The sequence below is a fragment of the Arctopsyche grandis genome, chromosome 12 (assembly GCF_051622035.1).
Source record: "Arctopsyche grandis isolate Sample6627 chromosome 12, ASM5162203v2, whole genome shotgun sequence".
NCBI classification, from domain to species: Eukaryota; Metazoa; Arthropoda; class Insecta; order Trichoptera; family Hydropsychidae; genus Arctopsyche; species Arctopsyche grandis.
In genome coordinates, this window is record NC_135366.1 from 25,639,105 (window position 1) to 26,715,039 (window position 1,075,935).

The 1,075,935-nt window shown below is 33.9% G+C and overlaps 20 protein-coding genes, 1 long non-coding RNA gene, 1 other non-coding gene and 1 pseudogene across 29 annotated transcripts; 9 read left to right on the top strand and 14 right to left on the bottom strand.

Annotated features, from left to right (window-relative positions):
* Window positions 1–52,813: 52,813 nt before the first annotated feature.
* rk (G-protein coupled receptor rickets) lies at window positions 52,814–79,687 on the top strand. The gene is made up of 16 exons (XM_077443361.1): window positions 52,814–52,830; window positions 55,766–55,909; window positions 63,388–63,531; window positions 66,057–66,128; window positions 66,208–66,279; window positions 71,429–71,497; window positions 72,378–72,521; window positions 72,593–72,733; window positions 74,184–74,249; window positions 74,357–74,500; window positions 74,805–74,876; window positions 76,405–76,531; window positions 76,611–76,773; window positions 77,422–77,607; window positions 77,723–77,917; window positions 77,991–79,687. Exons 1-16 carry the CDS (start codon window positions 52,814–52,816, stop codon window positions 79,634–79,636), a joined length of 3,402 nt encoding a protein of 1,133 aa, XP_077299487.1. The 3' UTR covers window positions 79,637–79,687.
* A 2,199-nt stretch (window positions 79,688–81,886) lies between these two features.
* Window positions 81,887–132,566, bottom strand: LOC143919885 (uncharacterized). Its single transcript, XM_077442450.1, has 3 exons — window positions 132,102–132,566; window positions 83,593–83,709; window positions 81,887–83,464 (listed from the first exon to the last, which is right to left on the bottom strand). Exons 2-3 carry the CDS (start codon window positions 83,707–83,709, stop codon window positions 83,168–83,170), a joined length of 414 nt encoding a protein of 137 aa, XP_077298576.1. The 5' UTR covers window positions 132,102–132,566; the 3' UTR covers window positions 81,887–83,167.
* A 567-nt stretch (window positions 132,567–133,133) lies between these two features.
* LOC143919887 (uncharacterized) lies at window positions 133,134–136,218 on the top strand. Its single transcript, XM_077442452.1, has 6 exons — window positions 133,134–134,109; window positions 134,182–134,392; window positions 135,292–135,460; window positions 135,536–135,685; window positions 135,751–135,831; window positions 135,908–136,218. The coding sequence occupies exons 1-6, from the start codon at window positions 133,936–133,938 to the stop codon at window positions 136,194–136,196; spliced, it is 1,074 nt and encodes a 357-aa protein (XP_077298578.1). The 5' UTR covers window positions 133,134–133,935; the 3' UTR covers window positions 136,197–136,218.
* An 868-nt stretch (window positions 136,219–137,086) lies between these two features.
* On the bottom strand, window positions 137,087–146,558 carry LOC143919886 (dnaJ homolog subfamily C member 10-like). Its single transcript, XM_077442451.1, has 16 exons — window positions 146,419–146,558; window positions 144,797–144,971; window positions 144,518–144,731; window positions 144,338–144,450; window positions 144,170–144,265; window positions 142,853–143,071; window positions 142,573–142,782; window positions 140,606–140,732; window positions 140,324–140,536; window positions 140,145–140,251; window positions 138,555–138,720; window positions 138,336–138,475; window positions 138,133–138,269; window positions 137,937–138,056; window positions 137,774–137,861; window positions 137,087–137,702 (listed from the first exon to the last, which is right to left on the bottom strand). Coding segments are annotated over exons 1-16 (2,364 nt in total). The 5' UTR covers window positions 146,421–146,558; the 3' UTR covers window positions 137,087–137,465.
* A 1,473-nt stretch (window positions 146,559–148,031) lies between these two features.
* On the top strand, window positions 148,032–148,846 carry Dim1 (thioredoxin-like protein Dim1). Its single transcript, XM_077443288.1, has 3 exons — window positions 148,032–148,199; window positions 148,277–148,413; window positions 148,487–148,846. The coding sequence occupies exons 1-3, from the start codon at window positions 148,122–148,124 to the stop codon at window positions 148,698–148,700; spliced, it is 429 nt and encodes a 142-aa protein (XP_077299414.1). The 5' UTR covers window positions 148,032–148,121; the 3' UTR covers window positions 148,701–148,846.
* An 81-nt stretch (window positions 148,847–148,927) lies between these two features.
* Window positions 148,928–158,276, bottom strand: Septin2 (septin 2). The gene is made up of 9 exons (XM_077443289.1): window positions 158,158–158,276; window positions 154,033–154,150; window positions 151,565–151,707; window positions 151,298–151,484; window positions 151,097–151,215; window positions 150,828–151,020; window positions 150,589–150,752; window positions 150,375–150,512; window positions 148,928–150,289 (listed from the first exon to the last, which is right to left on the bottom strand). Exons 1-9 carry the CDS (start codon window positions 158,185–158,187, stop codon window positions 150,122–150,124), a joined length of 1,260 nt encoding a protein of 419 aa, XP_077299415.1. The 5' UTR covers window positions 158,188–158,276; the 3' UTR covers window positions 148,928–150,121.
* Window positions 158,277–162,049: 3,773 nt separating this feature from the next.
* On the top strand, window positions 162,050–910,807 carry rg (A kinase anchor protein rugose). Its single transcript, XM_077443290.1, has 49 exons — window positions 162,050–162,550; window positions 583,167–583,271; window positions 655,219–655,345; window positions 665,019–665,119; window positions 668,842–668,937; window positions 680,755–680,876; window positions 685,249–685,495; window positions 693,860–694,006; window positions 696,145–696,336; window positions 709,603–709,743; window positions 709,820–709,965; window positions 710,689–710,902; window positions 711,764–711,986; window positions 712,569–712,711; window positions 712,937–713,023; window positions 713,158–713,261; window positions 713,338–713,528; window positions 713,608–713,924; window positions 714,001–716,002; window positions 716,081–716,223; window positions 716,307–716,471; window positions 716,988–717,167; window positions 717,249–717,344; window positions 717,425–717,532; window positions 717,619–717,796; window positions 723,717–723,808; window positions 724,934–725,038; window positions 727,255–727,483; window positions 727,897–728,211; window positions 728,287–728,522; window positions 728,591–728,766; window positions 728,842–728,986; window positions 729,066–729,189; window positions 731,314–731,450; window positions 867,884–868,001; window positions 868,573–868,675; window positions 899,601–899,716; window positions 907,779–907,891; window positions 907,973–908,113; window positions 908,262–908,381; window positions 908,460–908,673; window positions 908,748–908,932; window positions 909,009–909,270; window positions 909,347–909,508; window positions 909,585–909,714; window positions 909,819–909,952; window positions 910,024–910,220; window positions 910,297–910,448; window positions 910,531–910,807. The coding sequence occupies exons 1-49, from the start codon at window positions 162,338–162,340 to the stop codon at window positions 910,619–910,621; spliced, it is 9,585 nt and encodes a 3,194-aa protein (XP_077299416.1). The 5' UTR covers window positions 162,050–162,337; the 3' UTR covers window positions 910,622–910,807.
* Window positions 460,926–462,209, bottom strand: LOC143920135 (kelch-like protein 20). The gene is made up of 6 exons (XM_077442852.1): window positions 462,168–462,209; window positions 461,943–462,085; window positions 461,726–461,865; window positions 461,453–461,628; window positions 461,189–461,386; window positions 460,926–461,115 (listed from the first exon to the last, which is right to left on the bottom strand). The coding sequence occupies exons 1-6, from the start codon at window positions 462,207–462,209 to the stop codon at window positions 460,984–460,986; spliced, it is 831 nt and encodes a 276-aa protein (XP_077298978.1). The 3' UTR covers window positions 460,926–460,983.
* On the bottom strand, window positions 823,588–825,073 carry LOC143919870 (protein mab-21). Its single transcript, XM_077442424.1, has one exon. It carries the CDS (start codon window positions 824,924–824,926, stop codon window positions 823,829–823,831), a length of 1,098 nt encoding a protein of 365 aa, XP_077298550.1. The 5' UTR covers window positions 824,927–825,073; the 3' UTR covers window positions 823,588–823,828.
* LOC143920409 (protein mab-21 pseudogene) lies at window positions 829,141–830,882 on the bottom strand (annotated as a pseudogene). Its single transcript, XR_013261339.1, has one exon. The product of XR_013261339.1 is annotated as a protein mab-21 pseudogene (transcript).
* Window positions 870,213–878,155, bottom strand: LOC143920407 (facilitated trehalose transporter Tret1-like). The gene is made up of 5 exons (XM_077443291.1): window positions 878,026–878,155; window positions 872,999–873,103; window positions 872,504–872,633; window positions 871,760–871,945; window positions 870,213–871,679 (listed from the first exon to the last, which is right to left on the bottom strand). Exons 2-5 carry the CDS (start codon window positions 873,053–873,055, stop codon window positions 870,607–870,609), a joined length of 1,446 nt encoding a protein of 481 aa, XP_077299417.1. The 5' UTR covers window positions 873,056–873,103; window positions 878,026–878,155; the 3' UTR covers window positions 870,213–870,606.
* A 6,931-nt stretch (window positions 910,808–917,738) lies between the features above and the next one.
* On the bottom strand, window positions 917,739–952,399 carry MCTS1 (malignant T-cell-amplified sequence 1 homolog). 2 transcript variants are annotated; one of them, XM_077443254.1, is made up of 6 exons: window positions 952,298–952,399; window positions 919,819–919,971; window positions 919,080–919,180; window positions 918,800–919,001; window positions 918,645–918,722; window positions 917,739–918,550 (listed from the first exon to the last, which is right to left on the bottom strand). In XM_077443254.1, exons 1-6 carry the CDS (start codon window positions 952,306–952,308, stop codon window positions 918,538–918,540), a joined length of 558 nt encoding a protein of 185 aa, XP_077299380.1. In that variant the 5' UTR covers window positions 952,309–952,399; the 3' UTR covers window positions 917,739–918,537. The 2 variants fall into 2 exon arrangements, with proteins under 2 accessions (XP_077299380.1, XP_077299381.1); XM_077443255.1 differs by having other exon boundaries at window positions 918,547–918,722.
* AdipoR (adiponectin receptor) lies at window positions 943,079–945,388 on the bottom strand. Its single transcript, XM_077443253.1, has one exon. It carries the CDS (start codon window positions 945,279–945,281, stop codon window positions 944,121–944,123), a length of 1,161 nt encoding a protein of 386 aa, XP_077299379.1. The 5' UTR covers window positions 945,282–945,388; the 3' UTR covers window positions 943,079–944,120.
* On the top strand, window positions 945,338–955,883 carry LOC143920377 (WD repeat-containing protein 18-like). Of its 2 annotated transcripts, XM_077443251.1 has the most exons (3): window positions 954,053–954,160; window positions 954,265–954,402; window positions 954,519–955,883. In XM_077443251.1, the coding sequence occupies exon 3, from the start codon at window positions 954,525–954,527 to the stop codon at window positions 955,803–955,805; it is 1,281 nt and encodes a 426-aa protein (XP_077299377.1). In that variant the 5' UTR covers window positions 954,053–954,160; window positions 954,265–954,402; window positions 954,519–954,524; the 3' UTR covers window positions 955,806–955,883. The 2 variants fall into 2 exon arrangements, with proteins under 2 accessions (XP_077299378.1, XP_077299377.1); XM_077443252.1 differs by lacking the exons at window positions 954,053–954,160; window positions 954,265–954,402 and adding an exon at window positions 945,338–945,394 and having other exon boundaries at window positions 954,519–955,877.
* A 2,455-nt stretch (window positions 955,884–958,338) lies between these two features.
* Window positions 958,339–970,921, top strand: Ankle2 (ankyrin repeat and LEM domain-containing protein 2). Its single transcript, XM_077443451.1, has 12 exons — window positions 958,339–958,532; window positions 960,179–960,430; window positions 960,506–960,691; window positions 961,701–961,885; window positions 961,966–962,103; window positions 963,853–964,026; window positions 964,106–964,255; window positions 964,348–964,538; window positions 965,841–966,952; window positions 968,014–968,338; window positions 969,565–969,696; window positions 969,778–970,921. The coding sequence occupies exons 2-12, from the start codon at window positions 960,217–960,219 to the stop codon at window positions 970,142–970,144; spliced, it is 3,174 nt and encodes a 1,057-aa protein (XP_077299577.1). The 5' UTR covers window positions 958,339–958,532; window positions 960,179–960,216; the 3' UTR covers window positions 970,145–970,921.
* Window positions 970,922–971,333: 412 nt separating this feature from the next.
* Window positions 971,334–971,406, top strand: TRNAR-UCU (transfer RNA arginine (anticodon UCU)). The gene has a single exon. It is a non-coding gene; the product is annotated as a tRNA-Arg (tRNA).
* A 1,349-nt stretch (window positions 971,407–972,755) lies between these two features.
* RpS16 (ribosomal protein S16) lies at window positions 972,756–974,798 on the bottom strand. Its single transcript, XM_077443271.1, has 5 exons — window positions 974,708–974,798; window positions 974,550–974,624; window positions 974,073–974,204; window positions 973,883–973,997; window positions 972,756–973,704 (listed from the first exon to the last, which is right to left on the bottom strand). The coding sequence occupies exons 1-5, from the start codon at window positions 974,723–974,725 to the stop codon at window positions 973,559–973,561; spliced, it is 486 nt and encodes a 161-aa protein (XP_077299397.1). The 5' UTR covers window positions 974,726–974,798; the 3' UTR covers window positions 972,756–973,558.
* Window positions 974,799–980,467: 5,669 nt separating this feature from the next.
* On the top strand, window positions 980,468–1,003,560 carry insc (spindle orientation adaptor protein inscuteable). Of its 2 annotated transcripts, none has more exons than XM_077442226.1 (9): window positions 980,468–980,601; window positions 999,028–1,000,475; window positions 1,000,553–1,000,843; window positions 1,000,917–1,001,235; window positions 1,001,320–1,001,604; window positions 1,001,683–1,001,854; window positions 1,001,942–1,002,165; window positions 1,002,975–1,003,162; window positions 1,003,245–1,003,560. In XM_077442226.1, exons 2-9 carry the CDS (start codon window positions 999,031–999,033, stop codon window positions 1,003,513–1,003,515), a joined length of 3,195 nt encoding a protein of 1,064 aa, XP_077298352.1. In that variant the 5' UTR covers window positions 980,468–980,601; window positions 999,028–999,030; the 3' UTR covers window positions 1,003,516–1,003,560. The 2 variants fall into 2 exon arrangements, with proteins under 2 accessions (XP_077298352.1, XP_077298353.1); XM_077442227.1 differs by lacking the exon at window positions 980,468–980,601 and adding an exon at window positions 984,139–984,225.
* Window positions 1,003,561–1,004,987: 1,427 nt separating this feature from the next.
* LOC143919880 (cartilage oligomeric matrix protein-like) lies at window positions 1,004,988–1,020,509 on the bottom strand. Its single transcript, XM_077442440.1, has 19 exons — window positions 1,020,432–1,020,509; window positions 1,019,916–1,020,089; window positions 1,015,282–1,015,452; window positions 1,013,746–1,013,951; window positions 1,013,463–1,013,664; window positions 1,013,206–1,013,379; window positions 1,011,385–1,011,504; window positions 1,011,089–1,011,309; window positions 1,010,800–1,011,012; window positions 1,009,249–1,009,503; window positions 1,009,066–1,009,173; window positions 1,008,780–1,008,948; window positions 1,008,522–1,008,699; window positions 1,007,113–1,007,288; window positions 1,006,753–1,006,858; window positions 1,006,450–1,006,659; window positions 1,006,193–1,006,376; window positions 1,005,326–1,005,563; window positions 1,004,988–1,005,252 (listed from the first exon to the last, which is right to left on the bottom strand). Exons 2-19 carry the CDS (start codon window positions 1,019,992–1,019,994, stop codon window positions 1,005,164–1,005,166), a joined length of 3,099 nt encoding a protein of 1,032 aa, XP_077298566.1. The 5' UTR covers window positions 1,019,995–1,020,089; window positions 1,020,432–1,020,509; the 3' UTR covers window positions 1,004,988–1,005,163.
* A 4,046-nt stretch (window positions 1,020,510–1,024,555) lies between these two features.
* On the bottom strand, window positions 1,024,556–1,029,642 carry LOC143919881 (2-aminoadipate transaminase-like). Of its 2 annotated transcripts, XM_077442441.1 has the most exons (8): window positions 1,029,556–1,029,642; window positions 1,028,947–1,029,164; window positions 1,028,758–1,028,876; window positions 1,028,529–1,028,683; window positions 1,026,954–1,027,115; window positions 1,026,630–1,026,885; window positions 1,025,065–1,025,179; window positions 1,024,556–1,024,990 (listed from the first exon to the last, which is right to left on the bottom strand). In XM_077442441.1, exons 2-8 carry the CDS (start codon window positions 1,029,133–1,029,135, stop codon window positions 1,024,628–1,024,630), a joined length of 1,359 nt encoding a protein of 452 aa, XP_077298567.1. In that variant the 5' UTR covers window positions 1,029,136–1,029,164; window positions 1,029,556–1,029,642; the 3' UTR covers window positions 1,024,556–1,024,627. The 2 variants fall into 2 exon arrangements, with proteins under 2 accessions (XP_077298567.1, XP_077298568.1); XM_077442442.1 differs by having other exon boundaries at window positions 1,028,947–1,029,630.
* On the top strand, window positions 1,026,878–1,030,818 carry LOC143919882 (uncharacterized). Its single transcript, XR_013261284.1, has 3 exons — window positions 1,026,878–1,027,019; window positions 1,028,964–1,029,075; window positions 1,030,217–1,030,818. It is a non-coding gene; the product is annotated as an uncharacterized LOC143919882 (long non-coding RNA).
* A 664-nt stretch (window positions 1,030,819–1,031,482) lies between these two features.
* LOC143920481 (cartilage oligomeric matrix protein-like) lies at window positions 1,031,483–1,036,693 on the bottom strand. Its single transcript, XM_077443362.1, has 17 exons — window positions 1,036,549–1,036,693; window positions 1,036,203–1,036,373; window positions 1,035,818–1,036,023; window positions 1,035,542–1,035,743; window positions 1,035,287–1,035,460; window positions 1,034,881–1,035,000; window positions 1,034,585–1,034,805; window positions 1,034,278–1,034,505; window positions 1,034,105–1,034,212; window positions 1,033,852–1,034,020; window positions 1,033,255–1,033,432; window positions 1,032,950–1,033,125; window positions 1,032,507–1,032,612; window positions 1,032,218–1,032,427; window positions 1,031,953–1,032,136; window positions 1,031,644–1,031,881; window positions 1,031,483–1,031,571 (listed from the first exon to the last, which is right to left on the bottom strand). Exons 1-17 carry the CDS (start codon window positions 1,036,691–1,036,693, stop codon window positions 1,031,483–1,031,485), a joined length of 2,925 nt encoding a protein of 974 aa, XP_077299488.1.
* A 3,083-nt stretch (window positions 1,036,694–1,039,776) lies between these two features.
* AkhR (Adipokinetic hormone receptor) lies at window positions 1,039,777–1,068,678 on the bottom strand. 3 transcript variants are annotated; one of them, XM_077443269.1, is made up of 8 exons: window positions 1,068,145–1,068,678; window positions 1,053,890–1,054,038; window positions 1,053,712–1,053,817; window positions 1,050,959–1,051,166; window positions 1,050,697–1,050,820; window positions 1,044,519–1,044,651; window positions 1,040,992–1,041,390; window positions 1,039,777–1,040,421 (listed from the first exon to the last, which is right to left on the bottom strand). In XM_077443269.1, exons 1-7 carry the CDS (start codon window positions 1,068,409–1,068,411, stop codon window positions 1,041,295–1,041,297), a joined length of 1,083 nt encoding a protein of 360 aa, XP_077299395.1. In that variant the 5' UTR covers window positions 1,068,412–1,068,678; the 3' UTR covers window positions 1,039,777–1,040,421; window positions 1,040,992–1,041,294. The 3 variants fall into 3 exon arrangements, with proteins under 3 accessions (XP_077299395.1, XP_077299396.1, XP_077299394.1); XM_077443270.1 differs by lacking the exons at window positions 1,039,777–1,040,421; window positions 1,040,992–1,041,390 and adding an exon at window positions 1,041,585–1,041,865; XM_077443268.1 differs by lacking the exons at window positions 1,039,777–1,040,421; window positions 1,040,992–1,041,390 and having other exon boundaries at window positions 1,042,977–1,044,651.
* Window positions 1,068,679–1,075,935: the final 7,257 nt, after the last annotated feature.

A 1,075,935-nucleotide genomic window follows, 5' to 3' on the forward strand; every position in this document is an offset into this window, starting at 1 on the left:
TATAAAAAACCGGATTTAATCCGGATATTCCCGGACTATACCATCCCTGCCTGTACGTATTGTGTTCCGCGCCGCGTATCGGTATAAAGGATATGAAATGTTTATATTTACATACATACATATATACAACGTATTATATGGATTGAGAGTTGGGACTATGGTACCGATTATATTGTGATTGATTGTCTGTTTGCTTATGTGAAGTATGCGGTCTACAATTTGGTTCAAATCGAAAACAGTTGGGACTAAGCTAATATTTTTTTATGATGATGATTCCTTTAGTTAGATTCAATTAGTTCTTAATCTTTTATTGTATTTATTACTCAATTTTTAATCAAATGAATACTGATAAAAAATGTTATTCTTCATTATATGTAGTATATATGTACATATGTATGTATGTATATAAGAGTCACAGTATATTTGTATATATATGTAGTATATTTGTATATAAGTGTATATACATATGTTTATATTTATTTATCTTTCTCTTTTTTATTTAGTTATTATTTTGTTTCTTTTCTGCTATATTTTTGACCATTGTGGCACATTAGGAATTCCAAACTTTAAATAAATAAATAAGAGTAGACTAAATTATACACAACAATGGTAAATTAAATACATTCATATACATATGTATTATTCAATATAAATTTTTACTAAAAACGAATATAAGAAAAATACGCATATTTTAAAAATTTTCAGTAATATGTAAACAAACAATATTTGTGTGCATATTTAAATTTTTTTAACGGAATCATTTTTGTAAAAAGAAAGTTATCTTTCATTTAACCACGTTTATGTTCAATGGAAAAAATTGACAGTAAAAGTTATTATTAATTGAAAATACATTATAATGATTAGTAGTGATATTAAATATAATATTTTTAATTAATTTTATTGTATATTTATTTAAAACGAAACATACATACATGAGACCCAATTTATTTATTTATTTATTTATTTATTTATTTTAATATACAAGTATACCACAGAGTCTTTACAGGTCACCCCAATATGACACTGTGGCCAGACAATACATAAAAGATCAAATACATAAGAAAAAATAAAACAACAATAATAGAAAAACAAATAAAATAAAACATTTAAAAAATTGTACATAAAAATTAAAAATTGAAAAATTGAGAATTAATAAATTGAAAAATCAAAAATGAAAATAATACACAAAAAAAAAACACATATAAATAGTTTAAATTGAATTAAAAGTAAAAAACAGTAAAAATACGGATAGATTATCCGGTGAAATATTGAAAATATCAATGTGATTGCTGACCAAATTCAAGCAGCGTAAGACTCGAGCGATTGGTGAAAAAGCAAGAACATTAGTTCTTGCTTTAATAGTTTGGAACAATGGACGCAATCGATAATCAATGAGGCGAGATGGAACCCAAAATTTCATTTCTTCCAATATAGTTGGGTTGTAAATATCACCTCTTAATAATTTGAAGAAATGACACACAAGATGCATATCCCGCCGATGAGATAGGGAAGTATAGCCAACAGAACCTTGCACAAAAGCACTAGGAAACAGTTGAGGGTAGTATCCAAACTCCCTCATATATAGATAGCGGAGGAACTTCCTTTGAACTCTTTCAATTTTTAGAGAGTGAGTTAATTCACTGGGACTCCATATAATGGCATCAGATTCCAAAATGCTTCGGACCAATGCGTTATAAAGAAGACGCAAAACTCTTAAATTATTGAAATAGTGAGCATTACGTAAAACGAAACCCAGCATCTTTGAAGCTTTATTGCACATATTGGAAATATGGATACCAAACTTCCATCTGCTCTCAAACGTAACATAACTCAAATTTGATCAAAACACATGAAACATAAATATTTTAATAGTATCATATTAGTAAATAGTTTAACAATAAAATTAATTTTCTTCTACAAACTCAACTACTTAAAATTGTCTTAAATTTGAAGCACTTTCGAAAAAGAAAGATTTCCCTTCATTTATATTCCAAATAACGCTATCTAAGAAAATACACTAGAATATACGAAATTTAATTAAATATGTACTTATTTATAATTAGTAGGAAGTACAGCATGAATTTAAATTAACTTTGAACCTATACCTACGCAATATTTTGAATTATTATGGCAGATACGTATGTTTTGCGAAACTTCTTAAACTAAATTATGAAATTAACGGAATATTTTCACGATTGAATTCGGAGTGGACATTCATTTTACATAAATTATATATCTATATATTTAAATATGTGAAAGATAATTTCGTACCCGTCATATTTTTCCTAGTACGAAGTGGAGAAATGAGCGAAAACGAAGACGCTTACTTTCGCAAAATAAAAGTTTCCCTCGGAAAAAGGGATAAATCCCCGTTTCGTTTTACAAGAAACAACTTTCGCCGAATGTAGACAATATCTTGTTTGCGTCTGCGAAACGAACATGTCAGCCCTGGCCAGACAATATTAACTTCTTTTCGTTATAAACGGAAATCTTAAATCTAATTTAAAACGTACGCCAGTTTTTCATACAACATTGCATGCTTCGGAATGATAAACAAACGCCAAGTCAAACAGCAGAGTTGAAATGTGATTTATCAATATATGAGGTAGTTGAAACAACTTTATACTATGTGTACAAGTCAACGATTTCTATAAGTAACGGTGTTTTATGGTGTAAACCCCCAGGCAATTGTCATCACAATTGACGTTTATGGCGCTCGTATATCCTAATCGAGACTATTCAAACTTACCGTATCGTAAATCTTATAGGCATATAAATATAGTTTCAGTGTTTAGTTGGTATTTTTTTTTATTTACATACATATATACATACATATATATATACGTTTGTATTTTTCTTCGTGCATAAACAAAGATATGGTCTGATTACGCAACTGTTCAACGGTATGGTTGGGGTGACTTAAAATATAAATAAATAAATAAATGAAAAAAGAACAAGTCCAATATATTAAGCAGGGGTCATAAATCACCAAAAGGCTTTCCACGGTCGAAGAGGCTGCCGTAAACAAATCTTAGTGGTCCGGATAATCGCAAATTTCATTTCGTCCCCTTTCATCGTACGCCCCCACTCTCAGTCTCGTGCCGAATATACGTTTGTACAACTTAAAATATGGGGAAAAACCTCTGCAATTAATTCTTATCGAATGTTTTCCACGAAGATTGAGAAAAATCGGACGTATCGTCTTGTTTTGCATGTGAAATGTTCAGGAGAAGCACTGATTCATCGTTAATCATTGCGTAATATAAGCATATGAACATAGTTTCTCAGAACTGCATACATACAATGTATATGAGATATTTCTGGAAGTAGTTCAAAAACATGCTATATCTTTTCCACAGTTGAATCAATTGCTATATGATTTGTTATACAATTTATTTTTGATTCTTAAATGCTGAATAATAATTCATAAATTTTGTACACAATACATGTTACATATCGATGGCTTGGTGCACAGATATTGTATGTATGTCCATTTTTGAATTCTATGTTTGTATTTCATTTTAAGTTTGTGGATGCTGGAATAATTCAGATTTTACCTTTCAAGGTTATTTATGTAATAATACAAAAATTAACTTCAAAGAAAAACCCTGATTTTTCCAGCATCTAGAAACTTGAATTTCAATAAAAATTCAAAAATGGACATACAATACCTGTGCACCAAGCCAACGAGATATCTATTTTAATAGCTACTGATAATTTTCTATTTTACAATAAAAAAAATATAGTATTATATTATTTTAATGTTAATGTACAGCATAATATGATAGGATTTTATTAAGAATACAATGTATTAAATAATTATTTATACACAAAAGTCTGATACCTAAATTATATTAAAATATTGACAGAGAAGAAAAACCTGTTGATTTTCATACAAGTTTAAATGTAAATAAATTTAAAAGATTTAACACAATTAACTTAAAAGTAGGCTTATTTTTTAACTTATTCTTAATGATTAAATTTTACTAAGATTTATTTTAAAATACATACATGTGTACTAATATATGTAATATGTAACATCAAAATTGTGCACCTCATTTTAAGCTCAATACATACATATATGCTATATAAGCTGATTATATACTTTATATTTATAAATTTGTAAATTATTTGTCTTTCATTATGAAGAAATAATCGCAAAATTTAAAATTATTCAATATTGAACAGTATTTGGCATTAGTTTTATGCTTTTATATACTTTGGAAAACGCCAGGTATATCTGTTAATCTGTTTTAAGATTAAACAAGAATGGAAGTTGAAAGCATTTAAAATTTTCAATATGTTGAATTGTGCAAGAAATAATTGGATTACTCATAGGAAGCTTTAAAAGCTTTAGAACAAACAACCCGAGAGATGAAAATAATTTCTAAATATTGCTCATATACGAAGTAAAACCATCGTAAATATTATGGTTAGTATACATTCCAGTTTCGTAACGGTTAGCTTTCGTTTTCTTTAGCTGAAATTTATTATGAGAAAATATGGTTGTGTGAGAAAGGAAAGAAAAAGGAATTGAAAAAATGCACTCCACGTACAATTCACTGCTAGGGTTATTTTAGGATACGACTTTCCCTCAACAGTAAAACCAACAGAGGCAGTAGCGAAGCTCTCAATCAGAAACGGAGAAAGTTCTCAGGAGAAAAGTCGAGATTACTATAAATTTATGTGCTCAATCGGATTGCAGGGAATTCGCACAGACAATATTTTCACAGAAATTTGTACGAACATTCGAACCGCACAAACACCCTCAGCTACATATATTGAAATACATTAATTGAATAACGTATAATTAAAATTAACTTTGACTGGGATTTTTTCTCGGATTTCGAGATCTGATACTGGAGTTAAATCTTCAAAGTCGCAAAGGTCTCAAAGCTCGTTATAAGCTTGCGGTGTAATTTAAAATAGAGGTCTCTCTCTCTCTCTCCCTCTGTATCTCTGATAAAATTCGGATTAGTTTCGTGTTTAAAATGGTAATTATAACTTTTTTCCTTGACCTCTTTGTTTCTGAGATGGAAAGTGGTGGGGAGGGGGGGTTTCCCGCTAAGGATAATAAAGTACGTGATACGCACGAAAAGCCCTCAGTTTTCTCAGATATGTAAATGAGGCTTTTTTGCGAATGTTTTTCGCACTGGCCGAAAAGTGTAATTTATCCAAACCGACCCCCTTTGCCCCCTGCCGTATTTTTTCCTATCCCTAGCTTTGTTTTGTAGACGAAGAGCTTTTCGACGACAATTATCTTGATTAACGGACTTGTCTCTGACATAAAGTCACTGATATTCACTTCACGTAGTGAACGAAACCTATTTTTTACCATTTGACGTTTAAATTGTCTAGTTTAGTGATAAAAAACAATCAAGCTTTGATAAAAGAAAACTTTATAATATATGTAAATAGTACAAATCATTTTAAAAACTATGCAATTTTTATATACCTTGTTTCTAATCAAATTGCTTGGCATTGCTGGGTCTCGTTTAATTTGAAAAAATAGATAAATGAACTTTTTCCAAAAATATTGGAGCTAATTAGACTACCATAAGTCATTATACTAAATTTTTTTTTTTACAATTATAAATTTTATCTACAAAGTAGATAAGGAAACAAATAAACATTAGCCTTTGTATCTATGTACGTATGTATATGTTCATATGTATATACCTATATAATATGTAGTAGAAGAATTGCAAAATTAGCCGGCGTTTTTCGAGATGGATAAAAGTACTCTTCCGAGTCTAAATTAGAGTATATTGACATGATAAATAAATAATAAAGTAAATTAAAAATGTAGATTTACTTATTGGATATACATAGGTAAACTGCCCGGCATCGCTCAAGACTAAAGAAACCTTTCAATTTTTTATTACTTAAGATTGAATGATAAGGTATTTGGTAGTCCTAAATTATTATAAAGCATAGGTATTCATAGCGAAAAAAAACATTATACTTTATAAAGTAGAAGAAAAAGATTTTATTTGATATTCTTATGTACATATTTACATACATATATAGGCATTATACTATTGCAATATTTCAATTCTAATACATTCCAATCCATTTTAATACAAGTACGGACATGTACATTGATAATAATAAATCTAATTGGATTTTCATAGTTGTATTAAATCAGCCTGTTCGGAATCGGAAACCCCGATTAGCAGCCTCTGTAAGGGTTAATTACGATAATAAATTTTTAAAGCGAGGGTAAAAATTTATTAAAAAGCCTCCCCGAAGGCGAAAAATACTGCCCGTTTAATTGGAGCTTTTGCGCGACTTTTGATATTAAATTCGTACTACGCATTCATATAACTTCGCAATACATATATTAAACAATAATTTACACGAGAGTTGTAAAATTTGACCGAGTGAAAAATTGCACGACTAAACGGAAAATCGGACGCGGATCCGGAAAATTAAAACGCGAAAAGGAAAACTTCTTCGTTGCGAATTAAATGGCGCGCGATGCTTTATTGCAAAATGACGCGTGCTTTACGACTATTCATTATACATATATTACATGTATAAAAATTTGACTATTTTATACTTTATTGTATTCAATTTGTTTTTTATTTATTTCTGTTTATTTTTTTTCCCTCCCCTCAGGAGAGATAAGTCTATTTTTTCGTTTGGGGTCGCATAACGATGTTCGCATGGCAATAAAATTGTCGATAAAACGCTTCTCCTTCCATTGTCGCACAAAATGTATTTTACGATTTGTACATTTGAAAGTCACTTCTTTTAGAGTTACCTCGTAAACATTTATCGGTCAAGTTTAAGATTTATTTATTTTACTACCCTTTTTCATATCCCCCAAAGACCCAATGCAACGTTGAAGTGTGTAAAGAGTAAAAGTTAATCAATCAATCATACAAAATTGTTAACTACATAGACTTACTTTATATCGTTCATATTGTTTACTATATTTTGAACTATTTTATAATTAAAATATATACATATATTTTATTTTACATAGATATAAACAAGGAAGGCCTAACAGGTAAACCCCAATGCGCCTTCCTAGACAATTAATTACAAATATTGCAGCTTTTTTATTACACAAATCGCTGTATTTCTAGAAACATACAAAAAGCACACGTAATTAACAATTAATTAAATAATGAATTAATCCATAGAGACATCCAAAGATTTAGGCTTATATATATATCAATTTTTATATATTGTACATCAATCAAATTCATATATTTGTGACATAGCAGATGGAATGGTTTTTGCCAATTTGATGGAGGAACCGTTTCAACAATGAAATCAGATGAATTTGGCAAAATCTGATATGAAAAGATCGATTTGGAGTCACACATATCTGACCACTAGAATTAAATATTAACCCGGTAACCTCTTGGTGCTATTATAAGCCATACCGCTGGCTGATAATATATTATAAATCTATACTTAACGATAAACAACACTGAGCAACAAAAAATCACGATTTTAAGTTACCAGAGCGGAGACTAATCAACCTTTATTAAGTTTGACTCACTAAATTCGAATATGATAATGATTTTTGTTGGTTCGCGATCGTTTACGAGATATGAGCGTTTTAAAAAATGTACACCTCACAGAGTACAGCGGTCAGACTACATGCCATCTCGCTTGCACCAACGCTATCAGAGTCACAAATGTGTACACAACGACCAATTCTTTCTAACGCAATTACCGCTCGAGTTAGTACGTTTAGATAATAAAAAAATATTGAGATAGATAACCAATCCTTATAAACGTACGTAATCTCACTGAAGAGACTTTTAGGAATGAAATGTCAGATCTGACATATTTGGCCAAAAATCCAAAAATGGCCAAAAATGACATGAAGCTAGACGCCAAATTTGAAATTTATATATACATTTGAGAGTTAAAACTATAAATATTTAAATATTAGAGATAACGAGAACCTATTGAGCAAATTTTATAAAATAAAGAGTGAATTATAGGCGTTTAAACAATTAAAATCTGATATGGCCTGAAAAGGTTGAAGATAGACTATGGTAGCTTGCCGTCACCGTCATAGACGTCACCGTACCCAAGATTATGGATATTTGGTACGCATTGTATACGATATTTTATCTCCAACGTAATGGCAGACGATACATTAACGTATATTGATGACCAAAATGAGCAATATGGCAAAGTATGAAAACGATCGGATAAGAGATAAGAGATATAAAAATTACCACTAACACGAAAACCATGTGAAATGCAAAGGAGGTATGTAAAAATTGAGCATTTTTTTAAACGCTCATATCTCGTAAAGGATCGCAAACCAACAAAAATCATTATCAATTAGAATTCAGTGGTTTAAACTTAGTACAGATTGATAAGTCTCCGCTCTGGTAATTTTTTTTATTGCTCAGTGTAATTAAGACATTGGACCAACTATTTTTATATAGCCTATTTTTAAGAGCTCTTGTCCGTATGCATTTACTCTTAATTATGGTACTAATTAAGAGTAAATATAAATTCACGTATCAAACATCCAGCCAATAGCAATCACCTCAGTTGATTCATTTAATGATAATTGACGACTCTGGCACAATATGGTATCACTAATTTAATACCCTGACCACACACACCGTACAGACAGACACACACACACATATCTAACCGTGGATTAATTTGAGTAATAATCCATTGTTGAACGAAATTAACTCGAGTGTGAAACACACTACATTAATATCAAACACGACAATACGTTCCCTTTACCCTTGAGGTGAAACCGCATATAATTTAATCCACACAATAATTATGTATATACACCTTCATGTTACATATGCTATGCCAATTAAGTCACATAATATACGTAAGTATCATACGTAACACATATCTGATTTCAAATAACGCGTAATAGTTTGATCATTTGAGGAATCTCGGAATGGGTATGGCCATAAATATGTATGTACTATATGTAGTGGGTGTACAGCACCTGCTAAATGGGATAATCATTCATTTAGAGGTTGATTTTAATATTTGCCGGTACTAATTTCCAACTGAAAATACATACATATATAATGCAATTGTGTGGAATCCGCATGAAGCAAACTACTCTCTTATGATAGAAAAAGTGCAAAAAGCATTTCTTCGTTTTCTTTATAAGAAAGAGTATGGGTACTACCCATCTCTATCCTACTCCTTTCCTTTTGGGCATGCTTGGGTATAATTTCCTTGAACTTCGGAGAAACTTCTCGTTAATTCGTTTCGTTCTCCAGCTATTGCGTGGTAATACGTCATGCCCGTTGTTGCTGGAACAGTTGGGACTTTATGTCCCTAATAATTATGTACGTGGTAGACATCATCATTTGATGGTTGTACCTGCTGCTCGCACAGTTCTTTTTCGAATGGCTCCTATTCCAAGAGCTATTCGACTTCTCAATGAAATCGTTGCTGCTGTCCCTGAATGTGATATTTTCTACCTTGGGGAGCGTTGATTATCGGATATTATCTTAACATATTTATCTGGTAACCTGCGCTCATCATTACTTTCTTAATTTGAATGTAATGAATGAGTGGAATCTTAATCTACTCTCTTCCATTTGGGCCTCGCTGTGATTTTATTTTTTATTCATATTTTGTTTTATTTTATTTGACTTTTTCTTTCTCCTTTGTACATTTTTATATACTATTTTAATTTTGTTCAGTGTAAACAAAGAATGGGATTTATGGATTTTATTTTTAATTTTTACAGTTTCGTTATTTTTTTTCTCTCTGAATGATGTGTTATTTTCCTTTTGTTACTTTTTTTTATTATTTTATTTTACCATGTTTTCTGCTTTTGCTTTTTTCCTTTATTTACAGTTTACTTGTTTTTATATCATGTTTTTATATATTTTTCAAATGTAGGCCATTGTGGCGCATTAGGTTCTTCCTGTAATGCCACAATGGTCCAAAACTATTAAATAAATAAATATCGAGTGAAATTTTGACAATTTTAAATGGTATATTACGTATATAGATTTCGGGTCTACGTGACGAGCCAGAATGTTAAATTACAGAAAACACAAATATCGGAAGATCTTAAGTCGAAAAATCAAAAAAAAGGGTGCATGGTAAACGGTACATACTCACGTACACACTCACTTAATTTGCGCGAGCAGGGTAAAACAGGAACAAGAGGAACAGGCTTTTCCTCCAGTATTCTACGCGCGCACATTAATACGGGAGGAAAAGCCTGTTCCTCTTGTTCCTGTTGTACCCTGCTCGCGCAAATTAAGTGAGTATGTACCGTTAACCATGCACCCTTTTTTTTATATTTCGACTTAAGATCTTTCGATTTTCGATCTTTGCCTTCCGATATTTGCGTTTTCTGTAATTTAACATTCCGGCTCGTCACGGAGACCGATAGATTTCATACAGAGGATTTGAGGTATTGAATGTTCAGAACTGCGTGATATCTTAACCTTTGAAGTACGGAGCGTCGAGATCATGTTGATGCATGTCGTTATTAAAAAATAACGACATGCATCAACATGCAACCGCACATTCATAGGTAAGGCCAACAGGCGACTGCATGACAACAGCCACGCGCCAAAAGCGACGAATACAATAGCTTACGAAAATATAGCTGTATATTTCTCTCTAATATGCAAGCGAACAGTCAAAAACATGATTTATTGCTACCGCCTTTAAATCATACTTTGGAACGTGGAAATGCATAAATGTATTTTTTTTACGATGTACCCCTTTTCTAAATCATACAAAATCTATTCAAATAAATTTCTTGTAGCTTTTAAATCCACATAGTTATTACGAAAAACGTAAAAATTGGGGCACTTGCATATCCCAATTTGGTGAGGGAGGGTTAAACACTGTATAGCAGGGGTTCCCAACCTTATTGTGGTGTGAAAATAGTGGTTGGTGTTATATAGACAGCAGAATGGCTCGGTGGTTGCGGTTATGTTAAGCACCGAGAGGTTACCGGGTTCGATCCCGTGCTAATATTTAATACTGCATCTTCATTCACGGTGACGTCTATTGTCCACACTGTTCTGATCATTTTTTTCCTTTTCAACCCCCTCTCGCTATGCAGATTGAGCACTTTGCCACACTCATGATCAAAGTTAACGGAGAGAATTGGTGATTTCTTAATACGGTTTTTTTTTTGACGATAAAAGTAATTTTCAACATCATGTTATGGATAGCAAAACTTACAGTAATATTATAATGTAATAATATTATATAGTTATATTAGATACAATTTTTAAAAATATATTAATTATTTTACATCCTTTCAATGTTACAACACATTGCACGAATGCGTTGTAACATTGAATAATTTTTTTTATCTCTATACTAGAGTGGAAAAGCAATATCTAAATTTTATATTAATTTAAACAATATCTAAATTGACATTCAGCAGTGGCTGAGTTTATGATAAGCACAGAAAGGTTGCCAGGTTCGATCCCGTGAGCTGACCTTCATTGAAAATAATTTATTACGAGTATAATCTTTAATGATATTTGTGACTCCAGGTCAATCGTTTTCTATCAAAGTTTGCAAAATTATCCGATTTCATTGCTGAAACGGTTCCTCCATCAAATTGGCAAAAACCATCTTATCTGCTATGTCACAAATATCTGAATTTGATTCATGTACAATATTTAAAAATTTATATACATGCCTAAATCTGTAGATGTTTCTATGGATTAATTATTTATTTAATTAATTGTTAATCTCGTGTCCTTCAGCCTTAGAGTTTGCCAATTAATCTGATTTCATTGCTGAAACGGTTCCTTCATCAAATTAGCTAAAAACCATCCTACCCAATATACGTCTTATTTAATTTATTATTTATAATAATAATAACATTAAAATTAACAGTGTGACCTGACAGGTTGCCCTAAAGCGTCACACCAGTTTTACAAAACAAAAGAAAGAATTCCAATCATTCATCTCATTCAAATAGTCCAGTGTCTCAAGAAACTAACCAGCTCATCAACATGACAATTGAACAGGTTCAAATGCTCATCAATCACATTAAGGAACCGATATTTATATTTGAATATGATTAATGTACAGTAAAATTTATGTACAAGTTTAAATCCACAAATGTCTCGTTAATATCGAGTTTTCCTGGTATATACATATGTACATATGTTATATAAATAAAATAAAAATAAGAACAAATAAATAAATATCTACCTAGCTCAAGAAATAAATCAGGAATTTTACACAGCATCAACTAACAAGCTTATAAATAAACATCACCAATCCCATCTGCTGCCACCAGTTTATCACTCGTCCATACTTCTTATCGTATGCTCCACGTCGAATCTCTTTTCATATTCCACAGAATATACCTACACTTTATTATATTTTGCGGTCGGTCAAAAAAAAAAATAGCTTCATCCAAGCGTTATTTATTTAAAATTATGTAAATGAAACATGTTTGGCGATCCGTGTCGTAAATGTTATTCGGCGTCGGGTTATGTCACTTTATCGTGTACCCGTCGTGATTAATGACTGATGGGGCCCATCAGCGGTTTTCCTGTTTCGCCCCCCGTTTAATGGGGCCTCGCGTCCAACTTTTCCGCCGAATTGGCGTTCTCCGTTGGAAAATCCATTAGTGGGTGGAAAACCTCATATCTAAAGGTCCTCCTTCCTACAGAGAAATGCGAAACCGATCCAAACGATCGATGGCATGGAAAGCGTCAATTTTTATATCGCGAATATAACGAGCGATACGACGGTTATGTTGGAAGTTTTTATTTAAATAAAACACGCATTTTATGAGGGAACATCGAAAATCTTTAATGGTTCAAGATAAATTTGATTTATGACAATTATATTATACTTTATCGACTATCGAACTACCACAGTTTTGATTATCTAAATTCACTCCGGCAATGTTTATTTTATTTTATTTTTATTTTTCAATTAATCATGCACACTCGCCTAACAGATTGCTCCAAAGCGGCGAGTGTGCTAAACAGATTAAGACTCGAGAAATTATATTTTGCATATATTAAATACATATTTATTACATACATACACATGTAAATCGAAACAATACCGGATATGTATGGTCAGACATTACAAACATCGTATAAAATACGATCAATAGCATTTTTAATATAGCAATACGATTTTACACTAAATAAATATCCACAGAGACATCTATGGAGAGAAATCTGGCGAAACCTGAGATACTCAAGGAAAACTCAAGGATTGCAATAGAAAATTGGAAAGGAAAAGCCAATTTTACAGAAACCGTTTCAATGGAAATCAGAAAAATTGGCAAATTCTGATAAGAAACGACCGACCTCGACAAAACAACGAGACTGACACCTTGCACTAAAGAATACAGCACTGGACCACGCTACTGGTTTTTCTTGATCAGATGTCGATCAGTAGTTAGAATGTTATACTTTCGATTGTGTGGCCACGGGTTCTATCCCTGGCTTTATTGCTGGCCTGACCTTGGATATATCAATATGTGACTCCAAGGTCGATCGTTTCCTTTTAGAGTTTGTCAATTTATCTGATTTTATTGGAAACGGTTCCAAAAAATTGCCAATCCTGACCTATTGCTCGCAAAATTTGAGTTTGCATCAAATTGAGTTTGCAAAATCTCACAGTACCACCAATTAATTGTGAAATTTTGGTGTTTTTACTAAATATATTTAAAAAGACTTTGTACTGAGGTATGTTTGACTCAAAATGTTTTATATTATATGAGCTATCAACCTTTCAAGGCTTTGCACTTAGTTTCATAACACCATGTATTTTAATTTATACTACATACATATGTATAATATCATCATCATCATCATTTACAGCCATTCGCCATCCACTGCTGGATGAAGGCCTCTCCAACACGCTTCCACTCGTCTCTGTTTTGCGCAACACTCATCCATCTCATTCCGCACATTTTCCTAATTTCGTTCACCCATCTTCCTTGCGGTCTTCCTTTTACTCTTTTGCCTTCTCTCGGGTACCATTCAAGCACTTCTTTTGTCCACCTGTCGTCCATCCTCCTAGCTACGTGACCCGCCCATTGCCATTTCAATCTCTTCACTCTATTCACTATGTCCACTACCCTTGTCATATTTCTCACCCACGTGTTCCGCTTCCTGTCTTTCCTCGTTATGCCAAGCATACAGCGTTCCATACTTCTTTGAGTGCATTGGATTTTATTTTGCATCTTGGCGTTCAGTGTCCAAGTTTCACATCCATACGTCATCACTGGCAAAACGCATTGATCAAAGATCCTTTTCTTCAGGCAGAGTGGCATTTTTGATTTAAAAACAGCATTCATCCGTCCAAATGCACTCCACCCTAATTTCATACGTCTCTTTATCTCTTCATTTTTACTACCAGACATGTCAATTATTTGACCTAAGTATAAATAACTATTTACTACTTCTACTGGTTTATCATCTAAGGGGATGCTATCAGGCATGCAATAACTATTGAACATTAGTTTAGTCTTATCTACGTTAATTTTTAATCCTACTTTTCTACTTTCCCTGTCCAGCTGTGTTAGTCTGATAAGTAGGTCAGCTGAATCACGAGCTACTAAAACTATATCGTCTGCGAACCGAAGGTGACTCAAAAAGCGACCATTGATGCTTACTCCGGCTGTATCCCAATCCAATTTCCTGAAAACTCCCTCAAGCACCGCATTGAATAACTTGGGCGAGATTGTATCTCCTTGTCTTACTCCTTTTCCTATGCTAAATCTATCTGTACCTGAAAAAATTTTAACCGAAGCTGTGGCATTCTTATATATTGCAGCTAACAGTCCCACATAGGGTTCCGGCACTCCCTGTGTTTTTAGAGCGTTAAGTACTGCATTATGACTAACTGTATCGAAGGCTTTCTCATAATCGACGAAACCTAGGCACAATGGCCGTTGATATTCGTTGGCGCGCTCGATTAGTTCGCCAACTACTTGGAGGTGGTCCATTGTGCTGAAATTTGCCCTAAACCCTGCCTGCTCTATAGGTTGGTTCTCGTCGAGGATATTCTTCAGCCTTTCTGTAATAACCTTCGTGAAGAGCTTGTAGACCGCTGAAAGTAGACTAATGGGTCGGTAGTTCTTGATATCGCTTTTGTCGCCTTTTTTGTGTATTAAAATGATAGTTGCGTTATTCCATCCTTCTGGTATAGCTTGGTTCTGGATGCATTTGCTGAAAAGCCTAGCTAAGATATTAATTAGGGGGGGGCCGCCACATTTTAGTAAGTCAATGGGAATATTATCTTCCCCTGGGGTTTTACCATTCTTTGCAGTTTTTAGCGCGGCCTCTACTTCGCTAGGCAATACTGCAGGAACCCTTTGGCCGTGTGTCGATTCCAGAGTGGGGAATTGGCCGTTGTCGTTCTCTTATAGTTTTGCATAGAACGTGTAAACTCTGTCTATGATTTCTTCTCTATTCCTAATTATTACTCCGCTCTCTGATCTGATTGCGATCATTTGGTTTTTGCCTAAGAAAAGATCCTGTTTGCACTTTTTCAGGCTGCGGTTATTCTTAATGGTATTTTCTATTAGCTTGCTATTAAAATCCCTGACATCCCTGACTATTCTCTTCTTAATTTCCTTATTTACTAGATTGTATTCTTGCTTATTATTATCCCTATCTAAATTCCTTTTATGCTTAATTAGGTTTTTTGTTTCCGCTGAAATTTTGCTTAATTTAATCTGTTTCCTGAATCCACCTAATTTCTTACCTGTTGAGGTTAGAACCGAACTAATTACAGTGTTCAATTCCTCGTTGGAAATGTATAATATATGTTTCCTTAAATAAATTAAATTAAGCATTATATAACAACTAAACCTTATATAATAAATTTATTTTGCTGTGTAAGTTATTTATTTTCTTATAGAGTTCTTAACTTTTTCATTCATATAAACATTTTAACCAAATAAAAAAAATGTTGAAGCCTGTCCAGGTTTTCGATTCGCATTCGCCTGAAAAAACTTCAGCTCGTATGATATTTTATATAATACCACACGAACGTGTCCAGAGTTTCTTTTAAACTTCACAATACCGTTTATAGTTCTTTTTGAAACTTTGCAAAAGCTTAAATGTTTACATCGACGCCGAGATAAAATACGAATACGTAAAGTGAAACACTAAACTTCGCACTGAAAACGGGCACAGAAACGATTGAAGAAAATCTCTGAAATACAACTCTCACAATATAAAAGTCCCAAAAAAATGAAGGGTGGCATAGCTTCCCCTAACACATTTGAAAACATTGAATTTTCATTCCATCAAAGGATAAGGGATCATAATACCTACATACATATGTATATGTAAGATTGGATGTTATTTTGGCTAAATTGTAGATTTATCATCTTTGCGCTTAAACTTGGAATATTTTGCTTAAAATTTATTCTAGGAAATATTCTTGAATATCAGAATACCCATTACTCAATTTTTTTACGCAAAATTACATATCTATTTTATGTCAGGCTGAAACTCACCCCAGGAGTGTATTTTAATAGCTAATGATCTACTGATAATTTTCTATTTTACAATTTTAATTTAATTTTGTTAGTAATCAAAATAATAAATGTACAGCATAATAGGAAAAAAAGCTTAAAAACCTATTTACAATTCTTATAAATGCTCATAATACATCTAATACATAATAATAATTAAAGAAGTCGACGATCTAAAGCAGATTGTATTTAGGTAATCTGTGTTTATACCTGAAGAGTATAGATATTTTGTTGTAATCACCGAGACTCTTCACAAGTGTATGGTTATTAGAGATTCTGTCATATAATCTTACTGGTTAGTTTGTTAGTAATGTCTGTAACTAACGGAATATTATTTATGGCATGCAGTTTTTTCACGTTTGTATATATGGGTGTGTTATAAATTATTCTTATGGATTTATTTTGTATTGGATTTATATGGTAATATGAGCGCGCGATATAATTTTATTTTATTTTAAGTTGATAAAGAACCATGGTGATTAAATTTTGGGTATATTGAGGATATATCCCGCATCGCCTTGCATTTCGCTGCCTAAATTTAAAAGTTGGATAGCTCTTGGAATAGGAGCCATTCGAATTTATTTATTTCATTTTTATAAGACAATCAAATGATTTGCGCCACCCAACATACATAAACATAAATATGTATAACAAAGTGTTAACATTGATCGAATCACTAAACGAACACCACATTACCATACAAGTCAAAGGCACGTGACTTGATCGTGACACGTGGATTGCTCAACCGATTTAACCGCTTTGTTTTTCGAGGACACCACAGTTTTCCAAACCTTAATTTGAAACTACACGATTTCAACACCGACTTCGAAGGGCCACTTTGACCGGCAGAAGTTTGAGAGCCTCGTTTAGTCGTCGGCGTTAAACGGATGATGATGGCCCCGAGCGGCTAATCGCCAGCCATAACCGAACGATATCTCCTATCTCTCTATGTTCCTATGTATATGCAGGGGCCGATCCCAAATTGAGCCGACAGTCCCACTAAACACTGACCGGTCATCCACTTTATGGTCTGACGGCCACTTTATATACGAGCACTATAAAAACTTTACCAATCGCCAACAATGGCCATTGCCGTTCGGCATACTTTGATAAATTTTTCTATCCCTCCTCCTCATCAGCCTAAGTTATTATATACATACATACATATATACGCTTAGTGAAATGTTGACATAGAACTACATACATATATTCATAATCATTTTTCATTGATTAATTCAATTTTATTTCATTTCAATCGAACATGTACACTCGCCTTTACAGATCACCTCCAAAGCGATGATGTTTGTATGAATTCGAATTTTATACAATGCGAATTCATACAAACATCATCTATAGTGACATCTATGGTTAAATTTTTGCAGCATTTTATTATAGAAATAGGCGAACCTCAAGACGCTGAATAACTTGAGATTTGCAAGAGAGGTTAGAAAGGAGATGCCAATTTACAGGAACCGTTTCAAAGAAAATCAGAAAAAATTGTGAATTCTGATAGGAAACGATCGACCTGGAGTTACAAACTAAGATCTGGACAACAGCTACTAGTGGGAATCGAACCGTAACCACTCCGCTTGAAAACATAATATGCTTAGCACTAGTCCACGCTGCTAGCTGCTGGTAATTTTTTTTTTTTACTGAGATATATACCAGGAAGGCTTTACAGGAAGACCCCAATGCGCCTTCCTTGACAATTTACTATAGAAATTGGCGAACCTCAAGACGCTGAATAACTTGAAATTTGCAAGATAAATTAGAAAGGAGATGCCAATTTACAAGAACCGTTTAAATGAAAATCAGAAAATTTGGCAAATTCTGATAGGAAACAATGGACCAAAGTCACAAACCAAGCTCTGGCCAGCAGCTACATACTAGTGGGAATCGAACCGTTATCACCCTGTTCGATAGTTTAATTTATTTATTTTATTCTAAACAGACCATTGTGGCATAACAGGAATTCCTAAAGCGCCACAATGGTCAAAAAATATAACACAAAAAAAAAAACAAAATAACAATTAAACATAAACATAAATACATCCATACATAAACATAAAAAATAGCATTTAATAATAACAGATAAAGTAAAAATATCAAATAAAATATAGCATAAGGAATGCCTTGCACCTACAGCCAGTTTCAATAAATATGTAAGAAACAACTACAAATACAAAACATCCCTGTAAGGCCCAAATGGAAGAGAGTTAATCAAAATTTCACTCATAAATCACAATCAATCATGAAAACAATGATGAGCGCAGACTACCAGATAAATGGGTTAGAGTAATTTCCGACAATTTACGCTCACTAAGGTGGAAAATATCACATTCAGTCTCGGCAGCAACTATTTCATTAAGAAGTCGAATAGCTCTTGGAATATAATATGATAACCACTAGTATAAGATAAGCATCATTCTTGCTTTACGATTTTCCGTCTAGTTTACATAGATGCATTTTTATGTTAAAAATTAATATACGTAAATCATTAATATTAATCAAAAGTACTATATTTGACACAATTGTTACATTTTATATCATAAATTTCATATGCAAGGGCACTTACTACACTTTGAGGCCATTCTCGGGATGAGAGCGGCCTCCCTACGTTATCGTGTTAAATCACAAACCAAGGTCTGGCCAACATCTACTAGTGGAAATCGAACCGTGACCACTCCTCTTGAAAACATAATATGAATACCACTAGTCCACGCTGCTGGCTGCTGGTAATATAATATTACGAAAATATTTTCAATTAAACTGGATCTCCGATTCGTCTATTTAATTTTTATCAAGTCTTTCAGCGTCGAGCTTCGGATATGAATAATTAAATTACAAAAAATTCACACGAATAGCAACGCGTGGTGTAATTTGATAAGTGCTATTATAGGCGGTGAAATTAATATGAATAAATTGATTCGTATGTCACGCACATATGCGTGACACGTTTCTTAATACGACATTATGTAGTTCAATAGCCGAAATCCCAATTTGCCGGCGATATAATGTACGGTTTTAATTTCAGTGATTGCGAGCTGAATTAAAATGATACAAGTTATTTGATTGAAAAAATATACCCTTTATTATAGATTAATAAAAAAAATTTGTTTAATATAAATCCAATAATTTTTTTTTTTAGATTTTACTCACGTGTAGTTTTGTCAATTGATCATCTCAAATCTGAAAATTTCGTCAGTTGATTTTAATTGTGCTTTAACTTTTTTATACATATGTATGTATGTATACTAGCTGAACCCGGCATGCATTTCAATGCCAAAATAAGGCATACAATTCCCGTTCCCGTTTCCGTTCCCGTTTTCGATCCGATGCATACATACATACATATGTATGTATATAGATTTTACAAAATTGACTACGGAAGGCTTCTATGATTTTGGCTACATATATTTTGGCTGACGGAATATTGACCGAACGGATACTAGGCCGATGGACATTTAGCCGAATGAAGTTTTTAATTGTTTAAATTTATCAAAAATATTAAATTTTAATGAGGTCGATGTGATTTCTGAATAATGTATCTGTTTTCAGTGAGTTTCAAGTAATTTGGATAAACAATCGGCCAAATATCCGTTCGGTCCGAAAAAAAATTTTTTCCCTGACTTAGACCACTTTTACTTTCCCTGACTGACTTGTATGACCACATGTACATGTAAATTAAATCAAATCAAAATTTTCATTCCGAATAAAAGTATACCCGTCACATTCGGATAAAAAACTTTTTCCAAAAATTCTCTTCCTCAATCCCTTTTTAACTTCAATCAAACTTTCTTCACGTATCTTTACTTTTTTTTTATATTCTCCTAGTTTCACATCGAAAAAACATAGATAAAGTAAAAATATATCATATATATTTCGTCCTAGATACATACATACATACATACATATGTACATAAATTGCGTAATACTTAAATACTTAGCGATCGCAAAACGTGCTCCTGAATATCATTAAAACCCATAAGATTATAAAACATCATAATGTATTCTGTACACGAAAATACACATACATACATACACACATACATATGTACGTCGAAATTGGGCGTAAAATTCCGTTAGCATAAATCCAGTCTATCGTTCATTTCGAACCTTTTAACTCCCATTTCCTCGGCTCGTACGTCCGGAAAATGGACGTGCACATTTTCCTCGTTCCCCTTTTCACTTAATTTATCGGCTAAGGCCGTGTTCTTGTACACGTCCGACTCGATCTTCATCCAGATTACCGCAAGCCTCTTCGAAGACAGATGTCGAGCTCGAACCGAGCACTCTATCAACGGACTTGATCCTTTCTCTCTCTCAGATACCGACTATCAGTTTTAAAATATCAAATCGATCCACTGGTGACATCCAATTCCACTAACAACGGGTTCCCAAACAAAAAAATCGTCTTATCCCTGGCGACATGGTTCTTCCGGATGGTGCTTGATGGGATTAGAATCGGGTCTAATTAATTTAAAAAATATATTATAATCAATCAATCATGCACACTCATCTACCAGATTGCTCCAACGCGACGATTACGCTATGCAGATTTATAATTAATTATTTTATATACGGGTATACATCCATTTATTTACATTAAACACGACATATATGGTCAAACATTGCAAGTATTATACAAGATAAATAAAAACATCGATTAACATCCACAGAGACATCTGTTGACAACTTTGCAGCATTTACAGAAATCAGTGAAAATGGAGATGCTGAATAACTCGATTTTTTATCTCGAAGAGATAGTACAGGGTTGACGATTTGTTGGAACCGTTTCAATAAAAATCAGATAAATTGGCAAACTATGATAGAAAATGATCAACATTGAAGTCACTTATGTATATCAGGCCTGGCTAGCAGCACACACCAGGCATAGAGCCTGTCACTAGTGTTGTAAGTCAAGAATTTTCTTTTTTCTTGGTTATAGAACATCTCTAGATGTTTATTGGCTTTTTAGATGATTCTAGGATATTTTCAGAACCTAATAGGAGTATTAGGACTTTCTAGAATGTCTGAGAGCATTTTGAATGACATTTTTTCTTTCTGACGACACTGAATTTTCATTCTGACGACACTGAGACACTATTACCATGAACGTTTTCCGCAAAATTCTCACCGGAATTGCAATGCTTATTTACTCTAGAAGCAATAAATTGTACATATTTTTATTGCTTTGGTGAATGTATTCCAATTAAATTGTTCCAACTTACTGATTTAATCATTCTTTTAAACTTAAACACAGATTTTGTATGAGTTTGGGTATTTTAATTGTTATTTCACATCAGTGCGTACTTTTAAAACACATTACATAATATGAAATCGTAAATTTATTTAGTTTAGAAACGATCAAAATTGGTAAATAAACAATGCGAGTTACCACTAACACTAAAATATTTAAATTTGAGTTGGTTTTTTTTTGCTTCGAGATCTATAAATAAGTTGCTTTGAGTTTTTTGCTCTGTACATATGAAAATTAAAATATTAAAAATTATTATTAATTAGGTTTTTGCATTAGTTAATTCATTTTATTCGTGTCTTCCCTCATCTTACCGTTCACATGAATTTATTGATTTTTTAAATTTGCAACGTAATAGTATAAAAGCCTTCTAGATGTTCTTAAAAAGAATATTCTCGAAAATTCTCGGTTTGGAGAATATTATCCTAAAGATTATTACCGAGAATTTTACAAAACTACCCGTAACCATACAGTTGAAAGCATTAAATGCTGACTATTGATCTATACTACTGGTTATGGCTATGGTAGAAGTAGTTTCCGGGTTAAAAAAGTGCTATAGAACTCTAAAATGAGAGAGAGTGTAAAATTAGCACTTATTACTGTTCAACAATGTTACCTGTGAATCTAAAAAGGGAAGGAGAGAGAGGCAAAAAGGCGCATTTGATAGCCATTGGTCATCTTGTCTATCTGACAAACGATTCCAATGAAATTTTGATGTTTTCGTTAATGATTAAATTCCTCTGCGGCTATTTTTAATACCCAGTGTCCTTTCTGGCCAATTATAAACAACAATAAACAATTTATTGAGCAATTTTATAGAGCATCGTAGATACCGGTCTCCGTGACAAGCCTGTAGTAGAGACATGAGGTAAAACCGTGAGGTAGACCCCGTAGAGACATATTTAGAAAAAATTGATAAAATTTTTTGCAGCACTAAATGTACATATAAATCAGCAAATTCGAGATGCCGAAGGCTTAAATTCTGCGAGAAATAGGACAAGGTTGCCAATTTTTTGGAACTATTTCAATGAAAATATGATAAATTGGCAAACTCTGACAGGAAATGATCGAACTGGAGTCAAATATCCAAAGTCTGGCCAGCAGCACCAGGCCAGGGATTGAACCCATTACCACTTAGCTGCGAGTTATGAGACATTGGCTTATTTTAATGAGAGGTAGCCCCCGTATGTTACTAAAATATTAAAGCGATCGGAAGAGTGGGAATGGTTCAAAATCAGCTCACAAAAATTTCTGGGCTGAAAGCACATTCAATGAAACTAATAAAAACCTTGCAATAAGGAAATTGATTATAAAAATGATAATTTTTTCATAATGCGTCCAATAGCAACTATTAATTATGAACAAAGGGTTTCCAGAAACCTTTGGAAACAGCACTAGACCGATCTTGTATTTGTTAGCCGGATTTAAAGTGGTTAGTCGGATTGTATGTATTGAAAATAAAGAAAGTTTCAATTGCGATCGTATTAGCTTAATTCCGTTCGGAACAGATGCTCGACGATCCACTTTAATCGACTCCAATAAAGTGGAAAATTCGAAGTTAATTCCTTCGGAAAATTTCTGTTTTTCTTCTCTCCTGTGGGAGTTGTTTGGCTTCACTTAACGAGTTTGTTGACTTTCGCTCGATTTTTTTCCCTCTTGCTTTTGCGCTCGGTTACTTAAGACACTTTATCAATTCTCATCATCGTTATAGGTTTTTATTACACTTTGTGTGTATTATGATTTATCAACAAGAAGAAAATTAAAAATTACGATTATATACATTTTTTTTTTACATTTAACAACCGACCGAAAAGTTATTTAATGGTAGCGATACGATTTTACGATTATTGCAATACATTTGGCTCTGACTTGTATAAAAAAAATCGGATCTAAATATTTTTCAATACGTTATTACTAAATCCACTCGAGAAAGTTGAATGACCAAATAAAGAATGAAATCAAATGTCAAATTTATATTTAAACGCACTCCTTTTAAAAACTTGGACCTAAATACGATCCTCGAGAAGGTATAGTACACCTGCAGCTCTTGTACTTACTTAAGTCAGATTGTCTACACCTTCAACTACCTCCGCAGGAAAATCTAATATAAACGGATTTGAAACATTGACCTTCTATTTAGCCATTTTTAGGCTACTAAGTCTTTTTTATAACCGACTCATTCGTATGATATGTGTAACTAAGGATCTGTATGATTAAATTTAATATTTCGATAACGATAGAATTGATTTACATTTAACCAGCAGCATGGCTCAGTGGTTGCGTTGATACTAAGCACCGAGAGGTCACCGGGTTCGATCCCGTGAGCTTGTCACGATTGAAAATAATTTATTCTGAGTATAATCTTTAATGCTGTTGGTCAGACTTGGATATCTGTGACTCCAAGCCGATCTTTTCCTATCAGAGTTTGCCAATTTATCTGATTTCATTGTTGAAGCGGTTCCATCCATCCATCAAATTAGCCAAAACCATACTACCCTCTATGTCACCATGATTTCAAAATTTCACTATCTATAACATAGTCTTGCTAATTTTCTTATACATATACACATAGTATTTTTATTATGCTTATATGTCTGGTTACGTTAGAGTATTCTGTAATATCACTATGGCTAATGTGTAAATAAATAAAATAAAATAAATTGTATGCTCGTCTCTTCTATGTATTTACAACCAAAACTACACTACATACGTTTATTCATCTAGTAGCTTTTGGGTACCATTCAAGCATACCTATAAAATCAACCATCTACTGTTTTTTAATGTCTCAATCTTTAATCTTTTTATTCAATCAACAACTACAATCTAAAAATTTAGTTAAGCTTCTATATGATACACATGTATGTATAATATCAATTCTAATTTTTAAAAGTAATTCATATAGATTTTAAAACCATCCCATCCAGATTTCATCTCTCATTCAATTTTGATTTATACATACTACGAGTCAAATATATGAACAACTCTAGACTTTTTATGTAAGCTGGTACAATTCAATTATCAATATTATGCAAAGAAATATATTCATATATACACCATATTAAATAGATATTTTGAAAACTTCATACGACAGAAAATAAGTATATAAAAAGTATCACTAAAAAACTTTCCGTTTTATACTATCGAGTATATGAATATATGCATACTGGAATTTTCAATAATATGAAAGATTTTACGGCTGTAAATTTGATTACGCTTTTACGAACTAACTTTACGCATATATATATATATATATATATATATATATATATATATATATATATATATATATATATATATATATATATATATATAATATATGTATAGTATTATATAGAAGGGTTCAAACTAAAAAGCGATTTCGTACACAACGCCAGTCGTAAACATTTATACGACTTTCAGAGATTTTCAGCAATCGGCTGAAAAACGTCCCGAAACGGCACCGTCCATTTTTCACGTCGATGATTATTTTCATCCGATCGTTTAAATAAAATTCCCATCTTTTAAACACACGTCCATTACTCCAATATGAAAGAGACGTAAACGACCTAAAATTGGATCGCAGTTTCGCACTCACTGGCAGATGCATTTCTTGCACACAAAACGACAGATCAATCCACTCGAAAGCCCACACGTACATATGCTACGATGATTTCATTTTATTTTATTTATATAATATTTGAAATTATCTCATGCTAACGATTGTTTACCACCAGGAAGTTTTGTATGCATAGTTCTATATTGCACATTTACAAATGCATTCTTAAAATGGACAGGTGATTCAATCCCCGATTACGGACAATAAATTGCTCGAATGGTATCGGAGAGAATGTAAAAGGGTACAATAAATAACCAGCAGAATATATGTACATAGTAGTGGTTAGCATATAATGCTTTGAACGAAGTGGTCACGGGTTCAAATCCCACTGGTTTATGCCGGCCAGACCAACAATACAATAATACAAATAATAAAAGCATTTCAACAATGCGAATTCAAACAAACACATCTATGGAGAAATGTTTTGTAGAATTTTATTATAGAAATTGGCGAACATCAAGACGCTGAATAACTTTGGAAAGTAAAAATGACAATTTACAGCAACCGTTTCAATGAAAACCAGAAAAATTGGTTTTGTGACTCCAGGTCCATCATTTCGTATCAGAATTTGCCAATATATCTGCTTTTTATTTGAATGATTCCAACAAATCGGTAACCTTACTTATTTCCTTGCAAAATCTCTAGTTTTCAGCAATTTCGTCGAATTGTATAAAATGCTGCAATTTTACAAATTTTATCATAAATGTCTCTGTGGATGTTAATTGATATGTATTTAGTTATAACTTATAATACTAATAATACTTTTATCAAATGTAAATTTTTTCTGGCCAGGAAGGTGCATTTTGAATTGTTGTTGTTTATTATTATTACGCATGTAACTTTATTTTAATTCATCTATCAATTCCTTTTCCAAAACTACGCGTTGAAATATCAACGGGCACAATTCACAATTCTAATTAATTACGATGGTTTTTTGTCAAACGAAAATCTCTTTCCACCCAACCCTAGACAAATTTTGAAAATCTGAAGATTTTTAGCAACCGGCTCTCTAGAACTAGCTTCGAGCACACCGCTATCTGTAAACGATGATGATGATACCCCTACCAATTTTGTAGTATTAATACAGAAAACAAAATTATTTTCATCAATCTTTGTTAAGACATTTTGAGTGCACAACCTTGATAAACAACAACCAGTAAAACAATTTTAATAACATTCATTATTAACACTACGAGTGAACTAAAAATATATATGAGAGAATATGAGAACCTATAAAGCAAATTTAATAATATATAGAGTGAAAAAAGAAAAAGTTCTATCGGATTTTTCTTATACATTAGACCTGTTTTTGATATTCATATTACTTGTTTTTGTATTAATTTTCTTGTTTATATTTGTTTATATATGCGTTACACGATCTTGTCGCTGCGCTATTTTTGTTTGCACGATTTTGTCGTTGCGCGGTTTCGTCCAAGCCATTTTGTCCCGCGCGGCTTTGTCGGGACACCGAACATAAGTACTAATAATTATATATAAACCTGTATGAAGTAACCTGATTAGGATCTGTCATTTCGGCAGATCTGCGGCACGCGCATACAAATGACATATCAAAATCATTCGACTTTTGGTCGAAACACCACGCTATTTAACATTCATTTTAACAATCATTATATTATATAACCTACGAGTGAAGTAAAAATATATAAGAGAGATCAAGAGTTCCTATAATGCAAATTTAATAAAATATAGAGTGAAAAAATAAAAATTTATAGGCGTTTAAACAATTAAAATTTGGCATAGCGAGAGGGTGGCGTAATGGCAGATTTGATTTCCACATACATATATTGATGACCAAACCGAGCATAATTGACATACCTATTCCAAAAAACTGTCACATAGCCCTATATGCAGATGATACAGCTTGCTTCACAAGTAGCAAAAAACCAGACACTATTCTTAAAAATCTTGAATTTGCAATTAAAACAATGACTGAACACTTCACTAAGTGGAAAATTCAAATTAATCAAACCAAAACAGACGCCATATTCTTTAGTGTTAGAAAGCATAAGCCAAATTCAGATCTGAAAATCCCCTCTGGAGAAAGTCTGAAATGGCAGCCAGTAATAAAATATTTAGGAGTAACGTTTGATAAAAGAATGAGATGGGCACCTCACATTGAGGCAGCGAAATGCAAGGCGATGCGGGGTATATCCTCAATATATCCAATATTTAATCGCCATAGTTCTTTATCAACGCTAAATAAAATAAAATTATATCGCGCGCTCATATTACCATTATTAACCTATGCTTCACCTGTATGGAATAACGCCTCGAATACTAACCTTTCCAAGCTCCAAGTAATACAAAATAAATCCCTAAAAATAATTTATAATACACCCATATATACTAATCTGAAAAAACTGCATGCCATATATAATATTCCGTTTGTTACAGACATTACTAACAAACTAACCAGTAGATTCTATGACAGAATCACTAATAACCATACTAACACACTTGTGAAGAGTCTCGGTGATTACAACAAAATGTCTATACCCTTCAGGTATAACACACAGATTACCTAAACACAATCTGCTTTAGGTCATCGACTTTGGAGAGTCTTTAATCAATATTATGTATTAGATGTATTATGAACATTTATAAGGATTGTAAATAGGTTTTTGAGCTCTTTTTCCTATTATGCTGTAGATTAACATTAGAATAATATAATACTCTGATTACTAACCAAATTAAATCAAATTGTAAAATAGAAAATGATCAGTAGATCAGTAGCTATTAAAATAGATATAAGATATATTGTGAACATAATTTCGTAATAATAAAAAGCATTTAAAAATACAAAAAAAATAAAAAAAAACCGAGCATAATGGCAAAGTTTGAAAACGATCGCATAACAACCCAAATTTCGTCAGACGAAATCAGAAATCAAAATCGAAAGTGAGCTAAGAAGACGCTAGTGATAAATAGTCATCACTGTCATCCTTAGGAGCAAATATATATGATTTTTAGGGCCGGTCCAGACCTGCCACCAGATCGTCATCCGACGCATCAATAAAACAATTTTACACAAACTTTCCGACAAAAACTGACCGTAAAAACACAAGTTGAACAGCATACGTTGAAGTGGGCGACATCTTTCATTTTTTTACGCCTCATCTAGCGGGCGTGTCGGCTGCGAACAAAAACGCCTGTGATGGATCGGACCGTGGGAAAAAAACCCCATCCCAACCACCCCATGGCCTAGGAGAGGTGTCGCCTCAGCCACCAGATCGATGGGGGTATATGCGACAGGACAAAAAGTGTCTGAACTGGAGAGAGAGAGGAGCACTCCGTGTTAAATGTATCGTGACTAATAGACGTGTCAACCGCCGGCTGACGGATTAAACGAATTACCGACCGGTTTCTTGGTGATGTCTACCACCCACCCACCCACCCACCCATCATCCTGCGGGTGCAAGTGCGGAAATATCGGGACGTTAAGGGCACATCGAGGTCCTGAAAGCTTGAGCGATCGCTTAAGCTGATGGAGTGGGACGTCGCTAAGTGTTTCGGGACATATCGTCTGAAACGTACACGCGTTAATAATAAACGCTACAGCTATATCGCATTAGGTGATGAAAATCGGCCTAATTTTAAAACTTCGAACAGGAATATCAGTGTAGGTATGTGTATTGGAAAAACGCAATCGGTTTGAAACAGAGAATATTTCACATGAAAGCTTAAGGTGTCTTATTATTACATTATCTATTTATTATTAAAGAAACTATTACAGTTCCTATTGAAAAAGGAAAATGTCTTTTACATATTTGCTTTGTGAAAATCGTTCGAATCAAAATGTATTCATTTTTTTACAAACCTCTTCTTACTTCAGAAACGATTTGGTCGTGTGACAAAGTTGGGTTCTTGTCCGTTCGTTTTCAAACTTTTCAAACCGCCATTTTGCTCGGTTTGGTCATCAATATATGTTAGTGGAAATGACATCCGCCATTACGATGGTGAAAAATAATCGTAATAGACACGTTTGAAAATACTGCATCTTGTTTCTCCTCAACCAGATTTCTATTAGTTTGGATTTGTTTAAACTAAAATATACTGATCTGGTTGAGGGATTGTTTAAGTTGGGATCGTAACATATTCTATTATTATATTTATGCTCTGGTTAATTTGAATATAGTAAGTAGTTGAGAGCTACCTTGGGTATGTAACTTAATTTTGAATACAAAAAAAAATCCAAAAAAGAAAACAAATTTTTAGTCATGCCAAAATTACCTGTTTTGACATGACATGACATTTTGCGTTAAAATAAGTCATTTTGGCCTCCTTTATAAAGTTTTTAATTTTTTTGGGTTCAAAAAACAGCTCAGGGTAGCTCTCTGGAAATAACGCTTTTCCCATAGCGAGCGAGTTACGACGACAGTTTTCCACAAGGATGAAAAACTAAAATTCTCGTTTTGTACTCCGGCCTAATGTACATATATATATATGTACATAGTTCTACGAAAAATATTACAGAAAAATGCATAATTTTGGATTGAGTAAGTCATCAGATTAATTAATATTGATACAAAGCGTTATATTTGTTCATTTCTACAGTATAAATATGATTGCTATGACTTTTATATACATACATACATATGTACATAAAATGTGTACCTTCATTAATTAATAAACATATGCACGCCTACATGAAAGTTGGTTTTGCAACTTTATAAATCAGCGTTTCAAACTCGAAAGAATCTTCTCGGCAGCTTACATCTACATACTACCAAAGTTTATTACGATCAATATGCAGTAAAAATATGGATACCATATAACTGCATATAATCATTTGTACGGCTGTTTGAGTTCAAGAGTACTCTTTTTTTGAGAAGCGATTTTCCTGTCTTATTTATGTAAGTGTCTACTCGTAGAAAAGGAAGCTTTCTCTGATGATCTTGAACGTATGACTGATTTTTAATAAACGCTTTATTTGGATTTTTCTTGAAGTGTTCCTTTTTCTTCTTTGATAAGATATTTCTGTTATATGTACGTCAGGATGAAGTGGGTCTGAATGAAATTTCACTGTCTTTTAACGACAAGTATGCTGAAAACGCCAGGAAGGACGAGCACAAAAAGAGTGACTCATATAATATTGTTCTGGGGAGAAAATCCTTTTAAACAATTATTTTTAAATTAAAACTATAATATAATGAAAACATAAAAATTTGAATAAATAAAGCACTAAATGACTGTGATAATTTAGAGTCCATGAATTGCTTATCTTCTTGATATCAGGCAAAATATTGGTAAGTTGCATTCTAATATCTAGTATGGCGTCGAGCCTGTTCCTGCACTTTTACATACAAAGAAAATCCCACCTCGCATAAATTGGTTGTAGAAAATGGAAGTGAAACAGTAATAGCATGTTTTGAAAAATTGTGTGACTCTTCTGACGAACTCACACAGAAATCATTTAAAGGATGATCTTTGTATTTTTGTTTCAAATAAGAGTCACCAATTAAATCAATTAGATTTTCATAGTCACTTGCGCTTAAGTCTACTAGTTTAGCTGTCACGGAAAATCGATTCCAATACCAGGAATCGTCCTTACTAGTGTTCGGAAAATATTGCAAACGAGTTGTCTTCAAGTTATGTAGGTGTTCTAAAAATACTTTGGAAACTTCTTCATCTACTTTACAATGTAATTTAAACATCAGTGGAGATTGATCATCACTCGCCTTTCAATATGAAGTAGAAGATCTTTAAATGTGTTGCAATGTACAAAACCTTTCCAAATTGTCACGGAACACCTATTCAGGTTCAGCGGAACACTGGTGTTCCGCGGAACATACTTTGGGAAACCCTGGTCTAGGGCATTAATCTGTCAACATTTATGTAATATGTACATGCAATATATGTACATATTTAGGTATGATCTACATAAGTACGTTCTAGTATAAGATTTTTTTGTGCAAATTAAAGTACTAGAGTTGCTTATTTATAAAGATTCATTTATTTCAGCGTTGTCACTAGGGATTCCAAATAATCTAAAATTTATCACTACCAGTACTACTGAAAAAAATTATAGTACATTATGTATATTTTACTTGTAAATATCATTGCTTATTGCGGGACTTCATACATTTTTCACACAACTTGAACGGTTGGCTAGTTGCTCTATTAATAATATACATATGTATGTACATACATGTGTATATTATATATACACCCTGGTGAATTGTATGCTTTTATACATTACAAATAATATATTCAAATATTAAAGTAAATCATACGAATAGAATTTACCCAAGAATGCCTTGATGAAATGTCAAGATCTGCAAATAGTCAACTACATGTATATGTATACTATACGTACTGACACATCAGACACGTACATATTTAAGCTTTCAAAACACTTCTTTATTTATGGGGCAGGACGATTCTCGCTAACGTTTGCGAGATGTTTTCATTAGCTTTAAACTTATGGCGAGATGGATGGGTTTTGGCGCCTAATTTGTATCGAAAGTGTTTTTGACGTGAATGGAAGAGACGAGTTCATTTCGGCTGGCTGTATTATTCACGGCGAGCCATTACTCACGCCGAGGCGAAGAAAGCACTCATAATCGCGGATGTTTATTTTGCAGAGTGCTCACAATGGGGGTGTAGTTGGGTGGAAGCGAGAGCGTTGGTTATGGGGGGTGGGTGGGTGGGGGGGTTTCTGGGTGGGTTCAAGCCCTGTCTATACATCGTTTAACGTCTCGTTTGATACGCGAATATAAACTAACTCTCGCTCTCACCCTCGGTAGACAATGATCTGGTGTGATACCCACGCAGAGTTCAATATAACCTAGAGATGCTCGTAGCAGTTTGGAACTTGGGTATGAACTTTGCGCCGAAACTATTTCGGTCACGTGAGTGTGAAATAGTTTCGTGAGTATGTGTGAGTATTTTATTTTTAATTTTATTTTGTGAGTATGTTTTTTTGTGTGTATTGCATGGATAATTATGTAAATAGTGTTGACAATAGTTTTAATATTTTATATTATATCAAAGTTTGTTCAATATGTTTAATGTTCAATAGTCATCGCTTGCCTGATAGCATTTAATTAGATGATAAAATATTAGAAGTAGTAAATAATCTAATATATAATTTCGAAAGAGACATTGTATATATGCATATATGTAATATTGGTTGGTTAGTTTGTAAACAACACATTCTATTATTTTTTTTCGATTCATAGTCGCCGATTCGATTTTTTTTCGATTCAAAGGATTCGAAAGCCCCAGAGGCGAAGTCTCCAGAAGGGAAGTCCTCGAGGGCGAAGACCCGAGGGGCGCCGGAGGGGCCGCTGGATTCTGGTATACATATAATTTCGAAAGAGACTTAGTATATATATGTTTGTTTGTTCATAACAGTCAATTGAATACAAAAACAAATGGGTATTCAAATAAATTTATATAAAATAAAACTATTCAAATAAATTTAATAAAATGTTTACTATTAGATTAGTCATGTTTAAGCGGTTTATATTACAAATACCAAGCGAAGCCGGGTAAAACCACTAGTTATTTATATTTATGTAGGTCAATTAATAGACATATCCGGAAGTAAAGAAGAAGAAACAAAGGGACGTATGAAATTAGGGTGGAGTACATTTGGACGAATGGAGTACATTTTTGATTTAAAATGTTATTTTTAAATCAAAAATGCCACTCTGTCTGAAGAAAACGATCTTCAATCAATTTTGGAGATTATTGATATAGGAGTGTGAGTACTTATTTTATTGAAGTTTTAAAATTATTAAAATATATTCGATATACAAAACCGACGTTTTAAAATTAAACTATAAAAACTCATGTTTACAACTAGAATAATAATATGAATTTTATTTAGTTAATCTAATTTATTAATTTCTTTGAATCTAAAAAATTCACTAAGTTTATTATTGAGTTTAGAATTTATTATATTGATTTTAATATTATTTATAGTTATTTATTTTATAAATATTCAAAGTGATTATTATTTTCTCATAATATTTATAGAAATAATGGTTTGTGAGGGAGTTTTAGGGATTTCAATTTTAGTTTTAATAATTCGAGTTTATGGAAATGTGAAACTTGGACATTAACCGCCAAGATGCTACACAAAGTCCAATGCACTCAAATAAGTATGGAACGCTGTATGCTCGGCATAAAAGATAGGAAGCGGAACACGTCGGTGAGAAGTATGACAAGGGTAGTGGACATAGTGGATAGAGCAAAGAGATTGAAATGACAATGGGCGGGCCACGTGGCTAGAAAAATGGACGAAAGATGGATAAAAGTAGTGCTAGAATGGTACCCTAGAGAATGCAAAAGGGTAAAAGGAAGACCGCAAGGAAAATGGGTAGGCGAAATTAGGAAAATGTGTGGGGATGAGAATTGCGCACAACAGAGACGAATGGAAGCGTGTTGGATAGGCCTCCAACCAGCAGTGGATGGTGAGCGGCTGTAGTTGATGATGATGATATTATATCAGATAGCTTTTATGTACCTTTAAGCGACACGAATACTGGAACGTTAGAGGTCAAGCGGAAGTAATTGAATATTCCAAAACAACCCACAGTTGTCGCCACTCACTACCCGTCTAGATTTACTTCCCACGTCAAATAAGGTTGGACGTGGCGAGTAAATATATTATAGTTTATTTAGTTTATATAGTTTATTTTCAAATAAAACTCCCAAACACTCAACCCGTGGGGTTGAGTGTTTGGGAGTACAATATCGCAAACATATGTCTATTAGAAACACCTATCTTATATACTTAAATAGATATTGTTTCAACCCCCGCAAATGATTGTTAAGAAATGTGTCTATTCGAAACAAACGTCTTTATAATTTATTGTCAACGTTATTCTATTTTTACATACCTATTTTATGTTTCACTTACGATTACTATTATTCAAGTAGTGATAATTATCAATCCCACATGGTTCCTTGTTGCGAACGCATTTTTCTTACCAGATTTAAAATTACTATTTCAAATAGATATTGTTTAGCCCCTCGTACACACCTTTGCCACGGTCTTACGACCATTATTTATTGACCTCTCTCTCCTAGCATATTTATTACTTAAACCCTGTAATTCACACAAACGTATATAAAGACTTATGTTTTATTTCATCTTCCCCCAGATTGCTGTTTAAATATATTTGTTTTAAATATAAACTCTAAATATATTCGGATATAGACATGTGTTCAAACTGTTCTCTAATTGGTTCAGAGAACAGTATACAACCACCAGCCCTTTGTTACGACACTTATGTTATCTTTAATTTATACCAGGAAGGTATAACAGGTAACTGTAATGCACCTTCCTGGCCAGAAACATTGTATATTTGATACAAATATTATTAATATTCTAAAAAGTACATAAATACATAACAATTAATATCCACAGAGACATCTACGGTCGAATGTGCAGCATTTTAAACAATTCAGTAAATTCATATCAATAAAAATCCACAGACACATTTATTGTCAAATTTGTAATTTTGCAGCATTTTATACAATTCAGCGAAATTCGAGTTTGCTGAAAACCCTAGATTTTGTGAGAAAATGGGTAAGGTCGTCAATTTGTTGGAAGCGTTTCAAATCAAAATCAGATAAATTGGTAAACTCTGATAGGAAACGATCGACCTGTAGTCACAAATCCAAAGCCGGGCCAGCAGAAACCAGTGGGGTTTGAACCCGTGACTACTTTGTTCAAAGCATTATATACTAACCACTAGTCTATTCTGCTGTTTGTGATCCTAGTGAGTTATCTAGTGGTTGTTACGTGTGATCAGTTACGTGTATTTGTATTTAGCGATTAATACTTTGTATCCTAAAACTGGATGCGGTGCATCCGCTCTAAAATCGCCAGACAAATTGAACGACAGATTAACGGACGGCTGCTTTAAATGCGATTGAGTTGGATCTTTCTGGAGAGTTTAATAAGGCAAGATTCGATAAGTTCCGAATCTTGCCTTATTAAACTCGCCAAAAAGATCCAACTCAATTTTAATAATTGCATCTGTGCACATCGAAAGATTACTCGTCATCTGATGTGCAATCTATCATTCGAGAAAACGAGAATTACGTTTAAAGCTGCCGTTCTGTTTATCTGGTGATTTTAGAGCGGATGCACCAAACCCCCTAAAACTTCATTACAATAAACTGCTATTTTGAAGATAGAAGCTTTGAGAAAACGTTTATAATTTTTGTCTACTCCAATTCATCCCCGTAACATACTAAAATAATAATCATATCATACGATGAATATATACATACATATGTATGTATGTTTTCATATACAAATTGCTGGAAAGTTTTCCGAATTTTCTTTACACCAAGTTGAAAACTTCTCATGTCTCCGATTCAACTAAAAGCGTAATCGATAAATTTCATCACTCGTTGATTACGATCGAATCTAAAATACATACTTATAATATAGATAAAATCGACCCATCGGGCCAGCGAATACAAAATAATCACATTAAAAAATTTTAACCTTTATAACTCGCCGTCGCACAGCACTCGCGTTAAATTTAACTCCAAACGGCCAAAGTTACCCGAACGCTTAATCGGTTATCTCTCGAGAAAGATCATCATCGACCGATTCGGCCAGACGCTTAAACGGGCCAACCCAACAACGTTTTTATTATTATGTGCAATGTTCGACCGTGGAAGTGCGCCATAATAACACTACAAACACGGCATAGTATAAAAGTGAATGCTTCTCGAATCCAAGTCTCGTTTGCTTTTATCTGGCCGGACTTCTATCCTCCCGTCCGAAAGTACGACTCTATTATTTCAACGCGAGAGATCTTTTATGCTTTTCGTCGCGTCGAAAATGCGAAATGTAACGTTTTCGGAAAATTTTAAAACACCCTGATATATTCTACCGGTAATATATGTATGTATGTACGCATGCAATTCTAGTGCATACATAGTATATAAAACGTCTAGGCGACTTGTGTATATGTACGTTTGTGAATGTTGGAAAGTGCGCTTTGGACGATTGCGTGATTTAAAATTTAGATACACTTAAAATGAACACCTCTGTGTGGAACAAAAAAATAGCATAGTTTGGAAACAAGCCTTGTTAATATATTTCGAAAAGAAACAATACATATGTACATATGTATATAATAGTAAAAAATAAATAAATAAATCGGGGCTGAAGTCTATTCGGGGCTGAAGGCTGAACCTATGATAATAGGGTTGCCAACAGGTCTCTTTTTAAGAGAACATGTTCTCTTTTTACATACCTCCTTTGCATTTCACATGTTTTTCGTGTTAGTGGTAATTTTTATATCTCTTATCTCTTATCCGATTGTTTTCATACTTTGCCATATTGCTCATTTTGGTCATCAATATACGTTAATGTATCGTCTGCCATTACGTTGGAGATAAAATATCGTATACAATACGTATCAAATATCCACAATTTCGAATACGGTGACGGCAAGCTACTATAATCTATCTTCAACCTTTTCGCCGTCATATGGCCATATCATATTTTAATTGTTTAAACACCTATAATTCACTCTATATTTTATAAAATTTGCTCTATAGGTTCTCGTTATCTCTAATATTTAAATATTTATAATTTTAACTCTCATATGTATATATAAATTTCAAATTTGGCGTCTAGCTTCATGTATACACGATATATATTGAGTTTTGGCCAAATATGTCAGATCTGACATTTCACTGTATATCTCTTCAGTGAGTTTTATCTGCGAGATAAGTATTCAATAAGAAGCTATGTTGTATCTAATTGTTAATATGATTTACAATAAGCCTACATACATACATCACATACAATTATTTTTAGTTATCAGCTGATTTAATTTATTTAACACAACTCTTTTGTTCTCCATCTTTTTTTATATTATATCTAAAATGTCCTCTTTTTCAATTTTGACAATAATTTGACGCATTCGCTCACATGATATGACGTGAGTGGAGAGGCTTTTGCAATATCTTGCCAAAATTCCAATGTACATAGAAATAATATTTTCCATTATCAGTGGACAGTGGACTAAAGAAAGAAATAAGTTGAAAATTTCCACTGTCCGGGGTATTTTAAGCGTTGTATATAATTACGCATATTTCATCCTTAGAATTTTATAAATAAATACAGAAAATAAAAAACTTTTGCACCAAATTAGCAATGTAGATAAATATAGCAACAGAGATGATGAAATTGAGAATGAGAATGAAGATTATTAAATACAACAATTAATTTTTAAGCGCATTTTTCATGTTCCTAATATGAAAACATGTACATATGTTCCGGTTATTATGAAATTGGAATAGATCATATAATATTTCGTTTGAGATAATTGAACTTTTGCGTAAATTAGTTAAAAAAAAAATATTTTTATACTACATAAAAATATATGTATACATACATTATGATTCCTAGCCTTATATGTAGATATAATCTTTCTTTTACTTATGGAATTTTACGATTATCTTGTAAAATAATGGTATTTTTGGTACCCTTAAATGACTTATTTCACTTTAATAGTAACCAGCACAATTATAAAGAAATTTGTGAAAAATAAACATTTTTTGTTAAATATTCTCTTTTTTTGTCCATGACACTTACTTACATATGTACATATCACTAGTAAATAAACTTCTACATCAAAATTGGTTTTGTAACTTTGCAATTCAGCCTTTCAAAAACGAGAGAACTTTCTTGGTAACTTACATCTTATACCAAAGTTTATTACGGCCATTCACGGAATTTCATACAAAATTTAATAGATTTTTCGCATAACATTCTGCGGACTGGCTATAAGTAATCAGACTAACTGATTATTATTGATTAAAAGCGACATTCCATTTCTGTTCAATGGTGTAAATATAATTTCTATATTAGAAATACCCAATGATTTATAACGATTTTAAAATATGCTGTTTTTTGTGTCGCGACATCTACTAATACGAATAGACATAGTTTTACGCCAAAATCACGAATAAAATATACATTTTCCAACATATATTTTTACAATAATATATGCAAAATTCATTTATGATTTCAATTTCGAATATAAATACAATATATTATGTGGAAAAAATTAAAATTTTACATCATTCCGACATCAGACTGTATTACAAGATCATTTGGTATGTTTTTCGATGAAAATCGGTTTTATTGTGTCGGTTGCGGTTTTCCTTTCGATATCCCGAGCACATCGGATATTCGAACGAAAGACCGGAAGTGTGCAAGTTTGTCCGCTAACGATTGCCCTGAACCGGAACTCGACCGAGGAGTTTCCTTTGCGGAAACAAAAAGTGCTTTTCCGTAAAGCTATGCGGAGAGGGAAAGCGACGCGAAAACTTCGATTTTTAGACGCATAAACGTCACATAATCTACTTAAAAGTTTCGTCCGCGAAATACGCCAAATTCCATTGATGGGATTTTGGACCGGAAACTCGTTCCGCGAAGCTGATATTTTGAATTTGATTGATCCTGTTGAAGTGCGTTGTTTGCGCATCGACTTTCCATAATAAAATACAAGAAGCTTAAAATACATACATACCTACATATAATGAACGGAAAATACTTCATAAAGTCTTTATGCAATAACAATATCATTAAGATTTTATATTATACACATACAAAGCTTGCGGGAGATGATGGAATTGCGCCACAATAGTAAGTTGGAAACGTTTACACGTGTCTTTGAATAATACATTACAGGTTCGGAGACACGTCGGAGGTCGTATAAAATGGCTTTATGTGGTCTTAAAGTGATATTAAATTTGTACGAGTGTATTGCCTTTGTAAGGAATTGAAGAAACTGCTCAAGTTGGGGGGGTTTCTTAAAGATTTCCAAGGATCTGTGATCAGTTATTGGAAAAAATCAGCTTATCTTCATTTCGAGTAGAATGATATGAACTGTATTGAAAATGTTTTCTGAGAAAATTCTGACTTTTCCCCAGAGAATTCAACCCTCATCTTGTAAACGCAAACTATATATGTATGTAGTTTCGATTTCAATGACATATTTATACGAAAATAAAATCGTAAATCTCAAAATCGATCAAAATCAAAAACTCAAAACATGACATGACTGTTGCCTTATCAAGTACTACAACATAGTTTAATGTTACTGTATTTATGAATTTATTTCAAACAAATTATAACAAGAGCTTTTGAGGAGATTGAAATAATAATGAGTAGATCACGGTGAATGGATGAGAAAGTAGACAAAAGAAGTACTGAAAAAAGTAACGAAAATGTGTGTGGGATTAGTTCAATGAGTTTTACTCAATACAGAAATAGATATAAGCACATTGGATGGTGATGATTATTCAAGATAAACAACTCGAGTCTTATTGACACGTTTATAAATATAAAATATAACTATAAAATATATAATATATAGTGATTTGTTTCTACAACTTGACTTGCATTTAACAAGCAAAAGAGCTTAAAAAAAAAAAAAGCTTAAAAACGCCTTGCTTAAGCCAACCCGTGTTTAATACAAATTAATACACTCTTTGTGCGAATTTACGTGAGGCTTTATACTATTAATTCGGTACGACTTAACCTCGGAATATTTCCCATTAACTTAACATTTATGTACGGGTATAAAAAACGAAGAGATTTATCTTTGATATCATAGTAATAACGTTCCCAATTAAATACGGGCAATTGCCTAAAATCGTTGCAAATGTTGGTGTTGCTTTAATTAAGATTTCCCTTAGGGATTGTGCACAATTTATGTAGATGTATTTTATGAGTTTGCTCTAACTTTAATTATTGTACATTTGAATTGTAGCCACGATTTGGAGGTTTATTCACCTTTGATTATGCTGAATTGTGGTCTCGGAATAAATCCAACCGATTAAATATATCTTATATATACGAACATATTTGGTGAGAAATGGATTTAAAGCCGTACAAGAATATCAAGAATCAAGAATATTTGACGTTTAAATGAAAGAAGAGTATCTGAGCAATTTTTCACGCTTTAGCCCGAAGACAATAAACCGTGAAATTCACATAAGAAGCGTTGCATGAAATCGATTATGGAACGTTGTTCAATTAATATTATCTTTTACTACGTACGTACATATAATATAAATACTTCACAGAATTTATTTTCATCGAAACATTCCTTTCATATCATTGTACTTGAAGTATGTCAGCCATGAGATGAAATTTTGATGTGTTGACATAACGCTTATGTGTGTCATACGTGGATCTAAATACGGCCGTGTTGATATTTGCATTTTATTATTAACGCCTTGCACTATAAAGCATATAAAAGCCGAAAATTTAATACTGCTAATATATACTAGATGCCTGTTTCAATTCCGATTCCCGATTCCTGATTCAATTCCAATTCCCGATCCCTGTTTCAGTTGCGATTGCCGATGCCTGTTTCAATTCCGATTCCCGATCCCTTTTTTATTTCCAATTTACGATTCCGCTTTCATTTCCGATTTCTGTTTCAGTTCCGATTTGTTCCGATTAGTTATTGTATATACATACGTATTGTAACTTTATTTTAAACCATGTATCAATTTATTTCCGAAACCACTAGTTAAATATAATATGTATAGTAGATTCGGATATTCTTTCGTTTGGGTTGGAGTAACATGGCGTTATTTATAGTAAATTCTATAGTAATTTCATAAGGAAAAATAAAGTTTTCGGACAGATAATCGCCAAACGTGCATATAAAAATATATATGAAGGCATTGAACATCGTCTATGTACGATCTGCGCCATTTGCTTGGATTTATTGCGTTTCCGATGAGCATAATGGTTCCGTATCATCCCCTTTCACTAGTGGAAGGGGTTCGACTAACGGTTGGGAGGGGGTTCTATCCCGTTTTGCTCGATAATTATTGTGTCATACACCTTTCTCTCAAAATTATATAAAAAACCATCAAAATCACCACACATGAGTATATCAATAAAGACGATTTAATCAATTTACGTATTTATTTTTTGCAGAAATCTACAAGGAAACAATATAACGGAGTTGAAACCGTCATCGTTTGCACTCGTTCCAAAATTAGAAGAATTGTAAGTACATTTTAATTTTTTTTTCAACTACAATGTACATATGTAATACTATAATCCTGCACTTATTTTAATGTTTTTTTAATAATCGTCCTTTGTAAATAACAATTTAATTTATTTTTGTGTCCGTTTCAGTGTTTCTCTTATTCTATATATACATAAACAAACTGTGTTGGTTTTTCAGTTCAATCGAAATTCCAATATTGTTTACATAAAACAATACAAAAGCTTTGATTAATTTTTAATCGCATACTTTAAAACATCATACACAATTTTAAACTATACTAATCCTCATATAAAGCGGTGATTTTTAATATATTTTCATCATTTACATACTGATTGAACAATCAAAACACATCATAATAATATCAAATTCAAAAGAAAATTCTTAAATTTTCATCATCGCTTTTAAATATGTCAAAATAAAACGCCGAGACCTATTCTATTAAAATATCGTATTAGCAAAAAAATTATTAGACATTTGGTCAGTTAATATTATAAATGGTAAAGTAATCATATTAAAAAATCTAGTAAAATAAATAGTGAATATTTTTGGTTCGGTATAAAAGCGGTCAGTAATTTCAATAAATGATTAGCAAGATCATTAAACAAGATGGTCAGCAAGATACATAGTTATAATCATTGAGATAACCTATTCATACATAGAATTAGTCAGTATTTTAAATTAAAGACTCAATACTTTAATTGTTTATTTTCATATTCGGTTCATAATTTTATACATATATATATATGTATTGTGCTAGTGCTAAATAAAATGCGTTAGTGATTTTCTTATTTTAAAGAATGGACATATTTTTTTAATCTAATCTAATTTTTAAGAATAGACATTTACTGACCAAACTAACAAATTGAGATCCATCTATATTATCCATCACTGCTCGTCTACGTGCGCGTCCGGCACAGCAGTGCACGGAAGACAACTTCTATTCATACTATACAGCAGCACACGTTTTGGCACGATTTGTTTTGGCCGAGTGAAAAACAAAATTGACTTACATATACATTACAGAGCGCAATGATACGGTGCAATATTGCTCGCGTCGATATTGTCACATGGCATCACTTTAGTTAGTACGGGTGCACTCGCCATTATGACGTCACATCATGCGGAAATGTTTCCACAGTGACCAAAGAGAACCGGTTCTCCTTGATACGTTGCAATGGCATGTTCTGCTGTACAATATGAATAGATCTTGTCGGTTAGTGCTGTATCGGACACTTGACTAACCGCGTTACGGAAAATATGAACATGTCCATATAGAATATACTAAAGAATATTTTTCGTACTGCTGTTTACGTGCAGTTGCCAGCTCCAGCTGTACTGCTATAAACGAACCTTTAACCGACCAAATACTGACCCAAGTTACTGACCGTTTAATTTGAAAGTTACTGATATTGATTAAAGGTCAGAAACTAAAAAAGTATTATATAATATAAGTAATTAAATTTCAACGTGAAATTATCGAGGATTTCAATATTTTCATAATAATAATTTATTTAATTAAAACACATTTCAATGACGATATGTATATTATTTCAAAGCATAACAACGTAATACAATACGTCTGAAGCACGTATGAATTTCGGAAAATAATTAATTAATTTTCAAAGCTATGTACTTGAATATACCTAAACATACATACATAATATGTTACAAATTATCATATAATAACTACAAAGGCTTTGGCAAATCTCATTAATATAATATGTATTATCCGTATACATATATTTTTAGTTAAATATATTTTTTATTAAAATTAATTGTAAATCATCGATTAGGACAGTATAATAATATTATGCGTACCTGTAATTCGATCATAACACATAAGCCCTAGGAGACGCTTAATTTATACGTACCTAAAAAGGGATTTTACCCTTGCTCGCGTCCAGATAAAAGCTCGTTTATATTTTACGTATGTAAAGCTGAATTGTGCGATTACAATATATGGGAATTAAGATAACTACACCCCCCCACATACATACATACTTGTTTAACCCAATTAATTCAATCCCTGTATCGTGTCCACGACTTAATAGTTGACTGGTTAAAGTTATCGTTTTAAATATTAATACCTGTATATTTTCGTTTAAAAAAAATGATGTAAAAGTTCTGCAAATCTCTCTCTTTCTCTCTCTCTCTCTCTTTTTCTCTCTGTTCGTCGTGTGTAAGTTATTGGTTTAATTTTGTACTACTGTTCGAGCTGAAATCTCGGCGAAATATTTTATGATGCAAGTTTTATGCGAACAAAGCGGTTTCCTATTAAAATTTTTTTTGCAAAGGCAACATACGATTTTTCCTGCATGTACATACATATTTTCATAATATCTACATATAATATACCCATATGAAAATCTAATTAAGTGTTCTATGTTTTTCCATTTATATCCTGGTTTAAAATTTATGATTTTAAAATCCCACTTTCTTGTCAATGAGTGATGTACCGTCGTATTATTTCTATGGACTTTTTATTTTTATTAATACTTGGGAAAGGTGGCATAGCCGATGGATCCAATTTTCTCAAGATGGTTGCCCCTGGGTGACATCTATGGTACTAACACTTAGCCGCCAGGATGCCAAGCGTCCAGTAAAATGTGCATTTTAAGTCAAAATAAAGCAAAATCTGCGAGATTCAGTATTGTAATTAACAGCAGAAATAATTTTATTGTGTATTAAATGTCGAATAATATAAAATAAGTGCAAGAAATGAAAATAATAACGTTTGAAGCAGAGTCGTCATTCCAAGGCGGATATCGTTGAGCGCGGCGCGTACTGAATTCTCCCTTTCTCTTTCATCTGCGAGGCAGGTGTACAAGGGACTTCCCGCAAAAATAATGATTTCTATTGATATTGATCAATGTTTTTATTTCGTGATGACATAATTCTGACCATTGAGGTTTTGATGAGGAACACGTGAAATATTAAAACCCTGCATTCAGTGTATTTGGAGAAATAAAATAACATATAAGCCCTTGCCACTCGCTATCTATCACAGTGTCGCAAGTGTTAAACTTGTACGTATGAAAATTTATAGATTATAAAGTTTGAAATCATATTTAAATAGTTGTTGGAAATTTGACGAGTCACAAATATCCAAGTCTAACCAGCAGCACTACAGATAATACCCGAAATCAATTATTTTCAATGGAGATCAATCCATGTGACCTAACCCGGCAACCTTTCGGTGGTTAGAATTAACGGAACCACGAAGCTATTTTTTTACAATATACGATATATGTATGTATAAGACTAGCTGAACCCGGCATGTGTTGCAATGCCAGAACCAGAATCCCGTTCCCGTTCCCACTCCCGTTCCCGCTCCCGTTCTCGTTCCCGTTCCCGTTTCAAGTGATGATTGGAGCTCTACTGCTCAACTAAAGTATTTTCAACGCCGTGTCGTCATGAACCAACTGGTAACGTGGTTACCAACGAACACATTTCCTTGACTACACAATGGCGCTTCAAACTTTTGCGTCGGTAAAATCGTAATTACAAACATTATTATTGAGAGGTTTTTTCACAGTAAGCTTCCCGGACATGCATACAACAAATCCTGAAAGTTCCATCGTAATCGGTTGAGTGGTTTTAGGAGCCTATACGAGACAGACAGACAAACCAACAGAAATTAAATTTTACATATGTACATACATATATAGATAAATATCATCAAATAAAAAAAAATGCGAAACCTTAAATTTGATCAGAATAAATGAGATATCGCGTGCACACAGGCATTATAGTCACACAGCGGAGAGGTACTAAAAAATGAATGTTAATATTTAACGAGCAATTTTGCCCAATTTGCGAGACAACAGACAGTCGAAGCCTCCGGAAAAGCGTCGGAAACAAGCAAGAGTAAATATTTTAACGGATAGGGGGGGTGAGAAAGGTGGCTTTTAATTAATTTACGACTACGGCAGGTAAACTCCGAGACCTCGACGCGTGTAAATTTCATTAGAAAACCCCGGCCGTTTTCCTTACGATTCGATGCGGCCGCTTTTCTCGGAACTTTCCCCGCGGAAAACCCCACCCTACGCATCCGTCTGCAGCGACTGTTTGTTTCATCCGTTATGCAAATTTAAGATGATACGTCGCGAGTGTCGCATAACGGATAATGTGTAGTCCGTGTCTGCTGAAAGAGTAGTTTCAGCTCGTAATCGCCAATTTGTGCGTTAGACCCTTTTTGCGTTGACCCATTTGGCGAACTTGCCATTTTTCTTGTCCGCACCCTCCCACCCCTATAATTTCCCATTCTTATCATTCAACCACAGCTGTTTTCACACTCACGTACTCTTACTCATAGAGTCACTAGCTCCGATCGTTGACTGTATAATATAATATTTCCAACAGGTACTAAAAAAACTGCATGTTGATTTATATCATATCGATTTTTCCAGACCATTAATCCTATAATACATATAATACGGATATATTTATTTGTTTCAATCATGCACTATATACGAAGTATCAATATAAAATTTTATAGATCTGGGTGAATATAAGAACATAATTAATTTATGTAAATGCATTTTAAACAATAGTCGACCGGGTCGATGCGAAATTGAAAGACGATTTATTGGATATTTACATAAGTTCGTGCCCGGTTTTTATATGGAGCGAAAGGCTAAACGGGCATGAACTTAATCGATTCTCTAGTAAATTGTTTGTATAAAAATAAATAAAACGTGATTACAAGTACATCTACATAACATCACAAAAAACTCACTAAGCTAAATATATGAATTCAGCACCTCAGAATATCACAACAATTTAGTACAGTGCGAGCAAAAGCTCTTAATAAACAGTTCTAGGTGCTACTTTAGTCTACCTTCACATATGTACTTTAGTATGCGATCTACCTTCACAGTTTTACTTTAATATGCGGTCTCACTGTCTCAGTTCTCGCGTGTGACACTGAGACTGAATAATACCGACCCTAACAATCTAATCTTAAATTAATAAGGGCAACCTTAACTTAACTTAACCTATTCTGACCCTTAAATAAATAGGTGTTGGCTGCTAAGATATATTTATTTTAAAGTTTCATTTCATCAATATTTTCACAAAAAAAACATATCTTAGCAGGCAAAACCTATTTATTTAAGGGTCAGGATAGTTTAGATTAAGTAAGTGTTGGCCCTATTCATTTAAGATTTGGTTAAGAGATATGTATCTGCTGACGATATTTTGATAGAAATGTTTCGACAACATTATGGGGCGGCAGGAAAAAACAAAAATTGTAATAAACATTCCGTTGCTACGATACAAATAAAAAAAAAATAGTCGACTGCGATTCAAAGGTAGATCGCATGCTAAGGTAGACCGCATACTAAAGTAGCACCCAGTTCTACGCGTATCTCAAGTTCATCGTTCCAATATTAAGTTTGTCTTTCAAGATCAAGTTCAAAAGTGCTTTTAAAATATACTGAGAAACTAAAAAGTGTACCTAGTGAATATTCATCTTGAAATATATGTAGATTCAGTCTCAAAAGAATCTCTTTTATTAAAACTTGTATGAGAACCTTAAAATTAGAAATAAAAATAAAGATATATTGATTGTGATGTTGACTGAATCGTCATCATTTTAATCAAGTTTTTAAAAACACAAACAACCCCTGGAACGTGACAATTTGTAGAAAAATAAATAAAATACACTTACAAGTAAATCATCTGAGCGAGTTAATTTAAATCTCCTACCTTCAATTTAACCTAAAAAGTAAAATATAATATTTAAAATTAACATAGAGTATAAAAAATTTATCAGCAATATATGTAAAACAACATGTAAATTCACCAGGTGTATTTAGTCTCCATAGCAATAGTTTAAGCGCCTTTGCCAATCATCTTCTTCGATACACATTTAAAAAGTTTGCACATAATTTAACAAACACTGATATTTATTTTTGATACCGTTTAAAATCAAATTTAATATTTTTAAAATTTTAATTCACTGTATATCAAAACAAATGAATTTATTTTTAACACGCAAAAGAAAATTTAAACACCAAATATGTAAATATTATAAAAAAAAACACGCACTAAAACCACTTTTTAACACAATACGTAGATAATAGTCACGAGTAACCGGTGCGAATGATGATTTATCCAACCGGAATAAACGGATGCTGCATAAGAAGCATGGATTCAAATAAAACTATAACCGGTACTTGAATTGTGATTCAATATCAGCTTTGTTGTATTGATTGAATAATTGGTTGAAACGTTAAATATCTGCGTACAAGTTTTGCCTAGCGTGAGACTCGCCCGTTTTACGTCGACTGAAATTGAATAAAAATTAACAATTGAATTAAATTAATAAATTCAAATGCACTTTCATACATTTGAAATGTAATTGATTTTAATTTATTTTTATGGTTCAAGTATATTTGACAATAACGTAATATAATACAAAGTTCCTCAATTTTTTGTATTCAAAATTAAGTTACATACCCAAGGTAGCTCTCGACTACTTATAAATATAAAAGAAATATAATAATATAATATGATACGATCCCAACTTAAACAATTCCTCAACCAGATCAGTATATTTTAGTTTAAACAAATCCAAACTAATACAAATCCGGTTTCGGAGCTTGATAGATACGCAAAGAAAGTTTGATTGTAGTTAAAAAGGGATTGAGGTAGAGAATTTTTGGGAAAAAGTTTTTTATCCGAATGTGACGGTGATACTTTTATTCCGAATTAAAATTTTGATTTAATTTAATATACATGTATGTATGTACATACATATATATGTAAATATTTGCCCATGATTGTGAGAGTGGTTTAAGTTAGGGAAAAAAAATTTTTTTGAACTCGACGGACCGAACGGACATTTGGCCGATTGTTTATCCAAATTACTTGAAACTCACTGAAAACAGATACATTATTCAGAAATCACCTCGACCTCATTAAAATTTAATATTTTTGATAAATTTAAACAATTAAAAACTTCATTCGGCTAAATGTCCATCAGCCTAATATCCGTTCGGTCAAGTATCTATTGCGTCAAATGTCTGTTACACCAAACGTCCGTCGGCCAAGCGTCCATTCGGTCAATAGTCAGTCAGCCAAAATATAGGTAGCCAAAATCATAGAAGCCATCCGTAGTCAATTTTGTAAAATCTATATACATACATATGTATGTATGTATGCATCGGATCGAAAACGGGAACGGAAACGGGAACGCAAAGGGAACGGGAATTGTATGTACATATGTACACATATATATATATATATATATATATATATATATATATATATATATATATATATATATATATATATATATATATATATATATATATACATATATGTATATATAATTGAATGTCTATTTGTCTGTCTGTCTCGTATAGGCTCCTAAACCACTCAACCGATTTCGATGGAACTTTCAGGATTTGTTGAATGCATTTCTGGGAAGCTTACTGCGAAAAAAAACCCGGGAAAATACTTCTTAATAATAATATTCGCAATTTAGATTTTACCAACGCAAAAATATGAAGGGCCGTTGTGCAGTCAAGGCAATGTGTTTGTTGGTTACTACGATACCAGTTGGTTTATGACGACACGGCGTTGAAGAGACGTTAGTTGAGTTAGTTAGCTCCAACCATCACTTGAAACGGGAACAAACACGGGAAAGGGAACGAGAACGGGAACGGGAATTGCACACGTTATTGTGGCATTGCAAAACATACCGGGTTCAGCGATGTAGTTATAAATATAAAATATGTTTTTTAAAAACTAGCCTCTTCTATATTTTGTTTATAAAATTAAGACAATATATAAAAAAATAAATGTATATAAAAAAAACACAATTGTGAAATCACCAAATTCTCTGCGTAAACTTTGATCATGAGTATGGTGCAAAGTGCTCAATCTGCCATAGCGAGAGAGGGGCGAAAAGATAACAATTAGATACAACATAACTTCTTATTGAATACTTATCTCGCAGATAAAACTCCGTGAAGAGATATACTTTTAGCCGTGAAATGTCAGATCTGACATATTTGGCCAAAAATCAATATACATACATATATCGTGTATTACATTACATGAAGCTAGACGCCAAATTTGAAATTTATATATACATACATATGAGAGTTAAAACTATAAATATTTAAATATTAGAGATAACGAGAACCTATAGAGCAAATTTTATAAAATATAGAGTGAATTATAGGCGTTTAAACAATTAAAATCTGATATTTATTTATTTATTTATTTAATAGTTTTGGACCATTGTGGCATTACAGGAAGAACCTAATGCGCCACAATGGCCTACATTTGAAAAATATATAAAAACATGATATAAAAACAAGTAAACTGTAAATAAAGGAAAAAAGCAAAAGCAGAAAACATGGTAAAATAAAATTACAAAAAAAAGTAACAAAAGGAAAATAATACATCATTCAGAGAGAAAAAAAAAATAACAAAAGTGTAAAAATTAAAAATAAAATCCATAAATCCCATTCTTTGTTTACACTGATCAAAATTAAAATAGTATATAAAAATGTACAAAAGAGAAAGAAAAAATAAAATAAAATAAAACAAAATATGAATAAAAAATAAAATCACAGCGAGGCCCAAATGGAAGAGAGTAGATTAAGATTCCACTCATTCATCACATTCAAATTAAGAAAGTAATGATGAGCGCAGGTTACCAGATAAATATGTTAAGATAATATCCGACAATCTACGCTCCCCAAGGTGGAAAATATCACATTCAGGGACAGCAGCAACGATTTCATTGAGAAGTCGAATAGCTCTTGGAATAGGAGCCATTCGAAAAAGAACTGTGCGAGCAGCAGGTACAACCATTAAATGATGATGTCTACCACGCACATAATTATTAGGGACATAAAGTCCCAACTGTTCCAGCAACAACGGGCATGACGTATTACCACGCAATAGCTGGAGAACGAAACGAATTAACGAGAAGTTTCTCCGAAGTTCAAGGGAATTATACCCAAGCATGCCCAAAAGGAAAGGAGTAGGATAGAGATATGGGTAGTACCCATACTCTTTCTTATAAAGAAAACGAAGAAATGCTTTTTGCACTTTTTCTATAATAAGAGAGTAGTTTGCTTCGTGCGGATTCCACACAATTGCATTATACTCTAGCTTACTTCTAACAAGCGAGTTGAAAAGCAAGCGAGAAGACAAGGGGTTGGAGAATAATCTAGCATATCTCAAGACAAATCCAAGTCGACGAAAGGAAACGTCAGCGATTGTCTTGATGTGGTTGTGAAAGGTGAATTGAGGATCAAAAGTGATACCCAAGTCGACCATTGATTCCACGCGCTTCAACAATACGGATCCAATGGAATATCCGTGACAATAGAGCGAATTCGCACGTCCATAACTCATAATAGCACATTTACTAGTATTCAGTTCAAGCCCTAAACTGGAACTGAACTCTAAAACAGCGTTAATATCAGCTTGAAGGAGAGAGGCTTGCCTCTCATCCTTAACAGCAAAGAATAGTTTAACGTCGTCAGCAAACAAGAGACATGAAGCATTGCGTAGTACTTTTGGGAGGTTATTAATGACTATTGTAAATAGTAAAGGGCCTAAGGTGGACCCCTGAGTTACACCAGATCGCGTAAAAAATGAAGGAGATTCATAAATACCATATCTAACAAATTGCTTCCTATCACTAAGATAAGAAGCAAAGAGTTTAAGAAGACGTGGAGAAAAGCCCACTTCAGCTAATCTGATCATAAGAGCGTCATTGTTGACAAGATCAAATGCTTTTCGAAAGTCAAAGTAGGCTACATCAACTTGTTGTCCACGGTCAACTTTAGACATGGTATAATATGAAAAGCAGGCAAGATTAGTGGTAGTGGAACGACATGGTGAAAAACCATGCTGCTCATCACACAACAATCTTTTGAACTGCAAAAGAATCAAACGGTGAAGGATATTATCGAAAATTTTGGGAATAGCCGAGATGATAGCAATAGGTCTGTAATTTTCAACCTCATTTTTAGAGCCACTTTTATGAATGGGAATGACTCTAGATAATTTCCATTTTTCAGGATAATTACCAGAATCCAGAATAAGGTTAAAAATAAACTGAAGAGGCTCTAAGAGCGAATTACAGCATGCCTTTAATACGTCAGGGGGCACACCGTCAGGCCCAACAGACCCTTTCAGCTTCAAAATTGCTATCCTAACATCTCCAAGCGAGACAATATGATATCGCCATATTAAGGCGAAAAGGTTGAAGATAGATTTTGGTAGCATGCCGTACAGTCATAGACGTCACCGTATCCGAGATTCTGGATATTTGATACGCATTGTATACGATATTTTATCTCCAACGTAATGGCAGACGATACATTAACGTATATTAATGACCAAAATGAGCAATATGGCAAAGTATGAAAACGATCGGATAAGAGATAAGAGATATAAAAAATGACCACTAACACGAAAACCATGTGAACTGTATAAGAGGTAAGTAAAAAACGATCAGAACTGTGAAGACATATGCAGCAGTGTGGACGATAAACGTCACCGTGAACGAAGATGCAGTATTTTCAAACGTGTCTATTACGATTATTTTTCACCATCGTAATGGCGGACGTCATTTCCACTTATATTGATGACAAAACCGAGCAAAATGGCAAAGTTTGAAAACGAACGGATGAGAACCCAAACTTCGTCACACGACAAAATCGTTTCCGAACTTAGAAGAGGTTAGTAATAATAAAAATAAAAATATATAGACAGTATTATATGTAGACTCACGTATGTATGCATGTGTGTAATTAACATCACTGTATAATTTATCTACTCGATGCAAAAACCTTGTAGATTGAATTACAGTTCGGATAGAAGTTTGGCGGTGTTTAAATACCGAAGTCTGCTTTTCGCTCCATCATCGTTCAGTAAATACGACCTAATTTCATAACTGATGGTTCGCCATACGATGCAGCCGGTTCTCCTTATACCCAGACCTATGATTAATATCTCCTCTTTTATAACCTTCGACTGCGGCATGAAATAGTGCTGGCAATTTGTAATCTGCCGATTCTGATAAAAGCCGACGTGCCAAAACGGCACAATGTGAGTATTTGTATGGGCGAGCTCACTTTTCGATCAGTCGATGATGAATTCATTAAGCAAGGGGAGTTGTATCTAGGAAATGTATGCATTCGTTTTATTATATGATTTTTATACCATTTCCGATATATTTTATTTTATTTTTACATATGTATGTATGTAGATATATACCAAGAAGGCTTGTCGCTTTGAAAATAATAATTGAGTTACGATTGCATATTTTGATAAACTCTTCTTCCTCGTTTGCTCATTGCTGAGCGTCGTGGTCATTGATGTCGTATGGAAATTGATGGACCACTTTACTCCTGGCGAGATCATCATGTTGGTACGTGCAACAGAAGGAGAGAACAAACTGCACGATGTACGCGTTGGCTGGGTATAAAAATATATGGAAGGACAGCTCTATTAGGAAAGAAAGAAAATACGTATAGAGCGATATCTAGTGTTCCCCATTGCATTGTATGGAGTCGAGACATGGAGTCTGATTTAGAGAGAAAGGGACATGCTGGATGCATTCGATATTTTATTTTATTTTACATAGGTATATACCAGGAAGGCTTGACAGGAAGACCCCAATGCGCCTTCCTGGACAATTAAATACAAACAATGCAGCATTTTATTATTAAATAAATCACTGTATTTCCAGAAGCTGAAGAACACGAAATAACAATTAATTAATTAATTACATAATTAATCCATTGAGACATCTATGGATTTTGATTTTGTACACAATTTTTACAAATTATACACACAATAAATACAGAAGATTTGTGACATCGCGAAAGATGAGTTTTTGCCAATTTTGAGGAACCGTTTCAACAATGATCAGATAAATATGACAAACTCTGATAAGAAACGATCGATTTGGAGTCACAAATACGCCCAAATCTTGGTGTTAAACATACACGCTATTATTAAGCCATACTGCTGGCTATTTTTAAATAAATACTATGATATTCGATATTTGATACTTTTCTTAAATGTAAGTAATCAAAGTTCATAATGAAAAATTCTTCGATTTGCTTGCTCTAATTTTTATTATTACTAGCCTCTTCTTACTTCACTTTATATGTGGAAATCAAATCTGCAATAACGATTGTGAAAAATAATCGTATTAGACACGTTTGAAAATACTCCATTATCATTCTCGGTGACGTCTATTGTCCACATTGCCGGATTTATCCACACTATCCCGATCGTTTTTTCCCTTTTTGACACCCTCTCACTATGTCCGATTTTAATTGTTTAAACGCCTATCACTTTTTCTTTTTTCACTCTATATTTTATAAATTTTGCATTATAGGCTCTCTTTATCTCTCTTATATATTTTTACTTCACTCGTAGGTTATATAACGATTGTTATTATCGACTGCAATTTCGACTCTGACTTCACAGACTTGGTTTAATGATGTTATATAATTGCACGTGAAAAAATATGCAGAAACATAATGTATGAATGTTAAATAGCGTGATGTTTCGGGCAAAAGTCGAATGACGTTTAAATGTCATTTCTATGCGCGTGCCGCAGATCTGCTGAAATGACAGATCCTAATCATGTTACTTCATACAGTTTTACATATAATTATTAGTACTAATGTATGGCGTCCCGTCAAACCCGCGCGGGAAAATATCGCTTGGACGAAACCGCGCAACGACAAAATCATGCAAACCAAAATAGCGCAGCGACAAAATCGTGTGACGCATATATAAACAAATATAAGCAAGAAAATTAATACAAAAACAAGTAATATGAATATAAAAACTGGTCTAATGTATAAGAAAAATCCGATAGAACACAGTAATGATAAAATAAGAATCGTTTATTTATTTTGAAAGTATACTTTTGAATTTGTGCTGATCCTTCAATATTATTTTCAATTTAGGACATATGATTATACGTATATATTTAATATGTTGATTTTTGCTATTCAAGTTTTAATGAAGTGTGAATAAATTCAAAAGTACACTTTCAAAATTAATAAAATATTCTTATTTTATCATTGCTGTGTTATATCGGATTTTTCTTATATGTACATTAGACCTGTTTTTAATATTTATATTACTTGTTTTTATATATATTTTCTTGTTTATATTTGTTTATACATATGTACGTTGTTTATATTTATATCTTGTTTATATTTGTTTATATGTACATATATACATACATACGTTGCGCGATTTTGTCCATTTTGGACGATCTTGATTGATCAGTAATTTTAAATGATTTTCAATTTAATGAAACTCCTTTCGGACGTGGCTATTATCGCTATCATGGTCAGAAATATGTACATACGAATAGCTTGAACAATATTAGTAGGATTATTCTAAATCACACTGCCTCGGTATATTCAAAATATCGATTTGAAAAATAGTGCTTAGATCTCTAATTTGCTACTTTAAGCATTTTAATTCATTACGAAATGATCTGCATTTATTTCTGAATATTTAAAAAAGGAGGAACTTATGAACTGTTTCCATCATCAATTTTTGGATAAACATTAAGAATGGTTACTTCACTTTGGGGAAAAATTTTTGATTTTGAATTGTCAATGAAAATCTATTGAAGATTGCATTTCAATTTTTTTCACGCCTTTTGAATTTTTGAGTTATAATTTATGAACTTTTTATTATACATTCATTGTATCCATATAAGAATAAGTAAAAAAATTAGACTTTCATGAAGAAAACCGAACATATTAAATATTTTGAGCAAAGTGAGGACCATTCTAATGTCTATATTATAAATAATCTACTTATTTTAAATAAAACCAATTTAAAATATTTCTATTGTGCATAAAAAATTTAATAAATTGGACTGATTTTAAAAGCAAACCGTAGCAATATACAGTGTTTACCAGCTTCGATCTAAGTACCAATAAAAACACTACATCAGCAAGAGGAGAGATGCGAAGAGAGAGATAGTAGGCAATGCGATACGATACAACTAATTGTGTCAGAAGACAATCTGTTTTATTGGCTCGGATAGAACTGGGTCGAGAGAGCTATTTCCAGACAAAAACATAAATTAAACATAAATCATCGGAAATAATATAGACGCAACATTCAGGATACCCCCGTGCCTTATGAAACTCATTAAAACTTCAATGGAAGCTCGCTTTTTGCATCTAAAATGTAATTTAATAACACAGCCATTATAACAGACGTACGCTAAAGCTTCTAGAAGCTGAATTAGAATACGTTGATTTAATATTTCCTCTCGAGCCGTCGAATTCGTTACAGCATTGGCAACATTTCAAATGTGAACTCCGATCGGAGTTTCGTTTTGAAATTTGAAATTTATTCATTTTCAGAGTCCTATCCGGAAATTCGTTGAGTTCTATACATCCGGAAGTGTTCCAACCCACGCCGAAAATCACAATGTTGCTGTTGAACGATTGTGGAATCGATCAAGTGCCGGCCGAAGCTTTAAAACCCCTGACCCAACTCACTTACTTGTAAGTTTATATAAAAAAAAATACACGTGTATGTCCTCTTCTATGTATTTATGTATATAAATACAAGCAATGAAAGGTTACTGTTTATAAACACGGAAACAAACAAGATAAGGATCGCATAATGAATTCTGATACTTTATTACGGTGTATAAATGTACCTATACAGAGTGGCGAATCTTCCAGTATCATATTACGAAACTTTGTCCTATCTAAATGAAAATAATTGCTTAATATATTCATACTGAATGACATACAGCATACTATGCCGTTTTAATTATGGTGATTTTATTTAAATTTTGCATCCGTTTTCAGTATTATAATTGCCTTTTTCCTTGTGTACCTCTCATCTAAGATTCAGTCGAGTTCCTAATACTTTAATGGGGTTCCTTCGAGAGCAATCAGTCCTAAACTTTTTCTGGAACATGCTCTATACTTTCACACACTAAGCTCACATATTTCTTTCATTCTGGGTCAATTTGCAACTTCTCTGGAAAGAATTATTTGCAGCTGCTTTTCCTCTTGTAATTCTGAGAATTTAATAAGAGTGGCTTCTTTAAATTAAACCCAGATATTACTAATAATGTCCTATCTTTATTTTCAATAGCTATATTTATTAAATGCTTCCGTAGTTTTTCTTCTTGATTTTTTGATTTTAAATGCTATTTATTATTACTATATTTTATTCACAATAAATCTTTTATAAAATATATTTTAATAGCTACTGATTTACTGATCATTTTCTATTTTACAATTTTTTATTAATTTTTTTCTTAGTAATTATAGTTTTATATTATTTTTATGTAATTAATAATAGTGTAATTTAATTAAAAAAAATCTTCAAAGCTTCAAATGACTAAGGAAAGCTATGATATTTTTTACTACAAAGCACTTCATAATACATTCTTTTAGATCTTGAATTCTTAAAATAATAATTGAATCACTTAATTGGAGAATTCTGCATATCTTCATCATATTTAAGAAGTGATAAAAGTATGCTATACGTACAATAAATTTATTTAAAATAGAATTGCAAGCTTAAAGTACAAACTTTTATCATTTTGGTTCGAATTTTTTTTTTTTGTTTAATTTTGTTATTATTAAAAATATATATAAATAATTCCGCATATCTTTTCAACAAATCTTTTATTTTTGAAGCAAAAATGTATTTTTAATGTGATAAAGAAGAGCAACGCCTTTCTATATTGCATAAAACGAGCACTTTGTTATAAAAACATTGTATGGAAGCCAATCTTCTGATATTTTATATACATACCTATGTATACATATTTATCTTTTGTTTGGTTTTAGTAGGTTGTAAACAGTTTACGAGCGCAATATGAGTAGACCACACTTTCAAATCATACTCTGAAAGTTTAAACTTTCAATTTAGATACAACAAAAAAATCAATATCCTCGAAAAATTTCGCATTCATATACGCCAGTAAAAGTTTCATAGGGAGTTTTGTCGTAAACTTTCAGTTCAATAATATTATAATAAGCCTCGTATGTATTATATATTATATTGGTTATGTAATACATATAATACAATGTAAGGTAATAAATTAGTACGTATATACCTTCGTTAGATGTGTCTATGTATGTACCTTTGGCGAACTTACTTGCGAAATATAACGCGTCATTTCTTTCGTATGGGAAAGAACAATAATGCGCATTTCCCCCCGGTTTTATCGCTTTTTATTCGCCTTTCGATTCGTTGGAAATACATTATTGTATTTTGCTCGTTCGCAAAATGGATTTTCGCGCTTTGGATGAAGATATCTTGGGCGAGGGAGGATTTCCACCATGAAAATTTCGCCAACTTTGGACTGAAATATTTTTATTTTCTCATACGTTCGTTTCTATATTTGCAATATAAATAGACGCTGTTTTTCCTAATGGAGCCAACTCACGTGAATAAAATTTTATTCATGTAATTTATTATTCATAAAATTCATAAAGCCTAACTGTACGAATTCCTTTGCATAGTATGAAAGCCATCAAAATTAGCAATAGTAATATTACAATCAAGTCATACATATGTATATTCTCATTATTATGATTTAAATTACCAAATTTTATATTATGATTTAAAATTTAAACACATATACATATACATTTAAAAAGTAGATAAAAAACAAAGCAATCTATTCTCCATGGGTGTCATTTATTGTACAAATGTGTTCATGTGCATCAAAAGTTGTCAAAACATAATTAATTCCTGTGGATTAGTTCCACTTGGCTTAACTATTGATCAAGCACATTTAGCATACATTATTTTTATACATCTCATATTATCAAGATATATATTTATATATATTTTCAAAATATATTATTATCATATTAGCTGAAAATACCAGGAAAAATTCTTACAATATGCTTTTACTACTACATACGTAACCAAAAGAATCATAAAAATATTATATTATAAATATAATATCATACAAAACATCTGTTATATTAGTTCGAGGAATTTTCGAATTCTCATAAAGCTTGAACATCCTTTGAAAGCTTGTTGAAAATACGTACAATATATTTGAAGTACTCACAATACATTCATATGCACAGGTATAATATGTACTTTGCTGATATACTATACAAAATGTATCATTTTTACTCTTGGTTGCGTTTGAATAGTTTTCAAATCCTCATATTCAGATTTCCTCATACTTATAATAGTGCCTAGATAGTTTTCTCATTCCTCATATATATACTCATGGTTATTGCATAAGACGATACTTATGTAGGCGGAAAAACTGTAACGCATGACAGCACACGTTGCATTTTCCGATACCCCTGGGGGTCTGAAAGATTTTTATATGCCATTGTTGTTCCGAGGCTTCTGGTAAAATATAACAATGACAACTTAGAGGAAATTCAGTTCCACCGCTAACACGACAACAGCCGATGTCGCTTTTCCCACACTCCTCTCGTGTTTCCGGCTCAAAACAGGAGGAAAATGAACGTAAATATCTGCGGTATTGGTTGTTGGAAACTTGTCTCTACGCCTCCGCGTAGGAAATGTATTTCTTAGTTTAATTTTTATTTTATTTTTACGTGAGGCCGGATGTATACTGTCCGGTCGCTACTACCGGAAAATTGTCGTTTTATTTTTATTGGAAATGAAAAATATAAAATATGATAAAACTGATGGATCTTAGCTACATAAATGTGCCGGAGACGGATTTGGAAACCTTATTGGTTTTGCTTGTGGGCAAATAGAAAATTTCCTTGCGTATTTGCAAAAATAAAAACGGAATCAAAAAATATTATTTTTATAAACATTAAATAATGAGAGGCATTCAATATTTTTATTTTTATTTTATTTCAAAAAACATGAACACTCGTCTTTACAGGTCACTCCAAAGCGATGAGTGCACTTTAAACAGAAACAGATACAATCAATCAATATACATAAGCATTTTATACAATGCGAATTCGTACAAACATCCGCAGTGACATCTATGGAGAAATTTTTGCAGCATTTTATTATCAAATTGGCGAACCTCAATAGCTTGAGATTAGCAAGAGAGTTAGGAAAGGAAAATGAAAGGAAATGTCAATTTTACAGGAACCATTTCAATGAAAATTAGAGAAAAATTGACAATCCCTGATACGAAACGATCGACTTGGAGTCACAAACCAAGGTCTTGTCAGCAGCGGTGCTCTATTGGGACTCGAACCCGTGGTCACAATACTCGAAAGCATAATACGCTAAAAACTAGTCCACGCCGACGGTTATACTAAGCCCGCTTTAAAGGTCAAGGAATTCAACCCTAAAAGCCCTCAACGTGAGGCCACCCCCCCCCCCCCCAACGAATACAGTCTAAGAGACCCTTTCGTTGGAGAACGAGACGGTTGTTCATGAATATCGCACAACAACAACCGCACATCACTGCTATATGAAAAAACCACATTGTACATAACCAAGTACAAAATAAACAACAACGCATGAACACATAAAGCGCACATGCGTTAGGAATTAATACCTGAAATGTGCCGTGTAATGCACGCACATCTCAAGTAAACATACATGTATGTATATGCGTACTTAAGCACACACACACACACACACACACACACACACACACACACACACACACACACACACACACACAAACCACAAATACCTAAACAGCAAACACACATAAACCGCCAGTTATGAACATTTTTAGTTAAATAGTTTTAAAAAATAGAACTATGCTTTTAATGTATTCATTTACCTGTATTGGTGTCTCCGAGATTGTGGCAAAAGAAACAGCGAGTTGTGGTAGAGGAAGACCAGCCCACTCCAAATGAAGCACGGAACAAAAGCCCTGGTCATTGGTCGATGGGTTGCGAGACCTTATTGGCTGTTGTATACAGCTTGTTCATTGGTCGAGGCCTTTTTGGCGTGAAGGCGCGATCGGGTGATTGGTGAAGGTAAACTATTGGTTCACGAGCACCGATTACCTAATCTGTACGTTACAATAACATTGCGAAACGACATGTTTGCAGTAGTCAACTTATTTCTTATTATTTACCAAAATATTTAGATTCCATTGATTACGATAATGATAGTTAATCAAAATTACTTCAGCTTTTCCTTGTTTTAGTAATTTTTACAAAATACATATGGTATTTTGTAAAAAATTATAATCATATGATTAAAATGAGCAGTTAAATCAATAGAAAGAAGTATTTTATTATAGTTTATATATCATACTATCCATTAAAGATATTTAAAAATACATTGAGCTGAAATGTTTCGACTAATTGACTATAAATCATATGAACTGAAGTGTGTAAGCTCTTTATGATTATACAAAGAACTACATACATTCCCTCTTACTAGGGATTTCATACGGAGATGAAATTACCAAAGTTGCTATTTTTCAAAGATTCATATGTTGCCACATTTGATTTGTAAATTTCATTGGAATTAACAATAACTTCACTAACCTAGCATTTTTACAAATAAACTGAGCTGCCATAATTGTCGAAATGCTGATCGGGACATTTTGGAATTGAATGATAAATGGTAAAATTGAAATCCCGAGCCGCTGATGATCTTAAACAATTTTTGATTATTTGAAGTATACTGAAAGATATTTCAACTGATGCGGCGGCTACTGAAAAATTCTAAACACTACCTCCTTTTACAAACTTAATTCAAACTACTATTATTCAAACCTACCACATAATTCAAATTAATTAGCAATTAATTGCTATCAATTAATTAAATAACTTCAAAATGTTACTTTTTTCTTAATTTTTCATTCAAAAGCGGGAGCGATACTTTGCATTCATTATTTCACTCGAAAATTCGAGAATTTTTCGCATTCATTTAAAATTAAAATTTGTGATGACGATTTTGGCGCCCTTAGATTTTGAAGCCCGGGACCGTTGCACCCTTCACACGTCCCTGTTTATACGATTAATTGATTAATTAAGATTATTCCACTCAAAATTCGCACTTTTTCTTGAACCGTTGCAGCCCTTTCACCTTTCACTCTCACATTTACAGCGAAATTAGCAGTAGTTCCATTTATGTATTTCGGTCATTTGTCATATAAAACTTCATACACTTTCGAATAACTTTAATGCATCACTGATAATCAACCGCATATAACAAAACCAGCTAATTATTACTTTAAGAAAGCTTTATTTTTATTCTATTCGACGATAAATTGACTTAAATGAGACATTGACTCAACGAATCAAAAAGCAAACCAAGCATAATCCCAATAGGGCCATACCCGTTAAAGCGGATCCATCATTCAGTAACGGATTACCGCCGGACTATTTCCGGAATTTAACCGTTTATATTGCGACATTATAATGGCATTCGCCCCCCCATTTTTTGTTATATCTATATGTATATAAAGAAAGGGCCATTGTGTTCGGAGTGACGCCAATACCTACCCATCTCGGTACCCTTTTCACGAGTCGTAGGTCGTGGGCATTAGCGAGGCGCCTCTCCGGTTTATTGCGGTCTCCCATAATGGAATATAGCATCTGGAGAGGATGAGGAGGTCCTCCTAGTCCTCAGAGTGTGGGAGGACCAGCAATGGAGACCCCATCCGTGTGTATAAATCCCTTTAGGCAGAGGTCATTTATTACCCCCGGCTACGATGTATGGCTACGGTATCAAGAAAAGGCTAAACCGCTTAACTGCCTGCCGGTTTTTGCATTTAACTCCGCACCAGACACCTAAATCTGCTGGATAAACCACTGGTGCTGTCTTGACAGTATATTCAATGGATACTCTTTCCTGTTCCACTTTTGACTATTATTAATTCAGTCGATTTTCTACCAAAGGAAAATTTCCATGTGAGATCGATAGACAGTCGTCGATTTGATAGCCCATGTTCAGTGCTCGAAAATTACATAAAATAAATCATCGATTCGATTGAAAACTATTCAGAAGCATTGCGTATACTATTGACTGCGAATGTATAAATTTATTTCAATCAAAATTTCTATCATGGTTGAATAATTTTCCATCTATACAAAAGTCTATCAATAAGAGTGAAGTTGATCGCTCTTAATTCGATTATCATAAGGAACATTTACATATTGCATATATGTAATTTAGTTCCGTAAAAGCTCTTTAAAATTATATAGAAACATATAATAGTTTAATTTGATCAAAATTTAATTAGTCCTTGACTGTTGAATTCGGTTGATTATCTCACGAGTGCGAAATTTATCTACGCTTTTCTCTAATTGAGATTGATCACTTGTCGCTTTGAAGCATTATTGTATTGATTTATCAATTAAAATATATAATTATTTGAACTTGAATTATTCATGCTGCTTTAAATGTATTGTATATATATAATTTAATTCTAAAAAGAAATCAAAACACTATGTACATTTTTTGTATATACATAATTTAAAGTGTTCTGAATGATGTAATTTTTATATGTACATATGATTGTAATATTTATAAAAAAATTATTTTATATATAAACGTATACGGTATTTAAATACATACATAGTCAACATTGTAGACTAAAAAATCAATATGCAATTCAAATGAAAATTTATACTTTTATATTAAACTTTTTATAGTATGCGGTCTACACAAGGCCTGCAAACCGATTTGTTATTTGGATGTAAAATTTACATAAAGTATGCACATTTTATATTACGACATAGAATCTTAATATGTATAGAAATATTTCAATTTTTTATGTCTATTGCTGAAATCTTCATAGTTTTATGTTAGGTTTGAGATTTTATTTTTATATACATATTTTAAAAACAATTAAACTATGAGAATAAAAAAGCAACAGACTCATATTTATTGGAAAGCCAATGTAATACTATCAACAGAGTGAGTTGTGAAAATCGATCCAATTCCATCACACATACAGATTGAATGTTTTGAGTGGACAAAATACATCACACGCTATACTATTATATAAACTAAGCGATGTTTCTATTATATTTAATTATATTATCGTTTTTGTATCATTTTGTGCCTGATTGGTTAGACAGTTGGCGAAAAATCGCATAAGCAGTATCCAACCTGAAACTTTCACTAATCAAAAGTCCCTTAGAAGCCTTCGACTGGACAACAACCTAATCGAGCGTATACCAAACGAAGCCCTATCGCCTTTAAAATCTTTAGAAGCTCTGTAAGTAAACAAAATACACGAACGTGTCCTTTGAATGTGTGTGCGCTTTTTTCCCCTATACACTATGCGATCTTCATCAATCTCAATTTGCGCTTAGAGTCGAAAAGAAAATGCGTAAAATGTGCTTTTTTGTCTCGTCATCTATTTCGTTGTTTGCTTTTTGCTGAAACGACTAGCTGAAACTGCATTCTACGACAAATATAAAACGTTTTTCAAAAACGCTGTGCTTTCTTATACACGTACAATGTGTAACATTCGCATGTAAAATGTTTATAGATACGTTTGATTTAGCGTATTTGAAAGTTCAACGTAACTTTGTACTTACATACATATATTGAATATACACTGGTTTATATTATTAATCTAACTTTATAATAATACAATTGGGATCAAACTTTTCAATGTTCATTCTAGCGTTAACCCTTTGGACATTAAACTATTATAATTTTAATTAAATCTAGTATAACTTTAAAACTACAGACGTGTTGTTGAGCGATAGATTTTAGAAAATTATGACGTTTATATGACGCTTAGAAGTTTATTTCTATAGGCATATTGTAACTTATTGTAATTTTTTCAACAAAAAAAATTATCGGAGCAAATACATCAATCTTTACCAAGTTTGCCCCATTGAATTCGAAAATGACAATGTTTTTTGTAGCTTTGCTTTCATTTATGAGTTATGAGGATTTAAAAAAATACGCAATTTAAAATTTTTATGGACTTTACAGTCTTTAACTCAAAATCTAGTATTTGACTTTGTCGAAAGTTTGTATCGGAATAAATATTAAGATGTTTCTATCTACTGATTGTGAAATAAAATTTTTATTGTTATTTATAATTCATTGTCTACTGAATTTTAGTAATCAAAAATATACTTTTTTTAACACAGCTTTTTCGTTGATTTATTTCGCAAATTTTTCACTTTATCACGTTTTTATGGATTGGTTTTCCATCTCAATATTTTTTTTTTATCTAATTGTACTAATTCGAGCGGTAAATTATTTTGATTCAAATTACTACGTTTGGACAAAAAATATAAGATAAAAAACCAATGCTTGTTATTTATTTTATTTTTTTATTTTATTTTATTAATTAAAAAATCAACAGACAGGATGTACATAGATATGTATAAAAAAACAAAAAGTAAATAAATAATAAATGTAACATCCGAGTCCAATAATAGATTTTTACAAAAATGAAAAAGAAAGTTATTGTAGAGATACATATATGTATAATATAAGATAGTCCAATAATATCACGTTAAAAAATGTGTAAATATACATACATATATTAAAACTTATATATTTTGACATTAAAAATTCACTAGATAATGAATTATAATTATTTAAACCAATAAAATCAAAATCAATAGAAAAAAACATCTCCACTTCAGTAATTTTTTTGTTCATCGATGTATTTAGTACTAAGAAACTAACCATTCATAATAACCAATTGTATAAAATGAATGAATAATCAATTAACAATGTTTAGTTTTAATATATAATAATACTATCAGCTTTAATTAAAATTAGCTCACAGGAATGAACATCGAAAAGTTTAAACTAACAATTGTGATTTTTTTTTGTTGCTCAGTGATATCTTCGTAAAAAATTAATTTTAAATAAAATGTACGATCTATATAACATAAAACCCATTTAAATTTATTGTGTGTATAGGAAATTTACATTGAAAATTACTTAACATTAAATATAGACTTATAAATATGAAGTGGCAAATATAAGTAGCCACTAGAGCGCAAATACTTACATACAAACAATATACATACGTAGCTTAATCAAAATCTGACAGTTACATACATGTAATTCCAATTCAAAATATACATACAATTCAGAATAAATTAGAATACGTAGAATATTTGATTCCACTTTGAGTATTACACAAATAGGTCATGTTTACAATTCGACAACAACACGTAAACACATTAATGATCCATTCTATCCGGATAATATCCTCGTCTGAAGATATCCTAGCAACCTTCTTAAATCAATCAACATTTCCCAGAATCAAGATTAAACCCACGCACACATACACACATATATGTGGGGTAGATGGGGTGAGATTTGACCTAATTTTTCGTATGTTTACCTCACGTCACGTTCGCTTGAGTGACTGTAAACGTTGCTGCATCTCGAGAAGTTGCATCGTCGAAATGCATCTGCTGAAAGACTTCTCCCATTTCAGCATTTCAAATAAGGACGTCAATTCAAAGAGATCTTGTTCTTGAAAATGTGCAATTCTCGTTTGCTTTGTACTCTTCAAAAGCTTCATACTTACCGGAATGTGAAAAGCTTCAAACTTACTGTAAAATGTAGCATGCTCGTCGATCTTCATCTCAATGTTTTGTGTGTGTGTGTGTGTGTGTGTATTTCTAATCTATCAATTTTAATACGACTTTCATTGCTTGTACTTATATATCTATCTGTGTCTTCTTTGTGTTTATTCAATTTTTAATATATTACTTAAGTTTTAAAGTTAATACATATACGATGTTATTTTTCTAGAAATATGGCCTACAATCATTTGACTGACATTCCACGCGATGCGTTTCGATTTATGCATCATCTTACTGTATTGTAAGTATTTTTTTATATATTAATATATTAAAATGTGTACATTTTGATTTAAATCGTGCATTTTTATGATATTTTGCAGACTTCTTAAGAGGAATCAAATATCATCCATAGACGAAATGGCTTTCTCGAATTTAACGTCTCTTCATACTTTGTAAGTATTAACACGTGTTCTTATAATTATTAGCAAAAAATCATGCCAATATACAAAGCGGAACTAATCAATTTTTAACTAAGTCTGACCCACTGAATTCGAATATGATAATGATTTTTGTTGGTTCACTCTCGTTTATGAGATGTTTGGCGAGCGAAACTATTTATTTTTTACTACATTTATAAGGATTGGCTTTTTTCTCAATATTTTTTTATCTAAACGTACCAATTAAAGTGGTAAATGATTTTAAAATGGTGTTGTCTATTAATGTGTGCGCGCAGAATACGGGAGGAAAAGCCTGTTCCTCTCGTTCCTGTTGTATCCTGCTCGCGCAAATTAAGTGAGTATGTACCGTTTATCATGCACCCTTTTTTTTGGTCTTTCGACTTAAAATCTTTCGATTTTCGATCTTTGCCTTCCGATATTTGCGTTTTCGGGCGTTTCACATTCGGGCCCGTGAGGTAGACCCGTAAAAAATATATATATTTTTGACTTTTAAATTTCGCTAGATAATTAGTTATAATTATTTTAAAGCAATTCAAAATCAAAATAAATATAAACAATACCTTACTATTGATTTCAATACTCATTCTAGATTTTAAGTTATAGACAACAATTCTAGATTTTAAGTTATAGACTGCAAAAACCAAAAAAAATGAAAAAATTGAAAGACTTAATATTAAATACTTAAAATCTAGCGAATTTTTAAAATTAAAATTATTATATTAGAGTATTTATTTGGTCATTATATTATTTATTGGTCAGTATTTTTAACCACGTTTATGAATATTGGTTTTCTATTTCAATTTTTTTGTCTTAATGTGATAATTCGAGTGATAAACGACTTTATATGTATATTATTTATTATATTATGTATATATACATACATACAATACTGGGCATTTAAATCGCAACACCCCTAAATATTTTTAATTCATGGAATTTCATTATATTTTTATTTATTATTGTCTTATGTCAATTGCTTTTGTATTTTAATTTATAAAAAAATATATACTGTAATATTATTTTAGGAAAACATCAAACAATTGAAAGTAACGCGACTTCAATGCCCGGTACTGTATATGTATACCGGTACTGTATATGCATGTGATGGTTCACTGGAGTATGGCCGTTTTCATTATAATTAACTATATTCTTAATTTAATTCATGATGATTTATATATTTGGGATTATTTTTTATTGTTTATTTAGGCAAAGTGCTTAAGTTATTGGTTAGTATATTTAAATTGTAGCTATAGGCCATTTGAACTAAAACAATACACAAAAACAACTCATTGGCGGAAAGATTTGACAATATACAAGTCTGTTGAAAGAAACTTTTCTTATTGAGAGATGCTACGACAGATCTTTCAAATCAGAAAGACTTTTCTTTATAAATTAAAATTACGTAAATCAAAGACAAAATAATATATTCATAACTTTTAGTGAACAGTCAATCAATGGTATAAAATATTCTCAGCAATGTTACAGGCTCCTTATTTCTTTTACCTTATATTATCCGACAAGGATTATAAGATTTTGACTTCAACACACTACAACTATATTATCTAAAACATGATTTCGGTGAATATAAGTTATCTTTTGATATTAAACTTTAATTTGATCCCGATGAAAAGATTAAACAATTCCATTCTAGCATATTGCAGATCATCGCAAACGAATCGAACATCGGTACTGAATTTTCCGAGATATTTAATAACGCAATCCAAATATTCCAATACCTCCTTATTTTCACAATCTCCCTATCCCACATCTATGTAATTCCATTCGAAAGTTTCCGCCATACATCAACGACATACAGAAACCCGCCGCGTTCAAATTTCAGCCTGTAACTTCAGCCAAAAGTTTACAAGCCTATACTACATATATTTGTGTATTATGTAATACGCAGAATTTACGTGCGTATTATTATTCAAATTCGACGAAACCTCACATGGTCAAAAAGTTAAATTACGAACCGCCGATAAGTCGTATTTGCGCCGTTTATTGTTCGCGAACAAACGTTCGAAACTCGCTTTCCAATCAAAACTTAACCGAATATAATTTATTATGTTGTTAGAAACCCGCATGAATCACGCAACTTTCAAATTCTATACCGCGAGTACGCGTAATGATTTAAAACACCGATTTTCAATCTAGTCATTTAGAACACTGCGTCTTTAATATAAGGTTTTTAAAATACATAATATGTACATATGTCGTTTCCTGCGGTGTCAGAACAATTTCGTAAAGTTTGCATTGTTGTTACGATAGGGTACACGCCATATTTGTAAACTGTGTCAAGTGTTTCCTAAAGCAATAGTTTACAATATTCCATAATTAGAATTGAGTGACGTTTCGTCCATTACGTTATTAATGAAGATTGATTTTTTATGTCAATCAAAAGCTTACAATAGCACATTAAGACCATCCTACTATGGATGTTTACACCTAAAAAGCAGTGTGTTTCGTGTGATTTTTTTCATTGTGAATTGCATTCCATAAAACATATCATCATCATTTACAGCCGCTCATTATCCACTGCTGGATGAATGCCTCTCCAACACGCTTCCACTCGTCTCTGTTTTGGGCAACTCTCATCCAACACACCCACACATTTTCCTAATTACGTCTACCCATCTTCCCTGCGGTCTTCTTTTTACCATTTTCATTTTCTCGAATACCATTCTAGCATTTCTTTAGTCTACTTTTCGTCGATTCTTCTAGCCACGTGGCTTGTCCATTGCTATTTCAATCTCTTTTCTCTATCCAATATGTCCACTACAGTTGTCATACTTCTCACCCACGTATTCCGCTTCCTGTCTTTCCTCGTTATGACGAGCATATAGCGTTCCATACTTATTTGAGTGCATTGAACTTTGTGTACCATCTTGGATTTTAAGAGGGCTGTACACCCGAAACCTTAATTTTGTTGCCGTTCTTTTCTTCGATATATATATTGAGTGAATGCGACAATATATATATCAATATATATATATATATATATATATATATATATATATATATATATATATATATATATATATATATATATATATATATATATATATATATATATATATATATATATATATATATATATATATATATATATATAAATATATATATATTGAGTGAATGCGACAGTTGCGCTTCGACCAGATAATACGTATTTGAAATCGACAAAATCGAGGTTTCGTATTCTCCAATTTTCTCCTCCGAAACTGGACCAATTTTTAAAAATAATTTCATCATCGGTATGAGAAAGATATTTTCTTTGCAACTATGTGCGTATTTTTTTTTAATCAACCGTTAAATAAGCACGCTGGACTCTTTTTGTGGGTGTAAAAAAGAGGTGATTTTATAGATGTTTGGCGGCTTCTAGCTCCTATAAAAAAAAAAACGATAGATGCATCCCAATGGTGGATATCCATAGCATATTAAAGAATTATTTCTCTAGTGCCATAATTGAGGAAGGGAGAAGTGTAATACGTTTGTATAGACAAGGCGCTGGTGTCCAGCCCTCGTCATTTCCAAGTTTCACATACATACGTCATCACTGGCAAAACGCATTGATCGAAGATTTATGTATTCGAAGAAATATATATGTATTATAATCTAAGACATGTGTATTATTTCCAAAGAATACATATGTGTACTATAAAGTAAAGATAAATATCATAAGAATAATTTACGCATTCGTTTATATTAAAAAACTTTCAAATATTTACAAATAAGCGCTCCGCTCCATTCATTCTGATTTAAATTTCACATTAAAATTTAATTTTATTACATATTTATTAACCTTTTATTTGGACAGTTTATTGTATTAATATACTAACTAATATTATAAGCATACAATAGTATTTTTGATATTTGCTTAAAATAAATTAATTCATACGAAATTTAAGGCTGAATTGCAGAATCATTAAAAGCGTACTATGAAAATTTCAAATATATGTATTTTCATTTTGATTATTTTTTACACCTTTATATAACAATATGAAGTGCATTTTTTACGCGAAACTATTTTCAAGGACTGTGTTCCAGCAACGCTACTTTTCATTTTTGTATTTAATTATTAAATTAAATTTTATGCTAATTTTAAATTGCACGTGTACTCGCTTGACTAACTTTGCTCACATCAAACATCAAATCAAAGGAGATACGTACATACTTAAGCATCGATTTAAAATCATAAAAAATGTAATATAAAATAATATAACGTCCTTTTTCAATCTCACCTGTCTCGTTAGCCATATTTATGACTCGGACATATGCCGTCGTAATAAAAATATTTCTAATCGTCGTTAAAGCGTCGCCCGTTTCCCGTAAAAATAACATTTTCCCGCGCAAAAACAAACAACTCTTAATGGACTCGACGAAATGACGCCTTGCTGACAATCTGTATGTATGTATGTATGTATATAAAATAAAGAAAAAATCTTAAAAAAATAAAAGACATAAAAGCACATCCCTGAGTGATGGACTTGGGTACGCCCCCCTCGTACAATAAATCTATTTTATTGCTATTCGAGTATAAAGCGAACCAACGTTTCATAATTTAATTATTACGTATATAAAGTACGATGATTTTCCAAACTGAAACCAGTTCTATTTATATAAAATAGACGAACTGCTTTTCGAGAAATTGAAAATTGGAAATAATAAAAACTATATTTTCAGAAAATTGTGTTATCTACAGATAGTATACCAATTTGAATGGATATATTTATAGATTTGTACAGTAAAAATCTTTATACATATAGACTAGAAAGTATTAACTGAATTACCCGGCAATGCTCAGACGAGAATAAATTATAAAAAAAGAAACTTTCACTATTAGATAATTCTGCATACGAGTTTTAAAATTTGGCTGTTGTAAATTTGAAAATTGTGAATTTGTACAGCCAAAATACACGCATTCATATTATATATGTATCATTCTAATAAATTCTCAAAGCAAATAGTCTACAATTACTCACAAAGTCGAAAAATTTTCTTATAGGGATAATCAACCATCGAATTGATTATACATACAAGAATTTGACTCAAAAACTTTTAGTATTTTTCTGATTAAACTGTCATTTTGGCATAACGGTCTATTGTTCGGTTTTAATTCCAAATTGACGTGTATCATTTGTTTCAGAGAATTGGACGACAACTTGTTGGCCGACATTCCGTCTGCGATCCACAGTTTGCCATCGCTGAAGCAACTGTAAGTAACGACGTCGATTTTTAACACGACATCCGGTTTAAATTGTTCGTAAATAGGCGCCATTTATCACACAGACGACGAAGTCTGCCTTTAATGGCGAACCGTGACTTCACCACGAACCATCATCCCCTAATATGTATATCACGTAGATGTTCATATATCATACGTGTATGTTTATAAATCGATTATGATTAGATGTGTAGCAAATAAAGAGATGAATCGTATAATGATATGCTAGACGAGGCAAAATTTTGGTGAGTAAAATGGTGGAATGTGTCATCCCACTCACTGCCACCAACTGGTGGCAGTAAGTGGGATGTATAGTAATTTTGATTATTAATAATGTATTGATTTTTTCGATGTCCAAATATTTGATTTCATCATGATTATTAGTCTACATATGTGTGTAGAGTAGTGTATATAAAACTTTTGGAAAGAGTTTCCTCCCATATATACTTCAACCAAGAGATAAAGAATTTGGATTTTAACGATGCCAAATTTTATATGAAACCATCTTAGGAATTCTTATTTTATTTTGGTATATTAAGCTATTTTTAATTTATATTTTGCCCCAACAGGCTACTATAGCATACATACATATGTATCATGCATGCAAACATATAAAATTATATAAACTAAGGACTTCATCAATTACAATAATAAGCATTGAGCTACATAAGTGGTGGCATCAAATGGAATATTTGGTAGTATAGTAGACATATAAGTATGGAGAATGAATAAAATATGTGCTCAAATAGTAGCTATGAGAATATAGAAAAGTTAGAATGGATGTTTATTGGATAAAAGTTGTTCACGGTAGACATAAATAATATAAGATTGTGAATCTACCAATTTTGATGAGAAGTTTGCGCTGTTACAGATCAGTGTCCGGAAACAGGATAAAGTATATAGGATCTGGAATATTGCAAAAATCTCCCGGAATAATTTCGTTGGAATTGAAGGGGAATCCTTTGGTAGGGGTGGATCCTCACGCTTTCAGCTTTTTACCAAATTTGAAGAAATTGTAAGCATTTTTTCATATCATTTTAAAAATAAAATGTAATTAATTGCTAAAATGTATTTATTTATTTCTAGGATACTGTCTAATGCTCGAGATTTGACGATATTTCCGAGCCTCAATGGAACTGGGGCTTTGGAGACTTTGCGACTTGACAGGGCCGCAATTGCTGCCGTTCCACATACGCTCTGTCACACTTGCCCTAAATTGGCCTCTTTGTGAGTTTTTAAAATTGCAAACTCGTGTTCAAAAAAACTGCTAAAAAGCATCGACCTAGTCTTACAATTAGTCGAGCACTTGAGGATTAAGTTCGAGTAATTTAATGCCTGTTCACTTCGAGTAGGTCTTTTGAAAGCTTAATGTACATTCAAATGTTGGCATTCTGCTTGTTTGATGTCAAATTAGCAAGTTTACTTCAATGTAATTAAAAATGGGGTGCTTGAGAAGTAACGCAACTCTTTTAGATTAAAGGGGAAAAGGGGGGGGGAATTAAAATGACATTAATTCGAGGGAATTAAAAAAAAAATAATTCGAGGGAATTAAAAAAAAATTAATTCGAGGGAATTAAAAAAAAATTAATTCGAGGGAATTAAAAAAAAATTAATTCGTTTTATTATTTGATTTTTAAATGCTTTTCATTATTCTCACTACATCTTAGGTCAATTCTAATCAGCTACTATATATGTAGTATTGCTACGTAGGGGTGGGTTCAGGGGTTCAAATGATAGACCAAAATCAGTTCACAGCATTTATTCTACGACTCAGGAGGTCAAGAGTCACCAGTTCACCGTTGGTACCCTTCTTTTAAAGGCAGGTAGCCGGGTGTTCCGATACGCAGTAGTCCGAGCAGGCCCGGCATTCTCATAAACGTTATTTCCCAGAAATAGTATTCCCAACAAATTCACAATATCCTACAAGCGTTAATCACTATAAACTCGGAGTTTTCCACTTTACATAGGTCTAGAATCCTTACGTTACAATATAATAGGAAAAACTTATTTAAATACATACATCGAAAAAAGCTCTACGATTATCCCTTACAAAACGATTAGCCACACCACTTTTATTCAAACTGGTACTGCTCATGAATATTCCGCACACTGCACACAAAACCAATATAATGTGGGCAATCCTCTTAGTCCGTTGGTAAATAGTGCGTTCACCACAAAATCTGGAATCCAAGATCTCTTCAAGGATATTTGCCTCGTAGATCACTCTGAACTACATATCCTCATCTTGTGAGAAGAAATATTATGAAGATATACTTACTTAGTAATACTTAAAATATGTACTTAAATACTTAAAATATTTTACCAATTCAGAATATTGAAACATGGTATCGAATTGATCGCCACAATAGCTCCATTTTCCTCTTGACAGATCACCAAATCGTCCCACGAGCTCGAAAACCCTCAGCAATCCCCTCAGACGCGTCTGAAGAATGAAGTACATCTCCCAAACCCCACCCTTTAACACCCCCCTCCCCCATGAGCAATATATAAAGCGGTTAATTCAAAACTCGGTTTAGTGCGTCAACCGCGCTAACCACCCCATCCGTTTTATTCCCCGGCCATTATTCAACGGCCGTATAAAATTATAGCTCAACTACGAATCTATTTTACAATGCAAAATATACATGTGTGTTTTTTTTTTTTGGCATGATTTCAGGGATATGAAGTCGAACCGTCTCACTAGGATACCCGAACTGTCGTATTGCAAGTATTTGAAAGTTTTGTAAGTATTTTATGATCATTCTGATTTGTTTTACTATATATTTATATCATTACCCCTGCCACATGTCCCATCCGACTTAATATTAAATATATATTTTTATTTTTCAGAGATTTGTCTTCCAATTCGATCACGTCTCTGGAAGGCAAACTTTTCAAGAACCTGGGTAACCTGCAAGATCTGCTCCTGCCCCACAACTTGATCGATTCCATCCCCAAGGACTCGTTCCTCGGATTGCCTAAGTTAGAATTGCTGTAAGTCTTTACGGATTTACTAAGATAATGTGTATGTATGAGATTAAATTTCCGATATAGGACAAGCTTTACAAAGTCCATGAGATAGTGTTTCATGTAGGCTCGATCGGTTTATACTGTTTGTTTATTAGATAATCTATCAATGGTGGTCGAATCCGGATGAAAGGCACGATCGGATTTGCCAAATACGAACTACGTGATTTATTACCTCGACACAAAACGTATTCCAACGTTTCAATCGAGTATACACATGTACATACATATATTGTAAATTTATTGTATTTTTTTTTCTTTTTGTTTCAAGGCACATGGATGACAATAAAATCACGTACATTCACCCGGATGCCTTCTTGCCACTTCCGAAGTTGACAGATTTGTAAGTAATATATTTAAATACCAGATATAGTGTACTATAAATTACACTCAATGCAAAGTGGATCAAAAATAATCATCTTACATTATATATTATCGTCGGGTCTAATTTTCTAACCTAGAAGAATGCATGTATCAATGATTACGTTGGCATGCATGAGCTGAAGAATGATCAAGTTGTCATCTTGTATATGTGACGCGGCGAACGACAGTTCGTTGTGGCGCTACTTGAAATAAATCATGCTGTAAACCTCTCAACGAATCTCATTTTACTGTACCGCTTATGTCTCCCGACAACCAGATCCTATATTATTTCATATTTGGGGACTAATTATATACATATTACATAAATACATACATGTTATGTGCCATGATAGGAATTACTCCCAGGGGGACACGTATGGATAGATTATTTTTGTACATAGAATACAATAGAGACATCTATGGACAACCAACAAAAATTTTGATATGCAGCAAATTTGCGAGAAATACAAAATATTAATTTATTTGATTAAAAATTCGAGAATAAATCGAATTAACTGACAGGAAGGATACTAATTTATTGGATGTGTCACAACAATTAATATAGAAAAATCGGAAAAATCTAGCAAGAGACGGTCGATCTGTGTTTTAATAACCGCCAGATCTCGCCAGCAGTGTATTTGACCGGGACTTGAACCCACGACTTCTCTATTGGTATGTAATAGCTCTATCGCTGTGGCTGTGACATACATATTTTTTATTTTATTTTATTTTATTGTCACAAATCAATACACACTCGCCATTACAGATTTGCTCCAATGCGACGGGTGTACGTTAATGAAATACATAAACAATCAGAAATCAGAAATACAGTAATACATACATATACAATCAGAATATATAGAATATAACAGATCAGAAATAATAATCATAGTGACATCTATGGATTTCAGATTACTGTGTATAATTAATACAAATTACACACAGGCAGATTTTTGTGACAACAGGATTAGATTTAATACCAATTTTCAGGAACCGTTTCAGCAATGATCAGATAAAATTGGCAAACTCTGATAGAGAAACGATCGATTTGGAGTCACAAAACCCCCAAATCTAACCAGCAGTGGCGAGGACACGAACCTATGACCTCAGTGATGCTAAATATATACGCTATCACTAAGCCAAAGACCTAAGACCTACATAAAGTATCCTAGTTTGAGAAATCTCTACCTTAAGGACAAACATGCAAGGATTGACGTGTGAGAAAATTCTAACTGTGGAATGTCGTAGGGGGTCGATCGGGTGTGCGATCCCGACTTGGTCAAAGCATGCAAATATAACACCAATCTCTCATCGGTATCCATAACTATTACATCCCTGTCATCAATATCACATAAAGATAGTATGCTCTTCACAAATGAAGCTAATGATTTTTTTTTATATAAATTTTATGTTAACAAAATCAGATGATTAATTTTGGTCCATTTTGTAAAATGAGTAAATACATATATACAGTCGACGTAACAATTGAATGTATGTTAATTAAACAGGAATCTGGCCAACAATATATTTCCGAAACTACCAGCGAGTGGTCTCCAAGGATTGCGCCATTTGAAGACGTTCAACAATCCCTTCCTGAGGGAGTTTCACCAACCGGAAATCTTCCCCAAAATTCAAGTGGGCAAATTTTCGACACTTTTATGCCACAATCCGATCATCCAATCATCATTGCGAATAATATTTGATTATTTTTCAGACGCTGGTACTGTCGTATGCTTATCATTGCTGCGCTTTCGTGCCGGAAGTGGATGCTGAAAGCACACAGTCGACCGTTCGTATAGACGAAACAGTTGTGTTTCCGTCTGATCCCAACTTCGACCCAACCCTCTGGAACCTCACAGATATCTGGACGCAATATGGTAATCCGAATGGCAATAAAAATCCGAGTTTGTGCGGTTCAAAGTTGCCGAATCAGAGTTGAAAAGTTTACGCGCGCGCAAACACTTTAAACTTTGACCCAAATTTAAAGTCAAACTAGGAGTCGTTAATTCGGAAAGTTTTTCCTTCACTTTGGAATTGTTCGATTACCTGTGTTTCTTGGTACAGAGCTTTAAGGTGGCCATTGACGTGGAAATTCGACTACAGATGAGTCGGTGCCACTTTAGTATGCGGTCTACCTTAATTTTTTTACTTTAATATGTGATCTCGCTGTCTCAGTTCTCGCGTGTGACATTGAGACTGAATAATACCAACCCTAACAACCTAATCTTAAATGAATAGAGCCAACCCTAACTTAACCTAACCTAGCCTGACCCTTAAATAAATGGTATTGTGTTGGCTGCTAAGATATGTTTTTTTGTGAAAGTATTTATGAAATAAAACTTAAAAAAAAACATGATTTACAAAATATGATTTATTTTTATACAGTATAATTTGCAACAAGAAAGCTTTTTGTAAAAATCGCATTTACAAATGAAAAAAAACCGCAGGTGTGCAAAAATCTCTGTTGGTCGATGGCCTTTTTGATCTTTTACTTCATGCCTTTGTGTATGCCTTTTGTTTTTCAGATAATCTTACAATGAAGTTCGGCAGTAAGGTGAAAGGTATCTTAGATGAGTACGGATCTGATTTCACATATCCAGGAAATTTGCCTACTTATGCTGATGAGTATTTGGAGGAAGAAGGACGAATTCCCACCAATGAGATGATTCCTATCAATGGAGTGATCCCCATCAAATGTCTACCACTCCCAGGTATGATTTAAACGTTTATGTACTTGTAGCCTATCAAAAATAAATGATTGAAAATAGGTTTTAGAAATGTAAAATACAATTTAGAGCTAATCAAAAGTTGGTTATTAAATTCCAGGTCCATTTTTACCATGTCAAGATTTGTTCGATTGGTGGACATTGAGATGTGGCGTCTGGGTCGTCTTCCTACTGGCAATGTTGGGTAATGGGACTGTGGTATTCGTACTGATATTTAGTAGAAGTAAAATGGATGTACCCAGATTCTTGGTATGCAATTTAGCAGCTGCTGACTTCTTCATGGGGATATATTTGGGTGTGTATAATAATAAACCACCACTATACAGTTTCATCATAGGACTTCTTTAACCAAATGCTTATCTTTTCAGGATTTTTGGCTGTAGTGGATGCTTCAACCCTCGGCGAGTTCAAAATGTACGCAATCCCTTGGCAAATGTCAGCTGGATGTCAATTAGCTGGATTTTTGGGGGTTTTGAGCTCTGAACTATCAGTATTCACATTGGCCGTAATAACTTTAGAAAGGAATTATGCAATTACTCATGCGATGCATCTGAATAAGCGACTGTCATTAAAACATGCTGGATATATTATGCTTATTGGCTGGACTTTTTCTTTATCTATGGCTGCTCTACCCTTGTTTGGAATATCTGACTATAGAAAATTTGCAATTTGTCTACCCTTCGAGACCACAAATGGTCCGGCAAGTCTCACTTATGTAGTGTTCTTGATGTTCATCAATGGTGTTGCATTTTTAACTCTCATGGGATGCTATTTGAAGATGTATTGCGCCATTAGAGGATCTCAAGCTTGGAATTCTAACGATTCTAGAATAGCTAAAAGGATGGCTCTGCTAGTTTTCACTGATTTCTTATGCTGGTCTCCGATTGCTTTCTTCTCTTTGACTGCTGCTTTTGGATTGCAGCTCATATCTTTAGAACAAGCGAAAGTATTCACCGTGTTCATACTTCCGTTGAATTCTTGCTGTAATCCTTTCTTATACGCCATATTGACGAAACAGTTCAAGAAGGACTGTGTGCTTATATGCAAAGCAATAGAAGAATCGAGAGTTACGCGAGGAATAGGCAGATGTAGGCACAGCTCGAACTTTAGTAACAGACAGACCCCAGCCAACACCAATAGTTTAGTTGACAGATCTTCTAGAGATCAGCAACAGCATCATCCCACACCTTGCAGTTGCAGTGCTAAGCTTCTGAGTGAAAGTGGAGGAGCTGTAGCAGCCAACGGAAGAACGGCAAGAGGAAGTTATGTAACCAAAACATCATTCTTAAGTCGTGCAAGGAACTTGCTGTCTTGCTTTCAAGCTAATAATAACCAGAGGCATAGAACACGATCAGACCAGTACGCTTATCAGATTGCTGAAATACAGCAGAAGCAGCACAAAAGGGCCAGCTCCGTTTCCTCGAGCGAGAACTTCAGCTCTTCAAGATCAGACTCTTGGAGACACAACCACCATTGCGGAATACCTCTCCGCTTGCTTGACCCAAAAAGACGGACTTCTTCATGGCTCGTCAGCAGGAAAACTTCTCAAGACTCCAACCTGTCCAGTTCAAGAAATGATTCTTCAGGATCAGCTACCACAGCCAGTACGAGCACTTGGAGAATGTCTAGATCTAGTGGGTCTAGTGAGCCTTCGAGGAATAGGACCAAACCTCGACTCACGAGGCAACACGCCATCAGAGACGAGTATGGTGACCCTCCCGGTTCTCCGGGCCGTCTTACTGTCAGGTTCTTGACAACGATACCTTCTGCTGCTGAGACCTCCATGCAAATGGACGAAGAGCCAACAAGTCCAGCTCGTCCTCCGATCGAATCTGCACTCAGTCTTCAACAGGAGTCACACTACACAATGCATCCCGATAATGCACCCACTGAACCTTTATATGCTGTACTCCATGCTGGTAGCAAAGCTCCTCTGACTACTTTGCATCCAGCTAGGGAATTGCCGTTGGATGCTGAGAAGTCAACGAATCCAGATCCGACACCACCGAAGTAAAATAATATGATGAAATAGATTCAATAAAATGATTCATGGTTAGTTTTCATTAAATGTGTTTGTTCTTTTGACTTGGAGTATAATAAGAATATTTATTATTAGAATATAACGTCAACACTTGCTCAATCTCCTTATTAATTACTCTTTTTATACATGCATTGGATGATAAGTCAAGATTATTTTGTCACTTGTTTGATTCTTCAACGTTGATCAGTTACTGATTTTAATTTACAAAAAGAAGCCTAACTATTTTGATGATATCTGATAGTTTTCTACAAAATTGTTTATTATATTTATATGAATACGTAAATTAAAATAAATATATAAATTCAATACTCTGTAATGGAAAAAACATAACATAAGATCAATCAACTATTATATGTATGTATGTAACTAGTGTTGTGCCCGATGGAATATCATCGCATGGGTTATGACATATTAAGCTATTAAAATAATAAAATAAATGTGTCGGTTCTGTGTTCGATCCGCATGCGGTCGTATTTTATTCAAATACCTTTTAAATACATATATTTAATTGTTTAGTATGAAAAAAATGGTAAAAACTACCTACCTACCTACATATAAACAATATTAAACACCAATAGAAAAATTAATTTAATAAATTTTCAATAGATGGCGCTAAATTCTTCGAGACTTATTTGCCTAAAGGAAACATTGGTAGCAAACAGTATATATATAGAAGTTTTTTGTTGATCTGTTATTATGTTCGTATTATATTCGTACGTTTTGTTGGCAGTGTTTTAACTGTGACGTACATATGTCGAATCGAAACGACTATTATAGTACTGCGAGCGTTATCTTACACAGACACACAGAATAGCGATATTATATATATGTATATACGATACTTGTCTAATATGAATGTTATTTTCTGTTGAATTTATCATAAAATTTTTAATATTAATTTACAATTGCATCGTCTTGATTTTTCATTACGTGACATCCTGATTTCCGTCCAAGAAAAGACAATAAAAATAAAATTCGGCTTAAATTAATTTGCAGCTTCAATTAAATAAAAAAAAAAATGGTTTGCTTTCGATCATATCAAATTTAAAAATTACTTATTTTATTGAATCGTTCATGTGCATTTAAATATTAATATAATATATGTAATATACACCTATTTATAATCACTTTATGTGACATTGTTTAGACTGTGATAATTTGTAAAAAAATATATAATATGAATTTATGTCGTTCAACATATTTTCTTCTTGTGTGATAATTACACAATTGTACCGCAAGAAAAGGATTATAAATTTATTCAATATGCCCTGTAAATAATGTAGTATTTAAATTTCTTTCAACATAATAATTTATTTCCAATATTTAATTCCATTAAATATATTATATAAAAATATTTTTCTTAATATCGAAGCTGTTTTCTGGCTGTTGACTATAATTTTTGCATTAAACAAATAAAGTACAATATGAAAAAAATTTTAAATACATAATTTTTTTGAAATCCATAGCTTATATATTCAATTAAATATTTAATTATATGTATGTCATTAATATAAACCATTTTAAAAACATAATATATGTGAATATTAAATCTCAATTGAACTAAAATTAAGGTATACTAAGAAAATCCGTCTAATTATATTTATATATTTTAGAATAGACAATAAATAAAAATATTATAAATTTTCTACACTGAATAGACTTCTATATACTTTTGGTGATTATTTTACGGACTCATTTCTATTTATAACACTTTTATACTTCAAAAATATGTACTAAAACTAACTAAAACACTATTTCGTAACTAAATTTCAATATCTGGCTAAGTATATGAATAAAATAGCGTACTTTAAAGTGTCACAATGAATATTTTCAACTTGCTCTATCATTTCAACTGTGTTGTCTTTGATCTTTTAGCATTTTTATTAAACCAATACTATTTATTTCAATAATCCAATGTATTATAAACATTATTGTGAATTTCATATTGCTGGCATTGAAGTCATTGAAACCATGACAATTTTAATATTTAGATTGAATTTAGCACTGTCGGATTTGTTAAACAATACCAGTGCTTCGTACATACATACATACTACATATGACATTTGTTCAATGTTATAAATAAAAGTGATTGTTATGTATTTAATGTCTGTATCGTAATAATTGAAACGATGAAATAAATCAAATATTGTTGTGTTTTTGTCATTTTTACATTTCATTTTGATGAGGGGGCTTTTTATTTCATTTAAAACTCGATTCATTTTATGAAATTTTCTTTATTTAATTAAGTTTTTATCGTTAACAATCAATTCACAATGAAATTTATATGAAATACGGTTACAATTTCAAAATATACCATTTTTTACTACCAAAATATACAATTAAGATTCTTTAAATCTTGTTTTTACAACTATGGAGCAATTTATAAGTGTTTTAATCTATGTAACTGATTTTATTATTTGCTCCATAGTCAGATAAACGACAATTGTTGACTTTTCATACTTTAAAACTAATCGGAAACAAATTGAAGGAACGCTTCAAATATTACAGTTTGGTAACGGAATCGTCCACTAAATAAAATAATAATTCTTACATAAAATAACAATTACAACTGAAACATCCATGTGTTTGTATTATATATTGATAATACAAAAATAATAATAATATATATAAGCATGAAGCAGGCACGTAAGGATTATTTCTCATTATAACAAGATTAATCCTTTGAAGCGGAAGCAATTAATTATTCACTTGAAAAATTACTTTTACATTCACGTTTAATACTTAAGTTAATCATTCGAGCATACTTTAACTTTTTTGAAGAAAAGCCTATGTTGATTCTTTCACACTATACAATTTTTGTATCCGACTTGACAAAACATTTCAAAAAGTTATAATATATATAATGATAGTTTAACAACACAAACGATCATCGGCCAAGCCCAGACTAATGATTCAAAAGTTTAAATTTACTCTGCCTCTCATATCTGATTGCAAAATCAGAAAATTCACTTATATACAGTATTTTCAGAATATGCATATTATATGCATATTTTTGTATTAAAATAATACTATGTATTTGTATGAGAATATTTGGTTTCAATTAAATACATTGTATATATTAATGAAAGTAAAAAAACAAAACTTGCAAAATTAATATTATTGACATTCACAGTTTTCAATTGTATTTTATTTAAAAATTATTTAGCGAAATTCTCATATCATATATGTATGTAATAAAAGTATGAAATGAAAAACATTTTAAAATTAATTACTTGGCACTCACTTTCTAATTAAATATAACAAAATAAATAATATTGACAATTCAAATATGAAATTACAATCAATACATTCTATTTTATATTTTGAAATGTGCTCAAAATATACTTATGAATACATATTTTTATTTACGTTCAATACTAGTTTTACATCAATAACATTTACAAAACATAAACATCTTTTTTTTTTCATTTTATATGTACTTAATAATAAACTAATTCACTGAAGTCATTGAAAAACAGTTCAAATCCACGGCACACATTTTGCTAAAGTGACGGCCTTTGGACTATTTTACCAGGAGTTGCGGTACCACCAGCAGTTTTACAATTGCTGGTCACATCCAGGGGATGACAAGTGCCCACCGTCGGATCCTTGGTCGGGCTGATGACGGGACTCAACTCATTGGGACTCGGAGAGTCATTTTCAGACTTGCTGTACTTCTTGTCTCTCAACCGTCTAAATTCATCAAACTTGCGATTGAGATCGATTTCAGACCTGGTAGACTTTTTCGAAGACACTTTAGTCGCCTCCGGAATGTCATCCAAATTGTCTTCGTCGACTTCCTGAAACATCAAAATTCATTCTGTTACTATCTCGTTATCATTAATTGTAATAATAATGTGTTTACTATAATGACAATTTTCATTTTGAATGTAGTTTCATTTGAATTATATAATATAGAACATTTTACTTGAATCTCAGCGAATGTAACCGGTTGAGTGCGGTAGCGAGTAGCATTTCCACGCAGCTTCTTTCGCACAGGACGTCTATAAAGCAAAGATGTTGGTTCTGGATATACAGTGTCCATCTGAAAAATAGAAAAAATACAAAATTAGACTTATTATAGATTACTGGCATCATAAAATGTTGAAAATTTATTGAAAAAGTTCAATTTTTCTCATTCGGACAAATGACGTTCATGTCAAAACTCACATTGGAGAAGACCACGCGTCACTTTCGATTTTTCTGGCACGAAAAGTGTAAAATCAGAGTGTTTTGTTATTGTTTGCCGTATTTATAGGCAGTGTTTCGGTTTTCCGAACAGGCGTGTGTTTAATAATAGCCTATAAAAGCGGGTCGGCGGCTTAATAAAACGTTACCTACCGTTGTCATTACCTTAAGATCTGATTTGAGCACAAAAACAAGTTGAAACGTTTGTATAAAAACAGAGAGTCGTAAACGAATTGTGTATTTTCATCACATTTTGATTGAAGTCGTAAAATTTCCAAGTATAAGCGTAGAAAAAAAATCATTACCATTTTTACAGGTATACATAAATTAATGTCAGATAACTATTTTATAAGATATTGGAACGAAATATCAACTCATTGATCATTTATATACATATCTACACATAAAACAGTATTGTACCATTTGTAAATATTATATTAAATCTCATTAAAGATATTGGTTAAATTTCTTCAAAATAAATACATGCTAAACTAACGATTCATTGCATACTAACTGACAGATATATGAAGTTTATTTCTTGCTTTTGTAACAGAATGTTATTGTAAAAGTATACAAAAAAGATTTCACTACAATTATATGGTGGATTTTACGGTCGACTGGACCATTTGTGGGTCTTTAATTATGTAAATGTTAATGTAGTATAAATACAAATAGTATTTACATTAAAACAATCCTTCAAAAATCATTAAAACATTGCAAAATTTTATGATGATTAATTTTTTTATGCTAATTCAACATCTTGAAAGAATATGATTAAACGATAAAACTTCTACAGTGAGATTGTTTCTTACTGTAAAACCAAAATATCTATGTACATATGTATGAACATAGCTTACTTATTTATGCATAAAAACATGAGCTTTATTGTTTACTTTTCTTTCAATATAATAAACATTAAAATTTGGAAGATAAACTTGAAAAATATACAATTTATATAGTATAAGATACATCTATACATCTTCTTAATATATGTATAATATAAAAATGAACGTCTGTGTGTGTGTTTGTGTGTGTAATTTCAAATATGTTCGCTACCTGCGTTTTTCCGACAAATGGGAACGGGAACGAGAACGGGAACGGGAACGGGAACGGAAACGAGAACGGAAAATGCATGCGTTATTATGGCATTGCAACGCATGCCGGGGTTCAGCATATGTATATAAAAAACAACCTCTCGTTTTTCGACGAAAGGGTCTCTTAGACTGTATTCGATGGGGGGGTGGTGGCCTCATGTTGAGGGCTTTAAGGGTCAATTCCTTGACCTTTAAAGTGGACTTAGTATAAAAATGAATGTCTGTGTGTGTGTCTCGAATAGGCTCCTAAAGCACTGAACCGATTACGATGGAACTTTCAGAATTTGTTGTATGCATGTTCGGGAAGATTACTGTGGAAAAAAAACGGGGAAAACGGGAATGAGTGTCATTGCAACGCAATAATTTCAAATGTGTTCGCTGCCTGCGTTTTTCCGACAAATAGGAACGCGAACGGGAACGACAACGGGAACGGCAACGGGAATTGCATGCGTTATTATGGCATTGCAACGCATGCCGGGGTTCAGCTAGTTTTCAAATACAATATATAAATCGATACAATATATTGCGTTTTAGATTGTACATATAACATACATCCATCTTATAATACATTTTCAAAACAAATATATCCAATTAAGCAGTTTCGTTTTCGTTTTTGTCTGAAACACAATTATGATATATTATACTTTCTAATGTATATTATAATTGATTACATAATACATATGTAATATGCCTATGTCATCATAAACGGAAATAGGCAGTAAACATAATTCAACATACAAATGCTAATTATCATTACGTGAAAATAGGAATTGATTTCAATTATATAATATTTCATTCGTAGTATGTGCAGTTTCACAAAGAGAGTACAACAATTGAAAATTAAAATGAAATTTGATCCAATTACGAAATTGATATGGATCAATCGTATTAGCGAATTGAATTGCGACACACACAATCACTTAAAAACGATGGAAAATACATCTAAATTATTCTCCCGGCACGATCACACTAATTTCAATCAATCTAAGTTAAAAATTAACAGGAAAAAAAACGAAGAAAGTAGTTAATTTATCGTGCGAAATCCACCGAAGGCCGGGGAATACGCACCGGGAATAATAAAACGGAAGAAATACGCTTTCCTTCATTTCGTGACAAATTTTGGAAATTTGAGAAAACGGTGTAAATCGATAACGCCATCCCCAGAGTGTACACAACGACAAAGATAAATATGTATCTCCGGATGAATGGTTTTTGCGTGGTTATTTTCGTTTGACGACCAAATTTGCGAATCGAATCGAATGTGACGTACTTCCGATCGAATGTGACAAATCTCAATCGAACGGGATAATCTATTTGGACGGAGAATTCATTACCGAATCGTCCGCATATAATTGATGTAGATAAATATACCCAACTAGTATTATACCCATAGATATATGTAGAATAACCCATAGATATATCTATGGTTATACCCGATGAAATATCATCGCATGGGTGTTTACATATTAAGTTATTAAATAAAAAAAATCGTATGTGACCAACCCATGACTTTATCTATGAATTTGAGAAATATAAGGTCATAAAACAAAATTTGATATTGAACCGTACTGACATATTCTCACATACCGGCAGCATTATGAAATACTAATAGCTATAACAGCATTTTTGATACAAATTGAGTGCAAATGTATGGAACTTGCACAAGACAAAAGTTCTACTTCCGGTTGTTGGATTTTGTTAAATTTTTTTTTTATTACTTAATATCACTATCAGTATTATACACAATAAATATCAAGAATATTAAAATAATTTAAAAGGTCAAAATAAAATAATGAAATATTGTTTTAAAAATAAATACTACTTCCGGTTTACGAATTTTGACAAAAACCGTATCAGTTCTAAGTTAGTACATAAATAATACAAATGTAAAGTTTCAGATTGATATGTTCAGGGGTGTGGACAGAGTAGTGGCGACAACATTTTTTATCTTTCTAAGAAGAAAAAATCCCACTTCCGGTTTATAAAATTTAATCATTTTTTTTTATTTTCATCATATTATTACAAGAATTACGCATGCATTTTTTTGTGAAGATCACACATGTTTAAGGGGTCGAAAAAAATAGTGGAAGAAAAATCGAACAAGAGTAAACTGCCACTTTCGGTCGACGGATGCTTACCAAAGTTTATACATAACTTGGTATTAAGCTTAAACTTATAGATATGAAATTTCAGTTCAATAAACTATTAGGTTTCTGAGAAAAACATAAAAAACCTCGATTCTCTAGAGTAAAAGTACTACTTCCGGTTCAGATAAAAATATTAAAAAAATATAAGGTTATAAAATTTATATTTTATATTACAAGTAAATAATTTTAGTTCGATTTAGCTAGCGGTTTGGGAGATAATTGAATTCAAAAACTAAAGGGGAGGTACCATTTCTGGTCAACTTAAAAATTTACTTCGTGTCCATAAGAATTTCAGTAACCAATACTAAGTTTCAGTTCGATAGGACTTACGGTGTTCAAAAAATCCCCAAAATACACAGACACACAGTAACACACATATGTATTTTAATATATTCAATTATAATATACATATACTTAGCAAATATATGCATATATATAGAGTGTATTTATCCAGTCAAATTATGTTAAAAGATCTTTATAAGACTGTATAATTCTCTTTTTCATTTCCATTCTATGTGGATATACAATTTTGTTTTCATTTGATGATATATAGTGCTTCAAGGTTCAGTTTCTCCAGTATATTTGACTAAACAACATGCATCTAAATAATTTGTATCTTCTTTGAAGTAGAAGTTGACTATAAAACACATATTATATTACAGATATAGTTGCAGTTATAAATTTTACAGCAATGCAAACACAAAACTGGCATCCATTCAATCGGAAAATAGGAAAGTGTTGCAAATTTTTCTGCATAACCAATCTCAAATTGCACAAACGAGTTACTATTGAACGTGATGACATTGCGAAATTTTCAAATCACTCACTAACATTAACAATATTCTATTTGTACCCACTGTGCATTTTTCATAATGTAATTTACTACAATTACATATAATATATTCAACGAATTTGCAATAATCTCCATTTTCAAACTAACTAGGATACGTGTCCGATTCCAAGTACGTTTGCTTAGCCTAACACCGGAAAATCCGCTCAGATTTTCCATCGCCTACGAGCTTTTCCAAATAAACCGATTCGGACGTGAGCATACAATAATAATAATTTACAGGCCGGAAAGTGAAACAATTTCAAACAAACCGACCGTTAAAACGCAAGCTTTCGACGATAAATAATACTTCTACGAGGTATTTTCGGTACACGTGTTGATTTCCATCGTGCTAAATTGGCAAATTTGGCCAAATTGTTGCTTTAATAACTACCAATTACACCGAAATTGGTCGGATTAGGATCACTTCAAACAGCCGACAACATCTAACAGACGATTTATTTAAATTTTCACATAAAGAATTCAACCGGAAAATTACTATCATTTCATATGAAAAGATACATACATACATATATGTCAAAGCCAAAGGCTTATAAGTGGCTTCAAATATTAATAGGCACAACTTGATCATATCCTCGTTAATAACCAATTTACTATCGATCCTTTCAAAATCGATTAAATACAAATACTACCATCTCGCTTACGCGAAATTCAAACCGAGACACGTCAATGCTAATAATTCACGTCATTTTATCGATTCTATATATGTATATATATATATGTACATATTATATATATTCTTCAAGGGTGATTTGAAGCGCCATATTCTGAGCTAAATTAGATCAAGCCCCATAATTCATCGTTGGCAATTGTATTTTAAGACTACGAGAAGACAATTAGCGATGTAATGGATTTGTGCGCTTCGCGGCGAAATTATGCACCGAAGCGGGGGCCTAAATTTAAATGTATTATTTATCGTGTTTATCGCTTGATTGCATGTGTAAAATTGCGATTTGAATAAAATGTCACTTCTCTGTTTTGCGAAATCGATTTTGCTTGTCGCTTTGAAAATAATAATTGAGTTACGATTGCATTTGATACACTCTTCTTCCTCGTTTGCTTATTGCTGAGTGTCGTAGTCATTGGTGTTGTATGGAAATTGTTGGACCACTTTACTCCTCCTGGTTTTGTACCACATGTGGCTAGATCATTATGTCAGTACGTGCAACAGAAGGATATAATAAACTGCACGCGTTGGCTGGGTACAAAAATATATGGAAGGAAGGAAAAGAACGAAAACACGTCTGGAGCGATCTCTGGGATTCCCCATTGCATTGTATGGAGTCGAGACATGGACTCTGATTTAGAGAGAAAGGGACATAATTCTACCATTTTGTAGCTATAATAATATAGAATACATAATAATAATAAAAAATATAGAAAATTGTTTTCTATTATAGAGGTCACGAGCCTTCGTCCAATAAAATGCAACTAAAATACACACCAAATGTTTAGATTACACGTTAAACAGATCAAAAAATCATAAACTGTCACTTTTCTAGTGAGAGAGAGAGAGTGAGAGAGAGCTACCTAAATTTATTTTATTATACATAAATATATACCAGGAAGACCCCAATGCGCCTTCCTGGACAATTAATTACAAACAATTCCGCATTTTATTATTACATAAATCACTGTATTTCCAGAAGCTGCAGAACACAAAATAACAATTAATTAATTAATTTAATTACATAATTAATCCATTAAGACATCTATTGATTGTAGATTTGTACATAATTTTTACAAATTGTACATACAATAAATACAGAAGATTTGTGACAACAGGAGAGATGATTTTTTGACAATTTTAAGGATTCGTTTCAACAATTATCAGATAAAATTGGCAAGCTCTGATAAGAAACGATCGATTTGGATATCATATATTCATAAATACCCCCAAATTTAACCAGCAGTATAGCGGATCGAAACCACTGATCACTTGGTAGTAAACATACACGCTACCATTGAGCCAAACTGCTGGGTATGTGGTGTTAAAGATGAGTGCTACGCATCAGATGGTGATTGCTACATATGTATATTTATTCTCAAAGAGCTGGCAGTTTCAGAGAGGTCTCCACAACATGTAGGAAAAGGGTTCTTTCCTACTTTAGTCATATGACCAGGAAGAATCCATGTCTCGACTCCATATATTGCAATGGGGAACACCAGAGACTGCACCAGGCGGATTTTCGTTCTTCTCATATTAGAGCGATCATAGCAGTTTAATCAACAGCGTCACTCGTCTCTCGACGCTCCGTGAGAACGGACGTGCCGAAGACGTACTCTCTGTGCGAGCGCTCATAATACAGCGATACGCCATACCGTCAAAAAACCCACACCTTTTAACATACACCACAAACACCCCCCACAAAACGAACACCAAACGAACACATGTTGGCACCATGCGAGGATCCAACCTGAAAAAGCGAATTAAGAAGACACTGATAACTACAACCGAAGCTCCTCAACCAGGCTGCTCTCAGACCGCTCAGATGGAGACCGAGTGGCAGTTTCCAAAACATACGGCAAAGAACGTGAAAGATGTTGCTCCTGAATTTAAAATTCAGGAGAAAAACAAATTTGAAGGGCTCTTGGAAGTTTCCGATGTCCCCAGAAGCGGTGGAAGAATCCCGCCCATCATCATGACAGCTACTGGCACTCATGGCAGCATGATCGAGTCGATCAAGAAGTTTATAAAAGACTTCACAATGACTTACATTGGTCAAAATAATGTCAAGATACAATGTAAAAGTCTTGAAGACTTTAAAAAACTTCGGGATGGATTGACACCAGACCGACAATTCCATACCTTTTCCAGGAAGGAGGAAAAGGAAATAAAAAGTGTCGTACGTGGCTTGCCGAAATTGCCGGAAGCTGATATTAAAGATGACATCATCAGACAGGGATTCCCTGTAACCAAAGTCATACAGATGAAGACGAAGGAGCCTAGGAGCAACGCCACCGAGCTATACTTGGTGTTCTTCGAGCCATCGGTATCGGCAAAGAAGATTAAAGAAATCCGGTACATCTGTTACACAAAGGTCAGTGTCGTTAAATATACTAGTAAATCACAAAATATTACTCAATGTTTCAGATGCCAAGAATATGGACACGCTGCGAAAAACTGCAATCGGCAGGCCAAGTGCGTCAAATGTGCCGGCACTCACCTCACCGCACAATGCAATCAAGGAATAGTTACCCCTGCTGTCTGCTCAGGCTGTTCAGGATCTCACCCCGCTAACTTCAAAGACTGTCCAAAAAGACAGAGCTATCTGAAAATGCTGGAATCGAGGAAGAATCGAGCATCAATTGTCAAAGCCAACCCTTGGAAACTCCCAGTGGCGCAGCCACAAAATATCCCGGTCGTTAACGATCATAACTTCCCAAAGCTACCGACCATTAAAACTCCTTCACCAAATATCCCAAATATCCCTAAAAAACCCCACCAACCAACCAATCCCAACATTCAACCAACAACAGACCTAACTTCCATGGCGTCTATGACGAAGATGTTGAAGATCCTCCAGGAGATTCGTGCCAAGGCCAGCGGTTGCACCGACAAACTAGAGCTGGCACTCATGCTTGTCGAATATCTCGATGTCTTTGATTAACGGGAGGCGCCTGAACATTCTAGCTTGGAATGCTCGTGGACTTAAGAATAAGATTGACGAACTAGAGTCGGCGATCGGTGAGTACTGTGTTGACATAGTTTTAATCTCCGAGACCTTCTTAAAACCTCATATCCGTATTAACCTACCTAACTTTTACTGCTATCGCGAAGACCGAGAACAGCATGGAGGGGGAGTTGCCATTTTTATAAAATCGTCAATTAAACATTGTCGCGTAATAACTCCGCCACTAAAAAATTTAGAACTAACCGCCATCGAACTAACAATTAACAACACCCGTCACATAGTAGCATCCGCTTACAATCCTCCCCAAAAACGATTATTGGCATCCGATCTTAACAAAATATTTAACATTGGTAGTTCGGTAGTGGTAGCTGGTGACTTTAATGCCAAACATCCGTTATGGAGTTGCGTAAACACTGACCAACAAGGCACAACTCTTTTTAAATACATTCAACTAACAGATACAATCTTACTTCATCCGGATACATACACACACTATCCCACAAATAACTCACAACCATCCACACTAGATCTTGTCCTCGTCAAGAACTGCCCAAAAATATCGACACCAAATGCCCTTCAAACCCTGTCGTCTGATCATCTCCCGATAATCTTCTCAATCGACGGGAAACCCGAGGAAATCATCAAGCATAGTTGGGATTACGGGAGAGCTAACTGGCGAGAGTTCAAGTCGTACATAAATGACCAAACCATTCTAACTTCTACCACACTCACAAACAAAACCGAAATCGACAGCTCCATAATACACCTAACGGAATCAATAACTCGATCCAAACACCTTCACATACCTAAGACACAATACATTGAACACAAATTAGAGATAACTGACTTTGTTGCAAATCTAATTAAAAGTAAAAATAAACTCCGTAAAATTTGGCAAACATCAAAAAATCCAGCATTGAAAACATTAATTAATAAGCTCACATATCAAATTAAAATTAGAATCAAAGAAATCAAAAATGAAGCTTGGTCTAAAAAATTAGAAAAATTGAGCTCAGTTGATGGCTCTCTATGGAAATTAGCTAAAGCGATTCGCAGGACAAAAAACTCGATTCCTCCATTAGATGATGCAGGAATCTCAGTGACGCGTGATTGCGACAAAGCAGAACTATTATCAAAATCCTTCCAAAAACATCACACACTCACACAACATTACAATCACATACCAACGCATAATAAAGTCAACCGGTCCATTAAAATCATCACAAAAACTCCCACTAACAGTACTAAAAATATAAAATTGGTGCATCCGTGTGAAATCCAAAATATAATACGTAATTTAAAAAATAAAAAGGCACCTGGGCGAGATTCAATAGATAACATCACAATCAAACAACTTCCATTTAAAGCTTTAGTCTCACTATCTAAAATATTTAACGCATGTTTACTCACCGGGTATTTCCCAGAATACTGGAAAACAGCCAACGTAATTCCCATACTTAAGCCCGATAAAAGCTCAAAAAACCCGGCCAATTATCGACCCATTAGCTTACTTTGCACGCTTTCAAAAATTCTGGAAAAAATAATCTACACACGTTTACTTAAAGTCGTAAATAAGAAATTAATAAATGAACAATTTGGATTTCGCACTGGACATTCCACGACCCAACAACTAACAAGACTAACTGAACACTTGACGAAGAACTTTAATATGAAGAGAAGTACCGGAATGGTATGTCTCGACATAGAAAAGGCCTTCGACACGGTTTGGCACGATGGACTCATTCATAAGCTCCTTATTAACAAAATACCAAACTACCTAATTCTCATCATCAAATCGTACTTAACTCGTAGAAAGCTAGTGGCTAGCGTAAATAATGAATTATCGTCTCCAAAAATAATCGCAGCTGGCGTTCCGCAGGGGAGCTTGCTTGGCCCACTCTTGTTCTCCATATATATAAATGACATACCTATTCCAAAAAACTGTCACATAGCCCTATATGCAGATGATACAGCTTGCTTCACAAGTAGCAAAAAACCAGACACTATTCTTAAAAATCTTGAATTTGCAATTAAAACAATGACTGAACACTTCACTAAGTGGAAAATTCAAATTAATCAAACCAAAACAGACGCCATATTCTTTAGTGTTAGAAAACATAAGCCAAGTTCAGATCTGAAAATCCCCTCTGGAGAAAGTCTGAAATGGCAGTCAGTAATAAAATATTTAGGAGTAACGTTTGATAAAAGAATGAGATGGGCACCTCACATTGAGGCAGCGAAATGCAAGGCGATGCGGGGTATATCCTCAATATATCCAATATTTAATCGCCATAGTTCTTTATCAACGCTAAATAAAATAAAATTATATCGCGCGCTCATATTACCATTATTAACCTATGCTTCACCTGTATGGAATAACGCCTCGAATACTAACCTTTCCAAGCTCCAAGTAATACAAAATAAATCCCTTAAAATAATTTATAATACACCCATATATACTAACCTGAAAAAACTGCATGCTATATATAATATTCCGTTTGTTACAGACATTACTAACAAACTAACCAGTAGATTCTATGAAAGAATCACTAATAACCATACTAACACACTTGTGAAGAGTCTCGGTGATTACAACAAAATGTCTATACCCTTCAGGTATAAACACAGATTACCTAAACACAATCTGCTTTAGGTCATCGACTTTAGATAGTCTTTAATTAATATTATGTATTAGATGTATTATGAACATTTATAAGGATTGTAAATAGGTTTTTGAGCTCTTTTTCCTATTATGCTTTAGATTAACATTAGAATAATATAATACTGTGATTACTAACCAAATTAAATTAAAATTGTAAAATAGAAAATGATCAGTAGATCAGTAGCTATTAAAATAGATATAAGATGTATTGTGAACATAATTTCGTAATAATAAAAAGCATTTAAAAATCAAAATCAATCAACAGCGTGGACAAGTGGTTAAGATATTATGCTTTCGAGCAGAGTGGTCACGGTTCGATTCCCACTAGTAACCGTTACCCAGACCTTAGTTTGTGACTCCAAGTCGGTCGTTTCCTATCAGAGTTTGCCAATCTTTCTGATTTTCATTGAAATAGTTTCTGCAAATTCTCATATCCTTACATTATGTGTTTAACCATTGTCATGTGCATGGGATTGTGAAAAAATTCTTAATATGTTTTTTAAGTAAAATTAATTAAAAATTAATTTTTTAAATCAAAAATAATAATTATAATTAAATAATAATTAAAAATTAATTTTTTCGTTAGCATCTGCCAATATATGTAGGTCTAAAAGTCTGTGAATTTGCATTTTTTTTTAATTAGAACATAGCTAAGTCACCATCATAAGGTCAGCCGATCTTATTGCTTGGGCAAATAGTGAGTTGCCCAGTGGGACAACCTCCATATAACTGCATACATTTCATCTGGTCACGCAACTAAGCCCAGTGTGTACCAGCTCTTACTAAGTTTTAAAATAACTAATTGAGAAAAATTGAAAAAATAAACTTTTCAGAATGAAAGTAAGTATAATAAAAATGAAAACTGTGTATGGAAAGCAGGAAAGACAAACGTGAATTTCAGCATTATGTTTACTATTATAATAAACTTGTGTTGTGCCCGTTGATATGGCAACGAGTGATTTTGGAAATAATTTGATACATGAACTACACTCGAGGCTATTGTCGCTAGCGGTTTCACAATGCACAGCCCTTGCAGTCAATTCGCATCGTCTCCTCCCTTCACCCCTGGGGGTTGTTCCCTCATTCCATCCCCACGCACTTGCCCGGCTGTCCACGTCCACAACGTACATATGTGTGCTCTTGTCAGTACTCATGGCACAGTTTCCAGCATTCTTAAGAACTTCTGATAATTTTATTGTAAATAATATTTATTTTTGAAATTTCCACATATTAATAATTATTATATATGGTGACATTCAATTCGTTAACAGACACTACGAGCAATAGCCATTACGAGGATATTTTGCATATATTTTATGAATGGTATGAGCTCCTTTATGAACTCCTTTGAGAATATAGAATGAGAATAAAAATATTTATTGACCCATAAATTATTTATTAATAAGTATTTTTATTTTTAAATCCAGCAATACTTTTTTTCCTATGAATTTACACAGAGATACAAAAAGATATGTACATTTTAAAATTAATGATTTTTTTTTATATAACGTTCCCTTGATACGACGCAAGTTTTTTATTTGGAGCAAAATTTGCATTTACTCCAGCTTTGTTTACTCATTTAATTTTTTATGTAATGAAGGATACTTTCAGATGAAAATATTAATATTGAAATACATACACATACAACCCGATTGAAAATGAAGAAGTATTAAAGAAAATTTCTGGCCGGTTGCCGAACAAGTCTCATGTGGCTATTTTCCCGAGTAAACACCAACATTCGGCTACAACAAGCGAAAAAAAATACGGCGAAAACAACATCTTGTATATTTTTAAATCGATATACACTCGGAAAAGTGATTCAAATACGGCATGTAAAAGTGAATGATTGAAAATAAAAATATATTTCATATATTTATATGTATGAGTAATTTTTCCGGAAAAACGGCGAGCGCCTCATTTCCCGGTGCGAAAATCCGGTTTGCAGGGTTCAACCTTTTCGATGCCATCCATCACGGCGTAAACAAGGACGCTAAATATATATAGTTATATAAAAAAATAGGATAAAGTGGAACTTTGGCGACACTCTTGGCGCCTTTTTGTCGCTACGAAACAAAAAAAGCGATAAAAATCAATAGGAAAAATTCACCTCAGAACGTTTGCTACGGCTTTGTTCGGGCAATTAACCCTTTAATGGCCTACGTTCGATTAATCGCACCGTGGAGAGATGCGATTTATGCTGTGGAAAGTCACATAAAGGCAATTTTATACAGCTTTCACTGATAACAAGACTTGTGGAGTATTATATTGAAATCAGTATAAGTCACCTTGCGTGAAGTCTAAAAAAAGTATTCAAAATGCAATGCTTTTTATGTACATATGTTAAGGTTTGTAATGATTTTAATAATTAAAATTGAATGGAAATATAATTTTTTCTTTAATATTTTCTCAGTAGGAAGACTTACTTTTCACAAGGTCAAATTTTAATTTATTATATTACACATTATTCGAACTATGTACTTCAAATCAATTTTCGCAATCGAACTTTTCATTTATATTTTTTTTAAAAGCTTCTTATTAGCTTTACTCAATTAGTTCCATGAAATTCCACTTGAACCACTCTTTAGATCGTTTTGATATTTTAACGAAATACGTGGGGGGGGGTGGTTAGCTAACATTGAAGTACATAGTCAATGTTTAAATTAAAATACATAGGGAAGGCGGAAAAACCGATAGACAACTCCAAAAAAAGCAAGAGGAATTTAATCATTAACGAACTTATTAAAAGCTGAATTGGAATACATATGTACATATGTTTTTTTTTATATGAAAAATAAAATAAAACTTGATGATGGTGCCCAATTTACAACTATCTGACCTATAGTCATAAAGGGTACTGAGAAATTTTAACGCATATTTATTTATTTTTTACATATATGCTAAGAAAGCCCTTACACGTAAACCCCAATGTGCCTTCCTGGCCAATTACAAACAATGCAGCATTTTTATTAAAAGTCGTTGAATTACGAGACACTGAAAAACTCGCAAATTAACGAGACATCTATAAATTGTACATAAATTTTATTGTACATTAATCATACTCAAATAGTGGTAACATAGTAGGAAGGATTTTAGCCAATATTTATCGGGAACCATTTGAACAATGAAACAGGGAAAATTGGCAAACTCTGATAGGAAACGATCGACCTGGAGTCACAGATGTCCAAGTCTGACCAGCAGCACTACAGATGTACTCAGAAAAATTATTTTCAATCGAGGTCAGATCATGGGATCGAACCTGGCGCCCCTCGGTGCTAAGCAGAAGCTTAACGACCAAGCTATGCTGCTGGCTAATATCCAATATGCATCCAAGGTCACATCAAACCTCTTAAAAGCGTGAGTTATGTGAGTCAGATCATTTTTTCAAATGTTCAACTAATTTGAAAATTGCTGACGTTCAGTATTATAAAATAATATTTTACGAGTGGCAGCTAACTGGTTAAATGCAGATTTATCTCACGACTATACTATTTACTATCACTACTATCATATATACTATATCATATCATATGTATATCATATACATATGTTTACTATACCGAGCATAATTTCTTTATTTTTTTTAATTATTTCTTATTTAACTCTACAATTGTATTACAATATAATTCAATACAAGGGCTTTAATAATATTACTGTAAGTTTTGATATACATTACATGACGTTGACAATAACTTTTATCGTCTAAAACATATAAATTTTCCATAATATAAAATATATACGTATTCCATAATTAAATTAATAATATCAACAATTTACGTTTTTATATAAAAATTTTATTAATGTAAATATTTCAAAATACGAAACACGAACTCGAAACTATCAAGAAATAAATGTCAAATTCTACCGAGCTCTATACGCACTAACAATATTGTATTACTTGACCAAAATGCAATGCGAAACTGAAACGAAATGTAATTGGCCATCGCGTGTCGAGTGGGGATGAATGCGATAGCATTTATATTTTACATAAGGTTCGTGCTAGGTCGGTTCTACCATAATATTAATTTTCGTATAAGTTCATGCCCGTTTTTCATAACTCTTTTAAACGAAAAAAGGGCATTAATGCAACCATCTAGTGGTTAGCATATAATACTGTGAACAGCGTGGTCACGGGTTCAAATTGCAGAATAGACTTGTGGTTAGCATTAACCAGTGGTTAACATTAACTAGTGGTTAGACCAGCATAATAGACTAGTGGTTAGTATATAATGCTTTGAACAAAGTGGTCACGGGTTCAAATCCCACTGGTTTCTGCTGGCTGGATCTTGGATTTGTGACTCCAAGTCGATCGTTTCCTATCAGAGATTGCCAATTTATCTGATTTTCATTGAAACGGTTCCAACAAATTGGCAAACTTGCCCATTTTCTCGCAAAATCTTGAGTATTCAGCAATCTCGAATTTTTCTGAATTGTATAAAATGCTGCAAATTTACAAATTTGACCATAGATGTCTCTGTGGATGTTAATTGATATGTATTTACTTTGTAAATACATATCAATTAACATTGTACATTTGATACATAGTATCAAATGTACAATGTTTCTGGCCAGGAAAGTGCATTCAGGTTACCTGTTAGGCCTTCTTAGTATAAATTTAAAGAAAAATTAAATACTGGCCATCGTATCGAAAAGATCAAAAACAGTCGAACAATAAATAAGCGCAATATTGGTAAAGTTTAAACTCAGTTTACTTCCTCCCCCTCCCCCTCTCCAGCACCAATCCAATCCATCCCATCCAGTCGCGATAGAGTTTCGCATCTACCGTGCATGACCCCACACACATTTGTTATTTATGTAAGTTTTAACTTCTGGTATGAATTAAAAATAAATAAATAAATACAAATAATACTGATCAATCCATTGAGTCTCGTTAAAGTTGAATTCGACCATACATACTTGCCTAATCACTTTCAATATTATATATATATATATATATATATATATATATATATATATATATATATATATATAGATATATATATATATATATATATATATATATATATATATATATATATATATATATATATATATATATATATATATTTATTTATTTATTTATTTATTGTCACAAATCAATACACACTCGCCATTACAGATTTGCTCCAATGCGACGGGTGTACGTTAATGAAATACATAAACAATCAGAAATCAGAAATACAGTAATACATACATATACAATCAGATTTATAGATACATATACAATCAATATATAGAATATAACAATTAATCAGAAATAATAATCATAGTGACATCTATGGATTTCAGATTACTGTGTATAATTAATACAAATTATACACAGGCAGATTTTTGTGACAACAGGATTAGATTTTTAATACCAATTTTCAGGAACCGTTTCAGCAATGATCAGATAAAATTGGCAAACTCTGATAGAGAAACGATCGATTTGGAGTCACAAAACCCCCAAATCTAACCAGCAGTGGCGAGGACACGAACCTATGACCTCAGTGATGCTAAATATATACGCTATCACTAAGCCAAACTGCTGGCTATATATATATATATATATATATATATATATATATATATATATATATATATATATATATATATATATATATATATATATATATATATTTATATATATATATATTATTGTAACGTATACGAAAAAGGAGCCGTCGCTTTAATTGGTTTTGAAAATTAACTCCAGGCTTAAGTGCAAGTCCCGAATTAACTGAGTGGTCGGCAACGGCACTCAGTCTCTTCCCACTAGAGTTCTCAGAACTGACAGAGCGAAAGCGTGGGACTGAGTGTCTTTAACCGTGGGACTGCATATCCGTGTACGTGCCTAAACAATGGAGAAGTAAACAGACGTTGAAGATGCATTTAGCGACCTGCGCTTTATAAGCAGGTACTTAGGCCATATCAAGACATTCTGTACGGAGCACTGACAGTGCGTGGATCTCCTTAATCACCCAATAAATGCTGTGAAGTGACTTTGGCCTTTTTATTTGGATCCTCCGCCCACCTCTACGTAACATTATTATATAAATAGACCTGTTAATAGCTCAATATACATATTTGAAAACTTTGTGGATTTGATCCATTTTGCAGCAGCGCCAACCTCCAGTTCGATATTGATGAAGAAAAACTAAATCTATACGTTATATTATATACGGATCGACGAACTATGTATATGGTAGAGGGTACATTACATGTGTCTCGTATGAATTGGTAACATACATTATATGTATTTCAAAGTAGCAAAATGGCCCAATTAGCAAAATGAGCTACTCGTGTCGCGCCACAAAATGGTCCAATCATCTAAATCAGGAGCTTTTGAGGGAATTGCCCTCCCATCGTTTCCAGAAGTTCAATTATTTATACGCTTGCTCGTACGTAAACTTTAAATTATACTTGGCTTTCGTTCAGGCCACAATAAAAGTACACTTACATGTGAAATTTAATAACGAACTCGCACAAAAGCGCAATAAACAAAACGGAGTGGTCTCGAAACGTTTCAAACATACAAAGTGTTATTATTTTTGTTTGACGCGAACGTGCAGCTTTCGTATTAACAATCGACAGGCTTTCAATGGATTGAACGTCTAAACAAATAATCAATAGTCTTGGCATTGACATGTTGTTGTTTTTTTTTTGACGGCTTGGAATTTAATAGGGGCTGTAACTAGGTGTTGATATAATACGTTTTTAATATCAAACTGTCAGTCGAACAAAATAACCAAGAAATTCTATAACAATCACTAATAGAGTATCGGTGATTACAACAAGATGTCTGTATATAAACACAATTTGCTTTAGATCTTCAAATTTAAAGAGTCTTAAGTTTATAATATATAAATCTACTATGAATCTTTATAAGAATTTCAAATAGTTTTTTTGAGCATTTTTCCTCTTATGCTACATACAGCAGCGTGGCTTGGTGGTTGCGTTGGTACTAAGCACCGAGAGACCGCCAGATTTGATCCCGTGAGCTGACCTCGATTGAAAACAATATATTCTTAGTATAATCTTAAAATGCTGCTGGTCAGACTTGGATATTTGTGACTCCAAGTCGATCGTTTCCTATCAGAGATTTCCAATTTATCTTATTTCATTGCTGAAACGGCTCTTCTATCAAATTGGCAAAAACCATCCTACCCACAATGTCACCACAATTTCAAAATTTTATTATTTATAACATACATAGATTTCTCGCTAATTCTTACATATAATATTTTTATTATACTAATATGTCTGGTCACAGTGACGCGTTAGAGTATTCTGTTATGTCACTGTGGCAAATATATAAATAAATGAAATACACTAAAATTAAAATTAAATAATATTTTACCGTAAGAATTATGGATCTATGCTAAGTGGAGAATTCTAAGTTTGTGGGAATTACATTTAAGAGGAATGCCGGGGCTCTTCGGATTACTGCGTGTCTGTATACTCGGCTACCTGCCTATTCCTAAAAATAAGGAACACACGGAAGACTGGAGACTCTTAAGCGAGCGGTAGTTTCACAACTGTAAAGTGATTTTGGCTTTTCATTTGGATCCCTGAACCCACCCCTACGCAACAGTATTATAAATACTAAGAAAAAAGGTGTAAAATATATAATGATAATGATTGAATCATCAGCTATTAGAATAGACCTAAGATGTATGTACATATTTTTTACGTATGTGTAATTTATATTTATATATAATTTAAACAGTAAAAAAGCTTTTAAAAGGCATTTAAAAAGCCAATAACAGACTAAAGTGGTCACGGGTTCAATCCCACCTGTTGCTGCTGGACATATCTTGGATATGTTACTCCAGGTCGATTGTTTCTTATCAGATCAAATTTATCTGATTTCATTGAAACGGTTCCAAAATATTAGCATCCCTGTCCCATCTTTCTCGCAAAAATTCGAGCTTTTCAGTATCTGAATTTTCGCTGATTTGTATAAATGCTGTTAATTTGTCCATAGATATCTCTGTAGATGTTAATCGTTTTTGTATTTACCAGGACTAATACTAGGACACGATCGACCTAGAGTCACATATCCAAGGCCCAGCCAGCAGCACACACCAGGGATAGAACCCGTGACCATACAATTGAAAGCATTACATACTATTTTGATATATCATTGATCTATGCTGCTGGTTATGAATTATCGGTTATTTTTTTAGTATCCAAAATTTTTTCGTAAGTGTTTCGATTGTGCAAAGCAAATTTGGGGTCTAAGATTTATGTATAATAAATAAATCAACAATTCATAGCTATTTTTTTGAATCTGCAACGTTTATATTATATACTAGTGGCTTTACCCGGCTTCGCTCGGTATTTGTAATATAAACCGCTTAAACATGACTAATCTTATAGTAAACCTTTTATTACATTTATTTGCATAGCTTTATTTTATATCAATTTATTTGAATAGCTTTATTTTATATAAATTTTTTTTTTATTAAATTGACTGTCACGAACAAACAAACATACTAAGTCTCTTTCGAAATGATATATATACCAGAATCCGGCATCTTCGCCCCCGGAGCCTTCTGTGCCCCCCGGAGCCAGGGGCGAATTTATTTGAATCGAAAAGAAAATATATCGTCATAGAAACTTACCTGTTTATAAAGTTCCCAACGAAAGTTACATATGTACAAATATACAAAATCTCTTTCGAAATTATATTGTAAACTAGAAGACTGTAATGTGATTCGGATTTGAGACGAAAATAGAATACAACTTTGGTCGTTGACTTATCAACGGGCACAATCTTTCGATGCTATGATAGGACCGAGTCTTGATTGAGATTTGATACGAGGCATGTTTTATCGATGGTTTTTCTTCGCTCTTTTCCTCCTTCCTGTCATAAAAAATCCCCGTTACATTTTCAATCGCAAAACTGTCGGAGCGGGCAATGGCTCTTCCCCTCGTTCTATCTATGAGCGAAAGGAAAAGCTCAAGTCGGTCGATAATGGGTTAACGCACTCACCCAGACCAGACTGTGCAAAACAACGAAAACAAGTCGAAAGATCATACTTTCTCAGAAACACCTTTCAGACGAAGATTGCCATGTGCAAAAGGGAATATCTTCAAGGCATACAAATTTTCCACACCAATGTACATACGTATGAAAATCTATAAATATGAATTTCAAAATCGCTACTGAACTGTTCGAATTATTGATGCGATTCATTTTCATATATGTATAAACACTAGTGATAGGCCCGATGAAAATTTATCGGAAGGATTATTTAAAAAAAAACATGTTTGTACATATATACATGTATATTCAAATGAACAAAAAAATTATATATTAGCTCAACGATTACGTGTTCAATCAGTAATTTGAAAGAGTATGGAAAACCTATATCTCAATACTACTCCCTTCCTTTTGAGCATGTTTAGATATTATTATCTTGAATTTCATTAACTCGTTTTGTTCTCCAGCTTCTACGTGATAATACGCCATTGTTGCTGGAATAGTTGGGATTTTATGTCCCTTATAATTATGTGCGTAGTAAACATCATAATTTGCCCGCACAGTACTTTATGGGATGGCTCCTATACCAAGAGCTATCCGACTTCTTAATTAAGTATTTAAATGAGCTATCCGACTTCTTATGTAGGCTATTGTGGCACATTAGAATCTTCCTGTAATGTCACAGTGGTCCAAAACTATAAAGAAATAACGTATCTAATATGTATATGTATATATACCATATTCGTCGAGATGCCGACCATGAAATTTGGGAATTGAATGATAGAAGGTAGAATTAAAAAAAAAATATGATTTCAACTAGAATTATCAAACTTGCAATGTTATCTAAATAGCCTTACCTCGCGAGTTTTTTGGACTAAACTATGGTAACACTTTTTATATTTTCATTTTGGTGTCATAGGAATAGGAGGTGGACAAAGAAAGTTCTGGAATGGCACCTGAAATAATGTAAATGGGTGAAAGGTAGGGCACAAGGCATTTAGAAAAGTGTGTGGGGTGAAACGGATGAGAGTTGTATATGTGTGATGTTGATTTTGCAGCCCGGGGACAGTTAAATAATTATATATGTATTATACGGGGTATACAATGAAATAATTGCAGGTCATACGGTGAAAAGATCAAACGGATAAAAGGTCACACGGTTAAAAGGTCACACGCTAAAGTGACCGTGAACCGAGTGCAGAGACTCGTGAAGGTATATTTATACTAAACCGACAATTGACTCGTTAACTGATACGAAGACACAAAGATAAACCAAGACAGGTCACAGTCTCCCGGAACGTATGGCAGTCCTAATCTAATAGTGTTATTACATAAAAAAAAAAGAACGGACGAAATTGGACTATTATAAATACTAGAGTAACGTAACCAACTCGTGATATTCCCGATGACATACATATCTTCGGCTGCATTATTAGAATACAATTTTTAATTTAATATTCTTATGAGCAAAGAAAAAAATTCACCCTGGGTGGGTTTCGAACCCACGAGCTCCCTATCAACAACTCGCACGCTCTACCACTGGAGTATTTAAAATCGCCTTTAAATTATGTATGAATCGCGTGCGTGCGTTACACTGACATGGGACAGGGAAACTAGCTTTTATAATATACCACTATTTAAACCTATACCTAAATTGGGCTTGAATTAATTGATTTCCTTCATTCAAGATGTCTTTATTTTATTAAAATGTTGTTTTGTATAACGTTGCTTAAAGTTTTTTTTGTAAAATAAATAATGACAAGCAATATTCGGAGACAGAAGAAAAAGGGAACAAAGTGTGACGTAATTTGTTGTTGTTATTCGACCTTGATCTTCAACTATTTTGGTCGTACTTGAATTTATATAATGTAATAATATATTTATGTATGTATTGAGTGGAATTGGAATAATTGAAGGTGCTTTCATATGTATGTATATACAGGCGCGGCTCGTGAATAGGAACTGCGGCGCTGCAGCACCCCCAGAAAAAATACAAAAATATCACATTTGTATACATTTACAACTTGTGAATATAATTTAAATAAGAATGATTAGATATTTGACATAATCATTATTTATGATTATGTCAAATATATCTAAATACAAGTTATAAATGCGATTTTTTTGTAATTTTTCCGGGGGTGCTCCAGCGCCGCAGTTCCTATGCACGAGCCGCGCCTGTGTACATATATACATACATATATTTCGATTCTATTTCCAGCTAAATTGTAAAATTTATTTATTCCAGATTGTATTATATATTTTCTGTATTTGAACATGTATATTTTCTGGTTTTGAAAAAAATTTAATGCTTCAACATTTTCCTTAGTAAAGATTATGTCCCCTTATTTGTGTTGTCCTTAAGCTCTATCTGTTGAAAAGGGTAAATGGACAATTTCGCACACGAAAATCGTGAATACGAAATATCTAGACCTCAAATTCTCGTTACTGTGTAATAGTTCGCGTGCATGACGCTTGGTGGGCGGAATTTTCAAGTGCTAGATTTTTCATGATTGAAATTTTAGTGAGGTATGCGAGATCAACATGTGCGAAATGGTCACGGAACTGTTGAAAAGTGAGGCAACAGTCTTAATTCCACTCAGTGACATGGGCGGATCTATTAACTTTTTTTCTAGATATTTCGGTTAGTGTAGAAGAAATCACAAATACTTATAAATGCCCGTAAACGCTAATACGAGTATTATATGTAGACTAAGGCTAGGGATCGGCCTAATGTTGCTAATTTTTTAGAAAACCATTTTTTGACAACGTTTATAATATAACACCGATGGAACGGTTTTTTGTCATTTGCAATGACCTCGGCGACTATCTGATGTTTAATAATATGACATACTTTCATTTAAACGGCCTCAAACTGAAATATGTTTCATTGGACTCTTGTATAGTGTCAGTGAATAGGCGTATAGCATGCTGTCACACTGCATTCAATATTTTTACTAAAGACGCTCTGTCTCTCTCGTGGGTTCCTACTTTAGTATAAGAACGCGCCAACTCTCAGTAACAGACCTGTACTAGAACCAACTTAACAAAAGTGCGCATGCGCATGTGAATATTTTTGGAAACGTCATATTGTGACAATACTGACTCGACTTTGCAATGTATGTATATGTAAGCCGATTATGCTTTGCACTCGGCCAAAACTTGTCTGAACGTGCCGAAACCGTGAGATGCTGTATGGCATGAATAGAAACTGTCATATACGTGACCTGCTGTGTTGTGCTGTAGCCGTGAACTGCTAGATAGTATAAATAGACCATTATTGGATCCGTCACTACAATTAAGCTTAATGAATCGAAAAAATTCTAGCAGGAGACGGTCGATCTGTTTTTTTAATAAGCACCAAGATCTCAACAGCAGGCTATTTGCAGCAGAAATAGCTCTTTCAGTGAGATAATACGTGATACATATGTATCTCAGTATCTCTTCATATACCAATCTGGACATTTAAATGTCTTCGATTACGCTTTGTATCACCTAATTTTAGTAATCGTTATGAAATACTCTCAGTTTTGATAGTAAAATTTCATCCAACGCTATAAATTACTTGGTTTAATTTAAATAAGTAACTTCTTGCCAATTCAGCTCAGTTAGTATTCTAGTAGCAATTCCTCGGGTTATTATTATACATTACCCAAGGACATATTGAACGTTCGAATCAAATTGGAAAAACTTTACTATCCAGCATTTATCCGAGACCGACTACTTTTTACGACTTGGTATAAAATTTGACAATTGAAACCGGTAATTGAACGAACGGATTACATTCTAGAAACCGAGGTTGATCCAAACTGTGGTATATATGTATGTACATGTGTATATTTTTTTCTGAGCAAACCGCAACCGAAGGATACCTCGGAAAAGTTTTGGCATCGAAATGATCGACGCATCGGCAATTTCATTGGCAACGGCATCGCAGAACAATAATATTTCTTAAATATATATACATGTGTATATCCACACTTAATATAAACCGAATGCAACTTCCAAAATATGCAAAACCGGTGCGTTTCGTCGAAAACAAACCGCTTTCTTTGTCTCGATTAATTTATCCGGCCGTGACGTTTTGTTATTGGAAGTCGACGACTATTCTGGGATGGGTGAAAACACTCGAAAAATATACCAACACTAGTGTTTTGCCCGTTGATTTTTCATTCTTTTTGTAATACAAATATATACTGTATACTTCGAACACTTTGGTGATATATCTAAATGTGTACGATCTGATTATTTTCCTATTTTCATATTAATTCCTAGTTGCATAGACGTTAAAAAACAATTAGTTCAAATATCAACGGGCACAATACTAGTAAAAAAAAAATTAAAAGCAACTTACAGTTGAAATATGTACTGGATTATATGTGATTGTATATGTACATATAACGTATGCGAGTATCTATTCGAGATGGGACACGTGGCACAGGTCATTGAGACTCCTCTGGCACTTAAATACATGTTTATTACTCAATGCGCCAAAATTAACTGTCGTTTGGTGACGTACTAACTAAAAGATGCTTAATTAAACTTATTAATTTATATATGCACTCTTCTGGTATTGAAAACTGAATCCTAGATGTGTGTTTGTAAAATTGGGATACAAATCATGGCACCGAAAAAATTGCTCGGACAAAACCGCACAGCGGTAAAATTTTGCAAACCAAAATAGCGCGGCGGCAAAATCTTAGAAATCTAAAAGCGCCTTATTTATCTTCCAACCCTTTGAATGTAGTAATATATCATTGTTTATGAAAACGGCGAGAACTGCTAACAACGAACGAACGTCTCTCTCTCTCTCTCAGACAGAGAGAGAGAGAGAGCTACCTAAATTTATTTTATTTTCATTTATTTTACATAGATATATACCAGGAAGGATTGACAGGAAGACCCCAATGCGCCTTCCTGGACAATTAATTACAAACAATGCAGCATTTTATTATTACATAAATCACTGTATTTCAAAAAGCCGAAGAACACGAAATAACAAATAATTAATTAAACAATTTATCCATTGAGACATCTATGGATTTAGATTTGTACATAATTTTTACACATCGTACATACAATAAATACAGAAGATTTGTGACAACAGGAAAGATGATTTTTTGCCAATTTTGAGGAACCGTTTCAACAATGATAAGAAACGATCGATTTGGAGTCATAAATACCCCCAAATTTAACCAGCAGTATAGCGGATCGAGCCCACTGATCACTTGGTGCTAAACATACACGCTAACATTGAGCCATTCTGCTGGGTATGTGGTGTTGGAGACGAGTGCTACACATTAAATGGTGATTGCTACATATATCTATTCTCAAAGAGCTGGCAGTTTCAGATAGACTCTCCACAACATGTAGGAAAAAGGTTATTTCCTACTTTAGTTATATGACCAGGAAGAATCCATGTCTCGACTCCATATAATGCAATGGGGAACACTAAAGATGTTCATATGTATATATGTATATACTATTGAGCCATACTGCTGGCTCGATGGTAGCGTGTATAATAATAATATACGAGAAATAAATTTAGTTATTAATTATTATTATTTCCCGTTGAATATCAACGGGAAAAGTGCTTATGTATACATGTACATATAATTTATAGTATTTTTATCGCGGTTTGTATTCGTTCGTTCCGGAAACTTTTCTCAGTTTGTTTTCGCCGTAGACCAGGTAGAGTGATGGTGAACAGGTGTGGCGTGTGACGTTCGGATGCATCTTATTTACTCTTGGTGGCATTGAAGCTGAACTGATATTATACCTATATATACATACATATATTGTATATGTTTATAGCTGCAATTGGTCTAAGGCCGGTGTGTGCATAGCGCGTTGCACTTTTCAAGAGCAGTTTCGGTCACCGATTTCGTGCCACGATCGTGTTATCGCAAAATCGATCTGAAATATGTACGCGTGCATGAGATTGGATTTTCCGCTGGCGCAACTTCGGACGCGCTATAAATAAATTATGAAACTTGGAAAAATCGGATTTGCATTTTAATTCGAGAAAGGGTTGCTTTTGCTATTGAAAAATTTCGGAAAAATGTTTTTCGAAGTATTAATTTAATCGCATTATGTATTCGTTTCAGGGTACGAATCGTATCGTCTGCAGGGGTCGAAATGAACCGGAACGTATGGGAACTCTGCGTTTCCTCTCGTTAAATATACAAATTCAATAATATATATAAAAATGGTCGGAATATAATCTACATATGTATGCATGTGTATGTAACCAGCAGCGTGGACTAGTCGTTAGCATGTCTTGGTATGGTCACACTGGTTGCTGCTGGCCAGATCTTGGTTTGTAACCAGGTCGGTTGTGTCTTATCAGAGTTTTCTTTGTCAGAGTCTGATATTCATTGAAACGATTCCGGTAAAATTGGCTTTCCCTCCCCATTTCTCTCACGAAATCTTGAGTTATTGTGTTATATCTCAGGTTTCTATCCATATATGTTTCTGTGGATGTTTATTGTATATTTTATTTTTTATTTATTTTATTTTTTACATATATACTAGGAAGACCTTACAGGTAACCCCCAGTGCGCTTTCCTGGCCAATTACAAATTTACAAATTACAATTCAGCATATTTTTTTTTTATATAAATCACTGAATTACGAGACACTGTAAAACTCGTAAATCAATGAGACATCTATTAATTTGTACACAAACTTATTTATTTTACATTAATTAATAACAAATTATAGGTGACATATCGTATAGGAAAGATTTTTAGCCAATTTTTTTTTCCGGGAACCGTTTCAACAATGAAATTAGAGAAAATTGGCAAACTCTGATAGGAAACGATGAACCTGAAGTCACAAATCCAGGTCTAACCAACAGCATACTCTGAAAAGTTCATTTTCATTCGAGGCTCGGTCCCAGGGATCGAAACCGCCGCCTCTCAACGCTAAGCAGAAGCTTAACGACCGAGCTATGCTGCTGGTCTATACATTCGTATTGTTACATGCAAATGTTATTGAACGTATTGTATACGATGTTTACAATGTCTGACCATATATGTCATATATAAGTTTCGATTTATGTAATAATTATATATTGAAATATATATATATAATCTTAATCTGTTTAGCACACTCGTCGTTTTGCAGTAATCTGTTAGTCGAGTGTGCATGATTAATTAAAATAAAAAAATAAAAAATGTACGAGTGCATCGACAAGTATGGAAGATTTCAAAAAATACCAGGAGTATACGTTATGCATATGGATGTGGCGTGACGACCGATCGTGTCAAGGAGATGTGGGGAAGTGGGGTAACGGAATAGTGGGGAAGTGGTGGGGGGTTTAATTCGTGTATCCTTTCCCAAGTCACTAGTATGCTAATATTGATTGACTCTGTTAGAAGGTGAGCTGATTGAAAATAATTTATTCAGAGTACAATCTTCAATGCTGCTGGTCAGACTTCGATATTTGTGATTCCAAGTCGATCGTTTCCTATCAGAGTTTGCCAATTCATCTGGTTTCATTATTAAAACGGTTCCTCGTCAAATTGGCAAAAACCATCCTACCTAATATTTTTCACCACTGTTTGGATATGATACCAAATGTATAATATGAGCAAGTTTAATACCATATATAAGTGTCACTCAGGGGTAAAGCCCAAAATGGCATCATGGTAAAAGCAAAAATATATAGTTAAAAAAGTTATTTCTTCACTACATCTTACTTATTAATTTGAATGGCTCGTCTGACGTTTATTTTTCAATTTAATATATGCAAGTAATACACTTGACATAATTTTCCACTGAAGCTGAAAAACTGTAAGCACGTTTAAAAAATTAAAATTCTCACGCGAGCAGTTAAGTAACACTTAAGTGTGCCATTATTATTAATAGACCCATCAAATTAGCACTCGTTCTAATTTTAACATCTTAGTTTATTATTTTCTTCGAGTATTTATTACTATATCTGTGACGTAATTATATAAAAGCCGACGTCAAAACGTCCAAGTCTGAAAAATAGGTCTACAACATTTGGCGAACGCTTGAATTTTACACACTTTACAACAAGATGTTCCATTGATACTTAAATTTATCATATTTTAACCTTCCGCTGTCAGTTAGTCCCGTCAAAATATATTTTGACATTTGAACCTGGAATGCAGACCGATGAGACAAATCGGAAAAACACACGTCTCAACGTTTGAGAATAATATCTGAAAGACTGAACTTGCCTCGACAAAGGGGGCCCAGGGCAGTTTTTAGTCATTATTCAAATTCATATATTTCATAACTAGCAGAATATACTAGTGGTTAGTATATAATGCTTTGAACAGAGTGGTCACGGGTTCAAATCTCACTGGTTTCTACTTTCAGACATTGGATTTGTGACTCCAGGTCAATTGTTTCCTATCATAGTTTACCAATTTATCTGATTTTCATTGAAACGGTTCCAAAAAATTGGCAACCTTACACATTTTCTCGCAAATTTCAATTTTTAAGCAATCTCTAATTTCACTGAATTGAATAAAATGCTGCAATCTTACAAATCTGACCATTAATGTATCTGTGAATGTTAATTGATATGTATTTACAATGTTTCTGGCCATGAAGGCGCATTGGGATTACCTATTAGGCCTTCCTGGTATAGATTAAAAAGTAAATAAATAAATATCAATTGATTTTTGTAAAATAGATTAAAGTTTCGAGAAACATTGATTCATAGCATATTGCTGCTGAACCCCATGAATTGGGTTTTTCAAGGTCAAGACATACTTTGATGGTTTTTTAAGCCTGGAAATAGTAGCAAGAGAAATTTCATACAATTAATTACACCAGTTTTCAATTTAAAATTGACAAACATATACATGTATGTACATACAAGACTACCACAGTGTAATGGTAGAGCTATTGCATATCAAAGGTCATGCGTTCAAATCTCGGCCAAATACGCTGCTGACGAGATCTTGTGGTTATTAAAACACAAATCGACTGTCTTCTGTTTTTTTCTTCCTTCTTCCAATTCGATTTATTCTCGATTTTGTAATCTTATAATATAATATTTTGTATTTCTTGTTAATTTGTCCATAAATGTCTCCATTGCATTATATGTACTGTTATATTTTTAAAATTGTTTATTACATAATACATAATTACTTATGTATAAAAATAATCTAACCATATGTGTCGCCTTGGAGTAATTTATGCATACCATATTTGCAAGCCTTGACCATGTCAGGATTGCACACCCGGTCGACCCCCTACGGCACTTCACGCTTTTATCCAGAATTTCATGATTTTTTTATCTTAATTGTTTTGATTGATCCAATAAATCGGTATTTCCATTCTCAATTTCTCACCAATTCCAGCTATTAGCATCTCAAATTTGTTGAATCTTATATCATAAATATGCTACCTACACATTATGTATCTCACAAATTTGATGTGCACTAAAATTTTGGTTGATTATTGATGGATGTCTCTCATGTATTTTATGAATTATTGTGTTTGAAAAAATGTAATACAGCACACATGATGTATGTATGTATGTAATACAAATAAAATTTGGTAACAGTATAGTAATATGAAAATTAAATAATATACGTACGGATATACATATAGCGTAACGATTTTCATCTGAATTGCCTTATTATAATATTTAACCCTCGAAATTTAGCATAAGCCTTTTAAAAACTTAAAAGCACATATACCATAAACTTCACTTTACATGTTTTGCAATGAAAATTGCGAGGGTCGCGTAAGCTTTTTTTGTATTTATTAGAATCGATCGCAGTAATACAGAATTCTCCACACGAAACTACGCAACAGAGTACATTATGTGAATTAATTTTCAGTCATTTAATTAGTCTGAAATTGCAAACGTTTCAGCGATTGTTGTCGACTATTCTTAGTCGACAATAGTGATGAATGCGCCACTAATTAGCACATAGTCAATTAATTGCACGCTATACTGATACTGTACATAATTTACCTTAAATCCGCTCTGTTGAATGTTCACGTATACATTTGTATATTCAGTATATTTAAAAAGTTCTCGAAAAGTGGTTATTATTCTTAAGCATTTAACCCTTTGAATGCTTTGAAGTCCATGGGCCTGAAAAACGCCGATAGGCGTTGTATTTTGAGCATGTACAAAGTAAACAAGAATACTACCCGCTAAGCCTTTCCAAGTAGCATTGAAAAAAAATGCATTGAACATGGGTCGTGTAATCCGTGCCAATGTTTATAAAGACTGGTTTCCACCGTAATTTCTGAATTTATAACCATAGCAGAATTTATCTATGGATATCCCTAACTGCCGAGTATTTTAAATTGCGGCTTGGCATTTATATTGTGAGCATTACATTTTAACAACAATGAAGAAGATGGAACTAGTTTTGGAAAAATACATCCATTAATAGACTTCTTTTGCTTATTTTATATTGTTGCAAGATATAACAGAGAGTCTAAACACACCTTTAAAAAAACTCGAAAACTGAGTTTTAGTATGTGGGGCTTCATCTTTGAATAAAACTACCCTTTCAACTGGGCGGGTTCCAATCTTGGATTGATTGAATCTTCTTCTTGAAGCTGGAAACCCTTCAGCTCCAGCTGAGAATGCTTCCCACTTCCTGTATTAATTGTCGTGACGCGGAATTCATATTGAAACATAACGGCAAAGGGCTACGGACGACCGCTATGGACGTCATGCGTTAAATGCTAGTAGCGAAAATGGCGTGACTCGTCGTGTAAACAAAATACTTCAGGCAAGATTCAATAAGGGAAGGAGGAAGTGGCTAAGATTAAAAAAAAACTGATATCTACTGGAACGGCTTAGAGAAGGATGAGGAAACCATATATTTTTTACTTTTACGTGAATATTTTAACTAAATAATTATATTTTTACTAAATAATTATATTTTTACTAAATAATTATATTTTTAATAAATAATTATATTTTGTTCTAAAAAAAAAGCTTTCAATTAGCTGTCACTTTATTTGAATTTTCCGAGGATTTTCTGAACACCTGCCGTATACATTGTGTGGTGTGTAAGTGCTGTTGAGTGTCTTCAATTTCAAATCGTTTATAGCCATTTTTAGCACTTGCGTATTCGGCTTGCGATTCTGTCTGGACTGTCCAATTAATCTGTCAGTGGCTTAAATTCACAAACGAAATCACACTTTTAGTGTTCGGGAATTTAATTTTGTAACGTAGATGACTCTAATTGCTAAACTGACGTACTTAATTTCAAAAAATTGTCAGTGAATCGAGAAAGACATTCGGAATCCAATCTGATGGGATACGTAGCAGTAGTGACCAAATTCGTGTTTGTTCATTGACAATATTCCACAAATATTCCCAATACGAACTAAGAATTTATTCGATCTGAGCATGCTACATATTCAAGTCACACGTTTTCATAAGTTTTTCAATTTTTCGAAATAAGCTTCGACCAGATGTGAAATTAACGCTCCAACCTAGTTTTGGAAAGTTCGATAATTTTCGCATGGCCTTTGACATTTCGACACGTATTTTCTATTCGTTCGTATTTTCAGAGACGAGTGGGTGGTGAAAAGAATCACGATTGGGGCGGGGATATATCATATACATATGTATATATATATATATATATATATATATATATATATATATATATATATATATATATATATACATATACATGTATATATATATATATATATATATATATATATATATATATATATATATATATATATATATATATATACTGTCTGTCTGGGATAAGGCTCGCCGTACTATGTTTCGATTCGACATACATATGTACGCCACAGCTAAACCATTGCCAAAACGTACATATATCCGATTACAATAGCAAAATAAAAAAAAAATCCATATACACTGATCGCCACTTATGTTTCTGCTTGGCAGAAAATTTACCGCCATCTATTGAAAATTTATTTAATTAATTAATTAATTTTTCTATCGGTGTTTTATATTGTACATGTAGGTAGGTATGTAGATAGTTTTTATCATATTTTTTCATATTAAACAATTAAATATAAATATTAAATATTAAAGGTATTTGAAAAAAATCGATCGCTTGGGGATCGAACACATGAACGACGACACATTTATTTTATTTATTTTTATTTAATAACTTAATATGCCAACACCCATGCGATGATATGTCATCGGGTACAACACTAGTCATAGACTATATGTATATATATAATAGCGCTATTTTGTGTATATGGGTGTGTGTGTCTGTGTAAGATAACGCTCGCCGTACTATAATAATCGTTTCGATTCGACGTTTGTACGTTACAATTAAAACACTGCCAACAAAACGTACGAATATAATACGAACATAATAACAGATCAACAAAAAACTTCTATATGTACTGTTTTCTACCAATGTTTCCTTTAGGTAAATAAGTCTCTGAGCATTTAGCGCCATTGAATATTTATGTAATTAATTCATTATTCTATTGGTGTTTTATATTGTTTATATGTAGGTAGGTAGGTATTTTTACCATTTTTCTTTTTCATATTAAGCAATTAAATATAAATATTAAATTAAATATATTTAAAAGGTATTTGAATAAAATAAGAGGTCCTGCGTGCGGATAGAACACAAGACCGACACATTTATTTATTTAATAATATGATATGACATGACCCATGCGATGATATTTCATCGGGCGCAACACTAGTTTTCAAATAAAAACAAGGATTAAATTTCAAAATTCAAAACACTAACGTTATAATTGTCATATGACAGGTTGGAGTGTGCTTCAAGTAGCACACGTGTCTAAAAGTGCATCGCATGTGTCATGCTGGATTTTTCAGTGTAGCTTGTTCAGAAATAACGTTCCTGGAATGTTGCTCGATCTTAAAGGTCTCATCTTCCAGAGTATTTCCGCTTCGCAATTATTAGTATCGTCGAATTTAAACGGAATCGATCGAATTCGGCCCCGGCGGGTTGCCAATAATTGTTGTTCGCCAGAATTCATTCATCGGGTCGATTACAACGAGACCAATCAGTCCCAGTTAATAAATCTCTGCGTCGATAGGATGTAATTATCGGTTCTATTTCGTGTAGAAATCGGGTCTAATGCTAAGCTGGATTAATATTGGATGATTACTTTTAATGTTGTGGGTAATGGGAAGGGAACGAAAGAGGAGCACTTTGTGAAAAGTATGATTATTGATCCACGGTAAAAGGTTGTGGTGGAAATGAATATTACATGTGAGGAAATGGAATTCGATGTAAGGGAAACCGGTTGCTATTATTGAATACAATTTATTTTTACTGAGCAGAATTTGTACAATTACTATTGTAAGTGCATTTAAATCAATAGCATTTGATCGCAGTGAAGATATGTACATATGTGTATTTTTTTTTTTGATTTTTAAATGCTTTTTATTATTACTAAATTATATTCACAAAACATTTTATATCCATTTTAATAGCTACTGATATACTGATCATTTTCTATTTTACAATTTTAATTTAATTTTGTTGGTAATCATAGTATTATAGTATTCTAATGTTAATGTACAGCATAATAGGAAAAAGAGCTCAAAAACCTATTTACAATTCTTATAAATGCTCATAATATTAATTAAAGACTATTTAAAGTCTAAGATCTAATGCAGGTTGTGTTTAGGTAATCTGTGTTTATTTAATATTTGTATATATGTATGTATATAATTGAGCCATTATATTTGAAAGTGGGGGGAGTAAAATTTTTGGTTCCAAAAGCATTATTTGACTGAATCAACAAATTCTTATCACTTATTTTAATTCGATATGTCCAGAATCTCGAATAAGCAGAACAAACGTATTACAGGCCACCAGTGTTTTTAAATATTGCTAAACGCAAAACATTATATTTAACTAGTGTTGTGCTCGTTGATTTCAACGAGTAGCTTCGGAAAGGAATTGATACACGAATTTAAATAAAGTGTATGTAAGTGTGAATACTCCCGTGCAGTGCATCTGACGCTGACGTCACCCGTCCCAAGTCAGCCGCTCAATATCAGGAGCACATGTCAGCCACTCAAGTTTCCACTTCCCCGCTACCCGGCTTCCCCACTTCCCGGCGTCACCTCGACACGATCGGTCGTCACGCTACATCCTTATGCTTAACGTAACTCCTGATATTCTGAAATTTGTTTTTTTTTTAATTTCCATACTTGTCCACGCGTCTGCCATATACCCACATACCCACGTATATACTATGTTATATAAATTATGTTTTGCGAGATATTTCTCGAAATAAAGAAAAGTGAATTTATCCCACTGTCAATTCGATGATATTTGTAATTTGATAAATAATTTTAAAAAATATATCAAATTAACATCACCATTAAATGCCTGTTTATTTTCAAATTAGCCTAACCCAACTAAACCTGTATGGCTATTTTTTACAATATCCGCATCTTCACCTTTCTTTTCGTTTAATGTTAAAACACTAATACGATTAAATAATAGAAAAAAGCATTTAAATTTGTTTCATAATATTCCTTATATTGTATAGATACCAGAAAAATTGATGAAGTTGTGGATGTCTAAAAAATGTCTAAAGTAAAAGTGAACATGTCAAAAATACTTATACAAAATAGGATTACACGTTACAAATATGTTATTCAAAATCCATTGACTTGTTTTCATACATCTTCACCTTCATTGGGAACTTTTTAAAAAATCTCTACGATACTACATATGTACATATCAAAAATTGAAGCAATGTTTTAATTCTAGAACAAAAAATAGGTTTAATAAAATGCCTCCTTTCAATATTATTTTATACAACGGAAAGGCAATGAAAGTTTATCTTTTTTCTCAATGATTTACCTTATCCATTAGAACTTTCAATAAAAAATGAAAAAGGATTTGAAAGCAGATGCAACTTCATAAGAAAAACCCCATTTATATCAGCATCATCTACAACTATTCACCATCTTTGAACTACTGGATGAAGAAGACCTATCCAACTCGCTTCCATTCGTCTTTCTTTTGACACACATTCTTCAGATTTCATCCATCCATCTCTCTTGCGTTCTTTCTTGTACCCATTTACATTTTCTCAGGTACCATTCGAGCACTTTTTTCGTCAATTCTTGACCCGCTTACATACTTGACCCGCTCATTTCCATTTGAATCTCTTCACTCTCTATACTTCACCACCGGTAAAACACATTGATCGAAGACTTTTTTATTTAGGCAAAGTGCCATTTTAGTTTTGAAAACAGCATTAATTCACCCAAATTCACTTAATTCTATTATCATTTCATGCGTTTCTTCATTTCTTCTTCTTTGCTATATATAATATATTGTAACGTGGAAACATAAAAGAGATTATCCAGTATATAAGTGAATTCGTGGGTGAAAAATAGAGACCCCGGATTAGGCTAAGTAAGTGCTCGGACAAAGGATACGCTGAAGTTCTCACAGACTTGGGTGAGTAAATAATAGAATCAACAGAGTAGATCTTCACGTGCCTAGACAAAGGACACGCCAACGGATCAGGGATGGTGTGCTGTGCAATTTGTCCTTTATATGGAGGTACACACGGTAAATCAAAGATTCAGGAGGTTCCATGTGGATCTCCTGAATCATTGAATAAATGCTCTGAAGTGTCATTGGCCTTTCATTTGAATCCTGAGCCCACCCCTACGCAGCAATATTATCTCTTTCAGAAGGCAGCGACAAGCTACCAAATTGCCCAGTTTATTATACGAACTTATACATCATTTTCGTGTAAGTGAAGAAGCCCTTGAAATCGAACTACAACTATCAAATTCCACATGTACATCAATTGACACGAGATCATTATGTTACCCTTTTTATTAATGACGAAAAACTATACCTTTCATCATATATTACATACATCGAGCCTTTGAAAAATGATCCACACTTTTTTAAGCTTTCTATGAGAGAACCATTCCTTAGCGCTGAAGTGTCACATTAATTTCAGGGATCTCCACTTCTTCACGTTTCATACAAAAGCATAAGAAAGCACACAGAATCTTTCTTTCGTTCTTTTTCACACACACACACAAATGTGTCATAAGGTCTGGCAATGGCCGATCCGAAATAGTTCGCCAGAAGCGAACGCAAAAAAAAGCCAATGACTTCTTTTCATCGGGGCCATTCCTCTGGCGTCAAATCAAAACGAAAACCACACATATAGATGTGCATATGTATGTATATACACACGTATAAAGTAAACGCGTAAAATCAACAAGAAATCGCAAATAAGAGAGACTTCGACAGATTGGACAACCGAATTTAGACTTAACGACCCACGCTGATTATCGCACTTCAAAGGGAAACTCTCTTAATTAACGGCCTTATTGACACGCCTCACTTTTGATAAATGGTCGGCTTCTGTTTCAGGTCTATATTATTTGTCAATCAAGTGACTTTGGAGGAAAATTCGATCAAAAATTTCCAGGGAAAATTCCGTTGAAAATTTTCCTGCGGTATAAAGAATTCGTTGCCTAAAAGAACAAAATATTTGTACAATTGTATTTGAAAGGTTACATTTACTTAGAATTAACGTTTTTAGTCGAAAACATGTGAATGTATAATAAAACTGGTACATATTTTATATATGTATATATACATATATATACGAGTATATAGTGATTCAGTCATTTATGTATGTATGTACTCGATTTCTTTTGAAGTTTGGGACTTAATTAATCAACGTTGTATTCAACAATAGGTCAATACCCACACATGCATTATAAAATATGAACATAGTATATGTACATGTGTATATACATACATATATATATATATATATATATATATATATATATATATATATATATATATATATATATATATATATATATATGTATTGATACAATTCCAAACTATGTTTTGTTTATTTTTTTGCTTTGTGTGACTTGAAAGTTACGCTGTGTATCAAATAGAAAATTCTTACCAAATTCAAACTACATATAGAAAATATAGTGTAGTAGTGGTTTTACCTACACATAAGCAATATAAAACAGTAATAGAAAAATTAATTCATTTAAATTAAATTAAATTAATTTTCAATAGATGGAGCTAATTGCTCATAAATGTCAGTACAAACAATATACATATATACAGGTTTTTTTCTTGATTCAACCACCCATACCTTACTTACGTACATATGTATATATGTACTTACAAAGTCTCTTTCAAAATTATATATTAGATAATAAAATTAATACATACATATGTAGATATAAATATAGTTCTATACTCAATTTCATTTACAAAATCAGTGAGAAGATTCACACAATTGGTTAATGTTTTGTTAACAAACCTTGTAAATAGCTCAAAAAAATTTAAGTCAATTTATTATTTGCAAAAACCTCACTTGACTCTTATAAAAATGAAAGTTATTGAAAGTAAGCATCATATTTGAAACTGTTTTCATTTCATATTTTTTATACTTGTTTACGTTGTGTGACTTGAAAGTTACACCGTATTTTAAATTAAATATAAAAAAAATCCGTCTTCTAATAAGTATATACATACATACATATGTACATATAACCAGCAACATAGCTGAGTGATGAGTTTGTATAGCTTTCAAGTAAGTAGTCATGGGTTCATTCTCTGGCCCGGTGTTGCTAGCCTTCGATATATGTGACTCCAAGTCGGTCGTTTCAATCAAATCATATCAAATTTTGACAATTTATCTGATTTTATTGAAACGGTTCCACCAAATTGGCAACAACCTTTCCCATCTCTCACAATACAATTTATCGGATCTCGAATTTGCTTATATTATAAATATACCCAATTTGTAAAATGTATGTATTATCGAATTTTTCCATAGATGTCTCTATGATACTCTATAAACATAATTGTTTATCAATGTTTGTAATTGGCTAGGAAAGTGCATTGGGGATTATCTGTTAGGCCTTCGTGGTATATACATATAAAATAAAAATATGAAATAATTTCTTATAATAAAAGTATGTAATACAATCCTATACTCAATTTATTTTGCGAAGACATTGTGAAGATTCACGAAATAGCTCAATGTTTCGGTAACAAACCTTATGAATAGACTGCGGATATTCATTAGGGTAAAATTATTTTGCTATGGTAGGGAGAACCTTTTTATTTGATATTTGTTGCGTGTATTGCTATTTGGCATTGCTCTAATGTGTATCCTATGTATAATTATGAATAACCCGTTCATATGTTCCGTATTGTGTACGTGGCATAGACGTAGCAGCAGTAGCTGACACAATCTATTCATATTATTAGAGGTCGGAATCTGAAGGGGCCGGAAACGCGCCGCCTATTGTTCCATTGTTGTAAATCCTTTGTAAAAAAGGTTCGGCAAACCTTTGACAATGCATTTACAATCTTTGAACAATAAACAGCCCCTTCAGATTCCGGTCTCTACATATTATACAGTATACGTATTGTTACGTACGCCGCGGATTAAGCGAATAGAATCCCAGAGACTATGTGACCGTTCAAGGGTTATCTGTTATCGGATTAACTAAGTGCTTGCACTTAGACCAACGGATATCTGTTATCGGATTAACTAAGTGCTTGCACTTACTTCCAGGATTATATCTGGACTCGCATTTAGGCTAAACAATGACCGTTATTAGGCTTTTCTCATAATCGGTACGGGGAGACCCAATGTCGTGGAAATACATATCCGAATACGTGACTATACAACAGGTAAACAGACTAGACGTCCTGAGAGATCGACTCTTTATAAGGCGGTACGTAGGCGATATCATGTCATTCTGGACTGAGCACTGCCAGTGCGTGTATCTCCTTAATCATCAATAAATGCTGTGCAACGACTGTTGGCCTTTTACTTGGATCCTCCACCCACCCCTACGCAACAGTATCAAGCAAAACCAGTTTTCTTCTGTGCCGTGCTGTTGTCTTGTATAAATAGACTTTTTCGTCAATACGTCCCTATGGCGATCATGCATAGCTACAATGATGGAAAGATGTCAGATACAATCACCAAACATTTTCATTTAAAATTTTCTGACATACAAATCCACAGTAGAAATCTAAGAACCACCAAATGTATTGCTATAGTAATTTGTTGCACTAGATTTGGAAGGCTATCATCTTTAATTCCCCCGAGCAAAGCTGGGTAATTCAGCTAGTCATAGATAAAACATCAATATGCATTTTAATCTATAGCTTCCAAGTTGAAAATAGCGTACTAAACAACCATTAAGATTCCGATTCTGTGACTGCGATTAAGATTCCACACACCATGGGGTATCAAGTTATTCGAAGATGGGACTATTCTAATGCACGCTTTGTGCCGTTCGCCACGTTATAATGGTAGGTCTATATTTAAATTTCACATTTCCTAAAATGAATACGTGCGCTCTATTTTCGAACCACCAAATGAGAGCATTTACACTCCGATACTCAAGATGGTGGCCTTACGCGTTTCAGAAATTCGACAATTCGACGTACCTGTTCTATTGATGGAAGGCCACCGAGCCAGGTCTGGTCAATATTTGTCGAACGCCATATGGTGGCGATGATGATGATGATGATGAAGAAATATTTGACGTGTTTGTGCGAACGCACTCCCTGCCACGCGCTGATTCTGAACGCTCTTCTTCAGGCCAATTTCGATATTGTCGGTTGGATCGGTTGTAATGCGTCGAGACGTTTTGGCTCTGGTTTCTATGAACTGTACAGTGAGTGAATTGGAAAAATTGGACATGATCTGAATTAGTTTGTGGTAATAAACTACTGGTTTCATGTAGTGGTGTCATCTGTTTTCCGCATCAATGGGTTTTCAATTTAAATAAAAATATGTATGTATAATTTCTGATACATATAAAAATACTTTGGGATGCATACCAAATTTTATACATAGCTTGTTATCACGCTTAAACTTCTAGATATGAAATTTTAGTTCAATAAACAAAAAGGTTTCTGAGAAAAACCTCGATTCTCTAGAGTAAAAGTACTACTTCCGGCTCAGACCAAAATATTTAAAATATATAAGGTTATAAATATTATTATTTCTATTACATGTAAAAAAATTTCAGTCCGATTCAGTAAGCGGTTTGGGAGATAATTGAATTCAAAAACTTAAAAAAAAGACGACACCTATAAGGGGAGGTACCATTTCCGGTCAATTTAAAAATTTGAAAAAAATTTAGGTCGTGTCGATAAGAATTTCATTAACCAACACTAAGTTTCAGTTTGATAGGACTAACGGTGTTCAAAAAATCTTCAAAATACACAGACACACACACATTTTTTCTAGATCATGAAAACGTAATCAGTGACCGATTCTGAGTTCGAATCAGTCAAAATCTCGAATTTGAATTTTCGCATGATCACAAAACTTCATCTATTGTTACTACGTACATATGTAGATAAAGTAAAAATACATCAGTAATAGATGACAGCTATCATGTCTATAATAAAGTCTTCCAATAAAGCCAATAGCTCTAAGCGAAATAAAAATAATAGTAATCGTAAGTGAAAGTAAGAAGAGGTAAGTAATGAAAATAAAAGCATTTGTTGGTTGGTTTTCCAGGTTTTAGCCGTAGAATTACAATTTGAGATACCTTCCATATGCAAGGAAAATGAGCTGTTTTTATTATGCAGTTAAATAGAATTGTTCAGAAGACAAGTGGAAGTTCGTTAAGGATTTTTGGGGTTATTAGATCGTAACCTGGAATCTTTTTTGGTAATATTTTATCATTGTATAGCCATAGGTTTGACAATGATCGGTAATGGTGACTCTCATCTGTGAAGAATAGGAAAAACTTGTTCATAAAATAAGATCGTACGGATTAACAATGACTAAAGACACGCCCATTCACAGTTGGAGTCTATCTAGGCATTGCGTGCCGTACGATTTGTCTGCGCCTTGTCATTACTCATCCACTCGACTAAATTGCTCCAAGTATAGTTTAATTTCCAACGAACGTTTCAACTACGAGTCGAGTGAATAGATGATACATATGTATCCATCTAATAATATAGACCTGACTTTCAATTCACGTAACTTTGTCAAATGTACTGTCAAGTTTTATATTCTAGTACTACTCGAATAAACAACTGTCCAAGTATAAATCGAGCTTCAAGATCAGACATATTCAAGCCCTTTGGCAAGTCTAACTAAACAAAGATTCAGATTCGGTGCTTGCGATTGATTCGAGCTGAATCGGCATACATATTTATATAACGTATCGAAATTGCCATAATAGGTATAATTGAACGCCCTTGGTAACGCAAAACATTTATAAAAGTATTGATCTGTAAAGTAAATATTCTTATTCTGGGAAAAGCGACGGATTTTCTTTTGCACAGCGTAATAATACGCGAGGAAAATTAGAGATCGAAGCGTGTTTTTGTTTGCAGGTCGCCGAAAATGTTTCAGAATATTATTTAACTCTGTTCTTGAGTCAAAATCGCTTTTGTTTCAATAAAATCTGAAACTCGCTTCGCCAAAGTGCCATTAAAGTTGGAACAGAAAGCGGAACGTCTTTGTAGATGTGAGAGAAGAGGGGGGGGGGGAGGAAAACGGTTAATTTGATCAAAATTTATGGGTCTCACTGTGTCGAGGCGAGATACAAAAAAACGATGAAAGTTCCAAGACGCAAAAAACGCCCCCAATCTTTCAAATTTAGAACGGAAAACAATATTTTCCCGAAAGACATATGCATATGAAGGTTTTTGATTGAAAAGCTTTCACCGCACAGTATTAAATATCACCGACAACACACACACACACCCACACACCTTACGTAATAACTTTCCCCCTGAAGATAAGCCTGAAATCCGATTCATTTTAGAACCACCCTTGTATTAAATAAATAATTGTTTTTTCCTTCCGTTTTGTTTTTATTTTTTTTTTGTGTCGTGTTGATATTTGAGTCACGACTTACGAGGGCAATAATGTCCAGTTAGCGGGCAATTCCGAGAAAAATCGACCGTATTGTGACGACGGTAATTTTCCGGCTTTTCATTGGAAATTCTATGATACACATCTTGTATATATGGATAATATTTCTTGACATGTTTCAAAAACGAATACCGATTGCTATGAATTTTCTTTGAAAATGCCATTTTATATGATTTCCAGAAAAATCTGGATTTTTTCCTGTAACATGTTTTAGAACGGATTATCTAAAAGGTCGGATTATTACATTTGTTTTACCCATTTGATATAATCTCGTAGGCCTTCGGAATCATTCAAGGATAACATGACATGAAAAGGCATGTGCTGAACTACATACGTACATATATAGACATACATAGCATATGTTTTTAGACATTCATCTTTGAATATAATCATTTTTTTGTTGTTATCCAGTAAATCAAGTACCTTTCCTTTATAATATTTCACTATTTATTTTATTTATGTATGGACATCGGATTATCAGATTCGTTTTAATCAATTTAATACGATTAATCCTTATTCAATGCAAATCAATGGTGTTTCAATTATAATATACTAGCTGAAACCGGCATACGTTGCAATGCCACAATAACGCGTGCAATTCTCGTTCCCGTTCTCGTTCCCATTCCTGTTCCCGTTCTCGTTCCTGTTCCACAGACATTCAATTTTATATATATATATATATATATATATATATATATATATATATATATATATATATATATATATATATATATATATATACATATATATATATATATATATATATATATATATATATATATATATATATATATATATATATATATATATATATATATATATATATATAGGTATAGATATATTTGTTGACGTGTGCCATCCGCTGTGGCTTTGTGGTGCAGCCCTGAATGGTCAGTACATTCGAGTGCGAGGTAGGCGTGGCGCGATTATTATCACACTCGTGACGTGATACGTTGAAGGCGGGATAACTTTACTTTCGCGTCAGTAAAATCGTAATTACGAATATTAAGAGGTTTTTTACCGTTCACAGTATTCTTCCCAGACATGCATAGAACAAATCGTGAAAATTCTATCGTAATACATATATAGAATATAGATATAGTGTTTTTTCCCGGTTGTTTTATTTTTATTTTGTCCATAGTTCTCCAGTATAGAGACTTGTATCCAAGGACATAAATAATTGTTTATTCACCTCTATAGATACTAGAGTGGTAAAACCGTCTTGCTAGCATATTTGATCTTACACGTGGTGTTCTTCGTCGATTTCATTATTGAAACGGTTCCTCATCAAATTGACAAAACTCTTCCTACCTACTATTTGAATATGATTTCTTATTTATGTATTTACAAATTTAATACCATGGATGTCACTCAGGGACGACTCCAAATGATATCATGGTAAAATATAAATTCGCCCTTAGAAAAAATAAGAATTCTATAACATTAATATAACAGGTGCTTCTGTCCACAACTGACTTACATAACATACTTATTAATATACTATCTACTAACAAAACCACCGCGAGTGGGAGACTCCAATCTTAGTACAATTGAATCTTCTTCCCGCAGCTGGAAACCCTTCGGGTTTAAGTGAGAAGGAATCTGCTTCAAATGTTACAATATTCACAATACAATCGAACCAATCTAGCATGAGACTAATGTACCTCAATTTTCACGCTATCGCTTTTAACCCCCCCCCCCCCCCCGCTCAAGCCACGATGGCCAATTATATTTCGTCTCAGTTTTACATTACATTTTGGTCACGAAATAGAACATTGTTCGTGCGTATAGCGGTCGGTAGAATTTGACTTTTACATATTTTTTGTTAGTTTTGCGAAACTATAAAAATAGTTTCTTACTATCTTACGGAGCTGAAAGAATGTTAACAACATAATAATAAGTTTACAGTATATTATCCGATTTAAATTAATTAGTTTTAACAGGTGTAAGGACTGATTGTCAAACAAGTGCAAGGTCGCATTACACAGCACAACAATGTGTGCCTGAAACGAATCGTCACTATTTCAATAGCTCAACGAATTGTACTCTCAGTTTTAATCAATCAACCTTCCGAACGGGTGTTTTGCTATTTTTTAATGGGATAATATTTTTTGCACGGCTGTAAAATACATAAATACACGACATTCATATGTCAAAACGACATTTAATGTCAAATTAACATGTCTAAAATAGCTCGCACGACCCAATCTGGGTCCGCCCGGCAAATCAAACGTCAAATGGGTTGCCAGTAACAAAAATTAAATTTGATAGCAGCCAACACTTATTTATTTAAGGTTAGGTTAGGTTAAGTTAAGGTTGGTTTTATTCATTTAAGATTATGTTTTTTGGGTTGGTGTTATTTTATTTTAATGTAATATAGCAATTTACAACTAATAAATTGTAATCGATGTTTATTTTTTATAATAAACTAGCTGAACCCGGTATGCGTTGCAACGCCAGAATAAGGCATGCAATTCCCGTTCCCGTTTCAAGTGACGTCGTGACGTTGGAGCCGTGTCGTCAAAAACCAACCGGTAACGTGGTTACCAACGATCACATTTCCTTGACTACACAATGGCGCTTCAAACTTTCGCGTCGATAAAATGGTAATTACGAATATTAATATTATGAAGTTTTTTTCAAAGTGAGCTTCCCGGACATGCATACAACAAATCCTGAAAGTTCCGTCGTAATCAGTGGAGTGGCTTAGGAGCCTATACGAGAGAGACAGACAGACATTCAATTTTATATGTACTAGCTGAACCCTGCATGCGTTGCAATGCTACAATAACGCATAGAATTGTAGTTCCAGTTCTCGTTCCCGTTCCCTTTCCCGTTCTCGTTCCCATTTTTCGGAACAACGCAGGCAGCGAACACCCTGGTCGCGACGCGAATATTTGAAATTATAGCGAATGACACTCATTCCCGTTTTTTTTTAATCTTCCCGGACATGCATACAACAAATCCTGAAAGTTCCATCATAATCGCTTCAGTGGCTTAGGAGCCTATTCGAGACACACACACACACACACAGACATTCATTTATATATATATATATATATATATATATATATATATATATATATATATATATATATATATATATATATATATATATATATGGAGTCCGAGTCCGACTGTCACCGTGTCCGCGCGCGTTTCTCTCGCTCTCACTTTGCATTTCGAAATTCTCGGACTCCCCACCCATCTATCACTACAAAACTAACCATCTACTCACTTATTTAACTAATTGCATCCTAGTATAATTTAAGTGTAAAAATAAACAGATGATCGGCCGTTAACAGCGTTTTTTAATATCAGTGATTGCGTAAAATTTTGTGTTAATTTTGTGTCAGTTACAAAAGCGTATACGAACGAGATACATCTCCCTACCTGAATACAAAAAAAAAAATAAGGGTCCCTGCTCGTCAGCCAAAATTCAGTCCCACAGAAGCAATAAATTTTCCACATAATTGCTTTCAGACAAAAATTTTTAACGAACTTTACTTAATAGAATAATAGCAAACAGAAACGGTGTTTCCCAACTGTCTAATAGTTCTTTTTCATATTTAATTTATATTAAAGTAATTCGTGTAATTTTATATTCTTTACTAAATTTACTATTAAAATATTAAATTGCAAACTGCACTCACACATATATAAATCCGTTGTCTCCAAAGAGGCGTCTCACGATAAAGATCTGTAAAGAAAGTAGTATAACAATTGCTAATCTATTATTATCATAACTAACTACTTTCACTTACAAAGTAACCCTGTTAAATGGCATGTAATAACTCATAAGTGTTCCAAGTGATACCTAGAATGACTATCAGACAAAGCTGACCACAGAGAAGAGTCTATGGCGGTAAGAACTCACTCCTTGAATGGAAATCTCTCTCAAGTACCGCCTTTTTCTCAACACATCTTGGATAAATGCGAGAAAAATAATATCCAAACCTCCAACAAGGTAAGAGTGACGATGGATGATAGCTTAGCTAATAGAAACCTGTATTTAGCCACGTACAATGTAAGAACGTTATCGAGTGAAGGAAGTGTGCTTGCATTAGAGAATGAATTAGAAAGTATCAAATGGGATTTAGTAGGACTTAGCGAAGTAAGACGAAAACAGGAAAACCAAATAATCCTAAAAAGTGGTAACTGTCTCTACTGGAGAGGGCTACCAAATGGTAGAATAGGAGGAGTAGGGTTTCTTATCAATAAGAGAATAGAAAGAAATATTATAGAAATAAGCGACATATTGGAACGTATATGCTATGTAGTATTAAGAATCTCGAGCAGGTACACTTGTCAAATCTTCCAAGTGTACGCCCCCACATCTAGCCACCCAGACGAGGAAATAGAAGACTTCTACGAAAAACTACAGGGCGCATACGATAATAGCCGCCACCACTTTAAAATAATCATGGGCGACTTTAACGCAAAAATAGGACAAAAGGCAAACACAGAAAGAGCAGTAGGAAATTTTGGTACCGGCCAAAGAAACGAAAGAGGCGATCGCCTCATAGAATTCGCAGAACACAACAGGCTCTTTATCACTAATTCATTTTTCAGGAAAAACGCAAACAATAAGTGGACTTGGGAGAGTCCTAAAGGAGACAGGAACGAAATAGATTTCATCCTAACAAATACCCTGCACTCCGTTAAAGACGTTAGTGTTTTAGGTAAAGTAGATATAGGTAGCGATCACAGATTAGTCCGGGCCAAGATGGCCATTAATATAAATTGCGAACGTAGGAAACTAATAAAAGGATGCAGTAGCTCTCCAGACTTCGCTCAACTAAGGTCTAGGAAAAAGGAATTCGAACTCGAACTTGGAAATAGATACGAAAAATTAAACCCAGAAGCAGACATCGAGGAATTGAACACTGTAATTAGTTCGGTTCTAACCTCAACAGGTAAGAAATTAGGTGGATTCAGGAAACAGATTAAATTAAGCAAAATTTCAGCGGAAACAAAAAACCTAATTAAGCATAAAAGGAGTTTAGATAGGGATAATAATAAGCAAGAATACAATCTAGTAAATAAGGAAATTAAAAAGAGAATAGTCAGGGATGTCAGGGATTTTAACAGCAAGTTAATAGAAAGTACCATTAAGAATAACCGTAGCCTAAAAAAGTGCAAACAGGATCTTTTCTTAGGCAAAAACCAAATGATCGCAATCAGATCAGAGAGCGGAGTAATAATTAGGAATAGAGAAGAAATCATAGACAGAGTTTACACGTTCTATGCAAAACTATACGAGAACGACAACGGCCAATCCCCCGCTCTGGAATCGACAAACGGCCAAAGGGTTCCTGCAGTATTGCCTAGCGAAGTAGAGGCCGCGCTAAAAACTGCAAAGAACGGTAAAACCCCAGGGGAAGATAATATTCCCATTGACTTACTAAAATGTGGCGGCTCCCCCCTAAATAATATCTTAGCTAGGCTTTTCAGCAAATGCATCCAGAACCAAGCTATACCAGAAGGATGGAATAACGCAACTATCATCTTAATACACAAAAAAGGTGATAAAAGCGATATCAAGAACTACCGACCCATTAGTTTACTTTCAGCGGTCTACAAGCTCTTCACGAAGGTTATTACAGAAAGGCTGAAGAATATCCTCGACGAGAACCAACCTATAGAACAGGCAGGATTTAGGGCAAATTTCAGTACAATGGACCACCTCCAAGTAGTTGGCGAACTAATCGAACGCGCCAACGAATATCAACGGCCATTGTGCCTAGGTTTCGTCGATTATGAGAAAGCCTTCGATACAGTGAGCCACAATGCAGTACTTAACGCTCTACAAACACAGGGAGTACCGGAACCCTATGTGGGGCTGTTAGCTGCAATATATAAGAATGCCACAGCTTCGGTTAAAATTTTTTCAGGTACAGATAGATTTAGCATAAGAAAAGGAGTAAGACAAGGAGATACAATCTCGCCCAAGTTATTCAATGCGGTGCTTGAGGGAGTTTTCAGGAACTTGGAATGGGACAAAGCCGGAGTAAGCATCAACGGTCGCTTCTTGAGTCACCTTCGGTTCGCAGACGATATAGTTTTAATAGCTCGTGATTCAGCTGACCTACTTAACAGACTAACACAGCTGGACAGGGAAAGTAGAAAAGTAGGATTAAAAATTAACGTAGATAAGACCAAACTAATGTTCAATAGGTATTGCATGCCTGATAGCATCCCATTAGATGATAAACCAGTAGAAGTAGTAAATAATTATTTATATTTAGGTCAAATAATTGACATGTCTGGTAATAAAGATGAAGAGATAAAGAGACGTATGAAATTAGGATGGAGTGCATTTGGACGGATGAATGCTGTTTTTAAATCAAAAATGCCACTCTGCCTGAAGAAAAAGATCTTTGATCAATGCGTTTTGCCAGTGATGACGTATGGATGTGAAACTTGGACACTGAACACCAAGATGCTACATAAAATCCAATGCACCCAAAGAAGTATGGAGCGCTGTATGCTTGGCATAACGAGAAAAGACAGAAAGCGGAACACGTGGGTGAGAAGTATGACAAGAGTAGTGGACATAGTGGATAGAGTGAAGAGATTGAAATGGCAATGGGCGGGTCACGTAGCTAGGAGGATGGACGAAAGGTGGACAAAAGAATTGCTTGAATGGTACCCGAGAGAATGCAAAAGGGTAAAAGGAAGACCGCAAGGAAGATGGGTGAACGAAATTAGGAAAATGTGCGGGGTGAGATGGATGAGTGTTGCGCAAAACAGAGACGGGTGGAAGCGTGTTGGAGAGGCCTTCATCCAGCAGTGGATGGCGAGTGGCTGTAAATGATGATGATGATGATGATATATATATATATATATATATATATATATATATATATATATATATATATATATATATATATATATATATATATATATATATGTATATATATACATATATATATATACATGGTACCCTTTTTTAATACAACTTATTCGATAATATATACAACTTCCGTTACTCACTTTAGTGATGCCTTGTAGTGTGCTGTTTGGGGAGAGAACTTTTCGGCTTCAGCTGTCGCACATAATTTTCCCTCGTAGAAGTGAAACACGCAGAGCTTTCCTCGGGAGCTTTTCCAGTCTCACTGCACTCAATTCAGAGAAAGGCGTCGAACGAATATTATAAAATAGAAATAAAAAGCGCACGTTCGAGAAGAGAGCGGCTCATTCAGTTGGTGTTTATTCGAGTCGGCTATTTCGAGCGGAACAACAAAACGCAAAACAAAGTTGGTCGAGAAAAAGCGCACATATTTTTTTATACGTAATGGCGGACAGATGTGAGGCTCGTCGCACTGCGGATAATTTAACGATGTTCGATTTGCCGGTTACGTGACGGACCGTCTTTACAAAAACACTGATGGGTCACGGTCGCGCGTGAACAGCACTTGTCCCGGTCGCGACTTGTCATGGACTGATTTTCTGTCGTCTGTTTTCGGCACCACATGGTGGGAATTTTCCCGGAAGTTGGTCGAACCCCCCTGGCGGCCAGTTTTAAAACGAATTGTATGGTTTGCGACTTGGAATTATCAAATCGACGACTATTTTGTCGAGTAATATTTGAATTGAAGAGACAACGGTTTGCAAACATTGATAATGATAACACTGAGAAACAAAACAAAAAAAAAAATACCGGAGTGGAGACTAATCAAGTTTGACCCACTAAATTCGAATATGATTTGATTTTTGATCAATGATTTTTGTTGCCTTCTCGTTTATGAGTGTTTTAATAATTACACTGTTCGACACGAAAAATGGTTCAAAGACGAGATATCTTATAGATTTCTTATAGATCTATGCCCAGTTAACACGAATCTGGTAATAAAAAATGTTGATTGCCTCGAGATTCGGAGATATGTATGTGTTTTTTAAATCGCACGATTTTTCTATCTGTCAATTTCCTGTTCAAAATGAATATTGAAATCTATAGTTGGGTATTTTATCTTCCATTTGTAGTACTTTTCAGCTTTCAAATCTCTCTAAGTAGTCGTCCCGTTCATATCAAAAGTCGAAAGTACGTATTTTCACTTGGGATTTTTTCCCACTGTTTCAATAATAATCAACATTTCGTTTGAAATATTGATTATTATTGAAAGATTAATTATGTTAGTTTTAAAAAATATGCTGAAATTTTGAGTATGTCATATGTATTTCACTAAGAGGAAATACCGTATATGTACCTCTTAAATACAAAATTTTGTATTTAAGAGGAATTTTGTATTTATATTGGAAAATATGTAATTTTAGAAAAAAAATTATCAAAAGATGAACTTTTTTTCAAAAAATTTCATTCTAAAGTCTTCAAAATTCTAAAATATGTCGACGTCATCGTCGTCTGTACAAAAAAGATCCAGAATTAATGTTTTCAGCGGCCCTAGTCGTAAGTAATAAATTAATACTTACCGACTTTTAATTATTATAAAAGGGCATCATCGAACAAAAAGATACTCCATTATATCAAAAGTTTCTAATATTATAACTAAGACTAAAGTGGTTAACGAATTAGTTAGCATAATCAACAACTACATGTATAGTTTTTCCTCTTCTTCTGGAGCACGTACCAATTTGATGGTTTCTGTTAACTTGGACTTGTTCAAACTAAAATATGCTGATCCGGTAGAGAGATTGTTTAATTTGAGATCATAAATGTGGTCTCACATTTTATTTCTTTATTTATTTTTGTTATCATTTGACATTATTTTTGTTCAAATAACTTCGAACTATAAACTGGCCAACGTCTTTTTATACTATTCTTTTTTTTTATCCAATAATCTTTGTGCAAAAGAAAATTTACATCGTTATGGCCAAAACAACTTGTTTGACAGCTGTCAAACTAGCGTCCTTTAGTACGATGGATACAGGAGACGATGAACGATGTCGAGTCTGCCTCAAAGAATCTTTACCTGATTCCTCCATGCTATTCACCGGAGAAAAACCTATATATCATCGTCTCGAATTAGCTGCAGGCTTCCAGGTGAAATCAACATCTGAACACCATTGTTATGATCTTTAATTTTGATACCTAACCTCAACAGACACATTTCAGATAAAATATTCAAAGAAACTTCCATCTAAAATATGCGTTCACTGTTTGAACGAATTAGACATCGCTTACGAATTTCGAAGAAAATGCGAAGCATCAGAACTAACATTACAACAATGCATAAAAATTGAAAATATCGATGATCCTCCTCCAGTGAATAATAGTAATAATATAACAGACGAAAGTATCGATGATGATCACACTGATTACTTCGGTATGTACCCAAAAATACAAAATAAATATTGAAATATTTTATCATATAAACATCGATACAAAATTTTTAGAATAATTTTAACCAAGCATTATATATAGAGACATCTATGGATAGATTTTGACAAATTCGCAGCATTTTTAAACGAATAAGTGAAATTCGAGATGCTGTAAACTCGAAATTTGAAATAGGTAAAGGTTCAATTTGTTGGAACCGTTTCAATGAAAATCAGATAAATTGACAAACTCTGATACAACTACAATTTTTATACCTACTTTCTATTGGATTTTTAAATAAATCTAGTAAGAAATTTTCAGCATGGTGGGCTTTTAATAAAAAAATACGTCAGCACTCAAAAGGTTAAATGAAAATCAGATAAATTGGCAAACTCTGATAAGAGACGATCGACCTGGAGTCACAAGGCAAGGTCTGGTCAGCAGTAACCAGTGGGACTCGAACCCATGACCACTACATTTGAAAAGCATATATGCTAACCACTAGTCTACACTGCTGGTTCTTCTTCTTTATATAATGTTTGCTACCAATCTTTCCTCTAGGCTAATAAACGGCGCATTCTGAGCATTTAGTGCCATCTATTAAAAATTTATTTAATTAAATAATTTTTCTATTGGTTTTTTATATTGTTTATACATATGTAGGTAGGTAGGTAGTTTTTACCATATTTTTTTTCATATTAAACAATTAAATATAAATATTAAATTAAATATATTTAAAAAGTATTTGAAAAAAATTCGACCGTGTGCGGATCGAACACAGGACCAACAAATTTCTTTTAATTTTTCTTTTATTTAATAACTTAATATGCCAACACCCATGCGATGATATGTCATCGAATACAACACTATTAATGAATAATAACAGATATATGTATATATTTCTAGATGACGGGTTAGAATGTTTTGAAAAAGACCATAAAATCGAACAAGAAAAAGATGTACGAGTGACAAAGAGAAAAAATAATAGAACACCCAAATCAAAATCCCGAGCTTCAAAAACTAGTCAGAAAAAAAAAGAAAACGAAATCAAAGTAGATATAAAACAACAAATTAGGTAGTTAATGTATACTAAAATGAACTATATAATTATAATTCCTAACTCACTTATGTATAATCGTATTCATTACAGCAAAGATGATAAATCCAACAAACGCGAGAAAACTAAAAAGCACATGTGTGCAACGTGCGGCAAAACCTTCCAGTTTCACGGAAACCTCAAAGCTCACGAACGGATACATTCCGGAGACAAACCGTTCAAATGTACGACTTGCAACCAAAGGTACAATCAACCTCAACCCTTTCAAAATATAGTCAAAAGTAATCATCCAATAATATCATACGTAGATTCGCCCAATCGGGACATCTTCTGGTACACGAGAGGACACATTCCGGAGTCAAACCTTACCAATGCGACATATGCGCCAAGTACTGACACAATTCTACCTGTAATCCTACTACAAATGACTGTTATCTTCAAATTTTGTATTTCGATTTGCTCCAGGTGTTTCACCGTTTCGCATTCGCTGAAGAAACACATCAAAACTCACACGGGCGAGAAGCCGTACACGTGCATAATTTGCAGCAAGTGTTTCTCAACTTCGTACCACCTGTCGAATCATTTCAAAACGCACTCGGACGAGCAAGTTTACGAGTGCGATTGGCCCGAGTGTCAAACTAGAGTCTACAGCAAGCGCGAGATGAACCTGCATAAGCTGAAACACGAGCCGGCATCGGAGAGCAGAAAGGAATTCACATACGGAGCCTTGAACTACGTCAAAACAACCGTTTGAAATAAAACACGTCGAAAATTGGATTAAGTCTTTTTTTTTACTAAATTAAATTATTTACAATTTTTTTACTCACCACATACTGACATACATTATCACACTGCTTCGTATATATAATATATTAAAATAATAATATAATAAAATTACTTAATATAGTAATTCTTATGTGAGATTTCAACTTGACGTATAAATATAAATATATATCTATACCTACATATATATTTCAAACATACATACACTTCACAAACATAAATTAGTTGTAAAAAATTCATTTGGCATCAAAATGTATATCAAAGATTCGTTATACACACACATAAACGTAAAATATAGTCAGATCTATTAAAGAGATTACTGAAAAATTCCATATTCATTCAAGTTACATAATCTTAATTGTAAATTTCACTAAAAAATATAGGAATGACACTAATTTACATACACAAATAGCTGGAAAAAATAGTAGACAATAGGTAAAGGCGCTTATATACAATGCAAGTAGATGAGTAAGTCAAATTAAGTATCGTGCTCTCATCAAGGTCAAGATCAAAACCCTTCGATGATCAGAGTCATGTCATTGACTAACAAGTATCGACCCTTGTGGACATTCTATTATGACAGCCCAACTTAAAGGTCAATGAAGTCGACCAATTAAGCCCTCTACATGAGACCACCACTCCCTCAATGAATAGTCTGAGACCCTTTCGTCGGAGAACGGAGACGGTTGTCCAGCAATACAGCGTTAGAACAACCGCACATTGTGACCGATGTTAATACTGATCGTTCGGTTAGTGAAATAACACTGGAAGAGCTTGAACAAGGAGTTTAGGCTCGTTCAGGACACTCGACCACCTCTGTGGGGCTGACGTGGACGACGCAGAACGCTCGATCATTCGTTCGTATTCCAGAAGGACAGCTGGTTGGATGGTCCTTTACCTGAATAGCGCAGCTGACTGGTCGGCGTGGGAAGCATTCGATTCAAAAGCTATGATATCCAAACAAGATGCTGAAAAGAAACCGAGAAATGCTACCCGGCTAAGACAAATCTGCTCCCCTGAAGGTTCCAGACGACCGGAAGAGTCAAGGGGTTGGGGTTTAGCCGGCAAGAAGCCGACACTACCCTCCATTGCAATCTGGAGAGTGGCTTTTGAAGATTAAGAAGAAGAAAACAAAAGGTTCATCAGCTTAACTGAAGGCTTATATGTACATAAGTCCACTTGGGAGTCTTAGCCTGACCCTACTTGCATAGCATATTAACGCCTTAAAACAAATGTAGAATTATAATTCATCGTGATTCACTGGTGTAATGTAAGCTTGGGCCGCGTATACTTTCAACTCCGCATACAGAGTTTCCTGGGTATACGCCACTATCGTAATTCCGGAGGTGACCCTTGTAACACCGTCGATTCTCTGATACAGCTTCACCGTGGGATAGCTGGTTATCTCCTCGCGTTGACAGAGAGCACCGTCTTTCTGACAATTCACTTTACCGCCTACGACTATGTCTTGAAGCCTCTGAAACGTTCGACATAAAAACATAAGCATTTCATACAAACATTGAAAGCAATACAGTTAGAGATATAAACCTGGATCGCAATGAAAAATTCCGGCTCAAACTCGTGACAATATCCACACCACGGCGCGAAAAACATAATAACCCAAGTTCTGTCTTCTCTGAAATTATAACAAAATAAAATGATTACATTTAATTTTAAGCATTTAAAATACATATCATATATTAATCAATACCTTTGAGACAAGAGATTGTGTCTGAAGTTGGTGCCGTCTAAATTAACCATCGGTGTGTGCATAAAACCAATAACCCACGTTCGTAAAGATGCATAGTCACGGTTCGGGTTTGAATATATTCTAAAATGAACCATCGATAAATTACAAAATGCTTATTAAGTACTATTTATATACTAGCAATGTATCGTACACTTACGCCATTGTATTTTTACCCTTGCTGCCCATCGGATACAAGCGAATAGTCGGATAGCTGCGGATTCCTTCATTAGTGCATAGTTCTCTTTGTAAATCGCAATTCACCGAGCCGAGTTTGATTTTTTTCAAGACAGACAGCTGAAATCGTCCGATGGTTATTATATATATGCACTAAATCTTGCAAATTTGAGCTGTGTTTACTACCTTTTGTGCAACTTTCATCCATTCCGGTTGAAGACTTTGACACGGAGCGCACCATGGTGCGTAAAATTCGACCGCATACAAAACAGATTCTGGTTTCTCGTCCAATTCCTCTTTGAAATTCTTCTCAGTCAAGCTGATGACTGAACGGTTGAAAGTATTTGTATTATATATTCATATATCTATGTATTAGACGGTGTAAAAAAATTGAGTCAAACTTACCATAGTTTGACTTCATAGCTTGTATGAATTCAATAATCGACTTTTCGTTTGATTCTCCGGTGAATGTATAAACGGTGCTCGCATTGTATATGGCGGTTGTTGGATAACTGTTGACATTGTAACGAGTGCAGACGTGTGAATGTTGAGCACAATCGACAGTTCCAAACTGAAAATAAATGCATTTTAAAGTGAGTAAAATGTGTGGTTTAATGAATAAAACGAATATTTAATATGGGGATGGAAGTAAAGTGGTAGCCACCAACATGGTCAAATTGGTCGTAATTCACAGGATGGCGACCGAAACTCGACCATGTTGTAGAACCCCTACAGTACTCCTCCCCTAGTGATAACGATACAAAAAAATAATGTTACAATTTACAAATTAGAAGAAAAATGATAGTGTGGTTGTGGGTCTTTCGCTGTGGCGTGTGACGCTGACGAGTTCTGCTCGAGGTGGATAGCAGATTCGAAGGCGATGATGTCGTAAGGGTAGTACGAGCTGGAACAGTGAGTCGTCTCGCAGCTCGTGGACGTACATATGTAGTGGTCGTTGGGGTTTGTGAGGCTTGTGGATACAGGCGTAGGCATGGTTGATGACTGAGGTGGTGATTTGTAACTGAATGGCCGTTCGGTTTGTGGTGATATCGTGCAATGACTTCGTCCTCGTACGACATCTTATTTGCACCCCTACATTTTTTATGCTTTTTGCAGTAGCAGTTGTGATTAGCTTCAACATCAGCATCGGCATTGGTGAGCCGGTTGGTCGGAAACTGTTGTTTGCAATATTATTATTGCCCTCGCGTTGAGGGTCGAAAGTATGCCGCTTGATTGCTTGGTCCCTCAGCGAGGGCTGTGACAAGGGGCATGCCGAAAGTCTCTAGAGCGTTGCTTGGCTCAAACATCAGGGTCACCAGATATGGAAACGACAGAAATGAAATGACGGTGTGGTTTAATGCACGACTATTTAATATGACGGACGGGAAGGAAGCAAAGTGGTAGCCACCAACTTGGTCGAATCGGTCCTAACTTGCAGGATGGTGACCTAACCCCGACCATGTCGTAGACCCCTACAAGCTCATCTACTGTCATTGTACTTGTTGAAAGTTTGTTTCCTCACTATTCACTCAGAAGATTCAAAAAGTGACTCAAAAACAACCAATTCCTCAACTCCAACTCTACAGCCTGGGCTATAACCATATCAAAAAAATATATAAGTAGTGTAGCCTAGGAAAGGAGTAGCCGCCGGTTAATTGCAGTCGGGGATTGTACGCCGCCTAAAGTGTATTCGGAAATGGACAATGGAGACCCCCGGATTAGGCCGAGCGGCATCCCCGATAGTTCCCAGAATCGGGACGAAAGCGTGAGACGTGACTAAACAATAGGTAAACAAACGGGTCTAAGACGCTACAGTGAGCAACCTGTCCTTTAAAAGGAAGTGCACTTGGCATGGGGGATCATTCTGGAACGAGTGCTGGCTACGCGTGGACCTACTTAATCACCCAATAAAAGCTGTGAAGCGACTTTGACCTTTCATTTGGATTCTCCACCCACCCCTACGCATCAGTAGTAATGTATAGTAAAATTACTAACCTGAATGACTTCTGGTTCAAAATGATTGCTAGCTTTTCTTAAAGCGGGTAGCATTCTCTTGCATGGTGGACACCCCGTCAATAACCACCCGATGATCCACGGCGTACCTACCAAAAGTAAAATCTTTAGAAACAAACATACAAGAAGTATTATAAATATATTCCAGTCACAAAAATCACCTTCCATCATTATCCTCTGCAAATCTTGCGGCGAAAGTGCATGAATATTAGTCGCCTCTTGAGCATCCCGAGCGAACCTCTCAATGGAATGTAAAGTGCGTTGACCGGTATGCATTTCAAACGCACCGCCTTTCTTCAAAACGGCCCACGTCGGATACCGAGGAATGTGCAACGAATTACACAGCGCCCGATTCTTGATACAATCCACTTCAGCTGAAAGATACGATTTGTTAATTTTGCCCAAAAACATCAACAGCATACAATCGAAAACATTCCTAATACCTATTTTGAATTTATCGAGCTTTCCGGTAAATTTCTTCATCATAATTGTATTCCGAGGGTCTCCTTCCATGGCAAAGCATAGCAACCAAGGCGTATCGGCACCAATACGCAATTGTGTTCTTATATCCTGAAAAATATAAAACGAATAAGCTGTGTATTATATAACAATATGTATTATTATTTTTTTTATATATAATACAGTCCCTGACCAGAATATTACGCCACCCTTCTCGAGATGCGTTTGGGTAAATTTGTCACGGTCGTAAATAACTCATTATGGGAACTTTTGGCCTCATTTTTTTGTGATCTTATCCTTAAATGCAACTCTATTCACTAGCAAAAAATATCGGTTGATTATCCCTCAAAAGGTCTTCAAAAACAAAAGAAAGATGTTTGAAATCGGTTTGCGTCTGAATTTTGTTCAATATTGACGTGCGTTTCCGTTAAAATCATTCATTATTTTGTGAAAAGCACTGTGTTTTTTTCTCTTTTACTGCAACTTTATCATATTTCTAAGGTAAGTTGGTATTTAATATCTCGAAATTTTACAATTTAAATTGCGTGTAAAACTTTTATTGGATTTTTTTAGATGGGTAGAAAATCAGATATTTCTAAAGAAAAAATTGCAAGCATTACATCATTATTAAATACAGGAAAGTTTTCTCAAAACAAAATCGCGACAATGGAGGGTGTTAGTAGGGCGTCTATTAGAAAAATAAAACAAAATCTGGAGACTGATTGCGACCCCACACTCAAACGACGTCGTACTGTTGACGTACATATTTCACGTTTTCGTCCTTTAATTGTTGTTGAATATTTTTTTTTGTATTAAATCGATTCTTGGAAACAAGCCTGGCGATTTTTCGATCCACACGAGGGCGAAATTTTTTTTAGTACCACTATTAGCTCGCCTATTGAGTGTGGGGTCGCAATCAGTCTCCAGATTTTGTTTTATTTTTCTAATAGACGCCCTACTAACACCCTCCATTGTCGCGATTTTGTTTTGAGAAAACTTTCCTCTATTTAATAATGATGTAATGCTTGCAATTTTTTCTTTAGAAATATCTGATTTTCTACCCATCTAAAAAAATCCAATAAAAGTTTTACACGCAATTTAAATCATAAAACAAAGTAAAATTTCGAGATATTAAATACCAACTTACCTTAGAAATATGATAAAGTTGCAGTAAAAGAGAAAAAAACACAATGCTTTTCACAAAATAATGAATGATTTTAACGGAAACGCACGTCAATATTGAACAAAATTCAGACGCAAACCGATTTCAAACATCTTTCTTTTGTTTTTGAAGACCTTTTGAGGGATAATCCACCGATATTTTTTGCTAGTGAATAGAGTTGCATTTAAGGATAAGATCACAAAAAAAATGAGGCCAAAAGTTCCCATAATGAGTTATTTACGACCGTGACAAATTTACCCAAACGCATCTCGTGAGGGGTGGCGTAATATTCTGGTCAGGGACTGTATATACCAGGAAGGCCAAACAGGTAAACCCCAATGCGTCTATATGTACAATTTTTAGAATAATTTTAGCAAATCATCATAGAGACATCTATGGATAAATTTTTGATAAACTTACATTTTCGAGCATTTTTATATAAATAGTCAAATTGCCAAATTCTGCAAAACTAAAAATTTGCGAGACATTTATGCAAAAATTTGCAGCATTTTTATACAAATCAGCGAAATTCGAGATGCTGAAATCTCAAAAGTTGCAAGAAATGGGTAAAGGTTGCCAATTTATTGGAACCATTTCAATGAAAATCATATAAATTGGCAAACTAGGATAGATTAGATATGAAACGATCGACCTGGAGTCACAAACCAAGATCTGGCCAGCAGCAACCGGTGGGACTCTAGCCCGTGCCCACTATGTATGTATGTTCGAAAGCATATATGCCGACCACTAGTACACACCGCTGGTATTGAAATGTATGTATCTACTTACTTGAAAATCTTCTTGATCCATTCTTTTTATGCTCGGAAAGAGACCCAAAACTTCATCAGCCAAACCGTTATGATCGATCCTGTTTAATGGGAAGGCAAATTCAGAACTGTTCTCGTTATGCTTCCAAAATATAGCGGTGAAAAGCCGAGCGGCGTTGTAAGTTTCGACGAAATCTTTATTTTCGGTGAATCCCACACTCACGATTCCTTTCTAAAACCAAACTTTAAATAACGTTTGCCTCAGATGACTATTGAAATGCAAAATAAATCTATTTTCTCACCAGCACGGCTGCTAGTTTGAGCCGCAAATGTTGACTGGATAAAGTGTCCCGTTCGTTGAATTTAGGCATTGTGAATATCACCCATGGAGATTTTTTGTAATCGGGATAACCTTTTAAAATAGGCACATCGATGACTTTGGCTAAATGAGTCATGATGAACAATTCCATAGGACGTGCTTCTCTGATACCGGTATATACCTTTCCGTCAAACATAGTAGCCTAAATTGACAGAATAAAGAAGAAATTAATGATATTTTCAATTTACTAATAAAATTATACTTGATTTCGTCTACGAAGGCATTATAGAGTTTTAGTTCATCAGTCAATATCATTTTTTTTAAACATATAACGAAGAGAGATAGAAAACAGAAGATGTGGGTGGAATGTATGACGAGGCTAGTTGACATGATAGAGAAAAATATTGAAATGGTAATGGGCAGGTCACATAGCTGAAAGAACGATCGATAGACAGATGAAAGAAGTGCTCAAAAGGTACTTGAGATAATGTAAACAGGTGCAAGGAAGATCAAAAGGGAGATGGGTCGATGAAACTAGAAAAATATGTAGGATAAGATGCTCAAAACAGATACAAATGGAAGATTATTGGAGGCCTTTATCTGGTCTGTTCTGGGTCGCCATCCTGTGAGTTAAAAATGATTTGTTGTTGGCTACCACTTTACTTCCTTCTCAGCCGTCATATTAAACAGCATGCATTAAACCACACTGCATTTTATTCCTCTCTCCCCCATAATATTGTAACATGGGAACATGACTGAGAGTATCCACTGTCTAAGTGAATTCGTGGGTGAACAATAGAGACCTCGGATTAGGCTAACAGGACTCAGTAAGTGCCCAGACAAAGGATACGGTAAGTTCTCACTGAGCTGGGCGAGTGCTTGCATATACAAAAGACTTGCAAGGGTAAACCTTGAAGTGCCTAGACAATAGACACATTAATGGATCGGGGAAGCTGTGATGGGTAACTTGTCCTTTATAAAGAGGTACACACAGTAGATCAGATTATTCTGGAGTGAAAGATGATCTCGTGTGGACTTTCAGAATCGTTGAATAAACGCTGTGAAGCGACTTTGGCCTTTCATTTGGATCCTAAACCCCCCCCCCTAAGCAACAATATGTACATCCCAAATAAGTTATTAAATAGTTTAAAGCTAGACTAAATGATTGACATTGCCCGGGCAGGTGAAAATTAGAGTACCGTAAGATAGTATAATAAATTTGGTGATGATATGTATGTAAACTGAGAATTCAATCTCTATAATGCCTTAGTATTTGAAATGAATCATATAAATATCATACTTTTTCATCATAAAAAAGTAAAGAAGGATATTGTTGAATCTGTAGTTCCCAGCATAAGTCTCTTTCATCTTCACAGTTAACAGCTCCAATTTTAACCTAAAATGCAGATAAAACAATTATAAATTTCAATCAAAGTCAATATTAAACGTAATAAACTTAATATCTTACAACTCCTTCAAGACTCTTGGACAATCTTCTCCACTCCGGAGCCAATTCATGGCAATGGCTGCACAACGGAGAGTAGAAGTTAACAAACCAGATGGTATCACCGAAACTGCTGCCTAAAATATACACGCAATTAAATAAAAGGATAGTAATGTATAGGTTGTATAACAGGTTTGAGCGTACTAAAATCTTCCCGTCCCAAAGTTGCTATGAGAGGATCATCGTCGTAAATACCGAATTGGTCTCTGTAATAAGTATAACTGTGGTATTTAGTAGACGAATGGCCTTCGAACGATTTTTTACCATACATGTCATATTGATTACGCTTGGTAGGATCCTTCAACACGTCGTACGCTTCGGCCAATTTGACGAAATGGTCGTGAGCTTCCGGATCGTTCTGGAAAAAAGATAGAGTTGTTCGGAACGAAAGTAATTTGTAATGCGTTGATAAATTTGAATTACCTTGTTCTTATCGGGGTGTTTGGTTACGGCAAGCTTTTTGAACGCTTTGCGAATGTCTCTGGAGTCGGCGCCTTTTTCCACACCCAAGAGTGTATAGTAGTCATCTTCGCTGCTGCCGAAACTCGTCGGTAATATTAGCAAATAAAATGTGAAGGCGATTAAATTTGATAATAACCTGAAATAATATGTAAAGAGGAATGTTTCTCAGTCGAAATGTTTCGAATAGATAAAGAAGTCAACGTGGGTCATTGACCAGTAACTAGAAAAACTAGTTTTACTAGTGGAGATTCCTTGAACATTATACTTTTTTTTTAAGGAATTCGTTGATTATGAGCGTTAAATTAAAAAAGAAAAATTAAATATTTTATTATATACTTATGTATTGATAGTATTTTAAAAAATTCCAAGGAAAAATCGTATTTTAAAAATGAAATGAAGTTTTGAAGATAGAAATCATATTTTAATGATGAAATTGAATTTTCTGTATAAAAATAGTTGAGGATTAAAATTTAAATAATTTCAGAAATAATCGTATTTTCAAGATAAAATCAATTTTTGAAGATAAAAATCATATTTTAAAGATGAAATTGAATTTTATGTATAAAAATACTATAAGGATTATCAAAAAAAGTCATATTTTCAGGATGAAAAATTTACTGCATAAAAATATTTTTAGGATAAAAATTTTCTGAAAAATCAAGTTTTGAGGATAAAAATTATATTTTCAGGATGAAATCAAGTTTTGAAAATAAAAATCATATTTTCAGGATGAAATTGGAATTTCCTATTATTATTTTTAGAATAAAATCATGTTTTTTAGATATAAGTCGAATTTTTAGGGTAAATCACAATTTGTATAAAAAATATAGTTGTTAGTAATTGAATAAATTATCTGTTTCAAAATTAGCCAAATATTCGAAATAATCAAAAATATTTTCGATTAAGTATAATATCAACTTATTTCCAAAATCTGACTAATATAAATAACTATAAATTATTATTAACTTAATCCAGGTAAAATAATCAAATTAATGGAAATAGAAAGTATCAATATATGTATTTATAATATTATGCGACTTTTCCGATATTAAAATTTTTGAATAAATCATATTTTTAAACAAATTATTTCGATACTACATAAGTTTAATCGAGACATTAAGGGATTATTTAAATTCAAAAATAAATAATAAAAAACAAGCCTTATATTAATAAAATGGTAAAAAATCCGTAATATGTATAGCAATATATAAATATAAAATTTTGTAATAAAAATGATGTACCGACTAATTAATATCTGAAAGTAAATCGTACGAACAAAAGTTCAAGCCTTCAAACATATATGAAATTTATTTAAAATGAGAACAATACTGCAGTTGAAGAAAAAGTTATTGAAATTTCTAACCAGAAGCTCTCGAAGTTTTTCATATTGTCTACGATAAAACGCTGTTTGAATTGTACAAATTGTGGAATTGAAATGGCTGCAAACTATATATATATGGTGTTGTACATTGACGTGGTCAAATTATAGTGGTTGAGGTAGATTAGCTACGTCGACTTTGCGTGGGCTTTGAGGGCCATTGGTGTAAAAGCACACTTAATGAAAGCATACGAAGCGAACTTACATTTCAGTCGTTCGACAGACGTTCACCGGCAAGAAGAAACACTGAATCCGGCGTCCAGTTTATTTCATTGAAAGCAAAAGCATTAAAATGGAATAAGTCACGAGATGTAGCCACAACAGCCGGCTGCCAAACGATTGTGCAGCTTTAAAATGTTATGGCCTAAACAGCTTGAATTGCGATTGGCTATTGACAGATGCGAATTGGACGCGCGTTTTCACTCAATTTAAAAATTGAATATTAATATAAACATTATAATCCTCTCCATTTAAGCAATACATTTATTTATTGTATTTTCCCATGTTATATATCATATTTGGTAAAATAAGAATAAAGTGAAAATTTACTTTTTTTTAGTAACCCATTTGAACTAAAGCAATTTTTTTTTAAATATATATACTAATCAGTTAATTAATTATCAAATTACCATCGAAGTTGCAAAAGATTCTGAGTGGTGTCTGAATTCATTTTTTACTTTTGAATCCAAATGATCAATAGTTATAAATTGTAACATTTCCTATAAAGTTTGAGAAATTGAATAAAAAAAAAACATAAAGATTAGAACAGAGCATCGTAACCTTTGGATATTCGCGGCACACATTGTTTACAACTCGTAGAGTTTGTCACCTACGTACATACATGTGTACTTCATCGGCAGTCGCTAGTTATTCCGTATATGCATAGGGACAAAACACTAACTATCATCGGTTTTCTCCCTCACACGCGATCTCACTCGCACGTATTAGGCCGAAGTGCTGTTCGGGGAACACATATTACCGCGGTGCACAGGTTACGATGCTCTGGATTAGAAGACTGATGCCCGTTGCTTGGTGAGCGACTAGTATTTGTTGTTTAATCAGCGATTGGAACTTGACGGTCCATGATCGAGTTGCACAGCCATTGAAGTCTCGCAACTAATTGACCAAAATATTTTACCACATTAAGTATAAAAGGTATATGGGTTAATTCGCTGATTCGTTCTAAACTGCAAGTCTGGGATTTTAAAAGTAAACTTCTTACACTCACTGAATTTTTCACTTTAATCTGGAAGCCCTTCTTTGCGTTCATACAATAATAACAATTTTGTATTCCTACAAAGTTTAAAATAACTAAAATTTTAAATGTAGAATTAATACAAACCAGACCAAATATAAAAGTAGTTATTCCTTACCCGATCGTCAACGGTCATTTTAATTTTGTAACGAAAATCATTGGGGGAATAATACGGATTGCGATTCTAGTATCGCGGATTTCAAAACAACCCGAATTCGCTACTAACCTATTACACTATCAATACGGATCGCGATAGGCGTGAATCGCGTGATGATATTGATATGTAGTATGACAGGCCCCATTTTTTATAATATTAATCCAATTCTAACCTGTAAATGAGACATAAAAAATCTGCACGACTTATTTTATGGTTGTAGTTATCGAAATCGTAAAAATACTATCAGCACATCGTAAAACATACTTAAAAGCGGTTTAAAACAAAATATTAAAAATGTCTTACGATGTGAGAAGTACATACAAAATACAAAAAAGATATACATTGAACTTTATTCAATAAAATAAAAAATCACTTCACACCGATCATGGCCGCATTATTGAATTTCATCACCATTGTTGTCAAACGTTGCAGAACGTTCGAGGCGTGTAGTCGTCTGTTTTTGTCCTGTAAATCGAAGCCTTCAACCTGACCGAAGATGTCTTATATGCTGGGTCACCTTCACAATGGCTGGCAAGTGGACCAGGCCATACTCTCCGAAGAAGACCGCGTCGTCGTCAGTACAATCATAATATTTATATTGACACACAGTTTATAGGTTAGGTTTTGTAACATTCTTATTTAATTTTGCAGGTTATCAGATTCGGTCACGATTGGGACCCCACCTGTATGAAGATGGACGAAGTCCTGTACAGCATAGCCGAAAAAGTGAAAAACTTCGCCGTCATATATTTAGTAGACATTACCGAAGTACCAGATTTCAATAAGATGTTAGTGATCTCAATTCGATACAAATTTGCTAGTTTGTTATTATACAGATTAAATATGATTATTCTTTTTCAGGTACGAATTATACGATCCTTGTACTGTCATGTTCTTCTTCCGGAACAAGCATATTATGATCGATTTGGGTACTGGTAATAATAACAAAATTAATTGGACATTAGAAGATAAGCAAGAAATGATTGATATAGTTGAGACCGTATATAGAGGAGCCAGAAAAGGAAGAGGTCTCGTAGTGTCGCCGAAAGATTATTCTACTAAATATAGATACTAAAAATTCTTTGTATATTGTAAATATTTATGTATGAAATTTGATTTATGGTATTTAATTGTAATAGGTTAATGACTGGTAATTTTAGTTATCGTGTGATTAAAATATAAGTATTTTCGATATGACGGTTGTAATTTTTAATTATTATTAAAAAAATAGATCAAATCAAGTTCAATATAAAATATTTATTGAATATATAAGTACACAAATATATATATAAAAAAAGAAAACACTTCAATACAAAATTTATCAAATACTAAACATACAATTTGGTGTGAGGATAATTGTCTTACATAAATAATATAAAATTACACATAAATAAAAATATAACATAAATGGAATACACAAATTAAAATACTTAAAATAAATTACTTATAAAATAATAATAATAATAATAATAATGGAAATATCGCGAAACACATAGCCAATATGTGTATATTTATAAATCACAATTATAGAATACTTTTTTAAATTTTTTTTTGATCAACAATAAATATTTATTAATTTCCAAGAGAGACAAACTTGTATGCAACTTCGAAATGTAAAAACCGTTGGAATTTCAAACTTCGACTCGTACTAGTTCTAGAAAATTCCTATATAATAAATGCACGTAGAATTCAAACGAGAACAAAAGAAATAAACTAAATATATATATATATATATTTTCTAAATATATTATATATAATTAAATTTGTGATAAATGTCATCATTTGCACGTCGGAATAGACTAAACGCGCCGACATCCTTATATTTTCATTTCAATTTAAGCTAATGTACGAAAAACGATACATTAAAATGTGCACGACAACGATGAATACTAACAAATTTTCTTATTTTTTGTCTTCATATTTGAAGAATCATTATGAAACACGACACTAAATGATTTTTATGATAGAGAGAGAGAGAGTGACGAAGGATATAATCAGATAGTGTGCAATATTATAATAGCAAAATCGCATTTTAAAAATGTTCGTCGACATTATCTAACAATTACGTGAAACATTACTAGCAAGGAGATAAAAACACCTATGTAAAAACGTCATTATAAACAAATACAAAATATTATATATCAAGCAAACTATGATACTCTTTTTTTTTTAATACTTCATACTTTACAGCTATGTATTTATTTATAGGGGGGGGGGGGGGTGTCACATTTACACATACATAATAAAAAAGCCATTGTTATGTAAAAATCTTCAAATTAAGTTTTCACATCATCCCCAACTAGTAACATTTGCAATTCACTGTGTTTTATAAATTCACTTAATATGCGTGCGCTTCGAACGATTGAACCCGACTTGTTTTATTATTTTTACTAATACATTTTCAATTCAAATTAAGCTTTGCCCCATAATGAGTCGTCAAATATGAAGTTGCAAAAACCGTTAGTTGACGGTATTGCTCCTCCCGATGGCGTACTTTCACTTCTTCTTGTTCTTGCCGAGAGTAAGTGTGTGGTGGCTCTGCGTCATCTGCTGCTTCCTGCGATTGAATTCGATCAGATCGTCTTCGAGTTTCTTACGAGCGTCCTCTAATTTCTTCTTCTCCTCGGTGTGATCCTTCTTCAACTTGTCGAACCTTGCATGAAGCTACAATTCAAAACAAAACCACATGTATAACAAACGACTCACTTTTACATATGAAGACAACTTATTCAACAAAAACAAAACCCACTTCTTTTTCAGCTTCTTTAAGCTCGGCCTCCTTTTCCTTTACCCTCATTACGAACATCTGTCTCATCTCGTCCTCTTTTTGCTGCAACTCTTGAAGATGCGTGCTCCTTTTTTGCTCAAACGTCTGCTGGAAGCTCACCTATAAACAAACACTAAAATCAGCACACAAAAAATCCAAATAAAACAATAACCGAATATATAAAAAAAAAACTAACAGGTTTATTATCGGAATCAACATCGGTGAAGCCCATTTGTTGGAGACGCTTCTTACGATACAATTCGTAGTGTTTAGCGTGAGTTTTCTCCCTCATATCTTCCATATTGGTGCGGATCAGCATTTCTCTCAGTTTCACAAAATCACAATGGCTCTCATTTTCAACTGTAAAAATTAATAAAAAAAAATCAGTACCAAATAAGTACGATAAAAATAAAATAAAGATGATTATAAAAAAACCTTGAACAGTTCCCCACGGATACTGCCTGGATCTGACCATCTTGTTTCCGATGCGGACGAAATCGGTGCTGCCGACGACGGCAAACGGAATGTGAGAGTTCATCGAAGTGTTGTTTTCGGCAACGGTCTCATCGTCGACCGGAAATTGGTATATTTCAACACCATTCGATTGCAATTCCGATATTATCTTAGACTGAAATCGAACACAAAAAATTAAAACAAAAAAAAAAAATCACAAAAAAACAACTCAAATTGACCACGATACATACTTTGAATTTTTGCAATTCTGTTTTGGAAATGGTATCAGCTTTGGCAATAATGGGAATGATATTAACTTTGGTATCGAGCTTCTTCATGCACACGAGATCGATGGATTTGAGACCGTGACCTGAAATTTTTCACCGACGTTAAAATTTTGACCACAGACAGCCGAGCTTCATAAATCAAGCCTATTATTTCATTTCACTAACCGGTCGGACATATGAAATACAAGCAAACGTGAGTGCGACTGTCATGGTACGTTCCGAGAGCACGTTTGATCTTCAACTCTTCCTGTAAATACGCTTCAAACTGAGCGTCGATATAATCGACGACGGCTTTAAAGCTGTCGTCTTTGTTTATCTGGTCTCCGTAGCCGACGGTGTCGCAGATTGTCAACTGAAATGAAAATACACACAATATAGAGCTACAAGCCAAATCGATGCTATATCCAAATACACTAGAGTACAATAGTTTACCTTTAAGCGAACGTTATTCTCTTGGAGTTCATATGTGTGAGCTTTCAGCTTGACGGAAGGAAGTGAGTGAGGACTCGGTGTGGATTCAAAGCTCGTATTGAACAGGGAATCCATGAGCGTCGATTTTCCCAATCCGGTTTCGCCTGTAATTAATATATAATAATGATATTAGTATTAATCAAATTTTTTAACTAAATAGTTACTATATAATATACGACATGTTCAATATTAGAAAATTTTAAGTTGGACCTATATATGTACATAAGTACATTATTAGAAGGGAGCTTGTTGACGGGGAAGGTGGGGTAAAAGCATATCCAATCTTACGATACAACTCTCATAGCCAACTCCGAAGAGGAAATGGCGGATCTACTCTGTCGTCTGCAGCATCAAAGAAGAACACTAGGACTCGAGATGAACAGAGCGAAAATTAAGATTATCATGGTGGATCTGATCTTGGTCTCGAAGTTGTATACAAGTTCTCGGATCAACGGATGGTGTAAGATTGAAATAAAACGACAGATTGACAAGGCCAAAAGCTCAATGTCTACGAAAATGGTTCTAGTCTGAGCTCGAGAAAGGCAGAGAGTAGATGCTTTAGAGATGTGGTGCTGGATATGGATCCTTAGAATTCCTTGGACAGCGAGATGAACCGACGCCTCCATCCTGCAAGAGCTGAAGGTTGGCGATAGGCTATGATCCATTTGTCTTAGGCGTATTTTTCAGAACGAAATTCGGCAATTTAGAAAGGGATAAAATTCATATACAATGAATCTAGATTAGGTTAGGTAAGGCTAAGTCAGTTTTATTGCCCCAACGACCATCCACATTACCTCTGGTTGTCATTTAAGAAAAAAATTGGAATTTAAACGAAAGTCGGCAACTCAGAAAGGGATAGTATTCGTATACAACAAATCTGGATTAAAGTTAGGTTAGGTTTATAGTATATAAATAAATTGGATTAGTAATGAAAGTACACATCTCAGAAAGGGATCAAATTCGTATAAAATAAATCAAGATTGAGCCTCATAGAAATTGCAATGAAAGTACACAGCTCAAAAAGGGATGAAAATTCGTATACAACGAATATAGATTGAGGTTAGGTCAAGCATAAAATTTTCATTTAGATATATTTAATAAATGTATGCATTCAAGTTATTTTTCAATGTATCCAACAAAGAAAGCATATCTCAAATGCAATTTATATAGTCCAATTTTTCGCTACAGTGCCCAAGGTATAGGCGAATGTAGTAATCTGTATGGACATACGTAATTCCGATCACATCATTTAGAGTGGTATATTTTTCGTTTCAAAGCCATAAAACTATTTTTCCCTGAACTGAAGATTCATTGAGTGAATTTTACACCAATAGAAAGAAACATTCTTCATACATAATTATATACCAGCAGAATAGACAGAATTATATACCAGCAGAATAGTGGTTAGCATATAATGCTTTGAAAAAAGTGGTCACGGGTTCAAACCCCACTGGTTTCTGCTGGTCAGACCTTGGATTTGTGACTCCAGGTTGATGGTCTCTTATCAGAGTTTGCCAATTTATCTGATTTTCATTTAACCCTTTGAATGCTGACGTATTTTTTGTTGAATGTCCGCCACGCTTAACATTTCCAACTAGAATTATTTAGAAATCCAATAGAAAGTAGGTATAAAAATTGTAGCTAATCCAAACAAACCCTAGAACACTACCACTGAAGATTTCGAGGTTTGTAAAGGTGTGTTTAGACTCTCTAATATATCTTGTAACAATATAAAATAAAGAAAAGAAGTCTATTAATGAATGTATATTTACAAAACTAGTTATATCTTCTTCATTGTTGTTAAAATGTAATGCTCACAATATATAAATGCCGAGCCACAATCTAAAATACTCAGCAGTTAGGGATTTCCATCGAGAAAATCTGCTATGGTTTTAAATTCACAAATTCCGGTGTAAACCAGTCTTTATAAACATTGATATGAATTACTCATGTTACTCACATTCAATGGATTTTTTTTCAATGCTACCTCTGGAAAGACTAATCAGGTAGTATTCTTGTTTACTTTTTACATACTCAAAATACAACGCCAGCTACAATCAGCGTATTTCAAGCTCCTGGACTTGTTGGCAAAACGCCGATCGGCGTTAGTCAGCATTCAAAGGGTTAAACGGTTCCAACAAATTGACAAACCTTACCAATTTTCTCGCAAATCTTGAGTTTTCAGCAATCTACAAATTTGACCACAGATGTCTATGTTGATATGTATTAACTGAAATTTTCTGAATTGTTTAAAAATGCTGCAAATTTACAATTTTGACCATAAATGTCCCTGTGGGTGTTAATTGATATGTATTTACTTTATATAATATCAATGTTTCTGGCCAGGAAAGCGCATTGGGATTACCAGTTAGGAATTCCTAGTATAAATTAAAAATATAATATGTAAATGAATTTCGCAGCGTACTAACCGATGCATAGAATGTTGAAGACGAATCCATTTTGAACACTTTTGTTGACCAGCTGCTCGGGTAAGCTGTCGAAGCCCACATGTCCGGAAAGCTTAAGATTGCGAATCAGCGATTCAAACTGAAAAAGAAATTTCACAAAAATCAACCCAAAGTTTTTAATTCAAATATATATATATATATATAAATAGATAATAACAATAAAATATTAATAAATGTTTGCATTCGAGTGATTCTTCAATGTATCCAAACAAAGAATACAACAATATCTCAAATACAACATTCGATATAGTCCAATTTTTCGCTACAGTGCCGATAGTGTAGGCAAATGTAGTAATCTGTATGGACATGAATTCGGTCACGTAATAACAATAGAAATAAAATACCAGAGACGTGTCGATGTGACACACAAATAACTGTTACATAGGTAGTTGTGTTGATACAATTGTTACGTTACTCATTATACATTCGGCACACGCTTTATCAAATTTAACTGTACCGTAAGACACGTTAGTTCGCATACTTGAGATATGAATGTTGTTATCGTTTCATATATACAATAACAGTATCCGCTCAAATTTGTCTCCATTACGGTGACTCCCAATCGGAGTTGTGAAAGAATTTGACTCACGCTTTCCAATCAAAGTACGAATCAGTTCGGTTTCTTTGAGATATATTTAAAGGGTTCCTTTGAAAAAGGTTTCAAATTTAGCATTCAATAATGATTAGTTACAAGTGTATCGATAGCTGATACATTTTAATTGATAATTGCTTTATTGATATGCAGCAGAGTTGACACAAACGGTCTGCAGCCCAGAATTCGTTGAATAAAAGCAAGACAAAAATGTTTTCTTTTTATTTTTTACATAGATATATACCAGGAAGGCCCCAATGCGTCTTCCTAGACAATTAATTACAAACAATGCAGCATTTTTATTACATAAATCACTGTATTTCGAGAAGCTGAAGAACACGACATCAACAATTAATTAATTGATCCATTAAGTCATCTAATTTTAGATTTGTACAAATTGTACATAGATAAATACAGAAGATTTGTAACAGCAGGTAGGATGATTTTTTTGCCAATTTTGAGGAACCAATGATCAGATAAAATTAGCAAACTGATAAGAAACACAAATATCCAAGTCTAACCAGCAGTATAGCGGGATCGAACCCAATAATCACTTGGTGCTAAACATACACACTACCACTGAGTCATACTGCTGGCTTATAAAAAGCATTTGATATTGTAAGAAAAAAATTCACAGGGGATGTTATGTGGGTCACTACTATCTAGATACAAGTGTTGTGCTCATTGATATTAAAACGGGTGGTTTCGGAAAAGGAATTGATACATTAATTAAAATCAAGTTATATATTACAATAATAAGAAAAAAATAAAAATTGTCGTCGAAATCAAAATCGATATAACTTTTGCTAATTCTAATTTTTTTTTTATTTTTAAATTTCCATACTTGTCGATGCACTCACCACATACCCACATACATTATTATTTATTTTATTTATTTTTATTTTACATATATACCAGGAAGGCCTTACAGGTAAATCCCAATGCGCCTTCCCGGCCAATTACAAATACAAATGCAGCATTTTTTTATTATAAGTCGTTGAATTGCGAGACACTGAAAAAACTCGCAAATTAACGAGACATCTATGAATTGTACATAAATTTTTATTGTACATCCATCAAATTTCAAATAGTGGTGACATAGTAGGTAGGAAGGATTTTTAGCCAATTTTTATTTCCGGGAACCGTTTCAACAATGAAATCAGAGAAAATTGGCAAACTCTGATAGGAAACGATCAACCTGGAGTCACAAATCCAGGTCTGACCAACAGCATACTCTGAAAAATTCATTTTCATTCAGGGATAGAACCCGGCACCTGCTTGACGGTAAGCAGAAGCTTAACGTCCGAGCTATGCTGCTGGCTACATCCCTTCATTTTTATATAACCTTTTTGAAATAGCATGTCGATTAAATATCAAAGCGATCTAAAGAATGGAAGTGGCTCAAAATCAAATCACAAATTTTTGACAGGCAGGAATTTCATGGAACTAACAGAGTGAAGCTTATAAAAATATTGCATGGAATATATATAATGAAAACTGTCTTACACAATATTACACAAGGAATTTATTATATATGGATTATATAAAGTAATGTACTCATTTCGCGATCTAGCTAAATAGCATTTTAGTACCCGAAAAATGTATTCACAAAATTTCATCATCGCATTTCAAAATGAAATTTACAAATTTGAAAAAATTGCTCATCTAATAGTATTTATATTAGGGGTACCGGAAAGAAATCCATTTTTTTTGCAGATCAACTTAAATATTCAGTTTTTCATTTTTTTTTTGCACATTTTACTCCAAAATATAATCTCCTCTAATTTTCATGACTCTTAACCATCTTTTTGTCGATATTTCAATCCTTTTCTTGAAAAATCTTGCCAGTTTTGAATTAATAAATGTAAATAGTTGGTTTACCACATCACTCACGCTGTTGAATTTTTTTCATCTTAATGTGGCCTCCATGGAACTAAATAGGTAATAGTAAAAAGGAGCTAGTTGTGGTAAATAAAAAACCATATTATGGTTTGAGATATAAAAAAGGATAGCGTTTTCCCCTGAAAAATGGAAAAAAACCACGTGTTCTATCACTCTTCTTTTTCGTGCGTGCAGGACAAAAACCATTGTTTGTTTTTCCGATCCTTTAAAATGTTCCTATATTCTCTGTGATAGTTCTGTGGTAATTTATAAGTTTCTGTGACAGTTCTATAATTCGATAATTTTTGTGGTTATTAAAAACATAGAGTAAAAATGGATTTCTTTCCGGTACCCCTAATATATAACAGGATTCGTTAAAAAATCAAGCGACTTTCTTTGGCTTTGCATTTTTTTTATTACATATATGAATGTTAAATTACTGACCAAGAGTGACTCGCCAATACAGAATGTATGTAGATCTGAGACATGGTGTTTCAATTTCTCTTTAATAGCTTTTATTTTTGTATTTAGGTCGAATTGAGGAGGGCCGATATTTGACATAACCGTTAAGCCAAATGCATACAGTCTATTAGTTTCATATCATCATCATCATTTACCATCCATTGCTGGATGAAGGCCTCGGAACACGCTTCCATTCATCTCCGTTTTGTTTATCTTTCATCCATCTCAACCCACACACTTATCTAATTTCATCCACCCATCTCCTTCCTTTCACCCTTTAACATTCTCTTGGGTACCATTTCAGCACATCTTTCGCCTATTTTGCTAGCTACATGACCCACCCATAGCCAATTCAATCTTTTCACCCTCTCCGATACATCAACTACTCTCATCATACTTCTCACTCACATATTATGGTTTCGACTAAAGTGGTCACAGATTCGAGTCCCGTTGCTGGCCAGACTTTGGTTTGTGACTTCAGGCCGATCGTTTCGTATCAGAGTTAGGCATTTTTCTCTGATTTTCATTGAAACGGTTCCTGTAAAATTGGCATCTCCTTTCCTATCCCTCTTGCCAATCTCAAGCGTCTTGAGGTTCGCCAATTTGATTATAAAATGCTGCAAAAATTTCTCCATATCTGTCACGGTGAATGTTTGTATGAATTCGCATTGTATAAAATCCTTATGTATATTGATTGATTGTATTGTATTTGTTTAAATGCTGTAAAGACGAGTGTTCATGTTCTATGAAATAAATAAATATATGCAGCACCTTGTATAAGTACTCCTGGTATATATGATGGTGTTCTATAGTGAAATAAAATATAAATTTTTAATGTGAAATAAGTCTAGAATAAAAAGCAATGATATGAATAGCCTAGAAATAATGCAGGTAGGAATAGTTGGCAGCCCTGATTCGTGGTATGGGGCAAAAAAGCAATATCAAGCTGTAAAATGAATTGAATCGGTCAGTATTGGATCGTGAGGTGTGTTAGGTGTGTCGCTGGTTTCCAGTAGTCTAGTTTCCGCAGCTGGAAGTCACCTGAGCACCGGATATGCCGGTAGACGGGTGTGGTCCGCGCGTCACACCTGCCCGTTCCTGTCGGTTCCTGGAAAGGTCTGGAGAGTTCTACTTGGTACTTGGTGGCTTACCTTGTTCGAGTCGATGTCGATGGCTGCCATCGTGATGTTGTCCTGATGGTGATGATTGAAGTGAGCAGACGAAGCCGCGGATCGACCAGCCGACGACCGACTACGATGAGACGTTGGCCGGTTATGGTCGGTTGAGGCCGCTCTAGTAGCGTTTCAACTGATTGTGCGACTTTTCGTCAGTGCGCGCTCGTACAATGTGCGTTGTTTTGTGCATCCAAGGGGGATGCCATGGGTCAGAGCCTATCATATGTATAAATGTGTGCAAGGCATACTGGCGGCCGAAATATAAAGGCAGCCGAAATAAATGAGAGTCGAAAAAAATATATTCCTTAAAAAATACGTACTTTATAAAATGCATTTAGTTGTATACTTGAGGATTGCTGTTACAAGTTACAACTTGTAACACACCCCAACTACAATTCGGGAAATAGTGGGATAACAGGTATAGATTCAAGTGTTTTATGTTCTATTATCTTTATGATTGTCAGATGTATTTCTTCGAGGATGCTGAGTATTGGTTGGTCATCGAAAGAAAAAATTCCTAGATATGGGATTGAGGGTTAAAACACTATATTTTCATGAATGAACTTGAAAACTGTTCAATTTCTCTTGTCGCCTGTCTGGTCCTGTTCAGAATTGAACGTTTTGGTTTTCTGTCGATTTTTCTGGTTAATTTTTATTATTACTTGCGTGTAGTTCATTTTTTTTATTAATATTATTTATACAAATGCTGATAAAGGCTTTGTACACAGGCGCTTGAATGTAGCCCTGCCGTCGGTACCATGGTCCCCCGTCTAGAACGAATTAATTTAAATAAATATATATTTAAAACAACATTTATAACAGATTTTGATTTTTATAAATATATTTTAGTTCCTTTTATTTTAATGTTTTATTTTCTATTTTAATTTGATATAATTGTTTTCATTACGAGCCTTCAGGTAAAAGATTTAGCTCATTTCAAAATAAAAGTGACCGCTCGTGTAATTATCCATGCAAAAAAATAACAATTTATTGTCTAGTACTTTAAACGAGATATTTTTATGCATTTTTTGAATGCCCTCTTGACTTTTTTCTGGATAAATTAATGGGTTTGTGTGTGTGTGTGTGTGTGTAATGTTCCGGAATGGAATTGTTTATTTATTTGTTTTGATTGAAGTAATTGTATAATTTTCTTAAATTTTAGTTGGTAAGTTAAATATGTATTTCAATTATAATTCATTTTGGTCGAATAGTATCAAATAACGCCGTGATGAAACTTTGCATCCAACTTTTAAACACACATATTTTTGGGCATAAAGTTTTTTTTTGCGTAGTTGGACCAATGTGAAGAGTGAGCATAAGCGTTAACAAATTGTAGAAATAATTTTCAATTTAGTTGTGGATTGATGGCCAGTCGATGGTTATGAAAATTCGATTTTGAGGTAATTATTTTTTAGATTATTGTAACGGTTGAAATATTGACAGTTTTATTTTAAATTAAGATGACAATTTTACATGTTTTTAGGTTATGTAAGAAAACCAGAATATTTTTTTCAAAAGAATGTTTCTAAATACTTAAACTATTAAAAACCTTAATGAATATTAGATAATCATGAATGCATATTTATGAAAAGAAAAAAATCGTTTTCAATATTTTTGAACAGGCCCATCCCAAGGTTTTGCCTATACTGTACTGGTAAAACCCGTACTATTAGTGACCTTATTCTAAATGAAAAGCTTTTCAATAATTTTTATTAGTATGTTTGTATAATATAATGTAGTGTTATTGCTATTTGATTGCAATTATTACCATGTTTAGTTTGAAAATAAATTATGAAATGAAATATTTTTATATAATTTAAAAATATGTAAGTTGTTGCAATATCAATTTAAAAATTTAAATATATTTTAAACACTAAATAATTTTTGAGAATCGTCAGTTTTTTAAATTATTGGCGAAATACCACATTTTCAATGTTTTTTAAAAACAGTTTTTTTTAAATATGATAATTCTTATATTCCTCAAATAGGAACAATGTTATTTGTATAAAACTTTTTTGATAATAATGAAAGCGCATATTACATAGTTTTTATGCAGTTGTTACTCATTTTTTTTATTTACATAAAATATATTTAAGTGACTCGTAATTTTAAACTAATGTAGTGCTGCAAATTCTGAGTGTGCAAATATTTCAAAACATCTAAAAAATTAAAAAAATCTTTTTTTAAAAACAACAAAATCTTTCTAAATTTAATTAAAATAATTCTTAAATTAAAAAAATAGTATTTACCGCAACGGGCGAAAAATTTTCTCCTTAAATATAATAAAATGTGAAATTTGAATTAAAAAAAAGTAAAAATCTGATCAAAACGACACTATTTTTTATTATATCGATTACTTACTCTTAATTTGCAAGCGTTCATGTTACACAGCTTTTTCAAAAGAAGTGCTTGTAAATGAATTGTTACTAATGAAAAAGCAGTGAGATTTCAATACAATAATCAATATATAAATACAATACAGTTAGTTGCGAACTATGAAATAATGTAAATTTAAAACACAAAGTGCACTTTAAAATTGCGCTATTTGACTATAATTTATTTTGACTGTATGTAACTAAAGAAAAATAACACCACTTTTTTTTATCCAAAAGGGCTTCCCACCGGTGCAGTTACACCATCTTGCATCATAGACAATGCGTATTGGTTTTCCAAAAAAATGGCACATACAAAACTATTATCGGGACCACTTTAGATACACCCCGCACCGGCTGAATACCACCAAAAAATGCGTGTATACGTAAAATGCGTATTTACACAAAAAACCGTTATTTTTTCGCAAACATCTCATGTTCATTACGTTCTGAACTTTAAGAATATTAGATAATTGCGAAGAAATCGTGGCTTATCCAAAAAGCATAAGTCGGTGATATGATATTATATTATTTTGTTATTTTTATTATTTTTGATTTTTGTGTTTTTTCTTACTTAATTTATTACTAATTTGCTTAATTTGAATCTAATTATTGTTATAAGTTTATTGTTGTTATAACTATAATAAATTAGATCATAAGTTATTACCTAAGTACTTTAATGATTATACAATAAGGAATAGAGATATACATAGTTTTTATACTAGAAATAAGGACAAATTAGTAGTAAGTAGAGTAAGGGCGTCTGCACACTTGCCGGATCGGCCGGTGCGGACCGGCCGCAGCGTTTAGCCTCAATACAAATGAGCGGTAGCCGCAAGTCCGTCAGTGTGGCGGCCATCGCTCATTTATATGAAAGCGGACGTACTGACATACGCAACGGGCTAGCCGCAACGAACGGTCCGGCAAGTGTGCAGACGCCCTAAGAAGAAATAAAAAGAAGACAGCTGGGGGTGTTTTTCACAAGAGTGTGCTCATGTATAATACCGTCCCTAAGTGCATCAGGTCTTCTAAGACCATAGATTCAATCTTGCAAGGTGCGAGGAGACGCCTCTGTACATATAAGTTAAATATACAATTTTAGATGTATTTTTTAAATTAGCTAATAGCTAAAATTATATTATATATAAATATATAGTACTGATGCTAAAATTATTTAGGATTGTCTGTGGACAATCGTCACTTGACAACAATATGACGCCTAAACCCACTTCTATCAATATAACAATTCTCTGGGTTGAATCCACATGACAGAACGAAACCGATTTAAAAAAAATTCCGACTCCACAATGCAATATTAATTTTTTTTAGTGCGTAAAAGAAAAATTGAAAACAGGTGGTGAAATAAGAAGCAGAGTGCAATTGAGAACAAACAGATGGGCGAATAAAACCGAAGGCAAAAATGTGATAAGCGGTGCGTTGTCGGCCGTGCATGCACCTGCTAGAGCCAAAAGCGAGGGTGTGCGGCGCGTGGAGGAGGGGAGAAGGGGAGGGTTCGCTTGCTGTCAGAGAGTCAGTGTGGGTTGCGGGCAAGTGCTAGTGCTAGCTGGCTCAGTTGGCAGCGCGGCGGCGCTCGGCTGCGCGATGTTCGCGTTCTCGTTCTCACTCGCATTCTCACTCGCATCACTACTCGCATTCGCGTCACACTCTCGCTCTCACTAGCGTTCAAGTTCCAACAACAGTGATCAGTAGATCAGTGATCACGACCGGTGTGTGTCGATCTGTCAGAGTCGAGTGCAGTGCCGTCTGACCGAGCGCGAGTCGCGATGGCGGGCGCTCCGCCCCCGCACCAGCCCGCGCCGCCGCCCCCCGTCGGCCCCCAACTCAACAACCAAATCCAGAGCCACGCCGAGGTGCGTCGCCCCGAAGACGTGGTCCGCATGCCGGCCAACGACAGCCTCAAATTCGCGGTCCTCATCGGCCTGGTCGAGGTGGGCCAGCTCGCCAACAGGGAGGTCGTCAACACCGTCTTGCATCTGGTCAGTTCTTTTTTACTCTTCACTCTTTACTCCATTCCTCTACCCCTTTCTACTTCACCCTCGCCCTACCCTCTCCTCCTCGCCTCACTTCACCTAACACCACCCTCGCCCACGCTCAGCTCACCCTCTAACCACACACCCTCTCCCCTCCATTCCCTAGCCAATTCAAATTCAAATTCAAATTTTTTAACATTCAAAACAAATGAACTCCATTCTAATTATTGTTGTTCGTTTGTTTTTTTACGCCATTTTGCACGTTTTTTTTTCAGATCGGCGTCTCTCACACGGAATCGATTGATCGAATTGTTGACAGGTACAAACAATGTGTCGAAACGTTACTTGTTGTGAGGCTAAATTCTGACGTGTTGTCGATCGAGCGATTCGTGATTTTGAGAGGCGCCGATTTTTATCCGTGTTGTGTTTCAAATCCCATGTCCTTTCCTCAGTTTTCATGTCATAAGATCACTTACAATTTACCTAGATAAGTTCGAAGCAAAATTGAAAATTTTCCGCACCATGAGTTTTGCCGGAACGGTGACGATTTTATCAAAATTATTTTTTTATACGCCAATTCATGCACAAAAAATTGAAGAAAAATATTTGAACCGAATCTGCTAAGATTCCAATAAGAATTCCCAATATGCTAAGAATTGCTCGAGTTGAAAAAAAAAGCTAAATAAGGAATTTTTATAGTAAATTTTCTAAGGAAGATACTGAAACCCTTCCGAAAGTCGTTTATAAGTACTATGACATATCCAGTATACCAAATTTGATGGTTCTATGTAAATTGAAGACTGTAGATTCAAGCATTCATCTTTAAATCTGGTATAGGTATTTTTTTTATTTATTTGATTGTTTTATTTTGTATGTAAAAACACTTGCAACCGGCAAAATGTAAAAAAAAAAACACCGATATTGTATCAAGTTTTGCGGCCTTTTTTATTGTAATGATCTTGCAATAAATATGATAGGCGCACAGTTTGCAATGCTGATTCGTGAAAAATATGCCATTTATTGAAAAAAAGTGTATATATATATGTATATATGTAGCAAATAAAAACCTTGTTTTCGATTGTGTTATATAATTTGGTACATTTGAAGTGAACCGACCGGCTCTCAGACGAGTTTTTCCTGCAATGGTGTGTTTGTTATATACATACATATGTATGTGAAACACTCATTTGAACGTTTGAGTATGCTTGCATACATATGTATATATATTTGTGTCAGTGAAATCAGCCGGTGATAGCGAGCCTCGTGATGTGATAATCACGAATTCGATAAAGAGAGAAACGGACGACATTATGTAAAGCATGAAAAAACTGCATCCAAGTATGCACCGGTTAAATATGTCTCATTTGTTGAGAAAAAAAAACAACAACATATTATGTAGCTGAAGGCTACGTTGCATGATTTGCATCGGAAATCGATATGTTTCGCTGACACGCCATTACGATGTGACGTTGACGCTAATGTAGGATTTGCCCGTTGCATTTGTGCACGCAACCTGCATTAAGATGTCCGTTTGTCTGTGAGTCGGTGGATTTTCATTCACCTGTGTGTTATCAGTCCATTGTGCATATGATGTATGTACATATGTATACGAGACGAGTTGTTTGAGTGCGCTGGAAGAATTGTGAAAACAAACGTTTGCGTTCAAGATGATGTAGTGTGAGTTTTCAGCGTAGTTATGACGTCATTGCTCGTTTTATCTGTTCAAGTTGTATCAAAATATAAAATTTTCAATTTTTATTGTTTAATTTCTGAAATTTTCTAATACCCTGTTTGGGCCGTGGTCAGAAAAGTTCAAGAAACGTCGGTCTAAAGTGTTAAAATCCACACATTATGTACGTAAATAATCTTACGTGTATTGAACTCTTGTGAAAAAGTGGAAAAACATTAGTTTGACGCAATGTTTGCGTACAATTTGATAAAACAAGTTTAGGTTTTATTGTGTTTTTTGAATTATGTGCGATTCTCCGTCGGTTAAGTGGTTTCTGATGCAAATGAATTCTAATCTTACCTAATTTGAATTATATTTTGCATAAGATCCAGAGTTTCTTAGTATGGGTAAAATTTAAGTTTCGGGATTGTGTGCAAACTTATTAATAAAAAGTGAATTGCTCGAAGTAAGCAACGGGGGTTGCTAATGCTAAAAATGCTGAAACTTTAGTCACTCGGGGCATTTTTGTATTATTGTGACGGCATGTAATATCTTCTCTAATCCTGGATTTTTACTGAAGTAGTTTACAGAACCCAACATAGTAACTAGTACGTTGGGTTCTGACAAAATACCATCTAAGGCAATTAAAAGTTTTTGATTTGTAGGTACAGATCTGACATTATGTCTTGATAATTGCTAGCGCTAGTGTCAGCGTATAAATAATTCATTTCCCTGGATATAATGGTTAAATTTATTGTAACTTTGTATAGAATTTATACTCAATGCTGTCGACTGATTCAGTGCTACCATTTACAACCGGTAATAAAACCCGAAACTGTTATCAGAATATATGTATCAATTATTTTGTATTGTAAAATGAACACAAATTTAATCAATACTATCAGTTACACAGCAATGGTTCATTCGCTTATCGTTTATATCTGAATCACCTTTATCTATTTTAGCACGTTGCTGACACACTATCATTCTAATTTCTGTGAAGATAACGATTAAAAATGTCGACACACACACACAAACACAATACACGGGGAGTTAAATTTTAAATTATCTCCAAAAATTTCAGCAACAAGACCATTTCCAATTTAGTCGCGGTAGACGAGCTCTCATATTACGCCATGTCGTGTTAAATATTCACCCGACTTCCAAACTTTACCCAGTTTCAATTTAAACAATGTTCAACTTTGATGAAACGTCTGTATTATAGTGACGACCGTATTTAGTAGGCACTTGGGTACTTCTTGCACCTTAGGACTTACCCATACTTTGATAACATTGATTGTCCACAATACAAAATATGAAAATAATGTGTCTAATTGATTATTGTTGGGGGTTTTTAGAGCGATAACAAAGTATTACGCGTGTAAGTACTCGGCAGAATTAATGCAGGTTTAATTCTCGGTTGTAAATCGAGTTTGATGATACCCCTCTGTCTAATGGGTAATTTATCGTCTAAAAAAGGGTAGGTAGGTGGAGGAAAAGTCGTTTCGAATATTTGCACCAAATGGTGTTTCGTCCGAGTGAAATTTAATTTGTTAGAATGCTATCTGCCTCTGCAGTGATATCTACTGTAGTGAATGTCTAGGTGGGTGTTTGTCAAACTTTTCTACACGAAGGTGTCTATATAAATATAATAAATTTGAAGGGTTTCTTCTTACTATTTTTGGAAGCAGAAGGTGGTTCTAATATACCTACATACATATGTACATACAATGTAAATACAGAACGTTCTTACAAACGGTGACGCGGACTATAGATATGTATATATGTACATATATAATACGTATGTATATTCTGGTCATACAGAAATAAGTCAACAGGTCTTGGGCTATGACCGACCTTGAATTCATGAAAAGCATTTCTTAAGATTCAATTGTTATGTTATGAGCAGTTCAACATGTAACTATTTGTTACTGAGTACATTTGTTATCCTAACACTTCTGTGGTCTACGCTTAAACGTTTAAGGACATTGATTGTTCTAAATAATATAATCCAAGAATCAAGAATATACTTTTTTTTAAATCAGTAAACACCCAATGGAAAATTATTCAGTCTAAGCTGCGTGTATTCACCCTGCAATAAAATAAAATAATGAATTTTAAAGAAACAAGTTCACCACATTCATGAGTTATGTAAGTAAAATCCTTTTCTTTTCGGTTTTAATATTTAATATTATGAATTACAGTTCTTATTATACACATATTCAGTAATTCTTCATTCCCAAAAAGAAAAATAAAGTTTTGGGTACTTTCCTTTAAAATCAATTGTATTCATCATCTTAAATGCTGAAGATTTAATTCCCCAAATCCAAACGAGAAAAGATGCATATTTAACAAACATAAGCAGTGCAGATCCTAAAAATGCAGGTGCAGAATCAAAAAATGAATTTGTTCAGATAAATTCCGATTAACAAAAATTTTAACACCCTTAATCTGCTCTTGTACATAAAAGTACGAGACTATAACCATAAAAGTAAATAACCATAACCAAACTCCAATTCAACGTATTTCCACAAAGTTTTTAGATTGTTATCTACATATGGTTTAAATTAATGATTATCTTATGTATGTAAGAATAGCAGATGTATGTATGTATGTATATAGGTATATGCAACAAATTCAAATGCAAACTTTAATTTTAAACCGATTTATGGAGTCAATAAAGATGACCTTTAAATTTCTCAAAGCGAGGCTCCTACCCTTCAGAATTATTTATCATCAAAAAAATCAAACGCTGAATTTATAAGGAATTGTTTTACACATATTATATTTTAGCACGCATGCTTTACACAAAATGTCAGTTGTATCACTGACAGGTTTTTGACACACCTGTGACAACCCGTTTGGGATTCGCTGGCCCGCTCGTTGCATTACAGTTCTGGAGACCTATGCCTATGTACTTTCCGTTTAAAACTATTTCAGGCGATCTAAGCGTCGACGTTTCGTTTCTTTGAAGAGGGTTTTCAGTACGGGGCTATTTTTTTTTTCCATTTTAATTCCACCTGCTTCTCCCGGGGGAAGGGAGCAAGTTGGCTTTCGATTTTCTGCGAGTTTTCCTCTGAAATTGTCCTGCTGTCACTTCGGCGCTTGAACCCGAGCGCCTCTAAAGTTGGACAATGAAGGGTGCTTTACCCTTCTCTCCCGGCTGCGGAATTAAAAGGACGTCTGAGAATTTTACTTTAATTCATCCACTCTGCCCTCTACTCCACGTCCCCTCGCTTTGCCATCTTTGTAATCCGATTTTTCGTATGATTTATCTCAATCTTTTCCCGCGAAACAGGTAAATTATTATTTCCCCCTCGTTGCATTCGCATCAAGGGGATGTTATAAATAACTGAGAAAATTTGTTTAAAATTCTGTAAGTATCTTATAACATATATATGTAAAAGGCTTGTGTCGTCACGCTTATTATTCGTACTCGGTTCTCGCAAGTCTCATCTGATCGACTATAGAGCTAGCTATCACGATAATGCTAATTTCTTATCGTAAATGTCGGTCGTTTAATAAGTTCTGTTAACTCGTAATGGACGTTGAATGAGATTGGTTTTCGATTTATCTTAGAATTTTAAAATTAATTTTTAACATCTATTTGTCTAATTTATTTATTTTGACGTTTCCAAAAAATCAACATCCTTTCCTCCCTCGTGAATTCAGCTAGTCAGAATTTGTTGATTGTTTCAAGCATACATACATGTGCTTGCGGATTGTAATTAGTATAGATTTACCTATCAATGAATAATGTGTCTGGATATTTTATTATTTTTAATCAATCAATGCACACTCGTCATTACAGATCGCTCCAATGCGACGAGTGTACTATAGACATTAAGAAATTATAAATATATACATATGGTCAGACAACGTATACAATACGTTCAATAAACATCGAACACAATACTAATAATTAATCAAGTACAGAAATAATAATCATAGAGACATCTATGGATTATTTTTAGATTTTGGGCACAATTATAATTACAACTTTTATACACATAATTAACACAAGATTATATAGTCATATATAGTTATATATATTTCTGTGCATAATTTCTACAAATTATACACAAAGATTTTTTGAGACAACAGGAAAGGATCTATTACCAATTTTCAGAAACCGTTTCAACAATGATCAGATAAAATTGGCAAACTCTGATAGAGAAACGATCGATTTGGAGTCACAAAACCCCCAAATCTAACCAGCAGTTTTTTGGCGGATCGAACCAGTGATCACTATTTAGCCAGCCAAACTGCTGGCTAAATAGTGTAAATAAATAGGGTATATACGGAAAATAAGACAACTTTCATATATGTATGTACATAAGTGATACAAATACATGTACGTATTAACAATTTGTACATGGAAGATCAAACAAGATCATAATTTATAACTTTGAGCAATCTTAGTAGCCATTTCTGGTCAGTCCCCTTTTCCAAATTACAATGTTGGGTTTTCACACATCTCCATTGGTGATACTTTTTTCATTTGAGACTTTCAAGCGAATTCTGAAATGAAGTAGCAAAGCATGCAATCAAGTATGCTTTGAAAGAAATATGGCACGTGAATGTATATAAGTACATGGCAACGTATAAATAGACTTTTATTATGAACTTCACATTCTCACCTTAGGTATAAATATGTACATATACATACATGTGTATATATGTACATACATATGTTCGTATTATGCGAAAAAAAATCAGATGTATGCATTCATCATTCACCTCACATTCACGGTATCACGTGGCTACTAACATGGCGTTATCATCTCGTACATTTTTCGATTTAATTAAGCATCCGACATTCTAAAGGCGTACACTTTCTTTGTCGAACACCCTGCCTTTGTGATACGGACTGGATAATGGCGGATTTCTCATCACACATCGAAACGGTCGCACAAAATTTGTCCCACCCGTTCGTCTGATTCAATGGATGTGAAATAAGATCAAGCACACACACACACACACACACACACACACACACACATACTTCAACTTCGACCCTTTCAGAGGCTAGTGATTTTTCAGTGGCAAAACTCGTGGCTCTGATTTTCTTTGATTTTTATTGTCTTTTATTATCTTTGGGGTTAGTGAACTTCCTTCAAAGACAGTTTTCTATGTTAAAATATTTTGTTGAATGAAAGCACTGTTTTACAACAGCATTATTGAGCTTAATAGGAACACCACCTAAGTACCTAAAGTATTGTCCGATAGTTTGAAGCATTTATTTCATAGTAGTAAATAAAAACTTGACAAACATTATAAAGAATTGGACTTAATCACCATTCTTTTAATACTCAACAACTGATTCTAATATTCACCCGTATTGAATGATTTTGAATGATTATTAATTCCTTAATAAATATATATATATATATATATATATATATATATATATATATATATATATATATATATATATATATATATATATATATATATATATATATATATATATATATATATATATATATATATATATATATATATATCTTCTTTATCCTTAAGTACCATTCGGGCAATATAAAATACCAGATCTTTGGTTTGTAGCCAGCATTATAGCTCGGTGGTTGCCTTAATGCTAACCACCGAGAGGTTCCCGGGCTCAATAACTCAGTTGACCTCAATCGAAAAGAATTTATTCGAGTATTTTTGCAGTGCTGCTGGTCAGACTTGGATATTTGTATGTTTCCAAGTAGATCGTTTTCTATCAGAGTTTGTCAATTTATCTTATTTCATTGTTGAAACGGTTCCTCACAAAAATTAGCAAAACTATTTGAATACTAGTGATAGACCCGATGAAAATTTCGTCGGGTGTATTATAAGTAAAAAATACCTACTTACATATAAACAATATAAAACAATAATAAAAATAATTATGATTTAATTTTCAGTAAATGCTCGTAGCACTATTTTCCAAGTAGAAATATATACATATGTATGTGTACTTTGTGACCGGTTTTTTATTGATTCGTTATTATATTCGTACATTATGTTGGCAGTGTTGTAACTGTGACGTATGTCGAATCAAAATGACTGTTATACTACGGGGAGCGTTACTTACACACGCACACACACATACACACTCACACACACACACACAGATAGATTATGGCGATGATATAAAATAAAAATAAAATATAATAAATGATTTCAAATGTATGTATATACACATGTATAAGTTTAATATCATAAATGTCGCTCGGGGGTAAAACTCGTAATGACATCATGGTAAAATATAAATAAAACTAAATATAGTCTGTCACACAAATATCATGAACTCTTTACGTATGTATGTACATAAATACATATATTCTTGATCGAGCAAGTAATGATATTCGAGGGGTTGAACTAGCTCAATAGTTGGAGATAAATTTTGGTCTTAGTGAAGATTAAAATGAATCATACATACTAAAATCGGGACAATTTTTTGACTATGCACATATTCCGCTTATTTACTATCACTTGTACTACCGCCATTAGCGAAATAAGTAGGACACAAGCGAATCCACTGTTAAGTGTTATCGAACTGTATTGGTTTTTTTTTACCCACTTGGGAATCACCGATTATTATCTCAACAATGAAACTGCTGGGGCTTAAGATTGACAACATGTTCTAAAGTGACATGTCATCAAACTTGTACAAATGTAAAATATATGTACGTACATATTTGTGTTACATACAAAGACGAAGCGCGATAATGTTATCGTCGACAAGCATTTATTCGCCTTATCAAGTGCATGTCTAGGAAATTGTTATATTTTTTTCTCCCTCAACGAATCGTAATAAGTGTCCTTTAAGCGTAATTTTCTTATCATTTCGGTTGTATATACATACGTATGTATATATATATCGCGTATTTTGAGCGCAAAAGTGATAACTCAACAATTTGGTTATCAATCTAGTTTTCTTTCTGTTTTCATATCCTACCAGAGGATATACGTAACTTTTCAAAATGATGGATTTTTTTGCGATACAATGTTCAAAATCGAAATGTCAACGAATCCTAAATGTCTAACCATCCATTGAAATGTCACAGCCGAAATAGCTCAAGTGAAATAGAGATGCAATTAGTTAGGTAGAGTGAATTGTGAAAATATATTGTTTTTATTTTGAATCCCCCTGATTTCTTACAATTTTCAAAACGTTACCCTTAAAAATTGGATTTTGGGAAGTTATTATCTTTGCGCTTCAAGGACGCGTATGTTTGTCGTTTTTTTTTTGCACTTGACTAGATAGAGCCCAGATTGCCTTGGGACAATTGTTGGGGATTTTGGAGTATCGCGGACGCTGCGAACATTGTACGTGGCTAGGAGAATCAATCGATACCGAAAGTGTTTCCACAGTCGGACAAAACGGAACGTTGGTTTTGGAGAAATATATGTATTCTATAGTATAAATATCGGTTTTTGAAATTTTAACTTCTTTTGGCTTATTTTTTCTGTGTAAGTACAAACACGTGGATGTTAGGGTGAAATTTTAAATAATGAGTATTTGTAGTGTGTCCGCAATTGGGTTAATGGTTATTTTTAATATGCCAAAAATCAATACGATACCGTTTACGTCGCCTCATAATCGAAGAATTGAACCAAAAGTAAATAAAAGTGATAAATGACATTGTTTGAATATTATGTTGTAGAACATATTTAAAACAGGCTTTAAAGGTCAAAGTATTTGACTATTAAAGCCCTCAACATGAGGCCACCAACAAATACAGTCTAAGAGACCCTTTCGTTGGAGAACGAGACGGTTGTTCATAAATATCGCACATCACTGCTCTAATAAAAAAACCACACTGTAACCAAGTACAAAATAAACAACAACGCATGAACACATAAAGCGTACACGCGTTAGGAATTAATACCCAAAAATGTGCCGTAGAATGGTAGAATGTGATGTAGAACATATGTATATACATATTTTTATACATATAAAATAATATAACTATTTTAGTGCAGTCAAAAATGTTTTCTCATATTTTGAAACGGGACTGCAAGCCGTTCTAGTTCATATTCAGCCAGCAGTGTGGATCAGTCGTTGAGTTTATGCTTAGCACCAAGATATTATTGGGTTCAATCCCGGGCTAATCTTTAATACTGCTGTTTGACTAGGATATTTGTGACTCCAAGTCTATCGTTTCTTATTGGAGTTTGGCAATTTTATCTGATCATTGTTGAAACGGTTCCTCAAAATTGGCAAAAAAATATCATCCTACCTGTTGTCAAAAATTTTCTGTATTTAATGTATGTACAATTTGTAAAAAAATATGTACAATTCTAAATCCATAGATGTGTCAATGGATCAATTAATTAATTAATTGTTAATTTCGTGTTATTCAGCCTCTCGGAATACGGTGATTTATGTAATAAAAATGCTGGATTGTTTGTAATTAATTGTCTAGGAAGGCGCCTTGGGGTCTTCCTGTTAAGCCTTCCTGATATATACATATATGTAAAATAAAAAAAATAAAAGTTAGTAATAAAAATTATAATGCAAATAAAGACAAAAAAGAAACTACAATATGTTAATAAAATATTTGGATCAATCGCATTTTAGCTTACATCTACTGATATTAAATAAATCAAAAATATAAAACTCATTATCCAGTTTGTGCAATCTTGACTTGGCTCAGTTCGATGAACCTGGGCATGTCAAGCAGATGGTTACATCTAATTGATCTGTCTCGTTCATGGAATCTGATTAAGTTCACCAATTCAGAGCATTCCATGATGTCAAATTAAATGGGAAAAAAATTAAGGAAGAATTAAGTGCAATACATTTAATGATATTTATGTGCAATGTAGTAGGAAATTATTGATATAAGTGAGAGTGAAAAAAGTAAATTTTATCACTGATAAAGTTTTAACCTGTGAGTTGAAAAGGGGCGCTAGAAAGCTGCGTATGGATAGCTAGTTGTCATTGCTTCGATCTGACCAAATATTCTGATTTTGAATGAGTTCGTTAATGATTATACTCCTCGAGCTTCACGTTGGAAACAATAGCTTACTTCAATGTTAGATAACCCCCGTATGTCGGTAAAATATCAAAGTGATCTAAAGAGTGGAGGTGGTTCAAAATCAGATTTTTGACGGGTAAGAATTTAATTGAACTACATAACAGTGAAGCCAATAAAAGGCCTTTCAGCAGGAGAAAAATTCAGCTTGTAATATTTCTGCATAGAATTCTTAGATCCACAGCGTGCCAATTATAATTTAATATCTTGAAAGTTCTCCATTTAGAATTATGTTCAAGTACACATCAATAAATACCAAATTGCAAGATTTTGCGATGTAAGCTGTATGTAATGCTTTCCCACGTCTATTTGTTCCACAAATGTACATACATATGTAGTTACAGATCAGTGCACTGATCCGCCTCAATCCCGTCATCCATGTGTAAATAGCTTCGCTGTTTGTATCGAGGACGTGGGGCAGATTAACTAAGGAAATTGTGCGGATGATGTCCAACAAGAGTATGGAATTTAAACACGTTTTGCGTAATGGAGCTAACGCACACTAGTAGTTTATCTGACATATGTACATTAATGAATCTTTGTTCAATATCAAAGCAAATGTGTATTATAAAGGACTAATGTTGTACCCGTTGATTTCAACGGGTGGATTCGGAAAGGAATTGATACATGATAATTGAATGTCTGTATGTCTGTCTCGTATAGGCTCCCAAACCACTTAACCGATTACGATGGAACTTTCTGGATTTGTTGTATGCATGTCCGGGAAGATTACTGTGAAAAAAAATGGGAAAAAACCTCTTAATAATAATATTCGCAATTAAGATTTTACCGACGCGAAAGTTTGAAACGCCATTGTGTAGTCAAGGACATGTGTTTGTTGGTAATCACGATACCAGTTGGTTTGAAGGAACTTTGAAGAGACGCTAGTAGATCTCTGACCATCATATGAAACAGGAACGGGAAAGGGATTTGTATGCCTTATTCTGGCATTGCAATGCATGCCGGGTAGGGTTTCTGAAAACCCGGGTTTACAAAACCCGACGGATCCGGGTCCAATATTTTGAAAACCCGACGGGTCCGGGTCCAAAGTCAAAATCAAAAACTGCCAGATTTTAAATTATTTATTATGTAAAAGGCGATAAAAACCGAATTAATTGACGTGTCACTCTCTCGTTTTTCATTTGAATATATATTATGTGTTTTAAGATGCTTTATTAGTGCTGATGTACTTGAATTTTGAACAGCTATTTCTGATTTACACACTTCGCAGCATGCTTTATTTCGTGTTTTTGATAGAGATCCCGCTACTGGCAGCAGTGTGAAATGATCCCAAACTTTCAATGTTTTCTTTTGTGACATGCTTCACTATAATGTATCAACTGAAAATCATTTTGAATTTTTACGTTAATACTCGAAATTTTAAATACCCGGACCCGGCGGGTTTTGAAGGCCGGCTCCGGATCCGGGTTTTAAGACATTACCCGGCCGGGTCGAGTCCGAGTCGGGTCAGCTAGTGTATATATAAATATAGAGTAAGTAATATAGGCGCACGCGTTTAATACTAAAAAATCGAGTGCGCTCGTTAAAAGCGTCGAAATGATAAATGAATGTGTGTGTTTCTTCGTGGACATGTGTGTAAGCTCTCGCGCATCTGACGCTGACGCTACCCGTTCCAACTCCAGCTTCCCCGCGTCTCCTCGACACGATCGGTCGTCACGCCACATCTCTATGCATAACGTATACTCCTGGCATTTGTTTTTTTTAAATTTCCATACTTGTCCACGCACTCGCCACATACCCACACACAGTGTCCGTTTTTAAATATATTATTTTAAATTTTACCATTCGTTATCGAAATTGCCTACATATCCTGTTATCATTTCGATATCATGACGCCGCCTGTTCCAATTCCAGCTTACCCGCATCTCTTCGACACGATCGGTCGTCACGCCACATCACTATGCATACTCCTGGCATTCTAAAATTTGTTTTTTTGAAATCTCCATACTTGTCCACGCACTCGCCACATACCCACACATACCGTGTCTGTTTTTATATATATTATTTTAAATTTTACGATTCGTTATCGAAACTGCCTACAAGTCCTGCTATCAGTTCGATAAAATTATTGCAGAATTTCCCAACGAGATGTTCGGAGAGCGCAATTGTTATTCGAATTGCGACTCCCCCTTAATTACCCCATCTAAATTAGTTATAATGGTGGTTTTCGAATTTCCCTTTTGTCCGAATGGTTATTCGTTGTTACATCGCAGGATATACCAGTGTTGTTAATTAACGATGTTTTATCGTATTACGTCGAACGTGTTTTGAAAGCACGCATTCAATGCTCCCTGAACATACATCATAACTTTATATAATATTTATCATTAGACTTTCTGAACGTACATACATATGTAGGGTGTACTTTGAATTCATGCAAAAGTCCTTGTTCCAAAATAATACTGCCCGACATGTATATTAATGAAAAGTAGAGCGTTGCTTTGAGCACTCTGGTCTTCCTCTCTCCTTTGCTGATATTTGCATAGATTAAAACCATGTTGCAGTAGCATTTGCGGCTTCCAGTTAAGGCTCATTAATATTCAAGAGTGTATTTTATTTATTTTTTCGTCTGTGAAGATGTTTGTATGTATAGGTACACATGTGTGAAGATGGCTCGATGGCTTTTAATCGATGACATTTTGATTGATGTATACATATTTAATTCCACTTAAAATTGTCTGGACTTAGCGTTACATTATGTATTTAACAGAAAAGTTTATGTACATGTGAAAAGGAATGATATTCCATCGTATCTTACACATACATTCCTGGCTAATTATAAAAATCGATAAACAATTTATAGAGCAATTTTACAGAAACATCTAGGAATATATTTGATAAACATTTTATAAATCAGCAAATACTGTAACCTCTAATTTTGCAAGAAATAGGACAAGGTTGCCAATTAATTGGAAACGTTTGAATAAAATCAGATAAATTGGCAAACAATGGACCTGGAGTCATATATCCAAGGTCTGGCCAGCAGCACCAGGCTAGGGATTAAACCCGTGACCACTCTGAGCACTCTGCCACTCAGTTGAAATCATTACACGCGAAACACTGATCTGTGCTGCTGGTTATATAAATTTATAATATTATTATAAATTTGAATTTAAATTCAAACAATGCTGACAAATAAGGGTAGGTGGCCAATTTGGATGGAACCGTTTCAACAATGAAATCAGATAAATTAGCAAACTCTGATAGGAAACAATCGACCTGGAGTCACGTACATATATTCGAGGTCTGGCCAGCCACACTGAATCAGGGCGCGAACCCGTGACCCTCTTAGTTGCTACCATAAAACGCTTACCACTGAGATATTTTATTTTATTTTATTTTATTTAAAAAAATCAATACCACAGAGACTTGACAGGTTGCCCCAAAGCGTCAATGTGATTATAATACAAATAATAAAAATCATAAAAATTACAAAAAAAACATCATAAAAAAATAATAAAAATCATAAATAAAAAAAACATAAAAAAATAATAAAAATCATAAATAAAAAAAAACATCATAAAAAAATAATAAAAATCAAGTAAAAAATATGTACACAAAATAAAAACAAAGAAATAAGATTGAAAAATTTATATCGTGCTATTTAGGATGTGTTCCACCAACTCAACATAACTGACATCGAATAGGTCCAAGTAATGTGCCAGTAAGTTAAGGAGTCGAACAGCTCTCGAGAGGGGGGAGTTCATGAGCACGTTTGATTTAGCCCTAATTGGCAAAAATATATCATGTTTTCTTAAAACTCTACGATTTTCCGGGGCTCAGAATTTTAGTTTCTCCAGGATACTGGGATTGTGAATCTCTCCTCTAAGTAATTTTACGAAATGTTTCCCAAGAAATAAATCTCTTCTCTTTGCCAGGGAGTTGAAACCCAAAGATCCCAAGACAAAGGCACTAGGGAACAGATATGGATAAAATCCAAATGTCTTCAGATATAAAAATCTAAGGAATTTCCTTTGGACTCGTTCCAACATTAGAGAGTAACGAAGTTGATAGGGAGACCATATAATGGAGCCAAACTCGAGCACACTGCGAACTAATGTACAATATAAGAGACGAATGGCAGTGAGCCCTAGTTCGGACAAATTACGGATTACGAATCCAAGGATTTTTGTTGCCCTATCACAGATATTCTCAATGTGAATGTTGAAACTCCAACTATTTTCGAAGACTATTCCCAGATCACATATAAATAATTCTCTCTGAAGAAGAGAATCATGAAATTTATACGGATATTTAATAGGAGAACGAGAACGAGAGTAAGAAATGACCCGACACTTTAGGATATTGAAGGGAAGTTTATTAACATTAGCCCATTCATAAATAGAATTCAAATCCTCTTGCAATATGTTGCTGGTTTACAGTTTGACTGAAAAAATACAACGAAAAATGTGATATGGAAACATCTATGATTGGTATAATAAGTAGAGTTTCTTAGACAAATATTATACTTGTATTAACAAGGAAGGGAAAGTGTTAAAGTGGCAATGTTTAGGACAAGCAATTAGAAGAATTGACACCATACTAAACAAATTTAGTGTTATAGTGATACCCAAGAGACTGTGAAACAAAGCGAGACTGAAAAGGCAAATGGATGAATATGAAGATATGTATGAGGAATTCAGTGAAGAATTTGGATGGAAGCTTTCACAAACTTTTCATCCAGTGGTTTGATATGTTACTGAATTTTAAATTTGATGTTGAAAAAGTAGGCGTAGACCGCATACTCTAGTCGTAACCACATTCGACCGATAAATAGTCCGTCCGCGACAAAAAATCCGCCTGAACGTCGAAATTATGCCGTTCCTCTTGAACGTTTCGCGTTCATGGTAAATATTTACATGAAAAACGAACGAAAAACGTCAATTCCCTTAATTGATCAGTAAAGTATTTTTTATCTGCGTCGGATTCGTTAGTTGTGTAATTTTTTTGCTGCCTAGGTACATAGGTACTCCACGATCAGATTCGTTCACGTTCGTTTTTATTTATTTTTTGCAACTTTGCTTCTTCACAGCTCGTTAACATACAATATACCAATTCGTAAATTCAGTAGTGTTGGAATATTTATAGAATTCGATACTGGGTTTTTTCCATTCGGTAGGTTTTTTGAAATTAATTTGTATCGCCGCGGTTACATACATACAAATATACGTACATATTCGGAATAAATACTCGCAAAATGTTAAATTGAAATTTTTTTCGAAACATTACTTTTTGCGGGATTTGTTTCTTTCTCTCTTCACAAAGACCGTGTTCACGCTGCGGATGTTTATTTTAATTTGTTGTGTTCATTCATTTCACGGTTTGCTTCGCGAATTTTCATACTTATCATACGAAAGAATAACGAAAGAAGATGATATAAACATACGCTTATGTATGCATGTATCTATAAATACGATGTATATATTATATTTTTGACGTTAATCCAACATGAAAGTGAAGCTGATTTTACGTTAAATGTTTACTAGTCGGTGATTGAAATGGATATTCCTTGAAACGCTAATTAAAACCGGAGAGCAATCGAGTATTCCGTAACAACGATAATTAATCCTTTTAAAAATCCCTTTTTTCGAATCGAAGGATTTTATTCAAATTCTGCGAAGGATTTATAAAAGATATTATACATTATAAATGGATTTTTCTGTTACGTCAGCGTTTATTGGTGACGTCATTCTGCCTAAAAATAAAACGCTGTTGAGAAAATACCCCGTTTTTTATTTGGAAAATCGTTTAAGAAATTAATTTTTTTCTAAAGCTTATATTATATATGTATGTACATACATATTTAATTTGAAACATATTGAAATACATATGTTGCTTTGTCCGATATATGTGTATGTACGAATGGGGGCTTTTTTCTTTTTAGATTATTTAAGATTCCAAAGCCACTTCAACCCTTGACCGCGGATGACCTCTATAGACGTCATGTATAAAATGCTACTAACAAGAATGGCGTGACTCACTGTGTCAAAAAAATACTTAAGGTGTGATTCACTATTTAAAAAATATACTTCAGGTGTCAATTGTCAAATTTTAAGACTTTCCACTAGTAAGAAAGCATAAGAAAAAAAAGCATTACATCCTGCGTCCAGTTTTCTTACAATTTCGGCGATTTCTTTTTTCATTTTTTTTCTTTTATTTCCACTGAACAAATCTAAACATTATAGAAGATTCAATTGACTCCATTTATTTTATAATATTATAATACACTAGTGTTGGACCCGTTGATTTCAACGGGTGGTTTCGAAAAGGAATTGAAACTCGAATAAAAATAAAGTTAAAGATATTGAATCGACTGGTTTCGGAAAGAAATTTATGCACGAATTACGAATGACAAATTACGAAGTGATTACGTTTTGTGCATCGCCGACGCCTCCGGCACCCCGGGACCCCAGCGACGCCGACGCCACCGACGCCTCCGGCGCCCTCAGCGCCCCCGATGCCTTCGGCACCCCGGGGGCTTTGCCCCCAGCGCCGCCGACGCCTCCGGCGCCCCCAGCACCCCCGATGCCTTCGGCACCCCGGGGGCTTCGCCCCCAGCTCCCCCGATGCCTTCGGCATCCCGGGGGCTTCGCCCCCAGCGCCGCCGACGCCTCCGGCGCCCCCAGCACCCCCGATGCCTTCGGCACCCCGGGGGCTTCGCCCCCAGCGCCCCTGATGCCTTCGGCATCCCGGGGGCTTCGCCCCCAGCGCCGCCGACGCCTCCGGCGCCCCCAGCACCCCCGATGCCTTCGGCACCCCGGGGGCTTCGCCCCCAGCGCCCCCGGCGCCACCGACGCACAAAAATGAAAAATATGAAAAAAATGAAAAATATGAAAAAAATGAAAAAACTAAAAAAATGAAAAAAACGAAAAAAAATGAAAAAACTGAAAAAATGAAAAAAATTAAAAAACTGAAAAAATGAAAAAAATGAAAAAACTGAAAAAATGAAAAAAATTAAAAAACTGAAAAAATGAAAAAAATGAAAAAACTGAAAAAATTAAAAAAATGAAAAAACTGAAAAATGAAAAAACTGAAAAAATGAAAAAAATGAAAAAAATGAAAAAACTGAAAAAAATGAAAAAACTGAAAAAAATGAAAAAACTGAAAAAAATGAAAAAACTGAAAAAATGAAAAAAATGAAAAAACTGAAAAAATGAAAAAAATGAAAAAACTGAAAAAATGAAAAATATGAAAAAAATGAAAAATATGAAAAAAAAAATTATTTGTTCCCCATACTGGTTGACTGGTTGATCGTCCGTCACATACAAATATACAAATATATTTAGCGACAGTCCGTTTTTATATATATTATATTATATCAACTCCCGATATAATTTACCCTCGTCACAATGGTCACGGACTTATTCATGAATACGAAGGGGGAGGGATCTTAGAAAATCAAAAACGGTCATAGAACTTTTGCTTAAACATCATCGTTAAATGAAATCATTCTATGAAAAAAACTTTGTTTCCTCATTGGGCTAGATGACCTTTGTTTTATTTGGTACAAGAGCATGTTTGCAGCAACCTGACCTTTTTCCTGACTTGTACTGACTGATATACGCAGTGTACTATGTACATTTCTATATACATATGTATTATATATATCTAGAATCATCTCCATACTCAAAACGTCCAAAATAAGGAAAGCGTGAATAGACACGGTCCCAGTAAGCCAATCCCCTTTTGACACGTCCTTGAATAAACGTCCACAGAAGTCATACGAAGTTTTCCTCATTTTGGCTTTCATGGTTCTTCTTGATTTTGAATGGTTTCTATGTATATCATAGATACATGTGTATATGCATCATCCCCGAATATTGGCACCTCATACCCCAGACATCCCATCCCGTATAACATCCGGGGCTGTTCATTAAAAAGTTATTCAAGTCGTCTCGTCGTTTCGTAATCTGAACAGGCAAAATTTTGACACTGATGCGGTTTGCTGGTTTCTCGCACCAAGCGGCTGGTCGTAACTATGAATAAGAGTAATTCCATTACTTTGTATACATCCTACCTATCTACTTACCTGTGCTCGGGTTAAATTTAATGGATTACGCAGTCGTGTCGAGACGCAGAACCGAGGTTAATGTGGAATGAAACAAAGCCAATTCCGCTCAGTGTGTATGTACCCCGTTGGTACAATACATTGACTGGGTGGGTGGGTGGGTGGGTGGGTTCTGGGGGATGGTTGGACTCCACGGCTGTGACCCCGACCCACCTACCATCCCTGAGGATATCTCAAGGAATTCCCCTCCCCCAAACTCGGTGGGTTCATTCACGCCACGTATAAATTTCAATATTTGACCGGGGGATTTGCATGCTCAGCTCTTCTGGCACGCCAGCTAGTCCACGTGCCGAACGAGATTCTCCTTGTTGTCGGCACCTCCTGTTGGTTTTGCCGGGATGCGGTTTCTAGATTGTGTCGCTCATCCAGAATTTCTGATGATATGCCCAATTGATTTTTGAGTATTATATCGGAGGTTTGGGCTTGATTTATGCAGGACTGTAATACATTGACTTATACATTAGAGTGGTTCTGGTACTGGACCCTTTTCTCACCTGCTTAGTTTCAAGCGTGGTCCATATCCATTAAGTGACGATAAAAGCAATTTTTCTAGGTGTAATAAATCTAGTTTGTATTGTGACTTAGATACAATTGAGTATAATTACTTGGATACAAATTTCATTGACATATTCTGTCGATATAAATTACATCTAAGCACCCTAAGTTCTCCCCAATAAATTCAACCTACCAACTAAATCATTCTCCCTTCATTTGTTGCAGTATATGCATCACTTTATTTCTGTTCATTCATGTACAGGATGTAAAAAATATTGGAAAGTAACAGTCTTTCTTATTACATATGTAGGTAGATATATGTACATACATATATTGTAACATTTCGCCATAAGTTGACCTTTATATCAATCAATGCCTGAAATCAAATATGCTGCATTTATATGCACCGTTAATTTATGGATTCAAAAAGTTTTCTTTGTATAGGTTGACTGACCATCGTTTGTGTACAAGCCATTCATCCCTACAAATTTTTTTACAGGTTCCTGTAAATGGATTCTAATTATGAATATCCGCATCGCAGTCGTATTTTTTCAAATACCTTTAAAATATAATTAATTTAATATTTATATTTAATTGTTTAACATGAAAAAAAGTTCAATACCGCGCTAAATCAAATTACCTATTACCTATTACCTATACTATTATATTATTGGATGTACACTGTTTCTAAGGCAAAATCCCTTCTCTTATTTAAATTACTTTTTTTACAATTTTCCTTTTTTACAAACCTCTCCTTATTATGTATTACTAACCTCTTCTTAGTTCAGAATCGATTTTGCCGTTTGACGAAGCTTGGGTTATTATTCGATCGTTTTCAAACTTTGCCATTTTGCTCGGTTTGGTCATCAATATAAGTGGAAATGACGTCCGCCATTACGATGGTGAAAAATAATCGTAATACACACGTTTGAAAATACTGCATCTTCGTTCACGGTGACCTCTATTGTCCACACTGTTCTGATCGTTTTTTCCCTTTTCGCCCCCCTCTCGCTATGGCAGATTTAGCACTTTGCAATACTCATGATCAAAGTTTACGGAGAGAATTGGTGATTTCTTGATTAGGTTTTTTTTATATATGGTGTCTTTTTTATATAGTTTTATAAACAAAATATAAAAGAGGTTAGTTTTTAAAAAACATTTTCTTTATTAATGTTAAATTTCATCATCTAGCAGACATTTTACTTTGATAAATCGTTTGAACTTGAAAAAGTTGAAAGATATGTATGTATGTACATACATATGTGTAGGTATGCAGGTGCTTACATTGTTGGTCTTGATCTTTTGGAACTAGCAAGCATTTTGGACCACTACTTCCGATGTATTTAATTTAGCTGTCCATCTCTACGCATGATTTTCATTGTAACCTTCTGCAAGAGATTACATAATATACATAGTTTAAATTTGTATAGCAAAATATGATTCTCTTGTGATAACAAGACCGGAGGGATGAGAATGTGAAATTCTTAATAAAGCCATTCAAAATGTAATCTAAAATTCTCTTTTGATTATATTAAGGGTTTATATAGGCTTACAAGCCGTTTTGAATAGTTTACAAAATTTGATGAGGCGCGATATAAAGTCCTAGGTAAACGGAATATTTGAGTGCTTCTCACTCCACCCAGACCTGACGCTTGACTGAAAATTGAGCCTTGCCTGTTTGTACTCATCATACACGTGTATCGCGACACTCGTGTCGAGCACTAGTGCAAATCTCACCCCAAAAATAAAAAAAAAACAGCAGGAATTCACATGTAGTTTTATTGCGGTGCATGCGTATGTCGTTTTATTCGAGTCCTTGTTCTAGGACTCGACGGACGCATAAAGAAATCCATGCGGTCGCAAGGATTCTTCCCTCCCGAGAAAATTGGGCCAGTATTGTTTATTTATTTACAGGGTCCGTTTGCGAAAAGGTTTCCGGTTCAAATACCCGCGCAAATTATTTAACAGCAAAAGAAACCGAACGTGATTTATTTATATGGCTCGCGAACTTGTATAGATCGACCGATATATCTTGTCTTCTGACTGAGCTGCCGTCGTTATGCGTGGTGTATGTTTGGATGTACTTCACACGGATGCGATTCCGGATGTTTGATTTGTATTCAAAACGCATCTGATTTGTGCTGGCTTCTTAAAAATCGCTACTTTGGTACGATAGAATATGTATGAGACTTATTAGCTGTCGTTGCTTCTTTAAGTACTACTATATAGAGTTGGATCATAAAACTAATGCATTTGACTGGTTCAGTGATCTTTGGAATGGGGGATCTGTTCTGCTACTTTCGAGTTTACTCTTCCGTATTTTATTCTGTTGTTTGTTCAAGTAATAAAATGGTCAAGTAGAAGATGGCAAAGGGGTGGATGCTTATGTGCGTGCATATAATGGCTTGTTTATGTAGCATAGCTCGAGCTCGAGCTTATTCTCTTTATCGTCGCTGCTCATTATGGAGGTTTGAATTGTGCAAAAGTACAATTTTCAATTGTCGAAATGCTGTGTGCATAAGCACTAATGGTGGACTCTGTGTTTGTTTATCGTTAGTGCCTCCAGAAGTTTCGCTAAGATGTCTACAAAGTAGGGAATTTCACTTTTGGTCGACAGGTAGGGTCGATGGTGGTGGCAATGGAGGCAGACAGCTCTGCCCGGAAATGAGGTTCGATTCCTGCCCGAGTCGTTAAGAGAAAAGTTTTTCCTTTTATCGACGCTGGCTGAAACGTCGACGACTAATGCAATTGAAAGTATGGGGTGACTTTTCTCCCCGGCTGAAATGCCCTTTGTCGAATATTTCACGTCTCTGTTTTCCATTCTTAATTTATTATCCCCTATCGCTAGTTCTCTTGATTTATGGAAATTTCTTCGCTTTGTCCTTTTGTTGGAGGCATACGTTTATAAATAGTGGGTACCTACATATGTATAAAGTTAATAGTGAAGTTCTTTTAATCTAACATTCATGTAAAGTCCTTAATGCGCAATGATGATAAATATATAATGTGCAATAAATAAAAATACATTCATGTAAGGACATTTTGAATCCGATTTCCATAGGTCGATTGGTTTTTTTTTATTATATTATACACTAGTTTCATGCCCGTTGAAATTTCAACGGGTGTTTTCGGATTGATACATGATTTAAAATAAAGTTAAAATATGTACATATAGTAATGATTAATCGGAATCGGAACTGAAACAGAAATCGGGAATCTATGAAAAGTACGTATTTTTACATCGCGTGACGTAAGCAAAAATGTATGTTTAATTTACAAAACGCAATACCCACAATTATGTATAAACAAACCCCGGTCATTGACGTTGCAACCTTGAATATTATAAATTACATATATATGTATGTATGTATGTAGATCGCAATTAAATTGAGTTATTTAAAGCATTTTCTCGATGGGACTATAGTCTAACGGTCTCTAACTTACCCCCCGCTCTGATTGTGCGGGGGTTAAGTTCGATCCCGCGATCTGGAATTCATTTTATTTTTCAAATGTCGTTAAAATATAAATTTTAGTGACGTGTACGAGATCGTTCTGTGCGGAATAATCACCGAACCATGCCATAGTGCTATGATTAGGTCACCATACATATATCGATACTATATGTAGTTGACCGTGTACTTACATATCTATGGAAAGGACAGGGAAAACAATGGCTTGGGAAGAGGCTCTCTTGGCTCCGGAACGTCAGATCATGGATGAGACTCGGACTCGAAAAATTGTTTCGAATTGCCTAAGATAAGGCAGAATTTGCAAAGGATATCAATAATATCTGCCCATGGTGGTCGTCTACGTGCGAATGCTGATTTGTCATGAAAATAAAATCTTAACATATAATACAATGTAGTTATACATTGTATATTAATAACAAATCGCAAGCATATATATGCTTGTAACAATCAACGAATTCGGGGTAGCAAAATTTGCGAATGGGAGGAGATGCCGATTTTATTGTCACACCGATTAAGTTAGATAAATTGAAAAACTCAAACAAAAAAATGAGACGGTCAATTTAGATTTAACAAACATACAATTTTCTCAACAGTGATATACATAGGCTTGCTTAATCACCGAGAAAATTAGTTTAGTTTAATGAGGGTTTGTTCTGTTAGGAAAAACTTCGTCAAAACAAATTCGAAAATTCCACTGGTTTTGTTTATCCCACGCTTGAGGAAACTTTCTTTCCATTTCATCTACATATATGTATGTATGTACATATGTATGTATATACGTATTTTCTTGTGGGAATTCAAGGAAAACAAAAGTTTTCCCCGTGACTTTTATTGGAGGCTTTTTGAATATTGTGAAAGTTGTATTGAACGCTTTTCGCAGGATTTTATATTTTGTCACGATTTGCGACTTTTGATTTCGTCAAAGGCATGTATCAGTTTTCATTATTATAAAGGAACATAAGTATAACGATAATAATACACACGTATTTATGCATTTGCATATAATAGTAATACTTGCGTATAAATTACACCGATAAGAGGGTACTTACTATCAATTAATCCTCTGAATTATTACACGGTATTAGTTCGGTCATGCTTTTGATAGAACGCGCCCTTTGATCGAATGAAATGGTCGTGGCAACCTCCCCCCCTCTCCTGCCCAACGCGAAGGGTTTATTGAAGGTCTGAATCACGTACGTATTTTACTGACCTATATTATTATTTGCCCCTAGGCATGTTTAAATCAACTGTGTAGCTTTTATCGTAACGAAAATATTATGACACCCTTGTGTTCAACAAGAGCTGAGGAAAATTACATTATCTTTCTGGTGTGTGCGCCACTTCGAGTTTGCTGTCTCATTTTGTCTGAAAATTTTATGTGAAATGCAGTTTGTTTGATGTACATACGTTATCGAAACCAATATTTCAATCCGTTAAAAACGGATATTTTAAGTTGTGGGGGTAAAAATGTGGGGGGAGGGTGTGCTGAAAACAATGCGCATGCGTTTATTTAAGAGTAATGAATGTACATATATATTTATGTGTGTGAAAGAGACGGATTTTTGCAAATAACCATAATCTTAAAAAGCACACAGTATGAGGCAATTTTTTTTTTAGATAGTTTTGCACATGTAAAAAAAAAACTCTAGCACGCCTGGTCTATGCTATGGCACCCAGGCCAAATATATTGAAAGTGATGGATAATGCTGATTACCATATTTGAAGAAATGTAGGAGAGACTTATTGAAATAAAAAAAAACCTGCGGTGTGAGACATCATTTTTCACCACACGAGGACAAGAACGCGCCCGCGCTTCACGATTCAGTGTATATGAGCCTTAAATCCATTCCAGATAAGTTAAAACTTACATAAATAAGAAATGTGTGTGGGGCCACGCACGGTAGATGCGAAACTCTATCGCGACTGGATGGGGTGGATTGGATTGGGGCCGGAGAGGGGGGGGGGTAAATTGAGTCAAAACCTTACCAATATTACGTTTATTTATTGTTCGACTGATTTTGATCTTTTCGATACGATAACCAGTATTTAATTTTTCTTTAAATGTATACCAAGAAGGTCTAATAGGTAACCCTAATGCGTCTTTCTGGCCAGAAACATTGTACATTTGATACAATTATTATTAGTATTATACAAAGTAAATACATATCAATTAACATCCACAGTGGCATTTATGGCCAAATTTGTAAATTTGCAGCATTTTGTACAATTCATCGAAATTTGAGATTGCTGAAAACTCGATATTTTGCGTGAATGTGGGTAAGGTTGTCAATTTGTTGACAAACTCTGATAGGAAACGATCGACCTAGAGTCACAAATCCAAGGTCTAGCTATCAGAAACCAGTGGGATTTGAACTTGTGACCACTTTGTTCAAAGCATTATATGCTTACCATATAATGCTATTATGTCTATTATATAAGTCTATTCTGCTTTCACTATAAAATACTTAAAATCTCATTTTATGTAAAATGTTAAAAGCTTTCGGTTGGAGAAGGCCGACTTGATGAGTAATAGTATATGTTGGAATGTATCGGTTGGTTTATATTAGCATTATATCATTACTACTTTTATTATTAAATTATAATTATGTATTAAATTACAAATGGCTGGGGCACGTTCTCAGAATGCACGTGCTAGGGTTGCCGAAATGGATTCTCCTCAGTTTCGGTAGGTATATCATATATCTTGTGACCTAGAAGAAGTTGGCATAAATAGATGAGCTCAATCTGTCTGTGAAAGGCTGGTACTTTCAGGGCAGTGGACTCTCTTGAAGGACGCTTGTTAGATCCTCGATCCAATTTTAGACAAGGGGATAAAGAATGAGAATTTTATATTAGATTTAAAATAATACAAAAATAAGTCATCGTATTAGGGACACGTGCCATATGCACGGTTGAGAGAATTGACATATTTTTTGGACATTTTAACCATGGTAGAATTGCGGAATAAAGCCCTTTGGAGCGGAAAGGTAGAAAAACCGTGGAGGGCTTCGGGGGGGTTCGGTTGTGTGTGCGTAATAGACATTCATGCTATCAATGAGAGAATTTGTATGAGCGGACCGAAAGCTTTTGTAGCCGGGCTTTTCCTCGAGGCTTTCCACGGGGTTTTCACGACCCTTTTTCCCTGCGCCGCAAACACGCCTACCCTTTGCCGGATATGAATTTACACTTAAACATTTCCGTTAGTGATATGCGGAATACTTAAACACCCCCCTTAAAAATAGAACGTTCTTAATCTGTCGCTTAATAATAGATACTCGAAACGGTCTATTTATATATGTATGTGTTATATCCGGGTTCCGATCATATTATATTCAACTTGAAACTGTCTACTTATCTTTACTGAGATTGTATTATAAAATCATTAAACCCCGATAATACGAAATTTGAAATTCATTATAATACCGACATACGAGTTTCTATTTAAAGGCATGCTTTGGATAGTTGTGGTCGTGCGGCACGAAATAGAATGTGGACAAGACATTATGTCTTCCTAATGACTGCTTTGCATACGTTTAGAAGAGGACGTTTTGGAAGTACTTACGTAACTACGACCCAAAAGGGTAAATCGGTAAATTTAAGTAGATAGAATTCAGTTTCATCAAGGTCATTGAAAACGCATATCATTTCGTGGCTGCACGGCCGCAGACATTCAAAACGTACCTTAGGTCATTTTATTATCAACCCAAATAGTGCGTCAAGTCTATTTTGGAAACGTATATTCTATATAAATTAGTTTAACATTCATTTGCTTACATGGTTTTGCAAATCTACAGTTTTAAATTTTGAAACCACTATCACAAACTTCGAATTCCTCCAACAGTAGTCTAATGTTTATCAATATTACCAAATTTTAATGAAGTAAATGCGATCTCCTAATAATGTATCTGTATCGATAAGTTTTGAGTAGTTTCGATACGTAATCGGTCAAGTGTTAATTCAGGCAATGAAATATTGAAATCAATTACATTTAATGTAAAATAATATTTCTTATATCTATACGCACATATTTTATGCTGCTTTCAATGAGATTGTTTGAAATGAATACAAACAATGCTTATATAGGGATGCCTGTGTTATTATAGCGGTCCAGAGTTTTGTTGTTGTAATCGATATTTATATCAACGAAATAAACAGCCGCAGTATAAACGTTATTATTTTCTTCGTCGTCCAATTTTATAAGCGAAATTCTCGATTTCACGTCAAATATAACGTGTGTTTTTATTTTATTTATTTCTTTTGTATCATTATATTGGCGGGATTCGCTCGATGCTTGTGTGTCGCAAGGATGCTTCCTGTTCTTGAGTAATTTTGGTTCGTTTTCGTTTTTTATTCAACTTTCGGTCCATTCTTTATTCATTGTGCGAGGGGATGACCTCTTTTCCATTGTCTGTGCGACGTTTGCTCGGAAAATGCAAATTTCTTCGCCATTAAATTGAATAATTATTTAATCCCGTTTAACGATCTGACCTTTTTACGTCCGAAACTTTGCGATTCAATTCCGATAGTCGTGTTTATTGTTCGCATTTATTATCGTAAAAGATTTAATTGTCCATCTATTAGCTTTGTATTGTATCTTGAAATGTCTATACTAGTGTACATTTAATTTTTTTTAATATATTTTTTTAATTTTATTTCAATCAAACATGTACACTTGCCTTTATAGATCGCTTCAAAGCAACTAATACAGATACGATACAATTAATACAAGCATTTTTATACAATGCGAATTCATACAAACATCATCTACAGTGACAGAAATTTTTGCAGCATTCTATTATAGAAATTGACAAACCTCAAGACGCTGAATAACTTTTGAGAGAGAGAGAGAGAGATTGGAAAGGAAATGTCAATTATCAGGAACCGTTTCAATAAAAGTCAGAAAAATTTAAAAACTCGACCTGGAGTCACAAATAAAGGTCTGGGTAACAGCTACTATTGGGAATCGAACCGCGACCACTCTGCTTGAAATCATAATATGCTAAGCACTAGTCCACGCTGCTGGTATATAAGTTGTTATATACATATGCATTTATGGCATTTGTGACTCTAAATCGATCGTTTCTTATCAAAGTTTGCCAATTTTATCTAATCATTGTTGAAACGGTTCCTCAAATTGGCAAAAAATCCTTTTACTGTTGTCACAAATCTTCTGTATTTATTGTGTATAATTTGTAAAAATTATGTACAAAATTTAAATCCATAGATGTCTCAATGAATTAATTATGTAATTAAATAATTAATTAATTGTTATTTCGTGTTCTTCAGCTTCTGGAAATACAGAGATTTATGTAATAATAAATTGCTACATTGTTTGTAATTAATTGTCCAGGAAGGCGCATTGGGGTCTTCCTGTCAAGCCATACTGGTATATATTTATGTAAAATATAAATAAATAAAAATATATAAGCTTTAAGCTAAATTTTACACAATAAGTTAACTTCGGTCGGCTTGGTCAGGATCGCGCGAACCGATTTTCAAAAATAAAAAAAAAATGAAATTGGAAATCATAAATATATTCATTGGCCTGATAATTTGTTTCGAACTCATCAGTTCGAAAACATAATATGCTTACCACTAGTCCACGCTGCTGGTTAAATAAAATAATTTAATAAATAAAACATCTTAATAAAAATAATATATACAAATGTATACACGCATAATAAGTATGCATATATAAAAATATGATGTTATTTTCTTTTTAATATGAAATTAATAATAATCATAATGTTGACGGTATGTGTATTCATTATAATTTGCACGAGGAGAAATGTATCTATGTGCATATATGTAGGTTAAACTTTCAACGTCTTATATTAAGTAGGAATTATGCCAAAAATATACTGTTTTGTAAATTGTGTTGAAAACATGAACACAATATTTCCTTTGTGTTTTTCGAATTAATATGCATATTCTCCGAGACGCCGTTTTCTTTTTTTCCTTACGTGAGGAAAGCTTTTTCGCTAAAATTTCCTGGAAAAGCTACCGAGTCAGACAGTGGCTTGTTTGTCTACTCTCTCATACGCAAATTTACTGGCGACTAGAGGCTTTTATGTACTCCATTGCTCGGCTGCATCTACCACTTTTTTCCTCTCATCCAACGCCATAGAAAGAAGTCGGACCATTCTCTTGTCTCGCCGAGGGGTTGATAATGGGATGGGGTTCGTTATTTGAGCTCCGTACGCGTATGGGAATGTTTCGAACGCGCTAAAATTTATGACGTACATACACATTCTGCTCCACCGTTTAAAGTTTCTGGGATGGGCAACGATGTTGACCCATTTTTCCCCGTTAAAATTTTATTTTCGTTCGCGAAACAATTTTTCAAATGCTGCCTGTCTCTCTCTCCCCCTGCATCTCCACCTAGCTAAACTTCCCTTTTACCGGCACACATTGTCAGGGGTTGATTGATGGCTGTTTGCGTAACGAGTTTGTTTCACCTTATATATCCATCCGCGAATTTAATAATCGCACTGCACAACCACCTCTCGACTCGCTTGTTACACATACATATGTCTATTTAATTTGATTACTTTTTCCTATTAAGCAAGGCTGTGATACTACATATGTATACGATGCTACTGTTGTACTGCGTTTTTACTTTATCTATGTATGTACATATGTATGTATGTACGTAGTAACAATAGATGAAGTTTTGTGATCATGCGAAAATTCGAACTCGAGATTTTGACTGATTTGAACTCAGAATCGATCACTGATCACGTTTTCATAATCTAGAAAATATGTGTGTGTGTGTCTGTGTATTTTGACGATTTTTTCCTCTTAGAAAGGTCAAAAATGTTGTGGCTACAATTCTTTCCACACCCCTGAACGTATCAAGCTGAAAATTTATGTACTAACTTAGAGCTGATAAGGTTTTGGTCAGAATTCGTAAACCGGAAGTAGATTTTTTTTTTAAACTATTTCATTTTGTTTATTTTGAGCTTTTAAATTATTTTCATTTTCTTGATATTTAATGTGCACAATACTGGTAGTGATTTTAAGTAATAAAAAATGATTTTGAACAAAATCCGACAGTCGGAAGTAGAATTTTTGTTTTGTGTAAGTTTCCATACATTTGCGCTGAATTTGTATCGAAAATTCTGTCATAGCTATTAGTATTTCATAATGCTGGCGGTATGTGTGATTGTATCTGTACGGTTTAATATCAGATTTTGTTTTGTGACCTTCTTATATTCCTCAAATACATACATAGATAAAGTCATGGTTTGGTCACATCCGAATTTATTTCTCTTTTCAGTATACATACATGCCTCCTAATGGAAAATAGAAAGAAAATAAATTCAAATGATCTAGTATTTTGTGAATTATTTGGTGAAGCAGGTTCAAAAAAGTTGCTACTTTTACGTAATGTAAACTAATTGCTTTGAAACCGCTTCGAATTGGATAAACATTAAACCCAATCCCAAAATATTTTGTCACATTTAAATAAGCTAAAGACAAGCCCACGCTAATACACTAAAACTAATGAAAATCAATTAGTTATGACCGGTGTTATTCAGTCTTTTTACTAAATTAAACTGTTCTGCTCTGTTGATTTTTCAAGTCTGGAGGTAAGTGGATTCATCTATTAGTTAATCCTCACCCTATATCTTGATTTAGTAGCATTTTTATCGAGTAATTCAAATGCGTTTATGAGCTACATACATACTCGTATGTCAGTAAGAGTGTAAAGCTCGCTGAAGTATATGTATATTGTCTAGGATGCGTATGCATCATCAAAATCATCTAACAGTATACATGGGAGACATCACCTTTAACTACATAACGATTTTAGGTTAGGGTAAAGCCTAGTTTCTTCTTAGTAACTTCGGGATATTTTTCTTTTGATGTACATAGCTCATTGGTTAGCGTATAATGCAAATTTTTTTTTATTTATTTCACTATATACCAGGAAGGCCTTACAGGCAAATCCCAATGCGCCTTCCTGGCCAATTACAAATTACAATTACAAATACAAATACAAACGCAGCATTTTTATTACAAGTCGTTGAATTGCGAGACACTGAAAAACTCGCAAATGAACGAGATATCTATGAATTGTACATACATTTTATTGTACGTCAATCAAACTTTCAAATAGTGGTGACATAGTAGGTAGGAAGGATTTTTTAGCCAATTTTTTTCCGGAAACCGTTTCAACAATTAAATCAGAGAAAATTGGCAAACTCTGATAGGAAACGATCAACCTAGAGTCACAAATCCAGGTCTGACCAACAGCATACCCTGAAAAATTCATTTTCATTCAGGGATTGAACCCGGCACCTTCTTGACACTAAGCAGAAGCTTAACGACTGAGCTATACTATACTTATTAAGGGTCACGGTCCCTGACTGGATGTTGCTTGGATATGTGCGACTTTATATCTCAACCCTAACTTAGCCTAACCTAACCTGACCCTTAAATAAATAGGTGTTGGCTATGTTTTTTTGTGAAAATATTGATGAAATAAAACATATCTGAGCAGCCAACACCTATTTATCTAAGGGTCAGGTTAGGTTAGGTTAAGTTAGGGTTGGCCCTATTAATTTAAGATTAAGATTAGGTTGTTAGTGTCGGTATATCCTTCCCTGCTGACGATATTTTGGTAGAAATTCTTCGGCAACGTTATGGGGCGTAGATCGCATGCTAGGATAGACCGCATACTAAAGTAGAACCAAGTAAGTCATACGTACATACATATACATAAAGTCTAACTGTAGACATTGCAGTTTCGGATCTACTGTGTTTTGAAAATCTTTTATTTAGTTTGTTGTCGAATAAAATAAAGCGAAAAAATAAATAAGATTTCAAATGCACATACTTGAACTAAATTCACTTGTTTATTTTTATTCAATTTCAGTCTACGAATAACGGGCGAGCCTCACGCTAGGCAAAAATTGTACGCGTATGTTTAACGTTTCAATTTCAATCATCAAACGTAGCAATCAATACAGTAATATCGTTTAGTAAAGTCGAAATTCATATTGAACCGATGAACTTGAGATGCGTAGAACTGTTCATTAACCCTTAGAATGCTGACCAACGCTGATCGGCGTTTTGTTGACAGCTCCATGGGCCTGCAAAACTCAGGTAGGAGTTGTATATTGAGCATGTACATAGTAAATAAGAATACTACTGGCTAAGCCTTTAAAGGTAGCATTGAAAAAAAATGCATTGAACATGGGTCGTGTAATCCGTGTCAATGTTTATAAAGACTGGTTTACACCGGAATTTCTGTATTTATAATCATAGCAGAATTACCCGATGGAAATCCCTAACTGCCGAGTATTTAAGATTGTGGCTTGGTATTCAGATTGTGAGCATTACATTTTAACAACAATGAAAAAGATGGAACTAGTTTTGGAAAAATACATTCATTAATATACTTGTTTTGTTTATTTTATATTGTTGCAAGATATATTAGAGAGTCTAAACACACCTCTACAAAACTCGAAATCCTTGGCGGTAGTTATCTAGGGTAGTGATGTATTGTTTGGATTAGCTACAATTTTTATTCTCGCTTTCTATTGGATTTCTAAATAATTCTAGTTGGAAATGTTCAGCGTGGCGGGCTTTCAACAGAAAAGCCCTCAGCACTCAAAGGGTTAAGAGCTTTTGCTCGCACTATACCAGCTTGGCCTGATATTTTGACTTGCTGAGTTCTTATGAATGACTGACCCTCGTACTTCGGGTACGGTTTATAAAGTGAATCTGATGATGTCAATTATTATATTATAGCAATTTATTTTATCTTATCGTTTTTATGGTTTTATTATTTCCATATACATACATACATACAATTCATTCAAATAAGATCGTAACCATATGTATTTACATGTAATTTAAATCGTCTTTCAATTTCGCTGTAGCTTATGTACATTCTATATTCTACAAGAAGCACTATACATACATATATGTACATATTTAAATAGTAATGCATCACATATGTAGATGCTTACTTATACGTGACTTCACTCGTATCACATATTTGATCAAAAAAAGACTTGTTTGGTTACTTGAGTGCACACATTTTCAAATTGTAACAATATTTCATTTAAAACAGGGCTTTCGCATACATTTTCACAAAAGGCAAAGTCGCTGGCTGAGCACACTCGATTATATTTTCGTGGGGCTTGACGCGACTTGTTGATCCTCATAAACCCCCAACGTGAAAATTGCTAGTTTGGAAAACGCATGCGCTCTTTGTTTCCTCACCACCCTATTTGAGCTTTTCGCGGTATCGAATTGAAAACCTTTCAACCCCTCTATCTCACCTCGCGTCTTTTCCCTTTTTATTATTTTCCGCATGAGTGTGGCGCTTGCCTGAAAATATGATAGGTACCCAGATATATACTATATATATATGTACATGTACATATATAATATCTCATCCCCATTTTAAAACTCCCCCGGGCTTTGCCGGGCCGAAGCCTCCTGTTAGTTTTGTTCTAAATCCCCTTTGGCCATTATATTTTCGCCGGTATAAATACACATTTGCCGACGGACAGCGGTGTGTCTTCGTTACCTTTTATCACCCCACCACACATTGGCAGACCACGTCGAAACATTCTCGTAATATTGACACATTTCGCACTTATCAGCTTGTCTTTGTGTTTTATTTTAACATGTGTAGTGTGCCATGCCGGCCCAATACGTCACTATGGCTAGTTACACGTATGAAGGATATGAAAACGCAAACATGGCAAAAGCAAAACAAATAAACACAGTAAATACATATGTTCAATGTTAAGTAAATACTTTTTCTACTAATTAAATTTTATAATTATACTAACCCTAATTAATTACTTGGAAGTTAAATGAAAGCAGACAATGTTTACTTCGTGTCTAATGGATGAGTAATGTCTTTTCACGGTGTATTTTAAAACTCAAACATTCCGGTTAGTTATTCATAGTTTCCAACGTACAGTCACTAAATTTGGTATATAATATGTACCATTGCATGATACTGTAGCGTGGACGTTTATACTGGTTTCCGAGATCGCAGTGAAAACCGCAGCGATTCGTGGTATTGTTAGTTTATTATTCTTGATCCGTCGACCCGCTAGCTCTGAATGAAGCACGGAATAAAAACACCGAACATTTATTCACAGCGTGTACTCTCAGCACAGAGCGGTCATTTGTCGATGGGTCCCGACACCTTATTGGTTGTTGTATACAGCTTGTTTATACGTCAAGGCCTTTTTGGCGCGAATGCGCAATCACATGATTAGTTATGGTAAAATACGGGGTCCGCGAGCATCGATTACCCAATCTCTACGTTACAATACTGTAACTGTAAGTGCATTCGCTTGTGAACAATAGAGATCACTGATTAGGCTAGCGGGACTCAGTAAGTGCCAGAACAAAGGATACGCCGGAGTTCTCACAGAACTGGGTGAGTGCATGCGTAAACAATAGACTGGCCATGGTAGATCTGTATGTGCCTAGAAAATAGACATATTAACGGATCTGGAAAGCTGTGCTGGGCAATTTGTTTTTTCTAAGAAGGTACACACGGTAGATCACATTATCCTGGAGTGAGCGGTGAATCCGTGTCGACCTCTTGAATCGTTGAATGAAAGTTATGAAGTGACTTTGGACTTTCATTTAACTTAGATCACAGATAAGTTTTGTCCCTATACATAAATAACTGAGAAAGTTTGTTTTTATAGTATGCAAATCTACTGTTTGCAACTCAGGACCACTGAAATTGGTATTTTCTCTCCAAAAAATTCTAACTTAGACCGCTTTTTAAAGGGCTATTACAGCCCGGGGTCAATTTCACAACCGCCCGAAATACGCCGGTTGCTTAAGTTTGTGTAAAAATCTATAGTTTCCGTCTTTAAATATACATATGCGCATATATCTCCGTGCGTGGACTTTAGGTTGATTTGACACTTGGCCAACGGATCTTAGACTTACGGACGCTTGGCCGAGCGGAAATTAGGCCGACGGACTTTTGGTTGAACGGACATTTGGCTGATTTTGTATCGAAATTACTACAAGCGTCCGTCGGCCAAACGTCTGTCGTCCTACTGTCCTTTGGCCCAGTGTCCGTCGGCCAATTATCTGTCAACCATATATCTCATGGTACTCTATCTTCTTGGAAGGGTTCGGAGTAGGGATCTGTGTAATCGAATATTTTTTATAGGAACATATTTTTTTCTTTCAAATCTCACAGCACATTTGATGAACCAGATAAATTTTCTCTTAAAATTTTAATAATATCTTGACTTCTACTATTCGATATGCGAATATTGAATGGTAGTATCGAATGTATGGGAGCCAACATTGAAAGCTTCCTACACAGAAACACTCGGTCAATGCTACTATGCGATTCCAGTCTTCATTGCCGAATCGCTAAATTTTGTATATCATCTCTCGGTACTCTAAAATTGATACTAGACGAGAGCTCAGAGCCTGGGATCGAAGGATTCATATTCAAAATTATCCAGATTTTTTGTATCTAATGTAAATATGTACAAATTTGATTCGAAGGGTCCTGGCGATGCCAGAGAATAACGCAGGCTTGTACTTTATAAAATTGACTATAATTGTAGACATTGATGTATTGAATTGTGTGTGAGACACATGTGTATAAATATACCTTAACAAGCTCAAATATGTGCATAGGTTCTTATGTATGTACACATGTGCATATGATATACATATACAAATGTACATGTCCCGTGTGTAATTAGCGGAATTTCGGCACGTTGGTTAAACTTTGCAGTGGATGCTCTGAGAAAACCCCTAGGGTTTTCCTTTTGGACGGTGGTAGCATTACGTTTTCATATCTACTCCTCTCATCTCTCTCTCCGTGGAACGGGATGAGACGGGATGTAATGGGATGGGCGGCTTTTGAAGATTTGTCTCTTGCGTTTCAATGTCATGCTTTAGCAAGCCCGAGCATATCAACGAAAGTTCTCTTTTGATACTAATGTAGGTATACAAGTTGACTATTATGTATATATATTCATACATACATACATATATGTATATGTGTAGTGTCCTGTTGTATGTAACTTAAATGAAATATGTCTACTAGGATGGACGGATATATTCTCGCAAGTTATTGATCTGATATACATAGTTCATTAACCGTAGTTGGTGCTTACTTTGGAGTAAACTTGTCATAATCTATTCGTATTCTTTATGAGCTGTAAGACAAATTAACTGGAACATTAAGCGTGTCGTTAAGTAGACGTGAGCGGAAAATGTAATGGTGGTTTCTAATATTCTGAATATTTGTTTTGTTCAATATTCATTTCGAGTCGTATGTATGTACATATAGTACTTGATCTGCAGCTTTAAGATGGTTGTTTCAGAGGTTTCTTTAATTAAATTAATGGGTAAAAATGTTTTTTAGTGATTTCACGCTACATTTTGCGCAAGGTGGAGATAACGTTAATTTAAGAAATTAATTTTTAATACAGTTTTAATAGTTGTGTTTCTGTAATAATTTTTCATTCTAATACTAAATTTTAGTTGAGAAAAAAACTAGTCTTCATTAGTTTTCGATTAATTTTAATTATACAAAACAAAAAAAAATACGAATGAAAGACATATATAAAAGAGTAAACCTACATACTATTAAGAAGTAGTTTTCTATTGCTTGATAAACATAAAAATTATATCCATATTATCTTTATGTACGTAGAAATTATTATTAAGTTGTTTTGCAATATCTTTCGAAGGTAATAAAAAGTGAACAAAGAAGATAAATTTTATTAAATTATATTGATAAATTAATTGGTGGATACAAAGATTCGAAATACTATTTGTTTTCTAATTTTTTATAATATTTAGGTCAGAAAAAAAAATCTTGTCCATTTTTCTCAGTTCCTTTACACAAGAGAAAGATAAGAGTGAAGCGAAAGAAAATTTTGTAAAAATCCTCTCAATAGCTGTGAGAGGTAAGGATTTAAAAAAAGTCAAATAAATTTTATTACTTAAATGAGGACTTTAATTGGTTTGGGTTAATTCCTAAGAATGGGGTCTTAAGAAAATTCAAAAACACCAAATAAAACTAATCTTGTTGAATATTCATTAAAGATTGGAGCAATATGTATTCAGCTAACGTCTCGTTAATTGAAGTACCCAATACGCATTTAAATTTTCCGTCTTTTTTTTTCTTGTCGAGGGAAAGTTTGTCGGAAAATTCAGGTCGTTTTTCAACAAAGTGCGTCGCCAGTGAAATGTTTTCACCGCGGCACGTATTTCGAACGGAGAGAAAGAAGGAGACGAAAACAAAAGATTTCCAGCAGGCAGGAGAGTGTTAGCCAAATCGTTGTCGAAAGTAAACATGAAATTCTAAAAGGGGAGTTTCTACGGCTTTTATTGTTTCGTATTTATTCTTCCCGATTCGAAACATCGCATGAATATTTATCTCCGTTCGATAATAAATATATATGTAAATATTCGTCGATTTGCCATCGAGTGCGAATAAATAAATTCGCTCGGATATTATAATATCACATCCAATATGGCGGATGCGAAGATCTGAATTTCGAGAAGATGCGGCTTCGGCGATCTCTCGTTGCTTAGGCTGGGTACCTACTCACCTACCCTTGAGTTCTTAGACCCTGTGTGATATTTCTGTCATTGTATAATCCTCTTACACATGTATGTACATATGTATCTGTATATTTAATATCAAAGGGAATGAATTTTCTCAAAATGCTCAAAGAAAATTTTTAATTTTTAACATTATCATTTAGGATAACTGCTCTAGTGATTATCTGGTTCTTCGTGTGCGATTTTTCATTTGCGTAGTAGTTTGAATTGTATATACATATATATTATATTTTTATTTTATTTCATAGAATATGAACACTCGCCTTTACAGATCGATCCAAAGCGACAAGTGCACTTAAATAGATACAATACAATTAATCAATATACATAAGCATTTTTTATACAATGCGAGTTCATACAAACATCCACAGTGACATCTATGGAGAAATTTTTGCAGAATTTTATAATCAAATTGGCGAACCTCAAGACGCTGTATAAGTTCGGATTAGCAAAAGAGATAGGGAAGGAGATGCCAATTTTACAGGAACTGTTTCAATGAAAATGAGAAAAAATTGGCAAACTCTGATAAGAAACAATCGACCTGGAGTAACAAACTAAGGTCTGGCCAGTAGCAAGACTAATGGGACTCGAACCTGTGACCACTCTGCTCGAAAGCATAATATGCTTACCACTAGTCCACGTCCATAGACGGTTATCAGTAAATATTTGTGTATATAAACATGAGATGGTCTGGAAAATGTCTCGAGTGGAAGCCCTCTAGAGCAGGCCTGGGCAAACTGCGGCCCGCCAATTATTTTGGTTCGGCCCGCGAGCAAAATTCAAAAAAGTTTACTATTATTTGATCTAAAATTTTTTTTGTTGATTTGTTAAATGTTGTATCGTTTCTGACATAAGATAGAATTCGAATTTGGGCCAAACTAGACTACAAACTTTAATGAGCAATTATCATCAATATTAGCTCTCGACGAAAGTAATGATCGAAAAAATACCGCACAGTAATTAATTTTCATACGGTGATGTAACTCTAAATGTGAAATTATCCAGTTCCCATAGTGCAACCTATGGTTGCTATTTAAGAACTGGTTATGGAAAAATTCGCAAATATCGGGTGTAGATATCGGTAGTCTGGAAGTAGCCGTTGGAATCACTTAAAAATCAAATTTTATCCAGGATAAAATTTGCGAAAATTGTCCTGATTACAATTTTATTATACATCAACAAGTATTGTACAATAAAATGGTGTTTTAATTCCTTTTACGATAAAGAATAATGTATATCTAAAAATAGTATTTTACTTACGGCCCGCCGCTCATTTTTAATTTCTAATGTGGCCCTTCATCCAAAAAGTTTGCCCAGGCCTGCTCTAGAGTCTAGTTTAGGGCTGATAATAATATGTGATGTCGAATTTTGAAATTTGAGTTGACTTAATAACTTTGTGCGAATTGAATGACATTATATGTTTCAAACGCGGCGTTCGTTTGATGGAAAATTGTGACGTTTAAAAAAGCGTCACTTGTCACGATAAAAACTGCGACTTTTTTCTGTATCCTCCCCTATTCACCCCCACCTCTCGTTCGCTTTTCATTTTCTCGTTTTCGCGGGTTTGTTAGACGTTCGCCGCTTTTTATTCACAATTTTTCCATCCCACCCCACCTCCGTTCAGTTTTTCATATTTTTTTGCCCCTCCCCCCGACCCGTTTTGAGAGCGAGGGAGTTGTGAATTATTGTTTTTATTAATGCGACTTTTCGTCCGCAAAAGTGGGCCGTAGAAGGGGTCGGCGGTGGAGAATTCAGTTGTGTTTTTCCTTCGACCCGAGTTGTCATTGCTGCCTCATTAGTCAGGATTTTCCTCGCGTCCCTCCCTTTCCTATCTGCAAAGCCTCGTTTTCAGCTTTGCACATGCTCCGAAAAGAAACTCAGTTCGGCTCTGTGGATGAGTGCTACAACCGCACTTAAGCCCGCCACTTAAAAGGGGAATTTTCCCGGAAAAATTCTCTATTGTTTTTGTGTTTCGTTTTATCCTCGTGTCGCCAGAAAAATTAATTGTAACACTGCTGTCAAACGTTAGGGGTATTTATTGTACCCGAATGGGGATAGCTTTGATGACAGTTCAATGCCGTGGAATTAAAATGAAAGTTCTAGACGCGTAATTTGGTAGGCTGTACAGTTAAGGCAGTTGTCAGAACAGTCTCTAAAGTTTGATATGTAATACGCTCTCGGGAAAATTCTTCCCTCCTCCTCCCCCTATAACGAGGTGCATTGTATTGTAGTGAGCGGAAAAATACTCCTCTTCGTGTATTATGTTTGAACGATTTATGATGCGTCTCGTTTTAAGATTTGTAAGGAAAGTTTTAATGCGAAACGAAGACAAATTTGAATGCGAAATTTCGTCCGTTTTTTATTATTATTTGCGGATACACACTTTTGATTTGGGATGATTTATGTTGTACGACGCTTTGCGAAATTCAAGAAGGAATGTCTCATTAAATGTCAAAATAAAATATAACATATGTACATATGTACAAAAATATGTACATACATACATGCTCGTATATCGTCGTAGTAAGTTTTGGAGTTCTAATGGAAAGTTAAGTGTTGCGTTACAATTTCTGCACAGCTACTGCTTATGCTCGTTTGCTTTTAAGATACCTATTCTGGTTTAATGACTGAGTTGGTATATGGTTAAACTTATTAAATTTCTTATGAAGTCGAATATTTACGGCATTAATCATTCGGTAGATATGCCAGGCATCGCCCACGCAAAATTTAGTCAGTACTTAATTATTAATGTATTATTTTTAACTATAACTATATAAGCCCACTTTAGAGGTCAATGAAGTCTACCAATAAAGCCCTCTACATGAGGTCACCCTCGCCCCAACGAATACAGTCTGAATACAGACCCCTTCGTCGGAGAACGAGACGGTTGTCCAGCAGTATAGCACTAGAACAACTGCACATCACTGTTCTATTAAAAAACTATAACAAAGTGTAATCGCGTGTCCGTGTTTCTGTTGAGGAAGGTAGAATATAAGCCCAACCGGCCTTGTTTTGTGCAAACTCAAGCCGAGGCCAGTACAATGCGGCCCAACCCAGCGAGATTGGGCGCTCCCGAGTGATATCTATCCCCTTTCCAAATTTAAAAACTATGAAACGCATCCCTAAGTTTTCTACGTATGCTAATTATTTTTTTTTACGGTATCCCGTAAAACGCATCTATCTCACATAAAGAGACTTGAGTGTACGTGCAATGGCAGTCAAAAACTATATTTGTGCATTTACATATATCATATAACTGTATTTTACTGCATCATCCTTTGTCTAGCTATGCTTTAATACTTTTGTCCCTTTCCGGATGTAAATCTCACGAATACCTTCAAAATATTTACCGCCAAATCCATCTCATCATCGCAGAAAATCGCTTTTGATTGAGGAATTTTTCGAGGTCCGGGAATAGATTGATGTCAAATGGGGCTAAATTAGGCCAAAAGCTTTTAATTTTAAAACCAGCAGCATGGGCTAGTGGTTTCAACCAGAAGCATGGGCTAGTAATTCGTATTATATAAATGCTTGTATATTGATAATATTGTATAAGATGCTTTCAATGCACTTTGCAATGTTTGACCATAGATGTCATGTATGTATATTGCAAAATATATAGTAATTGTGTATGTATATATGTACATACATATATAATTTGGTGTGTTTCTTGATCTGTGTAGTACAATGGTTGCATTGAAACGATCTGTAAGATGAGATAAGATGTACATGATTAATTGAATATTTTTTTTTTTAAGAATATAAATATTAAATAAAGAATATAAATTATATTAATCTATAATAGTGATATTCAAAAACTTTCGACCGTATTGTTAATCGAACCGTGAACGTTCGTGTAGTTTGCGAGACTTCGAGGCCTAAATAATGGCGCGTTATAATTGAACTAATTACGCAGCCACCAAGTTAGGTAGGTAAGTACCTAGAGACTAATTAATTGAGTCGTGGCAATAGTTAAACGCTCAATTATTTTCCCTAATTACAGGAAAAATTTCCCCCCTGGTCTAACGTATACGCATTCGCTTGTGCGTGAAGGCTTTTCGTTCAAATTTTCCAACTCCTCCCGTCAACTTCGGGTGAGTTTTTCACGTTTTGTTACACAATTTTCGCGTAGCAGGCGTTCCAGTTTTCATCATTCGTCTGGGAAAACTCGTTACGTATAAATTTGCGTTTCCTTCACTTTTCACCGTTCGTCCTTTTTTACCCCTGCTCCAATTCCCGCCAGATTTGAAGACTTTTATTCGCTTTTATGACCGTTTGTCTTTTTTTTTTTACTTTTAACACGATTTGATATGGTGGGCATTCACGTACACGTGGAAAAATCAGTTGAAAATTCTTTAGAAATTTGTATATCGCGGGTGTTTTCTCAGATATAATGACAATACTCTTTTTATTTAATAATGAATTTTATTATTTTATTAATTTTATTCTAAAATTGCATTTTATAATTAAAAAATTTGAAGAGCAAAGCTCAAGGTGCAGGCACACAGAATCGTACGCCGCAGGTTTTTTTTAATATAATTTTGCGCATACAAAAAAAATCCTGGCATGCTTAGTCTGTACCGTCGCGATCTTTTCAAAACACCCCCTGGAGTATTTTTGATGATATTTTATCTTTGTATTAACATTTGATATGATCGATAACGGCGATTCTCATGTTTGAAGAAGTGTAGGAGAAACTTGTAACAAAAATAACAATGACCGAACAAACGCCTTTCCCAGCTGGAAACGACGAGTCTTCAACAGTGACCACTCCATTAATGTCCATCTTTACAAACATTGATTTGTATGTTTGAAATATTTTATTTATTTTATTTTATTCAATCAATCAATCTATGTATGTATATTCACTCGTCATTACAGATCGTTCTAATGCGACGAGTGTACTATATATTGTGGATCAAGAAACACACCAAATTATATATGTACATAATTCGATATTGTTACGTATACTAAAAAGAGCCGCCGAGTAATTGCGATCGGATTAGGCCGGGTAGCGTCCTGAGAGACCGTGTGACCGGTGTAAGTGGTTTTAAGGATTAGCGACAAGCTAAGTGCATGTAGGCTAAACAATGGCGACCGAGTTGGCTGGTATTGGTCCTTTCGCAGAATTGACCTGTACCGTGTCGTGGGAAGACATATCCGTACGTGACCATAACAATAGGTAAACAAATTAGACGTCGAAGATGTCCTGAGAGATGCTGTGAAACGACTGTTGGCCTTTTACTTGGATCCTCCACCCACCCCTACGTAACAATATTATTCATGACATCTATGGTCAATCATAGCAAAGTGCATTGCAAACATCGTATACAATACGATCAACAAACATTTATACAACAATTAGATTTTTTTACACAACAATCATCCACAGAGACATCTATGGAGAGAAACCCGGTGAACCTTGAAATATGCTAGGCTTTGACTCACTATCTTCGAGAAGAATTATTGCCATTTCCAAATATTTCTTTGTAGTATTTAATGGGAAATATTGACAACCCTTCGATTTTATTGGAATTTAAATTATTCGGCGCCTGCATGTGGTAGAGCTTTGCGTCATCATTTACTTTTCCAACCTATTCCTGCGAAAACGTTTGCTTTCGATAACTCGTCTCTTGTTAAGGCTTTCCGTTTCCTTAATGTGATAGAAGAACATTTAGACCCGTTCAATTGTCATGTTGATGAGCTGGTCAGCTTCATGAGATTCAACACGAGTCTATTTGAATGAGGTGAATGAATGGTAATTTTTATTGTCCTTTTCTCTGATATTTTCTTTTTTTGTAAGACTGGTGATCTTACGAGAGATTCGTGCCTGCTGAAGAGTCTCTCCGTGAATGACCACCTCTATTCGGTCGTTTCTCGTCGACCGTCTCGGTGTAAATTTGCATGACGCGTTTTACGTCACAACCTGTGTATTGTGAGCCTCACTATTGTGACCGCAATACTGAATTGATGAATTGTCATCGCGGTGTACCTTTGTGTCGGGGCGGGCAAGTGTTTCTTTTCATGGCACGATTTATTATTGTGTGCACGGGATGCTCATTTCAAAAGTGAATCAAGTCCAATTTCCGGGAAAAAGCGAGCCATGGAAGCAATAATATTATTTAAATTGTTATATTTCCCTTGGTTCCATTCTTTAAAGAGCTCCCTTAATGTTCATATTGCTTGCTCTTTGTATTCTATCGCGCACAATACAATTTTAGTACGATATAATGTTTGAACTCGTACGTGTATTATGCCGCTTTTGAGCGCTAGGTTTTGCCTAAGAAATATGTACATATATATTTTTAGAATTAATTAAGAACATCAAAGCGCCCCATTCTAAGCTTGATTTCTTTATTATAAAAATGAAATAAATTTATTTATTTATTTAAATTTTAAATATAGTCTTTTATATAAGAGACTTTCATATAAATCGTGACGTCATTATATGTGCACTGTGATGGATAGCGAGTGACTATTACTTATGTTTTATTTTATTTATTCAAATATACTGAATACAGTGTCTTCATATTTTATGTATTCCTCATAAATAGCTCTATGGTTCGAATTATACAATTTTGAAATAAAAACCTTGATCAATATAAACAGAAATAATTATTTTCGCTGGAAGCATCTTGCCTCACGTGCCTCACATATGTGAGAGAGAGGGTGAATTCAACGGTCAGTATTCAATAAATAAATATGTAGTCTTTTGAACTGTTTTTCGTCCTTTTTTTCACTTCAAATTTCTCAATAATATGATCATTCCGAGTTTATTTTTGCGAGTATGTTAAAATTGAATCCTTAGCTTTATGATATGAAAATTTTGAATGGACATTTTATACGATTCTTACTAGAAATTCTCTCCCGATTATTCTAGAAATTCTACCTATATGCATTTTAATTTCCTTAAAGAAAAAAATATTTATACGTCCATTAAGCACTCATAAAAAGTACGTTATAGCGAATTTTCATGTATTTTGATTCCGTAATACTGCATGAACAGTCGTACGTAATATCATTGACATAACGTTTTACATTTACGATCTCGTTGCCATTTTCAGAATTGAGTTTTGATATATACAGACATCGAATGCGGTGATCGCCAATTTATGGCTCGCGGTCTGCATTTGGATCGCCATAAATTTTTCTCGAGACGCGAGAGTGATCTCAAACAATTTCTCACCGTTTCCAATTTTCGAGATTCGATTTCCACCACGAATTTCAAGTCTAGCCAACGCTGAGTGATCACTGCCAAAGAGCTTATAGTGCTACACACACTAGACTTTCCACGTGTATGCGAAAAAAATTGAATCACCCTCTTAAAAAAAATCTTTGAAGACTGCGAAGATATCATAAAGCAATAAAAATCGGGAGGGAAGAAAGATTGAAGAAAATAAAAGAAACGGCAATAAAAACTTCTTCGATTTACTGTACTAGTAGTACTGGAGATACTGTGAGTATATATGTACATACGGCAGTATATGAAAGAAATTGTCACAACAAATAAAATTGTAGACGCGAAATGGCGTTCTGCTCATAATAAAGCGTGCGAAATAAGAGCCTTTCGAGATCAGCCAATGTGCGAAGCCTGAATACAAAAGTAGCGGTCGGACACCGGAATCCAAAATCTCTACGTTTATGTATGTATGTATGTAGGTAACCTCAAACCAGAAGACCCTTGGCATGTTTGAACTAAAAAACCTGACCAAATGTCTCACTATTTTTATTATATATGTATGTATATAAAAACGGATGCCATATGTGTGGATATGTTTGTGGCGGCCGGATGGAAACACAGCCAATCAAAGTCAGGTGGTCGTGGAGATGCGGGTGAGCGTGGTAGCGTAGAGTGGGAAAGGTGTGTGGAGCGTCATGTATGGGTCAGACCGAGCGACGACAGGCATGTGCGACGTCAGGCCGAGTGACGAGTGACACACACACACACACAAACACACATTAATTCATCATTTAAGCCAGCAGCATATGTAGCTCAGTCGTTAAGCTTCTGCTAAACACCGAGAGGCGCCGGGTTCGATCCCATGAGCTGACCTCGATTGAAAATAAATTTTCTGAGTACATCTGTAGTGCTGCTGATCAGACTTGGATATTTGTGACTCCAGATCGATCGTTTCCTATCAGAGTTTGCCGATTTATCTGATTTCATTGTTGAAACGGTTCCTCCATCAAATTCTATTCATAATATACAGCAGTACATGTCACTGTAACGTATCAAACAAAACCGGTTTTCTTTTGCCACTGTGCAAATATGCATGCAAGACGTGACGTCATAGTAGCGAATGCACGCGTACAAACGAAAGTGCGCATGCGCATATGCATATTTTCGGAAACGTCATATTGACTCGACGATACGACGCAAGCAATATTGCGCCGTTTCGTCGCAGTCTGTATTGAATATGTATACCTATTTTGGCTTGCACTCGGCCAGAGCTTGTATGAACGTGCAATGTCATATAGTATTGTAACGTTTTGAGGATTAACTCCCGGCTTAAGTGCAAGTCGGCTAACAATGGAGACCCCCGAATTGATCAAGTGGTCGGTAGCAGCACTCGGTCGCTTCCCACTACAGTTCTCAGAACTGAGTGCGGAAGCGTGGGACTGAGTGCCTTGGACCGTGGGACTGCATATCCGTGTACGTGCCTAAACAATAGGGGAAGTAAACGGACGTCGAAGATGCAGTGAGCGACTTTCCATTTATAAGCAGGTACTTAGGCCATATCAAGACATTCTGGACGGAGCACTGACAGTGCGTGGTTCTCTTTAATCACCCAATAAATGCTGTGAAGTGACTTTTGCCTTTTATTTGTATCCTCCACCGACCCCTACGCAACAGTATGAATATAAGTAGTCTTTTCCGTGAAATGCTGTACCGGGCTGTTGCCTTGCGTTGCTGGATTTTTAAGTATCAATGGAAAATTACAGAAGGATCAGTATTCTAAAGGAATAGGAAACATGAAGGAAAACGTGAAATAAGACAAATGTGTGAAGACAGGCTACAGCCGGATTTCTTCAGAATTATCTCAGATTTGGGAAAATCGCGGCAACAACTCCGACCCTATAAGACGAGGGGAGTAAAGATGATGCATGACATCAATATGGCGGATTTGATAGAGTGAACGATAAAATGGATGAAGGCAAAAGATAGTTCCTGAATGATACCCAAGAGGATATATTAATGTCGGACGTTGGGCAGGCGAATCATGGAACATATTTGGAGTAGCACATGTCCATGTCTAGGTTTCCAATCTCAAAAATTCTAGAACTTGCACGTATTCACTCTCATCACGTGCTACATAAAAGCTCGTTGTACATAAAAGGTGTGCACTTGAAGCTGCAATTTGCGACTCAAATGCGAACACAGATAAATGAGCTTTTACGACGAACTCTTCTGACTGCTGTTGCTACTACTACCTATACTTCTACTACTGGTTAGTAAAAGCTATCGCTTGCAAAGTCTAAAAAGTGTGCAATTAATTGGATACGTGGACGTTTATGACACTTATTTTCCAGTTGGACTTCTCTATGAGATGAAATATAATATTCCTTTTGAAGCATGCATAACTCTTTTTGAACACTAGGTATGCTTCGTCATAATTATCATGTTCATCTTTTGCCATGTAGTATATGTATGTATATGTAAATATTCAATCCTAATCCATTCCTGTCTTCAATAATTTTTTTTGATTGATTTTGGTTCGTTCTTTACGCAATTTATGTTTGTAAGTTTGTGTTTTATATATTAATTTTTGTATTCTTTGTTTCAGGTGAGTGTGTTTCTGTATTACTGTAATATGATATTGGTAAGTTATTTTGTAAAAATATTATATATGTAGGTATTGTACAAAGGCAAGTAACGTACATATTATAAAATTTATTTTTTCAATCTTATCATTTTGAAAAAGTTTTTCGGTCGTCCTTTTCTTTTGAATTTGATAAGTTTTGGAGCTAAATTGAATTTGTGACAACAAAATCGTATCGCAATAATTGGTTGGGTTTCTTCCTCTCCAATTTATTCCCGAGGATAAATTTGATCAAATCAGTTTCGGAATATTAATTTCATAAGACTTGATAGAAACGTTGAAATAATCAATTATATAAATTGAAAATAATTTTATAATAATCAGCACTTTACAAGTATATGTAACTATATATTATCAGAACTAACTAAATATTATATATATTATATATATATAACTATATATTATAGTTACAAGTATATGTAACATATATTGTGCAACTTTTTCCCACTCCACAAATTATTATAGATATGTACATATGTAGTTTTAAAGACTGTATTAGAAATATATAGTTTTAAACCGAAAAATTTAGTGATTGATAAACTTGCCACTTTTACATATGTATAGGTATATGGAGCTCACTTATAACTATCATTCGCGATCTGTAAAAAACTTTGGATTAAATGTAAAAGGATAAAAATCGAATAAGCATCTCTAAGAGTTTTAATACAGAAAAGTGAATAAAACCCTTGAATTTTAACAGAATGTTCACATTTTGGTTTATAAGCTTTATTCGACATGGCATACTTCTTATTCTTAGTTCTTCTTTCTGAGATCCATTTTGTCTCGCTCTTTTAAAATTTACATCCTTTATTTGGTCCACACACTCGTATATTAATTCCGCTTTAACTACAAAACAAAATTGCTTCCTATTATTCCAAAATTACGTCATTCTTGTATGTATGTATGTATGTATCTAGTCATAAAATATCAATTTTCATTCCAAAACTGCCCGATAAAAAGGCCGGTTTTCGTTTGTTTACAAATCAAAAGCCGGTTTACCGGTTTTCATCGACTTCAGAAAATTAAGATTAATTACATTGAAACTAATTTCAATAATATTTTATTCGTTTGTGACCTGGCCCACACCTGTTACTAAATCTCAAAGCATCCGTTAAGTTCTATCCCTTTTTTTGTTGTTCAAATAAATATACGCCTATTCTCTAGGATAGTCTGGATACGCTCATTTGTTTGGTCTTTCATAGTCAGCATATCATATCATATATGTATATAATATCGGTATTCCGTATGTGTATCTGTGTATCTGTCTGTTTGAGATAACGCTCGCCGTACTATAATAGTCGTTTCGATTCGACATACATATGTACGTGAACTAGACCGCTTCCAACAAAACGACGTACGGATGTAATACGAATAATAGCAAAAGAAAAAAAGTTCTATATATACTGTTCGATGCGAATTTTTCCGCTAGGAAAATAGACCGAAATAATTTAGAAATAATATACCGCCATCTATTGAAAATTTAGTTAAATAATTAATTTTTCTATCAGTGTTTTATATTGTTTATATGTAGGTATGTACATAGGTAGATAGTTTTTACCATTTTTTTCATATTAAACAATTAAATATAAATATAAGAGACTTTTTATGTACATATGTATGTATGTAATGTTGGTTGGTAACATTGAAAATAAATCTATATCGATATATACATACATATATTTTTTTCGATTCAAATACATTTAATAAAAAAACAAATGAATATTTACTATTAGATTCGCCATGTTTAAGCTGTTTATATTACAAATACTGAGCGAAGCCGGATAAAACAACTAGTTAAATATATTTAAAAGGTATTTGAAAAAAATTGGACCGCGTGGGGATCGAACTCATGACCGATGACACATTAATAACGTAATATGCCAACACCCATGCGATGATATGTCATCGGGTACAACAAAATCGGGTAATTTATAATTGTGAGAAAAAGCGAAGTAGGAAGAGGCTAGTAAAAAACCTTACAAAGCCAGTTTTCAATTTTTTGAAAATGGTCGAATCGCCGGTTTTTCTGTTTCGGTTTTAGCCGGCTTGGAAGCCCTACATATGTATATCAGCTTCTATTTACATATATATGATTGTATTTTTTTAAGTTGATTAAAAGCACCTATCATTTTTCCAAATAGCCAAACGAGATTAGACCAACCCAAAAGTGCCAACACTTAATCAACTAATTATCACCCCACTTTTAAGTCCCTCCCCTCGGTCCGACCGGATTAACTATACTTTCTACGTACATTCGCCCCGAGAGATCAGACTTAATTGTATCCGAAGCTCCTTATCCGGTACCCATTAAAGGCTCGACATTATTTTTTACACGTCTTATGATTAGGCATCGTTACTCGGCAAAGTTCTCGTCTTTTAGCGGTGTCCCAATAACGAGACGTTGTATGTGTTTAATGCTCGCGTAACTCACCCTAATGTCCGACTCGCCCGGGAAAGTTTCCTCTCCAAAGTTCCCATTTCTTTTCCCACCCTCCCCGTCTCCTACCACTTCCAGCACCCGCTCCGACCCCCCCGAGGCATACCCAGCGTTAATGGGTGTCTTCTTCCTTGCTTTGCTCTCGACTGAAGATTATTGTCGCTTGCGGTTTATAACAACGTGCGCTTCAGCAACAGCTCTCTGATCTCATCCAGGCTCTTTCTCGACGACGGATTAATCGAGGCTAAGATTTTTTAATCCACATGGCTTTATTCAACGTTCCACATGTGAAAGTTGGCTCTGTTCAGTACTCATCGATATGTTGTTTTTCTTTATTTTTATTTTATTACATTTTATACCAGGAAGGCCTTACAGGTAAACCCCAATGCTCCTTCCTGGCTAATTACAAACAATATAGCATTTTGATTATACAAGTCGATGAATTCCGAGACACTGAAAACTCGCAAATCAACGAGACATCTATGAATTGTACATACATTTTATTGTACATTAATCATACTCAAATAGTGGTGATATAGTAGGTAGGAAGGTTTTTAGCCAATTTTTGATATTTAAATGTTGTTAAACGCAAAACATGATATTTAATGGTTTGAAGACGAAAAGTTGACTTATGCCAATTTTAATTGTAACTTCTCATATGTACATACTGTATATAGAACTTTATATGTACATACATATATGTGTATTCGTCCAAATGAGAACCATTCTAATAGGGATATTTCTATAAGTTATCAATTCCTTGAAAAATTATCTTTTCTTACATAATTCATTTAAAATTGAATTTTATTTTATATTGAGTACTTACATACATATGTAAATATGTACATCATTTTAGAGGTCTTTTCTTATCAATCAATCAATTTTTCATATCATTTTTCCTATGATATAAATAGTTTTTTGGTTTAAAAACCATCAATGCTCCATTAATTATTCATTCTTCACTGCAATTCTTCCCATAAGATTACAGAAACGTATTCTTAGTATGTACCTACGATTAATTTTTGCAAATAAAAATAAAAAAAATGAAAAGGCAACGTTAGACGCTAAGTACAACACTTTAAGAACATTCTTTTTATTTCATTTCGAAGAAATAATCGCACCGATCTCTTTTTATACGTGTAGAGACTTAAGAGGATGTCGACCCAACGAGAAAACCTATAAATGTGCCCTTTCTGCAAGGCGTCGACATCGATTTTTCGCATTTGCCAAGTATGTATGTATGTACGTACAAGTTACGTATTATACACATACATATGTATATAAAAAACTTGTTTCCTTCTAGTTTTTACGTGTACGTGTTTCCATGCTTTCAACACGACGTAGTATGAGACTAGAGTGTTTTGCCATTCGGTGCTTTTTATGCGGGTCTCCCATAATTTCTAAATGCCATTCAAAGGTCAGAATAGTCAGTGTAGCATTTCACTTTTTTTATTTTTCGCGTTTAGAATTGTTATACGGAGACGTACATACTTTGTTTCCTGTTTTAAGAGCGTCTGTAAATTTCTTGCAAAGCAGTCGTTTTGGCCCGGTTTTCTCTCGTTTCAGAGGAAAAGCCGTACTTTGGCGTCACCCCACTATTTTACTGCGGCTTTTAAAACTCAAAATAAAAGTCCAACGCGAATATGTACCAGCTAGACTTGAAATACTAACGGGAATATTTTATTTTTATTTTTAGCTGGTGTGCTCGTATAAGAGCGCGCGAAGTAATGACTGTCATCATTTTGAAGGATCCAAATACAGTATATTTGTATATGTATTTATTTATATAATATGATTCTTACATCGTTTATTGACTTAACATCTTCAAATGTGATCTTGAAAATTATTAAAAATGGTGTGAAACTTGATCAGACACCTAGTTCGATCGATCGGGTGACTCGGTAAGGGTATTAATTCAGTGATTTTTGTTGATTTCTGGATGGGGAGGAACGAATGCAAGGAATCGATTTATATTATGTTATGACATTATCTGGCTTTGCTTGAGATGCCCGGCTTTGCTCTGGTGAAAAAACTTTCAAAGGGTTCCCACGTCGAAAACCCTTCTACGGTCAAGTTAGGGTACCATGAGATAAGTACGTACATATGTATGTACTGTAGGTATATTCCGAAAGTTTTTGATTGTTTCGGGATTCCTAGGCTTTACCCGGTATACATAGCTCGGTTGGATTGAAGTTGGGATAAAGCCTTCACAAAGCTCCGACTCTTACCCAAACCCTTCGATGGATTTGACAACCAAGTCAACAGATGCCATTTTTCAACAGTTCAGAGACTTTGCTAAAACTTGCCGCACTGTGATGGATAACGAGTGACCACGACTTATATAGTATATATATATATATATATATATATATATATATATATATATATATATATATTTATATATTATTTTTTTTAATATTTTATTTTATTTCTCCAAATATAATGAATTCAGGGCCTTCATATTTTATGTATTCCTCGTCAAAACCTCTATGATTCGATATATGCCACTAAGAAATAAAAACATAGATCAATATAAAATAATTATTTTCGCGAAAAGTCTCTTGTACACGTGCCTCACATATGTGAGAAAGGGTGAATTCAGTACGCGGCTCACTCAACGGTCAGTTTGAAACTGATATCCGCCTTGGAATGACGGCTCTGCTTCAGCCGTTATTATTCTCATTCTTTGCTCTTGTTTTATATTATTCGACGTTTAATTTACGATATAATGATTTTTATACCTAATTACAATAATTAATCTAGCAGATTTTGTATTACTTCAACTTAAAACATATTTTTTTTACTGGAAGCTTTGGGCATAGTGGGTTTTTTTAGCACAGTAGGGCAAGTGTTAATATATATTCTTTTTATTTTGGGGCGTGTTTCCAACTCAAATTTGATTAAAAATAGTATTGCCATCGGAAATATTTATGTTTGCCAATTTCAAATAAAATAAACTCTGTGTAAGTGGTTGAAAAGTTGATTGTAAAAATCCTCCTACACACACAACATTGTCAAATTAAATTAAATTAGTCTTATGTGTGAGTATATTTAAGCCATAAATTTCTTGGTAATTCATCTGTAAAGTACATATACATACATATAACTGTAGTTCCTTAGTTATTTATAATATTGTATATATGTATGTTACAGTCGAAGTGTATTTTCAGTTGTAAAATATTCCAACTGACGTTTTAGGTCATTCATATTAGAATACAATTCAACTAGAAAATTATATCTCTAAAAGCGCAAATACACTTTCAAAATTGTGCGGCAGTTGTAATATAACAGTTGAGTTTTGACAGATCTACTGTTTTTACGACTGCTTTTGAATTCAATAATGCGTTCATATTTGCTAGATATGACGAATAAAGGTAATTAGTACCGTATTAGGATAACTTTAAGAATGTGTTCAAAATAAAAGAGACTTTTCAACTCAATTTACTAGTCGAGTGACGTTTTGACGAAAACTTAACCTCTCCATCCAACCTGGTACCAACTTATAGTTGAACTGTATTTTCGGTTGTAGCATATTTTGACCATTTGGAATGCAATTCGCCATATGAATCAACTTATGTACGCGTGTTAGACGGATTATTTTTCTTCTAGTCAAGGTATATTACAATTGAAAATACACTCCAACTATAACGGCAATTGGTACCAGGTTAGATGGAATACATTTCAACTATTCAAAATATATTACAACTGAAAAATACACTAAAACTGTAACATATACATACGTACATACATACATACGTACACATGTGTATTACTCCACAATGGAACGATTGCATTTCACAGGCAAGGGTTTCTTTGTTCAAAATAATGTCTTTGTAAGGACTCGATTTATTGTCTCTGGAATACATTTCACAAACACATTACCGGGCGCGTTATTATTGACTAACCCTCGCATTTTAAGGGAACGGGACACTTCTATGTATGTACATACATAATGCTGCGTCTCCACTCACGGCGAACAACCCGAGCCCGGAATGTTGCCGAGCATTCACCCGAACAGTGTTGAAATGTATTCCAGAAAACACACTGAGTGGTATGGGACGTCATGTGTACGCTGTGAACGTACACAGAGGGTGTTTCCCAAACCGAATTCGGGTGTACTTGCACGTGCAGAATGCATATGTTTGGGAGGTCGCACGTGTATGCATGTCTATATGCAACCGACAAGTTTCTCCTACATTTCTACAAATATAGGATTCGCCGTTATTGACCACTGTCAAGCAAGGATATAATATCGCCGAAAACACTCCAGGGGGTGATTTTTGGGACTGTGTATCGTGTACATATATGGACTGGGGGTGCTGCGCTTTTTGGTATGTTTAATCCTTTGGGTGCTGACATATTTTCTGTTGAAAGCCCGCCACGCTGAAAATTTCGCCAATATTTCCAACTAGAATTATTTAGAAAGCAGGTATAAAAATTGTAGCTAATCCAAACAAACCCTATATCGCTGCCCTAGATAACTACAGCCGAGGATTTCGAGTTTTGTAAAGGTGTGTTTAGACTCTCGAATATATTTTGCAACAATATAAAATAAACAAAAGAAGTCTATTAATGAATGTATTTTTCCAAAACTAGTTCCATCTTCTTCATTGTTGTTGGAATGTAATACTCACAATCTTAATGCCAACCCACAATCTAAAATACTCGGCAGTTAGGGATTTCCATCGAGAAATTCTGCTATTGTTATAAATTCAGAAATACCGGTGTAAAACCAGTCTTTATATGTAAACATTGACACGGATTACACGACCCATGTTCAATGCATTTTTTTCATGCTACTTGGAAAGGCTTAGCGGTTAGTATTCTTGTTTATTTTTTACATACTCAAAAAACAACGCCTATCGGCGTATTTCAGGTTCGTGGGCTTGTTGGCAAAACGCCGATCGGCGTTGGGCAGCATTCAAAGGGTTAAGAGTAACTAAAAGAAACACGTACCACGTCCCACTGTGTGTTTTCGCCCTTAGATGCGAGTTAGATAGTCGCATAGAGATAGAGTTAGAGTTAGGGTTGTTCGTCGCGAGTGGAGATGCGGCATTATAAATCAGACTAGAATTAATAAACACCGGGCAACATTTCAAGAGCGATCTCTTTCCGGAAATGCAACCTCCCACGGGGGAGAGAGGGCAGTTTGGGCGTGCGCTGACCAACCCCCGAACCACATAATTGTTCTTCAGCAACCCCCACCCACCACCCACCCTCCTACACCTCTCCCGTCTCGGTGTGTTGTTTTTTCCATTGGCCACGTTTTATTGCCGGACCGCTAAATGGCCCTAATCGCCGAGCCGCGCCCTGATTTACAGGGTCGTCCCCTAACCCCCGGAATTTTTACGTCGGTTTTCACGAGGAAAACGTCGATTTTAACCCCCCCTCTCATACCCACCGCCCCCCTCCTTCCCCTGCCACCGATCCCTCGTTGTCGAATATTGGCGCGTATTGTTTTCGCATGCCCCCGCGTCATTTATCAGGCTCGGTGCGCCGCCGGTGTTGTGTTAACTTTTTCGTTTATTATTATTGTTGATTTTTACACGACACATATTGTGCGCCGTATCTATCCGGTTTGTTGGTTTTGGTCAATTGAGGGAGATAAAAAATAATGCGTGTTTGTATGTCTGTAAAATGTGGGGAAAAGTCTACACAGTGCAGTCTGTTTTTTTTTGACGGGTCGTAGTACGATGTAACGAACGATTTTTTTTATTTTGTTATTGAAATTCAATGCATTTTGATTCATTGCTGTTTTTTTCAATTCAGTATTGGATTGTGTACGGTTCGATGTTTAAAATTATGGTGTTGTCGATTGCTCATAGTGGGATTCAGAACTGTTTTTTTATTTTATTTTTTAAATCACTTCTATATATGTCTGTGATATATTTACATACATACATATCTATACATTGACAATCCAGTTACTGATGTGTTTTATGAATAGTAAAATAAAATGCTCTCTTCTCATATATAAAATTTTTCTTGTTAGTTTCCAGCGTTTTCAATATGGACACGTGTATTTTCTTTAAATATTACATATTTGTGTATATACATACATACATATATACAAAGAATATAAATTTATAAATTTTATCAAATACATTTGTATTTATGTACTCAGCATACCAATTGTTTTTATATATTTACAGATAAACATACCTATATTTTTTTATGTATTCCCGTTGAATTATCAAAATTTTATCAAAATTTTATCAAAAGTAAAATTGCTGAAAAGTGCGACAAAATTTTCGTTTCATCTTAAAACATAATTTATTCAAAATAATGTTTCATGGAGTTTTAATGTAAATCATATGTAGATGTGCCAATCTTAAATGTAACTTTGTCGTACGAAAGTAGTTATGCTAAAGGTCGAAATTGATTTTAAAATTTACTCACAGGAGCAGTTTGCATCTGTTTTACAGAACTTTGTCTATATTGCTCGTGTAATATGGTATCTAATCGTATTTAAATAATACATTTAAATCCAATGGTCTCCTTTTTATTTATATTATTACGTAATTAAAAAGTCTCATCTCAAATGTACGACACCTAGTTTATTTTAGAGCACTCTGTACTTGAATAAACTAATGTACATATACATATGTGATACGAGTATGTTATGGAGGACACTCACTTGCATATTCATCTAATATTACCGAACAGTTTAATGGAAATTGAATTTCGTCCATTTGCAATATTGTTGTTGATCAGTTTTGCGCATCGATAATTCGTCGGCAAAATTTTAATAAACACATTTAAAATATGTGCGATCGGCTATCCGACACGTTTTTGTTTCCGGTTAATCGATCGGATAACGCTATTAGCCCACGCCAATTATGCTAATTTTGAATTGGAAACGCCCATCCCAGCCCGCCTGTATATGTATTTATTTTTGGATTATAAAGGAAGAAAATAAATGTATTTTTTGCACTTTAGATAATGTCTTTTTTTTCGGATGGTTATTTCATCATGTTTTCCTTAAAAGAAAGGGAAGATTTTGCGCTGTTTACTTGAGGCGTATGTTTCAATTATTCGGATACGTTGCTTGTACATTATATAAGCCAGCAGTATTACTCGGTGGTAGCGTTTATGTTAAGCTGCGAGAGGTTATTAGGTTAGATCCCGTGCTAATCTTTAATGCTGCTGGTCAGACTAGGATATTTGTGACTTCAAGTCGATCGTTTCCTATCAGAGTTTGCCAATTTATCTGATTTCATTGTTGAAACCGTTCCTCCATCAAATTGGCAAAAACCATTCTACTCACTATATCACCAATATCTGAATTTGATTTATTTGCAATATGTAAAATTTATGTACAAGTCTATATCCATATATGTCTCTATGGATTAATTAATAGTTTAAATCGTGTTCTTCAGCGATTTATCTAATAAAAAATGCTGCAAAACTGTTCGTGATTCCTAGGAATGCGCATTGGGGTTTACCTGCAAGGCCTTCCTTGATATATATCTATTATACATACATATGCAAAAATAAAAAGTATGTATGGAGGTTTGAAGATGTTGAAAGTGATTTTAAATATAGAGGGACGGAGAGGAAATGAATGAAAGAAATTATGTTGTTTTCTTTAGAAATAGACGCCAAAAATTGTCAAAAATCCTGGTATTAGCTATATCCAGAAGGTTTTTTTTGGTATGGATGATTTGGATCTTTGAATTATAGAAAAACTATGTAATGAGTAGTTATTCATAGTAAAATGAAGACAAGACGAGTATAATAAGTGGTAAATCCGAAAAGAAGATCATCACCGTTATACATACATATGTACATACTATAGAAGCCTGAAAATGTGGAAGGACGAAGAGGGATTTATTTTTGACTTAGATTGGGTAGTATAAAGAGAAAAGTTACGATGAATGCAAATACTGCTCAGATTTAAGAAGATGATAATGATTCAAAACCATGATGGGGAGAGGGATTAGAAGTAACAAACCAGATTAGACAAGCTTATTGCCTCCTGCTCTTCGATTTGCGGAAGATGATTGATAAGTGAGAGATTTGAAAATAGATCACAAATATCTGGATAAGTGTGAATAAAGAGAAATAAAGGAAATGTTTAATATTTGTAAGAGACAGCGAAATGTGAAGAGACGGAGAGGTAAGATTGGAAAAGAAGTCCTTCAGACCTCAGACCATGGCCAATTTATGAAATCTTGTTATAACTAGGGTTTACAAGTACATACGTATTCGAATATCGAAAAGTAAGCTTTAAAATATTTAGATACAATTTTAGAAAGGTCAAAATATCAATAAACCCCAATCTGGTACATACATTTCGTATGAAAATATTCGAATTCACAGATTTAACACTTTTCTACGATTTTTTTTTCATTCACATCACATTTTTCTGTCAACTAGAAGTCCAACGTGCAAGTAAGGCAGAGCGTGCCTTGAACCATAATATGTGTATGTAATCCAGTCATTACTAAAAATTAGCATACGTAGTTTCGGATAACGCTAATAGCTAACGCCAATTATGTCAATTCTGAAAAGCGAACAAACCCCAACCCCTACGCAAGTGCAGGAATAAAATTAAATACAATTTTTTACACTCTTGAATTTTTGTAACGATTTTAGGGGGAGTAGAAAGCGCACAGACCCGAATACGCGAAGAGGTGACTGCAATCATGCCCGAATAGTTTTTATCCTGAAAGGAGCAGCGAGCCTCACATTAAGCTAAATGTTAAAGGGTTTTTTATGGCGTCCTCTCAATGGGAGAAGGGCGAATGTATGCGGGGTGGTATGTGGGGTTGTGTATATATGTATGTATGTTTGTATATATTGGCGATGGTTGGCTGGCAAAAAAAGGGTAAATCTCCCTCTGGTTTCTCCTCGATGTGTTTCTTTTATGAATTCGCTTCTGCTTAGGTATGTGGATGTATGGGGGACTTGAATGGCGTACTTTTGAAGTTATGACATGTAATCTGATTACTTATGTTCCACCCCCTTCAGGATGATGCAGCGCGATTCTGAAGTTCATGAACCTTAAGTTTATGGCATACATTTATGTACTTTCAAGATTATGTACTAAGTCCTATATGCTCGGATAAAGTCGATCTGGGGAGTGGAAGTGTTTCGTTTTTCAACAGTGTGATGGTGATATGGAGACACGTTAAGTTTGTAGACACGTGAATCGATAGACCTGGAGTCACAAACCAAGGTCTAGTCAGTAGCGGGACTTTAGTGGGACTCTAGTGGGATTATGATTATTAATTATGATTATTATTAGCCAGCAGCATAGCTCGGTCATTAAGCTTCTTCTTAACATCGAGAGGCGCCGGGTTTGATCCCATGAGCTGACCTCTATTGAAAATAATTTTTCTGATTACATATGTAGTGCTGGTGGTCAGATTTGGATATTTGTGCTCCAGGTCGATCGTTTCCTATCAGTTTGCCAATTTTCTCTGATTTAATTGTTGAAATGGTTCCCGATTAAAATTGGCTAAAAATCCTTCCTACCTACTATGTCACCACTATTTGAGTATGATTAATGTACAATAAAATGTATGTACAATTCATAGATGTCTCGTTAATTTGCGGGTTTTTCAGTGTCTCGTAATTCTACGACTTGTAATAAAATGCTGCATTGTTTGTAATAGGCCAGGATGGCGCATTGGGGTTTACCTGTAAGGCCATCCTGGTATATTTGTAAAATAAATAATTATTACGACTGGATTTTATGTATTTATATGAAATTATCAACCTGAGATTTATTTTAATTATTTACGGTTCAATCAAGGTTAACGTTTTTAGGAAAAGTGACCACATACAGTTACCTATCTATATTGTTTTATTTTCCATTTACCGGTAAAATAAGTTTGGCTTAATTGCAATCCCTAGTGTAGTTAAACTAATCTGTATATAATATTATAATATTTATTTCATAGAACAACACTCGCCTTTACAGATCCCTCCAAAGCGATGAATGCACTTATACCGATACTTTACAATAAATATACATAAGTATTATATATGTACGTCCATAGTGATATCAATGGAGAAATTTTTGCACCATTTTATAACCAAAGACGCTGAATAAATTGAGATTAGCAAGAGAGATAGGAAAGGAGATGCCAATTTTATAGGAACCATTTCAATGAAAATCAAAAAAATTGGTAAACTCTGACCAAGTCAAAACCCAAGGTCTAGCCAGCAGCGGGACTCTAGTGGGACTCGAACCAATGACCACTCTGTTCGAAAGCATAATATGCTAACCACTAGTCTACGCCGCATGAGTGGGAAAGCATCAAACGTCCTCCTTCGATGCTCCGAATTCTCGATAATTCTAAAATTTGTTTTATCACTTCATTTTTTGTGTTCTGGACATTTTTTCTACGTGTCTAATTATGAAAAAAAGTGAAACCGTTTCAAAATAAGTTATTAAACGATTGGTTGCTCTTAGTCACTGTTTGGCTAGTATATGTACATAAGTAAAAAGGTTTGTCTTCAAAAGTTGAAAGTTGAATGTTTAAGTTGACATGCATATTCAATAGCTTTTGAAACTTGTTGGGGTGATGTGTACATAATTTCATTTCAATGGTGGTCGTGAACGTGATGCAAGTAGATGCCGCGCGGAGCAATTGACTTTATTTGTCTGATATTGATATTAAACAAAGGCGAAGGTGATACTTAAATAAGTGAAAGTGAACATTATGTTATGTAATTAAAGTCAATTTACATCGAGTCTCATTAAATGTCGCTTCATATCCACGAAAGTTTGTCGTGTCGCGTTGTTTCGCGTCGCTCAGCACGCATCCTCACGCAATTAAAAGCATAAGTTATTCATGTTTTTTAATAATATACTGAACGATTAATACCTTCAAATGTGTTTATAGGATTGTAATGTAAAGATTTGGTGATTGGTACTCGTGGACCACTGGCTTACTAGCACTGATCACCTGATATATATTCGGCGGGTCTGTTCCGTGCTTCATTCGGAGCTGGCTGGTCGAATGATCAAGAACAATAAACTACCACTACTACTACTCGCTGCGTCTTTAAATCCGATCTCGGCAACCCCTCTTCACGTCCTCGTTACATTATATTGTATTTTACTGGAAAAAATATTTATTGAATTAAATGCTGCCTAATATTATAAAAGCTTTGACCTATCAATTTAAAAAGGAAAATATATTTTGAATAAAAAAATATATATTGTCGAAAGTAAAATATAATACTTCCAATGAAAGCTTTGTCCTATCTATTTATGTATATTAATATTATATAATAAAAAATATGATATAAAACATTATTGAATATTAAAGCACTGACATGTTCCCTGGAATTGACCTATCATTATTTTTCAGTAATATAACATTTTTTTTGTATAAATATATAAACTTGACCTTACTTGACCTTGACCTAATTGAAAAGTTAAACCCTCACCCTAAAATAGCCCAAAGCCGATTACTTTCAAACAACCAACCTCTCCCTCAATCTTTTTATGTATGTATATGTATACCCATAGATTTCAGTTTATTTTTTGAGACTTAATACCAATTTCTTTATCATTATATTTAGATCTTTAGTTACCGATTCCTTTAGATAGAGACAACGCAGACCCCTATAAAATTTGTAACACGCTTTTCCTCCATCAAGCGCGCACCATACGGCTTACGATTTACTATCCCAATTTTCTCGTAATTCTCATTTTAAGCCAGCGATGCGTGAAAGCCTTTTTCGACCAACGGAAAATTCTGAAAATTTCCCCGCACACACACACACACAATATCGATCCATACACAGATATTATGTTATCGAAACTGCAAGCGCGTTATCCGGAGACCGGTCTACGCGTCCGGCCGTTACCGGATAAAACGTTTAAGCGAGTTTTCCGATAAAAAAAGAATCGGCGACCCTGCGAAAGGAGCCAGAAAAAAGTGCCAGAGTCCGTGAAAATCTATGGTCCCTTATTGCGGCGGCCGGCCCTCCCATAAAGAAGGTTTATAGGCCTTTGGGCGGGGAAAATTGCCGGAGTAATCACACATTAGGAGATGTGACCGGAAACAACATCGCCGAAAACTTTATCAATTTGTACCCGATATTTTTCATTAGATCGTTTGTAATGGCGGTGTTTTTGTTTTATCAGATATGTAGTTTCACACGTGTGTGATTTATCTGGGTAACGGTGTGTGTGTGTACCTGTGTCTCTATTTTTGCTGGCAATTCGAGTCTACATCGGTTTGCTTTCACGCGGTTCACTGATTAATGTCTGTTTTCAGTAACCTACCGGTGATTCGTTTCGACTCGGATTAATTTGCAGTTGTCGGTTTGAGTTAAGAAATTTAATTCAATTATACTTACACATAATATATGTATATACATACATACATATGTGTGGTTTTCTTATTTGGAATGTATTTTTTTTTGCGTTGTCCAATGTTATAATATAATGAAGGCGTATTTTATAATATCTTGAAGAATAATCAGAGGTAGGGGGGTCAAGTCGAGGTATGAGAAAACAATTTGGTAGATTTGAGATCTTTAATAGATGCTCTTCTGGTGGTTATCGGTCTTTGAATGAATACTGGCCGGCTTTTATACATGTTTGTAAGCCGCGCGGGTTTGATCGATTAGTCGAGTTCGCTCATTAGTCGGTGAGCCGAGCTCTCCGATTGGTCGACGAGTCAGGCTCTGTGATTAGACGGTGAGTGCCGCGCGCTAACTGGGCGGCCTGTTATATCTTTACGCAACAATCTTTTGGGTAGATTTATATTGGTTTATTTTATTTTATTTGCATTCTGTGGTTTATATTTAACAGTGTATGTAAAAAATAGCTTTGCTCCTAAGAATGAATCATTTGTGGATTAGAATAAAAATAGTAATTTATTAAATGCCCGCATTTGATATTAAAATGCTGAAATAATCGAAACAATTTATTTTTAATTTTGTGAAATTATCAGGTTTTATTTATTTATTAGAGGTTTTTGTCTTCATTTATTATTTTATTTTTTTAAGTGGACAAATATTATATTAAAGAAACAGACTTTTTGTGTGTAATTTTGTTTTATAATCTTTTTTCTATTGCTGTTTTTTTTAATATTAGAAATTATTTTTAAATTGTATAATTACGATATAATAGTTTCAAATGATATAATATTTCTTTTTCAATTTACACAAATTTTATCAAATGCTTACATTTAAATTGTCCCCTTTGAATATATTATACATGACTGCTCTGAATTATAAACGCACACCAACTATCTGAGTGTTTATTAACGTTTCATATATATTTAATATGCTGGGCAAAGCCTGGTACTTACAGCTACGTAGGGAGTTTATGTGCAGACGTAAAATCGACCGAATGACCTTACATAGAAGGCAATATATACATATGTACTTATTCATTGGGGAATAACGCCGAAATAATATTGGGAAAGCTTTATTGTATAATAATACTCACAGTAAAAGGGCTGGGTATTATTACATATCTATATACATATTTAATTTTCACTCGGGATCTACTTACATACATATATAAAAATTACATTTGAACCAATTTCATTATTGGGTTACGGGGTTTTAAAGAGCTTTCAGTGCGCATATCATAAAATCGGCAACTCCTTTGGGAAACGCCAGGTATTTCATTTTCATATATTTATGTACATATATATGTAGAAATTTCAGGGCATATCTTTTGTGATCATTATTAGGGAGATATTTTCTAAAACATGTATGTACCTATACAATCAGGTGTATTTTCGTGCGATAGATCCACGAAATATAGAATAAAAAAAACTTATAAAAAGTTGTGATGCGTTCTATAGTTTTTAAGAAAAGTAAGAATGCATTCCAATATGCTGGTCATTAAAGTTTGAAAAAAAGGGAGATATCCCTCAATAATGCCCAATTTCGCTTAATTTGGTCCGTATTGTACTGGCCGCGGTCCGAGTTTGCACAAAAAAAGGTCGGTTGGGCTTACCTTCTAGCTTCCTCAACACCGTAATGGACATTTAATAACGTCTTTATGCGAAAAAACCGCGGAAAATACCTGTTTTCGCACTTAGTATATGTAATCAACTGAAACAACGGTGCATCGCTATGGTAATAACTTCTGAATTTATCATTTTTTTTAGAATTTGCATTAAATATAAGCCACATAAAAAAAAGAACCGAGTGTATTCGATTTTATCGAAGATAAATTCGCACGCGAAGAAGTCCTCATAAGGTTTGGTGTATTTTGATCGGGTTTTATGTGTAAACGTGTACTTAAATTTCGCGAGACGGCATCTAAAGGGTTAATTACGTTACATCATCCGTTACATCAAATATGAGCAAATCAGCTCCGCAATGAAATCGATGGCAATAACGTGTGTGACGTCATCGCTGAAAGTTTATTAATACATATATTTTTACCACCTGACTTCGCGTGAATATTTTATACATATGTATACCTGTTTCAGGTTTTCCTTTAGAATATGCTGAAAATTTGATGAAAATTCAGGTACTAGATAAATACTAATAAGAGAAGTTTTTATTAGTTTCACTTGGTTAGATGAAATTTCTAACCGTTTGAAATTTGTGAGATGGTTTGGAACCGCTTCTCTTCCGATCGTTTTGTTATTTTACCGATATAAAAGAGTAAGCTCAAGACATAAGCTACACGAGTAAGTAAAATGTTTCTGACACGAATCTAGAGGAATTTTATCATTAAAAATTACATCGGAATCATCTGTCAGATCATCGCGATGATAGATGACTATCCAATCGCGCCTTTCTACTGCCCCTACTTGACATCACCGGCTACATTGTTACATTTTTCTCGGCATGCATATGTATATACAAATTAATGTATGAACATACATTTTAATAATCACATAGTTAGGAATAGAGATATACATAATTATAAAACTATAAATAGGAATAAATAGGTAGAGTTAAGAAAGCAAAAACTGTAGATGTTTTCCACAGAGGTGTTCAAATATATAATGCTCTTCTTGAGAGCATTAGAGGTGCTAGTAACATTGGTGCTTTGACGGGTGTTAATGGAAACCTCTGTGGAAGATGACGTAATTATATATGTAAGTTTAATAAAATGCTATGTTTGGAATTATATTATATTATTTTAGGGTTACTGATTATAGTTTTGTTAATTTTGCTAGCTATGTTATTTTGTAGCTGTTAGTTTTAGTTTAAAATTGTTAATTGTTAAATAATTTACTAGCAATTTGCTTTTCTATATATGTATGTACGTATGTATATAAAAATGAATGTCTGTCTGTCTATGTGTCTTGATTAGGATCCTAAACCACTGAACCGATTACGGTGGAACTTTCAGTATTTGTTGTATGCATGTCCGGGAAGCTTACTGTAAAAAAATCGCCCGATAACCGGAACGGAAACGGGAAAAACGGGAATGAGTGGCTTTGCAACGCAATAATTTCAAATGTTTTCACGTCGCGACCTGCATTGTTAGGGTAAAATAAACAAACAATTGATTAATTTAAAATGTGTTCGCTGCCTGCATTTTTCCGACAAGTGGGAACGGGAACGAGAACGAAACGGGAACGGGAACGGTAATTACATGCGTTATTGTGGCATTGCAACGCATGCCGGGTTCAGCTAGTAAATAAATAAAATAAGTGATAATAATTTGTGACTGGACTTTCAAATATAACGGCTCATATGTTTAATTTTCCGCCATGCATCTATAAGTAAGGAAATTTTCACTCCGAAATACGAACTCAGAAACGCTAAGCACTTAAAATACAGTAGAATACGAGATATTTGAGGTAATACTACCCAACACTTTTAACAACGAACTCACATAAAAGTGTTTAAATATCATTTAACTTACCTAAATTGCTGAAATTCTCTGGAATGGAGCGGTCCTTTAGGTGGAAACGCGCCACTATCGTATTTTCAACAACACATTAATTTTCCCCTCTCCCGGTGCAATTCAGTAAGTAGTTCTGGCAACGGTTTTAGCGTGCAACATCCAACGAATGGGGGACGACTCGTTCGTGCCGGAAGGTCTTCTTTCGCATATAAAGAGGTCACATATTGATTTTTCAACCCTTTCATATGCCGGCCGTTGCCGTTCGATCCGTCAATCCGTCCGTCCGTTCCTTTTCCACTCGAGTTTGGTTTTGCCCTTTGGTTTTTATTTTTATCCGGGGCGTGTTTCAATATTTGATCGGGTCTCGTTTACCAAAATCAAGTGGGTGAGCAACTTTGATGGGATTACTTCGATAAATAACGGCTTGCAGTCCATGGCGGACATCTGTATCGGGGATTTTTTCCCGAACACACGTGTTCCGCACAGATCAAAGGTACTTATGTAAAGTGGAGTGAAAAGGGATATGTTGATTTGAAAGAAGTATTCGATCAAAATGTTTATCATTTTTAGGTAGTTGTGCTATAATGAAAAATGATACGTAACAACGTCTTGTCAGGATTCCTTTTTTTTGTATCGATAACGGTCGAACTGAGCGGTTCTAGGACACTTACCCCCTGGAAATTTACCCCCCGGACACATACCCCCGATCAAAACCCCCCTGGATATTAACCTCCCGTTCAGAAAACCCCCCTCGTCAAGGATAAAAATATTATATAAAAATTGATAGTATCTTTAATAAATAGTCAGTATCAATGCTAATTTATTTCAGCCAGAAAAATACAGATTTAAAAATACAGATATATACATATGTATATCAGATTCTTTATAAATAATCAATAATCAATAATAATAATTTAAAATATACAAAACTCCAAAATCAATTGTAGTTTAATCTTTTTCTTTTCCTTTTCTCGATTTTTCAAATTCCACCATGGATTCGATTCGATAAGTTCCGAATCTTGCCTTATTAAACTCGCCAGAAAGCTCCAACTCAATTTTAATAATTACCATTTTAATAATTGCATCTGTGCATATCGAAAGGTTACTCGTCATCTGATGTGCAATATATCATTCGAGAAAACGAGAATTACGTTTAAAGCTGCCGTTCTGTTAATCTGTCGTTCGTTTGTCTGGCGATTTTAGAGCGGATGTACCAAACCCAGTCTCAAAATATTTAAAATATAATAATAATCATATAACAATAATATATACTTTTATTAAAATTGACTTTTAATACCACAGAACGCGAACGCGAACGCGAACTGGTGACTAAAAGTCTTTTAAATTGATATTTATTCTATTTACTAAATTTAAATATTGTATATAAATTTAAATTCAATATGCTTTACCACAATCAATTTATTCTTATTTATTACTTTACTTTATTATTAACTACACTGTTCGACAAATGACGACTTTTTTTTTGGTTCAGAGACGAGATATGACTTTTCTTACACACAAACAATTATTAGAAAACACACAAAAAATATTAAATAAGTTGTTTTGTCACAAATAAAAACAAAGGACTGTATGTACAGCAGCAGTCACATAAAACGGAACGCTTAAGCGAAACATGTTTTTGCGTGAAATTTCGGTAATCTTATATAAATCCAAAACCGAAAGTCATTTAAATGATAGGTTGTATCATAGTGCATTCGTGTAACACCAAACGTGAAAATAAAAGGTGATAAAGATGAGTTGGGGAGAAATTTAATGGAGGGCAGATTTTACGACCGTGCGTTGACTTCACGGTTAAATGAAATTTGAAATGAAAATATCACTATACATATACATTTTTAATTTTATTACAGTCACATATTATTATTTACAACTTATAAAAAAGAAATTAATATTTTGTAGCGGCTCCTTTCGATTTTATAACTTCTTTTATTCGGTTTGGCATAGAATCTACTAAAGTTTTTAAATTTTCGATTGGGAGGTCTTCGTACCATATCTTTTCTATTATTTCTTTCAACGATTTAAGAGTAGAAACATTGTTCTTCCTTATCCTGTACTTGATACACATCCATAAATTTTCGATTGGATTTAAATCGGGACTATTGCCAGGTCATGGTAGTGTCTTTACACCCATTTCTTGTAAATAGTCCCGAACTTAAAAAAAAGTAAAAAAAAAATTTCAGTTTTTTGATTGAAATTTTATAATTTATATTCAATGCTATCAAATAAAATGAATACTCACCAATTTAGCTCGATGACAAGGGGCAGAGTCATCTTGAAAAATTATATCATCGGAATATGAAAGGTGGTTTTCCATCGATGGGACAAAGCTTTCTTCTAAAATTTTTTTATATTTTTTTCCATCGATGGCACCTTGTAGAAACTCCAATTGTCCAATGTTATGGTACGAAAAGCATCCCCAGACCATTTGACTTGGAAGATCCTTAACAGTTTTAAGGGTACAATTTTCATTATACCTTTCGCCAACTTTCCTTCGGACATACGGAAAACCATCAGGACTATAGAGGTTAAACTTTGATTCGTCGGAAAGTATCACTCGTTGCCAATCTGATGGACTCCAATTTTCATGTGCTTTCGCCCATTCCAATCGATTGTTTTTCATTCTCTTGGTTAGTAATGGGTTTTTTGCAGCTTTCCGACCGTACAGTCCAGCTTCTCTGAGTCGCCTTCTTACTGTTGAGTCGCTGATTTCCATGGAAAATTGTGAAGATACATCTGTTCTTAATTCTACAGCAGTTTTGAATCGCTGCTGTAAAGATAATCTGGTTATTACACGGTCTTGCCTCTCCGATGTGCATCTTTTCAGTCCGGTCCCCTTCTTACGATCAAAACTTCCAGATTCTCTTTTTTTTTCCAGTAATCTCGAAACAGTCGATATAGAACATCCCATTTTCTTGGAAATTGACCGAAAGGAAAATCCTGAACTCGCCAATGTCGCGATTTTTACACTCTTCTGCAATGATAACTGAGCTCGTTTTTTCATGTTGACGTGTTAAAATTCGAATTTGATGCTTTCTCCTCGAAAACCCACACTAAACTGAACTCAAATCTTAGAAAACAATCATATTTAGAATATTTGGTCGTTAAAAACCCTACACATAAAGGGATAATCCTTTAATGGCCTCGAAGTCGTAAAATTCACAAGCGTTCCGTTTTATGTGACTGCCGGTGTATGTATAAGCAAATATCACAAAACATAATTTTAGTAGAAAAAATAAAAGATGGCTAAAAATATTGACGACTTTGTGTAACTTAGCGATTATAAAGTATAAATAAATTAATTCTTGTGATAATACTTTTTCTCATGTGTAATATACATACATATTTATTGAATAAATTTCACTAAAGTTGAATAATTTGGTTTTGGTGAGATATATTTATTATGAGTGTATGCTATTTTAATGATAGTGAATATGGTCAAACTTTAAATTCAATTAATACGTACCCCTTTTGATCTACATATGTATGTACATACACAAAGTCCATATGATGTTATTGAAAAACATGTTTATTTAATTTAAATTATAAATAAATATATTTTCTAATAATTTACTTTTATCCATCCGAGCAACGCCTGGCAATCCTGCTTATACTATATAAATAGTATTTTTTTTATTCTGCGTTAGTGGTTTCCAACATGTTTCCCCCATTTTCAGTGAAAAGCACTAAATTGCTATTGTTGCCTACAATTACATTTTACCATTTTCTTATTATAGTTTAACGGTTAAAATTTTACAAAGTTCTTAATAAAAACTTACTTTAAAACCTACTCAACTGCTTTATTAAAACATCTTAGACTAAGGATCGTTTTAATATTAATAATTCTCATTTCTTAACGAATTTTGATAAACATTTCTACGTCTATGGTGCTCTACGCTTAGAATGCATTTGAATAATTAAATGCATTATAAACAATGGAAGCTGCCAGAATAAGCATTAATTAAATAGTGAATCCGTGAACAACACCTGCCACTTGGCACTTACGTCGTTTATCAAAACAGCACATACTGAATGACAAATACATAATTCAGAATCAAATATGTACATACATATGTACATATATGATGTGCAGTGATTCTAAATAGTTAACATCAATAGACTGGTAATAAATTATTATCTCAAATGTTGTGCATTTTCTGTTGTATACACATGTATGTATGTTTGTAATATACGGTTGGGAAACTCGAGCTTTTCCGAGCTGTGTGTGTGTGTGTGTGTGTGTGTGTGTGTGTGTGTGTGTGTGTGTGTGTGTGTGTGTGTGTGTGTGTGTGTGTGTGTGTGTGTGTGTGTGTGTGTGTGTGTGTGTGTGTGCGTGTGCGTGCGCGCGTTTGGTTCATTAATTTCATTACGGACATCGATCGCTTTCCCTCACTTGTTATTATTACGATATCCAATATTGGAGAAACTTTAATTAGGAACGCTCAAATATTGCATAAACTTAAACATTGTTTTTATAAGAAATTCAATAGCCCGAACTTTGGCTTCAGCGATTAGATTAGTTTGACAGGCTTAACCCTTAACCGCAACGAGCTTGTAATATTATATTATACCGGTATATAATGCAATACGTACATATTTCGGAAGAGGCTTTTGTAAAATCATTTTGTTGAAATTGATGGGTTTTTTTTTGTCAATGACTCGATAAAATTTGGTCAGATTTGTGTCCTAGTTGATTTTTTGAATGTAGTAGTAGATGAATGAATGTTGTTTGTACATCGAAAATGCCACGCTGCCTGAAGAAAAAGATCTGTCAATACATTTTGCCAGTGATGACGTATGGATGTGAAAATTGGACATTGAACGTCAAGGTGACACACAAAGTCCAATGCACTCAAAGAAGTATGGAACGCTGTATGCTCGGCATGGCAAGGAAAGACAGGAAGTAGAAAACTTGGGTGAGGAGTATGACAAGGGCAGTGGACATAGTGGATAGAGTAAAGAGATTGAAATGGTAATGGGTGTGCCACGTGGCTAGAAGAATTGACGAAAGGTGGACAAAAGAAGTGCTAGAATGGCACCCGAGGGAATGCAAAAGAGTAAAAGGAAGACCGCGGGGAAGATGCGTAGACGAAATTAGGAAAATGTGTGGTATGATATGGATGAGAGTTGCGCAAAACACAGACGTGTGGAGCGTTTTGGAGAGGTACATAAGTGGCTGTAGATCATGATGATGATGAAATATTACCTTTAAACCATGTCGGTACACCCCAAGCTTTAATATGTGGTCATTTTTTTAAGACTAATTAACGTTTTACATTTTTGTATTGTTATCTTATTTAACAAATTATTTGTACTATTGTCGTGCTGGAGAGACCTTCACACAACAGTGGATGGTGAGCGGTTGTAGTTGATGATGGTGATTTGTATCCGTTTGTGGGTTTGAATGAATTTTTTCTCTTTATCACAAGGAATGTTATCACATTCACTTAAAAGTTGTTCTAGCACATGTAAATATGTATGTATGTTGCTGGTTCAGTTTTACAGAGTGAATATATGTATGTATGTGTTGAGATACGTGTGCTATTACATTGAATATAAATGAATAAATTCCGTTAAAGAAATTCAATCTTCTTAGACAGACGTTCATTTTTAATTTAATATTACAAAGTACCAGCGGAGGAAAATAATTTACGTAAACCTCCACCATAAAGATACGATCAACGCGCTCAACAATTGGAGCGAACGCTTTAAATCTAATATACCAAGTATGATTTTCCCGTAAGACGTTTTATCGATCTCTAATATCGAGTTATCTCGGTTTTCCTCGAGGCATCTTCCTCGCTCGTAATATTTTCAGCACCTCTTTTTTATTTCACCGTAAAAGGCACACTTATATTATCTGTATACTTTAGTGCGCTTTCAAAGGTGGGGGTGTGGGTGGGGGAGTGGGAGTGGGTGGATTTCCTCCCACTCTCCCAGAGAGTCTGATGAAATATCTCGTATAATTGTCTCCCTGCAATCGGTTATCATTATTGAGGGGTTGTCTTTGAAGCAATACACCGATTCATCCCCTTTGAGCCTCGCACTATATATAAAGGTCTATTTATAAGTAGATAGAAACATATCTAAAGTTTGTTACAACACTTATTTATCTATTTATTTATTTATATATTCTATTTTTAATGATTGTTTTCGGTTGAAAGGATTAGTGACGAGTAAAAGGATTTATCCGCCTTGGTTTACTAAAGAAATTATTAATCTCTTAAAAAGTAAATATCAAACACATAAACTCTGGAAGAAATCGAGCAATCCTCTTATCTTAAATAATTTCCGTATTTTACGTACGGAAATTAAGAAATTAATTAATAATGCATATAATGTTTATGTAGCTGATTGTGAAAGTTCCATAGTTAAAAACCCTAAGAAATTCTGGAACTTCATCAATTCTAAACGTGTAAATCGTGTAAAGTCGACCATTATGTACAATGATTCTGGATTGTTAGAGGGTGATCAAAACATTGCTAATGGATTTGCCGACTTTTTTAAATCAGTTTTCAATAATCCTACTGATTCCATGGAACCTACCAATGACTCGGAATTTACTTTCCCCACTTTAGCGATTAATCATCTTGACTCTTCCGATCTGAAATATGGCTTTCTAAAGTTAAAAAATATTTATTCTTCCGGTCCTGACTCCATCCCTAATTACATCCTAAAAGGATGTGAGGTTAGTCTCTTAGAACCTTTAAAATTCATTTTTAATTTAATTCTAAGGAACTCTTCATTCCCCAATTTATGGAAATGCTCTAAAGTAACTCCTATTCATAAGAAGGACGATAAATCTTGTGTAAGGAACTACAGATCAATAACTATCTTGTCAGCGCCAGCCAAAATGTTTGAGGTAATATTACACAGATACATTTTTAATCACTTTCAAAGTATGCTCATTGATCAGCAACATGGCTTTCGTCCGGCCAGATCAGCCATTACCAACTTGTTATGTTTCTCTAATGACATAACCAGCACTTTGGATTGTAATAATCAAATGGATGTAATATATACTGATTTTGAGAAGGCGTTTGATAAAGTTGATCATAAAATTTTGGTTAGTAAATTAAGTTTTATTGGATTTACTTATAATCTTGTTGGTCTTTTTATTTCTTATTTACAGGATCGACGTCAATTCGTTAAGTTTGGGAGTTGCTTTTCTTATGAGTATGTTGCCACTTCTGGGATTCCCCAAGGATCAAATCTTGGCCCTTTATTATTCCTAATATTTATCAACGATATTCAATCTTCTATTCACCATTCTAAATTTTTATTATATGCGGATGACTTAAAAATCTATAAGAGAATAATTGATTTACCTGACGCTCTTTATTTGCAAGAGGATTTGAATTCTATTTATGAATGGGCTAATGTTAATAAACTTCCCTTCAATATCCTAAAGTGTCGGGTCATTTCTTACTCTCGTTCTCGTTCTCCTATTAAATATCCGTATAAATTTCATGATTCTCTTCTTCAGAGAGAATTATTTATATCTGATCTGGGAATAGTCTTCGAAAATAGTTGGAGTTTCAACATTCACATTGAGAATATCTGTGATAGGACAACAAAAATCCTTGGATTCGTAATCCGTAATTCGTCCGAACTAGGGCTCACTGCCATTCGTCTCTTATATTGTACATTAGTTCGCAGTGTGCTCGAGTTTGGCTCCATTATATGGTCTCCCTATCAACTTCGTTACTCTCTAATGTTGGAACGAGTCCAAAGGAAATTCCTTAGATTTTTATATCTGAAGACATTTGGATTTTATCCATATCTGTTCCCTAGTGCCTTTGTCTTGGGATCTTTGGGTTTCAACTCCCTGGCAAAGAGAAGAGATTTATTTCTTGGGAAACATTTCGTAAAATTACTTAGAGGAGAGATTCACAATCCCACTATCCTGGAGAAACTAAAATTCTGGGCCCCGGAAAATCGTAGAGTTTTAAGAAAACATGATATATTTTTACCAATTAGGGCTAAATCAAACGTGCTCATGAACTCCCCCCTCTCGAGAGCTGTTCGACTCCTTAACTTACTGGCACATTACTTGGACCTATTCGATGCCAGTTATGTTGAGTTGGTGGAACACATCCTAAATAGCACGATATAAATTTTTCAATCTTATTTCTTTGTTTTTATTTTGTGTACATATTTTTTACTTGATTTTTATTATTTTTTTATGATGTTTTTTTTTTTTATTTATGATTTTTATTATTTTCTTATGTTTTTTTTTATTTATGATTTTTATTATTTTTTTTATGATGTTTTTTTTGTAATTTTTATGATTTTTATTATTTGTATTAAAATCACATTGACGCTTTGGGGCAACCTGTCAAGTCTCTTTGGTATTGATTTTTTTAAATAAATAAATAAATATTAGCCACAGTGACATTACAGAATACGCTAACGCCTCACTGTGACCAGATATACATAAGCATAATACACATACTATATATGATAAAATTATTGAGACATCTATGTTAATAGATAACACATTTTTGTAATCATATTCAAATAGTGGTGACATAGTGGGTACGATGGTTATCGCCAATTTAATGGAACAACCGCTTCAACAATGAAATCAGATAAATTGGCAAACTCTGATGGGAAACGATCGACTTGGAGTCACAAATATCCAAGTCTGACCGGCAACATTTATTATTATATTATATTATTACTATTATAAATTATTTTCGGTGCTTAGTATCAATGCAATCACCGAGTCACGCTGCTGGCTAGTGGTATGTTTATGTTATAGTCAAAGTGTTCACTCCGGTTCGTACTAATGCACGTATTAGTTTGTTCATACACGAATTATATGTTTTATTTGAAGTTCTAATAGTCAAAACTTCCTCCAGGTGTCGTATGAAACTTTTATCGTCAAAATGTTAGAAAAAAAGTATTCTAATGTAATCAAAAGGGAAATCCTATGGAAACCGCATTACAGTGCTGGTATAATTCTTGCTTCCGCTAATTTTTAAATATTGCAACCCAGGGTAAGCATACATACTTACATACATAGAGGATAAGAGCCTAATAGTTTGTGCATGAACAAACTACATAGGTCGTTTGTTGATTTGTTCTTTTCTGTATACTATTACTGGCCAGATCGGTTCATCTATGAACAAACTAGGATGTTCACGAATGAATGAAATGTACAATTGGATTTAACATATGTATATAACTATTAAGACTATTGAGATTATTTTAAAATATTCGTCTGGTAGCTTACGTTCATCATTATTTTCATAATTGAATGTAATTTATGAGTGAAATTTTGAACATCTCTCTTCCATTTGGGCCTCGCTGGGATGTTTTGTATTTAAAGCTGGTTATTATATATTGGTACAAGACATTCCCTACTTTTTATTTTATTATTTGATATTTTTACTTTATATGCTACTATTATAATGCTATTGTTATTGATCATGTATTTATGTATTTTTTTGTCTGTATGTATTTATTTTATTTTTCTCATCTTTCTGTATTTTTTTGGATCATTGTGGGGCATTAGAGACTTGTGTGATGCCACAATGGTCCAAACTTAATAATCACTAACGAATATACATACATATATGTACACAGACGGATAAGGTCACATCTGCTTAAATTGACTTATAGTGCCAAATTCAGCGATGACGTGAGTAGTGATTTTTGATTTTTAAATGCTTTTTATTATTACTAAATTGTGTTCACAATACATCGTATATCTATTTTAATATCAACTGATCTACCGATGATTTTCTATTTTACAATTTTAATTTCATTTTGTTAATAATCATAGTATTATATTATTCTAATGCTAATGTACAGCATAATAAGAAAAATAGCTCAATAACCTATTTACAATTCTTATAAATGCTCATAATACATCTAATACATAATATTAATTAAAGACTCTCTAAAGTCGATGATCTAAAGCAGATTGTGTTTAGGTAATCTGTGTGACGTAAGTAGTGTTTTTTTTAATAGTATTCCTTTTTTATCCTCAATTTTTGACATTACATATTTTGGCATACTTTCATCGTATGTATGTATGTAAAAGGGTTCCATAACACAGCTTAGGGTCGATCGAAATATTGTTTGTAATCTCTATATGTACACAAGTTAGCTTAAATTTATGTAGGGCTGCGCTAAATGGTTTTTAATTTTTGAAATATAAAACGTTTGGAGTTTTTGTCCGCGTGTGTGTATCAAAGTGCGGTTTGCTAATTTAGTATTTGAAACGGTCGTAAGTTACCTTTTACTGCTCGTTTAACATATGCGTCCCCTTTTGTCTTTATGTGAGTTTTACGGCAGTTGGATGCATACGTTATACTTTTTAATTATCTTCTCGTTTTTGCGCTTAATTGTCTGCGTTGACGGATGGTCGAAATTTTCTTGTAATTTTAATGCGATATATACATGTATGAATGTATGTATGTGTCTATATATTTTCCGTTATATATTATTTCCTTTTTCCTGTACTTTTTGGTAAGTATTCTTATACAGTTGGGTGTTGATACAGCCGCCAGATATTGTAATCATGGTTTTTAATTTAAATTATATTAAGCGGTGACTCACTTGCTTTATGGAAGTATTTCATATTGGAATCAATCCACATTCTTATTCTTTTTTGCTATTGATACCATCCTGAATTTATTTTGTACGGCGACGTAACAAAACCACGCGGGACAAAATCGCTTGGACGCAGCCGCGTAGCGACAAAATCTCGCAAACCAAAATAGTGCGGCAACAAAATCGCGCAACGCATATATGTATAAACAAGAAAAAAAATCTAAAAACAAGTTATATGAATATTAAAAACAGGTCTTATGTATAAGAAAAATCCGATAGAACACAGTAATGATAAAATAAGAACCGTTTATTTGAAATTGTACTTTTGAATTTATTCACACTTTATTGAAACTTCAATGGCAAGAGTAAAATTATATTAAATGTAATTATATGTCCTAAATTTTAAATGATATTGAAGGATCAGCACAAATTCAATATAAATAAACGATTCTTATTTTATCATTAATGTATTCTATCGGATTTTTTTTATACATTAGACCTATTGTTAATATTTATATCACTAGTTGTTGTATTTATTTTATGGCTTACATCTATTTGTTTATATATATTTTGTCGCTGCGCTATTATGGTTTGGCAAATTTCGTCGCTGCGCGCTTTCATCCAAGCGATTTTGTCCCGCGCGGTTTTGTTGGGACACAATTTTGTGCAGAAAAAATGTTGATGATCTTAAATAGCATGTACATATATTGTAAAACAAAAAATCTAAGTATTCGTGAAATTTTTAGATAGTTCCATTAAAAAATCTGCTTCTAAAAATTGGTGGATTCGCGCAAATATAGCGAAAAAAAAATATGGTTCTGATATTTCATGTTATTATCAAATAATCAGTCCATTGAGTCGAGGATCTGCTTCTTCGAGAATCTGCTTCTTTTTGAGGCGACATTACGCCATGAATAATGAAGGTTCGGTGATTTTAGCCAAAAGCACTTATTTCCCTCGTTTGTTCTAAACGCAGCACAGTGCGCCCCTACACATTTATCATAATTGTATTAACATGGTGTTATTAGAAACCTATCCTTTACTATGTGACAATTCGATTTACGGTTATAGTCGTAGAAGGATTTAAAATACATAATGAAACATTTGCTAATATTTATGTACATGTGTACAATTGATTTGAATATTATATTGTCTCTACAGTATACTTTGAATAAGTATGCAAATTTATAGCATTTTATATATATGTATGTATACAGTAAATAAGTACGTACTGTGCGTAAATTTGTACACTAGGGTTGAAATATTCAACACATTAACCACCACTCTGCATACCCATGTCGCGGTGTATATATTATATGTATTACGAAATATGTTTTAATTTCGCCGTGGTTTATTTTCGGATTTGGTGAATAATTGAATTCGGGTACGACGTCGCTAATTTTTCTGCCAGAAACGTTAAATATGGGCCGGCGAATAATAATTCGGGGGCCAGCCCGCAAAAGGTTAAACTGCTGTAGGGTGACCATAAATCAATGTCGGTACGCTGTGGTCGAGATGGCCGAGAACAGTTGGCGAAAGCATATTAAGAAACATCCTTTTCTAATGCACATACATATAGTTCGATCGACTCTTAAGTTAATCTATATACATCTATAAATATCAATGTTTGTCTGTCACGTTTGGGTTCCTATACCATTCAACCGATTGCGATGAAACTTACAGGAGCTATTGTGTGCATGTCCGTAATGGTTTCTGTAAAAAAATCCCTCAAAAACGGGAAAAACGGGAATGAGTGGCATAGCATGTCCAATGTCAACCAACACTATCCAGTAACACTACTCTTCGTCGTGTCAACATCACATGCTCTAGTCGTATTTATTCAAATTTTGACTTAAATTCCGCTACAACGTGACAGAAACTGTCATCGGCTATTGATTATTTAAGTATCCTAATCGCACCGCGTCGTTTCACTTTGCACGCGATCTTACGTAGTTGTAAATGCAACAGTTTTTCGTACGTTCTGAACTTTAGTCGTGCTATCTGATTGAGACAACAATCGGAACTTATGTACAACCAGACCGTTCGAAAAATGTTCGTATTCTTATATACTTATTCAATTTATTATTGTATAAAATTGTTCAATTTATTGCGTGTTTAATGTTGTTAGTGAATGAGAGGTCCTGGGTTCAAGCTCTAATTTGACCTTGATTGAAAAGAATCATACGCTGTATGATTAACAGTATTTTTTCTGCGGTGCTGCTGGTCAGATTTGGATATTTGCGACTCCCAAGTCGATCGGCGGGTGGCCTCATGTTGAGGGCTTTAATTGGTTGACTCCATTGACCTTTATTGGTATTATATGTTTATATTAGCCAGCAGTATGGCTTAATGGTAGCGTGTATGTTTAGCATCAAGTGGGTTCGATCCGCCATACTGCTGGTTAGATTTGGGGTATTTGTGACTCCAAATGGATCGTTTCTTATCAGAGTTTGCCAATTTTATCTGATCATTGTTGAAATGGTTCCTCAAAATTGGCAAAAAATCATCTTTCCCATTTCTCACAAATCTTCTGTATTTATTGTGTGAATAATTTGTTAAAATTATGTACAAAATTTAAATCCATAGATGTCTAAATGGATTAATTCTGTAATTAATTAATTGTTCTTTCGTGTTCTTCAGCTTCTGGAAATACAGTGATTTATGTAATAATAAAATGCTGCATTGTTTGTAATTAATTGTCCAGGAAGGCGCATTGGGGTCTTCCTGTCAAGCCTTCCTTGTATACATATATTTATGTAAAAATAAAATATAAAAAAAATCTGTTTCATTTCGCTAGTTTATATATTACATTACAGTACTTAGCGATACGCACGCTTTGGACCCAAATATTTCTGTGCTGAATTTTTTAACATAAATCCTACCGACTTTTTTAATGTTGCTTAGTATAATAATAATACAATATATTTTCGCGAGATGAATTAATGGCGCGGCAGACGTGCTCCGATTTCGCAATGCGCTTTTTGGCTGCCATTATTTCAACGATGAAATTTTCACTGCCGCCGCTGTAAAATCGCATTTATCAAATTTCAGGAATCCGCTGGGATTAATTCCACCCTTTCATCACGCCCTTTTTGAGTCCTTACCGCTCTCCCCTTCCCCATCTGTCTCTTGCGTGGGTGTGTTATATGTTTGTATGTATGTATGTATGTATGTGCGTGAGTTTTCCTAACAAATGTTTGCGCGCTCACGTGCCACACCCCTAACGCGTATCTGTTTCTGAATTTTCCTCAACATTGCTTTTACGACTCGTCCATTTGTAGGCCTCGACTATAGGACTTAACCCATCGCTGCGGTTCGAATGGCTATCTATATATCCACTATCGGTCATTGAGATCGAATGAACATTTTTTTATTCCCTTTATGTACATATATAAACATCTATAATAGTAAGTCACACATCTTCTATATATATATAAAAAACATAGATAAAGTAATGAATGTCTGTGTGTGTGTTCTCGAATAGGCTCTTAAACCACTGAACCAATTACGATGGAACTTTCAGGATTTGTTTTATGCATGTCGGAGAAGATTACTGTGAAAAAAATGGGAACAGAAACGGAAAAAATGGGAATGAGTGTCATTGCAACGCAATAATTTCAAATGTGTTCGCTGCCTGCGTTTTTCCGACAAATGGGAACGGGAACGAGAATACGAATGAAAACGGGAGCGGGAACGGGAATTGCATGCGTTATTATGACTATGAGCTAGTATATAAATAAATAATATGCTATTGTACATTAAGCGGTACTAGAAGTTGATCTGCCAAACCGCTAACCAATCATTGAATTTTTTTTACATGTAATAGAAATCATAAATTTAATAACTCAATATATTTACCTCAACCGGAAGTAGTACTTTTACTCTAGAGCAGCGGTTCTCAACCTTTTTTGACTCACGTACCACTTTGGTAGTACATAGCGCTAAATTGTACCACCATATAAAAATGATTGTATTTCATGAAATTCGTTTTTTGCAAGTGTATGTAATTATTATATATAGTATTTGCATGGTAAGGAATGTGAATACAGGATACACGCAATATGTAGATCAGTTTTGGTAAGAAATTTTGTGGAAAAAAAGTTATTTGCGGAGTCACAATTATAAAATACTCAAAGTTTAATATATTTATCTACTATTTTTTCATACTTCTATTATTGATAAATGGTTTTTGTTAAAACAATTTATAGATAATAAGCTCTATGTCAGAAAGCTGTTCACATTCTTCACTAACACCTAGCCAAAAATTAATAACCTTATTTATTTCGAATTCAGTTTTTAAATGCTATAATTTGAAAGTTCAATCAAGTTCTCCTTTTTCTTGGTAGCTGTCCAAAAATCTACATTATTAAAGGGGTTTGAAATCCAATTTTTGTGCTTCTTTAGGTTTGGGGAAGCACTGCGTAAAAGGCGATTTCATCCCTATTACATGTTCAATTATTTTTTCACGTATATCCCGAGACATACTATTCTTGTTTTCAGATAAGAAATTATGTAAAGTTTCAAATACTTCAGTTTGATCATTTTTGATACATAGATTCCAAAATCTAATTTTGTAATCTTACTTTAAATTTTATCTGCAGCATTAAAGATCATTATCGATTTGTTCTCAGGTGTCAAATTTAAGTTATTTATTTATTGGAGCGCTAACGCAGTAAATTTAAAAATGCACTCCGAAATCCATGCCAGATCAGGTGGGGAACCGCTGATCTACATCATCCGTACTTATTATAGATTGAATTATTTTTTCAAAACTTTTTTATTTTATTGAATTTATTTATACAATAAGTCAAATGAATACATATTTAAATTGAAGAAAAAATTAAAAATCTACATGAGAAATAATTAATTAACAAAAAAAGGTATTACTTTTTTTCGGTCGTAATCACTTCGAGAAAAATTATTATATATATGTTTGTCCATACCTAGTCCCGTATTTTAATGTCACTAGTAAATACATACATACATAGATACTATGTCTGATATGTAAATCCACATTTTGAGACTCGTCAATGTCAAAGTATCTTAATTTTGGATTCTATGGTATGTATGTATATTCATTTCAAGATTATTTTCATTTAAAATCTCTCGGTACTGCCCAACAGTGCCGGGTAACGTCGGTTCATCTTATTATTTTATTTATTTATTTATTTTATTTAAAAAGGCTCACCAACAATGTACATAAATACATTACATTATAGTCGTACTTTTACCATAGTTAAATGTATGTGTATATACATATTTTTCCGTACATTTTTTTGTATACTCGACTTTGAGTGCAGCTACTTTACAATGTCAGACATTTTTACTGTCCATAAATAGTGAAGTGTCATTGAAAATGGCTTTTCTCCAGTAGTTTCCTTTTCTTTTCTGGAGAGGACAGAACGGATAATGAAGTTTTGTATGTATAAAACCGTCGCTACAACTGTCATATAACATAAGAAAACTACGACAGCTGATTTGGGTCCTAAATATCCTATATATTACATATATTTTCAACAGCTATAGCAACTTCAAGTGATACGTTCAAACGACTGCCACTGTATGTACTTAGTATCATCATCAGCTATGCAAAGATGCCGGAATACATGACTATTTTTCCCGCGTTGATGATTTATGATCGAACATTTGCTTTTTTAGATAGACACTGTCCCATATATGTATGTACCTATGTATGAGGAAAAATAATCAATCTAATGAGTTTATTCAGTATGTGGCGTTTACTGTTCGTTTGATCTGTATTGATCGACCGCTCGTCATCCAGTGTTATCACATCTGTCATTCTCCTTCCGCTTTTCCCATCCCCTCCGTCGTGTATATAGGGTGTTTCCTGCTAGCGGCATCGGTGCTTGTATTTTCCGGGTTCGAAGACGCTTTTCCCGAGGCGACACGTCTAATTTTCCAGCTGGGAAATGATCATTCCCTCAAATTTTTATTTAACGTGTGCGTGTTCGTGTGAATTACTACCTCGAAATTGAATTAAACCAGATCCTAAAGCGTTTTATTAATTCGAAGTTGTTTTTGCTGATGGAACCAACCCACACGATAAAGTGTAATTGACCAAATTTCAATTTCATTTTATTGACTGTTTTTTACTTTCGTCATTGATGAGTCAAATTTGAGTGGCTCATATGCTGTTGAAGTGTTTGTTTGTTTGGACATTTTCTCCTTTCATAATATTATAGTTGCCTGGCGTTGCTCGGGTCGACGTGAAATAGTAAAAGGTTTGGAAATTAGTTCTAAATTGGTTCTTAGTTGAGTACTGTTCATAGATAGTAGCCATGATTGGAAGATCAATTTGTTCTTTCGGATTAATTGGTAGTTTTTCATCTGAAATCACGCAGTCGTGCCAAATTGTATTTTATTAATGTGAGACTACATTTCACCAGAAGTATCGATCGTTCTCTCACCTGTTCAAAAGTGGGTGGGCGGGTAGGGTAGCCTCGTTCTAATGAATGAGCACGGGCGTGTGGAAATTAAAAAAAAAAGGAAAAACTTTTCCATCTCGAAAACGGACAGATAGGGACTGACGGTGCTAATTTCAATTTCGGCGTCCATTGTCGTCATGTTCACTTCATTTGTTAAATAAGGTTTTTTTTAAACTTGGGAAAAGCTCTCCGCGCGGAAAAGTTTCCCCGTCGCAATTCCGACCGACGGATTTTCCTTCTGGGTATGCTATAATTATTTTGTGATTTAATTAAACGATTTTTCGTTTGGAATTAAGAATGGAATTCAATTAAAAATATATTATATATCCGTTTCATATCAACATAATAAATATACATATACAAAGGGTGTAGTTTTATCTAATTACACAATTTTTTTTATAAAATGAATCAAAAAATCATGAAGTTGTGGATGTCAAATAAATTCTTTATAAGGATTTATAAAATTACGTCGAAGTATCAACAATCCTGTGTTATTTTGAAATTTCAGGCATATATGTATACATATTTCTGCATTTTTTCTATGAATTATGAAAATAAGGCCGTAGCTTATATTTTTAAGACCGAATAAATTATTATAAATAGTAAATTTTTATTTAAAATATGTACAAAATACATAAACAAACCTTTCTATTTGTATAATGAAATATAAATATCATATTTACCAAACTAAAACTGTTTGTAATTTGACTATAATAATAAAAAATAAACAATTTTCATATAAAGTTCCGTTTATATTATTCAGCATAACATGCTGAACAGCTCTGCTAAGCACTGCACGAAAAATTCTATTAATGTTCATACTATACAGCACCGTCCGTTTTCGGTGGGTTGATGAAGACTCGAAAAACGAACTCGTACCAAAGCATTAAGATTTGGAGTGGGGAGTAAATGGTTTTGCGCACCCTGTTTTTTTTACGTTCATGCTTGTTTTGGACGAGTGCTAGGCAAAATCGGCTTTCATATACATTACAGAGCACGACAATTTGGCAAAATATTGCTTGCGTCGTATCGTAGAGTCAATATTGTCACAATATGACGTTTCTAAAAATATTAATTTGCGCATGCACACTTTTGTCAGTACGGGCACGCTCGCCACTATGACGTCACGTCATGCGTGAATTTCCACAATGTTCAAAGAAAATCGGTTCTGCTTGAAACGTTTCGATGATATGTAGCGCTGTATAATATGAATAGATCGTGTCGATTGTACTGTTTCGGATACGTGACGCACACATTACGGAAAATATGAATGTACGAAAGAATATTTTTTGTTTACGTGCAGTTTTCAATTTGAGCTGAACTGGTATAATATATGTAGGTATGTAATTTCTTTTAATAACAATAACGACACCAAATGACTATATATACATATGAAATATATTTAATAATTGTCTGAATTTTTTTTGTATTTTACGAAAAGTCTTATCTTTAACCTTTAAAATCCATCCTTTGATATTTCGTTGGCCTTTGTGAGACTCTCCTATTCCACGGATAATTTAACAATTTACAAATGCTCCATAAGGAAATACCTGTAGGAACATCAGAGAGAAATCGTGTGCAATTTTATTCAATTCCACCGGGAAAATACCCACATTTATACAAATATAGGAAAAGACAAAAACTTTCTACGTACAAGAAGACGAGTCAAAATATTTCTATTTGAAAATTAATTAACATCACAAAAGGAGACAATCAGACCCCTTGCTTTTGAATTAATAAGCTCAATTTATAATCATTTTACAGCAAAAGTAAAGTGCAAACTTTTTCACTCAATAATTTTATACTAGAATTGGTATGATCCAAATAGACCATAAAATGCGTATAATGTGTTTGTATTTGGTATATAAAGCCGCCTAACATAATAGCATATTTCTTAACTGTATAGGATTATAGCTATAGGTCCCCAAGGTATAATGATCTTGCAGATGTAATTAATCTTATATATATATATATATATATATATATATATATATATATATATATATATATATGTATATATATCTATAATATATTTGATCCTGAATGAATTCTTATTCGTTTGAGAGCACACTTATATATTTTTATTATTTTTTTGAAGGACTGGTGTCGCCAATCGTGTGACAAGAGTGTCATCGTCACCCTTCAAAATGACATTTTTTCCCCTGGGTGACTGACATCCCCTTCATCCACATTTCTAATATCCGTATAAATTCCTGCAAGTTTCTGTTTTTCGCCTAACGCCTTTATTATCTTCGTGTGTGTTTGAAGATTTCGAATTTATTGTTGTTATTCTCGTTGCAAAGTGTCGGCTGGAATCTGGGGAATACAAACTTTCAGTTTGGAAAAATAGGTGTGTTTGTCGTGAGCTTTTCCATGTTCCGGACAAATGTTTCACATTTTCCGTTGAAAGTATACGAGGAATATCACGGTATGTATGAAAGGTAAATCATGCAATGTTTATTTGCGTAGATATGTGTATGTTGATTTTTTTTGTAATTAACAGTTTCGTTGCCTTTTCCGAATTTTGTATTAGCTTTTCCTATTGAGATTATAATTGAATTTTGTTGGGAAAAATGGGTCGTGTAACGATATTAAAAAGTTAATCAAATTGAAAGTATTCGTCATGCTGTGTATAGCTATTTTATAAAATGTAATCTTCGTATTTTGAAATTAAATTACATAGACCTTTTTACGTACATACGTTTAATTTGTGAATATTTTTTCATCATTCAATCTGACATTCACGTTAACATTTATTTCATTTCAAGGCTATGAAAATGTTGAAAGTGTTTCTATTACGGATTATGAGTCTTGAATGGCGTCCGAATAAATTGTTATCATACGGGATTATGAGGTTTTGAAATTCTCGCCGTTGAGGATTTAAAACATTCGAGATTGTGAAAAAATAATCAAAATCAATGGATTGTTATCATTTAAGATTGTGGTAATTTTAGATTGTAATAGTTGAATTTGTGACCGAGTCTATTTCAAATTAATTTTTATTCTAAATTTTGACATGCTACTCTTCAAGATTGTTCTATTTCGGTTTTATGAACATACTAATGGATATTTTATTTCAATCATTCAAGATTGCTTTTGTAATTATTATAATTATATCTCTTTTGGCTGACGGACTATTGACCGAATGAACACTTTGCCGTTGGACATTTGGCCTAACGGATACTTCGCTGAACGGATATTTGGCCGAATTTTATTTTTTATTTTACATATATACCAGGAAGGCCTTACAGGTAAATCCCAATGCGCCTTCCTGGCCAATTACAAATAAAAATGCAGCATTTTTATAATAAGTCGTTGAATTGCGAGACACTGAAAAAACTCGCAAATTAACGAGACATCTATGAATTGTACATAAATTTTTATTGTACATCAATCAAATTTCAAATAGTGGTGACATAGTAGGTAGGAAGGATTTTTAGCCAATTTTTTTTCCGGGAACCGTTTCAACAATGAAATCAGAGAAAATCGGCAAACTCTGATAGGAAACGATCAACCTGGAGTCACAAATCCAGGTCTGACCAACAGCATACTCTGAAAAATTCATTTTCATTCAGGGATAGAACCCGGCACCTTCTTGACGGTAAGCAGAAGCTTAACGTCCGAGCTATGCTGCTGGCTAAAATTTGCTGAATGAAATTTTTTATTGTTTAAATTTATCAGAAATATCAAATTTTTATGAAAGATTCAAGTATTTTCTGAATAAATTTATTTTTAGTAAGTTTTGAATAGTTTCGATACACAATTATTCATTTACATCGTTATATGTATGTATATAAATAATAATTAGCGTCCCAGCCATTGGTCGTCCACTGCTGATTCAATTAAAATTTTCCGTTCCACCAAATAGTATGTACGTTCGGCCAAACGTCCGTTGGCCTAATATCCGTTTGGCCAAAAGTCAGTTCGGACGTGGAAGTCTCTTTTTATGTGATAAATACGTTCCAGGGCATACCGCATAAGAAAAACTTGGCTTATGTAAGTATAAAAAAATTAGGGAAGCGTTACACAATATTTAAGAAAAATTAGGGATGCGTTCCAATCTGCTGGTAATTATTCATTTATTTATAGTGGTTTTGGACCATTGTGGCTTTACAGGAAGAACCTAATGGCCTATATTTGATTATGAAAAACAGAAAAATAAAAAATAAAATACATTAAATAAAAAGCAAAAATGCAAAAGCAGAAAAACATGATAAATTATACTGGCCGCGGCCCGAGTTTGCACAAAACAAGGCCGGTTGGGCTTACCTTCCACCTTCCTCAAAACCTACATGGACACATGACAACGTCGCCTTGCGAAAAAACGCGGGAACACTGAAATTTCCACGTATATAAACAACTTAAACAACGGTGCAACATTATTGTTATGACGTACGAAATTATCTTTTTTTGATAATTTTTGTACATTAAATATGTATAAACCTCATAAAAAGAGAATTGAGTGTATGTTCGTTTAGGATTACGATAATTCGATCGCAACGCGACGTGTTATCATTAAGGTATTGAGCTTTTGATATTTTTATCGTCCAAGATTGTGTGCAATCATCGGAATCATCAATAAATTAATAGCTAATGGATTACTTCCATTCAGGAGGTTTTGCAATTGTGACTATTCTGGATCGAGTTTACGACAATCGAGTTTGTGACTGAATGGATTGCTATCATTCGGGATTGCGAGCTTTCAAAATTGCTACCATTTTAGAATGTATGTATGTATGTAAGCATTCAGTATTGTCACCTTTCACAAATTTACCAAGAACGGATTGATACAATTCGTCATTGTGACCATTCAGGATTGTAAAACTTCAATATTGACGCCATTAAGAATTTGATTTAAATTAATATCGTATAGTATTTATTGAAATTATATATCGAGTTGGTTTAGATTAGTATTTTGTGATATATGTATGTAATACACATTGGAATATTGCTACAAATTAGTGGGGGATGCATTTCCTTTTAGACGCAGTTCGTGCTATTGATGTTGTTTCCGGTTTAGTTGGTCCTTCCCTAGCCGATAATTGACCATTGTTTCCCCGCAAAGTCTCTCGCAAGTGTTGCAGACAGCGAAAGGGTCAAACTACTTACTACATATACATATGTAAATACATACATATGTATATCTACATATCTCTATAACTATGTATATACTCTTCTCATTCGGATTTTCTCAACCGTTTACTGTGCACCGTTTTGCGGCTAGTGTAATGCGGCATGCAAATGGCTAACGACCTGTGCATATTGTCGTTATTGTAATGTCTTCCATGCAATTTGAATAATTTATACCGTCCAAATCCTTATTTGATATATTGCAACGTATCTTCGAAGATGTGACAAAAATACGTGGATTGGCAGATTTTTTTCCAGAAGATTTTTAGTCTGTTTTATAAAGATTCAATTGTTTCTGTACATTTATTTCGTCAAAATCATCGGAATTTAAAGTGCGATGAATTTTGGCCGAACGGACACTTGGTCAACGGACACTAGGCCGACGGACGTTTGACCGAACGGACACTAGGCCGACGGACGTTTATTTATTTATTTATTTTTTACAATTTCGCCATAGTGACATTACAGATTAGCTCCAGGTCGTCACTATGGCCAATTTATTACAAGGGATTGAAAACTCATAATTAAAGAGTCATCTAAATACATACATACACATGTAAATCAAAACAATAGCTGACATTTATGGTCAGATATTACAAACATCGTATAAATACGATTAATAAAAATTTTCATGTAACAATACAAATTTTTATATTCGATAAACAACCACAGACATCTATGGTGATAAATCTGGCGAAACCTGAGATATAACAATAACTCAAGGTTTGCAACAGAAAATTGGGAAGAAAAAACAATTTATCAGGAACCGTTTCAATGAAAATCAGAAAAATTGGCAAATTCTGATAAGAAACGATCGACCTCGACAAACCAAGGTCTGGCCAACAACGAGACACTTAGTGGGAATCGAACTCGTGACATCAAGTACGAAAGTATTCAATACTCACCACTAGACCACTCTGCTAGTTAATTAATTTATACCAGGGGGTTTGAACGATTATTTATCGAAATTACTTAAAACTCACTGAAAACAAATACATAATTCAAAAATCACCTCGACCTAATTAAATTTTGATAAATTTAAATAATTAAAAGTTTCATTCGTCAGAATAGACTAGTGTTTAGCATATAATGCTTTGAACAGAATGGTCACGGGGTCAAATCCCACTGGTTTCAGAGTTTGCCAATTCATCTTTTCATTGAAACGGTTCCAACAAATTTGCAACATTATCCATTTTCTCACAAATCTCGATTTTTCAGCCATATTGAATTTCGCTGAATTGTATTAAATGCTGCAAATTTACAAATTTGACCATAAGTGTTTATGTTGATGTTAATTAATATGTATTTACTGAATTTCTATATATTTATATATTCAATATATTTATAAAAGTTGTTTTGTATCTAATACAGTAAAAATATATTGGATTGGAACCGTCAATAGATATAAGCCATATAAAAATGCTTTGATACAATTCATATTTCTATATATTTTTCCATATATTTTTTGTCATTCGATCTCCTTGTAGGTATTTCTTTATTTGTTTTAAGCGTGTTTGTAAATTTGATTTTTTCTCTATCAGATTTGTATCTCGATTTTCACAAATACGTAGGTATGTACTTTCAAGTTGACAACCCACCTTTCTCCAATTATTTCGCATGTCTACATCTTATGTAGATAAAACGTGTATCCATTTTGCCTTCGGTAATTCGATCATTCGCCTCGGGTAAACATACATAGGTTCGACTTTTCACATCTCACTCGAGTCAAATCGTAGCTGTCTGTTTGCTCCCAAGTTTTATTTTTGCAAAATTCAAATCGACGAAAATTTCCCTTTCGGAGTTAATTCGCAAAGCCTCACACCTACAGGCTTACTAAAAATAACAAAAAAGAAAAAAAATCTTATAAAGTATTCGCACTGCTTTCGAATGTAGCAGCTCGCTCTATTATGTAAAGTGAACTCATAATTCACGCAACATCCAGTGCCGTCACAGATGTTTATCAAGTTAAGTCTTATGCCTATTTTTTTGTACTTTCAAGAGCTGTTTTTTATTTTTGTGCAGGGAGACAGTGATGTCTGGCTGATTTTACGGTAATCCTACGCAGGATTTTTCAAGTGACAGCGAAAGGGTTGAGACACTTGTAAGATTCGTAGTCGTTATTTATAATGATCCTTACTGTAACACAAATATATATGTTACATATCTAAATATATACAACTTAAATACATATAAAGAATAACGTTTGTTTGTTTTCTGATATACAAATATACATTTTTCAATTATTTAGAAACATTGATTTTTTATGTTACTCTAACTGTCCATAGTCTGTAGACTACAAAATTTTCTTCCAACTATTCATAGTCTGAAGGCTACAAAATTTAAATTTTTCTGAAACTTTCATATGTTTGAACAATGAATGCAAGATTATTCAGCAATCTTGATTTAAATTTGAAAACGTCTAATTTCTGTATTCTTTTTTGTTTCAGGTGAGTTTTTTTCTACATACATCACTGTATGTATGATGGTGTATTGGTAAGAGTATTATAATATTTGAGTGTATACATAGTAGGTATCGTTTCGAAATAATTGTATTTATTATTTAAGAAAGTTTCAAAGGTTACCCTTTTCTTTTTCAACTATTAATTTGTTTGAGCCAAATATCGAATTAGGGACATCAAAACGATATCTCGATAATTGGTTTGTCGCCTTGCAAAAACTTTCCAATTTATCCTTGGCATAAATTCGATTGAAAGTATTTTCGAATTATCATTGTATAAAATTTGAGGCATTAAAATTTCAGTATACCGATATCTTTGACTCTCTTATATATACATACATATGTATGTACATATGTACATACATAAACATTAAATTCTTCAGTAATTAATTTCGTTGAATTGAATTTTAGTTCTGCAAATGGTTTTGATTTTTGCATTTGCGTATGTAATTGACTTCAGTCTCATTAAATAAAATACTACACTATTTATTTAAAATTCAATTTTGCTTAGATTTGTTACAAGTAATATGTCTGCTGTAGTGGTTTCCAGAAACTAGTAATTTGTTTGTTTACCTACAGATAAAGATTTTATTCACAATACAATAAAATTATAATCGTTCGGATGGTTATAATTGTGTTGTCCTTCTAGGAGTGTATTTTGGCGTTTGCTGTTTTCAAATCTTAAATGCCACTGTGCCTGAAAAAAATATACTTCAATCAATTCGATGACATGCGGATGCGAAAATATGGCATCGAATGCCAGAATGCTGCATAGAGCCCAGTTCACTAAAATATGTATGGAACGTTGTATGCTTCGCATAATGAGAATGGATAGAAAACAGTGGGTGAGAATATGACAAGGGTAGTAGAAATAGTGGATAGAGTGAAGAAATTGAAATGACAATGGGCGGGTCACGTGGCTAGAAGAATGCTCGATAGTTGAATGAAAGAAGTGCTCGAATGGTACCTGAGAGAATGTAAAAGGCCGCAAAAAAAGCCACAGGGGAGGTGGGTGTATGAAATTAGAAAAATGTGTGGGATTGCCCAAAACAGAGACGAATGGAAACGTATTGGAGAGGGTGCCCCGATTTTTGTGCGATTGGCAAAAGTGCCCCAACATTTCCGCCCGGTGACAAAATCGCGAGAGACATAACCGCGCGGCTACAAAAACCGCCCCAGCAAAATGCGCCCAGCGACCGGTTATATTAATCAAATCGAGGTCGAAATCGTAATTGATATTTTAATATTTTCATATATTCTGGTTACCGAGCGCATTTTACTGGGGTGGTTTTGTCGGCGCACGGTTTTGTCGCCGACCGGTAATGTCGGGGTGGTTTTGTCGGGGCGCTTAAGTACCAAGCGGTAATATCGGGGCGCTTGTGTATCAAGCGGTTTTGATTAGACACTATTGAAAAGGCTTTCATCTAGCAGAGGATGGCGAATGTCTGTACATTTTGATGATGATGACAATATGTAACGGTGAAAAATCGAGAGATTTGTAGCAACCTTGCAATTCATTAGTACTGTTACGTACACCGCGGATTAAGCGAATAGAATCCCAGAGACTGTGTGATCGTTCAAGGATTATATCTAGACTAAAGAAGTGCATATAGGCTAAACAATGACCGTTATTAATCCCTTCGCAGAACTCACCCGTACCGTGGGACAGAATGTCGTGGGAATACATATCCGAATACGTGACTATACAATAGGTAAACAGATTAGACGTCCTGAGAGATCTACCCCTTATAAGGCGATACTTAGGCGATATCTTGTCATTCTGGACTCAGCACTGCCAGTGCGTGTATCTCCTTAATCATCAATAAATGCTGTAAAACGACTGTTGGCCTTTTACTTGGATCCTCCACCCACCCCTACGCAACAGTACAAATATGTATTTATATATTTGACATCAATCTTTTGTGAGAATTTTTGTACAATATTGAAACATAGTACGCGAACGGGAAGTTAATGTTTTTTGTCTTTATTTAAAATGTAAATATTTTGAATAGCATGGTATATGTATACATACATATGTAGAGAGAATAAAAACGTTTCTTCTCTCCCAACACTATTGATTTTGTTTGATCGTGGAAACTTTAACAACTGTAATTTCAGAAGTGTCACCTCAATAATTATTTATAGAAGAGGACATGACATACATACATATTGTAAAGAAAGACGGCCAATGTTGAAAAACTACTCGTGTAGGTTTATTCATTAAGACTGAAGTACATATGTACTTTTTACGACGGTTTCTCTGGAAAAGCACCAATTCTCTTCATTGTCCGCGTTACATATTGTTCCGAGAGTTCAGTTGAAATGTGTCGAAAAAAGAGAAGTATCAGCAGACCGTCTGGAGATTTTTCCTCCACGAGATTAGAAAAGGGAACCATTTAATATGAGGCGACGGGACACTACCGTGTATGTACGGCTTGAACCAAATTACCTTTTATTCCCCACAAAAGGGTTTCGCAGAAAATGTGTCTGTCTTGTCATTCGAATCCAGGGCTTTCTGCTTTTCTTTGATGCGGCATTCTGTTCGCACACGCGAATAAATTACAAACGAGAGAGACCCTTCGCTATCGTGGTTGAGCAACACGCCACGAAACACGAGAATTTTTCCTGTTTATTTGTTTTTGCTTTTTTGAATTGTAAACTTATTTAGGGGCGGTCCGGCGTAAGATCATTACGTACGTAGGTGGTTACGAAAATTGCGTGCTATTTCTATGCTATGTATGTGCTAGTTCTGTCTCTTTCTGAATTGTTGTTATATAAAAGTCAAATTGCGCACTCAACAAACGCCTCCCTCACGCTCCGCACCGCTTCTTCATCAAATCCAGTTTCAATCAACGCTGTCTGGTTAATGAATATCAATAATAAATGTATATGAATATATAGAATAATATATGAATTAATTTTATTTTATTTCATTTTATACCAGGAAGGCCTTACAGGTAAACCCCAATGCGCCTTCCTGGCCAATTACATACAAACAATACAGCATTTTTATTATACAAGTCGCTGAATTACGAGACACTGAAAACTCGCAAATTAACGGGACATCCATGAATTGTACATACACTTTATTGTACATTAATCATACTCAAATAGTGGTGACATAGTAGGTAGGAAGGATTTTAGTAAATTTTTAATCGGGAACCGTTTCAACAATGAAATCAGAGAAAATTGGCAAACTCTGATAGGAAACGATCGACCTGGAGTCACAAATATCCAGGTCTCACCAGCAGCATAACTGATATGTAGTACACTCGGAAAAATTCTTTTCAATCGAGGTCAGCTCATGGAATCGAACCCGGCGCCTCCGGTGCTAGGCAGAACCTTAACGACCGAACTATGCTACTGGTTAATGAATATGGATATATAGTTAATGAATATCAATATGACAATATATACATACATACATACATTTGGTCGAAGAGACGCGGGTAAGCGTGGTAGCGCTTACCCGCGTCATATGACGCCAGGCCGAGCGACGACAGGCATATGCGATGTCAGGCCGAGTGACGGGTGACATACACACACATTCATTCATTATTTCGAACGGGTGAACGGTGCATTAATACGCGCGCGTGCCTATTAATTTAATTCGTGTATCAATTCCTTTCCGAAACCACCCGTTTAAATCAACGGGCACAACGCTAGACTGAAATATTTGGTGATACGTTGTTAAAATGCTTCGATTTTTTTTGCTCTGTTTCAGAACGATCGAAAGGGTCGATTGGCTCAACTGTAGGCCTCGAAATTAATTCGTCCCTATCGGTTTCTTCCCGTTGGGGGACTGAAAGGGCGGGAGGGGGTTAACACGGATGAACTTTTCGTGTAATCCCATTATTTGACATTGGCACGGCGAGTCCGGGCCGTTTGTTTAACTCTTGTGCCCTTTTGTTTTCATCGGGGCTCGCATCCCATCGTCGTACATCAAAGTTCCACTCCAACTAAATAAAATCCCGGCCCTGTAATTCTTTTCCTGTTCTCTCCTTTTTTCCCCGGCTCTTGTCCGACAAGTTGGACGGAGAGGATGTGGGGGGTGGGTGGGGGGGGTGGTCGGGCGGCTGTAGCAGTCTTTTATTCGTCTGTAATCCCCGAAGCTCAGGCGGAATCGTGAAGGTATATCTTTGTGTTTTAGACACAAAAGCTTCAAGGATATACGGTGGATCCTTGCGAAGTATATGCAAGGTTAGATCTTCCATCTTCCATCCGTTCGGTGGACTCGCGGGAAATCGAGAAAATTCTGTTGCGCGTCATTATCACGTAGCTTTTGTGTTGGGTGCTTTATTATTGTTTGTGTGTTCGGAGTCGTGTCAAGTGACTCGACGAAAAGATAAACGATTTTGGTAGAGTGATGTGAATACGGAGCAGTGACCTAACATGCTGTATAAATGAGTTTATAGAGCTTTTTTTTTAATTTGCAGCCTTTCACCATATTTTTCCTGATGAAAGCTTATCTATTACGCTTTTATTGTTATCTGTTATGATGCACAGTAGGGATCCCAAATATTCGATTATCGAATAGTAGCTTTAAATTATTTATTTGTAGTTTTAAGAAGTTCAAGATTTTATTAAAATTTTAAGTGAATCATTATCCGGAACATCAAATAGAACTAAATGTGCTGTAGATTGAAAATAAAGAAATAAGTTCGTATAAAAAGTATTCGAATATTCGGATTTGGGATCTCTAATGCACAGTCGTCAAATCCACATATTTTTCTTGTTCTATTCCACATAGTTTTCATTGCCTCCTCATAAACTCTCTTGAGTAATTTTCAAGCACTTCTCATATACACTTTCCTGTTTATATTTTATTTTATTTTATTTTACATAGATATATAACAGCTAAACCCAATGCGCCTTCCTTAAATTAATTAATTACAAACATTGCACCATATTTTATTACATAAATCGCTGTATTTCCGGAGGCCGAAAAACACAAAATTAACAATTAATTAATTAATGAATTAATCTATAGACATATATGTATTTTTACATATTGTACATAAATCAAATTCAGATATTTGTGACAGCGGGTAGAATTGTTTCGACAATGAAATCAAATAATTGGGCAAAATCTGAAAGGAACGATTGACTTGGAGTCACAAATATCCAAGTGACCCATTTCGACTTTTAGTCACACCTTTCAACTACATATGTATATTGGATGTGTATTTCGCTTTCTTTCTCTCTTCGTGATATCGAGCATACAATGTTCAGTTCTTCTGGGTGCATTGAATTTTATTCAACAATGTGACATTCAATGCTCAAGTTTTGTATATTTACTTCTGTAAAAAATTGTTTTTAATATTTTAATACGTCTTCCCTTCACGAAACATTTTTACATAATACAAAAGAGAACTTGTTAAGTTTAATTACAGTATTTTTATCTTGTATTAGTCGGATATTGCGTTGAATAAAAAATGAAATAAAATCGTAAAGTTGAGGACATCAAAACTTTACCCATGTGGGTCAATTCTACGAAGCAAAACTTTTTTATTTCATCTTATACATATGTATATGTTTGTGTCTTCTTAAATGAAAATTTTGGTTTAACGCGTTATTTAAATATGTATATAATTAAATCGTCGTTTTATTTATGAAATATTTTTATAAAATTCAGACAATAATTGAAAATATCGGACAATCGGAAATATTTATTTATACAAAATAAAAAAATGTTACTCTAACCATATTGTGAACAAATGTTACTCATTTTTGTATGTAATAAAACGTATATTCAATTTTCTAAACTTTTTTATCAAAAATATACAAAACTTTTATCAGACCTAAACTAGAATACGCTTTTAGCATATGGAATCCTCATTTAAAAAAATATATTTCATGTATCGAAAGGGTTCAAAGGAGAATTACAAAGATTCCTTTTGAACTTAATTCACTTTCTTATAACGAAAGATTGAAAATAATGAATCTCACTGCACTGGAAACGAGAAGAATAAGAGGCGACTTAATCGAAGTCTTGAAAATAATAAATAATCATTATATACATATGTCAAATGTCCAATCTTATTACATTCAACGAAAACTCTCACCCCAGAGGTCACTCGCTTAGACTCCAAAAAGAAAAATCTAATAAATTGATCAGAGATTCCTTCTTTTGAAATAGAGTGGTTCCAGTTTGGAATAGTCTTCCCAATGATATTGTAATTTCTGACAACCTTAATATTTTTAAGAATAAGCTTGATGTATTTCTTAAACTTAAAGGATTTCTGTAATTCTTTTTTCCCAATTTCTTATTTCAGTTTCTTGTTTACTTTTTTTCTAATTGATATAATATGTATAAATCAAACTCCTTGGGTCTATCGGCTTTGCCGCCTCTCCCAAGTATGCTAAATAAATAAATATAAAATTCGGACTAGATTTTTCATTACATGTATCTACATAATACAAGCCAAAAAGTAAATTAATAGAAATTAACAGTTGAATTTGTGCCTGCTTAAGAAATTATAAAAGTCACTTCTTCAACGTTTTCTAGCTCACCTTCAACTCGTCACTTGATTTTTATTCAAGTGCACTCCAAAATGTCTCTTTTTTAACTGTGGAGATTCCTTCTGAATATTTTGCAAGCATTTCAGTCTATTTTTGAGGCGATTCGAAGCGTGTAGAAAGCGGGGGTCGTCCACCTCCTTCCGTAGACATAATATATTATGCTCACTTCCTTTCGTTTCTTCTGGTACTACTTTTGGGGCCCAGTATAAGTGCGGGTCGTAAAAAATATGACGAGAAATAATTTGGCTGTTCTCTCAGGCGCCCTTTGCCCTCCCCATCCTCCCACTCTTACATAAATTGATGCATTCGTCCCGAGTTTGAATCGTTTCTATTACGAGCCCCCGCAAGTGCGATCCTCGAATGCTCGTGATAAATCTTTTTACACTTCTTTCTGTTCGCGGCCCGTAAACCCGACCCATATTTCCCTCTCGCACGTTTTCCCGATTTTCCACGCCATGATTAATACCACAATGTATACTGATAGTACGCAATGCAAGCCGGATCTATCTTTCGCGGCGTAGAACTAAATTCCTGATCGTGACGGTATGCAATCAGCATAGCTCGGTGGTTGCGAAGATACTAAGCACCGAGAGGTCACTGGGTTTGATCCCGTGAGCTGACCGTGATTTAAAATAATTTATTCTCAGTATAATCTTTAATGCTGCTGGTCACACTTAAATATTTGTGACTCCAAGTCGATGTTTTCCTTTCAGATTTCATCGTTGAAGCGGTTCCTCCATCAAATTGGCAAAAAACCATCGTACGAACTATGTCACCACTATTTGAAAATGATTTAAAAAATGTATTATCCATAACATAAATATCTCGCTAATTTTCTTATTTACTTACAGTATTTGTATTATGCTTATATGTCTGGTCACAGTGACGCGTTGAGAGTATTCTGTAATGTCACTGTGGCTAATATGTAAATAATAAATGTCACTTTTTTAAAATACAAACAAATCTCTCGCGTCTGGAATTATTTCTCACGAAAAGATGATAGTATGATGATAAATTAAAAAAAATGTTAATCAAAAAGTTATCCTAAATTATATAGGCTGGGTGTAAACTTTTGTCTTGGTATTTTTTTATTATTTTAAACTATCAACTTATTCGAGACATAATGATTGATCGATGTCTTCGTTATTATAGTTGGGCACGCAATATTGATGACCTTTCATGGCAATGATACTCATATTACTTAATAAGGCAAGAGTGACACATTCTGAAAATAATTATTAGTCAACTTTACTTTTGTTAATTTCGATGAAACAAAACAAATATATACAAGAGGACGAATGATTTTTTACAAAATAGCAAATCGGAAATGTTCATTTCCGTAAAGTATCCACAGCGGGTGAATTTACTCCGCTCCATTTTTTTTACATTGTCCACTTGACGTATAAAATGATTTAAATAAAAGAAATAAAATCTACAAATACAAATGGTCTATCACGCAGTTTATTAATATATAATTAAACAATATTTTAAAAATCATAAAAAATAATTTATAGGCATTTTACATTCGCCCGTTATTGTGCCGCGTTCGATTTAGTCGTATCGCAGCGGTCACCGATACGACAGGAATATATTGCGCGTAAATCAAGAGCTCTACCTGTTTATCTGGAAAAGTCGTTTTATTCACTTGAGTTTGTACGTCGCCTGGAAACTCCCCGTTTTTACTATCCGATATTTTCTATTTTATGTTCGTCGCTTAAATCAGACGGTTACAGCGAGACTGTCGGCGTATCCTTTTTTACTACTTTCTACCGAATGCAGAAAAGCTCGTAAAATGTACACGTGTGTGTGTAATACGTGTAAAAATGTGTGTTACGAGCAATGTTTGGAGTCGTGGAATGCGTGTCAAACTTAATTCTGAAATGCTGGATTGATTTACATACATGTATATAGATATGTCAATATATTCCAAAGAATATATTGAATCAATCATTTAAAAGCAAAATTTGTATTTAGATAGGGCTTCATCTTTTAGAAATTCATATTTTTATCATTTTGATTTATATCAATTTACATAATTCAATATTTTTTATTTTATTTAATTTAAATTGAACACAATAATACATTTAATACAAGCATTTTTATACAATGCGAATTCATACAAACATCATCCACAGTGACATCTATGGAGAAAATTTTGCAGAATTTTATTATAAAAATTGGTGAACCTTAAGTTGAGATTTGCAAGAGTGATTGGAAAGGAAATGCCAATTTACAGGAACCGTTTTAATGAAAATCAGAAAAATTGGCAAACTTTGATAGGAAACGATCGACCTGAAGTCACAAACCAAGGTCTGGCCAACAGCTACTAGTGGCAATCGAACCGTGACCACTCCGCTCGTAAGCACAATATGCTAACCATTAGCCCAAACTGCTGGTTACATTCATCGAGGAAAATTATTTGCATTTATTTCTATATATGTACATTCTTTCTGATATCTGATATCTGATTTCAAAGGAAACGGTTCCTACTAATTTGGCAATCCCGTCATTTTTCTTACAAAATTTGAGCTTACAGCATCTCACAATTTGTTGATATTTAAAAATGCTGCAAAAATTTCTCAATGTCTCTATGATGATTGTAATTTTCGATGATATATTGTCCTTGAATAATACTTATGTACAATGTTGATAATAGACGTTGTGTTAATAAAAGTGTATACCTGTATAAAATCAAATAACATAAAAATCATGGAAATAAATAGTAATAATTTTCAATATCAAAGTTTTGACATTTCCTTAAATAATTGAACCAATTTTCTTCACATCGCACAAACATTTAACATCAATACTGTAGCGTGGACGTGTAGAAGAGTTTCTGAGATCTAGTGTGTAGTTATAGAGGTAGCTCACTGTAGTTACGTCGACGATTCAGCTTCGAATGAAGCACGGATCAGATACGCTGAGTATTTATAAACAGCGTGTACTATCAGCACAGGGGGATCATTGGTCGATGGGTCGCGAGATTTTATTGGTTGTTGTATACGGTTTATTCATACGGCCCGAACAGACTTGCATTCATGGCGGTTACGACCTATTTCCCCCTCCATTCAGTGTAATGCTCTATAAGGTGCAATGCTCACGTTAAGTCAGACAGACACGTGGAGGTAGTCATACGATACACTCCTCTGAGACGAACTACTCACATCACTGAGCAGTTCGGAAGTAGAGACATGTGAAATCAGTCACTCGAGACCCACTCACACACAGCAGTCACCGGCACGCACCTTATGGAGCAATAAAAGGAGAGTGTACTATTAAATTACAATTAAATATAAGACAAAGAAAGAAGGACGCATTTCATTTCACATTCTGGATCCCGAACACAATCCTGATACAAGCCGGAATAAGGTCCCAAGTATGGACCCGAACACGGCCTTTTTGGCACGAACGCTAGATCAGGTTATCAGCGTTTGTAAACCAGTGGTCTACGAGTACCACTCCCCTAATTTCTACGTTACAATACTTCTACTTTAATTTCACTAAACGTGTGTAACATTTATCGCGATTGAAAATGCTTTGTTTTTATTCTGTGTTATGAAATTTGTTCTTTTCTATCGTAAATAATACTAGTTCCATTGTATTTCATATTATTCGAGTCGGTATATACATACATATGTATTTATTTATTTTATTTGAATTTTTACAATGGGCGATTGTTGTAACATGTGGCGTGAACTATGTGTCAATGCAATTGATCGTATTGAGAAAAGATTTTCATCCTTAGAGCAGTTAATACGAGGCTTGAATTCTCCTGTACTTATTAGAAGTGTTGTGCCTTCTCCTTCTGTTTCTCTCGTTGCTGATGCAGCCGTGAAGATGGGCAAAAAGAAAAGAAATAGACGTAAATCTGGTCTGCGAATTAATCATGAAAAACCTGGACAACCCGCATTACCTGACCGACCTTCGGCTGAACAACCTCCACTTAGACGTAAATTTGAGGTGGGAACAGCAGCTTCTGGAATTATTGTTTCCGTCAAAAGGAATGTCAATATACATATATGGAAGCTCTCATTGGACACTTCGTGTGACGAGGTTTTGACTCACGTTAGTGCCATCTGTGGATTAAAGGATGGCATTGTGGTTTCCCCTCTTAATGCACGAGGATCTTATACATCCTTTAAGGTATCTGTTCCTGCTTCTGTCGCTGGCCTGTTATTTTCTGCTGGTTCTTGGCCTGCTGGTATTCATTTTGGTAGATTTAAAGATTGGGGAATGAGCATTAAGAATATAAAATCTAATACTAATACTACTTCTATGTCTGCCACTGACGTTGTTTCATCATTAGAGCTGCGCCCAAGTGTTTCATTTGCTGATGTTTGTACGGGAGCTGCTAGATGTTTGAAGCCTGATATTAAAACTACATCTGCAAGTATTAGTGAATCTTCTATGGAAACGGTCGCAGTGACGTCGATGTTTGCCTCTTCTCCTACATCTGCCTGCTCAAATGGTCCTGATAGTCATGATTCTGTTGTGACTGTGTTGGCTTCTTCTTCTGCTTCCTCTTCCGTTTCGTCTCCATTGGCTCAACCTCCGTTGGCTCAATCAAAACTGCCATTTCTTGTCTCAAAAAAGGTCACGCGCCAAACTGGGAGACCGAAAATTGGTAATTTATTACCAAAATGTACGAGGTCTCAGGACAAAGCTGGCTGCGTTTAATTCAGCCGTTTCTACTATTTGTGATGATATGGTAGCACTAACGGAAACATGGTTGACTTCATCATTTTTTGATGCTGAACTTTTTGATTCTTCCTGGAGGCTGCATCGTCGCGATAGAGTAGATCGACGTGGTGGTGGTGTATTATTTGCTTGTCGTGATTGGTTTCGGTCAGTCCGGATGACAAATTTTGAAACTCTATCTGGTGAGGACTTACGGAATTCATAACTTGAAAATCATAATCGAGAAAGAATATTACGAAATACAAAAACCTTGTAAACATAGAATGAATTCAAGACGATAAACGATATATAATAATAATAATTATTATTTTTAGTTGTTTGTGTATATATGTTTTGTTTTTGTTATGTCTAATTTATTATTTTGTTTCTTGTCTTTTCTGTTATATTTTTGACCATTGTGGCGCATTAGGAATTCCTGTAATGCTACAACGGTCCAAACTTAAATAAATAAATAAATAAATGTACATAGCAAACATCGTGACCGCGGGCGTACAATACGTTTTACTTAACGCAGAAAGTTTCCTCTTCAGGGTGGCATATACCATTGTTAAGACGAAAATATTCATTCATACCAAACGACCTTTAGAATACCTGAGAGAGAGGCTGCTCGAATCTGGGCTTCTCGTCTTCGAGTAATACGTATATATTAAACCTCCCTCGGGGTGTTCACTTTTCACGCCGGTGAACTCAATGAAGCCGACATGCGACTGTTGAGGATTTTCTATATGTACATATGTTTGTTGGTTTGGTACAATATACAGGGTGGTATCTTGTACTAGGGGAGAGGATTAGGCTACGTGTCTACGTTTCAATTAAGGTTGGATATGATTCAGCTTTTTTTTTTGGTTTTTTCTCTTGCTTGATTCGATAGAGGGCTGGAAAATTAATTTAGAGTTGAGCTTTTACAATCAATTACATATATTCGTTATTTATTTTTATTAATTTTATGGTTTTTTTTTTATTTTAATATTACTTTTTTTTATTTAATTTCATTTAAAATATTGTGGCGTAGAGATGAGATGATTGACCACTGGTTAAATAGCGCTGATCTTGCGTTTGTGCCCCATACGCGTATAAACAAGCCGTATACATCAACCAATAAGGTCTCACAAGTCATTGACCAATGATCTCCCTGTGCTGAAAGTGCACGATGTGTATAAATATTCGGCGTATCTGTTCCGTGCTTCATTCAGAGCTGGATCGTCGACAGAACAACAACGACTACTCACTGAGACTTTAACTCCAATTTTAGAAACCTTTATACACGTCCACGGTACAGTATTGATGTTAAATGTTTGTGAGATTTGTGATCAATGATGATGGGTATAAATATTAGACGGTTTTGTTCCGTGCTTGATTCGAAGTTGACAGGCCTACGGATAAAAAAATAAACAATTGAACTGCGTCTTGCACTTCGATCTCGGAAACCCCTTTATACGTCCACGCTACCATATAAATATATTTTTGTTCATTGATGTTTATGCTTCTGTAGACGCGAAATGTTTCATAATTAATAGGCTAGCGTTCTGCACCGCTACTTACCCCTACGTCTCCCGCACCCCAGGAAGTTTAAATCTAAAGAAATATATAAGTTTAGTATACATATATATTTTTTATTTATTTATGTGTTTGTATCTATCTAATACTACACTAGTAACAAGGTGCAATTGAAAAATTGAGCAGGGTTTAAAGACTGTATTGGATTTCAATACCGGTATACCGGTTTACCGGTAAATCGACAAAATTCGCCATCGGTAAATACCGGCAAATTTTAAAGTTTACACTATTTTATCGCAAATTTAGTACATAAACACGTATTTAAGACTATAATATTCCATTAAAAGTCATTGCAAGTGGAGTGTTGTAGATTAGGTTGTCTGGAATTTGTTTATTTTCAGTATTGAATGTGGCAATTTTAAATTGATAAATTCACTGGTAACACATGTACGAGCTAAATCGTAATAAATGTGATCAGATGGTTGTTTCAAATTATGTATAATCGAAACTTTCAAATGATTGAAAGATTGATCAAACACTAAATTATACAAATGCCACAGAATGCTTGGTCCTTATTTTATCCTTGGTACTTAAGTATTTTGCTGCATCGGATCGACTATAGCAATAAAATATATCAAATTAAAGCGCATATAATAAATATCGATTGAAATTAGACCTCACACGCAGTTCGAAGCTACCAACCGGCTGTCACTACAATTTTTTTGATCGACCGTAGAAAGTCACTTAAAATCCTAATATTTAAACAGGCAGTTCACGAACACATGATGTTTAAGCAGTGACACGCAATTACGTGTGTTTGCTACGGGTCTAATGTCTACGCCATAATTGCGTTAGCCGAACGTAGTCGTAGTATCTACATATTCATGTATGTATATATATGTAGAATCGAGATGCATTTTCTCCGTTAGTTTAAACGGACGAAACGACCGAACAAAGCAGCCCCTTCGTTGTAGCTTTAACCCTTTCCCGGCGTTAACGTTAATTGAATGCTATCTGCTTATCTCGCGCAAACGTGAAATTTATACGGCGACGAGTAAAAGAGGCTGCGCGAAAGTTAATTACGTTTATTACGCAGGACTTTCTGTCCCACCCCCCACCCCCTTCCTCCTTCATCCTACTAATGCTTTTTAATACTCGTTAAAATCATATCTAGTGAAATTAATAGGATATTGTAAATGCAAACAAACGTTCGATACAATCTAACGGTCGTCATCATCATCAGCAAGTATACTATATGTCTTTCATGGGGTCGTGATCCTCAGAGGTAAGGGTATCGACAAGAATATATTTAGAATATTTGCTACCGGGCAAGCTTTCGGTGACATTATCAGAGTAAAATTACTAATTATGCCGAGCATTGAATAATTAGGGCGAAAACACACTGAGTGGGAAGTGTTTCCCAAAAATCACCCCCTGGAGTGTTAACGGTGATGTTTAAGCCTTGCTTGACAGTGATCGATAACGGTGAATCACATTTTTAAAAAATGTAGCAAAAACTTGTCAGTTGCATATGGATATGCATTCACGTGCGACCTCCCAAACATATTCATTCTGCACGTGCACAGCGGGAAGCCAAGTACACATGACGTGCCATACCACTCAGTGGGGTTTCGCCCTTGGAATTCTCTAAATTAAGTGACAAAAAACAAAATTGTGGAACTCTAAAAAGCAAAATAAAATATTTATGAATAGGAAGCGTTTACAAAAACAAACGTCTAGTTTAATAAGTGTTAAATAAAAAAAAATTGTAATTAAAAATAATACAAAAATGTGTTTTGTTAAATAAGGTAACAGTACAAAAGTATAAAATGTAAAGTAGTATTAAAAAAAATTCTTTATATGATCAAATATAAAAGCTTGGGGTGTACCCATATGGTTTAAAGGTAATATTTCATCATCATCTATAGCTACTCACCACGTGGCCCGCCCATTGAAATTTCAATCTCTTCACTCTATCTACTATGTCCACCAACCTTGTCATACATACTTCTCACCCACGTAATCCACTTCCTGTCTTTCCTCGCTATGCCAAGCATACAGCGTTCCATACTTCTTTGAGTGCATTGGACTTTGTGTAGCATCTTGGCGTTTAATGTCCATTTTTTTCATCCATACGTCATCACTGGCAAAACGCATTGATCTTTTTGTGGCATTTTTTACTAGCCTCTTCTTACTTGGCTTTCGATTTCTTCGTTTGATTTCGTCTGATGAAATTTGAGATCTTATCCAATCGTTTTCAAACTTTGCCATTTTGCTCGGTTTGGTCGTCAATATACATATGTATGTGGAAATCAAGTCCGCCATTACGATGGTAAAAACGAATCGTAATAGACACGTTTGAAAATAGTCCATTATCTTTCTCGGTGACGTCTATTGTCCACATTGCCGGATTTATCCACACTATTCCGATCCTTTTTTTCTCTTTTTACCATCCTCTCGCTATGTCAGATTTTAGTTGTTAAAACGCCTATAACTTTTTCTTTTTTCACTCTACGTTTTATAGTTGACTGGCTGAACCCGGCATGCGTTGCAATGCCAGAATAAGGCATGCAATTCCCGTTTCAAGTGATGGTTGGAGCTCAACGTCGTGGAGTAACGTCAACCTGTTACCAACGAACACATTTCCTTGACTACACAATGGGGCTTCATACTTTCGCGTCGGTAAAATCATTATTACGAATATTATTATTAAGAGGTGTTTTCCCGTTTTTTTTTCACAGTAATCTTCCCGGACATGCATACAACAAATCCTGAAAGTTTCATCGTAATCGGTTGAGTGGTTTAGGAGCCCATTTGAGACAGACAAATAGACATTCAATTTTATATATGTATATATATTTAATAACATCATTCATTCGTCCAAATGCACTTCATCCTAATTTCATACGTCTCTTATATTTCTTTTGTATTTATTCTTAACTTCTTTACTAACGGATATGGCAATATTTAATAGTAGTAAAATGCTTGTCTATAAAAAGCTTTTTTTTTTCAAATTTTATCCACGTCTAGAATCTGGACTTGTGTAAAGAAACCCCAACACACAAGATATATTATAATACGGCAAACTGGGAGTGTTTACACGGTTCCCCAGGAAAATTCAGGATGACTACATTACTGAGGATTAGCAGGAATTCGATAGTCATTTTGCATAAGTATACGCGCGAGACGACGCACTTCACCCACAATCAACGTCAATCCACGTCTCGAGCTACGGCGTAACCCCACGTAGACGTATCTTTAGACGTTAAGTGGCCCATATGCGACACTCTCGCCTTTCACACTTCATTTTAATGGTAACTGCAAGTGTCACCTTGGTGGCAAACTGCTAAATTTCCACAACCTCTCTCCCCAGGTTCAAATTCAGGTGCCGATGTCACGATGATTCGATGCATGATTTATGGATGGGTTGTATATACATATGTATTATCTCGAGGGAGTCTGGTTTGTGATGGTTTTTTTACGTTTTAGTGTATTGGAGATGTGTCGTGGGTTAGCAGTTATGATCGAAGTGATGCTCGCGGCACCAAAAATGTCGCGTCACTCGGGTTGCGATGCTCTGCGATAACATATACATTTTACGTACGTCTCATGCCAGATCAGTTCGACAGTACATACATACATATATCTAAATATGTCATCTAAAAAAGTATCAAAAAGTAACTTTTCTCAAGTCGCAATTAATTCTTACAACTACACGCTTTCAATACAATATATTTATCAAATCTTTCCTAGCATCTGTGATAAATTCGTCGAAACGTTTTTCAGACGTTTCTTAACGCGTCCGATATTGCATTACGAATCTGCTAATCAACTCGTCTCTCGGCGCCTATTAGGGCCTAAGGGTTTTCCGCTTCATTTCCAACCCCACCCCGATTTCCACCCGTCCACCTACCGGCGAGAGTCAATCAAAGCAAAATTAGCCGCTTCTTGCTATCGTATAATTAGATTTCTACTTGCGTCGACTAGAGAAGAGAATGAGAGTTTCCCAAACCCGAACCCGGTTCCAACCCATACCCCCCCTCGACCGGTTCCGACGAACCGCCGATAAACGGAAAACGGGTTATCAAGAACCGTTGTCGCGTTATTAATATTACTTAACAACTAATGAGCTTCCGTTAAGCTGTCGACGAACTTGACGTGAGCTTTAGAAGCCGATGTCCCGAGAGTGGTTCGTGTCACTGGTCTAGTTGTTTTGAATTTATTTACGGAGGCTTTGAAGGATTCAATTTAATTCAATCGATCAGTGTTCGAGTGCTCCGGGTATATGAGGGGAAAGTCTGTAGACATTATTGAAAATTGGCTGACGTAATATCTTATCGTATTGCTGAATGCTCTTTTTTCCTAAACGACCTTGGATCTCGTTCAAGTTCAAATTATATAATAGTAGTATTGTGCCCGTTGAATTGAATGAGTGGCTTGGAAAGGAATTGATACACGAATTGAAATAAAGTTATGTTATATTTTCATTTTATTTTAACATATTAGCCACAGTGACATTACATAGAGCTCCAACGCGTCACTGTGGGCAGTCATTCAATCATAACAACATAATAACAATGTAATATCATAATAATATAACATAACATCATCATAACCAGTAGCGTGGTCTAGTGGTCAATGTTGAATTATCTCGTACTTGACGTTACGAGTTCGATTCCCGCTAAGTCTCGCTATTGGCCAGACCTTGATTTGTCAAGGTCGATCGTTTCTTATCAGAATTTGCCAATTTTTCTGATTTTCATTGAAACGATTCCTGTAAAATTGGCGTTTCCTTCCCAATTTTCTGTTGCGAACCTTCAGTTATTGTTATATCTTAGGTTTCGCCATATTGCTCACCATAGATGTCTCTGTGGTTGTTTATCGAATATAAAAATTCGTATTGTTACATGAAAGTTATTCATCGTTATTTATCGTATTAATACGATATTTGTAATATCTGACGATATATGTCAGATATTGTTTAGATTTACATGTACATATCTATGTAATAATTATGTGGACCAGGAAGGCGCATTTGGGGTTTACCTGTTAAGCCTTCCTGGTATATTTGTATATATGTATGTAAAAATAAATAAAAAAATAACAATAACATAACATCGTAATAATAACATATCATCATAATAATAGCATAACATTATTATAATCATAACATAATAATAATAATAATAATCATTCACATGTATGTATAATTGGTAAAATCAACCGCTGGCATTACTCAACAACTACTCAACCAGGTTAGCACAGTTTACATTTAAGAGGTCAATTTCACAAGCAATCGGATATATCGCCCTATTTATAGGAGACGTTGCCAATATATTTGTGCGAGCCACAGGAGGAAAAAACAAATCACGATTCCTCAGGTCCCTGAACATACTTAAAGAACTGGAGGATTGTGAACTATCCCATTTAATAGCTTAAAAAAGGGCTTTCCTAGAAACATAACATGACGAGACTCCAATGAGTTGAAGCCCCTAATAGGAATGCACTAGGATATAGCCAAGGATAATAACCATGCAATTTCATATAAAGATATCTGAGAAACCGTTTTTGGATTCTCTCAATCTTCAATGAATGAGTCATATTTGGAGGACTCCATATAATGGAAGGAAATTCTAGAATGCTAGAATTTAATTCTAGAACGTACTAGAGATTCATAAAGAATTTTAAGTACCAACGCACTCTGGAAAGGTTTACTAACTCGTAGTGAAATCCCAGCATTTTTAAGGTAATTTATGGGGGCGCGCGCGTATCATAATGCGCCTTTCGCCCGCGTCGAAATAATGATTGAACGTGTGTGTGTGTCTTTGTGGATTTGTGTATGTGTGTACGCTCACGCGCATTTGACGCTGACCCCACCCGTTCTAACTTGTTCAATATCAGGAACACGTGCGAGACGCTAGATATAGACAAAAATAAAAAAAATATAATAAATATACATATTTTTACACAAACACTAGTGTTGTGCCCGTTGAAACGTTATATATCTATAATTATAATGTTAGGTAATTTATAGGCACGTGCACGTATTTATTGTAAAATGTTGAGTGCGCGCATTACACGCTCGCCGATCAAACCCGTTCACCCGTTCGAAATGATGAATGAATGTGTGTGTTTTTTTGTGGATGTGTGTACACCATGCAGTGCATCTGACGCTGACGTCCCCCGTTCCAAGGCAGGTGCTCAATATCAGGAGCACATTTCAGACGCTCCCCGCGTCTCCTCGACACGATTGAAGGTCACCCCACACCCCTATACATAACGTATACTCGTGGCATTCTAAAATTTGTTTTTTTCAAATCTTCATACTGGTCGACGCATCCGCCACATACCCACAAACATACATACATTGCGTCCGTTTTTATGTACATAATATAAATTTAAATTATTATTCACAGTCAATGTCCAATCTACAGTAGTTTATTTTTAAATATGCTGATTATTTTCAAATCAATGCAATGGAAAATATTCAACACGTGTCTCTCTATTTTAAGCGTCGACCTACCTTGAGCATGTTCATATATGTTTGTACATATGTATAGATTTTATAATTTAGTGCAAAATAGTTGTCCCATAAATGTCGACAGCGAAATCGTATAACGATGCCTTTGTAGGGTGACCATGCATGAAATTGATTATGACACATCAATTTACACCGTTTGAACTCGATGTTGCGCTTTCCCGGAGCAAAAAAAAAACCCTATACTTATTATCCTGACGTTTTTTCGATTGGTTCGAATTATTTTCGCCTGTCAGAGCTTCGAAATCGAGTATCACCTTTCTTTTGCCGGGGTATTGAGTGTCTTTTTAATGGAAATTGAACGTTTTGAAGGGTCTTTTCGATAATTATTTCACGTGAAACAGTACGCGGTTTCTCACACAATACTCTTTTCCTTTATTTGAAAAGGTTCTTGAATTCTATTATTCGGTTACGTTCAATGAAACCTTTGACGGCTTTGTGTTATTTGATTTTTCGGTATTCGTTTAAAATTTCAACAGTAAAATATAGGCGCGGTTCATTTGAAAGGCGAAATGTGCGGTTTACGTTGAATTTGCACGTAAAACGGTTTTCAAATGATGAATCTCCATTTTTTTTATTCATCTTACCATTTTAATTCGAAGTCGTAAAATTCGAAAAATCCTGAGCAATAATGTCAGTGCTTGGGTTGTACCACTTTATATGTACATTATTTCGATACGATCTATATTCATGAAGTGTTCGTGTCCGTCGAGAGATGGAGAGAAAAGGTGACTTTTATTTTATTCCCAATCGGTAAGAAGCGACTCGGAAATGAGCGGAAAATGGGGACGTTATTTTATGAAAAGTAAAAAAAAGAAGAAAATTTTCAAATCCGAATTGAAAAGCGTTCAATTCCAGGCGCTCGATATGCATAATATAATGCAATAAGAATATTTCAAATTCCTGAAAGATTGAAGAGCCCTTGTAAAAACCTAGGTGAAGTTTTAAAGTATAAAGTTTTCAAAATTAAATTCAACTCCTTGTTACAGAAGTAATTCAATACATTTTCCAAAATTATTCTCAAAATATACATAAAATATTAAAATTTGGATTGTATATATACATATTAAAATTGAAAGTTACATAACGAGTATTTTCAAAGAGATTGGTTACGAATTGTAACATGGCAGAGATAAGGGCACTTATAAAACATTATAAAACATACATGCTGTCCCTTACCCCGCTTCTCGACCAATAGCATTTTGTGCAGGAAATAGAACATTGCACGTTTGAAATACTATTGCTCTAGATGGGGTGAAAGATGTGTGTTTTACTTTGACTGTAGCACTGATCAATCTCGCGTTCGCGCCAAAAAAGCCTCGCCGTATGAATAAACCGTATACATCAACCAATGAGGTCTCGTGATCAATCAACCAATGATCTCTCTGTGCTGAGAGTACACACTGAGTGTAAATATTCGGCTGATCTGTTCCGTATTCCATTCGGAGCTGGTTGGCCGACGGAACAAGAACAGTAAACTACCTCTACTCGCTACATTTTTTACTCCGATCTCGGAAACCCTCTACCCGTCCACGCTACAATATATGTAAATGGAAAAAATATTGTGAATTGAATTGAATGTGCTTTAGTAGAAATATTTTAGCATAACATGTTAAAATATTTTATTATTAATGTATATTTTAGCATTACAAATTAATCAGCAGCTTGGACTAATGGTTAGAATATCTTGCTATGGTCAGTGTGGTTAGGAGTTCGAGTGTCACTGGTTGCTGCTGGCCAGGCCTTGGTTTGTGACTAGATCGGTCGTCAGATAATTACAACCTGGCCATTTATATACATATATTTTGCACATTCGGATCATATTTTCGCCCGGCATATATCAAACTTGAAAGTATTAAAGAAGACGGATATTGCTACGCGTTTTGACGTCGACCAATAATGTACCGTAAGCAAGATTCATGGCTTTATTTTGAATTTAATAAATTTTGGATTATAGAAATGCATTAGCATAAACAGCAGTATGAAATAGTGGTTAGGATACATATCTTGCTATGGTCAGTGTGGTTACGAGTTCGAGTCACACTGGTTGCTGCTGGCCAGGCCTTGGTTTGTGACTAGATCGGTCCCTTCCTATCAGAGTTTGCCATTTTTTCTGATTTTTATTGAAATGATTCAAACAAAATTGACTCATTTATCTCGCAAAATCTTGAGTCATTATGTTATATCGCAAGGTCCGCCCGGTTTCTCTACATAGATGTCTCTGTGGATGATTATTGTATATAAATTCGTATTGTTGTTTAAATATTTATTGATCGTATTGTATGCGATGTTTGACCATAGATGTCATGTATAATTTAGAATTATGTAATACTTATGTATTCATATATAATTTGGTGTGTTTATTGATCTGTATAGTGCACTCGTCGCATTGGAGCAATCTGTAATGACGAGATTGATTGATTGAATAAAAATAAAATAAAACTTAGAGGGATCACATGGAGTAACTGTATTTCGTTTAATTCGACATTTTTTTAGATCCCCGACTTTCGGCGACATACAAATGCGCCCCGACATAGCCGCCCCCTGACAATACCGCGCGTAGCTTTTGCTGAGGCATATTTGTCCGCGCGCGGTTATGTCTCTCGCTGTTTCGTGACGGTTATGTACCGTTTTGACTGGTTACCATATTTTTTGCTACGTACAAAAATGAAGAAATGTAATTTTTTTAAACTTTGTTGTCTATACATATGTATATATATAATTGAATGTCTGTTTGTCTTTTTTTCTGTCTGTCTGTCTGTCTGTCTCGTATAGGCTCCTAAACCACTTGACCGATTACGATGGAACTTTCAGGATTTGTTGTATGCATGTCCGGGAAGCTTTCTGTAAAAAAACGGGAAAAAACCTCCCAATAATAATATTCGTAATTAAGATTTTATCGACGCGAAAGTTTGAAGCGCCATTGTGTAGTCAAGAAAATGTGTTCGTTGGTATCCACATTACCAATTGGTTTATAACGACACGGCGTTGAAGAGATGTTAGTAGAGTCCAACTCCAACCATCACTTGAAACGGGAACGGAAACGGAAACGCAACGGGAACGGGAACGTGAATTGCATGCCTTATTCTGGCATTGCAACGCATGCCGGGTTCAGCTATTACCCTTACTAAAAATCCATTTTTAAGCCGATTAGTTGATACTTTTCAATGTGTAATAAATACTGAATGCTACCAAATACGAGTTTTGGTAGTTTCAAGCCTCAAATCCAAGTTGTAAGTCGCAAAATCGTGAGGGGGTGAACGTCATTTGGCGAGTCGTTAAGATTGAGGAGACTGGAGATAAGATTTGCATGATAAGGGGATGGGGCGTGGGGGTGGTTTCTCAAGCGCATGCGTTTCATTACCATAAGGAGACGAGTCTTATGAAAGAGACGCTTCCGACACGACTGTCGCCAAGGAAAAGTCTTCGAATTTCATATATTCAAATGTGGCGAAGCAATGTATAATAGCTATCATTGTGTTAAATTAAAATTTTGATTAAATTCGCATTTATTTCACAAAAAGTTCAAAATATATTGTTCCATGATACCGGGATGAAGCAATACGTCCGATATAATATTAACTAACGCATATTTCATTCGAATGTAACCGAGCGCGTGACGTCACGCAAAGTAAACTTATTACATATTATAACTATTACAAGTAGACGTGACGTCACGCACTCAGCTCTCAGGCCTTGTCGGCTAAATGTTGCTCCGAAAACGGAGCAAACACGCATGCATGGTCATAAAAAATTGAATAATTTTTATTCCCGACACGAGAGCACTAACAGAATTGTAATTATTCGCAACGCGTGTGATAATAACGCGTTTCTCCGAATGTCCTATTTGTTACTTGTAATTCTGCTCGGGATTTAAATGTCAATTTTGAAAATAATATTTAGAAATTTCGAATGGCAACCATGACAGGCGAAGCATTTTATAGATTACTAGCTAAACCCGGCATGCGTTGCAATGCCACAATAACGCGTGCAATTCCCGTTCCCGTTCCACAGACATTCAATTTTATGTATACGTATATACATATATATATTTGTTGACGTGGGCCATCCGCTGTGTGTTTGTGATACAGCCCTGAATGGTCAGTGCATTCGAGAGCGACCCATTGACCAATGAACTCTCTGTGCTCAAAGTTGTGTATAAATATTCGACATTTGATCACGTCTATTTAACTACTCGCTGCGTCCTTCACCCCGATCATGGAAACCCCTCTATACGTTCACGCTATAATGTCACTGAAAACACTCCAAGAGTGAGGCCTGCGAAGGGACACGGTGGTACAGATTTGGAGTACTGAAGTACGTCTGTACGCCAAACCTAGGGATGTCGGGTGTCCCGATTAATCGGGATCGTTACCAGTTTTAAGTCTCGTGTTCCGGTGTCCCGAGCGAATCTCTCGGGACGCCCAAATGTCCCGGTTTACTACTTTTTAAATTCCTACAGAAGTTTTTAACTCAGAATTAACTCGATGCCTGGATCAGACAGTCTGGTACACACTGCAGCAATATTCAACAATGAACTATTTGTCTCTGTCTTAAACTTTCTGGAGAACTGTGTGTAGAAGGGAGAAAAAAATGTATATTATGGTGCGTACGGACCAAACCAACGACGGCTTTGGGCCAACTTTTTAAACCAGCAGGACACAAAACATCGAAATAAAAATTAAATTTAAAAATTGAAATTAAAATTTCAAAATTAAGCGTAAGAGCGAGATTGAGCTATAATTAGATCATCGTTGATGTTTTGAATTACGACGACACGCATTTACAACCAGAGAGATATTATAATTTCTCTGCTTACGAGCGAAAAATAATCTTGTTATTATTTCTTATTAAAAGTCGTGCAATGTATCCTGCCGTCGATGATCGACATTGCGTTGACGAAAAAAACCGAAGTCGGTGATTTGTCAAAGGGCTTTTTTTTCTTTCGTCGAAATAAAATTGATAATCACACATTATCCTCAGTATATATTCTCAGTAACTGTGCTTTACGGGAAAGTAAAAATAATAATTCTTTGATTTTTTTTCGATCTTAGTACGTATCTTCGTATGTCAAAACATCTTAAGTCGAGGATTACCTGTATGTGATTGTTGATGATCTAATTTTAGGTCAATCTCGAAAATTTATTTAAATTGTGCATGTTCTGTTTTTACTTTCAATATTTAATTTTAATTTTAATATAATGATTATAATTTTATTTTGATATTTGAATTTAATTTTAATATAATAATAATAGTTTTAATTTTGATATTTAATTTCAATTGTTAAATTTAATTTATATTTCGATATTTTGTACGCTACTGGTTTAAAAAGTTGGCCCAGAGGCCGTTCGTTGGTTTGGTTCGTACGCACCATTAGGCATCAATCAATTTATCTTGAATCGATAATTTTCTCACACTCAGAATGATTCATCAGTGATGAATCATTTATGTTTATGTGTATATTATTTGTATTTTTTTTTAATTAATATGTTTGTGATTGCTTTTGTTCCTATTAATAAAATAGCTGAATATAGATTTTATTCCTATTATGTGTTCATGTGGCCTTTACATTGTATTTTTTGAATTGAGATGTTTATGGCTGCTTCTGTCCCTATTTAAGTAATTAATATAATTTAATTATCTAATATATAATTTAGAAAGAGATTTTGTATGTAAGTATGTAAGTATATGTACATACATACATATATGTATCTTTCGTTGGGAATTTCGATAAAACGTCAAAATTTCTATGACGAATCGATTTTTTTTTCGATTCAAATAAATTTAATAAAAATACAAATCAATATTTACTATTAGATTTCTCATGTTTACGCTGTTTATATTACAAATACTGAGCGAAGCCGGGTAAAACAACTAGTATAATATAAATTTAAAATTGTTTGATCTGATTTTTTTTTTGGGGGGCAGGGTGTCCCGGTTTGACTTGCATGAAATCTGGCAACCCTACTTTACCTTACAAATCCTAAATGCTACATATGTATGTATGTTGCGGTCAACTATCATTTTTGACTTGATATCTCTACTTGCATTTAGTGAAAAACCTTCGTTCGCCATCTCAGCGTCAAATCACACGACAGTAATAAATCTCATCGAATGCAAACGGCCATCTTGTAAATTCAATCAACGACCGAGAGTTTTCAATTGAATGGCATTTTTAAACGACTTTGGATTGAAAAGTCGCGTGTCGATCGCGAGACGAGATTGCTGAATAGCACTGACAAAACATCAACAACTGCTGTCCCAGTTTTTATAAATGTGCATTTTTTATTTTATTTTTTCCATTCTTTTTATATGCACACACGTATTCACCGAACACATTAACACGCTAATTGCACACGGTGCACTTGAAAAACAACGCGCAATATCGCGTTGCAGCGAGTCACGTCATCCGGTATGTTTGTGAAGTGCACTTTTTCTATGCAATGCGTACAAATCGTAAACCTATACATATATACATATACATAGGTACATTATCCATTTCAATCTGTAAGTTGTTTATATGATCTTTTTTTGATTTTTTTTCGATTTCAAAGCTAGCATATACATACATATGTATGTATGTATATGTATGCGCTTGCATATATATGGTTCTATGTGAGATTTATCGGCCGAAAGGGTTCCGAATCGGGTCTAGGATCAGGTGTCGAAGTCAAAATGGTGACTTGGTTGTCAAAACGGTCATCAAGTGAAAGTGAGTACTATTTTATGACAGTTTGCCGCGCAAATTTGCCTCAAGTCGAGTCATCAGTGACAGTATGAGCCAATCAGCAAGGCCAGTTTATGACATGGTTCGAATGGTTAACTCGCACCATACATATATCAAATCGGTAGCCCGAACTTATCGCGAGAGACAGAACTGCGCCGACGTAACAGCCTCGGCATAACCGCGAGGCGTCAAATCCGCGGGAGACAAAACCGCGCCAGTAAAAAGCAATTTCCATTCTGTTAGAATGTTAAAAATAAAATCTTTTTTCGAAGGATTATAGTCAGCAGCATAGCTTGGTGGTAAGGTTGATACTAAGCACGTCTAGGTCACTCGGTTCGATCCCGTAAGCTGACCGCGATTGAAAAGAATTTATTATTTATCTTTAATGATCTGATTATCTATCTGATTATTTATCTAACATTATATTTAATGCTACTGGGCAGATTTGGATATATTTGTGACTCCAATTCGATCGTTTCCTACCAGAGTTTACCAAGTTATTTGATATCATTGTTGAAGCGGTTCCTCCTTCAAATTGGCAAAAACCATTCTAGCCACTATGTCACCACTATTTGAATATGATTTCAAAATATATTATCTTATAACTTATTCAAAACATAATGATTGATCGATGTCTTCGTTATTATATGTAGTTAGGCACGCAATATTGATGACCTTTCATGGCAATGATATTCATATTACTTAATAGGGCAAGAGTGACACATTCTAAAAATTGTTTTCTTATTAAAATTTTTTCTTAAAAATTAATTTTCTTATAAATAGTATAAATATTTATATGTCTGGTCACAGTGACGCGTTAGAGTATTATGTTATGCCACTGTGGTTAAATATGTAAATAAATAAATCTGTAGCGTTGAAAGCTTAAAACCCTACATCACTAGTGAGTTATGCTTCAGTTGCGTTTATTATATCGTGTCCTTTATTTTTGTACCTCAATGCTTAAATATTATAAATGTAGCCGTGATCGAAATTTATATTTTAATTTTTAAATATATTCTGGCGCGGTTTTGTCACCAAGCGCTTTTGACGCCTCGCGGTTGTGTTGGGGAGGTTACGTGGGGGTGGTTTTAGGGGGAACGATTTTGAATGCACACTCATGAAATCAGCCACAATCAGGGGCGTGGACTAGTGGTTAGCATATTATGCTGTCGAGCATAATATCTTAACCACTATTTCGAGCATAATATGCCTGTGGTCACTGGTTTCAGTACCACTAGAGTCCCGCTGCTAACCAGACCTGGGTTTGTGACTCCAGGTCGATCGTTTCTTATCAGATTTTGCCAATTTTACTGATTTTCATTGAAATTGTTCCCGTAAAATTGGCATCTTCTTCCTTATCTTTCTTGCTAATCTCTAGTGATTCAGTGTCTTGAGGTTGGCCAATTTGATTATAAAAAGCTGCGGAAATCTCTCCATAGATGTCTCTGTGGTTGTTTGTACGAATTCGCATCGTATAAAAAATGCTTATCTAATATTTATTTTTATTTTATTTATTTTTTCATTTAATTTACACCAAGAAGGCCTAACAGGTAAACCCAATGCACCTTCCTGGCCAAAGACAATTATATAAACATATATGTATACCATCCATATATACACAAATTCTTACACATAATTCTTAATATATAATTTCGAAAGAGATTTTGTATGTATGTAACATTCGTTGGTTTGTTGAGTGGAAACAACACGGTCGATTTATATATTTTTTTCGATTCATAGGCGCCGATTTTGATTTTTTTCGATTTAAAGGATTCCAAGTCTTCGGGTGCGAAACCTCCTAGGGCGTGAAGCCTTAGGGGTCGAAGCCCTACCCGATTTCTCTTTGGACTCTGCTATACATATAATTTCGAATGAGTATATATATTTGTTTGTTCGTGAGAGTCTATTTAATAAAAAAAAAACAAACGAGTATTCAAATAAATTTCTATAAAATAAAACTAATCAAATAAATTTAATAAAATGTTTACTATTAGATTAGTCATGTTTAAGCGGTTTATATTACAAATAACCAGCGAAACTGGGTAATGCAGCTAGTATAATATATATATATTTTTATTTTTATTTTTTATTGTTACAAATCAATATACACTCGCCATTACAGACTTGCTCCAATGCGACGGGTGTACGTTAACGAAATACAGAATACATAAACAATCAGAAATCAGAAATACAGTAATACATACATATACAATCAGAATATATAGCATATTAATCAGAAAATAATCAGAAATAATAATCATAGAGACATCTATGGATTATTTTTAGATTTTTTTTTTGTACACAATTTTTATACATATAATAAATACGAAATTATAGAGATGTCTATAGAGATATCTATAGATTTCTGATTACTTTGTATAATTATTACAAATTATACACAGGCAGATTTTGTGACAACAGGATTAGATCTAATACCAATTTTCAGGAACCGTTTCAGCAATGATCAGATAAAATTGGCAAACTCTGATAGAGAAACGATCGATTTGGAGTCGCAAAACCCCCAAATCTAACCAGCAGTGGCAAGGACTCGAACCTTTGACCTCAGTGGTGCTAAATATATACGCTACCACTAAGCCAAACTGCTGGCATATATCTGCTTAAGTTCACTCTCCGCTTTGGAGCGATCTGTAAAGGCGAGTGTTCATGTTCTATGAAATAAAATAATATAAAAATAATTACTCCCATGGGTTGGTTCCATTATGCCAAATTACACGCATTTTCACTCTGTAAGATTATTCAAAGCATAATTCTCACGGGGTTTACTTACATTTGACACATCTACCGACAATTTTTATTTCAGAAACACACGTATGTATATACTAGGGTTGACAAAATCCGGCTCTAATTTTAACGACCCTTCTCCCACCCTCTAGGGGTAATGTAATCAAGGGTTGTCACACGACGCGGTAAACTCGCGGGTAGGACGAAGCGATTCGCGCTCACAAGGGGCAAAATCCTAATTGGCGTTTTGTAAAAGTGCTTAACCTTTTTTGGCGTATTATTTTTTTTTGTTTCTCTCACCCAGGCCCGTTTTACGGTCCAGCAAGATTAGCTGAGCGGGGCGGGACTGGACACGACAGGTCCGCCCCTGGGGCTTCTCATATTTTTGCCACTATCTCCCCCTTAAAGCGCAGTTTGCTCTGCTTTATGTTAATTATATTTGCCGCATTCGACCTTTCGACGAAGGGAACGTTTAGTGATTAGCTTTAAGTGTGTGTATGTGGTTTTTTTTTCACCCCTTTCTAAACCTGCCGATTTGCCTGTTATAACATTAACTTTTTAACTTTTTTTTTTACTTGGCAACTCATTTCCATAAATTATCCCCTTCATATTAAAAAAAAAGTTTTCGCTTAGTTGTAAATATCTCAAATTTGTTGAACACGTGTTTGTTATAGACTTACATATAGTTAAGTGTTTTTTACTTTATTTTTTTTTACCGTAATGAATAATTTCTAAGAAGTCAAAACATGTAGACAGATCCGTTCGGAGGTGGGGCTAAAATCAAGGGGCGATAAAATTGTCATCGCAAATCTGAATGCGAATTTCAAATAAATGCGGCAAATTTCCGAATTTCTAAGTAATTTTCAAAAAATTGACCTTTATTTATTTATGAATAATCAAAAGAGAAATTTAAATTCAATAATATAATTAGAAATAACGAAGTCCTTCGATTGTATAATAGATTTAATTTTAAATAAATATAGAAATATGAATAATGCTGTTCGTTACTGTAAAAAAATAGAATTTATATACATATACATATGTGTGTATATGTATAGGACAACTGAAAAATATTTTAGCTTAGTTAAGATAGTCAAATTTTGTTAAACGGTTTAAAGTTAGTTAATCAGCAGCATAGCTCAGTGGTTAGCGTTTAATGCTATCAACTAAGAGGTCATGGGTTCAATCCCTTGCCTGGTGTTGCTAGCCAAACTTTGAATATATATGACTTTAGGTCGAGCCTTTCGTATCAGATTTTGCCTATTTATCTGATTTCTTTGTTGAAAAAGTTATATTTAAACTATTTGGCAACCTATCCTTATTTGTAGCCATTATTTGTATAGTATTTCAAAATTTATGATAATTTTATATATTTATATGAAGTACATACATATGTACAAATTTGGCTATTAGTGTCGCCTTGGGGCAAAACCTGTAGTGTGAAATATAAATTGAAAAAAGAAAGATATTTAATTCTTAGATGGATATTTAATTTTTCCTCCCTGAAAACAAGGAATATATCTTTATAATTGTTATTCTAGTAATTTCGGTTATCAAGTTTCTCAATTTGCGTCGTATCAAAAAACCAATAAATAATTAATATTCGTTTTTTTTAAATTGCTTAGAATCATAGTTTACATTCATATAATATATTTTCTGTGTTAAATAATAAACCTGAATGATTTTTTTTTATATCACATATGCCGTTTTTATTGACAATTTGACAATTGTACATATGTACATTTTTTATATTATGTATAATCTACAAAACTATCGAAAATTGAATTCTTTTTTGTATTATATATTGTATGTTTTTTCAAATGTATACACAAAAAATATATATAACTTTTTACGAGAGGGGAGGGGGGGGGGGGGGTGGAGGGACAATTAAGTATAGGAAACCAATGACACGAAAATACATATATGAAAATGTTGCGAATGATCTTTTAACGTTGATTTTCATTTCATATTCCTGTGCAATATATTTCATGTACTCCCCATTGGGAATATCTGTATATGTACGTACATATGTATGTATATAGGGTTAATTAAAAAAATAGTCAAAGGAAACAAATTGTAATTTGGTTTTTGTGCAAAATTGTGGCAACCGTTTTCACCTCGTGTATGTTTAATGTATATTATGCTTTCGATGGAATGTTTAATTTAGTTTCTATATGCATGTATGTACGTACATATGTACATACATATATACATATGTACATAAATACGTAATTGGGTATGGTAAGGGTTTTTTCCGTAGAATCCTCGAAAAATATTTTTTTTTATTACTGTGCTCTTTTTGCAATGTAATCTTTAGTTATTGGGATTTTTTACGATCAAGTCTGAATCCAATTTCCGAACAATACTAAATTGAGGCGATAAACTGTATAAAATTCCCAATCATTTATTTGGTTTATTTTTGCCGCGTGCATGCTGGAACGAAACGACTTGACGCGACACAAAACAGTTCAACATCGAGATCTTAAACGACGTTTGGCATTTTTATAATAGGGCTTCCAAGCCGGTTTAAACCAAAACCGAAAAACTAGCTTTTTGACCATTTTTCATAAAACTGAAAACCGGTTTATTTAGCTCGATCAACCGGCTTTTTGAGGTTTTCTTTAATTAATGTTTTTTCCTCAAAACTGGCAATTATGAATTTTAAATTTTAGAAATAAAATTTCTATAAAAGATCAAAATAAATGTATTCAAACTTATTCTCGATTCCACGATTACAGTTATTCTACGAGGTAAGACATATTCTTGATAGTAGCTTATTTAAATCATTTAATTATTTGTGCGTATTCAGGATCTACCATTTTACGGCTGTGATATACATATAATACAAATTTTATTATTTGTAATAATAATATATAGGTATAATAATGATCTTATGAAAGTTCATAACGTTTATAACTCAATTTAATTTATAAGCAATTTTTTTGCATAATATAATATGTATATTTACAATTTTTTTTTCGATATAAAAATTTAAAACTTAAAGAAAATCTTAATTTTATGAAACCGGTGAAAGCCGGTCAACCGGCTTTTTATTTGTAAAAAACCGAAAACCGGCTTTTTATTTTGGGCGGTTTTTTGGAACCCCTAATATAATACATATATGTAATTACTAGTCACCGGAGCCTGAGGGGGCCGTGTATTGTTCAAAGGTTGTAAATGCATTGTTAAAGGTTTGCCGAACAATTGATAGCACTGTGACTATCCTACCTCTAGTAATTACTAAACCGTGCGTGGAAATTTTACTGAATGGACATTTGATTGACGGACTTTAGGCTGAACGGACACTTGACCGAACGGACATTTTACCGAACGGAAATATGGCCGAATGTCCGTTCGTCAACCGACTAAGCGATTGCCTTACACTTCAAATCCTTCCCGGAATCGAAAGATTACATCTATCGTTATCAAAAGCATCATTCAAAAGCATCATTCACAGCATAGCTCGGTCGTTAAGCTTCTGCTTAGCGTCAAGAGGTGCCGATTTCGATCCCATGAGCTATCTGTATATATGTATATCTGTAGTGCTGCTGGTCAGACCTGGATATTTGTGACTCCAGGTCGATCGTTTCCTATCAGAGTTTGCCAATTTTCTCTGATTTCACTGTTGAAATGGTTCCCGATAAAATTGGCTAAATATCCTTCCTACCTACTATGTCACCACTATTTGAGATTGATTAATGTACAATAAAATGTATGTACAATTCATAGATGTCTCGTTAATTTGCGAGTTTTTCAGTGTCTTGTAATTCATCGACTGTATAATAAAAAAAAAATGCTGCAATGTTTGTAATTGGCCAGGAAGGCGCATTGGGGTTACTTGTAAGGCCTTCCTGGTATATATGTAAAAAAACAAATAAAATAAATAATATGCTTGTCGTTTGTAATTAACTTCTCTTTATCTACTTTATTTAATTTGTTTGGAAATGTACACAGTTATCCAAACGTCGATTTTGGGAGCCAAAAAGATATATTCATAGTACATAAACAGACTTAATAAGGTACTCAAAACATTCCGCAATATCTCGGTACAAATAAATCTCATTTTTCGCGAAGCAGTTTGCGCGAAATTTGCGACACGTTCAAGAGCCCACTCCACTTCACTTGTTACGCATTTATGAAAGGGTCCTCAAGACGAACGGCCAGATAAAAAGGAAACGCGCCCGTATACATAAATGAATAACTCGACGAATAAATTAATGAATAAATAAATAACGTAGCTTGTACAAACGTAGCGCGCAATTGGGAATAGTGGCAAATATGGCGGGACAAAGGGGTTTCGCGGAGGAAAACGGGAGCGTTTCCCGGGACGACACAGGCCCGTCCCTTAATAAGGTGAATACATTAGCTTGCCGAGAGGGGGCGGCCGCTTGCATAATTGAGGCCATCTGCAAGTCATGCACGACCCTGAAATTGCGACGGCTGAGGCGTAGAGACCCACCTAAAAATTGATTTCGAATTCCGTTCTGAGTGTTGTACAATGTGGTACATAAATTACGGTGTTTGTTTGTTTTTGGGGTTGCTTTTTATGTATAGGTGGTGCTTTTGTTCTTTATTTTATGATTTTGTGTAAATTTATATTGTATTCTTGACGTATTTTTGAATTGTTGATTGCTTTTGTCTGGGTTCTGGGTTGAGCTTAGTTCTAAAATCTAGATGAATATTTCGTTGGATGATTTTGAATAATGTTTGTTGAATTTCGTTAAAATCCAGGTAAAAACTTAGGTCGTTTTTTATTAGATTTTCCTTATTCACCTGACATGTTTTAGCTTTCATATAAACTAGCACTGTTACCCAATCTTCGTTCCACAATTTCTACTTAAGAATGTTCTGTAAGGTATCCTTCTTTATATTATATTCTTCTTCTTCCTCTTCTTCCTCTACCTCTTCTTCCTCATTTGCTCATGCTGATTATTGGTTATTGATATCATCTAGGATTTGGATGAACCTTCACTCCTTCCCGTCTTGTGTTGAAAGCAGCGTTCAGGGACGATTCCGTCAGTTCTTTGATTTTTTCTGACCATCTTATAGGAGAGTGTCTTCTTTCTTGCCTTCCTTCTAGTATTATGGTGACTACCAGCTTCTTTAGTCTTTCCATATTCTTCCTGGCAATATGGCCAAAGTAGGAAAAAATCATTTTCCTACATGATGTGGAGAGTCTCCTTGAAACTGCCAGCTCTTTGAGGATGAAGATGGTCTATGGAATGCGCCATCCAACACTACATTTTTATATTATATCATCATCATCATCATTTACAGCCATTCGCCATCTACTGCTGGATGAAGGCCTCTCCAACACGCTTCCACTCGTCTCTGTTTTGCGCAACACTCATCCATCTCATTCTGCACATTTTCCTAATTTCGTTCACCCATCTTCCTTGCGGTCTTCCTTTTACTCTTTTGCCTTCTCTCGGGTACCATTCAAGCACTTCTTTTGTCCACCTTTCGTCCATCCTCCTAGCTACGTGACCCGCCCATTGCCATTTCAATCTCTTCACTCTATCCACTATGTCCACTACCCTTGTCATACTTCTCACCCACGTGTTCCGATTTCTGTCTTTCCTCGTTATGCCAAGCATACAGCGTTCCATACTTCTTTGAGTGCATTGGATTTTATTTAGCATCTTGGCGTTCAGTGTCCAAGTTTCACATCCATACGTCATCACTGGCAAAACGCATTGATCATGTATAGGTATATTCGTTTTTTTTTGTATTAATTCTAACATGAAAATATACTTTTCAATTTACTGTACTTTTCTTTTTTTATTTAATACTTCTTCTGGAAGTAGTAGTACTGATGATTCTTTTCCAAATTATAACTAATATTTATTTTCAGTGGTTCAACAATATTCTAATATTAAAAATTTGTTGAATGCGGGCATGTCAATGCTACTTGTTACTATACTACAATACTACAAAGACATTGTTGATAGAAAATATAAAACTATGAGATTATGTGGTGCATTAACATTAAAGTTGTTAATGCAATAAAGATGAAAGTTTGAATATTTGGGGTAATAACGTGTATGCAATCCCCATAATCTTCAAGGAAAGGTCAATAGCAGTCTAAAGTTCATTTTATTTAGACCTTATTCTTAAGCTTGTACTCAAATTACTATTTTATTATAACATTTTTAGAACGGTCCAGTATTTTTGTTTAACTATTTTTATATTCTACTTACAAAATGAATTGAATAAGAGTAGAAATATTTCGTCCGTACTCCAAGAGGTGATAAGACATAGTTTGCGAAAATGGTTGATAATAATAAAATAATGAGTTCTCTATGCAGATGAAGATTTTTATATATATGTATGTATATATGTATAGGTAGTGTATGTAGATTTAGTACTTGATCCAGACGTAATGGATAGTGTCTGGTTCAGAGAAGAATTTTAAACCAAAGGCAAAATCTACCGATTGTTATTTATTGGATCGATTTTTATCGAATAGTTAAAAAGTCGGTCTTAAAATAAATCCTTCAGCGACTTACGAACCGTGTTATATCTGTATTTGAACTTTAGAATTTCGCTTACGTTGAGTTATTGAGTGGCGTCTACTTTAAATTTCAGGAGTTAAAAGAAAGCTCTTCCTCTCTTCTTTCTTACTTTTGCTAGTTCTTAGCCTTGGGTTTTTCTTTTGAGCTGCTTCTTATGCCGCTTACACATCCTATCTATATTCTCTCAGCTTCATACTTTATCGATTCGGTGCCCAAAAGTTCACGTTTAATTCGTTCACTTGGAATACTTAGCGTTTTGATCATTTCCGATATGGTTTTAAGCCGGTGCGCCAAATTGGAAGGATTAATTTTATGAGGGTTTTTATCTACCGTTATTACTATACTGAGTCGGGGTGGTATTTTGAATATCTGAGAGCTGTCTCTAGCAAAAAACCATTTTATTTTAATTTCTTCTTTTTTTCTGTCTTTCTTCTCCACTTCCACCCTTTTTAGGCTATTCCGTTTTCACCGAAACGAACAAAACGAACAAAAAGAACGAATGGCTGAAACTCAATGATGTATTGCCGGATTATTAAAATATGACTTCGTTCGCAGGAGAGAGATTTTTAGTAAAATCTTATTAAAAATTCGCGCACTCATGAATACTTTTAATGAGGGAGATAGTATTTGACTTTTTACGACATTAAAATTTGAAAAAAGAGAAAAAAAATACCATCTGCTCAAAATAAATAATTTTTCTTTATTAAAATTAAATATGTATATCTAATTAAAATCTTAAATGAATAGCATTGAACTTATAAACTTTATTTTGGCTTCAAAATTTAATTTGAGAAATGGCCTCAAGTTAAATAAATATTAGGGAAGGTTACAAAGGACGACCTTCGCTTGTTTAAACTTTTTAAATTTAAATATTAACAATAATTAATTGCTATCCTATTTTTTTAATTTATTGGTTTCCAACAGGCAACGCAAAATTTTCTATCGTGTATATATTTTTTTTAATTTAATACTGGAATTACATATGTATGTATTTTTATAGTTCATATCATAGTTGTTTGCAGTAGGAAGAGAAATATGCGATTCTTATTAGTCATTGAATCGAGTTTTAGAGTTAGTCTACTTTTAAGTATACTGAAATGAAATACATACATACATATGTATATTATATATGTAGGATTTGGTTTTGAACATGCAGGGTGTATAGTACAGAGCGTGTATGGGTGTAATATATGTATACATGTGTACTTTCTAGCTTGTAGTTTGCCCGAAGTTAAGAGGTACATATGGTAAACCACCGTCTGATATAATACACGTGCATCATTTGGAACTCCTTGCATCCTGATCCTTCATGTTTGTAGTATTTTTTTTTATATATGTATTAATTTGAGGGAAGAAATTTAATCGAATGCATATGATTTATTTTTATATTTTAATAGTTAAGTGGAGAGTAAACTATTTTTCTAAAAAATTATGAATGTATCAAATCAAAGATGAAAAGTCAACTACATTTATTTTTCTTAATTTAATTTAAGCCTGTCGTTTTCAGTAAGCCATGTTTAACTATTTTGTAATAAGACTTTTTTTTTTTTTAAACGAAAGCTCAAATCCAAGTTCTGTGATTCCAGAATGAAAAATTTATCTCAATTATCAATATAATTCAGGATTGTTCGGACGCTTTTCTTTTATCCAAACGGCATGCATGACTCGGTGGCTTTGTTTATGCTAAGTACTGAGAGGCCAGGTTCGATCCCGTGAGCTGACCTCGATTGAAAATAATTTATTCGGACTATAATCTTTAATGCTGCTGGCCAGACTTGGATATTTGTGGATTCAAGTCGATCGTTTCCTATCACAGCTTTACAATTTATCTGATTTCATTGTTGAAACTGTTTCTCCATCAAATTGGCAAAAACCATTATATCCACTATGTCACCACTATTTGAATTATTTACAAGTTTAATTCCATAAATGTCTCGTTAATTTATAGTTTTTCAGTATCTCAAAATTCAGCGATCGATTCTGCAATGTATGTAATTGGTCAGGAAGGCGCATTGGGGTGTACCTGCTAGGCCTTCCTGGTATATGCATATGTATGTAAAATAAAAAAAATGAAATAAAAAATTATCTCGAAATATTCAATTTAAAAAATAGTTTAAGTATATATTTATAAAGCGCCTGAAATTTATTTACATACATAAACATATGTATGTTTATCGAACATGTACAGTCGCCTTTAGAGATCGATCTATGGAGAAATGTTTGCAGCATTTTTATAATCAAATTGGCGACCCTCAAGACGCTGAAGAACTTTGAGATTAGCAAGAGAGATTTTACAGGAACCGTTTCAACGAAAATCAGAAAAATTGGCAAACTCTGATAAGAAACGATCGACCTAGAGTCACAAACCAATGTCTGGCCAGCAGCAAGACTCTAGTGGGACTCGAACCCGTGAACAATCTGCTCGAAAGCATAATATGTTAACCAATAGTCCACGCCGCTGTTTATATATAATATTATATAATAAAAAATATATAAAGAAAAAATATTTAATATATGACTTTGAGTGTTCTAAGAATTTTTTAAACGAATGATGTTTTTCCTTAAAAAATCTTTACATTTAAAAGAATAATTTTTCATTATTTTAATAATGAAAAATGAGATAAATGTTACAAAATCTTTAGATATGTATATGTAGACTGTCGTTATTTTTCATACTCTCGGTACAAATAATAAAAAACCATGTGAACTGTATAAGAGGTAAGTAAAAACCAAGCCTTTCAACACACCAAACCACACTTATTTACATCACTTATTGTATTGTTTACACTATGACTTAGTCTCTTTATTGATTGTGCGCTTTAATTAACTGACACGACTCAAATTGTACTGGGTACGAAAGCTCGTACAAATATCAGTTTGTTCTTAGGGCGAATTTAACGCATTAAAAACGTTCATTATTCGAGCATTGTCGTCGAACAAGCTTCCCTTTGTGCGCGCAAATTGAAATTTCTTCATCATAAATTTCCGGATGTCTCGTCATGGTAAATATGGGTCAAGGGTGCTCCTCTCTCCCCTAGTCTCTCTGCAAATTCATTATCCCAATTGATGGTCCCAGAGGTCTTCCATGGCTCCGAGCAATTAGAGACCTTACGTTCGAGTAACCCTCCGACTGCGAAAAATCGGTATTCGTTTCATTAAATGCCCATCGGACAGTTCAGTGCAATGGTGTGATGTTTGATCGTCGTCAAATGGTTTGCTGATTGTGGAAAAAGTCTACTAATTAAAGGGCAGGCAGTTCGAATGTAGGCGTTGATCGATTAGCTCTTGATGACGGTGATTTCATTGGAATATTACTTAAATTGTTTTTTCTATTTCATATATGCCATGACAGGTCACATAAACACGAATCGAATCGAAACCACTATTATAGTACGGTGAGCGTTATCTCGGATAGAGACAGAGACAGACAGACAGACATATACAGCAGCATAGATCAATGGCTAGAATGTAATGCTTTCAATTGTGTGGTCACGGGTTCTATTCCGTATGCTGCTGGCCAGATCTTGGATATGTGACTCCAAGGTCGATCGTTTTTTATAAGATTGTCAATTTATCTGGTTTCAACAAATTGCCTACCGTGCCCTATTTCTTTCGCAAAAAATCAAGTTTTTCAGCATCTCGCTTTTCGCTGTTTAGAAAATGCTGCAAAAAATTGTCCATAGATGTCTCTGTGGCTGTTTATCGTTGGACCATAGATGTCGTGTTTAATAAATTGGTGTATACCTGTTGTAATAATCAATCAAAAATATTCCTAATTTGTATAGCACACTCGTCGCGTTGGATTAATCTGTTAGACGAGTGTGCATGATTGATTGAGTAAAATAAATGAAAAATAAATATTATTTTGAACTTTGGGATTCGTTTTTTAACTAATAAATTCAATAAAGCGACACCTGTAGTATAAAATTTTTACATATTATAAATTTGAAGTCATATTCGAATGATGGTGACAAATAGTAAGTAGGATTATTTTACCAATTTGATGAGTTTTATAAATTTATAACATTATCATAAATTTAAAAATAATATCCAAATAATGGTGACAAATGAAGATAGGCTTTCGTGTCAACAATAAAATTAGATACATTGGAAAACTCTAATAGGAAACGATCGATTGGAGTCACAAATATCATAAGTCTGACCAGCAGCACTACAGAAATACTCGATTGAAATGAATAAATTCATTTCAATCAAGGTCAAGCCAGGGCTTGAACCTGGTAACCTCTCGGTGGTTATCCACCGAGCTATACTGCTGGCAATTTTGAGATAAGATTAACTTTCAGAGGATGGTTAACTTTTTGAATCTTCAGCCTGTGAATTTGAGCCTCCGGGCTTACATTTGTGACAATTTCTTGTTTTGTTTTGGGTGATTTTGATTGATATTTCTTATGAATTGTGATTTTTCTAAACTTGTAAATTCATATAAAATAAATTGAGATTCTGGCCTTATGAACATTCTAGAAAAGCATAATTCTATGTATAGGTACATTGTAAACTTTGGCACTAGATTTCAAATATTTATGTATCCAGTATCTTCGTACTACATATGTACAAACATTCAGTTGTTATGACACATTTCTATGTATTTTTTTTATTTTAAAAGAAAGTTGTCATAACCCACGTGAGCATTAACTATTCCTTCATCCTAGTCTCACCCCACTACTTACATACATACATAGAAGACGTAGGACACAAACTAGAAAAGTAAACATCCCCAGAGACCACGTCCTCGTAATAAAGCAACATCCCTTAAAAACGTAGCACTAAAACTTGGCGTATTATTTTTTTGGAGAATTTCATCTCAACCTCACAGCATAGCATTCTGTACTATAGTACCTAGTATGTACATGTATGTATGTATGTACTAGGTAACTTGTGTCGTTTGCTTTCTATTTATTTATCTCGTACATGCTTTTTAACCGGCGGTCGCTCGCATTCGAATCACGTTTTTCATGCCAGGGGTTTTTTTCTTGTTCTTTTTCACGATGAAGTTTTTTTTTTCATATGATCCAGCTGAGCCCCAGCTCGTAATGGCCTGATCGATATTCGTACCCGTCTTTCATATTCGTATGCGAGTGTACTCTCCGACATCCATCTCTTGTAATCGCACGATGACTTGTAGGCTTTTGGATCGGTTACGCGATATTTGATACATGGCAATAATGCGAACGTTTCGCGTGTCACAGCTTTCACGCGAATTACATAGCCCATTTCTATCTCGTTTGCCAAACGTATTACATTAGTTGTCCAGGCATGACTTCGTACACCGCAAGTTTACCTCGGCTCAAATAATACACTATGACTGTTCATGTTTGTTCAATATTGTATGGCTATTTTATTTTATTTTATTATACATTATGCACACTCGTCTAACAGATTGTTCCAAAGCGACGAGTGTGCTAAACAGATTAAGAATAGAAGAAAAGGTACATGAAAAATGCAAGTAAAAGTACATAAGCCAGCAGTGTAGCTTAATGGTAGCGTGTATGTTTAGCACCATGTGATCACTGGTTCAGTCCGCCTAAACTGCTGTTTAAATTTGGGGGTATTTGTGACTCCAAATCGATCGTTTCTTATCAGAGTTATCAGAGCCAATTTTATCTGATCATTGTTGAAACGGTTTCTCAAAATTGGCAAAAAATCATCTTTCCCGTTATCACAAATCTTCTGTATTTATTGTATGTACAATTTGTAAAAATTATGTACAAATATAAAATCCATAGATGTCTCAATGGATTAATTATGTAATTAATTAATTAATTAATTGTTATTTCGTGTTCTTCAGCTTCTGGATATACAGTGATTTATGTAATAATAAAATGCTGCATTGTTTGTTGTCCAATTGTCCAGGAAGGCGCATTGGGGTCTTCCTGTCAAGCCTTCCTGGTATATATCTATGTAAAAATAAACATAAACAGCCAGCAGTATGGCTCAGTGGTAGCGTGTATGTTTACCACCAAGTGATTATTGGGTTCGATCCCGCTATACTGCTGGTCAGACTTGGGTGTTTGTGAGTCCAAGTCCATCGTTTCTTATCAGAGTTTGCCAATTGAAACGGTTCCTTAAAATTGGCAAAAAAATCTTGCTACCTGTTGGCACAAATCTTCTGTATTATGTACATTTGTACAATTTGTAAAAAAATATGTACAAGTCTAAAATCCATAGATGTCTCAATGGATTATTTCTTTAATGAATTTAATTAATTGTTAATTTCGTGTTGTTCAGCTTCTCGAAATATGTAGTGAAAATGCCGCATTGTTCGAAATTAATTGTCCAGGACGGCGCATTGGGGTTTTCCTGTCAAGCCTTCCTGGTATATATCTATGTAAAATAAAATAAAACAAATAGAAGAAAATACACAACACAAAACCGTGCTTCACTAGTACGAGTTTTTAGCTCATAATTTTACCGATTTAAAATTCAGCACACTTCCAATTAACGCTTTTAAACGATAACAAAAAATAGTTTGGCCAGAACACTATCCCTATAAACATGTTTCAATAGAAAATACTCAATATAAAATAGTATTAACAGTGGGAAAATATCCCAAGTAAAAATACGTACTTTTGACTTTTGATTTGAAATGGACGACAACTTGGAGATATTTGAAAGCTAAAAAGTAGTACAAATGAAAGATAAAATACCCGACTATAGGTTCCAATATTCATTTTGAACAGGAAATTGACAGATTTTGAGATATCGACCGAACAACACCAAGATATAGAAAAATCGCGCGATTTAAAAAACATACATATCTCCGAATCTCGAGCCAATCAACATTTTTTTTTTATTGCCAGATTCGTGTTCACTGGGTCTATAAGAAAAGTCATGTCTCGTCTATGAACCATTTTTCGTGTCGAACAGTGTAATCATTAGGGACATAAAGTCCCAATTGTTCCAGCAACGACGGGCATGACGTATTACCATGTATGTAGAAACTGGAGAACAAAACGAATTTTAACTACACACATATATACACTGAATGTGTACAATTAATCAATATTCCTTTATTATAATATGTTTTAACCAGTGTTCAATTTTGAGATTGAATTATGCATGCAGTATTCATTAGCCGGTATTTGAATTCGTTGAATTGACGCATTGTTGAGCGATTGCAATAAAACATGGTTTGGTTATATAGGAAAATGTTTCAAGTAGTATTATACGATATTATTAAAACTACATAACATATTGTACAATGGATACAATCGTACAAAAGTGATGATGTATTGATTTTATTCTACGCACAAACATATGTATGTATATATGCATGTATCTATTTTTAACTTTTGTATTATATTTACAATTTCACAAAAGCGAAATCTCAACAAGTCAGCTTTGTAGAGAGAAAACAATTTTATCAAAAGCTCATTGAAAACCTGCGCAAAGAAAATAAACCCTCTGGATTTTCTTTTCCAGCAATAATGCGTTGTTCTCTCGTTCCCACACAATCTGTCCCTGTGGAGATGGAAACTATCGAATCGTTCGGCTCGTGTGTGTTTCGCCGCAGTAATTGTCATGTTTTTGCAGAATCAATTAACTCGATACATGTATTATGCAATAGGGGGGGGGGGGGGTTATAACGATCTGGCGTTTGGTTCCTTTTGATTTTGAAGCGGAATTCCCCGAGCTTTATCAGCAGACACCTGTCAACGCAGCACTTAACCTTAACGGTGCGCCATTATGACTGTCTAGCGTTAATTACGCTTTGTACTTGTAATTTTATTCGCTCCATGAACTTTATCGCGTAAACAATAAATGTATGGTGGTATATCACTGTCAGTGGTTCGGAAACTTTTTATGTGACGTTTGCCTAATTTTACAACCGTGGTGTTTAATAAAGTATATGTATTTTATTTATTTAATATACTTTGGGGAGGCGGCAAAGTCGATAGGCCCAAGGGGTTTGAACAAACATATTTTTACAAATTATCATGTATTAAATAAAAATGACAAAAATTAAAATACATAAAAAAAAAACAATATTAAAATAAAAAATAAGAGAGAGAAAAAAAAATATAAACAAAAAGAAAAGAAAAACAGAAATGCGATTATGGGAAAGAAGAATTACAAAAATCCTTTAGTTTTAAAAAAAGTTTGTTCTTAAAAATATTAATGATATCAGGGGTTACTACATCATTGGGAAGACTATTCCAAACTGAAACCACTCTTTTTGAAAATAATGAATCTCTGATCAATTTATTAGATTTTTCTTTTTGGAGTCTAAGCGAGTGACCTCTGAGGTGAGTGTTTACGTTGAATGTATATTCATGTGCATTTATGGATTTTCCTATGCACTTACTAACTTTAATACAGCAAAGTGCGACTTCTTCAAGTCAAACTTCTTTACGGATGGTGTTATGAATTATGCGGATTTTATGAGGCTGAGCACCACATTATCCCCCCACCCCCCTCTCAGTTACAACACTGAAAAATTGCCCGAAAAAGATGATTGAGATGCTGGAGGGATATGGTAGTTGTCCTTCTCTCTCACTTCTCCTTAAGATTTACCTCACAAACCCATGGTGTATTGCCACTATCTGTAGTACCGGTATAGATTTATATTAAAAAATTAAAATAATTACAATTAAAATATTAATTAATTAATTGCAGGTTAATCATTTTTATTTTTACTAGCCTCTTCTTACTTCGCTTTCGATTTTTTCGTATGATGAAATTTGGATTCTTATCCGATCGTTTTAAAACTGTGCCATTTTGCTCGCTTTGGTCATCAATATATGTGGAAATCAAGTCCGCCATTACGATGGTGAAAAATAATCGTAATGGTCACGATTGTAAAATAATCGTAATAGTCACGTGATAATACTCCATGATCTTTCTCAGTGACGTAGTTGTCCACATTGCAGGATTTATCCACACTATTCAGATCGTAATTTCCCTTTTAGCCACCCTCTCGCTATCATATATATTTTTAGTTCACTCATAGTGTTATTATTTATACAGGTATACACCCATTTTTATTTTACACGACATCTATGGTCAAAAATTGTAAATTATCATTCAAGGCCAATTATAAACATCGATTCATAATTATAGAGACATATATAGAAAAAAATTTGGAGCATTTAATTATCAAAAAAATAGAGATGCTAGAAATTAAAATTGTGTAAGAAATAGGCTTACGATTGCCAATTTTTTTAAAACCGTTTCCAATGAAATCAGATAAACTGGTACTCTCTGAAAGGAAACGATCGACCTTGGAGTCACATATCCAAGGTCTGGTTAGTAACAAGCAGGGATAGAACCCGTCACCGCACAATTGAAAGCATTACATTTTAGCCATTGAGCTATGCTGCTGGTTTGTTAATTAATTCGTTTTAAGCAATTACTTAAACGAAATTTAATTATTTTCTTAATTACATTAAATGTGTACATCGTTCAAATTATCGATCAATGGAAAAAAAAACGTTAATAAATTGACTGTCTCTTGCTTTTTTTTGTGGAAGGGATGGTTTTAGCTTTTATATTAATTAAAAAAGGGCCTCTCATTGTTAACAGTTAATACATGTATGTATGTATGTATTATATTTGGAAATAGTCTCAGATGTACATCAGATATTTTCGCTATATTTTATTTTTGATTTTAAATTAATGAAGCACTTAGCAGTTCCTTTGAATAGCAGGTCAAAAAGGATGAGTAGTATTAAATCTATCTTCGAATAATCCATACAAAATCCGATACAACTTTATTTCTAAATTCAAAACAATTCAATTGATATAAAATATAAATTATTATTTTTCGGTACTACTCGTTGTCTATTTTGCACCACCGGTAGTACCGATTGCCGAATTTTGGTTTTAAAAGCAAGGTAAAACCGGTTTTTTAGTTCTGATTTCTAATTGGAAGTTTCAATTTGGAAGTGTGTAGTATATTTATTATAACTTTTTTACTAGCACGTTAGCACACTATCAGCTAGTAACTGGAATGACAACTATTTTCCAAAACATTATGGCTAACTTTTTCATGTGTAAACATGTGTCAAATAAAGAGGACTTGTCGTATTTATGACAAAAATTGGAAGTTAGGCCAATTTTATTTGCCAACTTTGATAGAATATGATTTCAGAGATAACAACGCTAAGTTGCTTTCAGTTCATATATGTAAGTTATAGACATATATGTATATAAAAAAATGTTTCGATCTAACTTTCATAGTATCCAATCTTAGCTCCAAATATGGAAATTGCGACAATGGTTCTTGTGATTGCATTTAGTTTGAGTAATCGAAACTTCTTTTGTCGGAAGCTCATTTCAATCGATCTTGCTTTATGAATATTGTATAACTTATTTCAGAGTTTGATTCTTCACTATTTATAGAAAATAATTATTCATTTCGTGACAGGAACTATCATCAATTATTAATATGATGATCTTGACGACAGATCGTCGGTAGGGATTAATGTAGCTCGTCTTTAGTCACCTTGTTCTACATACATTTACTACACTACCGCACAGATATGTCCACTCTATTATCCTATCGCAAATCTATACTACTTTCAGTGTAAATATTATATTTTTTTCGGTATGTTTCTTCGGAACGTAATTGTGTTTCGTGTATCTTCCCCCCCTAGTGTGCTTTCCTTCATTTTTTACGTTTTCATATAACACTGTTTGCCTTTGACGACGCCGTGTGTTCATAAAGTTTCGTAGACGTGACCGTGTGTATTATTTAAGGGTGAATTTCGTTGGTTCGTGTATTATACTTCATACATATAATACACAAAGTCGACCAAAATGACGTTCACGTCTCGTCGTCTGTGACGTGTCACTCATTTCGGACCCTTGTTATATTTATCTGGGACATGTGCTTTAGAAATGTTTGCAATTGTAATTACATATATTGTTAATTTATTTATTTTTGGTTAAGTTAATTTTCATGTACATCTTTTATTGAAAAATAATGTATAAAATAATCAAGAATAAGAATCTGTACCGAAGAATAGGATTGCCTTAAGATTATTGATTAAAAATTCCGAAGTTTTAAAACAATCCGAAGAATTTTAGCAGGGTAAGTAATAAATTTGATGTAACGTAGAGATTAGGCGATTGGTGCTCGTCACACACTGGTTTAATAACTAGAGATCGGACCGGAAGCGTGCCGTTCATTGTTAATTGTTGCTGTGCTTTGTTCAATTTTATGAAGATACTTTTTTTGCACTCTAGCTTTGTAAATAGACCCAAAACGCCCTGATTCCTGGGAAAAGCACGCTTCCTATCCGCCTTTTATTAATAACACTGATCACCTAATCATTCGTTCGCGCCAAAAAGGTCTCGACGTATGAAAAAACCGTATACAACAGCCAATAAGGTCTCGCGAACCATCGACCAATGAAATAACTCTCTTTGCTGAGAGTACACGCCGTGTATAAATATTCGGTGGATAAATAAATTAGTTTGAAAGTAATTGAAACCTTAAGCCGATGAACATTTTTTTATCTCTTAATATTTTCTTAATTAAATTCTTTGTATCTGTGTATGTATGTATATAAATAAATCTACAATTTGTGTAAATAAACATAATGAATCACATTTTATATTAAATTTCATAGTATTTTACGTATGTATGTATGTATGTACATATGTATGTACATATTTGCTCATACATTTAATTTCGCGTTTTGATGAAATACAAATGAGAGTTTTATCAAGAAGACGTTGTTTGTACACAGCGTTTATTTTTTGTTCAGATTATACATATACAACTGTCTGCAAAACACACGACTTTCATAAATAGTTCAAATTTATGTTAATTTTTTAAAATTCTAAAAATTATATTCATATTAAAATTTATATGAGATTAGATTCAGTCATGTATGCCTCTGAGATCGTCTTTTTGTTCTAGTTGTACATATACATATATGTAGATTCAAACGTATGTATATTTAACTGTATTATTTTGATTTGCGCATGGAATCGCACTCGCAAATACACAAGGATGAAGTTTGCTTTTCTGTTTATGAAAATAGTCGCTGCTTTTACGGAGCCAGTCTCGTATCGAAAACGTTATTTACATGTCGCTCGAAACTCGCTGCGAATTTATACCGTCGGGAAGTTTCTCGTCGAAATATATATCATATTTTCCCTCTCGCACGCGTATACAAAACATTTACGTATATTACGTACGTACATTTACCGGTAACATTGTAAAGAAGTGGGGAAATTCGCGCGCGGTTCACCTGGAACGAGCGAGTATCGGCTCTATCTATCTATCGGTTGCTTGGGAAGTTTCGACGCGCGAAACGCACGGGAACGGAAGACTCGGCGAAAATTTAATATATTCCGAGGCTAGGGGGTGGGTGGGGGTGTTATGGTGTGAGTTGGGTTGTAGGGAATCTTTTCAGGAACATATTACGCAATTTGTTTAAGATGCAAAGCCGTACCCGTGTCCCGTTTACCGGAGTTCGGTCTTTCTATTTACTTTATTAGACTTCATATTTATCATACGCCCTCAGACCCGGGTCCCGTTTCTGGAGTGTGATTATCTACTGTACTCCTGTTTAATATTCTCACTTTTTTTGGATTAAATTTCTCATAGCTGAAAGGTTGAAATGAAGTGATCAGTACCGCTTTGGCGGAAGTTCATGTTTGCGAAATTGCTGTTGCTATTAATAAGAATAAGGAATTTCATTTTTATTTTGTTAAAAACATCCAGACAAATGTTATAATAATATAAGTGCCTTTACGAATAAATAAATTGTGTCAATAATACGCGGCACGTCTCCATAACTACGCTAAAAAACACGGCATATAATCAGGGTCATCACATATTCACTACAGAAATTAAAGTTTTATTTTGATATTTGTAGATTTATTTACAATTTGACTATTTATTTATAGTAGTTTTGGACCATTATGGTTTTACAGGAAGAACCTAATGCGCCACAATGGTCTACATTTGGTTATGAAATGTAGACCTTGATTTTGATTATGAAATGTAGAATGGATGAAATGTAGACTACATTTGATTATGAAATGTAGAATGGTCTACATTTGATTATATGGTGGTCGATCCGTTTCTTTTCTCAGTTGGCGGATTATTTTTATCCACTTTTTTGTATTTGTCTATCCTTGGGAACTCTTAAATTAACGTGTAATGTATAGTTTCAACAAAAATATGTATACTATAAAATGAACGATGTGCATACTAATTAAACTTAAATAATTGGTTATTAATATAATTGAGTATTCGGCGCCACCAAGAGAAATGTTTTATTTAAAAATAATTTTCACATTTCTCTGGTGCCACCCCTGAAATTTTTTGTAGAATGCGGGCGACCGCCATGACACTTTTAAAAACTGTCAAACTACGATGTTTATTGAATAATATGTTGCTTAAATTATCAATATACTTATAAAAATGTATCCCATGTTGTTTATTGTGTGTTTTTGAATGCATTGTGCAATTTTTAACGATGCACTTGCTCATCTTGCGAGTAATATAAACAAACAGAGAAGTTTTTATCCGACATACATACGTCGAGTACCAAGCATCAAATACGACTGACCGAGGAACCGTTAAATGAGAAATAATTGGCAAACTTTGGTAGGAAACAATCGACTTGGAGTCTAATATCTATCCGAGTCTGACCAGCAGCATTACAGATAATATACTCAGAATAAATTCTATTCAATCGAGGTCAACTCACGGAATCGAACCCGGTGACCTCTCGGCGCTAGGCAAAAGCCCAAGCACCAAACTTAGCTTCTGGCTATTAATGTAAATTTAACTATAGCACTATCAACTAGGTTTGAAAATACGAAAAATTTACAGTATTTACAGATCGAACGAGTCTCCCGAACCGGGGTCTAGTAAGACCCCAGTATTTTTTAATCAAAATACAGCTTTTCTCAATACAAATGGGTTCAATATATATCTTATTAATCATTTTATACATAAACATAAAAAAGTTTTAACTCTATAGCATCTTCTTGACTATTTTTTTGTTAAAAAATAACGACAAGCATCAACACGCAAACGCACATATGCAGGTAAGGCCAAGAGGCGACTGCATGACTCAATAGCCACGCGCCAAAAACGACGAAAACAATAGCTTACGAAAATAAAGCTGTTTCTTTCTCTCGCATTGATCCATCGATCAACAAGAATATGCAAGCGAACAGTCAAAAACATGACTAATCGCTATCGCCTTTAAATCATACTTTGGAACGTAGAAATGTATAAATGTATTTTTTTACGATGTACCCCGTTTCTTAATTATTAAAATAATTTTTTGTAGTTCATTCAAGGAATACAAGAAATATATGGTGTATAGCTTTGAAAACCACATAGTTATTAGGAAACACGTAAAAATTGGGGCATTTGCATACCCCACTTTGGTGAGGGAGGGTTAAAACGACAATGAATTGAATTTTCGTCATAGAGAATTCTCTCCTTGTGAAAGCACGGTAAATCACTTGATTATACTCAACAGTATCATCCAAGCAAAGTTTAAAACCACACCAAAACGTACACAAAGAGTCCATTATAATCAGCATCCTATGATAACATTAGTCGAACAATATGAAACACACTCCAATTACACGGCGTTTCATTTCCGTGCATAAAATACCGCAAATTACTACAACCTGATAATAAAAATGATAAATAATTCAAAGCAAACCCGCGGGATAATAAATCGGGTTCGCAACGTATGCAAACAAATGCGGTTCGCCCACGTTCATAATAATTCATAATAACGGCAAACACGGCCAGGTTATAAATTCCGTTCAAGCCGGGAAAACCGAGCACGGAAATGATCGGGAAATATGAACGGGCACGGAAAAAAATAATCTATTCGCTGAAAGAAATGCTCTCATTAGATTCGCCGTTTCTACGTCTGAGCAATTAGGAGATCAAATGAACGAAAGGATTACCCCATCTCCCTCACTGACTAGGCAGTGGAAATTAATTTCGACCACATATTTCACTTCTTATGGTTTTGGTTTTGCTCTTAGATTGTTCTGTCTCTGCCTCTTTCTCTGGCTGTCCGTCTGTTTCCTCTCTGCGCTGGTTTATACTTCTTTATACCATTTTCATGGTTACATACTTTTCTCGCTAAATCAAGATCGGCGAAGGGGTTGAGCGCGCTCACAAAGGAAAACATTCCGGGAATAATTACGACGGTTTTGTAAGGCTGAAAGTGACGAGAATGTAAAAAAAGGTTTCATGATAATATATATACATACATACACATGTGTGTTTGTATGTAATCGATTTTTTAAATTTCATAGCATGTACATATATGAGTATACGTTATAGTGAGGCCCGGCTCGAGGGTATATGGCACCTCTAGGCAGATTGCTTTCAGCGCCCCCCCCCCCCTTAAATTTTTAAATAATAAATTTCATGTAAGTACTTACATATATTAAGACAAAAACATAAAATTTAAATTTAAATAATGAATACATTCATTAATTAATATCTACATACATACATATATACATCTATATAAATTAATTAATTGTCTGTCTGTCTCGTATAGGCGCCTAAACCACTCAACCGATTACGATGGAACTTTCAGGATTTGTTGTATGCATGTCCGGGAAGCTTACTGTGAAAAAAACGGGAAAAAATCTCTTAATTATATTCGTAATTACGATTTTATCGACGCGAAACTTTGAAGCGCCATTGTCTAGTCAAGGAAATGTGTTCGTTGGTGACCACGTTACCAGTTGATTTATGACGGCACGGCTTTGAAGAAACGTTATTTGAACTCCAACCATCACTTGAAACGGGAACGGCATCAGGAACGTGAATTGCATGCCTTATTTCGGCATTGCAACGCATTCCGGGTTCAGCTAGTTCAACAATAAATTGAAGAATTTTATAGACTGACATTTCTTCTTTCGAATATGATTGGTAAAGATATTTAATTTTGTGAAGGAAATCCATCTCTGATATATACATATGTATACATACATATATACACATGTTTCACCGGTATTTTATATAAAATACAATTCCAAATTACCATTTGTATCGGCGACCGTTTGCTGTTTTACAAGTTTTATTCGAGTCTTTGAGATTACCACTGAATTTTCGATAAAGCTGCTGACCATTTTTAGAAAAAACTGATCATTTATGTAAATTATTGCCTTACGAATATACTCGTACATATTTAAATTAATATTTGTACATAAATGCAATATAACAAGAAGGCTTAACGGGTAAACTCCAATGCACCTTCCTAGAAAATTAATTACAAATATTGCAGAATTTTTTTTATTACATAAATCATTTTATTTAGAGAGGCTGAATACGAAATTAAAATTTAATTAATTAATTTGATTAGTTAATTAAGATTTAGACTTGTTAATCAAATTCAGATATTTGTGACATAGCGAGTAGGATAGTTTTTGCCAATTTTATGGAGGAACCGTTTCAACAATGAAATCAAATAAATTGACAAACTCTGGTAGTAAACGATCGACTTAGAGTCACAAATATCCAAGTCTAACTAGCACGAGATTGAACCTGGTAACCTCTCGGTGCTAAACATAAACGCAAACACAAAGCCATACTGCTGGCTATATACATACATATATACGATTCATATGTTTTACTGATAATGATAATTCACAACAAATATAGGTTTGAAAAAGTTTTGAAGTATCCTTAAAATGATTTTCAAAATATCAATTTACCTGAGCAACGCCAGTCATCGATTGCAATTTCAATCGATTGAGTTCAAATATATTAACAAAATTTCTTGGTGAACCTTTCGCCGGAAATATACTCTGGGGTAATATAATTTTACCGAGAAAGATTTATTGTTGCCGTTTAGAAGATAATCAAATAATTGATGGGAATGGAAATGCTACATTGTATGTATATATTTTCTTCCCAATTTAACGTACACGTACATACATTACTTCAGTGATTGCCATTTATAATATAGTACTCAGTATTTACATTGCAATTAATAAATGATTATATTTACTATGAAAATGAACAGAATAGAACGATTGGTAAAGTATAAGAAATATTGACCAATTAATGCCATTTGCTTGTACGATCACTTTCTGATATCGCATTTCACGGGTCGTTGCTTTTTATCGTGGAAGCCACAATGATTTTTCTTCTTAAATCGCTTCTAAAAACAACCTTTACATATGTACATACATAAAAATGTATTCGCAATCAAACTGCTCTCAATCTAAAAGATCTGTACATCTTGTTGCTTTTGTTAGCGTATTTCTCATCCGACGGCGAACAAATCCAGAGGGGATATTACTGAAGTTTTACACTTAAATAAAGTTTATCCAAAAGCTTTCGAAGATTATTGTTTCAATTTTGTATAGATTATTCGAATTGGATTTCGTTCTTGTTTCATTATATATAATTCTAAAACGACCATAGCATCGCTTAGTATACAAAGTCCTAACGACCTTTTAAGTTAAAGCGATCAATAGAACCCATAATTAATTCATCGGTGAGATTAAAGTTGGTGCTGTAAACTCAATTTGTTACTTTTTTTTTTAAACTGTGACGTTCTTAACACTCTCTCTGGTCGTGAAGGTTCGAAGACTGCAAATTTAATTATGAAATTTCATAACACTTGCTTGATTTTGTCTATGAAGTTTTAATCTTTAGCGTGTCGAGTAAATTGTTAAACTTGACTTTTTATTTGATTTAGGGTGTTACCTTGCGTTCGTTATAATTTTTTTGAACCGTCTGTTAAAGAGTAATTATGGAAATATATTGGCCCATTGCTGTGCGAACAAAATAAAAGTAATGAACAGGATTAAGGTATGAAAAATGGTCTTCAAAGCCCCGTCTTTTAACCTTTAAATAAATGAATGATTTTAGCCAATTTTGAAAAGTGCAGTTATGAAACATGGAAAAAACTGTTTGAGAAAAATGTTTCTAATTTAAAATAGTATACATATATTGTAATATTTCATTTGCCTTTTTGATTTATTATAAAAAAAGTACATTTAAATGGAATTTCCTTCGTATATGGGTTTGAAAATGGGAATTTACGGCGAAGAAAGTATACTGTGGTATAATGAGAAGCTATAAAAATGTAGAAATGTAGAAAAGATTAAGGTATTATTAGGAATTATGCAAAATATACACGTCCTTTTTAACCTCTTCCGCAACAGTTTCGTTCCCCAATAAAAGCTTTTTTGAAAGGTATTTAAAACTAGAATTAAGATTTAAACTATAAAATTTTATCATAAAGCATCATTTGTATCATTACTGTCAAATAATAACCAGAAACATATCTCAGTGGTTAACGTATAATACTTTCAACTGAGGGGTCATGAGTTCATTCCCTGGTCCGGTGTTGCTGCGAAGCCTTTGGATATATGAAAATCCAGGTTTCCTATCAAAGTTTGCCAATTTTTAAAGATTTAATTGTTGAAACGGTTCCATAACATTGACAACGTATCCCAGTTTGGCGCAAATTCAAGTTTATGATCTTGAATTTGTTGATAAACATGCTTTCCACCTCCATACTCCGTAAAAATGTATGTATTTCTCATAAAAAATGATGTAAATTAAATTTGTCCTTAGATGTCTCTATGATATTGTTTAAATATATTTGTGACTTACAATCTTCCTTCCATTTCTTCGCCGTGCGCCTACCGGTGGGCTCTTAAGCTAGGTCGAAATCGCCACGCGCCCGCCCCAGGGCACAAAGTCGTTTCACCTCGAACTAATCTAAAATTTATTCCGGCTTCTTTACAACGATATCTATCAATTGTTTTTAAACTAATAAAGTTGAAAAAAATTTGAAGTTTTTGAATAATATTATATATACATAAAAACGTGGGGCGATGAAGTTGTTAACCTCGAGTATTTTCTTTTGTGAATAAACCATCTCATTTGCACCACACTTTGCCTTCTTTTACAATATTGAGTACCATTCAAGCACTTCTATTGTCCGAATTTAATCCCTTCTTCGAGTCACTTATCCATTTTATCCTGTCGACTATGTCGCCTGCTACTTATTTATACCAATTCAAATGTATTGTAAAATCCATAAAATGTAATCTTCCAAATTTAAAAATTCAAATTTAAATCGAACGATCACACCTGAACTTTATTCGTCGAATTTAATCATCAGGTGTGTTAGCTCCAGTAATTGACCCATTATTTTACCCGTCGTCTGCGTGGATTAACTCAATATTAGAGGTCCCGATAATCCTTAACATTATAACACAGTTTTACTCCATCTCCATCCCCCTCTTCCGATACACCTGTGTCTCCAGGTGACCCACCCACCCGTTTGAACTATCCACGGATAATTCAGGATACCGTTTGACCCGTTTCTAATTAACCGGGCCGACCTCACGCACACGACAGATCGAATTTGGCCCTCAATAGTTGCATATCCGATCATGCACCTTGTGGAATCTGTGGTTTATTGCGGTCTAATTGAGCTGAAAATGCTCGAGTGTGGTGTTGTGATCATAAATCAGCATCCGGATGTTGGATATTACCGTGCAGTTGCGTTTACCACCCCGTATCGACGTTGCACGTGCACAAAATATGAATTCAATAAATTGTAAGTGCACTTATAATGGATTGTTATTGGTCAAATTGAATTGCTTGTATACGATACAGAAGTATGGACGGCTCAAAACTATTCAATGGTTGGTTGAAGTCTTTAAAATATGTATTTGAAAATGTGATTTTGTAGTGTTATACACACAGTGGATTATCTCAGGTGTAGTAGTTCCAATTTGCAAAACTAAATTTGTAATAGACTAGTGGTTAGCATATAATACTTTGAACGGAGTGGTCACGGATTCAAATCCCATTGGTTTCTTCTGGCCGGATCTTGGATTTGTGACTCCAGGTCGATCGTTTCCTATCAGAGTTTACCAATTTATCTGATTTTCATTGAAACGGTTCCAACAAATCGGCAACTTTACCCAGTTTTTCGCATATCTTGAGTTTTCAACAATCTCGAATTTCGCTGAATTGTATAAAATACTACAAATTTACAAATCTGACCATTAGTGTATCTTTGAATGTTAATTGATATGTACCTATTTACTAAATTTCGCTGAATTGCTAAAAAATGCTGCAAATTTACAAATTTGACCATAGATGTCTCTGTGGGTGTTAATTGATAAGTGTTTACTTTGTATAATAGTTGTATCAAATGTACAATGTTTCTGGCCAGGAAGGCGCATTGGGGTTACCTGTTAGGCCTTCCTAGTATAGATAAAAAAAAACCGGACGCGATGTATGAAGCTTTCAAAAAAACAAATTTTAGAATACCAGGAGTATACGTTATGCATAGGGGTGTGGCGTGACGATCGATCGTGTCGAGGAGACGCGGGGAAGCTGGTTAGCGGGAGAGTGGGGGGAGGGGGTAGAGATGTGCTCCTGATATTGAGCGCTGAGCGACGTCAGGCCTACCGACGGGTGACGTCAGCGTCAGATGCGCCTAAGCATGCACGGGAACGTACACATCTATACACATCCACGAAGACACACACACACACATTCATTCATCATTTCGAAAGGGTTGGATCGGCGAGCGTGTCGTGCGCGCACTCAACATTTAACTATTAATACGTGCGCGTGCCTATAAATTACCTTACTTTATATTTCTTACATTGTATTTATAAAACATATAGCCTTATTTTAATTAGTGTATTAATTATTTTTCGAAACCACCCGAAATCAACGGACACAACACTAGTATTTGATAGAATGTAACAAATGCTACTAACGTAAAGTCATAAAGCAAACGACCCATATATTGATAGTACATTGATGTATAGAAATCGAGTGCTAGACATTATTAAGTTAGCTGAAACGTAAAAGCTCAAATTGGCTTTTAAAGCTAAATTGATTCCAATATTCGCATATTGCAATATTGCACTCGACGTGTTTCCAGCGGCTCTAAACCTTTGAATCGAATCTCATCTTCTTCAGTAATTAAACGCAAACTTTGCTGGTGGTTTAAATTTTTTGCGCACTTCATGGATGCGCAAGAACGTAAATTTGAATTTTCAATGGATTTTTTCTCGCGAAAGTTAAGCGAGCACAAAAAACAACTTCGTGTAACTTTTTTACTTAATCAGCTTTTTTTCGAAAAAGCATACCCCAAACGCCGCAGCTCTTATCACAAAATAGATTTACGGCCCGCTTTCACCGCTTATTTTGAATTCGTGAAAGTCCTGCCGAGAAAAAAGAGTGAAAGTCGGCTCACTATCGAGTTAAAAATTAATCACAGATTGTCGAAAATTTTCGCAATTTATTTCCCCCGCTATTTCTTATGAAAACGTTCCAGTCGACAGTGTTGTTCAATTATGTCAATAGCGTATTTGTGTCAAATCAATCAAGATCAGTCGATTGCGTTCGGATTTTTTTTTACATATGACTTGTTTTTCTGAAAACATTTGCATTATACTGAAAGTCTTATTGAGGTTCGCGTTTATTATTTTGACTTTCAGCTGAAATGAATGATTAATTTGAAATATATTGTACATACATATACACACGTAAAAACCAGCGGCGTGGACTAGTGGTTATCTTTTTATGCCTACGAGCAGAGTGGTTACGGGTTCGAGTCCCACTAGAGTCCTGCTTCTGGCCAGACCTCGGTTTGTGACTTCAGGTCGATCGTTTCCTATCAAAGTTTTCCATTCATTTTTTTATTTTTATTGAAACGGTTACCGTAAAATTGGCATCTCATTTCCTATCTCTCTTGTTAATCTTAAGCTACGTATGTGTGTACATATTTCATATATATAATAGTGCTATTATGTATGTATATGTGTTATGTGTGTCTGTGTGCGATAACGCTAGCCGTACTATAATAGTCGTTTCGATTCGACATATGTACGTCACAGCTTATATTGTTTATAGTGATTTATATTGTTTATTCATTGTTAATTTATTTATATTGTTAATTCGCGGGTTGAGCGAGCTCGGTGCGGACGTGTGTTTGTGTGTTGTTCCCGATAAGTATGTAGAATTTTGTGTTAAATTGGAGCTAAAGAGGAGGTGCTGGGATGAGTATGTAGCTCTTCTGGCGCCTCGCAAGTTAGTACATATTCAGAATCATTACCTATGCTTGATTTCATATTTTTTAAATGGAATTTAAATTTATAATATTTTCATATTTACATAATTACCCACATAATTTCGATCACATTTCTTTTGATAATAATTTACTATTAACGTCGATTGATTTATTAATGATAGTATTGATAATATTTAACGTTGAATTATTTCATATTTAATATTGAGTGAATGGTTTGATATTTAATGTTGAATTATTTCATAATTGATTATTTAATGTTGAGTGTTGAATTATTTCATAATTGATTATTTAATATTGAGTGTTGAATTATTTAATATTTAGTTTTGATAATTTAATATTTGATATTGGATACTTGTACTCAACGTTAACGTTATTGTTTGGTACTAATTTCATAAATATTATGATTGTGAATAAACTGTCTATATATGTAAATATATCATAAATGGAAACACACGTCCGTCCGCACGGAGTAATTAATAAGCTCAGAGCAGAGCTCCATGCAACCGCTCAGGTCCCCAAGTTGCAAATAGGGGAACGACTCTTGCAGTCAACTGCCATGGCGACATGGTGGTCCTGGACAAGGAGCGCTGAGATAAGAGTGGTGATGAGTGAATCCGTGGTAAGTTTCACTCTATAAAATGTCACACAACACTATGACGGTCTCAGGTCAGCGGCGAGTAAGTGCCGCCGCTTAACAAAAGCACAACCCGGTTTTCGAAGGTACCGTATCATCTTTGACAGAGAAGGAAACTCTATAATAAATCCCTGGTAGTGGGCAGCAGCTCTGCCAGTATAAGATGTCAAAACATTTACTGCGCTGTAGAAGGAAGTGGGAATCCACTGCAGTATTCTCCCAAGATAACTATGATGTACAAAAATAAAAGTGTGAAGAAGTCTGACTCTCCGGCTGACACCCGGCGCCTTCGAGGTTCCAGGTCTCACGGTGTGAAATTGGCTACTGGCCACATGCATGTGACTCACCAGGCATCATGTGGAAAATATGCGACTGGAGAAACTTTACGGAACAAATCCAAAATAGGTACTTGGAACGTTAGAGGACTCCTGAATCCTGGGAAAACACTGGTTGTTGAGAAAGAGATGTACAGTCATGGGCTAGATATACTCGGAATCTCGGAAACGCACTGGAAGAACAACGGCCATTATAAAACCTCAAATGGAAATACGATATATTTTTCTGGTAACCAAGATTCGTCACATAGCGGTGTCGCGGTGATCTTAGCATCTAAATTAACCAGTGCACTAATTGGCTACAACCCCATAAGTGACAGACTTATACACTTAAAACTCAACACGCATCCGTATAAACTAAACATCCTTCAAATATATGCTCCTACTGCAGATGCCGAAGATATTAAAATAAATGCGTTCTATGCTTCACTACTCGATACATTGTCAAATATCTCAAACAAAGAAATGACCATCATTCTTGGTGATTTTAATGCCAAAGTCGGTAATAATAGCAACATTGATAACATAGTAGGTAAATATGGATTGGGTATTCAAAATGAGAGAGGAGAGAAACTTATAAGTTTCTGCATTGAAAATAAAATGTCCATTATGAATACTTGGTTTCAACATCATCCTAGGCGATTGTACACTTGGATATCTCCTGGGGATCGTCACCGCAACCAAATCGATTATGTATTAATAAATTCTAGATGGAAATCATCGATACATAACGTCAAAACATATCCAGGTGCAGATTGCGGATCGGACCATAACTTACTTGTTGCTAAATTTCGACTGAAATTGAAAATGATTAAAAGACATCAAAATAAAGCAATTAAACTCACCAATGATGATGTAATTAATTTTGGCAATGTAATCAGAGAAAAAGATGCAGAATTCCAAATAAATCCTAATGTAGATGTAGAAGAGTCTTGGAAAATTTTTAAAGATCTCATAATTCGGTATGCCAGAAAACATCAAACACCGCAAAATGAACATCGTAAGTCTTTTATCTCTGATTCAACTTGGGTTAAGATAAAAGAACGTAAAAGACTTAAACAAACTGGCATAACATCGACAGAATATCTTGAAAGGTATGCAATATTACATAAAGATATTCAAAGGAGTTGTAGGCGGGATAAAGCTAAATATATAAATGACATATGTGAGGAGATAGAAAAACACGCATTAAAGAATCAGGCAAGGGATATTTTTCACAAAGTAAAAATCGTCACTCAAAAATTTTCACCCAAAACTTGGACAATAGATGATCAATTTGGAAACACGCTTACAGATATTGATGTGATACTCAACCGATGGAAAGAATACTGTTCGGAATTGTACAGTGGTAGTTCGTCGACCTCAATTGTTTCCCTAATTGATGATGTCAGGGAGCCTGACATCTTGACATCTGAAGTTGTAAATGCCATAAAGAAACTGAAATGTAAAAAGTCTCCTGGCAGCGATGGTATACAAGCTGAACTTCTGAAAGAGCTTGGTGAAACTGCGATAAAGGCGCTATGTAATATGTGCAACAAGATCTGGGTAAACGGAGTATGGCCGAAAGATTGGGTCAATTCAATATTCATTCCCTTACACAAGAAAGGATCTACAAAAAAATGCGAGAATTACAGGACCTTAGCCTTAATATCGCACTCTAGTAAAGTATTGCTGTATATAATTAAAGATCGTTTGAGCAGTTACCTTGGATGGCAAATACCGAACGAACAAGCAGGGTTTGTAAAAGGCAAAGGGACGAGGGAACAAATACTGAATATACGTCAACTCATTGAAAAATGTCGGGAGTTTCAAACTCCAGCCGTTCTTTGTTTTATAGACTATAAAAAAGCTTTTGACTTTGTGAACTGGGACTATCTGTGGAAAGTTCTACTGGACATGGGAGTCCCCATGCATCTTGTAAAGATAATACATAACTTGTATAATGATAACAATGCAGTAGTTCGAATCAATTCGCTAAACTCGACAAATTTTCGAGTACAACGTGGAGTAAGGCAAGGGTGTATATTATCTCCAGACCTATTTAATATATATGGAGAGTATATAATGCGTAGAGCACTGGATGGTTGGAAGGGTGGAGTGTCCATTGGTGGAAAAAAACTATCCAATCTTCGGTATGCGGATGACACAACGCTCATAGCTAATAATCATGAAGAAATGGCCGAACTGATCCGTCGTGTTGAGACAGAGAGTAATGTGCTTGGCCTCCAGATAAACCGCCCCAAAACAAAAATTATGATAATTGACCGTCACCAACAGCTGCAAAACAACAACTCAGCTTTAAACGGTATAGATGTGGTTGATAATTTTGTCTATCTGGGGTCACTCATATCTAACAACGGCGGCAGCGAATTGGAAATACGGCGCCGGATTACATTAGCAAAATCGGCAATGTCACAACTAACGAAGATTTGGAAGAATAGAGCCATTACAACTGCTGTCAAAATCCGTCTCGTGAAGAGTCTCGTTTTTTCTGTCTGCCTTTATGGTGTCGAGACGTGGACCATGAAGGCGGCGGATAGACGGAGAATCGATGCCTTCGAGATGTGGTCCTGGAGACGGCTACTGCGCGTGCCTTGGACCGACAAACGCACGAATGTGTCTATTCTTGAAGAATTGAAAATCAAGGATAGATTGTCAACAATATGCCTGAAACGTATATTGCAGTTCTTCGGCCACATTGCACGAAGAGGTGAGGAGAGCCTGGAGCGGTTGGTTGTGGTTGGTAGCGTCGAAGGCAGAAGAGCCAGAGGCAGATCCCCCGCACGCTGGACTGACCAAGTATCTGCAGCGACGGGCGCTTCCACGGTAGCAAGTCTTCGCCTGGCCGAATTTAGAACTGAATGGAGGCAGCTGGTTGACCGCACATCATAGTCACGATCCTCAGTGATGAGGGAACCGACAGCAATATATATTGTTTATATGTAGGTAGGTAGGTAGTTTTTACCATTTTTTTCATATTAAACAATTAAATATAAATATTAAATTAAATTTATTTTAATGGTATTTGAAAAAAATTTTACCGTGATACGGATCGAACACAGACACATTTATTTTTTATTTAATAACTTAATATGCCATAACCCATGCGATGATATTTCATCGAGCACAACACTAGTTGTCCAAATAATGATAGACTTTCTTAAAAATATTTAACTCCGAAATAAATTTGAACAAAAGATGATGAATAAGTACAGGAAATGATATACAGGCAGTTTATAAGAATGGACGTGTAAACATGTTATTTTGTGAAAAGGTTAAATTTTTTAATAAGAAAAATAAAATCCTATAAACATATAAACAGTTTTTGTTCAAGTCGTTCACAAGTATTTGTGACTCCAAATCGATCGTTTCTTATCAGAGTTTGCCTATTTTATCTGATCATTGTTGAAACGGTTCCTGAAAATTGGCAAAAATCATCTTTCCTATTGTCACAAATCTTCTGTATTTATTGTGTGTATAATTTGTAAAAGTTATGTACAAAATCTAATTGTATAGATGTCTCAATGGATTGATTTTGTGATTAATTAATTAATTGTTATTTCATGTTCTTCAGCTTCTGGAAATATAGTGATTTATGTAATAATAAAATGCTGCATTATTTATAATTAATTGTCGAGGAAGGCGCATTGGGGTCTTCCTGTCAAGCCTTCCTGGTATATCTATGTAAAAAAAAATAAAAAATAAAAATAAATAAAATTTGTACATATGTACATATGTATATGTATTTGTACATACATACATACATACATATGTTATTCCGGATGATGATATTCAAAAAGTGCATGAATACAAGTACTCAACTATACGTCATATGGATATTGGTCACACGGACGCTAATCGTACGTTGGCACGATACGAGTGCACTCATATGAAGTCCGCTTATTTGGTCACTCGGACGTTACCCATAACATGTTAACGTACGAGTAGCGTCCGAGTTGCCAAATTAGCGTACTCGGTTTGAATACACTCGTTTCTTATAATATTGTTGCATATGCTAAAAGGTGCCGCCGTTATAATTGGTTTTCGAGGATTATCTCTAGGCTTAAATGCTGTCGGCTAACAATGGAGACCCCGAATGGACTTAGTGGTCGGTAACAGCACTCAGCCACTTCACGCTAGAGTTCTCAGAACTGACGGCGTCAAAGCGTGGGACTGCGTGCCGAGACTGTGGGACTGCATATCTAGTACGTGACTATAAGAATAGGTAAACAAACGCGTCGAGGAAGATACAGTGAGCGACCTACCCTTTATAAGCAGGTACTTAGGCCATATGAAGGCATTCTGGACAGAGCACTGACAGTGCATGGATCTCTTTAATCACCCAATAAATGCTGTGAAGCGACTTCAGTCTTTTATTTGGATCCTCCACCCACCCATACGTATTACGTTAACTACATGTATGCTGGTAATGTATGTATACTGTTTTATAATTTACGTATACTCATACTCACACTCAGTGGGTCTAAAGTGGTAATGATTCTTTCCCTGCAAAAAGAAAAGTACTCAACTGGAGTGCCCACTAAGTTTGAATTTAAATTTAATCGCTTGAAGTGATGTTTGCATTTTGTCGGGTGCATCGACTGGACTTCCCCGCTGCACATTCATTATTGTTGCACATGCATACGCGCCTTTTATCTTCCACTGGCAAAAATCCAGTTTCCATATATTATTTTTTTACCATCCGGTCGTTCGTGAAAAAAATAATATCCACGTTCCATTTCGGATTATTTACATAAATGGTGCACTTTTTGATGCATCGTTTTAATATTCATTGCAGCTGGATTTATGTGTTTGATTGGCGTTTGTTACGAGATGAAAATTCAAGCATCGATTCGATTTGCAATTTGAGTGCTTTTATTTTCGAAATTTAGATCCGAGTCAATTGATCGTTAGGCAAATGGTATTAGAAGTCAAGTGGGCAATTAATTCCAGTCAACTTTATATAATAGTTGCTTGATAGATATTATTTGCAAGGCCTTGGAATCTAATATACATAAGCAAGCAATTTTTTGATTGTATTATATTTTACTTGCAGGACGAATCGATCCTTTCGAGTGATTTGTAAAATGTACAATATGTAAGTAGATATGTATGGAAACGGCATCATTCCAATATGTGTCCGCGAGACGTTTCAGAATTGGTTTGAGCAGCTTCGTTTCTGCATATGCACTGTGCACTTTTCCTCTTTGCTTTATTGGATATGGTGCAGCGGTTTCATAACGGATTTATGGCAACCCTTCATCCAATGTTGCAGAAGCGGGACGGGCTTTTAAAATTGCACCATTATTTATAGAAGCCATTTTAAACTGACCACTGCACTGCACAAATGCGCTTTGGAACACCCCTCCCCCTTTTTCCCGCCTTTTACATGTATTCTAGTTTCGATCTCAGCTCTATTATTCAGGGGAAGGCAAACTATGATCCGGGTGGCTTGAAATCGTATAAATAGCACACAGATGACAGGATTTTCAGAAGGTTCCTATTATGGGATTGGTTGTGAGAGGTTCATATTTTTATTTCCGGTAACTAACTATTGGCCTTTATCTTTATTAGTTCTTAGTACTCGTATGATCTTGAATTGATTAAGTTAGATGGTTTGAATCCAATCTAAAAGACCCCGAGAAGAATCTGTTTGAGAAGTTAACTAATTTATGAATTGAGCTAATGTGCTTATCTAGAACTTACATATGTAAATAATCTGGATTAGCTCTTCTACCTAAAAAGAGGTTGTGAGAAATAGATGAGTTCATTTGTTTTTGAGTTGAGCTAATGTATGTATCTCGTTGACTCTTATTAATTGAGCCATATATTTTATTTTCTTTTCAATGTTTATTTTATTTTATGTTAATAAATATATACCACAGTGTCTTCACAACTTACCCCAATATGAAGTTGGCCAGATAATACATACATAAATATAATATCGCTATTATGTGTGTCTATGTATCTTAGATAACGGTTGCCGTACTATGATATTCATTTTGATTCAACATACATATTTACATAGAAATGCATTTCACAGCCAAAACAATGCCAACAAAACGTACTAATATAATATGAATATAATAGCAAAAGAAAAAAACCTCTATATATGTATACTGTTTGCTACCAATGTTTCCTCTATGGAAATAAGTCTCGCATTTAGCGCCATCTATTGAAAATTTATTTAATTAGTTCGTTTTTCTATTGGTGATTTATATTGTTTATATGTACATAGGTAGGTAGTTTTTACCAATTTTTACATATTAAACAATTTAATATAAATTAAATATATTTAAAAGGTATTTGAAAAAAATTCGACCGCGTGTACGCGAATACGGAATATTTGGCACTCGAGTTCTCTTTAGCATGATAGTTAGTATGATGGACTTTTCGGCTGTCAGATGTTCCGTTATAGATTTTAGTGACTTTTAGGCGCTTTGTGACTCATATTCACCGAACCATGTATAACATATCTCCATTCACACAAAGAGTACGAATCAAAGTAGAAAACACAAAATCACCATATATTTCTTCGTAGTCTCGGTACGGTCCGAACCCTGGAAAACTTTGTCCAGCCGTGGTTTAAAGCTGCGAGCCCTTTTCATGGGGATTGATCGAAGCCTCGAATTTCCTCCGGGGGTTGTTATTGTGTGTTTGTTTTTGAGTAATTTTTGCGAGTCAACTTTTGCGGTTCGGTGGCGATTGTCTCATTGATTATTCATGGGTTTTCGTGTGTCTCGTTGTGCTTCCTTTCCGCCCTCAAAGGGTGTTGCGATTTCCAGGGCTGTCGCGTTCCTGCATCCTCGCCCAGATGCTTAATATGATTTTGATGAACATACTTTCGGGAAACTTTTGAGAATTCTCGCCGACGAGCCCGTCGCGAAAGGGCACGCTCATCCCGTTCATTATTACGGTTCAAAGGGAAACTTTACCGCTCGCTTCAAACACAAACATCGCCCTCTCTCCTTTCCAAACCACCACCTTTTCACCCCCTTTGTTTTGTCGTTAAAAGTATTTTACCGAAATAAGCTTACGTGTCAAAAAAAAAAAAATGAATGATAAAAAATACTGGCAGCCGAGGGAAAACTTTGAGAGTTTTCCCGCAAAAAAAGGACACTGAAGAAAATTTAAACAATATTCATGGAATTTGAGTTTGAATGGAAATACCTGCTAGTGTGGGTACAAAACGGTACTTGTTGCTCGGGTGAAAAGGTTGATTAAACTCTCTTTACTGGGTTGAATTGTATTAAGGGAAAGCTTAGAATGGCTTCTGGGGGTAGATATGTATATGTATGTGGGTGAATGTAATTTATTGCCGATTGGCTTTGGTTCACTGCGTTCTGTGCGTTCCATGTATAATTCGTTTTACATAACAACTAGTGGCCCTATTGCACGAAAATTCGTGCACCGAACTTATCGCTAACTGAACGCAAAACACGTCCGAACGCGCGCAGGCTTAGCGCCTCTGTGTCATCTATGGTCACATCCCCACCAGACATTACTTTACATTACATTAAGTATTCATTACTTTTCATCTTGAAAGAAACTGGAAACCACTAGAGAATATCCTATATTTGACACTTCAACATGACGTTTATTAAAAAGTGAAGTGGCGCCGTTTTAAATTAAGTACACTTGAAAATACATTTTTTTTAAACGACACTTTTTTATACACTATTTTATACACTATTTTATACACTATTTTATACACTATTTTATACACCTTTCTTAGAAAACCATTAAAATATATTATATTATTTTTAAATTACAAAATAGTTTAAGATCTTACCCAGTTTCATATAAAAACCCACCACCTCGAAAGTGAACCCAATCTATCCCACAGCATCTCATAGACAAGCATCACGTTTCATTATAATTGGCAAAACTGATCATATCGCACAACGTTATAAAACATCCACACTAATATATTTGGCACTAACGTCGTCCGTATACCCAACATGGTTAAATATCATCATCCATCATCCGGAGATATTTGACATTTTGTAACGCATTCGGGGTTTATCTATTAATATCACATACCACTCTATTAAATGGGTTTCCTAGCGGGTCCACAGACCCTTCATTTTCCTATAAACTACGATCCATATCCATGACTCGGTACCGAGCTTTTAGTACATACATACATACATGCATACATACGAGTCATTATAAATTGGCTAATATGATAGACCTTAACCTTGTACTGGTACCTTGGGGGGAGTGTGCGACCTTCTCCGCGTCGTAATTAGATATAATCTCACCCTTAGGGTCAAGTGGTTCCATTGTGTTTTCTTCAGGGGTGTCTCCTCTTGAAATGCATAAAAGTCAAGTGTAATCGACGAAGCTTCCTCCCCTCTCGGCACTCGATTCTGTACTAATGTTTTTTTCCACGGCTCGTTCCCTTTCCTTCGCAATTAAGGAATAATGAGACGAATCGCTCTAAAGTTATCCGATTTCGTTCGGGAAATTTAATTAAAGGGTAGTTGGGTTGCTTTTGATGGGGCGTAAGACGATCGTACTCCTTGTGTCTGTAGTTATGTATGTGCTGGTCTAGTTTTAGTCTGGAATTTGATATGTTGCCACGTTCGAATTGGAGTGTTTTTCAGTTTCGTTTATGTTGTTGATGATATTTGATGTTTGTCAACCGCGTACGAAATTTGTACAGGAAAAATAAACAGTCTAAATGAATAAAGGTAAATTCACAATAAACTTTTCCGTCTCCTAGGATTTAAGCCTTGAAGTTTTCATATACATTTTTTGCTACCTAACATTCTTAATAATATTGTATGTGATTTTCTTTTGAAAACTTTCGTTCCATCGAACAAAGTTTTGATTTTATAACTCAATTTTGAATTACGCATGTTGAAGAAACGATCGATTCGCTATAACATGGTTTGTTCATGTTCAAACATATGATATGATACATATCTGTATAAACATACTTAATCTGCAATTATCTTAATACATAAATCACCTGTATATGTCTATAAAATTCAATTTTTCAAAAGTTTGACTTTAAATTTTACGTTCTCTACATGAAATTGTAAATAAAAACGAAAATTTTGGTTTTGCTGCAAGTAGCTTAAGACAAAAATGGAAATAAATAACTTTATTTTTTTCAATTTTTGAAGTTTTAACTTTTTAACTTATCAAGTAACTGCTAGGTGAAACAATGCACGAAACTAATCTGAGACCCTACGGCTTTTTATTCTTCTCCTCTCTTATAATTACCTCACAAGGTATAGTATTCCTGACTATATACATACCTATACATAAAATTCAAATTCTACCGACCACTATACACACGAACAATGTTGTATGTATTTCTTGACCAAAATGCAATGCCAAACTGAAACGAAATGTAATTGGCCATCGCGGGTCGAGTGGGGGGTAATGCGATAGTATGTACATATGTACATACATTTTACGTAAGTCGTAAATAGGATAAATTGGAGAATTCCGAGTTTGTTGAGAATAAGGTTTGTAGAGTATTCCGAAGCCGTGGCCTGGTTTCACCAATTCTCGTTAAATGAACTCTCCGTTTCTATAATTTTGAATAAGTTTAGAAATTCTATATTTATTACAGTATGGCTCGGTGGTTGCGTTAATGTTAAACACCGAGAGATTACCGGGTTCGATCCCGTGCTAATATTTAATGCTGCTGGTCAGACTTGTATATTTGTTACTCCAAGTCGTTCTTTCCCTACCAAAGTTTGCCAATATATCTGATTTCATTGTTGAAACGGTTCCTTCATCAAATTGGCAAAAACTATCCTACCCACTATGTCACCAATATCTGAATTTGATTTATGTACAAAATGTAAAAACTTATGTACAAGTCTAAATCCATAGATATCTTTATGGATCAATGAATGAATTAATTAATAGTTATTTTCGTGTTCTTCAGCATCTCGAAATTCAGCAATTTATGCAATAAAAAATACTGCAATGTTTGGATGTAATTGACTCGGAAAGAGCATTGGGGTTTAACTGTTAGTCTTTCCTGGTATACATATATCTATGTAAAAATAATAAATAAATAAATAAAATGTATTTAATTCATTTCAATTAATTAAACATTTTTCATATATCCTCCTATTAGCAAGCCGATGAGACAAGAATAAAACACAGAGTTCATTTAACGAGTGGGAAATAACGTTTCTTGGGAATGCTGGGCCTGTTAGGACCACTGCATGTCCGAACACTCGGATACCTGATTTTAAAAGTAGAGACACAAGGTAGACTGGGCACTCCCTAACGAACGGAGGTTCCATTTAGACTTCCTGAGTGGTATAATAATTGCTGTGAAGCGACTTAGCCTATAATTTGGATCCCTGAACCCCGGATCACTAAAAAAAACTATTTAATTAGACTACATATTGTTACGTATACTAAAAAGAGCCGCCGAGTAATTGCGATCGGATTAGGCCGCGTAGCGTCCTGAGAGACCGTGTGACCGGTGTAAGTGGTTTTAAGGATTAGCGACAGGCTAAGTGCAAGTAAGCTAAATAATGATGGCACTTCCCAGAATTGACCTGTTCCGTGGGAGCGAATGTCGTGGCAAGACATATCCGTACGTGACCATAACAATAGGTAAACAAATCGTCGTCATAGACGTCGAAGATGTCCTGAGAGATCTATCCCTTATAAGGCGATACTTAGGCGATATCATGTCATTCTGGACTGAGCGCTGCCAGTGCGTGTATCTCCTTAATCATCAATAAATGCTGTGAGACGACTGTTGGCCTTTTACTTAGATCCTCCACCCACCCCTACGCAACAATATCATTATATGTATGTTATTATGTACATATACATATGTACCGCCACTGTGTACGAAATTTCCGCCGCAAATGATTACATTATTACTACCGTTATTATGTACATATGTACCTCCGCAAATTATTACACATATGCCTAAAGCGAAAGGAAAACATAGGCATATTTTTGCAAAATAGTTCGCGAACTTGGTAGAGAATTATCTAAATATTGATTTACGCTTCGACGCGCGTTGTTTAGCCAAAGGAACGGAAGGAAGTATGCGGTCGGAAAATGTTCAGAAAGCTCTCCTACGCGTCGAAGTGCTTTACTGCCTGTCATCTGATATAAAATTTTATCCCCAATTTAAATTCACCGGTTAATCTCTGGTCGACGAGAGGAAATGGACTGTTAAGAGTTCGACGGCGCGCTCCAAAACCAACCCCCTCCCCCCTCCCACTCAGAATCCCAATCCAGTGGTTCTTAACAAATGTTCTGCGAACTTGTCCCAAGTGATTCGCGAAATCTAGGACTGTTCATCAAAAGACAGTTCATACAATGACTATTCATCAAAGATCAATCAACAAATGGTTAATTAAAAATATAAAATAATATTCAAAATATGTTCTTACGAGACGTCAACCGAGACATGGCTAAAGTCAAGCTCATTTTTATCGTATTAAATACACGATAAATAAATATATTGTAATATTTATTCAAGTGATCAAATATGTCAATTGACATCTATAGCGGTCATCCGAGGGGAAAAGTTTAAGCCAGTGTGGCTGAACTGATGATCTGCGAGCTTGCCGTATAGCGAAATTTAGAAGTGTTCTTCGAATGATAACCATTCAAGGACTATTCATCACATTTCTTAATTTCTTCATCATCTTAAATTACAGGATATCGCCTTTAGTAAGAATAATCAGGTTTTTTAATATAATTGTCTGAAGTATAACGTTCATTTTACACACATACATACATACACAACTGTTTATTTTCCAAATTTTTAAAATGGGTTCATTTAAAATTCGTTCACGGCACATTTCTTACAACTACATATGTATATAATTGTATCCCATATAAAATTCACTTCAACAGTATTCCTTCCTGTCAACCAAAAGTTATTTTATTTTTTCTACTCCAAACTTTCTGAGGAATGCTGGGCCTGTTCGGACTACTGCATGTTCGAACACTCGTCAATTTAATTTTAAAAGGAGACACTCAAAGTGGACTGGAAACTCTCAATCGAATGGCGGTTCCATCTGATTATTGTTTAAACGGTTCATTAAAATTGGCAAAAAACATTATCCTACCTGCTGTCAAATCAAATCTTCTGTTTTAATGTATAATAGATGTCTCAATGGATTAATTCATTGGTAATTTCGTGTTCTTCAGATTCTCGAAATATAGTGATTTATGTAATAAAAATACTGCATTGTTTATAATTATGTTTTTTATGTTTATGTATGGATGTATTTATGTTCATGTTTAATTGTTATTTTGTTTTTTTTCTTTTTTGTGTTATATTTTTTAACCATTGTGGCGCTTTAGGAATTCCTGTTATGCCACAATGGTCTGTTTAAAAATAAATAAATAAATAAATAATTAATTGTCTTGGAAGGCGCATTGGGGTCTTTCTATCAAGCCTTCTTGTCAAGCCTTCCTGCTATATGTATATGTATATTGTTATGTACCTCGCTTACCAATGTAGTCGACTAATCAGTAGGGACAGTAATACACACTATTGATTTGTGGCACACCTAATTTAATAAGTAGCACCATTGATTTGTAGCACACCTAATTTAATAAGAAGCGCCATTGATTTGTGGCACACCTAATTTAATAAGTAATACCATTGATTTATAGCACACCTTAAACACTGAATAACCGAAATTGTACGAAACGTGTCTTCAACACTTGTTTTAAAGAAGAGTATGTTTAAACATTTTCATTGTTTTAAAGAAGAGTATGTATAGACTCGTTACTGTTAGAATTGAAGCTAGACTCAGAAAGTGACAGTAGTCGTCACCATCGACTCCGAGAGTCGTAGTCGATACCATTGAGACTCCGAGAGTAGCAGTCAACACATCAGCAGCAGAGCAAAGTTAAATAGTGAAGCAAAGTTAAAATGAAACAGTTCTACGTATCTCGTTTAAATTCTCCATTACATAATTAAATTCTACCAATAAGATAAATGTAACGCTTTCGGCTTTAATAATAATAAATAAATCTTTGTTAGTTCACCAAGTAGTTTTAAAAAAGGAAAATTATTTAATCTTTCATTGGAACGTGAACATTGGAACCACGGGTGCATCCTAGCGTCATATACAAGTTTCGTGCAGTGTTTCAACGCTGCATCGTTTCTTGACGTTCGAATCCAATTCACTCCACCATGTCCTTAGAAAATTGTCTTCAAAAACATATTATGCTTGATATAATAATAGTAGATAATATTTCATACCATTAAGAGAGCTGAGAACCACTGCGTTAAGCGTCCGACGATCGATCGTTCGTTCCGATAGACAGCGTCGTCGAGAGGAACAAACGCTGTCGGAAAATTTCACCAGGTTGTGACGGGAATACGTAATGGGCTAGGGACACCTGAAGGAACGCGAAAACCGCCGCGGAAAACTCCATCCCCTTCCAGGACCCCTTTCGCGGCGTAATCTCGCAAATAGATCCCTTCGCGAAACTAACTAGCCGGTGAAGGCGGTGTATTTTCTTCATATTGCTGAAAATCTCAGTAGTATTCGCGAAAATTCCGGATGCACTTTAAACACGTGTATGAGACAATATTCTTACCCTTATATGAGGTTGAAAATATGTCGCCTTTATCACTATACACGCGAGAATATCTATCACAATTTTAACTTTAACGAAGCTTAGAGTGACGTAATTTTAATAAGTGAGCTTATTGAGGTACAGTCGCAATATTGCGTCAAAGATATGCAAAAAATGTATGAATTTTTTTATATTTTTTTATGAAGTCTCGTAATTGAAGATCATAAAGGAAAGCATGTCTTGTTAATTTCAATTTTATTTTAAATGGCAACTCTGCTATTTCATTTTCACAAGATCTCTCAGCTTTAAGCTTTAAGCACATATTATATTATTTTTTCTTCATATCTTCTTATGATAATCCTAGACTTATCGTGATAGTCATCCATTAAGCACTGTTGAATTGAAAGGTAATCATTAGTTCCCGATCTGTATTAATTCTATTGGTGAAGTTTCAAATAAAGGTCAAAAATATGTGATTTAAATTGGCCTGGTTTATATACTTTCGTTGTTTTATGTTGAAAATTGTAATACCGGTCATACATTAACATTTTAAAAGTTCTACATGTGAATGCATTTATGTAAGTAATCCCAAGGGCTCTATTGACCTTATCGCGATGACAGGTTCGATACTACATAGATATACCAGATTAAAAACTACATATTTGGTTAATTAAATCCCATCAACCAATTATTGAACTGACTTTCATCATGATAGAAATTAGTAGAGAAATTTCCAAGATCGGAGTGAATGACTCGGCAAATAGTGGTAGAGGTAGTTTATTGTTCTTGATCTGTCGGCCTGCCAGCTCTGAATGAATCACGGAATAAAACTGCATAATATTTATACCCAGCGTATACTCACAACACAGATATCATTGGTCAATGGGTCGCGAGACCTTATTGGCTCTTGTATAGAGCTTGTTCCAATATATTTCATTTAACTTGACAGTATTAAAATTATCTTAGTAGACAAAATTTCCATGTGACCAATGATAGTGGCGTGTTTTTCTCCTTCTGCCAAGCGAAATGAAGTTAGAAGAGAATACCAATCATTCAAATTTCTAGTATAAATGTGTAGAAATTAGCTATATTTAGCCGTTTAGCAGTAGTTGCACGTGGGTTCAATTTGGTAATACATACTACGGTTACACTTCCGGCATAGATTAACAGACATCACAAGACTAATCCAACCTTAATGAATAATTTATCCAAAGGTCAATCTAGAGTAAAGATCGTTGTTTGAAATTGTGACCTTGTCTGGTTAAATTTTCAATGAGATTGTCTTGAAATAATTGAGTCTTTTGTTGAAAGAATTGTTTTTACATGTTTTTTACTAGCTTCACTCTGTTGGTTCAGTGACATTCCTGCCTGTTAAAAAATTACGACGAGTATACTATATAGATCGAGAAACATCAAATTATATATAAATACATAATTCTTATTTACTTTTACATTATACATGATATATATGGTCAAACATTGCAAAGCGAATTGCATTTATTTTATACAATACGATCGATATAAGCGATCATACAATCGATACAAGCATTCATACAATATGAATTTTTACATACCTCCTTTACGTTTCATTATACGATAATTATCCACAAAAAAATTTACGGAGAAAATTTTGCAGCATTTTTTTGTATACAAACCGGCGAACCTTGAGACGCTAAATAGCTCAAGATTAGTAAAATAGATAGGGGAACCGTTTCAATAAAAATTGGCTAACTCTGATAGGAAACGATCAACCTGGAGTCAAAAAACAAGGTCTGGCCAGCAGCAACCAGTGAGACTCGAACCCGTGACCACTCTGTTATCACTATTATCTACCACTCTAACATTATATGCTACCCTCTATTTCATGCTGCTGGTTGAAATCACTTCCACTATTCAGTTCGCTTTGATATCTTACCGACAGACGAGGGTATTATATCAAAGTAAGTTAATTTCTCTGTACTGAAGCTAGAAGAGTTTAATTATAATCCAATTCACTAAAAATAACATCGCCATCTTATGTCAGATTGAAGTGATAACAGCTAGCTATCCAAACACGTCTTTCTACAATCCCTTCACAACTCACACGTTAAGCAGTTACTTTATTCGCTAACATTTTTCGATTCAGATTTGTCTACAAATATAAATACACATTCAAAATCATAATTAAAGCAAAATTTTTACCATTTGCATATTTAAGCACCATTATTGTAAGCACGCTTTATTTATCGCAGTTGAACGGTTCGATTTAATTCGATAATGAGATTATCGCATTTTCCGCCGTTGTATGTATTTTTGACAGTTGTTCTATGGTATGACATGTATGTATATATAGATTTTTTTTTTAATTTTCCGGCTCCTTTGTGGTGCAGACCGCAAAAAAAAAATGGCGAATAAAGCGAAATATAAAGTGGAAAATCTAAGTGAAAAGCTCCATTTCAATAGGGAAACGCGCTGCTACTCATTTGAAGTTTTCTTTAAGAAATTCCCCCCCATCAGATATAATTTCGATTCCTTTGCGAAATTTCCCCAATCTTTGACGTTTCATTTATTATCTGCTATCCGATCTACGTCATGTGGCGTCTTTAGAATCTCGATTATATCATGTATGTACGTGTTTTGATGTTTACTTATTAATGTTTTCTGTTTGTTTCAGGTGAGTTCATCTTCTTTATATCCTGCTTAAGTTCGATGTAAAAGTTGTAAGTATTTTTATACATATGTATTGCTCACTAAGCAATTAAACGTAAGCTTTATATAAATAGAACCGGATCGATAACAGGTATATAATGACGTGTCTGGTCTTTCAGCCTGTACGTGTGAATTTTTAATGGAAATATATATGTAATATATTTGTATAAAATATACGAATGTTAAAAATGCATATTATAATCATGGAATCAATTGCACCGTGGGGGAATCAATCGATCCTACCGTGCCTGTTCAATTTGTATCGCGTATGTCCGGTGAGCCGGTTTCATTAACCGGTGACACGACACAGTGGATCTGCGCCGGTTTGCTTTTCGGTCGTAAAAACGACAATAGCCTCTGGCCAAACGAGGGTAACCGCAAGGGTGGGTTTTAGGGGGGTCGTTCTGGGCTAAAACCACCCTTACCGGCACACACCCTTTTACCACTTGACTATGCGAAACCGGAATCCGGCGTAGAGCCGGTTTTCTCCTGTCCGGACGATGTCTACCGCTTAATACTCCATTCCACTTTGCGTCGCTCCCTGTTATGATTATTTTACAGTTAAAATCTTTATCCCGTAGCTTGGATAACTGTACGTATAGGTTTTAGTGTCTGAATCGGAATATTATACAGACTGTCTGTCGTACATATTCATTAAACTATGCGCTTTGCCGCTATGTTTTTAGGTACAGTTTAATTATGTTTGAAATATTTGCATATATGTATGTATGTAAGTAATGGTACCATTTACCGTCCTCTCTAGGTTTTTCATGAAAATGTGAATCAAAATTACTTCAAATTTAAAAGCTTTACATACTGAGTTTAATTTTTAAAACGGCTACAAGAATCCACCCACTAATACCAGTAAGAGTTTTCAATATGTAACGTTCCCCTGGAGTATTTTTGATGATATTTATCCTTGTATTAACGTTTGACAGTGATCGATTCCCATGTTTGAAGAAGTGTAGGAGAAACTTGTAGAAATAATAAAAATAACAATGACCGAAGAAACGCCTTTCTCAGCTGGAAACGAACAGTGACCACTCCATTAATGTCTTTGAACATTGATTTGTACGTTTGAAATTATTTTTATTTTATTCAATCAATCAATCTACATATGTGAACTCGTCATTACAGATGCGACGAGTGTACTATATATTATGGACCAAGAAACACACCAAATTATACACATAATTCGATATTATACATGACATCTATGGTCAAACATTGCAAACATCGTATACAATACGATCAACAACCATTTATACAACAATACGATTTTTTTACACAACAATCATCCACAGAGGCATACATACGATTATATGGAGAGAAACCCGGTGAACCTTGATATATGCTAGGCTTTGACTCACTATCTTCGAGAAGAATTATTGCCATTTCCAAATATTTCTTTGGAGTATTAAAGGGAAGAATTGACAACCCTTCGATTTTATTGGAATTTAAATGGCGCCTGAATGTGATAGAGCCTTGCGTCATAATTTGCTTTTCCAAAATATTCCGGCGAAAACGTCTGCTTTCAATAGCTCGTCTCTTGTAAAAGCTTTCCGGTTCCTTAATATGATAGATGAACATTTGGACCTATTTGTAGTCTCCGCTAACTAATCACCGAGTGTTGCACTCCTCAATACAACGCTATACATAAAATGTATTAAAAAAAAATATTTATTTGATAATCAATTATAAGTATTTTAAAACTCTATTTAAATCGATAAAAAATAAAAAATAAATCACAATCAATAGGAAAAACATCTGACTATAGATTTCAATACTCACTTTTGGAATAAGAATTCTAGATATTGAGTTAAAGACTAAAAGCAAAAAAAAAAAAAAATTGCGCAATTTTTAAACGCTCATATTTCATAAACAAAAAAAAACAACAACAATCATTGTTGTATTCGAATTCAGTGAGTCAAATTTAGTCAGTATTGATTAGGCTCCGCTCCAGTAATTTTTTCGTCGCTCAGTGTAATCAAATACTGGTTTGATAAAATTTATGAATTGCGTCTTTAAATATTTCGGCGTTAATATTTTTAGCAATATTCGATAAGAGCATTTTTAGGATAAAAATACATCTGAAGGACAGAACAATGAAACAAAAGACTGTCCTCTTAAATAAAGGACGTATGGTCAGCGTAACTACATATGTATGTATACCTTACTTTGGAACCTTGGCGTGTTTCGGAAAGACTTGAGCCCTAGATTGAAGGGATCTCACACAAAACTTCTTGTATGTTTTTCCGTTATTATACAATTCCACAGCTGTCAATATATAACCGCAAAGTTTGGTATAGTATCTCATGGCATTATAAATTAAACCGAAGCTAGTTTTAAATTAGTTAATCCAAGGTCAAGGTTACAAACCCATACAAATTTTCACCCACCCGAGTAACGCCGTGTTATCTAAGACATATTGAATACACTTTTTTTCATAATATGTGTGACTCTGCAGACGCTAGTTTTTATTTTACCTATATATAAAATGACTTCAAGTCGAAACTGTTCAGTAAAAGCTACTAGTATTTTCACTTTAATTCAAATGAAATTAATCGCGACCGTCATAAATTTGATTTATTTGTCCATTAATAAAACCCAAACCGTAACATTTACACATCAGCTCATAACGAGTATCCGTTTTCTCTTTGAAGTTAGTTTAACTGTAATCCTTTCACGTTGTCAGTTCATATGTACAGACCGGTGGGGGATTAGGGTAGTTTCCGTAGCTCGATGTTTAAACTTACTTCAAGTATACTTCACGTAAAATTTCAACCATAACACACCCATACCTACAAAAATAGAACGTACATAAAATTGAACTTTTTACATATCTTCCCCCCACCTTGTCAAAAGTATAGACGCGAATATGAACGCGTCCACTCAAATACCACCCCTAGTGCAATTTCGCGGTGCAAAAACCCACCCCTTTTGTGTGAAATTGAGCTCGACTGTCATCGCACATATGCTGCGAATGTTTCATCCTAAAAATTGCATGACGGTTGTGCTATCTATGGATTTTGTTCGGGGCACAGGTGTATTTTACAGGTAAACTTCTCACTTCAACGTTCTTTCGTTTGAATACACACCCGTATGTACATATATGTGCTTAAAAGCTTTTTTTTCCACTGTTGAGATACATAGAATCGTTTCTGTGCTTTTATTTTCATTGTTTTGTTTCAAACACATACGAATGACCCGGTGCTTACATTGAACGCAAAGTATCATGTCACGTTTTTTTTTTGTTAAGCGCATTGTAAATTTTATTTATGTTATTTTATACGTTAGCCCGTAACATTTTGAATTAATTAAATTGTAAAATTCGTTCCAATTGAAGATAGAATGAAATGATTTGTTGAGCTGTATACACGAGCTTTTCTGAAAAACATCCACCATACATATGTATATTCGATATATCTATTTAAATTAAATTCATAAGCTCGGGAATATCAAATGAATAGATATCGTTCCCGCTATCGAATAAAAACTTTTAAAACATCGATCATTTAGAAATTCGTTTATTTATTGATAGATTTAATTTCACAGAAAATTATATATTAAATTAAATCAGTTGATAACTAAAAATAATTGTATGTGATGTATGTATGTAAGCTTATTGTAAAAAACTAAATGTATGTAAGCTTATTGTAAATCATATTAACAATTAGATACAACATAACTTATTATTGAATACTTATCTCGCAGATAAAACCCAGTGAAGAGATATACTTTTAGCCGTGAAATGTCAAATCTGACATATTTGGCCAAAAATCAATATATATCGTGTATTACCCTACAAGAAGCTACACGCCAAATTTGAAATTTATATATACATATGAGAGTTAAAACTATAAATATTTATATATTAGAGATAACGAGAACCAATAGAGCAAATTTCATAAAATATAGAGTGAATTATAGGCGTTTAAACAATTAAAATCTTATATCGCCATATCAAGGCGAACAGGTTGGAAGATACGGGACGAACGCTTATTAAACGTCAGGAAGATTTACTTTCCGCGTGTTTAAAACGCGTTGTATACGATATTTTATCTCCAACGTAATGGCAGACGATACATTAACGTATATTGATGACCAAAATGAGAATATGGCAAAGTATGAAAACGATCGGATAAGAGATAAAAATGACCACTGACACGAAAGCCATGTGAAACATAAAGGAGGTATGTAATAAAAATAGAAACACACTGTAAGTTCAATAACCGCCAAATCAATTATAATATCTTTCAGTAAACTTTAAATAATTAAAGATCTTCAATGGCTTAGGATTTCAATTTTACCATTTAGTAACCAGAAGCATTTAATGCTTTAAGTAAAATTAATTTTAATTTGTGTGGTCATAGGATCTATCCCGTATGCTGCTTTGGATATGTGACTCCAAGGTCAATCGTTTCATATCACAATTATTCTATTTATCTGATTTCATTGAAACGGTTCCAACAAATTGGCAGCCCCGTTCTATCCCTTTTGCAAAAATTTTAATTATTCACCATCACCATCACCAGCTGATTAGAAAATTTGTCCATATATATATTTGGCATTTAATCGTTTGAATTTTTAAATTATTAAAAAATACCTGTTTAAATAATCTGTTAGATGAGTGTGCATGATTGATTAATTACAAATAATATTAATTCCAAATTGTCTCGGTCGGCAATCTCGACACTTACGGCAGCCCTACATTAGACCCAATTAAACTACAATAAGTGAATATGTGACTTTTTTACTAACTATTCTAATGATTCTAAAAAGAAAATGTAAAATAACCACTTTTTCAATATTTTTGAGAAGATAAATCGATTGGAAGATGAAAATTTTCCACTAGATCTATCGATGGAAATCCGAAATTCGTGCTTTTCGCTCACACACAAAGCTTTGATCATGTACATATATCACTGCAATCAGCATAACATCATAAAATGCATTACGTGCATTTGTTCGAAAATAGATGGTTTTATTTGCACCACTCTGTTTGCACACTCGGTATATTCATTGAATCATTTTGTACGGTGTAATTTGAGTTGGTAAATTGTAGTTTTAATTTCCCCTCTTTTAATCTGTTTTTGGACCGGCCGAGTTGGACGACGGGAAAATTCATTTCCCATCCTTACATAAACAGAAAAATACACATGTACATACAGTATCTGAACCTTTGATATTTTAGTACAATTTTCAACTATTGAGTGGATATTCCAAGTATGCATGTAATATAGTATAAGTTGCTTTATTCCATCCCTTTTCATACGCATACATATAAAGGTCACCGAAATCTGTCGTCGGAAAAATCTATTTTCGCCTTCAAAAAAAAAAAAACCCCTCAGCATTACTTGCGACACGTGCTATTTCACGTGCTCGCCATTCTTCACATTCCAGAACCGTATTATTGCCCAGTATTTGTATTTATATAAGGGCGATAAAATATGTACGTCTAAATATACTTAGGAATGGAATTTAATTCAAGAGCTTTTACTACATGTACACAAATTGTTAAATTGAGATAAATTAATATATATACTAACGTGCGCGATGTATGTATGTACATATGTGGGTATGTGGCAGACAAGTAGGGAGATTTCAATAAAACAAATTTTAGAATACCAGGAATATATGTACATACGTTGTGCATAGGGATGTAACGTGACGATGCGGCGAAGCGGGGTAACGGGTTATAGGGGAAGTGGAGGAGGGGGGAGGGTGTGGAGCTGACATGTACTGTTGATATTGAGTGCCGAGTGACGTCAGTCCGAGCGACGGGTGACGTCATCGTCAGTTGCGCTGCGCGGAAGCGTACACACATACACGAAGATGCACACACTCATTCATCATTTCGATCGGGTAAAACGGCGCATTACAATATATTTCAATATAACATATAACTTTATTTTAATTCGTGTATCAATTCATTTCCGAATCCACCCGTTGAAATCAACGGGCACAACACTAGTCATCAGTAAAATTTTATATATTTCATTGATTTTTGATTTTTAAATGCTTTCTTTTATTACTAAGTTATGTTCACAATACATATTATATCTATTTTGATAGCTACTGATCTACTGATCATTTTCTATTATAAAATTTTTATTTATTTATTTTAGTTATCATAGTATTATATTATTATAATGTTAATGTACATCATAATAGGGAAAAGAGCTCAAAAACCTATTTCATGGATATGACTAAAAATATAAAATCCTTAAATATTTATGCTTCATAAAATTGTTTATTCAGCGGGAAAATTCGATATGTACTAAGTACAGTTTTAGTTCACACAAGTGATTGTATACCAGTACACAAGTGACTGTTTACCAGTACAGTTTTAGTTCACACAAGTGATTGTTTAACAGTACTCATTATTACAGATCGCTCCAATGTAACGAGTGTACTATACAGATCAAGAAACACACCATATTATATTTAAATTCATAATTCGAAATCATACATAAAATCTATGGTCAAGCATTGTAAAGTGCATTGCAAACATCGTATACAATACAATCAACAACAAATATTTATACAACAATACGAATTTTTATACAATAATCATCCACAGAGACATCTGTGGAGAAAAACCCGACCGACCTTGAGATATAACATAATTACTCCAGATTTTGCGATAGAAACGGGGAGGGCAAGCCAATGTTACAGGAATCGATTCAATGAAAATCAGAAAAATTGGCAAACTATGATAGAAATCGACCGACCTGGTCACAAACCAAGTTCTGGCCAGCAGCAACCAGTGTGACTCGGACTCGTAACCACACTGACCATATCAAGATATGTATCCTAACCACTGATTCATGCTTCTGGTTATGCTAATGGCCATTTATATAATTCAAAAGTTATTAAATTAAAAATAAAACCATTTATCTTGCTTACAGTTCATTATTGGTCGACGTCAAAACGCGTACCAATATCCGTCTTCTTTAGTACGTTCAAGTTTGATATATGCCCGGCGAAAATATGATCCGAATGTGCAAAATATATACAAATGGCCAGGTTGTAATTATCTGGCTGGGTTTATTTCAACCCGGCACTGTACCGCATTTCCCGAACGTTTTCGCCGGGAACGTCGGGAAAAACAGGGAAAGTGATTTATCATAACGACAACCTTTAAGGGAGATTTATGGTCGGGCGGATGAAGAAAAAATTCCACATAAATATATTTATATATATTATATATAGTGTGTGCGTGTATTCTTATGTATGTATTTATATATGGTATATTTTATTTTTATTTTCTGTTTGACGCCAATATTTACTGACGTCGACACTGTGTGGAAAATTTTCCGCTCGCCCTCAACGGTCGAATATATTTTTCCGATACAATCGAATGGCTTATTGTGATCAAAATTTACAATAAACGAACCTTCAGCAATGTGAAATTGTAAAGACCTGGCTATACATCTTTATATACATAAATACATACTATATATGGTATAATAATTCCACTTCCATTCTTATTATAAGCGTTTTAATATGCATAGAGTCGTAGTTGAAATCTTGGAATTAGAATTCACATAAGTTGTAAGTCTTAGAATGGTGGCTGAATTTGTAATTGTAGTAAAATATAATTGTAACAAGAGATGTAATCGTAGCCCGTCGGAGTTGGATTCGCGGTTAGTGTCATAATTGGAGTCGTAGTTGAAGTCGCGTAGTCTTTGTCGTATTTGAAGATGGGATTTTAGTAATGAATTCTAAATTTGAGTTTGTAAGTGTAGTAAAATTCCTAGATTTTTAACTCAATTTGTAACTGTAGTCAAAGTCACTGGTAGCTGTAGTCGTAAACAAAGCCATGGATTTATTATCGACTGTGGTCGATTATTTTGGTTCGTATTTTTAGTAAGAATATTGTAATATTGACAGGTAATATCGTTATTTTTATATATTTTATTTTATTTTTATTTCAATCCGACATGTACACTCGCCTTTACAGATAGCTGCAAAGCTACGAGTGTAATAATATATTCCAAGAAGGCCTAACAGTTGAACCCCAATGCGCCTTCCTAGACAATTAATTACAAACATTGCAGCATTTTTTATTACATATATATTAATCAATTAATTAATCCATAGATACATCTATGGACTTAGACTTGTCCATAAAATTTTACACACATGTATTTATTGTACATAAATATAATTCAGATATCTGTGACATAGCGGGTAGGATGATTTTTGTCAATTTGATAGGGGATCCGTTTCAACAATGAAATCAGATCAATTGGAAAACTCTTATAGGAAACGATCGACTTGGAGTTACAAATATCCAAGTCTGACTAGCAGCATTAAAGATTAGCACGGGATCGAACCCGGTAACCTCTCGGTGCTAAACATACACGCAACCACCGAGCCATACTGCCATAGAATAAAATTAAAATTTAGCCAGCAGCATAGCTCGGTCGTTAAGCTTCTGCCTAACACCGAGAGGGGCCGGGTTCGATCCGATGCGCTGATCTCGATTGAAAAGAATTTTTCTGAGTATATCTGTAGTACTGCTGGTCAGACCTGGATATTTGTGACTCCAGGTCGATCGTTTCCTATCAGAGTTTGCCAATTTTCTCCGATTTCATTGTTGAAACGGTTCCCGATTGAAAATTGGCTAAAAATCTTCCTACCTACTATGTCACCACTATTTGAGTATGATTAATGTGCAATAAAATTTATGTACAATTCATAGATGTTTCGTTAATTTGCGAGTTTTTGGTGTAATTCAGCGACTTGTATAATAAAAATGCTGTATTGTTTGTAATTGGCCAGGAAAGCGCATTGGGGTTTACTTGTAAGGCCCTCCTGGTATAAAAATGTAATAAAATAATAAAAGAACACAAGTATATATAAGTTTTAGTGGTCTCTGAGAAACCACTAAAACAGGGTTCTGGCCAAATTTTAATAGAAAGTTTTTTGCACGAAGGGTTAATGTCCAGGGGGTATGTGTCCGGGGGCTATGTGTCCAGGGGGTAAATGTCCGGATACCCTAAAACAGATATTTCACTATATGATTGTCAATTTGTAAATCGTCAAATTTATATAAGCAGAAAGGTCTGTAAGTCCTCGTATTCAAATTCGGCGAACTATTCGAACTCGAATGTGTAGATGGGCATCTACAGGTTTGATGAACGAATCGAGTGAGAGGGGGTATGATCGCAGTATAGTTCGTCGCATGTACATATACATAGATGGAGCATACATAAAAAATACATTATTATTTAATAATGCGAGACGCAAGCAAGGGATGAGGCGGTGGGTAGGTGGGTTGGGGTGGTTTCCCAAATGCTTGATGTACTGATTAGCATGTGCTCTCGGGAACTGTTGATTTATGTCGGCTCGCACCGGAATGGACGTGATTTATGCCCGACCCGTCCATCAAGTTCGCCCAGAAAGGTTGCGAAGAATATTCCTCCGGTTTGCCGATTAGCTATTAAACCCACTTTGTGTCTGCAGTTAACCTTCGTCGATTAGCTCAAATATAATAAGAACACGTGTTCACGAATTTCATAATGGTATAATATATTTTGATTTTTCAATGCTTTTTATTATTACGAAATTATGTTCACAATACATCTTATATCTATTTTAATAGCTACTGATTTACTGATCATTTTCTATTTTACAATTTTAATTTAATTTTGTTAGTAATCATAGTATCATATTATTATAATGTTAATGTACAGCATAATAAGAAAAAGAGCTCAAAAACCTATTTACAATTCTTATAAATGCTCTCTAACGGCAATGACCTAAAGCATGTTGTGTTTAGGTAATCTGTGTTTATACCTGAAGGGTATATATATTGTGTTTAGGTAATCACCGAGACTCTTCACAAGTGTGTTAGTATGGTTATTAGTGATTCTGTCATTGAATCCACTGGTTAGTTTGTTAGTAATGTCTGTAACTAACGGAATATTATTTATGGCATGCAGTTTTTTCAAGTTAGTATATATGGGTGTATTATAAAATATTTTTTAGGGATTTATTTTGTATTATTTGAAGCTTGGAAGGGTTAGTATTCGAGGCGTTATTCCATACAGGTGAAGCATAGGTAAATAATGGTAATATGAGCGCGCGATTTAATTTAATTTAATTTTAAGTGTATAATATATGTACATATATTGTAATTCATTGAGATTTTTGATTTGTTCTAATTTTTTTTTTGGTATTATTAGTTTACAGAAGAAATGTATGGTAATTCTTTATCCATCAACATAGCTCAGTGGTTAATGTATGATGCTTTCAACTGAGGGGTCATGGGTTCGTTTCCTGGCCCGGTGCTGCTGGCCATACCTTGGATATATGTGAATTCAGATAATTGATCTGATTTTATTGTTTTTTGCAAATTCTATTTTTTTGCGTGTTGAATTTTTCCCACCTATAATAATAATAATAACAAATTTTATAGTGCAATCCCCATCGCCCATATAAATAATATATACATAATAAATACAATATTATTGAAAGATAATAAAAAAAAAATTAAATATATAAATAATAATAATAATAATAATATGTGCATGTAATGTAACAAGAGGTATGTAAAAAAGAATGTATTTTAGAAAAAATGTATATTTTATTTTTCCACAGATATTTTATGGGTTTACTTGTAATAATATAAAGTATATTGTATTTGTTACGTTCTGGTGGCAGCCAAAAAGCTTCATTTATAATCTTTGTGTGGAATAATCAAATTTTATTCAACCTCAAACCACAACTTCATTACGTTTTGATTTTAACATCTATACATTTTTATTTATTTTTTGAATTAAATTATGTTGATAGTAATTTTAATACTAGAAAACAATATTACATTTGGTTTAATTTGAAGACAATAAAAACCTTAGCTTTTTATTATATTTTCAAAACGATAAAAATTAAATATATTATATGTAATATAATGTTGTATTTAAAAATTATTATAATGAAAATAATAGCACAAATTGATTATTATTCAGATGTAAAATGATCAATGTAACAAAATATTTAAATATTACTTCAAAATGAATATACATATTGTGTAAATTTTTATTTATATAATAATATTTACTTTTATAGAAATATCGACGAGCACAATACCATTTTATCAATAAAAATATATCAATCATGGCCGTTTTTTACATAATAAATTTATCTCTAATATATATATATATATATATATATATATATATATATATATATATATATATATATATATATATATATATATATATATATATATATTTATATATAATTTCAAAAAGGACTTTGTATATAAGTTTTGGTTCGTAAATTAAATGAATATTACAAATACCGAGTGAAGCTGGGTAAAACCACCAGTACTAAATATAACAAAGCATTCAATTCCAGTTGTATTATTGCATGTCGTCATATTTCGATGCATATCTATTATTATCATCGGCAAAACAACATTGAAACTTCGTATTGTAACGTCAGGAGCGAAGTTAATTTCCGCTTCGCCGATTCCAACAACGAACTCTGATCAGGTGAACTTTGGAAATGTCAGATTTCCATTGAAAATTCTGCGCAAATAATAAAAACCTGTCCAAACATCAAAGGTTTACGGAAAGTTAGGTCTAAACAGTATACGCATAGAGGAGTGTCACGGTAATATTAATTATAATTGTGATATAAAGTTTGATCCCCACCGGAGCAAAGGTGGCATAAACTAGAAACTAGTTTCGACTGAGTAACTTCTACTTGAATCTGATATCGATAGTGCGAACGGTTAATTATAGTTGATTATAGGGCTTTTGACTAACGAACGCCTCTAATTAAATAATGAGTGTGTACCGAATGTTGCCTCTTATTCAATTAAATTTAGCACATTGGGTATATTAAATATGTACATATCAGTGGCGTGCGGTGACTTTTTAACCAGAGGATGCTGTACAAGACATGATCAGTTTATTTTTTAAAATTTTATTTTATTCTTCCAAACATGGTCATAGTTATATTTATTAAAATGTCTGATATATTTTCGATTTTGAATGAATATTCAATATTGGTTTGGGTTTTGGATTCTTAACAATAATCTCTTTTTCATTATACATAGGTACATATATGGTAGAGAAGCGAATGTCCTTTTTAGTACATTTTTAATTAAACAATTTCAATTATTATTAACAACGACGATAAATTCACTTGCATTGTTACTTTGGCTATTTATATTCAGGGCCATAATAAATAATTATTTAGGACGTAATAAATTACAATAAAATAATAAAAGTAAATAACTTAGGACGTAATGGACGAAATATCAATCAACGAATCAAGCGAAAGTCCACACATTAAAGGCGAATCAAGTCCATATATACGTAAAAGGAGATTTTGCTTTCAGAGCAAGTGTATAGTCGAGATCGAGACGAATGTAGAGTCGTCTCACTCATGCGCATACGCAATAGTGACAGCTCACTTGTGCGCATGCGCAAAAGATTTGTAGAGAACTTCAGCATCCATGGTAATTCAAGCTTGATGGGAAACACGCTGCGGTCGCGCAGACGGCTACGGCCTTTTAACGGGGATGCTCGTTTATGTCAATTTTGGATCAGACAAAAGATCGTATTTATCATAATCACGTAATCAAAAACAAATGAAAGATAAATAAAACTAAGAAATTCAGAAAACAAACGGTATGAAAATATTTTTCACGTAATTTTTAAGGGATCCGCAGCATCCATGGACGGTACGCCATTGATACATGTATATATAATTTATTGTAATGAGAAAATTGCTGTGGAAATGTAACGGAAAGTTTACGATTGCGAAAACGCTAACGAGGAGTGCGTACTCCTCAGTTATTCTCATTTCGCGACGACACTTTAACGGCAGGAGGTATTTTTGCAAATTTGATTACATATTTGACTCGGATAAAAGGCGAGATAAATCTGTTGTTCGTCCGTGACGTTCTAATATTTCAGTGTGATTCGGATTCAGGAGTAATGGAAATTCGTATGCAATGTCCTATGTATTACGAGTATATGGGAGACATGCAATGAAAAGTGAATTTCCCCGCATTAGTTTGTATGAATGTTCATTATTATAATATTTTATTGAACGAGACAGATCTTTGCTACAATCTGACGTGTCTATCGGAAGGGCTTTCGAGTAAAATTTAAATGATATTATATACATAAATAAATTTGAAAACTGATACCTCTAGAATAGTAAGCGGTACTTTAAAAACCTTTATAAATATATATTTTTGACATGTTTGTATATCAGATTTGATAGTCATATGGTATATAATCAGAAATTACATGCTTAATAAATATATATATTTATTCGGGCAATATTTATTTATTTATTCAGGTATAGGAATTTAACTTATAATATTCTAATTTGTGTCGATCAAACATCCTTCTGAATCACTTTTTTTCTTAAAATAAGGCAGAACTTTTTGAGTATAAATAAGGAAAGGGACTCAGCTCTGGAAACGATTCCCTCAGAACAAATCAGTGCAGAGCATAACCAGAAACAAATAACGGGACCTTGGAAAGTTGTATTTTCGATCGACCATTTAACAAATCATTCAGAAGACTGAGTTTTGAAAACAAATAATATGTTATTTAGATAGGCGGGCTATTTAGGATATTGCTGCTAGCACAAAAATGAAAAATCATACTCATCACTTCAAGACAGTAGTATAATTCAAATATTCAAAATATATTTTTTTGTCCATACCTAGTCCCGTGTTTTGAAAGTCACGGCACGCCACTGCTTATCATATATATAGGAAGTCCGTTGGGTAGTAGGGAGGATTGCAGGAGAGATAGACAAGTAAAAGCGATCTCAATTCAATCTTATACGTTTATTTAGAACAATATGGTACTCGATGCGCATACGCACCCGGTCCAACGTCACACCGCGACGCTACTGTCGCTACCGCACAAGGTTCGGGAGTACCAACCTTAACATTAATACATATGTGTATAATACCAACTGTTCGGCATGAGCCACATCATTATACATAATTATAATCATTTTATATTAATATCCTACATATATATGTGTATAAAATAACATTATAAATTTTAAAATAAATTAAATAATTCATAGAAATATTCAAATCAATGTGTTAATAAAAAAAAAAGAAATAATAATAATTTTGAATTGTAGGCATGGTGAAATAACAATCCTACTAATCTGTTTTAATTTTTTCCGTGATTTATAATCGAGCTTGTCAAAGTTTCGTGCATACAAATTTGGGGTGCGATTTTCCCATATATTAATAATTCAACTATTAATTAGGGTAATATTTCATTCGTACAAAGTTTGGCACTGTATGCGTCTTTGATGGATAAAGGTCTCATTATTAATTACGCTTTTATATTACATCATATGTACATATATATATTCAAACGTACACACATACATACATATGCACATATTCAAAATAGGTATATAAACATTTTCAAAGGTTCAATCTTTCACGGTGTGTTGTTGTTTCAAGAGGAATATCGCAATTTTTATTCAAGCTGTTTTATACATCTTTTATTTTTGTTTTCTTTTGATATTATATTTTCTCATTTCCCATATATGTAATATAAAACAAAGCAAACACCACTCCAGATAATCTTATAAATAAAAATTAAATAATAATATACATACGTACATATATTCAATATATACAGTAGGCAACGATGATATCAAAGTTCTATCAAATTTTTTATTATAAATTTATTATTTTTAAATTTAGTGCTGTGAAGTATTGCCTCTCATGGCTGTCGTCTGAAGTGTTTTCATGTATGAACATAATTTGAATTCTACAGAAAACAACACTGAAAAACAAATTCAACTTTTTCCATTTGATTTTTTATAATTTTTTATACAGCTATACACGCATTTTTATTTTAAACGACTTCTATGCTCAAACATTTTACATAAGTATTATACAAGGCCAATTACAAACACCGATTAACAATCATCATAGAGCCACCTATGGACAAATCTGTGGCATTTTAAATATTGTTGCGTAGGGATGGGTTCAGGATACAAATGAAAGGCCAAAGTCGCTTCACAGCATTTATTCTGCGATTCAGGAGGTCCACACCGTGTGTACGTCTTTATAAAGCACAAGTTGCCCACCATAGCTTCCCCGATCCATTTATGTATCTATTGTCTAGACACGTAGGTCTACCCGCACTCGTCCCGTTCTGTGAAAACCCCAGCGTATCGTTTGTTCGGGCACTTACTGAGTCCCGTTAGCCTAATCCGGGATCTCTATTGTTCACCCACGAATGCTTTTAGACAGTGGATACTCTGTCTCATGTTCCCACGTTACAATATTATTGCGTGGTCGTGAAGAGGGGTTTCCAGGATCGGAGAGAAAGACGCAGTTAGGGTTGTAGACGTTGTTTATTGGTCTTCACCCGTCGGCTCTCCAGCTCGGTATGCTCTACAGTTTGAGAGCGCTCAATATTTATACTTTTCGGGCGCAATACATATACAGATATTCGCGAGATCCTATTGGTCGATAAGTCGCTCGATCCTATTGGCCATTATACACGACTCCTCTATACGTCGAGGCCATTTTGACGCGAGATCAGCTTATCAGCGCCGGTATACCATCGGTCCACGAGCGCCACTCACCTAATCTCTACGTAACAATATCAACACATTTTGAGTTGCTTTGAGAAACTCAAAAGAAATAGGAAAGGATTGCCAATTTGTTGGAACCGTTTCAAATAAAATCAGATAAATTGGCAAACTCTGAAAGGAAAACATTGACCTTGGAGTCACATATTCAAGGTCTGTCCAGCAGCGAAAGCTAGGGATAGAATCCGTGACCACACAATTGAAAGCATTACAAAACGTAAATTTTTTTTAATGAATTTTAAATATATATTTTTTTTTATTATTAGCTAGTGTTGTGCCCGTTGATATTTCAACAAGTATTTTTGGAAATAAATTGATACAGGATCTGCAGCCGAGGCTATTGTCACTATAGCATACACAGTCCATGTGGTCTATTTAAATCGCCCCTTCACTACACCCCCCTTCACGTACCTTTCTCATTTAATCTCAGCACACTTGGCCGGCCGTCCGCGTACAAATGAGCATATGTTTGTATGTGTCTAAATAAAACTCACGTTTTTGAAATAATAACTTATCAGTTCCTTTCCAAAACTATCCCTTGAGTTATCAACGAGCATTATTCTAGTTTAAAATAAAATTTTATACAGACTCCAATGTAATTTGTGCTCACTACGTTTTTCGTCGATACGTAATAGTGAGTGGGTGGTCGGGTGCTTATGTCGTTCTGGAATTAGACACTGTCGAAACCCACGCAGGCGTCTCGTCGACGCATTAATTTTCAGTATGAAAGCGGTAGAACCTCCTCTCCCAGCTGCCACCCACCGCCCCAGATTCCACCCTTCGAGTCTTAGGAAGGCAAAGAGGGGGGGGGGGGTCTGGATGCTGCCTTAAACTTGATTGATTGGTTTCACCTTAGCGTCGCCGCAAACAATGCGCTTTGATCGGACCATTAGCATATAAATATACCCTGTACCATACACGCGTGGACCGTAAAAGGCACATCGCTAACCCTTTGAACTCGGTTTCATTGGTCTTGTGAAGGGGCAAGGTTATGGGGGTTGGCTAAAGTCGGCAACCCTTTCGATTGGATCTGTATTTTAACCGTGGTGGGCTATTCGTCGTGTTCTGAATGGTTTTACATGCACTTGATTTGTACCGGGAGCTTTTCACGTGCCTACTTTGTTTGGTCAGTGGAGTGTGAACCTTTTTATGTAATGGTAGTTTGGAATTATATACAGGTACCTTTTTTCAATTTGCTCTATTGATGTAATTTTTTTTATTGATTTGTTTTTCGTTTAAGCACACGTATAATTACAATATTTTTTTAAAGAAAAAATATATTCACTCTGTTAGTTCCATGTAATCCTACCCGTTAAAAATTGTGACCTGATTTTGAACCACTTCCACTCTTTAGATCGCTTTGCTATTTTACCGACATACGAGAGTTAGCTAACATTAAAGTAAGCTAATGTCTACGGTATGAAGCTAGAGAAGTTTAATCATAAACGAACTCATTAAAAATTACACCGGAATCTTGTGTTAGATCGAAGCGATGACAGCTAGCTGTCGAAACGCGGCTATATATACATATGTTGTCATGTTCCAAAACGCAGTTTAAATATTTTTTAAATTACTTGGTTAACAAACCAAGATTTATTTATTATCATAAAAACGTTACATTTATGATATTGGTAGATATATTCGAAAACTACAGATTTAATTATGGAACGATGATGAATTTAAAATGAGATACGTAGAACATTTTTTCACTAATTAACTTTGGTTCACTTTTTTCTGCTGCTATGCTAACCGTCACTTGGGGGGTCGATAATAATGACTACCACTCTCGGAGTCTCGATGGTGATGACTAATGTGATCGAATCATGATAAATATAAATGATTTCTTTATCTTTTGGGTTGGGCAAAGTCCGGCATTCCTATCTTATGTGACTATCCTTTTACAGGTTGAGTCGGATGGTAACTTACTGACTAATATGTTCGAATCGCGATCTATATAAATGATTTCTTTATCTTTTGGGTTGGACAAAGTCAGGCACTCCTATTTTATCTGACTATCCCTTTACAGGAATTTTAATGGACTTGTTACTCACGTATATGAATGTGAATTTGATCATTGTGGGAACTACATACATTGATAGTCGAGGTACATAAAAATGTATATTTAAAATATTTCTTATAATTATTTTTAAGTCAATTCGTACAAAATAAAGATTATTATTATTATATTATTTTACTGAATAAGAAAAATTGTCTGCGAACCATTTTCTTGGTCTATAATATAATATGTGTGGAGGGTTCAGTTCTTTTTCTACTATTTAAAAAAAAATTCCATTTTCACTTTATTTGATTTATTGCACGAAAGTTGAAAAAGGTTCGCTTCATAATTCATATAATGTATGTGTGTATGGTGTCACACGTGAAATTAAACCCGTCATTTTTGACGGATTAATATTTTCGAAACCGTAATCGAATCATAGCGTCGCGAATTCGATTAGAAAATATGCGCATCTGAATGACGCGAAAACCGTTTCAAGTTTTGCGTAACATGCAAAATTAAATAAACAGTTGAACTTCGAGCGACGCACTTTACATTCGTAATTAATTAAATAAATTTCACCGCTCGAGAAAAACGTATTTAAGTTTCGTCGACTATAAAACATTTTTCTTTAATATCAACTTCACAAAGACTTTCACGAATGCTGCCGCGGAAAGTGGAAAGTTTCCCGACCGGAATACGAATTCAAAAGTTTATTTCATCTCTTGTTATTTGTTTTATGACATTTTTATTATTATAATCTCAGCGAGATACCCACACCCTCAGACGAACCACGCATTTTATATTTATCGGAAAAACTATCACACACATAAACATACATATGTACGTAGAAGGGACTGAAAATCAACCCGAATATGGAGATCATCGACCTTTTCAAACCACACCTACATATGTACGTACACGTACATGGGTACGAGGGGCGTTTTTAAAGTCCTTTTAATTTTTAAAGCATGTAAATGTTCTATTTATGTAAGTTAAAACATTTTCCGTACGTTCTCTTCACCCATCTTAGCCCTTACTATAGAAATCAGCCCTTTTTAAATTATACCACTAGACGTTTGACTTCAACAACAAAAGCTTGCCTTGAATCAACTCATCTTTCAAAATGTAACTCGTAATCAAATGGAAATACACTATTATTAGTTTTCGATATAACTTTTCACTGTTGTCTAAACAGTACTGTACATATTTCCGTCCCTTTTACAAATGCGAATAATAGTGTTTCTTTTATTCAATATTTATTTAAAATTCGTTTAAATATTTTTATCTTTTTGTCTTGACTTTTTAATTAATTTATTTTCAACACATTGGGAGTATTAGGAGCAATCGTTCAGTGAGATTTGTGAGTATTGTGAGCAATCTGCATTCGAAAAAACTTGAAAATATTACCTGAATTTGGTTCAGATTTTATTTTCATTAATACATTCAAGTTCAATCAACGAAATATGGAAAGCTGTATATATAGGAGAAATAGGAAACGAAATACATTGAAAAGTATGACAAGGGGAGTTGATAAAGTGGATATAATAAAGATATTGAAATTGCAACGTAGTTACAAAGAAGAATGGACGAAATGTGGGTGAAAGAAGTGCTGAAATGGTATCTGAGAGAATTTAAAAAGATGAAAGGAAGGCCGCTAGGATGATAGGTGGATGAAATTAGAACAATGTGTGGGGTGAGAAGGATGAGAGTTGCGCAAAATAAAGACGATTGGAAGTGTGATAGAGAGGCCTTCATCCAGCAATGGATGGTGAATGGCTTTATCATGATGATGATAAGTTCAATATGTACATACATACATATATTAAAGTATGTGTTTACTGTTGACAAAATTTGACCGTTTTTTCCGAATGTAAGAAGTTCGTCAGACTTATTGGCGAAATTAAACTAATAAAAATCATAGTCAAAATCAACAATATCATTAAAAAATTCGGGTGTGACTAACCCATGACTTTATCTATTTATTTGAGGAATATAAGAAGGTTACAAAACAAAATTCGATATTGAACTAATAACTATGATAGCGATACAAATTGAGCGCAAATATATGCAAATACTTGCACAAGACAAAATTTCTACTTCCGGTTGGCGGATTTTGTTCAAATTTTTTTAATTATTCAAAATCAGTATAATTATTATACACATTTAATATCAAGAGGATAAAAATAATTTAAAAGGTCAAAATAAAATAATGAAATATTGTTTTAAAAAAAAATACTACTTTTGGTTTACGAATTCTGACCAAAACGTTACCAAATCTAAGTTAGTACATAAACAACATAAATATAAATTTTCAGCTTAATACGTTCAGGGGCGTGGACAGGATCCAGGCGACAACATTTTTGACCTTTCTAATAGGAGAAAATCCCACTTCCGGTTCATTAAATTTCATGGTTTTATTTTTTATTTTTACTTAAAATCACTATTTTTATTATACACAATAAATATCAAGACGCTTAAAATAATTTAAAAGGTCAAAATAAAATAATGAAAAAATAATGAAATATTGTTTTTAAAAAAATACTACTTCCGGTTTACGAATTCTGACCAAAACGTTACCAAGTTAGTACATAAAGAATATAAATATAAATTTTCAGCTTAATACGTTCAGGGGTGTGGTCAGGATCCAGGCGACAACATTTTTGACCTTCCTTCAGGATGCTTCCGGAAGGGAAAAAATCCCACTTCCGGTTTATTAAATTTAGTGATTTTTTTTTATTTTAATCACATTGATACAAGAATTATACTTGCATTTTTTCGTGAAGACCACACATGTTTAAGGGGTCGAAAAAAATAGTGGAAGACAAATCGAACAAGAGTAAACTGCCACTTCCGGTCGACGGACGCTTACCAAATTTTATACATAACTTGGTATTGAGCTTAAACTGATCGATATGAAATTTCAGTTCGATAAATCAAAAGGCTTTTGAGAAAAACATAAAAAACCTCGATTCTCTAGAGTAAAAGTACTACTTCCGGTTCAGATAAAAATATTTAAAAAATATAAAATTATAAAAATTATTATTTCTAGTACATGTAAAAAAAATTCAGTCCGATTCAGTTAGTAGTTTGGGAGAAAATCGAATTCAAAAAATTAAAAAAAAGAGGACACCTATAAGGGGAGGTACCATTTCCGGTCAACTTAAAAATTTGAAAAAAATTTACGTAGTGTCTATAAGAATTTCATTAACCGATACTAAGTTTCGGTTCGATAGGACTAACGGTGTTGAAAAAATCCCCAAAGTACACAGACACACACACAGACACACACACATTTTTTCTAGATCATTAAAACGTGATCAGTAATCGATTCTGAGTTCGAATCAGTCAAAATCTCGAGTTCGAATTTTCGCATGATCACAAAACTTCATCTATTGTTACTACGTACATAGATAAAGTAAAAAGGTTATTCCATAAATACACTTCAATAATTTCCCATATCAATTGATATTCTTCTGCGAAATGCTCCTTAACCCGAGGGAGACATAAATACAAGTATTCTGTTAGTATGTCTGGTATCTTTGATGTTCTCTCAATCCTCAATAAAATGGTTTTCCTTAGTACATTTTTTATAAAAATATATATTGAGAAGCGCACACTTCAAATTTATCCGAATCCATGTTCGCAGATTTAAGAGTTATTTCAAACGAATTAATTATCTTCGCAAATACCGGATTCAATTAGTTTGAGTCGCTTAAATATAAATATAACATTCTGTTCGTGAATAGTTACCACTTTCCGGAAACTATTTGAACACCATGCGTTCATATGTACATGTATATTCTATGATATATCCAGTGGCGTACGTGTAAAATGATTAATATTCAACCAAAACTCGAAATAGACGTACACGGCAGAAGCAATTATGAACATTTCGTACATAATGTATAGTATGTTTCATTGTTGATTCGCGAATGAACTCAAACTACTCCAGTACGAATTTTAACACTAGGAGTACACGTGAAAGTTGTTCTGAAACATTCACGTATTTATTTAAATTTATTTTGTATAGAATCTGACAGGTGCTGAAGATGTACGGCTCGTGCGGATTATATTGTGAAATTTCTCAATTATTATTCACCCTCCCAATAGGAATGGATCGTTTGACCTGTCACTCTGTAAGAAAGATGTGTGTGCAATGCAAACTTCGGAAAAACGGCCCTCCCCGTCGCGAAAAATGTGGGAAAGCTCCGGCGCAAAAGGGCGCATGTGCAAATATGAAAAAAATGAAAGTAAATTTTACGCGTAGGCATTTATTATGTGCAAGCGCGAAACAAGAGAGGAAAATTCACCGTTCGGGTGTGAGTTTTCCGGATGTTTTTCGACGTTAGCCGGAAATGCGTATGCGAAAGCATACGCATATACTCATATTATATTAATGGCGGTTGGAAAATGTCGAACTTGTTTTTTAATCACAGTGTGTATGTACACACATACATACATACACACGTTGAAATATTACTAGGAAATAATGGGTTTTAGTTTTCTTATATTTTCATATAACTATTTAAATACTATAAATAAATTATTTATTTAAAAAAATTATTACATATATTTTATTTTATTTCAATTAATCATGCACACTCGCCTAACAGATTGCTCCAAAGCGGCGAGTATGCTAAACAGATTAATACTCAAGAAATTACTATATATTACATATATTAAATGCATAATTATTACATACATACACATGTGAATCGAAACAACACCTGACATCTATGGTCAGACATTACAGACATCGTAAACAATACGATAAATAACATTTTTCATGTAACAATACGAATTTTTACATTCAATAAACATCCATGGAGAGAAATCTGGCTAAACCTGAGATATAACAATGACTCAAGGTCGCAAACCTTGAGTGACTCAAACTTGACAATGACTCAAGGTTTGCAATAGGAAATTGGGTAAGAAAAGCCAATTTTACAGGAACCGTTTCAATGAAAATCAGAGACTCAAACTCACAAACACACTGACCATAGCAAGACATGCTTACCACTAGTCCATGCTGATGGTATATATTTGAAACATTAATCGTATTGCGTTATTAAAGAAAATTCAATTAATTCATTAACACTAACCTTATTATAATGTTTTTTTTTGCCTATAGTAAATGCGTCAGTAATTGAATTTAATTTTTGATACTACTTTTATACCTTTATATATGTACATATTTGAACAATAGTAAAATTATAATACTTATTTAAGGAATACCTTATACGTTTTATATATGCAATGAAGAATCGAACGTACGGACTTTTTTCGTTTGTTTGATTTGTATTAATTAATATATAATATAATTAATTAATAGAAAGGAATTGGATTGTCGTTTTGTTAGAAGTTAGAAAATTTAACTTTCAATTGATGAAGAAGCTTTGAATAATACTGGGACGTATTGTATATATTTTTGTATTTTAATTAAATGGCTCACTTTCCAATTATTCTTCCTCAAGCTGATTCTATTTAAGAATATCGGGTAAAATCTTCCGGAATTAATTTGTCTCTCCGGCTTGATTTTAAATTGTAGATGTATCTTCGATATTAAGCCATCGTCAGGTTACAGGTATATCTTTTGCTCTTTAAATGTTTACATGTACCTCTTTCCGTTTACTTTTCGCTAAATAAACAATAAAGTCGAAGTAAGATGCTTTGAATCTATTTATTTAAATTTAAATTATGTCATGTACAAATATTAGTTTCATTCATTTTTTATTACAAATTAATTGGTGTATTATCAAATTCTATTTTTACTGAAATCGTGCTTTAATGAGTCTGATTTACCGCAGTTGATTTTCATCTGATAATGGGTCTTGAAAATGTAGCCAATTTATTGCAAAGATAATAAGAAAAGACGGGCTGAAACAAAGATGAAATTTTATAGTAAATTCATTTAAATATTACAAACTATTGTAGGCATTCAACGAAAATCATTTAACTGACGTATTTTATGAAACGTAGTTATGAATGCTATTATACATTTTTCATTATTCATATATACATACATTATATATATATGAATATATATATAATTCTTTATTCTTTACTTTTTAATTTGTTTTCCTTATATTTATCTTTTTCATTTTTGTAAAAATCTATTATTGGACTCGGATGTTACATATATTATTTATTTACTTTTTGTTTTTTTTTATACCTATCTCTGTACATCCTGTCTGTTGATTTTTCAATTAATAAAATAAAATAAAATAAAAATACATGTATGAAAATTTATGTTGAAAAGTTTATTTTGTAATGAAACATGCATAAATCATTTCATACATTGAAAAGCTCAATGTTTTTTTTATAATTGACATATGTATATATGTAAATGCAAGTACATATGAGCAATTATATTTGAAAATCCAATATTCAGTTCCAAAAACAATATTTCTGTTTGACTTAATTCGCAAATTGCTTTCACTTCTACCTATATGTATGTATGTTCGATATCACTTACATATTCGATATCACTTCTATATTCGAGTTGCTGAAAACTTGAATATTGTGAGAAATAGGTGAAGGCTGCCAATTTGTTGGAACCGGGTAAACTCTGATATGAAAAGATCAACCTTGAGTCATAAACCAAGGTCTGACCAGCAGCAATCAGGGACTCGAACCCATGACCACTATGTTCGAAAGTATATATGCTAACCATTAATCCATGCTGCTGGTTATATTCCCAGAACCTCGGCAAAGCAGAGAAGACGTATATAATCCACTAGTATTTTTAAATATTGTTTAACGCCAAATATTATATTTAATGTTTTGCGAAATATTTGTCGAAATGAAGTAAAGTGGACTTCAAATATTACCGCTCATATAATTCATTAAATATTTCTTAACAATGAAAAATGCCTGGTTTTCTCAAAATGATGCTTCATACATGTTCATACAACAGTTCATACATTTTCATCGTACATGCATGTTGACAGTAAATATTACTCAAATGTCATATATTATATAATAAAATAGGAAAATATAGACCTGTTAATTCATAAAACCATCCAAGTGAGAGTGATAATAAAACTGCACATAAAAACACTTTTTTATGTAATAGCTTCGTTGTTCCTTCGACTTTCAGGAAAAATCATAATTTTCGTATTAACGAGACAGAACGTTAATCAATTTATATGGCAACCGAGTAAACATATTGTTTATACAACGTGCCAATGACTGAAATACTTCTGTAGAACAAATCATGTCCGTTGAAGTTGATCACATGATTTTTACCCTCACTAACATCTAATCCTTCACCAAAAGTATTCAGTTTTCCTCTTCAACTATCGAATTTCACAATTAACCACTTAATCCCACTTGAAATTAATTAATCGATAGTGAAATTTGTGGATTTACATAAACTTGTACATAAATTTTTACACACGTATGTATTGTACATAAATCTAATTCAGATATTTGTGACATATCGGGTAGGATGATTTTTTCCAATTCGATGGAGGAACCGTTTCAACAAAGAAATCAGATAAATTGTCAAAATCTGATAGGAAACGATCGACTTGGAGTCACAAATATCCAAGTTTGACTAGCGGCATTAAAGATTAACACGAGGTCGAACCCGGTAACCTCTCGGTGCTTAACATAAACGCAACCACTGAGCCATACTGCTGGATATCTAATATATAAATTGTAAAGAGACTTTGTATGTATGTAACCTTCGTTCGTTGGGTCGTAAATCCGTGACGTCATCGAACAGATAATTCGATTTCTTCCGATTCAAAGTATTCGAAGTCCCCGGGGGCAAAGGTGTTGAAGGCGAAGCCGCCTTGGCGCCTGGGGCGAAGCCCTAGGGTTCGGAGCTTCCGGGGGCGCTGACGCCGTGGGCAAAGCCCTAGGTGGTGAAACCCTAGGCAGGCGCCGGATTCTGGTATACATATAATTTCGTTTACATATAATTTTTTATAAGACACTTACTATATATGTTTGTTTGTTCGTGACAGTCAATTTAATAAAAAAAACAAATGCGTATTTAAATAAATTTATATAAAATAAAACAATTCATATAAATTTAATAAAATGTTTACTATTAGATTAGTCATGTATAATCGGTTTATATTACAAACACCGAGCGAAGCCAAGTAATACAACTAGTATATCTATATACATACATATGTATATATAAAATTGAATGTCTGTTTGTCTGTCTGTCTGTTTCGTATAGGCTCCTAAACAACTAAACCGATTACGATGGAACTTTCAGGATTTGTTGTATGCATGTTCGGGAAGCTTACTGTGAAAAAAAACGGGAAAAATTCTCTTAATAATATTCGTAATTACGATTTTACCGACGCGAAAGTATGAAGCGCCATTGTGTAGTCAAGGAAATGCGTTTGTTGGTAACCACGTTACCAGTTGGTTTATGACGACACGGCGTTGAAGAGACGTTAGTAGAGCTCCAATCATCACTTGAAACGGTAACAGTAACAGGAACAGGAATGGGAACGGGAACGGGAACGGGAACGGGAACGGGAACGGGAACGGAACGGGAATGCAACGGAAACTGCATGCCTTATTCTGGCTCAGCTGGGCTCAGCTAGTATAAAATAAAACAAGCAGACAAAACACACATAATTTCAATTACCAACACACACAAATATAAGCACATACATTTATAGCGTTTACGAAGAGGGATCGTCCACAACAAAGGGAACACGAATTCTCTTTAATAACATTTTTCTCTTTTCGGCTACCACCCGTTCGCCCCCTGCGAATGACCGAGTGATTTATACCCACCATATTTCCTCTTATTTTGGCCCGCCATTCGCAGCATCGTTATGCGATTTCCCCGAATATCTCCAGGCGTAACTAGCGCCCCCACACCCCATCGTCACTCGTGACACGTGACAGAAAGGGAATCCCGTTTAATTTATTTTCACCTTAGACTTCAGTCCCGAATTTTAATCGCCAACATGTCATCGAGTCAACGAGACATTGCCTTGAATTTATGATTTTTTAAATATTTATTTAACAAAAGATACTCCCTTTGATTATATTTCTTTGTTGTGAAAATGACATAATTATACTCGTATAAAATCAATACAATAAATTTAATTATGTATTATATTATAATAATACGGATTTAATTGAAAATTATTTGTTTATGATTTGGCAACATTGCAGTTTTCCATTTGACCGACTCGTTTTAAGTTCGCGTTGTGAAAATCGGCCGACAGATGCTCCGCGCGAATTTTCCACACGGTGTGCGTCTTTGCTAAATTGTTTAATGTTGACGTTTTCAACGCGGCCTTTAGATGTCTCCCGTTCATTTTCGTACAATTTTGTTAGCCTTTTATGCAAGATGTCTCTGATTTTTGCGATCGCGTAATGTTTTCAATTAAATTGAATCGTCGCAGCTTTTCGGTCCATATCAAATTTACAAATTGTTATACAGCGCAAAGCTTTTCGGCCAATTAGTGTCGAGTTACTAATGGACGACCCTTTCAGGGCTTTTCAGGGCGAACATATTTTAATAAATTATTACTCGCTAATGGCCAAGTTACATCGCGAAGACGCGACAAGAACGAGGGAGGCGAGGGGTGATTTATAATCGTCTGTTTGTATGATGGGTATGTTGTGCGTAAATTGATTTCGCGTTGCGAATTTTATTAGCGTGTTATTATTACGGACCTGCCTTTTGATTGTATTACGAGATGGATGTTTTATTTGCGATCATGCCGTTTCGAATGAATATCGGATTAAGCTCGCTCTCTCTCTACTATTACCCGGATAAATAGCTTTTATCCATTACTTCGTCCGTGTTTTTTTCTCGGGTGCTTTTATTTTTCTTTGCGATGGATCGGTATGAGACTGACGCAGAGATAAATTAATAATGGGACAGTATAATCTCTGGAGACAGTGGAAAACCCCCGGTAAAGGAACTCGGATTGCTTGTAAGCGTATCCACCGCCCCCATGAAATCAGGGGTATTCACCATTGAGCCGAATGGCTTAGTTTTAATGGCCACATACTATTTTTAGATGTATTAGTTTCAAATTGTTCCTTTTATCGATTAAAAAAAACCAGCCATTGATATAACCATTATAGGTTTAATATATAATGGTTTTTTCAACGGAAAGCTTTGATTTTTATGTATTATATTATATACTGGTAGATATTTCCAGTTATATTATTTAATATTTAAATGTTGATAAATTGAAATCATATATTTATTTATTTTTAGTTCATTTTAAGTTTAAGTTTGGACCATTGTGGCATTACAGGAGTCCCTAATGCGCCACAATGGTCCAAAAAAAAATAAATGGTAATAAATAAATGGTCGAAAATATAAAGAGTGATGAGAAAAATAAAAATGTATACAGAAAAAAAATACATTTATACATTTACATTTACAAAAAAAATACATTTATGTTTTTATTATTATTAGAATATAGTTAAAATGTGGTAATTACATTTATTATTATATAGTTAAAATGTGGTATGATACATATTTTATATAAAAAGTAAATTATATTGTAATACTTCTACACATACCCAGTTGCATAGATCGATGGTTAAAATGTAATGCTTTCAATCGTGTGATCACGGGTTCTATCCCGTATGCTGCTGGCTAGACCTTGGATATGTGACTCCGGGGTCGATCGTTTCTCATTTATTTATTTAAGTTTGAGTTTGGACCATTGTGGCATTAAAGGAGTCCCTAATGCGCCAAAATGGTAGAAAAAAAAGAGAGATGAGAAAGATAAAAATATATTCATATACATATATACAGAAAAAAATACGTTTTTAAATAATCATAAAAAGCAATAGCATTATTATTATAGCAGATAAAGTCAAAATATTAAATAATAAAATAAAAAATAGGAAATGTCTTGCACCTACATATGTATAATAACCAGCCACAAATACAAAACATTCTTGCGAGGCCCAAATGGAAGAGAGGGGATCAAAATTCCACTGATACATCATATTCAATTATGAAAATAATTGTGATCGCAGGCTACCAGACAAATAGGTTAAAATAATCTCCGATAACCTACTCTTATTAAGGTGGAAAATATCTCATTCTGGCTCATCAGCAATGATTTCATTGAGAAGTAAAATTTAATTTCTAAAACCTTTCTGATATTATGAGAAACTCATTCGCATACTTACAATTTATTTAAATGATTTTGGATTTGGGATAATTTGGGATAATAATAATCATGGAGAATTTGATTTTGAACGATTTGAAATAAAATAAGTTAAATTTAACGCGTAGGAAAGTTCGAACATTTTATGACTCCGAAAAATCCGTACACGACATTGCCGCATAGTTAACATAGTAAATTCGTATATATTATATAATTTAATATACAATAAAAATTAAAAACATCATAATTCGATTTTTTTTTAATGTTTGCGCAACTCTGAAAAAAAAATTGCAAGACATTTTCATACTTTTCTCAAAATTATATTTCCGATTGGAATGCAAATACTTATATTGTAATTTAATATTATATTAAAAATGCTGAACTATGTATAGCGTAATATAAAATATGTAAATGTCGCCAAAAATAAATGTTCAATTTTTGCGAGACCTTCATAAAGCTTTATGACGGTTGTAGTTTTTGCCTAGAACGTCTGCATTTTGAGTCCTTAAAATAGTTGCAATCAATTGTATTAAGTAAAAGCTAACGAATCCTCCGTACTAGTGCTTCTCATTTTTTTTTTTCAAATATACCTTTTTATTAGTTTTACTCTGTTAGTTCAGTGATATTCCTGCTCGTTAGCTAACATTGAAGTAAGCTAATGTCGAAGTTACTTTTTTCACTCTTTCTTTCCTTCTATATCCTAAAAATAAATTCTGTTTTTTTTTAATTAAATTAAATATTGTACATAGTTTTGTTTTGTGCGGCACTTTCGGCGCGGGTTTGTCGGCGCGGCTTTGACGGGATTGTTCTGCGCGTTTATGTTTGAGTGGTCTTTTCGGCGCCGCAATGTCGTGCACGGCTTTTTCGGGTCACCGTAAAGTATAATATATAAGTTGGTTTGTTTAAATAACTTACATATATAGTTGTATATATTTGATTTAAACAATTTTAGCCAAAACTTAATAATAGCATTTTCTTTTTACATATTCGTATTATATTTTATTGCTTCTTATCATTTTTGTGTTAATAAATAAATGATAAAATCTGGGGTTTGTTGTTTTAGCCATTTATTAAATTTTTATGTCTTTTCGCAGATCAGGATTCTATTTTAATATTAATTTAAATTAAAATGTTTTCGGATAATATTCAAACGAAAATTTAATGTATATAATTTTAAATAAAAATTCAAATATTTTTTCATACAAAACAAATATTGAAAAACAATTGATAATTAGTTAGTGAAAATTTTCTCTTTCTCGACAGTGTATTTAATCAAAGCTTTTTTTACAACAATCTGAAAAGTTCTAAAGATTCGTTTCTATTGCAAAACTTCGCAAAATATTATTGATCAATAGATGGATTCATATTTGCGTTCAAAAACCGTCAAAAATAGTGGATTTTACCACCATCATCATCACTGATTCCGGGCAGACCATGGCTGTTTACAACAACTATAATTATAGTGAGCAAGATTTTAAGGTTAAGATTTTGAGTATTTTCATATATACATTTCAATTTTGCTTTATTATACAATTTTACAGTGTTTTAACTATTTTTATAATATATGTAATACATTCATATATAAATAACAAAAGACAAATTTAATTAATAATAAAAAATATATAAATATTCGAATTCATACACACTGCATTAGATTTGAAAACACAAACGGCTAAAATAAAATGGCGACGAATAAAATTTTCATTTTCCGAGACTGACGATTTGCGTTAATAACGATCGTTACGGTTTACGATGAATAATTTACGCGGAAAATTTTCGCTCCATCGTAACCGAAAGAATTTTATTCGATCATTTACCGGAAGAGATAAGATATAACGCCCTCATAAATTTCCTTTTTTTTCTTCACTTCATCTTACAACCTCACCCTCTGGCGTTTTTAACCTTCATTTGCGACCACTTTTGACACCGTCATCGCGCGAGATTTTTATTTTTCTATGGATCAATGTCAGTTGGCAACTCCTGGCCGCCCTCTCATCCCGTGTGGGAGGCTACAGGGGGTGGGGGAGAAGAGTAATCCCGCGGGTCGCGTAACTGGAGGCTGGATTAGAGCTCGCCGTTCGCGGGACAATGATACGTTTCATTTTCCGACTGAAATAATTTCACTCCATTTGACTCCATCTTGTGCAGACTTTCAGTTAATCGTCTGCTGCAGAGACAATCCAGTGATGTTTTTTCTGCTCATCTTTGAATACGGCTGGAGCGATGTTTGTAATATTAATAATAGCCAGCATTCGATTCCGTGCTTATCTTTATTGCTGCTAGTCAGACTTGGATTTTTGTGACTCCAAGTCGATCTTTTCCTATCAGAGTTTGCCAATTTATCTAATTTCATTGTTGAAACGGTTCCTTCATTGTTTTTTTATAAACAGACCATTGTGGCATAACAAGAATTCCTAAAGCGCCACAATGGTCAAAAAATACAACACAAAAAAAAAACAAAATAACAATTAAACAAATTAATACATAACGAAAATAATATACTAATCAATTAGTATATTTTAAATATGTACATAAAAAAAATACATTTGAACATAAACATAAATACATCCATACATAAACATAAAAATAGCATTTAATAATAACAGATAAAGTAAAAATATCAAATAAAAAATATAGCATAAAGAATGCCTTGCACCTACAACCAGTTCCAATAAATATGTAAGAAACAACTACAAATACAAAACATCCATGTAAGGCCCAAATGGAAGAGAGTTAATCAAAATTTCACTCGTAAATCACAATCAATCATGAAAACAATGATGAGCGCAGACTACCAGATAAATGGGTTAGAGTAATTTCCGACAATTTACGCTCACTAAGGTGGAAAATATCACATTCAGTTTCGGCAGCAACGATTTCATTAAGAAGTCGAATAGCTCTTGGAATAGGAGCCATTCGAAAAAGAACTGTGCGGGCAGGAGGTACAGCCACCAAATGATGATGTCTACCACGCACATAGTGATTAGGGACATAAAGTCCCAACTGCTCCAGCAACAACGGGCATGACGTATTACCACGTAAGAGCTGGAGAACGAAACAAATTAATGAGAAATTTCTCCGAAGTTCAAGGGAATTATACCCAAGCATGCCCAAAAGGAAAGGAGTAGGGTAGAGATATGGGTAATCCCCATATTCTTTCCTATATAGGAAACGAAGAAATGCTTTTTGCACTTTCATCAAATTCGTCAAATTGGCAAGAACCATCCTACCCACTGTCACCAATATCTTATATTGATTTATGCACAATATGTAAAAAATTATGTACAGGTATAAATCCGTAGATGTCTCTATGGATTAATTCATTAATTAATTAATCGTTAATTGTGTGTTCTTCGGCCTCTCAAAATTCAGCGATTTATGTAATAACAAATGATACAATGTTTGTAATTGGCTAGGAAGCCGCATTGGGGCTTATATGTTAGGCTTTCCTGGTATAAATATATGTAAAAATAAAAATAATATTGAAACGTCCCTATGAATCAGTCCATATTACTATGCGAAAAATGTGTCGCAATAAAGGATGTTTTTGTACTTCAATCTATATATGTATGTACATACATTAATCAAATGTATAAAATAATGCATTTTTTAAACTCAATAAACTCTGGTATTTTTATTGAGCAATTAAAGGTTTTAATTTGCGCGCGTTGATCTCTCTGTATGTTTGCTTTGCTACGTTGTTAGGTATATTATTTTTTCGATTTGTTGTTCAGAATAGCACAAAGTGCATCGAATGCAATTGTCCCTTTGTGTATGCCCTACCTGGAAATTTGCCCTTTGTTTCCTTACAATCAACTTACACACACACACACACCCACAGAACGTAGGTACATATAAATTTCTTTCTTTTATACTCTCGTTACGCTTTCAGCACTCTTTCTTACAAAAGCGTTCCATCTAGTGTACATACATATTATTTTGTTTTTGTATTTATTCTAGTCCTTTGTGTTTAATATTTTATGAATTTCCATTTAGACAAAAACAAAAAAAATCGATCCTGAAAATTTTCACTCGTGCAAATGTCACTTAACCCGGAAAAGCCCTTCGTCTAAAGTGGTATCGGTCCGTTTTCCAATAAAAGCCCCGCCACCGGAAATCGTCTTCTTCTTTTCTGTTCTTTTTTTCCACCCGCCCCCCTGTTTGTTTTGTTTATTTTCGTTATTGCCAATATGTACTGGGTTCCAATGTCCGATATTTCGGCCATTGTTTTATTCATACGTGGATCTCTCTCTCTCTCTCTCTCTTCTTTCATTCTGTCTCTCTCTGGTCCCGGTAACGTTACATATTCATTAATTTTTCGGTCGACAGAGTGGTCCACTATCCCATCACTACTTTCTTTTGCCGAATAGTCGGCGCGTCCTTTATTTATTTTTGGTCCTTTTTTTGTGGGCCTCGTGTCGACTTCCGTCTGATGTCTCCTGATTTTCTGGCACGAAGGCCGAAAGGGTATTGGAGAATTGAAATTCAAAAAACAAAAAAATACAATCTCTTCATTGTGAAGTCAAAACTACTTTTTACTAGTAAACATATCATTTTTTTTAAAGAACCAAGTAATTTAATAAATATATAAACTGCGTTTTGGAACATGACAGCATGCGCATATAATTTTTTTTTAAAAACGTCATGACACAACGATTTCATGCAAGTAATATTGCGCCGTATCATCACTAGTCACCGGAGCTTGAGGGGGCCGTGTATTGTTCAAAGGTTGTAAATGCATTGTTAAAGGTTTGCCCAACAATGGATAGCACTGTGATTATCCTCTTACCTCTAATCATCGCGCTCTGTAATGTCGATTTTGCCTTGCACTCGGCCAAAAATTGTCTGAACGTGCCGAAACGTGCGTTGCTGTATAATATGAATAGACACTGTCGTTTATGTGGGCTGCTGTACTGTTCTGTAGCCGTGTACTGCTGGATCGAATGAATATACCTTAAATCGGAGTTGGAGTCACTCAAATGAATTAGCCAAAAATTATTTGAGTGACTCCAACTCCGATTTAAGGTCTATTCACTCAAAACTCCGACTTTAGCCAAAAAGCCACGAATGATGTAAACGAATAATTACATATATGTATATCTTAATTTCATACACTTTAAACATCTGTTATATAAAATATATAACGTTGAAATATCCGTTATATAAAATATATACAATGTACGTAAAAAAAAAGTTTTCTTCATGATAATAAACAAAATCTTGGTTTGTTAACCAATAAAAAAAATATTATATAGAAACGGCGTTTTGGAACATGAAATTTATAGCAGTTTCAAAGGCGAAATATTTGTAAAATATTCCTCAACATTATTTTATAAATTTACGGGACTGCTTGCATGTAGAATTTCATACAATTTTTGACGCAACACTGCAGACTAGCTATATTTACATAAGTCTGCAGGCTGATTAATTACTATTTTGAGTAGCGTCATTCAAGTGTTATTGATGTTAAAGGCAACATGTACATACATATGTATATTTGCGTCTACGCTTAATGTGTGCCCCCGCGAACAGTCGTATGTACATACATATGTAGTTCTACATCAAAGTTTATATTATTATTATTCGTAGGTCATTACGACTGGAGATATCATCGTAGTGTCGATTGAATTTATCGCGCGCGTGTGTGTTTCGGGAATACGGGAAGGGTTGGGATACGCGGCCAATATGGTTGTCTCGTGCAAACGTGTTTACCCGGAGAGACTTCCGCGCCATTACTGATCCCTTTTGAGTGATCGGAAAATGGCTTTTCATAACCATGGCAACACGCGCGCACACACCCACAATGGTGTCCCACGCGCTACACCGAGATGCCATTTCGAATTATTTCTTCATATTTATACATGCCTACATATATAAATACATACATACATACATACATTTGAAAGTGGAATTATATATATATATATATATATATATATATATATATATATATATATATTTTTTTTTTTTTTTTTTTAAATTTTATACCAGGAAGGCCTCACAGTTAAAACCCAATGCGCCTTCCTGGCCAAACAAGACAGCATTTTTATTATACAAGTCGCTGAATAACGAGACACTGAAAACTCGCAAATTAACGAGACATCTATGAATTGTACATATATTTTATTGTACATTCATCATACACAAATAGTGGTGACATAGTAGGTAGGATTGTATGATATTAACAATGAAATCAGATAAAATTGACAAATTGGAAAATTTAAATTTTCCGAGATTCTGTACATATCATTAGCCGGCAGCATAGTTCGGTCGTTAAGCTTCTGCCTAACACTGAGAGGCGCTGGGTTCGATCCCATGAGCTGACCTCGATTGAAAATAATTATTCTCAGTATATCTGTAGTGTTGCTGGTCAGACCGGGATATTTGTGACTCCAAGTCGATCGTTTCTTATCAGAGTTTGCCAATTTATCTGATTTTCATTGTTAAAACGGTTCCTCAAATTGGCGAAAATCGTCCTACCCGCCGTCACAAATATCTGAATTTGATTTATGTACAATATTTAAAAATTAATGTACAAGTCTAAATCCATGGATGTCTCAATGGATTAATTAATTAATTGTTAATTTTTTGTTCTACAGCCTCTCGAAATACAGTGATACAGTATGTAATAAAAATGCTGTAATGTTTGTAATTAATTGTCTAAGAATGCGAATTGGGGCCTACCTGTCAGGCCTTCCTAGTATATAAGCATATGTAAAAAATAAAGACAAGAAATAAAAAATAAATCGGGCTGAAGCATAGCCGTCATTTCACGGTGGATATCATTCTCACATTGAGCGTTGAGCGCAGCGTACTGAATTCCCCCTCTCTCGCATCTGTGCGACACGTGTAGAAGGGGCTTCCCACGAAAATAGTTATTTCTGTTGAGAAGACCCTGATAAGAAGACCCTGTATTTAGTATATTTGGAGATAAGTCTTGTTCACTCTTGTTCATCCATCACAGTGCGGCAAATTTTAATTTAATAAATATCTGCAGCCTATTTAGATACATACAGTTTAATTGACCCATTTTTTATTCAATTGATAATTTTTCGGCAATTTTGACGAATCAAATGCAGTTTAGTTCAGTATTTAAATGAAAAAAAATCGACGAGGATAAGTAACGACATACGTACTACCGTTACTTTGTCAAGATTATTTATAAATGTATCCAATACCGTTTGTACAACGTAATGTGGAAATTTTTAGGTATCTTTTGCGGATTACACGCGTTGCCTACAACATATTATATGTATAATATATATTGGTACATACATATGTATGTAGGTAGGTATACGTATTATACACGTGTATCAAATTACAACATCCACTTCGTTTGATTCCTCCTCGCCCCGAAAGAAATCGAATTTTTCCCGATCGCGTATAAAGTATCAATTTGTGCGAACGGTGTGTGTTTTTTTTTACCTTTTTTTGTGCGTGAACATTTTATTTTCACGGGCGAATCCTTAGAGGTATATCATACAGGTGTTTTCAATTCACTATTGACGCTTCACATAAATTTGTATGTATTGACAGTTGCGTCGCAGGCAATCTTCGCCAAAAACTCGTTGATACATCAAAAAAACAGTGCTCGTGTGATTTATTGTCTCCAATCTCCTTTTGCGTCAGCCCTTTCACAATATATGGTGATTTACAATCAGAGCGAACCGTGTGTGTAATATAATACACACTCATATAGGTTTGGAAATCACCCCCAACCCCCCAACCCCTCCCCCTTTTTATCTCCGGAAACTGTTCGGTGAAAGGTTATACATTGAAGTTTTGAAGTTGTTGTGGTTCGACAACGAGTGGATGGATGGTGGCAGTCGATGAAAGTTACCCAGAATTAGACAGGTGCAAAATATGTAGGCTTTTAATCTGGAAATTTAGTGATTTTGGCCGTTTATTTAACATATCTACATTCGTATTTTGGAGGAGTTGACGATAGGATATGTTTTCTTGAATAGCTCAAAAAGATTTCTAATGATTGATTACTTGAAGGGCAATTGAGAGATTTCCAACATTTTCGAACAATCGTGCTATGATGTTTTCTGGTGACAGCTTTTCGTACAGTCAATTGGCAAGAATATTGACTTCCATCATGGCTTATATTGTGGAAGAGTATGACCTTAGTGCATAAGGAATAATCATCATTAGACAAATCATCCATGCATTTTCATTAGATAATTTATTGTGTTTGAAGTCTTCGAAATTCTAAAGAGCACTAATTGAAAGAAGAAGAATGTTTGTGGGATGTTGAGATAAGTCCGTTCAGATTTTATTGGTGTTTACTGAATTTTGGGAGATAAAATATCACTCAGGTAACGCAGATGGAGCTGAAAGTAATACATAGGTGCTCAAGGTGCGATTACAGAAGCAGGTTCTCTTGAAAAAGCCTGTTCGACTTCAATATTATGTAAGGAGCTTAGAAGATTAATTAAGTTTGTTAGGCCAGATGGAGAAGAAGAACAGAGAACACAGCATCTAGTAGTTGTGATTACATTGAAATAGCATTAGAAATACGTATAATAAATAGAGAACATTTCTAGCTTAAAACATGGTTATATAATTCGATATCAACGGAACGTTATGCTTGGAATGCGAATGACGAGAGGTTGTCGAATGGAGAATTGGTTGAAAACATATGTGAAGCGGCTTTAATTTATCCGATTAAAACTTGACTTAATAATTAATGAAATAGACAATATAGATTATGGGAAGAATTCAAAGTTTTTGAAATCTTGTTAAGTTTTATTTAAAAAAACAGCTTATTCAATTTTGTATTTGAAAAAAGAACTCCTACACAAGTGTGAAATAGTGTGACATTTGAGCGACTTGAAAGATTTCTCGGAAAACTAGCTTTCAGAAATCAGATATAGTTTTTCTTTTTTTGCGCCCATTTTGTATGTGTATGTGTGTGTCTAGTGCTCGAGGAGAGTTTCGAGTTTTTCCATACGTATCTTTTTCAGGTTTTCAGGACCGATTCTCTCCTCTTGTAACCCTGAGGGATCAGTATAATGGCGAATCGTATTATTCGAAGGGTTGCTCTCTTTATGCCGGCTCCCCATACTCTCAGTGTCCCGTTCAGGTGAAAAGGTGGTCTCTTTTTTATTCTTTTTACTCTTTTTCATCTCGGATAGCGCCCGTATTTGCTTGTCCTCGTTTTTTTTTCACCGGGATCCAACAAGGTCCCGGCTATTTGTGACTATTTTCGTTCGAATATAATTAAGGGGATGGGTACGCCGTGAATTTTTTTTTGTATTTTCGGCTGGAGGGAAAATTGGCGTCGAAGCAACGTTGTCGTCGCCACGAGGGTAATTTTCAATTTTCTCAACAATGCACCATATTTTCACGGCATCAATGGAAATTCTTGGGCTGTTGCTCGGAGCGAACGAACGAACGATACGACACGGAAATCGGAATTCCTTCAAATATGGGAATTTCGCGTTTATTAATATTTTTAAAAATTTTTCTTGTATATTTTTATTTTTTTCATATAATATGAACAGTCGCCTTTACAGATTGCTCCAAAGCGACGAGTGTACACAATACAATCAATATACATATGTACATAAGCATTTTATTCAATGCTAATTCATACAAACATCCACAGTGACATCTATGGAGATATTTTCGCCGCATTTTATTATCAAATTGGTGAATAAATTGAGATTAGCTAGAGATATAGGAAAGGAGATGCAAATTTTACAAGAACCGTTAAATCAGAAAAAAATGGTAAACTCTGATAAGAATCAATCGACCTGGAATCACAAATCAAGGTCTGACCAAGCGGGACTCTTGTGAGACCCGTAACTTGACCACTCTGCTCGAAAGCATAATATGCTAACTACTAGTCAATGCCGCTGGTTAATATAATGTCATATAATATTATACCATATCATATTAATATTATACATATCATATTAACCAGCAGCGTGGTCTAGTGGTGATTTCTGTATTCTTTCGTGCAGGGTGTCATGGGTTCGATTCCCACTGGAGTCTCGTTGTTGGCCAGACCTCGGTTTGTCGAGGTCGATCGGTTTATATCAGAATTTGCCAATTTTTATGATTTTCATTGAAACGGTTCCTGTAAAATTGCCCTTTCCTCTCCAATTTTCGATTGCAAATCTTGAGTTATTGTTATATCTCAGGTTTCGCCAGATTTCTCTTCATATATGTACATATGGCTCTGTGGATGTTTATTAAATATAAAAATTCGTATTGTATACGATGTTTATAATGTCTGACCATAGATGTCAAGTATTGTTTCGATGTACGTAATAATTATGTATTTAATATATGTATATTAATAATTTCTTGCACACTCGCCGATTTGAAGCAATATGTTAGACGAGTGTGCATGATTAATTGAATTAAAAAATAAATAAATAAAATATCTATATATGTTATATATATAAAGATATTGAAACTTTGTTCAAAACGTAGTCCGAACTTGACATACATGACAAGCAGTCAAATAGTACATATGTAGATGTTGTTTTTCCCATTGAAACTTACCCCCTCGAGTCATTTGTAATTTAATGAATATTTTTGCGTGTAGAACGTGCTGGTTCTCGTTTGTATGTAAATGCCATTCTAATTTATAAAATACAAATGGCTGTGCACTATAGTAACAGTTTGACGTCGACCGCAATAATTTCCACGTAGCCAACCGTCTTCTTTGGCATTGAATTACTTCATAAGTCTCTCGTTCGTCAGGCCATATCTACAATACCATATACCAACCAGTCCGTTCTGGGGGGCAAAATTCGAGCAAGTTTCCCCGTCTGGTTATCGCGTCGTAAACCTTTGTTCTCGGGTACGCACCCATTCATTTCCGCAACTTCACTTTGGGGAACATTTCGCGCAAACTTGCACGACGATCCACCGGTCAAATATGTCTGTATAGATGTACGTACGTACATATATACTGTGCCATTTTATGTCTGTGTGAACTTTTTAGATTTATTATCAAAAAAAAAAAAAGATGAATTTGAATTAATTGAATCTTAGAGGCGTGTCGTCGAGCTCTCTGTTCGATTTTGACGAGGCGGATTTGCCGGATTTGTCTGTCGTCGTCAAACGGTGGATTAGTTCAATCGATTCTCGTCATTGTCAAATAAAAGATTAAATCTCTTCGTTCCAAAATGGGCTTTCGCCCCACCGTGTGATGAAGTGGCAGAAGTGAGATGAAGTACATACATACATTCATACGTACGGCGAAAAATTATCAAATTACGAATGAAACTACGCATTTTATTACTTCCAGTTATATATATATATATATATATGTATGTATGTATATAATAATATACAACTGCAAGTATTAAAATGTGTAGTTACATTTTTAATTTCATAATATTTCGTCGTACGTACATCGTACTTCATCCCACTTCTGACACCATTGATTTTAAAAAGTATTCATATTGATGAATGGTTTAATAATGGTATTTATATTGATTATTGGTTTACTCTAAGAGTGTATCTATTCATCTTCAATTAATTTAGAAGTGGGCTAGTTATTATGTGTTGTCTGGATTCCGATTGGACGGTGAGATTTGTTATGAACCTCTTGAACGTTTTATATGCTAAATGAAATTCGATAATTTGTCTTTTTGAGCTTTTAATTAACTTCAGTAACATTCCTACCCGTCAAAAATTTGTGATCTGATATCGAACCATTTCCGCTCTTTAGATCGCTTTGATATTTTACCGACATACGGTTGTTAGCTAACAATAAAGTAAGCCAGTGTCTCCGACGTGAAAGTTTAATCATCAATGAACTCATTAAAAATTACATCGGAATCTTGTTTCAGAACTTTTGCAAAGTTTTAAGGTTTTGAATGCCTTTAAATTGAGTTTTACCACTATTTATTTTAAGGTAAATTCAATTTTCTTCTCTTTAACTTCAATAAAAATCATTTTCAATCCTAAGATATATCAGCTAGTAGATTTTAATACTATATATGTATATACATATAGTACATACATATGTACATATATATACTTGAAGAAAAGGATCGTCGATCAGTGTTTTCTACCAGTGATGACGTATGGATGTGAAACTTGGACATTTAACGAAGCTATTATTCAAAGGCCAATACACTGAAAGATGTATGGAACGCTGTATGCTTGGTATAACGACGAAAAAAGGTAACCGAATACTTGGGTGAGAAGTACGACAAGTGTATATAGTGTATAGAGTTAAGAGATTGAAATGGCAATGGACGGGTCACGTTGTTAGAAGAATCGACGAAAGGTAGTAAAAAGATGTACAATAATGGTACCCGAGAGAATGCAAAAGGGTAAAAGGAAAACCGCAGGGAAGACGATGTAGCAACTTGGCACTGATGGTGTAGCAACTTGGCAAAACACATTGATCGAAAATCTTTTTCTTCTGGAAAAGCGGTATTTTTGATTTAAAAATAGCATTCATTCGTCCAAATGCACTCCGTCGTAATTTCATGCATATTTTTAAAATAAAGAATTTGTACACTTTTTGATGATCGTAGCCACCATTGAAATTTAATTTTCGCCGCCTTTTCCCTCGGAAAGACGGGCGTGGGAAAATTACAAAAGCCTTTCGTAGAAACAATAACAGCAGAACAGAAATTTGAAACAAGTCAAGAGGACATTTACATGTACATACATAAAATTAATATTTCCCCATCGTACAGCGCTACGACACGAAAGCTCATTAGAACGAAACGCACTCTGACTTTTAACCCCTACGAGGCGGGCGCCCACCCTTTTTTAACCTCTACTGCCGTACATAGCGCGGCTACTCGACACTCCCCCGAAAATATTTACCGGCAACAACAATTTCTCCATTTGCGAGAGTGGCGCGATGGTGAGCCCCATTAATAATCTGTTTTGAGTGTAACGCGCGCGCAAATATGTCGGAAAACACGGGGTCCACCAGAGCGTTACTCTCGCGCTCGTGGGGGATAACCACCCCCACCCCCTCCCCCTTCCATCTCCATCCCTCTCTTTCTCTCTGTCTCGTTCTCCAAATGAGGGAGAGAGGGAGATTTTCGGTGAAATATGAATTTGTTTCCCGTCTATCGGAGCGTGCGACGTGACGTGACGTGACGGGACGGGACGCAGTCATTATCACCGTGCGCGGACACGATTCGGTACAGCTCGTTTAGACGTGTCATGTACACACATATGTGGTGTGTTGCAAAATAAAAGTCGATACTTGTCAATGTATTTATTTTATTGCATTTTTTGCTCGCTACGTACGAAAAGGGATATGGTTATGCATATGCAGGTACTTTTTAGGGTATGGTTTCTGCGTACTTGTATGTATCTACAGCAGTGCTACTCAAACTTTTTCAGCTGGCGGACCAGTATATATTTTTCAGTAATTCTCACGGAGCAGCATCATATTTTAAAATAAAAAGGTTATATATGTATACCGTTGAAAGCTTGTAAACAAATAAAAATAAAATAAAATCTAAGAAGTAAAATTTATTTTATTGCATTCAAAGAAGTACAATATGTATATACTTAGACAAAGATAAAAAATGAAAATACAAAAAAAACTAATGAGACATACATATGAGCTTGTTTGTTATTAGATAACCAGTCTTGGCTTAATCGAAGACAATGCCACACGCAATGGATCATAAATATCCACACTATTACGATGTTTTGTTTTAATTATACTCATGGTTGTAAAACCAGTCTCGCAAAGGTAAGTTGATGCAAATGGTAAAAGAGTTTTCACTGCAAGTTCATAAATATATGGGAATTCTACTTTTAATTTGATCCAAAAGCCTGCAAGTGAAGTTGTGGTTTCAAAACATTTTTTTTTAATTCTTGATTTGCAGTCAGATCAATTAGTTTATCTTCCTAATTAGATGATGTATCATAATTCCATGGCAAAAATGGATTTCGTATCCATCCTTTTCCTTTTCGTGGATCGTCATCCGGTGGAAAATAGAAATCGAATCGCTCTGATAAATTTGTCAAATGACAACTGATTATATCGCGCAAAGACGTCATATTAAGCTCCTCTCCTCCTTCGTAATTAATATCAGCCAAATTATGAAACATGTTATAGCAATCTTTTGAAACACGAATCTTCCATGTTTTTAGTTTTCGTTTCAACCCATCTGTATTGTCTGCCAATGTGAAATAAGATGACATTCATCCTTGCATGGATAAGTTAAGGTCATTCGAAATGCAAAAAATATCTGTCAAATAAGCTAGCTTCCTATCCAGTCTATATTTTGAAATGGTTCTGACATAAGCTATTGTTTTATTTTTTTAATTACGTCTTTCTCCGCGGACCGGCTATCTCCGGTCCACGGCCCAGTAATGGGCCGTGTACCATAGTTCGAGTAGCACTGATCTGCAGTGTTTCTCTTTGCATAGATTATTCTTCTGGGTTACATTGAATTACGTATGTAGATATATATGTAGATTTTGGATCTATGTGAATCTGCCAGTATGTTAGCTCTAGTATTTAGATTTTCATTATATCTATGTATGTACATATGTAGTGACAATAGAGTTTCGTGATCATGCAAAAATCGGAACTCGAGATTTTTGTTGGTAACTAGCTGAACCAGGCATGCGTTTCAATGCCACAATAACGCATGCAATTCCCGTTCCCGTTCTCGTTTCCGTTCCCGTTCCCATTTGTCGGTATAACGGAGGCAGCGAACAAGTTGGTCGCGAAGCGCAAACATTTTAAATTATAGCGTTGCAATGAGACTCATTCCCGTTTTTCCCGTTTCCGTTCTCGTTTTTGGGCGATTTTTTTTCACAGTAATCTTGCCGGACATGCATACAATAAATCCTGAAAGTTCCATCGTAATCGGTTCAGTGGCTTAGGAGCTTACATTCATTTTTATATATTGGTAATAAGGATAGGTGCTTCAGAAAGTTTAAATAACGCAAAAACAAAAAAATACGGTTTTCTCAAACGAATACATATATAATATTACATATATTTGCATATAAGATTTTCACATCAAAATTAGAATTAGAATTAACAAATAGGGTTATGGCGGTTAAAATTATGAAAATATCGATATAGCTTGGTTAAAATATGACATTTTGATTTATATTGCATAAAATTCTCATATTTTTTCGATTTTTTTAATATTTGAAATAAAGATAGATACCCAAAAAGAAAGTCTCAACAAATTCTGTAATCAAAATATTGACGGGAACATTAAAAAAATATAATTTTTTGAAAATACCACTTCAGTCAAAACTTGTCTTATTCGACTTAAGTTTTTTTCAATGATTTTTATTGTTTATTGAGACCTACTACTTGCGACATACTAGGTTGTTGTTACCAGTCTATGAAAGATGAATCTTTGCAATTATTTGTTTAAATGGTTTCTAAGAAAATCTTCGTAGTACATATCGTAGCTAAATTAATATGACTAGTTTAGATATCTGTGTAATCTTTTTGCCACCTCGGGTGATTTTTTTTTGATTTTTTAATGTTTCTTTGTAAATATTCATAAATTATGTTCGCCATACATGTTAGGTATATTATAACAGCTCTTAATCCAGTGATTATTGTCTATGTCATACATTATTTTTCTTGATAGTATTAATAGTATTATCTTATTTTAATGTTACACAGCATAAGAGGAAAGAGCTTAAAAACCTATTTACAATTCGAATAATACATTTCGTACATTGTATATATTATTTTTAACTAAAGTCTCTTTAAATCCGATAAGCTTAGGCAAATTGTCATTAGGTAATCTGTGTGTTTATATGAAGGCTAAAGACTTAATTATAAATCATATGGAATATCTTTTATGTACATATATACATACATATACATATATTATAACACATCCATATGTTTTGTGATGTGAGTGTTTTTCCCAAAATTTTCATACAAGCAATATATTATTTTATTATGTGTTTTACTAAATCTTATATATTTATCTGATTTTGCTGTTTTGTTTTGTTTCAGGTAAGCTGTCATGTTTTCCATCCAAGAATGCTCGCTCACATTAATGGTATTTCTCGTCATAATTTTTGCCAAAACGATTCTCTCTTCTTAGGTACGTAATGTGTATTTATGTACATACATATGTATGTGCATATGTTTTATTCACGCTAAATTCTTATTGTGTTTTCTTTGACGCTTTTTTTTTCATCGAAGGCGCACGAAATCGCCTCGCGCAAAAAGTGAATATATGTATAATACGTTGCGATAAGTATTTTTGCTTTTTTTATTTTGGTAAGGATAAATATTTAAGGGCGCAGCTAGGGACTCAAGTTCCGGATACACTCCGACGTTTTCCGGTTTTTCAGACGAACCGCACGCACACACACACCCATATGGAAATAAAAAAATAAAAAAAGAAGTTGTTTCGGAACGTTTTCCGGCCCGACAAGACCGGATGATGCGTATTTCGCATGTTATATCTAAAAATATGGTATTGCACAATCTTAATAAAAAATATCAACTATATGTATAAATATATATTTGTTTGTGTACATTTATTATTTTTGATTATTTGTACTCGTATATTTTCTCTGTTGAATTAATCTGATAGGAGCCCGCGCGGTTTACTCGTACAGATTTGCAAGTAAATTTGCTCGTAGATTTGCCAACCTGCTTATATTTAATTTTACTGCTGTTGAGAGTTGAGATAATATATACGTGATTCCTATTATTTAGATGTTCTGACCAATATGAATTGCATATTTTGATTGTTAATATATGTATGTATGATACGCTATACTTGAAAGTTGCATAAGTCCACTTTTTAAAAAAAAATATTTAAAAACACTGGTGGCCTGTAATATGTTCGTTCTGATTTGCCGAGATTCTGGACATATCGAATTAAAATAAGCGATAACAGTTTGTGAATTAAGTCAAACAGAAATAGTGTTTTTGGAACTGAAAATTGGACAAATAGTGTTTTTATTTGAGTTTTGTGGGTTGTTCGCCTAGGTTTGTAGTCTTTTCAGGTTATTAAGGGGGCTGGATACCCGAAACCTTAATTTTGTTGCCGTTCTTTTCTTCGATATATTTATATATTGAGTGAATGCGACAATATACATATGTACATATACGTATATATTGAGTGAATGCGACAGTTGCGCCTCGAAAAGATAATACCTATTTTAAATTGACAAAATCGAGGTTTCGTATTCTACAGTTTTCAATTTAAAAAAAAAAATCATCATCGGTATGAGAAAAATATTTTCGATGTTTGTGTCTTCGTATTTTTTTTAAAAATCAACCGTTAAATAAGCACGCTGGACTCTTTTCCTGGCTGTAAAAACTAGGCGATTTTATATATGTTTGGTGGCTCCTAGCTCCTATAAAAGATAACTAATCAAAAAAATTAAACTATCGAAACATGCCTATGGTGGATATTCATAGCATATTAAGAAAAAAAATTCTCTAGTGCCATAAGTAATGTAATACGTTTGTATGGACAATGTGCTGGTGTCCAGCCCTCTTAATGGGCGTGTTATAAAAAACTATGTACATAGATAAAGTAATAAATGTTGTGAAAATACACCCAGTCCTAATTAAATTGTTTATTTTATTTATTTTGAATTATTTACATTTAATTAGGGGCTTGAACCCCTGCTCACCGCCGATCGAAATATGCGTTCCTCGTCGTAATCGGACCGTTTTAATTATTTTCTAGGCTATTTTATCATGGTAACTAGATCTGGCCGCAGGCTTTATTCGCATCTAAATAGGATTTCTCCGGTACAAAAAGGCACTCCCCTTTCCTCCCCACGCCACCGTCCCATCTTCGTCCTTCAACAGATTCGGAAAACGGGGAGGGGGAAGGAAAATTCGGGTAGGTGGGATCCGCCGCGCATCGCATATAAATGTCAAACGCCGGCAGCGAAAGGGTTTTTCCGTACCTTCCACTTTTGCGACCGTTTCCTTTTTTGTCCTACCTCCCTCGTCGCTTTACTTTTTAACACCACTTTGAATTCGGATATCGCGCATTTACATATTTGGTTTTTTTTTTTTTTTTTTTTGTTGCCTTTTTCCCCTTTTTTATTTTATTATTATTTATTGTTTCGATCTCTCGACTTGTATCAAATTTATGTATGTACAAGCGTGACGTGTTTTATTAAATTACAATATTTTACACGGTCATTAAGCTTTCCAACGAGCGGTGAAAAATTTTCCGTTGATAACGTTTTTTTTTTTTTAATATTTCAAGTACAAACTTTCACAGTGTATGCTCAAGTTATACTAGTATTAATATAAAATTTCCTCAAAAATAAGTTATTGAGATTCACTTCTTTCAATCATTTTGTCAAAATTTATGTGCAAGACATTCTTGTTTTTATTTAAGTTTATTTTTATAATCTTACTTAATTAACACTTACCGCACTGTGATATATTTTATTTCTCCAAATATACTGAATTCGAGGTCTTCATATTTTATGCATTTCTCATCGAAACCTATATAATTCGAATCATGTCATGACAAAATAAAAAAAATGATCAGTATTTATTTTCGTGGGAAGCCTCTTTTTACACATGCCTTATTATTGCGAGATACAGAAAGAGATGGATTTAGTACGCGCCGCGCTCAACAATCAGTTTTTAGAATGATAACTGCCTTGGAATGATGACTCTGGTTGAGCTGTTATTTTTTTAAATTTATTGCTTATTTTATGCTAGTGGTTTTACCCGGCTTCGCTCGGTATTTGTAATATAAACCGCTTAAACATGACTAATCTAAATAGTAAACATTTTATTTAATTTATTTTTATAGTTTTATTTTATATAAATTTATTTGTATACTTATTTGCTATTTTTTATTAAATTGACTGCCACGAACAAACAAACATATATACTAAGTCTCTTTCGAAATTATATGTCTACTAGAATCCAGCGGCGCTCCCGGCGCCCCTCGGACTTCGCCCCCGGTGCCCCTTGAGACTTCGCCTTCGGGGACTTCAAATCCTTTAAATCGAAAAAACAAATCGAATCGGCGCCTATGATTCGAAAAAAATATATAAATCGAATGTAATGTTTACGAACCAACCAACCAATGTCACATATATACAGTGTGTATGCATATGTACCCATATATACATATGTATATACCTATTATGCTGTAGATTAACATTAGAATAATATAATACTATAATTACTAACCAAATTAAATTAAATTGTAAAATAGAAAATTATCAGAAATCAAAAAATCAAAACATATATACAGTCTTTTTCGAAATTATATATTAGATTACTCGACGTTTGATACACGACACAATTACAATAATTAACCTCGCAGATTTTACATTATTCTAACATAAAACACACATTTTCAACTGTAACTATTCTTCCAGAGTATTAAAATGTGTTGTTAATTAAAAAAAAAAAACTTTTGATGGAGTGTAGTAGAGATTAAAATTTTGAAATTATTTTGCGGTTGGCATAGCATACTCACTGTCGAGATTGTGTCTCTTCTAACGTCGTAAAAACAGTGGTTTGTTTGTGTTGTGATGTCTTTTTATAGTATAAAACAATCTAAAGTGAAATGAGTAACACAGAACGAGTAGTAAGGGTGTGAATCTCAAACATTTAAAATAATGTTTCTTCAAAGTGTCTACGTACATACAAATTGTAAATGCACATTGAGGATATTGGTAGGTTATATAAATACATGGATTAAACTTTTAAGAAAATGCTTATTATTTAAAGCTTTCATTAGGATGCTCTATTATCTTTCTGTAGTTGGATAGGAAAATGTATCTACGTAAGTCAGTGAGAAAGGCTTTGACGTCTTTTCATTACGGTGTTCTCATTTTCATTATGATTCATCCCAACACGCTTTCATAATGCTCGCTTTTCCGCAATGCACTTTACGTAGGTAAAAGTGGTGTGCAGTTGAAGAATTTTCCTCCACAGCAGCTTTCCTCGCCAAGTGGCGAGAGCGCTTTATTTCATCGTCCTTTGCCAAAGCCGTGTAGATGGCGGACTTTTCTTTCATTTTTTTTTGCATCAGCCAGGCTGTGGTGTTGTCAAAGAGGAGGGGATGGGGATGAGGGGCAGAATTACATTTCCTCTAGCAATTGTATTGTAATTCAGGGCCCTTGTTCGCACTACCTGCGGTTGTTTAACTTTCGCGAACAATGCGGGCGACTCTACACCCGGACGAAGTGGTGGGTAAAAAGTAGGGCGCAAAAGGGGGAATGGGGGTTGTTAGGCACTATACAAATTTTCTCGCTTTTCCTGCGAGTTTTACGCTCGCAAATATGTTCCCGATGCTTCCATTGCATTCACTGGTTTCATGTTTGTGTGTGGGTGTGTGTGTGTTTGCAAATCGGCTTATCGGTTGCGTTTTAAATTGAACGTTTCGAATTGTAAGCGTATGTATGTTGTGCTTTCGTTTTATGGATCGTGGGATTTGTATGCATCACAAAGTTTTATTATCCTCGGGTGTTATTATAATGGTGTGTGAGGTTGAAGTGCACAATGCAGTTTTATGCATTGCTTTATTACGTACATATGTACGTATATACCTGCTAATCCGTGAAAGCATTGCTTTTAACGTACGTCTAAATAATGCGCGGTGCATTAAAAATATTATTTTAAATAATATATAGACATTGCTTTTTCGTCCATTTGAAATGTACATGTATCGAATTAATATGGTACAAACGAGAATTACTGAAATACCTTCAGAATTTATATGACTTTATTATTATGACAGGTTGAAAATAATGAAAGTCACCACTCTGAAGAAGAGAAGAATAAGAGGTGATATAATTGAAGTCGTTGAAATATTAAATAATCAACAATGTTGTCCTATGTCTAACCTCTTCATGTCTGAACGTGAGAAATCGATCAAATTGATTAGAGATCCCCTATTTTCAAACAAATTGGTTAAAGTTTGCAACAGTCTTTCCAAATATGTATTTTGAAAAGCTTAATGTTTTTATGTTTAAATCTTTTATATTATATGTATATGTCTTTCTTAAACGTAAAGGGCTTTATAATTGTTCCTTTCCAATATCTTCATTATTATCATTTTAATTCAATATTATCATTTTACTCATCTATTTTTTGTCTTTGTATTTCCGTTGATTTCGTTACTTATTTTTCTTGTTGACTTTTTGCTATCTTGAGTGTTTTATTTATAATTTTTATTTTTTTTACAAGCCTCTGCTACATACATATGTATGTTTGCCTTCTCGTTCGTTTGATAACATTTGGATTTGATATCTTACATTCTTCCGATCGTTTAGAAATTTGCCATTTTGCGAGGTTTGGTCAACAATATTATATATTCAAATCAAATCCGCCAGTACGACGGTGAAAAATAATCGTAATAGACAATAAAAATAATCGCAATATTGCGACAATTTTAACCATCTTGACGTCTAATGGAACTTTTTGGATTTGTTGTATGCATGTCCGGGAAGATTACTGTGAAAAAATAAATCGCCCAAAAACGGGAACGGAAACGGTAAAAACGGGAATGAGTGTCATTGCAACGCAATAATTTCAAATATGTTCGCTGCCTGCGTTTTTCCGACAAGTGGGAACGGTAACGGGAACGAGAACGGGAACGGGAATTGCATTCGTTATAAAAGCATTGAAAGGCATGCCGGGTTCAACTAGTATCTTATAAAATTTGCATTATAAGTTCTCATTATCTCATTATCTCTCACATAAATTTTTACTTTACTCATAGGATATATAATTAATCATTTAGTTTATATAATATACATATACAAAGGTATGTATAAGTCAAACCCTTAGGGTATATCGGCTTTGCCGCCTCCTCCAAGTATGCTAAATAAATAAATAAATAATATTTCAACTATTTGCAATGATATTATACGTATATTAATATATACAGCCAGCAGCATTGCTCGGTCGTTAAGCTTCTGCTCAGCGTTGAGAGGCGCCGGGTTCGATCCCATGAGCTGATCTCGATGAAAAGAAGTATATCCGTAGTGCTGCTGGTCAGACCTGGATATTTTTGTTTGCCAACTTTCAAACCAAACAGAATTTGCCAATTTTCTCAAATTTCATTGTTGAAATGGTTCCCGGTAATATTGGCTAAGTATCCTTCCTACTTACTTATGTCACCACTATTTAATATTGATTAATGTACAATAAAATGTATGTACAATTCATAGATTTCTCGTTAATTTGGGAGTTTTTCAGTGTCTCGTTATTCAGCGACTTGTATAATAAAAAAAAAATTCTGCAATGTTTGTAATTGGCCAGGAAGGCGCATTGGGATTGTCTGTAAGGTCTTCCTGGTATATATGTAAAAAATAAATATAGTTTAATTCCTATTCCTATTCATATGTATGAATAGTTGATTCTTATTGAACATTCCGCCGTCGAACTTTGCGAAAATTCCTCATCGCTACACACTTTTCCGTGACGTCTGGAAAATGCAGATTATGAAAAATTCCACGATGTAATAAACCTCATGCGATCGGTGATATTACAACAACCCCTTTCGGTCGGTGGACGTGCCCGAACCGAAAACTTATAATAATAATGTAACGAAAGCGCGACGTGTCCATTGTTTCTTCGTTGTCGATGCAGATCACGGTCTCGGGACCGAAACGGGATTAACCCTTTCGCCGTCCGCCTCCCATTCCCTTTCGCTCCGCTCCAACCCCCGGACGAGGGTGTCCGTTTGATTTTCCGCGTTATCGGAGTTTTCCGCGGGAAGTTTTCCGCAGCGGTGCGCCTCATCTGCGAGATCGCTTCTGCGATTTTCCCGTGGAAAAACCTCTCTGGCGATAAAGTTTTCCCTCGAGTTGAAAGTCCCGAGCGTAATAAGTTCACGTTGATTATTTCAACGGCTGTCGGCAAACACTATATCGACTCATTACACTTTTTCCCATCAACTTTTTTTTACGTTCGAACTTTTTTTCCTTGTGACGTGACCTGGATATTATTTATAGACGTATTTTTTGCCATATAGAACTTTGTTATGTAATTGTTTAATTTTGATACATCGTATCACCCAAGTGGTATGGTTTCATTGGGAAAAACTTATATATATATATATACTTATGGTTGTTTTCTGTACAATATAATACCCTTATTTAATATATACCTAGTTATATATACATGTGCACGTGTATTTACAGATGATGATGTATTAATCTAATATATAATTTCGAAGGAGACTTTGTATGTAAGTAAATATTGTTGGTTGGAAAATGGTTGGGAACTTCGAAAACAAGTCAAAATTTCCATGACGATATGGGGACGGGGGGCGCCGGGGGTGAAGGCCCGGGGGGCACCCGGGGCGAAGGGCGCTGGGGGACCCGCCGGATTCTGGTATAATATATAATACGGTATGATATTAGTTTGTAACTATAGTTAGTTGGGAATCGAAAAAAAGTCAGTTTCTATAACGATTCCATTGGTTGAATTTTTTTTTTTTCGATTCAAATAAATTTAATAAAAACACAAATGAATATTTACTATTGGATTCGCCATGTTTAAGCTGTTTATATTACAAATACTGAGCGTAGCCGGGTAAAACAACTAGTATAATATACATATATTATACAACGACATTTATTATAATTTTTATTGTATTATATGTAAGACCTTTTTTTCTACATTTAGTATTTTTTTATTTGATACTTCTTTTTAATGAAATAAATTATTTTTTCGATACCTTACTATTTTTCTTTTTATTTATTTTTCGATACAATTTCGCCATGAATATTGACGTTCGTTAACACTTACCGCACTGTGATGGTTTGCCAGTGACCAGGATTTATATTTATAGTTTTATTTCTCCAAATATACTGAATGCAGAGTTCTTCATATTTCATGTATTCTTCAGCAACACATCTATGATTCCAATTTTTTCATTACGAAATAAAGCATTATCAATAAAAATAATTATTTTCGCTTAATAATAAGTCACTTGTACACGCGCCTCACAAATGCGACACAGTGGGGGAATTCAGTACGCGCTACGCTCAACGGTCATTGTGAGATTGATATCCGCCTTGGTTGTTTCAACCGCGATTTTTTTCATTTAATTAAATTATTTTACATTATTCGACTTTTGGTACATGATAAAATGATTTTTATAGCTAATAACAATAATTAATCTTGCAGATTTTGCATTATTTTAACTTAAATCACACATTTTTAACTGGACGCTTGGAGCACAGCGGATTTTTTTAAGCAAATGTGTACGATATTTTTTTAACTTTGCGTGATATATTTTTTTACTATTCTTGATTCTATTTATTTTTTTCGTGGGGTTTTCCGATACATTTTGCGTAACTCGCGATTTCAGTCGTAAATTTAATTATAAATATACCTACATATATTACTGTGAACTTTTCCATTTATGTCACTACATACATACATATACATATGTATATGTATCTAGGTATTTATATAAAAATTCGACATTTAAACGTACATACATATGTATATCAAAGTTCACTCCTATTGCTTTTTATTTTGTTTCGAAAGAACGGAAGAAGAAAAGATAAATATAAAAAAAATAAGAAGCGATCGACCTTTTCTGAAATCAGCGCCAAAATCTGAGCAAAAATAAAATGAAGAAAAAAAAAGCTTTTATCCGAAGCCGTGTGATATACGTCTGAAGTGGAGTTTCAGGTCGTTACCTTTGCGCATGTTAATTCGAGCGTTAAGGGCTCGCCTTAACCCTTTGCGGTCGGCCGCTCGCGGTCCCATCCCCTACCCTCGCCCAACGAAGAATGCGGGCTAACACAAACACGCTTTTGATTTATATTTATCGCGGTCACGCATTAGAGGATCGACTTTCTTTAAATTTTTCCTCGTCTCTTTAACCCTTTCCCGCATATCCGCTAAATTTACATGTGCATATAATATCATAGATATAATCCAGTTGGCGCTCTTTCCACAATGCTTGGTGTGGAATTATGTGTTCGCAGTAATATTGTATGGACTTTCATAATGCTTTTTGATAATATTCCTGTATATTTATACATATACATAGGTATATAAAAAATGAATGTCTGTTTTTCTGTTTGTCTGTCTGTCTCGTATAGGCTCCTAAACCACTCAACCGATTACGATGGAACTTTCAAGATTTTTTGTATGCATGTCAGATTTTTGTAAAAAAAATCGCCCAAAAACGGGAACGGAAACGGGAAAAACGGGACTGAAAGGCACTGCAACGCAATAATTTCAAATGTTTTTGCATCGCGACCTGCTTTGCTAGGGTAAAATAAACAAACAATTGAATAATTTAAACGTGTTTGCTGCCTGAATTTTTCCGACAAATGGGAACGGGATCGAGAACGAGAACAGGAACGGGAACGGGATTATTGTGGAATTGCAACGCATGCCGGGTTCAGCTTTTTTCTTTTTTTCTATTTCTGTTCTGTTTTTCGAACCAAATAAGCGTGAGCGTTTAGTAATATTGCCTTATCCCTAATAATAAATAAAACGAATTTTTTATTTTCAAATCTGTCATATTTAGTTATTGTGTCTCTGCTAATGAATTTTTCAAAACTACAGGTTCGACTTCTGATTTATACATATGGTTTTGCCATAAACGACTCATTTTAATCAGCTTGTTTTCTTAACACTTGCCGCACTGTGATTGATAGCGTGTGATCACAATTTGTATTTTATTTTATATATCCAAATATATTGAATGTAGAGTCTTCATATTTTATGTGTTCCTCATCAAAACCTCTCCGATTCCACAATTCCTCTCATGTCATAACATTGATCATTATCAACGGAAGTAATTATTTTCGCGGGAAGTCTTTTGTACACTTGCCTCACAATGCAAGGGAGAGGGGTGACGCAGTACCCGCCTCACTCAATGGCCAGTGTAAGGATGATATCCGCCTTGGAAAGACGACTTATATTATCCGACGTTTATTCATTATGAATGATTTTTATAGGTAATTGCAATAATTTGACTCCCAGATTTTGCATTATTTTAACTTAAAAAATCCATTTTCAACTGGACGCTTGGCGTCCAGCACAGTGGCTGGCGGATTTCATATGCACAGTAAAACAAGTGTTAAATGGTCTTAAAAGTTAGTAAGCAGCTGAATAGTTCTCACCATGTGGGAACAATCTAAATAGTACATATACATATGTAGAGAGCGTGTTTAAACAGCCTTATCTTGCTTACTACGATTTCAATACGCATAATGAATGAACTTTCTTATTTTCGAATAGTTCTTTTCTGAACATTTCAAAACTCCAGATACGACTTTTGATTCACACAACTATGCTTTGAAATACTCATTTTCATCAGCCTGTCTTCTAAAACAACTATTTCAAGGATTAGATCCTTGATCAGGTCTGTATTTAGAGATAACTTTTGAATATCCTTATCTTGCTAAATACAACTTCAATCATCCTTGTTTTCGAAGATTCGCTCTTCTAAACATTTCAAGATTCCAAGTGCGACTGCTTATTCACACAACTTTGCTTTAATAGACTAATTTTTAAAACAAATATCCTAAAAATTAGTAGGCAGCAAAAACTCCTCATACTTGGTCAGGGCAATTTCAATAAATAATAATAAAAAACATTTTCGAGCAATCTTGTCTTGTTTAGTCAGATTTTAATATGCATAATCTTCAGCTGTGACGGTTTTTTTACACACGACTTATTTACAATGACAATGCAATATTATCATGTATGTAGTATGTATAGAATACATATGGAATACCGAATTTTATCTCAAATTACCATTTCCACATATTTACTATTATATGTATAGTTCTCTTTATACCAGCCGATTCTACACATTTATTTATTTTACATAGATATATACCAGGAAGGCTTGACAGGAAGACCCTAATGCGCCTTCCTGGACAATTAATTACAAATAATGCAACAACATGAAATTAACCATTAATTAATTAATTAATCCATTGAGACATAATATGGATTTAGATTTGTACATAATTTTACATACATTAAATACAGAAGATTTGTGACAGCAGGTAGGTTGATTTTTTTGCCAATTTTGAGGAACCGTTTCAACAATGATGAGATAAAATTGGCAAACTCTGATAAGAAACGATCGATTTGGAGTCATAAATATCCAAATCTAACTGGCAGTATACTGCGGGATCGAACCCAATAATCACTAGGTGCTAAACATAGACGCTACCACTGAGCCATCCTGCGGGCATACATATGTAACAACATCTGCGACTACATACCTACTGACTATATGTAACTTACAAATGTTATTTATCGTGTGGGGCTGAATTCGTCCCTGATTTCATTACGTTCATCCGCATTGACCGACTTGATTTATTTACGTCCTCTCTCTACCCCGTATATATTACATATATATCGTATCGTTGTCGGTGGTACAATTTTCGCCATCTTCGTAGTCCGTTCGTTGGATTGTAACCACATTATCCCGGACCGCATGTGCCGTGTGTATCCATAGAATATATCGTATTTCATATATGTACATATATTGTATAATCCAATGGAAAATGAATTAAACGTGTTTTCGTTGTGTTTATTGCGAGGTCACAACAAGCCGGCGTTATAAATATCAGCGATTAAGGACGAGCCGAACTGGCAGGACTAAGGGTCTTGACAAATTCGTCCGCTTTGCTAATTCTAATTGGAGGCTTCAGACTTAAAGGCGGGGATTTATTAGTGATTTCGACCGGGGAAACGCAGGACCTGTCTGTGTAGGAAGTGCCATCCCTAAGGCCCCAGGGGATGGTTTGCATATTAGGATGGTTTTTTGTATATTTTTGAGGCTCGTTTTACTTGGAAGATTCATGTGTTCGTATGAGGGTTTCTTCCCGGGGCGGAAATTTCCGGGAAATCGTGGAGTTTTTGATATCCCGTGTCCCGGGAATTTTTATTTAGAATCCCGGGAAAAGTATTTCACTCAAAACTTTCTTTAAATGGTTTAATAAATGCGAATGTATGTATATACATATAGGTACATATAACCAGCAGCGTAATCACGGTTCGATTCCTACTAGTATCTGTTGGCCAGACCTTGATATGTGACTCCAGGTCGATCGTTTTCTAACAGAGTTTGGCAATTTTTCTGATTTTCATTGAAACTGTTTCTGTAAATTAGCATAAGCATAGCCAGCAGTATGGCTCAGTGGTAGCGTGTATTTTTAGCACCAAGTGATCAGTGGGTTCGATCCGCCATACTTCTGGTTAGATTTGGGGGTATTTGTGACTCCAAATCGATCAGAGTCTGCAAATTTTATCTGATCATTGTTGAAACGGTTCCTCAAAATTGGCAAAGAATCGTTTTTCCTTTTTTCCTTTATGTACAAAATCTAAATCCATATATGTCTCAATGAATTAATTATGTAATTAATTGTTATTTTGTGTTCTTCAGCTTCTGAAATACAGTGATTTATGTAATAATAAAGTGCTGCTTTGTTTGTAATTAACTGTCCAGGAAAGCGCATTGATGTCTACCTGTCAAGCCTTCCTGGTATATATCTATGTAAAAATAAAATAAAGTCTGTACATATACAAACATAACCAGCAGCGTGGACTAGCGGTTAGCATATTATGCTTTCGAGCAGACTGATCATAGTTGGATTACCACTAGTAACTACTAGCGAGACCTCGGTCTGTGACGAGGTCGATCGTTTCCTATCAGTGTTCGCCAATTTTTCTTATTTTCATTAAAACGGTTCCTATAAAATTGCCATTTCTTTTCCAATCTCTCTTGCAAATCTCAGGCGTCTTGAGGTTCGCCAATTCGTATAATAAAATGCTGTGAAAATTTCTCCATATATGTATGTATGTACATATGTCACTCTTTTAGATTTTGATTAAGATGACACAATTGCTTCTTTGATGACTAATAAAGAATTAAATAAGGAGTCGTCTAAGACAAAACTAAAAAATAGCGTATATATACAATTATAGCCTCGACTTAAAAAAAAAGAATGAAAATATACATGATAGGAGATTGAATCAAATTGAATATAAAAAAAACATAATTAAAAGAAAATCCCGTTTTATGATTTTGATTTTCATACTTGTTGCGAATCTTGCTTGAGTAACTACATATCTTTCTTTAAAATACGAAAACATGTCTAAAAATTATTCGAATTTTATAAGTTGTAGCGTCGACATATCGGTGACGACGAGGAGAGTTACATAACATGAATCTCGTTTGGTCCAAAGTAGATTGTAGTGGAGAGTTTAACCGGAGGTTTCGACCCTAGTGCTCCAAGTGAGCACGAAGCCTAGAGATGTAATTAGGCAGATCTTCCGACACGAGTTTCGCAACCTGCCCTCCCCCACCACCCCCCCTGGATTCTGCCTCAATTTCGCCAGGCCAGCTGCTCCCAACCATTTCCCTTTTTATTGCGTTTGCACCGGAGAGAACCATAATCATCACCGCACCAAGACCGACCCCACCGTATCTGCAATTTCGACGTTGCGCATGTTGGAAAATTAATTTGCTTGCTTGTAAGGCAGTATTTGTAAGTGCAAGAAGAAAATTTCTGGCCTTAAAAAAGTGGTGACGAAAATCGTGTACTGTTTTTTTCTAACTGTTATGTAGAGAGAAACATAGAGAGGGCATACGTGGCGCGTGTTTTTTGGTTCAGTGATTATTGGTCACAAACCGCTCGCCCAAAAGCCACTTAAATCTCTATAACGGAACATCTGGCAGCTGAAAATGGATTATTAGTCATATTGCGATCGCCCAAAAGACAATTTTTGCCATGAAAATCGCGAATACGGAATATTTGGAACTTGAGTTCTCGTTGGTATGATAGTTATCGTTAGTATGATGGACTTGCATTTGGCTATATATTTAATACTAAGAACAAATATGCATTTGGCGAATGATACGGTTGTCTCATTTTCAACGTGGTAATTTTCGTCTCTTTAAAATACTTTGGTTCGTACCGGTAAAATAGAATGTTTCATATATAGGGGTTGATGGGTGAATGGATGGAGGGAAGTTAGGAGGGGTGGGGGGGTTGAAATTGGTTTAGTGTAATGTCTTTTGTGTGGTCAGTTCGAGCGTGTAATGGGAAAAGATCTTTTAGGAATTTCGCCGCCGAAAATATGAAATGTTTGATTGGAAAAATCGACCGGCACTAAAAGGGTTAACTCCCCTTCTCCCCCCCCCCCGGTTCTCGGGTCTCTCATTAAATTGCACGGAGGTTTGCACATTTATCTGGCGCGCCGAAGGATTTTTTTGTGTTAACAAATGCGAAAAACCGACCGGTCTGATTAAGTATGTGGTTTGGGGGACGATGGAGGGGGTTCGTCGTCGAATTATAAAAGAAAATGGAAACAGCGTAGTTTATCTTGGGTTTTTGGAAAATTTTCGCCCGTTCAAACACTCGAGATATGTATGTATAATATGTATGTACATATTCTCTGACATTTGAGGAGTGCTCGTTCGCCGCGTATTATTCTTCAATTAATTTCCGGCATAGAAACTAATTTATCTTGAGAGTTTTGCTCTCGTCAATTGGAATTACCTATGTACATACATACGCAGCTGGGGAAATATAATATAACCTGCCTTTGTTTATTCAGGTATATATTGTATGTGTGTTTATTTAATATACGTACACATAGCGGTTATGTTACCTGTGACGTTGCTATTTTTTCACATTGTGTTTTGTTACATTATGTGCTTTTTAAAGTAACGTGTGGGAGTTCAAGGGTTGCCACTTGAGTTTTCGCGTCTGTCGGTGAATTGTAGGGGTGATTGTTCTCCGTTAGGTATTTATGTTGAATTTTGAGAATGATAAAATGTAACGGCTCGGAAAATGAATGTTGCTCTCTATCAAAAATGACAAAATTTAATTGGTTCTCGAATGGTTTTCTTTTGACTGTGTATACATACGTATAAGGGTTAAAAAAGAAAATGTGGAATGAAATTCAATTCACTTTCAATAAAATAAATATAGTCTCTAGTAAGGTGTACAATATATTTTATTTATTTTCTATTTATAACATAGTGAGTTTACTGGTTTATCTGTAACGTTGCTGTGACATTTTCCAGTGATGTGTCGCCGGCTTTATGTAAGGCTGAAAAATTGTTGGAGGATGAGGAATTTGATGTGTTTGTGTGCCTTTGAAAGTAAATTGATTTTATATTTTGAAACTGATTCTTCGAGGTTTGATTTTTTGTAATTATTGCCTCATTTTTCTTCCAAGGTTTCTAAGCAATGCTGACTCGTCCATATGGGCTGCAGGCCTCCCAGGCTGGTCTATATTCATGCTATTTTTATGCCCATATGGGCTGCAGACCTCCCAGTATAGATCACATGCATGCTATTTTTCTGCCCACATGGGCTGCAGTCCTCCCACTATGTATAGAACATATGTATGTATGCTATTTTTGTTTGCATTTGGTCACTGGTAAGTCCAACGAGCTACCACAGTCCAATTCATCTCTGCAGCCCACGCCACTGCTTCTAAGGCATTATTTTATTGAATTAAGAATGAAAGATAAAAAAAACGTGATCAGTGATCGATTTTGAGTTCGAATCAGTCAAAATCTCGAGTTAGAATTTTTGTATGATCACAAAACTTCATATATTGTTACTACGTACATAGTAGATATTAGAAGCTTTCTTAGAAAAAAGTTTTGTACCGGATATCAAATTATTTCTTCCTCTTTATTTTTTTTAGGTATTCTTTGTCAATCATTGAAATTTTAAATTCACCCCTCACTAAAGAAGTTTACATTAAAAAAAAATGAAAGCCAGCTTTTCAGTGGTTAACATGTAATGCTTTCAATTGTGTGGTCAGAAGCTCAATCCTTGGCTTTGTGCTGTTGTCTAGACCTCGGATATGTGACTGATTTTGTGCCATTTTGTCTGCTTTCATTGAAACGGTTGCTACAAATTGGCAACCGTGTCTGATTTTTCGCAAAAATTGAGTTTATAGCATCTTGATTTTTCTGATTTATAAAAAAGCTCTATGATTGTTAGTCGTTGTTTGTAATTGCCCTTAAATAATACTTACAATACTAATGTACAATGTTTGACCATACATAAAATAAATATCGTGTAAAATAAAATAAATATCATCATTATCATCTACAGCCGCTCACCATCACCACTGCTGGATGAAGGCCTCTCCAACACGCTTCTCTTCGTCTCTGTTTTGCGCAACTCTCATCTATCTCACTCCACACTTTTCCTAATTTCGTCTACCCAACTATCCTGTGGTCTTCCTTTTACCTTTTTGCATTCTCTCTGGTACCATTCTAGCATTTATTTTTTCCACCTTTCGTCCATTTTTCCAGCCACATGTCCCGCCCATTGCCATTTCAATCTCTACTCTCTATCTACTATATCCACACCCCTTATCATACTTCTTACCCACGTATTCCGTTTCCTGTCTTCCCTCGTTATGCCAAGCATACACCGTTCCGTATTTATTTTAGTTTCATTGGACTTTGTGTAGCTACTTGGCCTTCAATTTCCTAGATTTACGTCCATACGTCATCACTGGCAAAACACATTGATCGAATATCTTTTTTTTCTCTATACATAGGTGTACATACATATGTATACCCAAAAAAACTAGCCGAAAGGTGACATTTAATATTCAGTTGTATTTCTTATACCCAAAAATTGTTGGAATTGAAAAAATTATATATACATTCATACTTACATATATATTTTACATATATATTTACATACGATATCGAAACAGCAATGGTTCGGAAGTGTCGCCCCTGTCGGCTGTGGCATCAAAGGGACCCGATCCATCAGGGTGAATAAGTGGGGTAGCTGGTCGGGGGCAGGTAGAGTAGAGTAGAGTAGGCCACTGTTGCTACATTTCCTCTGTACTCGCTCACCTCTCAGGTACACTGATTGATCAAACGTGCCACAGGTTGATTAGCCGATGATTTATCAAAGAGTCGCACGCCACGTTGCTTATGTACACAAACACACACTTAAGTACCGTGAACATTTTCGAGATGTTCAAGCCTCCTTCCCCCTCCTCCTTTTCTTTTTAGATATTTAGATTTTTCTTGGAACGGTTCATGTATATACTTGTGGAAAGAAATTTGTAGAATTTGACTAAATTGAGTTATTGATAAGGTTTCCTCATCGGCTAATAGGATCTCAGGCGACTCATCAACAAATAGGATCTCGCGAACGGAGAGCACCTGATGAGTGTAAATATTGGGCGCTCTCGAACTGTAGAGCATTCGGAACTGGATAGCCGACGAGTGCACACCAATAAAAAACTTCTACAACGCTAACTGCGTCTTTCTCTCTGATCCTGGAAAACCCTCTTCACGTCCACGCAACAATAGTAAAGAGTTGAGTGGGCGCATTACACGCTTGCCGATCCAACCCGTTCACCGTTCGAGATAATGAATTTATGTGTGTGTATGTGTTACTTCGTGGATGTGCGTATGTGTGTTCGCTTCCGCGCAGTGCATCTGACGCTGACGTCACCCGTTTCAAGTCAGGTGCTCAATATCAGGAGCACATATCAGACGCTCCACCCCCCCCCCACTTCCACGTGTCTCCTCGAGACAATCGATCGGCACGCCATATCTCTATCCATAACGTATACTCCTGGTATTATAAAATTAGATGTTTTGAATTCTCAATACGTCGACGCATCCGCCACATACATACCCACATACAAAAATACATCGCGTCCGTTTTTATATATATTATTATAATAAATATTTGTATAAATGTGCACTTGGCTAGTTTTAAAAGGACCACGTGACGCACATACACGAGTTTTTCCAAAGGTCTCGCTTGAGAGCTGGTGACCTTTTGTCCCACACGAAAGCCCTCCTGGCCCTTTGACACCTCCAGGGATCGCCCCTATATGGGGAAGGCTCCGTCCCCATCCACGGGGCTGTACAGCCACCTTCGCACCTGTGAACAGGTGCGCATTCTCTTGTATCTATTTCGTATATGTAGATTACCCCTGCCATTCTCATTTGCCTACTGTGTCTAGAAACTTTTGAACGAAAAAATCCATTTTTTTTAAATCGAAACTGTTTGTTTTTTTGGGACGCTGGGTCGTTTTGAATGGTTTGTAATTCGAGAAGAATTTTCTGCTCTATCTCTCTCTCTCTCTTTCTATTTTTGAAATGTGATATTAATTCAACTGTGAATTTGTTTCGATAATGTAGTGAGGTATTCGTTTGATCGTTGGTCCGAAATGTGGAATTTCGTGTAACGTTGATTCGGAATTCGGAACGATCGTATTATATGTATTTGAATGTTTAAATAGTGTTGATTTTATGCAAGTTGTTCTGCATAAATCCCTAAAAATAATTTATAATACACCCATATATACTACATTGAAAAAACTGCATGCCATATATGTATAATATTCCGATTGTTACAGACATTACTAACAAACTAACCAGTAGATTCTATGACAGAATCACTAATAACCATACTAACACACTTGTGAAGAGTCTCGGTGATTACAACAAAATGTCTATACCCTTCAGGTATAAGCACAGATTACCTAAACACAATCTGCTTTAGGTCATCGACTTTAGAGAGTCTTAAATTATTATTATGTATTATATGTATATAAACGGAACAGAATTCTTAGACGTGATGTACATAAAGAATTTCCACTTTTTGAGTTTGAGGCCTTAGTTGTAGGGCATCTGAAGAAATCCCGCCAACACATCTGTCATTAAATTATTATTCGTATAATTTTTTACGACGTCGAGTAAACTGCGTCCGTGCAAAAGTTCGTCACTTTATTATCTCCGGCTAAAACGACTTTCGCGGTGCTTTTCCCGTCTTTACGACCCGCTTTCTGGAAGGCGAAGATTATACGGCGATGTCACTTTGAGATTGCTCTCACACGTCATTAATTTCGAACCAGAATCCGCGGTGTGTTTCGTCAATCGAACCGCCAGACTTGGCTTTTTGACTAAACTGACTCTTCCCCCCCCCCCCCCTTTTTTTTTTTACTTTATCAATGTTTTCTCATTACACTCCGAGGTTAGTGTAAATTTACGCATATTTATATATATGAATTCACAGGGTAAACAAAATTAACGAGACATCTATGAATTGTACATTAATCATACTCAAATAGTGGTGACATCGTAGGTTGAAAGGTTTTTAGTCAATTTAATCGGCAACCGTTTCAACAATGAAATCCGAAAAATTGGCAAACTCTGATAGAAAACGATTGACCCTGAGTCACAAATATCCTAGATATTAATAACAATAATAAAAAAAGAAAAAAATCGGAAGTAATATTAATATTGATAACAGTAAAAATAACGTAACAATAAATAAGTAACGTGGGAACATGATAGAGAGTATCTAGTGTCTAAGTGCATTCGTGACTAACTTAGGCTAACTTAGGCTAACGGGATTCAGTAAGCGCCCGAACAAAGGCTACGCTGAAGTCCTCATAGACCCGGGCTAGTGCGTGCGTAAGCAGTGGACTCACCACGGTAGACTTCTACGTGCCTAGACAATAGATACGTAAATGGATCAGGGAAGCTGTGGTGGGCAACTTATCCTTTATAAGGAGGTGCATATGAATTATTCCCGAATCGTGGAATAAATCATGTGAAGCGATTTTGGCCTTTCATTTAGATCCTGAACCCACCCCTAAGCAGCCGTAGTAATTAAAATATAATAACAAGAGTAATAATAATAATAATCGTATATATGAAACCAAAAGGGCGTCTGTAATTTGTTTCTGATTGGCTGTTGTCAAAGTCGTTTCTGATTGACTGGATTGATCAAAGACGTTTGTGATTGGTCGGTCGTTAAATAGTTTATATTTTTTTTCGATTCAAATAAATTTAATAAAAAAACAAATGAAGATTTTTTTCATGGTTCCACGGTATTCTCATTACTAGGTTGCATTTCAAATTACCGAGCGAAGCTGGGTAGCACCACTTTTAATAATAAAAAATTGTAATAAACAATAAATAATAAGTATATATTTCTGCAAAATAAATTAAAAATAAAACAAAACGAATAAAATAAGTAAAATAATTTGAAAAAATTGCAATTCAATTATTATATTGTTTATAAACAATCTAAAATAAGTCATTGCATTTTATCATAAATTATATGTACATATGTATTATATGTAATGCTGTTTCAGTTTGATCGATGTACATACATATGTACATTGAGTGGTTTCTGAGAAAGTATGAAAGGCGTCAAAGGTCAAGTGCAAAAGTGGTACTTCCGGTTGAAATAATATTATTCAAAGAACACTGTCTTCTGGAACATTACGTACACAGCTTCAGTTCCATCTTTTCAACTGCTTACGAGAAGAATTGAAATCTAGGATTTTTTTATATAACACTAGTGTTTTTACCCGTCTTCGCTCGGTATTTATAATATATACCGCTTAAATATGGCGAAACTAAAAGTAAATATTCATTTGTTGAAAAAAAATATATTTTCAACCATATAATACATATATGCTACCATATGGCTACCATTAAGCCGGCAGTGTGGCTTAATGGTAGCGTGTATGCTTAGCACCAAGTGATCAGTGGGTTTGATCCGCTATACTGCTAGTTATATTTGGGGGTATTTGTGACTCCAAATCGATCGTTTCTTATCAGAGTTCGCCAATTTTATCTGATCATTGTTGTAACGGTTCCTCAAATTTGGCAAAAAATCATCTTTCCTGTTATCACAAATCTTCTGTATTTCATGTATCTACAATTTGTAAAAATTATGTACAAATCTAAAATCTATAGATGTTTCAATAGATTAATTATTTAATTAATTGTTATTTCGTGTTCTTCAGCTGATCTTCCTGTCAAGCCTTCCTGGTATATGTTCGTATATCTATGTAAAAATAAAATATATCGATATTGTCGTCATAGAAACTTTGATTTGATTTGTTTTCGATGCTCCGAACCAAATATATTTACATACATAGTTACAAAGTCTCTTTCGAAATTATATATTAGATTTGTTTTTGATTCGGCCCATCGTGGTAAATCTAAAATTTGTATTTTTCGCTTCGGCCTAATGTATTATATAATACATACGTAAATGTTTTATTTTATATGTATGTAGTACAGTGAGGCCTTAGCCGAAAGTGAATGAGTGCCTCTCATATCGCTACATTAGCCCGCTAATGTCGCCTTCATTATGCGAAAGCGGCTAAATAGCTACATTTTTCACCCCTCATAATAAATGCTCAGAGTGTACCCGATCCTCGTGTGAGGGAGGCTGTGTCAAAAATCCCCCTCCCCCCCACTCCTTTCGGTTTTCCCGTTAAACTGCGCTTCTACTAACCCCGATTCGGTAATGCAACGCGTGTTGGAAATAATCGAATCCGTTCATGATTCCGACCACGGTGTACCGGTTCCAGTATTGGTGTTGGGTTTCGTGTTGGCTCTTTCTATCCCATGGTATATATGATATATCCCATATATCTTGGTGTGGTCGGTTTGAATTGGTACGGTGTTTTGATGTACGCGAGTCGTGCTCGCAACATTAGAGGATGCTGTGACGATTTTCCTTCGATGTTCGTTCATTGGACCACACCCTTTTTCATATATTTTTATTTAGATTTGATTTTTTGTATTTTTGGGTGATTTGTAAGTTGCTTTAAAGTCATTTAATTGGTTTGTGTAATTTAAAGACTAACTTTTGATATTAAAAACAAGTGATACTGTATCAAAGATGTGTCTACTTGTAATAGAAAATTCACCTTGGATGTTCTGCGGTGGACCACAGAATCTTGATGTATGTACATATGTACAAGTATACGACATACTGCTCTTTATTTTTTTTGGAAATCTTTAACGTGTCTATTTATAATGAGCAGATTAAAGGCAGTCTTAAAATATTTGTCAAATTTTAGGCGTTCTTTAGTTTATTTTAAATATTTTTACTATGGTGATTTACAGATTGCCTCAATCTATGGTTTACCTCGAACATGTGGCCATTTTTATATGTTATAAATTTTGATATTGTATTCAACACAATCGGTTTCTCGACAAAATCGCTTGGAAGAAATCGCGCAAAGTATAATATATAAAGAAAAAAAAACAAGAAATTTAATACAAAAATAAGTAATAAAACTAGCAAAAACAGTATATATGTATATGTATAAGAAGAATCCAATAGGACACAGTAATGATAAAATAAGAATCGTTTATTTATTTCGAATGTGTATTTTTGAATTTGTACTAATTCTTCGATATTATTTTTAATTTAGAACATGTTATTATTATTAATTTAATATGTCTATTCTTGTTATTCAAGTTTAAATAAAGTGTGAATAGATTCAAAAGTACACTTCAAAAGTTCATACATGGTTCGGTGATTATTGTGTTATCTATATAACGGAACCGAATCTGACAGCCGAAAAGTCCGTCATACTAACGATAACTATTGTAGCATATGCTAAAAGGAGCCGCCGTTATAATTGGTTTTCGAGGATTATCTCCAGGCTTAAGTGCTGTCGGCTAACAATGGATACTCCTGAATGGACATAGTGGTCGATAGTTCTCAGAACTGATAACACGAAAGCGTGGGACTGCGTGCCGAGACCGTGGGACTGCATACATATCTAGTACGTGACTATAACAATAGGTAAACAAACGCGTCGATGAAGATGCAGTGAGCGACCTGCCTATTATAAACATGTACTTAGGCCATATGAAGGCATTCTGGACGGAGCGTGACACTGGTAGTGCGTGGATCTCCTTAATCACCCAATAAATGCTGTGAAGCGACTTTGGCCTTTTATTTGGATCATCCATCCGCTCCTACGCAACACTATCATACTAACGAGAACTCTAGTGCCAAATATTCCGTATTCGCGATTTTCATGGAAAAAAATTGTCTTTTGGACGATTGCAATGTGACTAATAATCCAATCACCGCACTCATTGGGTAGTTTGTACGCAAATCACGCCCGACCGCGCGCACGCCGTGTCTCGTACCGTCGTTTTTATTTTCATACCATTTCAAGTTTGAAAGAGTATCAATACCGCATCCGTCACGGACGAACGAACGGATGGCTTATATAAGCCAGCAGCATAGCTCGGTCGTTAAGCTTCTGTTTAGCGTCGAGCGACGCCGGGTTGGATCCCACGAGCTGATCTCGATTGAAAAGTATATCTGTAGTGCTGCTGGTCAGACCTGGATATTTGTGACTCCAAATCTATCGTTTCCTATCATAGTTTGCCAATTTTCTCTGATTTTATTGTTGAAACTGGTATGAAATGTAATAAAAAAAAATACATATGTAAGTATGAACTGCAATATGCACCCTTTGGTGTGGCACGTGAATATATCCGAAGCCTCCCACCTCGTTGCGGGAGGGGGGGTGGGATGGGGGAAGACACAGGGCGTTTCGCAAAGTGAAGTGAACACGTCAGCTGGACCACCCTGTACAAGAGAGTGTGCGAGAGGAGACAGTTGCGCGTCCCAGTCGACGCACCTCCGTTGACCCGGGCGCCAGTTCGCGAGAGAGGCGCCGCAGTCGCAGACGCGTCCCTGGCGTCGGGAATTTCCCGGGAAAAATGCGGGAAATATCCGCACCGGAAGTGGGGACGCCAGCGTACGACCGGAAGCGCTCCTAAAGCGCCCCCCCTCCCCCGACCAGTGACAGTGCTAACTGAAAAACGCTCCGATTGAAACGCATACGTGTACGATTTTCATCCCCGCTCTCTGAGCCAACCTTTCGAATATTTTTCTTTAAATATGTCCACTATTTATTATTTTTTAATTTTTGGCTCGTTCTTGTGTTACGAAACGACCCTTCGTCTTCTTGGCCCGTTCGCGATTGTTTTGGATAATTAAAACAATAATTCTGGTGGCATTCAAAACGAGACGAGTCTATTGAACGGGCTGTGTTTAATTAAACGGAATTTTCGCGCACAATGGGTGCTAATTGTTTTTTGCGTGCTCTTAATTATGAATTCAATATTGCGATTTGACGTTTTGTGATCGCTTTTTTTTTCTCGCCGCTTTTGTGTCTGGTCTATTTTAAATTGAATTATTGTGAACTATTGCGGATTAAGCGAAACTTATATATGTATATTATTATACATATGTGGTTTGAAATTTGTCTTGTTTGTTAGATTTAAATGAAAGCTGGTTTTTAAATATATGTATTCATATATAGCTTTTCAACTAATTGAGGTTAATATTTAGTACATATATGTACATTGTATTTTATTTCAGTAAATTTAAAATCCTTAAAATCTGATTCGTTTGATTATTTGTATCTTATACACACATATAATATCTTCTTATTACGGCTTTTTTTTATTGAATTCTAATTTTTTTGTTTTGTAGAAAGTTTGTGCGTCGATCTAAATAAATTTGTTTGAACTTTAATTGAATTGTTTTGTCTTTATTCTTTTTTTCAATGATAGATACATTTATCGTGTTTAACCTACCTTCATATTCACTTTAGTTTAAAATCTTATGAAATTTAGATATATTAAAATTTTAATGATGATTTTCTTCGCATAAATAATGATACTATCTGATTAAAAATATATTTATTATTATTATTATAATTTAGGCTGATTTATTTGGATTTATACGTTTTATTTTATTCATATGTGAATACTCCTTATTATTTGTATAGTACATAAAACACAAATATTAGATTTTTCGTAATCATTCTTGCATTTATAATTATATTTTGAATTTTTATACATTTTGAACACTTTTTGACGTGCAGTATAACATATATTTATATAAAGTAAGCTTTTTGTGATTAAAATGTAATAAATGTATAAATTTGTACGTTAAAAATATGATTGTATTACAGATTTCCTAAGGGTTGTGCCGACGATTTATTCAATTGTCTCCCGTAACGACGTTTAATAATTTCGGCCATAATTAGCACTCGCGCAATTTGAGGCTTTCGTCGTTTTTCCACTCCCCACCACCCTTTTCCTCCAACCCACACCTCCCATTTCCACGGTGAATTTTCACGAACCCCACCCCTACGTACCGATCCATCTATAAAGAAAAACATAAAATTTTCGTCGATCTGGCGCGTCGTCGGCGTCGAATTTCCCCGATTGGCAGCAGTTAACCGGTAATTTATTCGGTTCTCAATGACGTTTATGAGCCGGGGTGGATTTGATCGAGGGATGCTTCATCCCGACCCATCCCATTCCATCCCCATCCCGTTCGCCTGCCCTGTTTTTGCGTCGTTTGACAGCTGCCGATCTCGCCGTTGCAACCGTAATTTGGACCCTTCAAATTGGGGTATCGATTAATTGCGTTCGAGTAATTTTCCATCGATACCTTTTCGACGATAACCCGAGTTTTTATTTTTAATCGTGGAAAATCGTATCGGAAATCATCGTATTTTTATTATTATATTTTTGTTCTACTATACATGAAATTTACAAGGATTCTTTCAATCAATTCAATGCCCAAATATCTCAAATCATTCAATAGTTTCACTTTGAATTTGGAACGATTTCCTTATTATATTTCATATTAAATTATATCAGGCACAAAAAAACCGAAAAAAATGTATATTTATATAAAAAATTTAAACGATTCTGAGATCAATCTTCAATTCAATTTGAATTCGCTCATAAGCGCATTCAACTGTACGGAACTGATGCATTTGATTTTGCAATCACAAAAATTATTGCGAATCTTTTCCCAAGCCAGCGTCTTTTAAATTATCAACGGGTTCAATATTAATAGTTAATTTTTTGCAGTGTTTTTTCAATGGAGCGTTTTTCGACGTAGTGCGCGAACTCGGATTGCAATCGAATATGGAGGTATTCATCCTGTTGGGAGTCAGTGTTGTGATGTATCAATTTTTGGTTTTCTTACGCAACCAAAGTTGGTGCTCGAAGAGTCAAGACTCTGAGGATTCCGAGTGTCTGTCCGATTCAAATAACATATTCATTATTTCGTCGCAAATCGAAGATCCCGAAAAGTCGGCTATAAAGTGAATAAATATTTGATTATAAATAAAAATCAAGGTTCAATTCTCGTACGTACCCATAGCATTAAGGTGTAATATATAATATGTAGCGGGCAAAAATGAAATTTAAAATCTGCATGTATCATATTTATGATGTTTTTTTGTGTTTCATATGTTGTATGTTCGTAATTGTGTGTAAGAAGTTTTACTGCTTCTTTATTATATTAGACAATCGTCTTACTTATTTAATGAGTACATCAATTTTTCGATCTTGTTTGAGAAAATTCCTAAAAGGAAAATTAATGAGGGAGCTTTGTTATCATAATATTACATTATTCATTCGAAAATGTTCAATAAATTTAGCACAAGCAAATTTTTTCCTCGAATTTATATCCTGAATATTTAATTTGACAATTTTTTGTTATTTTGAAGTATTTATTGAAAAATTTGTAGAATCATAGAAGCGTGTTATTTCAAAAACGAAAGAATTTGAACAATTTTTTTTATATAAACGAATCCGTATTTATTTGTCATACTTGAAAAAGTAATAAATATTTAAAGGCCTGTATTAAATTGGTCAGTAGTTTTGAACGCATTTATATATTTAAAATACTATTATTAAATAAAGTAAACGGTCAGTAACTTTACACCTACAAACCCATTGGTTTGTATTTTATTTTGTAAATTTAAGTACTTTAATTAAATCGCTAGTCACTATTTATCTAAGCATAGTGATATAATGTTTTGAATGCGAAAACACTCGTGATTTTCTAATTTTACGAAATGGACATTTTGATGAATCCAATAATAGTATTTGCTAAATAACTTTAATTTACTAAATATTTGATTACGTGTTTTTAACGTATGGCGTATTTTTATAGTAAAAATAAACAGTAATAAAATTTTATACATTAAAAGTTCATTTAGAAAGTAAACTATGACCTTTCAAAGGAAATTTATTTTACATTTTTGCCCGTCATATTATATTATAAATATATTATATGCGTTGTACAATACTGTTAACATTTATTTTAATATAATTGTATAATAGGCATTTTTAATTGTAGGGCAGTTTTCACCCCCACATATGTATATAAAATGTATAATATAATAGAACCCACAAGTTTTATACTTTCTCTGTGTGTAGATAACAAGTTGCTTGTAACTTGTTTACGTTTTGTCGTTTATCATCCCCTGTCATCTACAATAAACATGTTTGCGCAAAACGTGTTGCTTCACGCGAAAGTTTCGGGTGGAAACTAAAGCGCATTAGGGGATGTTAATTATGTATATATTATATGTATGGATATATGAGTGTGTATTCAATAATGTCAGATTTTGATTGCATCCTCCCTTTAGATGCTTTCTACATTGGAATAATGAAATTCGCATTTTTTATGCGGTATCGTGATGAATAATAGCGTTGTGAAATATCGGCTGGAGGGGGGGAATTTGTGGCAGCCTTGTTTATTCCCTGAATTCCCCCTTGCCCGCCTCCCCTCATCTCCTATTTCATCCCCAGGGACTCGAGAGGACGGACAACGGTGCGAGAAAACACCATTAAAAAAGTTGCCGAGGAGCCGACCGAAACGTAATGAATATTTCATAGCGGACGTGGAAAATTGCTTGTACGTATAACCTACGATAGATGGTATCCGATGGTTCGACGTGTCCCTGTCCCTGGATGTGGATTTTCACGGATTTATCTGGATTTTTTGTAGAATTTTAATTGCATTTTGTTGCTGAAGGTCCCATGTTTGATTTGAGTCGTTTTTTATATGGTGTCGTCCTGGAAAATGCTCACGAAATGATACCCTCAAGTTTGATATGTAATAAAATCACTCATTGACTCGATTTGTTCTCTAGTGTCCGCGTGGCAATACGTTGTTGCTTAATAGTTTGAAACTTTGTGTCCCAAATAACTATAAGCGTAATAGACATCATAGTTCCTGCTTCCCGCTCGTACCTTTATTAGATGGCCCATGTTGTAAACTGCAACGGTTTATTCCGATAATTATATTTATCGCGTTTTTATGACATACCTTTTAAGAATAATCCTTTAAAATATCAAATTCTTATGAACCTCTCAAATATAGTAAAATTAGATTAATTATTTTGGGGATAATATTTTTTGCACGGCTGTATAATAAATTAGACGACATGTGTAAAAATGACATTTAATATCAAATGAATATCTCTAAAATAGCTCGCACGACCCAATCGAGGCCCGGCCGGTAAAACAAACGTCAAATGGGTTGCCAGTATCAAAAATAAAATTTGATAGTGAACTTATTATAAAAACTTAACATTAAATGTAAATAGCTTTATTACATTAAAATATATGGAAATTATCAAATTATATACTAAAAAAATATTTAAAAGTTACTTTCTGAGCACAATTTTGATATTGTAGGCTACGATGCATTTGACAGTTTGATGAAATTTCGAATCGGTTTTTATTCCAATCGCATCGCATCAATTTACAACTAATACATTGTAATGAATGTTTATTTTTTATAACAAATTCACTATCAAAATTTATTTTTGTTACTGGCAACCCATTTGACATTTGATTTGCCGGGCGGACCCCGATTGGGTCGTGCGAACTATTTTAGAGAGGGGCACTCTTTTTATTTGCAGGGTGAAATGTTTTAGAGATGATCATTAGCATATTATGTCGTGATAAATACCTAATATGTCTGGAAATAGGGCTATTTGCCGGGCCGATAAACGGTAGCCATTATTTTGTGGTATGTTACACAAAATTGTATCAACACCTAATGGCATTGTTTAAAATTTGGTTTCCTTCTATTTGAATCTAGTTAGAAAGTTAGGAATATTGTGTCATTAAAAACTTGATTCGTTTTCGTAAATGTAATTGTAAAAAAATTACTCGGGAAAAGCAATATATTACGAAATCTAATGATTTAAATATATATCATATATAAATCGTAATATAATATGTATAGTTTCAGATCTCATTCTTTTTTCGAAGATTATTATACAATATATAAATGTTGTATGAAAATTTCCACGACCTTGATTGAGAAGCTTGTCGACATTTCGACGGTATAATTGCGGATGGGCTTTTCTCGCTTTTCGTCAATGGGGCGAAAAGCCGTTTCGAATGCGTTTCCCACCATCCCTAAATTAAATCCTCCTCTTAAGAGGGCCGTCCTCAATTATGTTATCCACAAAAACTCGACTGTTTTTACTCCCCATACACCCCAACCCCCAACCCCATGGCTCTCCAGCATCCCTAAAGCCTTTTCGCCCACTAAACTCACTTAGGAGCATTTTTTCGTCGGAGGCTGCACAATAGCCGCGGCCCGTGTTTCCATCCCTTTAATCTCGTTTATAGCTTTGTTTTCCATAACATCTTTTCCCGTTTTTTTTATTTTTATTTTTCGACCGACAGACTGGCTGGCGGTCGCTCATCTTTCCTCTTTCGCCTCTCCGAAAAAATTAAGCCTGCTTTTTTACTACCAAAGTGCACCTATTATAAAAATTTTCAATTCTGGATTTTTTTTTGTATATATATGTAGTATATATGTAAATTAAAACGAGTAAAGTTATAATTTTAGTTACAGTACAGTACAACGTATTTTTATATTGTATAATGTATATTTTAAACATTTTATGCAATTTCGAACTGTTCTCTACGTTTTTCTAATTGATGTTTGCACCTCTCGACTATTTCAAATGCCATTTTCTACTAAATTAATTCCATTTTGTGTAGGATTTCCAAATGGATTCTTTAATAAATATATTTTACACTTTATACCTTATGTTTCTTGTGTCTTTGTTTCATTTAGATTTAACGTTGTACATATTCCATAGAAATACTATTTAGAGTGTGTTTCAAAACCTTGGCTGTAACGAATTAACGGTTAATTGATTTCAATTAATTAGTTAATTGATTTAACTAACGGTTAATTTATTTCCAAATTTAATCATTTCATAATCTATTGCATATCCAGTTGCCGATAATCTGATTTTGTAAAATTTTATTTAACATATCAATATAAATAAATAATATATCACAACACTTGTCTATTTATATTTTTTATACGATAAAGAGCACTTATACAGTGTTATCACTGATTATGATATTGAAATTCGTAAATTCTTACTTCAATAAACTATTATCTCATTCAAAATAAATACGTATTAATATGTAAGGTTAGTATTTATGTATATATCTGATTAGTATAATAAATATTTTTTTATATCTTTTTAGAGTCTTATTTAGCAAAAAGCTTAAGGCTATAAAAAAGTATGGAAATATCTTTCCTTTTATTGGTTGAATCAATACATGAATGTTGATATATGATATTTATAAATAAAAAAAAAACAGTTAAAATATCAAATTAGAAATTTTCCATGACAACAATGCTACTTCATATACCTATACATGTGTATGTAGTTAGATAAGTAAATACAAATCATTGTTGATATTAAATAGGTTCGCCTATGTTTCCATTAGTAAGTGACACATTTAAATTATAGTAGAATGCATTTTAAATTATTAAGGGTGCAAAAAGTTTTTTTATGTTTATTTTAATATAACTTTAAGATAATTTTCGAAATTGCATGATCTCATACAAAGTGACGGGTATTGAACGATAATTGAACCACCCCCCCCACCCAGGTCAGATGAAATTCACGCACCGGATTGACTGGAAGCGTGTATAATATCACATCGGAGAAGTGTATAATAATAATTATAGATAGTGTGAGTGATATATATGTGGTCGTCGAGTTTGTGAGTGCGGGAATATGGAGTCCCTGTCGCGGCTTGTGGGGGGCGCAGCGCTACCGGCAGCGCTGGGCCCCACGCGGGACGCACGCCCCCGTGGAGCCCTAGTGCACGCCTCCCTGGCGCCCCCTGCCAAGGGGCGACACCTCACCGGGACCTTCTGCCTGGCTGGAGACACCATGGAGGGCATCATCCAGTGCCTCGTCTTCCTCAAGGCTTTCTCGGTAATATGTTGTATAATTACGAGACCATGTAACCAGTAGAAAAAGTGTTTTTGTATAATGCAAGCCCTTACCACGTGTCCAATCGATCGGATTCTACATTTATACGGAGGGCATTATTCAGTATTTTGTCTTCTTTTTTGCAAATTACATGTTATCCGGTACGCCAAAACTGTACAGCAGCGTTCCTTCGCAAACCTCACCCCGTGGAGCGTTTTCGGTGATATTTTATCCTTTACATAGGTTTGACAGAAATCGATAGCGGTGATTCCCATATTTGAAGAAATGAAGAAGAGACTTATTTTATTTTACTTTTTCACAAGTATTTTTATTGTATTCAATCAATCTTCATATGTACACTCGTCATTACAGATCGCTCCAATGCGACAAGTTTACTATACACATCAAGAAACAAACCAAATTATGAAGTAATTCATAATTATTATATAATTCTAAATTATACATGACATCTATGGTCAAACATTGCAAACATCGTATACAATACGATCAAAAATATAATATTTATACAACAATACGACTTCTTATACAATAATCATCCACAGAGACATCTATAGAGAGAATCCTGGCGAACCTTGAAATATAACATAATAACTCATGACGATGATGATGAGATGTTTCAATGTTTTATGAACCGTTTCAATGAAAATGATAAAAAATGGCAAACTCTGATTGGAAACGATCGACCTGGTGTCATAAACCAAGGTCCCACTAGTAGCTATTAGTGGTAATCAACCGTGAGCACACGCTAGTCCACGCTGCTGGTTATGTTTGTGTATGTACATACTTTATGGCCACCTCGACATTTTATTTTATTTTATTTTTACACAGATATATACCAGGAAGGCTTGACAAGAATACCCCAATGCGCCTTCCTGGACAATTATTTACAAACTATGCAGCATTTTATTATTACATAAATCACTGCATCTCCAGAAGCTGAAGAACACGAAATAACAATTAATTACAGAATTAATCCATTGAGACATCTATGGATTTAGGTTTTGTACATAATTTCTACAAATTATTCCCACAATAAATACAGAAGATTTGTCACAACTGGAAAGATGATTTTTTTTCCAATTTTGAGGAACCGTTTCAACAACGATCAGATAAAATTGGCAAACTCTGATCGATTCGATTTTGAGTCACAAATACCCCCAAATCTAACCAGCAGTATGACGGATCGAACCCACTGATCACTTGGTGCTAAACATACACGCTACCATTGGCTAAAACTTACCACAGAAATGTCATTAAATCATTAACTGAATCCACGGGAGACCAAGTATGTAATTTAGGCAACCTCATAAAGCTTGTTCATATGCAAAAGGATATATAAATGTACATATGTATACATGTGTTTCTCGTTTTTCATTAATAATTCCGAGCGTTTTCATCCCTTTGAACGAACGACTGTGAATTTTCAGCAGTGAATTAAATTTCAAAATACCCTTTATGCACTCGTTTCATAAACTAGCAGTGCATAATTCAATAGAATTTCATCCCTATTGCGCTCGGCTCGGTTCTGTCTGTTGATATATTAGCGCATAATTCGATATGACGTCACTGATTATATAAATAACTGTGACGTCTTTTGTCAAAATACCCGACGAGGGTTTATATCCGTGGTTTTTCCTCTTTGTGTCTATTTTTGGTACATTTCCCTCGCGTTTTGAGCGATTTAAAATGGAGACTTATTTTTACGTACATTGTATATATTTTATATAACGGTTATGTTTAAAGTGTATGACATTTAGATGTATATGTAATTATTCGTTTACATCAGTCGTGGCTTTTTGGCTGAAGTCGGGGTCGCTGAAAGTTTGAGTTACTCCAACTCCGATTTAAGGTCTATTCATTCTATCCAACAGCTCACCTAAACGACATTGTCTATTCATACTATACAGCAACGCACGTTTCGGCACGTTCAGGCAAGTTTTGGCCGAGTGAAAGGCATAATTGACATTACGGAGCGTAATGATACGGCGCAATATTACTTGCATCATATCGTTAAGTCAATACTGTCATCATATGACGTTTTTGAAAATATTCATATGCGCACGCTGTCATGTTCCAAAACGAAGTCCATATATATTTTTTAAATTACTTGGTTAACAAACCAAGATTTCTTTATTATCATAAATAAGTTACATTTATGTTATTGGTAGATATATTCGAAAACTAAAGATTTAATTATGGAACGATGATGAATTTAAAATGAGATACGTAGCACTTTGTTTCACTAATTAACCTTGGTTCACTTTGTTCTGTTGCTGTGCTGACCGTCATTTGCGGGGTCGATATTAATGACTACCACTCTCAGAGTCACGATGGTGATGACTACCACTCTCGGAGTCTCGATGGCGATGACTAACTAATGTGATCGAATCGTGATCTATATAAATGATTTATTTTTCCCTCGGGTTGGGCAAAGTCCGGCATTCCTATCTCATGTGAATATCCTTTTACAGGTTGAGTCGGATGGTAACTGACTGACTGATGTGATTGAATCGCGATCTATATAAACGATTTCTTTATTTCTTGGGCTGGGCAACGTCCGGCATTCCTATCTTATCTGACTATCCCTTTACATGAATTTTAATGGACTTGTTACTCACGTACATGAATGTGATAAAGTGAATTTGATTTTTGTGGAAGCGAGGTACATAACAATGAGCACTTTTGTTAGTACGCGTGCACTCGCCACTATGACGTCACGTCATGCATGGATATTTCCACAGTGGTCAAAGGAAACTGATTTTACTTGATAGGTTGTTTTGCTTAACAATGTATATATGTATGTACATATATATGAATTGCTAACTACAACTGTAAGAGTGACTCACCAATACCCAATGTGTGTTTTAAATTTTCAACATACATAGCCGTTGTATCACCTTTTATATAATAGGATGGGGATGAATGTTCGGTAGGTACGAGTGAAATCAACATATTCCTGTTTTTTGTCGAGTGACGTGTGCGTATATTTATTTACATTCCATTCGAGGCGAAGCCATTTTTCGTGCGTTTATTTATTTTACAAATGTGTGTAAAAATAAAATAAAAAATGTACGCGTGTGTCTGTATATGTAGGTATGTTGGAGTTTTCCTGCGGGACCTTCGGGGAAAACCTCTTCACAGATCGGTATCTGCTGACGCGCACCGCGAAAATATCAATCTACATATTTATGAGCTTTTATTCATTACTTTTTTTTGCTCTCTTCCGGGGCACGGAATGTGGAGGGGAAGGGGTGCGGGGGGAGTCGTTGTCATTATTTCGCGCATATTTTCCGAGTGTTTGATGTATGTAGATTGTTCCGATATCGATATTGTTCTCGCCAAATTGACCGCTTTTCGATGAAGGTTACAGTGGCGGTCATCGAGCATTTTTTTTGCATCATCTTTTTTTCTGTGTATGAAATGTTTTTTTATAGACTCAAATAATATCAACATGAAACGAAATCGTTTTTTCTTTAAAATTTAGACAAGTAAAGTTAAATTTTTAGTCAATGTACAATATATATATATATATATATATACATACATATGTAGTTTGATGCATAAGATATCGCCGATATTCGTCAAACTAATTGAGATACAATTTTAATGACCGAAACTTGGGCATCGAACGTCAGAATGCGGCACAAAATATGTACAATGTACTCAAAGAAGTATGCTCAGCATGTTGCTGTATGCTCAAGGGTAGTTGATATGAGAGTAAATGGATTAACATGACAATCGGTGGGTCACGTAGCTAAGAACTGTTTATAGATGGACGATAGAAGTGCTCTAATGGTACCCGACAGAATGTGGGTGGGTGCAAAAAAGTTGAGTTGATGAAATTAGACAAATATGTGGGATGAGATGATTGATAGTTGCCTAAAATAGAGACGAATGGAAGCGTGTTAGAGTGGCCTTCATCCGGCAGTGGACGGTGAATGGCTGTAAATGATAATGATGATGATTACAATATAAAAATGCTTAATAAATGAGCAATTTTTGTTTATGTATTGATCTGTGAATTGTATCTATAAATTAAGTCTAACGATTTTGATGTAATGTGATTAATCTACCATTTTGACTGAAGGAAATTATTTAACTAGAGCTTGAATTAGGTAAATCTCGTTCAGGAGGTTAAATTATCAGATTCGTTTCCATGAATTAATATTAAAGAAAGTGCATGAATTTATCTATGTACATACATACAAATGAACCGTTATATTTGAAAGTGACGAATGTCCAATTTTTAGTTCCAAAAACACTATTTCTATATTATGTAATTGATAATATTTTAATATATTATATAAGTACATAATGTACTATACTTTGTATCATATATTGGAATAAACATACATTTGTATATATGTAGGTATGTGTGTAAAGTAGAATTCTGCAAATAAATATTAAAATTTCAAAGCGATCTCCGTGACCAGTACTGTATTTAATTTAGATATTTCGACTCGCGCATAACTCGCAGAAATATTTTCATTGAAATTTTTCAACACGTGTCAGGTTCAACCCCCTTTCTCCCCTCCCCCTATTCCGACTCAATCTTCACAAATTAATTATTTCATTTGAAAATCCTGTCTTATATTTAATGTTATATTTTTGTATCGCAAGGACGAGGGGATAATTTAATTACGATGTCTCTACACTTCTCGTCTACGAAAAGTTCACTTTTATATTCATTCCCATAACCTTTTTTTTGTCACAGCCATTCGTCTGGATCGGACTTTTTTAATTAATTGAAACAATATTCTTTTCCACGCAGTAATAAAATTATGAAGCTTTTTAAGGCAATTTGTAACGCCTCGTCTGTTGACAATTGCTCTCATTTAATGTCGGGGATTCTCACAAAAATAAATTGTATTCCTTATTTTTGTGTTTATTGTATATTCTATCTGTACGAATTATTAATAGCATTTGCAATTTGTTTTGTATTATTGTTCATTTTTTACGATTCGCATTTGAATAGATTGTGCCGTAACTAGAATAGAATACAGATCAGGTCATACGGTTTATTATATTTTTATGTTGCTTTTTTTATTCCGAATGACAAACAAACCCTCATCCATTCAATAGGAGCCTCGAAAGGTCGTCCTGCATTTTTATTATGTGCTTTTGTTCCTTTTGTTTTGATGAAAACCGTAGTTTTACGAGATGATTCAATGCTCGCAATGTATTGATTGAATTGTTATACTCACACGGAAATCATTTCAAGAGCAAAAAATGCACGGTATTCTATGGAATTTTCATGTCAATTATTCTGAATTTTTATTATAAATTCCTTGTTAGGTTGTTTTAGCTTGTTGTTAGGTACGCTACGTTTTAGTTGAATTTTTACAATATTTTTATAAGCTTCACTTTGTTACCTCATTGACATTCCTGCCCGTTTAAAAATTTTGATCAGATTTTGAATCACTTCCACTCTTCAGGTCGCTTTGATATGGTTGCGTAAGGGTGGGTTCAGGAACCAAATAAAAGGCCAAAGTCGCTTCACAGTATTTATTCAAGGATTGAGGAGGTCCAGACGTAACTACCGCTCACTTCAGAATACTCGATCTACCGTGTGTACCTTCTTATAAACGACAAGTTGCCCAGCATAGCATCCCCGATCTGTTGGCGTGTCTATTGTCTAGGCACGTAGGTCTACCCGCATTCGTCCCGTTCTGTGAGAACCTCAGCGTATCCTTTGTTCGGGCACTTCCTGGGTCCCGTTAGCCTAATCCGAGATCTTTATTGTTCACTCACGAATGCACTTGACAGTGGATACTCTCTCTCATGTTCCCACGTTACAATATCTTGCTGACATACGGGGGGTTAGCTAACATTGAAGTAAGTTTAAATTCTCCGACATGTAGCTAGGAGGAGTTTAATCTACTATATATATATATATATATATATATATATATATATATATATATATATATATATATATATATATATATATATATATATATATATATATATATATATATATATATATATATATATATATATATATATATATATATATATATATATATATATATATATATATATATATGGGAGTTCGGTCTTTCGTGTCATGCGGGGAAGACGTGCTTCTGCGTTCTTCCCGCTATTACTCGCTTAAACCCGGCTATTGCACGAAATTTAATCTAAAAATTTAACCATCTAATCACTTATTTTACTAATTGCAGCCTAGTATAATTTAAGTGTAAAAATAAACAGACGATCGGCCGTTAACAGCGTTTTTAATATCAGTGATTGCGAAAAATTTTGTGTTAATTTTGTGTCAGTTACAAAAGCGTATACGAACGAGATACATCTCCCTACCTGAATACAAAAAAATAAGGGTCGCCAGTCAAAATTCGGTCCCACAGAAGCAATAAATCTTCCACATAATTGCTTTCAGACAAAAATTTTTAACGAACTTTACTTAATAGAATAATAGCAAACAGAAACGGTGTTTCCCAACTGTCTAATAGTTCTTTTTCATATTTAATTTATATTAAAGTAATTCGTGTAATTTTATATTCTTTACTAAATTTATTATTAAAATATTAAATTGCAAACCGCACTCACATATATAAATCCGTTGTCTCCAAAGAGGCGTCTCACGATAAAGATCTGTAAAAAAGTAGTATAACAATTGCTAATCTATTATTATCATAACTAACTACTTTCACTTACAAAGTAACCCTGTTAAATGGCATGTAATAACTCATAAGTGATCCAAGTGATACCTAGGATGACTATCTGTCAAAGCTGACCACAGAGAAGAGTCTATGGCGGTAAGAACTCACTCCTTGAATGGAAATCTCTCTCAAGTACCGCCTTTTTCTCAACACATCTTGGATAAATGCGAGAAAAATAATATCCAAACCTCCAACAAGGTAAGAGTGACGATGGATGATAGCTTAGCTAATAGAAACCTGTATTTAGCCACGTACAATGTAAGAACGTTATCGAGTGAAGGAAGTGTGCTTGCATTAGAGAATGAATTAGAAAATATCAAATGGGATATAATAGGACTTAGTGAAGTAAGACGAAAACAGCAAAACCAAATAATCCTAAAAAGTGGTAACTGTCTCTACTGGAGAGGGCTACCAAATGGTAGAATAGGAGGAGTAGGGTTTCTTATCAATAAGAGAATAGAAAGAAATATTATAGAAATAAGCGACATATCGGAACGTATATGCTATATAGTATTAAGAATCTCGAGCAGGTACACTTGTCAAATCTTCCAAGTGTACGCCCCCACATCTAGCCACCCAGACGAGGAAATAGAAGACTTCTACGAAAAAATACAGGACGCATACGATAATAGCCGTCACCACTTTAAAATAATCATGGGCGACTTTAACGCAAAAATAGGACAAAAGGCAAATACTGAAAGAGCAGTAGGCAATTTTGGTACCGGCCAAAGAAACGACAGAGGCGATCGCCTCATAGAATTCGCAGAACACAACAGGCTCTTTATCACTAATTCATTTTTCAGGAAAAACACCAACAATAAGTGGACTTGGGAGAGTCCTAAAGGAGACAGAAACGAGATCGATTTCATCCTAACAAATGCCCTGCACTCCGTTAAAGACGTTAGTGTTTTAAGTAAAGTAGATATAGGTAGCGATCACAGATTAGTCCGTGCCAAGATGGCCATTAATATAAATTGCGAACGTAGGAAATTAATAAAAGGATGCAGTAACTCTCCAGATTTCGCTCAACTAAGGTCTAGGAAAAAGGAATTCGAACTCGAACTTGGAAATCGATACGGGAAATTAAACCCAGAAGCAGACATCGAGGAATTGAACACTGTAATTAGTTCGGTTCTAACCTCAACAGGTAAGAAATTAGGTGGATTCAGGAAACAGATTAAATTAAGCAAAATTTCAGCGGAAACAAAAAACCTAATTAAGCATAAAAGGAATTTAGATAGGGATAATAATAAGCAAGAATACAATCTAGTAAATAAGGAAATTAAAAAGAGAATAGTCAGGGATGTCAGGGATTTTAACAGCAAGCTAATAGAAAATACCATTAAGAATAACCGTAGCCTGAAAAAGTGCAAACAGGATCTTTTCTTAGGCAAAAACCAAATGATCGCAATCAGATCAGAGAGCGGAGTAATAATTAGGAATAGAGAAGAAATCATAGACAGAGTTTACACGTTCTATGCAAAACTATACGAGAACGACAACGGCCAATTCCCCGCTCTGGAATCGACACACGGCCAAAGGGTTCCTGCAGTATTGCCTAGCGAAGTAGAGGCCGCGCTAAAAACTGCAAAGAACGGTAAAACCCCAGGGGAAGATAATATTCCCATTGACTTACTAAAATGTGGCGGCCCCCCCCTAATTAATATCTTAGCTAGGCTTTTCAGCAAATGCATCCAGAACCAAGTTATACCAGAAGGATGGAATAACGCAACTATCATTTTAATACACAAAAAAGGCGACAAAAGCGATATCAAGAACTACCGACCCATTAGTCTACTTTCAGCGGTCTACAAGCTCTTCACGAAGGTTATTACAGAAAGGCTGAAGAATATCCTCGACGAGAACCAACCTATAGAGCAGGCAGGGTTTAGGGCAAATTTCAGCACAATGGACCACCTCCAAGTAGTTGGCGAACTAATCGAGCGCGCCAACGAATATCAACGGCCATTGTGCCTAGGTTTCGTCGATTATGAGAAAGCCTTCGATACAGTTAGTCATAATGCAGTACTTAACGCTCTAAAAACACAGGGAGTGCCGGAACCCTATGTGGGACTGTTAGCTGCAATATATAAGAATGCCACAGCTTCGGTTAAAATTTTTTCAGGTACAGATAGATTTAGCATAGGAAAAGGAGTAAGACAAGGAGATACAATCTCGCCCAAGTTATTCAATGCGGTGCTTGAGGGAGTTTTCAGGAAATTGGATTGGGATACAGCCGGAGTAAGCATCAATGGTCGCTTTTTGAGTCACCTTCGGTTCGCAGACGATATAGTTTTAGTAGCTCGTGATTCAGCTGACCTACTTATCAGACTAACACAGCTGGACAGGGAAAGTAGAAAAGTAGGATTAAAAATTAACGTAGATAAGACTAAACTAATGTTCAATAGTTATTGCATGCCTGATAGCATCCCCTTAGATGATAAACCAGTAGAAGTAGTAAATAATTATTTATATTTAGGTCAAATAATTGACATGTCTGGTAGTAAAAATGAAGAGATAAAGAGACGTATGAAATTAGGGTGGAGTGCATTTGGACGGATGAATGCTGTTTTTAAATCAAAAATGCCACTCTGCCTGAAGAAAAGGATCTTTGATCAATGCGTTTTGCCAGTGATGACGTATGGATGTGAAACTTGGACACTGAACGCCAAGATGCAAAATAAAATCCAATGCACTCAAAGAAGTATGGAACGCTGTATGCTTGGCATAACGAGGAAAGACAGGAAGCGGAACACGTGGGTGAGAAATATGACAAGGGTAGTGGACATAGTGGATAGAGTGAAGAGATTGAAATGGCAATGGGCGGGTCACGTAGCTAGGAGGATGGACGAAAGGTGGACAAAAGAAGTGCTTGAATGGTACCCGAGAGAAGGCAAAAGAGTAAAAGGAAGACCGCAAGGAAGATGGGTGAACGAAATTAGGAAAATGTGCGGAATGAGATGGATGAGTGTTGCGCAAAACAGAGACGAGTGGAAGCGTGTTGGAGAGGCCTTCATCCAGCAGTGGATGGCGAATGGCTGTAAATGATGATGATGATGATGATATATATATATATATATATATATATATATATATATATATATATATATATATAATCTAATATATAATTTCGAAAGAGACTTTGCATATATGTATACATATACATATGTGTATGTATATATTGTTCGTTCGTAAGGAAATGTGTCCGTTGGTAACCACGTTACTAGTTGGTTTATGATGACACAGTGTTGAAGAGACTTTAGTTGAGCTCCAACCATCACTTGAAACGGGAACGGGAATTGCATGCCTTATTCTGGAATTGCATCGCAAGCCGAGTTCAGCTAGTTATTAATATAATATTAGTTTTTTTATTTATCTGAATCTTGTCAGATTGGACCGATGACAGCTGGCTATCCGAAGCTTTCTTTCTTTCTTTCTACCACCCCTTCATAATTCAAGTAAACTGTGATAAAAGTTATATTTTTACCTACATTTATACTTTCTCGATCTTTTCGGCTTATTTTTGGTATAAATTTACGGCATGCCAGAAATGGGTTCACGCGTCAGAATCAAAAATCTCTTACTCATAATCAACATGTGTGCGATCCGTTCCCTGCCAAGTGTTTCCACTCGACAAATGAATGTCCCTTGGAGAGCGTTTTCGGTGTGGACACATTCGAGGGCGATTTCTTGAAAAAGCTCGAGGGCCACCTTCTTTGTTTGGCGGCTGGCCCTCTCGTCTCCTCTTTGCCAAAGTACCCGAGCCGAGTACACGAAAAACCCTTCAGCCTCGTCGCACAAATATTTCAGCTCGCAAGGTAAACTCTGAAAGGACTCTGGACCATACATTTGTTACGCACACACACACGCGAGGCTTACATTGTTAAGCCCCCGAAAGAGAGGGATAATTGATGAAATGCGGTGCAGTCGGCTTGTCCATTATCGGATTTTGTTCTCAATGCCATTCATTTCTGTCTCTGTATAGTAAAAATAATAATGGGAATTGTTAATTCTCTTAGCTTTGAAACGTACATTGTTCAGTTCAGGCTTATGTGTAATGTGAATGCTTGATGCGATTTTCATTCGGTGTACATCGACTTAGTTTGAGAAGAATGAATTTTTCATTTATCAAATAATCAGAAATCGACAGTAAAAATATCCATTAAAAGCACAATTTTTTTAGAATTCGTCTTCTGAGAATTTAAATAATTCAGCGAATTCTTCGATTCCTTGGAATTCAAGATTCAATGTAAGACTAGGACAATGTGAGTGGATTTTTTATTCCTCAAAGAAAAATGAAACTTTTTCTTTAAGAGGGCTGGACCCCAGCGCCTTGTCCATACAAACGTATTAGACTTCCTCAATTATGGCACTAGAGAAATTATTTTTTAATATGCTATTTATATCCACCAAGCCATGCTTCTATTTTTTATTTTTTTGATTATACAAAAATTAATTAATCAAAAAAATAGAACCATGCTATAGTGGATATTCATACTGTATATGCTTATTCAGTTATACATATTACCTATATATTATACATATATGTATATGTAAGGTATGTAAAGTTACCTCTTACATATACGTGGTAGCAAACTTCCTGTGAATGTACATTACTAGGATGCTGTATTGTGTAATAATGTAATGTGATACTTGATAAGTACGTTATATAGTTTGAACGTGTTTGTTTTGAATGGAACAGACAAAGTACATTGTTTCTATAGACTAAAGAAAATTTTGAGTTGTTAACAAAATATGTACATATATGTTTTTGTACAGTATAACATCCAAAATGGTACATAAATAACAGTGTTTACATTTGCTGTTTAGTGAAGTTATATGATTTAAACAAAAAAAAGGCTTTAATCTTAATGTAAATATGTATTTTTTTATATATTGAACGTATCATTTTCCTCTTACTTTTTGATCTCGAGAGTATTTTGTAATGGGGTAAAAGAAGGTGCGGCATCTTGTATAATGTTTTATCGAAGCTCGTCACGTATCCTCGAAACAATACGTCGGGATAGTTTGAGTCTGAGTGTTCCATATAAGAGGCTGAGGCTTAGAAGCGGTGTGACCTCCTTCTCGTGGAGATTTTTCCCGGAAAAACTTCATACAGGGAGGCTCCCGTGCGGCCAGGAAAGATTAACTTTCCACGAGAAACGTGCCAGGGCCGGGTATCAAAACAGGCCAATGCTCGCCCTTATCTCCGCAAATCTATAAGCTCCTCCAGCAGCCAAAGCGAAAAAGATAAAATAAAGCCGAAAACTTTTTCCGAAAACCTTCCGAAGAGGATTGGCGCTCCAAGTCTTTTGTTTTCCACAAATTGACCTCTCGAAACTGCTTGAAAGCGATTGTAACGAATGAAAAAAAAATCGAATCAATATAAATAGTAGATGAATGTTCGAATGCAGGCATACAAGCTCAATCTAAAATTATTTTTTTTATTATTATTATAATATAGTTAAAATTTGGTAATTACATTTATGATATGTATATATCTATATATACATATATATATATAAAATTGAATGTCTGCTTGTCTATCTGTCTGTCTTCTAAACCACTCAACCGATTACGATGGAATTTTCAGGATTTGTTGTATGCATGTCCGGGAAGCTTACTGTGAAAAAAAATCTCTTAATAATAACACTGTTCGACACGAAAAATGGTTCAAAGATGAGATATGACATTTCTTATAGATCTATGCCCAGTAAACACGAATCTGGTAATAAAAAATGTTGATTGGCTCGAGATTTGGAGATATATGTTTTTAATTCGCGCGATTTTTCTATATCTTGGTGTTGTTCGGTCGATATCTCAAAATCTGTCAATTTCCTGTTCAAAATTAATATTGGAATCTATAGGTATTTTATCTTTCATCTGTAATACTTTTCAGCTTTCAAATCTCTCTAAGTAGGCGTCCAGTTCAAATCAAAATTGAAAAGTACGTATTTTCACTTGGGATTTTTTCCCACTATTAATACTATTTTATATTGAGTTTTTTTCTATTGAAACATATTTATTGGGATAGTGTTCTGGCCACACTATTTCTTGTTTTCTTTTAAAAGGGTTAATTGGAAGGGTGCTGAGCCAATCAACATTTTTTATTACCAGATTCGTGTTTACTGGACATAGATCTACATATAAGAAATGTCATATCTCGTCTCTGAACCAAAAAAAGTCGTCATTTGTCTATATAATAATAATTCGTAATTATGATTTTGCCGACGCGAAAGTTTGAAGCGCCATTGTGTAGTCAAGGAAATGGGTTCGCTGGTAACCGTGTTACCAGTTGGTTTATGACGACTATGTATGGCTATGTATATACATACATATGTATGTATAGCATATTAAACAAAAAATAAACATTGAAACCATACAAATACCACAACCTCAGAATGGATCAAACTACCAACCATCAATCTTAAAATAACTAGAAACTAAAATCTTCTGCGTTCGCAGCGTACGTACCTACATACATACATGGTCGCATTTTCTGCGCGAGTTTTCCCGACTCGCTTCAGAAGAAAAATCACTTCCGGCGCAGCTTCTCTCACTCTCCGAGATACGAAACGCCCACATTTCCCGTCTGAATTATAAATGCGTGCATTAGAGTCGGTCGACAATCCCGCTAGATTACCGACCCTTTGTGTGCAACGTCGTGTGTTTGCTCGACCCTTTACCCTGTGTAAACTCCGCGCATATTATACCCAGTGTACGCAATTCCGTTTTTTTTTCTCGTTTTATTTATTTTTTATTTTACATAACATACACACGTTGTACGACCATCGCCCTTCGACTCGTCAAAACGTGAATTAGTCGGTGAAAATATTATTTTTGCTATATTCACTGTCAAAACATATCCACTATGATTTGATTTTTTTTTAAATGATTTTTATTATTACGAAATTATGTTCACAACACATCTTATATCTATTTCAATAGCTACTGATCTACTGATCTTTTTCTGTTTTACAATTTAATTTAATTTGGTTAGTAATCATACTATTATAATATTCTAATGTTAATGTACAACATAATAGGAATAAGAGCTTAAAAACCTATTTACAATTATTATAAATGCTCATAATACATCTAATACATAATATTAATTAAAGACTCTCTAAAGTCGATGACCTAAAGCAGATTGTGTTTAGGTAATCTGTGTTTATACCTGAAGGGTGTAGATATTTTGTTGTAAACACCGAGACTCTTCACAAGTGTGTTAGTATGGTTATTAGTGATTCTGTCATATAATCTACTGGTTAGTTTGTTAGTAATGTCTGTAACAAACGGAATATTATATATGGCATGCAGTTTTTTCAAGTTAGTATATATGGGTGTATTATATATGTTAATTATTTTTAGGGGTTTATTTTGTATTATTTGGAATTTGGAAAGGTTAGTATTCGAGGCGTTATTCCATACAGCTGAAGCATAGGTTAATAATGTTAATATGAGCGAGCGATATAATTTTATTTTATTTTGAGTTGATAAAGAACTATGGCGATTAAATATTGGGAATATTGAGGATATACCCGATCGGATGGTTTATTAGTATAGTTACTATGGAAATTATCGATTTTAATTTATTATTCAAATTTGTTTTATCTCAAAGTCATTAATCACGACGTGACAATAATTCCTATCAAGACGACGTGATAAGAAATTCGTGAATTTTAATCGACGATTACAAGGAAACTTTTCGACTAATTACTCGAGCGTGATTGACGCAAGTTGAAATATTAAATTTTTGACTTGTTCGCGCCAAATAATAAATTACATTATATAATATTTAAAATTACATTGTTATTTGCTAAAAGCATTCAACATGATTACATTAAAAACCGTTTTTAATGCCTTTGTATTATTAATGTTAATTGTTTTATTTTACTTTATTCAATCAATTATGCATACTTGTCTAATAGATTGCTCTAACGCGACGAGTATGCTATACCGTTTAAGAAGTATTTCTAATAATTATTTTAACCCGTTTATTAAACACGACATCTATGGTCAAACGACTAACAACCATAGAGACATCTATGAACAAATTTTTCAGCATTTTCTAATCAGCGAAAATCGAGATGCTGAATAACTCGAATTTTTGCGAAAGGGATGGGTCAACGCTGCCAATTTGTTGAAACTGTTTTAATGAAATCGGATTAATTGTCAAACTCTGGTAAGAATGTAATGTATGAGTGGAATTTTGATCATATCTCTTTCATTTGGAGCTCGCAGGGATGTCTTATGTTTGCAGCTGGTTCTTATACATATATATTGGGGCTGGCTATATGTGCAAGACATTCCCTACTTTGTATTTTATTACTTGTTATTTTAACTTTTTATGCTTTTATTATATTACTATTGTTTTTTTATGATTATGTATAAACGTATTTTTTGTCTGTGTATATATGTTTATATTTTTATTTTTATCATCTCTCTTTTTTTTTACTATTATGGCGCACTAGGGCCTCTTGTAATGACACAATGGTCCAAACTCAAACTTAAATTAATAGATAAGGAACGATCGAACTTGGAGTCCAAAGTCCAGCCAGCACCATACGGTATAGAACCCGTGACCACACAATTGAAAGCATACAAGTGATGGTTGGAGCTCTACTAACGTCTCTTCAACGCCGTGTCATCTAATACCAACTGGTAACGTGGTTACCAACGTACAAAATTTATTTGACTACACAATGGCGCTTCAAACTTTCGCGTCGGTAAAATTACGAATATTATTATTATTAAGAGGTTTTTCCCTTTTTTTTCACAGTAAGCTTCCCGGACATGCAAACAACAAATCTTGAAAGTTTCATCGTAATCGGTTGAGTGGTTTAGGAGTCTATACGGAACAGACAGACAGACGGAAAAACAGCCATTCAATTTTAAATATGTATATAGTTTAAAATGGTATACATTTGTATGTTGAATTTGATTGGATATTTCTTTCGTTCGTCGAAATGTGAGGAGGCAACTCATAAACAAACACGAAATGAGACGAAATCTATTAATTTTCCGAGGCTTAACGAGAGCTTAAATAATTATCTCACTTCAAAGAAGCGACTTTGATTAATTTTGAAAGGAAAATAGTGAGTATTCATTCGCATTGTCGACAGCTTTCTCCTCTTGTGAGAGCGTCTTTCTTTCATCCACACGACGACGTGGCGTTCGCATTTTTACAAAGTGTCATTGAAACGAAATTAATTTATTTCGCTTCGGTCGATGACAGACTAAACAAGTGAATGGAATACGAGAAAATAAAATGAAAAAAAGTGAGGAAAAACGACTTAAGAAAAAAAAGTACTATTTGTCCACAAATTGCTCGGCGCGTCTGTTTAGGAGTTTTCCTCGTAATGTTTCACTCGAACGTAATGGATCTGCGTACTTTTTGTCCCAGTTTTTCCGCCCCCGGTTACTTTTTCAGGGTGGGTGGGTACGGGAGGGATTGCTGTCATTCGTTCAGGATTTATATTCGATACAAAAAGCGATCGAGTGTATAGATATTGGGTTGCGAGAGACCCCCCGGTATATTATGGGTTGTTTTTTGCCCTCCCCCTGCAATCTGCGATAAGAAAGGGTCAACTCTGTAACGACACGTCCGCAAAGTTCCACGTTTAACCCCAAAAATACAGTGGGCAAAAAAAAAGGATCCTTATAAACGTCTTAAATTTGGTTTCCATTCTTCCGTACAAATAAAGGATATTTCAGCAATGGGGCGCTTTAGATATACCAAACGATTCGTTTTGTATTATGTATTTGAATATACATACATACATTCAGGATTTTTGGTTGTTTTAATTCTTATCTCTATTTAATCTAAATATATATATTTTTTTGATGTACAGGGCCGTGTCGTGTTCTGATATAGTGATGCGGTTGCATCAGGCGGGATTTTAAGAGGAGCGGCATAAGCAGCGAAACAAAATGTCGATGAACCCGTAACGAAGGGGATTAATTTTTTTTTTCAATTATAATATGTGTATTACTCTTAATTCTCTTAATGAACGATTCAAACTTAGTAAAAATTTTCAGTTTTAATACTACATTTAAAAACTCAAGGATATAGATGAAAAAACGCTAGAAAATTATTGTAGCAAATATCAATACTTTCGGTCGAAAATGCATCAGATATACATATGTTAATTCAAATGATCCAGAAGAAGAATTACGTTATGTATCCCAAATGCTACCATATTCTAGGAAAACTTTGGACGTTTCAAATTACTTGTGCCAAAATAACTTAATTACTTTGTATCCGAATAATGTTGTAGCTCTGAGAAATTTACTAACTCTCCCCTGTCTTTGTAGCTAGCGGGGAGGAAGTTTTTCCAAATAAAAATTAATAAAACACTTCGTAAGAATTTTAACGAGGCAAACAAAGTTTAGAAATTTGTCATTAATTTATATTGAATCTGTATTAGCTGCCACTCTAGACTAACTACACATGACTACTGACTACGAATTCGCTAAAGTTTAAGTTAGACAGGTCAAACTGTAGTAGATTGTTGTAGTTAATTGTCATATTTGATATTACTATTTAAAATAGCATTCGTTCGTTTTGTGCAGTTTTTTTTTTAAATCACAATCAAAGATTAGAAAAACATTTTAGGGGTGGATTTCGAAGACTTGCATAATACTGAGAAAATCTACCCTCGCTCTTGTATTTGATTTTTAAATGCTTTTTATTATTACGAAATTATGTTCACAATACATCTTATATCTATTTTAATAGCTACTGATCTACTGATCTTTTTCTATTTTACAATTTTAATTTAATTTTGTTAGTAATCATAGTATTATATTATTCTAATGTTAAAGTATAATAAGAAAAAGATACTAGCATAATAGGAAAAAGAGCTCAAAATCCTATTTTCAATTCTTATAAATGCTCATAATACATCAAATTTATAATATTCATTAAATACTCTCTTAAGTCAAAGACCTAAAGCAGATTGTGTTTAGGTAATCATCGGTACATACTGACTTCTAAATACTTCATGCGAAACAACTTCGATCACCGAAACTGTATACTCAAAGACATTACACAATGCTTATCTACGTTACATTAGTTGCTTATCCGAATCAAGAAGCGTATAACACATGTCCCCTCGGCTTAAGTACGAACTATACAAGCAAAGGGTAGAAACCAGTACTTACCTTCCAGTCGTAATTAAATCGTGTAAAACCACTACCCTTTTTCTGGTTGATTTTTTCCCCTTTTTGCTTGTCTTCGAAATTGTGGTCTCTGTGTGCGCAAAAAGCTCGAATCCGACAACCGGAAAGTGGATGTTGTCCTTCCGCCTGTTTCTTGTAAGGATCCACCTCTTCTGTGTGCTCCTTATTCGATCGGTCTAGAAACGATTGCTCCAGACTGTATGTCTATGTACTTGTCTTGGAAATGTTACCTAATACTACATATTTTATATCGCATGTATCGGATTTCTCACTTTTGATGTCGTGTCGCTTCTGAGAGAACTCTTTGTCGTGTATTAAATTACACTTCGGTTGTTTGAAGACGACTGCGACTCGTGTAGAATTTTATCACTCAATTAATTATTATATCGTATGATACGACAATATTTCATTGTCTTTTTGTGTATGCTAATTTGTTACATACGGATCATTACAGCTCATTTACATACATACATCATACCGTAGTAAAATTGCTTTAGACTCTCTAGAAAGGTTTCCAGTGAGTATTTGAGAGGTGTTTTGAAATTTTGTTGCATCTATACACTAATCATATTCATAAGATGAAGTAGTTTATCCGATTTGGCGAAGTTTTGCCTATAGAGTTTGAATAATTGTAGCAAACGATTATCTTTTTTGCAAATGAAATCTGCAAACAATATTGAAAAGTGTTTTAGATTTTAGACGACATACTTCAAGTGGTGCTACCCGGCTTCGCTCGGTTCCACTTTTGACGATCTCTTCCGTTTTAGCACTGATATAATAAAAGCAAATTGAAATGCAGTCTAGTACATAGTGAGAAGACCATGGAATCATTAAAAAAAACTATATTTGTTATTTTATTAAATTTATTTGAATCGAAAAAAATAATATTATTTTACGGCCGACCAATCACAAATGTTTTTGATCAATCCAGCCAATCAGAAACGACTTTGACAACAGCCAATCAGAAACGACTTTGACAACAACCAATCAGAAACTAACTACAGACGCCGTTTCGGTTTTACATACATATAAGATAAATCAATGCTATATGTCTATTGACTAGTGTTGTACCCGATGAAATATCATCGCATCAGTGTTGTGCATATTAAGTTATTAAATTAAAAAAAAAAAAAAAAATGTGTCAGTCCTGTGTTCGATCCGCACGCGGTCGAATTTTTTTCAAATACTTTTTAATATATTCAATTAAATATTTATATTTAATTGTTTTTTATATATAAATATTTATACTTTTCAATAGATGGCTCTAAATGCTCAGAGACTTATATCCTTAGGGGAACCATGGGTAGCAAACAGTATAAATAGAAGTTTTTTCTTTTGTTATTATATTCTTACATTTTCGAAACGAATAGTATAGTACGGCGAGCGTTATCGCAGATACACGGATATACAGACATACGGAATTGCGATGTTGTATATATAGGTATATGTTAAAATAATATAATATACGATTTTTTGGATCCGGTGTGAGCTTTGAACCGTTCTGTTTGCGTTTCGTATGTACGTGCGTACGTACTCTTGTTTTAATTAAATTGGAACACGTGCTGAGTTTTGTATTTCCGCCGTTTTATTTGAGAGTTTCGCTATTAAATCACGTTTGTTCTCGTAAATCAAGAGCTTAAATGCCCGGCTTACATCTTCAAAACAAATTCACGTTGGAACGTATCGACAAATTTAATTTATTCATTAATTTTCTCACACTTTATTTACTTAATTCAGAACACGCACAAAAGCTCCACGGCATATTTTACAATACAAAAATTAAGCAACGTATCTTAAGTCATCGACTTCATCAACATTTACAGGCATTCACTGCTAAATGCTGTTTCTCTAACATGATTCTCTTTGCATGCGTCTCCAATATGCTTCTTAGCAATATTCTTCACAAACCCATGCATTTTTTCTTATACCTTAATCTAATTTGTGAACTTTATTAGATATGTACTTTCATACTCTCTTGAATGAATTCGTACACTACTTGACCTGCATATGTATGTACCTATAGCCATTTCAATCTCATCATCTTTCTTACCCGCGTGTTTCGTTTTTTTTTTGTCTACGTTAAATAATACCACATACAAGTACATATAATGTTGATATTCATGCCAAAGTTTTACATATATGTATGCCTATTAGGGTTTCTTCCTGAGTGGATTCAGGACAGAAATTCCCGGGAATTAACGGAATTTTGATATCAGGAACTATTATCTCGAGTCCCAGGAAAAACATTTTAATTAAAACGTTCCTTAAATATTTTAATATAAACGCGAATGTATGTACATATGTATGTATAATATATCCTAAGATGAAACTATTATGAAGCAAGTGTATCCTTCTTGTATTGACGATTCCACGGTGAAATTAATTCGCCGAAATTAACTCAACATGTTCATTCATTCATTCAAGTGAACTCTAATGTTAGTCTAATGGAACTAAGTACACTTGTTTTATATCTAGATGATGTATTTTAAGTGGCAAGCCTCAGCGTAGCTCCCTGGAAGATCTATTGTTTATTTATTTATTGAAAAATCAACAGGCCTCAGATGTAGAAATTCATAAAAATAAAGAATAAATATAACAAAATAGCACCTGAGCCCAATTATAGATTTTTACAAAATACATAATATATCTAGTACATATAGACGAGCAAATGAAAATGGAAAGAATAAAAACTAAAATATGACTAAATAGGACAATGCGTAATTAAACATATTTTTTTTACATATATACCAGGAAGGCCTAACAGGTAAATCCAAATGCACCTTCCTGTCCAATTACAAACAATGCAGCTTTTTTTTTACACAAATCGTTGAATTACGAGTAACTGAAAACTCAAAAATAACGAGACATCGATGAATAGTACATACATTTTTATTGTACATTAATCATACTCAAATAGTGGTGACATGGTAGATAGGAAGGTTTTTAGCCAATTTTATTGGGAACCGTTTCAACAATGAAATCAGAAAAATTGTCAAACTCTGATAGGAAACGATCTACCTGGAGTCACAAATATCCAAATCTGACCAGCAGCACTACAGATAAATTCTTTTCAATCGAGGTCAGCTCATGGGATCCAACCCGGCGCCTCTTGATGCTAGGCAGAAGCTTAACGACCGAGCTATGCTGCTGGTTATATAATATCATATAATTGGATAAATATAAAGTGATATAATATAATTGGATAAAGAATATATAATAGAAATAGAAATGGATCAATCAATCAAGACTTTCCTGATGGGAGTCTTGAATTGATGTAAGGAAATACCGAATAGATCAACCTCATTCAACTCCCCGTTAAGCATACGATAAACACGATGTAGATAGGAATATTTTAGGGAATTGGTTTGCCAGTAGAGAGGTCGAAGGTTCAAGTCCCGTCCAATTATGCGTCCGTCTCGTGCAATAATTTTCCAATTTATCTGGCTTAATTGTTGTGACGGATCCAATAAATCATTACCCTCCCCAGTCTTTTGCGTTCATCATATATAATATAACTTTTGTTTTCAACGGTACTTAGGGTTGAATTCGATCTTGCGTCGTAATGGACAAGATGATGTGGCAGAGTGAAAAACACGTCGGGGAACTTTTCCAACCGATAAAGTATGCATGCGTGGGTCCTCGGTCCCGGTCCCGGTCCCGGTTCGGGTCTGGGTCGTGTAAATAATGTGCTCAGGTGGGTCGGGTTCAGCGCGCGGTATACTCTCGCTCGTAAAAAAGATGTACAGTCCCTCAGGTAACAATTAAATTGACATTAAATTCGCACGCGAGACCCCTAAAACTTTTCACTTTGGGCACCTTCTCACCCTTCCTCAATGTTGCTGTATCGTAGAAGCTGAATATGTTCGATTTCAACTTGATCTGAAAGTCTGTTGAATAATTAATTCAACTATTTCAATTCTTTCCTTTTAAGTGAAACATTCCGTAGTACGGCAAAGTGAATTGCTGTTGAAACGTTACATCCCCATTCTCTTATGTCTACGCTGGCCATACGTCCATAATTTAAGAGGACAGTCCTTTATTTCGCTGTTCTATCCTTAAGATTTATTTATTTTCTAAAATTGCTCTTTTGTCCTTAAATTGTGGCATTACAGGAAGAACCTAATGCGTCACCTATATAATAAGACAAGAGAGGGAAAAAACAGATAGAACAAAAAGGAAAAGCAAAAAATAAGATAAAAAAAAAATTACAAATAAGAAAAGATTAAAACAATTTGTAATATCGACTATCGCTTAAAATATTTAGGCTGGAATATTTAAAAATGCAATTCATTAATTTTATCAAATTTGTATTGATTACATTGAGCAACAACAAAAATACCGGAGCGGAGACTAATAAATATTTACTAAGTCTGACCCAGTGAATTTAAATATTTAAATATAACAATGATTTTTGTTGTTTTATTTTTCTAACTGAACTGATCGTAAGTGCAAGTAAGAAGAGGTTGTTAGTAAAAAATGCGCAATTTTTGTAGTTTTTATCGCAAAATCTAGTATTGCTATGCCAAAAGTGAGTATTGTAACTAATATTCAGATGATTTTCCTTTTGATTGTGATTTTTTAATACGTTAAAATACTTATAATTGATTATCTAGCGAATTTAAAAGTTAAATAATATCCTATTTTTTACACAATTTTTTCCGTGATGCAAAAAGTTTATTTCGCTACTTTTTCACTTTATCACGTTTATATGAATTGGATTTCTAACTCAATGTTTTTTATTATCTGAACGTACTTATTCGAGTGATAAATACCTATATTTTAAATTTTAATAATCTGTAGTGTGTAAATATGATTGTTTAAAATTAAAAATTTTGTACGTTTATATTTTATGATAAATGTTATAAACTTATAAAGCATTTTTAATTTATAAAACGATTCTTTATATGTCAGTTTTTTTCCAAAAATATATGGTCATCGTACTTATGCCGCTAAAATAGAGTGAGATCCTAGAAAGATCCTATTCTTTTAGAATTTCCTATCAGAACCAATCTTAGAACAAGTTTAGTAAATTTGAATCAACACACCAAGTCACAGCTTAAGCCGATTTACCATTTGAGCTCTCAATTTTTAGAGTTTTATAATTTGATCTAAAATATTGTATGTAGAACTAACTATATATTATAAATATGTGTTTATCAACTAAAGTGTTTCGAACGTTTCACTTCCTATTTCATTTTACAGTGAGCCTTTTACCGCTAACGCGGTTAAATATATTGGCCAAATCGTAGATTACCTTTTTTTTTCGTTTATTTTCATTTTTTATTTGGTATTCGCGACAACCCTCGTGTGACGTGCACATTTCGACCAACCCCTCCTGTCTCTCGTGACCGAAGACAGGGTATTGGTATAATTAAATGTAACCGAGATAAACCAACGAACCCTATCCCTGGCCCCGGGGGATGATGGACAATATTGCCATGGTTTAGTATGCAAAAAAGGTCTTTTTGTACGTAGCAGTAAATTTTTAATTATGTTTTATATATCATTTGCTATCATCTGTATTGTTTCGTATCGCATGAGCCATATTATAAAAGACTAGCCTCACGATTTTTTTTATGTACAATTATTATTCATCATTAAAATCCAAAGCTTTTCAATTTTATAACCTAGATTGCTGAATTGCCGTCTATATTTAAGCCGTTATATTTAAAAGTGGCATAAGTCCATTTTTATTAATTTCAAGAAATATTTCGCAAAATATCAAATATAATGTTTTACGTTTAGCAATATTTAAAAATACTGCTGGCCTACAATTCTGTACATATCGAATTAAAAGAAGTGATATATTTTGTGAATTAAGTCAAACAGAAATATTGTTTTATATACAGGAACTGAAAATTGGACTTCCGCCGCTTTCAAATATAACGGCTCATTTATTAATTTTTTATAGAATTTTTGAGATAAAACTAACGTATATTTTATGCATGTAGTGTAAAATATCATATTGAAAGTTGTTTTTTAGAACAATTTCGATGACTAATTACCATATTTGTGCATATGTAGGCTGTTTTTATATGTAATATTTTCACAAGTTGATAATTTTACTCTTTTAAATGTATATTCATAAACAGATAAAACATTTACATAAGTATATAAAAAAAAACATGGAAATCCTCAGTTTTCATCTTCAATCCATAAAATTCAGTTCATTTTCCGATGATTTTCCTATATTTTACACTCGTTTGAGCAACGCTGGGAAGTCAGCTACTTCAATATACGTATATTAGTCATAAACAAGTTTAAACTGAAGATACAAAAACACGTTTTGCATTTTTCTCGTGTAATTGCATCTCCTTATTCCATGTCACCTATTAGCCGTTTTATTTTTCATTCTACTGAAAAAGTACATAATATTTTAAAACACGAAACAAAAAAATTCAATATTTCGAAGAAAATGGCATTGAATCTCTTTCGATATCGAAAATATTTTCCCAATACTCCTACTTATAAAATATTGCCAATTTTCGAGACATCTATATTGGTATTTTCAAGAACACAATTGATATTCAATATCTGTACTTCTGCGGAATAATTTACGTTTAATTCTTTTAATGCTCAACATTTATGTATTGTATGTTTGGATAGATTGAAGAATATTCCCGACAATTCTCGTTTTACCCGGGATACGATCATTTATGTGTGCGTACCCCACTTTGTGTTTGCACGGAATGTTTTCTGTTTATTTTGTCCATTTTGTGTTTACCCAATTCGGTATTATCGGAACGGAGCATCTCAATAAGATACATTTTTCACGTTCGTAAGATTTTATGATATTCGAGTGGTCCTTTGTTATACAAAACATCCATGGCCCGAAGCTATAATATTAAAACAAATAAACGAATAAATTCGTACATCGTGTGGTGTGTGTGTGTGACCTTGGAGTATTTTTCTGGGAAATTTAGTGTTTAATATAGAAAGTTTATTTGATTTAATTCCTTCTGAAGTTGTGTGATGTCTTTTTGCGATTTTATGATGAAAGGAATCGTCAGGAGTCTAATCTTTGAATGCTTGCGTTTAATTTTGGGTGAGGATTTTATAGGTTAATATCCTGGAAAGGATTATATTTTGATTTTGTACGGTTATGGAAAATTATATGATATCGTTATATAAAGCGTTTATTGAAAAGGTTCAAGTTTAGTTTATTTAGTTTATCCGCCTGAGTAACTACTAGTAATTGTTTCGAAAACAATCTTCAAAATGAAAGCAGATTATGGAATTGGATACAAGGATATTGAATGATTAATTAAAAAGTTTAATTTAAACCTCCGAAACTTTTAACTCTTTCTGTTTTTTTCTTCTTTATTTTTTGTTTCTTCAAATATTTTGGTAGCATTTCAAGACTATTATCAATTTTTGTTAAATAAATTGAAATGTGTTTTTTTATATCTTTTATATGTATGTATGTATAAAAATAAAATAAAAAATGGGTCAATCTGAGCAGATATGTTAATTAATGAAAAACAAGATCTGTTTGAACGCATACATTTTATTTATATTTATTATACTGTGATTTTATATTTAATTTTTTGTTGCAATAATCGATGATGCTTTGGAAATTCCAAATATTTTTATAGCGTATTCTTTTTTTGTATGAAAATCTAATGACAAATTATTATTCAAATATATATTTTGTAGCATTAAATTATGTATATTTTTTATTGACGAATATTTATTTAAAGGTCACGAAATTTTCCTTCTATGAAGTTCAAATTTTGCTAATAACAAATGAATACATGTAAATAAAATATTTTTAATTTCAATAAAATTAAACAGTTTCATCTGATTTATTGTATTGTACTCATTTTGTGTAATTAAGTCTCTTTCTGTAACACAATATTTGCACCATTAGATAAAACTAGAGTTAATTAGATGTCAAGTCTATTTTTCCCGTCTAACGAATGACACAAAGCAATATCGTGGTCGGTCTTCCTTCTCGTGCTTATCGGATCTTTTTTTTTTGTTGGAGATTTAGTGATTATTTTTGAAGACAAAAGCTTCTTTAGAAACAATGAAAAGCCCAAGAATTCTGCTATACGTTTTTGTCTATATAATATAATTTAAGAATATTCCGTTTGATGAGATCAAAGTTGACTCCTAATTAATTTCCTCAATGAACATATGTACATAATTAAACGAATTCAATTTATTTGAAGTACATTTTCTAAAATAAGTCGTTGTTGATTTATTAATAATGTCTTAAATCAAGATTCTGTAACAGATTCATTCATTGTTTGAGAGTAGGAACGTTTCCTTACACTACCGTAACATAAATAGCTTTACTTTAAGAATACATAAATACGTATAATCCTATAAATTGGATTCACGTTAAGTACCTTGCGACTGAAAGCGGAGGGTGAGTGGGAATTTTCCGGTTATGTATGTGCGGTGTGTATTTTTTAGTGTGTTTTCCTCGCGGGGATTTCCTCGCGCAAAGCTTCCCGAAACCCACGAATGAAAACTACGAATCGGAAAAATGTCTGAAACGTATTCGATGATGGATTGAGCGACGTAAATCCGAGGGATTGCAGGGGTACGACGCGAGGATAAATGTAAGATACAAAAGTAAAATGGATACACGTGAAAAAAGATTTCCCGCGTTGGACGTGCGCGCGTACAAAGTCGCCGGGGGAAAAAATCAAATAACATTTGGAAACAGATAAAAAATAATGTATATAAACAAATTTGTGTTTCGTACATTTATGCAATGTTGTATTATATCGAGCAATGTCTATCACTTATTTGAATAATTATATTTTTATCTTATTTTCATTCTATTTCATGACAATTTAAAATATTTGTCATATTTCAAATCATTTCAATTACCATAGCTTTAGCTTTTGAGCTTTTATTCGTTTTGAATCACTAAGATTCCATTTTCAAGCGTGTGCAGGAATGAGTCACAAGTCCAGTGGCAATCAGTCGGCCTGTGAGATTTTCCATCAGCCATTCACCGATATTTACCCTTGCGTTGTCTTTTTTTATTATTATTTCTATTCAGTTTCCACTCAGGCTCACCGCTATGTTTTCATCGGAAATATCGGAAGAAATCCCGGAAATTCAATTAAATCAGCCGGGGATGCTGTGCTCGTCAAGGATATGAAGTCGCGGGGAGTGTTGCCGAAACGACGCGACTTGCAAAAACGGAAAATGGGAAAATCCCGAAACATCCCCTCTCCCGGTCTCGCGTCGAAAGCGGAAATTAAAGCAAACAGCAATAAGGCTTATCGCCCGACAAAAATTTTAATCTTATTATTACGAGAGTACACCGGCTGTTGGATCGTTTTTGAACGTCGTCTTAACGAGGAAATTATCTCGTTAAAGCGTATCCCTTTACGATCGTGTTTATTTTTATCGGTTCTCCCCTTTAATCTGTCCATCCGTATCTAATTCATTTTTTTACAAAGCGAACTGGGCTTGAACATCGAAGCTATTTCGGAATTATTTAAAATACATCATACATCGCTCTGTAAAGGTATTGCGTTCATTTGACTTCGCGGTTCGCTGGTTCAATGACCATTAATTTCTATCGAACCGCGAAATCAGTTCTACGACTTTTTAGCATATATGTACATATTTTTTGTGTATATTTACATGTACATATATATTCATATATTTATGGGTAAAACACTAGTATACTATAGTATTGTACACATTGATATATTTATCATACTTGACTGTCCTCTTTTGTAGTGCATTATGTTTAATCAAAACGAAGTGCTGCAATATTTCCAAGTTAATCTCTTTGAAATTGGAGTTTATATTTGCGAAGGGGGAAAAACTGTCAAGAGTTTGTCGCACGTACATACATATATAGTACATATATTTATACATATATAGTACATATCACTCTGTGAGGGACAGTACATATAAGTTGATTATAAATTTTAGAGTTAAGTATAATAATTAAGATGTATTTTTTTTTAAATTAGCTTGATAGCTAAAATATATATAAATAAATAAAATAAATATATTATAAATTTCCATCATCCTTCAAATTTGATTTTGCGTGCTTTGTTTTTTCTGTACACATTCGTACGTGTACTTTCGATCCCGTTCGGTATGAATGTCTGAAAGACTTTACCCGAATTTCATCATTTATTATTCATAAGGAGCTATATTACCTCAAATTATTTATTTATTTCATCGAACATGTACATATTACCTACATCAAAAATAGATTATTACCTCAGATGTGGTTCGATTCGCGTTTTTACTCGAACTCACGTGTATTCTATTTTTTTTTATCTTATGAATATATTGATACGTATTTGGGGCGGGTAAAAAAAGGTGTTACATATATTGAATAATTTTCGAGCGTTTTTATTGAAAGGATGATCTTTACAAGTTGTTAAATTTAATAGCAACCCAATAAACAAGGCAAACTGGTTTGAGCTATACTATTATATAGGTATGTATGTAGATCCTGTATTGTGATGCGAGTTGCTTATACATACCTACATACATATGTATGTGTAATACTACAAAACATGTTGAAAGTTTAATGCTTCCCGTATATATATGTACATATTTACATACATATAGAATTTTTTTTTTACTTATCTCTTCTCAAAGTAGAATAAATCTTCTATCATAAGATCATTGGCCTATTTGATTAAATTTACTGCTCTGTTTTTTGTCATCGTCTTTTCAAAATTTAAAATTTTATTTATATAACATTAGTATATAACATTGACACCAAAAATGTTACTACACAACAACGAAAAAATATAAATAAAAACAATTTTCGCATGATCACAAAACTTAATCTATTGTTACTACGTACATAGATAAAGTAAATAGCATTATATGTACGTGCATATGTATATATTACTTGATGATCAAAAATTGGAAATGATCAAACTATAAAAATTTAAATCAAGAAAATGAACAACAGAAAAAGGATCAATATTAGGGGGAATATTGTTAAAAGAAGAGCAAGATCTACATATTTATGTATATAAAAAGATTTACATGAATAGTAGAGCAGAGATTTATGTGAAATAATGAAGAATTGCGGAGATTAAATGATTTATTATTATTAAATCTTAATGCTTTACATACAGTAATTATTTACATATATTATTAGATCTTAATGATTTACATATGTACATAGCTGTGCTTGTGCTCTTCTTCTTTCTGTTACTTCTCGATATCTATTTTTTTGTAATTCTGCATTGTGTTCCTCTCTTTTTCTAAAATATTTCAAATCAAATACTTATGAAATCTCCATATGTTATAAAGATGGTCTACGTTAAAATCATCTCATCCTTCATACAACTTACATAATTTTCCATAGTAATGTACTTGATTTTATATACTAATCTGAAATCTCAAATGTACAGATTTGAATAACTAAAGATTTCATCATCTTCTTATTTATCTAACTTTGCTCATTCTTTAAAGAAACCATGTATGCTATTGGAAATGTATTACTCTATATTATACATATCTCATATTTTTCTCAGCCATAAGATTCATTGTATAGGAAAATTGGTGCATTGAAATAAATAACAGATGTATCTTATTCATATTATAACTTCAATTAGTCAGATATTTCTAAAGGTATAATTCATATAAAATTTACCACTATTTATGTAAATGATTGTTAAACCTTTTCAGGACAAGAATAAGGGTAGATAAATTCTACATACTAAATACTCGCTAGTTGATGCGTCATATTCTTGTTTTCCAAACAAAAAAATACATACATACATATCTAGCAGTATAAAAATAGATTCTGCGAATTCTAGAATCTTCCGTTTGTTTACGACATCCATTAATTTCGCGACGAATCCGTATTATCTGCGAGCGGGATATTTCCATCGGGAAAATCGCCACATTAATCATCCCCTACGTCAATATTTATTAATAGCGACAACGTCTGATGGAAGTATGCGAAAAATCCGATCCGATTCGACATCAATCAAGTCGACCAGTCGGAAAACAAAGCGTCCGATACTTACGGTTAATTTGACCGCAATTATGGTGTGAAAAAATGTACTGAAACAGCCTTCCGCTGGATCATATTAAGTGGCGCCTTAATAGGTGCCAATAAATCAACCCCTACACGACTTGTATTATGTGTTTTGTGTATATATGTACAGTGCCGGCTCTCGAGAGCCTTTGAGGGTTCTCGACTTCATCTAATAAACACACTACGGGATAAACGCCACTCTTGGCGGTATAAAATTGCACGATTATAATGTAATGTATATGATATTATATGTACATGGGGGTGTAATTCTGTACGGTAATTTATTGCCGAGGTTACGTAAAATCGCGCGACCGCACGAGGAATATAAATAATAATAATAAAATATGGCCGATGCGAACAAAGAGGATGTTGTATGTGTTTTATCTCCGTATGAATGTATCAAATCGATTTTGTTTGTTCTTTTGTATCGTACGTAGAATACTGTATGGTTGTTAAATAAATCATGTGTATAATATGTATTTTATATATTTGATTTTCAAATTGTAATTGAATACACTTTTGTTTTGATTGATTCTTTTTTATTTTTATTTCGATCAATCATACACAGATTGCTCCAAAGCGACGAGTGTGGTATATATATTTTAAATAATTATTTATTGTATATAATACATAATCAGCGGTGTGGACGAGTGGTTTGCATATTATGCTTTTTATCAGAGTACTCTAGTCACGGGTTCGAGTCATACTAAAGTCCCGCTGCTGGCCAGACTTTGGTCGATCGTTTCTTATCAGAGTTTGTCAATTTTTCTGATTTTTATTAAAACGGTTAAGACATCTTCTTTCCTATCTCTCTTGCAAATCTCAAATCATTCATTGTCTTGGGGTTTTCCAATTTGATTATAAAATGCTGCAAAAATTTCTCCATAGATGTCTCTGTGGATGATTATCGTACTGTATAAATAAATACTTATTAATCGTATTATATAAAACTGTTTGCAATGTATTTTGTAGTGTTTGGCCATAGATGTATTATACATATGTAATTTTGGTGTTTCTTGATATGTATAGTACACTCGTCGCTTTGGAGTGATCTGTTAAAAGAGTGTACATGATTAATTGAATAAAAAAAAAACCATTTTTAGATATTTTTACAAACATGTTTGTCTAATTAAAAATCAATTCACGAAGAGCAATCCAATGAACACAGTTCCCAACTAAAATAAGTTCACAAATTATATTATTTCAATATTATATAATACTAGTGGTCTTACCCGTCTTCACTCGGTATTTGTAATATAAACCGCTTAAACATGACTATAATTTAATAGTAAACATTTTAATAAATTCATTTGGAATCTAATTTGTTTTTTTTTTTATTAAATTGACTGTCTCGAACAAACAAACATATATACTGTCTCTTTCGAAATTATATGTATACCAGAATCCGGCGCCTGCGCCCCCGAGTTTTCGCCTCCTAGGGCTTTGCCCCCTAGGGCTTCGCCCCCGGCGCATTTGCCCCCCGGGACTTCGAATCCTATGAATCGAAAAAAAAAATCGAACGTGTCGTCTACGAACCAACGAACGAAGGTTACATATATATACACAGTCTCTTTCGAAATTATATATTAGATCTGTCTTTTTATCTTGTGTAAAGTCGATCAATACCATACCGTACAATCTCAAAGCCCTAATTCCTTCATATGCGAACTCACACCGCCTTCTAGAAAGCACGTGCCGTATGAGAATGGCCGAATTTAAGTGGTGGTTTTTCCCCCTAAGGGCTTGCATCCCCGCCCCCGATCCCTTCTCATACAAAGGTCATCAACGTATAAATGGTAGTCGTCGAAAGAATTTACGATCGCTTCCATAACAAGGTGCGGATTGGTTCTGCACGTTTTCCGGCCCAGAGACCGAGACGTAAAAAAGCTCTAATTTGACGCTGCCTACACGAGGTCCTTTGTCAGCCCTTTATTGGACTCGGAGACCCATTATAACGGTAGAGCCTGAAGGCTGAAAGGTGTCGCCTGAAGGCTCAAAAGCAAATCTCCTTCAGGATGACCGCAATAGGTATATATGTATATATGTAACATATGTATTTATGTATGTATGGAGATCTTCGAGACTTTTCACCTACGTTATGCTTTTCGCGCGTACGTGCTCCAATATCGCGTCCATTTTCGTCGTGTGTTGGGTATTTTGTCTCGTATTTTCATTTGTCGGGTGTCGAAAGGGTTCGTAAAGCAAAACCGGTCTATCTTGGCAGGTGGTGGTAGGTTCTCGAAATGTTTATCCCCTCGCCTGTCAGTCCTAGCTGTCGTATAAAGCTGTTTATTAGAATTTTGGAGATTTTTTTTGTTCTTTTGTTGGAGTTCTGTTGAGAAGGGTGTTGTTTGGGAAGTTTTCAAGTATGAAATAAGTTAAGACGCGTACAAGTTGTGTTTATTTTATTATGAAATTTTATACTGAATAAATATGTGCGTAGTTAATATTAAAGTGTATTTGTTTCAAGTATTTTTTGCATGGCAAATATATATTATACATATATAATTTATGGCATGCCATGTATTTTTTACCATACTTTGTTCTCAAATCAAAATAAATTTCCTTTGAATGTTATGAAAAGTTATTCCATAATATTCTGAGATTATTTCGCTAATTTTTCACTTAACCACTGGCTTTTTATCTCAATATTAACTCAAGTACTAATTCAGGCGATAAATGATTTTAAATGCTGTTATTTATGACCGCATGCTGCAAGAGCGAGATGAAAAGTGAAGAGCACATCACTCCATCTCACTCATTCACGCTCACTTTTTAAATAACAATTTAAAATCATTTTCCGCTCGAATTAGTACGTTCAGATAAAATAAAAAAATATTGAGATTTAAAACCCGCTTATATAAACGTAGTGAAATAAAGAACTGGTTCATTAAATGCACGGTAACTTGAGAAAAAAATTGTAAACACCATAAATTTTTTACTTAAAATTCGCTAGATAATTAATTATACGTTTTTAATAAGGCAATAAAAAATCACAATCAATAGAAGAAAACACTTGACTATTGATTTCGTTACTTAATTTTTGCAAAGAAGTACTGAATTTTGAGTTAAATACTGCAAAACAAAAAAATCTATTCTGTATTCAGTCTGTTTTACATAGATACGAAATGTTTAAAATTTTAAGATTTTTACGTAGGTATTATCCTTAAATCCTTTTCAAAAAATTACCATCTCTAAAAAGATTATTTAATAGTGTTGATATGAGTTGAATATATCAAAACTATTTTGAAATATTATTAATGCAATTCTGATGTAGTGAAATCTATGTTATTATTATATCCGATACGATCGGTTTTTTTATTATTATTAGATCGTTTATTATTTTATTATACCTATCCGATCGTTTTTTATTATTTTTTTAAGGCTTTTTATGTTTAACCAGCATAATAAACTAGTGGTTAGCATATAATGCTATGACCAAGGTTGTCACGGGTTCAAATCCCACTGGTTTCTGCTGGCCAGACCTTGGATTTGTTTGTGACTTCAGGTCGATCGTTTCCTCTCAGAGTTTGCCAATTTATCTGATTTGCATTGAAACAGATCCAACAAATTGGCAATCTTACCCATTTCCAATCTCAAATTTCGCTGAATTGTATAAAATGCTGCAAATTTACAAATTCGACCATAAATGTCTATGTGGATATTAATTGATGTGTATTTATTTAATTTTATTACACTGATAATATTTGTATCAAATGTACAACGTTTCTGACCAGGAAAACGTATTGGGTTTACCTGTGAGGCCTTCCTGGTATAAATTAAAGATAAAATAAAATAAAATGTATGTATCTATTTGATTGATCTTTTAGCATATAGGTATAATACATGCGTTATATATACATATCGTATTTGAAATTTCGAGAAACTAATTCTTCCAACTGTATATTTAATTGTGTACTAATAAAATGTTTCATTTTCTTTGCAGGTGAGTCTCAATTTTCAATTTTCCCGCGGGCCGAGTTCGTGTACATGTTCGTCATTTGTACTGGAGACCGCGCGCTCGCTGAAATTACGCGGAAAATTCGCGAGGAGTTTTTCCCTTTGTTCGCGACAGGTACTATTCATATTTGCTTAACTGTATAAATTAATTGTTTTCGCCGACGCGAGCACACATATTAAAGCAGATTTTTGTTCGAACAATGGATCTAAAATATCCCCGACGAGAAGTCCAATATGTATTCGAGGCGAGTGCCGAAATCGTATGCGACCTGAATAGTCGATGAGCTCTCCTGGCCGCTAGTCCTGAGGAAATAACACGAAAATACAGACCATTGTGTGTGCCAATACGACTCCTCGATTTATTCACGTCGACTTCAAAAAACTGCTGGCATCGTTTTTCCTAACGCGATTTTTCACTTAATCCTCGTTCGGTATTTTGCCTCCGTTTGTCGATGAATTTTCGCTCTCTTTCTTTTTCGTTTGTAATTTTTCGAGTATATTATTATAATATCACATCGTATACATATATGTATTATACATATAGAATGTGAACAAAATATATCGATTCATACTTTAAGTTGCTGGGGATTCATTTATAAAATATAATATGTATAGAATTCAAGGTGAATAAAATGTCGATCGTTTTTTTATTTTCTTATTTTCAATTTGCTACAATTTTTGTTTCGTAATTATGATATTTAATTTTTACTATATCTATGTACGTAGTAGATAAAGTAAGGTTTTGCTAAGGTTTGCTAAGGTTTTGGTCAAAATTCGTAAACCGGAAGTAGTATTTTTTCTTTAAAACAATTTTTCATTATTTTATTTTGACCTTTTAAATTGTTTTAATCTTGATATTTATTGTGTATAATAAAGATAGTGATTTTAAGTAAAAATAAAAAAAAATCACTAAATTTAATGATCCGGAAGTGGGATTTTTTCCTCTTAGAAATGTCAAAAATGTTGTGCCCACTATTTTGTCCACACCCCCGAACGTATCAAGCTGAAAATTTATATTTGTATTCTTTATGTACTAACTTAGAGCTGATAAGGTTTTGGTCAGAATTCGTAAACCGGAAGTAGTATTTTTTTTAAACAATATTTCATTATTTTATTTTGACCTTTTAAATTATTTTAATCTTCTTGATATTTATTGTGTATAGTAGTGATTTTAAGTATTAAAATATAATTTGAACAAAATTCGACAACCGGAAGTAGAACTTTTGTCTTGCCCAAGTTTTCATACATTTGCGCTCATGACTTTATGTATCGAAAATGCTGTCAGCTATTAGTACCTCATAATACTTCCGGTATATGTGATTGTGTCTGTGCGGTTAAATATCGAATTTTGTTTTCTGACCTTCTTATATTCCTCAAATACGTACATAAAGTCATGGGTTGGTCACACCCGTATTTTTACTTTATTTATGTACGTAGTAACAATAGATGAAGTTTTTTTCATATATGATGTAGATACATTTCTTTCATTTTTTAACTTGTTGTTTTATTAAAATTGTTTTTTAAACTTTTATAAATGGAAGATTATATAGAAATTTATCACTTGTATAATCAGTTTTAAATCACTTGTATAATCAGTTTTAAATCACTTGTATAATCAGTTTTAAATCACTTGTATAATCAGTTTTAAATCACTTGTATAATCGTTTTTGTCTGGTACAAAAGTATCTTATAAATATAAAAAAAGCTAAATATAAAAATTTCACTATAAATGTTTACGTTTTTTTTTCTATCGCTTTCGATTATGTTATTAAATTGGACATATTTTATTTAATAAATCTATAAATATAATAAAATCAACTGAAATTGAAGACATGTTATATATGTATATGGAAATTTTATTACGTACATACATACATGTGTTAACGTACAAATGTATAGTAAAAATGTTTTTGTAATTCTTTTGTTCATTTATACATATGATTAAATTTAATATATAAACCTTCATGAATGTTTCGAATTTATTTCATTAATTTCTAGTGAATAGTAAAAATAGTAATGGCAAAAAAAGATTTTTTCGTCTGTTTGTGTCTAGTATTGTTAGTTCGGCTTTTTATTGAAAGCTTACCTGTCTTTCAACTTAACAATAATACTTTCTAAAGTATTTCGAGATGTCTAGACATGGATGAGTAAGCCTGCCTAAATAGAATACGGGATTTTCCTTGGTCGAATGTATGTATTGTCGAGCAATGTATTTTCATCGTTATACACCAATTTGATCTCGTTGTAGCGATTTTTCCGAACATTGACATATTTTTTGTCGTTCCTGTCCGCTCGGACAGAAAACGCGATACGTGGAAAAGAATGAAACAGCCGCGATGAAGACAGTAATGCGAAAAAAAAATTGAAATGGAGGATTAAACAAAAAGATAACAACAGCTTTTGTTCGCAGACGTACGAATCAACGGCGCTAAATCTCGCAAATATAATTAATCACTCGAGTAATTAATTCTCGCGGAGAACCTTCTGTTGAAAGCGATTTTTCACAAACAATAGATATTTCGGATATTAAATTATTGCTGTTTTTAAACACGGAAGCTTTGCTCGGCTGATTTTCAGTCCGAAAATTATGCTTTTATTTGTAATTTATATGTGTGGCTTTGTTTCATAATAGCTTGCTCGACAGTGTAAAAGTTGGAATTGAAAGTTTTAAGCAGGACTTTTGATTATAATATAAGTAAAAGTACTGTTGCGTAGGAGTGGGTGGAGGATCCAAATGAAAGGCCAAAGTAGCTTCACCGCATTTATTGACTGATTTAGGAGGTCCACGCGCAGCTAGCGCTCGTTCCAGAATGATCTGATATGGCCTAAGTACCTCCTTATAAAGGGTAAGCCGCTCACTGCATCTCCCACTATCCGTTTACTTCTGCATTATTTAAGCACGTACAGTCTCACGGTCTCAGGCACAAACAATCTCACGCTCCGTAAGGACTCTGAGAACTAGCGGGGATGCCGCTTAGCCTAATCGGGGGGTCTCCATTGTCTATTTCCAAATGCACTTTAGGCGGTGTATAATAAAACAGAGAGATGAAATAATAAAAATATATAAAAAAAAATATATATATAATAACAAAAATACATTTATACATAATCATAAAAAAAAACAATAGCATTATTGTATTAGCAGATAAAGTAAAATTATCTAATAATATAATATAAAGTAGGAAATTTCTCGCACCATAATTATGAAAATAATTGAGGTACCACACAAATAGGTTTAAATAATCTCCGATAACCTACGCTCACTGAGGTGGAAAATATCACAGGCTCAGCAACTCGGCAGTAATGGAATCGAATATTAGACAAATACAATTTCCCAGCGTTGCTCGGGAGTTTTCGATTCGAACTCTCTCGATCCTTGGTTTCAAAATAATGTCTTGCACCTCAATTATGAAAATAATGATGAGCGCAGGCTTCCAGACAAATAGGTTAAAATAGTCTCCGATAACCTACGCTCACTGAGGTGGAAAATATCACAATCAGGCTCATCCACTCGGCAGTAATGGAATCGAATATTAGAAAAATACAATTACTCAGCTTTGCTCGGGAGTTTTCGATTCGAACTCTCTCGATCCTTGGTTTCAAAATAGGCTTAAGGACCGAATTTGGGTACCAAATGAAGTGGTTTTTAGTTAGAAACCATAGAATTATAAATGTTTTTTAATTTAGTCACTTGAAGATTGGCATGTGGTGCTCCTGAACCACGCATAAACGGTCTAGTTCTAGGAGTTGAAGCTGGAAAATTAGTATTTGTAGCAGACGCAGGAACCGAGTCATAATTAGGGTCTTGCCGATTCCGAGGGGTAGTAGAGCGTGGTAGCGAGGGCCGCAAGAGTTGAGATGCCGCCAAAGAATCAGGAGAAGGCTGGTCCACATCGTGAGAGGATGGCACTGAAGCAGGATCAGATACAGGTTCCGAGCATGGTAGCGGGGCTGCGAGGGACGAAACGGCGCCAAATAACCCACAGTATCGTCAGGGATGGTTGCAGTAGAGATGGAAGCAGAGGCAACAGCAGAAACAATAGCTGAGTCTGAACGGATCGATGAAGCAGCGTTTGACAGTTGATATCGCTGTTGCAAGTTTTGTTTACGACGTCTTGGACTGCTATTGGTTGGCGAAGAATGGCGTCGATTGGATGCCCGAGTTAAAGCAGGTGTAGGAGGGGGCTGAGCGAGTGCAGAGACAGGTGGTGGTATTGTTGCAATATTCTTTCCAGCCTCAATCTGAGCAGCCAGAGCACTGAAAGAAGCAGCAATGAACAGCTTCAGTTCATGGGAATCTTTGATGAGTTGGTCCACTGCAAGCTTGAGGTTATCCAACAGAGTGGGAGAGTCAGGCGCCCGCGAGGAGTCCTCTTCAGCTCTTGCCAACATGACTATTTGAGAGGTGGCCTCCATCATATCAGCCTTCTTCGCATTAGTGAGGATATTTCCTCCAGACAGGTCATCCTCAATTGCACCACACAATTTGTAAATAGCTTCAAAGCGCGACATACTAAAAGTATTAGGACAGAACGACAGCACGTCAACAACGTTCGAAAGGCGAGCGGCTAATAAGTGTTGAATTCGGAAGTCAACTTTTTATTTCCATTCGTTTATTCACGTCTAACGAGTTTCCCCATTTGTGTGCACATTACATACATATACCTTAACATACGTGTTCCGGGAACATTTCACGGATCGGTTCCGACGTATTGTACAGCTGGATTCGGACCGAGACCGCAGCCTCCGGGCTATCCGGACCGGATAACGAATAGTTGCATCGTGTTCAGCTATAAACGAAATAACTATTCAAAAATGTTTATCATATATGTAGTGAACATATGTATGTGTGTGCTCGAAAACAGACACGTTCGTTGTTTGTAAGCCATGAAAGCGTTTTACGTTCCCCATACGCAAATTGATACAGATGAATCCGACTGTGAGGTGAATTTTATCTCGCGTCTAATGTCTGGATTTGTTTTATCTATGTACCTATACAAATGTAAGCTTTGAAAAAATGTAATTAGTCTGTGCGATGTTTGGTCGTTGGTTAAATCTAATTCGTTACATATATCATGTGTTATTATTATAAATATAAAGACGGTAATCTGTGTTTGTGTGTGTGAACATAATGTAGCCGTACATAATGATGAATCGCTAAAGAGCCTAAACTTTGTATAAATTCATTCGGAATCGAACCCGCGTACCCTCGTGCAAACACAAATATCCTCTTATAGGTATACCTGAGTTGAGAGAGTTAGCGACGAAGCCAACGTCGAATTTTCAATTGGCCTTTTTTACTAACCTCTTTTTAGTTTGGAATCGATTTTGTCGTGTGACGAAGTTTGGCTTCTTGTCCGATCGTTTTCAAACTTTGCCATTTTGCTCGGTTTGGTCATCAATATAAGTGGTAATGACGTCCGCCGTAAGATGGTGAAAAATAATCGTAATAGACACGTTTGAAAATACTGCATCTTCGTTCACGATGACGTCTATCGTCCACACTGTCGCATTTGTCCACACTATTTTGATTGTTTTTTCCCTTTTCGCCCCCCTCTTGCTATGGCAGATTGAGCACTTTGCCATACTCATTATCAAAGTTTACGGAGAGAATTGGTGATTTCTCAATTGGGTTTTTTTTTATATACATTTTTAAACATTAATTGAAATTTGATCCTTCTCGCCATTCAAAAATACGTAATAATAGTTTTATTTAGCGAGGTTTTGAACTATTTCTTTTTTGTTTTCATATTAAACAATTAAATATATATTTGTTTTTAATTTAAATTAATTATATTTTAACGATATTTGAAAAATAAAATGAAATTGAAAGATTGCGGATCGAACCTGGGCCGGGGTTTGTTTATACATAATTGTGGGTATTAGGTTTTGCAAATAAAACATACATTGCTCATGAATCTTTTTGCTTACGTCGCGCTATGTAAAATTACGTTCTTTTCATATTATCCGATTCCCGATTCTGATTTCGACTTCGATGTTGACTTCGGGTTTTATAATTTTACTATTATTTTTTATTGCATAATTTAATTGGCATAACCGATTCCCGATCTCTGTTTCAGTTCCGATTCCGATTAATTGTTTCTATTAATATTGTAACTTTATTTTAAATCATTTATCAATCTGAAAGCAGCCGTTGAAATTTCAACGGGCTTAACACTAGTCTAGTAATATTTACGACTAATATGCTATTTACTAGTGCTGTGCTTGTTGATATTCCAACGGGTGGTTTCGGAAAAGGAATTGATACAGGAATTTAAATAAAGTTATATGACATCGTAATTGTAATATGACACGAAACGACTATTATAGTACGGCGAGCGTTTTCTATGTATGTATATATGCTATGAAATTTTGTTCCTTTTCGAAAATCTGCGGTACCAATTAGTGGGTGTCGGGTGTCCCAATTTGAGAATTGTTTCTCTAAGCAAGTGGCTGGGGGTATTTAGAACAAAGGAGACGATGAATCGGCAATGGTAACACCAAAGGTTACCGCTACAAAGTGATGGGGGCGGACCAACTTTTCTTTGTAAGGATTGGAGATGAGAAGAGCGAGTGATGGTCGGGAAAACAACCGAGGAAAACTGTTCGGTGGCAAACACACAAATAGTTAAATTCCTTTGATGTGTTCTCCACGGCAAAGAACAAAGCCAATCGTCGAGGGTTAAGAACCCTATCCTGCAGAATTCATAGCCCAAGTACCCACTTACCGCTCTATTATACATTCTCAAACTACATATGATGAGTTTTTCACACATACGCCCACATATTCCTACATACATATATATACACTAAGGGTGAATTTATAACGTTTTCACTTTATATACCCATATATAACTGAACTGATAACGTGTTTGGATGAAGCCTTAAAACTTATGTAATAAAAAAAATAGTTTTCCTTTTGTAGTACTTTCATTGTATGTATGTACTTATACATAGAAGATATAAAAAGTTTATAAAAATATACAATAAATAAATGAGAGTGAAAATAGTAACTGTTATAACTGATTAGCATGTGAATTGTGAAGGGGTGGTTGAAATCCATGTTTAGATATTTACTTTCACCGCTTCGGTTTGAAAATTCCGATGTAATTTTAATGATTTCGTTATAATCATTAAAATCACTTCGGTAAAACGCAGATGCTGTCCTTTTCACCGCATCTTGACCAATAGCGTTTCGTACGTACAAATTGTCTATCTGAAATGCTATTTATTGGTCGAGAGGCGGTGAAAGAGATAGTATTTCGTTTTTCCTAAGTATTATTTTATATGTTCTTTCCATATAAAACCTTTAGGATTTTTTTGTGATTTTAAATCAAAACGCCGTTCAAAGGAATTAATTGAAAACAAAACCCCAAATGACATGTGTTATTACTTAACATACTTTATTACTTAACTACATATGTAGTAATTTTTTAAGAACATTTATTTGAATATACAAAAATATTCGATTGTATACAATTTTCGTCTCAAGGATTTAGTCTAATAAGATTACCCTCATATCACCATCTTCATCTATAGCCATTCACCGTTCACTGCTGGATGAAGGCCTCTCCAACACGCTTCCACTTGTCTCCGTTTTGCGCAGCTCTCGTCCATCTCACCCCACACATCTTCCTAATTTCGTCTACCGTTCTTCTCTGTGATCTTTCTTTTACCCTTTTGCGTTCTCTCGAGTACCATTCTAGCACTTATTTTGTCCACCTTTCGTCCATTCTTCTTGCCACGTGGCCCGCCCATTGCCATTTCAATCTCTTTACTCTATCCACTATATCCATTACTCTTGTCATACTTCTTACCAACGTATTCCGTTTCGGGTTATTCCTCGTTATGCCAAGCATACAAAATTCCATACTTATTTAAGTGCATTGGACTTTGTGTAGAAACTTGGCGTTTAATGTCAAAAATTCACATCCATATCTCCATATATGTACAAAAAACCTTTATTAAAAAAATAATATTAGAATTATTTCTAGTTTAAATATTATTTATATTGGTAGATATTTTTTTTACAAAATTAAATAGTTGAAACAATAAATGCGAGCAATATCGATGGACGCCGAATCCACGTCCCCCGCTCCAACAGAAAGCTTACCGATAAAGCAGATTCCGCGTTCTCCGGCGTCAACTTGCTAAGTCATTCTACATTATTTCTAAACGATACGGCTATATGTAAATACAGTAAACTTCAGAATTTATTATATGTATGTGGTTACTCCTTAATGTATTTAATTAAAATATGTTTTTTTTAAATGACGATACAGGTATGCATATATAAAACACATTCATATATGTATGTATGTATATGTACGTGCACCAAAAAGTTCTAATAACAATAAAAGTAGCCTTAATTTAAACAAGATATATGAAAATACAGGCGAGTACCCAAAGCATCTAACCTTGCGCGTCCTAGCTAACAACAAATTTCCTTGATTACTATCATATTTATGTACATTAGGCTCTTTTCTTGTTGTTGTTGTTCCGACTGTCCTTTTTTTTGCCACTCATTTTGCCGTCAGTTATCTTTGAAGTGCTCGTTCGCATTTCGCAAATGTCGTTGTGCTCATCTCGACTGCGGAATTTTTTCCCCTCATTCCCGACTGGAGCTCATCGTCGCTCTTTGTGTCCCATTTATCTTTGTGCGAATTATGACTTTTGCATCGCATTTGAGAGCGCAGTTTCATTTTCATACGTCAAAACCGGAAGCGCGCATTAATCATACGCCCATCTCGTCCCCGACCCAAATGTGAAGATAGATTTATAATGCTTAGCTTTGAATTTTTTATTCTCGTCTTCACTATTCTGATTTTCATATATTAACTTGAATGTATGTTCATTTTTGGACGTTGTGACGTAGCACTAGATGTACATATGTACTATTCTTTACACTCAAATTTTAACAAAAGCACTTACATACATACATATGAACCGTTTTATTATATTTGAAAGTTGCATAAGTCCACTTTTCTTCATTTCGAGAAATATCTCGCAAAACGTTAATATGATTTGCGTTTAACAATATTTAAAAAAAAAAATAGTGGCCTGTAATACATGTATTTTGCTTTTCCAAGGTTCTGGTCATATCTAATTAAAAGAAATGATGAAAATTTGTGAATTAAGTCAATTAGAAATAGTGTTTTTGGAGCTGAAAAATGACTATTGTTAATTCTAATCATTTATCGAGTTAGGATCGATTACATAATTTTAATTTAGTTAATTTACAGATATTCACCATCCACTGCTGGATGAAAGCCTCTTCAACACGCTTCTGCTTGTGTCTGTTTCACACAACTCTCATCCATCTCATCCCAAAAATTTTCCTAATTACTTCTACACAAAGTGGCATTTTTGATTTCAAAACTGCATTAATTAATTTAATTTCAAACTGCATTTCATGTATGTATTTTCTTTATTTCTTCTTCTATACTACCGGACATCTTTAGTATTTGTCCTATATATAAATTATTAGTGACAGCTTGTACTATTTTATTATCTAAGTGTACTATATATGTACATATGTACACATTTTCAAAAGGTATTGAGTGTGCATTATGTATGCTAAGCAAGTCGTCTAATTAAAGTTAGTTCCGTGTATGTTTTTCACCTTATGTACACATCCCCGTGAGCAATTATCGTTAAAATCAACAAGGATCTTCCTGTTAGGCCGCTGCAGTCCCTGGGGATTTTCCAGGCATTGTTAATACCCAAATTGTTTCGCTCGGCTGTAAGTTGTACCGGTAGTTAGTAAGTACCTTCGGGTGCGGTTAATATTTAAACGCAACACCGAATTACTCGGATAGAATATATAAATATATATATATATACACGTACATTATAATTTATAGTATTAGAGCGAAGGGTATACTTCTGGATGTACACTCGAGAGCTTACGAGGCCTTACCGGAGTCTGGCTGCGCGTGGCAATAAGGTCGTAAGTGGCGGAAATCCAGGCAGTTTCGCGCTAATTCCGCACAACAATGGACTAATTATTCCGCAGGATTCACTGCTTCGGACTAAGAGTGGTCCATTGTGTGGAGGACATGCATGAAATTCGCATGATTGTGTATGTATACGGGACAGTGTGCACTCCGAACAATACTTGTATTGGTCATAAGTGGTTGAAGGTTTACGGTTCGATTGCCCGTACGATCGGCTTTGTGTGCTCATTATTATTTAAATGGTTTTCAATGTGTTCTGTTTTGAAGGCTTTTCAGTGTTGAGACTGCTCTGTGTCATTAGAAATTGGTTCCACTTCATACTGTTTTCTTTGTTTTCTTGCTTTGTTCCAGAAGAACGAGCAACAGCTGGTTTACTTTTAATTTCTAAAACCTGTTCATTTAAACAGCAACATAGATCAGTGCGCAGCATGTAATGCTTTCGATTGTGTGGTCGCGGGTTCTATTCCCGGCTTTGTTGCTCTCCAGACATCCAAGGTCCATCGGTTCCATTCAGAGTTTTCCAATTTATCTTATGTCATTGAATACGGTTCCGAAAAATAGAAATACTGCCCTATTTCTTGCAATATTTAAGCTTAAAGCATCTCATAATTTGTGGATATTTCAAAAAAGGCCGTAAAATTTTTTCCGTAGATGACTGTATGTTGGTTGTAATGTTTGGTGATCAATTTTTGTAATTGACCTTGAATATTACTTATGTACATTGCTGACAATAGATGTCGTGTTAATAAAATGGGTGTGACCTGTATAAATAAATAAATACATTTTCTTTGCTTGTTTTCTGTATATGTTACATTGAAAACATACATCTCAAGTGAAAATATATTTTCACCAATTCAAGCAGTGGAAATGTATCAAACAATGAATTTACAACGTTTAACTCTATAAATTTAACCCTAACAACCCAATCTTAAATGAATAGGGCCAACCCTTACTTAACCTAACCTATCCTAACCCTTAAATAATACCAACCCTAACAATCTAATCTTAAATTAATAAAACCAACCCTGAAAATGTAACTGGTTATGATTTCACTGAAACGTCAGTGAAAATATATTTTCACTTGAAATATAATTTCACTGTGACATATGTATATTTGTCATCATCAGCAAGAAGGCATTCGACATTGGAATTTGGAAAAACGGCTGAGATTAATTTTCGAAAATCTAGAACTTCAGTAGAAATTGAAGATAAGTTTTTCCAAAAGAGTTTAAGCTCAAAGAAAGCAACTGAAGAGCTATATTTTGATTTTTGATTTTTAAATGCTTATGTTCACAATACATCTAACATATATCTAGTTCAATAGCTACTGATCTACTGATCATATTCTATTTTACAATTTTGATTAAATTTTGTTTATAATCAAAGTATTATATTATTCTAATGTTAATGCACAGCATAATATGTAGGAAAAAGTGCTCAAAAAGCTATTTACAATTCTTATAAATGCTCATAATACATCTTATATATAATATTAATTAAAGACTCTCTAAAGTTGACGATCAAGAGCAGATTGTGTTTAGGTAATCTGAAGGGAATAGACATTTTGTTATAATCACCGAGAATCTTCACAAGTGTGTTGGTATGGTTAAAAGAGTTATATTATTGATGAAAAAAACGAGCGAATTGCATGAATATGGTATATGACTGTTCACACGTATCCAACATCGCATAAAATTCTAAAGCTATCTGTACAAAACTGTATAAAATTATTCAAATACCCTCTGCAATAGTTCTCACTTCTCATTTCCATGATTGTATTTTCAAAGTTTGCCTTGACATAGCTATGTACATATAGTAGTTTTTCCGAGATACGTATTATTTGCAGTATTTATTCTGCTGAAAAATGAGATCGCCATTCCGACAAAAGAAATTTCTACTCATCCACCTTCACTAGAGAGTGACTGGGTGATGCAAATCTGTGCAAATTTTCGCGTGCAACGTCTGTCTGCTCTGAGGATTTAGTCCTGGTCGTCCCTGGGGGCTTACGGGGCTAATTCACCACGTAAATCCCTCGTCTTATACCGTATATTACAGGCTCCATTATTCACTCTCGTCGTCTCCTATGCACACATTCGGTTCTATCATGTATATACATATGTGTGTGTGTGTGTGTGTGTATTCGCTTTAATCATTTATCGATTGTGCAATTTTATAACGGGGACGTCAACCTTTGCAAGTGTATGAAAAAGAGTTTTTGTTTATTTATGTTCTTTCTTTTGTCTAGACAAGACAATGCCCTGGCGGTACGAAATTCTGAATTTCAAATGAAATTTAAAAAGCTTCGTTTCAAATTGTGTTCAATTGAATTTTAAATCATTTTTCTCCTCGCTTTGTGGATCTCGTCTATTATGCGAAAGAGTCTGGTAAATTGAGGCTGTTACTTTGATATGTTTTTTTTTTAGTGCCGTTGTATATAATTTTTATTTATTTAAATTCGGTGTACGTAGAATATTTGAAATCATACAAACTTTTAGAAAATTATTGTATTTTTTTTACGTGTTATATTACGTTTGTAGAGTAAAAGTGATTATTTATACACATATTTTACTATACATACATACATGTATACATATTTTCAAAAATACCTAATCTTGTTTGATCATAACTCAATTTGGTTGTTCTTTGGAATAAATTATATAATATAATTAGAAAACACTATATTTTCAACTGATTTTATCAATACATTTTGTTTAAAATATTGTTATATGATTGTTGAAATTTCATCTAAAAGAACACTCAATGGTTTTAAATTCTTGATATATTTTATTATCATTGAAATAGTTTCAAGTAATAATTGTAAATAGATTTATTGAGCTATTGTTTCTATTAAGTTGTACATAGACATTGAAATAAGATAAAACTATAATTTCTTACAAAAATAAAATAAAATTGTAAAATAGAAAATGATCGCTAGATCAGTAGCTATTAAAATATAATAGATATAAGATTATTTAGATAATTAGCTATTAAAATATAATAGATATTATAAACATAATTTAGTAATAATAAAAAGCATTTAAAAATCAAAATCAAGAACATTTTGAACTATTTATTTCAGTTTTTAATTGAATTGATACTTCAATTTCATATTCCATATGCATTTTATTAATAAAATTTGCCCAAATGGGTATAAGTTGAGTTACAGAAGAGGAAATATCTAAATTTTTCATAAAATTTTAAGTATCATGACTTACATGATACATACATATATCAACTTAAATTGAATTAAAAACTTAATTTTGAATACCAGATAATAAAACATTTATCTTTATATACATGTAGGTAATAAATATGTAGATTTACCAGCTTGTATTTTTTATTATTCATTCTTTTGAGTGTGTTTCAAGTTTTACACTTGAAAATTTGCTGATACAATAGGCATGTTAGTTCGTTGAACTTTTACCTTTGAGAGATATCTATCTAAAAATGTAAAATATTTGCTTTTTTTGTAGCTAAAGAAAAAAAGAAGCAAATGCAGTTTCCACGTTCACGTGTCACTGTACATATAGATATTACTGTACATAAATATGTATACTTCTATAATACATATAGCCCAGAGTTCACATATCATAATAGAACTGCAACGTGCTTTCAGTTGGATTTCATACTTTTGTGTGTTTTCTTTCTCAGTAGGTTTTATGTTTTTGATATCTTTGTATGTACATATGTGTATATTTTATATTCCACGTGAATATGAGATGTGTTTTGTTTCGTGACGAATTTTTTTTTACTGATACTGTTCGTCGATGGTAATCCCGGTCGTTTCTTGGGCGAAATCCGCTAAAACTTGGGTCAGATATTATTATCTGATTTATATTTCTATTATTAGAAGTTCAGATGAGGTTTCGTTCGTTCGTTTGTTCGTTTCGTCGCAGAAAATCAATATTGGCATCTCGAGCCTATACAGAGATTTTGACGTAAGCGGACGAACTTAGCTCATTGTATGAAAGTTAAATAAAAGTTTTTCTTTTATTATTTCAATATGGAAAGTCTTCACGTTGTCTTTTTATTATTTTTTTTCCAACCCGGCTATGAATTATTGAAAGAGGCTCTTTTTTATTGTAGTTTGTTGAATGGTTGCGTTCCTCCAAGTGCGTTCTATTTGACTGGGAACTTTGTGTTATTTTTAAATGTTTTTTTTTATTTGATTATATTTCGAAATACAGAAAAAAAGGTGAACTGTTTTATTAAAATAATAGATAAATTACTAGGCGTTGCTTGGGAGGGTTAAAATTAAAAAAATGCAAAAAGTTGAACTTATTCGAAAAATTTTGTATTTTACGATTTCAGTTTAGAATAGGTGCCGTGAAATATTATAGTTTGGTAGTTCTAAGTTGAAAACTTTAGATTTTGTTAGTAGTCATACACATACACTTATCTTTATATTTTATTTTATTTTATTTTATTTTAAAAAATCAATACCACAGAGACTTGACAGGTTGCCCCAAAGCGTCAATGTGATTTTAATACAAATAATAAAAATCATAAAAATTACAAAAAAAACACCATAAAAAAAATAATAAAAATCATAAATAAAAAAAAACATAAGAAAATAATAAAAATCATAAATAAAAAAAAACATCATAAAAAAATAATAAAAATCAAGTAAAAAATATGTACACAAAATAAGAACAAAGAAATAAGATTGAAAAATTTATATCGTGCTATTTAGGATGTGTTCCACCAACTCAACATAACTGGCATCGAATAGGTCCAAGTAATGTGCCAGTAAGTTGAGGAGTCGAACAGCTCTCGAGAGGGGGGAGTTCATGAGCACGTTTGATTTAGCCCTAATTGGTAAAAATATATCATGTTTTCTTAAAACTCTACGATTTTCCGGGGCCCAGAATTTTAGTTTCTCCAGGATAGTGGGATTGTGAATCTCTCCTCTAAGTAATTTTACGAAATGTTTCCCAAGAAATAAATCTCTTCTCTTTGCCAGGGAGTTGAAACCCAAAGATCCCAAGACAAAGGCACTAGGGAACAGATATGGATAAAATCCAAATGTCTTCAGATATAAAAATCTAAGGAATTTCCTTTGGACTCGTTCCAACATTAGAGAGTAACGAAGTTGATAGGGAGACCATATAATGGAGCCAAACTCGAGCACACTGCGAACTAATGTACAATATAAGAGACGAATGGCAGTGAGCCCTAGTTCGGACGAATTACGGATTACGAATCCAAGGATTTTTGTTGCCCTATCACAGATATTCTCAATGTGAATGTTGAAACTCCAACTATTTTCGAAGACTATTCCCAGATCAGATATAAATAATTCTCTCTGAAGAAGAGAATCATGAAATTTATACGGATAATTAATAGGAGAACGAGAACGAGAGTAAGAAATGACCCGACACTTTAGGATATTGAAGGGAAGTTTATTAACATTAGCCCATTCATAAATAGAATTCAAATCCTCTTGCAAATAAAGAGCGTCAGGTAAATCAATTATTCTCTTATAGATTTTTAAGTCATCCGCATATAATAAAAATTTAGAATGGTGAATAGAAGATTGAATATCGTTGATAAATATTAGGAATAATAAAGGGCCAAGATTTGATCCTTGGGGAATCCCAGAAGTGGCAACATACTCATAAGAAAAGCAACTCCCAAACTTAACGAATTGACGTCGATCCTGTAAATAAGAAATAAAAAGACCAACAAGATTATAAGTAAATCCAATAAAACTTAATTTACTAACCAAAATTTTATGATCAACTTTATCAAACGCCTTCTCAAAATCAGTATATATTACATCCATTTGATTATTACAATCCAAAGTGCTGGTTATGTCATTAGAGAAACATAACAAGTTGGTAATAGCTGATCTGGCCGGACGAAAGCCATGCTGCTGATCAATGAGCATACTTTGAAAGTGATTAAAAATGTATCTGTGTAATATTACCTCAAACATTTTGGCTGGCGCTGACAAGATAGTTATTGGTCTGTAGTTTATATATATATAGAACAAGAGCGTTTCGCTAAAAAGTTAAATTTTAAGTTTTTTAATAAATATTTAAGGACTTCAGTATTACATATTGTAATTATTAAAATATATCTCCAATCTATGCTTAGATATTTTTAACATAAAGAATAAAAATGCTCATTTAGATCTAAATATGCACATACATATATAAGTCTTCCTTCTTCAATATAATATTATCTATGTGATGGATGGTTTGATATTTCATTATTGTACAAGAATTTTTACTATTATTTTTTTTAATTAAATTAATTTCTAAAGAAACTCAACTAACCATTTAGAAGCGACTTTATCAGTTTGAGAAACGCTACTTTTTATTGTATTACGAGTGATATAAATATATGTTTAATAATTTGCGATATAATTATGTGACTTGTTTCTACGAATTTCCAAGTTTAAATATTGTATTACACTTAAGTAGAAATTTGCAGCTTTAATACTCAATTAAATAATTATATACAGCGTTAAAATTTAAATTGTGATATTTTAACATTAGAAAATTTTTGCAGTTGTATTATGGAAATTTTTTATATTTTATTTTATTTTATTTTTTATATTTTACATAGATTTTCTAATATATACCAGGAAGACCTAGCAGGTAGACTCCAATTACAAACAATGCAGCATTACAAACAATACAAACAATGCAGCATTTTTATTATATTAATCGCTGTATTTCGAGAGGCTGAAGAACACCATAGAGGCATCTATGGATTTAGACTTGTATATAAATTTTTAAATGTTATACATAAATCAAATTCAGATATTTATGACAGCGGGTAGGATGATTTTTGCTAATTTGATGGAGGATCTGTTTCGACAATGAAATAAGAGAGATTGGCAAATTCTGATAAGAAACGATCGATTTGGAGTCACAAATATCCAAGTCTGACCAGCAGTATTAAAGATTAGCATGGGATCGAGCCCGGTGGCCTCTCGGTGCTAAACATAAACGCAACCACTGAGCCATACTACTGGCTGATAATTATGTAGAAAATTTTTTTGAGTGTTTGGTTAGCGAGAGTGCATTGTGCAGAGCGTGTATTGGCAGTTTTTGGGAATTATGTATCTTTGTATAGCCGTGAGGTACTTGCCCTTGGCAAGCAAACTTTAAAGCACAATAAAAGCTGATTTCGAAACCTTTGCATTTTGATAATACATTTTTATAATTTACAAAAATTTGTATAACAAAATCGTACTAAAAAATTTACAATATATCTTCGTATTATTTAGTATGTTTGCGGCGACTGGGAAAGTTTCGTCTTTCTGTTCGCGTATTTATTCAATTTTTTTTTTGTAATCTCAATTATAAACAGAAGTTTATTGTGTTGTCGAGTTTATTAAGAAATCTCATTTCGCGTTACCAGTGTCGCATTTCCCATTTCGGTGAATCTTCCTTTGCAAAACCCGTGACTAAACAGAAGTGGGTAAGTTTTCGCCAAAGGGACGAAGGCGGGAAAGCTTGTTTGCTTTTTCCAAAAAATAAAGAAAAACTTGGGGACCGGCGCGCGCGTGCAACTTTTCTTTCATTAAAACTTTTCCATCTGTCATGTTAAACTTTTGAGTCAGGTATAAATGCGAAACGGAAATGTATTTTTCCTATTCTTTTCCTCTGACGTCGTTTCAATTTTTTGCCGCATTTTCCGCTTCGTGTTAAATTAATCTCGCGCTTCATAAAAAAAGCGACTGCGATGATGCTTCTGCAAATTATTTCCCATTTGAAAAGGGATAAATTTCAACCAGTCATCAAGTGTCCTTTTTACGAGTATTCTTTTCTTCAAAATAAAATCCTGTTTAATATACACTTTGAATTTTTTTTATTACTTTTAATTTTTCAACACTCACTTGAATGTTTTTAAATATTTAATTCACTTTTTTTAATACGTTGAATTTATGTACATAATTTACGATCAATATTTAGATTGGTATGTTTGGTGGTATTAGTTTCATTTCGACATCTCTACAACGTGTCCTATCCATACATTTACATATATATATATATATATATATATATATATATATATATATATATATATATATATATATATATATATATATATATATATATATATATATATATATATATATATAAAAAATACGTGTACATATATGCCGTTTTATTTTTAGAAAATTGAAATTTCATTCCATATTGTGTTACAAAATTAATTTCGCGAGTGTATTCGATGAAATTTATTCGATATTTCATACAAGTACATACTTCAAACTCCAATTTCAGCCGTTATTATTTAATGTTCTATATATGTATGTACTTACATATAGAACATATACATATGTATATACGTATTATATATATATATATATATATATATATATATATATATATATATATATATATATATATATATATATATATATATATATATATATATATATATGTTGATATTTGGCGCCCTCGTGTTTGACACACTCAACTGATTTTACATCATTCGAATTCAATATTGTAAAGTGGGGTCTTTGACCACAAAGCCGCTTTGCTTTACCCAGAACCATGCGAACTTTCATCGGAATGCTTTTTGTCAAACGATCAATGTATGATTGCTCAGTGTCGTCAACACATATATACATATGTACATATGTATGTGTAATGTGAATGCCTATAATACGAACAAAAATATTGAGATAAAAATAACCATGAATATACATACTGTCACGTTATTTGTATTTTTGAAGACGTTGATTAGGATTATGACGATGCAGTCAAAATTATTTTTTTATTATTTATTTTTTATTCCCAATCATTATCGGAATTATTAAAATTCATAGATGTCTCGTTAATTTTGAGTTTTCAATGTATCATAATTCAGCGCCAATATAATTGGCCAGGAAGGCACATTGGGGTTTATCTGTTAGGCCTTGCTGGTATATGTATGTCACGTTCCAATGAAAGATTAAATATTTTTTTCCTTTTTTTAAACTACTTGGTTAACTAAGAAAGATATTTTTATTATTATTATTACGTTACATTTATCTTATTGGTAGAATTTAATTATGGAACGGAGAATTTAAATGAGATACGTAGAACTGTTTCATTTTAACTTTACTTCACTATTTAACTTTGTTTTGCTGCTGAGGTGTTGATTGCTACTCTCGGAGTCTCGATGGTATCGAAAACCACTCTTGGAGTCGATGTTGATGACTATCACTCTCGAAGTCTTAATGGTTATGACTTACTTAAATTCTAACAGTAATGAGTTTATATACTATTCTTTAAATGAAGTGTTGAAGACACGTGTTGTTCAATTTTGGTTAGTCAGTGTTTAAGGTGTGCTTTTAATGAATGGTGTGTATTATCCCTACTGGTTAGTCGACTACATTGATAAGCGAGGTACATAACAATATGTATATAATAAAAAATATATAAACAAACCACCAAACTAATTAAAGTAGGAGAGTTTGAAATGATTATTTCATTAGTGTAGTATTATTAAGATACACGTGCTAAGTATCCGCGTAGTCTTTTATGTATAATCCCACTTTATATTCGAGTATGTACCTCGAGTAATTCCGAGAAGAACAGCTTTCTAAGAAGCGTCTCCTGTTTATTTAACGGGAGAAAAAATTCCCGCGTCGTCAAATCGCAGGAAATTAGGGCCTCTCCAGAAAAGCGAATTTGTTTGAAAAGGCAGATAGAAAGGTCAAGCGAACTTCCCCAGGAGCCCGAGGGGGAAGCTGGCCGCCGTCAAATGAATTTCATATCTTCGGCATCTTGTTTGCCCCAAGGTGTCTCTTTTGTTCCCGTATCCGAGGCACCATCGATCGCATTTTCGGCAAAAGGGTCGACCGATCCACTTTTTCGCATCCAATCTCATCGTGTACGTCATCTGAGGGAAATCCAATAATCCCGAGATGATTCCGGGTAATGAGTAAATCCAGTGTATCCGACATCCTCCGATCTGATTTTTTGCGCAACGTGTATATAAGGATTATAACTTTGTAAGAGGTGTGTTTGTTTGTGTATTGTTTTGAAAGTTCAACGGTATACATTTCTTATTACTTTGTATGGAAGTTGGTGGTATAATGTGGGGAAGTTTCTGTGACGTAGAGGCTCTTATTTTGACGCAGAGTTGCGTCTATTCTTTAAAGTACATATATTCAGTTATACTCATATTGTTGAATAGAGCAAGATATATGCTTTGTAATGATAGTTATTAATTGATCAAGTGACTTGTTGAGTTCGTTGTATTGTCCAAAAGTCGTGTGGAAAATGTATGAAGATTATCATAATCATATTTTTAGGAAAAAGTATTGCTATTACCCATATGTCTACACCACTCCTTTGTTTTTGGTCATTCATGGGTATAATTCCATATATAACTTCGGAGAAATTTTTCAATAATTTGTTTTGTTCTCCAGCTTCTACATACGTAGTAATACGTCATGCCCGTTGTTGCTGTAACATTCCGGACTTAATGTCCCTAATATGTAATTATGTTCTTGGTAGACATCATCATTTGATCTCTATACCTTCTGCTCGCACAGTTCTTTATCGAATGGCTCCTATTTCAAGATCTATCCGACTTCGCAATGAAATCTTTGCTGCTGAGCCTGAATGTGATATTTTCCACCTCAGTGAGCTTAGGTTATTTATTTTATTTTATTTTATTTATTTGGAAAATTTACAGTTTACAGTTTATTAGATTGATAGTAAAAAAAATATAATTATGTTAAGTAAACCATTAATAATTTTCACATATAGGTAAAAAAAGAAAAGCTCAAACATTTAAAATAAGAAACAAAAATGATAATAGAGTAAGATAGTTAAAGAAAACAAAAAAAGAAAAAAAAATAGAAATAACAGTATAATAAAAATATCAGAATAATAAGAATAATAATATGATAAAAATTATGAAATAATATAAAAAATATAATATATAACAAAAAACAAAAAGACAAAATAAATACATCAAAATAAAAATTCATAATCATAATCATAAACTTTCATTAAAATTAATCATCGAAAAACAAATTTGCAATAATTACTCTAGCTTGTATAGCATTAATATTAAATAAGTCAAACATAGAAATTGTTAAGATTAGTGTGTTGACGGTGGAGCTTGCACGCCAGATGAATGAGCTTCTTCCATAATTAGAAAAAGTATTAGGTATGTAAAGGAGCTCATTACATCTAGTCATTCTATTTGGTACACGCAATGATAGTCTGCTCAATAATTGAGGACAGTCAATCGAGCCGTTAAGGATGTTCAAAATTGTTGAGATGTCAGCTATCTCCCTTCTTTTGACAAGAGGAAGTAGATGCTGACACCTACAAGCATCTTCATAGGAAGTATAGGTTAATCCAAAACGGTTACTGACGTACCTCAGGAATCTCTTCTGAATGCGCTCCAATCTGTCTCTTGCACCAGAGTAATCTGGGTTCCAAACTTGGGATGCAAACTCAACAATACTTCTTACGTATGCACAATATAGTATTTTGTATGATTTTATAGAAGTAAAGCATTTGGAGGACCGGATGACGAACCCGAGGGCCTTCGACGCTCGAGCTACAACATTGTCAATATGTTTACTAAAGGATAGATCAGAGTTTAAAAAGACTCCCAAATCCCTAATTTCCGATACCCTTGTGAGTCTATGTCCGTTAATTGAATGAGGAAAGTCAACTGGATCTTATCTTATATCGGATATTATTTTAACCTATTTGTCTGTTAGCCTGCACTCATCATTATTTTCATATTGAATGTGATATGTATGAGTGTAATTTTCATATTTTCTCTTCCATTTGGGCCTCGCAGGGATGTTTTGTATTTGCGGTTGGTTCTTATATACTGGTACTGGCTATAGCTGCAAGACATTCCCCTACTTTGTATTTTATTATTTGATATTTTTAATTCATCTGCTATTGTTTTTTACTTTATCTATGTACGTTGTAACAATAGATGAAGTTTTGTGATCATGCGAAAATTCGAACTCGAGATTTTGACTGATTCGAACTCAAAATCGATCACTGATAACGTTTTAATGATCTAGTTTATTATTGTTTAAATGTATTTTTTGTAAAACTGTCTGAAAGTTTGTATGGAATAGGGCGAGTGTTAGCTCAAGGCTATTGTCGCTCATAGTCGGCTCCATATACGCTCATCCCCACCGCATTCTCACCCCCCTCTCTATCCCCGATCTGTCTGTCTGTGATCATGAAGTGATTGTCTTCTTCTCGCCTAGTCGTACCCGATTGTTTGTTACTAAAATTGAAGTAAGCTAATGTCTCCGACATGAAGCTTAAAGAATTTAATCATAAACGAACTTATTAAAATTAACATCGGAATCCTGTGTCAGATCAAAGTGATGTCAGCTAGCTATCGAAACGCGGCTATCTACCGCCCCTTCTCTACTCAAAAGTTTCTCATTTTTTACATATGGTTATTATACGGTTGAGGACGTCTGCTTTATAAAAAGCGTATGTATAATATAATACGGCCAAGTCAATATGATGGCAAATTGTTAACTCATTTTACATTTCTCCAAATCGAATATCGCCATTTGTACGCGGGCGCAAAATAAGTGATAAAAAATCATGGTAAAAAAGCCCTTTCCTTGAGATTTTCCCGCTCAAGGGCGCCGAATGGAGGAGAGGTTGCGAGCACAAGCGAAAAAAAAATACATTTCTTCGGAGAAAACTCCCAGAAAATGGTCCCGCTTTCGTTTTTCTTAACTCGATTGGAAAGTCTTCTGGCGCCACGCGCGCGTCTCATTATTCGTTTTCTCCGGTTTTCCCGCGGCGTTGCGATGCCTGACATCATCTCAACCGGAATTAATTCCCCTTTATTCTGTTTCGTACGAAAAATTTTCATATCGCTTTCCCAAATACCCGTCGGCGCGGTAAATATGCGGTTAAGTATTTATTGGTGTGCCGTGCTGCGAGCTACGACGCATTATGCTCGGGCACGACAATACGTTGTGTGCGCGGAAAATTCGCGTTGCCGAATTTAGAAGCCCTAAGGGTGTCTGGATTTTCTTTACAGTATCGGCGTTCGTGCGAGAGTGATGGGTGTGCTTTTCCGCTTATTCTCAAATCTTGAATTGTCGCACAGTATCGTTTCGCTCTGCACAGCTTGAACGATGGCTTTCCGACAGTGTATTTATTGACTACTTAATAAAAGCGTTGAAAATTTTCACGCTTTTCCAAGATTTTCATCACGTTTATGTATTTTTTTTTCTCTTCCTCTTATTTTTATTTTATAAGCATCACAACGCTTTGGCTTACCGCTATGGCTACCTTCTGAATTGGCGCCAAAGCCTTTTTAGTTTAAGATCAAAGTTTTGTGATCATGCGAAAATTCGAACTTTAGTTTTTTATTCAGAATCCATCAATCGATACCACTTAATTTTTTTTTTAATTTTTAACTTGACCGGAAATGGCTTCCCCTTTCATAGGTTTACCATTTTTTTAATAAGTTTTTGAATTCAATTATCTACGAAATTGCTCAACGAATCAGACTGAAATAATTTTACCTGTATTAGAAATTAGAATATTATACACTAATGTTTTTTAAATATTTTTACCGCAACCGGACGTAGTACATTTACTTTATAGAATCGAGTTTTATGCGTTTCCCAGAAACCTTTTAGTGTATTTAACTGGAAGTTTAAGCTTTATTAAATAAAACAGTTATTTATATATATTGACGTTATATATACGTAAGTCATATATGTATAGTGAAGAGCCGTCAATCGGTCAAGTGGCAGTTTTCTCTTGTTTGATTTTTCTTCTTTTTTTTTTTGATTTTTGTTTGAAAACAGCGTTCGCGGAAAATGGCAAAAAGATGATGAACCGTACATTACGAGAGGGAAAAATGAGAAAGGCGCCATAAGCGCGCGAGCTCGGGATATTTGTATCCATTAGGGATTCGGGTAGATAGAGGAGCGCTTGTACTTGTCAACGGCTACACGATCCACTCTAAGTGGAAGGACGAAGGCATACGAGCTTAGGAAAAGAGGAAAAAATGAAAAAAAAAAAAAAAAAAAAAGCAGGTAAGGAAAGGGTTTTTAACGCTATTACGCGACGGAGAAGAAAAATGGGGTTTTTGTGTGCCTTTTGGGACAGGTAGTGTTGCGAGTTATTCCAGTCGCGTGGTACGGGCAATTAGCGTCATCTGACGTAAAAGGTATTATGTGATACGTGTCGCTCATGTGCCATAATTTAATATAACCTATAATGATAATGCGTGAGGGATGGAACTCAAAGGATGAGGTAATTAACTCGGGGCTGAATTATAATATTCGATTCAGCGTTGTGAATGGAGAGAAGCTGGGTTTTGAACGCGAGGATCTTAAGTAACATTCAATGTAGGCAGGGATGTGAGAGATATGCTTGGAATATGTGGAAGAAGTGGAGCCTGTGGGTGAGAAAGGGTATCTACATACATATATTATTTGTTACAGGTATTTAACGTTGTAGTCTTTGACTTTGTCCACCTTCTCTTTTGATAATATACAATATATATAAAAAAAAAATTTGAAGTTATTTCATATTTATTCAAACGTTTAGATACAAAGCAAATTCATTAGTGTATTTCAATTTGGTTTTTGTTTACGAGCGGTTTCTTTTTGACTTGTAGGTGATTTAACGTTTAGAATTGCGTTTCTAACAGGGTTCTTACACTCTTTACACGAACTAAAGAAATCCGTTACGTCGGCGACAAGTACCTGAAATATATAAAGCGTAATTCGAACGATTTTTTTTCAATAAATTATATAACATTCAATAAATCTAAATTACCTCCAACGGAATCAAGGATAACCTCACGCCACTCATCAGTTGTGGCAATTTATTTTTACGGTTTTCTTTATCATGATTTACCCATAATTCTACAGACCTAAATACGTCCTCTTCTGAAGTCACGATCAAATCATCCGATTTTATGATTTCAATCAGTTCAGAGTCTACTAGATCGAAAAAATTGGGCTTTTTGTACAACTAAAACAGAAATGAAGTTGAAAAATATTAAAGTCATTGTATATTATTATTTTAATCAACACTCACCTCCTCAAAGTTTGCCAGAATCAAATCCATCGCCTGTTTTTGCAATTCGGGATCATCTGTTAGTTGGAAAGCTTCCAGACAGTTAGAAAGATCGACCGTTACGTATATCGGTGGAATTATCACTGCCAGTCGTTTGGCTAAATCGAATAACTTTTCTTTGTGACGTTGTTCTATATCTGAAATTATATTGAAATTATCACATGAATGACAAGACATGCGTTTTGGTTGAATAATCTTAGATATGTGTATATATAAATATATATGAACTCGTACATATTTCTCCAAGGTAACAAAACTTTATCATCGCATCGATAACTTCGGCATCATACTTAGAGAAAATAGCATTCAAATTGTTTTGGCTACTCTCAAAGAATTCGGTTGTCGCCGATAATACGACCTTGTGAGCACCGTAGCTGCAATTATGAAAAATTATGATTAAAACTCACAACACAATTTGGATTCAAATATTTCTTGATTCGAATAAAGATACCTTTTGTCTCCAACAGTAAATAAGACGTCGCAGAATCTTTTTTGTTTCGCGCCCTCATACAAAAATTCGATTCGTTCTTGAGCAAAATTGGGTTTCGGCTTTACTTCGAATAACATGATTCTGATTTTTTTCTTTACTTTCTCCTGGGAGAAAATTAAAAGTTATAAATCATCATCATAAATGCCGCGTAAATATAAATGCCAAGTGTAACACAATCAGACTTACCAATGGGAAAGATATGCAGTGAATGCTGTCGAGCACTATCATTCTTCGGTTTTACTACTATAGATAAGCGTATCTTAACCCTTTTGTCGTCGGATTGAAACATATGTATGTATAATTATTTACCGAAAACAAACATTTAAATGTATCTGTTTTATTTTATTTTGTCATATCTATGTTTATAATTATCATCATTTATAACCATTCGCCATCCATTTGCATTTTATCATATCAGTTAACTAGCTAGCGTTCGAATGCACGGTGGGTTTGTAGTACGACGTAAATAATAGAAAATATGTAAAATTTATAATTTGATTTAATAATCTTTGTTGCAAAATTTTTGAACGAATCTTTGAATCTTTTATATTGTATCAGGATAGCTCTTGGGAATTTGGGCGCAGGAAATTCAAAAAGATTGAATTGTAAATGCGATATTCATCACATCCTTTGCATTAAAAAAAAAAAGATTTTTTCATAACCATATTATACGTTGAAGGGTTAACGTTAGATTATTTACACGGATATTCCACTATACCACAAACAAAAACATGTTTTTGGAATACTATATTGAAAAACCGCAAATAAACAACTAACTTAATAATCGTCTTTTTACATATTGCAAACATTTTAAAATTAGCATTAATAAGATCATCAATGATCGAATTCAACAAACTGCATTCTTAAATTTGTCATGCATCTTTTGCAATCAAAATAAATACTTCAGTATTAAAAAAATCTCAAAGTAAGTAGTAATCAGTGAGATAATATTGGCTTGATTAATAACCGCGAAAATGTTTTCTCCTCAAGATAATTTCTATAACTGAATAACCGCATTACATAACAATAATAGAAGCAGAATTGTTGATTCAATCCTTGAAATGATATGATAAAAGTTTGTATACCGAAACATATCGATGTATCATTATAAGGTTTGGTGATTTAATGATTAACCTAAAGGTTTTTGTATGTGTGTGTATTTTTGTCGGCTCATAAAGGAATCAAAATGTGCAATGTTCTCATTTTTATTTCTAATAAATATGTTGTAATGGAACTTCATGTAGTAACAAGAGATGAAATTTTGTGATGACTCGATATTTTGACTGATTTGAATCCTATGTACTAATCAGATTAACTTTGAAAGTACCTCAACTGCGATTCATCGCCGAATTTTGGAAACGTTCCAAAATAAATAAAATTTTTAGTACTCAATAGATACATACACATATGTAGATAGATATAGAGCTCAGTATCCGCCTGCGAATTTTCGCAAATCTCCGAAGAAGCAAGGCAAAGAGAAATAAAGGCCGTTAGCAGTTTGGGCCAGTGCACGCCCAACACTCCTAAGGTCGTATTTAATGTCCGCGTTGTGCGAACGTAAATTGTCTATTTATCATTTAGGGGGTAATCGAAAGCGACATATTCCGGGCACCCTATCTCCTCCATCCCCGTCCCACCCCCCGTCGAATATTCGCCACCCCTTCGTCTCAACCCTTTGAGCGCGGGCTCGCGTTCGCAGCAGACGCCTAATACCGAAAACAAAAAGACGGATTGCCCCATTTGGGATGTTTACTGACATTGTCGACCGGGGATCGACGTTTTACGAGTGCGAAATGCCTCCCATCCCACCCCCAAACCTCCTCACGAGATCCTCCCACTCGAAAGAGGACGAAAACTTTAGGAATCCTCTTATTTTCGCCGACCCCTCCCCTGCGATGCAGAAATGTTGAATTATGTCTCGGAGAACGTCTCTTGAATTCGACTAACGTCTTTATTTTTGTTCCAGTAACTATACTTGCTACCTTTATCATATATGTACATACATATGTATGTATGTGTGTAGATTCAGATTATTAAATATCTTATATGGAATTATAGGATCCAAATCAACATACATAGACAAGTGATGAGCATATAACATTGTTAGCCATTAACGTCATTTAACGTCAATTTATAACCTTATTTCTATTTGTATGATAGATTTTGCTACTGCTGTTATCACACCATCCACTGATGGATGAAGGCCTCTCCAACACGCTTCCTCTCGTCTCTGTTTTGCGCAACTCTTATCCATCTCACTCCACACATTTTCCTAATGTGGTCTACCCATCTTCCCTGTAGTCTTCCTTTTACCCTGTTGCATTTTCTAGGGTACCATTCTAGCTTTTCTTTTGTCCAACTTTCGTCCATTCTTTTAGCCACCTGTTCCGGCCATTTCCATTTCAATTTTTTCACTCTATATACTATATCCACAACCCTTGTCATACTTCTTACCCACGTATTCCGTTTCCTGTCATTCCTCGTTATGCCAAACATACGACGTTCTATACTTCTTTGAATTCATTGGACTTTATGTAGAAACTTGGTGTTCAATGTCCAAGTTTCCCATCCATACCTCATCAATGGCAAAAAACATCTTTCTTCAGGCAAATACATTCACATATTGCATTCAGGCAAAGTATTACATACATATTTATTAGATCATTTTCTTCAGGCAAAGTGGCATTTTTGATTTAAAAACCGCATTAATTCGTCCATATGCACTCGATCCTAATTTCATACGTCTCTTTATTTATTCTTCTTTACTACCGGACATGTCAATTATTTGACCTAAATATAAATAATTATTTTCTACTTCTACTAGTGTATTTTCTAATGAAATGCTACCAGGCATGCAATAACTATTGAACGTTAGCCTAGTGTCTACTCAGCCCTCTTTTGATAAGGACTAAACCGGTTGCTTACAAAAAACTTTCACTACAATAGTATTTTTACTTTTTTATTATATGATTTATTTCAACTATTGTGCTATAAAAGTGTCGTATAAATGGTTAGTGACAAATGATTGATCGGTCGTATTACATCTTATTCCCCTGAATTTTTATTTGCATCATTTCCATGTTTTATTTAAACGTCCATCTTTTTATACGCACACACCCACCCCACACATAAAATACGAGTCTTGTGTCTTGTGGCTGTTGACAGATGATTCCTCTCGGTGGTCTTCAGCTGAACGACTTTTCAGTAAATTGAATGGAGCCACCGGCCACCCCTCAGAATGATAAACGACCCACGGCTTTCTCCTCGTCACCTTTTTACTGTTTTTTTTTCTTCATTCTTTTTCTTCTTTTTGCTCATCCATTGCACTGCGAAGACGCGATTTAGCTCAGAGGTGAAGGCTTTGAACTACACTTCTTCTATGTTAAAAGTCTGTTTACGTATGTTTTTATTTTTTACCGGAACGGAAGGAGTGTTGTCATATCCCAGAACATTAATCATATCGTTGAAGGACTGCTAGTGACTGGTCACTGAAGGTTGACATCGCGTAATAAATGTAATAAACCGGTGACACCAGTGTTCGACACGCTTGTATTATATTATACATAATAACGTCGACAATTTGGACGATGCATAATATAAGGGGTTATACAAAGATTGTGTTAAAAGCAGAACGAGAGATGATTCGGAATCTTGAATGTTCGTATCTAAAAGTTTCAGTTATAACAATTATATGAGGAACACAATGTCGTTCATATCACTTTATGATCAAAAATTGATCAATGCTATATATGTAGGTATCTTTCGGATGCTGAAGGCTTTGAAGATTTTTAGTATACTTTTTTTTACATTACAAACATCGTAAACGATACGATTAATAACGTTTTTCATGTAACAATACGAATTTTTACATTCAATAATCATCCACAGGGACATATACGGAAAGAAATCTGGCGAAACTTTCAGATATAACAATAACTCAAGGTTTGCAATAGAAAATTGGATAGGAAAGCCAATTTTACAAGAACTGTTTCAATGAAAATCTGAAAAATTGGCAAATTCTGATTATTTAAAATATATTTATTTGTATTTTATATAACGTTGTCTGTAAAATATGCTGCAGTTGGTTGTATGATCGATATTTTCTCTCACATATAAATGTATGTATGTATGTATGAATATCAAACTTTAAAATTAAGAATTGTGATGTTTGAAAGCTATATCATTCCAAACGATTTGCCAAATAGATACACTTCTGGAAATAGGAACATTACGTACATTTGAAATCAATTGCGAAAAGGAGTTAGGATCGTAATCTGGACTGGGAGTATTGCAGTCGTTTTTCCATCGCGTCAAGTGAGATTGAACTCATTTCGGGAAAGTATTTTGGATCCTTTAGGTTTAGAAACAGAGCAAATACTCCTGGCGAATGGAATGTTTGATCCTGAGATCTCGAGAATCCTTTGGCGACGATTTTAGCTATTCCGTGTATGTACTGGCGCTAAGACCGTTTCGTGCTCGAAGCTCTAATCCTTCTGTAAATCTGTGGAATTGTCTTCGGAATTGCATATATTCAATATTGGATTATAATCTAGCATGATTATGTAATACTAGTATCGTTCCCGATGAAATATAATCGCAGGGGGTTAGCATAATAAGTTATTAAATAAATAAAAAATTAAAAGAAATGTTTTGGTGCAGTATTCAATCCGCACGCGGTCGATTTTTTTTCAAATACCTTTTAAATATATTTAATTTAATATTTATATTTAATTGTTTGTAAAAGCTACCTACATATAATCAATATAAAAAACTAATAGAAAAATTAATTAATTAATTAAATATCTCAGACAAACTGATAGACAAACACACAGAATAGCGATATTATTTTATTTTATTATAACATTTGTAGATATATACCAGGAAGGCTTGACAGGAAGATCCCAATTCGCCTTCCTGTAAAATTAATTACAAATAATGCAGCATTTATTATTACATAAATCACTGAATTTTCAGAAGCTGAAGAACACGAAATAACAGTTAATTAATTAAATAATTAATCCATTGAGACATCTATGGATTTTAGATTTGTAAATATTTTTTACAAAATATTCACACCATAAATACAGAAGATTTGTGAAAACAGGAAAGACGATTTTTTCCCAATTTTGAGGAACCGTTTCAACAATGATCAGATAAAATTTGCAGACTCTGATCGATTTGGAGTCACAAATACCCCCAAATCTAACCAGCAGTATAGCGGATCTAACTCACTGATCACTTGGTGCTAAATATACACGCTACCATTGAGCGATACTGCTGGCTATATATACATACATATGTATATGAAAATTTGCATATTATATTATATTACCTATATGTACATATGTATATAGGGGAAGAAAAAGAGAATATTTCCAATTCGGATTCAAATTCCAGAAATTTTACACGAGGCGTGTAAACTTTGTAAGTTTTTTGAAGCACGAGTCCCCGGCGCGTAATATAGGAAAATTGAATAACAAAGGAAATTCTCTTGCGCGAACAATGAGTCGCGAATTTTCCATGGATTTCGCGGTTCCTTTTGCGTTTTCTTATTTTCCGTTTTTCTCGCGGCAACATACGCCTACATCCTATGACGACGACGACGTAATAAAATACGTTTATTTTCAACGTCGAATTGTGCGGCGCGGTTTTCTCGCATTCCCATCTTTCGTACATACATTTATGTACCTACATATATATAACACATTTTTTGCGAACATCTTCACACACATAATATCGTACGTATTTTAATTAAACATTAATTTCAAACCCGTGCGAGAGTGGTCTAAAATCGGGCATCCGGGAATGGTACGAGCTGCGGTCGTATAAAAATATACCATTTTAATTTTGTAGATGGACTTGGGTATGAAAATTTCAATTCTAAATTGGATGAACGCCGTTATACGTACGTTTGTGTATAATAAAAATACAAATGGAAAATCTTTTTGTACTTGTGTCACACTATGTAAATTGTGTCGCCCGTCACATTTCTACCTGTCATTCGATTTTCAGGGTTGTCAATCGGAATCATCTGTTCTCTTTTTGATATGTCTTATTCATCGAAAACCGTGAAATTTTCTTTTGTATTCCTATGGTAGTTTCAATAGTAGGTCTATGTATAGTTTCATTACATTTTAAATGCGAATTTAACAATTCGAAATTCCACATATTTATTATATTTAATATGATGATCAATTCAGCTTCCTATATGTTCCGATATGTATTTGATGATTCACTTTCTATTAAGAAAAATCCCTACCCTGAAACCATTTTATATAAAATATGTGTTTTAATTAAAATGGTATTTTTTTTTTGATTAATGACGTTTGCAAATTAAAGCATTAGTACGAAAAGGCAAGCTGTCATTTTGATGTAGAGTGACTTACATATGTACATATATCGCATGAAAAGATGTCTGAAAATCTGATACATGTATTTATATATTGAGAAATCAACAAACAACAGATGTAGAAATGAATAAAAATAAAGAATAAATGTAACAAAATAAAATAACATCTAAGCCCAATTATAGATTTTTACAAATTACATTAAATTGTACATAGAGACAAACAAATGAAAAAGAAAAGAATAAAAATTAAAAACATGAATAAAACATGATATCATATTGGATGAAGATTATATAATAGAAATAGAAAATGGATCAATAGACATATACTCACATCTTGTTTTTTATGCAGTTTATATTTAATGCAAATTCTCAAAAATATATTATAACCAGAATTAGGCGGCTAGGATGCTTTGACCTACAAAAAATGGTTCACTATTGTCAATTACTATTATCAACCTATTTTTTGCTCTCTTGCTTTGTAGGATTATTACCATAAAGTTGCATCATTGTTTTAATTATTTACATGCGCTACGTGTGAAATCCGGTGTTTTCCGCGTTTGTTCGCAAAGCGACGTTATCATATGTCCGTAACGGTGTTGAAGAAGGTGAACGGTAAGCCCAACCGGCCTTGTTTAGTGCAAGCTTGAACCCCGGCCAGTACAATGCGGCCCAACCCAGTGATTGGGCGCTTTTGAGCGATATCTCCATCCTTTCCAAACTTTAATGACCAGTGCTTTGGAACTTATTCCTTCCAATTTATATTTAAATTATGAAAAGCATCCCTACTTTTTTTCTACGTAAAGTCTCGCTGTCATCGCTTCAATATGACACAAGATTTCGGTGCAAATTTTAATTAGTTCGTTGATGATTAAACTTTTTTAGCTTCATGTCAGATACATAAGTACTATTCAAATGTACTATTATTTGCTGATGATATGAAGATTTTCAAGAGAATAGACAACCGAAATGATGCTTTGGCCCTACAAGATGATTTGTTCAGACTAGAGGCTTATTGCAGCATAAATAAGTTGGAAATTAATGTAGCAAAATGCTCCTGCATAACCTTCACCAGAAAACTATGTCCAGTTGACTTTCCTCATTCAATTAACGGACATAGACTCACAAGGGTATCGGAAATTAGGGATTTGGGAGTCTTTTTAAACTCTGATCTATCCTTTAGTAAACATATTGACAATGTTGTAGCTCGAGCGTCGAAGGCCCTCGGGTTCGTCATCCGGTCCTCCAAATGCTTTACTTCTATAAAATCATACAAAATACTATATTGTGCATACGTAAGAAGTATTGTTGAGTTTGCATCCCAAGTTTGGAACCCAGATTACTCTGGTGCAAGAGACAGATTGGAGCGCATTCAGAAGAGATTCCTGAGGTACGTCAGTAGCCGTTTTGGATTAACCTATACTTCCTATGAAGATGCTTGTAGGTGTCAGCATCTACTTCCTCTTGTCAAAAGAAGGGAGATAGCTGACATCTCAACAATTTTGAACATCCTTAACGGCTCGATTGACTGTCCTCAATTATTGAGCAGACTATCATTGCGTGTACCAAATAGAATGACTAGATGTAATGAGCTCCTTTACATACCTAATACTTTTTCTAATTATGGAAGAAGCTCATTCATCTGGCGTGCAAGCTCCACCGTCAACACACTAATCTTAACAATTTCTATGTTTGACTTATTTAATATTAATGCTATACAAGCTAGAGTAATTATTGCAAATTTGTTTTTCGATGATTAATTTTAATGAAAGTTTATGATTATGATTATGAATTTTTATTTTGATGTATTTATTTTGTCTTTTTGTTTTTTGTTATATATTATATTTTTTATATTATTTCATAATTTTTATCATATTATTATTCTTATTATTCTGATATTTTTATTATACTGTTATTTCTATTTTTTTTTCTTTTTTTGTTTTCTTTAACTATCTTACTCTATTATCATTTTTGTTTCTTATTTTAAATGTTTGAGCTTTTCTTTTTTTACCTATATGTGAAAATTATTAATGGTTTACTTAACATAATTATATTTTTTTTACTATCAATCTAATAAACTGTAAACTGTAAATTTTCCAAATAAATAAAATAAAATAAAATAAAATAAAATAAAATAAGCTCACCTGAATGTTAACTAAACCCCCCCCCCCCATATGTCGGTTAGATATCAAAACGACCTAAAGAGCGGAATTGGTTAAAAATCAGATCACAACCTTTTGACTGGACGAAATGTCACTGAAGATTGAAGCTAGTAAAAAAACTTGTTAAAATAGACCTGGGTGTATATATATCGCTGATTAGAGCAAGAATGACCCTTTATTACTATGATATTTATTTGACCTAATAAATTTCTTTCAATCCACTATCTACCTATATGTTGAGTGAAAATGTTTTTGTTTCAAGTTCCGGAAATGATTGTTATATACGATAACCTTGTTAATTCTATTGAAATACTAAAAAAATGTATAAGAAAAACAACAACTTTGCTATTTCATTTTGATGCAAAATACAAAACTTTGTTTAAACAATTTTTACGTGAGTGATTCTTTTTCAATCTTTTCTTACTCGTATTTGATTAAGTGTACTGAGTATTTTTAACTTCTTCCGAGGCATATTTTTCTCATTTTCTTAAAAATATTTTCTTCCACAGAAGCGCTGACTCACCCCAACAATTTTTCAGGCCATATTCTTATCAGCAAACTTCGAACCACTTATAAAGCATACCCAGATGAATATAATCAGGAAGTTTGCTTCGATCGTTCTCTTTTCACGAGGAACCCTTCATTTCCGGCGTCTGCGGCGAAAATGGCGTACGTGTATAGGGCCCAATCTGTTTCCTTCAATCTGGACACTTGCGTGTCCTTTAGATGCTGAGCTATCCCTTCAATTTGCATTCGGGACGCCGGCGCCGCAATTGAGCGAAATTTCCGAACGGCGTCGTTACGTGACCCGACTGCTTTATATATAATATGTACACCAACCACCCACTGGATCACAGGGATAACCGGCAATGCCTTTTTACATACCGAATCCCACTTCTGACACCAAAATCCCCGCATCACTCATCTAAAGGTAAATTGGGGATTCTTAACCTTTTTTATTTGTTCTTTAGTCCACTTTTCCAATCAGACGAACCTCTCAAAGCACATATTAAAAATAGATAAAATAAAAATACACACTAAATCAGTTAGATTACAGTAATATATAGTAATAAGTCTAGGCTCTTTAAAACTGTCTACGGTCTGTGTCTAGCTTACTACGATATATATTACCTACATATGTATATAAAATTTGATATTTCCAATATGAAACATTTGAATTGACATAACGGAATAACAAACATTCATTATTACAAGGTTTTACTTAGTTTCACTTCGCCGATCGATCTGACGAACTTTCTACATTTTTCCGATTGCTTTGAAACTTTGATATTTTGTGAGATTTAGCCGCCGATAGAGATTTAAATTGCTTCCGCTGATTCGATGGTGAAATATAATAATCGTAATAAACACGTTTAAGAATCCAAAAATTTTGGACGGTGCCACTATGTAGCTTATAGTCTTGTAGACTTTCCCCCCCCCCATTCGTTTTGTCAGATTTTGATTGTTTAAATGCCTATAACTTTATCTTTTTCACACTATATTGTAAAACTTTCATTACGGGCTTTCATTATGTCTCACATATATTTGTAATTCACTTATAGGTTATATAATGAATGTTAAAATGTTTGTATTATGTATAATGTTGATAATTCGATATGCGTGCTATGGCCAAAACGGTAACATTACTTTTGACGTCTATGCCCTTACCAGTCGATCTTTGTTTTCAACTTTCTGATTTTTATATTAATTATATGCTAGCAATGCTTGGCGTTGCTCAAATAAAGTTTAAAAAAGCTCCTAAAAGGGTTCCGTAAGTTGGAACAAAAAAATAATCCAAATATGGGCTCAAATTGTTCTCCAAAACCCATATATGGCCTCAAGAGTTTCATAAGATGGCACAAAGACACTGAATTGTTTTTACTTGTGGTTTCCAGCTGTACTTACTTGTGGTTTCCAGCTGGGAAGGGCGTTTTTTCAGGTCACTGCTAATTCGTACAATCTTATTGTTTTATTTATTTATTTAAAGACACGTCGAAATACATATGTTGTTGTTTATTTTGAACTTTTGTTTGAAATTTGGCATGACAACACGCATGCAATGTTGGCAATTAATTAGTTATTATTTTTAGAGTTATTATTTTTTGTTCATCAGATTCACGATTCGCGTAAACATGGACATAAGTATTTTATTCCAATTATCAAACGACAAAGTCAAGAAACACTGAAACTCTCAAAGACTTTTTGAGTTGAGCTCAAAAAGTGATGATTTGATTAAGAACCCTTGCTCAAAATTTTCAGATAACATTGTTACCAATCGGCGGAATAAATCAAATTTAATTCGAAAATGTATTCTTTATTTTATGTATTATGTGTATGTTAGAATGTGATAAAAATGAATAAATCGCACATTCCTCTTTCTGTGAGAGTTTTCCAGATGTCTCTGTTTCACCGGCAGAACTGAGCGGGGCTTTCGCCTCATCCTATCGCTCCTGTGGGGTGGGTTGGTGGATGGGGTTGGTTTTGGGGTGGGTTTCTCTTCTCGCCCGATTCGACGAAATAATCGCGTTAAACGCAAAGACACTGACGCCAAATGAGCCTTCGATTTTCTCGCGTGACTCACAATAAAGTCCCTTAAAAATGTATTATATAGTTTGTTTATTATTTTTTTTTTGTTTTATATTTTGAATTATTCTGTATTGAGTGTTTGGCTAATATAAAATTGTATCTTGATTGCTATTTTTTTCAATTTCCAAATAAGCTTTTTAATTTAAATGTTACACATTAACATATGCTTACGTTTTGATTATAATATTAAATTTGATATTAAATTCGCTACACGCTGAATATTGTTTACTCGTTAATTAATTTCTTTGAATATATACGATTGAAATACCTTGAAAACTGTATGATGATTAAATAAATCCTCATATAATGGGGTCTAATTTAACTTCTTCTTTAATAATTTTCAGTTTAAGCATTTTCTAGCTGTAGAGTCTTTAAAAAAAACGCGACTCCGATGTTTCTATTAAAAAATTCATTATTTTTTAAAGTAATAAAACGCACGAATTTAGCGTAGCTGAGTTGTCAAATACAGACCTCTCCCCAATTTGTTCTAAACATCTAGAAACGAAACAAAAAGTCGAATGTAGAACTACTGTGTCTCAGATCTGCATACATACATATGTATATTGGATATTGTTAAGTCCACAAAAAAACGCGGAGTCGTCCAAAAAGCGTAGAGGTTCGACTACACGACTCTGACTCCAACTTCACAAGCTTGCATGAAACTAGAGCCGTAATTTTAGTTGAAATTAAAAATTAAGATCGTATATTGTGGGTAGGGCTTGTGGTTTCCTTATTTCCAGCATCATATTATTATGATATTAATCACGTTCATCTCATATTTAATACAGAACTTTATAAACAAACATCCGTATTCGCTTACTTTGGTGCTGTAATTGGGATATATCTTTCACATATTGTACCGATATACATACATATATCTCAAGTCTTCTAGTTTTAATTCATTATCTTAGAAGTATTCGAATCTTTAATGTTATCAATATAGTTTCAAATAACATGAGCTACTTACTAACATACATATGTATATCTTATTACTTCTACTACTTTCTTGTAAGTTTGCTGCTTATTTTTGAAAATATTTTGAGTCTTTGAGTATCTCATCATAGAATCATAACTTGAAGTAGTGAAGAAGATGTGAGTACAAAAACTTGAAGTAGTGAGTACAAAAAATTTCATCTTATTTTTGCATATACATCATATACAGACAATTTCAAAGGTAAAGAGACAATCTTTGCCGTATTTTAGGAGATCCTATCGTACTTTATTATTAATAATTTTAAGTAATCGATGCACCGTCAACCCACCCTAGTGAAATATAATATAAATTCCTCGTCGAAATTTCGAATTTAATATTATATCATAAAAGGGAGAATATCCAAGGGCGCGTAATATTTATAGGAGGGGCTACTGCGACAGAATATCTACTCTCTCTCATGCCTTTTGTTTAAGTTTGTCCATGTAAAGTTTACTCTTCAGAACTGAGAGATATTAATGAGTAAACTTCGAACAATGTGCGAACATTCAACTTGGACATTGAGTTTGCTCGAAAAACGCACCTAAGACACATCGCTCAAAATTTATGCTCGGTTAAATATTCATGTTGTAATTCTTTTATGTTTATTTTTTATCTTTTTTATTTTCTCACTTGAAAAAATTCTCGTCGAGACTTCGCTTTCGCTCCCTTTGCGGTTTCTCGTCTTGATTTAATAATGAGAAAAAAATATAATACGTACATATTTGCGATTTTCCATTTCGAAATGTACGAAAGTCCTCGTATGAGACATACCGTATTAAAGGAGGCTGTTTAACGCGAAATGTTTTCCCTTTGACTTTAACGTTCCGTTTCCTTTTTTTTATGTATGATTTATCTTTTGTGGAGTATGTCTGTTTTGTAACGTTGCTATATTTAAATACAATATTTTGCTATGATACGAAATGCTAATCTTTGTATATATTATACGAGTATTATACGTTGTAAAGGCATATTCAATTTCCTTACTTATTTCCTATTTTGTCCTCCCTCTTTCCATTTTAATATATTATACATACAATGGATAGTTTTGTTACTTATTTACGAAGCAATTCTATCAACTCAACATTTCCATTTTACATACATAAATTATTCTCATTTTAATATTAATATTTAATATACATAGATACTTTTTCATATTTATGGATATGTACATACATACATACGTTTGTTCATATATACCAACAGATTGAATAATGCATTATTTTCATAATTTTTGACCAATATTTCGCGCCGAATCCCACTTCTGACACCAATATTTAAATTACTTTTTTTGCCCTAACGTATAAGGTTAATAAAAAAAGTTGACTTCATTACATTTTAAACATTCTATGTTAGTCATGGATAAGAAGGTGTTGAAAGGATAATCTAAAATGAAATTCCGACTTCATAATAAAATTTCATCCAAGCCTGTGAAGTTGGAGTCAGAGTCGTGTAGTCGAACCTCTACGCTTTTTGGACGACTCCACGTTTTTTTCTTGAGTGTGGGTCGTTTAAAATCAAGTGACTCAAATTTCGTGACTCATTTTTATTGTAATTAATATTGAATTACTAATATTGAATTATTAATATTGAATTACTATGCACTTGTTAATTTTTTTTTTTTATTATTATTTTTTTTTACTTAGATATATACCAGGAAGGCTTGACAGGAAGACCCCAATGCGCCTTCCTGGACAATTAATTACAAACAATGCAGCATTTTTATAACATAAATCACTGTATTTCGAAAAGCTGAAGAACATGAAATTAACAATTAATTTATTAATTAATCCATTGAGACATTTATGGATTTTTAGACTTGTACATACATTTTTACAAATTGTATTACATACATAATACAGAAGATGTGTGACAGCAGTTAGGGTGGTTTTTTGTCAATTTTAAGGAACCGTTTCAAAAATGATCACATTAAATTGGCAAACTCTGATAAGAAACGATCGACTTGGACTCAAAAACATTTCAAGTCTAACCAGTAGTATATTAAAGATTACCCCGGGATCGAACCCAATAATCTCGTGGTGCTAATCATAAAGGCAACCACTGAGCTATTTTATTAAAATACAAATTATATTTACATTGAAAACCCCTGTCAACTGAATCTTTAGAGAAAAAAAACAACCAATACGATAATTTCCAATTTTATCACAGTCTTTTGGCCCATTTTCAAGATAAAATAGATGAAGCTATAATAAAATCTCATCTAATTTTATGTGTGTTGATATAAATGTATGTGTGTATGATAGAATGAAATAGTGAAAATATTCAAATACCTGGGTACCTGCCTGAATGAAAAGATGGACCCAGATGAAGATCTAAGAATCCGCATCGAGATGGCTAGAACAGCATTTATCAAAATGAATGCGGCGCTTTCAAACAAGCACCTCAATCTTCGCTTGAGATTCGGTAAGAGATATGTACGTCTGCAATGTGTTACTACATGGATATGAAACGTGGACTATGAAGACCAGGATGATCAGCCGCAACGAAGCTTTTGAGATGTGAACAGGCGAATGTTAAAGATCCCGTGGACCAAAAAATATCAAATGAAGCTGTCCTCGTCATGATAGGGAGAGGCAGAGAACTTGTTTCTGTCATCAAGCGGAGAAATATGGAGTACCTAGGTCACATGATACGGTGTCCGAAATACGAATTTCTCCGTTTGATAACCATGGGGAAAATATAAGGTAAAAAATGAATTGGCAAGAAAAACTAGTCTTGGCTTCGAAACCTGCGCATGTGCGCAACCGATATGAGCGCCGAAGATTTGTTCCGAGCCGCTGTAGATATCTTCAAATAATCGATGAGGTGGTCTTTAACTTCCGGATGCGGACAGGGCATTGAGAAGAAGAAGAATGATATAAATACAAACTTTCGTTACATATGATATAAAATAACAAATCAAGGTTTCTCAACAACTATACATTCATACATTCGCACTCGCAGTCAAACATACAGAGATGCTTAACATGGTACGTGGTAGAAAGCAATTCCAGAAATGACTATTGTAACGTTAACGACAAGACGGTTATGTTAATCAGCGCCAAGTCCCCCCTCGTCTGAATAATTAACGCACGCCACTGCTTAACAGAGTGTGCGCTGCACTATTAATGGGTTATTTAAGCGCGGGCGCCGTAAGGGTTAGAATCGCTCGTCGCTGAATTATCCGCGACCGCCACCGAATCAGCGCCGTTTAATTATGCGCGAATGCTGGGGAGGGGGTGGGTTGAGCACTAATTAAAACGACCTCAATTTGGCGCGATTTGGGTCTTAAGGTTTCGCTCTGATGTGTGTATATTTACGAAGCCACAGACCTCACGAGACAGACAGTGAGATTGCACAAATTCGGGAAATCTATGCAGCGGTTAAGCGGGTGTCGTTTTGATCAAAGAACTGTTTTGAAATATGTATGTAGTGATTTAAACTTTTTTTGGGACGTAGAACTATATACATATATTATTATATATTAGCCAGCAGCTTAGCTCGGTCTTTAAGCTTCTGCCTAACACCGAGAGGCGCCGAGTTCGATCCCATGAGCTGACCTCGACCAATACAGCAACCAATAAGGTCTCGCGACCCATCGACCAATGAGCTGCGAGTGCATGTTGTGTATAAATATACGGCGGACTTGTTCCTTGCGTCATTCAGAGCTGGCTCGTCAACGGAAAAGCAATAAACTACCTCTACCAGTACTCACTGCGTTTTTCACCCTAATCTCGAAAATCCCCCTGCGCGTGCACGCTACCATACTTTTACATAATTGACCCTTGTATTTATTTTACCAATAATAACAAAATGTGTAATCAATTTAACTTTAAAAGATATACATACGTATTATCTGCTTTGAATTGATATTAATTTAAAATTATGTTTTGCTAAAACAGTCATCTTTTATATACATATTATATATGTATAATATATTTGTGCGTGCGAATTGACTAAGTAAACATCCGATATCGAATTCCGCTTTGCAAATATCTAAACCTCCTCTCCTCCTACGCTTTCTACAAAGTTGTGTCGTTAAGTGAAAAGTTACTTTTCTTTCAACGGTTGCTCGAACGAAACCAGGGGAGGGGGTTTGAAAACCTCTAAAATTTTCTTTTAGATTTTTTAAACGACTCGCTCTAATTGAGCGTGCTATTTCGAACGGTAGACTTCGATCGAAACATTAAAGTTGATTGAATACACGATTGAAAATGTATTGATTTTTCCATATAATAAAGTTCTCGTGACGATTGTCCATCGATTTACCTTTGTATATGTATGTATATTATATAAATGTTTGAGTGAATGCTTCAGTTCGATAAGCCAATAGAGATTGTTTAATTAAGCCTAAAAATTAATTACCGGAAAATTTCGATTTACCGGCATCTTCAATATTCGGAGGCGCGTCAAGTTAATTTGATCTGAGATTCCATGGAAATGTAATATTCCACGTGAAAAATTTTTTTTTTTTGTTTCGAAAATATGCGATTGATTTTGTAATTTATTATTGAAATTCCATACCTCTTATTACACGCAATGAAAACTGCTAAAGAGAAAAAATGTTAAGAAATCGCATTATTTACATGATATTGAATAAAAACCTTTTTAATTTTATTTAATCGTTTTTGAAAATTAATTTATTAATTCCATATTCATTTCTAACATTACCTATGTATGTATGTACATATAGTGGAGTAATATCATTATTCGTTTTGTATATTAAGTAAAAGAATTTTGATGAAAGTCTCGTAGTCTAAGAGGTCAAACAGATAAATCTGGAATTGTTGCTTTCAACTACAGATTTCCGTTTTTTAATTTACCATTATTATGTAGTAAGATCTACGTAGACATGTAGTTTCTTTTTGTGTTGTAAATCATCTTAATTATAAATTTGATACGGAACTTCATACATAAGAGCCGTTATATGTACATATCTGAAAGTGGCATAAATCCACTTATAACAACAATGAAATTAAATAAAAACAAAGAAGAAAAGCATTGAATATTGGTAGATATAGTATATATGTACATATGTTGTTACATGTGTGATTTTAAGAATAATGATCTAAAAATAGAAATTTAAAGCAAGAAAAGGAAATACAAAAAGGATCAATATGATGGAGAATATTGTTAAAAGAATAGCAAAATCTATGTATATATAAAGGGATTACAGGAATAGTTGGTAGAATAGGCATTAATTTAAATTAATGAAGGATCACGGAGAGGTCAGTTTGAACATTGGAATAGGATCTTACTTTTAATAATCAATTATATCATTCAAAAGCTCAACCAAATAATTAATTTTCCTTCTAGATTGTAAGGAAACAAAACGATCATTGTGAAAAAATCTGGAATACCAGTAGTAATGAATTTTTTTATTTATTATTAATAATAAATACACTTGATAGGAAGGATTCTAAACAGTACTATCAACTTCCAGATGACTTCTTAAAAATTAATTGAAAAGGAAGACAATATCCTACATACTTCTGGTTTATCAAGTTTGTTATTTATTTTTATTTTTGTTGTTTTAATACGAGGACTATAATGTTGATTTTTAAACAACTATCACTAGTCCTAGATCTCCCCTAGGCGTGCGTTTCATATTGTTAGGTGCTAATTGGGCAATATTTGAACACGTTTCCGATCGTTTACCGGCTCTCAGATAACGCGCTTTAATTTGTAACGCTTTAACGTCGTAGTCGCTTATTAAATTGTATTTAATTTCGGGGAAGGGCGCACGCAAAGGGTCAAAACGCCCCGCCAGCCATCGCCTTCGTCGCAGGAATAGGGTCATTTGCATTACATTAAAGCTTTTCGTAACTGCCTTATCGGCCATTCGCCGCCAACTGTCGGCTCGCTACCCTCTATTATTTGTTTTCTTTACGGTTATGCGCACGCCGGCCAACGGTTGCACACTGGCTCCCCTCTAAAAAAAATTACGAGTGAAATTGTATTTTTTTTTACGATGTTTTTGAAATATACAGACAATAGACAAACGTTTCCAACATGATGCTTAGAGGAATTAAATCATCAACAAAACCGTTTGAAATTACATCTGTTAGATCAACGAAATGACATTTAGTTTAACACGTGACATTTATGCCACCCACACACAACTGTATAATTTCTCATATACATTTTCACTTATATAAAATTTTGGTTTACTTTTTAAATGCTTTTTATTATTACTAAATTATGTTCACAATCCATCTTATATCTATTTTAATAGCTACCGATCTAATGATCATTTTCTATTTTACAATTGTAATTTAATTTTGTTCGTAATCATAGTATTATATTATTCTAATGTTAATGTACAGGAAAAGAGCTCAAAAACATATTTATAATTCTTATAAATGCTCAATATATAAAATATTAATTATATACTCTCTAAAGTCGATGACCTAAAGCAGATTGTGTTTAGGTAATCTGTGTTTATACCTGAAGTGTATAGACATTTTGTTGTAATCAACGAGACTCTTCACAAGTGTGTTAGTATGGCTTTTAGTGATTCTGTCATAGAATCTAGTGGTTAGTTTGTTAGTAATGTCTGTAACTAACGGAATATTATTTACGGCATGCAGTTTTTTCAAGTTAGTATATTATTTATAATTATTTTTAGGGATTTATTTTGTATTATTTGGAGCTTGAAAAGGTTAGTATTTGAGGCGTTACTTATATAAAGTAAATTAGTAAATATGAAATTTCAATATTGTATTGAGTATTGAATAGAAAAAATTATTTAAAGACTTTTCATATGACGATATTATTCTAAGGCAGTCTTGCTTTTCTGCAAATATATATATATGTATTTTTAGTTTGGTGGACAGATTTGAAAACTTCTTAACCTTCTAACAGGAATGAAAGGCAAAAACCTTATAAATATCACGCTGTCAAAAAAATAGCATATTACGCTGTTAGATCGACGTGATGACATATTACAATCAATTTCAAATATTTTATATACTTAATTATCACCACGAATTGATTAGATTATCTTTTTATTACATATGAGCTGTTATAATTGAGTGGCATAAGTCAACTTTTCTACATTTCTGATACTATATCTCGCAAAAAATAAAATATAATATTTGGCGTTTATCAATATTTAAAAATACTGGTGGCTTATTATACGTTCATTCTGCTTTTCTGAGATTTTGGACATATCGAATTGAAGAAGTGATATAAATTGATATAATTTAATCAAATTTAAATGTGTTTTTGGAACGGAAATTTGGACTTCCAAATACTATTATTTATTTTTGCTATTGAAATAATTTTAAATTATATGAATAATTATTTAAATATTAAATACTGATAAACTTCCCCACTGGTATTTTATTCCACTTACTAAATGGATGGGGGCCACTGTGCGGTGTTTTGCGACCCCGACGTTTTATTCGGATTTATGAAGTCAACGATAAAGACTGGACGGGGGAGAGAAGAGGAAGTGCGATTATCCGACCCCCCTTAATTTTCCTCCTCCCATTTTCCACTCCATCTTTCCCATCCCATCTCGGTCCGGTCCGATTTCTGGGAATGTCCCCCGAACCTTTTCGACGGGACGTCAAATTTCGTCGAGATTGTCTGCGAAATTCGACGATAACGGACACGGCCGCTACGGTAATTTTCTTTTACAATCGTACCGGAAAATCGTTTTCCACATCTGTAACGCCCGCCCACCTACCTCCTATATATAAATATTTGATTTTATATTATTTTGACCCTTGTCGTCTCTCCTTTTTGGATGGATATTTTTGGCTTACGCTATATAAAGTAACTTATTTCAGTTTTCAGTATTTCTTTGTGATTTTGGGAAATGTGTCTAGCCTGGATATTTGCTTCTTTTCGTTGGGATGTCACGGTAGTTTGTGATATCAATCATTTTCAATTTAGATATTGAACGTTTTAAGTACCTCATATTCGTTACTTTAATTTTGTATAAAGCTCGTCAATATTTTGATATTGATTTGAACATAAATAAATCATGTTATAAAAGAAACATAGTTATATAGTTAAAACATGATACAATGGAAATTTTGAATGAAATTGCTTCAAAACCAAATAATCTTGTACTTAAACGTAGAATTAAGTAAGTTTGTGTATATGTTTCATTCATTTTATGGTTGTTACTATTTTCTTGTACATTTGTTAATGAAAAGCTCTAAAATCATCAATAGTTTCATATTTGACATTTACAAGACTTCATACAACATTTTTGTCATTATTTTGAAGCAATGCTGTGGGCTGACTGTACGTCATCAAGTTGACTTATAATTATTGTTAAAAACGATAATTCTTCCTGCTATATTTGGATACGTGAATCCAAGTTTGGCGATTTATCTGATTTAATTTGAAACGGATCCAAAACATTGGCAATCCTGTCCTATTTAAATTTGATCGTCTCTGTGAATGTTAATTGAAATATGAATTTCGCTGAATTGTTTAAAAATACTGCAAATTTACAAACTTAAATAGATGTCTCTGTGGATGTTAATTGATATGTATTATTTACTTTGTATAATACTTGTATTAAATGTACAATGTTTTTGGCCAGGAAGGTGCATTGTTTTTACCTGTTAAGCCTTCCTGGTATGATAAAAAATAAATATAAAATCATTTGTTGATATTTAAAAATGCTGCAAAAATTTATTCATGGATGTGTCCTATGACGATTGTAATGTTTGATGGTCGATATTTTTAATGGGCCTTGAATAATACTTATGTACAACGTCGACCATAGGTGTCGTGTTAATAAAATAAAAATTGATGTATGTATACCTGTGTAAATAAAATAAAAATTATACGATATATGTACGTAAGTAATTTGTGATTTAAATCATTTCATAGACATACAATTGAACATTGAAGTAGGTTTAGTCCTACATATGTACGTCAGACAAATCTTAAAAATAGTATGGATAATAATATGTAGATATGATGTACATATATATATGAATAGGTTCAAGTATAGCCTTGCTTATTTATGTTTTGAAAATCCCAGTGCTTTGATCGTACTCTGTATATTTTTCCACTTCATCGCAACACTTGTTCCGATGTGTTAGTTTTCTATCTCATCTCAATATATTGAAAGGTTTCCGTCGATCCCATCGGTCTTCCACTTCCACTTTCCCCTCTTTACATCCCCGTAATCAAGGCTTTTAAGGCTCTGTATATTGAATTTTTTATTAATCGATTCGATCTTGTTCTAAGGGCGGATTTATTACGGATCCGGTAATCCGGTCGCTTTGATGTTCGAATTCGGTGACGAGTTTTTTTTTTTCCTCCTCTCTCCTTTGCTTCATCATTATTAATATGTATTCGCTTTTGCAACGGTTCAGTCAAATTAACTTTTTATCTCTCTTTTGATTTTTAAGTGAATTTTCCACTCAATGGCGGAATCGTATTCGTTTTTGTAACACTTTATTTGAGTCGGAACGAATTCGTCCCTCCCGATGTGTGAAAAATCGGTACTTTACAATCACAATTTTCCGCGAGGCATCTTTTTTTCTGTACAATTTTTTTATATATCTGCCCATACTTTCTTCGTATCCAAATTGCTTGGGACCGCCATTTACAATTTGCATAATTTTCGCCTTTTCGACAAGGCGAAGTCCTAGTACGAAACGGATAGAATTGTCTATCTTTTTCGTTTTTTTTTATTTTTTCTTTAGCTTGTTTTTTCTCTTGCTTCCTTTATTTTATTTTCTTCTTCTCTCTTCACTTTGGAGAGGGTATACAGCTACATTTGCCTATTGTTTTAATCTAAGTGAGTATTTTTTTTTTGTTATTTTAAAATGTAAAAGGCGATGTCGAATATTTGATCTTTATTTTAATTAAAAAAAATTATACAAGGATGATTTTGAGCATTTAAAAATATTACCCAATTTACTTAATTGTGATTGTATTTTTATCATTTATCAGTGCAAGCTATTCTCGTAAAATTGTATACTAATTAATATGTTTGCTTTTGTTACAGGTAAATTGAAAATCCAACTACTACTCATTACAAGTACTCACATATACATATTTTACTGAAGGGCAGGTAATATTTATTTTTTAATATCATATTTCGATGGAATTTCAAATTTTTACACCATATTTTCTGTGCACAAATTCCATATAAATCTCAAAAATGAAAATAAAACCATAAAAGCGTCTATTGCCAACATACATGTACATTGGCAATATACGCTTTTATGGTTGTATTTTACATGTATTAGTACATATATTTCCGATTTCATTGTGAAGTATAATATAGATTGACAATATTTTATAATAACCCTCAGGCTTCTAGTCTGGAAATATTGAATGTTCAGCTATTTTAAAATGAAGTATGTATTTCAGAAATAGAATAAATCATAGCGATATTTCAAAGCATTGAGCTTTCAGTTCGTGACATGAAAGCCGTCGTTCAAACCACAGCTTTTGTTCAACGTGTTTTTTTTTCCAAAATGTAGTAGTCGTGGTTTTTAAACTAATATCTCAACTTATATTCCATACTTTTTTTCAAATCAAATTATGTATATAAAATATATGAATTCTAAATTATCAATTTGTTGTCAAATTATCATTATACTTGTCATCTTTGTTTGAAAAAGAAACCCTTTCAAAGGGATTTGACTTCTTCCAAACCCGTCTACAGTAAGCTAGGGTGCATCGACATATACATATATTTTTAGACTTGAAAACTGTGGATTTATACATCAATTTGTATTGGTATATATGTACATATTATACATATATAAATTAATTTTTATTTATCTATGAGTTATGTTGTATTCGAATGATATAAAAGTTATATAACTTATAAAACTTTTATATTATTTTAACACTACAAAATGGACACAAAAAGAACGAGAGGTTATCTAATTGAAGTCTTTAAAATTATAATAACCATCACAATCCTACAATAAACCTTACGTTTAACAAAATAATTAGGGGAATCCTTATTTTCACATGAAGTGGTTAAAATTTGGATAAATCCATTTAATGAATTCGTAACTTAAACGTTTTTAAGTTTATCGTTTGTGTTTTCTCGTATTTATTTTTTATTTTTGTCAATTATGAGTTGTTAAGTATTTTTTTGCTATTATATTTCTAAACTATTATATGTATTTTCAAACCCCTTGAATCCATCGGCTTTGACGCCTTTCCCAAGTGTTCTTAAATGAATAAAAAGTTGCTTTTGTCAATTGATATTCATAAAGGTTAAGTACATTAGGCAAAACTACATCAACATTCGTAGTAGTACGGGTAAGTAATTAGCGAATAGTTTGAACACTGGTAACAATCATACGTTTTATGATTTGAAGTATTTTTGCGATGCTGCTAGTCAGATTTAGATATTCGTGACTACAAATCCATCGTTTTCTATCAGAATTTGATAAAGTAATCAGGTTAAACAATTGAAACAGTCCGTCGCGAATTCGCTACTTGTTCGACTCCACCGTCTGATTGTTGAAATAAATGTCGATTTGTGTCGATTTTTTGGCGCTATGATTAAATGAAATAAATAGTGGTAGTTTTGGAATAATATCAATAGGATAGGCGTGAATTGAATCAAGCGAAATTGCGAATTAGTGCAACGCCGCAGACGTAAGTGGTTCGTTTCGTCGAACGCGGCTCGTTTCACCCCTTAATGCAATGGCGGCCGTTGCGTGCCACGGTGTATCGGGAAATCCTGGGAAATTCCCGGTCTTCCCGGCGGGCATGGCGCCAATTCAATCAGAGCGGCGCCACATTTCACGGTCGGCTACCACCGGTTATCTCCGCGAGCCTAATGTACCCCCATAACGCTCCCCTTCCCCTCTTGACTGCCATTACGGATCTGGTCTCGTGCGAAAATTCGCTTCCGGGGAAAATGGGAAATCGTGGATTTCCCGCCGCATTTCGAATTTCGTCTCGTCCCCGGGCGATGCTGCGCTATACATTCGATCGAAGGTGCAATAGTTGCTTTTTATATTAAATCTGCATACTTTTTTTATTTTCTACATGCATAGATATATACCACTCACCAGCAGTTTGGCTAAGGGTAGCGTATATATTTAGCACCACTGAGGTCAAAGGTTCGAGTCCTCGCCACTGCTGGTTAGATTTGGGGGTTTTGTGACTCCAAATCGATCGTTTCTCTATCAGAGTTTGCCAATTTTATCTGATCATTGCTGAAACGGTTCTTGAAAATTGGTATTAGATCTAATCCTGTTGTCACAAAATCTGCCTGTGTATAATTTGTAATAATTATACACAGTAATCTGAAATCTATAGATATCTCTATAGACATCTCTATAATTTCGTATTTAATATATGTATAAAAAAAATCTTAAAATAATCCATAGATGTCTCTATGATTATTATTTCTGATTAATTGTTATATGCTATATATTCTGATTGTATATGTATGTATTACTGTATTTCTGATTGTTTATGTATTCTGTATTTCGTTAATGTACACCCGTCGCATTGGAGCAAATATGTAATGGCGAGTGTATATTGATTTGTAAACAATAAAATAAAATAAAATAAATAAAATACCAGGAAGGCTTGAAGGAGTTATGTCTAAAGAAGAGCAAGAACTATATAAAAAGGAATTACAAGAATAGTTGGTATATAGTATGTGAAATAATGGAAAATTACGGAGGGATCCGATGGGTCATTGGAATAGGATCTTACTTAATTGAGAACCTTGTGGTACTCCCGTGGATAAATTTTTATAAGACGAGATAAGCCCGAGATTTCCGAGCAATTTACCGTGAAAAATTACATATGTAGCTTCGTAAACACATATTCAATAGTTGCAAATTCTTATCATAAAGACTGAGAACATTTAATTTCTAAGAAATTAGAGAACTCTGAGTTATCTTTAGAATGAATGTTTCAATATTAAAATTCTTTCAACAACATCATTCAATACCACATTACTCAGGACAACAACTATTTTGGCATATGTATGTTTACGTAATATCATCACAATATTCACACCATACCCCCGAGTAGACAAAGCCTCTTTGCCAGAGCGATTTCACTGAACTGTCGCTAATTGAAGACACATACAACAATTTGGCGTTCGAATATTTCGGAGCACGCAAACCTCGGTTAACGAATTCGGATCGATACAGTTTATTGTGTTTAATTTGCCTAACCACCGTAAAGGCACATAATATCATGTCAAACAGTGGCTTAATTGCGATTCGGAATATTCATGTCTTGATTATTCAAATTGAACCGGTGGCGCGCGAAGTCTTTAAAGGCGTGCTTAATTGGACATTTTAATTTGCAAATATCATCGAAGAAAATCTATATTTATATTCTAACGCCCCCCCCCCCCCTTTTCCCTTTTGCCCCCTTTTACCTTCAATTTGAATTTTCTTTTTTTGCAATTATCGATTGGGAATTTTCTTTCATCGTCTGAAAATTATAGAAAATTTGCATGAGTATTCTTTTCATCAGTTGAACTTTATCTTTAACTCGTCTGTAAGTTGAAAAGGAAAAAATATACATATTTATATTATACTAGCTGTATTACCCGGCTTCGCTCAGTGTTTATAATATAAACCGCTTAAACATGACTAAGCTAATTTAATTAAAAAAAAAAAAAAAATTAAAAAAAAATTTAAAAATTAAAAAAAAAAATAAAAAAAAAATAAAAAAAAAATCAAAAAAAAAAATTAAAAAAAAAATAAAAAAAAAATTAAAAAAAAATTAAAAAAAAATTTTTTAAAAAATCAAAAAAAAAAATCAAAATTTTTTTTTGCCTTCTAGGGCTTCGCCCTCGGCGCCCCCCTGAGCCTTTGCCTTCTAGGGCTTCGCCCCTCCACGCCCCATGAGCAATTGCCGTTTAGGGCTTCGCCCCCATGATCAGTTGCCTTTTAGGGCTTCGCCCCTCCGCGCCCCCATGATTAAAAGCCGTCTAGGGCTTCGCCCCCCTAAGTTAATGCCTTTTAGGGCTTCGCCCCCCGCGCCCCAAAGATTAATTGCCGTTTAGGGCTTCGCCCCCCTTAGTTAATGCCTTTTAGGGCTTCGCCCCTCCGCACCCCCATGATTAAATGCCGTCTAGGGCTTCGCCCCCCTTAGTTAATGCCTTTTAGGGCTTCGCCCCCCGCGCCCCCAAGATTAATTGCCGTTTAGGGCTTCGCCCCCCTTAGTTAATGCCTTTTAGGGCTTCGCCCCTCCGCGCCCCCATGATTAAATGCCGTCTAAGGCTTCGCTCCCATGATCAGTTGCCTTTTAGGGCTTCGCCCCCCACGCCCCCAAGATTAATTGCCGTTTAGGGCTTCGCCCCCCTTAGTTTATGCCTTTTAGGGCTTCGCCCCTCCGCGCCCCCATGATTAAATGCCGTCTAAGGCTTCGCCCCCATGATCAGTTGCCTTTTAGGGCTTCGCCCCCCGCGCCCCCAAGATTAATTGCCGTTTAGGGCTTCGCCCCCCTTAGTTAATGCCTTTTAGGGCTTCGCCCCTCCGCGCCCCCATGATTAAATGCCGTCTAAGGCTTCGCCCCCATGATCAGTTGCCTTTTAGGGCTTCGCCCCCCGCGCCCCCAAGATTAATTGCCGTTTAGGGCTTCGCCCCCCTTAGTTAATGCCTTTTAGGGCTTCGCCCCTCCGCGCCCCCATGATTAAATGCCGTCTAGGGCTTCGCCCCCCTTAGTTAATGCCTTTTAGGGCTTCGCCCCCCGCGCCCCCAAGATTAATTGCCGTTTAGGGCTTCGCCCCCCTTAGCTAATGCCTTTAAGGGCTTCGCCCCTCCGCGCCCCCATGATTAAATGCCGTCTAAGGCTTCGCCCCCATGATCAGTTGCCTTTTAGGGCTTCGCCCCTCCGCGCCCCCATGATTAATTGCCGTCTAGGGCTTCGCCCCCCTTAGTTAATGCCTTTTAGGGCTTCGCCCCTCCGCGCCCCCATGATTAAATGCCGTCTAAGGCTTCGCCCCCATGATCAGTTGCCTTTTAGGGCTTCGCCCCCCGCGCCCCCAAGATTAATTGCCGTTTAGGGCTTCGCCCCCCTTAGTTAATGCCTTTTAGGGCTTCGCCCCTCCGCGCCCCCATGATTAAATGCCGTCTAAGGCTTCGCCCCCATGATCAGTTGCCTTTTAGGGCTTCGCCCCTCCGCGCCCCCATGATTAATTGCCGTCTAGGGCTTCGCCCCCCTTAGTTAATGCCTATTAGGGCTTGCGCCCCATGAGGCTGGGCCCCCCGGGCCCCCTTCGGGGCCCCACGGGGCTGCGCCCCTTGTGGCGCCCCCTTTTGAGCCCCATGGGGCTGCGCCCCATGAGGCTGGGCCCCCCGGGCCCCCTTCGGGGCCCCACGGGGCTGCGCCCCTTGTGGCGCCCCCTTTTGAGCCTCATGGGGCTGCGCCCCATGAGGCTGGGCCCCCCGGGCCCCCTTCGGGGCCCCACGGGGCTGCGCCCCTTGTGGCGCCCCCTTTTGAGCCCCATGGGGCTGCGCCCCATGAGGCTGGGCCCCCCGCGCCCCCTTCGGGGCTTCACGGGGCTGCGCCCCTTGTGGCACCCCCTTTTGAGCCCCATGGGGCTGCGCCCCATGAGGCTGGGCCCCCCGGGCCCCCTTCGGGGCCCCACGGGGCTGCGCCCCTTGTGGCGCCCCCTTTTGAGCCCCATGGGGCTGCGCCCCATGAGGCTGGGCCCCACGGGGCTGCGCCCCTTGTGGCGCCCCCTTTTGAGCCTCATGGGGCTGCGCCCCATGAGGCTGGGCCCCCCGGGCCCCCTTCGGGGCCCCACGGGGCTGCGCCCCTTGTGGCGCCCCCTTTTGAGCCCCATGGGGCTGCGCCCCATGAGGCTGGGCCCCCCGCGCCCCCTTCGGGGCTTCACGGGGCTGCGCCCCTTGTGGCACCCCCTTTTGAGCCCCATGGGGCTGCGCCCCATGAGGCTGGGCCCCCCGGGCCCCCTTCGGGGCCCCACGGGGCTGCGCCCCTTGTGGCGCCCCCTTTTGAGCCCCATGGGGCTGCGCCCCATGAGGCTGGGCCCCCCGGGCCCCCTTCGGGGCCCCACGGGGCTGCGCCCCTTGTGGCGCCCCCTTTTGAGCCTCATGGGGCTGCGCCCCATGAGGCTGGGCCCCCCGGGCCCCCTTCGGGGCCCCACGGGGCTGCGCCCCTTGTGGCGCCCCCTTTTGAGCCCCATGGGGCTGCGCCCCTTGTGGCGCCCCATGAAGCTACTCGCCTTGCGCCCCCGCGGGGGTGAATCCATTGAAACGAAAAAAACAAATCGGCGCCCATGGATCGAAAAAAAAAAAATCGAATCACGTGTTCGATGACGTCACCGATCTACGGACGAAGACGACGACGAAGACGACGACGACGACGACGACCAAGGATATTTACATACATACAAAGTCTCTTTCCAAATTATAGATTAGATAATATATACATATATATATATTATATAACATATACATATATATATATATATATATATATTATAATATATATATATATATATATATATATATATATATATATATATATATATATATATATATATATATATATATATATATATATATATATATATATATATATATATATATATCTATATATATATATATATATATATATATATATATATATATATATATATATATATATATATATATATATATATATATATATATATATATATATATATATATAATATATTTAAATAATTTTAAAAAATCTTTTAAGTTAAATAAATCTTTATATCATCGACAGACTACGAAATGATTTTTTTAATGAAAAATGGGAACTTTTTTACAAACCTCCTTTATGTTTTTATATATCAATGTGATTTTTTTATTATTTATGTATAAATAATACGTAAATATAATACAAATATAGACATTCACATGTAAACTCCAATGCGCTTTCCTGGTTAATTATTTTATTTTATTTTTGTTTCAATCGAACATGTACACTCGCCTTTACAGATCGCTCCAAAGCGACGAGTACACTTATTCACATACAATACAATCAATATACATAAGCATTTTATACAATGCGAATTTATACAATCATCCACAATGACATCTATGGAAAAAAAATTGCAGCATTTTTAAAATCAAATTAGCGAACCTCAAGACGCTGAAAACCTTGAGATTTGCAAGAGAGATTTGAAAGGAGATGCCAATTTACAGGAACCGTTTCAACGAAAATCAGAAAAATTGGCAAACTCTCATAGGAAACGATCGAACGCATAATATGCTAACCACTAGTCCACGCTGCTGATTATTAACATCAATAGCCAATGTATGGAGACAGTGAAATCAAGATGCTGAAAACTCGAATTTTGCTGGAAATAAGACGAGGTTGTCAATTTGATGGAACCGTTTCAGTGAAATCAAATAAATTGCCAAACTCTGATAGGAAACGGTCGATCTGGAATCACATATTGTTGCTGGTTATATATGTAACATATTAATTTTAATTTGATTTTATGATAAAACGATAATTTTCACTAGCTTTTTGTTACTTCCACTTTTCCAATCGCTTTAATATTTTACTGACATGCGGGAGTTTCTGTCTGTGACTTAACGCTAGAGGAATTTCATCATTTAAGAAATCACTAAAATCATCTGTCAGATCGACGTGATGACAGCTAGCTTTTAGTTATGAAAATTTTTATTACGTACATATATGGATATATTTTTAAGATCATTTAGACCAGTATTTAATTATTTTTTTAACATTTTTGTATCTTTAATTATGTCTTTAATCATTTTTGTATTTAATTTATTGTAAAAAATCAAAATGTAAGAACCATTCCATTGGTTAAAATCTTCAGGTCGAGTTTTATCACAAAACATTTATTTATTTGTGTATGTACTATGTTTTGCATATAAAATATATTAATAAAAATATGTAAATAATAATGTTTGATATAAGGAATAGATCGTATAATCATAATATGCATTACCCATCTAAGAAACTATACGATATTGATATATTTTCAATTGAAACATCTTGAATTCTGGCATTTAATCCATAAAATACGATCATGTTCAATTTGATCATAGTACCAAGTATAAAGTGCATTTTGAACCTACAACATAGATATGTATATGTATGTATATATGTAAGTATGGGAAGATGCGAACGTTGCGATGCTCCAGGCATCGATTACACCGAGATGATGCCTCGATCAGACCGGAAGCTCGGTTTTCCACACCGTCCCCGAGGCCATGGCGATAATTTGTTTTTCCGGTGGTTGATTGAAGCGAATTTTCCCGGTGACGCCTATCTTCCTTAGGCGCGACTGTATCACGTTACCCATTATAGGCATCTCCCGTAAATCTTAACCGTATGTACTAAGTGTATTATATTGTATGGAAATGTATGTTTGTATGTGAAGACTTTTCACGTGTCGAAAATGAAACGATTTAGGAGTCGGATTTCAAGAGGCTCTAGAATGAATGATTCGCTTTGTCACTTCAAATTTCACAGTTTTTGAATCTGATATCGTGTAGATGTTTCAAATTGCCGAAATGCTTCAGTTGAATGTCTTTCAATTTTTTATGAATGTCTTTTACACTTTGTGATATGTTTCATTTGATCTTTTATACATTATATAATTTTGTTCTTAAGAGGGCTGGACACCAGCGCCTTGTCCATACAAACGTATTAGACTTCTCCTTTCCTCAATTATGGCACTAGAGAAATTATTATTTAATATGCTATGGATATCTACCATTGGGATGCATCTATCGTTTTATTTTTTTGATTAGTTATTTTTTTATATGAGCTAGGAGCCGCCAAAAACCCCATAAAATCGCCTGTTTTTTACACCCACGAAAAGAGTCCAGCGTGCTTATTTAACGGTCGATTTTAAAAAAAATACGCGCATAGTTGCACAGAAAATATTTTTCTCATACCGATTATGAATTTTTTTTTAAATTGGTACAGTTTCGGAGGAGAAAATAGGAGAATACGAAACCTCGACTTTGTCGATTTAAAATACGTATTATCTGGTCGAATCGCAACTGTCGCATTCACTCAATATATACATTCACTCAATATATTTATATATCGAAAAAAGGAACGGCAACAAAAAAAAGGTTTCAGGTGTACAGCCCTATTAATACTTGAGTATGAAAAGTTACATTTTAAAATTAATAATAAAATTAAATACGGTATAATTTTACAATTCGAAGTCAAGGTGGACAGAAACATATTTTGATTTTTAAATGCTTTTTATTATTACTAAATTATGTTCACAATACATCTAATATCTATTTTAATAGCTACTGATCTACTGATCATTTTCTATTTTACAATTTTAATTTAATTTTGTTAGTAATCATAGTATTATATTATTCTAATGTTAATGTACAGCAAAATAGGAAAAAGAGCTCAAAAACCGATTTACAATTCTTATAAATGCTCATAATACATCTAATACATGATATTAATTAAAGACTCTCTAAAGCAGATTGTGTTTAGGTAATCTGTGTTTATACCTGAAAGGTATAGACATTTTGATGTAATCACCGAGACTCTTCACAAGTGTGTTAGTATGGTTATTAGTGATTCTGTCTTTATTATTTTATTTAGTTTGTTAGTAATGTCTGTAACAAACAGACTATTATTTATGGCATGCAGTTTTTTCAAGTTAGTATATATGGGTGTATTATAAAGTATTTTTATTTTGTAATAATCTGTTAATATGCTTATTTTGTATTTGTGCTTGGAAAAGTTAGTATTCGAGGCGTTATTCCATACAGGTGAAGCATAGGTTAATTATGGTAATTTGAGCGTGCGATATCATTTTTTATTTTGAGTTGACAAAGAACTATGGCTTTTAAATATTAGGAATTTGAGGATATACCCCGCATCGCCTTGCATTTCGCTGCCTCAATGAGAGGTGCCCATCTCAAACAGAAACATATTGTTTTGTATTGTTATAAGAAAAAACACCTTCTTTTTTATCTCCTTTTACAATATTGGGTTAAAATTTCAACTTCTTTTTCAAAATATATATATTTTTTTAATTTATACTAAGAAGGTCTAACAGGTAACCCCAATGTGCTTTCCTGGCCAAAATTATTGTACATTTCATACAAGTATTATTAGTAGTATACAAAGTAAATACATATGAATTAACATCCACAGAAACATATACATACATATTTGTAAATTTGCAGTATTTTTAAACAATTCAGTAAGTAAATATGAATTAGCATCCACAGAGACATTTGTGGTCTAATTTTTAAATTTGCAGCATTTTATATAATTCAGTGAAATTCAAGATTGCTGAAAACGCGAGATTTCCGAGAAAATGGGTAAGTTTGCGAATTTTTTCGTACCGTTTCAATTAAAATCAGATAAATTGGCAAAATCAGAAACCAGTGGGATTTGACTCCGTGACCCCTTTGTTCGAAACATACTAACCACTAATTCTGCTAGTTCGATTTTTTTATATTTAAAATACTAACTAATGAAGATGTTACTTTTCAGGCAAAAACTTGTTTGGGTATCAAAGTATTAGGGCACAAACAGATAGCGATCGATAGTTATGCATAGCTTTCAAAACGAATCTGTACTTGTGCACTCTGGAGGAATTGAATAGTGTCCTTCAATGCACACCCAGTCAACTCCCAAAAGCTAGAGAACTGAAATTTTCTCACGTCCAATTCACTCTGTTTGTACTTTAAGCTTTGTATAATATATTGAGTAATTTAAACTTCTGAAAAACTAAGTTATGTGGTTCGGATGGTAATAAAACATTGTCAGTTATATTAAAAATGAATACCGTAGATCAAAAGGGCTTTGAAACATAACTGAAATTCCTTGAATTGATATTTCAATATGAATAATAATATATGTATGTACATAATTGTATATTTGCTAGATCATGTTTTTAAACCGAGCCTTAATCCAATATCGTACGCTTCGCTTCGAAATGGGTAAAATGTAGAGACGCCATCTCAACCCACCTATGCTTTCGCTAACCGCAAAATTGTAAATTCACACGTGTGTCGCATCCGTATCCTCATTTAATTACGCTCGAGGCATCCACGTGTACATCACCGATTTTCCACCGTGGAAAATACGTAGGATGTTCTAAAATCTGCCGGAATATCGACATTATCAATATATATGTACATTTATTATTAATTGCAAGTATTCACAAGAGTGCAGCACGATACTATGTGTAGTCTTAAAACTACCTTCAACTGTGAATACTTACTTATTACTTACACCCTCTACTGTCGCGATTTTATGTTTTATAAAACATTTTTTTTTATTAATGCTATAATACTTGCATTTATTTCTTTAAAAATAATCTATTTAAGACTAACGAGCAATTTAAAACATAAATTAAAGTAATTTTTTTACAAATGCATCACCAACTTACCCTAAAAATATAGTAAAGCTGCAGCAAAAGAAAAAATCACGGTGTTGTTAACGAAATAATAAAAAATCTTCGCAGAAATGCTCGTATATGCTTTACGTAATTCAGGAGCAAACTCATTTCTATCATTTCACTTTTATTTTTGAAGACATTTTGAAAGATAATGTTGTATTATTTTTTGTTGGTGAATAGACTAGCAAATAAGAATGAGCTTACAAAAATAACTAGCCCAAAATATCTTATTGTGAATTATTTATAACCGTTACAAATAGGCGCGAACCGCGGTTCAATCGGGGTGGCGTAATATTCTGTCCTGGGACTGTAGATGGGACATGCTACACCCGTCAACTTGTTTTTCGCACACATATCTATATATTTTTTCGTGTCGCGGAACTAGTCGGCCGACAAAGTTGCACGGCCCGGCCCTTAGGGCCGCACCGTGCAACTCGCGAACAACTTGGTTGAGGGCGACCAGACCAATGCATGCAGGTAGATGGGACATGCCGCACCCGTCAACTTGTTTGTCGCACACATTTCCATACATTTTTTCGTGTCGCACGACTAGTCGGCCGACAAAGTTGCACGGTGCGGCCCGGCCCTTGCTGTGGCATACAGGTTGAGCGCATACCGGTTGAGGCGATCTCAAGGTGAATCGACCTCAAGACGAATCTTCCTACACACGTTGCTGTCTGCGTCAACATGGGTCGCCTCAAGGTAGACCTCTCCGGAATTCCGGAGCATCTGTAGCCCCCTTAAAGCATGCCGTTATGCATGTTTACGTTAAATGCATATAAACACACCCATTGACAATGTATTTTTACGATATTTCTACTTCATTTGGTCTTTGATTCTAGTCCTCTCTACCCTGCGTATTTTTAACTTGAATGGAACGTGTTGAAAAATACAGGTCTTAAATTCAATTCGACGTCGTTTCGTTTTCATTTGCCATGAACGTTTTGAACGCCCCCGAAAACGCTTTTGAAACACGCGACACCCTCATTCTTACACGATCATAATGGAATTGTGATTTTTTTGTTGCCTCCAGTTCCAGAGCTCGTCGTCATACCGGTGAAAATCTCATTTCATCCTTTTTTCCTACAACTAACTCCTTCTTCATATTATTTGAAACGTTAGCCCGAGTGAGGCCCGCATTCCGGAACACGCGATTCCACTCTTTTGTAGGTTAACGTCCTTCTTGGTCTGCGGGTACTCTCAGCATCAAAGGGCCGAGCCCTGCAGCAATCTCCTTACAAAAGAGTCTGCCAGATCCTCGTAGTATGCCAGCTCAAAGAGGCTTTCACCATGTGGGACTTATCACGTGTGTCGACCCTCAACCTCCCCCCCCCCCCCCTCCTTCTTCATCTTACCTATCTTTCTCTCTTACCTTCGCATCTGCATTCTTTAAATTTTATTTTTGACGTGTATATGAATGGGAGTGCATTAAACTCGTCTCGCTAGATATGTATCACAAAGCCCCTCACTTTTGTATTATATTTTATATACTTGTACGGCTTCCGCCTTTGTTCTGAGCTTAATATTATATGATATTTTTCTGTGTGGAAGGCGTGTTATCTAATGGAGTAGCAGTTTTTGCACTGTTCTTTGCGATACTTCATACTTGGAAGATGCTGACACGTCATTCTGCAACGTTATTACGTTTATTTGAGTACTAGGTTTTAAAGTATTGAATCAATAGCTGAATTTTAAGATTTATTTTTTCGTTTTGATGATTTTTATAGGTATGTTTATACATATGAGCCGTTATAATTGAAAGCGATATCAGTCCACTTTCCTTCATTTCGCAAAACATTAAATATAATGTTTTTAATAAACGCATCAATATCGTTAATTGTAAAACTGTTAGTTAAGAAAAAAGCTCCAAAAAAGCGTTTTTTGTTTGAAAAGTCATATTTTAAAAACAAAAATTCTATTGATAACTGGCTTACCTCGATAAAATAAACAAATTTTCTTATTAATCCACAAGAATAGTCAAAATATGATTTTTCTAAGTGGAATTTTATTTAATTTTCATATAAAGATAATTTAATATATTATCCCTATTAATTTAATTCAGATTCGTGTAAATACGAGTTAATACTAGTACGAGCTTTTTGCTCGCAATTTAACCGATTAAAAGTTCAGCAAACTTCCAATTCACCCTCTTAAACGGAAAAAAAAAATAGTGTGGTCAGAACACTATCCCAATAAACATGTTTCAATAGAAAAACTCAATATAAAATAGTATTAACAGTGAGAAAAAATTCCAAGTGATAATACGTACTTTTGAATTTTTATTTGAACTGGACGACTACTTAGAGATATTTGAAAGCTGAAAAGTACTACAAACGAATGATAAAATACCCGACTATAGTTTCCAATATTCATTTTGAACAGAAAATTGACAGATTTTGAGACATCGACCGAACAACACAAAAAATCGCGCGATTTAAAAAACACATACATACATATATCTCCGAATCTCGAGCTAATCAACATTTTGTATTACCAGATTCGTGTCCACTGGGCAAAAATCTATAAGAAAAGTCATATCTCGTCTCTGGATCAAAAAAAGTCGTCATTTGTCGAACAGTGTAATTGTAGTTAAATTTGTTAATATTAACGACGCTAAAAATAACATTATTTTATATATTTTCATAGAAATAAAATAATTAATTTTGAGTCAAATCTTTCATTTCCTTTCTGGAGTAAAAATAATTCTCTTTGTATTGCTATTTGATATTACATAAATCGAATCCTAGCTTTGATTTTAATTGAAAATGTGTACTCGTTGTTCTTTTAAGCATTCGGAAAAATACACAAGTTTACAAATACATAGACAAGAGCAAAAAAAGCTCTCTTGAGAACCGAATATCCGTTTTCCGAGAAGCTTTTTAGTTTCTGAAACGTCTGCTAGTACTTACGTAGAATACTAGGCTAAATTACGTGTACCCAAAGTATGAAACACCGTTTGATTTTATGTCTTTGGAGGCTTGGTCGATGGTGATGAATGAATGGGTCGGATGATGAGGGAAAAACGAGAGTACTCAGACTAAGCCCAGACCCCGGCCACTCAATGAGAGAAGACCCAGCACTATTTTGCGCCCTCCGAGTTTATTTGTGAAACGAATCACCGACGAGGAGACCCTATTCAGGGACCCTGAAACGTTTTTCAAACCCCCTTCAAGAGCTGTCGTCGAATTCAATGAAACCGGAGGCTCACTTACTGCAGTCCAATTTACTACTTTCGTATACCTATACATTTTATACGATTTGTAATATAGTCCCGAAATGTGTTTGAATTTTGCTTTAATGAAGTGTCTTGTCATTGTTTACTCTCACCTGTTAATGAGAAACGTTATTGTGCGTACCAGATTCTTTGCTTTGTTCTTGGTCGTGTCTTCTCGGGTGAAAAATTTTCTGGAAAAGTTCCCGTTGGAATTTCAACGTTTTTATGTTCGTCCGTTTTAGAAGTTTTGTCTTTTGAATGAATTTTTTAATTGGAAATGAGAGCGCTCGTCGTCGAGTGATCTCTATGAGTTTTTTCACTGTACTTTCAGTCGACTTAATTTCATTTAAATGTCTTTCAAATTACTGTACTTGTTCAATTATTAATAAATACATGCGTATTTCCGTCTCAAAATTCTAAATTCGTATAGAGAATTAACCAAAGTATTTATCGCCTAAATTTTTTTAACAAAAATATATTTTAAGGTATTCTTTTATTACCAGCGGAGTTGACTAGTACTTAGCATATTATGTTTTCGAGCAGAGTGTCACGGGTTCAAGGCCCACTAGTAGACGACGCAGTTTCTATAAGATTTAAACTAAAATTGCACACCATTGAAGTGAGCTATGAATAGTTGAGAGTGAAAGAATTATCTATTGAAAATGACCGTCATTCATTGTATGTAGTCGGTCATTCGTTTTAGATTATTCTCTATACGCATCCCTCTATGTACATTACTAGCATTGTGTGTTTAAAATGTGCTGTAGTAAAAAAATTTGGTTGCATATTATGCTTTCGAGCAGAGTGGTCATGGGTTCGAGGCCCACTAGAGTCCCGCTGCTGGCCAGACCTTGGTTTGTGACTCCAAGGTCGATCGTTTCTTATCAGAGTTTGCCAATTATTCTGGTTTTCATAGAAAAGATGCCTATATAATTGGCTTCTACTTTCCTATCTCCCTTGCTAATCTCAAGTTATTCAGCGTCTTGAGGTTCGCCAATTTGATTCTAAAAATGCTGCAAAAACTTCTCCATAAAAGTCAAAATGGATGCTTGTATGAATTCTCATTGTATAAAATGCTTATGTATATTGATTGTATTGTATCTGTTTAAATGCACTCGTTGCTTTGGAGCAATCTGTAAAGGCGAGTGTTCTTTTTAAACCATTAAAAACATTGATTATATCGATGTAATGAAAAAAGAAATTGATCAAAAAGTTGATCAATGTAAATAACTCATTTTTGTTTTCCATCTTATATTTTAATCTCGTTCCAAATATTTTTTTCGGAACGATATTTCTTCTCAGCCAGCCCTGTTGTTTAAAATATTACATTTGAATGTGGGCTTTTAAGTCTATGTATGTATGTATGTAACTATATGTGTATCTGTATATGTAGATCAATTTAAAAAATGAATATTATAATTAAAAAATAAAACATGTTAATTGTTAAAATACATTAAATTTATTTGAATATAAAAATACAGCGTGCATTTGTCATTACTTAAAAACTAGAATTTTACAATATACATATGTTAAACAGGAACGAGTTCATTATTTATTAATTTAATTTAAAAATATATATTTTAATTTAAAATAGAAAATTATTTTAATGTAAAATATTTGTCTATCAATTGTGTAAGTATTTAAAAAAATGTTACAATACGAAAATAGGAACGAATTCACATTTAATTTAAAAGCTAATTCGTAATGGTAAAATTCATAACATTTATTTGAATATAAAAATACAATGTACATTTGTTGTTACTTTAAAACTAAAATTCTACGATATAAAAATAGGAACGAGTTCATTATGTATTAATTTAATTTAAAATAGAAAATTATTTTAATGTAAAATATTTGTACTATGAAATATTTAAAAAAATAATCTTAAAATACGAAAATAGGAACGAATTCACAGCTAATTTAAAGCTTATTTGTCATGTAATATTATTTGAGAATGAAAATTAAAAATTGAACTTTAAATTGAAATATCTTCCTTATAAAATATTCACAGCTAGATTAAGCCACTCGATTTCTCACTTTCCACCCTCTATTTTACTAAGAGATGACCTTGGTTTTGGTGGTAAGGAGTAAGGTAGGGAGTACGAGTAAAACCTCCTACGATTGGTAGTAAGGTATTTCTTGGGTGGTTCGTTATCTCTCGACATTTTGGATTCTTCTTCCTTTTTTGATTCCGCCAAAATTTCCTGCATTGAAAAAAATAATAAAATTAGAGACTAATCAAACAACGTCGTACAAATTTGTATATACTGTAGTTTATACAAAAACTATACGTACTGTTTTCATATCGGCTATATATTTTTTAACGACTTCTTCTGCTCTATGGGCATTTGTAGACCCGCCGCCCGCTTGAAGAGTCATCAGGGCCGCAATCGCCATATGAGAGTTATTAAGTTTCATGGTTATTAGAGACTCTTTAAAAATTCGTTGTTGACTCTTTACGAATCGAAGCAACACTGACGTGCAAGTGCTCTACACTGTACCTACATACTATTAGTGCGAAAAGAAATTCCGTGATTTGGCAATAGATAGGCGGCGCCGATTACTACCTGACCGGCCCTGTACTGCGTTCAAGTTTATGAAATATTTATTTGGTTCGGTTTTTTTGCACATCGGTTTTTTTATATACTTAAAAAAATACATTTTTTTAAGTATATCATTTTTCATATTCATGAATTCACATATGCATATGTACATTGTATGTATTAAATATCGATTTGAATTTAAAATAGTACATATTTTTTTTTTATTAAAAACAGTTTCTTGTTTTATTTTTTATTGTACGCTATATTATATATTTTTATTACCGATAGCTAATTAATGATTATTTATATATTATCACGTGGCGCCGATAATTCCTCAGCCGGCCCTGCGCTGATTACGAAATATTTAACATTCTTGGGTATTACCAATGTGTGGCCATTTGTCACCGATTTCTCCTAATCCGGCCCCGTGCTATGTCTGAACTGTTTCGAAGTGTGCACTCGAAAATATTAGCTAGTGGGCTTAAAAGTATACATATGTTCATAATTCTCAATTCTTTTAGATGATTTGTTTTTTATTCATGTATGAAACTGAGTGCACATTTCAAAAAAGTCGATTTGAATCCAAACAAATATTTTTTTGTATATATACATACATATTTTTGTTTTTTCTTACCAGTCCTACTGTCTGATAAATCATGTAGTTTTATTAAAGATGGGCAATTCTTGAATGTTTAATATTTTTATATGCATTAGCTCAAATCGGTGATTTTTACTAAGCCGGCCCTGCACTGCTCCTCAACCGTACTTATATATGTATATACATACATACATACATGCATATGTATCTACCTTCATAACAAAATATCCTTGTGGGTGTTTTTCTCGTTTAAACTGATGTTTATTGTTTAATGATTTTATTTTGGAGTTTTTCTGTGTTCATGATAATTTTGATTAAATTGAAATAACAATCGAAAATTTAATTTAATCATTTGACATTCATATAGTAATTATATTCTATCGTCTTATTTCAATCTCATTCCCAAATAATGTTTGGAACGATATATGGCCAGATTTCCCCTAAGCCAGCCCTTTGCTGTATGAGTATATTTTTTATGGAATTAATGATGTCTGTTTTGTGTGTATAGAGCAATCAAAAAAATAAACACTTTAAATTGGTAAAATATGTACATCTAATTTATTTGATTATAAAAATATTATAAATGTAAAGATTATTTGTTTTTTGATAATATATCGCTTGTGTTCAAAGGTATATATAATGAGAATAATTTTATTATGATATTTAAATTTAAAGATGATTTACAATTAAAAAAATATTTGATCAAGAAAAATGCAATATTTACATAGTACATATGTATTATAAATTTTGTACGTTTTCAAAAGTTGAGTTTTGCAATAAAAATATGTATGTATCTATTGATTCATACATATGAATACAAGAGAATGATTTAAATACGAATGATTTAAATACTGAATTTACTAAATATGCACGCATTTTGTTCTATATATTGTTTAAATATTTATTTAATATGAATAAATTGACCGTCAATTTAATAAAACATGCTCTTTTATAATGGAATATTATTTGATAATAAAAAATTGTACTTCTAATTTCAGTGAAATTTAGATAAATGAAAATAAGAACAATGTCAACATTATTTTTATGTATGTAAATGCTGCTGGGTTTGATTTTTGATCACAATAATGATTCACGCTCAATCTAATCTTAATAATATACATATCTACATAGATAGTTTTAATTTTTTGTTATGACATCGTCTAATAATATACAAACTACATACTTCAAATTTCGGTGAAATTTCGATAAGTGAAAATAAGAAGAAAGTCAACATTATTTTTAGTTATGCATGTAAAAACTTTTGATCACAATAATGATTCATGCTCAACTTAATCTTAATAATAAACATATCTGTGTACATTGAATTTTGCAATAAAAATATGTATGCATACCTATAGTTTAAATTTTTGGTAATGACATTGTCTAATAATGTATTGGCAATACCTATTTAACAATAACAATTTCTCTTTGGCAATAACTATTTGTCTCTTTGTATTGGTAAGAAATAATTGAATTCTTATGAGCACTGAACAATGAATATATTTTATAAAAATAAAATATTTACTGTTCTTGTCTACACAACTGATGGAATTTGAAGATAACCGCGAGAGACTTTTTTTCCCAAATGATTTATGTATCCAATATTTACTTTAAAATGACGTTCAACACTTTTAATAAAACAAGATATTGAATGTTATTCAAAATAAATGTGACTTTATCATATCGATGGGATACTCTTGACTATCAGATTCCCCATTTCGGGCTTCTATTGATTTGCCTCCAGCTTTGAGAGTCATCAGACTCGCAATTGCTGCACGTTTACTTGCGCTCAAAGACATGGTCTCGATTGTTGAATTTGCATTTGATTCTGTTTGAGAAACTTTTGGTGGTAGAGAATTTGAATAAAAGCGACGTCTATTTTTTGTGAGATAATTTTTCGCAAACTCGGACGATCTGTCATCCGATGGCGTTTCTAGTTTTGTTGTATCTTTTGACTCCTCCAATGAAGAAGAAATGAAATAAGAAACTATATTAACATTTTCTTTTATTAAAATCGTATGAATACCATTGTCTTATCCAAAGATTATACCTTTTTCTTACCGACGATATACTGTTGAACCACGTTTTCGGATCTGCGGGCTTCAACAAATCCACCCCCAGCTTTGAGAGTCATCAGACTCGCGATCGCCTTTTGGTAATCGTTCAAAGACATAGTATCTGTAGACGAGATTGAATTTGGCTTGTCAGCTGTGTGACTTGATAGAAACAATGACGTTCTTTACCAATGACAATTTATATGTATGTATGTGACAAAAGATAGTGGACGATAGATAACGCTATGCCAGGGCAGCTTAACATTTTTGTAGTTGCTTTTTCCTTGCTACCAATATTCAGGAGTAATTAAAATTATTTTATGTAACATTTAAAAATATGCATAGTTTGTTTAACATTTAAATAGAAAAATAAAATATTTAAAAAAGTATATAACAAGTAAAAAATTAAAACAAAGTAAACACTACATAAGAAGAAATGTTTTTAATGAGATTGTTGACACTGCCTTGTTTCTGCAATATTTTCAATATCGGAGTTAATCCAATGAATAATATAATCGTTGGTCATGATCAGCACTCGAAGAATTTCATATTATTTTATAATATTTAAATATAATATAATAGTTTAAAATACAAAGAGCCATAATATCAATTTTGTGCTGTATTTGTCAGAACGCAGAATTGGTATATTTAATGTTTTTCCAAAACAATCTTTGGATTTTAAATATAATTGAATCAGTGGCTTGGATAAGTGGTAATCATATTATGCTGTCGAGCAGAGTGATCACGGGTTCGAGTTCAATTGGAATCCCGCTGCTGGCCAGATCTTGGTATGTGACTGCAGATCGATCGTTTCTTTACAGAGTTTGCCAATTTTTCGGTTACTATAATAATTAGCATCTCCTTTCCTCTATTTCTTACTAATTTCAAGCTATTCAGCGTCTTGAGGTTCGCCAATTTGATTATAAAATGCTGCATACATTTCTCCACACATGTCACTGTGGATGTTTGTATGAATTTGCATTGTATAAAGTGCTTATATTGATTGTATTGTATCTGTTTCAGTGTACATACGTCTATGTTCATGTTCTATGAAATAAAATAAATCATTTTGAAGTTTGAATATTTCCAAATCTTGTTCATTCTAATTTGTTTCAAATATTATAGAGATTTGACTTGCATTTTCTTCAATTTGATATCTTTTTGAACGGAATTTAATAAATATTGTGATATTATCAATCTTTCTACATAAATAAATACATTAAATCTCGCCTGAAAATGTTGAAAAACAATTTTGTGTTGGGTCGAATTGAGTCATAAAGATATATACCTTCCATAATAATATTTTTCAACACTCGAGAAATGCTCAAATACTTCTTCGTATAAATATACTTTGATTGTATATTACGTTTGATAAATACATTCTAAGAATAGAACAAAGCCGATCTAAAATCTGTCCACGATCAACTGATTGGACAGCCTTATTTACACCTACATATAATTTACAAATTTACATCGAAATATTTAACTATCTGTATCACAAAATGATTTTTTGTGTATACATACATATGTTTGTCATTATTCATAATATGTATAATACATTGAATTCTCATATGAAAAAGGTTGATGTGAAATAATAAAGAACACCAACTCTCCAACACGCTTCTTTTCGTCTCTGTTTTAGCCAAATTATTTATACATTTGTAGAATTTCATCCACCCACCCTCCCTGTGATCTTCCTTGCACCATTTAACATCTCTCGGGTACCATTCGAGCACTTCTTTCGTCTTCATTTCTTATACATACTTTATTACATGACATGTCAATGATTTTACCTGGATAGAAATAACCTTTACCTGGATACTTCTACCTGATTTTACCTGGATTTAAATAACTACTTCTACTCTCATTGTCTAATGTACATAATACCATCGAGAATGCAATACTTATTATACATTAATTTAGCCTTTTCTACGTTAATTTTTAATCTCTTTGGTTAGTCAGCTATTATAACTAAATACATATATCATCTTTGAACAGAATGTGACTCAAGAGGCGACCGTTGATGTTTACACCTATTTTATCCCTATTTAAGTTCCTATTTATGTACGTAATTTGATGTAAATATAACCATAGTGATATGAGCATATCTTGTAATTATAACAAACATTAAAAACATAAACAGGTTTGTCTATGTATCACTGCTGTTTGAATAGCACTTTTTCCTTTTTTCATTTCAATCTTTACTTACTCGCGTCATTAGAACACAGTAGTGATACATATATTATAATATTTTTTTATAATTTTACTCCAGTTCATTGTCTTTCAATTATTAGCACCTTTGGTTTTTATTTTCTGCTAGTATTTTGAAAGGAATTAATACATTGTATTGCTAAAAACGTGAATTAAATTGCATGTACTTTGTATTGCTAAAAAAAGTCACGTTATTTTAAAAAGATTGATAGAATATGAAAAAAAAACTGTGAGTGTATCATCTTTGTACTCTGAAAACGTGATATTTATTATTATATTTTCATTCTTCGAAAATGATCTATCCTACATATATTATAAGACGACTGAGCGACGATTTTAATCAAATTCGAGTTTATTCAAGTTTCTTAGATCGTTTTGAATTCAGTCGATTCAGTTGATTCAGTCGATTCAGTCGATTCAGTCGATTCATTTGATTCAGTCGATTCAGTTGATCAAATTATGACAAATCATCATTCTGTTTATGCGTTCCAATTTTTCATTTCATTATATTTATCTCGAGCACTCGGATAATCCTCCATTAATCGAGGCTCGGCCGGGTTTAGCCCGCCGTGTCGCCTAATCCGATCCTCATCTCGTACACTGAATAATTTATCGTTAATGAGTTCCCCGTTTGCCACGATTCAAAATCCGCTAATTTAGGGGATTCTGCACTTGCCTTTCGAATATCCATTATACGCGGTCTCTCACCTTCAATTCAACCGAACCGGGCTCCGGGGATAAATCCCCGGATTGTGCCAAAACTCATTTTTCTATTCCGGCTTAGTTCGGCGTATCTGTCTCTCTCTCTCTCTCTCTCTTGTCGAGCTTACCAGATTACCGACTGCTAAATTTGTTTTTCGCAAAGTATTTGTAATACGTGTAGAGTTTTTTCCTTTCATATTCTTCTCGAGGTATGCCTTTAGAGTAGCGTATTTGCGTCAGTTCCTGTTCCCGTTCCCCTCTTGGGAACGGTGTGCACATTTTTCCCCATTGCTCGTATAATATTTGATCCTGGAAACGACACTGCAAAAAGAAACTGACCTCGTAAAGTGCTACAATGGAAATTCCCCCGAGAATCCTTCTGTGAAACTCGCCTTGCATATTTCCTTTATACATATATACACATATATACCTAGAAAGTAGTATAATACATATTTTATATTTCGCCAGACGAAAATAATTTGTCTCGTTGACAATTAGCAATCCTTGCTTTGTTGCTTTTTCATTTGATTGTCGTGTTTTCATCTGCTTTTGATTGTATAACAAGGCCTTTTTCGAGCTTTCAGAGTTTTGCTTCTAATTAGGACGATTTCTTAATGTATGCTTGTTTTCTTGCGTTCGCTTTGTGTTAATTTAACCCTCATTGGTCGCACGGACTTCGTCACGCAATAGATCTGGTCCAATGGCTAAGTCTGTTCGCCGTTGCTTTTATTTGAATATTTTGAACTTTAATCTGTATTTTGATATTTGATATTGCTCATAAAATATATTTGTTCATTATTTCATTGGATTTATATTGAAGAAATGAATAATTCACAGATAAAAAAAACATCATTGATAAAATTAAATATATTTTTTGTGAACTCATTATAATTTTGCTAAACTGTAATAGCTTTCACATACCTTTGTTTTATAGTATGTACATACATACATATGTATATGTATGCTGTGAACAATCGATATGATTAATCCTCCTAAAATAATATAATTAATAATATTATATTAAAATTTGAACCACACCAAAACTTATTTACTCGTTTCTTAATATGATACATATGATGCATTTTAATCACATTTAATTAAAATAAAAAAATATATTATTTATTCTGTATATCATAATCAAAATCAAATCAACTAAAGAAACATATGATTAAAAAATAAAATATGTATGTAAACTACTCAAAACATACATATAAAGTAATATATTCCGTAATTGTTTGCTGTTTCATTTCGATAGATATAAATGTTAGTTTCGATAGAAAAAATATAAAAACGAAATAAATAAATATTTGTACATAAAATGTTTACCCAAATCAAACCACGTGTATAAAAAAAAGAATACACATACATTTAGAAATGCAAAACTCTCTGTGTTCTATTTTACATTAAATGCATCATTGTTTTATTTGCAAAAACGCACGAACTTAAAAGATGAAGCTATCCAATAAAAGGAACTCATTTTTATTCCCTGTAATTCTACTCTGAATAGACCAAAGCATTTCCCATTAAATCCGTACACACTTCAGCACCAGCTTAGGTCCATACATGTGTACAACCTGTACATAAATGGAGTTATTCAATGCTGCACTTTACTTAAATGCATTTCCGCCTCTTCTCCTATAGAATCTTGTCTTGCAACTGGAAGCTGTCATTTACAACGACTTTATTTAGTGGCCAAAGATTGGCCTGAAGTCGTTTCGTCTGCTCGTAAACTACCCGGCGTCGCCTGGAGACGACGTTCCCGATGGTGGAATTTCGCGGTACACCATCGAGAAACAACATAAACCACCGGCAACAATACGGGTGGTAGAAGTGGGTGGTTTTCGGGATGCTTTATGATGTGCTGATGTTTTACGATACGGACTCGGTGGGCCAATATTAAATCTGAAGGGCGTCAGGCACACCAGAGAAAAATGTGATATATGTATTGTCAGACAACGTGTTGTCTATATGGCCTTGGAGACGTTGCGTTTTTATTAAAATATTTCTCTCTCTTTTCTTATCTTCCCTTTGAAAGGAAATTCAATTCGACGATTCGTTCGATCGTATCGATGAAAAGTGGGACGTCAATGCAACATGTCGCATATTCGAAAACCTTTTAACGCCGTTCGGTGATACGAAATATTTTCGATTATAACGTGATGTTGGATATAATATGAAATACTTTCATATGTGTAGACTTGCAGATGGCTATTGAAGTATATACATACATACATATGTAAAAGGATGTAAGCGAATGATCATTATATTTGATGATTGTTCCCACTTCCTGCATAGGATGACTATTCTATGAAAAACTAGTGGTCACGGCTCACACTATATTTTATACGGGTTTGGTGCATCCGCTCTAAAATCGCCAGACAAACGAACGGCAGCTTTAAACATAATTCTCGTTTTCTCGAATGATAGATTGCACATCAGATGACGAGTAACCTTTCGATGTGCACAGATGCAATTATTAAAATGGTAATTATTAAAATTGAGTTGGATCTTTCTGGCGAGTTTAATAAGGCAAGATTCGAAACTTATCGAATCTTGCCTTATTAAACTCGCCTGAAAGATCCAACTAAATTTTAATAATAACCATTTTAATAATTGCATCTGTGCACATCGAAAAGTTACCCGTCATCTTATTTGCAATCTATCATTCGAGAAGACGAGAATTGCATTTAAAGCAACCGTCCTTTAATCTGTCGTTCAATTTGTCTGGCGATTTTAGAGCGGATGCACCGCATCCATTTTATACAGTTGTCACACTGTATTTTATTTTGATCTTTCATAGAAATTTGAAATTCATAATTGTTAGTTTTGAGGAAAAAAACATTAATTACAGGAAACCTTAAAAAGTCGGTTTTCGGTTTTTGGAAAAATGGTCAAAAAGCCGGTTTTTCGGTTTCGATTTAATCCGGCTTAGAAGCCCTTACTGTATGAACATGCATCCATTTGCAATTTCCATTGCTTTGTTCGGAACATTCAGCCGTCGAAATATGATATTAAACGTTTAAAGACACGTACAGATGTGACTCTGTGGACCGTGCACGTGTCGTCCACTTCCTGTGTAGATTATCCTGAATCCGAATCCCCCGAAGCGGTCGGCTGGAGCAATTAATTAGGAGCGACGGTCCTCGAGAGCAGTTTACTGGAGCGGCCACGATCCGGAACGCAACGTGACGTTACGTTCCGTTAACGATCCGTTATTATCGGACGAACGGCGCGACGCGCTGGCCGCAATAACCGGCCATGCATTATGCATGATCTGCGCTTCTCTTCGCTACCAGCGCATCCATTTCACTCCATTATGGATTAAACGCGACCCCCGGATCCATTAGTCGGTCAAAGTGTTAATTTTAGTCGTCGTTATTTTCGCCCGGTTTGTTCCCCGGGTATATACTCGGATTTGAGACCGTGCAGCTTTGTTAGAAATCGTATTGTCTAGGTTACATTTTTTTTTCATTAAAAGCTTTTATTTATATAACATACTTATTTTACGTAAATATTGTATTTTTACTTTATATACATATGTACGTATGTAGTAACAATAGATGAAGTTTTGTGATCATACGCAAATTTGAACTCGAGATTTTGACTGATTCGAACTCAAAATTGTTCACTGATCACGTTTTCATGATCTAGAAAAAATGTGTGCATTTTGGGGATTTTTTGAACACCGTTAGTCCTATCGAAATGAAACTTGATTTTGGTAACTGAAATTCTTATCGACACGAAGTAAGTTTTTTTCAAATTTTTAAGTTGACCAGAAATGGTACCTATCCTTGTACATAGGTGTCCTCTTTTTTTTTCAAATTTTTGAACTCAATTATCTCCCAAGCTGCTGACTGAATTTTTTTTAAATGTAATAGAAATTATAATCTTTATAACTTTATATTTTTTGAATATTTTTACCTGAACCGGAAGTAGTACTTTTACTCTAGAGAATCGAGGTTTTTTATATTTTTCTCAGAAACCTTTTGTTTTATTCAACTGAAATTTCATATCTAGAAGCTTAAGCCAAGTTATGTGATAAAATTTGGTAAGCATTTGTTAACCGAAAGTGGCAGTTTACTCTTGTTTGATTTTTCTTCCACTATTTATTTCGGCCCCTTAAACATGTGTGATACTCACAAGAAAATTCAAGTATAATCCTTGTATCAGTGTGACGAAAATAAAAAAAAAATTAAATGCAATAAACCGGAATTTGGAATATTTCCTCTTAGAAAAGTCAAAAATGTTGTGACCGCACGCTTTTTTCCATACCCCTGAACATACCACGCTGAAAATTTATATTTGAATTATTTATGTACAAACTTAGAGTTATGGTTAAATCTGAATTTTTCGTTGTTATTATTTATCCTATTATTTTTTATTGAATAATTTAATATATAAATGGCGCAGAAAACGCTTCTGAATTCTCTCTAAATGATCTATGTACATATATTAGTTTGGTAATAAGGAGACCATATGCCTGAAGCATACTCCATATTACTACGAACCAGATAAATCCCAATAGCTTATATGAATTAGTGACTATATGGTTATTATTACTAGTTAATTATGTATAATGGTAATGAAAATTAATAATACATAATATAAACACAAGTATTAATCTTCAAATACACAAACTTATTTATCTTTAACAGTATTAACCCTCATTATAACATACTTACCAACTCCAACCCCAACCAACATATACAGACTGCAAAAGCAGCATCTCCAATAAACTTCTTCAAATTAGCGTAACCAGGAGAGACGACGACGACGATTAACTTTCAAACAGACCGAACACACACACCCACAACTCCACATCTCTATTTGCACATCAAACAACCTCAACCTCACAGTACCCAAAGGGACGGCTCGCTATTACAAGTCATGAATAATTCCCGGTGCAATATGCACCGTCTCCGTCTCGGGCCTTCAGCCGAAACGCGAGATTAATACCTCGGCAATTGAATAATTAACGCGGCCGTTAACTTTGACTTTCTTCGGTGAAACACGTGTTAAACGACGTAATTTGTATTTGCCATCCCCGTAGGCCCCGTGAAGTTTGCAAGCCGGGCTGTTGGATGGGAGAGGTTGAAATATATAGCTGAAGTTTGTTGTATTACACTCGGATGATTTAACACTGTTCGTCCGGAGCAGTTGGGGCCCCTCTCCCGGACCACTAGTGTTGATATATATCGTCGATTTAACAATAACACCGTTCGCCGTATTAATGTCTCCATTTTGAACGTGGGCAGGGTTAGATGTGATGCTTCTGTTTGATTTTGATTGATTTGCCGTTCCTATGTTGATGTTTATCTATAAGGTTCGTGTGAAATACTTTAAACTATCATGCTATATCACTCGTTAAATGTCAACGGGCAACCAGATCCTATAGTAATAACACTGAGCAACAAAAATCAGAAGCTATTCAATCTTTACTAAATTTGATTTTTACTAACCTCTTCTTAGTTCAGAATAGATTTTTTGATGCTTTTTTACTAGCCTCTTCTTACTTCGCTTTCGTTTTTTACTTCTGATTTCGTCGGACGAAATTTGGGTTCTTATTCGATCGTTTGAAACTTTGCCATTTTGCGCGGTTTGGTCACCGATAGAAATTTAAATCGATTCTGATAGTTCGATGGTGAAAAATAATCGTAATAAACACGTCTAAGATTGCGAAAAATTTGAAGACGTTGACGTTTGGTAGATTTTCCCCCACCCACTCGTTTTGTCAGATTTTAATTGTTTAACTGCCTATAATTTTGTCTTTTTCACACTATGTATATCCTATAAAACTTGCATTATAGGCTCTCATAATCTCTCATATATATTTTTTTATTTCACTCATAGGTTAAATATTGAATATTAATATGTTTATACATATTATAATTCTGATATATGTATGTACGTGTTACGGCCAAATTTTAATTGTCGTTTAAAATTCCCTAGATAACAAATTATAAGTGTTTTAAAGATATAAAAGATCACAATCAATAGAAAAAACATCTGACTATTGATTTCAATACTCACTTTTGGCAAAAAAATACTAGATTTTGTGTTAAATATCAATTAAATATATTCAAACCAATCAGAAGACTGTGAGAATATTGCCTGAACGATTAGCGAAGTGAAACATAGAATTGTAAAATATACTTTTTTCTTACAATTTTTAATGAATACCACTATTTGAATTTAATATTTTGGACTTAAATTATATCTTAAGAATCAAATTTTCATTTTGTCACGTGTTTATGCATTTACATAATTGGAATCCAACATGACATTTCGTTTTTGATTGGAATGTTATTATCTTATTACATTAACTTTATGTTTATTTCATATTGATTTAAAAGCTTATATTTGATACTAGCATTTATTGAATATATATTATTTATAATGTATACATTGCTATCCACTTCTGTTCGTTTTGTTTCATTTTCTTTATACATTTTTACATAAAAACAAGGAAAAAATATTGAAACAAACAGTTTCGCATTAGTAAAACTCCATTTAGCGCGCTGCTTTTGCTACAAGACCAATTCGTTATTTTCAGACGATTTCCCTGACAATTTATGAGTATTTGTCGTGTTGAAACTTAACGTTCAGACTTTACAATCTTTGAGACTAATTTCTATCACGTACACGCACACATACATATATACATATATACAATATTCAAAGTATTTCCAAAATGTATTCTCGATCTTGAAAAGTTTTTTTTTGCATTAAATTGCGCGGCAAAGTTCGTCCGCGAGTTCAAAAGAAAATTGTTCGATCGACTTTTGCGCCTGTTTACCGCACCCTTGATTTATAATCTTAATTATATCGACTCGGGGGCCAAACTCGAGACTTTGATTAATAGCTTTTTCGCTTCGGGTCTGCGATGTGAACGTATCTGAGAGAGCAAAATTTCGCGATTGTTCCCGCGAAGACAGTCCGCGTACGCGCGCCCTTTAATACAAAATTTAAAATTCAAATATCGCCGTTTCTGTAAATAGGTTTTTGAGCTCTTTTTCCTATTATGCTGTAGATTAACATTAGAATAATATTATACTATGATTACTAACAAAATTAAATTAAATTGTAAAATAGAAATTGATCAGTAGATCAGTAGCTATTAAAATAGATATAAGATGTATTTTGAACATAATTTCGTAATAATAAAAAGCATTAAAAATCAAAAAAAAAATATCGCTGTTTAAACTTTTTCGTGAAATTTTATTTCTTTCCAAATGAAAAATCGACCGGCGACGAAAATTTCGAAGAAAAACATCAGCAACAAAAAAATAATACGCGCTTTTGAATATATTAAAAGAGGCGGATCACAGCGTCGCGTTCATTGTGCGAAGTTATTTTGCTTCTCGGGGAAATTTTTGTGTGCTTTTTTTTCCAAGGTTTTCATTTTAGGGACGAAGCTATGAAAAACACGTCCTTTGTTATAACAATGGACCTTTATTGGGATCGATACATGTTTGTACGTGTGAAAATGCGATAAAATCCACATAAAAACGTCGTCTAACGCGTTAAGTTGTAGCGTGAAAATAATATCAACGTGTGGGATATTCGTTTTTTATATGGTGATAATTTTTTTACGATTATGACAGAATTATTAAATATGTTATTACATTCTTCTGTATGAGAATATTCGCATCAAATTAAAATATTCAGATTATTCACATCTACATATTTATGTATGTGTATAAAACCAATAAAGAACGCCATCATCATAAAACAATTAATTTTAGACTTGTACTAAATTTTCAGCTTTATCGCTCTTTACAAATGAATGCATAAAAGTACGGAAAGTTGTATGCTCGGCATATAGAGAAGAGGTAGAAAACGGAGTACATGGATGAGACATTTGACAAGGAAAGTTAATAATAGAGAGAGTAAATAATGGTACCCAAATGGTAGCTTAAATTATATAAGAAAGTATATAAGAAAGAAATTAAATTATTAAAGTATATAAGAAAGGCCACTGAGGAGATGGGTGGATAAATTTCGAAAAACTTTAAGGGTGAGATATGGATGAAGGCGCAGACACACAGGATGGTTTTTTTTTTAGATAATTTTGCACATAAAAAATTCTAGCACGCCGAATCTTTGCTAGGCCGAAACTCACCCCCTAGAGTGTTATCAGTGATATATTTGTCTTATATTGATAAAGGTTTGACAGTAATCGATATCAGTGGTTTCTATTTTTGAAGAAATGTAAGAGAAACTTGTCGAAATAATAAAATCGTAGAAATTAACAATGAGATGAGACACGCCCATTCTCAGCTGGAGAATACTTGTGGCGTGATGACCGATCATGTCGAGGAGACGCGGGGAAGTGGGGACTTGAGCGTCTGACATGTGCTCCTGATATTAAGCTAGTTGGAACGGGTGGCATCAGTGGCAGATGCGCTGCGTAGGGTTTTTTCATATGAATATAATTTTTTTTAAATATTCTAACAATGTACTTGATGATATTTCATCTGACCTAACACTAGTGTTATATTCTTAATTAAATCAAAAGTATTTGAATTTCATTATTATATAATACTAGTGTTGTACCCGGTGAAATATCATCGCATGGGTGTTGGCATATTTAGTTATTCAATACAAAAAATAAATAAAAGTGTCGGTCCTGTGTTCGATCCGCACGCGGTCAATTTTTTCAATTATTTTAAATATATTTAATTCAATATTTATATTTATATAATATGAAAAAAATAGTAAAAACTACCTATGTACATATAAACCATATAAAACACAATAGAAAAATTAATTAATTTAAACTTTTTTCAATACCTGGCGGTAAATTCTCAGCCTGGAAGAAACATTAGTAGTGATCAGTATATTTAGAAGTTTTTTCTTTTGTTATTATATGTATCTTCGTATACGTTTTGGCAATGGTTTAGCTGTGACGTACATATGTATGTCGAATCGAAATGACTATTAGGGCGAAATCACACAGCACGGTATGTGGAATGTGAGACATACAGAAAAAATATGGTGTACGTGTTCTCATACGTGGTATCATGTGGTATATATAATACATGGTACCGTCCATTCAAAACGAAACACAAGGAGCTGTTTCGTTGAAATTCTATACTATACCATATTTTTTCTGTTTGTTTAAAACTATCTAAAAAAAACGTCCCACATACCGCGCTGTGTGATTTCACCCTTATAGTACGGTGAGCGTTATCTTACACAGACACACGGACAGACAGAATAGCGATATTATGTAGATGATGAATTATTCTATGAACTCAAAACTAGACCTAACTAAGCAAAACAATGCATATATTAACAAATTTCATCTTAGCCAATTCATCACGCTTCCGTTCAAGACAATAGAAGTTGGAAAATAAGAGACAACGCCCGAAATCGAATACGCCCCAACAAAGATAATTTTAATGAATTTAATTTAAAATATAACTTTAAACGAAAACCCTCGAGGTTTTCCATGCAGATTGTATACCGTATATATGTACATATATATACAAAGCAACATTATTTCACGAGGTACACAACAGCAGCAAGATAGTGTAGGCAGCGTTGTACCCCAGCTCTTATTGCGAGAGCTTGCGGGCTTCCGATAAGGAATATTTATTTCTAAGTTAAATTGAGGAAGGCCTGCGGTGGCGGGCTGTCACTAAATTGTCACCCGGAGACTCCTAAACACCTAGGGATTGTTTCAGACCCCTTTGGGGGGCGCTGGGTGGGGTGGGACCACCCCCGGGTGAACTGATTCGGCGCAACCGCACAATGTGGATTATTCGCTACACATCCTCGAGCCCTTCCCGACTCGCGTATTGTTCCAATTATTGCCCTTCGCGCGGAAAATTTCCCGCCACGGTTTCGTGTCTTCATTTCGCGCTCTAATTGCGCGACATTTTCGCTCTATATAACTCTAAAATCGCATTCATACTTCGACTTATGTATCGCGAGCACAATGCGACCGTCGATGCGTGCGCGCACGAGTCTTGCATGCGAATGTTGGCAAGTTGAGAAAGCTCCCTTTTTACTTTATCTATGTACGTAGTAACAATAGATGAAGTTTTGTGATCATGCAAAAATTCGAACTCGAGATTTTGACTGATTCGAACTCAGAATCGATCACTGATCACGTTTTCATGATCTAGAAAAAATGTGTGTGTGTGTGTGTGTCTGTGTGGGTGTGTATTTTGGGGATATTTTTAACACCGTTAGTCCTATCGAACTGAAACATAGTATCGGTTACTGAAATTCTTATCGACACGACGTAAATTTTTTTCAAATTTTTAAGTTGACCGGAAATGGTACCTCGCCTTATAGGTGTCCTCTTTTTTTAAGTTTTTGAATTCAATTATCTCCCAAACCACTAAATGAATCGGACTGAATTTTTTTTAAATATAATACAAATAATAATTTTTATAACCTCATATTTTTTAAATATTTCTATCTGAACCGGAAGCAGTACCTTTACTCTAGAGAATCGAAGTTTTTTATGTTTTTTTCAGAAACCTTTTGGTTTATTGAACTGAAATTTCATATCTAGAAGTTTAAGTTTAATACCAAGTTAATTATAAAATTTAGTTAGCATCCGTCAACCGAAAGTAGCAGTTTACTCTTGTTAGATTTTTCTTCCACTATTTTTTTCGACCCCTTAAACATGTGTGTTCGTCACAAAAAAATTCAAGTATAATTCTTGTATCAATTTGATGAAAATAAAAAATAATTATTATATTTTATAAACCGGAAGTGGGATTTTTTCCTCATAGAAAGGTCAAAAATGTTGTGCCCACTACTCTGTCCACACCCCTGAACGTATTAAGCTGAAAATTTATATTTCTATCCTTTATGTACTAACTTAGAGCTGGTAGGGTTTTGCTCAGAATTCGTAAACCGGAAGTAGTATTTTTTTTTAAAACAATATTTCATTATTTTATTTTGACCTTTTAAATTGTTTTAAGCTTCTTGATATTTATTGTGTATAATAAAAATAGTGGTTTTAAGTAAAAATAAAAAAAAACCGCTTAATTTAATGAACCGGAAGTGGGATTTTTTTTCTCGTAGGAAGGTCAAAAATGTTGTGCCCACTACTCTGTCCGCACCCCTGAACGTATTAAGCTGAAAATTTATATTTCTATCCTTTATGTACTAACTTAGAGCTGGTAGGGTTTTGGTCAGAATTCGTAAACCGGAAGTAGTATTTTTTTTTTTAAACAATATTTCAATATTTTATTTTGATCTTTAAAATTATTTTTATTTTCTTGATATTTAATGAGTATGATACTGATAGTGATTTTTAGTAATAAAAAAAATTTGAACACAATCAGACAACCGGAAGTAGAACTTTTGTTTTGTGCAAGTTTCCATACATTTGCGCTCAATTTGTATCGCTATCATAGTCATCAGTTCAATATCGAATTTTGTTTTGTAACCTTCTTATATTCCTCAAATACATAGATAAAGTCATGGGTTGGTCACACCCGAATTTTTTTCAATGGTACTGTTTGTATTTGAGAATTGAATTCCAATGACGTAGCATCTGGAAATTATGTACATAATATTCCGTTTTTAATCTCTTGAATAATACCTATATGTATGTAATCGATATTTTATTATTATATTTAAATTTTTTAGCTATCGCATTCGTATTCATTGGCCTTTGATCTACTGAATTAAATTAAATAGTTAATTAATCAAAAAATAACACACCATTCTTCGATTCTCCATCATATTTGATAACAGAATTTCTATACTTATCTATTCCTTTCACGTAAGAAAATCTATCCTTTGTTAGAGACCTTGAAATTTTAAACTTGTAAAATATTCAACTCTTCCTCATACTTTTTTTAACCTTTGAAGGACGGAGCGTCGAGATCGAAGGAGTGTCCCGAACCGGGGTCGAGTATGACCCCAATATTTTTTAATCAAAATACAGCTTTTCTCAATACAAATGGGTTCAATCATTTTATACATCAACATAAAAAAATGTTTAGTCCTATAGCATGTTTTTGACTATTTTTGTATTAAAAAATAACGACAAACATCAACACGCAAACGCACATACATAGGTAAGACGAACAGGCGATTGCATGCCTCAATAGCCACGCGCCAAAAGCGACGAAAACAATAGCTTACGAAAATATAGCTGTCAACAAGAATATGCAAGCGAACAGTCAAAAACATGACTTATCGCTACCGCCTTTAAATCATACTTTGTATAAATGCATTTTAAAGAAATATAGGGTGTATAGCTTTGAAAGGCACATAGTTATTACGAAAAACGTAAAAATTGGGGCATTTCCATACCCCACTTCGGCGAGAGAGGGTTAAGTTAACTTTAGTTCATGAGTTTGCTCAGGGAAGACCAACATTAAATCATTTTTGTAATCAAGGTGTGAGGAAAAAAGTTGCCACTCTCTCTACTTCGTACATATCACGCATACATACATTAATCTGTAATAATCCAAACATCTAAATTTAAATTGAACAGAGAGGAGAGTAGATGAAACTACATATTCCCAAAAATTGTAAATCTTTGAGCTCATACCTATTCATATTCAAAATTCGAACAGCCCTGACCGATTTCTACACATAATCGACTCATTTTTATTCAACAAATTCGAAAACCAAATATCTACACCCACCGTACCCACTTTCATCAACACACACACACACACCCGTCGAAGGAAAGAGCGAGAGACGGGTGTGTGAGAAGAGGAGGAGAGAGGTGAGACCAGGTGTGTGTCGTCGGCGTCAACATAATGAGCGAATCGACCCGCGATATGTTGACAGTGAACTAAAACCGAACTCGTGCTATTTGATCAGATCCACCTATACGTGTTATTATGGGAATGCGTGATGTTTGATCGAGTCTCTGTTGGCGCTAACTCGGCCCTACCGCAAATATATGGACCCCATCCCTCTCATCCCGGGGGATAATACGCTTGTTCAGTGCCGGGAATCGTGTACTTGGCGTACTTCCCATTGTGTATGCGTGTACATGTCACACATGCCTACAAAATGGTCGTCACTGAAATATGGATGCTTGAATTTAATCAAAAATTTATCCACCACTCATGCATGCACCTATCGTTACCGATTACCGTAACGTATTTTGCGGCGATTCTTCTAACTTTCACTTTGAGACAGCTAAAGCCTCTGAATACAAGAATGGAAGCAGTGTTAGGATCATTTACATATCTGTAAAGAAAAATAAAAATGAGCATACCCTATAGACTTTTGCGTTAACAGTGTGTTAAATTCTAGAATTGTATTTTTCAGATCTGACTTATGTAGCAATTAAATTCCTATGAATTTCAATTAATTATATATGTTGAAACTAACCAAATCGCCCGGCGTTGCTCGAGTGGGTGAACGTTTTAATTTCGCATAGGGACTTCCTTGTAACTGATTTCAACCCCTTCTTCAGTCTCATTTAGACTATCATGATATAATATGAAAACATATCTTCGGGTTCCAATTGAATCTTCTCCCATTTGAGTAACAACGTTTCACAGATTGAACTTACTGCACCTTTATGGGTCACCCTGAAAGTATTTTGCCTCTTAGTACAATAAAATGGATCCTTTTCAACAACCACGTTATAACCCAGTGATGTAATTGAGATATCTACCATATAAACATGAATGTTTTGTACCTATTTGTGCGCTCTTTACTTTGAACTATACATTTGCATATCGTTCCAATAGAAATATATCCATGTTCATATGGTAGACATCTCAACTACCTGTATGGGTTACAAAATGGTTGTTCAAAAGTGTCTTTTTTGTTATACTGAGAGGCAAAATACGAGCGAGCTGACCCAGAAGGTAAGGTAAACTCAATTTATGAAAAATAGACTTGTTACTTGTAAATAGAATTGATGAAGATTAGAGAGGAACAATTGATGGATCCATGATCCAATGTAAGAATACTAGATCGTTCCCATGATTTTGGGAGATGTTGGGATCTTGGGATCTTGTTCCTAACCTGGATTTAATATATGTACATATATTCATATATGCACAGCATAGCTTACTACTACATAGAATAATTGTATATCAGTAGAAAGTCCCGGCTGGAATCGAATAATTATTTGATTCATATACATACACTCCTGGCCAGATATGGGTGTTTATTAAAAAAGCCAGATCTACTGTCTCCTGCCAGAGTTGCTGATAACAAATCAACATCCCCTCAGTTCTTCTAAAGAGTTCTTTCATACTTTGAGTTTGGAGAAGCTGGTAGTCACCGGAACGCTGGAGGGAATGCGAGTGACAGAACGGTCTCCTAAGAGATGGTCTGACCAAATCAATGAACTAGTGGAGTGGATTGATCCATCAAACACAGAACCGGAAGGAGTGGAGTGGTTCACCAAATTCCATACGACATCAATGACCACGCTCAGCATTGCGCAAACGAGAAAGAAGAGACATACATATGTACATATATACTCAAATTTGCTCTCGCAAATTCGCTGTATATCGAACTTGTTGTTTGTTGATTATACTATGTAGTTTGTCCATAGATGGCTCTATTGTATTGTAATGTTTACAAAAAATCTGATCATAGATGTCGCCTTGGGGCAGTCTGTCATGGCACCTATGCCAGAAATTATGTGTAAAACTAAAAGTGTTGATGGAGAAGAATAATAATAAATATGTTATAGGATAATACTGTTTAAACTCGCCTAAATCTGGTATTATGTTTGCTTTAGCAAAAAATTTGCCAATAGATAGTTATTCTTGATCAACTTTGACTTTATCTAACTTAATTGTGATTGGTAGTAAATGAATGAACGTTTTCACAATAAATTTGTGTAGTACAATAGAATCAGTCCTGTCAATGAATTGTCTCAAACTACAATTGCAGATGTAATTAGAAACTACTCTGTAGATTGCAGACGCTTTCACCCAACAGGAAATAAACGTAGCAGCCGTCTTTGTTTTAAACGAACCTGGACGTTGAAATCGGATCAGATTTAAAGTATTTAAAGCATACTTTGTCACTCGGAGTGTTTTCGCGTCTTGCGAACCTTCGTCCATTAATTAAAACTTAGAACTCGTTACATGGAAACACACTCGCCGAGTGTGTCCTCCTAATTAATTGTTAAAATTCAACCCTTTTCACTGAAGCTTTCAGGTAAATTTGATTTGACGGGAAATATTTTAAAGTTAAGTCTCGACTCGTTCAAGCACATTGGAATGCTTCGCATAAATTTAAATAATATTATGGAAATATTAGCAGCAAAGTTGGAGATGATTATTTTCTCTCTCATGAGTATTATTCATGTACACAGTTTGGAGGAGTTAAAATCTTTATACATATATCGTGAAAAAGGTGGAAGCATCAGAAGTTAAGATGCGCATTAACAACTATAATACCTTGATACTTGATACAGGGGGTTGCTATAATGTTGCTTACGATCGACCTTGAAGTTATATATCCAAGATCTGGTTAGCAACGAAGGCAGAGATAGAACCCGTGACCACACTATTTGTGAATTCATTCCGAGTATTACTGCAGTGCTGCTGGTTAGCCTTGGATATTTGTTAATCCAAGTCGATCATTTCTTATCAGAGTTTGCCAATTTACCAGATTTTATTGTTGAAACGTTTCCTTATCAGAAAAACCATCCTATCTACTATTTGTCGCCACTATTTGAACATGATTTCAAATTTATTATGTACATCTTTAATGCCATATGTGTCGCTCAGGGGCAACCGTTATGAGAAACGTCATTATATAAAAATATAAATTAAAAAAAAAAACGAAGATAATAAAAGTTAGAAAATTTAAAGACACACATCTAAACAAATCACTATTCAAAAGTATTCAATTGGTACCCAAAATTGTGCATAATAAATCAAATAATATACATACATACATAAAACTATTCATTTTCGACTTAAACGATAAGCAAGAATGTGATTTCAGATAGTTAAACACTCTTCGAATGTTATGATAGGTAGAAATTGATGAAATTAGAGGACTTTGTTCCTCTAAATGATTGTATGAAAAGATTGAGCTGGAATATGAAATTGTGCCATAAATGGTGGTTTTATTTAATTAATATTCAATATGGTATCCAAAAGAATTTTTCGAATTCTGTGCTAGATAGAAATCATAAAAATTAGAGGACTTTCTATTAGAAGTACATTGGTGTTGATACTTTTCTCAAAATGGCTAATTATAAAAAATACGCTAGAATATGAAATTGTGCCGTAAATGAAATTGGTGATTTATTTTAGCGTCGGGGTTCTTAGATAAATATTAATTAGGTAGTGGTGTTGTGATTTTGGTCAGCCGCAGTCATTAAGAGCACAGGCCGTTGTTGGGTTAATTAAGCGTTAAATGCTGGTCAAAGTTTGTTCATCCCCCTCCGGGTTGTTATTGTATTATACACGCAAGATGGGGGCAGGGGGGGTGGTAGAAATAGTTACACTTGTCAAATGTCGACACCGAAGGAATTTCCTAACATAACCCCGGCTCGAATATTTCAATATTATTATCATACATAAAGCTCGAAAGCTCCGAACATTCTAGTGGGTATATAATACCACAAGAGATTTTCAAAGCAAATTATGTCGTGGACTTTTTTGAGACTAGTAATCAATTTGTGTAACTGTATTGAAATCTCATGTGAATGAATTACTTATTTGATTATGAAAGTCTATAATATATTTTTTACAAACACGGAACTGCTCTAATCATTGCATGAAACGTTCAGTTCGCTAACTCTTTCATGCTGCATTAATTCGTCTTAAAGCAAGCCACTGTTTAAATATAAATAATTTCAAACAGTAGTGAGAATTTCGGGTAATATTATATACATACATACGTGAAGTTAAACAGATCTCAACATCGTGTCGTTTTTTAACTTATTTTAACAGAGTGGTGAATGATCATAAAATCAGCAACCTTACAACTTCCTAAGATCATTAATCAAGACCGTTTATTTCCGTTGAAACGATTACAAAAATGGGCTATCCTACATATGATCTCTCAAAATTGTTTAAAAGCAAAATAATTCCAGACCGCCCGCCTTACAAAGTGGGAAAGTTTTCAATCCCTCACACTCCCAGCAGATCGAGCAAAATATTGAAATGAAATAAGCTGTCTTATGGCCTCTTTAGATCATTTGATTGGTACTTAGCAATCCCCAAAACTACAATCTACACATAGGTGGGCGAAGACCGCCACCCACTCCGCCAAGAGAGAAGGCTTTCATTGCTTCACACTCCTAAGACATTAAGTGGGATATTTAAATAAGAGATCCTATGACCCCTAAAGAATATTTCAACAACACATCTAACACACGAAGACCGCACACGTCACTAAGTGGGAATGATTTCATTGCTTACTCCCAACAGACTGCGTCGAAGATTAAATAAACTATTCTATGACCTGTTAAAACTATTTGATTAAAAAACGAAACAAATGAAGACCGCCCAGGTCGCTAGGTGGAATGTTTCCATTGTCTCACATATATAGCCAGCAGCATAGCTCGGACGTTAAGCTTCTGCTTACCGTCAAGAAGGTGCCGGGTTCTATCCCTGAATGAAAATGAATTTTTCAGAGTATGCTGTTGGTCAGACCTGGATTTGTGACTCCAGGTTGATCGTTTCCTATCAGAGTTTGCCAATTTTCTCTGATTTCATTGTTGAAACGGTTCCCGGAAAAAAAAATTGGCTAAAAATCCTTCCTACCTACTATGTCACCACTATTTGAAAAATTTGATTGATGTACAATAAAAAAATTTTTTATGTACAATTCATAGATGTCTCGTTAATTTGCGAGTTTTTTCAGTGTCTCGCAATTCAACGACTTATAATAAAAATGCTGTATTTGTATTTGTAATTGGCCAGGAAGGCGCATTGGGATTTACCTGTAAGGCCTTCCTGGTATATATGTAAATAAAATAAAAAAATAAAAATATTTACATACATATATTAGCGGTTCTATAGACTCAAATCCATTTGATAGACAATCATAAATTGAATTAGATATACATATGTACAAATGTCAGATATACATAAGAATTAACTTAGATTAGATTAAGGCGCAGAAAGTGTTAGAGAGATCTTCTGGAGCGTTCACTTTCCTCATTGGAAGACTAATGGAGGTCGTGATCCTGAGGATGAAGATATCGACAAGAATATATTATATTTAGGATCAAGCCTGTATGCTACCAGGCAAGTCTATGGTGAAATTATTCCATTGGATCCGTCTTGTCGATTTGGGTATCACTTTTGATCCTCAACTTACCCTTCACAACCACATCAAGACAGTCGCTGACGTTTCCTTTCGTCAACTCGGGTTTGTCTTGATATATGCTAGGTTATTCTCCAACACTTTGTTTTCTCTCTTGCTTTTCAACTCGCTTTTGAGGAGCAAGCTAGAGTATACATTATGTTATGCGGTTGTGTGGAATCCGCGTGAAGGAAATTACTCTCTAATGATTGAAAAAGTGCAAAGAGCATCTCTCCGTTTCCTATATAGGAAATAATATGGGTAGTACTCATATCTCTACCCTACTCCTTTCCTTTTGGGCATTAATTTTTTTTCCAGCTTCTATGTGATAATGCGTTATTCGCATCGTTGTTGGAACTGTTGGGACTTTATGTCCCTAATAATAATATGCGTGGTATATGTACATCATTTTATGGTTGTACCTCCTGCTCGTATATTTCTTTATCAAATGGCTCCTATTCCAAGAGCTATCCGACATCTCAACAAAATCGTCGCTACTGGGCCTGAATGTGATATTTTCCACCTCAGTGAGCGTCGTTTATCAGAGACTACATGTCTGGTAGCCTGCGCTCATCGTTATTTTCATAATTGAATGTGATGTATGAGTGGAGTTTTGATCTTCTCTCTTCCATTTGGGCCTCGCAGGGATGTGTTATATTTGCGGCTGTTTCCTATATATTAGTGCTGGCTATATTTGCGAGAAATTCCCTACTTTGTATTTTATTATTTGTTATTTTTACTTTACCTGCTATTTTTTTGTTTTGATTATATATAAATGTACTTTGTCTGTGAATATATGTATATATTTTTATTTTTCTCGACCATTGTGGCGCTAGTCCAAACTATGTATACTTGAATAAATAAATTAGCAGGTGAAATTACTTAATGTACTACGCATTGAATCATTAGTCTGCTCTAAATAAAGTGAAAAGAAAAGACAAAATTCTGTAACTCTAAAAAGCATAAAATAAAATAAATCTTTTTAATAGTGTTAATTTAACTTAGAACGCAACTATACAGACCTTCAATAGAACAATTCTTCCAATCGATGAACCAAATCCTTACAGTTTTCAGCACTTTTTTAGAGATGTGCAAATCTTACTAGTTTTGGCACAGTTCGAAGATTTCCACTCCAAACTAAAAGCTTTAGTATAATATATCACTCAGAACCTAACACACATATGTATGTATGTACATATTCTTCAACTATCTACAATACTTATATTGTATTATTCCAGCTTCATATGTAGTTTGCATACCCAGCATTGTGTCGGATAGCCGAGACGTACATATTTCGCAGTGCACACTATCCCCAACTATTTTTCCGCTTTTCCGTACTTCCAGAACGTATCTGCTTACAAAACTTAGCAATGTCAAAACAAACAAAAACCGACAAGTTAACTTCCGCAATGTTTCAACGCGAGTTTCTGACTCTTCACACGTACACACCCAGCAGCACATTTGCGAGCTTCGAGAGAGATAGAAAGTAATTTATAAGACATAATCTGCAATCCCAGTGTTGTCGTTGCGGGGGCCAGATCTCGCTCCAGGGCGGCAGCCGACTAACAAGAGGTCATTTATTTCGCAAAGTGTCGGCGCTTAACTTTAATCCCCGGCAAAAAGAGACCTGGGGTTTGGATATTTTTATATTTCCCCCCTTATTTTTGTTCTTTTTTTACTCCATATTTGCCTCGGTGCGATGGAAATTCGAGGCTACCCGGGGATTACTCGGCAACACTACATGCATATTTTAGCCGAACGTTGCGTATTATACGAGGATTACGACCCAAAATCGTCCATCTGTCTGGAGTAAAACGATAAGGTAAGACGTGTGTTGGAAAGGCCAGAGATCTAGGTCGTTAATATTGACTCAATCGATGGGTGTGTAATATACAGGAATTTAACTTGATATATCGATGCTTAAAATTCAGCTTCAAGCTGCTGAATGCATTGATGACGTCACAAAAAGGATGATCTCTATTTTTTGGCAATCTTGATACTTCAAAGCGGTTCAGCAACCGAGGGGCTATAATTTATTTTTATAAAATTATAATCTCCATATATGTATGTATGTACATATGATTGTATGCTCGGTTTATATTTTGCAGATTGCGTTTGGTTTAATTAAAAGCGTTGACCTACATATATAATAAAACGGTCTGTTTATGTCGTTGTGTGTTAAATATACGAGAAAGTAAGTACGGTCCAGGGAAGTTGACTGTTTTCGCACTAATTTAGCGTAGCGTTTGGTATTATGTGAGGTATATCAATTTAATTTCAAGTATTAAGGATGATAAATTTGCACCTTTTTCGAGCAATGAAATGGAGGCATTAAAATCTGTACTAATTTTGTGCGAATATTTTATGTGGGTGTAAATTAATGTGAAGTGGTTTTATATTCACTAAGTTGGTACCTGTAATTGAATACTCGTGTATTAAATTTGATTTGTATTTAATTAATCCGACTATGAACTGTTTTATTCGTTTTTATTAAGATCAAGTTTTACAACCCATATTTCAATGATGCATTTTTCGCTTTTGACTAATTTTTCGATTAATAAAACTACACTTATCATAATTGAATTATATAGATTAATAATACATAGAAAATGTCTGATTAGTATTTTTTGTTTTCGTTTCAAGATTTATTTGTAAGTAATATAAAAGAATGCATATTTTTTTATTAATTATTTTATGTCATAAACTAATCTATCAAAAACACTGTTTATGTAGATATCTTTAATTAATTCTCATGTAATAATTTCATCTTATTATTTGTTTCAGGTGAGTTATTCAGAAATAATCTTCGACTTCGACAAACCATTTTGTGATAAATTCATCAGCAAGGTATTCGTATATTACTATTTATATAATAATAAATATTTTAAAAGCTAAATCATCAATCTGTAAAAACTTATTTTAATCAATTAGCTTTTTTGAACTAAATCGAAAAATAAAATTGAAAAAACTTAAAAACGTAATTATAAAGGTGAAATATTGCATAAAACGGACATTCGAATTCCACAAAAGTCATCTGTTCATTAAAAAAATAGTTTTTATTTTAAAAAGCTTGGTCAAATTTAAAAAATGTAAAAAATGTATGGAATATTAAAATATTTATTTATACTTTGTGAATGGCAGCATAGCCGATGGACCTAATTTTATATTTTTCCTTGATGCCGTTATCGGATTGCCTCCGATCGATATCTATGGTATTAAACTTATACATATATAATTTTGCAAATGATATTCAATTTGTGGTGACAGTGGTTAAGGGATGATTTTTGCCAATTTGAAGAGGAACCGTTTCAACAATGAAATTAAATAAATTGGTAGACTCTGGTAGGAAACGATCGACTTGTAGTCTGATCCGCAGCACTACAGATAACCATCGGAATAAATTCTTTTCAATTCAGGCTAATTCACAGAATCAAACCCGGCAACCTATCGATAGTTAGCAATAACGAAACCACCAAACTGCTGGCTAAAAGATATTGTTGCTTAAGGTTGAACGGAGGATCCAAAGACAAGGCCAAAGTCGCTTCACAGCATTTAATGGGTGATTAAGGAGATCCACGCACTGCTAGTTCTCCGTCCAGAATGCCTTGATATGGCCTAAGTACCTTTTTATAAAGGACAGGTCGCTCAGTGCATCTTTATCGACACGTTTGTTTACCTATTGTTATAGTCACGTACCAGATATGCAATCCCAAGGTCTCGGCATGCAGTCCCACGCTTTCGAGCTGTCAGTTCTGAGAACTCTAGCGGGAAGTGACCGAATTACCGGACCACTAAGTCCATTCTGGCGTCTCCATTATAAGCCGACAGCACTTAAGCCGGGACATAATCCTCGAAAACCAATTATAACCTCCTTTTAGCATATACTACAATATGTATTCAAAGACAAATTCACCTACATGTTTTCATAGTTCAACATATCAATTGTGTCTTACATTGCCATCTAAAAAATATGAATAATATTTCCCCCCCCCCCTCCCGTTAGGAAAAATCTTGTATATACTTCTGGAATATGCCAAAATGTCGTCACGTATTCAAAAACAAAAGCACTTTTCATAGAGTTGTCCTCGTTGGTATCTGTCAACATGTCAAATTTGACGTCACCGTTTAATAATACATACATAATCAGAATGAAAAGCGGTCTCGTAAAGCTCGACACGGGGCGTTGATTAAACACTTTTAAAAGTCCTAATTATGCGCCTGGGCTTTTCCTGTTGAAAAACGATCGTTTCATTTTTCACGGTTACTTTCGCTCCCGGTGGCGATGCTGGCAAGTTTCATTATAAATTTGGGTCGTCAGGACATGCCCCCCCCCCCCCTACATACACACATACATAGGTAAACCGAATTCCTTGTCTCGATTAATCATCAAAATTTTAATATATTATATGCGAGGGGGGGGCGGATGGGAGGCTTGACAGGGCCGCCGCATCCGCGAATTAAAAGCCGGCCGTGACGTGAATTAATAAAATTTAAATTAATTTAATAACCGAAGCCTTCCCGCCCGGCTTTCGGCCTTTCGATTATGAGCTTTTTCCATCGACGGCCTAATGTATGTACGTGTGTATAAAATACGATGTAAAAAAATTATAATTTAAATTCATATTATTTTTTTTAATAATTTGAAGTTTCATTATATCAAGATCGGATATGTCGAGAATTATGTATCCAATATGAAAAAATACCCATAATATAATACATATACATATTTTATATTTACATAGATATATACCAGGACGGCTTGACAGGAAGACCCCAATGCGCCTTCCTGGACAATTATTACATAAATCACTGTATTTCTAGAAGAACACGAAATAAAAAATTATTAATTAATGAATTAAATAATTAATCCATTGAGACATCTATGGATTTTAGATTTGTACATAATTTTTACAAATTATACACACAATAAACGCAGAAGATTTGTGATAACAGGAAAGATGATTTTTTGCCAATTTTGAGGAACCGTTTCAACAATGATCAGATAAAATTGGCAAACTCTGATAAGAAACGATCGACCTGGAGTCTCAAACCAAGGTCTGGCCATTAGCGGTACTCTATGGAACTCGAACCCGTGACCACTGTGCTTGAAAGCATAATATGCTAACCACTAGTCCACGCTTTATATTTATTTATTTTATTTATATATATTTTAGCTATCAAGCTAATTTAAAAATACATCTTAATTATTATACTTAACTCTAAAATTTATAATTAACTTATATGTACTGTCCCTCACAGAGGTGTCTCTTCGCACCTCGCAGGAATGCATCCATGTTTTTAGCAGACCTGATGCAATCAGGGAGGGCATTATACATGAGCACACCCCTGTGAAAAACACCCCCAGCCGTCTTATTCTTTCTTACTCTACTTACAACTAGTTTTTCCTTATTTCTAGTATAAAAACTATGTTTATCTCTATTCCTTATTATATAATCATCAAAATACTTAGGTAATAACTTATGATCTAACTTATTAACAAAAGACAATATGTATGATAAAAATGAAATTTCCCATGTCCTGGATCGGAGGGGAGGGGCATTCAGTTGAATCTGTCTCATAGAACCTTAACTTAAAGGAAATAATTAAATATTTAGGTGGTTTATTCATACATTTTGAATGGCTCTTGCATAAATCTTTTTTTTTTTGTATTTTTACATTCATATCAGCCAAATTCGACTTCACAACAGGACGATTGTTAAGCTGTAGAGTCTCGAGCAAAAATAACTCACGCACATTGTACTCGAGCTGGAGAGTCTTATTCTTCCAACTCCACTTCTTTTGAGTTGAAGCTCGTAACGTTAAAAGGAAGCACCGTTTTTCGATAAGTCGTTAGGGGTCGTACCGCGCGCAATCTTAAACGCCCCATAATAATGTCCGGAGGGTGAGAATTAAGTTGTATACCCAACAACCCTTCGCTGTAAAATGGCACTCGTTTCAGCTGGAAACAATAACTTGTTTTGTACGCTTGTGCCACTTTCGACGCTTTTTTCTTTCCCTTTCGGGTGCGAGGACCTCCCCGCATCCGGGTGAGGTAGAAAATCCACCGTACCCCCCCCCCTTTCTAAGAATTTTCCGATTTTCCGACCGTCGTCGTCTTCGCCGGAAGTGGGTCGCGAGTTTTTCTTCCTTTTCGGCTTTGCCTTTTCCTTTATCGTGGGAACAGTCGTCGCTAATGGATTTTTGAGGGTTAGTTACATTCGCCGAAACTGAAAAAGCAAACTTGCTCTGTGTGTGTCGCGTCTCATCCAGCATCGATCCGAGCTCGTTCGGCTCGGAAATCACCCACCCAGAGGTGATTTTCCCTATTTGCACTCGAATTAAACAAGTAATGAAATGTAAAAAGGGAGAATAAAACGCGTCTCGTAACGATATTGCTGTTTGTTCAAAGCAATCGCCTCGCGTTCCCCGACACCGCTTCGCCCACTAATAACGTTTACTTTCGTTTCTTTTCTCTTTTCTTTTGCATATTTTTTTTCCTTCCACTTCGTGTTTTATATTCGTTATTTCGCTATGCTCTCTTAACGACTCCTTGTGTAAATATGGATCAATTTATTCTCCGTTTGTTCGTATTGCATAAACGCCACTCTTGCGCTAGCGTATGCACTTGAGGCGTGCCTAAATAAAATATTAAGTAATCTCTCATCTCACAAAGACGTATGTTATACCAAGATTTGCACTAGTATATTTGTTACAGTTGAGGAAAATTTCCATTAATGCAATCGATATAATAATAATATATTTATAAAAATGGACGGGGTGTACTTAGGGTATGTGAGTATGTGGGTATGTGGCGAGTGCATCGACAAGTGTGGACATTTCAAAAAAACTTTAAAATTATCAAGAATTTAAAATTATTCAGTTCCGATTCCCGATTCTTATTTCAGTTTCGATTCTAGATGTCTGTTTCAGTTCAGGTTCTGGTTCCGATTCTAATTGTTATTCCACTTCCTATTTCAGTTCCAATTCTCGTTCGTCATTTTAGTTTCGGTTCAGATTCTGATTCCTATTTCCAATTCTGGTTCTGACTTCGGATCCAACTTCGGTTCCAACTTATATTAATGATTGTATCAATCCTTTCCGAATCGTTGAAATATCAAATTCAAATAATTTCTAATTACATTTAGAACTGCTCTATTTCCTATAAATTTAGTTGCAACAGTTTCCAATAGATTTTTTCTAGAATTAATTAATATTTCATTAAAATACTGAAGAAGATATTAAAAATACATCAAATATGGTAGTATGTTTATATGTAAGTAGAATCAATTATAATGGATGAAAGGTTTTGATTGAATTTATTGTCAATATAAAATAATCTCAATTTAAAATGTTATAAATCAAAATGGATTTTTAAAATATTTGCAGGAATACCACAGGTTTTACATTAGTATAGCAAATGATTGATATGTACAATCTTAAATCAGAAGTATTAATGATAGTTTAATGTAATCCCAAAACTCAATACAAATTGATTGCTTGGTAGTTCATGACGTTAGAAACTTTTATTTGTTAATTATCAAGATATGGATTTATATTTTGCTTCGGTATAATCTGAATTTCACCATTGATGAAAGAAATGGGATTACATTGTTCATCAATTTGAGCATTAATTCATGCATATAACGTATTAAAAAAATCCTAATCGAATTTCGGCGAATCTATTCTGTCTTTTTATATAAATTTAATCAAAGGTGATTACAGATAATCTGCGATTTGTAATACAGTGAAATAATATATTTGATTTATAAGACAATTTTATCAAATATAGTAAAAAATCTTCTTATAATATCTCATTTTCAACAGAATTTGGCAACTTTTTTCACACCACACATTTTCTTTTCATTCGGAATAATTTTCATCTTTCATAAAATACGTAAGCATATTTCATAAAATACGTAAGCATAAGCATCAGCATATAGCAAACTCTTCAGACACTAAATTCATTCAAGTACAGTCTGGGGAATTATGAAGCTTAAGTGTTACGAACTTCTGTAATTTTAGTTACACTAATAGATGTAATTTGTAATAAATTTACATAAACGGCTTTTATACCTTTTTCGATATTGTTTATTATTCATTTCCTTATTATTTTTTATACATATACGAAGATGATAGAACGGTCATCTTTCCAACTCCTCCATACATATCTATCAATGATCCGAAACCGCAAATTTAACGCTCGATTCAACTGTGGCCAAATTGCCAAAAGTTCCCTAAAGATGTCTACTACCTTCATCAAAGCTTGGGAATAAAATTCACCCGAAATATTCTCACCAGAAGAGTTTGTTCAACTTTCGTCGATCAGCCTCCACCTATCTGACGTTCGAAAAGTCGCCGTTTGTTCGACGAACTTCGGTGATTTTCTTGTGTATTTTTTTTTGTGTGCTTTCCCGATTTTTCCCACTTTATTTTTGTTCCCATCGTAATCCAACACTCGATCGTTGGGTCATCCATCACTTCTGGGTCGTCGGGAACGTCTTCATAATGTACATCGGTCATATTGAAGTTTCGATAGTGTCGTCTATGTACCGCTCGTCCATCTTTTCCACCTCTCAAAATTTACCCCATAATCCAATTTCGTCCCTGGAACGAATTCAATTTTTCCCCATAGTGTGTGTGTGTGTGTGTGTGTGTGTACATTTTCTCGTATATCAAAAGCGCTCGTTTGTATATTCAGTGTCGTTGGTGGAAAATTTATGCCATTTTGTGTCAATTCAATTATGATAATGTACGCCTAGCGGTTTTAATAGGCAGACTAATATTTAGTTCAATTATACACACACACATTCTAGTCAATATTGATCGTACTAACTAGACTCATTGTGGTTGATTGAAAGCTTGACGTTTCATATAAAATAATCACATTTGAATAAATAATTTTTTGATGTCAGAATTATTATTTCACCAAAGAGAAAAGATCACTACGATTTTCTTCGCAATATTATGTTTCGCAGTACATATAATCCTTTGTAAAGTAGTACGCACTCATCAAAGCCTAGGTATAATTAGAAAGCTTCGTAAGTATTTTTGAAACGAGCCTACTTCACAAGTACTTGGCTTATTTTAACCCAAAATCTTCAAAGCGTACGTTCGCATCCTCTCCAGGATTACGGATATCACCCAGCCGTCTTCTGAAATTATCCAAAACCCATTCCTCTCCGTATTATCGGATCCCTTTGTACTCATGTCGCCGTTAATTGATAATTTTCGCCAAGTATCCGCTAATAAGGGACGATCGGGAAACTCTGTGGAAAAACTGGCAATTTTCCTCGGAAAAATAACGGATGGTCCATAGTAAAACATTTTCTTTAACAATACGTCATATTTTTTTTATCAAAAATTTCGATTTATAACAATTCAAGGTCAAAATTTTACAACAAAAATGTATCAATAGCTTCTATGTCAGCTCTAATGTATGTATGTAGTATTTCAGGTACTTCAAAGAAAGTAATCAATAGCAGTTTATCAGCATTAATGAACTTTAAGCACTGCAAAGCGATCATTGATGATCTGTATGAGATATTCGCCAAGAATGATACTTATTTACATCTATTTCATTCATTCAAATTGTAAAAATAATATGCATATAATCAGCAACGTGAACTAGTTTTTAGAATATATACTTTAGAACTTAAACCTTGGTTTGTGACTCCAGGTCGATCGTTTCTTATTGAATCATGAGCTTATTTACATCCATTTAATTCAATTTAGATTGTAAAAATAATACATACATTTGATGATTGCCTATAAAAGTCATGGTGATTGTTTAATCTTTCATATAGTTATTTATTTATAAGAAAACGTCACCTACATACGTATACACATGCAGTTAGATATAAATGTTTACCTTCGAATAAAATACTACATAGAATTCATTGGAGTAGAGTATTTTTACATACATACAATTACTATTTCGTATTTATTTATTTATTATGATTTTGCCATAGTGACATTTCCTATGTTGATTTGTTTATTTTACATCCATATTCCAGGAAGGCCTTACAGATATCGATATACAATTTTAGAACAATTTTAACAAAGCATCATATGTAGAGACATCTATGAATACATTTGATAAATTTATATTTTCGCAGCATTTTTTTATATATAAATCGCCAAAATTCGAAATTTATGGATAAATTTGCAGCAAATTATACGAATCAGCAAATTTTGAGCTGTTGAAAACTCGAAAATTGCAATAAACGGGTAAAGGTTGCCAATTTGTTGGAACCATTTCAATGAAAATCAAATAAATCGGCAAACTCTGATAGGAAACGATCGAACTGAACAAACCAAGTTTAGGCCAGCAGCAACCAGTGGGACTCGAATCCTTGACCACCGTTTTCGAAAGCATCAAATGCTAACCGCCATGCTGCTGTTTAATCTTCTTGTTATGCCAAACATACACAAATTCTCACACTTTGAGTTAATTGAACTCTATGCTCGCATCCATATGTATGTCATCATTGGAAAAATACATTTTTTCTACGGATAAATTAGCATTTTGGATTTGAAAACAAAGCTCATTCACCCAAATGCACTCCATTATAATTTGATACGTGTTTTCATTTCCTATATGTATATGTACACTTATAAATATTTGTTTATTTGATACAAACTACAAACCGTTGAATCACCCGTTATGTGTTATTTGATACGTTCGTATGGATGTTTGTACTTATGTGTGGATACACATATACACGAGTGTGGATTAATAATCAGCCCCTTATTAACGGTTGAGGTCGACCGTTTGTTGTTTCGTTTGTATTTCCCGAGTGTGCTATTTCTCGGGATCTCGTTATAATTCCCGTGTTTCGGCACGCGTACTACGTATTACGTATCGTTCCCGATCGAGTGGTGGTACGTGACGTGTATATATCGATGTTTTGTGTCCCAATGTTTGTCCCGGTTCCCAGCTTTACGCACGGCTTGCTCCCAATGCTGGATCGTATGAATTCGGCAGAATGTTAACACTGTCACGTCGGGTTTTGCCTTTTATTACATTTTCCATTCATACTTGATATAAGTTTTAAAAATTGTATTCGTTGTACGGGCGATATTCTTATCCAAAAGTAATACAGCTTAGATTGTGCTTTGTATTAATATTATAACTCGTCTTGATAATATAATAGTAAGTCTGCAGTTTTGCACCAAACCTATTCGAGAATTGCCATATTAACCAGCAGCATAGCTCGGTCGTTAAGCTTCTGCCTAACACCGAGAGGTGCCGGGTTCGATCCTATGAGCTGATCTCGATTGAAAAGAATTTTTCTGAGTATATCTGTAGTGCTGCTGGTCAGACCTGGATATTTGTGACTCCAGGTCGATCGTTTACTATCAGAGTTTGCCGTTTTTTTCTGATTTCATTGTTGAAACGGTTCCCGATTAAAAATTGGCTAAAATCCTTCCTACCTACTATGTCACCGCTATTCGAGTATGGTTAATGTATAATAAAATTGATATACAATTCATAGATGTCTCGCTAATTTGCTAGTTTTCAGTTGGCCAATTGGCCAGGAAAGCGCATTGGGGTTTACCTGTAAGGCCTTCCTGGTATAAAATGTAATAAAAAAAATACATATATTCAAATAACCAGCAACATAGATTAGTGGTGAGCAAAGAATTACGTTAATAACATTTATTTGTTTAACATAGAATTACGTAAACTTTATCATAGGACTTCTTGCGGAAATAAAAATACCACAGTTTCTATTTTACAAATATATGTACATTTATTTATTTATTTATACAGGTATTATTTATTTACCCATTTTTATTAACACTTTATCTATTGTTAACATTGTTTATAAGTATTTTTTTTCAAGGCTTATTACAAATATCGATCATCAATCATTGCAATCATCATACATACATCTATGGACAAATTTTTGCAGCATTTTAAATATCAACAAAACTCAATTTGGCAAAAAATAGGACAGTATTTCCGATTTGTTGGAGCCCGTTACAGTTAAATCAAATAAATTCAGCAAACTCTGGTGGAAAACAATCGACTTCACAAATAGCCAAGCTTGGCCAGCAGCACTGCAGAAATACTCCGAACAAATTGTCAAAGCTGTGGTTAGCATTTAATGCTTTTGATTGTGTAGTCACGGGTCACTGAGTTTTCCAATTTTTCTTATTTCGCTGGAAACATTTCCACCAAATTGGCAATCCTGTCCTATTTATCGCCAAATTTGAGTTTACAACATCCCATAATTCGAATGCTGAAAAAAATTGTCCATAGATGTCTCTGATGAACGTAATTTTTGATGATCGATGTTTGTAATAAACCTTAAAAAATATATATAGCTCGTTAACAATAGATGTCGTTAATTAGAAACCGTTACATTTTCATTTCCGCAAGAAGTATTATACTGAGTCTTACGTAATTCTACGTTAAACATAACGAGCGAATCCACTTTGAATTCAATTGCGTTTTACATGATTTTATATTAAGTATGTAAGAACGAATCACTAAAGTATGTAAGAACGTGCTATTAAGACAAGCCCATTATACTATTGAGTTCTTTAATAAATTGAATAAAAAGCGTCGCAATTTCTGGAATATCCTGTTAAATTAATCTAATTGCAAATCACTCATCCTTTTTCTCTTCTTGTAAAGTGATGGGATACCGTTTGAAATTATATGTACACACATAAATATACATATATGAATAGCTAAATTACTGCCTGAACAATAAATTATAATGAAAAAAGTAGCTTAATCACTGTTTTAAAGAGCTGGTAGTGGCAGTAAAACGAGGCTTGTGGATAGCTAGCTGTCATAGCTTCAATCTGACACAAGATTCCGATGGAATTTTTAATGCTTTCGTTAATGTATAAACTCTAGCTTCACGTCGAAGACATTAGCTTACTTTAATGTCAACTAACCCCCGTATTTCGGTAAAATATCAATGTGATATAAAGAGTGGAAGTCGTTCAAAATCAAATCTCAAATTTTTAACGGGTAGTAATGTCACGAAACTAACAGAATGAAGCTATTAAAAAGCTTGTTAAAAACCGCATAAAGAAATCTGAAATTCTGCATAAAATCCCATGTAAGAAGCTGTATTCTCGGCATAACGAGCAAAGATAAGAATAGTAGATGAGAAGCATGACAAGGGTAGTTGATATAATGAATAGATTAAAATGACAATGGGCGAGTCATGTAGCTAGAATAATGGACAAATGAAATGCTCGAATATTACCCGGGAGAATGTAAGAGGGTGCAAGAAAGGCGAAAAGGCAGATAGATGGATGAAATTTGACAAACGTATGAGATGAGATGAATGAGAGTGACCTTCAAACACCAGTCAATGATGAATGACTGTAAATGATTATGATATGACTAAAAGCGCAGACACACAAAATCATCCGGCAAAGCATACCAAGGTAGACTCCATCTGCGAATGGGCGTATCTTAATCATTGTTAATTCGTGAGATCTTATTGTTTCCCCTATATTTCATCAAATATGTCTAACACTGTTATCGATCACAGTCAAACTTATGTTAATACGAGGGTAAAATATCAACAAAAAATCTCCAGGGGGTGATTTTTGGCCTGGCATGGATCAGGTGTGCTATCATTTTTTTCACGTGTGCACTGTGTATCTAAAAAACAATAGGTCACTCTTACATATGTACTTTACATAGATATATACCAGGAAAGCTTAACAGGTAAACCCCAATGCGCCTCCCTAGACAATTCATTACAAACATTGCAGCATTTTTTATTACATAAATTGCTGTATTTCGAGAGGCTACACGAAATTAGCAATTAATTAATCCATAGAGACCTCTATGGAAATAGATTTGTACATAATTTTTTTCATATTTTACATAAATAATGCACGCCACCATTAAGCCACCTGTATGGTTTAATGGTAGCGTGTATGTTTAGCACCAAGTGATCAGTGGGTTCGATCAGCCATACTGCTGGTTAGATTTGGGGGTATTTGTGACTCCAAATCGATCGTTTCTTATCAGTTTGCCAATTTTATCTAATCATTGTTGAAACGGTTCCTCAAAATTGGCAAAACATCATCTTTCCTGTTGTCACAAATCTTCTGTATTTATTGTGCGTATGATTTGTAAAAATTATGTACGAAATCTAAATCCATAGATGTCTCAATGGATTAATTATGTAATTAATTAATTAATTGTTATTTCGTGTTCTTCAGCTTCTGGAAATACTGTGATTTATGTAATAATAAATGCTGCATTATATGTAAATAATTGTCTAGGAAGGCGCATTGGGGTCTTCCTGTCAAGCTTTCCTGGTATATATCTATGTAAAATAAATAATTATATACTAACCCAGTCACATCTCAAGATCGAATTTTCTCACAATACAATACTCGTGTATTTATAGTAACAAATCGGATATAAGTAGATCGTACATATAATACAATTTTAAACCTACATAGGTACATAAGGTACATTTCCTTGTAAATTCAGGGTCTTGAGAAATCGTGATTTGTTTGTTCCTCCTGTGGCTCGCACAAATATGTTGTCAACGGCTCCTATATCTATGGCGATATATCTGCTTAACAGGATTTCTGGTGAAATTGACCTCTTCAATATAAAATATACTAATCTGGTTGAGTGGTTGTTGAGGAATGCCAGTGGTTGATTTTTCCTATTATAAATATTAATGATTGTTATTACTTTATCTATGTTTTTTCTTTTTTTTTTTTGATTATATGATTTTAATGATGTTGTGTTAATATTGTTATTATTATAAGTTATTATTACTGTTATCATGTTATTATTACTGAATGACCGGCCACAGCGACGCGTTGGAGATCTCTGTAATGTCACTGTGGCTAATATGTTAAATAAATAAATAAAAAATAAAAAGTGACCTAGTAAAATATATACCTAGCGTGTCAGTTCGAGCGCATTTCGCACCTGGCACACAGTGTTTATTTTACGCTTAGACAATTTCATCTGCTCTGTATTCCGGTGCTCTAGTCATAACCCCTTAGGGCCTTCCCTCTATCCCCCATTCTCCCCCTCTCGCCCCCTCCCCCTTATGTGACAGCTTGTGTCTTTAAATATGGCGACGATGTTCCGCAATACCGGAAATATATCTAGTTTTGAACTGGAATATTGTATAATGCATGTATAATATGTATGTGTATATCATACGGACCTAGCACCCGTTAAACTGTGTATATGAAAATATACTGTGTTAAACTTTGGATATGAAAATCTCATATCGAAAGTTTTTTATAATTATTTTTGCGCCAGGTTTTTTAAACGGAAAATTTATAATTGCTTCTAAAAAGATTAATTTTTATTTTCAATTAAATTTATATTCGGATTGAAACCGTTGTTAGAACGCTTTGGCCCAATTAAGAGCGTGCGTATTCAAACCTTTACATAAGTAATTAAATTATTCTGTTCATCGAAAATTATCCAAAAAATATACACCTTCTGATTTAAGTCGTTGGTCCAATTACGTACATAGCTTAAATTTTATTTTATTTATTTATACATACATATATTCATTGGCAAATTGCTAATGATTATATAACAAAAGTAACAACTAAAATTATAACTATAATATAACATATCTAACAAAAGTGTAATTAGTAACCATAACATAATATTATAATGCCAAACATTGCATTTATTAACTTATATAATTACATCATCTTCCACAAATGTATCCATTAACACTCCTCAAGAAAGCACCAATGTTATTAGCATTTCTAATGCTTTCAGGAAGGGCATTATAGATTTGAATAACTCTGTGAAAAACACCTCCTACAGTTCTTGCTTTCTTGATTCTGCCTATAGTTAATTTATTCCTATTTCTAGTTTCAAATTTAAATTTAAAGTTACTTATTAATAAAAAATATTTAATTTTAAATTTTATAAATAGACTTCACAATGGTTTCACTTTTTATACAAATAAAGGTATTTATTCAAATTGTTAAAATAATATAGTATGTAGTATGTAATAAGAAAGTATGTAGTTTCAATGACCTACCCAACTTCAGGTAGAAAACATTATTATTGTGCTTGGGATATTTCAATTAATTTGTTTCCGAAATTTGCAACGGTTTGTAAAGCTTTTGGATTTTTAAGCTAAAAAAGATGCGTAAAAACAACGAAAGTTGGAAATATTTCAACGTTGAACGAACCTCAGAGCGAATCTCAGCAGTTCTTAATATCTATTCACGATTCCACAATTATCATTTTTCTGCGAGGTTATACAGTCTTACTTTTCTAATACCGGTGAGAGCCGGCCAACCGGCTTTTTATTTATAAAAAAACCGAAAACCGGCTTTTTCTTTCGGACGGTTTTTTGGAACCCCTAGTATGTATGTATATACATACATACATATATTCATCATTGATTTTATTTTATTTATAGTTTTGGACCATTGTGGTATTACAGGAAGAAAGTACAAGAAAAAAATACATATGAATAAAAATAAAAAAAGCAAAAGCAGAAAAATATGATGAAAAGCAAAATAATAATACAGAAAATCAACATGAGAAAAAATATATACTATCGTATATAATATTATACATATGTATATAGTATATAATATTATACCGTAAATATTAGGGGATTGGTGTTCTTCGACCACTGGCTTACTAGCACTGATCGCCTGATCTCTCGTTCGCGCCAAAAAGACCTCGACTGTATACAACAGCCAATAAGGTCCCACGACCAATCGACCAATGATCGACTGTTCTGAGAATACACGCTGTATATAAATAGTCGTCAGATTTGTTCCGTGCTTCATTCGGAACTGGCCCGTCGACGGGCCACTACCTCTACCATTACTCGCTGCGTCTTAAATTCCGTCTACGCTACATTATCAAACATCCAAAGCTTGAGAACCACTGCAATCAACATATATAATTTATCCATTACCCATTCCGTAAATATAAGGTTCGATTCACATGAGGGTGCGCGCATGTGTGATTGTTATGCACATCCCTCGAAGGCTGGATATCAACGTTCGAATCTCGGACAAGTTCCCCTTTGATCTTTTATTATGGAAATTCGGCTCCGAATATTAATGTCTAATATTATTTTCCGGGCCTGGAAGCCTCTTGATATAGTCAGGGTCGTAGTGGGGGGGGGGGGGTTGGGGATGAAGCTCGAACTTGAGCAATTAATAATGGCTTCACGCCATGGCGACAACTGATGCCGTTACAACTTTGTCTTCGGTGCCCCATTGCCGGGCCAACTTTTGCATTATTGCCATCCCCATGCTTTTAACCCCTACGTATAAAGTGTATGTATTGTCGGGGTGTGTTTCTATTTAATTGAGTTCGTACGTGTTTTGCCGAGTTGCATCCTTGATGCTATTGAATTTGGTGTCGGTTTAATTACGGGTGTCGTTCCAGAGGGTATGCACTCGTAGCTGAGCCTGTGTAATGCTTTCGGATATTAGATTTTTGGGATGTTTATCTTATTTGGTTTGGCGTGAAATTGTTCCATCTTTAATTCAACTTCTACATATGTATGTGGATCATCTCCTCCACTCACCCTGCACCGCTACCCCCTCTACGTTGCCCGCACCGCTACATCCTCTACACTCACTGCACATTTCACTCGTTCAGTGATTGTCTACGAGTAGAGAGTTCATAGACTAAAATTCCAGCGGAATAGGAAAAGAGTTTGCCAATTTGTCTAACTCAATTAATGTGACGAATCCAATAAAATCGGCATCCCTTTTTTCTTTCGCAAATTCGGCTAGTCCAAAGTAGTGATACATTTTCACGAGGTTTGTAAATAATATCTACATACATACATACATACATACGATGTACATACATAGTACATTGTATAATGTGTTTGAATATGTACACAATTAGAGCTCGGCCACACCGGGTGACTTGCGAGCAACTTAATTGGTGACTTTGTTGTGCGACCTGATCAAATTTATGCAGTTGTGTGGGGATATTTGTGACTCCATATCGATCGTTTCTTATCAGAGTTTGCCAATTTTATCTCATCATTGTTGAAACGGTTCTAAACAGTGATTAATCTATATATATAAAAATGAATGTCTGTCTGAGTGTTTGTCTCGAATAGGCTCCCAAGCCACTGAACCGATTACGATGGAACTTTCAGGAGTTGTTGGATGCATGCCCGGGAAACCTCTTAATAATAATATTCGTAATTACGATTTTACTGACGCGAAAGTACAGCTATCCTCCCGCCTTCAAAGCATCAGGCCGCGAGTGTGATAATAATCGCGCCGCGCCTACCTCGCATTCGAATGTGCTCGGGAACGGGAATTGCACGCGTTATTGTGGAATTTCAACGCATGCCGGCTTCAGCTAGTGTAATAAAAAAAAATGCTGCATTGTTTGTAATTAATTGTCCAGGAAGGCGTATTGGGGTCTTCCTGTCAAGCCTTCCTGGCATCTACGCATGTAAAAATAAAATAAAATAAAATATGAAGGCATACGTAAAAAAAATCTATAAAATCCGTCCCGGACGCATGTAAGTGTTTCCAAAATCAGATAAAATTTCAATTCGCTGAAGATAGTTAACATTTACGTATAATAAATACGTACATAGATGTTTGTGGCCACATTTTCACCGTTTTTACACCATCCTCAGTTAGTTTCCATTGTTAACCGCCTCCGCACCGGGTCTTTAGCAAAAAGCTTTTGTCTCAGCTTCAGAGATGTGCTTTGTGGTCAAGGTCTGCCTGTCTTTCTGTCTGTTCGTGGCCCCGGCGTGCAAATAATGGACGCCGGAGGTCAGCCGTACAAAACCTTCTTGTCAACTGCACGACGAGCCCATATTGTTCTTCGGTCATTGTTGTCAAAACTTGATGGCGCTCCCCGTGATTAATTCCACATCCACTTTTTGATGTAAGCCCTCGTGTTTCCGTCCCTCTCTAGTTGTCTCCCCACCCCCCCCCCGATCCTCCCCTTTGTTATGACAGTTTTGTCGGAACAAAACCGAAAGCGGGCCCTTCACTGTGTACTGTGTAGACTGTGGGCCATTATTGTGGCTTTACGCATTGTCGAACGAAATTGTTGAACAATTGCATTGTTAGATTTTTGATTTTATTATTATTTCGATTTATTCGAATATCGTGGTAAATGTCGCATTATTTCGTTACACCCACATTAGGACCTGTATCGGTACATATCTCATCGTGTATTCGCCTTTATCATTGAGAATGCAAAATAAGCTCAAAAAATTTTTAATTTGATAGTGTGAAAAAGTGTTATTTAACTCTTGGAGTGCTGACGTCTTTTCTGTTGAAAGCCCGCCACGCTGAAAATTTCGCCAAAAATTCCAACTAGAATTATTTAAAAATCCAATAGAAAGAAGGTATAAAAATTGTAGCTAATGCAAGCAAATCCTACATCACTACCCTAGATAACTACCGCCGAGGATTTCGAGTTTTCAAAGGTGTGCTTAGACTCTCTAATATATCTTGCAACAATATAAAATAAACAAAAGAAGTCTATTAATGAATGTGTTTGTCCAAAACTAGTTCCATCTTCTTCATTCTTGTTAAAATGTAATGCTCACAATCTAAAATACTCAGCAGTTAGGGATTTCCATCGGGTAATTCTGCTATGGTTATAAATTCAGAAATTCCGGTGTAAGCGAGTTTCTATAAACGTTGACAAATGAATGACACGTATTACACGACCCATATTTAATGCATTTTTTTCAACGCTACCTTTAAAGGCTTAGCAAGTAGTATTCTTGTTCACTTTCTACATGCGAAATTTACAACCCCTATCGGCGTTTTGCAGGCCCGTGGACTTGTCAGCAAAACTCCAATAGGCATTGGTCAGCATTCGAAGGGTTAAGCTGTCTTTTAAATAAAACAATATACCGTTTCAATATTGTTTTTAGCAAAAGAACAAAAAAACTTGTAAAAAATGGTTTTCTACGAAATTAACTACTATGTATAGCAAAACCTTCTACCCCGTTCCCTATCCAATTTCTAGTTGTAACTGTTCAATTACGTAACGTTTAAAATTGCAAATGGATGACATGAATGTCGTCGCAACACTCCAGCTGTCATCAGATCGATATGACAGATGATTCTCATGAAATTTAAATGATTTCGTTCATGATTAAATTCCTCTAGCATCATGTTGGAAACATGCGCTTACTTGGAAGTGGTTTAAAATCAGCCCACAAATTTTGCAGTTCGAACTATTTAAAAGTTATTTAAATAGTTCGCAATAATATATAATAATAGTTCGCAATAATATATAATAATAGTTCGCAATAATATATAATAATAGTTCGCAATAATATAATAATAGTTATAAAGTGCGAACTATTTAAATTTTATTTAAATTCTGAAATAGCTTTTTATTTTTTCTTGAACTTTTTTTTATATAAGAAAATAAAAAGTGCATCCATTTTATGCCGAAATATTATTTTTAATATATATTTTATTACCACCCTAATATTATGTATATAATAAAAAGCTTCAACCGTGAGACTTTTATGTACTACTATAAAACTTGTTCATATTGAAATACCTTAGCTAGTAAGTTCACATTTTATCCACCAGTGTTTTAATATAATATTAAATTAAAATTTTCATTTAACATCTGACGTCATAAAATGTATATATAGACATATAATATAAGACATACTCGTACATTGAGTAAATTATAAATGCAGTTAAAGTCAAAATCTGCATTTTACTTTGAAACGTTCTATGTACATATTATACATACATATATGTAAGAGAAGACTGCCATATTCAAGTACAAACATCTTACAGTCCATACGAAAATATTCATTTTATGCTAAAAGCTATTAAGATATGAATAAATAACTTATTCATAACTATTATAAATATTGCTATACAAAAAAACCCGTAATACAATTCATACATTGCATATTCGAAACGCTAGTATCTAACATATCGCTGTTTTCATCTTGAAACAATTCATAGCTATTTATTTATTTATATTTTAAAAACAACAACATACAGCATCTCAATGTTTTTTCCACATATTGACAGCAAGAAAGGTTCTACATATTTATTTATCCATTATAATATATTGAACTCGACCATAGGTGCCACTACACGTTGCCCAAGGTCACACCTATGGTCAAACTTTACTACAAAAGTATCAAATACCATCATTACACATAATGATTATACACAAAATACGAGTTTACGAACCCTTATCACTCAACTCTTCTAATACCAAAGCCGCTTTAGCAACTCCATCATATGTAGATGTTCCTCTTCCCAATTCATCGAGTGAAACTTAAGAGTCGATTGCAGTTCGCCTCAATATTGCCGCTGCTTCACTAAATTAAACCAAAAAGGTTGACTGTCCCGACATTACATCGTCATTGTCATCGCCCAGTCTTGCAAATATTCCATCGGTGACAGTCAAACTGCACTCTGCATCATTGCAAAAATATTGAGATTATGATGCCAATTAATTTTTGAAACTAAAGATTTTATTCTATCTGTTTTATAAACCTTTCACTATTACTCATTTTTTATACTATTAAATAATTTTAATTTTTTCAAACAATCCTAATTTAAAGTCAAACTTAATCCAATCAAAACAGCAACAATAATCGCATTATAAATATTAAAATTTATTCGTTCAGTTCGTTCTAAAAGACGAAATTTTAGATTTTATTTCAAATACCACTTCATCAACGGCTTATCCTATTCAGGTCCTATTAGCCTGTCTTCCTGGAAAGCTTATCTTCCACCACTTCTGATAAATCAAACCCTTCTAGATTCATTTATTTGTATTTTACTTATCAATTCCGCAAATAATATTTTTATTACTGTCACTTCATCAATCGGTCTGACAAACTTCCTACACTCTACTGTTCGGTTTGATACTTTGCCATTTTGCGAGGTTTGGCCGCCGATAGAGATTTCAATTGGGTCCGCTAAGTCGATTGTGAAATATAATTGTAATAAACACGTTTAAGAATCCAAAAATTTTCCAAGAATCCAAACATACATTAAATGCCGGTAGCCTTAAATGTTTGACTTTCCGCCCCCCACTCGTTTTGTCAGATTTTATTTGTTTAAACGCCAATAACTTTATCTTTTTCACTCTATATCTTAGCTCTCATTATCTCTCATATATATTTTTACTTCACTAATAGTTTCAGAATTGTAAAACTTTGCTCACACTTAAGCCCACAAGTTTTATTATACATCTCACCCCCAAGTTTATATCAACTATTGCTCACTCAAGTCTTGCTAAATTGAACTTTAAAACTTATAATTTACTCGACCTCATTCCCTAAAATTGATCATATACATATACTATGTACACGTACATACTTAAAATAAACACATTGACTTGTTTCAACGACTCGATTTTCTATCTTTTGTCTAATTTTTATTTACTTATAACATCTGTTTACATCGTGTGTATGAAATTATTACGACATATTTTCCCAAACTTTGTGAATCGATCGTTTATTATCTATTTGATGGATGTCTGACAGCTCTTTCAGCCACCTCCATTGTTACTGTCATGTCAACTGTTTCCTATCTTATCGCATAATACGGAGAGCTGAATGAGGTTGATCTGTTTGGTATTTCCCTACATCAATTCAGGTCTAACATCAAGAGAATCTTGACCGATTGATTCATTTTTTCTTCTATTCTATTTTTCCAATATTTCCATTATTTTTATACTTTAGTTTAGTTATGTAATGTGCTATTTAATCATATTATAGCTTTCATTCCTTTCCATTTCATTTGTTTATTTTGTATTTACCTTTTTCATTTGTTTTTTATATTTGTAAATTTCAATTTCTTCTTATATTCTATCTTATAACCTTTTCCAAATATTTTAATACTATAGTTTAATTATGCAATGTACTACATATTTTGTCATGCCTTTATTCTTTACTTTTTAATTTGTTTTCCTTATATTTATCTTTTTCATTTTTGTAAAAATCTATTATTGGACTCGGGTGTTACATATATTATTTATTTACTTTTTGTGTTTTTTATACCTATCTCTGTACATCCTGTCTGTTGATTTTTCAATTAATAAAATAAAATAAAAATAAAAATAATTTTCTATCATACAATATACCCATCATACATATGTATGTACATATGTCTCCAGAACTGCGCTTCTCGAGAACTCACAATTCAAATTTCAAAGTGTCGAAAATTTATCTCGGCCGTCAAATCGAAACATTCGCCGCATTGTCAGAGACGGACTTTTGAAATGGTTTCCGAAATTGTTATTTATCAAATCTATTCAAAAGTTGAAAGAAGGTGGGTGGTAGGGGCGGGGTAGGGGACCTAAAAGCGATAATTATTAACTGACAGCGTCGGTAATTTTCAAAGTATACCTTTGACAATGAGCGATCGTCCAAATATTTTCGAGGGTGTATGGAGGCAAGCGGGGTCGGAGTAGGGGGGGGGGGTTGGTGTTATATTTCTGCGAAAATATTGGATTATTGTATATGTAGAGACAAAGAAAGAGCGAGGCCCTGGACCCCTAAGAAGTGTTGTCTGCCAAGGTGAAAACATAATTGCGCCATTAATCAAAGCGCCCTTAAAGCGGCCGCCGACAATTTTGATGACGATATAAATAATTATGTAGGGGGGTCGACGATGCCAAAAATTTCGCAAAAAATATGTATGTATATGCGAGAAGGTTCCGTGAAGGGGATCTGAAAATAAATTTTTCGTTTAATTGAAAAATCGAGTGCTTCCAGGTTCGCCGATGTTTAATATATAAACTTCAATTAAACTTTTTCCTGTACTTTGCTACTCGACTTTTATAAGATTAAGTCGTTCGGAAATTTATATACGGAATGATTTATAGCATATTATAAAACTAGTGTTTCTCAAACTTTTTTATTTTTGTTTAAAAACATTTTGATTGATGATTATCATTTCCAATACTAATCATATTTACTTCGTATGATAAATACAAACTATTAACGTTTAATTCAGCTTATTTTACTTCCGTACAAATTTATAACAACCGTTGTAAACAATTTCTAATATCTACAATGTACTTTAGGCTTTTAATTCCGACGGAACATTCTTTAAAAAATATTGGCCACAGTGTCATATTGGGGTGACCTGTAAAGACACTATGGTATACTTGTATATTAAAAATAAATAAAATAAAAAATAAATTTACAAGTCTCGGCATTTTTAACCAAGGCTATGGAGTCACTTCAAAATTTACCGACTCCGATTCCGACAATGGCCTTAATTTAATGTATGCTTCGACTCCAACTCTGACTCTGATTTGAACGATTTTAGTAAAATGGACCTGCCAACGTATAAAAATAAAGCGATTTTCGAAATATCAAAAATAAAAGGAATTTAAAAAAATCGGTAAAACTTGTCATGTTACCTAATTTATTGGATTATTGGTAATAAAATATACTTTAATAAAAAGTAAGTACATTTATAGTGAACGTGTATGAAGTTTATACACAAAAAAATCAATTTACTGAAAAAATGTGAATAAAAAAGGATGAAATAGAGGAAAAAATCAGTTAAAATAACATAAGTTCAATTTAACGATTTTATTTATAATGTAATTTTAATTCACGATTCCCGTAAAGAAATAATTTATAATATTTAATTTTAATTAATTTGCTTCAATAAAATCGAAGACGCTATGGGACAAATACTATATTACTATTAATTAATGAAAATGAAAATTAAAAGTCGGAGTCGGTTGTTTTTTTACGATTCCGACTCCCCTTGATATGCTACGACTCCGCGACTACGACTTAAACTAAGCAGCCGTGGTTTTAACTATACATTTAAATAAAAGGGTTTTTTTCTACAACATTAAGAACTAAATCATTTTTTTATTTTATTCCATTTTTATTTTTAATTTATACCAGGAAGGCCTAACAGGTAACCCCAATGCGCCTTCCTGGCCAGAAATATTGTACGTTTGATAAAAGTATTACAGAGATAAAAGGATATTCACAAAGACATCTATGGTCAAATTTATAAATTTGCAGCATTTTATACATTCGAGATTGCTGAAAACTCGAGATTTTCGCGAGAAAATGGGTAAGGTTGCAAAAGTTGAAAATCAGATAAATCGACAAACTCTGATATGAAACAATCGACCGTGAATCTCAAATCTTTGATTTGAACCCGTTACCACTTTGTTCAAAGCATTATATGCCAACAATAACATTGACATTATGATAATGCTTATATAAATATGATACATATTTATAAGAATATATACAAACATACATATACCATATGTACATTTTTTACTCAAATGTATCCGTTTTAAATAGAAGAGTAATACGCGAAGCGTTACTTTCGTTATTGAATTTCTTTCCACGGACAGGACCGTTTCGGCAGAAACGTCTCGTTAGATCCGGTGTCAGTTTTGGCTGAAAATCGCTGAAAAATCTTGTCGCCGAACATTTTCATCCGCCTACGCCTCGTTTTTACCTCCTTACTTACACACAGTCTACGTTTTCATTACATAATACGACGCGCCCGGGTTGGTATGGAGATGTAGTAGAAGTCGTGTATATAATGGTATGTAGACGTGTGTCGTTAGGTATTTTCCCCCTCACACCGAAACCGGGGATCTCTACCCACCCACTTTCTCATCCCACACGTGGGACCATTTCGCGAAAATTTCTGCCAAAAATACGAAAATAATAATACTTTCTTAAATTAGAATTTTAATCAAATATCACCTTTATACAATAGTAGTATTAACTAAAACATCTGACGTATATGGCTATTTTACACTACTTTTTAGTAAATAAATATTGAATATCAATATATTGTTGCGTAGGGGTGGGTGGTGGATCCAAACAAAAGGCCAAAGTCGCTTGAAAGCATTTATTCGGTGATTAAGGAGGTCCACGCGCAGCCAGTGCTCCTTCCAGAATGACTCGATATGGTCTAAGTACCTGCTTATAAAACGCAGGTCGCTCACTGGATCTTCCATCTCCGTTCACTTCTCCATTATTTAGTCACGTACGGTCTCAGACACGTAGTCTCACGCTTTCATTTCTGAGAACTCTATAGGGAAGTGACTGACTGCCGTTACCGTCCACTAAGTCAATTCGGAGGTCTCCATTGTTAGCCCCCAACTGCACTTTAGGCGGGGAATAATCCTGAAATCCAATTAACCGGCGGCTCCTCTTTGCCTACGATACAATATTATATTTAAAAATTTAGATATTATATTATATTAATATATTTTATATTTTATATTAAAATGTATATAGCCAGCAGCATAGCTCGGTCGTTAAGCTTCTGCTTAGCGTTGAGAGGCGGCAGGTTCGATCCCTGGGCCCGAGCCTCGAATGAAAATGGATTTTTCAGAGTATGCTGTTGGTTAGACCTGGATTTGTGACTTCAGGTTGATCGTTTCCTATCAGAGTTTGCCAATTCTCTCTGATTTCATTGTTGAAACGGTTCCCGAAAAAAAAATTGACTAAAAATCCCTCCTATACGATATGTCACCTACAATTTGTTATTAATTAATGTACAATAAATAAGTTTGTGTACAAATTAATAGATGTCTCATTGATTTACGAGTTTTACAGTGTCTCGTAATTCAGTGATTTACATATATAAAAAAAATGCTGAATTGTAATTTGTAAATTTGTAATTGGCGAGGAAGGCGCATTGGGGTTTACCTGTAAGGCCTTCCTGGTATATATGTAAAATAAAATAAAATAAAAATATTTACCACGTTGCCATTACGAGTTTTTCCCAATGGCAATTTTTTGGTTTTCATGGTTTTTCACCTATAAATTTTCAGTAAACTTGTCATGTACACATATAATATTTCACATCAAACTAAACATAACATACATACATAAGATATCCGAACGGTTCCATTTCTCTACTGTAAATATGTATATGTATTACATAAAGCCCAGAAAAATCAGTGGGTTTGTCGATTTATAGCCGCAGTTTTCACGAAATCGTCCTCTGCGTCCCGTAACGGCGACGGGATTTCCCCACATCCCACCCAACCGAACCCACCCCCTTTTCCCGGCCGCATCCCCGTACAAAAGTCGTAGAAATATCTGAAAATCGCTTCACCCGGTGAACAGCGATGTTTACGCTTGGCGGCTTTCTGCGTAAGAAGGCAAGAAAAAACAGCATCTCGGTCCTCCCTCGGAGTCCCTTTCTCATTGTCCCCCGAGCTCATCCCACTCTCTCAACCCCCTCGGTCCGCGGCTCCGTTATCTCAACAAGAATTTCAGCCTAAGACGGAGGAGCAGGGAAAAAAAATGGCTCTTAGTCGCGGTCCCACTTCGCCATTTTCGGCGAATAACTAACTAAAAGTTTCCGAGCGATCAATAATCTTTTGATGAACGATTTCCAGAGAAATTATATTCCGTAGAATAATATCCGCGGATTCATTGTTCTATTACCATATTATATTCATTGCATATTTTAATGAAAATTGTGAACGTATTACGATCTGTTACCAAGGTGCCTATCGATTTTACAATTCGGTTTTTATTATATTACATATAGAGACGCAGTCAGATAAATCGCAACACTTGCGATTTTACGATTTTAGGGCAGTAAAAATATTATCCATTTATCTGATGAGTTTTTAAGGACCGCATCTTTTAAATATGACTGTTTTTAGGGTTTCGTGTGGATCAAAATCGAATATAAACAAATTATTATTTATTTATTTTTTACATATGTACAGTTGTCATCGTGACATTACAGAATATAAGCATAATACAAATACTACATATATATAAGAATTAGCGAGACGTAAATTTTTTTGAAATCATATTCACAAAGTAGTGAAATACTGGGTGGGATGGTTTTTACCAATTTGATGGAGGAACCGCTTCAATAATGAAATCAGTTAAATTGGCCAACTATGATAGGAAAAAATTGACTTGGAGTCACAAATATCCAAGTCTGACCAGCAGCAGATAAGATTATACTCATAATAAATTATTATTATAATCTTACCACTCGGCGCTTAGTATCAACGTACCGAGCCACGCTGCTGGATACTATGTATGAACAAACACATTCTATTATCACCGAAGAAAGAAATTAAATCGTGACTTTAGTAAGCTCTGGACTATTATAGGATGCACACCATCAACTGTATCAAGATAAAAACAATAATACTGAAATCTAAAAACAAAGCTAAAACCTAAACTTGTAAAAAAGGGACTGTAGTGAAAAGGTGTTTATCTGAGAGGCAAGACGCCCAATAACCCGTTTTTTTCACGGTTATCGATTTCAAACTGTCGAAGTAAGAAAAGATATACCAGATAATTTTTTTATTAAAATCAGTGATTCAACAATTAAAAAGTCGACTTGGAGAGGCTAAATTTATCGCTTAGAGACTGGCAATAAAACCACTTCTCAAAGAAAAAATCCGATTGGAATAACTTAAATTACAATAAAATTACAGTGGATCATATTGGTGACGAGTTATATTTTCTGACGAATCCAAATTTAACCCCTTCAGCTCCGATGGTTTTCCAGATTTTCGAAATTTCCAGAAATTCGTGGGATGAGATGGATGAGAGTTGCTCAAAACAGAGACGAATGGACGTTGAACAAGCAGTGTATGGCTAATGGCTGAAAATGATGATCAAAATTCTCACTATCATAGAAATACCATACAAACTTCTACATATATATTCATGTTGTCTGCTAAAAAAAAATTTTAAAAATATACACCGCCATTCGCAGACATTCCCAAATAAAATCTAGACACCATTTGATTTGTTTCCACCGACACAAGTGTGCTTGCGAAATATCTTATGCGCATAACATTTTATTGGAGCACTTTATATACCGTCGCATTTTTCTCAAATACACAACACAAAAAACAGAATTTTAGTTGTGTAGTAACAGATTTCGATCTCGCACACCCCCATCCCCTCGCCAAATGATAAATCTTTATATTTCCTTGGCGAAAATTCACCAAAAACCGACACGGGCGTCAGGTCGTTACCTGTTATTATATTTTCTTCTTTTCTCTCCTTTGTGACATTTTACCTAACCACACTGGAAAATATCTCTGCAAAATAACACTGTTTTCATGTACATCTGCACGTCAATGTATTATATTAAACCAGCTTAAACCCACACACGTGGATCTCAAAATATAATGAATTTTTGATTTTCTTAGATAGACCTTTCCTAAAAACTTTCGCTGTATCAACGTTAAATAAATTAAAAAAATCAAAATTTTTTAACAATGTCCTGTGCCTCACACCAATCGATTTATCTTGACAAAGTTTTTGATAAAGTAGGTTTTTGTCTTTTTTGAAAATAGTTATGATTTTTATAGTATTTAAAAAAATAAATGATGTCTAATATGCATCAATTGCAGTTTAATTGAGTCGCCTATGATGAATTTTGACTGAGTTATGAGAATTCAAAATCATCGTTTCGCTTGAAAGACAAAGATCATACAAAGCGCGCCGCATTTGTATGGGGAAGCCTTTTTATCCAGAAAATCGTGAAAATCTGACTTCAAAAAATTACGAATTTTGAGAATGTATGGAGGTCAAAATGACCTTTTTTGACGTAAAACATTACAACTTGCGTTAAAGTAATAGGTATTTTGGTCTCCTTATATTTCATAGAGTAAACTTTCGTGTGTATTTTTTCTTTTCAAATTTCGAGCTATATACTCATAGGGTTCAACAACTTTTATTTTCAAAATAATCACGAGATTGACGGTTGAAAAAATGACGGTTTTTTGGAAATAAATGGCTTCCTTATACAAACACCCATTGTGAGCGCGGCGAGTTTGGAGTCTTTCAAGCGAAACGATGATTTTGAAATCTCATAAATCAAATCAAAATTCAGCATAATTGATTCAATTTAACTGCAATAGATAACTGTAACATATTCAACTCTTCCTCATACTTTTTTTAACCTTTGAAGGACGGAGCGTCGAGATCGAACGAGTGTCCCGAACCGGGGTCGAGTAAGACCCCAGTATTTTTTCATCAAAATACAGCTTTTCTCAATACAAATGGGTTCAATATATATTATTAATCATTTTATACATCAACATAAAAAAATGTTTAGTCCTATAGCATATTTAAAAAAAAAATAACGACAAACATCGACATGCACAGGTAAGGCCAACGGGCGACGGCATGACTCAATAGCCACGCGCCAAAAGTGACGAAAACAATAGCTTACAAAAATATAGCTGTCTCTTTCTCTCGCATTGATTCATCGATCAACAAGAATGTGCAAGCGAACAGTCAAAAACACGACTTATCGCTACCGCCCTTAAATCATACTTTGAAACGTAGAAATGTATAAATGTATTTTTTTACGATATACCCCTTTTCTAAATCATACAAAATCTATTAAAATAAATATCTTGTAGTTCATTCTATAAATACAAGAAATATAGGGTGTATGGCTTTGAAAACCACATAGTTATTACGAAAAACGTAAAAATTGGGACACTAGCATACCCCACTTCGGTAAGGGAGGGTTAAAGGCCATAATTATATCAATATATCGAGGTTCATTCCGGTTGTATAAAATATTATTATGTACATATTTCCATACGTGATACAGATTTGACAAAAAAATTGCATCATCCTTTACGCGCGTATCGCGTTTTAATATGAAAGAGATTTTCAAAGCAGATATTAAAATCTCTCATGTTCGGTGACCATACGTCGGTCTTTTGTCGAGCGATGACAAAAGTGCGAAATATTGTATGTACTTTTACGGGGAAATCTTTGACGTCTCATCTATTTATAGGGAAAATGATATGAGGCTCGATGTTGATGAAAGGACGTGTTTCGTTGAAACGCTACGTTAATGGATAACACGTGAGTTGCTGAAAACGATATCAATATCTTGCATACACTTCAATATCGACGTGTTTCTTTACATTGTATAGCTTTGTAAAGATGTTTGTCGTACTTGTACATATGAATAGCTTACATTTAAGAGGATTATGTTCGCGTTTCAATCAAATTTTCGATCTGAACTTAGTTCTGAAGTTCGTTAATGATATTTTATTTTAACTTTCGTAATTTTGTATTTGGTTTAATACATAATTGCGTTTAACACGGAGCAAAAGCTTACAGATTTATTTCTTCACGGAAAAGAATCAAATTGTTTCCTCGGCATGAAATTCCTTTTGTATGTATTTTAATTTAATTCGTAATTGAAACGAAAGCTTTCAAATTCCTTCTTTGAATTTTAATTTATCCGCGGTGTCAGGTATAATTTTGTCAATGTGTTTATTACAATGGTGTCTTTTAAGAAATGCCCGCTTTTTTATACACGGATTGTCAAATAATAATATTTATGTAAGACAATCTGTCCTTTTATTATCTTTTACAATTATTATTTCTTCCAAAATATGTAGATCTTTTTATTTTTTTATACATTTTTGCATATTTGTCCATGAAAATTCGCACGGAATATCCGGAGCTCGTTGTATTAAAAATTCATTGTAGCTATTTTCTCGTAGCCAAGCAAATTTTAATTAAACCTCTTATTTCTAATATTCTCATCGAGATTTTACATCCAAATTAAAATGATTCATTTCGTTTCTTGAATTAAAATTCATCTTGAACCCTTTTTACTAATTTGAGTCAAATATGTTTTGACATATGTATAATTGGCTTTTTTTATCTAGGCTCATTTAACCAGCGGCATGAACTACTGGTTAGCAAACTATGCTTTCGAGCAGAGTGCTTATGGGTTCGGGTCCCACTAGAGTCCCGCTGCTGGCCAGACCTTTGCTTGTTACTCCAAGTCGATCGTTTATTATCAGAGTTTTCCAATTTTGCTGATATTCATTAAAACGGTTCCTGTATAAAAATTGCCATTTTCTTTCGTATCTCTCTTGCTGATCTCAAATTATTCAGCGTATTGAGGTTTGCCAATTTGATTATAAAATGCTGTGGATGTGGATGTTTTTATGAATTCGCATTGTATAAAATGCTAATGTATGTTTATACATATATTGATTTATTGTATTGTATCTATACGTACATATATAAGTGCAATCGTCGCTTTGGAGAATTTTCATATTATATAAAATAAATACGAAACTTACTTAAAAATACTGATCTATTCCATCAATTACACACTGGAACTATTTATTTTGACTGTAATGTCCGTTTTTTATGATAGATTAATTTAAAACTACGTACATAGATATGTAAATCAAAGACACCATCAAATCATACCTAACCTAACGTTACCGAATCCGCAGATAGTTTGTAGAATGTGTAAACGACGAAAAAAAATAATTGCGGCAGGAGTCCCACAGGGATGTCTGGTAGGCTAATTTTTTGTATCAAAAATCCTACAAACGTGTTTTATATTTTATATTACATCTTCTTCGCCATTGTACCGGTCATTCTATGTATGGATCTGTCTCACAATTGTCTCAGATGGATTAATATACAAAATTTGTAACAAATTCTTAAAAATTTGCTCCAGAGTTCACTGTTGCAATTCAAACACTCCAGCCAATTCGCATGCTTTCTGCGTCGCCTTCAGCAGTGGCAATTCAACCGTAACACATCACATACATATGTACATACATACACTCCATTAGAACCGGGAACTTCAAATCCGAACGACGTATTGCTTTTACCGGGTAGACCGGAAGCACGTCCGCCTGTCCAACTTCAAACATTGCGGCCGACCAAGCCTCGGATTGCAGTCTCCAGCATTTCAAGTGTTAATTGCCGACGCCCCATTGCGGTCTCAGGAGAAGGGAAAGAGACATGGGACTGCCCCATACCTCTGTCTGGAGGGGTACACAGTCCCGTCACGCGCGCCCCCTGTTTGCGAAGGCGCCACGGTGGTGGGGCTACGCCCCGAATACTGATGCGCCCCCAACACTCTCCCCCCCCCCCTCGCTCCACCGTAACCTCTTGACCCCCTCACGCCCCGTACCGTAGCAAGGACGCGCTTATTCCATTTACGTTCCTTTTTGTTTTACATGCGTAGACGTCGTGTCTCTTGACTCGACCCGTGAGACACCTTTTAGGCACCTTCGTGCTTTCGTGAAATTCTTTATTTTTATTTCTTTTTTGTACCCTTCTGAATATTTCCTCGTGTTGTACAGGATGTAATACAATGCGATTTAACTTCCATTAAATAATACGTGATTCAATTATGTTTCGATACAAAACTTGATCGCCTTTGAAATCATTGAGCAAGATATCATTTTCAGTTGGCCAGGTTACTTACAGGTCAAAATCTCATACAATAAAATATATAAATTTTCATATATTAGTTAGTAAGTAGTCGTAATAGTAGATGAAACTTGTCAAGTTTATGCTTAATACTTACCCCCCCCCCCCCCCCCCATTGTATTTTTTGACCAAAGTCTTGTGTTCCCATGCGCGCTTTGTGTCTTAGTTCGCGTCTTTCGTTTAAATTAACATTTAAATATATTACATCAATATTCAGACATGTGTATGTATGTATGCATACAATACAAACGAATGTTCTCAAATTGAAAAAAAATACCCTATGAAATATAATATAAATCAATGCCGACATGTACCTAATAGCCGAAGTTGTGCTTAAATTTTAAAAATATTCTCCCATTATTATATGACAGAGAAATTGAAATATATTTAAATTTATAATATTATTACAGTCCATTTACTGAGCCCACCCATTTTATTCATAGCTTTAATACTTTCAAAATTATGAATAATTTAATAAAATTCAACCTTCATACATATTGTATAAAATTTTGATAAATTATTGAACGAAATTATACAAATTTCAAAGCAAAAATACACAATTTCACTAAAATATACCCAATACGCCAGAAACGAATTATTCTAAATACAAAATGAAGTCTCCATTATGTAAAATTACACAGAATCCTTTTCACACAAAAGCTCTACCCTTTTATAAAGTGCCCTAAATGCCACGAAGATCCACCCCCCATCAATATGAAAAACTACCATTCTTATAAAAATATTTTTTTTTATCTAGACTATTTCGCCCCCCACTTTCAGTGCGTAATATATACGTCAAATCGCTGATTTTCCAATATCTAAACTCAAACAATGACCATCTAATTTTGCAGCGTTTCTGATTCGACCTTTTCCCACACACACACATATATATATTCGCACACGTCCATTCCCATTTATTCCCGTCTCGGGTTCTTCCCGGGATAACGGCTAAGGTTGAAGGGGAGCCTGGAACTAAAAAAGGGTAGGCTTCGCCACCACCGGGATAAGAATGGACCGAATCTTTGAGATGCGGATTACCGAAATGGGGTCATGTTGAACTCCAATTTCTCATTTTTACGGACGTATCAGAAAAGAATGACGGTTTTTTCGTCCTCGATGCGAAAAGTAGCCTTTGCCTGCGAATCCGGCGCTGGACACGCACCTATTGTGTCTCGGAAACACATTTCACATACGAATAATATATAGTATTGCGTTATTTATTTATTGGAAGAATTTTTTGGTATGTCGCAGAAACATGACAATTTTCTAGATACATAAGTATACCTATACAATCCAATAGTACTAATAATATTATACTTTATGATACGTATACACATGTATAATATAAATTTACAATATTTATTTAAACGTAATCGACTGATATATTATAAATATGCTATGTATGTTTTTGCATACTTTTATTTTATATCCTTTAGAGTTTTCCAAAGAATTCGAATTTCATTACATTGAAAATTAAACTTTTGGTTAAACATTGATTACAGATGGTCAATAACTTTAAAATTATTTGGTCAGTAACTAAATATATATGGTATACACGAATTTGGTCAGTTTGTGTATCGATTTGTTCAGTCGATGTAAAATTGACTGAACAAATCGAAATCGAATCGAAACTGGTTAGATAAAATAACCAGTCGATTTATATTTAATGACATATATGTATAAATAACTTATCATTTGTTACAATTACTGACCGTAATAACAATGACTGACCAAAAGCATTTAATGTTAGCTATCAATTAAAAACAAGCCTCTTAGATTTTAAAACCTATAAAAGTCGTTTTATGAAAAACACTTTCTGTTTCATAATGATATCATTTAAGAATTTAATAAGTATAAAACATTAAAGATTGTGTCTTAAACATTTTATTAAAATTAAACTTATTGCTTTCAGAGAATAATACGGATTTATTTTTCTTTGTACCTATAATTTGACGACGAATTTAACGAATAAAAATATATTTTAAGGTGAAATTTTTTATGGCTACAATAATAATAATAATAGAAAACCACTAGAAAACACTTTCCTTTTATAATTTAATTGTAATAAATAATAGATACATTTAGATAAAAGCTGAAGAGAGAGTTTTAGTCTCCGTCAAAGATAATGCGAAATTTCCCCAGCCATTTTTTAATTGAATCATTAATAATTAAACCCTTATATTATATTTCACAGCTTTACAGCGTGTATGTAAAATATACATTTAATCAATCCCAATTGTCATATAACATTATGAAACTAAATTTAATTAAAATAGACCCACTTTTACAAAGCGTGATAGTATTCCATTTAACGGAAACTCCTACAGCGAGTCTGGCTTAATTCAATGCTTATTTGAACCCTTGTCTTACATCTGCAAACAATCTTTTGTCACTTAATCTCAATTTGGCATCTCTACCGTTTAACGAGTCTCAAAAAAAAAACTTAATTACTTCGAGAGAGGTCGAAAATAGAACGCGGCCCCATTTAAAGCCTTTCTCTCTTACCTCATTAAAAACAACTTTTTCCAAAGCGAACAAAAAATTTGATTTATACTCCCACCCCATTATCATATAAAAATATTGTAATTTATGGGCACTCAAAAGGGAATGAGCGAATTTTCACGTAATCCCCCAACACCTTTTTTTTTTTTCAAATTTCTGAATTTTTCCCCGAATAGTTTATCGCATATTATTGGAAGCTGTGCGCTCGCGTTTGTATTAATTTTCCCGATTCGCCGTAGATTTCCCGACGGGTTTTCCCCTCTACGGTAATTTTTACCGGCACGACAGGACATACATACATACATACACACATACATACAAACGTAATACGTGGGGCTGACATTAGAGGTGAGGATTTTATTAAAAACCTCATTTGGAATCCTCCCTATCGACCCAATTCGACGATGTTAAACGTCCTCGGAATATCTTAATTTGTCTTCGCATTTCTGAAATGCCCGTCTTATTTCGTATTTGCGCATTTTCAGATAATCATAAAGCCTTTGGAAAACACTCAAGATCGACCTCCGACATTATGAAAGTTAGATAGAGCAATCGAATCCAAACGATTCGTATCGTTTTATGTATTTGCATAGTATATTATACATTTGTTCATATGTACTCGTACAGATTTAACATTAATATTTGTTCAAAGATATACTTATCTAATGTACTGTATGGCATACAGAATAGTTCAGCAACATCGTGGGTTCATTCTCTGACCTGTGTTGTTGGCCAGATTTTCGATATATGTGACTCCAGGTCGATTGTTTCCTATCAGAGTTTGACAATTTATCTGAATTCATCGTTGAAACGGTTCCACCAAATTGGCAACCTACGTTGCTTTTCGTGTATACGACTTTATAGCATTTATAATTTGTTGACTATTATATAAATACGCTACCCACTCTATAAAATGTAAGTATTTCTGGCAAAAACTTGCTGTATTTCTCTATGATAATATATAAATATTATGCTTAGCGATGTTTTTAATTAGCCAAGAGCCTGTAAGGCCTTCCTGGTATTTATTTGTATAAAAATAAAAATAAAATGTATACTTTTCATTAAAATATTAATACATTAAATATTTTCATTCGGAATAAATTGACGCTAGTCAAAATTTAACTCAGTTTTTAATGGTAACTTGTTTATTATTATTATATTATATTATATAACCTCCAATATTCGGTGTGGTTGTTTCGGCAAGTCTACATAAACTAGCAACTACACATTTATATTTCAAACAATTTAGCTTAAGGCGAAGCACAGATTTGACGAAACTAATTCCATAACAAATTATGTATTCGACTTTGATTTCATGTTATTTTATTTAGGAGAATTTGTGCACAATCTAATTATTTTATTCAAATACAGACACACATATGTAAATATACATATATTGAGCATAAACAAATGATATAAAATTAATTAAATTCTCAAAAACGACTTTGATGATACACACGGATGAAATTAGCACGACTGATTTTAAAATTGGATTGTACATAACACATTCCCTTCTGAAATATCAAAGCGTAATTTTATTCGGAAGCCCTTGGACCTTAGCCGGGGCTCTGTTTTTATTTTTTTAATAAATTTCGTATATTACTATTTTAATAACGTTTCTGGCGAAAAATATGTATACGCGTTGCGTTCACCTGGTACGGAATTAATGTGATTTACAACACAAACACGGCGAGCGCCAGGCTATTAACCTTTTCAGTGGTTTAACGAGAATACACGTGCAAACATACATACATACGTATGTATATATGTATTTTGTGTGTGCATAAACAGGGTAGGATTCGTTTTAATAAAAATGAATTATGCACACCGGGGCGGGCATATTAAAAACGAGTGAAATATTGTTTAATTCGGGCCTGCGGATAATCGCAGCAACGTTTTCATCAACTGCTGGCATAAATTTTCACGGGGAATATAAATTGAATCGGATGAAGTTACTTTTTTTTATTATTTCTGGACTATGTCTTTTTAGAGTATGTATGTAAATCAAATGATAAACTACTGTTGTTTCGAAATGTTGTCGATTTTGTATCCAAAATCGCTGATTTACATATGTAATAATATGTAGTTGATATACATATGTACATAGCTCCACAATGGAGTGTCTAACATTTTTTTAATTGACCAAATTATCATAAAATACCCTATTGAGATTGCATTTACACGTGCAGAAACAAATTCAATATTGTGGAAAATGTTCAACCAATATTCAATAGGACGATAGACACTCGAACTCCACCGATCGATTCACATGCAATATAAATTGCATCAGTCGATTCGGAACTATTTCGTTCCTGTACTGAAATTCGAACACTCGAGCCGACAGACAACAAAGCCAACCGGGTCAAAGCTTTCTCCAATTGAAAATCTAATGCAATTTATCTCGGAGGCCATTTCTTTTGCGAACGGAGTAAGTAACGTTAATTTAGTTGGAGCCGAATGTCTGAACCGAGGGCTCTGTATCAATATGTTACTTTAATGCGATTGTGCTGGAACCTCTCCATCCACCCACATCTTCCCCCCACACGTCTCTCATCCCTATCAACTAAAACCACCCTCGGTATAAACGGATTGGAAATTATGTTCCCGGCGTACTTAAGCGGTGTATGGTCTACCGTCGCTAAATCTGGAAGTGGATCTTTCGATTCGATTGTAGTGCACTTTGATATGAGAGCAATCATTCAATTTTATATATTAATTTTTGTCAATTGAAGATTTTATTCTCGATGCACAGTGTAGCCATTTGTATTAACCTTTGAAGGACGGAGCTTCGAGATCGAACGAGTGTCCCGAACCGGGGTCGAGTAAGATCCCAGTATTTTTAATCAAAATACAGATGTTCTCAATACAAATGGGTTCAATATATATCTTATTAATCATTTTATACATCAACATAAAAAAGTTTTAGTCCTATAGCATGTTTTTGACTATTTTTGTGTTAAATTGCATGACCCAATAGCCACGCGCCAAAAGCGAAGAAAACAATAGCTTACGAAAATATAGCTGTCTTTTTCTCTCGCATTGATTCATCGATCAACAAGAATTTGCAAGCGAACAGTCAAAAACATGACTTATCGCTACCGCCTTTAAATCATACTTTGGAACGAAGAAATATATAAAAGTTATTTTTATTACGATGTACTCCTTTTCTAAATCATACAAAATCTATTAAAATAAATTTCTTGTAGTTCATTCTAGGAATTCAAGAAATATAGGGTGTATTTTAATATAGGGTGTAGCTTTGGAAATCATATAGTTATTACGAGAAACGTAAAAACGTGGGCACTTGCCTACCCCACTTCTGTGAGGGAGGGTTAAAAACTCACTTTGTATGATAAAAGCTGTATCTCAAAAAAATATAGCACAAAATAAGCCGAAATTTTATTTTCAATGTATTTACATATATTGTCAGATTTTAATACAAAGCCATGAACTAGAAGTGGTAGTTTACACAGTTTTGAGTTTGCATTGAAAAACTATTATGATACTATATTAATCTAATATATTTTATACAATTAATATATAATATATGAATACTACCTAATATCTAATTGCCGAAAAATGCAAAATCAGTCTAATGCCACAAATACGTTATACATATACATATGTCAGCAACAATGTATATGCATTCATGCATTCAAAATTTGATTCAAATAACATACATATGTATGTTTGCATGTACATATGTTGGTATATTCAAGTTTTAATCATTTCGAATGGAGTAGCTAGGAACAGATAGATCAACTATCTCTATTATAATCAGACATCAGATACAGAGTTGGCTGCAGGGGATAGGTGATCGAAAATCCGATTATTCAGCAATTGCATTAATCGAGATGTCCGGATCCGGACCCTGGTCACTGTACGTAGATGATCCGGGTTCAAATATGTATCATCACGAGGGTGTTCCAGCCTCGTGTTCCGACAAACAAATCATCTACCACTCGTTAGAGGAGATCTAATGCCCGAAAATGCACAGAATGCATGCGGAGAATTTGATACATTCCCAACGGTACGGTACGGATTTGAATTTCACTAATTTTCCGGATGTGTGTGCTATAATTTTCCGACCTTGTTTTAGTTGGATTGCGCACATTTATACAGAATACATATGTTTGTGTCGGCTATTGATTTTAAACACTTGGATATTTTGAACTTTTGATTCGGTCTATTAACTGGTTAGTTAATTTGTATGCGTAATCCAATTGAAACATTTATCGAAATTGAGTTTCAATTGGATTCACTAATGCTTTCATTATATGTATTTTCGAATATTGGTTTATAAACGTATGTACATACATATATATGTAGATTACCTAAACACAATCTGCTTTAGATTGTATACTTTAGAGAAACTTTAATTGATATTATGTATTGGATGTAGATATTATGAGCATTTATAAGAATTGTAAATATTTTTTTAAGCTCTTTTTCCTATTATGCTGTACATTAACATTAGAATAATATAATATTATAATTACTAACAAAAATAAATTAAAATTGTAAAATAGAATATGATGAGTAGATCAGTAGCTATTAAAATATATATATATATATATATATATATATATATATATATATAAGATGCATTGTTAACATAATTTAGTAATAATAAGAAGTATTTAATTTTTAATATGTATATATTTGTTTGTTATTTAAAAATAAAAATATGTATATATTTGTTTGTATGTATATATTTGTTTGTATGTATATATGTAATTTTTCAGACATAAATTAATTTGTAAATCAAAATTCAATCTACTGAAAAGATAATGGAACAGTAGTTTCCAGGATTCTATATTGCTGTTTAATATTTATATTATTCTAGGGATTTAATCTGTGAAGTTTAGTACCGACTAGTTCAAATGTGTGGAAAGAAGTGGATATAAGATATAAGATTTGTGTATTTTACATCCACTTAATTTACACAATGTATACATATTTACATATATTATATGTAAAACTAAATATCGTTACATTAAAAAAAACTGTATATGATTACCATAAAATCGTAAATATGAAATTTTTATTCGATAAACAAAAAACTATATCACAAAATTGCAATGTTAACAGTAAAACTACAGAGAGATTAAAACATGGTTGAAATTCATGATCATGTGCAATATAAAAATAAATAAAATATGCTTACATGCAAATTATTTCCATTTCAAGTAAAATCTCCTACCTTAACTGCAACCTTAAAAATAAAATATTATATTTAAAATTAACATACATATATTATTAAATAAAATTCAAAAGCAATACAACATTAATTTAATTTTACCAGCTGTATGTTGTCTCCATAGCAATAGCTTAATTAAGCACCTTTGCCAATCATCTTCATTATACATACATATATTCAAAAAGATTGCATACAATTTAACAAACACTGTTATTTATTTTTAATACCGTTTAGAATTCAATTGATTATTAATAAAATTTAAATTCACTTTATTCAAAAACAAATGAATTAATTTTTCACACGAACGAAAATTTCAACACGACTGGATAAATTAAATTAATATGAAAAACACGCATTGATATCACTTTTAATCACAATACGTAGATAATAATCACCAGTAACCGGTGCGAATGATGATTTATCTGAATGAAATACGCGGATACTGTGTACGAAGTACGGATTCACAAACGATAACATTCAATGAAACTAAAGTCGACACTTGAATTGCGATTAATATTATAGAATATAATTGTATTGATTGCTTTTATTGATGAGGAATTGAAACATTAAATGTTGGCTACAATTTTTGCCTACTTTGAGGCATATACATTATTCGTTGACTGAAATTGATAGGAAATAAACAAGCGAATTAAATCTATTTAATTCAAATATATGTGCATTTGAAGTGTTATTTATTTTAACAATTTTAACAGAATATGGAGTTCCGCCACTTCAAGATCTACTGTTTACCTTTGTAATTATTAAATCCATTAAATTGAAACTTCTAACGGATTCTGAACTACTAATTACCATCCTTTAAAAATAAATGAGGCCAAAGATCGTATATTATACATTATGATCATCAACTAAATCACGAATATAAACAGTATAAATTTGAATACACTCTATATATATGTAAGTATGGCCTCCAAAATTTTCATTAAACCTTTAACCAACCCTTAAAACTATAACTCCTATGATTAAAAAATACTACCCAATGACAATTATCAACTTTTTATCTCGATTTATCTTTAGTTCTCTTTCTATGTACTTACAAGGGATTGCAATATAATTTTACCGGTAAATCGACATAATTTTGCCATGGTTAAATGTCGGTAAAATTTACCGGTATTTATCTCGAATTAACTACATATACAAGCATATTATTGCATAGGACTACATTAAAATTGCAAATGGCGTATTGTGAATTTGGTAGTCTGGAATTTGTTTATATTCATTATTAAATGTGGCAATTTCAAATTGATTAATTCACTGACAACACAGACTAACCAAAATCGTAATAAAGGAGGTATGTAATAAATTAGATCAGACGGTTGTTTCAATTATGATCGAAACTTTCAAATCGTCCAAACTTTAAACGAATAAATATAATTAAAATGTGTATATTATTACGACTTTACTCTAATTCATTTATATGACATTATTGACCTAAGATTTATTTTAAATTATTTACGATTTAATCTAGGCTAACGTTTTTAGGAAAAGTACCCAACCACATATAGTTATCCTTTATTATACACGATTTTTTTTAATTTATCGGTAAATATCGGTATACCAGTAGTAAGAAAAATAATTCACCGTTTAATAATTCAATTCGACGGTAAATTCCGATCCTTAGTACTTATAAAACCAAACAAAACAACCTCTTCATCACCATCCAGTATAAGGATCTCAGAAAATGATCACGTCTCCAAACTAAAGATATTCCTGATCTTATCTTTATTTTCACACACACAACAATAGCCTCATTCTGAAAGTAATTCGAATAATCTACCCAGAATCAGTGCCGAATGGGACCTATTCTAGACAATACCGGAACATTTCAACAACTACCTCATTACTATGAATTTCAACGAGTGTGCTTTTGAAACACCGATTTCGCATTATCGTCTTATTATACAACACCCTTAACCTTAATAGAATATGCTCTTACTAGGAGACAAACCACTTCAGATCTAGCCTGATATACTATATGTACATATATATAGGCAAATTTAAATACTATTCTATATATGTACATTTGAGTGTTTTTCAAGAATTTAAATGTTGAATTTAAATGCGATGTTGAACGCTTTCGAATAGACATATGTACATACATAGTCTGCGGTTTTGGAGCATTTGCGAAGTTTCGTTTCGCGGAGAATTTCCCCACAAGTGCGTAAATATAATTCGAAAAGGCATCTCTCTACCCACATAGGATACTCTAGGTATGTATTTAAGTGTGTAGGTATCTAACAAGCATCTCGTTTGTGCTTTAGTATCGACCGTGTTAAATCGCGTTAGCGAAAACGTCGATGTTTGCGCTCGAAATAAGCTTTTCGCTCGACTACATAATTATGTTGTTGTCTCAGCTTATAAAACTTGTTTACCGTGTTAAACGGAGTCTGATTAAATCGAAAATTCGACTATCAAAAACGAGGATAGGTACATTATTCCATGCTAAATTTATCGTCTCTCGCTTCGGGCATTCATCATTTTATCTTAAGCTTTTGATGATGTGAGGAGATACAGGTATTGGAAGTTATAAAGGTACTTAAGCGTACAATACAGGTATTCATGCATACAATAGTGGTATTTCAGCAACTTAAAATGTAATCAGAACGTGGGTTAGATCGAAACATAATATTTATATTGGTTAAAAACAACATTAAAGTAGACTGGCAAACAACGTTAACAACTTTCTCCTGCTCTTGGTTAGTATTATTATGCCAAATTTTGTAAGTTTATTTTTATTCTACACAAAAAAGACGTACAGAGTTGCATGTATATTAGGCCGGAGTGAAAAATGCGAATTTTGAAATTTCATCGATGGACCTAATAGAAAACTTTCGTCGTATCATGAGAACGTTAACTAAAAAAAATTCATAGATTTGACCTAACAGTCGATTCTGGTGATTCTCTATGATTTTCTTGCCCAAATGCACATCTATCTATATTATCTATTAATATTATCTAAGTCACTGTATCGAATTCGACTCTAAAATTTTAGTTTAGTAAATAAATAATAGCATCTAGGTATATAAAATTGAATGTCTTTCTGTCTCGTATAGGCTCCTAAACTACCTCACCGATTACGATGGAACTTTCAGGATTTTTTGTATGCATGTCTGGAAAGCCTACTATGAAAAAACCTCTTAATAATAATATTCGTAATTTCGATTTTACCGACGCGAAAGTTTGAAGCGCCATTTTTTAGTCAACGAAATGTGCTCGTTGGTAACCACGTTACCAGTTAGTTTATGACGACACAGCGTTGAAGAGACGTTAGTAGAGCTCTAACCATCACTTGAACCGAGAACGGGAACGGGAATTTCATGCTTTATATCATTTATTAGATACGTGTTTGGTTCGCCTTTACTGACATATACTTAACATTCAATTTAATCTGCCAATCGAGAGCAGATTCATTCAATATGCACATACATCAAAATTTATTGATATTTGAAACCGTCTTGCACCAAAAACCCACTACAAACAGTATGTACGGTCGATTTGCATGATATTGATTGCGATAATAATTTATGCGAGTTCACTTTTGCGGAAACTCATCGTCGAAACATTCACAGTGGCATTTTCTGAGCTTCGCCTGTCGTTCCAATTACGGATGCGGAAAAACCTCCATTAAATCCCGGCACTAAAACGCACGCTTTTCCTCCCTCCCGAGAAGATTATTCGTTGGTTTTTTTTATTTTATTATTATTATTTTTTCGTTGACAACGTCTGTCGTTTTAATTTTTGTGCGAAATTCACGTTCACATTTATAGTGTCATATCGCATGACGTCGATGTGTCACAGGGATTGTTCGGCCGGCAATATGGCAGCTTTTGCGTGCGGGAAACTTTACCTCTTTTGACAGGCACAATAATGCGAGCTTTCGCATTTTATATTGTTCGTTTTTTACGTGTCAGTGTGTGCTGTTCGCGTACGTGTACGATTGCCTTTATGTTTATTACGGAGAAATTCGCATCGAAGAGATTGAATTCGCCTTCATATTTTCCTGCATTGTTTGCATTCGTTCTTATGAATATAATATGTAAATATATTCCTCAAGGTCGAATTTTTATAATAAAATTTCACGTTGTATAATACATACATGCATATATGGATAACATGGCGCTGTTCATTCGGATGAAAAGTAAAAAAAAATTAAACTTTTACAAAAAGCTTTGTACTCCACGGTCTACATACATATGTATGTATGTGCAAAAGTGTCAAATTTGATGTTTCAAAAATTTTAACTGTAGATTTACATAGTAGATACATTTACATTGAAGCAATGAAAGATTTTTCTAGATGTAGTCGATGAAAAATTGAGATTGAAGCATTTAGTTTTAGTTTCTATTTTGTCGACACTTATATAAGTGAAAAATTATAAAAAATATAAATAACTTTAAATTCACACACACAATAAATTAACATTCTAAATTAATACAAAAATACTTTTATTATATTTAATACATTAAAAAAAGAAATACATCGAATTACCTGATAGTTTGAAAAAACGTTTTTTTATTTGAATTACACATTTCCTTGTAAGTTTTTCAAAACTTTCAATTTGTATGTATAAATTGAAAGATAATGCAATAAAATAAATAGTGCTTTTATTTTTAAATAAACTTAATTTCGTTTTATTAAAAATTGTGTCAAAAGTTTTATCTGGGCATGATATAATTCGTAGAATTGTTAATAATATTGATTTTAAAATACATATTTTTGATCTTAACTAGACTTTACTTTGGATGTGTTTGAAATTCTTAAATTTTATCAATTGAAAGATAATACATTTGACAATGAGTTTTGATATTAAATTTTTTAAATTGGAACAAAATTAAATCGCTAAATTGAAACATACAGAAATTAGAAGTAATTTGTTTTAATTTTATGCTATGTACTTCTTGGTCTTGTTTTACACGACAGTTAATATTCACATTTTGTATTTATCTTAATAAATGAATAATTACGTGAATTTCATTTAATATGGAGCTATATATATTGTACGTATTTGTATATATGTATAAATATTCCATCAAAACTTATACACAACCTTTCCAAAAGTATCTTAGATTTTTCAAAAAGCTTCACATCTTCTAACAAATAATGTTCAATAGCTAAAAGCTTTATTGATCGACTTTATTAGACATTTACATAAAAATATGTATATGTAATATGCACAAGTGAATAATATAAATTTTTTTGAATAAAAAACAATTTTTAATGTCGAATATTTTATTTTAAATTCGATTAAAAGTACGATATATTGTATACGTACGTATTTATTTAATGAAATTTCGCTTTAGCCGCTATCTCGTGACAAAGGTTGGCACATGACGTCAAGATGGCACATGACACCTGGGTCATCTCCATCATAAAATAATGCAGGTTGAGTGTATATTTGTGCGGGTGCGTATATCAACCCTCTTTGACATATACACTTCCCCGTCCCCTCCCCATATTGGCTTTCGACCCTCCCCCACGTGAAAAATGAACCCCGAGGGAGGATTTATATATGAAGGCATTGTTCCCATATTGACCGACTTTATCATGGGACCATGTGTCAGCCACCCCACCTTCTCCACAATGATGTACGTCTTTATTTCGGAGATACTTTCTTAAATTCATTTATGGCTTACAGCCCTGCTTCTTTTCTTTGAGGCTTAACGATAAGGGCTTCAACTCTTGTTACAATCCGAGTACAAATTATTGCGTATACTCCGATACAAGTACATGTATTGATGTTTGTCCCGTGACTTCAAAGTAAACAGACAGATTTAATTTACGAACTCACAATCAAGAACGTATATGTGTTTGAGAGACTTCTCAATTTGGCATGTCGTATTTAGCAAGCCTTAACGTCATTTAATGTCAACGGCATGATGAATTAAAGTAATGCGAGTCTTATTTTTATCTCTGTCACGTGTTCCATTATATTTTAATGATGTAAAAAAAAATATATCTACTTCCATGATTCTATTACGGGCTGCTTCTAAGTGACACATATGGTTTTAAACAACTACATACATACATATATAAATTTGAAATCATATTCAAATAGTGGTTTTTGCCAATTTGATGAAGACCCTTTTCAACAATGAAATGGAATAAATTAGCAAACTCTGATAGGAAAATATTAACCTCAGAGTCACAAATATCCATGTTTGATACAGTACTACTGAAATACTTCCGAATAAATTATTTTCAAACTAGATCAACCCAGGACTTGAAACCGAGTAACTCTCGATGGTTACCATACTGCTGGCTATAATTTTAGTGGTTGTGAACTACGTGTTTTCATTGTGTAATGTATTATTAAAATTTTGGAAACATTCTGAAATCATCCTTGTATCTTGAGATGTACATATGCATGGCTTTGCCCAGTTTCAAAATGAATGTCATCAAAATCAGTAAAGCATATATCAAGGTCCTATTGAGCATCTTCAGAACATCCTGAATACTTCTTATAGGTTTTGGAGGAAAATAATCTCACTTTAAAAATGTTTTCTATCATAATTGAGTTCAATGTGTACCTTGCAAAACGAGAACTTCACTTTTCTTGGACCAAAGCTATAAAGTTTCTTCCATACTGTCAGGAAAAAAGTTAATGAAATATTTCATCCATTTGTGCCTCGAGTAATCACCGTGAGGTTTCCAGGTTTATGAACTCGATTAAAGTGAATTTATTCGTAGTATTTCTGCAGTGCTCCAAGTCGATCGTTTCCTATAAGAGTTTGCCAATTTGTCTGATTTCATTGTTGAAACAGTTCATCATCAAATTGGCAAAACTATCCTACTAAAATTTGTCACCACAAATTGAATATGATTTTTTTTATGATCTTTAAATTTTATATGTGTATACATATGAAAGCGTTTTGAAACGAAAAGAAAAATTTTTCGACACCCGGTAGGTACATTATATGAACAGGTTGCGGTATATTCTTATCGATATCAATTCGTACATACTCTTACTTATATATATATACCAGTACAGCGACGAAGAAAAGCGTCGAATTTTCCTCGCATTTCCACAAGTCCGTGGCTCGTTGTGTTCGCGGACGTTTAAATGGGACACGCCGGGAAGCGGTTATTCACGCAACACCCTCATTTGCCCTCCATCCCGTAGGTTCTGGAGGAGATGGGTTGGGAGGGGAGGGAAGGGAAGGGACCCCGATCTGTCAAACCCTCTCGCGACAAGGGTTGAGAGAGGCCCGTCTACCTTAGTTAGCACAATCGCACAAATTCGTCAGATTTATCGGCGCGACTTGATTTGTCACGGCCACTTTGTAGAGTAATCTCTCGACGTGACATGTCTAGATTTTGAACTTTTTTATATAAATAATATATTGATAGTTTTATACCAGTTGATGGAACTTTGGGTTTGTTGATATGGAGCTTTTTCAGAAAATGCTGTGTGACCTTGATTCTGGGCTTCGACCGCTTCCAAAAAAGTTAGGTACCATGACATAGTATACAAAACTAGTCCGGCATTTCTCGGGTGATGGGTGACTTTATTTATGTATATATGTACATATGATTTTTATATGGAATTTGTACATTTTTACTATCCTCTTCTTATTTTATTTCTATTAAACCCAATTTTTCAATTCAAATACAAGAACTCTATGAAAAAATTATAAATAAAGCAAAAATTTTCCAGAAATACATACATTTAACAGATTGGGTAGCATATAAATACATATATGTATATTAACTAGCTGAACCCGGCATGCATTGCAATGCCAGAATAAGGAATGCAATTCCCGTTCCCGTTCACGTTTCAAGTAATGTTTGGAGCTCAACTAACGTCTCTTCAACGCCGTGTCGTCATAAACCAACTAGTAACGTGATTACCAACGAACACATTTCCTTGACTACACAATGGCGCTTCAAACTTTCGCTTCGCTTTATTTGCTGTAACTGTTTCAATAAAATGAAATAAATTGGCAAACTCTGGTAGAAAACGATCGACCTTGGAGTCACATTTCCAAAGTGTGGCTAGCAGCATACACCACGGATAGAATCCGTGACCACACAAGCATTATATGTTATCCATTGATATATGTATGTATGTATTAATCAAACCGTGAAACCTATCTCTCGTCTTTTTCTTGATCATCTTTGAAGAAATAGACAGTATCACAGTTAAGCTATTTATATACATCATCATCATTATCATCATATGTATATAGCCACTCACCATCCACTGCTGGATAAAGGCCTATCCAACACGCTTCCACTCGTCTCTGTTTTGCTCATCCATCTCACCCCACATTTTCCTTATTTCGTCTATCCATATTCGCTGCGGTCTTCCTTTTTCCCTTTTGCATTCCCTCGGTTACCATTCTAGCACTTCTTTTTTCCACCCTTCGCCCATTCTTTTAGCCGCCTGTCCTGCTCATTGCCATTTCAATCTCCTCACTCTATCCATCATATCCACTACCCTTGTCATACTACTCACCCACGTATTCCGCTTCCTATCTTTCCTCGTTATGCCGAGCATACACGGTTCCATACTTCTTTGAGTGCATTGGACTTTGTATAGCATCTTGGCGTTAAATGTAAAGTTTCACATCCATACGTCATCACTGGCAAAACACATTGATCTTTTTTTCAGGCAAAGTGGCATATTTGATTTAAAAACCGCATACATTCGTCCAAATGCACTCCATTCTAATTTCTAACGTCTCTTTATTTTTTCTTAAATTGCCATATGTATTAACTTAACTGTCGTACTTCATATGGCAACACCGGCAGTACCAATTCAATGAATAGGGTGTACACTATGGTACATATTATACATATGTAAAAAGTCCGATATATAATAATAAGTAAAATAGACCATAAAAAACCATTTAAATTACTGTACATTATAATATGCACTGGGGCTGGAAGTGTTAATATTCTTAAAAGATTTTTTTTTATTTTTTTATTTTAATGCTTTTTATTATTACGAAATTATTTTCACAATACATCTTATATCTATTTTAATAGCTACTGATCTACTGATCATTTTGTATTTTACAATTTAATTTAATTTGGTTAGTAATAATAGTATTATATTATTCTAATGTTAATGTACAGCATAATAGAAAAAATAGCTCAAAAACCTATTTACAATTCTTATAAATGCTCTTAATACATCTAATACATAATATTAATTAAAGACTCTCTAAAGTCGATGACCTAAAGCAGATTTTGTTTAGGTAATATGTGTAGAAGATTATTATATGTATGTATGTGTATGTCGTCTTAAATACCAGGCTTCGCCGAGGCTGTAAATCCTGTCGCTTTATAAGTATAACTAATACGATCCGAAATAGCTGAATCGAAAATTTATACGGTCTTAACGTGCCATATTTGAATAGCAGCAATATCGTATGGAGTTGAGTTTCGATTTATTATTTGTACACAGATTTTAAAATGCATCGTCGCGAAAAATCATCGTTGCATTTTCCAATATCGCCAAATGGCGATCGGGGCTTTAACATGCTTTGCCAATGAAGCCTGAAGATATTTCTACGTTTCATATTTTCCCCTAAAGCTTGCAGATTTGCGTTATCCATCTTTTTCTCCGTCTCTCCGTGTGCTTTTTAATATTTTTTTGCACACGCCAATTGAATTTCGATATTTTCACGTTTGAAATTATACGAAGCGTGAGATTTTCAATTTTTCTCTTACATTTTTTATCTCGACGTGCTTCTGTCTGTATATCGTATAATATTTTCAACGACTGGTATTGTTATCGTGCATTCTCTTTGATTTGAAAGCTTATTCTCATCGAATACAAATGCGTACATAATCTGTTTTTATTTTGTTGCATCGAGAAATATAATATTTTGAAATATAAAATAAATTTGAAAAACGTTGTATTAAGTTTGTATTAAGCCAGCAGTATGGCTTGGTGGTTGCGTCGATACGGAGTACCGAGAGGTCGCTGGGTTCGATCCCGTGAGCTGACCGCGAATGAAAAGAATTTATTCCCAGTATAATCTTTAATGCTGCTGGTCAGACTTGGATATTTGTGACTCCAAGTTGATCGTTTCCTATCATAGTTTGCCAATTCATCTGATTTTCATTGAAACGTTTCCAAAAAATTGGCAACTTTTACCCATTTCTCGCAATTTTTGAGTTATACGAGCATTTCGAATTTCGCTGATTCGTATAAAAATGCTGCAAATATGTTCATAAATGTCTCGCAAATTTCTAGTTTGTAATCATCTCGAAATTCGACGACTTATATAAAAAGAAATACTCCCAAAATGTAAGCTTATCAAAAATGTATCCATAGATGTCTGTATGACGCTTTCTTAAAATTATTTTAAAAATTGTATATTGATGTTTGTAATTGGCCAGGAAGGCGCATTTGGCATTTGGCCTTACTGGTATACTATATACATATGTATGTTAAGATAATAAAAAAAATTAAGATGAATATAAAATGTGGATGCAATTAAAGTAAACATTCTGCATTATAGCAACTGACAAAATTACGATGGAATTTTCTTCACATAAAATGTATTCATTTCAAAATTTGTCTATACATATGTACATATGTATAAAGTTTTTAATCAATTTGAAATCGCCAATGTAATTTGTAAATTGATTATCTAATGAAAACCCGCTTGCAATCGGACCGCAGCAATTAAATGGATACTTAAAATGGAAAATTCATTAAATCAAAAGCGACTAATTGATTTGATGTGTTTATAATTTTATACGAAATTCAGCGATGCAGCAATTCAATTCATTACAACAAATCAAAAAACAATTAAACCTAATTAAAACTATAAATACTATCCAACCGAAACATGTAAACGGGAAATAGTATCGTTTTCAAAAACAGAGACTGCAGATAAAAACATTTAATAGTCGCGTTTCCGGATTTTCCACTGTCGGAAAATATTCACGAATAACCAAAATGTAACAAAAAAAATTCCAACTCCAGCATCCGGTTTCCATGCGGAATTTGAACCGCGTACAATACTTATTGTAAAACAAAAAACCGGGCAAACAGACAGAGAGAGATATGCATACTGCTAACTTTATTAATGTGTAAATTCCGGCTTTTTTCCATTCATAAATACACACGTCTCTGATATCTGGTTTTATTTACAACGAATCCCAGTTTTAAAACGTATAAATATGGATGTTGTATTTTTTTTGTATAAATACGCGGAGAAGCTTATGCAAATCGTGCACGCTGCGAAATGAGCCTGCATTTTTTGTCATGCGAAATAATAATTTCGCATTTTACCGAGTCGCATTGTTTTAAATATGGCTCTGCGCTATCTTTGTAGTATTATGTTGTGTTGTAAATTTGTCTGAAATTAAATTGTAATTCGACGAAATGAGCCAATAAACTTTACGGTTCAATTCGAGCGTTGTGGTAAATTAGACGGAGTAATTTGAAATTATTTTCGTCTATTAAATCTAATATAAATTAAATAATATTTAGTAAAATATAATAACAATCTATTTTACTTGTACTTGTATATCATATTATCTATTTATTTTTTTAAAGTTCGGCTACCAGACAAATGGAATATATAATATAACTACATACATACATACATATGTATGTCATCCTAAGTGTATCATTGAGCTATCGGCAATGACTTAAGTCGAGTAAGACCCCTATTTTTTTTAATCAAAATACAGCTTTTCTCAATACAAATGGGTTCAATATATATCTTATTAATCATTTTATACATCAACATAAAAAAGTTTTAGTCCTATAGCATGTTTTTGACTATTTTTGTAATCAAAAATAACGACAAACTTCAACATGCAAAAAAACACATAGGTAAGGCCAACAGGCGACCGCATGCCTCAATAGCCACACGCAAAAAGCGATGAAAGCAATAGCTTACGAAAATATAGCTGTCTCTTTCTCTCGCATTGATTCATCGATCAACATGAATATACAAGCGAACAGTCAAAAACATGACTTATCGCTACCGCCTTTAAATCATACTTTAGAACGTAGAAATGTATAAATGTATTTTTTTACGATGTACCCCTTTTCTAAATCATACAAAATCTATTAAAACAAATTTCTTGTAGTTCATTCTAGGAATACAAGAAATATAGGGTGTATAGCTATGAAAACCACATAGTTATTATGAAAATCGTAAAAATTGGGACACTTGCATACCCCACTTCGGTGCGGGGGGGCTAAGAAAGTATGTGACTCTCGGAATGTGTGTCATACCATAAAGTAAAGCGGGAATTACCGTTAAATTATGGTTTCCAATGAGCACTCATATAGGAACTTTAACATATTGCAATATATTTTATTATTTAAATACAGCTCTTTATTAATTTTCTTGCATTGTTTTTAGCAAACATATGTAATGTGGTGTTCAGAAGGAAAATTATAACTCAATTTCTAATGTAAACATTTTGAGTTCATATTATAAAAAAATTCAAATGTCAGTTTTGTATCATTCTTTCCCAAATACAGCAGACACATTCAATAGAAATAAGTTCTGGTTCATTTACAATATTTTATTCGGAAGACTTCGATTGTAATTCAATTATTTCAATGTACACCTCTGGATATTATTTCCATAAAAAAATATTTACTCAGTCGATAACCAATTTCAAATCCTTCAATAGCATTGCCGACATTTCCATAAATCTCATTTCAAACTAGACAGGTATTTTAATCAAATATAGTTGCTCACGCAATTAAAACGTAACCATACTAAAGCACTCAGTATACAGTCTGTGGCTTTGAGACTACATACATACATACATTCATACATATAGGCACTACATACAATTTCAAAAAACATTATTCATCACAAACAAACCACAAAACACCATTATTTCGACATTTTCCAGAACTCAATAATTATTTTGGCTATTGATACACATAAGCATTCAGAAGGTTCCCGGGATTATTGTTTGTATGCTTCATACATATTTATAATAATTAAAACAAGCGTTGGTTTCTGAGATTTAACAATACATCTTATTTGTTTTTTAACAGCTACTGATATACTGATCATTTTGTAATTTACAATTTTAATTTATTTTGTTAGTAATCATAGTATTATATTATTATAATGTTGATGTACAGCATTATATGAAAAAAAAAGCTCAGAAACCTATTTACAATTCTTATAAATGCTCATAATACATCTAATACATAATATTAATTAAAGACTCTCTCAAGTCGACGATATAAAGCACATAGTGTTTACGTAATCTTTTTCAAGCATGTAAATTCCTACATCTACTAATAAACCACATTCGCGACTGAAAGGGCTCCATTCTAGGATCGGTTGAATTCTTGATGGATTGAAGTTAGGGATCCCAATCTAATATTCGAGTATTCGAATTATTTGTCTGATTTTCAGCCATTCGCTATTCGAATATTATTCGTGTATATATTTTTTTATAAAATAAATACACAAAATCAATATGACGAAGAAGCCGATGATTATGAAGAAAATTAAATATTTAATACGGATAATTGTGATGAAAATGAAGATAATGAGGAAGACGAAATGTCTACATGTGAATAAACGGATTTTTAATCATTAAATACAGAAATTTTTGAAGAAAAAACACTTTTCGATCGATAATAATATCTACGAAATTTTAGAAAACATTAGAAAAATAATACGAATATTTAGGCCTAGTCCATAGTCCCGACAATGTCGCTGCGACAAACCGGCGAAATATACATTTTTAGCAGAAATTTTCTTAAAATTATGTTTTATTAATTCTAATATATTACATACATATATAAATATAATGTAACTTATGCTTAGTACATGTTATTTTTTTTTAAATTTTTGAATTTATTCGAATATTCGAATAGCTCTTGATTGACTATTCGATATTCGAATAGTTGAAGATTGGACGAATATTTGGGATCCCTAATTGAAGCTGAAGAAAGCTAAGTGGGGAGAAGGCCCATTGATGAATTCCCTTAATTTTCACGATGTTTCTTAAAGGAGTTGCTATAAACAAGAGTGTGGAAAAATTCCCCTTCAATGGAAAAGTATGAGTGCAATGGATTGAAGGGTTTGTGTCTAAATACGAAAAAAATTAAGTGCCGAGTCAAATTTTCCGGATATTTTTTGAACGCCTCTATACAGATATACAGATATACGTACATGCATACATATCTATGATATATGAAATTTGCGGCAACCTTTTAACATTTTCATAACACAAAGGGAGTCTTTCATCGGCTTACTGCCGTTACTTGTACGTTTTCGTAAGGATTCTTTGTCGTACCTCAAATTACCTCCTTATATTCCATACGCATCATTCGCTCTTTTCGTATCGCCCAATTACATTTAAAAGCGCCTTCCCTCCCCCCCCCCCTTCCTCTAGCAACTTTTCGGTCCGTTTATCCTCACCCCTCCTTTTGTTTCAAATTCCATTTTTCCGTCTCGAACAATGGATATTATCCTGCCTTTGTGTGCCATTTCCATTGCAAATAGGCCAAGTTTCAATGGCGCCATTTTTGCGAAAGTGGTCTGCGATTTTTTTCCCTTCTTCACTCCCCATCCCTTCGCACTTCATTACAGCGCGGAACCTCATCGTTAATCTCCCCTTAAAAGGTTGGCCACTTTTCTTAATTTCGACGAGGCTTATTTACGATTTGGTCAACCGTGAGGATCCGGAAGCGCGGGTACACCTGGTCCGACGTAATTAAGTCTGCGAGGACCTTTGATGAATTCGCAACATGAAAAATTAAGCTCGCATTGTGTGACTTTGAAGAGGAACTTTTACATTTGGAGCAGATTGAATTTTGTTTGTTTTGAATAATTAATCTTCGCCGCTGGAGCTTTGTTATCGTCAATTTTCTCGACGCGCCCAATATTATATCGTATTATATTAGTCGACTGATCTCGTTTGTTCTAAATTATGATTCATTGTTTATTTAATGCTCGCCTCCGTGGAATATTTACAAACTGAAATTTCATGGTTCAATTCAAGATTAGAAAACATTTTGAAAGAATTTTTCGGTTGTATTCTACCCACTTTAAAAGCAATGTATAGTTTTCTTAGAACAACTGTCTGTGCATTTCTTCCAATTTAATTAATACATCTAGCTGAACTTCTATTCATTTTTTATATAAATCCTGAACTAAATACTTTCAACCTACATAGAAAACAGAGATTTTTTATGGATGGTACCTACATTAAATCGTATGTATTATTTTAACATATATGTTAAAACAAATAGAGAGTGAAAAATAAATAGTTATCGGCGTTTAAGCAATTAATATCTGACAAAGCTAGATGACGGCGAAAAGGGATATTCACCAAGAAAACGCCGAAAGGATCGCAGTAGGCGAACAATGCGACCGAACATGACCAAAATAATCAATATGGCAAAGTATGAAAACCATCGGATAAGACGTAAAAATTTTGAAACATAAAAGAGATACGTAAAAATACACTACAATAACACTAACCTAACCAGAAATTTATCATTTAATATTTTATTACATTCCATCATCTCCATACAAAGTACATACATACATACATATATTCAAAACCATTTAATCATTAATTTTATATTTGTAATTTAAAATCTCATATGTTCTCTATTTATTCGCTACACGACAAAAACACTTACCTTACTTAGTCAAAAAATCATCCATACATATTATATTAATTAGTCACATTCAAAAATATATGTAGCTCGGTGGTTAATGCTACCCTTTGAAAGATTCACAAGTTCAAGCCCCTTGATTGAATAGAATTTATTCCGATTATTTTTGTAGCAGATCAGATCTGCTGGTCAGACTTAACTAATATGTGTTCAAAGATATACACATGTATGTCAATAAAACCAGCAACATAGTTCATTGATTAGCGTGTAATGCTTTCAACTGAGGGGTCATGTGTTCATTCTCTGACCTGTTGTTGGCCAGACCTTGGATATTTGTGACTCTAAGTCAACCATTTCCTATCAGAATTTGCCAATTATCTGATTTCATTGTTGAAACAGTTCCTCGTCAAATTAGCAAAAGCATCCTACCATTTATTTGTCACCACTATTTTAATATGATTTAAAATTTATATATATTTACTAGCTAAATGCTATTTATTGCTCAGGGGTAAAACCCGTTATAAATATTGTTACATATAATAGCGTTATTATATTTGTCTGTGTGTGTGTGTGTGTGTGTCTGTTTGTGATAACGCTCGCCGTACTATAATAGTCGTTTTGATTCGACATATGTACGTCACAGCTAAAACACTGCCAACAAAACGTACGAATATAATAAAAGATCAAGAAAAAACTTCTATATATACTGTTTGCTACCAATGTGTCATCTAGGACAATAGTCTCAGAGAATTTAGCGCCATCTATCGACAATGTATTCAACTATTTAATTTTTCTATTGGTGTTTTATATTATTTATATGTAGGTAGGTAGGTATTTTTACTTATATAATACACCCCATTAAATTTTCATCGGGTTTATCACTATATGACAGGTCTATTACCCGTTAGAAATTACTTACGTCACGCCATATCAAAATACAAAACGGTAATTTAATTTAGCGCGGCTTTAAACCATTTTTTCATATTATACAATTAAATATTAAATTAATTATTTCTTATTTTTAATTATGTCTTATTAATTATATCTTATCTTAGGTATTTGAAAAAAACACGACCGCAATACGGATCGAACACAGAAACGACACATTCCTTTTAATTTTTTTTTTATTTAATAACTTAATATGCCATAACTCATGCGATGATATTTCATCGGGCACAACACTAGTTGTTAAATAATTATAACAGCAAAATATTATAAATAATCTCATGATAAATTGTTATTTTAAATCTAAATACCATTTATAAAATAAGACAGCTTCGTTTTGTTGGGACTATTTAAATTTTAATTTTAATATTACAAACTAATTATAAAAATGCTCTTACATTTTACAGTCTCCGTAGTTCTAATTAATGTAAATATTTTATAAGTAATGTACAAAATTATTATTATACCTATACAATAAATTTAAAAAATAATAATCTTATTTAAATTATAAATAATACATACATATATTCAAATTTTTAAGCAATACAATTTTTTATTTCAGTCTGAAACATATGAACATTTATTTCATTACCGGTGAAAATTTTCACATTTCACATAATTGCTGAATATACACCAGTTTTAAACGACTATATATGTATATTGAATTTAGGATGCTGCACCAGCAATTATCATCCTGTTTGTACATTTGAGGCTATTATTAATTGCATATTTTCCATTTCTTTCCAGTTGGTCGGCGGCGAATTTGACATGGAATTGAACTTCGTCATTCAAGACGCCCAAAACATACAACACATGCTGGAATTGTTGGATCACTGTCCTCCCAACTTGCAGGTATTTATCCAGACTCTATCTCCTTGGTTTTTGTGTGGAAAATTCTCGAAATTTATACTCGGCGTAGTATCGAGCGGTTTTCCAGTCTGCCCACGTCCACTTTTCACGAAGAATGTTGGCGCCAACGGTTTTCCCGATAGTGACGTATGCTACTTTGTGTATTTTTCTCGTTTTTCCACGGTTTCTCTCCGTCGCTATTATTATTTTTATTATTATTTCTGAAGGACTACGTAGACGCGAAAATAACGAATGGAAAATTGACGTTGTTTATTTTCTTCGAATCGATAATCTTCTCAAAGTATTATAACTTTATTTTTCGACCTCAACTCGCGGCAGGGCATTATTTTCGATCAAAAAAAATGGTGGATATATATGTACGTCTTATTTAAAATTCCTAGCTTAGACACGAACGATACGTTGTTAAATTTTCGTAGAAATGTTTTCAAAAGCCTAAAATATTAAGTACTCTCAACAAAGAAGATACAATACATTTTTTATAATACATTTCCGAATTCATTCCTTTCTAACTGACTGCTGGGTTTTAAGGACAAACAAAAGCAATTTTCTTTATTGAAAAGTACAATTATTCTCTTGAATTATATATATCGAATGTTAATATGTACTTATGTTTGATATTGAAATGAAATATATCTTTTAACACAAACAAAACACAATTAAAAGTTAAAATTCGTCATAACCAAACATCAGAATACTTTTCAGCAATTTTTGCCAATCTTATTGTTAATTCATTTTATTATTGAATCGCTCAGCGTTGCTTAGATAAAAGTTCAGAAAAAAACGTAAAAATTATTATTTTTTTGGATATTTTTTAGTTGACGGTCTACAAAAGTTATAGTACTGCAACGATAGAGAATGCCAAATTTCGTAATTCTTAATTGATAATTATAAATAATAGACGAACAATTAAACATTTATCTTTATATAGTATACGTGAGAGTTCACTGTATAACAATATTATAAACTTAATATAAATAAATGTGCAATTATTCGCTCTGTTGTCAAGGATATTCCATTGGATCCGTTTTGTTGAAGCGTGTGGTATATATGGTCGATTTGGTTTTCGACTTTTTGATTCTCAACTCACTTTTTACAACCACATCAAAAGTCGCCGAGTTTCCTTTCGTCTACTTGGATTTGTCTTGAGATATGCTAGATTATTCTCCGACCCATTGTCTTCTCGCTTGCTTTTCAACTCGCTTGTGAGAAGTAAGCTAGAGTATAATGCGATTGTGTGTAATCCGCATGAAGCAAATTACTCTCTGATGATTGAGAAAGTGCAAAAAGCATTTCTTCATTTCCTATATAGGAAACAGTATGGGTATTACCCATATATCCACCCTACTCCTTTCCTTTTAGGCATGCTTGAGTATAATTCCCTTGAACTTCGGAGAAACTTCTCATTAATTCGTTTTGCTCTCCAGCTACTTCTTGGTAATACGTCATGCCCGTTGTTGCTGGAGCAGTTGGGACTTTGTCTATGTCTATGTCTATGTCTATGTCCCTAATAACTATGTGCGTGGTAGACATCATAATTTGATGGCTGTTCCTCCTGCCCGCACAGTACTTTTTCGAATGGCTCCTATTCCAAGAGCTATTCGATTCGAAAAAATTAGCTTATATAATAAATATCTAAACTATTAAGACCTAAAAAATTAGTCAAGTTGGTAGTAATGTTGTCAAATAGGCAAGATCTTTGTATTATAGCGAAAAAATCGAATGATTCCCCAGTTTATTACAATGAGATTTGACAGTACAATGCGATATCTATCATCAGCATGGTCAAAAATAATTATTTTTTTATTCCCAAACGACCGAAAGAACAAAGAATCGTCCCACGTTTTATCCTTTTTCGGGTCGAGTTTGCGGTAAATCACTGTGTAATATATCATTATACGTCCCCGATTTTTATCCCTATACACACATACGAGTACGTATAATACGTACATACGCGGAAGGCTAAATTCAAATGTAAAAATCTGCGAAACCACTGAATAATGTATGTATGTGTGGATTTTGTGCCGTTTGCGGGCCACCGCTTGGGTCCTCTCCCATATAAATTACTTTAATGCGTCCAGGTATTAATTAGGGTTCGCCAGTGTTATCCCATCCCCTAAACAACACCCCTAAAGTGTGTTCTGACTAGATATTGTTGCACCGATATACACCTGGGGTATATTGGCGACTATAAGACTGTACTCAATGTGGATTGATTGCATAGAACTTTGGCAATAGCTGGTATTATACATGTACATAGGTACATATGTATTTAGAACGAGCCGGTTCACTTTGGATGGGTTAGTTGAAGTTGTTCATTATCATAGTTTTCCAATTTTATCTCATCATTGTTGAAACGGTTCCTCAAAATTGGTAAAAAATCATCTTTCCCGTTGTCACAAATCTTCTGTATTTATTGTGTGTATAATTTGTAAAAATTAAGCACAAAATCTAAATCCATAAATGTCTCAATGGATTAATTAATTCATTAATTGTTATTTAGTGTTCTTCAACTTCTGGAAATACAGTGATTTATATAATAATAAAAAAAAAATGCTGCATTGTTTTTTGATAAATTGACCAGGAAGGCGCAATAAGTAAATATGAGAGCCTACAATGTAAATTTTGTAAGATATAGTGTGAAAATGATAAAGTTAGGGCGAAAACATACAGCGATGAACGGCACACTGTGTGCATGTCTCCTCGCCGTGGGTGGTCTCCCACGTTTCTTCAAATATGGGATATACTGTTATCGATCACCCTTATTCACCTTTTTCTGTGTTGATTTGGTTCTGTGTTCCTGTGTTTTCTGGTTTCTGTGTTGGTTGGTTCTTATTTAAAATATGTTATGTATCTAGTGAATGTTGCATTGAGTGTGTTGTTTGTAAGGTACATATGTATGTATGTACGTTAGGCATATGTACATTGAGGTGTTTCTCGTGTGCTTCGTTCTGGTCAAGTGCTGGGTCACGTACATACATATGTATGATCATATATGTATGTATAGTCTTGTTTGCCAGTAGCATCAAGTATTCCAGTGAAATACTTACATATGTAAAACTTGCTGAAATTTTATTCAGTTATTGTAGTGCATTATTTTGTAGACGGTTGAAATTTTATATGTCTTCATATGTTCGTGTATTATATAATAACTTGAAATTATCTTTAAGTGAATTAAAAACGTATATGAGAAAGTATAAATGCTTTTATATGAGATCAGAGTAAATGAGAGTTAAAAAAGTAACTTCTACCACTGTCTAACTGAGTTGTGAAGGGGTGGTAGAAACGCGGGTTTGGATACGTAGCTTTCATCATTTCGATCTGTCACTATGTAGTAAGGATTATCAAATTTCTTAAACTAGTAAACGGTTAATGATTTTTCATACTAGTGGTATACCGGTATTTACCGGTAAGTGAAAAACTTTTTAAAACAGTATTTTATGTAATTTTTTTTCCTGAAAACGTTAACTTAGATTGAATCGCACATATGTAAGTAAATTGGTAAAAAGAAATATTTTTTTTCTTCATATTTTTTAACCAATTTTATTTATTTTTAACCAATTCAAAGTTTTGACCATTCGATAGTATCGATCATAATTGAATGTGGCAGGTCAATAATGTCATATAAATTCATTTAAGTGAATTCGTAATAATAAATAAATTTTATTTTATAATATAAATAAATTTTTAACCATCATATTTGTTTGTTTAAAGTTTGGACCATTTTAAAGTTTCGATCATAATTGAAACTGTCTGATTGCATTTATTACGATTTGGTTGATCTGTGTTGCCAGTGAATTTATCAATTTGAAATAGTTACATTTAATATTGAAAATAAACAAAATACAAAAAACCGAATCCACTATACGCCATTTGCATCGATTTTTAATGTAATATATTGTTGCGTAGGGGTGGGTGGAGGATCCAAGTAAAAGGCCAACAGTCATTTCACAGCATTTATTGATGATTAAGGAGATACACGCACTGGCAGTGCTCAGTCCAGAATGACATGATATCGCCTAAGATCGCCTTATAAGGGATATATCTCTCAGGACATCTTCGACGTCTAATTTGTTTACCTATTGTTATGGTCACGTACGGATATGTCTTCCCACGACATTCGCTCCCACGGTACAGGTCAATTCTGAGAAAGGACCAATACCAGCCAACTCGGTCGCCATTGTTTAGCCTACATGCACTTAGCCTGTCGCTTATCCTTGAAACCACTTATACCGGTCACACGGTCTCTCAGAACGCTACCCGGCCTAATCCGATCGCAATTACTCGGCGGCTCTTTTCAGTATACGTAACAATATTAATAAGTAATAATATATTTACCAGTATCTTCTTATTCCTCTTAGTAAAAAAAATTAAATGAGCAATATCTTCTTTGACTTGGATCATAGACTACGCGTTTGAAATTTCTGACCTCCGCAACTTACTTGCGAAATAAAACTCACGCAAACATTCAACAACTGTTCATGACTATATTATTGACGATCAACCTCCCCCCCCCCATCCACCCCTTTCTCCTCATTCGCGATATTACCTCAAACATTAATCAATCGCGAGCTACTTTTGCTCCCCCCCCCCCCTGTCTTATTCATTCTCCAATCTAACATCCTTACGAACGTAGTCAATTATTTAGGCACAGGATCCTTACACGTGAGCGAACCTGACCCTTTTCGCACCCCCCCCTCCCCCCACCCCCCTGAAGTCGCGTTTATAAAATGTAGATGTGCGGCGGACAGCGGTTGATCGATTCATTAATTATCAACCTCGGGGCTGCAACCCGGCCGGGGTCTCAAGCTTTACCACCCCACGCCGATTTTCCACCTACCTGTTCATACTCGAGTTTCCTTCCCGCCAAACCTACATACGTACCCTCCCTCAGCCTTCCCATCAGTCGGACCGAACGTCAGAGAATTAGTTTCTTGTGAGTCGTCTCCGTTTCTCATCCCTTGGTACTCTCCCCCCTCCCCCCCGATTTCCTCCGTCCTTTTCCGAAGGAAATCGATATCCGTTGTGCGAATATTTTAGCAGTCGACGAAGAAACTTTTTGGGTCGCTGATATTCCTTGTTTACTGGCGAGCGAGCGCTGATTGTGAACGCTGACCGATTTAATGAAAATTGCTCCTTTCCGTGCACGTCTTCTCTTTTTACTGTTATTTTTTGCTTTTTCTTGTTCGTCTTAATTGTGACCTACTCCTGTGTATAGGAAAAGTTTCGCTCTAAAGTTGAGTGCTCAATTGAAACTTCTTCAGAATTCGTAATAAGCGACCATTCACTTTGTATCTGAAATGGGAATTTTATTTAAGTCTTACCTTTGGAAGTGCGGAATTCTCCGGTGATTATTCAGTTTAAATTGTGGTGATACCTAAAAGTTTGAGTTTATTTTGTGCAAACTTGTGCATATGCATAAGTACATTCTATTTATAAAATTTACATTTATAAATGTGCAACTATAAACGTGCGTATTCGCTCTCTTGTCACGGATATTCCATTGGATCCGTCTTGTTGAAGCATGTAGAATCTATGGTCGATTTGGTTTTCGACTTTTTGATTATCAACTCACCTTTCACAACCACATCAAAACAGTCGCTGACGTTTCCTTTCGTCAACTTGGATTTGTCTTGAGATATGCTAGGCTATTCTCCTATCCTTTGTCTTCTCGCTTGATTTTCAATTCGCATTTAATTGGCAAGCTGGAGTATAATGCGATTGTGAGGAATCCGCATGAAGCAAATTACTCTCTGATGATTGAGAATGTGCAAAAAGCATATCTTCGTTTCCTATAAAGGAAACAGTATGGGTATTACCCATATATCTACCCTACTCCTTTCCTTTTGGGCATGCTTGAGTAGAATTCCCTTGAACTTCGGAGAAACTTCTCATAAATTCGTTTTGTTCTCCAGTTTCTACATGGGAATATGTCATTCCCGTCGTTGCTGGAACAGTTGGGACTTTACGTCCCCAATAATTATTTGCGTGGTAGTCATCATCATTTGATTTGGTTGTACCTCCTATTCGCACAGTTTTTTATTGAATGGTTCCTATCTCAAGAGCTATATGACTTCTCAATGAAATTGTTGCTGTCGCGCTTGTATGATATTTTCCACCTCATTGAGCTTAGCTTATCAAATATTATTTCAACTTATTTGTCTGGTAGCCAGCGCTTATCAGTATTTTTATAATTGAATGTGATGTATGTATGAGTGAAATTTTGATCTTCTCTCTTTCATTTGTGCCTCGTAGGGATGTTTTGTATTTGCAGCTGGGTTTTATACATATATCTTGGTGATGGCTATAAGTGTAAGACATTCCCTACTTTTTATTATTGTGTTTTTACTTTATCTGCTATTATTATAATGCTATTGTTTTTTGATGACAACGTAACTATTCTTCAACTCGTGCATGCCAACCGATTCATATAATGCAATCTTTTAGGTCACAAAACTAAATCCCACATTATAAGTATAGATGACAAAAGTCGGCCAAGTGTCCATTCGGCCAATAGTCTTGCAACCGAGGATTTAAAAGTACATTTTTCCATCTTTTAGCAATAACGATCTTTATATGGTAGAATTTTGACTAAAGACCCCTTCCAAAAATCGGTTCGAATTAGTACCTTACCAAATTTATTGGTTCCAAATTTAAAAATGTATATTTGAATATAAAAGATATCAGTGATTATAAAATGGTTTTGTTTATAATATAACCAAAACCATTTTATAAATGTGCATTTATTGTATTTATAAAAGTAAGTAGTTTGCAAAATATATATATCGTTAATCTTTTGTCGAAATCTGCCATCGGGTTTCGATTGTTATACTTATACCCTTTCAAGTCTGTCTAGTTATTCCGTATCTAATATCAGAAATTGCTCTTATCCTGTTATAATGATATATTTTTCTTATCTGAAAGCTTCTTCTGGGGATGTATTTGAAGGCGTACAATTTATTATCGTCGTCTTTAGAAAAGCGATATGTATTAAATGTGACTTTATTCGGCACGTCGTTCACATTGGACGATTCCATTTCCATTGTAAATACTATTCAAAAGCTATAAAACGTGTGAATGTTTTAGCAATGTCATATTGTGTTGATAATATGTTTCATTTAAAAATTAACTTGTGTAAAATTATTTGCGTCGAACTTTGAACTACATACTCGTATGAACATACATATGTAGATTGACATTTTCTGATTTTATATATTCCCGCATCTTCCCAGAATCAAAAGTGGGAAATTCTAATTTTCTCATAATCACTTCCGATTGAACTCCGTCTCCTATGCTACATATTTGCTCTCGGAAACTAATCTCGTATCCACGTTAGTACACTTTGAAAGTTCGAAACTTATCACGGTCCTGTTTTCCTATTTAACCTGTTTGACAATTTTCGATGTCTGTGTGTGTGTGTGTGTGTTTGTGTTTGTGTTTGTGGACCTAATGAATTGTCGCTCTCAATAAGCCGGAATTTCCTCCGGAACTACCGGAAAACCAATTTGAGTGCGGTATTCCAATTTTTCCCCCGTTTTATTTGAGTCGCACTCACACATACAAAAGTGTCCTATCGTTGTGTATTCCCTCCCTGCGGCCGCGGTATTAAAGTCTGAAAGATTTGTGGTTCGCCAATACCTGTCCCTATTTTTGCCCGTAGGGGTACGAGGGGTGGAAAATGCCGGGAAAGTGGTGGGCTTTTGCCCGTGCCGTTTGTTTGTTCTTCGTCGTCCGCTCGCTATTTATTTATCTGCGGAATTTATTGAATGGAAACTTGTTTCGTAACGAACGACGAGTATGTACTTATTATACTCGGTTCCGAATAAGAATAGCTCGGGAAACTCGGGACGGGACGTTGATAATACATATGTATGTATGTATGTTTGTGTGGGCGATTAAATTAACTCAATTATAATGCTGTCCCTCTGGGTTTGTATCATCCTCTTTCAAATACGTAAATACAATTTTAATTATCTGTCGTGTTTAATTTTGCATTAGTTCTCTCCGTCAAACTTGTTCCCCTGTGCATGAATTTGCAAAAGATAAGCTTGAGTTTCAGGTTTTGGATTGAATTCTGGTTGTCCTAACTAATCACTACTCTTGTCATGATAAGTATATCATGTTGTAATTATTCGTTTTCCTAAAACCCAAAACGTATTCCATTTTTTTTTATTTATCATGAAAGTTTTCTCAATTTATCTGAACTATTCACTTTTTCATAGCATTGTGCAACGACAAAGCACTGGAGATTTCATTTGAATTTGTTTTCTTGTTTGCTTTCGTTTTAAATGAAAAATATCACTAAGTGTGCATCTCAATCACCAATTCAAAAGATATTCATAAACTTTTAATGAATAACTGATCTCACTTGAACAAATGGCTTTATAAAATCAAGCTATTGTATTGTATGTACATATGTAGATCGTAAGTTAGTGTGTAATGCTTTCAAGTGTGTCGTCATGAGTTCAATCCCGGGCCCGGTGCTGCTGGATATGTGAACTTGGTCGATCGTTTCCTATCAGAGTTTGCCGATTTATCTGATTTCATTGAAACGATCCCAACAAATTGGCAAACTTATCATTTTTATCGCAAAATTCGAGTAAACAGCAAATTTGCTGATTTATGATGAAATGCTGCAAATTCGTCTACATATGATTGCTAATCGGTTTCTAATTAACCTTGAATAATGCAATATTTGACCATAGATGTCGTGTAGAAAAAAATTAATGGGTGTGTACCTGTATAAATGAATAAATGAACGTGTGCACTTATGCAGATACATTACAATCAATATAAATAAACATTTTATACAATGCAAATTCATACACATATCCTCAGTGACAACTATGAGAAAACTTTTGTAGCATTTTACTATCAAATTGGCGAACATTAAGACGTTGAATAACTTGAAATTGAATAAAGGACATGCTAATTTGGTAAACTATGATAAGAAACGATCGACTCTAGTGGGACTCAAACCCGTGACCACTCTGCTCGAAAGCATAATATGCTTACCACTAGTCCACGCCGCTTGTTATTTTAATCTCTAAATTGACTTTAATAATGTACAAGAAAGATTCATTGTGTATGCCACAGCTTTACTTATGTGGATTTGTAGTATTAGAGAAAATTCCGTATTAAAATAATTCAAATACATTGCGTTGTTATCGATATTTCTAGAATTGGGTTTATCTATGTATAATGCAGCTATGACTTAATATGAAATATATATTTATAACTAGTACATTCCATTCATTGCAGATGTCACGCTTTTTTAGCGAACCATCATCATTATGCTTTTTTTATCATATCAATCAATCAATCTATGTACACTCGTCATTAAATTATGTACAATATAGATCAAGAAACACACAAAATTATATACAGTGCATTGCACATATCGTATACAAGAAGATCAACAATCATCCACAGAGACATATATGGAGAGAAATCCAGCGCACCTTGAGATATAACATAATAACTCAAGATTTTACGAGATAAATGGGGAGGGAAAGCCAATTTTGCAGGAAGCGTTTCAATAAAAATCAGAAAAATTGGCAAACTCTGATAGAAAACGACCGACCTGGTCACAAACTAAGGTCTGACTCGAACTCATAACCACACTGACCATGATAGCAATTTATGCTAACCACTAGTGCAATGCTGCTGGTTTTACTATCAACAATGTTTTAAACGCGAAGTGGGTATAGATTGAAGTGGCAAGTGGATTTTTGCAACTCAATTGGTCCTGTTTGTTCTGTCAAAGTCCCCCCCAGTGCAACTTTGACGATCAAAACTCTTTGTGTTTCGGTTTAATTGAAATTTATCGAATGTTGTCGCGAAGTACACAAATTTTCGTATGTATGTATGTATGTATGTATTTAGGTTCGGGTTTGAATTTAATTGCGCATTCAAGGATTGTCCAAAACGGTGTCGGGTGGTATGCAAAATTGTCGCAACGAGCCCAACCGCCAATTTGTACTGCAGTGCATCGCCGGTGCATTTGCGGGATGCTGCAGAATTGTGTGCACTAGTCGGTAGATACGTCGATTGCCATTTTCTTCGAACTAAGTTAATGCGAGTAGCGATGGTATGGTCCGTATGCAATATGTGCATATTTACACACATATTTACATATGTACGTGTATACACTGCATGCACGGAGTGGCGCATCTTCATTTATCAAACTGCAAATCGATTTTCTATCTGGTGAGTGGAAGGTTGCAGACGAAAATTGTAGGGTGTATGATGCAGTTTAAGCTACATATAGCAAGTAATGTAGTTAAGTTTAGTATTTATTTAATGTTGTTGTATCGTAAGATGTTTTTACTTTATCTATGTACGTAGTTACGATACATGAAGTTTTGTGATCATGCGAAAATTCGAAATCGCGGTTTTGACTGATCTGCTTCAACTCGAAGTTGACCGGAAATGATAGCTTCCCTTGTGGGTGACCTCTTTTTTTTAAGTTTTCGGATTAAATTATCTTCTGAACCGCTCAACAGATCAGACTGATTTTTTTTTACACGCAATGGAAATTATAAATTTAATACATTTATATTTTTAAAATATTTTGACCTCCACCGAAACTTTTACTCTAGAGAATCGAGGCTTTTTATGTTTTTCTCAGAAACCTTTGAGTAAATTGAACTGAAATTTAAAATCTAGAATTTTAGCTTAATACTAAGTTATGTATAAAATTTGGTGAGCCATCAACCGTAAGTGGTAGTTTAGTATTGTTTGATTTTTCTTCCGCTATTTATTCGATCCTTTTTAATATGTGTTACAAGAAAAGTTACCAGAAAATCCTCGTATCAATGTGATAAAAGTAAAAAAAGGCGAAATGTTCCCTCTTAGAAAAGTCAAAAATGTTGTGATCATACGATTTTTTCCACATTACTGAAGTCATAAAACTGAAATTTTATATTTGTTTTCTTTGTGTAGTGGTAATATTTTTTAAAACGATATTTTATTATTTTATTTTGACCTTTTTAATTGTTTCTATCTTCTTTAAATTCAATTTTTATAATATTTATTGTGATGCTAAGTAATTAGAAAAAATTTGGACAATATCTGGCAACCGAAAGTAGAATTTTTGTCTTGTGTAAGTTTTCCTACATTTGACCTCAATTTGTACCAAAAATGCTTTCATAGCTGGTGTGTGTGTGTTAAATTGTATGTACGTATGTTGTACTATCGAATTTTTTATATGCCATTAAATAAATATAATATATCATATTTATATTTTTTATTCAATTTTGAGCCATTCATTAGTTTGTTTGCTCCTATGGGTGTTTTGATATTCGTCTTTGATGATGTCATATTAAAGTTCTAATGATATTGACGGTATTTTCCTATTATGCATTTTCCTTAATGAATGGGGAGAATTTGTCTGCTCTTGCAATATCACTTAGAATCAAACAGGAATTTTCTTCAATGCTTCTAATATCGATCGAGTTATGAAAATAGGCCCATTTGAAAGGGGAACGGGCTAGGATTCCATTGTGATTTATTCACTTTGGTAATGGGTTTGACCTCTTTGAATTGAATTTATATTATTTGGGATAGGTTTGTGTACAGTCTGATTTATTAATTGTTAAATAGCGCGATATACATTTTAATGACAATTTAAATGCAATATTATCCTCAATTATTAACTTTAGTACAAATAGTTCAATGTCCAAGATAATTAGTCCAAAGCAGGTTCGTGCGGTTTTTATTGTACTATTTTGAAGACAAATCTTAACCAAAAGTCTGATTAAAATTGAATTGAAAAATGGGCTATATAATTTTTGGCGACGTTTGATCTTTAAATGACCGTTGCTCAATAAAAGTTTGGGATAAGATTGAAACATTTAGATATTTTATATATATGTACATAGTGTATACAGGCTTTGGCGTCTATTTTCAATAACTGTAAGGGTCATATAATTTTATGCGTCTCGTAGAGCTTTTGCGGGCCGTAAAGCTTCTACGAGCCCCGCAAGACGTATCAAACTTCAGACGGTAAATGTTTTGTTAACAGCTTTACGCTCACTTTGATATCCGATACAATCAAACGACAAAATTTGCAATGCCACTCTGTTGCGAATATATACTGTGAAATTTTGAAATATAATAGACGTCTATGATTCTTTGCCGCGAAATATCGCTTTTAAAATCGATATGAATCTGACGTAACCTCTACTGTGGCAGTGACATTAACATATGTATAGCAAGAATGATGCTTTAAATCCCTTAGTGCTGTTGCCTTGCTTTTCAATTCGTTTGTAAGAAGTCATCTGGAAATTGCTGGTACTATTTGGGATCCTATCTATCAAGTGTAATTAATTAATAATCTTGAAAAATAAATGAAAAATTCCATTCCTACTGCAAATCCAGATTTCTTCACAATGGTCGTTCTATTTTCTTGCAATCTAGGAGTAAATTTTATCATGTTTTTATAAAAGCTGATGAATTATATTTGTAGGTCTTTATTTATTAAGCTAGATCCTATTCCAATGTAAGGTTATCCTCGAGAGTACCCCGAGGTATTCATTTTAGTAAGATCCTATTCCAATGTTCTATTATCCTCAGGAGTACCCCAAGGTACTCATTTAAGTAAGATCCTATTCAAATTTTCAGTCAGATCCCTCCGTAATTCTTCATTATTTCACATTAATCCTTGTTATCAACTATACCAGCAATTTATACAGATATCGCTCTTCTTTTAAAAATACTCCCCTCGTATTGAGCCATTTTGTTTTTCCTTTTCTTGTTTTATATTTCTATTTTTTAGTCATTATTCTTAGTATCACATATGTACATACATACATACCATATCTACCACTATTCAATGCTTTTCTTCTTTGATTTTATTTTATTTCATTGTTGTCATTTATTTTTAGAAACTTAGTATGAATATTATGCTATGTACATATGTATGTACGATATAATTCTGTTTGTTTCTTTTTTGAAAAATAAAAAATAAAATAAAATAACATTGATGTACATATGTCAAAGTTAACCGAAAAATATATAAAAGTTTGTATGACGTCCCCTAAATTATCGTAATAAATATCACATCAATTAGAGTAAGTAATACATCGTATCTGTGTTGAAAATTCTCGAGTTAAAATATGATTTGTGTTTTTATTTAGTGTTTATTCTGTATAGAGAGATTTTTTTTAAAAAACAACATTTCTTTGTCTTTGGATTAACTTATTTTCCGAGTAAAATCAGATTTTGAAACGTATTTCATAATTCAGTCCATATTCAAAGCAGTAAAATATTCAGATTGAAATCTATTTTACTTTGTAGTAAGGGACAATACGATTTCGCTTAATTTCCAGAAAATAGGATTTCATAAGCATTTATATATGTACATACATAATCAATTAATTCAGGTAATTCAAGGCAATTCGGGATTTTGAACGGTCGACTTGAGACCCAACCAAGTATTGAAAATTACATGGTTTGAATAAATATAATAATATGTTGGAATACTCATAAGATGTAGGTCAGATATAATATAATTTGCCCAAGATAAGAAAGCCTTCATCCAATAATGAATGACGATGGTCGTGTATTATATTTATTGACATATAGTATTTTAATACTTTTACAAAACATTGACAGCAAAAAAGTTTCTACATATCTCTTTATCCGTTACATATTAACCCCGACCATAAGTACCAATACGTGGTACAAGTGACACCTATGATCAAACTTTTGTACTAAATACCATCATTACACATATTTATTATACACAAAACATTAGTTGAAATGACTGTGTTACAATTCCTTTCATTGTGGAAGCTGCTATAGCAGCTCTTAGTAGGTGTTCCTCTTCCCAATTTATCGAGCAAAACTTAAGATTCAATTGCAGTGCGCCTCAATATTGCTGCAGCTTCCCTCAATTCAACCAAGGTCAACTGTCCTGACATTACATCGTCATCGACATTGCCCATTCTTGCAAATATTCCATCAATGACAGCCAAACTGCACTTTGCAGCCCTTCTTCTAAAAATGTTGAGATTTTTATGCGAATTAACAATTTCAACGTATACATGTATGTACTTATGTATGTAGGTATATGAGGTTATTTTGAATCAGTTTTCAGTGGTTTTGAAATGACGCTCAATACTAGATTATAATTGGAAAGACGACGGGTTCGTTACGCCGTTCCGTGTCTGCGAGACAAAGATGCGCTGAAAAATGAGCAAATGAAAAGCGACGTCGGAAAATGAAAAACCGACGTGGAAAACCTCCGCTGCAACCGACCTCTCGTGGCGCCTCATTGTTTCACGAAGAGTATTATATACGTACACGTACATACATACATACATATACTATTCTATTCTGTGAGATTCAAGCCTTCGAAATTCACCCACTTTATTATCTTAATTATCGTCATTCAAATGCTGTGTTGTGTTGGTTTATATTTTAGATATGATCCATTATTGTATTGAAAAATGTTATTAATCATGAGCATTTTCAAACTACATATAGTGCACGTTGCATCATTTATGCACGTAACATGCAGCCGCCAAACTGATCTGCATTTTGCATTACCTCATCTCGTTTTACGACCGCCCTGCTGTTGCTGCGCCCTGTACGTGTCTATCTGCATGCAAACTCAATATTTTAAGTGTACGTATTTTTGATTATTGAGTTTGTTTTCGGTGCTGTTTTGAATTTCTTGAAATTCTGTTCGCTAAAACGGTTTCTACGTATCACGTATCTGCTCTGTCGATGCGAAAAATTGTAGCAGTCGTCGGAAAATTTAATTTTTCTCAGTGACGCACGCGATTTTCGTGTTTTCGCTCGTAATTGAATTCGTTTCGTACGTTTGTGCGGATTGAATACGACAATTTCCTATGTGGATGTACATACATATGTACATAGTTGACTTGGGCTAGATTTTTAGGGGATTGCTTGCGCATTACTAATACGTATCTACATATCTATGTACATATGTACATACATTTTTTATATTTAGATTAATACACGTATCCATATCGGATATTATATTTTGATGTAAATATAATATTTTAATTTATTTTAAACTGTTCAAATTGCATCTAAAAGGCTCAGTACATGTCAGTCAAATTCAAATTCACTTGATTTTTTGACCTTTTTACTATACCTATACATACAATGCCGTCTAGTTCGTATTCTACTAGAAGAAGTACTTTATTCACGACATAAAGAAGAGATATTGAAAACGGAATATGTGGGTTAGAAATATGCCAGGTGTATTTAATAATGGGGAGATAAAGAGATTCAAATTACAATTGGCGGGTTAAACAACAGAATCACAGACGATAAATGGAGGAAAAAAGTGCTCGAGTGGTACCTTAGAGAATGCAAAGTCGTTCAAGGAAGGCCACATGGGATAGGGGTAGATCAAATTAGAATATTGTGTGTGATGAGATGGATGATAGTTACGCAAAACAGAGACAAAAGGAAGCATGATGGAGTGGCATCATCCAGCAGTAGATGGCGAACGCCTGTAAATGGTAATGATGATGATGATATGGTTGTCATCTCTCGAATTTATAAGCATATACATATGTATGTGCGTATGTTTTAGTTTGTCCTTTAAGCAAAGCTGCAGTTTCAAATTTATAAATACCAAATTAAGTACACTATCTTACGAAAATCTAGCTAAGACTATGAACTACATAATTTTGTTTGGCTTACATATATATACTCAAACAACGCTGTGCTATTTGTTAGAGCCACAGAGGAATGGGTGGATGAAATTCGAAAAATGTGTGGGTTGAGATGAATGAGATTTGTCCAAAACATAGACGAATGGAAGCGTGTTGGAGAGGCAAAGGTCCAACAATGGATGATGAATGACTGTTATTTATTACGATGATGATATAATAAACTCAATATTCAGGATTTTTCTCATTATACTGAAAAAGTCAAAATGTTTCTAAAGCTTGATCATAATCATGATAATCCTAACAATTATCAATGAATTAAGTTTACGAAAGCATGAAATAAAATACGAATGGCTGTAAATGATGATGATTTTATAATGTTTACTTGGTTTTAAATTAATAATAATAACAATAGCTCTTTTAACAATTTAACTTCATCCCACTCAATGTATCTTTGAAAAATATGAACTGTTTCAGACTCCATTTAATATAAAGAAAAGGTCGCAATGAAGTTTAAGTGATACAAAAAAAGTTCAACTCTGTCTCTATGTAGGTATATAAGAGGGGGTGTATTGTTGATGATTTCAATGAAAATTTGCGTCTTTCGCGCATTTTCCTCCTCATTTTTTCCTTTACACGGGCAGCAGCCCGGAGTTTCTCTGGCAATAATCGAGTTTAGGTGGAATTAATTTAAATACCGAAATTCCTCTCGGATGTTCTTTGAGACTGGAAGCCGGAGGAGGAGCTAGTAGGGAGGGGGATGGGGGGGGGTGGTAGGTGGAGTAAAATTTCTTGCAAAACACCACCGACATTTAACTTCTGCTCGACTTGTATTAATTAAGCCAAAACGGTCGGGAAATTTCAACTTTCAGAGCCGTAATCAAATTCGCGAGACTCGCCCATGATACCGTTCGCGTCTCGACCGGGGTTTCGCGTTTGTCCGAGTAAAACGACAAGTTTGTCGCGCGACAACTTTTGTCCGACTGTGTGTGTGTGTGTGTGTATGTGCTTTCTTCTCAATTGATGGGCAAATCGGTGGAGGAAGATGTGCTCATACAATTGCTTCGAGACTTGGAGTTTCGCAAAGCATTCGTCGAGTATTCAAACTTCGTTTCGACGGAGTTTCAATAGTAAATGGCGCGCTTTTGATAATGTTCTCGCTCTTATTAATGTATTATGCTAGTTTTATATCGTCGCTATGCATAGGTAGGTTTAAAAGTGGCGTCGTTTAGCGCATTGTTATGGGTTTTTAGCCTTGGTGGTTTTGTTATGTAACTAGTGGACCAGTGTATCATAATTCGTACTTGTAGAAATGACCAATGTGAGATTGGAAAAAGTTACTTTTACCATTGTTTGATTGTGTTGTGAAAGGACTTTGGTAGAAAGCCGCGTTCGGATAGTTATTTCGGATTGTAATTACTATCAAATCGTTCATATTTGTTATTTTTTAGAAATTTGATTAAAAAAACACCATTACGTTTGTTGGGTAAACAGGGTTAAATATGTAACTTTAATTGCGATTGGCGTTGGCTCGATTATTTTCGCAAAAAATATGGTTCACTATTGTCAACCATGTTTTTTCGCTCTCTCGCTTTGTTAACTAATTGAGAAGTGTATTCTTATTTCAAGAGCACCAACTAACGCCGAAGTCTATTTATCACCGTTTAATTGAGTTGTAAAGGGGCGGTAGAAAGCCACGTTCGGATAGTTATTACTAATTACTATCAAATCGTCCATATTTGTTCTTTATTAGAAATTTGATTAAAAATTAGCATTACGCTGGTTGAGTAAACAGGGTTAAATGTGTATGTTTTTAACTTTAATCACCAGTGGGTGGGTGTTGATTTGATTCTTTTCGCAAAATAAATTGTTCATTTTTTGTCCACCATGTATTTTTGCTCTCTTGTTATGTTAACTAATGAATATGTTTATTCTTTTTCAAAAGCACCCAGCCAACGCCGAAGTCTATTTATTACCGTTTAATTGAATTGTGAAGGGGTGGTAGAAAACTGCGTTTGGATAGCTAGTTGTCATCGCTTCGATCACAATATTTCGATGTAATGAGTTCGTTAATGATCAAATTCCTCTAGCTTCATACCAGAGACATTAGCTTACTTCAGCGTCAGATAACTTCCATATGTCGGTAAATTATCAAAGTGATCCAAAAGGTAGAAGTGGTTCAAAATCAGATCTCAAATTTTTGACGGATAGGAATATGATGGAACTTATAGAGCGAAGCTATTAAAAATTCATGTATTTGGTATGGGAATAGTTTCATATGTGAATCAAAATATTTGCAGTTGACGCAAAACACGTCCGAATGCGCGCACGCATCGCGCCTTTGATTTATTTCGCAGCACTCTCCTGATTTATTTCGCATTTGCAAAATATGACTTTATTTCAAGTACGGCACAAACTGACGGACGCGCAGAACATTGGTCACAACAATTCGTCGATGATCGCTTTGTGCATAAATTTCGCCGAAATCCCGCTCGTCGATGTTTTCAGCCCGTTGCGTTCAGAATTGGCATTTCGACGATTATGACCTACGTTCGTCGTTATTAACGGCGTTATTATCGAGGCTTCATCAATATCGACAATGCAACCGGAAATCGCATTTGGCCTCAATGCACCCGATGCCACTGCATCCAGGCCGTACGTCAAAGTGTTAATTAAACCGATCACGATAAACATTTGCACAAACTGGCTCTCAACGTCCGGTGATATATGTATATATGTATCTGCTAATCAAATTTGAATTATTTTAAATGTTATTTTTAATATATATATATATATATATATATATATATATATATATATATATATATATATATATATATATATATATATATATATATATATATATATATATATATATATATATATATATATATATATATATATATATATATATATCATATAATTTTATATATTTTAATATATCATATAATTCAACGATCGATACAAGGCCTCACCTTCACCCGTCCGGGCGGGTATATTTGCCTTCGCTGTTCGCTGAATTTTTCGAATTCGTTTTTATGATACTTTAACGTAGACACGAAAATTGCTTCCGAGATCGTAGTGAAAGGCGCAGTGAGTAATGGTAGACGTAGTTTATTGCTTTTCTGTCGATGAGCCAGCTCTGAATGAAGCACGGAACAAATTCGCCGAATATTTATACACAGCGTGTACTCGCAGTACAGCGAGATCATTGGTCGATGGTTCGCGAGACCTCATTGGTTGTTGTAAACGGTTTAGTGATTTAGTGATTAGGCGATCACTAAAGGGTGGATAGGGAGCGTGCTTTTTCCTGGAATCAGGGCGTTTTGGGTCTATTTACAAAGCTAGAGTGCGAAAAAAAAGGTTCAGCGAACCTTTAACAAAGCACCGCGAACAATTAACAATTAACAATGAACGGCACGCTTCCGGTCCGCTCACTCACTAGTGATCACTGCTAGTATACCAGTGGTTGACGAGCACTTATCACCTTATTTCTATGTTATATATATCGACTAGTTTTGTGCCCGATGAAATATCATCGCATGAATTATGACATATTAAGCTATTAATTAAACAAAAATTAATATAAATGTGTTGGTCCTGTGTTCAATCCGCACGCGGTCTTATTTTTACAAACCTCTTTTATGTTTCACTTATGATTATTTTCAAATACCTTTTAAATATATTTAATTTAATATTTATATTTAATTGCTTAATATGAAAAAAAATGATAAAAACTCCTACCTTCCCACATATGTATAAACAATATAAAACACCAATAGAAAAATTAATTAATTAAATATATTTTCAAACGATGGCGCTAAATGCTCAGAGACTTATTACTAGTGACCGGACTCAGAAGGTGCCGCGTATTGTTCAAAGGTTGTAAATGCATTGTTAAAGGTTTGCCGAACCTTTTTTACAAAGGATTTACAACAATGGAACAATGGATAGTACTGTGACTATCCTACCTCTACTTATTACCCTAGAGTAGTGGTTCTTAAACTTTTCAGTGAGCCGCACCCCTTTGAATCTGAAAATATGTTCCCGCACCCCCTTGAAAAATGAGTTCTGGAATCTTTAATTTAGAAAAATTAATTTATTGCAAGCTTTTTTTTTCTTAGCGCACATACATATATACCACTTGATAGGACACTTCTAACAAGGGCTTTTGAATTGCTGCGCCAAATAATTTTGTGATTGTACCACGGGCATCAAATTGAGCCTTCTTTGATTTCGAGATGTTCAGACTATGAACTGCACCTTCACTACCATGAACTTTGTTGAAATGTTCTAACAACTTTGATGGTTTAAGATTGGATTTCAAAAACATCTTGGAACATAAGATGGTATTTTATGTATACATACACACATACATATGTATATACATATGTATGTAGTGGATGATTGCATAAATTCGTGCTTGATATTTGTAGATAGTGATAGATTTTTAATGGTAAACTATAATCATCTATTTAGTATAATATACATATATACAGTATAATATGCATATGATAATGACCAATATCGATGGTGACTAAATTTGTTTTTGTATGACAAAATAATTTTCCTTGTAGTCGGATCGTATTTTCACGTTACGTGTTGTCGAATCGGTGATTGGGACTTTTAATTCAATCACCGTTAAAAGCTCGTCGTAAAAGCGGGACGTGGGTGTGAATTTTGCAACGATTCACAAATTGGAAATGTTAATGTGCTTGGTTGTGTTAAATTTTAATCAGTTTACTTAGGAAAATTGCCCGCTGTTAATGTACATACATATGTACATACTTGAGTGTTTGAAATTATTCGTTGATTAGATCCATCATATTAGTTCGACTATTTTCCCTACAGAAATGCACCCATAGTATGATCTGTGCACGCTCTTCGCTCTCGCCTCGTATCAAGCCGCATTTCAAAAACCATTCAAACACTCTTTCCTTTGATTTGTCGACGGGTGTTTTTAGAAAATAATTAATACATGTACTACATTGGAAGTTTATGATTGCTTTGACGCTAACAGTTTCAGCATGCACAGCTCTTGCTGGTCATTTCATCCCCGCACGCTCGCCCGACTGTTCACGTACAAATAGCATATGTTTGTTCACGGCGTGATCGCCTGCTTTCTTATGAACTTCTAATGTTTTTTTATATCTCCCATCAATGAAAAAAAATCTGTTTTTATATACATACATATATTGTTATTATTAAAGGCTTGTTTTGAATATTTATTTAAAGTGAAGGTCACGCTAATGTATGTATGCATGCGGCTATTGACATCATTGGCGATATTGGCCAAGACATACCAGGTTTTTGAACTTAATTATTCGCGTCCGGGAAAGCTTTCGGTATGAATATTGCCACACTTGTTCACAAACTCGTAATTGGATTTCGAAATCTCTTTTAATCCATTGCATATTTTGTAGTCACCGAGTGATAACCGCCAGTAGCGTGCGTCGAATGTCTATTTAAAATTTACCCATTAATAGTCTCGTCGCCTTTTTCGGAATATCGTTTTTATTCTATTTTTGGTCGCATTGTCTGCAGTTTAAACCACATGCAATTTCAACTGTGCATATGTTTTTTTCCTCGGCTGGAGCGGCTTCTGCCTCCATTTATTTCAATTTCACATGCATAATTTAATTTTCACGCTGCAATTAATCATCTAAGTTTTTCGTTTTTTTTTTTAATTTCATCTCCTGGCCGTGCTTTGTAATTTACTCTCACTCTCTCATTCTCTCGTGTTATGCAATGCTTTTTTATATTCATTGAGAAATTTAATATCGATGTGTAGGAATTTCTAGGGTTTGATTCAATTTCACGGTGAACGCTTCATTTAATTTTGTATTGGCGAATTTCGCTCTATTCTGTCTTCTTTTTTTCTTCTTCTTAAATCATAATATACTTACTGAATGAATGAATGTATGTGCGTGAATAAATAAAAGTTCTTCTTACGATCTGAATTCCATTCCGACTCATCGATTCGTGTCGTATCCCTCGGGGGTGATTTCGAAACAATTCCACGACAACTTTATCCCGAAATAAACTTGGAAAAATTAATTTTATATTTGTTGCGTGTGCTTACTTGACATCAGTCGCCAAATGGCGGTTTGCGATTCCCCATAGATTTTGCGGATTTCTCTGAATAATGTGTGAAAATGTATGATTCGAATTTTGCAAGATGTGAAACGGTTCGGAACTTCGCCACAGAATAAAATTTTAATTGTAATAACATTTGTAGAATATACATATGTATATATGTATCTAATTCCAATTTGTCCACCTCCTCTGCCATGAGAACATTTTAAAATGGTTGGCGGACTATTGGACGATGGACGCTAGGCCGAACAGACATTTGGCCGAACGGACATTAAGCCATCGGAATGTGACCGAATGAAATTTTTAATTGTTTGAATTTATCAAAAATTTCAAATTTGAATGAGAAGTCGATGCGATTTCTGAATAATGTATCGGTTTTCAATGAGTTCTGAGTAATTTCGATACACAATAGGCCAAACTTCCATCGGCCTAGTATCCATTAGGCCAAAAGTCTGCTCACGGTTAAAATAATCCAAAGATTTTTCTTGCTGAATTCATTACTTACTGAAACTTTACATAGATATATACCTTAAACACACCAACGAAACAATGAGATACATCCGTTACTATTGAAATGTAACGTATTACATCTAGAAAAGTCACCTTTCTAAGAAATTAATATTCATAGTAAACTGTGATATATTTATATGTATTTACATACATATGTACATATGTATGTAGGTCAAATGCTTTTACTACAAATATCAGAAAGCGAAACCTATGTTTGTAAATATTTTTTTATATTAATCAATGAATAGGTACGGTTTAATTCATTTTAGAAAAAAAATATCACTTGATTTTACATATTTGTATATGTACATATAGAAAGTAGAATAGGGTATTTCATTGTCAAAAAGGCACTTTTGAACATCGATCAGGCTTTTTTTACTAAGCTTTTTACAAGGTTTTTCTTAGTTGTACTTCGTTCGTTAGTCTGACAAACTTCCTACACTCTTCCGATCGCTTTGAAACTTTGAAGCCCCCGATATAGATTTAAATTGTGTCCACTAAGTGGATAGTGAAATATAATCGTATATAACATGTTTCAAGATTCGAAAATTTTTGAGTCGGTGACAGCTAGCTCTTTGCTTAAAACCCGTAGCCTTGTCTGTTTTTACTTTCCGCCCCCCAGTCGTTTTGTCCGATTTTAATTGTTTAAACGCCTATAACTTTATTTTTTTCACATGCTTATAATTTTATGTTTATATTAGTTCAGTGACATTCCTGCCTTTCAAAAATACTTGATTTGATTTTGAACCACTTCCATTCTTCAGCTCACTTTGATATATTACCAACATACGGAACCTAGCTTACATTGAAGTAAGTTATGAAAATTAAGGAATCACTATTGAAAATTACATTGAAAACTTGTGTCAGATCGAGGCGACGACAGTTAGGGCGTGATCACACAGCGAGGGAGTGGTATGCTGTACGCGGGATATTTTTTTTAGATAGATTTAAACATACAAAAAAAAACACGCTTATACCCCGTATGATACGCCGTATCTTGCGGGATTGGAGCGGTCTCGTTGAAATTCTATAGAATTGTTTATAATAACTTGACGGTGATATATACCAATTCGTTGACCCTTGGATTGGAGCTTGGATCCCGCAAGATACGGCGTATCATACGCGGTATAAGCGTGTTTTTTTGTATGTTTAAAACTATCTAAAAAAAATATCCCGCGTACAGCATACCGCTCCCTCGCTGTGTGATCACGCCCTAAGACATGACTCTTCCGTCCCTTCATAACTCAAAGACTTAACAGTTAAACAGTTACTTTTATCACTCTCATTTATTAATACTAATCTTATTACCCGATCGAAGGAAGAGACACGACGAAAGAGGTGGGATCCGAAAAAGTTTCAAAACTACTACATATGTACATTTACTGAATCGTAAGAAAAGAACTTCATACTAACTTCCTCTTGAGCAACACTACCCTAAGGGACTTACGTGCTTCGTACTATTTCGTACAATTCAAAACTATTATACGTATATATGTAGTACATATGTATATAGTATTATGTATGTATGTAGATATGTTCAGTAGTTCCTCTTATTATTATAAACACACATAAGCAGTGCCGGTATTGCGTTCATCGTAGCGTATGATCGTAGCTGACGTAGTCACCACCGCCTATCCCACCCACCCAAACCACGATCAACCCCATCATCCCCCCCCCCCCCAGACGCTTTCGTATGCAAATAATTTGCGCGAGGCACTTGTTTGACGAAGATACCTCTCTGGTGCGCCATCTGTCGCTAGCGGTTTTGCGGTTTTCATGAACTGCCTGCCTCTCCGCGTATTCCGGAAACGTTCCGGATTATTCCGGACACGTATAGCGTTTCTCGTCGTTTCGCCTTTTTTCCGTTTCTCTCCCTCTCTGTGCTAGCCAACCCTCCCTTTTCCCCCCCCCCCCTCCCCCCCAAAGTCGAAACAAACGCTGGAATTTTGTCGCGAACGCAGCTTGCGTTTTAAGCTCGGACATTTCATAAGCGCCGGTTTATATAAAACTTCCGGTTTTGTGTCATCCGGAATATAGGTATAATACTGTAAGTAAAGCGAGCATGACGCTTTGTTGCGAAAAATGTATGAAATTTTGTATGAGGTCATAAGTATGGCTCAGTATAGCGTGTATGTATGTATTTAGCACCAAGAGATTATTGGGTTCGATCCCGGGCTAATCTCTAATACTGCTGCTGGTTAGACTTGGGTGTTTGGGAGTCCAAGTCGATCGTTTCCAATCAGAGTTTGTCAATTTATATGATTTTATCGTTGAAACGGTTCCTCCGTCGAATTGGCGAAACCTTCCTACCCACTATGTCATCAATATCTGAATTTGATTTATGTACAATACGTCAAAATGTATGTACAGTGAGCGACAAAAATAGGTACGCAGTAGCAAAATTTCATTTTATTCGTATATATCGCAATATTTTTCATTTAAAAGTTTCTGAAATCATGACTAGGATCATTAAGATAATAAAACAAGACAAATTATTAATTATATTGATGTATTTATTGAGATATTGGAATTATTTACGAAATGGACAAAGTTGGGAAAAAAGTATTGGCAGTTCTTCGGGAGTTTTTAATTTAATTTAAAGCGGTTTTCACGGTATACATTTTTTAAATGTTTCCTATTAATAATATATACATAAAACAATAATATATAAATAAAATAAAGCTTAATATTTAGTAATTCCCCCTTTATCTTTGATTACTGCCTCAATTCTTCTGGGCATAGAATAAAACAATTTTTTTATAACATCTGGGGAAATATCCTTTTCCCATGCCTCCGTTATTATGTTTTCCAGCTCTTGAAGCGTTTTTGGATTGCAGGCTTTTACTTTCCTCTTCAAAATCGCCCATAAATTTTCGATAATGTTCAGGTCTGGACTGTTCCCGGGCCAGGTAAGGGATTTAATTCCCAAACTTTCTTTATAATTGGTTATCTAAAACAAGTCGATGATATTTACCACATAAAAAAACAAATTAAAGATAGAAAAACGGTTTGATAACTTACAGAACGAGCTCGATATCAAGGTGCAGATTCGTCCTGAAATATTGGTTCAGCGACGAATTCTGTGAGTGCTTCGATGGTGGGTAAAACACGTTCCCGTATCGTGTTTTCGTATTGGATAGCATTCATGGACCTTCGGACGAACTCTAGCGCCCCCATTCCATATCCTGTAATGCACCCCCATATCATGACATACGGAGAATGCTTCGCGGTCGCGAAACACAACTTGCGTGAAAACATACTCCACTTCTACGGCGAACTGTGGTCTTCCCATCTGATCCAATAAGATTCCAATTAGATTCATCTGAGAAAACCACCCTGTACCAGTCCTCTGATATCCAATTCTTCTTGTCCTTGGCCCATTTCAACTGCTTTTTCTTCATTGAAACCGCCAGAAGTGGCTTTTTCGCGAATTTGATCGCTCTAAACCCTAATTTATTCAGCTTCCTTTGGATCATACGGGTATGTACTGCTGTGGATGTTGAAGTGTAAACCTCATCACTGATTTTAGAAGCAGTAATAAATTGATCTTGAAGAGCAGCACGTTTTAGGACACGATTTTCACGTTCCATCAATTTTGACTTCCTTCCAGATCCTGGAGCCCTTGTTAATAATCCTGTATCACTGTATTTTTTGGTGAATTTTCTCACAGAACCTTCACTAAACCCCACCCGACGAGCAATCTCTGGATACGCGATTCGCTCTCTCATAAGAGCCAAAATTACCGCTTTTTCATCGGTCGACATTTGGCGTGCGGACGACATTTTTCCGATGCGATGCTATTGCAACCAAAGTTAACGCGAAACTAAATAGGGAATTGACCATCAGCTTTGTAAATCTTTGAACCAACGGTACATAGAGTTGTGTAAAAAAAAAAAAAGGTTGGGGTCTCATTGTTTACGGCAGGTAGAGAGGTTTGTTTCGCGCTGTTTGTCCGAAATCTATGTGCGTACCTATTTTTGTCGCTCACTGTACATACAAGCCTTTAATCCATAGATGTCACAATGGATTAATTAATTAATTGTTAATTTCGTGTTCTTCAGCTTCTCGAAATACAGTGATTTATGCAATAAAAATGATGAATTGTTTTTTTTTATTTTAGTTTTTCTTAGTATTTTTGTTTTTTCTACAAACTTGTTCACTAGTTACATCAATAAACCACCGATTCTTATAACCCAAGACAGCTCGCTTTCCGTACTCCTCTTTCTAAAACTCCTTTACAATTAATTGAAACAGTCGTAATCTTTTTTTATTCACTCTCATCTCATATAAACTTATTGAAATAAGTTTTAATATTTTCATATAATTAGCAAGTCTAAATTACAACTTTTGTTATCATATTATCCAGTTTGTTTCTTGTCTCATTGTGCTCGCTAAGATTTTTTGTCGTGTGAACGCTTGGTTTGAGTTATATTTAATTGTAATTTAAAGCAACTTCTGCAAACTTTGTTTGAAATACGTCTCGGTAATTCTACATGGACATTTCAGTTAATCGGTTCTGCGGTTAATCGGGACAATACATACAATGAACATAATCCAAATTTGTGTATTTGGACTTATTGGGTCATTTGTATACTTAGTCAAAATAAGGGATATATCGGTAGATCGATGATGAATATTCATATGTTGTATATGTATGTCAAAATCAACATCAGTTTTAATTGACTGTACCAAAATGTATCAAGACGTTCCAATTATAAGAATTTATATTTACGGTGTTCCAATACATTTGACTTAATTTGTCGTTATTATTGTTAGGCTGGTGGCTGCAGTGACGCGACACAACACGACGCGACAAACTCATCGTATAAGGTAAAATGAAACTATGTATAGACGCGACGCGACACAACTTGTTGAACAGAAGTTGAAATAAAAACCACCATCGTTTTCCGATACTGCCAAATTTGGTACTATTGGAATATCGATGCACATCGCGCCGCGTCGCTCCAATATGCACGCAAGCTTTTATTTACATCTAATAAGTAATGATTTTCAAATGCTTTCCACGGCTGACAAAATACATTTACAGATCAGACGGAGAATATTCATTCTGTACTTTGCAAGATAGAATGTGCAATTTCACTTTGCCGAAATCGTATTTCAGGGGACGTTTCTAAACAGCTTCATCCTATCCGGATTTTTCCCGCCGGGTTTTCCCAGTGTGGAAAACCGGCCTCGCATACGACCGGATATTTTCCTCCGCCGCAATATATTCAATTGAATGACAGAACTTGCGTATGTGTATATATGTAGATACGTACATATAAGTAATACACCGGAGAGGAATGGCAATATTTTGATTTAGGAGCCATCCTCGTGTGGATATATCACTCGAGGCTTTTATTGCCATATATTATGAAAGCCTTATCACATTATAGCTACGATAGAGGTAAAAGAAAAAATCGGACGCAAACAGAATATGCTTTTATCAGAAAACGTATTGTTTTTACATTTTTATTTTTTGCATAATATTTTTTTTTTCGTAGATAGAAATTCGATTTGAGTGTTTTTGTATATTTTTTTGTGCTTATTATATTATACTAATATATTATGAATGCTGATGGAGTTTGTTGTCAAATTTAAAACCTTTTTTTTATATATATATATATATATATATATATATATATATATATATATATATATATATATATATATATATATATATATATATATATATATATATATATATTATGTTACGTTGAATGTTGTTTTGTTTACTTTTGTATTATATTTCATCTACGATCTTTGTATTTTTTTCAATATATGTAAAGTTTTGTTTCTTAGTTTTATTTTATTTGGGTAGACAACGGTTTTATGTACCTATGTATATAATATCTATTGTTAAAAATGCAAACCACCTTATGAAATTATTCGAATAAATATTCAATAAAAAGAAAATAAAAAATCAATAGAATCTTTCTTACGCTTGAAATACGCCGCAGAATTTTGTTCAACTTTTTTGTTACAACTTTCTTCGACGTTTGTTATTTTTTTATTTGAATTCTTTTTAAACCCACCTCAAAATACGAATATTAAATTTAATATTATTGAAATGAATACATTGTAATAAAAATTTTATTCTCAATATATACATACATATCTATGTAAGATAATATTTACCCGTAATTTCAATGATTCAAACTTTCAATTGATAGCTTGTTTTAATTAATAAAGCTTTTATGTGCGATAATTCTGGGTTTGATCAACGCTTCGGGAGGGTTTTTGTTTGAATTATAATTTTTTACAAAATTGTTATTCAGTGCTTATATATTTATGTATGTATAAATGTACATATATAACACGATTTGTGCTCTTTATACTTACATAATGGTTCCCGGAAAGATGCACTGAATAGTAGTGCAGTTTCGTGAAGTCATAAAGGCTCTCAAAAAGAACTTACGCAATAGAAGTCCACAAAAAGAGGTTAGCACCCCCGGATAACATACAAATACTCCTTGACGCATTTTTGAGGAATTCTATTGCTTTAGTTCTCCTTGAGCATCTTTGAAAGTTTGGATGTCTCGAGAGTGCATTTTTCCGGTCACCTTCATACATAATATATGAAATCTTTAATAATGAGATTCAACAAAAGTCATTTGCTAATTTACTAAATCCATTTCTTTGATATATAATGTACTAATTGTTATGCATAAAATATGTTATATCATACATAATTTTATCTCAAACTTAATCAAATACAATACACGTGTATTAGATTATGAGACGTTCATGAAGATTAAACATTTATCGTAATGTAAATTTATCTTTATTTATATTTATCGTAACTAACAATAACTATTCACGTGTGCGTTCATATACGTTTGTACATATAATATGTAATTGAAATATCCCTTAATCGCTCATTTATATTTTCCTTCGAGAATTTCTTCATTTTAAGTGCAGAACATTATTCTAAAAGCATTTCCTACGTTCAATTTCATAGCTCTTTCCCGTCATCTTCCATCCCATATTGAATATTTCCGTTCGGTATTCTTCAACTTGGGTATAAAACGTGTTTACAGTGTGTTTTTCATTGATTTTATTTGCTTATTGGCATTTAATTCCACATGATTTAGTTCGTTCTTTGAGTCGTTCGTTATTCAGTCGGCGTTTCCGAGATAATAGACTTTTCAACGTCGTCGTCGTCGACGACAGCGATATTGTTTTCCCTTGTTCGAGTTTTTATCGTCGCTTTGCATACGAAACATCCCCCGACATTATATACGTATGTATGTATATATGGAGGCACACCTAGGTTTTTTTAATCTAATTTTCCGCTTGTTATTATTGCCGTACGTACGTCCACGTGCAAGAGAGGCTTTGCTCCCCCGTTAATTTTTCGCACCACGAGCTTTCGTTTTGCTCGAAAGCTTCACAATTCGCCTCTACGTGAACGTCGTTAAGGCCCTGAGCTCTCCTGTCAACTTTTGAGATGCTTCTCAAATATTTGACATCTTGAAGGTGAAATTTTCACACTTTGATTCCTTCCTGACAATCTTGCCTATTATTATATTGAATCCATACGTACTTACATATATGTATGTACATATAATGCTTAGTAGTTTGACATCAGAATATTTGTACTTGTATTATATACTACATAGTTGTTTTACCTGGCTTCGCTTAGTATTTGTAATATAAACAGCTTAAACATGGCGAATCTGATAGTAAATATTCATTTTTTTTTATTTATTTAATTTATTTGAATCGAAAAAATTATGATATTCAACCAATTGAATTGTCGTCATAGAAACTTTGTTTTGTTTACGTAGTTCTCACCCAAAGATACTTACATATATACATACATTGTTCAGGCTTGTATCAGGATTTTTTCCAGGATCCAAAATTATGAAATGAAATGCTTGCTCCTCTCTTTATCTTACATTTATTTCTAATTTAAAAATACAATTTCCTTTGTTGCTCCATAAGGTGCGTGCCGAAGATTGTTGTGTGTATGAATGGGTCTCAAATGACTACTTTCACGTGTCTATGCTTCCGAACTGCTCATCGATGTGATCAGTTCGCCTAAGAGGAGTGTCTCGGTTGACCACCTCCACGTGTCTGTCTGACTGTGCGTGAGCATTGCACCTTATAGAGCATTACACTGAATGGAGGGGGAAATAGGTCGTAACAGCCATGAATGCAAGTCTGTCCATACATACTTACATACAAAGTCTTTTTCGAAATTATATATTAGATTATAGCTGCAATGATATTTTATTTTTGTTCTAATTAGTATAAATTTGGTACGAAATATGTTCAAAGTTGTCATATCAAATACATACAGTCGTGAACAAATGTATTAGGCCACTTGTAGAAAATGCTTTTCACCAATATTCGGTTATTTGAAACAGCCACATTCTGCACTGCTTATTACTAGAAATTTGTGTATTGTTTAATTTTACTTTCTCTTCCTTGGGTTGTTTATTATTTAAATAAATACAAAGTTGACCCTTTTACGCAAATCAGTGTTTTGAGAGTAGTGGTTTTGTCATTTATGAGTTGCGTCTTTTTTTATTTAAAAATGCAACATTCACGGGAATCGAGTGAAAAAAACAGGACTCGGATTATTTTAATACATGTTCATGGGTCGAGATGGATAAAAATTTTCAAACGACTTAAATTTTTGTGATGTGCGAACTAAATGACATTAAAAAATACAGTGAGAACCAATCTCTTTGAAAAATCGATCAAAAATGGGAATAATATGGAATAAAGTATTTCATTCTCAAAAGTCAACAGACCTTTTGAGCTAGCTGGAGAAGCGAAAAGACAATGAAATTCAAAATTTGATGATTGAAGCTAGTTATAAACGTTTGATGGAAGCTGTTTTATGAAGTTATGGGGTTAGAAAGAAGCCACTGCTCTCAATAATTTACCGATTTACCGTAATAAAGCCAAATCATCTAATCCCTTGTTTAACATTATATTAAATCCTTGATTGACTTCGACTATATTTGACATTTTATTCAAACCGATCCAGCATGAGACTTTCGTAAAATGTATATGCCATCGCATTCACCCCCCCCCCCCCCCCCCTATTCGACCTGTTGGCCATGGCCAATTACATTTCGTTTCAGCTTCTCATTGCATTTTAGTTAAGAAATACAACATCGTTCGCGCGTAGAATTTGTCGGTCGGTAGAATTTGACTGTTATTTTTGAGTGCGTGTTTTGTATTTTGAAATACTTACATTAATACGATTTTATTATAAAATACGTAAGTTGTTGATGTTATTAATTTATTTATGGAATACGTAATTTAAAATTTATGGAAATTTATATTTTTTAAACAGCAAAACTTACAGTTATTTTATTTTATTTATTGAAAAATCAACAGACAACAGGATGTAGATATGTATAAAAAACAAATAGTAAATATAATATATGTAACATCCGAGTCCAATAACAGATTTTTACAAAGATTATAAAAAAAATGAAAAAGATAGATATAAGGAAAACAAATGAAAAAGAAAAAAATAAAGGCTATAAAATGACAAAATAGAACATTGCATAATTAAACTATAGTATTAAAATATTGGAAAAAGGTTATAAAATAGAATATAAGAAGAAATTGAAATTTACAAATATAAAACAAATGAAAAAGGTAAATACAAAATAAACAAATGAAATGGAAAATAATGAAAGCTATAACATGATTAAATAGCACATTACATAACTAAACTAAAGTATAAAATTATTGGAAATGTTGGAAAAAGGTTATAAAATAGAATAGGAGAAGAAATGAATCAATCGGTCAAGATTCTCTTGATGTTAGACCTGAATTGATGTAGGGAAATACCAAATAGATCAACCTCATTCAGCTCTCCGTTAAACATACGATAAACGCGCTGCAGATAAGAATATTTTTGGTAATTAGTATTGTAAGGATCAAGTGAAAAGAGTGCAACGTGTCTAGAGTACCGAACTGAGATTATGAAATTAACCTTATTCAGTAAATCAGAACAATCAAGGAAACCATTTATGAGTTTAAAGAAGAATATAGCATCAGTATGTCGTCGCCTGACAGAAAGATTGTTAAAAGATAGAATTTTTAAAATATCGGAAACAGTAGAATGGGTATAGGTAGAAAAAAGGTAGCGTAAGGATTTAATAAATTTAAGTTGAACTTTCTCAATACAATTAATATGGGATAAATAAAAATAATAAATATAAATTTAATACTATTAAAGACCTTACATTGAATTATATTGTAATAATATTATATAGTTAAATAATAAATAATTGAAAAAAATATATTTTACGTCCTAACAATGTTACAACACATTGCACGAATGCGGCAGCATGCTTGGTTCTCGTAAGTCGTAGCAGGCCCACTTTTCGATCAAGACACTTTTTTCTGAACATTTTATATCATATGTGACATTTGAGGCATCGAATCTCCTCTCTTCTTGGATCAATAACGCGTTATAATAATCTTTTTTCACTGGACAAAATGTAAATATTGCCATAGACTTGTCAAACCAATGCTTTTTTTATTTTATTTTTGTTGATTCCAAAGAATATTATAAAGCCGTTATATAATTACATAATAAATTCGATCCATTCAATCAATGGCTTTTCATCACCGCAAATTATGACCACATCTGAAAGGCGCGCGCGCCCGTAATTACGGCATTATATCCATACACGCCCTTGATATTTACTCTAAGATCAATTTAACCGCAAGGTAGACAGATATCAGTATCAATTGAGGCTTCGGCGGTAATTGCCGATGACGGCAAAGTCTAATAAGACGAGGCTTTCATCTTCGAATCGTTCTCTACTTCGCTTCCGAGGCTCGCCTTTGACGCCGAATCGAATCAATCAAACGCGCCGATATGATAATAATCATGTCTCTCTCTCTCTTACTTGAAATTCCACTTTGATTGTCTACATATAGAAACGCGAGTAAACAACTACGAGTCAATGTGTGTAGGTATTCGAAATTTGATTAAAAGTCGTCAGGGTAGCTGGTATAAGGGACGGGGTGTGTGAGGCCCCGGCTGAAGTGTTGTGGTTTTGTTGTTGTCGCCTAGCAATTACAATTAGTCATTTGGAGGGTTTTGGGTGGGTCTTTCTCGAATCCTGTGGATATGTTGTTACGCATCAGTGTTACATTGTTCCGAAATGGGAGAGGGTTGAAGAGAGTAATAGAGGCGGGGTGTGTCCGTTTGGTCGGCCGCAAAAATTAACTAGACTGGAAGTGGAGTTTTGTTGGATTTAAATGTGTATTGTTTTATGCCTGCAAGTACATATTGGTTAGGTTTTTAGCTTTTGTGGGGTTTTGATGAGTAAGATTCGCTAAGCAATATGTTTGAATGTAATTACATAAAATTAAACTGGGTATTTTCTTTCTGCCTTTATTTGATTGACATTTTATTTGCATCAAGTATAGTAACTCTTATAGTCTCGTTTTTTGTATTTTAAAAAATCGGATGTGACAAAATTATGACTTTATCTACGTATTTGAGGAACATACGTAAGATGTAAAAAAATCAAAATTCGATAATGAAGCATACACGTTCATTTTCTATACAAATTTAATGCATTAGATGTAAGGAAATTTACACGGGACTGAAATTCTTCTTTCGGTTGTCGGATTTTGTTCAATTTTTTACTTAATCATATGTTTATATTTTTTTATTTACTTTGTACATATGTACGTAGTAACAATAGATGACGTTTTTTGATCATGCGATAATTCGAACTCGAGATTTTGACTGATTCGAACTCAGAATCGATCACTGATCACGTTTTCATGATCTAGAAAAAATGTGTGTGTCTGTGTGTCAGTGGATTTTTGAACACCGTTCGTCCTATCGAATTGAAACTTAGTACCGGTTACTCAAATTCTTATTGATACGACGTAAATTTCACTGTTCGACACGAAAACTGGTTCAGAGACGAGATATGACTTTTCTTATAGATCTATGCACAGTAAACACGAATCTGGTAATAAAAAATGTTGATTGGCTCGAGATTCGGAGATATGTATGTGTTTTTTAAATCGCGCGATTTTTCTATATCTTGGTGTTGTTCGGTCGATGTCCAAAATCTGTCAGTTTTCTGTTCAAAATGAATATTGGAATCTATTGTCGGGTATTTTATGTTTCATTTGTAGTACTTTTCAGCTTTCAAATCTCTCAAGTAGTCGTCCAGTTCAAATCAAAAGTCAAAAGTACGTATTTTCACTTGGGATTTTTTCCCACTGTTAATACCATTTTATATTGAGATTTCTCACCTAGATTTCTCTGTGGTTGTTTATGGAATGTAAACGTTCGTATTGTCACATGAAAATTGTTATTACTCGTATTTATACGCTGTTTGTAATATCTGACCATAGATATCAGGTCGATTTACATGTGTATGTATGTCATAATTATGTATTTAGATGTCTCGTTAATTACGAGTTTTCAATGCATAATCAATGCATAAATATAATACACACCCCTACAATTTAACACGGTGCCACCTCAAAATTTCCCTCTATTCTAAGGCAATTACCTCTATTTTAAGGTAATGGTATAAAAAGTGGTAAAAAACTGTTTTCGTACTAATGTCCTGGGTTCGTTGTTCGCTCGTACACCTCCTTCATACAGATAGATCCGGTAGTTTTTACCCGGAATTAGTTTCGTTTGAAAGTAACCAGACACGTTTTCTGCATTTTATGTCTCTCGTTGGCCTTATTTTCCATTTTCCTCCTCGCGTTCGGTTCATCTGGCGGTGAAAAATGCAAAAATGACGTTCGCTGTATTATCGTCGTTAGTTGAAAGACGACGGGTGGCCGGTGGGTGGGTTGGTTGGGTGGGTGGGTGGGTGGATGATTGACTTTGAATGAGACGCTCTCTACATTGATACCCCAAGCCTCGTCAGGGTCAGATGAAGGATATAAAAAGAACCAGCATCCCTTACCCACCCACCGTTTCACCCCATCTCTGGGGAACGACTTGCCGAGACTCGCAGGCGTAAAAAATTCATCAGCGATGACGATCTTTTTTTCAATTTCGCTCGCTACTTTTATGGTATGGTTTAAATTTCAATTTCAATTTTTTTGTGTGTGTATATATTATATCTGGTTTGGGTCGGCTAGACAATTTAAATTGTAAAAGTTTTTTATTTGTGATTTGAGTCGTTGTGAATGAAACTTTTATTGTCGTCGTGAGAATGTGTGCGGCTTTGCTTTATTTAGATTAATTTTGGATTTTAGTTTTCGAAGGCTTTGTATAATATATAGCTTTAAAATATGCCGACTTATTCAGTAAATACTATATACTACGCATTTCTGATATATTTTTGATGTAATTAAAAAGTATATTTTTCTATGGATTCACATGAGACTAGTACTCATTTGTAATTCAAAATAATCTATATTTACTAGCCTCTTCTTACGTCGCTTTCGATTTTTTCGTCTGACGAAATTTGGGTTCTTATCCGATTGTTTTCAAACGTTGCCATTTTGCTCGGTTTGGTCATCATTATATGTATGTGAAAATTAAATTATTACCAGATTCGTGTCAACTGAGCATAGATCTATGTATAAGAAAAGTCATATCTCGTCTCTGAACCATTTTTCGTGTCGAACAGTGTAATCAATATATGCGTGTGGAAGATTATTTAATCAAGATTCGATTATAATTTATTTTATATTTATTTTATTACGATAACATAATATATATAATAGAGTTATTCTGTGTGTCTGTATGTCTATCTGAGATAACGCTCGCCGTACTATAAAAGTCGTCTATTAAAAATGTATTAAATTAATTATTTTTTCTATCGATGTTTTATATTGTTTATATGTAAGTAGGTAGGTAGTTATTACCCTTTTTCTTCATATTAAACAATTAAATATATTTAAAATGTGTTTGAAAAAAATTCAACCGCGTAGGGATCGAACACATGACCAACGACACATTTCTTTTATTTTTTTTTTATTTAATAACTTTATATGCCAACACCCATGCGATGATATGTCATTAGGTACAACATTAGTACATATATAATAGCGCTATTATGTGTGTATGTATGCGATAACACTCGCCGTACTATAATAATTGTTTCGATTCGACATATGTACGTCACAGCTATAACCTTGCACTAAAACTTATACGAAGGTAATAACAGATCAACAAAAAACTTCTTTATATGTATACTGTTTACTACCAATGTTTTCTCTAGGAAAATAAGTCTCTGAGCATTTAGCGCCATCTATTGAAAATTTATTTCATTAATTAATTACTCTATTGGTGTTTTATATTATTTATATGTGGGTAGGTAGATAGTTTTTACTTTTAATACACCCGATTAGATTTTCATCGGGTCTATCACTTTATACATACATACATATATTACAGGTCTGTTACAGGTTAGAAATTGCTTACGTCACGCCATATAAAAATACATAACGGTAATTTGATTTAGTGCGATTTTGATACATTTTTTTCATATTATACAATTAAATATTTAACTAATTATACCTCAAAGGTATTTGAAAAAAATCACGGATCGAACACAGACCCGACACGTTCCTTTTATTTTTTTATTATTTAATAACTTAACATGCCATAACCCATGTGATGATATTTCATCGGGCACAACACTAGTTGTTACACAATTATAACAGCAAAATATTGTAAATAATCTCGTAATAAATTGTTATTTTAAATCTATGTAAATACTGTTTACTAAATACCGTAAATAATAAATTAATTAATTTTTCTATCGTTGTTTTATATTGCTTATATGTACATATATAGGTAGGTAGGTAGTTTTTACCTTTTTTTCATAATAAATAATTAAATACAAATATTTTAATAATCTTTTATGTATTGTCTGGCCACAGTATCATATTGGGGTGACCTGTAAAGACACTGTGGTTTACTTGTATATTAAAATAAATAAATAAATTAAATTAAATATATTTAAACCGTATTTGTAAATATTTAAACCGTAATAAAATACGACTGCGTGCGGATCACCGACACATTTCTTTTATTCATTTTTTAATAAATATTTCATGGGGCACAACACTAGTTCATATGTATGTATATGTTGTTAAAAACTATTCCTATGTACATAGATATGACATAAATCAATTTGATTTAAAAACACTTTTCCGTAGCTTGTACACTAGTCTTTAATGAATCTTTTTCCTCTCTCTGTATAATATAATTTCGTTGAGAACGTACAACAAAATCAACGTTGCATTTTATCGGGGTCGTAAAGCGTCGCTTTAAATTGAATCCGTATACGCCCCTGGGCACATCGTTATTAAAAATAAATTTATTTTTTAATCAAAACCCACCATACAAACATTATCCACACCGAGGATTATTTACGTATGTACGTGCCGTTATTTTTGTTTATATTATATTTCTTTATTAAACTTTGAATTCGTTCGCTTTTTTTTTTCAATTAATAATACCCCCTCTGTCTCTTCCGGCTTGTCAGATTTGTTTTCGTTCATAATGATTAATGATGCGAAATGTAAACGTTCGTAATGCTGAAATTTGCTAAGCGGCAGGTATTTTCGTGCGATTTTTCGTCTTCTGAGAAATCGAAGGGCAATTATCCGCCGGACAATTGAACGTAATTAACGCGGCAATTAACGAAACGCATATCGCTAATTAGACTATTCTCGCCGTTAACGGTCATTTTCCTCCCTTTTGTCTGCGAATTATTACAATGTGTCTACGGGTGATTTGCCCGTTTTCGCCAGTGCCAATTAAAATGATTAACCGTCGTTCCCTTCTCGTCCCCTTGTCTTATCTCGTTTCGTTTGCGGATTTTTTTTTTCATTTTATTGCCGAGACTCGGAAATTATTTTAAATTATTTAAAAATAGCTTTTTGCCTACCATGATTTGAACGCATAATTGGCTGATGATGTACATATATTTTAGATTTAATGTATGTGCATATGTATATGCGAGCAGTATGGCTTGGTGGTTGCGTTTATGTTAAACATCGAGAGGTTACCGCGTTCGATCCCGTGCTAATATTTAGTGCTGCTGGTCAGACTTATTTTTGTTTACATAGATATATGTATACCTGGAAGGCTTGAAAGGAAGACCCCATTGCGCCTTCCTGGACAATTAATTTCTAACAATGCAGCATTTTATTATTACATAAATCATTGTATTTCCAGAAGCTGAAGAACACGAAATAACAATTAATTACAGAATTAATCCATTTAGACATCTATGGATTTATTGTTTTGTGCATATTTTTTACAAATTTTTACATACAATAAATACAGAAGATTTGTGACAACAGGAAAGATGATTTTTTGTCAATTTTGAGGAACCGTTTCTACAATGTTTCAGATAAAATTGGAAAACTCTAATCGATTTGGAGTCACAAATACCTCTAAATCTAACCAGCAGTATGGCGGATCGAACCCACTGATCACTTGGTGCTAAACATACACACTACCATTAAGCCACACTGCTGGCTGAATGGTAGCGTATATTTATATATTTTTGACTCCAATTCGATCGTTTCCTATCAGAGTTTTCCAATTTATTTGATTTCATTGTTGAAACGGTTCCTCCATCAAATTGGCTAAAACCATCCTACCCACTATGTCACCAATATCTGAATATGATTTTTGTACAATATGTAAAAAATTATTTACAAGTTTAAATTCATAGATTTATCTTTGGATTAATGAATTAATAGTTAGTTTCGGGTTCTTCAGCATCTCGAAATCCGGCAATTTATGTTATAAAAAATGCTGCAATGTTTGTAATTGGCTAGGAAGATACATTGGGGCTTATCTGTTAAACTTTTTCTGGTAAATATCTATGTAAAAATAAAAATAAAATATAATAACCAGCAGCGTGGACTAGTGGTTAGCATATTATGCTTTTGAGCGGCGTGATCACTGCTAGCTTGGTTGTTGACCCCAGGTCGTTCGTTTCCTTTCAGAGTTTGCCAATTTTTCTGATTTTCATTGAAACGGTTTATCTTTAACGGTTTATCGTTAACCTTTAAATTGGCCTTTACTTTCCAATCTCTCTTGGTAATCTCAAGTTATTCAGCGTCTTGAGGTCCGCCAATTTCTATAATAAAATGCTGCAAAAATTTCTCCATAGATGTCAATGTGGATGATATTTGTATGCATTTGCATTGTATAAAAATGCTTGTATTAATTGTATTATTGAATTGTATCTGTATTAGTATATTCGTCACTTTGGAGTCATCTATAAAGGCGGGTGTATATGTTCGATTTAAATTAAAAATAAAATATAAAGTAGTGTTGGAATTTCATACACACATAGTTCACTTCACTAAGTATAATGGTTTAGTTGAAATCGAATTAAAAACTGCAGATTTGCATAGTAAAATAAAACTTTAAAAGGGCAAACATTAATCGTTACACATATGCTAAAATTTTATTGTCAAGGCTTTACATTTAATTCAGCATGTTTGTTTTAAATGAATATTTCTTTAAATAGAAATTTTATGACGAACTTTGTTTCGCTATGAAATTGAAAAAGTTTTGTACATATTCTGAGCTTAAAAATAAAATTGTCAACATTGAAGATGTTGAAGTTTGGCAATATTTTTTTAATGAATATTGTTTGAAGAATTTATAAACTTTTTCCGTTCGACTTGTTATAGTTGAAGTTTTTTTAATTTTTAATGATGCAATACACCCGTATTTATTTTTCTTATATTTACGTATTTAATTTGTTCAAATAAATTAACTTTATATTATATTATCATAAATACCATTAAATAAATACTAATGTGACTAAACAATCTTATTTAAACTCAGGATTTTATTTGTGGTCCTTTTTAGGCACTATATATATGTACATATATACGGTAAATTTCAAAGTTCACTTTGTTGCCGTGCGCCAACCGGTGGGCGCTTGAGCTAGGTTCGAAATCGCCACGCGCCCGCTGTAGGCATATATTCGTTATATCTTAAATGAAGCTTAATTAATTTCAGTTTCTTTACTATGACTGTGAATATTTTTTAAATCTAATAAAGTTGTATTTTTCTTAATCAAATAAATTCTGAATTGAGACAGCCAAATTTATACATCGACAGCAGCTCTATAACTAATAAAAATATCCTCATAAATATAAATTTCATATTTGCATCATCCACACTTTATAAATGTTATATAGGTGCCAAAAAATATATATATATATATATATATATATATATAACTCATCTTGAACCACAGAAGATCTGAGAGTTGATTATCAAAAATGTAAAATCGGCAAATTTTATTTTCTGCCTTGCCGTTTCGGATCAAATTAAAAATTCCCAGATGCCGGAAAGATCGCTCCAATTAAGCGTATCTTATTATTTCGGAATGCCGATGATTCCGAATGATTATTTAATTCATTCATTCGCGTAACGGCGCACATACATACGTTACGCTTCATTACGTCCGCATTTAAAATTCCCCGCAATCGCGACACATTCGATTTGCCAATTTTCGAACGTCATAGATGGGGGGGGGGGTGTTTGGATTGGCTGTTTGAATTATTATAACAATAAAGATATACACGCGTTTTCGCCGTGGGGTTCAATCTTCAGTGTTGCTTCTTCCCAGAAACAATATTGGAGGTTTATTTATTGCTCGAGCTCGCTCTTTGTGATATCTCGTCGGATGCGAAATTGTATCTCGAAAATTATAACCTAATGGTGTGCATTGTTTGTGTTGCGATAGAGTTATGTAAGCGCTGAATTGTTGCTGAATGAGAAATTGTGATAAAATAATGGACTTGATTGTTGTTCTTTGCCGTAATGGAATAATAGCTCTATCGGCTTGTTTGTGTATTGAAGAAATATACATACAATAGGAAAATTCGATGCTAATTTTATTTTGTTTTTGTTCCAGGTGAGTTATTTTACTTATTCGATGAAATTTTCCATGAAAATTTGGGTGTAACTGTAAGTGACGGATTCAATTTGGTAAGGTGTTTATTAAAAAACATTATTTTTATATTATAGGAGATCTGTATCATTTTTTGATTAGTGCAAGTTTCATTTCTTTTTTCAATAGAATGTTTGATATACTCGTTTAAAATTGACGATCTACATAGAAAATAGTATTGTTGGATAGGGGTGGGTGGAGGATCCAAATAAAAGGCCAAAGTCGCTTCACAGCATTTATTGGGTGATTAAGACGATCCACGCACTGCCAGTCCTCCGTCCAGAATCCCTTCATATGGCCTGCTTATAAAAGGCAGGTCGCTCACTGCATCTTCCTCGACGCATTTGTTTACTTATTGTTATAGTCACTTACCAGATATGAATGCCCATGGTCTCGCGCTGTCAGTTCTGAAAACTCTAGCTGGAAGCAACCGAATGCCGTTACCGACCACTAAGTCCATTTGGGGGTCTCCATTGTTAGCCGACAGCGTTTAAGCCTGCAGATAATCTTTGAAAACGAATTATAACGGCGGCTCCTTTTAGCATATGCTACAGTAATATATTTTGACTTGTTGGAATATATTTCATCTAACCTGATATCCACTACTGTTATAGTTGAAGTGTATTATCAGTTGTAATATATCTTGAGTAGTTGGAATATATGCCATCTAACTTGTTACCAACTACCGTAATAGTATATTTTTAGTTATAATACATTTTAACTAGTTGGAATACATTTCGCCTAGTCGAAACGAGTATATCGACATAACAAATAGTATTTTGGTAATTTGTGTTTATGTTACAATTTGAAGTGTATCTTCTAGTTGGAATATATTTCATCTAACCTGGTATCCACTTCTGTTATAGTTGAAGTGTATTTTTAGTTATAATATATTTTGACTAGTTAGAATATATTCCGCCTAATCCATGTAAGTTGATTCATATGGCGAATAACATTCCAAATGGTCAAAATATTTTACAACTGAAAATACAGTTCGACTGTAACATTTATACCTGAAAGACAAAAACATCTCACTAAAACTCTTCACAAGTTTATTAGTATGTATGGTTTTTAATTCTTCTTTCTTACAATTTCCTGGTTAGTACTTGTTTCCACAATTTCCTGGTTGTTTACTATGTATAAATTGTCTTACTGAGCTAGAATATTATTTTAACATTGCATCTTCCAGTGTTATACGGTCTCTTGTGTATTTAGAATAAGTTAGAAACATCCAATTCTGTAATGACTTGAAAACTAAATAGTTTTATTTAACTACTGCTAGCCAATGTCTCTCATTTGAGCATGCTTACTTTTCATTTAAAGTGTTTACTTTCCATTTGTCAACCGGTCAAATGATTCTCCTCTATTCTGTTTATAATACATATAATATTACGAGACTTTTCCGTCAGCCAAGTGACTGAATCTTCACAAGAAAACGTCGATATTTTCAAAAGACCTTCACGTAAAGATGCATCTCCGTCTTTTGATCGGTATAATATTACACACCCCTTCTTAAAGAGAGAAAGAGAGAGAGAGTGAGACTCATCATCCCTTTCGCGATTTTCTCGCCGTCAAATCGACACTGAGGAGGGTATCGTCGCGTGCGTCTCCTCCCTTACTTTCCTGCCGTTCAATTATCGCCCTTATTAATTACCCAAGCTTGCGAGCTTTCGAAGGGGGGGGCTTCCGAGCTTTCCCATGCGATTAATTTCCCATTCATCGCATTCAAAATGGCATTCGTCGGTGAAATCTCATCTTCGTAACCCTTTTTGATGTAAGAAGACGTGACTTCGCATCCGACTATGTCGCGTTAAATTACGCTACGTTTTGAATTAATTCCCCTCCCCCCCCCTCCCCCCCCCCCTCCCCCACCTCTTTCTGTTGGATTTTTTATTTTTGTCGTACCGTCTGAAGATATGTTAGCAGGAATGTTTTTGGCGTTGATAAAATGACGTTGTGTAGCTGTCGAGGCGATACATTGTTCGGCTCCCCCGAATATCGTGCCTTTCGCGACTCAATGAAATCAGTAGATTAGATTCGTTTGAAGTGTGAAGAATTCGCTTTTGAAATGGATGTGTGTGTGTGTGTGTGTGGGTGTTCGGTGTATTTCGGGTTCTAATTCCGTTACAGAGATTCGGTTTTTTGTTGTGTGGAATGATGTTGAAGGTTCGCTTTCATTCAAAATACAAAGTTGGGTTGATTCATTTAGTAGATCTTGTAATCGTTCGAGTATTCTCATTCAGTATTATATGTACGTGTAAAAGCTTCACCATTTTATACATATGGAAAGCATTTTGTATTTTATATTACTTAGAATGATAAAATAATATTAAAAATTCGTTTATACCAGTACAGCTCAAGTCGAAAACGGCATGTATGTATTTATTTTTATTTATTTTTTATTTTACATATATACCAGGAAGGCCTTACAGGTAAATCCCAATGCGCCTTCCTGGCCAATTACAAATACAAATGCAGCATTTTTTTATTATAAGTCGTTGAATTGCGAGACACTGAAAAAACTCGCAAATTAACGAGACATCTATGAATTGTACATAAATTTTTATTGTACATCCATCAAATTTCAAATAGTGGTGACATAGTAGGTAGGAAGGATTTTTAGCCAATTTTTTTTTCCGGGAACCGTTTCAACAATGAAATCAGAGAAAATTGGCAAACTCTGATAGGAAACGATCAACCTGGAGTCACAAATCCAGGTCTGACCAACAGCATACTCTGAAAAATTCATTTTCATTCAGGGATAGAACCCGGCACCTTCTTGACGGTAAGCAGAAGCTTAACGTCCGAGCTATGCTGCTGGCTTGTATGTAAACAGCACACTCATATCTTCCGTAATGTATACGCGGCAAACAGCACCAACCGACACGATCCATTCATATTTAACCAACAGTATGGACTGGTGGTTAGCATATAATGCTTTTGAGCGGTGTGGTCACGGGTTCGAATCCCACTGGTTTCTGCTGGCCAGTCCTTGGTTTGTGACTCCAAGTCGATCGGTTCCGCTCAGAGTTTGACATTTTATCTGATTTTTTATTGAAACGGCTACTGCAAAATTGAATTCCCTTCCCTGTATCTGTCGCAAATCTAAAGTTATTCAGTTTATCAAGGTTTGCCGTTTTATATAATATATAAAAATGTAGCAAAAATGTATTCATAGATGTATCTGTGGCTGATGATCGAATTTATTTATTTATTTTTAATTTACACCAGGAAGGCCTAACAAATAGTCCCATTGCGCCTTCCTGGTCAGAAACATTGCACATTTGATACCAGTATTATTACATAGTACTATACAAAGTAAACACATATCAATTAACATCCACAGAGACATCTGTAGTCAGATTTGTAAATTTGCAGCATTTTTAAACAATTCAGCGAAATTTAGTACATATTTACATATAAATTAACATCCACAGAGACATGTATGGTCAAATTTATAAATTTGGAGCGTTTTACACAATTCAGTGAAATTCAAAATTACTGTAGACTCGAGATTTGCGAGAAAATTGGGTAAGTTTGCCAATTTGTTGGAACCGTTTCAATGAAAATCAGATAAATTGAAATCAATTGAAAATCAGATAAACTCTGATGGAAAACGATCGATGTGGAATCACAAATCCAAGGACTGGCCAGCAGAAACCAGTGGGTGAACTCGTGACCACTTCGTATAAAGCATTTATTCAACCACTTTGTTCAAAGCTGTTTAATGTGTTTTATAGCCGAGAATTAACAGCAAATTAAAAGATGAAATATCTTCTTGAAGATATTTCAAAATAATTACAAACATAGTATGTATTATATATCGCAAAGAATCACCAAGACAATTTATCCGATATATGTATTTGTAATTTAACAGTTTTATTTAATTTTACAAATATTGTAATTGTTGATCAAATCAATATATGTATACTATAATAATAATAATAACTTTTTGTTTTAAATTAAAATTTAAAATATGTATTCTACAATTGAAAAATCTATTTGACCTGCACATCCACGGCTATTCACATCTCGTTTTTTTTAAACGAGACCGAATTTACATGATTATTTTTTTATTGTGGCTTTTATCGAGCGCTCGAATGCAATATTTTCAATATGCGAAACTATAAATTCGATTTTATTCATGCCAAAGGATCTTTTGTATCCTCTGTGTGTGTGGGTGCATGTGCAGGCTATTGCAACGTCGAAATGCCCCCATAAATTGCAAATTTGCACGAAAATGCATCCGCCCAGCCCACATTCAACGCCCACATTGAATTATTGTCGACCATTGTGTGTGTTGTGTGTCGCCTTTCCCATGTAAATATGGACGTTTTATGGTTATGGAACATCTACGACCACCGTTTTCCCGTGTATTGTATATGTAGGTATGTTGTAAATCAAATTTTCAATATATTAATATGCACTCATATATATGCATATTATATAAATTAAAGTCAATTTTTATTTTGGAAGATACAAGCTTTCAAACTACACTAAATATGACCGTTCACGTAGTCAGCTTGAAAGCTCGAGAATCCAGTCACGCAAACCGCTAATAGCCGTGCAATTTTTATCACTCACTTTTCGAAGCACGCTCTCGTTGTTATTGTTGTCGTAATATAATAATATATTTATAGGGCATAATATATTTGGCGTGCGTGATCTCGAAAAGCGGTCTCATCATCATCATCATCGCGGGCCGCTTATTGCGTGGGCTTTTGCGAGAACGCGAACGCTTTAACCCCTAGAGTGCCCCCAACCCCTTCGCACGAAACCTCTTTCTCTCTAGAACTCCGACCCTCCCCTCGTCCCGTTCGTCGCTAATACAATATTTATTAATGTAGAGTCACGTCCCATTTGTACGGGGAAACAAAGGGATGAGTCGTTGCGTCTCCTCCTCGGGGAAGATTTGCTTAAAATTTACACAAGCGCTCCTCTTTTTATACCTTTGCGGTGGTGTAATTTTTTTTTTTTTGAGGAAATTTTCGAGATGGTATTGCTATATATTGTACATACATATTTAGATATAATTTGTTCGGGGAAATTGGTTTTGAATTTAGTTTTAGTATGTTTTTGAGTGTGTGTTGAGGACTGTGACTGGTCAGTATAAAATACTATCTGTATTACCCGGCTTCGCTCGGTATTTGTAATATAAACCGCTTAAACATGACTAATCTAATAGTAAACATTTTATTAAATTTATTTAAATACTTTTTTTTTATATAAATTTATTTTGATACTCATTTTTTTTTATTAAATTGACTCACGAACAAACAATACAATATATAGTATCTTTCGAAATTATATGTATACCAGAATCCGGCGCCTGCGCCCCCTAGGGTTTCGCCCCCAGCGCGAAGGTGGCTTCGCCCTCAGCGCTTTTGCCCCCCGGGACTTCGAATCCTTTGAATCGAAAAAAATCGAATTATTTGTTTGATGACGTCACGGATTTTCGAACCAACGAACGAAGGTTACATACATATATACAAAGTCTCTTTCCAAATTATATATTAAATAGTCACTCTATAAATGTTTCTCGTACATTTTATTTGTTGTATAGTAAAATTATTGAAACGCTTCTGCATTAGTTATTATAATAGAAAATGAGTCGTTAACAGTGTCTTTATAGCTTTATAAAGATGGAATTTTTTCCGCTTTTCTCAATGATAGTATACATACATATATGTTTTTACGTTAAAGGATTCATTCCTGAAATATACAAAAATACATCACAAATGTAATAAGAAATGTAGAAATTTCATTTCACCTTCAATAATACATTTATAAGTTAAATTGCGCTATTTAATTTCACAGGATTCATTTTCACACTTTAATTGATTTTATTACGAGCCTTCAAGTAGTTACAATGAAAAGTTTCATTAGAAATTTGATATCATGAATTTCATAAGTTTATTCCTACTGTTGTATAATAGTAAGTACCTTCTTATATTTTATAATTGAAAGAAATGAAAAATAAAGAAGAAGATGACGCAGAATGTCTAACAACTTGTAAGTCATAACACTGCAGTCATTGCAGTTAAAAGAACAGTGAGTATTTTCTAGAATACCTATGTACATATATCATTTCAAAGGAAGCACAGTCCTCGCCGATGTGAAAAAAGCGGGAATTTCAATTTGAAAGCGAAAAGTTTAAAACGTGAACGAGTGGTATTTCGGCTCGTTACAATGGCTGTGTATTAGTGAACGAGAAAGGCGCCTTTCGCCATTTATTCGCGGACGATGAGAAATGCGGCCGAAATAAAGGGGTAAACGAAACAAGACGAAGGAAAAATCTCAATATGTACACGTCACGTTGAAAAATTATCGGACAGTTTTTCCGACGGGCTGCGAGAAAATTGCACCCGTTTTCCGGCCACGGACGCTTCTAACCCTCGAACGTAATTTGTAACGGGCAAAAATTCGACAAGCCAGAACACTTGCGATAATTTTCTTAAGACACTTGTATAAATCTCCTTGTGAAAATGGCTTGATTTTAAGTTTTTCCTCTTCGCTTTTTGACTTACATTTTTAATAGGTGAACTCTCGAACGGTCTCTTGGGATGGTTGATTTATATTTGACGTAATGCGCACTTTTTAAATGTGCCAAAAGATAAATGAGAGATTCTTGTATTGATCGAACTTTGGGCTGTTACGAGACAGTAATAAATGATTATTTTTCTATTGAATTAAACGGATTATTTCGCACATTGCGATCGCGAACACGATAATTGTTCCCACGAAAATCGTGAATAAGGAATATTTGGCACTCGAGTTCTTAGAAATTTGGGTTCTTATCCAATCGTTTTCAAACTTTGCCATTTTGCTCGGTTTGGTCATCAATATATGTGGAAATGACGTCCGCCATTACGATGGTGAAAAATAATCGTAATGGACACGTTTGAAAATACTCCATCATCTTTCTAGGTGACGTCTATCGTCCACGTTGACGCATTTGTCCACACTGTTCCCACAGTTTTTTCCCTTTTCGCCACCATCTCGCTATATCATATTTTAATTGTTTGAACGCCTATAACTTTTGCTTTTTTCATTCTATATTTTATCAAAATTTTCTTCATGCATTAGTTCAAATGATGTTTAGTGCGTTTTATCGTCATGGTTGCCAAAGGGCAAGTGCCACAGTTACACAGCTAGCTGTGCCCATGCACACTATGCACTTTGCATGCTCGCTAACCGCTCATTCTACACGTAAAAAAATCTTTCCTTCATAGATATGTATGTATATATGTATATGTACATATAAGGATGAACTTTGGTTTCTTTTTCTGCTTCGCAAATCTACTCTTTTCGATTTGAAACCACTCAAATTTTGTTTATTATCACCATGGTATTCTAACTTAAGCTATTGATTATTGAAATTTTTCAATCTTTTATTTTTTTTCAACTTTTCCTCACCCGAGCAACGACTATCAATATGGTTAATAATATATGTTTTTTTCTCAACTGGTTCGAATGCATATATTCAGGTATTTCGAGAGCTTAAAAGCCTCGAATCATCTCAGAATAGATCGTTCCAATCAATTATGCTTCGAATCGAACCCCTATCCATAAATGCATGATGCAATGCGCCGATTCTACATAGATGCAGTTATGCAAAAATGCGCCGGGGATTTATTTGTCAGCATTTATTTGATTTTCTCGTTTTGTGTAACACAATAATTCCGAGCTGAAGTTGCTTCGACCCAAATCCCGGAAAAGTTTGCAAATCCAATTCGCGCTTTCTCTCTCTCTATCTCTCCCTCTCTCTCAACCCCTTTCCAGTGCCTACTTTAAGTGACAAAATTCCAGAATTTCGAGTGGCATACCCCCTTGCAGCCTCTTCTAGGACCGATTTTGATCATTAATTAAAATCGGACAGGCTTACAAATTTTCAACTTTCCACAACTTTTGATTAAAGGACTCATACTTAATTTACGCGTTGATTCGCCAATTTGACTACTGAGGAGTGTTTGCAATTTGCATTGCCGGAAGAGATGGTTTGAAATTTGACTATGTATGACTTTTGTCCCCCAATTTAATATTCACTATATAAAGATTAAAGTCTGCTTGTTTGTTGTTCCACCATGCAAATCAAAAGTTTTCAATTTAAAACTTTTACATTTGATGTACTTTCTAATGATGTTGTTCCCGTTGATTTCAATGGGTGGGTGGTAAGGTTATTTATAGGAACGCGTACGTATTAATAGCAAAATGTTGAGTGCGCGCATTACACGCTCGCCGATCCGACCCGTTCACTCGCATCGAAATGATTAATGAATCTGTGTCTTCGTGTATGTGTGTATGTGTGTATGCTCCCGCTGAAAGACTCGGGACAAGGAATTTCCATGCAAAATTCAAGCCCACTCCCAAGTCGGATAATTCAGTTATGTGTATTATTATGTATATATGTATAATATAATATGTCTTTTGGTAAGTTGATTAATCGATTTCTCGTTATATTGATATTGAGTGCGTTTGATTTTTTTTCTTTGAATGACGTTCAAATCAATTAAGACGATTTACGAAAGGCGAACCTTTTCCCCGATGGGGAACTTTTCTCCGATTGGAACTTTATTTTTTGTCGCGTTGAATTTCCCGAAATCCAATTTTTCGGTTTGAATCAATCTAATTTACTTTTCATAATAAAAAATCGTCTGGCGATTGACGTCGGCGTAATAAGATTTTCCTTGCAAATGGACGACTAATTATTTTAATACCGTCTTTCGAAACGAGTTCATATATAATATATATATATTATATTTATTTCGTTCTATTTACAACATAATTGTATCTGGAGAAATGATTCGTATGTAATTTCAGCTTAATACATTGTGTTCATTAGGGCATCTATTCAATATATTTTCAATATACATACTAGACTCCTAGTTACTAATAATATTATAATATAGGTATATATTATCGGCGAAGCTGGTTTTATGACGGGTACATCACTTGTTTTGCCTACATTACATATAGTATAGTATGTATATTTTAACAATGATGATTCCTTTGTGAGTATTTTATATACTGTCAGTATGATATAATGCGTTAACTGTTCATATGATTAAGTCTTCTGATGTTCATCTCGACTACATCGCTCGTCTGAACATCGAAGAAAGGGATTTCCGCTTCTGCAAATATCCGCCCTTTTGATGTTCACTCATTCGATTTGCTATTGAAATTTTTGAGTGCGTATATTTAAACTATAGCGATTCACGAGCGAATGAAAATAATGATATTCGTACACGCGAAATTTATACAAATCGTATCTAGATTATATTATAGGTATGATTTTCGCAATTTTCCGTCCGACTTGAGGCTTAACTTCATAATCGCAATCGCGAAAGTGTTCTGTTTTGGCATTCAAGTGCTTTAACCGTCTTAAAAATGAATAAAAGCTCTCAAACAATGTCGGATAAGGCATAAAGATCTTTTCGAAGTATTTTATTTATTAAAATTCAACAGCTTTTTTTTCTTCGGTAAAATAGACGTTTTTATTTTCAGACTTCTGCTTTTCTTATTTTCCCTCGTTTAGGATATGACCCTTTTGTTTGGTTTTTTTTTTTTTTTCGGGGGTTTATAATATACCCAGAGGGTGATGAAAAGTAGTTGAATATTATTTATATTAGACTGACAGGTAATGTAGAGTGTGTCAAACCGAGATTGAGGAGGGACCTAGGAAAGGCCTGAAGTGAAATAGAAAAAGTTTTTCCGCAGTACATCGTTGTCCACTTTAAAAAATATATACTACGTTTCATCGTGAAAAGGGTTTAATTTAAAATGCAAAACTCTTGCTTTATTTTTTTATTCGTATATTATACAATATGTATGTAAATTCGTATTTTTATTTTATATTTAGATAATGTTTGTGTATAGTTGTGCTTCATTAAGCCATATACATATTTAAATATTGTAGTTTGAAAAAGTCAAGTAAATATTATTACCATCGAACAACAGATATACATACATGTATATAACGGCGCCATTCTGTGTGTCTGTGTATCTGCTATAACGCTCGCCGCAGTACATATAATAGTCATTTCGATTCGACATATACATGTACGTCACAGTTAAAACAGTGCCAACAAAATGTACGAATATAATAACGAACCAAGAAAAAACCTGTATATATATGTACTGTTTGCTACCAATTTTAAACTCTAGGAAAATGGTCTCACGAGCATTTAGCGCCATCTATTGAAAATTATTTTTTCTATTGGTGTTTTATATAATTATATGTTATAATAATACGTATTTAGTTTTATGATCTTTGCCAATAATGTATCTAATAATTATGAAATATTATAATGCAATGTTAAATTATCCAACGCTGATCGAGTAGTTGAAAGCTTAAAAAATTGGATACAATTTTGTATTAAGCAGAATAATTTTGTATTGAGTATTTATATATATTTATCTTCATATTTCGATGTCCATTTAACCAATTTTATAAACAGCAAAATAATTATCAAATTGTTCATTTTATTCATATCATTCTGTTTAAAAACATTGACATATGTATTTTATCGTATATTTTACAAACGGATACTTTTTGCCTCCGAATGTTATTCAATTACTGTATCTACTTGGAAGGAAAAGTATCCCATATCCAGATAGGTCTGTTGACTTCAAAATGATGTTATATAATAATAATCATAATAGTGACATATGATATTTTTCAATTGAACTTAATAAAGAAAGTATTATTTACCTTTCAATACATCGTAAAGTTTCAAATGAAATTATGTTTATTTTCGATCAAATTTGATACATAATATGTACCTTTATATGAATTTTGACCTTTCAAGTACAAAAATAATAAGATCAGTTCATCGGAAATATGAGACTTATAAAGAATATTTTTATAAATGAACATATACATATATACATGCAATTTTGTTTTCGAGTGAAAGAATCTGTTGAAATCTTGTCGTGTTAATTGACTGCTCCTATTTAACAGTTTCATTTACTCCTACCACAGACTGTACGTGTGTATTTATGTACATATATATAAGTGGTGAAAAATCGGCGAAATGAAAAGAAAAAGGGATCTTAATTAACTTTTCTCGGAAAAAATGTCTTCAACCTTAAAAATCCAATTTATCTGTTTGACTAGCAGACGTCGTCGAATAATTACACTTTCCTGAAAAAAATTTTAATAACAAAAATGAAAAAGAAATTGCGAATCTCAGCATGCGACTCGCATTGTGCGACTTTTTTTAAAGAACTAGACAAATTTCATTGTACTACATATATTTTTTGATTTTTAAATGCTTTTTATTATTACGAAATTATGTTCACAATACATCTTATATCTATTTTAATAGCTACTGATCTACTGATCATTTTCTATTTTACAATTTAATTTAATTTGGTTAGTAATCATAGTGTTATAAAATTCTAATGTTAATGTCCAGCATAATAGGAAAAAGAGCTCGAAAACCTATTTTCAATTCTTATAAATACTCATAATACATCTAATACATAATAATAATTAAAGACTCTCTAAAGTCGATGACCTAAAGCAGATTGTGTTTAGGTAATCTGTGTTTATACCTGAAGGGTATAGACATTTCGTTGTTATCTACATATATACTTAAGTATGTACTAGATGTAGAAGTATTTAAAAGAAAATTATTTTATAATTTTATACAAGAGTGGATGGTTCAAGGTAAGAAAAATCTAATTTAATTTATAATCCATTACGGGGTGAGTTTTCATTCGAGTTAATCTGCTTTTTTTATTATTTTTTAAACTGCGGATACATACATTTTATTATATAGTAGGCTCCTTTGATAAAGCTGCATGAGATAAAAAGTAAAGCGATCGAGATTGATTACCTCTGCTGTGAATGTACATATATTATTCGCTTTGTTCAAATCAATCTCAGTCAAACCGTCTCAATATTTTATAATAATAATATATCATACCATAAATACAAATCAATGTGAAAATTGACCGTATATTGTATGAAGAATGATGTGCCAGTTCATTCTAAATTAAAAACCGTATCATTACTCAACTGTTGTCTCAATACAATTTGATACAAATATTGAATGAATTTTAAAGCACTTAAGTTGAATTTTAATTATAAATAATTTTGATTTAATATTACTCGTAGAATACTTGAATTGGAAAACTTGATCCTGAGAGTTTAAAGTTCTTATATTATAAATATATAATATTTCAATCTGAAGTACGTCCTTAGTTTATATTTAGTTATGGGCAAGTTTGACGTTAACTTTAACTCGTCAGAAATTTGCCTCTCAAGATTTCACTTTCCATTATTAGTAATAGCTTAAATTAAATTATACGAATACAATATGTAGCATTTAATATTTTTTAGTTGTATTTTTTTTTAATTATGTTCTTCCAATTTAAGACAACCAAAGCATTTTTTCTTTGGTTTTCAATCCTCGTAATTTTTTTTCATTTTAAATATAATTAAATTAGTTTATTTTTTTACTTTTATTTAAAATTACAAAGCGTGGCCTTTGTTTCTAAATTATATATTTTATTTTTATTTCAATTGAACATATACACTCGCCTCAACAGATGGCTCCAAAGTGACGAGTGTACTAATACATATACAATACAATAATACAGTTATTAGTATGGAGAAATTTTTGCAGAATTTTATTATAGAAAGCGGCGAAATTCAAGACGTCTAATAATTTCAGATTAGAAAGGAAATGCTAATTCTAGGAACCTTTCAATGAAAATCAGAAAAATTGACAAACTCTGAAGGAAAACGATCGACCTGGAGTCACAAACCAAGGTCTGGCCAACAGCTACTATTGGGAGTCGAACCGTTACCACTCCACGAAATATGCTAACCACTAGTCCACGCTATATTTATTTATTTATTGAAAAATCAATAGGCAATATATTTATAATATATGATTTTCATTGAGACATTATATGTATCTACGATAAATATAAATAAAAAAGATTAAGTAAAAATACACAAAATTGATGGGATGATTGAGAGGACATCAAAAGCGACAGTTCCATTTAGTGAAGTAATATTTATTTATAAAAGCGACAATTACATTATTACCTAATTGAGTACCTAAAACGTTTTTTTTATTTATTTATAGAAAAATCAACAGGCAACAATATGACAATGCATAATTAAACATAAAGTGATATAATATAATTGGATAAACATAAAGTGATATAATATAATCGGATAAACATAAAATAATCTAATATATGATTTCGAATGAGAATTTTTATGCATGTAAGTATGTATGTATCTTTGGTTGGGAACTTCGTAAACAATACAAAGTTTCTATGACGATAATTCAATCGGTTGAATATTATATTTTTTTCGATTCAAATAAATTTAATAAAAAAACGAATATTTGCTATTAGAATCGCCATTTTTACGCTGTTTATATAATATTACAAATACTAAGCGAAGCCGGGTAAAACAACTAGTATAATATAATTGGATAAAGACCTGTGTGTATTTACATTGTAGAAAGTTGTGAATAGTGCAAGCGATCTACATACATATTAATGCTGATTACTTCCATTAGTTGTTGTAGGAACTAAACCTTTAAATTTAAAAAAAAATCGTTTTATTCGTTTTTTAATGGAACAAAATGCCGCAGATGTGTTATATGTGTGTTTTGATTTTTAGATGCTTTTTATTTTTACGAAATTATGTTCACAATTAATCTTATATCTATTTTAATAGCTACTGATCTACTGATTATTTTCTATTTTACAATTTTAATTTAATTTTGTTAGTAATCATAGTATTATATTATTCTAATGTTAATGTACAGCATAATAGGAAAAAGAGCTCAAAAACCTATTTACAATTATGTGCCATATGTGAAAATATCTATGTATATGAAAACTATGCTTGTCGTATTTAAAGTCAAGTTTAAGTTTCATCTGTGCTAACTTTGGCAATGTAGTCCCGGCTTCTTCATACTTGGATAACAGTTCAAAATTATACCGATATTTTCTCGAGCGATATTAAATTTCCTCGTCGTTCTCGTACTTGCATAGTTATACATATGTACATATATAAATACACTGTATCTGTATGAAAAGGTTCTCTATTGTAATATAATACAAGGCGAGGCTACCGATGCATTTTCTCTGTTGTATTATCAGCGTCCTCTCCTTTCCTCCTGTGCCCTTTTTCCCTCATCTATCCCGTCCTGTCCTCTCTCTGGAGCCAACCGGGAGTCAAACAAATGCTTCTAATTTATCAATATTAGCCGTGGCAAGTCGTACACTGGAGATGTTTTCACCTGGCAACCGGGAAACACTGACAAATTTCTCTTCATTCTGAACTGGCAGAGGTTAATCCCTGAAAGGAAATGAGCGTTCGTGAGATCTCGACAAATGTTCGCCTTCTCGCTTTTTCGTTGTGTATTTTTAATTTATTTATGTATTAAAAATTCATTGTTTCAACATAATATGTAGAACTATGCACGTCCTAGTATTGTTAGCGTAAATGAAAATTTCATACATTTTTAGTGTAACTTTAAATCAGACAGAATTATTATCACCATGCCAATTGTTTATATTATAGCCTCTTGTTAGCTCGCTTTCGATTTTTTCGTCTGACGAAATTCGGGTCAGTTTTCAAACTTTGCCATTTTGCTCGGTTTGGTCATCAATATATGTGGAAATCAAATCCGCCATTACGATGGTGAAAAGTAATCGTAATAGAAACGTTTGAAAATACTCCATTATCGTTCTCGGTGACTTATCTTTGGCGGATTTATCCACTTTCTTACGCTATCCACGTTTTTTTATATACTTCTTCTTAGCTTTCAAATGATTTTTATTTTATTAACGTCTATTCTTATTTATTTTTGTATTATTTTAATTGCACAAATACTATATTAAAGAAACATAAATTTTCTTATGTGTTCTGTCTTTCATAATCTAACCATATTTTTTTCTTTAATATATTAGAACATATTTTTAAATTGTACATTTTAAAATTTATGATTGCGATAAGTGCGCATTTTTTTATAAAATGCGCATTTAAATTTTCCCCTTATATAAATATTATTATCATACAAAAAATTATTTTGGTTTTGTAGCCATTTTAATGATGACGTGAATTCGTGTCACATTTATTACTTATATATTATACTTTCACGAATAGACGCAGTTCTCCGTCAAAAAATTTAAAATATTATTATAAATATATAATTTCGAAAGAGACTTTGTATGTATGTAAGGTTCGTTGGTATTCGAAAAAGAAATCAAAACCTCTATGAAGACGATTCGATATGGTAGAATATTATTTTTTTACAAACCTCTTTTATGTTTCACTTACGATTATTTTTCGATTCAAATAAATTTAATAAAAAAAATAATAATAATTTTTACTACTAGATTCGCCATGTTTAAGCTGTTTATATTACAAATACTGAGCGAAGCCAGGTAAAACAACTAGTATTATTATCATTTATAATAGTTTCGAATATTGCGATCACTTACGGCACTCCATACAAAATTTTATATATTTTTAACCTGTTTTCTATGCAATACTGACTAAATAATTTTCATCATCAACAAAGGGAATGGCTATGTATGAGAAAATGTTGTAAAATAATGCAATTTTACGTTAAAGCGATTACAATCTCTCAATTTAAGTCTAACACGTGATAACCAATTTGACTGAATTTATCATACATGCTTATTTTTTTTATTTTATTTTTTTATTATTTATGTGTTTTAAAATAAAATGAAACGTGTTTTTGTATGTACATACGTTTGATTATATAAATATGTGGTAAAATATCAATATGATCCAATCTCCATAATAATGAAAATGCATGTACCGTTCGTGCTTCGCCTTTCCGATAATGCACATACATATTATACCTTTAGTTGAGAAGTACCGGAATGGTATGTCTCGACATAGAAAAGGCCTTCGACACGGTTTGGCACGATGGACTCATTCATAAGCTCCTTATTAACAAAATACCAAACTACCTAATTCTCATCATCAAATCGTACTTAACTCGTAGAAAGCTAGTGGTTAGCGTAAATAATGAATTATCGTCTCCAAAAATAATCGCAGCTGGCGTTCCGCAGGGGAGCTTGCTTGGCCCACTCTTGTTCTCCATATATATAAATGACATACCTATTCCAAAAAACTGTCACATAGCCCTATATGCAGATGATACAGCTTGCTTCACAAGTAGCAAAAAACCAGACACTATTCTTAAAAATCTTGAATTTGCAATTAAAACAATGACTGAACACTTCACTAAGTGGAAAATTCAAATTAATCAAACCAAAACAGACGCCATATTCTTTAGTGTTAGAAAACATAAGCCAAGTTCAGATCTGAAAATCCCCTCTGGAGAAAGTCTGAAATGGCAGTCAGTAATAAAATATTTAGGAGTAACGTTTGATAAAAGAATGAGATGGGCACCTCACATTGAGGCAGCGAAATGCAAGGCGATGCGGGGTATATCCTCAATATATCCAATATTTAATCGCCATAGTTCTTTATCAACGCTAAATAAAATAAAATTATATCGCGCGCTCATATTACCATTATTAACCTATGCTTCACCTGTATGGAATAACGCCTCGAATACTAACCTTTCCAAGCTCCAAGTAATACAAAATAAATCCCTTAAAATAATTTATAATACACCCATATATACTAACCTGAAAAAACTGCATGCTATATATAATATTCCGTTTGTTACAGACATTACTAACAAACTAACCAGTAGATTCTATGAAAGAATCACTAATAACCATACTAACACACTTGTGAAGAGTCTCGGTGATTACAACAAAATGTCTATACCCTTCAGGTATAAACACAGATTACCTAAACACAATCTGCTTTAGGTCATCGACTTTAGATAGTCTTTAATTAATATTATGTATTAGATGTATTATGAACATTTATAAGGATTGTAAATAGGTTTTTGAGCTCTTTTTCCTATTATGCTTTAGATTAACATTAGAATAATATAATACTGTAATTACTAACCAAATTAAATTAAAATTGTAAAATAGAAAATGATCAGTAGATCAGTAGCTATTAAAATAGATATAAGATGTATTGTAAACATAATTTCGTAATAATAAAAAGCATTTAAAAATCAAAAAAAAAAATACCTTTAGTTATATATAAATTTCTACAATTTTCTAACGTACGTATTTTATGGGTTGTTGAGATTATTCAAATCGCCGCCTGTGGCAAATAAACGACATATTTGGCAAAATCGAACAACAAAGTTTTCCCGGTGAATTCGGCAGGTTTTCCGCCGCCATTAGGTATTTCCTCTCTCACTTCTTCGGACAAATCTCCAACTCTCACGAGTTTAGAAGTGTCCAACTTTGCGCTCATTGATCAACCGCTTTACAAACTCGCTCCGCATGCTATTTCATTCGACATTTTTTCCACGTGGAAACGCGATAATCTACGGTTCAACGAATCCAAATTCATTTTCATGGATATATGTATGTATATACGTACATAAATATTTATATATGTTTTAGGTTTGTCTACATACATACATATATTCGTAAGTACGAGTCTTTTTGTTATAAATTATTTTTCAATTAGAGGTGTAGAATATTTGTATACATTATTCATATACAGTATCCAGCAGTATGGCTCAGTGGTATCGTGTATGTTTAGCACCAAGTGATTATTGGGTTCGATCCCGCTATACTGCTATTTAGACTTGGATATCTGTGACTATCGTTTCTTATCAGAGTTTGCCAATTTTATCTGATCATTGTTGAAACGGTACCTCAAAATTGACAAATAAATCATCCTACCTGCTGTCACAAATCTTCTGTATTTAATGTAAAAATTATATACAAATCTGAAATCCATAGATGTCTCAATGGATTAATTAATTGTTAATTTCGTGTGCTTTTTAGCATCTCGAAATACAGTGATTTATGTAATAAAATGCTGCATTGTTTGTAATTAATTGTCTAGGAAGGCGCATTGGGGTCTTCCTTGCAAGCCTTCCTGGTACATACATATGTATATATGTAAAATAAAAATAAAATATGCATTTCTATGTACGTATAACCTTAAAACTTTTCTACATATGAACGTACATTCCTGAAATATTAAAACTACAACATGAAACTTTCAGCGAGAGCCTTTTCGTTAATACTGGGTTGACACGATGCGAGTAACCCAGACCGATTGGCTTGGACGAATACTTTGAGAGCGGTCCGACTTACTTGGGTTGGATGTCAACGTCCAAAAACACCTGTTGCCACGTTATAGCTAGCGTCCGAGTTACTCGTCTGGGATAGTTTTGCACATGCAAAATAAACGCTGGCATGTCTAGTCTATACCGTCGAAATCCTACCCTAAACCAACTCTCTGACGTGTTGTAATATATTTTATAACGATAGATAAAGACAATTCCCATTTTTGAAGAAATATAGGAGAAGCTTGTCGAAATAATAAGATCGTACGAATTAACAATATCATGAAGACCCGCCTATCACAGCCGGAGTCTTAGACATGTCGTTTCATACTTTTGTGTGTAATCTTACCAAAAATTGAACCGATCTCAACTTTACTCTGGGTTACTCGCATCGTGTCACCCTGGTATAAAGACAAATCAAATATAATACAAATTTATGCAGTCAGTGCCATTCTTAAAGGAGCCGTTGCCATTTTGTTTAAGCGACATTTTCTGATTTAAATGATTTTTTTATGAATAACCTTTTGTCTATTCACGATAATATCCTGCTATATAGTAGACGGGTAAGCTAGAACTATAAGCTCTATATAAAACAAAAAATATATAGATATATTACAATACTATATATAAAAACGGACTGTCGCTAAATATATTTGTATATTTGTATGTGACGGACGATCAACCATCAACCAGTATGGGGAACAAAATTTTTTTTTTTCATATTTTTCATTTTTTTCATATTTTTCATTTTTTTCATTTTTTCAGTTTTTTCATTTTTTTCATTTTTTCAGTTTTTTCATTTTTTTCAGTTTTTCAGTTTTTTCATTTTTTTCATTTTTTCAGTTTTTTCATTTTTTCAGTTTTTTCATTTTTTTTATTTTTTCAGTTTTTTCATTTTTTTCATTTTTTTCATTTTTTCAGTTTTTTCATTTTTTCAGTTTTTTCATTTTTTTCATTTTTTCATTTTTTTCATTTTTTCAGTTTTTTCATTTTTTCAGTTTTTTCATTTTTTTCATTTTTTCAGTTTTTTCATTTTTTTCATTTTTTCAGTTTTTTCATTTTTTTCATTTTTTCAGTTTTTTCATTTTTTTCATTTTTGCATCGGGGCGCTGGGGGCGAAGCCCTCGGGATGCCGAAGGCATCGGGGGCGCTGGGGGCGAAGCCCCCAGGGTGCCGAAGGCATCCGGGGTGCTGGGGGCGCCGGAGGCGTCGGCGGCGCTGGGGGCGAAGCCCCCGGGGTGCCGAAGGCATCGGGGGCGCTGGGGGCGCCGGAGGCGTCGGCGGCGCTGGGGGCGAAGCCCCCGGGGTGCCGAAGGCATCGGGGCGCTGGGGGCGAAGCCCCCGGGATGCCGAAGGCATCGGGGGCGCTGGGGGCGAAGCCCCCGGGGTGCCGAAGGCATCGGGGACGCTGGGGGCGAAGCCCCCGGGGTGCCGAAGGCATCGGGGGGGCTGGGGGCGCCGGAGGCGTCGGCGGCGCTGGGGGCGAAGCCCCCGGGGTGCCGAAGGCATCGGGGGTGCTGGGGGCGCCGGAGGCGTCGGCGGCGCTGGGGGCGAAGCCCCCGGGGTGCCGAAGGCGTCGGGGGCGCCGGAGGCGCCGGCGGCGCTGGGGCCGAAGGCCCCGGAGCGACGGAGGCATCGGGGGCAAAGGCGTCAGGAGGTCGGCGATGCACAAAACGTAGTTCGTAATTCGTAATCACTTCGTAATTCGTGCATCAATTTCTTTCCGAAACCAGTCGATTCAATATCTTTAACTTTATTTTTATTCGAGTTTCAATTCCTTTTCGAAACCACCCGTTGAAATCAACGGGTCCAACACTAGTATAATATATTGATAAGTGGTATAGGTATATTAGCTACAGAAGGCGCGTGCACAGTACTCACACAAATGCATTTTTCATATACAGGCTGTTGAAAGAAACACGCAAATATTTATATATTTTGCATTTGGAATAAATCCTTTTTCAGAACAGGCGTGTACTATTATTAGCATATTACCCTTATAAATCGGTACTCTGCGACCTTTGCTAGTTTCATCGGACCATGATTTTGGCATCGTATGTGAGCTATTTATATAGGATTCATCCGTGTAAACTATAGGGCGGCCTTGCAATCTATACTCTTCTAATTTAGAAATATATATGGATCTCTTCAGTCGAATTACACTTTTTTCAATAAGCAATTTGTTTATTATTTTTCATCTTTCTCCATTTGAAACCTAGCCTACGAACGATAACTCTTAACGAAGAAATTGCACCTTTAAATTTTAAACTATCTTTCAAAACTTCTAATAACTTTTGTAGTGTCGGAAATGTCTTATGAACTAGATGAAAATCGTAGATAATTCGCCTGATCAAATATTTCCACTGTAGCTATTTTTGATAACCTTACACGATTTTTGCCCGGTGTCCTTAAAACAACCGCACAGTCGATGAAGATGTGGATGCTGCTGGATCTGATGACTCTAAAGATATACATATGTAGGTTGTGTCGTTGATGGCTCTGATATTGAAGGTTGCGATGTTGGCAGTTTATTAGCCACTACAAATTGATTTCGTACTTCACAAACAATTCGCTGACCACTTCTTTTAGAAACACCAGTCGCTTCCGCAGTTGGGGCATATAAATTTTTCATAAAACTATTTCTTTCGTCACTTTCACTATTCACTATACGATGCATGAAATAGTTGAAAACATTATACACAATTTCGCGAGATTGTGCCGTTAGTGTTTTCCCAGATCCAATTTTATTACAAAGCATTTTATTATCATATATCCACTAATTCTAATGAACTAACTCCAATTAACCAATTAGCAAACAATATAAGAACGCGTTACGCCAGTTTGTGGGGGTTGATCGGTGACTGACCAGTGAATCTGGAAAAAATCACCTTGTAGTGCACATTTTGAGCAATACAAAAAATAATTGCTGTTTCTTTCATGCTCGGAAAGTGGGTGCGTATGAAAGGAACCAACTGATTGTCCTAGAAAACAGATACAAAAAATCTTATTCATATCTTCACGGACACAATATACGTGTTTGTATTGGTACGTGCCAGCTTACGCTGCACGAGCTATAGTCCGAATGTGATAATAAGAAAAAGCATTACCTTTACTTAAATATGGGTATCATTTTCCTACATTTATATTACTAATTTTAATAATATAGCCATGCACTGGCTATTAAATGGTAAGGATATAAATATACATACATATTTTCAGTACGGATGATTTACACGTCTGGAAACTTATGGGCCGAGAAAAGTCACTTGTCGGAATAGATAGTTTCATATTTGTAGGTATAATATTAAATATATTATAAAACGAAGTGGTCATGGTATATGTATGCACATACATAAGTAGACGATAATAATTCTTTAAAGGCGAATCCAAACTCTCCGTTGGGTGGGTTTGGGGGTAAGAAAATACTTGTACCGCGACAAACTTTGTTATCTCCGAAGTCACCGAAGTCGGGTCTAAGAGATATAAATGTGCCTCGGTTCGTTCTATCGCCCAGTTTAACGGCGAAAGGGCTCGATCTAATTTAAGGGACGGTCTAATTTCGCGAGCCGAGCTCAAGAGTCGACCGTTCGCATACATTAGACTTGGAAATTATTTTGCAAGACGCGGTATGCATTTTCGGCTCGAAATATTATATTAAAATGTGTACGAAGTGTTATGAGAAATTTTACTGGAATTTTATGCGGTTTAATAAGAGCTTACTCGACTCGTTTTTGTTTGAATCTTTGGCTGTACATAGAATCGTCAGTGAAATCACCGGTCTAACAAGTACATATAACTGACCTAGTAGCAACATATTATTTATTTATTTATTTACTTTACATATGTATACGGCCGCAAAAACCATTGAACAATAATATTATAAATAGAACAATAAAACAAAAAAAAACACTATTAATATATAAAAAAAAAATATGAGTTTTAAAACTAATTGAATAAATAAATGAATGAATGAAAACAATAAAATAAAATGCATTCAGCATTTGTATAAATCAGAAAAATGATGATGCAAACTATGTTTACTAATATAAAAAAAATCAAATTGGCTAAATTCGTTTCCCAGTTTATGAAGTCAGGGTAACGTTGAATTTTTGTTATAATTAGTGGCATAATTTTTGATGTGGAATAAATAGTTGCATCTGGTAAATCTCCCCGGTGTATGAAAATTTATGAGGTCCACTAATTCACTACAGTCCATAACTCCGGTGAGAACACCAAACGGACATAATAAATCATTGATTATTCTCCTGTCACAATTATGTGTAGAATCATTCCGTATTCGTAGTAATTTTAAATATATTTTTATTAAGTACTAGCTGAACTCGGCATGCGTTGCAATGCCACAATAACGCATGCAATTCTCGTTCCCGTTCCCATTTGTCGGAAAAATGCAGGCAGCGAACACTTTTGAAATTATTCAATTGTTTGTTTATTTTACCCTAACAACGCAAGTCGGGACGCGAAAACATTTGAAATTATTGCGTTGCAATGCCACTCATTCCCGTTTTTCCCGTTTCCGTTACCGTTTTTGGGCGACTTTTTTTACAATAATCTTCCCGGACATGCATACAACAAAAGTTCCATCATAATTGGTTCAGTGGTTTAGAAGCCTATACGAGACAGACAAACAGACATTCAATTTTATATATACATACATATGTATATACATAGATGTAGATATTGGTCTGTTTGACTTTTTTTTTTCATTAAAAAGTTTTTAAAAGTTTTTCATTAAAAAAGTACCCAATTCATATATATGTACGTGGCATGAGCTCACTTAAGTATATATGTTCATTTCGATAAATATTTGCTAAACATTAAATATAATTTTTCGCATTCAACAATATTTAAAAATACTGGTGGCCTGTAATACGATTTTTCGAGATTCTGAACATATCGAATATAAATAAGTGAAATATCAAAACAATGTATGCATCAAGTCATAGTGTTTTTGGAACTGAAAACTTGACTTTAAAATACAACTGCTCATATATAATCAGCAGCGGGGACCAGTGATTAGCATATTATACTTTCGAGTGGAGTGGTTACGGTTTGACTCCCACTAGTAGCTGTTGGCCAGACCTTGGCTTGTGACTCCAGGTCGATCGCTTCCTTTCAGAGTTTGCCAATTATTATGATTTTTATTGAAGCGGTTCCTGTAATTTGGCATCTCCTTTCCATTCTATCTTGCAAATCTCAAGTTATTCAGCGCCTGGAAGTTCGCCAATTTCTATAATAAAATGCTGCAAAAAAATTGTCCATAAATGTCACTGTGGATGATGTTTTTTTGAATCCGCGTTGTATAAAATGCTTGTATTAATTTTATCTGTATTAGTACACTCGCAGTGACAGTTCGGTTGAAATAAATAATAATATATAAGTTCCTTCACGTTTAGACTGATCACGAGTCCTTGCTTGCTTTTATAGACTTTGCCATTTATTTCATTCAATACATATATAGATACATACGTGCAAGATACAAATACGTATCCAAATCCTGTAGAATATTGACCCGACCTCAACACCGAGGATAGTTCCGGCCGTTTCGGGATTTATATCAATTAATGACGACGTATTCCCATTGTTCGGCATCTGATTGTGTCAAACTTTATCACAGAGGCATTGCTCAGCTAATGTACAATTATTGTCTGCGTGTGGGGGGGGGGGCTGTGGGTGGATCCTTACTAAGGGTTGATTCCATTTAATACACACATACCGCCCGCTACCCCCTAATTACTATATAGCCTTTGACGGCATTAATGAAAGCCGCTCACTCCGTGTCGAATTATGTATTATTCGGCTCGCAAACCCATCGTTTAATACCGTTGTGTGTCGGAGGTCCAAAATTGGAGTCAGACCGCATTATTAAAAGTTGAGATTTAACGTTGAGAGTGCTTTGGGGGGATGCTGATGTGCGGTTGCTATTCTACGTGTATATAGAGTAAATTATTATACATTCCCAAATGTTATAGTTCTACTTATATACATACGTACATTCATATATATGTATATTATTCTGTTGTGATTTTACTTTTATATTTTACAAGAAAGATGTGTGAAGTTACTGAATTATTTGAAAAAATGTATACATATCTTCACGTGTATTTTTAATTCAATTAGTTTCAAACAATCAAAAATATGAAAGCAGGCGGTGAAAATTGATTCAATAATCAAAAAAATATAGCAAAGTATACAAGAAATTGGTCAAGGAATGTTATGATATTAAAAGAAAGCATTACATGAGTATTCGGTTGACAGGATTACATAGCGATGTTAGATGACTTTTTAATTGGATTAAGCTCAATAAATATGGGTTATTGGTTTAGTTAACCAGCAGCATAGACTAGTTAGTGGTTAACATATAATGCTGTCGAATAGAGTGGTCACGGGTTCAAATACTGGCAGTTGCTGCTGGCCAGACCTAGGGTTTGTCACTTCAGATCGTGACTTTTCCTATCAGAGTTTATATGATGGGAAAAGCTCGACCAAATAATCTGATTAACATTTAAACGGTTCCTACAAATTGGCAACCTAACCCATTTTCTTGCAAATTTAGAGTGTGTATACTTGTAAAATGAATGGATAAATTTTAATTATATATGTTTGGCAGCAATGGCGCTTTGGATTATATGTTTTGCCACTGCGGTATAATAAATAAATAAAAATAAAATAAAAGTTGTTAATAGTTTAGAGAATCTAAGTTTGAAATTGTCCTCATGGCTGCAAGGAGATAAAATCCCAATTATTCAGATAAATGAGATGATATATGTATGTAAGTTTAGAAGCTCTTGTTGATTAAATTTCAATATAAAAATGATTTCATTGAGTGCTGGCCTCTAAATTGATGATTTTTAGCAATGCGCCAAGCAATTCCTATCTACATGATCTGATGCTAATCTTATTTCAAATGGGGAATTTCATATGTGTGTATATTAAAGTGAATAAAAGACTATTTAAAATATATGTACATATGTACAATAAATTAATAGTAGTGATAACAATTTGTGAATTAAAATTCAAACTGAAATAGTGTTTTTGGAATTGAAAATTAGATTTCCAACACTTTCCAATACAGCGGCTCAATTAGCAAAACATCGTGATGGTTTCAACATGTTAATATTTATCATATATGTAATATCAAAGGCAGTGTAATTTATCATATAATACATACATATTTCATGGAATGATTTTGTAATTTATACACATTGAATACTGAGCGTATCGACGCTTTCAATATCATAGAAATTTAATGAATGAAGTCGGTGCAATTCAACTGACACTTGTCAATTTTACCGATGCATTTCAATTCGACAAACATTCGGAAGCATCAGTAAAATTTCAATAATCAATATAGACCGCCATAACCGATAGTACGTTTCATTCGTTTTTTTATTCATATATTTACATATACCAGGAAAGCCTTACAGGAAAACTACAACGCGCTTTCCTGGCCAATTACAAACAATTATTTAGTATCATAGTATCATAACTATCAATAGGAAATCATATACATACATATGTATGTATATTTATATGGTGTAAATTGCATTTTTTCGTTTAATATCGAACGTGTACAAATTCGCCGGAAATAAAAAATGACATGACATTGTTCGTGTTTCGCCTCGAGCTTATTTGACAGTTGTCAAAAAAAGCACACCGCTCATTTTCACGTCTCTCAAATTCGCACGATAAATTGTCGCGTTTGAAGAAGAAGGAGAAAAAAAACCAACCCTAGACAAATTTTTTTCAAAGAAAACCAACAGCGCAGAATTCGAGGGCTAACTTTTCCGGTGAAAACGATGGTAAAATTCTCACAAAGAGCAGTTTATCCAGACGTAAGCCTCGAGAGTGGAACACAAGAAAACTTTTATAATAGATGTACACGGGACAGGGGATGAGAATATGTTCAAGTTAAAAACATTGCTTATTTATTTATGTTCATTTCCCCACCTACCACCACCTCTTCTTCCAACTGCTGTTGGACTCTTTATCTTTCGTCGTTGTCATCTCGTGCATGTATTTATACATTTACAGTTATACTTCAATACGGGATTTTCTTTTCTCTTCCGCTCGTTTTGCTCCGAAAGAAAATCTCCTTTCGTCTAAATAGCGGGGAATAATTTTCTTTTGTGTTGTTCGTTCGACGTTTCTGGGTATTACGTCGTCAATCTAACAACGGGAGGCTGTTGACTCGACATTGAACATATTGTGGCCACCTAAGAGGCTTTTAGCACTACACAATAAATCTATCTATCGGGGGGAAGCTGGGGTATCGTGAAACCCTCCGAGTAAACACACTGTTCGATCAAATGCCTTTGAGGTTATCAAATCTACCCGAACACCCGGAATCCGACATGTCGCACTTTATGACGGATGAGATCCTCAGATTTTATCTGGAATGTTAATTTGATTTGTGAAACTTTTGTAGTAAAAATCTTTATTCGAATAATTCAATACCATGACAATATATACTGTAAATTTTTAGAAATGTCCATTTTATAACCCATCCACAGTTGTAAAATAAATTCCATTCAAATTTTCGCATAATAGATTCATACAAAGTACTTGCACAAGTTCGACTTTTGAATTTTAAAACTCTTCCGTCTACGTCTGGAAGTGTAATAACTGTTGAAAATAACACTTCATTTGACTTCTATTCCAGTTTCACGTGCGCTCTATAACTCCAATGTATGCATATGTATGCATATAACATTATATACATAATACAATATTTGAGAATTCAAATCAGGACAAATCTTTATTCACATTGAAAAGAAATTCAATCGTTTATATTATAATATTCTACAGTTGAATAAATAGCACGGCGTTGTTCGGTTGAATGAAAACTAGAAAAAGTTTTGTAGTCTATAGTCTACACCAGAGTATCGTAAGATAGTATACTCAATTTGGTATTTCTAAATTGAAAACTGTATTGATTTTCTTATTGGGAATACAAACAGACATTCACATTGCTGCTGGCCACACCTTGGACTTGAGATTCCAGGTCTTGGATATGAGACTCCAACGTAAATGTTTCAATCAATCAAGAATGAACGCCAATATACATATATGCCAAAACCATAAATGCAAATATGCATGTATGTAGCCAGTAGCATGGACTTATGGATATGTGATATAGGAGATGGCTATGGTATAAAACCTTGGAAAGACATAGACCTTGGAAATGTGACTCCAGGTAAATCGTTTCCTGCCAGAGTTTGCCAATTTATCTGATTTTCATTGAAGCGGTTTCTACAAATTGACATCTCCTGTCATATCTCGAGTAAAATTCGAAATGTTCAGCATCTGTGGCCTTCATTTGCACCCTTTTACATTCTCTTAAGTACTATTCGAGCAATTTTACATTCATTTATCGTCCATTACTTCTCACCATTATATATGTACATCAACCACCTTCGTCATACATACGACCGCATTGTAAGAAATATGTACATAGGTTAGATCTTTCATATAATTCAAAGGATCAAGGGTGTTGGGATGGGGATGATTTTCACTTATCAAATCGTTTCATGTATTATTTTATCGTTATAGTTTTTCATTGCATGCTCAAAGCTATTCACTAAAAGCGTCCTAAAGTTTTAATTCAATATACAAACATCCATCATTCAATATACATATGTACTTGAATAATAGGATATTATTATCCGCGGTCAAACTTTTGCAATATCTTATTTGTTTCGCGTCTGTTCTGATGGACTTTGCGCGATGTGTATCGATATCTACGTGTATAGGAGATGGCTATGGTATAAGTTGTGCGGGTTTCGATGAAGAGGAATATTTTTAATTTGATCCCGAGTCGTCCGGTAATTGGAAAACTTTATGCTTTATGACGGTCGTTCTTTTTTATGGCTCTCGTCCGACGATTGCCGGGAGATAAGATTTATTTTGCGGCCGCCCCGGCAGCTCTGCCGCCCCCCTCTAAATATAATAAAATCACGTTTTATGATCTTCCACATCCACCTCGGTTCGGTTGTTGTTTATCCCGTGAAAGGCACGATTGCGTTTAATTTAACGCGTCCCGTAGGGAAAGTCTTAATTTATATCGCGAGGAAACGCTTCGGGAAATCTTCTCGCTGCATGAGAAATGCTTCCTGTAATTAAGTTATTCATCGTCGGCGTTTGACGCACCTCTTTATAATAAACGAGTACTCTTCTGGATCTACCTTGGGTCTTCTAACCGCTTGTGTATTCAATTCTGAGTATCAATAACCACTTTATCTCCCCCTGTGTATAGTACCTTTAGTGTCCTTTCATCCAGGTGGTCTCGTTGGATGATACTTGAACCTTGCCGTTACGTGTTGCTTGCCTTTTCATATATTTTGGATCATCGTTGACTCCTTTTTATTTTATGTACATAGATTTTTCCTGTAAATAAATATTTATTCATCTACATATCGAGCTATGTATATATATTTTTTCGACATACATATAATGTCTGTCTGTCTCGTATAGGCTCCTAAACCACTCAACCGATTACGGTGGAACTTTCAGGATTTGTTGTATGCATGTCTGGGAAGATTACGGTGAAAAAAAAACGGGAAAAAACCTCAATAATAATATTCGTAATTACGATTTTACCGATGCGAAAGTTTAAAGCGCCATTGTCTAGTCAAGGAAATGTGTTCGTTGGTTTCCACATTACCATGACGATACGGAGTTGAAAAGACGTTAGTTGAGCTCCAACTATCACTTGAAACGGGAACGGGAATTGCATGCCTTATTCTGGCTTTGTAACGCATGCCAGGTTAATATATATAATATAAATATAAAGCGTTCCTCAATTTGTTGATTTATTTTATTATTTATAATAAATTGTCATAAATATAAAAAAAGTACTATTTCTTCTTGTTTTACTGACACAAATCTTGGCATACTTCGGGTGATCTTCTCTTAAGCTAAAACTATTTCTGAAACTATATTTCGATTACTGTACCTGTACCTGATATAAATAAAAAATAAAAATAATAAAAAATATGTATATAAGAAAATGTATTATTGAATAACCCTCGTCATTGTTTAATACAAATAATATTATCAGTCCTAGCTTTTCCAATGAATGTCTTTCAAAAACGCGTCAACCAACAAACACAATCCCACTTATGTACACTCGACAGACAAAACCGAAAGTAAAAAAAGTACGTCAAAAACTGATAAAGGTTGACAACTACTATTGGCGAATTTTTGCGAAACTCCCCATCTTGCAAAATCTATCAGACACGTCACCTTTTGTTTTTTTTTTTTGTTTTTTGTTTTTGTTTTTTTTTCATCCCTCCCTCGTAATCTAATCGTCTGTGTTCATTGTTTCGAAATCGATAATCTCCAATACGCTTCGGGGAGGTATTTCTTGACGTTTTTGCCAAAGCAATAAATCATTTCATTGGCCGTTAGACGTTTCGACCGTGCTCTTGACACGGGACCGGCCAGACTCCTGAGATTTTATCGGGACGGGGTTGTCGGAACCCCTCCCCGTCCCGGTCGGAGGGTTAATTGAAAACAAATCCGCTCTCCTTGGAAGATCTCCAAATATGCCAGAATCACACCGAGACCAAATTAATTAAAACCTCGTTTGTTACTCGAAATTATAACAAAGGTGCCTGAGCCGTTTGCCCGACCTCCGGTATTGTTTTGAGATTCGTTCGTTATATATTGTTATATTTTATATTTGTAAATTCAAAACGGGTTCGAGAGCTATCAATTGTTCCGAAATTTAACTATGATATATAAAATCAATATACATATATAAAAATTAATGTTTGTCTGTCACGTATGCGTTCCTATACCATTAAACTGATTACGATGAAACTTAGAGTTATTGTGTGTATGTCCGCGATGGTTTCTGTAGAAAAAATCGCCCAAAAACGCGAACGGAAACGGGAATGAGTGGCATTGCAACGCAATAATTTCAAATGTTTTCGCGTCTCCACCTGCGTTGTTAGGGTATAAACAATTGAAAATTTTCTAATGTGTCCGCTGCCTGCGTTTTTTCAACAAATCATCATTACTGTAATTTAATTTGATTATTAAGTATTAATTTGAAACTGAAACATTCGCTTGTCGAAACTCATCGAGAAACGGGAACGGAAATTGCATGCGTTATTGTGGATTCAGCTGTTAATTATTATATAAAGAGTTAAAATTAAACATCATTAAAAGGTACTAAACGAACGAAAAGGTACATATATTCTCTTATTATATTTTTCTGCTTTAAATAGGTTGGAGTTTCTATACGTTTATTGACTTATACGAGATGCTCATTGTAACTATGCACTTCAGGTTATACCTATATTTACCCACCCAGTTATCTTTAATATTATGCCCGAATGAACGTTTGCAAAGCTCGCAAACGGAAACAGGTAATAGGATGTCCAATGGTGTAATTTCATCAAATTTCAGTGCCAATTGTTGAACTTTCTCGAACACTAAGTGTCCTTGCAAATGGTCCTTATAATAGATCAATTTGCTACGGCGACTCTATTATTCTATGTTAAGTTTTCAGTTTGGTAATAGTTTTGTATTATTTTTGTTTCAGGCTGAAATCTGGTCAGTGTTCATCGCCATCTTGCGCAAAAGTGTGCGCAATCTGCAAGCATGCACGGACGTCGGCTTGATCGAACACGTGCTGAGGAGGTTGGCCAGAGCCGATACTGTAGTGGCCGGTAATTATAAAACTTTTTTAAAGCTTAATTCAAAATTAATTAAGATTTTGCGTGTGTGACGCGTTTTTGCGTCGCCCGTCTTTGGATAATGTATCGGGTGACGCGTGCTCCGGTCTACAGTGTGTTATGTGCAAATCCCATTCATCAACATTGAATAAAACATTTTCCCGCTTTTTATTCTAATGCTCTATTATTCTTCGTAGGGGCACTTTACTTTGCTTTTGAAGTATTTTCGCACGGTTTTTGCTCTCTTTTTACTATGTACTACGTATTTCTACTACGTAGTAGTAGAGTGAACTCGTTTGTACTTTGCCAAACTAGTGCGCTTCTCTGTCATTTCTCTGTCGGATTAGTTCACTGAGAAAAGTTTTATCATTGCTAGAATTTTTACTCGGTTACGTTAAATTTTCCCCTGCCGCGTAACTTTTGTACGTTTCTGACATCTTTCTCTATCTATTTTCCTACATTGTTAAAATTTCAACTTCACTTTGATAGTATCGTAAATTCTACGTTCGTTATTAAATTTAACCTGCAGATTATCGAAATTAGATTCAAACCAGCCGTTTATGTAATATTTCAATTAAAAATAACCCGTCTTAATTTGTTGGCATCGTTCAAAATGGCATTCGATCTTACGAATTTCAGGATTTCTTGTTAATTTTTCAAGACTAACTCGGCTCACAGACCTACATACTTCGTCTATGATAATATTTATTCTGAAAGCATTATACTAGAATGACCAGTTTCAAACTAGTTGAAGCATTTGATTTCTACTAAAGTACGCCTTAATGGAGCTTACAAGCCAGATGCTGAAGCCAATCTGAGACCGCCAAAATGGCGTATGATCGTCAAACTATTCACTGGAATATTCAAAATTTTCACGTGTCCTAAATATATATTTATTTAAAAAGCTCATTTAGATCTGAAACCCACATTTCATAAAGTATTTCAATATAAAATAATTGTGTTTCATTTCTAAGCCCATGTGAAACATACAAAATGACGCTCCAATTGAAATTACAAAGATTTATTAATTTCATCATTTGCTTTTAGACGTCATTGATTATTATTTATTTATTATATACACTTAGAAACAGACGTATCTTTATGTTGAAAATTTAATCCCATCGCATAAAATTAATCCAGTTAATTACGTCATTTACAAAATTTTATACTTTTCTCGCATAGCTTTGACGTAGTAACTGAATTAGTGAACTCCATGTTTACTAATCAGTATTGCTTATAAACATAATTCCATCAATGGATGATATTCATTATTATTGGTATAAGAAAGGAATTAGTCTTGAATTTATAGCGATTTTTAAGACAATTTTTTGCACAGAAAGAATAAAATTTGAAAAACAACAAAAAAAATTAACTTCTACATTTATATATTATATACATACATATATCTTTATTTACATATGTATGTATGTTTAAATATATATTTACATATGTATGTACCTAGGTATGTATATATGTACAATCTAAAATATGAAAATGAGACTATAGACGATCATCGACTATAGAAAGACTCATCAATAGAGTTGTACTCATCAGTGGTAAGGAACTATCACTATTCCTATATCTCATACGAATAATATTTATTTATGTATTTATTTATTTAGGTAGTTACATACAATAATAGCACAAATGTATTTTTAAAAGTGTTATTTTTAAAATTTTCCCATATTCGGGATACGTTTCAAGATAAAGAAAAATAATCGTCGCTAAATGCACTCAAATATTCCGTCAAATATGTGAGAAAAAAATAACACGCGTCCACGGGGATAAAGTTTTTTAAAGCCCGCGTTAAATTTGGAAAGCGTGCTCGCGCCCGCGAAAAACTCCATTTGAATAATTCATGCGTTTTTCCAGGCTTTTCCGGAAGAATATTCATGGTCGGGGCATATTTCTTTACATTATCAGGTGCGTTCTGTTTCGCTGGCGTTGATTTATTGCAGTGTTTTTAAATTATTGCCCGGCGGTTCGCGTCGACGAAACGACGCTCTGGGGCTTTTTAGGATTATCGGCTTAAAAAAATAATATAATCATTGCATGAAAATATGAACGAAGAAAAAAACAGCCGACTGAAAACCCGGTTTCTCTGTGCCGGGGTAAAGTCCGCTCTTTTGTAATAATACGCCTATTATGATTTCAATGCACACTGACCGGAAGCACATATCGTATTCAGTGATTTAACAATGGAAACTTCATTCTAAGCCTTATGCATTTTTACTTTTTTTTTTCAAAACGTGACTAAATTGTATATTGTGATACTGAATTTTTCATACATTTTTTCGAATTTCCTATTTTTTTAATATAAAATGGTCCATCTGCCATTTTCGTATCTTTTATTATTTACTATTAATCGATAGTGGTGTATGACTTTCCCTTTTCTATTATACAATTATTTGAAATGCAATTCTTTCTTTGCTTATAATTGGTATATACTAATTTATTCGATTCAACTTATTTAATTACGCACAAGTGAAATAGAATTGTAATGATAGCGTAATTTCAATATGTTGCCTACAAAATTTTTCCTAACAAACAAAAATACATAGGAATTTTAGCTATAGATTGTTACATTTTTATTTTACAAATTGATTTTGTATTCGCTTTGTTTAATATCTAGTTACATTTACTTAAAACTTAACCCTTAAATCAATTATTTTAATTAAACCCTATCAAATTTTACGTAGCATAAGATTTCGTAATAATTTAAGATCATATTTCAACTTAGGTATATCATACATATTTTTATATATGTACATATTTATGTACATAGTATGTATACATACATACATAATTATTTTATTTTATTTTTACATAGATACGTATAGGTATATTACCAAGAAAGTCTAACAGGTAAAGCCCAATGCGCCTTCCTAGACAATTAATTGAAAACATTGCACCATTTTTTTTTTACATAAATCGCTGTATTTCAAAATGTCGAAGAACATGAAACTAATAATTCATTAATTAAATATTAATCCATAGAGACATTTATGGAATTAGATTTGTACATAATTATACATTTTTACATTTTGTACATAAATCGAATTCAGATATTTTTACCATGGCATCGAAAGGTTGAAAGATCGAAAAAGCAAATATCTTAAGTCGAAAGATCAAAAAGAATGTATGCATGGTAAACGGTACTATGTATATATAATATATATCAGTGGCGTGCGGTGAAATTATCTCGCTTTTTGTCGTACAGCCTTGCTTAATGTGCGCGGGCAGGATACGGGAGGAAAAGCCTGTTCCTCTTGTATCCTGCTCGCGCAAATTAAGTGAGGCTGTGCGACAGAGGGAGAGAAAGTTTTACCGCACGCCACTGATATTGTATATTTATACTACCCGCTTTTCATATATATTCATGGTAAATGAACATTTTCGATTTTTCGACCTTTCAATGCGGTGACGGTCACCGATTGATGACATAGCTGGTAGGAGGGTTTTTGCCAATTTTATAGACGAACCGTTTCAACACTGAAATCAGATAAATTTGTAAACTCTGATAGGAAACGATCGATTTGGAGTCACAAATACCCCCAAATCCAACCAGCAGTATAGCGGACTGAACCCACTGATCACTTGGTGCTAAACATACACACTACCATTGAGCCATACAGCTGGCTACAGTTTCTGTTTTTTTAAAAAATAAATAATTATAGTTTAAAAAATAAAGTACATAGAATAAATGTATTGATTCCGGCCGGGGTTTCAACAATCACATAACCAGACAATTTCTTTTGTTAACCCTCGATGATAGTTAGCATTCGTATGCAAAGACGTTTGACTTGAGCAGCCGGTCGTTAAGTCGCTATTTGCGAAGTGCACACACACACACACACATGAAGAAAATGGCGATAGAGTTTTCGGAGCGGCGAGCTTTTAAAGCGAGTGCTTTCGAAAGCTCTTTATTGTTCGCAGCACTGTCGTTACGGGCAGTGCCACAATCAAACTTTTGTTATTCGGCCGGGCGTGTAAAATAAAACGGCACAAGTGCGCGAGGGTAACCTTAACCCGGTAGCACCGCTTCGAAAGGGTTAAAAGACGCGCGAGAGGAGAGTGCCTCGTAAAAATATTACGACTCGTAAAAAAACTTCGTCATGTTTGCACTTACGGGGTTAATATGGGTATTTTATGCATTTTTTTCTTTTCGTCTTTTTTTTGCGAACGTGTTTGTTTTATCTGAATGGGTGAACGTGTACTTAGCGGCAGGCAGTAGGTTAACTGTTTTATAAAGGTTTGTCTTCTCTTAGGTTATTAATGTTTTTACGTACATATGTACCTACATTGAACCAGCGGTATGACTTAATGGTAGCGTGTATGTCTAGCACCAAGCGATCAGTGGGTTCGATCCGCCATACTGCTGGTTAGATTTGGCGGTATTCGTTTCTTAGCAGATCATTGTTGAAATGGTTCCTCAAAAATTGGCAAAAAATCATGTTTTGCTGTTGTCACAAATCTTCTGTATTTATTGTGTGTAAAATTTGATTATGTACAAAATCTAAATCCATAGATGTGTCAATGGATTAATTATTTAATTAATTAATTGTTATTTCGTGTTCTTCAGCTTCTCGAAATACAGTGATTTATGTAATAATAAAAGGCTGCATTGTTTGTAATTAATAGTCCAGGAAGGCACATTGGGGTCTTCCTGACAAGCTTTCCTGTTATATATCTATGTAAAATAAAATAGATAAATGAATGTAAAAGTTTAATACTGTAGATTTCGCTCAGGTGGAATCAGATAACGGCATCTTTGCCGTTTTTTCCAAGTTTAAATTCTATAATTGATTAATTAATCGCCATAGTTTTATCAACCCAAAATAAAATAAAATTATATAGCGCGCTCATATTACCATTATTTACCTATGCTTCACCTGTATGTAATAACGCCTCGAATACTAACCTCTCCAAGCTCCAAGTAATACAAAATAAATCCCTAAAAATAATTTATTATACACCCATATATACTAACTTAAAAAAACTGCATGCCATATATAATATTCCGTTTGTTAGAGACATTACTAACAAACTAACCAGTAGATTATATGACAGAATCACTAATAACCATATGTACTAACACACTTGTGAAGAGTATCGGTGATTACAACAAAATATCTATACCCTTCAGGTATATACACAGATTACCTAAACACAATCTGCCTTAGGTCATCGACTTTAGATAGGCTTTAATTAATATTATGTATTAGATGTATTATGATCATTTATTAGAATTGTAAATAGGTTTTTGAGCTATTTTTCCTATTATGCTGTACATTCACATTAGAATAATATAATACTATGATTACTAACCAAATTAAATTAAAATTGTAAAATAGAAAATGATCAAGTAGCTATTAAAATAGATAATAGATAATTTCGTAATAATAAAAAGCATTTAAAAATCAAATAAATTTAAAAAATATGTCAAATTAAAGTATATATGTATGTATGTATAGGTACATAGTGCTAAACCCCACATTCGATAAAAGTAATGAATGTTAAAAGTAAGTCCAATCTGCATGCTAATTTTCGCTCGCGTTTAATTGCATCCGTCTTTTGTGATTTCTTTAATTTTATATCGGCTCTAAAGATCCGTAATAGGATTCAAGAGTGCCGTGATACGACGACCGTGCCCGAGCCACAGTTTTAGTGCCTCTGACGACCCCGTTTATGTGCGATCCGCGGTACTTTTTCGGACAAACGAGGAGACGTGCCATATGTTACCCCCCTTTACCCATATTACGTGTACATTAACATGCCTCGGCTTTTTAGCCACGCGTTGCTATTATATCGGTTTTTTATGGGATGAATTTTCTTGGCGAAATTGCACGCGCAAAATGCCGAAAAAATGGCGGCTTGTAATATGCTGCCTTTTTTTGGGAAAAGTCGTTAGACGCTCTTAGCGGGTGCGCTGATGTGCTTGGACAGATTGCTTTGGAACTTTGGATTTATTGAGTTGAAGTAATGTAGTGAGTGCATAGACAAGTATGGAGATAACAAAAAACAAATTTTATAATTCAATAATTCAAAATTTTGATTTCGATTCCGATTCTTATTCCAGCTCTATTTCCATATACACCCGCATAGACATCAATGATCGAATTTGTAAATTTGCACCATTTTTAAACAATTCAGCGAAATTCAGTAAATACATATCAATTAACAGCCACAGCTACATTTTATGGTCAAATTTATAAATTTGCAGCACTTTATGCAATTCATCGAAATTCGAATTTGCTGAAAATTCGAGATTTGCGAGAAAATGGGTAATGTTGCCGTTTCAATGAAAATCAGATAAATTGGCAAACTCTGATAGGCAACGATCGACCTGGAGTCACAAATCCATGGTCTGGCCAGCAGAAACCAGTGGGGTTTGAACCCGTGACACTTTTTTCAAAGCATTATAAGCTTACCACTAGTCTATTCTGCTGGTTCCGATCGTGATTCTGATTTCCGATTCCTATTTTAGTTACGATTTCCGATTCCTATTTCAGTTACGATTCTGGACTCCTGTTTCATTTCCGATTCTCGATTCCTATTTCAGTTCCGGTTCAGATTCCGATTCCGATTTCAGTTCCGACTTCGGTTTCAATTACGATTACGATGAAAATCATTGTTTGTCGTTATTATTTTTATACATATATTTACACATTAACACCTTATTTTAATGCATGTATCGATTATTTTTGAAACCACCTGTTGTAACATCAACGAGCACAACACTAGTGTACTTATATATATATATACATACATATATACTGAAATAATAACGTTTTCTCCTCTTTATATTTTTCATAGACATTTCATTATTATGTTTTCACAAAAATGTGTAGGTATTATAATATCAACGTTCTCAGAACTACATACATACATATGTTGTAAAATGATATAAAGGACACTTTTACGGAATCCTATAGCAGACATATCCATTATGATCCATTTTCCTCATACTACATATGCATGTACATATGTATGTATGTAGAATAACCACACAATATTTGAATTTCATTGACTTTAAATCGACCTCATGTTATTCTAGAGCTTCGCCAAGAGCGACACAAAACAATATTTTTAAGTGTATATTTAGTTTCGGTTCATTTTTCTCACCGATCCATCATCAATCGTCGTATTATATTACTAACGACTTGTACACACAAAGTCGACTTTTCCTTCGACATTGTTTGTCGGCGATATTTTCCGGCCGTGTTTCACGTTTTATCGCAATTTTTAGAGGGCACACTCGCTTTTAATATTCCTGCGGTATATTTTCGTCGTGCGTTTTTTTTCTTCTTCGGAAAATGTCGTTATCGGCTCGATTTATATTCATAGTATGGCTGCGGCACCTTCTGAAAAATCGCTACCATCGATTCTCGTCTGCGGGAAATTACGGATAAAATAACTGTATTTCACTCAATTTTCGATTATTATTTCGTTGTGTTTTACTTTAAAGTCGGGTTCACGTCGAATCGGGTCGATCGTGTACTTTTGCGTCTGCTGTCTTCCGGAAAATTCGCCCGCTTGTGGGGGGAATTTTCTCGAAGGCAATAAATTTTCTGTCTCTGTGCGACATGTCGGATAAACAGTTGTAATGCTGGTCTGTGCAAGCTGCAGAAACAAAAGGGCACTTTATACATTGAAATTGGCCATTGTGTCCGATGTGCTGGTACATATGTATGTACATATATACATAGTTCCAATGACAGGGTGATTTGTGATTGTCTGTTGTTTCTCCGACTAATGTTTTACATTGCTTAATGCCATACGCCATTTTGCAATCGAAATATGACTATAAATAGATAGAAATATACATTTTTGAAACGTTTCTTAAAAAATAATCAAAAGTTTTAATCGCTCTATATCTACATATCATTATTATTTTACTTATCAGGTTAAGAAGAATCTTAAAATAAATCAACCAGACTTTTTGTGTGGTTTGTTATTGATGTGTTGTTGTGGTTTGTAGTTTATGCTACATATTTGGCTCAACTTTCAGTTGTATATTTATTTTATTTTTATTTTTTATTACAATCAATGTATAAATCGTCATTACAGATCGCTCCAATGCGACGAGTGTACGAGAACGGTCAGACAACGTATACAGTACGTTCAATAAACATCGAATACAATACAGAAATAATAATCATAGAGACATCTATGGATTATTCTCAGATTTTGTGCACAATTATTATACACATAGTAAACACGATATTATAGAGACATCTATAGATTTCAGATTTCTGTGCATAATTTCTACAAATTATACACACAGATTTTTGTGACAACAGGAAATGATCTATTACCAATTTTCAGGAACCGTTTCAACAATGATCAGATAAAATTGGCAAACTCTGATAGAGAAACGATTGATTTGGAGTCACAAAATCCCCAAATCTAACCAGCAGTTTGACGAGTCGAATTATCGATCTCAGTGATGCTATATATACGCTATCATTAAGACAAACTGCTGGCTGGTTTGAATTTTGGTTATATGTGGGTTTGAATTAAAAATCACTAACACAATCTCAACTTTATAAATGTTTTTGTTTGAAAATTTTCCAACTCAACTTATATGAAATTGTGCCAAATATGTTTCACGAACTAACTTTAAAATAATAGATACGTAAATATTACTTTAAAGTTTACGGTAGAAATATGCAGACTAAACTTTATAGAAATAATCTAAATTTAAAGCTTCATAGCTTTAAATTCATTAATTCAAGAATAGCAATTTTTATAAAAGCTAAATTTCTCATTGACGTTTTATTATTTATATTGATTTAATCAGCATTAATTGATGCGTAATTGCTTTACAGCGAGTAATAAGCATCCAATATCTATTAATGAAGTCATCTTGGTGTGTTTATTTACTTAAATCTTGTAAGATTTGAGTAAATAAACGCACCAAGTAAAATATTTACTCAAATTTTGGCAGAGGGTCATTTATCGGATTTTTCGTCTTACACATATGTACATACATACATATTATTAAAAAAAAAACTATTTTAAAATACATAATATATGTACAACGTTTTTATAAGAGATATTTATTTATTTATTCATACAGCTATACCCATTTATTTTATTTATTACGCGACATCTATGGTCGAACATTGAAAATAAGTACTGTGAGTATTATTAAAGACCAATTACTACCATCGAGATAACTGTAGACAAATTTACCGCATTTTATAAATCAGCTAATTTCGTGATGTTGTAAACTCGAATTTTCGAGAAATAGGACAGGGCTGCCAATTTGTTGGAACCGTTTCAATGAAATCAGATAAATTGGCAAACTATGATAGGAAACAGTTGACCTTGGAGTCACATATCCAAGGACTGGCTAGCAGCACAGCCAGGAATTGGACCCGTGACCGTTGAATTGAAAGCTTCGTGTCGGTTACTGATGTTTCGATACGTCACTAGTATATTACGGAACGTGTGAAATGAATGTGTCCATATGTTATAGAACGAACTAAAGAATATTTTTTGTACTACTGCTTACATGCCTGCCTAATTAAGGTGTACTGGCATTAACGAACCTTAACACGTTTTTTACATTTTTATTTGGTTTTTTCTTTTTTTACATTGTTAATTGAACTTTTTACTGTTACAATATTATCTAATGTTGTTTTATTGTTTGATTTTTCAGATCTTCTGATAGAAATGCTAGGTGTGTTGGCCAGTTACAGCATCACAGTCAAAGAATTGAAGCTTTTGTTCGGCGCTATGAAAGCTTCCAATGGAAAATGGGTAAATTATTTCTTTAATTTCATTCATACAATAATAATAACGGCTGTCCAACCTTGAAACAATATTCGAACGAAATCATCGTTGTCTTTTGATCGTTGTTCCGGCGCATAATTTACTTTGTATCAAATGCTGTTATTATATTTTATAATAATAACAAAGAGACATTTCCTGAAAGCACTCGAGATCGTCGATTCAATCGTGCGCTTTAAATTTAAAATTGTTTGAATTTAAATTCAAATTAGATTACTCTCTGTCTCTCTCGCTCTCTAATCCTACTCCTCTTTTGTCTTATCGTCGTACCTCTCTCGGCAATATTTTAATCTTGATTTAATCTAAAATGACAGATGACAGTTATACTTTAAGGCAGACCTATGTATGTACTTACTCACATATTACGTACACGATATTCCTTAAGTCGAGGCTCAAATGTCTCATATAATATGCTACAAACATACGTAAATTTTATAAATAAACCCTTACGATATACGAAAAGCTATTTGATTTTATATTAAAATTACAGTGTAATTTTTATGTAATGAAACACTGAAATTATATAACATATGTACATAGGTACATTACCATTTTACAAGTATTCATATATTCTATCAATAGCTCTGTTTTTTGGTCGTGTAGCTACGGACGTTTCACCGTATCCGTTTTACCGTGAACATTTTACCACGTGACCTTTCATCGTGCGGAAATTTTACCGTATGTTTTTTTCATCGCAGGGACATTTCACCATGCAGACATTTTACAGTGTGTGCCTTTGTTCGTGAGAAAAATTAACATAGAATTTAAATCGTTTAGTAAAAGCTTTAAACAATTTGTTTTGAAAGCGCACGGTAAAATCAGCTCACTGTAAAAAGGTCGCACGGTGAAATGTCCACGGTGGAATTATACGTATAAACTATTCACAAATATAAGTTGTTAAATTCATTATGTATTTCAGATACAATACTAGTAAGTATATACATATTTTTATTTTTATTTTTCAAAATCAATTAATCAAGCACACTCGTCTAACAGATTGCTCCAAAGCGACGAGTGTGCTAAAAAGATTAAGAAGTACAAAAGGAAAAAATACAAGTTAAAAAAAAAACAAATTATATATACAAATATACAAATTAAATAAGGAAAGGATAACTAAATAAAACAAGAAATCATAATAAAATCATAATTAAAAACACTAACTCAATCTTTCTAAATGGTCGCGACCTCCATAACTTAGGAAGTGTTGCAGAGAATGAAGAGAGACGTGATAAATGTCAATGGCACCATCCATATGAGAAATGAAAGATATTTGATTGTAATAATAATATAAAATCTATATTTGCATACATTGACGTGTCAAATCCAAAGAATTGCTTCGTTTGCTACTCGTTTTGACCTCAAATTAACAATTTCATTCCAAAATAAAAAAACAGTATTCAAAAATACAGTTCTTTCTTATATATATTTATAAAAAAAATACAGAATGTTGTAATAATTTTAGTGGAAAGAAATATGGAAAATTTCTACTGTCGTTGAATTCGTCTATTTTACGTTTTATTTTCATGATTCTTGTTCGATTTAAAACAGACAAAGTTAGGCTAAAGATGCAATTGTTATTATCGTGTTGTTATAAGAAACATGTAGCAAGATAGTAGTTTTAAATCAATTTGATATATATTAAAGTACACTTTTTGTTTCGTTCTTAGATTTTTCTCGCCTTTGGACATATGTAGTTATTTGTCAAAATGAAAAAAAAATTGTAATATTTTTTTGAAAATGATTTTTCGTTAAAAATAACATGCAGTCGTTGTTTTTTCTTCGAACAAAGGTACTCATTATATAATGTATATAATATTGTGTACAATTTAGGGTCGCCATTGTTGTTGTTGTTGTTGTTGTGAGTCGCTCGAGGCTTTTCGTCCATTTTTATTCAACTTTTGAGCTTTAAGCGCAATTAGAGCCCTTCCTCGACGGTATCCATTTCAGACTCCTAAGTGTAGGATTTTCCGGCTCTAAACACGGGATGTACTCGCATAATCCCGCCCCTAACGTTTCCGAAGCGCTCCATCTCGACGCTTTTCCGCATTTTCCGACAAAGCAGACATTGTATATCACTCCGTGCTTTGGGAAAAAATACAAACGCGCTTTTGCACTCGCGCGGTGTGCACGAATCCAACCGTTATCTGATGACTAAAATATTTTAATATATATTGCGAATGTAAGATGTAATCTGAAGTAGTTATGTTTAATGGGATTGAATGTTATCGTTGCATTTGATTGGATTTAATGGAGTTAAATGGTGCTTGTAAATTGGAACTTTGAGCTAGCATTAGAATAAGTGCTAGGATCTGAACATGTATTTACATATTATATATATGTAAGTAGTTTGAAGAGTGCAATTTGTATAGGTTAATGGCAATGCATGGTAAAGAGAAAACATATTTAACAAACGGTAGTATGGGTATGCATAGTAAATTTGTACTTCTTTTCGTGACAGATTCCTCTTTTTAAATATAGTCCCATCACTGATCCTTGTTTTAAATATCAAGGATCTTTTTACAGTCTCAGATTCTCGCGAGATGGAAGGGGAAAACTCCCATTCGCTTTGACTTGAGTTTTTTCTTATGAATGGTACCTGAAAGTGAAAAAACGTATTCATCAAGAGAGGCTGCATAAAGGCCCCGTCGAGGAAGCCCTGGCGCTCCTCTGGCGATCCTCGCTGAACCTCCTTTTCAGGTTTTTACCTTATCACTTCACATTCCTCTCTCTCTCTCACTTTATCTATCTACCATCCTCTTCCTTCTCTGTCTTTTTATTTTCATTTTTTTTGCTAGGATTTGCTTGTGTTTCACGTACACTTGGCGTATGTACGTAGAGAGCATCATCCCCTTTCGAATAGACCAAGTTTGCGTTTGCCAATATCTGTAATGCCTCCAGCTTCAGCTTAGGGCATCTTTTGATGTCGACTTAACCGTTAAAAGTGATGTTTTTACCCGTAAAACACGTTTTTTTCCTTGAACGTATAGGTACATGCTATGCCTTTTTCAAATACTTACATACATATATCCCAGAATGATTTTTCTCTTTATGAATCGTGCTGACTTCTGTACTTTTTGAATGCGTATATTTTTATTTTCAGTTAAATAAAAGTATAAAAGATCGCTTTTTATAGACTTTGTATGGTGTGTGTACTTTTTGTGGTCTTTCATTCGATGCTATTTGTGTATGTTTATTTATTTTTTGCCTTTTTGATAATGTGCCTTTTTGCGAATTCCTTTTGAATGCAATAATCAAATTGATGATTTAATGTGGCTTTTATATCATTTGTGTATAAAGAAAAGTATACATAAATTCCTCATACGGAAATGCGACTCAATTTCATTTTTACTGTGTAAAACGCAATACGTTGAATTGAACTATTAATGGCAAATAAGAGACCCAAGTAATCGATTAAATACATGTATGTAGAAAATGTATTTAAAGTTTCTCCACATATTTTTTCTGCACTTAAGTTTAACTCGAAAGTTGAATTTAAAAATTTCACTTAAAACTCGCCTCCATAACTCAGATACGATCCTAGGAAGTTTTCCAATTAATCAGCTTGTATTAAACTGTCAGATTTATAATCCAAAGTATAAAAAAAACGATATCGGTTTATTATTTTTAATTAAAATTTTATCTTTTTTATCTTTATATGTATATATAATTTCAATTTTGATTTTTTTTTTCAGCCTCGACATTCAGCAAAACTGTTGAACGTGTTGCGTCAAATGCCGCATAGGAACGGTCCTGATGTTTTCTTCAGCTTTCCAGGACGTAAAGGATCGGTAAGGATATTTTTTATCTAATTTCAAGCAATCGAAGCTTCTCAATTTAGTCTGAACCAAAAACATATAAGAAAATGATATCTGAAATTGATTTTACTTAAAATCTTGTGTTATTTGAGATGACGAGTAGCTTTCTGTCAGCATTTTAACTTCCTATAATAATCGCAACCAAATGTAATTAATTATAAAGTATATTCTTGTACAATTGAGATAACTTCCTCATTACTTTATCTATGAACGTAGTAACAATAGATGAAGTTTTATGATCGTGATATTTTTTTTTATTTCACTACATGGTGAACTCTGCATATAACATAAGAAAATATTATATTAAAGAGATATTCGATTTTCGAAAATATCTCATTTCCCTATGTAGTATGTACATACACACATACATATATGTATGTCATTATGAATCTTGATTAGCAAGTACTAATTTACCCAAATTTCAATTTAAGAAAACAATTTTCATTCTTGATACAGAAAATTTGCATATAAAATAAAAACACAGAGCAGAATAAAATTAACTCCACTCACGGATGATTTATTTTCATATTAACTTAATTTTTTTGTAATTCAATTTCTATGTATGATATATACATATATATATATATAGAAAAATAATACATACATATTTATATATATAGAAAAAATTGTATGCAAATGTGGATTTGACAGAAAGTTTCTATTTTCCATCATTTGTCTTCCAAACACCAAAAAAAAATTTTGTTGTAAATATACAGCTTTTACTAAATTGTATTATTAAATATTTAGTTTTTCTAAATATATTGTTATTATAGTACATTAGTATAATGTACATTTACTCTCGAAATTCAACCCAAACTATTACAATTTCGTTAATTGTATCCAACGCTGCTAAATACGAGCCTAACTCATCCGTGAACTTTCAATTAAGAATAAGTGCCACACTTATTCCTTCAGTTTTTGGGGTAAAGCCATTCCGGACCCACATAAACCAGATAGATATTGCGAAAAGACCCAACACATTGTTCTTTTGAGCCAAACACCCGAAGGTACAGCGGCAGTAGAGGAGGATTATCTAAAATTGGAGCACTTATCAACCGCTGGGTGCTCGTGAGACACGTCATTGGAAATTTTCACCTGTGCGCCAGGGGGAGGGGGAGAATCGGCTGAGGGTAGTTCTCCATTATTCCAGTTTCAATTGTGTCGGCGATAAAGCGAGTTTGGGGTTTGCTGAGCTCTCGACTACCCCTGCTGGCCCTCGCATTAAATGGAACCTTAAAACAACCGAACCGGTGTTCGTTTCGCCGACATTACCCCGGGCTAAGTTTTAACCAAGTAATTAGTTTTGAACCATTAGCTGCCGCTTGCAACTTCTTGCTTTCGAAAACTCGTTTCCGATCTCTGCTAGTCCCCCTTTGCGAACTTGGAAGACGTTCTGGATTCGCGTATGAAGATATGTAGATGCACTTGGGTACGTATTGTATGTACATACATAGATTTGTCGTATTCAAAGTACGAAGTTGTGTCTTTGCTCGATAGCTCACCTGGGAGTGTTGTGTCTGGAAATTAACTATTAGCAGAACAATGGTTGCTTGATTCAATCAGGCAGGTGTTGGATAATTATAGATGTGTATATTAATTGGTTTGAGATGGTTGTGATTAATTAAGAAAATGTTTGATTGGCACCGAAGAGAACGTAACTGGTTTACTGTATAATATGTAAAAATTAAATATAAATGTGGACATTTCAGTAGATAAAAGGGACTCATAAAAAAGTGTATCGTTATTTTATTTATTTTGATTATATTGCAATTTTAAAAATAGTTTAAAAAATAAAAATAAAACATAATTCAATAATGCCGAAAGCGTCATTTTGTAAGTGCCTGAAACATCGTTTTTATCTACATATTCTAGAACATTTCATGAAACGACTATTTAATGCAACTATATTTTAATTATATTATACGGCAATAAAAATTTTCGAACAAAATATATATGTAATTTATTGTTGATAAAATAAAGCTTTTTGGAAGTTTTCAATTAATTTTATTAAAAAAGATTAACTACATATGTTTGATTCGAAAAATCAGTGCTCCCAATATTTTAATAGCGGTTTTCATAAACATTTCTAAAAGCACAGTCAACCTAAAAATTAAAGATTAATAATGTGAATAATAAATACATATTTGCATGAAATCTGTCAGTGAGTTGTCTCCTCGATGAAATGTCCGGACACGTTTTTACCGTCAATACAAATAATATTTTTATTTATTACATACATTTTCAAATAATTTTGTATATCGCTAGATTTAGAAAATTAGGATATCTCGAAACTGCGTCACTATTCAGTGCAATGTAGGCCCTACATTGTAGGGCATTTAACTACCATATTGGTGTCATATGTATATGGAAATTTGACATAAATTAAAAATTAAATCTTTCCAAATCGTATGTAAGAATCATTTTTTTCTTAATTAATTCAATAATAATTAATCAATCAGATTATATTGAAAAAAAAATCTTTTATCGAACACGAATTCTTTGATCAGATGAAGTTTTATTTCAATCGAACATGTACACTCGCCTTTACATATCGCGACGAGTGTACTAATACAGATACAATAATAAATGCAATACAAGCATTTTTATACTATGCGAATTCATACAAACATCATTCTATGGAGAGATTTACGCAGGATTTTATTATAGAAATTGACGAACCTTAAGACGCTGAATAGCTTTAGATTTGCAACAGAGATTGGAAAGCAGATGCCATTTTACAGAAACCGTTTCAATGCAAATTATAAAAATTGACAAACTCTGATAGAAAACAATCGACATGGAGTCACAAACCAAAGTCTGGCCAACAGCTACTAGCGGGAATCGAACCGTTACCACTCTGCTCGAAAGCATAATATGCTAACCACTAGTACACACTGCAGGTTTATATATTACACTAGTGGTTTTACCTGGCTTCGCTCGGTATTTGTTATATAAACAGCTTAAAAGTGGCAAAAAAATCTAATAGTACACATTAATTTGTTTTTTTCATAGATCTAGAATAGACTAGATATGGCATTACTACAAATTTCGTTGGAGATCTTTTCGCCACTAACTGAGGGTCGCGGGGGGTTTAACTAGCGGGGGGAAGTTGGGAAAAAAAAAGGTTTTTTTCACTTTCCCCCGCTAGTTAAACCCCCCGCACCCCTCAGTTAGTGACGAAAAGATGAAAAGATCTCTATCATATCTATCGACAAGATCTCCGCAATCGACCTTTCCTACTTAGAAGCTACTAACCTACTGAGAGAAAAGTGTGCATGCGCCATGTATTTTGCATGCGCCAAAAGGGAAACCAGTATAAACCGTGAGGGCGGATCTATGTATTATACATCTATGGTTTTTTTATTAAATTTATTTGAATCGAAAAAAAAATCATATTCAACGATGTCGATATCGTTGTCATATAAACTTTGATTTGTTTTCAATGCTCCCAACAAACCTTTAAACCTTACAAAGTCTCTTTCGAAATTATATATGTAGGTATATGAGATATGTAGCTAAAGACTTGCTTCACTTGTGACCTCAAGTGTTTGACATTCAATACGGTATCATTTATGTGAAATACTAGCCATTAGTGGAAAGCCACTTCATAAAGTAAGGATTTTTCGATTATAGACGACTGCTAAAGTTTCTAGCAACCTTTCAACAGGCAAGTATTAGTAGTATTAACTAAAGTTTGAGTATTATCCAGAGAGTGGAAGGGGGAGAAGTGTATCTTCACCTCGGCGAGCTTTAATGGGTCCCACGTCTCCCTGAAAAGTGTCTTAAAAGTTCTCCCAACGACATTATCGCATCAAGAGTGTTTTTTGCTCTTCGTCCTAATCACATTAGTCACTCGAAAGCAGTGGATACATGTAGTATATGTGTATATTAAGCGAAGTACGTTTATGTATGTAGCTGATGGATTCATCATACTAGGCGGTCGTCTCTAGGCGACGCGTTAATAATTACTTCCGTCTAAGTGAAACGGATAATTAAATTTTCTAATGTCTCGACGAACCAAACTCTCTCTGCGTCGGCAAATGGGAATTATTTTGCTTTTAGTGCGTGTGACTCAAAATTGCGTCGGTTTATTGTTTATAATTTGATATAAGGTCGTCTCGATCAGTCGGTGGTATTGAATTATACCATTTGGAACGGCTCTGGGACTTAAATTCTGGTTAGAGAATACGCATGCTTCCCAGAAAGATGATTATAAGTTTATCGCTCGTTATTTGGGCTGCTTGAGTAACCATTGGGTCATTTAAGTTGCCACACTACTTTTAGATAGTCCATAAACTAGCCAGCCAGTTGCAAAACATAAAACATACAACAAAACATAAAACATTAACCAGTAGCGTCGTCTAGTGGTGAATGTTGAATTATCTCGTACTCGATATTACGATTTCGATTCCCGCTAAGTCTCGCTATTGGCCAGGCCTTGGTTTGTCAAGGTCGATCGTTTCTTATCAGAATTTGCCAATTTTTCTGATTTTCATTGAAACGATTTCTGTAAAATTGGCGTTTCCTTCCCAATTTTCTGTTGCGAACCTTTTGTTATTGTTATATCTTAGGTTTCGCCATATTGCTCACCATAGATGTCTCTGTGGTTGTTTATCGAATATAAAATTCGTATTGTTACATGAAAGTTATTCATCGTTATTTATCGTATTAATACGATGTTTGTAATATCTGACCATGGATGTCATATATTGTTTAGATTTACATGTATCTACATATGTAATAATTATGTGGACCAGGAAGGCGCATTTGGGGTTTATATGTTAAGCCTTCCTGGTATATTTGTATATATGTATGTAAAAATATGTATTTAAAAAATAATAAAATAAAAATAAAATAAAATAGAGAGGTTGCTGGATTTGATCCAGTGGGTTCAACTCGATTGATTTATTTTGAGTATTTCTGTAGTGCTGTTGACTTGCCAGAGTTGGATATTGTGACTCCAAGTCGATCGTTTCCTATTAAAGTTTGCCAATTTATCTAATTTTATTGAAACGGTTCCAAAAAATTAAAAGCCTTGTCCTTTTTTTGTAAAATTTGAGAACAGCATCTAGAATTTACTGATTTCGAAAAATGCTGCAAATTTATCCATAGATGTCTCTATGATGGTTAATCGATTTTGAACTTACATAGATGTTCAAAGATGTCTATGATTGTTATTTGGCCTTGAACAATTCTTACAATACTGTAGAATGTACAATGTTTTGCCATAGATGTCGTGTTAAATAAAAATAAAGGGGTGTTTACCTGTATAAATAAATAATTATTTTGACATGTTTCTTCTATATTTCTACAAATATGGAAATCACCGTTGTCAATCATTGTCAAACCTATGTATGTCAATACATGGATAAAATATACTTGAGGGGGTGAATTTTGGGAAGATCGCGACGGTACAGACTAAGCATGTCAGCGTTTTATTTCACGTGCAAAACTATCTAAAAAGCTTTACTATATGTGGCCAATAGCACAAAGCCAGGGATTGAACCCGTGACCACACCCATTGAAAGCATTACACGCTAACCACTGATCTGTATATGCTGCTGGTTAAGATTGTACGAATCAACAATGACCTGAAGAAACGCCTCTTTCAACTGGAAACTACGAGCACGTGCATGCCGTACGATTCTACTATCAATATTGTAGCATATTCTAAAAGGAGCCGCCGTTATAATTGGTTTTCAAGGATTATCTCCAGCCTTAAGTGCTATCGGCTAACAATGGAGACCCTCGAATGGATTTAGTGGTCGGTTACGGCACCCAGCCACTTCCCGCTAGAGTTCTCAGAACTGATGGCGTATCGAGACCGTGGGACTACGTATCTAGTACGTGACTTTAACAATAGGTAAACAAACGTGTCGAGGAAGATGCAGTGAGTGACCTGCTCTTTATAAGCAGGTACTTAGGCCATATCAAGGCATTCCGGACGGAGCACTGTCAGTGCGTGGATCCCCCTAATCACCCAATAAATACTGGGAAGCGACTTTGGCCTTTTATTTGGATCCTCTACCCACCCCTACGCAACAATATCAATTAATTGATTTATTTAGCTAATTATATTCAGTTTAGAATTCATGCGTTTCAAATCATTCTACGTTTGTTTTTAATTTCAGCCTATTTTAGAATTAATATGTTTTAATTGAATTGATAATATTTTCACATTTATCCAACCCTTGTATTCAATGTGAAATATTTATCGAAGCAATTAATTTTTTGTTGGAGAAACTCACAAGAATCTCACAGTAGGGGTCCAGACGAGTTCGTCGACACCCACCCTGCCCCCCCCCCCTCCTCCTATCCACCCCGCCTCCCCTAATATGTAACAGCATCAGCAAAAAGCTTTCGGGACATTTAACATTCAAAATTACGAACGCATATCGGAGTTGGCGGCTTTGCTTTGATTAAATTTGCAAACTTCGTCAACTCGAGCCGGCATTATACGCGAGCACACGTCTAGTCGCACATAATATAATATGTCTGATGATATGACGGAGACGGGAGCACACATGCGTCTCTCTGGCTTATGAACGGCGAGGACCGGGGCTAATATACGGTTTTCGGTTCGGCCGGGGACAACTGTCACGTTGACGTGGATTTATTGCAAACGTTATTCTGGCCTAGTCCTATTCAAATCGGGCGAGGATGCGAGTGTGACAAACGCCTGTCAAAATCTGAACGCGGAACAAAACAAATGTGTTGAGCTCTCGTAGAGCTTCCACTTGTGTGATTGATTGGAGAGACTCAATGGACCAGTGTTTGGCCGGCTTCAAGCTTTTTTAAAAAATATATATTATTAATATATGATATGTACTAGTCAGTGCTCTTATAGTACCCTAGATAATGTAAGGGGTGCAAGGAAATTCATGAGGGAGATGGGTGGATAAAATAAGAAAAGTGTGTGAGATGAGATGAATGAGAGTTGCCCAAAAGATGGCTGTAGATTATCATATTATAAATTAGTGGGTAAAAAGTTGTGCATATGCTACTCTGATGAAACATATTTATTTATATAGATATATACCAGGAAGATATATATACAAAATATATGATAGTAGATAGAATGCAAACAGACACCGGGAATCTAACCTTGGATGTAGAGGTGATAGAAAGAGTAAAAAGATTCAAATACCTGGGTACCTGGCTGAATGAAGAGATGGACCCAGATGAAGATCTAAGAATCCGCATCGAGATGGCTAGAACAGCATTTGTAAAAATGAAGGCGGCGCTTACAAACAAGCATCTCAATCTTCATACGCGGTTGAGATTCGCGAAGAGCTACGTCTGGACAGTATTACTACACGGATGTGAGACGTGGACTCTGAAAACCAATATGATCAGCCGCATTGAAGCTTTTGAGATGTGGATCTATAGGCGTATGCTGAAGATTCCGTGGACCAAAAAGATATCAAACGAAGCTGTCCTCGGCATGATGGGGAGAGGCAGGGAACTTGTTTCTGTCATCAAGCGGAGAAAGATGGAGTACCTCGGACACATGATACGGGGTCCAAAATACGAATTTCTCCGTTTGATAACCATGGGGAAAATAGAAGGAAAAAAATGGATTGGCAGGAAAAAGTTATCTTGGCTTCGAAACATGCGCATGTTGACCGATATGAGCGCCGAAGAACTGTTCCGAGCCGCTGAAGACCGATGCGGATATATTCAAATAATCGACGAGGTGGTCGCCAACGTCCGGATGCGGACAAGGCATTAACAAGAAGAAGAATACCAGGAAGGCTTGACAGGAAGATCCCAATGCGCCTTCCTGGACAATTAATTACAAACAATGCAGCCTTTTATTATTATATAAATCACTGTATTTTGAGAAGCTGAAGAACACGAAATAACAATCAATTAATTAATTAAAGAATTTATCCATTAAGACATCTATGGATTTAGATTTGTACATAATTTTTACAAATTGTACATAAATAAATAAATACAGAAGATTTGTGACAACAGGAAAGATCATTTTTTGCCAATTTTGAGGAACCGTTTCAACAATGATCATATTATATATAGAAATAATCGATTTGGAGTCACAAATACCCCCAAATCTAACCAGCAGTATAGCGGTTCGAACCATTGATGTATAATACACATAGATGGGCCCTGACGTGTGATTTTGGTCGGAGATCTTGTCTTCACTAACTGAGGGGTGCGGGGGGTTTAACTAGCGGGGAAGTTGGGTTTTTTTCCCTGCGACGCAGCGGTACCTACCTACCTAATAAGAGAAACTGTGCATGCGCCATGTATTTTGCATGCGTCAAAAGGGAGACCATTATAACACGTGAGGGCGGATCGAACCCACTGATCACTTGGTACTAAACATACACGCTAACATTGAGCAATACTACTGGCTATGGAAGGACAATGGTGCATACAATTGTTCGTGCCGAGCCTGTTGTGTCAACAATATATTTCGAGTGTGCGTTTTTCTTTGCGCTCCTCCCGAAAAATTCTCCATATAAAATGTCATACAAAATCCAATGAAAGAGAAATAGAATACTTGAAACAGATATATTTCCATACCAGAAAGCGCTCCAAAGTTACGAAACTTTACGATCAGTTTTGAAGATTGCCGATCCCTTGATTTCTTGTCCTCCAAGTTATTGGCGAGGCTAAAATGCTTTTTCATATAACAATAGGCCGCTTCATAAGTTTTCAAAGCAAGAAAGTTTTTTACTTGGCTTGACTTTTAAAGAAATTGACAATATTGAACCAGCAGAATAGATCAATGGTTCAATTGTGTAGTCACGGGTTATATCTCCGGTATGTGCTGCTAGCCAGACCTTGGGTACGTGACTCCAAGATTGATCATTTCCCATCAAAGTTTGTCATTCAATTCATTTGGCTGATTTTATTGAAACGGTTCTAACATATCGGCATCCCTATCCTACATATCTTTCTCGCAAAAATTCAACTTATTCAGCATCTTGATATTCTCTGATTTTTACAAATGCTGCTAATTTGTCCATAGATGTCGTGTTTAATGTAAAATAATTTACCTTACAATAATTAATAATATTTCTTTATCTGTATAGCACACTCGTCGCATTCGAGTAATCTGCTAAGAAGACTGTGCATGATTGATTGAATAAAAATGAAATAAAAAAATTGTGCGAAATGTTTCCATCCACTGCCAAGACTGGCAGTACCTTATTTATTGATTTATTTTTTTACAATTTCGCCATAGTGACATTACAGATTAGCTCCAGGTCGTCACTATGGCTAATTTATTACAAGACATTGAAAACTCATAATTTGTGAAACATCTAAATACATAATTATTACATACATACACATGTAAATCGAAACAACACCTGACATCTATGGTCAGACATTACAAACATCGTATAAATACGATTAATAACATTTTTCATGTAACAATACGAATTTTTACATTCGATAAACAACCACAGAGACATCTATGGTGAGAAATCTGGCGAAACCTGAGATATAACAATAACTCGAGGCTTGCAACAGAAAATTGGGAAGGGAAATCCAATTTTACTGGAACCAGTGGGAATCGAACCCGTCACATCACGCACGAAATAATTCAATACTCACCACTAGACCACGCTGCTGATTAAATCGCATTATCGCCTTTGGATGTGAAAATAGTCTTAAGGTTTGGAAATAGTGAACTCCCAATGCAACTTTTCTACAGCTGGCACTGGTTAGGATACAACCTTTGTTGATTATTTTAAGATAAGAAACTTATTTATGAACAATTGACAGGTTAAAAATATGAAAGCGTAAGCCAGAAGCTAAATACTCCCAAAGCGTCAAAAATGCGTGTTTTCTTTGAATAATTTCCCAACCACACACGCTCTGTGTATAATCCCCGTCGGTTATGCACTGTTTGACTTCCCAAATTTTCCCTGTTTGTTCAGTGGATTAGTATAAATGTACATATGTATAGGTATATACAAACACATGTTTTGTAAACATATATATGTATGTACATAAACGTGTATGTACGTTTAACACGCGCGGACGAAGTTCATTCGAAAATTGTTGGCATTTGATGTGGATTTCCGGCTTTTCCCGAATCCGACAAAGTTTTCCACGTCTGCATTCCGAAAGTTGCAATAACGAGATCTGCGAGCGAGCTGTCGTCTCTCTTGTCCTAGAACTTGAAAACTCATTTGACCAAAGTTTTGTGCAGGCCAGTTAACCGGAAAGTCAGTTAATCGAGCGATATACCGTATCAGATTCCTTGTGCGTACTCTCTATGTATACATACATATATTATATATGTAGACGAGATCTTAAAATATTTTTATTTGTGTAAAATGGGATCAGAGTTTTTTTTTTAATTTTCCTAACGTTTTTTAGTCCTTACTTAGTAACTTCTTAACGACCTACTCAAGATTTTCCCGGGAGACTTCCGTAACAACCTCCGACTTTTTACGGTGAATATTCAACGTAGTTTTTCATCAATGTTTTTAATTATTTAGTTGATTTATTCAATGTTATTCTTTATATAACGTAATCAAATTGAAATGTGATCTTTTTCAATTTCAATTTAACAAAAACATTTATGCATTGATGTAATCAATTTACATAGATCATGATCTATGTACATACATATTATTTTTGGATGATGAATTTTTATTTTTTATATTACTAATGGGTTTACCCGGCTTCGCTTTGTATTTGTAATATAAACCGCTTAAACAGGACTAATCTAATAGTAAACATTTTATTAAATTTATTTGAATAATTTTATTTTAATACGCATTTGTTTTTTTTATTAAATTGACTGTCACGAACAAACAAACATATATACTAAGTCTCTTTCAAAATTATATGTATACCAGAATCCGGCGCCTGTGCCCTCGGTGCCTGCGACCCGGCGCCTTCGTCCCCGGGGACTTTGAATCGAAAAAAATCGAATGTGTTGTCTACGAACCAACCAACTAAGGTTACTTATATGCAAAGGCTCTTTCGAAATTGTATATTAGATAATTGGTAATACGATCAACCGAATTATTATAACTTTTTATTGAAAATTGAATATTTCTAAAATCAGGTCTTATTGTTATCAAAACGCTTATAATAATTATTGTTATCAATGTACAATTTGATGATTGATACTATATTCGATCCGATGTAGCGACAGACTTATGAGAACCAAGCATGCTGTCACATTCATGCAATGTATTGTAACATTGTAAGGACGTAAAATTTTATTTTTTATTTCTTATTAAACTTTATAATATAATTACAATTCAATTCAATGCAAGGTCTTTAATAATTAATGCCCAGACCCTGAGGGGGCTGTTTATTGTTCAAATGTTGTAAATGCATTGTGAAAGGTTTGCCGAACCTTTTTTACAAAGGATTTACAACAAATGAACAATAAACGGCACGCTTCCGGTCCTACCTCTATTAATAATATTACTGTTAATTTTGCTGTTCATAACATGACAATTACTTTTATCGTCTAAAAAATATAAATTTCCATTAATATGAAATATATACGTATTGCATAAATAATATCAACAACTTGCGTATTTTATATTAAAATTTTATTAATATAAATAGTTCAAAATACGAACTCAAAACTAACAAAAAATAAAAATCAAATGAAATACGCAAATGAACCGTTTCCAATGAAATCAAATAAATTGGCAAACTCCGATAGTAAACGATCGACCTTGGGGTCTCATATCCAAAGTCTGGCCAGCAACAACGCCAGGAATAGAGCACGTGACCACACATTTTTTTACATATTTATATTAAGTAATATTTAATTTGTTTCAGGCTATAGTACTACCCCCTTTGGCGAGATGGCCCCACGAGAGCGGCTTCACTTTTACGACCTGGTTCCGGTTGGATCCCATCAATTCCGTGAACATCGAACGGGAGAAGCCATACCTTTACTGGTAAACACACCTTATATAATTCATTATTTACGCCAATGCTATAAAAGACCGCGTATATCATCACTTTGAGCCCTATAAATATTTTAGTATAGCATGCACTCAAAGAATGTTTTACACGTCGGAATAAAGAGAAGTCGATTTAGGACTCACTTAATGGTCCACAAAACGAATTTAACGTATGATTTATAAATGTATGTTTGTTTTTTAATATGACTCTTTATGCATACATATGTACTGTGATTCAATTGGAATTTTTGATTACCATCGATAGATCTATGTAGTGGAAAATTTTCATCGAATCAAAGGAACGTTAAATATTAAAAATAATCATTGATATTAATTTATTTAAGTTTGAGTTTGGACCATTGTGGCATTACAGGAGACCCTAATGGCCGAAAATGGCCGAAAAATACAGAAAGATGAGAAAAATAAAAATATATACATATGTACACAGATAAAAAATACATTTATACATAATCATAAAAAAACAATAGTATTATAATAATAGCAGATAGAGCCAAAATATCAAATAATAATATACATATATAAAGTAGGGAATGTCTTGCACCTATGTATGTATAGCCAACGCCAATATATAAGAACGAGCCGCAAATACAAAGCATCCCTGCGAGGCCTAAGTGGAAGAGAAAAGATTAAAATTCCACTCATAAATCACATTAAATTATGAAAATAATGATGAGCGCAGACTACCAGACAAATAGGTTAAAATAATCTCCAATAACCTACGCTCAAAGGTGGAAAATATCACATGCAGGCTCAGCAGCAACGATTTCATTGAGAAGTCGGATTGCTCTTGGTATAAGAGCCATTGGATAAAGAACTGTGCAAGTAGGAGGTACAACCATCAAATGATGATGTCTACTACGCACTTGTGTAATTATTAGGGACATAAAGTCCCAACTGTTTCAGCAACGACGGGTATGATATATTACCACGTAGAAGCTGGAGAACAAAATGAATTTATGAGAAGTTTCTCCGAAGTTCAAGGGAATTATATCCAAGCATGCCCAAAAGGAAAGGAGTGGGGTAGAATGGGTAATACCCATACTATTTCCTTTATAAGAAACGAATAAATGCTTTGTGCAGTTTCTCAATCATTAGAGAGTAATTTGTGTCATGCGTATTCCACACAATCGCATTATACTCTAGATTGCTTCTCACAAGCGAGTTGAAAAGCAAGCGAGAAGACAAAGGGTTGACGAATAACATAGCATATGGAATATTAATCAATATTCAACAATGACCTGTGCTCTTATTTAAAAATGCAAATTAACTAACTTGCAAATTTCATTACATTGATAGGTTTTCCGCGAATCCAAACTATAAATTTATTCCATTGTTGACACTGCACCAATATGCAGTTGCATTTTCCGATGCAAATATTTGACCAATGCGCGTGCATTTTCTAGTTTTTCCGGCTAAACCGATTATCCCAGTGTATATTGGGAACGCCGTCAGAATTGAAATGTTTCGTGCTTTAATTGGGTTGTGCAACGCCACGATGCAATTATTAGTGCACGTCGTGCGCGCGTGCATTAACCGGTAAAATATTTCCGGATTCGGATTTGATCCGGCTTTGGTGTCGGAAAAAAGTTTTTTTAATTAAACGGCACGTGCAATTCAAATGTTGAACTTTCATTTCTGGAGTTTCATTTCAATTCTGCGTGGAGAAAGAAAATTACCGACCAGTTTGTCTATACTGAATTTGAATTCGTAACTTTTTCTGTATTTTATTTTCATTATTACGTATGACTTAATGGTTCTCCATCTCCATACTTGTCCACGCGTCCGCCACATACATCGCTTCCGTTTTTATATATATTATAACTTTTGAATATTCACAGTTTAGTTTGGTTAAGTTAGGTTAGATCTCCTTCTCCATACTTGTCCACGCGTCCGCCACATTCATACATACCCACATACATCTCTTTCGTTTATATATATATATATATATATATATATATATATATATATATATATATATATATATATATATATATATATATATATATATATATATATATATATATATATATATATATATATATATATATAAATATATATATAACTTTTGAATATTCTCAGTTTAGTTTGGTTAGGTTAGGTTCGATCTCCTTCTCCATAATTGTCCACAAGTCCGCCACATACATACATACATACCCACATACATCGCTTCCGTTTTTATATATATTATAACTTTTGAATATACACAGTTTAGTTAGGTTGATAAGGATTCGTTTTGACTGATTAACAAGAATTCAAAGTCATCGCTTTGCCAGAAACTCCCAAAAATAACGAGTCTTGCTCATTACGGCCATTTGTATGATGGAAGCGGTCTTTTTAGAAAATCGTAATTTTTTTCGTGTTCCTGTCATTATTTTTAATATAAAAGTTGTTGAGAGCTTCTTTGAGTATATTTAATCCAGACACAAAATATGTGAATTTTATAAAATATAAAGAGCCCAAATTATACTATTTATACACCATTCACCTAAAAATACGTTAGCCATATTAGTGCTATTTTGCCTCGAGCCATGTTTCGAAGCATTCGTTCAGTGGGAGAATTTAAAATTTTCACTACATAGAAAATTAAATGTGTACGCTTTTGATGTCGAAAGGGTCTTCTTCTGGTCGTATTAGCTCTAACGCATTTTGAACCCGTCAAAAGCCCTCGAAATCCCCATCCCCCAACTCCCGGCCCTTTATTTCGTCATCATCACCACTACACAGTACCGCGCACTTAAGTACCCAGGTACCGATAATGTGTAGGTACTGACGTGTGTATGAAAACCACCGTGGCCCTTGTTACCCGGAGGAGGACTCAATTTCTGCGAATTAAAACGGTCCTTTTTTGAAGAGGGAAGTTTCTAAATTTCGGTGTGGATTTTCCCTTTGAACCCCGGGACGTTATCACTGCGGGATCTCATTAAACTTCAACTCTCCAAAGCTTCCCGGAGCTTTCAAAACTTTATGAACCCGAACTAAATCGTTTTCGGTAGCGTTTTGCTTATTCTCTGCATTTTTTTTAAATATTATTTTTCGCTTCGTCCTTTGTCGTTATATTCGAACTTACAAAAGCCCGTTTCATTTGCGGTCGATCTTTATTTAATGTAATGCGCTTAGGCTTGTTCCCTTACAAGTATCTGAATTATTGCTTACATGCAATATCTTCTGTCTGTAATATTTAACGTGTCTTTTATTATTATATAATAATTTTTGAAGTTTGAAAAGGGCTGCTCTTTAAGCTCACGCATAGAAAATGTCCGTCTAATATTTTAGACCATTTCAAACCCTCCTTTGATAAAATTTGCAGCATATAATAATATTATATTTTGAGATGTCCTTTTCCGTCCCGAAATTCAAGCGTTTCCAAATTTGTTTATATTTCTAATCATTTTCATATTTTACGATACTTCACTGAATGGAAAATTGATTAGTTGAGTCGTACTAAAAATGAATAATGTTGTATTGAAAATTCCTTAAGAAGGCGATTGATTTCAAGCATGTTTGTTAAAAAATGCTCATAAAATACTCAGTGGGATTAAGAAAGATTCAAAAAACACGAAACTAGTTAATCTATGTGATATTTTATAACACTATAAAAAGGCCATTCATATCTCAAATGCATTACATGACGTATACAATATTGCTCGTGTTTTTAAAGCCACATATGGTTGAATTAAAACTTCCCAATTTTATTTATTTGTTTTATTTATTGATAATTTTTACAAAAAGTATGAAACTAGCAAACATAAACGTATGGTAGAAAGGAAAAAGCACACACTTTGTAAAAAAAAAGTACACAATATTTTTTACGTAAATTTTAAGGGATGCGCAGCATCCACAGCATCCATGGATCCACTACTGTGAACGTATACATATGTATGTTTCATTATCAAATTTTATGTTTCATCCTTCTTATATTCCTCAAATATATATATAATGTCGTGGTTTGGTCACATCCGATTTTTTTTAAATATCCATATGTACATACATATACTCAGTTTCATTAATACGTATGCGTAATATGTACTTCTGGTTAATAAAACCATTCCATAATTTGTTGTCCTAATCCTCTTTTTTTCACTACATGCCCTAATTATTCTCCAGTGACATTTATTATTTACTCTCCCTCCCATTGGGGGGGGGGGTGCTTAAGGGGAGGGCCACGTTTTTCATTATTTACCGTATGGAAGGCGGGTCAACACGCAGACTCGTTGCCCCGGCGATAAATATGCATTAAAATTCGCACACAAACCCCCACACCCCCACCGGAGAGGAATTGAAATTTATTATCAAATGGAAAATTTACAATTTACGTTTATAATTGACACGGCGATCGATGTTTCAGCTTCAAGACCAGCAAAGGTGTGGGCTATTCGGCTCACTTCGTCGGCAACTGCCTCGTGCTGACTTCGATGAAGGTGAAGGGAAAGGGCTTCCAGCACTGTGTCAAGTACGAGTTCCAACCCAGGAAATGGTACATGATAGCCGTCGTGTACATCTACAACAGATGGACCAAGAGCGAGATCAAGTGCCTCGTCAACGGACAGCTAGCCTCCAGTACTGAAATGGCCTGGTTCGTCTCTACCAACGATGTGAGTATACATATTTATATTTTATCATAGTTATATTTTAAAACGCTATTGAGCTAGATTGAGACGTTGCTTTAACTCATTTTTGGAATTAAATTTTACTTACATATTTGCATATATTATCAAATTACACTTACGTATTATTTATTTATTTATTTAAAGTTTGGACCATTGTTTGTATGTAGCGTTACAGGTATTCCTAATGCGCCACAATGGTCAAAAATATAACAGAAAAGAATAGAAACAAAATAATAACTATAGAAATTAGACATGACAAGTACGAAACATACACAAACAACACATTTGACATAAATCATAAATAAAAAAAATAATAAGCTATAATATAGCGGATAATAATAATTACAAATAATTACAAGCCAGCAGCATAGCTCGGACGTTAAGCTTCTGCTTACCGTCAAGAAAGTGCCGGGTTCTATCCCTGAATGAAAATGAATTTTTCAGAGTATGCTGTTGGTCAGACCTGGATTTGTGACTCCAGATTGATCGTTTCCTATCAGAGTTTGCCGATTTTCTCTGATTTCATTGTTGAAACGGTTCCCGGAAAAAAAATTGGCTAAAAATCCTTCCTACCTACTATGTCACCACTATTTGAAATTTGATGGATGTACAATAAAATTTTATGTACAATTCATAGATGTCTCGTTAATTTGCGAGTTTTTTCAGTGTCTCGCAATTCAACGACTTATAATAAAAAAAAATGCTGCATTTGTATTTGTAATTGGCCAGGAAGGCACATTGGGATTTTCCTGTAAGGCCTTCCTGGTATATATGTAAAATAAAATAAATAAAATAAAAAACAAAGAAGGGAATGTCTTATAAAAAGAAAAATACATTTATATTATATATACAAAAATACATAATCATAATACATGCGCTACAGTCTTCAATCTATTTAGTAGTTTGTGTATTGATAAACTGCAGAAAGTGCAGAATAGAGCAATGCGTGCAATTTTGAATGTGAGGAAACGTAAGAATGTAAGAAGTATGTTAGATGAATTGAAATGGTTGGACATTAGAAATAGTCTTAAAGTAAGCACTTTAATGTTTATATATAAGCTAGATAAGAATCTATTACCCAAATATTTTAATAATCACATGGTTAGGAATAGATACATAATTATAAAACGAGAAATAGGAATTAATTAATTATTAGTAGAGTTAAGAAAGCTAAAACTGCAGGAGGTGTTTTTCTCAGAGGTGTTCAAATGTATAATGCCCTTTCTGAAGGCATTAGAAGTTCTAATAACATCGCTGCTTTCTTGAAGGGTGTTAATGGATACCTTTGTGGAAGATGATTTATAATTTTTGTTGTTATTTTGTTATTTTGTGTAAATGTATTAGCAGTTTTGCTATATAAATAAATAAAAAAAAACAATAGCAGTAAAAATATAATATAAGGAATGTCTTGCACCTACAGCCAGTTCCAATAAATAAGAACCAACTGCAAATACAAAACATCCGTGTCAGGGCCAAATGGAAGAGGATAAATCAAAATTCCACTCATAAATCACAGTCAATCATGAAAACAATGATGAGCGCAGACTACCAGACAAATAGTTTAGAATAATATCCGACAATTTACGCTCACTAAGGTGAAAAATAACGCATTCAGGTTCAGCAGCAACGATTTCATTAAGAAGTCGAATAGCTCTTGGAATAGGAGCCATTTGAAAAAGAACTGTACGAGCAGGAGGTACAACCATCAAATGATGATGATACACATATATATGTAAATTATATAGCCAGCAGTATGGATTTATATAATAAAAAATGCTGCAATGGTTGTAATTAATTGTCTAGGAAAGTACATTGGGGTTTACCTGCTAGGCCTTCCTGGTATCTATCTATGTAAAATAAAATAAAATAATGAAAAAAATGAGGGGTACTGCAATAAATTTAACAATATATTTTTAAATATAGGATCGGTTTATCGGCCGTTTTCCACACCCGAATGTGGAAAGCTGTGAGGAAAAATACCGCTTCAATTTATCAACGGGTTTCCCCGACGAAAGTTGGCCCCAAAAGCAAACTCGCGAATAATTCAAACGCTACAACACAATTAAATTATAATTTCAACGCTTGCTCAACTTCTTATTTGTGGCGCGAAATTAATTACATTTTCTCTGCAAAATGTGTGCGTTGGGTATTCAGATATACATATGTATGTTTGTATGTACATATGTGTGTGTATTTTATTTATGTTACAAAATTTTAGTTATAATAGTGAAATAATTTACTGTCATGGTACAAGCTTATCGTTCCAAGTCTTATAATATAGACATTAAAAAAAACTTTTATTTTATATATTTCAATCTTGAAGAGTGGTAAAAAATTTTGATGAAATTTCTCATACTATCTTTTTAGAACCCGAAATTGCCATTGAAATGGAAATGAATTACCGAATTCAACCTCCTATAAACTCCCGCGTCGTTGCTTACGAGACTCTACTAACTCAACTGTTAAAATATAAACAAAAGTCTTTTATAAATTAAATGCTAAAATTAATCTTGTTATTTAACTTTAATAAAAAATTGATTTATAAAGAAGTTAATTTACATACATATTTATTTTATTTACTTTATTTTATAACAAGAAGGCCTAACAGCTAACCCCAATGCGCCTTCCTGGCCCGAAACATTGTACATTTAATACAAGTATTAATATTATAGTATTATACAAAGTAAATACATCTATGGTCAAATTTGTAAATTTGCAGCATTTTTAAACGATTCAGCGAAATTCAGTAAATACACATCAATTCAGTAAATACACACCTACAGGGATATTTATGGCCACATTTCTAAATTTGCAGTATTTTATACAATTCACCAAAATTCGAAATCGCTGAAAACTCGAGATTTGTGAGAAAATCGGTAAGGTTGACAATTTGTTGGAACCGTTTTAACGAAAATCAGATACATTGGCAAACTCTGATAGGAAATGATCGACCTAGAGTCACAAATCCAAGATCTGGCCAGCAGGAAACAGTGGGATTTGAACCCATGAACACTTTATTCAAAGCATTATACATATGGTGACCACTAGTCTAATCTACTTGTTATATTTTATCTTATTATATGTATGTACATTCCAAATAAATCAATCAATATGAAATTTGATAATAAATATGTATATTTACATAAGTACATACATATGTATATGGTTGTTAACACTTGCTTTACTAAAAAAATCCGCTGGTCACTGTGCTGGACGCCAAGCGTCCAGTTATAAATGTGTGTTAAAATAATGCAAAATGTGATACATTAATTATTGTTATTAGCTATTAAAATCATTTAATCGTATATTAAACGTTGAATTCTTTAAAATAAATGGAAAATAGCGGCTGAAGCAGAGCCGTCATTTCAAGGTGAATATCATTCTCAAAATAATCGTTGAGCGCGTTGTACTGAGTTTCTCTTTCTCGCATCTGTGAGCCACGTATTCAAGGAGCTTCCCGCAAAAATAATTATTTCACTTGATATTGATCAATGTATTTATTATGTAATGACATAATTCGAATCATATAAGTTTTGATGAGGAATACATAATGTATTCAGCCCTGACATTCAGACCCTGCATTCAGTTTATTTATAGAAATTAATTCCTGGTCATTCGCTATCCTTCACAGTGCGGTAAGTGTTCAAACAACGCTTACTGCTCTTATGTATTTTGTTTTTATTTATTTAAAAATATATACATATATTGAAATACATATAAAAGTATGACAAATATCACTTTTGTTCTTTGTAAGTAAAATACTAATCAAATGATGTAATGTTTCATATATATGTACATATAATGCGTACTTTTTCCTTTTCCGCAAATGTAATATATTATAATGGATATAGCGATTTTCTTTAATGGGCGTATTTTTAGAACCTGTCGCTGTCTATTTTCATTTTCCGCGAAGATCCTGGCCGGGATGGCAGTTGGTACTTACTTAATCTTCTTGTCAGACTTATGTATGTACCTTCGAAGACGTTTATTATTCGTCTTTATTTTTTTCGCCTACTAGGCATTTCCCGAAACTTAATCAATATTTGAAATACATACAAAAACCCACTTATCAATCTTAAATTAATTTAGACGAACAAATTATGTACGGCATACTCCATGATCAATAGATATATATGTATGTAGATCAGTTTATGTAATTGTTGGAATAATTGAAATATTGTAATCAAATTTGTCTTTAGAACGGCTGCCATTTTGTATAGAATCAGCTTATATTAAAAAAAGTTGCCGTAAAGTTTAGGTTAAATGCGTGAAACTGAAAGTTGACATAAACTCAATGACTGGCCATCTTTGAGATATGCAATAATGTCATAATTCAAAATCATTTGATTTCTTCACCTGAAATTGAAAATTTCCTGTAGAAAATACTTGAGTGGGAAAGAGCCTCGAGTGTTTCTACACTCAAGACTCTTTCCTTTTTTGCTTCACATATTGACAAGTTGATTTCAATCAATGTTTCAATCATTGCATAAATAAAATATAAATTAACTAAAATTACTGAAAGAAGAAACAGAAACAGCGTTTTAGAGACGTTCAAAAATATTGTAACGTAGAGATTAAGTGATTGGCGCTCTTCGGCCACTGGTTTACTATCGCTGATCACCTGATCTCGCGTTCGCGCCAAAAAGGCCTCGACGTATGAACAAGCTGTATACAACAACCAATAGGGTCTTGCGACCTATCGACCAATGATCTCTGTGTTGATTATACACTCTGCGGTATAAAGTATTGGACGGTTTTGGTCCATGCTTCATTCGGAGCTGGCAGGCCGACAAATCAAGAACAATAAACTACCACTGCTGATGCATCTATCACTCCGATCTCGGAAACCCTTCTAAGCGTCTACGCTACATGATCTTTACGCCAGTTTTCATTACAATTATAAAATGGTTTCATCTAATTTATAACATTTCAATATACATCATTGTCATAATCATCTACAGCCATTCACTATCCACTGCTGGACGAAAGCCTCTCCAACACACTTCCACTCGTTTCTGTTTTACACTCATCCATCTCACCCCACACATTTTCCTAATTTCGTCTACCCATCTTCCGTGTGGTCTTCCTTTTACCCATTTACACTCTCTCGGGTACCATTCTAGCACTTATTTTGTCGACCTTTCGTCTATTCTTGCTACCACTTAGCTTACCCATAGCCATTTCAATCTCTTCACTCTATCCATTATATCCACTACTCTTCAATATACAAGACCTCTTCTTATATCGCACAAATCTTGTCAGCAGCCAAAAAATCTGCATTTTAATGAAAAACGCAAAGCGCTCACAACCGAATGCAGATGCATAATATCTTATATTTAGTTTTGCATGCGATGTTCGTCTGTGAGCGCCTTGCACGTTCGTACATTTTTTTCCGTTTATACGGGCTATGGATGCAATAAAAAAATTCGGACAGGGAATAGCTTTATTTGTATGTTCCAAATGTGTACAGCAACTATTTGCATCAAAATTTTAAGGTTGTCTCAACCACCTGAATCAAACCTGAAAAAGTTTCGGAAGCACTATTGTATATAATTAATCCCTTCATATAACCGGTCACAGTATTGACCTAGACTAATCGGATTCTACACAGATGAGCTTCTTTCCTCTGGCCAAACTATATTATGGTAATTTTGACCGTATAGCCCTAGCGCCTTCGAATTTGCTCCACTAATCCCTAGTAGTCCCTAAACAGTACGTCTTCATTGTCTGAAAATCGGCCCCCAGCGTGGGAGGGATAGAGTCGAGGGCAGAGGGTGGGCAGAGTGGGTGTGGGTAGCCTAAATAAATTTGCCCACGGGGGGCTATTTTCCTTTATGTTGACGCAAATTCAGTTTTAAGTCTGTATACACTGCGTGAGCCTTATTACCTGACCCGCAAATTCTCCGACACCTTGAGGAGCACCTTGGAAGTTTCGACTCGCGAAAGAACAACACCTCTCTCTCCCTCTCTATCTCTCCCTCGGCCGGGTTGCTTCTTGTATTTTCATTAAAAACTTTAACAACGCCCACTGAATTATTTATCAATCTTGTGCCTACGCTCAGACTAGACGCTGATAAATTTTCATAAATTAAATCTCCACTCAAACGTGGTCATACTTTAATTCCCAGTAATTGAGCGTATCGCTTTTCTTTGACATTATTCTAAAGGGTATCGAAAATATATCTACATAGTTTGTTAAAATTCCAGTGTAAAATTAACTGCTTGAGACTTATTTTCGCTATCAAAGTGCTTTTGTATTCACGTTTTGATTTAGAAATATTTCTAAGGATCCATATTTTATCTCGCCATAAATTCAAGATTATTAGTAAATTTACTTTTTACGTAAATTTGATGATTACAATTTAAGGTATATTTATACTATTCACCACTGGGCGGCAACATCGCGACACAGCAATGCACGGAAAAGACTACTTCTATTCATACTATACAACAACGCACATTTCAGCATGTTCAGATTTGTTTAGGCCGTGTGCAAGACAAAATCGGCTCACATGTGTTTTACAAAGTGTAACGATACGGCGCAATATTGCTCGCGCTATATTATCATAAAATGTTCATTGACGTGCGGCACCCATCGACCAATCAGAGAGCCCGACTCATCGACCAATCAGCGAGCTAAACTAAACGACCAAACCCCCGTGGCTTAAAAACATGTATAAAAGCTGGTCGGTTGGCCTCAGCATTCATTCGTAACTACCACCAGAAGATCATGTATCAAAGATCTGAAACCTACCTGATTGTTTTCTTGTACCTCTACTTGACTCCCATTCTCTCTGAATACTCTTCAATATTAAAAATAATTCATTATTTAAAGTTTAACCAACGATGATTAAAATACCTAGGTGAGGCCGTCAATCAAATTCTATATTACTCACTCCATCAACTGATGTTTAAAATGTATTACTAGTGTTTTGCCCGTTGATATTTCAACGGGTGGTTTTTGAATGTAATTGAGCTATGAGCCACACCCTAGGCTATTGACGCTAGCAGTTTTAACATGCACAGCTCTTGCGGTCAATTCGCACTGACCTTCACTCCATCCCCACACGCTCTCCCAGAAGTCCACATTCTAATGAGCGTGTGTATTTGTCTTCGTCAGTGGTCGCGGCGCAATCTCCGTCATTCTTGTGAACTTTTGATTATTGCAATATTTATTTTGAGCTCTATAAATTACTATGGTCAATCAGAGTCATGATCGAGTTGACGTGGAGAAACGTGGTAGTGGGGAAGGGGGGGAGGTGGAGTGTCATGTGACGTCAGTCCAAGCGATGATAGGCATGTGTGACGTTAGGCCGAGCGACTAATGACACTTACAAGCCAGCAGTTTGGCTTAATGGTAGCGTATATGTTTAGCAGCATGCGATCACAGGTTCGATCCGCCAAACTGCTGGTTAGATTTGGAGGTTTAGTGACTCCAAATCGATCGTTTCTTATCAGAGTTTGCCAATTTTATCTGATCATTGTTGAAACGGTTCCTCAAATTGCCAAATAAATCCTTTCCTGTTGTCACAAAAAATCTTATCTATCTATTGTGTTTAATTTGTAAAATTTATGCACAAAATCTAAATATATAGATATTTCTATAATCTCCCGTATTTATTGTGTGTAAAAATTGTAATAATTGTGCACAAAATCTAAATCCATAGATGTCTCAATAGATTAATTCTGTACTTAATTAATTGTTAAAATTAATTTAATGAACCTTGCGGCCGTATATGTATGTATGTAAAAATAAAAATAAAATAATAAAATAAATACACACACACACACATACATTCATTCATCATTTTGAACGGGTTGCATTGGTGAGCGTGTAATGTGCGCATTTTTTATTACGATTAATATTGCCTGCGCGCGCGCACCTCTAAATTAACTTATATTTTACATATTTTTTTTTTTTATTCGTGTATTAATTCCTTTCTGAATCCACCCGTTGAAATCAAAGGCCACAACACTAGTTTACATATACATATTATTATAGGGACTTTAAGCGCCTTTCATTTCCATATTATAATTATCAAAGTGTTGATGTTCTCACTGTGAGATTTCAATCGTTCGCTTTCATCCGAGTATTAAATTTTACTTACATTTTTTTTCTGTAAAACTTCGCCGTAAGCCTTCGGAAAAGCGCAATCTCTTATTTATCCAAACCCCGGCTTACACTTAAACCTTTCGGATTTGAGACGTCTTTTCGCGAAACTTTAATCTGAAATTCTCAGACTTGTTCTCGAGGATAATAAATATTATATTATGTGTATATATGTATGTATGTATATATGTACGTTGGAAAATGTAATAATTTTATGATTTTGTTTTTACGTGTTTCAGCCGTTCGACAAATGTTACATCGGCGCCACTCCTGAATTGGACGAGGAGAGGGTTTTTTGCGGACAGATGAGTGCGATTTACCTTTTTTCAGAAGCACTCACCACGCATCAAATATGCGCCATGCATCGCTTAGGTCCAGGATATAAGGTACGATTTATTCCAAATATAAAAATTTATTTTTCTATAACCATAAACCTATAAGCATTCACCCATCGGTGCTCTGTATTGATTAATTTTTCACTTTTAATGGAATCCTGTTTATTTTTTTTATATTTTCAATTTTTTCTTTCAAAAAGAAAACTTCCGCTCCTGGAAGCGCACAGAGAAAATTAAAGAAAATATTTAATTAAACCGTTTCACATAATACAAATATTAGGTTTATGCGTAAGCCGCTCGTTAAAGAAGCGGTACGCACTGACGCAATTTTTTCCAATTTTGTTTTCGCTCTATTTGTAAAAGTGAAATGATAATTAATCTTGTTTACTTGTTTAATTCGGACTTAATTAGATTTTTCTGGAACAAAGCTTCCGGTGTCATCGTTCGTTCGCGGTTGTCTGGCAGCAAAATAAAATTAAAAACCCAAAGAGATTTCTTTCAGAAGGAATCGCGAACGTTGTTTATTTAGTTATTATTTTTTTATATACAAGGTTTACTTCAACCCAAAAATACATTCCGGTTAATTGAAGCATGCATTTATTTCGTTCAATTTACATCACATGTTTATTTTATTGGAACAAAGTAATACAGGTAGAAGTGACATGTCACGATTATCCGGAATCTACCGTATTTTATATGCAATAATTGTAGTCCCTAGTATCAAAGATGGCCAAAGACCCCTTACTTTTTTTTCATAAAAGACAAGTTTGATGCTTAGATACTAAGTATTCACAAGACAATTTTGATACGAAGTTCTGTTTTTAAAGCTAATTTAGTACCAAGCTTAGCCGGTTTTGACAGACACAATTGTTGATTTCGGATTCCTAATGACCGGCAGAACAAAATAGCATTAAAATATATACCATCTTTGATAATAAGGGCCTCAATTAGTGTCAATCAAAATATTTATATGAATCAAAATCTTATATGATTTTTTTTATATTTGCTTAATGATACCAATCCACACAAGTAATCTTATGATTCATGCAAGTTTTTAAATTTTTTTCACAGTTGACAAATCGAACTTAACCAATGGAAATTGATTTTACTGGCTTAAAATAGACTATAATTTAAATAGTCAGTTTTTTTCAATAAATAAGTAATTTTAACGAAAATATATTGGTTATTGTGAGCTTTATACATATATACATATGTAGATAAAAAGGAACGGTCAGTAGACTGCATATTTTAAAACCAAGTATTTTTTGACAGACTATATTAGTCAACCAACCAGTGACTGATAATATAACTTACTATAATTTATTTACTGACCAAATAAATGCCTTTGAAATGTGTGTGTGTATACATATATGCATGTACGTAACATTGAAATTATAATTATGTAATCTGACGTTTCAGTTGATTCAAATCTGATTACCCATTCACCAGTTACAGTTATATATTTCATATTCACGAACCTTGATTAGTGAAATTATAATTTCACTGACAGTAACACAATATCACTATAAACATTTTATACAAAAAAAATGCATAAAATTTTTGTCAATGTCAAAAAATTATGAGTTGGTTCCATTAAGCAAAACTACGTTCATTTATTATTAAATATAATCACCTATTTGAGTCTGAAATTCGTGTTCTACATATTTGCCATTTTTTTTTTGTATCGAATTTCAACACAAAATACACAACTTAAAGTTTGTCCTGAAAGCTATTCTCGTCACATTTAGATATTACACTTGTCAAATTTATTATTTTTTCAAAATCAAATGTACATATGTATAAAGCTTAAAAAATAAAATTTTTCATTTTAAATATACATATATATGTACATATCTATACAATCAAATCTCGTTAAAACGAACTTCCAAGTTTTTAATCAATGATTTCGTTATATTGAAAATCTGTTGTATGAAACTTGAAAAATAAACTATAATATAAAGACTGTTAATTACATACATACATACATAGATTCGATATATGGTTCTTGAAATTTCGTTGAAGCATAATTTGACTGTATAATCTAGGTTCTAGGTACATCCTGGCTTCTAGTATTTATCATGTACATTACACAGTGTTCCAATTAGCATTATTTTTTATCTTACTGTGTAACATGTTCACTTTGATGTGCATATTTGTATAACATTTGTGTACATTGCGGCACGGTGCAGAGTCAGTTCCGGTTCGACAACGAGTGCAACTTGAACCTGCCGGAGAACCACAAAAGGGTGAGCGAGAGGGGTGTTGCGGGGTTGACGGGGGAGGACGACACCTGGTCAGTCTCCATGCCAGGGGATCCGCCCCAGTCGTCGCCCCTATCGACAACCCCCATCACAACGATTGACATTGCCGCATGCCAGCGTGTAAGCATGCCTAGAGACCCATACACACGAAACTCTTACTATAACTCCTCGAACGGTGACCAACACTTTGATTTCTCAAACTTTTGAACGCTGGGTAAACACTATATAGTAGGGAGGCTTCTAAAGTCGCTCTTTAGCCGAATTTGACACTAAATATAACATCAATTCGTAAATTAACACGTGGCAATAGTGGCCAGTGTAAACTCGTCATACTAACGAACTCAACCTTTGAAGGACGGAGCGTCGAAATCGAACGAGTGTCCCGAACCGGGGTCGAGTAAGACCCCATTATTCTTTAATCAAAATACAACTTTTCTCAATACAAATGGGTTCAATATATATATCTTATTAATCATTTTATACATCAACATAAAAAAAGTTTTAGTCCTATAGCATGTTTTTGACTATTTGTGTATTAAAAAATAACGACAAGCATCAACACACATAGGTAAGGCCAACAGGCGACTTCATGACTCAATAGCCACGCTCCAAAAGCGACGAAAGCAATAGCTTACGAAAATATAGCTGTCTCTTTCTTTCGCATTGATTCATCGATCAACAAGAATATGCAAGCGAACAGTCAAAAACATGACTTGTCGCTACCGCCTTTAAAGCTTTACTTTAGAACGTAGAAATGTTTAAATGTATTTGTTTACGATGTACCCCTTTTCTAAATCATACAAAATCTATTAAAATAAATTTCTTGAAGTTCATTCTAGGAATACAATAAATATAGGGTGTATAGCTTTGAAAACCACATAGTTATTACGAAAAACGTAAAAATTGGGGCACTTGCATACCCCACTTCGGTGAGGGAGGGTTAAATGTATACTCGAGTCAAGCATGACTACTGAATAATTTTTATGTATGTTAGAAAACTAAATCTTAAAGTGGTTATGTAATTCATTTGAGCTATCTATTACAAAACGTTGTATTAACCCTTTGAGTGCTGACGTCTTTTCTGTTGAAAGCCCGCCACGCTGAAAATTTCGCCAACATTTCCAACTAGAATTATTTAGAAAATTGTAGTTAATCCAAACAAACCCTAGATCACTACCCTAGATTTCGAGATTTGCAAAGGTGTGTTTTGACTCTCTAATATATCTTGCAACAATATAAAATATTAATAAATGTATTTTTCCAAAACTTGTTCCCTCTTCTTCATTGTTGTGAAAATGTAATGTGCACAATCTAATTTCCAAGCCACAACGTAAAATACTCGACAGTTAGGGATTTCCATCGGGTAATTCTGCTATGGTTATAAATTCAAATTCCCGTGTAAACGAATCTTTATAAACGTTGGCAAATGAATGACACGTATTACACGACCAATGTTCAATGCTACCTTCAATTCTTGTTTACTTTATACATGCTCAATATTTTTTATTTCATCAGTATTTTCTCCAAAACAACATATCTTAGCTGCCAACACCTATTTATTTAAGGGTCATGTTAGGTTAGGTTGAGTTAGGGTTGGCCCTATTCATTTAAGATTAGGTTGTTAGGGTCGGTATTATCCTGAACTGAGACAGTGAGACCGCATATTAAAGTAAAAACGTGAAGGTAGACCGCATAATAAAGTGACACCAAAATAACAATCGTTATATTCCAGTCAAATTCATTAGTAATCGTTACAAAAAACCAGTCATTAATGAACTTGTATAAATTTATCAATTTTACTTACCAAATTGTCAGATGCGTACAGATCAGGCTTAAAGCTTGCCTAACTTGAAATAAACTTACCACGTAGCGAGTTAAATTTGCCTTAATTTGTTTGCGTCGATCTGAAATTATTATGACGTGATGATGAAGACGTCTTTGCATTAATTAGTGGGTAGGCCCTACTTGTTCCGCCAAATTTACAGAACCTCATATTAAATTTACACCCACAAACATAGTACACATCGCATGTTGTGAATTTCGCATGATTTAACCGGTACTTAACGCACGTGTGTGTGTGTGTGCGGTTTTTAACACACTAACGTCAGCCTCCCCCGAGCAAAGGTCACCGTTCGAAAAGTTTCATATTGAAAATACTACATACATATGTGTTTTGTATCATTTTTACATTTTTTTTCATTTGTGTGTCTGCGGTCTAACATGCTGTGTACGCTGTACGCTTTTTTGAGTGTTGCTGTGTTTATATGTGTGTCTTAATTGTTTCATTTTACATACAGGATACTGTGTGTGTGTATTTTTTGGTGCTTGAAATGAAAAGTTATTTATATATTTTAAAAATAATGCGCTACTTTGAGTCCAATTTATTTATTATTGTTCCAAATCTTATAAATTCAACGCTTTGCACTCGTACTTCTAAACAGCGCAAAATTTTCTACATACATATTAAACTTGAATACCATTTTTATATTATAATTTTTCATCTGAAGCACTTCAAATGTATCGTAACATTTTCAGATTAGATCTAGTGTTTTTTTTTTTTTCAGTGTATAACCGTTAATATTTACGCTTAATGTTTTTAATTATTATTTTCGTAAATAATACTCTTAACGTTTGTGTTTTTGATTGTTTTAATGTTTGTTTTATATGTTTTCTTTTTTCTTTTGTTTTATTTTTTCACTCGCCCTTACTCCAATCAAAAATGTCACCATCATCATATTCAATGGAAAACAGAGTCAATTCCGTTTCGACACCGAATCTCACCCCACGCTTCCGGACAACTACCGAAGATTAGACTTCTACGGAGACTACATATCAGAAATAGACGAGCCTTCAGCTTCAGTAAGACATTCCACAAATCGGACATACTATATTTTTTCCTAATTGTACAATGCTAAATTGAATCAAAAATTTTTGATAAATTCCAAGGAATTTACTTAAAAAATTGATATACCTTGAATTCCTCTTCATTCCCGAAGACTAGACATTAAACAGAAAATAAATATACCTGGCAGTCATAATAAAAAATTAACATATGTACATACAAATCATAATTATATCTCAAACCGATCTTGCATCACACATTAGTAAAATGCACAAGCTATCGCATTCATTCCCACTCGACCCGCGGTGGCCAATTACATTTCGTTTCAGTTTTGCATTGCATTTTACTCAAGAAATACAATATTGTTCGTGCCTATAGCGGTCGGTTGAAGTTAACTTTTATTTTTTACATACCTCCTTTACGTTTCACATGGTTTTCGTGTCATTGGTCATTTTTATCTCTTATCCAATCGTTTTCATACTTTGCCATATTGCTCATTTTGGTCATCAATACACGTTAATGTATCGTCTGCCATTACGTTGGAGATAAAATATCGTATACAACGCGTTTTAAACACGCGGAAAGTAAATCTCCCTGACGTTTGATAAGCGTTCGTCCCGTATCTTCCAACCTGTTCGCCTTGATATGGCGATATAAGATTTTTGTTAGTTTTGAGTTTGTGTTTCGTATTTTGAAATATTTTCATTAATTAAATTTTTATAAAAAATACGTAAGTTGTTGATATTGTTAATTTTTTTATGAAATACGTATATTTTATATTAATAGAAATTTATATTTTTTAGACGATAAAAGTAATTGTCAACGTCATGTTATGGACAATAAAACTTACAGCAATATTATTAAAGACCTTGCTTTGAATTATATTGTAATAATATTATATATTTAAATAAGAAGTAATTCAAATAAAATAATGAAATTGTTTCACGTCCTTTCAATGTTACAACACATTGCACGAATGCGACAACATGCTCGGTTCTCGTTCATACATCGGAACGACTATGATTGTAAAATATGTACTGTGCGCATGCGCACAATGCGTGTTTATTGCGCAGTGCATATGCATACATAAATACATATAATCATCAACTGATTTTGAGCTATATTTACAACACAGATACTTATTTATTTTTAGAAACTTGTACTATTGCCGTCAAATATTTAATTAAAGCTTGCTTAAACACTTGCCGTACTGTGATGGATAGTGACTGACCAGGATTTATATTTTATTTTAATTCTCCAAATATACTGAATGCAGGGTTTTCATATTTTTTGTATTTCTCATCAAAACCTCTTCGATTCGAATTATGTCATTAAGAAATAAAAAAATGAACAATATCAACAGAAATAATTATTTTCGCGGGAAGCCCCTTGTATACGTGTCTCACAGATGTAAAATAGAAGTAGAATTCAGTAATCCGTACCTAATGGTCAATGTGTGAATGATATCCGCCTCTGGAATGACGGCTCTGCTTCAGCTGTTATTTTTTTTTTCATTTCTTGCACTTATTTTATATTATACGACGTTTAATATATGATGAAATAATTAACGTCGCATGTTTTGCATTATTTTAAATTAAAACACACATTTTGACTGGACGCTTGGCGTTCAGCACAGTGACTAGTGTATTTTTACATACCCTCCTATACGTTTCACTTACGATTACAATTCAGGAAAAAATTTACCTCTTATCCGATCGTTTTCATACTTTGCCATATTGCTCATTTTGGTCATCAATATAAGTAAATGGATTCTCCGCCATTACGATGGTGCAAAAATATCGTGTAAGATGCGTTTGAAATTTGAATTTCTGAAAAGTGCCTGACGTCTATCCAGTTTTTAGTTTTAAACATAGATGGTGGTAGTAAAATATGTTTTTAAAAAACTTTTTTTTATGTTTTTACATTTTCCATTTATTTTAGCACAGTAAGGCAGGTGCTAGTAGCAATTTTTTTTAAATCTTTAAATGATCAAATTGTGCGTTTTTTAACATAAATTTTGTTCGACTCCAAATCGTGCAGACGTCATGGCGTTGACGCGAGCGCTAAGGGTTAACTCAATTAGATTATATACATATTTTCAGTCAAGTTTCAGCAATTTTTGTCTGGGTTGAGTTGGGTTTTGGAATTGTTATTCGCAGCGACCAATCCTTGTCCGATGTTAATTCTCTTTTCGTCGACCTTTCCGCCGGCGAAAAAGAGTGACGATTCAATTATGACGGAAAAGCAATTACATTCGAACAGGGTGAGAGATGGGGCAGGGGGTGTATTTTTATCCCTCTTCCGCGCCTCGCAGCGGCCATATATTCTGGAAGCGAGTATAATAAACAAATTTTTAATACGGCTGAGTGTTTCGGTCCGCGGAAGTTTATTCATTTTCTGGACGCTCATCTAGGAAAATGCGGAAAAGCCGTTAAATTTCAACGCTCTCGGCTCTCGTGAATGAATCGTTCCGTTGAAAAGTTCCCGACGAAATATTATCTGTTTGTTCGCTGAATTTCAGATGATTTGTTCTATATTCTATGTATGCGAGTGCGAGTGTGTGTGTGCTTGGTTTTAATTAAAATAGTTTTGAAAAATTCATTTTTGGTATGATACAACCGTTTCATTTGTTCAATGGATGAAAATTTGCATACGTAGCAATTTCCGGTTGAATGTTTATATTGCGTTTCATGTGAAATCGTTTCACCGAATATCAATCATTCGATTACTAATTGCAAAAGGTTCGTTTATTTGATTCAATTTTTTTTTTTGTATATAAGTACTTACAATCCAAACATTACAAATGCAATTATATTTATAAAATATCATAGAGGTGTCTATGGATCAATTCGATATATAGCAATTTTTTGCAATAAATACATATGTATGTACAATATTACAGAATATGTGGGTGGGTACATTTATCTTGTATTTTTGTATTTTATTTCATATAATATGAACAAATCGCTCCAAAGTGACGAGTGCACTTATACAGATACAATCAATCAATATACACTTTATACAATGCGAATTCATACAAACATCCACAGTGACATTTATTGAGAAATGTTCGCAGTTTTTTATAATCAAATTGGCGAACCTCAAGACGCTGAATATTTTGAGTTTGGCAAGAGAGATAGAAGGAGATGCCAATTTACAGGAACGGTTTCAACGAAAATCAGAAAAATTGGCAAAGTCTGATAAGAAACGATCAACCTGGAGCCACAAACCAAGGTTTGACCAGTAGCGGGACTCTAGTGGGACTCGAACCCATGACCACTCTACTCGAAAGCATAATATTTTTATTTTATTAGTAGTATTTTTATTTCACATATATATGTATATACCTGAAATCCTTGACAGGAAGACTCCAATGCGCCTTCCTGGAAAATTACTAGCATTTTATTACATAAATAACTGTATTTCGAGAAGCTGAAGAACACGAAATTAACAATTAATTAATTAATTAATTAAAGAATTAATATGCTAAACACTAGTCTACGCCGCTGGTTAACAAATGTAAGATGCTAGAAACTCAAATTTCCGAGAAACGGGTATAGGTTGACAATTTTGGTGGAACCGTTTCAACAATGAAATCAGATAAATTGGTAATCAGTCACATATATCCAAGATCTGGCTAGCAACACCGCGCCAGGAGTTGAACCCACGACCCCTCAGTTGTACGCTATCATCATACGCTAACCATTGTTGCTATATTGCTGGTGTACATTTGTACTTAGATGGTATTTTTATTGAGTTAGAATATATGGGTACATATATGTACATTTATGTAGATACATATTATCTAATATATAATTTCGAAAGAGATTTTGTATGTATGTAAGTATTTAAGTATCTTTGGTTGAGAACATCGTAAACAAAACAAAGTTGCTATGACGACAATTCAATTGGTTGAGTATTATATTTTTTTCGATTCAAATAAATGTAATAAAAAAACAAATGAATATTTACGCTGTTTATATTACAAACACTGAGCGAAGCCGGGTAAAACAACGTGAATAATAAATAACAAAATACATATAAAATAATTTAACATCTTTGATATGCTGAAAAAATTGTTTTCCTAAGGTTTCATATATTTTGATAAAAATCTAATAATGATAATAAAATACTCACAATATGTAATTCTCTTTCAACATTTTTTTCCAACTGACTAACATATTTCTGAAATTCTTGGAAAACTTGCAAAAATTCAGATTAATTTCCCGGAATAATGTCACCGAAACCTGTATCATATTAATAGCAAAATAAAGGTAAATAGCGATTATATATGGATACATATATTATATTATAAATTTTTCCCGGGGATTTAAATTGTCTTTTCACGTCTACAATTATTATTATCTCACATGTATAAAATACGTATTCATTCTCGAAACCTTACAAATATGTACATATAATATATTTTTCAGAATGCGATACAATTTTTTCCCACACGATTTTCGAGAAACCTATTTATTTAGTATTTATAATTTTTATTCTACATACATACATATTTTACATTAGTTCATATGAATAATGTTTTAATATTGAATTGTTGATTTTTGATTAAAAGTGGCTATTGTTTTTGAATTACTTTTTTGCCTTGAGCTTTTGGCTCACAAACCATTTCATGGCGACATCTGAGCATTAAAAATCCTCAGAATGTATAGGACTAATATTTCCCTCTTCTAGAACCTCCTTTTCGTCTTCTTGTTCTTGATCCTCAAAGCTTGACTTTTACATAATTATTTACTCATAATTCAGAATTTCTAATCCAGAATCTGTCACATTGCAATTTAAATTCTCGGTGATATCTCCTTCATCTCAATGGTCTCAGGGGTTGTTTGTATTTTTATTATTAATTTCAATTAAAAGTTCAATTATGTTTTCGCACAAGTTAGATGAGATGAAAGAGATTCTTTAACACTGAATCAAACTTTTAAGATACTTTTTTGCAATCACTTAGTATATTTTACGACACTTAAACTTTAGAACGTTGTACTGGAGACGATATCGCGTAGTAGGTAGATTACGTATTGACTAGCACTCGTACTGGGGGTACGGTTTGTGTAGCAATGATTAGCTGTCAATGTTTTAAGTAGGTCGTGAGAACTAAGGATGTGAAACTCATCGACTGTATGATGATGTCAACATTTGGCAGTCCTGTTTTATCACAAAATTTCATTTGTACAAGTCTCGTATTACTAGAGTCTAAACCGTGAGAGTTTGATGATGTTTATAAATTGTTATTTATATAAATTTTATGACGAGGTGTTTTAAATTATTTTTCTTGTAGAAGCTGAAAACCGTTTCTTCATTATTTTTGTTTTCCAGCTATATTAATATATTCATCGAAGCATTTATTTTGTATTAGTTGTTTTTCCCGGCTTCGCTCAGTATTTGTAATATAAACAGCTTAAACATGGCGAATATAATGGTAAATATTAATTTGTTTTTTTATTAAATTTATTTGAATCGAAAAAAAATAATATTCAACCAATCGAATCATCGTAGACACTGACTTTCCTTTCGATTCTCAACCAACAATACTTACAAAGTCTCTTTCGAAATTATATATTAGATTACAGACGAGAAATGGATGAGGTTGTTCAAAATTCGTAAAATTCGCGTTTCTAATCAAATTAATAAAGAAATAAATAAACTAATAATGGGAGATATTAAATACATCATATAATTAGAACTTCTTGGAATAAAAAAATCATCACTTCATTTGTTTTATACTTAATAATTTCAATTTGAATTAATAGATTTTCTAATTATAACCTTTTAGAAAATCAAAATATTGAATTAATTTGACCCTGAAACAGGAGCTTCCACATGAGCCTTCGATTGATATGAATAATCGAAAATACGAATAATCAAGGTTTTACTGTTTATCTTGAATCCATATATTTTGTGAAATAAAACATTTCAAATTGTGAATATAAAAGTTGACCGTTCCATTCTGTGCCTAATAGAATTTTGCATCGTCACAAAAACGTGCGAGCGTTTTGACTTAGTTTCCGATTAATTTCCACCGATGTAGTTCTGCAAAATGGCAGCCGTTTCCCCTTTTTCATTTATCCGCAGTTGTATACATTTTATTTTCCGTGGAAATTGTTTGGAATCGACCGAGCGGGGAAAAGTTTTCAACGCTCGTTAAAAACTCGCCACTTTTCCTGCTAGTTTATGTTTCCAATATTGAGTTGCAAACTACCGTAAAAGCCGAACTACATCTTGTTTTTATAACCCAACCCCCACATATCTCTGGACCATTAGTGTCCGAATATCCGAAACGTATTATTATTTTTACTCGCTGAGTACTCTCATAGTTCGCCAATAGATAAAACTTCACTTCGTTACCGAGACAATCTCCGAAACACTGGAAAACTTTCCAACTCCGAAAAATATCTTTATTACAACTGGCAAACTTTCAAAATATACCATCATCAACCTTTCACCTTCATCGTCCATCTCTCATAAGATGCGCGCATTCATGGAAAACATTATCTCAATTCATTATCAATTTATTGGTGATTAACAACTTGTCCAACTAAAATCAATGTGTAGAGGACTTCCACGTTATCACTCACTCTACTTGTGCGAGCCAACCTAATAATTCATAAATGCTCTCTTCTAAGTTTCAATGATATATAAAGGTGTTTTTTTAGTGGTATAGAACTTTAAAATGAAATAAAACACATAAAAATCGTGGTAATGGCCATGGTTTTGGCGTTATTGAAAGATAATGTTATGCCATTAGTGTTTAAATATGATATCGGATTCGAATATGATTGAATATGATAATAAAGCGCTATCTGGAAATCCGATTTTCGACCGTGTTTCTGGGGCCGTATATCGGCAATAACGCGGCCAAGGCTTCCAAGTCGTCCATCGTCTCTGTTTTATCGGCGTAGACTAGCGACTTCACATATCCCCACAGAAAATAGTCCAAAAATCCAATAATCACACGATCTTGGTGGTCAATTCACAACCGTAGTATAATGGTATAATGAACCACAATTTTCGACATAAATTTGTACAATTTACAATCGTTGTTCAGGCATACGTCTATTCATGGTGAAATGGCAAACCAAACTGAGCACACATCAGCTGTCAATTATCAAATTGGCTGTCATTGGAAAAAGTATTTCAATTCGAAAAACAATCTTCTAAAAAAACACGTTTTTTTTATTTTGTCAATATAAATTGAAATTCGTTTCTTGTACGTTCTGTCTTAGTTAAAATCCCTAAGAGGGATTTGCCTGCCGACAAATATCCCCATGAATGTCGACATTTATAATACATTAATATAAGCTCATCCCACTTTCTGCCACCAATATATATTCGTTGAGCTTTCTCTAAATCTTAAAAAAATCTTCTGTGATTACCGTTCAGTATTTCCTTTTAAATATAAATAATCCGCTTAAAATATACATACATACATAAGTATTAACTTGTTAGCTTTTCAGAAATTCGATCGAATCAATAAGTCTGTTTACAACGTTCGTTTCATCGTACCTACGAATCTCGCGATCCTTTTTCGCCAAATCTCGGATGATTCGCCATAATGAAAATTTCCCTATGGAAGATGAGAAAAAGGCTAGGGGAGGGGGGGGGGAGGATTTGATATATAGGGTGGTGTACATTTAACATTTTATGAGATGGCTATAAATTACTTACGGAGATTGTGCCGAGTTCAAAGTAAGTTTTTTTTCTCATTCCCTTCCCATCCCTTTCTCCCGCCTCCCACTCTTGCAATTCTTCTTTGAATATTTTATTAAAATTACGGCAGATGCTTTTTTTTCGCTCATTTTCGTTTTTCGCCGTTTCGTTTCGTTTTTTTTTTTCTTTTTTTATTTTTTTTTTCCGTACCCGATTCAATTTTTTCACTTCGATAATTAAGATGTAAATCTCCCGGGGAATTTGAATAAATTATTTGGAATCGAATTTGTAATGCGCTTATTTTAAAAGCCGCGTTTTCGAAAACACAACCTTTTATATTTGTATAATCTGTGCATTATTATACTATTCAAACTTTCAGTCGGTAATCCTTTTATAATCTTCTGAAATATTACATGTAATATTAATCCGTCAATTATAACATTAAGCACTTTTGCGTCGTCCTGTCTTTTCGGCCGTTTAAAAAGCTAAATTATGCAACATTTGTTCCTTTTCCACATGAACAAGATGAGATGCAAATCCCTCGAGCTTAAATTGTTAAGTAAAATTTATTTTCAACGCTGAATTAATTTACTTTCATTCGCTCAACGCACACACACACCCTATACATACATAATAATTTAAACGCATTATTTGTATCACGGCTTTGAACTTAGATTTTCTCTCATGCTTTTAGATTATATTTTGGTTGTAGTTATGCAAGAAGGATCCAACCCACGTATTCACTTTATTCTGTATTTGCATACGCGATAAACGAATCAAACACATACCTGGCGATGAATCGAATTTGGTAATCTTATGCATGGAGTTTGGAGCTTGTCGTGTGTGCTAGATAAGAGCTGAATTAACAATTAGCTGGGGACTTGAGTGTTTCCGTGAAATTCGATTCCTCTGTCTGTTTCTCAAGTTATATAATATATATACATGGGATGTTGACGATGTGGTAGAACTCCAGCATCGTAGAACAATGTGCCCACCTCGTTCTCGTCTCCTACCTTTCATGCACAACCTAATTATGCCAGATCAAACTTTGGCTTGTCTAGTCTAACTTGTCTCCCAAGATCCACTATTGTCGTAGTCGATAGAGTACTTCATCTACTGGTGTCCATTTCATAATATCCTCTTGATTCATTTATATTCATACTTTAAAATAACTTATTTTAAACCTAGCTGACCTAAATTTTCAGTACAACATCTGAATGTCTTCGCTTCTACCCTACAGATAAGTCTATCCTACATACTGTAATCCTCGTTATCTTGTCCCAATTATAGCCGGGCCACACCGGGTGACTTGCGAATGACTTGGTGAGTGGCTTTATTGCCCAAGCGTAGTTTTTCGTGGTCACCCAACTTGGGCAACCAGAAACGACCAAGAATCCTCTCACTTATACCTTTCAATCCGTGACGATAGCTAATCACTGAGTGTGAAACCTATCAATACAACGCTATACATTTTGAGGGATCATGCCGGTTGCTCAAGCAATAAGATCACCAAACGCCGGCAACCAATCTTTCTGGTCGAGTGACTTTATGGCTTGGGCAACCGGTATGGCATGCTCCATACAACTGCATACATTTGATCTGGTCGCGCAACAAAGTCACCCACTAAGTTGCCCGCCAGTCACCCGGTATGGCCGGGCCCTTTGTTCTCCAAATCCTATTGATCAACCTCATTTTTCCTTTTTTGGTAATGAATACAAAACTTAATTGACATCCCTCAGTTAATCCCATTACATACAAGCCTTCTCATTAAATTCCCAAAATTGATGTTAGTGTGTTACATTATTTAATATTTTAATTTAATGATCGATTCAAAAAGTAAACTGCATTTTAAAGAATCTATCATTATTTATGTAGGTATTTAAAAATTAGATGTGATTCATAGATATAAATGTTTGTTGCTTTGCTTGATGTAATCGTATTTTTTGATGTATTCTTTTTGATTTTAGTACATATTTTCAGGATGTCGTAAGTTTGAATAGACGGAATTGTATTGATTAACAAAAAAATGATTTTGTTATGTTCTTATACATATATATATGTATGTTACAGTCGAAGTGTATTTTCAGTTGTTATATACATAAGTATTCCAACTGGCGTTTTAGGTAATTCATTTACAAATCTACTAGTAAATTATAGCTCTACGTGCACAAATACACAAATACAGTAATATGCACTCAACTGTTATATTACAACTAGCGCACATAACAATGTGCGCTAGTTGTAATATAACAGTTGAGTTTTGACAGTTATGGTGCTTTTACGAATGCTTTAGAATTCAATAAAGCACTAATATTTTCTAGGTATTACGAATTACGATAATGAGTATCGTACTATAATAACTCTACGAACGTTTTCAAAACAACAAAAAAATGTGACTTTACTACTCAATTTACTGATCAAGTGACGTTTTTACGAAAGTCTAACTTTTTCATCCAACATGGTGGTTGAAAAACCCATATTCCAACTAGTCAAGATATATTACAACTGAAAATACACTTCAACTACATATAAAAGTAGTTGGTACCAAGCTAGATGGAATATATTCCAACTAGTCAAAATATATTTAAAAGTTGTAGATACACTTCAACTGTAACATAATATGTATATACTTTCTGAATAACGTGCACTTTAAGATCACAACGCTTCTGATTGGCTGCACGTAATAACGTTTCATATTTCAACCAATCACAGGCCGTGTGGGTTATCCTTCAGTACACGCTGCTTAAAAAGTTTTATTTTAAAAATATTATCTACCACTATCGATGTCTATTCAAGCTTATTACATATTGTGTTTGAAATACACTGTATTGAACCAGAATTTGAATCTTACACGTCCAAAATTATTAATATTCCAGGTATTATACGACGGCAAACTTTCAGCAGCCATAGTCTTCATGTACAACCCTGTGGCCACGGACAGTCAACTATGTTTGCAAAGTGCACCCAAAGGCAATGTGTCTTACTTTGTGCACACACCGCATGCACTAATGCTTCAGGTAACTTGACTGCAATGGCATATTGTTAGTTTCGACACAATATCTTCGACTAAATGTATGTTTATTATGATTTCAGGACGTGAAAGCCGTCATAACACATTCAATACACAGTACGCTCAATTCCATAGGAGGTATACAAGTTTTGTTTCCACTTTTCTCCCAATTGGACATGCCTTATGATTGTGCATCAGCCGGCGAAGCTAAACGGGATCCCATGCTGTGGTAAAATATACTTTATAATCAAAATTTATTTGTATAGTCGACCTCGGTTACTGCTAGGCTCAAAAAGCCTACAGAATATCATTAAGAGGGCTGTACACTCGAAACCTTCATTTTGTTGCCGTTCCTTTCTTCGATATATATATATTGAGTGAATGTATATATTGAGTGAATGCGACAATATATATCAATATATATATTGAGTGAATGCGACAGTTTCGTTTCGACCAGATAATACGTATTTTAAATCGACAAAATCGAGGTTTCGTATTCTCCTATTTTCTCCTCCAAAACTGGACTAATTTAAAAAAAAAATTCATCATCGGTATGAGAAAGATATTTACAGTGCAACTATGCGCGTATTTTTTTTTAAATCGACCGTTAAATAAGCACGCTGGACTCTTTTTGTGGGTGTAAAAAAGAGGCGATTTTATAAATGTTTGGCGGCTCCCTAGCTCCTATAAAAAATAACTAATCAAAAAAATAAAACGATAGATGCATACCAATGGTGGATATCCATAGCATATTAAAAAATAATTTCTCTAGTGCCATAATTGAGGAAGGGAGAAGTATAATACGTTTGTATGGACAAGGCGCTGGTGTTCACCCCTCTTAATGAGCTAAATCTGCGGCTATTTCCTCATACTAGCTGAGGCCGTGTTCATATTAAATAAGTGACTGTATTATTATAATGTTTGCAATTGGTATATGAAATTATTTTTGTAGTTCAAAGCTGTTGGGTTTCATCTGTTCCTTGGTCGAGTCGTCTCAAACGGTGCAGCAGCACATGATTCAGTGCCGAGGCTTCCTCGTCATATCTTTCATGCTACAGCGATGCTCCCGAGATCATCTCACGTCCGAACTGCTTAATGGATTCTTGCAGTTAACCAAACACTTGGTCACTTGCTTGAGTGCCAACTCAGAACTACTTCTTAAACAAGTAAGTTGGCACGTGTGAAGAACACGTGCAATGCTCATACATATAGCGTCTGTAGAGGAAAGTATAGCTTTGATTTTGCTTCGGTTTTAATTTACATAAACATGATATACTTATGGTATAATATAATTTCCTTATTTATTTAATATTATCATATTATAATATTTTTTTCCATTTAGTACATAGGTGCAAAATATTGAGTATCAAACTTTTGGTTACAATCTTGAATGAATATTTTATATGCATTGAAATATTATTTGCATGAAGATTCCTATTATATACATAATTCTAAAATTAAAATCTCATATATTATTTAATTTAGATTTTATTATAATTTTTTTTATTATTAAATATTTCATTATGAATTTTTTAACTTACATTCATGTATTTATGTTTTGTATTGTACAGGTTTTGTGCGCATGATTATTTTATTCAGTATTACATATCTTTTTAAATGCATGCTTTTCCGAATTATTCATATTATTATACTTTTCAAATATATAATAACCCGTATTATAAGTGGATTTTTTCTTCATTTAAACATATTATATTTTAATTAAATATAAACCATTCGTCAAATCCTTATAATTAACTATATGCATGTTTATCCGTTGTAAAATTGTGACGCATCCATTGTATGTATTATAATGTGTAATTAAATTAAATATTATTGTGTTAATCATATATATATTCTGAAATTAAATTAAAAATTTTAACTTATATGATTATATTTAACTAATAATATGTATAATCTCAGATTTAGTTTAGTAATACTGAAAAAAAAAACTCATGTGCACTGAACCTGTGGGCAGTTAGTCTCATTCTGACTCGAAGGTGTTTTCCTTTTCTTTTCTTACATGGCAGCTGCTTGACCATGTCCTCTTCAATCCGGCTCTTTGGATCCATACTCCGGCTGCCGTCCAAGCCCGACTCTACTGTTACTTAGCGACAGACTTCCTAGCTGATACTCAAATCTACAGCAACGTCAGGAGAGTAAGCACAGTTCTACAAACAGTGCACACTCTGAAATACTACTATTGGGTTGTGAATCCTAGGCAAAAGAGTGGAATTGTACCTAAAGGCTTAGGTATGTATTTTAGTTTTTTTTATTATTTATTTTGAATGCAATGGTATAATTATTGGTTGTGGCTATTTGCAGGTACTTTATCTGCGACAGGCGCAAAGCCTTCTGTGCATGCGCGTGAACTTATAATCCGATTATAGTTTCTTACATTTAATGTATTGTTTAATCAATCGTTCATTATACATGAGGCAAATAAATTTCGCACGTTATTATAATAGATTTATACCATTTAGCTAGTTCGCGGCTTGTACTTGTATGTAGGTATTATACGTTGTATATGATAATAATTTTCTAACAATTAATAATATTAACTAATTTGGATTATATTTTTTACTCTACGTCACTTTACGAGTTCGAACTAAATATTAAGAGGTTTAAAACAAAATTTTAACAGTAAACACGCTGACAGTGACAGTTCACGCGCATGCGCAGAAGGCTTTGCGCCTGTCGCAGATATAGTACCTTCAAATAGCCAATAATTCGCAGATATAGTACCTGCAAATAGCCAATAATTTGCAGATATAGTACCTGCAAATAGCCACAACCAAAATTATTTTCTTAAATATATTTATTTATTTATTGCAGAAGGTCCAAGGCCAGCTCACAAGGATATTTTAACAATTAGAGCGTACATTTTGTTATTCTTAAAGCAATTGATTATGATCGGAAACGGTGTCAAAGATGATGAGCTTCAAAGTATTTTAAACTATTTAACGACTATGCATGAGGTATGTTTATTGAATATTTGCTTATAAATCACATAATACTTAACATTTGCCATTCAATACTTGACATTTGCTATAGAATACTTGACTTTGCCTGCAATCTTACATATCACTATGTAAGAGTGTAGGGAAATGTCAATTGTTATACACTGGGTAACAACTACAACACCTCCTTACTGATCTATACTTCCTTTGACACGTTTGCCTAAAATTTTATGTTTGTTTTAGGATGAAAATTTGCACGACGTACTGCAGATGCTCATTTCGTTAATGTCAGAACATCCAAGCTCAATGGTTCCAGCATTTGATGTAAAGGTGATTTTTATTTTTCGGCGTAGCTTAAATTCAAATGATTCGTTTTTTATAATGTTGATACATTCGTTACTATACATACATACATAGTTAATGTAACTATACTTTCCTATTAATGAAAAATTTTGCTTTTCCAGTACGGTGTAAGAACGATATTCAAACTCTTAGCCGCCGACAGTCAACTTATTAGATTGCAAGCTTTGAAGCTACTCGGTTTCTTTTTAAGCAGAAGTACACATAAGTATGTTTGTTTTTTTCCCTTATATTTTATTTATTTTGTCTTGTTAGCGTTTGATGACTTGTTTGTGTTATTTCAGACGTAAATATGATGTAATGTCGCCCCACAATTTATATACATTACTCGCTGTCCGACTCGGAGCCGCTCCTGAAGGACTTACATTACCTTGCTATAATGCATTGTACGAATTACTGACGGAACATGTCGGACAGCAGATACTCTACACGAGTCATGCTGAACCGCAAAATCATTACAGATTAGAAAATCCAAGTATTATTTCATTTTTTATATAAACATTATTTAATTTTTTTATTCAAACAGATTAAAATAGTGATTGTTTTCGTTTCAGTGATTCTTAAAGTAGTTGCTACATTGATTCGCCAATCAAAACAAAGCGAACAACTCTTAGAAGTGAAGAAGTTATTCCTCTCTGATATGACTTTACTGTGTAATAACAACCGAGAAAATAGGAGAACAGTCTTGCAAATGTCTGTTTGGCAAGAGTGGCTCATCGCGATGGCTTATATTCATCCAAAGAATACGGAAGAGCAGAAAATCTCTGATATGGTATATTCGTTGTTTAGGATGCTCTTGCATCATGCGATCAAACACGAATACGGAGGCTGGAGAGTTTGGGTGGATACCTTAGCCATTGTTCATTCAAAGGTACAATTCCTACTATATTTTACTGTTGTTGTTTTGTTTTAAATGTGCGTTGTTTTCTCACTTGTGTAATTTTTAGGTATCATACGAAGAATTCAAACTTCAATTCGCTCAAATGTATGAGCATTACGAGCAGCGTCGCTCCGACAACATAACCGATCCTGCTGAAAGACAACAGCGTCCCATCAGTACAATATCTGGTTGGGATCAACCTTCGACGACTTCTGGAGTCAGCTCTTCTACTGACACTCGTTATCCTCAGCTGTCGGACGGTCAGGAAACCTCCGAAGACTCGCCAACCGAATTCCAAAATCCAACTCCACGCTGGATCAACCACAGCTCCCAGACGGAGATCGGTAAAGGTCTCTCGCTTAGAGAGATTCAAGACGGCAAACCTCCAGATTGCAGCTGCTCAAGGAATATGACCAGTCATTCGGACGTTAACAAAAGTGCCAGTGAAGCCGACGATTCTAATGTCGATGAAACGCGGACTAACTTCGAAGATGTCGAATACAGTGTAGTGTGCAAAGTACATTCTCCCGAAAAACATTCCAAACAAATTGATAATGATAGTGGTTGTGATAGTGATAAACATTCCATAATCAATTGTGACAATATTCCTAATGTAGAATTAAAACTTTGTAACGGCAATTCCGATGATTCCCCCGTGAAGTTGAGTGAAGAAAAAGCCAATGAAATCAAAAAGACTTTAGAAAACCAATTGTTCGAGCAAAAGGAGGTGGCCGAGGAGATCATCAAGGAGATTCTAAACAATTCCGAAAAATTATTAAACGAGTGTCATTCACCAGAGCTAGACTCCAATTCACTTACTACTTTGTCAACTGAGGATAAGGCTGTGAATCATGTAGATAATCATACGTCTGACAATTTTAACGTAGATTCAAATAGCTTAAGATCACCAGAGAGAAATTTTTCACAAGACGGAAGCTTAGATTATATTCCCGTTAAAGATATCGACCATATATTAGAAACGATTAAAAACGATCGCAAGAATGATCATTCAGATAACGCAGGCTGTTCTAGTCTATCGGCAAGCGAGACGACAAGTCCCAAACGCGAGATGGACTTCTTAGAAGTTTCAGCTCCAAATGACCGTGAAACTGACGTATCGGAGCCTTCTGAAGCTTACCTGACTCCGACTGAAACCACCAGTCCCAACAAAGTATCCAACGTCGATACTGATAAAATCAAAGAGGAGAAACTTGATGAAATAATCGACGATAGTCCGGCCAATATTGCTTTAAGTGTCGTTGAAGATATTATAAATAGTGCGATTGAAACTGTTATTTTAAAAACCGGTGCTGATCATCCAGATCGTGACGAGGAAGTTGAAGCAATTCCTGCTAGCATAGTCGAAATTAGCAAACCTGAGCTGTTGGTCTCGTTGGAAACATCTGAAATCGAAACCGTTCAATTAGCCGACGCTGAAAGTAAATTAGACAACGATTTTAGTAATGAAAAGACTGATAGTGAAAACGTCATTGCTGAAATAGTAAGCAGTGAAAACATTTCTCATATTATATCTCCGATTCAATCTGATGAAGGCGACGTCATACCGATTGACGGTGATCTGATCGCTGACAGTAAAATACCTTCAATCCTCAAATCGGACGATAAAGACAGCATGAGCAATCTGAACAATAACGACAGCAAAACAGTGAACGAACAAGACAGCATGCTACAAAGCGAAAATGCCAAAAACGAAAAGAACCAATCCGACACTGAAAAGCTCGACAATTCGAATCCAGAAAACGTGGAAACTGAACCATCATCACCAGAAATACCTCCAATTTCTACCATCAGCGAAAATATCTCTCTGAGCAACAACGACGCCCAAACCCTTCACCACGAAGAAGAAGAGTATCAAACAGAGCATATTCGAGATGGCGTTGACCGCGACATGAGCCGACGAGTGAGTCTTCCTGAAGACAGTGCGACCAGTCAAGATCACTCCATATCTGGAGACAGCAGCTCTAAACAAACCAATGTATGCAACGGCTCTCCTCAAAAGAGACCTCGGAGTGCTTCGACTAGTACCCAAGTCGACTCAAATCATTTTGGTACCAATTCATACTAAATATCATTATATTGTGTACATTATTAAATATTTTGTATCTAATACTTGTTTCTTCATTTAGACAACAAACGACCAAAGTGTTCCCGTCCAATGTTCTCACCGGGTCCAACCAGGCCTCCATTCAGAATCCCTGAATTCAGATGGTCTTACATTCATCAAAGACTCTTATCCGATGTCTTGTTTTCATTGGAGACAGATATTCAAGTAAAACTGATGTTTTTTTAACTATCAAATGCATATAAAGGTTTTATTATTGTGTAATAATTTTTATTTTGCTTCAATTATAGGTTTGGAGGAGTCATTCTACGAAATCAGTATTGGATTTCGTCAACAGTAGTGAAAATGCTATTTTCGTCGTCAATACAGTGCATTTGATATCCCAATTAGCTGATAATCTAATTATTGCATGCGGAGGACTTTTGCCATTGCTCGCTTCCGCTACCTCTCCAAATGTAAGCATTTTCTTATTGGTATTTATTAGGGGTTTGGTGCAAACTATCGACAAACGCCAGACAGACTGAACCACAGATTAACTGGATGGCTGCTTTAAACGCAATTCTCGACTGCACGAATGATAGATTGCACATCAGATAACGAGTAACCTTTCGATGTGCACAGATGCAATTATTAAAATTGAGTTGGATCTTTCTGGCGAGTTTAAATAAGGCAAAATTCGGAACTAAAGTATCAGAAGCACTGAACGTATACAGGGTAGGTATGTCGGGACTTCGGGTAGATTTCACTTAGTGTAAGTGCGAGCAGTGCGCACGCATAAGGTACACGTGTCGTTTATCTGTGGTTCAGTCTGTTTGGCGCTTGTCGATCGTTTGCACCGCATCGATTTATTAGTACTATCTAAACCTTTCTATTTATCTGATTTACTGTTCAAGACAACATTGTTCAAAACAATCCCTACATATGAATGAATCATTTCCTATAGTGTTATATTGTCATTTTGTGTTTTTCAGAATGAATTGGACGTGATAGAGCCTACCCAAGGTATGCCGATAGATGTCGCCGTTACCTTTTTACAACGTCTCGTCAGCATGGCGGACGTTCTCATATTTGCTAGCTCTTTGAATTTCGGTGAATTAGAAGCCGAGAAGAATATGTCCAGCGGTGGAATATTGAGACAGTGCTTGAGACTGGTTATTTATCATTTTATATTCATTCAATGAGACTATATAATAGAAAATTTAGTTTTTAAACCAATTGTATATGTTTTATAGGTTTGTACGTGTGCTGTTCGTAACTGCTTGGAATGTAAAGAAAGACTTCGTATAGCTATGACGCATAATGGCTCACTTAGGGGAGGATCACCCAAGGTTTATACAGTACATTTTAATTAATATTTATTCAAATTTTGATTTAGTATTGTATTTAATGTTATATTTTATATATCAAGACTCCCGGTGAAAGCTTAGGAAACGGCTCAAGCCCGGTCAAAGATCCCGAAAGGCTGCTCCAAGATATGGATGTGAATAGATTAAGAGCAGTCATCTACAGAGATGTGGTTAATATGCATAAATTTATTTATTTATTGTTTTTATTGTATTTAAGTATTATTTTTAATTAATTTTTTGTACGTGTCTATTATAGGAAGAGACAAAACAAGCACAGTTCCTATCGTTAGCCATAGTTTACTTCATTTCTGTTCTCATGGTGTCTAAATATCGTGACATTTTGGAGCCACCGCCTCCAGCAGCTCCCCCGTCTCCGGCCATGTCTCGCCGAGATCATCCGATGCCTCAGTCGCATGCAAAACACGAATCCCAAGGTGAGCCTGGTCCATCGAATCCTACAACACTTTTTTTCACTTTGCATGTTTAGGTGATTATTATAAATTTGTTATTAACGGCAGGCATGGGAAATTCACAACCCGAGCAATTTTCTTTATCGGTGTGTTTATTATACGTGAATACTTTTTAGAGTTGTGTTTATACTATTACTTTCATTTGGTATTTCTTATGATTAATTCGCATGGTAAAACGAATTAAGTATGACTTGATTTTCGATATTGATTTCGTTTCATCATAACTTGAAAGTTTTATATACTATATATAATAATATATAACACACTCGAGCGAACTGTGAATTTTGTGCAGTTTTCTAGTATGAAAACAGTGATTGTTTATTTATTTGAATTACATATATACCTACACTAGTGCTAAATAAGGATAGATACAGCATGATTGTGTTTTCTGCTAATGACCGTATGTTTCGAAGGATTGAGTTGTTTTTTTGTGTGTGATGCACTTAGATGCACTTCCTTTCCCGTCACTGAAAAGAATAATAACACTTCGATGAGACTAATTTTCACTGATGCTTTTTTTCCTTTTATAGTAATTTTTTAACACTTATTTTATTGAAAAGAAAAGCTTTAAAATCACTCGCTTGTTAGTTATCAAAACACTCGTTTTGACCAATTTTATTGTATAATGGATATGAACAGCAAAAAAATTGCTATACCTTTTACATATGTTGTATAATTTTTTGAACATTTCTGTTCATCCACACATTCAAACACACAATGTTTAGCAAGAAATTGGAATAGAAAAGAGAATAACACGATTTATTTGCGGTGAAATCAATATTTTTATGATAAATGTGTCATGACCACTTGCACTGATTACAATGAAAGTAATGGTAGAACAGCATTTTATAGTGTTTTTATTAAAGTGTAGCGTAATTTCACAGCAATTATATGATAATTGCTCATAGTTTTTCATTTTTTCAAACTATTAGTCATATATTGTACGTTACGATGGAAATGCAACGAAGCATACATACATTTCGGCAACTTATTATTTGATCAGTAGCCAAATTCATAAACGATCAATGATTGAATCCATAAATGCTCAGCAATTAATTACAAAAGTGGTCCGTACAAAACAATAAAGGCCGGTCAATAATGGAACAAGTTATTATAAACATTTGAATCTATTATAATTTTAAAGTTTACATTACTCAGAACTGTATCAGTATTAGGTTTATTCAGTTTAATATTTGTTACATAGTAGTAAGAAAAATATGTATATGTTACAATCTAAGTGTTCACTCTGTTTCGTTCATGAACATACTAGTCTGTTCATACACGAACTATTGGTTTTAGTTTATAAACTTACAGGCAAAAGCTATCTTCAAATAGACTCACCAGTATCGCATGAAACTTGTAGCTGTCAAAACCTATGAGATGTCAAAACCAGAGAAATGTTATAATAATAGAAGGGCCCTTACGAATAAATAATTGTTGTCAATATTACGCGGTACATCTCTATAAATACGCTACAACGCACGGAATACAATCGGATCAATTTATTTATAAAAATGTATACCATGTTGTTTATTGTGTGTTTTTGAATGCATTGTGCAATTTTTAACGATGCTTGCCCATCTTGCGAGTAACATAAACAAACAGAGAAGTTTTTATCGGACATACATATGTGTACGTCGAGCACCAAGCATCAGATACGACTGATGCTAAAATTATTTAGGATTGTCTGTGGACAATCGTCACTTGACAACAATATGACGCCTAAAGCCACTTCTATTATTATAACATTTCTCTGGTCAAAACGGCAAGTATTTATAAGGGAAATCCTATGGAAATCACATTACAACGTTGCTGTAATTCCTATTTCTGCTAAAATTAAAAATATTTCAACCCAGGATAAGTTATATATGTACATAAAGAATGGAACAAACGATTGAGAATACTAAAATTAATAGTTTTTGCATGTACAAGTACTACATAGTTCGTTTGTCAATTTGTCTGAGTTTACTAAAATTGGCCAAATTCGTTTGTGTATGAACAAACTAGTGTGTTCATGAACAAACGAAATATACACTTGGACTGTAACATATATGTACATGCTACATTTAACTGACCGTTTTGATACATTACTGACAACGTTTGTAATTTATTGACCAAAAATTGATTTTGATACTGATCAAATAAATATACATAGGTTATGTTGTTTGACTTTATTACTATAATTTGGATACTTTTTCCAGTGTGTCAAATTATTGTTGTTTTTTTTTTTTTTTTTTTTTGTATCCGCGTTTTGGAAAACTGTGAGCAACATTATCAAAAGCTACTTTTTTTATCCACTTTAGTTTTTGCTCCTGTCGAGCGACCAATTCTAATGAATATTTTTATTTTCCTTTTTTACACGCGGCTTGATGATAATCAAAAAATAATAATATGGTAATAATAAATCAATCACTCCGTCACTTTGCAAAATATATATATATTTATTGTTATCCGTTAAGCGAGCTCGAGGCCGCTCTTCCCTCAGTGGTCCCACCACGTCTATCCTCAATTTTTACCTGGCTCTCATCCGAATGCCAGTCAAAACACTCAATATCCATCCAACCACAACTCACCAAACATCACCGACTCGCACGCCTCCAATCTCAAGCATTCACACCACCATCACAGAAATTATGCAAACGTACCGTCACAACACCACCACTACAAAATGGCAAACCACCATTCAAACCATTCCAATTACAATAATAATATGAACAACAACATGCAATATTCGAGGCTTGGAAACTATCACCGTGGTCACTCGATGAATTCAGGTAAATGTTCTAAATCTCTCTCTCTCTCTCTCTATCTCTCTATCTCTCTCTTCTCCCGCTCTCTCAACACTATTGGGTGTTTTCTTGATTATTAAATGTTTACTTTTATATACCTACTATGATATTTCCTATGTTTTTATATGTATTTTTTGATTATATCTTCTATAATATTTATTTTGAAAGAATTCATATCGAAAGTCACCACGATTTGGTCCTTTTTATCATTTTTTAATTGAAAAAAAAAGCTTCGTATTAAACCAGGGTTGCCAGACGTCCCTATTTGAGCGGGACTGTCTCGAGTTCAACAGATAAATCCCGAGTCCCGCATTGCCTCTGAAAATCCCGACAACAAAATTTGTATATTTTATTTTATTATATATCAATTAATCATGCACACTCACCTAAAAGATTGCTCCAAAGCGACGAGTGTACTAAACAGATTAAGAACAGAAGAAAATACATACATAAATAGAAGTAAAAATATGGGTTTGGTGCAAACGATCGACAAGCGCCAGACTGAACCACAGATTAACTGGATTACTGCTTTCAACGCAATTCTCGACTTCACGAATGATAGATTGCACATCAGATGACGAGTAACCTTTCGATGTGCACAGATGCAATTATTAAAATTGAGTTGGATCTTTCTGGCGAGTTTAAGGCAAAATTCGGAACTAAAGTATCAGAAGCACAGAACGTATACAGGGTAGGTATGTCGGTACTTCGGGTAGATTTCGCTTAGTGTAAGTGCGAGCAGTGCGCACGCATAAGGTACACGTGTCGTTAATCTGTGGTTCAGTCTGTCTGGCGCTTGTCGATCATTTGCACCGCATCGAAAAAATATATATACATGACATATAAATTCTTACAAGAAATAAAAATATAAGAGCCAAGTCAACAGTTACTAATTGAAATTGTCAACTATTAACTGCTCTAGTTAGTCGCGACCCCCGTAGCCGAGGAAGCAGATGAAGAGAGATTTGACAAATGTCAATGGCACCATCCAGTGAGTTTAAGAAACGAAGGCCTCGGGGAATGGGAGAATTAAAATATGCCACAGTTCTTGCCAGAGGAATATGAAATAGGGGACGATGGCAGGTCCAGATCAAACTTTCCGGAGCATGAAGGCCAATCTCCGCCAGAATAGACTGACATGAGATAATATAGAAAACAAGAACTTGATGAGGGCAACATTCTTCTGTATTCAAAAGAAGTGTGGCTGATCATTCCCATGACAAATCTTGAAGGAAATAAATATGATTAAATCCCATATTGCTCCTTATAAAGAAGCGAGAGAAAGCATCTTTGGATAAGTCCGAGTTTAAGAGATTGTTTTGGCTGAAGGACTCCAGATCATAGGGGCATACTCCATGATACTTCTCACTGGCAGCCTCAGAACAATAGGACTATGGAAATTTCGGGTTTTGCAAAAAATAAACCCTAGCATCCTTGAAGCAGAGCAACACACAGAATCAATGTGATTGTAGAACCTTAGGTCACTCTGAAAAGCAACCCCAAGATCAACAGTAGATTCAACCCAGTTCAATTCAGAGTTACCAGAAAGGTACAATTGGGGCTTGATCTAGATCTAGAGTACACATTACCTAACATTTGGAGACATTAAGACGGTTAACGGTTAATTAACGACCAAGCACGAAGAGCATTTAAATCCTCTTGTAAAAGCTTGCAAGAACGTTCAGAATATATACTCAAATGCAGCTTTAAATAATCCGCATATAGTGAGAAACGACAATTGACCAAGTGCCTACCAATATCATTGACAAAAATGTATGTAAATAGAAATGATTTGACTTCAAAAGTAACAAATTTCAATCCATTAAAGTCTTGTCCTTAAACTAAACATGAAAATCGATTTTTTTTTCAATTGCAGAATTAACATAATAATTTAATATTATTTACAATGTTGACCTTCTTTACGAAGATGTCTGTTTATTGAACAAATTTTTAATGAAGCAAACGAGAAAAAAACAATGTATGAGAAATGGATAATATTTTTTAAAGATCATTCCGCTTGCAATAATTTGTACAAAATTGTGGTTCACATCCTCTCAATTCTACATTCCATTGCAATTTGCGAAAGAATACAGGCTGATGAGTGCAACCTGGAGAAAGGAGAGAAATAGATTATTTTTAAAAACCGTAGAAGCTGAATTAATGCAATTTTATCGAGCAAAGTTGGCAAACATATTTTGAAACAAGCTAAAAGCTAAAAAAAAAACTTTTAATGAAACTGTTAGGATTGTATACATTTTTGCATTTAAACCAAAATGTAATTCTTGTAATTGTATCAAATATATTTTAATAACTGTGATTCCTATGGATTATTAAGTGACTATTTTTTATATGTTCTCATCTTATTTATATATGTACATTATAATTTAATTAAAAATATTTATTTCTTAATTTTTTCATTAATTCTTAAACTTCTTTTTGATCGTTCGAAATAGTGAATGTCCCGATCTGTGATTTTGGAAATCTGGCAATCCTGTATTAAACCCTATATTTTGTTTGTTTATTCATGCTACATGAAATTTTTCCCTTTCTATAATTATAATTTTATCGATAATGTGCTTCTTCGACCCAAATCAATCTATTGAAGGCGAAAGCGTTTGAAAGTTTTTGTTTTTGAATTGGTGGACGTCCGTTAAATATTGTATATATAAATATACATAAAAAATGTTTTTATTTTTTACCATTATATTCACCCAGCATGTATTTTATGCATTTATTTATACAATTTCACTTATAATTTGCACATACTATCTGTCTTAACCTCATCCTGGCACACCCGAATATTATATTATATTTACCGTATATATATAATTGTATAGATTATTTATTTTGTGTGTGAAATTACATTTATTTATTGTTAATAATTGAATATAATAATGGCTCTGAATCGAATTGAAAATATTATAATATTATCATTTTCATTCAGAACATTTACAAATGGTTTAAATGTTTATTTAAATCATTACATATATGCATTCGTGTGATCCATTTGCATTGTGTCTTCAATCAAAATTGCTTTCATATTCATTCTGTTAAATGTATCAAGCTTTACTTACGAATGTTTGGAAATGTTTCAGGATCAAATCACGACGATGTCGAATATGCCGTTATCGTCGTGGACGAAAATAATTCTTCAGTTCTTCGAGATCAAGACTCTCCTTCTATCAAGGTGAGATTGTCATTTTCAATCATATAAATAATTACATTAGAATCTATAAGGTACACAAGATTTAAATTATTATTATTTTCTATTCTCTAAATAACATCACATTTACTAACATATTAAATATTTGACTCTCAACTAAAAATATGTAATTATTTTATGGTTTCTCGGCTTAATCGCAAAAGAATATTGTTATTTCCACCGAGGTACCATGTTGATCGACAGCTTAAGTTATTACTTACTTATTGCGATTTACTTATGTTTATTACTAGATGTTTTTTTAATTACATTATATTTATTACTATATGAAGTATTTTCTTGTGCATTTTTTATTATTGAATTTCATATGCCTTTATTATTATTATTATATTATAGAATCACTTCTGCTTTATATTTATTGCATGTTTATGTAAAAAAAATATCTGTATTTTTCATATATACATACATGTTTATTATTGCATTGTTGTCTTCATTCTTGTCTCTTTGATATTTTTACGAAACCATCTTTTGCCTTGTTGTGAACACTCAAACTTTCAACTATATAGTGTTTTGTGAATCTGCCCTCCGATTGAACATTATCTTGCGTTTTGGAAATGATGCCTGTTGGAATATTTACAGTTGTTCCTTATTTTATTTGGTAACACACTCCACTTTTGACCATACGTTTTTATTTTTCATTGTATTGTTTGCTTCTTATAGTTTTTCTCATACTTTTTTCACCCTTGGATGCGGTAGTGTGAATGAAAATCTTTCAGTTTTTCGATTTTCTTTCACTTGAAATAAATTTTCTTATGTAATCCGCTTATTGAAACCAGATTTCTGTGTGTACATTTCTTCAATTAAATTTGCTATGGACATCTTGTGAACAAAAAAAAGTGACAAAATTTATATTCTTCTGATTTTGTTCCAATGTTGTTTTATTTGTTTCGTTCTGTTGAATTTCTGTAATGTGGAACTTATAATGGAATGTTTTTTCTGTGAGTGGGTTATTTTGATTTATTTATTTATTAATTTGAACCAAAGTTATTTAGACTACCTTTCAACCTATTGAATACCTCTATCATTATCATAATTCCTGTTTTTTGATTTTGCATTATCATTTCCCCTTTTTTGTTTACGTTCACTGATTAGGTGGAATCGGGAGAAGACAAAGGACCTGACCCACTTCCCACAACCGCATCCAGAGAAGAGCCATTATATCAATCGACACTGAACGTCAAAGTCAATCAGAACAAGGTTAGTTTGGGATTAAGATAACGATAGTTACGTCTGTACAACGTTACATTTAATAAAGAAAAACACTATATAAAACTATCTTATAATAGTGGCGATCAGATTATCAAAAGCACACCGACAAAATGTCCATCAAAAATTGCGCACATAGAAGAAAACGTACATGGAAAAATGCACACGAACACGATTTTATTTAGTTTGACATTTCTGTCCAGAGATATGTAATAAGAATAGAGGGGCCCTTACGAATAAATAATTGTTGTCAATTTTACGCGGTACGTCTCTATAAATACGCTACATCGCACGGAATACAATCGGATCAATTTACTTATAAAGATGTATCCCATGCTGTTTATTGTGTTTTTGAATGTATTGTGCAATTTTTACCGATGCTTGCCCATCTTGCGAGTAATATAAACAAACAGAAATGTTTTTATCGGACATACGTCGAGCACCAAGCGTCAGATACGAATGATTCTAAAATTATTTAGGTTTTTCTATGGACAAAATGTCACTTGACAACAATATAACACCTAAAGCCACTTCTATTAATATTACATTTCTCTGTTTCTGTCCGTCAAATATTATAATAAATTTTTACCCCCTTCTACTGAGTTAATATTTTTAGAATTTCACACACAAACATCTTTCCAATGACAGTATTTTATACCAAAATTTGAGTTGGCCCCGTTTCTTCAATAAATTTATTTATAAATTCTCTGATCCTTCACCGATAATTATCAAAATTACATTTGTTAGATAAATAGTAAATGTTCACTAAATTTTATTATTAATTTATCAACAATTAACACTTCATTATATAACGGTTTTTTTCCTATGTGTACAATTTTATTTATGAAAGCTTTTCGTGTGCGATTTTATCATAGAACAAATATTAGCTCATATAATATACATTTATACATACATACATAAATGAAGAAATTCATTAGATAAATCAATCAATATATTAAGTTAGTCGTTTATTCGACGGTAAGTAAGCATGTTTTGTTATTTTGCGAATTGTGCATTTGTCGAACACAAGTTTTTTGGTCACATTGCATTTTTTTCACAAATTTTATTTTTTGTCTATATAGCAAACAGCAAAACTGAAACCAAAAGGAGCACCCACTAAATACTTGACATTGGTTTGTACTTTGGATATTGTACGTCCATCGTATACTTATATAATATACATACATATGAATAGGTGTCTCGATGAGCACACAAATTTGATTTTCTTTTCTTGATAAAGTAACCCCCCTTACTCCCCCACAGTATTCGTATCTAAATAGGCAAAAGATACAGAGCTAGATGGCTTTTAGTAGAGAGACATGTATTTTTTGTAGATATAATATATGAAAACAGAATCACGCAGTGCATGAAAGATATTTTGATTTGGTTTTTGTTGCAAAAATTTTTTTTATTGTACAAATTTTATAATTTTATAAAATATTGGTATTGGTGGTATGACAAATGTTCATGAATTAAATTCATTATAAAGTCTAATTGACTTCGATTCGAATATTTCGTAAATTATAGACCCATGTTCATTGTATATTGATGTTTTCCCATGTACATACATATATATACATACATAGCATTTTGCGGAGCAATTCTGTTGTAGGTTAAGTGTTTATCTAAAAGGACGTTATAATATTACACATAGTTAGTGCTATTTTTATAACATGATACTCATTTGTTGATAAGTATCTATCGTTACCATTAATTTCACATAGTTTGACGTTGAAGAGTTTGGTGTTGAACACGATTTTCACTCGCTTCATATTTAAACACTACAATATATTCACCGTGTTGATTTTAATTTTGCTTATTTTATGTTTAACACATTATCACTGCCCAACAACCAGTGGCCAAGTTTAAATTAATCTCCCCTTTTTAATTCTTATTCAAATGTAATGAAATATTTTTGGATATGTCATATGAAACTGTAGTAAAATCAAATTAAATTCATGCTAAATCAATAACTTCACGTATCTCTTCGTTTTGCGGTATCTGAGCTTAAGATTGCTGCTTAAATTTGATGTAATTAATTTAATCAGTTTACTATATATGCAGTCATAGTTCCGTTGGTTTTATTTTAAGTCACTCAATTCACACATGTGCCGGAATGAAAATTGTTTTCAATTTGTGTGTATCGCTGGTGGATCGTTGATATGTGATTGTTTTATAATATTTGCCTTCTATTCCCGAAATCTCAGAGTGTGGACTCGATAGAAGATATCGCATCGGTGAATTTGAATTCCACGGAAACGACTAATAATGATATGGAGACTTCCAGCGAAATCATGATGGACGACAACAAGCAAATGGCTAGCAACGATGAGTCTTGGACTGATGTTAACCTGAATGAAGACACTGATATGGGAGGAGATCAGATGAGAAGCAACACACACGGAATCAGAGATCAAGAAGGCAACATCCATGCCGGTGAGAAAACAATTGTTGTAGAAAAAAGATTAACATGAAAATCTTGTATATATGTATCTAAATAGTACTTTAATATCATTTTAAAATAATCTTATTTTTACCAGAATTTCATACTAATTTTGTTCTTCTTAAAAGTACCCCCTTTTAGCCGAGAGCAGTTGATACATATATATTTTGATTATTTGATCTTAATATCTAAGCATTTAGACTTAGGAAACGCCTAGTATATCTTCGCTTACATGTGTATATTATATGTATAATTAGATTTGCACATTATTTTATTTAAATTAAAATAAATGAACCATGTCAATAAAATGAAACAACTGAATTTTGTATGGAAAAATTGTTCGCATAACGTTTTTCTAGAGAAAATATGTTAGGATATTCAAATAAGTATGAATTTTATATTTCAGATCACATTGATAAATCTCATCATCAAACGAGTCGTGGTCCAGATGTGGCCCTTTCACGAAATGAACCTCCACTTCCGCACGCGCCGACAGGTCGTGGCCGACCCCAACATAACATCAGCCATCAGCATCATTCTCTACCACCGCTATCCGCTCCAACTGATGTATCTCATAGAGAGTCAAGTTTAACTCAAAAATTAGAAACGGCACTAGGTCCAGTGTGTCCGCTCTTGAGGGAGATCATGGTAGACTTTGCACCGTTCTTATCGAAAACGCTGATCGGGAGCCACGGACAAGAGTTGCTGATGGAAGGCAAAGGTTTCATTTATATCTGCGTAACGATTGCAAATCAACCGCTCAGAATGCGATGCGAATAATAATTTTTCGTTGCAGGTTTGACTACATTCAAGAACAGTACGTCCGTTGTAGAACTGGTGATGTTGCTGTGTTCTCAAGAGTGGCAGAACTCTTTACAGAAGCATGCCGGCTTAGCTTTCATTGAATTGATCAATGAGGGTCGTCTTTTGTCTCATGCGATGAAAGATCACATTGTCAGGGTTGCCAATGAAGCCGAATTCATATTGAATCGGATGAGAGCCGATGATGTGTTGAAGCATGCAGACTTTGAAGTGAGTATCGTTCATAGTGATGAGAACGTTCAACCATTGCCCTTGTACTTATTATACTTTGTTTTCAGTCCCAATGTTCATCGACAGTCTTGGAAAGAGCTGAAGAAGAACGCATGTGTGATCATTTGATAACAGCAGCCAGACGAAGAGACGGAGTCATAGCTTGTCGATTGTTAGAAAAGGTTCGACATATAATGTCGAATAGGCACGGTGCTTGGGGTTCTGCTGAGCAGTCAGAACAGAAGTGGGTCTCAATTTTTAATTAGTTTGCTTTGAAAATTTTGTATGAATCTAATAATTGATTGGTTTTTCAAAATAGGCCATCCTACTGGAAGCTCGATTTGTGGGAAGACGATGCTAGAAGACGACGAAGACTCGTTCACAATCCTCGGGGAACGTCACATCTCGAAGCCACTTTGCATCAACTGAATGATCAAGGCACCCCTCAAGATGCTATTTCTCAAGTATTGATATTGTTTTTAAGTTATATATGGAGCTTTTGATGTTTGGTTATGATTTTTTATGTTAATTTTGTGTTTTTAGGCTCGCGAGGAGTTCCATTCTCAACTAGCAAATTCGAGAACTGGTCAACAAGGAGCTAATGCTGAATTGATGGATGATGCTGAACTTTTGACTGATGATAGAGAATTAGACGTTGATCTTACAGGTTTGTCCATTAACATTCTGATCTTTGGTGATATGGTCAATGCAAAAAAAGTCTTCGATTTTAAAATAGACACAATACATTGACATTCCTGTTGCTTTCAATGAATATATGTATGCTATGTAAATGGAGATCTTTTCTAAAAGTTTTATCAAGTTTTACTGTGCACACTTTTAAAATCAGATCATTGTGGCGCTCCCCTAATAACAATACTTTTAACAACGGATCCATATGCATAGTATTTTGGAGAGGATGAAATTATTTTAGTCTGCTCCACTTAAGGTTCCTTTTTTGATGGTTGAAACCATTAATGTTGACAGCATGGCTAAAGACTAATCAATTACTGCTCCTGGAGCATTCATAATCATCGTCAGCATCAAATGCCACAGTCCCAACTAACGAGAATGTAGTTTAATATGAGAAACGTGTATGGAAAATCTGACATAATGAATCGTACGGCACAGCACGTCTAGTTAGACTCCAGAATCCAGAATCGTACGATCTTATTATTTCGACAAGTTTCTCCTAAATTTCTTCAAATATAGGAATCACCGCTATCGATCACTGTCCAACCTATGTTGATACAAGGATAAACATAACCGATAACACTCCAGGGGTTGAGTTTTGGCCTGGATCGCCATAGTAGAGATCGGATGTGCTAGCGTTTTAAAAAAAGAACAATGCTTTTTTGCTCTGTTGCTTCGTTAACTTGTAGAGAGGTCCATTGTTATTTAAAGAGCAAGTCTAATCATCATCATCATCATTCATAGCCATTCACTATCCACTTCTGAATGAAGGCCTCTCCAAGACGCTTCCACTCGTCTCTGTTTTGCGCAACTCTCATCCATCTCACCCTACACGTTTTCCTAATTTCGTCTACCCATCTTCCTTGCGGTCTTACTTTTACCCCTTTCCAACCTCTCGGGTACCATTCTCGCACTTGTTCACCTTTCATCCGTTGCCATTTCAATCTCTTCACTCTATCCACCATATCCACTACCCTTGTCATACTTCTCACCCACGTATTCTGCTTCCTTTCTATCCTCGTTATGCCAAGAATACAGCGTTCCATATTTCTTTGAGTGCATTTGACTTTGTGTAGCATCTTCGTTCAAATGTCCAAGCTTCACATCCATTAAGTCATCAATGGCAAAACACATTGATCGAAGATCTTTTTCTTCAGACAAAGTGGCATTTTTTGATTTAAAAACCGCATTCATTCGTCCAAATGCACGTCTCTTTATTTCTTCTTTTTTACTACCGGACATGTCAATTATTTGACCTAAATATAAATAATTATTTACTACTGTTACGTATACTAAAAAGAGCCGCCGAGTAATTGCTATCGGATTAGGCCGGGTAGCGTCCTGAGAGACCGTGAGACCGGTGTAAGTGGTTTTAAGGATTAGCGACAAGCTAAGTGCATGAAAGCTAAACTATGATTGCACTTCTCATACCGTGGGAATACATATCCGAATACGTGACTATACAGTAGGTAAACAGATTAGACGTCCTGAGAGATCTACCCCTTATAAGGCGGTACGTAGGCGATATCATGTCATTCTGGACTGAGCAGTGACAGTGCGTGTATCTCCTTAATCATCAATAAATGCTGTGATACGACTGTTGGCCTTTTACTTGGATCCTCCACCCACCCCTACGCAACACTACTTCTACTATTTTATCATATAATGAAATGCTATCAGGCATGCAATAACTATTGAACATTAGTTTAGTCTTACACATTGATTTGTTAAGATCTTTTTATTCAGACAAATAGTTATATTTTGATTTTGATTTTTAAATGCTTTTTATTATTACTAAATTATGTTCACAATAGATGTTATAATAGCTACTGATCTACTGATCATTTTCTATTTTCTAATTTTAATTTAATTTTGTTAGTAATCATAGTATTATATTATTCTAATGTTAATGTTCAGCATAATAGGAAAAACAGCTCAAAAACCTAGTTTACAATTCTTTAAATAGTTATATAAGCGAATCATAACCAACCAGTCATGTAAAAAAACCTTCAGCTTTTTAGCCTTTAGAGCGAAAGTTTTAACGATTGAGATATACGTATTTATAGATTTATCCCAAGAATGAATGAACTCTTCTTCTCAGGTCCAGTAAACATCAGCAGTAAATCCAGGCTCATCGCTCCGGGACTAGTCGCTCCGGGCACCGTGTCCATCACCTCGACGGAGCTGTACTTCGAAGTGGACGAGGAGGACCCAGAGTTCAGAAATGTCGACCAAGAGGTGAGTGAGCGCCATAAACTTATTCAATTATTACGATTGCACATTTACAATTGTTCGCGCTAAACGCTCCGATCTCCACCTCGGGCGAGGGAAGGTCGTAAGCGCCCACGGTCTCGGTACACCCGACGACGTTTCGACACGGCTATCGCTCGGACTCGGACAAAGGTGAATCCCATGCTATATTGGTGGCCCTTGTAAGCGCCACGGGGCCCCATTGTTGGCATGTCAGAACTCTTTTCTCCGCAGCGGCGGGGGTCCCTCGGTGACCGCAGGGGTCCCCGTTTTTTGTCCCTCTTCTGTGCGCTGACGCACACAATGTGTCGCTTTTTTTCCACAGACTGAGACTCCGCGAGTTCTTTTTTTTTGTTGATTTTTGAGTCGTCTTCGGGTTTCTCTGTTTGTTTAGGCTGCTCTCATCGTAATCAATCTGCAATTTAGACGTTTTATTCGCCCGGGATCTCGGACAGTCAGGAAGGAGTCCCGTCCCCCCCCCCGCCCCACTGCCCCCAAACCGAGTTTGAAAAATGACAAGGGAATTGATATTTTCATTTGTGTGATTCGTCTTCGTTATGTCTGCTTCCGTTAGGTTTGCGGTTTTAATTAATTTTTTGGTTTTGTTCGGCGGGTGGGGTGGTGTTATAAAAAGCACGTTTAATGCATTTGTCTCGAGTTGTAGTACATATGTATGTATGTACATTCATACATACATAGTTGTTATGTTTATTCGTCGTATCGATATTTGATTTCGATCTCAGATAAATTTATGAGTCTGTGAATCGTTTAGTGAGTCACATTATACTTTGAGTGCGTCCCACACATTTTTCATAAAGATCTTAGCAGGCGTTTTCAACTCTTTCGATGCGAAAATTTCTATGTGTCTGAGAGAGTTTCGGGTGATTTCGTGTGGCACTAACGAATATAGTAAAATTTAAACGAAAACTTTCATTTTTCAATAATCTTAATAGTCTTTTCTGGTGATAAAATTGTTTCCAACCCGTAAAAGAGAATGAACTGCAAAGCTTAAAAAAAATTATAATTAATTCTGATAATGTCAAAGCGTCTTGAGAGTAAATTGTACAACTGATTGCCCGACATACTATAATACTACTGTTACAAAAAAAATCTTTCTATTTCTTTAACCTCAAGAAAAAAAGATGCAAAATATCATTAAATAATTCGATTAAAATTAAAATTCAGTTTCTTAATTAGCATCGTGCTATGCGGTTATTTTTATTATAAAAAAATTGCAAAACATTAGAAATATAATCAGCAATGTTGTGCATTGAAAGTACTTTGGGATTAAGTTTTGTAACCTATGTTGCAAGAGTAGACTGAATGATGCGGTTGGTAACATGTAATGTGACAGGCAGGTCGTTGTGGCGCCACGCCGAATTTTAAACCGCCGAACGAGTCTCATTTTACTCTAACGCCTATATCTCCTGACAACAAGATCCTACAGTAATTGTGTATGGCGACTACTCGCTTTCCATTGACACCTCTTGTGGATCAATATATGTATTTTATATATGTGTTTTACGTACACATTTATGTAGTTAGTTTGTTTTGAAAACTACAATTTCATCATCATTTACTATTTTCCATTAATTAATCCACTACTGGTCGAAGGCCACTCCAACAAGCTTCCGTTTTGCGTTACTCTCACATATTTTTCTAATTTCTTCCTTGCGACTTTCCTTTCATCCTTTTACAGTCTCTCAGGTACCGCTCTAGCACTTATTTCGTCCATTCTTCTAGCTATGTAACCTTTGTGACATTCCAATCTCTACACTATCTCCACTATATCAACTACCCTTGTCATAATTCTCACCAACGTATTCCGTTTCCTCTCTCTAATCGTTATGCCGAGCTTACAGCGTTCTATACTTCTTTGAATGCATTGTACTTTGAGTAGCATTTTAGCGCTCTATGTCCATGTTTCACTGGCAAAACATATCTACATATACATGTATGTATGTATAATTTATTTGGTAAACCTCTTAAAGGTCCAGTTTTAGTGTGATAATTCAGGAAAATATTATATAGTATTATAAATATGATGTCTTCGCGGACCGGACGCGGAAATTGGACCTGAAGCTTATCAAAGAATGTACCAAATATGTCGTTTAAATTACACGTATTGAAATTTTCGCCCTCGCAATAAGCACACCTGAATCGAATACGGTTATTTTTATATCTTCACGGGTCGCAATATAAAGTTGCTCGGGTGGGGCTCGGTGGCGCCACGGGCCGGGGCCTCCGGTGGCCCCCCGTTGCCCCAGTCTCCAGGGGCTCCGGACCGGGCCCCACATTGACACACATACTTCTTTATCCGATTGTTTATCTACTATCCTCGCGAGGACGACGAACACACAACTTTTTTAATTTCTCACGTGGAACGAACGACACACACACACACACACACATACGTACATATATCTATGCATCGTGTAGACTCGAGCGAATCTCCTCATTCATAATATTCGTTGCCAAAAAAAAAAATGAGGGAAAAAAAATGAAGACTCGATTTCCGATGCAAAGTTGAGATAGTGTGTATTTTTCTGGAATTTTATGTCAATCCTTAGTTTGACTCTAATTGGGAACTTGTACCTGTCCGACTTGTATGTTAGATGGGTGTGTTTGATACCACTCTCCCTCTCGATTCACTTATTCAATAAATGCTAATCATTTTATGTGTTTTTTTTTTAATGTAATTATATATTGTATGTTTCGGTATGCTTTCTGAGAAAAATATTTTCGAAAAGCAAGTTTGAAATTTGATCGTTATTCGAGGTTGGTATGTGTGTATGTATGTACATACATATGTCCCTACGAAATTTTTATTTATTATCTATTATGTTGTTGCTTTTTTTCTGTATATAATACGATACGATATTGAAATCAATATTGTTTTTATCGAAATTTTTGTTGTAATATCAAATGTAACTAATATTTAACAATTGATCATGTCAAAGTTTACAAATTGAACTTCATCATTAGGCTGAACTTTGTTCCATTCGAAAGCATTAAATATTATGATGATTTTTTTTTATCAAATCTTCAAGTTATAAATGGTGTTTTTGTTGTTTTTTTTTTGCTTTTGTGCAAAACATGAAAAATCATAGCCAACGATGAATAACACAATTTTCGAATTAAATGTGGGGGGTCCGATTGAAATTATTAATGAATCTTGTTAAGTATTAAGACATTCAGAATAGATTTTGTCTTTCTTTCTCTGCTCGCTTGTTTGCCAGGTTTCCTCAAACTATACCTAATAAATAATACACGTGAGGCATAACTGTATATAAATACATACATATGTATGTACATACATGAGAATGAAATATTTACACCGAAGATTTTATTTTTACATTATAATCGAATTGCATCATTTATAGAATTTATATAATTGGTCGATTTCAATACAAACAATCCCACACAAAAAACATGGTAAATCGGACTCAAACCATTAGCCAATTTATGACGTGCGTGCTTAAGTAATTACATGTAATCTGATGTATAATACTCATACATTCATTCATAGTTTTGTTGAATCAGCTGGAATTGAAGTGGCAGCATTTAGAGCAGGCCTGTCTTAACTGTCAATTATTGGAGACGGCCTCGACTGCAATCGTCAGATTATGTTATCTGACCATTCGATTGACATCTTTTGTCATGTCTGGTACATTACTATGTACCAGACATTACTACGTCAATTATATGCACCCCTTCTTTTATTTAATTTAACTTTTAGGGTCGCTGAGTTCGCGCCATAGTATGAAATTAATCAAGACTTTAAATAGCACAAGAAAAATGCTATTTTTTGCGAGAATTCGTTTACTTTGCGCTTCGGTGAAATGTATTTATCGTACGTATGTACATGTATGCGTGTTTAATAATAGTATAATACATTCGGACAGTACTTACTCGTATGCAAATGTATGCACTCCCATCGTTTTGTTGTAATCGTTATATGTAATATTTCAGCGCGATACCGATCTGCCAAGTTGTCTAATAAAAAAGTGCGAAAAATTTAGATACCCGCCTCGTTTTTGCGAACCTGTCGTCCCGCGCTCGCGTTATCTCCTCTATGAGGTATGATGTTTTGTGAGACGTTTGAAACACATATGATATACATACATATATGTACAAGCGACAATCGACTTTATGGGTGTATGCTTTATGGGCGATTTTTTTCGCGACGAACGACTCTCGCCAAATTGTACGTCGCACCTGTCGAGTCGCGGTCAGGGGTGACAAACCGGCGGTTATGAATATGAATATTTGGCTGGGTCGATACGTGCAGAGCCGTAGCGGGGTGCACGTGTGCAGGGAGCAAAAATTATGTTGATTTGTTTTTTTATTTTTGTTTGGTTGAAGTGCATTATATATGTAAATCAGCAAATTCGGGATTTTTGCGAAAAATGGTTACTAGGTTGCCGATTTGTTGGAACCGTTTCAATGAAATTGGATAAAATGGCAAACTCTGATAGGAAACGGACGACTGGAGTCATTAGCCAACAGCATAGCTCGGTCGTTAAGCTTCTGCCCAACAACTAATCAAGGAAATGTGTTCGTTGGTAACCACGTTACCAGTTGGTTTATGACGACACGGCGTTGAAGAGACGTTAGTAGAGCTCCAACCGTTACTTGAAACGGGAACGCGAACGGGAATTGCATGCCTTATTCTGGCATTGCAACGCATGCCGGGTTCTATATATGTATATGGTTCCCAGAAAGATAGTAAAGTAGTAGCGCAGTTTCGAGAATTCATAATTTTCAAATGCGCTCAAAATAACTTACATATTTGCATTCCACAAAAATAGGTTAGCACCCTCGGATAACATCCGAATACCCCTTGACGCTTTTTTGTGGAATTGTATTGCGTTAGTTCTCCTTGAGCATCTTTGAAAGTTCGGATGTCTCGAGAGTGCAACTATCTCGAGTGCATTTTTCCAGTTACCATATACATATGTATGTATATTTAAATGGTATTTGAAAAAATTCGGCCGCGTGCGGATCGAACACAGAACCAACACGTTTCTTTTAATTAAATAATTTAAAACCCATGCGATGGTATTTCATTCAGTTATATATATTTCAACGCTCATATGTTGAAGTTGTCTCCGACGCAAGTAGGTTTACATATGTAGATGATTTGATCCAAAACGAATGTACGATTGCTGGTTTCGGCCCTGGTTGTAGTCGTAGTCGTAGTGTGTGTAGATTTTTGTTGGCTGTAGACTTGGTCGTGAAGGATATTAGGTCTTCAATCAAGCCAGGGGTCCGTGTTGTCGGTCATGTCGCCAGATGTGGTGTCGCGATAACGCTACGGATAGTTTACGACTTCTGGCGTGTGACGTTTCGGACCCTCTTATTTTTGGTCGTCGTCGTCGCTCGTTTTTCGGACGTTTCGCTATCTCGCCCCGATCTTCGGATGTATAGTATAATATCAAACAATGGAGCGTGCACTGCCCTGAACTGCCAAGACGTTTAATGGCATTGATGTATGGCGGTCGCCAACTGCCATCAGGTAAACATACATACATACTCTTTTCAATATTCGTATCTGAAAACAACATCTAGCCCTGCCTGCCACTGCACTGCAGCTCGGTTCATTTGCGAGCTTTCAGACTTAATTCTGCTGAATTTTTATTACTAGCCTCTTCTTACTTCGCTTTCGATTTTTTACTAGCCTCTTCTTATTTCATCTGACAAAATTTGGGTTCTTATACGATCGTTTTCAAACTTTGCCATTTTATAGTCATCAATATACATATGTATGTGGAAATCAAATCCGCCATTACGATGGTGAAAAATAATCGTAATAGACACGTTTGAAAGTACTACATTATCGTTCTCGGCGACGTCTATTTGCCGTATTTATCCACACTGTTCCGATCGTTTTTTTCCCTTTTTGACACCCTCTCCCGCTTTGTCAGATTTTAATTGTTTTAACGCCTACCTATATCTTATTTTTTCGCTCTATATTTTTATGTTTGGAAGTGTTGCTTGTATGCTAGGAATGTACCTATGTACTTGGTCGGTGCTGATATGGTAGATAGAGACTTTCCTTCGCTTTTTTGTTTGAAGTTTGAACTTTCCTTCACTTTGAAGTTTGGAGACAAATCTTGGACACTCATGACTAGTAATCAGGTGTACTTATGTCTATAAATTTATTTTGTTTCGATTTTTTTACATATGTATATATAGACAGCAGCGTGGACTGGTGGTTAGTATATTATGCTTTCAAGCAGAGTGGTCACGATTCGATTCCCACTAGTATCTTTTAGCCAGACCTTGGTTTGTGACTCCAGTTCGATCGTTTCCTATTAGAGTTTACCGATTTTTATGATTTTCATTGAAACGGTAGCTAGTATTTATAAAGTTCAAGAAATTCGAGATATTATATGTATCCCGATATTGCGAGAAACTGGAGAGGAGGATTTATTAGATCCGTCACAACAATTAATCTAGAAAAATTTTAAAATTCTAACAGAAGTTGATCTATCTATATTTTTAAAAAAAAAACCCCAAGACCCATATAATAATATTAAATAATTTATTACGACTTCCTCCAATAGGTCCATTTAACATGTTTATTAGTTCCACTAAACATTTTCGGCATTCAGCTGATGGGATGAGTCCGATTTACCGTGTGATTGTGATCTACATACTTTTTGGCCCGAAACGTGCGAGATATTACACCAAATCCGACTAATTTTAAAAAGCTTTTTCGTGTTTTATTTAATCATTAAAAAATCGCACTTATGTAGGTACAGAGAAATCAGTCGTAATCCTTTATTTTTAGTTATTATTTCTAATTTTTATACATATAGGTATGATATATTTTTCACGGCAGTTAAATTTTCAATTTAATGCAAGGTCTGCAGGTAGATATGAGCGTCCCTTTGTTTTAAAAATGTATAAAAACGAATTATTTATTAGCACAATAAACATGGCCACAACACGTTTCGTTTCCCACAATGTCACTTACAATCCACTAACTCAGTCAACTCCCATGCATCCTTTTTGTTTTCGTTGTCTTCGATCGTCTGTGTATTTGTTTTTATTTTTTTTTTATTTTTTTTCCACAATCGAATATGAAAATTCTAAACTGGCCGGTTTACAATTACGGATAATTCTCCTATAAATATCAATGACCACCATCTTTAACCGGGAACGTTCGACCATTATCGGGAAATCGAAAACATTCATATTATACATTTGTGAACGTATGGATGTGCATTCATACGTGTAGACTTTTCGAACCCAAAACCGAAAACCCGGATCATTGTCTCGTAGCAGGACGCCTCAAAGTTATGTGACGGTTTTAGTGCGTAAAAACATACATATATGTATACTTTTGTATACATATGTACATATATTGGTTTTCGGATCTCGCGTGTCCCGTTTGCCCCTCCTGTTTTATTGTCTTTTGCCCCTTTATTGGCGATAAATTATAAAACGTCATGTGTGTGTGTGTTTGTACCCCTTCGATGTATGGGACGTCACCTTTTCGGTTCGATTCGATCGCAATCTCGTGACTGGTGCTCTCTCTCGGTTGACCGATGACGTGCACCGTGGAAATAATTGACCTCAAATTTAATATAATTTCGATACTATACTAAGAATTTCGAGATTTGAATATCGTTGCATGGTTGGGTTGTATTAGATTGTATTGGGTTTTGTAGATGTTGATTGTTCTTATTAAAAAACGTGTCGTTTATTATAAATGCGATTTAATACTGACTTGTTAGAACAGTGGTGGCTATTTTTTTAATGCATTGTTAAAAATAGACGTGCATTAAAAAACTTTGACGTCTCTATCTTTCGATTGAAGGGGAGTATTAGTTATTTTTGTTATGTGATATTAGGTGAATCTGTGTAAGTTGGCGATTTTTTTAATTATTTTTATTACATACATAACATGACATGGCAATGGATGGGCCGCGTGGCTAGAAGAATGGACGAAAGGTGGACAAAAGAAGTGCTGGAATGGTACCCGAGAGAATGAAAAAGGGTAAAAGGAAGACCGCAGAGAAGATGGGTGGACGAAATTAGGAAAATGTGTGGGGTGAGATGGATGAGAGTTGCACAAAACAGAGACGAGTGGAAGTGTGTTGGAGAGGCCTTCATCCGGCAGTGAATGGTGAATGGCTGTAGGTGATAATGATGACATAACAGGACATATTTATTACATGCATTTATATTGTAATGTATTGTCAATTTTAACAATTGTATTTAAATAAACAGGACATCGAATGCAGTAGACAAGTATGGATAGTCAATAAAAATTTTAATACACAGCAAATTTGTGAGAAATTCATTAATTATGAGGGTTGCATTTTATAAGATTCAACAAATTCGAGATGCTAGAAACTTGCGGGGAGGGGATACTGATTTATTTTATCTGTCACAAAATTTAGCTAGATACATCGGAAACTTCTAGCAGGAGACGGTCGATCTGTGTTTTTATAACCACTAAGGTCTGGCCAGCAGCATATTTGGCCGTTACTTGACCCCAAGACCTCTCTACTGATAGTCAATAGCTCTTCAAATGAGCTATGCCTTGACTGTTTATTTACATTGAAAATATTTTCTAATGCATTTTATATGTCTTCTTAAACTATTCTGAAGTATCTTTCTAGTTCATTTTCTGGCCACATCTTGAGCTCATTGCACTTTCTTTACCCGCTCCACTCTTTCAGCTTAATCTCATATATATCCTTGTTGCAACCATACTATGTTCCATACTTTGTCTAAACTCATTGTAGCATTTAGCCTCTTAAGAGTCGGACCAACTGTGATTTATTTTACTATGTAATCTGTTTTTAGATTATTATTGATCGTGTTTGTAAGAATGCATAGATGAAACAAATATAATATATTCACAGCACAAAAAATCTTATTGTAGTTATATGTTGATAAATTGATTTATAGACAAACCAACGGTTAATCTTATGACTAACCTTCAGATCAGATTTACTCAATCTCATTCTTAAACACGCAATACAATTTATCAATGTGATTTTAATTAAGCGGTGATGACAAAAGGTTAGCTGTTAACCTATTGCAGTCGTGAATACTCCTAATATACAATAATATACCTAATATATGTATGCACATAACATTCTATTTTTATTTGCGCAATACGTTTTGCACCGCAGAGTGGTCGTTTCGCACTACTGAACCACATAATGAAATTTCATATCGCTAATGTCTCATTCTAAAATATATATACTGCATACATCATGTATTTTTTTTAATTTATTCGCATCGACGCGCACCGCAAATATGTATGTACAACCGATAGAAAAAAACAATACACATTAAAAATAGACATGTGTATTTTTAATTGTCGACGACGCCAAACGTCGATTAACCCTTCAATCACCGCACGATAATCGCTCATCGTCGACTCGTGTCATCCCCTCGTGCCCCTCCCTTTCATTTTTAATTATGATGTATCATCGGGTAGTAGGTACGCGCTATCACGCGAAAGAAATGCGTCCATGAATTATTCAGTAGTTGGTGTGTCTGCGAAAATTTCCGCAAAGCTTTTTTTGGCCGTCGTCGTTTGTAAGTCTGCTCGTTTCCGAGAGAGACCACCCAGTGCAAACGAACCTGGGTTTTTTTTGTGTTTTCGCAAACGTTTGTATAATATTTTGACGTAATCGGTCGTAAAACGCATCCAATATTTGCGAAAATTAGCGCAAAAGTGTGTTAATGCGGCCTGCTGAACTGTGATTTTTTTATGATGTTTTCCACTCGTTTAAATTGTTTTGCCTTCACTTTTCAATTATGTAAATTTTAAACCTTTCAATTTTTTTTGTGTTATTTTAAATTAAAAATTACACGCATTTTCTAAAACGGACCATTTTTTAAATTTAAGATAATTCCATTAAAATATTCAATTTTGGATAATACGTTGAAGCGATATTTATTACTTGATCTGTGTTTTCTTATTGAGCGGTTGGTTTGAAAATTTTGTTAAATTCAATTCAAAGATTTCTTAAATTTATACTAATGAAGTTGAGTTTTCTAATTTGGTCATAGCTTTATAAGTTTCATTAAAAGTATGCAAATACATTTAATTGAATATTATCTGCTTTTCCTAACAAAAATTGTGTTTACAAGCAAAGTACAGGTTCGGTTTATTTTTCTGAATTTATGTAGATCTGGACTTTTAGGATGCACCTGCCTCTCTCAAATGACCACAGGACTATGAAAATTTATCTTAAATGTGTGATTCCGTCAGACGTGAACAGTCTGAATGTTTAATGCCAATTCTTTGAATGTCTATAATGGAAAAAAAACGGTCTCGATGCTCTGGGAACTCTATTCGCAGACTACGGAAGCACGCATTAGCAATACTCTTTACATACATACCACTGAGAGATTCCCGGGTTCGAGCCCTTGATTGTTAAGAATTTATTTAGAGTAGTTCTCACTTGGATATTTGTGGCTCTCAGTCGATTGTTTCCTATCAGAGTTTGCCGATTTATCTGATTTCATTGTTGAAATTTCGGTTCTTCATCAAATTGGCAAAAACATCCTACCTACTATTTATCACCACTATTTCAATATGATTACCAATTTATTATCTATAAATATATAATATATACATATGTACAACTTCAATACTATAAAGGTGTCGCTCAGGGGCAACCCGTAATGGCATCATGGTAATATTTACATATATACATTTTTAAAAATTAAAATTAAAATTAATATGTACATATATCAGCAACTGTTTGTTGGCTTTCTACATTGTGCCTTATGAAAGAAATAGATAGAAATACAGGAAGCTATTTTAGGTATAGGACGCTGTATGCTCCGCATAACAAGGAGAGATAGAAAACGGAATTCATGAGTGAGAAGTATGATTAGGGTATGACTAGGACAATAGGCGGATCACGGAGCTAGTTGAATGGACGAATGGTGGACAAAATAAGTGCTAGGAATGGTACTCGTGTGAGTGTTTAAGGATGAAAAGAAGACCGTAAAGAAGATGGGTAGACGAAATTAGAAAAATGCGTGGAGTCAGGTGGATGAGGTTGCGCAAAACATATTAATGGAAGCGCGTTGGAGAGGCCTTCATCCAGCAGTGGATGGTGAATGGCTGGAAATGATGATAACGATGACATGGAATTGACACTATAGTTAAATATGTATCTATGTATGTAGTATTCTATAACCAATATTTATGCGTGATTTATTGTTAAATTCAGTAGAGTATAGACAAGAAACTAGAAAAGCACGTTGATAATGAGTTAGAATCTCAGTTGTTGCCAAAAAGTCTATTAGAACTTATGCCAAAACTGATCTGGATTCTGATGATCCAATTCTTGTCAACGTTTTTTTACAATAAATGCTTCAACTGTAAATCAATAATTTTTAAATACACGAGTCCAACAGTCTTCCGATTTACTTGTTCTAAATCTGGGTGGGTTTATTACTCTATTTTTTATGTGATCAGCCTCTAATTGTTATCGGTAACAATGCCGTCAACTCAATTCAGGCGAGAGATTAATGCGATCAGATACGGTGGCTTCGTCGATGGTGATCTGATTTTTTTTTCTCTTTGTATTTATTCAAATGACTTTTCCGATTAGTCGTGGGTATATTACGTGTGTGTTTGTATTATGTATTTAACAATCACATCCAATTTATGTGTATAGGTGGAGAACTCACCTGTATTATTTTTTACTTTTTTTATTTGTGTGGTCGAGACCAGTTATAATGGTCGTGACTAATCAATGGTCACGCCTTATTATTTTAATGACTTGTTACCATTTTGAGACGCGGCACAAATGAATGATGATATATTGAGAGAGGAGATACTACAAAAAAAAAAAGGTTTTCCTCTCGCTGAATGGAATGTTTGATATTGTTTTCGGAATGTCGGTCTGATTGGAACAGATCGAATCGTAACCCAGTGCCTTTTATTAACGCAAGATCGTGTACTTGCGTAGCAACTTCATTTGTAATTATTATTTGAATTTCAGTGTGCTATTCAAATGAACTTTTCACTTACTACGTACAAAACTTTCCTGTGCTCTCAATGTCAATGCTGAACTTAATCTTGATTTTGGTTCGATATGGTTTTAATCTTTTTAAACAAACTTTACTTTTCATTCGTTCTTGATTATCTTAGAATCATATCCCTGGAATTCTGTTGAAGTATTTTGAACTCCTAAAAATTTAGTTTGATTATTTCATATACTTGCTTCATTTGTGCCATAAGTCCTAGTCAGTGCCTTCATCCCAACACCTGCTGAGAAAAGTTGTACTAACCGTAAGCTTTGGAAGTACTGTAAGTATTATACAAGGTAAATACAAACAACGATTAACATCCACAAAGACATATATACATATATGTATGGACAAATTTGCAGCATTTATACAAATCAGCACAAATCGAGATTCTGAATAACTCGAATTTTTGCGAGAGAAATAGGACAGGAATCAGTGACGGATCCAGGAAATTTGCAGGGTGGGGACCATTTCTAATTTTTAATACACACATTTTTTTTCGTTACATCTTATGTCTGAAAAAATCCAATGTAACGTTTATCTCGTAAATCGATTTTATACAGTAAAAGCTGAAATTCCCAGTGGAGGCGAAAGATCATAGATCAGATGCATTGGTTATGCACATGATAACATTTTATACCTGAGGACAGAGTGGTCTGCTTGTATCCCCAATTTAATAATGTTACTTTTTGGACCAAAAAGGTGCGTTTGAATTGCGTTTTTAAACGCCGAATGTGAATTTGAGTTATTGTTTATATGTATAACATTATGTAGTCCTCTAGGGTGGTGGCCATTGACCTCGTGCCACCACCGTGGATCCGCCAGTGACAGAAATGCCAATTTGTTGAAACGGTTTCAATGAAATCAGATAAATTGCCAAACTCTGATAGGAAACGATCGACCTTGGAGTCACATATTCAAGGTCCGACCACCAGCACACACCAGGAATAGAACCCGTGACCACACACTTAAAAGCATTACATGATGATAACCTACATATGCTGCTAGTCATGAACTCGGGTAGTCTTGATCGGTGTGCATAGTGAAGCAACGCGACATTCAAACGTGCCTCGACTACACTCTCCCCCCCTAGAAAGTCATTCCTAGAGACACGTATTTTGGGCATTTTGCTATTAATGCTTAATTGATGCTTAAATTTGGAATAGGTGCTTAATTCGTAAAATATGCGAATAGATGCTAAAATAACAAAGAAAAGTGAAATTTGCATAAATTTATAAAATTAATAGACAATTTAGAAGGGTCTTCCTATCCCTTTGCCCATTTATTACGTGAAGAAATTGAGGGGATAGAACAGAGCTTGCAGTTTACCATAGACGGTGTTTTTCCTGTCGAAACCAAGCAACTGCTTTTGTCTACTACTGTAAATAGTAGACAAAAGTGTGGATGCTGAAAGGTAAATTAGTAAATACAATATAATTGCTACCGATCGTCGCACAAATCTCAAAAAAGAATCTGTAGAAATATGCTCCATGTTGAGTTTTAATAAATTTTAATTGGTATTATATTTTTATATTAATATTTTTTGTCTTTGTATTTTTTATATTCATGTTTTTTTCATTGAAATTTTAATTCCAAAACATTTTTGAATTTTTCTATTATTTTTTAATCGTTGTGTTGTCTTTAATTGTATAGATATACATATGTATCTAAATTTTATTAAAATTCATCGAAATTTTTTATTATTTAAAACTAAACTCTTCATAAAAATAGATGCTAAAATTGACAAAAATAGATGCCCAAAATACGTGTCTCTAGTCATTCCTTATGGGTCAAATATTTTGCCCCTCCCTGAAATGACCGCTCTGCTCGAAAGCAGTAGTCCACGCTGCTGGGTAATGTTCAACATATCCAAATTTAGATTGATTCCACCAGAGAGACGAAACCCTCGTATCTCGACCGCGCTAGCAACCACCCTCATGACACTTAATCCGTCGAAAGTTAATCCGTTCAATCATCTCAACGTATAATAAAAAAGAGCCGAGTGCATATTCATCGGATGGCTCTTCGAGCAAACGATACCACCGGCAAGTGGAGCCTTTTTGGTCATGGTAGGCGTGTGCAACCATCATGGTGGTACCGTGTGTGGTATTTTAGCGCCGCTGGTATCCGCAACGCATCCGCCCAGTCCAGCCTCTCATTACCATTCCAATATATCATCCGCTCGTTATCTCGGCTGCCTTAATAGTCCCACCGGGGCGCACTGCCTCGACCCACCATCTTAACCCTTTCGATGCGACGATCACAGCGCGAAACGAGCGCCAAACAAAAGAAAAATCGTCCGAAAAATTGAAAAAAATCGTTCATTTTAAATTATTGTACATATTATGCGTTGTGTAAATGGTTAGGTGGACGGAATCGGATGAGTTCGTGAACGTTTTTATTACGTATCATCATTTGTATATAATGCTCGGGATACCGTCATAAATCGAGCGATGAATAATTTTATTTCAATTTGTTGTGTGTAGGTATACAAATGCGCGCCTTTGGCCATGTGTCGTGAGATTTCCTTTGTGCGATGCCGTGTGCTCTGATTATTGTTTATGGATCGCTTAAATCATACGCCATTAGTATTAATTATTATCCTTTTTGTTATTATTTTTTCGTCTATTCTATATTATACTGCATTATATCTCAATATACCTACATATGTGTTTTTGGAATATTTTTATGATTTTATTTTCTTCCGTTAGTCGAATGTTCAAATAGGCGATGAACGGTCATAAATCAACGCAATCAAATCATCATAATGATATGGGTAATAAAACATCGGGTATAGTAATTGTTTATGTAAACAAATAGGAAAACCGGCAATTAGCTCTAAACTCTACGGCCCTCGAGCTATCTGATCTTCAGCATGGCACGTATTCATTTTTTTATTATTATTTTTTCCTACTATATACTTAATAATTGAAAAAGTACTAAAATTTTTAGATTGCAGAATGGTATTTGATTGTTGGGGCTTAACTACCGGGCTGTCGAGCTGTCAATAGCTCAATGGCGCCATTTTTGCAATAAAAACATGTATATGTAGGTATAATGGGGACCAAAGACGAGGTGATTTTTCTGTCGTAAAGATCGATAAACATGTGTGTAGCTTTTAGCGTTTTACTACGCCGAATTTCTCAATATTTAAAAATAATAGTTACATTTATCAAAAGATTAGTTGGCCGTTTTGAAGTATTAGGGCGAAAACACACTGAGTTGGACGCGGACGTGTTTTTTTTTTTAGATTATTTTAAACATTCGGAAAAAATGCATACCATATATCTACATGGTACACAGTTCCGAAAATCACCTGTTGGAGTGTTTTTGGTGATGTTTTATCCTTGTATTTATGACAAAGATCGATAACGTGAAGAAATATAGGAGAAACTTCTCGGTTGCTTATAGATATGCATACACATGCTACATCCCAAGCATATGCATTCTGCATGTGCAAGTACACCCGAATTCTGTTTGGGGAACACCCATTGTCTACGCTCACAGCGGAAAGCCAAGAACACGTGACATCCCATACCACTCAGTGTGTTTTCGCCCCAAGTGTCTTGAAAAACTTGCTACCTAATAGTTTTTCGCCACAATAAATTACCCAATCGATTGCACGAGTTTGAGTTAGTCATTTTATGCTTGATTCTGCAACAGATACATTTTTTCTTTCATATGTATTTATATTTTATATATACCAAGAAGGCCTAACATGTAACCCCACTGCGCTTTCCTGGTCAGAAACATTATACATTTGATACAAGTATTATTATAAAAAGTAATTACATATCAATTAACATCCACAGTAAATTTGCAGCATGTTATACAATTTAACGAAATTTAACATTGCTGATAACGCGAGATTTGCGAGAAAACGTGTAAGGTTGACAATTTGTTGAAACCGTTTCAATGAAAATCAGGTAAATTGGCAAACTCCGATAGGAAACGATCGACTTGGAGTCACAAATCCAAGAACTGGCCAGCAGACATCAGTGGCATTTGAACATTAGATGCCAACCACTAGTCTATTATGCTGGTTAATGTGGAAGATTAAATAAACTTAAAATTTTTGAACAAACCTGATGATGTGTCATTTGGATTTGATATACATAAATGATAAAATCAAAGACTTTGGTTTTCTCTACTATTAAATATATTTTCATGAAATTGAAAAACAAATTCTTCTAAACTTTTTATCGTTGGTGTGAAAGTGTGAAACGATGTATTTACATATAATGAGCTTTATTTACAGACTGAGACTCCTATAGAACTTTCAACTTTTTCTCGTTGCTGTCGTAAAGTAGCAAAATATTTAATTTTATTTTTAATTGCTTTTGCGTACCGTTGGTTGCCCTTTGTTGAATTTCAATTATTACTTTCCTTCCAACTTATTATCTTATTTTAAAGTGGACCACAGTCCGTCCCATGAGCGAGCGTAGTATTTTTTTCCCCCACGTTTTTTTCAACTGCCAGCGGCTATTTGCTCGGCTCATATTCAATTACGATCACGACCGAACGAACTGATCATGGATCCTGCATCACACTCTTGAAAGACTTCAGAAAGTCCCTGGGTGTTTGCTCTTTCGTGAAAGCTATGTTTCGGTAATTTACGACCGGAAAACCGTCGTATGCAGTTGCTTTACTTCTCTGATTGAAATTTAATAATAAATCTACATACGTAAGTATCGAAGCGGTCAGTTTCTATGGGGTTAAGTTGTGCTTTTTATGTCTAACTTTACGGTGAACGATTGCTGCGTGTAATTTGATATTTAACTTGTAATAGTGATTCTTATTTAACTTAGAGTACGCCTACTCTTTTTGGTGTACCTATTTACATAGATAGGTACACCACGAAAGATACATATGTATGTAAATATGTATTCTCATTATTGTTGTTTCTTTTTTTGGTTATATTTACCATGGAAAACTAATAATACTGATTTCTGTAATACAATGATACTCAATTTCGTATGCAGAATTTTCATACATGTGTTTGAATGACTCAAAACATGGCGTATTTGTAATCGACACGATCTACTCATATTATACAGCAGTACAAGTCACCGGAACGTATCAAGCAGAACCAGTGTTCTTTGACCACTGCGGAAATATTCACGCACGATTTGACGTCATAGTAGCGAGTGCACACGTACTAACGGAAGTGCACAAGCACATATGAATATTTTCAGAAACGTCATATTATGACAATATTGACTCGGCGATACGACGCAAGAAATATTGCGCCGTATCGTCGCGCTATTTAATGTTTAAGTTAGCCAATTTTGACCAAAACTTGTCTGAATGTGCGCTGCTGTGTAGTAGTGTGAATATAAGTTGTCTTTTCAGTGCATTGCTGTTGCCTTGCAGTGCTGGATAGTATGAATAGATGTTAAAGCGTATACTAAAATAATATTTTTGTATGGTAGTATCAATAGATGAAGTTTTTATGTACAATAGAGATTGAAGCCAATTCTTCACAATTTCCAACTGATTACTCAAGAAATACGACGATCTGTCGGGCAATTTATCATAGCAGCGAACTAGTGGGTAGTAAGTGGCAAGTCCTTCAATAAATAAAGGCGAAAACACACTGGGTGGTATGGGACGTCATGTGTCCTTGGTTTCCCGCTGTAACCGTAGACAACGGCTGTTCCCCAAACTGAATTTGGGTGCAGAATGGACATGTTTGGGAATTCATACGTGTATACATATCCATATGCAACCGACAAGTTTCTCCTACATTTCTTCAAATATGGGATTCACCGTTATCGATCACTGTCAAGCAAGGATAAATACGTATAAAATATCACCGAAAACACTCCACGTGGTGATTTTTGGGACTGTGTACCACGTATATGGGCTAGATGTGCTGCGTTTTTTCGCATGTTTAAAAGTGTCTAAAAAAAAAAAAACACGTCACACGTCCCACTCAGTGTGTTTTCGCCGTAAATATCTTATTCAAAAATTAACCAGATGCTGCAGAACCAACTATTTGACGTCATTAAATTGCTAACTGCAATACTACATTGGTCTATGTAAATTGTCTTGAACGCAGTTTCAAAATTTGCTTGATTTCAACATATGTATGTATGTACATATGAAAATAAATAGTAACTTTGAGCTACACATTAAAATATTTTTAATGTGAAATAACCCAGTAGCTTCGGAAGCTCGCTTTTTTATGGCGCTGATATTATTATTTTTTTTAATTTAATATTAGTCCACGTTGCCCCATTGGTAATCTCCAAACCTGCCTCTTAATTAAAACGGTCCCGAGGAAGCGTCCGATCCAATTGGTCACAACACTCAACACACATTTCACATGTGGAACGTACCCATATACACTTACATACATACACATCCCGACTAGAATATTAATAGCCGGCCATATATTTTTATTACATTTCTCGCTTAACGGGTGCCGTGTTTTTAATTGTGGATATATGGCGGACGTTTAGCCACATCATAATACTCATCCATCACGTCGTAATATTAACACCCGAATTTTTTCATCTTTTTTCCGCGGCGAGAGAACAATATTTCTGGTCCGCGCGGCAGTAGTGTATGTAGTATTCAGCCTCCGGGCGAATTCGGATCGGGCGAGGGGGGAAAAAAAGGCATTTGAATGAAAAATTCTGGCACTTTCTTCATGTGAGACGGTCGTGTGTGTGTGTATGATATTTTTCAATAGATGCGGTTATGAGATGATATACGAGCTTCGAAGTCGAGGGCCCCACACACGAGTGTAATTATCGAGCACGTGAACATTGGCAGCGTGAAAGCCTCTCTATATGTAGTGTGTCGATGGACTTATGGCAGGGATTATTAGTCTTTTTTGTTTGTCTGCTGACCCTTTCTGTGAGTAATTTTTTTAAATGTATGAAATAAATCGGTTTAAGGCATAATGCAGTTTTTTTAAACATACACACCTACATACATATATGTATGAATGTATGTGTACATACATATGTAGGTCATCATATATATAATAGCCCTATTTTGAGTGTTTGTGTAAGATAACGCTCACTGTTCTATAACAGTCGTTTTGATTCGACATATGTACGTCACAGTTAAAACACTGCCAACAAAACGTACGAATATAATACGAACATAATAACCGATCACCAAAAACTTCTATATATACTGTTTGCTACCGATGTTTCCTCTAGGGAAATAAGTCTCTGGGCATTTAGAGCCATCTATTAATTTTTAATTAATTAATTTTTCTATTGGTGTTTTATTTTGTTTATATGTAGGTAGGTAGCTAGTTTGTACCATTTTTTTTTTCATATTAAACAACTAAATATAAATATTAAATTAAATACATTCAAAAGGTATTTGAAAACATACGACCGCGTGCGGATCAAACACAGGACTGACACAATTCTTTTAATTTTTTTTTTATTTAATAACTTAATATGCCATAACCTATGCGATGATATTTCATCGGGCACAGCACTAGTATATTATAATATTGTAGAGGCTGTTTTTGTTCATCTAAATAGCACTGAGCAACAAAAAATCACTTTTTTCTTACTGGAGCATTTTCGACCCACTGAAAATTGATCTCTCAATGTGTCTCTTTTTAGAAAATTCGCAAAATTTTCATATATTTCAACGTATACATATCCTCAAAAATCTTTGGAATTCACGGATCACTAGTTATGCATCCCTGGTCTATGGTGTATTTTCAGGTGTGTGTGTATGTGCGCATTTTTATCGACGGTCATCTCGTCAATGGTGATTTACGACAGGTGAGATACAAACACGCGAGCTCCTTCCTCGATTGCACGGGTTGAGAACCTTTGGATGTCTGAAAGATGCTGCTGCCTTTTCGGTTTTTTCTGGGCTGTTCGATAGCTCGCGTGCGCTTAATCGTAATGTAACGATGTGTGTAAACAAGTTTTGCATTATGTTTGCTAGGTGTTAAGAGTCATCTTGGTGACATTCTAGTGACTTTATGTTGTTAATGAACATGTTGAATTTCTAGTATTTCAAGTGCTATTTGATTGCTTGCTCAGTGTGTGCTATTTACTTTTGAAACCTAACCTTACCAGAACATAATATACGAATGTATGTATGTATGTAAATACACCTTCATATTGATGATTAACTTTCTATCCGGTCTTTCAATGAATATATTTTTGTGTTTTGTTCATCAAAATCAATCAACCACTATTGGCAATTTTAAACAGTCTGCTTTGTGTGGGTTGGTTACATTAAACAACATACATGCATACATTCGAATGTTAAAACCGCTTCATTTTGATCTATGTATCTTATTATGGGGACTAATACTAGGTCTTACAGTGTCCTGTATAATTTCGATATCTCCAACACGAGTCATTTTAAAATTACGACCGACCTGTATAAATCTACAAGCGTGTGATCCGATGAGTCTAAATTCCCCAATTTACATATTTTATTCGATCGATTCGTATATGTATGTATGTATATTTTTTATCACATATTTCGTTATAGTTACTGTCGACAGTTAAATGACCCTGCGATAGATACGAATTCGCCCGTCGGTTATTTGATTGTACCACCAGAAAATTCCCAACATTGTGATTTATAATATGTTATTATTACAAGCATACACACACATACACCCTAATTATTTATCGATCTATGTTATATCAATGAATCGTGGGGGGTGAAGGGGGCGAGGTATTTTTTCCGAAAAACACCTCTCACGTGTCTGGGTCGTCGTCGTCGTCGTCCGTCTCCAGCATCAGCGGCGTCTAGGCGAGATTTATTCGTGTATTGAAATAATGTTTGGGTAATTTCTGTTGTGGTTCGATCCAGTTGGCGCTTGCCGGCTCGCTGACAGGATAATGACGGTCTCTGTTGAAATATGACCACGAAAATTGAATATTATGCGCGAGAGAGCCTGCGGGCCAAGTGGGTCCGCGTGCCTTGCCTTCGACCACTCCTCGAACATGGTTACGCTCGCTACTGTTCAAACCAAAATTTAACGATTTGCCCTCAAATTCGCATTTTTACATACATTGTATGTGCTTGTGAATTTTGAGAATGTTTGAAAAAATTGCATGTTGTTTTTTTCTTTCAATTTTGTGTAAAATTTTGCAGTGCTGTGAAGTTCGTCCTGTGTCTATGTAAACCTTCATTAAGCGTGGATTGCCTTTTCAAAAATGCGTCTTTCCTTATTCTACGTCATCTCATTATTGATGCTAATTGAAATTTATATAGGATACGATTTAAGGCATGTTCATACCTGGTCCGCACGTATCGGCAGCAGCAGGTAACCTGCAAGTACGGGGAGGGGAGTATTCTTTGGTACATTCTATATGACGCATAGGGCGAAATCACACACGACGGGACGTGGTACATGGTTTTTCATTACGTGGTACATGGTACAGTACATTCATGCGATGCCCGGTACACAGCGTCAAAAAAAAGACCCCCTGGGTTTGTACGGTTAAATTATATTCTTGTATTTATCTTTGCTTGACAGTGATCGATAACGGTTTTAATAAATATAGGAGAGCTTGTCGACGTACCACATGCCATATCCCGCGCTGTGTGATTTCGCCCGTATGAATGCGTGAACGAGCATGTGCGAATGGAGTATGAATGTGTTCATATAGAATGTACCAAAAAATACTCCCAGTACTTGCAGGTTGCCTGCTGCTGCCGATACGTGCCGACTAGGTATGAACAGACGTTTAACTGTACATTGAGAAAAATACTTTGTATCTTAAAAAAAATGTTTACCTCGCTCCTAATTCCTAGTGTTTCGCACTAGTGAAATGTAATTTCGAAATCTTTAATAAATAAAACCTGGCGAATTGTTATGTATGGGTATACCGTGAAAGACATTTTGTCATATTTATGAATTTAGTTTTGTATCTATCAAACACTATTTTGAACTATTTTTCCGTTGTTTAAATAACACATGTGGACACGGAACTTTTTGAGTACAAATATGGCAAAGAGCTCGACTCGCGAAAAGATTCCCGCAGAACAAATCTATAATAGTTCCCTGTTTTAAGTCACGGCACGTCTCTGCTGTGTACATATGTAGATACATACATAGCTGAGATTATATACGTTTGACATTATATTTGGCATAAGATATTGTGACCTTATATTGGTGTGGTGCAATTGATTAAAAATTAGTAATGTACATATAAAATAAAACTGCCGGTTAATTGAATTTGAGCATGCATGTTTGCTGTGACATTCGTACACAAACGCTTATTAGCCTTTTATATAATAAGATGTCTAACTCCTAACTTAACTATCCTAGAGAATTTTCGGAATAAAGCGTTATTATATTTTTTTATTTCTACTGTGTTGACAAAATTTATAAAATAAATTAATAATTAATCTACTTCGTACTAAATATAACTTAATTTACATCATATTCAATTATATACAAAAATATTGTAGTTTCTGTATGTATGTGCGTATATTGAAAAGTAACATGAAGAAAAAACGAACTACGTATGTATGTATAGATGAGTGCGAAAAATCAACATAGTAGGTTCAAATATGTGAGAAAAAAATACTAAAATCACATGCAAATTGAAAAATTAATGCAAGTCGAAGTCAAAGCTCGTAAAAATAACAAGACAACGTTTAAAATTAATTAATAGGCGTGTCCATCAGCGGTCACAAACCCATCAAATGAATTGCACAAATTGTAAAGTGTCCAATAAAAAAACGCTCATCGTCCAAATTTGATTATGTCATAATCGTAATCATGATGTCTTACTACCGAATCAATAAGACGAGGTTCTAAATAACCAAATGTTTGCATAAGGAAATCTCCCAACAACGAGTGCTATTATTACAAAGCACGTGTAATAAATCAAGCGCTCTAACTTAAGAGTACTAAATAAATGAATATTTAATTAAAATTTATAAGTACTTCAGCGGGGGGAAAAAAACCGAGGCTGGGCCCCGATGGATAATGTGAGGTGCTCATTAGTATTCAATTTGTATACGGTCAGTTACTTTGAAATTCATTAAAAGGAACGCGATATCGTTAGTATGGAAATTCGGTAGTGGAAAACGGTAGCCGGTCTCGGGTGATGACTGGTTAGATCAGGACGATGATTGAATCGGAACGAGCCTTTCACGACGATATTGTTATTATTTTTTTCGGTGTTTAAATTAATTTCCAGTCAAAAAAATGGTTAATGAACTCAACTCGACTGAGATCTTACGATGATAGAAAGATCACTGGCGTAATAACTCAAAGTGTCTATCGGTAATAAAGCTTAGAGCAAAAAAACTCCATGTAACGAATGAATGATACGGGAAATATTTGATTTAATTTATTTAAATGAATAATGTAATGAAATTAAATGGGACGTACATACATATAGTTTGTAAAATTATACATACACAAATGCAAATTAAATACATATATGATCATTCATTTCATTATTTCCATTTTTAATTAATTTTATTTTACATAATACTAGTTGTTTTACCCGGCTTCGCTCAGTATTTGTAATATAAACAGCGTAAACGTGGCGAATCTAATAGTAAATATTCATTTGTTTTTTTATTAAATTCATTTGAATCGAAAAAAAAATCGACTCGTCGTCATAGTCATTAAAATCAGATAAATTGGCAAACTTTGATTGGAGACGATCAACCTAGAGTCACATATATCCAAAATCTGGCCAGCAACGCCGGGCCAGGGATTGAACCCATGACCTCTCAGTTGATAACATTATACGCTAACCATTAAGCTGTTATAAGACCAAAAATATTTTATACATGTATGTGGCTTATCAACTCGATCTGATTTTGGTAGCCCCCCCTCCAAGTAAATAATAGCATTTTTTCAGACATTCAAGGAATTAGTAGGCCATAATGTATAGTACGTAGAGTATAGCTCGTTGTTTAATCATATGTTGAAGTTTTTAAAAACCTAGTACTTAGTTTCTCTATAAGAAAAATCATCTATGACAAATTGGCCATATTAAAACTTTCTTGACATATTAGCCTATTTGTGTATATGTATGCCAAAAATATGTAACACGTGACTCTTATTTTTATTTTATTTTATTTTATTAATTGAAAAATCAACAGACAGGATGTACATAGATATGTATAAAAAAACAAATAGTAAATAAATAATATATGTAACATCCGAGTCCAATAATAGATTTTTACAAAAATGAAAAACATAAATATAAGGAAAACAAATTAAAAAGTAAAGAATAAAGGCATGACAAAATATGTAGAACATTGCATAATTAAACTATAGTATTAAAATATTGGGAAAAGGTTATAAAATAGAATATAAGAAGAAATTGAAATTTACAAATATAAAACAAATGAAAAAGGTAAATGTTATGTATTTGTATTTGTCATGTTTGAGGTTCCAATTTTTATATACATATGTATATGTATTTGCGTTTCCTATGCTTATAAAATCAAACCCAAAGAATCTTTTCTCATTAATTTTTTAACCCAACAACTTTTCAATTGTCTAATTCACCTACTAAAGTTCTGTTAAAAAAGAAACTAGCATACATATGTACATATTATCAGAGCTAGTCATTGAATTGGAACTACTTTTTTAATTCCAGGGCTATAAATAAAAGCCATAAAAATTAAAATTGTCATTTTAACTAGTCGGAGCCGTTCAATGGTTGGGCAGATGTAAGAAACCAACTCAACAGGTATTTAATTTAGTGGGGCGAGATGTAGAGGTGGGGCGTGTGTTGATTTTTAGCGTCGATAAGCAACGGCCGCCCACCCCCAAGTGTTTGTTTTATGACCATTGCCTCGCTTTACGTCGTCATTGTTAAATAACGAGACTACGCCCCCCCCCTCCCCTCCTTCTCTGCGATTGAAATTGCTCACGCACCACCACTGTACTCGGCCTTAAGTGTAGAGGTTGGAGGAATGGACCTAGGTCGAAAGGTTAAGTGCAGCTTTGGCTTTGCAATTTGCATTGAACTGGCTTTCCTTGTTCGTTCAAAGTATAGCTGGAAGAGGACAGCCTTCTCAGTCAAATGAAAAAAATAGTCCTAGTATGAGGAAAGATTTGTAGCTGGTCAATAGATATGTATGTATATTGTAAGTAGAACCAGGCTAGAGATGATCTCTAATTTAAAATTTTCGTTGTACTAGTTATCATCATCATCATTTACGGCCATTCGCCATTCACTGCTGAATGAAGACCTCTCCAACACGCTTCCATTCGTCTCTGTTTTGCGCAACTCTCATCCATATCACTCCACACATTTTCCTAATTTCGTCTACCCATCCTTCCTGCCGTCTTCCTTTTACCCTTTTGCATTCTCTCGGGTATCATCTCTTTTGTCCACCTTTCGTCCATTCTTCTAGCCACGTAGCCCTCACATTGCCATTTCAATCTCGTCACTCTATCCACTATATCCACAACCCTTGTCATACTTCTCACTTACGTATTCCGTTTCCTATATTTCCTCGTTATGCCAACCATACAACTATCCATTGTTCTTTGAGTGACTTTGTGTAGCAACTTGTCGTTCAATGTCCAAGTTTCACATCCATACGTCATCTCTGTCATCAAAACTCATTGATCGAAGATCTTTTTCTTCAGGCAAAGTGGCATTTTTGATCTAAAAACCGCATTCATTCGTTCAAATACACTCCATCCCAATTTCATACGTCTCTTTATTTATTACTTTATTTTTCTTTACTACCGGACATGTCAGTTATTTGACCTAAATATAAATAATTATTTACTACTTGAAATGCTATCAGGCATGCAATAACTATTGAACATTAGTTAAGTATTATCTTCGTTAATTTTTAATCCTATTTTCTTATGAATTGGCTTAAATAGCTATTTTGACTATTTTTATATAAAAAATAACGACAAGTATCAACATTCAAACACACATATGTATGTAGGTAAGGCCAACAGGCGACTGCATGACTCAATAGCCACGCGCCAAAAGCGACGAAAACAATAGCTTACGAAAATACAGCTGTCTCTTTCTCTCGCATTGATTCATGGATTAGCAAGAATATGCAAGCGAACAGTTAAAACATGACTTATCGCTACCGCCTTTAAATCATACTTTGGAACGTAGAAATGTATAAATGTATTTTTTTACGATGTACCCTTTTTCTAAATCATACAAAATCTATTAAAATAAATTTCTTATAGTCCATTCTAGTAATACAAGAAATATAGGGTGTATAGCTTTGAAAAACACATAGTTATTACGAAAAACGTAAAAATTGGGGCAATTGCATACCCCACTTTAGAGAGGGAGGGTTAAGTGGGGTCAAAGTGGACATTGCGACACCGTTTTTTTTTCTGATTTTTTTGTGGTGAAAGGTGTGGTGCAGGGTTGTTGAAGCTGTTGGACAAGTGGACCACCGTGGCGGTCGGCGCTAATTGCAGTGATTACAGCGGTCGGTGGGCGGGTCCGCGGTCGGCCCGCGGGCCCCCGACCGTGATTGATCGCCCCTGCCACGCTATAATGCCCGCAGGGTCGATCTACGCGGCGATACCCCGACAAGTGAAACAACCACAAAAAACACAAGTAATAAATAAATAAACAAAGAGGTCTCGCCGAGCAAATAAAAATTGTTGAAAATTGTTTTAAATGAAAACCACACCTCGCTTTCTAGATGATCCGATTGAGATTGATGGCCGTTCGTTGCTGCGAGCCGTTGGCCGGCCGACTTCTCAAACTGTGTGCCGCTTTGTCTATTTGGAATTTCACTTATGAATAGGTTAGGAAATTCTTACCGAATCGCCAGGCGTTGCTCGGACGAGTTAAGGTTTGAATTTCCGATGGGGATCCCTCGACTACAGGCTCCGACATGTTTCAAAAATCGACTACGTCGTTATGCCAAGTTTAGGTATACATAAATAGGTCTTTTAATAGTAAATTACATTCATAGATATATAAAAATGTATATTAGAATGGTTTTGCTGTCGAAAAAAATTTGCTGTTTTTAATTGTAAAAGTATTTATCATAATGATTTATTGAAAAAATTAAATTACAATTTTCAGTACGGAGAAAGATCCTTTTGAGCACGTAAATGTGACAAAGATTTCATATTATTTAAATTAAATATCGATATTGAAATTTTATATTATTCTATCAGATATACATATGTATGTACCTACATTTTATAAAATGACTTGATGTTTTCATGACTGTAATCAAATTCTCTATCAAATATTTGTGCAAAATTAGTCCTTTAATCGTTAGATCGGCCTCTAGGTCTCATAGTAGTGCTATTTTCTAATATTAACCTTAACCAATTGTACGGACATGCTTTCTGTATACGTTAAATTCTTAATTTTCCAAAATGAATTTTCCTTTCCATCGACTGATGTTTCTATCATAAGTTTCTATCATAAATGAGTTGCATATTAATTTTCATTAAAATTTAAGACCGTATTTGTAAAATAAACATACACAAACGATAAAGTGATATATTTTTAATCAATGAAATAATATAATTTTCTATTTTTCAATAAAATTTCATTAAAAATGATCTAAATATGTAAAAAAAAATGACCAATCAACTTCTCTTTGATCATTTTAAGCTTGTGAAGTAAATTCTTCAATTTTTAGTTAATACTTCTTTTCGATTTATATCATATATTTTCTGGAGAACTCTCTCTTCTCTTAGCCTTACCCCATTTCATTTGGGGTCTGCTCTCATAGTGTGGCATCTCTAGGAACGCCTGTTCTGATTTGTCACATGTAGTATTTTGGTATCTTTGACATCCTTTATAACGAGCCATATCCACCTGATCTTCTGCCTACCGCGTGTTTTTGGGTGTTTTCCAGTACTCTGCGTGTCATGTGGTCCATTGGTCTTCGCATAAAGACGACTTTCTTAAAACATATCTTATATCTAGAGTTATTTCAAATAATTTCACCTACTTTCTATACATATATAATACAACGAGAACATATTCAGAAACGCTTAAGTAATTTATTGCGTTGCTAGCTTTTTTAGACTAATAGTATTTACATTAACAGTCGCTTATTAGAACTACTAGATGTACGCCGAACCGTTTTTTTTTTCTCTCTCTCTCTATTACATATCCAAGCACCTAACTAGTATTTTATCACGTAGGTCGTTAAATACCGATTAAATATCACTCGTTTGTGGATTATTTTGTGTTTTTTTTAATCGTCAATTAAATAACATTAAGTGCTGGTTTACACCATAGTTACGAACGTAGCATTAATGAAATTTTCCGCAATGCGTTTTTTCACTCGCAATGCAGCTCGTTTACTCGATTTCGTCTTTAAAATCATTCACTCGGGTCAGTGAGTGGCCCGTCATGAAACTTCCCATCGAAAACGAGAACTTCGCCTGAAGCCCTCTTCGCATAATACTCATTTCGCATATGATATACATGTTTGTCGGTGTTTTTTACGCTACTCTTCATTAAAGCTGTTTCAAATTAAAATTTGATGCACTTTTTAATGCACAAACTAATGTACATATGCTATAAGACATTGACAGTCTATAAATATAAATAATAAATTAACTAAGATGATTAATCTTTTAGATCTGTTAATAATAAGAACATTTGATCTTTTAGAGAGCTTATACTAAATAAAATATTTTTTGGTTTTAAATTAATTATAATACGTAATTACATATGTATATGTTACAATCGATGTGTATTTTCAGTTGTAATATATTCCAACTGGCGTTTTAGGTCATTCATATTTGAATACAAATCTAATAGTTAGTTATAGCTCTACAAGTGTAAATGCACATTCAACAATGTGCGCCAGTTGTAATATAACTGTTGAGTTTTGACAGCTCTGGTGTTTTTACGAATGCTTTAGAATTCAATAATGCGTTGATATTTGCAAGGTATTAAATAAAATAAAATATTAGTTAACTTAAAATATGTGTTAAAAATAAAAATATAGAATGAAAAAATAAAAATTTATAGGCGTTTAAATAATTAAAAGCTGACATAGCTAGATGTTGGCGAAAATTAAGAGGCTAAAAAAACGATCGATAAACGTCGAGAATAAAATATGAGTAAGTATTTTCAAACGTGTCTAATACGATTGGATGACACTTCCACTTATATTGATGACCAAACCGAGCAAAATTGCAAAGTATGAAAACGATCGGATAGAGCCAAAATTTTTCTTGACCGTAAGTGATCGTAAGTGAAAGTTAGAAGAGGTTAGTAAAAAATGTGACTTTCCAACTCAATTTACTAGTCGAGTTACGTTTTCACGAAAACCTAACCGCTCCATCTAATCTGGTATCAATTTATAGTTAAACTGTATTTACAGTTATAATATATTTTGACCAGTTGGAATGTAATTCGCCATATGAATCAGCATACGTGGGTAAGCCGTAATATATTACAACTGAAAATACACTTCAACTATAACGGTTGTTGGTACCTGGTTAGATGGAATATATTCCAACTAGTCAAATATTACATTGGAAATATATAATATTGGGAAGATACACTTCAGCTGTAACATTAAAATATACAAAATATCTGTATATGTTTAAATCAAAAATGATTTATAAGAATTTAAATATTCAAAAATTTGTGATTGAATATTCAAAAATGATTTATAAGAATTTGCATATTCAAAAGTTATATTTCATATATCTACATATGTATATATATAATGAAAATCGAAATCGAACGTTGGTCGTCATAATCATTACTCATTGAGTAATTCGCTAAAATCGAACATATTACATGTACAGGTACTTATTATTACCTGGCGTTTCGTGTTCGTGGCCGAAGGCGGGCCTGCACAAGTGATAACTGATTATTTATTGACTCACTCCCTCCTACAAAATAAACACAAACACACATATATATGTATGTATATCGAAAAACAAACAAACATCCGAGCAATAAACATGCAGTATATGTATGTAGTGGGTATATGCGGATTTGAACCCTCACTGTGCGGACCTCTCCATCTCCCCATCCTACGTGCTCGGATCGGACCATTCGCGGAATATCCAAAGTATGCGTATCGTGCCGATTTGCGAAATAAAAATGTATAAAATTTGCGTAACTAGCGCCCCCGCAGCTCCGGTCGGCGCGGCGCGGGAGGGCTAAGTCAAAGTTCTAGTAATGGAATGACAAATGTCAAAAGTCCAATATAGATGTACATATATGCGGAAAACGCTCTTTAGTGCTGATTACTCTATTTTTTTTTAAAAAACAAGCCTCTTCCATATTTTGTATATAAAATTAAAACAATACATAATAAATCGAATGTCTCGAAGGTCGCACATGTCGTGATGGTACGCTCATAGGCAATGCAACCAAAAATACGTTCTAGGCCTTTCGATGCACGCCGGTTAATGTGCATACTTTAAGCAAAAACTTTCCATGTTAACGATTTGAAAACAAAACAAAAAGATATACTGATTCGTACAGTGAGATGTCAGTGTCACAATGACAGTTGAGCCTGACGTGTTTGGCCATAACAAACATATCGAATCACCATTATAATATACACATTTTAACATTCATTATATAACCTATGTATGAGTGAAGTAAAAATGTATATGAGAGATAATGAGAATCTAAAATGCAAATTTCATAAGATATAGTGTGAAAAAAAACTTATAGGAGTTTAATCAATTAAAATCTGACAAAGTGAAAGGGTAGGTGAAGGGAAAATAAATAAGGCAACTTACCATTGGACGTCAAGGTGGTCAAAATGGTAATATTTTTTAAACTTGTCTATTACGAATATTTTTCACCATCGTACTGGCGGATTTGATTTGAATATACATTGTTGACCAAACCGCGCAAAATAGCAAAGTTTTAAAACAATAGGAAGAATGTAAGATATCAAATGCAAATGTTGTCAGACGAATGAGCGAAGGCAAACATAGAAGAGGATTGTAATAAAAACGTAAGATCATAATTTCTGAAGTTGTATCTTAGAAGTAGAAAGATACACGAGTAACCAAATAAATTTGGTTGACATATTAGGAACGCGTCCTATAGTATTTTATATGTTTCTTCCTGTGGTTGTTTTTTTTACGTTGTAATTTAAATTTAAATTTTAATATATTACAGGATATAATAAGTTTAAATTGCGAAACTTTATCAGCTGTCTGAACGACGCCTGCAGATTTACTTTAGTCTTTCCACTAGCTAATCAAATTTTACGACTTCTGAAGTGCTTCTGCTATGATGCTTACATGTCTGTTCTGTTTCTATGAATTACGGTCTGTTTTTATACATAATTATGTGCGTGCTAGACATCATCATTTGATGATTGTACCTTTATCGAATGGCTCCTATTCCAAGAGCTATTCGACTTCTCAATTAAATCGTTGCTGCTGAGCCTGAATGTCATATTTTCCACCTTAGTGAGCGTAAATTATTGGATATTATTCTAACCTATTTGTCTGGTAGTCTGCGCTCATCATTGTTTTCATTGGGTTCTTCCATTTGGGCCTCACAGCGATGTTTTGTATTTGCGGGTGGTTCTTATATAATCATGCTGGCTATAGATGCAAAACATTCGCTACATTATATTACAAACTTAAGATCGTATGGATTAACAAAGACTTGAAGAAACGCCCTTCCCCTAATGGAAACCAAGAACACGTACATACATGTTGTACAATTAAGTTTGTTTGTGCCTTTAGAAATAAATAAAATATAGTGAGAAAAAGAAAAAGTTGTAGGCGCTTAAACAATTAAAATCTGACAAAACGAGAGGGTGGCGCAAAGGCAAATAAATACGGCAACTTGCCATTAAAAGTCAAGATGGTCAAAATTGTAGCATTTTTTAAACTTGTCTATTACGATTATTTTTCACCATCGTACTGGCGGATTTAATTTGGATATACAGCAGCAGTCACATAAAACGGAACGCTTAAGCGAAACATGTTTTTGCGTGAAATTTCGGTAATCTTATATAAAACCAAAACCGAAAGTCATTTAAATGATAGGTTGTACGATAGTGCATTCGTGTAACGCCAAACGTGGATAAAAAAAGGTGATAAAGATGAGTTGGGGAGAAATTTAATGGAGGGCAGATTTTACGACCGTGCGTTGACTTCACGGTTAAATGAAATTTGAAATGACAATAGCACTATACATATACATTTTTAATTTTATTACAGTCACATATTATTATTTACAACTTATAAAAAAGAAATTAATATTTTGTAGCGGCTCCTTTCGATTTTATAACTTCTTTTATTCGGTTTGGCATAGAATCTACTAAAGTTTTTAAATTTTCGATTGGGAGGTCTTCGTACCATATCTTTTCTATTATTTCTTTCAACGATTTAAGAGTAGTAACATTGTTCTTCCTTATCCTGTACTTGATACACATCCATAAATTTTCGATTGGATTTAAATCGGGACTATTGCCAGGCCATGGTAGTGTCTTTACACCCATTTCTTGTAAATAGTCCCGAACCTAAAAAAAAGTAAAAAAAAAATTTCAGTTTTTTGATTGAAATTTTATAATTTATATTCAATGCTATCAATTAAAATGAATACTCACCAATTTAGCTCGATGACAAGGGGCAGAGTCATCTTGAAAAATTATATCATCGGAATATGAAAGGTGGTTTTCCATCGATGGGACAAAGCTTTCTTCTAAAATTTTTTTATATTTTTTTCCATCGATGGCACCTTGTAGAAACTCCAATTGTCCAATGTTATGATACGAAAAGCATCCCCAGACCATTTGACTTGGAGGATCCTTAACAGTTTTAAGGGTACAATTTTCACTATACCTTTCGCCAACTTTCCTTCGGACATACGGAAAACCATCAGGACTATAGAGGTTAAACTTTGATTCGTCGGAAAGTATCACTCATTGCCAATCTGATGGACTCCAATTTTCATGTGCTTTCGCCCATTCCAATCGATTGTTTTTCATTCTCTTGGTTAGTAGTGGTTTTTTTGCAGCTTTCCGACCGTACAGTCCAGCTTCTCTGAGTCGCCTTCTTACTGTTGAGTCGCTGATTTCCATGGAAAATTGTGAAGATACATCTGTTCTTATTTCTACAGCAGTTTTGATTCGCTGCTGTAAAGATAATCTGGTTATTACACGGTCTTGCCTCTCAGATGTGCATCTTTTCAGTCCGGTCCCCTTCTTACGATCAAAACTTCCAGATTCTCTTTTTTTTTTCCAGTATTCTCGAAACAGTCGATATAGAACATCCCATTTTCTTGGAAATTGACCGAAAGGAAAATCCTGAACTCGCCAATGTCGCGATTTTTACACTCTTCTGCAATGATAACTGAGCTCGTTTTTTCATGTTGACGTGTTAAAATTCGAATTTGATGCTTTCTCCTCGAAAACCCACACTAAACTGAACTCAAATCTTAGAAAACAATCATATTTAGAATATTTGGTCGTTAAAAACCCTACACATAAAGGATAATCCTTTAATGGCCTCGAAGTCGTAAAATTCACAAGCGTTCCGTTTTATGTGACTGCTGGTGTATATTGTTGACCAAACCGCACAAAATGGCAAAGTTTCAAAACGATCGGAAGAATGTAGGGTATCAAAACCAAATCTTGTCAGACATACGAGCGAAAGCAAACAGTGGCTTGTATAAATACACATTTTAATTTCTCACTAGCAAAATAAGTACTTTGTAAATATGTATGTACATATGTACATATGAACATACATACATACATAGGTGAAATCCTTGACTATTTGAGTAAATTGCTATGCAGCAGCTTTCGCGAGTTTTGTCGTATGTACCTATACAAATGTGTAACGAGATTTTACTTTGGGATTTTCACTGTAGTGGTGTTGGTTCACTTTTAGTCTTCGGAATGAGTAGATATAATTTCGCGTTGGTGCCGGTCCCGTTCCCAAAGGCCTCAACGTCGCCTGGCGTGACAGCCTACAAAAGTAATTACACACAAATTTCCATAGCAATAACTACAAATCAGGGATACACACACACACACTGCCATACTCTGTTTGTTTTTCTTGTTAACGCCGTGCGCCGTCAGCCCGCCACACCGTTTAACCCTCTCACAACCGACTACTACCACATACCACTTCATATTCATAAAATAAAAGGGCCTTGAACAAATCCCCAGCTCCCAAAAAAAAAAGTATATCTGCATTTACCGTAATTTGAAAGTGGACACTTTTTTATTGACCGCTACTGTATCTATCCATTTTTGTAAAGTACTCATATAGGTATACGATTAGTGTGCAGTAGACAGCACGCACCAACCCAACATTACCAGTCATATCTAACTCGTCAACAGATTGGTGCGGATGTATCTAATTTATTTTGACTAGTGGCTATCATATAATACTTTTGAACGACCTGGTCACGAGTTCTATCCCTGGTGAGTGCTGCTGGCCAGACCTTGGATATGTGACACCAGGTCTATCCTTTCCTATCAGAGTTTGTCAATTTATCTGATTTTCATTGAAACGGTTCCAAAAAATTAGCAACTTCTACTTATTTTCTCGCAAAATTTCGAGTTTTTCAATATCTCGAATTTCACTGATTTTTATAAATGCTGCAAATTTGTTGATAGATATTTCTTTGGATCAATATTTAATGTTTAATCGATGTTTTTATTTACCTTGTATAGTATTTAAAATACTTCTGTACAATGTTTGACCATATATGTATGTCGTGTTTAATGTGAAATCAGTCCATACATACAAATATTAAAAATTTAAAAAAATATTATTTAAAGTATTAAAGTCTAACAATTCAATCGAGTAAAACCGAAATAAAAAAATACGTCCGTTTTTAATCGAAGAATATGCCACACTGAGAGATGCAGAAAGTTTCCGAGTTTGTAGAAGATGATGAGATTTCGTCTTCTTTTGGATATTTCCAGTTCTAGGCAATAAAGTTTATGACTTCGCTCAGAAGGATATAGTGTGCAGCTGTACAGTTCACATTGAATGGCTAACAGTTAATTTTGCTAGTGCATAACGGAAAAGAAGTGTCTTCTTTATACTTGCCATGTATTCGACTACGAAAAAAACAATATTTTTGAAGTTGTTTGAACATTTGTATAATTTTTAACAAAAATCACATTCATTTCTGATTTCAAATAACGGGTGTACGGAAACTTTTTATTTTGAACAACAGGTTTCCGGAAACCCACAAAAACCAATAGAATGACACCACTGTATGATATATGTATATATACAATATATAATTAATAATTATTAATATGTATACCGTACTTATCGCTTTGGAGTTATCTGTTGATTGAAATAAAATAGTATTTTAATAGCTACTGATCTTCAACACTGTCTTGAAAGTGAAACTTGCTTATTTTTGATATCATCTTATTTTAAAGTTCAATAATCTATTCTTATTCTAATTTGTAAGGTGACTTTTTACGTATCATGAATAAATGTAGGTAGTAGTTGTGGGTCAAAATTTTACTTTTTACATTAATAATTGTATGCATATTTGAATTGGATTCCTTAGTTTAATAACATCGAGTTCATTTTAGGGTTGAATCGTGATTGGCATTGCCGGAGATCGTGCACGTTTAAAATCGTATATTTTATAACAGCCCTTGCCGAGCAATAATGGTCTCATGCATGGCACGGCCACTAGTCGATACAATAATAAATTACACTATAATTTTAGGCGATATCGTAACTTTATATGTACGTACATATGTAAGTACATAGGTATCGGACAAAACTTTTCAAAGTTCGATGAAAAAGAAAAGTCGTCGAGCTTTCAATTATTTAGAATTTATCTTAAACGCGCGTGTTATTGTCGTTGTGAACGGGACTTTATCGTCAACGCTAAACGATCGTTGAATTTTATTGCAAACGTAATAATGTAAATGTTTTAACGAGTGGTACCGTTTGCAAGTGTCCACTTATGAATTGCATACGATTATATTTATACAATTTTATTTGTTCTATTGTACAGGCTGGATTGTAAGGATAAGCTTAATATAATACTGTGACATTTTATGATGCTTAGTAAAGGTTAATAAATAATAAAAGTAGAAATGTTCGCCATTCTGATTCTAGATTGAATAAATTATGTATTATGTAAGTTGAAAATTAAAAATTAAATGTCATTAATTGCTCACAGTTCGTCAAAGTCTTCTGCTACGATTTGAGTTGAAGATATCAATTTGACTACGGTAAATTGAACATAATTGTGGCAACAAATTTTCGCTAAAGGGTCTTGATCATAATCAAGTCTGCTAAATTGGTTAGTTATGTTTCGAATCTGTGATAGATTTGCTGCGAATCTTTAACTAATTTAGTTGTTTTTAATAGACTTATCCTACAATTTGATCTTAATTTAAATCTAAAAACAACAAAACTTCACTTAAAAATCAGAAATGATTTTTTCTCCACATCGTATTTTATTTATTTTGTTTTATTTTTATTTCAACCGAACATGTACTCGCCTTTACAGATCGCTCCAAAGTGACGAGTGTACTAATACAGATACAATACAATAATACAATGAATACAAGCATTTTATACAACGCGAATTCGTACAAACATCATCCACGGTTACAAAATTTTTGCACAATTTATTATAAAAATTTGCGAAGCTCAAGACGCTGGATAACTTGAGATTTGCAAGAGAAATTAGATAGGAGATGTCAATTTGCCGAAACCGTTGCAATGAAAATCAGAAAAATTGGCAAACTCTGATAGGAAACGATCGACCTGAAGCTACAAACCAAGTTCTGGCCAACAGCTACTAGTAGGAATCGAACCGTAACTACAAATCCACACTGCTGGCCATTTATTTGAATTACCAAGAAAATCAAATTCAATTCCGGCAAATCGAATTTATCATTTCAGAATTTAGCATACAACGAAACGCAATTCTATGTATGTATGGAAAAAATGCATTTTCTGCTAAATTCAGAAGCAAAAAGTAATTCAATATTGAATTGGTTCCAATTCATCTCAGATTTTGCAACTTTCATTTGCTTTTGAAACAATTTCGCAACTTTCGACTCGCCTGTAGCTATTTTCCTTAGATTATTTCATTATTTTACATTACGAGCAGGGTCATATGAATTCAGAGCTAAACTTTTATTAATAAAACTTTTTACTGTTCATAAATTATCTTCACAATACATCTTAGGGCTATTCTAAATTTATTTGTTGATCCAGTGATCATTATCTATCTTACACATTATTTTTCTCGTTAGTATTATCTTATTTTAATGTCGGTGTATGCAACAGTTGAAAATATAGAGTGAAAAAAGAAAAAGTTATAGACGTTTAAACAATTAAAGTCTGGCATAGCGAGAGGGTGGCGAAAAGGGAAATAATGATCCGAAGAGTGTGGATAAATACGCCAACTTACTATTAGACGTCAACGATATATTGATGACCAAACTGAGCAAAATGGCAAGGTTTGAAAACCATCGAAAGAGTGTGGATAAAAACCCAAATATTGTCAGATGAAAAAATCGAAAGCAATTTGATAAGAGAATAGTCATAAAAAGGCTCAAAAACCTACGTACTTACAATTCTTATAAATGTTCATTATTTACCTACATACTATTATATTATATTTGATTAAAGACTTCTAAAGTCGATGCAAATTCAGTTTATACATACATATCTGAAGGATATGGTACGGGCATCTTGTTGTAATCACCGAGACTCTTAACAAGATCTGACTTACATATATGATTTTCATTCAATTTTCCCATTGAGAGGTTGAATGCATTTTTATTGTGTACGTACAATCGTGGATGCAGTTAGTGTTATCGCGCACGGCGTGTGTTATCGCTTAACCTTTTCTTGTCGGAGCACACTACCGAACGGACACTACCAGTCTTTTATGAGGGCCATAAACACACCACGGAGAGTACGTTAAGATACACATACTGATATACATACGTACATATAGACATGTAATAGTATACAGCCATGCCATGGGGCGTATGAGCTCTCTCCACTTTTAATTCGAGAAGACACTTCAAAATGTAATCGCGTTATCTTATCTGATATCGTCGCTTCGCAATCGTTTACGACTGGTCTTTCGAGTTTTCTCCTGCTCGATCATATTTTTTATTTTATTTTATCCTCTCCTCTGTCTTCTGTCTCTCTTCGTTCATTTCATTAACACTTTTACGCCCGTTTGCAGTGGTTCTCAATTTATAGTGTTGAGCGTCTGAAGCATTGTTCTTATCCGATACTGAAAGATGAGCTGTCATCGATATGGTAATGATGATTTATTGGAGTCTTTCTTGTTCGAGTCAGTGTGAAATCCGTAGTAGTGAGGCGACTCGATGCGATGCACTGTGTATCAAGGCGCAAACACACTAAATCGTACGGCATGTGTGTGCTCGTGGTTTCCAGCTGGGAAGGGCGTCTCTTTACGTCCATGTTGATTTATATAATCTTATAATTTCGACCAAACCAAACGACCCACCTTTTGGACCATTTTCGGTAAAATTGTATCCTTGTTTGACTTGACAGTGATCAATTTTGCAAAACCACTTGCTTGACAGTGATCAAATTGGCAAAAACCATCCTACCCACCACTGTGTCACCACTATTTGAATATGATTTCAAAATTTATCTTATATATTAAACTGAAACGGTGTCTGTAATTAGTTTTTCATTGGCTGTCGTCAAAGTCGTTTCTGATTTGCTGGATTGGTCAAAGACGTTCGTTATTGGTCGGTCGTTAAATATTCAGATAAAAATCAAATGAAGATTTTTTTCATGATTTTCGATTAATTTCCATTTACCAAGCGAAGCCGGGCAGCTTCACTAGTAATCTATAAATTTACATATTTATTGTACGTACAATTTGTAAAAATTATGTTCGAATCTAAAATCCATAGATGTCTCAATGGATTAATTATTTAATTAATTAATTGTTATTTCGTGTTCTTCAGCTTCTTGAAATACATTGATTTATGTAATAATAAAATGCTGCATTGTTTGTAATTAATTGTCCTGGAAGGCGCATTGGGGTCTTCCTGTCAAGCCTTCCTGGTACATATCGATGTAAAAACAAAATAAATAATACGTACAAGTTTAATTCCACTGGTTCCTGCTGGCCAGACCTTGGTTTTGTGACTCCAGGTCGATCGTTTCCTATCAGAGTTTGCCAATTTTATCTGATTGTTTGTTTGAAGAAACGGTTCCTCAAATTGGCGAAAAATCATCTTTCCTGTTGTCACAAATCTTCTGTATTTATTGTTTGTAAAAATTATGTACAAAATCCAACTCCATAGATGTCTCAATGGATTAATTCTGTAACTAATTGTTATTTCATGTTCTTCAGCTTCTGAAAATACATTGATTTATCTAATAATAAAATTCTGCATTGTTTGTAATTAATTGTCGAGGAAAGCGCATTGGGGTCTTCGTGTCAAGCCTTCCTGGTATATATCTATGTAAAAATAAAATAAAAAATACGTACACGTTTAATGCCATAGATGTCGCTCAGCGGCAACCCGTAATGACATAATGGGAAAATATAAATTATTGCAATCATTTAAGCATACTGTAGTTCAACTTTTGCTATCTCAGCAAGTCACATCATATATACATAAATGCCTTCCAATTGAATTTGACTTGATGATACCAATCATCCCGTAGCAGATCGACGAGTCCTGCTTTGTTTACAACTTTTAGATACGAAAGGTCATCAATCAACTTGCACTACAGTCAGTTTCACGACACAACGAATTGAACTGATACCTGTAAGGCCGCGTTTGACTGCATTACGATCTTTACGATTGACATCGCCATACCAACTCAAATTGTATGCAATAAACTTTTTATAGGCGCGTAGTTACACTCTGATTTACGCACAGTATAAAGATAAACCTGCATATAAAGACGCGTTCATTGATAACGGCCGTTTTTTTTATTTAAAACGGTCCGCGATTTCATTTTTGCGCGTTGATTCGCATTAGCATACCGCAACGATCGATCGTATTGCTCCTCGTGTCTTATATCATTTTGACATTATTGAAACTAACAGGTATATGTTCGGCTATTGAGTCTATCGGCTCGTTTGTGGGTGTGTTTTTTTTTTTTTCCTCCACTTTGAAGTCTTCTGTAATCTATTCTTGCAGAGGATATTGCACTTAAGTCTTGACGGGTTCTCACACGTATAATTTTAACGAGCACGGGTCTCTTCATATCTTTCGTATTATATTAACGTATTATTTGCGATTCGCTCGTTTATTTCAGACCCTTCACGTCATGTGGGATTTGACGTATCAAGTTTCCGGTCTTTTAGTGGAGTTTACCTGGGATTAGGGCCACCACATATTCGGCTAATTCATTTTTGTCTCGGTTCTCGGTTCTCAGATCTCTTTATTGTGATTTCAATTATTGCCTCTAAAATTTCTCCAAATTTACATATATGTATTTCTTATATATTTACTCGTTTCGTAAGTGTATGAGGCATTGATAACCTTTTAACTGAGTGACACGGGCGGTCCTATAGCCTCCTAAAGTCATGTAGCCAGCAGCATGGCTCGGTTGTTACGTTGATACTAAGCACCAAGAGGTCGACGGGTTCGATCCCCGGAGCGGACCGCGATTGAAAAGAATTTATTCCGAGTATAGTCTTTGATGCTGCTGGTCAGACTTGGATATTTGTGACTCCAAGTTGGTCTTTTCTTATCAAAGTTTGTCAATTTATCTAATTTCATTGTTGAAGCAGTTCCTCCATCAAATTGGAAAAAATCATCCTACCCACTATTTGAATATGATTTCAAAAATGTATTATCTATAAAAACATAGATGTCTCGCTAATTTTCTTACATATAGACTTTGTATTATGTTTATATGTCTGGCCACGGTGACGCGTTAGGATATTCTGTAATGTCACCGTGGCTAATATTTAAATAAATATAATTGTATTTATAACATTATCTCGTATTCAAATGTACTGTGATATGCACTATCTTTCCTATCGTCTGGAATCAACATTTTCTGTTATTATTTATATGTACTTTGTTGTGCCCGTTGATATTCAACAGGCGATTTTGGAAAATAATTGATCCGCGAACCACGCCCAAGGCTATTGTTGCTAGTTGTTTCAACATGCACAGCCCTTGTGGTCGATTTGCATCGCACCCCTGCATCATCCCCTCACCCCACCCCTTGCACTGTCCCCTCATTCTATCCCCGCACAATCCTCGTCGCTGAACTTGTACTTGAAGTTCTTCTATTTGTAATAATTATCTTTTTAAATCTTCATAATTGTCCAAATTATTATTATTTTGTTATAATTATGCTATTATTTTGGATTTTAATTTGTGCATGTGCTTTTTCATTTTCGTACAGTTTTTTTTAATGACATAGGGGTCTTAAAAATTGAATCAGTCAAGCGGGTGTCGCAATTGTGCGATGTTTATAGAATAATAAATTGTAATAAACGACTAGAAGAATCTACCGTTTGTCTTTTTTTTTTTGCTTTTTTAACATTTATTGTTGACTATTTATGTATGTATAAATACATATATATGTACGTATATCGAAGTTAAGTGTTTACGATTGTTGGTTTTCGCGTTAAAATCCAAAGTCACAAATTAAACCGATCGAAATCGTTAACGCTCAAAAAAATATCGCACTTTGTTTTTTGATTCGATTGTTAATTTTATTTATTCCCATTGTAAAAATCATCTGTCAACGATCTTTTATCGCTTTGTTCGCGTTAACGTATTTAAAATATATCCGAAACCGTTTTATTTGTCATCGTCGATACACCAATACTTTCAGTCGAGCTTTTTGTCAAATAAATTAATTACACACACTGGAAATAAAAATTTATTATAATTGTGTGTGTGTGTGTGTGTGTGTGTGTGTGTATGCTTCGATTCAATAAATCACCGGCTATTTGTTGTCTCAACCAATTATATGAATTTATTGTACGTATACGCGGGCGAATTTCGCCTTTTATTGTTTCTATTATTTTTTTCTATATTTGAAAAGTGTGTGTGTGTGTGTGTGTTTGTTTTATAGGAACAACAATGTGTTGAATATTTAATCACTTGTGACATTTGTTTTTACATAATGGGATTTTGCGTAGTCCCCGCTCTAAACATATACCATAAATATGACCGTTAGAAATCTAACATAATTTTTCAGTAACGTCACTTTATATTAGCGATTTTTATTTATGTACGTAATAATTTACCTTACGTCTGTTTATGACGCTAAATTTTTAGTAGAACTTTTGATACAATTTTTTACACATCAAATCTAACATTTTTATATATATTATGAAAACCAAATCTATTATTTTATTGTAAATTGTATCGTATTATTGGTTAATTCATATTTTTAATTCGTATGGCAAAAAATATTTTCTACTTATTGTTGTACTATTTCTGTTAGTCTCACATGATATACATACATATAATCAATTCTAATCTTCCGATCGTTTTGATATATTACCGACATATGTATAGGAGCTTACTGTCAAAAAATAAGCAAATGACTCCACGACATGATCTCATATAAACTTTATATTATTTCCAGCAGCATAGATCATTGGTTAGCATGTATTGTTTTCAACCGAGTGGTCACGGGTTCGATTCCTGCCCAGTGCTGCGGCCAGACCTGGGATATGAGAGTCCATTGCGATCTTTTCCTATCAGCGCTTGCTAATTTATCTGATTTCATTGAAACGGTTCTAACAAATTGGCAAATTTGCCTTATTTCTCGCAAATTTTGAGTTTTCTGCATCTCGAATTCGCTGATTTATAAAATGCTGCAAAAATGTTCGTCAAATTTATTCATAGATGTCTCTATGATACTCTGTTTATCTGTTAGGGGCTTACCTGTTAGGCCTCCCTGGTATATGGTATATATGTATATAATATATAAATAAAATCTTTTCTCATATTCATTTTCACTTCACGAATAGATTAAATAAAGTAAAAAACGTTGAAATGCGAGGAGTGCCTATTGATGTGCAATTTGTCGTTCGTTTTTTTAAAATTATCACAACTCAAATTTGATGACATTAATGAATGATTACATTAAAAATTAAGCGTTTAATCGTATTGATGTGCTTACATTAAACTTTAATAATAATAAAAAATGATTACATTAATCATCAATATTGATTATATTATATCTTGATAAACTTAAGCGTTGATCACTTCAATTATACATTCTAACAATATTAACCATAATTAATAGAGATCGAAATGCGATTGCAATCATATTGTAAATTGAATCCAATGCACCATCATCGCGAAGGCTTCGATTAAAATGTCGATAGCACTGGATCTCGATTCCGCTCGGTCTTTTTTCGAATTATCATTGTATATTAATATTAAAATAAAATAATTCGATCCGCTCCTGTCACAATTGTTCAATGATTTATATAATGTATTAATTTTTTTCTCGTACATATGTACATATACATACACTGATCGGTCTCGTTTGATCGGTATCGCCAAATCGACAAGGTCCAATATATTGATGATGAGACATTTTCAATTAGGCGTCATCGAGATCCGACCGAAGCGGTTGGATGTCGGGGCACCCCGCTGTGTATCGCTAATATCCGCGTTTAGCCAATAAATTAATACCGAATGAAACGTACACAATTATTTTCCACGTGAGTGCGTTCCGATTGTTGAACCTACCGTTTAAAATTGTATTTTATATCGTTTGTGTTTATATTATAGGTGTATATGTAGTAAAAGGAACGAGCAACCAACGCATATCCTATTACCTTGTTTATATGGAAAGCGCAAATCACATTAATAATGTTCTTGGACGGTTTTGTATTGTTTTGGTTTTTTTTCGCTTTTGGGTGACAATGGGTGTCTGTCGCTGACTTATTTGATGATTTTTGTTTTTGGCGTTTGTACGATAACATGATAGAGTGCAACTGTTGCGAATTATCCGTATCTCTGCATTGAATCTATTTTTTATTCACCTGTTATTTCATCCCCAAACAACTTTAATTGATGTATAAAGTTGTTGTTTTTTTAATAGAAAAATAATTTACAAATTCATTATTACTTTTAAAATGTGTAATTCATCATGTATGTACATACATTTTGATATGTCGATAGATCAACTATATACAAAGTTTTGTTTAAATAAATTAAATGTATTTTTTAAGTATTGTCTTCAAGCGATGTCTTATTATATGTATGTATTTTATCATATTTTTTTATTTATTTATTAGAATACATGGGGAAGGCGGCAAAGCCGATAGGCCCACGGGGTTTGGCTTAGTATAGATGATGAGATGAAACAATAATACTCATAACATTAATAACATATGTAACATATTTTTGAGTAAGGGTGGGTTCAAGGATCCAAATGATAGGCCAAAGTCGGTTCACAGCATTTATTCTACAAGGTCTACAGTAGAGTTTCTGGTTTCGCGAACTTTTTCAATTCCGGTAACACAGAATCCCGGAATATCCGTTGTTAAGATTTGTTTTTTCAATTTAATTTATTTTTTATTAATAGTAAAATATTTAAAAAATATTTTTAAAAAGCAAGCAATATATGAGCCGTTATATTTGAAAGTGACAGAAAAGTCCAATGAAAGTCCAGTTTTCAGTTCCAAAAATTTTATTTCTGTTTGACTTAATTCACAAATTGTTATCACTTATTTTAATTCGATATGACCATAATCTCGGAAAAGCAGAATAAACGTATCACATTCAGGCCACCAGTATTTCAGTGTTTATTGTAACACAAAAAGAAGAAAAGTGGACTTATGCCAATTTAAAATATAACGACGCATATATACTACACATATGTATATGTACATACATATTAACTTGAAAAAATGTAATAAATAAATATTTATTATAATAAAATAGATTGATTTGAAATAACTTCTTAGATATACTAAAACATTTAAATGAGGATCTTTAAATCGTTTTGTCTTTGATAACTCCTTATTTAATTCTTCATTCATTGTAAATCAAAAAAAATGCCTTATCTTCATCAGAATCTAATAGAGTTTCTTCCATTGTGGAATCGTCAATACAAGAAGGATACACTCGCTTCATAATAGTTGCATATTAGTATATACATACTTTTTATTCGAAATATTTTTCCCGGGATTCGAGATAAAAAATTCCCAGGACACGAAACATCAAAAATTCCGTGAGGTCCCGGGAATTTATGTCCCGGGTCGACCCGGGCAGAAGCCTTATTTCACACGGAACCGCCACTCACTCCAGAATGTCCAGTCCACGGTGTGTCCCTCCTTTTAAAGGCAAGTAGCCGAATGTTTGGACACGCAGTAGTCCGAACAGCCCCGTAATTCCCACAAACTCGGAATACCCTACAAACGTTATTCCTCACAAACTCAGAATTCTCCACTTTATATTAGTCCTTTCCAATACAACAACACTAACTGAAATTGTGCAATAGAACGGGAAGCAATGCTGATTTTATTAGAACCATTACGACAATTTAGTTAGATAAATTGGCGAACTCTTACAGGATTTTAACCCACCACTTTTCTACTGGTAAACAATCGCTCAACCAGTGAGCTTGATATCGATCCACTAACCGAATTCTCCGTCGCTTCGGGCGTTCTGGAATACATTCTTAATGCATTTTTATATATTGACTTTAGCCGAATAAAAAACCGTTTTTTTTGTTTTGATTTTGATGATTGTGCGCGCATTCCTCAGCGGTGCGCGAGTTTAGTGGCCGAGGCCTGTCGCCGCACAGCAGGAAATCAATTCTGGCCTTTGGTCCAACATCAATTGAGCCTGGGGTACAAGCCGGCCCCCTATCAACGGGGGGAACACGCACACACGTCTCCATACACTTTTATTTATTTTTATTTTCAATACGTACCTACTTACCCCCCCTTTCTCATCGGGGAACGTTTAATTCCGTGTTATCGCGTTGTTAAAAAGTCATAACCATTGTCCTCTTATGTACATATAGGTAAAAATGGGAATTCTCGACAGGGTGGACCCTCTAGGCTCGAGGAAACGAGGCTCGGTTGACCCGCTCCTTCCTGTCATTGGTTGCTCTTTACGACTACTCTAGTATTGACGTGCCCTGAATTAACTCGACTTTTACCTGATGAAATACCCCTGGTTCGCATATAATCCAAATATCCTTATCTATTTTAAACCAAATAGACCTGACTAGTTTAACCAAGGCTGTGAGTGTGGAGTCGAAGTCAGATTCGTTAAAACTTCAAGCGACTCCGAGTCTAATTTTGCATTAAAATCTTAGCTTTTTTCATACTCGGGAAAGGTGCTACAACCGATGAATCAATTTTTCCTAAAATGCCGTTATCGGTTTGCCCTTGACCGACATATTATATGGTATTAAACTTGTACATTTATGAATTTATAAATTCCACATTTTAAAATCATATTCAAATAGTGGTGATGTAGTGGGTAGGATGATTTTTGCCAATTTGATGAGGAACCGTTTCAAAATTGAAATCAGATAAATTGGCAAACTCTGACAGGAAACGATCCATTTGGAATCACAAATATCCAAGTCTGACCAGCAGCACTACAGAAAATACTCTTTGATATGTTTAAATTATTTTCAATCGAGGCAACCCATGGGATCGAACCCTGCAACCTCTCGGTGGTTAGGATTAGCGCAAACACCAATCTATACTGTAAATGATTGAATGCTAATTCAATATATAAAAAACTCATATAGTCATATAAAATGAAATCGTATATTAAACCTAACTATTTTAATACGCGTATTACCTATATATTATATAAGGCATGTAAAGTTACATCTTATAGTAATAAACTTCCTGTGAACGTACATTACTAGGATGCTGTATTGTGTTATCAAGTAATGTGATGCTGCAGGCTTATAATGTATGTACATATATAAATATTTAATTATTAACTAATGTACATACATATATGCAAATCTGAGACACGGTAAAATTGAGGAAAGACCGATTGTTTGACAAATCCGTTACACCAAATGCGTATTTTGTTAGTTTCGTGTATGTATGTATGTATGTATATTGTATGTATGGACTTAAATTAATTGTCTCTTCGTTTATTATAATCGTCCATCACGTCACTGTAATGGTGCGTTTTCATATGAAAGACTGTTATTATGCATCACTGTAGCAAAATTGATCATAGGTATAGCTATAAAAGATTGTTTGTTGACGGTAATTAGTCGAGGGGGAATTAGTGTTTGTGCAAGAGTTCGACCACATGTTGCAGAAGTGCAGGGGCGTGCGCCAGCCCAACCAGCAGGGTGGCTCGTACCTGGCGACCTCTCACCGGACGCCCCCCATATGTGATATATCCACTTTTTCCTTTTATTCTTTCAATATACATATGCACACACACAGGTGGAACAGTGGTCGAAACGGTTCATTGCCGTCCTTTTAAATTTGGCACTCCAATATTTGTATGAATTTGCAAATATACATAAATACAAAAATAAAAATGTTAGGGTAGGGCTTTGTTCTTCGAAATCATATTTGCTTGGAATTTGTAGCCCGTGCGAATTTTTATATTTTCATGTCACCTTCTTTATTGAAGCTCCTGCTGGCTTTTGATTACCACTTTTAAGCACATTAACTTACAAAAATTTTCAACCATTTCCGCTCTTCCGATCGCTTGATACTTTACCAACATACGAGAGTTAACTATTAAATATGTAGGAAAACGTCTTCAAGATGACGCTAGAGGAATTTTATCTGTATAAATTACATCGAAATCATCTGTCAGATCGGCGTGATGACAGTTGACTATTCAGCCGCGCATTCTCACCACCCATATGCAACTTCTCATTTGTAAAACTTAAATTTCTTTTGATTTATATGTCATAGTGAAATTATATTTTCACTGACGTTTCAGTGAAATCATAGCCAGTAACATTTTCAGGGTTGGTTTTATTTATTTAAGATTAGATTGTTAGGGTTGGTATTATTTAAGAGTTAGGATAGATTAGGTTAAGTACGGGGTTGCCTTATTCATTTAAGATTGGGTTTTTAGGATTAAATTTCAGGAGTTAAACGTTGTAAATTCATTGTTTGATCCATTTTCACTGCTTGAATTGGTGAAAATATATTTTCACTTGAAGTATGCTTTCACTTGGGTGTTTTCTTTCACACTCATTATATGAAATATCATACAAAACGCTGTATGGATAATTTTTGAACAGGAGCTCAAAATGAAACGCACACTCCAAATAGATCGTTGACGCACCAGGCTCGGTGGGAAAAATTATATGTACTATTGTTCTACCTTATGTTTCTTCGGTGTAGAATACGCACAACTTCTTGAAAATACCCGATTATTTTTATTGATTTATTGTTTATTTTAGTGCTAGTATATTTATATAAATTTATTCACTCTGATTGCTCCTCAGGAAGAGCCGCCCCTGTCTGCAACGCAAGCATTTTTTGTATTGAATTTTCAAATGTTCAATTATTATTATAGTCTGTAAACTAAACATATCCTTATACTTTATAAGTGAAATATGTTCATATACTTTAACTTAAACTCATTCTATAGTGTAAATTCTACTATGAAAAACATGTGCACTCAGTTTTATTAATATCGAATTACTAACAAATACGGTACATTCATGCATGTTAAATGTACTTCATGGAAATTAAATACTTAATTTAATTTTTATAAATAAAAATAGCGTAATATTACTTTCGAGATGAGTTCCTTGGCGCCTCTCTCGCTCACGGTACAGATCAGTCTTGATATATGTCCGTTTTTATTATTTTTCATATCCTCTATCTCTCGTGTTTTAATATTCCTCGGAGTGCTTTGGCCCCATTGTGGACATCAAAAACAAACATATGGTCAATGTAAACGATAATAGTCCCCATTCCTCGTAGACATAATATAAATACAAACATTTTATTTTTACTCATCACATGTTTTTTCTTCATTTGTTCACAGGTGAGTTCAATACACACACAAAAACCCTTTCTTATGAAAATTTCAAGGTTCGGTACGTATTATTACATTATTACACTAATGATAATCATTATCGGGGTGTTGCCAAGCATTAATCATGGCCCGATTATTAATTTCGATCGCGATCCGATGCTGTTTTGGCCAAGTTTATCTTTCACCTGTTGACACACACGAGACGTCTCGGCTCTGTTGTACGGTAAAAAAATGAATAAAAAAAATAAAAGTAAAAACGAAGTGAAAATACGAGCACAACGTCTTGATGCACCTCAGGCAGGTTGCTCGGTTTGCTTGTCAGTCAATCAACCCCAAAACCAGATGTTCTTGTTAGCGTATGCAACTTTGCGCATAAAAATGATACCCACACGGTTTATTCTCAATTCTTTTTTTTTTCGACTAAATAAATAAACGTTTCGTTTTGCTTCTTTTCATTTATTTCGAGCTAGTCAGTTGTATGAGCGTATTTTTGTAAGGTAATTTATGTAACTTGTGACTTTTTGTATATAAACTTTTGTATAGGTATTGGTTTTTTCTGATTGTTTTAATACCATATTGATATCAATCAATGTTAAATCTTATATTACGTTATTGTTAACATTTTCTAAAAGCGTAACTGTTTTCTTTAAAAAATTACAACAAATCCACGTATTTTCAAATATGATGCGATTTATTACTCGATTTGGCTCTCGTGTCGTAGAGGTTAATTTTACTTACATAATGCTTTTTATATTAAGCATTATAGTTACGCTGACCATACGTTCTTTATTTTAGAGGACAGTCCTTTATTTCGCTGCTCTTTCCTGTAGATTTATTTATTTTCTAAAAAATTTCCCTTTTGTCCTTTATTTTATAATATCAACTATCGCTACAAATATTAACGCCGAAATATTTAAACATGCAATTAAATTTAATATTTTATAAAACCTGAGCAACAAAAAAAATACCGGAATGGAGATTAATCCATCTTTACAGAGTTTGACCCATTCATTATATTCAAATATGACAATGATCTTTCTTGGTTTCTTTTTTTATGAGATTTGTGCGTTTAAAATAATGCACAATTTTACAGGTCCTTAGCTTTTACAGTCAAAACTGAAAATTTAGTACAGCTGTGCCAAAAGAGAGTATTGGAATCAATAGTCAGGGATTTTTCAACGATTTAAAATACTTATAATTGATTATATAGTGAAAATTCAAAAATATATTTTTTTTCCGTGATGCTATTATTATTGCTGATTTTTCACTCCGTTTATAAGGATTGGTATTCTATCTCAATTTTTTTTTTATCTAAACGTTCAATTATGTGTAATAAATATTATTGTTTAAAACTCAAAATTTGTTATGCTTGTATTTTATAATAAATTTACAAAGCATTTTTTAAGTTATAAAACTATTCTTTATATGTCCTAAAAATAAAAGTAAAAATGAGAATAAAAAAATATATAAGAAGGAGGAAACAATCAGATTTGGCCACAATACATCAATATACATACTTGCAATTCAACGATTTTATTTATAATGTAATTTGATTTTATGATTTTATAAAGAAATTATTACATTTCAATTTATTAATAGATTTTTTTCAATATGATTGGATGCAATGAAGTTGACACATATCGTAATAGTATTGATTAAAAAATATAGTTAAAAGTAGTCGGTTGATTTTTTTAATTCCTACTCTGACTCCGAGTTCACATGTGCTAACAAATCAATTTTGCTTATTTTACATCTTTAAAAATAAAAAAGTGCTACTTTTAATATTCATACAATCATTTTTTCATACATATATGATATACATACATATATGATACCCAAAAATGACAGATGAAAATTATATATGTACATATGTATACGTGGGTTTTCAACATTGCTTTACTGGCCAAGGTTTGGTAAATTCTGGCTTACACTCGTTTAAAGTAAAGGTATTTTTACAAGGTTTGTATTAGGTTTACTTCGCTAATTATAACTTACTCTTGTGGATGTGGAATAATGTATTTTGAGTTGTTTATTGGAATTAAACGTGACTTTCGACGACTTTTGCGCTGCATGTTGATGATACGCATGAAGTGTATGCAAAAAGGCTACGGCTGGATATATTTGTAAAATTGTTTCGAACAATGGGCTATTTAATATACATATGTATGTACATAAATTGGTGTTTAAATTTTAACATGTGTATTATGAAATGCGACCAAAAAATACATACACGCGTGCTTAATGAGTTCACTAATAATATACCCATAAACAAATAACAGGTAATTCAAATTAGTGATAAACCTTTGACACTTACATTTTCCCGTCACTATTTTATCTATTCTCTCCCGTCTGTTTTTATTTATTTTAATACATTCCGGTTTTAGATAAAGCTCATTGTTTCTAAACGTAATTTATATCACTGTCAATATAATCGATGACATTTTTCATATAAACTCTTCATCAGATTGTCTACAATGGTTTTCTGTTTATTTAACTTCACCAACACGAGCTCGAACAATTTGAATCAATCGCAAACTCCATTTACCATCACGCAAGTTCGTTCTCAAGTCGCTATTATTAATTTTCGCGCAGTTGTGCAACTACTAACCCATCAACCGCAACTCGCAATCGGGATAAATTACTCGTCGACGCTTAAAGAGTTAATGATAGGCTGCCGGCCACGACCCAAACAAACACTCGCAAATTTGCAAAAATTAATTTAAAAATTACATACACTCGCAATTTTGCAAATGTGTTTCGACTGGTAATCATATATTGATAATAATTAATCATACTCAAAGAATTTGGTCTACAAAAGTGTTACTAATTATATACGATCTGCGCGTCTCATATCACTTTCGTTGTTTATTTTCATATATTTAAGTTGAAAAAACTTGAAGAACTTCTGATCTTATTGTTACTACAAGTAGGTGTTCGTCTGAACTACCACTTAACAATTTCGCTATCAACACGTTCCCGCCCCTACACGATAATTGCCGGTTATCCGATCCGTCGGTTAGGGTTTCCCAATATTTATTCGCAGTTCAGCTTGTTAAATGTCTTTGCGAGAACATGTGTTATTGGAAACGTTAACGTGTTATTAGCTTGACGACCCGTTCATAAATTTGAGGATATGACACACTAGTGTTGCCAATAAATTGCTACGAAACGAGTGTACCTGTTCGTTTTGACGAAATTCTTCTTTTTACACAGGAAATGGCCTTCGGATTGGAGTTTCGGTTGGTTCAATTGTAATCTGTTTGAAAATTTTTTGCTTTTCAAATTTTCGTAAACATTGTATGCTGCGGTGTGTTAATGTTTGCTTCGAGCTGCGTATCTCGTTGTCCACTGCTGTACGCATTCCTTAAATAGCTTTTGATGCCAATTTAATTGGCATTATATAATATAATGCCAGGTATTTGTGAAAAGGGGAAATAAATACAAGAGTGGATTGGCAATAAATAAACAGGTGCGTTAAAAGTCAGTGATATTAATTTTTGTTAACTTTTTTTGAGCTTATTTTCATTATACATGTTTGTATTATACCATATTTCATTTATGATAGATTTATTTGCAATTTTTATGTATCACTTACATACATACACCTATATATGTATGTACATCAAATCTTCCCAAACAATTCATTGTGTCTATCATGTTTCTTTATACATAATTTTCCAAATGTTTTAATAATCGCTGACTAGTTCAATTCAATTGCCTTCTCTAATCGTAGTTATTATAGTAAAATAGAATTAGAAGTGGAAAAAATATACCAATATTTGCAAAATAGCACGTCCTACATATACATACATACATATATAAATTCCTTTGTGTGCCTCGTTTTAACATATTTGTATACGTCTTCAATTTAGACAGTGTTCTTCAAAGCATACGCACATACATATGTACATAAGTAACAGTAGTTTGAAATACAGTTCTTTACAATTTGTATACTATTTACATTTAATAGAATATTAACATCATGTATGCATCCAATATATAATTTCGAAAGAGACTTTGTATGTAAGTATGTATATATGTAAATATATATTTAAGTATCTTTGGTTCGGAACTTCGTAAAAAAACAAAGTCTCTATGACGACAATTCAATTGGTTGAATATTATATTTTTGTCGATTCAAAAAAATAATAATATTTACTATTAGATTCGTCATGTTTACGTTGTCTATAATACTAATACTGATCGAAGCCGGGTAAATCAAATAGTGTATTATAATTTTAAGAATTAAGTTTCTCCAATATAGAAATTAGCTTTTGAAGTCAATTCGATACACAAGCTACTTATCATCATTCACAGCCAGTCGCCATCCACTGCTGGGTGAAGGACTCTCCAAAACGGTTCCATTCGGTTCTGTTTTGAGTAACTCTCATTCATTTCATCCGAAACATTTTCCAAATTTCATCCACCCATCTCCCCTGTGGCCTTCCTTGCACCCTTTTATATTCTCTCCGGTAAAATTGGAGCACTTATTTCATCCATCTATCGCCCGTTCTTCTACATACATAGCTACGTGACCCACCGATTGCCATTACAATTTATTTACCCTCATTATTACATCAACCAACTTTTCTAACCCACGTATTTATTTTTCTCACATTCAATTTTTATCGTGAAACTCACTTTTATAGGGTGCTATTTCTTTTTTTGTAATTCTATTTTTAATTAAGAAGATCATTATTCACATTTTTCACATACATACATACATATTTCAATGTATATATGGAGGTAGTTCCATTTATAAAGGTCCTCCCCCATTCAATGGGAAAGATCATGTATTGACCACTGCTTTTTTGGTGAAGGCTTTTTTAATTAGAACGACCTCTACAGCATGTTTTGCCATATCTGATAATTTACTCACCCTTATGAATCATTTGTTACCACAAAATAAGATGATTATACCGAAACACATACATAAAAATCGATCATTTGAATCATCTGAATTAACTGCACACTGATTGTAAGTATGTACACATCATACTGAATAATCAAGAATTGCAATGATACGCACACACGTTATAGTATGTAATATGCATTTGCCTAGCAGCAGCAAGCAGTAAGTATTGCGCGTTCGATCGTCACAATTTATGTGACCGTCTCAACGCAGCTGCTATAACGATAAAAATTTCCACACAAAAGCCACTATTTCTTCTTGTCCATCCATTCTTCTTCCAATGTCTTTTCACCTGCTGCTGCTTTGATTTTCTTTTTATCCTCATTTTTATCATTTTATACCGGGCTCGTTCTTCTTCTTCTCCTCCTACTTCAATTCGCGGATCAAACGAGACCCAGCCGAAAAAGAGAGCTCTCTGCTTCTTTTTCTCCGACCAGTCCATTGTTCAAACTTTAAACAGCTTCTCCAATACACGGTATAATATGGTATATATCTATATGTAATATACATAATACGTCATCGTCACGGAGCATTTTCAAAATCGCGATAATGGTCGTGTTATACCGCGTTGAAAAATAAAGAATTACCCATCGGACCGGTTCGATATGAGAGAAATGCATTTTTTATGGTGATTCGCGTCATTATCGATAACATATTAGCGAGACTTCTGCATCTCGGTGCAGGTGCATGCATTATGTGCAATTCATTTACAAATTTTCCTCCCGATGCATATTTAACGGCAATTTTCCGATTGAAAATTCAAATTCGACCTCGCATAATTTTACCTCGTTTTTTTTCGAAGCGTATTTAAATATTTATTCGATTAATTTGTATTCGTTTCGGAGTTTATTATTTTCCAGTTTACCTGTTGGTAGCTTATGTTTTTTAATTGGCGTGAAAAATTAGTGTAATTTTGGGCTGAAAAGTGGAAAATATAAATTTAATAGTTGATGAGTGATTTCGACTTTTTATTTAAATCCGCTTCAGTGCGTTTTTAATTAGGTAATTATAAAAAATAATAGTAACGAATAGAAAGGGGCAGTATCTATGCGTTTTATCTTTTTATTTATCATATGTATATTTTACGTACCATAATGACGTAATTAAGCCACAATACATGAATTTAAATATTTGGAGAAAAAAGTCTAAAATATAACCGCATTTTCTTTTTATAATTCGTCCAAATGTTTCTGGTCTCAACATGTATGTACTAATTGACTGGAATCATTCTTTTAAAATCGTCATTGACATACCATTTTTTCCTACTCAAAGTCCAACTCTAAGTTACTTTACCAATAAGTGGTTACACACTTTCCTTTCTAATATTAGAGAATGAGAGATTTCGATTCTCAAACATATATGTGAGACCTAAAACTAAGAAATTAACCTTGTAATGACACTAAGCTTTTCTTGTGGGACGAAAATTTGATATTTGCTTTAGTCAGATGTTTTAAAACACCTTGAAAAACCTTTCGGGAAACCACTGCTTAAATTTTTACTCGAGATTTTGACTGATTCGAACTCAGAATCGATCACTGATCACGTTTTCATGATCTAGAAAAAATGTGTGTGTGTGTGTCTGTGTGTGAGTCTGTGTGTGTGTGTATTTTGGGGATATTTTTAACACCGTTAGTCCTATCGAACTGAAACTTAGTATCCGTTACTGAAATTTTTATCGACACGACGTAAATTTTTTTCTATCTACTTAATATGAAGCTACAACAATGATTTCTTTTTTATATCGATTGACACTTTTGATAGTGCAACACTATGATTTTGTTTATTAATATTTTGATATTTACATTTTGTAATACCAGCTTAGTGTAATTTGATAAAATTAAGACTTCGTAGTATAATTATGTATGTACTATGTGACCTTCTGGACTCACTTTGACTTACCCCAGACCACTTACTAATGCTTTCGGAAATGAATCATATGTACTGTCACTGCATAATTAGTTTCAGTGTTTTCAGAGCTTTCAATTACCATTCGATTATATATTTTTGACTTTTCACCTTCTTGAAGCATAATTTTTCAGCATGTACGATATGTCGATTATAATCGGATCGAATTTTGAAGGCCCTGAACGAGTCGAGTCGAGTTTCGATGAGGAGTCCCGACGGGTCCCGTTCGGGAGTCTCCCTCTGCCTCTACATAATGGATAAACCTCTCATTGTGTTCGGTGTGACATACACACGTATCGAATAGGAGTTGTCGAATAAATAAGATAAATCATGTCGATCACCAGCGCCGCGGTGACGGGCGCTAAGCGCGCAGCCCCGCCTGATTTATAGCCTTTTGCTACAACCTTTTGTTCTTGCCGCGACCGTATCGAAACCAACAACGTATAAGTATATTTGTATATGTTTGTTGCTATATAAACATTTCTATTCGTAATATCGTTTATTAATTAAAACGTGATCGTCGGATCCGCTAACGAGATCCTCTTCTCGAATCCTGCACGAGGGTACATTCATCGCTCTTATTGGAATCTTGAAGGATTCCGCTTAGAATGTGTGTGAAATTTCCGAGATTTTCTTTTATTTTTATTTGCTGAAATCCATTTTCTTGCACATTTTCATTTGGTATTTAATTATATAAAATAAAAGTACTCTTGGTAGTAGTCTGATATTGTTGTATGTGCAATATGTCAACATGTATGTGCAATATGTCAACATTTAAGAATTTTTATCGTATTCAATCGGTATTTTATATATCTATATAAACAGTGGTGTAGTGCTAAATAAAAAAAAGAACCAGGTCGGTGTTTAATGTTTATGACCACCCCCACCTCCCCCCCCCCCGGCTTTTTTCCTTACTAAAATAAAATTTGTTTCCTTATATTGGTAGTTAAAATATTTATAAAAAAAAATCAAATAATAATTAACAAATATTCTTACTTGTTGAAATTATGATGTATTTTTTTTGTATTTTATAAAACTTCCATAATGCACCCTCTTCAACATCTTTGATTTTGCAAAACGCGTGTTTGTGTGTCAACAGCAAAATTTGCTTTTTGCAATGCTAAAACCATGTACCTATGTACATATGTATACATATGTATGTATGTCAAAAAACTTTCAAATTTTAACATGTGAATTTAGATTCATTTAAGCTGAGTTCCCTCATTTTATTATCTATCCTCAAGTGCGTATGTTCAAAGCATGTTTTCTTTCAATGTTTTGGGTGGTTTTAGATAAAAAAAATCCAATTAAGTTGATTTAACGTCTTTTAAGTTTTGAATGTGCTCAGATTACTATTCGATTGTGGTCATCTAGTGTTAGAAAGACAGTCTGCTCACAATATTTGGAATAAAAAATTTTAGTCAAAATATTTTTTAATTGTACTCGAAAAACAATGTTTATAGCAATCAAAGTGCCAGGGCAGTGACCTGGCCCGACTACACCACTATAAAAATATTGGCAATGTAAGTATTTTTTTCCATTGCGGAATCATTTTCGTATGTTATGCATTATTCCAATAGATTTTATATAATTGTTTGAGGAATACATATTTATTGTAATTTAATTGATTTGTTTGAAATTTTTAAAAAGGCAAAGCAATTTAAGTTATCGGTTTTTTTCAATAAATGGTCAATAACTTTTACGACAACCGTGTACTAAGTATACGATAAAAATGAACGTTCAGTAAATCGATTATTGTTTCAAGTATTTAACAAACTGACAATAGTGAAGCAGTCAGTGAATGATTATATAACCTACTGACCAAATAAATACAGGCCTTTCAAAAATACACGTACGTAAAATCTGTTTCAAAAGAAGTTGGCATGAGAATTATTTTAAGTAAATATTTTTTATGTGGAAATATGATGCTTTTTCTCCCAAATAAAGTTAAATAGTTTTAATTTTATTTGAAGGTAAAAAGTGATGTCATTGTAAAAAAAATACATGTTTTCAAGAGGATGCAATAAAATAAATTAACATTTTGATAATTAATTTTTGCGTTTCCTGTAAAGTTGATAAAGTGGACAAAGGACCATTACTTTTCGGGTGCACTAAATACATAAGTACATATTACATTTATAATAACTACTGAAATTCGTAGTATACATATCTAATTAAAAAGTTATAAATTACTCTTTTGATTATGTTGCGCATATTTAAATATTATAAAATATAAATTTGACTGTTGATTAAAATTGATACTTTTATATTTACTTATATAATATAATATAATTTTTATCCGAGGTATACATATCGACTTTAATAGCTTGTAATGGGTATGAAAACTCGTGCAAAAAACGCGATATGTCAGATTGACGTTTATATTTCCCAATTTTCCGTGACGTTGAAAGCTTTCACGCGGAAAATACGTTCGCAAGAAAAGGAATAATAAAGAAATTTGAACGCACGGTTGCACGCGAAACCCTTCGGTCGTATTGTGCAAAACTAAAATATTATCTGCGTTCGCATAATATATAAACACAGTAGACCTTTGTTGCCTTTGGTGATGGCAAAGAATTCGCGACGTTAACTGTTTTTTACCTTTGCAGACTCTTTCATTCGTTTTTGGACACTTCCAATACTTCTCAAAATTTCCATTGAAAAATCTTCCAACCAAGTACTAACATACGAACATTTATTGTGTTGGTGTGTAACGTTTAGTAAAGAAGTTTTATCTTCAATAAAATTATTTACTAATAAAAGATATGCATGAAGATTCGTGTAAGATAAATTACATAGTTTCTTTAACAATGATCTCAATGAGTGTAAGGTGTTATCGAACTATCACCGAACACTACATATGATCCGGTTTACATAGAATATCTTTTATACAAAACAAACAGTTATTTAATCATCCAGCATGCTACATATTAAAGCAGACATGGACCTTTGAAAAGCCCGGCACACACCCCAACTACGACTCGTCGCGGAAAAAATGCCAATTTTTAAACGCGACCGCTGCATTCTGAGTTGCATCTTCGGCGGCTTCGTCTGCAGCATCCAAAGTTGCGGCTTTTTCTTGCCGCTTCTGCCATATTTGGCAGACGGCATGTTCGGAACCTTGGCCAGTTGGCGGCGAATCCTACACCAGGTTCTTCTGCCGCCATATTCGCCAATTAGCATCCAAACTGGCACCTCGGCACCCCGAGCCGTGTCGATCGGAATGGAGACCTCTCTCATCGCCAAATTAATTACTTCATCAACATTACCGACTTCATTTTATTTATTTTTTTAGTATTATATATACTTTTGTTCTTATACCGATCGTAGCGCTCTTGCATTTTCGAAACGGTCCGGCTCGAAGTTGTACGTATGTAATAAAGCGAGCGGCCATTTTGCGGCTCATCGTCATAATTCACGTTTCGAATTTATGTTTATTGTTCGAGCGGGCTGTTCGACTTTAAACGTATGTTAAATGAGGTCGTTCCTTCTAATATTATTCGCTAATGCCGTCAAAAGACTACACAAAGTTGTTTTTAGTCACGCGATTATACGCTGTATGCTCGCGCTTACATTTTCGCATTGTGTCTACTATGTCTTTACACATAAAAACAATGTTATTTGCTATGTATACAGAGTGTTTCAAAAGTAGGCAGTATAAATTGCAATTTGAACTTTAGAGAGAATGAGAGTGAATAAATAACCTGTTGTCAGCGAGATGCTTGATGTGACAAATTGGCGAGAGATTGACTGGTATTCTTTTGAATTCTGGATAATATGTCATTAAAGATTTGAGAATTAGAATGAGATGCTTGACTTAGTAATCAGATTTGTTGAAATATATGAAAAACCTGATAGCATCGAGTGTGGTGTGATTAGAAGAATTTGAAGTAAGTTTGATATACATAGAATAGAAAAGAACGGAATGACAATCGGTCGTAAGGAAATATGTAGTTAACGAGATTAAGAATAAATCATTATGCCTTTTTAGTTTTACTCGATGAATTGGGAAGAGGAACATCTATATATGACGGAGCTGTTTAATGACTTCCAAAGTGAAAGAGTTGAGTGGCTGGGATTGTCGAACAATGTTTTCAACTCATGTTTTGTTTATAATAATTTTGTAAAATGATGGTATTTGGTACTTATGTACAAAAGTTTGATCATTGGTTTCACTTTGGGCTGCCTGTAGTTACACCTATGGTCGAGAATAATAATTAAATAATTAAAATGTAGAAACTTCAATGCTTTGTAAAAATATTGAAATACTGTATATTTATGTTTTTAATGAAACTATACATTTTAATAAATTAACAAAAAACATACACTTTAAAAACGATTTTTTATAAAAAGACATTAATTTTAATTAGTTTTATCTCGCTAATTAATGTGAAATAATGAAATTATAACGAGAAAAGTACCTAGTCAAAGTTTGAATATAGCCATATATATGTGTTTCTACATTGTACATACATTTGATACAAGTATTATTATACAAAGTAAAATACATATCAATTAACATCCACCGAAACATCTATGGTCAAATTTGTACATTTGCAGCATTTTATACAATTCCGAGAAATTCGAGATTACTGAAAACTCGAGATTTGCGAGAAAGTGGGTAAGGTTGCCAATTTGTTGGAACCGTTTCAATGAAAATCAGATAAATTGGCAAACTCTGATAGGAACCGATCGACCTGGAGTCACAAATCCATGGTCTGGCCAGCAGAAACCAGTGGGATTTGAACGCGTGACCACTTTTTTCAAAGCATTATATGCTAACCACTAGTTTATAATGCTGATTAATATAATAAGTAAATGTAATTTAACTGGAACATATTGAACAACGTTTTGCTGCATATCTTATATGTGGTATCTATTCTGATATTAAACATGAGACTATTCTTTTAAGCATCCTATGGATATGTTATATCACAGGCACCCCTGATTTATTTATTGCGCATATTAAAAATCCGATTTGAAACGTTGCAATATTGTTGTTAAATACTTTTGTCGAAATAGCCAAGTTGGAACGCCTCGAGCTCACACTGCGAGATTTATACGGCCTCCGCTTCGTAATGGACCGTATTACATGCAAACTCTCTTCTGCGAATTTTGCCCTTACCCTGCCCTTAATCATATCACTTCATTGTTTCTTTTTGTTCGCGTGTTTATCTTTCGGCCTGCGAACTCGCTAATCAGCCGCGCCGAATATATAGTATGTATGTACATATATATTTTCTAACATCGAACCGGTTCTATACATCAAAAATGCATTTGTATTTTGATGCATTTCTTTTGCAATAATGTTAAGTATGGAAGCGCATGGTAGGGAAGGGTCTGTGGATAACTCAATCTGTATCTACTGTGTCTACTCTGTAGGGGTAACAATCAAATTATTGAAAATTAATGGACGCGTCGGGAGAACGCCTTTATGTTGGGGTGACTTTTCGTTTTAATCTATGTAAGTCAGTAGTCGATGAACTTTTTTTTTATATAAATATATTTTACGTACTCAAGGATGGTATTTGGTTAACGAGCGTGTCGTATTATTCGGTAGCTTTTACGATTTCGTTACGCTTTCACTCTTATGGCAGGGGTTGCAAACTTATTTAAATTATGAATGCGTATTGTGGGGATGGCTCGGTCTCCGACTTGTGACGAATTTACACACGCGTTTGCATAATGTTTCATTTTTGTCATTGGATAATTATATTTTTGGGCTGTTGCTATATAGTAAATCGAATATATTATAATATTATATGTCTTATAACTAGTCACTGGAGCCTGAGGGGGCCGTGTATTGTTCAAAGGTTGTAAATTCATTGTTAAAGGTTTGTCGAACAATGGATAGCACTGTGACTATCCTACCTCTACTTATAACTAGTCACCGGAGCCTGAGGGGGCCGTGTATTGTTCAAAGGTTGTAAATGCATTGTTAAAGGTTTGCCGAACAATGGATAGCACTGTGACTATCCTACCTCTACTTATAACATCTTATTTTTAATTTTTGATTTCGAAATGTATTTTATTGTTCATTTATTAATACATATTTACAATACATTATAGGTCTATTCTAATAGCTATTAAACCAGTGATCACTATCTATTATACACATTTCTTATAGTATTATATAATTTTAATGTTGGCATACAGCAAATAGAAAAAAAAACTTTTAAAATTCTTATAAATTGGTATATGTAGTTTAATGCTTACTAAATTTAATGCTTACGTGTGTATTTTTTATGAAATTTCTTATACAATTACAAACATATGTACTGTTATTTAGAAAAAGATCTTCGATCACTATGTGTTTGCAGTGATGACGTATGGATGTATGGAACTTGGATATTGAACACCAAGTTGCTACACAAAACTCAATGCACTCAAAGAAGTATGTAATGTTGTATGCTTGGCATAAATATGAAAGACGAGAAACGGAATATGTGGGTGAGAAGTATGACAATGGTTATGGATATTGTGGATAGAGTGAAGAGATTGAAATGGAAATGCGTGGGCCACATGGCTAGAAGAATGGGTGAAAGGTGGACAAAAGACATGCTAGAATGCTACCCGATAGAATGCAAAAGGGTAAAAGGAAAAAGGGAAGATGGGTAGACGAAATTAGGAAAATGTGTGAAATGAGATGGATGAGAGTTGCGCAAAACAGAGACGAGTGGAAGCGTGTTGGACAGGCCTTCATCCAGCAGTGGATGGCGAATGGCTGTAGATGATGATGATGTATGTATATTAAAAATATATTATCTGTGTGTGTTGATTATATAAAGCGAATCTACATGAAAATATATCCATACATTTTTAAATTTTCATATTGTATGTATTTATGTACTATATAAAATATAAGTGCTTTCTTTTATAAAGACTCGTCACTCAACTGGCGTGATTCCATTCTATCGAAAAGTGCTTTCGGACACATCTTCCCCTCCACATGCACAGTTGCATTATGCAATCAGTTCCACCAGTGCACCGCTTAATGCATTCAAGGGATTCCCTGGGTGTTTAATGGCGTCGAAACTCCGCCAACCGTTAAATTGTCTTTCGCTCTCGTGTTTTTATTAGTATTGGAATGGATATTTCAATGCGAATCGCGTCGATCGCTGATTTTCGTTTTGATTTTAGATAGACCGGATGCTCCCGCAGATTTTAATTTATTAATAATCGTATTCTATTGTATTGTGTGTTGAATGGTAATGAAGTTAGTGTGTAATGTGGGGCGGCGCGTCGTGTGAAGTGGGCGTGTCGGCCAGGGCCGGTCTGGGCGGGTCTTCGGCCCTTTTGATGTTTTTATAATATGTATATATCCATTTCCTTTGCTACAGGTAGGAATTTTTTTGTATGTGTGAGTGTGATTTTTATTTACTATTGTGTTTGAGATGAGAAGTGGGCTGAAGAAAAAAGTGGGTGCACCTGTTTTTACCATAAAGAATCCTTGTATTTTGATTTTTTTTTAAATATCCAAAAATATTGTATCTTGCACGTGTAGAGGGGTTTCTGAAATCGTTGTAAAAGACGCAAAAGTAGTGATAGAGGTAGTTTATTGTTCTTGATCCGTCGGCCTACCAGCTCCGAATGAAGCACGGACCAAAACCGCCTAATATTTATACCCAACGTGTACTCTCAACACTATTGGCTATTGTATACAACTTGTTACAATATATTGCAATTATAAATATGTATGTTACAATATATTTAAATATATTGACATTTACTTCAACTAGCTTTTTTTATATCTTCGAGTTAATTTTTTTTTAATATCGTTTTTTTGTTTAGTTTTAATGTAGTATAATATTCATTAGAATGATTTTTTTTTGTATTTCATATACAATTATCTGACCACGAGTGGGCGAAAGAATGTTCAATAGTTATTCATGCCTGATAACGTTTCATATAAAAGATAAAGCAGTTGAAGTAGTTTATAATTATATTTATTTATTCAAGTTTAAGTTAGGACCATTGTGGCATTACTGTCCCTAATGCGCCACAATGGTCAAAAATACAGGGAGATAAGAAAAAATAAAAATATATACATACATATATACACATACAAAATTACATTTATACATAATCATAAAAACAATGGCATTATAATAGTAGCAAATAAAGTAAAAATATCAAATAATAAAATACAAAGTAGGGAATGTCTTGCACCTATAGCCAGCACCAATATACATATATGAACCAGCCACAAATACAAAACATCCCTGCGAGGCCCAAATGGAAGAGAGAAGAACAAAATTCTACTCATACATCACATTCATGTATATATTTAGGAAAATTTATAGACATGTTCATTAGCAAAGAAGAAGTAATAAAGAGACGTGTGAAATTCAGATGGAGTGCATTTGGGTGAATTAATGCAGAATTCAAATCTAAAATGCAACTTTTCCTGAAGAAAAATCAATTTAATTCTGAAAATTTGTCTTGTCAGTGATGATGTACACATGTATACAAAATCCAATGCTCTCAAAGAAGTATCTTTATCCTCTCCATAATTTTTCTTTTAACATTTCTGTTATATTTTTGACCATTGTGGCGCATTAGGTATTCCTGTAATGCCACAATGGTCCAAACTTTAAACTTTAAATAAATAAATGAATTAAAAAAAACGGAATATGTGGGTGAGAAGTCTGATAATGGAAGCGTGCTAGAAAGGCCTTCATCCATCAGTGCATTGCGTATAGCTAGCTGTAAATGATGATGATGAAGAAATACTATTGATATATTTGAGACAATCTCAGATTTATAACTTGCACCATCACGAACTCGATAAACAAGTGCCTTAATCCAAACGCGCCAATCTTCATACAGAACTCCTCACAGAATTACGCACACGAGCACACCAACTTCAAAGGCGATTCGCCGACGTGTCACTCACCTTAATCGTATTCGCACATAACTTTCGCTTTTTATCATCGTTCGGAGGCTGTGTGTATCTATTTTTGTCAACCCGTGTGTGTTGGCGCCCAGCGGGTAACCAGTCGGGGCAAAAACCACCAGACCTGATATAATGCCTTCGGCGCCCGCCAAAACCCAACTAAACTATGTACTAATCCTCATCTCGAAACCCACACAAACATCACCGATATATATTAGAATCTAGTAACGAATCACCGTTGATATTTAATTTTCCGTTTCGGTAGTGCGGCTAATTGGTCGATTGACTTGTACGACGTGCGTCGTCTTTAGTATTCGATATTCGTATTCGGTCAATTAGTATCGGATGCAGCGGATGCACTATACTCGTTTCTTATTAAGCGTGTGTGTTTGTTTATTTGTTTGTATGTGTGTTTTGTAGGTACTGTTCGATCTAAAGTGCGTAGTCGTAGTCGTAGTCGTAGTCGTGGAGGCGTCCAATTAAATTACTCCCCATACAGATCGCTGTCAAGATTGTACCGGTTGCACGACTCGTTTTTACCGTTGATTGTTTTTACCTGGTTGACGTTAAAGTCGGTGTGTGCTCTGATGTACTGGATTGATGGGTTTGGTCTTTCGTTCGGTCTAATTTTAGCCTTGCTGAAAATTTTCGTGATTCAATTTATGTAGAAACTATGCATTAATCAACTATTATAATATTTTTACGTACATATATTTTTTTAATTTCAATCGAACGTGTACACTCGCCTTTACAGATCGCTCCAAAGCGACGAGTGTACCAATACAGATACAATGCAATTATATAATTAATACAAGCATTTTTTATACAATGCGAATTCATACAAACATCATCACCGTGAAATTTTTGGATCATTTTATTATAGAAATTTGAGAATCTCAAGACGCTTAATAACTTGAGATCTGCAAGAAAGATTGTAATGGAAATTCCAATTTAAAGGAATCGTTTCAATGAAAATCCGAAAAATTGGGAAACTCTGATAGGAAACGATCGATCTGGAGTAACAAACCAAAGTTTGGCCAACAGCTAATAGTGGGAATCGAACCGCAAACTACTCCGCAATATGCTACGAAAGCATAATATGCTAATTACTAGTTCACGCTGCTGGTTATATATATATATATATATATATATATATATATATATATATATATATATATATATATATATATATATATATACATATATACCAGGAAGGCCTAACACGTTAACCCCAATGCGCCTTTCTGGAAAAATTACAAACATCTGCGTATATGTATACGATTTTTAGAATAATTTTAACAAAGCATCATACAGACATCATCTACTGATAAGTTTTTTTGAAAGCATATTTTCATATAAACCGTCGAATTTCGAGATGTTCTCGAAATTTGCGAGACATTTATTAACAAATTTGTACAAGTTTTATACGAATCAGCGAAATTATAAATGCTGAAAACTCGAACATTGCAAAGAAATGAGTAACGATTGCCAATTTGTAGGAACCGTTTCAATGAAAATCAGATAAATTGTCAAACTCTGATAGGAAACGATCGACCTGGAGTCACAAATCAAGGCCAGGAGCAACCAGTGACCACTATGTTCGAAAACATATATGCTAATAACTACTCCATGCTGATATGAGCCGTAATATTTTTTAATAGTCCAAATTTCAGTTCCAAAAACACTATTTCTGTTTGACTTAATTCACAAATTATTTTCACTTATTTTAATGTGATATGTCCAGAATCTCGAAATAGCATAGTAAACGTATTACAGGCCACAAATATTTTTTTTAATTTTTCTTAACCCAAAACATTACATTTAATGTTTTGCGAGGAATTTCTCGAAATGAAGGAAAGTGGATTTTTGTTACTTTGAATTATAACGGTTCATATGATGATTCACCTTATTATGATTTTCACCAAACTATATGTACGTACTGCACGTTTGCCATCCGTTTATGCACAAAAACATATGTGTTATAAAAAAATCGAGGTCTAAACCTTCGGGTACCATAATGGTCCTTTTGTTATCGACCAACTGCCCGATTACCTTGCGAGATAGAATTGTTTTATACCCCCACATTCTGTATGGGCTTTCGCTGCACACGTTATTATATTATACACACATCCACACACCCGTACCACTTACACACTATAATGTTTTCATTATTTCTCTGACAATGAACGGGGGTGAACCCTTTCTTCTCTTTATTCGGCTGCTGCAATTTGCGATTTTATCCGCTTTCAACGGACGCCGAAGCGTAAAACGACAAAAGACGTCGTCGGCGTTTGTTGTTTTCCTTCTTCATTTTTTTTTCCTTTCTTCCTTTTCGTTCTCTCCGTGATATTTATTTACTCTCGGGCTTTCGATAAGGAATCGCCCGACTCCCGAGTGGGGGAAAATGTGGCTTTGGTCTTATGGATATGTATGTGTGTAGACGTGAACCGAATATGACGTATTCGTTTCGATGTGGATATTATATTCCCGATGCAAACGAAGCGTGATGACCGGGGTCCGGTTGGACAAGTCGCCATCGTGCAATCACGCGTTAAAGTCGTTCGAAATTGTTACTGTATCGTCAGGAACGGTCTAATTCTTAAACCTGGTACATGCGGAGGCTGTAGGTGTCAATGTGTCGAAGGTAAACAAGATCGTTGTGATCGAAATTTTGGCTTTCTGAGTTTGTCTGGAGCCGATCGAGTTTCGCAAGAGTCTCGTTTCGAGCGTGTTCAGTTGGGCAGGTGGGTTGCTAATGTGTTTTCGGTAGCTTACGTACATATATAATCTCATTGTGTCTGTGTTTTCGCCGCTATTATATCTCCAACTATACACAAGTATACTTGAAATGTGTCTATGGCCCTATCTGGCGGCCCTTCTCTCACAGATCACCGATCCCTCGGTCCGATAAGTATAACATTCCGTGTCCTGTCAACGGCTATGCAGATAAGCCCTACTTGGAGTCCCCTTTTTGGGCATTTGATCCACCTGCTTCGTTTTCACTTTATTGATTTTCAAACGTTCCATCTATTTTAGGACATGTATGTATGTATGTGATTTATTTATTATTGATTTCAATATATTCCTATTGTATTGATTTATCAATATTTCTTCGAAGCAATGACAAAACAGGGGACTAGAAAAGAAAACTATACTAATATATAAAATAAAAAAAAAATTTAATTTTTGAAGTACATATAATCCGTCTTGAAATGGATTATAATTTTTCATTTTTGTGCCAACAAAAATATCCTAAGTAGCCTACTTTTCTTAATAACATCTTGTTTGTTTTTAAAACTTAATCTTATGAATGATTTTTCGAACAATCGATCAAGAATGCAACATATGTATATGTTACAGTGAAAGCATATTTCATATATTTTCAATATATTTTCACTTGAAATATATTATAATTTCACTATGACCAATACAATAAAATTTTGAATACGCATCTAATTTTCAATACAAGTTACAGTAAAGCGGTTTATTTAATTGATCATTACTTTAACTTTAAAAAGAAAAATGTAATAAGATAGTAAGAGCTTTTTCAAATATGTAGAATTTAATACTCAATTCAACCGAAATGTGTCTTGTATGTGTATTTTTTTATAATGTTGTTTTTACAATTTGCCTCCGTGTTGTACAATAACGTTGTTTTTACAATTTGCCTCATTATTTGTTTCCGTGCGCTTCGCACTGATTCGTTATGAGAGAATCGTTTTGAAAGTAGATCCCTGGACATATTTGTAAGCAAAAAGTTCTGTGTAAATTTGTTTTATTTTAATTTAAAAAAAAATTGTGTTTGATATACACAAATCTTCTTATTAATATTCGTAGTGAAAATACCATAAATGCTTGAAGAGACGAGTATATTAAAAAATGTTTTATCTTTGACGGCATACCCATTCATAATATCTCGCCAGTACCGCGAAGGGAACATAATTGAAACGGCAAGTCCGTGCAAGCGAACGGCGCGGCGGACCATACTAAAATAATCCACTACTACTACCACTAACCTCAGGTAGGGCCGATTCTGGTTTCTGAACTTTGCTAATACTAGTGAACAATATCAATTTGGAAAACGATTTCGATTTATTGTGATTGAAATCTCGATTTTTTTTTAATTTTAGAGGACTAGTCTAGTTCCTATAGTCCAATGACAGCACGCTACTGCTTCAAAGTCATATGCATACTATGCTATTCATGCAAAGTATGCTTCTAACATTTTCAATGAAGACGTAGAGCTTCGACTATTCGTAAAAGATGGAAATATGTCGTTCTTAACATCGCTATTTATATTTAAAATTAAAAGTCAAAGATCTCTGGTATTTCAGTAATAGATATTTTGCTCCACAGTATTGTCAAAGGTATGCGAAACATGTATGCATTTTTGTAAGAAAACCTGTATGTTACCATAATAATAAAACTTTAATTTAAAAAACGCTTCACATAACCTTTGACGTTCAAGTTTTACAATTTTCATATGTATTTAATCAAATTTAATTTTTTTGTTATAGGTAAGTCAACATATTCAATACAGTGACTAAAAAATCATCAAAAGGTAAGTGCAGACATTGAATAATTTTAATCCGGGTTTTAAAACACACAAATCACAACGTACAAACAATTCATCTCCAACTATGACGAATTTTATTTACATTTTATAACTACCATTAAAGTATGCGTTGTTTTGAAAGTCGTTTCCTGCTCGCATTCCCACGGGTTCATTTCGGCTTTTTATTTATATTTCCCTTCTTGAAAGTTCTCTTCACACTATTCTTAGTACGGCAATGTATTTTTGTATAATAAATTAACGCAGTCGATCATAAATTAAGACAGGGCATTTTATACACTAAGTGACGCGCACTATAAATTACCGTATAATTGAGTTTAAACCCCGAGCGCACTCCGCACTTTAAAGGGTTAAAATTCCAATACAATTACACATTTGATCGCAACCAATGTCAACCCTCACTATGTCATCCCCCGTCATTTCTGCAGCAAGGGTGAAATTCCCTCAATTCGAAAACTTTACATTATAAAATGTAGATTTTATACATCAAATCCTATAAATACGTACTACATAATATAACGCTATGCTTTATATTGGAATTATTTTTATTTATTTATTTTTATATTTTGAAATTACTCCCGTTACTTTCATCTTTGCCCGACGCCACACTCTCCCCTTCGTTTTCATCCCCTAAACTACACTCGCTGTCATTTGTTTTCATTTTCCATCCCTCGAGGCTGCCAAAAAGGACATAAAATTGTTACTTACATTACCAAAGTGCGTACACTACCACTCGAGACCGATTTGTAAACAGTCGATATTTTTGCTCTCTCGGTAATAATGTAGTATAAAAAAATTGTGCATGGTTTTATGCAAGTTGTAAGATACAGAGTTACTTTATTATTTTACAACAAATTTTATGATGCCGTGTACAGCGAATTTTATACGAGTTAATGATTTACGTTCTTGTATAATATTAGATGGACATTATAGATACAAAGTTGCTGATACTACTAACTAATTTCGCAACTTTTATTAATTTGTATTGTACAATAGAAAATTTTATTTAAAAAAATATATAAATGCATGTATGTATGTGGAAAAGTACAATATTGCTCTGAAAATATCATAATTTTCGCCAAATTATTTATTTAAATTTAATATCATGTGCAATTTTTGTACTTTGTCATTTAATCTTACAAACATTCTTATAGATTTGAATGAAATGTAGTTAGTCTATAGCTTTCAGGTGGGACAGTGCGATTTAACTACATATTATGTACATACATAGATCTTAACATTAATAAACCTCTGATACATAAGTTTAGAGATAATCTCTATGATCTTATATTAAAAATATAGAAAAGAAATATAACGTGAACTAAAAAGCGACTTACATGGCATTAAAAGATTAAATATTCACATGTATGCTCAATTTTTTTACCGCCTGATGTTAAATCTTACAAATTGAATCGCAAATAATCAAGGCTCAAATATAAAGAAATTTATAAATAATATATTTTTTAATTCAAAATTTATTTTACAAGCATTTTATATTTTAATATAAAAAGTTGTTATTATGTATAAAGATTGATTTAATCCTTTATAATATTTGATGTCTACTTTATTATTCTTCAAAATAAACAATTGACTATCCCAAAACCTCGTCAAACATATTGTAGATGTAGTTTTCTTTTTATTTGAAGATTGACTTAAAGGTTGTTAAAATTGAACATAAAATTCGACTTCACTAAATTTCCTTTCTACTTATGATCATCCATAGAATTTCATTCAATACAAAAAAACTTTTGACATCCTATCAAATGAACAATAAAACCGGTATTACATTTCATTAATATTGAATTGCTCAGATTGGAGCACGCCATTGAACACTTTGAACGCAATAGACCCATTTTTCTCATTCACCACTTATCGAGCTCGTTGAAAACCCAGTAGCAGGTGTTTCCAAAACCAACTTTATGGCTTTTATGGGGCGCTTCGGACTGGATGATGATACTTGCTCTCTCTCTCAGTACCCGAGCACTAAACTTAAGTGCTCGTTCATTGTAACTCGAGCTGAAGGGCCTCAAGCTCTGATCTGACACTTCTTTTTTTTCCCCACTCGAATTATCCGGTCTTTTGCAATCGGAAATACACGCTGGATATCCTGCTACTGTTGGAGTATCCCAAATACGTAGTTCACTTCCTGAGTCGGTTTCGTTCCAAAAGTGTCGTAATCCCCAAGGGACGAGTCTCGGAGTTCTGTTTACTGTCATTAGAACCGAAAGTGTCTCGGCAATTATCGGTGGATGTGTTCCCGAGGACCTTAGGGAGGCTGTGCCCTTCTGTTCCCACTTAAGGGCGTCCCATTACGCTTAAGTGGTTGGCGGAGGCGCCGCTTTTGAACGGCCCTGTATAGTGCATTATATATAGCCGAGTGCTTTTAACCATATTATATATTCAAAACCTTCGTGTGACCCTTTTTTAAGAAATACGTGTGTGCTACTGGTGTATGGTGTTTATAGTCTTGGATTCTTGGCTTTGCACAAAATAGTATATCACCCAGTAGTTATGTACGTACTTTATTATGAACCATATATGATATTCGTCAACTTTTTGATGAACACTTTCATTATAAGAGTATGGATATTACCTATAGCTCTACCCTAATCCTTTCCTTTTGGGTATGCTTGGGTATAATTACCTTGAACTTTGGAGAAATTTGTCATCAATTCAGGTTGTTCTCCACCTTCTACGTGGTAATACATACATGCCCATCGCGTCGTTGCTGGAACAGTTGGGACTTTATGTCCTTATAATTAGTAATTATGTGCGTGGTAGACATCATCATTTTATGGTTGTATGTACCTGCTGCCCGCAAACTTCTTTATCGGATGGTTCATATTCCAAGAGATATTCTCATATGTATATCAAGAGCTAATGTGATATTTTCAACCTCAGTAAGCTTAGTTTATTAGAGATTATTTCAATCTATTTGTCTGGTAGCCTGCGTTCATCATATTTTCTTAATTGGATGTGATATATAAGTGAATTTTGATCTTTTCTCTTCTATTCGGTCCTCATGGGGATGTTTTTTATTCACGGCTGGTTCTTGTATATATGTACATATGTATATTGGTCCTGACTGTTAATGCAAGACATCCCTAATTTTTCTCCTTATATTTTACCATTATTAAATGTTTTCTGACTACTTCTACATATTATTGCTTTATATGTATTATGAATTTTAACATCGTGGGGCATTATGAATTCCTGAAATGCCACAATGGTCCAAACTTAAATAAATAACAATTAATATCAATGCTCATCAAAGTTGAGATGAAATATCATTGAATCCTGAAAACACCACTTCTTTCTCTCAATCCAAAAAGTATCATCTCAATACTTACTTATTCGATGAATTTTACAATAAACAAAAAGATAAGTCATTGCCGGTAGCATATCTACTACACAGTACGACTGCATACATATATTATGTGCTTCTGTGTTTTTCGGTAGTTATTCGTTTCGGTTATGTTTTATTTTAGTATTTCTCTAGTTATTAGTGTGTGTGTGTTCTTTGTAAACGCACCCCGTGAAACGATCATAACTATTTGACGTGAAATTTATACGGCGAGGTTAATTTATAGGTATGTAGGTATTTATTGTTACCCCGTTAAAAAGGCAAAGGGTTCCTCAATTAAAAAGTTTCCTACTGTTTTATCGAGGCCGTTTTGCGTCTCGCTCGTTTCCACAAATGATCATTATCCTCCGCGTTCATAAGTTTTTATCCCTTTTTTTCATTTTCAAATAAATAAATAAATAATTATAAACGGACGAGACGTAAATGATATTTTTTCGGGGAGTGTAATATCGAAACCCCCATCGACTTTGTTTGCTTATGATTATTTATGCTAAATTTATTCTGATTGTACACAATCGTCACTATAAGCGATGTATGTTTGTATATTGAATTTTAATTTTTTTTATTTAATGAATTATACTCTATTATGTTTGAAATCGTAATATTAAAAATCGGTCGTATATTTGTCGAGAAATTTACTTCGAAAATACCAAGATCATGAATTTTTATTAAATATAGAAAATTTACTTGATGGAATCGTTCAGTGAAATGGCTTTAAATTTTATAACTATATATGTACATGTAATGTTTTATACACTGTTTACTTCCAGCTAGTCATTTAGTAGTGTAGTACTAAATTATAATAAAATTGGATTTGTGTCAACTATACATATATTGAAACTTTGAGGCCAGTATTCAAAAGTTTTAACAGGAGTGTCAAGTCATTTAGTCGAGTGATATTTAATTTTATAATGAAACTTGACTGGCTTTAAACAATTAAAATAGTTTTATACGTTAGCCCATCTACTATCTGCCAGTCGTTTAGTACTAAATTATAAAATGCTACCCACTGTATCTCTATGATACTGTATAATTGTTTATAATTGACCAGGAAAGCGCATTGGGGCCAACTTGTTAGGCTTTCCTGGTATATATGTATGTAGATGAATGAAATAAAAATAAAATAAGTCTTGACGTATGTATGTATGTATGTATGTACGAAATTTCAACCTCTTACTAGTAGGCAGTCGTTTAGTAGAATAATACTCAATTTTGTAATGAAACTTGACTCACTTAGAAAATAAATTAAACGGTCTAATCATAGCCAGTCGTTTAGCACTAAATTATAAATCTTGACGTATATACATATGTATGTATCTATGTATTTAAAAAAGTTCAACTTCTCACTAGCAGCCAGTCATTTAGTAAAGTATCAATAAATTATAGAAAACGACCGTATAAATTATTGTGAGATTTTATTTAACACACTCGCTTAATAATGAAAATTATCGACTAAATCGTTACTTATCTATAATCTAGTCTTAAACTGTCCTAGTTCACTTTTTGCATTGAATTTTGGCTAAGCACAAATGCTATCCTAAACCCAATACATATACATACATACGCTCACGATTAGTAGTGACCCGATCACTTAAACATTGAAAATTTCAATTAACTCGACTAGCCACTACCCTTGTAAGTTCACCCCATAAAATTACGAGAAGCATAGCACGCCAGCCAGTGCACACGAGTGAGTTGACTCTTAAGTGATTATCGCGTCAACAACGGGACGCTCCATGTCATTGTATGAACACTTGTACTTGTACATCGTGGTTAGGTTATATTTTATGGAATGGATATGTCGGTTTGTATCGCGTGAGGCGCTTGCATTGGCGCCTGCCTCCCGCGGGCCGCAATGGCCGGGTCGCGCTACCCGGCCCGCCCTCATTACCATAATGTACCCATAATCGACCTCGCCAGACACGCACAAACACATCAAACAACCACCCCATGGATACCGCAATGACGTATGAACCATAATAATATATTAAATTAAAAAAAAAACATCCCTTGACTCAGAATCCGTATCACTTTGATGAGATTCGCAATCGTCGATCTGCCGATCTTGAGAATCGTTGATGCCGTTGTCGTTCTATATCAGTGATTATCAATTGATGGTATAATGGTATGATTGTTGTTTATTTTCGTCTCTTTTGCAATACTGTTCTCAAGCGGAATCAATACGTAGAATGATTAATTTTAAGTAATTATTTTACTAAATGCATCACTTTTCCGAAAACCTCCAATTTTGCATATTTTGTCCAGAAATTGTTTATAGTAGAAATTTTAGCAGCCTCGCCTTGAAGTCGGTGTGCAAATAACTTTCCACCTTAATCGTTTTCTCTTTAACTATTGCATACGATAAGAAAAGCCAAATGGGGTGCTTATGCGCGCACGTACGCTTTTTCGAAATGCATTAATCACGGTTTTCGTCTTCATTCCGTAACCGGCAGATAATTGTTGTCGTTAAATCGTTGACTTAGACCAGTCTAAATCGGGTATTGTAGACTCCACCTCTTCGTGGTCGTCACCGAAATGAATTATCAATACAATTTCTTTTATTCCAATTTTTTTATTAATGTTACTGACAATGAGGATATTTATCTTTCAAATAACAATAGACCGCTGTCTATTGTTATTAGATTAGAGTTATAAGCAAGACAAAAGCTTGATTTTTGATGAAAAGAAATGATTTTTCTAATAAATTAACAATAGTAAAATAGTAATTTTTGTGCGAAAAGCAACCGCTTAGCCTAAGAATGTTTATAATATTAAAAAATAATATCTGTTCTAAATGGAAAATATTTTTTGTGAGAGGGGGTAGATTTGGAACTCAGCTCTGTATGTTTATATATAAATATATAGTAAATCTACCATTATTTATACCTTAGGAAGCTCTAAACAACTTTTATTTTCACAATTATGATTATTATCTGAACAGAACATTTCCGCCTAGCAAACGGGCGTTGTATGTGTGGTGCGCTTTGTATGGGAGTTTTCAGTAAAAGGCTACTTTGAATTCTCGTTAATCAGTCAAAACTTATTATACTCCACCCAATTTAACTATTATCGTTGAATATTGGGCGTTTATTTATTTTTTAAATATTAAAAAATCGAAATGATTTAAAATAAAATGATATAAGTAAAAAAAACTGACTTCAAAATTTTTGCCGTGGTGCATCGATTGGCTGAAGGTATAGGACGATGTTTCAATTCGATTATTGTTTTTATTTAACGTTCCCTTGATACGACGCAAGTTCCCCACTAGGTCCATCGATGGAATTCTAAAATTCGCGTTTTTCGCTCCGGCCTACTGTACAAGTAGGCAATTCTGGCGAACAGGCAATTATCGAACACATATATGGCCGAAGCGAGACGGCTATGTATGGAATTTCATCGAGTTTTTTTATTCTCCTCATATCGCAAACAATGGATCCCTCTCTTGATAGCATTTCTTATTCGGAATGACCTCATCTATCGACCTCTATAAAGTTAGATACCACTTACTGCGGACACCCTGTATAAGATAACTCGTTTTAGGACTTTTTTTGTACCGCGGTCCGAGTAGGGAATTTCAAGTATGCTCGGCGCGATCCGAGGCATGTTTACCTTTTAACCCTTATCGCGCGCACGGGCACGATTTTCAGCCGTTTTTTTTCGTCTCGTTGTTATTATTTCGTTTGCTTTATTTGTTTTTTAATTAATTTATTATTTGTTTCATTCGGACGAGTCGCCGAATTGTTTCCATCTGCTGCGATCCGTTTGTTTGATATATTGTGTGGTGCTTCGTAGCGTTTGAATAATGATATATCGATTGATGAATAATGAATGCCGCTTCTAAACAAACGCTCGTATGAATGCTTACTGGTTCAACCCTTTCTAGTCTTTCGCGTTTTCGAATTGAATGTCTGCCTTGTGTTTGTGTAATTATTCTAGGGCAGAGGTGGATAGGGAAGGGGTTGACTTTTAATTTATTTCAAATTGTAAAATTAGATTTTCACCTTGGCTATTTATTTATGATGTTGTTTGAGTGTTATTAGGCAGAAGTTTTCACTGTAAATTATGTTTAAATTTATTTTAAATTGCCTTACAGTTGAACCATTATTTTTTCCATCACAATTATTTTGACTGATTGATTAAATAAATATTGACGAAAGTATCAAGCTCTGTTTGAATTCGAATATTTCTAATATTTTTGTTTTACATAGATATATACATACATATATGTATACTAGAAAGGCCTAGCGGGTAAACCTCAATGCGCCTTCCTAGACAATTAATTACAAACATTGCAACATTTTTTATTACATAAATCGCTGTATTTCGAGAGGCTGCAGAACACGAAATTAACAATTAATTAATTTATGAATTAATCGACAGAGACATTTAGACTTAATTTTTTACATACTATACATAAATCAAATTCAGATAGTTGTGACATAGGGTAGGATTGTTTTTGGCAATTTGATGGAGGAACCGTTTCAACATTGAAATCAGATAAATTGGCAAACTTTGATAGCAAACGATTGACTTGGGGTCAACAATATCCAAGTCTGACCAGCCGTATTAAAGATTAGCACGGGATGGAACCCGGTAACTTCTCGGTGCTAAAATTAAACGCAACCACCGTGCCATACTGCTGGCGAAGTGTATTTATTACATACATATATGTATGTAATAAACACACTTAGACGGATTACTAAACGAATTGAAATAATAATGAGAACATTCCATATTATCGCACGCTATGATCAGATAGATATACATACATAGAGAAAGGTTCATTAAGCGGATTTTTCGCCATCAACTTGATAGGCAATAGCGTCAGTAGTTCCAGTTATTCTCAAGATATAATAATCGTTCAAAATACTTCTAAATTATACACAAGGGTCAATAAGTACCCAAGTTTTGAATTTAAAATTCCTCTCATTATGCATTGTTTATGTTCTGAAACGTCTCGTTTTTACCCCGGTTAATATTTCATTCCGTTTATTGTTTTCTCTCCCACCTCCCCAAAAGTAATTTGGGCTGCCGACGCCGTTAATCTGAATTAGAACCCTCCCCCTAGTCTGGTTAATGTGATTTGTCCTGAGGGGGTGTCCTCAGGATCCGTGCAGGGGTGGGTGGCGAATAACTCGATACTAATCCGTTTATAAACAGATGATAGGTTTTTCTTCGGCCCTCTCATCCGCCGTTCGATACTAATCTGGTTTCGCAAATGTACCGATGCATTTCTAAAAGCAGTGTAGAGGTCGATGTGGAAAATCTGGCCGGGTCGTATCCGTTTGTTTTTCACAATCCGACTGCTAAAGACGCAGGTCTTTGTGTGTAAATTTTATTACGTGTAAATGATATGTAGAATAGGAGAACGCGTTTTGTTACGTGTTCTATCGCTTTTGTTGTGTCCGAATAAATCTTGGCAAGGCTACTGTTATTTGTTTTTTTTTTTTTTTTGTTGTGTATACTATACAAAAGTGCATTAGAATTGTATTTTCCATAGATCTAGAATATACTGTATATGTATTATACATCTATGGTATTTTCCATTTGAATATCAGAAGTAGTAGGTGACTTTCAACTATCTATTTGAGTTTTATTAAAAATTTTATCATTTGACCTAATAGTCACGCACTATGATAAGCTATTTTCTATATGAATAGTTATAGTTTATTATTTATTTATTTTATTTATTTTATTAATTGAAAAATCAACAGACAGGATGTACAGAGATAGGTATAAAAAACACAAAAAGTAAATAAATAATATATGTAACACCCGAGTCCAATAATAGATTTTTACAAAAATGAAAAAGATAAATATAAGGAAAACAAATTAAAAAGTAAAGAATAAAGGCATGACAAAATATGTAGTACATTGCATAATTAAACTATAGTATTAAAATAATTGGAAAAGGTTATAAGATAGAATATAAGAAGAAATTGAAATTTACAAATATAAAAAACAAATGAAAAAGGTAAATACAAAATAAACAAATGAAATGGAAAGGAATGAAAGCTATAATATGATTAAATAGCACATTACATAACTAAACTAAAGTATAAAAATAATGGAAATATTGGAAAAATAGAATAGAAGAAAAAATGAATCAATCGGTCAAGATTCTCTTGATGTTAGACCTGAATTGATGTAGGGAAATACCAAACAGATCAACCTCATTCAGCTCTCCGTTAAACATACGATAAACGCGCTGCAGATAAAAATATTTTTGGGAATTAGTATTGAGACATTATACGAGACATTCTATTTTAAAGTGGTGGAAATCCAATTTTCAGTTCAAAAACACTATTTCTGTTTGACTTATGTAATTCACAAATTGCTATCACATATTTTAATTCAACATTTCCAGAGTCTCGGAAAAGCATAGTAAGCGTATTACAAGCCACCAGTATTTTGTTTAAATATTGTTGAACGCAAAACATTATATTTAATATTTTGCGAAATATTTCCCGAAATGTATAAAAGTGGACTTAGGCTATTTTCAAATATAACGGCTCATATAGTCATTTCACTGTGTTTGGAAGTAAACCGTGAAATTATATAAGATTTACAAATATAGATCATCTGATCCAAAATTCATCTTAAAAGATTAACTAAGTATCAGAAACTCGACAGATAGTAAATATTAAAAATTGTGTTTTTTCCTGAATAGCTGCAATCATTGTTCCAAATATATAAATGGTTACTTTGATCATCTGATGGCCAAAGATCAGCGTACGATGGTTGCTTTCGCACAAAAAATGGTTCACTATTGTCAATTTCTCAGAAAAAACCATGCCTTTTTGCTCTCTTGCTTTGAACACGAATGTAGCAGCCTATTGTTATTTATTGGCCCAGCTATGTACATATATACCCACCTGTACTAGTAAGTGTATATAAGCAGAATAGATTGTTTTTAATTTGAACTTATTAGGCCTAAATCAGTAGAGCTATACTTTGCTTCTCCTGTTATGGAAAACTTTATCTAAAATGTCCGAAATAATCGGCTAAATCAGTTGCACTACATATGTAAGTATATCGTGATTATTTTTAAATGAAAATAATTTGGGCCAATAATGCAACGATTGATTTCAAAATTCGTCCCAAATAACCTCAAATAACTGATACTACAAGAGTAGTGTGGATTCGGATATATATTTTTATTTATTTCATTTTTATTTTTACATAGATATATACCAGGAAGGCCAGACAGGAAGACCCCAATGCACCTTCCTGTACAATTAATTACAAACAATGCAGCATTTTATTATTACATAAATCACTGTATTTCCGGAAGTTGAAGAACACGTAATAACAATTAATTGATTAATTAATTACAGAATTAATCCATTGAGACATCTATGGATTTAGATTTTGTACATAATTTTTACAAATTATACACACAATAAATACAGATGATTGGTGACAGCGGGAAAGATGATTTTTTGCCAATTTTGAGGCACCGTTTCAACAATGATCAGATAAAATTGGCAAACTCTGATAAGAAACGATCGATTTGGAGTCACAAATACCCCCAAATCTAACCAGCAGAATGGCAGATCGAACCCACTGATCACTTGGTGCTAAACATACACGCTACCATTAAGCCATACTGCTGGCTATATCTGCTTTAAGCCTTGGACAGTGGACAATGTTTATATTTATGCTGAAATAATTCAAATACATTTTATGATGTTTGCTTTTACTATAATGAAAAAAATCTTCTTAATTTGAAAGACACGCCATTTACGTCGTTCTTCTTGTACCCGTCGACTTCAATCGGACCAAGAAATTTTAACGATTCGTTAAAAGATTCCCAGCACGGACTCGACACGGCTTATTGATGAGAATCCGTTCGAGCCGCGATCGATCGTTTTTGGCGCGCTTTTTGTCAAGATGGCCGCCGCCCCTCGACCGCCATCTTACCCTCCGGTCGTCCCCTATGGAAAGAGCGGCTTTCGCTCGTGAAGCACGAGCCTTGTCCGATCGCATGACACACCCAGTACATCAAATGCCCTCGGTTGTAATTCGCCGCCTTTATCCCCACATACAGACTTACATTTCTTATACCTCCCCACCCTCCACCTCCCCCCTCATTTATTTCGTCTTTTTCTCCAAAAGAATCTTACATTCCGACTGAATCTTCATTATTATTATTTTATTTCTTCTTTACGTTGTAAACTTAACCGATGACACATCAATAATGTCTCCTAATGCTATTTGTACGCCTTATCTCTCTTATGTTTTTTTTTTCCTACATTTATTCGTTAGCAGTAGCGGCGACTCGAAAATATGTTGCCTTCTAAATCGCTATACTATATCTGAAAGAGTGTTTGATTTAACAGAAATGTCGCTTTTTAAGAATGATAATTAGTTGACCTGGTGACTCACAGTCAAACAATAATTGATGCTATAAATATAGGTATTATAATATACATATGAAGTTGTGCAAATGATCATGATAGACAAAATCATTGTAATTTTCAAATACTTTATACACAATCTTTTTGAATTTTGATGTAGAATTACGTCTATTAATCGTAGAGTGCATTTTACTAGTATTTAGCCGTTGTTTAAAAATATTTCGCCTCGTAAATCGCTTTAAATCTGATATTGTGTTGCAATAATTATACATTATTATACTGTCGGATTTAAGTATATGTACACGCTACCATTAAGCCAGCAGTATGGCTTAGTGGTAGCGTGTATGTTTAGCACCAAGTGATCAGTGGGTTCGATCCGCCATACTGCTGGTTAGATTTGGGGGTATTTGTGACTCCAAATCGATCGAAGAAACACTTCAATTGTAACATATAAATACATATATTGAAACAGCTTTATAGGAATGACAATTACATAGTTGACCTGATGATTTACAATCATTCAATAATTTATACTATAAATACATGAAATTTTGTATGAAGTTTTACAAATGATCATGATAAACGAAACCATTATAATTTACCCGATATTTTTCAATTTTGACGTAGAATTACATCTATAACTGAGCGTACATACGTAGTTAAGTCCATTCAAACTAGTTTTGGCCGATTGCAAAGCAAAATAGGCTAAAATTCAGCGTAATATTGTGTGCGTCGTATCGTCGAGTCGATATTTTCAAAATATGATGTTTCACTGCACTGGCTACTATGACGTCACGTCATCCGTGAATATTTTCAACGTGGCCAAATTTCCATAGTTGCTTGATACGTTACGTTCGGTACTGTTGTATAGTATGAATAGATTTTGTCGGCTACTGCTGTTACTTGCTGTTACGTCTACGCCACGTAAGATATGAATTTATCTATAAAATGTACCAGAGAAAACTTTTCGTACTGCTAGTTACATACGTCCAGTTGCCGATACATGCTGTGTAATATATTTAAATAGACCTTTCCCAGTAGCCGTGACTCTAAAATATATCACATTAAAACGTTTTTAGTCACATGTCGTTGAGTATAGTAGAAATGACGCTTTGAAACAATAGATGATTTACAATTAGTATGCAATAATTACATTATTGCATTTAGTTTATACTAAAAAATTATGAATTAGCATAAATGACCGTAATAGACGTTAATTACAATGATATTTGGAAAGCAGTACAGTACAGGATAAAGATGAAATAAATAGATTTTTATAATGCGACGACTCATATTTTCATTTCCGCAAGAAATCCTGAAGTGCGGAATAGTAGTTCTTCATTTAAACACAGCGGATGTTTACAATTCGATCTGAAACTGGATGCGCAGTCAACTTAGTATTTTCTCACAATTTTAATTGCCGCTTCGATGGAATTTGCGGTTTTTCAGTTTTAATTGAGTCACATTTTCTCGACCGGTCGGTTTCCTCGTGTAAATTGCATCGCGTGTTCCGCTCTTTGCCCCTTCGAGCTTTTAATTGGCTCTAAGGTTGTTGTTTTTTAGTATTAAAAAAAATAGATAAAGTTAGTGAATAAAAAATATCATTATGTAAATAAATAAATTAAATTATACCTGAAGAATGTCTATATTACCATATATCATATCGTTGTTTTGTGGCCATTGTGCAAATGTAAATTTTACAAATTCAATACATATTTAATAAAATTTTTGGAAATCCATTTTTATTTTACTTATTGCTTTTGAAAATACATATGTTGTGTTTGTACATATGTATGTACATATATTAATTAGCTAAAAGTATATTTATAACTCTTAAAGCTTCCCTCTAATTGTATTACTTATTAAGCATTACGTATCAGCCAAGGCATCTTACTTGATCTTGTATTTTCAAGGACTTCATTTGATTTATATTCATATCAACTTAATGAAAGGAAAACAATGCAAAAAAATACATCTATACTTATGTTATAGTTTCAATTTTTTTTTTTAAGAATATTTAATCTTTTCGGGTTGTATTTTTTCTTCATATTCTTATATGTACATTAGTAGTTCGTTAATTTAAAAAAAAAATACAGTTTGGTTTCAGCCTTTGAAAATTAAACCTCATAATATAGATATCAAATAATTGATACCACTGATGAAGTGATTTTTCTGTCGTAAGGATTTTTCTGTTGCTACTTATAATATTTTTGTATTGGCCTACTATTTTACTATATTACATATATTGAATGTTTTTTCAAAAAATAATTGTCCTATAACAAATCAAATTAAATCCTTGAAGACTTTCTACCTACTACCTGCTAGTATGTCACTACGATATAAATACATACGTACATATCATCGCGATTGTTGCTATAACAAATTGACCAACTGATGCGTTTCAGATATGCTTGAATATGATGCTTTTTGAAACATACACATTTTTTTTTAATTATCGTATTATTTACATTAATTATACACACATAAATACACGTGAGTAATCTTGGTAGTTATTTAGCTCAGCATATTACAATATATTATATCATAGAGCATGAATCATTCAGATAGTAAATTCGTATATACGTATAGAACCGAACACGTGCCACCATTTTCAAATAAATTTAAATGCATCGAAATGACTTTCAAATTCAACACGGCATTGTTTATTTGAGTTCAACATCGTCGACAACACGAATAAAAAAAGCACAAGTCTGTCAATAAAACGATGACCGAATATTAAATTTCGACCAATTTTCAATTCCGAAAACGTCCTTTCCCAAATTGTACACGAGCTTTTTGACGAATACTAAACGAAGCCTTTTAAAAATGCATAAATCCGTGACGAGTCAATGCACCCGATACACTTTTATAACATAATAATTATATTACATTAATGCCGATGGAAAAACTTGATCGCTCGAAACAACCAGTTATCGCAGCCGTAACGCATTAATAATATAAGATATAATAATAATTGCAAGGCTTTATAACACCGTAAAAACGGAGGATTTATTAAATATGCGCATAACGTATCTCGGCGTCGATGCTTTTTGGCGCCGATCGCAAATTTCTCAGATTCGATCTGTTTTTCTCGATTCGTGGCACGTTCACGTTCTCGTGGCACGCTCTCGCCCATGTTGATGTCTCGTTTCGGGCACGCTTTTAAGGATGATTTGAATATGCCATCATAATTCTGGGGGCGTGTCTGAGAAAATTTTCACCGCCCGCAATGTGTTAACGATGTTTGTTTTTCGTCGGCTTTTCTGTTCGGTATTTTTCTATATATGTATGTATGTATTCACATATCAAGTATTGTTTTTGTGAGAAATTTTGACTGATATCGATCACATTTTCATACTCTTTTTTGATGTACATACATATATGAATATATGTATGTACATCAAAAAATATTGTTTTTTTAAACATTTTTTGAGCTTTGAATATTCATCTAAAAAAATCATATTTGTAATCTTCATTTCAAAACTAAGTAACATTTTAAATTTAGTAAAGATCAGTCAACTCGGACTATTTTTCTTCGGCCCTATATGTATGTAAATTTTTTTTTCGCTTGATAGGGTTTAAGTAAGAGTCTCAGTAAGAACTGTAAGTGGTATTTTTCTTTCATTGTTTTAAGTTTTAGTATGGTTTTCGTATTTAACGATTTTAATCTTCATAGTAATACCAAGTTATAACTAGTCTTCGGCCTTGGAGCGTGCTTTTGGAACAAAAAATGGGAGTTTTGGGGCTATTTTCCAGGAAAGAGGGCAAACTACAAAGCTAGAGAGCAAAAAAAAGTTCACCATAAAAATGTACAACGGTGCGTAGGATCGCGCCGAAGCTTAGTTATAACAAATATATGTGTAGACGTGGATTAGTGGTTAGCATATTATGCTTTCGGGCATAGTGTTGCGGATTCGAGTCCCACGAGAGTCCCGCTGCTGGCCAAACCTTGGTTTATGACTCCAGGTCGATCGTTTCTTATCAGAGTTTTTCTGATTTTCATTGAAACGGTTTCTGTAAAATTGGCATCTCCTTTCCTATCTCTCTTGCTAATTTCAAACTATTCAGCGTATTGAGGTTCGCCTATTTAATTATAAAATACAACAAAAATTTCTACATACATAGAAGTGACTGTGGATGTTTGTATGAATTAGCATTGTGTAAAATCCTTATGTAGATATATTGATTGATTGTATTGCATCTGTTTAAAGTCCACGTGTCGCTTTGGAGCGATCTGTAAAGGCGAGTGCTCTTGTTCTATGAAATAAAATATGAACAAAATCAATCGATCGGAAGTAGTACTTTTGCCTTACTGAAAATTCGAAATGTATTACTATCGCTCCCACATATGTATGTATGTATCGAGAACACTCTCTAGGCCGATCATTGTTTCATTAAATTAATTTAATTTTTGATTCTCCTTATATTCCTCAATATATACATATGTACATATATGTATAGATAGTCATTGAACACACAAACAAAATTGTCGTGCTTTCTCTTATGGTTTTTGTCGAAGTGTTGTATCTTTGAGAGGTCGTGTACATATGTATGTATGGTTAAAGTATGGTTTGGGCATCGATCACGGCTCTTTTGATGTGGGCCTGGGAGCCTGGGGCCCCGATTAATGAGCCGCTCGAGCCCCTTTTATCAATCATACTCAGTGGTTCCCAAGTGATGGCTTGCCGTCGTGGTCGTGTTTGTTGTATTGTATTGCGGTTGATGTGTAAAGTCGTATGTTGAAATTGGTCGTGTGTTCTTTGAATTGGTCATGTTTGATAAATGCGCCTCAAAGCTTTCAATATATGTAATTAATTTTGTGGGAGAAATTATTTAATGTATATTAAAATTTAATATATATCTAAGTTTTTTTAATATTTTTTCGTTATATGTACATAAATAAAGCTATGGTAGTAGTTAAGGGTAGCCAATAGAGCAATAACAGATTCAAATTACATTCGATCTGATGTAGTGTGAGACTTGTAACATTGTAAGAACATAAAATAATCTTTATTTTTTTATTATTATTTCTTATTTACGATGCAGTTTTATTATTTCTTATTTCTTATTTACTCAATGCAAGATCTTTAATAATATTACTTTGTAAATTTTATTGTCAATAAAATGACGTGACAATTACTTTCATCGTCTAAAAAATAAAATTGTCCATTAATATAAAATACTAGTTGTTTTACCCGGCTTCGTTCAGTATTTTTTAATATAAACAGCTTATACATGGCGAATCTAATAGTAAATATTCATTTGCATATTCAACCGACCTCTATACGCACGAACAATTTTGTATTTCTTGACCAAAATGCAATGCGAAACTGAAACGAAATGTAATTGGCCATCGCGGGTTGAGTGGGGGCTGAATGTGATAGCATGTACATTTTACTATAGCTATAATTTACTTATTTTATTGTTTTATATCACTTTTCTACATTTTGTCTTATTAAAAATAATTTTAAAAAATATAACAGTCACACACATACAAAAATAACACACCCCACTTTTAAATGATCGAAAGATTTAAAATATACAAATTTGAAGCAAAATGTAATTTACGCTATCATTTTGAAGCTCATTATAACTCATTATATCTGTGCTAAATTCAATTACCTTCCTATGTTTTTTTTCTTCAATTAAAGTAATTAATTACTTTTTTTTTTTAAATAATTCAAAGCAACAATCTTTTTTTCCGTACTCGTTATAAAGAAGTTCAACTCAATTTGATATTTGAAGCAGATAATATTCCACAAAAATACACATAATTCAAACAGATAGTCTTGATACTGGATAGTCAAAAAATTTGATGATTTTTTTACGTTTGTACTTTTTTGATACTTTTGAAAGTTTTTTTGATAATTTATCAATTTTGATGTTTTCATCTGCGGCGTAGTTAATCGTAAACACACGTGTTTGCCAATCGGGTAAGAACTTCTTAAACACCAGTCACAATGACGGCTTGTGAAAAGTTCCAGAACCTCCGATCGAATCTATGACGTTGTTTATATCGTATCTAAGCTATCGTGGCATGGCAGTCGAGAATTTATTCAAATTGTGAAGTTGCGCCAATAAATATCGAGATTCGGTCTCCTTTGTGTTCCTGCCCAGTACAAACACACACACGCGATTATAATACTGCTCACATTATTCTAATTTTCCCGATTGGTGTGTACCGAACGGAAAAAAATCGTTTATACACCACACTAATTAATTGTTCCAACTCCAAATAGTAATTTATACCTATTCGAATTTCGATTTACCACATACGATACCGAATCGCTCGTCTATTATCTGTCTTACTGGCGATGCCCCAAACTGTGGGCCGCGGTCTGAATCCGGTCCAATTTGTATTGTATATAATATAAAAATGCTTAACCCGATTTGAAAATATTATAATATGTTAAAATCAATATCAAGTTTTTTTTTAAATATACTAGATTTTAAACCAAAACATCAATATTTTATTAATATACTAATTGTATAAGATTTTTCATAGAAAACGCATGTTAATTCTTTAAGTTAATATGTTTATAAATCGATTGGAATCGGAATACAAGAATAAGAAGTATGAAAATGTTAGTTGATATACATACATAGGTAGTTGCGAGAGAGAAGAGATTGAAATGTCAATGGGCGTGTAGCGTAGCTAACAGAATGGACGAAGAAGTGCTCGAATGGTACCCGAGAGAATAAGAACAGAGTGTAAGGAATGCCACAAAAGCTTTGGGTAAATGAAATTAGAAAACATGTTTGAGATGAGATGGATGAAAGTTGCTCAAAGCGGAGACAAATTGAAGCATATTGGAGAGGACTTCATCCAGCAGTGAATGGTGAATGTCTGTAGATGATAATCATATAAATTTACTACTGATTTTAAAACGCTTTGACGAAGACTGTTAAATGGAATAATTTGTTTTTATTATTTTTGATAGCACGAATATATGTATGTACATGATTTTGTATATGATTTTGTCGTGAAATTGATAAATTTTAAAATTTATCTGATTAAATTGCAGCAGTAAAAATCTTTTATTTTAGACCAGATATACATACCTATCTAATTTGCAATTACCTTTTTCTTTTTTTTAAGAAATTGCTAATTATGAAATCCAAAAAAATAAATAAATTAAAACCTACCTATATCGAATTTTCCGCCATTTAAAATTAATATTTCAAATGGTATGTACATATGATACGATCAAAAATTCATTAATTGATATTATTTTGTACTAGTGGTTTTACCCGGCTTCGCTCGGTTTTTTTAATATAAACCGCTTAAACATGGCTAATCTAATAATACAAATTTGATTAAATTTATTTGAATGTTATTTTGTTTTTTATTAAAAATGAATGTCACGGATTCTACGAACCAAACAAACATACATACAAAGTACTCAAAGTCGAAATTACATATTAAATTATTGAAAATGCATTGACATGGAAGTTTCGTCAAAGCGAATTTTTTATTTGTTTCAAATGTATATTTTTAAGTTGATGTCGATATCAAGGTATCCATTTCAAATTTATTTCATGAAAACTTTCATCTGAAGCGTCTTTTCAAAAACTGTTTAAGAGAAACAATATATTTTGTTGAAATTAAGATTGTCCTCTTATAATAAGAAAGGTTGTCCTTATAAAGGTTGTCCTCTTATTATAATACCCTTCATACACGCACTATCGTACGACGCTTTTTTTCAAATTTATTTTTTTCTTTAGAATCCTTTCAATTTCGCAAAAGGAACAACGACTATACATATGTGTTTCTATAAACATATATTAAATAAACGCCAATTAACAAAATCATCTTGATATTTTTTTATCTGACCTGCAACTTCGCAACCATAAAAGTCTAAACATCTAATCCATAGCCCATACCCACCTATAACACTAGACGACTACAGCCCGCGTCTATATAAATAAATACATACCGGTATTGACCCATCAACGTGAACTCACCTGTACAGGTGAGCCCGCGTATCGAACTTGTATGGGTAACATACGTGTGCCTGGTCGTTGTCGTTGTCCGGCTATCGCACAGATTAATATTTATCTTTTGTCTCGTTTATTATACCGCTACATATTATACATTCGAATGTTTTATTTAAACCGAACGAACGTACATACATACTCTCGGATATATTACATACACGTTCATATTTATTCGCGGATTTATCATGCACGCATACGCGCCGCGATTCGTCAACGTCAATTCTCAGCGTCAACGGTATATATTTTCGTTTCGTCTTCATTTCAATATTTGTATTTGCAACAATGGCGAACTTTGCAATTCTTCGCACCTTGTGCATGTTTAAGTGATGTACGTACATACATATGTAGTTGTGTATGTGCACTTTCGATGTGCTTTTTTAACCCTTTGCAGTCATTTTGGATTGTTTATTATATTTTTGTTAATGAATATCATGATTATTTATTTATTTATTTTATTACATTTTATACCAGGAAGGCCTTACAGGTAAACCCCGATGCGCTTTCCAGGCCAATTACAGACAATACAGCATTTTTATTATGCAAGTCGCTGAATTACGAGACACTGAAAACTCTCAAATTAACAAGACATCTATGAATTGTACATAAATTTTATTGTACATTAATCATACTCATATAGTAGTGACATAGTAGATAGTAAGGATTTTACTCAATTATTAATCGGGAACCGTTTCAACAATGAAATCAGAGAAAATTGGCTAACTCTGATAGGAAACGATCGACCTGGAGTCACTAATATCCAGTTCTGACCAGCAGCACTACAGATATACTCGGAAAAATTATTTTTCAATCGAGGTCAACTTATGGGATCGAACCCGGCTCCTCTCGGTGTTAGGCAGAAGTTTAACGACCGAGCTATGCTGCTAGCTAAGGTTATTTTTAAGGAATTTTATTTTAAATAACTATTTTATTATATCATTTTTTAGGCATGAAAAGTATGTACACTCTTTTCTTATTTAAATCGCCACGCTTCTGATTCGCTTTTTTTGTTTATTGAATTTGCTGCTAAATATTATATTCCTCATATTATTTAAAATAGTTTTTTATATTCAAGTCAATTGACAAGGTCTTTTAAAATACGCATAATATTTATTTTTTATATTCAATACAATGCAAGTACCCTATTATAAGACATAAGTTACGGTTATCAAATGTTTTTGAATATAAATTTATAATAATAATTTTATTCATATAATGCCTTCCGTGTCTCATGTTATAAACAATTCTTATTGAAATAAGTGTCAAGATGGAAATTTCTATATATGTAAATATAAATCGCATAGGCACTTGGAATAATTTTTAGACCGCCAAATACATGCTACATAGATTGCGGATCTTGATCACACTATCGTTATTTCTTCATCGTATAATTTAATTTGCAAACGCATAAAAAGCGCAGACTCTTCAACTTTTTATCGAGACGTAACAAAAAAAAAACAAGAAGTTTCAATCGGTTGATTGAAACACAATGGCACATTTGTATGTAAATCGCGAAACCTTTCGCAACGACGCGAATTCAATATCACATATAAATAATCGTCAATATTGTGAACGAACAAAACGCAAAACGCATAGAAATAAACAGGAATGCATTATGCATCCTCTCCGTGAAATAAATAAAATCCGCGCAAAAATTTAACACAGTGCGCGCCGGTGCGTCTCGTCCGCGGCCAAAATTTACGATTCGAGATACGCGGCGCGCGTGAAATTATGCGATCGCATGCCAGTGCCTACTTAGAAGAATTGAGTAATTAAACGTCGGTCATTTGTTTGCGTTTCTTATAAACAAATGTTAATTATTGGCTCATTAACGGCGAATCGATAATCGAATCGGCTATTCTCTCTCTCCGTCTCTCTCTCTCGGTCTATCGGCTTATCTCACCGTGGGTTTTAGACGGATTCGTGTGGATTTATGATGGCGGTCTGTATTAGCAATATATTATGGCCGGCTACCCGCTGGATGCGTACCGATTCGAATCAGTTCAAAGGCGGTGCCGAATCCGGTCGAAAATCGAAATTGAATCATTATAACGAAACGCACGAAAATAGGCCCGTAATTAACCGGTGCCGTTAATACATCATAGGCGATTTATAATATTAATTTATTTATCTGTTTATGTATATATTATATGCTTACGAATGTATGTTTGATAAAAGCTGTGTGAACTTTTTTGTATGAATCTGTTGAACCGTTTTATTGAATTCGAATGTATGAAAGTGGTCATCGACGAAAACAAATTTCGGCCATTTTATTATTGCCTTTTGAAATATGTGCTAATTATTTAAATAAATTATTGCGATTAATAATTTGATATGGTATGCTTTCGATAAACATGATTTTTACTTGCAACTAAAATATTTTTCTTCGATGTCAATTTTATTATTGAAATACTCCGTTAACTATTTATTGCAGTTATATTGTAATTATACTTAATAAATATCTCAATTCAATAATACTTTATGATATAAAATGCTTTTGAATTTTTAATTATTCTTCAATTCACTCACACTGTTCATTAGATTAATAAAAAAACAATTGGTTTAAAAACGGGTTTAATTTTTTTATCATTAACTATAGCGTCAAAGAATAAATTATATCAAAATTCGCGGTATAGTAAAAGACATCATTTTTTTTGTTTTAAAAAAATCTACCCAATATATTATATTTTTACAATAATTGATCTGTATTACATTTTTATAATACACTTATTTATTTCAACGGTAAAATGTATGAAATTCTCCATGAGATAAAAACACTGCATATACATATTATACATATTTCTACACATCTTTATTATAATTAATTGATTCTTATTTCAATATTTCTAAAAAATAAACATATGCATAGTGCATATGCATATTGAAATTTCATTTCAATAAAATCTTAATGGCATTATTAATGGATTAAATGAATTCCGGATTAAATATAACTCTACATAAAGGAATATTATTTAATACTAATTTGCCGTTTAAAAATTTCGTTGTAATATTTATATCTAATAAATACTTAATTATACTTCTTATGATTTTAATGTGGAATTAAATATGTATTGAATAGGCGATAAATTTATTAAAATTAGTGGCTGCTTATCAACTAGATACTTACTTATTGCAAATAAATTTCAGATTTTCTAATTGAATTGCATTTAAAATTTAGCCTAATAAACACACTGACTGACTTCTTCATGCACACATTTAATTTAATAAAATTCATTTTTTAATTTCTCGATAATAATTTTATTTTACATAATAAATATTACTTATTTACAAGTTCGGATACAAATTAAAAAAATATATTAATTAATAGGAATCATCGTTTACTATGGGCGCGCCGCAATAGTGTTAACAACCCGTCGGCCGCTCACTTTTTCAACACAAACACACACGCTTGCATAACCATTTCCTTAATTTCTCCACTTTACAACAATTTTTAAATGGTTCTTTAATTTTTACACACAATACGATTATCACAGCTTTTCGAACGAGCGCGAATTCGTTAGCATCTCTCTCGTCAACCGCCACACTTGCTTAGACGCATTCTCCAACGCGCTCGGAGACTTCCCCTTGAACAGGTCCAAATTCGGCAAGAAATAGTGAGGACACCGTCTGCATTGCAGACAGGATATAAGTTGAAGGAATATCCCATTAATTCTGTCCCCTATAGCACCTTCATCCCACTCAGGCTCTCTGGGATGCTTCTCGCACTCGTACAACAGCAGAGTCTTCATGTGATAACACGTCACGGGATTACCAGGCAGGTCCAAATGACGATCTCTGATCGTCTTCAGAATGCTCAAACACTTCCTACGACAACCCCCTTGCAACAAACGATTCTCAGCCTCGCAAAAGTGCAAAGCCCAAGCGTCCCCCTCCATAGCTGAATTCTTCCCCTGCAAAGCTATACACTCTTTAGACAACAGATCGAAACCTTCAGTCTTCACCTCAGCCACAATAGTAGGATGCGGCCAAGGAGCAGCTGGAGCCGGCCAATGCGCGGCAGATCTAGGCCAAAGTCCTGCACACTTGAAAGCCGGCGTAATCTGCACTACATATCTCTCCCTAATCCTCAACTTAACTTCAGTAGTTTCAGCAATCATTTTAACACAATCCCTATAAGAACACTTGTCGCAAGCTTGAGCCACAAGCGTTTGGAATCGAGAGCGTATCTTACGCGCCGAAAGATACCCAGAAGCAGTTATAAACTCCACCCAAAGAGACATCGATCGTTTCCTTCCGTCGCTCAACTTCAACACGGCACATCCTGGAAGGCTTCCGTCGTCGACAAAGTTCAACACACCCATCTGATTCAGATAGATGATTATTTCAAACTCAGTCGGAGACACGACTTCCAATCCATCAAATCTGCCGTTGTAATCGGTCAAGGACGATATGAAGCGAGGCTCTTGCAGCTCCACCTCCTTCAAAACATCCTGGACGACCCTGCAGACTTCGTGGATGGTCTTGCTGATCTGGACCTTCCTGCTGTGCACCCTTTCCGAACAATACTTGTTCATCTGGTACACCAGCTTCGACTGGGCGGCCATCATGTCGGCCGGCACCAGCATATCTGCGCTGTTTATAATCGGAATAGTGACTGATAACTGTAGACTTTCAGTTAAATATATTTAATTCACATGTCGCGTATACTAAATATATATGTGTATGTAGTATGAGATGCTTGGAACGCGCCCTTCCGCCACGGAACTTCGATCGGTACTGAAACCGGCTCGATAGCCGGTGCTGGAGCACGATCTGTCTTCCCCCACCATTGGTTGACGAAGCCCAGCCCCTTAGCAACGCAAGTCCCGCCTTTTTGTCATGTGTGTTGGTTCGTGTTGTATGGCTGTGTATGTGTATGCATGTGTCATGTGTCGTGACTCGCCGGCTATGTTATGGGCTTTTTTATCGTGATTGATAGCGTCCGGACAAGATTTTCCTATGAAAATTTGACGATTTCAGGTATCGCGTTTTTTAGTCTGACGTGGAAAAATTGGCCGTCCTAATTAATTTAAATTATGGGGGGGGCGCTTATCGAGTTTTGGCTTTGCGGTGTACGTTCACACTTTCGGTGTGTTTTTATGGTTGGATTTAATTTTGTTTGTTTTTTTTTTTTGCTGATTTTCAAATTCAGTGTTGCGTAAATGACGATAGTTTTGTTTGTTAATTTATGGCTTATTTTTTTGTGTGATTATTTTTATGTACTGAATTCGTCTAATATAAATCATACTTTATTGCGTACAAACTATGTAACAATGTATGGGGTACGAAATTAGTTTGACTTCATTACTTTTTTATTTTATTTTTATATACTTTTTTGTACAATACAGAGGCAAATTGTAAAAATAACCAAATAACAATACACATTTCGGTTGAATTGAGTATTAAATTCTACATATTTGAAAAAGCTCTTACTATTTTATTAAATTTTTCTTTTTAAAGTTAAAGTATTGATCAATTAAATAAACCGCTTTATTATTAAAAATTAGATACGTATTCAAAATTTTATTATATCGGTCACAGTGAAATTATATTTCAGGTGAAAATATATTTTCAGTGGCGTTTCAGTGAAATCATAAAAGGGTTACATTTTCAGGGTTGGTTTTATTCATTTAAGATTAGATTGTTAGGGTTGGTATTATTTAAGGGTTAGGATAGGTTAGGTTAAGTAAGGGTTGGCCCTATTCATTTAAGATTGGATTGTTTGGTTAAATTTATAGAGTTAAACATTGTAAATTCATTGTTTGATACATTTTCGTTGCTTGAATTGGTGAAAATATATTTTCATATAGAAAATTTTTCCTTATATTTCATTTTTTTATTCATATAACAATATTGGTTTTAGCAATATAAACATATAATTTAACTCTACAATATACATACATACACACCTATGTATGTATGTACATGCCAGGGGCGGATCCAGGAAAATGACAGAGTGGGAGCCATTAATAAATTGTAATGCACACACACATTTTTTTCAATAATAAAACGTTCAGTTATAAAATAATAATTATTATATACTTATTTATTTGTAAACAATATTTTAATCGAATTATAAAACCACAAAATACATTATTTTAGTTGTATATAAGTACATTATGTAATTCTCTATGGCGGGAGCCATTAGTCCCATCCCGGCCCCCCCCCCTGAATTCAACAGTGAATTTTTTAATACATATAAAAAGCATTTAATTCTTAAAATATGTATAAACTAAGAACATTCTCATTTTTTGATACTTATTATATATTATATATTTTTAACGAATGACGTTTATTGTAATAATGTAAAATAGTTAGAAGGAATTCAATACATAAAAGACAAACAATAATTTCCCGCCAAATTCGCCAAATATAAATATGAACTTCGTATATATGTAGCTATAATTTAAATCATTATTTTATGATTATTATTGCATAATCAACGTGCTGAAATGAAGCGACGATTATTATTCCACTTTTGAATTCAGCGTTTGAAAAAATGTTCATAATAAAATACGAATTGCTTTCAATCGTGCTTTTAAAATTGAATTATTCTCTATGGACTTGTTATTAATTGATAATGCTGACGAAATCCCTTTTAAAATCCAGTAGTATTCCTCATAAAAAATATACGATTGGACATTCAAATATTTTCCGTTTAATCACATCATCAATAAAAATAATAATCGTTCGTGCGTTTCGTTAACGACTTTAAAGAAGCCCACGTTAAGAGAGTACGTACGGAAGCCGTAAGTCGCGTCTTTTAACGATTTGTCGTTTCGAGATCGTCAGTTGTTGTCGTTTTTTTTTTAATTATTTCATAAAGGACCGGCTTTTAAAAACCCCTCCTCTACGAAAAATACGCATACCACAAACATTTTCTTATTTTTTTCGGAACCGCTCTTCGACTACTTCAATTAAAATCAAAAACCAGTCTATCTCTCATTGTATTCGTTTTTTGAGTTAACTTAACCGTGAAGGGCTTAAAAATCAGATTCAATATCAAAACTATGTACCCATATGTACAAGTATATAATATATGAATACATATATCGGGTCTATGGCTTGCATGAGACTTGAATCGAGATAAAATCTTCAAACGTTTAATGTTGCCGCTGTCGACGTTCACCTTTTAGTGCGACGACATTAAAATATAAAGAAACTAAATAACATGGAGATTTATTGGAGTAAATATATCGTTTTTTTTTTTTTAATACTTACTTATGTACCGTTTATTTATTTTTCATTCCCATGCATAATTCTATGAAGAGCGTTATAATCGCTTTATTATTATTTTATTTATTTATTACGTTCGCGCACTTAAATTTTATTAATTTCTTTTAAGTTTTTAATCGGAATTTCATATCAATGCGATTCAAATATTTTTATTTTTTAATAATTACTTATTATTAGTGATTAATTACGTACTTTGAGAATATCTTATTTTCGTTCTTGCAAATTACAATAAAATAATTACAAATTGCAAATGTGGTTTCAAAAAATTTGAAGTGCGCAATCTATCATTCTGCAATTAAAATGTAACACCTAAGAACAAAATTATATTTGTGTTTGATTCTCAGCGTTATGTTAAATTATAATTAATACATTTTTAATATTTTATTCATCAATCATCGTTGAATTAAAAATTAAAAGGCTTTTAATTGCATAACGTTATAAATCGAGGGGGACAAATTAATTACTGCAACACAATTTTTCATAATCTAATATTTCGAGCCCCCCATTCTCTTTTCTTTATTAACTACATCTTAATTTACTTACGAGTAGGTATATATTTTTACCGTTTGTATGGTTTTTCATCTACTTGCTTATCCGATGGTGATTTTTTTACACTGCAGATGTGAGAATTGTAATTTTTCGAGTACGTGGGTTTCCTTATGATATATTAAGAGCTTTCAATGTTTCTATTTTTTTTTTTGATTAATCGTACGTCAAACTGTGTCGGCTTTTTCGCTTTGGAACTCTCAAATTAATTCTGTTACGAAATAATAAAACACTCATTTATATGCGTATCACTTACCCGCCTACAAATGTACCGACAATCGTTCAATTTTATTTTTTTTACTTTTCATTCGACATGTAATTTAGAATCGAGATTGATCCGCTACACTACAATATTGTGCACATGATTATAAAAAAATATAGTTTGAATAGGTATGTGTAAAAAATGAAAGGGTATTTTTATTTTTTATAATTTATTTTAATAATTTGAGACAGTCTTATAACAAGTAACATAGTTGATTTTTTTTTACTAAGATCACATTTTCATTACGTATTATTATACTACGTACAATACATACATAACTAAATTATTATTAAATAAATAAAACAAAAAAACATTGACATTTACAGCGTATACAATTCATCAGTACAAACGAGTTTGTTTTTAGCTTTCATATATTTGTTTATCACATTTAAAGTAATCATATAGGGTATATTTTAATAAACAAACAATCTTAGGAATGTTTTGTATACATTTTTATACGTATAGATATATTATAATATAGTAAGCAGTTATATAATACAATAGTAGATATAAAATTTTGTTTAAATATAAAAATAAATAAAATCACAGATATATATTAACGCATCACTCAATATTGGCGTAACTATGCATTTAAGTGACTAAATAATTAAAACAATATTTAGTAACACCACAAATAAAATAAATAATTTCACTACAAACAATATTGCACGCTATTTTGAACGAAAATATTCCACTAGCGAATCGCAAGCAAATAATTCGTCGAAGCACCCATTTTTAACGCAATGATTAAATAGTTTATAACTTTTCTAATGATCTCGTATTTGTTAGCATTTCTCTAGTGAGCCTCCACACTTGTTTAGCCGCGTTCTCTAAAGCGCTCGGAGATTTCCCTTTAAACAGATCTAAATTTGGCAAGAAATAATGAGGACACCTTCTACATTGCAGGCATGAGATCAACTGCAAAAATATCCCATTGATCCTATCACCGACACTCGCCTCATCCCATTCCAACTCTCTAGGATGCTTCTCACACTCGTACAACAGTAAAGTTTTCATGTGATAACTCGTCACAGGACTTCCAGGCAGATCCAAATGCCGATCCCTCAAAGTCTTCAAAATGCTCAAACACCTCCTCCGACAGCCGCCTTGCAACAGCCTATCTTCAGCTTCCAAAAACGACAAAACCCAAGCATCCCCCTCCATAGCAGACTGTTTCCCTTGCAAAGCTATACACTCCTTAGACAACAGATCAAACCCTTCAGTCTTAACCTCGGCAACTAGATTAGGATGCGGCCAAGGAATATGAGCAATCGGCCAGTGAGCTGCAGACCTAGGCCACACTCCAGAACACTTGAAAGCAGGCGTAATCTGCACAACATATCTCTCCCTAATCCTCAATTTGACTTCTGTAGTATCCGCTATCATTTTGACGGAATCCCTATACGAACACTTGTCGCAAGCTTGAGCCACTAATGTTTGGAACCGGGAGCGTATCTTACGCGCCGACAGATACCCAGAAGCAGTGATGAATTCGACCCAAAGTGACATCGATCGTTTCCTGCCGTCACTCAGCTTCAAAACGGCACATCCTGGAAGGCTACCGTCGTCGACGAAATTGAACACTCCCATTTGATTCAAGTACAAGACCACTTCGAACTCTCCCGGTGATATCACTTCTAGGCCTTCGTACTTGCCGTTGCACTCCGTGAGGGATGATATGAAGCGCGGTTCTTGGACTTCCACTTCTTTGAGGACGTCCTGGACGACTTTGCACACGTCGCGTATCGTTTTGGAGATGTGCTGCATGCGAGTTTGGACCCTCTCGGCGTAGTATTTGTTGATTTGGTAGAGCATTTTGGATTGCGCGGCCATCATGTCCGGCGGGACGAGCATGTCGGTCGTCTTGGGACCCTCACCGTGGGTTCATGGTGTGAATAGTCGGTTTATGGTGGTGCTTGTTGGCGGGTCTTGTCTGCAGCCGCCTCCCCGTCACTGGCAACCGGTTTTGACCGGTAGGGGCAGTTCGGTTCCTAAATCCCGCCCACGCCTTGTACGTGTGGCCCCGCCTAAGGTGACTAGCTCCGCCTACGCGCATGCGCACTATCTCCAATTTATATATCTCATGTATGTTCATGTATGGTTCTATGTTCGGTTTGGTACTTAGGGGTGTATTCAATTTTGAATGTATTAATGCTTTATTTATTTATTTACTTTATTTAATGCACACATACAGAATAAAATATAAAATAAAGCAGTACAGTGAGACAAAAAAGATATTTATTTATTTTATTAATTGAAAAGTCAACAGACAGGATGTACATAGATATGTATAAAAAAACAAATAGTAAATAAATAATATATGTAACATCCGAGTCCAATAATAGATTTTTACAAAAATTAAAAAGATAAATATAAGGAAAACAAATTAAAACGTAAATAATAAAGGCATGACAAAATATGTAGAACATTGCACAATTAAACTATAGTATTTAAATATTTGGAAAAGGTTATAAAATAGAATATAAGAAGAAATTGAAATTTACAAATATAAAACAAATGAAAAAGGTAAATACAAAATAAACAAATGAAAAGGAAAAGAATGAAAGCTATAATATGATTAAATAGCACATTACATAACTAAACTAAAGTATAAAAATATTGGAAAAATAGAATAGGAGAAGAAATGAATCAATCGGTCAAGATTCTCTTAATGTTAGACCTGAATTGATGTAGGGAAATACCAAATAGATCAACCTCATTCAGCTCTCCGTTAAACATACGATAAACGCGCTGCAGATAAAAATATTTTTGGGAATTAGTATTGAAAGGATCAAGTGAAAAGAGTGCAACGCGTCTAGAGTACCGAACTGGGATTCTGAAATTAACCTTATTCAGTAAATCAGAACAATCAAGGAAACCATTTATGAGCTTAAAGAAGAATATAGCATCAGTATGTCGTCGCCTGACAGAAAGATTGTTAAAAGAAAGGATGTTTAAAATGTCGGAAACAGTAGAATGGGTATAGGTAGGAAAAAGGTAGCGTAAGGATTTAATATATTTAAGTTGAACTTTCTCAATACAATTAATATGGGATAAATAAAAAGGTGACCAGATATAAACAAATACGAAAATATTATATTCCAAGTACATACAGCAAACACCACATTTATTTTTTTTTTAATTTCCGATATATTTACAATTTATTATTTGAAAATATTCAGTAATTTTTTTTTTCTTTTCTTTCTCGGTTTGATTTGGATCAATTACCCAATGGCAATGTCCAATTTCGGTTTTTTACTTTATCTATGTACATACATACATAGACTATAGGGTTGCCATTAGGGATCCCAATCGAACATTCGAATATTCGAGTATTCGAATTATTCGTCTGATTTTTCCAGCCATTCGTTATTCGAATATTTCATCAACTATGCGAATATTATTCGTGTATATATTTTTTTATAAACTAAATACATAAAATCAACATGAAATGAGTGATAACGAAGAAGCTGACGATTATGAAGAAAATTAAATATATAATGAAGAAAATAAAGAAAATGAAATGTCTACATGTGACAGAAACAGATTTGTATTCATTAAATACGGAAATGTTTGAAGAAAATCACTTTCCGATCGATAATAATCTCTACAAAATTTTGGAAAACATCAGAAAAATAACACGAATATTTAAGAAGTCACCGGCGAAATGTACATTTTTAGAAGAAATCATAATGAATAAAGAAAATAAAAAATTGGTAAATTATTATTGGCTGTAAAAACGAGGTGGAATTCAATGATAAGACGATTAATTCAAATTTATGCTTGGTACATATGTAATTACCATTTTTTTCATTTTCGAATATATTCGAATAGCTCTTGATTTACTATTCGATATTCGAATAGTTGAAGTCGACGAATATTTGGGATCCCTAGTTGCCATACGTCCCGTATATACGGGACATGTCCCGTATATCACTACTCGGTCCCGTATTACAATTTGTCCCGTATTTGTCCCGTTTTCTCCCTAAACTCTGCGTGAGAGAATCGGCGCGGCAAGGATCTGTACCACCCTTAAAGATTTTTTTGATGATCCAATGAGTGAAGCTTATTTTTGCTTCTTGCATTCACAGCTCAATACATTTGAATCTCAAATTAAAAAAATAGAAAAATCAAACATCACAGTCCTGGAAGTAAAGTCTTTATTAGAAGAGACAAAACGACATATGATCGAGAGAAAAAAATCCAATTTTATTGGAATGACGACAAAAAAATCTTGAATCTCTTAAAGCTTGGTTCTGGAAACAGTGCCAAAGTGGAAACTTTCGAAAAACAGACTGTCGATTTCTTTAAAACTGCTGTGGAATACATTGATAAGTGGTCCCAATCATTCAAAAAATTTAATGCTTTCGATTGGATGACTCTCAAGTAAGTTACTGAATGGGGGGAAATAGAACGAACCGTTGAATATTTGCAAGTAAGGAACATCGATGCTGGAAACAATGAGCTTCTTTTCAACCAGTTCGTATATTTAAAAGATTATTTAAATAAAAATAATACCAACGAAAACTGGGAGACAACGCTGAAATTGAGTATGGAAGAGAAATGGCTGAAGTTTTTTAGAGATACCAATCATTTTGAACAGAAGTCGTGTTTAATAAAACTATGTGAAACTATATATTTGCCATTCCAGCCCACAATGCCAATGTGGAGAGAATATTTTCCCTGATGTCAACACAATGGTCGGATGAAAGAAATAAGCTGGCAGTTGAGACAGTTGAGGCAATGTGAAATTAGCTTAAAGATTTATTTAATTTTCTTATTATTACACTGGTAGATGCTTAATATATTAAATATAATGCTAAATTCTTATAATAATATGTCTTAATTATTAGAACCTGCCTTGGTTATCTACTAATTAGAATTTTATTGCAAATTTAATGCTAATATTATACATATGTAAATTGACCTTTACTAGTCCTGAGGTCATTACAAGAATTTATTGTCCATTTCTAAACGATATATGTAAGTATCATAACTTTGCTAATGTTTTATGCTTGCTCATATCAAATGCGAAATTTTCAAAATCTTTTCGCAAACTTTTGAACTATTGGAGTGTATGTGCTGTACTAAATAACTAGCAATCTTTGTCACACTCGACATTCAAACACTACCAAAGGTCGAACACCCAACTTGTACATCTCTGCCTATTCCCAAATACCAAAACAAACATAATCGAAATAGTCTTCTTCGATCTTAAAAAAATTAACTGACCGTTTCGGCCGTGTAATATCCGTCCGTTTATTATTTAATAAAACGTTTAGCGACTACTTATAATAAAAATCATCTCGCATAAATCGGCAATACAGTCGAACTTAACGCCTCCAATGTCCATAAACATAATCGCCATACTGCTTATTTTACATAAATTTTTATCGCCAAGTTGGTGATGAATTCTACGATAATAACGTGGAAGCATTTCAACTTGACACACGTCGCCTCTGCAATATCACTCGAATATATTTACTAAACACCGTCAAGAATCTAGTCGCCTTTTAGATTTTAAATGGCGAAATTTCACCGACTTTCTGCGAAACAGACACAATTTTCGCGCACTTCATAAACCCGCTTAAAAATGTCGGTTGGCTATAAAGGCGATACTCGCGTTTATTCACGGTTGTCATATTACATATTGTAATTGGTCTCATGTTTAATTCATGATGCGCTTCTCCTCCGAAACTTGCACGTAGTGCGTTCGTGTGTATGATAATATAAGTAGGTAAATATTATAATGAGAATACAACGTTTTTATTAGGATTTTATTCCGTTTTCACGTATCTATGTATGTATGTACCTATGTATGTATATGCGCCTTTTGTTTAGAGTTTTAAATTACTTTTTTTTTTTTGGTTTTTAATGTGAATCGTTAATAGTGGATGTCATATCGGCGAGCGTATCTATCCGGAATGAACTCACATTTTTCTACTTAAATTTATTCCGCTTTAATTATAGAACTTTTCGCCGACTAACCACGTTTATTTATATATTTTTTTGTTAATAAATATTATTCTGGGGAATTTTCTTGTGTGAATGTTTTATTATTTTATTTTTATTTATTTTTTTCGTATAATCAAAATGTATTTTATTTCGTGAATTTTTGTTGAAATGTGAATATTCTTTTATATATTTACCGCTAATGGGACGTTGCGTTTATCTTCGAGGCTTTTAAATGTGTTTCGGGTGCTATAGATCAAGTCTTATATTTTTGAATATTTAATGTGTTACGCTTTCTTTTAAAAGTTTCACTCGGGAATTGCACTCGACAGTACTTTTCATGGGATTAGTTTTATCTTATGATTGAAAATCGTAGTCGTTTATCCTTTTATTTTTGAATTCTAGATAAATGTTTAGATGCCTATTTATATTTAGAACGGTTCGTCCTGTACTACATCGTTCGAATATTTTCTATGTGTGTTGGCTAATTGAATGGCGCCATTAACGATTCAATTAAAAGCGCCGTTTATCAACCGGTCTATTCTATTCTTAAACATATTCAAACCATAAATACCATTTGTAACATCAGATAAATATAAAGCTACATTAAATGCACTTACGTCTACTTTTTTGCATCTTATTACTTACTGAAAGAAACAACAAACAAGACGGGATTAATGTCTTATATAATATGAATACAAAGTATATAAAAAAATCAAACGTACATATATATGATATTTCAATTTAAACATATTGTTATTTCCATTATTATTTTTTTAATAGTTTTGTATTTGATTAAGATTATGTCAAGTGCTTTCAGCTTAAAATATATTTTTTGCCTGAATATATCTATCAGTGTTCATTTTCATTTGAAAAAATAATGCATCAGTTTATATGATTTAAAGTTGGGATTCAAATAAAATTAACACTTTTACTTCCAAATTAAAAATGGTATAAGAAGGATACGACCTTTGTTAAAATGTTGAAATAAGATATAAGATGCATTGAAGTATATTAATGGAAAAAAACACATTAAATAAAACTATGTACTTCAATTTCACTATGGCTTCAATTTTCAAGTTTGTTTTGAAAAAGTATAATTATTTGAAAAATATAAAAGTCTCATTATATATTGATTAAATATGAATGTATGTAAGTTTCAATATTGATTTAAAAAATAAATTCAGTATTAAAATTTATTTAAAGCTTGGAATGTCTACGATACTATTGTAGAATAAATGTGAGTGGACTTCCCCGAGCGTAGTTAATTAGAGATAAAGGCGTGTAAGTTTAATTTTCGTGTTTAGCACAATAAATAGGCGGTTGTCTCCACATTCGAAATTCATGCACCAGGGGCGTCGATAAAAAACTACAAAATTCCATTAGCGCGCGCCGCTGGACGACAAAACAAATTTCCCACTCGGCGCACAGAGAAACATCACCTCGCTCGCCGATAAATCTGCCCGACTTAAATAAACACTATCCAGAAAAAAACCCCTACTCTCATCATCTACCTACCCAACCACATATACCTAGGTCTTTGTGAATTCGAGGATGTGCAGTGGCGTAACTGATTCGATAAAAACTTACGTGGAACACTCCCCTCTCATATTTCGAAAGCACTCTCTATTCATACGGAGTGATTCGTGACTCATTGTTATGTTCGAGGGTTGATAAGGGGTGTCATATTTAGACATATTACCGTGCGTTTATATATGTATAAATTATTTTTGGATTTGAAAATGTTCTCTACCATTGGTATACATACATAAATAATAATAAAAAAAATGTATAGTTAACTATAAAAATTGAAATCTTGCTTTATTTTTCTTATCATCTGAATATAAGCCACCCCCATGGATAAAAATATACGATTCTTTTTCGCTCGGTTGGACTACCCTTAAAATATTTTGTATTCAATTATTCGGTCTGTTTTTAATTATTGCATTTTAGAGTTCATTTATGTACATATGTATTTAAAGCAAATTTGCATCATAATATCCAGCATGTCTTTACTTTACATGCCATTGGATGCCAGTATTTTCCCAAGGATATTTTTATCAATTCAGGAAAAGTTTTTTTTTTCTAGAATGATTTTCAATTGAATACACACATATAATATAATATACAAGTAATATTATCAATTTATTTATTTAAATTACATTCCCGTTTTTATGATGGCTTGATCTGCTCAGGCAAGTATCAGAAATTTCAACAAACAAAATATTCAAAAACACAATACTATAATTTTACATTTCCAATAAATATATATTGTACATATAGATTTTATTTTTATTTAACCTTGGATGCTACAGTCTCGATTTGCAAAGGTAATTCAATGGCTCTATACAATTGGCCGGGGGGGGGGGGGGGGGGTGGTACTTCAACGAATAAACTACATGTGGTTTCTTCGACTTGAGTAGGCTTCATATCTGAATGATAAATATACGCAAATACCTAGAAAATGCAGTCCAGATGCATTGTATATAGTCTCTTTAATCTGAAAAGAGTTTTTTTGTATCGAAAAGTTGATTATATAAAAAAACATAGATATTATTACTAGAGATAGGACCGGAAGCGTGCCGTTTATTGTTATTAACAATGCATTTACAACATTTGAACAATATACAGCCCCCTCAGGGTCCGGGCTTTAATTATTACATAATGCTTGGTTCAAAACGCAATGTTTTATAGTTTAAATCCCTAGCTAGAATCCTCCGATACAAATACTGTACTTCAATTCATTATCAAAAGTCAAGCTCTCACTTTGAGCACCCTTTTGAAGCCTGACAAATATGGAAATCATCATAGACACAAGCAAACACCTCTTAAGCATTTTTTGTATCAAAAAGTTATAAAATATGTATAAAATGCATATTATGTACATATGTAAAGCTCGATACAAAACGCAATACTTTAAAAAACGACAATTCTTACCGAGCTACATAGAAACCCCTGAAACTATACTTCAATTCATCATCAGTTTTCAAAAATCCAACAGCGTGGACTAGTGGTTAGCATATTATGCTTTCTAGCGTAGTGGTCACGGTTCGATTCCCACTAGTAGCTGTTGACCAGACATTGGTTTGCGACTCCAGGTTGATCGTATCCTACCAGAGTTTGCCAATTGTTCTGATTTTCATTGAAATGGTCACTGAAAATTAGCATCGTCTTTCCTATCTCTCTTGCAAATCTCAAGTTTAGCCAGCAGCATAGCTCGGTCGTTAAGCTTCTGCCTAACACCGAGAGGCGCCGGGTTTGATCCCATGAACTGACCTCGATTGAAAAGAATTTTTCTGAGTATATATGTACTGCTGCTGGTCAGACATGGATATTTGTGACTCCAGGTCGATCGTTTCCTATCAGAGTTTGCCAATTTTCTCTGATTTCATTGTTGAAACGGTTCCCGATTAAAAATTGGCTAAAATCCTTCCTACCTACTATGTCACCACTATTTGAGTATGATTAATGTCCAATAAAATGTATGTACAATTCATAGATGTCTCTTTGATTTGCGTGTTTTCAGTGTCTCGTAATTCAGCGACTTGTATAATAAAAATGCTGTATTGTTTTTAATTGGCCAGGTATAAAATGTAATAAAATAAAATAAGTTATTCGGCGTCTTAAGGTTCATCAATTTCTATAATAAAATGCTGCAAAAATGTCACTGTGGATAAAGATTTGTATGAATGAGCATTGTATAAAATGCTTGTATTCATTGTATTGTATCTATATTAGTACACTTGTTGCTTCGGAGCGATCTGTAAAGGCTGTACATGTTCGATGGAAATAAAATAAAATATGGCAATCATGCGCGACAATATTCTGAATTACTCTGTACCCAACTTGCAAAAAGAGCGTCTAATTCGCTGACATTGTGCGCGATTCGATACCGCATACATTCGACGCCATTATCATAAAGTCGCGCAAGGAGATGTCGGCTCTTCTTAATTTAACGGGTCGTACGCACCCCGAAAGCCGGAATTTTCTTGATTTATCGTCTCCTAAGTGGCGGCACTCACTCTCGAGGCGACAAGTTGAAAGTGGACGTTGGTTGACGAAAAAAAAAGAGTTAGTAAATGAGAAGAAAAAAAAATCGTCAGTGAAAAAGACCTCGCCGCCACTCACGAGCAGACGGACTAATAATAAAGAAGAGACTGATTTACGCGCGATTTAATCAGTTAAATACGTGCACTTCTTGTGTGGACGTTTCTGTGGAAAGTGATTCTCTAGCTCACTCTCTCTCGACATGTCAAAATGTCGACGGACGTCTTGTAAATTTGAAAAAATTAAAAATGCTTAAATGTAATATTGTTTACTTTGCTGTCGCGTCGGTTGAGAGACCGGTGTGACCTCTGTTTAATCATCTTCTCGCACCGATTTTCCGGCTGTCGGTTTCAGGGGTATATTTTTAGTTCGGTTTTATTATTTTCGAACTGATGATTATGAATCGATTGCAAGATTCGCATAACATTTACTTGATGCTGTGTTGGAATATTTCCATGATAAATCTAAGCTATCACTAACTTGTCGACTCTTAGATTATGTTGACATTAATTTAATAATGATTTAAGAATTAAATTACGTATAGAGACTGTGATTTCATATGAATATTGCATTTATTGTTTCGAAGTCTAATATGAATAGACAATATATACAAACTTTAATATAAAATAACTCAATATACATAGTAGAAAAATCATTGAAAGATTTCCTTGAAATTTCTTTTGATTTAGAACTTAAATTTGTCATTATCTATGTATGTAGATATGTATTATATAAGCAACATTGTAAATATGTAGGTTTTTGAGCTTTTTTCATATTATGCTGTACATTAACATTAGAATAATATAATACTGTGATTACTAACAAAATTAAATTAAAATTGTAAAATAGAAAATGATCAGTAGATCAGTAGCTATTAAAATAGATATAGGATGTATTGTGAACATAATTTCGTAATAATAAAAAGCATTTAAAAATCAAAAAAATCAAATTATATAGGCAACAAAGTAAATGTTTAGTTTTTTTTCAATATATTATACTCACAATTTAGATAATATCAATTAATTAATAATTTATATAATATAATTCAGGTTGTATCTATAATCTATATCTATTGATATAAATGAAAGGTCAGTTAATCGCTTGTTGTTTTTAGTATTTTTTTACAACCAGAAAATAGTTAAGCTGTTAGTGACTGATAATATAACTTACTGGTCGTCTATTTACTGACCAGATCATATGAAAATACTGAGCAATTAAATGCAGTTATATAATAAACCTGGGGCAAGCAGTTCGTCTTATATCTACTTGAAAGTGATGGAAGTCCAATTCTCAGTTCCAAAAACCCTATTTCATTTTGACTTGATTCACAATTTCCTATCACTACTTTTTATTCGATATGTCCAGAATCTTGGAATAGTAGAATAAACTTATTACTAAGGCCGCTAGTATTTTTAAATATTTTAAAACGCAAAACATTATATTGAATGTTTCGGGAGATATTTCTCGAAATGAAGAAAGCTTATGGATTTATGCACTTTCAAAAATAACGGCTCATATGTTTTGATTTACTTTTATATTTTTATTTCATAGAACATGAAAACTCGCTTTTACAGATCGCTACCAAGCGACGAATACAATCATACAGGTGCAATACAATCAATATACATACATAATCATTCTATATAATTCGAACTCATACAAACATCCACAGTGACACCTATGGAGAAATTTTTGCAACATTTTATAATCAAATTGGCGAACCTCAAGACGCTGAATAACTTGAGATAGGAAAGGAGATGCCAATTTCACTCAAATCGTTTCAATGAAAATCAGAAAAATTGGCTAACTTTGATAAGAAACGAAAGACTTGGAATCACAAACCAAGGTCTGGCCAGCAGCGGGACTCTAGTGGGTACTAGTAATTTGAAATGGTATTTATTGTATTTATTTTTTGTTAAAAATTGGTAAACAGGCCCCTTATTTAAAAGCATTCTCACACTAAAAACATTTTAAATATCTCTCCACTTGAATCGCATTCTTCCTCTTTCATCACTGCGAATTATTTTCAATATTTTTGACATGACTCCTGTCATACAAATATCGTGAATTTTAACATCAAAACATTTGACATATGTTGTTTTCCTCATACGATTGCCATTTTTCTACATACTTATTTCCTGTTTAAAGTAGACAATTCCGTTAATAATACACAAAGGAAACTCTCTTATTACCGCACGAATCTCACATGTCTATATAATATTTACCAATTGTATGTATTTATATATACAACAATCCTCAAGACATCTGCACTCACTTACATATGGATCCGTTAACCGGTAATTTTATTTGAAATGTATAATCCTCGACCCGGCTCTGGGCAAGGATTCACCTTAATCCTGACGACGTATCCTCAGCATCCTCCGCATAATCCAGACCGAACATAATTCACTCAAAAATCACTCCCCTTTTGCACAGCGTAAAAAACGCAAAGAAATTCATCCAAAATTCGCCTATAAAATTACTCACTCGAAAAGCTCAGATCGTTTAACCGTATGTTACAATTTTTTTCCAAAACACATTGTATGCCGTATTTTTAAAGGGCAATTTTTTTTAGATAACTGTGGAATGTTTTTTTCTTCTTTTTTTTTTGTTGGTCTCGAAGAAAAGATCTTGTACACATTAATGCAATCATTTTTTATTTGTTCGTGGGTGAACGTGTTCGGCGGCAAACTAAGATAAATTCTCTTGGAAATTGTTTCAAATGAGACATGACTTTAAATCTCAAACATACGGAACTAATTACTATTTTTGTTATGGAGAGTCTCCGGCGACTCTAAATCGGTACCTACCGCGCTTACGTCTTCTCAAACTTTCTCGCTTTTATTTTATTTTCACCCGCCCCCTCGCATCCTGACCGTATTTTATTAAATATTTTTTATCGCAGGCAGATCTGCTCCTCGGAAAATATTCCCGACTACTTAGTCCAATTTGCATCGTGGGTTTTGATTTAAATTTATCGTGTACTTGAAAGCATTGTTTTTCTTTGTTGTTCCATCTCCATTTCTTTTTTTCGTTTCGATTGTATTTTCGAAGCTTTTTCACACTCAATTTCTCAACAGTATCACTTTGAGATAAATATCCCATTATTCAGACGTTTTTTTGAAGTCTCCTCTATACATTGTGGGAAGTATCAAGTCTAATCGTATTTTGAGATTTGTTCATAAACAAAATTTTTCACAAGCTAATGATATCTATACTATTGATAGAATTGTTAAATTTTATTACAATATAACGAATATTTTAACTTCTTCTTCCATTTGTTCCCGGGTTTATTTTATTTTAAAATGAAATATAGATAAAACTGTATTGTTTTGATTAGCTATTTAAATCTAACCGCATATTATATGATGCATTCATTAAATACCTTCAGCTTTTTTTCTTTCACTATCAATACTACAATTTTAATTAAATTAAAATAATAAATTCCCTTAAATCAATCATACCACATTTAGCATTTATTATACACCAATCGAAAATTACAACTTGTTCTCCTTTAATTTTTCCCGATTTAAGTACTTTTGACCTCAATTTCAAGCACAATAAACTCATACTTCAATATGAGCAATTTATTTATGTTCCTTTACTTATATTATTACATAAATAATATAATAATATAAATAAATATATAATAATATAATTACCAGCAGAATAAACTAGTGGTTAGTATTTAATGCTTTGAACAAAGTGGTCACGGGTTCAAATCCCACTGGTTTCTGCTGGCCAGATCTTGGATTTGTGACTCCAGGTCGATCTTTTCCTATCAGAATTTGCCAATTTATCTGATTTTCATTGAAACGGTTCCAACAAATTGGCAACCTTACCCATTTTATCGCAAATTTCGAGTTTTCTGCAATCTCAAATTTCACTTAATTGTACAAAATGCTTCAAATTTACAAATTTTACCATAGATGTATCTGTGGGTGTTAAATGCTTTATATTTACTTTGTATAATAATAATAGTACTTATATCAAATATACAATGTTTCTGGCCAAGAATGAGCATTGGGGTTACCTATAAGGCCATCCTGGTATAAATTAAAAATATATATATGCATATGTACATATGTATATATGTGTATATAAAATATCAAAAATCATATCTACTAGTTGTAATTGAACGTTTGTACAATATGTAAAGCTACAGTTTTTAATTTAGTACCGCCAAATTTGGTATTCTTTATCATGATAGTATACTTAATCAAAATATTTAGAAAATTTTGTATGTTTTACTATTTTTTTGCAACTTTCGCTCGCCAAACCAACGCTAGGCAATTTGTCTAGTAATTTATATAAACATTTGATACAATATTCATACTCGAACGTTCCTTCATATAATTTTCGCCATACATCCTAGAAGCTAATCGACTTGCATTACTCACGCGAAAATCTTCAACAAATAAGATTTATCATCATCCAAAATCATTATGATACGCAAGTATTAATATAAGTGAGTTTCAATTTGAATCTGGCGCTAATTGATTTTTCCGCGTCGAACAATATTTTAGCATAACGATATTTAATTCGACGCTCGGGGATTTTTTCGCATTACGCCAGCTTCCGAAGTCGACGTGGACAAACGTCTGTTTATTCGGTTTCGTACATATTTTTCTTTTCTTATTTCTAGTAGTTTTAAACATCCAATAATTTCACATAACGTATGGCGGTAGCGGCGAGCGTTGACGCGTTTATTTTCCACCGTTTTTCGTATTCGATATATTATACATACATACGTATATAAATGTACATAATACGTGTATCAAAACTCTGAATAAAACTCTTCGCCATTTTTCGCAATCCGAAGATTTGCGACCGATCGGTGCGAAATAAATTTGGCCGTCGTCGTCTTTTGCGAATGAACGATGTCTTATTTGAAATACATTATTTTCGATGTGAAGAAGAGGCTCGAATTTATATGAAGCTCGAAGTATATTATGCTGTTTAGAATTTTTTTCGACCCACCGGGTCATTATTTGAGGTTATTTTGAATATTTATCAATTTTTAATGTGTTTTCATTATTTGTTAATAACTGTATTTAGCAGTCTATTATGAGCTATTAAAATGTGTGAGTTGTCGGGCCGTTTTTCATACACTGTCGAGCTTGCAGACAAAATCTTTGTTATTTTTATCAATGTATGTAAACATTTTCCGGAGTTTATTAAAATTTTATTATAAGTATGTCTGTTAGTAAGTATGTATTATACTTACATGACAAGGCTTTTTTTTTACCAAATTTAAATTGAATTCGCAATATATCTGAGTGGAGTTGTGCCGTTCTTAAATATGCCTTAAATTTTTTTATTAAAAATACCTTATTTTTCAATTCGTACTCCAAAAGGAAACAAAGCACTGAATATACGAGATTTTCATCAAATACATATGTATGTATTATACGTTATTCGATCCAGTAATATGTACCTTTATGGTACTTTATGAAGAACAATCTATACCTAGTGAGGTCCACAAACGGGGCGATTTTTCGGCCGATTTACCTGTAGTGGAGATCGCTGTTTACGATAGTCCTATCGTAAATAGCTCAATCGCTAAACCAAACCAACAAATCGCTGTACCAAGCTGTTCAAATTTGGTTTCGAAAATTAATATTTTAAACATTCGAAAACGATCAAATAAAAAAAAAATACAATGCATATTTACAAAAAATATTTGAAACATTATTTCATTATATTTTGAATCCTTAAAAAACCTACTATGTAGGTATTTACCTACTTTTTCTCTACGGCAAATCGTCACGCACGTCTATAGAACAAATCGCCCAACTAAATTGTCCGCCCCTTAAATTTTTAAATTGAATTTTTACTGTATTTCCGAATTTTTTTAAATAAAGTTTATACATTGACTCGTTGAGTAAAGTGTATTATTAAATATTGGTGAATCATTTTACGTTATATCAATACTATTCACTATATTTAATACTAAAATAGTCTTATATTAGTACATACATACATACATATATCCTCCTATTCATAAGTGTTCTAATAAAAACAAATTTACATAAGCTTATACTAATGTTTAGAATACACTCAAAAGTGTGGCACGGGACATGCTCGTGCTTTCCATCGTTGACGGGCGTATCTTCATGTCATCGTTAATTCGTAATTTTACCTCCTACATTTCTTTAAACATGGAAATCACCATTATCCATCACTGTCAAACCTTTATAAACTCCAAGGGGTGAGTTTTGCCAAAGATCGCGTCGTTATAGATAAGGCGTGCTAGAGTTTTTTTGCATGTGCAAATCTTTCTAAAATAAAACACGCGTACTATGTGTGTCTGCACCTTTGCAGTTTCACTGTCCACATTTGAGCATCCAAACTTACATACCAACCATTTCACTCTACTGAACCTCAAACCATCACAACACTTCTCCAAACACCTTACGACACAATCGGCAATTGAAAAGCTATCTTCGAATCGGAACGACTCAATCGACCAACCCCAACTGCGAACGTGCACACACACAAAAGTCATCATTAACCGACAGCGAACTGTCAGAGTGACAGAAACGATTCGATACGAGACAATGCATCTGCACGATCGATCATCGTCGCACCGAGCAGGCGCCACTCCCGGTCCACTGCAGTCGGATGCACCCAAGCCGAGTGCATCTCCCCATGACCCACCACCATAAGTCCCATATCCTCGTATAATATAATATAATTCGAGTCCACGGGACTTTTAAACGGGACCACGTGTGCGCAAAACGGCGTTGACAGGCGGCGCCGACGCAAATTAGCCGGGAACTCTTTATGGTCCTATTTATACACGTATGAAGTGTCCCCCTTTTTTTTCAGGCATAGATATACTGTATATGTATGTCTACATGTGTCTTCCTCCTGTTCTAGATCCGGTCTCCTTGCACCTTGTCTTTAATATAATATGTATCCTATTGACATGGCAAATTGTCAATTTTTTAATCAATTCGTTCTACATATGTATGTACATATATAGTGAGTAGCTTACTACCTTTAATACACAGTCTTGGGCAACGTATCTGCCAATTTATAGGGTTTTTGTTCACAAAAGAGTCAGTAATTTAAGGACTCAAAATATTATATTTATTTATCACCATTTTGCCATAGTGACATTACAAAGTAGAGTTCCAAGTCGTTACTACGACTAAACAACAAAAGGCAAAAGTGTACAATAAGATGAGAATAAAATTAAACAAAATAAAAACATAAAACTAGCATAAGTATATTATTAGACTTACGACTGAATATTGTATAAATTGAATTTTATTCGAAAAAAATGATTGATTTTTCTGTCTATCGGTCTTTTGTTGGGTCAGTTGTATCATTGTTCGCTACAAAATTTTTCATAGCTAGTAACTTTTTGGATAATAAATGGATCGATTAATACATTCTTTAGTGTGCTTAAAAAACCACTAGCTAGTGTTTTAAATTAAAATAATGCAAAATCTGCGAGGTTAATTTTTGTTATTAGCTATATAGATCATTTATTAAACGCCGAATAATATAAAAATAATCCAAGAAATTGAAAAAATAACGGTTGAACCACAGCAGATTAATCCAAGGCGGATATCATTCTCCCACCGATCGTCGAGCGCGGAACGTACTGAATTACCCCCCTCTCTCTCTCTCTCTCTCTCTCTCTCTCTCTCTCGCATCTGTGAGGCTCGTGTACTACTAGCTTCCCGCGATAATAATTATTTCTGTTGATATTGATCAATGTTTTTATTTCCTAATGACATTATTCGAATCATGAGATTTTGATGAGGAATACATAACATATGAAGAGCCTGCATTTAGTATATTTGGGGAAATAAAATCAAATATAAGTCCTGGTCATTCGCTATCCATCACAGTGCTGCAAATTTACTCATTCGTACTCATTGATGAATATGATTTTGAAAAAAATATTGCCAAGTTTATCTGTTGTGTTTAATCGTTTTTTAGAACTACAGCCGCTTTAGCTTGAGATTTCTTGCGGAAATGAAAATACCAAAGACTTTTTTCATAATTGTCTTGTAAATCCGTTCCGTTTAAGGTAAAAACATATTAAATCGTACGCCATGCACGTGCTCGTGGTTTTAACCTGGGAAACGCTTTTCTTCAGGTCAATGCTAATTCGTACGATCTCATTATTTCGACAAGTTTCTCCTACATTTCTACAAATATTATATAAAAATCACATTCAAACCTTTGTCAATACAAAGATAAAATATCACCAAAAACACTCCAGGGGTATTTTTTTACCTTTATGCCATGGTATAGATCAGGCGTGCTATCGTTGCACACGTGTTGCAGTCATTATGTGCAAGTCAACTTATTGTGATTAAAACAACTAACAAGGTATCATTTCTTACATTTCAAACAATATAAATATTGTTGTTATTCGAACGATGATCATAGATAAATTGCAACATATGTACATACATATATGCATATGTTCATTTATAGTCAATAATCGATTTTCCGAAGTTTTCATTTGCCGTATATTCCGAACAATCGATGGTACATATGTATATGTATATTTACAGTTTAAAACACACGTGTATACACTTAGTATTTATGTCGATCAGTTACTTTCACAGTCGAGTTCCCAAGATTAGATCTGTGCACTTACTTATGCATACTTGAACTTGACGGCGTTCCTCGACCGCCATTTTATTTTATCGAGTATACCTACATATATTTTCCTCTTTTTGTTTTGTTTGTGTGTGTCCGCCTAGCCGAGGACGAGTATCAATATCCCCATTTTCCCCGGAACGGGTCCATAAATCCGCGTCCGTTTTCATCTGTTCCCGTTTCAATCAAACGACACTCGCGTGTGTTTACACCGCGACGATCATGACACATTTGTTTCCGTTTTATTCTTGTTTTCACACTTCTTAATACTAAACTATACCCCGCAGACTAGACTACTAGACTCTCAGTTGAATAATAATTTATTTACAAACATCGACGTGCTTCGACACCTGGCTCGCTTTCTGAAAAATCAGCCAACGCTTTAAAGATTCTATAAAAAATCTTATCTGAACTATTTTGCTTTTAATACATATATAAAGATATATTTTTGATTTTTAAATGCATTTTATTATTACGAAATTATGTTCACAATACATCTTATATCTATTTTAATAGCTACTGATCTACTGATCATTTTCTATTTTACAATTTTAATTTAATTTTGTTAGTAATCATAGTATTATATTGTTCTAATGTTAATGTACAGCATAATAGGAAAAAGAGCTCAAAAACCTATTTACAATTCTTATAAATGCTCATAATACATCTAATACATAATATTAATTAAAGACTCTCTAAAGTCAATGACCTAAAGCTGATTGTGTTTAGGTAATCTGTGTAATATAAAGATATGTTTTTTATATATTCCTTTATATTTTACCACCAAATTTAGTATAGTTACTAACTGATGATACCTTATCTTAAATCATATACTATTATAACATAAAAAAATCGCATCAGAACAACGCCAAGCAATTCAACTGGTACTACTTATTTTTCAATTAATTTATGAAATTTCTCCATATTATTATTCATATTTAATCGAAACTTCAAAATCTATACTTATCTAGTCCTAAATTTCTTCTAAAATATGTATGAACCAAGTCCTTCTGGGTCACCTAGATAATTTGTAGAACCCAGCCTTTTGATGATTTATCAAAAGGTTGGCTAAAAAAATTATACTTGCTCTTGGTTATTACATTTCAATCTCTAGATATATTAGTATCAATCTCAACTTTTAATATTTCAATTTTTTCTATTATTCTAGGGCCTAGAATCTAGGCCAATACTTTTTCTTTTTTGTATTAAAATCATAGTCGTTCAAGAATGACGTTCATGAAATTGCAGGTCTTGAAAATTACTATCAAAATATAGCAAGTTTGAGATAATTTATGATGAGATAAATTCCATTTGTTCAATTTAATTGGAGCAATTTCATACTTCGTATGTAAATTTTATCAATAAATATTAATCGTTATATCAATTTAGTATCGAATATCGCATGTAAAACATTTAATTTCGCCGAAAGGACATCTTCAACATAAATTAATATGACATCTTGTGCATAATTTTACGTGGAATTCTTGCGCTTTCGGTATAAAAACGTCAAACGGCCACAGCCTGCACGTCGACCATTGTAAAATATGTATTTTTACGATTTTTATTTAAAAAAATAATAATAAGCAGCTTATACACTTTCCGTTGATTTTTCAAGAAAAATCTCGCACCGGTCGTCAATCATATTTAAATATTATTTTCGCAATTTTGTACGCGGTGCGTAACGAAAACACAAATATCTATTCTCGCTCTTATTATTTATCGACGAAATTTGTATGATGTATTTTTTTATTATATAGATATATAGCGAGATGATTGTAGGAGGTTTTCTCTCCTTTATATACATATATATATATATATGAAATATTACCCATTGTTGTCGTTGCATCGCTCATACAACATCGTATATGTATGTATGTGGGTATACCTACGACCTTTCCCATCTCGGATATGAGATTACAACGTAATTGTACACCACTATTTGGGATCATTCGGCCGGAATGTTATGAAATTTGTAAAGTGATATTATAGCGATGAAAAAATAAAGAAAAGACAGGCATACGCGTATATAGACACACGTTTCGAATATAAAAGGACATGACATTAATACTGATGTTCCTTTCGTCTCGAGACCGTTACCGTTTTATATTACTGCTTTGGATGAATATAATAAGTACATATTTATTTTATTGTATAAGTATTTTAATGTTGCAATATTTTACTTACATATATAAATATCTAAAATGTTGAATTCGAACAAGAAGGCATGTATCTATGTACATATATTAGACGATTTGCTCTTGATTATTACAACTAAACAACTGGACAAATTATGCAATGCTTTACTTAAAGACTTTTCAAAATTGTCACAATCTGCTTAATTTAACTAAATGGATTGCTGTAATTGCATAAACTGTCTAAATATTCCAATAGAGAGGATTCTAATAACCAAATGAGATCCTCAGATTATAACCGTCATTTAAGAATTTATCAAAAACTTGAATCGAATAATCGTGTATACTTTCTTACTTAAGACAAACTATAACTGCATGTAATTATGAATCTTATGATTAATAATTACATGCAGTATAAAAACAAACTTATATATATATATATATATATATATATATATATATATATATATATATATATATATATATATATATATATATATATATTTACGAGCATTTATAGTGCACAAAAGATTCATACAATTAGAAATATCAAAACATTTACAAAGGTTTTATCCATTATGTAAATGCCGTTCGTGATATTTTACGTGATGAAGCTGTTTATAATCTCGGTTTATTACTACTAAATATTGTACGATGTTCAATGATTATTAAGCCAGCTATTCGTTTGCATCACATAATACAAGTATATCCTCATAAAATACTCATTTTTAACTGTTTTAGTGTTCTTTTAATTTGAATTTCTAAATCCTGTGGTAAAATTGGATATTTTATGAACATACATTCGCGTAACATATTACAAATTAATCGCCAGTTGTAAATATTTGTATTTAAGTGTTTAAGACTGCTGTATATACAATTTATTGAGAATTAATTATATAGAACATTTCATTTGAAATCTTCAAATCATTTAATCGATAAGTTGATTTAAAAAATATATCATTGTACTATTATAAATATACTTTTAAATTGATATTAAGAATGGTTTCCGAGATCGGATTGAAAGACGCACAGTGTGGTAAAAGTAGTTAATTATATTTTTATACGAATTAGCGAAATTCGACATGTTGAAAACTCGAAAATTGCAAGACCTGGATTCCAAACTAAGGTCTGGCCAGCAGCAACCAGTGGAACTCGAACCCATAACCACTATGTTCGAAAGCATATAAGATAACCACTTGTCCACGCTGCTGGTTATAATGATATATATTTACTTTATATACAAATTATTCTTGTATCAAATGTACAATGTTTCTGGGCAGAAAGGCGCATTAGGGCTACCTATTAGGCCTTCCTGGTATAAATTAAAATTAAAAATAAATAAATTATATATTAGGCCATTAGTTATAATACAACATTATAATGATTATTTTTTTTTTGTATTTTTATTAATGTTGGTAAAATGGACATGCGTATATAGAACCTAAGTTAGCCTACATACATACATACATAAGTGCAGATATTTAGGCCTTTGTTTTATATCAAATATTCTACTACCTGATTAAAAACAGAATTACAACACGTCCTTATCTCGTATAGACGACTACACATACATACATATACATATGTACATGTGTGTGCATTTTAAAAATCCAAAAAAAGATCGGGACACTCGCCCGGGTTCTCTTCTTGCGATAAATTATCGGTCACTCCTGTCACCCCGACATGGTTTTATACTTAAAAACAAAAACGGCCATCGATCCCTCTTAAATCGTCGGAAAACGCATCGAAACAATAATTTATACCGAACAATTAATAATTTATTCCGAGAATACGCCAATGTTTACCATCCATGTTCGCGTTTGATCGATCGTGTTCGATGATTGAACGCCTTTTTATTATCACATTCGTTGTGATATACGATCGTTCGATCTATCTCATTTATACACAGGTATCTCTACGATATATTTTACGCGACTTAAAATGCATGCTTATACTTTCGTTTACCTGCGATCCTCTTTTGTAGATGTTCTCTTATCTCGAACGGGGGACCCTTTAATTGCCGCGCCACGTGAAGCTGGCTGAAGTCTTCGATAAGATCCTCATATTATGTGAATTTATTCGATTTTTTGTTGGATGTGTGTGTGTGTGTGTGTGTGTGTGTGTGTGTGTGTGTGTGTGTTTTTAGTCGATTTATTGATGATTTTTATTTAATTTGTTGCCACATTAAATTTCCATATTTAATTGGAAACGTCACTTAGTCGTTGTTCGCGTTTAATTTGTGATCGTTTTATGGTTGTTTATTTTTAACGAAAATATTTTATATATTGTGAGAGAATTTTCGAGCTTGTAAAATCGTCTCGGATCAGCTGTCGACAACCTCGTTATCGTTATTGTATTTTTTTATAATTTTTTTTACCGTTTATATTATTTACGGGTGTATAATTTGAGGCCAAAAAAACTGTCTATTTATAAGCATATTATGTTTGTGATTGACAATGTAATAGTTTTATTACCAAGATATTAATTATATATTCACTTTCGATCATTATTTTCGCACCTCATATGTATATTAATTATTTTTTTATAAATAACATAATATTCAATTCAATATCTAACGCTTACAAAACAAATAGTAACCGTAAATTAATTAAATAATATTGAATTATTCTTCTGAGAAATAATCAGCACTTTTTATATTACAAATAAAATTTAATTGCAATTGTATAGTCAATTAATTAATTCAAATTTTTAATGCTATTTTTTTACTATTCTAAAGAATACATCTCGGGCAATCTGTTGGGTAATTTGTTGGGCGACAATTTCGACAAACTAAGTAGTTCGTTTTTCAAGGACATTCAAAGAAGTTTAGTTACTAAGAAACTACCATACAAATATAGTAATCAAAGTCTTTTCAACAGAAACGACAGACAACTAGCACTTTTGACGACAAAAAAAAACTTTTATTGTTCACATAATTCATTGATTGTAATTTTTTTTTCTTTTCTTAAAGAATTATTTGATCTTGAGAACTTATAGAGGAACTTACATACATATATATGTGTCGGACAATCCGCTGTGCAATTTTTTGTGACGCAATTGCTAAGTACAAACTACTAAGTAGTAGGTTTTTCAAGGACATTCAAAGAAGTTTAGTAAATAAGTAACTGCCATACAAATAAAGTAGGTAACGTTTCTTCTACAGAAACCTCAGAGAATTATCAATTTTAAATTACAAAATAAAACTTTTATCACAATTGTTCAAATAATTAAATGATTGCTTAATGTTTATTTATTTTTATTTTTTAAAGAATTCTTCGACTCATACTATTATTACTTTTGATTTGAGAGTTTATATGTAGAGTAACCTATTTGTCGGGCAATCAATTGGGACTTTAAATTTAAACATTACTATGTGTTATTCAATAGTAGATGCTTTTCAGAAATGGAAGGTTTAAAAGAAGATTATTTTTTAAACTTTCTTCCTTGAAAACATGGTTTCCAACTTCTGCCTCCTGGGCTACGCATAGCATTATCCGCATCACAATAGACTAGAACGATTTCAGACCCCATTGTCGAACTCGTAGCTACACTTTCAATTAAGTGCTCGAAACTGTTCAGCGCGTTGGGAACATAAGAAGAAGAAGAAGTGTTGTCCCAAAAACAATGATAATATTGTGAAGTACATTAATCATTGTCTGGTCAGGTCACGCTTATAACGCTGCGATCTGGCCATTCTTCGCCCCGAATGATAAATCACGCAGATCCGATCTTGATCGTTTTAGAAGAAGAAGAAGAATAAAACACTAAGACCAAAGCAAACAAAAAAAAAACAGTTAAATATAAACAAAAATGGATCCACGTAATGTGCAGGATCGATAATATATTAGGTTGTCAACGGGTCACCGTCACATCCTGGCCGACCTTCGGACGAACCCTCGTTCCCATGCCGTGTCTCGGAGACCAGCTCGATTTCCAGAAAGTGATAAGAGTTGGTTCTGGTGACGACCGAATTCTCCGGAGAATACTAATGACGACTTGTTCTACCTGCGACTCGTTTTATTCAATCTCTTTTTTTTTTTTCGTCAACAGCTTTTGTTTTTTCGTCAACAAGTTTAGTATTCCTTTGGGTCGGCTGTTTTTCGGTTGCTTCGTATTGCGCAATTTCAATTTCAGGACTCCCGCAGGTGGTTGGGATGAATCTTCCTGCATTTTTTCCCTAGTTTCTTCCCCCTAGTGAGCTTTCGCTCGCGTGTCTGCAGTCATTACCCGGGTTTATGGGATTAAGCGGGACCCCATACTCCATTGTACGTCTGCTATGTAGTGCTCTCCCGACTAATGGGTCTCCAATTCCTATCGAGCGCAAAACAGTCAGGGATATTCCATTTTATTTTTCAATCTGTTCAAGAATCGTTTTTGAAACGTGAAATATACGTATTGAATTTTATGAAATTGGCACTTGTCAATTCCGTTTATTTAGTCAGTGATTAATGATTCTGTGGGATTTGATTCATCGTTGTTCATACTCATTGACAACATCCTGCTCGACTTTCAATGTACAGTTATTGTTTTTTTGTAACTGTTTTTTTTATTATTATTTTCATCGGTATAATGTGGTTATGAAGCTTTGAGTACTTTGAACTTAACCATTACTATGCACATACATATTTTTAGATATAACTATTTTTTTAATTCAAACTTCTCTGTTGTAAAAAATATACATTTGTCTGCTTATAGTGCATTAAAAATCTTCTCCTTTATCTTCTTTACTTCTTTTTTAAGATTTGGTACGAGTATCAACGTCTATTATCAACGAATTTTTTTGCAAACTCCCACTTTTATCATTCCTTACACTGAATGCATCTGTTTCTATCAATCTAAAAGTATCTCTACAGAACTTTTTCCTACTGATACTACAAAATCAAATTACTATCAAATTTCTTTATATTTATACACGAGTAAAATATGCTAAAAATACTTGCCGTGCCGCTGATATCTAAAGAAACAATAACCAGCAGCATGAACTAGTAGTTAGCATTTAATGCTTTCGAACAAAGTGGTCAAGGGTTTGAGACTCACTAGTTGCTGCTGGTCAGACCTTGGTTTTTGACTCCAGATTGATTTCCTATTAGAATTAGCCAATATATCTGATTTTCATTGAAACGATTCCTGCAAAATCGGCATCCCTATCCATCTCTCTCGCAAAAATTTGAATTATTCAGCGTCCAGATTTTTCGCTAGTCTGTATAAATGCTATAAATCTCTCCATAGATCTCTCTATGGATGTTGATCTTATTTGCCTTTTATAATGCTGTACAATATTTGACCATAAATCTAATATATAATTTCGAAAGAGACTTTGTATTTAAGGTTTTTTGGAAAAAATCGAAAACAAATTAAAGTATGTATGACGATGATATCGACATCGTTTAATATTTTTTTCGATTCAAATAAATTTAATAAAAGATTATTAGATTGTTTTTCCATGGTTAAGCTGTTTATATTACAAATACCGAACGAAGCCAGGTAAAACCACTAGTATATAATAATTATGTTTTTATAATTGATATTTATTGATCTGTATAGGACACTCGTTGCATTGAAGCGATCTGTAAGACGATCGTACATGATTGATTGAATAAAATACAAAAACCGGCATACTAATAGCTCATAATATGTAGAAATTGAAAATTTTTACTACCGAATTTTGCGCCAACCCTGATTTATCCACTATTATACTATCACAAATACGGCAAACAAGAATTGGTACATCGAAGTGTCTCATATTTCGGCATAAAAAGACCGATCCTCCCTTTTGTGTCGCTTGTTGTTCCATTGTACCTATCGTTCCAAGAGAGACCACTTTACTTCAATCAAAAACCTCTTTTTCTCCACCAACACTTGGATACCCAATACAAGCATACTCACCTTCACCATTGAGGGTTTGGATGATTTTTTCGGTGCCATCCGGCGAATGGGACGAATTAATTTTTATTTCACTGCTATCGTTTGATTTGTGACCAAAGTTCGTGCGTGCATTTCTCTCACTTTTTTATGTATAGTGTTTCCCCTTCTATCTCTCGTACACACTCACACCGCAAACGGAAACTGAGTTTATAAAACATGCATAATTCACCTCACCGTCGGACATAAATCTTATTCCCCTCTTCCTACGGGAATATGCGCCGAATTATGTGCTCCCTTCGATAGTCGCTCAAACGTCACTCGTCGACGAAACGACACTATAATTTCTCCGAAGTGTCGCTATATTTCATATTTTTCATTACGTGGGTATTCGAGGAATGTTGTGGGTTTGATATTGTTGATGCGTAGTGTTTTGTGTGCTTGCGTATTGTACGTGTCCTATCTTGTGCAGTGCCCTTCATTAAGTGCAGTTTGCATTGGCGTATCTATCGAAAGCACGAGTGATGTTGGGTCGTGCTTTTGAATTGGGTTCGAAGCTTATTTTGTATACTTTTACTTATTAGTATTCGGCGTAACCTACGCTATGTGAATGTTTTGATTTGTTTGATATTAACTATGTAATATACAACTTTTAATGATAAAAATTTACTTTGTATTTATTAGACATATTAAATTTCTCTCTTCGGTGCTTGCGAAATTTACTCTAGAGATTGCCTTTACTTTATTTATTTTGGATAACGACTTCATTGACCGATCACGATTGATGTTGTTTAAAAAATAGTTCGATTTTAAATTGATTTCGAAGCTTATTGTCGTATACTTATTAGTATTCAGCGAACCTTACGTGTTTTTTTGTTTGATTTTGATGATTAAAATCCGCATTGTATTTGTTTGACATATGAAATGTCTCTGTTTGGTATTTCAGGAGACTTTTCCTTCTTTTTGGATATCATTGACCGGTTATCATTATTTTTGTAAAAATAAGTCGAATTTAGATAAAGTTAATACACATTTGTTTCAATATAAACTCTGGTCTCTTGGTCTCTGGTCTTTTTATGCCGATCTTTTTTATACGGTTTATATTAAAAAAATATAGTTATTACCAAAGATCGGCGTTGGGACGATGCTTTTGGCACAAAAAATGGTTCACTATTGTCAACCATATTTTTTTGCTATATTGTTTTGTACAGTAATGAAGGGGTCTATTATTATTTTAAGAGCACCAGGTCTACACCTAAGTCTGGTTAACGTTGTACCATTGTTTTAGTTATTTACATACGCTACGTGCGAAATCCAGTGTTTCCCGCGTTTTTTTACAAGGCGACGTTGCCATGTATCCGTATTGGTATAGAGGAGGGTGAGATGTAAGCCCAACCGGCCTCGCTTTGCGCAAACTCCGGCCACGGCAAGTACAATACGTCCCAAACTAGATGAAATTGGACATTCTTGAGCGACAATCTCCTACTTTCAAAATTTTAATGACCAGCACATTGGAAAGTATCCCTACTTTTCTTAAAAATTATGTAACGAATCCTTACTTTTTCTAGGTAAGCCGTATTTTTAGGCGGTATCCCGTGGAACGCATCCATTTCATAAAAATAGATATTTGCTGAAATTAATAGACAACGATGTTATTGACCTAATTTGTATGAAAGCAAATTTATTTATTTATTTTTAACATATTAGCCACAGTGACATTACGAATGTAACTGTTTAGTATTCTTGTATTATATTGTATGTATTTAAATTAGACTGTAGTCGATTTTTGGAAGGGTTCGTATCTCAGGACCTAACTATTACTCGCCAGAGCAACGCCGGACAATTCGGTTATATTAATTCATAGAGTCAAAATCACTATATGATATATATATATATATATATATATATATATATATATATATATATATATATATATATATATATATATATATATATATATATATATATATATATAGAGCGATGGTTTACTTCTTATTACTGTTACTATTAATCAATATTTTCGTCGAATCTTACATATATTATATACTTAGTAAATAGGTCATACTCATCCTACTTGCTGTTGTTAGACGATGACGTCTGAAGTAATGACAAAAACCAATCCAAAAATATCGCCAATCATTTGACGAATGATTTCGAATTTCCGAATAATTCCTATTCCGATCTTGTCCAACTGACCTATCATCACGACGACGATGACTAAACTTTTCAATATCAAAAATGCTTCATCCGATTTCGTATTATGAAAATTCCCGCTCGCAATGCACGTCACATTCTATTACAGTGTAATTTGTCTGGTTGTTTGTCTACCCTATCCGCCGTGTCACCCCCATCGTGGTCACCCCATCTCTTTCGTATCACATTATACATATACACAAACACGCAAAATCCGCACTGTAAATACGTGGACAGCAACGATACCAACAATCGTCAGATTACAAAAGATGACAAAGTATCCAACCGACAATCGAGGAAACGTAATATACAAAGATGTGGGAAAAAGGGCACGTGACACAGAAGCATCTAGACGCGGACAATAAAAGCGAGAGTCCATTAAACGGAAAGTTCACATCAAAAGCAATAATTAGTCGGAAAATTCGACGAAAGCAAAACAAAAAACACCGGATCAAAGGACACTGAGTGGTCTTCTTGGTGCTCTAGATCCGAATCAGCGGTCGTAAAATCGACGATTTACAGCGACATGTGGTCATCTTGAAGGGGGACCCCGGTCGCTAACAAGATAACGAAGACCAGACGACTTTCATAAATATTTCACGTATGTGTGTGTGTGTTTATAAATAAATGCATGGTGGTGACCTTGCTATAATTCAATTAAAGTGCAGCAAACGTAGGTAGATGGGTTCGTGTTTGGGCACCATTAGTTCTGAAAAGCAGGTATCACTTGTGTCGAATTAGATACGGAAAACAAAAGCGGTAGTAGTTGTGTGTGTTATTATGGACAACTGATGGGTTCGCACGTAAATAACTTTGGTACACGTGTTCTCGATAGGTTTATGTGATGTTTGATCATTTTAGAAATGTATTGTAGTGTATGTACTATGTGGTCAGTGTTTCTCTAACTTTTTTCTAAAATTTTAGTTTCTTTTATAAGTATATTCTAGATAAAGATTCATACATATGTATATGGAAAGTTGTATACTCAACATAAAGAGAACTGGATACGTGGATGAGAAGTATGACAAGGGTAGTTTATATACATATATGTACTTATAGTGGAGAGAATGAGCAGTGAGCAAGTCTCGTAATCATTTTTTCAACCAATCATGCACACTCATCAACAGATTGCTTGTGTGCTATACATATATATTAGTAATTATCTGAAAAGGTACACACGTTTATTAAACACGAAATCCAGGGCTTTTTTTTGAAAAAAAAGTGCCGGAACTCACTTGTCAAGTTTTTATTGGAAAAGATTATATTCAAATTATATTACATACATATATAGAATACTAGTTGTTTTACCCGGTTTCGCTCAGTATTTGTGATATTAAAAGCTTAAACATAGCGAATCTAATAGTAAATATTCATTTGTTTTTTTATTAAATTTATTTAATTCGAAAAAAAAATAATATTCAACCAATTGAATTGTCGACATAGAGACTTTGTTTTGTTTACGAAGTTTCCAACCAAAGATACTTACATATATAAATATATACATATTACATACAAAGTCTCTTTCGAAATTATATATTAGATTCGTTTGAAACATAAAAAATGCTGAGACAAAAAGGTGACGGAACGCTCTGACAACATCTATGATCAAACGATTAGCCACAGAGACATCTATGTACAAACTTTTGCAGCATCAGTAAAAATCGAGATGCTGAATAGCTCGAATTTTTGCGAAAGTGCTAGGACAGGGTTGCCAATTTGTTGGAAACGTTTCAATGAAATCATATAAATTGGCAAACTCTGATAGGAAACGTTTGACTTTTGAGTTACAAATCCAATGTGTGGCCAACAGCACACCCCGGGATAGGACCCGTGACCATACAATTGAAAGAATTACAAGCTAACCATCGATCTATGCTGCTGGTTATGGACGAAAGAAGCACTCAAATGGTATCCTAGAGGATGTAAAAGAAGGACATAAGGCAGATGGACAGAAATCAGATAAATTGGCAAACTCTAATGTGAAATGATCGACCTTTGAGTCACATTTCCAAGGTCTGGCCAGCAGCACACACCAGGGTTATAACCCACATCAAAGTCATCGAAAGCATTGATCTATGCTGCTAGTTATGGACAAAAGAAGTCCTCAAATGGTACCCGAGAGGATGTAAAAGAAGGTCACAAGACAGATGGATGGTTGAAATTAGAAAAATGTGTGGGCTGAGATGCAGAGATGATATCTATACATAATGCTAAATTATCATCTCCGTACAAACACTGTACAAAAAGCATTATTCAAACTCATTATTTACTCTAAAAATCATCGCGATTTCACCCATCGTCACTTTTGACGTGTAATACGAACCGCAATCACTACAGAATCATCAATCGGGGAATACCGGCGACATCCCCCAGCCTTTTAATCGTAATGAATAAACACACATGTCACACTTTGCTCCTTATTATGTCGTCACATTGCATCATTACGCTTCGCGGATAAAAAAAAAACAACCACACACCCCCTTCATGACTGCTCATTCACCCGTCAATCAACCACGCATATGTACATATGTACATATATCCCTTCGCTTGATAATCCCTATTGTTATTTTTTAGAAATTTTACAAATTTGTTGAAATCTCTGTATATACGTGTACTTGATTATAGGGGTGGGTTCATCTCCACCCCGTCCATTAAGGTCGTTAGTAAAAATCTCAGTGAAATTACTTCAGGATTCCATTTCACACTCGACGTGACCCGAAATAGATGAGCTGTCACGGCTGCTCCAGACCCCATCCACACCGGGTTTGGCTCACCCTCTTTTGCACAAATCCTTCGGGAAATCACTGGTTAGAGGGCTTCTTCTGTATGTATGTTGTTCCTCGTTAAACGGAAACATATTGTGCGCCGATACTATTTCCTTCGGATTAGCAGTGTTGTGTTTGCTCACTGCTTTTTTAATGCACTTCTTATGCATGTATCAAAATCGCTTTAGCAACTTATGAATTCAACATTTATATATTGAATATTCATAAGAAATCGTGTTTCCTTTTCCAATTTAACTTCGATGGCTTTGTTCAACTAAAGCTACCATTCTATATTCAGATGTCCAATGCTTTAATTTCGCAGTTTCAAATATTATATAACAATAATCTACATTTTTATGTACAAATGTATATCCATTTTGATATTCCTACGTATCGTTTGCATATAATAAAGGAATTCCATTCAAGGAAACAATCAACTAATGTTCATTTAATGGATAAATTTATCTCTAATGGTAAAGAACACACTGTGAACACAAAAAGTGCAGCATGGGATGCGACCGTGATTTCGACTGTGTTGGGGGTATCTTCATGTCGTTTTCAATTCATACGATCTTAACAGCACCCTTGAATAACATACAAATACCTATTTTGTTGAGTTATTTTACTCGAGTTCTTCTTGAGTGCCTTTGAAAGTTTGGATGCCAGGAGACTGCTGCACTGTTGTGTGTATTTCTCTTATCTCCAATAAGAATACACTCAAAAGGCAGGACATGCCTTGGTTGAACTCTAGCTGTAATTGGCGTGTTTTTATGTCACTATTAGTTCGTAATACGAGTATCTTATTATTTAGACAAATTTCTCCCACATTTCTTCAATTCACCATTATCGATCACTGTCAGACCTACATATGTCAATACAAGAATAACATATCACCGAAAACACTCCAGGGAGTGAGATTTGTGAGGAAAAGCGATGGTACAGATTTGAGCTAACAACGTTTTTTTATATTGCAAAACTATCAAAAAAAATAAGAGTGAAAATTTACTTTTGATTAAGTTGTGAAGGGGGCTTCGCTTCATGTTATCGCTTCGATCTGACACTGATCTGAGTTTGTTAATGGTTTAACTCTTCTAGCTTTATGTGGAGACATTAGCTTACTTCAATGTTAGCTATGTCGAAAAAATATCAATGCGATCCAAAGAGTGGAAGTGGTTCAAAATCAGATAAAAATTTTTTGACGGGCAGAAATTGCATTGAACTAACAGTGGAGAAATGTGTAGTTGGTAATTAGTAATGATTATTCCTTTCTTTTGTGTACTTTCCTTTATTTGCAGTAATGTGGAAGAGGGACTGCCGGCTGGAGTATGGTGATTGGCACATCACCTATTAGTGTTAGGTCGACACTATTAATTAGCGATAAGTAAACTGTCGGTAGCCCTCTATTTATACAAATTTATATACTATATTAAGGTGGAGAGCGGCCATAATAGTGTTGCGTAGGGGTGGGTGGAGGATCCAAGAAAAAGGCCAACAGTCGTTTCACAGCATTTATTGATGATTAAGGAGTTACACGTATTGCTAGTGTTCAATCCAGAATGACATGATATCGCCTACGTACCGCCTTATAAGGGGTAGATCTCTCAGGACGTCTAATCTGTTTACCTACAGTATAGTCACGTATTCGGATATGTATTCCCACGGTATGAGAAGTGCAATCATTGTTTAGCTTTCATGCACTTAGCTCGTCGCTAATCCCTAAAACCACTTACACCGGTCTCACGGTCTCTCAGGACGTCTACCCGTCTTAATCCGCTCGCAGTTACTCGGCGGCTCTGTTTAGTATACGTTACATTGCCCCCCACTTAGGTCAAATCGTCCCGATTGACCAACAAATCATAACTGATAAATCTGCAGTAGTTACATTTATCTTCGATATCAGTCACAGTTACATTTACCATTACAGTCGTTATCTTTACAGTTACAATGGAAACAATGACATTTAAAATCTATTACCGTTACATTAACGTTACCTTTACAATTTAAATTCTGTTACAGTTAGATTAACGTCACCTTTACAATTTAAACAATTACATTAAACCTTCGTTAAACTTCAATTTACGACACCTTTACAATGTAAACAAAAACATTTAAAATTTCGTTACACTACGATTTACGTCACCTTTACAATGGAAACAATTACATGAAAACTTTCGTTAAACTTCAATTTACGACACCTTTACAATGGAAACAATTACATAAAACTTTCATTACACTTCACTTTACGTCACCTTTACAATGGAAACAATTACAGTTATATTTCTAATCCCCTAAAATTAGTCATCCGATGTTTTACATTTGGAAATCATTCTTTGTCAGCTCTTCGGTCCAAAATTTTCTCACGTGTTTGGTCCATGTTGCTCGTATCACCAAAGTCCAAATTTGCTATGGCAGCCCCGTATTCCTGTCATGTGGTCCAGCATCCTGCTGCAGACCAACGTTCAACCCAGAACGTGCTCCAAAGCCATGTCCCACAAGAATGGCTCCCATCCTCACAAAAGTGACTTGGTCCATGTCTCTCGTGTCACCATCGTCCAAATTTGCTACGGTGGCCCAGTGTTCCTCTGTCATGTGGCCCAGCATCTTGCTGCAGACCAACGTTCAACCCAGAACGTGCTCCAAAGCCATGTCCCACAAGAATCGCCACCATCCTCACAAAAGTGACGGTTGACCCTGGAAAATGTGCACCCCTCAGTCTGCCACTCTGCTGGTGGTGCTTCTTTTCCGTTCCCTTGACCCTGGAAAATGTGCACACCTCAGTCTGCCACTCTGCTGGTTGTGTTTCTTTTCCGTTCCATTGACCTTGGTAAATATGCACCCAACAGTCTGCCACTCTGTTGAATGTGCTTCTTTTCCGTTCCATTGACCCAACTGAAATCCATTTCTTTCTGATGTATTTTCCCGTTACATCTGCGAGATGATCTAAACACTGCTGCAACTGTCCATGTATTTTTTCAGGTACTCGTGTTTCCACTAGTTTCCAACTAGATTTTTTTCGATGTTGACGTATATCAATTGTTCCACTCTCTCTCGTTGAAGTCGCGATCTGGCGTTTCTTCGGTTTCAAATGCCCTCACGTGGTTGATCCAAGTCGCTCGTTTCCCCAACGTCCAAATTTGTTGCGGTGGCCCCGTCTTCCTCTCATGTGGCCCAGCATCTTGCTGCAGACCAACTTTCCACCCAGAACGTGCTTCCGTTGCCATTCCCTCTGAAGCGGTGCCTCTATCCTCCCAAAAGTGACTTGATTGACTCCGCCGACTGACCAACCAACATTTATCCAATCTGATAAATGTGCCTCTCTGCCGTTGCATGGTTCCGATTGAATTCCATTTCAATCCGTTTACTTTCCGACTCTTCCAATTAGACTCGACTAGTTTCCAATTAGATTTTTTTTCTCAGTTCGTTGACATCTGCCCTCAACAAACAGTTGAAGGGAATAGTGGCTTGTAATCGACATCTCTCAGTTGTAGTCGATCTCCGCTCCTCTTCTGACGACGACGCCCTCCCGTGGATCGACGCCACCTACAGCCGCTAATTCCTGCCACCCGCGGTGAATTGGCGAACCGCCCTCGTTCCGGTCGCCCCCTGGACCACTCTGCAACTGCCGGATGCCGCTCTCCGATGCTGCCCTTGACAACGCCTCAAGTTGTCCTCTCCCGGCAGCACCTGCACGAAACCTCCCGTTTCGCAACCTCCCTCCGTCATCCCGATGAATTCTTGCTCCTCCCCATTCCTGATCTCCACTCCTCTTCTGACGACGATGCTTTCCCGTGGATCGTCGTCACCTACAGCCGCTAATTATTGCTACTTGCGGCGAATTGGCGAACTGCCCTCGTCTCGGTCGCCCTTTGGATGACTCTGCAATTGCCGGATGCTGCTCTCCGATGTTGCCCTTGACAACGCCTCAAGTTGTCCTCTCCCGGCAGCACTTGTACGAAACCTCCCGTTTCGTAACCTCCTTCCGTCATCCCGATGACTTCTTGGCGGCCACCGCCGATAATGTCAAAGTCGAGTTGCAGTGATAACTGCAATTCCACAACCGAAAATGTGATGACCGATTCTGTGTGTTGCAGTGAAAACTGCATTTTTTTGTTTCGTGTCTCCATGGCTCGAACTCTCTCCTACAGCTCCCGAAGATGGCTTCGCTGTAGCTTCTCTTCCTTCGCTGGTGACTTTGTTCCACGGCCCATCTTGGATCCCACTTCTGACGACCAGTGTTGCGTAGGGGTGGGTGGAGGATCCAAGAAAAAGGCCAACAGTCGTTTCACAGCATTTATTGATGATTAAGGAGTTACACGTATTGCTAGTGTTCAATCCAGAATGACATGATATCGCCTACGTACCGCCTTATAAGGGGTAGATCTCTCAGGACGTCTAATCTGTTTACCTACAGTATAGTCACGTATTCGGATATGTATTCCCACGGTATGAGAAGTGCAATCATTGTTTAGCTTTCATGCACTTAGCTCGTCGCTAATCCCTAAAACCACTTACACCGGTCTCACGGTCTCTCAGGACGTCTACCCGTCTTAATCCGCTCGCAGTTACTCGGCGGCTCTGTTTAGTATACGTTACAATAGTATAAAGATTGTCCAAACAGAGTAAAGCTATTGTAACGTGGGAACATGAGAGATAAAGAGAGAGAGAGAGTATCCACTGTCTATTCGTGGGTGAACAATAGAGATCCCGGATTAGGCTAACGAGACCGAGTAAGTTGCCGAACAAAGGCAACGCTAGAGTTCTCACATACCTGGGCGAGTGCGTGCGTAAACAATAGACTCACCAGGGTAGATCTTTAAGTGCCTAGACAATAGACATATTAATAGATCGGAGAAGCTGTGCTGTGCAACTTGTCCTTTATAAGGAAGTACACACGGTAGATCAGATTATTCTGGAATGGGCGGTGGTTCCGTCTGGACCTCTGGGATCGTTGAAGAAATGATGTGAAGCGACTTTAGTCTCTCATTTGGATCCTGAACCCATTCCTACGCAACACTATTAAAAAGCTTTTATTAAAAAAAAATGCATTACATGTACCTTAAAATTATTTATATTATAATGTATTTCATACATTTATTTTTAATATGAAAGTAGATTCAAAAGATAGATCATCTAGGCAAAAAAGTTTTAAAAAATTGAACATTTTCAATAAATTTTCTAATCTACGATCTTAATTATAGTACCGTGATATATAATAGTATACTAATTTTGATAATTTTAAATTGAAAACTGTAGATTTGGATAATTAATTCATAATAATCATTCGTCTTTATATAACATACGTTTATACGAACATGTATTAATTTTAGTAACACAATTATAAAATCCTAAAAAGTTAGGTAGAATAAAATTATCTATACATTACAACATGTAACCTTGCATAGTATAGTAGATTCACACACCTCTGGCATTGGCCATTTCCACGGCGCATGCCTACACAAAATGAATGGCTTTTCCTCTGCGGAAACATTGATCGGCGCTCTTCCACCACGTAGCAATTTTCCGGCGAGCTTTTCCGCCCCCAAATCCGATAACTTTCACCTACCATCTCACTCGCACTTCTTCGACCTTTCACTCGGATTCGCGCCACGCCGCCATTTCACCAAAATGGCCGTCGAACACATAAAATGGCGCATGCGTCCAAATCGCTAGGGAAAACAACACATATGTACATACTACATGTCTACATATAAACTGGAATCGAATCGGTATTTAGTATCGACTAATCGAACCGTATTTAGATGCATGTTTTATTACGGATATCGAAGCTACACGTTCCCAGCCAATAAATCGAAATTTTGTCCAGGGCATTGTAAATCACCCGCTTTTGAATGATCCTGCCCGGGAATCTCGTCAGATTTACAAACCCTATAAAGCAATAACATATTTATTGCTCGTAAACCGCTTGTGTATATTATATACTCCTTCCAGTATCGAGGCATTCGAATGTATCGCTCGTATCGTAAATAACCTCTCCGATATATGTATATATATTTTTTATATTATAACTTATACTATCGAAGCATATAGTAAGTGATTAATTCAATTAATATCAATTTAATGGGGTTCGGTTTTTTCTTTCCAAAAGACGATGCACTCATTTAAGTTGACTTTTATTGAATGCGACTTTAAGTTAAAATTCACTATCAAGAGTTTATATTTAATTTAATGAGATTTTAAATTTAAAATATCAACATTTCAATTACGATTAATTCAAATCATTAAAAGTTGTCCATATTGATATTATTTACTCGGATAATCGAAGTTCAGAAACCGGATTCGGGCCTACCTGGGGTAGTTGTAGTAGTAGTAGTGGATTGCTATGGTATGGTCCGCCGCGTCGTTCGCTTGCACGTCTCAATTATGTTCCCTTCGTGGTACTGGCGAATTGTTGTGTAAAGGAGTTCCTTCAAAGACAAAAAAGCAAGCAGCATGGCTCGATAGTTGCGTTTATATTAAGCACCGAGAGATTGCCGAATTTGATCCCGTGCTAATCTTTAATGCTGCTGGCCAGACTTGGATATTTGTGACTCCAAGTCGATCGTTTCCTATCAGAGTTTGCTAGTTTATCTGATTTCATTGTTGAAACGGTTCCTCCATCAAATTGACAACAACCACCCTAACCACTATATATGTCACCACTATCTGAATATGATTTATGTATTAGTATAGATGTCTCTCTAAATCTCCAAATTCAGTGATGTATGTAATAAAAAAATGCTACATTGTTTGCATTGGGGTTTACCTGTTGCGCCTTCCTGGTATATATACATATATATTTAAAAAATAAATAAATAAATTTTATATTTAGTCGTGTCTATCAAACATTCTCAGTCGATTGTTCTACAAATCATTCAGAAGAATAAGCTTTGAAGATAAACAAGATGTTTTGAAGAAAATTAGGCTACTTGGGATATTTCTGTTTAATGAAAAATTCGACTCATCCCTTCAAAACAGATTATTATAATTCAAAAATTGAAAATATATCTCTGTTCATACTTAATCCTGTGTTTTAAAATTGACCCCACGCCACTGCTTTATATACATACATACATATAATAAGCTTAACGTCTGCTCTGGTGAATGTTTTCCGCTTTTATATACAATATAATTGTAGATGTATATGGATTAAGAAGCGATTCAAACAAATAAAATCTCACAAATGTATGCTCTCATCATCAAAATGAAATTCACCGAGCGGATTATTAACAACAAACGATCAAAACAAATAAAACGTTTGCGAAAATCTTAATACTTTTATTGTATGTTTTACAACATTTTGTCCAAATTATATTTTTATATGCTCTCGGCATTCGTATAAGTTCTCGAACGCAAGTTCTCATATAAATAAATTTTTATTTTGAATATAATTTACGAGAGCATCGAGCCGAGGTGGACATTTATCACCTTTTATTAGTATTGTATTTTGTATTTTTTTTTATGCATACATATATATTTATATTTATTTATACATTTTATGCGCGTGTGTGTTATGCCTTTTTATACTCGGAAGACATTCGTCACCGGTTCTACTAATTTTTTTCGTGTCACCTGTCAGTCTGTAACGTTTTACAGCCTCTCTATTTCACGCGTATCACACACATACACAGGATATTACTGGCTCGTCCATAAATTAATTATTTTTTATACAACCATTATATTATTTATACCAAATAAAATTACCTGCGCCTCTTAAACGTCCGGAGACGCTTTTGACGTATAAATTTTATCGACTCGTTACGACATATGCGTTTAGAATAAGTTGTCTGCTCGTTATCCATATATCAAGCCTGTCTATTTTTCACTTTTATTACTATTTTTTTAGTGATAACAATAAACTAAGTTTTGATCTATTACTGGTAGTATGTGAACTCATTTGTGTTTCCTTTTTTTTGGTTACAGGTGCTCAAGTATTGCGATCATCTTCACGGCAAGTGGTACTTTAGCGAAGTTCGGGCTATATTTTCACGACGATACCTCTTGCAAAATGTCGCCATTGAGATATTCCTTGCTAGTAGAAGTGAGTATTACATTCATATTATCTTTTTCAAATGCAATATATGTATACTTTTTTTTTTTTCAATATATTAGACACATATTGAAATATTACGCATGTGAATATTTAATACGATATTACAATTCAATTAATTACATATTTTTTTTAAAAGTATTAAATTTCATTGAAATATCTAATTTCATACACATTTATTTAAAAAAAATAATCAGATTTTTTAAATGTATTGAGACATGTTTTGTATTTTATTTTATTTAAAATTGAAAAAATTTTATATGTACTCAATTAATTGATGAAAATGTATTTTAAGCTTTTTCTATGAAAAGTTGTATGAAAACTGTATTGAGACATCTATAGTTTTTTTTATGAAACTAAATTTATTCAAGACGTGTACCAAATTTTATTATTTATTTTATAATATGATATATATATAGAGACATCTAGTGATATTTTTTAAAACTATTATTATTTAAATTATTTTGAATATTAAACTTACAAACGAACATCAACAATTTACATACATTATTGTACAAGTGAATTTTTCATGCTCTAATAAATGTCTCTATTATCATTTCAGCGTCAATTATGTTTGCCTTCCCTGATCAGACGACAGTCAAGAAAGTCATCAAAGCTCTGCCGAGGGTCGGAGTCGGCATCAAGTATGGAATACCACAAACCAGGTACATTCTCAACTATTCAATAGAATTAAAAAAGCGATCGTTTCGGCGTATTTAAGAAAATTCCGGCCGACGAACGCCAGACACATCCGTTCGCAATTTGTGTCAATTTTTCACACTACGACTCACTCCTCTGATCTGATAATAATCTCCAGATTATTACAGTTTATTGCCACCAATCATGTGCGTCTGTCTGCACTCCCGAGGATAATAAGCGAGTGCCACGCGGTCACTTACACTTCAGATGTGATACGGGCCAGGATGTGATAATGTCGGTCAAGTATAAATCGTCAAATTATACTGACAATCTTGGACAATGTTGGGGTCATAAAAATTCTAGTACAAAATTGACTTACATAACCGAATCGAACAAAGAACTCTTTCGTGTATGAAACGCAGACAGCAAAAAAGTACGCACCGATCGGCACTGGTTGTGTAAAACTGTGTAAAGTGTTTGCAAATTCCGGAAATGATTGTTTCACAGGTGAAAAATAAATAAATCGAATTATAACTTAATACAATGACGGTCGAAACGCTCTGATATCCGGACTTTTAATTCACGATTATTTACGCCGATTCAATTTTAGTACTATTTTTTATGGTACAGTATTTTTTTTTTATATTTCATTAATAAATATCCAACCATCCTTACAAACATTTTCATTTAATCATCAAGCATTAATATTATATCATATTAATTTAAATAAAAGTCTTATGTTATAATATTAAACCATTCGATAGATGGGCTTATTAAAGTCCATCATTATGACTATCAATCAGGTCTTGATATATAAATCGCTTCTTCCACTAAAAGTTCGCTTAGACGAGCAACATTTTCAAACATTTACATACATATAAGTGGCAGTGTTGCTAGTATGTAATGTATTTTTTTAATTCAATGTCGCTGACATACATGCATATGTATTATTCAATTTAATATATGATTTCGAAAGAAACTTTAATGTTTGGGTGGTAGAATCAAGAAAAAACCTGTATATATATTGTTTGCTATTAGCTATTAGCAATTGCTACGAGCATTTAATATTCAATAGTGATCATGGCGGTGTCGATTTCACCCTGTGTACTTTTTAATTGTCATATTTATCATTGTTTTTTTACAATTCACAAGGCTAAAACGCAATAATGAGTGGTCGGCGCATTCGCATAGATTCGGCGCTCCGTAACCCGCACGCTGCGTCTTAACATATAAATACAATTTTGATTGGTTCAATATCTTTAATTAATAATCACACTCTTTCAAATACTAGATACTTTATTTAATTACACATAATAAATTTTGCATTACATACATTTATGCAAAATTAGTACAAAAAAAAGAAACTAATAATACTGTTTGTTTTGTGTACAGCAGTTTTAATATACGTATACAAATGATGCTGTTTATTTTTAAAGAATTTTTTGCTTGAGAAGCTACTTAAATGGTAACACGTGTCTGCGTTTTTACGTTTTTTTTAATGGTATTTTACTTACATAATACATAGTACATGTTTGAACGGCGTAAATTATGTTTTTTTTTTTTGTATATATTACTTAAAATTATTGCAATGGGTTTGTGATATTGCAACTCCTACCTAATTTGCATCACATAAGTAAGCTTTGATTAATCAACCACAATTCTTTAGTAAAAAAATTATCACAGGCGCTTTTTCCTTTCCTCTTCACATTTACATATATAGTATTAAAAAGCTATCTCTAAATCACAACGACTCGTAATGTCCATCTTACGCAACTTGGACCGGAAGTTCAATTCGATCTCATTTGTACGAACTGAACACTTCCCGTCCGCGGAAAATTCGCATGATGCGTCGCTTATAACAATTTTACATTAAAAATAAATATTATTTGGAATTATCAACACCTCGTTTCGAGGATTTTACTTATCACAATCATTCAAGTCAACCGTATATGTACTTTCAAACACTCAACTTGGCTTCGCTATTTTTGACACTATCCACCGAAGTCGCAGTCGATTTATTTGAATCACACTGTTGCTGAATGTCTTCTTTAGCAGACTCGAAACCCATCGTTATCTCAGATAGAGATTTCCCTTTAGTTTCCGGCAGGAATATAGCGCAAAAAACAGCACCCAAAATCGCCCCACATGCGAACATGTAAAGCGTCCCATTCTGGCCTATAGCTCCAGCAAGTTCCGGATAAGTCTTGATGTTCAAGAAGATCAAGATGTAAGCGCAACAGGTCGTGGTCCCAGACATTATCCCTCTAATCTTCTGCGGATACAATTCACCAGACATAATCCAGGGAAGCTGCAGGAACCCGATCATACTCGCAGAAACATGCGCCAAGACACATACCAGCTTCAAAGTTGGACCACCTCCGAAATAGTCACTCGTGGCTGCTATTAGCATGGTAATACCCAAAAGTACACCGCTGACCGTCGCCAAAACTTTCCTCCTCACGTGGTTGATCAAACAAGCTCCTATTACCCCCATAACAACCCTCAAACTTCCGACTATCATCGACGCACTGTAGGCGTTCATACTAGTACCCACACCTTTGAAAAAGTCCACGGCGTAATACAATATGATATAAATCCCAGAAAGTTCTTGGAATAAGAAGAAAGTCACTAAGATGATGAAAGGGCGTATTACAGACCATCTTCCGATTGTTCTGAACTTGTTCAGAATTGAATCTTTAGTTTCTGTATTTCCTTTGGAAAACTCGTCTAGTTCCTTCTGGGCTGTGTTGTTGTTTTGACGCAGCCAGTACATTGCCTGGTAAGCATCTTTGACTCTTCCCCTAGAAGCTAGCCAATACGGTGATTCAGGAACCCACTGCATCAGTATCGGAGTTATTATCGAAATGCCAGCACATATTGAAGCAACAGTCTTCCAATGAAGATAAGAACCCAATACATATACCAAAAATATTCCGAACGAAACTAGAGCAGGTCCTACAGCTGCCAAAACTCCTCTTGCAGCTGGAGTTGCCACTTCAGCTACGTAAATATAAGTAGCAGTGCTCATACCTACAAAAGAATTCAATGTTTTGCTCAAATCCACAACACAATTGCGATTGTTCTCTATTGTCTATCATATTTATATTTACCTATTGAAAATCCGGTTACCAATCGTCCGATGCATAACTCTATAAAAGTAGAGGACAGAGCTATAGTGATCCATCCTATCAGATTTGGTATGACGATAGCTTGCAGGGTGATCTTCCTGCCTACAGCATCCACAAGGACCCCACCCAGCAGAGCTCCGAAAGGATTCGAAATGACTCCTAAACTAGCTGCAAACAGAAAAAAAAAGGCTCAAATCATACGACACGTGCTCTCGTTCGTCTGCAATTGTGTTTAATGGCATTTGCGATTGTCTGCAGCTCAATTTGGATTGAAATCTTAATCAAATCAACATGGTTTTTTTCCGCAATTGCGATGTGACACTTTGCGTCATCGAAATGATTCCTGCCATTGTTCGCAACGCTAAAAATTGACCTAATTTGAGTGTTTTTAAAATGCTTGAATTCCCTCTTGGTCGCATCCTGTGTCTTTCAATTGTCGCTGAGAAAGCGTCACGCTTCTTATGACTCTATTCATATTTGAGTCATTTTTCCATTGGAATTGTTTGGAAATGTGTGAATTTCCCATGAGGCGGTTTCATTTCATAATTTGGAATCGTTCTATGAACGATAAGCGGCTTATTTGATCGAGGAATCTGGGTCAATAGTTTTTTAATTGAGCTATCAAAGATCACTATCAAAAAATGTATTGATGATTTATTTGATAGTGTTAAGATGACATTGACGCTGCTGCCACCAGTTTGTCAATTCGACTTTTGGAATGCTTACCTATCCAAGAAGCTTGCTCGTCTGTATAGTCTGGCCTGTCTTGTGCCAGTTTTGGCAGCATCACTGCTGAATACCCCTGACAGAGACCCACGGAAATATTCACAGACTGCGCAGCCAGAGCTGCCAAAACCTGAGAATGCAAAAACGATTGTTTTATTATGTGGAAAAAAATCCATATTATACACGCGAGTTGAACCACACGTGCGAATCATTCGCCAGTCCCACTGTCAAGGTGAAGCAAAATTATACACTTAACTGGCTCGTTATATGTATGTATTGTGCATAGTGACTGGTACTGTTCCCGAACGTACGCTTAGATTATGCAACGCGATGATGATGATGATGATGATATTATCGGGGCTAAGCAAGGGTGACATTATACTAAATGTGTGGCTTTAAGTGTAATTTTCGACTGTTAGGCTAATCATAGAATATGTACATACATACATATAAAAATATATTTTTTTTAATAAAATATGATTAAAATCTACTTACCATGTAAACGTCTCCGTAACACCATACTTTCCATATTTTCTTTATTGATAATATCATTTTATTCGATCTCTTTTATGACCCTAATGAAATTTATGATTCAACTATCTGTAACAAAAGAATGTTTTTTTATTTATTATTACATATAATAATGCATAGTAATTGATTGTCTTTTTCTGTATGTTTCCATTCGGTAATTATTCAAGCTTTTCAAAGTTAAAACTATGTAGTTATTATATCATCATCATTCATTTACAGACATTCACCATCCACTGCTAGATTAAGACCTCTCCAACACGCTTCCATTCATATACGTTATACAATATAATACTATAATACTTTTCAGAAACAAGCACGCAAGTCATTATAAATATTATCATCATCATTTACAGCCATTTTCCATCCACTGTTGAATGAAGCCCTCTCCATCACGCTTTTGATGAGCAATTATCATGCATCTCACCCATCCTACTTGATTTGAACAACTCTCATCCATCTCATCCCACACATTTTTCTAATTTCATCCATCCGTCTTCCTTGTGGCCTTCTTTTAACCCTTCTACATTCCCTCAGGTACCATTCGAGCACCCAAGGAGCACGCAAGTTACTATATATATATATATATATATATATATATATATATATATATATATATATATATATATATATATATATATATATATATATATATATATATATATATATATATATATATATATATATATATATATATATATATATATATATATATATATATATATATATATATATATATATATATATACACATATATTGTCATCATCATTTACAGCCATTCCACATCCACTATTGAATGAAGACCTCTCCATCACGCTTTTGATGAGCAATTATCATTCATCTCACCCATCCTACTTGATTTGAGCAACTCTCATCCATCTCATCCCACACATTTTTCTAATTTCATCAACCCGTCTTCCTTGAGGCTTTCTTTTAACCCTTTTACATAATCTCAGGTACCATTTGAGCACTTCTTTCGTCCACTATTTTAACTACGTGACCCGTACATTTTTTCATATTCTTAACTACATATATCATCTACCCTTGTCATGCATACTTCTCACACAAGTATTCCATTTCTTATCCTCATTATGCCGAGCATACAGCGTTTCACACTTATTTGTGCGCATTAGACTTCATTCATCGTCATTATATGCAATGTTTTTTAAATATTCTACCTATTTGATCGAAAAGAAGCTGTAAAATAATCCAGGATTTGACAAAAAAACTTAAATCTTCATATTTTTCTTATTGTGTTTAACAAATTGGTCAATATTATAAATATTTATCTCAATAAATGATTAGTATATATTTTATGAGCTGATTGCGTAATATCGTGCCCGTTTATCGTTTTAAAAGCATTTAATATCAGGCAATAACTTATGCATTCATCCTGTAATACATATATTGAGTTTACTTTGATTAAATGAAAGGCATTTAATATTACAATCAACCATACCAATTGTGGACAATGTATTTCTTAAAACGTCTAAAATCAACTTTTGGTCAAAAGCAATGCTTTGAAGCATTTAACAAGTGTATAATTTTGAATTAGCGAAGCTTTTAAGTCAAAGCATATATACATATGGATAATAAATATACGTACTTGGTGATAAAAAAATACCGTTATACCTTTTTTTTAACCTTTTTATACATTTTCTTTAATCATTAAATACATTACGAATACGAAACAATTTCCAAAAAGTTTCCATGTTTATCTTGTTTTACGCACAAACGAATAAGTTTACTTAGACGTAATCTTTTTTCGGTGAGACAAATAGATATTGTAATAAATTAAGAATAAATTTAAACGGTTTTTTGACGTTTTTGAAAATATTTATTCTCCTAGATAACACATTTTATGTACATACATACATACATGCATGCGAATGATTAATAACAAGTAAGTGGAAACTCGTGTTTTCACGTGGCACGAAAATTCGTGCCTTGTGTGCTCTTCAGATGGGTATTTCAGCGCTTCACTTGAATAGTAAACACTTTCGGGATGATAAATCCGACAATCTGATTTATGTGCATTCATATATAATACATAATACATAAAATATAACACATGGTTGAACGATGCTGTGAATATCCATACCAGTTCAATTAAACTAAACGTCTTATACATATGTATTATAGTGGATATTACGTTTCAATGATCGATCGTGCAGACGCCATTACATTTTATTTAATCAAAATTACATATATGAATGTATCAATTTTTAGTTTCTTAATCCGTATTTTTTTCTTTTGTCAACTTTTGCAATTCTTCACAAATAGAAATATAATCGTAATGTTTTTATAATAACGTACAATTTAATTTTCATTCCAAATGTAAGCATTTCACAATTGAAATAATACATTTTGACAGTTTTTTTTAACAAGAAGTGGTGTTAACACAGTGCTGGCCGGATCACTTGTGAAAATGAACAAAATAAGTAATCGGTTAACGAAATCCAAATCCTTTATTTTTTGTTGAAAAATTGAGGATTTGTCTTATTATTGTTAATGGGTTAGAGGCATGGCCATTTATTGCATTGTGAATTAACATCGATGTATCTGACAAAGACGCAAAGAATGAATCTGCATACGTAATCCGAAAAAGCACAGTTTAGATTATTTTTAATCTTGTAATACAAATTGTGATATTAACGGCAGATTTAGATTTTTTTTAAATTTCGACATATTTTCAAGAAGATTTGAAAATTTAAGCTGTTCGAAATTTCCCTTCTTGGAATTTCAATACAATCTCACAAGGATGCAACAAGATGCATCTAAATATATATGTATTTATGTACCTATATATACGTAATCTGAAAAGAATAGTTCAGGTCATTTTAATATTAATATAAAAATTTGTATCTTTAACAGCAGATTTTGACTTTTTTTAATTTCGATTTTTTTTAAGAAGATATTTGAACTTCGATAAGAAATCTTGAAGATTTTAAATTTCCGAAATTTTGGATGGAAAAAGATGCAAAAAGATGCATCTGCATATATGCGTAATCTGAAAAAGAATAGTTTTTTTTTCAAGAAGATACTCGAAATTTCGAATATAATCTAATTTTGATAAGAAGTCTCGAAGATTTAAGATTTTTGAAATTTTAGAATTTGTATATATGTACAATCTCACAAGCCTGGTAAAAGATGCCTTTGTAAAATTCATATAATTTCCTTGAAAAATTCATATAATTTCAAAGTAGTTAAACTTAAACTTTTTTGTAATTTCGACAGATTTCGACTTTTTTGAATTTTGACATGTTTTCAAGATGATATTCGAAATTTCAAAAATAATCTGAGTTCGATAAGAAGTCTTTAAAAGTAGAGTTTTTCGAAATTTCGCTTATTGGAATTTCGAGCATTTTAAAATATGAACTATAAATTAAAAACTAAATTGAGATTTTGCTTCGTTGGAATTTCGGCACGTTAAAATTTCAGTTTTCTAACATTGTTGTCTGTTTGTAACTCAAACAAACATTAGAAAAATTAGATTGTATATTTTTCGACCTTGAATTTTAATTTGCGAAAATTGTAAAACTTGAACTTTTACAAGTTTATAAGCAAGCTTCTTTGGATTATTGGGATTTTAGCTTCTTGAGAGTCTATTTAACCTTGATTGTATCGTAAATTTCGCAATTTTCAAATAAATTTCCGCAAGTTCAACAAATTCTTCGCCGAGTTCAAGTTCAAATCACTTGCAACTGTAAAATTTAATGGTCATTTTTTTCCATTTCGCAATTGTTCGTTCGTCCTTGCCCTTACTGTTTATGACAACAAGCACTCACTCTTTCATAGAAACTAACAATCGCATGTGGTCGTCACGTTATTATAATTCTGCATTGTATAGTGCATTTCAATGCAAAAATTTCAAAACGCGTATTTCATTCCGAAGAGTCGAAATTTCACAAAATTTCAATTCACATATCGTATATAGAAACACCTCATAGTCATCACTTCCTATGATTATTCAACGTTCGAACCAATTCATACACATATTTACACTTACAATACTATAACTACGCACACAACAAACCAAAAATCAAAATTTTAACAATCACTGATTAGAATTTTCCTCTATGATGTAAATAATATATCGATTTACTCACTGCGTATCGGATCGATTAAATATCATCGTAATTATCCATACGTTGTATCGGCTTTATATAACATTACATAAATATGAATACAATAATAATTCGTATTGAATAATGAATTGTATATCGACTCGTGTTAATTTAATGAATGCTAAATTTCTTATCTGTTATGTAAATATGTATATTGATTCAATACGATAGGCATTTCTGTCAATCTTAAAACAAATATTTAAAAATGATATCCATCCACTCGAATAGACACTGTTGAATTAGTTTGGATATGAAAAATGTAAAATTCATTTTAATTTTCAATCAAATGTCTTAAAATCCACTTCAGACATTATCGTTTCATTCATAAAAGTGGGCCAAGTCGGACAATTTCGAAACTGATGAATTGTAATCGATATCTTTTGCATCTACATATATATTTTCGATGCAATATTACATTAGCACTATTTTTTACTTGATTTTTTATGTTTTTTTCATTCAGTATATGTAATCCGATCGCTTATTTAACATTCAATCAACACTGAATCTTTTTTGTATCGACTTTTTAAACAAATTTTCATTGTTTAGTATTATTTTATGTAAAATGTACAAAAGTTTATATCATTTTATAATTTAATCAATTTTATTTGTTATTATACTTTCAATACTTTCTCAGATTTTTATACAAATTAATTCAAAGTTGGTTCTTTATGTTCAAATTTGTTATCAAATCCCAATTAGGTGAATAATTGATCTTAAAACTGTAACCAAAACAAAGTTTAGTATTGTTTGTTTCAAATGCATGTTTTTTTTTTCTTTTACACATCAACCGAATCACATTGAATAGATCATAAGCTTGAAAAGTATAGCATATCCCACACAACAACATTGAATCGACATCTTAAATACCTTGTGGAGATTTTCTTCAATGCAAAAGTAGTCACACAAATCTATCGAGCACACACACACACTTCAGCAACAGTTACGGCGACTTTTGTTGACATCATCCACTTTTACGAAACCGACTCGTTGAATAGCGACGAAAATTAAGTACACCGACTAATTATTGGATCGATAATGAGGTTCGACTGTAACTATCATCGTGCAATTGCAATCTGTAAGTACGGTTCTGGCGCGAGTGTGGTCCGCGTCCCGTCCACGCCACTATTGCGTTGGCCAGCTCGCCCCGCCACGCTATTTATCTCTTCTCTCTCGTTTGTCCACACGGACCATATTTCGCACAATCCATCGTGGAAGGTTACTCACTGACAGACCAAGATCTGGCCACCACGCTCCGTGGACGAAATCGACGGTGAAATTCGACGGAAAGTTGGAAAAACCGCGACCGAACCACAAAAATCGACATAGCAAAACGGAGCAAAAAATTTCAATTTAACATTTCCTTAGTTAAAACTAATGAATAAACTTGCGTCATACCAATAAAACGATACATTAAAAAAATCATCAATTTTAAACAATGCCCTAAGCTTACAACCAATCGATTCATCTTGACAAGAGTGTCATTTGGGCCTGCTGATCTACATATGTATATATGTACATATATATATTTTTATTTATTTTACATACATATATACAAATATACGAGGAAGGCTTAACAGGTAAACCCCAAATGCGCCTTCCTGGTCCTCATAATTATTATATAGATACATGTAAATCTAAATATCTGGCATCTATGGTCAGTATACATATATTACAAACATCGTATTAATACGATAAATAACGATGAATAACTTTCATGTATCAATACGAATTTTATATTCGATAAACAACCACAGAGACATATATGGTGAGCAATATGGCGAAACCTAAGATATAACAATAACTAAAGGTTCGCAACAGAAAATTGGGAAGGAAACGCCAATTTTACAGGAATCGTTTCAATAAAAATCAGAAAAATTGTGAACAAATTCTGATAAAAAACGATCGACCTGGCCAACAACGAGACTTAGCGCGGAATCGAACTCGTAACATCAAGTACGAAATAATTCAACATTCACCACGAGACCACACTGCTGGTTAATATATAAAATTGAATGTCTGTTTTTCTGTCTGTCTGTCTCGTATAGGCTCCTAAACCACTCAACCGATTACGATGAAAATTTCAGGATTTGTTGTATACAAACATAGCAAAACGGAACAAAAAAATTTAATGTAACATTTCCCTAGTTAAAACTAATGAATAAACTTGCATCATACCAAGAAAACGATACATTAAAAAAGCATCAATTTTAAACAATGCCTTAAGCTTACAACCAATGGATTCATCTCGACAACAGTGTCATTTGGGCCTGCTGATCTATATACATATATAACATTGAATGTCTGTTTTGTCTGTGTTTATGTCTGTCTGTCTCGTTTAGCCTCCTAAACTACTCAACTGGTTACGATGGAACTTTCAGGATTTGTTGTGTGCATGTCCGGGAAGCTTACTGTGAAAAAAAAACCTCTTAATAATAATATTCGTAATTACGATTTTACCAACGCCAAATTTTGAAGCACCATTGTGTAGTCAAGGAAATGTGTTCGTCGGTAACCACGTTACCAGTTGGTATATGACGACATGGCTTTGAAAAGACGTTAGTTGAGCTCCAAACATCACTTGCCGGGTTCAGCTAGTATCTTATAAAATTCACAATTTCTTTTAGAATCTTTTGTGTTCAAAATAAAAATAGATTCCCTATGAAGCCATCCACAACTTTTATATTCGAAATCATGGTGGGAACTTGAATAAAATGATGATTTTATGAAAAGACCGCTCACGCCATACTTAGTGGCCGTTGTGATATTCAATGGCAAAAATCAAATGGACAGTATTTTAATCAATTTCGGTAAGTATATAAATCAATTTTCGTCCAGTATTTTTATAACAAAATTTTCAGTATAAATAACAAATGGACACTATAAAAATCTGACGTACTTTCGCCAAAACAAATAGCAATGCTTGTTGGATAAAATTGTGTATCAAAATCGTATCAACAAGTAATAATGATCATTTTTGTTTAAATAAAGACCATTTTATATAAATACTAACCTGCTATTATTTATACTGACCACTTGCCATTTATTATAAATACTGACCTTTCATATTTAAATACTAAATACAAAACAAAAATATATTAAAATACTGACCAGTAAAATACGAGCCATTTTTAAATGCTTTTTTTATTGTTCATAAATTATAATAATCTTAGATGTATTCTATTGTAGATAATAGGTACTGATCTAGCGATCACTGTCTGTCTGTTTTACAATATTATTTTTCTTATTTATCTCGACCTAAATGTAAGAAGTGTCCATTTCATGTTGTCACATTTTATTATATATATTGTCATTTGATGAAAAATATGTCACATTATTATATTGACATGTGTAGACATATAGCTGACATATGTATGTATATCTCTTTTGTTTTGCATTGAATGACATTGACATTTCTAACACTAAAAGATGATAATTTTCAAGTACTTTCCAATAATTACTACTGCAATACTTTCCACATTAAGATCTAGTTATAATATTATCTTATTTTGATGTTAGTTTATACAGCATAATAGAAAAAAAGCTTGAAAACCTATTTACAATTATTATAAGCGTTCCATAATATACTTTATATTCTATATATGATTTTTAACTAAAGACTTATAAATTCGGTGATGATCTTTGTGATCGTGACGCGCCTTGTATGGGACTTTGAATTCTAGTTAAGCAGTCAAAACTAATTATTTTGGTCTAATTTAACCAATATGTGTCTTTTATTAAATCCAAACCAATTAATAGACATATAAAAAAAACTACTCTATACATAAATCGATTAGTTAGAGGCACTGGACATCGTTTAAAATCTATGAAAATTCCTATTTGATGTTCCTTTGATACGATGCAAGTTTACTAGGATGCATTTTTCTCTCCGGCCTAATATGTAGTGAGAGATTTAAATGCAATAGGCGAGTCAAAGCTAAAATAATAGACTAAAGAAGTGCTCGAATAGAACCTGAGAGGATATAAAAGGTGCACCCTTTTATATCCTCTCAGGTTCTATTCGAGCACTTCTTTCGAATGTCGAAAGGGAAATCGGTAGATGAAATTAGAAAAAAATATGTGAGATGAGATGGATGAGAATTGCTCAAAACATGGAAAAGTGTGTTGAAGTGGGTTTCATCCAGCAGTGAAAGACTGTAAATGATGATGATGATAATATGTATTATATGTATGTACATATTGTGACTTGCTTACTCCTTGAATATACGTTTCTAAAAAAAAGTACCCCTCATATTAGTTTTTTTTAATTCAAAAACGCCCTCAAATTTAAATTTTATATGCAACTCAAAACATCGCCCTTTTCCCCCACTTCTTATTATGCTTATGAATATCGAATATATTTACATAAATGTTTGCTGTACATGCTTAATAGGCAAATATCATTAGTGTGTAAATATAGGAAAAATCTTCATTAAAAGTTCTCATATATTCATGATCTGCAGATTGATTTGAGGCAATAGTTTGTCAAAATGGCATTCATTTACATTTCAAATCACTCTTCAGAGAACTCGATACTTGATTAATATACACACTGTTTAATTTTCATTTTCTTAGCTTTGGGGATAGAGAGCTATGGATGGATTTGTAATTCTTAATTAATTTTACAAAATAGAAGATTCCTCTGATGTAGGTAGATCTCCTTTATTATATGTCTATTTATATTATAATTTATTGACTATAAGGAAATAGATATGGGAACTTTTTTACAGAATAAGAAAACAAAACTCGTTATAATGGCATAATAAAATTCTACAATAATTGTATGAATATTATTATTTCCAGAAATGATGACTTTTTCTATTTTTAACCAGATTACAATATATTTTTGTCTTAGGCTGTCTACTTTTTTTGACAATTTTAAAAATACGTTATAGTAAAAATATTGTATAAAAAGAAAACAACATTAGTCATTTGAGATTGTAATAGTGAAGCAAATGAGCGAAAATACTGTATAAAATACTTGTTGGTTTGCCGGGAGGATAGAAAGTAAATAAGGAAGTATAATAATTTGTATTTATAGTGATGAAAGTTCTAATAATAGAAAAACCATTTGGATTTTAGTAAAACGTGAGCTTTTCAGTACATTTCCTAGTCAGGTCTACGTGTGAGTTTTCCGTTATTTTCTCTTCGCACTTAGCTGTTTTTCATTGTGGTAGGTCTTCTTAGAAAATGCACATGTGAATGTACCTATACATATGTATGTATACGAATATGTCTTCACGGTTAAAAGTAGCTAGAAGCGGTTTTTCCACGTAAACATTTGTATTGCTACGTTAAAATTGTCTCTATGTAAACTAAGTACGTGTCCGTATTTATAAATATACAATTCCTATACTACATACATACATCGTCTTCCGTGTCGTTTGTATTTGTCATTAATACATGCGAATATTTGAAGACGATAATTTGCCATTCAATACTAGATTTCGCATATTTTATGGCAATTTTTGAATAATTGTTTGGACATTGTCGTCACATCTGTGAATTTTATTGTATCCACTGGTTTCGCTAGCATTTAAATCAACTAGAAAACACTATTGCATACAAATGCAATAAAACTCAATAATTACGACGCACTCAATTCCCTTAATATTAGTAATGGGTTTAATATACTTATTTAAAAAGGCAACAATTTAAATTATCAGTTTTTTTTTAATAAATTGTCAGTATTTTTCACATAAATAGTGCACTATATATAATATTATATTATAGACGAAAATGAATTATCAGTAAATGGCTTATTTTTGACAGACAAGTCAAGCAGTTAATCACTGATAGTAAACTTTATCGATGATATATTTACTGACCAAATAAATACAGTTAATGATCAAATAAATGCAAGCCAATATATGTATATATAATACCTCCAATATATTTCTTCAATCGTGTCTCATAAAATAGTTCGTTTCTAACTGAGTATACATATTTTTATAAGGAAATACATAATAGTTTTAAATACATAATCCTATGCAAGAATGATGGCCAAACATCCCTTGAACTGCATAGTAATTTTTAAATATACGGAATATGATTTTTTTCTGTGTCGTAGTTGGTATTATAATAAAACATGTCGTAGTTGGTATTATAAAATTGCATAATAATGCAATAATATTTAAAATTGAAAACGCTTGAACCAAATTGATTGTTGCATTTTCCTCGTAATTGCAGTATTTTTTGAACTGAAAACAGTAATAATTAGTGATATCAAATTAAAAAGCATTACAATTTTAATATAAATATGTATAATACGCCACCCGGCGTTGCCCAGGATAATAAAAATTGGAAAAAATGTTTAAAGAGTGACAATCTGCAAGTTTCCGGAAACCATTTATTGAAAATTAAAAAAAAATCAGCATCGGCGCATGTTTTTATTTTATTGTGTTTCTTATCGAATATAATATTTTTAATGATAATAATTAATGCTATCTTATTATATTTGTCATATTATAATTATCGTACTGTTTAAATATTATATATCACTATTAAATATACATATGTATGTAAGAATGGATTTTTCAGTTTTAGTACATACGTATGTATGTATTTAAAGATTTTTAGTTGGATATCCAATGACACTACTAACTCCAACCCTAAACATACATAAAAACGTAATTTTATATCTAAATATATAAATTAGTGGTCTAGTGCTGTCAATTGACAGAATAAGCGCATACAAGTTGTCTTTATGACGTATGCAGTGACATACTCAAACGCATACCCTTTTTTACATACATACATACATACATCAAATGTACCATGACAGGAATTACCCCAAGGCGACACATATTTAGATTAATTTTTGTACGTAAGTACTAATTGTTCAAGCATAACAGAATATGGAATACAATAGAGACATCTATGGTCATTTTCTGATACATAGCAAATTTGCGAGAAATACATTATGTAGATAGCATATTTATAAGATTCAAAATATTCTAGAAGCTTTTTTTTTAAACTCGAATTTCCGAGAAACTGATACCGATTTATTGGATCTGTCACAACAATTAAACTAGAATTATGTACATTATAAAAAAAAGTTTTTTAAAGACATATCTCTTCTATAATCTGCATATAAAATTATTATTTTGTATAAAAATACCAATAATTTTATTTTACTACCGCCATCTATGTTTAAAACTAAAAACTGGATAGACGTCAGGCACTTTTCAGAAATTCAAATTTCAAAAGCGTCTTACACGATATTTTTGCACCATCGTAATGGTGGAGGATCCATTTACTTACATATATTGATGACCAAAATGAACAATATGGCAAAGTATGAAAACGATCGGATAAGAATCAATTTTTTTCCGGAATTGTAATCGTAAGTGAAACGTAAAGGAGGTATGTAAAAAACTGAAAATACTAACAGAAGACGGTCGCTATGGGTTATTTTTTAAGATATAATAAAATTCATAGAATAAGATTAAGACATTATACAAGATTATGGGGTAAATTGACCTAGTTTTTACGTATATTGAAAGAATTGCGTCACACGAGGCGTAAAAGTCTCACTCGGAAGCGTTAGAGACATTTTTGCACCTGAAAATTCGCACGCGTCCACCGTAACGAAATAATAAAGTCGTGACGTCTTTGTGACAATACCGGCTTGTTTTCGATGAACAATCGCAAACTTCCACATGCTTCGTTAACATGGTGAAACACGCTATCATGCGAGATCAACATGAACTTGTCTTGTCACATGCGAAATTGTAACAGCTCACTTCCGGTATAAACACGTACATACATATGTATACGTACATACGTGCACTATAAATGCTCTAAACCGTCACATCTTGATGATATTCTATATGTACATATGTAAGTAATCGTGACTCTCAAACTGTCAATGTTGTGAAGTATGTATGTACGTGATAGCTAAAATTTATTAATATGAAAGTCGTAATGTGGTATTGGACTCATTTTATTATGTCGAGTGTGACGGATTGAGATGTCGTAAAGTTGAGAATTCATCGTTGTTGAAATGGATAGATTATATTCAAATGTAATTTAAGCCCTTTTTAATTGCGTCCATCGTATAATTTCCGTCTTCTCAGTGATCCAATTTATTTTATAATGTACTAACCCTTCCAAAACCCAACTAGAATGTAAGTTAATGTACCATGAACTATGTAGTATACCAAAACTGTATATTAACATAGCGGAAAACGTGTAACCAGCGGGTCATATGGTCACGGGTTCGAGTCCCAATAGAGCCCCGCTGCTGACCATACCTTGGTTTGTGGCTCCAGGTCGATCGTTTCTTATCAGTTTGCCAATTTTTCTGATTTACCACTCTTGTGTGTCGGCGCCCTAAGAAATACATAGCTCAAAGCAGTCAATTATAAGATGAATTGAGTCAACAGTAAGATCATAGCTGAAGGCATCCAAAGAGATAATATAATCATATGAATATAGTATTTTCATATAGTCTATTTTCATATTAAATTCGTATACGGATGACGGATCACACATTAAATCACATGATCATATGAATATACATAATAATAGATTTAATTTACCTCAATATTTTCATCTAAAATTCGTATACGGATGACGGATCATACTTTAAATAGGTTTTTGAGCTCTTTTTCTTATTATGCTGTACATTAATTAACTTTAGAATAATATACTAATTTAATTTAAAATAGAAAATCATCAGCAGATCAGTAGCTATTAAATTATATATAAGATGCATTGTGAACATCATTTGTAATAATAATAATAAAAAGCATTTAAAAATCAAAATCAAAATACTTGAAATCATATGATCATATGCATATTATAATAGATTCAATTTACCTCTCTATTTTCATCTAAAATCCTTATAAGGATGACGGATCATACTTTAAATCATATGAATACAAAAAATAATAGATTCAATTTACCTCTCCATTTTGATCTAAATCTCGTATACGGATGAAGGATCATACTTAAAACAACAAATCATCACATGAGAATTTTGACAAATACGAAACATTCTAATAATCTTTTCAGAACTAGTCCGAATATATACAGTGAAGAAAATCATAATGAATGGTCAGCTTTTCAGCGAACTATTGAATAGTCAACGACTCATTGTAGTACAATATTAGGCGTCATTTTTTCTCACGTCGTTCACACTTTCTGCCAAATCATACATGCGAATTATTCAAATCGATTTTTTTTCAATTGCAAAGATTTCTGTATATATATATGTACATATGTGTGTATATATGTATATGTAATTTCCGCAATGGCAATAAATTCAATCAACCGAACTATGCAATGTCGTTCGTTTGTTATCGTCGATGATTATATATCTTTACCAGTTCATGAACACGAACAATGTTGAAATGTATTATTATTGAATATGCATAATACACTGTCGACTTTTTATTATATTTACGACTTTTTTTCCATGTTTTTAACTTAAGAAAATGTTTCTTTAGAATACATATGTATGTATATATGTATGTACGTTGTTAGTCGGTTCATTAACTTTTTGTTGTGCAAATTTAAACGGTTTTACTGCTGCGCATTGATTCTACCTGTTTGAGTTGTTTACTCTCGTATATTATTTATTATATGTATGTATGTAATTCAAGTTGATAAATAAGTTTTTTTTCTATATTATTTATTCGACGGTTATTTATTCTGCTTTCCGGTAAATCGTATTATAGAGTATGTGTTTATTCGCTGAGTGAAAATTGTCCTATCCATCACATACATAATTCACGTTACAATATGAATTAATATTGCATTTGTCACAACTATACATACATACATATGTATGCATGTATGAGCTTATACATACATATATAATATAATATGTTTAAATTGTATCTTAATGTTCATTGTATTGATAATCAAACTAGTTTCATGAATAGTTTAGATTTTTATTAATATTATTATATGAAAATAATCAACGTTGCTTTAAAAACATATAAAATAAAAGCGAAGAAAATGAGATGAAACTTGGACTTTGATCTCAAATAAAATAGAAAGTGTTTAATTTACATATCAATATGTCATCTTTCTAGTAACTTTTTATATATAACTTTTTCTTGATGCATTTAATCCTTTCGAAGTACATACGTTTCTTTCTTTTGTGCATTTTTTTTCTTTTCATTCTTCTATCCATCTCCATATTCTTATTTATCATCTTATTCTTCTTGATTGTAAAAAATACTCTAAAAAGTGCAACATGGAACGTGCTCGTGGTTTCCAGCTGTGATGGACGTATCTTCATGGCATTGTTAATTCGTACAATCTTTGTATTTCAACAAGTTTCTTTCAAATATGGGAACCACCGTTATCGATCACTTTCATACCTATGTCAATACAAGGATAAAATATCACCGAAAAGACTCTAGGTAGTGATTTTTTCCATGAATCACGACAGTTTATATTCGGCGTTTTAACGTTTTTTAAACGTTATCTAAAAAAAAAACGTACCGCGTAACAAATGGTTAGGTTAGGTGGTTCAATAAAGTTTCTTTGAATCTTTGACTATTTTGGGACTTGCTCCTATTACAATGGAAAGCTCTCAGATGTAGACATATCTTTCTTCTAATTTTTTGGGTTCACCCAGTTGGTCTTTCATCTTCCTCATAATATATATAATATGTTCTTTCTCTATGAATCTTCTCATCTATATTATTTCACAATGGTTTGTTCTATACCTATGTATATATAAATTGTTTATATCAATCATCTTCTTTCAACCAATATTTCAGCACTTATCTAGAAAAAATCTAATCCTTTGCTAAAAAATATTGGAACCGTCTCCTACTGGAATGCAAGTCTCTCAGATTCAGATATTTCTTTCTTCCGATTCTTTTGGGTCACCCAATTGATATTTTATCTTCCTCATAATATATGTATGTAGGTATATTACAGTATGTATATTTCTTTCTCCGTGAATATTTTCAACTTTTTTTAACACAATGGTTTATTATATATATTTTCTTTTTCTGTTGCCATCATCTATCTTCTCATCTTTTATTTATCCTATCCTTCAATTAACCAATATTTCAGCACTAATCCTTTTAAAAAAAAATGGAACCTGCTCCTACTGGAATACAAGTCTCTCGGATTAAAATATCTCTTTCTTGCAATCATTTAGAGTCAATCAATCGGTGTTTTATCCATCCCATAATATATTTTAGCATATTTCTTTGATTTTAATATGGTTTCTTCATTACATAGTGTTATTTTATTTCAATCATCTTCTCATCCTTTCTTGTTTTCACGTCCCTTTTCCATCCAATATTTCATCAACAATCTAGAAAAAATCTAGTCCTTTGCTAAAAAATTGGAATCTGCTCCCACTGGAATGCGGGCTTCCAAATTTTTTTAAACATTTCTTTCTTTCAATCCTTTTGGGTCACCTAATTGGTATTTTATCTTCCTCATACAATTTTATAGTATTGTTACGTACGCCGCGGATTAAGCTAATCGAATCCCAGAGACTGTGTGACCGTTCAAGGATTATCTGTAACGGATATCTGTTAACGGATTAACTAAGTGCATACCGTGCGACTGGTATAAGTGGTTTCAAGGATTAGCGACAGGCTAAGTGGAGATAAGCTAAACAATGATTGCATTTCTCATACCGTGGGAATACATATCCGAATACGTGACTATACAGTAGGTAAACAGATTAGACGTCCTGAGAGATCTACCCCTTATAAGGCGGTACGTAGGCGATATCATGTAATTCTGGACTGAGCACTGCCAGTGTGTGTATCTCCTTAATCATCAATAAATGCTGTGAGACGACTGTTGGCCTTTTACTTGGATCCTCCACCCACCCCTGCGCAACAGTATATTTCTTTCTCCATGAATCTTTTCATTTAAAATTTATCACAGTGGATCATTCTATACATTTGTTGTTTTGTTTATATAACTTCTCATCTTTTTATTTAATCTCATCCTTCATTGAGCCAATATTGCAGCACTAGAAAAAATCCAATCCTTTGATAAAAAAAATCGGAATCTTCTTCCATTGGAATGCAAGCCTTTCAGATTCAAATATTTCTTTCTCCATGAATCTTTTCATCTACATTTTATCACAATGGTTTGTTCTTATCATCTTTTTATGTTTTTTTTTATGAACTAATCTTAATATTGCAACACAAGACAATAAAAAATCTAGTTCAAAATCTTCGATCTAAATACCACTGATCTCAAAAGGCACGTCATCCCAAATCTTTAAACTCACATACCATTTAAAAAAATACCAAAATATCTTATCCATTAAGCACGGACATGATTCTGAATTAATTCGTACATATATTTGTATATGATAATTAACCAGTTCAATTAAATTGACAAATTAAATTAATCTAACTTAGCAGTCGAGACTAATCATTACAAATCAATCAATGAATTTCACTAACGGAACGCAAACCACCTGACATTGAACCAAATCGGATTAAACGAGCGCACACTATAATTATAACATTAAGAGCGATCGATCGTAAACATGGAAAATACGCCATGCATGGACCATTATCTTATGGCTACTTTACACCACGACGTTGGGTTGACCCTAAGAAACACTTGGGAGAGTATCAACCTCGCCGAGAGAGAGCCTCGGGCCACCACCAGCTCGAGAGTCAAGGAGACGATTCCACGTCCACCAACCACCATCGTTCATGGTGAAGGTTTTCAGGAAACCCTTGATTTCCAATCGCTCGCTATTAACGATGTCTATCATTAATATACGCCGTATAAATTATTTATACAAAAATGTTTATGTCGTACTACTTGTTTACTTTCGTATAATTTTACTGAAATGTTACGTAATGTGAGTTCAAGCGTAGTTTGTAATGATTACAATGAATCGGTATGGAATTTATAATGTGCTATATTATTGTTAGAACTATCGTGTATAGTACATAGTTTGCCTGTTTAATTTCGTACGTTTAACTTTAAATGTTCACATACATAGTTCTTTGGAATCGTTATGATTATAAAAATTACCATGTATAGTTCTTAGGAAGTCGTTGATTCGTCAATTTATCAAAATATGACTCATACCACCTATAAAGTCAATCTATTATTATATTTTTAAGTGAAACAATATTTAAAACGCCAATATGTTAAATAATTTAGGATTTATTAGAAAAAAATTCATATTTAAAATTTGTAGGCTTATAATAAGTTATTACACTAATATTATAGTTACTATAAAGTTTTGAAAGCAGTCTTATATTATACATGCAAAATTGAAATATGTAGATATTTTGTACGTATAGAAGTAGTCGTAACATTTATTTCTATACTAAAGAGAAATTACAGTCATTTTATCAACAGTGTTCAACTTTTCAAAATTGCTAGTAGAATTATAATAAATTATCAATTATTTTTGTGAGTTTTTATTTCATTCACTTGATTTATCGAGCAATACATTGTTCAGTGTTTGGCGTGTAATGCTTTCAACTCGGGGGTCGTGGGTTTAATCCCTGGCCCGGTGTTGCTTGCCAGCTCTTGTATAAATGTTACTCCAATTCGATCGTTTCCTATCCGAGTTTGCCAATTTATCTGATATTGGTCCGCTAAGTCGATGGTGAAATATAATCATAATAAACAAAAAAATTGGAGATGCTGACAGCTCATCCACTGTTAACAGCCAAGTAGCCTTGTTTGTTTGATTTTCCGCCCCCCCCAATCGTTGTGTCAGATTTGAATTTTTTAAACACCTCTGTATAAGGGCGAAATCACACAGCGGTGAATGTGGCACGTGGTTTTTTTCAGATACTTTTAAACATGCGAAAAAAATGATGCATGCATCCATGGAACGCCTTACACGCCCCGCCCCACAATGATCCTCTGGACCTTTTTCGGATAAATTGTATGCTTGTATTTATCCTCGCTTGACAGTGATCGATAACAGTATATCCCATATTTGAAGAAACGTGGGAGACCACCCACGGCGAGGAGCCATGCACACAGTGTGCCGTTCATCGCTGTATGTTTTCGCCCTAACTTTATCATTTTCACACTACATCTTACAAAATTTACATTATAGGCTCTTATATTTATTTATTTATTTATTTTTACATAGATATATATATACCAGGAAGACCCCAATGCGCCTTCCTGGTCAATTTATCACAAACAATGCAGCATTTTTTTTATTATTAAATAAATCCCTGTATTTCCAGAAGTTGAAGAACACTAAATAACAATTAATGAATTAATTAATCCATTGAGACATTTATGGATTTAGATTTTGTACTTAATTTTTACAAATTATACACACAATAAATACAGAAGATTTGTGACAACGGGAAATATGATTTTTTGCCAATTTTGAGGAACCGTTTCAACAATGATGAGATAAAATTGGAAAACAATGATAAGAAACGATCGATTTGGAGTCACAAATACCCCCAAATCTAACCAGCAGTAGGGGGGATCGAACCCACTGATCACTTGGTGCTAACCGTACACGCTACCATTAAGCCACACTGCTGGCTATATATATTTTTACTTCACTAATACATAGGTTATATAATGAATGATAAGAATATGCTTCTATATAATTGAAATGGCCGATGCGGTGCTCGTTCTTTGGCACTATAATTATAATAATTTTTTGAATTAATTTTAATTTATTTTATGTCATTAACTATTTGAAACGAATATAGACACAAATGAATTCAACTTCGTCCTAGAAAATATTTAAAACAATTTTTAACTTTAATCCATCAATTTGTATTTGTCTCATATTGAGATCAAGCAATTTTTTCTAAAATTAAAAATGATTTTCTTTCACACAACACGTACATATGTATGCATGTATGTCTACATTGAAATTTTTCAAGGAATCAATTCGTTTCACACATATATACATTCAGCTTTAAAAACTTCTAGAAGCTTCCTAACTTCCTTCTCAAACAAAATCAACATTGACCCCCTTCGCTATTTATTACGTACATATTAATTTCACGTTCACAATATTGCGACCGGTCCTTTCGTTAAGCACAGACCATTGCTATGTCAATCAAATTGAGGGGAAAAGAAAATATGCGATCGGCTTCCGGTTTCCTTGCGTTTCCTGCGACTTCAATGTCGCCAAACTCGCAATCTTACTTACGATAAAAACACAACGGATTGGTTTATTGAACCGAATTCGTTTATCGATTCGATTCGCGACAATGCTGCATTTTAATTTCGCACGTCGTTTGCGTATTCTTTTGTTAGAGGTCGCGCGCAGTAAATGTCATTCGTGTGTATGTACATATTTTTCATAGGGAAGTGTTGAAATGCAACGCTGTCGAATTATACTAATTTATTCATTGCTTTCTAAGATCGGATTAGTTGCAATGATCGGGAATAAAAATATATATATTAAATATTATGGATGGAAATCGGTGCATTGTTATGCGAATCGAATTCGTGTTCAATCTGTCGTGTCATACGTTCTCTCTTTGCTCTATAAGCACGTTCTTCTCAATTTGTCTCGTTTCGCTTTTATTTATTAATTATTTATTGTGTTTTTTCTTCCATATATGGTTATTACAATGAATACTCATTTGAATCATTATTATAAAATTTTATCTTAAATTTTCATTTATTCCACTCGTTTTTCTAAAGAAGTTCATTGTCAGAGACATATCAATGATACAAATGATTGCTGACAACTCTACGACAGATGAGTTTGCTTTTATGACACAAACACATAAAGCTACACGTTTCGTATCGACGAATTCTTGCTGTGAAGTCGCCATTGGAAGACGACCGGGACGAGTCGGTCAGAGTGCACGTGTACATCAAAATTTATTTATTTATTTACATATTATCCACAGTGACATTACAGAATACTCTAACGCGTCACTGTGACCGGACATATAAGCATAATACAAATACTATATATTTGAAAACTAGCCAGATATCTATGTATGTTATAGATAATACATTTTTGAAATCATATTCAAATAGTGGTGACATAGTGGGACAATAATGAAATCAGGTAAATTGGCAAACTCTGATAGGAAACGATCGACTTGGATTCATAAATATACAAGTCTGACCTGCAGCATTAAAGATTATACTCAGAATAAATTCTTTTCAATCGCGATCAGCTCACGGGATCGAACCCGGTGACCTCTCGGTGCTTAGTATCAACGCAACCACCGAGCCATGCTGCTGGCAGATATGTTTTAAGTCTGTCTTCTGTCCATCACTAACAACGCGTTTGTTTTAAAATATAATTGAAAAATATAGCGTAAAATTTGTACTAGGGATTGCAATTTACCGTCAAAGTTCATAAACCGGTAAACCGTAAATGATTTTTCCTACTACCGGTATACCAATATTTACCGGTAAATGAAAAAAATCGTGGATTACACAGCTGTTTGTGGTTACTTTTAATAAAAAGACGTAAACCTAGATTGAATCGCAAATAATTTAAAATAAATCTCAGGTGAATGATGTCATGTAAATACATTTAAGCATATAATAATCAAATTTTGTTTTTTTTTGTTTCTTATTTACGCCATATACATATGATACAATACGCAATTGCATCGATAATACATTACGATATTTAATGTAATAAAAGTTTAATAAAAGAGATGAACTTGAAATATAAACATTATTTTATTATATTTTGTATAAAAATTTAACTTTTTTTTCAATTTCGTTCTACTGTGCATGAATATGATAATTTAAAATTGAAAAAAAAAATTGTCAGACTTAATTATGAATTTTTTAAATTGGTGTACAGCACTGGTCGCCACGCGAGCTATATTTGGGCCTAGTTAATTTTTTTATATGGATGCAGTTAACAGGAGTTTTCAATATAAAATATAATATTTATTTTAATAAAATAAATCACAATAAAATAAATAAAGAAGTACTTATAATTGTAATTAAATAAGTCAATAACAATGTAAATATTTTTTTGAGTTAAATATTTTTGATAAGTTCAGTCTTTCTTTTTTATCTCTGTCTGGGAGGTTTATACCTACTTTTGTATTTACATTTAACAACATCGATCTGTCCGTCCATAATAAACATTATTTCCTGTTTTTAACCATTTGTCTCTTTTGAGAGTATTATTTTGAAATAAAATGAATATCCCTGCTGACAGCTAAAAACGTCTCGCTTAGAGATAAAAACTATTTAGTTAACAGTAATTTCATACAAAAATAGTCTCAATAAATGAACAATGCAGGTACTACAATACCATAAATATTCATTACAGTTATTTTCTTTCAAAATATGCTAGAATAATATCAATTTCTTGACTAGTATTCGTCCTTTATTAGTCGAAATAAAAGTTTCACCGAAAAAAGCCCACTTGGCGAGCACTGCTGTACAGTAAACAAGTAAATATGTATTGAAAAAGTTATATTGAAGCGTAAATACAAAATGAAAGTCACGTTTTTAGAATATTGTATAGATACATATCATCCTAGAACGTTTTGATGTCAATGAATTTTTCTGAATGGACGAATTTTATTTAATGAATATTTTTTACCATCAATTGTGACCAATATTTTATTTAATAACATTTACGAACGTGCATAAAAATCGTTACAAGGCTAGCTACTGCTCGACTTTTCTCGATAAAATAGTAAAACGTAATTTGTTCCGAAGAAAATCCACACACATACATACATACGTTTTGTCTTTTCGATGGATTTTTTTCCTTTCAACCTTTTCCTCTCCCTTTCTACGTTTTTAATAACACAACAAATTTAGGTTACGTTACGCTATTGAACCGTCAAACGTTCCATGAAAAAAGATAATGCAATTTCCATACAAACACATGCACACTTTCACTATGACTGTATTGGCAAAAAACCGATGATTGATCGCCGTGCCAAAATCGATTTTGGATTTTCCCAAAAAGTTAAACGCTCGCCCTGAATCGACTGAGGTTAAATCTTAACCGCAGTTCAATGAAAAACCATACAACAGACAACGTACGTATGTACTTTCAGTCACATTCGTAATTAATTTCCATCGTGTCGATTGGAGCGGTTGGAGAACCAGAGATTATTTGGCAGAAATGTCAACGTGGTAAAAAATTGTGCTCATATTTATAAACAATTATTGTATAGGTATATGCGGAAATGGTTGTCGATCTGGGTGAGTCGAATTCGCCGAGAGCTCGCAACAGGGTCAAGGTGACTCGTTTAACGAACTCGGAAGCGAGAACGATTTGCATAACGTACCAAAAAAAATGTTGTATATAATATTGAAAAGTTCAACGTAATATATAATATACTTATAGAAAAATTGTCATTAAATAAAATCGAGCATATAAAGTGCCTCATTAAATTGATATTTCCTATACACTTTCAGTAGTCTAATGTTAGTTTTGGTTTATATATATGTATATGTACATATGTAAGTACCCGGCATACATTGAAATGCCAGAATAAGGCATGTAATTCCCGTTCCCGTTACAAGTGATGGTAGGAGATCAAATAACGTACCTTCAAAGCCGTGTCGTCATAAACCAACTGGTAACGTGGTCACCAACAAATACATTTCCTTGACTACACAATGGCGCTTCAAACTTTCACGTCGGTAAAAACTTAATTACGAATATCATTATTAAGAATTTTTTTCCCGGTTTTTTTTCACAGTAATCTTCCCGGACATGCATACAACACATTCTGAAAGTGTCGTCGTAATCGGTTGAGTGGTTTATGAGTAGAGGTAGGATAGTCACAGTGCTATCCATTGTTCCATTGTTGTAAATCCTTTGTAAAAAAGGTTCGGCAAACCTTTTTTAACAATGCACTTACAACCTTTGAACAATACGCGGCACCTTCTGGGTCCGGTGACTATTTATGAGACTATACGAGATAGACATTCAATTATATATATAGATGTACATAGTGACACGGCTCAATACGATGCAGAAGGATGTGTGTGTATGTTTTTTTGCATACAAATATGAAGATTTCAATAAATAAATGTTAGAGATTGCGCCATGGAAACTGACATGAACATACAGGTCAATTTTTTACAAAAAAAATGTTATTTGATTATAATTTTAATTAATTTTACTAAAAATTTAAAATTTCAACTCAATTAAATATGATTTTAATCATATTTAAATATTATCTTAATTAATTTTAATTAAATATTATTTTAGTTAAATATAATTTTAATTAAATATTATTTTAGTTAAATATAATTTTAATTAAATATTATTTTAGTTAAATATTATTTTAGTTAAATATAATTTTAATTAAATATTATTTTTATAAAATTTATATTCTTATTACGTATAAGGATTTATTAGCACTTTAATTCTTAAATAATAAATTACTAACGTTAATGCCCTGCTCTATTTAAGTTAAAATCTTTCACTTATTCTTTATATTTCAAAATATTTCACTTATTCGTTAAAATGTTCACATTCCAAAATATGTTTGTAAATTAAAATTATAAAGAAAACTACATTTTAGTATTTCTTTATTTTGAAATCTTCATATGGCGGTCTTAATATGAGTAAATTAAGCCGATTGAAAAAAATATTTAAAACCTTTATTCAACTTTATTCAAAAATTCAATTCAACAAATGTACACAAACCTTGACGGTGAGTCATTATATGTACGGATTTATCACCTACCTATATGTACATGCATATATACAGGGAAAATTTTAAAATACAAATAAACCCACAAACTTTCCTCTTCATTTACAAATACGGACTTACATTGATTATATATGTATGTATGTATATACGATCGATTGACCCAATTTAACATTTTTACCAAGTTTTTCCAAGAAAATAGTCCAAAATTTAAATCAAGGTTCATTCTAAAATATACATACACTAGTGGTTTTACCCAGCTTCGCTCGGTATTTGTAATATGAACCGCTTAAACATGACTAATCTAATAGTAAACATTTTATTAAATTTATTTTATATAAATTTATTTGAATAATCGTTTGTTTTTTTTATTAAATTGACTGTCACGAACAAACAAACATATATACTAAGTCTCTTTCGAAATTATATGAATACCAGAATCCGGCGCCTTCGTCCCCGGGGACTTCGAATCCATTTCGAATCCATTTCGTAAATGTGTACATACGTACACATTTACAATATGGTGACCTTTGTTATCAATTTTCGAATCACGGCATTATCCCATACATAGTTAGGTCTGTGACGTATCGCGTTGCGTATTCGGACTTGAATCAAAATCAATTTTTCGGTCCATTGGTCTTCGGATTAACGGTCTGCGAACCGCCATTGGCCAACGACACGGCTAACCCATTCGGTGTTTTCACTTTTGTTTAATAATAATAATAAAAATGCATTTCGCAAAATTCTCGCAACAAAGCCGCAATTTGCAACTGCCGAAATTGCACAACCGACCCACTGCACGGAAACTTCGGAAAAGCCGGAAAATCTCGCCCACATGAAAGGCCCGACTATTTATTACTGATTACTTAAGTACGGCCTTTATACATACATACACATAGCTTTGTTTAATAATCGGTTTGGGTTTTTATCGTCAAATTCTCATATTTCAAGTTCAATCTTTTCGATTTCGAAGCTTTTTTTATACGACGCCACTAGTGGTTTTACCCGGCTTCGCTCGGTATTTAATATAAACAGCTTAAACATGGCAAAAAATCTAACAGTAAACATTAATTTGTTTTGTTATTAAATTTATTAGTATCGAAAAAAAATAATATTCAACGAAACTTTGATTTGTTTTCGATGCTCCCACCCATACCTTTAAAACTTACATACAAAATCTCTTTTGAATTTATATATTAGATAAATATTACATTATATATGATAAATTACTAGCGCTAGTATCGTCCGCAATTTTTACAGGATACTTTCTGTGATTTTTCATCTTAATTTATATACGAAATTTGTTTATTCGTAAAAAAATTCGACCTTGAAACTTACATTGATTTGTATCTAGTGTCGATTCCTGATCACACTTTCATAGTTTATTTTTTATATATCTACGAATTATTTTCTATGCTTCGACATGATGTTATATGTATGTATGGTAATTGGCTAGATGTAGTGATATATCTACTATTTTTTATAATTAATATGAATTTTCAGTTGTAACGATTAGATATCGGACATTTAGTTAACTTCGTTAACTGTTGGAACGTGTATTCTTTGCCATTGCCCTAATGACCATCCGATGTCCAGTAACGACGTAATTGTATCTAAGGCACAAATCTGTCATTTTATAACAATGATAATTAATATAAATACTTTGTATTATACTTCTACAATATAGAGTATGTTATTTTCCCGTTGATTGTAAGATTTCAACGAATCAATTACGTTGTTAAATCATCAGCTCCAGATGATTGTTATAACAATATTAATTAACATTATCACTCAAACGATTATTTCAACGGTGTTTATTGTGAATTTTGATAGAAAGTTTATTTTACAACACAATCAGTTAAATTTCGCTAACTAGATTTTTGCACAAGACTCGAATTAAGTTTCCACACAATAATAAACCCGGCCCACGTTTTAAAACTTGCTTTTATTACTTGAAGTTGGAAATGTGTCATAATTATGCCTCGGATTTCGACCAAGGCATATACATACTTTTGGGTCGGGGCAAGTTGACAATGGGTATTGGTAATACTTATGTAAATTAAATAATATCTTATTTCACTATCAACTGAAACATTTAGCCAGCAGCTTCGTTCGGTGGTTGCGTTGATACAAAGCACCGAGAGGTCGCCGGGTTCAATCCCGTGAGCTGGCCGCGATTGAAAAGAATTTATTCCGAGTATAATCTTTAATGCTGCAGGTCAAACTTGGATATTTGCAGCTCCAAGTCAATCGTTTCCTATCATAGGTTACCAATTTATCTGAATTCATTGTTGAAGTGGTTCCTCTATCAAATTGGCAAAAACAATCTTACCCAATATGTCACCACTATTTGAATATGATTTCAAAAATGTATTATTATCTATAATATTTATTTATTTTTATACATAGATGTCTTGCAATTTTTTTTAACGCGTTAGAGTATTCTGTAATGTCACTGTGGCTAATACGTAAATAAATAAAAAATAAATATTATAATAAATAAAAATGTCCCAGGAAAATGTTGGTCCTCGCGGTTCATAGAAAATATTCAATACTAATATTAGATGTCTTTTGATTTGGTACCAATAATTACAATCAAAGTTAAACAATACAAGAACGATACGTTTTCGTCTGGTTTAAAAAATAATTCAAATATTATAAATTGTAATAATTCCTTGAAAAATATAAAGCAATTGCTTAGGTTGGCCTCTGAAGTGACCATTTTTTTCATTCATGCCTTTAATTACCATCCCAAATTTAGTCACAATATTGTACGAAAGGTAATTTCAATAGAATATGAAACTCGACAGTCATTATTTCTTGTATTAATTAATTGATTAAACTAATTATTTATTTATTTATTTATTACAGGCGAGCCTCCATGATGTCCCCGCGACAACTGATGCGAAATTCAAACATGACTCAAAAATGGCAGAGACGTGAAATATCCAATTTCGAATACCTCATGTTCCTGAACACAATCGCAGGTGAGAAACAAATCAAACTTATCGATAATCGATTAGGTATGTTTCCGTCGAAATCAACGCTGAAAAAAGTCAATTAAAATAATACTCACCTCACGCGAAAAATGACGAATCACTGAAACGATTTTTCAACAACGACAAACAACATGTTTGTTCAGCTTTTTTTATACAAAATAAAAAATAATTACATATCAAATAAATTATAAACGCTTTATTATAAACGCGCAATCGCTTCGAACGGTCGTTATTTAATTATTGTAAATTTTAATTTGTTACGTTTCTTCTACTGTATGTGTATGTATCATCACGGTTATTGATATGTTATATTGATAATTAAATCGTGGTGCATTTTACTGCGTATTTATTATTATCACTTGTAAAAAATTGCTAAAATGGGTAAAACCGATAATTCGCCAAGTTGACTTGTCGTACACTGAAGTTATATTATTTTACTAGTCGTTTGTTCAGACGCAACACAGTTTAGAAAGTGCTGTTTGTGACGCGACTGACTACTTATTCGACATTGTCTACTATTATTATTTTATTACAAAAAAAAAATAGACAATAACGGCGACGCTCAAAATGTGGCACGCTAAGGTTTTTAACCTACTCTAAAATAAAAATAATCAGAAATGAATATTCATCCCCTTAATTATTCAATAGTGATTGGAATAAAACCTATCAGCATTTATTCTACAGTACTGTTTACTATCTCAATTAGTTTTAACCTGCGTGCATACTAGCACAACGCGACGCGACACGACCAGACTCAATCGATTATACTTACGACACGATGCAACATAATCTAAATAAGGATAACTGACCATAAATAACACTGAGCAACAAAAAAAAAATACCAGAGCGGAGACTAGCCAATCTTTACTAAGTTTGACCCACTGAATTCGAATATGATATTGATTTTTGTTGGTGGGTGATCGTTTACGAGATATGAGCGTTTAAAAAAATCCGCGATTTTTACAGTTTTTTGGCTTTTGCGGTCTTTAACTCAAAATTTAGGATTGTTACGCTCAAAGTGAGTATTGGAATCAATATTCAGATATTTTTCCTATCAATTGTTATATTTCATTGCTTTAAAATACTTCTAATTAATTATCTAGCGAATTTTAAAAGTCAAAAATATATTTTTTTTTATGGATTTTTTTTCCGTGCTATTTTTCATTTATTTGGCAAATTTTTTATTTCAACACTTTTATAATGATTGGTTTTCTATCTCAATATTTTTTTTTTATCTAAACGTACTAACTCAAGCGGGTACCCTTACTAGACAAAGTATACACTGACGCGCAAATGCATGCACTTGCTGTTGTGTACTAGTAAATTTGCTAACGAATGAAATTAGAGTGGCCAAGATTTTACATTGCTCTTTCAATGAATTTTTCGCTCAATAATATAACTGATTGTGTTCAAATAAATAATGTTGAATCGATACGAAATAGACAATAATTAACAAGTTTAAATCCAATGTAGAAGTTTTAAAATTACGTATATACATCCGTATTATCTACGATTTTAGGTTAGGTTACATTTTATTTTGTATGTTTTACGATATAATTTCGCATTCCTTCAGTTTTTAGTTTAATCCGTCATAAACCGACTATATACTTGTTAAGACTGTCAACTTCTTATTCCTTTCGTAAATATTTACTGCGTACGGATAGCTAGTTTGTAAATTTACTAGTAAACGTGTTCATTCATTCTCCCGTGTATGCTGTTACTGGGTGATTTATAATTTATTTAATCTATCGCATTGTGTCGCATTAGGTTCTTCCTGTAATGCCACAATGGTCCAAAATTATCATTAATAAAATAAAATACACTGACTAGTTAGTGTATACTGATTCGAGCTTTGAACTCTTACTGTAACATATGTATTATATCTACATACATATTTATTTTATTCCCAGATGCTTAAGTATTTTTACAAACCAAATTCTTTTATTTATTTATTTATTTATTTATTCACAAATTTGCCATAGTGACTTTACAGATCAACTCCAAGTCGACACTATGGTTATATAAAAAGGAAATTAATTATTATTATATTATAATAATATTATATATTAATTAAAAGACAAATATGGATAAAACAAATATAAAAATACAAAATTGTAAAAACATGAAATATAAAAATATAAAAATACGAAATTGTAAAAACATAAAATATAAAAATATAAATTGTAAAAATAAAAATATAAAATATAATCTGTTCTTTATGATAAATTAATTTCAATTACAGTTTAAGAAACGTTTACCACCTTGCGAAAATTTAGCAACATTTTGTCAACCTTTTGACCGCAATTAATCATTATAAAATCGACGCCTTTCAACATTTGAAATTTCTGTAACATATTGTATGTAATCTATTGTATTTTAAATTCTCACATACAATAAGGATTTTTATTAAATTTGCTCTTCAATTTAACCCTGTAATAGTTTAGATCGAATTTCATTTGCAATACATATGCCAGTTCTTACAAACCAGTATAAAATTAATTTAAATTATAGGTATATACATACATATGTACCTTTTAGCACTTATTGAAAAACATTTTTGCAACCTTCAAAGTTACTGTGGGTTCAAGTTTGCACTTTTCTTCGTTTTCTACCTTATCTCCTCCAACGTGTTTCTGATTTATAACGCCTGCCAGCATACAGCATACAAAAACCTGATTATTACTCAAAAATATCAAGCACTTTATTGGGAAACTCAAATTAAACATTTAACATACAAACATACACTTTTTAGATGTATTGTAGACAGGGACGTCACGTGGGAATAGGTTATAGTAAGGCGGCGCCTAAGGGCGGCACATTTTGAAGGGCGGCAAGCCGAAGTGTAAATTTAAATTAGAACATTCCGTTTGATTTTTATATGATTTGTTTTTCATTCAAAAATGGATCATCATCCATAGTTGATGTATGTATTTAAGTGCATCTTAATTACATTTATTAAAACATTTGGTACAAAATGTTGTTTAAAAATATATACATATACATATCTATTATATAATTTTTCAATCGAATAATTTTCATAAAAGGGGCGGCATTTTGAACTTCGCCTCAGGATGGCACATAATTTAGGGACGACACTGTAACAATAAAATCATTGCCTATTTATCCAATTGCACTTCTTTCTGCTATATAAAGGCGCAGACACAGAATCGTACGGCACGGCATGCTTAAGTGGTCTCCAGCTGTGAATGGGCGTGTCTTATGTCATTTTTAATTCATACGATCTTATTATTTTCACAAGTTTCTCTTACACTTTTTCAAATGTGGGAATCACCGTTATCAAACATTAAATGCAATTAAATCAAAATACGAACCTTACATTCGTGATTATTGCATACTAGTATTCTTACCCGACTTCGCTCGGTATTTGTATGTAATATGCCACAGTGAAATTATATTTCAAGTGAAAATATATTTTCACTAACGTTTCAGTGAATTCATAATGTGATTTATGAGTGAAATTTTGATTAACTCTCTTCCATTTGGGCCTTACAGGGATGTTTTGTATTTGTAGTTGTTTCTTACATATTTATTGAAACTGGCTGTAGGTGCAAGGCATTCCTTATGCTATATTTTATTTGATATTTTTACTTTATCTGTTATTATAAATGCTATTTTTTATGTATGTATGGATGTATTTATGTTTATGTTTAATTGTTATTTTGTTTTTTTTTCTTTTTTGTGTTATATTTTTTGACCATTGTGGCGCTTTAGGAATTCCTGTTATGCCACAATGGTCTGTTTAAAATAAATAAATAAATAAATAAATAACCAGTTACATTTTCAGTCTTGGTTTTATTCATTTAATATTAGATTGTTAGGGTTGGTATTATTTAAGGGCTAGGATAGGTGAGGTTAAGTAAGGGTTGGCCCTATTCATTTAAGATTGAGTTGTTAGGGTTAAATTTATAGAGTTAAACGTTGTAAATTCATTGTTTGATACATTTTCACTGCTTGAATTGGTCAAAATATAGTTTCACTAATGAAAATATAGTTTCACTAATGAAAATATAGTTTCACTTGTGAAAATATAGATTCACTAGTGAAAATATACATATTTAAACTTGAAATATGCTTTCACTGTAACATTTAAACGCTAAAACATGGCCAGTCTAATAGTAAAAATTTTATTAAATTTATTTGAATAGTTTTATTTTATTTAAATTTATTTTGTTTAATTTATTTGTTTTTTTACGAACCACCAATAGTTACATACAAAGTCTCTTTCGAAATTATATATTAGATTTTCATTTACTTTCTATTACTTTTTCAATTTCCAACGGAAACCATTGGAAAATTAACTTCCATTTTTACCTACCCATAGTTTAGTAACAAGTTTTTCATTACTAGATTAAAACCTATGGTCCAATTTTTCTGAATTTACTTTTAAATCGTACAAAAAGTTGTTCATCTTGTACGATTCTATTAAAAAAACCTACGTATGTACTAGAGGCCGGATAGCCAAGGGGCCGCTCATTGTTCCATTGTTGTAAATCCTTTGTAAAAAAGGTTCGACAAACCTTTAACAATGCATTTACAACATTTGAACAATACGCGGCCCCTTGGCTATCCGGCCTCTAGTATGTACTTTCATTTGATCATTTCCTACTTATACCTTTTTATATAGTTGGTTTAAATTTCGTAACAAAATTAGTTTCGGGTTCCGTTATATAATATTATTCATTTTTAATGTCAGTAAAAACGATTTATAACATCATCACGACTTTTCCTATTTTTACTATTTACACTAAAGAACGTTGACGCCTTTCTAATGCACGTGAAAATTGCAAAGGCACGTTTTGTCGCTTATCTCACCGATACACGGAAAATGATTAACGCAAATAAAGGGTTAACTCGAATCCAATCCAATTGTAGTATGATCGCACACACCTTGAAAACGAAAGCGAGTCCGTTCATGTGACAAGGTCTGTCTTATGCAATTGTTTATGTTTATTTTTGATCTTTTTTTTTTTCGAAGTTAATTCGAGACCTTGCACGCGTTGCATACACGACTGTGCATAAAATCGAAAAAGCCGGAACACCGCACACTTCGACCTGTTCAGTGTGTTTGGTTTTTTTTGTTTTTGTTTTGGCGCACACCGTACCTGATCTCTGTGACCGTTTTGAGTTGTCGTCGATTTGCACACATCGCTGATTGCGATTGTTTCCGATTCAAGGAAATCGACTCCATCATCGTGGCTGAAAATCGGCTGAAAACACGGTCGATTTTGCTCGAAAAGTGGGTGTGAATCCAAAATGACATGACCTTAATGTGTTAATGGCCTTTGCAATGCGGAGAATTTAGCTGTATACTTAATTCTAAGTATTGTCCTTAATAGTAAAATACTTAGGAAACCTTGCATTCTGCGCAGGAAATAAATATATGTTAAACACTAATTGCCCGGCGCTTCTCGGTTGAAAAAACTTTTTTTAGACAAGTTCGTGTTTTAGAAAGCCCTTCCAAAAACCGTACAATCAAATTTATTATACCACACTGTGCCTAATTTGGTGAGGCTGAATTAAAACTGTGGGTTTGCATAACGAAAATTCATCTTTACGTAGCAGAAATTAGAACAATTGGAGACTTTCGCAAAGTGTGCTAAACAGTCCTGATCTTATAGCAATGATATTATTGTTACAGTGACTTTCCTAGATTATGTGCCGCCCTTGGGTAAAGTTCAAAATGCCGCCCCTTCTATGAATTTTATTTAAATAAGAATATATTATTCTAAATACCATTTTATACGATACATATTTTATTTTTACAAAGATACATATATACAAGGAAGCCTAACAAGTAAACCCCAATGCGCCTTCCTAGACAATTAATTACAAACATTGCAGCATTTTTTATTACGTAAAACACTGTATTTCGAGAGGCTAAATAACACGTATAAATTAATTAATGAATTAATCTATAGAGACCTCTATGGATTTAGACTTGTACATAAATTTTTAAATACTGTACGTAAATCAAATTCTGATATTTGTGACATAGTGCGTACGATGGTTTTTGCCAATTTGATGGAGGAACCGTTTCAACAATGAAATCAGATAAATTAGCAAACTCTGATAAGAAACGATCGACTTGGAGTCACAAATATCCAAGTCCGACCAGCAGCATCAAAGATTAGCACGGGATCAAACCCGGTAACCCCTCGGTGCTAAACATAAATGTTTTAATGAAAGTAATTAAGATGCATTCACTTAGATCAGTCGAAATGATGATCTATTCTTGAATAACAAATTATTTATATAAAAAAATATAAATGAAATGTACTAATTTTAATTGCAATTACAATTGTTTGTATATTTTAAACTTCAGTTTGCCGCCCCTTTTAATTTGCCGCCCCCAGGCACCGCCTCACTTGCCTACATATGTACATATGAATATCCTAAGTGCGTTCCTGTATTATTAGGACTAAGGGACGGATACTCATTTATAGTCTTCGACGTTGGCTGAGTGCTTGTCAAATAAATATAGACTGCTCCATTAGTTTACAAACAAGAGAGCAAAAAAGCATGGTTGACAACAATTAACCATTTTTTGTACAAAAAACATCGTCCCAATGCCTATCTTGGCTCTTTAGTAAAGGGCGGCTAGTCGTGATTGCTTTTGCAAATAATAATAGGCAGTTCCATTAGTTTACAAAGCAAGAGAGCAAAAAAGCATGGTTTTCTAAAGAAATTAACAATAGTGACCCTTTTTTGTGCTGAAAGCAACTGCCGTTAGCCGAAGTCTACTCATTAGGATGATCCCAAATAACAATACACGTTCCAACAATGCTGAAAGCAAGAGAGCAATAAAAAATGTTTTCTACAAAGTTAACAATTGTCATAACGGCAAAAAACCATATTGCCCTAATGACCATCCACCCTCTAGTTAGGATGCAATCAAAATCGATTGGATACTATGTTTGTTAAAGCTATCAGATTGAAGATCATACGGCATGAATCTCAGGCCTATAAGAAACCACGACGGCCTCGACTAGTCCAATTGAGTCCGAAATTTTTATTTGTATTATATCTAGATACAGTTTATGAAAGACCATTAATCGCTATGGTATTCATTCATGAGCCGTTTTAGTTTGTACTCAACGGAAACATACCCGATTAATTATTTATTTTTATATGTGTTACACCGAATCCATGAAATTGTCTATTACAAGCATTCGGCAAGAGAATTGCCGAATGCATGAAAAATGCAAGCACGTTGCCCAGTTCACGGATTCCGTAAATTCTTTGCCGAATGCGTGAACTGGACAGCGTGTTATATTATAACCGAGTGTCAAAGTGACAGCTGAATAAGGATGTTTAATTTAGTTTAATTTACATATTATTATGTATCATATGACTACATACATATGTTTCACTGTTAAAATATTGATCAAAATGTATAAAAATGATATTAATTTATTTATAAGTCATATGAGATGATCGAAACATATGTATGTAGTCATATTATACATAATAATATGTAAATTAAACATCCTCATTCAGCTGTCACTTTGACACTTGTCCACGCTGTCCAGTTCTAAAAAACAACACCGGAGAGCTGCTGTCTATTTGCCGACTCCATGCTTTGAGCAGACAAATTCTTGGCGAATACCCGCATTCGCCAAAGAATTTACGGAATCCGTGAACTGGGCAACATGTTTGCATTTTTCACGCATTTTCGTTTTAGTTAATATTTTCATCATTATACATTTTTGTGTATGAAATACATATATCCTTCTTCTTCAAATGCTTGTGCTAAATATAAATACTATTTTAGTAGCAGTACTAAATTTTAATTGCCTACTTAAGAAAAGCTCTCCCTTAATTGACGTTGACTTAATAGTTTTTAAATTGTCTTGTAACTCGACTTAAACTGCGTGCTTAAAGCACTATTTTTTAACGCTAGCTTTTTTATTACATGTATATTTATAAATGTAAACTCTGTTGAACTTTTTTCAGTGAGTCTATTTATACTTCGCAAAACCATGTTTTTATTTGTTTCAAATTTTAATCCGAAATATGTTTTTGCTTTCAGGACGTACGTACAACGACTTGAACCAATATCCGATATTCCCTTGGGTTCTCACCAATTACGAAACGGAAGAGCTGGATCTCAGCCAGCCGTCCAATTACAGAGACTTGTCCAAGGTTTGTACAATCAGAACACTCATTATTTATCTCCCTGGCTTGTTTTTATTGTATTTTAAACGACTCTGCTTTATTTTACAGCCAATTGGTGCCTTGAATCCGAGCAGACGAGCCTACTTCGAAGAGAGATATAATAGTTGGGAGCATGACTCTATCCCACCTTTCCATTATGGTACCCACTATTCAACTGCTGCATTCGTCCTCAACTGGATGATAAGAATTGTTAGTATTAATATACTTTAATTGTTTTTTATGTCATATTAGTTATTTTAAATCTAAAAATAGCAGTAGTATGTGCTCACAATAGTGCTTCTCATTGATAACAATATTTGACTTTAAATCTTTATAAACTATGTGATTTAACTTTCAGGAACCAATGACGACAATGTTCTTAGCTATGCAAGGAGGAAAATTCGATCATCCGAATAGATTATTTTCATCAATTGCTCTATCTTGGAAGAATTGTCAACGCGACACTTCTGATGTTAAGGTAAATTAGTTTGTTTGTTAAGGTAAATTAGCTCTTTTTATTTTAATCTTAAATTTAATCCAACTCATTCCTTTACAGGAGCTTATTCCAGAACTATTTTTCTTACCGGAAATGCTATGCAACGGTTCTGGGTTGAAATTGGGCTCCGGTGGAAACGGAGATGTTCAACTACCACCTTGGGCTACATCGCCAGAAGAATTCATCCGACTTCATCGAATGGCATTAGAATCCGAATTTGTCAGCTGCCAATTGCACCAATGGATTGACCTCATATTTGGCTACAAACAAAGAGGTAAGTTTTAAATCATTAAATTAATACAACAACTAGAGACATAATTGTAAATATAAACCCAATTTTGACAACAGGTCCCGAAGCAGTACGAGCTACAAATGTATTCTACTACCTGACATATGAAGGCACTGCCGAATTAGACAGTATCATAGATCCCGTCACTAGAGAAGCTGTAGAAGATCAGATCAAAAGCTTCGGCCAAACTCCATCTCAACTACTGATGGAACCACACCCTCCCAGAAGCTCCGCAATGCATTTGGTATTTATTGTAACAGCTGTCTAATATTTAATATACATATTTTTGTCAATTTATTAATGTATTTTATTTATTGCAGAGTCCAATGATGTTCGCTGCAGCACCTGATGATATATGCATGACGATGAAACTCCCTTCAAACAGTCCGATATGTCACGTCAGTGCCAACACCTACCCTCAATTAGCCACTCCTGGAGTGGTCACAGTGAGCGCTGGTCATCAGTATTGTGTTCACCGATGGAGAGGAAGTTGCACTTCTCCAGCTCCCCCAGCTCCGTATGATCCTCAACCTTCGCATCATCATGCAGCTCAGCCTCCTGTGGCTATGGATCCCGTTATTGGTACTAAAATCAATTCCATACACACTATATACCCGATATTTTGATTCGCTTTAATTATATTAACTGTTTTTCTCAGCTCAAGGTGGTGCTAATGCGCTTCAACGTCGTCACTTAGGAGATAATTTCAGTCAACGGTTGAAAACTAGAGGAAATTGCTTCGTCACTACTGTAGATTCGCGTTTCTTGATCGCTTGTGGATTCTGGGATAATAGTTTCAGGGTGTTCTCTACTGAAACTGGTTAGTTTTTCTTGATTTTTGTAAAATTTATAGTTGCATTTTGAATATGTACTGATTTTTTCAATATTATTTACAGCTAAGATTGTTCAAATAGTCTTCGGACACTACGGTGTAGTAACGTGTGTGTCTCGTTCTGAATGCAACATTACATCAGATTGTTATATCGCTTCTGGATCAGCTGATTGCACTGTTCTACTTTGGCACTGGTATGATTTATACCTAATATATGAGGAATACATTTTGAATGCATTATGACATTCAAAATGGCTGAAAAGTTCAAAGAAAACTAATAATATCATAATTTTTTCAGGTCTGCTAGACATCAAGGCATAGTCGGCGAAGGAGATACTCCAATTCCAAGAGTGACCCTCACCGGCCACGACAACACCATCACAGCCGTACTAGTATCTGCCGAGCTCGGCTTAGTCCTCAGCGCCAGTACAAGTAAGTAAAACGATCATTCAAGCACTTGACTATGTTAGGACAAATCTTTAAATCAATTCTTTAAATTGCAGATGGTCCTGTTTTGATTCACACCACTTTTGGTGAACTCCTGCGTTCGCTTGAAGCCCCAGCCGGAGCCGGCTGGCCACAACAGTTAGCCCTGTCTCGTGAAGGTCTCGTAGTAGCAGCTTATCAGAGGGCTCATTTAGCAGCATTCACTCTGAACGGTCGTCGTCTCCGGCACGACACTCATAATGATACATTCCATGTATGGATTTGGACTTATAAATTAAATTTTTTGTTGAAATTCCGGAATTAATTCGATATTTTCTGATCTTTTTCAGTGCCTGTTGCTTTCTCGTGACGGTGAATATTTAGTTAGCGGAGGTGAAACTGGTATCGTCGAAGTATGGAGAGCTTTCACTCTAGCTTTGCTTTATGCTTACCCTGCGTGCGATGCTTCCGTGAGGTCCTTGGCTCTGTCTCACGATCAAAAGTAAAAACAATTCAATTGAAATATTTCGTAATATGTACTTGTTATATAAATATTTAAATCTAATTTATTGTGTTTATCTCAGGTTCTTGCTCGCCGGATTGGGCAACGGCTCCCTCGTCGTGTTCCACATAGATTTCAATCGGTGGCACCACGAGTTCCAGCAAAGATACTGAGATCGTGTCTTTTAAAGAGTAGCGTAAAAGATTTGCTCAGAAGTATGCTTCTAATGTCACATTATATAGTTATAAATTAGGGAATCCGATAATAATTTTCTTATATATTATATAACAAGAACGCTTATCAACTAGACATTGATATAGCTTTGAATATTTTGTACTTAATAATACTACATGTAAATCAAAAAAAAAATTAAATAAAACAATATTTAATAATGCTTATGGTATATATTATATAAAAGAAATTATATAATTATATATATTATTTAATGAAAAAAAAAAACGTTGCTTTTAGTCAAGGCTATTGCAATTTTTTTGTAATATATAAAAAACCACAGTTTGAATATGTCTTAGTATAATAATATATGAACCAGTGTTTCATAAACGGATCGTTTTGATTCCTTTTATTTGGTTTGAAACAATAATAATAATTTTACATAAAAAAGCATGTGTACTTAAACTTTTTGTGATTTTCATGTATTATTTTCTTTTTAATAAGTATTGATATTATTGGAAAATCATTTATTAGCGAATTATTTTAATATATTGACCTTATTAAGCAATTTTTTGTTGTTTTAATAGCAATTTTTACTAGTATAATATACTTGCATTGGAAATATTTTTTTATATATATGTAATACAAATGAACACAATCCGAATGTCATTTATTCATTTTAGAATCAAACTGTAATAAATATAAAATACCCGAGTATTAATTTTACACAAATGTTAAATTTGGATCTCACTCGTAATATTGTCCTAAAAATCACCTATTTATCTTGTCGTATAATTTTAAATCAAAAACAAAGAAAAATATTATTATACACAATATATTTAATGTAAAAATATGCATCAATGTACTTAAATGTGCAAAATAGTTAATTTTCTAAACAAGAAAACTGTATTGTACAAGTCGATTATTAAAATATTGAAAGTGAATATTTTTCAAATACATACATATATAGTTTTTTATCACTGCATTTTGAACTTAATGTTGAAGACAAATTAAAAAAAAAAAGTACCCTTTAAATGTATTCAATGTTTTTTTATTGTTTATTCAATTTTTTGTTTTGAAATGCTGTTTGATTCAACACATGCAGCTTGTTTCTTCTTTTCTTGTTTGAGATTGTACTTAAAAATTGTATGAATGTAAAGCGATATGCATTTTGTCCCTTACCTTTATATATGTATATGCGTATACTTTGTATGGACGCGTGCGTGCCAGCTCATGTGTAATCTAGTATATAGGTTAGTCTCCACTAGAATCAGTGCCACGATGATGAATAAAATTTAAAATGAAAGCGTACTTAATAAGTAAAATTAATTGATATAAAAATAAAAAGCTATATAATGGTGGCTTCTTGACGATGATTATGATTATGAAAGTCGCTTGCATCGTGTGTGTGCGTTACCTTGTTTAAAATTAGACATAGTATATATATATATTATAATATTACAATGTGCATTTGTAAAATGATCAATTGTTTGTGATTAGCAATCAAAAAGTTAAATTCATCAATGCAGATTTTACTTATATTTTTTCGACTCTCCACACTTTTGTGTCTACACGAGATAAACGGCTGTGCACTCTATTTTTCCCCTTTCAGATCTTTCATCTGTCCATATTATATTATTGATACATTCTAAACGACAAAGTGAAAATGTGAATCAGTACAGAGGATATTTTATGCTTTTTATAAAATAAAGATAAAATAAATTTTAAATATAAGCTTAAATGATTTTTGCACGACGACCCAAAGTCAAACGTTGAGCGAGTAATATACATATATATACCTTAAACTTGTGAAGAGAAATGTTTACGTTAACGCTTACATTCCATCCAAAGAGAAAATGATACCTTTTATGAGTAATCTTATGAGATAAAGTTTAAATAAATAAATAAAAAAAAACTTGGTTGTAAGTGAAACATAGCTTAATGAAGAAAAAAATCACGATGTAAGATAAAAGTAAAATAAAAAAAAAAAATAGCATGCAATTATTCTGTCCATTGAAATTTAATATTTGCTAAGATGTCTAATTATTCACCTGTAATTTGTATGTTGTTCACAAATGTAATTTGTACATATACAATATGTGTATAAATAAATAGTAATTTTACTACTATGTCCCCGAGCGAGTTGATTCGGCATTGAGCGTGTAAAAAATTTATATAAAAGTGAAAATTTGAACATAAAAACACTATGCAGACACTTTTGTATGACTAAATTAAAACCTAACCTAAAAAATACAAATGTATAAACTTTTAGGTTAGAATTTTACACGCAAAAGAAAATTGAATACAACAAAGCTGCATGATCAAATTTCCTTTTTCATACAAATTTTATAAACGCCTAATCCGTTCCACATTCATAAGACTCGCTGTCATCGTCGCAGATGCGACGTATTTTTTTTAAACTAATATTTCCTCTTAAGCACTGATCCCCTATATTAGGGATGCGCCACGACGTGTCAACGATTCCTATATAAAATATATAAATATTTGTTTTCCACCGAACGATCGGTACTTAAGAGTAAAAAAAAAAAAACATTCAAATGTGCACATGAAACTTCTAGACGTAGTGATTAATAAAAATATAACAGTCAATGCAAAATGTTTGTCGACATTCCTTTTCAGATTTGTGTATACTTACTTAAAAAAAAAAAATTAACCAGTGTTAGTATGCATATATTATATATACATATATATATATAATTGATTTTCTATTTTATAATTATTATATTATTGTATATTTAGTAGGGTGATGGGTCTCTTTTTAACTGTTCCGATATGCGGCAACGCTTACAAGTGTACGTTGAAAAAGTTTATTTGTTTCATTGTACGTGATTTTAATGAATAAATTGGACTCGACTTATGGCTTTTGGATTATCCACGTAGAAATATATTCTATTATATTCGATCGATATTTAAAACAAAAAAAAATAAAAATAAATAACTGTTTTTCCCTCTCAGGTACGTTTTTTCGTTGTAGCGAACATTAATAGTGAATATCACAATTTAATTATTACGTAGACTAGTGTGTTAACTAAAAAATAAAATAAATAAAAAAGCTTCATTCAATATTTATTATTATTAAAATATAAAAATATTCGTTTTAGTTTGAAAGCCATAATTGAACGACATTTTGAGTATTGCTGTGCGGTTATTGTATTATTAAAAAAAAATTATTATCTTATTACTTATGAAATCATTATTTGAGAGATGCAAAGAGGTTGGTTTGAACGTTAAATTTTAAACTGTTTAAAGAGCACTGTTGTTTGCTAACCACATATTTAATTTCTTGTATGTAAATTTATTGAAATGAAAATAATGATTATTGTAATCAATATTTAGTATGTGCAATTTGAATGATTATTATATAAAATAATAATAGCGGCAATTTTGTTGAATAGTTGGAAAAGTAAAAAATATTATAATATTTTAAGTGAATATATATATATAATATTTTTTGCAAATATTTCATTGTATTATGTGTATGGAAGATGTTATTTGTATTGAAAATTAAAAACAATAAAACAGTATTGAAATTATTATCAATTGTTTACTCAATCCTTATCTCTGAAATTCCGATGAATCCCACGCCCTCGGTCAATGTCTCATTTTACAATCCTTCTTATGAACTTAATAAATGCATTGTCTGATAACAATACATTAGATTATTAGAACAATAAAATTAATTAGTAATAATTGTCACTAGTTACTCCTTTAACAGAAAAATAATTTATTTACTTTTTAATGTATTGTTGATGCTTTTAAGTGTGTCTTTAACACAGTGCCGGCCTTACACCTGATGGCGCCCTTGGGCAATTTTTTCTAAACACCCTTAGAAAGAACTTTCGCCTTTGGCGCTATAATCTAAAATTTTGAATGGCTTTTGGCGCTCTAATTTTAAAATTTAAAGCGCCTTTGGCGCATTGTTCAGCGCCCTAACTTATTTGGCGCCCTCGGGCGTCGCCCAACCTAGCCCCCCCCCCCCCAAAAACCGGCACTGCTTTAACACTTGCCACACTGTGATGGATATCAAGTGACCAGGCCTATATTTTATTTTATTTCTCTAAATATACTGAATGCAGGGTCGTCATATTTTATGTATTCCTCATCAAAACCGCTATAATTTGAATTATGTCATTACGAAATTTATTTATTTATTTATTTATTTAATAGTTTTGGACCATTGTGGCATTACAGGAAGAACCTAATGCGCCACAATGGCCTACATTTGAAAAAGATATAAAAACATGATATAAAAAACAAGTAAACTGTAAATAAAGGAAAAAAGCAAAAGCAGAAAACATGGTAAAATAAAATAATAAAAAAAAAGTAACAAAAGGAAAATAATACATCATTCAGAGAGAAAAAAAAATAACAAAAGTGTAAAAATTAAAAATAAAATCCATAAATCCCATTCTTTGTTTACACTGAACAAAATTAAAATAGTATATAAAAATATACAAAGGAGAAAGAAAAAGTAAAATAAAATAAAACAAAATATGAATAAAAAATAAAATCACAGCGAGGCCCAAATGGAAGAGAGTAGATTAAGATTCCACTCATTCATCACATTCAAATTAAGAAAGTAATGATGAGCGCAGGTTACCAGATAAATATGTTAAGATAATATCCAATAATCTACGCTCCCCAAGGTGGAAAATATCACATTCAGGGACAGCAGCAACGATTTCATTGAGAAGTCGAATAGCTCTTGGAATAGGAGCCATTCGAAAAAGAACTGTGCGAGCAGCAGGTACAACCATCAAATGATGATGTGTACCACGCACATAATTATTAGGGACATAAAGTCCCAACTGCTCCAGCAACAACGGGCATGACGTATTACCACGCAATAGCTGGAGAACGAAACGAATTAACGAGAAGTTTCTCCGAAGTTCAAGGGAATTATACCCAAGCATGCCCAAAAGGAAAGGAGTAGGATAGAGATATGGGTAATACCCATATTCTTTCCTATATAGGAAACGAAGAAATGCTTTTTGCACTTTCTCAATCATCAGAGAGTAATTTGCTTCATGCGGATTCCACACAATCGCATTATACTCTAGCTTACTTCTCACAAGCGAGTTGAAAAGCAAGCGAGAAGACAAGGGGTTGGAGAATAATCTAGCATATCTCAAGACAAATCCAAGTCGACGAAAGGAAACGTCAGCGATTGTCTTGATGTGGTTGTGAAAGGTGAATTGAGGATCAAAAGTGATACCCAAGTCGACCATTGATTCCACGCGCTTCAACAATACGGATCCAATGGAATATCCATGACAATAGAGCGAATTCGCACGTCCATAACTCATAATGGCACATTTACTAGTATTCAGTTCAAGCCCTAAACTGGAACTGAACTCTAAAACAGCGTTAATATCAGCTTGAAGGAGAGAGGCTTGCCTCTCATCCTTAACAGCAAAGAATAGTTTAACGTCGTCTGCAAACAAGAGACATGAAGCATTGCGTAGTACTTTAGGGAGGTTATTAATGACTATTGTAAATAGTAAAGGGCCTAAGGTGGACCCCTGAGTTACACCAGATCGCGTAAAAAATGAAGGAGATTCATAAATACCATATCTAACAAATTGCTTCCTATCACTAAGATAAGAAGCAAAGAGTTTAAGAAGACGTGGAGAAAAGCCCACTTCAGCTAATCTGATCATAAGAGCGTCATTGTTGACAAGATCAAATGCTTTTCGAAAGTCATAGTAGGCTACATCAACTTGTTGTCCACGGTCAACTTTAGACATGGTATAATATGAAAAGCAGGCAAGATTAGTGGTAGTGGAACGACATGGTGAAAAACCATGCTGCTCATCACACAACAATCTTTTGAACTGCAAAAGAATCAAACGGTGAAGGATATTATCGAAAATTTTGGGAATAGGCGAGATGATAGCAATAGGTCTGTAATTTTCAACCTCATTTTTAGAGCCACTTTTATGAATGGGAATGACTCTAGATAATTTTTATTTTTCAGGATAATTACCAGAACCCAGAATAAGGTTAAAAATAAACTGAAGAGGCTCTAAGAGCGAATTACAGCATGCCTTTAATAATAAAAACATTGATCAATATCAACATAAATAATTTTTTCGCAGGAATCTCCTTATAGAGAATTCAGTACGCGCCGCACTCAACGCTCAGTGTGAGAATGATACCCGCCTCGGAGTGATGACACTGCTTCAGTTGCAATTTTTTTCATATCTTACACTTATTTTATATTATTGGATACTTAATACATGATAAAATGATTTCTATAACTAATTAAAATAATTAACTTCGCAGATTTTGTATTATTTTACCCTAAAACACACATTTTTAACTGGACGCTTGGCGTCCAGCAAAGTAGCTAGCGATTTTTTTTAGCTTTTTCAAATGTTAAAGTTATACTTTGCGTCGAGTGGAAAAATCAATCAGCACACAAATTGCCAGATCAATAACGAATGTGTTCGTATCTCCATACCATCATGATGAATGAAATTGAGTATAAAATGTACATATGTAAGCGTTTTATATAAATATATTACAGACACAGTATGAACTATGATAGTGCATACACAAACTAGTCAATGCATGTATATGTTGCAGTCCAATTGTACATTTCTTTCGTTCATGACCATACTAGTTTGTTCATACACGAACCAATCTGGCCAATTATATGTAGTGTATGTATGTATATGTTACAGTGAAATTATAATTACACTGACGTTTCAGTGATCATATCCAATTACATATTCACTGGCCCCTATTACTGAAAGTTTAACCTTTAACAGTTGTATGATAGTGAAATACCAACTTATAATGCTTTTGCTTAAACTTAATTGCTTTACGATTCTATAATTAATTGATATTACGTTATGATGCTTTTACATTCACCTCAAAATAATTATGTATTTCATACAGTAAACTATTGAACAGAAGTTTATGTATTCTCAATCGTTTGTCCTATCCTTTATGTATGTATACTAGTCATGGGTTGCACAATTTTAAAAATTAGCGGAATTGTTTTAGTGTGGTTTCTATAGGATTTTCGTTTAAAATACATTTAACATTATAGGACAAGAGGTTATGTTTCGACCGTTTAAGGAAACTCGGTTGAATTGTTAATAGGATCTTTATTTATGTTCAGTATACAAGTATTATTGGATATATGGCGTAGGTAGTTGCTCGACTTTGGAGGAGTGGGCTGGCTGAACTGGTGTCTGGGGCTAGTGCGCTGGTTTATATCCTGGTCGGAAGTGCAATTGTGGGATTCCTGAGGGCACGCTATCGGTTATATGGATCGAGTCAAATTGTGTCTTTGCCTTTGTTAAGATACTTGCGAAGATACTTCAGGCGAGGATGCTCATTCAAGAAACAGTAGAATTTGTGTTTTATGGGGATTTGCATGAAATCACTAATCTCGATTCGAGATTTTACAAGTTGTACTATATTTCTACAGTTTTGACAGCTAAAAGTTTCATACGACACCTGGTGAGTCTATTTAAAGTACTATTTAAAGAACCGTAGTGAACACTTGGTCTGAATATGTACATTAAGATTAGACAATTAACTGTAACAAATCTACCATTATCTTGACAAATCTTTTTTTTCTATAAATTGCTGTTTCTAAAGTCACTCTGGATTATGATGTATATGAATGAGTACAATATGTATATGAATGAGTACAATATGTAGTATAACTCCACATGCAATGATTAACATTGCAATAAATTACAACATGTCTTTATTGCGTAATTTGATATGGCAATTCTATTACAAAAATCCAACAAATGAAAGCGAACAGTCATTTTAAAATCAAAACTTTTATCACAATAGCCTTGAGTTTAATACAATATAACATAATTCGTTATTAATTAATCTACATTATTAATATTATATTAACAGAAGCGTCGAGTCACAATGCAGTGCTAATAAAACACAATCGATAATTATTATACTTAGCGTATTTTATTTATGAATTATTATAAATATAAATATATAATGAATAAATAAAATAATCACTTCACGGTTTTCATTTGCCACAAGCCGTCGTTCAAATAGTGACAATTTTCAACTCCGACACCTTTATTGACTTTAGCTCTGAAAAAAAAATTTATATATTAAAACACACAAACACATTGACAGATGATTGATTAAATTTGATGACTTCATATTACATATCGTCGGTGGACAGAGTTGTGAAACCGATGGCTAAAGCGTGCTGCTTCCCCTCGGCCATTATAGCGACTACCGTGCCTTTGTCAACGGGTGACATCTTCGCCCCGGGAGACGTCAGACCAGGACACATAATATTAGCACCGCTTAGTACGAAACGTATCGCTCCTTTGTCCACTTGCTGCATCGGCAGAAAGAAAGGATCTGGAATGTTATAAGAAAATGTTATTCGAGACGTTCAAATATTAAAGAAATACATATATATGAATGTACATGACGGACATTTATGTAAAAGCCTCAAAGTCGGCATCCAGGGTCCATCTCGTTGCCTGAAGAATAGCAGCTCACCGGGGCCGTTCACCATGATTTCTATATGATCGTGGCTATGTAGATAAAAAAAATTATTAATAATATGAAAAAAGTTAAGTAATATAGATTATATATAAATGGGTACAATTTAACTGTACATTAAAAAAATACTTTGTATCTTAAAAAAAATCTTTGTGCATTAAAAATTTGCATTAAACAATCTCGTATTGTGCATCGAATAAAATACTTTGGCATTATAAAGTGACCATTAAAAAATATGAAACGATTGTTCGAAAAAATAGATTTTAGCATTAGAATATATACAAAAAGCGACAACGTTGCAGTTTTCCGCTATTGACAACTGTCAACTGTCAAAAGTGTTTACTTTTGTTTACGTATTACGTATGAATACGAATGATGATGCCAGGTCGTAGAGTCGAAGCCAAGGTCGTATGTGTCGAAGGTCGCAAGCCGAAGAGTAAAACAGAGGGAATCCAGTAGAGAGAAGCGTTGGTCGTTGTCGGTTCGTATTTCGGTCATTGTAATACACATTTAAGTAGCAAATATTTTTTTCAATGATCAAAGCAAAGTTTCTGATGCAATCTGTATCCGTCATTTAGAAATGCACACAACTTTTTTTAATGTACAAATTTTTTTAAAATTACATTTATTTTATAGAATGGACGTTTAAATTGTTCCCAATATAAATTACCATTTTACTATCTTGCAAGATTCCTTTTTGGGTAAGATTGCATCTACATGAGTTTCCAAATGTGGATACGACTCTAATAACTTTGTGCGGATGCCCTTTTGCACGGACGATTTCAACTGTTGGACTCCGGAAATGCTCTCTTTTTCGTCAAATCTGAAAGCAATGGTGAAATTTGCATTATAATTCAATCTAAAAATTCACAACACGATTCCTCACATCAACATAATCTTCACCTATATATAATATACATGCATTATGTAAATATATATATGTAAATCATAACCAAGGCACGTGTATAGCGTCAATCAATTATTGCATATATAATATAATATATGCACGAGAGGAAGCCTTTGCAATACGTATTGTATACTTTTCAAATCGCAATAAAAAAATATTTATGTAATGTTAAATTTTTATACAGATAACAATACATATTACGTATACAATAAAAAAAATCAAAAGTCCAATCAATGTGCAAGGTTTCTATATTACATACGGGTCTACGTGACGAGCCAGAATGTTAAATTACAGAAAACACAAATATCGGAAGGCAAAGATCGAAAATCGAAAGATCAAAAAAAAGGGTGCATGGTAAACGGTACATACTCACTTAATTTGCGCGAGCAGGATACAACAGGAACAAGAGGAACAGGCTTTTCCTCCCGTATTAATGTGCGCGCGCAGAATACGGGAGGAAAAACCTGTTCCTCTTGTTCCTGTTGTACCCTGCTCGCGCAAATTAAGTGAGTATGTACCGATTACCATGCACCCTTTTTTGACTTAAGATCTTTCGATTTTTGATCCTTGCCTTCCGATATTTGTGTTTCTGTAATTTAACATTCTGGCTCGTCACGGAGACTGATTACATACATATATTCAATTCCGGTTATTATCAATTGTATTTTTTTTTTTGTTAATATTTTACTATACTATGTACTATCTCATAATAATATTTACTTTTAATCTCAAGTACAATCATCAATCAAGCTTCAATAACAATTTATTATATAGACAAATTAGTGGAAGCCACACTCAAAAGTTTTGTGAGAAATGATTCACGCAAGACTAATTCACTAAATCGCTAATCTTAAAGGTAGCTTTGTGCCGTAATAAATTACAACTTTAGTATAAGCCACAGCGTAGTGCACTGGTAGAGTTATTGCATACTAGTAGAGAGGTCGTGAGTTCAAGTCCCGGCCAAATACGCTGCTGGCGAGGTCTTGTGGTTATTAAAAACACAGATCGACCGTCTCCTGTTAATTGTTTTGACGGCTCCAATAAATCGGTATCTTCCCATTGAATTTCTCGCAAATTCGAGTTGTTAGCATCTAGAATTAGTTGAACCTTATAAAATGCTATCTTACAATTAACAAAACTTAGAATGGATCGTGCACACAATTGAATTAAGTCGAGTAAATTAGTACTCTGATTTTTGATTACTACTTTTTAGACATGTCCATACAATATAACTTGACTTGATTTAGTCAACAGTGATTTGTCAAAAAGCATTCTAAAATCATACTTCTCCGACCCAAATATAAAACTATAGTTGGTCGGCTGTAGGAAGACACTTGGGAAAAACGGACATGCTGTCTCTTACACCGCTTCTCGACCAATAGCATTTTGTGCAGACAGTAGAACATTTTACGCGAAATGGTATTGGTCAAAATGGGGTGTAAGATACAGCATGTTCGCCTTACCTAAACGTCTTCCTACAGCGGATGGAATATAGTACATAAGCAACTCAAAGAAGTATGGAACGCTGTATGTTTGGCATAACAAATAGAATACGAGGATGAGAAGTATGACAAAAGTGGTTGATACAACCATCGGTGAGAGTAAAGATATTGAAATGGCAATGAATGGCACACGTAGGCAAAAGAACGGTCGATAGATGGACGAAATAAGTGCTCGAATGGTACCCGAGAGAATGTTAAAGAGTGGAATTCAAGACCATAGAGGATATAAAATCAAAAAAATGTGTGGAATTAGATGGATGAGAATTGCCCAAAACAGAGACGAATGGAAGCGTGTTAGAGGCCTTCAGCAGTGGATGGCGAACGGCTGTAAATAATGATGACATTTACTAAACTAAATCACTAGACGCGTGTTATAGTAGATCTTGATTTAGGAATTGAACATCAAATCGTCACAGACAAATTATCTCGGATATCTTTTTTTGTATCATACCGCAATAAATCATTATCGTGACATTGAAAAGTCAAGTCATTCCATTCGAGGAATCTGCAATGATTTCCGAATTTAGTCTTATCGTTATCAAGCTGACGAATTCTTGACACAATCAGCACTTGAACTGCTTGAACTGCGGAGCATATCGCAAACTTTGGCCAGACTGATGACTGCAATGACGACCGTGTTTAAAAAATACAAAATCACCACAAATACAAAATGTCGGAAATCGAGCACGTTCACGCGATTTCATCGCACGAGGTCAAAGCGCATATGAAATAAAAAAATTTTGAAACTGACCAATGTGACATTTATCGATCGCAAATCTGCAAAACAGAATCACTTGCAAATCTATCTCGCACAGAGCAGAACCCACCTGTATGACGTCACGCTACATGTGGGCGAATTTCTTCGCACGTTTACTTTCATAGCATGACGTCACACGCAAAAATTTCAGACTTTGAATGATATAGTATTTTGCAATATACATACATACGTATATACATACATATTTTCATCAACTTATGAATCAATAAAAGTGTTTTTAAAACGCTCGCGATATGAAAAGTTTGCTTTTCAACGTTTGGTCGATAAAACTGCAAGCAAAACAAACTGTGATATTCAAATCACCCATGTGAGTTGGATTCTTTTGACAAAACCGATGTCCCAACACCAACACAATATGATAGCAAACCAAATATACACATTGCGGAAAGTATGACGTGTTACAGCATAGCTCGGTAGTTGGGTTAATGCTAACCACTGAGAGGTTACCGAGTCCGAGCCCTAATTTGACCTCGATTGAAAAGAATTTATTCCGAGTATTTCTGCAGTGCTCCTGATCAGACTTGAATATTTTTAACTACCGAGAGTTTCCCAAGTTCAAGCCCTAGATTGAACTCGATTGAAATCAGTTTATTCTGCGTATTTCTGCAGTGCTACTGGTCAGACTTGGATATTTGTAACCACCGAGAGGTTCCCGTGTTCAAGCCCTAGATTGAACTCTATTTAAATTAGTTTATTCCGCGTATATATGCAGTGCTGCTGGTCAGCCTTGGATATTTGTGACTCCTAGTCGGTGGTTTCCTATCATAGTTTGTCAATTCATCTGATTTTATTGTTGAAGCGGTTCCTCATCATCATTTGCAAAAGCATCCAACCTACTATGTCATCACTATTTTAATATGATTCCAAATTTATTTATATAGGTGTATACCCATAAATACCCACGACAACTATGATCAACATTGTACATAAGTATTATTCAAGGCCAATTACAAACATCGATTATCAAACATTACAATCAATATGGACAAGTTTTTGCAGCATTTATAAATATCAACAAATTATGAGATGCTGTAACCTTAAATTTTGCGAGAAATAGGACAGGATTACCAATTTGTTGAAACAGTTTCAATGAAATCAGATAAAATGGCAAACTCTGATAGGAAACGATCGATCTTAGAGTCAAATATACAAGATGTGGCCAGCAACAAGGCCAGGGATAGAACCCGAGACCACAAATTCGAAAGCCTTACATGCTATAGTCGAACCGATCTAGATTGAGACTTGTCGAGTCTGGTCAAGAAATACAACATTGTTCGTGCGTCGGTAGAATTTGACTTTTATTTTTTGTTAGTTTTGATTTCGTGTTTCGTATTTGTAAATATATACATATGTTATATATTTACAAATACTTATATTTATATCAACATTCAGTAAAGAAACAGTGTTGCAATATGTAAAAACAACGTCAAAACGTCAACGTATACTGATACCCAACATCCAGACTATTCGTGGAGAAGTTTCCGGAAACTTCCATCGACATTTTTCCAGGGTTGGCACACGCTTGCACCACACCGCCACAACGAAGCACTATTGCGGCAAAAGTCGCGTGCATCACACGTACATATGTAATGCGATTACGTGCACGTTTCGAGAGTACGTACGTATACATAAATAGTAAGTTCGTTTTCAGAGCGACTTCCTTTGAAGACATTACCATTAATCATTAAAGAGCATCTACAAGGTCACACACGTACACATCCAAGGATTTCGTGACAGTGTCAAGAGTCATACAGCTGTTGACCAGTACGACCGATCAGATCGATACCCCGAGCCTGACGCAATACGGGCATTTCAGTCACGGCAACACCAGCTCTGACCCTGCAGCGACATGACCCCGAGGATCCCGCTAGTGGTTTTCAAGTTTCTCAAACTTTGGCAGAAGTTTCAGCCGGGTTGTATGTACCGCCGAGACCTTTGAAAGTCATGGAATAATTACATAATCTACCTTTACAGATCCATCTATTTCTAGAAAATCGCTCTTGTTTGGAACGGTTGATGGTCTACTTATAAGACCGATTTCACTTCTTCTTCGCCTAAAAGTGATCGATTTTTGATCATACAGTAACCAAAAACGTCCCAAGTCGCTGCAATCATAATAATCTAATATGTACATCATATATATAAAGACGGTAATCTGTGTGTGTGTGTCCTAACTCTCGCCGAACATAATTAACGAATCGATAAAAATCGATTAATTCATTTTTCGACGAGATGGCTTTGTCGCGACTCGAACCGATCACCCCAAATAGCCTGAATATGGGTCTAAATTGAGATAATGGTCTCGGACATCACGCCAAATCCAATTTTTCATTTCGCCTTTTTTTTTAAACATTAATTGAAATATTCCTTCTCGCCATATAAAAATACGTAATTTTAATAATTTCATTTAGCGAGGTTTTGAACCATTTTTTTATGTATTTATTTTCAATTAAATTATAGTTATAATTTAAATTATTTATATTTTGACGATATTCGAGAAAAAAATTGATTTCATTCAACGCGGGTGCCGGGAATCGAACCTCGGACCCTCCGATCCTAAACGCAATGGCCCTCACGAGCTCGCGTCGCATGCCATATCCTCGCCCAGAATACGTGTTGTAAATACACATCATATGTATATGCACGTAATTTGTTATGTGTAATAATAATATTCAACGTTACGAGGTCAATGACCGTTTGTGTATAATCGGAAAATATTACATTTTGTTAACGTTAACTTTAAGAATTGAAAATTATTACAAATAAAGAATTGAAAACTATCTATGAGTCTACGAAAATAACGGTTCCGGTTCCGGATTTTTTTTTTAGTTTTATACGGGTATATAATAATTTTATACCCATGCGATGATATTTCATCGGGCTATTCACTAGTATACATATAATTTCGAAAGAGACTTTGTATGTACATAAGTATGTATATATGTAAGTATCTTTGGTTGGGAACTTCGTATACAAAACAAAGTTTCTAAGACGACAATTTAATTGGTTGTATATTATATTCTTTTCGATTCAAATAAATTTTATAAAAAAACAAATGAATATTTACTATTAGATTCGTCATGTTTACGCTGATTGTACTACAAATACTGAGCGAAGCCGGGTAAAATAACTAGTATATATGTATGTATATAAAAACGTACGGAATGTATGTGACATGTGGTAGACCATGGACACAAACAATCAGAGTCAAATGGTCGAGGAAACGCGGGGAAGCATTTTAGCGGGGAAGTGGGGTGGGGGGTGGACCGTCATGTGACGTCAGGCCGAACGACGACAGGTATGTGCGACGTCAGGCCGAGCGACGGGTGACACACACGCATTCATTCATCATTTTGAACGGTGAACGGCGCATTAATATGCGCGCGCGCCTATAAATTACCTTCAATTATGTTTATGTATATATAATATATAACTTTATCTTAATTTGTGTATCAATTCCTTTCCGAAGACACCCGTTGAAATCAACGGGCACAACACTATTATATTATAATACTCATATATTTTTACTATACATAAGTGCTATGACAGGTTAGCAAAAGGCGACACCTATGGTTAAATTTTCATACATAAGTAAGTACTAAAAATTAAAATACAGTTATTATTATACAATACAATAATGTCATCTATGAAAAAGCTGGTACAATCAATAAATTCGGTATAGTACTACGAATTTACGAGAAATAGATTTGAAATTATATTCAATTAATGGCGACAAATGATGATAGGTTGCCAATTTGTTAGGAACCATTGTAACAATTAAATCAGAAAAATTGGCAAACTCTGATAGAAAACGATCGACACATATATCCAAGGTCTGGCTAGCAACACCGAGCCAAGGGTTGAATCAATGACCCTTTAGTTGGAAGCATTATACGCTAACCACATAGATATGTTGCTGGTTATATATATTTTTATTTTTTACATAGATACATATATACCAGGAACACCTAACAAGTAAACCCCAATGGGCCTTCCTGGCCAATTAAAGACATTGCAGTATTTTTTATTATATAAATCGCTGAATTTTGAGATACTGAAGGACTGGAAATTAATTAATTAATTAATCCGCAGAGACATTCGTGGTTTTAGACTTGTTGATATTGTTTTACTGTAAATAAATAAAATTAAGATAGTGGTGACATCGTGGGTATGATGGTTTTTGCCAATTTGATGGGGGAACCGGTTCAACAATGAAAGCAGATAAATTGGCAATCTCTGATAGGATACGTTCGACTTGGAGTCACAAATATCCAAGTCCGAGTCTTAAAGATTAGCACGGAATCGAACCCGGCAACCTCTCGGTGCTTAATATAAACACAACCACCGACCCATGCTGCTGTCTATATAAATTTCATTCATTCGTGACGGATACGATATTAATACTTTTTACGATAGTTTTTTTGTTTGAAAATATATCTGTTTCACATGTCGAGAACACTCAAGTGTTCTTTTACACACTCACTGGTTTTTATATGACATATTGTATAGAAAACTTTTCAATAGGAACACAAAACAAAACGCACACTCGAAATAGATCGTTGACGCACCAGGCTCGGTGAGAACAATTGTATGTACTATTGTCATACCATATACAGGTATTCCTCGACTTACGACGGAGATACGTTCCTGAACCTCGGTCGTAAGTTGAATCCGTCGTAAGTAGAGGAATATATTTATATTTTTTTTTGGTGATTTTACTTACTTTTATTAATACAGTAATTCAAATGAATTCATATTTAAATTTAAAAAAAATTAAACATCTACATCATCCGTACTTATTAATTATAAATTATACATCCTCATCACTTATCACATAAGTACAATCCATTTCTTCATCTTCAGTTTGAAATACAGTCGTATGAGTTTTTTTGAAAAATGTGTCAAATTTTGTTTGACGTTGATGCTTTCTTTATCTACGTCAAATTATAGACGTTCACTAAATTGTACGATTAGGTTAGTAATATCCTCGACATTTTTTTCTTTTTCGTATATGGAAAGAGAAACGGGTTCAAATCGATTGGTGAGTTTTTTCCATATTCCGTACATACATGCTGAAGTAACGTATTAAGCCGTTAAAGGGTCCACCCCTTATCTATATTTCTTATAGCATGAAGGATATTATAATTTTTCCAAAATTCTTGAAAAGTTTTTCATTCTTCTATTGCTTCAATGCCTTGCGCAAATGTAATTTTTAAATAATGAGCTTTAAGAGACGCAATGGATTTCTCTTTTCAATCTTGTCATCGATCCAAATCACTAGTAATTTTTCCATTTGTTGAATGGGTCCGAGTCTTTTTTTATTTATTATTTTAGATTTAATTGACAAGGACCCTTTAACGGCATTACGATTTTTTTCTTTATCTTTTAAAATAGTGGAGACCGTTGAATGTGACAATTTCAAATTATTTACCAAGTCCATCACTTTTTTACCACTATCATATTGTTTTATCACTTAAAGTTTCATTTCTATCACCTTTCTCTTTTTTTTAACAAGAGTTTCTTTATCAGTCATTATCCCGTTTCTTTATCACACATTATAAATGTTCTTATAAATAAAAATTTGAGCACTAATCAACACGAAATTGAGAAAATAAAAATCCTAAAACAATTATGTAACAAACAGTTATGTAACAAACGGTAACGACCGTTTGAGTTTGCGACTGGTGACGAATCCCAAAGGAATGAGTCATAACTTAATTTTTAAAACTACTGCGATGTTTCATTTCTTCCGAAAGAGAATTCCCCGTTTTCATAACTCACATCCGCTTGAGATTTATCAATCAATTTTTGAAAAATAATTAATTAATAAAAAATATATTATTTTTTTTCGGTCGTAAGTGCGAACCGTCGTAAGTCGAGGACTACCTGTACTATTATCATACCAAGAGTGTAGAATTTGCACAACTTTTTGAAAATACCCACTCATTTTAATGATTTACTTTTATTTAAGTGATAGTATATTGATATAAATGTGTTAATTATGACAGGGGAGTTCACAGCATTAGCGCTCCTTAGGAATAGCAGCCCCTGGTCGGAAGTAATGGCCTCATTGGAATTGTGAATACATAATTATATATATCTCACATCTAAATTAACAATAACAAGAACTGTCAGTGATGAAAATGCATTATTGAAATTATTTAGAAGAAAACGTTTTATGAACTGTAGGCTTCACAATTTGATTCTCAGTGTACATAATTAGCACGTATCATATTACGTATTCAATTCGCGCTGTACTTATTTGAGCTAATCATGTCGACAGCAATTTAAGTTGATACCACTTGAATATTACTATAAAATCAGCTGGACTGTTTCCTGTCAAAGCTTACGCATTTTATCTGTCTTAGTTGTTGGCACAATTCCATACAAATTTTTCATTACGCTACTTTCTACTTGTCATGCCCTCAGATCAATGCCTCTTCTTTCATTTTACGGCCTATCCACAGGATATTAAAGACCTTTTTTAGATATTTCAGTAAAAAAAACCCACGCCTTTCGATGACAAGGCAAAGTACGTCGAACTAAGATAACGAAAAAGTCTTTCAGTCGTAAATGAAGCCATACACGAACAAACTCGTGTCAAACCATTTAACAAGTGCTTCAACAATCAACAATAGTCAATATAACCAACAACAATCAACCTAGACAATATTGGGTAAACCAGAGTGGGATTACTATTTGATCATGTATGTATATGTGTCTTTAGACAGATTAACACGTATCGACCCGGTTGCGGTTCAAAGTTGTAATGAGATAGTAGAAGTTGCTTGCACAGGAAATACACTGTAGATAAGTTTTAACGTGTAATACCTACTGCATATTAATTTCAGAGCTTGAATTGCGTCACCAAGTCGCATGCATGTCTACTTTCAAGTGTCAAATTGTTATATAAAAGTCGAAAACATATAATCTCTTACATAATACAAAGCATTTTCTTCTAAAGTACCCATTTTCATTTTGACCCACTGATTTTAGCCGCCTTAGGGCTTAACTGTATAATCAGATGCCGGTTTCATAATTAGACGTTGAGAAGTAGTCCTAACCAACAAACATACTAAGCATTTTGCTTATCATTGAAAAGTCTTGGGTTCAGTTTTTGACTTTTCAATGATAAGCAACTTTTCATGGTTTCAAGTATTGTAACTATTGGCGAGACGGACAATCATCTGTATTCTGCCTCCTGTCATTTCTACCCACTTCATTAGGTGGCAAGAATGCTATTGGAGAAGACACTTCTACTAAAATGCAAACAATAATCAAGTTGTTTTGATGAATCGACATATTTTGAAGTAAAATACGCTTCATTACCAAAAATATTTCTGATTTCTTTGCTTTTTAGAATCTTAAGAAGTCGTAAGGTTCGTCTAATGTAGTGAATGCACGCTGAAATGTCAATTAGTTATGGGTGTGACCCGGACGGGTCATTGCCATTATTAACCTCTTGATTCTTCATTCTCGCCGTAAATCTCTAGTCCGAATCTACAATGGCGTATGTCGTGTACAAAGTTCAAATTCGATTCAGGTTCAGTGTCCTGGTTTAGACGCCAAATATGCTAAATATAAACTGTACTAAAGCAAAGTGACCCAACTTTTTAGCACATCTATCGACATTCGACGTTCTGCTTATCGATTCACTCCTCAAGCTGTGGAAAAACATCTCAAGTCCCAGCTTACAGCATTTTATAAAGGGGACAGAATTGTTTCGAATCAAAATTGCACTCAATCCACCCCTATTGATCCAGATTCCGAGTATTGAATGTTTTCGCGCAGGTCAAATACCAATTATCTATTGTATGTAGACGTAAAGCCTTCAATAGAGACATCCATAGTCTGTTTATTTGAATCATCGACACCCACTTTCTTTGATTGTGTAATACTAAAAAGGTTCAATACTTCTGTATAGACAACTGGTACTTCAATTCCTCGTGTATACGCATAGTTTTGAAACATTTATAAACTGGTCTTAGCAAAGACCTGCGTGTAATTAGCATTGCCTATACACTTAGTTTAGAAACATCTATAAACTTCGTAACCAACTTTACCTTTGGGTAAAATGTGGTGAAATTTGTTGATTCAATATGTGATTCGATTGTTGACTTATCCGTACAAAATTGGCTTACATTGTCCATTATTGTCACAATGCATACATTGATATGGTTGACCATAAGTGACGCATCGAAGAAAAAATGTAAATACACTCAGGTCTCTTTTTATGCGATCTTTATTTTATGCAAATTCTTAAAAAAAACGTAACGATAATTTCAGACATTATTACCATAACGACGCACCGTTGTTTACATACGATACGTTTGAAATTCGATGTTGCCCGCGTTTTGTTACAAAATAACATTATCACGTGTCAGTGTTGAAGAAGGTTGAAGATATATAAGCCCAACCGGCCTTGTTTTGTGCAAGCTCAAGCCACAGCGAGTACCACACGGCCCAGACCAAACGAGATTGGGCGTTCCTGACCCGATATTTCCAAACTTTATTGTCTAGCACTTTGGAACGCATCCTTACTTTTTCTTCAAAATTATGGAAGGCATCCCTATTTTTTCTACGTATTTTTAATATCCCCTGGAACGCATTTATCGCATAAAAAGAGACCTGAGTGTATATTTATTTTATTTCATATGACATGAACACTCGCCTTTACAGATCGCTCCAAAGCGACGAGTGCACTTATACAGATGCAATGCAATCAATATACATAAGCATTTTATACAATGCAAATTCATACAAACATCCACAGTGACATTTATGGAGAAATTTTTGCAGCATTTTATAATTAAATTGGCGAACCTCAAGACGCTGTCTATGTAACTTAAGAGATTAACAAGAGAGATAGGAAAGCAAATGCCAATTTTACAGGAACCATTCGAATTAAAATCAAAAAAATTGGCAAACTCGGATAAGAAATGATCAACCTGGAGTCATAAACCAAGGTCTAGCCAGCAGCGGGACTCTAGTAGGACTTGAACCCGTAATCAATCTGCTCGAAAGCATAATATTCTAACCACTAGTCAACGCCACTGGTTACACGGTAATTGGATTATTAGTCACATTGCGGTGGTCACAAAGACAAATTTTGCCATTAAAATCGCGAATACGTAATATTTGGCCCTCAAGTTCTCGTCAATATAATAGTTATCGTTAGTATGATGGACTTTTCGGTTGCCAGATGTTCCGTCATAAAGATTTTAGTGACTTTGTGACCAGTAATCACCGAACCGGTTACATATAGTATACATCAGTGCGGCTCGTGAGAATTCATAGCGGGGAGGCTGCAGAGATTAATCAGGCTGTAGTAGCTCGTTAACCAAACTGGTGGTCGAATGAAAACAAAAATAGCATGCATATGTACTATACTGGGAGGTCTGCAGCCCACAGCCCATGTGGACGAAAAAAATAACATGAATTTGTACTATACTGGGAGGACTGCAGCTCCGCAGCCCATATGGACGAGCCGCCACTGGTATACATACAGTACCCTGACATATTACTTGGTACTCTTGCCATATTCGTAAACTTTCACATTTTTTTTCTATTTGAGAACACCCTCGTCAACTGAATGCTTTTTTTTGTATGCACCCATTAGTCCTTAATTTATTTCGTTACTTCTGGTGACCATACAAAAAAAATCAGACCCTTTTTTTCATTATGCAAGAAATGCATCAACTGTATCATCAAAACAGTGTTCGAGCGTCGGCTGAAGAAAACACATCTACATTGTTTTAACGCGAAATCAATTGCCGATTTTAGTGATTTTATATCACTCAGTGTTGTCTTTGAATATTTCTAGTGAGTTAAATTTATTTTATCAAATAATATTTCTCATTCTGTGTTTATTAAATAAAAAAATCGATTTTCAAGAAAAAATGGGTGGTTCAGATATCTCAGATGATAAAAAAGCGGCCATTAAGGGACTTTTGGATTCTGGGAAGCTATCCAAACGAGAAATTTCTCAAATAATTGGAGTATTCGTCAATTCTGTGAGGCGAAAAGCGAAGAAAGTTGCATTTATGGCACCTCTTGAATCAAGAAGGGTCAAAAAATGTGGCCGCAAAAGAAAAACAACCCCCAGAATTTATCGTCAAATTGTAGCTGAGGTTCGGGAGGATAGGAAAACAACCACTAACAAAATTAAAAAAAAAAATTGTGACCGTGGAGTCGACATATCTGGACATATCGACAATGCACGTTTGCGCGAGCACTAAAATCGGCAATTGATTTCGCGTTAAAACAATGTAGATGTGTTTTCTTCAGCCGACGCTCGAACACTGTTTTGATGATACAGTTGATGCATTTCTTGCATAATGAAAAAAAGGGTCTGATTTTTTTTGTATGGTCACCAGAAGTAACGAAATAAATTAAGGACTAATGGGTGCATACAAAAAAAGCATTCAGTTGACGAGGATGTTCTCAAATAGAAAAAAAATGTGAAAGTTTACGAATATGGCAAGAGTACCAAGTAATATGTCAGGGTACTGTATGTATGTATATGTATACTAAGTGTAACACTTCAAACCAATTTTAAAATGTATAACTAGATTGGGTCTCAATAATGAACAAACAAGATTATCATCGACGCATTTACAAAACCCATTCATTAACGCGTACACGTGAGTCGAAATAAAAATACATAACATATTAGCATAGACTCTCGCAGGCCATAATTACAATCAATCAATTTTTCTCTAGAGCGCACAAATTATAAATAGACCACGCATACGAAAATAAATTCTATTATTGAAACACTTCCAGCACACGCGTGAAAAATTAATCCTCCATTACGCGTATGCACCCTGTCATTACAAACAAAATGGCGCAATTGACAGTACGCGCAGTCTGGCGGTGACGCACGCAAATCAACACACGATTAATAACCCATATACGTATGTACATAATAAAAACAACGAAAAATTGCAAAATTGATGAAATCGAATGCTTATCGCGGAAGATAGTGGCACTCAAACGGAACGATAACCTTTTTGCGTCAACTCTGGAGCAACTGGTAGTTGCAGCGTTGACCTTCAGTGATTGACATACAAATATGTAAAAGGTTGAGACAAAGATGCCCGCAACTTAGCATTTTCAGCAACTTAAAATTTGCTATAAAAATGTGACGCCCCCATTTTACTGACGTCAGAGCACGCATAATGAGCGCGCAATGATGACGTCACATATACATATCAATAGAGAAAAGGGGTTAAACAAACACGTTGTTGAGGGAGGGGGTAGTGGATCGTAGCCAATCTTTAGACGGTGAAACTTTCTCAATTTGTGTCGATATATTTATGTAGCGTGTAATAGGTGTGGTATAATTTAGACATTATGACCACACTAAGAATTGCGTAGATGTCGAGGAAGATATTATATCTACATGTGTAAACATATATAAAAGTCAATTCATGCTATCCAGCAGCTCGCGTAACCGACAGATACTATTAATACTATACAGCAACGCAACTGTCGGCACATTCAGACAAGTTTTGGCCGAGTGCAAAGCAAAATCGGCTTACATATACATTACAGAACGCGACGATACGGCGCAATATCGTTTGCGTAGCATTGTCGAGTCGATACTGACAATGCTACGCAAACGTCACAATATGACGTTTCCAAAAACATTAATATATGCGCATGCGCATTTTCGTTACTATGCCGGTTTTGCCTGATACGTTACAGTGACATGTACTGCTGTATAGTGTGAACAGATTTTGTCGGCTAATGATGTTACGTTTACGCCACATTAGAAATGAATGTGACCATATATAATGTACCAAGCAATATAGTCCATATATATCCATATAAAATATTTAAAAATAAAATTATATAATGCACAAATCTCCAAATTAGAAAATATTTCACTTGTCACGAACATACTGGCGCTTCGCCACACTGCATACTCAATTTATCAAATCAATGCGGTTAATTGCTTGCGTAGGCGCCAAATATTGATTATTAAACCGACAAATGTAACAAACCGCATTGAAACTGTCCGTAATAACATACATAACTACCCAAAAAGGGAGAAATTCCAAAATAACACTATTTCAGAGTTGAAGCAAACGAGCATCGTCGCTCAACTGTGTACGCTCTAAAGATGCAGACATATGTATGTACAGATTTGTACGCGGCTCGTGGTTTTATTAGATAGTCAAAAAACTCGCTAGCACGCCTAATCTATACCGTCGCGATCCTTTGCAAAATTCACCTCTGGAGTGTTTTCAGTGATATTTTACCCTTAGATACAATTTATCAATAGATGTATCTAAGAGTAATTGGATTATTAGGCACATCACGATCTCCCAAAAGACAATTTTTGCCACGAAAAACGCGAATACGAAATATGTGGCACTCGAGTTCTCGTTAGTATGGTAGTTATCGATAGTAAGATGTTCCGTTATAGAGATTTTAGTGACTTTTGGGCGAGCGCTTTGTGACCAATAATCACCGAACCGTCTCTATGATGCTTTGTTAAAATTCGGTTGCCGTCACCGCGTCGAAAAATCTAAATTTTTATTCTTATTCGTTTACCATGCATACATATGAAGAGCGGGTAGTATATATATCAGTGGCGTGCGGGGAAATTCTCTCTCTTTTTGTCCTACAGCTTTACTTAATATGCGCGAGCAGGATACAAGAGGAGCAGGCTGTATCCTGCCCGTGCAAATTAAGTAAGGCTGTACGACAAAAAGAGAGAATTTCACCGCACGCCACTGATATATATTATATATATATATATATATATATATATATATATATATATATATATATATATATATATATATATATATATTTCATACATACATAGCCAGCAGTTTGGCTTAGTGGTAGCTTATATATTTAGCATCACTGAGGTCAAAGGTTCGAGTCTTCGCCACTGCGGGTTAGATTTGGGGGTTTTGTGACTCCAAATCGATCGTTTCTCTATCAGAGTTTGCCAATTTTATCTGATCATTGCTGAAACGGTTCCTGAAAATTGGTATTAGATCTAATTCTGTTGTATAATTTGTAATAATTATACACAGCAATCTGAAATCTATAGATATCTCTAAAGACATCTCTATAATTTCGTATTTATTATATGTATAAAAATTGTATACAAAAAAAATCTAAAAATAATCCATAGATGTCTCTATGATTATTATTTCTGATTAATTGTTATATGCTATATATTCTGATTGTATATTTATGTATTACTGTATTTCTGATTGTTTACGTATTCTGTATTTCGTTAACGTACACCCGTCGCATTGGAGCAAATCTGTAATGGCGAGTGTATATTGATTTGTAACAATAAAATAAAATAAATAAATAAATACATAGTACCGTTTATCATGCATACATTCTTTTCGATTTTCGGTCTTTGCTTTCAGATATTTGCTTTTCGATCTTTCGACTTTCAATGCAGTGAACCAGACCCGTATGTAAGTAAAAATGAAAATAATAAGGCTTTTTTCATATTGCGTCACCCCGCCGTGCACGCATTAGCGATCGGGCGTGCAGCATCGCTCCAGTATGTGCACGATCTTAAAATCCGTCGCCATTTCAATGACCATTGTGCATTTGTCGCCGTGTTTGCAATTCCGTCACAATGAAAATTCAACCAGTTATGACGGGCACGACACGAATGCATCACACGTCACACAAAAGTCATTGTTGGTATGCGACGCGACTGCGGAAAAACAGTTACAAAGTTTCATTCAGTTCCTGTTTCGGTTCCGCGTAATTGAAACCAATTAACATCGTAACGCAGGCCCGACACTTGGCACGGCAAATGCGCACATCCTCCACGTTGAATTGATTTAAAAAATTGGAGAAAAAAAAATACAAATCAAATATGGCGGTCAACGGTCAACAAAGGGACACAGCTGATGCCACAAACGACAGCGACAGACGGTCGATATGGGAAATTTAGAAAGTTCAAACAAAAATCGACAAACACGCGATTCGGTTTTTGACCGAACGCGGAAACGATTGAAGTGTGACGTCACGTCGTAAGTTACGTTATGTATGTTATGTTAAGGTACACACGCATGTGCAGGCGTACACATAAACGTGCAAATAACAGATGCATGAGTGCCCCAGTGTCGGGTCATATGTACATATGGATTGCAATTTGCCGTCAAATTTCATAAACCGGTAAATTGGCATCGATATTAAATGTAATATTATACGAATAAATGTGTGTATATTTCCTTAATTTGCGATAAATCGGTATTCGGTATTTACCGATGGCGAAATTTTTCCGGTTTACCTCGTAAGACGGTATACCCAGTGGTGTAGTCGGGTCAGGTCTCCGACCTGGTACTTATTTTTGAGCCAGGTCGCCGCCCTGGCACTTTGATATAAACATTGTTTTTCGAGTAAAATTTTGTATTTCATATATTGTGAGCAGACTCTTGTTCTAAGGGCGGTTTCAGACTAGCGTTTTTTACGCGCGTATAATCTCGTTTTTTGAAGTGCATGTAGGCGCGTATAGGCGCGTCGTTTTCCATACGCGCAACTCGTACGAGCGTAGACGCGCTTATTAGCTCGTATTATCCATGTTGATACTAAATCACCACTACCGGTTCGAGCGAAAACGCCGGAATAAGCTCGTGTACGCGCGTCCGGTTTTTTGAAGCGCGAAAAGTAGCGCGCGTGTAAGCGCGTATGCCGAAATGACCGTATACGCGCAGAAAAAAACGCTAGTCTGAAACCGCCCTAACACTCGATGACCACAATCGAATAGTAATCTGAGCACATTCAAAACTTAAAAGACGTTTAATGAACTTTATTGGATTTTTTATCTAAAACCACCCAAAACTTCGAAAGAAAACATGCTTTCAACTATTGACATTTCGCACTTGAGGATAGATAAAATGAGGGAACTCAGCTTAAATGAATAGTCATCTTTAAATTCACATGTTAAAATTTGGTAGTTTTTTGACATGCGTATGTATACATATGTATGTACATGGTTTTAGCATTGCTAAAAGCAAATGTTACTGTTAACACACAAACATAGGTTTTGCAAAATCAAAGATGTTGAAGAGGGTGGTTTACAACTTTTTTTTAGTGAGAAAAAAAGCGGGGGGGGGGATCATAAAAAAAACACCGACTTGGTTCTTTTTTATTTAGCACTACACCACTGGGTATATATGTATATATGCATATATCTGTATTGCAGTCCCTACTTTGAAAAAATGTGGTCGCACTAATTAACAATGACGTAAGACACGTTCATTCACAGCTGGAGTCCACCTTGACATGCCGTGCCGTACGATTCGGGGTGCCTGCACCTTTACTGTCCGGTTCGTTTTGGTATAGATCTAAGCCCGCTTTAAAGGTCAAGGAATTTGACCCTTAAAGCCCTCAACGTGAGCCCCCCCACTCCCAATGAATACAGTCTAAGAGACCCTTACGTCGGAGAACGAGACGGTTGTTCATGAATATCGCACAAGAACAACCGCACATCACTGCTCCAATAAACCAAGTACAAAATAAACAACAACGCATGAACACATAAAGCGCGCATTGGTATAGATCACTGTCAAGCAAGTATAAATACTACCATACAATTTCAACAACATATGTAGGTCGAAAATATCGTTTTGAGACGACGCGTTCCGCCGTGTACCATGCATGCGTGCCATGAACGTCAGATTTTTTTCTATATGCTTAAAACTATCTAAAAAAAAAGCCCCACGTGCCACATTCACCGCTGTGTGATTTCGCCCCTAGACGTTTAGCTGTTAGTTCGCACCCTCACTTGGATTAAATCGGTCATATCGCGTCGCGTCGCGCCTATAGTTTCGCTCCACTGAAGTCGGCCAAGACACCAATTCAACGTTTGCCCTTTATAAGGTTCGCCTTTATAAGGTTCGGTAACGGTCGACCTGTGCCTACGACTGCGAAATAAATAGAGCGATTTTTCGAAAGTAAAACTAACGTACGTAATGACCTATTTACATACATATGTACGTTTGTGCGTCGCTTCGAATGGAAATGTCTTCGAAATGATATTGATTCACCAGTGTAAACGCCGCCTAATGTTAATAAAATGAAACAGAGAGACCTACGTCAAAGAATAAAAAAACGAAAGTAATTCGTAACGAGACTTTGATTTATGTAAACGCATAGTTTTGACGTGAAAGTGAGAGTTTTGTGATAATTTCGTTTTAGGTCATCAAGTATAAACAGGCATTATTATATTCAGTGTCGTAATACGCAGTTTGGCCAATTAAATGATTCATCATTAAGCGTGGAGATTGCGATAAAAATTGTACATATTTAATGTCAAAATAATAATAAAAAAAAAAAACAGAATACTTAAAACATGCGACGTGTATCAAATTACAGCAAATTTATATTTAGATGGTATAGATATACTTCACTTGCAGCGTTGACAAAAACAAGATCATACTTTAAATGTGAAACGAATTTATATTTAGATGGTACATAAATACATATATAAACTTCTATAAATAGTCAAATATTTTTATTGCTGACAAAAATAGCGGAATTGAAATTTAGATGGAATATATTATATTTTGAGATTGATTTCAATAGCACGTATTTAATTTCGAATTAAATGATCCATTTTCAGATTTTCGTATTTGATTTGGAAATAATTTCAGAATCACATTTCTAACCAAAATAATGGATACAAATTTAGATGATGGTGACTTGAGTAATATAATATGGCGTATTTAACGTCACATGACAGACATCTAAGTGGTCCTAAGATTATTCCTCACAAGATTATTGCCCAAACGAGCGTTGCCTGTGTGCGGGATCTTCGTGTGAGCAATACTAGTATCAATAATACTCGTGTGGGTAATCCTCTTGTGAGGAATACTCATAGAACCATTAAGATGTGTGTCTAATGTTAAATAAAAATGGTAGTTAAATATTAATGATTATATTATTATTCCTCTTGTGAGAAATAATCATATAACCATTAAGATGTGTGTGTCATCTAAGGTTAAATACACTATTTCAGATTATTAAAGTCACCTTCATTCAAATTTGCGTCGTGTGTGCGGGATCTCCGTGTGAACAATACTATCAATAATACTCCTCTTGTCAAGAATAATCATAGAACCATTATGATGTGTGTGTGTCATCTGAAGTTAAATACGCCATCTTAGATTATTAGTCACCTTCATTCAAATTTTGATAGCAAATTAATCTAATATGTCGAACTTAGCATTAGGTGACACGCTTCTATGATTATTCCTCACAAGAGGATTACCCACACGAGTATTATTCATACTAGTATTGCTCACAAAGATGCCGCAAACAAAAAACCACATATGACACTCGTGAGCAATTCTCTTTTGATAAATAGTCCGTCAACCATCTTAATAAATTATAAGCAGACTCAGGCGTTGGCTTGGTGCTCGTCAAATAACAATAGACCTCTCCATTACCGCACAAAGCAAGAGATCAAAAATGCATGGTTGGCAATAGTAATAATTACTATATTGACAATAATGAACCATTTTTTGTGCATTAAGCATAGTCCGAACGCCGACCTTTAATTATTATTTTTAGATGGTCGATTACATTCCTAACAAAATCACAGCTGATATAATCAAAGTCATCTCAAAATGATCTAAATTAGTACAAATTGAAAATGTGGTACTTATATATACATAAATTTAGTTTAGTTCGTAATTGCGTAATTTATAAAAAAAAATCTTGTTTAATTTTTAATATCTATTCCAAGAAATACAGATGGTTTTTAAAAGTTTCAAGCAATCAACATTAAATGACGCATCAAACACAGCAATAACACAACTTATCTAATCAATTTGAAGATTTAAATTGGCTTTGGGTCCAAAATTGTAATTCCTAATTAAAATGCAGCTAATTATTTAATCTTTATTGGATCAATCTTAATCTCATTTTGATTGTTGATGACTTACACATCTTCAGATTGCAACGTACTTAGCATAAGATACGGAATTTTTTTGAAACCTTAGATGAAGACTATGTGTGCTTAAGTACAATGGGTCAAAATTGCGTAGATAGCGTAAAAAATAAAGATTTATTTTTATAATCAGCTGCCTTGAGAGCCCGTTGGCACATTTACAAGTGGGCTAAAATGCTGATTTGTCTGGTATCACATCCCGGTTAACACACCGAGAGCAAAATATGGTTCAAAGTGCACGGCGACAATTAGATGAAGATAATGTTGACAGGGATGGTCAAATATGATAACATCTAAATTTTTTTTAATAATATTTATTTTTAATTATATATGCAATATATCACATGATTCAATTTTTTTACATTTTCATTAATTATTTTATTCAAACATCAATAAATCTATTTTTATTTATTTTTTTATTACAAAACATTTTTCTAAAAACTCTTATTACAATAGTTAGAATATGATGGGTGTACGTATCCCACATGTTTTTTTTCTGATCTGAATCTTATCACAATTCACAATTTTTTCGGTTGTTAACAAACTGTGCTTTTGTAGATGGAAGCATGCAATTTAATCCAATTTAGCAGTGATTGAATAAAATAATTAATAAATTAAATAATTGACTATGAATAACCAAATTTAACAAGAAAATATCTTAATCTTTAGGAGCACTAAAAAAAATCCAATGGAAAAACCATAAAATATGTACCTAAATTATATAAAGATATTTTTTAATAATACTAAAAAAAAAGGAAAATAAATAAATTTCACTCTAAGTACAAAATGAACGTTAGTCGACTGTAAAAGTAAATTATGAAATGTAATTAAGTGAAAAAAACAGTATGCAAGTAATTTCTACAAAGCGATTATTATAAATACGTACCGGAAGAAAAAAAATAACATAAAAAATTACTCCACCAATCGACTTCAATTCGAAAAACTACTTATAATACTAATCAGGTATTATGAGTCAAGATGAGACTCAGATCGGATATATCATTGTACGGATATCCCAACTATTTGAGCTGAAAACTGAAAAATTAAACATTACTATACACGATTTTTTTTAAATGCCTACAAAAAATAAATAAATCTCAAAAAAAAAAAAAATAGTACTAAAAGCGAAAACCGAATCAAAACTGTGACGTGATATTTTTAACTCAAATAAATAAAAACGAATTTAAATTCAAAACACCGACCATGAGAACAAAATTATGAAAACATGTGTAGAAATAATAAATAAAAAAAAATAAATGTTTTTTAGTCAACAACAAACTTGTTCCCATTTTTATTGATCCTCAAAAAGCATATAAATGTATAAATAATAATCTTTTTCAGTTAAATATAAAAAATCTTCATATGTGTTGTATTTTTAGTTTGTTTTCTTCAAAAATTATTTTTTTTTGAAATCTAATCTGTGAAATTCGATATCGATCAAAAAATAGACGGCGATAAATTCAACGAACGCAAAACAAAATCAAAATACAAACACTGCATATATATGTATTATATAAAGAGGTATTAAGTATTGTACGATATTTTAACTTTTTTTTAATTAATTTTTACAGGGAAACTCCGTCGTCGTACCAATAATCATTATGATATACATTAAAATAAAAAACTAAACACTAACTAAATTTACAATAGAGAAAGAGTAAAACAAGAATTACAATCCTTCAAAATCAACAAAATAAGTACATCCATAGCAAAAGTGCGCCAACGACAAAAAGAAAAAAAAACGATAAAACGTCCAAAACGAAATCATTTCTTCAAATTCGATAAATTTTATTAATTTTTTGGCAATTCTCAAAAACATCAAACATCCTAGACATGTGAGACTAGCTTAATGTTCCCTGTATTACCGCATACTGTGTTTTTGTGTGTATATGTATATATGTGTGTGTATAGATGTGTGTATATACAATTTAAAAAATACAATTATATATAAATATATATTTAAATATAAATTAAAACGTCTCAGAGAGTGACGGCGCTGGCCGCGCTTGCATTTTAATTAATCATCATCATCATCGAAGCGGGAGCATTAAGCGGTGTAATTTTACATCCAAACTATTTATACATACATAAACATATTGAAAATAGCACTATTAATTGATGTGAAAGTTTCAAGACGACCTTTCAAAGCCGACGGTGACGATTGCTCCCGTCTATTATAACATTATACATAATTAATTGGATTAAAATTACCAGCGGAGCAATCGTCATCTCGGCGAGGCTTCGCCGGTGATGAACACGAACGTCTAGCACCAAAAAATAGTCGGAATATAATAAGACTTTGCCTATTTATTAAGCGGGTCGCAAGACGGCCGGCCGGCCGATGACGTATGATGATTCGATTCGAATTCTAACAAACTACGTCGCTCCGAATTGTTTGACGAAAACACACTTATCAAAATTGCACCTGTCGAGAGGTCGGCCGCCGTCAATTTGTATTTATTTGAGCTCGACGTATGACAAACAAGCTTACTTACATACATGATCTTTAGAAAAATAATAAAAATGCTTGGACAGAGAATGCAACATATGTTTTGAATATATGCAAGTCTTCTTTGTATAGCAAAAAATAGTAATAAAACAAAACAGAATTATCTGCAGTACAATAAGTGTATAACGATACAAAAAATAATGTTTATAGATGATAAAAAAAATAAATAATAAGTTTGATTTTTTATTCTTTTAACAAGACCATTTTTTTATTATTAAAATATATATATAAAAAAAATTAATTCAAAACAATATTTACTAACAGTTGATGGATTTTTTTTTATCAAATCACTCTGTTTAAAATTTAGCATATATTTTACATCACAGTAACCAATGAAATTTTTAAAGAACAAGTTAGAGTCGACGATCAATTCAATCATGCAATAATTACATAACATATTTGAACTAGTCGCGTAACGATTTAAGCAATTTTGCAACTCTTTACAACGGAGCAAAAGGAATATAATGACATTTTTCTCTCAAAATGTATTCCACTCAATAAAAATGACTCGTCAAACTTTCTAGTTTTGTACCGTTTGTCATAATTACAACCATCAATCAATCCGGCGAGTACAATTCGTCGTGGAAAGACCGATTCGAATCATCAAACGCCGTGCTTTGAAAGGGCCGCTCACGACCTGCAACTCTTGATGGATATTTGAGCTCGTGTTCACACAGACACCGACAGTCTGCTCCGACGACCAGCACCGCCTTACAAAAGTCCACACAAATTACAAACGAAGTGCACTGGAAGCCATTTACAATTATCATTTTTGCTAATGACTTTATTTTTTATTTTTTTTAAATCCAAAACTCATACATCATTATTATTACATTTTTTTTTAATCATATATTTAATATTTTATTTTATTTCCATTTCGACGAGCACTGTGTATATATAAAAAAAAAAAAAAACCATTTCAATCAGTCCAACTTCTCATCGTATTCAACGTCTATATTTTCTCCTCATCAATGATAACACTCGAGTCCGTCCGTCACCTTCATCGTGTAACAATATTCATATAAAAATACACATTTCATTTTAAATAATTATTATTTTAACCGTCGAATATTAACAACGTTGCCACAATCGACGACTACGATCCGAATACCATCGCCAGTTGGGTGTTGGCGACGAGTCGCGTTCAAGATTGTGCCGATGTCTATCGGAGAGACTTTACATACACGTTTACAAAAATATCATTTGCACGTTACATATGAGAATCCCGTCGATATACATACAATAATAATAATAATAATACAATATATACTTTTATACGGTTTATTGCAAATTCGACGCGGCTCAGTTGACGAACAGGCTCGAGTATAGCTAGAAGAGCACGCCCGAAGACGCCCGAGGACACTCCCCGACGGTCATCCGGTACGAGGCCATCTCGCTGATGCCGTGGTAGTGGACGAAGGCGGCGGCCAGCACCAGCACGTGGAAGATCTGATGCGACTGAAACCAAATATCACACTTGCCGGGAAAGTATCGCTCGGGCACCCGCAGAGCGTATATGACGGCGCCGATGATATACAACAGTCCCATCAAGACGAGCCAACCGAGCGAGCTCTTGCTCACTTGGTTGGACCAGCCCTCCATGAAGCCGTAGTGGACGGCGGGCACGACCCCCGACAAGCCGAAGCCCATGAAGACGCCGGCTCGGAGCGGACGCAGCCTCGGCTCGGAGAACTTGTCCCACAGCGACATCACTATGGAGGCGAGGCCGAGGATGACCACGACGCTCAGGTAGATGAGCTTGGGCTGGTAGTGGCAGTAGAAGCTGTAGTAGAGCCAGGGGACGAACGAGCCCATTATCAGGAGGGCTATGCCGCAATAGTCCAGTTTGGAGAAGAGTTTGCCGACCATCTCCGAGTGGCAGCACAGGGTGTGGTAGGCGAACGAGAAGCCCAGGCAGATGATGGCGCCGACGAAGAACGCGCCGAAGATCATCTTCTCTTGGATTTGGATCTCGATCGAGGGTCTGGAGACGAAGTAGACGGCGACTCCGATGAAGGCCACGCAGCCGAGCAGGTGGGTCCAGATGTTGCCGGTCTCGGTGTGGATGCGGAAGATGCTGCGGAAGCAGGCGCCGAAGGAGGGGAGGGGGGGCCGGTGGCCGCGGTGCAGGAAGTCGTTGTCCTGCAGCCAGCGCGGCAGGTTGCGGAAGTGGCACACGTTCCACGAGGCTTCCCACACCTTGCGCACGAACTCCTCGGCTTGTTCGGCCGCGTTGTGCGCGAGCGCGCCCAGGTCGATCTCGTCGGAGAGCACGCCCGCCTTGAGCACTTCGCGCACCTCCTCGGCCAGCAGGTGGCGCTCCTCGGGCGTGGAAGGCAGCGGACAGCCGCCGCCCTCCTCCTCCTCGTCGTCGAGCAGCTCGTGGAGCCCCGACAGCCGCTCCGGGAGGCTCGCCGACAGTCGCCGCCGCCGCACCGACGCCTCGTCCGAGAGCCGCCCGCCCGAGCTTTCGCCCCCCTGAGCCCACATGGCGGAGACGCGGCCGAAGCTCTCGCTCTAGGGACGCCGCGGACCGTTCGACGCGTGCGACGGCCGTGGCAGTCGCGCAGACACTGATCGCTGTCGCCGTCGCACACCGCCAGGTTCGCATCGCTCCTAGCACCGCACATATCGGCCATGCGCCCGGCCAGCGGACAAAGTCCACGCGACACGTGTGCCCGTCGTTCCACTCGAATCCACTATATTCTATAGAAATTTCAACAGTACGGTACAGGTTTTTCGAGCATCTGTCCTCGGAAGTCGTGAGATAAAAATAAAAATATATTGAATGAAATTCAATCATGGGGATCTAATAATGAGTAAAGCATCGTTTAGAGCTTTCGAAAAGTTCGCGGAATGCTTTGGGAAGCTGTGTTCCCCTGGATGCTACTACTCCACTTAATTGCAAAAGCATTTATGTGTTGATTTATTATTATTATTATTATTTTTTGGTGTGTACGTTTGCTTTTTATGGTGCTTACGGACTAAACCAACGACGATTTTGGGCCAACTTTTTAACCAGCAGTAGCGTACAAAATATCGAAATAAAAATTGAATTTTAAAATTGAAATTAAATATCAAAATCAAGCTAAAGAGCGAGATTGAGCTAAAATTAGATCATCGTTGATGTTTTGAATTACAACAATATTTTGAATTACGACGATACCGCATTTAAAACCAGAGAAATATTATAATTTCTCTGCGTACGAGCGAAAAAAAATATTGTTAAAGTCGTCACGAGATGTTACTGTATTTCCACTTGGATGATCGATAAAAAAAAACAATTCATAAAAAAACGCGGTGTCGGATGTCGGTGATTTGTCAAAGGGTTTTTTTTTCTTTCGTCGAAATAAAATTAATAATCACACATTATCCGATAAAATTTACCTCTGAAATGATTTAATTACTTGATTTATTTCGACGAGAGAAACAATTGAAGAATAAAAAAATCCGTTTGATGTGACCGACAACACCCCGGGTTAGCAAAAATCGTTGGATCACCCATACTAATACATGATATATTCTCAGTAACTGCGCATCACGGGGAAGTAAAAATAATAATTCTTTGATTTTTTTTCGATCTTAGTCCGTATCTTCGTAAGTCAAAACATCTTCGACAAACAAAAGTCGAGGATTACCTGTATGTGATTGTTGATGATCTAATTTTAGGTCAATCTCGAAAATTTATTTAAATTGTGCATGTTCTGTTTTAACTTTCAATATTTAATTTTAATTTTAATATAATGATTATAATTTTATTTTGATACTTGAATTTAATTTTAATATAATAATAATAGTTTTAATTTTGATATTTAATTTTAAATTTTAAATTTAATTTTTATTTCGATATTTTGTACGCTACTGGTTTTTAAAATTTGCCTGTGGGCCGTTCGTTGGCTTGGTGCGTACGCACCATTAGGTGAGTGTATGTATTTGTGGTTTATATGTGTGTGTGTATGTGTGTTTGTGTGTGTGTATATATGTGTGCTTGCGTGCTTATGCACGCATAATCATGCGTACATGTATGTTTACTTGAGGTGTGCGTGCATTCGCACGGCACATCTCAGGTTTTGTTTCCTACCGCATGCGCGCTTTATGTGTTCTTGCGTTGTTGTTAATTTTGTACTTGGTTATGTACAGTGTGGTTTTTTTTTATTAGAACAGTGATGTGCGGTTGTTCTTGTGCGATATTCATGAACAACCGTCTCGTTCTCCGACGAAAGGGTCTCTTGGACTGTATTCGTCGGGGGGGTGGTGGCCTCATCTTGAGGGCTTTAAGGGTCAAATTCCGTGACCTTTAAAGCGGGCTTAGTATTGAATGAAATTAGAATTGATGATAAGTTAATTGAAAAAGTTGAAAATATAAAATACTTAGGTGTATACATAAATTCAGGACTAAATTTTAAAATGCACGCTGACTATATAATAAAAAAAATGGCTAGAAAAGTTGGGTGTATTATGTAGATTAAGAAATATTTTAAGTAAAATTTTAGTGTTTAATTCAATAAAATTGTCTTGCCACGTGTGGTTTATTGTGCCGCTGTGCTTAATTTGTTTAGTGGCCAAGATTTAGAAAAAATGCAAAAAATACAGAATAAAGCTATGAGAGCTATTTTGAATGTGAGTAGATTTAAGAGTATTGGAAGTATGTTAGATGAATTAGGATGGATGAGTATTAGAATTAATCTAAATATTAGTACATTGTCTTTTGTTTATAAGTTGGATCATAAGTTATTACCTAAGTATTTTGATGATTATATAATAAGGAATAGAGATAAACATAGTTTTTATACTAGAAATAAGGACAAACTAGTTGTAAGTAGAGTAAGAAAGAATAAGACGGCTGGGGGTGTTTTTCACAGGGGTGTGCTCATGTATAATGCCCTCCCTGAGTGCATCAGGTCTGCTAAAAACATGGATGCATTCCTGCGAGGTGCGAAGAGACACCTCTGTGAGGGACAGTACATATAAGTTAATTATAAATTTTAAAATTAAGTATAATAATTAATATGTATTTTTAAATTAGCTTGATAGCTAAAATATATATAAATAAAATAAAACCAATACACTTTTTTATTGTATTTCACTTCGCAAACGAACGATTCAGCTGTAATTCCTACATTCTTCCGATTGTTTTGAAACTTTGCCATTTTGCGAGGTTTGAAATTTATTTTATCAGTCGTCGAAGCGATCTAGCGTGAAAGTTAGGGCGCGATCACGGTATATCCGATAGGATCGATAACGGTGTATCCCATATTTGCAAAAAAAATATATAGCAGAACTTGTCGAAATAATAAGATCATAGAAAATAAAAATTATAGATCACTGTCAAGCTCCGTCCGAAGGGTCGAATTGGTATATATCACCGTCAAGTTAGTATAAACAATTCTATAGAATTTCAACAAGACCGTTCCATTGATGTATAATGCACAAGATGGGCCCTGACGTGTGATTTTGGTCGGAGATCTTGTCTTCACTAACTGAGGGGTGCGGGGGATTTAACTAGCGGGGAACTTGGGTTTTCTTCCCTACGACGCAGCGGTACCTACCTACCTACGAAGAGAAACTGTGCATGCGCCATGTATTTTGCATGCGCCAAAGGGGAGACCAGTATAAGACGTGAGGGCAGATCTAGTGTATTAAACATCAATGAGACCGTTCCAATGAATAGACGATCCGATGTACATACCGCACGATACCGCGTATGACATTTTTTTTTTTTGTTTAAAACTATCTAAAAAATATATCCCACGTACAGCATACCGCATCCCTCGCTGTGTGATCGCGCCCTTATTAAGGGCGCTACAGACGCTGTGGAATATCGGAGAGGTCGACCGTGCGGCGACCGATGTTGACGCGAACCGTAACGTGTGTAGGAACATTCACCGTCAGGTCGAAGCGCATTCAGTACCCCGCACATCGAACCAAATTATGTTCGATCGCCGCACGGTCTACCGCGAGACATACCGCTCCGATATTCCAGAGCGGCTGTAACGCCCTTTAAGGGGGCTACAGACACTCCGGAATTCCAGAGAGGTATTCCTTGCGGTATTCCTTTCGATCGACCAAAAATTGTAGGGGGCTACACACGCTCCGGTATGACGCGATGTTACGACTTTAGGTCAATTCTCAGTAGTGATCGTGCAGTGCGAGCAGCGGCATGGCGACAACGGAGAGGGAATAATGGAGAGGTGGTATCCGTGTGGTACCCCCCCCCCCTCCCCCCACTCGACCCGCGATGGCCAATTACATTTCGTTTCAGTTTCGCATTTCGTCAAGAAATACTGCTGTAAAATTGAATTTTGCGAGAAATAGGACAAGATTGCCAATTTGTTGGATCCGTTTCAATGAAATCAGACAAATTGGCAAACTCTGAAAGGAAACAATCAACCTTGGAGTCACATATACAAGATGTGGCCAGCAACAGAGCCAGCGATAGAACACGTTACAACACACTGCACGAATACGACAGCATCTCGGTTCTCGTAAGTCTCTAATTGTCAGCTAAATTGTGTTGTCTTAAAACCGGTTCGGTGATTATTGGTCACAAAGCGCTCTCAAAAGTCACTAAAAAATCTTTAACGGAACATCTGGCAGCCGAAAAGTCCATCATACTAACGATAACTATCATACTAACTAGAACTCGAGTGCCAAATATTCCGTATTCGCGATTTTCATGGCAAAAAATGTCTTTTGGGCGATCGCAATGTGACTATTAATCCAATTACCTTTAAAACCGCATGAACAAGATGAAGAATAGAGAACGCATCACTCCATCTCACTCGCTCAGGCTCCATAGAACGTTTCATATTGTAATTTAAAATAACTGACCGTTCGAATTAATATTGATATTAAAAAAACAACCCTCATATACGTGGTAAAGTAAAAAGAAAGCGAAATTAAATTTATTTATGCCAAATAAATCACGAGACACGGCGCGTGCACGGAGGTTTCCGAGTTCAAGCACTGGGTTGACCCCGATTGAAAATAATGTATTCGAAAATATTACTGTAATGCGGCTGGTCAGACTTGGATAATTGTACTTCAAGTCGATACTTTTCTATCAGAATTTGCCAATTTATATGATTTCATTGTTGAAACTATTCCTCATCAAATTAGCTAAAGCATCCTACCCACTATGTCACCACTATTTGAATATGATTTCAAATTTATAATCTAAAAATTGATATAAGTACTAGTTTAATACCACAGATGTCGCTTAGGGGCAATCCGTAATGGCATCATGGGAAAATATTAATTTAATTTAAAAAAATGGTATTGTGCAATTACAAAATTAAAGCTGTTTTAGATCATTTCAAGATGTAAAATATGACAACTTTATACAATTACGATCAACTCAATATTATAGTAGAAAAGTAGCGTTTTTTTTTTTTTAAATTTGTGCAATTACAATAGCAATCCATAAAATTATAAATTTTCTTCGATAAATTAAATGCAAAAACACGTTAAAATCAAAATTCTGTGGGACTTCCACAAGAATGCGGAAACACAGTTTTAGAGCATATTTTTTGAAACAATATCGTCTAAATATCAAGTTCGTGGAAGCAATTTAATGAAACCAATTAAATATTTTTTGCACATCACATTGTGTGACTGACCTATGAACAGAAAATATATAAATACTTCTCATAAAAAATCAGGCACAATATTTAAAAATTTATAACTATAAATTCTGACTAAATAACTATAAGGACTTTACTATTACTATTCTAAATAAAACTTCTTCGAAAATCTAAAATTTTTCTTTGATAAAACATTGAAAAATCACCACACAGAAGATCCGGTTTGTTTTTCAATAACCGGGTGCATAAAAATTAGTTCCCTATAGAAGATGATAGATTCAAATTTTAATAACATCCAACATATATATCTATATGCGAAAATTTTTAATGGTTTTTCTTAAAATAATTATATTCTTTAATCAAAATTTCCAGCCGCTACACACCAACGTGCATAATATGGTATTAAAGAGAAAATGTTTAGCACTATAAATAAACCAAAAGCAAGATTCTATCTCAAAAATAATTTTAAAAACTTTTATCTCATGATTCAAAATGGTAAAAAAACCATATCATCTCTTTGCAAAAAAACTACACATATCGATATATAAAATTATCGGTAGCTAAAAGTTTAATGTTCTCATATTTAAAGCTGTAAATTTCCTACACATTTAAAGCCTGCTCAATAAAGTACCTGTGTTAAAAATAATTTTTTAAATTAATAAAATTATTAATAAATTAATTAATAATTTAAAAATAATTCAAGTAAACATAATATCACATTTTTCATTTAAGAAAACTTAGTGTTTAAATGGAATGTTCTGTAGAAACTAACTTTAGGAAACAAACACTACCAAATAGTAGTAAATAACCCAAAATTGGGCACAATAAAATTTGGAGTATGTACATATGTATGTTGAGAAATGACAGAATAGTTTTTTATTAGTTGATTGAATGATCAAAATATGTATACTTATATGATGGTACAAGTTAAAATATGATTATCACAGGAAAATAGAATATACAACAGAAAGTGGAATGCGGAGAAGCAAGATCTTGGTCAGAACTGTGGTAGAAAATTCTAACGGCTGCAGTTTCTTCTTTCATCATCTTTATTTACCCAATATGCATTTAAATCACAAGAAACAAATTCTTGTGCTTAACAAATCAATATAAGTAAGAAAAATTCTAATCTAATTTGTTGAAATCCTTCTCTTGAAAAAAAATCAATAATTCGGTACCCAAATTAGAAGGTAATTTTTTTTATTTATGTACATACGTACATAGTTAAAAAAGCAATCGCTGCGATTGTCATTTTCTTTTAATTATATTCAATAAATATTACATCAATGACAAGAACTATGTCAGTAATTTGTAATTGAATGAAATATTTTCACTTAAAAATTTCATAGAACATACTTAGAGATATACGATAGTTACAATATGAATTTCGATCAATAATGACATGTAACGCCCAGTTTTAGAAATAAATATAAAAATACTTCATGATACTTAGCATATGCATACAATAAAAATTGACATAATTCAATAGTCATAAAATAGCATCTGAAATACCTTGTATGAATCAATCAATCAAAACTTAAAAAACATAAATAAAGCACTGGCACTAACAAACGAATATTATTTCTAGTAAAAACGAACGTAAAATGAATGAAGACTGGATCTAATTCTACTAATATATATGAAAATTTTAACAAACATCTCGATACCGACTGCGAACAAACAATCGTTCTTTTGAGTTATATTATGATGGAAAATTCAGAAAAAAAAATGGTATCATATCACATTGCTCAGGGTTTCAGGTCACAACAGCTGGAATGAATGGTCGAAAACATAACCTCAAAATAAAATGTCATCCGGACGAGAATTCGAGCTCACAGCATCCCAAATTTTAGTGGGATGTCGGAGAGAGGTGGTATTTTATGTTCGTCGTTTAAGAATAAAATAAAATCAATAAAGACTCACTTTTTAAACATGATGAAGACCAGCGAGAGAAGTAGGCAGCAGACAGCCGCCGGTGACAACAAAACTCGCCCAAAGTTGGCCTAAGCCTCGCGAAAAACGTTTTCTACTTTATTTCTCGCCGTCTTATATTTTAATTAGATAAATAGCCAAATTCTTATTGCATTTTGATTTATTTGTCCATCTGATACTGATTACATATTGGTGACAATCATATTTGAATCATTACAAATAGGGCAAACGCTGCAGGGTGTGGTTATTGGCCACTTGGACCACACTGTTGCTAATTGTTAAAAAAATATTTTATTCATGTTTATATATCTATGTGTTGGGTCTACGTGACGAGCCAGAATATAAAATTACAGAAAACACAAATATCGGAAGGCAAAGATCGAAAATCGAAAGATCAAAAAAAAGGGTGCATGGTAAACGGTACATACTCACTTAATTCTGCGAGCGCACATTAATACGGGAGGAAAAGCCTGTTCCTCTTGTTCCTGTTGTATCCTGCTCGCGCAAATTAAGTGAGTATATACCGTTTACCATGCACCCTTTTTTTTTTGATCTTTCGACTTTCGACTTAAGATCTTTCGATTTTCGATCTTTGCCTTCTGATATTTGTGTTTTCTGTTATTTAACATTCCGGCTCGTCACGGAGACCGCTATGTGTTTTATGTTACATATCAGTAAACATAGAAAATTTACAATAAAAAATACAAAACTTTAATTTATAAAACAACGTTTGTATGCAGAGAAATGTTATACAATAGAAGTGCCTTTTTGAACAAATACCCTGTGTCAAACGCGTTCACAGTACTATAATTAGTAATAATAGTTTTCTCTGTCACGCTCGTAAGTGTGTCCGCGCGCGAGAAAGAGTCAGAACATCGTGTCTGCGCGCCAGCTTTTAATTAACAGACCTTTTTCACGAACGGAGTGTGGCTACAGCCACATCGCAACTGTCGACACTTTTATGCCTTAGGACACTTCTCTGTTTGTATGTTTTATCAATTTAAGTAATCGATAACTGTATACATAATTGCAGATATTTTTATTATTTCCCCTACGAAGTCTTCGTCTTAGCCAATAAGAGAGAAAAGTTGACCGTTGTATGAGATTTAGAAAACAAAAAAACAATTAGCAGTTTTCTTAGTTTTTCTTAGCTAATAAAAATTTTCTTTGTCTACAATGAGTTATTTTTATTATATTTCATGAATCTTTTGACTTTTTTTAACATTTATTCAATTGAGTTACATTAATTAAATTACTTTCAACTTTATATAGAAAATAAAGTAGAAATTTAAAAAATACATACATCAATACCATGAATATTGATTTTGATTTTGAAAAGTCCTTTATTGTTTTATTTACAATACATTTTAGGTCTATTTGAGTAGTTTCTGACTTATTAATAAATTTTTTTTTACATCTTATTTATTTTTTATTAGTGCACGGCAAAAGAAAAGAGTTAGAAAACCTATTTTACAATTCATGTAAATGTTCATAGTACATTTTATACATAATACTGTACCATTAATAATAGACAAAAGTAATACTATAGAAATAGATGGTAATTGGACTATTCGTCACATTGGGGTGGTCACAAAGACAATTTTTGCCATGAAAATCGCGAATACACAATATTTGGCACTCAAGTTCTCGTTACTATGATAGTTATTGTTAGTATGATGGACTTTTCGGCTGCCAGATGTTCCGTTATAGAGATTTTAGTGACTTTGTGACGAGTAATTTGTAACCAGTAATCACCGAACCAAATAGATATAGAGAATATGACAGCTACCTATCTAAATGGAGATGAATCGGAAAAGCTAATAGTGATAATAATCTACTCATATATTAGCTTACGTGCGTTTAATATATTTTATGGGCTGTCATTTGATTAGTTTACTTATTAAATTCCAGTTTGAATTTTGAAATAATTTTTATCTACTTGCTGTTTATTTGTATAGGTTGGAATTTATAGACACTACGGCCAATTTAGACACCGGTCCACGTGCTTGCAAATGTCAGTTTGATCGCTTGCCTCGCGTTACTTTCTCGATATGTTTATGTTTAATTAATCCGGTAAACTATTTGAATCAATCAAGGTATGTTCATATGATTTTATGTTATCATATACTCTATATTAGTTGTACTTGAATGTCTGCTGTTTATAATAAACTCGATCGCTTTCCATATATCACATGTATATTTATTTTTCCAGTTTACAATGGAACTTTTAGAAGTAGCTATCACGAGTGAAACAACCGGTCAACTATGGAACTCTTCGGTTTGGGACGTCCACTTGGGAACATCTCTAATGAGCTATAAAGGTGGAGGTGTGGCAGCTCCACGTACTCTATGCTTAATAAACGAAGATTATATAGCTTCCATCGAGAGGACAAAACCAATACTACACGTCTGGCCACTGAATTCACACGAGCAAGTTCAAGGATTCCGTTTCGTATTACCCGGAAGACCCACATCTTTAGCATTCTCCCCTAGTGGAAATTATTGTGTAGCTGGAATCGAAGAAAAAATCTACATATGGCAAATGTCGTCCGGTTCGTTGCTGAACATACTCACCAGACACTATCAAACTGTGACGAATTTAAAATTCACTGACGACGGCTCTCATTTTATATCTGCCGGAGAAGATGGTATCGTTTTAGTGTGGACTCTAAATAACGTCATAACTAATCCTGGAATCCAGATGATATCACAATCGAATTCAGATCCACTGTACATTTTCTCAGATCACTCTTTACCCGTTAAAGATATATTCATCGGAAAGGGTGGTATACGATGCCGTTTAATCACCATATCAATAGATAGAACATGTAAAATATACGACTTATCAAGTGGAGAATTGTTACTTAATGTAGTTTTCGATAAGAGTCTGTCTGCCGTCACGATGGATATCATGGAAATGAATATATTCGTTGGCACAGTCGATGGAGAGATTCTGCAGTATTCTATTGCTAATCCTCCTAGAGTGAGAGAATATCATATTAGTGATAAAGATAAATCTTTGATATTTTCCGGACATACAAAAGCAGTCACATGCTTGTCAGCATCTTTGGATGGAAAAACCCTTATTTCCGGTTCCAACGATACGAATTTAATAGTTTGGCATATCAATAGCCGGCAAAAAACTTACAGTATCGCTCATCGTGGACCCATCACTAACGCTTTTCTAACTGTTGTGCCAAAGAATATGTTCACTACAGTGTTCAATCCGAGTATAGTATTACACAGCTTCCAGCGAAGTATTGACTTCAGTTCTGATATTGAAGTGTTGACTAAGGAATCTAATAATTTTTGGGACGATTGTGCTAATGAATTCTCGGATGCAGGTGTAAATCAATTGTCTAGCAATTCTGATTTTAATTCTGAAAAATTAAAAGCTGAAATCAACAAACTCAAAGACATCAATAAAAGTTTGTATCAATTTGCAATCAACAATATTTTGGAAGGAGCTAAATCTAAAGATATCGTGAAATTGAACTGATTAATTTCTATTAACTATTTACTTTTGTATTTGTTGTACAAATTATATATTAAATACATATATACACTATGATTTTCAAAAATTGACTTTTTTTACCTTTTTATTTCCCAAATTATGTATATAAAAAATTATTTTACATGTGTAATGAGAAATATTTTATAACATTTTAAACTTTATTTCATGTATAATTTTGTTATTTTGCAAAATTTTACAATTAATATGATTTGAATTTTTTCAAGTCAACAGTAAAATCAAGGAAAATTTTTCTATAGATTCTTCTTATTTCTTAAATATACATCTGGATGTATATATATATATATATTTTTTTTTTTTCTTTCCAAATAAGATAATCTATTTTTTTTATTTTCATCAGTTTCTTATATTATTATTTGTTCTTCTTTTAAATTATTGGCTTCTTAAAATTGATGTTAACTTTAGTATTTTTAGTTCATTTTAGTATTTAGTAATCTAAACAATTTTGGTTTATTAAAATTTATATTACCATTTGAAAATTTAGGGACGTCATTTAGGGTATAGAGGGGGGGGGGGGAATTTGTCCCCCCCCCCCCACCTCCGTAGATTTGGCCAGACCGGCAACAAGCATTTCATTGCATTACAAAACTATGAATCTTAGGATATTTTTACTAAAAGGCCAGCAGTAACTGTAAAAAATTTAAACATTCGATTTAATTTTTATTTACGCATTCGATCAGAAGCTTCTAACAAAAAACTGATCAATTTTTGCCCTTGGAAAAAGCTGAAATGACGTCCCTGTGGAACTTGTGGAGTATACAGAAAATAGGGGGAAGGCAGGGGTGCGCCAATTGGATAGTTCTTCTCCAGGCGCAAAATACACTAGCAATATATTAATTTACCATCAATTGGAAATAGCGTATTGAATCTAAGCCAACGATTGCAATCTTTTTTTCTAATCTCTCGGTGATAAATTTAATAAAAATATAAATAAGCTTTTGAGCGTTTTGTCTTTTTCTAATGTTTAGGTCAAATCGAGGAGATGCCTTTAACAAATGCGTAAATTTTATTACTTTGAAAGAAAAAAGTTTAATTAATACGTATGTAGTTAAGAATTGACATCAGCTCACTTTATATTCGAAGGTTCGGTGATTATTTCACAAAAAGCGATCTCGCGCACGTCGCTAAAATCTCGATCACGAAACATCTGGCACCTAAAAACTCGTGAAATATTGTACTAACGAGAATTCGAAAGTCAGATATTCCGTATTCGTAATTTTTGCAGCAACGATCACAATTTGCGCAGACAGCTGGTGGTGTCTTTCACAGGGTGTGCTCATGTAGTATACCCTCCCTGAGTGCGTCAAGTCTTCTAAGACCATGGATGCATTCTTCCAAGGTGCAAGGAGACACCTCTGTGAGGGACAGTGCATATAAATTTATACACAAAATTTTAGAGTTAAGTAACTAAGAACGTATTTTTTAAATTAACTAGATAGCTAAAATTATATAAATAAACTAGCCGAACCCGGCATGCGCTGCAACGCCACAATAACGCATGCGATTCCCGTTCCCGTTTCCATTTGTCGGAAAAATGCAAGCAGCGAACACATTGGTCGCGACGCGAAAACATTTGAAATTATAGCGTCGCAATGACACTCATTCCCGTTTTTACCGTTTCCGTTCCCATTTTTCGGCGATTTTTTTTCACAGTAATCTTCCCGGACATGCATACAATAAATCCTGAAAGTTCCATCGTAACCGGTTCAGTTGTTTAGGAGTCTATTCGAGACACACACACATACACACAGACATTCAATTTTATATATATAGACTAGCTGAACCCCGGCATGCGTTGCAATGCCATAATAACGCATGCAATTCCTGTTCCCGTTCCCGTTCTCGTTCCCGTTCCCATTTGTCGGAAAAACGCAGGTAGCGAACACATTTGAAATTATTGCGTCGCAATGACACTCATTCCCGTTTTTCCCGTTTCCGTTCCTGTTTTTTTTCACAGTATTCTTCCCGGACATGCATACAATAAATCCTGAAAGTTCCATCGTAACCGGTTCAGTGGTTTAGGAGCCTATTCGAGACACACACACACACAGACATTCAATTTTATATTTATTTATTTATTCTAAACAGACCATTGTGGCATATATATAGATAGATAAATAATCCGTTTACCCTATTCGAAAACTAACCTAATAGGATTTGTTTTCAAAACTACTCGACAGCCCTGATTGTGAACAATAGTAATTGTACTATTCGTCACATTGCGGTGGTCACAAAGAAAATTTTTGCTATGAAAATCGCGAATACACGATATTTGGCACTCAAGTTCTCGTTAGTATGATGGACTTTTCGGCTGCCAGATGTTCCGTTATAGAGATTTTAGTGACTTTGTGACCAGTAATCACCGAACCGTGAACAATATAAAAAAAAACGTATGCAAACGAAGCCTGCGGTATATGAATCACACCCTAAAAGCAGTGGGCGTAGGTAAGGTAAAATCTGAAAATGGGCAGCAGAGACACTGAAACCGGTGAATGGCCGTGTATTGGGGTGTGTGGGCGTGCGCGACGTCAGCGAGACCGAGAGGGAGGGATGCGGCCAGAGCGAGAGCGGAGTGGCGGATGCGCGGCTGCAGCTATTTTGGCTGTTTCGGCCCCGAATTGGGTCAGCCTGTCCACTCGCTCGCCTGTCAGCCGCTCGCACCGCCACCCCACCTTCCGCTGCATCTGCCCTCGGGTGAGACTCCGCCCTTTCGCCCCCGCCGAAGCCAACTGCGCCCCTTCCGACGCAAAACAACGGCTCGACAAACGGCCGTTTCGAACGTCACATTGCTTTCGAACCCCACTACGCACCGCTGTCAAATTTTGTATTCGAAACACGACGGTTTTGTCAGCTTAGTTCGGTGACGTTTTGTTGTTTTGATGAAACGTCAACGGACGCTTGGCCGACATCCGCGCTTATTTAGGCCAAACGACCGTCACGCCTCACACGTCAATGCGTTCCAAATAACACGGTGTTTATTTATACCGTTAATTTTGATAAAATTATGATTTTTTTTTTCGGTGTTGCCAAGTTGAAAAAATTGCGATCGCGTTTTGTTTTAACTATATGGTATTATTGTTATGTTTAAGTATTGCCTTGATATCAAAACATGATGCCTTATACATAAGAGACTTTGATGTTGTTAAAAAAAACATGACTCTGACACTTTTCAATAATACAACTCTGACTCCGATTTTAAAAACTTCAAACGATTCTTTTTCCTATACAATATATGAAAATTTTCAGGTTCATAAATAAATATAGCGAACAAGCCCTGTACGCGGCACCTTTTTCGCGAATTTTGCAATCGAGTTTTCGACCTTAAATACAGGTTTTAATATTTACTCAAGTAACCAGATATGTTAATCAACACATTAAGTATTATTTTAAACAATAAAATACATAATATATTTCGTAGTTTTGGCTTAATTGTCAAATAATCATTCGTCATACAATTGAGACGTATCGTCGCCATTGTTCAACAGACGTGACGTCACATAAACGAGGTTTCAGTATAGTTCCACAAAAAACTAATTTTGACTGGTATATATTCATTTTAAGCAAATTGAATAGATGGCATTCAACTCTCAGTAATATATTCAACCAATTTTGAACCTTAAAACAGTTGAAATAGGCGCATATAAGGCTCAAAATCTTGTGCAAAGTTCAGAAATTCTATGGAAGACAGCCGCGCTACAGACTTGTCGCTCAAAGCTTCCATAGAAGACGGCCGCGGGCAAACAGTTAACAAACCGAAGTGACGTATTACAAAGAGTTATTACAGAATAAATTTAAATTTATGGCTAAGAGACTATGTATGTAGTCGATTACCAGCAGAATAGACTAGTAGTTAGCATATAATGCTTTGTACAAAGTGGTCACGGGTTCAAATCCCACTGGTTTCTGCTGGCCAGAACTTGGATTTGTGACTCCAGGTCGATCGTTTCCTATCAGAATCTGCCAATTTATCTGATTTTATTGAAATGGTTGTAACAAATTGGGAACCTTACCCATTTTCTCGCAAAATTGTTTAAAATGTTGCAAATTTACAAATTTGACCGTAGATGTCTCTGTGAATATTAATTGATATGTATTTATGTACTTTGTATAATACTAATAATAATATTTGTATCAAATGTACAATGTTTCTGACCAGGAAGGCGCATTGGGGTTACCTTTTGGGTCTTCCTGGTATAAATTAAAGATTAAATAATAATTACATATATTTAACTAGCAATATTATCTTGGGTATATTTGCTACAAAAATCATTTATCAACACACGAGTGAAGTAAAAATGAATAGCCATAATTTTAATAAACATGTTTATAACATTTTTCAGAATCTGACAGTGTGAACTGAAGACGAACTACCATCATCATGGCGTTGGCCGACGGCGAAGTTCCGAATGAGCTCATCATACTGAACTCTCCGGAGAAGATGAGCGTGTTTTCACGTTTATTGCGACTGAGCCCTTTGGGCACCAAACTCGAACCTACCACACAGAAAATTGAATCTCCCAAAGAAGCAGACTTGTTTCAGACCTACTACGGTGTTTATATTCCGTGCGAATCTAAAATCGGTCCCGACGAAGGTTCATCATTACAACTTAAATTGGATACATCGTATACAAAATATGTTTGCTCATGTGTGTTTATTTGTTTTTTAGAAATCCTACCCGTATATAAAGATAAACTCGACGCCTTAAAAATAGTGAAGAAATATAAAAAAGCTCGTTTCAAAGCCTTCAAAAATCACCACGATGCCGTAGCCTTTGCATTGCAAGGAATCGAACCGACTATGGATCGGGATATTAGTCATAATTCTGACGGATTGTTAGGGTCAGATATTGGACGTAAGTAAAATACATGTATGCTGTAACATTCAGTGTAAGGTTTTTATCAAATACAAACACCGTGTAATGTTGTTAATGGAGTTTGACCGAACAAAATTATAAAATTACATTATCTAGAACAACAGTAAAGCTATATTTGACCAATCTTATACATGCATTGTATCTAGCGAGTGATTATCCGTATTGTTCTAGTGAATAATATTGCTAGTTCACTTCTATGAAGCAATTAAGTTTACCATGTTTACTTATCTAGGCCTTATTGGCATTTCAAATTGCAATATTTGCCTATACATATACCTACTACGGGGACGCGACAATTGGTGCAAGTCCAAAAGGTTCAACGACAAAATGTACCCACAACAAAATGTTCACGCGACAAAATGTCCATGGAAATAATGTTCAAGCGACAAAATGTTCAAAAATCCTAAATTTTTCTATTTTAATGGAAAAAGTAACTTTTTATTGTATTATATTTATTAATGTATATGGTACTTTTTATCGTATAGATCGCGGATGTTATTAAATTAGTATAAATTACAGGTGTTCTCAACCGCAGCAACATATTCTTATTTAAATTGAACAATTACATTTTAAGCGAATATCATTGAATATCATTTTAAGATGTCATTGAATTAGTTTATATGTCAGGGCTTCTCAACCGTCTCCAAAATTTTCTTTATTTCAAATGAATAATTTACTTTTTATCGTATACATCGCGGGCGTTATTAAATTAGTATAAACGACAGGTGTTCTCAACCGTATCCAATATTTACTTATTTAAAATAGGAAAATATAGGATTTTTGAACACTTTGTCGCGGGTACATTTTGTCAGTGCACTAATTTTCGGGTACATTTTGTCGTTGAACCTTTTGGACTTGCACCAATTGTCGTGTAACCACCTACTACATACATAAAATGTGCATATATTATATCCGAATACCTCGAACTGCCAATATATTATACATTGAGTAGATGAAGTTGACTATAATTGGTTCAATGCATTTTCAGCTGGACAGTCGAATCCGAACTTTGTCACTGGTGAAAAGCCCAGTCAATTCAAAGGACCAAAACCTCAAGACATGGTGGCGTTCAGGAGGTTAATAGAAGCCGGCGATATTGAAACGGTTAAAAAGACTGTGTGGGATAATCCGCGTTATTTAGTCAGCAGCGGTGACACGCCTTCGATTTTACAAGTATATACATAAATATATAAAATGTATAAACATGTAATACAATTTAATTTGATACATATTTGACTGAATTATTTTTCTAGGAGGGCTCCCGCTACAATGCTTTACATGTCGCGGTAAAAGCTCAAAATGTTCAAATATGTGATTACCTTTTGTCTACGATAAGCGATCCTCAATTTATTCAGTTGTTGTATGGTGATGATAATTATGATAGTTGTAAGGTGAGGATGCTTTCATTTACTTTTTTTTATTATCGACATTTACATGGACAGTATTAGTGGCGTGGAAAAATGTAAAGGCACCAGACACAGAATCGCACAGCATGGCATGCTTAGGTAGTCTCCAGATGCAAGTGGGCGTATCTTATGTCATTATTAATTCGTGCGATCTCATTATTTCGACAAGTTTCTCCAGCATTTCTTCAAATATGGATCACTGTTAATACAAGGAAAATATATCACAAAAAACTCTACAGGGATTAGTTTTGGTCTGGTATAGATCAGGCGTGCTAGCGTTGTTTTTTCATGTGCGAAAATATCTATAAAAAAAAACACGTGCCGTGTACCATTCTGTGTGTCTGCGCCCTAACTGACGCCCGGGGCAAGTTTTTTTTTCCCATCCACCCACACTTTTTGTCATAATTGTCGACTTTTGATAAGAAACAAAACACACAATACGGGTACACGTGACGAGCCAGAATGTTAAATTACAGAAAACACAAATATTGGAAGGCAAAGATCGAAAATCGAAAGATCTTAAGTCGAAAGATCAAAAAAAAAAAGGGTGCATGGTAAACGGTACATACTCATTTAATTTGCGCGAGCAGGGTACAACAGGAACAAGAGGAACAGGCTTTTCCTCCCGTATTAATGTGCGCGCGCAGAATACGCCTGTTCCTCTTGTTCTTGTTGTACCCTGCTCGCGCAAATTAAGTGAGTATGTACCGTTTACCATGCACCCTTTTTTTTTTGATCTTTCGACTTAAGATCTTTCGATTTTCGATCTTTGCCTTCCGATATTTGTGTTTTCTGTAATTTAACATTCTGGCTCGTCACAGAGACTGACACAATACATATTATATACATTGACGATGTCCACTAGTCCGGTGGTGACGAAATGATCTCTATTTGTAAAATTCGAGTATTTATTTTACCTAATGGAGTTCATGCGTAGACAATAGACACTCCGGATTAGGCTAATTTGAGCAGTGAGTGCTTAGACAATTAACACGCTAGAGTTCTCATAGATTTGGTTGAGTTTGTGCGTAAACGATAGATACGCAAGAGTAGACCATACGTGTCCAGACGGTGTCACGACAAATCACTCACGGACCTTACACTCAACGGCGTTACGAACACGAAATTTCACTCACGCGACAACTGGCTCACGGCCATTACACTCTCAGATAAATCACTCATGCGGCAAATCACCGGCGTTACGGAGCCAGTAACGCCGTTGAGTGTCAAGTCCGTGAATGATTTGTCGCAGAACCGTTCCGATAATGTCAACTTGTCCTTTAAAAAGAGTAGATTAGATATTTTGGAGTGAGCGATTGTCCTGAATCGTTGAATAAATGCTATGAATCGATTCTGGCCTTTCATTTGGATCCTGAACCCACCCATACTCCAGAATAATCTGATCTACCGTGTGTACTCCCTTGTAAAGGACCACAGCTTCCCCAATCCATTTATATATGTATCTATTGTCTAGGCAGGTAAAGTGTGGCTAGTCTATTGTTTACGCACGCACTCGCCCAGGTCTATGAGAACTCCAGCGTATCCTTTGTTCGGGCACTTACTGAGTCCCGCTAGCCTAATCTGGGGTCTCTATTGTTCATCTACGAATGCACTTGGACAATGGATACTCCCTCTTATGTTCCCACGTTACAATATTATAAACAAATAACAGGTTGTAACTATGCAAAGGAAGAACATACAAAGAATGTTATTAATTATTTATCTTTTTTTCAGGAACGTGCTGCTATATTACTCGATTTATATTTAAACACGCCCGATAAGGCCATGAACGAGACGCCGCTGCATTTCGCCGTGAAATTTGGTGCTAAGGACGTTGCAGATCTGCTGGTTTCGTATCCGCAATGTAACAAGTATAGAACGAACAAGTTTGGCGAACAACCGAAAGACGTATTGATTCTTCTAATATGTATATAATGTGCTTTACCAATGCGTTTTATCATCGACTGAAATTCGAACATCATTGTAGATAATTTGTCAACGATCAAAAAACGACTCGAAAGTCGTCAGCGAGATCGCTGCAATGCTGCAGGAAAGTTTCTACGTTCCGGTTTTGCACAGCGAAGACGATTCGAAGCAACCCGTCATCGGAGAACCGTTTTCTCCCGGTAGTCCACTTGTAAATATTTTTATTTATTATTGTGATAGTCCGATGTATTGTCTGTTTTGTGTTATTTTTGTTGTATGGTCTGTTCGCTTTTTATGTTCTAGCCTTTAAATCCTGATGTGATCAGTCCTAGAATGGAAATTAGAGCATTCGCCGGTCCCATGAACATGGCCGAAGCTCACACTTTTAGAAAGAAATGGAAAACGCCACCACGGTCGTTAGTCAATAAGACGCATTTAGCCGAAGCCAGGTTTAGGCTTCAAGATGTAAAGAAAGGATTAGAAACAGTCGGAAGGTGAGCAAATGTTTATAATAATCTAGGATCTGGTTGTCAGGCAACAGAAAATAATACTCGTTCAGTGGTTTTAATCGTCATTTATTTACCAACCTCATCAATCATTTTAATCATACATGCTAACCAGGTAAATGTAATAATAATATATGTGGCTTTAGGCGTTATAGTGTTGTAAGATTTCAGCATGGCTATCGCCATACTTAATTAGTTTCTGCCACAGTCGTCTTTGGTTTGCATTGTGCAACTTTTAACGATTTACTAAATGTTTACTAGACAAACATCAAACACTACACACGACTTTGGCGGAAATTAATCAAGTATGGCGACAGCCATACCGCATTTTTACAAAACTATGACGCCTAAGACTCTAAAGCCACTTCTATTATTATTAAATTTCTCTGACGCCAACCTAATCATTCATACATGCATTCTTCTAAGTTTCAATAATGATTTCCACACTAATATCGCAAAAGACAGATTATAAAAAGATAGACACTGAGAGATAAGCAGTGTTTTGCACATGCAAAAAATCGTAAACGCCTCTCATAGCTAGAGTCTACCTTCGCGTTCCATGCCCCACTTTTGAATGTGTTCTTACCATTAGATTAACCCGCAGCATTGATTAGTGGTTAGCATGTAATGCTTTTAAACCGAGTGGTCACGGGTTCAATCCCGGACTGGTGCTGCTGGCCAGACCTTTGATATGTGACGCCAGGTCTATCGTTTCCTTTCAGAGTTTGCTAATTAATCTGATTTATCATTGAAAAGGTTCCAACAAATTGCCAACCTTGACTTATTTCTCGCAAATTTCGTGCTTTTCATTTTTCATTTATAAAATACCGCAAAAATACAAATTTATCCATAGATGTTTCTATGAATGCTCTGTAAAAATTACTCTATAAATTATTTATAATTGGCCAGGAAGGCGCAACTATGGTGTTAAACTTGCACATGTTTTGATTTTAAAATTTTAGTGAATCATATTTAAATAGTAGTGACATAGTTGGTAGGATGGCTTTTTTGCATATTTTATGAGGAACCATTTCAACAATAAAATCAGCTAAATTGTAATGAAAACTGTAGGAAACGATCGAATTTGAGTCACAAATATCCAAGCCTGACCAGTAGCACTACTGAAATACTCGGAAACAATTTTTCAATCGAGGTCATCCGCGGGATCGAACCCGTCAACCTCTCGGTGGTTAACATTAACGCAACCACCATGCTATGCTGCTGCCCAATTATGTTTAGTGAAAATAAATTTTAAAAATACTAATATGTTTATGATTGATTTTTTTACAGAAACCTCGCTCAACAGATGAAAATAGGCTGGAAAGAATACTGGCCATTCCTCGACACGTTCACAGATCTCACGTCAATAGAAGGACTCAGCCTCTTGGAAGATTACTTAAAGAACAAGTTCACATCTCAATGGAATAGCTCGTCAAACGAATCGTTCGCCGAAAGCTTGCAAATGACTCCGAAGACTCCCGTAGAAAAATTTAAAGAACTACTCCCCACAGGTGATGCAGCAGACAAAAGTCCGACCAAAGGTCCGTTGACTCCCATGAGTCCGATGAGTGATCTGTGCGCGGCTCTCAAAACCCTGACGATGAACGAGGCTAGTCAAAAAAACTCGCCGAACTACAACCGGTTCCGAAAGTATTCCGATTCCAAATACAACAAGCCGGCAGTCGAGGAAGACGTCAACACTTTCTTAAATCCCGGATTGAATCCTCATCTGTGCGTCGAAAAGTCGTGTCAGGTGTTCGCGAAACGGCTCGGCTTAGGATTCACCCACGCTCTTACCGCCGAAAACGAATTCATCGCCGAGTGTCTCAAGTGCGAGATAAAACACCTGCAGCAGACCGTCAGCAGCTACTTGGACGATCCGAGGTTTCAAACTGTCGACTTTCAACTGCTGCATTCGAGGGTCGCTCAACTCGTGGCCCAAAAGCTGACGCTTGACAATCAGTTCAATGACGACACCGAGATATTGGTCAAAGAGCTCGTCGAAATTTCCCTGACGAATGTGAAAAATGGCGACGCGTACTCCTCGGACGAAGAAGACGGCAATCTACCTTACCGGCAGCACTCTAAGAAGTACGACAAGACGCGCAAGAAGAATAGAGACGTCGGCGCTCAGATCAAATGCTTGGCTAACAATATATTGAGGTGTATCACCGCTAAGAATATCGACCAGTCGCTGAAGACGCTCAAGACCGAGGAGGAGTGCGTAGATATCTGGTCGAACTTGCACAAATGCAACTGCTCGTGGCAAACGGAACAGTTCATACGCAACTCGCGTAAGAACGCTTCGTTGAAACGCAATCATATTAAGAACAAGGAGGATGTGTTGTCTTCCAGTCCCAAGTCGACAGTTGAAAGCGTATCTAAACGGCTGCTCTTCGAAGGTGGGTCAGCTTTTTTGGTGTATGTGTTCCAAACCATTCCACTGGGTCCTCTTTATCCGACATCTTATTCTATCTTCACACCCGTTCGTTCCTCTTTTCGTACCGTCCTGTATTTTTTTCTGTAATAAATCAGGCCCAATTATATGTAGATGACAGTCATATAGTAGATTGGACTTATTTCATAAGCTGATTGCCGATTGATATGGCAACTAAACAATCAACTGATGAAATGAGTCCTATTTATCTTGCAAATACTTTCAAAGTACATACTGGCACAGCACAGACCAGCAACTGCACGTATTCTTTGGTACATTCTATATGGACACATTCATATGTTCCGTAATGGGTATGTGACGTTGACTTAACAGCAGCAGTCGACAAAATCTATTCATATTATACAGCAGTACATGTCACCGTGACGTATTGTTGCGTAGGGGTGGGTTCAGGATCTAAATGAAAGACCAAAGTCGCTTCATAGCATTTATTCAACGATTCAAGAGGTCCACACGGATCCACCGCTCACTCCAGAATAATCTGATCTACTGTGTGTACCTCCTTATAAAGGACAAGTTGCACATCACAGCTTCCCCGATCTATTAATGTGTCTATTGTCTAGGCACGTAAAGGTCTATTGTTTACGCATGCACTCGCCCAGGTCTATGAGAACTCCGGCGTATCCTTTATTCGGGCACTTACTGAGTCCCGTTCGCCTAATCCAGGGTCTCTATTGTTAAGCCACGAATGCACTTAGACAGTGGATACTCTCTCTCTCTCATGTTCGCACGTTACAGTATCAAGCAAAACCGACTTTCTCTGGCAACTGTGGAAATATTTACGCACGACGTGACGTCATAGTAGCGAGTGCACGCGTATTGACGACAGTGCGCATGCGCATATGAATATTTTCGCCTTTCACTCGGCCGAAATTTGTGTGAACGTGCGCTGCTGTATAGTATGAATAGACTTTCATGATTATATAACTGTCATTGCTATAATATTGCCTTGTATATATGTATGTATAGCGGTCACATTTATGTATATGCTATTTTTTTTTATCACAGAGGATGAAACAGACGACTGCGCTCTGTCAGAAAAGGATCTGTCTAACTTGAAAGGCGATAAGAACCACAACTTTTCAAACGGCTGCAAAATATCAGAAGCGAAATTGATTGAGAAACAGCTTGACGACGTCGAAACGGACTCGCACAGTTCCGATGAGGTCTTCAGGGACATATTTTCTTCAGACGATGAGGTGAAAAGCGACGACGACGTGTTTCACACGCCGCTCTTGAGCGGCTCCGACAACGAAGAGTCAGATTACGAAGACGCTGACGATGCGACCAACTCCGAACGAGACGTTCAATCGGTCTATGTCTTCATCCTTGGGTTAATATACATATATACAATTATAATATTATTGTATTTTCGCTCTCGATCTTCAACTTGCTTGCTTTTCAAACTATGTATAGTATAATGCTATTGTGAGGAATCAGCATGAATCAAATAACTATGTAGTGATTGAGAAAGTTCAAAAAGCATTTCTTCGTTTCATTTATAGGAAAGAGTATGGGTATTACCCATATCTCTACCCTTTTCCTTTCCTTTTGGGCATGTTTGGGTGTAATTTCCTTGAACTTCGGATAAACTTCTCATTAATTCGTTTTGTTATCCAGCTTCTACGTGGTAGTACGTCATGCCCGTCGTTACTGGAACAGTTGGGACTTTATAATATGTGCCTGGTAGGCATTATCATTTACTCCTTGTACTTCTTGTCCGCACAGTTCTTTATCAGTTGGCTCCTATTCCAAGAGCTATCCGACTTGTTAGTGCAATCGTTGCTGCTGTGCCTGAATATGATCAGTGAGCATAATTTATCAGAGATTCTTTTAACCTATTTGCGTGGTAGCCTGCTCTCATCATTATTTTCACAATTGGATGTGATGTATGAGTGAATTTTGATCTTCTCTCTTCAATTCGGGCCTCACGGGGATGTTTCGTATTCACGGCTGGTTCTTGTACATGCGTATTGTTGCATAGGGGTGGGTTCAGGATCCAAATGAAAGGCCAAAGTCGCTTCACAGCATTTATTCAACGATTCACGAGATCACCACTCGCTCCAGAATACTTGATCTATCCTTATAAAGGACAATTTTCCCAGCATAGCGTCTCCGATCCGTTGGCGTGTCTATTGTCTAGGCACGTAGGTCTACCCTGGCGATTCTATTGTTACGAACGCACTCGCCCAGGTCTGTGAGAACTCCAGCGTATCCTTTGTTCGGGCACATATAGAGTGCCGTTAGCCTAATCCGGGGTCTCTATTGTTCACCCACGAATGCGCTTAAACGGTGACTACTCTCTCTCTCGTGTTCCCACGTTACAATATTATGTTCTTGTACATATGTAATATATTGGGGCTGACTGTTGATGCAAGACATTTTCAATTTTTCTCCATATATTCAACTATTATTATACATATGTTTTGTGACTACTTCTATTATTGTTTGAACCTTCGTTGCTATTGTTTTTTTTTATGTTATTTGTTCTACTTGTTATATTTATTTAGTCCAAATTAATATTCTGATGCTTTTAACATCACTTTTATATTGTTCTAGTGATAAGCCTACTAAAACGGACAAGGCCGTTTACGATGCCGTATGCAATTGTGATATAGATGTAACTAAATATCCTTACGTATACCGGTGGAGGCATACAGTTAGTTTGTACACACAACAAGAACGGGAAAGGTATTTTTTTGCTATGATTTAAATTTGTACGCACTTACATTGAGAGTTTGTATCGTTAATGATGATTTTTTTTTAATTTAGTTGGCCGACGACGCATCCCACGTCAGTAGATTTGGATTCTCCGATCACTTGCTCGTTCAATATAGGCTATATACCCAACTGTGGAACCAGCACGCCCACCCAGAAACCGCTGCGAGGAGTGTATACGGTTAGTGTGGAGGGAAACCCGAGTCCGAACCTGTCCAGACAGAACGGCAGCGTGATAAATCCGATAACGCTCCTGACGCCGACCAAAAACAGCCTCAACTCGCTGAAGAACCAGACGTGGATGGGCAGCCCGAAGCCGAGCATGCAAGTGTCGAAGTGGATGCGCGTCACCGGACCAAACTCCCCGAGATCATCTCTGATCAATCGAAACTACGGACCAAATGTCAGCCTCGGTTTTTAGTGACCGTTTGCAATTTTATCGTGTCCCCCCCCTTTGATGATATTATAAATGTATATTTAAATGTTAAATGGTATATGATTTATGTATATGTATATTTTATGTGTCACTTTTAAAAAAAGGGCTGATTCAAATATGATTTTGTTCTGCTAGAATGAAATTGTTTATTATATATATGTATGATATGTAAAAAAAATAGGAGAGAATTATTTATGTTTAATTAATGAATACGGTTGTGTATAAAATGTTTGGCTAGATTTTATAGTCTTGTCATTTGACTCATTATGATGATTTGTTCAACTGTCTGATTTTTGGTCTCGTTCGATATTTGCATTCATGTATGTTTGAATGTTTGCTAAATTATGATAAGTCATTCCTTTCCTCGTTCCAAAGTGTTTCGTTTTTTTTATATTATTAAATTTTAAATGCTTTGTATATTACTATAATTATACCTAACATATCAGTTTTGTATCTGGAATTGTGAATAATTTAAATTAAAAAAAGGATGTGCTAGAACTTCCGTTGTATTCTGGGAATAAAACGTGTTTTATTGTGTTATTTAATAATGCATTTAAATTTGTAATACAAATGTACTTAGAATGATTAGAATTTTTGATTTTTTTTGTTCCCAACTCTGATGTACACGATTTATTGGCTCTTATATGCATTAGTTGGTTCTTCTTTTATTGTAATTAAATATTTCTTTCCAAATGCTGAAAATGTGCGTGTATATTCTACAGTTTTACATTTTTATAAATAAATAGTTCATATATCAGTCATTTTTGTTTTATTCCAATTAAATGTATGGTGGCTGTTATTGAATAATTTTGGTTTTGACAACAGCTGCAGTTTTTAAGGTTGAATCATTAAATATTAAACATTATATATGGCTTTTTACATATAATCGCATGCTAATAAAAATCATATTTTTTTTCTTAAGTGCTGACATCTATGAAAATTTTTGTAAATCAAATAAAAAGTATAAATTGTTTTTAATTTTTACAACAGATGTCAGTAAATAAATTCATCTGTTAATATTCCAAACCATTTTATTCTAATTTCTTTTTGCGTTTTTACTTATTTATAAAATATATTTATTTTATAAATTTACGAAAAACTAAGGTTATTATTTTTGTTTATTTGCTTCAGAAGTTTGTATTGAAGTACGTAAATTATGCTTCACCACTCGTCTGTCCCTGTGGCGCAGAGGATAGCGCGTTGGACTTCTAATCCAAAGGTCGTGGGTTCGATCCCCACCAGGGATGCTTTCTATCATCTTTTTTGACTTTTTTTTCTTCATTTTCAATTTTAGCCTTTCAATAAAACTAATCGAATATGAATCTCTAACAAAATACCAATATTTTTACAAGTCTATTCTATGTTTCATTTCGCTAATGATTCAGTATAGATTCCTATGGTCTTCCGATAGTCTTGAAACATTGCCATTTTGTGCGCTTTGGCCATTAATTGATTACAATGTGAAAAAAACGTATAGACATTGGCTAATAAGAAATCGACGATTTATTACTATTAATATAAATTAAATAAGTTGAGCTATGAACAGACTCCGACTACTTTATATTATTTTTTTTAATTAATCAATGTTATTGCAGTATGTGTACACTGACCATACTTCCTTTATTTAAGAAGACAGTCCTATATTTCACTGGTTTGTCCTTTAGATTAAGTCGTGAGATAAAAAAAGTAAACTTATAAAAAGGGTACTGGTTTTAAGTTTACTGGTAAATTAAAGTAATAGATTTTTTTTATCTAATAGATGGATAAATATACAAATTCTTCGGCGAAAATGATGTCTCCTACAAAAATATTGTCAAATTAGTCAAATGTTGTTTCCATTTATCAGGAATAAATATACCAGCCAACGGATTTTTACTTTGATGAATAAGATACAGTCCAGTGATAAAACGAAATTGAATGTTGAAACCTTAAAATATTTGTAATCACTTAGTGCATATAATTTTAACCAGTCTTGTGTAGAATTTTACAAGAGCATTCAAGAAAATGAATTCATTTTTTCATAAATGTGCGTCCATGGTTCCTCTAATCTTCGTTTTAAGTAATTGAAGTTTTTAGAAATATGTTTTTGAAAAAAATTTCTTGGTTTAGCATATATTTATACCAAATGTATACTGGAACTGCGAAATGAGCTGTCTACGATTTTTTAAAGCACGAATCTGCGTTACTAAAAAAGTTTATTCTTGTAAAAAATATCAAAATTAATATCATTTAAATTTCAATAATGTGTAATAAATATGATTGCTTAAAATTAAAAATTTTCTTATAATTTATAAACTTAAAAAGTTTTAAAACGATTCTTAAATTCATGATTTTTATGAAGAAATAATTAAATTTCAATTCATTAGTGGATTTGCTTCAATAAAATTGGAGACTCAAGTTAACACATACCTACGTTGACCATATTTTTTTGGAAAAAATAAAGGACCTTTAAATTACATTATAAATAAAATCGTTGAATTGCACGTATTTTGATGTTTTATGACCATAACAGATTGTTTCCCGTTTCATACTTTTTTTTATTGAATTTGTTTGAATTCACTTACTTTTTTTATCTATACCAATAATTCAAAAAATTAGGTTTTTAATTTTATTTTATTTCATAAACATAGCATTTTATACAATGCGAATTCATACAAACAACCGGTAATTTGATTATTAGTCACATTGCGATCGCCCAAGACAATTGTTGTCATGAAAATCGCGAATACTTAACATTTGTCTCTAATTCTTTTTAGTATGATAGTTAATTTGAGATTTTTTAGGAACCGTTTCAATGAAAATCGGAATAATTGACAAACTCTGATAAGAAACGATCGATCTGGAGTCGAATTTCATCAAAACAAGGTCTGGCCAGTAGTGGGATTCGAACCCGTGACCGTGAAAGCATATGCTTCCACTGGTTGGAATTAAAATTTCAAAGATCATTATTTTTATTACTAACAATTATATGCATCGGCAAGAAAAGTCGATCTCATTAAAATTGGAGTTGGCTTCTAAATTATGAAGTGACTCCATAGCCTTGGTCTAAACATAAAAATTCAATGTATTGTAGTCTCAGATCTGCAAACATTGGCTATTACTTCAGCTCAGTCGGCAACAGCCAATACCTCGGTGCATACTTACACTTCTTTCACCAGTTATGTAAATGTATAAAAAGCGTCAATTACAAAATAAGGAAAACGAGGACAAGGAAATATAGATTTTTCAATAGAAAAAAATCATATGTTGTTCTCTTATATTAAAATAAAATGTATATAAATCATTAAAACAATCATATTTGTTTTTTATACAGAACAATTTTTAAAAAAATGAATCGATACATATAAAAGACAAATATCCAATACAAAAATGGAATCGATTGTAATAAAGACAGATAAATTAACGGTATGATTTTTGATAGCGGGCACGGGCTCCTGGACCACCGAACTTCTTGGGTTCGCATCTTCTAGGATCGGCTACCAACAGAGTCCTGTCATATTGGATGAAGATGTCTCTGATTGCATTCTTTGACGCTTCATCAACATCTAAAAATATAAAAACAAAGAGTCAACACCGAAAACTAACTTCAATATACAACAGCTACATATGTAGTAACATCAGATACGTAGAGTTTCATATCATAAATATCTCATATTCGGGATAAAATGTATCATCATAGACAATTACCCAACAAAAAAGCTGTAACAACGCAATGATACTTACACTTTTGATAGTAAGCTACAAGAGCTTTGGAAATAGCTTGTCGGATAGCATAGACTTGTGATACGTGACCTCCACCGTTCACACGCACTCTGATATCAACACCGGAGAACTTTTCCTATAAAAAAAAAAACACAATATGAATATAAGAAATGACTTGTATCATATGAAAGTTTATCAAGCGATATATTACCTTTCCTAAAAGGAGCAGAGGCTCTTGGAGTTTGTACTGGAGCAATTTGGGCTCCACCATTTCTAGGGGACGTCCATTTACTCTGAGGTTTCCACGACCGCGTTTGCAATAAGCAACTGCGGTTGCAGTTTTCTGCAAAATTACAAACGTATACATCAAATATATGCCAATAGTATGATAAAATTGTAAATAATGATGGAAAATACAGTGTTGAAAAGACATAACAAAGGTGTGATTCAATCAATGTATGGAAATTTTGAAGTATGGAAAAGTGAGGTTATGTTTAGTAGTGTCGTGCTAGTCTGAGCGGGGCGTGGAAATGGTGATCGGAAATGTGTGCAAGTGGCGTGGGTCGTGTAAATATAGCTGTCGAGTGGTGTTTGAAGGTGGGTCGGTGTGGTGAGGAGTTGTGAGGAGTTGTGAGGAGTTGGGAGCCAGTTGGGGAGCCACGTGGCCATTTGGCGTTCAGGTCCTAACCTTTTTGCCGAACACCTGCACGGCGTGTACGGGCTCGCGCTTGCGCTGCGCCTGCTGGGGCGTCTGGGGCGTCGGCTGAAACACAACAATTTGAGGTTAGATCGAGCGGGGGGCGCGCTTTAGGGGGGAAATCGGGGGCAGAGGGAGGGAATACTGACGGCCGGGGCGGACGACATGTTGGCGCGGAAGGAAGCCGTGCGCGAGAGGGACCACAGACAACGTCAACGGCTCACATGGCTCATAGACAATATTCACGCTCTTCGCCATGTACGCTTATTCGATTTTATTTGAATTAGAGGACCTTAAAATTAGAGGAATGCGCTTTATTTATTTTGAAATAGGCATATTTTTTTTTGTTTTGATGCTGGGTTTGCTCTGTGACAAAAACATTGTGAATAAAAAAAAATTATGTGGTTGAATGGTAAAAATAAAAATATATTGAATGAAATTAGAATTGATGATAATTTAATTGAAAAAGTTGAAAATATAAAATACTTAGGAATATACATAGACTCGGGACTAAATTTCAAGATGCACGCCGACTATATAAAAAAAAATGGCTAGAAAAGTTGGTATATTATGTAGATTAAGAAATATTTTAAGTAAAATTTTAGTGTTTAATTCAATTGTCTTGCCGCATGTGGTTTATTGTGCCACTGTGCTTATTACTTTATGTTTTTAGTGGCTAAGATTTAGAAAAAATGCAAAAAATACAGAATAAAGCTATGAGAGGTATTTTGAATGTGAGTAAACTTAAGAGTATTAGAAGTATGTATGTTAAACGAATTAGGATGGATGAGTATTAGAATTAGTCTAAATATTAGTACATTGTCTTTTGTTTATAAGTTAGATCATAAGTTATTGCCATTATTAAAGTACTTTGATGATTATATAATAAGGAATAGAGATAAACATACTTTTTATACTAGAAATAAGGACAAACTAGTTGTAAGTAGAGTAAGAAAAAATAAGACAGCTGGGGGTGTTTTTCACGGGTCTACCTCACGGGCCGGAATGTGAAATTACCGAAAACGCAAATATCGGAAGGCAAAGATCGAAAATCGAAAGATCTTAAGTCAAAAGATCAAAGGGTGCATGGTAAACGGTACATACTCACGAACATACTCATTTAATTTGCGCGAGCAGGGTACAACAGGAACAAGAGGAACAGGCTTTTCCTCCCGTATTAATGTGCGCGCGCAGAATACGGGAGGAAAAGCCTGTTCCTCTTATTCCTGTTGTATCCTGCTCGCGCAAATTAAGTGAGTATGTACGTGAGTGTGTACCACTTACCATGCACCCTTTTTTTTGATCTTTCGATTTTCAATCTTTGCCTTCCGATATTTGCGTTTTCGGTAATTTCACATTCCGGCCCACAAGCCTGTTCCTCTTGTTCCTGTTGTATCCTGCTCGCGCAAATTAAGTGAGTATGTACCGTTTACCATGCACCCTTTTTTTGATCTTTCGACTTAAGATCTTTCGATTTTCGATCTTTGCCTTCCGATATTTGCGTTTTCGGTAATTTAGCATTCCGGCCCGTCACGGAGACCGGTTTTTCACAGGAGTGTGCTCATGTATGTATAATGCCCTCCCTGAGTGCATCAGGTCTGCTAAGACCATAGATGCGTTCTTGCGAGGTGCGAAGAGACACCTCTGTGACGGACAGTACATATAAGTTAATTATAAATTTTAGAGTTAAGTAATTAAGATGTATTTTTTTAAATTAGCTTGATAGCTAAGATATATATAAATAAATAAAAGATTCATGTATGAGAGCAGTGTGGGAATATGAGAAAACTGCGATTTATTTCTGCTTTTCTGGTTGCTCCAACTTAACACTAGCATTATCACGCGATCTGTATTGATAGTGTAATAGGCAGTGGCGGATTATCATACATTTACACTCGGGGCCTCCGAATCGTGGGGGCCCCAAGAGACTTACTATGTTTGTTTGTTCGTGACAGTCAATTTAATAAAAAAAAAGCAAATGAGTATTCAAATAAATTTATATAAAATAAAACTATTCAAATAAATTTAATAAAATGTTTACTATAAGATTAGTCATATTTATATAACAAATACCGAGTGAAGTCGGGTAATACAGCTAGTCGTAAATAAATAAAAAAAAATGATTTTGAAAAAACCTAATGAAAAACCATATACTGAAAAGGGTTCGGTGATTATATTGCAAATGTGAATCGCTACCAGGATAACCGCCGCTACGAAAATTGCTCGCGTGGGATTCTGTCGCACAGGATAATTGCCATACAGAAAACTGGCCAAATATTGCTCAAAACTGCCTAAATCTCGATAAAAAAAGCATTTAACCGCAAAATGGTTGTAATTTTAAATATTTTCAGGGACGTAATTTTGGTTCAGAGGGAAGAATTTCATTTTTTTAGTTAGGTCAGGAATATGTATGTCATTTGAATGAATCTTGATCAAATCGATTATTATTTGTTAAAAATTTAGGTCAACAGCAACTGCAATAATTTTGAACATTTCAATTCAAATTTCAAATCATCCGAAGCTTCTTCTTAAAAAAAAGATTTACAATGAAACTAATAAAAAAATAGCCACAAACTAGCCAATTTTTGCCCACCTCCTTTGGAAAAAGTTGAAATGAAGTCCTTAAATATATATTTACATATAAACGCGTATATTTTAAAACCATTTTATTTTGTTTCAAGGCGGAATGAAATAATGTATTAAAAAATAAATATGAATTCGTATTGTATTTTTGAATTATTATTTTTAAACTGTAATATGGATGTTTTAATTGGTGTAATGAATGTGCCCCTTTTCACTTTTTTACAAAACGTAATTATATAAATTGATAAAAATAAAAAACCTAACCTCTAAGTTTCAAAACTATGTAAATGAAAAGCATAATTATGCGATTTCAAAATCTGAAATATGTAATTGTGAATATGCCTTTATTTTTTTCCTTCACGTATAATATAAAAAATAAAAAAATATATACATTCAAGTAAAATTTAACATTATTTTTTATTTTCACATACATATATATACTTTTTATTTTCACATACATATATATACATATAAGGCCTAACAGGTAAACCCCAATGTGCCTTCCTGGCCAATTACAAACATCGATATAAATTTTTTAGAATGATTTTAACAAAGCATCATACAGACATCTATGGATATATTTTTTGATAAACTTTTTTTATATAAATCGTCAAATGCTGAAAAACTCGAGAAAAAACGAGACATTTATGGACAAATTTGCAGCATTTTTTTAATACAAATCAGTGAAATTCGAGAAGCTGAAAACTCGAAAATTTCGAGAAATGGGTAAAGGTTGCCAATTTGTTGGAACCGTTTCAATGAAAATCACATAAATGAGCAAACTTTGATAGAAGATGATCGACCTGGAGTCACAAACCAAGATCTGGCCAGCTGCAATCAGTGACTCAAACCAGTGACTCCATGCTGCTGGTTGAAAATTGAAAATTTCACTTTTAATAATAATAATATTTCAAATTTAAACAATTGATCCATAATAAGTACATATTCGTCTTCAACAGCAAATTTTTCGCTATCTATACATATATACATATGTATGAATGTTTGTAAATAATATGTAATTTATTTGAAGAATGTTTTAATTTCTGAATGAAATCGAATCTTTAGAAATCATCGGAGAAAATTAATTTATACTAATACTCTTACCCATAAATTGATTTTTAATCATTGCACCGAGCAATTTCACGGAATAATAAATATTTGAAATTAATCTTAAAAAATACTTGGCTTATATAATTCATTCGTCATCAGATCTTTTTAATCAATCAATTAATAAATATTTTCGTACGCAAAATCCGTAATATTTTAACTAGAATGAAATTCATAGCATACCTCACTTATCGGACATCATATTTAATTTTTCAATGAAAATTATTCAACTAAAAATATGCACATTGATCCACATGAAATAATAAAGCATTGAGATTTAGCATAATATACATATGATTGGTGTAATCTCCAAATTTATGCCTTTCTAATAAAACAGCGTAAAGTAAAAATGCATACCTTTGCAGTTGCGGCATTCAAGTTAGCCACCGTATTTCAAAACAGTGCACTTTAACTATCGGTTCGCGTGCCGATTTTCTTTTACTAAACATTTTTCAAAGCTAGTCACAAAATGTTTTTAGTAGAGTACTATTAAAAACGCTCAACTCAACGCTCTTCAAATAAAACTAGACCTCTACGTTAGTGTTCTAAGCAAGAGTGACAAAAAAGCATGATTTTTATAAGAAATTGACAATAGTGAACAATTTCTTTGTGCGAAAAGCATCGAGCCAACGTCTACCTCTGGTTATTTGTTATGTCTTGGAAGAAAAATCTAAATATGAACAGGCCCAGATTTAAATTTTCCTTTAAAATTAAGAAAAAATTGAATTCAAACTTGCGGCTATTATTTTCTAATCAAAATTTTTTGAATCTGTAATACTTATTTTTAATAAAATACAATTGAATTTTAATATATTTACGAATTTTTTATGTTTCAATTGACAGTATTAATACTGTCAATCGAAACTTAACAACAATTTCCAGCCCATTTAGATAAAATATATGTAACACATGCATACATATGTACATATACAATATTTTTATATAGCAGTGAAAATTATTTTACATTATAGTTGGTCCACTGTAGGAAGATATTTAGGAAAAACGTACATGCTATCTCTTTCACTGCCTCTCGACCAATAGCATTTCGTGTAGACATTAGAACATTTGTACGCGCGAAATGCTTTTGGTTGAAAGGGGGTGAAAAGGACAGCATATGCGTTTTACCTATGTGTAAAACGCAAAATAAATAATGTATTTCTATACAGAAAATGACTAGCGTTAATTGTTATTGTTAGAAAAAATCCTACAGTTTTTAGCAAAAAATCAAAATAAAATACTCAGGCAACAAAAATTGTGTAACAAAAAATATTTATTTCCATAAACAGATTTTTAGAAAAAAAATCCATTTAAGAATAGTTGACATAATTCGATGAAATTTGTCAAAACTCGACGGGGATTATAATCATTACCTTAATTAACTACTTAATCGCCACGCGTTTGTAGAAAACGATTCGATTATTTTATTATATGTTTTGTGCCAACACTTGACACTACTTCTTGAATATATCACAAACTATCTAAAAATATTGAATTTTTTTAACTTCGAGCGCGCACCGGTGCGCTTATATGAAGTGATTATATATAATAAACTAAATAAAAAAAGGTATTTTACAGTTTACAAACAGATTTTTTTTTTAATTTTTAAATGCTTTTTTGTTGTTGGTACTAAATCTTAGGTCTATTTTATTAACTACTGATCCATTGATCATTATTTAGTTTATATGTATTTTTCTTGCTTGTATTTCAATGTTAACACATTCAATGTGGGACGGATATTAACACCCTTTACGCCGATTGATAGTTACTTACGGGAAGGGTATTTTTACCGATTACGTAGTCTGGTGCTTATCATCGGGTAAAGTATAAATACTCTGTTTTTTCTTTATTTTAACTGAAAAAAATATCAAAATATGTTTATATACTTTGAAAGTTATGACATTTTATGTAATTTGCAAATAATTGCGAGATTACGCTAATTTGTAATTGCCCGCGGTAGGTCGTAAGCGATTAGTCACAGCTCCCCGCATACAATGTGTTAATAGTGTAAAAGGAAAAAAAAATCTCAAAAAATACATATGTACAATATATAGCAATCAAAAGTATTAAATATTAAAGTATGCATTTCGGTAAAAAAATACTCGACAAAAAATTGTTACTGATGCAACATACAACATTCCTAGGGCTCGTATCATAAAAGGTTACGCACTGGTGACTGGCGCGTAGTCATCGTTTGTGAGTCGTCGCTCCGCATGACGATCAGTGTTGTGTTTGCTTTCGTTGTATCGGTCGTGTTTTTGCTGTTCTCTGGTTACTTCTGAAAACTTTTGTGAACATCTGAATGCAGAGTTTAATCAAAATCATTCACACACAAATCAACTGACCGTTCGATTGAGTGAGTTCATTTTTTTATATCATTATATCTTTAATATTGTGTATTAAATCGACGCATACCTGAAAACTTTTTCAGTACTTACAGATTTTTTTAAATCAGAACACAAAAAAAATTATATGATCATCATCATCTACATTTATGTATTCATCATCCACTTTTGGATGAAGGCCTCTCCAACACTTCGATTTGCTTCTGTCTTGATTAACCCCGCACATTTTTATAATTTCATACACCCATTTTCCTTGTGGCCTTCTTTGCTTCTTTTTACATTCTATCGGGTACCATTCGAGCACTTATTTCATCCATTATTCTAGCTACGAAACCATTATTATTTATTTATCCACTATATCAACTGCCCTTGTCATACTTCGTTATGCTGAGCATAAAGCGTTCCAGACTTCTTTGGGTGATATTTTTTTTTTAAAAACCATATTTTATTGTTCAATAATTTCTCACAGTTTTAAGCATAATTGGATGTAAAAAAAAATATGTAAAAAAACTTACCTTGAATCTTCATACATTATTATAATTTATAGAATTTGATGAATCACCACAATTCTACAACTTTAATTTTTGTATTTAAAAAAAAATGTCCGTATTATCATTAAAAAAATCGTACTTAATATGAATGATTATTAAGCGATTTTATTTTGATACTGAAATATGAGTATGAAAATATGTACATGAACATCAAAAAAATAAACATATTTTGCATTTCTTATCGTATATAACAAGAACATTTGTGCAATCTGACTTTTTATATGCAGAATTGCATTACATGCATTGTTGACGTCTTTTTAAAATGAAATTCCATGCATGTTGCTCAGTTAGATGCAAGTAATCTATTAGATTAGAAGTCAACAACATATGATCTAAATACGCCGTCTCAATGACTATACAATACTAGCGTATGTTTTGAATACCACTTACTTCCGACTTTTAGATAAATTTGTTAGTTTGAAAAGAGTTTGGGCGAAAACACACAGCGATGAACATGGCACAAGGGTTTTTTTTAGATAGTTTTAAACGTGCGAAAAAACTGCGGCGTGCTTTGCACAGATTCATTACACGCGCCGTCCCAAAATCACCCCCTGGAGTGTTTTCGGTAAAATTGTATCGTTGTAATTATCCTTGCTTGACAGTGATCGATAACGGTATATCCCATATTTGATGAAATGTAGTAGACCCCCCACAGCGGGGAGCCAATCACACGACGTGCCGTTCTTTCCTGTGTGATTTCGCCCTTTGCAAAATCGGTCTCATTCCAACGATGATAGTTAGACATTTTTGCTTGTATGTTTAGTTGAATTTGTATGATGTAATGCATTATACACACACACACACACTCTTGAACTGCTACATGCATATGTACATACATCATATTATCTCCAATCAGCTGATGAAATGAGACTGATTCGCCGTGATGACTGACGATAGTCATCTACATATTAAACGCGCGATATAAAACTATCATAAAAACGATTAGGCTGTTTTTTATATTGCTTTTCCACTTTTACTCGGATGCTTTGAAACAATTATCCAGTTTTTGCGATCGTCCGTGTGATTTATTGTGGAGACGAGCTTCTCATTTTCACTTCTCTTAGTGCTAGCACGCAACGCGATAAAATGAAACTCGACACGTTTCACCTGAACCATCGTCTTCTGGTTAGCATTTGATATTCGATAGCGTCAATCAGGCTGTCGAGCTTCTCAACTTCTCAATATTCAGCGCTTCTTAATAAAATTTAATGGAAGTTAAAAAGTGAAGTGACTTCTCGTGGCCAGAGGCCCTACATTCTGGTTTTTATTATTTTATGCGGTTGCTCAAGTTTCACTTTCATCTCGACCTGCCAATCGAGTGAAAACTACTATGTATGTACTTCTATTTTTATTTGCAGTTTATTTTAATAGTGCACACGTGCACTTTTTTATGTGCAATTGTATAGCTGTACATTGAACGTTGATACATTAATAAAACATGGGTGTGGCGATTCTTCTCGGAAATTAGCTCGTTTCGAGATACTGGAAACCGATTGTGTTTGCGATTCTGCACACAAAAGTAAACTCAAGTGTCACTGATTACCCGAAGCAGACTATAAGCTTTGAACCTGTTAAAGTTTCTAGCTTAAACTGCCTTAAATCAACGAGAATCGATCAATGCAAAGAAACCGACTTTCAATCGCGTGCAAGTTTATGTATGAACCTAATTGTTTTTTGATTTAACTGGTTAATCGTTTTATAATTTTTCGCATCGAACCGGTTAGTGATTTAAGCTAAGATTCAATCACGTCATTATCAATGCAATGATTTTAGTGAAATATCATTTTAAGATTGAACCGGTTGATAATCTCAGTGCGTTTCTGTCGAACCGGTTACTATAATAAGTGACTTTGGAATTGTTTAAGCTGTCGAAGAACGCGTATCAATACTGAACCGGTTGATTGATCGAACGTATCATTATTAAATATCGGATGATCATTAGGGCAATGCAAATAATTCACGTTCCAACAGTTTTGAATGCCAGCGATCTATACAAAAAAGGTTTTATACGATGTTAACAAATAGCTACAATCCCTCAAAAGCATATTGCCCTAATGATTATCCGATGTTTAATCAATATATGAAACTTTTTAAAATTAAATTTTCCAGTCAAGGCTTCCTTAGAACATAAACCGATTATTTGTAGTGAATTTTTATCGAATCGGTTTAAAATTTGTATCAATTCATTGAGCTGCTATATTGTTTAAACCGGTTGAATTTAAATACGTAAATATAATCAATTAGATACTGCAGTTCTTGAACCGGTTAAAGAATGGTAGATCTGCTTGACCTAAGGATTAAAATACACATAGCCAATTGGTTATTTATGACCATATTTAAATTATGCAAGTTTTTAACCGGTTCGATAAATCTGCTTGATGTTTTACGGTTTAATTAAGTAAATATAACCAATTAGTCACTCTAATGATTTTATTAAACCGGTTAATGACTGGAAGCATAAGGTTTGATCACACATAATATGAACCGATTGATACACATGTACGTAGTAAAATTATCGTTATTCTGTTGAACCGGTGGTTGATGTTTTTACGTATTCCAATGAACCGGTTAAAGATTTTCTTAATCTGATCCATCATTGAAGTGGTAGTTCAGATAGAGTCGGTATCAATGACCGTCTATACATTGTGAAACCGACTAATAAATCTGGTAAATAGTGTGACAGCATTACAAATACGACTGTATTACTTATTTATTACAAAAACAGAAAAACGATCTGATTTTACAGTATAGTATTATAATTTAAATTAAATATTCTAAACACTATCTGTACGGCTTCTGACTGAATAATTCACAAAGGATTCGTGATGCTATTCAGGGGTGACAACACTATTCAATTTTTATATTAAAAATATATAAATGAGTACATGTTTGTACCGAAACTAATTTCATATAGATTTTAGTTGCATTTTATTATTTTTAACATTTTTTTTTGTATTTATTTGTGACATTCTTGACGCGATTAGTATAATATAATACGACGTATCATACGAACGTAATACGCCGCTCTAATCCTATTACGGAAATACCTACCTGCCTACCTTAGAGAACGATTTTAGCAAGTATGTAAGTACCATTCATACCTATTTATGCTAATCGTGCATTGGATTTAATTCGTCATAGGTTTTCCTCGGTCAAAATGGCACTTTCCAATTTTCCTACGGCATAATTGTGACACGTACATGTTCTCGCATACCTGACGATTCGTACACACTTATAAAACGTTTTTATGACAATATTTTTTATCATAAAAATTCAATTAGTATTCAAGTCATAATGGAAGTCGGTAGCGAGCGCGGAATTTACGAAGCTCTTTTCTAGCGTTTCAATGATGTTTGTTTGGTGGCTTGATATATTGTTCCATTGTCATTGCATGTGGATGTTTTAGAGCCGATGCATCATCGACGACAATCCCCAAATATCGAATGCACCGAAATTAATAATCGTCAATTTGAATTTTAATATTGGAGCGCGAGTTGTATAGGTTGAAATTTACTTAACCCCGCGCGCATGTTTTATTATTATTGTTGACTACCTACAGGTCGACTGTCTAGTAAAATTGCCGACACACTTTTTACAATATAATGTTGTTATTAAAATGCAATGTGTTTTGCTATTGATGACGTATGGATGTGAAACACGAACGTCAAAATGTTAGAAATGCACTCAAAGAAGTTTGGAATGCTGTATGCTTGGCGTAATGAGGACAGTTTGGAAACGGAATACATAGATGAGGGTAGTTGATATGGTAGAGAGTGAAAAGATTGAAATAGCAATATATGGGTTGCGTAGTTAGAAGAATAGACGAAATAAGTGCTCGAATGGTACCCGAGAGAATGTAAAAGGGTGAAAGGAAGGTCGCAAAGAAAAACCTTTTTGGTTAAGATGGATGGTAAATGGCTGTAAATGATGTTCATGATGATTATTAAAATATTGAATAATATATAACAACATTTTTCAAAAGTTTGGTGTCAACTATTTCACTCTATGTACATACATACATACATATGTATATATAAAACGTTTCTAAGTATTTTTAGTTTAACTTTTTCGGTATAAACAACTCATTATTATCGTCAATGTTTGTATTATTACTAGCCTCTTCTTAGTTTTATAACTTAAGTCAGAAACTATAAATTATTTGTGTACTTTTCTTGGAAAATTTGATAAAATAAGAAATGATCATTTTTACGAATCGGTAAAGTTACGTCAAAATTGAATGTTTCCGTACTAAGAAATGTAATATATTTATTTATTGTATAAAAAATTCGCATTTTAGAAGCAATATCTTATTCTTTTATTTAAAAAATGTTCTAAATATGCGTGAGTGCGTGAAAAAAATCCAGGTAGTGAGTTCTATATAGTTAATTTATTCTTACTATAAAACGATCCAAAATTTAAACATAAACAGATTAAATGCAATAATAGCTTAACACTAAGTACAATTGCATGTAATTTAAATTATTTTTCCATATAAGTGAAGTGCGTCAGTATATTTAAGTGCCCATTTATAAATCAAATTATGTATGTATGTAGGAATTATGAACAGGAGCAAACGAGCATTGTGTCATGTTTACCTTTAAACGGTTGACGATTTCTGACGGCTAGTACGTGGTAAATAACAATAAACCATTGTGAGTTTGTCGACGTGCACTTGGAAGCTAAAAAATAGAAGTATGTGCATATGTATAAGCATAATCATAGCAACATATATGTTCTATTGAAAAAACAATCATGAACACATGATGGAGTTAGTTGAACTTGCCGAAATTTTGTAGCTCTTTTTTCGCCGATTTCGTGATAGAATTTCGTCGACGTTCAATTCACTGTCGATTTGTGCGTTTTCTTTTCTCATGAGACTTTTCTTACATCGCATGGGTGCTGTTCATCGACGAAATCCATATTTGGACATTTTTGTATTGATGTACGTAATTAATTGTAATTTATTTACATCAAATTTGGAAGTACAATACGTACATAAATGCGTGCGGTGGGAAGTGTCTCATATTTTTCGCTCGTCGCAAATCTTTATCGGTTTTTATCACTTTTCACATGAGTAGTTCGACGTAACTTTATGCAAATATGTTGTCGAAGCTTTGAAGAATTTTGTCATAAAAAGTTGAATTGTGTTGGGTTTGGTTTTCCGTGTGAAAAGAGCCTTTGAATTTGACTGTGAGTGCTATTTGTGTCTATAATGGAGTTCATTTTGTATCCTTTTGTGTAGATAATTGGTATAGCGCGGTCAATCGTCAGGTCAAAAGCTTTCAACCGAGAATAAATAAGGCTGTATAGCATATACAGCTTCTTCAATCGTGTTGTATCTTTTGCATTCATGTCTTAAAGTCGGTTTTGCAACAGAATTCAAAATAGGTAACGCAAGGTTTAATTAAAAAAAATCAGTCTTCTATAGAATTTGTCGAAGAAAACTTTAACCAAATACATTGGAATTACAATGCAGTTCTTTTCACACCAAGCTTATGTACTTTTTCAATATTGAACACAAATTTTAGATACAAACTGTACTCTCAAATTGAGCTTGAAACATTTAATAGACATATTTCTATTTACTCTATCTGTGCTTACGCGGATTCGTTTTTGCACGGTTCTGAATGTGCATCAATGACACATAAATATTTAATTATTTAATATGCACTGTGAAAAGTAGGAAAGAATTCCATTTGCACGGTGCTAGTTACCTGTTTGAATGAAGGAAAAAATCAGCAATGGTATTATGCATACATACATATGTACTTCCATTTGCACGATCTGCTTCTATGTGGATTTACTTTTACACGGTTATGAATGTGCATCGATGACATATGTACGTATGAATGTACACACGAATACTTTATTCGTCAATATGCACGGTGAAACATAAAAAAGAATTCCATTTGCACGGTGCTAGTTATCTGTATGAATGAAGAAAAAAAAATCGACAATTTTATGATGACTACATACATATGTATGTAAGTTAGTACATATGTACATACATATATACTCCCATTTGGACGACTTGATTTTATGTGGATTCACTTAACACGGTTCTGAATATGTATCGATAGCATGTCGTTCTCATTTTGAAAATGTTCTTACTAACAGTTAAAACAGATGAAGTTAGAACCCTTTCAAAATAAGGTAACGATTTGTAAACATGAATACTAAATTCTTCAATATGAACCATGACATAAAAGAAAGAATTCCATTTGCACGGTGCTAGTTATCTGTATGAATGATAGAACAAAATCGGTAATGTTATGATAACTAAATATGTGTAAGTTAGTACATACATTCTTCTATTTGCATGATCTGATTTTATGTGGATTCACTTTTACACGGTTCTGAATGTGCGTCAGTGAAATAGACATGTACACATGAATACTTAATTTTTCAATATGCATCATGAAATATAAGAAGGAATTCCGTTTTTACGGTGCTAGTTATCTGCATGAATGAAGTAAAAAATAAGTACATACATACATACTTCAATTTGCACGATCTGCTTTTATGTGGATTCTATTTACCACGTTTCAAACTTTTATTTTAAAAAGGCATCGATGACATGTATGTACATATATGTATGTACATGAATTATGTTCTGTGAGAAGATTTATCTATTACATTCAGTTATAAAAAGGGATTCCATTTACACGGCGGTAATAAGCATAGATATGTATATGCGAGGCAATAAGTGTAGCATTGCTCTGATAATAATTAATTAGAAGTCGATACATTTACATATTGAGCTAATATCAGCTCACGAGTATATTCAAATTCGAGACGAACGTTAATTGATATCTTACCAGCGATTTCAGTTAATTATATAATTAAGTTGAAATCTATCAAATTGATCTATTGCCAGGTCACAACTGGCTTTAATAGTTAATAAAAGGAATATATCTAATGTGGAATGCAACTCGAAGGTCGATAATGATCGCACCCAGCCAGGTATGCAACCTAGGATAACGCATGATGGATTGATCATCATCAGCTCAACACCATTGTCTGGCTGGGTGTATGCATATACTTATTAGTATGTATGTATTAAGTTTCCGAGTAATTTCGTCTGAGTCAGCTGGTGCTTTGAATCACTGAGAGGTTGGCCAGGTGCTCGGCAATACGATTTGCCTGAACGACAATGGGGTATTTCACAGGCGGGCACAATGCCTGTACACATGTGCTTATTGGTTATACAAAAAAAGCTGACATTACACACTATTGTGTCGCAAGACTTCGAAAACAGACAGAGACCATTTTTGAATCAGTAATTGCTTTTTTAAAAAATCTGTCGATAGTTTCAGCTCGGCATCGTCTCTGTGGGAGCGTTCAACTTTAAGTGCTCGTAGCTCGAGAAGCGTCGCACTTGCGCTAGTGGTTTTTGTTTTGTAACATGTTCGAGAAGTTCTAGTTTTATTTCCGTGTCGAAAATTTGCTGAAATTCTTTCTTGCCAAATTAAAAAAAATTAATAAAATTTTCGATGATATTTTGTGCACCGTTTGTTGGTGTTTTTGCACCTTTCCTGTTGAATCATTGCGGATGAGGCTCGACATTTTCGAGCAAAAAATACATCAAATTGCTTTGCCACTCATTTTTACCTCTTTTTTGTTGTTTATCTAATGAAAATTTTAGCAAAAAGTAAACGCAATTTTTTATACGCGCACGGATTTAAAGACGTGACGAACGTGGTCGCGGAAATGTCTATTTTATATGTTTTTTTGCTTTTTATTTTTATGTATTAAAAAGCACATAATATGGACTAACTTTTTTCTATATACACAGAATGATCCACTTCTTTCGTAATTCAAAAATTAATATTTTCACGAAAGGATTACATACCTTTTGGATTGAAATAACTAGCGTCACTTTTAATAGAAAAATCAAGAACTTTTCGACGTGACTTTAATCGGTTCGAATTTTTCATATAAATAACAAAGTACATTTGTTTAAAACTAAATTCTTTAAAGTAGATGAAAATAAAATTATTTAAATTGAATAAAGTTTTTACATAACTTATTTATTACTAACCAAATTTGTCTTACGTATTTTATGGTCTCATTGTATTAGCCACACTACTAATAAATAACCCGTATTTGAATAAAAAAAATCCTTACCTACAATTTATGATGATGCAAAGTTTATATGTATTCTCAGAATTGATTTTAGAGGCAAATTTAAGTGACCAAGCCCTTGAAAACCACAATTTAATGCAACATCTTCCACCCACAAATCACATGACTTCAATGATGATACTATTTTTATTCACTTTTATTCTTATTCATGCTCTAATCCCAGTAGTTTTGTATTACACAAATAACACCTACATGATTTCTTTCCATTTGTATAGTACTTTGTTGACTTATTATAATTTTGTCACCACACATATGTACATAGGTAATCCGATCACATGACAGTCGACTTCCCTCGACCCAATTTACTGTCTAAATTTTAACTGAAATCTACAATATGTAGGTTGCTTTAATTTTGTTCACTAATTGTTTGATAAGTGCCAAAACTAATGTCACTGTGTAGTTTAGTCACGAGGTCTCACCTTATGTGCGTTGATAATATAAACATACGTGCCGAAGATTATTTACATTAAAATCAAGGTCAGAATCGAGACATTGCTTCAAAACTAAGCTTGGTTAAAATTAGTTTCAGTTCATTCATATCCCTACTGTAAGCAATTGTGCAATGTTTTTAAATCGAAAATAAACAAAAACGTTATCTAATACAACGAAAAATTAATACAATCCAACGAAATCTTACAAAAAAGTATACATACACATGTATACAATATCTATATTCAAGGCTGTGTCGTTTCGAGTTTGAATTTTATGTCAGATTATAACAATATTCAAAAATAAACTTTTTGAGCGCGATTCGGCATGATTACGTTACGAACGTGGTAACGAAAAGACACACTGAATCTTACGGCACGGCATGCCTAGATAGAATCCAGCTGTGAATGGGCATGTCCATATGTCGTTGTTGATTCAAATTTGATTAATTGTTGAAATTCAAAACCGTTCACTCATTGGCACTCAGGATGTTTGCCAGAGCATTGACCAATGGTAAGAAAACTCGAAGGTGCGGCACGGGACGCAAAGATAGAATCCAGCTGTGATGGGTGTATCCTCATGTCATTGTTATTCGTACAATCTTATTATTTCGACAAGTTTCTTCTACATTTCTTCAAATATGGCAACCACCGATATCGATCCCTGTCAAACATGTCATTAAAAGGATTAAACAGCACCAAAAACAATCGAGGGAGTGAGTTATGGCCATAGTATAGATCCAGCGTGCTGGAATTTTTTAAATGTGCAAAACTATATAAAAAATATACGTGCCGCGTCACCACCGAATACTAATTGAGGTCGAAACTCCGTCGGATGCGAATGAAAGAAATCCATACCGATTTTAAACAAACAGCAAGCACTTATCGTTATCACTTCCGTAACGGTTTCATAGTGAATTTCATCCACAGATGTTAAAATTTAAAAAAAAATTTTTTACACTTGGATAAGATAATACAATCTTAAATTTATCACTTTTAATGCCTTTTTTTTTAAATTACAAGCGTTCAAACTTAAACACACTCATAAATTGCTCCATACACGCTCGTACTATTTAATTAGCATACATTAACCATCGATTTATTTGTTTTTATTGTTTTTTATGTGTCCCATTGTATTGTTTTTTGGACACCTTACGGTCTTACACAGTCAATAAATCAGTGAGTGTGATTCACCATCCGGATTAGACCACTTTTTCTCGTGTACGGCTTCGTCACATTCCCACGAGTTTTCCGGGACCGGTTTTCAACACGGTCGAGTTTTCCCGGTGAAACTATCTTTCCATACTCATACAGGTACATATATTACGTTATATAAAATGCCACATAAATAAACACTTCAACAACTCTGTCCACCTGGCTGCTGGTCGCATTGCCTCCGAACCGGTTTACTTATTATCGAGTGCCATTTTTTATTTGCAAAAATCGAGATTCGAGTTCGCGACCTCTACCTTGCCTTGGGTCATCCTTGGGTATATCCTCCAAGTGAGTCAGCAACGTGAAATTAAGGTTGCTACCAATTCCTATCTGCATATCCGAATACTTGCGAGGTGTTTCGAAGAATTTGCGTGTTTACTCATCGAATGAGTCACGTTTGTATACTACGAATGAATGGATCGCATTTCGCGCGAGATAGTCAATGAAAAACGTGTTTTATTAGATGTTGTGAGATGCACGATTTTATGATTTATATCTCGTTTGAAGGCCCATACTATACCGTATTAGATTCAGTGGTTGAAAACCTTTTGTCGTGTTGGCTTCGATCTATAAAATGCATACGTGCTTCTTATGAATCGTTTTGTTCTATATGACACACATTTACAAAGTTAGTTCTCTTGCTAGAGTCACGTATCTATGTATGTATTGTAGGGGATAAGATTAGAACGAAGGAAAGGATATGTTTTGTTATCAATATCAATATCAAAAGTAGATAAAAGTGGTAAAAGCTATTTTTAAAGTTTCGAGTACATACTAAACAATTTATTTCATATTACATGTATCTGAATCATTTGGTAGTTTGAGTCCGTTTTAATAAATATTTTCACATATAAGCAGGTCTGGTTTTGAAGATGAACTGTCACATTATTGCCACAGTTTCGCTCTGTATCAATTTGATCAATGATGTAAGCATTTGAATCATGGAAAAGAATGTAAGTCAGAAACGCACCTGTACTTTACGGTGTAATTGCATACCAATGCGGAATTGAATGTCTCACGAACAATGTTTCTCAATTTTTTATAGTACAACTAATAAGACCCATTATTAAATTTTATCTGTTGAGAAACGTTCGATCGTGCAATAAAAGCAAAATTTACAACTACACGCATTTACAATATAAAGTTATTGAAGAGAACGCGCCATTAACCAATTAATTACTCATGTTTTTCCCATTGTGAGAACACAGACTACTATGCATATTTGGAAAGCTGCATGTCGAAAGTTTTCAACTGACTAATAGAACTATGCAGCCATATTGAATCGATGTGAATTTGCGCTTATTGTAAACAAGTTGGCGAGCCTGTACGCTCAAGATGGCGCCGATCAATCGATTTGTTTGACGCATGCGTAATTGGTCAATTGTCTGCGAGATGTTTTAGCGGCGTACCGCTAATCGTGTATATTTAACGAGTCGTTAAAGTGCGCTAGCGCCGTTAAATTGACGACGCGTGCCACGATAAAGAGCGCCACGCGTTGCGACGCGTGACATATGGCGGCCACCACGCCTACCAACCGTAACGTGCCACAAAAGGACCCGGCACGCGTGCGATATTGCATTTCATCAACTTCCTGTCTTTTAGTCCTCGAAAATGCTACCGAGTGTGCCGTATTTAATGTAAAGACGGGGACAGCCCTTAAATGCGATATTATATAGATCAAATGCATTTTTCGAACTAAATAAAAATCCAGTTTTAACTAGAGATACACCCGACTTCACCCAAGTATATAATAACACGTTACTAAGGTCAGATTTTATATTTGGAAACGCCGGTTATTACGTTGAAATATCACACAGATATGATGTTTTTATTAAACAAAGGCATAATTTACTACGTATATTTTTTAAATGTATAAAAAAACAAATGCGTATACATTGAAGTCGTACTAAAATTTGTGACCAAAACTCTTACAAATTGAAAAAATTAAAAAATATGGGAGGAAAATACGTTCTTTTTAATATGAAGAGATAAATAAATCACCATAAAAAACACTGAAAATGTAATGTATTTTGTAAAGTTGAACATTTGTTCAATTCTTCAGTTAATTTTCAACCCTTTTCCAAGATTGGATTGGGTCTCCGCTTAATAAGCTACCATTAAGATAATCTTTGATTGTTAGAAGTCGTAGACTAGCCTTTAAGTAAGACCTTCAACACACAGAATCGTACGGTATGGCATGCCTAGGTAGACTCCAGCTGTGAATGGACGTGTCTTAGTCAAAATTCAAAAATATCATGTTAAGTTGTATGAGCGTGATTCGGTACGAAATTGTTAGAAAAGTGGTTGCGAAAAGGTTTAAGGCGCAGACTCCAGCTGTGAATGGGCTTGTCTTCTGTCATTTTTAATTTGTAAAATCTTATTATTTCGACAAGTTTCTTCTACATTTCTTCAAATATGGGAATCGTCGTTATTTATTTATTTTATTTTATTTATTATTTTTATAATAATAATAACAATTATATGACCAATGTGACCTGACAGGTTGCCCCAAAGTATCACACCAGTCTTATAAAAAATAATCTATCACTGTCGAACCTATGTTAATACAAGGAAAATATATATATCACCAAAAACACTCCAGGGGTAAGTTGTTGGATTGCCAAAAATCAGGCGTGCTGGCGGCTATTTTACATGTGCAAAACTATCTAAAAAAATCTAGTATCTGCGCCCTTACTGGAGTCTTTTCCCATCGCATTGAATTGCCGTCTTTTCAGATTGAGCTTCTTTGATTCTGGCATCATTTTCTGGAAAAATAATCGTATTCGTAATATTTTGGACACCTTACAGTCTCTATTTCCCAATCGTAAGGAATAATAACCCTTTGCAACCTTTCATTAGGCTTTCTCAATACGTCCCACAGTAGTTTTATTTGACAGTTTTAAACTTAAGAACTACGTAAACTATAAGATAAATGGTTCAAATCGAGAAACTATCGACACACATCCCACACACTGTTAGAAAAACCCGTTATTTTCAAAAAAAAAAAAAAATTAGAGCAGATGCGCATCGGACAATATTTCACAGGATCCCCTCGCGAAATGGCCCAGTACCTAAAGACCAAAAAAAAAAATAATGTACATAAGTCGTAATAACCGAGGGTTAAACTTCGACTTCGTCTTTTGGTATCATTCTAATCGCACCCCTCATATTGAATAGCGATGAGAGTGTGACAATAACGGCCGTTACACATTCGAAATTCACGGTGACTTGCTCAGGGGTGGGTCATAATGCCGAAGCAGATGTTTAAGAAACGGTATACTTCTTAATTCGAAGTCAATAAGGCACGCGGCATATGCATGTACTATTTTACATACAGGATGGTCTGAAAGTATCTCAAAATGCATCTAAATTAAACGAATTTACATTACAAAGCTAGAATTTGGTTGAAGGTGTGTAGCTTATTGTGATTAGTAATTGATTTAATTATCTTTTTAGACGTTTGAACTTTGGCATGTGCTGACTCGTATATATATAATTATAATAAGTGAACGTTTGATAAATGTCTTCAGAAATACGTTAGCATTGATTAAACGCTATTTTTTGTTCAATGTTAATTGAATAAACACTTTCTAACAAGGTTCAAAAATAGATAGTGATATGTTCGATGTAAAGGTGAAATTTTTGTGTGAAAACTTTGGTAGGTTTTTTGGATATAAATTTTTATTGAGTCATTTAAAAATATAGACTGCAAACATTACTTAAAATATCATAATTATATACACAGTAAAAGTTATAAATTTGTTTCAAAATAATAAGGCACAATCGTAAAAAAAGTTCGCACAGTGTTTGTAACATCGAAAGTGACTTTCGATCGTTAATTTTTCTGCACGTTTGCGCAAATATTTTGATAGATTATCATGCGTGCGAAAACCACAACGCAATTAGATCGGAATAGATAGAAATCTAAACGTGTGCGAAAATATTTAAAAATAAATTTCGTAAACACCGTGTCGCCGAAAAGTCCGTTACGATTCCAGGTGTGATCTATGAATTCGACGACTGGCCAAACTTTGGGGTGCTCTCGCTCTCGTCCTAGGGGTGTCACACACTTAAAACATTTTTTTAATTAAAGGGCACATCCCTAAGTATACGCATACCAATCCTGAGAAAAATTATCAAATGTTAGCAGTACTAAAATAAATAAAAATCAAATGTATGTACATATGTCCGATGCACTTTGCGTCTTTGGTTGCTTTTGTAATTACGATTGCACATTGCCATGCAATTCATAAGGGGTGTGACATATGCGGGCACGTGCCCTGAGCACTCGGACACCCCCATGTTATTATTCAAAACGTTGCCATGACATAGACATGGACAGATGCATCAACCGACACGCGCCCATACAAACATCGTATCAATACATTCAAAATTATTAAACCAACGATTTATTTACAACATCCTGTTTATTAAATACACATACATATGATAAAGAAAGTTCTCGTTAAATAAAACTAAAAGTATTTCTTGTTATAAAAGAATCGCTGTTCTATGTATTTACATAAGATGCCGTTAAATTTTAACACAGTCGTTTATCGATATTTTTAAGTGTTGTGAAATGGTCGGTATTGATATCAGCTGATATCAAATGGTATCAAATGTTGCAAGTTAACTGATAGTGAAATAAACCCGGCAAATCGTCAAATATTGACTGATAGAACTGACTGACACTAACTGATACGATGGTCTATGTATGTATGTTTGTAATTGGTTTTAGTAAAAAGTGTAAATGTATTATTATAAAACTTTTTTTGTATTATCAAACATGTGGAAGAATGCTAAAGTGATAAAAATACTTCCAGATACTGTACAGTACTATCATGCTTATTGAAGTGTTATCTAAAATTAATTTTATAATGTATTAATTTGGCTTAACATGCGTTTGCTTGTGACTTAAGTTTGCATGCTCATTGAAGTGTTATCTAAGTTTGTATTGAAAATATTTTGGAAATATAATATGAGCCGTTATATTTGAAAGTGGCAGAAGTCCAATTTTCATTTCCTAGAATAATATTTCTACACTTCTTATGTCCAGAAACTTAGAATAGCAGAATAAACGTATTACAGGCCACCATTTAATATTTTGCGAGATATTTCTCGAAATGTAGAAAAGTGGACTTATGTCACTTTCAATTATTACAGCTCATATGTAAGTACACATGGAATTATTCTTATAAACTGGATTTGAGATGGAATGTGTAACAAAAATATTGATCAAAACATCAGAGATTGTATGAAATTTTTCTCGGTTGAAGATATTTATTAGTGATTGTGTAATCATTTTTTGAATTTCTCAAGCTGGAGCTCAATACATATGTATATATGTACATTGTATTGTTTGTATGTATTTTTTTTGGATTTCAACAGCCAGAACTGTGTTTCGATTTGTTCCGGTTCAGTTCGTAGTCTGGTTGTTATTAATTATTATCATACGAAAGTTGAAAGCATTAAAAAATTGAAATTCATACATATTAAGCCTGACATTTCAAGATTTTGGCATCAATTTGGTTCAATTCTAGAATGGCTGAATTTAGAATCCTAGATTAGAGCTGCCACACGTCCCGGTAGACCAGGATACGTCCCGGTTTATAGTCCCTGTACGTCCCGGTGTCTCCGTGTCCCTGTCAACGGGTCAGTTGTCCAGGTATTCTATCTAGCTTGTTAGTCAGACAAAAACTATTAAAGGAAAACAAGTAAATGTGAGAATGAAAGGTGAAAGGGCCACAAGGGTTCAAGTACAATAGCAAATTTAATTACTACAATTACTTAATCGTATACACACAGCCGTACGAAGGGAGTAACGGTCCCGGGCTTCAAAATCTAGGGGCGCCAAAATCATCATCATTTTGAAATTTGAATTCAAATTTTAAATGAATGAGACAAATACAAGATGCAAAGATATCATTCCCGCTTTTGAATGAAAACTTTAAACAAATTACCATTTTGAAGTTCTTTTATTAATCGATGGATTTAATTTGACAGCAAATTATATTTTTTTATTTAGTATAGTCGTATTAAGGATAGTATTTTAAATTTTTCAGTAACTGCATTAGTTGAAATATCTTTCAGTAAAATTTAAATAATCAACCGTTGTTTAAGTTCTCAATGACTCAGGATTTCAATTTTACTAATCACTCAATTCTCAAATGTCCCGGTCGCCATTTCGACAATTAAGGTAGCCCTATTTTAGATGCAAGACGTCAAATCAATTTGAGTAATAGAAAAAGATGTAGGAAAAGCTGTAGCTAAAAAATCTTTAGCAATTCAGACCCATTAAGCAAGAATATGTGACAGATTATGAAATGTTCTGTTGAACACCACGTAATATGGAATCGTCTTCGAAAATAACAAATGAATAAATTTAAACATTATATTCAGTCAGTAAATTTGCATTTAAAACTATAGAAAAATATAAAAAAAAATCTTAAAGCTTAATAGTTGAGACTTGTCAGTTTACAAAGAGCAATTTTCCATAATTCAATAATAATTTCTTCATCTATTGATTAACATCTATTGATTCGCTAGGAATGTATGAATCATTTGGGACAACACTTTGAGTGGATACACAGTTAGACATAAGTATACTAAAATCAACTGGGATCTAACAGTACATAGTAATGCACGTATTTCATTATAAAATGAACCGTTCAATTGAAAAAACCAGGACATGAATTGCGTTTCGAAATGGGTCTGGAGAATCGAGTGACCGTTTCTAGTCATTTCGGTGGTTTTGTTTTGTTTGCACAATTTTTGTAGTAGGAATCATTGACACTCTTCGAATTCGTCATTAGCGATGTCCGGTTTCCGTTATTTACGCTTCGATCATGGGAACCGAAGGGGTTGAAAATCACGACTAAAGTGCACCTTTTGTAGTTAGGGGAGGGTTTTGAAGCTGAAAATCCGTTGGATTCAAACAATGGGTGTAAAAGTTGTCCCCTTCGAGCTCGCACCGTAGGCAGATGTTTTTCTCCGTGTTGCATAATTGTGCGTGTAAAGCGAATGCCAGGCGCTATCCGGGTATGGGTTGATATTTAGCGTTAACTATTATGCAGTGATATTTAAAAGGAAATCATCAAATTCTCAATAAAACACACGAGGAATGTAATTTTTTTCAGTTTGCGTCGCATTTTGTGTATTAATATAGAATTTTCATCTGGAAAAATGAATAAACATACATACATTTTTTCTTAGAATCTTAGGAAATCTATGAAAGTTTCTTTACTATACAATTTGTGTCTATCTCAGTGATATTTAACCTGTTTTTACTAAAAGAATACATTTGATTTTTAAATGCTTTTTATTATTACAAAATTATGTTCACAATACATCTTATATATATTTTAATAGCTACTGATCTACTGATCATTTTCTATTTTACAATTTTATTATATTTGGTTAGTAATCATAGTATTATATTATTATAATGTTAATGTACAGCATAATAGGAAAAAGAGCCCAAAAACCTATTAAAAGAATACATAAAATCATTAACCCCATCTTAATCTTTCATGAATTATTTCATAGACTTTAAAAATTGCCTCACACGAAAACATTTTGCAATTTTTTTTTATTGTATCCATGTTTATAGACTTACATACAATTATACTTATGGTTGAATTAAAAAAAATGTATTTCAAGATTGGAATGCTTTCTAATCACACCTTTTCAATTGCATAGCGATCAATTCAAGCTTTTCTCGGCTGTTTATACAAAACATAATAAAACATTTTATAAGTTGAGTACCGTTGGTCAATTCGTATCAAAATCATTAAGATCATTTTCCATTGTGATTCTTTAGCGGAAACATATAATTATTAAAACACAGAAAATGTAAGGTGTCAACGCAGGAAATTCGATAAAATCTACAATGATCATTTGTGAAATTATCATCAATGAAAACGTCACACTTGGTTAATCACAATCGCATTTCCCACGAATTTGACATTGCTTGTTTTGTTTTAAAAAACATTGTCCCCATTGAATGCATTACTATAAAAAAAAACTCGTAATTGAAGTCCAATGTTAATAGTATTTTCATACATATCTAACTTGTGTATTTTTTTTTTGATTATTTCAGACAATGTCACACTTTCAACGGACAAGAAGTAAAGTTTGGTGGGGTGACTCTCCACAGAACATCAACAGTCCTGTAGCTCATCCTTCGAATAGGGAACCGGCTCGTCAGCAAGCCGACAATGATTGGGAGCCCCAAATTCCTCAGTGGATATCTCCGAGGGTTGAAGAAATCCCATCTCCGTTGATACGCCGATTGAGTAGCCCCATCAGTCATAAGAGCCAAGACTCTGGATTCTCAGATTCTGACAGCTCATCGCCAGCAGTCGGTCAGAATGGTTTAAAAGTCGAAGACAAAGATATTGAAGTCAAATGTCCACATCCGGAAACACCCAAGTCAAATAAAACCGTTGATACTCCGATTAGAAGCGTGGCTAAGACTCCTAAAGATGTTCAAAAGCACTTGCAAGTTCAATGTGATGCTGAGCAAAGATCTTTTGACTTGAAGTGTGTTGCAGATAATGAATGTTCTGTAGAAATCCTCAAAAGTGCATCTCGACAAATGCTAGTTACACCACATAGGAATATAAACAACAATAGTATTATATTAGAAAAATGTGATGCCAAAAAGAAACTGTTCAATAACAATTCAATAGATTCTAATGGAAACATCGAGTACATCCAAGTGTCTCCGTCTCATCAGGTCGTCGTAAACAATCAGCCGAGAATGAGATCTCCCATAACAGGCATCAGTTGTAAGGATTCTTTCTACTTTCGCATAAATTCTGAAGTATCTGATGGTAACTTTCAAAGGAACAGATTGAACAAATCACTAAATTGCAAATCTCAGAGGTTAGATGAGCAGATTTTGGATGACCGTCCTCATTCATTGAGTTGTGTTGAGACTGTACAATATGAAGAATCAGATTCGAATATGGCAGAGGCTGCAAAATCGTTGTCCACCAGAAAAATAACAGATAGTTTGAATCTTAAAACGCCTAAAAAGTCACTGTCGAGATCAAAACAACAGCTAACGAAGACCTCCAAGCAAAAATATAATAAGGGTTTTTTTAATTTCTTGCCGAAGAAGAATGATTCGTTTAAAACCATATATGATATTACTCGGGATGTGTCAGAAGATAGGGTTCCAACTTTGGGTCTTCCAAACGCTTCAGGCATCGGAGATGATTGGGTTGTGGTTGAAGATCAGGACTTGGCTGATATTCAGAATGAAGATTCAGTCAAAGTATTAGACAACAACATCTTGAATGTATCCAAAAGCCCCAAGAGTATTCTGAAAACATCAACACAGAGCAGAGTAAAGGAAAATAATAATGCAGTACAAAACGCTATGCTAGAAGACGATATGTATTTTTCTGAAATGGAATTCAACGCTTTTACTTCGACGCCAAAGATGCTTCCTCTCAGAGGAAGAAAGGACCTCCAAGTATACTTTGAGAAGAACGAGACTCCTAGAATGAAACCGGTGAACCTTCTAAGTAATTTTAACGAGTAAGTATAATATATATCTTAACGAATGACAGATTATGACAATATAAATTTAATTATAATTAAATTTTCTATTATAGATCCGTCTCAAGTTTTAATTTTCCTGCAAAATGCGAATCCCCAAACTTCAGAAACAATGGTACGACAGCACTGGAAAAAGTGTCAACGGAACAGACGGCGCCAGTAAAACATTGGCTATGCGAATTAGTAGGCTTATATGAACCAGAATGCATGACAACACTTCAAAGCAAAGCTCTAGGACTTGAATTCAATACGAAAGTGGCCAGCAGTTCTTCTACAATTACTGGAAACATCAGAAAAGTTCAAACGCACGGACAGATTATAGCACATCAGTTTAGACAGGTTATGAAGTAAGTTTTTAGTTAAATTCAACTTGTAGATTATTGTAGTTGAGTTTAGTTTAATTAATGTGTAAATTTTTAGGGATTTGAGAAGAACAAATTCGTATGACATTCAGCATTGTCAAGGTGAGATCACGATGATGACAGCTAACATAAGTGAATTTGTCCTCGCTCATAGTATAACATTGAAAATCAAACCACCGGGAGAAACTCCAGATAGATGGGACAAAATCAAAGTAGCCCTTCAGGATAATATCCAAAAAGTAACTGATATTAACGAGGATATAAAAATTGAGTTGAATGAGACCTATCCAGAGTTTGACGTTTTGCAAAAGTATTTGAAAATCTTGCTAAATATCTTTTTGGAGACGGCTCGTGCCGTTTTGGTCCAACAAATGAGAGTAAGTAAAGATTAGATATTACCATTTAACATATTTATATGTGCAATATTTCTTATTTTTTATTTATATAATATATTTTTTCAGACGCTTGTTTCAATGTTGGAAGATCCACCTTCAGATATGATCTTAAAGTCTACATTGATATCACTGGGTCATCTCGGAGCGTTGATGTCTCCCGACGATGACTCATTGTCGTTTGATGGAAATGAAATGAGCTTCATCACCAAATTACCTTTCGTTGAATGTGGAGTACCAAGAGCTTTACTCAGTGTTATCATAGAATCCAATAAGAGTTCTATAAAAGCTTTGAGTCTAAGAGCTTTAGCTACAATCTGCATTACAAGTGAAGCCGTAGAACAGTTTGAGGAGGTTAGACTATTTTTTTTTAAAGTATTTGTACGATCGTTGTTAATGGAAACAGTTTTTGATTAAATTTGTAATTTATAGGCTGGTGGGATGGAAATTTTGTCCGAAGTATTGGGTGAAGAATCAAATCCCGAGCCACAGATGAAAGAAGCTGTAACCGTTCTCACTCAAATTACCGGTCCTTGGCTACAAGGTGCATACAAACTTAAGCAGATAGATTCGCATTTGGAGGCTTATGTTAAGAATATCACAGGTATATTGATGATATTGACTTTTATTATGTAAAATATACATATATACATACATACATTATTTAATATTATACAATAATATATTACAGTTCTACTTTCAAAGACATCCTGTTGTCAACTTTTACTGCTATGCACAGCGTGCTTAGTGAATTTGGTGAATATTATAAAGCAGAAAGATCGTGAGCAAATATCCTTGAATGACACCAATGTGAATCATTGTGACATTATTGAAATTCTATCGCAGCATAAGACAATAGAGAATTTATTGGAATCTGTCAAGAAACGAGGGCCGAGAGCTTCAATATTCTTACAAGTATGTATTATACAATAAGGGTTTTTAAATGGTTGTGGCTATTTGCTGGTACTATATCTGCGAATTAAGGTCTGTTCATGCCTATCCAGCACGACCCGTATCCTGCAGGTGTCATGCAAGTACGGATAGTATTCTTTGGTACATTCTATATGGACGCGCATGAATGCGTAAATGCGCATGCGCGAATGGAGTATGAATACGTCCATATAATGTATCAAAGAATACTATCCGCACTTGCATGACACCTGCAGGATACGGGTCGTGCTGGATAGGTATGAACAGACCTTTATTGGCTATTTGCAGGTACTATATCTGCGACAGGCGCAAAACCTTCTGCGCATGCTGTCTGAACTGTCACTGTCAGCGTGTTTACTGTTAAAATTTTGTTTTGAACCTCTCAAAATTTAGTTAGAACTCGTAAAGTGACGTAGAGTAAAAAATATAATCAAAATTAGTTAATATTATTAATTGTTAAAAAAATATTATCATATACAACGTATAATACCTACATACAAGTACATGCCGCGAACTAGCTAAATGATATAAATTTATTATAATAACGTGCGAAATATATTTGCCTCATGTATAATGAACGATTGATTAAACAAGTCTAGCATACATTAAATGTAAGAAATTATAATCGGATTATAAGTTCACGCGCATGCGCAGGAGGCTTTGCGCCTGTCGCAGATATAGTACCTGCAAATAGCCAATAATTCGCAGAAACAGTATCTGCAAATAGCCACAACCTTTAAAATTTGCCAGTAATGTACATATGTATAACTTTATTGTGTATCTTTATTTGTCAGGAACAAACGGCCACGTTCATCAACATACTGTCAAGCTCTAGCAAAGGCCAAGTATTATTGGCGAGCTGTCCAGCTACAGCAGTAGCTTTAGTATGCTTCCTAAGGATACCTTGTACGTCACCAGCTCGATCGGCTCGCTTGCAAGCAGAGTTTAGGTTGATAAATCAAAGCACCGAAGCTCTAGCGAGGTACGGCAACATACGTACTTACTATAATTCTGTATTTTACTCTGATATGAAAAAATGTTTTATAAATGTGTTTTGATTACAGATTGTGTTCCCTGCCTGAGATCACTATACAGGTTATTCAGCTTGAGGGTGTCACTCGTCTGGTCCGTGTAATCGAAGCCCAGAAATTGCAAAAGACCGATGTTAAGTGCTCCGATAAGATTCTTGTGAACTGTTTGAGAGCCTTGCGTGCCATAGCCAAGAATCATAGCGATTGTTTCGAAGATATCGAATGCGATGTAACGAACATGATCAGACCAACGTTAATGGAGTCGGTCAAGTATTACTCGGCTAGACAAGAAAGCTACGTTTAGATGTAAGATTTGTATCGAATGTGTTCTTAGAAATGTAATTTATGAATCTTTCGATGCGGTGCAAACGATCGACAAGCGCCAGACAGACTGAAACACAGATTAACTGTACGTGTACCTTATGCGTGCGCACTGCTCGCACTTACACTAAGCGAAATCTATCCGAAGTCCTGACATACCTACCCTGTATATGTTCTGTGCTTCTGATACTTTAGTTCCAAATTTTGCCTTATTAAACTCGCTAGAAAGATCCAACTCAATTTTAATAATTGCATATGTGCACATCGAAAGGTTACTCGTCATCCGATGTGCAATCTATCATTCGTGAAGTCGAGAATTGCGTTTAAAGCAGCCATTCAGTTAATCTATGGTTCAGTCTGTCTGGCGCTTGTCGATCGTTTGTACCAAACCCGAATCTTTTTATAATTGTTTTCATTGTTCAAAGTGTTTTAAATTTTAATGTTGGTTTTTTAAGGCGATATTACATACATATTGTGTCATTGAGAGTTTAATCATCGCAGACGAAATTAGCTCGGATGTCAATTCTTTTAATCTAGTCAAAATGTATTTGTAGTTTTTTAATACAAACTTTTATTATCAATGTTATTATAATATGCCATATAATTAAATGTATTTTTCTATAATATATAAAATATACTATAATCACATACCGAAATAAATATTTATCTTATAATGTTAATGAACTTATGTTACTTCTTAACTATCCCGAAAACGGTACATACATAAATACACAACGATACTGAATATATGTATTATGTAGTTTACTTCAAGTGACCAATAACTACATATATACTGGTCCAGTCTCCGCGACGAGCCAGAGTGTTAAATTAGAGAAAACGCAAATATCGGAAGGCAAAGATCGAAAATCGAAAGATTTTAAGTCGAAAGATCAAAAAAAAAGGGTGCATGGTAAACGGTACATACTCACTTAATTTGCGCGAGCAGGATACAAGAGGAACAGGCTTTTCCTCCCGTATTAATGTGCGCGCGCAGAATACGGGAGGAAAAACCTGTTCCTCTTGTCCCTGTTATACCCTGCTCGCGCAAATTAAGTGGGTATGTACGTGAGTATGTACCGTTTACCATGCACCCTTTTTTTGATCTTTCGACTTAAGATCTTTAGATTTTCGATCTTTGCCTTCCGATACTTGTGTTTTCTGTAATTTAACATTCTGGCTCGTCACGTAGACCCATACTGGTCCTATAAAAAAAAACTAAACCGTATTAACCTATGAAATAAAACTAAACCGTATTAAAATATAGATATATAATTTATTTGTATTAATTTTCAATTGATTTTATCTTAAAAAGTACTGTACATTTTAAATCAGACTGCAATATGGCATTTTTCAACTTAAAAAATAATTATTTATTCAATCTTAAATTTACTAATATCATATGCATATCTATTACACATACATACACATTCTCAAAAAAAAAAAAAAAACGAAAATATACTTATCTATTCCAATATAATATAGATATAATACATATTACATAATAAATTGAAATTTATTCTGATATGAATATATAATACATACATACATATATTATGTAAGATTTACGCTTTTACATACAAAATTTTCACACAATTTGACACACCAATACTCTGCAGATATAAACCAAAACTTTAAGAACGTCCTGGTCGTGAAATATCTATGCTGACCTCTTGCCGGAGTCTCGGGGGCAATTCTCTATAGATCGTATCCGGCACATTCTCTGTGAAATTACACAATATATTTAAAACCATCCCAAGTATTCTTAAATAATAATACACTCTAAATGGACTAACCGTTACATCTGTAGACCAAATCGGACCAGATGATCATTTCTTGAGAGAAGCAGAACACTCCCAAGCGACCACCTTTGAATGTAGAATCGTACACGTTTCCGGAATCGGCCACCATATGCTCACCTTCAAACACCCTCAACCTGATCAGACCTATCTTGGGTCTGTGTAATAATAACCAACGGTAAGCAGTTTTCTCTTTCCATCCGACGTTACGAGGATCTTTCCATAACAACTTGACCTGTAAATTAAAAATATAATTAATATGATCCTTTATATAAAACTATTATTTTGAATAAATATATCAATAATTTTATTTTACTACCGCCATCTATGTTTAAAACTAATAAACAAACGGTGGATAAACGTCAACGATTATCTCGCCGGGCAGATTTAAAACGCGTCTTACACGATATTTTTGCACCATCGTAATGGCGGATGATCCATTTACTTATATTGTTGACCAAAATAAGCAATATGGCAAAGTATGAAAACGATCGGATAAGACGCAAACTTTTTCCTGAATTGTAATCGTAAGTGAAAAGTAAAGGAGGTATGTAAAAAAAAACATTGCTTCCGATATCAGGAACACCGTTTGTTTGTTTCAACGTGTATATTGAAAATACGCCAAACCCAAAAATTCTAATACAGGATATTCTGGTACAAAATGTGAAGTAGGTGCGTCCCAGGTATAAGGGATTGTAATGTTTCGTAGTTTTTTTTTTTTGCAACTCCAACTTAAGCTTATCAGATACCCAATCATCGCTCACTCAACGAAGAGTAAGTCGTCAGGTGGGAATTTAGTTGTTGTTGAAAGACAAGTGAAACGTAAAGGAGGTATGTAAAAAAATAGTATGTTTTTTGTAGTACTTGGTCAGGCGTGTCTCCCGTATGCCAGAGAGAATTCCTCATCATTTCACCAGGTCCAGTACTGGAGTCTACAACTTTGAGTTGTATGCCCGGTTCAGCTACGGCTCTGAATGGTGTAGCTTCCCAATAAGTTTGAGTAGCCTTCTTCCACATAACAGTATAAAACTTGTGATTATCTTGATAACTGAAATATTCCAAAGTTTAGATGTACATATCGTTATTAAAGCAAGGATTTATTTATTGTAAGATCTATCTACCTGAATATGAATCCGACATAGTCGTCATCGACGTCCGTATCAACGAAGAACGTTCCTTCGAAGTCTACACCATTGAAAGAATCATATCCTACGGCAAGTCCTGGATCGCTGTTCATCGTTTGTACAATTTCAGCTCCTTTATTGTAAATGACCCAGTTAGGATCGATTTGGGATTCGCCTTCAGGATCTAATACTACCGTTTGGTAAGTCCTAGTAACCAAAAACAAAATCATACATTACAAAATTAAAATTTTTATATTATGAATGCCATATTTACATATATTTTTATATATGTATATATACCTGAAATCAGTGGACCAAATTTTAGAATTGTTGGGACAATTATCAAGATGATTTGGCACTTCATCAACATCAAAGTCATTTTCGCATCTGTCTCCAACTCCGTTGTCTGAAATAAATAATTTTAATGGTATTCCTATGATATGATATAGTAATGATTTAAATGACGACCTAGGCATGTTATATCTTAAATTATATTCCCAAACCAATGAATAAAATACAGCATTAAAAACACAGTGCTTAGTGAGTTTTTAATGACATTGTACCGGTCTTGAATAACTATAGAAACATTATAGACATGTATTTAAGATGGTGAATCTTCTTAACTAGTGCTGAAAATTTGCATAAATTAAATGAAATTACTGTTGTTATCTTCTTGGCTGGGGTTATAAGCCAATGGACAGTTGTCTCTCACGTTCGGGATTCCGTCATTGTCTGAATCAGGATCACAAGCGTCTCCACGTCCGTCATTATCCGTGTCTAACTGATTGCTGTTTGGTACTTTTGGACAGTTGTCTTCACTATCTTGTATGCCGTCTCTAAAATTATTTCAATATATATGTAAAGAAGGCCAATGTTTTAATGAAAGTACATCATATGTATGATAGCGCTATTCTGTGTGTCTGTGTATCTGAGTGCGATAACGCTCGCCGTACTATAATAGTCGTTTCGATTTGACATATGTACGTCACAGTTGTTATCTTCTACCAGCAAAATGTACGAATATAATAACGAAAGAAAAAAACTTCTATATACACTGTTTGCTACCAATGTTTCCTCTAGGAAAATAAGTTTCTGAGCATTTAGCACCATCTATTGAAAATGTATTTAATTAATTAGTTTTTTTATTGGTGTTTCATATTGTTTATATGTAGGTAGGTAGGTAGTTTTTAACATTTTTTTTCATATTAAACAATTAAATATAAATATTAAATTAAATATATTTATAAGGTATTTGAAAAAAATACGACCGCGTCCAGATCGTAAACAAGACCGACACATTTCGTTTATTTTTTTTAAAATTAATATCTTAATATGCCATAACCCATGCGATGATATTTCATTGGGCACAATACTAGTATGTATATAAAGAGGATATTTTGGTTGTAACAAGTTATTACTAGAGGTAGGATAGTCACAGTGCTATCCATTGTACCATTGTTGTAAATCCTTTGTAAAAAAGATTCGGCAAACCTTTAACAATGCATTTACAACCTTTGAACAATACGCGGCACCTTCTGGGTCCGGTGACTAGTTATTACTAGACTGCGGATAGACACCGTACTTTTTCCAGGAATCGGGGCGGCTTGGCTCTATTTACAAAGCTAGAGTACAAAAAAAAGGTTGGGCGAACCTTTTACAACAATTGAACAATAACATTTACAACAATTTAACAATAAACGGCACGTTGTGGATACGGACACTGGACTTATTACTAGTCACCGGACCCTGAGGGGGCCGTTTATTGTTCAAATATTGCAAATGCATTGTTAAAGGTTTGCCGAACCTTTTTTACAAAGCATTTACAATAATGGAACAATAGACGGCGCGCTTCCGGTCCTACCTCTACTTATTACTAGAGGTAGGATAGTCACAGTGCTATCCATTGTTCGGCAAACCTTTAACAATGCATTTACAACCTTTGAACAATACACGGCCCCCTCAGGCTCCGGTGACTACTTATTACATCCAAAATATCCTCTTTATATACATTACTAATAACTTCTACAGTGTATAATATTTATATGGTATGAGAATAATTTAAATTTTACCTATCTCTATCGACATCGCTGTCACAAGCGTCTCCTACGAGATCTTTGTCGGAGTCAGATTGGTTTGGATTGGGCACTCTTGGACAGTTGTCGCATACATCACCAATACCATCGCCATCACTATCTCTTTGTTCAATATTGGAATGTCTCGGGCAATTGTCGGAATGGTTTGGAATACCTGGATACATTAATTTTAAATAGAGATAGGATTTTCTTTATTTAAAAGATTAACATATTATTCAAATTAATATTACATACTGTCATTATCGATATCAGGATCGCAAGCATCACCGATACCATCCTTATCAACATCTTCCTGATCTTCATTGGGCACTAATGGACAATTATCACAAGCGTCTCCAACCTTATCACCACCCCCTGTCTCCGAATCAGCCTGATCTGGATTATACTTGAGCGGACAGTTATCCTGAAAACAAATTAAATTCATAAATGATTTTCATGCCTCCTATTAGTGGTGTGAGATCAAATATCCAACACACGCAACTTGCGATGTGGGAGCAAAAGAAAATCATTTTTTTATTACCGGACTGTTGGATATTCCATCACCATCGGCGTCCGAGTCGCAAGCATCTCCTCGTCCATCTTCATCAGCATCTTCTTGACCTGAGTTCGGTATAACTACACAATTATCCTGTAAAAATTACAAATATTTCATATAATAAGTGTTTTTAAACTCGTCCTTCCTAATGTTGGTGATTATGGTTACCTTTCGACATTTGTGATCCGGGCAACCAAGATCAGTATCTGGCCAGCCATCTAGATCTCGATCGTTGGCGCAAATTCTACCATCTCCAGCAAATCCAATTTGGCACACGCAATGATACGTGTTATTTCCACTGTACAAACAATCGGCATTCCTGTCGCAGAAAGTGCCATCAGGACAGAGGCCTGGTCCAGTGTGACATCCCAAAGTTTGGTTGCCAGCATAACCTCTATTGCAAGGTCCACAACGGTAGGAACCCTATAACGACGCATCATATCATATCATTTATATATAATAGCCATAGAAATAGAATGCATAGAATGGTCATTGTTAACAAAAGTATCGTCTAAAAGCAAGCCATCGAAGAGAGAGACGGAAAGTCAGAAGAGAGACAAGAGAGAGAGAGAGAGACGAAGTTTAGCAAACAATGAACAAATTCTGCCGCACAGAGTTTTTGTAGCAACATTTTTGGAGGCTGAGAGCGATTCTATGCATTCTATGATCTTCTATGATAATAGCACTATGCTGCGCGACTGTGTAAGATAACGCTCGCCGTACTATAATAGTCGTTTCGATTCGACATATGTATGTACGTCACAGTTAAAGCATATGTATTAACAGATTAACAAAAAAATTCTATTTATACTGTTTGCTACCAATGTTTCCTCTAGGAAAATAAGTCTCTGAGCATTTAGCGCCATCTATTGAAAATTAATTAAATTAATTTTTCTATTGTTTATATGTAGGTATTAAATAAACCCATGCGATGATACTTCATCGGGCACAAAACTAATATTATATAATGGCAATTTATGACGAACCCTATATATGTATGCAGCGCTGTAATACATTGGGTTTCCAAAAACCAGTTATTCAGTCTTAATTTCCAAAAACTTATTATTAAATGTCTTCATAAATAAACTTAAATTATACTAGATATACAGATAAATTAAAATCGATGAGAAAAAATATCCGCTTCCAGGGATTATGTAAATGGTTTTGATAATTACAGTGAATATATATATATATATTTTTAGAATAAGGTGACCATTCGTACTGATTTTACCAGGACAGTACTGGTTTTTTGGGTATTTGTCCTGGTAAGTCGTGAGATAAAACCAGTACACTTTATGTAATAGAATTTTTTATCTAATAATCAAATTCTTCGGTGAAAATGATGTCTTCTACAAAAATATTGGCAAATAAGCAAATGTTGTTTCCATTTATCAGGAGCAAATGCACCAGTCGGAGGATTTTTTACTTTTATGAACAATACATAGTGTAGTGATAAAACGAAATTGAATGTTTGCTTATCACTTAGTATAATATTAACCACCCTTGTGTAGAATTTTATAAGAGAATTCAAGAAAATGAATTCATTTCTTCATAAATGTGCGTTCATGAATCTTCGTTTTGAATAATTGAAGTATTTAGAAATATGTTTTTGGAAAAAATGTCCTGGTTTTGAATTTGGTAAAAAATGGTTACCTTATATTAGAAACCCATTGTCATGAAAACTGGATAAAATTGCATCTATTGTAAAAAATTCCTCACCTCTGTGTTAACACACACAGAATTAGCCACACAAGCACCTCTGGTACACTCATCGATATCAATACATTGCTGTCGATTTCGTCTGGCGTGGTCGACTCCACCACCAGGTGAAGTTCTGCTTGTCGTGAAGCCTTGAGGACATGGACCACATCTATACCCTGGTGACAAGTTAACACACTGTTGCCGGGGATCACATGGCTCTGCCAAATCACACTAAAGTAAAATAAACACATCGGATACATCAAAATATAACACAAAAATGATGTCTATCAGAAAAATGGTTCCATACTTCATCTTCGTCTTTACAATCGGTGCCATTTCCAGTATAGCCTTCAGGACAAGGACCACAACGGTAGTAAGGAGGACTGTCCATGGATACGCACTGTACTCCTGGGAAGCAGGAGCCTTGCTGACATGTAGCTCTTCTGGTACAGCTTCGTCCATCACCGTCGTATCCATTGGGACATGGACCACATTGAGCACCCTCAACAGTGTCATAGCATCTTACACCTTCAAAATAGAAATTAATTGTTTATTTTCGAAAATATTGGTCCTTTTAAAACAGTCTTTCTAAAGATAGTTCACCGGCAAAGCATGGTCTATCTACGCATGCAACTCCTGGTCTGCAAGAACGTCCATCTCCAATGTATCCTCTGGGACAAGCTCCACAACGGGGTCCTTCAGCTGAATCTTGACATTGAACTCCTATATATAAAGTATTCAAGAATTAAGTTATATTGGTTTTCATTCAGGTATAGTTTTGGATCCAATTTTGAGTGTATTAAGTTTTCAAAGTATAATAGCTTTAATTTTGTTGAAAACTAAGATTTTTCAAATATTCCAATATCATAATAAAAGTACAAGTATCATAATAAAAGCCTAAAAATTCATTTTATACTGTAATTTATAGAATAGTAATAAAATTAAACCCTAAAAGGGGTATTATTTATTTTGAATATAACAAATGATCACAACTTTAGGGTTGCTATATACATATGTAGAACCCTACATACATTCCTAAATGAATAAAATTAGATTATCCCACTTTCACTATGTCATTTGTATTAAAATGTCTAAAAATATATTTTTATCAGCAAAATGAGGGCCATCTAAGTGTGCATTTGAAGATATAGTCAAGGAGATGAAACTGACTCATCTTAGTATGAAAGAATGATGAAAGAATGTATAATTTTAATTCAAAAGCTCAATTAATACTAATATTTACAAAAAGACAAAGTATCTACATATATTTTGTGTTTGATTTTAATGGTCTATTATATTATTCACATTACGATATAATTATATTATAACATTAGCAAGAACATTTTCAGAATGTTAAGTTTGCCTTCTTAACCCATTACGTTTGTATTAATTGAGCTTTGTTATGAATATGATGGAAGCAAATATAAGACAAGAAAACCAATTTGATTTTTTGTTTGTTACTGGTTTAATTTCACATTTTCAAGAAGGATACATTTACATTCTGAACATGTTTCTTTGAAAGCTGCAAAAACCTATTTTACATAAAGATAAAAGCCTTCTTTAGACTGAGACTTGATCTGAAATAGACTTTGCTACTTTCAATAGATTAAATTTCTTCAATCTAATTTTATAAACCTAAATTATAATTTTCTATCTAAAAGAGAATATGATTACTGCATTATTTATATAAATTTTACTAAACTTTGTTGATAATATCATGCATATTTACTTAAAATCATTCAGATTAACCTTTTATCAAAATTATTGGTCGAGGCCGTCGTAATAGTGACAATAATAATCAAAGCAGGTCTACTTTTAAAGCTCTTAGCTTAAAAAATATATGATAACTCAAGTCTCTGATTGATGATTATGCGACTAACAATCAATCAATTTGATGTTTTCATGAAGGACCAGGCCTGGCTTTGAATATGAACTGTAGTTCTATAACGACGACCTAGTTTTTAATATAATGTCCATAGCTATGTGTATGATATTTTATAAAACATTATTCAAATACATAATACACATACATAAGAAGTGCGAATTATAGTATATATTGAATTTACATTTATTTTTCATGCTCATTCTCTTGTATGAAAAATCATGCAAATAAAATGATGCAAATCACATTAAGTCTTTAGAAATATTTCGATTTAAAAAATCTTACACACTAATAAAATTAATCTACATATTATTAATAAAAAAAAAAGCTTTCACGGTAACATTTAATCAATCTAATGGTATAAGTATATATGTTGGTAAGAATCATGCTATCACATTTGAAGACTTTTTATAGTTGAAATTTAATCAATGTTATTACATACTTTTAAGTAAATTGGTTGTAGTATAAAAAAAGAGGTAATCTGGTTATAGATTAAGTATGTATTATGTGATAATCTTTTGGTGCAGAAGAGGACTATTCACCAGGATAGCAGGGTCCTGAAGCGCAGGAGATCCGCTGCTGAGCTGGCTCCTTGCATCCGACACAATTATCCAAGGTTGATCGAAGGTTTTGGATATCATTACGCTGACGCAGGACTTCGGCCTTCAGCTGACGAATCACCATGATCAGATCATTGATCGACTTCACCAAGAGATCTAGAATTCACATCAAAGTCCAACGATGTACAATATTCAAAAGAGAAAAAATAATGCGCTGAAGAGTAAAAACATTAAATTACCATCACAGTTCTCAGTATGTATGATTGGAATGTCTCCACGTTGAGCTATGTCATCTTCATATCCTTGCTGAGCTTGCATACGTTCGGTCGTAGTGCGATGTTGATGATGATTTCTGAACCTGGAATCTTCTCTGGGTTCACATCCCAGTACGTCAGCAGCTGGTCCTCCGACCACGCTTATAGGATAGCGCTTTTCGTGAAACTGCAAAGAGCAAATATCAAGATTGAGGACACGAAACTACTAAAAATAGGATTTTCTCCAGTAGAAAGTTTGGAGCATTACCAGTTTTACGGTGGGCTGTTCCATATCCGAGAATATGTCTCTGAACGAAACTGGAGCGTGCAATTCCGACAGTGGTTCGCAACCTTTGTACAAAGTAACATACGCTCCGTCGCCGTCAATTTGGCGGATTTCGAAAGCCAAAGGTCCACCCTGACTCAATCCATCTGAACTCCATCTTAAAGCGCTGTCTCCTGCCTCCAAAGTTACTGAAAAATTGAACATACGTCATGAAAAACGTTACCAACGAATGAAAACTTATGAAGACTTTTTTGTCGAGTGCAAAAATGTCTGATCGATCACTGCATTCCTTATCTTGTGATTTATAATTTTTATAATTTATGATTTATAATTATTTAGCCAGCAACATGGCTCAGTCGTTGGGCTTATGCCTAGCACCGAGAGGCGCCGCGTTCGATCCCGCGAGTTGATCTCGATTGAAAAGAATTTATTCCGAGTATATATGTAATGCTGCTAGCCAGACTTGGATAGTTGTGACTCCAGGTCGTTCGCTTCCTATCAGAGTTTGCCAATTTTTCTGATGTCCTTATTGAAACGGTTCCTCGATTAAATGGACTAAAAACCTTCCTATCTACTGGGTCTACCTCACGGGACTGAAAGTGAAACGCCCGAAAACGCAAATATCGGAAAGCAAAGATCAAAAATCGAAAGATCTTAAGTCGAAAGATAAAAAAGGGTCTCTCCCCCGCCGTACATACTCACTTAATTTGCGCATGCAGGATACAACAGGAACAAGAGGAACAGGCTTTTCCTCCCGTATTCTGCGCGCGCACATTAAACAAGGCTGTATGACAAAAATAGAGATAATTTCACCGCATGCCACTCATATATATTATATGTATATACATACATACGTATTTTTTTTTGATCTTTCGACTTAAGATCTTTGCCTTCCGATATTTGCGTTTTCGGGCGTTTCACTTTCGGTCCCTTGAGGGAGACCGCCTATCTACTATGTCAGTACTATTTGAGTATGATAAATGTACAGTAAAATTTATGTACAAGTTAAAATTCATATATGTTTCGTTAATTTCGAGTTTTTAGTGTTTCGTAATATTGCGACTTATGTAATAAAAATGCTGCATTGTTTGTAATTGGCCAGGAAGGTGCATTGGTTTTTACCTGCTAGACCTTCTTGGTATATCTATATACGTATATAAAAATGAATGTTTGTGTGTGTGTGTGTGTGTCTCGAATAGGCTCCTAAACCACTGAACCGATTACGATGGAACTTTCAAGATTTGTTGTATGCATGTCCGGGAAGATTACTATGAAAAAAAACGGGAAAAATGGAAATGGGTGTCATTGCAACGCTATAATTTCAAATGTTTTCGCATCGCGACCAACGTGTTCGCTGCGTTTTCCCGACAAATGGGAACGGGAATGGGAACGGGAATTACATGCAATATTGTGGCGTTGCAACGCATGCCGGGTTCAGCTAGTATGTATATAAAAAAATAAAATATCTGTGCGTAAACTTATCAGAACCAAACCATCATTTTGAATCTTCAGCATTACCTGTATCAGTTTGTCTGTTCAGCTTCAGTGAGAATCGCCTCACTTCACCGGGGAAACGAACTTCCAAAAGGCTTTCAGGCTGGTCCTTGGGTCGCTTCAGCACTTTGGTCTGCTTCATCAGCAGCACGAACTCGTCCTGTTTAATCACCTCGTCCAACTCAGCAGTGGCAACTGAAAATAGATCAACCGTTAACCAACTGTTAACCAACCATCATGTTTTTTTTATTTATTTAAACAGATCCTGACTACACGTCTCGAACCGGTGCTAACGAGAGTAAACCGTTCCTTACATGGAAAAAGAATTTTCTCGAGATGTTTTCGCTACCGTTATTCGACCCATCATCATTGTTCAGTGTTCACCCTTCAACGAATTGGTCTCAATATATTTATCAACTAGCAAACTATATACCTACTTGTATGTGTGTATATTTTATTTTATTTTTTATTGTTACAAATCAATATACACTCAACATTACAGATTTGCTCCAATGCGACGGGTGTACGTTAACGAAATACAGAATACATAAACAATCAGAAATCAGAAATACAGTAATACATATACAATCAGATTATATAGCATATAACAATTAATCAGAAATAATAATCATAGAGACATCTATGGATTATTTTTAGATTTTTTTTTTGTGTACAATTTTTATTCATATAATAAATACTGAATTATAGAGATGTCTATAGAGATATCTATAGATTTCGGATTACTGTGTATAATTATTACAAATTATAAACAGGCAGATTTTGTGACAACAGGAATAGATTTGACCAATTTTCAGGAACCGTTTCAGCAATGATCAGATAAAATTGGCAAACTCTGATAGAGAAACGATCGATTTGGAGTCACAAAACCCCCAAATCTAACCAGAAGATTACGAGGACTCGAACCTTTGACCTCAGTGGTGCTAAATATATACGCTACCACTAAGCCAAACTGCTGGCTACGTTACAGCCAAAGTGATATATTTTGACTAGTTAGAATATATTCCAACTAACTTGGTACCAACTACCGTTATAGTTGACGTGTATTTTCAGATGTAATATATTTTGACTAGTTGTAATATCTTCCATTTAACCCACGTAAGTTGATTCATATGGTGAATTACATACATTCTAACTGGTTAAAATATATTACAACTGAAAATACAGTTCAACTATAAGTTGATACTAGGTAAGATGGCGAGATTAGGTTTCCGTGAAAACGTCACTCAACTAGTAAAGTCACATTTGTGTTTTGAGCACAGTCTATTATCGTAATACGTTACTTATTACCTTTATTCTTAATACCTAGCAAATATTAAACGCATTATTGAAAGCATTCATAAAAACATCAGAGCTGTCAAAACTCAACTGTTATATTACAACTGACGCACATTGTTGAAAGTGTATTTGCACTTGTAGATATACAATGTACTAGTTGAATTGTATTCGAATATAAATGATCTAAAACGCCAGTTGGAATATATTCAAACTGAAAATACACTTCGACTGTAACATTATACACATGAGTAATTATATCGATATATGTATACGTAAGTAAAAAAATCTATTTTCTTGATCGTCACGATGATTAATGATCCACAACTCTCTCTTTAAGTACATGTCCATATTTAAATGGTAATGCAATGTATGTATGTATGTATGTACATATCATCAACTTCCTATGATCGAAATTACACATGTTAAATCTTGATTGCATTTGCAACGTTGATTACTAAAACAGTTGTGATTCATGTATGATGCCTGAAAGTCGACACGGTCGATGAGTAATAGACGGAGAAAAGTACAGACAATGATTGTTGTATAACATGGTGCTAAAATAGCGAAAGGGTCCAGCTCCGGATGGCACAAAATACGTGTTCATACATATGTATATTGAGATTAAGTATAATAAATCTCCTATTGTTTTGGGTTCGGTGATTATTGCCCACAAAGCGCTCGCTCAAAAGTCACTAAAATCTCTATAACGAAACATCTGGCAGCCGAAAAGTTCATCATACTAACGATAACTATCACACTAACGAGAACTTGAGTGTCAAATATTCCGTATTCACGATTTTCATGACAAAAATTGTCTTTTGGGCGATCACAATGTGTGTAATAATACTGAGCAATAAAAAACATTACCAGAGCGGGGACTAATCAACCTTTATTAAGTTTGACCCATTGAATTCGAATATGATAATGATTTTTGTTGGTTCGCTATCGTTTACGAGATATGAGCGTTTAAAAAAATGTGCAATTTTTACAGTTTTTTGACTTTTGCGGTCTTTAACTCAAAATCTAGTATTGTTGTGCTCAAAATAAGTATTGGAATCAATATTCAGACGTTTTTCCTATTGATTGTGATATTTCATTGCATTAAAATACTTACAATTAATTATCTAGCGAATCTTAAGTCAAAAAAAATTTTTTTTTCATGGTATTATGCGTTTATTTGGCTAGTTTTTTTTTATTTCATCACGCTTATAAGGATTGGTTTTCTATCTCAATATTTTTTTTTATCTAAACGTACTAACTCGAGCGGTAATTGCGTTAGAAAGACTTTATTGGGGTCCGTGTTTGTGACGCAGATAGCGTTGGTGCAAGCGAGATAGCAAGTAGTCCGAATGCTGTACTCTGTGAGGTATGAAGTATATAAATTACCTCTATTATAGGTTTGACTTGTTTGGAATTGGCACTGAAAGTTATTTGAATCAAGTATACAAGCAAACAAATTGAACAAACCCAATTGCGTGGCCATTTTTTGTTTCGTAAGCTTGGAGAAGAGGAATTGAGCGGATTTTTTGCCTATATGTTCGTATGTACTTAACGTATGAAAATACAGAAATACATATGTACATATTTTTAAAAGACTTGAGGTGAGTTTTATTTGATTATTTTACTGAAGGAATTTGTATGTTGTCAAATAACTTGAGTATTCACTGTTATTTGCTAAGAGCACTTAAAATGCACAATAAATTGAATAGCACTTGAAAAGCCCGTTACGTTCCAAAATTTTTTCCCTCTTTGATAAACACAACTTATTACCAGAAAGCAAACAAACATGTACTCATTTTACATAAGTCAAACATATTGAGTATACTATCTATTACATATGCGACCTTAAGCACGACACTCAAATATGTAGTACCCAAGAGTACCCAAACAGGCATAGGCAAAGGGTCAATTGGTGAAAGCACCAAGGTCCAGATAGGTCCAAATGTGCAGAATGCGATTTCATAATTGTGTGAAGACTTTTTCGAGTGGTTCTTGTGCGCGTCTTTAGGTGACGCAAATGGTTGTATTTCACCCACGCACCCAATGTTGCAGCAAGAGTCTTGCAGGGCACATGTGGTCTGAGGACCATATATGGATCCAACAACAGTTGCCAGGTACGAACTGGCCCTGTCACTGATTTGTCACCGATGGCAACAACAACAATGAAGAAAAAAAACACAAATTAAATAAACCGCTACTCTATATGGCGCCAGTCAACTCTTCCGCATCGTGGACGAAAATATCCTTAGCCTTCTCTCGAAACGCTTCTACATTCATCATACCAATGAGAATTGTCTCTCTGAAGTAATGCCTTTTAAATTTATCAATAATTTTTTTTATTCTTCTGCTTTGAATGGTTTTACAATCGAGATAACCTACGAAAAAGGTTATTTTAGTACAATGGGCATTGATGTGGAAAAATTGAGTGAATCATTAGCAAAAATTCCCTCTTTGAAGTAATTATATTACTATCATGAAAGTTGCAATCCAGAATCAACACAATTTTGAAGAAACATTACATTTACTATTCATATAAAGCAGCTTTAAACTACTGAATTGAAGGTTTATTAACATTTTTCCTTCAGAATATTGTATAAGCGCTATTTACCATCCATAAAAATATTCAAAACAAATTAAGTTTCACTTTCGTTATATTTATAAATTATGACTGAATGTACATTTACCTCTTTTTAGCAAGAACATACATTTAGAACACACTCATCGTTTAAAATTATGAATACTTTTCGTTTTCGTGCTGTAGATTCTGTCCAGGATATGTTTAATCAGTGTATTTAAATATAGATTGTGACATCAACTGCTTATTTAAATATGAAATAAATTTATCATCTTAGGGAAAATCACATGAATATTTTCTCTTTTTTTATTGTATACCAACTGAAGTTAAATCAACATTGAAATATAAAATATATAAATTTATTTAATTTAAATTTCATACGTACATATTACCATATAAAGTATGTACGCAAAAAACATCATAAGAAATACATAATTAGGAAAAGCAATTTGACGCAAATTATGCAAAAAAAAATATTATTTATTTTATTCGTCGATTAAAAAACAAACTTTTGCAGATTAAAAGGGTCAAACCCCAACGTATTGCTGATTAATTTTTTTTTGTTAAAACTTAACTGGACGAGAATTTTTTTAAGATAGTTTAAAATAAAGAGTATTTGCTGAAACGAGATAACCTCATATCACCTTTGCTATCGAAATTTTACGACAGACAAAATTAACCCTTTGATTCCGGCCAAATTAATAAGGATCAAATAGCTTCAACTGACCCAATTTTGATGAAACAATCAACTTATGATATCGAAAATTCAAAGCATTTATATTCTTACCTGAATCGTGAACGAGCGCTTCACAAACTGTCGCCAAAAATAGGCATGAAACTAGAAGAAATCCCTTCATGGTCGCCATTTTCTTTTCTTCTGTCGACTTCGGAAGACTTTCTCGAATTATATACTATATATAATGTATATATTGCAGCGCTTCTCAACACTCCATTTTGTGATCTAATGTAAATTTAACTTGTTGAAATTACACAATTATATGTATTTTAAGATATACAAGTGTTCTCGTAGAACGATTAGTTACACTCAATTTCTGAAAATGGGTTGTGACCTCAAATTAAGACTGTTACATTTTGAAATTTGATCACATTGATTGAATTTAATTTGGTTAAAAATATATAAAGCGATATAAAAAATAAAGTGATATATTTTAAGAAAGCTTTCAAGTGAGATTTATATTTCAAATTATAAAAACTTATTAAATTAGATTAGATAAATGAATTAAGTTAGATAAAGAAGGAGTAATATATTTTTTGGATTTAATAAATGATTCTCAAATATTACTTAAGTGTACGTAGTTGAAAAACACTGTCGCAATGAGTGCAGTTCGCGACGAGTCTCGCACACTGTCCCAAAGAGACTGACGAGCTCAATCATGTATTATTTCTTTACAACTTTTACCGCAGCTTCTCAACCGTTTTGAATATGGTCAGCTATGATTCAGTAACAACCAAGTCATACTTGAAAAAATCATAATATGCAGATTCAATAACCAGAAGTGTGCTTCAAAGTATATAAACCCTCAGAGCATATAATATCAAATATTATAAGGTAGTAGTAGTTATTGTAAATCGATAAGAAATGATCGAAATTAGTACTTTTTTCATTATTATTTATTGATATCGTACCGTATGAAAATTAGAGCGAGTATCCACTGTCTAAGTGCATTCGAGGTGAACAATAGAGATTAAGCTAACGGGACTCAGTAAGTGCTCGAACAAAGGATACGCTAGAGTTCTCAGAACTGGGGCGAGTGTATGTGACTCGCCAGGGTAGACCCACCTGCCTAGACAATAGACACGTCAACTGATTGGGGATGCTATGCTGGGCAACTTGTCCTTTATAAGGAGGTACACACGACAGATCAAGTACTCTGGAGCGAGCGGTGATCTCGTGTGGACCTCCTGAATCGTTAAATAAAGGTTGTGGTTATTTGGTACTATATCTGCAAATTATTGGCTATTTGCAGGTACTATATCTGCGAATTATTGGCTATTTGCAGGTACTATATCTGCGATAGGTGCAAAGCCTATAATACCTGCAAATAGCCACATCCTTAAATAAATGCTGTGAAGTGACTTTGGCCTTTCATCTGGATCCTGAATCCACCTCTACGCAAGAATCGTTTAATTAGCATTCAACCAGTTTGTATTTACAATTTTGTATATGATGATGATACATCTTGTAAAATTGTAAATTTATAATATTGATCACGAAGTCGCAATCAATAAAGTGGGTCAGATAGACTTTTTAAAGCATTTGCAAAGATAACTATAGGGCGGATTTCATTTGGATCCGGAACCCACCGCTACGCAACAATATTAATACAGGAGGGGAGGTTGTTTTGACCGTATGCTGGTCTATGGAAATTCGGTTGAGTTTTAAGAGGATCTTTATTCATGTTCAGTAGGTATACAAGTTTTTGCAAGTACAGTGTATTCACATCAAAGAGGGCTAGTTGCAGATTTCGGTGGAAAGGCTGGTTGAAGACTAGAGGTTTATTAGCATCTGGAGCTGGTGCACTGGTTTATATCCTGGTCAGTTGTACAATGCATAGCTTGGCTGGTTAGATCATGTTCTCGAAGATCCTTAAGGGCTCGAGATTGTGTCGTTGCCCTTGTGTGAACGAAAATATTTCAGGCAAGGTCGGCTCTTTATGCTCGTACAGGAACGTGATGATGCAATCGTGCGACTGTTTTATGGAGAAATATATCAGATCATCGATCTCAATTCGGTGTAGTACAAATTGTGCTATATTACTGCAGATATTTTTGAAGTGAAACTTTTTAGGGCGAAATCACAAAGGAAGGAACTTTTTTTTAGATATTTTTAAATATGCGAAAAAAATGTGGCATGCTTGGCACACATTCAAGGGACGCCCGGCACACACCGTCCCAAAATCACTCCCTGGAGTGTTTTCGGTAAAATTTTATCCATGCTTGACAGTGATCGATAACGGTGTATCCCATATTTGAATATATGAGAACCCCCACAGCGGAGAGCCAAGCACACGACGTGCCGTTCTTCCCCGTGTGATTTCGCCCTTGTATTGTAAGTTTATTTGCGTAAGCCGAATGGTGAAACGTTTTCCCAAGCAAAAAGCAAAAAGTGGAGACAGGGGAAGTGTTCCTATTCTATCTACGTTTGTTTGACGACCTCTGATCTAAAGTCATTTGGTAGAAGAAGTTTTTCTTGAAATAATAAACATAGATAATATTTGATAACATCTAGGAGGGAGTGATTTTCAATTCAATTAAAATTTAAAATAAATATTTACACACTTACGGGTATATAATGTTAATTGACTAATCTGTATGCAATAGCTTCATTACTTAGATTACATGTTTTTTCTATTGAAATTAGTCGTATGTGTCGAAATGAGCGACAAAAGTGACCTCAAGTTGTGGTTTGATGTATAATTTACAATAGAAAAATTATGAAATCATCATTAAATTGACACAAAAACACATTATCCTGCTGGATAACAGAAACAAAGACTCCTTTAAACGTTCAATAACAAAAAAAAAACTGTCGAGGAAACATTTAATAATAATTAAGTCGAATATAACATTATATAAACCGTGGCAAATGTAATGTCCGACAGATGTTCAACTCGATTTTAATCCGAGAGAGCAAAATAAAAGTTTCGATAACTAAACAAATTGATAAATTATACAATTATGAAAATTACGCCGAAAAAAATAAACGAGTGGGTAGAGCAGGTGTATGGGAATCGTGAAAATATTCGCGTGGGTTGAATGTGGGCTCAGAACAACAATGGCATGCAAATTTTTCGCTCCGATGGTGTCTTGACGATACCTTTCCCGGAGAGTAAAAGGGAATGAGTAAATTACATCAAAGGATAAGAGGAAAATCATATAATAAATGTATTTGAATTAATTTGGTAAGAATTATATTAGAATGATTCATATTGATCCTTGATATATATCAAAGTAATGTATGCAAGGGAATAAATTGACATGCATACAAATTTAAGTTGAAATTTTTTGTTTTTTGATTAAATGCATATACATAATTTAAAAAATTAATGTTGTTTTTATCGAATGCTCTTTCATTATAATTGGTGTGACTTAATGAACTGCGTAAGACTATTTAAATATTTTTATTTTAGCAATTTAATTAAATTACAAACAAGTTTACTTGTATATAATTATTTCGTAATATTATAAATTCAAAATAAACATGTATTTATTTTCAATTTTAAATATATGTACGTTTGTATATATTTGTATACAAACAGCAATCAAAATATTTAAGTGACTGTACAGGGTTTGGTTCCTAGAATTGTTTGAAACATTTCAAAGAATGCATACTATCTTGTTCGTTTAAGATGTTCTAATCTAAAAAAAAATATAATTAATATATGTTTGTATTAAATTAAAGAAATATATACAGGAAACTTTGTTTAACAGTTATAATTCAAAAAAACTCACTTGCAGTAAAATATAATATATTCTTTTGTTTCAATTACAAAGAAAAATCAAACAAAATATATAAATAAAAATTGGTTTTAGAGTTCTTTTTCCTATTATGCTGTACATTAACATTAAAATACATGTAATTACTAACAAACATAAAAAATTCGGATGTGACCAACCCATGACTTTATCCATGTATTTGAGGAATATAAGGTCAAAACAAAATTCGTTCACATATACCTGCAGCATTATGATATACTAATAGCTATGACAGCATTTTCGATACAAATTGAGCGCAAATGTATGGAAACTTGCACAAGATAAAAGTTCTACACCCGGTTGTCGGATTTTATTCGAAATTTTTTCATTACTTAAAATCTCCATAATTATTGTACACATTAAATATCAAGAAAATAAATATAATTTTAAAAGTCAAAATAAAATAATGAAATATTGTTTAAAAAAAATCCAACTTCCGGTTTACGAATTCTGACCAAAACCTTATCAGCTCTAAGTTAGTACATAAATAATACAAATATAAATTTTCAGCTTGATACGTTCAGGGGTGTGGTCACAACATTTTTGACCTTTCTAAGAGGTTTCCGAATTTCAAATTTTGACCTTTCCGGTTTACGAAATTCTGACGAAAACCTAATCTAAAATTAAGACACATATGATCTAAACCTAAGACACATGTGATCTAGAATTATTTTTTGGACCCTTCAGGAAGATCCTGATGTTTGAAATTTTGCTTCTTTTTATCCTCACTATTGTTAAAACACCTCATTATATTAGCATCAAATTATTTTTTTTTATTAAAACTTAATAGGATATTGAATTTAGTATTTATTATTTAGTCAATCAATGCTATATAATATATATATATATATATCAATCATAATATATATATATATATATATATATATATATATATATATATATATATATATATATATATATATATATATATATATATATAAATCAATGCTATATAATATAGCTATATAATAATGCTATATAACATATATGAATGTATAGGTATTAAGACGTTTCCTTCATGTAAGTTTTCAGCTTATTGCACAAATCTTCAGCAGCCTTTGCCAATGTTGCAGAATTATGGAACGCAATGGTCAAACGTAGAGCCTGCGAAGTTGAGGCACCATCAGAATTAGTCGATTTGGTGACATCTCCGGCCGCTTTAGAGTACGAAGTAGATAAAGAGCTCAATCTAAATCGAATGGCTGGAACAGCTCCAGGACCTCCTCGTTTTGCACACCAGGCTAAAAATGGACCAGCATCCACGGGAACTTTCAACCATATGAAGAAACCCCCTTGAGCACGCTCGAAACTACAACCATCCGGCAGATGCCTCTCGAGAATGCCGCAAAACACTTTCATACGGTCCTATAAATTTTTCAGTTCCGTTATTGGATTCATTCATTATGTATTTAAATATATTCAAGTGTTATAGTTCTCACGGCGTAAACTGCTCTGAACCAATCACAGTGCTTCTCCATTAAGCCTAGTTCTATAAGGCTTTGCACGATGCCAAACATGACATTGTTCACCGATCCGCCACTTTGCATTATACCGCTGGAAACAGTCAAATTATAAAACAATCATGGATAATCTAACATCATAGTTACTTACGACTAGGGATTGCAATACCGAAAGTACCGATACCGGTATTATCAGTATTTGACTGAAAATAAGCCTTTGGTAATACCGGTGTAGGAATCTAGCACAACTTGCGCTATTACGAATCAAAACCAGCGATCTCATCATCGATCCTGTACAAACATACATAACTCAAGGGCAACGTCCCCTTTGACCATTCCAGAAGAAAGAGTTCATCGCTCGATCGTAAAACGAACGAAACCCAATAGTGATGTCATCAGACAACCGCGACACATGTCCTGAAAAGTCGTTTACGCGTGGAAAACGACCCCATTCTCAAACGAACGACGTCCTGGCGCTGACCCCAGAGCTATAAACCACACGTGTACCGAAGATACGTGCCTTGAAAACAGGTCAACACGTGACCCTAACACACGTGTCCTGGAAACGAAGACAAAGCATCTGCACACGGCACGCTTCAAGCCAGAACGTATGTATATAAATCGACGCACCAGCTCCCAACACCAGAGTGAACCTCTGGAGTTCAACCAGCTCACTTCTCCGAAGCTCAACCTCTTCGTACATACAATAACCATTGTAATAATTGAACAAAAATAAACGATCCTCTTACAAACTACACAACATGTGTTTCGTTAGGCCGGGATACGGTCAACATACCTTCCCTGCCTTACACCGGTATTGAAGAAAGAAATATAGATGCGTATATATCTTGCATAAGCGATATTGAGCGAGTTATCACGCCACACGCCTGTAAAATTGTTTTAATTTTTACTGTTTTCCAATACAAATCGTTAAGTACAATGTTCGGCAACATTTTTGGTATCGTGGCCCCCGACAATGTGTCTCAAGTTCGCAAACCTTTTCAATTTTAATTGAAATAAGAAAATTTTTATTTTAAAAGTACTGATTTTTTAAAATTACGTACATACATTGAAAATGTGATAAAATATATTATTTAGTATATTTTTCAGTACGATATATATACATAGATACATATACAATGATGACACAACAGGGACTACTTTTCTAGTTAGTGTATGGAAAAAAAATGTCTTTCAACAACAACCAAATTCCCACATGATGGTTTACTCTTCGTTGGCATCTCCAGTAAACGATGATTCGGTATCTGATAAGCTTAAGTTGGAGTTGCAAAAAAAAAAACTACGAAACATTACAATCTTTTATACCTGGGACGCACCTACTTCACAGTTTTTATACCAGAATATCCTGTATTTGAATGTTTGGGTTTGGCGTATTTTCAACAAACATGTTGAAACAAGCAAACGGTGTTCCGGATATAGGAAGCAATGTTTTTTTTATTAAAAATTAATTAATTAAAAAAAATACCGAAATTACCGGTAATATCGGTATCGGAAATTCCGATATTTTTGCAATCTCTACTTACGACAGACGGAACTTGACAGCTAGTCTTTGCGGTACTTCCATCCAGCCGATTCTGAATCCGGGTGCTAAAATTTTACTGAAAGAGCCATTCGAAACGACGTGCCCCTTACTATACCCATCTTCATCTGGTCTGTCGTACGAGAACAACCTAGCTGGTGGAGATTTCTCATCGCCATAATACAGCAGATTGTAGACATCGTCGCACACCACCAAAATGTCCAGTTCACGGGCAACATTCACCAGTTGTTTACACTTATCTGTAATATCATTATGTCAACACTTGCAATGGGTCAATGTCACGTTTCTGTATGCAGTCGTTACTCACCTGGTGGTAAGAGAACGCCAGTGGGATTGTGGAAGTTCGGTATGGTGTAAAATATAGCCCAAAATGGTTTGTATTCGGATGTATTGTAATTTGTGTCCTTCTTTATATCTTTTGCAATTGAATTAAGTTTTTCAACGTCGACCCCTTTGTCTGTGAACGGAACTGAAAAAGTTTTGTGATATTAAATAGCTTGATAAGACAAGACAATCTAATTAGAAACTATCCCATGTAACTTAACCTAGGTTAGGTTAGATTTTGAGTTTATGATGATAAAAATTAACATGTCAGCAATGGCGTCGCTAGGGATGGTGTCACTTTGTGCAATAAAACAATTGTGTCTCCAAAACTTTATAAAACACCCCCGGAAATCTTTAAGACGTTTTTTAACCCTTTGAATGCTGACCAACGCCGATCGGCGTTTTGCCAACAAGTCCATGTGCCTGAAAAACGCCGATAGGCGTTGTATTTTGAGCATGTACAAAGTAAACAAGAATACTACCCGCTAAGCCTTACCAGGTAGCATTAAAAAAATATATATATATGAATTATCGTTACTTTTCATTACATATCAATACTTTTTGGCTCATTTGCGTGAACATTTTTTAACTATTTTAATTAGAAATACAATAGAAAGCAGGTATAAAAATAGTAGGTAATCCAAACAAACCCTATATTACTACCGCTGAGAATTTCAAGTTTTGTAAAAGTGTGTTTAGACTCTCTAATATATCTTGTATATTTATTAAAATGTAATTAATGCTCACAATCTAAAACTATTCAGCAGTTAGGGATTTCCATCCGAAAATTCTGCTATGGTTATAAATTCAGAAATTCCGGTGTAAACCAGTCTTTATAAACGTTAACGAATTAATGACATAGATTACATGACCCATGTAATCTAGGTAGCTATCTAGGGTAGTAATCTAGGGTTTGTTTGGATTAGCTACTATTTTTATATCTGCTTTCTATTGGATTTCTAAATAATTCTAGTAGGAAATGTTGGTGAAATTTTCAGCGTAGTGGACTTTCAACAGAAAAGACGTCAGCGCTCAAAGGGTTAAGTAAAATAGTTAAATAATGTTCACGCAAATGAGCCAAAAAGTATTGATATGTAATGAAAAGTAACGATACTTCATATTAAATTTTTTTTATTTTATTAATTATTAATATTTTTTAATTATTATGAATTAAAAGAGAGAAGCTAAGTTCACACGTTGTTTCTGGATTGCGTCTCCGTCTGACTGAATAAGTTAACATTTTTACCATTAGGTACACTGATTTCTCAGGAATTCGAACGAACTCATGCCAATTTTATGCTATATATAGCTGCACCAGACGGATTTCAAGGTAGCTGTATAAATACAGAAAGCTGTATATATACAGAAGTTGCAAGGAGGCGTGTAGCCGCTTGAAGACCGTCATACAACGAATATTTCTTACTATCGTTTTTCAATTTGAACAATTTGGTGTCACCCGGAGCAGACTGCACTCTCCGCACGGGCCTAGCGACGCTACTGACATGTATGTTAACTTAAATAATATATTTTATATACATTATAATACAAATGAACTTACCTTCAATGATTCTGAAATTGGGAAACTCTTTAAACAATTGCAAAGCAATCATGTAAGTATATTCCTCGACGAAGATCACACCGTTGGGAACTAGCATTGAACTCACCAGTAAGTGAAGACCGTGTGTTGCACCACATGTTAAAATCAAATTTTCCCTTTTTGAATAAAAAGATAAATAAATATTTTATTATTCTACTCAATGGTATAAAAACGATTTATTCAAATTTACCTTTGAACTTTATCTCCATACATAGTGGTCAAAAAATTAGCTAAAGCTTCTCTCATCCCCCACAGTCCTGCCGTTGGACCGTATTGAAATAAATAATTATTATTATTCATCTCAATCTCCTGTTGAATGATTAATTAAAATAAACTTGCACTGTTTTATATTCGACAACAATTGAAATATATAACAAACCATCCTATGTTGAACAGCTTTCTTCATCATATCGGGTAATGGTTCAAACAAATCTGGTCCCGGTGCACCGGCGGCGAGATTCAACACAGATTTGTCGTACACATTCAACGATGCAGACTCTTCAAAGAGGTGATTCAATAGAGCATCGTCCGAAATGTCGGCTTGAAATAGTTCCTTGTCTGTTGACATCTTTCTTAAGTTATTCTGGCTGTTTCTGACTGAAATTGAACGCAGAATGATTGCCCTACTCATATTTATGAATACATTTTGTGTGATAAGATGTAATTGAGTGTTATCAGTATTACATAAGTGTAAGATAGGCACGCATCTACAAGTGATTCTTATTTATTTAAATGAAGTAAAATTTGATTTAATGTGAAAATTTGTGTTATTTTATTTTTATGTTGTAGGTACAAAGAAAAGAATTTAAAATAAACTCATATTCTAAAATAATAGAATACCTAATTGCGAAATAACTTTTTTTATACTTTGTAAACATAACCTAACTTTTTCTTATTAAAAAAACTGTTTAATGTACAATAACTGTATCCTTAACTGTTTTAATGTAAAATAAAACGCTTTTTAAATACTTTATATATATTTGGTAACCTTTGATTTATCTATTAAGTACGAGATTGCTCGTTAAGATATACAACTATCATTGTACAATGTCAAATTGAAAACAATACGCTATTTGACATATCAGTCGAGAGTATTTTTGGCCAAAAAACATATTTATACGTCTATTTAAAGAAAAGCAAAATCTATTTTCACATTAATCCCCCAAATAAAACCACGAAGTTAATTGTATAATTAGTCAAGTAAATATACATTTTTGGATAACATAAAATTTATATACGTTTTGTGCATGTATATGTAAATGTCTTTATTTTATTTAATAGCAGATTGCTACCTAAAACATGTAAACAAAATAACAAAAAAATGAAATTAATAACTATAATATAACGTACATATGCATTTTAGCCAATATAATTACATCTTCCACAGAGGTATCCATGAATACTCTTCAAGAAGGCACTAATGTTATTAGTTTTCAGGAAGGGTATTATATATTTGAACACCCCTGTGGAAAACACAATATTCTTATTTATAGTTTTATGATTATGCATATCTCTATTTCCAACTATGTATTTATTAAAATTGTAACAGATTGCTATCAAGTTTATATACAAATTTTAAAGTGATTAATTTAAGACCATTATATATTATATCCAACCATTGTACATATCGGAAAAATAATATATTGTAGGAATCCCGATTCACCCCAATCGAAACATCTATTCCGATGGAGGATACATTTCCCACGCTCAACCATTGACGTCATATCTCTAAGCTGTAGACTCCAGATCTCAAAAAGGTCCACCCTAACAAACCAAGCGGAATGACGCGAAGTCAAAGACCACCTGCATCCATTAAAACGCAGCTGCACAAACAACAGCTACATTGTAATCCATTGAACGAACATTCAGACTCCGTGGAACAAAGGGCGACAAAAACTAAATCGAGTGGAACGGTGCCACATATTCGAGAACGTTCCACCCTAACAAATCAAACGGAACGAAGTGCATTCCTTGCACACGGCTGAATACAGCGCATCACTATATAAACCCGAACAGAGGGCTCTACAGTAAGTCAACACACAGCAGCAGACCATGCTACACCAACAACCAGTCAGCTACAAGCAGCCGACCAGCAAGACTCACTCAACCTGCAACAACCAACATGGAAGAACCTCTCCAGAACACATTCGAATCCAGCCGCTTCGAGAACTTCCAGAATATACCCGCTTCATCAACATAACCTTTTATACACTTGTATACTTAAAACTATATAATAAAAACAATTTATTCCAAAATAACACAACCGTGTTTCGTTAGGCCGGGATACGGTAAACATCCCTACCCTCGCCTACAATATATTTCATATAACAACTAAGAAATACGCCGTAGGCGAATTTTTAAAATATGTTCATTTGAGATACATTTTAATTTTACATGTAAGAAACCTTTCCATAATTATAATATAAAATAAAAATTAGTGGAAAATCTAGCTGTTAGCCATTTAATTCAAAATTATACATTAATACGAATTGATGGAAAATTAATTAATAGTAAACGGGAGTTTTTAGTCTCTGTTAAAAACAACTAGTGTATAACATGAACAAACATGAAATAAAACTAGACTGAATTAAATTATATATTTATAATTTATTTGTATTAATTATCAATTGGGTTTTTTTAAATAGTGCACATTTTCAATTAGGCAGCAGTGTGGCATTGTTAAACTTAAAAATTAATAATTTATTTAACCTTAAATTTAGTAATATCATTTACTATGCACATTGATAATTATCGATATAATACATATTATGTAATAAGTTGAAATTTATACTCATATAAGAACATATACATATATGTACATACATACATAAATATGAATATACAATTTACTCTTTTGTTACATACAAGGTTTTCATACAATTTGTCACAATATTCTGCAAATATAAACCTACACTTTAAGAACGTCTTGGTCGCGAAACATCTATACTGACTTCTTTCTGAAGTCTGGGAGGCAAATCTCGATAGATTGTCTCTGGAATATTCTCTGAAAAGTCACACAATACATTTTAAACCATTTCATTAAGTATACTACAGCGAGAACTCTAAACAGACTAACCGTTACATCTGTAGACCAGATCAGACCAGATGATCATCTCTTGAGAGAAGCAGAACACTCCCAAGCGACCGCCTTTGAATGTAGAATCGTAAACGTTTCCAGAATCGGCCACCATATGCTCACCTTCGAACATCCTCAACCTGATCAGACCTATCTTTGGCCTGTGCAATAATAACCAACGGTAAGCAGTTCTCTCTTTCCATCCAACGTTGCGAGGATCATTCCATAACAACTTGACCTGTATATTGAAAATGGAATTAGTATAATTCTTTACATTCATACTAAAATGGCATATCTCTTTAATAGTACTTGATCAGGCGTGTCTTCTGTATGCCAGAGAGAATTCCTCATCATTACACCAGGTCCAGTGCTGGAGTCTACAGCTTTGATTTGTATGCCTGGTTCCGCTACGGCTCTGAACGGTGTTGCTTCCCAATAGGTTTGGGTATCCTTCTTCCACATTACGGCATAAAACTTGTGATTATCTTGATAACTGAAATATTCCAGAGTTTAGATGTATATACATATATGTAGTTATAAAAGTAAGGATTTATTTATTGTAAGATATATCTACCTGAATATGAATCCGACATAATCGTTGTCAACTTCCGTATCAACGAAGAACGTTCCTTCGAAGTCTACACCATTGAATGAATCATACCCTACGGCAAGTCCTGGATTGCTGTTCACCGTTTGAACAATTTCAGCTCCATTATTGTAAATGACCCAATTGGGATCTTTTTGAGATTTGCCTTCAGGATCCAATGCAACTGTTTGGAAAGTCCTTGTATCCAAAAAATCATCAGTTACGAAATGATAAAATGTAAGTATTTATATGAGGAGTGTTATTTTTACAAATATACCTGAAATCAGTGGACCAAATTTTAGGATTATTGGGACAATTATCAAGATGGTTTGGCACTTCATCAACATCAAAGTCATTTTCGCATCTGTCTCCAATTCCGTTGTCTGAAATAAATTAATTTTAATAGTATTCATATGCTATGATATAGTAAGGATTATCAGGGCATATGGTAAATATGATTGAAATTATTAAATTACATTATCAAAATTGCGTTAAACTTTCTGCTTTCTCCAAAGCCAAGAAAAAAACCGCCGCGAATAAAATACCGCGTAAAAAACTTAAGCGACGTAGTACCATTGCCTGGTCGTTAGGTTAATCATACTTAAATATTCAGTACTGGTTCTGAATAACTAAATTATAGACATATGTATGTATTTAATCAAAATATCACAATGATGATGGTATTCTTGACCGGTACACAAAGTTTTAAAATTAAATTACTGTTGATATCTTCTTGGCTGGGGTTATAAGCCAACGGACAGTTGTCTTTGTCATTCGGAATTTCGTCATTGTCTAAATCAGGATCGCAAGCATCTCCAATTCCATCATTATCCGTGTCTAGCTGATTGCTGTTTGGTACTTTTGGACAATTGTCTTCACTATCTTGTATGCCGTCTCTAAAATTATTTCAATATGAAGCGAGAGTCGATATTTTGATGAAAGTGTATGCATACGTTTTGTATATCATAACTTACATTCTACAATATATATTTTGAGAATTAATATTAGATAATTTTAGATTTTACCTGTCTCCATCAAGATCACTGTCGCAAGCGTCTCCTACGAGATCTTTGTCGGAGTCAGATTGGTTTGGATTGGGCACTCTTGGACAGTTGTCGCATACGTCACCAATACCATCGTCATCACTATCTTTTTGTTCAATATTGGATTGTCCCGGGCAGTTGTCAGAATGGTTTGGAATAGCTGAAAATAATCAAAAAAAAAGATTTACTATGTTTATTTTAAATACGGTTAGGCTGGGCTGCTAGGAAGCCTGGAAATTTTCAGTTGACAGCTATAATGATTTTCCTAATAAAATTGACTCTTTATTTTTTAATACCAAATCATCAAGTCTCCAGTCTTGAAATTCCGTCTCTATTAATAGTTAAGCTTTGTGGTTGAAAGTCTTGTGTACAAGATATGTTACGTTGAATGTGAAAGTTCCATGCATCGGATTGTGGATATTCACAAGTTAATGTTGCAGTAAGAATATCAGCAAATCAAGCCAATAGGCACGCGTGCGGACTACTCCAGAGGCACTTAAGTGTTGGGACACATTCACCCTTCATATCGCGATGGCATTGATAGTGTCATAAAATATTATTGAAATAAATATCACATACTGTCATTATCTATATCAGGATCACAAGCATCACCAATACCATCCTTATCAACATCTTTCTGATCTTCATTAGCTACTTGTGGACAGTTATCACAAGCGTCTCCAACGTTATCACCACCTCCTGCTTCCGAATCAGCTTGATCTGGATTATATTTGAGTGGACAATTATCCTAAAAAAGACAACATTTAATCATCCAGGGTGGCAATATCCCATAGTCGTAATAAAAAACTGCATGTGAATAATTTGCTATTACTTGACTGTTGGGTATTTCGTCACCATCGGCGTCTGGGTCACAAGCATCTCCTATTCCATCTTCATCAGCATCTTCTTGTCCTGAATTCGGTACATCTACACAATTGTCCTATAAGGATAGTAAATGTTCCATATAAAAGGTATATCAGTTTAAATATAAGTGATTTTGGTTACCTTTCGACATTTGGGATCCGGGCAACCAAGATCGGTGTCAGGCCAACCATCCAGATCTCGATCGTTGGCGCAAATTCCACCATCTCCAGCGAATCCAATTTGACAAACACAATTATATGTATTGTTTTCACTGAACAAGCAATCAGCATTTCTGTCGCAGATAGTGCCATCGGGACAGAGGGTTGGTCCAGTGCGACAAGTCGACCCTGATGACGAGTTAATACACTTCTGCCACGAAGAAAAACAAATATTAGATACATTCAAATATAACACAACAATGATGTCTATCAAGGAAATGGTTTCATACTTCATCTTCACCTTTACAATTGGTACCATTTCCAGTATAGCCTTTAAGACAAGGACCACAATGGAAGTAAGGAGGACTGTCCGTGGATATGCACTGAACTCCTGGGAAGCACGAGCCTTGCTGACATGTAGATTTTCTGGTACAGTTTCGTCCATCACCGTCGTATCTATTGGGACATGGACCACATTGAGCACCCTCAACAGTGTCATAGCATCTTACACCTTCAAAATAGAAATTAATTGTTTATTTTCGAAAATATGGGTTCTTTTAAAACAGTCTTTCTAACGATAGTTCACCGGCAAAGCATGGTCTATCTACGCATGCAACTCCTGGTCTGCAAGAGCGTCCATCTCCAATGTATCCCCTGGGACAAGTTCCACAGCGAGGTCCTTCAGCTGAATCTTGACATTGAACTCCTATGTATAAAGTATTCAAGAATTAAGTTGTATTGATATTCATTCTGGTATAGTTTTGGATCTAAAAGTGAGTGTAAACTTAAGTATAAGACCTCGAATTTAAAAAAAATGAATATTGATTTTTCAAATATTTCAATAAGTTCAAACCTTAATAGGGATTTACTTATTTTACACTTTTTTAAAGTAAATTGACAATACATACATACACGTACAAAACGAGACAATCTAGTTATAGATTAGGTATGTATTATGTGATAAGCTTTTGGTGCTGAAGAGCACTATTCACCGGGATAGCAGTATCCTGAAGCGCAAGTGATCCTCGACTGAGTTGGTTCCTTGCATCCAACACAATTATCCAAGGTTGATCGAAGGTTCTGGATATCTTTACGCTGACTCGAGACTTCGGTCTTCAGCTGACGAATTACTATGATCAGATCGTTCATTGACTTCACAAAGATTTCTGGAATTCACATTACAATGCAAAGTGCATAGTACTCAAAAAAGAAAAAAAATGCCCTGAAGACTAAGAAATATAAATTACCATCACAGTTCTCAGTATATAGGATTGGAATGTCTCCACGTTGAGCTATGTCATCTTCATATCCTTGCTGAGCTTGCATACGTTCGGTCGTAGTGCGATGTTGACGATGATTTCTGAACCTGGAGTCTACTCTGGGTTCACATCCCAGTACATCAGCTGCTGTTCCTCCAACCACGCTTACAGGATAGCGCTTTTCGTGAAACTGCAAAGAGAAAAGATCACATCGAGTTGCGAGACTATTGAAAATTTTCTCCAGTGGAAAGTTTGGAGCATTACCAGTTTTACGGTGGGCAGTTCCATATCCGAAAATATGTCTCTAAACGAAACCGGAACGTGCAATTCAGATAGTAGATGGCAACCTTTAAACAAAGTAACATACGCTCCATTGCCGTCAATTTGGTGGATTTCGAAAGCCAAAGGTCCACCTTGACCCAATCCATCTGAACTCCAACTCAAAGTTGTGGCTCCTGCTTCCAAATTTACTGAAAAATTGATCATACGTCACGGGAAACGTCATCGCCGAATTAAATTTAGTACCAAGACTTTTTTGTCGAGTGCTAAACTGTTCCCTGTAGATATTTTTATAATATTTCCCTTCCCTTATAATATTTTAGCGCAAACTTTCCAAAACCAAACCATCAATTTGAATCTTCAGCATTACCTGTATCAGTTTGTCTGTCCAGCTTTAATGAGAATCGCCTCACTAAACCGGGGAAACTAATTTCCAAAAGGCTTTCAGGCTGGTCCTTGGGTCGCTTTAGCACTTTGGTTTGCTTCATCAACAGTACGAAAACGTCCTGTTTGATCACCTCGTCCAGCTCAGCAGTGGCAACTGAAAATAGATCAACTGTAAACCAAACCACCATGTTTATTTATTATTTGAACTGAATTGAAGTCTTTTAACGGATTGGTATTCTTTTTTAATCGACTTAATTCATTGCAAAATATTTAACCTTGTCTCAATATATACACATATGTATATCTATGGGTACATTCTTCATTCTAGCCATGATCGTTTTCTGATATAGTGGTTTTGAAATATGCTAGTAATTTTTTAAATTCTTCTGGCCTGATTTTTTTTACAGTCGATAATGTGAAAGGTTGTTTTAGTACAATGAGCATTGATGTTCTTGTTAAATTGAGCGATTCCATTAGGACAAATTCGCCCTTTAAAGGACATTGTAATATACCTATACATATGTATAGGTATATTACAATCTTGAAAGTTCCATTTTATGAATTGAAATCCCGAATCGACGAATGTGGAAAACTTTTTCAAATTATGGTATCTATATATGTACAAAGATGATTTAATAATGAGCAGGTAAATTTAGGTGAATTAATATATTTAAAATACGATTATGACACCAACCGCTTATTTATTTTATTTTATTTTATTTATTTCGCTCCAATCGCTCCAAGGCGACGAGTGTACTAATAAAGATACAATACAACAATACAATTAATACAAGCATTTTTATACAATGCGAATTCATACAAACATCATCCACAGTGACATCTATGGATACATTTTTGCAGAATTTTATTATAGAAATTGATGAACCTCAAGACGCTGAATAACTTGAGAATTGCAAGAGTGATTGGAAATGAGATGCCAATTTACAGGAACTGTAAATTGGCATCTCAAGGAAAATTGTCAAACTCTGAAAGGAAACGATCGACCTGGAGTCACGAACCACGGTCTGGCCAACAGCTACTAGTGGGAATCGAACTGTGACCACTCCTTTCGAAAGTATAATATGCTAACCATTAGTCCACGCTGTTGGTTGAAATATTAAAGTTCTTCAACTTTGCAAATATCATATGAATGTTTCCTCCTATTTACTTTCTTTTGTCTGGGTGAGAATTGAAGCTAAATCGATATTGAAATGTACAATTTAAAAACTCATTCTATTTAAATTTAATACGTCTGTATTACAATTATACAAAACATATTATTGTTTATTGAAAAACAAACTTTTGCAGATTAAATGAGTAAAACCTCAACCTTTTGCTGATTACTTCTTGTTTGTTAAAACTTAACCGGATGGGAATTTTTTAAGATAGTTTAAAGAAATAAGATAACCCCATATCACCTTTGCTATCGAAATTTTACGAGAAACAGAGTTAACCCTTTGTTTCCGGCCAAATTAAACGGGATCAATGAACTTCAATTGACCCAATTTTGATGAAATAATCAACTTATAATACCGAGACTTTAAAATGATTTAAACCTCATTATAATTACCATTATATCCTTACCTGAATCGTAGACGAGTGCTTCACAAACTGCGACAAAAAAGAGGGATGAAACTAGAAAAAATCCTTTCGTGGTAGCCATTCTCTTTTTTATATCGATTTCAGAAGTCTTCTTCGAATTATGTATAATATTACCGCGTTTCTCAACACTCCATCACGTGGTTTGATGCAAATTTAACTTATTGAAATTACAAAATTATACATACATACATACATATGAATTTTAAGATATACAAGTAAGATTACTCATAGAACGATTGGTTACATTCAATTTATGAAAATGAGTTATAACCTCAAATTGTACATGCTATACATACGTATGTATGTATATTGAAATTTGAATTCATTAATTGAATTGAATCTAGCGAAATAAAAATGTGCTGTTCACGACGCGTCTCGCACACTGTTCCAAAGAGACTGACAAGCTTAATCACACATTATTTCTTTGCAACTATTATCACAGCTTCCCCACAGTTTCCAATGTGATGATTTACTTGAGAGCAAAAAGTCATGCTTACTTGAAAATGTATAATATGCAAATTCAATAATAATATGATTTAATTGAACGCTAAAGTCTTCCTTAATTTTAATGTTACTGAAAGTTGATAAATATAAAGTTTTCAAAAATTTGAAAAATAAATTAGAATGTTCTTAAAATTTCATAATTATTGTATTAAATTATTACTTTATATTGGATTTATTACTGTATTTAAAATTGCTACTATATTTAATCCTTGGAGCCAGACCCGGCACGAATTTTGTCGCACCCCTAGGCAGATTGGTTTCAGCGCCCTCCCCCCCATTAGATTTTTAAATAATAAATTTCATTTTAAACAAAACAAAAAAGTTCTTGACATTTTATGTCGAAGAAAAATATATTAAGACAAAAATAAAAAATAAAACTAAATTTTTATTCAAAATAGACACGTTTTATGAATAAAAATAAATATAATACGGATAACTATGAAATTCGGTAATGAAGACATTAATTTATAGTCAATAATGAATTGAAGAATTTTATAGAGTGTTATTTCGTCTTCCGAATATAATTGGTTAAGATATTTTAATTTCGTGAAGCAAATCCATCCCTTATATATACATATATGTAAATATGGCAATTGGACTATAAGTCACATTGCGATCGCCAAAAAGACAATTTTTGTCATGAAAATCGCGAATACGGAATATTTGGCACTCGAGTTCTCGTTAGTATGATAGTTATCGTTAGTATGATGGACTTTTCGGTTGCCATATGTTCCGTTATAGAGATTTTACTGACTTTTGGGCGAGCGCTTTGTGACCAATAATCACCCAACCGTAAATATACACACATGTTTTAGCGGTATTTTATATAAAATAATTCCAAATTACCATTTGTACCGACGACTATTCTATTTGTAAGACGTTGATATTTGACAGTCAACTTCCTGCCTTCCTCGTAAATTATAATATTTTACAATTAGTTTGTAACTTCAAGTAGAAAAATTAAGTTGAATATAGAATGTTTTATAAGTTCAAAGAAATTCAAATTATTTTTTCAATTTAATAAAAATGGGGGCATCCTCCATCAAATTGGCAAAAATTATCCTACCCGTTATATCACAAATGTCTAAATTCGATTCATGTACAATATGTAAAAAATTATGTACAAATCTAAATCCATAAATGTCTCTATGGCTTAATTCACTAATGAATTAATTGTTAATTTCGTGTTCTTCAGCCTCTCGAAATACAGCGACTTATGTAATAAAAATGCTGCAATATTTGTAATGAATTGTCTAGGAAGTCGCATTGGGGTCTACATTAGGCCTTCCTGGTATATATCTATGTAAAATAAAAAAAAGTTGAAGAAAAATAAAAGCAAATTAACAATTTAAAACAATTAGGCATGACGTTATTAAGAAAATAATCATTTTTGAACAACATAAAATTAGTATGCATATGTGCTTTTTTGTCTAAAAATGAAAGGAAGAATAGAGTTTTCAAATAGATTTTTAATATATTTAATATGACATATATCTACTCTACATAACACAAAACATTAAGTTTTACACATTTATGTAATGTACATTTATCACAACATTTATTTCCACAGAAAATAAACCTATCCGTTTTATAAAAACAAAACATCATGAGAACGATAAATCGCCATATTTTCTTTAATCAAATTAATACATTTTATTTTAAATTGAGCAATTAATTGTTGAACAAATTGAAAGTGAAAATACAACTACATACATACATATGAAAATACTTTAAATGTTCCTTTCAGTGTGTAATGAGCATGAGGTTGAATGTTGTAAAACCTGCTTCATAAAACTTATTAGGAAGATTTTATCTTCAACTGTATTTATATATTTGATGATCATTTCATCTTTTTCGATGTATTTGTTTAAAAGAGATACATAATCTATTTTAAAGCAGCAATAAAAAACTTGTATCTATAAAGACCTCCTACCTATTGAATTTGTTAAATAAGTTGCCCTAAAAATAAAATATATGTATGTATGTGTATTATTTATCTCTATAAATAAAATTGGATCAAAGCTGGACTTATATAGCTATCATTACTAACTGATATATAATAATATTGTTGCAAAATGATATTTATATGGTTGTGGCTATTTGCAGGTACCATATCTGCAAATTATTGGCTATTTGCAGGTACTATATCTGCGAATTATTGGCTATTTGCAGGTACTATATCTGCGACAGGCGCAAAGCCTTCTGCGCATGCGCTTGAACTGTCACTGTCAGCGTGTTTACTGTTAAAATTTTGTTTTAAACCTGTTTAAATTTAGTTCGAGCTCGGAAAGTGACGTAGAGTAAAAAATATAATCCAAATTAGTTAATATTATTAATTGTTAGAAAATTATTATCATATACAACGTATTATACCTACATACAAGTACAAGCCGCGAACTAGCTAAATTATATAAATCTATTATAATAACGTGCGAAATTTATTTGCCTCATGTATAATGAACGATTGATTAAGCAAGTCTAGCATACATTAAATGTAAGAAATTATAATCGGATTATAAGTTCACACGCATGCGCAGAAGACTTTGCGCCTGTCGCAGATATACATAGTACCTGCAAATAGCCAATAATTCGCAGATATAGTACCTGCAAATATCCAATAATTTGCAGATATAGTACCTGCAAATAGCCACAACCTATTTTTATACATTTGTCATTCGTCGCCGACTGAAAAAGTGATCTCAGCATTATATTAATTTTACAAACTTTTCAACCATCATAAATACACAAATTTTTCTTAAATTATATGTACATTTAATTTAAAACAAATACCTATTTGTAATATATTATTTTATTGTCTTCAAAAACTCTACTGTAAACGATATAGTAACTAAAATTCTAGTTATTGACGAATTTTGCAATTGAAAGTTAGTATTTGATATAAATTCATACAATTTGTTTAATTAAACATTTAGTGCAATTATATAATATATCGATTGATGGATTAATTTTTACTTTTGTCGATTTTTTTGGGAAAATGGGGGTAACTCTATAGTTTCACCACAACTACAAAGATCTTTTCTTGTTGGAGCTCTGTGAACGCTATCCTGCAACAAATATACATATAATACAACCTGGAAATAATGACTTAAATATCTACTTGGGTTATTTAGAAATAATTTGACCTTTTGAAAATTTTATCGACACTTTTTAAAATCATGTAATATGTGAAGATATTATTTAAGAGTACGAGGAACGGGATATAATGGGAGGATGAAGAAATAACAAAAATAAAAAAAATAAATAAATGCATTATATGTATTCTCAAAAAAAAAATCTGTTCGAGTATAATATACAAAAAAAGTAATATTATATTTGAAATTATATAAAATAGAGGAACTGTTGGATTTATACAATAAGTGTTTTGTGTGCGTGACGTATTCAAGTGCAGTTATAAAATGAAAATAAATATTATAAAATACTGGTATTTATTTATGTGTACATGTATAAGCGTATATCTTCGAATATGTGTCCTGTTGTGATGGTTTATATCATTGTGGTTAACGATTGAATGCTCCCCCTCTGAAAAATGATCATCATTCAGTTTATACTGGCGTGTATATGTGACAGAAAGGTAATAATCGACTTAAAAAGAAATATAATATAAATATTTTTTGCTGTTTATTTATTTCACATTCAAAATAAATCATATCTAATATATGTGTATATATTCAGATTTTTTTAAATATATGTATGCACATACATATATATTTATTAACAATATATTTTATTATATTCTTACATGTTACATATATAAGTTACTAGATTTGTATTGTTCATTTTTATACTTATATGTATGTTTATAGTCTACACAACTTAAATATTATCCTATGAGTATTTACAAAATCAGTATAGGAATCGTTGACATATTAATAATAAGACTGGACGAAACACTAACTCCCCCTTTCCCCCCGAAATTTTAAGTAGTATAGTCAGTGCCAGCCTTACACCCGATGGCGCCCTCGGGCAATTTTTCTAAACACCCTTTGAAAAAACTTTTGCCTTCGGCGCTCTAATCTAAAATTTTGATTTGTTTTTTGCGCTATAATTTTAAATTTTAAAGCGCCTTTGGCGCATCGTTTGGCGCCCTAATTTATTTGGCGCCCTAATTTATTTGGCGCCCTTGGTCGCCGCCCGACCCAGCCCCCCCCCTAAAGCCGGCACTGATTATAGTCAGAACCATGCGAAGAAAAAGTTTGAATTTGGCAACCCCCTTCCCCTCTCCCATTCCTCAAAAAAAAAAAAAAAATTGTTTTATATATGTACACTATACAAACAAATTAATTATAACTTTATTTATTAAATGCATATACATACATTTTAGTTTGTTGAAAAAGTTTATTAATATTGTATAGAATAAATAATTGGAATGTAATTTTTTTTCTAACTGTCTAAAAATAAATTAATTCGACTAAAAAACACACGCTTTGAGCAAATATATCAATTACGCTAATATATATATATATATATATATATATATATATATATATATATATATATATATATATATATATATATACATATATATATATATATATATATATATATATATATATATATATATATATATATATATATATATATATATATATATATATATATATATATATATATATTTCATAAGTTTATTTTTGTGAAATGGTTGATAGCTGTGAATATAATAATAAATTATTAGTAACATAAGATGGCGGCAAACAAAAATCAAAGTTTACAAGAGCGTCATTTCGGCCTGTATTAAAGCGTTGATGAAGAAAGCAGAGAAGTGTCATGTTTTTTTTTTTAATATTTGTCTTCAGTATTAGGCCTCATACAAAAAGACATCATCTTCAATATACACACATACACATATATAAGTATCTTTTTTGCACCGTTTTGTGCACAAGACCACTCTGCTGGATTTGTCGCGTAACATAGCACGCATGTCTGAGGCCTAAAGCTACATTTTCACGGGCAGCACTTATGTCAATACACGGCATTTGTTGGTTTCATAACTGATATTTGAGGATCAACACAAACAATTAAACAAATCCGTCGCTATCGAATAAAGTATGTTTACTTGAGGTGTGCGTGCATTCGCACTACACATTTAAGGTATTAATTCCTAATACATGTGCGCTTTATGTGTTCATGCGTTGATGTTTATTTTGTACTTGGATATGTACAGTGTGTGTTTTTTTTTATTAGAGCATTGATACGCGGTTGTTCTTGTGCGATATTCATGAACAACCATCTCGTTCTCCGACTCTTAGACTGTATTCGTTGGGGGGGGGGGGGGGGTGGCCTTATGTTGAGGGCTTTAAAGGTCAAATTTATCGACCTTTAAAGCGGGCTTTAATCGAAGTGTGAAATAATCCCCCCTCCCCCTCGTTCCATTGTCTGAACATGAGATCCTAACGGCATTTCAAATATATAGGTACATATGTAAGTATAGGTTGAAGGCACTATATGTACATATCTTGGCTGACTTGGATTTTTAAACTTGGATTTTCAAAGTTCCTTTAAAGTTTTTTGGCTACATTCTTGAAAAGGTAAGCTAATAAGTAGAGACCGGCGGACAAGATGCTCAATGGATAAAAAAAATGGTTCACTATTGTCAATTTCTATTATCAAGCATTTTTTTTTGCTCTCCTGCTTTCTCGGACAATAGAGAGGTCTATTGTTATTTTATGTTTTGTGATGATTCTTTTTGCCTATAAGTTCCCTTTCTTCTCTGATTTTTGACTGTTCAAACAGTACAAACTTAATTAAGAAAAGGCATTAGTTTTTACAAACTTGTTCGCATTCGTTTACAGATCGCCATTGACAATACACACTGCCCGGGTTCACTATTGCTAGTTCGATTTATGTATTCCACTCAGTCGTGCTCGATCAAAAAACTAGATTTTAATACGAGTATTGTTTATTCATACTTATAAACTAAACACATATCGGTGGGTTGGCACACCGCCTAGTACATCGATGGACTCAAAATGTAAGAGTGGCCATTTTGAATGACATAACCTACAAATTGCGGTGGATTTTGAAATAGTTTAAGTACTCAAAATGGTGTGGTGATTTGGGGGTGTGTGTGCGGGTGTCACTCAACATTCCGGAAAGATATAGAGAGGGTGGCAAGTCTGGTGTCAGTGGGCGTGGGTATGGTGGGTGGGGGTGCGCGGGTGGCAGGCCACCTCACCTGCGCACGTGCTCGCACGTTGTACGCGCCATACACGATCGGGTTCATGCACGAATTCGTGCACGCAAACAGGAACAGGCCGCGCCGCACGCGCATGTCCACGTGCCTCGCAGAATCGAAGTCCAGCCAGAACCTGCAACACAACAGAATATCAAAATCAACTATTTTCAACTCGCTATCTTCACGAATGTGTACATTAGAATGAGCATCTACATCAGTGATGGTGAACTTTTTGAGAAGTGGGTCAAATTTCCTGAATTATTTTTTAAAAACTAGCCCTTGGGTGACTAAAGGTCTGTCCATACCTATTTTATTTTATTTTTATTTTATTTTATTAATTGAAAAATCAACAGACAGGATGTACATAGATATGTATAAAAAAAACAAATAGTAAATAAATAATAAATGTAACATCCGAGTCCAATAATAGATTTTTACAAAAATGAAAAAGATAAATATAAAGAAAACAAATTAAAAAGTAAAGAATAAAGGCATGACAAAATATGTAGAACATTGCATAATTAAACTATAGTATTAAAATATTTGGAAAAGGTTATAAAATAGAATATAAGAAGAAATTGAAATTTACAAATATAAAACAAATGAAAAAGGTAAATACAAAATAAACAAATGAAAAGGAAAAGAATGAAAGTTATAATATGATTAAATAGCACATTACATAACTAAACTAAAGTATAAAAATATTGGAAATATTGGAAAAATAGAATAGGAGAAGAAATGAATCAATCGGTCAAGATTCTCTTGATGTTAGACCTGAATTGATGTAGGGAAATACCAAATAGATCAACCTCATTCAGCTCTCCGTTAAACATACGATAAACGCGCTGCAGATAAAAATATTTTTGGGAATTAGTATTGAAAGGATCAAGTGAAAAGAGTGCAACGCGTCTAGAGTACCTATCCGGCACGACCCGAATCCTGCAAGTACGGAGAGTATTCTTTAGTACATTCTATATGGACGCGCATGAATGCGTAAATGCGCATGCGCGAATGGAGTACGAATACGTCCATATAATGTTCCAAAGAATACTATCCGCACTTGCAGGACACCTGCAGGATACGGGTCGTGCTGGATAGGTATGAACAGACCTTAATTCAGTGGTCATTTGAAGAGGGGGGGGGGGTAAAAATAATATTGGAAATCCAAAGAGGGCTGGATACCAGTGCATTGTCCATACAAACGTATTATACTTCTCCCTTCCTCAATTATGGCACTAGAGAAATTATTTTTTAATATGCTATGGATATCCACCATTGGCATGCATTTGTGTTTTTATTTTTTTGATTAGTTATTTTTTATAGGAGCTAGGAGCCGCCAAACATCTATGAAATCGCCTCTTTTTTACACCCACGAAAAGAGTCCAGCGTGCTTATTTAACGGTCGTTTTAAAAAAAGATACGCACACATTTGCATAGAAAATATCTTTCTCATACCGATGATGATTTTTTTTTAAAATTGGTCCAGTTTCGGAGGAAAAAACTGGAGAATACAAAACCTCGATTTTGTCGATTTAAAATACGTATTATTTTATCGAAGCGAATATATATATATATATATATATATATATATAAATATATATTGTCGCATTCACTCAATATATACATTCACTCAATATACATATATATATCGAAGAAAGGAACGGCAACAAAATTAAGGTTTCGGGTATAAAGCCCTCTTAACAGAATACAGTGATTTATGTAATAATAAAATGCTGCATTGTTTGTTATTAAACTTCCTGTCAAGCCTTCCTAGTATATATCTATGTAAAAATAAAATATATATTTCTCATACATATATAATTTAGAAAGAGACTTTATACATATGTAAGTATGTATATACGTATGTATATAAGTATATACGTATGTATATAAGTATATTGGGTTGGGAACTTCGTAAACAAAACAAAGTTTATATGATGACAATTCAATTGGTCGAATATTATATTTTTTTCTATTTAAATAAATTTAATAAAAAAACAAATGAATATTTACTATTCGATTCGCTATGTTTACGCTATTTATATTACAAATACTGAGCGAAGCCGGGTAAAACAACTAGTATATATATATGTATGTATATATATGTATATATACAATAGTTTACTCGAATGGTGGAACGGAATTACTCTAATGTGTAGATGGGTCGATTTTGGCCCTAATATACATTGATGAATATAAATAATATTTTAGTTTGTTTTTTTATAGATTACTAGCTGAACCCGGCATGCGTTGCAGTGCCACAATAACGCGTGAAATTCCCATTCCCGTTCTCATTCGAGTGCAAGGTAGGCGCGGCGCGATTATTGTCACACTCGCGGCGTGATGCGTTGAAGACGGGATAGCTTTACTTTCGCGTCAGTGAAATCGTAATTACGAATATTATTATTAAAAGGTTTTTTTTTCACAGTAATCTTCCCGGACATACATACAACAAATCCTGAAAGTTCCATCGTAATCGGTTCAGTGGTTTAGGAGCCTATTCGAGACACAGACAGACACACATTCATTTTTATATATATTGTATATATAGATTATTATCAAGTATGCCATTTATTCTCAAATGCTTTTATGCCATTGCCTCTTAAAGCTCTATCTTTCAATTGATGAAATTAATTTTCGAGCGATAAAGTTTCAAGAGTCATTTCCATCCATTAATACAGTTTCGTTTTATAAAAAAAAAGCATTACATCGGTGGTCGTCAAAACGATCAAATTTGTTTTTATTACACATAAAAAAACTTTGTACGAATGCACTTGACTATAAAACCAATCTCGCTTTTCGGAGTAATTAAAATTATTATTATTTAAAATGACTTTCCAACTTTACGATCGACTTTTCAAACAAAGCAGTCAACGCTTTAATTTCGAATAAAAAATATCGTCATAATTCAAACGAAAGAAAATTCACATTTTTCGCGGAATCCCCACTCACACTTCAATTCAGAGAGGAAAATAAATTAGAATCATTTACGTCACGGAAAACTCATTACTTTCAATTTGCCTGGGAAATTTGTCTTCTTCAGCTCGACCTTCTTGGGATGTAAAATAAGCCAATTTCACCTAATGTATAGGTACAGCAAATGCCTACTTTATTACTTTTCTATTTTGCATCACATACATTTCTCATAAAACTTTTCCAATTTCAACGGCTTTTCCGAGGAAAATAACACCTACAAAGATTTAGAAATTCATTATATTTCACATCGCTTGTGTCGACCGGAAGTGGAAGTTTACTGGTTTTGTAAATTTATATTCTATTTAACAATAACATCGGCGGCCAACCTTTTTGAGATCACTTGCCTAGAGAACAAATTTGCCTACAAGTTACTGTTTTTTGTGTATTAGATTTTTATTTATTTACTACAGCTAAGCTATAGTGACATTACAGATATACTCCAGGGCGTCACTATAGCTAGGATATTGCTATATATGAAAAATTACAAAAATAATGTAAAGTAAAGAACAAAAGTAAAAAAAATAAGACAAAATATGAATAATTAAATGTGAGAACACATTTACTTGTTCTACAATCTAAAAAACTGAACAATCCCTCAGTATTTTAGATTGAACAAATCCAAGTTAACAGAAATCTGGTTGAGGAATTTGATGTCTCGAGCAACAGGCGATGAAACCATCAAATTGGTACGTGCCCCAGAATAAGAGAACAAATTGCGCCATATAATTTACCCGAGTTGGCTGCGAACATTGAAGCTTGCTTACCAAACCAACCCGTAATTTATATTATATATGTATAAACATGCTACGTTTGAAGAGTTTCATAGCGCCTGTCTTCTATACTATTATATTATTAATTCTTCAATAACCCAATCGAGCTTTAAAATCTCGTAGATTATGTAGATAAATTAAAAACTTCAACTTTACATTATACCGAAAAATATATCCGGCGTCACTCGAGTATAAATAATACGATTACGTAGTTATCATATATTAAATTACGCTTTAAACGAAATGTAATATATTGTAGAAAGGATTGTATTAAGTTTGTATGTGAGACTTTTTGCATGGACAAGCGTGGAGATTTCAAAAAATGAATATTACAACTATCAGAAGTTCATTCGAATGCAGAATACCAAACCGGTGCCATTGACAAGAACACATATACATGATGACATACACATATACATGTTCATTTGTACGCGGACGGCTGTGTGAGCGTGTGGGAATGGATTGAAGGGCGATGTGAAATGACCGCAAGGGCTGTATATGCTGAAATTGCTAGCGACAACTGGGATGTGGTTTGTGTATTAATTACTTTCCAAAGCTAACCGTTGAAATATTAATGGATACAAAATTAAAATGGAACCGATCCAACACGAGATTAACGTGACGAGACAGAATGTTAAATGACAGAAAACGCAAATATCGGAAGGCAAAGATCAAAAAAAAAATGGTGCATGGTAAACGGTACATACTCACGTACATACTCACTTAATTTGCGCGAGCAGGATACAACAGGAACAAGAGGAACACGCTTTTCCTCCCGTATTCTGCGCGCGCACATTAATACAGGAGGAAAAGCCTGTTCCTCTTGTTCCTGTTGTATCCTGCTCGCGCAAATTAAGTGAGTATGTACCGTTTACCATGCACTATTTTTTTTTGATCTTTCGACTTAAGGTCTTTCGATTTTCGATCTTAGCCTTCCGATATTTGCGTTTTCTGTCATTTAACATTCTGTCTCGTCACGGAGACCGACGTAAAATATATAATACATACTATCGCATTGGCCAATTACATTTCGTTTCAGTTTAGCATTGCATTTTGGTCAAGAAATACAACATTATTCGTGCGTATAGTGGTCGGTAGAATTAATTTTTTATTAGTTTTGAGTTCGTGTTTCGTATTTCGAAATATTTAAATTAATAAAGTTTTAATATAATATAAAATAAGTAATTTGCTGATATTACTAATTTATTTATGGAATAAATATATATTTTATGTTAATGAAAATTTGTATTTTTTAGTCGATAAAAGTAACTGTCAACGTCATGTTATGGACAGCAAAACTTACAGTAATATTATTAAAGACCTTGCATTGAATTATATTGTAATCTAATATATAATTTGGAAAGAGACTTTGTATGTACATATGTATATATGTATGTATCCTTCGTTCGTTCGTTCGTAGATCCGTGGCGTCATCGAACAAATGATTCGATTTATTTTTTTTTCGATTCAAAGGCGCCGATTCGATTTTAGGGGGCGCAGAGGGCGTAGCCTTAGACGACAAAGGCTCAGGGTGGCGCAGAGGGCGTAGCCCTAGACGACAAAGGCTCAGAGGGGCGCAGAGGGCGTAGCCCTAGACGGGCTACTACGGGTTATTTTATTTATTTATTTTTTTAATAAAATGTTTACTATTAGATTAGTCTTGTGTAAGCGGTTTATATTACAAATACCGAGCGAAGCCGGGTAATACAGCTAGAAATTTTACATAGTTAAATAAGAAATAATTTCAAAAATATAAAGAAATTATGTTACGTCCTTTCAATGTTACAACACATTGCACGAATGCGACAGCATCTCGGTTCTCGTAAGTCTCTCGCTAATCGGATTGACTATAGTTACATATCTATATGTATGTACATAAAATGTTATCCATAAAACGGGCCCAACACAGTTATATGCATGTATAACAAAAATGTTGGCTTTTGAAGGGCTCATATATGTTAGAGTCCAAAGTTTTTCTTCACTATTCACGAAAACTAAAATCATAATCCTCGAAATGGTCCCAAGATGGTTTCTCATTGTGTGTATTTTAAATTGAATTTTTCCCACAATACGAGAGAGATTAGATCTGGATAAAGCTTCCATGGGTACGTCCTTGCCTGGTGTTTGGCAAGGCGAGAAAGGTCGTACCCATTAAAAGTGATTGAAGTGTGTAACGAGAGGTTTTTCCAAAGCAGATCTCTATCTCCGACTCGGGAAAGCGACAGAGGAAAAACAGAAACACAATCGAACTCATATCGGAGTGCAAAATCGGTATAAATAAAAACCGGTCGTTAGTGACAACAAAAAACAAACATCAAATCGAACACAATGTCAACAATCAATTTGGACATATGTACATGCACGTTGATATATTCGAGGCTTAGTTTCAAAACGACCGATGTCCGAAACTTATGGGTCAGTGGTCAAATTACCATATTGAGAGGATGTAGTACGGTGTCCAGCATATGAAGAACACCAAGACTATGGTGATGGTCATCTTCAGGGTCCTCGATCGAGCTCTTCCCAAGAAACCAAGACTCGAGCGACGCATTTTGTCTGAAAATTCAAAATTTTCATTTACAATTTGACTCTTGCTATTTAGAAGATGATCACAACATCAGTGACTATTACAATTGAAAGCATTTAAAAACCAACATGCATTCTACATATAAATAATCCAAACTATCATCTTACAGTCAAGTGAATCTTTGGAGCGTCTGATGATCTCGACCAAGATGGAAATATAGCAAAAAAAAAATGCTGCCAGGGGTGCTCCATACATCGCCAACATGTTGAACAAGGAGTACGCCAGCTCTTGATATGTGCTCTTTAAGAACCCGTATGTAATGCACTGCTTGTAATCTGGTACTTCCGGGTGCGCTTTCACGTGGAATATGAAAATCTGTATATTTATATCCCAAAAGATAATAAAAATTGATTAGTTGACTTCAAACAGAGTTGCCATTGTAACTGATGGACGCTATATATGTAAACAAAAGGCCTCTATTTAACCGATCAGTAAAAAAATCACATTTTGATCAGTAAAAAAAACATTTGGTAAGTAAAAATAATGGATTGATCAGTGAATATAACAAATGATCTGTTTGTATTGATCAATTGCTATGCGATCAGTTATTAAATAGAATGATAAATGTTTAAATAATATGAGCAGTAATTAAACCAAAATGATCAGTATATAAAACGAAATAAATGATAAATTATTAAATAAAAAGATCAGTTTTAACCGCTTAGCTGCCCAAAGCGCCTTAAGGCGCAAACAGCCGTATCTATTATACGCTCAGCGCGTCGGCTGGGCGTCTAGGCGGTTAAGCATTCTGACATTTGAACTAGAGCCAATGTTGCCATATCGGATCGTTTTCGATAGTGTACTCTCCACCCGCGTGCGTTTCTTTGTTTACGTCGGACCACGCGTTGATACAATCTGACATTCACTGGTGTTTTGATTTCTCACTTTTCTCCTGGCTACGAATTCGTTTATCAACTGGCTTCCTGATTTTTGTTTTTCCCGATATGTGTTTGACCGATGTCGTTGGATCTTATAGCATTGGACCTTATGTCGTGGAACCGGCTTTAACAACTTGAACATCGTTCATAACCAAATATTGACCCCCCTCCATTTTCAACCCCTTCGGCCTTCGCCCCTCGCTCCAGGTTCATTTCAGTATTACTGTCTCAGTTCTTGCGTGTCTGTTAAATAAATAAATACCGACCCTAACAACATAATCTTAAATGAATAGGGTGAACCCTAACTTAACCTAACCTAACCTGACCCTTAAATAAATAAGTGTTGGCTGCTAAGATCTAAGATGGGCGATGCGCTATCATCCAACTGTCAAAAATTATAATTTATTTGGTTTAACTTATCATTTATATTATTTATCTGATCACTTTTTTTAATTAATTACTGATCTAAAAAGTATTATTTACTGATCATTTATATTATTTACTGATCATTTATATTATTTAACTGATCACTCTTTTAATAAATTACTGATCATTAATCTTAATTTTTAACAGATCATTTTAGTTATATTTAACCAACCAAATAATAAGTTGCCTAAACAAAACACCGTCTGTAGCTGCACTGAATCATAGCACCATTTTCTATAGATTGTAACGTAAATAGGCAGTAAAAAGGCTACAAGTATATACTACGAACAATTGAGATTGTGGTTGGTATTATTTTAAAATTTATACATATAGTTGTGTGCGTATTTTAAATGGAAATTAGAATAAATATTGAGCTAAGGTATTCTGCAAAGCATCCGCTTACACACGATAGCTGCTGGCTATAAGCATGCAAGCCACTGTCTGAGCATGCATGCTTTTGATAGGTAGTCATGCTTATCATATGATTATGGTTATACATACCTACATAAAAATAATAGTTTGAATAATGGACGATTTATAAATCTGTTAAATCCAAAATTATATTGTTTCAATGAAGAACAAAAATCGTTTACTCTTATTTCAGTTTTCGAATCGTATTTTGTTTCATAAATGTAACATAGCGGTAAACCACATAACATCCCCAATTTATCAATTGTAAATTTCGTCGCTTACTAGACTTGTATCGTAGCTCAAAACTTCATTAGTCTGATTTTGATTTGAAGCTGGTATGTGTGTTTATTTTAAATGAAAATTGAAATAAATATTAAGCTAATGTATTCTGAAATGGTCCGTATACACACTCTAGCTACTAGTCAAAACTATGCAAGTTACTTTCTATGCTCAAACACTTGCATGCTTTTAATAGGTAGCAATGATTTGTACATGTATGTATACATCACACTATGCAATAGTTCGTATACTATGACTGTCGTATGATTTTGATTATACATATAGTGACTCAAAAAAGTGACCATTTTTAAATCTCGTAAATCCAAAGTTATATTGTTTCAATGAAGAATAAAAACCGTTTATTTTTATTGTAGTTCTTATATATATATAACCAGAAGATTCCACATAATTATTTCACATAAACATCCCCTATTTGTCAATCATAAAGTTCGTCGCATATTAGACTTGTATCGTACCTTATTGCTCTGATTTTGATTTGATGATTCGTCTGAGAGGATATTGTCATAAAATATAACATTTTTAATCGAAATTGGCATCTTTTAATACATCAAAATACATACATACATATATTGCTTTACAATTAAAAGTTCTCAGCTTGTGCAAGCCCTTTGCGGAACTGAATGATGCAATACTCAACAATATAACACATTTCAATTCCACCGAATTCGATACCAACAAAAAAAATGATATCAATATCACAGTCACCTTTTCAGCCTCGACCCCAGCACGGGTCATCATATTCACCATAATGAAAGAAATATCACCATACAGCAAAGAAACGGGTTATCACACTATTTATTTATTTATTTGTATTATTTTATATATTTTTAATTCAATTCAATCACCTGTGGTGCACTGCATACTATGGATATTATCCATGATGTGGCTATCATTATTCGTCCTCTTCTCATTCCCCCACTCAGTTGGAGCGGTTTCAATACTGCATAATATCTGAGGATTCAAACGAAATCAATTCTGTAATTGAGTCCTACGTTTTTTGTTTTGTGGATTTTGACAGCTTACCTGTCCACGCTGATGCATATGAGGATGAAGCTTGAAAGGTACAGACCGAAAACGCGACAGAATGCCATGACTCGACACATGATTTCTCCGCCTTTCCATGAAACTGTCCACGCCCATGCTATCTCCAAGGGCATCATCAAGAATATCACCTGAAAATTCAAATTATTTAAATATTACATGTGACTAGATTGATTGTCACGGTGAAGATAGTAAAAAGATTGAAATTAATACAAGATTAAACAACACGTGAATTCAAATGAGACGAGTAGATGTAGGAATGAGACGAGTAATGAGGAATAGGTTGAATTGGCCTTCATCTCGTATATAAGCATTGAATAAAAAGTGTCTGCATATTACGACGATAATATGAACGCAATATACTGAAGCGGCCCACATAACATCCCCAATTTATCGATTTTAAAGATGCGGAACATTATTTCACGTTGGTTGGGTGATTCGTCTTGAATAATCTTTTGTTAGATAAAAAAATATTTTAAAACGAGGCTGCTTACAAGATAAATAACTGATCAAAGACAAAGGGTGTTTGAGAAATGGTCCCAACCGTAATAAATCTAAAACGTAAAATGGTCGGCAAATTTTCACGTTTTTTTCTAAGTTAGACTACTCGACAAAAATCCAAATAATTTGGACTCAAATAAATGGGGGTGGGAGGGAGGGGGGGGGGGGTGAATTTTATTACGATATTAAATACTCATGAAATACATACATACATAGAATACATAAATAAATGCAATAACCATTATGGGGTCTACAAATTTATCAATTTTTCGCTCGATTTGTCTGTAATAGACTTAGATTGTACCACGCCAAATCTATCAACTATGGTCGAGTAATTCGTTTAGGAATTACTTTTTTACTATTTCGGAACACAAACAAATAATTCATATGTATGTATGTATGTATATACATATAAGAACAAGATTTAATCTCGTAACAACAAGATCCTACATACATATATAAATTATTTATTATAGTGTTTGAAGGACCTACTATTTTGTTAATATGATAAACTGTCCAGCTGAAAGGAGGACTGTTATTTATGCCTATGAAAAGTGTTGGAACTGTCAGGAATACAAAATAAAATTTGTTTATAATAAATTTGAATATGTTTCAAGCCTTTATACATAATTTGATCACTCGGGAGATCCAAAGTGAACTAATTAATTGAATTACGAGAGCGGGACTTTTTCATGTATTGTATTATATTAACGGATGGCACTTCGCTAATTCAATATAACTCGCAACTCTACATAAAACACGAACAATATGAAGCATATATAATTTTTTTTTAAATTAAAATTTATATAAAACGAGTGACCGGGGTCATGAAAATTCCAGCTTATAGAAAAATGATAAAAAAAGACCTGTGTAGAAAAGATATACAGATTTATTTCGTTTGTGCATAGTTTAAAATTTGAATCGAAATGTATACAAAACACGTCCGACTGCACGCACACTTTGTGCCTTTTTGTGGTAAGCAGCCATACTATTACTATACCATACTAATTCAAACTATCGGAAATATCTCATGTTTAATAAGTTTTTATCTTGGGTTTTCTTTAATTAATATTATGTATTAGATGTATTATGAGCATTTATAAGAATTGTAAATAAGTTTTTGAGCTATTTTTCCTATTATGCTGTAAATTAACATCAGAGTAATACAATACTATGATTACTAACAAAATTAAATTAAAATTGTAAAATAGAAAATGATTTATAGATCAGTAGCTATTTAAATAGATATAAGATTTATTATAATTTCGTAATAATAAAAAGCATTTTAAAATCAAATCTATTGGGTTTTTATCTGCAACAATACTACAAGGAAGGTTTATAGAAGTATTTTGTATTCGAATGAATCCCAATTTAAGCTGTAAGTCGAATATTGGTTATGGCAGGATACGACCCAGCGCCAGTGATTCTGGATATATCAAATCAAAGTTTGAAAGGTGAAGAAGCAACGTTTTGCAACACAGATTACAATAAACCAACTTAATGAAAAGGATAAGAGCATTGTAATAATCAACATAATTGGTGTTATCTTGGTGCTAATTAGCTGACGGTACAAAGCTCAGGGATGCAGTTTCACGCATGTATTGTGTCTGGTAATGCAATCGTTGGCGTTGCCATTTCGAATGCAATTTGCACACATTAGTGCACTACTGGCATAGTTGGAATGTTTTTTCGATCGAGTGCTATTTAATTCCGAGACAGTGTAAACAGCGAGTGGATGCGAATGTGTAAACACATTTCCGCATTGGTGGATGATTCTACAGTGATTACAGTTTATTTTTCCGCCGAGTACAGTCCCTGTCAATCGATCGGAATAATGTTAAACATTTGGAAAATTTCATTATTTGTTTATTATTTAATGTGCGAAATATCAGGGAATTTAAAATTGTATATAATCAATGTTTTATGTCCGATTCAATGTTTAAAATGCTAATCTCTTTAAACATGTAATGATTATATCAATAAACAGGCTATACATCAAGTCAACGTACTTATTTCATAGCGTTCAGTTTCAGCCTAAATAATATGATTTTTTATCTAGTACTAGCTGAACCCGGCATGCGTTGCAATGCCACAATAACGCATTCAATTCCCGTTCCCGTTCCCGTTCTTGTTCTTGTTTCCGTTCCCATTTGTCGAAAAAACGCAGACAGCGAACACATTTTAAATTATTCAATTATTTGTTTATTTTACCCTAACAACGCATGTCGCGATGCGAAAACATTTGAAATTATTGCGTTGCAATGCCACTCATTCCCGTTTTTCCCGTTTCCGTTCCTGTTTTTGGCCGATTTTTTTCACAGTAAGCTTCCCGGACATGCATACAATAAATCCTAGAAGTTCCATCGTACAATAACGCATACAATTCTCGTTCCCGTTTCCGTTTCTCGATGCGTTTCGATAAGTGAATGTTTCAGTTTCAAATTAATACTTCATAATCAAATTAAATTATGGTAAAGTATAGGAACGCATACGTGACAGACAGACAAACATTGATTTATATACATATGTAGGATTGTTATGAGTGGTACGTAATGTCAGGTTGGTATGAGTGGTACGTAATGTATTTGTACGTTGGCAATGCGTGCGCGCAAGTTGGTTACCAACGTAAACATTTCCTTAACTGCACACTGGCGCTTCATACTTTCGCGTCGATAAAATCGTAATTACAAATAGTATTAATAAGAGGTTTTGTCCTTTTTTTTCACAGTCATCTTTCCGGACGAGCATACAACAAATCCTGAAAGTTCCATCGTAATCGGTCCTTTGGTTTAGGAGCCTATTTGAGACAGACAGACAGACAAACATTGATTTTTAAATATATAAAGATAATTTCATCAATTTCATCCCAATAGTTGAAATGGTCTAACATAAAATTGGCCTCCCCTCCCGTTATAATCATTATTCAGACGAACTATTTATTACACTGAGCAACAATAAGTGAAGTAAAAATGTATATGAGAGATAATGAGAGCCTATAATTAAAAATTTATAAGATATAGTGAGAAAATGATAAAGTTATAGGCGTTTAAACAATTAAAATCTGACAAAACGAGGGGGGGGGGGGGGGCGGAAAGTCAAACAAACACGGCGTGGATGTGCTGTCACCATCTCCAAATTTTTTGTAGTCTTAAATGTATTTATTACGATTATATTTCACCACCGACTTAGCGAACCCAATTTAAATCTCTATCAGCGGCCAAACCTCGCAAAATGGCAAAGTTTCAAAGCGATCGGAAGAATGTAGGAAGTTTTTCAGACCAATCGGTGAAGTGAAACTAATAGAAACCTTGTAAAAAGTAACTTTTTTCTTACCAATCAATCTTTACCAAGTTTGATCAACTAAATTTGAATATGAAAATGATTTATGTTGGCTTCTTCTCGTTTAAGAGATGTATGTAAGTGTTTAAAAAAAAAATGCAATTTTTACAGAAGTCCAAATCTAGTATTGATGCGCCAAAAGTATGTATTGAAATCAATAGTCAAATGTTTATTCTATTGATTGTGATTTATTTTTGCTTTAAAATATTTATAATTAATTATCTAGCCAATTTTAAATTTGTTTATATACAAACTATAAATAAATTGTATATATGTACAAACTCGACGACGAAATACACGGAAAAAGTTGGGAAAACGAGCCTTGCGATATTGCAAGTTGGTGGAATGAGGTAGACGCCTACCATGGATACATTGCTGGCGATATTTACGACAGGAAAATCAGGCGAAAAATCGCTTCGTCGGTAAACCATAGAATACTCATTTTATTCGTAGGTACATTACTTTACATACAAAACTAATATAAAACAAAATATAATACTTAATATAAGCCCTCATTAGGTGAAAAGAACGTTCCAGCATTGCTACGCAAAGCTTTTAAAGCCTTAGGATCAAAAAGGTTTAGTACGATTAAGCTAACCCTTCAAGGGATTTCTCCCTTTTATAAGCTCACATTATTTATATAGACAGACCAATTAATATTAAAAAATAAATTACTCAGAAGCAAATAAGAACATTCGAGAATAATATTATATTATATAATAGGTATTATCGATACTTTGGAAATATTTTGTTATTTTTTTTACATAATCTATGGATAATATTGAAGTATTGCATAAATTCATGCACGATTTTCAAACGTATTTCAACGGTAAACGGGCATGAATTTATGCAACAATCATACATACATATATACTCATAATATAATATTTGAAAAAACAAAACTTTATACTAATTCAATTATTTTCAACATAAACATTCTGTCTCAGATAACACATCAGGTAGATTGTGATTTCCAGGCATCATAAATTTGTTCATATTTTATCAATTTACATATAATATATCGCTTCGAATAGGTTTTTTTTATGTTGAGTGATATTATTCATTCATTTTCAGTCTTTAATTAATTCTGTCTGCGATAACAGATAATTGTATATCGAAAGGATTATATTTAGATTGACACGGTTGGTTAGGATAGGTTAGGTTAAGTACTAGTTTTGTTTCAAAGTCAATTTTCAATGCATTTTTCAGACCAGAAAGGGTGGTAAGGGTAGTAATTTTATCAAAATCATTAACCCAGATTTCAAGATACAAACATATGTACATATGTACGTTCAGGGACAGTTCGTTTGAATATAATAGTATAATGATATCAGCTATCATACAAATGAATAATTACTATGTTGACTACAATTAGGTCTTATTCATTCGTTTCGCAACTACATACATATATTATAATTTGACGAATTTGATCAATCAATTTTCTCATGTGTCTGGAATAACAACTCAAACAACATGTTTACTTGAAAACACGCGTGCAATACAATAGCGATCTAATTAGGATATCCCAAATGTAAACAGGCAATCTTAAAAGCTGAATCATCGAAAAATAATCGTATTGTTTGGATCACGTGCAAAATATTTAATTGTATACGTTTCGATTGATAAACCCGGTTAGATAGGGCTAATTGTTTGAACGAAGAGAACCTGAAAACCGAACGCTACACTTTATCGTTTTGACCTCAGCGGGTTATCTCGTTGCGAAAATTAACATTGGCCGTGTGTTTCTGTTATAACGAGGAAGCTATTCGATATTTCGAATGTTATTAGTTTTTTCTTTGTATGTGTTTGTGAGTAATTCTAATACCGCCGATACGGGATATATTTAGATCCGAGCTGAGTTATCACATTTCAACTAAAGTTATATTGTATATTATCGTTTTCAGTTTTTTATTTTATTTTGTTTGTGAACGTGATTTTTCAAAATAACATGCGAACGTTTGTAAATTGTTTCGATGAAGTTGAATTCGGTTTCAAAACATGACTGTGGCGGAAAATTAATTAGGGCGAAAATGTATATGGGCTAGGGGTGCTGCGTTTTTTTCACATGTTCAAAAGTATCTAACAAAAAGACATGTCCCACGTCTCACTTAGTGTGTTTTTGTCCTTAAGTATGGCGATAGCCATACCGCAATCGTACAACACTATTACACCTAACGCCACTTATTATTATTACTAGAGATAGGACCGGAAGCGTGCTTTTACCAGGAAACAGGGCGTTTTGTATCTATTTTCCAGGAAACAGGGCAAACTACAAAGCTAGAGAGTATAAAAAAGGTTCATCATAAAAATGAACAAAGCATGGCGAACAATAAACAATGAACTGCGCAAAGTTGGTCCGCAATTTAATTATTACATTTCTCTGATCTGGAGTTACATACATACATATATCCTAGGTCTGGCCATCAGCACCGGGCCAGGGATTGAACCCGTGAACCCTCAGTAGAAAGCATGACCTGCTAACCATGTTGCTGATTAATTTTAATCTATTTACTCTCTCTATCATATCCCACATATTCTGGTTTCTACCTTTCCTCGTTATAATCATCATCATCATCAACAGCCGCTCATCAAAAAAAAAAATAGTGTGGTCAGAATACTATCCAATAAACATGTTTCAATAGAAAAAACTCAATATAAAATAGTATTTACAGTAAGAAAAAATCCCACGTGAAAATACGTACTTTTGACTTTTGATTTGAACTTGACGACTACTTAGAGAGATTTGAAAGCTGAAAAGTACTACAAATGAAAGATAAAATACCCGACTATAGATTCCAATATTCATTTTGAACAGGAAATTGACAGATTTTGATACATCGACCGAACAACACCAAGATATAGAAAATCGCGCCATTTAAAAAACACGTATACATATCTCCGAATCTCGAGCCAATCAACACTTTTTATTACCAGATTCGTGGTCACTAGACATATATATATATATATATATATATATATATATATATATATATATATATATATATATATATATATATATATATATATATATATATATATATATATATATATATATATATATATATATATAAAAGTCATATCTCGTTTCTGAACCAAAAAAAGTCATCATTTATTCAAAAAGCAAGATTGTAAAAAAGCTGAAATAAGTTGATAGCAGTCATTTTTGAAATTTCGCTACAGCTTTTTTCGTATGAGTTCAACTGTATTCCAAAAGTTCCATGAAAAATTGTAAAAAAAAATCGGAATAGTCTTAATGTACTATTTTTATAATATACATACATAGTATCATTATATTCAGCTGTCACTCGTTTGCACATCAATGTCAAATACATCTGAAACTGAAAGCAACACACTTTCAGTATTTTACGTAACTATATATAATTACACGAAAACAAAAGCTCTCCATTGTATTTGTAAGCGATACACAACAGTGGGAGAGATATCGCGTTTATTGTTCTCTATATCCACCTCTTAATCCCACCCTGCACACTTGAATTCAAGATTATAAGTACCAGGCGTTTCCAAATATACAAAACAATAAATAAAAAACTAATAAAAATTGCATTTACAATGTATTCAGTCCACTTTTCGATGCGTCAAAGGCAAGTTTCATACAAAACGTCAGGAGAAAATTGGATTTTGATTCTATAAACATAACAGACAGAGTGTTTACGTTGACGTATTAAAGACTCGTCAAAATCAGAGGCGTAACTACACCCATCGAACGGATCCGACGATGATATGTCACGTACGAATCGAAACAATCTATGTATCACTGTTTGCGCTCATAAATGCGAATCGGTTGTGTTTACTTTGGAAATGTACATATAGAGTGAAGGGTGAGAGAGGTTTCCACGATTTTTCAAAAGAAAAATATCAAATTTTCCATTTAGAAACTGTGTATAATTAACCGAACTCGTACGGTATATGAGTGCGTCGATTATATACGCCAACGCTAAAAGTCGTAAAAGTGACACTCAAAAAACATCAAAAAATTTCAGCATACCACTCATAATCTAAAACGAATCCCAATGCTGATTTATACATATGAAAAATAAATAAAATAAATTTTATTACAAACGATATCTACACGGTATAGAAACAAGGGCACGGAAAAATTCACCTGATCACACATTAAACAATGTGGGAACGTTTCATCGCCTCGTAAGCGAAAATAAACCGATGAAAATAATAAAAATAACACGATCGAAAACCGAACGTGTACAAGCTTACAGTGGTTCTGAACATTTTTCGTCGATTTATCGCACAAATCCCATTTTTGCTCGTTCGGTCGTAAAATTGAAGCGAGTTTGTTTAGGTCGTCCGATCAATATTGAAAATGGCGTTATTTACGCTTTTTTTATGGCACGATTAGTAGATGAGAATTGTACATTTTGAGGGGTTTTTTGCTATCGCCGCGAGCCACGGTTTGAATCACTGAAGCGAGCTAAATTTCAGTGTCATCATCCCACGATATTCCGGTCGGTGGGTTGAAATAAACGGATATTTATTTATATATTCGATTACAAGCCGAAGAATAAATAGAATGGTGATTGAATGAAAGCCCTTCTATAACACTGTTCGACACGAAAAATGGTACAGAGACGAGATATGACTTTTCTTATAAATCTATGCACAGTAAGCACGAATCTGTTAATAAAAAATGTTGATTGGCTCGATATTCGGAGATATATATATATATGTACATATGTGTTTTTTAAATCACGCGATTTTTCTATATCTTGGTGTTGTTCGGTCGATGTCTCAAAATCTGTCAATTTCCTGTGCAAAATGAATATTGGAATCTATAGTTGGGTATTTTATCTTCTATTTGTAGTACTTTTCAACTTTCAAATCTCTCTAAGTAGTCGTCCAGTTCAAATCAAAAGTCTAAAGTACGTATTTTCACTTGGGATTTTTCCCCACTGTTAATACTATTTTAAATTGAGTATTTTCTATTGAAACATGTTAATTGAGATAGTGTTCTGACCACACTATTTTTTGTTTTCGTTTAAAAGGGATAATTGTAAGTGTGCTGAACTTTAAATCGGTAAAATTGCGAGCAAAAAGCTCGTACTAGTGTTTACTCGTATTTACACGAATCTGAATTAAATTAATAGGGATAATATATTAAATTATCTTTATATGAGAATTAAATAAAATCATATTTTGACTATTCTTGTGGATTAATAACAAAAATTCGTTTATTTTATCGAGGTAAGCCAGTTATCACAATAGTTCTGAAATTATGTACATCTCGGCTGTGTGAATAAATTTTAAATTAAAATATGTGTGTGGGTATGTCATACTGATATAAATGAAAGTTTAAAGACGTATCAATTAGTGATGTCTTGTATAATATAGGTATAAAATATAACAAATAGTGGAAAGATAATTAATAATCTTTGTATGAGTGTTGGTGGTAGCTGTTGTATGTAAATATAAACATTAAAAGCGTATTCTTTACAGAATTTTCTATCAACAGCTACTTTGTATCGTAATATTACATGTATACGGAAATGAAAAGTTGATAAGAATCACCTTAGGAACAGATTTGTTTGTTGATTGTGCATTTTCCTTAAAATAATTTCCTTTAAATTGTCTATATACATATAGGTAAATATATAGCCAGCAGCATAGCTTGGTGGTCGGGCTTTTGCCTAGCACCGAGAGGCGCCGGGTTAGATCCCGTGAGTTGACCTCGACTGAAAATAATTTATTCTGAATATATCTGTAATGCTGCTGGCCAGACTTGGATATTTATGCTCCAGGTCGATCGTTTCCTATCAGAGTTTGCCAAATGTTCTGATTTCATTGTTCAAACGGTTTCTCGATTAATAAATTGGCTAAAAACCTTCCTACCTACTATGAAACCACTATTTGAGTATGATTAAAGTACAATAAATGTATGTACAAGTTAAAATTAATCGATGTCTCGTTAATTTCGAGTTTTGAATGTTTCGTAATTCAGCGACTTATGTCATAAAAAAAATGGTGCATTGTTTGAAATTGGCCAGGAAGGCACATTGGAGTTTACCTGTTAGGCTTTCCTGATATATGTATATGTATATAATAAAATAAAATATAGCCAGCAGAATGGCTTGGTGGTTGAGTTTATGTTTAGCACCGAGAGGTTACCGGGTTACTGCTGGTCAGACTTGGATATTTATGACTCCAAGTCGATCGTTTCTTGTCAGAGTGTGCCAATTTTTCTGATTACATTATTGAAACGTTTACTCTATCACATTGGCAAAAATCATCCTACCCGCTATGTCACAAATATCTGAATTTGATTTATGTACAATATGTAAAAAAATATGTACAAGTCAAAATCCATAGTTGTCTCTATAAATTAATTAATTAATTAATTAATTGCTAATTTCAGCCTCTCGAAATACAGCGATTTATGTAATAAAAATTCTGCAATATTTGTAATTAATTGTCTTGGAAGGCGCATTGGGGTCTACCTGTTAGGCCTTTCTGGTATATATCTTTGTAAAATAAATAATAAAATATATGTACCTATCTTTATCGAATGGCTGCCATTTTAAGAGATATTCGACTTCTCAATGAAATCGTTGCTGCTGAGCCTGAATGTGGTATTTTCTTCCTCAGTGTGTAGGTTATCGGAGATTATTTTAACCTATTTGTCAGGTAGCCTGCGCTCATCATTATTTTCTTAATTGAATGTGATGTATGAGTGGAGTTTTGATCTTCTCTCTTCCATTTGGGCCTCGCAGGGATTTTTTGTATTTGCGCGTGGTTCTTATACATACATATATTGGTGCTGGCTATAGGTGCAAGACATTTCCTACTTTGTGTTATTTGATATTTTTACTTTAGGTGCTATTATTATAATTTTATCGTTTTGTATGATATTTTTTGTCTGTGTATACATTTATATGTATTTTTCTCATCTCTGTATTTTTTCGACCGTTGTTGCACTATAGGGACTCCTGTAATGCCACAATCAAAAATAATAACACTTATAAAAAAAAAAGTTTAGTCCACTAAATTCGAATATGATAATGATTTTTGTTGGTATCTTCACGTTTATGAGATATGGGCGTTTAAAAAAGTGCGCAATTTTTACATACCTCCTTTGCATTTCACATGGTTTTCGTGTTAGTGGTAATTTTTATACCTCTTATCTCTTATCCGATCGTTTTCATACTTTGCCATATTGCTCATTTTGGTCATCAATATACGTTATTACGATTTATTTGCTTTTTGCAGCGCTAGGTAGCTCAGAACCTAGTTTTGCGTAGGTATAGTTCAGGGATCCAAATTATACGCTAAAGTTAGTTCACAGCCTTTATTCTATGACTCGGGAGGTCTACACGGATTTTTAATGATCTCCGAAATACACACATTTTTTCTAAGCCATGGAAACGTTATCGATTCTGATTTAGAATCAGTCAAAACCTCGAGGTCGAATTTTTGCATGACCCCAAAAATATACATGCATATAATAAAGTAAAAATGTACATATGTACTAAATTGAAATAGAAAAATAATAGTATACTATTATATATAGCATTCAAAGACTAAGATCCTAAAATAAAATATGTATTAAGATAGTAAATTGAAGCTCTAACCCAGATTTAAAGACCACATTACACAATACACGAGTACCATTACAAACTAAATAACAACACACTTATTCCACTTACTCAACGTACCGAAAACGATATACATCACATATAATTACAAAGCGTTTTGTCTGGTTTTGAGCCACACCATTAACCCAAACTAACCCTAGCTTCCACCCCAGAACAAGGACATTTTTTAAAACCCTGAACACCCTACTTATACATATTCATCTGGGGGTGGAAAATTGAGATTCATTACGCGAACCCTCGCATATAAAACGATGAATCCGAAAAATAAGTACGCCATTACCCCTTTCAAGCATGTCACGTTTTATGATGTATGCTTTTAAAAGGCCTTTTTCTAATTCTGTCCATTGTGTGAGTGAGTACATACATATGATATCAAATTTCAGCTGAAAGCAATATAATACGCTTGACGTGAATATTAAAAGCACAACAGTGTACATACTCATATCAGAGACCCTTGAAATACACATATGTACAATAGGCGATAATCTATCACCCACGCGAGTGGTGTCTGCGCACAACGTTGCTTACCCCGAGTATGGGGAAATTTATTGTGGTCGTGTGTAGCTTCTACGCAGCGACAAATAAGGGTCAAAGTTGAAATATTTATGGTACAATTTGGTACTACATGGTAAATAAAGATAAGTCAATTTGACCCAGAAATATGATCACAGCTCGCATCTACTGGTTTTATCTGCGTTTTTAACATACTTCAGTGCTATAATTCAATTTAACTAGTCGTAGACTCAATTTGTCGGCCTTGACTGTTGCTTTTTGCTGTGAAACTGACTGTAATTGATTGAATAAGGTCTTGTGAAAGATGGTCAAAGTGCGGTAATACAGTTTGAAATTGTGTGATTCTGTCAAATATTCTTTGAAGTTGGCGGTCTTCAAAAGATTATAAATAATATTATGTATTAGATATATTATGGGCATTTATAAGAATTGTTAATAGGTTTATGGGCTGTTTTTCCTATTATGCTGTACATTAACATTATAATAATATAATACTATGATTACTAACAAAATTAAATTAAAATTGTAAAATAGAAAATAATCAGTAGATCAGTAGCTATTAAAATAGATATAAGATGTGTTGTTGAACATAATTTATTAATAATAAAAAGCATTTAAAAATCAAAATCAAAAGATTATAATACCTACTCAAAGGTTTCAAAATAAATTTACACTGTTGTTTATAAATTATTTTTATAAAAAGATATAAAATAGTCAGGAATCATTGTGTAAGTTTGGGGTTGAAATTAATAAAAAATAGTGCTATAGTAAAAGCTTGAGAACTGCTGAAAAATAAGTCAAATAAAATCGGAAATAACTGTTTTAATTAGGGCTTCTAATATCGGCTATACTGAGACCGATTAATCGGTGAAATTCACTCAGCTAACTGGTTAATTAATAATTAAAAATACGATCGAATTAAATACTATTATATTCACTATTATATGTAAAATAGGAATTAAATTTTAAGTAAATAAATAAATAAATAAACATATAAATATATAATTGTTTTTTTTTTATAATTCAACGGTTGCAAATAACATTTGCATAAAAATAAGAAGCATGATGATAAATTGAAAAAAATACTAGTTTTCTCATTATTTGCGATTTAATGATATTGTGAAAAATCTGAAAGTATTATCAATAAGAAAAAAAATTCAATTAAAATTTTTTTTTTCTTTATTAAATCCTATTTTGGTTTAAGAAACCGTTTCACTTTCAATCTGTAAGTAATAATAATAACTATAATTACGGCTTTTTTTCCAAAGAACGTGGCGGAACGCCGTTCCGGCACCTTTTTTCGCGGTATTTTTATTGTTTCAAAAGTAATTAGATGAAACAATATTCGTGTGTACATAATCATATTTATATAATTAGCCAAAATGATAAAATACGGTGTACTTATAAAGAGGATGAAATATGGATAAAAATATATAACTGCCTTAATTTTAATTTAAATTTTATTTGAATATGATTTCCTTTGGTAAAAGCTTTGCATGTTCTGTATATAATGTTATCATTTAAATAAATTCAGACATACTACCCTCATTTTATCTATAAAAAACAAATTTATTCTAGCGAATGATTCGTCATCATTATAAACTGAAACATGATTAACTGAGCAATCCACATAACATCCCCAATTTATCAATAGTAAAATTGTATACCCTCATTTTATCTATAAAGGACAATTTTTTTTAGCGAATGATTCATCATCATTAACTGAAAAATGATAAACTGAGCAATCCACATAACATCCCCAATTTATCAATCGTAAAATACGTCGCATACTAGACTTTATTAGTCCGATTTTGATTTGATGATTCGTTTGAGAAGATATTGTCATACAATTGAACTGAAACTGAACAAAGTAATTTTTAAAAATATGAACCGCAATGCATCTTATAGAAGTTATATACATATGTACATACGTTCACCATATGCTTACTTTATTTAGAATTTATTTTGTGTTTATTTATTTTGTATTTACTATGGTTTAGTTTACGATGAATGGATGTCTGGATGTCTGGTTAATATGACGTATGAACCCATAAAACGTCAATAATGCCATTTATCATTTAAAGGACTACTTCGTATGTACATACTTATGAACATATTGACAATATTTAAAGTTTTAAAACATTTTTTTTATAATTGATCAAAAACATAAACAAATCAAGAAAAGCATAAACATAACTATAAGCAATGATTTTACTTGACCCAACAAGCTATCTTATATATATAAAACAGAAAAACACTCACAAGCAAATCAGCAATGGCGAGATGAACCAGCATGGTGTTAATTCTGGTCCTGGGTGCTCCACGTCGCATCAACAACGACAACACGGTAATATTCCCAGTTGCACCGACTACCATCAACACGCAGAACATGGCGATGGACAACACATTGGAATCGTTAAACATCATATCAGGATCCAGATTGTCAGGCGTGACATTTTGCCAAGAGTGAAGACCGAACCGGTGGTCCTGACCGTCTTCAGGCAGTGACGGGTCCATCGTATCCTTCATCCACGGAAACTCTCAACGCTTCTCCTCCGTTTGTGACCTACTCAAAAGATCCAGAGAGATATGGAGCAACATTTTCGTCACAAACAAGCAACATCGCTCTATGTTTATAGCGTCACAACTCAAAACTTCAAAACACCACTGGAGATAATGAGTACCTATTCGCGGTTTTCACTTGGAACTTTTCCACTTTGGGACGTAATTTCTGGAAATTTCGAGGGACTTTTCCGACCGACTTCCACTCTGCCCGAAGAGCTTTTCCGCACTGGCTTCAATGTTCGGTTTTCCATCATAGATATCGCGGCAATGTGAGGTTTGTCCACGCTGCTCAAACCGGTGTATCTTAACTGTCCATCTATTAAATTCTCACGGCGAATATCATAAATGTAAGATCAAACTTCACTAATTGATGTAGCGTTATCGCTTTGGAATGGTTCCAGATGAAGCTGTTGCGTGCAATTTTACGTTTCTTATTTTATGGTAGTAATATATTGCGATAATAGAGAAAAAAATAAAATAAATAGGCGGAGTGCCAATTTTTTTACTTGCGTTATTCGATTTGAATATGCAGGTAAACGCTGATAGACATTTCCAAAATGATCTTATAAAAATAGGAGGTTGAAAATAGTTTACGTACTGTCTTTCGTACTGTGAGACTTATGCCAGGCATGTTTACAAATGAACTGTCATGTCTCTTGGGGTTTCGCGTAACAATATATTATTGCATCTGTTGGATATTGATCCGCTATGAGACCTCGTTTTGTAATTTTTATAAATTGCAAGTATTATCAATAATTATTATCTACATATTACTCTTAAATATGCATTATTGATGATAAAAGTCTAGCCAATGCGTTTCCGTTATCTATATATATATATTGTATAGGTATAAAAATCAATGTCTGTCTGTTTGCTGTCACATATGCGTTCCTATATACACAATTCAACCGATTGCGATGAAACTTACAAGAGTTATTGTGTGCATGTTCGCAATGGTTTCTGTAAAAAAAAATCCTCCAAAAACGGGAACGGAAACGGTAAAAATGGGAATGAATGGCATTGCATGGCACATAATTTCAAATCAGTTCGCAACCTACGTTGTTGGAGTAAAATCAACAAACAATTGAATAATTGAAAAAGTGTTCACCGCCTTCAATTGTTTTTTTTAGTCAAGTAAAGTTAAGTTCAACGCCTGCGTTTTTCCGAAAAATGGGAACGGGAATTGCATGCATTATTGTGGCATTGCAACGCATGCCGGGCTTAGCTAGTATATATAATATATAATATATAATATATAATATTTAAAGATGCAGAGATGCATCAAATCGAGGTTCCTTTAATATGCTATAGCATATTTGGAGATCGATTTTTGTAATTGGTTTAAAAGAATAGCTTATACAAATTGAAATTTTCCTATAGATGTGTTACTAACATTTTGAACTACAATTTTAAGCCCAATTCTGTCATTCATTGTCAGATGCAGTCTTTTGTTATCACTTTATCAGTCATAATCATATATTTTTGGTCGTAGTCAGATGATGTCAAATCCGCAGAATGCTGTCTTCCGCTGTCAAACTCAGTCTTTTCAGATATCAGACGATGTAAAATCATCAATTTTTAATCACAGTAAGTCAAACGTCTGATGACGTCTTCCGCTTTAGACCCTCATATAGCCAGAAATATTTGTGGTAGCGTTTGTGTTTACCACTGAAGGTTTCCGGGTTCGATCCCGTGCTAATCTTTGATGCTGCTGGTCAGAATTGGATATTTGTGACTCCAAGTCAATCTTTTCCTATTAGAGTTTGCCAATTTATCTGATTTCTTTGTTGAAACGGTTCCTCTGTCAAATTGGCAAAAACCATCCTACCCACCATGTCACCAATATCTGAATTTGATTTACATATGTACAATATGTAAAAATGTATGTACAAGTCTAAATCCATACATGTCTCTATGGATTAATTTATTAATTATTTAATTGTTAATTTCGTGTTCTTCAGCATCTAGAAGTTCAGCGATTTATGTAATAAAATATGCTGCAATGTTTGTAATTGGCTAGGAAGGTGCATTGGGGCATACCTGTTAGGCCTTCCTGGTATATATCTATGTAAAAATAAAAATAAAATATAAAAATATATTTTGTCATCCGATGTCATCTGAACCCAGTCTTCCATTGTCGTCATGCAGCATCCATTATCGGATACGTGCAGTTGTCCATTGCTAGATCTCATTTCATCTGTCGTCATCTGTTTTAATGGTCTGTTGTTATTTATTTTATTTATTTGGAAAATTTACAGTTTACAGTTTATTAGATTGATAGTAAAAAAAATATAATTATGTTAAGTAAACCATTAATAATTTTCACATATAGGTAAAAAAAAGAAAAGCTCAAACATTTAAAATAAGAAACAAAAATGATAATAGAGTAAGATAGTTAAAGAAAACAAAAAAAGAAAAAAAATAGAAATAACAGTATAATAAAAATATCAGAATAATAAGAATAATAATATGATAAAAATTATGAAATAATATAAAAAATATAATATATAACAAAAAACAAAAAGACAAAATAAATACATCAAATAAAAATTCATAATCATAATCATAAACTTTCATTAAAATTAATCATCGAAAAACAAATTTGCAATAATTACTCTAGCTTGTATAGCATTAATATTAAATAAGTCAAACATAGAAATTGTTAAGATTAGTGTGTTGACGGTGGAGCTTGCACGCCAGATGAATGAGCTTCTTCCATAATTAGAAAAAGTATTAGTTAGTTATTCGATATTGTCTGTGTCAGTTGTAGTTGTACATATTCCAGCAGTATGGCTCAATAGTAGCGTGTATGTTTAGCACCAAGTGATCAGTAGGTTCGATCCGCTATACTGCTGGTTAGATTTGGGGGTATTTGTGACTCCAAATCGATCGTTTCGTATCAGAGTTTGCCAATTTTATCTGATCATTGTTAAAACGGTTCCTCAAAATTGGCAAAAAATCATCTTTCCCGCTGTCACAAATATTCTGCATTTATTGTATGTAAAATTTGTAAAAATTATGTACAAATCTTAAATTCATAGAGATCTCAATGGATTAATTCTTTAATTAATTGTTTTTTCATGTTCTTCAGCTTCTGGAAATACAGTGATTTATGTAATAATAAAATGCTGCATTGTTTGTAATTAATTGTCCAGGAAGGCGCATTAGGGTCTTCCTGTCAAGCCTTCCTGGTATAAATCTATGTAAAATAAAATATTCATATTAACTGGCGTAGTATTTACTATTGAATACAGCCTTTCGATATTCCGGTATTAGTCAACTATGTATATCGGATATTGTAGTCTTCCGTTGTTGAAAATTACGTAATTTTTCTGAAATAAGTAAATTAATACTAAAACAAATACATATGACAGTTGGGAGTTGAAATCTTATATTTTCGTCACTTATCATTTTTCTTCTGATGCAATCTTTTTCTATTGAATTCAGTCTTTTGTTGTCTTTCTTTGTCATCCACTATCGGATACGAGCAGTTGTCTATTGTTAGATTTCCTTTCATCAGGCGTCTTCTGTTTTTAGTTGTGGTCGTCTGTTGTTATTAGATTCATACACACATATATGTCAGGAAAGCCTAACAGGTTAACCCCAATGCGCTTTTTTTGGCCAATTTTAGAGTATAATAGGGTACCCCGACTTAGCGCGACAGTTAAAAGCACCCCGACATAACCACCCCGGCATAACCGCGCGGCGACAAAACCGCGAGAGACATAATCGAGCGGTTTTGACACCGTATCATAAACAGAGTGGATATTGTTTTATAATATCAGCAAATTCGATATGTTTATAAACTCGAATTTGCGAGAGACAAATAAGATATCTTTTATGTACACAAAAGTACACTCAAATCAACCAGGAAGGTCGACTGTCCCAACATTAAATCGACAGGGCTCCTAGTCAACCATTGTTTACGATCACAGCGGGAAACTGAAGCAAAAAAATAATGACGTGACGTTCCATACTACTCAGTGTGTTTTCACCCTTATTGTTTTAAGTAGTCTTCTACTATTAAATACAGCCTTCCGTTATATCGGATACAGATATTCATTTTTGGACACAGCCTTCTATTGTTGAACATGATGTAATTACTAGAGGCCGGATAGCCAAGGTGCCGCTCATTGTTCCATTGATGTAAATGCTTTGTAAAAAAGGTTCGGCAAACCTTAAACAATGCATTTACAACATTTGAACAATAAACGGCACCTTGGTTATCCGGCCTCTAGTAATTACATATACATATACATAATTCAATCAGCAAAAAAATATGCTTCAGTTCAATTATATTTTCAAGAGCGCTCCGTGCGACTAGTGTGGACAAAATTTGGCAACTTTGAAGCGAATCTACGCGTTATCAACAGGTTTTTAGCGCTGTAAAATACACGATAAATAGGCAAAGTCGTTGCCTACTTTACCGACCATAATTTAATGGGTATCGTTAATGACCCTAAGGGTCAGAATCAAAAGTCACTCTCGGTACTCAATAATCATGGAAGCGAGACATGTCTGTCTCTTGCACAATGTGTATCAATAAACGTCTACAAGTATCAACATTGAATAAGACACAGAAAAAAAGACTCGTATACAAATTAACCATAATCACATACTCTGTTCAGGGTTGTACCAGTTTTCATTTTTTTTTTTATTTATTTAAACGTATAATTGATTTCATTTGATCTGTCAACCCTTTGACTGCATAATCTGTTGAGTCACTCGGCACGTCTCGAAACTCGGTATCGATGACCCTCGTGAACTTCATGTCAATCATCGTTTGGCTTATTTTTTCTTGATTTGTTATCAATATGTCTATTAGACTTGCATACTAGCTGTTAATGTTATTGATTTTATTGATCTATTTTTCAGTGATCTCGTACTACGTATCGATTCATTAGTATGTATGTAAATTAGTAGATGCTCGATTATCCGGGTTTGCTTGTTCGGCTAAGTGCAAAAGTTTCATTAGAACTTGGGTTATCAATATGTAAATTTTACCCGGTGTAAGTATGTGTTGGAAGTTTGTAATCAACGATACTTCAGGGCACAAACATCCTCTGAATGTTTCTAGTGCTTCTCAAATTTTGAGTGATGATATTATATTAGACGAGTTTATAACCATTAAGTAAAAGTTGAATATGTATGCAGTTTCATCTGAGAGCTTTTCCGTGCTGTTATCAGTTTGCGCAGTTTGTTTTTCTTCCATCTCAATACGTTCACTAAGATAATATTATATGTTAGGCTAAGCAATTTTTATCAAATTTTTTAAGTAGCGTTTTGCTCAGAAGAATGAAAAGTTCCTTAAAAAGAATTCTCTTAAATATTATAACACCTATATATGTACATATGTGCATTTCATTCGTTCATGACCATACTAGTTTGTTCATATACGAATCAATCTGGTCAGTTTAAGTGTACACAAGAGAGCAAATTGATAAACGAACTACATAGTCTGTTAATGCACAAACTATTAGACATAAGTTCAAGTATTTTCAATCGTTTGTCCCATATTCAATGAATGAATGGGAAATGGGAATTATAGCAACGTTTTTAATGTGGTTTCCATAGAATTACCCTTTTAATTCAATCGTTTTCACAGCTTAAAGCTTCATGCGACAACCGGTGAGTCTATTTGAGGATAGCTTATCAAGAAGTTGTGCGTATTCTACACTGGTGAAACATACGATAGGACAATATTACATATAATCATTTGTGCCGAGCCTGGTGCGTCAAGGATCTATTTCGATTGTGCATAACACCGCAAAGACAAATGTCTTAGCGGTCCTATTGAAAAATTCTCCATACAAAATATCATACAAAACCCAATGAAAGAGGAAGAGAACATTCAAGTATTGTTGACCAGTGAAACATATGTAAATAAAAAAGGATAACATGGATCAGAGTTCCAAAGTCACGAATTTTTTCGATCGGTTCCAAAGGTCACCGATACCTCAATCCCTCAATTCGATAAGACAATAGTACATTTATACAATTTTTCGTACCGAGCCTGGTGCGTTAACGATTTATTTCAAGTGTGTGTTTGTTTTAGCGGTCCTATGAAAACTCTCCATACAAAAACCAATGAAAGAGAAAGAGAATAACCAATTGTTTTCGACACGCGAAACAGATATATGTATGTACTTCCATGCAAAAAAGGCTAATATGGATCAGTATTCCAAAGTCATAAGTTTTTACGATCGGTTCCGAAGGTTGCTGATCCTTCAATCCATTCAGAATAGCACCCAAAGCCGATAACTAACTACATGGAGAATACATTGTTCTTTATTTGTTTCACATTTTATAATACAAATGCAAGTTGACTGAATTTTTCTAAAATTTATTTTTAAGCAACGTTGAAATTAAGACACAATACACAAGGTCACATACAGTCACACAAGGCGCGCATCAACGAACATAGCCACCCAAAGCATTATATCAAGTGTTATTCTTCAGACACAAGGTGCGTGAAGAATTAAGTATTCTTCAAGTAGTTACCTATCGCATTTGAGTATGAAAGAATCGTTTTTTACAAGATTTCTCTCGTCTTAATTTTTGGAACTAGTCAACTCACAATGTAATTGTACACCAGTCGTCACTGATTGCGTACATACATAAACAACATCAAACTGAATTAGCACTTGTATTGAAACCTAACCTCAATATTTAATATTTCTATTTTTCCGTGCTAATGTGATAACTAAATGATGACGAATATTAAGAAAATTAATAAATGGAGCTGGATAGCCACCGCAGCAAGAAGTCAAACACAAATTTGATTCTTCTTCTTCTTATTCTCAATGCCCTGTCCGCCTCCGGACGTTGGCGACCACCTCGTCTATTATTTGAAGATATCCGCATCGGTCTTCAGTGGCTCAGAACACATCTTCGGCGCTCATATCGGTCCACATGCGCATGTTTAGAAGCCAAGACTACTTCATCCTTTCAATCCATTTTCTACCTTCTATTTTTTCCATGGTTATCAAACGGGGAAATTAGTATTTTGGACCCCGTATCATGTGTCCGAGGTACTCCATCTATCTCCGCTTGATGACAGAAACAAGTTCCCTCCCTGCCTCTCCCTATCATGCCGAGGACAGCTTCATTTGATATTTTTTTGGTCCATGGAATCTTCAGCATACGCCTGTAGACGAACATCTCAAAAAGCTTCAATGCGGCTGATCATCGTGGTCTTCAGAGTCCACGTTTCAAATCCATGTAGTAACTGTCCAGACGTAGCTGATTGGGATGCTTGTTTGTAAGCGCCGCCTTAACTTTGATAAACGCTCTTCTAGCCATCTTGATGCCGATTCTTAAATCATCATCTGGGTCCACAAATTTGACACTCAAATAGAATAGCCTTACACGTTTTGATCTCGACTTATGAACATGTGATTCGTTTGGAGCTGGCAGGCTGACGGATCAAGAACAATAAACTATCCCTCCATTACTCCTGCTTCTTTCACTCCGATCTTGGAAAACCCT

Bases quoted from the DNA above. Each gene is read 5' to 3' on its own strand.
- rk (XM_077443361.1), top strand. The intron at 55,910-63,387 runs GTAAGTTTATAT...CTGATTGGTTAG, and splicing joins CTGACCCAACTCACTTACTT to ACAGTTGGCGAAAAATCGCA. The intron at 71,498-72,377 runs GTAAGTAACGAC...GCGCTGTTACAG, and splicing joins TTGCCATCGCTGAAGCAACT to ATCAGTGTCCGGAAACAGGA.
- LOC143919885 (XM_077442450.1), bottom strand. From the start codon at position 83,709: ATGGACACTGTATATCCAGAACCAACATCTTTGCTTTATAGACGTCCT. The intron at 83,465-83,592 runs GTAAAATGTTCT...TTGATGTTTCAG, and splicing joins TTACATTCGCTGAGATTCAA to GAAGTCGACGAAGACAATTT.
- LOC143919887 (XM_077442452.1), top strand. From the start codon at position 133,936: ATGGCCAAAACAACTTGTTTGACAGCTGTCAAACTAGCGTCCTTTAGT. The intron at 134,393-135,291 runs GTATGTACCCAA...ATATATTTCTAG, and splicing joins TGATCACACTGATTACTTCG to ATGACGGGTTAGAATGTTTT. The intron at 135,832-135,907 runs GTACTGACACAA...GATTTGCTCCAG, and splicing joins CAATGCGACATATGCGCCAA to GTGTTTCACCGTTTCGCATT.
- LOC143919886 (XM_077442451.1), bottom strand. The intron at 138,721-140,144 runs GTTAGTAATTTT...ATTTATTTTCAG, and splicing joins TTGAACCAGAAGTCATTCAG to TTTGGAACTGTCGATTGTGC. The intron at 138,476-138,554 runs GTAAGTTTGACT...TCAACCGTTCAG, and splicing joins AGCTATGAAGTCAAACTATG to TCATCAGCTTGACTGAGAAG.
- Dim1 (XM_077443288.1), top strand. From the start codon at position 148,122: ATGTCTTATATGCTGGGTCACCTTCACAATGGCTGGCAAGTGGACCAG. The intron at 148,200-148,276 runs GTCAGTACAATC...TTAATTTTGCAG, and splicing joins CCGAAGAAGACCGCGTCGTC to GTTATCAGATTCGGTCACGA. The intron at 148,414-148,486 runs GTTAGTGATCTC...ATTCTTTTTCAG, and splicing joins GTACCAGATTTCAATAAGAT to GTACGAATTATACGATCCTT.
- Septin2 (XM_077443289.1), bottom strand. From the start codon at position 158,187: ATGGCAGCCATCGACATCGACTCGAACAAG. The intron at 151,216-151,297 runs GTTAGTGAAATG...GAAAAATTTCAG, and splicing joins GTATTTCATATGTCCGACCG to GTCACGGTCTCAAATCCATC. The intron at 150,290-150,374 runs GTGGGTTTTGTT...TTTGAATTGTAG, and splicing joins TTAAAGAAGCTGAAAAAGAA to CTTCATGCAAGGTTCGACAA.
- rg (XM_077443290.1), top strand. From the start codon at position 162,338: ATGGCGGGCGCTCCGCCCCCGCACCAGCCCGCGCCGCCGCCCCCCGTC. The intron at 711,987-712,568 runs GTATGTATTTTA...TATTTATTGCAG, and splicing joins AATTGTACCTAAAGGCTTAG to AAGGTCCAAGGCCAGCTCAC. The intron at 910,221-910,296 runs GTATGGATTTGG...GATCTTTTTCAG, and splicing joins CTCATAATGATACATTCCAT to TGCCTGTTGCTTTCTCGTGA.
- LOC143920135 (XM_077442852.1), bottom strand. From the start codon at position 462,209: ATGATAGTGCTCGACAGCATTCACTGCATATCTTTCCCATTG. The intron at 462,086-462,167 runs GTAAGTCTGATT...ATTTTCTCCCAG, and splicing joins ACTGCATATCTTTCCCATTG to GAGAAAGTAAAGAAAAAAAT. The intron at 461,629-461,725 runs GTACGAGTTCAT...ATATAATTTCAG, and splicing joins TTGTTACCTTGGAGAAATAT to ATATAGAACAACGTCACAAA.
- LOC143919870 (XM_077442424.1), bottom strand. From the start codon at position 824,926: ATGCTGGTGCCGGCCGACATGATGGCCGCCCAGTCGAAGCTGGTGTAC.
- LOC143920407 (XM_077443291.1), bottom strand. From the start codon at position 873,055: ATGATATTATCAATAAAGAAAATATGGAAAGTATGGTGTTACGGAGAC. The intron at 871,946-872,503 runs GTAAGCATTCCA...TTCTGTTTGCAG, and splicing joins CGAGCAAGCTTCTTGGATAG to CTAGTTTAGGAGTCATTTCG. The intron at 871,680-871,759 runs GTAAATATAAAT...ATTCTTTTGTAG, and splicing joins GGTAACCGGATTTTCAATAG to GTATGAGCACTGCTACTTAT.
- AdipoR (XM_077443253.1), bottom strand. From the start codon at position 945,281: ATGTGGGCTCAGGGGGGCGAAAGCTCGGGCGGGCGGCTCTCGGACGAG.
- MCTS1 (XM_077443254.1), bottom strand. The intron at 919,181-919,818 runs GTAATTTATATT...TTATCTACATAG, and splicing joins TCTTGCAAGATAGTAAAATG to CCACGATCATATAGAAATCA. The intron at 919,002-919,079 runs GTCCGTCATGTA...ATAACATTCCAG, and splicing joins TTTGAGGCTTTTACATAAAT to ATCCTTTCTTTCTGCCGATG.
- LOC143920377 (XM_077443252.1), top strand. From the start codon at position 954,525: ATGGAACTTTTAGAAGTAGCTATCACGAGTGAAACAACCGGTCAACTA.
- Ankle2 (XM_077443451.1), top strand. From the start codon at position 960,217: ATGGCGTTGGCCGACGGCGAAGTTCCGAATGAGCTCATCATACTGAAC. The intron at 966,953-968,013 runs GTGGGTCAGCTT...TTTTTATCACAG, and splicing joins TAAACGGCTGCTCTTCGAAG to AGGATGAAACAGACGACTGC. The intron at 969,697-969,777 runs GTATTTTTTTGC...TTTTTAATTTAG, and splicing joins ACACAACAAGAACGGGAAAG to TTGGCCGACGACGCATCCCA.
- RpS16 (XM_077443271.1), bottom strand. The intron at 974,205-974,549 runs GTTAGGACCTGA...GTAATTTTGCAG, and splicing joins TGCAGGTGTTCGGCAAAAAG to AAAACTGCAACCGCAGTTGC. The intron at 973,998-974,072 runs GTAATATATCGC...TTTTTTTTATAG, and splicing joins CTCTGCTCCTTTTAGGAAAG to GAAAAGTTCTCCGGTGTTGA.
- insc (XM_077442226.1), top strand. From the start codon at position 999,031: ATGTCACACTTTCAACGGACAAGAAGTAAAGTTTGGTGGGGTGACTCT. The intron at 1,001,236-1,001,319 runs GTAAGTAAAGAT...ATATTTTTTCAG, and splicing joins TTTTGGTCCAACAAATGAGA to ACGCTTGTTTCAATGTTGGA. The intron at 1,001,855-1,001,941 runs GTATATTGATGA...AATATATTACAG, and splicing joins TTATGTTAAGAATATCACAG to TTCTACTTTCAAAGACATCC.
- LOC143919880 (XM_077442440.1), bottom strand. From the start codon at position 1,019,994: ATGGCGACCATGAAGGGATTTCTTCTAGTTTCATGCCTATTTTTGGCG. The intron at 1,007,289-1,008,521 runs GTAAAATTTAAA...AAATAATTTTAG, and splicing joins AGCGATGTCGATAGAGATAG to AGACGGCATACAAGATAGTG. The intron at 1,005,253-1,005,325 runs GTTAGTCCATTT...GTAATTTCACAG, and splicing joins TTTGGTCTACAGATGTAACG to AGAATGTGCCGGATACGATC.
- LOC143919881 (XM_077442442.1), bottom strand. From the start codon at position 1,029,198: ATGAGTAGGGCAATCATTCTGCGTTCAATTTCAGTCAGAAACAGCCAG. The intron at 1,028,877-1,028,946 runs GTTTGTTATATA...ATCATTCAACAG, and splicing joins AAGCTGTTCAACATAGGATG to GAGATTGAGATGAATAATAA. The intron at 1,027,116-1,028,528 runs GTAAGTTCATTT...AAACTTTTTCAG, and splicing joins CAATTTCAGAATCATTGAAG to TTCCGTTCACAGACAAAGGG.
- LOC143920481 (XM_077443362.1), bottom strand. From the start codon at position 1,036,693: ATGGAATCGCTCAATTTAACAAGAACATCAATGCTCATTGTACTAAAA. The intron at 1,035,001-1,035,286 runs GTGAATAGTGCT...CTTTATACATAG, and splicing joins TTCAGGATACTGCTATCCCG to GAGTTCAATGTCAAGATTCA. The intron at 1,032,613-1,032,949 runs GTAATTTAATTT...AATTTATTTCAG, and splicing joins CAGCCAAGAAGATATCAACA to ACAACGGAATTGGAGACAGA.
- AkhR (XM_077443268.1), bottom strand. From the start codon at position 1,068,411: ATGAAGGATACGATGGACCCGTCACTGCCTGAAGACGGTCAGGACCAC. The intron at 1,054,039-1,068,144 runs GTGAGTGTTTTT...TTGAATTTTCAG, and splicing joins TCGCCATTGCTGATTTGCTT to GTGATATTCTTGATGATGCC. The intron at 1,050,821-1,050,958 runs GTAAGATGATAG...TTGAATTTTCAG, and splicing joins CTCCAAAGATTCACTTGACT to ACAAAATGCGTCGCTCGAGT.